Source organism: Eulemur rufifrons, chromosome 30 (assembly GCF_041146395.1).
Source record: "Eulemur rufifrons isolate Redbay chromosome 30, OSU_ERuf_1, whole genome shotgun sequence".
Taxonomy (NCBI): Eukaryota; Metazoa; Chordata; class Mammalia; order Primates; family Lemuridae; genus Eulemur; species Eulemur rufifrons.
Genome location: NC_091012.1, coordinates 64,041,869 through 65,195,301, shown reverse-complemented (window position 1 = coordinate 65,195,301; position 1,153,433 = coordinate 64,041,869). Strand labels below are relative to the sequence as shown.

Genomic DNA, 1,153,433 nt, shown 5'->3' with positions numbered 1-1,153,433 from the left:
GTATATGTGTGTTACATATATACACATGCGAAAACATTGTAAAGACACCAAAATTTTCTCTGATGGCAAGGATGTAATAAATGACATTTAATTGTATGTTCTTTGTAACTAGCTGATATTTTTAGTTGGGTCTGTTGTGTCCAAATACATCCATAATTTAAACTTGTTTTGGTTTCTAGAGGCAAGAGTTTGCTGTATAGATATTGTAAAAAAATTAGCATGAACCAGGAACCTGACATACCTGGTACTTTAAGGGAAGAAGGGAGTAAAGTGGAGAAGATAATTTGCAAACTATACTTGAAAGTCATTCGACCATATCATCATCATTACAATTATCTGTCAAAAGATTTAGTTCAATTACATTTTTAAAAACTCTCTCTTCAAGATGGCATTGTTCATATCAGGATTTGGTACTCCAAGGAGAGGAATACTAATGCCTTCATTAAGCACTATCTAGCATCTTCATTCTTTAGAACTCCTCATGTGGCCTTTTGGAATTTTTTTATATTAACCCTAGGGAATCAGTAAACACAAAGCTCTCAGGGGAATATGAACTTCTGGAGTAAGAACTATTGCGTATTTGTGACCATGGTAGGGGGGAAGATTCTTTTTTGGGGAAAAAAGTAATTTTGAAATAATTGAATAGCAACATAATTGCCATCATAGTAGGTATTATACATGCTCCTGTACACTTTCTTCACACAACAGTAAGTTGGTTGTAAAATCACCAGGAGGAAAAAGTTATAATGCAATAAACCTAAATTTCAGTGTAAGATTTCCAGGGGTACCTTGAGCTGCTTCTGACATTTTTAGTATTTAAACAGATGTGTAGAACCGTATGTTGGGAGCCCAGTGGTCACAGTACTGAGACATTCCTTGATCAATGATGATATTTCAAGCAGACTGCTGTTGCAGATAAATACTGCTAGGAGATTGATTACACTGGCCTTTCTTTTTGACTGTTTGAATTGGCAGTTTGGCAGATTTTCACTTTCAATGGGAAATCTGAATCACCTATTGAACATGCTATAAAACACTTCTCTTACTCTGTATTCCCTTATCACTTAACATACATAGGTTGTTCTTCACTGTCTTACACTTGACAAAGTACTCTAGTATGTGTGTATCTCCGCAGTGAGGTTATAGCTCCTTGAAGACAAGGAGCCACGTTTTATAATATTAGACATGGTTTATGACTCCCATAGCATCTAACTTCTAGGGTAAAAATAGTTCAGTAGTGGTTAAGAGATTGGTCTTTGTAGTCACACAGACCTAAATTCAGATCCTTTTTCTGTAATTTATTAATGTCATGACCTTGGATAAATCACAAGTGTCATTTTCCTGAAAAGTAAAATGGGAATAATAACACCTTATAAAATTCTTGAGAGGATAAAATGCCATATAACAGTTTAGCACCGTGTTTGCCCATATAAAATGCTCAAATTATAATTATTGTCATCATAAAACATAATAGTTCAGCAAAGTTTATTGAATTAATTGACTCTCCTGTGGACAGGATTGGAAATTCAAAACTTCATATGCCCAGGTTTTCTAATCTCCACGAATTTTAACTGACAGGAAGAGAGGAGTATATGAAATAATTATGTGGTTAACTTAATACAATTCCAATGATGATTTCACTAGTCCAAGTCAAACATTAAGTATTTGATTTCACAAAGAATAAGGGAGTGACCAATTAAATAGGGAAGTGGGAATATTTCTGGGTCAGTTATTTTCTATACTTAATATCTCTGAATATCAGTTAAATATAATTCTTGTTTTGAGTGAAAATGTTCTCATAGTAACCACTGGATAAACAGAGTTTTGAAAGGGCTTTCTCAAATCATCTTTTTTGTTTGATCACCATTTATAAAATATCAGAATCCTAAAAATAATATTCTATCCTGGCAAGTTACAATCTCTACGAACTGCTTTCAGACAGAAATAGTGAAGGTACAATCACAGATAGGATAGGTTTGGGGTAAGAAGAGCACGACAGACTCCTAAAATCTAACCAGCGCTGTGAAGTTGTTAACTGGGGGAATACAGCAGCAAGAGCTAAAGCAGAGATGGGCCAATGTTCTTAACAAATTCACTGGGGCGATAACAGTTCTAAATGGTGAGACAAGGCTGGGGAGCTAGAGTGGGCATGCAATTCAAGAAAATTTTGAATAATAAGCCTGCCTTTGAAAATCCAGAGCCTGTATAATATTCTGAGCTAGAAATTTGACAAATACGGTATATGGAAAACAAAGAGTTGTGTGGAATACTTAATGGTATTTTCAGAGTCTTGGTTTGGGTTCTCTCAAAAGTGGACCCTGAGATAAAGATTTGGATGTAGGTAGTTTATTTGGGAGATGATCCCAGAAGTACCGCAAGGAAGTGACAAAGGCAGACTGGAAGGGAGGAAAAGTAAATAAAGGGTGTGTTAATGAGCAGGTTGCCACTCAATCCTACTGGAACATACCATAGGTTGGGGAAGCTGGGTTATTCATTCCCCAACTCCCACCATTGATTGAGAATCATTTCACTGGGGTTTTAACAACCTGGCAGTTCCAGTCTGCTTCCTATGCTTTGTTAAGCTGCTTTTGCAGACAGAAGTACCTCTGGCAGAGAAACATAGGAAGATTTCTGCAGATGACTTTTAGGATGGGCCAAGAGGACATGGGTAGGGCACCAAACAGTGTTCATGACAGCAGGAGATAGGTAGGGCACATTGCAGATTTGGCTAATCCCATATTAGACCAGAGATATTCTATTTCAAACAAATGAGTAACCTACAAAAAAAAAAAAAAAAAAAAAAAAAAAAGCAAAAAGAAAAGAAAGGAAAAAAAGAAAACACTGAAAGCTTCCACTCATTTGTATTACTTGAATACTTGATATGATGTTATCTACATAGGTCTTGTTCTTTTATTTGTTAAAATATTTATTAATCACCAATTATGTGTCAGGCTCTATGTTAGGTGCTGAGGATACAAGAGTTAATGACTAAGTGGCTGCCCTCGTGAAGCTTACATTCTAGTGGGCAGGGAGTGGGCAAAGAGAACCAAGCTAATAAGTTTAACTGATTCATTAAAGGGTTTCAACTCAGTTGAGAATAAACTTGAAATGGTATGATTTTTCCCACTAATTGCTACATTGCTCGTTTGTACTTACCTTTTTCCACTGGGAGACAGGGACAACGATAAACATTTCGATTGATTCTATAATTTTTCAGCTGCTTTCCCATATTAGAAGAGCCTCATTTTGATTTTAAAGCATTTGTCTTACTCACTTCAAGCTCCTCTCTGATTCAAGTAGTGTCTCTTCCTTTTTCCTCAGATAGGACATAATGGCTCTAGTGGCTAGGAGTTTGGGGGCTGCATGATATGCTTTTATATATCTCTCCTTCTTCTTCCCTTTTCCTTTGTACTTTTTTTGGTGTTGCCTTGAAAGGGCAGTGGCTGGGGAAGAGGGAGAGAGAAAAGACAGATATTTGTGACTGTTTGTGCCTTCTCCTTAGTTGGTCATAATTGCTCTTCTAGCTGTCTATGGGCACTATATAAACAGGTAGCTATATAACAGCCTGCTGATCAGAGGCTTTCCCAAGCATCTCCTTCGGAAGTGGAAATCCCTTATAAGATCTGATTACATCTTCTGTCAGACCTTCAGCTGGTGCCATCATATCACTTTCCTCTCACATGCATTCATCTTGGCTCATGTTGCAAAGCCTCTGGCAAGAATCACCTATTTATCTAGTCCAACTTGGAACTTTGGGCATATGCCAAATCCATCTTCCATGCCTCTTTGGACCCAGAAATTTGCTGTATGTTGGGAGTAGGTGAGAATTAGTCCTTCCCCCATTGTTATCTGGCAATCTCCAACACACCGTCTCCCCAGGGTTCTTTATCCCTGCCTCAGTGGTGCAGGGGGGAGTCCAGGATGTCTGATGGTAAGTATATGGTCAACTGGGAAAGGAAAAGCCTGTCTTCCTTTATCAAAAGGACCTTCTCCTCCGTCCCAGACCTCTTTGTTTATTGACGTGGTGGGAGTAGGGTGATAAGAAACTAGCTGCATTGGTTCACTGAGCTGGTGGCCTCAGACACCAAACTCTGGGAGTTTTCTGAATTTAGGATATTAGGTGGATCTTTGAGGTCAATTCTGGGAAAAGAGGATCCTTCCCAGGACTTGATATATTTGTTACTCTTAAATTCTGGTTAAGGTTCTGCACTATTAAGCACAACCCCGTTTTTTAAAAAAATATATCATCATATATAATTCTGGATCTTTAAATGTTATCCAGAGGATGTTTTCGCCTTTCCACTCAGGTTTTCTTCCATTCATTATTTTAGGGATTACTGTAGTTTCACCTCATAGTTCCCTTAGCCATTTTAATTTTTTTTAAAACTAAGATTTGATGTACATTTATTCCTAACCTGTGGTTTGCCACTTTTATATCTTGGGTTTATCTTTAGCCCAATGTACCTCTGTGGCGCTTACATTCTGATTTTTAAAGAATCCTAGATGAGCCACTATGTAGGTAACCAATTTACTGAAAAGTCTTAACTCAATGGGGACAAAAACTTAGCAGATTGGTTTTTTTTCCTCATGCCTACTGGTGGTTATGGAATTAGGGAGACTTAAATAATATCTCACTCCAATTTCATACTTCTTTCAGTTATTTTTGGTTTTGGAATAGTTTCGTTCCAACTGTTTAAGACTCAGTACTGTTCATTTTAAAATGTCAATGTCAAAGTTGAGTAAAAACTCTTCCCTTCCTGGCACATAAATAAACAAAATAACTGTTAAGTGCTGATCAATATTACAAATAAAATCAGCAAAGTGGTGAGCTAGAGAATGTAGGATGTTAAAACACACACCAAAAAACAAACAAACAAAAAACAAAACCTATGTGAAGAGTGTAAAGGATTATTTCGGGAGGAAGACAATGTGCAAAGGCAGTGGGAAAAAAATGATGGTACTTTTCAGGGACAGATAAAACAACCATAGTGGCTTGAGCATAGCTAACAAGAACTTTGTGACATAAGATAGAAGAGGCACCTAAGAGCCCCACCTACAGGCCCTGGAAAGTATCATGGAAGGAGTGCATCAGATTTTACTCTAAATCCAGTGGAAAGCCATTGAAAAGTTTTAAATGGGGAACTCTGACATGATTTAACTGTGAATTTTCCTGTTTTCTTACATTTGCATAAAAATAAAGCCAGAAGTCACCAGATTGCCATTATTTCTGTAATGGATTTTTGAGAAATGTAAAATTACAGCTGCTGTTTTGTTCTGGCCAAGATCTGTGGTTCCAACTTCATATCCTTTTTTGACATTTCAGCTGCCAAGGAAAGTGAACGATGAAGCTGCCATTTCTTTTGGCCCTTGTGGTCTGTTCTGTAGTCAGCACAAATTTGAAGATGGTGTCAAAGAGAAATTCTGGTAAGTTGCTGGCAACTTGTCACTATTTGGTCAAAAATGTGTGGTTTTTATAAACATTCAGAGGGCATCTGTGCCTTTAACTATGAATATCTTTAAACAGATGCCACTTGTATTACAGCTGTGTTGGAAAGTAGCCAAAATAAAAGTGAGGTTTTACTCTACCACTGAAAAAGTGTTGGGAAACCAGTGGAATTTTGTTAAACTTCAATGACCAGTATACTCTTAGTGGACAACGAAATGTTAAGAGCCTACTTAAAGTTGGTTACATTTGCTAGTGAATAAAACTAAATTGCTAGGAACAAACTTAAATGAGAAGATAGGAAACCTTTAAAAATATATATTCTTTGCCTCCTAATTGAGTGTGTAGCATTGCAATTTAAATGAAAGCTTTTGACAAATATCAATGAGCTTTATTTCCTCATATTGGTATGGAATCTCTAACAGGCAGAGGTTTAAAGCCTACAAATTCAGAAATATTAGCTAATTGCCTGAAGAGGAATTTCTTGAGAAGAAATATCTATTCCTAGAACATGGTGGTCTGGCAGGCAGCCATGATTGTACTAACAGATTAGCTGTAGCCAGTAGATATTCCAATCAAGGCTTAATCATTGTTTAATAACACTTGGATATATATGTCTTTCAGTTTTGATTATACATTCTAGCTATAATTACAAACTACACATGAGATTTTAAGAATTGATTTTCTGTCTGTAATCATTCCAGTAAGACATTGAGGAATATATTATTATATGGAAACAAAAGATTACACGGGGGCTGTCTACTGGCTTTTAATTCAGTTATTTCCCAGAATTAAATGTACGTGCTTTACAAATCCAGGCAATAAAGTTCATGCTTGCTTTTCAAAGCAATAAATTCTGGGTGGGGCTTGGAGTTTGGTTAATGTTTGTTTTCTGAGGTGAGAATACTTGCTAATTAAAATAGCTAACAAATAGTTTTGTTCAATTGATAATACATTAATAAGTTTTTCCAGAAGTGGGTCACAGACTATCAAATAGATTGACACTGCTGAAGTTCAAAGGATTCTGGAATGATAAAGGTAGGGCAATATATTGGCTTTTTCTCATAGTATACACTCATGTATATATTTAAATCACTTTTGTATATTTTGACTCTCAGCTATATTTGTGTGTAACATTTTACCTATCATCTCTCCAACTTGGCATATCATTCATGGATGCCTTTCCTTGTCTTAACTTTTGAAGTCACATTTTCGTTTTCAGTCTTGGTGTAGATTGATTGTTGCTGAAATAAAATACTTGGAGAGATTATTTACTAGCAAATGTAACCTGTTGGACCAGATCTCTTTCCTCACTTGGTTATGTCATAATGTCTGGAACAGAGTCTGAAAGGAAAAAAATAGAATCAAGGGTTTAAAAAGCCATCTAATTATGGTAGCTTAATTCAAGTGAAGTCCAAACTAAAAACAAAACAAAAACAAGTTGCTACCCATATGTTCTATCTTGGTTTCCTTATTATTTATGAGGAAAATGGATGTTAAAAAATGTGTGTGTGTATATATATATTTATATTTATATATATATGGAGAGAGAAGGTTATCAATGATACATAGGTGTTATTAAAATCAACTTTTTCATGTGTAGCCCCTTTATTTTTACTTGCCAAATGTGAGGCTATTTGTGGCTTGCTAGGGGTTTCTAGCTTTGTCTACTTAGTATTGACAAATGGTATCATATCTGCAGTTAGCTTTATTGAAGAAACAATTACCCAAAAAGTTATTTCCCTTAAAGTCAAAGTGTTTGAATGGTTTCAGTCTCGCCTTCCCCGTCTACAATAGCAATTGTGATTTTGAAACAAAACTTTTCCTACAGGTCTGGCCAGTGGTGATGGTTTGAATCCACAGTTGGTTCTTTCCTTTTATGCTTTCCTGCTTCTGTTTATGGTGTAAATGGAGTAGGCAGAAAAGACTAATAGGTTGTTCAGTTTGTGCTTGTCTATGTGTATCATTTTTGTTTGTATGCTTGTTTAATATTTCATAATACAAAAAAAATCGGGCATGGGATGAATAAAAGACATATTAAGTTGCTTACAGATGATGAAAATGGGGGTACTTTAGAGCAGTTCTTTTCACTTTTCCCTTTTGTTTAGCCACCCCTATCATAACCCCCCTCTAGCCCTATACCTCTGTTAATATTATTATTTTAAGTAGAAAATAGAATTATTTGCACTTTCATTATAATAGTCCTATTTGAGTTGTCTTATCTTTTGAAGAACATTAAAAAATGCTTTGACAAATCTATGATACACATTTTTGCCTCGTGCAGCTTGTGAGGTCCTTTACCTGTTGCCAATTAAAGAGATTCGGGTTCAAGCTTGCATGGTTGCTCTTCACGGAATCACTGATGGAACGCAGAGCTTTTATTTTTCTCCCTGCTTCCCTTCCCCCAAGTCAAAAAATGAAGAATGATTGTGCCCTTTATTCATTAACATTTATGACTGTTTAGTGCCAGATGTCAAGCCAGTTATAATGATTTCTGTGCAGTTCATTGTAGACAGGGATCCCTTTCACTGAGATCCCTACAACTACAGTTGCCAGTGGCCTCCCTTATGCACAAGAAAGAGGAGCAAGGGATGGAAGTTTCATCTTCTGCACTTGTCAAACAAGGAAACAAACTTAATAACAGATGCAAGTTAGGTTTTTGTTTTTTGGGGTTTATTTCAATCTACTCTGGGCACACATTGAAGCAAAACTCCTGGTTTTGGGTGGTGTATAAATTTTAGAAGCGCCAGCACAGGCTATGTTTCCATGTAATGCCCCATTCACCCTGGGAAGCCCAAGCATCAACTCTGGCTCAGGAAATAGCAAAGATGTCACTGAGACTGCATCTAGGGCTTGGGTGTATTAGAACATAACTAAAATGCACAACATTTAATTTTAAGAACTGTAGCCGATTAGCCAAGTGTGAATTTTTTGTCTTCTTTACAGAATATTCATAATATCTTCTAGTATTCACATTTTCTAAAGTTAAGACTGTATAGATAAGGTCATTTACAAAGCCTACTCTATCAAAAATTGGTTCACTTTCCTTAAAGGTGTCATTCTTTATGGCAGGAAATTGGCTAATATTTTGATAAAGGTCAATGACAGAAATGCCCATTTCTTTTCCCAGTAGAGGACACATGTACTTACAACTAATTTTTAATAGGATGGGTGGGAGAAATTACTCTCCTTCAAGAAGAGGTCACTCAAGAGCTATTTAGCTTTTTTTTTTTTTTTGGATTTTTTTTTTTTAATTTCAGCATATTATGGGGGTACAAAAGTTTAGGTTACATATATTGCCCCCCAACCCCAGTCAGAGCTTCACGTGTGTCCATCCGCTACACGGTGCGCATCGAACTCATTATGTATGTATACACCCATCCCCTCCGCCCCCCTCCCATCTGTCCAACACCTGATTAATGTTATTCCTAAATGTTACATTTAAAAAAATGTTATTTTTTTTAACCTGAAAAACTATGTCTCCAGAATATGCACAGATTTTATTATTCGGGCATTAAATTTTTCCTTTAGCTTTCCTTTGGCTTTTGCTGCTGCTACACAAAAATGTGAGCTGTGTTATGCAATTGTTGACATTCAGCTCTCCCAGGCTAGATGTCTATATCAGAGGAGAAAGCATGAGTTTGATGAGAGGGTGTGTTTAATTTTGAACCCAAATTGGGTCAACTTGCAGTTAGTTCATCTGGAGGATGACCATAGCAAAACAACTTCTCAGTGAAATGGTATTGAGAGAAAAATTGCAGAGCTACCAAAATATCTTAGCTAGAACAGTGTAGTTCTAGTGGTAAGGAGGATGTGAAGACCTGCTAGCACACAGCAGGTACTTAGAAATATGTTTTGAGTGGACTTGAATAGAACCATTCAATTCCATGTAATAACAGAAGAGCTTTATTTTGAGGCTTTGGTTTATATTATAGAATTATGGAATTTTCTGATTGTTGGTGAGGGGGTAGCAGTTTTTTTTCACTAGAAATACATTGGTTTTAGGATTTCCAGTTAGATAACTGAGGATGACCATTAAGGCAAAAGTAGATATGTGAGCTTACATTTCTGGCAAAAGCTAGAAAGAGTCTCTCAAAGCATTTTCAAGTGTAAACAACATAACTTCCCTTGTGAAATTGATTGCTATATAATTAAAAACAAAATGAATTATGTTTCGAGTTCTTCAAAAGAGACAATACAATGTTTTATTTTAAAATGCTGGTTGGAAGTAATGTTGCTCTGAGGATATTCATACTGTGCCCTTTAGCTGTGAAGTGTAAGAGTGCTACATAAGAAGTTAGAAGATCAACAAGGTGCTATTGAAACTTCATCTCCTAAATTTATTCTAATGAGCTAGGATCAAGGAGGAAAATACTTCCCCATGATCTATTCTTTAATTGAAAGGGATAATCTGACACTTGGTTCTTTTATCTCTTTAATTGGAGCAACTTCTCTGGAGGAAACTGCATCTTTGAAGGATGGGAAAAGTGGTACTGGAGGTTGGCTAGGTCTCTGGAGGTGGTATAGGACAAAGTTTGGAGTATAAGACAAAATTTAGAGGAAGTAAGGAGTAGACCTGGATGAGAAATATTAGAAAGACCTTGTGGCCAGAATTGAGCTGAATGAAACACACTGTTGAAGAAGAAATAACTTTAGGGTTCTTATCATTGAATTTTATATGGCCAGGCATAGTTTATTGAGCTCTTACCATATGTGCAGCATTCTACTAGTCCTGTAGTGGAGCTGAGGAAGAGGGAAAATAAATCAAAACTCCCTTGTTCAAAATACTTAATCTCTTTGGGATCAGGGAATGACTAAGCAAGTTATGGTTTTAGGTTTTGTTAGGGAGGGTCGGTCTAGCATAGGCCCTATTTTATGCCATGTTCCTTTTTCCTAAGACAGGACCTTTCAGGAGTTTTAGCTGGATGTCCAGGTGTTAACAAGGTATTCCCTAGCACTGATTATCCTTTAATATCACTGTTGCATTATTAACCGTGTAGTGGCCACTCCCTGATGATGAGCCTTTGGTAGTCTTTCCCTCAGCATGTTCAGTCCAGTTCTCAGTCAAGGACCCGTGGGGACCCCCCCCCCCCCTGCACAGATTTCCTGGGCTCACCTCTGTGAAGCTCTCTCCTTTTGCTGGAGGTTCCAGCTATTTTAGCTGCTCTGAACTCTGATCTCTGTAGCTTCAGCTTAGTGGCACCACTGGGCGGAAAATTGTCCCCAAGTGGAGAGCTGGGTTGACTGTGGGGCTGGTTTCATGAGTTTCCCTTTTTTCTGAGATCACAGTCTTACGCTGCCTGAAAACAGTCGCTTTATGTATTTTGTCTACTTTGTTGTTGCTTACTGTGAGAGAGCTAGTTTAAGTTACTTCATCATAGCTTGAAGTGGAAGTTATCCTGTTACCCTTCGTTAACCCATCATACTTTGAGTACTTCCTTGCTTTCTGTCATAAAGAAGTGCTAGGGTTACTTTGGTACTGATTCCTTTTAGTGGAAAATGGTATTTACAAATTATTATTTTAAAAAATTGTGATTTCATTCAGATACTTCCAATTCAAATCAAACATCATAAGGTTCTTCCTCACCTTTCTCCATTCCATCTTTGTATCTCCTTTCCCTACAGTGAGAACCCTCATTCACATCAACATTAATATATTTACTTAATCATTTTATCCTATAAGTTATACAAAATGGTTTCAGAACAACTATACCAAAACCACTACCAACAAATCTACTAAAGTACAAGGTATTTTGCTAATCTTTTTGTCCTTAGAATTCATCCCACTAAAGCAGTACAGTCAATGTTGTATTCAAAAGTTGCTTGAGTGAATTTATTTTTCTCTGGGGTTATGCTATTAATTCAATATATAAATAAGTTAATTTGTATCTGTTTCCATATAATTTGCTTTTTTATTCTTTGTGATTAAATTTTATATTTGAATACATAAAACATTATTGAAAATTCAAAATTGTAGAAAAAATATTAAATCAAAGAAGTCTCATCACTATGCCTGTCCCTTCCTCCTGGTCTGACACACGCTGTAGTTGTAATCAGTTTCTGATATTTCCTTCCATTTTGTTTTGCACAGATCAATTATTTTTATTTTCACTTGTTTTATACACAAAATGTAGCAAAAATAACCATTTACAATTTTGGTCCTTCGTTTTCTTTTTTCACAAGCTGTATCTTGAAAATTAAGGAGTTGGGTGGTTTTAATTTTTTTTTTTTTTTTTTTTTTGAGACAGATCCTTGCTCTGTTGCCCGGGCTAGAGTGCCCTGATGTCAGCCTAGCTCACAGCAACCTCAAACTCCTGGGCTCAAGCGATCCTACTGCCTCAGCCTCCCGGGTAGCTGGGACTACAGGCATGTGCCACCATGCCTGGCTAATTTTTTTCTATATATTTTTACTTGTCCAGATAATTTCTTTCTATTTTTTAGTAGAGACGAGGGTCTCGCTCTTGCTCAGGCTGGTCTCAAACTCCTGAGCTCAAACCATCCACCCGCCTCGGCCTCCCAGAGTGCTAGGATTACAGGCGTGAGCCACCATGCCTGGCCATTTTAATATTTTTTATTACAATAATGTATCATGCTTAATAAAAGTTCAAATAGACCAGGCATGGTGGGCATGCGCCTGTAGTCCTAGCTACTTGGGAGGCTGAGGGAGGAGGATCACTTGAGCTCAGGAGTTCAAGGCTGCAGTCATGAAATGATATAAACAATTACATAGATCTTAGTGCACTGGAAGAGCAAAAATGTTTTTGTAGGGTAGATTTCTGAAAGTGGAAACATTGGACAGAGGTTTTGTTTTTTTGATATTTAAAAGATGCTGACAAATTGTCCACCAATGTCACTGTACTAACCTATAGTTCCATTAACAGTATGTTACAGTTCCTTTTGTCATTACACACTTAATAGCTGTATATTGTCAATTAAAAAATTTTTGCTAATCTAAATCCAAATGAAAAACATCTTATTGTTTACTGAAATCCCCAGGTTGGCTATGATGAATATGTTCCTTGGATTCAAAGAACGAAAGAAAAAGAGAGAGAGGGGAAGAGAGAGAGAGAGAGAGAGAGGATATCCGCAGCAAGGCAATCCATATAGTGAAAATCTCTGCTTATTTCATTAAGTTTGGTAACAAAGAATGGCAGAGAAGATAATGAGTTAACAACTAAGTCATTATTATTTTGGTTGTTATACAACATCAACAACATCTGATATGATTGCAATATTGAAGTCCTCTATGATACTGGTTGTCTTTAAATGAAAAGGTGTGGATAATTAAGCTAATTAAAATATTTAATAAAAGCTGGAAAGTATGAAAACAATTTCATGTGGTGATCCCATCCAGCTCTGTAGTATCATCCAAGTACGGAAGTTACCAAGCTTGGTATCATGTGGGATTTGTTACTGTCCATAAGGTTAAACAATGAGAGAGAGGGAAGAATAATTGAGCCTTCTATTAATTTTGATGTTGGTATTTAGCCCATCCTCAAGAACAGCCAAGAACTGTAGTGAATGGGCTCCTTTCTACTATGTTGTTTTGGAATGAAAGGATATTGTATCTGCCAGAGTGGAGAGCTTTGAATGCCTGTTATTCCTGCTAGGTGAGTTTCTATCATAACCCAACTCATGTAGGCATGTCAGGCTAAAGTGCATCCCTTATGGCTCTGCTGACTTCTACAGGTATAATTTGCCCTAAACGAAATATGTGCTCTGCAGAAGCACACCCTTAATACCTATTGTAGTTTGGTCCTTGGAGAAAGCCGGCACCTAGAGATTTCTTAAAATATGCATCACACCCCTAGTCCATCGGAGGAATACTGAATATGCAGTTTTAAACTTCTGTTCATATTCTGATTCTTGCCCTATTTTTGCTTCCATATATTTATTTGAAACCATCATAGAGAAGCACGATGTTCTGTGAGAATTGCACCAGGACTGTCCTCCTCTAAAAGAATTGACATTCAGTGACCTTCCCCCAGGCTAAGAAGAGTCAGACCCTGCTTCTCTCTGTGGGTGTGACTTAAGAGAGCTGTATTGTAAGCATCCTATCCTAAATGGCTACAGACAAGAAACACATGGTTTTAAGAGACACTCATTAAACCTTTGAGATGAATGACATGTGTTTGGCATTACTGCTTTGTGGAGAAATAAGTCAGTGGTTGCCTGAAACTAAATTCTGCTAAGGAATGCCTTAGAAAAATAGCATTTATTAATTCACCAAATATGCAAGCAAACTACATAAAATATCTTGTTCTGAGCACCTCTGGGTGATTCAGAAATGAATAAGATGTGCTCTTTGCCCCCACGGAAGTCAGTAAATCATGGGGGAAGGGAGAAATTAACATGCATTGAGTGCTCCTATATATGCCAGACACTTGTCATACATTATCTCCTCATAAAAGACACTGAGGTAGGTAGGTCCTACTCTTGTCTTGTTTTACAGATAGGGAAACTGAGGCTTGGAGTGGCAAAATAGATTGACCACTTATATATAAATAGGAAGTGGCAGAGCCAGGATTTAAACCCCAATGTATCTGACTCCAGAGTTCTGCTTTTAAACACTCTTGCATGCTGTGCCTTTGGGTGGGCGTCATTAGTCTCATTTTACAGATGAGAAAACTGAAGCTCAGGGACGGTGAATTTATCTGAGGTTTCCTGACCATGAAGTGGCAAATCCAGGTTTCAGACAATGGACTGATTCCAAAGTCCATGTTCTTCACTACACCATGAACATGGCTTGTTTACAACTCTTATTAAAGGTCTAGTAAGTCACATAAGAGTCATAGATACAGTTCAGGTGAAGGAGATATCATCTCCAGCTGGGAGCAAGGGTGATTAGGAATGGCTTCACGGGAGAGGCATCATTTGACCTTGGGAAGACTGGGTTGGGAATAGTGATAGGGATGGCATTCTGAGCAGAGGCAACAGCAGGAGCAAAAGTATGGATGTGTGAAGTGCAGGCTATTTTTGAGTATTGAGTAGCTCAGATTGACTGGAGGATAGTACAAGATTCAAGTAGGTAGGAAACATATTTGCACAACAACAAATAGCTAGACAGATGGTGTCTTGGATATCTCCCCAATTTTAAAATTATACGAAGTATATTGAGAGTCCAGAAAGGAAATGTTGGTAAAGGCGACTTAGAGTGGAAGAAGGCAGGAGGCAACGATGGTGGGACATTGTACTCCTGGGCTAGTGTTTCTGTTCACATGCTTTTCATTTGGTATAATGGGAAGGTTCAATCAGAGCTTTATTTTCATTTCTGAAAATTTCTCTTGAATAAAAAATTACTGAGTATAAGGCATCATCCTCAATTATAAATCAGAATAAGCCTCATTTATCTGTACTCTTATATCTTCAGCATTGGGGAATTAATGATTTTTTTTTTTTTTTTTTACAGTAAAAGAACTTGTTTCTGGTCATAGCATTACCAGCAGGTGGCGCTGTAATACATTCCTTCCATAGCTCTGAAGTAGCATTTTACCATCCTGTGACTGTCTTCAGAGTCTGGGATTAGAAGGAATAAGAACTTTTATAGTCACCATAGTCTCATTGGTCTAATCTTTGCACACAAGCACTTAGGCGCCCCCCCCACCCCATTCTCTAGTTTTTGAGAACTACTCTGCTGCTTAGGTTCTCACTAAACTACCTCTGTATCTTTTCTTTTTTTTTTTTTTTCCCAAGAAGGTGACTGTGAGACATAGCTCTAGTTACTTTTCAAGCAGTTCTTCAAAGTTAGGTATTCAAAGGCTGAAGGCAGAGGAAGCTATGAGGTTGGCAGATTTTACCATTGGCACTCCCCTCAGCCACTCTGCTTTTCATATCCTCGCTTCTTTCTTGGGCATCCGGCCCTCCCCAAGGCTGAACTGTATTCAAAAGAGTCACAATTTTATTGGCCTTTACTCAGAACTTTCCCATTTTTTAATAGGTGACAGCTAGTTTCATCTTTAAACCAATCCAGGCTGAGATGTTGAGACACTACTGAGCATTTGATGCTATCGTACACACTTCTTCCTTTTTGACATTCTCTTCTCTTGCTTGAGTGATACCACTTTATCCTGGGTCTGTCTGTATCTTTCTGGCCATTATTTTTCGGTCTCCATCATTACCTTGTTTTCCTCTGCTTGTGCCTTAAAAATTGCTTTTCTCCAGCATTTTCTTCTTGATACGTTTAAACAAACCACTCTATACTTTCCTCAAGTTTCTACTCTCTTGGCATTAACCATCCACCCTTATTGGTGCAGTCTCAATAGTGACTGCATATTGGAATCACCTGGAGAGCTTTTAAAAACATACTCTTGTGCAAGGCCCACTCCCAGAGTTACTGATTGATTTGGGCTGGGTTGGCGCCTGGAAATCAGTAGGTTTTTTCTGTATCTATTTGTTTTAACTCCTAGGTGATTCTAATGTGCAGCCAGGGATGAGAACCCCTGACTTTTTGAGGTTTCTAGCATTCCAGTCTTTATGGCTCTTCTGAGCTACATGCACGATTTTCCTGCTAGACATCTTCACTGGGCTGTCCCACACACAGGTTCTTTCAACTCAACTGGTTCAAAACTAGATTTTTAATCTCTTCCTTTCAAATCCCACCCTTCTTCTTGTGTACTCTATCTTGGTTAAAATGATATTATCGTTCTATTTGAGCCAGAATATATGGTGTGACCTTCAAATCTTTTATAACTTTTCATAGCCAGTAATCACCAGGTTCTGCTAATTCTACTTCTCAAATGTCTTCCAAATCCACCCTATTCCTATCCGCTGCTCACCTAGTTCAGCCTTTCATCATTTCTCCCAGCCCCTTCTCTGCTATAGCTCATTTTCCATAATACTTGGAGATGGTAGTTTGCTTGCTTTTAATTACAGATATATAGCAATTTGTAAGCACTTATTCAGTCATCAAATAAATATTTGTAGGTCAACTACTAGGTGCAAGACCATTTTTTATGAAATAAAACTCCTTTGGCTCCCTATTGCATACAGGATAAAGTTTAAATGCCTTATGGTATACAATCTGTGGCATACATGATCCTTATTAGTTTATTTTTAATTCATTTATCCATTCAATAATTAAATATTCAATGCCCACAATATACCAGGCACTGTGCTGTTTTATATAAATGTATACATGTTGTTATATATTTGTAGGTATATACATATGTGTATATATACACACATAACGCCCACACACAATCCATATCAGCCCTAGGTTTCTTCAGCCTTATTTTTATACCTTTCTCATAGGCCACGTACCCCTCCACATATGAGCCATCCTGAATTATTTATCGTTCTGAAAAAGAACTGTTCATTTTCTCAGCTCTGAACATTTTCTCTTATGCTTTTCTTCACTTATGAATCACTTCCCACCGTCTCTACCTTTTGATAATACTACTCATCTTTGAAGGCCCATTTCAAATGTCATTTTCTCTGTGTAGCTTTCCTTGGATTGCTTCCGCCCACTCATCTCTTCCAGGCAGAATTAACTGTCCCTCCTGTGTGATCCTGTAGCATTTTATTTATACTTCTGTACTAGAACTGGTCATATTGTGATTTAGTTATTTGTATGTCTGTCTTTTTTACAACTGTGAACATTTTGAAGACAAAAATTGTTTCTTTGAATTCTCTGTAGCTAGTAGACTGCCTTGTACATAGTAGTTGGCCTAAGATATTTATTAGATAATTCAGTAAATGCTTATGGATTGCTGCTGGCACCCTGGCAGACTTGAGGAGCATAACACTTGAGATAGGAAGTTGTTAAGCAATTTCATCTGAATACTCAGATGAAACTGAGTATTCATCTATTACAGTTTGGAATTGTGACCAGAGTACAGCCTGCCTACTCTCTCAGGTTCTGCTGTTTGGACAAGGAGGACTTACCAGTGTTATCAGGGCCTATGAAACTCTGTCCTCATCCACAGAGCCCACATTCACATAGACTTTATAGTTTATAATGAGCTTTTAATGTATAAACACCACCCACTTCATTACTCAGTGACTTGGCTTATTTATGACTCATGTGCTGTGAACTAGATAAGAACTGCAAGCATAGGAGAGCAAGTAAGACCTGTGAGCTGGAAGAAGGCAGGTCAATTGCTTTCTTTTTATTTTTCTTAAGAGAAAATACCATTTATGTGGCCTGGAATTACAAAAAGCCTCAAGAAAATTCTGTGTAAATGAACATGTGAAGTCCCTTTCTGCAATATAGGCCATGGGATCCCCTATTTAAACTTATGCCTATGTTGCAAAATGTTAGACAAAACAATAGCAATGGCAAATCTAGTGATGAATAGGTCTTTTTTTTTTTTTTTTAAATTTCTTTTCTTTTCTTTTCTTTTCTTTTTTTTTGAGGCAGAATCCTGCTCTGTCACCCTGGCTAGAGTGCCATGGCATCAGCCTAGCTCACAGCAACCTCAAACTCCTGGGCTCAAGCGATCCTCCTGCCTCAGCCTCCCGAGTAGCTGGGACTACAGGCATGCGCCACCATGACCGGCTAATTTTTTCTATATATTTTTAGTTGTCCAGCTAATTTATTTTTATTTTTTAGTAGAGACGGGGTCTCGCTCTTTCTCAGGCTGGTTTCGAACTCCTGAGCTCAAACGATCCGCCCGCCTCGGCCTCCCAGAGTGCTAGGATTACAGGCGTGAGCCACCGCACCTGGCCATGAATAGGTCTTAAACCCTCAGTAGTGCAAACGTGTGACAGTGCCTTCCCTTACCCAGCATACACAGTGGAATGACAATATAAAGGAACTGGACCCCCAATTGTCAGGGGAGTAGGAAAGGCCTGATTTTATCAGCATGCTGCTGTATCAGCCAGGTCCAAGTTAGCCTTTGTGTAGAGTCTCTGCATGTCATGCTTCGTTTTACACTTTTGTTCAAAGCCAACTCTTCCTGCTCTCTGAGCTCTTCCTCAGTCACTCTAATTTCTCCTTTGATATCAGATCCCAGACCTTTTTTTTTCTTTTTCACCTCTTATCAATTTATTCAACCCCTAAGTATCATTCTCAAATCCTTTGTGTTTCACATAACGGTTGTTTGGCCAAAGCTGTTGCTACTAATTTCGGTTTACTTAGAATTAATTCCACTTTATTAAAGTGCTGACCAATTAGTAAGCAGATATCTAAAATCTGATTTTGAGCTTAAGAAATCTACCTTAGATCCTGATTAGATCTTAAATGTCTTAAAAATGAAAACTATACAGCGAAGGGGGCCCCTAGTGCATATTTGTTTAAAATCTACTACCCAGCCATGTACCTTTGCCTCTTCCTTTTCTAGTTGTTTTTTAAAATCTAGAGTAGAGCCCATGAATGGCACTATATAACACATGGCTCACCTACCCATCCTGCTGATTAAAAAAAAAAAAAAAGAATAAGAAACACATCACTTCTGGTAAATGCGATGACCAGGATATTAGATAAACACCCTTAAGGGCTTTGACAATTTGTTGCCAGAAAGACATTTGTTCTTGCAGTTGTTTTTTAGTCTGAAAAGGGCCTTCCCATTGCCTCTTAGAAGGCCTGAACTCTGACACCAGTATTTTGAAACCCAGGCTGTTAGGCTTACCTCTCTTGCATGCAAGAACACAGAAGAGAACAAGCAGCTCTGTGTCCTGGGCAATCTTTTCTAATCTTTTCTAATGTGGTTTTAGGATTTTTACCTCTGTACTTTTATTCCCTGAATTTAATGATGGGGCTTGTCATACTCTCTGACCTCTCATGAATTTTATTAGAAGTGACTTGTATCATCAGACTTTTTGGATCCACCCCCTCAGATTTACTTGGTACCCTTTCTCTGGTTCTTAATTAGAGCTTTGTCTGCTATTTTCACATTCTTGATTATTTATGCTGCTTTGTCCATTCGAGTTTGCGATCAGATTTCCTCCCCTCCCCAGAAACCGGAGAAATAATCTTTTGTATCACTTTGCATAAAATTAACATGTTGATTTTATATAAACCCATAGGTTACAGGTTAATTTACATAGACCTTGTATTCAAGAACCTCAACCTTTACCTTGTCAAGGAAAATGAAATAAATTAGGACAGCCTAAATTAAGTATATACAAGCCATCAGAAAATGGGTGGGCAAAGAAGAACTATGACGTAGAAACTTCTTATGGTTACGCTCATACAATCTTAATGTGTTAAGGGATCACAGAGATTTTCTAATCCACCTTCTTACCAGTGTAGGAATCCCATTGAAAGCACACCGTGCAGGTGATAAACCAACTGACAGTTATACTTTCAGAACAAAGTGACTAGTAAAGCAGCCTGTTTGGTTTTGGAAAGTCTTTAATTGTTAGGAGGCTAAAGTCTGTTCTTTTGTGAATTTCTACCCGTTGATCCTAGCTCTGCCTCCTAGAATCAATATAATCCAGTGGTTCTTAATTTAAAGTCCACAGTCAGGGCTTAAATGAGTCCACAAAGCCCCTGAAACTGTAAAACTGTATGTGTGGGCATGTGTGATTATATTCATGTGATTATATTCATGTATCTATAGCTTTCATAAAATTTTCAAAGGGGGCATATGACTCTCCATCAGGGACAACTTTATAGGCATGTGACTTGTGCAGTTGCACAGGACCCATACTTAGAAGGACTCTGTACTTGGTTTAGTGCCTTGATGTTGTCATCTTGAAATTCTTAATAATTTTTTTTAACATGTGATCCTGAATTTTCATTTTGCACCGGGCCCTGCAAATTATAGGAAAACTACCCCAATGACTTGAAGCTAGCAGAAATGTCACTAAAATTCCTAGAAAACAAGTCTTTGGATAGTTCCACTTTCAGGAGGCCCACGTCATCCTTCTGTTTAGCTTCTGACTTTGCTTGTGTTTCCAAACAGTCTACCTTCTCAATTTAGAATGAAATGAAGGCAATCTTTGCTTTCTCTTTAAGTTCTCTCCAGTTTCTTGCCTGCCCTATACCAAAGATTCTTAACGTAGGATCCACGCCCATTATTTTATTTTATAACTTATCTAATTTATCTATATAATATTTCAAACTTTGAAACCAATTTAAGCACAAAGGCTCTATTGTATGTAACGGGGGAAAATTAACAACTTTTGTTAATATTAGAAGAGTTCTTATCTTTTTCTCCTTGGGTACCTGGAATTTGAGCACTGTGAGTTCTGTCAGAGCAAAAATATATATTTAAAGCAGATCATTCAGATGTATCCAATTCATTTTTACTAAGTTCTATCTTATCTTGCTCTATATGAAAGCTTTTAAATTGATTTCTTTCTCTTCTTTGATTGATCAGGGTCTTTCCCCCTCACAAATAATACTCTCCTAATAAATTTAATATATCAAATTATATATTCTCATATGAAATAATTCATTTAATTTGTAACTTCAAACTTGGAAAAACTGAATTTAAAAATTTAATTGCATATTTTATTACAACATATTATTAAAATAAAGTTCACAACACATTAGTAATTTTATTGGAGAAGCAGACCAAGAAGTTCCCCTGAAAGTCACTAGGTAAATGTGTGATTGCTCTTTGGAGACCTTAGACTCTGCTGGGGGAGAAAGGCAGATCACAGCCACTCTGGACAATGTGAGAAAGAGAAAGAAACAAGCTCTAGGATAAAAGGTTAAAAGAACTATAATTATTTTGCCTTGGAATAAAGAGGTCTAAAGATGACTTGAAAGAAATGAGGTATTTTTGATGAAGAAGAGTTGTCTTCTTTGTTCAAAGAAAAATGAGATGATTAGAGATTTATGTTGACATTTGAAGAAATTTTCTTTTAAATTAAAAGAATCATATCCTGTGTAGGTTAGAGATTTACTTACCTAAGGCAAAGGCCTCAGCCAGTTGATCTCTTGAGGTTCCTTCAAATTCTAAGTTTCTACCCTTGGGCTTAAAATCTTGCTTCTGTGGCACACCAAGCCTGGCATGGGCTTTTTTGCTTATTTGCCTTTCATCTTAGATTCTTCATCTTCATTCTTAATTATGTGTCGGGCATATGTCCCTCCTGGGGAAGAACAAGGATGGAAGGAAAGAAGTCCTTTTTTGAGTGGCCAGAATGACTATCCTTCAATATTCAAGTAAGCGTTGTCTCTTTCAACTTCATCATCTGGGAGGCTAATTTATATAGTTATTTCCATTTTGTTCTCACTACTCAAAATATTTTTGCATCTATTGTTTGAGAATTCCCTTTAGAAGCCATGGCATGACCTAAATAACTCCAGTTTGGACCTAACCTTTCAATGTGATTTGCTTCTTTAGAATAGCCAAAAACAATGAAACAGGCTATACATATTTGCATCCATATTTTGCCAAGCGATGTGATATTAAATTTTCAGTGAAAATCATGTTATGACTGTAAAGTGATAGTGATGGAGGCTTTCTTTGGCTTGCAACCAAACTGGATATGAAGGTACAATTAAGACAGAAATTTCAAAAAAATTATAATAGAACCTAAAACCGTGCTAGTGGGTAGACTAGATGGCTGTTGACTATCATAGGTGACTAAAGGAAACTACTTGTTCCAAATTGAAAAATGAAAATAGTCTCATTCTATCGTACATACACAGCCAATTAACAAAATAGAGTCATAGAATCATGGAATATTGGCTCTTAGAATCACTTAGAGATTACTTTTTTAATGCCCTCACCCCTACCTCTGTCGTTCTCACATTTGTATTTCAGCTGAAATATCATTTCAGGAAGACTGTCGCTGGACTCCCAAGGATGGCTTGGATTCACTAGCACTTGAGTCAGGGCTTCAGTAGGTACTCAATAAATGCTCATTGAATGAATGAATGAATATATGAACATATTTGGAGGTTTGGAAGAAGTTAGAAGAAGCTAGAAGATACAATGTCTCAAAGTTATTATCATTAATAATTATTCAAAACTGTGGGGTAGCGAGAGGAAGTAATCTTGTTATTTGGGCATTCTGATTTTTTGCAATTCTAGTTAAGTGAGAGTTTCTGAAAACAAATATACAAAGATTGTCCTGTATCTTTAGATATTAAAAAGAGTTCCTTTTTAAAAAGGGTATTTTTACAATTTGAACTAAATTCCAATGTGACTGCCTCTTGCTCTTTAACTGCTAATTGCCAAGCACCGTGTGGAATTATTTGGCCTGGTATTGCTTCCATAAGGACCTAGCCATGCTCTGTTAAGATGAGACCAGATCTTATGGCAAAGAAGTGCTCTGCTCTATATCCAGCTTTTACCTGATACGCACTTGACTCCTTGGGATCTGCTCTTGTCATATTCTGCCCCAGTGTACAATCTTCCCCACTTTCCTCTCTTCCCAGCATAGCTGTACCCATGGGATAGAGAGCTGACCTACCTTGGCCATATCTGAAGAATAATCCATAGGCATAAAGCGCTGGACAAGGAATCCGGACACCTTGATTCTAGTCTTGGCAGTATCACTTACTGTCTATAGGACTGTGGTGAAGTCACTTTTCCCTCTTTGGGCTTTAGTGTTCTCATCACAGAAATAATGTGTTTGAGCTTGGTCCAGATTGTTTTCAAATTGTGTTCTGTGCACTCCTAAGGGTTCACTGGAGGTCCTTTGGGGGCTAATGCAGAGGTCAGAGTGAAAGACAGAATGAGGGGGACTCTGGGTTCACTTCAGCCATAGCAGCTTCACTTTTACTTGTTTGATATGCTTCCCTGGAAGATTTTATTTGAAAACTACATTTCCTGACATGGTAAGAGTGCATAGTAGATGTAATTTAGTCATTAAGGCAGGCGAAATGATTCTACTTACTGTTTAATACTGTCCAATATTATGGCTTCTGGTGTTGCTGATTGAATGAAATTGATCATGCAGCAATCTGATCAATTGTTGTAAGAGGGTATCTTTTTGGCCACCTGGCTGCATCTACTCATGTCAACTCAGCAGTAGCTTTAGGTTGAAGATGTGGAAATTATGAGCCCAGTAGAAGAAGAGGCTGGTTTTCCTTCTTGTGGAGATTGAGGTGGGGGGTAAACAGTTTTGGGCAGGACTACATAGAGTTCTATTAACAGACCCTCCTTGCTACTCATCCCTCCCTAGGCTTGCAGCTGGACTTTCTATAAGTGATCACCTGCTTATTTACTGAAAGCTAAATTGATCCAAGTAACAAAATCACCCCAGAGTGTACATTTTATCATTTTATTATCTTTCATCCTTTCAAACCCAATCGATCCTTCACTGTAAGAAGCATGATTGGTGCCCCTAATAGGCTGACAGGAAGACACACAGTACTCTAGAAATGGACCAGGAAAGGGGGAAATACATTGTGGTCTGAAATATGTCTTTTATTTTCAGGTATTCACTGATCTGTGGTTCAAAGTGTGATGGGTTCTCAGTGGAAAAATGACCTGCTTTTTTTTTTTTTTAAAATATTTTGTCACTACTATTTAAAATTGACTGTGTGTAGTGTTTTACAGTGGCCCAGTGGTTAGGGGTCATGTGAATGGTCACTGCTCTCATTCCAGCTTCACAGATGAGAAGCTGGAACTCCAGAGAGGAACTAAATGAGTTGGCCCATGGTCACGTGGTAAATTGACGACAGAGGCGAAGGGTACAAACATCAAGTTTCCAGAGCCCCTCACATCTCATTTCTGGTTCCAATCTCTCCTCCTGCAGAGACACCATACAGTAAGCTAGTTGGAGGCTTTGATTAGAAAGTGCCAAAGTGGGTCTTGTGTCTTGCCCTGATCTTTAGGGTCATCTGAAGAGCTCACTCTGTGGCTTCACCATATGGGGATAAAGCAGTAAATGGTTTAGGCTTCTTATTGAAAAATTGCAGGAAGGGGTGATTGGCAGTGCAACTGTTGTGACATTGTTCATTTATAAAATATCAAAATTAGGGTGTTCAGGCATGGTAGAGAGAGTCACCAAAAATTGTTTCGCTTTAATAAAATGCATCTTAGCCTGCCTATAGGGTGGATTGCACTCATAGTTCACCTGAAAACCTAGCTTCCACACTGATTTGCTCCAAAAACTGGGACAGCACTGTATTTGGAGTTTTGAATTCTCAGTTCTGCCAGCCAAGGTAGCTTCTATTTTCCCCATCAGCTCAAGGATCAGCATTCTTTGGCTCAAAAACATTTAAATCCATTTTAGAGTGAACGGAATGAGGGAGAGGAAGACAGGCAAAGAGAGAGAGAGAACTTATATATAGGATTAATAATTGCTATATGAAATTCAAGCTTCTAGGCTTATTTGTTCAGTAAATATGAATATAAACACTCACTTGTTTGGCAGGTACATATGAGAGGTAAAGTGATCTTATCTTCTGATTCTTTTAACTGACAGAGTAACTTTGAAAGTCTACTCAGGCATTATCCAGATCCTCCTCTTTCAAGAAGACTTCCGTGACTAATTGAGCAGTAGGAAATTGTTCCTATTCCATTCCAGCTTCATCATGAAAATTCATTGTCTTTTTGCTGTACGATATGCTTTTATCCATTTGCACCTGTACTACATAATATATATATGCATTATTTCTCTGTAATGTGGGCACCTGTTCAGCCAAAATAGTTAACTAAGGAAGAGGTAATAGAAAGAGCCTTTGCTCCTACTTGGGTTTAAATCCAACATATGCAATAGGTAACTATCTATGAAACCTTGTGTACGTTACTGAATCACCAGTGCTTTCTTTGTAAAATAAAGTCATCTACTGTGTAAGAATCACTGTAAAAATTGGAGAAAATATATAGAAAATGCACCTTCACAGGCCTTGGTGCATGGTGTTTTATGCTCAATAGATGACAATTGTTTTGTTGTTGTTGCTGCTGATATATTCCTTAGATCAAAATTTTCTTGGTTATTGTAGACAAAATGAATGTGATAGCATTCACAAGGAGAGGCGTCTTTGGTTCTGCTCTTGTCAGAAAGAAAATTTTGTGTATTTTAAGTTTAAAGGGTACCACCAGGCAGTAGGTTTTATTTCTCTTATTTCATTTCTCTCTCCTTTTTCATAACTAGTGGGTCACCTGTAGTTTACTTTAGTGCTTAAGGTGTTATAAAATATTCATGTTATTATATGAAAGGTTATTTACACAGAGGAACCAGATGTAACTGAGTATACAAACAAATAGTGGCCTTATTTTTCACCCTCAGCAAGTAGAGCCCTTTAAAACATAACTTGAAAGCTTATTACATTTTGTTTAAGATGTTAGGAAATGCTTTAACAGGAGCTAAGAGAAGATACTTCTTGTTTTGGCATAAAGTAATTCTCCAAGAGGGGCATCCCATTTAAAAACCTGTTGATCTAAGATAAACTAGAAGTTTGACTGAATATTTTAGAATTTGTTGGCTTTCCCTGAGTTCCAAAGACTCATGGCCTGCAACTTGCTGGGAAGGGCAGAATCACTAAATAAATAGGGTCTATGTAGCTAAGGTTCTTGGTCAGCTCCCTCAAGAAGATTGCACTGTATAAAAAGAGTGGGTTGACCTTAAAGACTCCTCCCAACCCTTTTTCTCTGAGGGTTTCTCTATTTATTTTGAGAATGGAGTCCTGGTGGCTGACATAAGGCATACTGTGACCTCAGCCTAGATTCTCCCAACATAAAAACCAAAGTTTTCAAGAAATCGTTAGAGCAATTGGTACTCCTCATCTGTTCCTTGATGTTATGACTTGTTTCTGCAAGCAATGAAAATAGCAATTCCAACAACTACCACAGCTAACACTTGTTGAATGTTTAATCTGTGCCTGATCCTGTGCTGAGCACTTGACACGTAAGACTGCCTTTAATGCTCACAACATCCCTATGATAGGTGCTACATAAAGCAGAAGATTCTATGGCCAAAAAAACATTTGCAAACACTGGGTAAAATAAGTTGAAGGGGTTTCCTTACTGTAGGACTTCTCAGAAACATTCATCTCTGCACAACATCATAGAAACTAAATAACCTACTGCTGAATGATATTTGGGTCAAGAAGGAAATTAAGCTGGAAATCAAAACATTCTTTGAACTAAACGATAAAGGGGATACAAGTTATCAAAATCTGTGGGATATGGGTAAAGCAGTCCTGAGATTAAAATTCATAGCCATAAATGCCTACATCCAAAAGACAGAAAGATCAAAAATTAACAATCTAATGAATTGTCTGAAGGAACGGGAAAAGGATGAGCAACCCAATCCCAAACCCAGCAGAAGAAAAGAAATAACCAAGATCAGACCAGAACTAAGTGAAAGCGATAGCAAAATAACTATACAGAAGACGAGTGAAACATGTTTGTTCTTTGAGAAGATAAACAAAATTGATGGACCTCTCACTAGATTAACGAGAAACAGAAAAGAAAGGACTCTAATAAGCTAAATCTGGAATGAAAAAGGAGAAATTACAACTGATACCATGAAAATACAAGATATCATCTCTGAATACTATTAATATAAAATTGTCTATGCACATGAACTTGAAAATGTGGAGGAAATGGACAAATTCTTCGAAACACAGCCTGTATAGGCTCAACCAGGAGGAAATAGAATTCCTGAGCAGACTGACCTCTTGTATTAACCTTGATGGAACTGGAGATCATTTTCTAAGTGTGAACGATCACAAAAATGGAAAAACAAACACCACCTGTACTCACCATTAAATTGCAACTAATTGTTCAACACCTATGTGCACATATGGAAATAGCATTCATCAGAAATTAAGTAGATGGGAGGGGGGAGGAAGGGATGGGTAAAATCACACTTACTTCGTACAATGCACACTATCTGGGGGGTGGGTATGGAACAACAATTTATGTAACCAAATTGTTTGTACCCCTATAATATTTTGAAATAAATAAAAAAATTTTTTCAAAAAATGTTTTCTGGGAAGAGAAAAGATGATGGAGTGGAGGTAACCTCCCGGATTCGTGCTCCCAGAGAGGAAGGCATAGATCTCGACCTGCTACAATGCGAGTGGATTGCTCCCCTGCAAGAACAGCGGTGCGAATCCATCAGCGTGGGACACAAAAAGCAAGAAAAAGATAAGGTGAATGGGAGATAAGATCGCGAAAATCTGGAGAGTGTGGGACAAACAATAGAGAGTTGAGCGTGAGATGGCTGAGCCTGCCTCACCAGAGAGGGAGGTGGGATCAGTCCCACAGGAAAACATCTTGCTTCCCCACTGACCTCCACACCCACTCAGTCAGGGATCTGCCTAAAGTCGGTGCAAAATCACCGCAGGAGACGTGTGCGCAACCTATGGCCAATGGTCCCGTTTTGATGTGTGAACTCTGAGTGCTCCCCCACTTGTGAGAGATTAGAGCATGGACCTTGCAGATATTGGGGTGGGACAGACCATTGCCGACAGGATCTGCAGCAGCTGGGGCGCTGGGCAAACAGCAGCACCACCCCCTTCCCCTAGTGACTAAGGAAGCAACACACCTAGGCTGATATGCAGCCTAGTGACAGAGCCCAAGGCATGTTACTATCCAGACAAAAGCTGAAAGGTGAGAAGCAACCATTGATCCAGATGGGAAGGACTCAGCGAAAGAACTCTGGGGAGTATAAAGAATCAAACGGAAGGAGACCTAAAGATGGAGGAGTGGTGGTGACCTCCTGGATTTGTGCTCCTGGAGAGGAAGGCATGGATCTCGATATGCCACAACACTAGAGGATCGCTCCCCACAAGAACAGCGGTGTGAATCCACGAAGAATAAGCGTGGGACACAGAGAGCAAGAAATGACTGAAGTGAACGGGAAATAAGATCGTGAAAATCTGGAGAGTGCAGGACGGACAATAGAGAGGGGAGCGTGGGACGGCTGTACCCGCCTCATCAGGGAGTGAGGTGGGTTCAGTCCCACAGGAAAGCGGCTTGTTCCCCACTGACTTCCACACTCACTCAATTAGGGATCTGCCTGAAGTCGGTGCAGAATCGCCGTGGGAGACGTGGGGCTCTGTGGAGAGGAGACATTAGCGGGAGGCATTTTGGACCCTGGAGCTCTGTGCGCGGATTGCAACTGGCGGGAGAGGGTTTGCGCTAGGCTGCAGCGAAAGGCACCTAGGAGATGACGAACTGTCTCCTTTATGCCGGTGGCTGGGCTCCCTGAATCCCCGGCTCCTCCGGCCCCTGCCGGACCCTGAACATTCACCCCCAGCACCAGAGATCTACGGACGGGCAGCCGCCATTGTCGGGGTCCACAGCCTAGCTGCTGCGGAGTGATTGGAGACCATGTGACTCCCTGGGTGGCTCCCTCCCCTAGTCCGTGGATCCCCACTAGGAGCTCCGCCTTTGCGTGAACACTGAGTGCTTCCCCAGTCACTAGAGAGTGGAGCATGGACCTTGCAGACATTGGGGCGGGGTGGACCATCACCTGCAGGAGCTGCAGTAGCTGGGGCGCTGGGCGAACGAGGGCACCGCCCCTCTCCCCCACCTCAGCCACTGTCTTTCACGCAGAGAGAGACAGAAACCACCTCGGGAGAGGAAGAGGCAAGGAAAAAGTTGCTTTCCATCTGCAATTAGAACAGCCCAGTGACTTGGCTCTCAAATCGGTTTTGGGTCAAATTATTTTTCTGGGGCTGGACCCAACAGGAGCAGCTCCCCAGCTGAGGTAGCAAAATCCTGAACAACACGTGAAGGGCGCCCCCTAGTGACAGAGGAGGCAGCTCACCTGGGCTGCTTCACAGCCTAAGATCAGCACGCATGGCGTGCCTCTATCCAGACTAAAGCTGAAAGAAGCTGATAGAAGGGATCTAACGATTGATCCAGATCGGAAGGGCTCAGCGAAAGAACTCTGGGAGTATAAAGAATCAAGCTGAAATCTTACCCTCAAAGAGGATTACAAGTTCTCTACCAATTGACACAAACCAGATTAAAAATAGCAATATGTCACAGGAAGAATTTCAAACATGAATCATAAATAAGCTGAATATTATGCATGAAAAAGTGGATAACCAACACAAAGTAACCACAAAAAAGATCCAGGACTTGGAAGAAAAATTCACTAAAGAAATCGAAATATTGAAGAAAAATCAAACTGAACTCCTGGAAATGAAGAATTTATTCAGGGAGCTACAAAACACAGTGGAATGTCTCAAAAGCAGCGTAGAAGAAACAGAAGAAAGAATCTCAGATCGAAGATAACACTTTCCAATTAAATAAGTCAGTCACAGAGATAGAGCAAAGAAATAAGAGAAAAGAACAGAGTCTACAAGAAATATGGGATTATGTGAAGAAGCCTAACGCGAGAGTTATCGGCATTCCTGATGGTGAAGAAGACAATAAGCAACAGTTGGATAAGATATTTGAAGATATAATTGAGGAAAATTTCCTAGGCCTTGCCAAAACTCTAGATATACAGGTTTAAGAAGCTCAAAGAACCCCTGGGAGATTCATACCAAATAGGAAGACACCACGTCATGCAGTTATCAGACTAACCAAAATATCCACTAAAGAGGCCCTTCTTTGAGATGTAAGGAGAAAGAAACAAGTAACATACAAAGGAAAGTCCATCCGAATCACGCCAGATTTCTCAACTGAAACCTTACAAGCAAGAAGAGATTGGGGCCCCATTCTCACTCTTCTGAAACAGAATAATGCCGAGCCTAGAATATTGTATCCAGCTAAGGTCAGTTTTATATATGAAGGAGAAATTAAGACGTTCTCAGATAAACAAAAACTCAGAGAATTCACCAAGACAAGACCAGCTCTTCAAAAAGTACTGAAAACAGAGATACACACAGACCAGAATAAGAAAGACCCACAAATGTAAAACTACTCAAGAGATAAAGATACAAACCCAGTTATCACAATGGCTCAAGAGACAAAACAGAACAATGAAATTCAACCCAACATGATGAACCGAAATCTGTCTCACTTATCAGTTCTCTCATTAAATATGAATGGATTGAATTCCCCACTCAAGAGGCATAGACTGGCCCAATGGATAAAAAAATACAAGCCAAGTATATGCTGTCTTCAGGAAACTCATCTAACCTGCAAGGATGCATTTAGACTGAAAATAAAAGAGTGGAAATCGATATTTCGAGCAAATGGAAGCCAAAAGAAAGCTGGCATGGCGATTTTGATCTCTGATAACTTAGTTTTTAAATCAACAAAAGTAATGAAAGACAAAGGTGGTTACTATATACTGGTGAAGGGTACAATTCAACAAGAAGACATAACTATACTTAATATATATGCACTCAACTTAGGTGCACCCAGATTCATAAAGCAAACCCTACTTGATCTAAACCAAACGATAGATAACAACACTTTAATAGTTGGAGACTTTAACACACCACTGACAGTACAGGACAGATCCTCCAAACAAAAAATAAACAAAGAAATAATGGACTTAAATAGAATGCTAGAACAAATGGGCCTGACTGACATCTACAGGACATTCTACCCAAAATCCACTGAATATACATTTTTCTCATAAGCTCATGGGGCATTCTCTAAGATTGACCATATCCTAGGACATAAAGCATGTCTTAAAAAATTAAAAAAAAAATAGAAATTATACCATGCATCTTTTCAGATCACAGCAGAATAAAAGTAATAATGAACCCTAACAGAAACTCTCTTTCCTACTCAAAGTCATGGAAGCTAAACAGCCTTCTCCTGAACAATTATTTTATAAAGGAAGAAATCAAGTTGGAAATCAAAAGATTCTTTGAATTAAATGACAAAGGAGACAAAACTTATCAAAATCTGTGTGACACAGATAAAGCAGTCCTGAGAGGAAAATTTATTTCCATAAATGCCTATATCAAAAAGACAGAAAACTTACAAATAGACAACCTAATGAATAGACTCAAAGAACTGGAGAAGGAAGAATAGACTGACTCCAAACCCAGCAGAAGGAGAGAAATTATTAAGATCAACTCAGAACTAAATGAAAAGGACAACAAACAAACCATAAGGGAAATTAATAAAACAAAAAGTTGGTTCTTTCAAAAGATAAACAAAATAGACACACCTCTGGCTAGACTAACCAAGAGCAGAAAAGAAAATTCTCTAATAACCTCCATCAGGAACATGAAAGGAGACATCACAACCGATGCCACAGAGATACACGATATCAACTATGCATTCTACAAAAAACTTAATGCACACAAACTGGAAAATGTGAAGGAAATGGACAAATTTTTAGAAACACACAGCCTCCCTAGGCTCAACCAAGAAGAAATAGAATTCCTGAGCAGACCAATATCAAGAACTGAAATCAAAACAGCAATAAAAAACCCTCTGAAAAAGAAAAGCCCTGGACCAGATGGCTTCACACCCGAATATCACCACACCTACAAAGAACTGGTGCTCATCCCACAAAAATTATTCTCCGACATCAAGAAGCACAGAATTCTGCCCAACACATTTTATGAAGCCAACATAACTTTGATACCAAAACCAGGAAAAGATGCAACTAAAAAAGAAAACTACAGACCAATATCCCTTGTGAATATAGATGCAAAAATTCTCAATAAAATCCTAGCAAATCAAATCTAAGTGCTTATCAAGAAAATAATCGATCACGACCAAGTGGGCTTCATCCCAGAGATGCAGGGATGGTTCAACATACACAAATCTATAAATGTAATTCACCACATAAATAGAAGCAAAAAGAAAGACCATATGATCCTCTCAATAGACGCAGAAAAAGTATTTTGACAAAATTCAACACCATTTTATGACAAGAACGCTTAACAAAATAGGCATAGACGGGGCTTACCTAAAAATGATACAAGCCATATATGACAAACCCACAGCCAACATCATACTGAATGGGGAAAAATTGAAAGCATTCCCACTTAGAACTGGAACCAGACAAGGCGGCCCACTGTCCCCATTACTTTTCAACATAGTACTGGAAGTCCTTCCGAGAGCTTTCAAGCAAGAGAGCAGAATCAAGGGAGTCCAAATAGGGAAAGAAGAGATCAAACTCTCACTCTTTGCTGATGATATGATGTTATATCTGGAAAACCCCAAGGATTCAACCAAGAGACTCCTGGAATTGATCAATGAATTCAGTAAAGTCTCACGATACAAAATCAATACACACAGATCAGAGGCATTCATATACGCCAATAACAGTCAAACCGAGAACCAAATCAAAGACTCAATGCTCTCCACAATAGCAACAAACAATATAAAGTACCTCAGAATATATTTAACTAAGGAGGAATAGAAATTTTTCAAAAGAAGATAGAAGAATGGCCAACAAACATATGAAAAAAAGCTCAATCAGTTAACTCCAGTGAGAATGGCCTTTATCAAAAAGTCCCAAAACAATACATGTTGGCGTGGATGCGGAGAGACAGGAAAACTCATACACTGCTGGTGGGACTGCAAACTAGTGCAACCTCTGTGGAAAGCAATATGGAGATACCTTAAAGAGATACAAGTAGACCTATCATTTCATGCAGCAATCCCTTTATTGGGCATCTACCCAAAAGAACAAAAGACATTCTATAAAAAAGACACCTGCACTCGAATGTTTATAGCAGCACAATTCACAATCTCAAAGATGTGGAAACAACCCAAATGCCCATCAGTATATGAGTGGATTAGTAAAATGTGGTATATGTATACCATGGAGTAATACTCAGCTATAAGAAATAATGGGGATATAGAATCTTTTATGTTCTCCTGGATAGATTTGAAACCCATTCTACTAAGTGAAGTATCCCAAGAATGGAAAAATAAGCACCACATGTATTCACCAGCAAATTGGTTTCCCTGATCATCACCTAAGTGCACATTGGGAATAACACTAATTGGGTGTAGGCAGATGTGGGGTGGGGAGAGGATCGGTGTATACCTACATAGTGAGTGCCATGCGCACTGTCTAGGGAATGGACATCCTTGAAGCTTTGACTCGGCGGGGGGCGGGGGGGCAGCATAGGCAATATACATAACCTAAACTTTTGTTCCCCCATCATGTGTTGAAATAAATAAAAAATGTTTTCTGATTAATGGAATTTTTTAAGAGTGATCCTTTTTAAATATTAAAAGTTCTAGTTCAGAGTAAAATAACGAAGCAAGATAATGCATTACAGTAATTATTTCCAAATTAGCCATATCTGTGGGGAGCCTTCCTTAGGCCATGAAGTCCAAGCCCAGTGTAAACCTAGTAGCATCTGACCTTCAGAGGTGGTTCAGGCCACTAAAAGAAGGAAATGTCTTTTTGTGTTGAGCCTGCAAATGCAAAAGTCACAGTGTGGTACATAGTAAATATGTGTTGGTATGTTTTTATGTAACATGGTGGTGGTGGTATATACATTCTTTTGTGTTATCCTTCTTGTGAGCTATGGAACTCATTTTCATTGCTACCAAACGAGATTACAAGTTCAGTTGTTACCAATGGGACAAAACAAATGACTGGTCCTTGTGATAATCCAAATCCTAACTTGGGGTGTAGTAACTGGTCTCTGAACCTAAGTGAGGCATGTGTTTGACAGATTTTCTGGGTCCTCTAGGCCTCTCTGAAAAGGGTAGTAAGGGTAGAGGCAGCAGGGGGACAGAACACAGTATATAGGCCACAAGGTTCCTTCCTGATAGTTGGACGGGGCAAGCTGTCCAGTGTTAGTTTTTTGACAAGGGCCACCTTTAGATCAGTGCACACAAACAGAAAATGTAGGTGGAAAGATATAGACAAAGAGAACTTCCTGGGAAGCTATTGGTGTCAGTTACTTATTATCAGTTACATCCAAGTGCTACAGCATTGGCAATACAGCTTGTGTTGAGTTTCTGTGCCATGTTTTCATTTCATTGGCAAGAAGGCTTCACTAGGATATGTAAAGTCTCATTAATAGATTACTAGCACTAACGAGGAATATTCAACCTAACGAGAGAGTGTGCCTCATTAATGGCTTGGAAATTAAGCAGTCTCTAATCAGTGCCAAGTGACTGACCTTTGTGGAGGCTACAGCTCATTGGTAGAATACACACAGGTGGTAATGTGCTGAAAGGTATTTACATGTGAAAAGAACTACATTAATAAGGCAAACCTATCACAAGTGTCCATGACTTGGCTCACTGTTTCCCTGTGCTATCTGTATATAATTTGGTACATTTATTTATGAGAATAAATTTGCCTGATAAAATCTACGGTTTTCTAATTTCTATATAGATAATATATTATGATCAACATTCACAATAATTTGTGTTCATGAAAAAAGTCTATAGGAAAAATTGACTTATGAGAAGGGCTTTATTTATTCAGTAACTCATTTATCCAATGATAATTGCCTTGAGGGGAAAATGGGTTCCAAATCTGATATAATAAATGTTTATTTGGACTTGTATTTAACTATTTTTTCTTTTTCTTCCTTGTCAAATGCTTTCTCAACTGTGACTTGTTAATAAATTATCCAAACATCTCCAAAGGCATTGCTGAAGATGTTAATACTGAAATGTTTCATAAATATATTTGAGTTTCTCTGACAAGTAGCCAGTGGTGACATCAGAGATAGCATAACTATCCTTCAAATAGGACAATGCATACAACAGCCAACTTCTTAGCACTATTCTTATCCCACACTTGCCAAGCTACTGCAAAAGCCCCAAGTGATAATGCATAGATAATTTTTCAATCTCGTATCTCCTTTCTTTCACTTAGCCAATCTGTCTCCCTTAAGAGGCAACTTGAAAACTGCAAGGAGTTTTTAATAACATCATACTCTCATATCTTCTCTTCACCTTGCCCATATTTTAAAATTTCCTTTTCTTGTTCATCCTCCTCCTCAGAAATCCCTGATTTTGGCATCTTAGATGATATGTTTGTCATTTTCTAGGCCTCCTTTTGTTTTCATTTAGATAAGAAGCTCCCCATGGGCAAGAACTTATTGTTTGATGAAGTGTAACATTTGCTCACAGCTCTCTGCCCTTGATAAGTGGAATTAGGAAATATGTCTTGAAGTAGAGCCAAGCACTGACACAAAGACATCCAGATAGCCTGTTTTCCATTCATTTTGCTTAGGAGAGTGGTGCTGTGACAATACAATGGTTCCAGGTCATTCATAATTAGTTAAGGTCCAGGGGGAGAGGGATTTAAAAGCCCAAAAAGCAAAGTACAGGAATGGAATTTGGCTCTTTTGCATATTTCTCCAACCAAGATTGGTAGATTGTAAGATCTGTAATTAGTAGAGGTCTAAGATATTCACTGGGTTTTAATTAATAAGACTGAAGAGTGAGATCAAGCATTTTAAGAGCTCTATAATGATCTCCATGCATATCACATTTCTTAAAGAAGATGCTGTCTGTGTCTCCTCAGGGCCTAACTTCTCCATGAAGCCTTCTTTCCCTAATCCTGTGCCTGTTAGTTTTCCTTCTCTATCTCTGTTTTCCTTTACCAATTTCATGCTGATTAGGCTCTGGGGTTTCTTTAAAGCTCTACCATGTTGGATCCTCAATGTTCCATCAGTGGTGAAAACAGGCTCATTTATACCTCAGGGCATATGGCTGTTTGGTTAAACTCCAAGGGCCTTAGTCTATTTATTTGTTGGAATTTTGCTAGCTTATTATTAAATGACAGACAAGACAAATGAATACAACGTCTGGGTAAATTTACAAATTTAGTGACATTTCTCTCCATTAAGCTTTGACCTTAATAAGACAGCAGAGACCTTCATATAATAAAGTAGTCCACGCATTTTTGTTTTAGCTTCATAGACAGGAGAACACCAGAAACATTTTCTCTTAAAGCCAAAATGAGTTGTAAGCATCTATACCGAGTCTCTAGAAAGGAATTAGTTTTGCCAGTGGGAGTTGAAACAAGGACAGTACTGCTATGTTCTGAGACCCTGAATTCTGTTCCAGAATAGATGAGGCTGGGTCTTTGCCTCTGCCTTTTTGCTTTTTCAGTTTTTAGTCTGTTCTGAGTCACCTATATCTGAAGAGTAATGATATATTGGGGATCTAGAAGCACTCATCCAGGCAGAACAAGGACCTGAACAGTTAGGTCTTCTTAAGTACCAGATGGCCCGATTTTACAGGAAACCAATGCCTAGTTAGGCAAAACAGTTGGTTCAGGGCCAGTCCACAAGTTAGCAGTGGAATCTTGCTCCCTTTCTTGTATGTTACTGGTCAGCACATTACTATCTTGAAAACCTGTTAATATTATCTCATTTCTTGCCTTAGGTGAAGTCTCTTAAATGTGGGTGCCTCAGATTTTCCTTTTATAAAGATAGGGCAAATGACATTAGTTTCTTCACTTATTGATTCAGCAAAATTAGCCTAGGCGCTAAAAAGATTGAGATAAATAAGATGTAGTCCGTATCTGGAGAAATGCAGTCTTTTGCTATTAAAAAGATACAAAAAATTACAATACAATTTAGTTTGTGCTATTATAGAGTAGAACAAAGTACTGTGGGAGGATTGTATTTTTAACGGTAGAGGCAGACTTTGCCAGACTCTTTTGAGCCCATTAAAGAAATATGTAGGGAGCACATGTACCATGTATACCTTTAAAACTTATTGAAAATGGCATATAAACCTAGTTTTTCCATTTCTATTTCATCATCATCTGTTTCAGCATGCAGTGCATCCCTACCATTGTAGGAAACAACTGGACCATTCAAAGAATTGGTAGGATTGGCTTGACCCTTCTCAATATCTTATTCTTCTGTCTGTGCCTTTCCTTATTGTTACTCCTACTCAGAGCCCTCTCTGCCTGTCTATCCATAATTTTTCAAGGCTTCACTTAAGGGGCCAATGTATTTGCATTGTTATCTTTAGAGGATCTGAAATGCATGTAGGATGTTAAATTTTTAAGTTAACTAACCTTTATTCTAAAAGCACTTGTTGAGTACTGGCCATTACTCAGGGGTTTGCTGCATGATGGGTCACCTTCACCGAGGAGCATTTGCAGAAAGGTCTGACACATGGCGATAACTTGGCTAGACTAAAGCACACAGATGTGTGAGCTGTTCTTTAATCATAGATTTAAATTTCCTATTTTCAGAGGATTCACTTTGGTTATGAGAAGCACCTTGTGGCAGAAATGAATCCCAGTTGTCTTTTTATTGGGGAAAATTTTATTTTTTTGAAAATGTTAACTAAGCCATAACACGTTCAGCTATCTAGTTTTTAGGGCTGAAATTTGGGCACTTTTTCCTGATTTAGCTCTGCCTTTATAACATAGCTCCCCCCATATTAGAGAAATCTCCATATGTCCTAATTAAGAGGCCAAAGCTTGGCTTCTGTGGATTTATTCTATAATACAGACAGTAATGGTTCATAATGACTCTGAAAGAACTGTTTAGCCAATCTTGCCAAAACTAAAATTGCTTTTCATTTTTAATATCCCCAACTGTTCTTGCCCTGTTGGGGATAGTAAATGTATTTGCATTTGGGTGGAACCTCATATGCAGCTCAGTGGAAAACATGGCACTTCTCTCTGTGATTTTATAAACTCTATGCAGCCAAATCATGCATGTTGAGAGCGTATCTGCACACACTTTCTTGCCAGAGAACCTGTGATTCTTGCGGGCCTTTCCCTTGCTTCTCAGAATTTGTCGATAGGAAATTGGTGAAATACTTCTGTCCCCCACTCCCTTATTTGGGAACAGAAGTCATACCAGCCCTTTGGTCCGTTTCAGACTGTCATTAGCTCCTATGGACTTAGAACCACCACTCCCCAGCAGGTAGTATATAAAGGGCACACAGCCAATAATAGCCTGATATTCACTAGTCCTGTTTGCTAGTGCCATTAAGACTGATTAAATGCTTTGAGTTCGAATTTAAGAATTTTGCCATTCTGGAGTGTTCTGTAGCATCTATTCTAGTTGATGTCACTGCTTACCTTTGTACACTTAAAGTATCTTCTGAAGTTTACTTAGCCTGTTGGGCACATAGTCCTGGTTCCTTCTTGCCAGTCCTTTTTCACTTCTGTTCATATCCTGGAGAACTCTTTGAGGATGGGAGGGAGATTTTCACTATCTAGGAATGAAAGAGGGGTAATGAATGCAGGAAAGACCCTGAGAAGGTGGAAGAGAGATGGGATCCAGAACCCCGAAGGTAGGGGTAAAAATAGTAGAAACATGTTTTTGATTCTAACAGTAGGGAAGGAGAAAAAGGTGAGGGCACGTACAAGGTTAGGATAGTTTTGGTGACTAGAAGTCAAGTGGCTTCCATTTGGTAAATTAAGTTGGAAGTAAGGTCAATTAGCTGAGGGGAAAAGGAGAAGTATAAGAATAAAGATTGAGAAAGTACTTAAAACTTCAAAGAGACCCTGCTCGCAGAATCATCTTCCCTGGACTAATTGTCTGCATCAGCAGGGGCTAGACCAGGTACCCTGATATGATTCTGCCATACATTGACCATACTGAAAATTTTAAAAGCTTCATCATTAAACTGCTTTCATGGGCAGGTTTCTGCAGCTCACAATAGTATGATCCCACAACAATATGGGTTGGTGCCATTACAGACTGATAATGTTCAGGCTCCACTGGGGTGTCAATGTCACCCAACAGTCCATTGATGTGTCTTGGTCTGCTACTTCTTCCATTGCATGCCACTTCTGCTCCCAAGTATGTTAGGTGGTAATACTTGGGCTAGAAAATCTGCAGTGAGATGATTCCTTTGCTTGGAAACCATGGTAGGGACCCAGCTTATGTGACCATCACCTAATCTTTAGTGCTAATTGGCAAAAAGGCATGAGTTTTTCTGGACTTCCTGGAGCTTCTGGTGGGAAGATAATCTTGAGCTTCACGTGAAGAAAATATTCTATTCTCTTGAGTTAAATCAACTAAGATGCAAAGCAGAAAGTATAATTTCTCTCTAAAGTCTAGAATCCTGTGCTCTATATTGTGTGTGTATGTTTCCTTTGTATTCCGGTGAGTGCCATCAGCTGAGGAACTAGAATCTTTGGTCGTAACGGGAATGTGTTTATGTATGGCTAATGGTCTATGTGAATGAATGTACATGAGACTAAGGGAAGACTGTGAGATGAAAAAGTGGTGGACTTTGGGACAAGCAGACTTGTGATGGATCTAATGGGTGGCCTAGCACCGGCACCATGGCATGGGTAGCATTTAACCCTCATAAGAGCCCTGTGAAGCAGGTACTGCTTTTATCCACTAAGGAGCAGGGAGTTTAAGAGTAACCTGCCCAGGGTTAGAGAACTAATTAACAATAGAGCTAGATTTCAAACCCAAACATTTAATTGTGAGGACAGTGAAGAAACTATCATCTCTGTTTTTAGAAAAGGAAGAGGTGAAGTAAATTGCCCAAAGTTAAGCAGCTGGTGGGACTAACTTGTTCAAGAATTCAGGTGTTCTGTCTGTCAGTATTTTTGTTGTTACTACACTCTTAGTACTAAAAGTATCAGCAGCATTGGCATCACTTGGGAGCTTATTAGAAATGCTAGCTCTCAGGACCACTTCTCAGACTTGCTGAGTCCAAATCTGTGTACAGTGATTTGTATGTACATTAAAGTTTGAGAAACAATGGGCTATATGTCATTGCCACCCGTTTGTAGGACAGAAAGTACCTGTTAGCCAAAGACAGAAACTACATCCCAATTATCTATCTAAGATGGGGCAAAAATGGAAATTGAGGGAGGAGGTTTATATAGAAGGAAACAGGGATTTGAACACTTGACCAGCCAGCACTGGAGAGGTTAAAGTTCAGAGGTAAGGAAATGGGACTCTACAGGAATGGAAGTTCTATGCAGTAACTTCATCACAGAAGAGTTCCTGTGGAACTGAGGTATAGTGGCTGGTCGGGCCAGCAGCTAGACTTCCTAGAGCTCCAATTATTTATTTGCCAAAAGGCAGAGCTGGTTCTGAAATGGATCTGACTTTTTCAGTGGTTCCTGTAGGTAGGGTCAAAGGATGGATTTGGCACACCCTTTAGTTGACCTTTCAGATTCTCTGTCCTGGGGGATCATAGATTTCATTGCTTTAAATAAAATTAATAACACAAATGTCTGGATTTATAAAACAGTGAAAGTTATAAGTGTGGAAATCTAGATTTATGGACTCTGTAACTAAATTATTTGTTGTATTTAAAGGGCACATGATATGTTAACTTTCAATAATGAGCTCCCCTAACATGTTTAAGGTAGGATTGAATTTTCAGCACTGTAAAAAATGCAACCTAGTAGGAACATATACAATATAAGTGAGGTGTCCCTGTATGAGCCAGAATCATTTGCCTAAGCAACTATGTAAAATGATCTGAATGTTTCGTGTATTCAGGATAAATAAGATTTTGGTATATGCCCCCTTTAAAAGACAAAAGTGGTACTTTCTGAAGAACTCAATATTTTTGACTTTAGGCCTCCTTCAGTTCTGTTTCATAGTTTTTATTCTTCATGGTCCATTGAACTGAACTTGTGATTTAAAGAGATTCACTGAACTGAGATCTATTGCAATTTGAGGAAAGAACCAATGAAGAAAGCAGTTTTGTTATTTTTGTACAAGGGTTCCTAAGCAACATTTCACAAAATACATTGTGTCGATTATTTAATACCTCTGTGGCTTCATGCATGCATACACTCACCCACCCCCTTATTCATCCATTCAGCCAATATTTTCAGTAGTCCCTATGTTAGGGTTGAGAAGGCAACAGTGGACAAGATAGGTACAGTTTCTGCTCTTTTGAAGCTTATAGTCTTAGTGTGAGATGCACCCAGGTTAACTAGGTGTAGTTCCCAGAAGAGTGTGATTAATAGCTAGGATGATTGAACTCTAGGATGTCATGGGAACATGGAAAAGTCTATTACCCAAACAAAGTGCAATATATAGAAATTATATTAGCTGTTTATTTCTGCATAAGAAATTACTCTAAACATTAGTCTTTTAAACAATATTTATTTGTTATTCCACAGTTTTTTTGGGTCAGACACATGGTCATAATTTTTAACTGGGTCCTCTGCTTCAGGGTTTCTCACTGGTTGCAGTCCAGGTATTGACCAGGGATGTAAGTCATTTCAAAGCTTAACTTAGGAATGATCCTCTTCTAAGCTCACTTACATGATTGTTGGCAGGATTCAGTTTCTCATGGGTTGTTGGACTGTGGGCATCAGTTCCTTGCTGGCTGTTGGCCAGAGGCCTTCCTTAATTACTTGCCACAGGGGTCTTTCCATAGGGGAGCTTACAATGCGACAGCTGGCTTCATTAAAGAGGGAAAGTAAGGGATAAAGAGAAGGCCAGCAAGACAAAAATCACTCATTTGTAAACTAATCTCAGAAGTGACATCTCATCAGTTTTGCCTTATACTACTCCTTAGAAATAAGTCACTAGGTCCAGCTGCACTCAAAGGCAGCAGTACCCATTAAAAGAAAGGAGAAAAGGATTATATAAGGATGTGAATGTCAGGAGGCAGGGATCATTGGGAGCCACTTTAGAAACTGGCTACCACAAAATTATTCTCCTGTGCAGAGATGTTGGTGGCAGCGGCTTAATGGCTCTGTTGCACTATTCTTGGTCTCACTCAAACTCAAAATTTGTCACCAGGTTCCCCTGCCTCCAGTTCATGGTATGTAGTCATAGGATTATCTGGATTGGCAAGAAAACTACTCTAGTTATTAACTTCCCCCTGTCTTCCATTATCTCAATCATAATGGTTGGGAGGGTTAGGAAAAAGCCTTCAGATAACAAGGCTATTTGAATAAGTACAAATTTTATGGCAGCTTTCATGGTATCTCTAAGGTTTCTTGTCGGCCTGTTCTCTCAGATACCTGTTTTTAATTTGATTCTTTTGGTTTAAACAGCTTATTCTATATATCTTTATTAATGGATAATTTAGAACAAGTATATTTGTACACTGGGATTCAGAACAATCTTGAAAACCAGCTCTTAGGAAGAGAGAGATATTTGTTAGGGTAAGGGCTATAGTGCTATAAAAGACCCCCTCAAACAGAATGGCTTAAGTAATGGCTTAAGCGAGATGGATATCTTTCTTGTGTGCACTGTTCCTCTCTCTCCTTTCCCCTCTCTGCCCCTCCCCTGCCTTTCTCTGAACTCTCTCATTACAGTACAGCTGGTCTAGGCTGGTAGGGCAGTTGTGCTCCATGTGGTAGTTAAAATATCCAGGTACCTTCCATTGTTGTTCTGCCATTATCTAGAGCAGTGGTCCCCAACCTTTTTGGCATCAGGGGACTGTTTTCATGGAAGACAACTTTTCCATGGACCGGGGGGGGGGGGGGGGTAGAGTGAGGGAGCTGGCAGGGGTGATAGTTTTGGGATGATTCAAGCCCATTACATTTATTGTATACTTTATTTCTATTAGTATCACATTGTAATATATAATGAAATAATTATACAACTCAACATACCTTGGGCACCCCTGATCCTAGAGCACAGATTGATAAATCTGGTCTGCTTTCTGCTTTTGTAAATAAAATGTTACTGGAATACAACTATGGCCATTCATTTATATATTATCTATGTCTACTTTAGCACTATAAAAGCAGAGCTTATTAATTTCAACAGAGACCTTTCCATCTGACCCTTTACAGAAAAAGTTTGCCTGACCCTATGCTAGGGCGGCATGCTCCTTGTGTGCATAGTTGTTGCCGTGTTTTCCTTCCAGATTGTTGGAAGAGGAATAGCAAGGGTTCAGAGTAAAGGATTTTATTTCAAGACAGTGATGAGGAAGTTGTACACATCAGTTTTGCTCACAAGCCAATGGTGAGAACTTAGTCATGTGGCCACACGTGGCTGTAAGGGTGACTGGGAAATGTAGTCCCTAATTGGGTGGCTTTGTGTTCAGACAGTACTCATGGTGACAAGATAGTGGATACTGGCGTACCAATATTATCCCCATTTGTTCAATTAAATAATCCAAAGCACAGAGAGGGGAATTTATTTCCTTAAGGCCATGGAGTTAGTAAGAACTATTTTCTGACATCAGAAAATACCATAGAATTGGGCTGCTAAAAGAACAAAAGCAGTATAGTGTTGGGCTACATAGAAGTGAGAACTAGGGAACTACTCAGAATGCAAGGCAGCTTCAGAGACTTGAACATCAGGATAGGTGATTTTCAGAAGATCTTCTCTCCTCCCGAAAACTGGCTTTCTAATCTTCTACTTGATGTAGCTTTTTTATGTATCCCATTTTCTGCTTACTCATGGACTGTGTTCACAATTTTCTCTTGACCGTCATTTCCTCTTGACTCTAGTTGTACTTTATGATGTTTCTTTTTTCTTTTTCTTTTTTTTCTTTTTATTTTTTTTTTGAGACAGAGTCTCACTCTGTTGCCCAGGCTAGAGTGCTGTGGCATCAGCCTAGCTCACAGCAACCTCAAACTCCTGAGCTCAAGGGATCCTCCTGCCTCAGCCTCCCAAGTAGCTGGGACTACAGGCATGCGCCACCATGCCCGGCTAATTTTATTTTTATATATATATATATATATATATATATATATGTATATATATAGATGTCCATATAATTTCTTTCTATTTTTAGTAGAGACGGGGTCTCACTCTTACTCAGGCTTGTCTCGAACTCCTGAGCTCAAATGATCCGCCCGCCTCGGCCTCCGAGAGTGCTAGGATTACAGGCGTGAGCCACCGCGCCCGGCCTGTATGACATTTTTTGATTGATACTTTTCAGTCTCACCTCTCAAGGTTCTTTTTGTTCCTTGCTTTGTTTTCACCGTATTACCCTGTTCACATTTCTAAAAGAGGGAATGAAATTAGTCCAGATTCTCTTTTTAGTTTCTGGCCACTTGTGCAATCCCTTGGGATCAGGAATTACCCTTCTTTGTGGCATCAGTGACTGTGGAGGGTGGTGTCACTTGGTGTAAAAGACGGCTTTCTAGGGCTTTCCCTTGAACGAGGGAGTGAAGATAGGCAGTTGACAGGTTTACTCTAACACCATAGTCATAACAGCTGCAGCCTCTCTTAAACACCTAATACTTCCCCAGGCCATTATGTGAATCTTTTTATCTGTCATAACTAAAGCTTGTCAGTCCGCTCTTATTTGTGAATAAGCCAGGTATCACCCATTCTTGGCATTATGTATTTTTAATAAAACAATCCTTTGAAGTATGAGGGGTCCTCTAATGTAGATAGCAGCTGGCAGTTTGTTAACGAACATGAACCTATTGATAGATTTAGCTGTAATAGAGGACCGAGTGAAAACTATGCCTTTCTTAGAAGTTCAAGAAAGTTGAGTTTATAACTGCTCATTTTACTGTATTCATCTTATCTTTTCTCACAGCAACAATTTTCACCTCAAAGTTCTCCTCCATTGTAGGAATGAAGGCTTACTGTGCCAGGCACTGTGCTGAATGCTCTACATACATTTATTTATTTCTCACACCAATGCTGCAAAGTAGATATCAGTATTAGCCCCATTTTACAGATGAGGAAACTGAGGCACAGCAAGGTCAAATGACTTCCCCCAAGTCACACAGCTACTAAGTGGCAAAGCTGGGATTCAAGATTACGTAGTTTGAGTTTACAGGCAGGTCCTTCACACCCGTAGTTCATAAAGCACCTGAGTATCCCATAGCCAAAATTCTCTAGTGACAGAGGTTAAAATGTTACAGCAAGTGTTACAACGAGTGGTCCCGAGGACAAACCAAGTGGCACATGGAGAGTCAGAGAATTAAGGTTTATTCGCCGGCGGGCTCACCAAATTCTGAGCCCCGTCTACTCAATTTTTCCCACTTTTATTAAGTTGGGGTGATCCAAGGGGTGGGGTCTCAGGTGACTAATGCCTGCCAGGTAATAGGTTAGTATTATGTTGATATACCAGGTAATAGGGTGGTTGCTGCACCAGGTAATAGGTTTAGTGTTATGCTGATGTGCCAGGTAATAGATTAGTTGATGGGCCGCCTGTTGGGTTAGTATTATGCTGATGCAGGTCTTGAGGGGTGGGGGTCTCATGTGGCTGCTGTGCTAAGTAATAGATGGGGTTTTTCCTTATCATTCCCCCCCTTTGATGCCCTTATATGTCTATTATAGGGCATCATTTTCCAGTGGCTGATAGTCTCGTAAGGCCATCACATGAGCTGTTGTTTTCCAGGTTATAGTTGTTTTTATAAATTTTGTAACCATGTTGAGTATGTAGGGGCCTACAGTGACAAGGAGAAGAATAGTTATTAGTGGCCCGGCCAGAGGTAGTAGTCATCAAGTTCATTGTCCCAAGTTGAAACACCAGGTTTGTTTTAATTTTTTGGTTTTTTTTTTTTTTTTTTTTTTTTTTTTTGTTCCCTGACTTTTGTGGTTACTACTCCTGTCTGGTTTATATAGTAGTAGTAATTTTCCCCTAGGAATATACAGGCCCCCCCTTTTCAGCAGTGAGTAGGTCTAAGGCCGTCTGTTCTGTAAGGTCACTGCTGCTAGTGAATTCAGTTGACTCTGGAGGGACAGTCGGGAATCTGCTACTCGTTCCATGTCTTCATTTAGTTCTTGGGATAACTTGTGGTAGATGCTCAGGGATGGTCCTAGGCCTCCTACTCCTGCTCCTATCCCAGCAGCAATTCCTCCCACTATGAGGACTGATGCTAGTAAGGCCCGCCTTTTCCGGGTGTTTGGTGGGGGTTTAGTGCAGCTTCCAGTTGCTGCGTTTCAAAGATGGAAACATCTGGGGTGAGGAAGATTTAGGTGCAGGTCCCCGTCCAGTTTCCTGGGAGGCAGAGGTAGGAAATGTCTCTACAAAGAAAGAATACGTTATCCCGGGAGCAGGTGGCAGTGGCATTACTGGGTAAGGTTTGGTTATTTGTATAGCATTCACCCGGTATGAATTTTAATATTTTATTTTTTTCTGTGTTAGTAATGTAAGTGATATGTATGTGGGAAGTTATGGCTAAACGGACGTTGTATGTTTCTGGGCCCACCAGGGATGTTTTATTTGGGCCTGGGTTTAAGATACTGGAGTTCCAGCCTGGAGGCTCAGGGACCCCAATATAGACTTGTTTCTGGAGGGGTAAACAGACCCAACATGAAGTATGCTTGGGCAGGGCCTGGAGGGTCATATTGAGGAACCGAGTTATCAGGGGAGAGGTTTCCAGGGGTTTAGTGATTTTTTTTTGTATGTCAATAAGATCTGACCTTTTATAAGTTGACTCTGTTACTGAGGCTATTTTAATTAGTTGAGCCCTTGTGTCTTTGACCTGTTGGATTTTAGCCTGGTCTTGAACTCCTCCCCCATCAGACATTGTCCAGTGGATGTAGTAAGTCTAACAAGCTGGTTTGCCCCTTGGGGCTATATAGGTTTGAATATTACCTGTAATGGTGCCAGTCTAATATTTCTTTCCTCCACTGTGGCACACCCGAGCCTCACTATAGCATGTCTTTGGCATGTAGGTGTTGACTATGAAACCTCCCATGGTCCAGAAGCGTCGAGTAATCCCATTAGTGGAGGGAATCCAAGTCCTAGCATAACAAGTCTCAGGGCAGGGTTTTTCTGTCATAGTTGTTAGGGTGAATGCCTCAACCAGGAAGAGGGTATGGACTGAAGTAGGAGTAGACATCTTATAATGAGCTAAAATATCACAGTTAGAGATGTCTTCTGTAGTACAGTCTAATCTTCCAGCGTTACTGAGAAGAGTCTAATCCCTGATAAAGTCACTACAACCCCAATGAGGGCCAGGGCCAGTGGTCCCATTTATTTTTGTTTAGTCCTGGATGTGGCTCTCTTTGTTGGCAGACGGTTAAGTTGGATTTTTAGTGGGTTCTGCTGGTCCTGATGTGCGGTCCAGAGATTAGTTTTGTTGTCTGGTTCAGACTTTTTTACCCGGGAGTGGTGGATCCATGGAGTGATACTTGTAATTTTAACAATAGTGGGAGCAATTAGTATCACAGATGGGGACCCTTTCAAGTGGGCTTTAGGGGTATTTTTTTCCAGTCTTTTACCCAGACTAGATCCCCAGGTTGATGAGGGTGGACAGGGAGACCCAGGGAGATAGGGTTTTTTTTTAGGACGGTGTGGTGGATATGGTGCATAGTTTTGGTTAAGGCTTGGAGGTGTGTGTTTATATTTAATTTTTTTAGTTGTCTGATGTCTCCCCTTAATTGCTTGATGAGTGGCAGAGGTCTACCGAACAGAATTTTAAAGGGTGAATATTCTGTGGGCCCCAGTGTGTACCTGACTCTGAACAGGACTAGGCTTAGTATGTCTACCCAGTGTAATTGTATTTCCTGACATAGTTTTGCTAGAGTGGTCTTGAGTGTCTGGTTTATGTGTTTTATTTTTCCTGAGCTCTTTGGCCTGTAGGTTGTATGTAGTTTTAATTTGATTTCTATTGTCTTGGTGAGGGTTTGTATGACCTCCGCAGTGAAGTTTGGTCCATGTCACTGTCAAATGAGAGTGGTAGACCATACCGGGGATGATTTTTTTTAATTAGAAACTTTGTCACGTCCCTAGCCTCAACCCAGCCTGAGAATGTGTATACTACTACCAGCAGGTATTTATAGCCCCGACATGGTTTTACTTCTGTGAAATTAACTTTTACATCCTCGAACGGAGAGGTTCCGGTGCACTGAATTCCCGGGGTGGGTCTCGGCCCGACCGCTGCATTGTTTTTAGCGCAGGTCTGGCAGCGGGCGCTGACTGCTGCCGCAATGGACGGAAGTTTGGCGATGGAGTAGTACCCAGCGAGTAGCTGCGTGAGGGCTGTTTTTCTCAAGTGAGTCAGGTTGTGATATCGGGAGACAATAGAGTATGTTAATTTACTGGGGATAAAGATGTTCTGGTTCCGTAGGTGTCACCACCTGTCTGCGTTTTTTTTTGGCCTTCTCCTGCTATGCCCACTGGTTCTCTTCTGGAGTATATTTTGGTTTTTTAGGCCACTCGGGTGCCAACAAGATTTGGCACTGCGTTGGAGTATTGTCCTCTGAACATTCTAAGGTGGCTGGATTTTTGGCTGTTTGGTCTGTTAGGCGATTGCCGGTGGCAATTGGATCTGTGTCCTTTTGGTGTCCTCGACAGTGGATGACCGCAATTTTTTTTTGGCTCCTAAACTGCCTCCAGCAATTGGAGGATTTTATTTTTATTTTTGATGTTTTTTTCACCTGCAGTCAGCAGTCCTCTCTTCCTGTATATTGCCCCGTGGATATGTATGGTGGCAAAGGCATATTTAGAGTCTGTGTATATGTTTGTCTTTTTACCCCGGGCATGCCTGAGGCTTGGATGAGGGCCCATAGCTCTGCTCTTTGTGCCAGCCACCCTTGGGGCAAAGTGGCTGACATGATGACCTCATCGACTGTGATGACAGCGAAGCCTGCCAGTCGTTTTTTATTTTGGATAAAACTACTGCCATCCGTGTAGAGTTTTAAGTCCGGTGCTGGTAGAGGACTATCTTTCAGATCTGGACGGCTGGCACAGACCTCTTTTACTGTCTTGGTGTACTCATGGTCTGGTGGACCTGGCTCAGTGGGTATGAGGGTGGCGGGATTCAGGGTCTGCATAGTCTCGAGGGTGACCCACGGATTTTCGCACAGTAGTCTTTGATATTGTGTTAACTGTTGTTTTAGAGTTACCGGAGCCCTGAGGTGTTTATTAGAGATATCATTGTATGAGGGACTCGCACACGGAGGTTTTGTCCCAGTGTGAGTTTGTTTCCTGGACTAGCAGGACAGTGGCCACTAGTGCGCAGAAGCAAGGTGTTGCTACCGGATCTAATTGTTTTCCCAAGTAAGTCACTGTTCTCTGTCACGGGTCTACAGTTTGAGTTAAAACCCCCAGAATCACTTGTTTTTTTTGTGTGTACAAAGAGGTTAAAGTCTTTGGTGAGGTCTGGTAGTCCTAGTGTGGGGGCTCTTTTTAGTAAGTTTTTTTATTTTTTGGAAAGTCTTTTCCTGACTCTCGGTCCATTCTAATTTTTTGTTTTTAGGCCGGTGTAGGGCCTCATATAGAGCCTTGGCCTTTAGGGAGAAACCTGGGATCTAGATGCGGCAGAAGCCGGCCGTGTTGAGGAATTCCCTGAGTTGTCTCCATCTGGTCGGCCTGGGAATTGTACAGATGATGTGTTTACGCTCATGTCCCAGAGTCCTGCACCCCTGAGTGAGGTGGAAACTGAGGTACTTCAGCTGTTGCCTGCAGATCTGTGCCTTTTCCCAGGAGACTTTGTATCCTTTGTCAGTGAGCAGTTGGAGCAGGCACTGGGCTCCCCATCAACAGTCTTCCCTGGTTGGGCTCGCTAGAAGGAGGCCATTGACATACTGTAGAAGTGTGCAGCGGGCTTCTTCTCACAGAAAGGAGATGAGGTCAGTGGCTAGAGGCTCCCCAAATGGAGTTGGTGAATTTTTAAATCCCTGTGGTAGTCGCATCCAGGTGAGCTGGGTTTTTTTTTTTTTAGTCTGAGAACCCTCCCACTTAAAGGCAAACAGGGGCTGACTCTTCCGAGCGAGCCGCAGGAAGAAGAAAGTATCCTTTAAGTCCAGGCAGGAGAACCAGGCAGCATCAGGAGGAATGAGGCCCTGGAGGGTGTGTGGGTTCAGTACCACTGGGTGGAGAGTCACTGTGGCCTTATTAATCAGTTGCATTTACCTCCATTGAGCTTTTTGACTGGCAGGAGGGGAGTGTTCCATGGGGATTGGCACTCCACCAAAATCCCCTCCCACTTAAGCCTATCAATGTGTTCTTGAATTCCCTCTCATGCCTCCTTGGGCATACGGTACTGTTGTCTCTTGGTCGGTTCGGCGCCCAGTTTTATCTCGATTACCAGGGGTGTATGTTGGTGTGTAAGAGTGGGGCAAGGGGCATTGTCCTCTGCCCATACCAACGGAAAATCCTGCTGGAAGTCAGGCAGGTTCTGTTCCTCTTTGGCCTCATTGTATAGTTTTCACTTCGATTCCGGAGGCAGGGTGACCGCCATTATGAGAGTCTCTGGAGCGCCGAGCATGAAGCTTGTGGTCCCTTCCTAGTGGAAGGTGATCTGGGCTTCCAGCTTGCTCAGGAGATCTCGACCTAGGAGGGGCACGGGGCAGTCTGGTATGTATAGGAATTTATGTTTTATGTGGTGACCCCCCATCTGGCATATTTGGGATTAGCAAAAGGGTCGAGCTACTTTAGTTTTATTGGCTTCCACAATGGTGGTTTCCCGCTTTGTAAGTGGAGCAACGGGAGTTGTTATTACTGAATGTTTTGTCCCAGTGTCCTCCATGAACATTATTGGTCACCCCCCCCCACTTCTATTAGGACTGTAGATTCCCAGGGGCCAAGAGTCAGGGAACCCGGTCGGTCCTATTCTGAGTCGACCCCAGTGAGACCGATGAGGTCCTGGGTCTCTGGCTCCTACTGGAAGCCCCTGGGCAGGTTCCTGTTTGGCGGTGGGTGGTTTTTTTTTTTTTCTGGGGCATTTATGTTTCCAGTAACCAAACTTTTTACAATGGGCTTACTGGTCAGGCTTTAGGGTCCCTCGTCTGCTGGGTCTTATTTTTTGTGGTGGGCCACGTTTCTTGGCTGGGTCAGGTCTTCCGAGGGCAGCGGCCACAAAGAGTGGCTTTTTGTTTCATTTTCTGGTCCTTTTCCCTCTGGGCGGTCCGGTCTCGATTAACGTAGACCTTCTGGGCCACTTTTATCAGCTGTGTGATGTTTGTTCCTGCAAACCCATCAAGTTTTTGGAGTTTCCGTCGAATGTCAGTATAGGACTGTCCAACAAATATAGTATTTACCATCCGCTGATTTTTGGCCGCCTCTGGGTCGAAAGGTGTATAGACTTGGTAGGCTTCACAAAGGTGCTTGTAGAATTTGCTCGGTGGTTTCTCTGGCTTTTGGGTGATTAGAGCGACTTTGTTCATGTTGGTTGTTTTTTTTTTCTCCCCACTTTTATTAAGTTGGGGTGATCTAAGGGGTGGGGTCTCAGGTGACTAATGCCTGCCAGGTAATAGGTTAGTTGTGTCAGGTAATAGGTTAGTACTATGTTGATGTACCAGGTAATAGGGTAGTTGTTGCACCAGGTAATAGGTTAGTGTTATGTTGATGTGTCAGGTAATAGATTAGTTGATGGCCAGGTGTTAAGTTAGTATTATGCTGATGCGGGTCTTCTGTGAGGGGTGGTGTGGGGGTCTCAGGTGACTGCTGTGCCAAGTTACAGGTTATTTGTCCAGCGACTGGGAAATAGTCTCAGTTAGTAATGTCTTTTGGGTGAGTAACATGGATTTTAATTCTTTTCTAAATTTATGAAATTTCGCAGTGAGTATGCAATGTTACATCAGTATACAAGTAATGTCAGAGCGGCTTTTCCTGGGATAGTATTGCTGACAAAATTGTTTTGGAAATATTTAGGCTACAGATGTAACAGTTGGTAGGAAAACTTTGAATGCACTTCTCCTACCTATTTACCCTCACCTTATTCTACTTCTCTATATAAATTATGCTCAACCCCTCCTTCAACAGCTGGTTCAAAATGCACCTCCAGGAATTCAGTCCCAATTAGCTACATGTAACCCATCACTCCACTCCTATGTGCCCTTAAGCACCTCCAGACACAGTTCATAGAAGCATTTGGTTTTGGTTACATGTTTTTGTAACTGGTCTTAAGTCACCTCATATATGTTTGTTTTGTCACATTATATAGACCAAATTGTCTTCATAATGTCAGGAAGAGCCTTTGCAAACAGAAGGTGAGCAGTAAATGATGTTGACTGACTGCCCTTAAAAAACACAAACATCTGCTTTCTGCAGGTCAGGACTCTTAGAATTCCCATTGAATACAGATTTCCTTAATCACAAGGATGTGCCAGGAAGAAAACAAACATAAAACAAAACAAGAATAAAACAAACAAAAAAACCTCTCACCGTTCCATTTTCTTCAGGACCCTTCTGATTGCTTTAGACTGACTACTTAACGGTGTCCAACAGTATTTTGTCTTTTCCTACACATTCATGTCTTGAAAAGAACGTATGTAGATTTGGATGTGTTGATTCCAACTTAACACTGCCATAATGCTTTGTAGAAGGTGCTAGTGTACCACCCACTTACTTCTGTGGTCAAGTGAAGGAGTGGCCAAGAAGTGTGTGGACATAATACTGACCTCCTTCTGCTGAGATTTGTATGACTCTTGATTTATCAGGAAAAATCTGTGACAGGAATTTGTATAAGAGAAAAAACAAAGCCTTGGAATTGAAGCAAGGAGAGCTTCGTGTTTGCTTGAACTCATAAATTATGAAAGAAGGTTGAAAGGCCTGAGTTTGGTATGATGGAGAAGTATTTTAGAAGAGATCAATGAAACTTATAGGTATTTAATAGAAAACATGTGGACATGTGTGCCTCAGAAGCTTTGAGGGGAATGTCCTGGTGATCATAGTTCTCATTCATCATCCCTGGTCCCAGCTGCATCCAAAGAATTACCTCAACTATTTTCTAGCTCTAAGGATGCTGGCCCAGCCTAGGGATGACATAAGGAGTCAACTGTGCTGGAGCTTATTCTTGCTCTCTTAAGGCTGGTTTAAATTATTAATAGGATATCCAGCGCTGTTCTCAAGCATGAAAGCACACTGATCAATCAATCATCATAGGTTTGTAGAGTTTATCAACTATAAATGGCTGGACTATTTTGACCTTCTATACTTTCTCACCTGTTCTACTCTATAACCAGTACAACTCGGGAGTACCGTATAACCAGTACAACTTGGACCAAGATTATACAGATAGTTCTATAGATGTAGATATACAGATAATTTAATGAAATGAGATTATTTAAATTCAACATACTCTAATAGAATTAGTAGGTGTTCAGGGCTTTTCTTTTTTGGGAAGGTTTTTTATTGCTGTTTCGATTTCAGTTCTTGATATTGGTCTATTCAGGAATTCTATTTCTTCCTGGTTGAGCCTAGGGAGGCTGTGTGTTTCTAAAAATTTGTCCATTTCCTCCACATTTTCCAGTTTGTGTGCATAAAGGTTTTTGTAGAATTCATAGATGAATAACACCAACTGAATGTGGTGGGGGGAGGGGATGGGTGTATACCTACATAATGAGTGCGATGGGAATGGACACGCTTGAAGCTCTGACTCAGGGGGATGGGGGGTGGGAGGGTATGGGCAATATACATAACCTAAACTTTTGTAGCCCCATAATAAGCTGAAATAAAAAAAAAGATTGGCAAAGGAATATACTTTTATATGTTTTAAGTTAAAATAAAGTGTTTAATACACCAAAAAAAAAAAAAAAAGAGTAGGTGTTGTTGAAACCTTTAGTCAGTAATTACAACTTAATGAAATATCAACTTAATTCGCATCCCTTATCCCCTTCCTTTTGAATCTACAATTCACATAACCAATTATTCATCTAATGGTTAATTGTCCGACATCCCTATTACACTCTGATGAGATAGTCTGAAATTTGAACAAAATGATTCTTGAAAGACACCAGGATTTATGAAACTCAGGGGGCCCAGGCAGCTGAGCCTCCTTAATTTTCTAGTGAGAGGCGAGATGGTCCTCACATTTTGTAGTTTTCACCACAGAAGTGGTGGAGTTGGAGGAGAAGGTGTGTTGGGAGGTGACCCAGCAATATAAAAGGAAGGGAACTAACAATTAGTCAATGCCTAAGTGAATGCCTAAGTCAGGCATCTTACACTCATTAGCTCATTTAAGTGGCACAACAATCGTTAGAGGTAGGTACTATTCTTTACCATTTTACCTATGAGTAGCTGGAGACTCAGATAGATTAAGTGACTTGCCCAAGTTCATACAGCCAACTAATTTGGGGATCAGGGAATCTAATCATGTGCAGTTCTAGGCACCTGCAAAGTTGCGCCCGTCCAGCTTCCCCTGTGCCTGCTTCTGTTTTCCTAATAGCTGGCTTCTCCTTGCCTTTCAGGTTTTTACCAATAAGTGAATTCTCAATTTGGAAATCAGGGTCGATGAGGGAGGGAAGCCCGAATATGTATGCTTTGGTAACCAGCTAACTTTTCTAGTTCTAGAATATGAACATTACGCTAGTGGAATTAGATCTCATCAGCTGAAGGTGATTTCTGCCCACCCACTCAGAGGTCTCCCATTGCTACCTGACAATGCAGGATAACTTCGCCTTTCATTGCTCTCCTCACTTGCAGGAACTAGGCCCCCAGAAATTATTTCTGGGGCTGATCTCAAAATTAATTATTCACCATGAACCAAAAATGTAGTACTCAAGTCAAGTTTCCTGAAACCTGGGAGCCCCAGATAGACTGGAGGGGAGAGGGAAGTCTTTTTTGAGTGTGGATGCTTAGGGGAAGTTCAATCCTGTGGAGAGCATAGCAATGGGGAACTTTTGACAGCCTAAGGCCAGAATAAAAGCTATGGGTACTTGGGGGTACTATGACTAAAAATTCATTAAAGGCAGGGGCCATGTTTTTTTGTTTCCAGAACCCAGTACAATGTGATTTGCATTTACTAGGTGCTCAATAAATGTTTATTAAATTTTCAAGTATAAAATTCTAAAAAGAAATGAATACTTGAAACACCATTTGTTAATTGGCATCTTTTAAAGTAACTCATGCTTCAAGAACAAAGTCAAGAAAGTATAGTGGGCCTTTGCGAGGATGGCTATGATTACCACAGAAGAATATTGGTAATAGTGCTTTTGATTTCAGGTCCAACTCAGCCATTAACTAGCTATGTGCTTATGGACCAATCACTTGACTACTCTGTTTACCAGTTGCCTCATGTGTAAAAATTAGAGGGTGGGATGTTTCTAAAAGTATTTTGTTCATAAGTTCATTATTTTATGTAGATAATAAAAATATCCAATATTTATTTAGTTTCTGACAATTCACAAAGACACATTTATATCATCACATTGAAGCCTCCCACAGTGTTGTCAGTTAAATATTATTATATCCATTTTACAGATGAAGAAACCAGGGCTCAGGTTAAGAAGTAATTTGTACTACTGCTAAGTCTTTTGACTCAAATCCAAGTACTTTTTCGAAGTACCACAGCTCTTCCCACATAGTAATTACCTGTATGTAAATAATGCTTCCTAAGTGCTTGAAAAATCATTTGTTCCCTTAAGTCCTCAAACATCTCTCTTCCAATTTTGTTTGATTGTTAATTTACTAAGCAAACTCGTTTCTGAATTTCCAGCTACCTGAAGTTGACTTATTAGGAATTTCACATTTTTGAGGTCTTAATTAACAAGGCTTGCCTTTATTCTTATGCAATAAGCCTTGGCATTTTGGTGAAGGAAATGCATATGCTCTGCTGGAAGCTTATGAAGATTATGAGGGGTTGTACTTTTTAGCTTAGCTAGAAATGGAATCTATGTGCTAATTGAGCTATGTCTATTTCAGCTAACAGTAGAAGTACACCTGCCTTTGCTTTAATGTAGGTTCATATATATTAGTGCAGATATGACATTATGAACAAAGAAACCTGCACATACATCTGTTTAGAATATTTTGTCTTCCATTTGTGGAAATTATTTAATATATCCAGTAACAAATACCAGTGCTACTACTGGACATTTTAACATAATATTGTGACAAATCATATTCCCTTACCAGTTTGCCCACCTTGGGAATGAGTCCTCAAAAATAACCTCTTTCCTCAGGGTACGACACACTGGCTACATTTCCATAATTTAACAAAGTATGAAGGGACTTTGGCAGATATTACTAAATCTGTCAGATGTAACTGCTTGTAAATTCAATTAGTCAGGGGGAAAAAACAGCTCTGGAGAATATATCAAAATTCAATTACTCAGCAAATTGGGGTTGTTAGCCTACTCTTTGGGGTAATCTATCAAAAGGGAAAGGGTACTTGACACCTACGATCAACTAATTAAATGCATTAGGTCCTGATGGGATAGTTTTTAATATTCACCACCCCTTCAAGTCTATTTGGCCAGAAAACCTGAGATGAAAGAGTTCCAGCAGTAGGCATGATATAAATAAGTGCCTAGAATGACTAATTAAGGTAAACGCAGAAGGGGTTTTCTTGCCCCCTTTTTCTAATCGTTTGAAAGAGCCTGATACCTTTTTATAACCAATTTCAGTCTTGCTGGAATGATAATTTTATTGGACACTAATACTGCTTCATTATTAAAATCTGGTTTATCATGAATGAAAATGTTTATAGGTATTAACTGATTATAGTACTGCTTATTCAAAAAATGGGTTTCTAGTGTTGCTAATGATATTTCTTGGAGTTTTAAATGATGTTTGGAGGAATTATTATAATGTGGAGTGACTAAACCAGAGACTGCAAACGTTGTACAGGGGTGTTTTTTCAAAGCAAATATGTCATTTCTCTGACTCATAACTTTTGTCATAGGCATGGTATAATTGAACTGTTTCAAGGCTATATTTTGTTTTATGTGGATTTCGTCCCACAGTAGTGCAAATATTAACAATGTTGTTTTGCTGCTTTGTAATTACTTGCCACCCTCCCCACTACTTGAGCAAATGTTTACTGGGAGGCTTTATTTTTTTATCCCTGGAAGGAGAGGAGTATGGCAGGTGTCCTCTTTCCAAGGCAGCAGTTCAGAATAACGAATCATGAGCAATGGTCTAGATAGGTGTGCTTGCCACTCTCAGCTCTGCAACCATCCTTGCTTGCTCTCTGACTGTGGGAAAGTTACAGTTTCTTTCAACTTTGGCTTCCTCATCCATAAACTCCCAGTCTCACTCAGTTTAACATTTCCATTCCTTTTTATCTGTCGGCATTCATGTTGTCACACAATTTTTCTTGCCTCTCTTTGGTCTTTTCCTTTCTAGCTGGCTGTCTTTTGGTAACCTTGGTCTTGTAGTTCTTTTACTCTTGGGACTGACCCACGTTATTTTTATATCCTCCTGCCTTCTTTTAATTTATGCAGGACAGCTGAGGTACCTGCCGCCTTCTACTATTTGTGCTGGGGCCCTTTATTTGATGGCATTGCTTTCTAGCCTCTATCTCTGTTATGGACATACCTTTTTATCTGTCAAGGCTCACTAACCCACTGGGGAGAAAATGAATTGAGGGCAACACAGAAATAAAAATTCACATAATTTATACTTACCTGATTTTTAATCAGAACAAGGAGCATCAAGGTTTGATCTGTGGATGGTAAATACGTTTATTTACCTAGATATTGTATCAATTTGCTCTCTGCGTAGCACATCTGATAGTGCTGTAGAGTGACTGAGAGGTAGAGTGATATGGAAAGTAAGTAAAATGCTGCAGAGCACAGAAATTAAGGGATTGTTATCATGTAATCGTGAATTGAGGAGCATTGACCTTAAAATTATAGTCAGCCTCAATTATCAACTCTGCAGATTATGTATAGGAAATTTTCAAACCCAAGTTAGTTTCTCTTTGGCTTCTAGCACACTCCTGGGCTTCCTTCCCAATTGGTATGTGCTTGGGGAATACAAACTAATTTTAATACTAGCCTGCCAAATTTAATTGAGACAGAATATCTCCTATTAAATTTTTAAAAATTGTAAGATAGATGATAGCTTTTGGATTATCTGCCTTTTCATATGCAATGGATTTACATGCTATAGGGATGATCTATATAGCATAGTGCTTAAGAGTACATCTCTGGAGCCCAATAGATTCAATTTAAACCCCACCTACATTCTGACTCTTTGACCACAGGCAAGCTGCTTGTTGTTCTAACCACTGCCGTGACGTCTCAGAAAGAGATTTTTATTCATGGTGGGCTACTGAGGCTGTCTCATTCAGTGAATACCCTCTAAAATTTTAAGTATAAATAGTTCTGGATAATGGCAAATCCACTAACTGGTATTTCAGATGACAATGCCAAGAGATGCTGAGGCTCCAAAGCTAATAAGAAGTAGAGGATGGGGGAAAAAGAAGTTAATCATCTAATACCTTTGAACCAACTAAACTCCTCTCTCTCTTTCTCACACCTTGCTTCTTGTATGTTATTTCTATCTTCTCCTTTTTTTCTATTGCTTGGCCTTTGTTTGTGTCTTCTCTGCCCTTCACCCCTTACCTATCCTTCTTCTGTGTGTATTGTAAAGAGGTTTATCTAATACCTTTGAACCAACTAAACTCCTCTCTCTGTTTCTCACACACCTTGCTTCAATGGCCATACCCATGGCCACTTTCTGTATGTTAATTCTATCCTCTCCCTTTTTCTATCGCTTGGGCTTTGTTTGAGTCTTTTCTGCCCTTCACCCCTTACCTATCCTTCTGTGTGTATTGTAAAGTAGTTTATCTAATACCTTTGAACCAACTAAACTCCTCTCTCTCTTCCTCACACATCTTGCTTCAATGGCCACACCCATGGCCACTTTCTGTATGTTAATTCTATCTTCTCCCTTTTTCTATTACTGGGGCTTTGTTTGTGTCTTCTCTGCCATTAACCTCTTACCTATCCCTATTCTGTGTGTATTGCCTTTCCCTTTCCACCCACATACCTATCCCCTTTGTGTCTCCTTTGTTACTCTTCACCCTTCTCTTTTTGGCAGGTGTAATATTGAATTCGAGTGTAGTTAAAATATTTATTAACTTTATCAAAGTGAAAAACTCTTATGCATAAGCATGATCAAGAAAGTAGAAAGACAATGTACAGAATGGGAGAAAATATTTATAAATCATATAGCTGAGCAGAGTTTAGTATCTAGAATATATAAAGAACTCTTACAACTCCACAACAAAAACGACAAATGACACAATTTGAAAAAATAGGCAAATAACTTGAATGGTCATTTTTCAAAAGAAGATATACAAATGGCCAATAATCGTGAAAAGATGCTCGCTGTCATTAATGATTATGGAAATACAAATCAAAACAACAATGAGGTATCATTTCACACCTACTAGTAAGGCTATGATAAAAAAATGAAAAGGATGTGGGACAATTGGAGCTCTCCTACAATGCTGGTGGGGGTGAAAATTGGTTACATTACTATGGAAAATAGTTTGGAAGTATCTCAAGAAGTTGTGCATAGAAGTACCATATGACCCAGATATTCTACTCCTATTAATAGATATATACCAAAAGAACTGAAAACAGGGAATCCAACAAATACATTTACAGGCATGTTCATAGCAGCACTATTTATAATAGCCAAAAGGTACAAATAGCCTAAAAGTCCATCAGCAAGTGAATGGATAAACGAATTGTGGTAGATACATACAATGGAATATAATATTATTTAGCCATTAAAAGGAATAACATATTGCTGCATGCATGCTATATCTTGGATGAACCCTGAAAACGTGCTAAATGAAAGAAGCCGGACACAGAAGACTATATGTTATCTGGTTCATTTATATGAAAATCCAGAATAAGTAAATCTATAGTCACAGAAAGCATATTAGTAGTTTCCAGGGGCTAAGGTGAGGCAGAAATGGTAGAAAAAGTACTTAATGGCTATGGGTTTTTGTTTTGGGAGTGGTAGAAATGTTTTGGAACTAAATAGAGATAGTGGTTACACAGAATTATGGATGTACCAAATGCACTGAATTGTTCACGTTAAAATGATTAATTTTTATGTTATGTGAATTTCACTTCAATAAATTTTATAGACATATACATGTACAGTCATGCACCCCATAAGATTGGTCAGCGATGGACTGTATATACCACGCTAGTCCCAAAAGATTATACTGGAGCTGAATAATTCCTATTGTCTAGTGATGTCCATTGTAGCACAACACATTCCTCATGTGTTTGTGGTAATGCTGGTGTAATAAACCCACTGCACTGCCAATCGTATAAAAGTATAGCAGGTAAAATTGTATGCAGTACATAATGCTTGTTAATAAATGATTGTTATTGGTTTATATATTATACTATACTCTTTAGTATTTTAGAGTGTGTGCCTTTTAGTCATTAAAAAAAAGTTAAGGAGGTTCCTGTGATGGTGGAGTGGTGGTGACCTCCTGGATTCGTGCTCCTGGAGAGGAAGGCATGAATCTCGGCCTGCCACAACGCTAGAGGATTGCTCCCCCACAAGAACAGCGGTGTGAATCCACGGAAAATAAACGTGGGACACAGAGAGCAAGAAAAAACTGAGGTGAACGGGAAATAGGATCGCGAAAATCTGGAAAGTGCGGGACGGACAATAGAGAGCAGAGTGCGGGACGGCTGTACCCGCCTCACCGACGAGTGAGGTGGATTCAGCCCCACAGGAAAGCGGCTTGTTCTCCCCACTGACCTCCACACCCACTCAATTAGGGATCTGCCTGAAGTCGGTGCAGAATCACTGCAGGAGACGTGGAGCTCTGTCGACAAGAGACATCAACCAGAAACAGTTTAGACTCTGGGGGATCTCCGCCGGGACGGCACTTAGAGGGGAAGGGGCGGAGCTGCGCCAAGGCAAAAGGCAGCGAAGGAATGCCGAATTACAGATTTTTTTCGGTGGCCCTCTAGCCGGGGAGCTACTGTGGGCTTCTGTGCTCGCCAGGCCCCCGGCTCTGGTGCCTGCCGGACCCTGAACATTCACCCCCAGCACCGGCGATCTGCGGTCGGGCAGTCGCCATCTTGGGGTCCACAGCCTAGCCGCTGTGGAGCCATAGGGTGCCGGGTGGCTCCCTGGGTGGCTCCCTCCCCTAGTCCGTGGGCCCTCTCTAGGAGCCCCACCCTTGTTTGAAGACTAACTGCTTCCCCAGTCGCGAGAGTGTGGAGCCTGGACCTTGGGGACATTGGGCCAGGGCAGACCTTTGCCCATAGGAGCTGCAGCAGCTGGGGCGCTGAGCGAGTGAGGGCACCGCCCCCTGCCCCTAGCCAGTGTCTTGCCTGCTAAAAGAGGCAGAAACCACCCCTCAAGAGGAAGAATCAAAAAAAAAAAAAAAAAAAAAAAAAAAGAGAGAGAGAGAGATTTTCTACCTGCAACTAGAGTGAATCCTGCCTGCTAACTGAAAGTCCACAACACAGTTACTTAACTCGCCAAACTGGTCTTAGGTCAAACCAATCCTCTGGGGCTGGACCTGTCAGAAGCAGCCCCCCAACTGAGGTAGAAAAAAACTCTAAACAATACACAAGAGTCTCCCCCTCTTGACAAAGGAAGCAACATACCTAGATTGCTTCACAGCCTAAGAACAGAGTACAAGGTGTGCTGCTAGCCAGACTAAAGCTGTAAGAAAAGATCTAACGATTGATCCAGATTGGAAGGGCTCAGCGAAAAAACATGGGGAGTATAAAGAATCAAACGGAAATCTCGCCCCCAAAGAAAAATACCAGCTCTCTACCAATTGACACAATCCAGATTCAAAATACCAACATGTCACAGGAAGAATTTCAATTATGGATTATAAACAAGCTGAATAATATACAAGAAAAAATGGATAACCAATACAAAGAAACTACAAAGAAAATCCAGGATTTGGAAGAAAAATTCACTAAAGAAATCGAAATATTGAAGAAAAACCAAATTGAACTCCTAGAAATTAAGAATTTATTCAGGGAGCTACAAAACACAGTGGAAAGTCTCAAGAGCAGGGTAGATCAAACAGAAGAAATAATCTCAGAGATTGAAGATAACTCTTTCCAATTAAATAAGTCAGTCACAGAGATAGAGCAAAGAAATAAGAGAAAAGATCAGAGTCTACAAGAAATGTGGGATTATGTGAAGAAGCCTAACGTGAGAGTTATTGGCATTCCTGAGGGTGAAGAAGATAATAAACAAGGGTTGGATAAGCTATTTGAAGACATAATTGAGGAAAATTTCCCAGGCCTTGTGAAAACTCTAGATACACAGGTTCAAGAAGCTCAAAGAACCCCTGGGAGATTCATAGCAAATAGGAAACCACCACGTCACGTAGTCATCAGACTGACCAAAATATCCACTAAAGAGACCTTTCTTCCAGCTGTAAGGAGAAAGAAAGAAGTAACATACAAAGGAAAGCCCATTAGAATTACGCCAGATTTCTCAACTGAAACCTTACAAGCAAGAAGAGGTTGGGGCGCCATTCTCACTCTTCTGAAACAGTATAATGCCCAGCCTAGAATCTTGTACCCAGCTAAGATAAGTTTTCTATACGAAGGAGAAATTAAGACATTCTCAGATCAACAAGGACTGAGGGAATTCACCAAGACAAGACCAGCCCTCCAAGAAGTACTCAAGAGAGTTACACGTGGACCAGCACAAGAAAGACCCACAAATGTAAAACTACTCAAGAGCTAAAGATCAAATTCTAGCTACCACAATGGCTCCACAGAGAAAACATAGCAATGAAATTCTACCCAACAAGATGAACAGAATTCTGTCCCACTTACCAGTTCTCTATAAATGTGAATGGCTTGAATTCCCCACTCAAGAGACATAGACTGGCCCGATGGATAAAAAAACACAAACCAAGTATCTGCTGTCTTCAGGAAACTCACCTGACCTGCAAAGATGCATTTAGACTGAAAATAAAAGGATGGAAATCAATATTTCAAGCAAACGGTAGCCAAAAGAAAGGTGGCGTGGCAGTTTTAATATCCAATAACTTACTTTTTAAATCAAAAAAAGTAATAAAAGACAAAGATGGTTACTGTATACTGGTGAAAGGCAAAATTCAACAAAATTCAAACCGATATCCTGGAAATGAAGAATTTATTCAGGGAGCTACAAAACACGGTGGAAAAGCCTCAAGAGCAGGGTAGATCAAATGGAAGAAAGAATCTCAGAGATCGAAGATAATACTTTCCAGTTAAATAAATTAAATAAATTAATTAGAGAAATAAGAGAAAAGACCAGAGTATGCAAGAAATGTGGGATTATGTGAAGAATCCTAATGTGAGAGTTATGGGCATTCCTGAGAGTGAAGAAGATAATATGCAGGGATTGGATAAGCTATTTGAAGATATAATTGAGGAAAATTTCCTAGGCCTTGCTAAAACTCTAGATATACAGGTTCAAGAAGCTCAAAGGCCCCTGGGAGGTTCATTACAAATAGGAAGACACCACGTCACGCAGTCATCAGACTGACCAAAATATGCACCCAACTTAGGTTCCGCAGATTCATAAAGCAAACCCTACTTGATCTGAACCAAATGATAGATAACAATAATGTAATAGCTGGAGACTTTAACACCCCCCTGATAGTACAGAACAGATCCTCCAAGCAGAAAATAAACAAAGAAATAATGGACTTATAGAATGCTAGAACAAATGGGCCTGACTGACATCTACAGGACATTCTACCCAAAATCCACTGAATATACATTCTCATCAGCTCACGGGACATTCTCTAAGATTGACCATATCCTAGGACATAAAGCATGTCTTAAAAAATTTAAAAAAACAGAAATTATACGATGCATCTGCTCAGATCACAGCGGAATAAAAGTAATAATGAACCCTAACAGAAACTCTGATTCCTACTCAAAGTCATGGAAGCTAAACAACCTTCTCCTGAACGATTATTTTATAAAGGAAGAAATCAAGAAGGAAATCAAAAGATTCTTTGAATTAAACGACAAAGGAGACACAACTTATCAAAATCTGTGAGACACAGCTAAAGCAGTCCTTAGAGAAAAATTCATTTCCATAAATGCTTATATCAAAAAGACAGAAAACTTACAAATAGACAACCTAATGAATAGACTCAAAGAGCTGGAGAAGGAAGAACAGACCAACCCCAAACCCAGCAGAAGGAGAGAAATTATTAAGATCAACTCAGAATTAAATGAAAAGGACAACAAAAACCATAAGGGAAATTAATAAAATAAAAAATGAAACAACCCAATTAAAAAGTGGGCAAAGGACATGAATAGAAATTTTTCAAAAGAAGATAGAAGAATGGCTAACAAACATATGAAAAAAATGTTCAACATCCCTAATCATCAGGGAAATGCAAATCAAAACCACAATGAGATATCACTTAACACCAGTGAGAATGGCCTTTATCAAAAAGTCCCAAAACAACACATGTTGGCGTGGATGCGGAGAGACAGGAACACTCATACACTGCTGGTGGTACTGCAAACTAGTGCAACCTCTGTGGAAAGCAATATGGAGATACCTTAAACAGATTCAAGTAGACCTATCATTCGATCCAGCAATCCCACTATTGGGCATCTACCCAAAGGAACAAAAGTCATTCTATGACAAAGACACCTGCACTCGAATGTTTATAGCAGCACAATTCACAATTGCAAAGATGTGGAAACAACCCAAATGCCCATCAATTCATGAATGAATTAGTAAAATGTGGTATATGTATACCATGGAGTATTACTCAGCTATAAGAAATAACAGTGATATGGCATCTCTTTGGTTCCCCTGGAGAGAGTTGGAACCCATTCTATTAAGTGAAGTATCCCAAGAATGGAAAAACAAGCATCACATGTACTCACCAGCAAATTGGTTTCCCTGATCATCACCTAAATGCACATTTGGGAATGACACCAATTGGATATTAGACTGAGGTGGGGGGTCGGGGGAGGGGATGGGGGTATAACTACATGATGAGTGCAATGCGCACTGTCTGGGGAATGGACACACTTGAAGCTCTGACTTGGGGGGATGGGTGGTACATGGGCAATGTATATAACCTGAACTTTTGTACCCCCATAATAAGCTGAAATTAAAAAAAAAAAGAAAAGAAAGAAAAAAGTCCATCTACTTCAGGGCTTTCGCCAAAAAGATAAATAAATAAATAAATTTTAAAAAGAAAAAAAAGTTAACTGTAAAACAGCTTCAGGTAGGTCCTTTAGGAGGTTATTCCTGAAGAAGGCATTGTTTTCATGGAAGATGACAGTGTGTTATTGCCCTTGAAGACCTTCCATTGGGATAAGATGTGGAGATGATAGTGATAGGGACAATACTGACCCCGTGTGTGTTTGTGTCTTAGTTTGTAACAAAAGTTTAAAAAGTTTAACAAATCAAAAAATGTTAAAAACAGGAAATAGCTTATAGAATGAGGATATAAAGAAAGAAAATATTTTTGTACAGCTGTGCAATGTATGTTTTAAGCTGTTTTATTACACAAGAGTCAAAATTTAAAAAAAATAAACAAGGTTATAACATAAAAAAGTTACAATGTGCTAAGGTTAACTTATTGATAATAGAAAATTTTTTACATAAATTTAGCGTAGCCTCAGTGTACAGTGTTTATAAAGTCTACAGTAGTGTACAGTAATGTCTTAGACCTTCACATTCACTCACTGACTCATCTAGAACAATTTCCAGTCCTGAAAACTTCATTCGTGGTAAATGCCCTATACAGGTATACCATTTTTATCTTTTATACCATATTTTTACTATACCTTTTGTATATTTAGATATGTTTAGATACCTAAATACTTAGCATTGTGTTACAATTGCCTATAGTATTCAGTACAGTAACATACTATGCAGGTTTGTAGCCAGGAGCAATAGGCCATACTATATAGCCTTGGTATGTAGTAGGCTGTACCATCTAGGTTTGTGTAAGTATATTTTGACGTTCACACTACGATGAAATCACCTAATGACATATTTCTTACAGTGTAGTCCCATTCTTAAGCAATGCATGACTGTATATACATGTTCTTACATATATACATACCCTTCAAAACTACTGATGATAATTTACATTTTACCTTCATGTGACTCTTATTAAAATTCTCTTTGTGTGCATATGTATGGGAGTTGGGAAGAAGCTGCTCAGTAGCATTTAATAAAAAAGAGGAAAAACCCAACCCCAAGATACTTTATGAAATCTAAGGAGTACAGTCTAAATAACAGCTAGCCACTCCTCCCACAAATATAAGAGTCAAAATCATTAATGCATTTATGTATAAGAAAATAATGCTAGATAAATATAACAAAATAAGGTCAGTTCAAAGGATTTATCTGTGTGCTAAGAAATGAGACATAGGATAGTGCCCTGAGAAAAGCAAAAATAGAAATAAGAAGAAAATGGATAGACAGGATTGAGGGTACTGACCTGCCACGTTGGGGGAAAAAAGGTTTTCCATGAATATTCTGCATGCCAACCATGTCCAATAGGGATTTATGAGGTGGAGGGAGAGACTCTGGGGGAAGAGAGAGTAAATGTGATTGTGTTTGTATTCAAATTAATCTCCAGAATAAACATGGTCATAAAATATCTGGAATCCAAATTTTCACTTCAGTACTTCACTGTGCAAAATAGTTTCTGAGGCATGGAGGAAACATACCAGGGCTGAGTGTCAGAGGGACCCATGGGATTGGCAGATCAGTGATGGACACCTTGCCCACTAGTAGGTTTATTTATAGGATATCCTTGCCTGGGCCATCGACTGTAGTTTTGCCACAAAAACAGCTTGAATTTTTAGGAAAGTTGTCTTTGAGTTATAAGTGATCAACTGCTGAAATAAGACCAGACAGGGTGGTCACAAGTGAGGGGAGAGCAACCCAGAAAGTGCCCCTCTTCTCCCTGAGGTGTTATTAACTGTTTGTCTCCAGCAGTTTTGTAAATCTGCCTTTTCCCTTCGGGCAGGCTGCCATTTTTGTGAAGTGAGGACCAATGTCAGAGAGGTTTATTTAATGGATTGATAGGGTTGGGGGGGCAAATGTTTGCCAATAGGAATAAATTGATGATTAATGTACTTTTGCCTCCAAGGCTAGAAAAGAGAGATAATGGAGAGAAAAGAGTGAAGCATTCAGACTAGGGTATAAATGTAAGCTTGTGTGTGTCTGCAAATGATTCATTTCTTACTGGCTGGCATGGCCTTTAGATCTATATGTCTATAGGGACAAAAATGGGAAAATTACTCCCTGACTCTGTGTTATCTCTCTCCTATAGTTTTTCTAAATCCCTAGCCCTTAGATAAATATGCAATCAAATAAGGAGAGAAAACATAACAATATAGATTTAACATAATAGGAGGTTGGGAGTAGACCAGTGATTTTTTTAATTTTCTCATTGAAAGAACATTTAAAATACTAGTATCGTTTTTTGCATCACTAAGAGCAATAAGACTTCGCCATCCCCAGGTTGGTACTTCCCACAGCAAGTTGTGTAAATTTAGTTGACAAAGGTTTTGTCTATTAGCTGGTGTAGTAGCACCTGATCCATGGGCAACTCTAGAAATCCCCTTCGGCATCTGTTTTCGTATTGCACAAAGAATAGACAAGAAGAGGTAAATTTTGACTGAAACAGAAGGCATTTGGGTGAGATAGTTATCTCAGAAAATTTTATTGGGGGAAACATTTGTTTTCAGATTGATGATAAATACAGTTTCATGGACAAAAGCTTCCATAACAGTTTTTTTTTTGTTAAATGATAAATTAGATGTGTTTGGTTCAGTTCCCTAAGGTTTCAATGCTGGTGTTGTAGGAGACAAATGTCCTACTTTCCTACAGAATTGTCCCTGATGTCACTATTAGCAAATTATGGACTGGATGGGCCCTGGGACATTTTTAATTAGTCATTGAAGAAGGCTCGGAAATTTTTCACCAATGTTTTCCTACCGTTCTGTTTAGGATGGCCCTAACCTGGCCTTGGTAAAGAATAATGGAATGGGTGACTCTCCAAGGCCAATTCTGTTTCAGTGCTTCCATTACTTAGCTCTGCCTATACTTATCAACTTCTAGAACCCTCTCCACTGGAAGTGAGGGAAATACAAAGCAATTTAAGCAATTTGTGATCAACTTCCGTAGCAAGCCAGGTTTAAAGTGTAATAATCCCTTCCACTCTATTTTTGGTTTTCACTTAGCACTCAGTAGTTAGGTTAGATAATTTGCTTCTGAAATTCAAGGACTCTTGTATTTCTTAGAGGCATGCAGCCATAAGCAAGATGGAGTTTGGTTTAATTCAAATTTTGAAAACATATTCTTCATGTATAACATCATATATTTTTATGTGAATGGATATGCAGAAGTAGATTAATAATAAGTTATTTTAAGTTGTTTGTTGGTCAAGCTAGGCTTGGCTATGCTAAAGTAAAAAACAATATCCACATTTCAGTGGTTTAATCTAATAGAAGTTTTATTTCTCACTTTTGCAAAGTTCCTCTCTGAGTCGAGGTTACTTTCCCGGGTCACTGTTTCCTTACAGTGATTCAGTTTGCTTTGTCTGGTAGTTTCAGCCTCATCCCTGAAATTAAATACGTTTACTTCCTCTCACAGGCCATGGGTCAGAACTAATTACCTCATTCTGCCTAACTTTAAATAGGCAGAGAGGATCTGAGAAATGCAATCTTCCTTGTTTCCGGAAAAAGAGCAGTTGATATAGGTCAACAATAGGGACGTATACAACAGCTTGGAGTAAATGCGTCTGCCTAAGAAAATTTTGACACCTTCTTTTATGGTCTTGATCAAAGGGTTGTATAAAACGAATAGATAGGCCTATTTATAAGTTTTTTAAAGTAAATTGAGGTGAGCTGGCTAAGGGGAGATGCAGTGTCTTTGTTAAGACATTCAATCAACACATACATCCTTACTACTCATGGTATATGCAGCCTCATTTCTCAAAAATGATTTACTACAGGATTCTTTTTTTTAAATTTTTTTTTAAGAGATGAAGTCTTATTATGTAGCGTAGTAGGGTGATCATAGCTCACTGCAGCCTCAAACTCCTCGGCTGAAGGGGATCCTCCTGCCTCAGCCTCCCGAGTAGTTGGGACTACAGGCATGTACAACCACCCACACCTGGCTAATTTCTTTTTTTGTAGATATGGGGTCTTGCTGTGTTGCCCAGGCTGGTCAGAATTCTTTTAAGTCAAGAGTCAGCAAAGATTTTCTGTTGAGGGCCAGATAGTACATATTTTCAGGTATGTAGGCAGCACAGTATCTGTTACAACTACTTAACTTCATTGTGACAGTGTGAAAGCTTCCACTGATAATAAGTAAATGAATGGGTTTAGCTATGTTCCAATAAAACTTTATTTACAAATGCAATGTGGTGTAATTTCCAACTCCTACTTTGAATAGCAGAGACTCTTTTGTGAGTAAGAAAGTTTAAAGACTCTTTTTTCCAAGAGTTGAGCAACGGAAAGGAAATTTAAAAACTAAGTCAGTGATGGTCCATCAGAAACAAAGATAAAACTGCTCTGAAATTGGAAGTCCATGGGAAAATAGTTTATTTATCGTTTTTAACGTATTTGACATTTTGTATCTAATTGTACCAGGACCTGTCAGTTAGGATGGTCTTGGTCACAAGGAATAGAAAAAATTAAGATAGGCTTCTGTATTATAAATTTATTGGCTCACGTAACGTAAAAGTTGAGAAATAGTCCTAATGTTTTATCAGAGCCCAGTCCCAGTTTTCTTTTATTATACCTTTTTGCTAGTATTAGCTTTGTCCCCTGGCTGGCCACTGTCATGGTCACATGATAGTTGCCAACATTGATTTGGGCTACTTGCTTTCATATTTACATATCAGAGACAGAATGGATATCTCTCCTTTAGCCATAGGACCAAAGAACTGTGCTTTTTCTATTTTCACTCTACCCTTAAACCAATTAATGTAGCAAGGGAATAGAATTATTCTAATTTGCTTGTATCAGTCTGGGTGCATCACCGAAGGTACAGATGGGGTCAAGCCCACCCAGCCGAAATAATGAATGTTGAAGAAGCAGTTCCATTACCTTCCATACTGAACCCTTCTTTTCTTACTACTTGATCCGCTGGAAACTGGTTCAACCTAGAGATCTTTAAATGTGGATACCATGTAGCAGCTTTTGCTGAAAGGCATTCAGGTGCTACACTGTGTCCCTGAGTTGCCTCCGGGAAGATCAGATATCTTGTTGGAGGGGATGGTAGTCACAAAGGTTGTTGGATATGTCTGTGTGATTCCTGTGGATAGCCAAACTGCACATAATTAAGGTATCTCGTACACCTTATTCAGGGGAATAAACAGAGAAGGGTAAGCTGATATGCAGGGTATCCTGTGCTGTATCAAAAGATCTCAATCTGAGCCCATTCTGACAGCATTTTATTTTGTACATCCTAGACTGCTATGCTCATTTTTGGGTGACATATCTCAAAAAGATGTATCAGAGTTGAAAAATGTCCAGAGAAAATTATGATAGGCACATTTGGCACAAAATCTAGAATTAGAAGCAAATCCACATGGCTAGGTTTTATTAGTGTCAGTGATGTAAGAGTGTCCCGAATTTTCCAGTGTAATTCAGAGATCCAAGATGGGCTAAAATAGTGAGACTTTTCAGGCTTCAGAATTAAAGACTGAAGAGATATAATTAAAACCTATAAAATAATAAATGAAACAGAAGTTATGCGTAAACATGTTCAGTAAATCCTAGTATAATAAGAATAAAGGACACATATTTTAGCTCAAAACAATTTGAAGGCAAATGAAAAGACATGTGCCATCATAAAATGAGAAATCAATTCATAGAAATTATAATTGTCCCCCAGAAATTATTACTAGCTGATTGCATATCCTCAAAAAACAAGTTTATATTAGTTTAAGGCCATTCTGTCTGTAGTAAGTCATGAAGGGCAATGAAGATATTTTCTAGACACCTTTAACTTTGAATTTATTGGCTGTGAGAACAGCTTTGCTATACCTTGCACCATGCCCCTTTATGGTTCATGTAGCAAGACTTGTGTTTTCCTCTCCTAAAAATGTACTTTCTCTTCTTGCTGCACCTGTTTGTGCCTGGCCTTCAGGAAGTTCAGTTTTGTATTCTTACCCCACCTTTCTGATAAGCCAGGAAGAGTTTTAAATAATGCAAAAGAATGTATAGAAATAAGCAGCTGGATTGATTTTATGACCCCATTCTCTTCCTGAATGTATACACTGAATGTATGCATGAATGTATACATGAAGGGAGAAGAAATATGTAACCTAGGCACTAGTGACTGGCAATAAGAAACTGCAAATTGGGAAACACTGCAAATGATTCCCTTTTTACCATGAGTCCAACTCAGTGGCCATCACTATAAAATTTGTTCATAATTTCTATTGCTTAGAATTATAATTTAACACTTAATGTTACCTTCCTTTTATCATATAACGAGGTAATAAAAATGAAGAAGCAAGCAAAAAAAAAATAATAACTGATTGGAGTAACTACGTAAATGACCAAAGAACTGTGTAATTTTATAAACACCTGTCTTTAAGTCTCAAAGACTTATTTCTAAGGCAGGTTGTTAACCGAAAATCATGTTGCAATTATCAAAGTCTAAATTTTCACACAGACAGGTTTGAAATTCAGCCATATATTTTGATAAGCACAATTGTATGGGATTGGGAGTATACTTTCATTCTTGATTGACTTTTTGTTCTCCTTGGGCAATATCCAAAGTACAATATCTTGCTCTAATAGCTATTCTTGCTGAATTTCTGGCAATAGCATTTCTTTGCTTTGCTCATAGTTGCTTTGCTTAGTGCCCTGCGGAGCATTAGCCCTACCTGTTTCTAATCCTGGTAAAATAGGGTGAGTGTTCATAGTAGGGGTCAGAAAAAATTATCTATAAAGATCCAAATAGTAAATATTTTAGGTTTACAGGCCATATGGTCTCTATTGCAATTATTCATCTCTGCCACTTTAGCATGAGATTAGCCAGGGACAATATGTAAATGAATGAACTTGCTGTGTTTCAATAAAACTTTATTTATGAACACAGAAATTTTAATTTAGTATCATTTTAATGTGTAATGAAATATTGTTTTTATTTTATCGATGTCATTTAAAAATGTGAAAAGCATTCTTAGCTCATGGGCCATACAGAAACATGGGTAGGCAAGATTTGGCCTGGGGGTGTAGTTTGTGGACACCTAGTTTATAGAGAGGGTATCAAGAGGGAGGAAGGGTCTATGTTTAAGCTTTCGTTCACTTCCTTTACTTGTAGTGATCTAATGTTGTGAAAATTTGCCTTGTTTTGTGTTGGTTGTTTCCTTACTTAAGGCGATGACTGTGTCCATGTATTCAAAACAGAAGTGAGCCTCAACTTGTAAGAATATGAGGAGACTGTTTCTACTTTGTCTCTCATATTACTTTTCCAGAGTATATGTTTGGAAACTGTGTAGTAAAGCAGATCAGATATTTTCTTCATGCACTGTTTTATGATAAAAGCCTACATGTAGCACCACATAATATAAGTTGTCAGCAAACAGTAAATCCTAAGTGCACCTACACAGGACATGTACAGAAAGCAGTAGAATTTGACAAATGAGTGGATTGTATATCAAGAAGCATGTATAGTAATGGACTGCAGAGAATGTATTTTAATGACATATTTTGTGCCTTATTACCTTTGATTACAAAAATTTAATTAAGTTTAATTTTAATGGTAATAATGAAGGAGAAAAGTAATAGGGAAGCCTCTAAGAATATAAATTCCTTTATTACCATAGTATGGTAGAATGGTAATTTTCTTCTCAGGTTGATATTCAGCCAGTGTAAACTGGTATATGCGTTCCAGTCATTTATAGCTGACATCCATTTTTGATTGAGCCAGTATTCTGTCTGATCAGTACCAATGATCAGAGGACCTGGAACATTTAAATGTTTGTTAATCAAAACTACTAGACTGAGTCTTGAGATGGCTCATAAAAAGAAAGTGTGACGTGTCATCACTGACTGTAGAAACATTAAAAAATAAATGATTAATTCCCAGAAGTATGAAGGATAAAATACAAATATGATAACTTTAAAAAGTATTGCAAGGCTGGGCGCGGTGGCTCCTAGCACTCTGGGAGGCAGCTAGGAGTATATATACAGCTAATATATATATAGAAAAATTAGCCGGGCATGGTGGCGCATGCCTATAGTCCCAGCTACTTGGGAGGCTGAGGCAGAAGAATTGCTTGAGCCCAGGAGTTTGAGGTTGAATTCATCAAAGTTTCTGGATATAAAATAGAAAACACAATATTATAAAACTTCCAGAATAACATATAGGAATTTATTTTCATGACCTGGGATTAAGAAAAGAGTTCTTCATAAAAATTATAAGCTTCTGCTTTGGAAATGACACTTTGAAGAGAATGGAAAGACAAGCAAAGATTGGAATAAATATTTGCAAATCACATATCTGATAAAGGACTTGAATCCAGAATTTTTAAAGAAACCTCAGAAGTCTACAATAAGGAAACCAACAACCTAATTTAAAAATGGGCAAAAGATTTGAACAGATACTTTACAGAAGTAGATTTATAGCTGATAAACAAATACAGTACCTGAAAATATGCTCAATATCATTAGCCAATAGAGAAATACAAATTAAGGCCATGATGAGATACCACTATACACCTCTCAGAATGGCAAAAATAATAATTAAAAAATTACAATATCAGTGCTAGTGAGAATGTAGAGCAACTGAAATTTCAATTCATCGTCAGTGGGAGTGTAAAATGGCACAGCTAGCTACTCTGGAAAACAGTTTTTCAGTTTCTTATAAAAACTAAACATACTATTCCCATACAACCCAGCAATTGTACTTCTGGGCATTTATCCAAAAGAATTGAAAAGTTATGTGTACACATAAACGTGTACATAAATGTGTATAACAACTTTGTTTCTAATAATCCCAAATTGGAAACATCTCAAATTTCCATCAACAGATGAATGGATAAAACATTGTGGTATATCCACATAATGGGATACTACTCAACAATAAGAAAAAATAACATTTTGAGTGACACGTCAACTTGGATGAATCAGAAACACAGTGTGCTAAATGAAAGACGCCTGCCTCAAAAGGTTACATACTTTATGATTTCAGTTCTATGACATTCTCAAAAAGACAAAACTACAGTTACAGAGTGGTTGCTAGGGTTTAGAAATATAGGAAGAGTATGACAAGAAAGGTATCACATGAGGTAGTGTTTTGGGGTGATGGAATCATTCTGTATCCTGATTGTTGTGTTGGTTACATAAATCTATACATGTATTAAAATTCAAAGAACTATCTAGCAAAAAGTCAATTTTACTGTATGTTAATTTAGAAATAAAATTTAGAAATTTAAAAATTATGAAAAAGCAGATATGTGTAGTATCAGAATCATCATGCATCCCAGTTTGCCTCAGACAGGCCCAGTTTATGCCTTTGCCCTTGTGTAATTATTAATAGTGTCACTTCCAAAATGTCTGGCTTGAATAGTAAATTATATTCTCACCGTAAATATGAAGCCATTCATTTCCATTATAATGTGTGTAGAGCAAAATTAAAGAATGTATTCCTTTTGCTTACCATTCATATGCAGTAGCACAGAAGTTGCATGGTAGACTCACTTTCTTTTAGGGAGAGAAGGATAATAAAGGATTGGGGCCCTCGGCTGGAGTAAATATGATGAAATTAAAAATTAAATAAATATAAAGTGGCTTTCAAAAGAAAGAAAAGAAGAAAGTCATTTCTGATTAACAGCTTATGTCTGTTAGAACTTGGTTAGTTCTTGAGGCATATGGGTGATTGGAAATGCTGGCGGTCCTTAGTTGCTGAAAAGTGAAATGGTATGTGCTGGTGTCACAAATCCACTGTTCTTACCCTATTCTCTGATTCCCATGAATGGCACTCGATAAAGAAGCGTGTGCCTGGCAATTATATGAACAATAGCTATCATGAGAAAGGGAACCACTATTACCCGTAATGCAGAAAGAGAAATTACAGACACAGTAGCCACACAAAGACTAGAATATATTATTGTCGCCCACTGCTTTAATGGGAAAAAAGAGCATGTCATTAGAGTCAAGTGCATCTTAGAGTAGGTTCTCTTTAGAATAATGACTCAGTACAATAATGTGACTTCCTCGTTGCCTTTGACTGGAATAAGACAGAGGGTTTGATTAAATGTAATTTTTATATGACAACTTTAGGGACACATTTTATTCTACAATCCATTTGCAGTACTCCTTAAAGATAGATTTTACTCTCAGAATTAATTTGTTTTGAAAGTTCCCACTGCAGTCAGCATGATGGTAGGGAGGCATTTCCCCTTGTGTCAAAAAGCCATCCTAGACCATCCTTCTCCCCATCCTACCTCCTCTGAAAAAAAGATACATGGCTCTCAGTTGGCTACCACAATGATCTCTCACCTTGCTTTCTTTTATTTGGTCTTTTTCCCCTAAAAACACATTTATTAAAATATAATTCACATATCATACAAGACACAGACTTACAATAGTGAATCAGTGGTTTTTAGCATATTAAAATATGTGCAACCATCACCAAAGTTGATTTTAGATTTTTTAAAATTTCAAAATATTAAAGGGGTACAAATTTTTTGTTACATGGGTAGCTTTTCTAAAGCTTAAGTCAGGGCTATTAGTGTGCGCATTACTAGAATAGTACTTATTGCACCTGTTAGGTATGTTTTTACCACCCACCACCGCCTTTCTCCCTTGATTTCTAATCACTTTTACTTCTCTGTGTGCTCATTTGTGGCCATCAATTAATTTCAAATTATTAGAGGGTAGATGTGGTGTTTGTCTTTCCATTCCTGAGATACTGCGCTTAGGATAATTGTCTCCAGTTCCTTCCAAGTTGCTGCAATAGACATTAATTCATTTCTTTTTATGACTGAGTAGTATGCCATAGTGTGTGTGTGTGTGTGTGTGTGTGTGTATACATTTTATTATAATAATTCACTCATGAATTGATGGGCACTTAGGTTGATTCCACATCTTTGTTATTGTGAATTGTGCTTCAATAAACATTTGAGTGCAGGTGTCTTTTTGATAAAAATGACTTCTTTTCCTTTGGGTAGATAACTGGTAGTGAGATTTCTGGATCAAATGGTGTGTGCTTTTAGTTCTTTGAGGAATACCTGTGCTATTTTCCATAGAGGTTATACTAATTTGTAGTCTCACCAGCCAGTGTATAATTGTTCCTTTCTCTCCACATTGATGCCAGCATGTATTGTTTTCGGACTTTTAAATAAAAGCTATTCTGACAGGGGTAAGGTGGTATCTCATTGTGGTTTTAATTTGCATTTTCCTGATGATTAGTGATGTTGAGTATTTTTTCATATGTTTTTTGGCCATTTGCTTATCTTTTGAAAAGCTTCTGTCCATGTCTTTGCTTATTTTTTAGTGGGATTCTTTGTTTTTTTTTTCTTGCTGATTTGTTTGACTTCTTCGTAGATTCTGGATATCAACCCTTTATCAGATGTATGTTTTCTGAATATTTTCTCTCATTCTGTATGTTGTCTATTTGCTCTTTTGATTATTTCCTTTGCTGTGCAGAAGATGTTTAATTTAATCATGTCCCCTTTATTTATTTTTGTTGTTGCTGTATTTGCCTTTAGGGTCTTAGTCATAAATTCTTTGCCTAGGCCAATGTCTAGAAAAGTTTTTCCAACATTTTCTTCTAGAATTTGCAAGGTTTCTTGCCTTACATTTAAGTCTTTTATCCATCTTGAATTAATTTTTGTGAATGGTGAGAAATACGGATCCTGTTTCATTCTTCTGCATGTGGCTATCCAGTTTTACAAGCACCATATATTGAATAAGGATTCTTTTCCCAGCGTATGTTGTTTTCTGCTTAGTTGAATTGCAGTTGGTCGTAGGTAGATGGTTTTATGTCTTAGAACGTTTTCATCACTTAAGAAACCTTGTACCCTATGGCTGTCATCCCTATCTCTTAATCCTTAAGCCCTAAGCAAGCATTAAACTACTTTTTGTCTCTGTAGATTTCCTTATTCTGTGCTTTCATATGCATGAAATCATACAATATAGGGTGTTGTAAATGGCTTATATTCAGCTTGATGTTTTAAAGTTTTATCCATATTGTAGCAAATATTAGGACTTCATTTCTTTTACTAATATTCTGTTATGTGGATGTGCCACATTTATCCATTTGTGTCTTGATGGAAATTTTGGTTGTTTCTACCTTTTGACAGTTGTGAATGAATAATGCTGCTATAAGCATTCATGCATGAGTTTCTGTGTGGACATATTTTTTCATTTCTTTTGTATATATACCTAGCAATGGAATTACTTTGTCATATGTTAACTCCAACTTTAATTGCTTGAGAAACTGGCAGACTGTTTTCCAAAGCTCCTTCACCATTTTTCCTATTAGCAGTTTATGAGCGTTCAATTTCTCCACCTTTGTCAACACTTGTTATTTGACCTTTTGATTGTAGCTAACCTTGTATGTGTGAAGTAGTATCTCATTGTATTTTGCTTTGTATTTCCATAGAAGAGAAGGTGATTTAGCACCTTCTTATGTGTTTATTGGCCATTTATATATCTTTTTTGGAGAAATGTATATTCATATCTTTTGCCCATTTTAACTGAAACATTTTTATTTTTAAGTTGTAGTTTTTTATGTTTTAAGCGCAAGCCCTTTATCAGATATATGATTTGCAAAAATATCCTTCCATTCTGTGGGATGTCTTTTCACTTTATGGATCAAAAAGTTTTTAAATTTTGATTAAATCTGATTTATCTATTTTACTTTTGTTGCTCATTCTTTTGGTGTCATAGCTAAGAATTCTTGCCAAATACAAGGTCATTAAGATTTCCCCCCTATGTTATCTTCCAAGAATTTTATAGTTTTTGTGCTTGCTTTCAAGTTTTGATCCATTTTGAGTATGTGTTTTTGTATATTTTTTGAGTATATTGTTTGTATATGTTATTAGGTAAGGGTCTAATTTCTTTCTTTTGCATGTGGATATCCAGTTATCCCAGCACCATATGTTGAAAAGACTATTCTTTACCTGTTGAATGGTCATGGCACCATTGTCAAAAATAAGCTTATCATATATGTATGAATTAATTTCTAGATTCTATTCCATTGATCTATATTTCTTTCCTTGTGCCAGTACCTCATTCTTTTTATTGTCATTGTTTTGTAGTAAGTTTTGAAATTGGGAAGTATGAGTCCTACTTTATTCTTTCTTTGCAGAATGTTTTTAGCTATTGTGGGTCTCTTACAATTCCATCTGAATTTTGGAAGTAAACTTGCTGATTGATACAAAGAAGCTAGCAAGCACTCTGATATGGATTGCACTTAGTCTGTAGATCAGTTTGGGGAGTATTACTGTCCTAACAATGTTAAGTCTACAATCAATGAATATGGGATGTTTTTCCATTTATTTAGATCTTCTTTAATTTTCTTCAATGATGTTGTATTTTGTTAAGTTTTATATTTTTTTCAATTTATTAAATATTTTATTCTTTTTGATACTATTATAAATGAAATTTTTAGAATTGTTTTATTTCTTTTTTGTGTTATTCCTTGCTAGTGTATAGAAATACAATTTATTTTTGTATATTGATCTTATATCCTGCATCCTTGCTGAACTTGTTTAGTCTGATAATTTTTAGTGGACTCCTCAGTATTTTCTATATGCAGTGTCATCATCTGTGAATAGAGATGTGATAGTTTTACTTCTTCCTTTCCACTCTGGATACTTTTTTCCTTAATTGTCCTGGCTAGAAACACTCCAGTATAATATTCAATAGGAGTGGTGAGACCAGAAATCATTACCTTGTTTTCTATCTTTGGGGAAAAGCATCCAGTCTTTCACAATTAAGTATGATGTTAGATGTGAGTTTTTTGCAGATGCCCTTTGTCAGACTGAGAAAGTTTTCTGCTATTCCTAGTTTGTTGAGTGTTTTTGTTATCATGAAAAGGTGTTGGATTTTGTCAAATGATTTTTCTAAGTTATTGAGATTTTAAAAAACTCTATTGGTATAGTATAATAATTGATTTTCAGATAGTAAACAATCTTGCCTCCTTGGGATAAATTCCACTGGGTGATGGTGTATAATTCTTTTTATATATTGGTGAATTTGGTTTCCTAGTATTTTATTGAGGTTATTTGGTGCTCTTTGTATCAATTCTGTTTCATACTGTTGGGAAACATTGCCGTTATAGCATAGCATTTCTGTCTTGTACTCTATTTTATTTGTTATCAAAATGCAAATCTACTTTTAAAATATAAGATGGGGAACAAAATCTATTTTAGGCTTTAATTTTTCTCCAAAGTTTCTTTTATTTGTGAATTGAATTACAGCTATTTTGCTCATTTTTGCTTATTTTGCTTATGTCCTGCAAATTAACTTTTATTATTTTTCCATTTTCTATGCAGGAGTGAACTAGATAGTTATCCTTTGTAGCTGAAACTGCATTATTTAGTAACAATTGAAGTAAAATGGTTCTAGGTTCAAGTAGAAGGAGGTAAGGTGAAAACTCAAGTCCATAACCAACTACCCTGCTTGCCCAATCAGATTTAAATAGTTTGTTTTCTGCCCCTTAACACTGCTCCTCTTTTCCATTTAATGCCAAGCATATTGTGCTTCATTACTCTTAACCGATTCATTCTTTCCTCTCTGTCTTTTGGGTGACTGTTCATTTTACATCTTGGTAGCTAATATGGTCTGTGGTCACTTTTTGCATTTCTTCCTGAAATGACAATTCTGTCAAATGCACAAGGACTGCCACTTTTACATGTCTTTGATTTTAAACATGATTAAATTTGGACCCATTAGATGGGAACATGTTGTTCAGGATAAAACTGCATAACTGGTAACTGTGGTATCTTTCTTAGACACTGCTATTATTGTGTCAAGTTCTCATATTCAGCATCTTCAGTGATTTGTACTCCCTACCAGGCATCTAAAACTTTCTATATTGTGGCCCTCCCTATCTTTCCAAGCTCACTTACCACTGTTTCTCTTCACAAACCATTTGCTGTAGTTAAGCTGACTTTCTCCTTGTCCTAGAAGCACAGTGAATTCTTTCTTCCCTCCACATGTTATTTTCCTTAGGTAGAATGCCCTAACCTCTCTTCTTCACTAATCTAAACTTTGTAAGACCCAATTTAAGCCCCTCTGGTCCATGAAGGCATCCTTGACTACATCAGCCTTCATTAATCTCCTCTGCAATACCTCATTTATAATTATGACTACATATTTAGAGTAATGACACTTTCTATTCATTGTTTCGAATATGTTAACTTTTCTCTTCCTCAATTGATAAGATAGCCTACTGGCAGAGCAGTGCTCATATATCATAACTCTTTTCTAGTTCTTTGTAGCACGTGACAGGTGCTCAGTAAAAATTTTTGATTGGCTGTAATGTCCATTCCAAATTTCATTTCACAGTTTTAAACAACCAGAAACTGATCACTCTTATCACCAGCTACTCTCAGGACTTCTTTTCTCTCCTGCAATTTTCACTGTTCAGTTAATCGTTAAGTATTTGTTAGAGATATGAGACTAAAACAGTATGTCCACCACAAAGTCGTTTTACAATTCTAGTCTCTATCTATCTTATCATAGCACCACAACAAAGGTAACTTCTTAAAGCAATAAAAGAATAAGTTTCTGTCCTCCAAGACAGTTTAACTTCTGCTTAAGAACAAGCAAGTAATTTCAGAATCTGACCAAATTTTTGCTAAGAGCCTATGGACTCTTGCGCAATGATGTAATGTCATGCTCGTGGTTTTGGTGATTGTAATGTTAGCAATCTTGGTCTGAAATTATGTTACTGTAGATATAGAACATGAACTTTACATCATTCCAAAAACAGTGAATGGTGGTGATTAATGATGGAGGCAGGGTAAGAGGTCAGAACCAGAATTAAGTTCTTTCAAGCAGGGGTTCATGCATAGCAGAAATCATAAAAGTCCTCAAAGGAATGACAACAAAACTTGTAGGTTGAGCCAATGTTTACTTCATTCAGAACCATTTATATGCTTCCCATCTGGGGCATCAGGCAGTCTCGGTTCAAATTATCTCAAGGCCAAGGTAAGTGTCTTAATGTGCTTTGAATTGGAAGTATTGAACCACAGGGGGGAAAAGGACCCTTGCATTCTAGCAAAAGAGTATTCTAATAACAAGAAGAGAGAGAGAGAGAAAAGATGGTGGAATGGAGGTAACCTCCTGGATTCGTGCTCCCAGAGAGGAAGGCATAGATCTCGACCTGCTACAACGGATTGCTCTCCTGCAAGAACAGTGGTGTGAATCCACAGAGAATAAGCTTGGTACAAAAAAAGCAAGAAAAAGTTAAGGTGAACGGGAGATAAGATCGTTAAAATCTGGAGAGTGCGCCAGCAAGTGAGGTGGCATCAGTCCCACAGGAGAACGTCTTGATTCCCCACTGGCCTCCACACCCACTCAGTCAGGGATCTGCCTGAAGTCGGTGCAAAATCAACACAGGAGACGTGGCGCTCTGTGGAGAGGAGACATTAGCAGGAAGCATCTTGAACTCCTGAGCTCTGTGCCAGGACTGCACTTGGCGGGGGAGGGACTGGTCTGGGCTACCGCTGGAGGCACTTAGGAGACAGTTAATTTGCCTCTACCATTCAGCGGGTCCAGATTGAGGGAGGTGAAAACTAATTAGGGGACTAACCTGGAAACCGCTGCGGGCTATTAGGCCCACTGGGGGGGGGGGATCAGAAAGAACGAGAGCCCCTGCTGAACAGGTGTGAGATTGTGGGAGGGCGACATAAATGAGACAAGGGGGCATCTTGACGACACAGCCCCCGGATCTGGCACCTGACAACCCCTGAACATTCACCCCCAGTGCAGGCAATCTGCGGGCGGGCGGTCACCATTTTGGGGATCCACAGCCTAGCCTCTGTGGTGTGATAGGGTGCCGAGTGGCTCCCTCCCCTAGCCTGCAGACTCTCGCTAGGAGCTCCACGACCTATGGCCAATGGTCCCGTTTAGATGTGTGAACTCTGAGTGCTGCCCCAGTTGTGAGAGATTAGAACATGGACCTTGCAGACCGGTTTTGGGTCAAACAATACTCTGGGGCTGTAACCACTAGGAACAGCCCACCAATTGTGGTAGAAGAATCCTGAGCAACACATAAGTGGCTCCCCCTAGTGACAAAGGCAGCAACACACCTGGGTTGTTAGGCAGCCTAGGAACAGAGTACAAGGCATGTTACTATCCAGACGAAAGCTGAAAGGAGAGAAGCAACCATTGATCTACATGGGAAGGACTCAGCTCTCTAGCAATGGACACAAACCAAATTCAGAACACTAAAATGTCACAGGAAGAATTTCAAACATGGATTGTAAGAAAGCTGAATGATTATGCAAGAAAAAATGGATAACCAACACGAAGAAACCACAAAAATAATCCAGGACTTGGAAGAAAAATTCACTAAAGAAATTCAAAATGATACCCTGGAAATGAAGAGTTTATTCAGGGAGCTACAAAACACGGTGGAAAAGCCTCAAGAGCAGGGTAGATCAAATGGAAGAAAGAATCTCAGAGATTAAATAAATTAAATAAATTAATTAAAGAAATAAGAGAAAAGACCAGAGTATGCAATAAATGTGGGATTATGTGAAGAATCCTAATGTGAGAGTTATGGGCATTCCTAAGAGTGAAGAAGATAATAAGCAGGGATTGAATAAGCTATTTGAAGATATAATTGAGGAAAATTTCCTAGGCCTTGCTAAAACTCTAGATATACAGGTTCAAGAAGCTCAAAGGACCCCTGGGAGGAGGTTCATTGCAAATAGGAAGACACCACGTCACGCAGTCATCAGACTGACCAAAATATGCACCCACCTTAGGTGCACGCAGATTCATAAAGCAAACCCTACTTGATCTAAACCAAATGATAAACAGCAGCAGTATAACAGCCGAAGACTTCAACACCCCCCTGACAGCACAGGACAGATCCTCCAAACAGAAAATAAACAAAGAAATAATGGACTTAAACAGAATGCTAGAACAAATGGGCCTCACTGACATTTACAGGACATTCTACCCAAAATCCATTGAATATACGTTCTTCTGATCAGCTGATGGGACAATCTCTAAGATTAACGATATCATAGGACACAAAACATGTCTTAATGAATTGAATCAAATGACAAAGGAGACACAAGTTATCAAAATCTGTGGGACACAGCTAAAGCAGTCCTGAGAGGAAAATTTATTTCCCTAAATGCCTATATCAAAAAGACAGAAACCTTACAAATAGACAACCTAATGAATAGACTGAAAGAGCTGGAGAAAGAACAGACTGACCCCAAACTCAGCAGAAGGAGAGAAATTAATAAGATCAAATCAGAACTAAATGAAATGGACAACCATTCATTTATGAAAAACCATATGGGAGATTAATAAAACAAAAAGTTGGTTCTTTGAAAAGATAAACAAAATAGACACACCTCTGGCTAGACTAACCAAGAGCAGAAAATAAAAATCTCTAATAACCTCTATCAGGAACATGAAAGGAGAAATCACAACTGATACCACAGAGATACACCATATCATCTATGCATTCTACAAAAAACTTACTGCACACAAACTGGAAAATGTGAAGGAAATGGACAAATTTTTGAAACACACAGCCTCCCTAGGCTCAACCAGGAAGAAATAGAATTCCTGAGCAGACCAATATCAAGAACTGAAATCAAAACAGCAATAAAAAACCCTCCGAAAAAGAAAAGCCCTGGACGAGATGGCTTCACACCCGAATATTACCACACCTACAAAGAAGAATTGGTGCTCATCCCACAAAAATTATTCTCAGACATCAAGAAGCACAGAATTCTGCCCAACACATTTTATGAAGCCAACATAATTTTGATACCAAAACCAGGAAAAGATGCAACTAAAAAAGAAAACTACAGACCAATATCCCTTGTGAATATAGATGCAAAATTTCTCAATAAAATCCTAGCAAATCGAATCCAAGTGCTTATCAAGAAAATAATAGATCACGACCAAGTGGGCTTCATCCCAGAGATGCAGGGATGGTTCAACATACACAAATCTATAAATGTAATTCACCACATAAATAGAAGCAAAAAGAAAGACCATATGATCCTCTCAATAGACGCAGAAAAAGTATTTTGACAAAATTCAACACCATTTTATGACAAGAACGCTTAACAAAATAGGCATAGACGGGGCTTACCTAAAAATGATACAAGCCATATATGACAAACCCACAGCCAACATCATACTGAATGAGGAAAAATTGAAAGCATTTCCACTTAGAACTGGAACCACACAAGGCTGGCCACTGTCCCCATTACTTTTCAACATAGTACTGGAAGTCCTTGCAAGAGCTTTCAGGCAAGAGAGCAGAATCAAGGGAGTCCAAATAGGGAAAGAAGAGATCAAACTCTCACTCTTTGCTGATGATATGATGTTATATCTGGAAAACTCCAAGGATTCAGCCAAGAGACTCCTGGAATTGATCAATGAATTCAGTAAAGTCTCAGGATACAAAATCAATACACACAAATCAGAGGCATTCATATAAGCCAATAACAGTCAAACTGAGAACCAAATCAAAGACTCAATACCCTCCACAATAGTAACAAACAATATAAAGTACCTCAGAATATATTTAACTAAGGAGGTAAAAGACCTCTACAGGGAGAACTATGAAACACTGAGGAAGGAAATCGCAGAGCATGTAAACAGGTGGAAAACCATACCATGCTCATGGATCCGAAGAATCAACATTGTCAAAATGTCTATACTGCCCAAAGTGATCTACAGATTCAATGCAATCCCTATTAAATTACCAACATCATTTTTCACAGATATAGAAAAAATAATTTTTACGGTTTGTATGGAACCAGAGAAGACACCGTTTAGCAAAAGCAATTTTAGGCAATAAGAACAAAATGGAAGGTATTGATTTACCAGACTTCAAACTACACTACAAGGCTGTGGTTACTAAAACTGCATGGTATTGGCACAAGTGCAGGGACACAGACCAGTGGAACAGAACAGAAAATCCAGATCTAAAACCATCCTCATATAGCTATCTAATCTTTGACAAAGCAGACAAAAATGTACTCTGGAGAAAAGAATCCTTATTCAATAAATGGTGCTGGGAAAACTGGATAGCCACACATAGAAGACTGAAACAGGACCCACAGCTTTCACCTCTCACAAAAATCAAATCACGGTGGATAACTGACTTTAACCTTAGGTGTGAAACTGTTAGAATTCTAGAAGATAATGTGGGAAAGACTCTTATAGACATTGGCCTAGGCAAAGAATTTATGAAGAAAACCCCAAAGGCAATCACAGCAAGAACAAAAATAAATAAATGGGACTTGATTATTTTAAAAAGCTCATGGACAGCCAAAGAAACTGTCATGAGAACAAATAGACAACCTACAGAATGGGATAAAATTTTCGCATGCTACACGATCCGATAAAGGCCTGATAACTAGAATCTATTTAGAACTCAGGAAAATCAGCAAGAAAAAAAAAAAAATGAAACAACCCTATTAAAAAGTGAGCAAAGGACATGAATAGAAATTTTTCAAAAGGAGATAGAAGAATGGCCAACAAACATATGAAAAAAAGCTCAACATCTCTAATCATCAGGGAAATGCAAATCAAAACCACAATGAGGTATCACTTAACTCCAGTGAGAATGGCCTTTATCAAAAAGTCCCAAAACAATACATGTTGGCGTGGATGTGGAAAGACAGGAACACTCATACACTGCTGGTGGGACTGCAAACTAGTGCAACCTCTGTGGAAAGCAATATGGAGATACCTTAAACAGATACAAGTAGACCTACCATTTGATCCAGCAATCCCATTATTTGTCATCTACCTAAAAGAACAAAAGACATTCTATAAAAAAGACACCTGCACTGGAATGTTTATAGCAGTACAATTCACAATCGTAAAGATGTGGAAACAACCCAAATGCCCATCAATACATGAGTGGATTAGTAAAATGTGGTATATGTATACCATGGAGTATTACTCAGCTATAAGAAATAATGGGAATATAGAATCCCTTTTGTTCTCCTGGAGAGAGTTGAAACCCATTCTATTAAGTGAAGTATCCCAAGAATGGAAAAATAAGCACCACATGTACTCACCAGCAAATTGATTTCCCTGATCATCACCTAAGTGCACATTTGGGAATAACACTAATTGAGTGTCGGGCAGATGTGGGAGAGGGAGGGGATTGGTGTATACCTACATAATGAGTGTGATGCGCACTGTCTGGGGAATGGACACGCTTGAAGCTCTGACTCGGGGGATGGGGGGAAATTGGCAATATATATAACCTAAACTTTTGTACCCCCATAATATGCTGAAATAAAAAAAATAAATAACAAGAAGAGACTGGTGCAAGCAATATGTATGTACAGGATTTATTTGAGGTGTAGAACAATATATTGTAAATTGGAACACAGAGCTTCTGCTTTGTAGCAGACTCAATGACTTTTGATGTTGATACTGCTGAAATAAGAAGTTATTCACGCGTATAGGTTCTTCCTGGTACAATTTACAGCCCAATTGATTAGCTTCCAATAAGTCTGGAAAAAAGGAGGAAGGCAAACTCTGGTTTAAATAACCAAGAATCATTACAGCTTATTAAGACATTATTCTGCTATGAGGACTGAATCTGTCTTATTTCTTCCAGTATAAAAGAATGGAACATCTGAGGGCTAGAATCATATTATAAGGGGTAAATAGATAACAGTGTACATTATATTCTGCTGGTAATGCCTGGCAGGATAGACATTCAAGTCCTGTCAGTGACTTTTCCTTTCAGCCAGTAAGATTACTAGAGTGAGGGTGAGAAGTTTCTTCTCATTCCTGGACACCAGGCAGAGTCTTTGTTTTCATGAATCCTTTGGCTTGCTATTTTTCTTGCTCTTCTTGCCAGCCTTGTTCTTGCTCTTTTATAGGTATCATTGCTCATGTTGTTCTACTTTTCCACTCCAAATACTCTCTCACTTCCTGTCTAACAATCCAAGTTCTACTCTTTCTTCAAGGCTTAGTGCAAACCTTACTTTCCCACAAAACACTTTTTGGTTATTCCTGTAGACTCCGAGTTGTGCTTATTGTGATCATGTAGTTTCCTTTGGTAGTGAAATATCAGTCACCATTCAGTCATTGTATTTTTGTTTCTTATTCACATTGACTTTAAGTTGAATATTGAAACTCACTCAAATATTTGTCTGATGCTTCCACAGTGCCTAGCACCACCATAGCTACACAGCTATACCATACACACACATATCACACTTGCTTCAGAATACGGCTACTGAAGAATTTATTGTCCAAACAAGGATACTTTTGAGAGTGAAAGAGGGTGCCATTAATAATTATCCTTGACTTCCTTTTTAATGCTTCCAAAAATAGTATGGGCTTATAAATGAGTAGAAAAAGGATAGATAAACAGATACGTGATAAAGCAAGTGCAGTATTGAGCTAATGGCAGATTTTATGTGGTCCTCACTGTAAAATCATTTCAACTTTTGCGTGTGTTTGAAAGATTTAATGAGACAATATTGAAAAAATATAATTATGTTGGTGACAACACAGGTAAACTGAGATGTGTGTACAACCCTGGCTCAGAGTTGCTGCAGTATTTATCTCAGAAAAGCAGGAGTTGGTAGAGAGTGGAAAAGGAGTAAATAGAAAGCAATATAGCTCATTTGGTGGACAATGGTATAAAGGAATAGATGAATTTAAGATCTGGGATTAGGAATTTGTCTTTAACATCAAGAATGAAAGTTACATTCTTCAGACACCAAGAACGATGTAGTTAGGTTGGTTAGGAGCTTTTGCAATTGTATTTAAGATGGATTATAAGAGGGAATGATGATATAACCAGGGAGAAGAACCAGTGAATAGGAGTCATTACATTAGCCTTGGACCTTGAACTTAAGTAGCACTAGGCCTTTGTGAAGCACACCTTCTCAGGAAGCACACCTTTTGGTTTGTTGACTTCAGAGGCATTAGTTGGCATATCAGGAGTAAACATAGAATATTTCATTGAAAATCCTCAAGAATCTGGCTTCTCTTCTTTGTTACTTTGCTTTACATGGCAGATATATTTCTGAAAAGAAAATGTGGATTTTAATTATTGTTAAAAACCAGATTCTATTTTCCTAAGATCTAACCCAATAGTTCTCAGACTTGGCTTCCTATTGTAATCATCCAGGTAGTTTTATGAAATACTGATGCCTGGGGCTAACCCCCATAGGTTCTGACTTAATTTGGTATGAGATATGTCCTGGGCATCAGGATTTTTAAAATCTCTCCAGGTGGCTTTTAAGTTTGAAAACCATTGATCTAACTTTTAAAGATGCTGACAGATCTTCAATTTGAAGGTGCTGTTGACCATACGGATAGCTCTTCAGTGAGGCAGAAATTTTTATGTGGAGGAGAGGGTTGGGTCCCAGTTTCCAGAAGAAAAAGGCTAGTGAAAAATAGAATTGTGTGAATTTTTGCTCCATGGATCAAAATTTAAACTATAGCAATGCTTATGCCAATTGACATGTCTTTTGTCCTACCTCCTAGAATCTATACTAAGAAATTAATAAATTTAATAATCATTTTATTATGATAACATATCCCTAATTTTCCTTTCTTGCATATTTTCATATACATTTATTAAATTTTCTCAGATTGAGGCCCACCTGCCTGTTGTTTTATATATCTAATTGGTCATGTAATGCAGTACACCTGTCTCTTGTCATGACTAATGATGAAACATGGCTAGATGGAGTGGTGAGGAACATTCTACCATCCTGTTTCCACTTGTTTGATGGAGGTGTCTTACAAAGTGGATAAAAGTAGTAGTTTACTAGAAACTATCAGCAGAAAGCAGATAGTAAGCAGTCTGTTTTAGGCACCTATATTTTTCTCCTCCCTCGATCAATAAGACCAGTCATTACTTACATTATCTATTGCTTATCTATAATTGCCTACAACAGTGACATAAACATTCTTTTTGCAGAGTCCTGGTATATGGTAGCAGGTCATCAGGGACCTGTGTCTTAAGTGGTTTCGTCAGTTGTCAGGTAGGGATGTCATTGGGTAGACAATGTATTTTCTTTACTCGCCGAGGTCTGGGGACACTGGTTTCAAAAGTCATTACTTATTTCATTTACAATATCAACTGGAGTTGTATTATGATTTTCAGCTTTTAGGGGACCTTAGTTATTGGACCACAAAGTTGTTGTCTGTTATATTACTGTCCATTTTATATTATCTTTAACATGCCCAGAAATATGTTAGATTTATCTCCTCTAAGTATATTTTCAAAGTAATAACCAAAGCGTTAATGGAATTGGGATTCATATTTGAAAAAATAAAAGCTTTAGTATTATGAAAACCCATTTATTCTATTTTCTTTTCCCCCTTTTCCCCTTTTCTTCTTTCTTACAGTTTGGTTTAGAGTTACTACTTTAAACCTAGTCCATTATTTATCAGGGAAACTCAACTCTACTTTTAATTGGCCTTGGATTTATTCAATCTAACTATAATAATTTGATTTTTATATAAAATATTCAATCATGCTTTACCATATGGTGAACATCATTTATACATAAAAGCTACTTGCTGTTCTACCTTTGAAAATCATTAGAGAATCTCAGTAAGGGTTTTCTAGCCATCTGCTTCTCTTTCCAACCTCGTGTTAATGTAGACATCTGCAGTGGTGACTCTAGGGTTATTAAACTGCAGTGTCCAGTTAAATGCCCTTGTGCACAACTCTCTAGAACTCAGGCCAGCATGAAGAGATAAATTCTTCTGCTTTGATACCACTGTGTCTTAAATTGGGTTTTCCAGTGTTACTGCATGGAAAGGGTGCTTAAACCTAGCTCACGTGCATCTGTCGTTTCAGTTGATTACTTCTATTTAAGAAAGACATTGTGACAAGACTCAAACTTAGGAAACAAAGTAATTATGGTGTAACTAATCACATTATTAAAGTCTTCTTCACTTTGTTGGATATAATTCTCCATGATATTTATTTAGATTGGAGTTCCCCTCATGTTCCCCCATACATTTATAAATCTGTAATTAACAGAAAATGAAGAGGGCGAGAAAAATAGGCTCAAGTGCTATAAACTACTGCCAACCAAAGTCCAGAAATGGAAACAAATCATCTCTAATACTGTAATATAAATCAATGGGAAAATGATTCAATTTACAAAAATTGAGTTTAGGCTCAAATTTTCTGGAATACATTTATTGTCCAGGATGATGAATATTTGTATTTGGATTAATGGTCTCATCATTTTTTAACAAAAGACTATGTCCTTTAGCTATCTAGCAATTTAACTATTTTATTTAAAGATAAATATGTGGTGATTTATGAAGTAGAACTATTGTCTCTAGCCTCTGCATTATTTGTAATAATATCTGTAAATTTTTATTTGTAATATTGATACACTTTTCACATTTTCATGGCAACAAACTTTAATAAGATGTCAACCAGGGAGCAAAGAAAGAAAATCGAAAATTTTTTTGTTTTTGTTGTTTCTGCACTGAGGATCAGTAAAATGACTTAGCATACACGAAATGATTACTAAATTATTCATTTATGAAAGTTAGCTTCAGGTATTGTAGTTAGGAGCATCAATTCTAACATTTAGTGCAGAAAAAAAATCACTTTTACATAATGAAATAATATGGCAGATAAATAGTGAGATTCCTGTAAGCCTGTAATTCATAGCACTTTGCACAGCTATTTTGATCTACTGAGTCAATTGGTAAGAAACAGTACGAAGTAATTTTCTCATTTTGTGCAGTTTTTCAATACTCTCTATCACCAAATACAGATCTCTGAAATAAATTATAGGCACAGAGTAATATTGGGGGGGGGATGAGGAGACAAAGCAACTCAGTGACAGTTTTGTATGATTAAAAACTGAAGTAAAACTCCTGAGTCTGATAACCACAAAATCTGTTTATTGCCAGCATAATCTTGGCAGTGACGAGTTATGTTCATATTATTCGATGAGACAAAGGGTCAACTATTTTTTCAAAAACATTTTTCTTGCTTCATAAGCATTTGGAAGTGCTTACTGCTGTTTCCTCAGGGCTTTCACTGACCTCACACGTGGGTTATATTCTGAAGTAAGTAACAGTGGGAGGTTTTAGTGGCCTAAAGGAAGGAAAGGGCAAGGCCTCTTAGACAGTCTTTTCACTTTACTAAAGGTTGAGTGTGTTTGTACACATACAACTTAATTATGTTCCCTTGGCCAACTGTAAATTTCTCAAGGGCAAAGATCTCAGTTTTTGATTTATTTGAAATTTCACAGCAATGCTAGGCTAGCTCATAGTAGGCACTCAGTAAATGTTTATTTAATGCTGAGAAAATGTATCACATAGTCTCTGTACAGTGCCAAGTCCATAGTTAGAAAACACTCAGTTGATTTTTTTTGTTTAATAGGAAACCAAATTCAGGGCTTTGAGATTTTGGTTGACTATAAACATTCCAAAGGCATGTATGTATTCAGGTTAAGTGCTTACCACTTCAGAAGGTTCAGCCAACAGTTTAACCCCAAATAGTTGATACTTAATTGTTTCTTACCCCCAAGGAAGGCCTTTGACCCTTGGTCATGGAGCCTTTCCAAGAAGGAAGAAAAACTCCTTTTGATATGGCTGTAGAATCTGGCAGGAGGATTCACTTGTAGATTTCAAAGTCAAGTAGGAAATGTAGAAGTAACAGTTGAATTTAAAAAAAATTGTGACTTCAGTCACAACACATTTCAGTGCCAATTCTGGTGTCTCTTCTGAATATAGCTGACCTGCTTGGAATACGTCAGTTTAAATGGTGCCTGTTATTCTGTTTATAATTTCTGTAGAACTGTAAACAAACAAACTGCTTAGAATTCTGTTTGAGACCAGCTCAAAAGGTTGAGCAGTAGCTGGCATGGTTCATTAGAGGATTTAATTGACCTTGAAATGCAATGAGTTGTGTGTGTATGTATTTACTCATTTTGAGGGGATGTATTTACTCTCGGTACCCTTTTCAGTGTTGTTAAATATACAGTAATATATTTTTCGAAGTTATTCTTGCTCTCATGTTCCCTCTTTGAGGCCAATTGTTTGCGTCCGACTTTTTTTTTCTGCCTCTTCTGATTTTGGTTTTAAAGTCTTTTTGAATTTTTATTATTCCCCTACAAAGGTAATTGAAATTGGTTTGGAGAGCCTTTTAAAGAACACTTTTCAAGCTCAGAGTCTACCTCCCTCTGATTGAAAATCACAGTAGAGTAATGGAGGAAAGTAAATACTTTGGCTCATATAGTAATAATTACCACTTCAAAATCTAAAAATTATCATTAATTCAAAGAAACTTCGAATGCTCTCTGGTCACACAGCATAAAATTTTAGGATTGCAAGGGAGTTTCTGTGGTCATTCGGTTCTTCCAGGAGCCTTCTGGAAACTTAATAACCTCTGAGCTTTCCTTTAGCCCGAGGCACAAAAGCATCCCGCTGCTTCCTTCATTGGGCTTGAACCTAGTGGGCAAAAGAAAATCTTGTGCAAACCCAGTATGCAAAGGCTCTCATATACAGATAACTTTGTAGACTTCACTTCAGTAGAAAGTGTACTTTCTTCCAGTGGTTGGATAAGTTGTACCAATCCAATGGCACCCTCTTGTCTGCTATGCCTTTAGACCCAGGGCACATATTTTTAAGACACGTGACCAATTCAGAGCTACAGGCTTAGACTGGAGAGCTGAGCGAAGTCCAAACCTGAGCAGGAAGCAAGCAAACAGCTGTGGTCTCATGAATGCCTACTTGCAAGCAGATAACAACCTAACCTAACCACGGGGCAAGTGCATGGTTCCTGGGGGTGGGGGTTGCTCTACATTGAGAAGCAGACTGTAGGATACTGAATGAGTGAAAGCATTTGCTCTACCCAGAGGAACTGGTGGCTGGGTGGAGTTGGGGTCCACAAATAGGAAAGGCTGAGATGTTGGTGAATGTGGATGGAAAATATGTGGACTGAATACAATCTTGATCAATTTGGGGGTAGAAAACAGCAAGAATGACTGTACTTCAGGAGCGAAGAATATTATGAAGTGCAGGTTTTGAATTCATTTATATATTTATAAAAATATTTTCTTCAGATTTGTTTTCAATGTCATTCTGGCAAAGCAAAGGAATGTTCTCAACATTTATTTATTTTTGCACATTTCTCTTGGAAAGGTTTGGCCATACAGGCAGCACTGATAGGCTTCTCAAAGCATAGTACATTAATTCTCCCGTGTGACTTTCATCAAGGAACTTATCTTTTTGTGTGTTTTCAATTGCAAATCTACTTCCTGTTCAGACTAGCTGTGAGACTAAACAGTATATGCTGTTCATTTATCCATTTGTTTAGTTACTTATTCACTCAACAAACATTTGTTCAGAACCTAATACATGTGCCTGGTAAGTCACAGTACAATTTATTCATTCATAAATACTTACTGAGCACCTACTCTGTACCGTTAACAACAAATATATAGTATGAAGATCTCTCTTTCAAATCTCTCATTCTCTGTGCTGTATAAAACTTTACTTTGAACTTTATATTTCATTACTGTAATTAATTGCAAAATCTCCTTGGATATTGGCAAGTTATCAGTTATACATAAACGAGACAATATATGTAGAATCAACTTAAAAATTATAAAGCTGCATAAAAATGTGGAGTGGTATTAATATAATTTGTAGTCACTTATCACCTCTAATGGAGCAATAATAAACAGCTTACAGAGAAATATAGAGTGACTAGACTCCTCTCCAGCCCCTGTAAGAAAGTGATATGGCAAAAGTTGGATGGATCAGAAAGAATGTGACAAATGGGGGAAAAAAGTTTCTCTTTCCTCTTGTCTCTCATTCCATTTTACCAAAGTGATCTACTTTAGGACTGCATGATTCTTAAGCCTCCCTGTGGGTTATAAGTATGCTTTTAACTGTGACTATTGATGCTGCTGCTGTAGCCCCCCTCTGACTTTCTTTTACATGTTTTATGCTGTAAAGGGATTTTTTAAAAAGATCCATCTCTAGCTCTCTCCCCATGAATAAGGTAGATCAGATTGGTTTTGCAGGGCTGAGTTTTCACCAGTACTTTAGTTGTACTGGAGTGAAATGCTTGCAGGAAGCCCCCATAGAATTGTAAATGCTGCAATCCCCAGAGTGTAGGTCAGTGCACCTCTGCAAGCAGCCAGTCGTTTTTCATTAAGTAGTGATTTGATTAGATAAAAATAAAAGTTGCTTGAGCATTCATTTTTGCAGCAGTGCATAACAAATTTATGCAAATTCCCGTGCCACTAATCTGCATGCAAAATATAAAAGTGTGATTACCAAGCCATGTGCACCTGTATTGAAGTTTAATCAGGTACAAATAGTAATGGAAAGAATAAAGCTTTTAACAAAAGTCACAGCTGTTTGAGGTTTGTAAAGTACTGCAAAGAGAGATTTAGTGTATTAATGATAATTTTGGTGTTTTCAGATTAAACAAAATCTTTTTTTTGGTCAAAGGAAATCTCAAACAACACAATTCTTCAGTGGCAATTGGGAAACAAAGAGAAATAAGATTGGGCTAAATGACTTGGCTGATTTAATAGTCAAGGTGTGACCGAATTGTTTGAAATATTTAAACTAGGGAAGAGGTCTTTATTAAGAATTATATTGTGTTCTCAAGGACAATTAGAGTGGTTGTAGGCATAGAATGGTTATTTTACATCTAGCATGGTGTTGTGTGTATAATAGGTGCTCAATAAATGTTTGTAAATAATTATTACTTCGTGTTAATTGCATAGATCATTTTAAATATGACAAAAGGAATAATATATCAACTTCCAAGTCAGTGAAAGGCTATGTTTTATATTTTACAATTGCAAGGAAAAGAACAGTAATATTATTGAATGCTAGGACATTCAATGTGCTGGACACATTAAATACATTCTTTTAGTTAATTCTCCTAACAACTTATGTAGTAATAGCTCACTTTTACAGATGAGAAAGTGAGTCTGAAATAAGTTGAATAAATAAAATGGCTACAAATCCTATAGCTAATCTGACTCCAGGGTACTAGTCTTTCCTGTGTATCATAGAATCAATATTATTCCATTAAATATCTCAAATAATGCATGAGTCCTTATGGGGGCCAATGGTGTAACTTTTGGAGACCTGTATCAAATTTTTTTTTTTTTTTTTTGAGACAGAGTCTCACTCTGTTGCCCAGGCTAGAGTGAGTGCCGTGGCGTCAGCCTAGCTCACAGCAACCTCAAACTCCTGGGCTCAAGCGATCCTCCTGTCTCAGCCTCCTGAGTAGCTGGGACTACAGGCATGCACCACCATGCCCGGCTAATTTTTTCTATATATATTTTTAGCTGTCCATATAATTTCTTTCTGTTTTTTTAGTAGAGATGGGGTCTCGCTCTTGCTCAGGCTGGTCTCGAACTCCTGAGCTCAAACGATCCGCCCACCTCGGCCTCCCAGTGTGCTAGGATTACAGGCGTGAGCCACCACGCCCGGCCGAGACCTGTATCAAATTTATCTGAGAACCTAAGGATCTAAATCAGAACCCCACCAATCTTTGGCACTAAAGTATGAACTTCCAAATGTAGAGAAGATACTATGATTTAGGACTGACCTCTGCCAATATATTTTTCTTAATATATTTTTTTTCTGGTCTTCAGAATAGTGAGCCGAGTGCCATCAGATGATAGAGGCTAAAGACTTTAGAAGTTTCTGTTTTTTATAATTTATGGTTTTGTGGAAAGAGTCAGAAACTTTTTTCTGAATCTTGTTCTTTGAAATTGAACAGGATTCCATCTTTATCCATGGCAGTACTGAAATTAAAAGGTATAATTGAATGCTACAAGGTTTCCATCCTGTCCATTTTTAGGAATGAAAGCCCCATTCCTATTCGTTTTCAGGGGAAGAACAGAGTGATAAAGGGGGCAATCTCTGGGCTTAAGTCAAATGTGGCTTTCATACCTTCATAGAAATAATTCATTGACGTGGAGAGAAATTGAGTCTCAGGATTAAGTTGTTCTATAGGCCACAGTGATTCAAAGAATTTAGAAGATGAAAATTTTCCTCTTCCATATCTATGTCATTCTTTATCTCAAAAATACAGGTTTCCAGTCTTTAGTCCTGACTCTTTATCCAGGCATGAAAAGATCAAATTAACTAGTTTCAATTTACTTTTTCAGGCATATCTCTAGTTAGGCTTCAGAACAAACTCTTTCTAACTAGATTCATGTATTTATCCTTTACTGAAACTTTTGTCTGTTTTTGCCTTTTCTGTAATGTCCTCCCTCTATTCCCCTCCCTTCCTCACTCCACCAGATAGGAACCTTTTCTTTCAAGGTCCAACTCAAATAAATCTCGTCTTCTCCACGGAGACTTCCTTAGAACTTCAGCTCACAGCAATCTTCCTTTTTTGCATTTCTGTAACATTGTCCATTTCATTGCTTATGGCTCCTCCTTCCCTCCCTCCCTCCCTTCCTTTCTTCCACAATTACTAACTGAATATCTGCTAACTATAGTACACGTTTGTTTCTGGGAATACAGTGGTGGTCTCAGAAAGACACAGGCCCTGCTTTTATTAAGGTCACAATTAAGAGGAGCAGACACCCACTGGTCAAAGAAACAACCAATAGCTGCTTTGAAGTAAAAGAACATGGTTCTAGGAGAGTGGATGAGAAAGGGACTACATAGAAAAGAAACTGACTTGGGGAAGGGGGACAGGGAATGCCTCCTAAGGAAGTGATAGTTAATCTGAAGTCTGAAGTTTAAGTAGTCATTAACCAGTCTGTGGGGTAGAGCCTAGGAAGGGCATTGGAAGCACAGGAATGGCATAGGGAAGGTCCTGTGGTGAGAGGACGAGTGTACTTATGTCACTTATCCTTTTTGCTCATGCTCTGTCTCCTCCAACATGTTGTAAGATGATTTTGGACATGAATGATGTATTTATTTTTACCTAATTCTTTTGAAAGGACTTTAACGATCATTGAGTCCAAACTACATTAGGCCCTGAGAAGTTCAGTGGTTTGCTGAAAGTCACAAACAGAGAGACATCGGTCTCCTGTACACTCCCTCCTCCTTCCCAATGTTCTTTCATTGAAATGATTCTTTATAACTTTGCAAATAGTCAGTGCATCTTTGGAATAAGCCTCTGCATGTGGGAGATGGTTGAGAAATGCTTTCATTTACAGTTGGTGACTGTGTGATCATCTGTAGAATAGAAGAGAGCAGGAAAGTGTAGAATCAAAAGGTGTTTCATTACATGGAAAAATTTTATAGGACAAAGAAGTACATGTTAGGGAGGAAATTTACATTTGTAAAGGACCGAGCTAACTAAGCTTTGCAATGCATAGGGTAAGGAGTCAGCCTTTGAAGAAAATCTGTGTGAAATAAGAGATGAAGAACATTATAATGATTAGAATTCAGAAAGTCTTGGATTTAATCCTGTTCCAAATAAATTTCTAGAGAAACTGAAAGATAAAATGATAATAATTTGGCAGTGGTTGTGTCGGTGTTACAGTTTTATAATACATGGCCCTAAAATTCTCTGATATTCCAACCATCAACAGGTATTGGTTTATGCCCCCTCTACTTGAATCTGGTACAAAAGTGACCATGCCAGGTTCTGAACCTAGGCCTTAAGGAAATGGCAGCTTCCACTTCTTCCTCTCTCTTAGATAACTCACTATTACCATCTAGCCATCATGCTGTGAGAAAGCCAAGCAGCCCAGGGAAAGGCCCACATGGAGAAGAACCAGGGCCTCCGGCCCACAGCTCTGGGTGAGCTTACAGAACCTACTTACAAGCTATGTGCATAAACCATCTTCAAAGTAGATCCTACAATACACAGTTGAGCCACCCGAGCTCACACCTCAGAGAGTAGAGACAAGCTGTTCCTGCTAAGACCTGCCCAAAATTGCAGATTTACGAATAAAGTAAATGATCATTGTTTGAAGCAACTCAGTTGTGGAGTGGTTTCTTTGGCAATCTCCCCAAATGTATTGATGATTAAACAAATGTATTCATCATCAATACTTTTGGGGGAGATTGTTCAGCTCTGCTGAGCATTGGAAAGTTTGAAAGATCCCAGTTCTTATATAGGGCCCTTCAATTTTAGAAGGCAAGTTGGGGAAGTCAAGAAAAACCTGATAAAGTGATAGAACACCAAAACAAATCAATCAATTAAAGGGAGTACTTGTGGGTTCACAGGGAAATATAACAGCAAGATTTTGATTTAGGGTGAATGCGTAGAAGATACAGAGAAACTAGTCAGCAATGCTAGGATTCTAGAAGAATAAAGTTAGGAAATATATGAGAGGTATAATTTATTTAAGAGTTTAGGGAAAATGAGATAGAGCCAAAGACCAGGTCACCAGCAGAGATGTAAGTACTGAGGTCCTTGAATATCTGGCTGCACCCGGTAGTGTCTCTTCCTCATCCTGACTCTGGCTTGAAGTTTAGCCCCTGCATGCCTGGCCCATCTGCTTCCCTACAGGGTCTTGACACATACTATGCCAAGCACCTTGGGGGCACTGAGGGTTTCAGTTTATAGGCTATGTATCTAAGCTTGAAAATTAATAAAAACATGGTGAATAGAGTGGATATATTTCAAAATTGCATGTCAAATATGGGGCAAAAGTTTTACAGTGGGATTTACTTATACAATTCTCCTTCATTTACCTGCTATGTCAAATTTTCGATGAACTATTTATGGGGTGAGGATGAAGTGATGTAATTTAGAGTTAGAATTGAGTGTAAAACAGGTTCAGAGAAGAGTCATTCTTAGCATAGAAAAGGTGAAATATATGTTTCTTTGAGCTTTCTGGGTAAAATTGTCATGACTAAAATTATGAATTAGATAAGCAATTATACCATGTCCAATACCAAGTAGTGCCTGCCTTTGATGAGCCTATTCGTTTTAACAGGTGAATATACAGAATAGATTAAGACAATTGAGAAATGGATAATGTATAAAGACATTATTGTGAGCAAAATGGTTTCATGTTTCGTGGCTAAGCTTTCATGTTTGATTAAATTGGGCCTTGAGGCATACAATCACTTCATTTGTCGTTAGTTCAGGAAAGTTTAGTGTTAGCCTGATAGGCAAAATGGCTACCTGGCTAGGAAAAGGCAATGGAAGGTAAATTTTTGAGGATATTTTGGAAGAATTGATTCGTCTGAGAACTGGATGATATTTATAGTTTTCTGAGGCTTGCTCACCAGTTCTGGTACTATTCTAAATGGAGTGCTTTACAGATTCCAGACATATGCCACATTCATTTTATCCAGATAATGAACGACTTATTGATAGTCCAGGCTTTGTGCTATTTGAGACAGCAGTTCTTTTAATAGCCATGATGTCATTGAGATGATACTTACTGGGATAGATGTTGTTAATGGTCACTATTCAGCCTTTTATTTGCAATTAAGTCAAAGGGCAGTTGGAGGGGGATAAGGTCAGCTTGAATCACTGATTCCTTGAAGTCATTTGTGTGTTCCCATTTTGGGATCCTGTGAAGAAACATAAGCCAATTTGAACACCACCACATTTTGGATGAGTTTCCATTTGAGGAGCTTCAGAAATTCCCACAAGGCAGATTCAGAAGAGTTTTTAGGAGATTGCCAAAGACTGTGCAGTGTTGCTGGCAGGAATGGAAACAACAAGCAGATGTTTTAGCAGAGTGGAGCCCATTCTGGGAAACTGTTCTCAGGCATTCAATGAGAGAGACTGGCGAGAAGGCTAGTGCAGAACAAAGATGAGAGAGACCAAATTGGGTGTACACCTGCCTAAAAATAGACTTACAAATATGAGAGTTCCAACCCCCTAAAGGTTAAAATTCAGACAGATATAGTTGCTAATTAATCTCTTGAACTTTGCATGAAAACTCTGTCTGGCATTGTAACTAATCTTATAACAACTTGCTGTTACTATGTTACTGGATTGGTTTGGTTTTCTTCTTTTTTAAAAAACATGCTTCTCTCTGTACTTCCCACAGTTTTTAAAAACCCAAATAGTAATTCCTAGATGCTTTCATCACCAACTGATTGTATGACCTTTGATATGTCTCTGGCTTTATTTTCCTCAAATGTAAGAGGAAGAAAGTAAACTCGATGGTCTAGTCCAACTCTAGAATCAATAATTTATTTGAATATAAGCTATAAAATCATTAGTCAGAGAGACCAATATTTATAAATTCTCTTTCCACCTCTGATGACAATAGGAGGAATGTAGAATTTTTCAAAAACTGGCAGAATAATCACTTTAAGACAGAGCTCTGAGGGTATAATTTGCATGTGTATCACTGCTCAGTAAATATTCATTGGACATAAACTATATGCTAGATGCTGTATTAGGTGCTGTAAATACCATAGTGAGTGAAACATGTGGGACTTGCCTTCAGGGAGTTTAAAAATCTAGTTGAGAAATCACAAATATTAAATACTGTAATTATATGATCATAAGTGAGATTAATTGCTAAGAAAGAGAGTCAGAGTGAATCTGGCCTAGTGGGGAATGGGAGTTAGAATGAGGCCATGCAAGATTTCCCTGAAGAACATATATTCCCAAGCATTATAGGACCCAGTACCAAAGAAATCCACACTACCGGCTTAATTATTGTTTTTGCTTTGTTCTATAACTCTATCTCTAGGCAACAAATTCAAAATCTTCACTATTAGTACAAAATGGATTTGAGCTAGAACAACTCGGGGAAAAGCACTGTCTGTGAACAGAAATAAAATTTACAAAGACCACATTATGACATAGCAAGCATACTTAATTTTTCATTTGCCACAAGGAGCACTTGTAAGATATATTAAAATTTTATGGATGTTTGTGGACTGAGCCCCAGAGTTATAAGCTGTGTTCAAATCTTGTTATTTAACCTGTCTGGAAAATGTGAGAATTAAATGTAGTCCATTGGAAGGGTTTAGCATAGTGCCTGGCACCTAGTAAAAGTCAATAAACCTTAGCTATTGTTGCTGTTAGCATTTAACAAAAACAACAGTCACTGTCTTCTCTTTCTGGAAGTGATACATAAGAAATTTACCAAATAGCCATTTCTTCTTATACTTGCTTCCCTGAATGGTGGATGTCAGCTTGATCAAGAAAAAACAGGAATGGAAGCTGCTAGGGCTTCCGGAGAAATGTCAATGTGATGGGGGACAATTCCTGCTATGGTTCTGTGTGGGAAGAGGCTGAAGGTAATTCAGAGGAATATTATAAACTTAACTGTTGTTGCAATCTAGCTTTAAAGGCACTGAGGTTGCTTACCATTGAAATGAATATTCTTTTGGTGACAGTGGTAATGTTGATGTGAGAGTCTCCTAATTGATCTTTAAAAATTTAAAAAATAGATTGAATTATTAATTGGAGTTATTTAAAGTAAGTTTCACTTATTATGACAGGAGCACTGATATCCTTCTTTGAAATCATGGCTATAATTTACCCGCCTAGTGTAAGCTTTGCACATATCACATTCTCAATATATAATCAGTTATGATGGAAATAATGATGTATTTGAGTTACATCATATGGTTTAACTGTGATTGTTACTATCAGAGAAAATATTTAGCATTTAGCTTGGCATGGTTCTTGCTAGGTGTGCTGTGGGCTTCTTTTAGGTATGCTGTGAAGTAAATAAGTATAACTTAGTTGAGTTTTTTCCCTTAGAACAGGTGCAGGTGCATTTTTTTTTTTTTTTGGAATTTGTAGGCTTTGTATCTGCAGCTTTGCTACCACAATGCTTCTCTTTAGTGTCTCATTGAATGTGATTCTGTATTCCATTCTGAAACCAAGAGAGATCTTTTTTTTGGTACTAGTGTCCCAGCCCTTCAGATTTATGTTTCTCCTATGGTAACACAGACCAGACCCTTTGTCCACTCACAGCCTTTCCACATGGATCATGGTCCTTACTTAGCTCATATGCCCTACTTATGTGGAATGATTTCTCAAACTCTTATAGCTTAGATGCTTCTCTCTTTTCATTCAAGTCCCCCTCCTTCTCAAAGTCCTTATTAACTATCTCTATGCCACAGTGGGCTTTTCTACTATAGTATAAGTTTCTGAAAAGGAGGTCTCATAACATCTACTGTATTTTTTTTTTTTTTTGGAGAGCCTCCAGTCTTAGCAGGTAGCCGAGCTCCAAGATGATGTTTAGTAAGTACATATGGACTTGAATCCTGTCACTCTGAGATAGTTGAACATTTGAAAAATTCAATGGAAGATAAGAGGAAACAATATACATAGAGCATTTGCATCATAATCTTTTCCACATTTATGTACATTTGGGGAAAGGAAGAAGGCCACATTTCAAATCCTTATCAGCCATATCCAGAAAGAGCTGTCACTTTCTTCTGATCACCAAGCCTAGTATGGGCCCTCACACTAGACTATGAGGTGGATTTGAGGTTCTCTAAGTTTATGCAATGAGTGTCATGACTATTTAGAACATCTGGATATTTTTCTTTGGTCGTCACACCTCAGGATTCCTAGATAGTTTATGCACTGAAGAATCAGAAGGACAGAAGAATTGATTTGAATTTATTGTCTGGTGAACATGCTTTTTATAAATTTAAAGATAGCAATTTGGAGGGTAAGTTTTCCTGCAGACTCCGCATTCCTTGACCTAAAGTCTCAAGAACATAAATGTGACTGTATATACTGTGTTTGTTTTGAAATTGCTAGAAATGGCTCTAACATTAAAACAGGATATAGTTTAATTTCCCTTTGTTAGGTTAGAGGCATTTTAAAAATAAAACGTATGCCACTGTGGCAAATTGAAATATTTCATGTGCATATATTTCCAGTGTGTTTTCTAGGGAATTTTACCCCTTGGGAAATCTAGCCAATTGTTTTTCAATTTCTATGGCTTGACTTGACTTCCTTCTTTTTGTAATTGTTTAGGTTTTAAGACTACTTGCTTCCTCAAACTGTATTTTATTTTAGCTCAAGGAATAAAGAAATTGAGTTAATTTAAAGCACTTTGTGGATGCCATTTGGTAGCAGTGGATAAATGGAAAGTTAAATGACTTGCTCAGCGTCCAGAAGAAATTCAGTAGTAGGACTGAGACAAGATTTCTCTCATTTTTGCCAAATGTTTCTCAGATTCATGCCACTAATGAACCTTGTTGCAATAGAGCAGTCTCCCAATATTTGAAAGGAGCCAGTTAATTAATCAAACAAAGAGAATGATCATGATAATTTTAAAAAATGTCCAGTCTTTCACATTTTTCCTCAAAATACATTTAGAGTGTGTGAATCAAGGAGATGGATTTTACAATTTAAATCTTATTGGCACCACTGCTATTGAATGAAAATGTGGCTACTGGGTATTGAAATATAATTTTTAAAATTGGGAATCAAAGTCTTGTTAGCATTTGTGTCCATTTCATGAGGAGTTCATAGTACTTTATAGTTAACATTGATTAAATAATGAACTGACTGGAAAGAGGCCACTTATAAAATTGGGGATAGGGAATGGAGAAAGTTGTGGCAATTTCTATGCCAGGCTAAGAAAGCTCATTAATGGGACAAGAGGGCTGGAGAATTCAGCAAGGGCAATATCATAGATGATTGCTCCCATTACAATGAATTTAGTAGGTCAATGGATATTATATTATGGTATTCTCGATGGTACCTGGTGATATTATTGTGGAAGTTAGGTCTTTTTGCTAGGGACATAATTTAGTACTTATAATGTGTTATTTTAATAAGTTACTTGTGTTCAGTGGCATTTTATATGAATTGTAAATGCTAACCAGTACCACTAAGCTGGATAAGAAATGCAAAGATGGATTGCTTTCAAATAAAATAATAAATGGTGTATTGTCAAACACGAGTGTCATTAGCTAATTGGTAGTATAATATGCTGGTTTCTGTTGAGCACCTGGGAGCTAGGCTGAGATGTAGAAATGCTTAGGGTTAAAGCAGCATTCAGCATACTATACCGCACAGCCTGAGTGATCGTAAGGGTTAGGAAACCAGGACGCAATCTACAGCCTGGAACAAATCATTTAAAGTACCATTGCTAAAAGCTCACTTAATGTTTGATTTTTTCCTTCCCACAATTTATGTGTTTATTCCAAACCTAACAAGATCTCTGAAATGATCGACAGCATCCTACTCATGGTACCTTGTAATAAATGCAATAGTCTGGGTGGGGAGTATCACAACAATCTCTTCTTTCTGGAATAGCGAGAGAAAGTTACAGACAACTTTCCCAGAGGTGGTTTTTTCCATTAATTTTTTGGCAGCGCTGCGATCAAGGCAAGTACTATTATGTAGTCCCATTCTGTAGGTAAGGACGCTGAGGCTCCAAGAGGTTGTGAGTAATGGCGGAGTCAAAATGTGAACCTGGACGTTCTGACCCCTAGTTCAGTATTATTTATATAAGGCATGAATGACATGGATCACAGAAAAGAATTGTAATTAAAACTCTCAAGTCATTGTTATGTCGGTACTTCAATTTAGAGTCTTTTTAGATTTCTGTTTTCAATTGAACAATACACAGTTTGAAAAATTATGGCTATCACTTTAAGACTGTGTCACGACCCCCCAGCTAATAGGACTATTACAAAGCCAAATTACTAGAATAGATTTTATTGGGATCACTTTGTATTAAACGAAAACCTTGATTTAAGTAAATGCAATATAACAAAACCCAAACTTTCATCCTAGATAATATACCAAAGAGTTGCTTTAAATAGGAAATTCCACTTTTATGTTTTAAATCAATTTACAAAAATGGATTATCGATCTCTGGGGACTTTTAGGAAAACACACCTGTTATGTAAAGCAGAATTTACTTATACTGACCAACAGCCACCCAAAAGTGACATGGTTGTTGTTCAAACTAAATCTTATCTCCTGCTTGTGTGATTCTTTGTATATCTACAGTGATATAGCATTCTTCCCTAATATTCATCTGCTGACATTTCGCATCTAGGTAATTACAAATGATTGTGGGTTTTTATATCAAATCAGCATCAAACAGATTTACTGGTGCATGTTTGTATTGGGATGTACAAAGAAATGTATTTTTTAGAAGGAATGTAATGTAAGGTGCCAGGTGACAAAAAGAGACGCTTTCTAGTGCTTTTCATCCAACTTATTACTTGTTCAAGATAACTTTCATTTAACTTGCCTCCAAATAAAGCCCTGAATATCATACAACATAATGGAAAGACGCTCTTGTGAAGTAGTTGGCTTTTAGACTGATCTTGAAGGGTATGGAGTCCCAGAAAATGCCCAACTAAAAATATTTTGAAAGGTGGAGTAAGTCTTTATTTATTTGTTGTACAAATATTTACTGAGCACCCAGCATATGTTCTAGGTGCTGGTCATATAAAAATTAAAAAAACATGGAAAAACTCTGTCTTCATAGAGCTTACATTTCAGTGTGGGAGACAGGCCATTGCCAAGATAAATGAGCAAAATATATAATACCTTTACAGAGTGGGAATGCTAAAAAGAAAAAAAGCAAGGAAGGGGATATGAAATGTATGGGTGAAGTTTTAGATAAAGGTGCCAGGGAAGGCCTCACATTAAGGAAATGAGGAAGCTTTGTGGATATCTGAGGGAAGATTATTCTAAGCAAAGGGAACATCAAGTACAAAGGCCCTGAGGTGGGAGTGTGCCTGGGGTATTAGAGGAACTGCAATGAGACCATTGTATTCAGAGGGGAGTGAATGTAGACAAGAAGAGGAAAAGATGAGGTTAGAGAGGTAATAAGGTAACCAAGTCCTGGTAAAAACCTTGGCCTTCTATCCAAGAGAGAGAGAGAGTGTGTGAAGATCTGACTTAACAAAAACATTCAGATTGGGATGTTTGCAGTACCAGATTGGGATGTTTGCAGTAGCCTGAAGAGGGCAAGGGAAGAGAGAGAGAGACCAGTTAGGAGACTTTTGCAGTAATCCTGGTGAGAGAGGATGGTGGTTCCAGGTGTTAATACTAAGGGTAGAGTTCTCAAGATTTTCTGACAGATTAAATGTGGAATATGAGAAAATAAAAGGAATCAAAGTTTTTTGGGGCTGAATGAGTGGAAAGATGGCATTCACACGTTAGCAAGATAGGGAACACTGCAGGAAGAGCTTTGATGGGTGGCAAACATCAGAGCTCAGTTTTGAACATGTTTGGTTTGAAATTGCCTATTAAACGTCTAAGAAAAATGTATTGGCACTGAATGTCTTTGAATGTACGAGTCTGGATTTTAGGGAGACATTCTGGGTGGATATGTAAATTTGAGAGTCATAAGCAAATAGATGGTATTTAAAGCCTTGCAATTGAGTGAGTTCGCCTAAGGAATTACTATACATAGACAAAAGGAAGATGTCTGGTGACAAGAGAAAACAGGTTGCAAAATAGTATGCATATAATGATGTCTTCTGGTGGGGAAAAATATTTATAGAAGGAAAAATGGAAGTATTTATACCAAAATCATCTCTGGATACTAGAAATATTGGTGAATCTCATTTTATTCTTTTATGTCTTTCCATATTTCCCACATTTTCTTTAATAAAAATGGATTACCCTTATAACCCCAAAGGAGAATAAAACAATGAATACTGTTAGGAAGACTTTTATCTAGACCCTATTCTACAATGTCTAAAATAAAACATTTATTTGTGTACATCCCCCCCCCCCCCCGCCCCATACACTCACATACTCGGATACCCATGGAGAAAACATGATGGAAAAAGGTTATTTGAATCAAATTACCTATGACATTATTGGGGCATCCTACCAATATTACAGCAAGTGTTATAGCGTGTGGTCCCAAGGACAAACCGAGTGGCACACGGAGAGTCGGAGAATTAAGGTTTATTTACTGGCAGGCTCAGAGATGTTTTGCCACCAAATTTTGAGCCCCGTCTACCTAATTTTTCCCACTTTTATTAAGTTGGGGTGATCCAAGGGGTGGGGTCTCAGGTGACTAATGCCTGCAAGGTAATAGGTTAGTTGATGTGTCAGGTAATAGGTTAGTATTATATTGATGCACCAGGTAATAGGTTTAGTGTAATAGGTTTAGTGCGCCAGGTAATAAATAGATTAGTTGACGGGCCGGGTGTTAGGTTAGTGTTATGCTGATGCAGGTCTTCCATGAGGGGTGGGGGTCTCAGGGGGCTGTTGTGCTAAGTAATAGATGGAGGTTCTCCTTATCATTCCCCCCCTTTGATGCCCTTATATGTCTATTATAGGGCATCATTTTCCAGTAGGTGATAGTCTCGTAAGGCCATTATGTGAGCTGTTGTTTTCCGGGTTATAGTTGTTTTAATAAATTTTGTAACCATGTTGAGTATGCAGGGGCCTACAGTGACAAGGAGAAGAATAGTTATTAGTGGCCCGGCCAGAGGTCGTAGTCATCAAGTTCATTGTCCCAAGTTGAAACACCAGGTTTGTTTTAATTTTTTGGTTTTTTTTTTTTTTGTTGTTCCCTGACTTTTGTGGTTACTACTCCTGTCTGGTTTATATAGTAGTAGCATTTTTCCCCTAGGAATATACAGGTCCTCCACTTTTTAGTAGTGAGTAGGTCTAAGGCCGGTCTGTTCTGTAAGGTTACTGTTGTTAGTGAGTTCAGTTGACTCTGGAGGGACAGTAGGGAATCTGTTACTCATGTCTTTATCTAGTTTTTGGGATAACTTGTGGTAGATGTTTAGGGATGTTTTTATGTCTCCTACTCCTGTTTCTATCCCAGCAATAATTCCTCCCACTATGAAGACCGATGTTAGTAAGGCCCGCCTTTTCCTGGTGTTTGGGTAGGGGCTTAGTGTAGCTTTTAGTTGTTGGGTTTTAAAGACAGAAAGATGTGGGGTGAGGAAGACCTGGGTGTAGGTCCCAGTCCAGTTTTTTGGGATGTAGAGGTAGGTAATGTCTTTACAAAGAAAGAATATGTCATCCCGAGTAGGTGGCAGTGGTATTAGTGGGTAAGGTTTGGTTATTTGTGTACAGTTTATCTGGTATGAATTTTAATATTTTATGTTACTGGGCCCGCCAGGGATGTTTTGTTTGAGCCTGGGTTTAAGATATTGGAGTTTTAGTCTGGAGGCACAGGGACCGTAATATAGACTTGTTTTTGGAGGTGTAAATAGACCCAACATGAAGTATGGTTGGGTAGGGCCTAGAGGGTTATATTGAGGAACCGGGTTATTAGGGGAGAGGTTTTTAGGTGTTTAGTGATTTTTTTGTATGTTAGTAAGATCTGGCCTTTTATAAGTTGACTGTGTTATTGAGGCTATTTTAATTAGTTGAGTCCTTGTGTCTTTGACCTGTTGGATTTTAGTCTGGTCTTGGACTCCTTTCCCATTAGACATTTCCCAGTGGGTGAAGTAAGTTTAACAGGTTGGTTTGTCCCTTGGGGCTATACAGGTTTGAATATTACCTGTAATGGTGTTAGTTTAATTTTTTTTTTCCACTGTGGTACACTTGAGTCTTATTATAACATGTCTTTGGTATATAGGTGTTGACTGTGAAACCTTCCGTGGTCCAGAAGTTTTGAGTAATCCCGTTAGTGGAGGGAATTTAAGTCCTAGTATAACAAGTTTTAGGGCAGGTTTTTTTTTGTCATAGTTGTTAGGGTGAGTGTCCCAACCAGGAGGAGGGTAGGGACTGAAGTAGGAGTAGATATTTTATAATGAGTCAAAATATTACAGTTAGAGATGTCCTCTGTAGTACAGTCTAATTTTTTGGAGTTACTGAGAAGCGTCTAATTTCCAGTAAAGTTATTATAACTCTAATGAGGGCCAGGGTCAGTGGTTTTTTTTTAACTCCTGTTTAGTCCTGGGTGTGGCTGTCTTTGTTGGCAGATGGTTAAGTTGGGTTTTTAGTGGGTTTTGTTGGTCCTGCTAGAGATCAGTTTTGTTGTCTGGTTTGGTTTTTTTTTTACCCGGGTGTGGTGAATTTACAGACTGATATTTGTAACTTTAACAGTAGTGGGAGTAATTAGTATTATAGTATGGGGACCCTTTTAGGTGGGCTTTAGGGGTATTTTTTTTTTTTTTTAGTCTTTTACCCAGACAAGATTTCTAGGTTGGTGGGGGTGGACAGGGAGACCCAGGGCAACAGGGTTTTTTTTTTTTTTTTGGACGGTGTGGTGGATATGGCATATAGTTTTGGCTAAGACTTGGAGGTGATTGTTTGTTTATATTTAATTTTCTTAGTTATCTGATGTCTTTCCTTAATTGTTTGATAAGTGGGGGAGATTTACTGAACAGAATTTTAAAGGATGAATATTTTGTGGGCCCCGGTGGGCACCTGACTCTAACAGGGCTAGGGCTTAGTATGTCTACCCAGGGTAATTGTGTTTCCTGACATAGCTTCGCTAGAGTGGTCTTGAGGGTCCGGTTCATGTGTTTTACTTTCCCTGAGTTTTGTGGCCTGTAGACTGTATGTAGTTTTTATTTGATTTTTAGTGTCTTGGTGAGGGTTCGTATGACCTCCACAGTCAAGTTTGGTCCATTGTCACTGTCAAATGAGAGTGGTAGACCATACAGGGGGATGATTTTTTTTTAATAGAAACCTTGTTATTTTTTTAGCCTTTTTGGTCCAGGTAGGGACTATTTTGACCCAGCCTGAGAAGGTGTATATTATTACTAGTAGGTATTTGTAGCCCCGACATGGCTTTATTTCTGTGAATTTAACTTTTATATCTTTGAGGGGAGAAGTTCCGGTGTACTGAATTTCTGGGGCGGGTCTTGGCCTGACTGCTGTATTGTTTTCAGGGTAGGTCTGGTAGTGGGCGTTGGCTGTTGTCCCAATGGATGGAAGTTTGGCGATGGAGTAGTACCCAGCCAGTAGCTGCGTGAGGGCTGTTTTCCCCAAGTGAGTCAGGTTGTGATATCGGGAGACAATAGAGTATGTTAATTTACTGGGGATAAAGATGTTGTGGTTCTGTAGGTGCCACCACCCGTCTGTGTCTTTTTTTGCCTTTTCCTGCTTTGCCCACTGGCTTTCTTTCTTTTTTTTTTTTTTGAGTTTATTTTGGTTTTTTAGGCCACTTGGGTGTCAATAAGATTTGGCATTGGGTTTGCAGTGTTGTCGTCCTTTTAATGTTCTCGGGTGGCTGTATTTTTGGCTGTTTGGTCTGTTAGGCAATTGTCGGTGGCAATTGGATTTGTGGTTTTTTGGTGTCCTTGACAGTGAATGATGGCAATTTTTGGGGGTTTTAAACTGCCTCCATCAGTTGGAGGATTTTGTCCCTATTTTTTTTTTTTACCTGCAGTCAGCAGCCCTCTCTCCCTGTATATTGCCCCTTGGATATGTATTATGGCAAAGGCATATTTAGAGTCTGTGTATATGTTTGTCTTTTTACCCCGGGCATGCCTGAGGGCTTGGATGAGGGTCTATAGCTCCGCCCTTTGTGCCGACCACCCTTGGGGCAAAGGAGCTGACATGATGACCCCATCGACTGTGGTGACAGCAAAGCCCGCCAGTCGTTTTTTATTTTGGGTAAAATTACTGCCATGGGTGTAGAGTTTTAACTCTGGTGTCAGTAGAGGATTATTTTTTAGATCTGGCCGGCTGGCATAGACCTCCTCTACCGCCTCGGTGTAGTCATGGTCGGGGGCCCTGGCTCAGTGTGTAGGAGGGTGGCGGGATTCAGGGTCCACACGGTCTCCAGGGTGACCCGCGGATTTTTGCACAGCAGTCCTTGATATTGTGCTAACTAGTTGTTGGAGAGTTACCGGTGCCCTGAGGTGTTTATTAGAGATATCACTGTATGAGGGACTTGCACACGGAGGTTTTGTCCCAGTGTGAGTTTGTCTGTTTTTTTGACTAGCAGGACGATGGTTGCTAGTGTGCGGAGGTAAGGTGGCCATCCTACCGTTTCCGGATTTAATTGTTTTTTTTTTTTTTTTTTTTTTTTTTTTTTTTGTTGAGACAGAGTCTCACTTTGTTGCCCAGGCTAGAGTGAGTGCCGTGGCGTCAGCTTAGCTCACAGCAACCTCAGACTCCTGGGCTTAAGCGATCCTACTGCCTCAGCCTCCCAAGTAGCTGGGACTACAGGCATGCGCCACTATGCCCGGCTAATTTTTTCTATATAGATTTTTAGTTGTCCATATAATGTCTTTCTAATTTTAGTAGAGACGGGGTCTCGCTCAGGCTGGTCTCGAACTCCTGACCTTGAGCAATCCACCCGCCTCGGCCTCCCAGAGTGCTAGGATTACAGGCGTGAGCCACCGCGCCCGGCCGGATTTAATTGTTTTGATAAATAAGTCACTGGTTTTTGTCACGGGCCCACAGTTTGAGTCAACCCCCCCCCCCGAGTCTTAGTGTGGGGGCTTTTTGTAGTAAGTTTTTTATTCCCTGGAGAGCCCTTTCCTGACTCTCGGCCCATTCCAATTCTTTGTTTTCAGGCCGCTGTAGGGTCTCATACAGAGGCTTGGCCTTTAGGGAGAAACCTGGGATCCAGATGCGGCAGAATCCTGCCGTGCCGAGGAATTCCCTGAGTTGTCTCCATCTGGTCGGCCTGGGAATTGCACAGATGGTGTGCTTACCCTAACCCTCATGTCCCAGTGTCCTGTGCCCCTGAGTGAGGTGGAAACCGAGGTACTTCAGCTGTTGCCTGCAGATCTGTGCCTTTCCCCAGGAGACTTTGTATCCTTTGTCAGTGAGCAGCTGGAGCAGGCACCGGGCTCCCCGTCAAGTCTTCCCTGGTTGGGCTCGCTAGAAGGAGGCCATCGATGGACTGTAGAAGTGTGCAGCGGGCTTCCTCTCGCGGAAAGAAGATGAGGTCAGTGGCTAGAGCCTCCCCGAACAGAGTTGGTGAATTTTTAAATCCCTGTGGTAGTAGCATCCAGGTGAGCTGGGTTTTATTTTTAATCTGAGGATCCTCCCACTTAAAGGCGAACAGGGGCTGACTCTTCGGAGCGAGCCGCATGCAGAAGAAAGTATCCTTTAAGTCCAGGCAGTTTGATGAGGCACAGTAATCACTATAGCTCTGTGAGCCACAGTGAAGCCATCTTGTGTACAGGCTCACTGCTGCTATGTGATTCATAGGCCCATAACCTATGAGCTGAGAGAAAAATACATAAATAACAGAAAAAAATTTATACAGTGATTAACTTGTAAGTGATTGTTTAAAATCATTAGGTGTGTATAGTTACATTGTACTATGCTTGGCTGTTCCTTGAAGAAATGTTCCTTGGATGTTCCTTAAGGAAATGTTCCTTGACTTAACTGATGCTATCTGCTTCTGTAAGGTCGCTTGCTTATGAATTACTGTAACCAACATGTTCTTAGCTGTATGTGTATTGTTAGTATTGTTAGTGGTGAAGGTATATAACCCCTGCCCACTTTAAGATCGGGGCCATTCTCTGTGTCTGGACTTTCCGAGAACAGGGGTGGTCGCTGGCCAGCTAAAAAAGACTAACTAATTTGGCTCAATTCAGCTTTCAAGTGGTCATTTTCTCGTGTCTCAGACCATAACATTTGGAGGCCCCAGCGAGATGGCCCTTACACAGGGCACTTGGTGACCACTGGTGCCTGGGATCTGGTGTGGGGTCCAGTGCCTAGCCTAGGGGAGAGCTCCTTAGAGACGTTTCTCAGCCCCAGACAATGGCCAGACCTCGCTCCAGCCACTGACACCTCAAAATTAACCAATTTCCTTGAACGAGTCTTCTGGACTTACACTGGTGAGTGTTTGGTTTGTCTGTCTCTGGTGGGCCCGTGTTTGGCTGGTTTGTCTTTGGTGGGCCCATTTTGGTGTTCCTTGGGAAAGCTGGACACAGCTAAGATCCCAGGAACAAGCCCCAAGGAGTGAGACGTCACTCAGGGTTTGGTCATTGTTTTTGGGCTTGGAACGCTGTTTTGGCCTGCGAGGCCGAGTCAGCAACTATTTGGCACCCTGTCGGATAGCTTGGTTTTTCCGAAAACTTTAGGATTTTGTTTCATGTTGGTTTGAATGCTCGTGGTTGATTTGTTGTATGTTAATTGTTCTGAGCAACGCAACCACAAATAGTTTTGTTGTCTTGTCTCCCCTCCTGACTGTCACCTGGATGAGAGATGTGAGAATGTTATAGCCCCACGGCTGATTAGCTACGGGGTTTGAGTGGGTCCTAACCTGCGGTTCTGTGGCGACGTCGTACGGCATAACAGTGACTCACCCTCTGGAAAGAGCGGTGACCTGCCCGGGCTTTATACGGGAGCACCTTCAGCCAAGATGCGCCTAAATCTCCGCGAGGGGAGCAGCCAGGCGGACACCTGAAAGTACACCCCATCCTATGTGAAAATCTGTCTCTGTGTCTTGTCATTGTAAAGACTTTATAGCATGAAAAAGTGTACAGCAAATCGTGCTCAAAAATCCCTATGCCGGATAAGTTTAAACTGAAACCTGAAAAAGTGTTGCTCTTATTGTAAAAAAAAGTAACTGTGAAAACCAAAATAATTTTGCTGGTTGCTGCCTCTTCGGCGCCTGTTGCACCTAGCAACAACTCTCATTTGTCTCCTCCTCCTCCTAGCCAGCAAATCTACTAATTTCTCCTTCTCTGTGTTGCCGTTCCAGTCTGTTACCTATGGGTTATAAAGAATTCATTGTAAAAATTGCCCTCTATCCAAGGGAGGAACCACCTCCCGCTCCGGCGCTGAGTCACTGGTATTCTTTTAGCCCAGCTTATTGCCCAGATTGCCAGTTATATTTATTAACCACAGAACAGGGTCAAGGAGTGCCTTTGTGGGTTCCTTGACAGCAACTACTATCTACCAAGTACGGGCGAGTGTTCTTGAGGAGTCTCCAGAAGCTGCCGACACCTGCTCTGGTACCACTGTGAATTCTGTGGCTTCCTTTAGCCTTTCCTTGATTTTACTTTTTTCATCATAGGTTTAGTCTACTTGCTACCAGGCTTTTGGCCCTGGTGTTTGGTATAGGACTTTATGGCATAGCTCCTAAGAGAATGGAACAGGTTCTGTTGATGCTGCTATACTAGACTATATGATAGGCTCGGTCCTCCTTTTTAAAACTCTTTCTCGGTTACCCTGTTTAGACTTTTGCCCTCCATAGTCCTTGTTTTTCAGAAACAGGGGATCAGGTTCCTGGCCTCTGTAAGGCAGCCACCAGGCGACGGGCTGGGACCAAGGATTCCTGAGATCTAAAGATTATTTCCTTTTTTCCTCAAAATGGGTCAATCAGGGTCATGTGAAAATTGCACGCCATTTAATGTTTTTTGAAAAACTTCCAGAAACTTTCAGGGTGATCATTTATATGCTTTTTAATTATATCCATTCATTTGTACAGATGATGACCCCGGCCTCAGCCCCAGACACACGAGCTTTGGTGGCAGACTTTATAGGCTATAAGCTGAGGCAGAAGGGTTATGTCTGTAAAACTGGCCCAGAGAAGGGCCCAGCAGCTGACCCGCTGCACCGAGCCATGTGGGCAGCTGGAGATGAGTTTGAGACCCACTTCCAGCGTACCTCCTCTGGCCTGACAGCTCATCTGCATGTGACCCCCAGCTCAGCCCAGCAGTGCTTCACCCAGGTCGCCAATGAGCTTTTCCAGGGGGGGCCCAATTGGGGCCGCCTTGTGGCCTTCTTCGTCTTTGGGGCTGCACTATGTGCTCAGAGTGTCAACAGGGAGATAGAGCCACTAGTGGGACAAGTGCAGGAGTGGATGGTGGCCTACCTAGAGACACGGCTGGCGGACTGGATCCACAGCAGTGGGGGCTGGGCAGAGTTCACAGCTCTCTATGGGGACATGGCCCTGGAGGAGGCACGGCGTCAAAGAGAGAGAAACTGGGCATCAGTAAAAACAATGCTGATGGGAGCTGTAGCACTGGGGACCCTGTTAACTATAGGGGCCTTCTTCGCTAGCAAGTAAAACAGTTCCAGGGCCAGGTGGGGCTCGGTATGGCCCTTAAAATAGAGTAAATGTTTAGATAGGCGTAAAACAGGGATAGACAAAAAAGATGATATATAAAAAACATATACACAGAAAAGCTGTTAAGACAGACCCTGGCCCTGATGGGCAACTCCACGGATCCTGGTCATATACAACATGTCTTCCCCTCCACGCGCCCAAAGTGGGACCCAAACGAGGAGCAAGGTAAGGGGGCTCTTGATCGGTATCGCCAGACTCTGCTTGGGGGCATACAGGCCGCAGCTAACAGGCCAACTAATTTGTCTATGGTAAGCAAAACCATACAGAGACCTAAGGAGTCTCCGGCGGTGTCCCTAAAACACCTTTTTAAAGCTTACCGCCTGTATACTCCTATAGACCCAGAGGCACAAGAAAATAGATGTGCCATTAATATGCCTTTTCCCACTTCGTCGGCCCCTGATATTAGAAAAAACTACAAAAAATAGAGAGATTAAAAAGTGCTGTCTGAGTTAATAAAATTGCCCAGAAGAAAACAGACTGGTTGCATACTTGTCTAACAGTTTGGACCTGTAGTATCTGGCCGGCCAGACTGCTTGTGGGCCATTGCTGTGACAGTCATCCTGGGAAAAGAAGCCTCTAAGCTCACTTTGGGGCAGGACTTGTATATCATAACCCCTCACTCAGTAGAGGCTCTAAAAAGTCCAAGTAAAGAATGGCTTTCCAACTCACGTATAACCAAGTGGTGTTGCTAGATTCCCCCCAGGATTCACTTCCTGAAGACAACTGCTCTTAACCCTGCCACTCTGCTGCCGGATGATGAGCCAGCAGAGCCACTGCATAACTGCTTTGAGATACTGGAGTCTCTTACCAGCCTAAAAACAGATCCCACTGATCAGCCATGGCCAGACCCTGATGAGGAACTGCATACGGATAAAGGCAGCTACATTTCTGAAAAAATCAGGTATGCAGGGGTGGTCATAATGACTACTGACCGGGTTTTTCTGAGCACAGGCTCTTGGACATAAAACCTCAGCCCAAAAGGCCCAGGCCCTAATGCGGGGGAGAGGTTTGCAATGGCACATGGACATGAGGCACTTTACCAAGAGCGAGGACTGACTCCCCGGTGGCGAGAGACAATGCTTTCGCCGATGCGACAGCAAGAAAAGTCACACAAAAACCAGTGGGGACTCTCCTAACTCTCCCTGCTCTGCCAAAACAGCTCTTGCCAAACTCTCCAAACTACACCAAAAAAAGTTAAAATAACAAAAAGCCCTGAAGACTAGAACTGATACAGAAGGTTGGATATTCCTCAGCTACACCACCAAGCCCGGCAAGCTTCAACAAGGTGCCACGTCTGCGCTCAAGTAAATCCAGGTAAAGGCATTAACCTTCCCCTGGAGGCCAAGTTGCGGAGACAAGCTCTGGAAAAACATTGAAAAGTGACTTTCACTAAAGTAAAACCAGGTAACTATAGATACCGGTATTTGCTTATGTTTATTGACCCTTTCTCTGGATGGGCAAAAGCTGTCAGAGACAGCACAAATAACTATAAAAAAGCTAGTAACTAAAATTGTCCCCAGATTTGGCCTCCCGCTAACATTGGGGTCCGACAATGGCCTGGTGTTTATCGCCAAAACAACTCAATTACTGGCCCAAGTACTATGATTAAAAATTACATTATGTCTATAGGCCTCGAAGTTCAGGACAGATAAAGAAAATAAATAGGACTTTAAAAAACACTAAATAAATTAAAGTTTGAGACTGGCAAAAACTGGGTGAGCCTCCTTCCCTTTGCCCTGCTAAAAACCAGGTGCACTCCTTATGTTAAAAACATAACCCCATGTAAAACCACGTTCAGCCAACTAACCCCACTCCCGAGAAAGCTCTATTTCAGGTACAGCCTGGAGACCTCGTCTGGATAAGAAAACTTCAGCCTGCCAGCTCAGAGGCCACATGGACTGGACCCCTGCCAGTGATCCTCACCACGCCAACAGCCGTGAAGGTTGCCGGAAAGCGTCATTACATCCACCACACGCGGATCAAAAAGGCAACCCCAGATCAACGCCCCGAGAAATAGATCGCCTAGCCCACCGAGGACCCAGAAGACTTTCCAAAAACTCCTCTAATTCCTCCTAGTTATCTGTTTTAATTCAGCAAGCAATACACACCACCAATATAAATCATACCTGGGTACTTCCCAGGACAGTAGATAAGACTGTTATAGCTGCAAACTCCACCCTATCCCAGCCGGTCTGCTTTAACCTCTGCCAGTTGTTTAGAGATAAAAACAATGATATTAGAGAGAGTATGGGAGACCGAGCTATGAGTCTGACAGACTAAACAAGAGTTACAAGCTTATCAACGCTATGCCTGCCCCCTGCATCATAAACAGCCTAATTTCTTATATTAAACAAAGAGTTCGAGCTGTCAAACTTATGATCCTCCAAACTCACTGTCAACATATTTGTAACTCTCTTATTGTCCTTAGCAGGACCTTTAGTTTTGTTTCTCCTAGCCCTGTTAGTGGGTCCATCCTAGCCCTGTTAGTGGGTCCGTGTATTCTAAATTACCTGTTGGTACAAAGTGATAAGCTCATGATATTATGCACCCATTATCACCATGTGTGCAAAGATAAATCAAAGATTTGATTTCACGTGAAAACCAGTGGGGAATGTGATGAGGCACAGTAATCACTATAGCTCTGTGAGCCACAGTGAAGCCATCTTGTGTACAGGCTCACTGCTGCTGTGTGATTCATAGGCCCATGACCTATGAGCTGAGAGAAAAATACATAAATAACAGAAAAAAATTTATACAGTGATTAACTTGTAAGTGATTGTTTAAAATCATTAGGTGTGTATAGTTACATTGTACTATGCTTGGCTGTTCCTTGAAGAAATGTTCCTTGGATGTTCCTTAAGGAAATGTTCCTTGACTTAACTGATGCTATCTGCTTCTGTAAGGTCACTTGCTTATAAATTATTGTAACCAACATGTTCTGAGCTGTATGTATATTGTTAGTATTGTTAGTGGTGAAGGTATATAACCCCTGCCCACTTTAAGATCGGGGCCATTCTCTGTGTCTGGACTTTCCGAGAACAGGGGTGGTCGCTGGCCAGCTAATAAAGACTCACTAATTTGGCTCAATTCGGCTTTCAAGTGGTCATTTTCTCGCGTCTCAGACCATAACAGGCAGGAGAACCAGGCAGCATCAGGAGGAATGAGGTCTAGGAGGGTGTATGGGTTCGCTACCACTGGGTGGAGTGTCACTGTGGCCTCATTAATCAGTGGAAGGTCCTGGACGGGCTATCCACCTCCCTTGGGCTTTTTGACTGGCAGGAGGGGAGTATAATAGGTTAGTATTATGTTGATACACCAGGTAATAGGGTAGTTGCTACACCAGGTAATAAGTTTAGTGTTATGCTGATGTGCCAGGTAATAGATTAGTTGATGGGCCAGGTGTTAGGTTAGTATGCTGATGTGGGTCTTTTGTGAGGGGTGGGCCTCTCAGGTGACTATTATACTAAGTAATAAATGGGGGTTTTCCTTATCACCAAGGACTGATAATACAGATGTTTCTGTCCTTACACAGTATTGAATTAATACAACTGGATAAAATGTACCTGGACAGTAAAGAATATGAAGACCTGGGGACAGTTACACCTAACAGGACTACATCCAACCAGAATAGATTGGGACCCTTGGGGCTGAGCCAAAATCACATCCTTTGGGAAAAAAGAATTAATTGAAACCTTGTTCTACTCTCTTATGACATTCTTTTCCCTGAAGGCCTTTTGCTTTCTTTCTATAGCAGCTCCCATTCAGGGAACAGGGTATCTGCTAGTTCAGCAAGCTACTCTTAAATGTTAATAACTTATTCTGGGCCAATTTTTCACATATAGGAAAGTGTATCATCTTATCATGTTGAGTTTTAAAGTTCAGATAATTTCTATTTTTTTTTTTTTTTTTAACTTAGAAACTCTAACAGTTCTCTTCTCCATTTTCTTCTTTTCCCCATTTGATTATAATAAGGATTTCTCTCCCCCTTCTCTGGTAGTGACTCAGACATAGCTAAAGGGGGCTTTTCTCAAAATTCTTTTGGAAAAGAGAAAAAAAAGTCAGTGTTTGGCCTGAGGCCAAACAGAGAATATTTTAGCTAAGATGCAGGATGGTTGATGCAGTTATGAGTGACTGAAAATGGAATTGTAATGGAAAAGGCATTTGCATTTTGAGATGTAGCATTTGCTACTGTGAGTGTTAGCACTTTGTTAAAAGTGTGCACATGCATGGTAAGTTTTTTAAGTGGAAAGTTGATAAATTGGTACAGAAATTTACTTTTGCATATGCCTGCTTTTCCATTAAGGAGTAAGTATAATCCTCTCCCTGGTGATCTGATGATCTACTTTACTTCTTCCTTTTCTTCCTAGGAGTGTTCTGACGCAACTCTGAAAGTTTCCTTGCACAAATGAGAAATGTTACTCCTTGTTCTAGATTCCCAGGTTCAGACCAGGCTTCCTCCAATATTCTATGAATTTTGGCCATTTTCATCAAAGTCAGAATAATGGAATTTACATTCACTCCCAGCCTCCTGCTCTGATATATGTATCACCTCTCCCCCCTGCCAAGAAAAAAACATGTTTAGACAAGTAAATTTCTACCATTACCGTCTACTATTAATCTCAGAGATTGATTCCAAAGAAGTCCCACAGATACATATGAATTTAGATCAACAATGTAATCAAAGGCATCAAGTTATAAACATTCTGCCCAAAACTAAATTTGGTATCTTATGAAATGAGGACAGGTCTTGGAGTTTTAAGATCTCTGAGTGTAAATCTCATGTCTGCCACATACTAGCAGAGAAACCATTGGCAAACCAACTGAGCATTAATTTAACTCTAAAGCCTTACAGTCTTGTTTTCATGGTAACCAGTATGATGATCATTGAAGTCAGACAGACCTTGATTCAAATCTCCTACTTGGACAACTTGGGTTAAGTCATTTATTGTTTTAAACTCTGTTTCCTTGCCTATGGAATTATGATAATACCTGCTTTTTTTTAGGGATTTTGTGAGCATTAAACAAAAAATGTATACAATGTGTCTAGGACCAGCATTTGGTATTATCGGTATATTAATTCTCTGATTACTATTGTTATTGCCCTTCTTTATAGTGCAAGTATTCTCTTCCCTGTGACAACCAGGGGCTTTCAGTAAGTCTAGCCAAGCCTATAGCAGGAGAAAAAAGGTATGATTTCTCAATCAATCTATCAGTTTAACAACTGTTACTGAAATGAAGAATTTGAGAGGGAGCTAGAAGAATCTGTATCATTTGTTGAGCAATTAAAAAAACCTTTGGAGGCTTGTGCGAGAAGGAACAGTCAGAAAAGTTATAGATTGCCACTGAAAGTATGGGAGTGAAGCCACAGCTAAAATTTGTTTTTAGGCAAAGGCAAGACATTGGACACTGCAAAAATAATGGTAACTCGGTTCCATTTCTACAAGGAGCCTGAATATCCCACATCCATTTCCTTATTTTGTCTTCATTTCAGTTACTCTGGCCAGGAGGGGTGGTATAGTAGGTAAGAGCCTGGGCTCTGGAGACAGGTAGCCAGGGTTGAAAGCCTAACTTTGCTACTTACTAGCTGCATGACCTTAGGAAAGCCACTTAACCTCTGTTCTTCATTTGTAAAATGGGGATGATGATAATACTATTTACCACATAGAGTTGTAATGATTATGTGAGTTAATGTTGGTAAAATGCTTTGAACAGTTAACAATTACGAGACTTTTTTTTTTTTTTTTTTGCATCTGGCCTTTTGCCTAACTGGAGAGACCAGAATTTATGTCTGTTTATTATACTTTTTACTGGTTTTTGTTTTGAATTAAATTTTTAATTTTTTATTGTACACATGATGGTAGTGTGTGTAATATTATTAATTTAATAGTTTGAATATGTTTTTGTATGTATGATAATAGACCATTTAAAATATATGGTCTTATTAAAGTGAATTGGAGAAGTATTAGTGGCCTTGTGAGAGAGGATAATAGTGTGGTCCATCAGGGAGACCATGAAAGTAGTTTTTTATATTAGTTGGTGTTTTTTTTTTTTTTTTTTTATGGAGTTTATTATGTACTTGGGTTAAATTGTTTTTAATGATTTTTGAATGGTTTATATAGAAGTAGTAGGTTTTTTTAGGGCTATATATAATTTTTTTGTTTAAAGAACAGGAGATCTAGTCTTTGTCTATTTTGTAATAGTATTTTAGTTAAGGAGTTTAATGATTGTTGTAATTGACTAATAGATTTTTTGAATTTAAATTTAAATTTATTTGTTGGTTTAAGGTTTTAAAATTTTGTTTATTAGTAATAAGGGCTGTAGTTTTTATTGTTGTTGATTTAATAATATTTAATTTAATTAGTGGGATTAGTATGGGGGTGGCTCATTTTACTCTCCATGGTGGTGTTAAATATAGGTGTTTTTTTTTGTTATTTTTTGTATAAAAATATATTTATGGTATTATAAGTCAATATGTAGGGGTCATGATTTTTATAGAGGGGTGTATATATGGTGTTATTTTTGTAGTATATGTAAACTAAGTTTTATTTGAGGTTAGTAGTTGCGGGCTAGTTTTATTAGTAGGAGTATTTATAGTAATATTAACTTGGCAAGAGTATATATATGGTGATTTATTTAGTGGATATGTTGGGGGATGGAAATAAGTGTTTTGACTTTGTAGATTATTTAGAGTTAATTTTGGTTTTTGTTTTTATTTATATAAATGTATTTTATGTGGGGTTTTTTTTTTTTTTTTTTTTTTTGAGACAGAGTCTCGCTTTGTTGCCCAGGCTAGAGTGAGTGCCGTGGCATCAGCCTAGCTCACAGCAACCTCAAACTCCTGGGCTTAAGCAATCCTACTGCCTCAGCCTCCCCAGTAGCTGGGACTACAGGCATGTGCCACCATGCCCGGCTAATTTTTTCTATATATATTTTAGTTGGCCAGATAATTTCTTTCTATTTTTAGTAGAGACGGGGTCTCGCTCTTGCTCAGGCTGGTCTTGAACTCCTGACCTTGAGCGATCCACCCACCTGGGCCTCCCAGAGTGCTAGGATTACAGGCGTGAACCACTATGCCCGGCCTGTTGTTATTTTTTCAATTTTTATTTGTCTGTCCCCAGGCTTGTATTTGTATTAATATTTATATAGTAAGGGGGTTTAGGGCTGAGACATAACTAACAGTTTTGGGTAATGTTCGGATTAGTTTGATTAATAAATTTATATATTGAATTTAATAAGTTTAACAAAGGTTGTTTATGTATAGGATTTATTTTGTCGGGAATTGTCAAAGTCATGGCTCTCATAGTGGCCAAATGTGGCACATTTGTAAGTGGGAGGGATTAGGGGACTGGGAGTAGGAGTATAATAGATTTTTTTATTTGGTCTAATTGGATTTAGTGCTTTAATAGGGGTAAGTTTTGGGATGGTAAAATATATTTTAGGATCTGAATGTTTTTCAGTGGTAGTATATATTTTAATTTTTTATGTTTTTTTAGACGATTAAATTTGTTTTTGTTATTTAGTAATTTTTATGATTATGGGGTTGTATGTCTTTAACTGATTATATCCTGGCTATGTTTTTATTAACTGAATATTTGAGTCTTTATTGTTTTAGGAAGATAAAGTTTTGTAACTTTACTTGGCATAGTAATAGTGTCATCTAGCATGGCAGTAGGAAGGGCCGGTAGAGGGGCTTGTATAGTATTGTAAGTCTCGGAGACTTCGTTTTATTGATGTATGACTATATCTGTAGGCAGATTGGGGGGCCAGTTTACTGGTATTTAATATTAATATTTTTATTTTTTTACTTGGGGTGGGGTTAATTTTTTTTTAATGTTTGACATAAATTAAATCTTAATTTTGGTTGACTGATAATGGTGTTTTGGGTCACCGCGTGTCTATTAATAGTCTGAGTCAGGGTCTATGTGAAGTTTATTGGCTGATGTGCTGTTTTTTTGTGTTTTTTAGATCTGGGTAATAAGGAGGGTGGTGAGGATGGCCCAAGTATATGGTTTATTTTTATCTTTAGGGGTCTATTTGAAGATTGGACCTGTCATGTTTTGTTTTTGTTCGACTTTTTTTTTTTTTTTTTTTTTTGAGACAGAGTCTCACTCTGTTGCCCGGGCTAGAGTGAGTGCCATGGCGTCAGCCTAGCTCACAGCAACCTCAAACTCCTGGGCTCAAGCGATCCTCCTGTCTCAGCCTCCCGAGTAGCTGGGACTACAGGTATGCACCACCATGCCCGGCTAATTTTTTCTATATATATTTTTAGCTGTCCATATAATTTCTTTCTATTTTTTAGTAGAGATGGGGTCTCGCTCTTGCTCAGGCTGGTCTCGAACTCCTGAGCTCAAACGATCCGCCCACCTCGGCCTCCCAGAGAGCTAGGATTACAGGCGTGAGCCACCGCGCCCGGCCGACTTTTTTTTTTTAAGGATTTTTTAATATGTGATTGATGGATTTAGCATTGTTTTGTGTGTGTGTGTGTGTGTGTGTGTGTGTGTGACTTTTACGGTTGTTGAGGTGGTTAGGATAACAGGAAAAGGTCTTTTTAATCTAGGTTTTAAAGTAGTGGGGTGTAGTTTTTTTGTCTATACGAGGTCTCTGGGTTGTACTTGGAACATATTTGTTTTAGGGTCAAATTTATTAGAGTTTTTATGTAAAGTCATGGTTTTTTGTATATAATGTTGTAATGTTTGTAAAGATTTTATAAATGTTAAGTCATTTAATTTAATCAGTATTTTTTTTTTAATTTAGGCATGAGAGGTAGGGGTCTTTTAAACATTTTATATGGGGTCAAATTCTTTACGTAGGGTGTATATTGTGTTTTTAAAAGAGTAAAGGGTAGGAGGCTCACTAGGACAAAAACTACACAAATTCATCACAGTGCCCACTTTAAAAACACCAAACTAATTAAACTTCTCCCAAAAAATTATTATATCCCTCAACTTCATCAAATGGTCCGACAAATAACTACAAAATACCTTACTTAAACACTCAAATTCAAATAAAGATAATAACCTTCCCCAAAAAACCAAAATACAAAGATAGACTCCAGGAGAACAATAGAAAATAAATTTCACTAAAATAAAATCAAGTAACTATAAATACCGATATTTACTTATATTTGTTAACACTTTTTCTAGATAAACAAAAACTTTTCCTCCAAAATCAAAGACAACACAAATAATTATAAACAAACTAATAACTAATGGGGTGGTCTCGTGAGGAGACATTTTAATTTTTATTAATGTATATTTTTTTGACAGTGGGTATGTTAGTAAAATTTTTCCTGGGCATGTTGGAAGTTGTTGATTAAAGGAAAAGTTAATTTTGTTATTTTGGAAGGAAATAGTGCTTTTTAGTTTTTGTAATAAGTCCCTGCCCATCAGTGGATAGGGGCAATTAGGTATTATTAAAAAAGAATGAGTGATTGTTTTTGTCTCTAAGTTAGTGATTTTTGTTTGAGTTTATGAGTAGGCTTTTGTTTTTTTTTTTGTTTTTTGTATTATTATGGTGTCTTTTGAAAGAGGGCCTTCTGCCTCTTGTAGTATAGAAAAAGTTGTTTTTGTATTAGTTAGGAATTTAATGGGTTCGTCCTTGATTTGTAATGTCATTTTGGGCTCCCGGGGGCTTATTAAGATGGAGTCTTGGCCTCTTTATGAGTATTATTTTTTAATAGGACAGTTGTAGACTGTTTTTTTTTTTGTCTGAATTTTATGGGGGTATTTATGTTTTTAATGTCTGAATTTTTTGTAGTATGTATATTGGCGGGGATTTAAGGTGTTCCCCCCCCCCCCGGGTCTTTTTTTGTTTGTTTGTTTGTTTGTTTTTACTGTTTGGTTTTTTGACATTGTAGTTATTAATATTTTTGTCATTTTTTTAGCATGTACTGTTTTAGGATCTTCCCGGTTACTGTACATTTTCTGGGTAATTTTTATTAATGTAGACAGTAATTTTTCTTTGAATTTTTTTAGTCTCTGAAGTTTTTTTTTTTAATGTCTGGGACTGACTGAGTTGTAAAAGTAATATTAATGGCCTGCCAATTTTTAGATGTTTTAGAATTTATAGGGGTATACAAACGATATGTCTTGAAAAGGCGTTTAAGGAAAGTAGTCATGGCCTCCATGGGCCCCTGTATACTCTCTTTTTTTTTTTTGATAGGATGTGGGAGTTTTTGTTGTTGTTTATATACCCCGGAGTAGAGTCTGGTGATATTGGTCTAGAGTTATTTTATTTTGATTTTTATTAGGATCTCAATCGGGTCGAACAGAAGGGACTTGTGCCTGGATGTGAGTAGGGTCAGTGTTGGGCTGGCCGTCGGGGCCCAGGACAGTTTTGATTGTTTTTCTCTGGATTTGTTTTTCTTTTCTGATGTGAAAAGAGTCTGTAATAGTTGTTGATAATTATTTTAAGTGGGTTAATGAGTGAAAAAGATTGTCTTTAAGAGAGATATAAGTTTTTGAGGTTTTTTTAGAAAAAGAAGGATTTTGATTTTCTTAAATGTATAAATTACTAGTAGAAAACTGCACATATATCATGAAGGGTGGCCTGTCAAATTTTGGGGGACTAGGAGTTTGTCTTAAAGGGAGTAATGGGGCCACAGGTTGGTATTGAAACTCACTCTGAGTATGGGGAGGACTTGCCAAGTTGTTGGGACTCCTTGTTTTTTTTTTTTTTTTTTTTTTGTCTTGGTGAAGACTGTCTCATTTTTGAATTTAGAAATGGGTTGGGAACTGGGGTCTGAGGCTGGATGGGGTATATATGGGGGAGGTTTATTCAGTAAAGGGTCTTTAGTTGGTCTTGATAGAACCGGGTATAATGATTTTGATTTTTTTTTTTTTTTTTTTGGCCCCACTGGCTTTGATAGTAAAACTTTGGGCCTTTTAAGGATGTTTTTGATATAATTGAAGTCCCCTGGGGTTATAGGACATTGTTCTAGATTTGAATGTAAGGTACTTGTTCTGGATGTCTTTGTTGTCTAAAGACTATAGCCTGTACTTGGTTAGCTATGCCTATCTGGGTAGTTCCCTGAGGGGGCCTTCTGACCCCAAAGGTCGGCCATTTTTGTTTATAGAATTTTTGTAAATTAAAAGGATTTATAGTATATTTATAGGGTTTGGCCCTTTTTTTTTTAAATTTTGGAAATTTGAAAGGAAACACTTAAGAGGGGTATAAATTTTATATGACCCAGTTTAGCCCATGGTACCAGGTGTAGTAGTTTTAATACGAATAGTAGTTTTTATAGAAGTTTTTGAAGATATAGTACCAACTGTAATTAGAAGGTATTTGGTTTTTTTGATCAGTCATTTTCTACTCTCGTGGTTGCAATCTTATTAGAAGAGGTATTTTTTTGTGTTTTTAAATTATTAGTTGGATCTCTGCCAGGTTTTATAGTTAATTTTTTAAAATCTATGTTGGAAAGGAAAGAAATCTAGGAAAAATTTTTTCCTGGAAAGGAAAAATATATTAAAAACAAAGTCTGATCGGAAATGTCACTTTGAAAGAGAAAAAGAACACTAGTCTAGTTATAATTTAAAATATTTATAGGCAGGATCTTTGGCGCCGGAAGTGGTTTTTTTCTTGGACAGAGGGCAGTTTGTACAGTGAATTTTTTATAACTTAAAAGTAACAGACTAGAATGGTGACAGAGAAAAATTAGTGGATTTAATGACTAGGGGGAGAAGGAGACAAATGAGAGCTGTTGTTAGGTGAAATAGGTACCGACGAGGCAGCAACCGGCAAATTTTTTTTGGTTTTTTAGTTGTTTTTTGTTATAATAATGGTGACATTTTTTATTAGATTTTAATTTAAATTTACCCGGCACAGAGATTTTGGGCACGATTTGGTGTACATTTTTTTTGTGTCATAATGTTTTTTTATAATGAAAAGACATAGAGACAGAGGGACATAGATTTTTTACATAGGGTGGTACGGATCGGACCCGTAGAAATATTAGAGATATTTATAGGAATTATAAAGAATTATAAAGAATTTATTTATAGGGGAAATTAAATAATTTAGTGAGTTTTCTTAGGAATGTGTATCCAGTCGGAATGACCTGTAACTGTTGATGGAGTATTAAGAGTGGTATTTTCACATTTAAGAAGTTTGATAAGATTTTTTGGCCTTCCTTGGAGTGTAACAAATGTAACTGGCAGTCGGGACAATAGGCCGGTCTAAAGGAATATTAATGACTGACTGTCGGCGTCTGTTATGGTCTTGGGTTAAGAATAATCTCGGCCGGGCGCGGTGGCTCACGCCTGTAATCCTAGCACTCTGGGAGGCCGAGGCGGGTGGATCGCTTGAGGTCAGGAGTTCGAGACCAGCCTGAGCAAGAGCGAGACCCCGTCTCTACTAATAATAGAAAGAAATTATATGGACAACTAAAAACACATATAGAAAAAATGAGCCGGGCATGGTGGCACATGCCTGTAGTCCCAGCTACTCGGGAGGCTGAGACAGGAGGATCGCTTAAGCCCAGGAGTCTGAGGTTGCTGTGAGCTAGGCTGACGCCACGGCACTCACTCTAGCCCGGGCAACAGAGCGAGACTCTGTCAAAAAAAAAAAAGAAAGAAAAGAAAAGAATAATCTCTGTGGGTAGTTTCTTATAGTCCATGGGTAATAGATTAAGACAGACATAAATAGACAACATAAGGCCGCACAGTCATTACTGATGTATAAATATTAAATATATAGACGTATAATATTATAAATACGAAGGTGGGGTATATTTTTAGATGTCTGCCTGGCTGTTTTCCTTGTGGAAATTTAGGTGTGTTTTGGCTAAGGTGTATTTGTATAAGTCCCAGGCTTGGTCTCTCTCTAGTTGACGAGGAGAGAGGGAATCACCGTTATGTCATACGACATTGTCACAGAACTGCAGGTATGGGCCCATTTATGTTTTGTGGGTTTTTTTGGCCGTAAAGTGGCCATTTATTTATACATATATTTGGTTTTTTATTTATATCAGGATATATATAATGAAAAATATAACTCAGGTGTAGATATTTTTGTTTTTTAGAACTCCAGATGACGTCTCATTGGAGTTAATTTCTGGGAGTGCTGCCTATTTATGGCATATCATCTTGATGAATTATTTCAAAGCTCTGTCAAACTGTTTCCCAAATATCTAGTGTTGTACTGAGGTTATTCAGGTCCTGATTTTCCACCAGGTATTTTTTTAAGTTGGGAAAAGTACAGAGTGTGAACTGAAGCTCTAGACTGGCATGGTCAGAGGGATCTTGGTGGCTCAGCACTTATTGGCTAGTTAGCTGAAAATCAAACCAACAGAGTACTTTATCAGTTATCTGTAGTAGCACCCACAAATAAGTCAACATTTCACTAAGAGGAAAGGGGTTAGGGAAAACAATAATCTCAATTTGCCTTAAAGAGGAGGGGAGGGGAAAGCCTGTCATAGAGGACCCCTTTCAAGATGTCAAGGAATCTAAGCCATCATTTCAAAGCTTAAAGAATTTAAGGGAAAGGACAGAAATCCTATGACCTCCCATTGGAATAATTCCTATCCTGCCTGCCTGCCTGCCTGCATTCTGATTTATATCAGATGTAGAACTTTCCCTTGCAGGTTCTAGTTTTATTGATTTTTAGACGCCTTTCCCATAATACAACATTATCATCATGATTAATGTTACTCTACACTTATTATGTACTAGACACTGGCCCAAGTGGTTTGCATAGATTGATCCTCAGAACCCTGAGGTGTAGGTACTATTATTATTCTCAATGAAGCACAGAGACACAAGGCACCTGAGGCCTCCCAGCTAGTAAATGGCACACTCAGGATTCAAAGCTAGGGGATCTAGCTTCAGAGTTGGTGATGATAACTACTATGCTACCCACTATCAACCTCAAAATATACATGTGAAAAGATGATGGAAATAAACCATTATTGTCCTGCTAAATTCCATTTTTATTTTTTTATTTTTCCAAGCAGTGTACTGAACAATCAGCAGTCTCTCAGATGGCATTTAGATGTGTCCCAGGTTATACATTTGCACAGTGGCTGGCCAGTGCTTGAGGTGTGGTCTGTTGACTTGGAACTGATGTGGCTGGATGTCAAATCAGTGACCTTGATAAGTAATATTTGGATAGAGTATGTTTGCTTGACAAGTGTACCCTGTTTTTTTCCCTCCCCAGGATTCATCTGGAAGTTTCCGTAGCGTGAGATACATTTTCCATTTTTTTCTGAAAAGCTACATTTCAGGAAATTAGAACCAGTGAGTTTCTCGGGGTTATCCATCAGATGCAACATTAGATGCTGATTTGTCACCGACTGGCAGGCTCTTTGCTGTTTCAAAGCATGAGAGGACTCCAAAACTTTTTTGTGGTTGGAGTGTCTCTGGAAGTTGATTCATGTTCTCATCGCAATTTCTTTTACATTGCATCTTGGCATAATGCCTTTGCCTAAATGGGATATTTTTCTTATGTCTCTGGTTTAATTTAGAAACAACAAAACTGATGTTTTCCAACTTCCCACCAAAACTGAAAATACGTGTGCCTAGGAAAACAGGGGTTCTAATGAAAATGCTGACACAATCTCATTAATGCTAAAGTTTTGAGCAGCCTGCCATTCAGTGAAGTAGTATTTTTGCGTCTTGTAACATAGCAAACATCTGCTTAACACCTTATGGTTTTCTTTTCAGCTAAGCTGAATGCACCTGGGAATGAGTAAAACTTCAGGTATCACAGGCAAAAAGTTTGAAACAAGGAATTTTTAATTGAAAACCATTTTTTTAAACATAATGGAATCCATAGTGCAAATTCCAAACACTATCTAAAACAACATGGTTGCAAGATGTTTTTGAATGGTGCAAAGCCCCTTCTCACAGGTCTGAGAGCCAGCAATGGGGCTATGAACTAAAGCTGGTTATAAGAATAAAATAAATGTCAAAGAGGTATACTGTGATTGAAGTCAAGATGCAAAACTTATATTTCAGGGCTCTAGGTAGAGGCCAGGAGTCAGAAAGCAAAGTGAATGCCGAAGTCCAGGTAGACACAGTGGCAGGACTGGCGAAAGGAAAGAAATTAAAGCATGTGTTATTTTTTTAATATATTTTCTTTTTCTTTTCTTTCTTTTTTTTTTTTTTTTTTTTTTTTTTGAGACAGTCTCACTCTGTTGCCCAGGCTAGAGTGCCATGGTGTCAGCTTAGCTCACAGCAACCTCAAACTCCTGGGCTCAAGCGATCCTTCTGCCTCAGCCTCCCATGTAACTGGAACTACAGGCATGCGCCACCATGCCTGGCTAATTTTTTCTATATATTTTTAGTTGTCCAGCTAATTTCTTTCTATTTTTAGTAGAGACGGGGTCTCTCTCTTGCTCAGGCTGGTCTTGAACTCCTGACCTTGAGCGATCCTCCCATGTTGGCCTCCCAGAGTGCTAGGATTACAGGCGTGATCCACCACGCCTGGCCTATTTTTCAGCTGACAAATAAAATTGTATATATCTGTTGTGTGCAATACGATGTTTTGAAATATGTATACATCCTGGAATGTTCCGATTGAGCTAATTGACATATGCCTACCTCACATACTTATTTTTTGTGATGAGAACATTTAAAATCTACTCTGTTAGCAATTTTCAAAATACAATACGTTGTTATCAACTACATTCACCTTGTTTTGCAATAGATCTCTTGAATGTATTCCCCTATTTAATTCATAAAAGCATGCATTTTACTAGAACTGCCAAACCAGTCTCCCTGTCTAAATCTTTTTCCCCATGCCAATTATTTTCTTCTATATTGTTATCAGGATCCTTCCTGAAATGATGCCTCTCCTGTATAGAAACATTCAGTGACTCCCCATAGCCTACTGAAAAAGGTTTCAACTTCTTTAAGGGTTTTTTTGATCTGGGCCCAAACTACTTTTTCAGCCTTCTCAAATATTACTTCTATCTCTGGATACTCCATAACCCTGATCAGTGGTTCTAAATTGGCACGGGTGGCATTTGGAATTCTGTTTGGGTGTTTTGGGTTGTCACAATGAGTGACAGATGATATGGGTATTTAGTGATCTGGAGCAAGGGTTGTGAAGCATCTTGCATTGAGTGAAACAGACCCTCACCATTTCAGAATTGTCCAACTGAAATGCCAGTAGCACCCTTGTTGAGAAACTGCGGGTTTCTAGCTAAACTGTATTGTTTTCAAGTCTGTAGAATGATGCATGCTTTCCCAGTAATGCACCTTTGCTTCTGCTTTTCCTTCTCCTTGCTATGCTTGCCTCTTTATTCAGCATTGCCTGTCATATTCCTATCAATCTTCAAAGTCTGGCTTTCCTATTACAGCCTTTCCAGATCTCCACTGAGAAGATCATTCTCCCTCTTTTCTACCAGAGTTGCTGAGCATACTGTGGTATAGTAGAAAAAGTAGTAATATTGGAATCAAGAGACCCAAATCTTTGCTTTGGTACTACCAGTAATCAAGTATATGACATGGGGAAAATGGTTTATCTTCTCCGCGCCTTAGTTTATTCATCCATAAGACGAGTAGTTGAAAAAAATTGAGGGGATTGAATTAGATATTCCTTAAGGTTCATTCCATGGCTAATTTTCTATGGGCCACTTGTCACACATGTCATTTTATTTTAATCACAGTCTGTGATATCTCTAAATCTCATAGCATTGTGTACATTGTGTGCCTCAAATTGTTGTTGATCTTACCAGTCCAGAGAACTTTATACTCCTTGACTTTTGTTGAAGATGACACTGGCCATTGATGGTGTAACTTTATTGTACTTAATCTAGTAAATATGTATATATGAGCTAAGAAAATGTCAAGAACCGATTTTTCTAAGGTCACTTAACATGACAAGGAAGAGCCATGTTGGGTAATTATATTGTTGGGCAATTATTAACATTGCCTAACCTCTACAGAAAAGATCACAAGCATTTAATGAATGCAAAAGAATATATTAGATTATGAAAGATATATCATGTAGGTTTATAATCCTGTGGTCTGAAACAGACTGTTTGTCTTAAAATTGGAAATTTTGTAGGCTTCAAACATGTTCAACTGGCACTTGCCTTGACATAATAGTTCCCTTAGAGATTGACTGAATCACATCCATGCTGTCCAGATGTGCATTCACAGCTGTGAGTCTGCATTATGATGTATGGGCATAATGCAAAGTACCTTGTTTGCATAATCTTTCCCAGAAGCAGTAGTTTTTCTTAAGTCTTGTAAAATGTTGTCACTAAACCTGAGCATCATGGCTTGGTTTCTATTTGAATCTCAGAACTGCCTCAGCTGTTAACTTGGTGAAGCCAATCATGTTATCAGCTGGAATTTCTCTAGTATTGCCACTTTCATTGAAAAATTTGGACACATACTGAGTCATTGATGCCCAACTTTTTTCATTTACTTAGTCATGTATTAATAATTGTACGACCTGATTGTCATGACACCCACAATGTTTCTTTTTTTCTTTTTCTCCAGGGCCAAACTTCCTTGAGGCAAAAAAGGGAGTTAGGCTTTGATCACCACCTCTTCTTATCCATTTTTTTCCCCTCCTCTTCTTATTCTAGATTTAGTGACCTTTTGAATTCATGGGCTCCTGTTTTCTCCATTTTTACCTGCTCTCCAGATAATCTTAGCCCTTTGTTCACATTGTGACCCATGCTTCAAAAAGTTAATAATAGCACAACAGATATTTGTATAGCATGGTTCTAGTCTGTATGTGTCCCCTCCACACACACACACACACACACACACACACACAATACCACTTTATAGATGGAGAAACTGAGGCAAATAGACTCTAAATAAATTATCTAAGGTCGATGTTAAAGTCAAGATTCTCCAGTATGTCTAGACAGTTGCTCTTAACCATCAACCTACACTGGAGCTTTGGGTAGTAGGGGGTTCAAAACAGGTGGCCAAGAAGGCAAGACTCTGGGATTCTCAGTCCATTTCAATGAGCAACTCCACTTCTCTCTTTTTTATATGTTGGGTTTTAGTGTGAGCTGTTGCTTGCAGAAAGAATTTCTTTGCTAAAAATTTGAAAAACTATAAGTATAGGCTTTATGGAGGCTTAAAGCCTAGACCTTCTGGGAGAGGGGCGTGTATGAAAAATAGATTTCGGAGTAAACCTTTTATTTATTCATCTTTTCAGGAAGCATGCAGGCAGGTACTGAGTTATTTCTAGTTATTTGAAATCTTGTAGGTGGCCAGCAGATATGTAGCCAGTGTCTCTAGAATGATTAAAAAAGCCCAGGATGTTATTAAAAATGGCAAGGGATGATTTGCATAAGGGAATAAATACCAACCCAGATCGGGTGGTATCACTGATAGTGGAGTACTTTAAGCGGACTTGAAGGTCAGGGAAGCTTATACCTCCAACTGGGAGTGGGACTGAGTGTCCTGCTCTATGAACCAGTCATCTCTGTGTAGTAAGTTATATTTATTACCTATGTTATGGGAACGCATATCCTTTTCCTGTTTGTGTTGGGAATCTTTTTTTTAGCCCTTCCACCATCCCATTTCAAGATGACAGATGCAAAAGCTGAGAGTCTATATGATGAGAAGACACCTGAAATTCAGAATATTGAATTCCAGTGTTGAGACCAAAAAGCAAATAAGGGTTTAAGTAGAGCCAAAAATCCTAGGAGGCTCCATTGTACCTCGGACCCTGTTCTAGCCAGAAGGTTTATCATAATAATCCTGATACTTGGACTGAACAAAATTATTGTTTTTTATCCCAGAGGACTTAGTCATCTTCACCAATTCTATACAGGTCAGTGGATCTGGTGTCTTATGGTGTGCTTGTTGTGTTTCATCATTTCCCTTGCGTAAATTGAGAGTGGAGAAAGTTGTCTTACCTTTTTTTTTTTTTCTCTTGGAGGGTATGGTGTGCCATATACCATCAGGTCTTTGAAGTTCAGCCTGTGCTGTGGAAGATATGAAGTCAAAAAGTATGGAATTTCACAGTCACAGATGTACAAACTAGAAGTCTAAGAAAGTCATTTTCTTGGAAACAGCAATCTAGTTTGGTATGATTCTGTGTACAGGTCCCTAAATGTTAGATTCAGCAAATGATAAGGAAATGGTAAGTAGAATAACTCAAAAGAATTATATATGTTAGTCATCCTTTTTGTTTTACGTAGCAATTTAAATCCCCAAGCAACTTGATGTTTAATATTCATCACCACTGCCGCTAACACCATCACCATCATCATAGAAACTACAGTTTATTAAGTATTAATGTTTTAAGTATTAAGTTTATTTTTTGTCAGGTTGCACTTATAATATTTAATCACCACAGTGACCCTATTAGTTAGGTTCTATAATGATCTCCACTTTGTGGATGTAGAAAGTAAGGTTTAGAGAACTTAAGTAACTTGCTTAAGGTGATACAGCTAGTGCGTGTCAGAGCCATGATTCAAAGCCAAAGTCTGTCTGCAGAACTTGTACCTTGACTAATATGCTCTGCTACATGCTGTTATAGAGAATATTTCATTGAGGAGATTCACCCATTTTCATCACCATACAATAGAGTGTAAACTTCTGAAATGCCCGGGTAACTCATTCAAAGATTGTCCTGCTCAATGGGAAAAAAAAAAAAAAGTTTAGCTTACAAAGGTGGGGGGAAAAAAGATCGTCCTGCACCATAAATTCCAAGGAAAGTGTTCTGTAGAGGGTCATGTATATTTGGAGCTTCTTTTTGAAACCTAGGGAGAAAATACAATATCCCTATGATTCTTTCTTCTTTAGCTTTTTCCTTATTGAAAATGCTGCAACCTTAAGGAGCTCTGAGCTATGGGATCTCCTAAATTTAATTTTTAAAACTCAAGTTGTAATCAGTATAGCTTTTCTCCCATATGCCTTCTATTTTACCTGCTATATCTCCCTTCCTGCAGAGTGTCAGCACCAGGGATGCTGGGCAGAAGCCCAGTAGGGGGTGGCCCCAGTGTTATTTATCAGTTTATAGGCTGAAGAATAAAGTATATGTGATAATTGATTTACTCTTCATCAGCCTTTGAGGCTGATAACTCAATTAGCATGTCAGATTCTGACTATATATCTCTTTCAAAAAAATCCTCAAAGGTGATTTTGTATTAGATAATGCGTGAGAGGTATTTTTTTGTTGTTGCTTATATTTTACTAAAAGTTTTTATTTCGTTTGACTATTCTCAGCAGAAGAAGCAGTGTTACCATAATAGGTGGTTTTCTTTCTTCTTTTTGATCTGTGTGTTTTGAGAAAGAATGATGATATTTTAAAACAGGCAGATGAGGAAATAATAATTGAAAAATCTTGGGTGAAATAATTTTGATTCCCAGTGCACAGCCAAGAGGCAGAGAAGAGAGAAAGAGAGTATACATTTATCTGGTTGTAGGGCTGCTTGTGCTCAGTAGCAAAAATTCCTGGACTGGGGGAGGAACTGGGGAGTGATAAGGGAAAGTCTGGTCCAGGCCTGAGTTATGATTTTAAGACCCTGGATTTTGATTGGTCATAATGATCAGAAAAAAATTTTGAGCATACATTCCTCAATGTACATATTGTGTACATAATAAACCATAAAAGTATGGGGACATAATATTTTCTTCTTGTACCCTGTGGATGCCCTTTTAGAATTAGAGTGCAATGTACCCCACTTTGAAGACCACTAACCTATACATTATACATTGTGTGACCCTGGGTGAGTCCGTTAGATGATCTGGGCCTCAGTTTTCCATATATAATATGAGAGGGTGGACTAAAGTGCAGTTTTAAGTTTCATTTTGTGCTTATTATTTAAATACCTTTTTCTTAGGGTATTCCCATTGACTTCCATCATTCTTTGAGGCCGAGGTTTTAGCTGCTGCTTTGGTGGCATTTTGAGCCAGATTAATACTAAAGACTAAGGACAATATTGATCTAATTAGAAGGCCTCCAATAGCATTTGTACATTCATATTTATGTACTTGATTATTTTAATATGGCCAAAATACAATTTACTAAGTTAAGGTATTATCACAATTTGTTTCCTCTACATGCTTTTTGTATTTCTGCTTAATGTTTTCCATCTTTTCTTTGTTAAACTAATTAGAGATATTCACTGATATGTTGGTTTTAACAATGGGAATTTATTTGGCTCAGACCTAAACCCACAAAAGTTAGTACTAAAATCCAATAAATTTATCAGTTATTTTGTTAAGTGGTTATTGGATAAAGATCAATACTGCCTTGTTAATCTATGCATTAGCAGACCAGTTTTAAGATCCATCTTTGCTACAGTTTCCACATGTTTAAAGCACAGATACATATAATTCTTTGTTTGTGTATAAAATATGAAATCTTGTGTACATATCAAATGAAAATCATACCCTCTGGATGGTGGAAAAATGGGAAAGCTTGTGTGTATTTCTCTGTTTAAACCATGTTAATTCCATTTGTGTTATTGGGTAAATTAATAGGTTATTTGTTACTAGTATTTTGAGTTGATGAGACCAATCCCTGCCATTCACGTGTCCATTATGAAGACATTGTAAAAACGCTTCAAGGTACAATAAGAAGAACAATTTTCTAGTCTTTGAAGAGTAAAAAATATTTGAATTTATGGAATCAAGAAAACAATTTAAAGTGCGCATTTCTTTCCTCCCTTATTCATATAATGTTGTTATATAATGTACTTCCATTTAGCTATTTTAATTTTCTATTATGTTTCATTGATTGAATTCTCAGGTAATTTTATCTGTGTATGTTAATTGGGCATTGATGATTTTGTACCCAGAATCCATTCGCCTTTCTTTTTGAAACCATACCTTTATTTCCTCTTTGTCGATTGTCCCTCCCTGCTCTCAGCTCATGTGCTTATGGTAAGCACATGTGCTAGGTTTAAGCCTTGCATTCCCCTAGGCTTCAGTGATCAGTTCAAGAATGGGCATATTATCCAACTAAAGCAAAAGGTTTACAATGAGACTTTAGTGAATATGTCTAAGAAAGAGGTTTGTGCTCTTGTCAGTAGACATAGAGTTGTGTAAATGTAGGTTCTGGAGTTGGTACAGCCATTTTGCAACCAAAACAGACATACCTGAAATGAATGAGGGCAGAAGTTAAAGTCAAAAGAATGAGCCACCAAAACAGGCCTATTTACCTGGAATTTTTCATTATATGATCCAATAAATTACGTTTTTATTTAGGCCACTTAAGGATTCCATTTGCAACTAAGAGGATCCGTTTGACCATCCCTGCTCAATCCCAACCCAAGGCCCAAGCTGTGTAAAATGACCCATAGTGCCTGATCTTTCAACATGCAAAGAGAGAGAGAGAGCTCGCACTAGTGCACAAACATACACGTTTAAGCACTTTGGCCTAAATGAGTAGAAGAGGTTGAAATGAGGTATTTTTTTCTCTTTAAATAGTAATTTATTTCACTTTTATTTATTAATGCATTATGCCAGAGACTGTGCCTGACACTGGATATTCAGAGTTGAAACATAATTCAACTCCAGAGTTTACAATGTAGTGGGTGATGATTTCAACGCAAGGAACACTTGCCAGGGTAATGGGAGCATCTCCAAGAGATATCTAACTAAGATATGAAACTTGAAGTCTGCTCTATTATGTAAATACTAGGTAGTCAGGTGGAGAAAGCCACTGCAGGCGAAGGAAATAACATGAGGCATATTCTTTAGGAGTTGCTGAGCTTTGAGTAACTTATGTAGCTACTGGACATTGTGTTAGGGATTTATAGTGGGAGAAGGTTTTGTGCATGACAAACTAGTACTTCTTGAGTAGCTGAGACAGTAATTAAAGGGCTGATACTCCTATTTAGAAATGTTTCCAGTGCCCAGATTTGTGCCAGAACGATAAAGTGTGAATTTAGCTTTTTCCTAGAATCCAAAATATATCTGAATGTGTGTTTGTGCCTCCTCCAGGGCGGGGGGCAAGAGGGGGTGCCAGTGCAGCACAAAGAATATACCATAGATGTGTTCTCTGCCCTCAAAGAGGGTAAAATCTAAAATGGGCCATTTTGATAGGAAGCTTTACATATTCGTTGATATGTGACTAGGTATTTACCTGATTTGCAAGTCATAGGTAAATGTGTTATGCAGAAAGGAAAGGAAATAAAAGTAATGTAACTTGAACACGGAATGGGGCAAATATCTGAAAATTATTCAGGTGTGTGTTGTAGTAGTCAACTTCCTCTTCTGATAAAATATGATTGCCTCAATCCTCTGTCTTATTAGGATCTATTGTGTTTTTTACCAACCAGCTAGAAATCTCACACACTCCCACCACCTAACTGCCAGTCTTCCTACTCCATCATTGCATTGCTAGTGAAATGGCTTTTAATGTTCATTGAGTGTCAGCAGTCTTCTAGGTGCCCTGGAGGAAGAAGAGCTGTGCCTGGGCATTCATTCTAAATTAAGCATAAAGATTAGTGCTCAATTGTGAAGATTTGCAAATTATGTTTTCAAAATACCTTATCATCTTAAAGCTACTTTCCAACAGCTGGGCATTAATACTACCCAGATACTTGTTTATTTCAGTACAAGCTGTCTACAGTCAGGGTCCATGGTACTTTAGAATAGAAAAACTGCTTATAGCTGTAGATGATCAAATGATCCAGGGCGGTTAAAACACACAGGGGAGTTGTGTTTTGGAATTCTAAAATGTTTAAATCAAAGGGAACATAAAAATAGTAGTAGGGAAATATAATCTGTTATGGCTCACAGAACATAGGTATGCCTACATTTTGAAAAACCTCTCATTTAAAAAATCTAAATTTAATGAAGGAAATGGGGAGATTATTTGCATTTCTGAAGGATTTAGTTGAGGAAGATTTGTTGAAATATGCAATGCATCTGCCATTTTTAAATGTTAGCTTTAATAGATTATGAACTCTCTGGTGAGATGGATAGCAAGGAAACAAAGGTCAAGTATTTAAACTAATGTCAATTGAAAAATGAAGATGAACCATTCCTGCAATTATAATGTGTTAATGGGGAAAGAGGATTCAATTTGCAATTAACTAAAGCATCTGCATGCAAGGAAGCACTTGTGTTTTGAAGCCCATAGAAGGGAATCCTGGTATGTGTAATAGCAAATTACACAACATATTATACTTACACAGCCCACATAATTAGTTAAGCCATGTTCTCAAAAATGTATATTTCCAGAGTTTATGGAGAAAGGATGGGGAGAGGGAAGGGTGGGGGTAAGTATGGTGAGATAATCTTTTAGAAAATAATTTGGTTGATTACAGTAATGGGTATGTGGGGGGGAGGGTTGGGATTCTGAGACAGGACATATGCCACCATTTTTCTGGCTTCTATGTGAACTTGGGAGTAGGAGTCATCCCTACAGTTGTCTACTGATATTCCTTTCCCTTGAAGACTCACTCATTGATTCATTCATTCTTACATGTACATATTCCTTTATTCATTCAATGGACACATATTTTCTTAGCAAGTCAATATTGCGGGCAGGTGAAATATCAGGGCACAAAGTTGGAAGAGTCCTTGCAGTAGTACATAGAAGAAATGAATGAATCTACGCTACTTTAGAGAGATAGCTAAGCTTTGGCCACATTCTTGAAGTCTTCCAAGTGTACTTGTACATCCTGAAAGGCTTACTAAGGAACAATTCCTTTGGAGGCTAAACTGGGCAAATGAGGACAGTAGGGTTACTCTCTTGGTTTTGACACCAAGTTCAATGTTTGACCTTGGGCCAAACCTTAAGCTTTCTGTGCCTCAGTCTCCTTGTTTAAGAAAGAGGATAATTCTATAATGCTGCTTGCCCTAGCCTCACGTGAATGAATTTAGGATTAATTAGATTAAAGAAGTGATCAGTGAAGCACATTAAAGCTCCTCAGAGGTGGGCACTAAGTGAGGAGGACAAATAATTCGAATGTCAGCTTTAGAGCTGTAATTAGAGTTTGTTTTAAATACGTCATTTTGTGAAAACCAGAGCAAATGGTATTTTTTTTTAAAAAAAAACTATATTTCACAATAGTTTTAGATTTACAGAACAATTAAGATAGTACAAAGAATTCAGATATAACCCACAGCAGTTTCCCCTATTGTTAATACCTTACATTAATATTCTATATTTGTAGAGTATATTGATGAACCCATATTTATGCATTATCATTACGTAAATTCTTTGCATTATTTAGATTTCCTTAATTTTTACCTAGTGTTTTTTTTCTGTTCCAGAACTACATCCAGGATATCACATTTCATTTAGTCGTCATGTCTACTTAGGCTCCTCTTGCTATGCTGACTTCTGAGACTTTACTTGTTTTTGATGACCTTGACATTTTAAAAATTGTGATAAAATACGTAAAACATACAATTTACCATCTTAACTGTTTTAAAGTGTGTGGTTGGGTGACATTAAGTATATTCACATTGTTGTGCAACCATCAACATCTTCTATCTCCTGAAATCTTTTTATCTTGCAAAACTGAAACTCTGTAGCCATTATACAATAACTCCCATCCCCTTTCCCCCTGGCCCCAGAAAGTACCATTCTACTTTCTGTCTCTATGCATCTGACTATTCTAGCTACCTCATATAAGTGGAATCATACAATATTTGTCGTTTTGTAACTGGCTTATTTTGCTTAACGTCCTCAATGTTCATCTATGGTATATCACATGTCCAAATTTCCTCACTTCTTAAGGTTGCTCATATCCTATTTATAGACCATGTTTTGGTCACCTATTCATCTGCGGATGGACTCTTGGGTTACTTCTACTCCTTAGTTGTTATGAACAGTGCTGCTATGTACATGGGTGTATAAATATCTTTTTGAGTCCTTGCTTTCAATTCTTTTTGGTCTATATCCAGAAGTGGAATTGCTGGGTTATATGATAATTCTATTTTTAAGTTTTTGAGAAGACTTCATACTGTTTTCCATAGTGGTTTACCATTTTACATTCCCACCAGCAATGCACAAGGATTCCAATTTCTCCATATCCTTGCCAATACTTATTTTTTTCTGTTTTGTTTTATAATAGCTATTCTAATGGGTGTGAGATGGTATTTAATTTGGGTTTCCATAATGATTAGTGATGTTAAATATCTTTTCATGTACTCATTGGCCATTCATATATGTTCTTTGGAGAAATATTGATTCAAGTTCTTTGTCTATGTTACAATCAAGTTGTTTGATATTTGTTGTTGTTGAATTAGATGAGTTCTTTCTATATCTTGGATATTAACACCTTATCAGATATATGATTTGCAAATATTTTCTCCCATTCCATGGGTTGCTGAGAATGCTAATTTAACACATTAACTGCCATGAGAGTTGTATTTGACTCACTCTAGTTTTAATCCTGGGGCCCTGTGAAGCATTTATAAAATCTGTTTATGTTTTTATTGTTACAATTGATATTGACAATTTAATTATAAAATTGCAGATTAAATGAACAGAAGTCAATAAATTTCATTTTTCTGTTTATAATTACACTGTGGCCCAAAAGAAAAGTTTCTGGATTTTTTTGGTGGCAGTCAATGTATTAAAAAGACTTGCAAACACTTTTGACAGAAGAACTTAACTAATTAGACATTTTAATTTTTTAACCAGATTTTTGAGCCCATCACCTTGTTAGTGCCTCCTATTTCTTAACTCCACAGTCAACTTAGAATGACTCAGAAAAGAATTTCCTATGCAATGAAAAGAGAGAAGTGTGAACAGTAAGTGAATCAATGAAATCATATTGGCTTCCCATCTAGCAGATCTGTGAGCCATGAGAAGTATCTATAAGATGTTTCTTGGATTTTTAAATTTTTTTATTTGCAATATGTAACATTTTTATTAGCCAATTAAAATTAATTTTTATTTACTGAACAGTTAGAAGACTGTGCTTACCTTTCCTAAAAATCATTCCCCTCTGCATAAACAAAATAGACCAGATGGCTTCAGACTAAGTTTCAAATTGCCCAAATGTGTTTTCAGGAAATAGAAATTTGTCCCTGTGAACCAGGCAGGCAGCAGCTCAGGGGATAGATGGATGCCAGTGAGTGTCCCTAGAGATGATCATTATCACACTTCACCAAACCATCTCACCCTACCTCCTCTCTTCCTCTATGCCTTCTCTCAACCTGCTTACTCTTCTAGATTTCATTGATTTCTCCCCCTCCCTTTTTGAAGGAGGAAACTTACCCAATATATCTAAAGTACTAGTGGCAGAACTGGGATTAGAAATATAGCTCATAACTTGTCGTTAGGAGGATGCGGTAGATAGAAATGTGCTTTTTGACAGAATTTGAAAATGAGGAATAGATTTATAGGGAAGCTTTCAGCTTCTCTCCTGGGAGCCATTTGTTGGTCTAGGGTCTAGGCACATGTGCTTAGAAGCACTTAGAACAGCATCTCTACACTAAGCAGTCTGATGTTTCCATTATCTTCAGGGTTACCATCAGATATAATTGGGCCTAGCAGGATGAAGACATAGGACAGAAAGAATAGAATGGATAGGAAAGAAGTGCACAAGATAAAATGTAGTAGAGTTTGTAGCACTGATGGGATTGGTTGTTTGCATAGTGTCCAGAGCATCCTGAATGTTTAGGAAGAGTAGAATGTCTAGAATAATGAAGCCAGACACAGTGCTTGGTGCTGTACATATAATGTCTCATTTAATCTTCTCAGCAACCCAATGAAGTAGGTACTATTATTAGCACCCTTATTTTACGAAAGGAGGAACTAGTCACAAGGAAGTTATATGGGTTGCTGAAGATTATATAGAAAGAATTAGGGATCAGGTCAGGTCTATCTGACTTCATAACTCTTGCTTCTAACCCAACTGTTTGTTTGTTTATTCCTTCCTTTCTTTCTTTTTGCTTAATAATGAATGAAGGGTTAATAAAAATATGACCAATAATGTGAGGGCAGAAAAACATGTTCTGCAATATGGGAATTATAAAGTGGGGGTGGAAAAGTGTAGTACCAGTAAAAGAAAAAGTTAGAGTTGGTTTAGAGGGAGAAGAGTGAAATGGCAGTTAGAGAGACCCCTAGAAGAAAACATTTGGTACCTGATGTTTTAGTAACTCCATATCTTCTTCAATATGAAGAAAGACTAAATGCAGTTAATAAAAAATGATCTTTCGTTTCAAAATGAGAATAAAGGTGTTGTTCTCTCTCTGATGAATATAGAGTAAGTAGATGTAAAGTGTAATCCACAGGCCAAGAAACAAAGGCAGGGATCTGTAGCTGGATTTAAAAAAAATTGAAAATAGCAAAATATGAACATCAAACAGCCCCCCCCCCAAAAAAAACCCCAATATTTACACATTGCAGGATTATTTATCTTATGTTATTTCTGGGGATATCTAAACCATTTATCTGTTTATCCAGCTGTTTGGACAATTGCCAGTGACAGCCCCTGTCATTCTGAAAAGACACTGCCACTTTTAGAAATACAGGATAATACTGGTGTCCGTGGAATCACAGGGCACAGCTCAAGCTATAGTTTGTCACTCTGATATCTCTCTGCCACAGATACATGGCCATATGCGGAGACTGAGTGAGCCACTTAACAGAATGACTAGGAGAAGGATACCTGTTTCAGTCATAGTGTTATTATGGTATTGTTTAAGTTTTGGGGGCTACTATGTTCCAACAGGTCTCATTGGCAGTGGTTTTGTATCTTGATTGTAGGCATTCTTTTAATCCCATTTCATTTCTAAGACATGATATTTATTCCCCCTCTCTACTTCTATAGAGTACCCTCTGGCATTGGAAATTGGCTATAAGAAAAAATAATACTAAATCCAACCCAGTCCTAGCTGAACAACATGTTCCCATTTTTCTCCATCTGCCATGGATTTTGCATTCTGACAAGGGCTTGACCTTTGGAGAAGCAGATCTCTCTTGGGTTGCTCTTGTGGTACGTTTTTATCTCCTAGGTATTTTCTAAGCTATTTACCTGTGCTAATGATTTGCCATCTAAACAGGTCAGTTCTTCACTGACTTATTCTCATTTGCATATTCTGTGGAAAGCTGTTCGGTATGGATAGACTCACCCTTGCTTTGTAGTTTCTTTTCCTAGCACATTTCTATACAGCAGGACTTCCACATCATTTGCAATGTGTCAAAATGAAATGGAGTTCCTCATGAAGTTCCCCAATAATGGCATAGTAGTAAATCTCAAAGCAAAGTTTTCTCTTCTTTTTTTATATTTTTTGTTAGCCAGGTAGATACTCATTTATTAATTAATTGATAATATTTTTAAAAAAAATTTCCACCTCATTCAGATAGACCTTATATAGCTACAGCTAACAATTATTAACCACTTAATTTGAGACAGACATTGTGTTAACATGTTTTGCATGCCCTATCCTTCTGATACCCTAGTACATTATTAAGCTTCACTTTATAGATGAGAAAGTTGTGGTTCAGAGTTTTTAAGAAACTCTCCTAAATGCCTACAGCTAGTAATTTGGAGGCCAAGATTCAAAACCAGTCTGTCTGAGTCTGAAATAGATGTTTTTAAACAGCTCACTGTTATTAGTTAGTGTATTAGCTAAAAAACTGTGACATAGAAATCTCAAAATACAGTGGTTTAAATAAAATAGAAGTTTCTTTCTCTTTCATTTCACATTTTAGATGGAGCAGCTCTGCATTTTGAGATCACTTAGGAACCCAGATTCCTTCCATCTTATGACTCCACCATGATCTAGGAATTCCCCTCGTCTACATGGTCAAAATTGGATCACTGTTGCATCTGTATTCGAAGGAAGAAAAGGGAAAGAGAGGTTATACATGTCAATTATTTTCATTTCAAAGGATGTGAAGCAGAAGATGCACACATCACTTCTGCTCCTATCCTTTTGGCTGGTTACATAGTTACACCTAGCTGCAGAGGAAAGCTTGCAAATGTAGTCTCTAAATAGACATGCATGTGTCTAGCCAGATTGCCATGGTCTGAATGTTGTTGTCCCCTCAAAATTCATATGATGGAACCTAATACCCAACATGGTAGTATTAAAAGGTGGGGCTTTTGAGAAGTGATTAGGTCGTGAGAGCTCTACTTTCATGAATGAGATTAGTTCCCTTATAAAACAGGTTCTGCCATGTCAGGATACAGTAAGAAGCCACCGTCTTTGAAGCAGAGAGCAAGCACTCACCAGATACCAAATCTGATGGCACCTGGATCTTGGACTTCCCAGCCTCCAAAACTATGAGCAATAAATTTTTGTTGTTTATAAATTACCTAGTGTGTAGTATTTCATTATAGCAGCCTGAATGGACTAAGACACAGAACTTCGAAGAAGTTCTATTACTAAAAGGAAAAAAGAGTGAATAAATTTCAAGGGACAACCAGCAGTCTGCCATACCACTATAACGTCTAGTGTTATTCATCATCATCACCTCCTTCCAGAATAAAACAATTCAAGTAGAAGATATCAATGGAAAATTATCTTCCATAGAAAAGAGAACAGCCTGAAGTCAGATACCCCAGATATCTTAGGTACTGTATAAAGGTTCAGGGATAGAGAACTTTAAATAGCAACTGTGTTGACTTAAATATTCATGCTAATATTCACTTAGTTTTAGGCCTTCTTGAGAAGTTAGGTTTGGGGGACATTGATTATTTTAGTTTTTATGTAGTAGTCAAATATTCTATCTGTAGTCATTTTTTAGTTGCTCCTCTCTTGTAATATTGATAACGTGAATCATCAAGTTAATCTCTTTCTTTAGACTTTTATTCATGTAAATATACATTAGCTCAATATTTTCTTTGCTGAGCATCTTACTCAGCTGGAAAGGAGAACTTGGTCCCTGGAATATTGGCAATGCTTTAGATATGATTATTCTCAGATTTCCTCATTTCAGTGTCTCTCTGTGTGTAAGCGTACAGGCTGGGTGTTGGTGAGGCACCGGGTTGGGAATTTTAGGCTCCATGATTTATAGCAACCCTGTTTAAATCACAAATATAAATGGTTCATTGATGCGATCCCATAGCAGCCTTAAAGGGTATAGATTCATGGGAGAGAGTTCTTAACCTCACAGCAGAGTATGTAGTAAAGAGGTTTCTAGGAGTAGTGTCTGGACATCCTTCAGGAAAATTTTAGTCTGAGACCTGGGAATGAAAGGTCCCTCCACAGCTTGGTGCAAGTGCAAGTACTTCTTCAAGAGAATCTTTAAAAGCCACTCAAGAAACTGGATTGAGTAGGAAAACAGAGAAAATAAACATAGAAGTAGTAGAAAATGTTTCTCTGTGTGAATTCTCCTTTGAGTGCAGATATGAAGGGTGGGCAGGTATATGAGTTATTTAATCTGATATGAAGAGAAATTTGGAGGTGGTAGACTTGACAAGCCTCCCTCTAATTCTCCAGAACATTGGGAGGAAGTGTTAGACATCTTCAAAGTTAGTGAAAAGTGTTTTGCCTGAATCAGATTGCTGAAAGTGACCAGTGTTTATTTGAAGAAGTCAACCCAGTTGCCCACCTTTATGTGTATAAACCAGAATAAACCAGCTCTTTCTTAGCCCAATGGGACAAGAAAGTATTCTGGTTACCTCACAAGACCAGTTTCAGAAGTTCTTTTTCTTTATCACAATACAGCTTAAATGTCAAGGCTGATTTTTTAATTGGCAATGATTCCTATTGAATTTTTAACTTATGCCAAAAAGGTGGCTGCTGGTGGCTTTTTTTTTTTTTTACGAGGTATTTGGTGTTTTATTTTGGCTTAAATCTATTTTTATTGCTCAAATATTGTCAGAAGATGCATTATCTCTACCAGAATTTCTACTGCTCAATGTACAGGTTATCTCCACTATGACAGCTCTGTATCTTCAATGTCAGATACACTGCTCCCAAGTCATACTAGATTTACACATTCTATTATACTTCTATTGAATAGCTCTTAATCTGCTCAGAAGAAATCATGCTACAACCAGCAAATTTTATCCCCTTGCATTTAATGGGAATCTTTTTTAGCAAGTATGGACAATTGTATTAGAAACATTCCAACCAGATCTGGACAGTTTTGAAAAGATTTTGAAAGGTTAACCCTATAGCAGACAAACTCTCGTTGACATATTTTAATTTTGCCATAAGACCCAAGTTCTAACACTGCTCTATGTACTGATTTGCCCCACCCACAACTGCCAAATACTTCTTAGGAATCTTGCCTAATATAATCCCTGTTTTAGTCACCCCAAGATGGATTTTATTTACAATGGAATTTCATGCTGAAATTGGGTAGCAAGATACACGTGCACTTCCTGGGATAACTTTACTGCATAATCTTATATTGATTATATTTCAAAGGATGTGTTTTCAGTTTTGGTACTCTCGGCTTCATGCAGTAGTGGGTTGTATAATGAGGTTGTTCAGAATTTATTGGATGATTTTATCTCTAGATGTATTTGAAATTTAGAGGGAAGGAGGCAGTGTTTTCTTCTACAGCTTGCATTCTGAGGTACATAATGTCTGATATTCAGGCCAGTTCATGTTTCTCATTACACTGTGAATGTAAAGCAACAAGAGATGAGGAGAGTGGTTATTGCCAGTCTCCCCATTTCTATGTTGGGGAATAATAATATTCGCCTTGCAGAAGTATGGTGATGATGAAACAATTATAAAAATTTGAAACATGTACAATATATAGTTAATAATGGTGGAAGCTTCTGAGTAGAAAGTAGACTCCAGGATTATCCATACATCACTCTTGGTGTATTTTCTGGTCTTCCCTGCCCCCTCACCTGTCCTTTGACTATTGTCTATTCCCTTTAAGTGAATGTGCTGGGCGTTAAGTCTTTTTTCTTTACTTTACTCTGGAGTTATCTAGTACTTCTTTTTATGTTTTCTTTGAAATATTTATCTAGTGGACATCTCCAAACGTGTAATCGTGCTCAGAAATCTCTTAGCCCTGAAGACCCCCGCAAAGGCTAAGCAATGATAAGAGCAGAGGCAGAAGATGATACTGTGAGAAAGAGGAAGAGGACAAAGAAATGGAAACTCAACGTTAATGTTGACAACACAACCTATTTATTAAGCATCTCTTATGGCAGCACTTTGCTAGAAGTGGAGAAAGTGCCCTGGACTTCAAGGATTATCTCTCTTTCTTGAAGTGTTAAGTATTTTAGACTTGAAAGAAATCAAATAGTAACTATCAGGTAATATATAAAAACAATTTCTAAGAATACTTCCATTACAATCATAATTGCCACTTATGACACCCCTACATTAATTTAGCCTATGGTCGTGTTTTCACTTTTGTAATATTATTTCAATGACTGTAAGATAGTGGGGCTTTGAATGGAAGCGCTGTCTGTCTTCTCCCTCCTTATTTAAATTCTTTTGCCTTCTGCCCTCAGTGTTCTGACCTTGAGTCTGCCTTCAGTTTCACAGTCCTACCTCCTTTCTCTTCTGTCAGTCCCCACTGTTAGCACTTTGAATGCCATTGACTTTACAAGGTACCTCTTCCTGTAACTCAGCAATTCTACCTTCTTGCAGCTGCTATAACACTTACATCTTATCTCTTTCAAAAGGAAAGATGAACCTAAGGAGTGACTGTGGCAAAGCAAACTACTCAGAAGCTGGCTTGATGTTATCTTTGTGAGAGCTTTGCTTAGTTTGCAGAAGCAAATGTCATGCATGTCTCCATGTTGCTTAGTATGATTTGTCACTTGGGATTCTCAAGCATTTGCTATGAGGCCGTGACTGGCTCAGCTCCTCATCAGAATGCGCTACAATTTGTCCACTTCAAACCCACCAGGAACAGAGGGCATTCACTTTGACATCTGCTCTTCAGAAGCAGCCTATTAATACTGTACTTGGTTTGTCAGGTTCCTAATGAAATACTTTTATTTTATCCACAGTCAGATGGCCTGGTTCAAGGTCAATTCCAGCCCTTAATTGTTTTCCTTTTTGCTTTTCCCTTTTGACACATGTCCTTGCCTGTTTCTAATCCACAGAGGCTCTCTGCTCAGGCACTACTAAGTATGGTGCAAAGAATGTGATGGGGCCAACTTTATTGGTATCCCAGTGTTTTGGCTACTCTCACAGGTACTTCACTAAGCTTCCCAGTGATCTTGTGCCTTCTGTTCCTCCCCTAGTCTATATCTGTACTAACATGCTTCATTCCCACTGCTGTAAAGGGCTTCTACTATAGAAACTGTCATATAGTTAAAACCTATACTATGCCACATAGTAAGTCAGATACTCTGCACATGTTCTATGTACATATATTATTGCAATCCCTATATAATCTCTGAGAATTGGGGAACTGAAGCTCTGAGAGACTAAGCATCCTGTTCAAGGTCACACAGCTAGGCAATATAGAATCTAGGGCTGTTAATAGCTTAAAATTTGAACCCTTCCTGGACTACCATTGTTTTAAAGATAATCATGTATTCATTATTTTCAGGCACCAAACATTTGTTGAGCATAATTTTGTGACTGTCACTATGCTAGGCATTTGGGACATAGATTAAAAACAAAATATCTACTCTCATATATTTCAAATATGCTGGGGGAGAGAGAAAAATAGATAAATGCAGTGTCATAAATGTGTAAGATTAGAGGCATACAGATGGTGCTAAGGAAACCTAAATTGGTACTTAACCCAACCCACTGAAGGTTATTTAACCTATGCTAACCTCTGTTGTCTCACAGGATGAGTAAGAATCTCTCTCTCACACACACACACACACACACACACACACACACACGCCCCTAGGTTGATTAGGTCCTCCTCCTTCCTTTGTCCTTCTTTTGCATATCTCGTTCATGACATTTATTCTATTCACTTAACAGCAGTTTATTGAGTATGCACTCTGTGCCAGGCACTATTTTTGGCACTAGGAACAAAGCAGTGAACAAAAGAAATCCTGCCCCCTGAGATTTTACCTTCTAGTATGGAGACAAACAAGAAATCAATAAAAAATGGCTACGGAATGAAATGTCAGATTGTGAAATGTAACGTGAAGGAAAATAAAGCAGAGTGAGAAGCTGGAGACTGACAGAATGTGCCATCTTATAAGGAAGATCTCTATGAAAGGTGACACTTCTCATAAGATACTGTGATTATGTGTTACTGGCTTTCCCCTTGATACTCTGTACTTTGGAGGTAATGGGCCCAGTTTTACTTTTCTTTGTATCCCCAGATAAGAGAAGGCAAGAGGTTGGTGGTATTGGCCAAAGTGTGCTTGAAGTGATGGATCACTGAGTCCGCAGGTGTTAAGCATGAAGATCAGATGATTGGGTAGGTAAGGGAGTGAGGGAGCTAGGATGCTAGAATATTGTTGTGAGAGAAGAGGAGATTTGCATTTTGGATTTAAGAGATTGAATAATTCCTGATGCTTCTGGGGAAGACATATGTGGAGGGTGACTGGGTGGAGTAGAGGGGAAGCCCACTGAGTTGAGCAGCACAAGAACCTATGAGGATAGCACAGTTGTTCTCAAATTTCAGTGAACGTTATAATAAACTAGAGAGCTTTTAACAATGAGGCATGAAATCTTACCCTCAGATTCTGATTCAGGAACTATATAAGTACGTTTCCAAAAAGTGATGTTTTTAATAAGCTCCACAGGTGATTCAGATGCACTGAGCTGAGGTTGAGAATCCCTGGACTAGGATGTTACAAATTCAATCCATGTGGATTTTTAAACCATGCAAGATTATACAAGGATTGAGTGAAGACGAGGCCCATAAGCCAGGTATAATGGTCCTCATGGAATCATGGAGATGATCAGAAATCAGCAGATGGCTGTGACAAGGAGGGGAAAAGTGGTGGAATAGAGGGGATGATTTTGGAAAAACAGGGGTTTTACAGAAGGATGGAGAAGTGATCAAAGCCTTCCACCAATTTGGGTCTATGTAGAATTTTAGGCATCAGTTTACAGTTTGGTGTACTTTGCATGGAAGGAAAGCCCTAGCATCATAATTTGCTTAATAGATCTGAAATCATGACAGTTAGGCATACTCTGCTCTATCTAGATGTGCGATCATCCTTGGGCTTAGGATAGTAGTCCCCAACCTTTTTGGCACCAGGGACTGGTTTCATGGAAGATAATTTTTCCTCAGATTGGTTGTGGTTTTGGGAGGCAGAACTCAGGTTGTGATGTGAGCTATAGGGGTGGGGCTTGTTCCTAAGTTTCATGGAAGGGGAATGGGTTGGGGTGGGGGAGTAGGGATGCATAGGGGCGCCCATACCAGTTTTTGGCCCAGAGGTGGGGACAGCAGACAGGAGACAAAGTCCCCAGCTCCATTATTGAATTTCAGAGAAAGCTTGGGCAAGTGGCATGACCTGCTTGCCCTTCGGTAAGGTGGACCTTCCTTTGGAGGAGAAAACAGGGATAAAGCCTAGAGCATTTGTCTGAGAGTTTTTGTACCTAGCAGTGTATACAACAACAAATGAGAAGCATTAGTTCAGCATCAATTATATGCAAGGTGATCCTGTCCTATCTATTGAGAAAGAAAAGTTACTTTCTCCCGAAGTAGGTTGTGGGGAAAATAGGAGCTATTTGAATAATACTGGTTTATTGCGTTTTGAGTATTTGAGGATTTGGGGTATATTGACTCATTGTGGTTTCGAAGTAAAGATTACCAAGAGCTTTCACTCAGTCTGATTTTTTTCCCTACGCAGGTGAGACTCCTAAAGTTAATAAGCTGTACTTAAATGATGGAAGAGTTATGTATACAAACCAATATATTTTTTTAATTCTTTGTGTTTTCTTTTTTTTTCTTTTCTTTTCTTTCTTTCTTTTCTTTTTTTTTTTTTTAGACAGAGTCTCGCTCTGTTGCCTCGACTAGAGTGCCGTGGCATCAGGCTCACAGCAACCTCAAACTCCTGGGCTCAAGCAGTCCTTCTGCCTCAGCCTCCCGAGTAGCTGGGACTACAGGCATGCGCCACCATGCCCGGCTAATTTTTTTCTATATATATTTTTAGCTGTCCATATAATTTCTTTCTATTTTTAGTAGAGACGGGGGTCTCGCTCTTACTCAGACTGGTCTCGAACTCCTGACCTCGAGCGATCCACCCGCCTCGGCCTCCCAGAGTGCTAGGATTACAGGCGTGAGCCACCACGCCTGGCCTCAATATTATTTTTAATAGCATCATCATCATTGTTATTATTTGGAATCTTGGAAAGATACTGGGGTTTTCTGGCCCTTGATATTTAGTGTTGTGCCCCATTAGGCAAAGTAGGTTTTAATCTCCTCCTCTGTAAAAAGAAAATACATGCATACATATAAATATATAAATACAGGAAGTAATAGTTTCTTTATACTGTTGTGAAGATTAAATCAGACAATATATATAAATATTCATGGCACGTAGTAGGAGGCTCAATAAAGGTTGACTCTCTTTCCAGCTTTTTTGATAGACACCCTTCCCAGTATCACAGTAGAAAGTGAAAATTCTTAAAATTGGAACTACAAATCTGATGCTACTTGATGTGTTTGCAAATTGTTATCCCCGGTCAATAGGATAAGTTTAGTTTCCAGCTTATACAGTATATGCATTTGTTACTTGCCTGCAGTAGAACGTATTCCAAAAGGGATTTCTCATTGATAACTAGACTGTTGATTTCTGGAATGAAACATGAGGAAATATAACCACTCAAGCAGCATTCTTCTATTATTTGCTAAATATCTAAATGGTGACTTCAAGGGAGAAATACGCATTGTGAATTGTAATGTGAATTTGGCATATGACTATGGTAATCTAATTTTCAAGACCTGTATGTAAATTTAAAGTTAGAAAGGTACCATTTCTAGTTTCAATTAGGAAAAAAAAAAAAAAAAAACAGAGCTAAAATATCAGAAATGCTTTGGCTGTGAGCTTATCTTTAACAGTCATTAATTTATATGGCCAAGGGGGCTTATGTTTGCAAAGCCATCTCCTTACGAGCTGAGGTTAAACAAGTGAGTGGCATGAGCTATAAATGAATTGAAAATTGCCTTCTGTTCCAGCCCAATGCAATGGTTTGTGTTTTGTAATAAGCCCTAGTTGGCGAGGTAACTCATGTCACCAGGAGGAGCTCTCCACAGACTGCTCCATTTGTCACTGCTGTCTGAAGGACACAACGGGCTGGGAAAGCTGGCACTCTGCAGAATTTTTATGGTGCTGCATGCATGCAGTGGTCTTCCTTATCAAACTGTAATTCAATAATAAATACAAAAATCCTATGTTTAAATAATTCTAGGGTTGTGACACAACCTGACCAAAGCTAAGAGAGTTAATGCTGACACTGGGATATTAACTTACCCAGGAAGCAGGTTGGGTGAGGGGAAGAAAAGGATGGATGCTGGGAGAAAGTCTCTATTCATGATGGACTGTTCATCTGCATGGCTATTTATCTGGAATGCTTCGGCCTGAGCCATGTGGCTCAGTGTAGTGATTTTTCAACTTGGCGTCTTTTATTCTCCATGCCCTCACCTTACGTTTTAAAGAGAGACCAAAAAGTATAAAGGGTGACCAGAATCATTTTAAGAATTTTGTTGCCAGAAGCAGGAGCCAGCCTTGTGGAGTGGGTTCTGCCGTTCGCTCTGAGAATGGTGAAGGATTAAGAGAAAATCACTGGGACAGAGATCAGCTGAGGAAAAAATAGATTTGCTAAACATTTTTTTCACAATGAAAACTACTATATTATTTTTTGTTATAAAAGTAAAGTGCTCAGTCTAAAAATTTCAAGCAGTACAAAAAAGTATAAAGAAACCATAAAAATGACCAATTATAATTTAACTCCCCCATATCAGAGATAACATCTGTTAATATTTTCTAATATCTGCTTTTGTCTGTATCTGTTATCTTTTTGCATGGTGGTGTGTTCATTTTCATTAGGAGAAATTTCTAGAAATGTAATTCACATTTCAGGGACTTGTGATTTCTATAGAATAATGACCCTTGACGAAGCAATGCTAATTTACACTCCAGCATCAGTGTGTGAAAGTATAGAAGGAAGTCCATGCTCACAATTTATTAAATAATGACCATGTGCTATTCACTACTCTAAGTACTTTGTATCCATTAACTCATCTAATCCTCACAACAACTCTATGAGATGGTTGTTACTAGCATTCCCTATTGATAGTTGGGGAAACTGAGGTTTAGAAAGCTTACACGGCTAGTCTTGATGTTAAACCAGAATGTTGATCAGGCTTGGTGTAGGAGAAAGGATTAGTTTCTCTCTTGCTTCCTTTTGCTCTCCCCCCACCCCACTTTCTCCTTTCAGTTCCCTTCTCTCCCTCCCTCTCCCCTTCTCTCCCTCCCTCTCCAGCAGAGCCCAGGGAGAAACAAGCAATAAAGGAAGTAGTAGGAGCCTAGTGGATAAGCAGAAAGCCAGGGAAGTCCCAAGCAGCTGTGAATCTTTAAATTTAGGAGTTCTAGGAAAACATGCCCTTGCATTTTGTTCGTCCTAAATAAACAGAACAGAACTTCCTCTCTAGTGCTGGGCTTTGTGAGCTAAATTTGAACCAACAAAGGGAGGAAAAATAGACACAGATATAGACATACTTATGCATGTGTGCAAACACACACACATACCTGGCAAGGAATGCCCCCTCTCTGGCTCTGATTCTCAGACCAGAACACCAGGAGATATAGTCATCTTCATCCAGTGAGGTGCTCCTACAATTTTTCAGTGTTAAACTGGGTTGGGTGTATAAATGTTCATAAATACAGTGCTGGATAGAAAATTGAAGGTCTCTCATTATATTTCACCAGCATTTTTTATTAAATATCAAAACATGTGAATGACTTTCTATTTCATCTTAGATTAATCCCTTCCCCTTTCTCAGCCTGAGTTTCCTCTCCATTAAAAGAGGCAATGGGACTACAGTAAATCTAAGAGCCTTTTAAGCTCTAAGAGCCCCAACTCTACTTTTAAAGCGTTCCTAATTCATGTGACTTTGGGTTTTTTTCCTGGACCTCTATTATTTTTAATTTTCCTATGAGGAAAATTTTAATTGCCCTGTCAGGGCTACTTGACCTATTGCTAGTCTAGTGTTGATAGAAAGTGTTCTATGGATGATAAAAAGGTGACTCATTTCATAGTCTATCAAATGAGAACAATTAGGCCCTTATGTCCTAGAACAGAGCTTGTCATAGTATCTTTGAATTTTTAATGTAGCAAAGGACTTTCAGTCTAAGATTGTTCAAGTCTCTCATTTTTACAAGAGGGATTGGGGCACAGAGTGATTAAGTGATTTTTTTTTTCCTCAAAGTCACACATCTGATTAATAGAAAGGGTAGGACAGAACCCAGATCTCTTGTCTTTGTCTAGAGTAGGGTTTTCCACTCAAGACAAGTCTCAATATATTTGGGTGGGCGTTGGTGGTATGGGGACGATTCTGAATTCAAATAAGTTTTGAAAATGCAGCCCTGTCTAGGGACGTTACTGATGTACATTGAAAACTCTGAGAAGTCCTGCAGAATAGAATCCTTATAAACTTTATTTTTTTTCTAAGTTTCTCAAATACATTGACTAATGTTGAAGAATAAGATAGCAATAATAGTAGTTTCCATTTATTCAGTCCTCCCTTTATGTGCTTCAAGTCCTCATATGCGTTGACATGCTTAGTCCTCACAACGGCCCCATATGAGGGTTTTCATCTTTCCCATTTTTTTCAGACGGGAAAACCAAGGAACTGAAAGATAAAGTAATTTATTCAAAGTAACACAGCTAAAATGAGACAGCTGAGATTTCAGCCAAAGCAGTTTGCTTCCTGAGCCTGGACTCTTAAACTAGTATATGCTGCTTACTATAGAACCTTTTTTTTCTATGTACTACCTATTAACATCCTGTGGAGCCAGGATTCTATGAAAACATATGTCAGGAAATACTGCTCTGGAATTATTTCCAGTATGCACCGTAAAATACCATAGAGTTCTAGAATTGCACAGCTGGAAGGGACACCAGAGATCAACTCACTTGGCAGATGAGCAATCTGAAACGAAGATGAAAGTGTCTGGCTCTAGGTGTGTGGCAGCTGGAATTAGAAACTAGGACTCCTGATTGCTAATTCAGTGGGGTTTATTTACTAGGCATTTTTGGAAAATAGACTGAAAAGAAATCTTAGGCTTCGTTACTGGGGGTGGGGGTTTTTGAGGGCCAGAGGTATTCTCTACCCACCCACAGGCCCCCCCAGCTTACAGAAGGTGACAACAGGATAGAGGTGGTAGACAGGGTACAGAGGAACAGCTGGTTACCTATTTCAGAAAGGTAGCCATTTGTGTAAGATGATGAGAGAACCTTATTCCTATTGTCCCCAGCATAGATTAGGTACTATGTACATTTTTGTTGAATAAAGGAATACACTACTAACATTGTTATGGCATTTTATGGCTTTCAAAGCACTTTCATAGCCATTTTTAGTGGTATGGCAGGCAAGGAAAGGCAAAGATGCATAGAAAGTGAATCATGGGGCTGGAATGAGGGAAGTACAGCAATAAAAACAAAGAAAGGGTGGCTGACAGTTGTGGAGGTTAAGACTCCTGGAGTTATCATTAATAGAATAAAATTGGTGATTTGGGGCCTGGCCATGTTTTGCAGATTACTTAAATTTCATTTTATTTTAATTTATTTAAAGGCTACCACCAAAATCCTGCAAAAAGAAAATTCTTAAGGGATTTTTCTTTTAAATATTAGGGGCCTTTTAAATTGATTTCCATCCAACGATGAAGAGAATTTGCTTTAATAAATACCCAAGAGAAGTGAGAGTGTAAAATATCTGTCACTAAACGGTCTTGCATTATTTCTCTTTGTCAAAATTAATTAAAAGTTTGAAAGTTCATTGCCCTATTAAATGTTGATGTTCTTGAGACCTCAGTTCTTTATTCAGGGTGACTGGAGGTCATATTTTATACTTAGCATTTTCCAGCTGAGGAACTGAGGCTAGGATGGCAATGGCCACACAGGAGTTCTACTGTTCCTGCTGTTAAGGCTGCATGTGGGCTTCTTAAGTGGCTCAGGCAGTGGACTGCCATTGTTTTCATACTTAGATTCGCTTTTTTATTCTTAATGTAGGTAGGGTGTGAATTAAGTGGTAGGTTTCCTTTACAAGCCCATTGAGAGGCTGTGAATCTGCTTTTCTGCCTCTAGATTCTGTGTTCCTGGTGCAGGATACATGTCAGTCCTTTTCTCCATTATATCACCAGTGGCTAGTATAGGGCCTTCAACACAATATGTGCTTAGGAAATAATTGTTGAGTAAACAAGTGTTCTGTATAGAAGTGAGTTATAGGCAGAAATCATGTACCTCCTTTTAGTCTATTCAAAGTAGGCAATCAGTGTTTGTTAATGATGACATGTTTTAGTCATGATTATTGGTTCTGCATTTGCAAGACCTAATCTATAGAAGCTAATTAGTTGCTTTTTAGGTGCTATGACTGATGTTTGGGTAAGTGGCACAGTTGAATGGTTGAAATTATAGTTTTTCTAACCAGAATCTCTTAGTGAGAACATATTAGATCAATGAATGTCTATTGAATTGGAGCAGAGGGAAAGTAATATCCTATAATTCAATTTTCAAAACAGCAGGTTTTTTTTTTTTTTTTTTTTTTGAGACAGAGTCTCCCGTTTGTGGCCCGGGCTAGAGTGCCGTGGCATCAGCCTAGCTCACAGCAACCTCAAACTCCTGGGCTTAAGCAATCCTCCTGCCTCAGCCTCCCGGGTAGCTGGAACTACAGGCATGTGCCACCATGCCCGGCTAATTTTTCCTGTATATATTTTAGTTGGCCAGCTAATTTCTTTCTATTTTTAGTAGAGATGGGCTCTCACTCTTGCTCAGGCTGGTCTCAAACTCCTGACCTTGAGCGATCCACCCGCCTCGGCCTCCCAGAGTGCTAGGATTACAGGCGTGAGCCACTGCACCCAGCCAAAACACCAGGTATTAATCACTCTCCTGCATCGCCACCAAAATACAGATGTAGAAACCCAGGGTCAGTGACTTACCTCATGCACTGGACTGGTTAATGGTACTGCTGCAACTCTGAAGTAAATCTTCTATTTCCTAGTTTAGTATTCTTGGCCACCTCTCCTGTTACCACTAATCAACAACATGAGGATTTGCCTTGAACTCTTCCATTGACTGACTTACATGAATGCCAGGGCCAACTGTGTTTGGTAAAGTCCTACTGAGGATAAATGTATTAACTTCTTTCCAGCTCAAAAAGAATTATAGAGGAAATATGATATCACCAAGTGTTTGTTGCCCACTTCTCATGTAGCATAGAGGAGATTTGAAAATGCAGAGGAAATATATGCTTTTCAGGAGTGTGCAGTTTTATATAGGAGTTAACATGGAAGTCTCTAACACCTTCAGAGAATAACACACTCTAATACAGAAATGTTGTAGGTATGGAACAGTGTTTCAGTGGTTCTGGAGGTCAGGGAAGGGAGAAATTATTAAGTCAACTTCTTGTGATGACGAGTTAGTGGATTCTGAGACTTCAGCATTCTCTTTTTCCTGCAACTCCCCTTTTCCCTTTTGTACCCCTCTTCAACAGCTCCTTGGCTAATTAGATAAGCAGTGCTCCTATCTCCATCACTAACTCATTCTGTTGATTTCCTACCCCACTGTGATTCCTCAAGCAGGAAGATGGGTGATGGGGCTCATAATATGATAAATGTTTGGATAGCTGCACCTCGGGGACAGAGAATTTTGTACGCAATATTATGGAAATAAATGAACTTGGAGAACAGTTTTAAAAAGAGCAAGCTATATTTTGATGTGTGTGGAGGGATTTATGCTATCCTTGATATCAAAATTTCATGCTTTCATAAATATGTACCTGTTTGTAGGTAGTATTTCCATGCGGGAATAGGTGGATGGAAGTATTGGTAGTGATAAAGATTTCTCTAGTTATAAGAGTTAATGCATACTTTCCCTTATAGCTCAAAACAGGCAAAGGAAACTTGAAGTGAGATGCTTTTACTTGGGTTAGAGTTGTTTTTCTGTAACCATGTCCCCTTCCTCTTTTATTTGAGTGTCAAGGGAAAAGAAGGCAAACATTGTAAAATAATTTAAAGAGGCTTATTCTGAGCCAAATTTGAGGGCCATGGCCCTTGAGCAAGTGGACTGGCTCTGGTTGGGTTACAGTGTGATTTTATACATTTCAGGGAAACAGGAATTACAAGTGTAGTCATAAATAAATACATGTATTGGTTTGGCTGGAAAAGGTGAGACATTTCAAAAGGGGGTGTGGATTACAGGTTATAGGTGGGTTTGAAGGCTCTTTGATTTGTAATCAGAAAAAGACATGAAGCTTTGTCTAAAGGCTTGGAATGTATTAAGTTAAGGAAGTTTGTTAATCAAAGATAATCCACTGGCCTTATACCAAGACTGAAGTGATTTGTTATGTAAATTGAGGACCTGAAGGTTTATCTTGCATAGCCTTAGGTCTATTAATGAATTACAAAGGATATCCACAAGAAGGGAGAGGGCATGATGAGGCCTGTCTGACCTCCTTTCTCATGGCCAACAACTCAGTTTTAGGATATCTCAGGCCAATGCGGGGGGGGGGGGGGGGGGGGGGGGGGAGGTCCATTCAGTCAGCTGAGGGGGAGAGCTTAAGATTTTATTTTAGTTCACTTGGGTTATTTAGCATATACAATACTTATATTTGGCCTTTCTGGCTCTGCTGTGAGGGTATTTCTTTATGAACCTCCAGATGTTGCTGAATGTGCAATAGCTCTGGAATTTGATAAAAACATGGCCTTTATTCTCCCACTAGCCCTTCCCAATGAACCTATCTTGTAGGAAAGTGTAAAGTTGTTTGCTGGAGGGGATTTGGGAGCAAGGTTCCCATCTTTAGAACCAAATGTTTCAGTATTCTGGCCTGGGGTGTTAGGGTGGGAACTCATACATAGTAGCAGCTGAGAAAGAATTCTTGATACAAAGATTAGGACAGGTTTAAAGGAAAAGTTTATTTACTTCCCAAGGGAGGGAAGGGGTGTGGCACAAGATAATGAAAGGATAAGGGATTTAGAGTTTTCATTGGGATAAGGGGAGGAGAAAAAATAATAGTTATTGTTGTCGGCTGATAGCAGAAGGCAGTTGTGAAGCAGCTGCATTTGTTTTTCCTTTTATTTTTATTTTTTCTTTTATCTGTGAGGCTGGCTTATCAGTTTCTTGGAATGTAGTTCTAGAGGATATGACCAAGGGAACTGGAACCCCTGCTTCTCCTTAGTTCTTTTCAAGTGCTGTAGAAACAAACTCATCGAGAGCACAAGTTAAGCCACAGGTGGTTAATCAAACAAAGGGGGTAGTTGTGTATAGTGAGTTTTTTCTCCAAAGGGGCAATTTTATGCTGTGAGTTTACTCTTTCTTTCAGCTAGAGAGTTTACTTTTCTGTGTTAGATGATTTATTAGCAAGGTCATCCTTTCAGTGGATAGTGGGAAATTTTGCTCCTCTGTGCCTTCGGAGACTAGTTTACATTAGGGCTGCATGGCACATATTCTAAACTGATGGCATTGGGTAAAAATAGATTTAGGAGCAAGTGAACTCTGAGGAAAGATTCAGTTTCAACAGCCTAATTGCTGAGTGTAGCTCAAAAGAAACTATTTGTTTCACAAATGGAAAAAAAAAACCTTGAAGGATGACTTTTACTCTCCCTGCCTCTTTTTTTTTTTTTTTACTTCACAGCTGCATTTCCTTAGCCTGTAAATCTTGATTCTTCAAAATCTGAAGCTATGATTGTGTGTCTTTTTTTCTTTCATAATGTACAAATATTAGCAATAAAAAATGATGGATTGGGTTATTAGAAAAGGGAGCCACTGTGGCTTTTAAGGGCCCCACCTTGAGGAACTGTTCTGTTATTTGACTCTTTCCTGGAGTGTAAATTGCCTCCTAGTGAACCATTAGGTGACAGGGTATGTGTAGGTTTGTCTGCTGTGAAATTTCTCTGATTATGCTGGGGACTAAGATGCACTTCTGCTGTTACTGCTGGGACTTATTTTGTATGAATAATTTGTGTGAACAAATTGCTCCTATCTGTGAGGAACCTTCTAAATCCTTGTCCTTCCTGACACAGTAAGGGTGTCATCTCCAGGGTCTTTGATTACTGACACACACAGGTAGTATTGAAACAGATGACAATCTAACATTCCTATGGTAGGTTCAAAATCCAGGCACATACTTCCTACAAAAGACTAATGAAGTCTATCCTGTATGAGAACACTGCTAGGGAAAGCTTTTGACTCAATTGCTGCTTTTCTCTGTGTACTGTTGACTTCAGCTGTGGATCACACTTTCACTAGAACAAGGCTAGTCCTGTGACATTTTCAGGGAGAATGTTAGGCTTGGAATTGGTAGCCCACTAGGGTTCTAATTCTATCCCTGACATTAACTGGCTGAGAATCCTTGAGAAACGTACTTCACTTTTTTGTATTGTCAATAGAAAAAAAAAAAAAAAAGCCAAACTCTATAAAATAATTTAAAGAGGTTAATTCTGAGCCATATTTGAGGACCATGGTCTGGGGCCACACCCAAGAAACATTGAGCAGGTGGATTCCCTGTGGTTGGATTACAATCTGGTTACAGTATGGTTTTATACATTTCAGGGAGATAGGAATTACTCGTAAAGTTGGTTTGGCCCAAAAAGGCAGAACATCTCAAGTATGGGAGGGCTTACAGGTTCTGAGTGTTTGACTTGTAACTTGTTAAAGAAATGAAGCTTTGTCTAAAGGCTTGGAATGTTTTAAATTAAGATAAGGTAGTCTGTTAATCTGAGACAAGCTATGGGCCAAATATTTGTTGTATACATTGAGGATGGGCAGGTTTGTCTTGCATAGCCTTAGGCCTGTTAATGAGTTACAAAGGATATCTACAAGAAGGGAGGGGGCATGATGAGGCATGTCTGACCTCCTTCTCTTGGCCAGAAACTCAATTTTGGGATATCCCTTTGGCCAGGAGGCGTTCCATTCAGTTAGCTGCGGGGAGAGAGAGCTTAAAATTTTATTTAACTTTACAGTTTTATTTTCCTTTTCTATGAAATGACAGTAACAATACCTGTCTTATCTATTTCATAGAGATGTAAGTATGCAACAAAGGAATGGGTGTTCTGAAACCCTTCAACAGAAACTAAGAAGTGGGGTGGGTGGAAGGAGGTTGAGAAGATAAAAACTTACCTATTGGGTACTGTGAGCACTGTCTTGGTGACAGGCACACTGAAAGTCCTAACTTAAGCATTATACAGTGTATCCTTATAACAAAAACATTTGTACCCCCTTAATATTTTGAAATTAAAAAAACCCTTTGACAGATGTAAACAAAAGTGATATTCAAATTAAAGGCATTTTTAGGAAATTATTATTGTTCAATATTTTTGGGGGTCTTCAGGAATATGGGGTGAGGGGAAACTTCCCAACCCAGCGGAAGAAACACAGGCTGATTACCCAATATCCCAGTGGGGTCCAGGAATTTATATGCCCCTATTTTAAAGTTGAGGGGGAGTGGAGGAATATAGGTAATTCTGCTTACGGGCAATAAATTAGGCAGGATGAATGGATGGGGGAAACAGATTATCTTTGCAAATTAAATAAACCTAAGAGAGAGGTATTACATTTAAAATGATTTGGGCCAGGTTTGGTTGCATTCTTGATCTTCGTTCCTGTAATACATTGGTATAACAGTGATGAGAAGGGAAGTCAATTGTTCTTTTGATGGGTCCATCTAGGTGTGCAGATAGAGAGAAATCTCCTTCCAAGGGCCTGTTAATTGATCTCTACAGGCCTTTAATTCAAAATACTCTTTACACCAAGGAGTTGTATTTTGGGATGAAATTTCCTGAGCTCTTTCAGGCCAAGCTCTTTGGTACCTTTTCCACAAGAAAGGAAACAATGGATGTGATACTGCCAGATTTTAGTCTGAAATGTCGGTTCTTGGCATGCTCATGGCCAAAGAATGAGCAGACACGCGAAAGTTAGGCAAGCACAAAAATGAAGTTTATTGAGGAGAAAAAGACAGGATTATAGGGCAAGAGCAAGATACAGGTATACCGAGGAGGATACGTACTCCACAGATGATGACCAGACCCATTGTCACAGCAAAGGGAGAACTAAAGGAAGGGTGCAAAAAAATAAAAAATAAAAATAAAAATAATTAAAAAAAAAGGCCTGGTTGTGATCTAGGTCTTGTTTTATAGTGCCCGGATTAGGACCTCCCTAGTGGCTCAGACATCACCATGGAACCACTTTGATTGGACTGTTGGCAGTTGCATGACCTGAGTCTTACTGCGCATGCAGATCTCCCACGAGCCTCTCTGAAAGCCCATTGGTGGGGGATGAATCGCAGCAACTCCCACTTTCTTCCCCAGGAGACCCAGAATCCCTTGCTGTCTACTTAACAATACTGTGATAGGTACTGTGATACATGATATGGGAAATAAATTATAATACAAAGCGGGGTGAGGCTGGAGAAACACTGGACCTTTCTGGAAGGGCTTGAGTGGCTGACGGGAACAGAAACATTCATGGGGTGGCCCAGAGGGTAAAGAATGCTACTGGGGCCTTGAATTACACATTGTGTGGGGATGGGAAGAGAAATATTCACATGCTTCCAGTGAAAAACATTGCTCTAGGAACCCTGTTATGGTTACTTCTCTTTCCCTAATGCTAGGCTAGAGCTACTATGCAGAAAGAGACAGCAGGTGGAAGAAATCCTCACAAAGAAATTCCTGGTTTAGAGTAAAGCCAGGAATGTAAAAGCTTCAGGGAAGAGAGTGGTTTTTCCCATTTTTTTTCTCTCCCTTACAGATACTTCAAATCCCTTATCCTTCCATAAAGACCATTTGGCAAATCCTGCTACCTAAGTTGTAATTATCTCTTCAGCCCCAAAAGTAATGTTATCTGTGATCAGAATTATGGTATGTCCAGAGGAGTTTGTACTTCTCTGTGATGTGATACAAGGCAATTTAACCCATGTGACAAAGAGAGGGATGTCTGGTTTGTGGGAGCTCTATCTCCTTTGATTTCCCCCTGTGCTTCTGAAAGAAGTACAAGAACAGTATTTTCTGAAATGTGTTCTGTACAATACTAATCTCTATAGGTATTTTTTTGTTTGGTTTTCAGAAAAGGGTTCCATGGTCAAATCAGGAAATGTTTTATACGATTCCCTCTAGGAAATTTGCTGTGCATGTTAGGAGAGTGAAATTTTAAGCAATTTAACACTAAAGAAATATGTTTAACTTTGTTTAACCTAGCATTTTTAAACTTACTTACTTTTGAAAGCCCCCTTTTCATATAATACCATTAGTATTTCTCTTGTTCAATGGAAAGCCTTTAAGGAGTAGACTCATTCCCTAATACACCCATAATTTAGGTTGCTATGCCAGACAGCAAAGCCTCAAGTTACAAAATTCAGTATTGCTGTTTAGCCTTCTCCAAAATTAAAATCATTGTGCTAAGACAAAGTTGTAATCAGGCTAGTGATGTTTTCTGTCCAAATAAACTATTAAAATACTAGTATGATTTGATAACTTCTCCATCATCAGATAGTCAAACAGGGAAAGCAGTCAACACTTACTGGAAGCACAGTATGAGCTGGCCATCGTGCTAAACACTTTCTCTTGCTTCTAGACATAACAACAACCCTCGTGGAATGATTCCCCATTTTAGAGCTGAGAGATAGAGGTTATGTAAATCACTCAAGGTCCCAGATCTAGTAAGAGGCAGACTTTGGATATGAATTTAGGTCTGTTTAACTGGAGTCCATGATTTGGGTTTGAAATATTTAAAGTCAGACTTTGTTTTCTAAGCAGGAAATGGCATTTCAAATATCTCACAATTATGTGTCTGAAAAATGTATCAGCTTAGACTCGAGGGCATTTGTGAGGCTTTCAGTGAAGGTGGCGGGGCTCCACCTGCATCGCCAGAGCCAGTATGTCAGTATCACTACAGATTTTCGTGACGTAGAGGATAGATGATCAGTTTAAAGTGCCCCCAAGGATCACAAACATTGATATCTTTAAATCTGCAAACTTATTTTTGCCCACTTACTAAGTTTCGAGCCCATTTCTAGTTTTTCACTGCCATTCCTGGAGGTCATCTCTGTAAGCCACTTGCTTGGGTTCTTATAAATAAAATATCTCTCAAATGAGTTACTTTAATTGTTAGTGTCCCTCCTCAATCTCACTGGAATGCTGTTTGTTCCTTTGTCATTACTCTGGAGAAGTAGCTTAAAGCCTCATTTTGTGAACATAATGGAAATACCTCCACATGCCTCTAGACTGAGCTGGCTGCAACTGAAGGAAGATGACAGCTACCTAATTATACTTTACTTTTATTACACATTTATTGTATGTCAGGCATATTCCAAGTGTTTTACATGGATTAACTCATTTAATCCTCAAGACAATTTTATCAAGGAGGTTCTATTATCCTCATTTTACAGATGAGAGAACTGAGATGTTCACAGAGCTGAAGTTACTTTGCCCGAGATTCTACAGCTACTAAGCTAAGTCTCAAACCCAGGTCTGCATGAACTGGGTTGATTAATGATTAGTAAAACAGATCATGTGCTTCTGATTTAGGATGTCTGGGTTTGGGCGGGTAAAAAGCTGAGAATTTGTATTTCTGTCTAATTCCCAGGTACTAGTCCAAAGACCATAGTTTGAGAATCACTGATCTACTGTAATCACTCATTTAACCAACTCTTATTTAGAAGCTGGTTTTCTCTTAAGTAACACTTCTTTTCACTGTTTATTAAAACAGAACTAATTATTTGTGTTTTGATCCATTTAAAACATCTAAACTTGTATTCTTAAAATCTACATTTAATTGACAAATAATTGTGTATGTTTGTGGGATCTAATGTGATGTTTTGATCTATGTATACGCTGCAGAAAGACTCAGTCAAGCTAATTAACATATCCATCTCCTCACTAACATTTTTTTGTCATGAGGGTGTTAAAAATCTATTCTTACAGCAAGTTTCAAATATACTATACATTATTATTAACTGTTCATCACTTGTTACAATAGATCATAAACTTATCCAAGTGATTTTTTTTTAAAGCAGTTTCACTGTACTGAGTCTTGATCATATTCTTTTTTCTTTTTTTTTTTTTGAGACAGAGTCTCACTCTGTTGCCCAGGCTAGAGTGCCATGGCGTCAGCCTAGCTCACAGCAACCTCAAACTCCTGGGCTCAAGCTATCCTACTGCCTCAGCCTCCCGAGTACCTGGGACTACAGGCATGTGCCACCGTGCCCAGCTAATTTTTTCTGTATATTTTTAGTTGTCCAGCTAATTTCTTTCTATTTTTAGTAGAGGTGGGGTCTCACTCTTGCTAAGGCTGGTTTCAAACTCCTGACCTCGAGTGATCCTCCCGCCTTGGCCCCCCAGATTGCTAGGATTACAGGCATGAGCCACTGCGGCCGGCCTTGATCATATTCTTAAGTCTAAATATTAATAGTTTGGCAAACAGGTGTGATTTTAAGGATTTACCTTCAATGGCTTATAGCCTCACCCATTAGCATTATACCTTAAAAGCTTTATATGCTGTTTATCTTGACTAAGGAAATGGTACATTGAAGCATATTTAATACAAGAATACTTAATTAGAGGCAATGTGACTTGGAGATTAAGTACATGGACTTTGTAATTAGACCGACCTGTGTTTGAATCTCAACTTTTCCTAATAACTAGCTGTGTAACTGTGCTCAAATCAGATAACTTCTCTGAGCTCTATTTCTTACCTGTACAATGGGGGATTATAATATTATAGTATCAACCCCATGAGGCTGTAGATAAGTTTACGTATATATAGTACACCCTACCATGCCAGACAAAAAAATTCTGAATGAATAGTAGCTACTTTATATTAGTGATCGCCAACCTCTAATCTTCAGACCTGTGGTACTTTTTAAAGTTCTTGTAAGTGTTCTGTGACACTGTGTGCATACCAGAATAGATAGAATCTTACAGGTAGAATCAGTAAGAAGTAGCATGTATATAGGTACAATTCATTTCCAATCTATGTCGATGCTGATTTAAGTGGTAAAATACAAATTCACTTATAGGTATTACTAAATTTGTAATAATTTTCTGTCATATAGTATTTACATTTTCATCAGCAGATATTAAAGGAGCAACATTTTCCATATTTAGGAAGGATCTTCACAGTATAAAATGTTGTTAAGCACTGGATTATCTGCATAATCTGCTAATGCACTATCCTCTAGCAAAGAACGGGCCCCTGAAAGAGGGTAGCACAGGCCAGTTTTGATAAGCAGAAAAGACAGAGGAATTTCTAGAGCATGGGTTACTGCTTAAGGAGAACATGATCTGGAGGGCTTCTGTAGTCGGGCCAATCTGAGAAATCAAGGGCCCGTGGGAGGATATTAATTAAGGAGGAACCGGGGCAATGACAGCCTTTGCTAAAGTGCTAGAGAATCTGCCAACCACCTCATCTGTTCTTAGGTGACTAAAGTTTTTAAGTGGACAACCATCCACATCAACAGTGTATCCAGCCTTCCAGAAGGATTATGGAAATTCATTAGGATAGCAAAGCCTGTCTCCCTGAGGGACTTGAGTTCCTAATGCAGGAAAGTGCACTGTTGCGTTATTCTTATTACGTTATCCACTCAAATCCCTCCAAAATGACCAGCAAACGGCCCCTGAAATAGGAAAGTATTGGTGGCAAGAGCGAAATTTAGAGTCACTTTGATAGAATAATTATCTTCAGGGGTTTGGGCTCTGATTGCTACTTAGACTGAGCGAAAATATTGCTGAATAAGGTGCTGAGTAAATTCAAGTTGGCATTAAGAGAACTGTGGTTGGTGTCATTAAATTATATCCATTATTCAGATAAATGTTCCATGCCCTCTTAATAGTCTGCTTCCTTATTGACTTGAGCATTCAGTTGGGTTTTTGTTTTGTTTTGTTTTCCTTTTTTTTTTTTTTGTATTTATGTAAGAGGAAGAGGGCAGGTGGTCCACATAGCATCTTGCTGGAGCTTCATAGATGCCGTAAATATTTGTAAATATGGATAGAGTTATGTATATTTTCGTAGTCTAGAATTGCAAGCTTCAGTTTTTATTCGTTATTTGTCACAGTTTGGTTATGGTAATAATACGTGATTTGGTAGCATTTTAAAGTTGATTCAGATGGGAAAGGAACAATTGTGTTTTGTGTTTTTATTTCTAGGAATAGCTGGATTCAGTTTCATGTAATTGGTACTCAAAACACAGCTATCCAACCCTTTCTTTATAGCTTATCTTCCACGTTGCCATTTTCATTTCCACCCACTCCTATATAGGCCATTTCAAATGTATCTCTATAACCATTTAAAAATGTGTCTACAAATTTTCCTCCCAATAGATTTTACAACAAATATTTATTCTCAAAGTAGCTTCCCTCTGCAAGCCAGAACACTCCTGAATTACTTTGGACTCCTACATAGCTTTCCTGCCATCCCTTAATAAAAGGTCAGAGAGTGCAAACTCATTAACATCAGCCTGAAGAGAACAGCTTCGGAAAAATCAGTCCAGTTCCAAAGAATACTTATCATGCATTGTATAGCTGGATAGAACTGATTTGTACTTTATCTGGTTTTTTGTAGTTAATACTTCTTCTAAAATTAATATAATTAATTTTATATGAGTATAATCTATCCATTTAGCATAATTATCTTCATTGTTATGAAGGCCTACATAATTTAAATCACTTCAGCCATTGTATGCAGGTTTATATTTTGCTTTTTCAATTAACACATCAACATTTTTCCGTGATTCTAATTTTTAATACCTGGTTTATATTCTATCTTGTTGATATAGCATAATTTGCTTGGGCATTCCCCTTAACTTTTGTGCTTTGATTGTCTGTGGTATTATTTATTCATTTTCTACTAGAGTGGCTAAGCAAAAGTGGGAAAATTCCCTCTGCTCATTCTGATTTTTCATTCATTTCGAACTCTCTCCACTTTGTAAGAAATGTCATTCTACATCCTTCTTAAGCATTAGATTCCTCTGTTTCCCCAGTCCACCCATATTGAAGACTTCTTTAGGATGCTGCTGGAGTATGATACCATAATTCATCCATTCTTTTGCATTTCATCAGAGTGCTTGATGCTTGTTAGAAAATTTTGGGGACCAAGACTGATTAATTTAGCCTTGTTGCAATCAGCAGTTTGCAGCAATGACTATGTAGACGTAACTTGGAGATCCTTATGAATTTGGTCAGTAAAAACAGGATATAGCATTGAAATATGCAAAGACCTTGTACCATGTGGGACATGTGATAACCTTTGTATATCACAGTATTCTTCATTGTAGTGGGCACACAGAAGTAGCTTAAAGACCCTTTTTGATGGTCATGAGCAATAAGGAGGAGATAGTGAACAAATTTGATTTCACAGGAGGCTCTGGTTATGAATGGTAAATTTAGGATATGTTCAAGACTATTTGGTTTTTCTCCTTTTACATCAACAAATCAGCAAGTATTCATTAAGCAGCTACACTATTTTAGATCATATGCAAAAGCACTTTGGGAGATGTGGTGATCTATTAAACTGATTTTTCTTCTTTCAAGCTTAAATTCTAGTCGGGGTGACAAAACATGAAAAATTATGTAACAAAGGAGATAAATAGTTCAAGGCAATAGTAGAAGAGGTGTCATGAGACAAAACATTATTATTTGACAAATGAATGGTACAGACAAGTGTTCTAGGGGTTGCAAGAAGATAGAGCTGAGAGGCATGCTGATATACTGCTTTTTCACTGCTGTTCTTTCTGCATGAAATGTCCATTCTATACATCCCTCCTCATCTGTAAAATTTCTGTTTATCCTTTTTGGTTAAGTTTAGTCATTGCCTATTCAGTGCGATCTTCATCAACCCACCCAGTGTTAATCACATTATCTTTTCATGAGCCCATTGAATCTTAAACTCACTGAGTCTACAAAAGCACATATTAATTATTCACTTGTAATTACTCACTTGCATGTTAGGCTTTTCTAATAGACTGGGACTCTCAACGGTAGGGGCAATTTGATATTAAGTTATCTTTCTGTCTCAAGAACCTATCTTAGAATTGGACACACAGTCAGTGTTCAGCACATTTATTGAAAGGAAATAAAATGAAGGTAGTAGAAGAACCCTGAACATGGAGTCTGAATTAAAATTGTGCCTGGCTTGGTAAATGTTCATTTTTTCTGAAATAATGTCATTTTACCTCTCTACACTGAATAAAATGGTCTCTAAAGTTCTTTATAGCAGTGGCTCCCCAACTTTTTTGGCACCAGGATTTGGTTTCATGGAAGAAAATTTTTCCACAGACCAGAGGCGGGGGAGATGGTTTCAGGATGATTCAAACACATTACATTTATTGTGCAGTCAAATCTCTCTGCTAACGTTAATCTGTATTTGCAGCTGCTCCCCAGTGCCAGCATCACTGCCTTTGCTCCACCTCAGATCATCAGGCATTAGATTCTCATAAGAAGCGTGTAACCTAGATCCCTCACATATGCAGTTAACAGTAGGGTTCACACTCCTATGAGATCTAATGCCCCTGATGATCTGACAGGAGGTGGAGCCTATGCAGTGATGTGAGCAATGAGGTGCAGCTGTAAATACAGATGAAGCTTCGCTTTATCACTCCCCACTCACCTCTTTCTTGCTTTGTGTCCTCGTTCCTAACAGGCCATGGACTGGTACTCATCAACGGCCCTGGGGTTGAGGACCGCAGCTTTATAGCGTTGAAAACTGTTCAATCTTAGGCTGGCATGGTTATCAAAGATTTCCCATAATTGCTCTTGATAATAGTAAATAAAATTGTGATAAATAATAATAGCTTACATTCACTGCATACTTAGCATGTGCTAGGCACAGAACATGACTTATCTTCTTCAACCCTCAAAATATCCCTGTGTTATAAATGCTATTATTATACTCATTTTCAAGATGAGGAAAGCAAGAGATTAATTTGCTCCAAGTCATACACCTAGATAGTGTTGAAACAGGGACTCTTGTTCAAATCTTTTTGAACCCAGAGGCCTATGCTCTTAACAGCCACACTAGTCATTCTCAACCCTGGCTGAGCATGAGAATCGCCAGTGAGTTTTTAAAACACAGTGAGAGCCAGGTCCAACTCTCTAGCCTTCTAGTTCAGTTGGTCTGGGGTGTGGACCGAGCACTGGCAGCTTTCAAAAGCTCCCCAGGTGATTGTAATATGCCACCAGGTTTGAGAGTTATTGTATTATATCATTCACCCTTTGAGACTACAACTCTGCCTTGTGCAATGATAGTGTTTAGATGGACAAGAAAAGGGGAGGACATTCTAGATAGGGATTCTTTTGAAGGATTGAGGTGATACACCACTATCTGTATGTGTCTTATTTTTTGAAGGCCTTTGTTATATCAAAGCTATTTAGATCTAAGTACGTAGACCAGACTGCATCCCTGATGCAATTGCATTTGGAAACAGTTTCAACATAATTTTCCAGATTCTGAAAGAGATGGCTTCTCCACTGACTAGGTTTCCTGCCATCATTCTTCTGACAGAGGTCAATGGGACAAACTATTTTCTTGTGTAGGGACAGCAGGTTCTCCTTGCCCCCACACGTTAGATTGTAAACCTGTTGGTTTCTAAGCTACACTTTAAATCCGGAATTCACAAATCAGATCATCTGGTTGACAAAGCTAGAATTAAAAGAATTTGGAAGGCCGGGCGCGGTGGCTCACGCCTGTAATCCTAGCACTCTGGGAGGCCGAGGCGGGTGGATCGCTCGAGGTCAGGAGTTCGAGACCAGCCTGAGCAAGAGTGAGACCCCGTCTCTACTAAAAATAGAAAGAAATTATATGGACAACTAAAATATATATATACAAAAAATTAGCCGGGCATGGTGGTGCATGCCTGTAGTCCCAGCTGCTCGGGAGGCTGAGGCAGTAGGATCGCTTGGGCTCGGGGGTTTGAGGTTGCTGTGAGCTGGACTGACGCCACGGCACTCACTCTAGCCCGGGCAACAGAGTGAGACTCTGTCTCAAAAAAAAAAAAAAAAAAAAAGAATTTGGAAAAAGGCATGGAATGGCCTCCCCTTACTTTGTGTTACAACACTTGATAAATTCTTCTTTGGCCAGTACACTGAAACAAGCAGCTTATTTGGGGTTTTGGCAGATGCTTCTGTTGATGTTGGGAGTAGCTTTCTAAGTATGATATTCCTAAGGGGATAAAGAACACCAAAGAAATTGGTAGTAAACCAGCTGTTGAAGAACTCCTGACTGTTCTGAAAGACTCATGGCATTAGAATTGTCAGAAAACAAGCACCTTGATTAGGTAGGAACACTTTAGATTTCTCCTTCAGTAAGCATATCACTTGAAGTTAGCTGGCAATACACTGCCTACCAATGACTTAATCTTTTGGCTGGATTAACTATTGGCTTAAAAATATAGTTATCCATCTGCAAATGGCCATTTGGGCCTTTTCTGGAAGCACTACAGTGGAGGACTTGAGGCTCAGAGTCTCAGTAAGTTGGTAAACAGCATCTTGGCAAGGTTACCTCAAATGGCTTAGTTGCAGAGGTTTATGGTTCTAAAATGGGAAGACAATCATCTTGGGTCAAACCCAGACCCATAGAATTCAATTCATTCCCCTCCAGTTTTGACTGCTTGCTCACATCCAAATCGACTGTGGCAAATGGTGGTTGGATTTGGTAACTCTTTGCACTTTGCTAGAATCTACCCTGAAACATTTGTTGCAGTTTCTGTGTACTCATAGTACTGAAAATTACACATACGGCTGTGTGCAGGTGAGGGAAAACTCCCTCTTTTCCCCAAAGGTTCACTGAAAGATCAACTCAGAGTTAAGGCAGATTAATAAAAGAAAGAGGTTTATTTACTGTGTGCACAGGGAGAATCACAGAGTGATTACCCAATATCCTGATGAGATCTAGATACTTTTATACACTCATTTTAGAGGGGAAGTGGCGATGAGGAATATATGTAATTCTGTTTAGGGGCAACAAATGGTTACTGGGGAGGATGAATGGATGGGGGGATCAGATTGTCTTGTAAATGATTCTCTTTGCAAAGTTAATTAGCCTTGAGAGACAGTTATTATATTTAAAATGATGGGAGGCATCCTAGCACTTTGGGAGGCTGAGTCAGGAGGATCACTTGATCCTAGGAGTTTGAGGTTGCAGTGAGCTATGATGATGCCACTGCCCTCATGCACAGGCAACAAAACGAGACCCTATTGAGTTAGTAATAATAGTAATAATAATAAAATGACTTGGGCCAGGTCTAGTTGCATTGTTCATTTTCTTTTCTGCAATATAGGGGGATAACAGGGAGGGGAAGGGAAGTCAGTTGTTCTTTTGATGGGTTCATCTGCTTATGCAGGTAGAAGGAAAGCCCCTTCCAAGTGCCTGTTGATCTCTAAGGGCCTTTAATTCAACATACTCTTTATATGAAGGAGTCATATTTTGGGGTGAAATTTCCTGTGCTCCTTCAGCTGGAAAATAGGGCAGGCTCTGAGGGAAAAAAAGTCGTATGCTTCAACATTTATTCTCTTATCAACCAATGGTAAAACCTGCCCTGTGCAATGAAAGGTGATTCGGTCTGAATACTGCTAAGATGGTTGATATTAGGGGTCCATGATAATTATGAGAGGCAAAATATCCACAAAGTTTAAGAGCTCTGGAATCAGGCAAAGTCAGAGTTTGAATCCTTGCTCTAACACATGCTAATATGGATGATTTACATTAGCTTTCTGAGCCATTTCCTCACTGGAATATGTTTGGAGAATTTAATGAGACAATGTATATAATGTTAGTAGATAGTGACCACATGATAAATATTACCTATTATGATTCGACTATGATTTTTTTCTCACTTTCATCACCACCACAAAATTTTGCCACCCTCACGCCAGATACTCATTATCACTTCAGACTCCATAGCTTCCCATCCCACCCTCCCATGCAGTGTCCTATTTGTCCTGGAGAGTGAGTCCCATGATCCAAATCTCTCTACCCTAAAACCTTATCTGCTTTTGATTGAATCCCTTTGGAGGATGCTTCATATTACACAGCAGTTCACTCTATTATTTAGCAGAGGTGACCTCTTTGACTCTTATTTCTTTAATTGTAAAATATAACTATGATATTATCCTTTTCATACAGTTATTGACATGTAAAGGGTTAGTATAGTGCCTGGTCCAGGTTAGTCCTCTGTAAATGTTGATTGCTTGTATTTCTGAGTATTTGTCAAAACAGCATAGTGATGGGATTAACAGAAAGGTGTCCTCATACAAAGGTTGAGGTAATGATTCTTTCCCCCCCAGCAAAGGATTTCGAGTTAGAGGGACGGTGATGAATAGCAGTAGATAGGGCACCTGGTTTCCAGGTCAAAGAATGGCTCTCAGGTTTCTGCAGTTCCCCCTGGGGATATGCAGCCCTGAGTGACTCCACCTGCTTCAAGTAAAGATTTTTGCCAGGCTCTAGAAGGTCCTTTTGCCATTCTTTGTTTTTTTATTTTTTTTTATTATATATATATTTTAATCTTTTCCTGGTCCCTCCCAACTGTTTTGCAGACTCTGGCTATAAATCTACCTACTCCCCAGGGCCAGTAAAGATCACAACTCTTTCACATTCCTAAGTATTTATGGGAATACTAGGTGAGGGGAAGGTCACTTTCCCCGAAACATCCTTTAGGGGGACAAGGCTTCAGGCCTGTTTGAGTTCTACTCCTGCAGTGCTTTGGTGATGCTTTAGTATAGGGTTTGTCTTTATTTCGAAGGAATAAGACCTTGGCTTCAAATGAAAACAAAATGTCTCTTAGATGGAAGAATTTTTTCCCTTTGGAAATGTTTGATATAAGGTAATGCAAACTTGTAAAAAAAATTCAACTAGCACAGAAATGTATAAGTGAAAATTCCTGTTCCTTCATCCTCAAGCCCACCCGGCCAATCTCAACCCCCATAGATAATCACCATTAACTCTTTGTTGTCAATTCTTCTAGATTTTTGCCCACCCATATAAAAATAGATGTACAACAGTAGGATCCTACTATAATGTTATAGTATCTCCTTTACCTCTCACATAGCAGTATGCCTTGGAGATTTTTCTATGTTAATGCATAGAACTCTGTCTATTTTAGCAACTGTATAATATAAATGGACTTTTGGGTTTCTTCAATTTTCTTTCTCTTTATGAACAAAACATTTTAAAATTACAATGATGCTTATATGTTAATTAGGTTGCCTAAGGTCATACAGCTAGTAAGTGGGAAAGTCAAGATTTTGACCAATGTTGTCTGACACCAGAACACATGGTATTAACTTCTAGGCATTGACTTTAGTTCCAAAAGTTAATTACTTTTACCCTCATATTCTAATGTAGGCAGTAGTTATGATGTAACAGTAAAATCTCAGAGTTGGAAGGGACCTGTGAGATAAGTTATTTATTCTAACTTCAAACTCTACTTACAAATCATTAAATGCCGCCTCATTAGGAAAAATTATTCCTCAAACTTTGTTTTAATCATATAAAATTCCACTAATTTGTTGGCATTTGCAGTGGTTGCTTAAGCAGTAGTTTATCTTGCCGCCTTTAGATTTTTTGTCACTATTTTCTCAGCTGATGCTCATAAACCTCTAGATTATTACTATGCCCATTTCACAAGTGACAACACCGATGACCAGGGAAATTAAGAGGTTTGGCTATATACAGTCAGTTTCTGAGGGCCATCTGAATGGGAGGCAAAGGAGTTTAGTTTTTCTCCTGAAGGCAGTGAGGAGTTATTGAAGACTTCTGAGCATGGGTCCTGGGGCTAGGGGTATGGAGGTCAGTAGGTGGTGAGTTGGTAACTCGAAAGCTTCAAAAGTAGGAGTGGCAAGACTCAATTTTAGCAAGTCAGGTCAACCATTCAAGTGGTAGTAGACGAGTTATAATAATCCTGACAGTTATCAGGCTAGAAAGAGAGGGGATGGATGAAAGAAATAGCAGGAAAACAATATTGCTAGAGATTTATGACTGACTAGAGATGGTGTATTAGAGAAAAGAGGTAAAGGTTATTCCAAAGATATTGGCTGGATTGGTTTGATAGTGGAACCATTTGCAAATAAAATCAGTGTTGGAGGGAATAGTATTATAGTTTGGAATGGTTATTGCATGTTAGTAGTTAGGTATTTAAGTAGAAATGTGCTCTTTAGAAAATGTAGGACTGGGAGAACAGTTCTGGAGCTTCAGCATCAAGAGTCTTTTATCCTCACAGAGCGGTTCGCACACTTAGGAATTAGGTCTATAAAGGGACCTTAGAGCGCCTCATGTTACAGGTGAGACCAATAGATGATGTAAATTCCCCAAAGCCCCCACGTAGTTCCTGATTGTTGATTACAAATCAGATCTCCTGAATCTTAGTTTCTAGCTTTTACCTGAACATTATAGGTTACAAACTGGTAATGGACCATTGATAGTTATGTTTGGCCAATGAAATGTGAGGTGAAATAATAAGCAATATTTTTGAGAGGAGCTTTAAGGCATGATTTAATTACACAATTTGAGTATATGATTCACTACATTTCTTTTCCTTCCGCTATGAGGTCATCAATATCCTAGACAGAAGTAGCTATATCAGCCTGAGTCCTAGACTGAACACGATGTGAAACAGAGGCACAGCTGACCTATGATGAGACTGTAATTTCGGTAAGGAACCAACTTTTTTTGCTAAGCTAAGATGTCAGAGTCACGTGTCAATACTGCATAACCTAGCCTGTCCCAACTGATACAGACTACACTATTTGGAAACACTGAATCAGTGGTTAACATTTAAAAACTTAGAGGTTAACAGAAAAATCCAGACTTCACATTTTTGTTGAAAAATGGCAAGGTCTGGCCACATTTAGCCTATTTATACACACACGGCATGAATTGGCTAAGGCTAAGTAGCAGCTTGCCCCATATAAACATGTGCTGAGTCTATAGTTTACACTCAGTGTACACTACTCCCTAGTTGTATCTTATACCCACCCACCTTTTTATTCACTTATTTACATTATCTTCCTGGCCCTTGTAAGCATTTTAATTTGCCACCCTAGCTTCATATCATATTTTTCTGGAGAGAAAAATTTTAGGAAGAACATGCTAGAGCTAGGAAGATCAGAGGACCTAAGAAAGAAATGTAGGCAATACCTATCAGTAAGGGTAAGAAAAAGAATTAGTACAGAGACAAATAAATAACTACTTAGAAAAGTAAGGAAAGAAGCAGAATTGTATAGGTTACCAAAACAAAAAACAAGAGAGAAGATTCAGGAAGAAGGGATGAATAACATCAGGTAAAACTACAGAGTTCAAGAATAAAGATAGTGGGAGAAAGCAGGTCACATGTCACTTTTGAGAGAATAATCGCATTGGTTTGGTCAGTACAGAAGGGAGAGGATAAGAGATTAAGGGTAAAGGGTTGCTGAGAAAATGGAGGTGTTGACATAAATTTTTTCACAAGTTTGGCATTGAATGGAAGGTACAAAGTAATTGGTTTCTAAAATGACAGCAGAATCAGGCCAAAGATTTTTTTCCCCTAGTCTTTTTTTCCGGGGGTGAGGGGTGGGGTGGGGAGTAGCAGATGTAAGGAGGAACCATGTGATTGAGGGAGCAAAGTCTGGGAGGCATGGATATTGAACACACCTGAAGCAGTTAGTTTTAGAAATAAGGGATAGTTGGCCAGGCATGGCTTAGCGCTCTGGGAGGCTGACGTAACGAGGATTGTTTGAGCCCAGGAATTGGAGGTTGCAGTGAACTACGATGATGCCACTGCACTGTAGCCAGGATGACAGAATGAGACTCTGTTTCAACAATAAGAAAAAAAGAAAGATAGATAGATAGATAGAATGAAATAAGGGATAGTAGACTTTCATCTAAGTCTGCTAACAAAGAATATAGGGTCTTAGTGTATCACCAACAGTGACTCAGAAGAGAGCAGCGGCTGGACCCCACGTTTCGGGTGGGGTAAGGGAAGAATGATGACCTTGTGCAGAAGTTCATAGAAGGTCTGCTCTCTCTGGTTACAGTCTTGAATGAGGAGCAGACAGGCAGTGAAGGATCTGATAACAGAGAGACTGAATGCTGTTTGTGACAGAAACCTGAGCCCTGTGTTCAGATATAATCTTGGTGCCATTCTGGCCCCCTTTTCTGTCAGTTCTGCAATTGTACTAATAAGAAATGTCTCTTATCTTCCATAGGTTAATGAGTTTGGGGAAGAAAAATGCAGAGTTTACTATGATGGCAGGAAGGGCAATGCAAATGGCCCACTGAACAACTTGAAATGCACCCAAGGGCTTTGAATTTCATTTCAAGAGGCAAACATACAGCTCATCAAACAGCACCCTATGAAGAAGGAATCCAGAATGACAAAATATGTTTAATTCAGTAGTTTTCAGCCTGTGGATCCTAGACCCGGGAGACCCTCCTGTTGGTCTCTATACTAGGTCCTTATACTGTTAGCATTTACAATATGACAGCATCTATATTGTTGTCAATGACATAAAATAGGGACTTATTAGCATCTCATTATCATACTTGGATTTGGACCAAAAAATCACAAGTAACCTATAGACCCTCCCTGTTATGCACCGAAAAGAGAGAGCGGTTGTGCATCACTATGTTCATGGAGACCACACTGTATTGCTACTATGGCCACAATGAGAGTATTGCCAGGGACTCTCTAAAGGGGTCTTTAGTGAAGAATGAAGACAAGATGGTGCTGGGTTTTTGTTTTGTTGTGTTTTACTGTTTTAACAAAAGTAGCAGCATTTATCTCACTATATCCAGTAAAGACTATTTTGTGGAGGCATACAGATAGGGAGGGGACTTGGAGAGGAAAGCTGATAGGAGGTCACCTATAGGATCATTTGCCTATGGAAGGGATTGAAGGGTAGAAACAAAATTATAATCACTACTGAAGTCATGTGGACTTTGATTTATTTTCCCATTCCTTCAGCAGGTTCATTTTTCTGAGTGTGAATGGGTCCAGAATATGGAGGAGGGAGGTAGTGTGGTGGTGGCATGTGTTCTGCCTTGGGAGGGAATGTGCAGACCAGGGCAAGGGCTGTTTCTTGATCTGTAGAATAAAAAGGGAAGAGAGAATGACTAATTCTCAACACTGTTTCACTTATCTTTGTTTTTTCTTCTTTTGTCACTAGCTACACCAGGTTGAAAAATTAAGAATTAGCACAATGGCAAGGCCCATGCTCTGTTCAGCTTATTCTCCCAACTATGGCAGTGACACCTAGGGACGTGCTATTAATATTAGAGAACTAGGTTATCTCTCATGATATCAAGTGTTTGCCTTAATTACATGAATGTTATAAATGACATACCGATTCATACTTTTATAGCTGGTCTCATATGAGAGATTGGAAAATCCTTTCTAAGGAAATGTTATTTATACAGGGACCTCCAGGATAAGAAGGAGCTAGTCAGTAGTGGTGAGGTAGGAGAAGGGATTGAATTTGAAAATAGCATGTATAGCTGCTCTGGGATAGGAAGGAGCAAGGGATGCCTAAGAATTTGAGAGAAGATGACTGGAACATTTTGAACAGGTGGGAAAGTGGTATCAAATGAGGCTGACGAGGTAGACAAGGAGCAGAAATGCAAGGATACTGTTTGTGGGACTTAGTGTTTTGGTTTAACATTTGTTGAAAACAAGTTCATGAGTATTGTTAGAAATATTACACTAGAAAATGTCCATATTCTCAGGTTTGTGTTGTACTTCACAGTCACTTGTTTGAACATCCAACAAGCGTGTATGAAATATGTATTATATGCCAAGTGCTTCATGCCACTGAGTTGTATACCTCCCAAATCTATGTAAATTACAGCTGATACCTACAGTGTGACCACTTTGTCAGTCCTGTCCTTATGATGAAGTCAGATTGAGTTTCTTTTTACTATTCTTATATTAAATATAACATTGCTGGCTTGAAAAACAGGACCCAATGTCAGTGACCTCTTGTTGCCAACAATCTTGAAAATGTTTTCAGAGAGTGTCCTTAAACTCCTGGTGAGCAAAAAGAGTAGACAGAAAGGAAACTGCAGCTGGTGTCTTCATGCCAGTGAAGCAGCATTTGGGGAGGCATTAGGCTTAGTTCTCACAGCTGCCTTCTCCTGAGCTGTAAGCTTTGACAAGGAGTCCGTAATTGTCATTTTGAAAGTCAGTTGATGCCACTTCCTTTTCCTCTCTTTTTCTAGCCTTCCTTTATTCATACCCTGTTTTTCCCCCTACCTCCTCTTTATACTTTTTTTCCATATCTTTTATTCAATTATCCTAGCTATTTCTCTGAGCATGAGTAGCAGGGGTAAGGACCCTCCTCTCAGTAATAAGGAGAGTCGAGCTATACACTCAGATAGGCTAGCCCAGACCTAGAAATGAACCTTTGCAGACATCTTCATCTTCACCCTCATTCACAAATGGCATTTATACTGAAGGAATTAAGTCAATGGCAACAACAAACTGGCTTTTACAAGTTTTCTCATCTTCTGTTTAAGAAACCTTCTCTACCTACTTTATTGATCTCACATTTCTCTCAACTGTATAGTATATTCCTACTATGAATAAGAACCATATGATTTATCTCTTAGTCATTTATTATATTGGGTTCCCTAACAGGATTGCAAACTCCTTCAGGGAAGGGACTAAGACATTACTTATATTCTATCACCCTTAGAGATGAGCAAAATGGTAGGCTTACAATTTAGCCACTCAATGGATACTTGATTGATTTAATGATAACTGCCACCTTATTATAAAAAGAGACCTAATGTAGAGGAAAACCTTTATATTCCTACCAACCTTTCTTTGATTATTATAGAGAAATAGAATTTCTGACGATAATTCTATTGTTAGCTTCCCTCAGTTATCTTTCTACTTGTAAACCAGTATGGATGCATGGATTTAGATGAAGCATCTACTTCTCTGTGTCAAATTCTATTCCTTTCTTTGGCAGTCTACATTATATAAGGATGCCTTTGCAGGAAAGTGAGAGCCAACAAATATTCTTAATGAGTGGCTATGTTACAGCAAGTGTTACAGGGAGTGGTCCCGAGGACAAACCGAGTGGCACAGGGAGAGTCAGAGAATCAAGGTTTATTTGCCGGCGGGCTCAGAGGGGTCTCGCCACCAAATTCTGAGCCCCGTCTACCCAATTTTTTCCACTTTTATTAAGTTGGGGTGATCCAAGGGGTGGGGTCTCAGGTGCCTAATGTCTGCCAGGTAATGGGTTAGTTGATGTGTCAGGTAATAGGTTAGTACTATGTTGATGCACCAGGTAATAGGTTTGGTGTTATGCTGATGTGTTAGGTAATAAGTTTAGTGTTATGCTGATGTGCCAGGTAATAGATTAGTTGATGGGCCAGGTGTTAGATTAGTATTATGCTGATGCAGGTCTTCCCTGAGCGGTGGGGGTCTCAGGTGGCTGCTGTGCTAAGTAATAGATGGGTGTTTTCCTTATCATTCCCCTCTTTGATGTCTTTATATGTCTATTATAGGGCATCATTTTTTAGTGGGTGATAGTCTTGTAAGGTTATTACGTGAGTTGTTTTTTGGGTTATAGTTGTTTTTATAAATTTTATAATTATGTTGAGTATGTAGGGGCTTATAGTGACAAGGAGAAGAATAGTTATTAGTGGCCCAGTTAGAGGTGTTAGTCATGAAGTCTATTTTCCCAAGTGGAAACCCCAGGTTTGTTTTAATTTTTTGAGTTTTTTCTTTTTTGGATTTTTTTTAGTTTTTTGACTTTTGTGGTTATTACTCCTGTCTGGTTTTGTAGTAGCACTCTTCCCCTAGGAATATATAGGTCCCCCACTTTTTAGTAGTGAGTAGGTTTAAGGCCCGTCTGTTTTGTAAGGTTATTGTTGTTAGTGAATTTAGTTGACTTTAGAGAGACAGTAGGGGAATTTCTTATTTGTTTTATGTTTTTATTTAGTCTTTGGGATAACTTGTGGTAGATGTTTAGGGATGTTTTTATGTCTTTTATTTTTGTTTTTATTTTAGTAGTAATTTTTCCCACTATGAGGACTGATATTAGTTAGGCCCGCCTTTTTTGGGTGTTTGAGTGGGGGCTTAGTGTAGTTTTTAGTTGTTGGGTTTTAAAGATAGAAAGATTTGGGGTGAGGAAGACCTGGGTGCAGGTCCCGGTCTAGTTTTCTGGGAGGCAGAGGTAGGCAATGCTTTTACAAAGAAAGAATATGTTATTTTGGGAGTAGGTGGCAGTGGTATTGTTGGGTAAGGTTTGGTTATTTGTGTAGAGTTCACCCAGTATGAATTTTAATATTTCATTTTTGTGTGTGTTAGTAATGTAAGTGACATGAATGTGGGAAGTTATGGCTAAACGGACATTGTATGTTACTGGGCCCACCAGGGATGTTTTGTTTGGGCCTGGGTTTAAGATACTAGAGTTTTAGCAAGGAGACGCAGGGACCCCAATATAGACTTGTTTCTGGAGGGATAAATAGACTTAACATGAAGTGTGGTTGGGTAGGGCCTGGAGGGTTATATTGAGGAACGGGGTTATTAGGGGAGAGGTTTTTAGGGGTTTAGTGATTTTTTTTTGTATGTCAGTAAGATTTGGCTTTTTATAAGTTGACTTTGTTATTGAGGTTATTTTAATTAGTTGAGTCTTTGTGTTTTTGACCTGTTGGATTTTAGTCTGGTATAGGATTTTTTTTTTAATTAGACATTTTCTAGTGGGTGTAGTAAGTTTAATAAGCTGGTTTTTCCCTTGGGGCTATATAGGTTTGAATATTATTTGTAATGGTGTTAGTCTAATATATATATATATATTTTACTGTGGTATACCTGAGTTTTACTATAACATGTTTTTGGCATGTAGGTGTTGACTGTGAAACCTTCCGTGGTCTAGAAGTTTTGAGTAATCCGTTAGTGGAGGGAATTTAAGTTTTAGTATAACAAGTCTTAGGGCAGGGTTTTTTTGTCATAGTGGTTAGGGTGAGTGTCCCAACCAGGAGGAAGGTAGGGACTGAAGTAGGAGTAGACATTTTATAATGAGTCAAAATATTACAGTTAGAGACGTCTTCTGTAGTATAGTCTAATTTTTTGGAGTTATTGAAAAGAGTTTAATTTTTAGTAAAGTCACTACAACCCCCATGAGGGCCAGGGCCAGTGATCCCATTTATTTCTGTTTAGTCTTGGGTGTGGTTGTCTTTGTTGGTAGACGGTTAAGTTGGATTTTTAATGGGTTCCGCTGGTCCTGATGTGTAGTTTAGAGATCAGTTTTGTTGTCTGGTTTGGCCTTTCTTACCCAGGGGTGGTGGATTTATGGTGTGATATTTGTAACTTTAACAGTATTAGGAGTAACTAGTATTATAGTATGGGGTCGGCCTGGGAATTGTACAGATGGTGTCTTTATGTTTATGTCCCAGTGTCCAGCGCCCCTGAGTGATGTGGAAACCAAGGTATTTTACCTGTTGTCTGTAGATTTGTGTCTTTTTTCAGGAAACTTTGTATCCTTTGACAGTGAGCAGTTGGAGTAAGCAGGGGGTTCCCGTTGACACTCTTTTCTGGTTGGGCTTGTTAGAAGAAGGTCATTGACGCACTGTAGAAGTGTGTAGTGGGGTTTTCTTTTTCATGGAAAGGAGGTGAGGTCAGTGGCTAGAGCCTCCCCGAACAGAGTTGGTGAACTTTTAAATCCCTGCGGTAGTCGCGTCCAGGTGAGTTGGTTTTTTTTTTTTTTTTGGTCTGAGGATCTTTTAACTTAAAGGCGAACAGAGGCTGGCTCTTTGGAGTGAGCTGCATGTAGAAGAAAGTATTTTTTAAGTCTAGGCAGGAGAACCAGGCAGCATCAGGAGGAATGAGGCCTAGGAGGGTGTGTGGGTTTGGTACCACTGGGTGGAGAGTCACTTTGGTCTCATTAATTAATTGCAGCTCTTGGACGGGCCGGTATCCACCTCCGTTGGGCTTTTTGACTGGTAGGAGGGGAGTGTTTCATGGGGATTAGCACTCGACCAAAATCCCCTGCCGCTTAAGTCTATTGATGTGTTTTTGAATTTTTTTTCGGGCCTCCTGGGGATGGGGTACTGTGGTCTCCTGGTCGGTTGGGCGCCGGTTTTATTTTGATCACCAGGGGTGTATGTTGGTGTGTAAGACCGGGAGGGTTGTCCTCCGCCTATACCAATGGGAAATTTTGCCAGAAGTTAGGCGGGGTTTTTTTTTTTTTTTTTTTTTGGTCTCATTGTATAGTTTTCACTCCAATTTTTGAGGCAGGGTGACTGCTATTATGAGAGTCTCTGGAGTACCGAGTGTGAGGCTTGTGGTTCCTTCCAGGTGGAAGGTGATTCAGGCTTTTAGTTTGTTTAGGAGATCTCGACCTAGGAGGGGCACTCTCGCGGGATCTCAGGCGCGTCTTGGCTAAGGTGTGTCTATATAAACCCCGGGCCTGGTCGCTCCTTTTAGGGGAGGGAATGGCCGTCATGCCGTTGGACGCCGTCACTGCACCGCAGGTGAGGACCCACTTAGGTTCTGCAGTCGTAGCCGTGGAACCACAAACAATTACTCTTTACTCTCTCGCTTAGACAGGCAGAGGTTACACATTCCCACCCTGGGAATTTCCTGCACTTTTAGGAGGTGATTAAGCTCCTCTTCCGTCGTCTGACTTGGATGAGTCCCGGGACCTTACCTGGTCTGATGTCTCCAGACCTGGTTTGACTTATCCTTTTTTTTGGCGTGTCCGGGCGAGTTTGGGACCCCGCAGCCGGCAGGAGCTCCAGAGGAGTGAAGATATTTTGTAAAATGGCAGTTGGCGCAGGTTTGCTTTTATTGCTGAGGTTCCGCCGGTTGCTGTGCCCGTCCGAACTGGTGGCTTTAAGGGGCCAGTGAGGTCGGTTTTCCTGGTCAGGGAACCAAAATGTTACAGCAAGTGTTATAGCGAATGGTCCCGAGGACAAACTGAGTGGCACAGGGACAGTCGGAGAATCAAGGTTTATTCGCCAGCGTGTTCAGAGGGGTCTCGCCACCAAATTCTGAGCCCCGTGTACCCAATTTTTCCCACTTTTATTAAGTTGCGGTGATCCAAGGGGTGGGGTCTCAGGTGACTAATGTCTGCCAGGTAATAGGTTAGTTGATGTGTCAGGTGATAAGTTAACATTATGTTAATACATCAGGTAATAGGGTAGTTGATACACCAGGTGATAGGTTTCGTGTTATTCTGATGTGCCAGGTAATAAATTAGTTAATGGTCCAGGTGTTAAGTATTATACTAATGCGGGTCTTCTGTGAGGAGTGGGAGTCTCAGGTGGCTGCTGTTGTAAGTAATAAATGGGGGTTTTCCTTATCAGCTATATTCCTTTTTGGTTCTTATGCCCTCTGGAGAGGCCACAAGGAGGAGAGGACAATAATATGGGGAGATGAGAGGGACAGATGTCACTTGAAGTCACAGATTAACTCCATCAGATCTTTGGATTGTTGTGAGTAAATGGTGGGAGTGGGGGGAGCAGTGTGTGAAGATGAAGACATCCTTTGGTCTTGACAACATGTGCTTGCAAAAGCAACATGAATGATTGAATTGCTCACGTTGTCAGTCAAAATCTTTCATGAGTTGAATAGTAGAGAAAGAGAAAGAGGTAAGATATCAAAGGAATGGGAAAATGGGTCATATTGCTGTTGTACCAACTTTTAACAATATTGGTGGCTTACTACAATACACATGTATTATCTTACAGTTCTGGAACCCAGCAATCCAAAATGGGTATCACTGAGATTTAAGGTGTGGGCAGGGCTGCTTTCTTTTCTGGAGACTCTACGGGGAGAATTCATTTCTTTGCCTTATCCAGCTTCTAGAGCCTGCCTGCATTCCTTGGCTTGTGGTCCCCTTCCATCTTCTAAGAACCAACTAACCATATGTGGAAAAACTGTGGTGAAAAGTATGCAAATGATACAGGAGATACGGGCCAAGAAACACTGAATGAAAGCCAGTGTCCTTCTCAAGATGTAAAATAATTTGTAAATTACATGAGAGATGAGTGGATTAACCACCTAGTCATGCTATTAAAAACTAATTTTATGATTTCTAATGCATATGAATAGATTTGCACATGTAATGTGTTTATGTTAGAGTAAAAGGTAGTAGTGCTGAATTTTGTGACTTAAGATGTAGGATAAGGTAAAGTCCATGGAAGCAATTTCATGAATGTTCTTACACTTAGCCTTCTAGTCCCTAAGCTAATTGTGTAATGTCTCTTTCTTCCTCTGCTTCATAGTCTCATTTTTCATTCTAGAACATGTTTATCTCTCCCCTCTTTCCTATTTATTTTGTTCCTCGCCTTTTGCCTTTGTCCCTCTACTGAAATCTTACACGTTTTTGAGCATTTAATAAAATAAGTAGAGTCAAGCCCAGTATATATACATTCTGGGGGCACAAATTCTGTCTAGGAAGACTCCTTTAATATTTCATTCCATGCTAGTTAAAATTTATGTTTAAAGATAATATTTTATTGTTCCCTCTAACCAATTCCCTGGAATCCTTTTAATTTCTGTTGTATTTCTATTTCTAATTCCTCAGTGCTCTGACATGTAGCCTGCTTAGAAAAAAATGGCTTTTTTTGAGGATAGTATATGACTTGTCTGACTTTTCCCTGACTTACTTTGGCTAGAGTCATGATAGCCACATGATTTTCATGTGGACTATAGTATAATTCTAATTCATGACTATAATGTGTACTCTTTATCCTGGCAACTACTAAACTACTTTGTCCTAAAAAGTAGTTTAGATAAACCCCCCAAAAAGTGACTAGATGTATACCAGCATTTCCTTTATGTTACTGAAGAAAGAACTCCTGAGTTTCTGCCCTACTGATAGTGGTTTAATTCTCTCATCTCTGTACATGGAGGAAGACATGTAACGAGCCCTTCAGACAAAGAATGCTTTCATCAGTTGCTTTGGTCTCCATCCAGTCTGTCTTTCTCACAATGGCCTCATCTCTCTCAGAATGGCTTACAAAGAAACATGACTTTAAAAATGAGAATAACTGCTAAGGATTTTATGATCCTAAGGCAAAGTCTTCTTTCCACAGTAAGAGTTTAGTTGTGATTTGATAGTTGAGGTATAGTGGTAGAAAAATGTATGAAGGGCAGTTTGAATCTGTCATTGTAGCGAATTCAAGAAAGTATGGTATAGCCCAGTGGTTGGAATCATGAAAAGTTGGTTTGGGTTCTAACTTCAATACTTAATAATTTTATGACCTTAAATAAGTCAGTTTACCTTTCTGAGCTTAACTTTCCATATCTGTAGTACTGTGTATCTTAGAAGGTCAACTGTATTACAGGGAGATTTTCACTGAAGGCTATTTCTCTAGGCAACTGGATAGCTGCCTATCCAAGAAATGTAAGTATAGAGACATACTATAAATTAAACTGAAATAAGGTAGCTTAGTATAGTAGCTACCTAGATGGGTTCTGGAGTCGGATGGCTTGGATTCAAATCTAGGCTTTACCATTTAATAGATTCATGGCTTCAGGCAAGTTAGTTTACCTTCTGTGCTTCAATTTTTTTCATCTATAAAATTAGAATAATAATAATGCCTACCTCAATGACTTGGTGTTAGGATTAAATGAATGCAACTAATACACTTAGCAAAATGCCTACCACATACTTAGCATTCAAGAAGGGCTGTCTCTTACTATTATTATTGATATTAATGTTAATACTATGAATAAGATGATAGATGTAGAGATTGAGGTAAAAGGGAGGATCAAGAATGACTCCTACATTTCAAGGTTGAGCAACTGGTTCTGTGTTGGTGCTGTTTATATAGATGGAAAAGACTGGAGGAGGACTAGATTTCGGCGTGTGTCTGGGGAATGACAGGGTTTGGTTTTGAGATATTGAGTATGAGATGCCTGTGGAATGTCAATATAAAGGTTTTGGGCAGTTTTTCCTTGAGTCTGAGGATCACAGAATGATGGACCAGGGACATACATTGGAGAGTAGTCAATATACTGATTCCTAAAATTATGAGATAACCAAAAGAGAGAATTTAGAAAGAGAAGGGAAGAGGGCCCAGAATCAATCTCTGGGGCATAGAGGATTAGCAACCAGCAAAGGAGACTAAGAGGTATGGCAAAAAGTTAGAAGGGAACCTAACTTTTATGAGAGTTGAGACAGAAGAGTGTTTCAAGCTGGGAGTAGTCAGTCACCTGTATTAAATAAGAACAGAAATATATATTGAATTTGACCCCTTTGCAAAGTTTGGTTATGAAGATACGTAGAGAAATGGGATGGTAACTAGATGGATCATCAAGGAAAGATCTCTTTTTTATAATATACGAAGTTGTAGTGCATGTTTATATGTCAGTAGAGATGATCCATTAGTGAACGAGAAATCAAAGAAGAGAAAATAGGAGGGAATGGGATCCAGAGTATAATAGAAGGACAGAAATTTTTGAAAGAAATCGAGACACTTCCTTTATTTCTTTGAGATGAAGTGCATGGCATATGTACTATCTGAGATATAATGCCTGGCATCTAGTAAATGTTAAATAAATAATAGCTGTTATTTATATTGTTGTTACTATATTAACTAAAGAGCCATACTGGCTTGCACATGGAAAAGACAGTTTGAACATGTTCAGAGGCAAAGGCCTTAATGAAATAAAAGGTTTAGGTGAGGAGGTGGTATTTAAAACTATCCTAAACAAAGGCTAAAAAAAATGTGGTTCCAAGATACACAGATGCTCCTTGATTTATGATTATACCTGCATAAAGTAAAAAATACCATTAAGTCAAAAATGCATTTAGTGCTGGTAACACAGCAGATTTTTCAATATTACAATGGTGGGAAAACAATACTTAGGAGATCTGGTAACACCATTGCAAGTCATGAGGAGCTCATCCATTTATGATGGGGTTAGGTCCCAATAAACCCATTGCAAAGTTGAAAAATTGTTAAGTCAAACCATTGTAAGTCAAGGACTGTCCGCAAGAGCATTTGACTAGGTTGGCCTATATGGCCCAATCAAATATATCATGAGAGGATGGAAGATATCTTTGATTATGATATAGATGAAAAGATACTTTTATTTTAACAACTAGACTTCAACGAAGTGGTCTTTAGAAATGGTTAAATCTAGATCCATTGAGATTGACTGATCAGCACATCCCCAAATAGGTAGCTACCACTCTCCCAGTACATAGTTTCCCTATAACATATGTACCTAAAGGAGAGAATTAAGCATTCCTGTTCATTATGTTTACCTCAGCAAAATATGCTTTCATATGATGACATTAAGCAGTAAATGCTTTGTGATTTACACTGTTTGTATGATGTCATTGTCCATGCTCTCAATACAATAAGCTGAAGGCTTTTAGCTATTATTTCTTTAGAAACAAGTCCCTTTTGTTGAGGGGTGATTTTTCCCCCCCCCCTAGCATTCTGAAGTTCTTTTTTGGTTATTCATCTCTAAGTATAAATATAAGCTTTGTGATTTTTCAAAAATGCTTCAAGATTTCCCATAAATATGTGTGCATTTTTAATTCTTTCCCTAAGCAGTTTTTATGAAAGAATAGGAGTCTAAATATTTGACCAGTTTTTCACCCTCATTGTTGTCTCTAAAAAAAAGTTTGATTGTTATTAGACATGAAAGATGGAATCTGCTTTAAAATTTTCAGTCTGTCATTTGAGATCAGTATCAGGGCGGGGGGGAGATATCGTGTATGCTCTTTCCACAACTGTCTCTTATATTGGTTAAAGTTTATAAGAAGTCACCTGGCCAAGAAATTGGCTGCATTGGTTTTGAGCATGCCTTGTGTCTTAGTCTATTTTTTGTGGCTATAAAGGAATACCTGAGGCTGGGTAATTTGTAAAGAAAACAGGTTTATTTGGCTCATGATTCTGCTTCCTGGAAGATTAGGTGTCTGGTGAAAGCCTCAGGCTGCTTCCACTCATGGTGGAAGGCAAAGGGGAACTGGCAAGTATAGAGATTACATGGTGAGAGATTAAGAAAATGAGAGAGCGGGGAGGCCAGGCTCTTTTTAACAACCAGCTCTTTAGGGAACTAATAGAGAATTCATTCACACCCCCCACCCCAAGGAAGGGCATTCATTCTATTAATTGGGGATCCATTCCTATTACCCAAGCACCTCCCATTAGGACCCACCTCCATCATTGGGATCACATTTCAACATGAGATTTGGGGGGCAAACATCAGAACTATAGCACCTTGTTATAGGCATCACATGTCTGTTCTGAGTAATGAGCCTATCCCTTTAGTTTATGTGAATTTCCATTCCTGACTATTTGCCTTACTCTCTAGGGTTTAGGCCTTTTGGGTTCCCATATCTTTGTTTGGTCTATCCTGTCATGCTTTGTACTTTGTTCTTTCACACTTGTGTGTGCCTGCCTTATTTAATTCACTTTGTTGTGTGAAATGCTCAATCAGGTTTGCTGTCTGACTGTTGAGCCCTGGACTGATTCTCATCCTAGAGCACCAGCTTTTTACCTTTGCTTCCATGTTACAGTGTGACCTCAGTCCCAGCACTGAGAGCTGGTCTAACTCAGTACAGTATTTCTGATTTTCATAGCAGCTGTGGTAGAATACAAAGAATACTATGCTTAATTTTTGAATCTCTGGGTTTCAATTCTAGCACTACCAGAAACTCACTAAATGTCTATGGACAAATACTTCTCTGAATTTTAGTTTCCTCCTTTGTAAAATAAGAATAATATTCCCTTCAATCATTTTCATGAGGATTATATAAGATATCATATGTAAAAATGCCTAACATGATAACTGGCACATGTTTGTTAAATATTTAATCTCAAGTTTGGATGCTCTGATAATCATTTTCATAGAAATTTCTTTGTTTCATTAATTAGCTTATTTCTTTTTACAAATAAGTACTTTATTTATTTCCATATCAACCCATAAGTATAAAGTATCAGTGACAAAAGCTTCCTGATCAAAAATCAGAATGAAATTAGCATACAAACTCATTTTAACAAGGTCCCACGTTTCCCAATTAATTTGTCTTCAATTCTTATGTATTCTGATCACCAATTGCATCATGTCTCTTATGAAAACCATTAATATGACAACTTGTAATTTTTTTGTAAAGAAACTGTATATGTAGAATTGAGTAAAAATATGACAGTGATTATAATAAAGAATATTTGCATATTTTGTTGAAAACTTTGTTGTCCTAGAAATATTAATAATTTGATTCAACCTTTTGTCCATTTATAAGATATGACTTCTGTTCACTGTGCAATTCATTAGAAGAGCATAATAACATGGGGTTTTAATATATAGCTTTTTGGGATAAGGAATGTGTGAATTCATGGTCTTGGAATATAAGCCTATATGATTAAAGTTACCTGCTATCCCATGATCTAACAATAAAGATGAGAAAGGAAATCACTTCTTATTGAGTATTTAGTATATAGACACGTACTTTGTACATAGCATTCTGTTCAATTTTTAGGATAACCCTATGAGGCAGTTATCATTTTTCTTGATGTGTAGATGTGACAACTGAAGCTCTGAGAGGCTAAATAACCTGCTTATAGTCATGAAGACTATAGGCTAAGAGTGGAGCTGGGATTCAGACTCTAGTCTTCCTTATTCCAGCTCCCTGTGTTCTTGTTAGAATATCAGGTAAAGTAGTCCTGTCTCTTGATAACCAGAATGATGGGAGAGATCCTCTATATTTAGAGGCTGTTCAATGGTTAATCCAACTCCTGGCAGTGAATAGAGTTTGGAAGGACAGGGTAATGAGGGGACACAAAATGGGCAAATGCTGAGTAGGTCATATTCACAGGTACATTTTTTTTTCAGCTAATTCATGGACACCGCACCTTAGACCTGCACATAGGTACAACTCAACTGTTACTGTCTGCATTTCTCAAAAAAGAGTATGAGTAAAGGAGGTTAGTGTTGAGCAAATATATCATTATGATATGTGGAATGGTATCTGTTAATATTTTGGTGTCATGTCACCTCTGTCACTGTCTTACTAGGTGAGAGCAGCAGCGTTTTTACTAAAGTTGTATGTGGTGCTATTGTTTTCACTGGGAAGTAACTCAGGGATGTTACAGTCTTATGTCCTGAAGAGAATTACATAGGTTTTTAATGCATTTATCATGCATCCTACAGAAAATATATGTGCAGATTCTCTTATAACTTTTTACAGTGTCACATGGCAATGGATGGAAACTAGTTCCATTGCTTATATTTTACTGAAATTATTTATCAATTCTTGGTGTCTTTGGATGGAGTCTTTAGGGTTTTCTGGTTTTAAGATCATATCAATAGCAAACAGAATTTGAGCTTCTCTTTCCCAATTTGGATTCCCTTTATTTCTTTCTCTTGCCTGATTGCTCTGGGTAGGAGCAGGTTGTTTAATTTTCTTGTGTTTGTGTAGTTTTGAGAGTTCCTCTTGGATCTGATTTCTAGTTTTATTCCACTGTTGTCTCAGAAGATGCCTGGTATGATTTTGGTTGTTTTAAAAAAATTTCCTGAAATGACTTTTGTGATGTAACATATGATCTATCCTGGAATATGAACCATGTGATGATGAGAAGAACTTATATTATGCAGTTTGGGGACAGAATGTTTTGTAAATATCTGTGAGATCCATTTGATTATACAGTCTTGTTTAAGTCCAGTGTTTCTTTGTTGATTTTTCTGCCTCAGCGATCTGTCTAGTTCTGTCAGTGGAGTTTTTTTTTTTTTTTTTTTTTTTTTTTTGAGACAGAGTCTCACTCTGTTGCCCAGGCTAGAGTGAGTGCCGTGGCGTCAGCCTAGCTCACAGCAACCTCAAACTCCTGAGCTCAAGTGATCCTCCTGTCTCAGCCTCCCGAGTAGCTGGGACTACAGGCATGCGCCACCATGCCCGGCTAATTTTTTCTATATATATTTTTAGCTGTCCATATAATTTCTTTCTATTTTTAGTAGAGGTGGGGTCTCGCTCTTGCTCAGGCTGGTCTCGAACTCCTGAGCTCAAACGATCCGCCCACCTCGGCCTCCCAGAGTGCTAGGATTACAGGCGTGAGCCACCGCGCCCGGCCTGTCAGTGGAGTTTTGAAGTCCTTTGTTATTATGATATTTATTTCTTTGTTTGGATCTAGTAGAATTTGTTTCATGAATTAAGAGTTCCTATGTTAGGTGCATATATATTTAAGATTGTTATGTCTTCTTTTTGAGTCAATCTCTTTGTCATCATTGTTGGTTTAAAGTATGTTTTATTAATATCTGATATGAGAATAGCTACTCTTGCTGACTTTTGGTTTCATTTGTGTGGAATATTTTTTCCACCCCTTTACCTGAGTCTATGAGAATCTTTCAGAGTTAAATGGGTTTCTTAGATACAGCATATATTTGGGTTGTGTTTTTTTTTTTTTTATCATTTCTGCCAATTTATATCTTATAAGTGGGGTTTTTAGACCATTACATTCAATGTTAATATTGATATATAAGATACTCTTGTAGTCATCAATTTGCTTGTCACCTACTTGCTTTATTTTCTCCCTTGTGTTACTGTTTTATATGAACTGTGAGTTTTAACTTCTGGGTGTTTTAACACTGGTGAGTATTGATTGTACTGTTTCATGTATAGAGCACTTTTAAACATTTCCTTTAGCACAGGTCTAGTGGTGAAAAATTCCGTTATTTTTTGCTTGTCTGGGAAATACTTTATTTCTCTTTCATATATGAAACTTAGTTTTGCAGGATATAAAATCTTGGCTGTAATCCTAGCACTCTGGGAGGCTGAGGCGGGAGGATTGTTTGAGGTCAGGAGTTCAAGACCAGCCTGAGCAAGAGTGAATCCCCGTCTCTACTGAAAAATAAAAAGAAATTAGCCGACAACTAAAAATAGAAAAAATTAGCCGGGCGTCATGGCATACGCCTGTAGTCTCAGCTACTCGGGAGGCTGAAGCAGAAGGATTACTTGAGCCCAGGAGTTTGAAGTTGCTGTGAGCTTGGCTTACACCATGGCACTCTAGCTTAGGTGACAGAGTGAGACACTCTCTCTCTCTCAAAAAAAAAAAAAAAAAAAATGTTGTCTGGCAGTTATTCTGTTTAGGAAGACTTAAAAATGGGACTCCAATCTCTCCTGGCTTGCAAGGTTTTTTGTTGAGAAGTCTGCTATTAATCTGATGGGTTTTCCTTTGTAAGTTACTTTTTGCTTTCATCTTGCAGATTGTAGGATTTTCTCCTTCACTTTGACTTTGGCCAAATTGATAATTATGTGCCTCGGTGATGCCCCATTTTCCATGACTCTTCTAGGTGTTCAATTACCTTCTTGTGTCTGGATGTGTAAATTTCTAGCAACACCAGGGATGATTTCCTTTATTATTTTTTCCAGTAGGTTTTCCATGCTTTTTGCTTTTTCTTCTTCTCCTTCAGGGATACCTATGATTCTTACATTTGTTTACTTTATACAGTCTTAAATTTCTCAAAGAGATTGTTCATTCTTCTTGATTCTCTTTTCTTCATTTTTATCTGACTGAGTTAATTCGCAAGCCTTGTCTTCATGCTCTGAAATTCTTCCTTTTGTTTGGTCTAGTCTGTTGTTCAAACTTTACAATGTGTTTTGAAATTCCCTAAATAACTCCTGTCATTTCCAGAAGTTCTGTTATATTTTTTCTTAGATTGATTATATGTATCTTTAGTGAATTTTTCATTCATGTCCCTTTTTTTTTCTTTTAGTTTGTATGTGTTGGTTTTCAACTTTCTCATCAATCTCCTTGACCCTAACTTGCAATCCATATTTTGAATTTCATACATGTCTTTTCAGCAGTTTCTTTTTAGTTAGAGTCAATTTCTAGAGTCAAATTCTGGAGAGCTAGTATGATACTTTGGTTCTGCCAAAATAGCCTATTTTTTTTCCTATTGCTGTAGTTCTTATGTTGGTTCCTTATCATCTGGAATCTCTTACCTTCATGCAAAACAGATAGCTTTGTGATTCAGCTCTTTTACTCTGCTGGTAACTCTGTTGCTCAGTGAGGGGAGAGAGAGGTACACTGTCCCTTGGCTCATGCTGGTGGTTACCCACTGTCCTGTTGCTGGCAATTTGGGTCAGTTGGAACTCAGGCCCTTGGGAGGGTCTTTTGGTGCCAGTAGTGAAAGATTAGGTTATGCCATCTCCAGTTCCCAGGCCCTTGAGTGGCGTACTTGGGTCCTGTTCTGGAAGATGGATCAGGCAGGAGAGGGGCAGAGGAACTGTGAGCCTGTAACACTGCTGCTATCCTGTGTCTCCCTTTTCCCCAGTGGTTGTCACAGTCCAAGTAGGTGTTGTTTTTTGTGAAGGCATGGGCTGGTCCCGAGGCTGCTGCTGAGAACTTGGGCTTGGAAGGGGCAAGTCCCTCTCTGTGGTGGCAGTGGAGGCGGGCAGCAGCTCTGACACTGGTCATTTGGTGGGGCTACCTAGGCAGTGTCAGCAGGTGCGTGGCCATTGGCGTTTGGTCCTGCCTAGGTCACCCATTGGCTGTAGCTCAGTGGGGCTGCTCAGGCAATGGCAGGGGGTGCAGGTGGCTGTGGGTGCTTGCTCTGACCGGGTCCTCTGGCCTCGGCAGAGGCAGTGGTGGCAGTGTCAATGGCCACAGCACCAGTGGGGATAGTGACTGGACAAGTCTACCCAGGTGGTGGTAAAGCATGCCGGTGGCCATGGGTGATCGCTCTGTTCTGGTCCCCCTTCAGTGGTCATGGTGTTGGAAGAAGGTGCTTTTTCTCAGGTGCACCCTAGTGCCCAGCCTCTTTGCTCCCTGCCTGTCCTGGCAGTGATGATGAAGAGGTGGCAACAGTGGAGCTGGACCTCAGGCTAACACTCTGGGGCTGACCTCTCAAAAAGGTGCTAGCTGCTGTGCCCAGGGGTTGGAAGCCAGCAGGACCCTGCCCTGCCTTTTTTCGATAGGAAAGCCTCCAAAAAGTCTCTAGGCAACTCCCTGCACCAGTGCAGAAGGCCACAGGGGTGGAGGGGTCCTCCCACAGCCCCCATTGCAATAGCCACAGGGTATTATGGAGCCCTAGGGCTCTCTTGCCTGCTCCTCCCCCCACGTGCAGGTGCCTCCCCCTGAGTACCTCCAATGCAGCTGAATGAGTAGCTCTACTTTCCTCTCTTTTGCTTTTCCGGCCTCCCACCACTTCTCTGTTGATTTGCAGTGCTCTCTCCCAGACTATCCTTCCCAAGGTGAATATCTACTTGCCCACTTTTGATCTTCTCTGTGAGAGTGGCAATTCCTGGCTGCTTCTACACTGCCACTTTGGCCCCTCCCCCCTGGCCTTCTCATTTCTGTATTTACTAGAATAGCTACTTCTAAGGACTATCCTAGGAAAGTTGTGTAGCACTTTGAATTGTTTTTGAATGTAATTATTATATAATTTTAACTATGTTTCTTAGGTATTGTGTCTGTAATTAGTGAAAAGTATAGGTGGGAATGTCCCTTTCATTAGGCTCTATGGTTTGACTAACAGCCTTTTTCGGCAAGAATAGTGCATAAAAGATACATTTTGTCAAATGTGGCACTATTTAAATAGCTACATTTAAAGATTTTTAGGAAACGTATTTTTAAAGTAGCTAGCTAATAGATACTGGATGCTAATTATGTGTCAGATTCTATTTTATGTCATTTGCACATATTAAATAAATGATTTAATAATCACAATAACTCTGAGGTAGAATATCATTATGATCCCCATTTTACAGATAAAGTAAGATGCAGAGTAGTGGCGCAGAGACTCACACATAGGTAATCCAACTCTAGAATATGTTCTTATTTTCAACTTTGGATATCTTTTAGTATATACTGGTACTAGATTCTAAATAAAATGAACCATAGGTATAGCTATCATTATCACAGATTCTTAAATATTATGCATTTCTTCTGATCCTTGATCTTATTCACAGACCTTCATTAGAATTTTCTTCTCCAATTTGTCCTTCTCTTAGCTGAAAATCCATATAGATTTTATGAACTTTGCATCAAAAACCATCGTAGGAAGCTTGTTTTATGTGTCATCCAATGAAAATATCATTCTTTGTTCCTATATGTAAAAAGGCATTAATGTATCTGTTCACATTTTCTGATCTCTTCTTACTATTCTGCTTATGTGTATCTGAATCCCACAGAAGTTTATTAGTTTCATGTAAATATACCATTTACTTGCGATTAGATATACAGTCAAAATAGAGCAATTTTTAATTTTTTCTTCAAGACTATCTTCTCTGGTCTACCTGCATAGGAATCCATCTCTTGTGTTCAGTGTTATTTGAAATTTCTGTATAACGCATTAATAAGTACACCTGAAGTTTTATACAATGGATATATACTGCTTGAGAAATGTACTTTTCATACCAATTTAAAAGCCAACAGATATGCATTGCTCCCAGACAAAAGGAGTTTTGTGAGGATATTTGTAACGTATTTTTACCATAGCCATTTGAATTATTCCTTTGGTTTCTAGAAACTAAACCTTAAACTTAGCTATCAAAATTCATTTGCCTCATATTAACCATTGTGTTTTTTTTGTTTTTGTTTTTATTTTTGTCAAATAATCACATATAATCATGGAGACACAATGATTATGATGTTTTAAAAAATATTATTTAAAAGTAGCTAATATCTGATATTTCAACGTCCAATTGTTCATTGTGGAATATTTCATTTTCCCTACTTTCACAGTGGTTTTTCTCCTAAACTTGAAGCTCTGTTATTCTTCATATGTCTTTCTGAGCAATAGTATTGGGGAAAAAAATGAAAGCATTTCCTGAGGAAGTGGCACAGTTTCTTTTGAGAAATTGATGTATAGGATGGACAGCTTTCTTCTCTCTTCCTTACAGAGATTTTTGTGAAGCAAATTGCTTCTTTTATAGGAATAGGTTAGAGCTGCTGTTCCTTAGGTGTTCTGACTACAGTGCAACTTCAGACTTGGAATATTTGAGTTTGAAATGAATTCTTATGAAAGAATTTATTCTTGAGGTTCACCATAAAAAAGTACTATTTTTCCTTTTTTAAAAAACGCATAGAAACAGTGCATCTTCACCCCTCTCTGATTTGTCTTTGTGTAATTTGGTTCTACCTTGGATTTCATTGCTGTCAAGGTGCATCAATTTACATACATGGCCTCAACATTAGTTGAAAAAGTTGATTTTGGCTCCCCTGACAGTTTTATCTTGTTCCATTTTTGTTCTTCTGAATTTTATAGAATATTTACATTTATGGACTTTTAATATGTGAAATGAGAATTACAAGAATGGTAATTTCCGTAGAAAACATACAGTAGAAATATTTTTTGAGTACAAGATTACTCTTGCACTTTTTTTAATCATTTCAGTAAATTCGTTGTCATCTGTCTATTTCTTTCACTGACTTGCATTTTAATATACAATGTAAGTGCTATTTATTTTTGAATGGTGACACTAATTTTCAGGGGGACCACAGAGAAGTCTTTTCATGTTTAAATTATAATTATTTGAAATTTGTGAACTTTATTAAATCTGAATTTGGTGTAAAATCATTTGGTTCCTTTTAAAAAGCCAGCTTTGTTGTGAGTCACCCACTCAGACCCATACTGGCTGGATTAATTAGAATCAGCTGGGGTGCAAATTGTGCCAACTAAAGCCTGTATTATAGCAGAAAGAGGCCCATAGGAGAGGTTTGCCCTGAGAGAGTCTTGAACACAGACTAGTTGTGCCAAAAGTATAGCAAGAATTAGTTGAGGATGATTCAGCAAAGTTAGTTGGAACATAGAGACTTCTGTTGGTAAAAAGGATTGTGAGTCAAGTTTGTAAACACTGGAGTTTGGCTTATCTAGAGAGGATAACCTAATATTAAATGGAGAGCCAAATCAATATAAAAAGGAGAAACAATCTATGGATTTAAGAATCAACATTTCCATATTTTCTTTGAAAATGTTTTCTTCTTCTTTGATTTCTTTAGTATCACACAAATATATTCATTATGTTTTGTTGGTTGGTTGGTTGGAGATCTGTTTGCTTTCTTTGTTCATAATCTACAACTCTTTTTTATTTGAACCCCTTAGTTGGCTTTGCAGCCCCAAACAAAGAAATCACTAAACTTTTGGTGACAGCAAATGAAGGCATTATCTCTGGAACTAAATAGTTCATTTAGGATGCGCATCCTAACCGCTTTGTAATGCCAAGGCCAACTCTTAAGTAGCTACTAAAATGTTTTTTTCAGAAGTTTTCTGATCCTGTCTTGGTGCATAAAATTTTCTGTTTTCTTCTACTGATTTGTCAAGCCACCCTTCCTTGTTATTAAATGTATTGCACAAAACTGCTTCTATAAAATCTTCTTTTTTTGATCAAATAAGACTACAGTCCCCAACTCCTGGGCGGTGGACTGGTGGTACTGGTCCTTGGCCTGTTAGGAACCGCACTGTATGGCAGGACCTGAGGGGCAGGCAAGGGAGTGAAGCTTCCTCTGTATTTATAGCTGGCTGCTCCCCATCCCTGGCATCACTGCACAGGCTCCCCCTGGCGTCAGATGAGTGGCGGCATTCGAGTCTCACAGGAGTGTGAACCCTACTGTAAACCGTGCACGTAGGGATCTAGGTTGCGTGCTCATTATGAAAATCTAATGCCTGATTATCTGAGGTGGAGTTGAGGCCGTGACGGTAGCAGTGGGGAGGGGCTACAAATACAGATTATCGCTCGAATCATCCTGAAACCGTATTCCTCCTCCACCCCCAGTCCGTGTAAAAATTGTCTGTCTTTCATGAAACCTTTCCCTTTCTAACCAAAAGGTTAGAGACTGCTGGAATAAGAGCCAGTGGAACTCCCATGGTTACTCTGTTCCTTCCCTATTCTTTTCAGAATCCTTGCCCTCACCACACCCTTTCTGGTCATTTATCTGTGGGATAGTTTTAATGTTCTATTATGTAGATTTTCGGCTCTTTGTCTATGTTGTTATTGGCTTTCTAAAGTTTTTAAATGTTATTAGGCCTGTGGTTTTGTTTGGTTATCTCCTAACTACAGTGATGAATCATCTATAATGACAATTGAAAAATAGCTTCTGTTTGGTTTTGGAGGATGTATTATTATACATACTAATAGTATAGTCAATTTGCATTCTCTGAACACCCACCACTAAACTTCAGAGAAAAATGGCCCCTAGACTGTGTGGGGGAGACAAGAGCAAGTCAGTTATAAATATTTTACATATAAACAAATGATTCACTTGTAGTCAGTGAGAGTTGCTATTCTAATTCATAGCTTCTGATATAAACACAAAGACTTGTTGATGAATAAAAATATAAAGAATGCAAAAAGCTGGCATAATTTCATTTTGATTAATAACAGTTTTGCTCTTAGATCTACAACATATACAGGGTAACGCAACCTGGACTCCTCTTGTTCAGCTTGACTATATTCACATGCCTAGTTGGGCATGAAATCAAGTGTGAGTGGTCAAAGGTAGTTTCTCCTGCAGCCGAGCCTCCTGTTTTGCTGTTTTCCTTCACTCCATTTGAAACATTTATCCTCTGGTTCTTTTCTCATCTCTTTATTTCATGAAATCTTACCTGCCTTCAGTCTCATTCTCAAAATACTAGACAGGGCTCTAGTATTTTCTCCTGAAAATGGGAAATAAAGTAGAAAATCAATCCCTGTCGATGTTTCTTATCTTCTTTGAAAATGAAAAAAAAAAAAAAGCATGTTGTTACATTGATCATAGATCACATTAGCTTAATCTCACCTTTTCCAAAAGCCTAACCATGTCTTTTTAACAAATCTGTTTTTTTATTATTGAGGCATTGAATTATAGGATGACTTTGGGTTTTGATTGAATATTGACTCTCAAAAACCTGTGTAATAACCACAATATCTGAGACAGAGTAAGTAAGTGATTTTCTCAAAGTTATTTAGTTGTTTTATGAATCAGGTATGTTTGAGAATTGTGATTCTCCTAATAAAAAATATTTCCAGATTAAGCAAATGGATTGTATAAACTGATCTTATTGGCAAAAGGCGTTAAACCTTGGTGTTTGTCTCTACTACTTGGCTCCAATCTTTATGGCCAAGTGTATCTTTTCACTATGCTTCCCACATTGGTCACATTCATTACTTTCTAGTTGTTTGATATGTCTTTTTAATGTCATTCCATTTAGATTTGAAAATATTTAAACCATGTCTATTACTTTTTCTTAATAACCCCCATTCCTTAGCACTTTGTACAGGGCTAAGCATACTCAAAAAGTTAAAATAATCCAACATCTCCCACTAATAGTGGCATCAATGACAAAGGTATTATTAAAACTGTTGCTTTTCTTCTCTCTCACACCTGTCCCAGTTGAAGCCTTACCTGAAATGCTAACAGTGCATTAGAAAAAGTCCTTCTGTGGGTAAAACGTTTAGCCACAGTTTGAAAAGAAATGAACTTGCCTTAAGTTCCACCAACTTCGATCTCATTTCTCATAGCAAGACATAACCTTATGGTAGCGATTAACTCGAGTGTATGTTCCTGTATTTCAAGCATGTGACATTAAAGGGTCAGCTGAAAATGCTAATGAGATGATCCATTCTGTTTGATAGTGTTTATTATCCACATCAAATAACAACCACATTGACCTGTAGGCTATGTTTAAACATAAATAATGCATCTTATTTATATACTTGCTACTAATTTTATTATATTATTATTTATATACAGGTGAAAGAAAGAAACTTAAAAGTTATAGCTCTGGCCGGACGAGATGGCTCACGCCTGTAATCCTAGCACTCTGGGAGGCCGAGGCGGGTGGATCCCTCAAGGTCAGGAGTTTGAGATCAGCCTGAGCAAGAGCGAGACCTCGTCTCTACTAAAAATAGAAAGAAATTATCTGGCCAACTAAAATATATATAGAAAAAATTAGCCGGGCATGGTGGCGCATGCCTGTAGTCCCAGCTACTCGGGAGGCTGAGGCAGGAGGATTGCTTAAGCCCAGGAGTTTGAGGTTGCTGTGAGCTAGGCTGATGCCACGGCACTCACTCTAGCCTGGGCAACAGAGGGAGACTCTGTCTAAAAAAAAAAAAAAAAAAAAGTTATAGCTCTTTCTGACATTGGTCTGTCTGAGAGAATGTATGGTATCTAATAACTCCATATAAAATTTAACGTGGCCATTTTTTCTGCTTAAGTTGTTTAAGCTATAATCTGGCTTTGACCATGTAGAGTTAAGCAACATTTTTACATACCTTTTATTCCTACTATATGGGTTCTTTGTAGCTTTTAACTTTTGATGATCTAGTCTAGTATTTAGGAGATTTCTATAGGTTCTCAAGTATTGTTGGTTTTTTTATGATTAATATCAAGTGATATGATCCTTCCTATTCCTTCTTTTCTTTTCTGGAATTTAAAACCAAGGTGCTAAACTTTTCAGTCCTTCCTTTAAACATTAAGAATAGAATAATTTTACCAACTGTTACAGATCAATGTTTACAGTAGCAAGCAAAAACCTAGAATAATCAATTAGGTCAGCTTTTTCCGAATGAGTACCATGGGTCATTAGTTCTGAGGGACTTTGGTTAATAGGTGCTATAAGAAAAAAGAGGAAGTATATGTGATTAAATAAATTTGTGACAAACTAATATTTTAATGCATGGTTTCTCAAAGCCTTTAATATGCTAATGTTCCCTGAGAATTTATAGGAAAGAGATAGAATAGGCACTATTTAAACTTTTTTTCATATGGAACATCATATGGAAATAGTGACTAGATTTCCACAGAGCACATTTTAGGAAATGCTACTATTAATGAATCCTGCACTGAGGATGTGGAAACATGAGTTCTGGTTCTTCCTCTGCCACAGAATAGTTCTGTGACCTTATGGAAGTTGCCCTTATGCCTCTTGTGTTTCTTCATTTATAAAAAAAAATTATGAAGTTCATTTAGAGCAGAGTCAGGGGTGAGGGATCACTTATCAGAATCAAGTCTGAGGCTTTGCCAACCCTCCCAACCAAGATTTAACATAATCCTTTGATTTTTTTTTTTCTTTTTTGAACTTCAAAGCTAATCCTAGCACTCTGGGAGGCCAAGGCGGGTGGATCACTCGAGGTCAGGGGTTCGAATCCAGCCTGAGCAAGAGTGAGACCCCGTCTCTATTAAAAATAGAAAGAAATGATCTGGACAGCTAAAAATATATATAGAAAAAAATTAGCCCGGCATGGTGGCGCATACCTGTAGTCCCAGCTACTCGGGAGGTTGAGGCAGGAGGGTTGCTTAAGCCCAGGAGTTTGAGGTTGCTGTGAGCTTGAGACCATGGCACTCTAGCCCAGGCAACAGACCGAGACTCTGTCTCAAAAAACTAAAAAAAAAAAAAAAACAAACAAAAAAAAAACAAACTAACCAAGAACTTCAAAGCTATTGTTACCTTGGAAGCTCAGAGTATTCCTTATCTGTATTGAGATAGAGTGAAGAGGTTGAGAATTACTGGACTGGATCGATCTCACACATACCATGCATACTGACAGTCACCTCAAAGTTTTCTAATGCTATGTAATATTCCTTGATAGTAGAATTTGTCAAAGATTATCTGCAACTTAGAAGCAGCTGTAAACATCCATAATTAATTATTCATTTCAGGAATACTTATGTCTTAGATAGTATCAAACTAAACAACAAACAGAAAGGGAGACTCTGTGAGAAAACGATGTTTATTCCGAAATAGGTATTGCAGTTAGAATACGTGTGCCATAGTAAACTATGGCTTCAGGGAAGAAAAGGAAGACAAAGGTTTTTCAAGGAAAAATGAGGAGACTTACATAATTATTACAAGATAATTATCATTAGCTACAAGGATCGTTAAAAAGTGTGATGCCAGTCTGAAGTTAGACGGACACTGCTGGGCAAGTGTTCTCTCAGAAATATTTTTTTGCATAAGATTGTGATGGCCTTTGTGAAAGGTGGTGATTTTTGTGGAGGCTTTTGTAACAGTTCTTGTTATTAGGTATTTGTGTATAAGAACCTTCCCTTTATGGTCAAGCTCTGTTTGGCAGGGTTTTTTAACACAAGTGACTCCATTTTGATTCTGACAATGTTCACATTTTCCCCTTTTGATCAAGATTTTTTTCTGAAACCATTGCTGATCAATTCGTAGTAAGGTTTCGATTGTCCCTCTATGTTGGGATGGACCTATCCTGGTTTGGGTGTGGTCTGGTCTCATGTGGGAGGGAAGTGATTGGTGACTAGGAATCAGTGTCAAAACCCTTTTAGCCACATTTGAGTAACAAGGTATGTTTTGGGGGAGTGGTTCATCTATTTAGAATCCATTATGAAGTTGTCTCTTTGTAGGCATTTGTTATTATGTCAAAGTGTTTGGCCAGTATTATTAATAATTAAGTTGTACCTTGGTAGAAATTTAATAAGTAGCAAGTACAAAGTGTATAAAAGAAAATATAAAGTAAAAGTAATAATAACATGATAATCTTAGGTTATATAATAATTTTGAGTCATGAACTTAGGCTTACAGGCAACCAATTGAATAAATTAAATGACCATAGGGAATTAGATGAGACTTGTAACCATGTGGTCTGTTTTTTTTTTTTTTTTTTTTAATTTTGTGTGTATGGGTTTTAACTTTTCCAGAGGAATTTATCTAGGTATAGTATGTAGTATTAGTAATAATACAGACTTTTTTATATTGAACCAAAAGATATAGAGTATTATCAACTCTCCATAACTTAATAATATGTAGTAACTTTATTATCTAGTATCCTATGAGTGAGTTGAATTAAAGCAGAGTGTAATAGTTTTATTAGAGATGTTGTAAAAGTCACTCACTAAGTGGATTCAAGGATCTCTTAGGTCAGGTTTTGTGAAGTTACCAGAAGTTATTGATCGTGGAATTTTAATTGTTATTATCTGGGCTGGTGATAATTACACCATTATCTTGTAATAAGAGGGTTAAGAATCTGATATATGGAAAATTGTTTTGATGTCTTAGAAAAAACTATCTATAGCATGAATTCTTTAACTTTTTGCCCTGATTTGTAGTTTGAATGTTCTTGGTTTTGGCACTGGGTGGTTTGATGAACTTTTTATGTGACCCATATATCAGGCATGAGACTTGTCTCTTAAAATTTATCTATTTTTATCTTATAGGGATTTGGGAATGGAATAGCTTCCATTTTTAGTAAATTTATGGAAGAAAGTTGGATTGGAGTGTTACAGTAACTGTTATAGCGAGTGGTCCTGAGGACAATCAGAGCGGCACACAGAGAGTCTGAGAATTAAGGTTTATTTGTTAAGGCCTTAAAGAGAAATATTTTAGCATCAGTCCACAACAGCAGAGTTAGAACTGAAGGAAAACTGTTACAGGAGCTGATGAAAAAGTTGAAGGAGATAGAGGAGAGAAAGAGTTAAAATCAATGATGTATCATCTGTAAATAACTTGTAGTGAGATACATTAAATATTAAACTTTTTGAGATATGAATCTGAGAAGTTTTAAGAGGAAAACTACCTTGACAAATAAAATTAACATTTTAAATGAAGAAGACAGCAATTTTAACCTGACACTAATGAAATTAAATGGGGATTGTAAAACAGAAAAAAAGTTTTAAATAGATTTTAGAATTAAGAACCAAAACCTCTTGTAATTTTGCTAAGGGGAAATTAATATTTTAAGTAAACCTTGTTATTTTAACATAGGTAACCAAATTTTGAATTTCATATCAGTGTAGTTTTAATATTTAAGTCAATCTTTAAAAAGTCCTATACATGTTTTTTTCGATTATAGTCAACTAGATCACTCAGAGAATTCTTCATTAAACCTTTTATGACTTAGATAGTTTACAACGTGTTTAGACTTTCAGTTTTGTCCTATACTTAAAAAAAAAAGATTTTATTAGGACAAAAATTTATATAAGATTTTTTTATACAAAATTATTTTGTAACATTTTTACCAAATATAGGTTTTTATAACTTTTTAAAATCTCTAGCTCTCTTACTGTTTCTTAATCTTGCTTTTAATTTTTTAATCTATATTTTGAAACAACCTTTAACCTGAATTTGGAAAAAATTATATTTTAATTAGAAATTATTTTTTAATTAGAAACATCTTTGTTATACTTTATGTGCAGAATTATACATTAATGAGAATTTTTAACCCTTCATTAATGTTAATTTTTAGTGGAAATATCAGAAATAAGAAATTTTGAGCTGTCATATCAGTATTTTATAGATGGGAACTATTTTTTCATTTTAGAAATATGTTTTCTCATACATAATTTTTGTTTATTAATAGATTTAAATATGTTTAGTCTCTATAAACTTTAAGAAATCAAGTACAAACTTTTGGTAATTTATGTTTTAGTATTTTATCATTTTTGGAAATGATCTAGATATTTAGTACTCATTTTAATATAACCTTAACATTTTAAAGTATATGAAATTTATACATGTTTATCCAATTTACCTATTTTGTTTATTTTCAACACTTACAGATTACTTATAAAAACTGAGATATTAGACAAAAATCATCATTCTCTTTTTTTTTTTTTTTTTTTTTTTTTTTTGAGACAGAGTCTCACTCTATTGCCTGCCTATAATGCAGTGGTGTAATCATAGCTCACTGGAACCTCAGACTTCCAGGCTCAATTGATCCTCCCGCCTCATCCTCCTTTGTAGACAGGACTATAGGCACTTACCACTATCTATGTCCAGCTAATTTTTCCATATTTCATAGAGACAAGGTCTTGCTGTGTTCCTCAGGCTAGTCTTGAACTTTTAGCCTCAAGTCATCCTCCCACCTGGGCCTACCAAAGTGTTAGGATTATAGGCATGAGCCACTGTACCTTTCCTTAAGTTATTGTTTTGTTAACCATTTTTTTATTCTTATGAACTTCATTTGCAAATTTTTAACCATTTTTATAGCCAGTGACTATCAGGTGTTTAAGAACCTTAAAGTTAAAAAATATATGGGTATGATGTCAGTAACTTAGAAGATACAGTTGTTTTCATTAAACCAACAATATTAGTCTTATCAAACAGTTATACAAAGATTATGATATGTTTAGGCTGGGTTTATAGTTTTTTTTTTTTTTTTTTTTTTGAGACAGAGTCTCGCTCTGTTGCCCAGGCTAGAGTGAGTGCCGTGGCGTCAGCCTAGCTCACAGCAACCTCAATCTCCTGAACTCAAGGGATCCTCCTGTCTCAGCCTCCCGAGTAGCTGGGACTACAGGCATGCACCACCATGCCCGGCTAATTTTTTCTATATATTTTTAGCTGTCCATATAATTTCTTTCTATTTTTAGTAGAGATGGGGTCTCGCTCTTGCTCAGGCTGGTCTCGAACTCCTGAGCTCAAACGATCCGCCCACCTCGGCCTCCCAGAGTGCTAGGATTACAGGCGTGAGCCACCGCGCCCGGCCAGGGGTTTATAGTTTTATGACCCTAAAACATCTAACCGAGCAAATATCTTGTTTGACCAGGAAACCTAGGCAAAATGTATGTTTAACATTTTGAAGACATTTTTATTTTTATTAATTTTTTTATTATTTTAAAAATATTTTTACTAAATAACAAATTTTAAACTAGCTTATTTATTAAAGATTTGCTTAAATAATGGTAACTAAAAGGTATTTGGGTCAATTACTATATATTTTAGCAATTTTTTATGATCCCTGATTTATCTAAATCTCAATATTAATTTTTTTTTTTTTTTTTCTTTTTTTTTTTTTGAGACAGAGTCTCACTCTGTTGCCCGGGCTAGAGTGAGTGCCGTGTCGTCAGCTTAGCTCACAGCAACCTCAAACTCCTGGGCTTAAGCGATCCTACTGCCTCAGCCTCCCGAGTAGCTGGGACTACAGGCATGCGCCACCATGCCCGGCTAATTTTTTGTATATATATATTTTAGTTGTCCATATAATTTCTTTCTATTTTTAGTAGAGACGGGGTCTCACTCTTGTTCAGGCTGGTCTCGAACTCCTGACCTCGAGCGATCCACCCGCCTAGGCCTCCCAGAGTGCTAGGATTACAGGCGTGAGCCACCGCGCCCGGCTCAATATTAATTTTTAAAGGGAATTTTAGCAAACTATGCCAGGTTTTATCATGTGGCCACAACATAGCACATGATACGTGTATATATGTGTAAGTGTACCTAAACATATGTGTTGATACAAAGATCTTACAGTTTTTTTTTGAACTTATGAGACAGTAATATAAACTTGCCAGTTTAAATCACATTTTTGACAAAATGGTCCAACATTACGTGGCTAAATTTTGTCTTAGTAGGTAATCTAATAAAGGCTGTGCACCACAGTTTTGGATAAAGCAATTTTATAGTAGATTTTTCTACAAAACCCTTTTTATATTTTTTTCATTTTAAATGAGTTTAGGGTTAAATATTTAAATGTTTACAATTTAGGTAGGACTTGGTGAATTGTATAAGCAAGACAAAATCTCCAAGTGGCCTTGAATTTATGTGCCAAATTTATCTTTTGTTTATCAGTCTGGTTTGACCAGTCAGGGTGGGGGGGGGGGAAGCATTTTAGAAAATGTTCTTATTTTTTTCCAGCTCTTTTTAGCCCCTGTGTGGTAGATAAAGCAGTTTTTATAACAAACTGGGATACCTTATACTATTGTTTTGAGCTTAAGATTTAGACCTATTTGATCTGAGTGTCTAACTTCTATAAACACTTATCTAGGCTTTTTTTTTTTTCTATTAATCCCTGAGTTAACTGTTTCATTACCTTAAGTAACTTAGGCAAACCTAAATTCACACTTTTAAAAGGTGTCTAGGTTGTTGGCTGCCTTGGAGCTGTTGTAATTTGTAAAGTCATTAATTTGATAGTCCTATAACACTTTTTAAAATTTCTTGGCTGGAATGCCATAAGTAGTGAGTTTATTTTTGTACTAGCAGGAGAGTCACCAGATTTAAAGTAGGTAGAAAAGAATGGAGAGGATACGTGGAGGCTCTGTATGTTAACTCTATAGTTGATTGTAGCTTTTTATCAAGCTTAGAAAGTTTGAATAATGACCATTGGAGTTCTTAATATTTTTGTGTCCTTTGCCCATCAGTTTCAAAATATGTGTAATAATGGACTATCAAGTTTGAATGTATAGTTAGCTGGAGTTCTCGAGTTTGGCATGCTTTAGAATTTTGATGATGGTGTTTTATTTTTTATTAATCTCTCAAGCAAAGAAAATCTTATAAATACTGTCAGAATATCAGGAATTTGCACTTGTTTTAGATGGTGTTGACCCTCCTAGTGGCTTTTAATTGGCCATCTTACACTCACCTTTTAGGATATTTATTTTTGCTCTCAAAAGATGTTTACAAAGAAGTAAGGGAATAAAGAGCCAAACCATTTATAGACATCAATAACTAAACCAAAATGAAACTAAAAATCAGAATGTTCACAAGAATTTTTACCCCGGCATATAGATAAAATAAAATATTAAACCAGGCATACGGAGCCCAAAGTGAACTTATCAGAAAAGTCATGTTTCACAGACAGATTGTGAATTCTATGGAAACCAAAGTTCTTACACCAGAAGGACCCTTGTCTTTATGTCATAAAGGGCTTGTCAAAAAAAAGGCTTTTATCATCCCAAGGGGGATGTAAGATCCTTTATTTAAGGTGTCCTTATTACTAAATTAGATCCTGAATAAAGTCAGAAAAAACTCACCGGAAGGAGGAGGTCTGAGAATTTGAGAGGGGATTCACCATGTTAGAAAATTGACTCATGGAAATAGAGAGTACAGAGGGCTCATTCAGCCTTGCTCTGGGTTCCAGGGAACACCAATTTATCCAAGGTGAGTTCTTTTCCATCCCAGTTAGTCTTCGTCCATTTTGTGTTGTTATAACTGAATACCTGAGACTGGGTAATTTATAAAGAAGATAAGTTTATTTAGTTGACAGTTCTGCAGACCGGGAAGTTCAAGGGCATGACCTTGGCTAATTGTGATGGCTTTCATGCTGTGTCATAACATGGTAGAGAAGGTCAAAAAGGAATCATGCAATGTGGGAACCAAACAGGAGTAGGAACTTGCTTTATAACAACCTGTTCTCAGGAAAACTAATCCAGTCTTGCAAGAATGAGAATTCACTACTGTGAGAATACCACCAAACCATTAATCAGGAATCTCTCCCCATAACCCAAACACCTCCCATTAGGCCCCACTTCCCAACAGTGCCACATTGGGGATCAAAAATTTCAATGTGAGTTTTTTGGGGCCAAACAAAACATATCCAAATTATAGCAAACACCATTATGTCAAAGTAAATAACAGAGAGGGAATCTCTCTAAAAGAAAATGATATTGTATTCTGTCAAGCTGCAAAATGCTAAGTACTGTGGACAATATTAAAAAAATTGCCCACTATGTTTGTTCTTGAAAGGCTTAAAATATTGTTGTGATGATACCATGCACATAATATTATTGAAATATCAAAGATAAGAATATGATGATGTGTTACATAAATGATACCAACTGGTATCACAGGCAGCATCTTTAGGTGATCAGAATAGGGTAAAGATTCAAAGTCCTGGTGAATCTTTAGTATTAGTAGGAATGGTGGGTCATTATGGTGGGCAGGTGTAAGGAAAAGCATCATGGAGGAAAGCGGGATTTGAGTGTACCCCACAAGGACTGATGAAAAGGAATATGGCAGGTATACAATAGGGAAGGAGTTTACAGGATGAAAAACCTGAGTAAACTGTGGGCATTATAGACTATGTGTCTTGTGAAGGAGAAGTGAAGAGCATGTCTTAGCTGGACCAGAGGATTTGTGTTGCAGGTTAGTGGAAAGTGTATATAGCAGTATGGCACTGGAGTGTGAAAGAAGTATAGAACCAAGCAGAGGAATCTGAATTCACTTTTTAGCAATGGCAAGCTTCTGAAAAGCTTTGAGCATGAGAATGATCTGATTAAATTGTGCTTTGGAAGGGGCATTTGGGCAACACGAAATTGTTGGAGCTGTCTTTAATCAATGCACAATTTTCTGAATGGATAAATACACCTTAATGTCAGGAACCAGTTTATTTAAATCCTTTATGTTAGTGACTTGTATTTTGAATGTAGTTACCTAACTCAGTTCTCCTGCTTCTTGATTACATTCAGGTTTTCACGAATAGCTGTGTAGGTCATCAAGCATCTCTGATTTTCTTTTAGAAGTTGTCAGTAAGTGGTGCAAAAGAAAAGACGCATTCAAAACTTTCAGTTTGCCTTTCAAACCACAGCCCAGGGATAATTATTCATAAATCAATCCTAAGTCTGAAATGTGACATTGTTCCATGAGTCACCATCTAAGTTTTAGCCACACATGCACAAAAAAAGCACAACATAATTCCACACAGCCTATTTGGGAAAGCATTCAGAGAAATGTTCTGCCTTTTTCTGTTGACTTCCTGTGTATAAATCTGGAATCCTAACAGCCCAAGGACACTTTCCAGTTGGAGTACCTTCATTAAACAGCATGTGTGGAGCACCCACTGTATGCAGAAAAACTGGAGTGGGGGCTGGTTACAAAAGAAAGATGTTTTTGCCTTGGGGATGCTGTTATATAAATAGAATAGAATGTTTGAAAAATAGGATGATTGAAAAATGTATGAGAATGTTTGTGAAGCAATATCTAAAAGGAGACAAATGAGATATAAACTGTAAATTAATGCAAAAGGGCTAGGAGAAGTTACAAAATAGGATCAAGGCATGAGGGAGTCACAAGACTAATTTTCTGACTTGGGCAATTTTTTCCTCATATTGGTGTGGGTTACCAAGAGAAGGGAACAATGTGTTTTCCTTCTTGGCAAGTACTGAAGATGCTGAAGACTACATGAAATTTGAAAATGTCCATTTTGTTAATGTAGTTCCTCATGGTAAATCATCACATCTTTCTAGAAGAGTCAAATTTTTTTGTGAATGAAATATGTTATATAGCAAGCCTTTATAGATGACTATAGAATCACAGAGTAAGCCTCTGTTCCTCATGCCAACACATCTACAATATTTAGTCTGAACTAGCTAAGGGACTGCTCTGTGTCCTGGACTGTAAAGTAAATACCCATATTCTTAACTCACAAATGAAAGGTCTTAGATTGTGGTACAGACATGTGTCCAGAAAATATAACAGGACCATGAATTCTAGTGTGGTAGATGAGGTAGTAGAACTTAGAGCTACTAGGTCAGACTCAGCTGGAATTGGCAACTACTAACTGAAACAGGTTAGGGATCAAGAACATGGAATCTAAGGGGAAGGCCTGGGGTGAAGGAATTGCAATCTGGACTAAAGTTGGGTAGAAACCAAGGCTGATACATAGTGGGGAAATTGTGATTCAAAATGGGGAAGCTAAAAGTTCAGTATAGCAAAGTTGAAGCCAAGTCTAGGGACAATAGTCCAGATTTCTCCTATTAAGTGTCTCATAGATTTAAAAGGTCTAAATCCCTGAGAGCACAGTTAACAGCATAGGTTTTGGGATCAGATAGTCTGAGTACAAATCTCAGCTCTGCCGCTTACCAGCTGTGGCACCTTGAGTAAGTTCCTTAACTGTGCTAAGGCCCGGTTATTGATATGAGGAAAGCTGTAGAAATTTACTACATACATTTATGGTGTGAGTTAAATCAGTTAACATATGTTAAATACCTGTCCTGGTGCCTGGCATGTAGTAAGCACTCAATATAAGGCAGCTGCAATTACTGCTGCTGCTGCTTCTGTTCCCCCACCCACATGGTCAGTCACATGATTTGGAACAGCAAAACAACAGTATATGGTGTTCCAAGAAGATTAAACCAGATAATGTGAATTATGTTTTGGGAATGTTCTCAAAAGATTGTACCGTATTTAAGAAAGACAATTTCAGTTACCTAGTATTGTAACATTTTATTATCTCAAAGCCCAAAGCCTTCTAAGTGCTGAAACTCAGCTGTGTATCAGATATGTCAACAAGATAATATTCACATTCACAACAGGAAAAGGAATCAGAACAAACTCTGCCGAAGCTCATATGGAAAATGGAAGACAGAAATTAGTCTATAACCTAAGGGGAATGGCTTGATAAGGAATTATTCTTCACATGACCTAGAAGGTCATGAATGATTAAAATGCCTTTAAAGGTCAACATTTGTTGTTGTGAATTCTTGCATTTTTACAGCATGGGCACACTTATTCTTGCAATAATTTATTATACTTCTTTACCCCCACTCTTGCCATGCTTAGTGCCAGCGTCTTATACATAATGGTAGTGGACACTCATGCACTGATTGATTCAGCTTATGGAGATTGATAGCTTTTTTGGGCTTTGTAAAACTTATCTTCAAAAACTAAATATATGCATATTGTAGCTTATCAAGAATAAAAGATTTTAACAGCTTTGATTCATAGATAAAATTTATAGAGGAAATGAATTTTGCAAGGCTATATAAAGATTTATAATCTGTGGTTCCATTTATTCTAATCAGAAAGTGAAATTTCAGTATAAATCTTATGTTAACTCTTCTGTTGACTTCAAAATAATTCTGTCAGTTTTTCACCTTTGCCCTCAAACTTTGCTTTCTGTATTTGAATGAAGTTGGCTGTCATTTACTGTTTACAAGGCAGGCTGAGAACATTCCCGTAATGCCATATTACTTTGTAGAATTTCTATGTGTGATAAGCCACTATTTCTTCTCTTCATCACTCTTAAAGACTTTGCAAGAGATACTGGTTATCTTATAGGCCTCCAGTGTCCAACCCCTGGGCCTCAACCGATTATTGGTCTGTGGCCTGTTAGGAAATGGGCTGTGTATCAGTCTGGTCTGAGCTCTGTGCCACATCCCCCTCACCCATGACACCCCGAGCCCCACAATCCGTGGAAAAATCGTCTTCCATGAAACCAGTCTCTGGTTACAAAATGGCTGGGGACTGCTGTTATAGGCCACTGAACAAGCACTTTTTTTGGTTTCTGGAGGCTGGAAAAACCCCTGTTTCCAACCTGACTTCTAAATACTTGACAGGTCAGGTCTTTATGGGTGGTTGCCAAGGTGATGAGTCTGCTTAGCAGTAAGAGAAAGTCAGACAGGTCGAGGTTTACTGGTTTAGAACTTAGATCTTAGACCTGCAGATTGCAGGGTATGGAGAAATGACATTATCCTCTCTGTGTGTAACTGTCTTAGTTCCTTCTTGATGCTCCAAGGGCTGGAAGGTGAAGCATTAAAAAGATATACAGAAGGTTAGCAATTCTCGGACATTTTTCAGTTCACAGATGCAACAAATCGTCTCTCACAGTGTCTTTACTATTTCCAAATCTGACCCTCTACAATGAAAATTCCCTCCCTGGAATTAATGAAAAGACTAGAATTACTTTTATGAGATTCCAATAAAATGATAACTGTTTCTTTATTAAATGTTGCTAGCATGTGTTCTTGCTGGAAACTAGTATTGTATGGCTATATTATAACATTAAAATTAAGGGCCAGGATGGGTTGCCTATGGAAGACTCTTGCAGTCTATTAGCAGGCCTCAGTTCACATTTTGAGAACTGACAGTAAATGGAGAATGGATGGCTTGTAGAACACTATTGCCTGTATAGTAGCTCTAGAAGTCCTCCTACTACTTAATCAGGGCTGCCATATGGAATGGCATTGCCTTCCTTCCCCCACAACCTGTTTTTGTCCCTGTACTACCTAATGTCAGTAGTAGTCACAGATTCATACATACTGAACAAATCTTCATTTTGTCAGACTCCTATAGTTTCAGGGAAAAATCTGGTGCACACTAGTTAGAATACTCACACCTTGATATTTCAGGAAGCAAAATTCTTGCAATTTTTTAGTCATCCATTTGTGTCCTATGTCTGAAAGAAGAATCTATATTTTAATACAGTTAATAATAATAAAGGAATATGTTGGTATGTTGATAAAATATAAATCAAAATGCTCCTGATTTAAATGATATATAATACAACGTACAAGGTTTGGTATCCCTTTGTTCCTTAACACAGAAACTATGCTTACTTGGTATCCCTAATGTCTAGCTGAGAGTTTTGAACATGGAAAATGTTCAGATCAAGTTTAAAAATCATTGTAACTCATATTAAGTAAACATTTTTGGGGGGACATCTACAGCATAGGCTTTACAGGATTTTCAGCAATCAGAGAGGGGTTTGACATTAACTGTAGACCTCCTACTCTTATGAAGTTGACTGATTTCCTAATTCAGACCCAATTGTTAAATTTCTCAGTGAATCGTAAACCAAGCCAAAGTTAAAAACAAATAAACCAACCTGAAAACAAATGTAAAACAAAATCCAGCCACTGTATGTCATTAAAACTACTAATGAAAGAATAGATTGAAATGCATTTTCCTAAAGTTTTAGGGGCACTTACCTCTTCAAAAGAATTCATGGATCAACAGAAACTTTAACTTTTAAAGATTTTGAACCATCATCTGTGTCATTTCATTCATTTGTTTGGTCTTGGTTTAGTATAAAGTATGTCTCTGTTCACAAATAAAAGACTATTGCATTGGAAAAACAATTTATAAGAAAAAGCTCAAATCAGAATAATATGAATGAAGTGGTATTGTATACAAAGACAAGAAGAAAAACCAAGTTTTCCCCCAAAGGATCTGTAAATATCATCAAGAGTCAATGACCTTTCATTTAGCCTTTGAATAGGAAGAGTCATTCTTTAGCTAGACAGCTGGCTGGAAGTAAATAAAAATGGGATTGCAAGGAAGACCAGAGATTAATCTCTTTCCCACATTGCTGAGGCTCTGAAATAGTAATATGGTACTAAATTTGTACAGATAATGGCTTGATTGACCTACCCTATTCAGCTCTTCTCCCATTGAGGTTTTGTTCAAATGGATTTTAAATTTATTTCTAATGAGGCTACTAGGGTATATGCTATATTGCTAATATGGTTTTCTCACCACCTTGAATGCAGTGTCAACCTTAAAGACTTCATTGTTTCTAGCTGTTCTACTCAAATATCCATGGGTACCTCTACTCATAGCGATTTATTTAACTATGAATCTTCAGGGTACAGGAAGGCCAAGAGTAAAGGGAGAGGATCATATAAAGGTTTTTAGTTGGATGAAAGAGACATGAAACAACCCAAAAGTTATACAAAGACACATTTAATCAGGTCCTAAATTATGTGGTAAAGCAAGGTCAGAGTGCGGCCGCAGGGTCTACTGGGAAGAGCACAGGCTTTGGAATCTTGCTGACCTGGGCTCGAACCCTATTCCCAACACATAATATCTCTAAGCTGCAGTCTCCTCAGCTGCAAAAAGTACTTATATAATGATATTTACTTCACAAGATTTATATGTGTATCAAATGTGAAACATGTTAACGTGCCTAGCACAATCACTGGATCCTATTAATGGTAGGTGTTGTGATTATCACAGATATTAGGGAGTTGGCCATTGAGCTGTAATTTGGGGAAAAATTTTATCTGGATGGGAAAGGATTTTTTTCTAAGTGGTATAAAGGTAGCCACCTCTATAACAAACATAATGGACCTCAGAAAATCATATCCTATCACCCGCCTGCTTGGCACAACATATGTAATATAGTTTAATGACTATAACTTCAAGCATCAGCCTAAAACTATTTGGAGGTAATATTGCTTTGCGTTGCAGTTTCAGTGAAGTGGACAGGCAGAATAGAGTTCAATTTTACAGTCTGACCTCTTGGTCATTACTTAAAGCCACAGAACCATTTTTAATCTTTGCATTTTCCTCTTTGCAAGTAGTTTCTAAGACAGACAGCATGTCATACACTAACTAAATTTCAGATTTTAAAAAGATATTTAGCTCTACAACTCCAGATGATAAAAAACCCATTTAAGAGAATGTTCTTTTGCCGTCTGCTTGATCAATAAATTAAATAGATTAATTAAGTCAGGCTGTCATGACCAAGGACTGTCACTGACGTTAGCCAATGGAGCTGACCCATTTATCAGAGAATGAGGCTGGAGAAAGGCAATCTTTATCCTGTAATTCTATAATGAATATAAAGAAATAGCTTATGGTGAGAAAACTCTATCTGCCTCCTGGCTGTATCTCAAGAAAAGTAGATATGATGGGAAAAAACCCAACCATTGTTATTTTCACTTGCTTAGTTGATTTGTTTTTTCCATTTTTCCCCATTTTTCTCTGTGTCTACCTTTGTCCTTTGCATGTCATATGATGTTCCCTCTGAATTTCAGACATACTAATTATTTTGTTTACTTATCTAAATTTGAGCTATGTATGGTATAGAACACACCAAAGGTGTATAAAACATCATCCTTGTCTTCATAGAGCATGTACAAAAATAATAGAAGTTAAAGTATACCTTATCCTAAATGCTTGGGACCTGAAGTGTTTTGGATTTTGGATTTTGTTTAATTTTTGAATATTTGCATATATATAATCAGTAGAGCATCCCTAATCTAAAAATCTGAAATGCAGTGAATAATTCCTTTGAGTATCAATCATGTCAGTGCTCAAAAGATTTTGGAGTTTGGAGCATTTCAGATTTTGAATTTTAGGAATTGGAATGCTTATGTATATATGACTGGAAAAAAAAAAAAATCTTAAGGACCAGAGCAGTAAAGCTAGAAAAATTAGGTTAAATTGGAATGCCGGATCAGAATGATGTGAGACCCCTACCAACTGCAGTCAAGCACTTATGGTTTCCAGGTGTTCTTCCCAGATAGCCTGCTCCTTGGAACCTAGCTGTTTCACTCCTTTTCTTTCCTTCTTCTTTGACTTTGTCCTTGGTGCATATGATCTTGGACTGGCAAATCTGACCTTGACTTCTGCCTAGTGTTTTGTACCGTTACTTCCAGGGCCTTACTCTTAACTATATTACCTGGATTCCTAAAATACCTTCAATGGTTTAGGAAAAAATGCTAAAATCTGACCCCACCCCCTTTCTTGCCTTGACAAAATGCCAGTGAAGGTTAGATCAATGGTCTTTATGTCCAGCATTTTAACTGACAATGGTTCCAAAAATGCTTTATGGAAAATTGGTTTAGTTGTCCTTCTTAGCATTCAGTCTCATAAAGTGAACTCTAAAACCTCTACTTCTTTGATAACCCAGTTATTTATGCCATATTAAGATCTGGATTTTACCTTGAGGCATATTTGTGAGCTTCTTGCCCTGAAATAAAGTCATTATTTACTCCCATATAACAGTTGTTAATTCCTAAAGTATAGTTCTAAGCTGTAAAGAATAGTTGTCTTTTGCTATCTGGCCCAGCTAATCAGAAAAAGATTACGAGAACTAAAACACAGCTTCTGTCAATGTATTTATGATCAAAATGGCATAAGATTATATAGTATTTCATGGGCTTCTTTGGTCCCTCAATCTCAGTCGAGGAAGACCACAGTTCATATTTTGAGTTGAATAACACTTACCACTTCAATTCTAACTCTGAAACACGAAATGATTACTTTCTTCAACCATTTTTTTTTTACCCTGGGTGGGAGAGCTTGACTTAATATGAAAGCCATCCTTCTTGAATAGTATTTGACTTCCTTTAGCTTTTGGGCCCCTAAAGGCTCCCACATTTGGGAGAAGCTTGATGTGGAGCTGTCATTAAAAATTCTTGTCATAATGTAAAGGAGACATTAGCAAGCAACCAATTACTTTACTTGAATTCTGGATGTTGCCCTGCTAACTGGCATTCATTTAGCCTCTAGGCTGTGTCATAAAGCTCCTTTGGATTCCCACATTGTGTTTTTCTTTTCCTTTCAATTTTATTGATTGATCAATTAACTTCAGAGGCCAAGCAAAAAGAATGAGCCCCTCAGGCTAAAGATAGTCCTCACTCAGGAACAATTATTAGGTCTCCCATTCATTGCTCCTGAGCTCTGAAAGCTTTAAGGGAACTCACCATGTTTCTGGAACATATCCTATGACAGCAATGCAGGAGGAATGTGGCAGAGAAACCATTTTAAGTTGGGAAAAGTGCAATTCAAGAATATTCAAAGTGGCATATTTGAGCACTTAGTACTTCTGGAGTGTTCATTCAGTTAGGTTCAGAACATGTTCAGGTGGGTTACCTTCCTCCTGCAGTGACCATACACTCTGTCTATTATTTATAATGGTGCCTTTCCAGTGGTATTTGGATGAATTAATTAATGAAAGAATGAGTATTCAAATGCTAGTTATGCAAATATAAAGTTACTTCTGACCTGTGATTCAGACAATGAATAAAACAGTGAAACCCAAGGCAATAATGTTTTGCAAGTTGTGGGTCACAACTCATTAGTGGGTTTTAGAATTGAGTCAGTAAGTTACAACCAGCATTTTAAAGAAATGGAGTGGAAGGAAATGGAAAATGTTGGAGTACATTTTACAAAGGAAGGATAATTTTTTTGTTAAATTTTTTAGTTATATATGTGTGTAAGTATATACTAGATCATGAGTAAAAATGCATTTTCAAATGAAAGTCATAATCAAAATAGTTTGTGTTTGGCAAACTGGCCCACAAGCCAAATTTGGCATGTAGCCTTTTTTTGTAAATAAAGTTTTATTGGAACATAGCTATGCTTATTCACTCACATAATTGCCTAAGGCTTCTATTCCAATATAATGGCAGAGGTGGGTAGTTGCCAAGAGACCTTATAGCTGCAAAGCCTAAATTATTTACTCTCATTTTTCACAGGAAAAGTTTGTGGACCCCTGTGTTAGAAGATATTGGAGACATTTAGGCATACAGAACCTAGTTTTGGTGGCTTGGAAAAAAACAAATCTAATATAATCAGTTTCTATGTAGTTGGGTGTTTATTTATCATATTTCTTTGGACTCAGGGCAAACATTACCAGGATTTGAGCACTTAAAAGTGTATTTGTATTGAGCCAATAATAGTTAACTAAAAAATTGTGACCAAAAATGAATGTGTGTTTACTGAACATGGCCATGCTCTTGAGTAGTGGGTTGATGCTATTTGGTCTACTGTGTAGCAAAGGTTCCTCACCCTTTGTAAACATTGCAAACACTACCCAAGAACACTAGAAGCCAGTATGACCAACACACATTCAAAAACCCAAATAAAAATGCAGTTAGAGTTGGGGGTAGACATGATGTATGCAAGGAATAAAGCAGAACAATTAGCATCTAATTGCCTCTTCTCTTTTCCCACGTATTGGCTACTTAAGTTGCTTACTAGCAAAAAGGATTGCTTATGTTCATTTGTTTAATTCATGCTAATTCAGCTATCTATACAAGAATAGTGATGGATGCTGACAACCATAACAATCCACATGGCTATAGGACAGGTTATGTGCATATGATGGGGAAGGGATGCGATTGGAGATAATGGTAATGCCCAAGTAGTGCGTGAGAGGGGCCCACTGAACCCAGCTGAGGAGCACCTGGCCTTTATCCTGGGAGAAATGGGGAGCCATGGGAGTCTTTGAACCAGGGTAGGTAGATAATTATACATGTATTTCAAATACACTCTTTGTAGTATAACTGAGAGATTGGAGTGGCTAGAAACTGGAGGAAGGAAGGTCAGTGAGAAGGTTATTTTAGCAATCCAGCTGAGAAATCATGAAGGCCTACAGTGAGTGCAGTGAGCCTGTGGACTAACTCGTAGGTATACTGGAATTCAGTTTTTATCCTTAAAGGCACTAGGGGGCCTGTAATGGAAAATCCCTCTGTTGCAGTATAAAAAAATGGATTGAAGATACAAGCTCAGAGGTAGAGAGACCCAGTAGGAGGCTATTTTCAGTAGACCTGGTTAGAAAGTGGTTTTGAGTGAAACTGTGAATATATTAAATATTTCCTATCTCCTCCTGGGTACAAGTAGAAAAATTTGGTTTGTAAGAATATACAATTTAGGTATATTATAAGATTTAGAAGATATTCTAGACATACTAGTAGCAGGGAATTGAACTGCTCTCTCATGCAAAGCTCTGAAATTCTATATGTGAACATGTGTTTTGGGGAGGTACTAAATCTTCTACTGGGATTAGGTTATCCTTTAGGGACACACTTTCCCTTTAGGGTACTAAATTACCTGTATCTGCTATATAGAGAACTGGAAAAAACAATGGACCCATTCCTTCTTTTTCCTTTTTTTTTTTTTTTCTTGGTCAGAATATTATAGGGGCACACACATTTTGGTTACATAAATTGCTTTCGTACCATTTGAGTCAAGTGTGCCCATCCCCCAGATAGTGTGCAGTGTACCTGTTAGGTGTAAATTTACCCATCCTCATCCCTCCCTCCCACTTGCTTGATTTCCTAACCGAGGATATTTGCAACAGCAGCAATTGACTCCAGAAAAGAACTTGATAACTTGTCCCCAGTGGAGCATCTGACATTGTGACATCATCTCACATATATAATTGTTATTTATTTGATCCCTAAAGAAACATAAGTGCTGCTTCTGTGGCAGTAGAAATTTGCATAAGCCCAAGATCTCCTGTGAAGCTGTACCCTTCCGATTAATCTTTGCAAGGGGAAGGGATTATAGTCATCTGTGAATTACACCACTAGTTAATTTTTGCACAAATCAATTTTATTTTGCCAAGTACACAAGTCAACCTTGCACAGCTTGGACTACTACATACATCCATGTCCTTAAAACATCGCCAAATTATCATTTCATTCTTTCTCACAAAGGAAAGCAAATGCACTGGATTCAGACATTTCCTTACCCTTCTGTGTTATATTTGATGTTTGAAGGTATTTTGAATAATCTTTTCTCATTTTCTGAACATATGTTTAATATCAAATATTCATTTCTTTTACTGTCAAGTATCCTACCTTGTGCAACACTGTTGTCCTGGAGACAAATGTCAACTTTTCTTGGGCCCCAGTATAACTTTCTGGCCAGTTATTAAAGTTCCTTTAATGCAAGTTGTTTGTTTGTTTTTTTTTTTTTTGAGGGGAAAACTATCTTGTGTATCTTTAGTGTCATTCACTCAAGGTTCTGAGAGATTGCTTAAGTACATTTTATTTTTATATTTTATTAATATTTTTATTGACTAATCATTGTATACATTTATCAGGTACAATGTGACGTTTTGATATATGTATACAATGTAGGATAGTTAAGTCAAGGTAATTAACATATCCATCACTCACTTATTTTTTTGTGATGAAACATTTGAAACTTATTCTCCTAGCTATTTTGAAATATATTATTATTAATTATGATCTCCCTGCTGTTATAGATATATTTTAGTAGAAATGTCCTTTTAAAAGAACTTTTCCTGAAAATTCATATGCTACTTCATGGTTCCCTATAAAATTCTTTTTTCTTCTGTGGCAAGAATGGGAGAGACTATTTCTAACAAGAGTAAATCTGTGACCAGCTATTGCCAGGTTGTATCAATAAAGCTATAGGAATGTCAGTCACATGCAGATATTCAATGACAGAGGAAGGGAGAGAAGTTGTGTTTGTGAGGCCCAGTTCCTGCTCGTCTGATTTCATTTCTTTAAGATCTTTTCCACTACCACCATGCTGGTGCACATTTTTGATTTTCAGAAAAACATCTATTTCACTGGATGTAGTGTGACTACTATTTAATATTTTTTTAATTTACTTCTGCTTAGATGGAATTATTCCAAATAGTGTGTCTCATTCTTATATCTATCCCTTGGAGACCCATGGTAACACATATGCCTGGGATGCTCTGTTTACTCCCATCACAATTGATATTACCATTATAACTATTTTGCAGTACCTTCTTTGAAGAAGGCTACAGATTAAATGAGCTTGGAGCCAGCAGTCAGTGCTATGAAGTAGGAAAGTAGCTATTTATTGAGTGCTTACAATGTGCCAGGCGCTGGGCTACACACTGTATATGCATTATCTCATTTTATCCTCACAATAGCTTCACGAGGAGATTACTAAGAAAGCTTGCTTTATTGGAAAATAAAATAAAATTGTGGTTACTCATGCTAGTGAATAGAAGTCATAGTGAGGTCACTATATTGCTTTGGAATGTATTCTTGTATTTAACTGTGAATAGCAATAATGTCTAACATGTGTTGAGTGCTTACTATGTGCCGGACACCTGGATTATTATAAAGTAGATACTATAAATTTATGGATGAGGGAACCAAGAGTCAGAAATGTTAAGTAAGTGGCTCAAAGCCATAGCATAACCGGCAACTGGGATTCAGTTCTGGTTTTGCTCTCAGCTCCTACTTCCCTTTACCCGCTGTCCTATGTGTCTCCTCACCATATCCTGCATTCTTTGTAACTTTCTTTTATACCATTGAGGAAAATTGTCAGGGCGGCGTTATGTTTTCTCTCTCTGTAATTTTCTTCGGGATATTTATTGACTCTCCTGGATCTGTTCTGTCCTCCTAAGAGAAATCGTCTTCAGGAAAACCCGGGTCTTTTTCTTTCTTATTTCTAAGTTGTTAGTTATGAATATAGAAGCTGTTCATATCCCTTATGGAATGCTTCCTATCTCTCTAAGTAAATGATATCAGGGTCCAGAGTTCTCTGTGAAAATATTCTGACTTTAAAATTACCCCACATTTATAACTAGCCCCTTTTTGAAGTTTATCCTGAGACTCTAGACAACATTTTCAGATCCCCCCAAAAGATAAACATGTGGGGGAAAAGTAAAACTAAATAACTACTCATATAAGTCTTAAATGTTTATAATGGAAACAAATATGATTTGAAAGAATTGGAGTATGAAAAGATACCCTGAAAAAGTATATTTCTATTCATATTAATCTCACTAAATCCGACATAGTAAAAAAGTCAGTTTGTTTAGAAATATTTTATATTCAAGTTGTTTACTAAAGAAAATTTTCTTTTGTAATGAAGTTGCCTTTCCAACTGTTTTAAAATGTAGAACTAAATCCATAGGTAGTCTTCGCTTTAGTCAAAATGATATATTTTTTGATTGTCACATTATAATACAAGTCTGGGACACAAAAATTTTAATAGAAATGTAGAACCAGATGCTGCCATTTAATTTCTCCTGTCCTTAATTTCTTCATCTATATAACAAAAGGATTATCTTGTTGATGTTTAAGGTCCTTTCCAACTCTGACATCATTTTTTTATCCTTACCATGGGTGATTTGGCTTTGACTAACTTTTCGTTATTTAAAGTTCTAAGTTATGATAGTCCTTCTGGGTTTTTTCCTGAAAGAGAAAATAAAAAGGTTTTTACTAGTGTAATATGCCTAATTCTAAACTCTCCTGTGTACGAGGGACAGGAAAAACTTGGAAGGGTTCCAAACATGACAAAGATGATTAGAATGCAAACTGAGACATCTTAGATGTTAACAAAATATTGATGTGGGTGATGCCTTCTCTCCTAGTTAATCCCCGTTATACATTAGAGTTTCCTGACTCTTAGGGCAATTAGCATATTGAAGGACCACTTTTGTACACTTTATTTAAATTATTTTTAAAATATTTTGTGGAGGTTAGATTAATAAGCTCAATGAAATTATAAGTTCTTTAAGTACAGAGATAATAGTTTTCTCTTGTTTTGTATTCTCCACAGTGCTTAGCATCCTAAAGGACTCATGTTCAGCATCCTGATAATTGTTAAATTGTATCTTTTGTTGAGAAGCCCTGTATAATTTAGTATCATGTATAAATTCCGGCCAAGATGGTAGGCCAAGCAGAAATGAAATATACCACTGGAAATGTACAAAATGCTGGATAAAATAATTTTATAATGTACATAACCATTCCTGAAAGTACAAAATGGATATTCCTAGATATTGGAAATGAAGAAGGAAATCATAAAGTGGTGGATGATAATTGAAGCTGCACAGAATGTGAGGGACCTGGACTCTATGCACATTATCTTAGGTGTTGGGAATCTAATGCCTCGCAGATTTGAAACACAAGTACCTTTTTCAAATTCTCTGGGACCTGAAACTTACACACTTTGGAAAGCTTTCCTCAAAAATCATCTTACCTTTCAATTTCACAAAAACATATGGACATGTAGACACATTTTTAGGGCCATTCCTTGGGCCATGGAAGGAGCCCATGGAAGTGAGGCCCTGAAACCTAAGCTTCATTAGCTACAGGATAAATCTGCCTCTGGCCTTTTGCCAAGGTCAGAAGCTTGGTAAAGGGCAAGGAACTGGACTTAGATTCCCTATATGGAGCCCAGAGCCAAAAAAGCAATGCATTATCTATGAATAGCTACCAGAATATCTCTGCTGGCTGGCTTAGGGTCTTGCAGTAATTCATACTTAACTGAGGCTTTAGGTCACCTGAGAGACTAGAACTCTACCCTTATGGTATAGAAGCTAGAGTCCATAAATTAATGTAAAATCTGGTTTGATAATGGCGAATCATCTAGGATTCAGGCAGAGGCCTCTATGAAACCACTCCAGAGGAGGCCATCACAACCCATGGCCTATGCGTGTCTGCTGCAGAAAATATGCTCACATATCCATGGCAGATGAACCCATAAATAAAAATTATAAAACATTGAGAAACTTCAACACTAAGAAGGATATTCCACTGAATCAACAGATGAGAGAATTCACATCAAAGCAACCAGAGATAGTAAAGGGGACCTCAAAATAAGAAATGTAAAAATGTATACGTATAAACAATAGAAGCTTATTTCGCACAGTTCTGGAGACTGGAATCTGAGATCAGGGTTCCAACATAGTTGGGTTGTGGTAAGGCCTTCTTCTGGGTTGCAGAAAAGAGCACAAGAAATCTCTCTGGGATCCCTTTTATAGGGACAGTTATTCCATTTATGAGGGCTCCACATTCATGGCCTAATTACCTCCCAAATGCCCTACCTTGAAGTACCGTCACATTGGGGGTTAGGATTTCAGCATACAAATTTTTGAGGGACACAGACATTAAGTCCATTACAGATTTCAAGTGTATTATATACCATTTTGCCTCATAGAAGTTATGCTAACATTGGTTAAGTCATGCTGTAGTAATAAACCTAAAATCTCAGTGGCTTACAAATTAAAAAAAAAAAGGTTGATTTCTCACTTTTGTCAGAAGTTTTCTGGAGATTGACTGCAGCACTGCTCATGTCTTCTTCACTCTGGGATCTGGGCTAAAGTAGCAGCTTCTATCTGGGATATTGACATTTTCATTTCAGAGGAAAGAGAGCAAAGTGGTAAACAACTTGATGGCTTTTAAAAGTTCTAGGGAAGGCAGTGTGTGTCATTTTCACTCGTGTCACATTCCTCAAGGCAAGTCACGTGTCTAGGTGTGATGAAAATGATGTAGATGAAAATGATGCATAATCCTCCTGTAGGAAGAAATAGTGAATATTTTGAACAAAAAATACATTTGATTTGACAAATAGAAAATATTTGATATAACGAAATGTATGCTTCTAGTATTTATACAGAGGCTTGGAATTATTTTAGGTAGTTTTTCCCTATAATTTTATATACTCTTAAATTATTTTTTGATATAAGGATTATCATCATTATTATCAAATTAGCTAGATCCAAATATATAGACATGGATGTCATTCCCTCAATTCCACTTCCATTTCAAATTTCTTCCTCTGTCTTGTTTGTCTGCAGGCCTCTGAACTATGTTTTGATTTTTAAAAAATCTCTCTCTCTCTCTCTCTTTCTTTCTCTCAGGCTTAGGATCTGTATAGGATCCATGGGCAAGGTAAATGGGGTGGAACATGTTTTTCTTTCCTCACCAGGGAAATCTGATCTTCACTAACCTTGCAATGAATGCCAGAATAGGTTAGTTCCAATGGCAACACTTGTCCTCTACCCACAAATCAGGTCCACTTCTTGGACTAGTTATTGATACTGCCAGGATACATGGGAGTGAATAAAAGGAAAAGCCATGTTAATTTCAAGCTCCATTTAGAAACACACTAGAAAAATCAATGGCTGGTAAATAGAAATCGGCAAAATTGGCAGGAAGAATTTTTATATTCAAGCATAGAAGGGGTTGGAATATAAATCTGCACACTGACCAGATAATAACCAAATAAAATGATGTTACTAGAAAGGCCCTTGACAAAGCTTTTTCCTTATGTTTTAGTGCACTGATGAATGTCTACTTCTCGGATTCACTGAACCAAGATTCTCTCATTTTAAATTTTGTGATTAAAGTTTTGATTAAAGTTTGTCATTAGTTTTCTCTATCCTTACTAATGTCACAGAACTGAAGTAGACAAATACTCGCTCCTGGAAATAGAGATTAACTAACAAATTTAGTGCTAAAGAGACTTAGGAAATCTGGAAATCTGGGATACTCTTATGAGGGGCTCTATTCTCAGGCTCAAAGATAATTTTCTATGGTGAATTTAATCTTATTCTCACTAAATCTTTAGTGTTACATCTGAGAAATGGGGACACTATTCTGCAATCTCCCTAGCTTATTATAAAATAAGAGGTTTTCTAACTTTGTGATGTTGGAAGAGAGAATTACTTCTCTCATCCCCATCCTCAGAACTAACCTGAACTGCATTTTTCTCCATGAAGCCTGCCTTGGCAATTCCATCTTTCATTTATTATTTTTTTCCTTTTATGAACTTCTGGGGAAATTCATAGCTTGACAGACACTATGGCTCTGTAATCTTTAGTTTTGTTTCTTAATTTTTTAAATTCAGAATATTATGGGGATAGAATTGTTTTGGTTCTGAGTCAAAGTTATAAGTGTGCCCGTCACCCAGATAGTGTACATTGTACCTGTTTGTTATGATTTCACCCATCCCCTCCTCCTCCCTCCCACCTGCATGATTTTCATTGAGTTTTACTTCCACCACCTGTGCACGTGAGTGCTGATAAGTTAGTTCCAATTTATTAGTGAGTACATGTGATGTTTGTTTTTCCATTCTTGCAATATTTCACTTAGTAGGATGGTCTCCAGTTCCATCCAGATTGTTGCAGAAGGTATTACGTTTTTTTTCTGGTTGAATAGTACTCTGTGGTGTACATATGCCACATTTTATTAATCTACTCATGATGTGATGGGAACTTGGGTTAATTCGACATCTTTGTGATTGTGAATTGTGCTGCAATAAATATTCTAGTGCAGGTGTCTTTTTGATAAAATGACTTTTTTTCCTTTGGATAAATACTCAGTAGGGGGATTGCTGGATCAAATGGAAGATCTACTTTTAGTTCTTTGAGGAATCTCCATACTATTTTCCGTAGAGTTTGCACTCCTACCAACAGGGTATAAGTGTTCCTTTCTCTCCCCATCCATGCCAGCATCTATTGTTTTGTGACTTTTTGATAAAAGCCATTCTCACTGGGGTTAGGTTATATCGTGGTTTTGGTTTGCATTTCCCTGATGATTAGTTACATTGAGCATTTTTTCATATGTTTATTGGCCATATCTTCCACTCTTCTCCCATTCCCCACACTCCCTGTTTTTTTTTTTTTTTTTTTTTTTTTTTTTTTTTTTTTTTTTTTTTTTTTTTGAGACAGAGTCTCACTCTGTTGCCCAGGCTAGAGTGAGTGCCGTGGCGTCAGCCTAGCTCACAGCAACCTCAAACTCCTGAGCTCAAGCGATCCTCCTGTCTCAGCCTCCCGAGTAGCTGGGACTACAGGCATGCGCCACCATGCCCGGCTAATTTTTTTCTATATATATTTTTAGCTGTCCATATAATTTCTTTCTATTTTTAGTAGAGATGGGGTCTCGCTCTTGCTCAGGCTGGTCTCGAACTCCTGAGCTCAAACGATCCGCCCACCTCGGCCTCCCAGAGTGCTAGGATTACAGGCGTGAGCCACCGCGCCCGGCCAACACACTCCCTGTTTTATACTACCCTTGGTCTGAAACTCTTTTGTTTTCTCTAGATATATGCATTCCTTGGTCTATTAAGTCTTTGCTTAAAGACCAAAGACACTAGAGCCAACTATGTTACTGAAAATTGTATCCCTCTGCACCACCCCCCCCCCAACAAACACACACATACTGTCACATTCTAGAATTACGTATCTTCTTTCCTTGCTTTATTTTCTATTTAGTATATATCAGCATCTCACATACCACATCAGCTAGCTATTTAATTTTGTATATTGTCTCTCTTGCCTGCTAGAGTGTAAGCTCTATGAGGACAGGGATCGTATCTGTCTTCTTTACTGTTTTATCTCTAGAGAGGCCTATAACAGTTCAGGGCACATAATAGTAACTCAAAAGATATTGAAGTAACGGATAGGTGATAACAGCACAAGTCATCACTCAAATAGTAGTTTCTTTAACTGGCTGAAAGGCTTCTCTTTTGTTCATTCAAAAGAGAAATTACCTCTATTACTGCTGCTGCTACTACTACTACTAGTACTACAATGTGTACTTTTGATTTGGCTTAACAGTGAAGGGACTGTTCTGCCATTCTTAGACATTGAGGAGTTGGCGCTCTTCTGGCCATTTCAGAGCCCCCATAAATTTGCAGCAACAATTACCATCTGCTGCCTTAACCAAGCTGGCTTTTACCCTCTGAAAGCACTTTAGCATATGGAACATGCTTGGAGAATCACTTGCCACAGCTCATGAAAACTTCCATTTTAAATTTATGCTTCTTAGGTATTATATTAATATGTTCATGACCATGATAATTTTGCCCTATACATTTATTTTTATTTGGAGTCTTCCAAAGTAGGGAAACTTTATATTTAAGAAGTCAGATTTTTCTTTTATTCCCGCTTGAGAAAATCAAAATGTTTCTTAATGCTTATGTCAGTTATTAAAATCTATATATAAAATATTTGGCTAGTTCCAAGGCAAGGGTTGAAAAAAATAGCATTAGTTTCTATTTTGAAGATTTTTTATTATTTTTCCTAGTGGCCAAATAAAAAGTAGTTCACACACATATGCCCAATCGCTTTTTCAGCATCTAACTTCAGATAAAGTTTTGGTTAAGGTTTTTGGGTGTGAATTTGGGAATAATGTTTAAGTCAGATTTGCAATGCAAACATCAGATGTGAGCAACAGAGCAATCAACAATTTTAATCATATGAGCTATCCGTGCCTTTAGGTATATCCAGGGGTAAGGAGATGAAATAAGTTCAGTCTGTGAATAAACAACATTATTTTCTGGATGAGATGGCAAACAAGCTCATAGAGATATAATGGACATGTGGAAGACCTTGAAAAAATGAAGTAAGAAATTTGGGAAAGACTTAGTAGAAATCTAAGCCTCCACACAGTAGCACATCATTGGCTAGTGTTTGGGGTGGCTTATTGGAAACTTTGTGGACTAAGGCTCTTCTGACTTTTATTTGCACAGACATCTTTCTGCCAAGTTTCTTTACACTGCCCTTACTGCTACTTCAGCACATCTTTGTGTGCATGGTCAGATTGCATGGACCGAGGTGTGGTACCATTTAGCATGGACCGTGGCACACTGGATCAGTCAGAAATGTAGTTTGATTACATTTAGTGCCAGCTTGTACTGACCTTTTCTTTGATCTGGCTTTACACTAATACCTTACTATCTTTTGATGTGTCTGTTCAATGGTTCTCTGAATATCCTATATGTGGTAAAATTATAATAACAATGGCTTACTGAGCACTCTGATAGGCACTGTATTCTGTGCTTTATGGATTACTGTCTGTTTTAATCTTCACAACAATGTAATGATGTATGTATTCTTATTACACACATTACAAAGATCTAAAAACTGAGGCACAATAAAGTAAAATAGCTTGCTCAACCTCACTTGCACTCTTGTCCATTCTATCAGCTTTGCTGTGTTTTCCACAAAGGCAGATATTAGAGGGTGTGGAATTCTCTTTGGATTTGGTTTTAAGCATACCATTATATACCTCTAGATGACTAATCATAGTTAACCTTATGAGTGTGCCAAGTAATTTCCAGGGGCTCCTGGGAGGTCTCTTTGTTCCCCCAAATATCTTTTCAACTGAATTACTGGTGCCTAAAATGTTAAAATTTAGGAACACTTTATTTTGGCTTGAAGCTGCTTGTTCCCTTTTTAAAGAGCAGATATTTCTAACCCTAACGAACAAATTTGGATGGGAGTAAGTTCAGAAAATGTGTAGTCTATAGAACACTGAATAGTAAGAAAAAAAACAGTACCAAGGGAAATATGGCAGAGGAAGATATTAAACGTGCCAAAGGATCAACTATATCTTGATTTCCAGTTGAGCCAGCCACAATTAATAAATGATTTTCGGGGATTTGGTGTATATTAGGAATTATTTACAAAGCTATATTTTATCATATAGGAAGAATGAGATTCTTTGTAAATAATGTTTTTGTTTGATTTGAGGTTTTCTATTTTTATTAAGTTGTACATCTTTAATGTAAATAACTAATTATATAGCAATCCAATACTAGTTGAAATTTACAGTAGGACATTGCCCTAAGGGCATATATCTCCAGACTAGTGAAAATTCTCATTAGTCCTATCTTTTCTGTTTTTGAGTGCAAAACTGGGAAAAAAATAAAACACAAATGTATTAATTTGTAAAAGAGAACAAGCAGAATTGTGGAAAAAATATATAGGGATGAAGAAAATATTGCCTTACTCCATGCAATTGATAGCTCTTTCGCGTGTGCATTTTCTTGCAATATTCATGAGAAAGTCAATCATCACATTTGTGCCAATTGGCAATTTGACACACAGCAGCTTCATTTTCAAGTGTAATATGTTTACTCTTTATTGGATTATTTGGGGTTCTCTTTGTTGAGTGAACTTTATATTTCCTTTGTGATAGGACATGCAACATTATATTCTTGCCTGGGCCAGTTTCTTAGTCTGTGCAAATTATGCCACAAGTTCTTGTTGGCATGATATGTTATATTTTGTAAATGTAGCCAACTGACTCCATCCTCTCAACAGGCATGAGGTTAGCTATCATGATTTGTTTCATGACAGGATCTCACTTACATTTTCTTGGTCACAGTTAAGTGATTTGTGTGGGTTGTTTTGGTGAGGTAAAATGAAAGTGGAGACTTGCAGTGAGAAATGCTCGAAATAACAAAAGAGCTTACTCAATACAGACTAAGTCTGGACTGAATTACAACTAAGGAATGGTTTCTAGGTAGCAGAGTAGGAGGATGGCTAGCTTTGAGATAAATTAGGCTAAGGTGAAAAGTACAGTAGTAAATGTGTAGAGTGGATTGATTGCTTGAGAATCAAACTATAGTACTACTCATTTTCTCCTGCTTAATACATGAAATTTCTTGCAATATTTTCCTTTCCCTCTGTTACTCTGTTTCCTTTAAGTAATTGCAGTTAGTCACAAATATTCCAGTCATCTTCTATGATGACTAAGATTGGGTTTCACCTCAAAGACCACCTGGAACAAATTATGGAAGAAAACCTTAGAATTGAAGACATGTGGTCTCACCTGGTCAACTTCTCCCATGGGAAGCTACTGAGTAAAGCTTCTATAAGGTAGCCCTGCCAGAAATTGGCACCCTTCCTAACCCCCAAGATGTTGGTAGTGGATAGGGTTTCTTTGGGGTTGGGGGAAGGGAAACATACAGTGATCCTGTTGAACATAGAGCCTCTGGAGTAGTCATACTATAGACCTTCCAGGAATCAGATTAACATTCATTTTTCCACTCACCTTCCATAGGAACATAGAATACATTTTCTTCTAGAAACCCTAGACAAATAAGGCTGTTCCCTATATTCGTTAATTTCCAAGACGATAGCCTGCAACCTAAATCTCTACTTGTTAATTTCCATCATCCACATTCACCACTTAAAACCCTTTCCTATGCAAAGAGACAGAACTTCAGGATGCATTTTGCACGGAAGAAATTATTTAGTACATCACAAAAATTGCTGTAGTTTCAGGTAGGTCGATGTAATTCTTATGTAAACCATTAGAAATAATGTACTTTTATGGAAGATAGTATGTTACAATTAAAAAATGCTGTCACAAAACTATAGCTTTTTGTTTTCTCAAATCAGAGGCCCAATAAAATAAGCAATCCTTCAAAGTGCCTTCAGCTTGTTGGTGTCATGATTAATTTTGTTGGCTATTAATGATTTGTATTTCACAATATTAGGTGACATTAGACTGATTTTGAGTCCTAAAGTTTTCAATCATGACAATATTAGATGACACAGATTGACTTTGAGTCCTAAAGGTTTCAATAATGACTACATTTACCCAGTGGTTATTAATGTGGTGGTATAGTTTAACAGCACAACATCTCTTTAAAAGTAGTTTTTTATCCTTTTACGTGAAACTCAGACTTTACATAAAGTAATTCTAGTCTCTCAAACTTTATTTTACGTGAAGTGAAATTTTTATAGAAATAAAAGGTGGTCTTGATATCTTAAGGTGCATTTTATTAATTAAAAGTTAAAATGTTAATTTTGGAGCTATTTTCCCCTCACCCAGAGAATATTTTAAATAGGTGAAAAATGAGATATGTCTTTCTTTGCAATTATGTTCTTTACCAATGAACATGGGAGTCCTCATTTCTCTTCTTAGAAATGTTGCTGGATTTAATTCAGTAAAAGAAGTAGTCATTTCTCATATTTATCCGTAAATTACATTGAATTTTGTTGTAGTCACATTAGGAGGTAATGATTTATATGCTTTCTAATTATTTATCTGCTTATATAAGCACAGTCCCATTTTAGAAATGTTATTGAATTAATGTTATAATACATGGAACAAAGAAAAATAATTTCCATGGATTAAGCTTTGCTTTTCAGCAATCTGATCTTGTTTTGCATGCTCTGCTCTGTAATATAGGTATATGCATGTACTGAGCTGATAATTTATTGTAAGATTTAAATAGAGTCTGGGAAGAGAGTATAGAAAATGCTTATCTAGTGAAAAGTGGCTGTTTTCCTGAATATAAACTGTAAGAGGCTGAAACCAAGTAGTTAAAGTATTTGTCCTATTTCAGAACTAGGGACAAAGTGCAACCTGAGGAGTTACTGGTTGCTCTCTTTTTTCCCTTATGGAGATATTGGAATGAGAAGGTAGATGGTAGGTGTGTGCTCAGGAAAGCTTGTAATATAGACAAGAGAAGGTGGTGAGAATTCTGTTGAAGACTTTTCCTTAAGTCTTCTGTTAAGCTTAGAGTAATTCAGAAATAAGTTACCTTAAAAAAAAAGAGGGATACAATAAATGTTTATTTTTTTTAAATGCTGGTTTTATGAACAGTCCAAGTGCAAAATATTCTGCCATGTTTCAAATCATATTGGTCTATGGACATATATTCTTCTCTTTGGGGAATAATTACTTTCCTCAAAAATTATGAACATCTTATTTTATAATAGACCGGGTATTACTATTTACAGAAATGTCCAGATATAATCACAAATGCTGATTAAATGCAGAAGAATAGTAAAAAGTTGAGGTCTGCTCTCAAATATATTTTTAAAGCCTTTTAAGAATTGGAAGGATGCAAGGGAGAGAAATTGCTCTGAGGAGTATGAGAAAAATTCATGAGTTGATATTTTTCCTTTCTAAATAAGTACCCATTTTCAATGATTAGTGTAAAATAACAGTTTCCTTTTATTCAAAACCATTTGTTATTTATTGCAGAATAACAAATCATTCTAAAACCTATGTCTTGAAAAACAAATTATTACCTTTGCGGTTCCATGGATGTCTAGGCTTAGCTGGTCAGTTGTCACTTGGGATTGTGTGCAGTTATTATCAGATGGCTAAGGCTAGAATCATCTTAAGACTGGACAGAGCTGGATGTAAAGATAGCTTCTTCACACATGTATCTAGAGCCTGGGTTGGAATAGAAGGAATAGCTGAAAGCTGGCTGGGCATTTCTCTTTCCATGTGACCTCTCCATGTGGTAGCATGGTCTTTGTCACAGCATGGTTGTCTCATATGCTTCTTATGCTTTATATGCTTACTCTCATATGCTTCTCATATGCTGTCTCAAAGACTTCTTACATGCTAATTTATTTCCCTGAGGTCCAGTGTTCCCAGACAGGAAGTGAAAGCTGCCAATCTTTTAATTTGTGGACTCTGAATCTGACATAGAGTCACTTCCTCATATTCTATTGGTTAAAATGCTCACAGTGTCTGACAAAATTCAAGGAGAGAGGACATGAACCCCACCTTTCCATGTTAAAAGTGTCAAGGAATTTGTGGTTATCATTAATCTACTATGACAGTTATGTATGATAGCTTAGCAGGATGCTTCTTATGTTTTCTTTCATGAAGTAGCAGGGACAAGGACATGTAGAGAAGACAGCACGTATACTTTTACATACACAAAGTTAAGAGTAAGTGCCTAAAAAGCAATTCCTGATGGCATCAAGGTGCCTATGACCTTGATATTAGAATTACCTCTACTCCCCCCCCCCCACAAAAGTGCCATGGACATCACTTTTGTAAGTCACACTCTATTTGTATGCTCTAGTGTTGCTGGCTATTTTAACGAACCTTTTGTAAAGTGAAGAAAATTGTAAAGGCACTGAACATATAGGATGTGCAATGATAAATTTTACTTTCCTCTCTGTCATTCCATTAGTATTTTCTTAGAGGAGTACTGGGTCCTAGTCAAGACTTAACTGGGCCGGCTGGCCTTAAGCCTTGAATATAAACTCCTGGTCTTGGTTTTGGATTTAAAAGTTACTGGATGTTGTGGGGTGATAGGTTGGCAAAGGAAATCCTGCAGGAGACAGGAGACCCTAAATTTCAATAACTGTTCTACCTGGTTTCCATGCAAACTGGTTTGTGCTTGTGTAAGAGTGGGTAAAATGATAGTGGGATGGCATTAATAAAAAGTTGGAAAAACCGTACGGGTCTGGTGGAACAAAAGGGATTCCTTAGGGACTGTAGTGTTGATTTTATACTACTGGGACTACTCTGAGTCACATATACCTCGGGTAGCGTTCCCAATGTGCGACGAGTGAATGTGGGTATGTTAGCATTCACAGTTGCAAGTGACACCAAGCTAAACTGAATTTAAAATGACGTAACATGTCTAATTTTTCTAATCTTTATTTCAAAGAAGAATTAGGAAAACAAAAGGCTGGGTTAACTCTTTTCTGCATTGCCTTTCATGTACTTTGATGGAAGCTTTGGACTTTTGTCCTAAATGAATCTGAAAATTTGATTTAAAACATTGTGGTTCTCCATCCCCTCCTTACCCCTTTGTAAATTGTCAAGAGAGAAGAAAAAAAGGATCATTTAAGATGTTCAAACTTGCATGATTGGAAGGAGTATGAATAGGCCAGGGCTTAATGTATCCGTATCCAGTTACTAAAATGACTTTAAAGAAATGGCATAGTATAATAGAAAAAACGACTTTAGACATCATCTCCTGTCTGTAGAGCCAATGCTAAAACCAAATGATTTTCATCATACTCTGGATTTTCTCACCATTATTTTTGTTAAAGTCTTATGATCTGTTATTGCCTTGGTAGTATGATGACAGCAGGGAAGGGAACAAACAAAATAAAGGAAATAAGAGTCTTAAATATATCTTTAACTGGTCATTCTCAATTTAATGTTAGACAAACAAATATACTTTTTATAACTCAGTTTCCAGCCAAGGGTTTTATTTGGAAGGTTTTCCTGGAGTTTAAAGAATGTAACTGCTAGAGTACTTGATGGATAACCAGATAAAATAAATGTAAAGGAATTAGAAAGAAGAACAGATAGCAAATCTCTGTGTGTTCTTTTTTAAAAAACAAAACTGGTTAAACCTGTCTTGAAAGAACTAATTCGGAGCTTTTCCTTTGATAAATGCAAATGAAAGTTTGGCTGCGTGGGTGAAAATGGCAAATTTGTGAAAATGATTACCTTCCTGGAAACGTGAATATGCTTATGAACTAATGGCTCTAAGTGGCAGCCTTTCAAAAAAGAAAGCTGAATAGATGCCTATTGCAATGTCTGTCTATTGTTTTTAATTTTATTTCAGAATATTACAGGGGTATAAACATTTTGGTTACATAAATTGCTTTTGTACTGTTTGCGTCAAAATTATGTGTCTATTGTTTTTTCCTCACTATGTACCCATTGATAGATGTATCCACTTCAATCAGAGTTGGAATGAGGTGTCATAGTATACCCTAAATGAAAAATTAATTGTAAGACAGATGACCTACTAGCCTACAATATCTGTAAAGAGAATTCAGTGTATATAAGTGAAAATACCCAATTTTATTCTTTTTGAGTTATTTTGAAAGGATTTACATTCTCTTCTGTTTGAAAATAATATCTGACTCAAAATACTTATGATTTTAAGAAATCCATCTCTAAAAGAGAATTCTTCTTTTGGATCAAAACAGTGATTATAGCATTGTGTTTTGCCCAGAACAGTCCTGGTTTATGCCTATTGTCTCAGCATAATTATTAATAGTGTCTTCATGCACTTTCAAAAGTGTCCTAGTTTGAATGATCAATTACACAGTCACTCTATCTATACACTAATCCCAAAGCATTAAGGCATTGATTAAGTACCTAGTTGTTTATGCTGTTTCCTGATACATTAATTATACCAAGAAATAGCAGAGACAGAACCTCTGCCCTCTGGGAGCTTCATGTCTAAGAGACACAGTACTACTCTGAACACATATATAAGAGATCAAGGTGCATTAAAAGCAGTAACTCAAAGACCAAAGTGTGTATGTCCTGCTCCCCAGAAACACATTTATTTTCGGGCTAGGGGGAGGGGGAGAGCCCTTGAGAGAATGTGGGAGTTTCACAAATGGGAAGAATATGGTGAAGGAAACCTTAGTTTATCTAGAATGGCCTTCCAAAAAGGAGTGTTTGCAAATTTTTGCTGTGTCATTCTATGGTCTGCCTTCCACAAGTAAAAAGAAAAGTTAATTTGATCACCATACCAATACAAACTGCCCACAACTCAGGACTGAGCTTGGCTAGGAAAAGGATATTATCAACCACCATTTTTCAAAATTGCTTTTTTTCACTTTCTCACAATGCATCAATGTGTGAGGTAAAAAGACATAGAGTTAGGAATGGTAAACTTTATCCAAAAGAACTCTGTTAGCAACATATTATTGCTTTGAACACATTTTTGAAAAGATCGTTATCTGTTCTGACACTTTATGACATTGTCTGAAGAGTGAATATTGAAGTATCCTTGTATTCTTTAGGCCAGTAAGACCCCTAGACTACTCGTGAATTTTAGAGTGATTTGGATAGCAGTGTATTGGGCTAAGATAGGATACTATTCTGAAATTCTATACACAATTTACCTGACACAGGCCCTAGGGCTTCTGAGAGAAGGATGGATGAAATAGTTTCAGTTCCCTAACCAAAGAGAGAGAGGGAACTGAAGGTTAACAATGGCCTGTGAGGCTTTGAATTTATCCCTGAAACCCTATGGGAAGGTCCTATGTGTAACCAAGCAGAAGCCCTGCGGGGAAGCTCTCCTTCCCACCCTCCTTCCTGGACCCCAGGGCTGCCACCCATATAGAGGGGAGTCAAAATCTCAGCCTCAACTTGGAAGGTTATCAAGAGCCTCTGGTTTTAAAATCATAGGATAAGGACATATTTGAAGTTCATTGAAAGTGTTATTTATCTATGATACAATGTTGAAAAAATATTACTTGGATATAATAAAATTTTGATTACTGAGAACTGCCAGATATTAGGGTGTTTGGGTCATATTAAATTTTTTAAGAGTAAATGAAGATCCTGGGCTAAACCCAAGATTGATTTATTAGGCATGACTTCAGATTCCCCAAAACACCATGACTGGTCATGCCTCTAGAATTTTATTGAAGTTCTTTCTTCTGTTTGGAATTTTTTTTCTTCTCCTTGTCTTCTTAGAGAACACTTACTCATCCTTTAAGTCTTAAGGGTCATTTCCTTTTGGAAGATAATATTTATTGACTTTCTCCGAACTTCCCTCATCTTCATCTCCTAGGTGGCTGTGATCTTTATTTCCTTGTGTATCTATCTTTTCCACTAGACCATGAGCTTCTTGAAGGAAGTAACCTAGCAGAGGCTGACACATGGCAAGGGGTTAATACCTAAGTGGGTCTATTAATGAATGAAAAAACAAAGAAAAGAGTCCTTAAACACTTAATCATATGTTGATGAGGAATATGATCCTCCTAGACCAAGTCACTGGGCCCCCTGAGGCACCAAAAGATGGCTGGCCTGCCTATCATCAGCCTGTACTACTTCCTTGTAGACACAGAGAAGTTGGCCCTTTGCTTAATTCTTAGCAAACCAGACATTTAGCCAGAATTCTTACTCTCTGCCAATTTTGTATAATGATACTGTATACATGAAATTTTACAACAGACTTTTTTCCCCCATTAAAGGCTTTTAATAGTCAGACATCCACTAACCTTTTCTTAGATCCTTCCTTTAATCTCTGAGTGGAACATTTTCTTTGTTCATTTTTAGTTTTCCCTGAAGGTACACCATTGATGATAATTGTAGGAAATACATTTAAGAAAATGATACTCTTCTATTAGCACTACAGTCAAAAAAGTCATTTTGTTTCTTTTTCTGCTATCAATTCCTTTTTTTTGTAAGTGGTTTTTGTGTGATAAAAGATTAATAAGAATATACTTGTTTATTATAAATATTTTGTGTTTTTTCCCCTCCAGTGGGAGTACCAGTATAAATGGCAAGCAATCTGAATTAAATAGCTTAAGTAGTAATACTGCTATTCCAGTTCTTGTCATTACACAGGAGGTTATGGTTACAGCTGACTATACAGCACTACCTGAGCCATACATTTTACATTTGCAATCAGCCTGTTATATATGAACTGTGAAAATTGGAGAGAGCTTTTTATGATAATTGGAAGATGTTTTCCTTGAAGCATGTGGGCCCTTGAGAGAGCCTGAATTACTTGTCTGTAATTTTGTTATAAGCTTTAATGCTATTTATTTAACTTGAAGTTTATTGCTCCTGAATATATTTTCCCATGTCTTTCTATTGAGTGACATACATGTTACATTCTCAATAACGTTATTTTGAATATCATTATATATTGTGTTTTGGTTTTTGTTTTCAACTTCAAAGAGCTATCTTCTCTTAGGGCATGATTCATAGATAAATGAAACTATCTGTGGATTATAAATTAGGAGTATGAATGGAAATACAAAGACAGCCTTGCTTTGAATCCACCTGACTCTTCGTCCTGAGTAAATCTGACCAAACATTACAGATACTGACTATGAATCTGTAGATGATGCATGTGCAACATTTCATGCGACACATATTTATGTGTTCTTGTATTGTTTCCCCTTCCCCTTACAAACCTTCTCTGCTTTGCCTGGTCTCTTCCTGTTCTCTGAAAACCTCATGCTCAGTCCTACTTTTTGACCCTTGCATAAACGATTTCTCTGCCTAGAACACCCTTCCTCCTCTTCAAAACCATCCAAGTCCACTCATACTTGGCCCCTTGACAAGATGGTACTTATGTTTTACTGTGTCCATGAATATTTACAAAACTACTCCAGCTCAAATTGATCTCTTATCATCTGTCTGGTCATAGCACTTATTACCTAGACTTCTATGTTGGTACCTAACCATATGTAATGGCACCTTGCTTCTCTAAAGATCAGAAGTATGGGAAAACCAACCTGAAACTTTAATCAAAAACCTGTTGCATTATGGGTGCAGATTTTCTATGAGCAAAATATATAGTTTAACTCTGATTCTTATTGAACTTGATTATCTGGTTTCTAAGTGTTCAAGTGATAAGATACAATCAACTGATCCTCATTTTTCTCATCTGCTAGATGGTATTTCTCATCACATCTACAATCCCACTGATTGTAAGATATACCGCTTAAGATTTGTATTTTGTACTTATTGAAAGAGCTCTTTAATCGTTATTTAAACAAATGGCTTTGTTTATCACATTACTGTTTAATTTACCTAACATATGGGATCAAATACATTAATGCATATTTTAACAGTTTTGTTTTTTTAATCTCTGGAATCTTCTCTTCATGGTCATGCTTCTGGAGCAGAGTGCAGTGATACCAGTGAAAGTTGAGATTAACCCTTCCTCTTCCAAATGATATCTTGAAAATCTTGGTCACGTTACCTAAGAATCTGGAGCTTTAGTGTCTTTACCTATAAAATGTGGACATTATTTCCTACTTTTCATCATTATTTGAAGCAAATGAGATAGTATAAGTGATGTGCAAATGTTCTTTGTCATGCGTGGCAGTATACTTTTAGCCTCCCAGAACTTGGCTTTTTTATAACTTAGTTTTTAAAAATGTATCTCTAATATGCTTCCTTACAATAGCATATGTAGACATAATGGCTTTCAATCTGAAGATCCATTATGATTTGGATTTTGTGCTTTGTAAAATTAATATGGTATTGCATATGATTTTATATGATTTAAATTTCATATAAATTTACTCAAAATAAGGGACGTTAGCTATCCAATATATTTATTTATATAGTTAGAGAACTCAATAGCATGTCAAGAACACTTCAAGTAAATCACAAGCATCTCTACAGGGCAAACTTTTTTTATGTCTTCTGTATCCTACACTGAACATTACTCAAAATTCCCTGGGTGCTCCATAAATGTCTGGTGACCTCCCAAACTACCTCCATTATTGTCACCACTATAAAATGTTAGAGATTGTTTTCCTTAAAGCAAAACAAAATTAAAAACTTTTATTTTGTCGAAACTACACAAAGCTGGGTATATTGTCATGCTACTGTTTTAGTAAATAGTCTCAAAAAGATTTTTATGAAAGGTAGCAAGAAATTAGCCAATTGGTAGACACAATTCTGAAATAGCACAGTTTCTTTTCGTAAGTTTACTATCATTAGATGTAACTGGAGATACAATGTTTGAATTGGTTCTTCCTCCTTAGATGCATCACCTGACAGTAGCTGCAGGCCAGACTAGAATTGGACAAAATAAGAACAGATTAGTGTGTGTCTGTGTCTGTCTAAATTTCTCGCTATTCTGTCTCTCTGTCTTCCTTCATCTTGAACTTTCTTCTGTATTTATTGGGTAAGTAAAAATATAAAAATAAATAAAACATGGTTCCTTCTCTGGAGGAGCTCTTTCCCTTCACTCTTTTTTTTTTTTTTTTTTTTGAGACAGGGTCTCACTTTGTTGCCCAGGCTAGAGTGAGTGCCGTGGCATCAGCCTAGCTCACAGCAACCTCAAACTCCTGGGCTCAAGCGATCCTCCTGCCTCAGCTTCCCGAGTAGCTGGGACTACAGGCATGCACCACTATGCCCGGCTAATTTTTTTTCTATATATATATTTTTAGTTGTCCATATAATTTCTTTCTATTTTTAGTAGAGACGGGGTCTCGCTCTTGCTCAGGCTGGTCTCGAACTCCTGACCTTGAGCGATCCACCCGCCTCGGCCTCCCAGAGTGCTAGGATTACAGGCGTGAGCCACCACGCCCGGCCTCCCTTCACTCTTCAGATGATGGAACTGAGGCCCAGAGAGGCTAAGTGATATGCCCAAAGTCACACAGGTAATAGGTGACAGAATTGGCACTGGAAATCATTTCAGTTTTCTGCCCATTAAATTCCATAAATATTAATCAGGCATCTAATTGCAATGGATTCTGCCAAACCCTGCCCTGTTTGGTCTTCTTTCCTCCTGGAAAGAAAGGGAAACTGTAAAAAGAGGCTTATCAGTGACACACCTTAAGTTCTGTAGCATGGAATTAGAAGAAAGCATCACAGTAAAGTTTTAGCAACCTCAAATTAGCAAATGGTTGTTTTTACATTAAGATAAATACCGTACTTTGCCTAGTGGCAGGCTTGATAATTCAGGTACCCTGCTTCCAGAGACCCAGGAGTCAGAAATTTAATCTTATCAGTGATAGATTGGAGAAGATTGTTCCTATTACAGAAGGATTCTTCAACTTACAAATGGATACAATGCAGGGATCCTTTAAAGAGATTCACCCTTCATAATTTTAATTATATGTTTGTTGGTCATGGGCTACTCTTCAGAAAAACTGAGGAGCAGAAAGGCAACTAATGTCTTCAGAATTGATGCCAGGTGAAGGTCATTGAAATGAAGATAAAATGCCTCAAATATTATAATATAAGTTGGTGGGAAATGTAGCATTTGATTCATGTAAAATTGAGTTCAGCCACTAATTTTAAAAATATTTGTACAGCACAAGAAGCATAGTGGACTTATAATAAAACATTCTAAAGCAGAGATTTCTTAGCATATAGTACATAGATTCTTGAGGGAGAGAGGCTCTGTGAATGGGTGTAATAGTCAACTATTGGTGCAATAATGCTACATTGTAAACTACCCAAAACTCACTGGCTTAAAATAATATTTATCCTTATTTATATATTTGCAGGTCAGCTGAAGTTTGGCCAATCTAGGCTGGACTCAGCTGAGTGGGCTCTGCAGGTTGAGCCAAGGTCTACCATACATGCGGCTTCTTTCCTGGACCAAAAGGCTACCTGGAACATTTTTTTCTCATGGTTATAGTAGAATTGCAAGAGGGATTCAGGGAGATGGAAAGGATTGGTAACAATGATGCAGTTTACTCTACTATAAGCTTCAGGGAGACCCAAAAGCCTCTAAAATTGTTTACTAAAATATTGTATCATATAGGGGTATTTTTCTAGAGAAGATGTTCTTACCGTTCATCAGATTCTCAAGGAGGGAACGGTATTCCAACCATTTTCATGTGCAAACCACTTACTATAGGACTTCTGTTATTCACTCAATAATATTAATATACACCAGTTAATGACCCAGTATTTATTTATGTGAGCATTTTATTTTATTTATTTTTATTTATTTTTTTTTTTTGAGACAGAGTCTCGCTTTGTTGCCCTGGCTAGAGTGAATGCCGTGGCGTCAGCCTAGCTCACAGCAACCTCAAACTCCTGGGCTTAAGCGATCCTCCTGCCTCAGCCTCCCGAGTAGCTGGGACTACAGGCATGCGCCACCATGCCCGGCTAATTTTTTCTATATATATTTTAGTTGTCCATATAATTTCTTTCTATTTTTAGTAGAGACGGGGTCTCACTCTTGCTCAGGCTGGTCTTGAACTCCTGACCTCGAGCGATCCACCCGCCTCGGCCTCCCAGAGTGCTAGGATTACAGGCGTGAGCCACCGCGCCCAGCCAATATGTGAGCATTTTATAATTTTTAGGTGATTTGAGGATGTGCTGCTTTCTACCAGGCTATGGATTTTAAGAGCCCACTTGTTTTGGCAGGGCTCTGTCAGCACTTAGTAACCTTTCTGTGCCTGAAACTTAGCTGGTACTCACTCCCGTAACAGTGGGTTGATGAATCCCCTATGGAAGCAACATAATAAGAGTGAGGACATTGAATCAAAAAGATGTGGTTTTAAAGTCCTGCTTTGCCATTTACTACCTGTGTGATCTTTGACAAGTAAATAAACCTTTATGCACTTTAGTTTCCTTATCTGTAAATTAGGAGTGACAGTTCTTGAACAACAAGGTGATTGTGAGGATTAAATGAAACAATATGTGTCTAGTACTTGTCACATGTCCCTCCTGTTCCCATGATTACCTATATTGCACTGATGCTTTTATCTTTGCCCTCTAATATAAACAGTATCTCCCTATCCTGTGAGATATTAATGAAGAAATTTCTGAGCCCTGTTCCTTCTTACTTTTTTGCTCTTGAGAAGAGTTATTAGCTGTTTCCTTTTATCTTCGGATTCTGGATCCAGGATCAAACTACATTTACACTTCGCATTTCTCTGAGCTTTCTTCAACCTTTCTCTTCTGGTGTGAGTGTTATGGAGGTAAAGTAGCTTCTTACTCTCTTGAAGGGGACTACAGAGGTCAAAAGGAAATTGAACTTTGCCTTCTTAGCCATCTCCGACCTTTGACATAACAGAGACCATGGAGGTGAAAAATAATTCTTAGCAAGTAAAGTCCTTTTGACACAGTAGATGAAGCAATAATGGAACAAGTTTTGAGATGTTGTTTTTCACAAATTACCGCTGTTAACCTCCCAATTACATCAACCAAAACAATTTTTTTTGTTCTTTGAACTCTGACACAGACTGAATGAGCCCTCATCAAGAGTGAGAAAAAACATTTCTCTAGGTTAGTAGGAATGGGTCTATTTTGATTTCTATTCCAGCCAGTAAAAATGCTGTTAACTTTATAAATTCTATCTAGATCTAAGAAGACATACTCCAGTAACTAGATATTTTATTACCTCTTTAAAATTCTCTCAGCTTTAAGCCTAACAGATTATTTATTTAACACTAAATTACATTGCCGTTGCAGAAAGTCAGTTGTGTAATTAATGAATAATAACTTTTAGAACATGTTCTATTTTCCTATGCATATGTATATATTCTAGAAATATTACTGATGTTATAGGTAACAGTTCCCAGATTGGCCAACGTAAATAAATATAAGGCAAAGTTTAAAAACTTAAACCTTTAATCTGAAATGCTTTTATATTTCATTCATTACATTCTACTGAGAAATGCAATGAATATGTAAAATATAAAGGAGAAAACTAGATTATGAATTGTGGCAAGTGCTTTGTAGGAGATAAGCTGATGATAAAGTATATATACTACCCAAAAAGACTTAAAGGACTACTCTTCAATGCATTTTCCAATTGGTGTGCATTAATTTAGCTAAGTTAACAATGGGAAGGTAAATACTGTTCAGCAAATTTATTGTCTTATTAGAACCAGAGCTTCTTTGTTTGGGGAGGGGGAATTAAAGTTTCATAGCATTGAATAAAACACCCAAAACCTTTTCATTCTAATATGGATTTGTTACTGACTTGAGAATCTTTAAAGGGGAGAAAGTAAGCTAATTTAGACAAGGTTAACCAATTGTGGTGGGGAATTTCATTTTCATTTTCATGAAATGCATTAAGTTATCACCTTTGTATATGTTGATTGGATGTTCTTCACTTTCCTCTTCCCAACCATTCTGGTTACACCCAAGATGAGAAGTTATTTTTTTAAAAAAGCTTTCTGACCAGGCACAGTGGCTCACACCTGTAATCCCAGCACTTTGGGAGGCTGAGGAAGGACAATCACTTGAGGCCAGGAGTTTGAGAACCAGCCTAGACAATATAGTGAGACCCCCATCACTACAAAAAATTAAAAATTTTGTTGGGTGTTGGAGCTCATGCCTGTAATCCCAGCTATTCAGGATGCTAAGGTGGGAGGATCCCTTGAGCCTAGGAGTTTGAGGCTGCAGTGAACTATGACTGCTCCACTACACTCCAGCCTGGATGACGAAGTGAGAGTCTGTCTCTAAGAAAAAGCTTTCTAAGGAGAATCTCTGTTAGTATTTAAATACAGACTAACTTTGGAGACAGCTAAGTATGTAAACAGCACAGTAAAATCTGAAGTATGAACTCTCTTGGGAGCTGGTTTAATAAGTGCCCTCTGTGGTTCCTGGACCCTTTGAAGCCAGTTAAATTATAGCTATTTTTACAGATAATGATAATAAAGCACAGAAGGGATAAGTGGTGTTCTGTTCCAGGTCACACAACTAGTGAGTGTCAAAGCCAGAATTAATACTCAGACCATTCTGGCTCTAAATTTCAACTATAGTTTGGGTTGTTGAGTCCAAGGACAGGAAGAATTTGGGGTTAGAAAGGTATGCAAAATTGCCTGCATATCCTCGACTTCTATTCACAAATGTTCTTTTCATATTTGTACACTGTAATACACCAACCAATAGCCATTGCTGACAGTCATTGGATAAATTGTTCCCCTCCTGACAGTTCTGCTCAAAATTGAACAGTGCTCCTCTGAATGTATTTTAAATACTTCTATTTCCTCTTTGTGTGTGGTCAGGATTGCAAACTTGCATTTCTAGAACTGGATAAAGTGATGTCTTGGGATTTTTGTTTCTCTTTTGTTCCTATTTTTTAAATAACTCTCCTCATTCTCGCAGCACTCTCCATACCCACCCACGCACCTAGTTTATGAGCTTTCTACACAAAGAGAAATAATGGGAATGACTGGGGGGTATGCTATTAAATTGATATATTTTCAGATCTTCCTTAAGTCATTTTCTTTTCAGCCTTCTGCTTCTAAGACTGAATCCTGAGGCTTATTGACCCAGGGAAGGTAAAAAAGGGAGAGAAAGACACATGCAGGTAATGTTAGGATGAAAAGGTAATAATAATGTTAGATCAAATTGAGATTTGAAAAAATTAGAAAAGAATAATATGGAACATCTAACTTTATTCCAATAAAATTAAAAACTTGATATATTAATAGAATATATAATTTATCAAAATTATCTCAGAAAAAATTAGAAGACCTTCACAAACCAATAAGCTTAAGCATATTGAATTGGTAATAAAAATTACCCCCCCCCCCAACTCCAGGTCCAGGTGATTAGATGATTTTACTGGCCAATTTTCTTTATCTTTCAAGGATTAAATGATCCAAGTTTCATTAATAGTTTCAAAAAAGGGAAAAAAGAAAAAAGCTACTTAATTTACTTTATGAGACTAGTATAACCTTCATCATATTATAAAACCAGGAAAAAAGAGAATCAGAAAAGTATAGGCCAATCTTATTTATTAACATAGGTGAAAATGTCTGAAACAAGAACCATTAGATAATTATTGCTCAGGTGCAAACTCCAAGAATCATATTCATTTCTTCTTTTTCCCCTCATACCCCACATCTGATGAATCAATCATTTGGCAAATCCTATTGACTCTGTCTCTTAAACATATCTCAAATGTGTTCAATTTTCTCTGCCTCCACTACCACCATAGCCCAAGCCACCAATTTCTCTCACTGCAGTGACCTCTTTATTTATTCCTCTGCTTTTGTTTTCACCACAATACGTTGTCCTTTCAAAATGTAAGTCAGATCATACCATTCCTAGATCAAAACTCTCTAAATACTTCCCATGATGTATAGAATAAAATCCAAACCTCTCACCATAGTCTACAAGTCCCTGCACCATCAGGCGTCACTGTTCATCCTCATCTCCTACTACTCTCCTCTTGGCTCACTGCACTGTAGAAATACCTCCTTTCTGATATTTCAAGAGACCAAGCTTGTTTCCAGCTCAGAGCTTTTGCATTTTCTGTTCCCTCTGCCTGAAATACCCTTCCTCCATCTGTTTGCACAGCAATCTCCTTGTCATCATTCAGGCCTCTGCTCAAATATCACTACCTCAGAGAGGCCTTCTATCTCTGTGTTTCTTCACTTTCTCTCTTTCTACCCTGTATCCCCTTAAATTTATTCATTTTTCTTCATAGTGCTTATCACTATACCAAAATGAACATATTCAAATATTATAGAAATGCATTGTCTTTCTCCCTTACTAGAATGTAAGTTTCAGGAGGACAAGGATTTTTTGGTGTTCTTTGCTGTATTCCTAACACCTAGAAGAGGGCTTGGGCGGCACTAAATATATATTGAAGGAATAAATCTAATCCAACCTTCTTCATGTTAGGGTTGAGAAAACTGAAGCCCAGGGAAGGGAATATGACTTGCTCAAAGTTACATGGCCACCTGGGAATGAAACCTATTCTCTTGAGTTACAGTCCAGTGTTCTTTCTACGTTATCACATTTCTCTATCTGCCTCTATCCCCATAATTCTAGTTTCCAAAAAAAAAAAAAAAAAAAAAAAAATCCTGTCCTCTCCCTGGTGGACCAGTATAAATACTAATTTATCGAGATGTTTATGAAGCATGCTGTAGGCAAATCAACATGATAATGAGAGTTAGATATGGATACTGTATTATTTTGTTGCTTTCCAATAGTGGCTATGTTGTATTTCAGGGATGCTTTCCTTTCAGAGGTGGGAAAAATACTTATTTTTTTTATGTCTGTATCTATTAGCAAATATGGTAAAGCGTGATAAGGGCAAGCATGCTGAGCTGATGACATTAACTTATCCCAAATAAGTCTTGCGTGAGACAACTGGTTCAGATTAAAGTCCCATTATTCACCATCGTGCAAAATAATTCTACAGTAAAACAAAAACAAAACAGAAGAGATCACCAAGCAAGGGTGTGTGCGTGCATACATGCATATGTGGTGCAATTTCAGTAAGTACAATATGCAAGTACCATGTGCCTGTGACTGGGCCAGTGGAGATACAAAAGAAGTGCAGGCATTATCTTATTGTCAAGGATCTTACAAAATAGACTCTTGAAAGAACTAGAAAATTGTTCTGACACATTATATAAGCAAGGTGGGATAGTGAGAGTAAGACTGTATCTACTAAGGCCAATGCCATTCAGAGTAAGAAAAATCACTATGAGGTAGAGTTAATCTGAACAAGCAACACAGAGACTATGTAATAGAAAACTATGGGTGGCCTTTCTGCTTTTTGTGCCAAGACTCACAGAGTATTGATATATCATTAAAAATAGTTTATTTTGTTTGCATTCAGGCTGAAAGCCATCGACCACAGGAGACAGAGTTTTCTAAAGCTTTAAAATAACTCTTGAAAGATAATAAGGTCTGCTAGTCACTTTTGATTTTCTAAGCAGAAGCATAGTGTTCAAGTACCCTTTGTCTCCTTTCAGAAGTGAGAGTAGGGATGTTATCCTGCCACCATGGAATATTTCACAAGGTTTCATCAAAGTTTCCAAATATCAGTTTTTTCATGGCATATGACTTCAGGCCCTTGAACAAACCGGAAGGGATATGTTCTGTTTTATTTGCTCTGGGTAGCCTCTATCTCTGGATTGTCTGTTTCCTGTCAACTGTCACTGGAGAGAGGCTGATTAAGTGCATTTGATTTGTGGATGGAATTTTAATCAATAGTAAGGGATTCTCACCAAACACCCATAGCCCTTTCAGGCCTAATCTTACAAACCTGATTAAAGGTAATGGACACTCTGTTTGATGAGGGCAGTTCAGCTAACCTGGCAGTCTCTGATGATGGTTAGAGAGGTTATTCAGAATTTTGCAAATGCCATCCATGTCTGCAGGAAATTATGCCTTTATCAGCCACAAAGGAGAGCCTTCTATTTGCAACATGCAAAACACTCACCACGTTTCTTCTTTAAAAATGTATTAGGGAAGAAATTATGTACCAGAATATTAGGTCTGTTGTAATAAGAACTATAGGCACTTTAAAAATAGATTTTGGCTGCTGGGAATAGAAATTTGGTTCAGAGTGATAAAGTTTTTGCATTTATTTATTTCAGAGCATTTCCTTAAACAGTGTATGCAGGTAAATGAGAAATATTCTCGAATTGATTTTAAAATAGGACATAAGTTTCAGAGTAATGTTTCTCAAAATAGGGACTGACTGCAATGGACTCTGCCTGGCTAGCTGGTTTAAGAATGCAGATCCCCAGGCCCCACACCATGCCTGCTGAACCATACTCTGAAGTTTAGGCCTATGGATCTTCATTTAAAACAAACAAGCAAAACTGACCCAGTGTTTCTGATACACTCTAAGGTTTCAAAACACTGGCAATTGAAATTGTGGTGTAATTAGAAGAGGAGCAAGGCTGATTAGGAATAGTTAAGCAGAAGGATGGTGTGGGTGGGGATTGTCGATCAAATATCTGACAGCTTTTTATCTCATTTGCATCCCAGTGTTGTTTCTAAGAAAGAAAATGCTAAATGTCCAATAAAAGAGGACTAGAAATATTGTGGCATACCCACACAATACTACACAACTATTCAAAATGACTATAGAATGATATATAAGTGCATATGAAAGATATTGCTTCTATATTGTTCATTGAGAAAAGCAAGTCACAGAACATTCATGTTGTGATTGCCTTCAAAAATACTATATAGTTATAGGCAAGGAAAAATATCTGGATGGACAAAGGGATTAATGGTATAAGATTACAGGTAATTTTATAGTCTTTTTGCTTATCTGTATTTTCTCACTCTTTGATAATGAACATTTACTACACAAATAACATCCACTTCTTATGGTATATATTTTTTAACATCTTAATTGAAGAAACCTCTTTGGTTCCATACTATCTAGTATTTTAGCACCTCAGATGTTACTGTTATTTAAATTAAAAAGTAGTTATTTGTTATAAAGTAACATCATTTTATGAAATAGAAATCTATAGAAGTTGTATATAAATTGAATTTTGGCAAATGAATGATATTTTCAATGCAATGGAAGAAAATATTATTGTTTTGGCCCATTTTACCTTCATTGAAAAGTATCACTATCCACTGCTGTGTACACCTAATTTTAAATACTTTCATTGCATCTAAAAATAAAATATCACGTTTAAAATAGTTTTTTCAAAGAGATTATAAAGGTTTAGTGTTCAGAGCTGCAATGCCAATGTGGTAGTTGCGTTGGGGCTACTAAGCACTCCATATGTAGCTAGTCGAATTTGACATGTGCTGTTCGTATAAAACACACAACTTTCTTTTAAAGACTTAGTATATGAAAAAAGAATGTAAAATAGCTCATTAATAATATATTGCCTATAGGTTAGAATGATAATATTTTCCATATGTTAGGTTAAATGAAGTATATTACTAAAATTAGCTTTACCAGTTTCTTTTCCTATTTTACTGTGGTTACTAGAAAGTTTTAAATTACACGTGTAGCTTGTGTGATTTGTCTATTACACAGCACTGCTCATGGGCTAGACATCAAGCTTTTGCAGGAAACCTTATGGATGACCCAGCTTGCCTGAAGGTCAGTCAGTGCTCCTGAGCCTGAAATCAGATTTGGTTTACAGCAGGGTTTCTCAAAGTGTGATCCCTGGACCAGCAGAATCAGTATCACATTACAACTTGTTGGAAATGTAAATTCTTGGGCCCTGTCTCAGACCTAGGTAGTCAAAAACCTGGTGACAAGACCCAGCAATCTGTGTTTTTACAAGCTCTCTTGGGTGATTCTGACACAAACCAAACTTCAAAAGGGCCAGCTGGAAGAATCCTTGGTAAATCTTACTGTAAATGTGAGAATACTTGACTTGTAAATAGTTTACCAGTTTTGAAAAATCTAGATTTTGAAGTTTTGTGATTTGTTTATACCATAGCCAAGTTGCCTCAAGATGAAGATTATAATGATGATGATTATTATTGATAATAATAACCCTTGTATAGTACAGCCATCTGTGTTTTAGATTTAGAAAGGAGAATATGATCCTTTACCTTAAAATGTATGAAAACCATTTATTCACAGTTCCCTCAGAGATTTAAATATGTATTAAGTTAAAATAACACCTATACAGTTATTACTTCTAGTGAATGTAGACAAAGGACAAGGCCTGATGAGAAAAGGATACAATGAAAAGGGATTAATTCCTTTACTTCATTCATTCATTCATTCATTAAACAAACAATTATTGAGCATCAATGGGGAGGGAGACCTCTTGATTCTGGCCTTAGATTCTTTCTTCTCTTTCTCTGCCTCTGCATGGGCAAGCTCACTAGGGAATTAGCAGTGCTACTGAAAGGAATCTAGAGAACTGGCTGCTGTAGGCAAGAACAGTCAGAGAAGGGTGATGAAACAACATTCCTCACAGCCAAAAAACAGTGATCTCAAATTTATTAAAATACAAATGTGGACTGATAAATAATTTTCAACATCAGCTTTGTGTAATAATCATAATTATATAATAATCACAAACAGTAACAACTTTTTGTAAGCAGAGGCTTTTCTAATTGTTTAAAAAAAATCATGAACATCCATAATGAGTGTGTTTTTCTTTTGAACTGTGATCTGGCTTTTAAAAGGAAATGAAATATTTTTAGACACTGTACTCTGACAAGAAGAGAACCTCACAGCATCTACTACTTGTATTATAGTGTTTTTTTAAAAACCTTTAGGTTACACTGGAATGTTGATATAACAGTACTCACTCCTGAGCATTTGGCATGAGGTGGCTCCTTTTCAGAGGTCATCTGAAAGGAGCTAAATTTTAAAGGATTGTTTCCCAGTTGTGCTAAGTCAGGAGTGGGGAACCTTTTCATATTGGAAGGCTGCATTAATTTAGCTGTAATCAAATCAGGCTGCATTCAAGAAACTTCAACTAGATATACTTAAAAATGTGCATTATTTTGTAAAAGTCTCACTACTATGTACTTAGTTTTCATTGACTATTTGTTAATTTGAAAGTTAACCCTTTTTTTAAACGACTTTGTTGTGTCTGCTTTTTGTTGGAAAGCATTTGAATATTTGGTTGCAGCATGGAGGTCTGCAGTTTTTAGTTGTTCCTCTAGATGGGTATCAGTCATTTGTGACCTAAAGGGCATCTTGATTTGGGTTAGGTAGGAGAACGTAGATTCACTACAGTAAGTGGTTGGAAATTAGGAAAGCATTTTGGGGACATGTTGCCAAAGGTGTGGGTATTTTACACCTTTTAGCATCAAACAATAACTTTACAATATCATCTACTGAGAGCTAGAGCAATTTGAGTGCGATGTTATGGTTCTCAAAGTCAGTGAACCTTTCATTGTATTCTCCAACTAATAGGTCTATAACTGCTGTGTATTCTTCAAATGATTCCTGTATATCATCCTGCTTATCAATGACTTGCTAACTGGGGAAAATGTTCATCCATAATTTCCTTTTTAAGAACAAGTGGTTTTAAAAAAAGTAGCTTGTTTCAAAATGCTTGGATTTTTTTCTTGTGATGTATCATACATAGACATAGTTTTACCTTGCAAAGAAATATTCAAGTCATTTTGATTTGACATGTTATCAAACAGAAATGCTGCATTCCTATAGAAATATTTAAATAATTCACATTGCTGATTCTGTTCTTCATAGAATTTAACTATCTCTTCCCATAGACATAAAATTTTGATTAACACCCATCCCTACAGTGGCCAATGCCCTTTAGAATTACATGAGAAATCCACATTGAATACCTCATTGCTCATCTTTAGCGTATTATGAAACTGACAATGCCGTGTTGCATTTTCACAAATGTAGTTAGCAATACTTGCTGGAAAGTATCACTTAAAATAGTAGCTTTAGCACAGAGACTTTGCTGATGCAAGGTACAATAAAAAGAAATGAGAGCACCTGGATCTTTTAATACTTTTTTATTATCTGTGCAATAAACTGTTCATGTTTTCCTGTCATGGAAGGTGTGCCATCTTTACATACATTCACTAAATTTACCAAATGTAGTCCAACTTCATATTTATCTTGAAAGTTGTTGAATATACCTATTCCCTGTGTTGTGTTCAGTAGAGTACCCAAAGCGAGTAACTTTTCTTAGGAAAGAAAATCTTCTGTTATGACCGGAATGAAGTATAAAACCTGTGTTGAGTAAGTAGTATCAGTTGATTCATTCAAAGTGATCGAATAGTATATATTATCCTTTTGAAGTTTTGCATGAAATTGTTGTCAAGTTGAAGGCTAATTCATGCTGCCAGTCAGTTATGATTCTCCCTGAAAGAGGCAGTTGTTTGTACTTTGAAATGCTATCCAAGTAGAAAAAACTTGTATGTTCAATTTGTATTTACTAGGAAGTAGCTATTCACATTTTATAAATCTATTCAATTTCATATCAGGGAGCCAAGTTTATCAATATTTTTATATAATAATGACCAGAACATAAAGTATGCCTTAGACTATCATTTAGGTTTTACAATTGAACACGTATAAGGGTGTTGCGTGAGTGTGTGCATTGTTTCTCTATTGGTCTTAGTGCACACTCTAATCGAAGACTATCACTTTTACTTTAAAATTGGTAAGTAGGTGCAAATGTTCAGTTTAGAGCAAGGTATAAAAAGGTTTGAAGTGGCTAATGAATCCAGGGAATGATTTATTTGCCATGTCACAGTTTTTATGCATTCTCTTTCCCTTATCCAATGATAAGCCCCCCAGAAGATAAATCAAGACCTTTATGTTACCTTTAAGAAAGATACTGATGAGTAAGAGATTCAATAATGGCAATACCAGTTTGACCAATCACTAAAAATCTTTCACCTATGATTCTCAGTTGAATTCTAAAGAAAGTGATACTTTGGGGGCTTGTCTTTTTCAACCTTCTGGCTTTTTCCTGCCTTAGTCAATGAAACATTTTGGAGGAAAGAAATACACAATTGTAGGAGATTTTCCTAACATCATTTTGTGAATGATAGATTTTAAAATAAGTTGCTTTTAAGTCAGCTGCTTTGAAGCCACTTAAGTTTAATGCCATATTAGTTAAAGAGGACTATAAAAGAAGATACCTCATCACTGAAGAATTATCAACAACTTGAAGATCATAGAAAGGACGAACTAGGGGAAGAACACATTTTGGTCTGTAACCTCTTATTATTAGAAATTACATAACCTTTCAATCTCCAGAATAGAATCAGAGTATCTAGAAAACATGTGAGCAAGAACACAAGATATGTTTTTTTGCAATTTTATTTATTTTTTAATTTTTTAAATTCAGGATATTGTAGGGGTACAAACATTTTGGTTACATGTAATGCATTTGCCTCACCCAAGCCAGGACTACAAGCATGTCCTTCCCCCATACAGTGCACTCCACTTCTATTAGTTGTGGGTTTATCCCCCTAAACCCCCCATCCTGACCAGCACCCAATGAGTATTACTACCATGTGAACACCTTAGTGTTGATCAGTTAGTTCCAATTTGATGGCAAGTACATGTGGTGCATGGTTTTCCATCCTTGTGATACCTCACTTCGAAGGATGGACTCAATCTCTATCCAGGATAATATAAGAGGTGCTAGTTCACCATTATTTTTTGTGGTTGAGTAGTATTCCATGGTATACATATACTACATTTTATTAATCCACTCATGTATTGATGGGCACTTGGGTTGTTTCCAAGATATTTTTACAAGGAAAACCCTAAGACTGATAGGATATAGTTAATACATAAAATCATGAAGGGAGTAGAGGTCCCATTTCTATTCCCACTCCCAAATAAGTCCTCTCAAATCTCAAAAGAACAAATTTATGACAAATGGCAAATCAAATATGGTACTGTATTTGGCAAGGAGCTAGATATATATCATCATGAAGATCAATGCAATAACCAAGTGTAAATCCATTCAGTTAACAACCTTTTATTGAGTCTCTATCCAGGTATGTAGTTGGATGAGGTTGGCAGTGCAAAAATTAATTATATTCCCTTGGCCTCATGGAACTGGTAAATGAGTAAGGCACATAAACAGAGTTAAATACAATACAATTTTGTAGTAGTCCCATAATTTTGTGTGGGACTTTTGATGCCAGAAAAACTAGGGAAGGGAATTTAATACAAAAGGAATAATGTACATAAATAAATGAAAGTTTAAAATAGCATATCAGTGTCAGAGCACTAGTAGTATTTCTTCATGATTGGTACATGGGGTTTGGGGGCATTAAATGGTGTAGTAGTTTTCTATTGCTACCGAACAAAATAACTCAAACGTAGCTGCTTTTAAAAGGACACAAGTTTATTATTTCATAGTTTCTGCAAGGTGGAAACCTGGGTTTGGCCTAACTGGGTTCTTTCTTTAAGGTCTTACAAATTTGTAATCAAGTTGTTGGCTAAGATGTATTTTCACCTGTATTCTATGGGCCTCTTCTAAGCTTATTCAGGTTGTTGACAGAATTGATCCCCTTGCGGCCTTGGAATTCATGGTAGTTTGATAATTCAGAGCCAGGAACAAGGAGTCTCAGCTGCTTTAAGTCCCTCACTTAAAGAAGGCCTAAGCCCTCTTTTAAAGGGCGTATCTTACCTGATCAAGTGAGGCACACCCAGGATAATCTCTATTTTGATTAACTTATGGTCAAATGATTAGAAACCTGAATTATATCTGCAAAATTCCTTCATTTTCCATATGATATAACATCAACATGGAAGTGATGTCTCATCACCCTTGCTGGGTTTTATCTTTGAGAAGCAAAGGTACTACTCACAGTCAAAAGGAGAGAGGATTACAGAGAGGAGATTTCATAAGTGAATGAATGACTTATGAGAGGTCATTGTAGGGTGTATCTGCCACATGTGGGAAAATCTGATAGATTACATAGTAAAGGATATAGATAGCATGCTAAAGAGTTTGGATTTTAATTTTTAGCCATTGGGAGGAAACCAATGGAGTGTTTTAACCAAGGAAATATCATATATCAGCTTAGGAATTGGTAAACACAAGGGGAAATTCAATGCAGAATTTCTGGCATACTTCTGTCTTGGTTTATGGCTCCTTGGGCCCCTCGCATCTTGACAGCCCAAAACTCCAACTTCTCTCTCCCTATTATAGAGAGAGGACTGTGAGTCCCAGACCAACACTTCCTCTCTGCCTCTATTCTCTCCATTGTTAATATTAATAGGTGAATGCCCCATGGATAAAAGCTGAAATGAAAGTGGAGCTCACCTCATTGCGATTTTCTTCTTGGCTCCTTTTAGTTACGGTTTCCTTGGTTGCTCTCTGGTGCCTTCAAATAACATATTTTTAAATTTTTTTTACAACTTTTATAGGCATTCTAAGTCTGTTGTAAGTTATTTTATCATGACCAGTAGGAAATAGTCTTGGAATCGTTAAAGCTTGCCAAGTTGGTGAACCAATTGTTTTAAGCCAGTGTCTTAGCTTGGTGTCTTATCTTGACTTATGTTTCCAGGATAGTGACCTTTTGCTTTAGTAGACCTTTCCCTGTCATCAGCGAAGAGTATTGCTGGCCCCTTATTTCTGAAAAATCTATTAGGCCATCATTACACACTACCCAGAGGGGAGAAGCATGATTTCAATGCAGAAAACAAAAAATTAACTATTTACAGTGTTCTGAGTTGTTTATAGGCGAGAACCATATATATATACATATATATGTTCTTGCAATGCTAGACCAAAACCTATTATGTCATAGAATAGCAGGATTCTTCTAAAATGAATATGCAAGGCTTTCATCAGCAGTAGGGTAGCTCAAAACCAGTCCACTCCCATTACTGAGGTGGCCATAGCCTTGTGACAGTGGCCCAAAAGCATTCTCTTTGTATGTTCATGCTGACACATTACTAAGAAGGAACAAACCAACCAAAGTACAGACATTAAGAATTTTGACAAACTTGGAGGGTACAAAAGCAACAATATAACTTATTTTGTGATTGTTGACTTGCTCTTGGGTCTCATTGAAAGCTTTTAAAAATCATTTGCAACTAGACTTTTTAACATAACTTTTATTATAATATTTTTTTTGTTTGTAACATTGTATAATTATATTTAAATGCTTCTTTAGGCCTGAAACAGTTTTCTTGGGTTTTAACCTTGAATATTCTGCTATGCAAGTAAGTATGCAATGACATTTTCTGTTTGCTATTATGCCTGTATTCATGAAAGTTTATAAATAAAATGGGTTTTTCCAAAACTAAATACTACCAGTGCACTTCATGAAGCATTATTCAGAATGCAGGTTTGAATGAAGGAAAACTAATCATTCCTGCTATCAAGACTTACAGTATGTAGCTGAAAAGATTCATAAAATCACATTTTGTTGCTTCACCTTATTGGATTTTTACCTTTTCTTTTTATCTGCTACAATTGCAAATGCTCACTTAATACACTTTAAAATTTTCTCTCTCAAATAATAGCTTCCTGAGTAAAAAATGTATTTAGTTAAACTGAACAAAACTATATAACACTGTGAGCCTTAAGGAGTTCTTTTCCCAAAATTGGAAAATAAATTGAACACAATTTAAACTTATTTGCTAATGTTATTTTTTTCTTCTTTCTCTCCCTCCTTCCCTCCTATTCAAATTTCAAAGGCTAATATAGAAATCATGTCTACATGTCTACATTAACCCAAAATCTGTTGCCAAATTTAGAGTTAGTTGAATCCTATTTGGGGATCTGTCCTATATAGAACATTTTTGCAAATTTCCTGACATCAATTGATACTGTCATCCCCTGCTTGCTAAAGGCAACCAACTGGAGCATATTCATAATAAAGTACTTAGATAATGAGTGAATTTGGCCAAATATATGAAGAACATAAAAGTAGACTGGTTTTGTCTAGTCTGAACAAAATATTGAAGAGGGGAGGAGTTAGGAACACAGTTACCTTTAAATATTTTAAGAGCTGTCCTAGTTAAGAGTGATTAAACTCATCTAAAAGGTTATAAAAAGTAGAAATAGGATCAACCATAAGAAGTTACAAGAAGAAAGAGTTCAGCTAAATATAAGAACAAACTTTCTCATAGTTGCTCAAAAAAATAGCATTATGTTTCATATTTGTGAGATAAGGATTCCTTAAATCTCAAGAGTGTTATTCAGTTTTTTCAGTTAATTTTGTGAAAAAATAAAATTTTGGGTTATTAACAGTTATTTGAAAGATAGTTATTGAAAGTTTATTGACATCTTTAAAGCATTAAAAAATAGCAGTTAACCTAGAATTTTATTACTGAGTGAAATTCTCCAAAATGAAGGCAAATTATACTTCAGTAAAAAGTCATTTTTAAAAGGAAATAAAATAAAGACATTTTCAGATAGCAAAGTATGATGGAATTTGGTACCTGTAGATTTGTACTGAAAGAAATGTAGGGAGTGTTTGAGGCAGTCAGGAAATAATCCCAGATGGATGAATGGAAATGCAAAAGGAATGATGTGCAGAAGAAAGTCTAAATAAGTAAGGAAATATAAGGGAATATTGGTTCTTTAATAATAATGTCTTGTGAAGTTTAAAATTTATGTGGAGGAAAATTCATAATAAGAGGATAAATGACATGAGGAAAATAAGGGTTAAAGTATTTAAGGTATTTGCAATATCTTGGAAGTGGTAAAAGTATTAATTTATAGTAGACTCTAATAGGTGAAGAGTGCATGCTGTGATCTCTAGGATAATCACTGAAAAATATTAAACAAATGCATAACTACTAAGTTTAAAATGTTGAAGGAAATGTAATAATAACAATAAAAAATACTCTTCTAATTCAAAAGAAAGAAGAAAGGAAGATAGAACTAAGAAACTCAGATAGGACAAGTAGATGGTTGATTTAAATCCAATTGTATCAGTAATTACATTAAATGTAAGTGGACTAACTATTCCAATTTAATGATAAATATTATCAAATTGGGTTTAAAAAACCTACATACTGCTTATAGTAGAGACAAATAGGAGGAGACAGAAACACTGAAAGTAAAGATCCAAAAAAATATATCATAGAAATACTAACGAAAAAAAGCTGGCATACTTATAGTAACATCAGACAAAATCAACTCTATGGGAAAGTATATTACTAGTAAAGACAAAGGAATATTTCATAATGTTAAAAAAAAGAGAGATCAACCCAGGAGGAAAAACAAAGAATCCTAAATTTTAATTAACCTAATAACATAGCTAAACATGTACTTTGAAACTTTGACATACCTCTCCCAGTAAGTGATAAAACAGAGAAGAAAACGAGTATATAGGGCACTGAGTGAACAAATGGCACCTTGAATTAATTGACACATATAGTAAGTTATACCAACTACAGATTACACCTCCTTTTTCCAAATGCACATTGAATATTTACCAAAATAGATCTTATACTGGGATATAAGGCAAATCTTAATAAATTTCAAAGGGCTGAAATTATAAGCATCTTCTTTTTTTTTTTTTTTTCTTTGAGACAGAGTCTCACTCTGTTGCCTGGGCTAGAGTACCATGGCATAAGCCTAGCTCACAGCAACCTCAAACTCCTGGGCTCAAGCAATCCTACTGTCTCAGCCTCCGGAGTAGCTGGGACTACAGGCATGTGCCACCATGCCTGGCTAAGTTTTTCTATATATTTTTAGTTGTCTGGCTAATTTCTTTGTTTTGTTTTGTTTTGTTTTGTTTTTTAGTAGAAACGGGGTCTCATTCTTGCTCAGGCTGGTCTCAAACTCCTGAGCTCAAGCGATCCATCTGCCTCTGCCTCCCAGAGTGTTAGGATTACAGGAGTGAGCCACTGCGCCCGGCCCATAAGCATCTTCTTTAACACAGTATAATTAAGCTAATAAATTCCTAAATGTTTGGAAATTAAGCAAAAGATTTTAAAATAAAACATGGATAAAAGAAAAAAATCATGAGAAATTAGAAAATGTTTAAAAGTAAATTTAAAATGAAAATATGAATCTTATCAAGAAGAGAAAACTAAGATTAAAAACTCAGATGAAAGATTTGATGAGACACATTACAAAACAGGACTTCAAATGGCCAGTAAAGATATGGAAATATATTCAATATTATTAGTTATTGGCAAAATGCAAATTATAAACCACAGTAAATCACTACATACACATCAGAATATATAAAATTTTGAAGACTGACAGCACCAGGTATAGTTGACCCTTGGACACACGTATTTGAGCTGTGTGTCCACTTGTATGTGGATTTTTCCAACTAAAGGTAGATGGAAAATATAGTATTCATGGGATTCAAACCTCTCATATACAGAGGGCCAAATTTTTCTATACAGGGGTTCAGCAGGGCTATTGTGGAATTTGAGTCTGTGCAGATTTTGGTGGTCAAGGGGTCGGGGGGTCCTGGTATGAATCCTTTGCATATAGTGAGGGACAATTGTATCAGCAAAAATATGGAAGAGCTAGAACTTTCATGCAGTGCTAGTGGAAAAGTAAATTGGCTTAACCTTTTTGGAAAAACTTTCAAATTTTCTGAATGCCCATCCTATTCATATTCCATAACCTAGAAATTTTGCTCCTAGCCAAAGGAAATAAGCCTTTACATGCACCAAAATTCAGGGAGAGAAATGCCCATAGCACCTTTATTATTCATAGTAGCCCAAACCTGGTTCAACAAATAGTGAAGAAATTGTAGCATATTAATATAATGGAATATTATGTAGCCATGAAAAAGAATAAATTACATAAGACTACATAGGTGAATCTCACAGGCATAAAATATAGAGCAAAAGAAGCAAGACACAAAAGAGTATATCTTGTATTATTATACTTATATGAAGATTGAAGCAGATAAACTTAATCTTTGGTAATGGAAGTCAGGATAGTACTTACCTTAGGGGAATACGGACTTGAAAGGGACACAATGGAGCCCTCTGGTATGCTGAAAATATTCTACATCATCTTCTGGATAGTAGTTATGTATATTTATATCTATTTATCAGTCCACCTATCTATCTATGAGCTATACACTTTGATTTGATCACTTTTTCTGAATCTATGAATAGAATCAGACTTCACATTTTAGAGAGATATAATTCCCTTTAATATGGGAAACCAATGTCCTCCTGTGTTATCTGTGACCTTCAATGCATGCTTATCATCCTTGCTTCTTTTCTAAGAAATTCTTTCTGGGTTTTAAGATGATGATATGAGTAACCTTATTCCCCTTTGGGCCTGTATCACCCTCTTTGTCTGTTCTGATCTTTCTTTTCCCCAGTAATCTTTCTGCTTTGAGAGTGATGTAAATCCTGTCTAAGTCGTGTGTACAGGTTTCTTCACTCTTTATATTGAATGCTTTGGAATTGTCAGCAAGAGTATAAAAGTCTACAGCACTTCTGAAGTAAGTCATAGAAAATAACAATGTGTCAACTCTGTTATACTAGAATATTGAAATGGCAGTAAAAGGGAATGAGGTTGACATCTTTTTATTTTTATTACCTTTCGAATCTAAAATGTTCTTTGTTAATATTATTACATAGGAGCAAGCAAGAACACCTGATGAAGCAAAACAAGAAACTGCCCCTGATAAAAATAAGTAACTGTTTCCTACTTTATTGAATGAAAAGAGTCTGAAATGCTCAAAGTCTCATATGTTCTTCAGATGTCAGGGAAAATGATTAATTTCTCATTAGATTTCTGATGTTGTAATATTCAAGAAGAGCAAACTAAATGAAACTAGGAACTGTTCCATTTAATTCTTGTTCACAAATTTTATTTTATTTTTTTAATTTAGGGAAGATCCCAAATTAACTGTGGGTTCTAAAGGGAGAGCTTTGCCAAGTCATGTCATTAACAGCCAGAAGTGGAGTAACTTCTTCAGGTGGCCAGGCAAAAGCAGTGTCCCCCAGCTGTCCCCAGTTCCCATACCTAGAATGGTTATCTCCTTGTCCCCAGAGAAAATGCCTAATTACCCTCTGGAGCAGTCTACCCCTATTTGGAAGATAAAAATTCAAACACCAGGAATTGTAAATGAATGTACCCAGTTGAGCTGAGCCAGCAACTAAAAGTTGTTTGAAAGAAGAACTGTTTAAAAATGTTGCCTAGAAACAATTAATGGAAACCTGGATATTAAGAGTTTTTTACTGCATTCTATGCAAGATGAAGATGCTTCTCAGGTCAGAAAAGGAAAAAAAAAAAAGTCTCGTCTCTTTCTGTGATCTATGTTGACTTGCAGTAGTGCTAATTTCTGATTTCATTTTACCAAATATACTAGTTACTGCCTTAGGTAATAATACCAGATAAAATCATTTTAGTACCCCACAAGAATATTTGTGTAACATTTGTCAAAAGTCCAATACTTAGAAAATTAGCAAGGTAGGCATTAACTATAGGATTTTTCATAGTTTGATGCTCTCAGTGTCTCTCAACTGAAAATTTGAGATTATCTTACATGGTAACTCTGTCAGTACGTATACCTTTTATTTACCATTTATTTCTGGCTGACCTCCTTAGGAGAATAGAGTATGCTGTTAACCAGGCCAATATTCTAGGTTTTGTATTCTGTAACAGTAAACTTGGCTCTGTTCCAAGACCAGAGATCACACCCCAGCAATATATAAAGGTCATAAGAGGAGCTAAATGACTGTGGTGTGTACTCTATGTAACCTCATTCATCAACATGTCAATGGAAAAGAAGCCAAAGTCTGTAAAATAATTTTAAAGAGATTTATTCCGAGCCAAATTTGAGGACCATGACCTAGAGCCACGTGCAAGAAGACTTGAGCAAGTAGACTGGCTGTGGCTGGGTTCCAGTTTGGTTTTATACATTTCAGGGAGACAGGGGTTACAGGTAAAGTCGTAAATCAATATGTGGAAGGCATACATTAATTTGGCCCGAAAAGGTGGGCCGTCTGGAAGTGGTGGCTTACAGGTTATGGGTGGGTTTAAAGTTTCTTTGATTTGTAATTGGTTAAAGACATGAAGCTTTGTCTAAAGGCTTGGAATGTTTTAAGATAAGGAGCTATTAATCAGAGACATATTTCTTGTATAAATTGAGGACCTGCAGGTTTATCTTGCATACCCTTAGGCCTGTTAATGGGTTACAAAGAATGTCTCCAAGAAGGGAGGGGGGCGTGATTAGGCATGTCTGTCCTCCCTCCTCATGGTAGAAAATGTAGTTTTAGGATATCCCCATGGCCAAGAGGGGGTCCATTCAGTTAGCAGGTGAGGGGGGAGACTTAAGATTTTATTTTAGTTCACTAATGATTAAGCACCATAATTTATGATATGTTTATCAAAAAATCTCCAAAAGCAAAAAAGTTCAGGGGGAGTTGAAAAACTATGTTTTTGTTATGATGGACCAATAGGGTCATATGAAAACATGATGTTTAATAAATTTATTTAACATTTGGAGAGGTACAAGGCAAAGGGGGATTGCACCTATTCCATGCCTCAGCATTTGACTAGCCCAACCTATTGTCTTCACTTCTGTTGGTAACAACTTATTCAGTCATCAGTATTCAAAGTACATGAAAGAGAATTTGTTTCTTTATACCTCAGGGATCATAAGATTGTAGATTCTAAACAGTAATTCTCAATATTTAGAAAGACAGAATATACTAAGATTAATAGAGGCAAAATCTCCGTTGACTATCCTGTTGTGTTAGAAAGCTTACTGGACCAGGGTTTGGAAAACTGGATATTCTTCCTGATAGATATTATTTTTTTATGGTTTTCCAAATGTCTTTTTGAATCCATGATGCCTTTTGAACAAGATAGTCTATGGAGCTCCTCTGTGGCCCTTAAGCCATCTCCACAAAAGTTTAGGGATTTGATGAATACGGTTTAAAAAGAGCCAGACTACTGGAAAGAAGCTAAATGGCCATGGATAGAACAATGGATAACTGTGATATGCTCATAAGTGGAAGAACCTTAAGCAGTTAAAATGAATTAATTAGATCTACATGTACCAAACATGAATAAGTTTCAAGCTTAACATTTAATGAAAAAGCGAGTTACAAAAGAACACACATTGTAGGATACTATGTTAGACAACTTTTATGGAATACAACAGATTCTCTTGGCCTCACAAGTCTCTGGGGGTTTGTGGGCAATTTTTCTGCTTCAGCCAATCTCGTAGGGACCAATTCTGTTTAGGCTCAAGACCAACTTTACAAGGGTACAACCTTGCTTTGTGTCTTCTACCTTGAGGCCTCCCCATTGCCACTGAAGCATAGGATGCCCGGACCTTGCACAGTACTCTTGTCTACCCAACCCAAAAGTGCGAGGGAAGTAATACTCACTGGTAGACTGTGACCAATGGAGACTGTTAGTAGCAGATAATTTGTTCTCCTCCTCCTTCCCCAGATTTATTTTTCTCAGTCATAGTAGTTAATACATTTGGTCTCTAGAAATCAAGTGATCAATTGTGGTTCATTCGAAGCAGTGTTAAGCTCAGGATCACACTCTTCTTTTAACACTTTTCCCCTCTGCTTTAAGTTACTTTTCCCTTACTTCTGCTACCCCAGGATTGCATGACCAAATAGTAGTGGCATGTAAGATTTTGCCTCAGACTTTGCTTTTTAGGAATACTAGACTAAGAGACCATTTACATATATTTTATAAACAAAAAAATATTTATTAGTTAAAAATTATAAAAGCATGCTTGGGGTAGCTACACAATACCATCAGAACAGAGGGTACCTCTGGCCAAGGAGGGATAGGGGAATGGTTTAACTACTAATATATTTGTCATGTTCTATTTATACAAAGAGAAAGGGAAAGATCTGAAGTGAATATGGCAAGACTTTCTTTATATTTGAAAATCTGAGTAGCAGACACTTCTCTCTTACTTTTTTGTATATTTTCTTTGTTTAAAGAGGTCATTAGCTCTATACTAAGATCCATTCCAAACCTAACTTTATTTTACTGAAAAAAGATATATGATTCATAAACATTTTCTCCCATTTTGGGGGTTGCCTTTTTATACTCTTGATATTGTCATTTGATGTATAATATTTTTTTAAATTTTCATGAGGTCCAATTTTTCTATTTTTTCCTTTGTTTCTTGTGCCTTTATCATATTCAAGAAATTACTGCCAAATCTAAAGTTATGAATCTTTTTTCCTATGTTTTCTTCTAAGCAGTTTATAGTTTTAGCTTTTACATTACGTCTTTAATTTATTCTAAGTTAATTTTTGTATATGGTGTTAGGTATGAGTCCAACATCATTCTCTTGCCTGTGGATATCCAATTTTCCCAGCAACATTTGTTGCAAAAACTGTTTTTCCCCCATTGAATGGCCTTTGCACCCTTGCCAAAAAATCATTTGACCACGTATGTGAGGATTTATGTCTGCGCTTTCTATGTTATTCCATTAGTCTATATTTCTGTCCTGATGCCAGTACCCACTATTTTGAATACTGTAGGTTTGTATTACAGTAAGTTTTGAAATAAGAAAGCGTAATCCCCCAGCTCTGTTCTTCTTTCTCAAGATTGTTTTGACTATTCAGAGCTTCTTAGATTTCTTGATGTTTTTTTGTTTCTGGTTCTCAGACTGGATAATTTCTAATTGTCCTGTATTAAAGTTTGCTGATTCTTTTTTCTGCCTACTCAAATCTATTGTTGAACCTCTTTTGTTAATTTTTCATTTTAGTTTTTGTACTTTTCAGCTCCAGAATTTCTCTGTGGTTCATTTTTATAATTTCTATCTCTTTATTGATATTGTCTATTTAATGGCCTTTTTCTTCTAGTTTCCTTTTGTTAAATTCTCTGAGAATGGGGCTTTGAAGTAGCTAAAACCCATTCTGCTCTTTCCAGTTACTGCCAGGCTGCTGATTTTCAGTGGATCTGACAATTTTTGCCAGTGTTCTCATTTCTTTCATGGAGAAGAGGATTTTTGGAGGTCCTTACTTTACCATTCTCTCTGATCCAATTCCAGGGAAAACTTTTTGTCTAGCAGACAAACCTCAACAGAATGTACTAAATGAACAAATTAATGAGGTACTATTGAAGATTAGGGAGCCTTTATTTCCAGATAAAGGAACCTCAATCTAGTGATCCTTATGGTCCTTCCAAGGTCTAGAATTTCCACTGATATTTCAGGATAGAATTGATACCTATTGTGTATTGATTTATATAAACAAAATCATAGGACAACGATAGGTGATGGGATTTCAATAATACAGATTTTCCATTAACCAACTTATCATTGGTTGTCATGAAAGTTGAGGATGACCATTCTTAATCCTTTAAAGAAAATGAGCAACAAATATTTCCTGACCGTCTTCTGTTCACTTAGCTTCATCAGAGGAGCATTCAGCAAAATGAAAATATGGTACTCTGGTTACTACCTTGATAGAAACATTTAGAATCCTGTTGGGGAAACATTTCCAGTATCTGAAACAAACCTGCAAACATTACGAGGACTAAATGTTAAATTGCTTGAGATGTACTAGATATATTGTCAAAGTTTACGTATATTTCATGGCACAATTCTGACATGGATATTTCTAAATTTTCAAATTGTTTCTATATTTTCAATCTATATGTAGAGAAAGATATTAACTCTATGGAAGTGTCTTTTTTTTTCATGGTTTACTCAAATCAAATATTTATCATTTCTAGCTATTGTTTTTTAAAAATATTGTCCAGTACTCAAGTTGCATCATCTATGTCATTAAACTCTAATGTAGTGTCAGTATTTGGTGTGAAGATTAGATTGTCCTGAATTTGGCCAATCTGGTCTATACATCTGATTGTGTTTGCTTAAAAATATATCTTTTTAAAATCATGAGTACAACACTATGTCGTAATTACCATTATTGTCCTCTCTGAGTGTCTTGTATCACGGTTGATCTCAATACAAGATCCCATGAAGAAGTTTTCAGATGTATAAGATGTCATATTAAGGTTAACACTTAACTCATCTTTGAACTCTGGCTGGACACACTATTCTCTTGTTTACTTTTGAATTATTCCACTACTCAGGGTTCTTTGTGACACAGTTCAGCAGTGGGGAACCTGCAGTCTTGGGGCCACATGTGGCCTTCTGGATCCTTGAGTGTGGCTTTTTGACTGAATCCAAATTTTACAGAACAAATCCTTTTAATAAAGATATTTGTTCTATGAAGTTTGGATTTGGTCAATGGGTGGCTCTTAGGGATCTGGTGGGGGCTGCATGTGGGCCCCAAGGCCACGGGTTCCCCACCCCTGAACTTGATTAAGGACTAGTTTTGCTTTTCTGTGTCTTTAGATTCTACCTGTTTACCAAGCTACACCGGACAAGCAATCAGCCTTGGCTTCACCTTGAACTAATTATGTAACTTTGGGAAAATTACATAACTTCTCTAGACCTCGGTTTCCTTATCTTTAAAAGAAAACATTTACACTAGGTAATGTTACCTTTAAGATTCTGTGACTCTAACACAAAATAAACAAGGAGGACCCAGTGAAAGAATTTGGTAAACTAAATGCAAGCTCATTTCTCCTATTGGCAACAATGCTAAAATATCAACATTCCTAATTCCATTTCTCTTCCCACCTCTATAATAATTTAAGTCTTACCTACCTTTGGAAGTCTACTGCAGTCTCTTATCACCTCTATGAAGTCTTCCCTACCATGCCAGCAACCTCCAGTGATATCTTTTTTTTTTTTAATTATTTTATTTGGGATCATCACTACACTTACTCTTCTCTACCACCTTGCATTGTTGTTTAGCTTTAGTGCTTTTGAGGCCAAGGATGATGAATTATGAACATTTATATTCCCTAAATCACATCGTCCAGTATTTCATATGCATAATAGATTCTAGATTTTTGAATGTATGTTGAGTAAGAGAGTTTAAAAATCATTCCAAACCTATTGTCCTAAATTCACAATTTGAAGTGTGATTGAATTTTCCCACCTTTCTTTCCCAACAAAGATGTATAATCTTGAAGATATTTTAAGAAATCTAAAATAAAATTTGTAGTTTATCTTAAATATGAATCCTTTCCCTTCTAGGCTCTAAATTTTTCCTCATTATGAAATTGAGAATACTTCCTTTTTAACATGAGTGTACCATAGAAACATTTTTTTCTCTTCCTTCTATAGTCTATAGAATATAATGTGATTTCCTGAGCCAGTATATAATTGGCATTTTAGTTTCTATTATCTTCTTAGGAACATGACAAATGATGTTTTCACCCCTCAAGGGAGTGTTTGGTTACTTGCAAGCACCATAGCCAGTTCTCTAGGATTTGATGGAAACAGATGGCAGCATTTCCACCACAAGGCATATCTCCAGTCTATAGATGTCGACAGGTGCAATGTCAAACAATAGTCAGGTCAACATTTGATTAGATTCATTATACATGTTAGCCCACCTTGTCCCAGTTCCCTGAGATGTTGCCACCAACTATCTTGTCAGTCTTTTATTCTTTTTCTTAGTCTTCACAGAGAATATGTTGGAACATGGTACTTAGCAACTCAAAATTCATCTTCCCAGGAGACTTGGAAGAAACCTTTTAGGTTTAGTCTTCATGCTGTGGGAGCCATGTTGTTTCTCTGTCAGGTTGAGGCTGTGCCATGCTTAGAGAAATCAGTTAACCCAAGAAAATTGTTTTCTCTCTCCTTTTCTGTACCAGAATGAGACTCCAGGGAATAAGCATAGTTGATGTTGCCTGAAGAAATTTCAAGGCTTCCCAACTCCCAGAACTTAAGTAGCCATGGAAATAAGCACTGGCCAAAAATGTATTTAGATTGGTAGTAATTGGGAGCCATTTGAGGAAAGGGAATTTAAACACGCGCTATGTGATGTTACTCTGTAGAATAGGAAAAGCTTGTGTTGTGTTTGTGTTTTAAGGAATAACTGGAAAAAATTGGGCTGCTTTGTGTGCGTTTGTGAGGATGATGGTGAAGGGAGTGGGTTGGCAATACCCAGGCAGGATTGATGATGATAATATAAATTTAATATATTTCTGGGAAAGGATTTTTGAAAATAAAATAAACTCTTCTTAGATTCACTTCTGCTTCACTTGCTTGTGGAAATAACAGTCTTGCTCATTGGTATGTCAGGAAAGAGAGAGATGATTTGCTCTTATAATTTTACTAAAAAGAATGGTATATCATGTTCCCCAGTTGGATTGTATGCAAAATAGAGATTACACTTTCAAAAATCAATGCATGTAGTTCCTGTGACCCCTTAGGCACAATTAGGGGTTTCATACAGTTATAAATGGATTTAGCAAATGTGACATTGGCATAGTTCATCAAATTCATGGCATTTTTTTCCTTATGGTTATGACAATATGAGCTTCATAAAGAAACTCCGTACTTAGCCTTCCATTTGTTCATGAGCCAACCCAAGAGACTCAGCTTATATTAAGTGCTAAGCCCAAGAGGTCCCTCTGCAAACAGTGCAGGGGGCCTCATTCTATGCCACCTGCTCACATCCATATTCCAAGCCATCACTGTTCGCTGGCCTAGTTGATCCCTCTCTAGCAACATTAGCCCCCAGAGCTTAGCTTGCCAATGTCGCTATGCATTCTCAGTTCCAGAATTCTAGTGTCTTACCACAAGTATCACTTGTGCATCCTAGGCTTTCTTATTACAGTGTTTATTGCTGTCACTGCTTCATCATTTTTTATTTATCCGACTGAACTCCAGGTAGTTTTTGCTCAATCTCTGGCATGTTTTTAACCAGCATGTGTATTTGGGGCAGCAATTCATTCATCCATTTTGACATCCACATCTGACATCTTCATTAATGCCCAGCACAGATACCTTAGTTTCTAGATCTGTTTGTTGTCTCTGTATTCCTTCTGCATCCAGCTCTTTGCCACAAAGTATATTTCATGTAAATGTCACTTTTTTCAAATGTCTCACATGTTCTACAGAGGAACCATATGCCTTATAGGAATGATTCCCTTTTAGGTCTGTATCCAAACATAGCTTGTCAATGACCGCTCACAAATTTTAAGTCAGCTGGTAAGCTTTTACGCTTTTCCTAAAATGTTTTCTTTAGGCTCGTAAACTTCTTCCCATGTTATTGCTTACTTGCTGTACCCCTGTTTTCTTTTTTGACATTAACTACAACCACTTTGCCACCTTTTTATTGTCCTTTCAATTCATCAAATTCAGGGGAACTGCTGCCTCAGGCGAGTGCTTCCTCTCTCTGTGTGTTTATTGAGTTTGGGGCAGTCTCTGTCACAGAAATCCTTCTACCTTGGACATTCTTCAATCTTATGAGCATTTGCTAAGCTCATAAAACATCAGTGATGTTCAGTTCTTAGAAAACATACATCGAGGAAGAAATAGTATTGCTAATTTTGTGGAATTAATTTAAGGTTTATAGTCAGGTGCTGTGATTTGAAGAGGAGGGAACCCTGGGCGAGCCAGATTGACAGGCAAGGAAGTCGTGGCCTGGTCTGTGTGACTTCAGAGCTGTCGATTTTCCTTGTTTACGTACTTGTCACCATTGTTGCACAATTGTAAACATTTATTGAGTACTCACTGTGCGCTAGGCACTAAGCTAAGGATTTTACATGAAGTATCTTATTTGATACTCACAAATATCCTTCAAAGTAGATTCTATTATTATCTCTGTTTATAAATGAGGAGACAGAGAATCAGGATGGTGAATGACTTGTTTAAGGGCATACAACAAGTAGAGCAGGCATTTAAATCTAAGCAGTATAACCTCAGAGTCCACATTTCTCTTAACCTTCCCACTAAACTGCCTTTTTATGATGATAGCTAACAATTATTGTACACTTACAGTGACCCAGGCACATAGTATATAGCCACTATGCATACGTTAGTTTATTAAATCATTTCATCAGCCCTTGAAGACAGATAACATCATTATTTTTTGTTTTACAGATGAACAAACTGAATGAGACTTAGACAAAATAAGTAGTGTCTTCAAAGTGATTCCTTTAGTAATCAGAGACAGGAATTCAACTCCTGTCCTTAACCACTGTGCTATACTATACCAATAAAGGAGTAAAGATTAACAAACAGAAAAGCTGATCTATAGGTTTCTACAGCCACAAGGAAAAATCATACCTTTAATCCTGCTGTTTGCAGGACCTATTAAATAGAAGATGTTGGGATATATCATTAATATCAGTAATATATCCGTAATTATTCCTGGAACTAAAAATAGTGGGAACTCCCAAGGAGCCGGGAAGCAATACCCTTCTTCATTAACAGAATTGGTTTATGAAAAAAATGCCAGACCATCTTGTCAGAAGTTCCCTTATGGAGGAGTGACATAGAACGTGGTGTATACCCCTAGGAAAAGTGAATATATAGAAATATCCAGTGGAAACAGCAACATAGCAAAAGAAAATGTGAGCAGGGGATTGCACTGTTATAATACTCCTTGTCCCCCACTTCCCTCAACCCCCCAAAGAAAAACAAAAAAAACAGCCAGTGAACTGCTAGGATCTATCAGTACCTGTCTATTTATCAAGGAGAGATTGGTTCATTGAAGACTCTGGATATTTGATTAGAGGAGGTAAGAAAGATGATTTAGGAATCTGAACTGCTACCCAAAGAAGACATGCAAGGTTGGATTTCCACAGTGGGAGGAATAACGGCCCTGGATACTAGGGGAATCTGTGGCATGAATTGTAACAAGGTCACCGGAAAGATAGGCAAATAATCACAAATTTTTATCTACTTCAGAACTTTGATTATGACTAACCTTAATTTCAGACATTATTTATTTCTACTTTTGAGAAGTTTCAAAGTATCTGAAAGGAATTAAGGAATTTTTTTGATTATTGGGAAAACTTTATTAAAAAAATACAGGCATTATTTCATTGGTCTTACAGTCCTATGCTGAATCAAGATTTTTGACCAGATTTAAGCACTTGCATGCTACTCTCTATGTCAGTGACTCAATTAATAATGTAAAAGGACTTGGAAATCTCAAATACACAGATGAACATGGAAAACGATGCGTGTATATTAAATGTAAATTTATATTAAATTTCAGGAGGATAGGATTAGAAACCTATTTTGTAGGTTAGCATCAAATACTGTAATTTTTATAGGTAAAAATGAAAACACATGAAATATTCAAATTCATAATTTAAAGCAATCATGTACTACTTGTTGCCAAATCAATCTTTAACTTCAGTTTCTCTTAGAGAATTGAGTTTTCTATCATATAATAGTCCAACTCATTCTCTCTCTCTCATACACACACACACACACACACACACACACTCACTCATTTACAGGCTGAGGATGTATAAGTTTTACTGTGGCCTTCACATGCCTTTTAAGATAACATGAATGTTGGGAAAGTAACAAGTAATTTCAATTAAGTCAAGTTTTATTTGTGCTGAGTTTAAAGCAAAGAGTTCAGCTGAATATGGAAATTAAAGCCCATGCATTGGAGCACATTTTAAAAGACTTTCTTTTTAATACTGGAGTGTGGTTTGGGAAATTTCTGCTTCTTAACATACTAGTGTTAGCAGGGATTTAGAATTTGCTGCCAGGCTTCTCTTGGAATCTTATTCCACTGGCACAGACCTAGAAATGCTAACTTTGAAAAATGGCATTTGGCGGGCAGCCCCTGACAGAGCCATTCTTGAATTTCCACTAAAGTGTCTAGGAAGACATGGAAAAATGATGAGAACTCAAAACAATGCCAATAATTCAGACTGACAGTCAAATTATTGCTGGAACCAGGGAGAAATTTCCACTAGCTCAAAATTAGAAGGAAATGAATTCAAAAATCACTATCAGTGACCCACTCATACTGTGCTGCTAGACATCTGCCAATACATTGAGAAAAAGTATAAAATCTCAGCTTTGCTTCCGCACAGTCTAAATCCTAGTTCTAAAATTCAAATTATATACCTAGCAAAACATGAGGTATTTGTCTTATTGCATGTCTTATTGGCACCAGGGACCAGTTGCATGGAGGACAATTTTTCCTTGGACGTGGGGGAGTGTGGTTGTGGTCTAGGTGGAGCTCAGGCGGTGATGTGGGTGATGGGGAGCTGGGGAGCAGCAAATACAAATGCAGCTTCAGTGGCTTGCCCTCCACACACATACTGTTGTGCGCCCCTCCTCCCCCATGGAAGATAATTTTTCCCTGGTGGAGGGGGTGCCAGAGCTCTGGGGCCCAATCCCTAACAGGCATGGACTGGTAATGGTCCGTGGCTGGGGGTTAGGCACTACAGTCTTATTGTACTTTTTCTTTCTTAGATGGCTAGAAGGCTGGACCTCAACCTCTAAAACATTGCCTTTCTTCCTATATATACTTGAGAACGAGACCTCTGAGAAAACAGTTACGAAAGAAGGCAGATTAGAGTGCCTGTGGGATTTCTAATATGAGGCACTGATGGATCATGTCCTCAAGGTTCAGTCTCCAAAAACACATTGCCATAGGTTGGAGCAGAGAAAAGAAAAGGCTCTTTTCTTTTCTCTGCTCCCATCGGAGTATATTCCAGGTATTATAGTTTTTAATGTATTCCATCAGTTCAGATTATCAACAAGTCATGAAGTTGGGTCAGAAGAGGATCAAATCTTAATCCAAAGAAGGTACATTAGATGAAGTCAAGCTAGGTATTGAGAAGTGACAGTTGAAAATAAAAGGTATGTACATCAACCTACTGTTTAGCTGCATATCTCTGAAAGGGATTCATCTATCACTCAGTTTGAGCTTAGACTAGGGTAATTGTTGTCTCCTAACTTTTAGCAAACATGGGATCAAGAATGACTACAACTCTTTTGAAAATAAGCAATAAGAGAAAAAACAATGTGGGACAATATGGAAAAATTTGCAAACAGGTTAAAAGCAAATTTATTCTTTAGACCCAGATGACATAGTTTTTACCAAGAAGCAGAGTATAAAAGGATAGGTGTTCATAACCTTGAGTTAGGTATGGACCACTTATAAAAAATTGGTGAAAATTCGGGATCTTTTTGTCTTATAGAACAAATTTATAAATATACTCACAAGTTATTTCTGGATGCCATTTCTGGGGTTTCACATATCCTCTGAAGCTTGTCATTGAATTTCAGTTTAAAACCTCTGCCATAATCAAAGATGCCAAAGACAACAAAATTGGTCTATTAAAAATGGGAGATAAGGAAAGATTACAGGAAATTAAAACTCAATCATAGATTCATATCATCGATGAATGCTGTAGAGAGCAGAATTGACAATGCTGAAAATCAAATCAGTGAGAATTTCATATATACATGAAAAATAGTCTCAGAAAGCACAGAAAAAGACAAAGATGAGACTCATGAGGGATAAGATGATAAACCTGAAGAACAGATATGCAGTCAAATAATTTTAAGTATTCCTAAGGAAGAAATAAAAATAACTAAAACAATAATGAAATATATATAAAGAAAAAGAAAACTTTCGTGAGTTGTAAAATGATTTGAGTAGACTCATCATAGTTTAGGCAAAATTAGTGAAAAGAGATTGAACTTTCTAAAGTTTTTTTTTTCCTTTAAATCATAGCGTCCACTGCAAATGGTATCTTTGTACATAACCACATACTTGTTGTGTATACAAATATAGATAGCCAATAGAGGTTGTAAATTAAAAATAAAAGCAGACCTAGCACTCTGGGAGGCCGAGGCGGGAGGATTGCTCAAGGTCAGTAGTTCGAGACCAGCCTGAGCAAGAGCAAGACCCTATCTCTACTAAAAAAAAAAAAAAAAATAGAAATGATCTGGACAGCTAAAAAATATATAGAAAAAATTAGCCAAGCATGGTTGCACATGCCTGTAGTCCCAGCCACTCGGGAGGCTGAGGCAGTAGGATCGCTTGAGCCCAGAAGTTGGAGGTTGCTGTGAGCTAGGCTGACGCCACTGCACTCTAGCCCGGGCAACAGAAGTGAGAATGCTGTCAAAAATAAATAAATAAATAAATAAATAAAATAAAATAAAATAAAAATAAAAATTAAATAAATAAATAAATAAAAGCAGAAAAAATATATAGTGTTTTGTTCTACCATTTAGTAGTTGTGTGGATTTCAGTGAGGTTGGTAACTCTTCTGAATCTGTTTTCATATCTCTGAATCGGGACGATTCATGCATACCTCATAGGGCCTTTGTGAAAATTACATGGGATAACATATACAAAATGTTAATGAATAGACTGATGCTTACGAGGCACTGTCTGTAGCTAATAATATTGTTGCAATTATTATTATGATTATCATCATCATTGAGTGGTAGGATTCTAAGTGATTTTTAGTTTATTCTATTTTCTACATTTTCCAAATTTTCTAGAATGAGCATGTATTACTTTGTAATCAGAAAAACATGTTATTTTAGGAGTACCTATATATAAATTGTTAGATAACATGCCAGACAAACACAGAGAGAGACACTACAGGGCCACAAAAAGAATAGAAATGTAATTTTAAAAAATTTTCCTGGTTTTTGACAACACATATTAATTTTATTTTATTTTAAAAAGTTATTTTATTTAAAAGACACATAAACTACATATGGTAATTTTAGAGGGTTAGGACCCTGCTGGAGGGTACAACAAGTTATGTTCAGTGTCCCTTATTCTGATAAATGATTATTGTTGATTTTTGTACATTTTTTTTCCATCTATGTTTGTGGCACAGTTGAGATTCTATCAAACACATAGTTCCATGTTCTCCTTTTTGTAACCTAATATTTTATTTGAATAATTTATTCATGTAACTAAAATCCCCATAAACATCTTTTTTAATAGTTGCTCAGATGACTCAGACATTCTGTGACTGTGATATACCTAGATTGTTCATAATTTGTTGTTGTTTCATTTGATGCCCCAGCAAACATACATGTGTATGACTCTTAATCAGAATTTCTGATCATTTCCGTAAAATTGATTCCTAAAAGTAAAATACTAGGCCAAAAACATGCATATTCTAAAGACTCTTGATGTATCTTGATGCTTTCCCAAAAGGTGGTAGCAATTTATACTCCTCTTCCAACCAATCCTTTAATTACCCAGTCTCAGCATTTTCTCTGTAACATTACTTCATATTCAATTCTGTATTAATTTCATAAGCAACAAAATCCAGAGTTTAGTTGTTTTAACTTTCATTATTTTGCATATGAACTTGAACATTTATTTCAAATGCTTATTGTTCAATTGTAGTTCTTCTATGAATTGCTTTTGTGTGACTTTTGGTTTTTTGTTTGTTTGTTTGCTTGCTTTGTAATCTTAACAATTTCTTTGTGACTTGGAAAAATCCTATACAATCTAAAGTTATTTGGATGTTAAAAACACAAGAAAATTTTGTTATAAAGTATGTAAAAGTTTATAATTGTTCTGATTGGATAAGACTAGAGACCATAATTTTTATGGCAGGAAGAATAATGTAAAGAAAGCTTCCCAGAGCAATATATAAATGTTCCTTTTGAGAAAATTTGTGACTGCTAGCCAAGGCTTTCCTTCAAACATGTGAAAATTAACATATCATCTGTTTTAGTCCATAAATATACTCTTCAGCAATCATTTTCACTTCAAATGTGTTCCATACTTACAGAGCCAAAACGTTGTTTTCATTTGTTCTGTTCTTTTTTAGCAGGCATGGAATGGACTGGACACTTTCCAAGGCTGAAATTCAACATGATCTTACAGGATCTCAGTTCTTGGAAATTTTATGAATGTGTATGTAACTATTGTGACAGGGCAAGAATGTAGTCTAGTAAGAGCATAAAATTCTCAATTAGGGTGTCCTTGGATATCCTTCCTTAAGTTTTTTCAGCATCTTCCATGCCTATATTCAGAGCTAACACAGCTGGCATTGCTCTTACTGGGGCAACGTGCTTCTATTCTTCCAGAGTTGGACTTCTTCAACCTCTATGGTTTCTACAAATGGAACCTAAACTTGTCCATTGAAAGCATATTCTGTACTAAGCATAACTATTGGTGTGTTATACATTCATTGATTATTTGCTTTTGTTTCCTCCGTTTTCACAGACACCGTTATTGTTTTCTCTCCTTTTCACCCACTTTTAACCATTTTACCACACCCTTCTTCTTCCATTTCATTCCCTGTCAAATGGAATTTCCCCTCTCCTATTGAAAAAGATAAAACCAAATGCCAGGCAAGATGGGTCCATTCAAGAGTATTTTTAAAACTTTAGGTTATGCCCCATTAGTGGGTTATGAAATCTTTTAGTGGATTACAGACAACACTTTAAAATGACATAGAATGTATCAGAGTATATCACATATAGTAAGGCAATTCCTTCTTCATGAAACCAACATAGGAGTGTACTGGGTCCAATCTAAAATTTGTTTTGTCTTAAGGGCCACGGTCAAAAATGTTTAAGAAATACTGCTATAGAGCTCATTTTAGAATGCAAGATATAAATTTAGAGCCAGTTTGTGGTGCCCATCAGCTGAGCAGTTGCCCTGGGTGCCAATGTATATGTGCAAAAACATTTCATAGGAATTAAAATATCACTGGAGATATAAGAAAGAAGGAGACGATTGCATTTACCAGAGTCTTCTGTAGGATAGTAGTACATGTGAGTAAGGTGGATGAGTTTGTAAATACAGTTATCTTCCTTAGAATAGCATGTAGAGAAACTGGGTTCTGCCCCCGGTGACTCTTCTTTTCTTCAGGTCCTTCCTCAATCTCCACACTTATTCAGTCTGCCCTCTCGATAGATATTGAGCAAATATTTAAGGAGATTTGGTTTGACGAGGCACCAAATTATTTGCGTGCTGAGTTTGCATACATGTCTTGGCTTAAGTCTCTAGATATACAGGTTCAAGAAGCTCAAAGGACCCCTGGGAAATTCATTGCAAATAGGAAGACACCACGCCATGCAGTCATCAGACTGACCAAAATATCCTCTCTTAAAGAGGCCTTCTTCGAGCTGTAAGGAGAAAGAAACAAGTAACATACAAAGCAAAGCCCATCCAAAAAACACCAGATTTCTCAACTGAAACCTTACAAGCAAGAAGAGACTGGGGTCCCATTCTCACTCTTCTGAAAAAGAATAATGCCCAGCCTAGAATCTTGTACCCAGCTAAGCTATGTTTTGTATACGAATGAGAAATTAAGACATTCTCAGATGAACAAAGACTGAGGGAATTCACCAAGACAAGACCGGCCCTCCAAGAAGTACTCAAAACAGGGTTACACACAGACCAGCACAAGAAAGACCCACGAATGTACAACTACTCAAGAGCTAAAGATTAAATGGCAATGTAGAAGGCCGGCCATGATGTTTAATTGGAAGATGAGAGCTGTTGGTTTCTTTGTGTGATCTGACCATCTGAATGTTGATGTTTTTTCTAAGAAATGATCAAGGAACAGAGGAAAATGGTGACAAAGGAAAAATAGCATTTGCTTATTTCAAAAATAATTGATAAATAACCATTATGAACTTTTTAGTCATTACTTTATATCAGTGTTTGCTAAGAGAAGCCAGTCACCTAAGGCCATATATTATTTGATTTCATTTATATTTAATGTCCAGAATAGGCAAATTTATAGAGACAGAAAGTAGATTAATGTTAGGGCTGGTGAGATAGGAGGGTAGTGGAATGACAGCTAAAGGGTAAAGGATGTTTCTTTTTGGTGGTGAAAATTTTTGAAAATTGGCCATCATAATGGTTGCGCATATCAATGAATATACAAAAAACCATTGAATTGCACACTTAAAATGTATGAATTTTATGGTATGTGAATTATATCTCAATAAAGCTGGTAAAAATGATTATCACCCATTGGTAAATACCTAAATTTTTATAAGTTCTTCTTCTTAAATATGGGGCATATCTTTTAAAAGATTGAGTTTATCCTGTCAAATCTGCTCACTATTTTGTGGTTTTCAGTTTAAATCATCACTAGCAATATTAAATCCCTAAAAATTGGCATATATAATAATATAGGCTATATGTAGATGGGTATTCGTTCATGTTTAGGTACACGTATTTTCAAGTGACCTGGTTTGGTGTAATATTTAAAATTATATTACCAGCCTACTTTCAAAAAGGTCTACTAGAAATGTGAAGTAATAGAAATTTGTTTTCCTTGATTTGTGCCAAATAAAATGAATGACCCAATAGAAGACACTTGGGAGATTTTCGGCCTCAAGATTTTGTTGTGAATGTTAAAGAAAGGCAGACCATTTTCTTATTTGGAGGTTTGTATATTTTGGTTATGGTCTCACTGGACTTTTAATCTGTTTCCTTTGGTGGTTCCTATTCTTTTCTTAAATGTCCTAACATTGAAATGCCTGTGAAAGCTCAGTTGTTGGACCCATTGTCATCTCTATCTATCCTGAGTCCTTTGGTGATCTTATATGGTTGTATGGCTTTAAATATCTTTATGTTCATGACTCCATAATTCATCTCTCAAGACCAGACTTCTTCCCAGGACTCCAAACTTGTGTTGCCACCTTGCCTATTTATTATGTCCATTTGGATGTCTGATAGATATCTCACACTTAACATGTCACAAACTAAACTGATATTTCTTTCAAATCCTGATCCATCCAATCTTTACTTCTCAGTTAATGGCTTATCTTTGAGTCACCTTGATTGATCTTCTCTCATACTCCAGGCATGCTGACCTCCTTAGGGCTTTTGCACTGTTTCTTCTATGTGGAATGTTGTTCCTCTGATATCCATAAGCTTGACAACTGCCCCTCCCTACCCCTTGAAGTTTTTGTTTATATGTCACCTTCCTTTTTAATTAGGGTCACACCAACCACACCACTTAAAATTGCAACCACTGAGCACCACTGATCTCCCCTGCCTACCCCATTGTTTTCATCATACTTAACCATCATCTAATGTACTATAAAATTTGCCCACTTATCATGCTACTATTTTATCATCTCTCCCTATTGGAATGTAAACTTAATGAGGGCAGAGATTTTTGTCTGTTTTGTTTGCTTTATGTGTCCACAGTTCCAGAATATATGACCAGGAAATAGCACAAGATTATCACTCAATAAATATTTGTTTAATGAACAAATGATACTATGTCAGCAGATAGTCTCTATTATCTTTAATGATCCTAAAAATGTTTCTTCATGTTTAGAAATTGCTGATGTCGATTTACCAAAACAAACTAAACATTTGGTATTTTCTGACTAGACCAACATGTACAATTTATGACAATCACTAAGCAGCTGTTCTTTAACCACATGCCATCCATCCATCTTAAGTGTCAAATAATAATATTTATCACTTGTTGAAAATGTTTTGAATTTTCTTCACCTGAGAAGGAAGATGACATACCTTGTCTACTAGAAAGGCAGCAAGGACTTTGATTTCTAGATTTTTACCCTTCTTTATTTTCTACACATCTCCTCTACGCAGCTCAGAGTAAAATCAAGGACTTTTTTGTGTGAAAGTTTATATTATGATAACATTTAATCATCACTCATATTTTACACTGAGTGTGTTTTAAAAATTTTCTCATGACTTTGTTCTCTTATCAGTATTAACTTGTCTCTGAGAGTAGTTTACAGCCTAGCAAAAAAAGCAAAATAATATATGTGCGCAATTAGCCCAAATTAATCTTGCTGTGAGAACCTTAATTTCGGAATTTGGGACTTAAATGACTCTTATATTTAAGTTGTCAACTTCAGAGTCTCATTAGTTTAAACTTTACAATTAATTTATGAGAATAGTGCTGTCTCCTTAGAACTGGCACATATACTTTCTAAGTTACATGATATCTAGTGGGAAACACTGGTTTAGGATTCCTTTTCCTAGGCCTTATTTCTAGCTATTTCATTAACTTATGTGATCTCAGACTAATTATTTAATTTGTATGCCTTGGGATTTTTTTAATTGAAGAATTCAGAGATATGTTTTTCTTTTGTAATATCTTAGTGAAGAAGACATTAATGTGTGGTGCACAGCGCACAGGTTTTGGAGTCATAAAGACCTGGATTTAAATCCCACCTGAGCTGCTAAATAGCTCAATGGCTTTATTGAAATCAGCATCACTGATCTTTATTTCTATCATCTGTGAAATGGTGATAACACCTATTTTTCATGGTTGTGAGGATTAGACAAATAATTTTAGCATAGTGGCAAGCTCAAATCTCAGATCTCTACTTCTTCCTCTTCTTCTATAATACCTGCCTCTGTCCTGGCTGTAAAAGGTTACTGGAGCATTACATTTTATGTATGCATAAAGTGCCTATTATTTAGGGTGTGCTCAATAAATGTCAGTTCCCTTGGATATGCTATAAGGTAACTGAGGTTACATAATAAGGAAGGATGAATATCATAATAGTGGGAAATGAAAATGAGAAAATAAATTTTAAAGGAAAACATGAGAACTTAGCAAATGTAATAATTATTCCTATTTAACATAATTTCCTGTTGGTTTACCTTCCCAAATCTCTAAAATATTAAAAAAGTAAAGTCTCTGCTCCATGGACAAGCCCATTATCCTACTAAGTCCTACGTTTTTGCAAAGATTTCATAAGGTATATAATACTGACTCATAACTAAGAAAAAATTTTAAATTATCAAATCTAATACCTTGCCCAACATGTTTAACAATCAGCCTATTATCTCCTGCTAATTGGAATCCCATGTATTGTATACAGGGCTTATTGGTCTCCTTGAAAATAAGAATCTTAGGGGAATGTGTGTCTTTATAAATAGGTACCAGTTAACTTTAACAACTTCACGTATGCCTTCTTTTACTTGCTCCCAAAGTGAAATGTATACTGCATATGAATACTAAAGATGAACATTTGCTAATGTTCAGCCAGAGAAAATTGGAGAAAAGGCCAATTAGCAAGTTCATTTATTATTGTCCTATTGTAAAAACCATTTGTTCTTAATATTTCTTTCCTCGATTTAATTTATTATTAGTCATGGGTGAATGGTAGCGTGTGCCAATCTTTTCTGAGCTTCATACAACTTACTTTTTTTTTTTTTATCTTACTTTGGAATCAGATGGGTAAATATTTTTCTTTTGTAGGATCATAATACTTTTCTTTTTCTTTTGTAGGATCCTAGGAGTAGTCCTATTACTCTTTATTTTTGAAGATGTGTAAATATGGCTTCATAGTAAGACGTATGCTGATTTAACATTTTCAACCAAATTAAAAAGTACAATAACATTTGCTACAATTTCAGATCTGAGGTTCTGGAGATCCCTAATTGTGAAAATAAAATGACATGACATATGATGCAATCTCATTACAAAAGGGAAATAAATAGGTCAGAAAACAGCTAAACCAAATAGTCAGAGGAGAAAAAAAAAAAAGCAACTTTAAGACAGAGTCTCACTCTGTTGCTGTGGAGTCAGCCTAGCTCACAGCAACTTCAAACTCCTGGCTTCAAGCTATCCTCCTGCCTCAGCCTCCGAAGTAGCTGGGACTACAGGCATGTGCCACCAAGACGGGCTAATTTTTTCTGTTTTTAGTAGAGATCGATTCTCGCTCTTGCTTAGGGTGGTCTCAAACTCTTGAGCTCAAGCAATTCTCCTGTCTCAGCCTCCCAAAGTGCTAGGATTACAGGCATGAGCCTGTGCACGTAGCCTGTGACCTCAAGTTTTGAGATTCTGTTGTTGTGTTTTTATTTTTTTATTTATTTATTTTTTTTGTAAAATGCAAGAGCACAACTCATTGAACACATTGACTTCCACACTGGGAAAAAAAAATTTTTTCCCCCTCGGGGCCATGGTGTTTGATTATGAAAATAAAATAAAAATTTTGAACACAAAACAATCCTTTCTAATTTAATGGAAAATTTGTTGTTTTTTATTGTTTTCTGTGTGGGAGTTATATGTCATTTTAAAAATAGTTCTCATGTGCAACCCCTGTGGAAAGCAATATGGAGATACCTTAAACAGATACAAGTAGACCTACCATTCGATCCAGCAATCCCATTATTGGGCATCTACCCAAAAGAATAAAAGACATTCTATTACAAAGACATCTGCACCCGAATGTTTATAGCAGCACAATTCACAATTGCAAAGATGTGGAAACAACCCAAATGCCCATCAATTCATGAGTGGATTAGTAAAATGTGATGTATGTATACCATGGAGTATTACTCAGCTATAAGAAATAATGGTGATATAGAATCTCTTATGTTCTCCTGGATAGAGTTGGAACCCATTCTACTAAGTGAAGTATCTCAAGAATGGAAAAATAAGCACATGTACTCACCAGCAAATTGTTTTCCCTGATCATCACCTAAGTGCACATTTGGGAAGAACACCAATTGGGTGTCGGGCAGATGTGGGGGGTGGGGGGAGGGGATGGGTGTATACCTACATAATGAGTGCGATGTTCGCTGTCTGGGGAATGGACACGCTTGAAGCTCTGACTCGGAGATGTGGGGGGGCATGGGCAATATATATAACCTAAACTTTTGTACCCCCATAATAAGCTTAAATTAAAAAAATTAAAAAAAGTAGTTCTCATGGCTCCCAAGGTGAAGAGACATATGGGAAGAGACATATGAGTTACATATGTTCACAAGGTCCCAGGCTCAAAACTAGCATGATTTAAATACAGCTCACATGGCAGTTAATGTGTTGAAGTGAATATGGAGTCATTCATATAAAACCTTGTGAGGTGAAGTTACTAAAGCAGTGTGAAAGTAACAAATATATTATTCCTATTGGAAAATTGTAAATGAAACCCATTTCATCAAAGTGGCTTTGATTTTTTGATATTCAGCTTAACAGCAGACAGTCAGCAAATATTTACTCTGTGCAATCTACCATTGTGTTTAAGAGCATGAGCTTTGAAATCAAATAGACCTAGGGTTTCCCATACCACAATTTACTGTCAGACTTAGAGTGAGTTACTGATCCACTGTCTTAGTTTTTTCAACTGTACAGTTGGTCTGTCAAAACCTACTTTGCAAGGCTATAGTGAGAATTGAATATGAAAGTGTGTGTGTGTGTGTGTGTGTGTGTGTGTGTGCCTGGCTATAGTAATCACTCAATAAATGATAACTGCTAATCCTAACTATGTGTCAGACTCTATATGCTGGTTCCACAAAGATTAAAATAAACATTATCTGGTTTTGAGCTTTGAGTAAATTATAAGAAGACTCTGTATTGATATATGACTGTAATGCAGCTGGCTAGACAAATAACACATTCCAATCAGCCACATTACTGAGTTGTCTATATTACACACATTATGGAAAATATACACAATACAAGCAATGCTAAATGAGCTCTTTATATATAAATGTTGAAGAATGTATTAATTTTACAGCTCTGGTCGAAAATGTATCCCCTGGTTGGGCATAAGTTGACTATGGTTTTTCAGTATAAAATATTGGACTTATAAAATGTATTTTAGAAAATTCATAAAACCCTACCATCTTTAGAGTGATATCAACCTTATACCCTCTTACTTTTTTGGAAAAAAAAAGAAGAAAATGATTTTGAGAGCAAATAAAGTGACTCTTAATTAAAAAAAATATTTTTCTTTTCTCTGAATCGACTCGCTTTAAATTAAATTGGCATTTTGGAAAATAGGTATGTTTTTTGGTCGCTCAGAAACTTTACATGAAAAACTTGTATGAAGCCAAAATAGCATGCCTCAAGCATGTGCATATTTCTTGGCCAAAACCTATAAATACTTTTATAATTAAAAGAGCCCTCCAGAATGAAGTCAAATATAAAATATATCATAAGAATACAGCATGATTTATTTTCTTGCAAAGAGTGCATTTAGTGTAATGAAGGATAACCCATAAAATGATGTTGTTATCTCATTGAGAGTTATATATTATTTCTCAGAAGAGAAGAACTTTGGGGTATACCATAGGCCCTGATCATTTAAAGGATATTACCTTTATTGTAGATTATATGGTAGATGAGCAAAAGATAGGTTTTTTGTACATCATCTACTCCCTTCCTTCATTCATCAGATTATAGAGCTACAAGCATAACATAAGAAAGATGCCAAGTCCTTCTCATGTCCTACTTGCAAAATTTAGTGTTCCAGTTAAATTAGCATTTTATTCAGAAAGAGCTCTCTGTCAACTCGCAATATATCCTTGCCAAATTCTACTCAGAACTCATAATGGTTACCCCCAAGACTCAGCAAGGTTCTTTTGAATCAGAAGATTCATTCATTTTAAGTGTGGACTATTTTATGATCTGCTCTTGAGCAATTTATCATTCCTGGATTGAGTATTAGGTGTGATTACAAGTAATGCATTTGGTCCTCTTGGATGGCTTGTAACGGGGTTCTGGAGGCAATTGCAAAAGAAAAGTTTTTTAAATAGTCTTCATCAGCTCCACCATTGTAGGAATATGTGCTTGCATCCCATGGCTACCACACTGAAAGGTCATTTTCATTATTTGTTCTGTTATTTCATTATTTATTCAGAGGTTACAGAGATAAGGCAGTCTTCACCCTGTCCTTAAGGATGTTATGGTCTAGTTAAGTAGACTGACAAGTGAACAGGTATAAGGCAAGTTCTTTGAGACAAGAAAACACAGGTACTGTGGAAACTCAGAGGAAAAGCAGATAACCAAGTTAGATAAGCCTTTCTAAATTGGTAAAAAAAAATACATTTGAATAGATAGGTTCTTGGATATACATGTCACATATACTACAATATCTGTGTGTAAGTCATATTTTGGCATCCTCTTGAGTGGCTAAACGCTAAGCAAACATTCCAGATGTTTAAACAAAACAATACACAATTTTTTTGTTTCATCTACTCTAAGGAATTTATGTCCCGAGGATCAGAAATAAAGTTGAGAATCTTTATTTGGCCTCTCCTTTATAAGTTCATAAACCTAAGCTAACTGGTTTTGTATACAATGAACAGTGAAACAAGAATATAGGGTTAAGTTTCTAGATTGAACAGTTATTATTATGGGTGTAAATATTTATTTTTTCTTCTATAAACTGAAGCCATAATACATGTTCTAACGTCTTCCTGATTTTCCCAGTGATGTGAACCATAAATTCATTCACCCCCGTCAACAACCAAGGATGCTAACCTGGACACTAGAACATCTAATGTATGTTTCTATAGCAAAACTCTTAATACTACTTTGTTTTTCCTGGTCCATTTCTCTTCTTTGCACTTCTTTTGGGATGACAATTCTTACTGGACAGTTAATTGAAAGGCAGTGAGGAGAACAGGAGTTAGGCCATGTTACTGATTGAACAAATTAGGCTATGTAAATCAGAAGGTGTCCCGGTACATTGAAGACAGAATTGAAGGGATTTTCTTTGTCTCAGCTCTGGGCTAATAGATCCATCTCAATTAATTCAGCTGCCCAGCTATTTAAAAAACTCCATGTGTGTGAAGTGGATTCAGTGTAAAACTAGGTTACCTCGAAAGCACTCCATAGATAAGAATATGCTTCATATAGCAGACATTGACTCTATAGAAGAAGAAAACCACAGTGATTTTTAATCATTAATTGTAAGTCTTCAAATCAGAAATAAATAACATGGGGAACTAATTTTTCTGTTCTTGCCATCATTATGCTTACAACCTTGCATGTTTTGAAGTATAGGGTGAATTCAATTCAGTATATATTTCTTGAAGGTCTGCTAGGTGCTATATGCTATAAAAATATAGTGATACATAAGACAGACAGAGCTCTTGTCCTCAGGGAACTTCCAGTCTGACAGGCAAGACAGATATTACTGGTTTGATGACTACTATGAAAGACAAGGCTCTGGAAGTATAAGAGAGGGCATAATTTAGCCTTGGATCAGGTAGATGTGGTCAGAGGTTCACCTACATTATGGCATAGAGTTGGGAAAGGCAGAGAAGAGAATAACCAGTCTCTATTCTTAGTAATTCTCAGTATAGATAAAATATGTCTCAAAGTCGCTGGATCACTTTCTCCAGGGAATATAGATGAATAACAGTCTCTAGCTGATTCGCCTGCTTCATAAGTAGCTATTTCCTTCCTGAGCTGAGGCGTTTGCTGCTCCTTATGGTCCTCTCCCAAGATAATGAACAGTCATTTTAGGTTAGTGCCCATTCTGTGTATCCCTTTCTCTGTATCCCGTTCTCTGTTTAACTTTCTATAAGGGTTAACACCCACCGCTTGGGAACTCTTTTAGGTGTGTTCTCCAAGACTTCTTAGTCATTCTCAGTTATGGCACAATGTCTTTATCCTTCTTCTATATCATCTTAAAATCTTATCTCACAGCGGGAAACATAAGGAGTTAAATTTGGTTTCAGCCACCTCTATAGTTCATTCACTGAGAGTCTTCCCTGCCATATAGTGCACTGTTAGTAGGAATTAGTTGTCCTCATTAGTTAAAAAGGACCAGACAGCATGAAAGTCATTTGAAAAAAAGAGAGAGATACTGTGAAATCCAACATTTGTTTTGCAACTTGGAATGATTCAAAGTTGCTTTCTGGGGTGAAATGTGTAACAGAGTTGGTATCAGCACTTTTTTCTTTGCTCCACAAATATTCTGTAGAAAGCATGATAAACTGTCTTTCGGGATACATTTTAGTGATTGCCACAATTTTAAAAAGGCCTGGAGGTCTGTCCTGTGGAGGCTCAAGTAAAGGGCAAAGAGGAGTCCTCCTTTTCCTTAACTCTCAGTTCGGGTTGACTTGGCAGGTAAAAGGCACCCCTGGAACATGTTAAACCGAAGATGGAGATCTGGGTTTTAATGGTCCCATCAGTTCTACTGACCGACACCAATCCTGGGCAGCTTACATCCATTCTCTCGACCTCAGTTTCACCACGTATTAAAAACAAGGGAGTTCAACTGTAATTCTGTGGCTTTCTTCGTAGCTCTGGGCAGTCTACAGAGGCACCATTAGAATTCTGGGGGCCAAGGATTTGCTGCTCAAACCCACACACCCGCCCCTTGTTCTCCACAAGAGCAGCTCTACTTTTCTGCTTTTGTGTTTTCATCTTCACATATAATGTCATTTGACCAAAGAGGTCTACATCTTTAAGAAAAATTGTAAACCATTGTACTAGATGATTTTTAAGAACCGTGATTCTTTTGACTGCTTCAGGTATCGTGCTGTAAGGGGGCTCTCATGCTGCTGGATAATTCAGAAAACTAACTAATGTCAGAGGAGGTGGCTTAGCCAGAAGGTGCTAAAAAATCCCTGAAGCCCTAGAGGGCAAATCGTTTCCTCTTGTTGCATGTGTATTTGCTGCTGCTGACTTAAAATATGACAATAGTGAAAAGTGGACTGTCACCCTGGGTGTACCCAGAGGGGTTTCCCTTGAATGAAGTGGGTGGGGCTATGTTAAAGAGTAGAGGCTCAGGGAGTGTCAATCACTGATGCCCTACAGATAGGCAGTGAGATAGAAAAGGCCTCAGGCCAGGAATCACTCTGAATGCCAAGACCCTAGGAGTAAAGGAGGAACAAGCTTTGATTTTTGTAGGGGAATTGCTATTTGTCTTTGGATAGCACCAGGGCATAGAGACTGGTGCTGAAGAAATATCAAGGTAGGATAGAACCTGGAGGCCAAAGGACTGGCAGGTGAGCTGGGATTTGGAGGGAGGGAAGCAGACCCTGCTTTTATGAACCCTTCCTGCCTAATCTGAATATGATCATATTAAGAGATTTTGAGGGGCTTCAAGACCCAATGAAACATCCCATTTGCTTTTATTTGGTTTTTTTTTCCTATCAGAAACTTGAAATTTGAGAACTTCATACTATTTTTATTATTTCAATACTTCATTTAGTTTCCCCTTCATTTAACTAAAGTTTCTTTTGGAAATGTTATTTTTTAGTTATGTTGCAAAGGTTTTGTATTTCTTTAGGAATATCTTTGACAAGGCCAGCATCATAGGTGTGTAACTTGTGCAATTTCTTGGTTTATTTTTTTTTTTAATTTTTTAAATTTTTCTTTAATTTCTTGCTTTAATGCTCTGCTGTTGCTGTCTTGAAATTCTTAATAACTTTTGAGCAAGAGATCATGGCTTTTCCTTTTGTACCAGGCTCCACAAATTTTGTAGCATGTCCTAGTCTTTAGTATGTATTTTATTCTAATTTTACTAGGTTATATGGTCCCTGGGTAGTACTAGGGAGGAAAATAGAAAGGGAACAATGTAACGTGTTCTAGGCTGAAGATATCTAGAGTGTCGTTGAGCCTGACCACCAGATTGGACCAGCTGGCAATTGAGATGGCCCTGTGTCGTGAGCAGTGAAAGGTTAGAATTAACCAGGTCCACACATATTTGTGTCTTTCCACAAGGTCAAACTTTTATTGATGCTTATTCAATCATAAAAGCCACAAACTATATGGAGTTGCTGAGGAGATAATTCTACTTAGTACTACCCATTCACGCAATCATCAGAGCCCCAGGCACATAGGCTCAAGACAATCCATAAGTCAGTCAATACCGTAAACCATACATAGTAGTATACTTTAATCAATACATAAGTGTTATAGATCAAAATTTTCACATCAGTGTAAAATTTAACATCAAGATAAAAGGGGTTAATGAATCAGTCCAAGGAGAACAACACAGACAAGGAGAGTGTCCTGGGCTCATCAAGACTGTTATCAACATCTTTCAAGGAAGAGTTCGTGATTTGGGCAGAGTCTTTGGCAGTATATGCTGGGTGTTGACCACAAGTAACATGGTGCCTAGTGAGTTGGCTGTGTTGAACTGGTGAAGTCCTGTTCTTCTTGTAGTCCCTGAGTCCTTCTGGTGAGGGCTGATAGTAAAGGATATGTCTGGTTACACCCTTGTCGGGTTGAGTGTAGTCTCTATCGATTAGGTAAATATCTGGTCCCATTTGCATGATGCCTTTTAAAATGTAAGATAGAGCCTTTTTCTACGATGAAGTTATTTATGTCAAGCGTGCTCCATACACCCTGGTACTTGGGATTGGAGGTGGAGTGTTAAGCTCCTTGAGGCCTAGGTATAGTCATTTCAGGGTTACTGTTTAGGTAATTCATTTCTATTGCATGTGAATTATTTTTAAGGTGACTTGTGTGAGCTTTTTTGTAAAGTTGGCCACAGAAACTGTGCAGATAGAGTGGCAGATTAGAAGGATTTATTGCTGCCACCAGATAAAGGGGACCTTTCTAGCAGCTTCCTATCAGTCTGGAATGCTAGATACAGTACACTTTCTTTGGGCTCCCCCTTAGGAGAGGTGTTGAGGCATTATCGAGATTATTTATTGTTACTGTTTATAGGATTTCTCATCGAGCCCTCAGGATAAGGCCTAATATGATGGTTAACATGTCAGTGCTGTGGGCATCAGAGAGAAGAAATCTATCTCAGGCTTAGCAAGCAACCTAAAAAGTAAGTTCCAAGCTAATAAGCATGATAGATTAAAAGCCTATTTCATCTTCAGATAATGATGCCAATAGAGTTGTTATTGACTCACCATTCCTAGGGTGCATACTCTGAAGGGTTCATCATGAGAAATAGTGGGATTCCTTTCATCTCACAGGGTCTCCTTAGAGTTAGAAACAGAGAGATGCTTGGTGTATGGAGGCAGTCAGTGGCTGTAGGAAATTTTAAGGGAAATTAGCTTGTTAGTCGATTACCAGGGCTTTGCTGGTACCTCTTCTGACCAAATGAAGAATCATCTCTTTTTTTCTTGGTATATTGAAACAGAAATTCCAAAGAAAACGTGTATGCCCAAACTTCTCTCATGCTAGCAAAAAGCTTTAAGAAGAGTACATCAAAAAAAAAAAAAAAAAGAGTACATCAGACTAGTGAAGCATATTTGTGTTAGTCTTTGTTATTTACAGCTTACATTGCCCCATATAGAAACGGGCTATCATGTATCTTCTTATTTCTAAGCTGGTTCTTACATTTAATGCAAGCAGAGTTGGTGTATTGGTCTTCTCTTAGCTCGTACTCTTGGTGGTCGGGGACTTATAGTGCTCCTTTAGTTTTTGATATCAATCATGTTCTGAAATTGGGGCACCCAGTTTGCAGCTTCTCCCTCCTATAGTCATTTAGAGTTATTGATTTGCACTGAATAAAATGAAAGTTGAAACACATTATTTTTGAGATACAGTTTTTTTTTGTTTTTTATCAAGGACTGCCAGGAAGATTGGCCCCTTTGACAATATTGTGTGGGCTTTTTTGACTTAATGCCTAATTATTAAGATTTTCTCTGGCATTTGAGGGTACCGACTAGGGATTATATGCCACGAACACAGCTTATCACATGTGTGTATACAGCTGGTGACATTCCACATCAAAGGACCCTGCCCCTCTGCCTGAAGATTTCATTCATTCTGCCTTGCTAAAATGTTGAGGATTCCTTCATTCTACCTTTCCTTTCCTTCTGTTGCACTCCTTGACCAGAAGGCCTTTCTCTGTTTTCTGTCTTTGGCCCAAACCCATTCTTCATGACTCACTTATGTGCCACTATCTCTATGAACTCTTCTCTAAATATTTCATCTCAAAGCCATCATTGTGTCATGGAAAATTCATATGGTATTGTAGCGGCCATGGGGAAAGTTCCCCTTTGCCATCTAAAGGATTGCTTAAAAATCAACTCATAAATGGCAAATTAGTTGGAGAAAAGGCATACAAATTTATTTAACATGTATACATGGGAGCCTTCAGAATGATGACCCAAAGATACAGGGGAAATTGTCCATTTTTATGCTCAGGTTTAAAAAATCATGGAAAACTGTAAATATATGATTAGACAGAAAGTTATGATCTAATGCTAATAGAGTAAGTGGGGAAACCCAGCAAGGTCTGTTTGTCTAGATTATTCTTGGCCTCTCTGAGGATGCACTCCTTCCTTCTGGGTGTGGGGTTCAGCCAACTCTGGAATGGAGGTCTTAATAGCTACAGTCAAACAAGGTAGATCAGATAAACTCTTTATAACCAGTTTTTACACAGAAAGGTGGAGGATAAGTTAGAGTAATATTGTTAGTTTTTATGGCCAGCTTTGGGCAAAAGGAGTTCTGCTTTCTATGACTGACCTTGGGGGAAAAGGGTTCTAGTTTCTATGGCTAGTCTCAGGGGAGAATGTTACTGGGAGATAAGGGGGCAGGTGAAGATCAGTGAAAAACTTTTGCTTCTGAGGCTTCTTTGTATTTAAGCTCTTTACCATAATATTTTACATTAAGTTATCCTATACATTAAATTTCCTTTTTCTTGTTTTAAGGCTCTGTGGCCATAAAGCTCCTATAGGAAAAATATTTATTTTGTTATCCCACACTGTATCTGGATCACTTAATAAATAAGTGATTATTAAGTTAGAGGAAAGGTTCAGTCCCTCATGGCCTGCTTATGAATGTAAATGTTATCTAAGAAGAACAGCCATTTACTCTTTCACACAAATGAGCTTATTAGGTTAACCTTAGGATATAAGGCTGTGGTAGTGTATTGGAGGAAAAAAGGAAAGTAAAAGTACCTAAGGTATTGTTTAGAATAATCAATCAATGAAATGATCATCCTTGTTTTAAGATGAGAAAACAGATTTAGAGAGGTTTACTGATTTGCCCAGGATTACACACCTAGTAAGTAACAGAACCAAAACCTGAACCTAAATCCTCTGATTAATTAAATGCTATGCTCTTCCCTTCTGTGAAACATGGTATCCTGGTAACCTTGTGAGGGTCCTTCACTTTTTCTGTGTCATTCTTAAAATGTGGCACCCAGGAGAATATGGGGAAGGAGAATGGGGGTGGGGAGATGAAAAGCTACCCATTCACTCAGAAATTCAAGTGCTGGCTAATTGCAATATGTGAATCAAAACTATAATGTTAATATCTTCTTATCTGCCCCCTCATTCTTCTATTAACTCCTCCCCTTCCACCATTTGATTCGTCTTCTTCATATTCCACCTACCTCCTCTTCCCTCAAAGTATCTAATTACAGTTTTGCAAGAAAAATTACAGACTACATATTGCTATATTCACACCTGGAGTTTATATTGATTTTATGGAATTGAGCTCTTAGTACCACTTTGTGTTCCATTCCCATAGCGACACCAAATAGTAGACTGGGAGAAAGGAAAAAAAATCTGAAAGCTCAGCATCTGCAGCTCCTGTAGCTTGAACATTTATTACTTGGCTCTTCCTTGACAAGCTAACTATTGTGCTTTGTTTTTGAAAAGGAGATACGAATTAAAATTATACCAATTCATATTTTCATTGCTTTGCATTTGAAAAAATGCTTAAAAGGGCATTGCTCTGCAGTAACAGAAATGACTTTTTGGATGGGAGATACAGGAGTGAGTCTGGAAAAGTTTATAAAAGCATACTGAGAACTCTAGTCTCTCTGACCTACTATAATAAAAATCAGCAATTTTGGTGCCTCTACTATATCCTTCCAACTACAGTGGCCCTTCAATTGCTGACCTGTAGTCTCAGAAGAAGGGAAAAAGCAGGTAGAGGTCAAACATTGCTGCCTCAGAGTCAGATCACATTTGCACATTTGAGTTGACCTTCGGGATCCTGAGCCCTTGTCTGATTTTTTTGTATGTCTTGTTTGACCAACGATCTGAATTTGCTTTTCAAATTTGTGTGAGTTGCTGGATCCTTTGTCTCTATCCACCCTGTGAAATGATATCTGTTTTGCTGCCAGCCCTGTCCTGATGCCAGAGGCTGGTACTGTTAGCATGACTTGGCTACCCTTACCATGGGTAATATTTTTTCAAGGCTCCTTCTAGTCTCAGCTCAATTGTCACCTCATCGGAGAGTTCTTCCCTGACCAATTTATATAAAATAGCTTCCCTATTCCTATTCCTCTAAGAATTCCCAATCCCATTATTTTGTTTCATTTTTCCATGGAACATATTATTAACTGAGATTCTCTAATGTGTTTATTTGTTCACTGTCTATCTCCCCACTGGAATGGAAGAGCAGTGGCCTTATCTGTCTTTCATTCAGCACTTTATTTCTAGCTCTAGCACAGTGTCTGGCCCAAAATGGGTGCTCTGTAAGTAAGTATTTGATGGATAAATCAATGAACGAATGTGGCAAGTCCATATTGAACAACTATGTGCTTCCCACATGACTATCCATTTTGTTAAATAGACACCACTGGCCTCCTGGAGAGTATAAGGCTAATGTGTGTTGTGCTTCTTGTTGCTTCCTGTAACTGTGGCCCTCACAACAGTAGCAGCTCAGAAACTTCATGGACTAAGATATTTCCAAGGTAATCTTCAGAGCTGGGTGGCTTACTTTGGCTCACTTCAGGTATATATCTAGCCGCCTTGCTTTCTCCTAATTCACTGTTGAATAATTAATATCTAAAAACATTGGCATGGTTAAGTCTGTCTCCTAATGTAGGCTGAAAATAATTTTGAAGGTGAATAAATACACTGGAAACTGACAGCCAAGATTTCTGCCATGTGTATGCAAAAGTAAAGACCATTAATACAGTGAGGCCAAGTAGACCTTTTCATTGTAACTAAGGTATTTCAGTAATTTTCTTTAGGTTTATTTACTTTTTTTTTTAATGAGAAGTAATGAATGTCTTAAGGAGAAGCACTCATTGGCAAGAGAAAAAAATCATTTGTCCCAAGTTTAGAAAACAGGAAACTAAATCAGCGCTTATTACTAATGACAACCTCCACAAAGGCCATTCAGTGCCTAGCCTACTATAAACCAGGCACGATGCTAAATGAACTTTGACTATTGAAAAAGATATTTGAGGGCTGAGGCTGAGAGAACTTCATTTTTTCTGTATTTCATTAGTCATTTCCTTTCCTGGGATAAGATGTATCAAGATCCCAGATTAGGGACATTAGAAGGTACCATTTTACAGACCTTAATTGTGCTTTTTTAATTGGTTCTCTCTGCAATTCTGGAGTGACTCTACAGTCTCTGCCTCTCAGGCTAATAATCCACTCACCTCTGGGCCTCTGCTTCCCCCATTTGGACAATAAGGCTATATGCTCTGTCTACCTCATAGGAGTGATGGATGGCTGTTATCTCATTTTCTCTGTCTGGTAAATAGTTCATATTAATACAAACGCTAGGCATTGTTCTGGTCATGTTTATGGTCATCATTATTTTCCTGGGTTTCTTCCTCTCTGAGAGATGCTAATGGTAACCAGTTCTTCTCATTACATTTCTCTGCCTTCTAGAATCAAAGAAGTCACAGTTCTTGGGGGTCTTGGAAACCAGATATCAAACAACTTGCTGCATTTGGTAGTATTTTCTCAGTGGTAGCCACAGTATTTCAAACATGAGATCTGGACTTCATTTACATATGATATTGTTTTCAAGGTTTTAGTAGGTGTATGTAGGGCTTTAGTTTTGAAAGTTATAGAAAGGTATTGTCTTCACATTATTTTGATTATGAAAAAAATTTGAATAGTCTTAAGGCAGTAGGTAACACATTTGCTCTTCCAACTAGGAGGTTTCACCATAAATCTAATTATTTATATGTAATCACATCTTACACAGTAATGGTATTAGCATTAAAATAAATCATTTCCTTTAGGAATGTTGAGCATGTCCAGCACACGTCAGTATGGCTTCATGGAAAACATTCTGACATCTAGGTGTTTCTCATGTACATTAATGGGGTCAGTGCCCCCACCTGCCATCACAAATTAGAAATCACTCTTGGGTCTTGTTGTACCCTGAGGACTAGTAAATAGCTTCCATATCCCTGGACCCAAATAACATATCAGCAGTGTTCTTTACCTTACTTGGACCAGGCAATATATGTCATGAAATAGATGACAACTTTAAGTTTGTAGTCTAAATTGGATCAGAAGAGAAACAAAGTACTTCCATTTTTGACTCCTCTATGCTTCCTCTACCTTCATTTTAGTATCTTTGACATGAAGTTTCTTTCATTCCTGCTTTCATAGGTTCTTTCTATAAGATTAAAAAAAAAAAAAGGGTATCTTTGCAAATTAAAAAAAAACATAAAGGTGTCTTTCCAGTACATATGATTCATTTTCCATATATACCATAACTTGATAGGATGTGTGTTTGGGGGTGGGTTAAAGAGAGACAGAGAGAAAGAGAGGGAGACAGATTATGCAGTCAGATACTACTGTTTATGAATGATAGGTTCACAGGTACTTTTAATGATCTATGGGATCTTATGGTAAGTGCGTGTAACTCAAAATTCACTCGTTAATCCTGGAAGGATTTGAAAATTGCCCAGCAACTACTCTTCAGAACTAATATCCATTTATATTCATTCATTTCAACCAATTCCTAAACAAATATGTCAGAGAATAAAATCTCCTTTGGCTTTGCCTGAGAAATATGCAGAACAGCTGACTTGTCATTTTAGATTTTGTTACCTGCCTTTATCGTGGTTCTACATTGTGTACCCAAGAAAAAGAAGAAATCACTCCCTACCCATCTCTCTACCCAAATGAACATCAACGACATGCAGATCTGATTTATGATTATTAGTTAGTTTGTACAATATGGCAGACAAGATGTACTGGAAATTATTATGATAAAATGCCTAGAAATACTGAAAAACATATAATAAACATCCCTTTTAAATAAATGCATAGCTGATTTCACAGGAACTTCAACAAAATAACCAGGGCACCCCAAAAACGAGGGATCTGGAAACCAAAGCGGTAAGGTAACAGTGAAGTTATAGTTGCCCTGGGAATATTTTTTCGTCTTGATAACCTACAACCTTGAATTTTAGTGGATTCATAAGGGACATGAGATGAACCCTTTTTTCTATACATGGTGGTGATTTGGAACTGAGAATGCCAGTTGGATCTCTAAAGGACTACATCCACATAGAAATGGTGAATTAAAAGGTATACATGTGTGCCGGGTGCGGTGGCCCACGCCTGTAATCCTAGCACTCTGGGAGGCCGAGGTTGGCAGATCGTTTGAGCTCAGGAGTTCCAGACCAGCCTAAGCAAGAGCGAGACCCCGTCTCTACTAAAAAATAGAAAGAAATTAGCTTGACAACTAAAAATATATATAGAAAAAATTAGCCAGGCATGGTGGCACATGCATGTGGTCCCAGCTACTTCGTAGCCTGAGGCAGGAGGATTGCTTGGGCCCAGGAGTTTGAGGTTGCTGTGAGCTAGGCTGACACCTCGGGACTCTAGCCCGGGCAACAGAGCCTAGGCCAAGACTCTGTCTCAAAAACTAAACAAACAAACAAAAAGGTATATATATGGCAATGAACAGGGGGAAACTGTTTAAGTACACAAATTTGACTTGGCTTGGGCTCTGTGAGGCAAAAATTGTTAAATGTGAAAATGTGTATGTAGTCTTCCATCATATGCAGGTAAGGAATTTAAATTGGCAACATCTTGTATCATCCTGGAAACTGCGCAGAGAAATTAACTTAAAGTGATTCCAGATTTGTATTACCCTAGGTCTCTTGGAAGATGCAAAAATTCATTCTTTCTGGGAGATTTTATCTTAACCCAGGTCTTCCAGGATTCCAACACATAAAGACCCCTTGAACATAAACTCATGATCCAAAGTAATAAAATGCACACTGAAAACAAGCCACTTTGAGTGAGAGTTAACAGAAAGAAGAAAACAGCAGAATTAGACCTTTAATAGCTTCAGATATTGAAATTATTAAATATTAGAAATAACATTTAAAGTATAGAAATAAGTAAAAGAGAAATAAGAAATAGAAACAAAGGAGAAGGTACAATAAAAATGACCATACAGAAGTAGCAAATGTATTTTATAGAAATGAAAAATTGTCACATAATAGGCCTTAAAGCAAGTATCAATATATTTAAAGGAATCCATATAATACAGACCATATTCTATTACTTCAGTACCATCAAGTTAGAAATAAATGAAGATTATTTTTAAAACATACACAGACTTTTGAAAAAATTTAAAGTATACATGTAAATAAAAATTCATGGGTCTAAAAATCTATCATGGACATTTAAATATGTAGAAGGAAAGATAAAGGAAAAACTACATGTAAAAACTGATGAAATCAAGAAAAATTATGCTTAGAAATTCATAGCATTAAATATTTATATTAAAAGTGTAAAGTTATAAATTAAGCTAAGTTTTCAAGTCTAAGGGTTAACACAAGAACAAAATAAATACAACAAATGTAGAAAGAAAGCAACTTTATACCGATATAAATGAGAACTTGGACAAAATGCACACTCTATAGAAAAACATAACTTTCCTACACTATGGAAGAAATAGAAAACTTGATCTGTAGTTAATTAAAAAAAAAAAAGTTAACCTCAAGGAAACCACTGAAATCACAGGAAAATTCTGCTAAACATTCTAGGAACAGATAACTCCAAGTTCATATAAACTCTCCCAAGAAGATAAAAGTATATATTCCAAATTCATTTTCTAAGGATAATCTTGATTCCAAAACCGAATGCAGACAATAGGAAATATGAAAAGTATAAATAAAGCTTATTATCTACACAGGTAAAAATTGTAATTTATACATTAGCAGACTGATTCATGAAATATGTAAAAATTATAATAAACCAAGTTTAGTTTCTCAGAAGTCTAAGATTGGCTGATCATTAGAGAAAATATTGATGTAAATCATCACATTAATGGAAAGAAAATTATATTATCTCTTGATAAATATAGTAATAGAATTTATTAAAAGCCAATGTCTTTTCATGAAATAAATGAAACCAGACATATAGTTCTTAACAAACAATGAATACAAGCGATTGATAAGTTGTGTCTTCAAAATAAACTGTTTCAATCATCATGCTCAATAGTGAAATGTTAGGTGAATTCCCCTTGAAAATCAAGACCTGGACAAAATTGTTCATTATTATTTCTATTTAGCAGTATACTAAAATTTTTAGTGCAGTAAGAAAAGAATTAAAAGAAAGGTAATTATTAGAATCAAAGAATCAATAAATACTGTCATAATTTACAGACTTTATGATTTGTCTATATAGAAAGCCTGAGATAATCTATAAACTCTTGGACTTGATAGTTCAGCAAAAATTGTATTCCAGTATACTAGCAACAAACATTTGAGAACAGAAACATTTTTGGAAGAAAATCAATTATCATTGCAAGAAAAATTATAGGGTACCTAGAAATAAATCTAACACAGATGTTTAAGAACTTCATGAAGAAAATATAAGATTTTTTAAAGAAACATTAGACTTAAATGAATGCAGATATAAAGCATGTTCATGGAAAACTCACTAGGATAAAGATGACAGTTCTCTCTATATATTCAATACAGTTCTAATCAAAATCCCAATAGGTTGGCGTTTTTTGTGGAAGAAAATAATCTGATTCATAAATGCATATAGAAGGACAAAGAGCTCAGAATACTCAAATTTTATGAAAGTGGAGAAATGTGGAAGGGACATTGCTTATCAGATATCAGGGCTTATTTATAAAGCTATAGTAATTAAGATAATTCTCTTATGTAACAACTAGGCCAGTAGAATTCAATAGCATAGATAAAAGTCCTTTTCACATAGAAAATCAATATGAAAGTGTTGACATTGAAGGTTAGCTGGGAAAGGACAGGCTGTTGAATAAATGGCACTGGGTTCACTGGTTATACACATTTAAAAGGGGGGTATCTTGACCTCACACCATACACAAATAAAAATTCAAGGCATTTTGAGGAACTAAATGTAAAAAGGAAACCTTTAAAATATTTAGAACAATATAAAAGAGACCATCCTTAAGACCTCAGTGTAGAAAAAGATTTCTTTTGAAAGTTTCAAAAAATAAAACATAAACACAAGGGAAAATATTAATTTATACACTATATTACAATTAAAATCTTCTGATCATCAAAAGCACCATTTAAATAAAAAAAATGTTTAATTTGGCTTGTAATTATAGATATGTAAATTAGATCTAAAAGGATATATATTTTCTCTACCCACCAGGTTACTAAAAATAGTGTAGTCTGACTACACTAAGCTTTTGAGAAAGCATGTGGGAATAGGCATTCTCATACCCTAGTTATGGTTGGGAGTTTAAACTGGTACAACTACCGTGACAGAAAATTTGTCAATATGTAGTGCAATTGAAGATGGGCATATCCTATAAATCAGCAATTCCATGGCTAGGTAGGTATATCCTCTAGAGAAACTCTTATATAGTTGTACTGAAAGATATGTAAGATATGTAGAAGAATATTTTGGTTTGTAAGAAAACAGAAAACTTTTAAACAATGTAACTATAATTTATGAAATGGGTGAATAAATTATAGTATAGTCATAAAATGAAACTCTAAATAGTGAAAATAAATCAACTAGAGCTAAATATATCAATATAATATTGATTTGACAAGAAAAGCAAGGTACCAATTGAAATGTACAGCATAGTTCCATTTCTTTAAAGTGTAAGGACACATAAAGCAATGTTATAAATTGATGATACTTCTGCAAATATATGCATCTTTGAAGAGTACAAAAGAATGACAAACCCCTAAATCAAAATAGTGGTTACCGCCTTGTGAGTGAGCAGGAATGGGAATGTAAGGGTGGAGGAATACACAAAGTGCTTCAACTGCATTGGTCATATTTTTAAGGTGGGTGATGTTTCATGGGTGTTTATTATATTAACATTTGTCTCTTTGAATGTCTGAAATATTTCATAAAACATTAAAAAGTAGCTTACTGTGTCCCTTCCACTCTATACTAGTTTTTTTATCCTAAACCCATATTTAATGAAACTCTAAGAGTATTTTCATTGAAGTTGGGAACAAGGCAATATCACCAGTAGCGTTTGACTTAGTTTTGGATGCACTATCTAATGCAATTAGATGAAAGAAAGAAGTAAGATATATAAAAATTGAAAAATAAGAGGCACAGTGATCATCATTTGCAAATGATATGATTGTCTAGATGGAATATCCAAGAGTGTGAACTAGAAATTATTAGAATCATGTAAGTACATACCTATAGGACTATAGAAAATATAACAACAGATTTCATGCATAAAAATTGCTAAAACCTAGCAAAATACATGAGAAATTTAAACGATCTATCTGAAGAAAAAATTTAAATCTCTATTGAGGGACATGAATAAATAGAAAGCAATATCTTGTTCTTAGACAGGAAGACAATAGTGAAAAGATGTTAGAATTTGATGTGATTCCAATTAAAATACTAAGGGAAATTTGGACTAGCCACAGTGATTTAAAAGCATATAAAAAATATGTCCATAAGCATATGAGAATAGCTAGAAAAATTATGAAAAGGAGAAGTGATAAATAAGGGTTAGTTTAACCATATGTCTTGTAAACTACTGTAATTAAAGGTGCCAGGAGTAGTAAGACAGGTCAAAGAAACTGATTTATTCCACAATTATACTCAAACACTAATACATATAATTGAAGGACCATATTAAAATAGAGGGAAGAATTACTTTAAGGCTATCTATTTAAAGAGAAAAAAGTAAAGATAACTCCCTATCTTATTCTTTATATGAAAATTAATTCCAGGAATATCATAGACTTGAAAATAATATGAATGAAATTGTAAGTGTATTAGAAGTAATATGGTCATGGGAAGGTGGGGAAACAGGGTGTTTTGAAATGTAAAAGGCCTAAGACATAGAAATTGTAATGGAAAATATGAATAAATGTCACTATATAAATTTTAAAATTCTGCACAGAGAAAATTATAAAGGGGGAAAATATGGGAAATATTTTGCATCACATAGGCTAGATAAAAGGTTAATAATTTACTTTCTTATGAATTAATATAAGATCATTTGGTACAAAAGAAAAGAGATTGAACAAGGAATTCACTAAAGGAGAACTAAAGGAGAAATGGTTTATAATCATAGGAAACAATCTTTAGTCACGTTTGTGTGCAAATGCGGATTAAAATGTGAGTGGCAAACAGTACAGTTTGAAAATATGCAGTATTGGCAAGTAAGTAGATAATGTGGTTAGTAGGAAATCTGTTACTAGAAATTTTTCCTGCTGATCAATGGTTCTCAATCTGAGGCAATTTTGCCCCCAAGGGGACATTTGGCAATGTCTGGAGACATTTTTGATTATTACAGGTGCGCAATGTGCTACTGGAATCTAGTGGTATGAGCCAAGGATGTTGCAAAACTTCCTATTAATACGATGTACAAAATAATGCCCAATGAGAAAGAATTATCTGACCAAAAATGTCAATTGTGCTAACGTTGAAAAATCTTCCTGTAGATATACATGTGTGTACAGATGCACGTTCAAGGGCGTTCTTTGCTACATTGTTTGTAAAAGCAAAAGATTGGAAGCAACTTAAATGTCTGTTGATAGGCGTCTGGTCAAATAAAATATTACATAGCTCACAAAGTGCTGTTATGCAGTTTATGAACAGAATAAGGTAGATATACAATATACCTCCCTTTGTGAAATGAAAAGGTATGCATGTATGGATATGTGCCTAAAGATCTGCAAGTATGCACCAGAAATAATTGAGAATGGTCACCTCTGGGTAGTGGATTTAGGGTGGGATTTTCACTTTTTATTGTTCTCTTTTGTATCACTTGAAACTTTACTTTCCAAAATTGTTATTTTCATATCTTTTAAAAGAAACCCAGGCTGATATAATTACTCCAACTTTCCGTCCAAAGCCTTCTCTCCATTTTCTCCTTAAATAGAAGCTACACTCCAGGGAAAGTGGACCAAGGTATCTGCCTACAAAGGCAGCCTCCAAATTCCCATTTTTGCCTTTTAAAACCCTTCAAGGTAAATCTCATCTGAAAAACCACTTTCTAAACCTAGTATTTCCTCATCCCCTCAGTCACTTGAGTATTACTCATTTACACATGTATAACACTTTGTATTACTAAGGCAACCACACTCTGTGTTGTAGTGATTTACAAACTTTTCTATTTTCTTCTTGGCTCCATCTCAAAACCCCATATTAGATTGTGAGCCTTTGGAGGGTAAAATCATATCTTACTCATACTTGAACCTGTTACAGCGTGTAGCAGAGTGCCTGAGACATAATCTTTGTTCAATAAATTCTTGTTAGGTTGAATTGAATGAAGGTTTATAATATATAGGCAAATATAAATGGGTAAAGATAAAAAGCAAACAAGAAAATAACAAAATTAGTTTAGTCTGTTGGCAGCCTAAACTCTCGTATTCTTTAGTACCTTTGACCTAATGGTTACATGTATATTTCATTTTCTGACCAGAATGAAGCCATATATACTATAATATACCTAGGTGATGCTTTTGTATTTTATTTCCTTTAATAAAAGCTTTTCAATTCTTATATTGGTTCAATTGAAATTGTAATTGCTACTTTTAAGTGTCAGGTTTTTTCTTATATTTGACTGGGGAAAGTACTATTTGTTTTTATTTTATATGTGATGCGTCTATTGTATAAGTGCATGAGATACTTTTATCCCCTTTAGACTCTGTTTCTTGACTGTTATATGATACTACTGAAATCCAGCATTTTAGATATTCATGAGGCTGAAACATGTCCATTATCATCACATTCCCCATTTCTTTGGGAACAATATGATACATAGTAGAGAAACTCATTAAGTTGTTTCTTGAGGCATGCTTTATCATCTGTTTTATATATTCCACGATAAGGTCAAATTATGGCAGGAATTTTATTGTAACATTAGGAGTTCTTGATCTTTGAAACGATTATGCATTCTCCAAAAAGGTTTTCAATAGATTGGTGCTTGAGATTGTGGTGTGAGAGTATTGAGTCTTGCCATTTCCTAGTCTTTCTGGGTAGCTTAATAGACTCTCCCCAGCTGAGTATATTACACAATTGTTTCCAAGTCAGAATTTTGTTTATTCATCACTGTAGCTTTGATTTCTTTACTAGAGAGGAAAAGTATTGTGCAGTATCGAATGCCCTCCGTACATATACAGAGAGAGAGAGAGAGAGAGAGAGCGAGAGCGCATGAGTGAGAGCACATTTTCTATTCCTAACACAATTCTACCATCTAATACAAACGGGCCATGATTTTCATCCCCCTGTCAAGTAGTATTATTGCCATTCATAGTTTTTACTCTATTTCGATGTGTGTGCCATTGCTTAATTGCAACCTTTTCTCTCAGTGTAACTTCATCCCAACAAGTGGAAAGCTAGTCAGCTTATTTTCTACTGACAGTACTCTGGCTATACAGCCATTTTACTGTTTCTAAATTTAAAATCAGTTCCCTTCAGCAAGAGTAGATATAGAATTTTAGGAACCTCTGGTGTTTTTACAAGTATTTTCCTTGGCAAAGGCCCCATTGAGTTAGCAATCTAGTAACCAACATTTTCGGTGCACATCAGTAAAAGCACTTGTTTCCATATTCCACACAAACAAGCATCTAGAAACTAACTTTTAGCTTCTCACATGGAAGACAAGAATATAAGAATATAAGAACCTTTATTATTTGAGGCACATGTAATGTTTATTTGATTTCAACCTTGGCTAAATTTAAGAAAGCAGGAGTAAGATAATTAGTTTATAATTTAAAAACATAATGCCAAGGTAAGACAATCTGCCATGGCTAATTATAGTGTCCAGACTAAGAACTTTTGCTCTCTTCCAGAATAATTTATGAGCACAATGTTAATCACACATGTGGAATTTTGAAAACATTTAATTAAGCAAAAAAAATACAAAAAGCACTTTTGAGAAAATACAGCCCACAGCAATCCTATTATGACTAGTGCCAAACTTCCCCACTGGCTGTTATTTTACTCATCTGTTTCTTTCTGTATCTTGCTAGATTCCATGTGAGAGGGCCACAAAAGTAGAATAAAACTTGATCTTTTCCTTCAAGCTAGCTCTGTAGACAGTAATTAATATGGAAAAAAGTGCTGTATTGTGTGATTTAGACAAGTACGATAGGATGATTCAGACAAGTATGATAGGATCATAGAATTTCAAAGTGACTGGGGCATCAGAGCAGGTGGAATGTTGTAGATGGCCATTAAAGGGTAGATTACAACATTATGATTTCAAATATAATAATGTAGAATTATGCTAATCAGTGGTTAGAGAGTCCATCCTACATTAAGGTCAAAGGAATATTCTCAGATTACAGAAAGTAATTCAACTTAAAAAATGTTTTAAAACAATGCCTTCATGTAGATATACTTGAAGGTGTGTTTATTATTTTGTTATTGGAAAGGAGGGATCAAAGTGATGTCTTGCTATTTTTAACTTGTTAAGGACTGAATTAAAAAAATGTCTAAAACTGCATGTAATAGGAAAAATAATTAAAAAATATTCCAACTGGTATTTAAGTGAACATTGATGAGCACTTACCATATTGATTAAAGCATGCTATTAAAAAGGAGCTTCACCTAGCTTTCTGTCCTTATGTTTACAGAGGTTTGGATTAAATGACCCTTCAGATTCACAATCTATAAATTTATTAAAGCATCAGTGCTTATTTATCCTATGCTAGAATAGATGTGTTTTCAGATAATAATGATAGAATGGCAGATTTCTCTCATATCAAATTTTTTAATTGCCAAAAATATTAAAAAGACTTCATTGGTACAGCACAGCTAAGTTTTATAAGTACATGGCAGGTAATGGAGATTATATACATGCTGAGGATGAGTAGATATTTTACCCCAACCTGTAACTGTCCTCACAATTGTCAGAAAGATCTTATCCACATGGATTTCCCAGAATTTAGTGAAGAGAGTCAGAATGGGGAAAGTGAAGGAGCTTTGGGCTTGGCAATAAAAAAATAGGTAATATATAACATTTTTCTCCTTGGAAAACATTTCTCAGAATAAGTGAAGCATTTAACAAATGTCTTTGGAGCTATCAAATATTTGTCTTTTCCTGAAATCCAGATGTATTAAATTTACAAACTACTTCATTGTGTGTACCTGTCTTTCAGAGCAGACATTTTATCTTAGAAACTTGTGATGTACAAAAGGAAATAAAAAGCTTGCAGTAGACCCCCAATACTAGTCTTATAAATTCAAAACAATCCGTTAATTTTATATTAGTCAGTGTCACCCATTTGCCTTTGGCATCTTTGTTTGCAATATTTTTTTCCCTTCTTGCTATTTGTCGTTCAGGGTTCTGCTTAAACTGTAACTCCTCTTTCAAGCTTTTCCTGTTTATCTCTATATTCCTTTTCTCTTTTTCTGAATGTCTCTGTAGCACCAAGTGCTGGATTGCACATGATCTTACATTAATCTCTGGATTCTTATTCTGATGTACATCACTCTCCTGCCTAACTCCTCCAGGACTGTGTACTTCTCTGAACTTTTGTTTCTCCCTGTGTTCAATGCGGGTGATAATATAGCCATCTTGTGTTATCACCTACATTTATAATGGGCCCACATATAGGCTTCTTTGGAGGACTACATGAGGTAAACCATGTTAATTAAATAGCACAGAGTCTGGCACACAGTAAATACCCCCAAAACTTTTGCTGTTATTATTATGCACTCTATAAACACTTAGTAATTGATAACCTTAGTAAGTTTCCTTTCATGTCTGCATTCTAAGAAAATACTATTATTTGTCTGCTAGAAAGAATCTCATGCTGTGTATACAAAAACAAAACAACTGGTTAAAAATTGAAAATACAGTCAACTAGTTGCTTTCTTTACATTGCCACTAATAACTAGTTTGGCTGAATCATCTGAGTAAAATACTTGGCTGTTTAGGTATTATTGCATCTGAATGTGCGCAATACAAAAATTTCCACAAAAATCACTGCTAAGAAGAAAGTTTAAGAATATAGTAATGTCTGTGAAACACTTAGATGGAATCGCCACTTAACTTATTAAGACAACCGTTTCCATAGGCTTTTTTTTTTTTAATTCTGACTTTGTTAGTTGATTTTCTAACTTGATTAAATTTCCTAGGATTTTATAATATGTATAGAAACACCTTCGATCTCTTTTAGTCCTTCCCTGATTTCTTTTAATTAGCAAGTATACGGGCCAATACTTACTCTCTTTATTCTCTGGCTGCGGGAAATTTTCCAGTTGCAACAAAACATGAATAAATGGCATGAAATGCACATGCAGTGTCTGCCTCACAGGCACTAATATTAAGACGATGCATTTTGCTTGACAAATCAGCACTACTTATATAGGGACCTTGGTGCCCATATTCTCTGCTCTGCCTTCCCATGTCCTCACATTTTGTTGGTAAGAAATACATTTCATTTTGAAATGGGCTTCACTGACTATCCACATAATAAGCACACAATTGCCCAGGCCTGTGTGCAAGTATCTTACTCAGCAGTCAGGGCTATTCAGTGGGATGGCTCTTTTAGCACAGGAAATAGTTCTCCGGATTTCTGAAAAGGCCATGGATAGCATAGGTTTGTTGAGAATGTGACTCAACATGATATGAGCTTCTGTCAAATACTCAGGGTAGTGGAACTAACTCATCTATTTGGAATTTATACCCTGATTTCTTTCATTAAGGCTTTGAGGTAGTTTACAAGTTGAGCATAATGCCAAGAAAATCCCAAAAAGAAAATAAAAAATAAAAACCAAGGAATATTTAGGACTTAAAACCAAATAAAGTTAGTGAGTACAGCTTTGTCACTCTCAACTCTGGAACTGTTCCTTATTTAATCAATGAGTCTTTTTCCTGCTCTGTGCCTGTTAGTAAATTAGGCCCTAAATGAAAATTTTCAGGCTGGATCACTGGTGGTCTTTGAGATTTTATGCCTCCACTTGGTTCCTACTGCCCAGGAACGTTGCCCTCCTGCATTGTAACTTCATCCTGGACATGCTGTCTGGGGACCTAAGTGGCCCCCACTGAGTACAAGAGCAGCCCTCAGCTGCCTTGTGACAGCAAGTACCAATGGGTATGATATGTGTGTGTGCTTCTCAGTGAATCTTTCATTACCTGCATGATGTGTCTTTCCCTGGGCAATAGGCATGATAGCACAGCCACCTCAGTAAAGCGTGTCTGATAAATTTTGTAGACTGTTAGTGGAAATTTCCAGTGATTTTCTTTCTAAATGCTCTAGTTTATCTTGGCAAAAAAAAAAAAAAAAAAAAAAAAAAAAAAAAAAAAAAAAAAAAAAAAAAGAAAAAGGCATAATACAGAGAACTTTACCAGCATCTTTGAAGCTCTAAGACCAAGCTGTGGTTTTAAAGGTCCGGGAAAGTGATTAAGTCTTTAGTCTCCCAGAGTGAAGAGTTAAAGTTTCCACAGTTTTGGCTTTACTGGTTTTCCCCTGACCGCTAGCCATCTGCTGTGGTGCATAGACATTTCCTACAGGGATGCGTGCCCTGGCAAATTTTTGTCCTCACTGTCATATCAACTCAACATTTTCTTATCATTCAGTTATTATAAACTGCTTTTGAATTGATAGCTGTCACCAACATGCTTTGATAGCAGTTTAGAGGTTAGCTTAATTGACAAAGGCTAAATTTTCTACTTCAAAAGGGGGTGGTTTATAGTTAGGAGCTAATGCCTTGTTATGTATAAATGAATTATGGAACTCCATAGTTTCTATGCATCGTCATGGTAATTGTCAACATAACTGGATGTAGTATCTCATTTCTATATGCATAAAAGATTGAATATACAGGAACTGTAGAGTTCATTGTATTATAGCATTATTGATAGAAAGGCGCCAATATATGGACTTTGCCATCTTTTGTTAGCACATGCTATCTAATCTCATTCTAGTTAAGCCTTGAGTGCCTAAGAAGGTACTATGACAATATTACTGCTGAAAATAATTTTGTTTTATTTTTCATTCTGCTTTTATTGAAACCTATTTTTAAATTTAAAAACACATGCTCCACACATATTAAAATGCTCTTTATGATGTTTTCAAGATTGTGTATCCAGCAAATTCACTGATTAGGGAAAGCTACCCTTTTTCCTCAGTTACATGTATAATTTTTCATTGAATATGGACACGAACTTTTCTAATACACAAACTGACAAACTACATGATGATAAGGGAACTGCTGATGCTATTTGTACTCACTTAAGGTAATGAAGAGGCTTTATCCAAAGCTGACCACAAAATGAGTTTTCATAAAGGGAATTATTTCTCTCATTTTATTACCTTATTATTCATCTTTTCCCATATGACTTAGAGGCAAGTGTCAAGTATCGACACCTTATTTCAACCATAGTGACACAGTTAGCAACTGGTGTACAAAGTGTGTGTACCTTCCTCAAGAAAAGTCTGGTGACCTTTTGCAAATGTAGTGTATAAGAAATGTATTTGCTCTTTCACTCTTTCCATTGTGGTTAATTTCAGTGTAGGCATCTGAGTGCACATCTAGAGCCTTGGTGGCACATTAGGGGGAAGATTTGTCCGTTCTTGCTATATTCTGGGTACTGAATAGTCTGACATCATTATACATTCCCTCACAGTGGGCCATCTTTCTTATAAATTTGCACTGCTACTCCATAGAAGACTGACAGAGTGAGTGACAATTGCTCAACCTACCCTTATAACTAGGAGAGCAACTGGGAATGCATGCTTTGTACGTGAGGTTGGGAATAAGCAGTATAAGGAAGAGAGTAACCAGTCATATTATTGGCAAAGATAATTCTCATGGGCTGGGTGCGGTGGCTCACGCCTGTAGTCCTAGCACTCTGGGAGGCCGAGGCGGGTGGATCGCTCAAGGTCAGGAGTTCGAGACCAGCCTGAGCAAGAGCGAGACCCCGTCTCTACTAAAAATAGAAAGAAATTATCTGGCCAACTAAAATATATATAGAAAAAATTAGCCAGGCATAGTGGCGCATGCCTGTAGTCCCAGCTACTCTGGAGGCTGAGGCGGTAGGATCGCTTAAGCCCCGGAGTTTGAGGTTGCTGTGAGCTAGGCTGACGCCACGGCACTCACTCTAGCCTGGGCAACAGAGCGAGACTCTGTCTCAAAAATAAAATAAAATAAAATAAATAAATAAATAAAAAGATAATTCTCATGAAACATTTTCTCAGGTTTCTGAGTCTTTTTTATGGGCATATGTGGCATCTTTCGCTCCCTGGGACTATATCTTCTCACAGGACAGGTATTGTGCCTGTTCTTTACTTTCATACAATCCTCTTACTGCCCAATATTTGAAATATTTTAAATTTAGGAGGGAAAAGCAAGGACTCATGACCGTATTTCCTCATCAAGGAAAGGTTTCCTATTTGAATATTTTCTCTCTTCTCTGGATTTTAGATATAAACCCAATGTCTGTAACTATTTCCCAAATCATTTCAGACTGGTTATATAACTCTTATGTCTTGACACTATTTCTCTTTCATTGTTTCTTCACTCTTTTATTTTATTATGTATAATATGAGCTTTCACTTCCATACTTTTCTATTTTCTTGTGTTCTCTTACCATTAAAGAAGCTGTTAATTATTGCTTAAGTTCTCCTGTTGTGGTTCATGTTTCTCTTAATTTGCCACTCCTTGTTTTCTGTGAAGAAGTTAGAAACAGTTTTGTTCTTGACTATCGTATGGGCTGTCTCTCAGTCACAATTATTCTGTACTGGGCAGTCAGATGTTGTTGCCAAGTCAAGGATGAGCCCTATTCAATTTCACTTTCTATATCAACAAAATCTATCTTATTGGCTGGAAAAATAGGGTCAGTGTGTGTCTCTTCACTCATAATTGGAATTTTTGATGAGTTCTCCATGTACAAAAACTCATCAGCAAACACTATAAGAATCTAGAATCATGTCTTTCCTTCTGTGGTTTAAAAGTCACAAGAAAGTATTATTATTTTTCTTGGCCTATGGGAGATTCTTCCTTATGCAAATAAAATTCTATAACATTTTACAAATCATTTACCCACCCTCTCCTTCCTTGGGATGGGGTTGGATGGGTGTGTTTTTAACAATGGTAGCATTCTTTTTGATGGAAAATGAGAGAGTTAGAAATGGCACTAAAACAGTTCTGCATTCATGACGCTTTTTCTTTTTTTACAAGGCATCTGAGAGAAAAAGTATCAATAATGTGCTAATCTCAGCAGTAAATCATGTGATACAGTAGAACTTAGAAAAGAATATATGGTGACTTGAGGATTGTAAAGATAATCTTTCAAAGAGTCTTCAAAAGCACTAAAGCATCAATGGCCCAAGAGAGAAGGAAGACCTTTAAAACATATTGCAAATTATTATTCAATAAGGCAAATGTATTATTTGATACCTTCTTTGGGGTCAGTAGCAGTTGAAAGACCTGTGTTCCAAAATTATATTTAAAGGTCAACAGCTGTTTCGTTCCAGATGCAACCTACTCCTGAAGATGTTTAAACACTTTTTTAAAAAATGGAAATTATTATTTTTTTTTTTGTTGTTGAGACAGAGTCTCACTTTGTTGCCCAGGCTAGAGTGAGTGCCGTGGCGTCAGCTTAGCTCACAGCAACCTCAAACTCCTGGGCTTAAGTGATCCTACTGCCTCAGCCTCCCGAGTAGCTGGGACTACAGGCATGCGCCACCATGCCCGGCTAATTTTTTTCTATATAGATTTTTAGGTGTCCATATAATGTCGTTCTATTTTTAGTAGAGACGGGGTCTCGCTCAGGCTGGTCTCGAACTCCTGACCTTGAGCAATCCACCCGCCTCGGCCTCCCAGAGTGCTAGGATTACACGCGTGAGCCACCGCGCCCGGCCTAAAAAATGGAAATTATTATTACTGTTGGGATGCTGCTCTATCTCTATAGAATGTCTAGGGCTTATTAGAAAGTAAATAGTAAGTAAATAAATGCCCTTATTTACCCTAGTGAAGCCTGGTTGAAAAAAACATATAGGGTGAGTGAATACATGGGAATTGGCTTGAAATCTAGCTTACCAGTAGAGGGCATTAGGACAGAACTTTCCCCTGCAGATTTGAAGAAATGATATTACTAGGGAGCAATGAGTAGTGAGAATGCTTACTATCCATATGCCTTCTTACCTCCTTCCCTAAGACTTTGAACATTTTGAGTCTCTAGACATACTACTTTTGGCCCTATTCTATTTATTTCTGTTTATTTACATAACTTTAATATATTAGCACATTTAAGTTATTAAGCAATCTAGGCAAAGGAAGATTTTATGCTGCGTATGCCTGAGGCGATCATTTCTCAAGGGACCAGGCAAGTTACATGAGTTCATTAAAGGGAGATTCAGAGGAGAGGCTTACACAGTCTCCAGAGGAAGGTCAACAATCTTAGATTCAAGCCCCAGTAGGAAATTGAGATTGTGAGGAGAACACAGACAGGAAGCCAGGAAGCCTTTCAGAGAATGCACAGAATGTCATAGGTCTACTTTCCAATAGGTAGGAAACTAGGAGAGCTGTCTAGAGGGTCACCAATGATAATGAATTGGACCCAGAGTGTTCACATTGTGTTCACATTAAAGGTCAAGGCTATATCTACGAGGAACTCAAAAAAGGAGTGCATCAGTTAGAATTTCAAGGATTTTCCTTCCCTTTGTTGCATTGTTTAAGCCAATATTTATTGAGTACCCACTTTGAGCCAGTCACTGAGGCTCGCTCTAGGGAATACAGAAATTCATAAAAATGGTTTGTGCCTACCAGAGAAGCTTACAGTATTGTGGGGAAGACAACTAAGAAAATCTATAATTCTAAAAGCATTAAGTGCTTTGATACAATTATTCAGGGAGAGCTAAGGGAGAGCAAAGGAGGGATACCTGCATTTTATGCGGGCATGAGTTGCTGGACATATGTGAGCAAAAACAAAAATAATCTTGGAAGTGTCACTGAAGTTGAATATTTAAAAATAAACAGAATTGGCCAGGTGAATGGGGGTCGGGGGAGGGCATTCATTTGGATTAGCCGGGGCAAGTGTATTAGGGCATTTTGGAAGGCAAGTGCAGCTTCTTGAAGGAGCCATAGTTGGACCACTTTAGCTAAAATTGAGGGTGGAAGGGAAAAGATGACGGGAGATAATTCTAGACAGGTAAACAAGGGCCAGATCATGAAGGGCCTTTGTAGGCCATAGTAAAAAGTCTGGATGTTACCTTGGAAACAGGAGGAAACCACTGAAGGATACTAAGTAGAGAGTGACATAATCAGATTTACATTTTAGAAAAAAAAAAATCAAACTGGCAACTTTGTGATATGTAGTATAATAGAGGTAAACAGGGAAGTTAAAGGAGTACAGGGGAGGTACACAAAGAGGTGTACTCAGTCAATAACTGACAGGTTAAATAAGCCTGCACGACTGGCACAAGCACTTATGGAATGCAGAGTTATTTAATTTGAACTCCTTCTTTCTCCAGAATTTTGAGTGCTTAAAAGTTTACAGGAGTTCAAGACATTTACCAGGATGTTATGGTTGAAGGACATAGTGATTTTCAGATACATACATGGATTACAGCTGTATAATATAGTTGGAGGGCTACCAAGATGTAGGGACAATTTTCCTACCACACTGAGGATGACATCAAGTAAGATATTGGCCTCCAACATGGGCCTTGTGGCTTTGTCAGTGGCAGAATCTTGACTTCTCATACCACCAGCAATGTGATTAGGGAAAATCAGGATTTTGATATTTCTTTTTGGGCCTTCTCTACTAAATATGAGTGTTTGAGACTTGGCTTTTCCATTTAAAGAATGAAAACGTCTACAAAATCCAAATAACCTTTCAGTTTCCCATTAAAATTAGTTTAAAGTTATACCAACATCAGGAATTCTTCTAGCTCAAACAATGTTGTTCAATGATTTAGCTTGAGGAAGAATAGGAAAAACCTAATTTTAGATTTTAGGTTTTCGGTTTCTTTTGAGTTAGAGTATCCATATCTCCATTAGTGCCCGCTTTTTCCTTTGGAAGTGAAATCAAAAATCATAATTACCTGTTTTGCGTTGTTTGCTGGAAGCTGGGTACCTTGATTTTGAAAATGGAGCAGAGCCACTTGAAAGAAAACTAAATTCCTCTGATATTGTCCTTTAGTTTCTTCATTGCCTAATGCTAGCTGACCAAAACTATATTCAGCAAAAGAGAGTCGGGAAATTGATTTTATTGAAATTGATAAGTAAAACATATAAATTAGTAATTGCAAAGTCATAAAATATATCTTATAGTTTAGGCATCTTTATGTATGAGTCTGACAGTAATTGTCTCTAATGATGTTGCTGAATTGATCCTCCTATTAATATTCTGCAAGTTCAGCTGTTATTGGCAACCCCTGCGAATGTCAACAATTTACTTGAGAACATATTAAGCTTATATATACAAACCAATATTATTTAACAAGGAAGTACAATGTTGCTGAAGACGAAGTTTGTCTGAAGAGTAAAGGTGAACAAGTAATCCAACTTTAGTTGTGTACTATTACTTAAAGGTAATTATTTAACTTAAATTTTGTTTGCTAGTAAGTTCAGAGTTTGATCTTTCCCTGTGATTTAATTGCATGTCTTTTGGTGTGTGGCTGTTTTTCATTTTGATCTTATATTTGCTGAAGCTTTCAAGGAACTGCAGATAGGACTTAAGTACCCACATTCCCAAGTCTACATTTATTGAATCTTTATGTAGGACTAGACACCATATTAACTACTTTCATAAAGAATATCTCATTGAATCCTCAATGTACTAACCTATGAGACAAGTATATTTTATATGTAAGGAATCCAAGGTCCAAGATCATTGAACTACATGCTCAAGGTCTCACAGCTATTAAATAATGGAGACAAGATATGAACTTAGGCAATCCGAGTCCAAAACCTTACTCTTAACCACTGTGTTATAATGTATTATAGTGTTTTTTAGTCAGAGTCAAGACTGTCAGCACCCCAAAGAGGTTTACTACCATTATCTATAAGTACTCTTGTTTCACAGTCAAATTTTTATCTATATTAATACTCTTAATTCCTTTCTAACTTGTGATTCAGCTTTCACTTCTAGATAATTACCAAAGAAAAATGAAAACGTATGTCTGCAGAAAGACTTGTTCATGAATGTTCATAGCTACATTATTCATAATAGCCATAAATTGGAAACAATCCATATTTCAATCAACAAGTGAATGGATTGTTGTATATTCATACAATACAATAGCACTCAGCAATTAAGAGGTGACTTGCTGATGTGCACAACATGGGTGAATTTCACAGACATAATGATGAGTGAAAAAAGCCAGGTGCAGGTGAGTACATAATGTATGAATCCATTTGCATTAAGTTTAAGAATAGGCAAAACTAAACTGTGTCTAAAAAATAAAAACAATGGTTACCTCTGGAGAGGGATTGACTAGAAAGGGTACAGAGTAACTTTCTAGGGTGATGGAAATATCATTGAACTTGATTGTGATGTGAGACACCCAGGTTTATGCCTTTGTAAAATTTCATTAAGATCTGTCCATTTCACTCTTTATAAATTATACCCCAATAAAAATATAAAATGAGCAAATAAAGAATAAGGGCAAAGTTTAACCCTCAAAATAACTTTCACATCATTCAAAGGGGCAAAGCATGTCTAGTCCGTTATGAAGACAAGGATCCAGATTCAAGGGCATCTTCTCTGAGGAGGCTGGGGTGGGGCTTTGAAGATGCACAGTGGAAATGATGGAATGTGCCTGGCCAGGTAGTTCTAAAAGTTTTAGCCAAAAAGACATGAAGAAAGGGTATCAGGGGCCAGCTTTATCCCTAACGAAATGACTGTGAACTCACTGAGGGAAGAACACCCAGGGTTTTTCATCTCTGTAATGCCAGTGCCTGATACACTAGGGACCTTGCAACAATAATGTGAGCAGCAGGACCCAGTCAACTGGCTGGGACACCATATGCACAGGACTTTCTTCTCTCTAGAGGGGCACAGCAAAAGTCTGGGTATTTCAGAATTCCAAGAAGAAAAGGGCCGTGGAAACAGAAATGCTACTGGCAGTTTTCTAAAGCATTTAAGGCTTCAGGCTTGAATAAAATGTCAAAGCAAATGCTTCTGTTTTCTCTGTCTTAAACAACATGCCCCAGTTATTCATGTGGCTTACTTCTTCCTTCTATTCTATTCAGGTCTTTGCTCAAATGACACCTCTTCAGAGATGCCTTCCTTGACTCCCTTATCTAAAATAATCACTCTTTACCCCCACCATCACTCTCTGTCCTCTTCCCTTGCTTAATTCTTCATCATATCATAATGGTACATAGTTATTGGTTTATCTAAGTTGTTTTCTCTCTCCATCCACTGGAATATAAGCTCCTTAATTACTGAGACTTTATCTATTTTTCTCAGACTGTATCCTCAGTGCCTAGAGAAGTGCCTGGCACATAGCAGGTGATTAATAAATATCTGTTAAAAGTAACATATTAATAAGACCTGCTGATCAAAAGGAAATAATGCAGGTTTATCCCAGTGAGAGCAGAGCCTGTCTCTTACATGGCATAAGAGTATGACTACCTGTGCCTAGAGTGAGTATATTACACTCAGAATCATTGATCTCTTCAAAAATGTTCACGCTGTATCTTAATAAAGCAGTCAATGATCAACAAAGGGTAAGTAAAGGCCTGACTATCAGGCTGAATTAAGTTGCCTTCTAGTTGTAGTTTCTTTCTGCCACCTGGGCCATGTTGTTTAAATAGTCTTAAGAGGGAAGGCAGAGGCTGCAATTTATCTTTATGACAGAAAGTGCTACTTTTCTATGTGTTGACATCTGTCAGAGCTAGTCTCCTTTCATTCTGAAAGAGATCAATCCTTTATGTGATACAGGATTATCCTCTTTGCCACCCATAAGCTGGCTTTGATTCCTCTTATCTCTCTTCCTGAAAGGGAGTCACCATTTCTCTAGCAACCTGCAGGGTTCCAAACAAGACACTACTTTAATTTAAGTAGAGTCATATCTGCCCAACTATATATATATATATATATATATGGCTATTTTAGTGGTTTGAATGCTCTCAGATTTCCATGAATGAAATGTCTGAATATGAGCTTCTTAATTTAGGATAATAAAAGATAGAAAAGTTATGCTCTAAGTGCAAATGCACAGGAGAAAAAATTAAAGCATAGAACTATCATACAGTCATTCCCCAAACGTGACAGTTTCAGCGTTCCTTCACAATTGGAGCTTGGATTCACTTAATACGCAAGTATAGATTGAGTTTTAGGCTTACGGGCCTCCAATGCCAGTGTAAGTCAGTTCATTTTATTTCAGTCCAACGAAGATTTAATGGACTGTTGCTGTATGTCAGACACTGTGCTAGATAAAGAGATGAGACCAGTGCCACCCCTGCCCTCATGGAGAATATAGTCCGTAAGAAGGTAACAAGTGGTTAGAGGTTTGATGAATAATATAAATGAGGACCTGTAGAGTAGCAGGGGTACTGAAAGCATGGAGAAAAGCCACTATCATGTCAGAAAATGCTTCCCTGCAGAAGCAATAGTTAGGCTGAAACATATAATTGGAAATTAGTCATGTACAGACTGAAAATGGTCACTATTTTTCACCTTAAGTGACCACATCTTCTTTGATGCTAGCATACAGGCTAGTGCGCAGTCATTCCAAAGCCCACTAGCTTGTTCTTAAGTACATAACAAAGACCTGGATATAGAGAGAATATTATGCTTTGAATAAATTTTTTCAATCATTCAGGAATTATTTATTGCATGCCTACTATGTGCGAGACCCTGATCAAATAATTTTTATCTAGTAGAAGGAGAGGGACAAGAAAATGATACATAAAAATTATCAGGTGCTGATCAATATTGAAAATGAAATCGAGAATGCCTTGGGGGTTTCCTTTTAGTTAAATAAGGGGTGACATTTAAACTCAGACATGACTTATAAGAAGGAACCATACAAGTGAGTGTTGTGGAAGCAATATCCCAGGAAGATGTAGCATCAATGACAGAAGACCTAAGGCAGCAAAAATCTGGCAAGCTGAATGGACAGGTAGGCCATTATGACTGTATCATACAGGTCAAGGAGAGAGAGTAGATAAAGATGTAGACAGGAGTCCTTTCTTGTGTTGTTTTGTCAACTTAGGGATTTTGTATTCTATGCTAAGTGGTAAGAGAATCCCTTAGAACTTCACTGTCCAATATAATATCGACTACCTACATGTGGCTTTCGAGCATTTAACATGTGGCTGGTCCAAACTCACATATAGTGAGCCTTAGTATAAAAAACAGAATGTAAAATATCTCATGAATAATTTTACATGGCCTGTATATTAAAATGATAATGTTTTGGCCACATTTGGTTAAACAAAATATATATTATTTTTACCTGTTTCTATATACTTTTAAAAATGTGACTATTAGAAAGTCCAAAGTTACATATGGGGCTCGTATTTGTGTCTCACACTTTATTTCTGTTGGATAACATTGCCCTTGAAGGTTTCAAGCAACTTAGTGATAGGATATTATTTCTGATTTTTTTTTTTTTTAAATCACTGTGGCTGTTGCATGGAGAAAGGATTGGAAAAAGGCAATATTGGTAGCAGGGGAACTAATTAAGGAATTCTTGTAATAGTTAGAAAAAGATAATGGTGGCTTGAGCTAAGGTGGTTGCATTGGAGGTAGAAGGAAAGGGTATGATTTTTGAGACAGAGTCTCACTCTGTTGCCCAGGCTAGAGTGAGTGCCGTGGCGTCAGCCTAGCTCACAGCAACCTCAAACTCCTGGGCTCAAGGGATCCTCCTGTCTCAGCCTCCCGAGTAGCTGGGACTACAGGCATGCACCACCATGCCTGGCTAATTTTTTTTTTTCTATATATATTTTTAGCTGTCCATATAATTTCTTTCTATTTTTAGTAGAGATGGGGTCTCGCTCTTGCTCAGGCTGGTCTCAAACTCCTGAGCTCAAACGATCCGCCCACCTCGGCCTCCCAGAGTGCTAGGATTACAGGCGTGAGCCACCGCGCCCAGCCGGAAAGGGTATGGTTTAGGACATTTATGATAGGTAGAGTTGATTTTTTTTTTTCTTATAGTTTAGATATATACAATTAGTAAAAAAGATAAAAGTTTCCAAGAGATGAAGCCTCATGTTTTTAGTTTGAACAATTGTGTATGTGGTAGTACCATTTAATGAGATGAAAAAGAAAGGAGGCACAGTTTCTGGTTGGGCATAGAAATCAAGAGTTCTATTTTGCACATACTGAGTTTGAGATTCTTGCTAGATATCCGAGTTGATAGGTAGCAATTGATCATACGACTTTGTATATTGTGAACAGATCAGAGCTGGATATATAAATTTAGGGTTCATAAGTATGTTGATGTAAACACCATCTGTGCAAACAAACCATCACCCAGTGATGGTCTATAGAGAAAAGGAGAGGGCCAAGGATGGAGTCCTGGCACATGATATCATGAAGAAGTTCAGCAAAAATGGAGAGAGGGAACATCTGGTGAGTTAGAAGGTACAAAGGTGTGGTAACACAGAATAAAAGTATTCAAGTGTTAGTATAAGAAGGCAGTGGTCAAATGAGTTATATGCCGTTGAAAAATCAAGTAAAGACAGAGAAGTTCTACTTGGAAACATAGAGGTCATTGGTGACCTTGGTGAAGTGGTGGTGGCAGAAGCCCCATTGGAGTGGGATGAGGGGAAATTGTGGGTGAGAAGGTAGAGATGGTGAATGTGAAAACTCCTTCAAGATTTGCCCTGCGGGGAAGCAGAGAAATGGGGCAGTTTCTGGAGAAGAATATTGTAATAAGGGGAATTTTCTTGTGTGTTAGTTTCATTAAAATAGGAGCTACTAGAGTATTTTAAATGCTGATGGAAATGGTCCCATATACAGTAGGGATTGATTACACTAGAGAAGAAAAGGACAATTGCAGGAATTCTGTCTTGAGATATCTAGATGGAGCTCTTTAATTAGAACAGAGACACATCATCCATAACAGTAGATGGCAGAGAGTGTGGGAGGAGATTATGTGTGCATGGAGTGGGAGAGTGTGCCTTGAGGGGTGGGAGGTGAGGGCAGCGAAATGAGCTGTTGCGGCTGATTTTAAGAGATTGGAGAAGGTGTGAAGTATTTTTTTCAAAGTGCAAAAGTAAACATGTTAGGGAAGTGTAGGAACATCTCTGGGCAATGTTGTGTCCCATTTGAGGTTTGTGGCCATGCATTTAAAGTGAGGCCAGTCTGCAGAGTTGTATGGTTTTCTCCAACAACTTTCGGGAACGCAAAGGAGGAACTAGAAGAAGCTGTTTGTAATAAATTCTATATCTAAGGTCATAGAAAGGTACTTGTTACTTAATTTATGTTGCCTAATGTTCACCTAGTCTGGCTTGCTAAGCATTGGCTTTTCAGGTATGCAAAGCCATTACAACAGAAACTTATATGTTTGCTTGCAGGCACATCTTTTTTTGACACAATAGTACACACACTGTTGACTACATGAAAACCAGACCCCCAACTGGAGATTGAAAAATTTCCCCAAGCTTGCTTTAGTTCTAGCATATATTTTGACCTATACGTGTGATAATAGCAAATGACACTTTCCCTATGTACAGGGCAAACATTTAATTTCATGCCTGATGTTTCCAATTTCCTACTTAGTCTTTTGCCATTTAATCTTCCAGTTTAACATTATTGGCTCTCCCACTCATACCATTTCTTTTTCCTTTTTACACAATACTCTGGCCACGTTTCAGTGCTGTCTCTCATTCTTTTAAGTATCTCTGTTCCTCTATGGTTCTTTTATCCTCCCTCAACTACTTTTTCCTCTTTGTTTCCTTTCTCAAAGCCTCTTACTTATAGATTTACTCCCTCCCATATCATATATGGGTGTATTTTTATTGCGCTATTCCATTCATGTGGAGTATGTTATCTCAGCAAGCTAGTTATTAATGTCTTTAAAAAGTTCCTTTCTGCAGATTACTTTCTTGAACTAGCCTAAGTTAAGAAAGGAAGGGCATTTGTCACTACTGTGGAATTAGAATTAGAAATCTACTTTCCATTTATAGCTCTAGATTTTTTTTTTAATTGTTTGGTGTTAGTGATTGAACTGAAAATAGAAAATAATTGTTTGGGATTTAGGATAACATAAATATAGGTACAAGCTGACGATCTTTTGTGGTTAGTGTTGGGACCTATTTACCCACTACTAAGATGATATGGACCTTACCTGAGATTATTCTGGGAGTCTAAAAGTACTCATCATGCCATCATCAGTCTCCATCCTCACTGTTGGTATCAATGTTCTCATTTTATTAACGTTCAAAAAGGGTATGATGATTCTTTTATTGACCCCGGCTCTTTCCTATAGAAATACTCTCATATGATCTATAACTGCATTGACTGAAGTACAAAATAAAATTGAATTTGAATTAATATAACTTTTTAAATGCTTTCACAAAGATCTAATCTTTGGTATTTTTAAGATACTCTAAATATTAAAGGTTACATTAAAATTGTGACTGTTGCTGGCAACATTTATACTAGTCTCAATGTGTTATAAGACATCCATAAAACTACAGGTTGATTATAATTAAATTATAGTTATTAACCATAAGAATCAGTATTGAAGTCTGGTTATATTGAGAAGGGTGGCTCACTGCCTCCAGCCTCCATGGATGGGGCATTTTAACTCCCTGCATTATTTCAGCACCTGAAGATCAATTTGGTCCCAAATCAGGGGAAATAGAAAGATCCACTGGAGCTATTAGCCTAGCAGCAAGTCAGTCTTCTTCTAGTTTGCTTCATGCTTGTTCCTTGTGACCTAATCCCTGCCTTGTACCCAAGTTTTAATAAGTGTGTTCCCACTTTTTGTTTCCCACCACCTGCTCTGCATACCTCGTACCTTCTCTGGTACTGCCAGGTTACCCTAACAGTTGACCCTACCATTCTATTGAGATGTCCTGTGTTACCTAATATTGGATCTTAATGTCATCTGCGTATCTGCTTAGACTTCCTAACATTGCCTTCTCCTGTGATCTGCACAAAATACCTGTACTACTCAGAGGAGTATATCTAATCCCAAAGAGCTGGACATACTCTCTCTGGTCTACTCTACAGATAGTCATTCTCTTTAGGCCCTTGCAGTATTTAATGTAATCATTTGCAAAAGAACTGAGTTCTTTCACTTCATTTACCCAACAATGAACAGATCAAGATGAGAAAGCTGGCCTTTAAAAGGAGGCTCTACCTGTTTTATTGTTAAGGTCTGACTGTCCTGCCTCTATCTGAAGCTTTCCAGACAAACCATTCTAACCAGAAGAGGAAAGATGAAATGGTTAAAGCCCAAATCAAACTTAAGAATAGTTAAATAACTGCTTCCTAAGAGAGAAAACCAAAACACAGGCATTTGGAGAGTGGCAATTCTCAATAGAATGAACTTCACAGCTAAATCGAGTGTCTTTTAAAGTGCAGTTTGGATACTATAGTTCTAACCATAGGCTTTTAATAGATGGATATACCAAGCAATGTGACAAGGACTTGGTAAAAGGCTTTCATATTACACAGTAAGTAAACTCGGGGGAGAGAAAGCAGAAGCAATTCATAGGCTCAGGTTTGCATATCAAAAGAGTGAAAGATGATGTGAAAAGTGAGGGTACTCCTGAAGTGAACAGAAATCAGAATCTAGTTAGGTTGGTAATTGGGACCAATGTGAAAGCAAAGGGGGTAAAAATAAAAGTGATGAGTTTCTGCAGAACGAATTTGGGAAGATTGCAGCAAGAGCTGTGTGAAATTGAATGAGTGCAAGCAGGAAATGGCACAGAATGGAAATGCAAAGCATTAAAGGTCCTTCAATAGGGTCCTAAGGGTTCTGCCTGTCATCCACTAATAAAAATAATAGAAGCTAAAGAGGCCTTCTATGTCTGAACTGCTATATACAAAAAGCATGGTAGGACAAAGGGAGGTCTATTCAAGGAATAAAACATCAAGTTTACAGGGAGACAGGAAAATACCACGGAACAACTTTGAGTGTAAAATAAAGATAAGCCTGACAAAGAAGGAGAATGAAAAGAGCTAACACACATAAGATACTTCAAAAGCACATCCATTTAATAATTTTGGTTTTCTGAATGATAGGCAGAAACAAACTCTACTGAAATACCACCTTTTGTGATCTGGAAGTTGTGCCTTATATTTTTTGAAATTTCTCCTTGATTCAGGGAATGAAGTCTTGGAATACTTTACCAAGTCACAAGGAACTGAAGGTTTTAAGTTGTGTAAACGATGGTCCATGAATTCCTGGGAAAGCAAATCTTAAACTTTATTTTCATAATGGTGGCATTTGCATTGTTTATATATAATATTAATACCTTCCTTCCCAGAATGAAGAATGTCAGTAGCCATTACCCCATACCCTGTAATATACCCCCACAACACACGTCATTATATATTAATCCTACAGGAAGAGGGTACTTTTTCTAAAGACATTCTAAACTAAAACCTTTTAAAATAGACTATTGTTAAGAACAAAGAATGGGTTAAAAGTTTTCTATCATGTTCACAATTTCAGATGGTCTAGTTCTGTAAGGACCATCATAATATTATGTCATTCATAATGTTTTACTGAGATCCTGTGTGAGAATTCTAAGGCTTTACATGTCCCAGAGAGTTGGTGAGATTACTAAAGAAATGGGTTAACTGTTTAATGGTATTACCCTGAATGGGAGGATATCATCAATGGGATTTCTAAATATTCCATTTATTTTTCACCATTGTGGTTTTATTTACATAAAATAAATTTGCTTTTATATCAGTGTTGAGTAGGAAAATCACCCAGGACATGCTTAATTTATATTCCTGCCCCTTCGGTCTCTCCAAAATATACAATGCACAGCTGTTTTTAAATCACCATTCAGCATGTTATTTAATTTTTATTACTCTACGTTATAAGTATCCAGTGAAAATAATAGTGAAATCTGACATAGCCTCTAAAATCAATGAACCATCAAAGAATTGACAAAAATTTTGATAGAAGTTTGGAGTACTTAATTATCACCCAAAGTATAGATGCTGAATTTCATCCTTGCTCCAGATGCTTATTAAAATGTCAGAAGTTTTGGATTCTCCATTTATAGATTTGGTTTTACAGGCAAACATACCAAAGTTTAGCAATTTTTTATTTCATATTTAGATTATATTCTCTTTGTCTCTCTCTGTCTTTCACATACACGCACACACACACACACACACACACACACGCACAAATATACCCCAGAGCTTTAAAGAAAAATAATTACTTTTTTATCCTTTGTGTATCTTTCCATAATTTTCTTTCCCGTGTTTCAACTTTTCTGGAGTAGGTTTCTATTAGTGCTGTAACTGGGTCACTTAGGTAAGGGTGGGAGATGGAGCTATTTTTCTTCCCTTTACAACGTCCGTATATGTTTCTGCTATTCTCTGTTTTAGTCATCTGTCCATCCACACTTGTTACTTGTATTATTTTTCTCTGTGCCTCTGTCTTCCCCATTCCCCTTCTTCTAATCTCTACATCCTTACTTGCAGCCGTCCTTTCTCTCTTCTATGATGAGAAATACTAATTGATATTAAAATAGCTGATGTTTATTGAGTGCTTACTATGTGCCAAGCACTGTTCTAAGAGCTTACACATATTAATTCATCTAATTCATATAATTGAATTTTCTCCAATTTTATTTCAAAATTTTAAGAAGGATATAGAAATGTAAGGTAACAAAAAGAGGAAAATGAGACATCTCACTCATGAGATTTCCTTTTCCAGGGCTTGAAGATTCCTTAGACATAGGAGACTTTTATAGTTCCAAATCATCTGCTTAGCACCTAATCGTAGACATTTCACTATTTAAGTTAGATGTCTTGGTATCTTGTTTCCAATACACACATCTCTCTTGGTGAGGTGGTTTTAATGCTAGTCATCAGAAAAGGAGAGCAACTTGGATTTCAAATGATAAATGATCAAGATAGCCAGCCTAAAGAGTGAGTGAAAATAAAGTAAAATGCATGGACAGGGAGAGGTCAAAGCTGGCAGCTGTGTTTTGAAGTCATTAAAAGAGGCTGAGATCCCTAACATGAAAATAACTTCTTATTTTTTTAAGATTTCTACAATGCAAGAGCAGACTTATGTTTTTTTTAATTTCCCATATTGAGTCCTTACAATATATGGGAAACATGCAGTTAGTGAAATGAGAACAGGTTGAATTTGTGATAAAAATTAGTGTCAAGCTCCCAGAGTTCAGTAATATAATTTCATTTTTATTAGAGTCCTATCCATCTTTAACATTGAAAATTGTGCTAAGGATGAAAATTTTCAGGAACATGTACCTTTCAAGGTTCAGAAATATAAGTTTATTTTTATCACATCATGCTCACATGTCGTGTTAAAAATTCACTGAAGGATGAAAATGTTGAGAAGACCCCGGATCCTATTTCCACCCATTTTTAATAAGGGTCTTGTGGTACCTTGATACCCAGGGTATTACTATAATTTATCTTAAAATGGTGTTCACAATACTCCTCCTTTACATGTTGTGCAGTTTCATCTGCAGAATGTGAGATGATGTTATCTCAATTCAATTCACACATTTAGTTCAAGGTTAAAATATCCCCGCCCCTCAATGAGGTATGGGAGAAAACCCTCTTTGTTTAATGTTAATGGAAAAATTTCACCTGTGAAATAGCTTCAGACTGTGAAATTAAATCCCCCATGTGTGTTCTATGCTCACTGCCTCAGCCTTCCTCGGCCTGCCCCAATCTATCCTGTCTTTGGAATCTTCCAAGAAATATTTACATTCCATGTTTCATAAAGGGTGAATCAAGAGATCTGAGCATGAAAAGGATCATATCTATGACCTTGGAGAAATCTACTCCCTCCAAGTATTGCTTCTCCAACTAGAGTGTAAGCTTATTAAAAGGAAGGACAAAGATTTTCCCTTCCTGTAGTCTCCTACAATGCTTCACTTAGGATAGAGCTTAGTAAAGATTTAATGACGTGCCAGTGTAGTTGATCAGTAACAACCCAGACTACTCAATAACTTGGTTGTCTATAAACATGTGTATGTCTATAGACCAACAGCATCGGCATCAGCTGGGAACTCATAAATGCAGAATCTCAGGCCCATTCTCAGACTTATTTTATCACAGTGTGCATTTAAATAAGATTTCCCTATGATTTGGATGCATGTTAATGTCTGTGAAGCACTGCTATTTTGCATTAGGAGTTGCACTTTACTAAACCTACCTTAAAGACTTCTTTCTTTTCCATATCTTTTCTCTTTTTGTATTAATATGTCCCTTTTTCCTTCTCTTTTGCTTACATTATAGACCCTCTGTCTTTCTCCTCACCATGTAATTCCAAGTTTTGTGAGGATTAGTCCTTACTAAAATTCTTTGAACTCTTCATAAAAATAATCAACATCTAATCATGCATGCTTCCTTAGCTAACTTTGTTAAAATTGTAAAAACTTAGATGATAAAAAGGGAGAATTTTTGGCCTTCTCACACATATGTTCCCTAGGCTAGAGTTACCTGTAATTTTCTCAGAAATCATGGATATGTTATTATGCCCTTAAAGTTAATGGGCAAGGTTTTGGTAGGGAAATGGGCTCTCCAAAAGGAGTGATTTCTGATTCTCATAGCTATGGAATCTTACTTAGGTTTTGTATAGATAATGAGCAAGGCAACTAAAAGAAATTCATTCTGAGATTTTAGACATATAATGGATTTTTATCTTTACCTAATGTGTATTTTTGCATGTTTTGTCTCTCTAAAAGCCATGGTGCTTCAAAATTTAATGAGATTATATGATGTATTATCATCATTTGTGAATGCAATTATCAGCTGTGATTAATCCTGCTCATTCCGAGAAGCTTTATTGTGTGTTATTTTTTCCCTCCTGGCAGGTATTTGTGTCATTCTTACTTTATGAAGTTTGACCAGAACTACTGCAGGAAGGAGGGGGAAAGCAAATGGGATGTATGGAATAAGGCTTTTTATGACTGGTTTTATGTAGGTCTTTATGAGTGCCTGGGAAGAATCATCTCACAGAAATTCACATCACCTGGAGAGAAAACAATTTAAATCTTAATATACAGATATAATATATATAATTAACAACTTGTAGAGGAAAAATAATACTGGATATTTCCTGGTGAAATGAAACATATGTTCGATTAAGTTGAAGCAACATCAGCTTCAAGTTTATGTGTGACTTTCTTGGGACACCCATGTAGGCCTTATGTTTCAAGGAAAATGTAGATGATTAGCCCTAGAGTTCTGAGCTTTACTGAGGAAATAAAATGGTAAGACGTAGGCAATTACTCTATGCATTTAAACAGTAAATTTTTATCCTTCCAGATTACAAATGAGTTCATCAGTTATTAAGCCCTTAAACTTAACTGGAACCCTGAGAATTACTGTTTCCAAGAATGAACCAAGAACACATTTTCAGGTTGTGTGACTGTTGGGTCCAGTCGTGTCACCTTGCTACTAACATTGTTTCTAGCACCACACAGCTAGGATAACTGATGTCCTTGTTAGATTCTTCAAGGCTTGGGGTGAGTGGATCAGCACCAGGAGCCATAATTATTAAATTTCTATCTACCCATGGTTCCAACCCTTACCTGGTCAATAGTGAAAACAGTTATTGCACTTACAGTTCCCTCTCAAGGGGCTGGCAACTGCCTTTCTTATTCCTGATCTATGATTTATTCTCATAACTGCCTTTTACTCCTGCCAGCAACTTATATATTCAACTCTCCCATCAGTGAAAGGCATAGTTAGATACTAAAGCATGTAGAAAGTTGAGTGAGGGGGATAATGAAACTGAAAGAAGTGATTGGTCTTTTATCACAAAAGATATTGAAAGAACTATGACTAAGGAGAGGATATTCAGTTATTTGTTGAATAATTCTTCAGATTTTGGGGGAAATTAAAAAGAACCGCTTCCTATCAGGAAGAGCTTTGGAATGCTGGTATATATATTCCTACAGCCTCATTTTATAGGTATGGAAACTCTGGCTCAAATAGTGTGATTTCCCCAGAACTAAACTAAACCTAGGTAATCTGACACAAACCAGTGCTGTTTCTCCAGCATAACGTCTTGTTAATATTTCTTAGACCAACTGTATCTACCATTTTTTGGCTTAATCTAGGAGTATAACTCCTCTTTGTGCTGAAGAAGGAAATTCTATCCTTATTTAAGTCCTAGTAACATAAATTAGGATTTAGGATTTAAAATGGGTGGCAGGCCTGGTGTGGTGGCTCACGCCTGTAATCCTAGCACTCTGGGAGGCCAAGGCGGGTGGATCGCCCAAGGTCAGGAGTTCGAGACCAGCCTGAGCAAGAGCGAGACCCCGTCTCTACTAAAAATAGAAAGAAATTATCTGGCCAACTAAAATATACATAGAAAAAATTAGCTGGGCATGGTGGCACATGCCTGTAGTCCCAGCTACTCGGGAGGCTGAGGCGGTGGGATCGCTTAAGCCCAGGAGTTTGAGGTTGCTGTGAGCTAGGCTGACGCCACGGCACTCACTCTAGCCAGGGCAACAAAGCGAGACTCTGTCTCAAAAAAATAAATAAATAAAAAAATAAAATGGGTGGCAATAGGGCCTGACAATCTTTAAGGTTTCTTCTGATGCTAAGATTCTAGACTTAAATCCACCAGTTTCAAAAGTAAAAATGATTCATGCTAAGCACAGTGCCATACACAGTAGAACTCTGCTCCTTCCTTTTAAAGACATGAAGCATTCACTTATTATATAATCATGCTTTCCTTGAAATGTACTACTTAATAAAGGCAATTTTGTGAGAGTCACAACTGGAAAGTGAGCTGATAATGTAGATATACTATAAATATTATACTTAGTGTTGAGGTCAGAATTGATATCGAAATCTAGAACAAGTGAGAAGAGAAATGCCTGGAAGAGAAAAGTCCATAGAAAGAAACTACAAAGCCAAAGTAGGAATAGTCAGAAGCTTTTTAGTATCATAAACACTATCCCTTAAAGTGGACTTGGTGACTCAGTAATGATAAAACAAGGCAATACTATTTGATTTATTCCATTTTCTGCTGCTATACCAGAATACCACAGACTGGGTAATTTATTTGTTTTAGAAAAGTTTATTTTGGCTCACAGTTCTGGAGGCTGGAAATTCCAAGAGCGTGGTCCTGGCATGTGATGAGGATTGTCCTAAGGCAGAATGCACAAGGGTAAGAGAGGTTGAGAGCATATAAGACGTAGAGGATAACAGAGCCAAACTCCCAGGATAACTAACCCACTCCCATGATAATAGCATTAATCCATTCATGGGGTCAGAGCCCCCATGCCCCAATAACCTTCCAAATGTTCCACATCTTAACATCACCACAATCACATTCAAACTACAGCACTACCCTTTCAAAGTGACAACTGTACTTTCTAATAAAAGAGAGAAACATCTTCCCTGTTTATATACACCCATTATAGACTGTTGTTTTCCAATGTATCTATTTTATAGAGTTTTTACTTATATACTGAACCACCATGGCTTTTTAGATATTTTTCATTAGCTCTGGAGCTGCTCTGTACTGAACTACCCATATTTTCCTTTTTCTTCCCCAACATGTAGTGTGTATTTATGAGATGGTTGCACATTAGGGGTATGCAGTCTGTGCTCATCAAATCAAGGAATCCTAAGTGGACTAAATAGAGTTTGGAAGTTCAGTCTTGACTGAGTGAACACCAACCTCATCCAGGATGATAACGTTTATATGTCGAAGAGGTAACCCATATATGGCGCAATTGCTAGCATCAGGAAGGCTCACACATTTCCTCTTTTTCCCTCACTCATAACTTGCAACTAGCACCTAAAATTCCACTGTCTAAAACTTATTCTATTAGTCTAAGGCCTTAGTTTCTAGTACATTGTCCCCCCACACCATGCCACAGAGCACTCATCAAATTGTCACAGATCATTGGCAGCTTAGTGTGAATGAAGTGTCTGATCTCATACTGTATAGAAAAAAGAAGGAACCATAATGAGGGTCCAAGGCACCTAGTGCAGGTGAAGGGCCTATAACATCGATTCTAGTTAGGAACAGCTAAATATCCTACGACTTGGTTTTGCCTTGGGTTAGCCTGGCCTGGAGGGAAAGTAACAATTTTCATTAGACAAACAAATGGATAATGATAATGCTGACCCTATTCTTTGGGTTTGGAAAATGAAGGCTGGTGTCATACTACTAGATGATATAGGAAACACAGAAGTTGCAGAAGGCATTGTCCTTGGCTTTCAAAGCTGTAAGTGACTTCAGTGGGTGCAGCCATGACTTAAAGGAGATAAAGGAAGTTGTCCAAGATTACAAAAGGAGAGTGGCAGTGCTCTGGCTAATAAGAGGTACACAATATAGTTTGGCTTGAACAGATTTTCAATTAGGGAAGTAATGTGATGAAAATAGTGTTTTATCTCTTTATAATGCTGTTTCATTATATGCAACTTTGCAACACTGTGCTTTTATTTATTTTTTTTTTTTTTTGAGACAGAGTCTCACTCTGTTGCCCAGGCTAGAGTGAGTGCCGTGGCGTCAGCCTAGCTCACAGCAACCTCAAACTCCTGAGCTCAAGCGATCCTCCTGTCTCAGCCTCCCGAGTAGCTGGGACTACAGGCATGCGCCACCATGCCCGGCTAATTTTTTCTATATATATTTTTAGCTGTCCATATAATTTCTTTCTATTTTTAGTAGAGGTGGGGTCTCGTTCATTGCTCAGGCTGGTCTCGAACTACTGAGCTCAAACGATCCGCCCACCTCGGCCTCCCAGAGTGCTAGGATTACAGGCGTGAGCCACCGTGCCCGGCCAACACTGTGCTTTTAATAGAGTATTTCCCTCTGAGTATGTATGGCTCCTCACCCTTCTCTTGCAGAAACCTCTAACTACTACCTTAAAGGAGCTTAGCTTTGAAATCCACAACACTAACACAATTGTTATCTGGAAATTATCTGTGCATAATGATATTTTAAAAATAATTTTTTTAATTTTTTAAATTAACTGTGTCTAATATTTTAATCATTTATCTTGTATCTACTAGGCCTTTGTATTATCTTGCAAAGTGATTTTTCTCATATTTTATGTAGTGTTTTGTTTTTGTTTTTAGTCTTTTTTAGAAGCAAGTGAGTCTTAATAGTCTTCTGTCTTTTAATGTTTATATTAGAAGGTTTCATGGAAGGAGAGTGTCACTGTGGTAATTGGCCATTTCCCCCACTTTAATAGCATTTCAAACAAAGTTTCTTTAGACACCAATGCTCAGCAAAAAGGCATTTGTGCAGCTTCATCTTTGATTTGCCGATTCTTACAGATTCCTATGTGTTTTTGAGGGCTTTTGCGAAATAAGCTTGCCAAAGATTCTAGGCCTACTGTTTGGCATTTGTTTCATGGCCTGGACCTCAAGGTAGGTGAGCTAAAAAGAAAGTAGCACAAATAATTAGATAATTCTCAAACAGTATAAGATTCAGAATTAACAAAGATGTATAGTACTGGATAAGCCCCAGTTCCACAGCAGTTTTCAGCCATAGCATTTAAATTATTTACAAGTCCATAGTAGAGACTGCAGGAAGTAGGAAGACTCCGAGGACAAGTTACTCTCCTGCTGTGGTAAGACTTTGGCAGAGAGTGGGTGGAGGCAATTTTGGAAACCTGAGGGGAAGATCTTGAATGTAGTTAGGAGTAAGAAATTTACTTGACACTTACAGTATGTCGTTGAGAACTTGGACTTTGACTCTAAATCCTGGCTCTGCGCTTTGCTAGTTGTGTGACATTGGGCAAATTACTTGACCTCTATGAGCCTGCTTTCTTATATGTGAGGGTAGTACCAATAATTCAACTTCATGATCTTATTGTGAGACTCAAAGTAAATGATATATATATATATATATATATATATATATACACACACACACACACACACACACACACACACAGTTAGTGAAGTACCTAGTACATAGTAAATGTTCAGTAAATGAAAAATGGCATTAATACTTTATATAATTCTCAATATTTGTTATAGCTCCCCCAGGTTTCTCCTTTCATTAAAGTATGTCTGAAAATGTTTTAGCTTTTGTCTTTGCTTTTTTAACAATCAAATTTATTGAGGCATAACTTATATGCCATAAAAACCACCCATTTTAATTAAACAATTAAATGATTTTTAGTAAATCCAGTTTAGAATGTTTTTATTTCAATTAGTCCTAGGCAACCACTATCTATTTTCTGTCTCTATGGTGTTGCATATACCGGACAATTCATATAAATATTAATAGAATCATATAATATAGGCTTCTTTTACGTATCAAGATGTTATCAAGGTTCATCCATATTGCAGCATGAATCAGTACTTCTTTGCTTTGTATGGATGAGTAATATTCCATTGTGTTGGATATACCACATTTTGTTTATCTATTCATCGGTTGATAAGCATGTGAGTTTGCTTCTACTTTTTGGCTATTATAAATAATGCTGCTATGAAGATTTGTGTACAAGCCTTTATGTGGATATACATTTTCTTATCTCTTGGATACATACCTAGGTATAGAATTGTGGTGGCATTATTACTAATATTAGTTGTAATCTGTACCATTGTTTCATAATCAACCTGACAACTAGTCAGGTGCTTTGATTCCTATGGCAAATCAAAGTAACTCTGAATGCCCCTTAAAGAAGCATCCCTCAGAACAAAACAAAAAGATATATCTCTTAATTAAATAAAAAAATTGAAACATTCCTGCAGGAAACCAAGTTTAATCACAAGATAGATCATTTGAAATCATTTTATTCACATCAGCTTTGGGAGAATTTGAAAAATCATGTTTTTGTTTCTGTTTTCTACCACCTCAAGTTTTGTCTTATCTACACTTTGGTAAGATAACCATCTGAATGTCAATAGGACATGTGATGCCTCACAAAGGCAAAGATTTACCAGTGATTAATACAGGGTATAAATAATGGTGTCTGAATCTGGGCATTAAAGCAAGGAAGATTTATCTTGTGATGTCCCTCCTTTTTTTATTTCCTGGGATGCACAAATCAGCCCTTAACAGAAGGGGGAGAGAGGATGATTGCTTTCACATCAGTCACTAAAATGAAATACAATTCTATGGCAAGAAAGCTACACAGTGGTTTGTGCACAGTAAAGACATCAGGGCTTTCTAGGTTGCCAGCTAAAGGGCCATATTCAGATGCTTCTCAGTTTAAGCTATAGGTTAGTTCCTAAGAATAAATCAATGTACATATTGGGGGCCTAGTATTGAGCAACAATTTTCTCAAAGTTAAGGGATGTAGCTTTTGTTTTGTTCTAAGGGATCCTTCTTTATGGGTTATCTGAAGTTACTTTGGTTTGCCATAGAAATCAAAGCACCTGACTAATTATCAGGTAGATTATGAAATAGTGGTACAGATTACTATTAATATTAGTAATAATACCACCACAATTCTATTCCTTGATATGTATCCAAGAGATAAGGAAATGTATATCCACACAAGGATTTGATGTGTATTTTAGTACCAACTGTGTGTTATCTTGTAGAAGTAGTCCTCTAGGCAAGGAGGCAAAGCTATCTTTTTCACATGTGTGCGCCCCCCCACACACACACACAAAATAATAAAATGTAACATTTTTATCTTTTGATTTATATGTTTCCATAAGATTTCAATAAAGGGTAAGTTAGATTGGAGTACTCAGGTTAAGTAGTCAACAATATCAGTTTTCTACATTTTCTTCCATTGTAGTTCCTCTACTTCTTAGTCTTTTTCTACGTATATTGTTTATAAAAATAAAATGAATTATTCTGATTTCAACTCTAGCTGCTAAACTAATTGTTCCATGTGCCACATCAAAAGGATTTAGTCAAGTTAGATAACTGGAGCAGCATTTCTCAAAGTGTGATCAGGGAAATTCCTTCATCCAAAAACTCAGGTTGATCAGGCTCTTGTTGGTGAGTGTGATGCACACTGGTTTGAGAACACTGGAGTTGAGGTCTTGATATTGTTAACTTTGCTTTATCTCCATCTGTTACTTAAATGTAACTGATGGGAAGGAATTCAATGGGAAATTGTAAATTTTAAGTAAGCTTTAATTAAATAAAGAAAACAGGAGATGGGCCAGGCGCTGTGGCTCACGCCTGTGATCCTAGCACTCTGGGAGGCCGAGGCGGGTGGATCGCTCAAGGTCAGGAGTTCGAGACCAGCCTGAGCAAGAGCGAGACCCCATCTCTACTAAAAGTAGAAAGAAATTATCTGGCCAACTAAAATATATATAGAAAAAATTAGTCGGGCATAGTGGCACATGCCTGTAGTCCCAGCTACTGGGGAGGCTGAGGCAGTAGGATCGCTTGAGCCCAGGAGTTTGAGGTTGCTGTGAGCTAGGCTGACGCCACGGCACTCACTCTAGCCCAGGCAACAAAGCGAGACTCTGTCTCAAAAAAAAAAAAAAGAAAAGAAAACAGGAGATAGACAACAGTCCCCAACGTTTTGGGCACCAGGGGCCCGTTTCATGGAAGACAATTTTTCCACCAATTTGGTGGGGGGTGTGACTGTAAATACAGATGAAGCTTTGCTCACTGGCCTTCTGCTACTCACCTTCTGCTGTGCTTGGGTCCCTTGTTTCCTATGTTTCATGGAAGACAGTTTTTCAATGGGACAGGGGTTGGGGGATCATAGGGGGTGCAGCGGAGCTCTGCGGTGTGGTCTGTAATAGGCCATGGACCAGTACCAGTCCACGGCCCAGGGGTTGGGGACCACAGAAATAGTATATGTGTGGGAAGTCCTGTGGGTTCCATCAGAGGCTCAGACAACTCTGCGACCCCAGAAGAAAATTAAGAACCACTGTTATTAAAAGTCTCAAGTGAGATCTCTGGCTTTGGTCCCATTCCTTTTGTTTTCCTAGCTATACCAACAGAACAGGAGCATCAAAGAGTTGCATCCTCAGTGCTGATTGCAGAGGCCCTGATACAGCTCCACAAGTACTAGGGAAGGTTGTAGAGCAGCGGTCCCCAACCTTCTTGGCACCAGGTGCCGTTTTATTGAAGAAATTTTTCCGCGGCCAGGTGGTGATGCAAGTGATGGGGAGTGACTATAAATACAGAGGAAGCTTCGCTCACTCACCCACTGCCCAGTTCCTAACAGGCCACGGACCGGTACCCGTGTGCGTGTTTGGGACTGCAGCTGTAGAGGACCCACAGTGAAAGAGGCCTTGGAGAAGCAGAGACACTCTCCTTCTTCCAAGCAAGGTCTCCATACTTGCTGTCTACCAGAGACAAGGTGTCATGTCAACTGGATTCTAAAGCAGAGGCATCCTAGATTTTAGGAGGAGAAAGAGTTTTGGTCCTCGCTTGTTGATATGGGTAAGGAAACTATAGAGAGAGGCTTCTGGGAAACAGCAATCTAACCCTGTGCCCTGATGACTCTCCCTCTCTATGACAAAATCATCTACTTTGTTAGATAACTGCAGCCACAGTTATCTACTTTCTTTCCCTTCTACCTGCTGAAAATCCTCTTCATTATTCAAAGTCTAGCTCAAGCTTTATCTCTTCCACGAATTTTTTCATGATGACTTTTCTTCTACACTGATCTCTTTCTTCTATTACATCTTAGAGCATGTAATCAGTGTCTCAGCACATATTGCCTTATTTAAAAAGTAGTTGCATGTATTTGTTTTATCTCCCCTGTTAGATCATTAGCTACTGGAAGACAGGACAAAGCTGCCTTGACTCCTTTGATATGACTTAGAAAACCTAGCCTAATAAACACTAGGCACATAGTGGGTATTCAGTCACCTCAACTGAAGTGCCTGGAATATTGAGGGCTTATAATTATTTTTTTAAAATATATATCATAGGTATAAGTAGAAAGACAAATGAAAAGGAATGAAGAGGGCATATTTGTCAGGGTTTCTTATCCTTTAGGGTTACAAAAATGATTTTTCCCCCAGGGATCATGGTTTTATTTTTATTTACTTTTAATTGTCATATAATATTTGTACACATTTAGGGGTAGATGTGATATTTTGTTACATGCATTGAATGTATACTGATTATAATTCTCTTAAGATTATGTATCTTCCAAGCTAATGTTCTATAAAGAATGCAGGAAGAATGCCTGTGAAGAAATGGGAAACTCACATCAGAAGGAAGGCACTTTTATTAAGTGAAAATTAAATGTTATTTTAATAAATTTGAACTCAGAGGTAAAAAAAAAAATACCTATGTAAGTCGGTCAAATTTTGTTTATAATGGTAAAGAGTGTTTGTTCCTCCAAACCAAAGGAAAATAATTGACCACTTGGATAACACTTGTAAGTTTCTCAATTGTTCTTTGAGAGCGAATAGCTTTTAAAAACATCAAAACTCTAGTTCTTACAAGGTAAAGGACACAAAAGGTTCCAGTGTACAATTAAAGTATTTCTAAAATATAAGAGAAGAAAGCAAAGAGGTGGCGTGATAGGGTGTAATATGATTATAATAAACACTAACAGAGTAATAGAGTGTGGAGAGGGAGAGAAAGCTGAGTGTGAGTAAAATGGAACAGGTAGGGGAGAGGCCACAGGGGAGAGAGTAGAAACATGTCTAACAATAAAAGTAAAAAGAAGAAAAACATAGATTGAATAAAAAACAAAGGTAAGAGGAAAGCAGTTTATCGTAGGAAGTTTGAAAGAAAGTGACTAAGAGAAAACATGGCTGAGAACAGAGCATTTCGTATGTTCCAACAAATAATGATTACTCAGGACTGGAACTAGAAAAGCTAATTGTCATCTGCTCTTAGGCAAGCTACTGCTTACAGCACAAAGGGTAACAAGAGAAGCCTCTTGGCCAAAAGTAGCACCCAGGCCCATCATGTGCTTGAAATTCCCACCATTAAAGTCATTCTTTGGGTTAAGGTTTTGCATTTTCAGGAGGCTTTCCTTAGAAGGCAATTTAAATCGACTGGAAGGGGTAAAATACATACAGCTTTAATATGTACTATAAACCCTTTTCAGATTAGCCTTTCAGAATACTTTTAAATATGCCTACTACCCAAGAGGAACAAAGCACTGCATAATCTGACCTGGCCAGACTCATCTCTTTCTAATCCCAACCTTCTTGCTTATTACACTCACGTGAAGAATGAGCACATTGTGTTCATTTGTTATCTGATGCCTTTTTATGTGCATTCCCTCTGCTGAATATGCCCTCCTCCTACCTTTCCACCAACCTCAGTTCAAAAAGTATCTCCCCTGTGAAGCCTTTATTGAGTTGCCTTCTCCTGTACTTCCACTGCAATTTCTGTACACCTTACTTTGAGCAATATTGCTGATGTGTTGTATTTGTTGGTTTTAGTATTTATATTCCTCCTTAGATCTCAGTTTCATGTTCCTAAACCAAACTGTGCTTATTCCATAATCACATGGTAAGACAGTACTGTATTTAATATTTGGGGCGCTGGAGTCAGAAAAACTTGGGTTAGAATCCCTGCTCTGACCATTTCCTAACTGTGTGACCTTGGGTAAGTTACATAACCTCTCTGAGCCTCAGTTTTGTCTTTTAAAAGCCAGGGATAACAAACAACAATTATCATATCTAATGGTGTTATGGAGAATTTAAGTAAAATAATGCGTATATGTGAAACTGCTTTAGTTCATTCAGATGTTTTAAGCTTCAATCTATGGAAAAATACAAAAGAAACAGGACTAGGAGTTAAGAAAGTTGAGTGCTATTTTGGTTTCCTGCACTCACTCACTTTTTATTGTTGGCAAGTTACTCAAGGCTCCTGTATTTTTCTATTTCCAACAAACATTGTCAAGATATTGGTTTCTTACATTACCCGTGTAACCATTGAGTTTAAACAGAGGGAGAAACCTAAAAGAAGATTGGAGCCTCTTAGAATGAGATAGCTAAGAAACGCCAGGTGTTGCTATGGCTATCTGAGAAATAGGCAATCATCTTAATCACAATTGTTACCATTTCTTGAGGGCTTACTTATTATGTATCCAGGCATTAGGCCAAGCATTTTATTTATAGTTCTCTATTTTTAGTCATGTATAAGCCAAGGCTGGTTGGTCACTAGGCAGGCATGCAATGAGAGTATTCAAGTATGGAATTGAGTATACTGGGCGAGTATGACTGTATTCGTCAGTAGTATATTTTGCTTTATTGTAGAATAATTTTCATCTTTTTTTTCTTTCCCTTACTGTTCCTCTAGATGTTTTTCCTTTGTTCAAAGAAATATGAAGAAAAGTACACCTTCAACCATTATGTGAAGTCTTATGTCATGTCTGGAAGCTAGATCCCGGGAAAAGCTATAAAAATTGAAACACTGGCTCTATAAAAACAGCCATAAGTGCCTTCTTACTAGAGTGAGGTTATTGCTAAGGTATAATTAGTAGTAACACATATATTAGCAATTAGAAAGTCAGGAGAATCAAGACATGAACAAAAGACCATCTGTTATGAGAGAAATATCCAACCCTCAAAATCAGTAGGTAATAGATGCTCTCTTTTTGAAACATAATAAATAGTTAAAGAATAACAAAGGAATGTCTTACTGCTTGCTAAAAATACTCTTTTGGGAATTCCCCCAAAAGAGCTACACAGTAATAGTAAAAGTTCTGATGTTTAAAAAACTGAACTAGAAACAGAAACTGGCAACAATTTCCTTCTAACCTTATCCTGATGTTCGGGGACTCCCTCAAAAGTAATTGTGGAACTCAGCTGTTCATTTTTAACTAAAGTGACTTCTGGTTATGATTAAAATAAACTTTGAATTGAAAATCTAACTAATTTATGAAATTCACATAAAGGATATTTGGTTTGCCTCCTGAATGTAGCTGACCAAGAAGAATCACAGGAGACCTTGGAAATCAGGGGAAAGTTCCCACATTTGGGACTCAAAGAAACCTGAATATTAACGTTCTGCCTTCTCCACCTAATGTGCAATGTGCGGCTCTGGGCTGTTTTTTAACCTCATTAAAACTCATTTTCCTTCTCTATAAAATGGAAGTAATAGTAGTTCCTAGCTTATAGTGTTATTGTGAGGTTTAAAGGAAATAATGCAGTCTAGCATTTAGCACGATTTTGCTGTTATTGCTGCTGCTGCTGCTGTTATTATAATCCGGAATTCTGGACAGAATGGACTACAGCGTTATCCTGAGTGACAGTCAGATGTCTTTACCTAATGGAGGCAGGTTGGTCTTGCCTCCATAAAAGGAAGATTAATGACATTAGTACTCACTGCATAGGGCTATGAGAATGCAAGTAGACAACAATACAGGTAAAACAGCACAGTGCCTGGCACATAGTAAGCATTCAAAAAATGTTAGAAACAATTGTTATTTTTTAGCACAGGTTCTGGCACCTAGGCTGTCAATAAGTGTTAGGTCTTATTGTTACTCCTGGGGATCCCCTTGTTCACCAATAATTACCAGGGGACAAAGATGCCCTAGCATTGGCTGATGTTTTGGGAAACCCTATGCTGCTGGTGGACTTGTGAGATGCACCAGCAAAGTAGACAGAGGAGAGACAAAAGAAATGATACCTCTTATGTAATGTAGACTAGATTTGGAGGAATGACGACTTTATGCTAAATTAGGTGACTATGCATTCATTTAAAGATGTTCCATCCCTGTCTTGGCATATCCATTTATTTTCACATCGTAAGACAAAGCCACATTGCAAAATCAGTTGGCTTCCTGTTTCTCTTCAGTTCTAATCTGATTGCCAGATCTAATTTGGGGAGGTAGACTTGAATTATTTCCAAATAACCTATGTGAACAATCCAGAAGTCTCTTGAGATATACTCAAGTCAAAGTGTTGGTTTGCATGCAATTGTAATACAAGGTCAGGCCCTTCAAGGAACTGCCATTTCAACCCTTTAGTGTTTCTTCTTTCAGCAGGACCATGGATGTAATTCTAGGGTGCCATGGCTCCAGGGCCATCCGAGGGCTCTGTGGGGCAGGGAAAAACACACTAAGGAATTGTCTTTCACATTTTTATCCCCATGAAATAAGTTTAAAAGAAGAATCAAAAGAAATCTGTGAGATGAAGGGAAAGCCAGTCTTAGGTATGGTGCTGGAAGTTCCTGGGTAGCTGTGGTGCTTGTATACATATGAGCTAGCTAGGAAACTGAGGACCTCTCCTCTCTCTGCCTCACTAGGTTACTTCTCAGTCCATCAGCAGTGCAGGGCTTCCCCAAACACCTGCCAGTGCCAGGGGCATCTCTGGACCCAGTAATTATAATATTTAGGGAACAAGGTGATTCTCAGGAGATTGTTTCAGGAGACTCGGATGTTTATGATAGTGTTGATCCATTTTCATTTGCCATGACTGCTCCCACTCTGTACGTTTGCTTGTTCTTTAGGTAATTTTGATCATGATTAGGCCTGGACTGCCCAAAATATTGAGTGGGTATTTGCCTGTGATAAGCTAAATCAAGCCTCCTTATTCTCCCCCTTCCTTTCTTCCTTCTTTTTTTTCTCATTTAGTCAAATAGTAAATAATATTTGAGCCCATACACTATCATATGACAGTAAGGCAGACTGTAGAGTTAGAGATACATAATGGCAATCAAAACATATATGGCCCTTGCCTCAGTCAATGCAGTTAGGATGTGAATATTCATACAACCATACAATTGTAGAAAGTGGTAAGTGTATGGTGGTACCACCTAATGCACATTTCTGAACCCTTTATATGTTATTGTTATCTTTCACAAGATTTATGTCAGTTTTCATTCCCCATGAGAAACTCAAAAAATCTAAATAAAATATATGCTTAGATGTAGAATCTCAAGTATGCCATATGTATAAATTTATATTTAACATACAGATCAGCAATATGTATAGACCGAGGTTACTGAAACTCCTATAAAGATAGAGAGCCCAGCAATTGGGACGATGAAGGGATTTCGGAAACATGACTGTTTCCAAACAATTCACTTATTCTCATTCTGCTATCAGAGACAATCAAGAAGAACCTGATTGTAATCTTGAATTTCCCAAGATTCTGCTATTTTATTCAAGTGCCACTTTTCTGAAGGATTCACTGTGACAGGTACTAAATGACTTACACATCCTTCTCTATCTCTCCTCTAATGAGGAGATTGGTCAAGAAGCAGGGGAAATTTAAAACCTAAGAGATGTCTTTCTTAACACTCCAAGTTACTGGGGAAATAAGAAGAGTGTTTTGTGGCTAACCCAGGCTCCTTGGATTTTAGTGCTATAATTTTTCATGGGTACTGACGCCACAGGTAGTTGGCACGAAAGACTGCCTGTTAAATAGGATATGAGAGACATTGAATGTTTCGCCCACCAGCCTCCTCAGAGGTAGAAACTCCTCTCCCATGTCAGTGGTTCCTTTGGGGCCTCTGGAAGTATGTATTTAAATTTCATGTATCTGCTCTGAGAGGGCTGCATCACACAGTTCATCCTGTGGAGGGGATGGTTAGTAAGCAAGTAGATTTTGTCCTGTAGAGAAGGATGCAGAAAAGTTCCAAAACTTGTGAAATGCCGTCAGATGGATTTCTAGTAGTTTAAGATCAGTGGTTGCTAAGGGCACTGAATCTTGGTACTTCTTGATACCAGCTGTAGGCTGAGATGTATATACATGAAAATGAAAAACATAAGGCACTTGATGAGAGGGAAATGGGCATAGAAAGGTAGAATGTTAGTGACCTAAGCCAATCCTTCCCTATTGTATAATTTTCTTAGGCTGACCTTGCCCTCTTTTTATAGAGCTCATCGCAATATAAAGGTTAGAGTTATTGAGTTATCTCCTCCACTTGACTGAAAGCCCTTTGAAGTCTTTGAAGTTTGGAACCCCTATTTTAGTTGTTTTGTATCACTTGCTCTAGATCTTGCCTCATACATGTTCAGTAAATTCTGGGTTAAAAAAAAAAGGAATATTTCAGGTGTCTGAAACTTTTGAATCTTTTTTCGCATTCTTTATTCTCCTCAAATGTCTTCTTATCAGATGTTCTTCCCTGACTACCCTATCTAAAATTGCACCATCGTGCTCCAGACCCTTAACTTGTTTTATTTCGCTTTCTAGTACTTATCACTACCTGAAATTATAGTATATGTTTAATTCTTATTCTGTTTATTGTCTGTCTTCCCTGATAGAATCTAATCTTCATAATTGTAGGGACTCTGGTTTCATGTTCACTACTGAATCTTCAGTACCTAGACCAGTGTTCAACAGAAAATAACATCTCAATAAATATTTGTTGAAGAGCATACCAAAAGCTTGAGGAATATTCTCCCAAGTAGTTTTACTCCATTAGTTTTTGTTTGGTTTGGATTTCAAAGAATAGCATATATGTTTGGAGCATAATATTAAACATAGACATTAAGGGAAAGAAAAATCTCTTCTAATTCTAGGTTTCACTGTTCCAAAGAGTCAATAAATGGTAAGAAGATTTAGAAAGTAGAGTAGAGGTTTGAATAAGAAAGCTTTTTAGCAACATCAACATGTCATACTTTCATCTTACCAGGGGCGGGTGGCTTTTGTAAGTACTTGTTTATTTCAAAAGGGTGACATTATTTGAATTAATTCACTAGTTAAAACTCTCAGTGCCTAAAAGTGATTTTTCCCATTTCAGTATCCTCATATTCTGAAATGTTTTCAAGGACAGTGACTTCACGCTGAGGATAGAGAATGTACTTGAAGAGATAGCTGTATGTAGCGCATGATTAACTGAAACTCTGTGAAATGAGCCTCTTCATGTATTGAGCAATTATTATACTTCTTTAAAATAAGAGTCAAAGGACAGAAATAATATTTTACAACCAAAAGGAGGGCGTTCGCTTTGTTTTATTGTATGCTGTGCATCTAACGGGTCATTTAATGAGAACAGTCCCTTGTGTCCAATTTAAATTCTCATTCCACACTTTTCTTAGGCAAACAGCGTCCTGCACATCATACAATTTTGTCTTGAAGCATTCTGACAGTGGGCAATATAGGGAGACTTACAGTCAAATTCTGCTTTTAATTTGGAGCTAGAAACAGTCCTATCATCTTCTAGGTGATCTTTAAATGATAGGTATGTGACACTTTCTGTTTTAAAAGTCTACCTGCTGGATTCAGGTATGATCAGTGTCAAGTGCAGATAGATATGAACTTAGGCTCGTATGATGTTTAAAGTAGCAGAAGAGAAGATGGTGTATGACCATGACACAAACAGAAATTATAGCACAAAATTCTGTACGTGGAATAAGAGAGGATCAAATAAAGAAAAAAGAAAGTGATGAGAATCAAATTATAGCTTACGGGTTTTGTTCTTAAAGGTTTAGAAACAGGTGAGGACTGTTGGTAACAATGATTGTGAAAATTAGTCATTGCTGGTTTTGTTGTTTGGGGCAAGTGGCAATCTCTGAAATATTCACTGGTTGAGCAGTGAATATTTTTTGTAATTCTATAAACATAAAGAAAAAAGTAGAATTGTTACCATTAACTGTAAGCTTTTATAACTTTTTATCCAATTTTCCTATACGATATAGCTCCTGGGAGGTATGTTGTGTGGTGTTCGGTAAAAGAAGACAGCATATTTATGTTGACAGAGACAGGGCAGTCACAGATTTGGCAAGAGATTCTCATTAGTTGTTTTTCTCTTAACTTCTTTCCAACTTCTGATTTGTGAGTGCAGTTGTTATGTTGTTTTTCACACTTTTCCTTTGCTTTTCTTTAGCAGCAGTGATGATATCAATTTTGGGGGGGGCTACAAATGCATTTTCTATGCCTACTGATAACAAGTCAGGCTATTTCTTTCCCAACCATTTTCTATGTGGTGACATTTGAAAATGAACTTGCAGTGTTTTCCACTGTGTATTGTAGGAGGATTATTATAGACAAAAAACTCTTTTAAGATATCTTGTTTTGTTCCTGCTTAGAACTATTATCAGTTTCACACACTCTTTAGTCTTCTTATCTTTAGGTAGGATCAAGGAAGAAAAGAGAGGAGTTGCAAAATATGTTTTCCTGTTCTCCCTGACTATTTGTTATCAGAGGAGAAAGTTAAACTTCCTTGTTTATGAATAGTAAATTCTTTAATATGATTTTATTTGAAAGGTTATTAACTATAATTATTGGGCAACCGTGTAATCAGGATCACTTTTTTTTTTTTTTTTTTGGTAAAATGGAATCGAAGTTGAAACCATTACTGCTGTCCTCTACATAATGCTGTACTTTCCTCAAGCAGTCAGCTAACCAGACTTTGACATCAGTATATTTCTGGTCTGCCCCTAAATGTCAAATTAATCTTAAAAGCCCATAGGATGAATGTTGAAAATTGTTCCACATTTTTTTTATCATCAATGTTGCAATATACCCTTCTGTTCCTCTTTTTGGTGTGGGGCTGTAAGCTTGATTTGTTTTCTTAAAACACTACAGAGCCACCTTGGTCACAACATGAAACTTACTACATTCTGTTACTTCAAAGTAAACTAATAAAAACAACATTGAGAAAAGATGTTTGTAAGTTATTTACAAGGCAAAATCATTCATAAATTGTTGTCAGTGTTTGTTGTACTGCCTCCCTTTTCAGAAATTCATTAACCACAACATTCTTTTATATTTGGCAAATGGTGTGTTATGAAAGAAAGGAGCATTGTTTAAATAACTGCAGCTGTTTCTGCAGTCAAGGTGGGAAGAAGAACAAAGAGAGCTGGTTTGTTTGAGGAAACACATTCATTAGTCTTTCAGTTAGGGTAAAGATTGAAACAAATGGGCGCTAAACTGATCTTCTCAATAAGAGAAGAGCATTGTGAATTTTCTACCAGGCACCCAGAGAGACAAGAATTGGGACCAGGAATCTGTAGAAAAAGTGTTGATGGGAGAATGGGCTCTAGAATCGTGGAAACTAGCCAGTACTGGAATCCATCCTTGGCAGGAACTGGTGTGTGATGGTCAATTTTAACAAGTTGTTGCCTGCTCTGTGCAGCAATCCTCCTCTGTGAGGCCAACCTTTAGTGAAAGTCTATTACAATTTGTGTATCCCTTATCCAAAATCTGAAATCCAAAATCCTCCAGTGAGCATTTCCTTTGAGCATCATTCAGGTGCTCAAAAAGTTTTGGATTTTGGAGCATTTTGGATGTTGGATTTTTCGATAAGGGATACTCAACTTGTACATGCAAACACATTGTGTTGTTAGTGGTACTTTAAGGAGTCAGGCAGAGTGGGTTGTATCTATATTTGGAGTGTGTCAGTATAGAGAAAAAATGGTTTTCAGTAATAATGATGCCAAGATTGCTGAAATTGATCAAGAGTTGAGTGGGAAGCTGGAATTCCCAACTAAAGGTAATAACAAGGACCAGGAAATACAAGAGAATATTCAGGAAAGTGCTGGGTTTCCTGCAGTTAAATAAGAACCAGGAGTTGAATTCTTTGTTTTAGATATTAAAAGAAGAAATGAACTTGGAAGACTAGAGGAATAGGGGACATTCAATTTATATATGGGAGGGGGCAATAGCATATACACACACCCCTGCAGCATAGTAAATTCATAAATATTTGTGTATTCAGCTTTTACATATTTTTCATTATTTTACTTAGAGCTGTTCAAGATTTGTTGGTAGTCCCTTTATATTTTGCTTGAGTGTTCCAGTTTATATTTTAGATTTATGAAGTCTAATTATCATTTGATGTTTTTCTCAAGCCCTAGACATATTTTTCTCATTTTCCTTTGTCTTAATTTGCAAGTTAATGATTATAACACTATCGTGAACTTATGTTAAGTGCCTTATTAAACACTGCATTCAGTAGCGTGTTCTGTGACACATGTGGTCCTCTACAGAATGGGAATAATGTTTAAAAAATTTGGGAAACACTGTAAACCAGACTCCACTAGCAGATTCCCAATTAACGCCAACAAAGTAATGGTTCTGAGAGGTCCCACAGGAGGGGAAAAAATATTTAATGTAGTTTAACCCAGCGTTACTTGATTATTGAACTCACTTTTTACCTAATACCTATTTATATCCTATGGAACTAATGTTCATTAAAATAAAAGAATCGGAAGTATTTTATATCGTCTCATTTAATCTCACAAATAAAATATAAAGAAAGGTTTTACTGGTCAAAGAGAAAAAAATTACATAACTTCATTTATTTTTAAAGCATCTTTATGTCTAAAGAGATTATACTAAAAACAATTTGTGCCTTTTATTCCATGAGAAAATTAAATTCAGTCTGACTTCTTCCATCTTATTCTCCACTCTTTAATACAATGTTAAGTATCTACAGTATTCCATTCAAGAAATATTGAAAAGCATTGGCATGATGCTTCAATGTAATAATATGGTTTCCTTTTTTGTATATGAGTCTCTCATTGAATCCAGTGTCTCATATAGTCTACATGGCTCCTCTTACCAACCATGGCCTGTATAGATTCTTTTAAAAACAAAAGTCACCGAGAGGAATTTGACCAGTGTCTATGAGAAAGCCACTTTGCCTGTATTTACAGCTTTTTAATTCTAAACCTCTGCACAACTCTGTTCCCCTCTCCCAATACCCCATAACACGAGCCCCTGAAACACCCTGGAGCATAGAGAAACATAGATCCAGGCCAAATCCCTTCACTAGGATTTTAGAAATGAGAGTACAGAAAGTTTAAGTCATTTAGATAAGATCACACAGCCATTTAGTAGCAAGGTAGAAACAATAATATAAGTTTTTTTTGACAACATCCTTTTTTTTTCTTTGTGGATCAATCTCAGGTATTTTTGAGCTCCCAAAGCCAACAACTATCACCCACAACAGTCACACAAGACATTACTTACCTGTACTCAGAAGCCAGATAAATGTCACATTTGACAAAAGGCATCAGTGAGAGATCTTACTGGACCATTTACTAAAAATAAAAGAAAAATTCCAGAAATATTTTTCTTTGGAAAACTCAGAGATTTTGTTTCCATATAAGGTTTTCTGAGAAGACTTGCCTGTCTGTCTAGCACCTGCCCTGATATCATAGACCATCTGAAACAGTTTCTTGGTGTCAAGAATTTACATGTTCAAGAATTCCCAATATTTCATTAGTGTGACAAATATATTTATTGCATGAATTTAAACTCTCAACATTTAGTCACAAAAATTGGCTATGACAGTGCTTTTGGAGCTATTGTATTTGAGCATGATAATAATATACAATACAAAGTTATCAAAACCAAAGTCCCCAGATGTCTATATGATGATATTTTTTTTGTTGAGAATTACTACATTTTATCTTCACCATAGAGACCGGTCACAGATAATGGAGAAACCCTATCTTAGTTCACAGGTTAAATTGCATATGCTTTCAGGAAACAGAAATCTAGAAGAGGGAGTCATACTTCTGTGGACATTAACATGCAGAACGTTGCTGATGTATATTGTTTGAGAATCTCCTAGAATACAAAAGGAGTGTAGAAAATTAGCAAGAGCAGCAGGAAATGTAAAAGGAGAGTGTTACCTAAGAGGTCTGAGTGGGAACGTGGTAGAATTGTGCTCATTACCTGAATGTCAAAAGTGATCTTGGATTGGAAGAGAAAGGAGAAATGACAGGGGAAATGGTAATGTTACCTGAGAAAGGCCTACAGGGAAATTGAGGAGTAGCGTGATAGTGATTTGTTGTAGAGAACTGAGCAATGTGTGTGGGCTGTCAGGAGGAAAATGGGCCTCAACAGAGTGAAAGATTCTTGGTAGAGCAAAGAGAAAAGAAATGTTAGGTAGTTATACAGGGGCCAGCAATGCCAGACTGGGAAGTGTGGACTGGGTATAAGAGAATGAGAGAGGGCAGTCTGAGCAGCATCCTGGGGAAGCAATATTCATTAAGCATGTTCTATGTGCCTGTCAGTAGGCCAGGAGCTTTCAAATTATCATCTTACTGAAATCTTCACAACATCCCTCTGAAGGATATTTATCCCTAAATCTATATTCATGCTTTGCTTTCCCACCTGTTAATATGGCTGATGAGGTCAAGCCCTTAAAAAAGACCATCCCTGGCTTTTGAGCTCTGGATCCTATCCCCTCCATTTGTCTCTCTTTACTGGAACACTCCCAATGGCATTCAAATATGTTCTACTCTCTCTTGTCTTATACAAACAAATGAAACTCCTCAGCTTCCAATTTCCCCTTAGCTACTGCCCCATATTTCTACTTCTTTTCATGGCAGAACTCCTTGAAAGAATTTTTCACACTCAATCACTCCATTTCCATACCTCTAATTCACTTTTTTTTTGGGGGGGGGACAGAGTCTTGCTCTGTCGCCCTGGCTAGAGTGCAGTGGAGTCATTGTAGTTCACTGCAACCTCAAACTCCTGGGCTCATGCGATCCTCCTCCCTCAAGCTCCCAGAGTGCTAGGATTATAGGCATAAGCCACCATGCCTGGCCTCTAATTGACTTTGAACATAAGTAGGTGAGGATCTGGTGAATACTCATTCCCCTTAAGGTCAATTCTCCAAAAGTATTATGTTATCATAATGTTGTCAAGGGTATAGTGAAAAGATACTAGAGTAAAATGTGAGGAGGCAGGACCATGAGACAGAGAAAATAGTCAAAGGCTTTGTACCTTTTCAAAATATACTTTATCCTCCACCAATTGTGCAAACCCTACCCCTCAGGATCTACCCACATTCTGCATTCCCACACTTCTGCCTTATAATTCACTCTATTCTATCCTCTGTCCACCCCAGTCAACATAAACAGCTCTTGTTAAAGACACTAACAACCACCGTGTTGCAAAATCCAATGGTAACTTCCTTGTCCTCATCATACTCAACCTCTTGGTAGCATCTTATCCTGTTAACCATGTCTTCCTCAACCACTATTTCTCCTGGATTATTGGACATTATACTTGCCTGATTTACTGTCCAATCATTCTCACTCTCCTTTATTTGTTCCTTTTTCTCTACTTGACTATTAAATTTTGAACTTCAGGGCAATGGGGCAGAGGAAGCTTATACACTAGTGCATGGCATTCGAATCTCATCATACCACTTTGGTGGAAAAGCACAGTGGTTGTAGAATCTCTTTCTAGGTATTATGATTAGTGACTGAGCCCCCAAGACTTTGTCTCCTGGTGCTGAGTGATTAGTTATCTATAATACATCTTGCATTAACTTCTAGTTCCTTCTTTGTACCTCTGCCTTTTCTCTGTATTTTATATCTCTACAAGAATATGCCCATTGAAGTCTATCCTTCTGAATTCAATTGTTACTTAACTAAAGTAGCAGATTAGAGGGGACAGAAAAGTAATATCAATAAGGCAGTATCAATGCCTGTAAGCTATGTTGTCACATCAAGGAAAAATAGCGTATTTCAGTGGTATGAGAAAATGGACTTTCTCTTGTTTAAGGGCTCTGAGGTGGTAATTTATAAAGGAAGATTAAAGGAACAAAATACATATAACTTGGCTTAGAGGGAGGTCTAAAGATCTGCAGATATCTCTAACTGTGCAAACATTACCAAGAGAAAATATTGATTTAGCTTAGTACAAGGTACAAGGGGTTGTAACTAAGAATAATGAAGTTAAACGTAAAGAACCCAGAGGATGCAATGAAAATATTAAAATAAACAATATAGAGTAAGCCATGGAATGTTCCTTAAAGGAATCCTTTTCTAATAAAGGGAAAACATCTCTGTGAGATGAAACAAATAACTTATTACACAAGATCAATGACATCCTCAACTCTGTGTCTGCACAGAAGTAAAAAACACTAATTCTCTATCTCATGTTGCCTTAATTGGGATGAGAGTTTCTGTGCTTCCCAACAAGCCTATAAATAGGTTCTGGGTCAACTTCTGCCTGTAGACATTCCTTGATCTTTTAAAGATAATTATTGTCAACTTTTTTTTTTCCTTTCAGTGAGCATATAGAAAAGGAGAGCATTTGTGTGGCACACTGGATATCAGCGGAGACTAGCCAGGAGCTCTGGCTGCCTCAGACCCTGCTCAACCACCGCAGGGACTGAGGCGATGGATATGTTAGCTCACCTGGAAGCCAATCTTGGCACACTAGTGTTCTTCATCACACTGGTTAGGAAGCCACTATGCTTTTTGTTTAGGCATGGGAGGCAGCCAGTTTCCAACCCCCAACTCCTAACCCCTTCTTCTATTCCTGGTCCTTCACTATCTTCTTGTGACTGCACAGAAATAAGTCACTCCCCCTCTCTCTTCCTTTATGGCCTTCTTTACCCGGTTATTGCTTTGACATAATACCCCAAACAGTTTCTCCCAAGATTCTTACAATGTGGAGGCAGAGCCATAGTCAGTGTATCCTGAGAAAGCAGGTAGGCATTTTTCTTATTCGTTTTCTAGATGATGCCTGAGTTTACCACTACTGTTTGCAAATCCAAGTGGAAGGGAAGCAATTGTCACAAATTTCACAAACTGCCCAATGCATGTTTGTCTGGTCTATATTTAGGTTGTTCTTGTCCTAAAAATACCCATAATTTACTAACCACTTGCAAAGAGTTATAACCTCTTCAAAGTTGCAAAGTCTAAAGAGTAACAAACTAAGATTCTGGCATTATTGAGTCTGATTTTATGAGTATCAGCTGTAGTATTTTAATTATGTAATCCTGAACATACCTAAGTCTGAGGAGTGTTTAAAAATTGGCAAGAGAAAAACACTTTTAGAGCACTAAGCCAAATTGTAATGTTCAGGCCGCTAAATGCATTAAAAGTTGTACCGAGAACACTCGTATTAATATAAAGCTCTAAGCACTCGCTGGAATGTCAAAACAATTGAGAAGATAACAGTCTTTGCATCTGAGGGACTCACTGGGTTGAGTGGAAAGAGTACAGGACTAAGACTTAGGAGTTCTCGGTTCTCTCTGGTCCTAGTTCTGTCACTTGCAAAGACTAGACTGGATCCATCCAAGTCTTAATAGCTTTGTGTTTAAAACTGAATGACATTCAACTTTGTGAATTGAACACAGGCATGAATCTCTATTCCATCTTTACTTTTTATTTATTTAGTTAGTTTTTAGAGATGGGGTCTCACTCTGTTGCCCAGGCTGGAGTGCTGTGGCATGATCATAGCTCACTGCAGCCTTGAACTCCTGGGCTCAAGGGATCCTTCCCACCTCAGCCTCCAAAGTAGCTGGTTCTACAGGTGTCCACCACCATGCTGGGCTAATTTTTTTTCATTTCTTTTTAGAGACGAGGTCTCGCTATGTTGCTCAGGCTGGTCTGGAACTCCTGGCCTCAAGTGATCCTCCCACCTCAACCTCCTGAGTAGCTGGGATTACAGGCATGAACCACTGTGCTTGGCCCTATTTCCTCTTTAAACCCCACTAAAATGATATTAAAGGAATAAAAAAGCAAAACTCATCAAAAATACAATGACTAGGAGATAACAGCAGGCAAGGGGTGGCAACAAAAATTTGGAAGGTAGAAAGCAGCTGGACAAGTGTTAAACTGACTCAGCAGACCTTGAAAAAGTGAAGCCTAAGCCTGTAGAGGAGAGGGTTAGGAAGGCAAGAAGAAGCCCATTCCAATACAGAACCCTAGAAAGTTTCAAAAGTTAGAAATATCAAATGCCTTTTCAGGCAAGGTAGTAGGGTGAAACTGAAAGCGGGTGGCCTCATGAAATGTCTTTAAAGCAAGATATTAGACCCCCCAGCCCATATCCCTTTCCCACCCTTTACCTCCAGACAACTGCTTCCCCTCTACTCCGATTCTGGTTGGAGAGAAAAGATTTACTCTTTGGAGAGGCTCTAGGCTCAGGGACATCAGGCCCAGCTAAGAATAGAGGAGAAATGCCTTATACTGAAAACAGGGGAAATAAGAGAATGTTTACATATTGAACAGTGAGAACTCCAATTCCCTTTCCATACTCAGCTCCCAGAAATTGACAGCCAAGGTTCTACCCTGGTAGAGTTCTCCAATCTCTGGCTCTAATCTATAAGAGCAATACCTCCAAGAGGATCATGAGCCTGATAGCATGCTGATATGTTTGAATGTGTATTCAGAGAAGGTTTTCAATTCTTTAGAGAATTTGGGGATGAATTAATTATTAGTACATAGAAAATTAAGCAAGAGAAAAAATGAGCCAATTAATGAGCTCCAGAAAATTTAAAAAAAAAAGTCATACAAGGAGAGAAAGGCAATCATAATAAAAACAGGTAGCTTAGCTATAAATAATATGACATAGTTATTATAATAATGTAAACACTGAACTGATTTAAACAAATATGGTGTATGCATTGAGTGGAGAGGTCCATTCAGGATAGCTGAATTCTCTTCTTAAAATAGGAAGTCAACTGATACTACCCAAAACTGAATTTTAGAAAAATAACAGTGTAAGTATATAATTTAGATATGTGAAGGCAAACACAAGAGGAAAAAGAGCAAAGCTTGATGTCGTTTGCTTTGGGGAAACAGGTATCAGCAGTTGGAGAGGATCGAGCAGGGGACTGCTCTTTTCATTACAACCCTGGTTGTAGTATTTCACTTTTTAAAGTATGTACATTGATTATTTAGATTAAAAAAATAATACTTAAAAAATTAAGTTTGACTAACCTTTGGTCTTTCCTACTTTGAAGATTTCATGACTCTGAAAATCATTAATACTTTCTTCTCCGGGGAGCTTGAACCTTACTATCCTTCATTAGCTACTAGAAAGAGGATATGTTAAGACTTCCAGACCCTGGTAGACTCCCTAGTATATGAAATGTTCAGGCTACTCATGTGGGTAGTTTAAATTGCAGTTAAAATTCAGTTTGGTATGTTTACTTCCTGCAATAGATATTTGGCTGTTTTTACATTGAATATTGCATGACCTTCACATACGTGGTAATTCTGAAAAATAGATGAAGAGCAAATATGGCTTGAAATAACCAAAAATTTACAGCTATCATGAGTATTATTAGCCTGACTAAGGAGAGAACTTCTTATGTCCCCTGACTGACCCTCACCCCATCTCCCAGTATTAACTGTACTTGCTTCCTGATCTGAATTTCTCCCTGGATTCCAACTTTTACTTCCATTTCTTTGCTTGATTCTTATTGTTTACTTACAAACTCTAGTTACCAGTTCTTATAGGCATCACCAGCAATAACTCTCAAATTCTAGACTAAACCTACCTCTTGCTTCTTGCTAATTTTTCTGTTTCTCATTCCTGTCTTTGGCCACTCCCTACAAAATATCCAGTGCAATGCTTTCCAAAAAATACATTGTACTTTACTCATGAAGAACCTCAGTTACAATTTTAAATATAAGAGGTTGGTGACCATCAACATGATGTGTAAGCCTCATGGTAGGTTTGAGCACAGTGTTAATTCTTCTTGTATTCTTACTAATTCAACTCTGTTAGACACTATTCATCTTTCATTGTTCATTCTTCACATTGCTTCATTTACCCTCATAAGCATTAAAACCTTTATTGTTTTGGAGCCAGATGTACCAAAAGGGCCAATGGTAGCAATTTGTCTTGGGCATTTCTTCATCTCATTTGTTCTGGTCTCTTCTTCCCATTTCGGAGATAGAACCTTTCACATAATGTCTTTTTTTCCTGGAATATTATGGGGGTACAAATGTTTTGGTTCCATGAATTGCTTTTGTACAGTTGGAATCAAAGTTATATGTGTGCATCACCCACATAGTGTGTATTGTACCTGTTAGGTGTGCATTTACACATCCCCTCCTCCTCCCTCCCACCAGCTTGATTTCTATTGAATTTTACTACCATATGTGCAAATGTGTGTTTATTTGTAAATTTCAATGTAGTAGGGAGCACATATTGTTTTTGTTCTTCCATTTTTGTGATATTTCACTTAAAAGGATGGTCTCCAGTTCTGTTCAGTTTGTTACAAAAGGTATTAGTTCACCACTTTATGGCTGAGTAGTACTCCATGGTATACATATACCACATTTTATTGATCCACTCATGGATTGAGGGGCACTTGGCTTGTTTCTACATCTTTATGATTATGAATTGTGCTGCTATAAACATTCAAGTGCAAGTGTCTTTTTCATAAAATGTTTTTTTTTCCTTTGGTTAAATACATGGTAGTGGGATTGCTGGATCAAATGGTAGGTCAACTTTTAGTTCTTTGGGTAATCTCCATACTATTTTCCATAAAGGTTTTACTAGTTTGCAGTCCCACCAACAGTGTATAAGTGTTCCTTTCTTTCTGTATCCATGTCAACATCTATTGTTTTGGGAATTTTTTTTTTTTTTTATAAAAGCTAATCTCACTGGGGTTAAGTGATATCTCATTGCAGTTTTTATTTGTATTTCCCTGATGATTAGTGACATTGAGCATTTTTTCATGTTTATTGGCCATTATTCTATCTTCTTTTGAAAAACTTCTGTTCATGTCTTTTGCCCACTTTGTAATTGGGCCGTTTGATGTTTTTTTGCTGATTTGCTTGAGTTCTTTGTAGACTCTGTTGATTAGCCCTTTATCGGATGTATAGCATGCAAATATTTTCTCCCATTCTGTAGACTATTTGCTCTATTGATTGTCTCCTTGGCTGTGCAGAAGCTTTTTAATTTACATAATTTTAAATTCCATCTTGCCCTCTCCCTTCACTCCTGTATATTTAGAGATTCCCAGTATCGTTCCTTCCACAGGAGGAAGCATCCCATATCCAGACCCATCTTGCCCTCCCATACCTAATAGAACTTAACTGTCTGTATTTCCATCCAGCTTGGGGTATGTTTTCTGCCACGGAATTGGAACCAAAAATTTAATTCAAGTGATAAGGGTTGAGAATCTTTTAATGTAATTGCTCTCCCAGGTAATATCTGCATCTTAATGGGCTCCTTCACTCTGCATTACCCAAAGAAGATATGGGTGTGTGTGTATAAGGAGGGGGATGATGAATAATAGATGGCACAAGGGGAAAGGGGAAGGGAGATGTTTCTGGTGCTTTTCACTTCTCACCGCGTTCAGGGGGTTGCATACATCCCTTACACAGAGAGTTCTTTTTCTGAATGTAGACTTAATTTCAATATTTGAATTTGGCTTAGAAGTGATGCATATCTAGTGAACATCATTTGTTATTATTCCAAAAAAGGATCACAGCTTTGGTAACTTGTATTTCCTTCAGGCTTCCTTTTTCTTTCATATTTCTAATAATTTTATATTATCTATGTGTGTTTCGTATGTCATTTTACTTTGTGTAAACTTGGTATCCCGTTATAGCCAATAAAAACAGAAAATGATTTTAATTAATTAATCTATTCATTTGTTTTGGCAAAAAGAGGAGTATTCTTCCCTGAACTATTTATTTCTGATTAATAATTCTTGATGTTAGCTTGAGTGTTCAGGTTTTCAGTCCAGCTGTTAATGATGCAGGATTCCTATGCTCCAGGGAGAACTTTTTTTTTTTTTTTTTTTGAGACAGAGTCTCACTTTGTTGCCCGGGCTAGAGTGAGTGCCATGGCGTCAGCCTAGCTCACAGCAACCTCAAACTCCTGGGCTCAAGCAATCCTACTGCCTCAGCCTCCCGAGTAGCTGGGACTACAGGCATGTGCCACCATGCCCGGCTAATTTTTTCTATATATATTTTAGTTGTCCATATAATTTCTTTCTATTTTTAGTAGAGACGGGGTCTCGCTCTTGCCCAGGCTGGTCTCGAACTCCTGACCTTGAGCGATCCACCCGCCTCGGCCTCCCAGAGTGCTAGGATTACAGGTGTGAGCCACTGCGCCTGGCCCAGGGAGAACATTTTAGAAGGAAGTAAGTGTGAATGTCTCTTCATCCATTTGTCTTCTATTCTAACAAGAGCCTTTGCTTATTTAAAAGTGCCAGCTCTAGCTTAATTCTTCTAAGAGTGAGCACTTTAGGATTATGTAAGCAGGCTAGGTAGTCTCCTCTGATTCAATCCTCAAACCTTTGGAAAGAGAGACAGTATAATGGAAAATGGACATAATAACTGAAAAACAACTGTCAATTGCTATTTACCAGGAAAATCTAGATGGCATCATAGGAAATCTGTGGCATCATGTGAAAAACATGGTTAATATGAGAAAAGAAACTCCCCTTCTGGGTGCCAATAGACTGAGGGAAAAGAAGAGAGAGGGAAAGAAATGGCAGGTATACAACAAACCCAGTAAAAGAATGGGGACTCAACAGCTTGAAGGATTTTTTTTACAAACAACTTCCCAGACCACCACTGAGACCAGTGCCAAAGCAGAAATGAGCTCAGTGGGGGAAGAAGAAATGGAGATCCCACACCAGGCAGTGTGTCCACTGTGGCAGTATAAGTAGAAGAGGAAGAGAAACCATAGTTGCCAGGGAAAAAGTTACTTCCCCAAAAGATATTAATGAGGTTTTCATGACATGTGTCTGTCAAGAAGCACATGTATTAAAAGAATCTATTTGACCATGGAGCAATCAGTTAAAGAAGTGTAAAATTTTGTCATACCACCTCAGTACTTTTTCAGTGTTTTGATGTATTTTCATGGTTAATGTACTGAACAAGTAACTTGATTTGTTTAGGGCAGCACTATCCAACAGATATATAATGTGAATTACATATGTATAATAATTTTCAAATTTATAGGAGCCAAATTTAAAAATGTCAAATAAAACAGGTAAAATTAAATTTAATAATTTAGTTACCAAATCATTTTACTAACTAATCAATGTAAAAATTATTGCTGAGATATAGTGCATTTTTTCATGTTGATACTGAGAAACCTAATGTGTATGTTACACTACTGCCTATTTCAATTTAAACTAGCCCCATTTCATGTGCTCTATTGCCACATGTGCCTAGTGGCTGCCATATTGGACAGTGCAGTTTTGGAGGAACTCATCTTCACATTACCACCCATGAAGTAGTCTTGAAAACAAAACAAAATTTGACCAAGCCACTACATCTGCACTGCCCAATACAGTAACTGTTACAGCAAATGTTACAGCGGGTGGTCCGGAGGAGAAACTGAGCGGCCCACGGAGAGTCGGAGAATCAAGGTTTATTCGCCAGCAGGCTCAGAGGCATCTGGCCACCAAATTCTGAGCCCGTCTACCCAATTTTTCCCACTTTTATTAAGTTGGGGTGATCCAAGGGGTGGTGTCTCAGGTGATTAATGCCCGCCAGGTAATAGGTTAGGTTAGTTCCTGCACCAGGTAATAGGTTTAGTGTTATGCTGATGCGCCAGGTAATAGGTTAGTGTTATGCTGATGTAACAGGTAATAGGTTTAGTGTTATGCTGATGTGCCAGGTAATAGAGTAGTTGATGGGCCAGGTGTTAGGTTAGTATTATGCTGATGCGGGTCTTCCATGAGGGGTGGGGGTCTCAGGTGCCTGCTGTGCTAAGTAATAGATGGGGGTTTTCCTTATCATAACCACTAGCGACATGTAGCAATTTAAATTTAAATTGATTAAAATGAATTAAAACTAAAAATGCAGACCCTGGGTTGCACTAGCTCCATTTCAAGTTCTCAATAACCACCTGGGTCCAGTGGCTACTCTACTAGGCACCACAGATTTACAGACTTAATGTCTCTATCTCCTAAACTGAAAATTAGAAAATAATGTCTAAATCACAGGGCATTTGTGTCATCCTTGAAGAAAACAAACATTTCTCTTTTTTCTTTTCATTCCAAAATCTTTTTTCACCCTGTCAACTTATTCCCACCTATCCTCTCAATAAAGCCTTACCATGGCCTTGCCTATAGGATGCAAAATTGTCCAAGAGAATCCTAAAAGATTCAGTTGTAAGGATAGCCTTTCTCTCTCACTAATTGCTTTTTCAAGTTTCATAGAGATGTATGTATGGCATCTTATGTTTGGAATACATAGTACATCTGGAAAAGAGTGGATTTCTAAAAATGCTGACATACCTTCCAAAACATTGTAATCTTAGCTAGCTCTGTGACAATTATAGATTGTTCAGGTTGGGAATTAAAAAGAAAGAAAAATCCCAACATATAGCAATACTCTTTTTTTATCCCTTCTACATTTTAGGCATTTTTTACTTTGTGAATGCTCTGGGCAGTTTTCTAACTTGGTATTTGCAAGTCAATGGCAAGGCCTGCTCAGCACTGAGGGAATTACATAGTCACAGACAATTAGTCTTTTAAAAGGTCTGCTGCTTGGAAATTTGCCACTAAACTCAGTATAGCCTCAGCACATAATGTAAATTTTTAATGATTATAACTTTCCTAAATTCAGCCTTTAACAAATCTTATAGTAGTGTTTTGAAACTTTTAAATCAAACATAACCCAATTAGGTTTGTATTTGATTAGACTGAACTGCCACTTCACTGGTGTTTAAATAAATCAACATTAATATGCTTTTACTACAGTAAATAAAGTTGCTTCTATATAGTGGAAATGTCAATACTCACACATGGCTCTTGAAAATTAAGTACTCCCTGCACTCTGAATAATGAATCCTGTATTAATTTTGGGCAAACTATTGATTTCCTTTTATGGGCCTGTGGGAGTACTTTGCCCCAAAACTCTACAAGTCCTTAATTTTTAAAAAAATAGTAAACCAAATATTTGTTAAATGCTAAAACCACTATGAGTTGTCCTCATAGTGGTTCTGATTAATGGCCTTTTCTCCCTAAAATGCAATACAGATTGATCCTTCAAAGAATAGCTGTAAGAAATCTTTTTCATTATTATAGGATAAAATTATTAGGAGAACTTTGGTTGATTTGCTTTTCCATTCTACCACAAAGTATTTGCATTGTTTGCCAATAATAGATTTTTCTATAGCAGATAGTCTTCACCAAAGGTTAACTAGCATCAAGTGATAGGATTTCCATGTGTTTCTACTCATAAGTAAAGCATAGTGAATTTCAATATCTCATCTAAGGGTAAAAAGGATGGTTTTTTTTTTTTGGAAACAGGATAGCTTTCCGTTTTCTATTTCTCTTGCTATTCAACAGATAGATAGTGTAAAATCATGCTACATTTTCCATGACATTCATAGTTTTGCATTTCATTCATGTTCTCTCTTTATGCGTCCTTTAGCAGTCTATTTGATTTTTAACTGATCCCTTGAATCCTGTATAGGATGAGTCTCAAAGTACACTAAATTTTTATTTGAGAGTGTGTTAACTCACTTTAAAATAGTTAAGCCTAATACAAGTCTGCCTTGAACCTTTCATTCTGAAAATGGATGTTTACACAGTCTCAACTAGAACTTCTATGATTACTGAGAATTAGGCTTGGCTGTGGTGAGTCACACAAAACCTTAACTAAGAGTGGCTTAAATAAGATAGGTTGCTTCTTTCATGCACTCAAGTGCAGAGGTACATAGGCTAGTTCTTTGATCTTGCAGCTCTTCCATGATATTTCTGAGGAATACCTTGTGGTCAAAGAGGTCTTCCTCCAGTCATCCTGTCTGCATTCTAGTCAGCAAAAAAAGGAGAGGGAAGAGAGGGACAAACACCTGCCTTTATAGACATTCTCAGAAGTTGCATGCTCTACTTCCACTGAGATCCATCCCGTTGACAGGGACTTAGTCTCCTAGCCACAACTAGCTGTAAGGAAAACTGGGAAATATAGTCTTTATGCAGAGTGGCCATATGCTCAGCCAAAAATTTGGAATTCTGTTATTACAGAACAAAAGGGATACCAGGAGAAATCTAGATATTTGTTTAATACTGTTCTGAGGAATGGAACTCTTGGTCAGCAAAAGACCATGTCATCAGCCTGGAAGATGCCGCTAGAAAAATAAAGCAACTAACTTTCTGGTAGAGCTTCCAAAAGAATTACTTAAAATACCTTTTTTGTCTGCTTTGCTATATTTTCAGAGGCCCTCTCACCACAGCGTATTAAAACTCCTGCTCCTCTCATAGGTCTTAAATCCCTTGGATTTCAGCTGTTTCTTATCGAAACTTCCTGTACTGCCATGATAAGAAGTCACTTTCCAATTTTCCACCCTGGCATAATATATCATGGGGAGAAAAAAAAAAGTTGAATTCTTTTCTGAAATGCCTGAAAGTTTTATTCTTTTCCATTCTGCTTTTTTTCAGTTGCCATACATTGAAACACCTCTGCTGACATTAAAACTGTCTGTACTATCTCAAATTAATTGCAGTTTGGGAGTTAATCAAGTAATAATAATAGCCAGTGTGTTTGTAGTGCTTACTTTATGCCGGGCTCTGTGCTGTGGATTTCACTTATATCATTAAATCTTCAGAACAACCCACTAAGGTAGGGTTATAGATGAGAAACTGAAGCCCACAGAGATTACATAACTTGATCAAATGCGCACAGCTAGTAGGTGAGGAAGTGTAGAATTCATACTTAAGAAAACTGAATCCACATTTCCCTTTCCTCCCTCTCCTGTCCTATCCCCTCCTCTGATTGGTTGACATTACAATAAGTCCTCACTTAACATTTTCATGGATAGGTTCTTGGAAACTGCAACTTTAAGTGGAATGATGTATAACAAAACCAATTTTACTGTAGCTAATTGGTTTAAACAAGAGTTAAGTTCCTATAGCATACTTCTTGTCACAAAAGCGTCACTGAACTTCTAAAAATAGACCAAAACACTTCTAATATTAAACACTGAAATAAATGTGAGCTATGCAAATATTTAAGAAAGATTAATAAAAACAAGTGAGGTAGTTATCTACCCAGTGAATCCAATTCAGGGTCACATGTGGCCATAGCCTATCTATGGCGAGGGTGTAAGGCAGGAGCCAAGCTGGAGAGGATGCCAGCCCACTGCAGGGAGCATTCACACCCACACTCACTCAGTCTGCGACCAGTTAGACATGCCAGTTCACCTAAGGTGCACATCTTTGAGATGTGAGAGAAAGCCGGAGTACCCAGAGATAACCCACACAGACATGGAAAGAACCTGCAAACTCCACACCAACAATGGCTCAAGCTGGGAATTGATTTTTTTTTTCCTTATCAACATTGTAACAAAACAAGGTTGAACGAAATGATGTTATTCAAAGACCAGTTGTATTTTTTATGGAAAAATCTAGTTCTGTGCCATCTCATATGGTAGCTACTAGCCAAATATGGTTATTTATGTTATTTTATTTATTTGTACTTTTTGAGACAGGGTCTTGCTGTGTTGCCCAGGCTGGTCTCAAAACTTCTGAACTCAAGTGTTCCTCCCACCTCAGCCTCCCATGTAACTGTAACTACAGGCATATGCCACCATACTTAGGTTATTTACATTTAAATTTAAATTTGAATTAATTAAAATATTAAAATCTCACTTCTTCAGTCATACAGCCATATATCATTTGCTCATTAGACACGTGTGGCTAGTGGCTACCATATTGAACAGTGTAGATATGGAAAATTTCTATCATCATACAGAGTTCTCTTGGAGAGTACTGATCTAGATACCCCTGATCCTTACTTGGAATTTCTTTTTGGCCTGAAATGTCTAGCTGTCTGTATAGATAATACCAAAGAGAAACAGGTGTAAACTTTTAAAGAAGATATTGTCTGAATTTATCATTTTGCCTCTTAAATTTCTCATTTATAAACATTTAAGTGAAAAATGTGAATACCCCTTGAATATTGTCTCCAAAATTATCACTAAGGCATTATTCCCTCATTATAACTCGTTATATAAATGTGAATATTCCACTGGTGAAATCATGTGAGAAATATATTTCTATACAGTTGTCTTAGTCTATTCAGGGTGCTATAACTAAATATCATAGACTTTGTGGCTTCCGAACAATAGAAGTTTATTTCCCACAGTTCTGGATGCTGTCAAGTCTAAGACCAAGGCACTGGCCTATTCCATGTCTGGTCAGGGCTGCTTCCTGGTCCATAGATGGCCATCTTCTTGCTGTGTCCTCACAAGGAGTAAAGTGGGCTTCTTTTTTAAGGGACTTAACCGCATTCATGCTAGCTCATGATCTAATCACCCCACCTCCTAATACCACCTAATTGGTGATTAGGCTTCAATATTTGAATTTGGGGTGGAACACAAGCATTCAGTCCATAGTTATAGTTAATATCTGATGTAACACAGTTGACATACATAGCATTCGTGGCATCTGTTAGTCCTTTCTTTCATGCTTATAAAGGAATAACTTGGTTCTTATTTTCTGCATAACACTGAATATTTTCACAATGACAAAAATAAAATAATGAGGGACACAAAATAATTATCTGTGTATAGTAACTAAACACAATCACTCTAATTTTACTGCATTAGCTATTTTATGATTTAATAATTAAAGGCAAAAGATGAGTACTTAGTAAAGAAACTGAAGTCATCTGTGGATTTGGTACACAGTCAAATGCAAAATCCTTTTCTTTAGAATTTCCAATAGTTAAAACTTCGAAACAGTGGGAAAATTGCTCAGTCTCACTAAATTACTCTCTCTTTTACTGAAAAAGCCCAGTTGGTTTGCCTATTTGAATATGCTATATTAAGAGAGTACTCTCTGGTAGTTGGCCAGGAAAGGAGTGACCAAAATGACTTAATACACTACTGCATTCAATTAGACCCACTTTTCTTTTTTCAAAGGTGAAAAGAAAATCTTTTAACTTTAAAAAGCAACATTTTCTGCTAATTTGAATATCTGTTTTTTATGTACTTAAGAAAACATATTCAGAAGATAAATTAGCAAACTCCTTGGTTATTTTAATTTTGAAAGAAAAAAAATGAGTGGTTTCTTCTAGTGAGCACCACAGTCAAATCAAGAAATTTCCTACCCATATATTTCTCTGAATTAAAGAGCTCCAACTGAAATTAATAAAATGTCATATTAAGGAGGCATATATTTTCACCTTCATATCCTGGAATTCTTTTTAGTACTAATAGGTATTCTGGAATAAAAAAGATTTGCATTTCAATCAAAGAACATCAACCATGGGACAGAGCACACTGATGATCTTTCAAAGTTCCAATTCTATGAACCTCTGAGATAAAAGAGGACTTCTAACAATTTTCAGCACCTTGCATTGCATTGTCTATTTTTAGGTACTATGTAAAATCCAAAAATATGTTTCATCATTATAATGCCCATACTTCTGACCTGGTTTAAAAAATAAACATTCTAACAGATGTGATAATTATAGTATTGATTTGAAGAAATCAAGGAATTTAAGGTTCAGAGAGACAGTTAAGATCATCTAGATTAATTTGAAAGAAAAGAAAACAACCTTAGAGAAGTTATTGACAGTGGGTATAGTAGATCAGAACTTGAGTTGTGAAAGGGGAAATGTGGATGTATGGCTCAACTCTGACGTTAATTGCGGGACTTTGTCCAAGTCACTTTCTCTTCCTCTGGTCCTCTGTTTCTTCCTCTGAAAAGAGAAATTAAAACTCTTTACCATAGGCCTAAGGGCTGTGTACGATTTTTTTGTTATTTGCCAAAGGCTAGTATTGCTAGTATTTAGCAAACTCTACTTTACTAAAATACTAACCAAAATATATCATCATCATCATCATTAATTAAATTGGGAGAAGAAGGTGGGAGCAGTGACTCTCACCTGTAATCCTAGCACTATGGGAGGCTGAGGGCAGAGGATTGCTTGAGTTCAGGTGTTTGAGATCAGCCTGAGCAAGAGCGAGACCCATTATATACTAAAAATAGAAAAATCAGCTGGACGTGATGGCATGTGCCTGGAATCCCAGCTACTTGGGAGGCTGAGGCAGGAAGACTGCTTGAGCCCAGTAGTTGGAGGTTGCAGTAAGCTATGATGATGCCACTGCACTCTACCTAGGGCTACAGAACCAGACTCTTTTTTTTTTTTTTTTTTTTTTTAAAAAGGAAGGTGGAGAGGAAAGCGGCTAAACCCCAAACAAGCTACTATCAGGGATTCATTTGAAAAATGGCTCCCCGGAAATATTTTTAGGTCAAGCAACAGTCTTAGACATTGTAATTTTCTTTCTCCTACTCTGGATAGTGAGTGTTGGTGTGCATAGTGATGACTATGAAGTCCTAAGTGGTCATTATTGCCCAGTAACAATTCAGTTTTGTGTACTAGACTGCTTTCACTTTAGGTGGAAATTTGCCTTGGCCATTTAAAAATAATTTTTGAGAAGAATTGAAAGCAACAAAAATGCTTTCTGTACAACTTTTGGTTAAACAATTCAGTTACCTACAATATCCTATTCCCTAGGCATACTGGTTAATCAAGCTTTTAATGCCATTCTCTCAGCCAGCTAGTAAGTTAATTAATTGGAGCAAGTCAATTGTTTGGCCAGTCTAGATGTCTGCACTGATATAATTGCTTGGTTTTTATTGTTCTGTTTAGTAAGGAGCAAAATTGCATAAACAGTGACATATTTATGTTTGGTTAAGGCAGCAACACTTTACATATGGTAAGGATGGTCAGGCTTTAGTAGAAATATTTGAAGTTGCTATATGGTATCCTAATTATGCGATTTCCCAGTTAACCCAGTAAATGATTCTAAGGCCACATTGCCTATTTCTAGGAACATTTATTAGCCAGTTCTCTTTTCTGGTCTTATTTACAGTGCCAAGCAATACTCTAGCTGCCTCCATCTAGCAGATTTCCCTTGTAGTGAAGCGAACAGCAGGATCTCTCTGTTAAGGGAAAGGAATTAGGGCTGTTCATCATAGTATCTCTAACACAGACCGTAGCACCTAGCATATGGTACATGCTTCATAAATGACTAACAGACTAAACAAAGGATTACTTTCGAATAATAGGTTATTTTTGATGGTGGAGTAGTAGTTGCTCACTTAGAACCAGTTTTGTAGTTATCTTAAATTAGGTTCCTCAAATCAATTTTAGCCAAGATGAAACAGTATGTTATCTCAATGTATTGGCAAACTTACCTCTCCCTTTCACTCTAGCTACTGCAAGTAAGAAAGTTGGCCAAATCTTTGATAACAAAAATTTCTTTCATAGTTAGACACACATAGTAGAGACTCAATTACAATTGTTTAATGAATAATTTGGCAATAAAGGCAGCTTAAATAAAGTTAGAGACATTTTACAAATTTTTTTCCTTTCCATTAGAGAAAAAAACAATATATAACTTAGAATTAACTCAATGTAGGCAATGACAAAGTGGAGAAGATATGCACATAGAAGGAATGAATTGACACACTAAACAGATGATTTTCTCTTAAATATGAATATGATCTGGCACCAAGTGAGGGAGCTGCCATGTCCGTTTCCATAATGGAAGCCAAATATTTTAATAAGGGTAATCACATAGGCAATTTTTGTCCTAATTAACATTGACCCTTGAACAATGTAGGGGTTAGGGGTGCTGAACCCCCATGCAGTCAAAAATCCATATGTCACATTGGGCTCCCCCAAACTGAACTACTAATTGTCTACTGTTGATAGGAAGCCTTACTGATAACATAGGTAGTCAATTAACACATAATTTGTATATTATATGTATTATATACTATCTTCTTACAATAAAGTAAGCTAGAGAAACTAAATGTTATTAAGAAAATCATAAGGAAGAGAAATATATTTACTACTCATTAAGTAGAAATGGGTCATCATAAAGGTCTTCACCTTAATCGTCTACATTGATGAAGGGGAGGGGTTGGTCTTGCTGTCTCAGGGGTGACAGAGGCGGAAGAGGTGGAGGAGGTGGAAGGAGAGGCAAGAAAGGCAGGAACACTCAGTGTAACTTTTACTAAGAAAAATCCACATATAAGTGGACCCTGCAGTTGAAACCTGTGTTCTTCGAGTGTCAACTGTATTTCAAAGCTTCAAAATGCAAGAGTAGGATCAAGACCATTATTTCCCCAAGTGGAATCCTGACAACCAAGAGCAAAGATGTTTGTAAATTGTTGACAGATAATTATCAATAGTGTCCTTGAGAGGTAAATGCAAATGTGTATGTCAAGGACATGCTTTATGATAGTCTGTTGACTGACCCAAAACTGAGGTGCTGAAGGAAGGTACTCTCTATGTTGGAAGAGCTTGGTGTCTGCCTTCTCATTAAGTAAACTAAAAAAAAGTCTCATTTTAACATCTACAATGTTGACCATTCATCCACTCAATAACAGGTCCTTTCTGCCATCAGCAGTATGTAATCTAGGCCCTTTTGCAAGCAGAATTCCAGGCTGGTCTTTATGGACTTCATGTTTCCAACTTAGATCTCTGTGGCGAAGCATCCAATAAAGAAGCTGGCTTTGTTTACCTTCAGTACATACTTACTAAATTCATTGCCACTAAATTCTGAGAGACTTTCTATTTATTTCATAAAAAGTGCTGGACAGTGTTCTGCTCCATCCTTTCTGGCAAAGTCTTGGAGCCACCCGGTTTGAATATCTAATTCATACTAAGTAGATATGAATTTTCCCCATCTGTCATCATCAGCCAATTCCCTTTGACTTAAAGGGAAAGCAAACTTTTTTAGCTTTTAAAAGCTACAGGCCATATGTATTGACACTGTAAGTGAAGAAAGCGTTTTAAAATGATTCAGAGAACTGTTTGTTTTATGTTATGTAGTTGTCTGGAAACAAATCTATGAAGGTGAAATAGCTCAAATATAATAATTGCATTTGATTGAAAAAAGAAAACCACAATTTGCTGGTAAGGGAATGTCTGGCCCCTGAAGAGTGTTGAGTCCGATCTAAATAACTAGAAAGCTCAACCATGAGTAAGAGTTTGAGAATTCATGTGACATACATGGAAAAGATAGTGTTTGATTTCTATTTTGAAATATATTAGAGTTTCTCGGATGGGATTTATTGAAAATTGGTGGTTACAAAAATGTCTCCTGGGTGATTTGAGACATGATCCCATGCTCATAGACTATTTACATTGATTTATTTCTATCAGACTGATATAAATACTCTCATTGGCATCTCATCCTAGAAAGCACTTGTTTCTCATTCTGGTGAGGCACCCCCTGTGCTTCCTGCTAGGAGAAGTGGGCTAGGTAGGGAGGAGCAAGGAGTCATGATAAAAACTATTTTGAGAAAAATCAAAGATTGGGATTATGGTCTCGAGTGATGTATTCGCAGTCTCAGAGAAGAGCTACAAGTGATGAATGTGAAGAGCTCTGATTAAGACCTACTGCACATTTTATGAAAAAGTCCAAAAACAGTAGATGCAGAGAGAAAGGAACACTTACACGCTTTCGGTGAGACTGCAAATTAGTATAACCTTTATGGAAACCAGTCTGGAGATTCCTCAAAGAACTAAAAGTAGACCTATTGTTTGATCCAGCAATCCCATTACTGGGTATGTATCCAAAGGAAAAAAAGACACTTGCAAATGAATGTTTATTGCAGCACAATTAACAATTGGAAAGGTATGGAATCAGTCCAAATGCCCATCAATTCATGAGTAGATTAACAAAATGTGTTATATGTATGCTATGGAGTAATACTTAGCCATGAAGAAGGATGACTTAATGTCTTATAGCAATTTGGATGAAACTGGAGACCATTACCCTAAGTGAAAAATCATAAGAGTTGAAAAACAAACACCATATGTACTCACTATTAAACTGGAAAGTAACCAATGAACACACATATACATAGAGGGAAGTATAAATCAATGGAAATCAAACCCGAGGAGGGGGGAAGAGAGGATGATTGAACATCTCCCTAATGGGTACAATGAACACTATCTGTGTGATGAGCACACTTATAACTCTGACTCAAGCATTATAAAAGCAATCCATGTAACCAAAAACATTTGTAGCCCCATAATACTTTGAAATTAAAAAAAAAAAAGACCTACACAGAAAGTATTATCTGAAGCAGGAGTTGTATTAAATTTAGTAACCCAAATACAATACCTAGTTGTTGGGAAGTGATTCTTTTTAGGTTTTTCTGTGTGTTTCTCTCTCCCCCACCCCTTAACCCATTCCTCACTTTCCAACTCTGGAGGGAAGTTCTCTGAGGTGTTTTTCAGATCAGTCTTGGTTTACACAGGGGATGTAGAAAAGGAGGTTAGAATTAGCTGAACACTGCAAGTTACTGGTGGTAGGGGAGATGGGGAATATAGCTGAGGGGAGGTATAGAGACTGAATGGGAATCAGGCTGAAAGGCATTGGTGCGGAAACTTGAAAGGCTTTCTACTATTTTGAAACACTGATACCAACATTTCCCTTTCTATTCTCACGCTCAGAATTCAATCTCCCCTAATAATACTTCAGTGAGAGAATTGCCTTTGTTCTGGTCTCAAAACAGGTTTTCATCCATTTCCCTAGCCATCCTGCCCACTTACCACATCCAACACTTGTTGTTGCCTATTAATTTTACCTACTTTATTTCCAAAATTATACTTGGTTTCCTGAGTAACAGTTCCCTGAAGCAAAACCTACTACATCAGTACCAATTGTGATAGTGACTAAACTCAAATGTGTCCTAAGAGCAGCTACCAAACTGCCAAATAAGGTTGTTGTGAGGGACAGAGAAGTGGATTTTTTTAGTGACATAAAATAAATGTCTGGACTTACCAGCTCCATGGAGGTGTATTTTTAATTGGTAATTCAGGATTATGAAACTCAACAAGGACCAGCATGAATTTAATAAATACCAGTATGACTTGTGGGAGGAGCTTTGGAGCTCTCAAGTCTTTGTACTCAAATAATCTGTGCTTTGATGGTAGGTAGCCTTTCCTTCATTACCATGCCCCCCTCTCCCTCGACACACATTTTAATTGAGTTGTATTAAATATGCTTCAGTGTAAAGAAGGCAAATTAGGGCAGAGTATTAAAAAATAGCACCAGAAATATTGCAGTTAACTTTGTTCTAAAGCCGAGGCAGAGAAGGCAATAAAGTTCTAAATGGTATGTCCAAACCCTCCCCTCTCAGAATCTTCTTTGAAATGTTACCTAGTTTAATGTCAAATTTCTTTAAATAGGATCTAGAAGTGGTATCAGGAAGGCACTTTATGAATTTTGCACTTGGATTAACCCGGGCAGATTGGTTGATGCTGGTGAATTGAAAAGGGTTACCAGTTTGGTAAGTTTAGATATGAGTATCCCACAGAGAGTTAAAAACTGTCCTATGTAGTCACCAGTGTCTACACTTATGTTTCATAACCAAGGGTCTCTAGGAAACTTTAAAACTCAGACACAGTACATGCAGACACACACACACACACACACACACACGTGGGCACACACACGCAGAAAACCTTTTAAACTCCTTTTCAACCCCACTGGAGGTTTGGATTCGGTAAATGTGAAGCAGGGTTTGAGCATCTACATTTTTAAATGTTCCCTAGTACATTCTTATGTACAGCCAAGACTAAAAAACTCCTGGCCTAGAGAATTCAATTTGGTCTGGAGTTTGATGTTGTATAGGTGCTTTATTGTATAATAGATTTATTTAACAAATACTATTTGTCAGGTATTGTTTTGAGTATGCTACAATATTAACTCATTTATTCCTTATCCCAACCCTGTGAGGTATATTATTATCACCATCCACATTTTGCAGATTGAGAGAAAGAAAGGTACATAGCTTGTTCAAGATCACACAAATAGTCTTCTATCTTAAGTAAAAGACACAAAAACAATATCCTATAGAAATGTATTGATGATTCTTAAGCTAAGTACTGTGAATATTGTGAAATAACTACATATGATGATAACTTGTGGCATTAACCCATGTGAGAAAAGACACCTTGGTCTGGTTATGAATACTATGGAACACATGAATCAACTTCAGTCTCTAAATGTCCTCAAAAAAAATGAATAGCTAAAGAATAGGCTCTTCAGCAAAACTTACTCTGGAAGAAGGGAAAGGAACAAGAAAACAGAAGTCAAACATATTGTAATGTGAATAGTTATTATGATCGTTATGACTATGGTCTTTCTTTCTTTTTTACAAATGAAGAGAAACCCTGTTCTTCTTGATCTTAAAATGGACTCCAAGAATATCAATGATCAGTCTGTTACTACCAAACCCAACAACCAGAACTTTAGAAACTAGTCCGTAAATTCAGTATTCTGTGTTTATTAATCCATAGTGCTGTACTGACCTTTCAAAACAATCTTATTAGTAATGTTAAATCAGAGAGTAATCTAGATACAAAGGGACCTAGGTTCCAGTCTCAGCTCTGGGACTAATGTGCTCTATGTTCTCTCTCCTCTTGAAGCCTTAGTTTCTTCATCTGTACAATCAATGGGTTTGCCCTAGATGATCTTTTCAGGGTCTGTACCAGCATTGTGACAGGAAGCTCAAGGCTTCTGTTTCTTCAACATAATAATTTGTTCCTGCCTACCTCCTGGGACCTGTGAGTGAGCATTGATTAGAAAGAATGTAGTGCTCTGTGGTAGTCAGCTGACTTCTCTTACCAAGCAGAAATGAATCTGTCAACTTTCATTAGTTGTTGTCAGGTAACATCATGCTCAGTGATAGATTATACCAGAAGTAGTGTTAGGTTGACATTCAATTATACTGGGGTTCTAAAGAGGCAATACATTCTACTCTTTTCTAAATTCCTGAGAATTTGGGATGCTGTAAAACTTGTAAAATGGTTGATAGGATGCAAGAAATTAATTGTTTTCAATGCATTTTAATGCTTTCATTTTAAGGCTGTTGAAGCTACATCTGGTTTTACCATCAATAGAAGTGTCTTTTAAAATTTATCAAGGTCAGAAGAAAAAGGTTCCTGGAACACCTCGATGTGGCAATTGAAACTGAGCCTTTGTGCTTTTAGCCAAACAAGTTGATCCCCAGCCTGTTCCTTAAGATGGCAAGATCAGGAGAGCTTCCTCCTAAGGAAAATGATCCCATAAAGAGTAATATTGGGGGTAGTGGTTACGAAGTGGGGGAGGCTTCTCTTTATTACCCTGACCCACAGCTAATTTACTATCTGGGGACAGAGGGGACAGCACAGCCTGGCTGGTAAATCAGAGACTATGTTAATAATTACATGGATATTTTAGTTCCTACCAAATAAAATCTACTTTACATTTATAACCACTTTTTAATACTTAAGTGAATCAGATTCAATATATATAATCTTCCCAAAACTCTGCAAGCCTTTATTTAGGCATACAGATCCAGTTTGAGGATATATCTTGGTATTTACTGACATAGAAAGGTATTCAAGTTATATTGTTAAATGAAACACTCAAGTTGTAGAACATGGTTTTAGTCTTATGAAAATAATATATTTAGTATATTCTATACAAAGAAATGAGAGCACTATGCTATATGGACTATGGCTGGGAATTGTAGATGACTTTCTTTCTGTTACATGTTTATGTATTATTTGATTTTTATACAACAAATATGTATTACCTTTATATTGTATTAAAACAATATAGAGATGCTTATTTAAAAAAAAGGAAGTAGGGGATATTTGAGGGCTTTAGGGTAATAATTTTTTCTTCCAAAAGTAGTTGAATTGTCAGAGCCTTTTCTTTATCAGCGTTTCTCCTTAATCTAAAAGTTAACAGCTATTATTCTCATTGGAATTGATTTTCTGTTTCTTACTTCATCAACCTTTTTGGTGAAGGGCCGTTGAATAATTCAGGAATTCGCTCTAAGGTATAAAACATGTCAGGATGGCTAACTCTGGTCCCTTGGTCTATTGCCTGGGGAAGAAAGGGATCGGCACAGCTTCTTTTGCTGGGACTAAAATGGCTTATGATTTTCTTGATGTGGTTATTGCCTGATTTTCAAGAGTTTCTCTAAATTTGGCTTGAGAATCTCTCGGTCTTGGCAAGGCCAGGCTGAAGAGGCTATTATACCCATTGGGGAATTGCATCTTACTAAGGCTGCTTGTTATCTAGGCAAAAGCACAAAATCTACTCCTTGCCTCTGGACTTAGTAGAGACTTTTTCTAATTAATACTTTATTTAGTAGCAGATGTTTGTTGTGTGCCATACACTGAAGTAACAACTAAGCATAATCCTCTACCAGGATGGGCACCTGTACCCACCCCTTCAGGCTTTTCTAATTTGCTGAAGAAGGCCTTCCTTATCTTTAGATCTTAAGGCAGTCTATGTTCCTTTTCAAAATTGGCTTACTTCTTAAAAATGTTACTGTGTTTTCTTACATTTCTCAAGTAATAACAAGTATATTTACCTTTTAAACAATATGAAAATGTACATAATGAAACGTGAAAGTCCTCCTTGGACCCTGCCCATTCTCAATGGTCTCCTCAATGGTACATCTATCCAGTTCTCTTTCTATGCATTTACAAATACATGTATATATAAACTTATATAATGTTTCTTTGTGTCCACTAAAATTTTCTATGGTGTTCAAAATGATCTAAATCTGTGCTATCCAGTATGATAGCCATTAGCTTCATGGAGTAGTTCAGCATGTGAAATGTGATTAGTGTGACTGGGATACTAAATTTTTAATTTCAAGTAATTTGAATTGGTTTAAATTTAAGTTTTTAAATGGCATCTCAATAGGAAAGGAAGAAGTGAAATTGTCTATGTAGACAACATGATCATATATATAGAAAAACCCTAAAGACTTCACAAAAAAATTGTTAGAATGAATAAATGAATACAATCAAGTTACAGGATACAAATCAACACAAACAAAAATCAGTAGCAATTGTATACACTAACAACAGATCATCCAAAAAACAATATCATTTATAATAATATAGATAAACAACACATAGGAATAAATTTAACCAAGGATGTAGAAGATCTGTACACTACAAACTATCAAACATTGATGAAAGATTTTGAAGAAGACACAATTAAATGGAAAGATATCTGATATTTATGGATTGGAAGAAGTAATATTGTTGGAATGTCCATACTACCTAAAACAATCTACAGATTCAATGCAATTCCCAACAAATTTTTTAATTCCATCTTTCATAGGAATAGAAAAAACACTCCTAAAATTCATATGAAACCACAAAAGACCCCAATTAGCCAAAGCAATCTTGAGCAAAAAGAACAAATCCAGAGGTACCATACTACCTGATCTCAAAATATGTCATAAACTTATAGTAATCAAAATAGCATTGTACTGGCATTAAAATCAGACATATAAACCAAGGAACAGATCAGAAAGCCTTGAAATAAATCCATGTATTTATGGTCAATGGATCTTTGACAAAGGTGCCAAGAACATACAATTGGGAAAGGGCAGTCTCTTCAATAGTGTAGGGACAACTGGATATCCATGTGCAAGACAGTGAAATTGGACCTCACACCATATACTCAAAATGGTTTAAAGACTTAAATATAAGATCTGAAACTGTAAAACTCCTGTGAGGAAACATAGGACAAAAGCTTCTTGACATTGTTCTGAGCATATATTTTTTAAAGATTAATTCAAAACACAGACAACAAAAAGAAAAATAGACAAATGGGATTTCATCAAACCTAATCTTCTGCACAACCAGTGAAGGAAACCAGAGTGAAGAGACAACCTACAATTGGGAGGATTTATTTCCAAGCCATATTTCTGAAAAGGGGTTAATGTCTAATATATATAAGAAACTGAAACAACTAAATAGCAAGAAAACAAATAACCCAATTAAAAATGTACAAAGCACATGAATAGACATTTCTTAAAAGAAGACATACAAATGGCCAATTGATACATGAAATAATGCTGAACATTGCTAATCATCAGGGAAATGCACATCAAAACCACAATTAGATATCACCTCACACATGTATTAATAGCTGTGATCAAAAAGATGAAAGATAATAAGTGTTGGCAAGGATGTAGAGAGAGGGGAACCCCTGTACACTGTTGGTGGGAGTGTACATTACTAAACTGTTATGGAAAACTGTATGGAAGTTTCTCAAGTAACTAAAAGTAGAACTTTCATATAACCCATCAATTCTGCTTCTGGGTATACAGTTGACCCTTGAACAACATGGGGGTTAGGGGCACCAACACCCATGCAGTCAAAATCTGCATGTAACTTTTGGTTCCTTAGAAACTTAACTACTAATCGCTTACTTTTGACTGGAAGCCTTACCAATAATATAAATAGTCAATTAGCATATATTTTGTATGTTATATGTGTTATATACTGTCTTCTTATAATAAAGTAGAGAAAAGAAAATGTTACTAAGCAAATCATAAGGAAGAGGAAATACATTTACTATTAATTAAGTGGAAGTAGATCATCATATAGGTCTTCACCCTCATTGTCTTCACATTAAGAAGGTTGAGAAAAAGGAGAAAGGGGTGTGGGTGAATTGTCCTCTCTGTCTCAGGGGTGTCAGAAGCAGAAGAAAATTCACATGTAAGTGGACCCACGCAGTTCAAACCCATGTTGTTCAAGGGCCAACTGTATATCCAAAGAAATAAAATCAGTATGTCAAAGAGATATCTTCATTCCCAAGTTCATTGCAACATTATATATAATAGCCAAGATATGGAATCTATCTAAGTGTCCATCAGTGGATAACTGGATAAAGGAAATGTGATATACATTCACAATGGAATACTATTTAGCCTTAAAATAGATGGAGATCCTGTCATTTGGGAAAACATGAATAAACCTGAAGGACATTATGCTACATGAAATAAGCCAAGCACAGAATGTCAAATAATGCATGATTTTACTTATATGTGGAATCTAAAACTATTGATCTCATAGAAACAGTGAGTAGAATTGTGGTTACTAGAGAGAGGCTGGTGGACTGGGAGATGGGGAATTGGGAAATGTTCTTCAAAGATCTAAAGTTTTAGTTAGATACAAGGAATAAGTTTTTTGAGATCTACCGCATAGCGCAGAGAGTATAGTTAATAATAAAGTATTATATATTTCAGAGTGGCTGAAGTAATAAATTTAAAATGTTCTCATGACAAGAAAATTATGTGCTTGAGGTGATGGATATGTTAGTTAACTTGCTTTAATCATTCTATATTCTACATTGTGTGTGTGTATTTTTTATATATATATATAAAATAACATCACATTCGACCCCATAAATATATACAATTATATTTGTCAGTTTACAATAAAAGAAACAATTTAAAAATAAATAAAATTTTAATTTTAATAGCCATATGTGGCCACTGGCTATCAGATTGGGCAGTGCAAATCCAGACAGTAGGAAAGACAAGGAAACAGCAACAGTGTGAGGAATATACCTATGGGTATTCCGTTACTAGTGTTTTACAGTAGATGAATCATCTCACTTTGTTTTCACAACCCCATGAGATAGGTTCTATTATGAATAGATTTTTTAAAACAAAACTGAGGCATGGAGAGTTTAGGTACCTTGTCCAAGACAGAAAGTGTTGGATTCAAACCCAGACAATCTAGCTCCAGAAAGTACTTTCCTGAGCTTAAGCAAGTGGGAAATCATATGGTGATCTGGAAATGGCATGAGCTTTGGCATATACAAAACTAGTTTTGGATCTCGATCCTGCCACTTACTGAGAATCCTTGACTGTGTAACATTAAGCAAGTCACTTAGCCTCTCTGGTTTTGGGTTATAAAATGTATAATATGGGGCTTAAAATACTTTTGTCTCACCATCAATGGGACATACACTTTAAGATATCACATATGCTTTCCTCTCTTGCATCCTTCCTATCAAATATGTTTGCTTTGGGGGAATAACTACCTATATAGTTGGGTAGATCTTTGTGGGCCAGACCTCATTAACAGAATCCTAACCATCCGAGATAATTGAGGGGTAAGGGAGTCTCTGTATCTATTGAGTATAAAGCTAAAGGCAGGGAGCCATTTGGTCTGCCGGAGATGAATTGGTTAGCATCTAGCGTTTGTAGTCAGACTGTGGATCAAGTCCCAGTTCCAATGCTCACTACTTGTGTGACCTTGGGAAAGTCACCTACCCTCTTTCTCTCTCAGTTTCCTCATGTATAAAATGGGGGCAATACTATTGCCCACCTCATTATATTCTGAGGATTCAATGAAAAATTTGTGTAAAGTACATAGGACCTAACAAATGGTATGCAGCAACTACTGCTGCTGCCACTGCTGCCACTGTTATCACTTCTATCAACAGCAGCAACTGCAGTAGCTCAGTCGTCACCGCTACCCATCAGGCAGTGTTGGTCACTTAGGTTCTGACCTCAACTCTATAACATCCTCAGTGACAGCCGGCAGTTTTCCAAACTTGGTATGCTTCCAGGGGTTACTTTGTCCAAGCAGAGATACTGACAATTCTTACAGAGTTGTTGTGAGAATTAATTAGAAACACCCATTAAATCTCTTGGGTAACTAAGACATATAGATCCATCCACTTGAAAGTCTTTCTTTAGAGTCAGTCCCTGCAATGGAGACAGTTTCTTTGATGTAGTGGGAGTGTCCTGACTTTAGTTTAGATCTTATATGATGTCTAATTTCTCTACCAGGCCCTCTCTCCCACTTAATCTCACCCTCAATTATATGGTGTCTTGTAACATTTGAGGAAAAATAATATTTAAAGCCTATTTCCCTGAGATTCAGAGCTGGAGTTGCTTTATATTCTTGATTCTCCCTTAATTTCTTAGCTCTGAAAGAAATGTAGACACTTCTGCTTATGTGGTTTATGAATCCTGCCATGGTTCGATTAGAGTAATGCATTTTGTAATGCATCTGAACCACATGCTCTTGACATACTCCATTGAATGACTCTTTCCTTAAGATCTACTGGAAAAGTCCGAGCCTGTTTAAAAGCAGTTATTAAACGTTAAAATGAGAATGTTTATGAAGCTCTTCCAGAAAAAGATTCTGTGTAAATCATAACATCACTCAAAGTGGTCAGTCACTATTAATTCAGGCTAACTGTGGGAGAGACCAAGCTGAATTGCTGATGAATCTAAAAGAGTAGAAAAAGCAGTGCTGGGTGGTCGGTGAGATTCACGCTGGGCCTGTTGTAATGAAAGATAACATTCATTTGTAATCATAATCACTGTAATAATCGGGTAGAATTAAAGTATTTGAAAGTGCAGTTTGGTCTATTAAGTAGTTTGAATATTCCTCTAGCATTTCTGTTTATATTGTTAATTTTCTTAGGGAAGCCTTTCTTCACAGATAATGCAAGGTCAACTTAAGCCTAGCCTGGGTCCAAATGATCACAAAACTTGAGTTTATGAGGTCCACATTAATGAGGATTTATTACAGTAATAAATCTAGAAAGATCAAAACCTAGAGCAGGTTATAGTTTATGCTGTCTCTTATTTTATTTAATTGTTTTTTTCTATTATAAATTTCACCTTTATCGCCACTCTACATGTGACGTTAGGATTAGAACACTCTCCTGAGAGCACCAGAACTAACTCTGTATTTTTAAATAGAGAACCACTTATTGGTGCCAGTTAATCTTCAATGAATGTAACATCAGTAAAGTAAGTAGATAATACAGAAATGTTAAATTTTATTGCTAATCTTAAATCCTGCTTTAGGGAGAAGAAAAACCTTAATACTGTGTCTAAAGAGTCAAGTCACACTAGATTAGCACTGGTGTACATTAATAATGAAAATAGCTGAGCCTGATTAGTGTCACTTAAAGTTTGGTGAATCAGAGATATGGCCCTACAAATTAAACAGCTTGAACACTGGATAAAGAGTCTAGGGGCATAATTCTTATTTAAAAAGTTAAAACCTTCATGTCTCTTCTAAAGGAAAATTTATCATTGGTATAGAATTACATACCATTCACTCTACAGCAAGAAAAGGATGGAACTTTTCAGATCATAAAAGTGTAATAAAGGAGCCACTAAAATTGATTTTTATTTAAGTAGATTACCAGTGTTTTCTTCCTTAACTGGAAGGAGTGTTCTGTACTCCTCCAACCTATTTTCAGCCATGATACTATTTCTACATGCACGATTAGACACTGACCCATTTGGGATTGTTTAAATGCCCCTATTATCCCCATCCGCAACTCCAAAACCTTTTTAAGCCTAGCAAGAGAAGAGGAAACGTATAGAAATAAATGTGCAAAAATTTCTAAGTGTATAGATAGACCAAATTATGAAGTAGATGAAGTGAGTCTTCCTTGTTCTGACTCTGCATGCTTCTGCTTCTCCAACCTTGCCCAACCCTGACACACCAGTGGTCTCCCCTGGAGCCCAGGACGTTCTAGTACAATGCCCCAAAGAAGCCTGCACCCCTCTTCCCCACGTCTTTTTTGCATCCCCTACTCTGCCTACATAAAAGGTACTTGTTCTGGGTCCATTTTATCAGACCCCTGTTGTCTTTCAAGTGTTAGTAGTAGTAGTAAGGGCAGTAGGGGGAATCATATTATGACAATGGAAACAGTAGCCAGTGTTGAGCATAATGTCTGTTTTATTATGCTCCAGGCACTCTGCAAGCATTTTACATCCAGTACTTCATTTAATCCTCACTTTTACATATGACAAAATTGAGGCTTTGGAAGATTAAATGTCTTGTCTAAGGTTCCAGAGAGAATAAGAGGACTCACTCTTGTTTAATTCCAAAGGCCCAAGCTCTTGGCCGCTAAAACTCCATATTGCCTTCTTAGTTTTAGGAAAAGCAATAAGAGTTAATATCCCAGAAAGTATTGTCAAAAATGGCAAAATGATTGTTACGTCCTAACCATTTATAGTTCATTATCGGACTTGCTACATTTTCCTATTTAGAAAGTAGGGGAAAGGGGGAAAGTAACATAAGGGGGTGGGGGCAAGAAAGAGATGAGGAGGAGGAGGAACAATTGACTCTCAGGCCAGAGTGGACAGTTTGCTTTAGTCAAGCACCCAAGCAGATGACCTCTAGGCTTCTCATTCTCCTAGGTAAGGTGCAGGCCACCCAAAGCTGAAGTGATGCTGTGAATCTGGCATGAATATTCCCCATCCCCCTTTCCCAACCATGCACAAATTCCTAATCCAATCACTTGTGGCCAGGGTAGCAGTGATGGTTTCACTCAACACAAGTAATAGCAACTTGTGTGAGAGAGAACTGCTTCACAACACTTTCCTTAAAAGTTCTGTAAGTACAGGCATGGCAGGCCTCTAAGGTTATCTCAACTTTTCATGGAGACTATCATGTGCAAATCTGTATGATTCTCTTAGGGCTCAATCAATGGGTGGACAATATAAAAATTGGAGACATCTTCCAGATGACAGGAAGAGTGGCCTTGTCTCAGCTATGAGTGAGCTTCCAACCTCAAGACTATGCTGTGAAATATTTGCGGGTATGGCTTTGCCTCTTTCTGATTTCCAAAACTGGCACTCTCTCCCAAGTGCAATCTGGGGTCTTAATGGTTTCAACTCCCATTCCTAATTAGCCGTGCATGATACTAGCTCCCTAAATATAAAAACTCTTCTGTTTTCTTTAACATGAACTGTGAGGGCTCAGGATCCAGCTGGTCCTAGATACTTATGGACATTATTCAGCTCTGCTGTGGTGGCAATTGCCTTTGCTGGTTGAAAGCTCTGTTTTGCTCCTCAACTGTGTTTGTTAATTAATATTGCTACTTCTGGGTTCTATATGAATATAAATTATTACTTATATTAATATAAGTTACTTATATTAATTTATGTTAATATAATATTACTTATATTAAAATATACTTATATTAATATAAATTATTTGCCCTTCGAACTGCAGGAGATTTTAAGATAAAAACTTTAGTAAAAGGATAAGTGGAGGCCATACCTTGTGAGACTAACCTAAAGTAAATACGTTTGCATCTGCTTCCTAACCACACTCCAAACTTTCTTATCCAACTAGCAGGCCTTTTTCAAAGATGGCCTGAAGCTTGTTGCAGAGACATCCTTGTCTCAAAGCTACACCTGGCAGTAATTGATCCATGAGTGGCCTTTGATGCTATCAATTTCTGGTTCATGTGCCTTCTTATTTTCTTCTATTACCAAGAAATAATCCCTGACAAAGTTCACACGTATGGATACTGGCCTTAGAACAAGGAAAGTTACGTCCATGGATACTAGATGTTAGAGCGATTAACCTTCTTGGTTTGCCAAGGATTGTTCCATGTTTAACATTGGAAACCCTGTGTCCAGGGAAAGGTACAAGGCAAATCAAGACGATTAGTCACCCTACTAAATGTATGCTTAGACTATATGGCGTTATTAGAACACTGGTCTTTGAATGTCTGGGCTTACGTCCTACCACTGTCACTTATTATTAACTATATCCGCTTTTGTTTCTTATTTATCAAAATTTAAATTTTGTATTTTGACATTTATGTGTTTAATGTTTGTCTTTCCCACAAGAGGGTGAGACCCATGAGTGCTAGAGTCATGTCTTCTTTGTTCCCCATTACAACTCTAACACATAACACAACACATGAAGTAGGCACTCAACATATACATATTGAGTTAATGAATTAGTAAGCTATGACTACCCTAGTCTTTCATTTTCTTATCCATAATGCAGATACTACTTACTTCCAAGAATTGTTGCAAAGAATTGAGATAATGTATGTATAAAAGAGATGATGTATGTTTTGTAAACCATATGCAAAAGATTATTAATGATGGTAATTATAATGTGTGGTTGATAATAATACCTGTCTTTTATTGAGGAACCAACTGAGTGCTAGACCCTTTCAATGTTTTGTTTTATTTCATCCTTATTGTCCTTCAAATATGTAGGTAGGTATTATCCCCATTTTAGAAATGAGGAAACTGAGATTGCCAAGAATTAGGGCCAACTACAAAGTTAGAGGGCACAGTCTCCAAGACTGTGCTCAATTCTGACACCAACTGCAAGGTTGGACGGTTCCCCAAACCACCCTCATGTTAGATAATTTACTAGAAAGACTCATAGAACTTATTGAAAGCTATTATAGTCATGATTATGGCTTATTATCGGGGAAGGATACAAATTAAATTCAGCCAAGAAAAGAAGCTCATAGGGTAGAACCGAGAAGTAGCAATTGTGGGGCTTCCCTTATCTTCTTCTTGTGGATGCAGGACACATTACTGTCCTGGCATTGATATGTGACAGTACTCATGGAGTATTACCAACCAAGGAAGCTTACCCGAACCTTGTTGTTCAGAGTTTTTATTGAGACTGTATTACACAGGCATGATTGATCAATTGCCCACATGGTTGATCTCAGTTTCTAGGCTGACTGATCCCATGTGACCCAAAGCTCCTACCCTAAATCACATTATTACTATCCCTCTAGGTCAAGGCCCCCAGGCAAACAAAGATTACCTCCCTGGAGCTGAGGACAAGGGTTAGACCTCTTTCTAGACAAATTTAAATTCTTTATTACAGAAAGATGCAGAGAAGCCAATCGCCTTGCCACAATTTCATAGCTAGTACATATAAACCTTAGTCAGCCTCCCTGTAGTGCCCATGCTTTCATTTTCCATTGTGTGCCATGTGTGACTGATGAAAAATGTAGTGTTGATGGGCCTGACTGGAGGTCAGAAAAAAAAATAGGGGGCAGAAATTGTACTTTTTTTCCCCATTCACCTTTTCCCTCCTACAGGTCTCAAGCTTGAACATTGCTTTATTCATTGAACCTTAACCTAGGCCCACACTGTGAAAAATGCAAAATGGGCAATAGGTGGATAGAAAGTTTGTCTAGGGTATGCTTTTATTCTACCAACCTCCTCTCTTGTGCCCTAGAGTTTATAAATACCATTACATGTGCAGACATATGCACACACAGAAATACATGCACCTCAACTCACAAAGGGCTCTATTCTCCATGGTATGATCTACTTTCAAAATTCCATTTTAAGTGTTAAGTAAAAGTTGACAATTCCTCCTGGGGCCATTTGCTTTCAAATATGAGCTTCTTGAACATGGAATAACCATGACGACAAATTAATATCATTTGATGAAATTTCTAACAGGGATTTGTAGAGTGTATAATCTTCCTGATTCTCCTCAAAGCACATTATAACCAGCCATCCTGTACAAATGCATGGTGCTAGAGGCTGGAGAAGGGGGTAAAAAGATGGCAATTAATAGGAGACGGAAACAGGGAAGGAAGGCAAGAGGGACACTCTGAAGCTCTGAAGTAATCTGTACCTGTTTGGAAGTGGGAAAATGGAATTCAAAGGGCCACATCACACAGAATTTTATCCAAAGATTAAAGAAATCAGAACAAGCCTTGAGAAGATTTTTTAAAAGAAGAAGGCAAAGCGTTTGATACAGTCAATTCTTTTGTTATCTTTCTGATGAAGGAGGAAAAAGAGTACATGATTACTACAGAGACTAGCAATATTAACAACACTGGCCTTGGAATCAGGCACATTGCCGTTTAAATCCCAACTCCATCATTAGCTATGTGACCATAGAAAAATTATTTACCCTCTTCAACCCTCATTTTTTTTACCTATATAACTGGTGCTGATAATAAAATAAATTTCATAGCATAATTGCAGAGATTAAGATAATGCATATAAAAGATTTAGCACAGTGTCTGGCACATTCACTAAATGTGATTCATAGTGATGATGATGATAATGATATATTGTTTTCATCCATAACATGGAGACAACTGTCCTGGTTATATCACAAGGTTATATGAGCATCTTTTGCTATATTGAACATGATAGTATTTTCCAAACCATGCATTACCAGGTCTTTGAGGTAAGTGTTGCCTATAATCCTTATTTGACAATGGGTAGTCATGCATGCAAGTCTGATGACTAGAGCATGTGCTGAGCTGTACCCTTAGATGTGGCAAAAATGTTATTAATAGCAAGTATTTGTTATCCTGCTTGGTACTATGGAAATATCATGCGTTATGGGGTCATATAGCCAGGTTTCAATCCAGGCTATGCAACTTTCAATTGTGTGACCTACAGGAAAATGCTTAGCCTTTCTGAGACTTGGTTTCCTTTTCTTTTTTCTTTTCTTTCTTTCTTTCTTTCTTTCTTTCTTTCTTTTTTTTTTTTTTATGAGCACATCCACTTTGGGACTGTTTCAAGTATCCCAAGAATGGAAAAACAAGCACCACATGTACTCACCAGCAAATTGGTTTGATCAACACTTAAGTGCACATACAGAAATAACATTCATTGGGTGTCAGGCAAATGGGAGGAGGAGGAAGGGGTGTGTATACACACACCTAATGGGTGCGGTGCGCACTGTCTGGGGGATGGACACGCTTGAAGCTCTGACTCGAGTGGGGCAAGGGCAATATATGTAACCTAAACATTTGTATCCCCATAATATGCTGTGAAATAAAAAAGAAAAAAAAAAGCAATTCCCCACTTTGGATGCCCAAAAAGCCTATTTATTCAGTTGTGCATACCATTAAAGTCCAAAAGTTTGACATGCATATGCTGTTTGTTGCCTAGCAGTAATTAACTGTAATTGAAAAATATCCCATTTTATGGTTCTCTGAATTCTCAGTGATCTTTCCCCCTCCCTCCTTCCTCTAAATCTGACAGCTTTCCCGTAACCTAATCCTTCCCGTGCCCCACACTCAATCTACTTTGATAGAAATATAAGCAATTTAGATAGAGTACCCATCATAAGATTTTAAAATTGGTAAGACTCCTAGGCTGGTCTATCTTTGAGTTAGGTGACTTTATGCCTGGAACTGAGGGAAGCAGAGGAGGGAAATACACCCATCACATAGAGGACAGGGGTTCTAGTATCTTCATTTTGTCCATCTCACCTTCTCTATGAATGGAACACAAAGGTCATTCTGGAAAGATGTATAAAAAAATACTTTTCAGATAACATATGGTAGAAGATGTGTCTGAACCTTCATTAGCGGCCCTTAGAGGTCAAGTGTCCATTGTATAGCGCACTGAGCAATTCTAAATTCTAATGTTATCTCCTTCCTTATTGTATGATCCTCCCATATATCTCTTACAGGATTTTTCTTCTTTATTGGCCCTTTCAATTTCCTGTTTTACCTCCTGCACTCAATTCTTATTTTCAATTTTTCTATCTCCTTTTCTATTCTCTCTTTCCTTGCTATGCTAGACTCAAGTTTCCTTATTAAAGCACAGCTTATTATTCTTCCATATCTACTTTCTAGGCAGGATTTTCATAACGAGATCTGTCAACTTTTCTTGATCAATCTCCTGCTTTCTGGCCTCACCCATCTCCTCTCTGTTCACCCATAATTCTTGTCTGGATTCCCTTACTTGACTCTACTTCTGCTTATAATCTACCAGGAAAAATCCCCGTAGGGCATCATTCACTTTGAGATGTTTTTGTCTTGCTTCAGAGTCACAGAAATTTGGTCATTTAAGCAAGGAAAATATATTTTAAAATAGTAACAATGTATCTGCCTGGGCTCAATTTAAAATAACTCCTAGGAAAATTTCTGATCTTGTACTCTCCAAATATTTTGATATGTTTTGATCTGCAGGCCTTCTTCATCCTGTCCACACTTTGTATGAAAGGAGTGTTTCATAAAGCATCAGACTGAATACAAGGAAATCAATAAGCAATCTGTGTGATAATTAATTAAGGTGCCAGAATGAATTACTGTTTCTTCCCCTTCTGATTTAGGTCAGAGTCGTGTTTGATTTGGGAAGTTGTCCATTTTCAATTATGGTTTGTTCTGTGTTCTTTTGATGTGACCAGAGTGAATGACTGGCAGAAAATCAAGTCATGGCAGAAAATTATGGGGTAAGTTTAACATGGTGAAGGTGTGGTTTTTGTTTCCAAGACAGAGTTGACATCAGGGTGAGGTAGTATGGGACAAAGTTCTCTGCCTACATCTGTAGGCAAGGTTGTGACAAAAAATCAGCTTAGTTCTCTGTGCATTTTTCTCAGTTTTCGTATACATTCATTCAGCAGACATTCAGGGAACAAATATTCTACATCTGACATTGCACAGGGCGCTAGGGGTGCAACTACGTATAAGAATGTTGTCCTTGATTTCAGAGAACTTATAGTCTAACAAGAGAGACCATCACCAATCAATGAGTCATGCACATAATCATTAATAATAATTTTTTTTAGTGTTACAAAGAAGGAGTATACAGTAGTCCCCCCTTATCTGTGGTTGTGCTTTCCACAGTTTCAGTTACCCGTGGTACAATAAGATATTTTGAGAGAGAGAACTCATTCACATAACTTTTATTGTAGTATATTGTTATAATCATTATTTTTATTTTTAATTTATTACTGTATCTAATTTATAAATTAAACCTTATCATAGGTATGTTTTTATAGTAAAAAACATAGCGTATATGGAGTTCTGTACTATCCACAGTTTCATGCTTCCACTGGGGGTATTGGAACGTATCCTCTATGGACAAGGAGGGACTACTGTATCTTCTCTAGCTGAATTTTCCCATAACCCTAAAATTACTTTTCAAACTAAAGCCAAGAAACATCCTGAAAGCTTTCTATGGCCTTCTGTATATCGTAAAGGCCAAGGACATAAGTAAATCATGAATAAAGGGATTCCTTCTCAGGAATGTAGTGAGAGGTGACTCGAGTTTGAGATCTCAGTATGAGGCAATATGCCTCAATCAAAGAAAGCTCATTACCCAGTGCAAGACTCAGCTTTCTTTATGCTTGTTTTACTTGGTGAGAACTAGTCCTCATTGAAAATTTCCTGAAGACAGTTTGGTAATAATGGTCAAGAATAGGCTGTTTTGGTAGTTAGTGAATTCCAGGGGTGGTGGGCATGGTGACAGACCCAGTGCTGTGGCAATGGGATGTCCTTATTAGAAAACACTTCTGGGTTGCCTGGTTTTAAAAATATTGATTGAATGAAGGAACTTGGAGAACTTCAATAAGTGAACAGGTCCCTATTTATTGTGGATGATGGAGGCACCATCAGCCTTAAGGCAGGGCATCTTGAGCAGATCTCTTCAGGTATAAGACACTGGGAAATTTGACTTGCTGAGGCACTAGCACTCCTAGAAGAATAGCTGAATGCCACTTCCACTTTTCTTAAATGTACATTTAAATAGTACTTGCTGGTGCCAATTTATTCTTAGCTCTGTGGGCCTTCCCATATATATGTCACATAGGGACATTATTTATATTTGATGCAAGGGTCCCAGTCTAAAGGTGCTCACAGTTTTCATAACTCAATTTAGTGTAATTATACTCAAATTAGGGAATGAATAACACCCACTTTCTCTCCCCAATGGGCACATGATTAATTGGCTTAATAGTAAAAATGCCTTCTACACAGACCTAAGCTCCAATGGGCTCCCAAAAGGCTATGTTTTAAATCTAGATAGAGTTTACTTGGCCCTTCCTCATTAAACAGGAATAAGTCAAGTTTAAAATCCAAGGCCTTTTTATATTTGCAAGGGCAGGAAAAACTTAAAGTAAGCACCAGAGTTTACTTAGCATCTATGCCAGAAAGATGTCAAATGCTAGTTGACTGGCACAGCTTTCTGGGAGAGGATGCTGTATTTTAATGATTAGTCCCATTACATAAAAAGTGGCATGTAGAACCTTTTTGAGATCTTTTGGTGATAACATTTTTGAGCGGTAATTTTTACTCTATTTACACATTAAGCCCTCACCAATATCTACTTGGTCTGGGCTATCATAAATGTTAATGATCTTGGGCATGTTCAGCCATTTGTATAAATCAGTATATTACATATGTAAGTATATTTGTGGATACCTGAGCATGAATGCATGTTTTAATTCTTTTGTGAGGAATTTGGAGATGTTTAAAAACAATAGGAGTTTGTAGAAATGGTGCAGCGCCTTTGGCAGGTATATGTGGCTGCCGCACTTACTTTTAGAACTCTACAATCAGGGATTTAAATATATTGTTTCTGATAAACGTTCCCTTTGAACATGTATATTTCAGACTGGGGGTAACTGGTTTGCAAAGAAAATATGTTTTAAAATAGGTTGGTTTCAAAATCAACACTTGCCACTCAGCTTGCAGAGTCATAAGCTATTTGAGGGCAGGAACCAGAGCTTTTTTTTTGAGACAGAGTCTCACTCTGTTGCCCGGGCTAGAGTGCCGTGGCCTCAGCTTAGCTCACAGCAACCTCAAACTCCTGGGCTCAAGCAATCCTTCTGCCTCAGCCTTCCGAGTAGCTGGGACTACAGGCATGCACCACCATGCCCGGCTAATTTTACATATATATATATATATGTATATATATATATATATTTTTTTTTTTAGTTGTCTAGCTAATTTCTTTCTATTTTTTTTAGTAGAGACGGGGCATCGTTCTTGCTCAGGCTGGTCTCGAACTCCTGAGCTCAAACGATCCACCTGCCTCGGCCTCCCAAGAGTGCTAGGATTATAGGCATGAGCCACCACGCCCGGCCTCATGTTTGAATCTTAATTGCATTGTAGCCCTGACACATAATATGTACTCAGTAAATTATGTTCTATAGAAAAATTAAATATATTAAAGTGCATGGTAGGTGGAGTATGGAGAGAGGAACTATGTAGAGAATCCCTATAGGGAATTCTTAGTTGCATCTAGTTTTTGAGACATCATGCAGAAAGTGGCAAATAATACATTTTTAGCTGGGCTCAGGTTCCTGAAGGGTGAGGTTTTACATTTCTGATTGCATGTCACCCTCCACTAATTTAGCTGACTAGTCTAACCCCTCACCCGTACAGATTGCACTCTCTGCAAGATTCCAGTTTGGCTGTATGCTAGGCCAGGAGGTAAATAAAGGCAGATAAAGTTATGACATTCAATTGCCTCAGCTCTTGAAGAGACTTGATTCTGACCCTACTTGCACATCTGCTAGATCATACTCCATCCTATGCAAAGATTCTGTTGCTTACAATCCCTATCCTCTGAACTGACTCTCTGGTTTTTAAGCCACTTATATTAGTCAGGGTTCCCCAGAGAAATAGAACCAATAGCCTGTGTGTGTATACATATGTATACATATATGTACATATATAAAGAGAATTGGCTCATGTGATTATGGAGGCCGAGAAGTCCTATGATCTGCTGTCTGGAAACTGGAGACCCAGGATAGCTGGTGGTATAAATTTCCATCTGAGTTCCCATATAAGACCAATGTCCCAGCTCAGCATTCAGGCAGAGAGACAGAGACACAGAGAGAGAGAGAGATTGAGAGAGAGAGAGAATTCGTCTTTCCTCCTCCTTTTGTTCTATTCAGGCCTTCAATGGATTGGAAGAGGTACACACACATTGATGAAGGCAATCTGCTTTACTTCTGATTTAAATGTTAATCTCATTCAGAATCACTCTCACAGACACACCCAGAATAATAATTAACCAAATATCCTGGCTTGCCCTGGCTGATCCAGTCATGTTGGCACATAAAATTAACTATCACCCATGATGTCTATCAGGGTCAAACTTACTTACCCCCAAGTGTCTGGCTCCCCCTTGTGACCTGACTGCCCCAGCATTTACCTAGTCTAACTGGAGTGGCAACAGTTGACTTTCCCTTGAGCTCTGGCAATGACTGTGCCATCCTAACAGTCTTAGTAATTATGATCTTCTATCCAGCCTACCTAGAAAGAATTTTAAGAATTATTTAATATTTTTAAATGCTTAAAAGGTATGGCCAGGAAAGGCTGGTGGATGATTCAAAAGATTTAATCAAATTCTTCCTTTGATATAAATCCCTTTGAATTAGACCTTCCTGCCATGCCTCTTCTAGGGAATATCCTTCATTTCTCTGTTCTCCTTACTTCCCACCTCTAATCCATATATAGTTTTCTCCTGCGTCTTCTACTTTGTCAGACAGTGTGCTGCGGTAGTTAGGAACACAGGCCCTGGAGTCCTATGCCGTGGGTTTGAATCATGGAACCAAAGTTACTAAACCTGTGTGTGTCTCAGTATTCTTAACTATTAAATTAGGATAATAATGGTACTAATCTTATAGGGTTATGTGGATTCAATGAGTTAATTGATGTAAAGTGCTTAGAGCAGTGCCTGAAGCATAGGTCACATTCAGTGGATGTTATTTCTTGTTATTACCCCCAAAATAAGGCCAAATTCCCCTGTTTCTTTTTCCCTCTTCACCACTGCTATAATCCAAGTCTCTTTCTCCTTTTGCCCAAATCCGTTCTCAGCAGTGCAGCAAGTGTAATCTTAAAACATAAATCCTATCAAGGCATTCTCTCATTTCAAAGTTTCCGGTGGCTCCCCTTCACACTTAGAATATAACCCAAATTGTTTTCCCTGCTCTATAAAGCCTTATGATCTAACCCATCCTCCCTCTTAGATCTCCTATCCAACCTCTTTCCCCCTTTCTCTGAGTACCAGCTCTGCTTGCCTGCTTGCTCTTACTGAAATTACACAAATGGGGCCTGCCTTAAAGCCTTGGCACAGGTATTTCCTCTGCCTGGAACAGTCGTCTTTCTCAACTTTCTGTGGGTTGGCTCCTTGTCATTTTGCTTCTGGGCCACCAACTCTGAAAGAGCTAACTGGGCACTATCTACCCATCAGCCTATTTAAATTATTTGCCTAGCACTTATGACCATCTCTTTTTTTAAAGCATTCTTTCATACTTGAGATTTTATTGGTTGTATTAAGGGTCAGTACACAGACATTATAATTTGCATACAATTCTTAATATGTGTACTGAAAATATAAATAACCATGTGTTATAATTCTTTTTTAAACAGTTAATTCCAGTGTCTTTCCAGCTTAAAATTTGGAGGCAAATTTTCCTCAATAGGATATCAAGTACCAATATCTTCGAATGTTTCTAAGCTGTTGCACGTCCCAGCAATTTAATAGCATATACACTGCATACTCAAGTTTTCGATCTTTCACAGCACATTAGCAAAATTATCAGAAAACAGGACCACCACGACAAAAGATGTTACAGAGTGTACACAATTCTGACAGAGCGAGCCCTGATCAAGCAGTGGTTTTCTTTAGGAAACAATTCTACTGAAAAATACGGAAATAGGAATAATTTAAATTGTTGAAGACATTAAATAGAGGATTATGACTCCACATTGCCGTTTTGTTTTGCAGGATATAAAAGCCAGCTTCCCCATCTTTGGAGTGTTAAGCTGACACCCAAGACAGTCAAAGCCTCCCATAAATCGATGTCCCACATTATATTTTTGTTGTACCAAAAAATAAAAAAAAAGCAAATGATTTTATCTCTTAAGAGACCGCCTTTACACAAATATTGGAAAGAGGTGGGATTCCCTCCTTCTTAAAAATGTTTTTAGAGGCTGGGTGCGGTGGCTCACGCCTGTAATCCTAGCACTCTGGGAGGCCGAGGCGGGCAGATCGCTCGAGGTCAGGAGTTCGAGACCAGCCTGAGCAAGAGCGAGACCCCATCTCTACTAAAAATAGAAAGAAATTATATGGACAGCTAAAAATATATATAGAAAAAATTAGCCGGGCATGGTGGCACATGCCTGTAGTCCCAGGATCGCTTGAGCCCAGGAGTTTGAGGTTGCTGTGAGCTAGGCTGACGCCTCGGCACTCTAACCTGGGCAACAGAGTGAGACTCTGTCTCAAAAAAAAAAAAAATGTTTTTAGAGCTTCTAAAAAACTCGCATTTACAAAATAGTTGATAAAACTACTCCGGATTGTACGAGAAGGAAGGCAGAGACCACTGATAAGACATGGTGTATGATATTACTCAGACTTGGTTTCCTTCCCTCCTGCCTCAACTGAGGCTGGACTCTTCTTGGTTTTAGTTTGTTCGTTTTCTGCAGGTTAAGCCACTTCGGCCTGTTTTCCCTTTGCTCCCATTTTCCCTTTTGTTTACAGTTTTTGTCTGAAGATTTATCCTTTCCTGCTGCCTTTTTTGGCTTCATTTCCACTTTTGCAGGAGCAGGTGTAGCTGATCACCTTGCCAATCTCCTCTTGGGCTTTTCCTTCACTGCGCCTTCCATTGAGCTCACCTTCCTCTTGGGCATCTTGGAGGCAGAGAGGCCTGCGGGCTGCAGTGCACAGAGGAGCTTTTGTGTAGCTGGGCTGCTCCCTGCTGCTTCTCCTCCCACTGCCACCAGAGCTGCTGAGGCCCACAGTTGGGGCTGATGGGAGAACCTCATGACTATCTTATAGGTCCTAGGTTGCTTATTTTTGTTTGTTTATGATCTGTCTCTCCTTACCAGAATGTAAGTTCCCTGAGAACAGGGTCCTTGTTCACACTTCATTCAGTAAGTATTTATTGAGGGCGTACTATGTACCAGACACTGTTCTAGGGGCCCTGGAGATATGGCATGGTACAACACAAATAATAATCACAGCCCTCTTGGAGCTCATTTTCTAGTAGGTGTATAGACAATAAGAAAATAAACAATACACTACATCATATACCAGATGGTGAAAAGCAGGACGGGAGGGTAATAAATGTCCAATGGTGGTGGTAGTGCTTGTGGGAGTGGTGGTGGTAGTGGGGGTATGTGTGTGTGTGGCAGTTTTAAATTAGATTATAAGGAAAGGCCTCAATGGTAAGGGGACATCTGAATAATGATATGAGGGTGAGCATTGGAGCCATCTGTATTTTAGGAAAAAGATTGATCTTATTGAGGGAGGGGCTAGGAAGTGCAAATGCCAGAATATGTGAACAAGCATAGTGTATTCAGAAAACAACAAGGACCCCACTGTGGCTGGAGTGGACTGAACAAGCAAGGCTGGGAGTGGTAGGACATGAGGTCAGAGTGGGTAATGTAGGAAGGGGTGGCCATATCAGGTAGAGCTGTGGTTCCCAACCCCGGGAATAGAGGAGCAACATGAATATATGTTTTAGAAACATCAATTTGGCTTCTGCATGGAGAACGGACCATAATAAGACAAGGGTAGAGGCAGAGAGACCAATTAATAGGCTGTTGCAATACTCCAGACTGGGAAATGATGGTAGGGTAAACTTGGTACCATGGAGGTGGTCAGAAATAGATTCTGCATAATTTTTAAAGTATAGGCAGCAGTATTTGCTGGTGGATTGGAATCAGGGGTGTGAGAGAAAGCAGTGAAAGATGATAGTGTGTATTTTTGTCCCAAGCAAATGAAAGGATGAAGTTGTTCCTTACTATGGTGAGAAAGACTGTGAGATGTTTCTGGGTTGGAAGAACTGGGAGCACAGTTTTAAACGTGTTCAGTTTGCTACCTTTTTGACATCATTTTGAGATACAAATTAGATGTCTTTGCTGCCTAGAAAAGTGACTAGCATGAAGTCAGTACTCAATGAATATTTTTAACTGAATGAATTCATACCTTTTAAGTTCCCTCTACCACCTCTCAGTCACAACCACATTATCTTACCAAGTCAGTTTGCTCCTTCTTTGATGGATTTTCAAATTTGGGGTTAAAGGAGCCTGAAAAAACAATTTATAATTTCCTTGGACCTCTTTCTAAAATGTCTCTACTTAGTCTCGCATATATTCTATTTTTTTTTATTTTTTATTTATTTTTTTTTTTGAGACAGAGTCTCACTCTGTTGCCCAGGCTAGAGTGAGTGCCGTGGCATCAGCCTAGCTCACAGCAACCTCAAACTCCTGAGCTCAAAGGATCCTCCTGTCTCAGCCTCCCGAGTAGTTGGGACTACAGGCATGCACCACCATGCCCGGCTAATTTTTCCTATATATATATTTTTAGCTGTCCATATAATTTCTTTCTATTTTTAGTAGAGGTGGGGTCTCGCTCTTGCTCAGGCTGGTCTCGAACTCCTGAGCTCAAACGATCCGCCCACCTCGGCCTCCCAGAGTGCTAGGATTACAGGCGTGAGCCACCGCGCCCGGCCCCGCATATATTCTAGAATATCTTCTGGGAGTATCAAGAAGGCCCTGTTTTCTCTGGTTTCCCATCTGTGGGGAAGAAAAACAGCCAGGAAGCCTGTTATTAATCTTCTTACATCAATACTTACATTGTAAAACCTGTGCCATCTTATTTCATTAGTCACAGAGAAGACTAATTACACTAACTAGACTAATGAACTCAGTATACAAGTGTTGTTGTAATGAGATGATCTTCCCAACTTTCCCCTGCAGTTGTATAAATGCCTCCCTAATCCAGATTTTATAGCAAAGCCAGAAAATCCTCACAGTTCACTAATGTAATAAATGCATATGTGTGTATCTGTGTGGGTCTATGGATACGTAAGCACATGTAATTTTCGGGGGGCATGTCCACTCATCTTTACAACTTGATGGTGCACAAGGCAGAAATTGGGTACTGGGACAAACAAGAGTATTTAATGTGCATAAGTGTTTTCTAAGAGCAGAATATCTGAAAGGAATTTACCAAGCAGCACTAGGAAAGGAAAGTCCTTATAACCCGAAGGAAGCAGAGTGACCCATGATGAAGATTATTTCTGCCATCCTGAGGGTGAGCTGGAGGTGAATAGTGTTACTGATTCCTTAATAAAAGACAAACAATGAATTATTTTGTGTATAGCAGTTTTCAGCTGCCTGGGTAAAAGTCTACTGTGGTGGCTTCCTTTCCTAAAGGGATGGCCTTAATCACTAGGAGTTACCTGGCAGCTCCAGGAACTGTGGTGACAATAATGAGAACTTGGCAGACATTATTTCTGTCAAAGAAGAGTCTGAGCTTTAGGGCCTCTCTCTTCCTTGGAGGATTCTACTTTAGCTGAGAGTTGGAGGCTGAACAGAACTTCTAGGTCTTTCTGAGCCCCACCCCAGCTGTAGGCCCAGAAAAGGGTCTTGTGCCATTAAAGGGACGTTATTGGCTATAACTATTTTATCTCCACAAAGTGGGGTGATTAGGGTCATCATCTCTCATTGAATACTGTGCTCTGTTTTGGAGAAAAGTTCAGAAAAACCCCAGTGAGGAAACTTTATAGAAGATTGTGGATGTAGAGAGTTACTTTGTTATTGTTTGTGTGCGAGCAGGTGTTAGTAGGAGTGGTGTAAGATCTAAGAAATAAATTTAAAAAATATAAGAATTGGAAAGTAAAAAAATTTATTTTGAAATCTGGTGAATACAACTGCATGTACAGTAGATGTAAGGTGAATAGCCTATCATGGCCAAACTAGGACTAGCGTTTTTAGTTGGACTCTGGAACAACCAGGGGACAGTAAGAACTCACTGGCTCCTGGGCAATGGTCAATGGTGCTAGGGGACCAGAAAGGGGAGATTTTTCTCATTAGTTCATTCATTCTTCATTCATTTAGTCATTCAAGAAACATTTATTGACTAGTCATTCTGGGCTGTATTAGGGCCTTAGTCTACATTGATGAATGAAAGAGACATGGCCTGTTCTCTTGGAATTCACGTCCTTGTGGTTAAGATGGACAAATATGCAAGGAAACAAATATAAAAATTCGTGATAAATGCTCCTGAAGGTTGACCATGCAACAGACATTGCACTGGGGTAATTTAGTCTTGTTACTTTAAGGCAGGGATGGACCCTGTTCACTCTCTAGCACTTTTACGTTACTTGAAATGATCTTAATTCTTATATTATATATTTATTTCCCATTTCCTCCAACTATCTTGAAAGCTCTCTGAGAACAGGTCTTGTTCACAGTCGTATGTCCCGTTCACTGCAGTGTCTTGCTCAGTGCTCAATAATTACTAGGCGATTGAATGGATGAATTTTACATTATCTTCATGTTAACTCTGGTAGAAGAGAAATACAAAAATTATTATACCCATCTTATAGATAGGGATATGAGGCTTTGAAATGGATCTGGACTTGGGAATCAGCATCAAATGATGATAATACCACTAATAATAATGATAATGCTTACTGCATGCTTGCTATGTGCCAGGCAATATGCTATGTTCCCTATGTGGATCATGTTATTGAACTCTCACAACAATTCTGTCAGGTGAGTACTATTATTATCCCCTTCACATACCTGAGAAGTCTGAGGATCAGAGAGGTAAAATGACTCATTCAAGATCAAGGAGGTGACAGAGTTCCGAATTAATTTCAATGTCTGTTTTCAAGGCCTCGGCTCTCTCCACTACACCAGGGTGCTTGCTTGGGCTTTATCGGTGCTATAGGAGAATGCCAGTCACTGTATTTCTGACTGACTTCACTGCCATGTGGGCTCATTATTTTAGTTTGAGTACAGAGGAGGGAACTAGAACCAGAAAGGAAAGTTAGTTCTTTGAGCTTACACAGTCTTTCATGACAGAGCTAAGGCCAGAGCTAGGGCTTCTGACTTCCGGGCCAGTTTTCTTTGGCACAACCATACCATCTCATCCTTTTTCTCAGTGGCTTTTAAATTTAATTTGTCCTACAAAAGTTTGCTTTCTGTATAGGGTTGCAAATATTTAAGGGTCCTTGTACTTTCAGTACCTTGAATCTAATACGTGATAATTGTATATATCTGAGCAGCCTCCAATTCCATATTTCCTGTTAAGAGGGAGGAAAATGACCTGAACAAAGTAGAATCTCAGATCTCCTCAGCCTGAAAACCTATCCTCAGCTTTATAGTCCCCCAAATAATTTTATAGCCCATTTGTGGGAGAGAAGTAGTCCAAAAGACCAAAAATAAAAGTACATGCTATAAAGATAGCTAGGCAGAATGAACTCACTAAAATTTCACCATCACAGTTACAGTGAGCAAGCAACCTTCCATTCAGTGTGGATTTCAGGAGTCTCAGTGCATGAAAGTCTCATAATTTGCTCTTTGAAAATATTTTTGTATGACTCATTAAATTTGATAATAGAAGAATACCTTGAATAAGGAAATATAAAAAGGTAATTGCACCAACTGTTTGTCACCAGTTCATTTATTACTGTACATGTCACATAGAAAATACGAAGAAAGGTGACATAGAAGAGCTCACTTCAGAAGAGAGACAGTATTCACGGTTAAGAGCTTGGCCTCTGGAGTCCTTCCACCTGCCTTGGAAGCCTGACTCTTCCATCTACTAGCTTTGCAGCTGTGAAGGAGTCACTTTATCTTTCTTTTTTTTTTTTTTTTTTTTTGAGACAGAGTCTCTCTCTGTTGCCCAGGCTAGAGTGAGTGCCATGGCGTTAGCCTAGCTCACAGCAACCTCAAACTCCTGAGCTCAAGCGATCCTCCTGTCTCAGCCTCCCGAGTAGCTGGGACTACAGGCATGTGCCACCATGCCCGGCTAATTTTTTCTATATATATTTTTAGCTGTCCATATAATTTCTTTCTATTTTTAGTAGAGATGGGGTCTCGCTCTTGCTCAGGCTGGTCTCGAACTCCTGAGCTCAAACGATCCGCCCACCTCGGCCTCCCAGAGTGCTAGGATTACAGGCGTGAGCCACCGCGCCCGGCCACTTTATCTTTCAATGCCTCAGTTTCCCAATCCATAAAATAGGGCTAATACTAGTACCTACAACTTAGGGTTTCTGTAAATACTAAATGGGATTATATCAATAAATGGCTTAGAGCAATGTCGGGCATAATAGTAAATGGTTGTTGTTATTATAAGGGAAGAAAGGTCAGAAAATTAAAATGTATTTCCTTATACTATACCATGTGATTCAGTAAACATTTATCGATCTCTGTCGCTGGTCCAAGCACTGTGCTAGGCACTGGAAAGATAGGTGAGGTGAGATGCATCCCTTGCCATCAAGGAATGTCCATTCTAGGAGGACACAGACTCATACACAACTGGCTATATTATGACATGTCTGCTCTCAGTAAACATTTCCCACCACAGGCATTATTTGCCATCATTTATCTCCTTCTCTTTATCACTTAGCTATTCAGCATCCAGAATGTTAAAGACCAGATGGTGTTAAGCTGCCTATTTTAGGACTAGTTGTAAAAGTTCATTCCTTATCTTACATTTAACTTGGTATCTTAATGAGAAAACAATTCACAAAGCATTTATGTAGTACTTACTCTTAGTGGGTACCTTGAGAAGGCTGTAAAAAGGAATGCAGCTATGGGGCTTTGGGAAAAGCACCAGAATTGAAGTTAGAAAATTTGAGTTTGAGTCAGGGCTTTGCAGCTGACCAGGTAAGTGACCTTGGACAAATCACTTAACAACTGTGTTGCTGGGACTATTAAATAAACTAGAAAATGGGAAAACAGGTGGCTTTCAAGAATTTTCCATTCATTCAGTATGAGATATGGCAGTGTCTGCTTTTAATGTACTCATTCCCTTTGAGAATATTTAGGAAGACATAAAAGGCCATGTCTGGCTTCCTATCCTCCTAATACCCTACCATGTCACCAAAATTGACTTTTGCCAAGTTCACCAATGACTTCATTGTCAATAAATCCAATGGTCACTTCTCAATTTTATGCAACTTTTTAGCAGGATCCCGCATAGTTGATCACTCTCTCCTTGATACAATGTCTTCTTTGGGTTTCTGTGACACACTCTCCTGGTTTACTTTACAGCTGTTCTTTCTAAGTCTACTTTTTTAGCCCTTCTTCTATTTTCTAAAAGTTATGTGATAGAGGTTCTCAATTCTCAGTCCTATACCCTCTTTTGTTCTTACCAGTCTACCCTCCCTATACTTCAATTACTATCTATATATAAATGGGCCCCAGATCCATTTATCTTTAGCCTCACTCTCATGGGTTCTAGACCCACATAGCCAACTGCTTTGTCAACATCTGCATCTGGATGTCCATATCCTACAGGCATCTTAAACTCCATATGGCAGAAAATGAATTCATCAACTCCCTCCCCTCTGTAACTGATCCTGCTCCTCCTCCAATTTTCCTCATTTCAGCAAAGGGTAAGAATATCCACTGATTATTTTAAGCCAGAAATCTAGGCATCGCTCTTGACAGTGCTACTCCTCATCCCTCCCAAATCTACTCCGTCAGCAAGTTCTGTTATTTTTTACATCAAAATATACCTTGGTTGTGTTAAAGTCGCTTAATTCTCTCTGCTTTCACCCTAGTGTAAGCCTTAGTTGTGTCTGGGCTAGACCCCTGAACTATTCTCTTAACTGAATCTAGCACATGTACTCTTGCCATTTGCCTGAATGATGTTTTACAAATGTAAATTTGATATTTTCATGTCCCTGTTCAAAACTTGTTAAGTAGATCCCATTGCCCTTAAAATAAAGCCTCAAATCATTACTATGCTCTAAAAGGCCCTGCGTGACCTGACCTTTATCTGTATCTCCAAACTCATTTTGTACCTTTCTCCCATTTGCTTTCTCCTTACTCTAAAAACATACTGGGCTTCCTGTCTCAGTACCTTAAGGCATGTTCTTTCTCTCTCCCTTCCTCATTTCAGGTTTTAGTTCAAATATCACTTCCACCAGGAAGCTTCTTCCAACCAACCTTTGCTCTCAGGCTAGCTTCTTCTACCTGTTTTGTGTTCCATAGAAAGGTTCGCTTTCCCTTTTCTCCACTCAGAACCCATTGCATTACTTGCTCAATCTTTTTCCTCTTCATATACTACACGTTTCAAAGGGCAAGAACTGTGTCTGTCATATTCACTAACCACAATACCTGGCACATAGCAGATATCTGTTAAAAATGAATCTTACACAATTTTCATAGTACCATCATTGATAGTAGCCAATAAGTAGACACCACCCACATATCTATCACCTGATCAGTGGATAAGCAAATGTGATATATCTATACAATCAAATATTATTTATCCATAAAAAAGAATGAAGTCTTTATTCATACAACATTAATGAACCTTGAAAACATATGACAAAAGAAGTGAGTCACAAAAGACCATACATAGTGTGATTCCATTTAATAAAAAATGTCCAGAATAGGCAGATTCATAGAGTCAGAAAGTAGATTAGTGGTTGCCAGGGACTGTAAAGAAGGGGGAATGAGAAGTGACTGCCAGTAGGTGTGGTATTACTTTTTGGGGTAATGAAAATGTTCTAATATTAGGTAGTGGGGATGGATGTACAACGCTGAGAGTATAGTAAAAATCACTGACTTGCACACTTTAAATGTGTAGAGTTTATGATATATGAATTATACCTCAATAAAGCCGTTAAAAATGAATGAATCAGTATAAACAATATAAATACGTATCTGCCAATGTAGAATAATCCTGAGTGATTTTTAATTTACTAGAGGGTAAAGAAACAGGAAATAATCCAGCTTCATCTCATGAACTGCACAGAATCATTTCATGTCTCTGTCTTTACCTGCTTGGGAAGTAGCTAATGGGAGAAAAAGCATAGGGTCCTAAATTTAAAAGGACCTGAGAGATTATGTAATTCAACTATCTCACTCTACATTGGAAAAAAGGGAATTGCAGAGGAAAAGTGACTCTCCAAGTTTATACAGCAAATTAGTGACCAGATCCATACTAAAGCCTTTGTCTCCTGAGTCTCATTTCAGGGTTCTTTCCATTATACTCAGCCAAGTCAGCCTTCTTAAGGGTTTTCCCAGAAGCCCTTCACAGCTTCTGCTTACAAATTATTATTTACCCCTGTCTGTAAGAGAGGCTTAGAAATATAGTTTCCTCTAGTAGGGAAGAAAGGGAGGCAACTTGAAATTTCTACCACAGATTCTTTTGCTGAAAATTTTGGATGGGTCAGTATTTTGATCCAGAAGAATCCAGTGTTCTCTCAGGTTACCTCTGAAGTCAGCATAATCAGTTCAAGTAGAGTGTGAATACAATAGCCACACTTGGAACCCCTTCCATGATAAACATCTCTAGCCCCAGTCAAGAGGCTCAGCAGTTCCTGAGTAAATTGCATTTGGCAGGGACTGGCTGCAAGACATTGCTGGCTCAAATGAATGCATCTTTACTTGAGAAACAAATCAAAGCAACACTCACTATCCTGGAATAAAGAAACATAAGGTGAAAGACCTTTTTAGAATGCAAATTGCAAACTGCTTTGTTAAAATACTGAGCAACTTTTCTTGTTTTTTTTTTTTTTTTTTTAAATAAAAGCTCCAAATGTTTTCCTACATGTTCTTTGCTGCATACATCTAATTACAGTGGCTTATGGAAAATGGTTGACAAAAAGGGATAATATTTTTATTTAAAATTATGCTACAGTCTTACAAAAATGGCAGGAATTTAAATCTTTTTTAATCATTCACTTTACTCTTGACTGTGGTAGTTTTAGTAAGCTGTGATTAACATTTTCCATGTTTTTCTGTTTGTTTTCTCTAGTTGTTAGAAACAATCTCCTTAAAGTAAAATTGTGTTGGGAGGTTTAGGTTGCAGAGGGTACACTGGCCTCTTCTCTTATAGTTTACTACAACTTTTCCCCAAGGAAATCTGTATCAGTGGCACTGAAAATACCTGGAAGCTTGAAGTCTGGAGGACAAAAAGGAAAGGGTGGCTACTTCTTCCTTCAATGTTATATTCTAATAAAGAAACCAGCTCTGCAGAACCCCTTCACCTTTCTTGACTTATTTTATATGAACCCCAAGAGTCATATAATATTTACCATTTGCAGGACAGAGTAAACAATGACAACAATCAACAATTTCTCCAGATAAGTTAATTATCTGTCTTGAAGAATGCCTCACTTTTCTTGATCTACTAATGATATTAGATAACAGGGGCTGTTCCCAGGCATTTTAATAAGTACCCAGGCACTGGCAGTCTTCAGGAAAATATTTCTGACTTCTAATTAACTTAAAAAGTTTCCTTGGGCATTTTTTTTTTTTTTTTTTTGGTTGTTGTTGTTGTTTTGAAACTGAGAATGAGGGAAGGAAGGAAATTATATGGTAGAGTCTTAATGCATTCTTTCTGAATCTCTCTCTAGATGACATAAATTAATGGCTGGTCTCATTTTTCATGCTCCCATGCGTGAAAAGAAAGAAATTAAGACAGTGATGCTCTTTAACTATTATAAGAGGAATTCATCTTTGATCAGAATTATCCAGAGCTTTCCAGCTCTGACATCTATGTACTTTACTGAGACACCTCTGGGCCAATGAACCAACTCAAGCTCTGCCAAATGGAACTGTTTTAATTTTAGTGATTCTGGCCACAAACCTTACTGTCTGTATCTACAGCACTGGGAGAAGACCCTTTTTTGAAATATAAGGAATTCTATTACCCAACTGCCTGGGACATGTTAAATTAGTCTATAGACAATTTAACTACAGGAGCACTTGCCTCTAGAAGAACCATTAATTTTGTTTAAAGTAATTATATTGCAATCATTAAGGGCTTTCCAAATTTTTCTATTGCCACAGAGTTTTGCTTAACGAACAGAATGTTGCTGACTATATGTTTTTTTCTTGTTCTTCTCCTCCCCCCCAAAAAAAAAAAATCACCCACACAAATATGCAAATATGTCAGATATTTAGCTCAATTTTGATTGAAGTTTGAATGAATTTTCTGGACAATTAATGTAGGGCAATTATAGATTAAAAAAGAGAAAGAAAACTCTGGAAGTGGACTTACATCATCCTCTGCATGAATGAGAGTGTCTCACATAAAATTATGTAGAAAAATGAGGAGGAGGGTATTTGATTAACACATTTTAGGAAATGTAAGGTGTGTAGTCTATTAGTCAAAAGCACAAGCTCACTGAATGTATGCAACAGCTTACATTATTGAAGGAAAAGAAGCCACACTCTGTAAAATAATTCAAAGAGGTTTATTCTGAGTCAACTTTAAGGACCATGGCCCAGAGCCATGCACAAGTAACCTTGAGCAAGTGGACTCGCTGTGGTTGGGTTACAGTTTGGTTTTTTACATTTCAGGGAGACAGGGATTACAGGTAAAGTCATAAATCAATACATGGAAGGCATACATTGGTTTCTCTGGAAAAGGTGGGTCATCTTCGAAGTGGGGGCTTATAGGTTATAGGTTGGTTTAAAGATTCTTTGACTTGTAATTGGTTAAAAATGAAGCTTTTGTCTAAGGGCTTGGAATGTTTTAAGATAAGAGATTCTGTCAATCAGAGAGAAGCTATGGGACATATCTTGGTTGTGTAAATTGAGGGCCTGCAGATTTGGGTTGCATACCCTTAGTCCTGTTAATGGGTTACAAAGGATGTCTCCAAGAAGGGAGGGGGGCATGATGAAGCATGTCTGACCTCCTTCCTCATGGCCAGCAATTCAGTTTTAGGGTATCCCCTTGACCAGGAGGGGGTCTGTTCAGTTAGCTGGTTGGGGGAAAGCCTTAAAATTTTACTTTAGTTCACAAAGTTATGTGTCAACTTGCATTTTTGTGACTGTGTAATCCTCAAATGTAACATAACTCTGCATGGGTTAAGTTCCCCGATCTCAACCACATACTTTTGGCAGGCATCCTCTGCAGCCAAAGTTTTTATAAAGGAAACTGCTAAAATAATCTAATTTTCCTTGTGGCTTTCTAGGTGACCTTAAGGGCAGCAAGTATTCCTTGAGGGAATTATGTGTGTTCATTCTTCATTGTTTTTCTCTAAATTGATCATATTATCAGTAAAGGGCCCTATTGATCCCTGGCCTACATTAGAAGTGGCTTTTAAAAGATTGCTAGGCATTCCTAACAGTTAAATAAAAGAAAAAGGTAGTCTGTACAGATCTTACCTCTAGTAACCAAACGAAAGCATTTTTGCAGTTAACTTTGCATGTATTGCAATGGAAACAGGGACAAATGGCTGTAATTATATAGGGATGGTACCAAATATCTATTTAGAGCCCAGAACTCTATTAGCAGTGCATTCTCCAGGGCCTGACTATTAGCAAGCAGGAAATAAGCCTATCTATGTTGAATGAACACAGCTATCCCCCTGAGGAGTTTCATCAGGGATAATAGTAATGCTGCTATGTGCCACTATTAGGCACTATTCTAAGTAGCTCATGCTAAGTGGAAATGACATTCTTCTCCTAGCTTCTCTCCTCACTTCCTCTACCACATATAACTGCATTATGAGGCTTTGAGATATCCTACGATAGAAGTAGGACCAAGTGTTCCTGTGGTATGGGCGGTGAGAGAAGAGAGATTTGGAGGTGGGAGAATGTAGCCAAATAATCTTTATCACTTTATTATTAATGAGCATGTTAAGCAAGAGTGCGTGTATAGCAAAATGAGATTATCTGTGTTGCCAGTTTTTCAGTAATATATCCCTATTCTCTATGCCTGAGCAGCCTTTCTCAGAATAGAACATTGTGCCTCCACTGAGTGGTACCTTGCTTTGAATTCTAGCTATCATTTTGTATCACTACCTCCTGTCCCCTAATCTCCAACTACATTCCCTGAATCTTCTCTGACATTTAATTTATTGTGGATTATATATGAAAGTGAAAACTAATCAGATTTTGTCATTATTTTTGTTGCTTATTGTTCTTTCTCCATATTGTGACTTCAGATCTGAGGAATGGTTACAATTCTTGATCATTCATGATAATTGTGGGGCACATAAATGCAGTTCATTCAAAGTGCAGTATGGAAAAAGGGAGAACTTTCGAGTGGGACAGACCTAGATTCAAGTCCTATACCTACCACTTACTAGTTTCCTGATTTGGGGTACATTACTTAACTTCTGTGAGCCTCATTTACTTTCTCTGGAAAATGAGTGCAATGGACTTAATGTTTATGTCCACCCCGCAAATTCGTATGTTGAAATCCTAACACTAAAGATTATTAAGAGGTAGGGCCTCTGAGAGGTATTAAGTCATAAGGGTGGAACCCTAATGAATAGGATTAGTGCCCTTATAAAAGAGACTCCAGAGAGTTTTTTTTACCTCTTCCACCATGTGAGGTTACTGTTAGAAGATGGCTGTTTATGGGGAAGTAGGTCTTCACCAGATGCTGAATCTGCTGGCACTTTGATCTTGAAGTTCCCAGCTCCAGAACTGTGAGAAATAGATTTCTGTCATTTACATGTTACCTAGTTTATAGTATTTTACTATCTTAGCTCAAACAGATTAAGACAATGGGTCTAATCAGAATATCTTGTGTTGGGGTTTTAGGATTGAAAATTATTCCCCTTTCCATATTCTGAGTTAGGAGCCACTACCTCTTTTACTTACAGATATGAGATCAAAATGTCAATTGCATTATTAATAAAGTTGATTTAATCCTGAGACTGCTGCTAAGAGTTTCATATTCCTCCACCTCAAATTTTATATGTACCCAACCAGGCAGTTACATGAAGAACTGGGCAGCCACAGTCCTGCCCTCCAAGGGAAAATCTTTCCCCTAAAACTTTCCTAATGGCTGAGCTGGGAATTTATAGGTTTTCTAAAAGAAAGACTGAAAATTCAGAAGTGAATGAATCATACCTGTCCATTCCTTTCTCTTAATCTTCCCATGCAACTTTTCCCCTCCTCCCTTATGCAAAAACTGTGACTGATAGAGAAAGGCTGGAATTGTTCCTCTCCTACTATCCTTCCTCTCTATGGAAACTTGAGCAGTGAGGCATGAGAGTTATCTTAATGATACTGGACTGTGGGTTCTTGGTCTCTGAGTCAATAGAAATTGGGATGAGAAGAGAAAGATTTAGACAGACAAGGCTTTACTGGGGCTTTTTGTATGAACAAAATGGGAGGCAGTGCTTGTTAAGGGGGCAACCATACTGGCTCCTGGAACAAAGGTCTGGGTAATTTTTATGGAGTTGTAAAGAGGAAGGTAGGTGTCAGCTTTGAAGTCATCACATGCATAGGTGGGGTTCTGTTGGCAGCTGTGCACTTGGTAGACATACTTCTTCATGCATCAACTGTATCATTAGCTTGTTAAATTTCCATGCCTGAGCATAATTTTTAGCATTTAAAATGATGTTATAATGAGGCAAATGTCAAGATAATGTCAGTATGGGGGTCTTTTCTGGCTTGAGGTGATTAGATCAGGATAGGTCTGTTCTCTTTGCAGTCAGGTTCCTTATCAGCTGGTGTCAGCATCTTGTTTCAGTGGTCCTGGAAGTCATTACTCAAGACAGGGACAATTTGCCCCCTCCTTATATGGGTATGGGCTGAATTCCAGTGGCTAGGAACTCATTTGTTTGTTTTGCTCTACAATTAGTTAAGCTGTGTCATGGTGCCCCATGTTGCCTCCCTTTGTCAGAAGTGAGGCCCAAGTCCTATCCCTATATCTTCTCATTAACAGCTAGGATTATTGTGAGCATTAAGTGAGATACTACATGCCAAGTATCTTACACAGTGCCTGACACTTGATAGGAATTCAGTTGGACAATACAGGGATCAACATAGAGTACTACTCACTAGCCATGTGGTTTGCGCAATTTACTGTACGTTTCTGAACTTTCGTGGTTTGATTTTTAAAATAAAGATGATAATAATTAGCTTCCACAGTTGTAAAAATTAGAGAAAATATCTATGAAGAGCCTGGCACTTAGTAGGTACTTAGTAAATGGCAACTATTATCATCATTATGATCCAGTTATTGTAGACTGTCTCACAATTTTTTCCCACCCAGATTGACATTTGTGGATATAGTTGGCTTTGGCTTGTACAGCATGGCAGTCACAGTCTTCACACTTACTCATAGGACTAGTCAAGGGGTGAATTGGTGTGAAAGTAGCTGAGAAGCAACTCCAAGACCCAAGGAAAATGCAAGAATTTCTGTAGCTCATCCACAGAGCAGCAAACCTGCATACAAATACTTGTGAGGTGACTGAAATCTGAAGTGTCCATTTTCCCAGTGCAGAGCTAATTTTTTGGTAGGGAATTAGAGTTGTAGAGTCAAGGCTGTAATGCCTTTCACTCTTTCTCAGGCTCATAAAACATCCTTTATCTGGAGGCCCAGTTATTCTTGGCTGTCTTAACATTGCTGATGAATGTACCCAGTAGGACATTTTCATTCAGTTTCAACTAGGTCCAGAAAATAATTGCCAAGATATTTTAGAAAGACTCCCTTAAAATATTTTTTCCCTGGAGAGCAATCTGTACAATGACATCTTCTTGAAATATCATTTGCCACCATTTTAAACCTTCCAGTTTGGTGAACTTATTACTGTCATACTTAATTACTGTGTATTTTTTGTGTGCCTTTCACATCAAAACCACCATTCAAAACGTTTTGTGATTTTAAAGTATGTAGTTAAAAAAAAAAAAAAGAATACGGCACTTTTCCTTATCACAAATCCAGTGCAGATGTGAAGATTTATTATCTGGTAGTCAAGACTGGATTGTCCAGGTGTATGTGGGAAACCAGTGGTTTTCATAGGGATTGGGGTGGGGAGACTGGTATGGTAGAGAGAATGCAACATTTTTGTTTTTGACTTTTTGTCTTTTTTGGAGGAATCGGTCTCTAGAAACATTGTTTTCTTAATATCTTAATTCTAATAGAAGAGTAGTAACACTTTGAGTTAACCCCTGAAACAAACAAGTTGCTTTCCCAGACATTAGTTAGGCACTCAACACATGACAGAATGGGCTCTGGCCTTGAGACTGTACTATTTATTCCAACCAGTTTATAGTGTTCATAACAAGGACTGAGTGAGAGTAACCCAGCCACACCACTGGATTACCAAGCCAAAGCTTAGGGCTTTTGTTGATATCATTAATATCATTTAGGTACATGAAGTACAGTGACCCACTTTCTACCATGCAGAACTGTGCGGAGTAAAAATAGGAATGAACTCCTCTTTTAAACTGTCTCCGTTGGTTGTTGCCTAACAGACTTAAAGACTGTGTTGGACCTATAAACCTCAGCAAATATTCAAACGGAAATTCCAAAATAGTTGTTTAAAGTTTTCACCCCACCACAGAGAACAAAATAATCTATGTGTACTGTGACTGAGTCAAGAAAATATTTGAGGTGGCATTATCAAACAGTTGAAATGGGGCCTTTGGTGAGCCAGAAATAAAAAACCACCAAATGAGGAATTGATCCTGTTATCCCAAAGGTCAAGGCCATCAGCCCCAGTAGCTGAAAGAAGGCAACAGTGCAAAAAGCCTCTGGCTCCAGGGGTAGTGAGATGAGAGGAAAGGACATCCGCAGGCAGCTACTCTACCCTGTTCTTGTCTCAGAGGCAAGCTGGTAACACCAACTGAGTAACATACTTACTCCATTCATAAATGTGCAAGTAAATTGAAGGCAGTTTGTGTTAGGATTGAATTTACTCCAAAGAAGAGGCTTACTTGAATGGTCTTAGCAGACCAACCTTTTTTTAGCTACCTCAGCTCTGTGGGTAAGTTCAGGAATACCAAGCTAACCAAATAAAGGAAAGAAAAAGAAAAACATATTACAAACGCCTAAAATCTCCTTGGACTTATGCGCAATTTCTGTTGTTCTTCTGAAATATATTGCTTTTCATTTCTCCGGATTTGGTGTTTAAATGATAGTTGACGATTCCTGTTTGGGGAAACTCATACACAGATAGCTATTCCCCTGTAAGCAGAGATGTGTGAGTTTATTATGAAATGTCCATCATGTGCAATAACTCAAAAAACATATGGTACACAGCCCTAATAAAAATGAGATGCAGAAACTAAAATGGGTAGGTGTTTCTGTTTTTGTTTGCTGTCTACATCTGTGTAAATTTAAAATGCGTGCTTGTGTAGGTAAGTTATGATGCAGTTGTTAGCCAAGCCAGTGTCTTGGGGACAGGCCTTAAGGATGCCAGCCTTACAGAGAAACCAAGCTCACTGCAGTTGTTAGATTTCATAGGACACGCTTTGACCTGTGATATAGCCAAGCTTTTAGTTACAAGCTCTGTCATAACAGAGTTCTGTTTTGTTTTATACAGTTCAATAAATCAACTCGAATAGATATGTCTCTTGCTGGAAAGAACTTAGGCCAGGTTTTTAAAAAATGAGGAAACAAGCAGGAAGGATTTGAATACAAATTGAGGTATATAATCATGTGTCTTAGAGGTTATTTGACTGCAAGGAACAGAAAACAGAAATCCTGGCAAGTTCAGCTGAGTATAGGAAAATGTATTTTAAGGGTAAAGGGAGTTTCATGGAACTCCATCTCACAGGGAATTGGAAATTGTCAGACAGCTCATCTATCCGTTTCTTTCTCTCCATAGTCACACAATCTGTCATCTCTGCTTCTTTCTGCACAGCTGCTCGATTCTACTTTCTGCAGAATGGCTTCCTCTGCCTTGCTCTTAATTTCTACTTCCCTATTCCTCCAGTTCAGCTGGGGCTTTAGGTTGTTGTTGCACCTACTCTGGTCTCAAGTGTTTTTGACCTTCTGCTTTCAGTGCCCAATAATTTGTGACCTATTTAGTCTTTGTTTATTTTCGTTCAAATTCTTAAGAGAATGGGATTGGCTTTTTCCAGTCAATGATTGATTCATTCCCAGCATGTGTGTCCACCCAGGCAGTGCTGGAGGGGAAGGTGTTAACAAAAAATGTACAGCTGTGAGCAATGTAGTTTAAACTACAAAAGTTACTTGGGTACTGCAGGCAAATTGACTAATGTATCAGATACAGCCATTATTGTAATAATGATGATGATACCGATGACTATAGTAATTAAATTACTATAAGACAGCTATATTTATGGAGCTCTTTTTGAGTGTATTACATACACTGTTATTTAATCTTTACAACACCCCTAAGAAGTAGATCTTACATTATTGTCCCAGTTTTTATTGAAAGGAAAATTTACACACAAAGAAGTTACATGGGCCGGGCGCGGTGGCTCACGCCTGTAATCCTAGCACTCTGGGAGGCCGAGGTGGGCGGATCGTTTGAGCTCAGGAGTTCGAGACCAGCCTGAGCAAGAGCGAGACCCCATCTCTACTAAAAAAATAGAAAGAAATTATATGGACAGCTAAAAATATATATAGAAAAAAAAAAAAAAAATTAGCCGGGCATGGTGGCGCATGCCTGTAGTCCCAGCTACTCGGGAGGCTGAGACAGGAGGATCGCTTGAGCTCAGGAGTTTGAGGTTGCTGTGAGCTAGGCTGACGCCACGGCACTCACTCTAGCCTGGGCAACAGAGTGAGACTCTGTCTCAAAAAAAAAAAAAAAAAAAAAAAAAAAAAAAAAAAAAAAAAAAAAAAAAAGAAGTTACATGACTTGTCCAAGGTTACGTGGCTATTAAGTGCTTGAGTAAGACTCAGGCCCAGACAGTCTGACACCAGAACTATGATGCTCTACTGCCGATTCTGACACTGTCACAATGAATTTGTGAAATGTGGGCTGCATGATAGCTTCTTTATGAAGAAAAAGAAAAGTTCATTTAAACCAACAAAGCCCTTTTATAGTACATACTAGATACATATATTCAATCCCTCCAATGTCCTTACATAGGAAGAAAGGGATTAAGACCTCGAGAAATGTTTGTGTCTCTATGTGGGTGGAAAGAGAAGAATTACCCTCTCATTTGAGTTATTCTTGTACTTTCAGATAAATGAGATAACTTTTAAATATTCGTGATCAGAGCATTACCCATTTTCTTTTTGCCTTCATATTTATTTGAATTCAAATTAAATCTGCCTTTTAGCAAAGATCAAGAGTAAGATCCGGCACTTTGGAGTAGAAGCCAAAGCTGGTGTGTGTGATGTTACTGCCCTCTTCCCGAGCCACCATTTTATTGCTCTTCTGGGAATCCAGTTAAATTACAGCTGCTGATATATTGTGGACTGTGGATCTAAATTCTGGCTTTGACCAAGTCAAGGGCTGGTTTCTTTAGGCAGTATTTCACTTCCTGTTTTATCTGTGCTGTCACCTAAATTTAGCACTTAGACTATACTCCCCGATGTCTGCAGAAGTTTTAAATTATTTTCCAGTGATGCATACCGTGTCCATGCAGAGTTGCGTGTGACAGATTTGCAGTAAAATCCCAGAGCTCTCCAACTCCTTCTTAAATGAATTAGATCAGTAGCTGTCACAGATTTGACTTTGGGATGGGTTGTAAAGTGATGTGTTTCCCACAAAACTGATTGAGTTCTCTCTGGTTTTTTTTTTTTGGATCCTGCTGTGCAGACCAATCAGTTTCTGGAAAGCAAAAGATGAGTGCTCTTTTTGGACCTTGGGAGGTATCAAATACCTGGTGCATTAAGACCCTTCCCCCTAATTGCAGGAATGACAGCTGTGGGCAGAGATGTAATAGTGTTCTAAATTGAGGAATCTTGAATAAGACATAAATCTAAATTCCACACCTTTCTTTTTTAATATGGGCTTCAACAAGCATCGGCTGTAATTGGTAGAACAGCCTGACCTATTAATCCGTAGATAAAAATGATTCAATTAAAGTGAAATATAAATATTGAAGGTAATGTAAAACCAAATGAAGCACATCACAGAATTTATGTGCAAATAAATTCACTGAATAAAAATTCTCTAGTACATACAAAGTCCATATGCTGTCTTGGTAATGCTATAATTAAGTCAGAGAGTCATGTCATAGTGACCTTTTCCATCTGCTCTGTGATCTGTTAAGGGACCCATTCAAACAGAACGACAGCTGACCTCAAAATGATACACTCTGCTACTGCCCATTTTAACAGGGCTGTTGGTTATGTACATTTTGTCTTCATTTATACTAGGCTATGAGTGGTTTTTCATTAAATCAAGTAAATTGGAGCATGTGGTTTTCTATTAAATGGGTTTATTTAAACCACTGTTTTATTTTCCGAATAAAATTTTTTTTCGTTTTTCACAAGTAATAGATTGTATTGGAGCATTTTTGTTTGGTCTTGTTCTATAAATTCAGGTGATGTTAGAAAGAGATAGTGGTTAAGAATAGCAAAATAAAGGCACCCTTCTTTTTCTTTCTAACTTTTGGTATCTGATCAAAGCAAAATGGTTAATACTTAGAGCTTCAGGATGTTGTGTATATGTAATTGACATGAAAGACATGTAAAAGAGGAGCCAATATTTATAATACTAATTGATTTCATTTATTTTGCTTCCCTTGTGTATGCCTCACTGTCATTCTTGCCATTATCTTAATGTTCTTGTTTCCAATAACACTCAGAAAAGTCATTTTAAAGGCAGGGGATCTGGAGCACAGATGTGTCAGGTGTAAAGTCTCTCATCCTCAGAGACATTAAAATTGGCTAAAGGAAACCCCGCAGAATGGTGCAGCTGAAGATCCAGCATTTGTCCATCTGTTTGTATCCAGGTTACCTTGTGACAGTCTATTTAATTTCTGGTCCCCAGAGTGTCTCTATTTCAACAGTACACGCATATTTCTTTAATTAGAATGGCACAAGGGGAAAATTGGTAACCTTTGGAACCAGGATGACCTTTAGAAGATTGTTTTTGTTTTGGTTTGAACAACACAATACGATTTCTAACAAGAGGCTTCGCTCTAGTCAGACTCTCAACTTTTTAGAAGGGATTTTTAAATGTCTCATCTTTGGCTTTGGAGGAAAAAAGAAAGAAAGAAAGAACTTATATTTGGGATGTAACTGAGAGTGCTTGGAAAGCAGATTTAAAATTTATGCCAATTTTAAAATGTTTTAAGTAAAACCTGAGCCACAACCAGAGACAGGCAGTATCCATGGAGTGACCCAGACTAGGTCACATAAAAGGCTGGAGAATTACAGAAGATGATAATCAGGAAAATGACCATTGCTCACTGGGTAAGCATGATTTTGCCCTAGTTGTTTCTGAATTAAATCAGAGAATTTAACTTGCCAACATGAAGAAGCCACATAATACATGGGATCTTGTGTATGAATAAAAATCCAAGTGGAATTTCTTAGAAAAATGTATTTGGGTAAGTGTATAAGGGGCAGGAAACATATTCACTTATTTATGCAATCCAGAAACATTTGCTGAGCATCTAATAGGTTTCTGGCATTATTTTAGGTTCAGAGGATGTATTAGTGAACCAAATGAAGTTTGTGCTCTCATAAAGCTAACATCACAGTGTGGGGTAGGGGGAGGGGGCACATAGTAAACAAACCTGTTATCTGTTCTGTACAGGGCCCAGGACCCGTTAATTAGCCTTGCAGTTGGATACTTGTTCAAAGATAAATATTTATGAGGCTTTTCTGAAATTTCAAACTTTATACCTAAGGGCATCCTGATGAGCCAAAATGCAATGGACCATATATACTCATTTCAATGAAATAATATTCATGTTAGCCATTTATTTTGAGAAATTTCCTTTTATTTTACCCAAGTCCATGTAGTACTTGATTGTAGGATCGTGGGAAAGATACAGGATTTAGTTCTGCCAAGATACCTTTACCTGCGGTACTTCTATCCCAGTGGGGAGAGACAATGATTTCTAATTAAAAGATAAGGATAGAAACAAGAAGCTGAGCCAGAGAAGGAATGATTGCAGGGGTCGGGGAGCAGTGTCGGGAGGTCAGGAGAAATTTATTCTTGCTATTATATTTAAGGATTTATTTTCATATTGGGGCAATATCCAAGTAGCTTAGTTTAGTTGGTGAAAGCCTCAAGTTAGGATGGTATCATAGTTAAAGATTCAGTCCTTGTTTGAACCACTTTGCCTAGATCTATCCCCTCTGCTTACCCCAACCAGTCATGATACAAATACAAGCCACAAATCACAAGCAGGTGCACATTTTTCCCCACTACTGGAATAAGGAATGAATCAAACATATCCTCTTTCTGTATGATCAGTGATGCATGAGAATAATTGGTAGATTGATGATCTGAGATTTAGCTGGTGAATCAGAACCATGAATTCTGCCAGACCTTTGGAACAAAAAGTATTTTAAATGGGATTTCTTTGTGGGTGCTGATGGCAGTGGTAATGTAGAAGAGGATTATTTAAATATGTGTTTAAATATTCAAAGCTTTATGTGCCGGCATATAAGTGAACTAGTATTTCTTTTCCCTTGAGTGACCTTGAAACAGGGCTACATTTATTACACTTCTCATTTTATCATCCTCTACAATTTTCCTTCAAAACTTACAGGCTTTTAAACAAAGACCCTCCATGACTCTAATCAACATATCTGTTCCTGGGCTTCTCCCAAGATGATTTAGATATAAGGGGCCTAAAACCTGGCTTGGTTCTGTGCTATAATCGGTTATGGTTCCTTTTGGAGGTAGCAAATTCTCATCAACTTCCTTCCTATTAATCATGTATCTAAATGTAGCATCATCAGAACAATTTCAAGTATTTTTTAAGGTACAACCTTGACTTCCCGTCATTTGTAAATTGGCTCATAATGGCCCTGGCACTCTGCTAAAGTGCTTAACTAGTCATTATTCTTCCCTGTACCACATAGCTTTTACGCTGCCAATAGCCCTTCTCGCCTTTCTGGTGTCTCTCATCATATTACCTATAAAACAGTGATTTTATTTTATTTATTTATTTTTTTAACATTGTGGTGGTGGCAGGGAGAACGGGTCATAGGCTATTTTCGAGAATCTGGAGAAAATTATGAACTCTCTCCACACACACAAAAATTACACATGCACATATGGTTTTGCATACATTTTCAGGGGATTTATAGACTCATGAAACCCATCCATAGACCTCAGATTACAAAGTTTCAGCGTCAAGATCATATGATTCACAAACACATTTAACTGAAGTAAACCCTACCTATGCCTACTGTTAAAAGAAAAACCTTACACAAATTAAATAGAGTTTAATTGAACAAGGAACAATTTGCAAATTGGGCAGCCACCTCCCCATATATCTGGAACCTGAATAGATTTAGAGAGACTCCAGTGCTGTGGGGCGGTGGAAGAAGATGTATAGACAGAAAAAGGAAAGTGACGTGACATACAGAAAATGGAAGTGAAGTACAGAAACACCTAGATTGGTCACAGCTTCATGTTTGCCTTATTTGAGCACCATTTGAACAGTTGGCCGCCTGTGATTGGGCAAAACTCAGTGATTAGCACAAGAATAAGTTGCAGCCTGCTTACAAATCCAATTAGGTTACAATTCAATATGTATGGAGAAAACTTTAGGCCAAACTTAAAATATGTGAGGAGGCAACTTTAGGTTAAACTTAATTTAACACTACTTATAGGCTTATGAATATTATATTTTTTAAACTATTAAGAGAAAGTGTCTCTATTTCTGTTTTTTTTTTTTTTTTTTTTTCCTTTCTTTGAATTTCTCTTTGAATTTTTTCACCTGCTTTGATTGATCCTTAAATTAGCCATAGTGGGCCAGGCACTGTGGCTCAGGCCTGTAATCCTAGCACTCTGGGAGGCCAAGGGGGGAAGATTGCTTGAGCTCAGGAGTGGAGACTAGAGTGAGCAAGAGAGGCCTTCTCTACAAAAAAAAAAAAAAAAAAAAAAAAGAAAGAAAAGAAAGAGAAAAATTAGCTGGGTGTGGTGGCATGTACCTATAGTCCCGGCTTGTCAGGAGGCTGAGGCAGGAGGATCACTTGAGGAGAGTGATCCTGCAGTGAGGTACGATTATGCCATCCTACTCTACCCTGGGCAACAGAGCAAGACTCTGTCAAAAAAAAAAAAAAAAAAAAAAAAATTCACAGTGACAAGTGTATAGATTTTGAATAAAATATTTGTGGTATGTTTTTAGGATTTATAAATTTTCTTTTTCTTTCCTTTCTTCTTTCTTTCTTCTTTCTTTGTTGCTTTTACTAAAAGGAGAAGTTTTCAATGTAACCCACACCTTACACAACCATACATTTATCTAAGGATAGTCTGAACATTATTTGTTGCAATGACATTTAGTTCGTATGTGATACTTTCTCTTCCATCTGCTTGTTGTTGATTTCCAGGCACTTAAAAGAGGGGACTATTGTTTAAGTTCACATATATTTATTTGCTACATTTACAATGGTTAATGTTATAAATTCCGTGAGAGAAGGGATTGTGTCTGTTTTATTTTCTACTGTATCTATTCCCAGAGCTTAGCACGGTGCCTGGCAGATAGAAGGTGCTCAAGAAATGTGTATAGAATGTATAATGAGGCACTAAAGCATGTACTTTGGAAAAAGCTTAATGTTGTCACAAGCCATTTAAGCATCCTAATCCTGCAAGCTTCTTAGATATTCATCCATTTTTCTCCAAGTCATGTGCTAATTCTTTACTAATTCTGGCTTAGTGGTGATCATAGTGACAGGTACCCCAGGAGAGAAAGACCAGTCAAAATAGCAAAAATATTTTTGAAGTAATGCAATTTTATGTCATTGAAGCACAGAAATTCTAACTAAACAAAAACTGTTTCTAAGTAGAAGTTCTTTGATTGTACTTAAGAAATAGTAGTAATTTATTCCTTTTTTTTGGTTGTTATTTACAAAGTACAGTTGACCCTTGAACAACATAGGTTTGAAGTACATGAGTCCACTTATGTGAAGATTTTTTCAACTGAACGAGGATTGAAAATACTCATATTTACAGGATAAGAAACCCGTGTGTATGGAAGACTGACTATTCCTATGCATGGGTTCCTCAGGGCTGACTGTGGGATTTGAGTATTTGTGGATTTTTGTGTATGAGGTGGGTCCTGGAACCCAATCTTCCATATATACTGAGAGGCAACTTTACTTAAAATTAATTCTCTCAAGTAGGTTAAACATAGTCCTAAAAAATAGAGTTTTTAAATTAGAAGAAGCCTTAGAAACTATGTAGTTCAAACTTTCACTCAGTATAGGAAATCCTTTGACAATACCCTTTTGCAATGACAGAACATGCTATTTTTGTAGGCAGCCTATTCCATTTTTGCAAGTTTCTTCTTCAAAATTAACTCAAATCCTGCCTCCCCGTAATTTTCTTGTATTTGGTAGTAGTTAAGCCTCTGTAGCCATACAAAATAAATTTACTTTCTCTTCCATGTTAACGTGCTTTATGGATTTGTTGGCATCAAATAGATGTCACAGACCCACTATTGATCTAACACTACCTGGTGTCTGGAAAATTTCAAGTAAGGAATCAGATAGAAGAAGCCATTTGGACAATAGAGATTACATCTAGAGTTTTCTCTGTGATCTGCCCTCTCTTTAGGGAATCACCTCCCAGGACTCATTGATCATGAGGATGTGGATATGGAATCATGCCGAAAAACATTCCTGCATGGTTGACACTGGGTATTACCTACATAGGCCATGACCACCAGTCATTTGTTTTTCTGTGTTTTCTTTTTTCCCCCTACATATATTGAAAAGCAAACTTTAACAAGGTCCCTTTCTGAATTGTTTCAAGTTCTAAACTAGACCTTTTTTGCTAAAGATTAAATAAGATTCCCATTTAGCCATTTCCTAAAGAGGTAAAATTATTTTTCTGATTGGTTGGAGTTGAGTATAGCAGGGGAATCGAGGTGACTATGCCATTGGAATGGGCCAGAAATTTTAGTTGTGGAAACCATTCTCCTCATCTTGGTTCTCATTACACATGTCTAAGCAGGCTAGGTTTGTGTCATGATGTAGGTGTCAACTCTATTCATTTTCTATAAATACTGGCATAACATTCCATTAGCAACAAATACAATCAGGCAACATAACCAGAGATTTAGTATTTTTTCCGTGTTGAGCAGGCATTGCTTTAAAGTTCTGCCAGAAGGGCATCGCCACGTCCAATAACGAGCGTAGCCCTCCCTCTACAGCCTTTGATACTTTTCCCAGAAATATTGTTGAGAATTGGAAATCAAATATAATATAGCACAAAGCTATGAGCAACAACTAAAGCTTCATCTTTGCCTTCTCTTTTTGCTCTGAAAACTTGAGTCTGATGATACTCCTTCAGTTTTTACATGTGTGCTATAGAGACTCCCAAAAGAGCAAGCAAGGAAAGGAATTTAATTGCTAGATGCACTTGAGTAGATCTCAGATAAGAACAGGGTAATCACTGAAATTATAAAGCAGTGAGAAATCAATAACTTTTTTCCTACCAATGGTTTCAATATTTGGAAGACTGACAGCCTTGGAGACAGACTTTTTCATTCCAGCAAAGTAAGAAATGTATTGCTAACTACCTCCCCAAAGGCTATCAACCAAATATTTGTTCAATGTATTTTATCATAGTTCATTGTTTTACTTTATGTGTAGGTACCTGCTTTATATCTTAAGTCTCATGACTGAGGACCATCAGTGGCTAGTTTCAGCATGAGTTATATGTGGTGATTTTGTAGTATAAGAGATTTTTAGGATTGGAAGAAACTGAGATCTTCTCAGTTTCCAGATGTATTAGGCTAAGAAAATTTTACACTTGGAGGAATAAAGTGGCTTATCAAAAGTCACATAGCTGGTTCATGGGAAACAGTGGTAAAACTCTTTATGTGACCCTGTTTATAAGTCCTTGTCCAACAAAATTGGGAATGGAAACCAAGATAATTTCTTTAGGTTTTTATACCAAATTTGAACCTTGCTAAATAAGTTGTTTACAACTAAGGACTTCTTGTGTGTAGGCCATTCTTTGGTGTCTCTAATAGCTGTGTTAACTTTTAGATTAACTTCACTGTGGAAGAGACAAATAAATGAAAATAAATTTTTATTGATAATTTAAAAAATAAGTAAATAAACACTACAAATATTAACAGAAGACAGCCAACTTCTGGAGTGTATATACATTTTTAGTTTAATCTCCTAGATTTCATTCCATTTAGAAATATGGGAAATTTTGCAACCCATATAGTAGACAGATGTTTTATGACAATGCATTATGATTTGGTATATGATTTACTTACAACTGAATTGAAATAATCCAAAGAAGTATGCTATCCATCTCCAATTTCTTCTACTTAAATAACTTGTATTAACCCCTAATCAGTGCCTATAGAAAGGATCTGATAGAACTCTTGATCCTCATTTTTGTATCTCTGGGCTTCCTCCAGCCAAGATTTGCTGAAATATCTCCTTTTTGCTTCTAGACCATAGTTGCTCAGGCTTAGTTTATTTATGCACTTGTTCAAAAATTGGTCTGTAAATGTCATGACTTTTTCTCACTCTTCCCTCTTGCTATTCCCCTGTACTACCCTCCTGTATCAGAACCAGTTACCTTCCACTACCTTCAACCAACATCAACAACATATATATCCTTACACAACTTTCTAAATACATCAGCTAGTATGATACATATAACTTTATTTTTCAAAATTAATAGTGTTGTGAGGTATGGCTATATCACAGTTGATTCAACCATTCCCCTGGTGTTTACCGATTGTATACATTTTACAATGTTGCTGACCCACCCTGTTCTTTCTTTTGCTTCAGATTCTATATATTAACCCACTTTCTCTAGCAGTTGCTTCTAGTTTGCCTTGCATTGCCCTCTAGTGATTTCTTGTATTTATGCTGTAGTTCTATAAATTAATTGCTTACTGAGGACACACATGTATTTTGTCTAATATTAGCCATAGTACAAAACTAAATGTGTCCACAAAACAAGAGTGTCAGGCTGATAATTTGGCCATGATAGCATAGAAGTTTTAGAGCTGTCAGTCTAGAGGGAAGGGTACAAGAATGTCAGAGCCTAAAACTTTTCTATTATATTATTATTTGTGTCAAACATTTTTTTTTCTAAACCTAAAAGTATATCTCCTCTATGAAGATGCTTAGTTCTGTGGATTTCTTTTTCTCCTTTAAGTTATGGTGTCTTATGTCCATTGCTGCAGCTATATCAAAAATACCTTAGACTGGTAATTTAAAAACAACAGAAATTTATCGCTCTCAATTTCGGAGGCTGGGAAATCCAAGATCAAGGCACCAGCTGCTTTCTTGTCTGGTGAGGATTTCTACTCAGCTTCATAGAGGTTGCCTTCATGCTGAATCCTTCCATGGTGAAACAAAGAAGGCTGAACCTGCTCCCTCAAGTGCTTTTATAAGGTCAGTAATCTTGTTAGTGATGACTGAGCCCTCATGGCTTAATCACCTCTCAAAGGCCCCATCTTTTAATCCCATTACATTGGGGTTTAAGTTCCAACATGTAGGTTTTATAGGGACATATACTTTCAAACCATAGCATATGGCTCCCTCCCAGATCTTTGATTTTTGTCTCATCCCCCTCCTGGCTCTTTGCCAGCATGGTTCATTTATTGGCAAAATAGAAAGACCTCAGGGGTTTTAGACCTGGGGGTCATTCCTAATCTCAGGTCACTCTGGAATTGCTGTTAAAATTTGTATCTCTGAGCCCCAGATCAACTATTTCCTAATTTACATATTGAGGATGCCTGTGATTAAACAGCTCCGTTAGTATGCAACCCTATTGAAAACTAGGTGATCCTTCTTGACCTTTTTGGTATAGATGCCCTCACCATCCACCAAGGCCAAGTTCACCAAAGCTGAGGCAACTACTCTGTTTAGAATCCTTCAGTGGTTCTCCAGCTCATCTAGACTAAAGTACAAGTTGATTATTATAAAAAACAAGGCCTCACATCATTGTTACAGCAAGTGTTACAGGGAGCGGTCCCGGGGACAAACCGAGTGGCACACGGAGAGTCGGAGAATCAAGGTGTATTTGCCAGTGGGCTCAGAGGGGGTCTCGCCACCAAATTCTGAGCCCCTTCTACCCAATTTTTCCCACTTTTATTAAGTTGGGGTGATCCAAGGGATGGGGTCTCAGGTGGCTAATGCCCACCAGGTAATAGGTTAGATGATGTGTCAGGTAATAGGTTTAGTGTTATGCTGATGCACCAGGTAATAGATGAGTTGATGGGCCAGGTGTTAGGTTAGTATTATGCTGATGCGGGTTTTCCGTGGGGGGTGGGGGTCTCAGGTGGCTGCTGTGCTAAGTAATAGAGGGGAGTTTTCCTTATCATCCTCTCTTCTCATCCCACCTATATGCAGCTTGATTTTTTAGGACTCCTGCTGCTGGTGATAGTTCTGGTGATGACATGTATTCTGTATTTGAATCTTCACCAAACTCTTATAATGTACTTACTTTTTTTTTTTTTTTTTTTTTTTTGAGACAGAGTCTCACTCTGTTGCCCAGGCTAGAGTGAGTGCCGTGGCGTCAGCCTAGCTCACAGCAACCTCAAACTCCTGGGCTTAAGCGATCCTCCTGTCTCAGCCTCCCGAGTAGCTGGGACTACAGGCATGCACCACCATGCCCGGCTAATTTTTTCTATATATATTTTTAGCTGTCCATATAATTTCTTTCTATTTTTAGTAGAGATGGGGTCTCGCTCTTGCTCAGGCTGGTCTCGAACTCCTGAGCTCAAACGATCCGCCCACCTCGGCCTCCCAGAGTGCTAGGATTACAGGCGTGAGCCACCGCGCCCGGCCTATAATGTACTTACTTTTGTTATGCCCATTTCAAAGATGACAAATCAAGTTTCAAATGAGTTAAGTAACATGATATCACAGAACTAATAAGCGAGAGAACTAGGAATATTTGCCTAACAAAATCCATGTTCTTAACCACTACTCCAGTGCTTCTCAAATATTATTGTGCATAATAATCACCTGGACTGCTTAACAAAATAACCTGATTTTTCAGACCTAACCCACTAGATTCTGATTCAATAGGTCTTGGTTTAGGGCCAAGCAATATGTATGTTTTCATAGCACTTCCAGGTGATTCTGATGTATTACAGTCCACCATTTGGTTTGTACTGTCCTACAGCAATGCCTCTCAAAATTTAATATGCATATGAATCAAATCACCTGGTGACCTTATTAAACTGCAGATGCTGTAGATCTGGGTTGGGTTCTGATTTTCTGCATTTCTAACAAGCTCCCAGAGGATGCAAATATTATTGGTCTACAGATCACAACTGATATAGAAGTCTTATATTACATACCTTAGTCAGTGCACTAAGATAAAATGCAAGTTTAGCATAAATATGGGGGTTAATTTCAGTTGAGTAGTATGTTATACAAATATATATATCACAGAAAACTCCCACGTGCATCTTATTTCTGTTATTTGAATTCTATTTTCACATTGACTTTTAGGATCATTTCAGAGTTACTACCATTACTTATTTCTAATAGATCTCTAGTAGCCTACCACTTCAACTTTATCAGTCAAGTACTTAATAAGGAATGAGCTCTTGCACAATATTGTAGTACTCTAGAAGGAAGAGCTTAGGAGATAGGGAAAGGCTGTGGTTAGTACTTTAGTAAAGTGAATGATCTTTTTGTTATGTAAATAAGAAATTTAAAAAGAGGAGAAGAAAATCCTAGATTCCTAGATCTGAAAAGGACTAAAGAAACCGGAAAAAAATTTCTTTCTTTTTTTCTTTCTTTTCCTTCTCTTCCCTTCCCCTCTACCTCTCCCTCCTCCTCCCCCTCTCCCTCTCCCTCTCCCTTTCTTTTCTTTTCTTTACACAGAGTCTCACTCTGTCCCCCTGGGTAGAGTGCTGGGGCATGATCATAGCTCACTGCAACTTCAAACTCCTGGGCTCAAGTGATCTTCCTGCCTCAGTCTCCTGAGTAGCTGGGACTACAGGTGCATACCACCACACCAGGCCAATTTTTCTATTTTTAGTATAAACTCCAGACTTGGTGTTGATCTTGCTCAAGTTGGTCTCAAACTCCTGAGCTCAAGAGATCCTCTGGCCTTGGCCTCCTGGAGTGCTAGGATTACAGGTGTGAGCCATTGGGCCTGACTGGGTACTAAAAATTTCATTTAGACTTTTAGTTTTATAGATAACAAAAGAAAGGTAATAAAGGAAAGATAGTATGACTAAATTCACACTGGGGATTAGTGGGAGAGGTGGAATTCAAACCCTATTCTGGTTGGAGTCTTTATTTATTTGTCCTTGTTGCGTGGTTGTTTTTGTCTTCAAAGAATATTCTCAGTTCTATCTTAGATGAATTGTTGTAGAGCTGTATTTTTACAGCTGTATTTAAGGGCAAAGGGCCCAACACTTACAACTATTTCCTCTAATTAAATATGACTCTAGACCAGGGTTAGAAAGCTGGGTTTTTTAATCTGTAGAAGGCAAAGTAGCAAATATTTTATATTTGATGAGGTATGTAGTCTCTGTCACAACTACTCAACGACTGCCGTACTATGAAAAGTCATATATAATTATATATGTAATATATATCAGTATATAAACAAACCAGCATGGGTGTAGATACTGAATTTTGAATGTCCTATAACTTTCACATGTCAAGAAACATTATTATTTTTTAAAAATCCTCTTAAATCATAAAAACTATTTTTTGTTCCTAACCCACTACAAAAATAGGAAACAGACGGGATTTGGACCAGGGGCCATAATTTGCAGATCCCTCCTATAATAAATTAGTTTAGTTTTTCCAAATTCTAATATAATCTTTCCTCAAGTTGAGCAGATAGTCCTTGAATATTACATAGAAAACAATTTGGTCATTCAAAGTTCACTGGTAGGATTAGTGTTACTATGTGAATTTTGTTTACTAGGGAAAGCTAACAAAGGTACACATGAGCTTATGAGTGGATATCTCTGCTTTGCTAAAGTATTTCTAATCTCTAGGAAGGAAAAGAAAGGCCCAAATTGGTAGGCAAACCATAAAACAATTGTTTCATGATAGCCACACTAGTCATTTTCATTAAAAGGGCATTGCAGTTCTTTTAAAACAGTCTGTGAACTGGCTGCCATGCTCTATGTTACTCTCCTGTGGGGAGGATGGGAAATTTGCTGAAGTTTTAATGTGGCCTGTTCCTTTAATTCATGGCAAGGAGGCAGGAAAATGACAATAATTTGAAAGCTACTGATATATAGATGGCACTTGGTCAAATACCAAAGGTTTCAAGGAAAGTCCTTTTGGTTCATTGTCAGATCACACCAAAGTACCAAGAAAAAAAGGAAAATGTCATATTAGCATAGTTGTTTTGCAAATGTCAGCTTTAACAATGCTCAGGTGACAAAGTTGGTGCTCCCCCATTTATTTATTTATTTTAATCAAAGGAAAATCACAGTTGGAAATTCAGCCCTAGTGTTGTCAAATGCTATTAGCCCTTTTTAGCTTTATTCAAAATGGTGGGTAGGTTGTCTCCTCTCAAAAAGGTTCAATAAGGTAATTTTCAGCATTTAAAATAGGTAAGGGTCTTTATGATAATAACAGTCAACTTAGAATTCAGGGCTCTTTAAAGAAATATATAGGTTTCCAGGGAAAAAAACACAAGTACACATTTAACCACTGCAGCATGATAATTTCACAGACTGGCCAGCCTTGAGATAACCAGCTGCAATAGAATGGTGGCCAAGAAAACGGGACGATGTGCCTGGCTCGCTTCCCACCCTACTTCCTTTCCCATACCAATGACCTTTCCTATAAAAAGTTATCCTATGAGAAAACCTAGAAAAAGATTCTTGCATGTGGTATATATGAACAAAAGAATTAAAATCTCAGAATGTTTTCTAAGAAGTGGTCAGGTTGTTTCTTATATTCCGTATATTGCGATTAAAGCAGAGAGAAGACATTTTTGGACAAACTCACTGGAGGGAGAAGTACACAATTTGAAGTTTCTTGGGTCCTTAGAGATGGAACTTAATTGAAATCAATATGGGAAAAAGTAGAGTAGAAAGTGCTTTTCTGAACATAGGAAACTTGAATCAGCTAAAAGTGTGATATGTGTAGAGTTCCTTGTGGAGTTGAACTTTATTCAATAAAAATGTTTCTGTGAAGTAACATTGCTCTCCCTATTTCACTGGCAACAGTTGAGCTTCAGAATCCCAACCATTGTTTCTTTTCCTTTATAACATCCACACTTTCATAAGTCTGAAGATATCTGTAACTATCTAAAAATCTACCAAACTATTGAAGTGGAGGTAGATTTCATTTTGCCCAGTAAACATATTATTGGAAATATTTTTTGTAAATAGAATCTCTGAATAAAATTCTATTTCCTCGACTGATTTTCATGATTTCAGACAGATGTGTAACATTATTTTTATTGACCTGTAATAGACTATGATTAATAATTGTTTAGCATTATTTCTTTTCCCTCCTATTCCTAACTTTTGTCAACTAGCAAGTTATAAACAAAGATTTAAGCATATTTGTAACTAAAGAGAATTTAACTTTAATATTTTCTTTATGGAGAAAACAATTTTCATACAAATAACTACCTCAGTTTATCTGCTCTTAATTTTAGAATTTTAAGCAATGGATTCTACTTGTGTGTGTGTGTGTGTGTGTGTACACACCTCCAAGTGTCTTTCAAATATATTTGTTCTCACAACCAATAATAAAGATAGTTACAAATTATATTTTTTTGTTTTAGTTCGGGCTTCTGTAACAAAATACCTCAGACTGGGTATTTTATAAACATCGGAAATGTACTGCTCACAGTTCTGGAAGCTGGGACGTTCAAGACCAAGGTGCTGGCAGATTCCTTCTCTGGTGAGGGCTTGTTCTTCATAGATGGGGCCTCCTGTATGTCCTCACATGGCAGAAGGGTCAAACAAACTCTCTTAGGCCACTTTTTTACTGGCACTAATTCCATTCATGAGAGCTCCACCCTCATGACCTAACCAGCACCCAAAGGCCCCAACTCTTAATACCATCACCTTGGGGATTAGATTTCAGCATGAATTTTGAGGGGGCAGCAACATTCAGACCATAGCATTTTTATAGGACACCACCACAGAAAGACCAGTAGATGCTTTCTTATTAGAAAATGAGACATTCTATCACTTCTATTTCTGTGAGAGATACTGTAGCTTTGTGTTTATAACATTGTCTTGCTAATCTTAGATTGAATTTTATTTCCATTTGCTTATTGACTTTTTCAGCTTGGGTGATTTATGATGCCACAGACTGCTTTTATTAACTATAAACATTTACCTTTGATGCCAGAATAATTCAAAGTTGATTTAGTCATGTTAATTACCTGATCATTTCAGTGAGCAAATTCAATTCAACCTCTTTTTTTGATAGAATTAGCCAATGGATTGAATGAAATTTCTGGTCAGATAAATAAAAATTGTACAACCAGTAGTTTTATGGAGACATAGCCATATTTTGGGCTTCTACCCCACCTCATGTTATTGAATCAGTATAATGTATTGTACAGTCACTCATACATTCAACGAATACTTATTGATTGTCCATTCTCTGTTGAGCACTGTGCCAAATTATAGAGATACAATGAAGAATAAGACAGTGTTCCTCTCTTTTGTATGCTTACACACAGAATTATTCAAAGGTATTCACTTAGCTTTTCTCACTCTGGTATCAACACTGTGATTTTAATAGCCAAGTAGGGTTTATCTAGTTCAGATATTTAATACTGTCTACAGGGGTTAGAAATCTGAGAGGCAGAAGAGGCTTTATGAACAATAAAAGAAAGAATAGGTAATTATGGAGTCCCAGATCTTGTAATGAGGACTGTACACATTTTACAAGGCTATACAATGAATGCTCATATCAGCCTCCATTTATTCTTCAGAAAGGAGCTAGTGCTAGTCGTGGCCAATTATGGATCTTCTTGTGTGTTCCCTATATTGGTGCCCAATCCCACTGAGTCTGATCTCTGCCTTTTTTAATTGTAAGACCCTTCATTCTAAGACTTAGTCTTGGGTCCATAACTCCAGAAATTACTGTGAAATTTCTGTACCCCTCCACCTACAACTAGAGTTTGCTATCTCTCATTCTCATTACATAGACCAAAGTTATTCCGTTGGTGGTGACCAAGATGGGTCAGAGAAAAGGAGGGGTTCTACTTTGGATAAGTCACATCTTGGATTCAGAGCTTAGAAAATGGACCTCCACTTGCTCCACTGCTATTTTCCCATGCCATCTTCTGGGTAACACAATAAAAAAACCCCAGGTAATGGTAGTTACAATTTAATATATTTAACAAGTATGTCTTCCCACACCTTATGGGATACACTAGCATGACGATTCTCCTCCTCTTCCTTTTATGTTAATTCTCAGATGTTTAACTGTTGCAGTTGGTGACTGGAGATTCAGTAGTAGTTAGAGCAGCCATTAAATGATGTGATGTATTTGTAAGATTCCCCCACAAATACGTATGTTACTGTGATTTAGTTTCATTTTTTTTTCAAAGGCTGGCAAAGCACCAAAATTAGTTGTTTGTTTATTGAGATTAAAATAAAAGAATTTCAAAAGAAAATCTTTATGCTATCCAGGCATTTCATTATCCATTTGAAGGCTACATGATAGGGAAAGACTTATTTTGCAATAGTACAGATAATTGCTAACTAAATATTTTTGACATTCCTAATACAAGAAAGTAGAGCTAGAGTGTAGAATTAAACTGTAAGATCCTTGGGAATATGAGCTATATCTTAAATTATATCTCATCCCTAGTAACTGCACAGTGATGAGCACAAAAATTATTTGATGGTTTAGAAATGTCAGGATACTCAAGCTAATAATTGGTTCCTGCTCTAGATTAGGGATTTCATAGGAAGTTTGGGAAATCTCCACCTTTCCTAGTCCCCACAAGGAGATATTTTATGCAGATGGCCAGATTTCCCTAATGACAACTGCATCTGCACACTGTGTCAGGAGGGGTTTAGGGTTTTTAATTACTGGTGGTTGTTCTGCTCCACTGAAACCTTAAGCAGAGGTTCTGAAAACACAAGCTGTGGATTTGGAACTAACTCCACATTTTAGCACTTTCTTGGGATTGCCACCACAGTGAGACATGAGAGAGAAAAGAGTTCCACAGAGGGCCTAGAAGGTGGTATCATCAGCTTTAATGGAATCAGTTCTATGTATGTCAAATAAAGTGTGGAATTAAGACTAATCGCAAGGATCAAGGAGGATAGTATTTTGTGACTTCACACATTATCGAATGTACTCAAGTGTTAACAAGATGATTATTCATTGCACCTGAATATGCATCCAGGTTAATGTTTTCTTATGGAAAGGCGATTTCATTAGGATAGTATTTATTCACATTGATCCAGCTGACTTCAGAATATGGTATATATTTTTCTGCACCTGAGTACTGTGTCATAAGGCCCAGGCTTATATTAGATTTTCCCTGGTATTAATTTTGCTTACTTTGACCTTTATTGCCTGTTCCACCTAAACCCTCCTTTCTAGCCAGTTACAAATGGATGCTGTAAATATCCTCCACATTGGAATGTGCATATGTGTTCATATTTTCTGTTACTCTCTGCTATGTGTAGTGCACAATTGCTATGGAATAAATGAGCACTTAAATGATTGTAGTGAGTCACACTGTTAAGGAGGGTGTGCTCAAGTATGGTGTGTGTTTATAAGCAGGAATTGACCCTAAAGAGTGTTAGCATAATTTGCTCATGGTGTATGTATTCAGATTCTTTAGAATAACTGAAGCCATCTTCTGAAAATTAAAGTATTATCTCAGTGTTTTAGTTGACAGTTTGTAACAATAACAAAATTGCCCGTTTTCTCCTAACTCCCCCTCATTTTATCACTGACTTTTTGCATTATATACTAAAACAGAGTAGCAAGAGATTATAGGAGCAGGAATAGAGAAGGGGCAGGACTAATGTGGGGAAATTTTCTTAAGAAGTCAACTTCAAGGCTAGTTTGTTAGTTAGATGAGAGGAACATGGGTGAAAGGACAGTAGAGCCAAATTAGAAAGCCCTGTTCCATCTCTTATGCCTTTGCATGGAGAGTTCTTAGGTAGAGATAAAGCTTTATCTATTCGTATGGATAAAGTCATTCCATGCCCTGTCAAGTAACCCAAACTAGGAGTGTGGTATCTGAGTCATTGTGTGCTTTCTGATGGAAGAATGAAGACTTATAAGAAGAGAATCTTAGTGAATAGGGAGGGAGGAATATCAGATGGCCTAAGGCATGTAGAGAGAATAGCTAGCACTGTTAGGGTGGTGCCTTCTTTCCACACATTTTAGAGTTGTGCTGTTAATGCAATAGACACTAATCACATGTGGCTATTTAACTTTAAATAAACTAAAATTCAGTTTAATTAAAAATTCACTTCCTTATTCTCACTAGCCACACTTCAAGTGCTCAATAATGGCATGTGGCTAACCACTGCTATATTGGATAGCACAGACATAGAAAATTCCTACCATTGCAGAAAGTTCTATTGGACAGCAGTGTTCTAGAGCAATGGCCAGAAATAACTATTTGACAGAGTAGGTGACAGGAAGCCCTTGAGGGCTATGAGAGCTGAAGTGACCACAAAACTCTTTTTCTGTGTGTGAACACGTTAGAACGCCAGTGGTATTCAATGACAAAGCAAGAAACAAAAGCACAAATGGGCATCTGTTTTGCCCTCCTGGAAAGGTTAAATGCATCTCTGTAATGATTTCCACTTTAAGAATAAATATGGCTGTATATTTCAATCAAGGCGATTGAGGGCTTCTTTTTTTTTTTATTTTGTTTTGGGTTGATTTGGGCTGGTGTATTTAACTAAAGACACCTGGCTGATCTAGTGGTTAAACTCTCATCTATTTTAGTGTCATTTTCTATGTGAAACTAGTTGTTGTACTCCCCTGAAAATACAATCTACTCATGGGCAAGGATAATGTGATGCAGTTGTTCCCATTAAGTCCTTGTTGAATTAAAGGGTGGCTGTCTGCCTGTGCTTAGTCAGATGACAGCCACTAGTATTAAGTCTTCATTTACATGCTTTCCAAATGCCTCAACTGACCAGAAAATCCATTCAGAAATTTCAAATGTTATTTTGCAGGAATTAATTATTTTTTCAGTCTTTCAGTCAATAACAGAGCACATGCCATCTTTGAGGCACTATTAGCATTCCTTGTGGAGCTAATGAGGTTAAATTAGGCACTCCCTGCCCTCAAGGAGTTTATAATCCAATAAGATAGAATTTTATAAAATGTTTAAAATGAAAATCACCAAAAGAGAGGTAAAGGCAAGGTGTTATGAGAAGTTAGAGGAAGAAATAACTTGTTTGGGTCTGGGAAACTGGATCGGTGGCTATTTATTGAGGACCTATTACCTACCACGTTTTTAATGTGCGTAACCCCACTGTTAAGTTCCACCATGCCTGAAAGGTTCATTCTGTTATAGAAAGAATGCATTTTCAGAATTCACTGAATATGAATACTCTTAGAGTACAAAGGGTGGTGTACAGCATTTCTTGACTTTGTAGCCCATAGAAAGTCAGCCTCAAATTAGCACTTGGGAGTACCTTCCCCCTTCCCCTTTCCACCTCTCTGCCCTCTCCCTGGAGTCTTGGCTCCATCCTGCTAGTGGCCCATATGGTGGAAGCCTGTGAGACTATCCTTCCTGGATCCATGCCGTTCTTTTTACACTTCCACAGAGATAAGGTTAAATGCATTTAGATTCTTGATAGTGGAGCAGCTATAAAGACAAATATTACAAATCTGTTTCTAATGCTAGTAATTTCTTGTGTATAACTTTGCCTTAGGGTGCTAAAAAGAACCCTTACCATACATAAGGGGTAACGGTAGAAGGGAACTATAGAGGCATTAGCACTTCCTCCCGCTCCTTCTCTCAACACTCACATACTCACATTATCTCATCTAATCAGAAAAGATTGTATGGACGACATCAAGGAATTTAGATATTGAATATGGTAAAAGCACACTGTGTATAAAAGGACAACTTCAAGTGCCAGATTTTTTGTTGTTGCTGTTGTCATTGCATGTTTCTTTGTTGTTCAATGAAGCATATTATACAAAATAAGTCATGTATAGATTGAATTCTGATTAGTGAGTAGTTAAGTTTGAGAAAGGGAAGGGACTATGGAAGGGAGTAATGGGACATAATGCTGGTGGGGTTGGTAGGGAGAGACTAGGTGGGGAGGGTCCGAAATGCCAAGTAAGTGGGGTTTGGTTTTGTTTTTTTTTTTTTTTTTTTTTTGTTTGGGCTACTATAACAAAGTATCATAGAGTGCATAGTTTATAAACAGCAGAAATTTATTTCTCCGAGTTCTGCAGGATGGGAATCCAAGATCAGGGTACCAGCATGGTTGGGTTCTGGTGAGGGCTCCATTCAGGGTTGTAGACTGCCCACTTATCAGTGTATATTCATATGGTAGAAAGAGGACATGGTAGCTCTCATTTCTCTTCTTATAATGGCACTAATCCCATTATTGAAGGCTCCACCCTCATGACCTAATCACATCCCAAAGTTCCCACTTCCAGATACTACCTAATTGGGATTAGGGTTTGACTATATTAATTTTGAGGGGACACAGACCTTCAGTCCATTGTAGGTAGGAGTTTATTTGGTAGAAAACAAGGAGACAAATTGTCTTCTAATGTGACTTCAGGTGTTTAAACATGAGACCTATTGCTTGCTCTCATGGACTAAACTCATGTTCACACAGACAGATGTCATCTAGCACAATGGTAGAAGAGGGATGTGTGGTAGGGCTGCCTACTTGATTCACTCCATTACCATTAGGCATGGAATAGTTCAAGTATGTTAAGGTGAAGAGGGAGAAAAAAAAAAAAAGGAAATAAAATTAACAACCTCTGACCTTGGAAAGTTTATAGTTTAATTGTAGAATAAGTTGTGGTCACATTTAACATGAGCAAAGAACACTGTAACAGAAAATACAACTGAAATCTCAGCAGGCTTTCTCCTTTTACCTTTTTATCAGCACCCCAATTTTGTTGTTGGCAGCACCCTGCCTTCTCAGATTCTCCTGCAGCTAAGGTGGCTATGTGAGAGATTTTTTGCCCCATGGCAAATATGCTGAGATGAGACACTACTACTTCCTGCTTTCCTTCCCTGCTTGACTAGAATGCAGACTGTAGCCTGGAGGTGGAGCAACCAGCCTGGGACCACAAAATGACAAGCACAAAGGTGACAATCAAATATCAAAGATAGAGTAAAAGATGTAATGAACCTGGGATGTAGATGACATTGTGAAGCAACTGTAGGAGCCCTGGGCTACTTACCTCTAGGCTTTTTGTTATGTGAGAGGAAAAAAACATAACCACCCACTTACTTCCAGCCACTGAGGTTGGGTTTTCTATTGCTACCCAAAGCCAAATGCAAACTCAATTGATACAATACTCATGGAGAAGCCTATCCCAGAGTGTAAATGAATATGTAAATGCGAAGACCCAAAGGAGGCTTTATGGAAGAGTTTTTAAACTAGGTGTTTGAAGGATTAAAAGAGTAATTTCAGATGTTCAATAGCAAATGTTAATGCAGGGTTGTAACCTAAAATTATGTTCATGAGAGGAAAGTATTTAAAGAAAGCCAGTTGTAGAGTAAATTAGTATTAGGGCAGTGAGAAGTGGCTGTGGGTGTGTGGAGAACAGGTGCAAATGTTGGGGAGGAGCATCAGAAGTTATGGGGCCCAGACAGCAACTGGAAAGCCCTCTAACTTCATCCCTAATGGAGGTTGCAAGGGAGTGACCCAGAGAGAATGGAAGCCCCTTCTCTGGTATTCACATCCTTATTTATTCTTATAAATGAATCTATAATGTTTCTCAGGCCAAGTGTAAATGAATGCCATTCTTTTTCATTAGTAAGTTCTTTAAAATCAATAATGTTTTCTTTAAGGGAAGGTTTTAGATGTTACTAATTTAAATCTCATTAACTTTTCACTTTATTTTCCAGGGTTCAATCTAAGCTACATCTTTCATTTAGATTTTAAGCTCCAGGCTATATGTAATGCTATTAAAATACCCTAGATAGACAGGAAGGAGTATTTAAAACTCATGCGTAAGCATTAGTTTAGAAGGCTTCAAGTGTTATAAGTCTTTGAATGAGTTTTATCTTTATAGGTCACTTAAGAGATGTCAAGTAGAAATAACTGGTGGTATCATTGGATTGTGTGAGAGAGAGGCAGTGAGGATTGAGGGGCAGTGAGGGGAATCTTTTTCCCATCTTAAATTTGCAACTCAAGATAAATTTGTGTACAGTTTTTTATGTATTGTACTGAAGGCAGGCTAATATGTCCCAGAGAAAGAAAACCTCAGATCCCATCATTTTGGATGCTGTATTTCAGATACTTTGTTATAAATAGGACCCCAAGATGACATTATAAAGGATATGCTGCTTAAGGCAAGCTGTCATAGAGACTAAAAATTTAGTATAGTTTTCCCCAAAAGTGGTTGGCTGTAAGTATAACATTGATACCCTATTATTTTCCTTACATGAAATTAACAAATCACAACCAATGATTATTTTCAATTATGTGGCATCAAGCGAGTCTTAAAAGAGATTGGAATAAGATCCGTGGTAGCTTTGCAGAATTCCTGCAATTGACAGTTTGACACAGCATGGCTTCAGATTATGTCAAATCTGACAAAAGCATGTGTAGTCTGCTTGGAAGGGGGATTCTTCTCAATTTCAGCGTGTTAGAAATATTTGCCATGAAGTAATAATGATGCCTTTAATATGCAAATGATTATAATTGCATTTATTACACTGTCAAATGCAAGCTAAAATACTGCTTCTTTGTTTTACAACCCAGTACATCACAGAAGAGAAGAGAAATGACTGCTTTCATCATGGAGTTCATAAGAGGAAGAACAAATTCTCTATTCCCTGAAGTTGCTTTCATTTTCTCTCAGATATGTTCTTTCCCCCAACCCTGAAAAAAAATAAAATAAAAAGAATTTAGCAGGATCACTGAAGGATTCTGACATTCAGATTTTCTCCTTGGTCTTCATCTCTGTCCCAATAGTCCTATATGCGCACAACACTTTTGCTAAGACAAATTGCACCTTTAAAGGGGACTTTGCAGTAAAGCACCCCATATAACTACCTTTATTCTTATCTACTGTTTGATCTTACTGCACTTTGTTTTATTTCCCAGGTGTCTCATTTTTTCTTCGTCACTTAAACAGGAATAATAATTTGTCCCATTCATTTTTCCAGCAACCTCCACTTCATTCACCTGGGCTCATTTCATATGTCCCTGAAGCATCCTCATCTTTCACTCCTTGCTGGGGAGGCCCTGCCTGGATGCTCTGGTTTTTCCACCACTAGGCATATGCAGGGGGTGGAGTGGGAGATGAAGGGAGGGGAACAGCCCCTCCCCAGCTTTAGTGAAGATTAAATCTATGGCTTTCAGAAGACATTTCCAGTATGTGGGTCTTCTCTATTTGCTCACATAGACCCTTTTATTCATAGCATTAAATACTTAGTTCTCTTGGTGTTACAACTTGAACTCAAAAGATTACAGCCAGAGTCTCCTTTTGACAGATGCTTGTGGATGGGTTGTGAGTCTATTGTTTTTCCTCTGTTTTTGTCTTTGGTTAACTGTTAAGTTTGTTCCAGGTGGGAACCCAAAAAGTGTGTATAGGCTTGTAAAACAATAGCCTCAGGAGGCTGGAGAGTTTGGAAGTTGTAAATCTAACAGACAGCTGCAGACATCAGCATTCCTAGCCCCCCCTCCATAAGGATGAAGCTAACCCCCTTCCTTATCTATGCAGGATGAGACCCACACAGGGGTCCCAGAAATTGGTTGTTTAAAAAATTTTATTACAGCAGCTGTTCTGACCCAGGTACTCACTCCCCCTGGAGAAACCCTCCATAAAACCCAAGGCTTTTCCTCTCCCTCAGGGTGGATGCTCTTCTGGCCTCCATCCATCCGCACCCTTGTACTCAAAATAAACAGCATTTTGCTACACAGGAGGCTTCCTGTGTCTCCCTCTCGGCTCCAGATCTAACATTAACTAAAAAATAATAATAATAAATGAGGCTTATACTTCAGAAAAAGGAGAGCTTTATTTCCCATAAAGGGTAGCAACCTGCTGCACGGTCATTTCAACATGTTGGGAAGCAGAGCCCTAGCCAGAAGCCAGGCACAGGGGCTTCAAAGAAGAGACAAAAAGAGATAGGATTTTATACTGAGTGGGGTCGTCAAATATACACGTTTTACAAGCTGTATGAGAAGTCATGAATATTTATCAAGGGAAATCAGGGGAATGTAATTAATTGTGCCTTATCTCTCCCATCCTGGCATGGCTGGGAACTCAGGTTTAAGGTGTTTCTGGGATCCCTTTGGCCAAGCGGGGCCCATTCCGTTAGCAGAGGGCTTAGAATTTTATTTTTAGTTCACAACTTGAACTCAAAAGATTACAGTCAGATTCTTCTTTCTATGGATGGTTGTGGGGGGCGGGGATTGTGAGTCTTGCCTATTTTCTTGCCTCCCCCATTTGCTTCTGCCAAACTTTCCTGTGTGCATGGCTATTCTTCCGTCTCCCATTGGTGGAGGCAGCCACTTATTGACACCAATGCTTCATCATTCCCAATACGTTATTTCTCTGAGTTATTCTTTTCTATGTCTTTTCTCTCATCTGCCTTTGGTAAGTAAGTGAGCAGACTTACCTGCAATATCGGGAGATTCTGGGATGAGAGATTTTGTTCTTTCTTTTCATTCCTTTGAATCACAGACAGTTCAAACTCTTAGTTAAAATGAGACAACCCAAAATAAGTGAATGAGGCAAAAATCTCAATCAGTGGAGCTTTATTAAGCCAAAGTGTGAGGATGTACCAGGCAAAACACATATCAGACAAATCTGTGACTGAGGAATTTGGGAACTTCAGTATTTAAGGGAAGGCTTATAGAAAAAAAAAAAAAAAAAAGGAAGGGAGGGTGAGGGAAATGGTTACATTCTGTGAGGCCCAGGAAATCTACACTTTATGTAGATAAGGTGAATGTGTGAAGAGAAAAAGGGAATGAAGGAAGCATCAGTTATGTAGATATTCCTTGGTAGATGGAAGAGTGTTTGATCTTATCTCTGTCTTGCACCTGGGAAGATAAACTTGTAGTCAACATGTATTAGTGTGGAATTTGAACAGCCTTTAGTTTTAGGAACTAGACTTAGCCTGCAGACCCATAGTTACAATTTGCATTTCCTTGTTTATGAAAAGCCAGGAAGGAAATTCCTTATGAATGGTTTGTGGGGGCAGTCCTTCACTGGTGCCTAAGGCCTTTTTGCCTTTCCTTGGGGAACTGGTTGATGCATAATGTTAACTCAGCCTCTAAGCTTTACCTTTTCTTTTGCATAAGGAGTTGGGAGGGGCCGTCATCCTGAGATTTTTTTTTTTCTTTTACAGATGCAAATTTTAGGAGAATGACAGGTGAAACCAGTGTCAACTATTAACTCCTCCACACTATTTAGATTGATAGAGGTTAGCCTATCAGTCAGCCTCATAGACATGAAGCCTGTGAGGTTTCAAAGGGAAAAGAAACAGCCTGTGCATGGCATCTTCCCAAGAAGAGTTGTAGGGACCAATAGTCTTGGCCCTATAAAAGTTCACTGAAAAATCACTGACATGAGGCAGACTGACTAATTGGAGAAAAGGCAAATTTCTTTAACATGTATACACCAGAGTGACAACCTCCCAGTGATGTACAGAAGTTTTTAAGGAATTGGGGCTCGGATTGTGGCAAAACAGGTTTCTGTGGCAAGACAGGTTATGGGAGGGAGAAAGCCAGAAACTTGCGAGCTGGGTGGTCTTGTTATGTAGATGAAACCTCGTTGGTAGCAGCCCCCGGAGACAATAGATGGCACACATTTCCTTCAGGCCTTTAGAGGTGTCAGATTCTCAGTAAATCTTTCCTAGATAAGTTAAGACCTGGCTGTATTAATGGAGATTCTCTACAGGTACAGATTTCCCCCTAACAAGAGACAGCTTTGCAGCATTACTTCTGCCTGCTGAACCTGTGGCAGCCATCTCAAAATCCATCAAGGAAATATATTTTGAGGTAAAATATTCTGATTTCCTTTGGGTGTTATTGAACCAAACTGGGGTCCACTTGTTATGGAAAGTTTGGTACTTGTCCCTGTGGGCTAATGAAGGATGAGGACGAGTGGTTTGAGGAGAAGGAAAAAGGAGGTTATTAATCTGCCATCTAATGAGGAGAATTGCAGACTTGCATTTTAAATTGCCATTGTCCTCCCTATGAGCAGAAATACAGAGTTTTTAAAGGGGGGGGGGTGTTTCAGCTTCAGGCTATTGCTTTTTAACTATAGTTTATGGTCCTGATGGACCCCATCTCTAAGGAAGACAGTCTCTACCTGGACAGTTCTGTCCAGCCATCTCCTGTGGTACAAAAAGCCAAAGAACACTCCCTTGCCTTTATACCACTGGCCTTGGGCAGGGATTCAGGTTTTAATTCCCAAAAAGAGTGGTGGGGGTTTTAAAGAGACAGCTCATATACCATTTTATACTTTTTCAGGGTGTGCCCTCTGTTACAAAGATGGTATGTAAGCTTCTGTACCCCATTGAGAGGTTGGGTTAATTATTCTGTGATTATTATTCATGTACACATTACTAAATTTGTATACCTTTTCTCCAATTAATCTACCTTTTGTGAGTTGATTTTTCAGCAAAGCTTCAGAGGGCAAAGGGAAGTTTTCCCTTGCATCCTACAGTATTAAGAGTTGGGGCCTTTGGGAGGTGATTAGGTCATGAGAGTGGAGCCCTCATGAATTGGAATAAGTATCTTATAAAAGAGGCCCCAGGGAGCTTGTTTGTCCCTTCTGCTGTACGAGGGCACAGCAAGAAGGCACCATGTATGAAATAGAGAGCCTTCACCAGACACCAAATCTGCTAGTGTCTTGATCTTGGATTTCTCAGCCACTGGAACTGTGAGAATTATTAATAAATTTCTGCTGTATATAAGCTACCCACTCTAAGGTATTTTGTTATAGCAGTCCAAAATGAACTAAGATATGCCCCTTTCTACAACCTATATATATCCTACTCTGCCTTCTATGGTGGTCCGGGGGTTCTATTCCCTCTTCTGTTGGTCTTGTGCTATATTCTTCTGGCTCTGAATTTGCACTTCAGGCCCTCCCAGGGCCTGTATTTCTTATCCTTGCTCTCCAAAGAAAATCTTAGAAAGTCTGAGAAAGCATCCTGCAGCCTTGGTCTATTGAGGGTAAGAAAAAATTCTTAGTACTACCAATTCCTTCTATCTCAACAGCCTAGTGTTTTCCAGATTTTCTTATCTGGCTAATATAAATCTTACACTTATATTTTATGTTAAAGAGGCTACCCTTTCTGGCTTCTAATTTATTTAATTTAATAAAACAGTTTTATTGAGATATAATCCACATACCATGCAATTCAGCCATTTAAGGAGTACAATACAATGATCTTTATTATATTCATAGAGTTGTGCAATCATTGCCACTCTCAATTTCAGAACATTTTCATTACTCCCAAAAGAAACCCCAGGCCTATATTAACAGTCATCCCCCTTTTTTCCCCAAGTCCCCCACCCCATTTACCTGGCAGCCACTAATCTACATTCTGTCTCTATGTATATCTGGACATTTCATATAAATGGAATCATATATGTGGACTTCTGTATCTTCTATTACTTAATATAATGTTTCGTAGAGGCCAAGGCGGGGGGGCCCAAGGGGATCCCTGAAGTTCAGCTGAGAAATCAACTCACGAAAGGCAGGTTAATTAGAGGAAAAGCATGCAAGTTTATTTAATATGTATAAGTGGGAGTCTTCAGAATGAAGACCCAAGGTTACAGGGGAAATTGTCCATTTTTATGCTTAGGTTAAACAAAGTATGGGCAGCTGTGTGGAAATATGATTGGCATAAAGTAAATGATCTAATACTAATAGACTGAGTGGAGAAACCCAGCAAGGCCTATCTACCTAGATTCTTCTTCGCCTCTCTGAGCAAGCATTCCTTCTTTCTGGGTGTGGGGCAGGACCCTCTCTGGAATGAGAGTCTTATTACCTACAGTCAAACAAGGTGGGTCAGTGAATTTCTTTATGGCCAACGTTTATACAGTACGGTGGAGGGAAAGTTAGAGTAATATTGTTAGGTTTCATGGCTGGCTTTGGGAAAAAGTGGTTGTGCTTTTTATAACCCACCCTGGGGAAAAGAGATTCTAGTTTCTATGGCTAGCCTCAGGGGAGAATGGGACTGAGACACAAGAGAGCAGAACTTCAGAGAAAAACTTGCTTCTGAGGCCTTCATTTTGGGATATTGTTTTCTGAGCCCCAACATTTTCAAGGTTCATCTACTTTGTAGCATATATCAGAACTTCATTCCTTTTTATGGCTGATAATATTGTGTTGTACATGTATATATAATTATATCACATTTTGTTTATCCATTTATCTTTTTATTGACATTTGTGTTATTTCTACTTTTTGGCTATTATGAATAATGCTGCTATGAACATTCATGTACAAATCTTTTCTTCATTTGTTTTTTTTTTTATTTCAATATATATAGGGGGTACAAATGTTTTTTGTTATATGGATGAATTGTGGAATGCTGCAGTTAGGGCTTTCAGTGTTTCATTAGCAGAATAGTGTGTATTGTAGGTAGATTTTTATTGCTCTCTCCCCCACCCTCCTCCCTCCTTAGTATTTGATGTTCATTACACCACTTTATGACCATATATATCCCTTGTTTCTCTCCTACTTATAACTGAGAACATGTGCTATGTATTTTTCCATTCCTAAGATACTTCACTTAGGATAATGGGCTCCAGTTCCATCCAAGTTGCTGTAAATGACATTATTTCACTTCTTTTTATGGCTGAGTAGTACTCCATGATGTACACACACACACACACACACACACATACACATACCACATTTTCTTTATCCACTCATCAGTTGATGTTCACTTAGGTTGATTCCATATCATTATAATTGTGAATTGTGCTGTGATAAACATTGGGATGTAGGTGTCTTTTAACAAAATGACTCCTTTTCCTTAGGTAGAGATTCAGTAATGGGATTGCTGGATCAATGGTAGGTCTACTTTTAGCTCTTTGGTGAATCTCCATACTGTTTTCCATAGTGTTTGTACTAGTTTACATTCATACAGTCATAAGCATTCCCTTTTCACTGCATCCATACCAAAATCTATCAGGTTTTTTTATTTTATTCATTTAATGGAATTTATTGTTATATTAATAAATTTTATGGAAAGTACAGTGCTATCGCACTGTGAAACAGAGAGGCTTTAATATAGAGACAGCTATGTTGAAGGGCAAAGTAGTTTATCAAAATACAGAGAGAATTTGTGACCTTTGCTTTCTATGCAGTGGAAGTTCATAATTTTATATTGGCTTTTTTTTTTTTGATTTCAGCATATTATGGGGGTACAAATGTTTAGGTTACGTATATTGCCCTTTCTCCATCCAAGTCAGAGCTATAAGTGTGTCCATCCCCCAGACGGTGCGCTCCACACCCATTAGGTATGAATATATCCATCCCCTCCTCCCCCCTGCCATCTGCCCGACACCCGATGAATGTTATTGCTATATGTGCACTTAAGTGTTGATCAGTTAAAACCAATAAAATCTATCAGTTTTTAGCTTCTTAATAATGGCCATTCTGACAGGCAAATGGTGGTATCTCATGGTGGTTTTAATTTGCATTTCCCTGATGATTACTGATATTGAGCATTTTTCCATGTTTGTCATTTGTCTATCTTTTTTTGAAAAAACATCTGTTCATGTCTTTTGCCCACTATTTGATGGGGTCATTTTTTTTGTTGTTGTTGATTTTTTGAGTCCTTTGTAGATTTTGGATATTAGCCCTTTGTCCAATGTATATTTTGTAAATATTTTCTCCCATTCCATAGGTTTTCTATTCACTCTGTTGATTATTTCCTTTGTTGTCTAGAAGGTTTTTAGTTTAATTAAATGCCATTTATTTATTTTTGTTGTTGCTATATTTGCTTTCGGGATCCTAGTCATACATTCTTTGCCTAGGCCACTTTCCCAAAGAGTTTTTCCTACATTTTCTTCTAGAATTTTTATGGTTTTAGGTATTACATTTAAATCTTTTATCCATCTTGAGTTAAGTTTTGTATATGGCATGAAATAGGGATCCGGTTTCATTCTTCTGCATGTGGCCAGCCCATTTTCCCAGCACCATTTATTAAATAGAGCATCCTTTCCCCTGTGTATGTTTTTGTTTGCTTTGTTGAATATCAGTTAGTTGTATTTATATGGCTTTATTTCTGGGTTCTCTATTCTGTTCCATTGGTCTGCATGTCTACCTTTATACCAGATCCATGCTGTTTTGGTCACTATAGCCTTGTAGTATAGTTTGAAGTCAGGTAATGTGATGCCTACGGAGTTGTTCTTTTTGACTAGGATTGCTTTGGCCATTCAGGCTCTTTTCTGGTTCCATATTATTTTTAAGATTGTTTATTCTAGGTCTGTGAATAATGATGTTGGTATTTTGAAGGGAATTGCATTGAACCTGTAAATGACTTTGGGCAGTATGGAAATTTTAACATGGTTGATTCTTCTAATCCATGCAGGAAGTTTTTGTTCAGGCATTTGCTTTTATTTCTTTTGCATATATATCTAGGGGGAAAATGCTAATTCACTTTTAAAATAAAGATCCCAGAATTCTATAGAAACACAAACATCTGTTATGTACTCTTATTGGAGTAAGAAGAGGAAGGCATTGCCATTCCCACTGTCTACATCAGTAGATTAAACAAAGGTAGTTAATAAAGGAAGTTGCCTTGTTCCTGTCTTCAAAGCAATCAAAGCAGGGCATTCATGGTGTACAAGCTCCAGGTCATGAGGACATGGTTTTATTTTTTTCTGCTTCTCAAAATTCAACGATAAATTGACATTTGCATTACTAATTACCCTATTTCAAAGTGGTAAAACATTCCTAGATAACTATTCTCATTTCCATATATGGACAAAGCTAATTAGCAGATGGACTGATGGCCACCTCCAGGCCGTAATACTTATTATATATTCTCAGGAGCCTGTACATGTTACGATTCTGATGGCAAACATAATGTTCTGTTTTTCATTTTATACCTGAACAGCAGCCATATGTTGACAACATAGAAAGGAACTTACATGAAAATGTACTTTACTATTTGGATTTTATAAATAGTATGTTATGAAGGTGTTATCTGGTAGATTTTATGAAACCTACCTTCTTCATAAAATTTTCTGGCATTTAATTGGAATTTCTGTTTTGGTACAAAGGAAGTACAGGCATATGGGAGGGTGTGGAACACAGTGATTTATAATTTCCCCTTTAGAGAGGGTATTTGATTTACTATTTCCCATCTATTAATGGGTTTGGGCGTTTTTTTCTGACTCTAAGACTTCTTAATCAGGAAGTTTCTTTGATTACAAAGGAAATTCTGATAGTTCATGCTATGGTCTGAATGTTTATACCCTGCCTAAACTCATATTTTCAAACCAAATCCTCAGTGTGGTGGTATTAGGCCTTTGTGATATGATTAGGTCATGAGAGCTCTTCCCTCATGAAAGGGATTAGTAGCCTTATACAAGAAGCCTGATAAACCTTGTTTATACCTTCTACCATTTGAGGACACAGCAACAAGTGCCATCTTTGAAGAAGAGAGCAAGCCCTCACCAGACACTGAACTTACTAGTACCTTAATCTTGGAATTCCCAGCCTCCAGAACTGTGAGCAATAAATTTCTATTTTTTGTAAAGTACCCAATCTGTGGTATTTTTTTATATCAGTACAAACTGACCAAGATAGGTCACCGGATTCATGTGCACTTTGGTACTATCTGTGAGGCAGCAAAAAAAATTACTGTGCCTTTATGAAGGATGTGAAGATGACACCAGGAGACACGAACTTCTCAGAGACTCAGACTTTTAAAAAGAGCAAAATATGCTGCTCCTATAGTCTGATGATGCCCTTATCTTTGATTTTTTGTGGGGAGAATCTGTGAAATCTTCTTTGTAAATGCCAACATATATTTAAGGTACATCTATATACATGTTCCCCTTAGACTGAAATTTCACTTGAGTGACTTGAGGGCCTGGAAAGAGGAACATAATGAAAGCCCTTAAGTGAAAGTCCTGCAAAATCTATAAAGAAAAGTGGTGGGAATAGGGAAGAAAGAGCAGTGGATTTAATGTGTAGTTCAAGTCCTAGTCTGCTGCCTACTAGGTATATGACTATGAGTGTGTTGCTAAAGTATTCTGTGCGTTAATTTCCTCACCTGTAAATTGGGAGTAATAATAATCGTACCTACCTCATAATGTTGTGAAGGTCAAATGGGAACTTGAATATTAAAGCACTATGCAGGCTGGGCATGTTGGCTCAAGCCTGTAATCCTAGCACTCTGGGAGGCCGTGGAGGGCGGATCGTTTGAGCTCAGGAGTTTGAGACCAGCCTGAGCAAGAGCGAGACCCCTTCTTTATTAAAAAAAAATAGCAAGTAATTAGCTGGACAGCTAAAAATATATAGAAAAAATTAGCCGGGCATAGTGGCACATGCCTGCAGTCCCAGCTACTTTGAGGCTGGGACAGTAGGATCACCTGAGCCCAGGAGTTTGAGGTTTCTGTGAGCGAGGCTGATGCCACGGCACTCTAGCCCGGGCAACAGAGTTGAGACTCTGTCTCAAAAAAAGAAAAAAAAAAAAAGCACCATGCAAACAGTAAAACACAATACAAATATGTGTTTCACATAATTATTTAAAAATAAATTGAGATTTTAATTAATAATGGTAAGAACACTTTGTTCTACACAGAAGGGCGTTCCTGTGGTTTCTGATTGAGGTGTACAGCCCGCCTGGGTTTACATGAATTTAAATCTTCATCAATTAACACAAGTTCCTTTCAAAATCTAGGCTTTTGTACTGTTTCTTTTTAATTCTTCACAGTGAAATATATGAAATGAAGACACTCATGTATCACATTAGTTCGACATCAATATAGAATCATCAGCCAAGCACCGACATGACATCAAACACAATTAAACTAAACACTAATTAATTAAGTGAGCACTAATGCATCCAAATGCTATTATGAAAGGACACACTGAGCTATCAGGACTTGATTGTAGTTACTCTCTGGTAATTGGGTCAGAGTTCAACCTTTAACTCTTATCTACCAGTCAGGTAGAATGATAGCAAAGTGGACCAACCTCTTCCTTCTGTGTCCTGAGATACAAGCCAGGTCCCTGCTGGATCTGTTTCCTCCAACCCACTGAGGGTTAAAAATCCATCTGTTCCAATATTTCACTGGAGCTAGAAATGGCTTGTTTAAGGGGCCCCCAGGTGCCTTTCTTTCTCTACATAGTGCATTCTTTTTGGCGTTTCTTTGCTTCCTGATCTTGTTAAACATCTTCATTCCTTGGAGTAAATGAACAGCTGCCTCAGTAGAAAGATCTGCTGTCTGTCTCATAGTGTACTGGGCTGACAGTTCTTGGGCTGCCTCAGCCTTAAGGGAAAGAACTAAATGGTTTGTCTTTCATGGAGGTTAATAAGCACTTCCCTTGTTCGTTGGTTTGTCTATAACTGCTCAGGCTTTGGCACTCAATCTGTCAGGGATCTTAACAAATTACTCTTCTGGTTGTGTACTTAGAAATAACACTTGTATTACCAATGTACAACCAAATGTTGAAGTAAATCAACACAAGTGACAAATAGATCTTAAACCACTTTCTCCACAATTTCTTTGACCTGTCTTGGAATGTGAGGTAATGGCAAAAAAAAAAAAAAAAAATCAAAAATCAGGTGATAGGAATGTTTTGCATTTGTGGAGAACCAGAGAAAATCACAGTGTCTTTAAGGGAAACCATACATAGTAACTATATTTCTAAAGAGTTTGTTTAACTATGTGTCACTGTTTCAAAGTTTGCTTTATATTTTCAAATTGTTAGTTAATTTTTCTAAATTATGTCTACTTTCCTGTTTTGATGAAAAAATTATCAAATGGAAATAAATCTTTCTATAATGATGGAAACTCTTTCAATGTCCGTCAGCACCTTTATTGTGCAAGTGTGATGCCCAGTGTCTTGGGACCACTGCTTTGACCACTAATGGACAATGTGAAGAGTCATAGATGGAGATGTAGAAGGTTTAGGAGATTGAGCTGGATTGCACTGAGCACTTCATTCCTTGGAAGTACTTTTAGTGAAATTACTACTATGATTTTTGTCTCCATGTGACTTGTCACTTCATTTGCTAAGTACAGCATTCAAATCGTAAGTTGAGAGCTCTCTTAGTTGTGATTTAGGTATTAATAATTAAGATTTTATTCTAGTAGAATAATTGGTGGAAGGGAGACAGAGAGAATATGAATATACTACCATAACCAGAGCAGTGTCCACTCTATGGATACAGCATGGAAGGTTTTTTATTTAAGGTATGCAGATTCATCATACTCAACAGGAGAGAAGTCAGCTGAAAGGAAAACTCCACTTCCTCTCTCTTACTGATTATTGAAGTTGGGGGCAAGATGACAAACATAAGTAATAAAATTGGGATAGTACTCAGAACCTGTGTTATTTCAACATGTTAGGAATTGAGCCATATGGTTGTATGATTATATTTTACTCCTAGAAAAATTATGTTTTCAGGTATATACTGCTGAACATAAGCACATACAATTTATCTTGTGAAAGACAGAATTGTCAGCTGGTTGACTCTCATCCTATTCATAGTTCACTGAGTGTGCTCTATGGCCCATAAAAATAACAAGGAACATTTTTATTATTAGATGCCACCTTAGTCTTAGGAGCCACTGCATAGTAACAACGAGTTCCTTTGTTGTTTACTAAATTATCTAATTAAATTAAATGAGGCATTTTTATGTCTCATTTAAATTCATTTAAATCATACATGCTAGACATTACATGTAAAATCCTGACTATTCATAGGAAGTTTGAATGGGCCATATTCAAAGGCACTTAAGATGCCTAGATAAAAAAATTCCAGGCCGGGCGCGGTGGCTCACGCCTGTAATCCTAGCACTCTGGGAGGCAGAGGCGGGTGGATCGCTCAAGGTCAGGAGTTCGAGACCAGCCTCAGCAAGAGTGAGACCCTGTCTCCACTAAAAATAGAAAGAAATTATCTGGCCAACTATAATATATATAGAAAAAAATTAGCCGGGGATGGTGGCACATGCCTGTAGTCCCAGCTACCCGGGAGGCTGAGGCAGGAGGATCGCTTGAGCCCAGGAGTTTGAGGTTGCTGTGAGCTAGGTTGACACCACGGCACTCACTCTAGCCCAGGCAACAAAGCGAGACTCTGTCTCAAAAAAAAAAAATTCCAAATTGCTGAATATAATAAATATAATTTAATCAGTGTTATGGTTTGAATGCCCCCTGGTAACAGTATTAGGTGGTGGGACCTTTGAATTGGGATTATGCCATGGAAATCCCACCCTCATTAGTAGATTAATGCCATTATAAAGGTGTAGCAGGTTAGTAGTCTTTTTATAAAAGGGGACAGGTTTGGGTCCCTTTTGTCTCTCTTGCCCTCTCTTTGCCATTCCACCATGGGATGACTCAGTAGGAGGGTCCTTATAAGATGCTGGCCCCTCAATCTTAGATTTCCCAGCCTCCAGAAATACGTTCATTATAAATTATCCAGTCTGTGGTATTGTATTTTAGTAGAACAAAACAGACTATAACAATCAGTTGTTTGGTTTATTTAGCTCAGTTGAACTCTGAGACAACTTGACATCTGTATGTTAGTCCTCTTTCAACATACATTAATACCAGGGTTGATTTTGAATAGTTCTTTCAACTTGGAGTACTTTTGGGAAAATTGTCGGGTAAAGGGCCCCAGGTGAACTTAGTCATGTGCTAATGATAAATACCATCATAATATAGCTAACATTTATTGAACATGTTTTATATTTTAACTACTTGACCTATATTAACTTAATTCTGACAACAACTCAGTGAGGTAGATGTTATATTCAGCATCTCTAATTTATAGATAAGGAAAATGAATCAAGGGTTGGGGTTAAATAAATTGCTCAATTTTGGGTGGATTCGAAGTGGCAGACCTTGGATATGTCATCCAAAAGACTAGTAGAATGGCTAATTAGTAGAAAGGAGAGCTTTATTGGAGGTATCAATTTGTAAACCAGGAACAGGTCATCTCTGATATGGACTGAAGGTCTCTCTCTTTAATGTGGGAAAGGGCAGCTTGAGTTTTATGCCTTACAGGGTCTCTATTACACAATAGAGTCATACATATTCAGCAGGTTTGGGGGTAAAGATGTATATATTAATATTTATGAGGGGGGTTGAGCATATGCGTATTCAGTAAATATATATGTAATGTACATCTCAAGTTCACTTTGGGGTGGGGTTTTAGCATTAAAATGAGGTTGAATTTTGCTCTTTACATCTAAAAGTGAACTATAGGACTGGCTTGAGGTCTACAATTGCTTATCAGGAAGAATGTTTGCAAGGCTAGTCCCTTACTCCAGTCAGAGTGGTAGTAGTGTGGGTTGTCAATCGGAGTTAAGAAGGGTCTGACAGTTTGTCTGATTGCTCATATTGTTTGGGAGTTTAGCAAGGCTGTGGTTTTTCTTGCAGGAATTTAGGAAGTTTCCAGCCCAAGCCAAGCCCTGAACCCTCTGCCCATAGGTAACTTTTGTTTCCTTAACCCTAGGGTCCATCTTAGTTGATAAAGGGGCATTTATTTTGGTCTCTAAGGTCACAGATACAAACTCAGGCATCTGACGTTAGTATTTACACTGTCAGCACTGCAACCCTATGATACAATAGAGCCCTATTACATCAAAATTCTTGGTTTGCTCCTATGTGCAATTTAGATTCTTTGCCATTTTTTTCCTTTCCTACCCTAAATGCCAAACACCTATTTCCTACTGAGGGGGCATCCTGTATTCTATGCAGATGGCTTCAGTCTCTAAAACTAGCAGGTTAGACCTTACTACTAATCTCCTACTGATTAGAGTCAGGGTTGTTGAGTTTGTTTTGTTTTCTCCCTTATTGTTTTCAAACACTCTGTTTATTACACTCTCTTATTTGTTTCTATTATTCCTACATCTTCTCCACTGGATCCTCTTGTCTTGTTCCCTTTTCTAATTCTTCATTCTTTATCCTTATAAATGCATTTATAAACATGGCTCTAGTAAAGTGATTCTAAGCAGTTTTCTCTCCAACCTGTATCACCAGCTCTAATCATTTTTATTAGCTCTTTTCTCTCTAACAACTTACTACATCCTGCCAGGAGCTCACTTACCCTAAGAACAAACTCATCAACCTCTTTACCAAACCAGTTTGACACCACCTTTTAAATTTTAATGTCATGATTCAGCCTCAAAACTTCCAACTCATTTGTTATTCATCCTTCTGATTCCCTTATCTCTTCAATCATCAAGCCCTGTTGATCCTTCTTTTGTAATGTATCTCATCCATTAATTCCTTTGTACTCCCAGGGCCTGAATATTTTCAGGCCTCATTATCTCTTGCTTGCTAGAGTGTAATAACCTTCTAACTGGTCTCCCAGCTTCCAAGGTACTTACACCCTACTGTCTTTTCCCATTTCATATTCTCATCACCTGTTCCCCTGAGGGTAGGGAGGAGAAATACACCCATGATAAAGGAAAGGTAAAATAAGTGGAAATAGAATCTTCTGAAGTCAGAGGAGCAAGTGCTCATTGTTGGTAATCAAGGAAAACATTAGGAGGGAGATGGAATTTAGAATTCATGTTAATAAAGAGGGCTGGAGGTGAGGGGCATTTAAGATTAGGGAAATCTGGGTGAACAGAAGTTTGGCATGGAAATGTCAGAAAAGTTTGAGGACGATTGGTAAGCTTGGCTGAACCAGAAAGTTTTTGTAGGAAAAAGGAGATGGAAAATATAGTCTGGGCTCTGATTGTAGAAAGCCTTGAATACCAGGCAAAGCAATTTAAAATGTATAGTGTAGGAAATGGGTAGGGACATGATAAAAGTGGCATTTCAGGAAGATGAATCTGGCAGCTGTGTGCAGGGTAGATTAGAGGGAGGAGTGACTAGAGAGAGGAGTCCGGGTGAGGAGGTTGTAATAGAGTTCAGATGTGAGTTAATGATGGCTTTGAACAGAATGGCAGTAAGAACAGAACTGATGAGATGGATGCAGATGTGAGAAGCATTGTGGAAGGAGATTTCATATGGTTTCCTGAGAAGCTTAAAGGCTCAATTTGCATGGGGGGAGGAAGTGGGAGGGTCGGAGTCTTGATGACCAGGAGAATATCTATCAAAATGTTCCTATCCTTCAAGCTGCAGTGCTTCCTCCTCGGAGAGTACTTGTCCCAAAGGAGCATTGGGAGCAAGGTACTTTGTTCATAATAGATGCATTTTCAAATAACATTAATTGAAAGCCCACTCCAGCTGGCAGTGGCTTTGCATGCTCTCAACTCCTAGAGACCTCCTGACTCCACTTTTAGTAAGCACTTAGCATAAACTGCATGCTTTCTACTAAGCTGACTTTTAATATGAGGATGTTTTACCTCTATAGTGTGAGCGATCAGGAGCCTCTTGAAGGCAGAAATCATGTCTTATTCCTTAGATCCTCATCCTACCTGGTCCAGTTCTAGGCCCATAGTAGTTGCTAAAATTATTTTACTTGATTATTTTCTTTGTTCCCTAGGGGGCTTGGATCAATCGTCTTACTGGTATACTTCCCTGCTCATCATTATACTGATGAGACTTACAGTTTAATTACATTACCACACCTAAGCCTCAGGTACTTACAGAGACTTTTAGTGTCTCTTTCTCATAGTCCCTTTTCCTCTGCTAGTGGTGTTCACTGAATTAAATCATATATTTTATGTTTCTGTAGGTGCTTGGTAAATATTGGTTGACTTCATTCTAAGATTCCTGACTGTGGTAGGAGCTCTGCTTCTAGCTAATGCAGCTTTAGCTCCATCTCCATACTTTAGTAACACTCCAGAAAATGAATGCATTTGCACAAATGACAGATTTCATTGCTCCAATTTTGTAAACTGTTTAAAATTTGGTTCATTTCTTTTCATTATCAAAATATTTTTTATTCAAGTGTACTATATGGTTATTCATCTCCAGATATTTGCTATTGCCTGAAAAGCAGTTTGCTTTATGATCTCAATATTATAAAGCAGTCAGAGAAAAGAATATCTCTATAAACAAAATATTTATTTGACCTTGAAACTCTTCCCAAATACCTTTCTTTCATATACCGATGCCAGTTTCTACAAACATGCATTTAGGTGTTACCTTAAATTGGTAGGATTTAATGTATTTAACAGTAATTCCCATTAAGGGAAATTGTTACAGGAATTTCTCTCTTATAGCTAAAATTTTACAGCCCTAAATTCTAATGCCAGGCCTGGCCCTTAACTATGAAAACTTAGGCAGGGCACTTGACTTTCCTGGGTCTGTTTCTCCCATCTATAAAACAAGAGTGTTGAACTAGATTACCTTGTGCCTTAGCATTATTTTTGGCTTCAAGTTAGCTCAAGAAGAAAAAATCTTTTTTTGGAAGCATCAACTTGGACATTTTATGAACTTGTAGGATTCTAAGCACATGTTGTGCCCCAGCATACCCAGACCTCATAGTAATTGCAATGGGGGACAGGACAGGCATCAGGATTGAAGGTTACTTTCCCTCAGGGTCTGGCTAATTATAAAGGAGCTTTCTCCCTCTCCCTCCCTCCCCCTCTCTCTTTATATCCGCATCTCCATATAGCTACAGTATTCTTCTTTTCTATTGCTGGCTTCCTTGTATCTTTAGCTTACACATGGCCCACAGAGTGCTTAGCCCCAAGTCTCCCATGCCTTTCTAACTCAGCCCCCACCGCGACAGGGCTCATCTTGTCAATTTTCAATTACAAAATTTGAGAGGAAAAATGATCTACTCAGCTCATCTTTTTAAGCCAGACCTTGTAAGGCATAGATTGCTCGTTAGCCTATGGAATGAATGTATTAGAGTCAAGTGTCCATAATAGTCCAATTACTTGCAGCCAGTAGTGGTGAGGAGTTGGTTTATTTGGAACTGAAATGGGAGTTAAGGATTGTAGAAACTATATTCTAGAAAAATGCATAGACATAAACAGGTACTGTGAATTGTACATAATAAATCTTCATTACTGAAGTTCTTTTAATCAAAAAGTAAGTATCATTTCTTATGGCACACACAAAAAAGATAGTGCTCTAGGGCAGGTGCAGTGGCTCACAGTTGTAATCCTAGCACTCTGGGAGGCCAAGGCGGGAGGACTGCTTGAGGTCAGGAGTTCGAGACCAGCCTGATCAAGAGTGAGACCCTGTCTCTACTAAAAATAGAAAAAGTAGCTGAGCATTGTGGCAGGGGCCTGTAGTCCCAGCTGCTCAGGAGGCTGAGGCAGGAGGCTCGCTTGAGCCCAGGAGTTTGAGGTTGCAGTGAGCTATGATGACACCACTGCACTCTAGCCAGGGCGACAGAGTGAAACTCCAAAACAAAGAAAACAAAAATATATAGTGCTCTAATGGTTAGCATTTCAGGAATTAGCAAGCGGGTAGGAGAGATTTTAGTTGTTTTTAGTATTACAATATAAATTCCGATGTAAAAGTAAGATATACTTCATGCTGTTATTGCATATCTTTAGAGTAGGTAAGTTTTAGCTTTATTTTTGAGAAACAAATTTTGCTTGACAGGTGAGAATGTGGATTCCTAGTATCAAGTTGTTTAAAAAAGAACAGACATATGGGACACGAGGAGAAATCACATCTTACCTTCAATGTTTAGGCAAAGTCCTCAATAATGCATCTCAGTCTTAAAATGTCCAAAACTCTACTTTTGATTCTCAACTTTTCCTCATCTGCTCCTTGTCACTTCTTTTCTCCTCCCATATGACCATTCTATTCATTTTGGCTCAGGCCCAAAACTTAAGAGTTATTTTATTTTATTTTATTTTTTGAGACAGAGTCTCGCTCTATTGCCCAGGTTAGAGTGCTGTGGCATCAGCCTAGCTCACAGCAACCCTAAGAGATACTTTTGACTCCCCACCTCTTTCTTGCATGCCCCACCTCTAATCTATTATCCAGTTCTTAAAAATATATTCCAAATTCTATTGTCTTCTTCATTGCTATGTTGCTAGTTATGCCATCGTCATCTCTCACTGGGACTATTGCAATAGCCTGTGTGATTGCCTGCCTTTGGCCACATAATGAAATAGGTAAAGTAGATTTTCAGGAGGTGACTTGAATAGGAAAAAAGAATTCTAGAATGAGAGTCACATGACATGGGTTGTAGTTCTGTCTCTTCTATTAACTAGCTGTGCACGCTGGGCAAGTCATTTCACCTCTTTGTAACATGAAGGAGTTTTTTCTAAAGGATCTCTTTCTCTCTCAGCATTGTTTCCTCACCATACTTTACCTCATCACCTTGCTTCTGAATTCCCTGGGGTGCTATCCACTGGCCACCTGGAGGGAGCCTCCCTTCACAGCACCCAATGCTCCAGGCTGGAGGCTGTGGGAGAGGGAGTTCTATTTGTGGTGTTTACTGTGTACTAGGCATTACACCATGCACTTTATCTCATTTTCTCATTTATCTCATTATCTCAGTTAAACCTCTCCACCACTCAGTGAAGCAGGTATTATTTTATTCCCATTTTGGAGATGAACAAATGAAGGTCTGGGTTCATTAAATAACTTCCCCATGTTGTAAAGCTAATAAGATGTGGACCAGGCTTTTCCAGGCTGTTTGCGAAAAGGAATATCATTCTGTTTTTCTAGAGCCTGGAGCTTGGCGGGATGTTTTGACTGTAAAGGTCTAGAGTGGAGGTAGGGAAAATGGCAAGTGCTAATGTTGTTCCCATTCAGACTGAGAAGCTGAGCAAGCTAGGAATCCCTGTCTCCTTTTGAAGATTCCTACTAGAAGTCTTTTTTCTGCCTCCTGTACTACCAAGACAGGGAGGGAGAGAGGAAAGCAGGGATGGAGAGAATCACACGAGTGTGGGGAACCTGTGGCCTTGGGGCCGCATGTGGCCTTCTGGATCCTTGAGGGGTGGCCTTTTGACAGAATCCAAATTTTACAAAACAAATCCTATCATTAAAAGGGGTCAAGCAGAGAAAGATGAATTTTTTCTTGCCTCCTTTGGTGCTTAGAAAATAACAATCTTGAAATCAGAAGGCTGCAGGTTCCCCAGCCCTGTCTGGGACCTATTTTGTTTAAGAATGAACTGATCTGCGCTAAATTGGTGGCAATGGGCTAATAGGCCCAGCATCTCGCACATTTCCAAATGAGCCTCATGGAAACACATTACTTTCTACACAAAGAATTTACTATAATAAAAGGGGAATTTTAAGTTCCAAGGCTAGACAGTGGAAGAGCTATTTGGGGGCAGACACTTCTAACAGTACTTCTCTTAAGCAGTACTTCTTTGGGCAGACTGCTTCCCTTAACTCCACATACGTAGCCGTTCACTCTGCTTTCTGCAAGCCTTTCCACGATCTCTGACGTTTGGCTTAACCTGATACCAGAGAATAAGTGATTATTTTGTCATGATGAAATCACTGTCTTTGAATTTGAAGGACTTTAAAGTTCATGTAGCCCAAGCCCTTGATTCTTCCTGAGAGGGAACAGATTACATGAGTTAAGTGACTTGCCTAAGGTCACTCAGCTAATGATTACATACAACATGTTTAAAGAGCTAACATCTTTTTTGTTGCTGTTTGTAATGAAAATGTTTAGTTTCAGAGAAAATAATCTGTTTGGGCCTGACCCAGTGATCCAACCTGAGGCCCATACTGATTTGACTATTTGCTATAAACTGGAGTTCAAAGAAAGCCTTTACAAAAATCCGTTGCCTGTATTCCTTTCCCTCAAAAGTTGATGAAGATCCATGGAATTGTTAAACATTCTTTGCAGTACATTTATGAATGTGTGATTCAGTCCCAGGTTTCTTGTGGATGATTCTGAGCTTGTTCTTTAAATGACTCATTGATCCCTGCATTCATTCCACAGCCCAATACTAGCAGATATGGAAATGGTTCTGGCATCTTGGATATGTTCTCCCATGTTATTTTTGTTATATAATATGATGAAATTTTATAAATGTGTTTACACCACATCTAGGGATGCCTGCAAAATTTAGGGGCACTTGAGAAGTATGTGAGAATGGACTTACAGTGATGTATAATATATATTTAATTGCTGCTTATATTTTTAGGGGCTTTCCCCATTTCAGTTGTACAAATGCTTAGAAAAGTTTCTCTGGAATGTATATTCAAAATATGTATTCAAAACATAGTTTATCTATCTGCCCTTTATTTCATTCTCCCCCAAAATAATCATCTGGAATTTAAAATAAGTAAGCCATAAATCTAAGAGAGAAAGTGGGGAGGGGAGGACAGAGAAAGAAAGGGATGTTGATTGAGTGGTTGATTGATTTTGATTTTGATTTATCTGATATCACGAAAAAAGCATCTAGGTTTTCCATTTGCTCTACTTTCAAATTGGAGAGGGCTACCCAGTTAATTCATCCAATTATAAGAAGGGAAAATCAACAGGATATTTGATTGAAAATTTGGGCTCTTGGCCCAAGACTTGAAAATATTTGAAATGATCCATCTGGATTGTAACCTATAGATGTTCTGATAGGTAGACAATGCTCCCTTTGAATTGTGCATGGTTAAAAACACTCACTACTTAAATCACTAGCCTGTTTTAGAAAGTAAATCAACAAATTACTGTGGTTTTTTTCTCATTTACTTGAATTTAAAATTGGACTTTCAGTAACAAGATATGAGACAAATGGGTGTAACAACTGTATAGTATAAATTGCTCCAGGTGATGGTGCCATAGCAAAATTATTACAGGTGGATTCAAGATGCAAAAATTATTTATTTGACAGCAAGCAGAAAGACAAATTACTCAGAGGCTGTGTACATGTGCTTCTGTAATTGCTCATAAATTATTATGGTTCATGCTAAAATTCACCCAGTTTGCCTACACTACATAGTTTTATTTTAAATAAGAAAATTGCAAATTATTAGGAATTGGAAAATATGATGTGCATTATAAAATGATTACTAACACTGGAACATCGTAATTTGTGTACAACTTTTTCATTTGCTATCAGCTATCTATCAAAATCTTCATTTCCTAATAGCTTTTAACACCATAGAGCTTGCAAAACCACAACAGAAAATTCTGTCACTGCAATCTCACTAAAATATTATTTGCCATAAATTAGATTTCATTATAAGGTGGGTATGACTTGGATCCTCTCCAAGGGGATTTAGTTACCGGATGGCATAATGTACTTTACATTATAATGTGACTTTCCTTGCTCTGATCCTAAAAACTGTGTTACAGGAGATTCCAGCATGCTTATCTCTGCATAGCTTCTTGAACTGAGTTAATAATTGGAGTAAATTTCCTTATCCCAGGAATAAATGTCTAGTTATTCAACCCAGTCTGTGTCCACTCACCATTGTTAGATGACGCTGTAATTCACTGTATTTCATGAGTTATATAATAATATAAACTATTAATATTTATTGTCATACTTAATGCTCCACTGGTAAGAGCACTGGCTATGGAGTCTGACATAAGTTGCATAGCTTCTCTGGGCCTCAGTTTCTCATGTAACTTGGAATAATCATGAACTTTCTGTCTACCATCCCTGACTATTGTGAAGAAAAAACAAAGATTTTTTGGAAAATACTTCATAAATACGGCCCTCTAGAAATGGAAGGTATTTCTTTTCCTGCTAAGGTGAAGATCAATTGCTTTACAACACCATTCAGAGTGTGTGTGGCCAGGGACAATTTTGGAACTTAGGAAGCACTCAAATCAGGCACAGAAGTATTCCAGGGCATGTTATATATAGTAGCCACAATAGTCTGAAGAGAAAATAAACACAAATCTCATTAAGCATTTATTTCTGAGTTTCAAACAATATTAGGACTAAGATGTTTTATCATTTCATGTAACGGAATTATTATGTTTTTAAAAAACTGCTTAATGAGTTGAAACTTAAGGAGTGTTCTTTTACAAACACAGAGACACACATGCATACACACACTTAGGAAAATGTGGACGCTCTGTGTAACACCATGTATGGAGACTCTCTTAGTCTATTTATGCTGCTATAATAAATACTTGAGACTGGGTAATTTATAGGAACAGAAATTTATATCTCACAGTTCTGGAGACTGGAAAGTCCAAGATCAAGGCACCAGCATATTTGGTGTCTGGTGAGAGCCCCTTTCTCCCATTCTTCATAGATGGTGCTTTTTAGCTGTGTCCTCAGTTGGTGGAAGGGTCTAGCTAGCTCTCCTTGGTCTCTTTTGAAAGAGCACAATCTTAATCATATGGGCTCTGCCCTCATGATACAATCAGCCCCTGAAATTCCTCACCTCCTAACACCATCGGGGTTAGGATTGAAAAATATAAATTGTAAGGGTGTCCAAACATTTCAACCATAGGAGAAGGAGAATTAGGCAATTGCCTTTGGGTCCCTTTAACCTCTAGATCAGGTGCTGGGAAACTATGACTCAGGGGCTAAATCTGGCCCACTGCTTGTTTTTATAAAGTTTTACTGGAACACAGTCATGCTTCTTTGTTACATACCATCTATGGTTTATTTCTCACTACGATGGCAGAGATGAGTATTTATGATATATGGTATAACCAACAAAGCTCAAAGTATTTATTATCAAGCCCTTTACCAAAAAAGTTTGCTGAGTCCTGTTCTATGCTTTGCAGAAAAAGTTACTTAAAAAGTTTATCCCCTTTCACACTTCAAATGAAATGTACCTTTCCACCCTGATGTGCACCAGCTTTTTTGTTACTTATTTTATCCAAAGAAAGAGCAAACGAGTCATCTGACAAGTCTCCTGGTTTTACTTTTGGTTCCTTCCAATTGTCTTCCCAAACATGTCCCATACATCCAATAACAATAGTAGCTAAGCTTCACTAAGTGGAGCTCCCTAGCAAGTTTGGAAGGATATTTTTCATACAAGTATTGTAGGAAGGTAGACCATATTTTCTATAGACTTTGATATCTCTGCTAATATGTCATGCATATTTCACATTGAATTAGCAGAATCTGCAAGTATGATACCACAGCAAATACCCTCTGTGCTTTTAACCCTGGTAGCTCCTATCATTTCTGGATCTCCAGGTCTTGTGGGTATATGCCCAAACCATAGCTCTTTCCTAAGAAGATGGCCATATCAGGATCAGGAAACAGAAGAACTGTTTATAATCTGGCATGGCCCAAAGTAGGAAGAGACTGGTCCAAGGTCCTTTCCTACTTGCATGTGTCTGTCATGTCACTGACCTCTATTTAAATAGTGGCTATTTAAATAGAGTTCCCTCTCCCACCCAACCTGAGTTCTAAAGGGTTACGAGAACTCTCCCAGAGGTATCAAAATCTATACAAGGTATCTGGGCAGCAGATGAATTAGACGTTTTTTATAAGTTGAAGACATTCATGTGTCCTTGTCAGCAGCTGAAGGTAGGGAAGAATAACATAAAATGATTTCAACTGCCTTTGAAAAACAAAACAGAAATCTTGCATTATCTTGGAATTCACTAGTTTTGAGCTGACAGCAAATTTCCCAGTAATCAGGCTGTGTCTCAGAAGCAGTGATTGATTGAATTCTCATATCCTTCTTTGGATGAGAGATGTTGGTAAGATGGAAATTGGACTCAGCTGATCCCAAAGCTTCCCAGTTTGGATTATGGTTAAATGTGTTGAGAGTAACCAATCTGTCAACGTTTGCCCAGGACTGTCCTGGATTTAAAACTGAAAGGTCTGCATTCTGGGAAGCCCTTTAGTCCTGAACAAACTGAGACAAGTTGGACACCCCAGGTAGATCTTGAGATAAACTAATAGCTTTATGTAGACACTGTGCAAAGGAAATGTGGAAAAGATGGTTGATGAAATGCCAGCTAGTGCCAGAAATGAGATCTATTAATAAGCAAAATGAACAGGGCAAGGATTAGAGCTCTGTTAGATTACTGCATATTTCAGGAGATCCCTGGCTTAACCCACCCTCCCTTAAGTACTTTCAATTCATGCTCTGTCTCTGCTAAGGATTGGCACTGTAGCATAGTGCTTAAAACCTCAGTCTTGGAAATCAGACAGTGTGGGCCTAAATCCTGGCTCTACCTCTTATTAACTAAGTTACACTGAGTAGATTATATAAAGTCTCTGTGCCGTAGTTTCACCATCTGTAAGTAAGGGCACTGCCAGCAGTAGCTACACTATGAGACTTAGGTTAATATTAAACAAGTCATTATAAAATACTTAGAACAGTGTCTAGAACATAGTAGGAACTTAGTGTGAGGTACTGTTATAACATAATTTATATCTGGTATTATTATTCTTCTTTGTACATATCACTACCATGTGGTTGTCTCACAGGCACCTCTAACTCAACATATCTAAACTTGAAGTCCTTATCCTTGTCCCCAAACCGCTCCTCCTACTTTATTGCCTGTTTCAGTGAAGGAAGTTACCTGAGTCACATGCCTTGGATCATTCTTGACTCCTTTCCTTCATCCCCTGCCTCCAGGCAATGATCATCTCTACTCCTTAAATATCTAACACTGACCATTCACTAATTCTTTGACTTATATATTCTTCATTTATTACAAAATATTTATTGAGTGCCACCCACTGTGACATAAAATTTGGGAGCTTAGTAGTACTGCCATTGAAGAACAAACTGAAGAGCCACTAACTACTCCCTTTCCCTCATTCTCCACATGCAATCTTTTATGGTCCAATCTACTTTCCTATTTTTGTCCATTCCCTCTACTGTTCCCTTTGCTGCTTCCTTGGTTCATCCTCACAATGTATTTCAACCTGAACCATGTTAACAATTTTTTTTTTTTTTTTTTTTTTTTGAGACAGCATCTCACTCTGTTGCCTGGACTAGAGTGCCGTGGTGTCAGCCTAGCTCACAGCAACGTCCAACACCTGGGCTCAAGCGATCCTCCTGCCTCAGCCTCCCCAGTAGCTGGGATTACAGGCGTGCATCATCATGCCCAGCTAATTTTTTCTATATATATTTTTAGTTGTCCTGCTAATTTCTTTCTATTTTTTTAGCAGAGACAGGGTCTTGCTCTTGCTCAGGCTGGTCTTGAACTCCTGAGCTCATACGATCTGCCCGCCTCGGCCTCCCAGAGTGCTAGGATTACAGGCATGAGCCACTGTGCCTGGCCGTTAATAATTTTTTTATAAATGATCTCTATGCTTCTAGTCTTGACCCCTTCCAGTCTTTGAGCCACACTTCTACCAGAATGATCTTTCTAAAAACCTAATCATTAAAGATCCTTCAATGGCTCCACATAGCTTTCAGGATAGTTGCCAAACTTCTTGGCTTACTATCCTAGGCCTTTTTATGATCCGTCTCTTATTTATCTTACTGATATCTTCTTATAACATTTACCCATATGTTCCAGCCATATGGAACTACTTGTAGTTTCCTGAATATGTCACATTGTTTCAGGCCTGTACGACCTTTCATGTGTGGTTTCCTCTGCTTGGAATGTCCTGTCCTCTGTGTTCATCCAGCCATTGGCTCCTCATTTTTCAAAAATTAGTACAAGAGTCACCTCCTCTGCAAAACCCTCCTTGACCTCCCAATCTGGCTTAGTGGGTCCCGTGACACTTCATGGTTTCCTCTGTGGTATCACAGTGAAGAGGCAGTATGTTTAATGGTTAAAAGCATGGCCTTTGGAGCAGCTTCCTTGGATTTAAACATTGGCTCTCACACTTACCAGTAAAGTGGTTTGGGTTGGTTACTTAATCCTCATGTCCTCATACATATTAATAATAAAAGGAAATAATGATGATAGAACCTACTTCAAGGGTTTGTTGTAAGGATTAAATGAGTTAATACTTTACAAAGTACTTAGAATAGTGCCTGCCACATGATAAGCGTATTATATTACTTATTAATATCATTACAAGAACTATTTGTTTAATAATTCTAGTAGAATGTAAGCTTGTGCTGAGAGCAAGGACCATATGTTATTTGACAGTGTAGCCCTAGGGCCTACTCTAGTGCCTGACATATAGGTGTTCAATAAATGCTTGTTGAAAAATGAATAAATATAGGAAATAAAGAAATAGAGAACTATTACATAAAATGCCTTCCTCTACCAAAAGCAGTTAACATCCCCACCCACCAGGCTCCATTTAGCTTCATGTACCTGGAAGAGAGAGAGACTAATATCTGTAGATTGGCCCTTTTCTTTTTGCATATGCAGTATCTACTATGCTATCGGGGAAAAGTATGCAGGCTTAGCTCCATTTTCAAATGCCAGGGGTTTTTGCCTTCACTCTCATTTTAAGCCTGGGGAAAATAATCAAAGAACGATACCATTCCCTATTCCAAAAGTGAAGTCCTAGCAAATCACCAAAGAAAAAAAGGTGAAAGGGCTTCTTAATCACGAAGCTAGCTATGCTCCATCCCTCTCATTCTAGACGCTTATGATTTCGAGAATTTGCCAGATTCCAGAGTAATCAGAAAGCACACGAACTCGGATGACTGACAGCACAATAAGAAGAACATCTCTGCTTCTCATAAATAGGGACAGACTGACCTAGATTTCAGGTTGTATAGGTATGCAGGGGGAGGCTTCTTGATGGTGCTTTTAATGGGGAGCGGGGAGGAATCGTCTATTTGATTAGCAACTCTTCTATAATCAAGACTTAATGCAAACTCACTGTAAGACGATTTTTAAAAATGCCATCAAATATTACAAGCCTTATTTTAAATTATTACATTACTTCCGTCTGTTTCTCTTTGTCATCATTACTACTCTGTGGGATTTGATCTTGCCTTACTTCAACCAGATAACTAGGTAAGCTAGGCTTGGTGTTCCAATTTCTCTCACCTCTTGTCTGAACCTATAATCAAGGAATCCCCAGATCACTGACTGAAGCAATGAGACAACAATTTGAACTCTGATATGCAGACATAATGAAATGGGGAAAAGGGTTGAGGGTTGGCCTGGTACTTCGTGATGAAGAAGTTTGAGTGTTTATCATTTTATGACTAACAATTTTGCTGGCCCTTCCAAAGGGGCCTCTCTCTTCCTAAAGATTGATTTCCTAAGTCTGTGAGCCGGCTATACGGGCTGAGATGAGATTTCAGGACATATGATTACTTTCATTCGGTCAGTTTTGTTTTTCCTCCTTTTTCAGCCCTGCTTCTCATAGACGTGCTCCAGCTGCAAAACCACACTCTTGCACTATAGCTAAGATGGCAAAGCACCTAATCAATTTGGTTTGTTCAGTCAGTCCCCTGATGAGTCAGTATAACAGGACATGACAAAAAAAGCGCAATTGTGTTAAAACAGCTTTGGAAGGGCTTCAGAGCCGACAGAGCGTGGCACCGCCCCACCTTACCCCTCCGCATACACTGCCCCCGCAATATAACCTCACTTGCAATGGAAGTGGGACAGCTTCACTGCAAAACTGTAAAGCTGGGGAAGTATGTCTTCAGGATATGTAAGGAAAGAACATGGACTGTTGGGTCAGAGACACCCTGGTTTGCCACTTTATTATTGTTACTTTTTTTAGTAGCAATATTAGTATTTAAAGAGTGTTTGCTAGGCACCAAATCTATGTTGAGTGCTTTACATATAATTTACATTTCTTTCTCTAATGACCCACGAGAAAGGCATTATGATCATTCCCATTTTACAGATGGGGAAACCGAGGCACACAGAGGTAATCCTAATTGTCCGAAGTGATATAGCTAAGTCAATGGTAGACCCTGAATTCAAACACAGGTGTGTCTGATTCTTAATATTTTTCCTCTTCTGCTTCTATAACAAATACATGATCTTGGCTAAGTAATTTAACCCTGTGCTTCCCAACCAGTATGCCAGAGATAGGCAACAGGGATACCAGCACATTGATCCCTCAGGCCTTGGTGAGGCCAGTAAGGCCTATTATGGACAGTCAGTTTGATCTACTAGAAGCTTTGTCATTTTATTCAAATGAGGCGGTACATGTTATCATGTTCTATGTGTACAATAACATGGAAAAGTTTGGGTAGCATAATTTAACTTCCGTGAGCTTGAGTGTCCTTATCTAATATGGGACTAATCATAGGGTTTTGGTGAGGAATAAATGAGATAATGTATGTAATTCATATATTAATTAGTCAGGGTTGTCCAGAGAAAGAGAACCAATAAGAGATACAAACACAGACACACACTCACGTATACGTTTCTGTGTATGTGTATACATATAGACAGAGAGATTAAAAAGTATTGGCCCATGCAATTATGGAGGCTGATGAGTCCTAAGATCTACAATCAGCAAGCTAGAGACTGAGGAGAGCCAATGGTATAAGTTCCAGTCTTAACACTGCCAGTCTTCAGACACAGGAACAGCCAATGTTTCAGTTCAAGTCCAAAGGCAGGAAAAAAACCAATGTCCCAGATCTGAGGCAGTCAGGCAAGAAGAATTCTCTCTTACTCAACTGTTTATTCCATTCAGACCCTCAACAGATTCAATGAGGCCCACCCACATCAGGGAGGGCAATCTGTTTACATAGTCTACAGACTCAGATGTTAATCTCATCCAGAAACACCCTCACAGACACCCAGAATAATCTTTGAGGAAATGTCTGGACACCCGTAGGCCCAGTCAAATTGATACATGAGATTAACCATCACAGTCACCGAACGTGATGTCTGACGAATGTGATGTCTGACGTGTGGTAATTATGGATTTAATAAAAGATCCCTACCTTTAGGTCCCCTTCCTTGATGTTTAAAACAACTCGATACTGTAAGTAGGGCAAGTATCTCCATTTTACAGGTAAGAAAATTGGATTAAACCCAGATATCCTCAAATCTTCTGTTCTTTTACTATACCATATAGCCTTTATGTCACTCTTTGTTTAATGATATGACTTACTGAGGGTCAGGGAACACCTAAGGGCCAAATACCTCTTTCCTTTTTCCTTCTTCATTCTCTACCAAAATAAAACTATTTATCCAGGGTACAATTTCCTCACCAGCTTTATACTGGATGATACTAAGGGGTGATGGGTTAATCAGATAAAGGGATTTATGCTAATATATAATAATTATACCTCTGCTAGGAGTTTTATCACTCCTCCTAGGTTATAAGACAGTCTTATTCAGTAAAACTGCATGATTCCTGAACACCCTAAAAGGTGACACAAGGGAGGTAAATCTTGGTAAACCCTTTGGTTGGGAAGCCTTTCACTTTCACACTGAAGAAGACTTTGTGAACGGGAGTGATGTGAGAGTAGCTTCTGCTTGTTCCTCCTATAAGATGAGTTGGTCCCAGCCATAGTCAGGAAGAACAGGTTTTTTTAGGCTGCAGCTTTGAACGCCAGTAGACACCAGCCAGTAGACACCAGACTCCGTCTCAGGCCCCCCCCCCTTCCCAGCCACCTGATAATATTGGAGTCAATATGTAGCCAGAGCTTCTACCTCGTTAGGAAAGCTTCTATGCAGCTTCGTAACACTGACCCCATCCAAAGAGATGTAAAACAAAGAGAGAGAGAGTCTTTTGAATCATTTGTATTTGTCAGGTGGAAAACAGTATGCAGATATCATGCTAATAGGAAAAAAAATTATGAATGAGCACATGAAAATATTTATAACATCTTAAGGGGAGATTATCAGAATAAACATTTCCAATATAATAAATTATATTACTTATGAGAATCATCACTGCTATAGTTGTAAATCAAATTGTATTTACTATTACTGCTATGAACAATAACTAATACATGAGTGCTTATTAGAAGTTAGATACTATTTGTTCTAAGTGCCTGGCATTTATTCATCATCAAATACTCATACTGACCCTATGAAGTAGGCACAAATATTATTCATTAGGCTGACATGGAAACTGAAACACAGAGGCATTGGTATGACTACCCTAAGAAAACACAGCTGGGACATTTCAGGAGTGGTAATTGGACCTAGTTCCAGGGCCTAGATCCTTAACCTAATACTATACTACCTTTCTTGAAATTTCTTTTCTAGACTTTTCTGGTATGTCATTCCATTTGAGAATCTGTAGAATTAGGCAAAGAATAGTTTAAAGGGTCAGAGAAGACCTGGACTTCATGAGGGTTTTGATGAAGTCCCGCTTCTTTAAATTTTTTTTTGAAGTGGAATTCAGAGAGGTTTAGACACTGGCCAGAAGTCACACAGCATTAGGCAAGGCCAGTCAGAGATTGGAGTGTGGACCTGGGGTCCCCCATTTAGGAAGGTGACAGACACTGGCAATTTGTGTATCAGGCCATCTTTTCAGAGGATTCACAATGTGACAGAATCAAATCTCAGATCTCTCTAAATCTCAGAAATGGGAAAAGGTTATAGAATTCACCTGTTGATTTTAAACTCATATTCCTTCAGGGAGTTGCTGAGCCAGCAGGACTGAAACAAAACATACAGGAGGATTTAAAAAAGAAAGTTCAGGTTTAGGAAGGGTGTAATACCCCTCTTCTCAGACACAACCTCTGCTAAAGGAAAAGGATGTCCAATTAACCCTTTTGGTCTCAGCATTCAAACAAAATGGCCCCATTCTACCATGGGAGCCATGGCATGTCTGGAGGCAGACCAAACTCCCAGCAGTTATCCCCACAATGTCCCTACAGAGCCTGTGACTGAAACCTCTAGGGCCTATCGTGGGAGGTGGCTCCAGAGAGGGGTCTCTGAAATCACCCTCAACTGGCTTGCAGTTTGCAGTCTGTGGATGTGAATGCAGAAGAGCCATGTGTCACTAAAGATGGTCACATACAGGGATGGAGGGGACAGTACTGTGGAAGTTAGGAATAAGGTGGACCTCTTGGTGGGTGGCAAAGACAACAAGATCCCCCCTAGGACAGCTTGCTCGACATCCTCCTTTTGGCCCCCCACTCCTCATCCCCCTGCGGCATGGAAGGGAAGGCTAGATTTGTATTTTGAAGGGCAGTCTTTTCCCACTGCCCTGTATTTTGGGGGTCTTTGGAGGAAGGTGATCTACCCTCCATCATGTGGCAGGGGACATATCTGCGGATATTGGACCTGACAGCCCCACTTGTTCCTGTTCAGGCTACAAGCCTGCTAAACTCAGTACTAACTAAAATAGGCAAAAATTCTTTATGTAGGGGTGTGTGGCCTGGGCAGACCCGGTTAAACACACTCCCTCTAATCTCTACCTCAGTTCACCTGGCCTGCTTACCTGCTTATCCCTGCCTGGAACATACTGACCCAGAAGGGTGGACACTAGTGGTGGGAAATCAGGAAATGCCCTTTCCTGGCCACCTTGACAACTGGCAATTCGTGTATCAGGCCATCTTTTCAGAGGATTCACAATGTGACAGAATCAAATCTCAGATCTCTCTAAATCCAGCCCCTTGTCTGGCTTGGAGTTCATGCTCTGGATGGGGTGAGGGGGCATCAGCTATGCTTAGCCAGTCCTGGGGGGATGGGTGGGGGAAACTCGGTGGGTAAAATGGCCCCCAGCATGTGTTCAAGGCCCGAGGACAAAGGGTTTGAGCAGAGCAAAGGCAGCAAGGGCAAGAGGCTGGGGACATTACCTTATGGACAAAATCAGTCATCCTTCCGGATGGATGAAGAGCAGGACTGATGTGTGGGCCCCCCTCATACCACTGATTGGCTGTGACGGGAAAAGCGGAGGCAGGGGATTAAGAAGTTTTATTCATTTCCTATTGCTGCTGTAAGAGATTACCACAAATTTAGTAGCATAAAACAACATCGATTTATTAGCTCACAATTTTGTAGGTCAGAAGGCTGGGTGGGCTCACCTGAGATTTTTGCTTAGGGTCTCACAAAGCCAAAGTCAACTGTTGGCCAGGCTGAGCTCTTGCGTGGAGGCTCTGGGGAAGGCTCTCCTTCCAAGTTCCTTTAGGCTGTTGGTAGAATAGCTGAGATCCTGTCTCCTTGCTGACTGTTAGCCAGGAACCACTCTCTGTTTCTGCTGGAGGTTGCTGGCATTCCTTCTCAAGTGTCCCCCTCCATCTTCAAAGTCAGCAATTGTGCACGTAGTCCTTTCTATACTTCAAATTTCTCTGACTTCCCTTTCTTCTGCAGCTGAAGAAAGCTTTCTGCTTTGCAGCACCCATGTGATTTGGTCAGGCTCACCTCCATGATCTCTCTATTTTACCGTCAGCTGAGCCATATATCATAACATTATCATAGAAGTGATATCTCATTCACAGGTGTTGTGGATAAGGATGGGTATTTGGGGGGTCATTTTAGAATTTCTGCTTATTCTAAGAGTGTTTATGGAGTTGGGGGTGGGGCAGGGACTTAGTATTTCACTGGGAACACCAAGCTCTAAAGACCCTCCCCATACTCTCAGCCAAAGCAGGGTCCAGGAGCTCATGTTTTGGTTGAGGCCATGGGTGTGTGAAGAAGACAAGAGACATACCCTGGCAGTGGTCTAGGTGATGCTGATGGGCCCCAGAAACTGAACTATAATGATTCAGCGAGAGGTCAGAGGGTCCTTAGTGTTTTGGGACTTAATATTCTCCCAACCCTAAATCTCCTAAAAACAGAGTGAGCAGAGCTGTCCTTCTCACCCGGCCACCTAAAGGAGTATATTACTTGCCACTCTGGAATTTCATGGTGCTACGTATGCGGTAGGGAAATCTCTGGTGTCTTTCCAGGCACACCAATGTCTGAGTCACATTAAATGACCTGGGGATATGGTGCGCACCAACTGCATGTTTGCTTAGGGATGATTAGGGGCAGAGCCAGCAGCAAAACAGAGGCCAGCAGGAAAATTGGGCCCCTGGTATCTAACTCTGTTTTTCCAGAAGGAAGAGGTTTCCTTTTAGGAAGGGAGAAAAGTCAGTCCTCCGTGGTCTGGTAGAGGGAGGGGCATTGAGTCTGGGGCTCCTTGTTTCAATGGCCCCAACCCTGGCAGTCTGGGCCTTGTTACTTTCAATGTTTCTGCGGGATGCCCAGGCTCAGTGGTAGATAAATAATCAGCCACAGGAAGTTGTGGCCTGGCCTGGGTAGGCGCGTCCATACATCATAACACCTTTATTTTATCTTCTAGAGCTCTCTCATCCAGCCTTCTACTAGCATGTGGAACTGATGTTGGGGTGTTATACCTGGGGTTCTAACTGCTTCTTAAACAGACTTCCAACCAATCCTATTTTTAAAAAATCTCACCTTCATCCTCCCACTACTTCTGCAGAGGACTCTTGCCTCCAATTTCTTCCTAGAAGAAACTGAGAAACCTTCAAACCTCCACTCCATTCACAAATCTCCCTTGTTCCTTCTCTCAGTTCTCATTCACCCAGGCAACATCGTCATTCATCCTTTCATCTCCCCTCACCCCCCAGGGATGGAGACTCACTCTGTTCCCTGGGCAGTCTTCCAGGCATACGTATTGAGCTGGACCTTAACCAGGTATATATCGGACACATGCAGGCTGGGAACCTTGCACCACTGTGTGATGTTCGGTACTGGCCACATAAACAGCCATAAACATGATGTGTCTTCCTTTGGGCAGGGAGAGCAGGGCAGGTGGATAAAGATTGAGAGGGTGGTACAATAGCTGGAGACAAGAATGTGTCATTCATTTACTGAACATCAGGAACAATATCTTTCTTTGCTTTTTTCCTTCTGAAATTTTACTTATTCTTTTTACCTGGGCTACTAGGAAGCTAAGAGCCATACTGAATGATTATTAAATCTTTGAGAAGCATTTATTGCATATCAACACTATACCAGGTGCTTTTGGCCTGAGCTACTTCATCTCAGTGTACTGACAACATCAGGAGGAAGAAATTATTCCCGTCCCCCGCCCCCCCCCCCCACACTGGTCACTCCATCCCTGGCTGGGTTCTTAACATCGGCTGCTGCTTGTGCCTATAATTGTTTTATAGATGAGAAAGTGGGAAACTCTCATTTTTCACTGATATAACAATAAGATTACATTTCTGGAATAAAAAATATTAGTCACATGTGATAATTATTCCTATTAATACCCATGAGAGTAGTAGTGGTTAAGAGAATGGAACCTAGACTCAAACTGGTTAAATGAGTCAATGCATGTATTAATAAAACACCTAAAGCAATGTTGGATACACAGTAAGGAGTTAAGAAACTTCTATTATTGTCTTCATTGCTATCATTATTACTACTATGTACTATGTTCTAAGTCTCGTAAATTTGGTAAAAACCCTATAAGGTGTGAATTTCTCCCTTATTTACATGAAATGCTCATTTCTTATAGTAGCATTAATTGCAATTATAGTCCTAACATAAATATAAATAATAATAGCAGTATCAGTGGTGCTGCTTCATAGTTATTTCATTTTACAGATGAATGCCACATTTCTCAAGAGTGGTATTAATTATGATTATAATATCAATGTAATGTAAAATACTGTTATTCCAAAATCATCTTAATTTCACAGGCAGGGACAGATAATGCCATTATTCTTATATTGGTATCTATTATTACAATAGATGCTAAAATAACATTAGCAATAATAATAGTAATGATAACATTAACCATGTGATATAATTATACCATTTCCCAGAGGGTAAAAGACCACACCAGCAATACTAGGGGTGGTAGTTACCGTAGTTTTTTTTTTTTTTTTTTCTGTAAATACAGTATTAGAATAATGCAAGTAAATGTATTAACATATTACCTTACTTATGGTGATTCTCACAAGATGAAAAGGGAGCACCAGGGCTCCTTAGCAGTGTAGAACTAATTTATTATTAATTATATTTCTTAGTAAATTATTAATTAAAACTTTTGCACTTACTGTAATACTTGTAATTAATAATGATTATGTTATACAGAATAATTAATATAATGATGGTGTTGATTATAATTTTAATGCTATAATCATTTATGACATTAATTATAATTGATGCTCTAAAGGTGAAATAATCAAATAATATAAGTAATTAATGCCAACACAAATAATGGAACATGGTAATTATCCCTGATTAGCAAATGGTAAAGCATAACACAAGCCTTCCTGGTGGTGCTTCCTAGTTAACATATAACATTATGATATTAATATATTAATAACTACAAATAATAGTATTATGGATATACTATAATTATACCCCTTAACAATGCAATCAGTACATTGGCACATTTACATTTAATCCTCTAATATTAACCTAAACGCACACAGTAACATTATGGAATGTCCTGTAACCATGCCTATTTCCTGGAGGGGAAAATGAGAGGCCAGCATACTGGGTAGTGAAACTGTTTATGATTAAGGCACTAACACTGTATGGACACAGGCTATATCCAGAAAGTGCTATGATCATGGCAATTTCCATGGCAGGGAAGTCTGGGACAACTTGGCCTTGGGTGTGCCCTCTTGAGCACCCTCATGGTAATGCCCCTGCCCCTTCCCCCAGCCCTAGCACCCCAGGTGCTTCCCAGGCCTACCAGCGTACTGAGGCCCCCAGTCCTGCCTGAGCCCACAGAGTTCCTGGAATGCACTGCCTTCTGAAGCTCATTGACAGTTGATACTCCACCGTGCCAGTGGCATGAGCATTTCCTCCTCAAGGATGTGTGCGCTGACCTGCACGTCCAAGTTCACCACAGCTGTGCTACCCAGGTCACACAGGTCATAGAGAACACATGTGGGGAGAGAAGGGGCCAGGGTTGCCACTGTGGGCGAGCAGGCGATGAGCCCCCCTTTCCGTTACTACTCCTCCTTGACACTAACCTGGATGAGGCTGGAGTTCTCCAGGTTGACTATGTGGATGAGTTTGGGGGTTGCGGAAAAGAAGGGAAGTACTCAGGGTCTGGGAACTACTTCCGGAGATGGTGGGGAAGGGACATTAATCCACTGATCCCTTTGCCTGATCAGTTCTGGAATCGATCTAAGAACTAGTAAATTCCCATCACCCCCAACCTATTTGAACAGATAGATGAAGAAGGTAGGTTGGCAGCGAGCCATGTGGTTATTTGTGGGAACAGTCTACAGTACTGGGCATGGGGCACAGCCATAGAAAGGCCTGGAAGCTAGAAGCCGCTTTGTTGGTTTTGTTACCTTTCTGAATGGCTGTAGCAAGAACAAATTTGTGTTGACAAATAATAAAAATATGTATCAACTAACAAAGCTGTTCTCAACCTTATCTGGCTATATTCCCTGTTTTAAGCTTAGTTACAATGTCATATAATATATGTTTATTTACATTTATGATATTTTATATAAAATGTATATTAGGATGAGTAATATGAAATTGTAGATTTATCTTTTTTAATTGATACGTAATATTTGTTTATATATATGGGGTACATGTAATATTTTTTATATGCATAAGATGTGTAATGATCAAGTCAGGGATTTAAGATATCCATCACCTCAGTATTTATCATTTCTATGTGTTGAGAACATTTTAGGTCCTCTCTTCTAGCTATTTTGAAATACAAAATATAGTCATGTTAACTATAGTCATCCTACTCTGCTATTAAAGATCAGATGTCATTCCTTCTAACTATACGTTTGTACCCATTAACCAACCTCTCTCCTTTCCCACCCCACCCATACACGTACACTTCCCACCTCTGGTAACTATAATTCTACTCTCTACCTGAATGGCGGCGATCAGTTCTTTTAGCTCCCACATGTGAGTGAAAACAAGCATGCTTGACATTCTGTGCCTGGCTTATTTCACCTAAAATAATGGCTTCAAATTTCATCCATATTACTACAAATGACAAGATTTCATTCCTTTTTTATGGAAGAACAGTATTGCATTGTGTATATATATACATTTTCTTCATCCCTTCATCCATTGATAGGCACTTAGGTTGATTTCATATCTTTGCTATTGTGAATAATGGTATAATAAACATGGGGGTGCTGATATCCCTCTGATAAACTGATTTCCTTTCCTTTGGATAAATACCCAGTAGTGGGATTGCTAAATTGTATGGTAGTTATATTTTTAGTTTTTTTGAGGAATCTCCATGCTGTTTTCCATAGTACTAATTTACATCTCTACCAACAGTTTATAAGAATTCCCTTTTCTCTGCATCCTTGCTAGCATGTGTTAATTTTGGTCTTTTTAATAATAGCCATTCTAACTGGGATAAGATGACATCTCATTGTGGTTTTGATTTGCATTTCCCTGATGATTAGCAGTGGTGTTGAGCATTTATTCATGTACTTATTGGCCATTTATGTCTTCTTGGTTTTTTTTTGTTTATTTTTTTGGTTGTTGTTTTTGTTTTTGTTTTTTTTTTTTGAGACAGAGTCTCACTCTGTTGCCCGGGCTAGAGTGAGTGCCGTGGCGTCAGCCTAGCTCACAGCAACCTCAAACTCCTGGGCTTAAGCGATCCTACTGCCTCAGCCTCCCGAGTGGCTGGGACTACAGACGTGTGCCACCATGCCTGGCTAATTTTTTGTATATATATATTTTAGTTGTCCATATAATTTCTTTCTATTTTTAGTAGAGACGGGGTCTCGCTCTTGCTCAGGCTGCTCTCGAACTCCTGACCTCGAGCGATCCACCCGCCTCGGCCTCCCAGAGTGCTAGGATTACAGGCGTGAGCCACCGCGCCCGGCCCTGTTGTTGTTGTTGAGACAGGAGCTCACTCTGTCATCTGAGCTAGAGTGAGTTGGCATGATCATAGTTCACCACAACCTCAAACTCCTGGGCTCAAGTGGTCCTCCTGGCTCAGCCTCCCAAGTAGCTGGGACTAAACGTGTGAGCACCATGCCTTGCCTGTATGTCTTCTTTTGAGATATATCTGTTTGATCCTTTACCCACTTTTTAATGGGATTTTTTTTTTTGCTGTTGATTTGTTTGAGTTCTTTGTATATTGTGGATTTTAGTCCTTTGTCAGGTGAATAGATTGCAAATATTTTCACCCATTCAACAGGTTGCCTCTTCAGTCTTTTGATTGTTTCTTTGCTGTGCAGAAGCTCTTAACTTTAGTCCCATTTTTCTATTTTTGTTTTTGTTGCCTTTGCTTTTGAGCTCTTCACCATAAAATCTTTGTTGAGACAAATGTCCTATAGTGTTTCCCTTATGTTTTCTTCTAGAAGTTTTATAGTTTTGGGGTCTTATGTTTAAGTTTTTAATCTGTTTTGAGGTGAGTTTTGTATATGGTGAGAGATGAGGGTCTTTTGTTTTCTCTTGGTTTTGGTTCCCTACAAATTTTAGATTTTTTTTTCCTATTTCTGTGAAAAATGTCATTGGCATTTTGATAGGCATCGCATTGAATCTTTAGATTGCTTTGGATAGTATGGTCATTTTAACAACATTAATTCTTTCAATCCATGAGCTTGGGATATCTTTCTGTTTGGTTTTCTCTTCTTTAATTTCTTTCTTCAGTGTTTTTTAGTTTTCCTTGTAGTGGTTTTTACCTTCTTTTTAAATTTTATTCCTAGGTATTTTTTTTTTTTTTTGTAGCTATTGTAAACGAGATTGCTTTCTTGATGATTTTTTTTTCCAGCTAGTTCATTATCAGTGTATAGAAACTACTGATTTTTATTTATTGATTTTGTATCCTGTAATTTTACTGTATTTGTTTATCAGTTCAAAGAGTTTTTTGGGTGGAGTCTTTAGGTTTTTCTAAGTATAAGATCATGTTATTTGCAAAGAGGGACAATTAGACTTCCTTTTTTCCAATTTGGATGTTTTCTTATTTCTCTCCCTTACCTGATTGCTCTGGATAGGACTTCTAGTACTATGTTGAATAGGAGTAGTGAAAGTGGGCATCTTTGTCTTGTTCCAGTTCTTTGAGGAACGGCTTTCAGCTTTTCCTCATTCACTATGATGCTAACTGTGGGTTTGTCATATATAGCCTTTGTTGTGTTTAGGTATATTTCTCCTATGCCTGATTTTTTGAAAGTGTTTATCAGAAAAAGATGTTGAATTTTATCCTGTGCTTTTTCTGCTTCTCCTGAGAGGATGATATGGTTTTTGGACTTTATTCTGTTAATGTGATATATCATGTTTATTGATTTGTGTATGCTTACCCATCCTTGCATCCCTGGGATAATTTCCACTTGAACAGGCTGTATTATCTTTTGATGTGCTGTCGGATTCAGTTTGCTAGTATTTTGTTGGGGATTTTTACATTTATGCTTATTAGGGACTACTGGCTGTAGTTTTCTTTTTTTGTTGCATCCTTGGCTGGTTTTGGAATTAGGACAATGCTGGCATTGTAGAATGAGTTAGAGAGAATTCTCTCCTCTTCAATTTTTGGAATAGTTTGAGAATTTATGTTAGTACTTATTTTAAAGTATGATAGAATTTGGCAGTGAAGCCATACAATCCTGGTCTGTTCTTTTTTGGGAGACTTTCTATTACTGATTCAATCTCATTGTTATTGGTTTGTTGAGGTTTTCTATTTCTTCCTGATTAAATATTGGTAGGTTGTATGTGCCTAGTAATTTATCCATTTCCTGTAGGTTTCCAGTTTGTTAGCATATAGTTTATAATAGCCCCTAAATATCTTTTGTACTTCTGTGGTATCAATTATATCTTTTTTTTGTTTTGTTTCTGATTTTGTTTATTTGGGTGTGTTCTCTTTTCCTTTGTTGGTGTCAGTAGTGGTTTATCAATTTTGTTTAACTTTTCAAAACACTAACTTTTCATTTTGTTGATCCTTTATATTATTTTCATTTAGCTCTTCTCTGATCTTTATTATTTCTTACTTTCTACTAATTTTGGGTTTGGTTCTTGTTTTTCTAATTCCTTGAGGTCCATGATGAAATTGTTTATTTGACATCCTAATTTTTTGAGGTAGGCATTTATTGCTATAAACTTAAACCTTTGGGATATAGCTTTTGCTATATCCCAAAGGTTTTGGTATTTTTATTTTTATTTGTTTCAAGAAAGTTTTATTTTTTTCTTAATTTCTTCATTGGTCCAGTGGTCATTTAAGAATATTTTGTTTAATTTCCATATACTTGTACAGTTTCCAAAGTTCCTCTTTTGATTCTAGTTTAATTCTATTGTATATACTTGTACAGTTTCCAAAGTTCCTTTTTTGATTTCTAGTTTAATTCTATTGTAATGTGGGAACGTACTTGATATGATTTTGATTTTTTAAAATTTGGAAAGACTTGTTTAGTGGCCTTACATATGGCCTATGCTGGAGAATGTTTCATGTACTGATGAGAAGAATGTGTGTGTTCTGCAGATGTTGGATAAAATGTTCTGATAACTTCTGTTAGGTCCATTTGGTCTATGTTGAAGTTTAAATCTGGTATTTCTTTATTGATTTTCTGTCTAGATGATATTTCCAGTGCTATAAGTGGGATGTTGAAGTCTCCACTGTCATTTTATTGGAGTCTATTAGAGCCATTAATATTAATTAGATAAATCTATTAATATTTTCTTTATGTATCTGGGTGCTCCAGTTTTGGGTGTACATATATTTAGAATTATTATATATTCTTGCTAATTTGATTGCTTTATCATTATATAGTGTCCTTCTTTGCCTCTTTTTACTGGTTTTGACTTAAAGTCTGTTTTATCTGATACAAAGTTAGCTACTTCTGCTCACTTTTGGTTTCTGTTTTCATGGAATGTCTTTATTCCATTCCTTTACTTTCAGTTTATATGTGTCTTTATAGGTGATGTCAGTTTCTAGTAGGCTGCATGTAATGGGTCATTTTTTAAAAATCTATTCATCCAGTCTGTATCTTTTAAGTGGAAATTTCAGTCCATTTACATTCGAGGTTATTATTGATATTTGAGTACTTATTCCTATCTTTTTGTTAATTGTTTTCTGGTTGTTTTGTATATGCTTTGTTCTTTTCTTTCTCTATTATTGTTTATCATTGCTATTTTGTGTTTTTCTCTAGTGGTAACATTTGTTTCAGTCTTTTTACTTCCTCATTTGTGTGTTTGCTGTACCAGTGAGTTTTATACTTTTGTGTGTTTTCCTGATGGTAGTTATTGTTCTTTCACTCTCAGGTATAGGAATCTCTTAAGCACTTCTTGTAGGGCCGGTTTAGTGGTGATGAATTTTCTCAGTTTTTGCTTTTCTGGGAAAGTCTTTATTTCTTTTTCATTTATGAAGGATAACTTTGCTGAGTGTAGTATTTTTGGCTGACAGGTTTTTTTTTCCTTTTAGAACTTTGACTATATCATTTCATTCTCTCCTTTTCTGTAGGCTTTCTGCTGAGAAATATGCTGTTAAGTCTGCTGATGGTTTCCTTATATATGAATAGATTCTTTTCTCTTGCTGTTTTTATAATTCTCTCTTTACCTGTGACTTTTGACAGTTTCACTATAATGTGCTGTGGAGAAGACCTCTTTGGGTTGCATCTATTTGGGGATCTCTTAGCTTCTTGTATCTGGATGTCTAAATCTACTGCTAGACTTGGGAAGATTTCAGCTATTATTTCATTAAATATGTTTTCTGTGCTTTTTTTTTTTTCTTCATTTCCTGGAACACCCAAAATTCAAATATTTGGCCACTTTATGGTGTTCCATATGTCAGGTAAGTCAGGTAAGTTTTGCTCATTCTTTTTTATTAATTTTTTCTTCTTCTTTTTCTTTTCTTTTCTTTCTTTTTTCTTTTTTGGTCTGATTGGGTTATTTCAAAAGGCCTGTTTTCAAGTTCTGAAAGTCTTTCCTCTGCTTGATCTAGTCTGTTGTTGGGTCTTTCAAAAATATGTTTTATTTCATGTATTGAATTCTTCAATTTCAGGATTTCTGTCTTGTATTTTTATAATATCTGTCTCTGTGGTGAATTTCTCATTCATTCTGAATTCTTTTTCTGAGGTCTTTGTATTGTTTCTCTGTGTTCTCTTGTATCTCCCTGAGCTCCTTTAATATAATTAGTTTGAATATTTTTTCTGGCATTTCATACATTTCTTTTTTGTTGGGATCTGTTGCTGGATAATTATTATCTTCCTTTGGAGGTGTCATATTTCCCTGCTTCTTTGTTTTCCTGTGTACTTCTGTTGATATCTGTGCATTTGGTATAATCGTCGCTTCTTCCAATTTTTTTGGATTGGCATTCATAGGGGAAGATTTTTTCTTTAAAATGTATGGTGAGGTGATGGTTCGGTTGGGTATTTTAGCTTTAATTCTGGGCTCATGAAGTAGTGTGGTCTCTGTATGATTTCTTTGGCTGTAAATAGTGTCAGCAGTGTCACAGATTCATCAATGGCTTAGGCTGCAGTTGGTGGTGGAGGCTGTGGTGAGGTTTTTCTGGGAATGAGGATGCCAGGTGGGCCAGTCCTCAGTCTCCAGTGGTGGCAACAATGGGATAAACATGTCTGTTCTTGGACCCTTAGGTGGCATACATGGGCTCCAGGGTTAGCGGGTCCATGCAGGCTGACTTTTGAACTTCCAGGTGGTTTGCTCAGGTGCCAGCAATGGCAGCAGTGGGCCAGAGAGGTGAGTGGGATCTTGGACATCTGTACAGCATATGTGGTGTAGGTGATGTTAGTAACAGTGACAGGACAACCCTTGGGCTCCCGGGCAACACGTGCTAATGTTATCACTGGCTGTGATGAGCTGGGAGGGCCAGTCTCCTGCCCGCCAGCTGGCACACGCAGGTGGGTGCTGATGATGGTGGTAGTGGCAGGCTGGGTGGTCCTCTCTGATGTCTCCAGGGGGAATGCACGATTTCCAGCAGTGATAGACTGGGTGGGGTGATCCCTAGTTCCTGAGTGTCATGCTTGGGTACTGAGGGGGCAGTGCCAGGCTGGTTGGGTCAGTGGTGTGCATCGGTACAGGCTCTGATGGGCAGGGTGGGGCAACCCGCAGCAGTGGGTAAGGAGAGCCCAATCTCAGCGTCCATGCAAGTATTCAGTGGCTCTGCTGCTTTGGGATGGAGTTTTTGTCAGTAGGAGGAGCCTCAGGTAAGTGGGCAGCTTTTAGGCTTTGGGGAGCAGATGCTTCAGTCCAGCGGCAGTGTGCAGGGAGAGCCTGTCCTCATGCCACATTACTGCACAATGGCCATGCTGTTGCAGGGGGCCAGCTTGCTGTCAGTGGCATATGGGCAGCTTTCAGGCTCTGGGAAGCACACACTTTAGTCCCAGCAGCAACAGCAGCAGCGGTGCTGGCAGTGGATAGAGAGAACCTGTCCTCAGAACATGTGTCAGTATTCAGTCGGTATGCAGCTGGTACAGGTAGGGTTGCTATCAGGAGTCCCAGACAAGCAACTCTCAGGCTCTGGGGAGCATGCGCTATGACTTTCTTTGCCCTTGGGATTACCTCCGTGGTGTTCTATACCACCCTGTTTTCTGGGGTATATAAGTCCATGTGGTCTAGAGTACTGGAGACCCTGCAACACTGCCGAGTCCAGCTGGTGTTGCACTGCTGCAGCATTTTGAGATTCAGGGGGTGTCAGTTGTACACTGGGAGTGTGGAGATAAAAGTGCTGTGGCCCCATGGTAATATGCAGTGTGATGGGGGCTGGGTTCTCAACATTGCACTGTGCCTTTTTTTTTTTTTTTTTTTTTTTTTTAGACAGAGTCTCACTCTGTTGCCCGGGCTAGAGTGCCGTGGTGTCAGCCTAGCTCACAGCAACCTCAAACTCCTGGGCTCAAGGGATCCTCCTGCCTCAGCCTCCCAAGTAGCTGGGACTACCGGCATGCACCACCATGCCCGGCTAATTTTTTCTATGTATATTTTTAGTTGTCCAGGTAATTTCTTTCTATTTTTTAGTAGAGACAGGGTCTCGCTCTTGCTCAGGCTGGTCTCGAACTCCTGAGCTCAAATGATCCTCCTGCCTCAGCCTCCCAGAGTGCTAGGATTACAGGCGTGAGCCACCGCGCCCGGCTTGCACTGTGCTTTAGTTGCTTTAGATGTGTAGGACCCAGTGTGAGTTCCCTCTCTGGAGCAAGCCATTTCACAGTCCAACCAGCTCGCTGTGTTAGTCTCATGGCCTACATTAGGATTGCAGGAGTCTGTGATGGGAATGTAGACCACTGGGTGTCACTCAGTTATTCTTTCCCCACACTGGGGAGTCTTTCTAGGCTCTCAGCTATCCTAGCCAAGCAACCTGCCTTGCTTCCCTCTCCTTCCTTCCCTTTGGTGTTTCCTGTCACTTCTCTGTTGAATTCCAGTGTTCTCTCCTAGGTGATGTATTCAAAGTATGATTATCTACTCACTATCTTGGTTCATATTCCTGGAGGAGGCAAGGGTCCAATGCCTTTAGTCAGCCATCTTTAATAGCCCTCACAATATTTCACCATTTTAATTTATAAAAGCAATTTCATATGATTCAACCTATTATAATTAACATATAAAAGTAATATATATATATTTAGTTATAACAACATATTTTACACATATTATATCACTATAAAATGCAAAATAAGCATATTATATAAATGTATAAACTATAAATATATCCAACCTAATATATCTAAATATGATTTGTAACATATATGATATATAATCTGTAATAACATTGGAATTTAAGTTATACACCAAGTATATATATGATAATGGTCCATAGTAAATATACATATATTGTATATGTAATATGTATGCTATACATATATATTACTTTATGCTATGATATAAATTAGTATATATGAAAACACAGTATTGTATATTAGAATAGTTGATAATGCCCCTTCACTGTCCTGAAGTGAAATTTATACGTAATATGATTTACCTATGCCTCAAATTTTAAAACACAATTTAATGACCTAACTTTAATATCAATAAGAAATAAAAGTAATTTATATTTACATAATGTGTATAATCATATGTAAATTCTTGACAAGTTCAGTAGAAGATTTAACAAAATAAGTATATAATTAATATAAGTAGTAGCAGTAGTGATAGGAAGGACTTACTGAGCGTCATCTGTATGCCAGGCACTGTTCTTAGCACTTGTAGGTGTGTGCAGTTCTCTACATACACTTTCTGAGACCTCAGGTGACTGGAGCACACCTCACAAGAGCCCTCAGTTAACTGGCCTTTATTCCCACCTACATACCCCTCCCCTTGTAAGTTAAACTTTTAGTCACTAAAATTTTTTTTTCAAGACACTTACCTATGCATGTAAGAATTTAAATGTTGAATGGAATGGTGGTTACCTTGCGGCACAGGTTGGAGATGAGAATGGAACCCTGTGTGCTGGATAAAAGGGACATTAGTGATATCTGCAATGTTTTATTTCTTTAATACAACAAAGCTACTGAAAGCGGATTGGAAAAAAGCATTAATTTAGATGGTAAAATCATGGGAATTGGTAATATTCATTTTAGTTCTCTGTTAACTTCACAATTAAATCAAAAAGAGGATCACCAGGGGAAATTTTTCTACTGAGTTCATATGCAGTTTGTTTTCTTAAGTGTAGACCTCAAGAACCATCAGATAATCCATTTTATTGGTGCAGGGTTAGAGCTTGTCTACTTTAACACCTTCATTTCTTTCAGGAATAGAAATTGGCTTTCCCAAAATGAGATACCTTGTTAATGAGGCAGAGGTGGAATGAGAACTAAGATTTTCTGATCCTCAGCCAGCTCTATACTATTTTCATCACCTTGGCATTGGGGTCCAGAATGATGGCCTCACAGGCCTGTCAAATCTTCAGTCAATCCATCAGGATTTTATTCTCTTCATAATTCTCTACTTACTATGGTAAAAAAAGTAGATTCAGATATTTTGGAGAAAAGATTTGCCACAATCCAAAGGTTAATTTCCAGCTAATGTGAAAATTAGTTAACCAAAGCAGTTAACTCCACTAATACTTAATTGCATAATACTTAATTGTGTGAGTTCTCACAGTCTGAGAATATGTGCAGTTGGCCTTCTGTATCCTCAGGTTCTGCATTCACAGATTCAAGCAACAGCGGATCTGTGGATTAAAAATATTTGAAAAAAAAAAACCAACAATACTATAAGAAAAATAATACAAGTAAAAAAATAATACAAGGTAGCAACTATTTACATAGCATTTTACATTGTATTCAGCATTATGAATAATCTAGAGATAACTTAGAGTATATAGGAGGATGTGTATAGGTTATATTCAACTACTATACCATTTTATATTTGGGACTTAAGTATCTGAAGATTTTGGTATCATTAGGGAGGAGGGAGTCCCCTACAGATACAGAGGGATGATTGCAAACCTGTATTCAGTAAGGCCTATTAATTGTCTGATTTGGGAGGTACTGAGGGGAGATGGAGGATTAAAGAAAAAGAAAAACACAAGCAGCCTCTGACTTTGACTAATGTACAAATCTGTGTGGTAGGAAAATCGAGATGACACTTCTAACTTGAAACTTATATAAATTAATCTCGGGGCATGACTAGGATTTGGATGGGATATGCATGGATATTGAGAGAAATGGTATGAGGGTAAAGACAGAAAGAGCTTACTGGGCAAGGGCCCACAGCATAACTGCTTTCTGACAGTGTGGCCAAGGTGAGCCAGGCAAGGAGGAGGTCAGCCTGTCCACAGTAGGGATTTTCTGTTGGAGAGTCATGAACAGCTGCTTTGATAAGGTAGGGATGATTTGGAAGGACTTGGGTGGTTGACTTGGTGATTTTGACTTTATGGGCAGGGAATTGTGAGTTCTGTAATAGGGGAGTGGCAGAGAGATTATTTTGTTATTCCTATTTCTCATGATACAAGCTAATGGACAGGTAGCAGTCTTAGGTTAGTATGAACACATTTTGTACATTGGGGCTGATCCTCTGACATCTCTATTAGAGTTTAGACACACCACTGCTCAGGTTGGGGAGCAGTGGGAAAAATCTTAAGGCATCTTGTGGTATCTTTGACAAATGCAAACAACTTTTGATTATCAGTAAATCTGGGAAGCAATTATACATATATTTTGATCCCATAAACATTTAATGAATATCTACTGTGCGTAATACATTGGGCCTTGTCCTAGGGAGACAGAGAAAATGAGAAACTCATTTAACTGGGAAGGAGCTGTGTAGATAAACACATGCTAAGAGCAGCAGACGGGAAAGAATTCTCACAGGGCAGGGAAGTACAGTACTTGTATTTCATAGAAGTGGCAACAAGTATTCTAGCGGAAGGAACCAGAAGAGTAAAGTAGTAAGAGTGACTGGCCTGTTCATGGAATGGTGAGTATTTGATTGAAGTCTGGGATGTGTGAATAGTTGTGGCTGGAGGTTGAAAAGACAGGCAGCCCTAGGTGAGCCAGGGGAGATAAGCTTACATTTAGGAATAACATTAATCGGGTGTCCGGCAGATGTGGGGGTGGAGGGGATGGGTGTATACATACATGATGAGTGCGATGCGCACTGTCTAGGGGATGGACATGCTTGAAGCTCTGACTCAGGGGGGTGGTGGGGCAAGGGCAATATACGTAACCTAAACTTTTGTACCCCCACAATATGCTGAAATAATAATAAAAAAAAAGTTTTAGTCAAACAGAAGGAGTAAGTTCAAGAGATCTATTGTATAGCATGCTGATTACTACAGTTAATAATAATGTATACTCAAAAACTGCTAAGAGAGTAGATCTTAACTGTTCTCACCACAAAAAATGATAATTATGTAAGGTGATATATATGTTAATTAGCTTGATTTAATCATTTTCAATGTACATATATCAAAACATGTTATATAACATAAATGTATACAATTTTTGTTTGTTCATTAAAACTTAATAAAGCTGAAAAAAGAATATTAAAATAGTCCATGCAAGATATGAGAAGGGCCTAGACTTCAGTATCTATGAAGATAGAGAGGAAGGGGACAGATTTGAGTAACTTTTCAGAAACGGCAAGGCTTAATGTGATGGGAGGAATAGGTGAAGGTCAGTGGGAAGGGAATTGCAAGATTCAGGGATGACTCCCAATGTTTTTGGCTTGGAGGAATGCAAACATGGGAGGCATAGCAGGTTTGGGAGGGGAGAGCAGCTCACTGCCAAGCATCCTGGATTTGAGGGCATAGCAGAAAGCCTGCTTGAGGGTTCGGTGGGCAGTGCTGATATCCTATCTCCCACAGTCACAGCTGCATTAACATCTACTTCATTTGAGAAAAGCTCCTGGCTAATGGCTAATTCCCAAGGAGACTTAGGCCTCAGGTAATCAGGAGTTGAGGAGATGGTTGCAATGCCTCACCATGGCTTCACCTCCAGAATGTAATTGGGCTCATTCATTGGGTAAAGATCAAAAGAATGATTTTGACAAAGCATCACACAGATCCTATAATGAGAGGGAAATGAAGATGGTTGTCAGCCCATTATTAAGCGTAATCACTAGGTTGAAATGAGACGAACACTTCATTGAGGCAGAACTTTCCCATTGACAAGTCGTAGGGGTTGAAAGTGTGAAAAGGAAGCATATAATCCAACTTTTAAAAAATGTAAAAGTACTTTTAAAAACCTAAAGCAATAACCATTCTTCGTATTTATAGAGCTGGGGGACTCTAAATTGATGGACACTGATGCACAGACGAAATCTTAAAAATCGGTATATTTTTCTATTGATTGAAGAACAGCTTTGTCCATATTTCTAGGGTGGGAGCAAGGAGGCACAGGTCCAGCAGCAGGGGCTTAGGCCATTTTTTAAGAGAATTTGACTTGTTTGTGCCTATGGGGTATTCACTTGAGGCGGACAGACTCCACTGTGGTGGGTATAAATAAATAGGAACTATTTTTTTGGGGTTGGGGAGTCTGAGGCAGAAATAAAAGGTATTCTACTCCCACATTAAAATATTAAGAACAAGGAGCATAACATTGTATTCAGTAAGTATGATGCAAATAAATAGATGGATGTGGATCAGATAAAGTTTATCTAAAGTTTAGATCTGATCTTTGGAGTTTACATCAGGTACATGAATTATTTATCATTCATTAATCTGTAAATACTGTATGTAATTCATAGATAAATAATTGGAATACATTATTTGATGGCTAATGCTACCACAATGGTCATTATTTTGGGATGTAATATCACTCAGCTGGAAAGGTCTACTCTACTGGACGGTCATGAACTCTGTGGAATACATATGACAATTTGGATAGAACCAAGCAAATTTATATCTTTTATTGGCTCACGATCTGGGATGAGAAGTATGGGAAGTAATATACAGAACACACACTGAGTAACATTATAGGTTCTGGAGTCTAACTTATCTGGGTTAGGGTCTGAAGTCTGCCACCACAACTTCAGTAAATTTGAGCAAGTGACTTAAAATCTCTGAGCTTTTTTTTTTTTCTCATAAGTAACATGGGAATAACAAGAGTCCCTCCCCCCCAATGTTGACATGTGAATGAAATGAGAAAGATGTGTGCAAAACACCTAGTATAGTGCTTAGCTGTTCTGTACCAAGTACTCAAGGAATACCCATAGTTGCTGCTGTTATACCTTTTTGTTCTGGGTCATTCACCCAGTGTGTGTTTGTAGCCTGATTTCCTGGTTTCAGCAAGATCTCAGCTGCATTCTCAACTTTTGTCACCTACAATGGTGCATCCCCAAAGGTGTGCTGTGATCTCTGCCCAGCAACCAGAGGTTCATCAGTAACAAATCCTTAGGTTTAGAGGTTAGGAAACTTAATTACTACACAAAAACTTGGACAGCTCTCCCTCTAGTGGTCATTTAATGAATTGCCCCCAACAATTGCCCTGTTGACTCTCAAATGGAAGAAAGAGCTGGTTTGGTAAAAGTGCATGACATTTAGTTGACATAGTTAAAACATATGGTTTTACTAATGAATTTGTTAATCACAATCACATAATAAACTACTATGGGGCACATCTCAGGTAAAGAACTTAACTGGAAAGAAATGTTATTAAAGTATCTGGAGCTTGAATATTTTCTCATGTGCTAATTAGCCATTTTACCTAACAGGATTTTCAATTTGGGCCAAAATTGCAGAATCAGCAATTCTATACATAGCTTTATATCCTATCCCCCAATAAGAAATTGTGATGATCATAGCCATCAGACTGTAATTTTACTTCACACAATATTCTTTTTCCCCCTAAAATAATAATATTATTGTTGATAATAATATCTTCTTATGGGAATTTATAAGCTGTAAGGCTTTGTTCTTACAGCAGGTAGGTATGGCCAGATTTTCTCCCTGGTTATATTGAAGAGAAAGTGGGAGGCTTTTCTATAAAGAGGCTAAATGAGTTTGCATGGGTCACCTAGGGCACTTGCAGGGGACTGCACTGGTTTTTACCCCTAGATATCTCCTGCTAGCAAAATAAATTGCATGGATGCTGGCATGCCCCTTTATATACTCCTTTTTTGAATCTTTGTGTCAAACTCCCTAAGCATACACTTGTTTTGCAAATTGGAATGAAAATGATTAAAATAGAGAACTGGGTTTTAAAGATGTGGCTTCCTTCATTCCATTATAATTGTTTTGGAGAGCTCAGATATTAAAGCATTTCTGCTACCAAGACTAAACCAAAAGTAATAACTTTGTCAGCCTTATAGAAATCTAAATCAAAGGAGCAGAGATGAGAATCTTAAAAATCACAATAGTTCTTTAAATACTTGAATTGCTATTCATAAGACTTAAGAGTGAACAGAGAAAGGATCATGTAGAAATAGGAGGTATTTTCAAATGGAGGGACAGAAATATTTATAACTATACTAAGTGATTGTGAAACAGAGAGCAGGCAGACATGAACTCACTGAAACTTTCAATGGATTTGCTCTGCAGCCAGCTTCAGTCCAACTGCAGAATTTCACTGTTTGGCGGGGAAAATGTCTCCCTTCCTGCAGTGCCTCCATTCACGCTTGTGCCTGGTCAGTGAGACCCAGTTATAAAACCACCTGTTGGAGAAGCCAGTCTATCTGGAATCACTTTTATCAGGAGTCCTGCAGGGAGCTCGCTTATACAGATGCCACTGGAGCTATGACCACAATGGGGCTGGTTAGCTCCATGGATTGGAGGCTTGTGCTGATAAGGTTGGCACCCTCTGTGGGTTACTCAGTTCCACTATGTCCCCAACTTGGCTGTAGCCTGCATTTTTGTTAGCCAAATCACAGATCTATCCATTCAGTTATTTGCCAAATAATGTATGGAGAGTCAGCAGGCAAGAGGCTATGAAAATATGGCATGTTATCGCAACCTCCTCATGACAGAAATGTGACTTGTGTTCATAACTTTTGATGGCGCTTATATGTAACCTTTTACCTCTTCTTGCCTTTTTGTGACCCTTTGATGCCTCGTTTTCTTTTCCTTAACCTTAAGATGTTCAATCCCTTCATGTTGGCCTGTCAACTGTCTTTTCAGGCCTCTTACCTCAGTCTGTATTTCTTAGTTGCTTCACTAGTCCCAAGTCTAAAACTAAATGTGCCATGTCTTATTCTATTCCCTCTCATCCCACTCTTGGATTGCTAAGAATAGCAATCCAATAAAAACAAACCATACCACCTTGTTGGAATCTAGCAGTGGACAAATATTCTTTAGATGTTAGGCTACAATGCCTTAGCTTTTGGGAATGGATTTCTGCTGGTAAAAGTTTCATGTAGGAAAATATTTGGTGTCAGGTGGGCCTTCCTGGCTTCTTAGTATCATGCCTTCAGGCTACTTTATGGGAAAATTCTCTTAGGTTTGTTGAAATGCCTTATATTGTAACCTTGTACCGTAAATACTAAGGGAAAAGAATAAAGGGGATAATGTTTAGAAATTATTTTCCCCATTGTTGCATTCCTGTTCTTTGGCTACCTTATAACTAACTAAATACTCCCTCTCTGATATCTGAAGTAAGGGATAGAAGAAAAGGGACCATAAATCTATTAAGTCCATTAAGTTCTCAAATGGCACTTAGAAGTAAATGAATTCTAGGTGTACTCTCAAGGTCTGTATGATAAAGCTAATTGTAATGGTAATTAAATGTCCTAAACTGCCATTGAGCATGCTTGTTGTGACTCAGGGACACATATTTTGATTATCTTCAATACCTTCCCTGTCTCATCACTAATGGACTAAACCAGACTGTTACCTTTGTAAAGGTGTAGATTAGAGAACAGATCATTTAGAGGAAGCAACGGAAGGTATTTAGGGAGGAAATGGGACAAAACGTTCTAAAAATTTATTTCTATCAAGTAGGTAATGATAGAGCTTCAGGCTATTTTGCCAAGTCAAATTTGTTAATTTAGAAACACTTGCTGTGCATCTTCAGGTTAGGGGAAAGCAAAAACTGAAATATTAAAGAGTTTTTTATATTATCCTCATGTTTTCTTTGTTTCTATTAATCAACCTAAAATAAAGTTATGAAAAAATATATATTTTCTAACAAATATTTATATCATTATATCTCGATTGTGTTAATGTATGGGAACAGTATCACAGATAATACATAAATAGTAATAATATAAAATCCATTTAAAGATGATAAAATAATAAATATTAAAATTGTATTTAATCCAGAGATATATCACTAATAATTTACCATGGCCCAGAAAGTTGGACTAATGCAAATTTTCCTCTGCTCCATGATTGACAGTTATCAGAGTGATAATAACAGGTAAACAAGCAAGGAGTGAATCAAAAAAGACCCCCAAGGGATAACCAGTGATCAGTACGTATTTAGCCCAATCCACTCTACCTTCTTGGCTTTAACAGTGCAAAACGGTCATCAAAATCCATAGGGATGAATCTGGTACCCCTCAATCCTCAAAGAAAATTCAAAATGCCTGGCTCATGCCTGTAATCCTAACACTCTGGGAGGCTGAGGCAGGAGGATTGCTTGAGCCGAGAAGTTTGCAGTTGCTGTGAGCTAGGCTGACCCACGGCACTCTAGCCCGGGCAACAGAGGGAGACTCTGTCTCAAAATAAATAAATAAATCAATAAATCCAAATGCCTTTCAGTATAAACTTAAAGTGAGTTAATTGTTTATTTATTTCTTTTTAATGGATACCTCACATACTATAAGAGGAATTGAGGCCGGGCACGGTGGCTCACGCCTGTAATCCTAGCACTCTGGGAGGCCAAGGTAGGCGGATCGTTTGAGCTCAGGAGTTCGAGACCAGCCTGAGCAAGAGCGAGACCCCATCTCTACTAAAAATAGAAAGAAATTATATGGACAGCTAAAAATATATATAGAAAAAAATTAGCCGGGCATGGTGGTGCATGCCTGTAGTCCCAGCTACTCGGGAGGCTGAGACAGGAGGATCGCTTGAGCTCAGGAGTTTGAGGTTGCTGTGAGCTAGGCTGATGCCACGGCACTCACTCTAGCCTGGGCAACAGAGTGAGACTCTGTCTCAAAAAAAAAAAAAAAAAAAAAAAGAGGAATTGAGGCAGTTTATAATAAAAGCCCATATGCAGCATGGCAGTGAAAAATGATGTCAGGGAGATCAGAAACCACAGAGTTCTCAAACTTTCTTGGGCCATAGACCTTTGAAGATCTGATAAGGAGCTGAATCTCCCCAGAAAAGCATACCTATGAAAATAGGCACATCATTTTGCCAACAATCTTGAAGTCCATGCAGGCACCCTCCTCCTGTGTGTCCTTGAACCCCAGTTCAAGAACTGCTCCTATAGAGATGGTGAAATCCTGAGGTAAGATAGTCATTATACTTGAGCATTGCATTTAGCTCTGAGCTTCCTGTCAACTGAGGTTGAAAGATTATACATACTGGGTTAGAGAGTTTTCAACATCTAAAAAAGGAAGTGGATTCATTCAGAAAATTATAAGCAAAACATATAATTTTAAAATGACAGTGTTTATACATTTTATGAAATGATTGTTTTATAAAGGGTAATCAAGTCAATAAAGGGATGTAGCGTAATGTGATGAAATTCTTTGAAAAGAAGTAATTGGAGATAAAATATCCATGCTAATTATATTCAGTAGCATACGACATTAGCCACAGCACCTCACTTCTAACCCTTCTGGAAAAGAAGGAATTTACTGTATATGTGTTTCTTTAATGGTAGATTTACTCACCTTATATTATTTGATTAAAGCTGACATTAATATAATATATTCCCATGAGCGCGCACCAGCTAAGCAGCAAGTGAAGCCTAAGGGTATAAAGCAAAATCGACCTGTCATTAAATATCTGCTATTAATAGGACATACCGTGGAAATGTGGCATGTATATAATAGCAGATAAGCACTTTAGGTGCCACTGCTTTCAACCTTCCTATTTACTTTCTCAAAAGCAAATAAATAACACAATGATTGTTGTCACAATTCTAGGCATAGGTGGTATAGGGTAGGGGTGAAGAACAGAATCTTTGGAATCACGGGAATCTTTGGAATCCTTCCACCCCTTATTAGCTGTGTGACCTTGCACAAAGTCATTTAACTTCTCTGCATCTCAGTGTCTTCATCTGTAAAATAAGAATAAAATCATTAATCTCAGGGCTGCTCCTAAGTTGTGCAGAGGTCTCATGGGAATATTTGTTTCGTGGGGCTCCTGTATGAACAACACAAGTCACCTAAAACCAACATGTCAATGTCATTCTAGCAGTCCGATTTCACATGACTATGTGGTGTAAATACTGCACGGCTAGCAGAAGGGAACCACTTGTGAGGCCACTCTGCTGGAATTGGGACCTGGCCATGTTGTCCCAGGATAACCCTATAGGCATGTGTGCTGCAACTCCTTGGAGCATCTGGTCTATCCCAAGCAGAAGGTTACTGCAGAGGACTGGAAAACACTTCAAAGGCACAGGGCTAGAGCAGAGGTTCTGCTTGCTAAGATCTAAGCAAGATATTAATCTATCTCATGGGGTCACTGGGAACACTGAATGAAATAATCTGTGTAAAGCACTTGACTCAGTGCATGTTGGCAATGATTATTGCTCTTACCGTTATTATCAATAATGCTCACTGCATGTCATGCATCTTCTGATTTTCTTTCAGTGGATGGCTGCATTGACTGGTCAGTGGATCTCAAGACATACATGGCTTTGGTGGGTGAACCAGTTCGAGTGAAATGTGCCCTTTTCTACAGTTATATTCGCACCAACTATAGCATGGCCCAGAGCACCGGGCTCAGGCTTATGTGGTACAAAAACAAAGGTGATTTGGAAGAGCCCATCATCTTTTCAGAGGTCAGGATGAGCAAAGAGGAAGATTCAATATGGTTTCACTCAGCTGAAGCACAAGACAGTGGATTCTACACTTGTGTTTTAAGGTGAGTATTGTGTGAAAATATTGTTTAATCGCATGTTTGAGTCCTTGGATTGGGTCTGGAGTGTGTGCAGCTGTGCCTCACCTTACAGTGGATATGTTCTGGAAAGATTGTAGTGCATGTGGAGTTTTAGTAAATTCAATTCTAATTCTCTACTGGAACTGCACAGCAAATTCTTACCAGATTTTCATAAAATAGGATTCCCATTTACTGTGTGTGCTTATTTAATTTAGAACATTTTGTGACTCATTTCTTCCCTAATCCTACCTCTGCTCCAGGGTCTTATATTAGCAGTTATTTTTACATACAGCCAGTTGGCTCAATGATCTTGATATCTGGCCATGAAAATGACTTAAAGTATCATTTAGGCCAAGGTCTCACCTTCCTTGTTGATGGAAAATAGCTTCAAATGCTGCTGAGAGATATAGTAGCAAATGTGCTACTGGTGAAATCTTTTGTAGATTTTGCACTGTACGTTTGAGTCCACTGTGTCTAAATATTCAGCATGGAGTTCTGTAAATATAGTCATCCTGATTTTCAGGGTACTATACTGGAGAGATATCACAGATATAATCCTTGCTTGCAAGAATTTTATGCCGAAAAGAAAGCAGGTTTCTTTTTTTTTCTTTAGGGATTCTACAATATGTTCTCCCTTCCCCCTCCACCACAGTGCTAGGATCATCTAGCATCACAGATAGAGAGTGGATTGTGTATTGAAGTAGGTAGCTGAGATGACCTTTAAGCCACCTTTCAATTCTGCCATTTTGAGAATCTTTGATCTTGCTCACCAGGGACCTGCACTCTACTATGTGATTTTAACTTCTTGGAAATGCAGACCTTCCCTATTTTTGTATCCTGTAGACTTTGATGCCAAAGCTATGTCACTTCTTCATCAAAAGCACTTAGAAGCCCCTGGCAAGGCCTCATTGTTGAAAAGGCCAGAAAACAAGGTGGTGTATAAATAGAGAGCCTTCTAGGTGTTCTAAGAATCAATTTTGTGATTTGGGGTCGGGGGAGGTTGGGGGAACAAATGGTGAGTTTAGTCTCTGTTTGTGGTAGGCAGAATCCCCAGGATCTTGGCAGAATAGCAATTATTCTGATCACACCCTTAGTGATAAGCGGTATTTTCTCCTACCTGGGCAGCTCTTGGCAAAATTGAGAAGTAGGTGTAATTCAGCTTTAGTGACTGACACTGTATTCTCTAGGGAGCTGCTACTCTTTCCCTGCTTGCACTCTCTCCATCCTCTATCCTCATTAAAACCTGCCATCTGAAAATATCTCTCTTTTCCTCCCCCTTCCCCTATTTGCTTTTTGTTGTTTTCACAGAGTTAAAGTTTTATGTGCAAAGCATCAGTGCTCTATATGCAGGTAGTAAGCTTATGGTGAATTATGAAACTAATTATTGCTACGTCCCCAGTCTTGGTACTTGTTTTCCCTTCTCCCGTTTAGCTTCATTCCCCTGTTCCTAGCAATGTTAACAACTTAGTGTTTATCCTTACATACATTTTTCCCTACTTTTTAAATTATACAAACATATTTACATGGAGATTTTCCCCTCATTGTTTAACAAAATTGAAGGGTTATAGAGATCTCTGCATTTTCTTAATAAAAATACATAATAGGAATCACTCTAAGTCAATTGCTAGGAACTCTCTCATTATTTTAAGTGTATAATTTTCTGAATTGCTTAATATTCTATGATAATTTAGTCAATTATTTCCCTATTGATGAACACATATTTTGTTTCCAGTTTTTTGATCCTACAATAAGTGTTGTGATAAAAATCCACTATTTGCTTTGAAATAAACTTTAAAAGTTTAGAATAGTTTTAGAATTACAGAATTATTAATGTTGCAAAGATAATATAGAGAGTTCCTGTAATACTCTATACCCAGTTTTCCCTTTTTATTAACATTTTACATGACTATGATACATTTGTTACAATTAATCAACCAACAGTGGTATATTATTATTAACTAAAGTCCATACTTTTTTCAGATTTCCTGAGTTTTTCCTCAAAGCCCTTGTTCTATTTCAGGATCCAGTCTCTGATACCACATTACATTTAGCTGTCATGTTCCCTTAAGCTTTTCTTGGCTGTTGCAGTTCCTCAGACTTTCCTTGTTTTCAATGACCTTGACAGTTTGAGGTGTACTGGTCAGATATTTTGTAGAATGTCCCTCAATTGGGATTTATCTAATATTTTTCTCATGGTTAGGTGGGATAATATGTTTTTGGGAGGAAGGCCACAAAGGAATAATATGATTCTCATCATATTGTATCAAGGGTAAAAAATATCAATATGCCTCATCGCTGTTGACGTTGACCTTGATCATCTGGCTTGAGGTGGTATTTGTCTTTCTCTACTACAAAGTTACTCTTTTTTTCACCCTTTTCATACTGTAGTATTTGGAAGAAACTTTTTATTCACATTCTACACTTCAGAAGGGGGAATTGTACTCCCCCTCCTTAAGGGTCGACTATCTCCATAAATTATTTGGAATTCTTCTGCATGAGAAATTTGTGTCTTCTCGTCCATTTATGTATTTATTCAATCATTTATATCAGTATGCACTCATGGATATTTATATTATGCATTGGTTTATAATGCAATACTACTTTATTTTCTTGCTCAAATCTTTCACCTTTGCCCATTGGAAGGAAGCTCTATCAGTTGGCTTATTTGTCCATTTGATATAACCCCATCATTGTGGGTTTTCATTTTTTAAGTGTTTCCTTATATTGTGGAAAGATGATTCAGGCTTATCTTGTATATTTCCTGCCTCAGTTCTAGAATTGACCATTTTCCCAATGAGCCTTGATTTTTTTTTAAATGGGAAATGATATTTGAAACCCAGGTTTTGTTGCTAGGTGTGTTCATTGCTATTGGGGTATTGTTGCTTCTAGGTCCTCTCAGCTGTCTGTTCACTTTTAAACAAAGCCCTTGCACTATTTAATGCATTAGTCCACAGATTGTTAGGAGTACTTTAGGGGTAGTGGAACTTCCCCATGCCCCTGATGTCCTTTCTGATAGGTGTCCTTCTCTTTCAAGTATTAATAGATTGACCTTCGTTATGCCCTTTGTGGATACTATCTGAGTCAGTGGTTCTCAACTCACATGTAGATTAGTAGAGGAAAAATAGATGGATTATCACTGAGCAGAGGCCGGGCGCGGTGGCTCACGCCTGTAATCCTAGCACTCTGGGAGGCCGAGGCGGGTGGATCGCTCAAGGTCAGGAGTTCGAGACCAGCCTGAGCAATGAGCGAGACCTCGTCTCTACTAAAAATAGAAAGAAATTATCTGGCCAACTAAAATATATATAGAAAAAAAAAAAAAAAAAAAAAAAAATTAGCCGGGCATGGTGGCGCATGCCTGTAGTCCCAGCTACTCGGGAGGCTGAGGCAGTAGGATTGCTTAAGCCCAGGCGTTTGAGGTTGCTGTGAGCTAGGCTGACGCCACGGCACTCACTCTAGCCTGGGCAACAAAGCGACACTCTGTCTCAAAAAAAAAAAAAAAAAAAAATCACTGAGCAGAGGCCTAGATTCAAGCATAACTGGTGACTTATTTATGCGACAGGTGTTAGGGAGTGATTAGGACTGATGGGGTGGATGGAACTTTTGACTGTTATCCCTCATGTGTACTTTGGTAAGGAAAAAAAGAGTTTGGAAACCACTGTTCTAAATGAATCAAGCAGCCTTTTGTCAGCTCAAAGATATATAAATCTATTCCAGATATTCAGAAGTGAAAATAGCCAACATTTGGTTGTGAATAATGAGCCTGTTTTTCAGATTTCATAGTGGCCACTGACTTCTAATATGTGCCAAGTGAGAAATTTAATCCATATAAGTTATTTTGTGCAATTGACAGGGCAGTGACATTCATAGTAAATGAGTCTCTTAATTTGACAATGCTAGTTTTCACCTAAAATCCTCAGTTTGTTACCACCTAAAGATAATTATGAATGATTTTTCTATGCTTTATTGACCACATTAAAAGTTACTGTTACATGTTGATTCCATTGTGCTTCAAAATGCAGATATGAACTATTTATTAATATTTTCCACCCATTGAATCACAGCAAGAAAAGTTTACTACCTATCAGTAGCCAATCACTCATTGTTAAATTTTTCTCTGGCTAGTCTCAAAAGTGATTAGTTGAATTTCTCAGCATTTTAATGGGTTAATAATAGAAGAATGGTAGAGGACTGAGTCATATTTTGAGAGGCAGTGCCAGTCTGAGAATCACCCCAATTTTTTCAATGGAGGTATGATTTAATAGGATAAAAATGATAAGAGTAATTGAAATAAATGAGGTTCTCAAAATCTGAATGCCTCATACACTGTTTCTAAAGAGTTCCTTAGTGTATTTACCCAGTCCAGAGGCATGATATTTACTTTGATTTTTCAAATGTGAATAATCCGTTCAGTTTTAAATAACATTACTCTAGCAAAAGAACATCGCTGGAGAAGTTGAAAGGGGTGGATATATTTGAAAGAAGAAATATAGCATGTTGCTAATTTTTTTTTTTTTTTTTTGAGACAGAGTCTCACTCTGTTGCCCGGGCTACAGTGCCGTGACATCAGCCTAGCTCACAGCAACCTCCAACTCCTGGGCTCAAGCAATCCTCCTGCCTCAGCCTCCCCAGTAGCTGGGACTACAGGCATGTGCCACCATACCCGGCTAATTTTTTTATATATATTTTTAGCTGTCCATATAATTTCTTTCTATTTTTAGTAGAGACAGGGTCTCACTCTTGCTCAGGCTGGTCTCGAACTCCTGAGCTCAAACAATCCGCCCGCCTCGGCCTCCCAGAGTGCTAGGTTTACAGGCGTGAGCCACCACACCCGGCCTGCATGTTGCTAATTTTTGGGTCTGTATGATGGGTACAGGAGAGTTTATTATATTCTTTTTATTTTGGACTATGTTTTGAATATTCCATAATAAAAAACAAAAAGAACCAATAAATATAAGTGTACAGTAACTTTGTGTGATTTTAATGGCCCTTAACTGATCCTGATCTATAAATGCCTATGTAGCATATAGAAGTAAGTTTTTATATTTCAATCAACAAACATTCATCCAATGTGTACCATAGAATTTACTTTATGCCATGTTGCAAGGAGACCTGTGACTTTAGAAAGAAAAGTGAGTGTCCTAGTCTACCTCAGACACTATGAAACAGCTCTTATCAACCTTCTATCCTCCTACCCTACTCCCCACCATAGTTACCAATAGATTTTCAAGGACAGTGAACATTTCTCATAATTTAATTCCAACTTAACTATTGATCCTTGAAAAGGTAAGTGTCAACAAGTCGGTTGCCTGGCTAGCAATTTCCAGGAGGGCAGATAGTTTCTTGTCAGAAAAATGAAAGCCTGCATCTTATAGAATTAATTGACCTCAGAAAAGATCAAGATAGTACGGCAGGTTCTTGAGACAGCAGCAATGCCTTCTCTGGCCTGTGTAGGCTAAAATGAAATGCAGTTAATCATTTTTTCACCTATTTTTGCTTATAAGTGGAAGTCCCTGATTTCATTATTTTTTTATAGCAATTATACATTGAAGAACACCTATCTAAGCTGACAAAAAATTTTTTCAACTGCTAAAATTTGATAATCTACTTGTTTATAAAATTATAGGAAATTTAGAATTACAAAGAAATAGCAATTGTGCTTTATTTTCATCATTAACATAAATTAGATATGTTCTAATGTTTAGAACTATAACCATACTGTTATGCATTAGCTGTGTAATTTCAACTCCATTCAGTTTGTTTATTGGAGGGAAGCAAACGTTTACAGTTTAGTCAGCAGGATTACCTGCTTTGTAAGAATAAATAGGTCATATTTGATAACCCTAAAATAAGAATTGATTTCAAATAGTCACAGGTGAGCTGCATAATACTGGTATTCATATATATTTTTAGTTTCAACCCTGGTAACATTACACAAATTTTAATAACTTTCTGTTTTATGATAATTTTGCTCAGAATCAAGGTTTTAACCTATTTCAGAGATAGCAAACTCAAAATATTTTCAGTGGCCAAGAAGGTAATAGAATGAGTGTGGCAGGCCACCTGAAACATTATGGAGTGTTAGAGGTTGTAGCACTTTCCTCAATAATCTCATTTCATGCATTCTGCTCTCTTTCTACTACTCCTGTTTTTCTAGCTCCATTCTTTCTATTCTCAATCTACAATAATCTATTGATCCCAGGCAGGTCCTCTTGCTCATTGATCTTGTAATTTTCTTTTTCACTGTCCCTGGTCTCTTCCTGCCTAACATAGTTTAAATTCAATGATCAATCATTATAATCACTCCCATATATACCCTCTTGATTCTCTTGACCCTTTCTCCCTTTACCTTACTTGTGTAAAACCACAGCACTGTTTAAACCCATCTGTCCACACTGTTCCTGTATCCTTGCAGCTGAACTTTGTTGAAGGAAATATCTTACAGTGTTGACTGGTCTCAATTTAAGTTCATTATTATGAACCTCAAATGAACCCTAAATGCTACCAGGTAGCATATATATACTATACATATACTATATATACTATACAGTATATATATATATCATATATAGAATATGTATTATATATAGTATATATACTATATGTACACTTTATACTATATAGTATATGTACTATATACATACACACATATATACGCACATACTATATATTCGTAGACCATACAGTCTCCCATCTGCCTATGTAACCATTTTATATCATCTTCTCTCCTCAAATCTCTGTCTCCTTCCCCTTGCTGTCCAAAAAGAAAAAAAAAATCAAAGCAATCAGGAAAGAACTTTCACTACATGCACCCATCGACTGGCATCTATACCTACATACTTTGCCTTCCATCTTGTAAGGTGAGTCATTACAAGTCCTTACAATCTAAGGCTAATCACTTCACGTATATACTAACTTCTATCCCTATTTGCCTACTCAAGAACATTACCTGAAAAATTCTCCCATTTCTCTCCCATGTCATGGACTTTCCTATTTCTGCTGGATTATTTCGATTTCTATTGGCATATACCCATGTCTATATTTATGCCATCTAAATAACATCCTCTTGACTCCACTTCCCCTGCCAGCCACTGTCCGCAATTCCTTATTCCCATTTGGAGCAAAACTACTTCAAAGAAAGAGTTGTCTTGTGGGTTTATCATGGGGCTTTGCATATGTCAAAACCCATCAAATTATACCCATTAAATAGTACTTCGTGTATCAATTATACCTCAATAAAGCTTAAAACAAAGAAGAAAGGCTTGTCTGTAGTTACAGACTTGAGTTCCTCTCCACTCATTCTCTAGAAACCCCATTTCATTCAAAATTTTACCTTTACCACTCTAGCAAATCTACTCTTACCAAAGTCCCCAGTGACCTCAAAAATGCTAAATCCAATGGTCATGTCATTTTTCTGTCCTCTTATTACTTGACCTATCAGCTCATTTGGCACATTTGATTATTTTGTTCTTGTTAATACTATGTTCTTTATCTGATTTCCCGAGAATCATATTTTCTTTGTTTCTGTCCTGCTCCATCAGTTACTCTTCCTTAAGTTCCTTTCCTGCTCCCCATATTCTCCCTTTCCTAGTAATGTTAGAGGACCCTAGGAACATAGGCCAAACATTGCCAGATCTTCTGATTTTTTGAACAGAAATCTGAATAATTGAATGAAATCTGAATAATTCTGTGAAATTTCTAAGGTTTTAAATTTTAGGAGTTCCTCCTCCTAAAAAAAGCACATAATCAGATTCAACCAGTGAACTCAGTTTGCAAACTCTGAACTATTAGGTTCTGACTCCAACATTAACCCAGAGAGTGATGGTATGGTCATCTTAGAGCATGGCTGGGGCAGATTTTATGTGTATCACAGTGGAGCAGAAGAATGAACATTCCCATAAGAATATGGTAGACTAGAAGAAACTGGCCAGTCTCCCTAGTGTACATCTGAATACTCATTAGCAGGCTCAAATGGTGCCCCTATATGTGGCAACTGGCTAAATGCCAGCTTATTCCCTTGCATGGCTATCAGAGTCTCCAGGAAAGATGCAATATAGGGATCCTTCCTGTTAGCCACAGTGTATGGAAGTGGTATTCTGTCTGAAGGATTCTATTGCTGTAAATTGGTTCTTCTCCTCCACCTTCCTTCCTGTCAGTGACGAAACAAGGGGACTGAAGATGTACAATGACTCTAGTCTCAGGCATGACAAGTGACTTCAGTGAAAGTATCCCTTAGATACTTCTCTGGCCTAATATTGTGCCAATCACGATGATGAACCCATGAGAAAATTATGACATGTCATCTTCCTTTAAGGAGTTACTACAGAAGGGTATGAACTAGCAGGAACTCTTCTATACCTAACACTGTGGTGCAATGTTCTACATTACTATGACTACTACTGTATCATACATATTAAGAGTATGCTCTCTGGAGCCGGACTGTTTGGGATTGAATTGCAGTTTCATCACTTACCAGCTGTGTAACCTTGAGCAGTTTATATGACTACTCAGGTTCAACCAGGGGACCCAGAGTTTGTAAACTCTGAACTATTGGTTCTGACTCAACAGTATCTGAAGGAGCAATGGTATATTATGGCTGTGTGACCTGTGCCTTGCTTTCCTCTCATGGAAAATGAAGACTCACTTGTTAATTCAATCTAAAGTATTTGAACACTTGCTATAGGTATTGGGTACATGCATTGAATAAGACAGATTAAAGTGCCTACTCTCATAGAGCTCACATTCTAGAGTGAGGGAAACTTAAAAATAACAAATGAATCCACAAGACTATACTGAATTATGGTTAGGGTGAGAATAAAAAAGCATCATGTTACAGGCGTGACTGGGAGGCCACATTCAGTTTGGTGTTCAAGAAGGGCTTCACAGAGAAAGTAACATATAAGCTGAGACTTGAATGACAAAAAGGAGCCTTGTGAAAATCTGGGGGAAGAGTGATCCAGTCAAAGTTAATAGGAAATGCCGAGGTCATAAAATCAGAACAAGCATATTATATTCAAGAAAGCTAAAGAAGGGAAGTTTGGATGGAGGGATACAGTGGATACAGTGAGCTGGGGGATAATGGTACTAGATGAGGCTGGAAAAGCAGGCAGAAGCCAGATCTTGTTGCATATTTTGGACCAGAATAAGAAGTTTGATTTTTATTAATCAGAGGCAAAATGAGAGTATTTTGTTGTTGTTTTAAGCTAGAGAGTTAAGAGGATCAGATTTCCATTTAAAAAGATTACTTTAGGTGCCCTGGTGAGAATGAATTATAGGGGGACCGACCAGCAAGGAGACCAAGTTGAGAAGCAACTGTATTAGTTGGGGAGTGATGTGATGGTATCTTGGATTGAGGTGGTAGCTATAGAAATAGGGAGAAATGAATGAATCCTGGATACGTATTGAAGGAGGAGCTGATAGGACATACTGATCTACTGGATGTGAGAAGCAGCTAAATAAAGGATGATTCCCATTGCTTTTACTTAAGCAACCAAGTAAATCATGGTGCTATTACCTGAGAGAGAAGATGTGGAGAAAAACAAGCACCATAGGTCTTATCTTAGAGAATGTTGACAAGCACTTATCACCAATGCTCACATAGAGTGAGCACTCCATACATTCTCTCTTATTTCTACTTTTACTACCACTACCACTATTACTACTAGCTATGAATTTTTAGCCCTTAGTATATGAAAACATTGTGCTAATCCTTATGATAATTCTATGAGGTAGGTAATATTATTGAAGATGATAAAACTGATACTCATATAGATTAAAGAACTTGCCCAGTCACACACAGCTTGTGAATGGTGGCTGAGACTGGGACAGGTCTATCTGACTGCATATCTCATATGAACGATTGGTTTGCTCTCCTGTCTTCTCATTACCTATTTTTTTACTGTTGTTTATAAAAATGTGTATTTGTATATCACAACAAAAGAACTATAGTTACTTATATTAATTCCTGACTCTATAAAGTTCTGTGGTTCTGTTTCCTCAGTGTATAACATTGTCTGGTGATGAGGATGGAATTCTATTGGTTAAAGATGGATAACAGAGGGCAGTGAAATATAGATTCTACATTCACAAAAAGTGAGCATCAGATTAAAGTATGAATATGCAGAGATAGAACCAGACTACTTGTCTTACATTTTTGAACACCTTTGTGATCATTTTTCAGTTTCCACTCATTATAATGAAGTGTTTAAGTGTTGTTTTCTACCAAAGAAGAAAAGGAAGAACTTTAAAGCAGGCATATCCTTAACTGGCTCTTTATTTGTATCTTTTTACTCTGACTTCCAAACTTCTAAGATGTAAGTCTCATGGTGAATCAATTAAATACACACATAAATATATGACAAAGTGCTAGAATTAATATAATCAGGTGTCATAAATGTTATGTTTTTCAAAAACTCATTGCATGAAACCACTTCTCTCCATTCACCTCATAGTTAAACTATTTCATCGAAGAACACCAATGGGAGCTCATTCCTTCCTAACTATAGTTTTGTGTCTGTTTGTTTTGAACCAAAGTGATATTTCTCAGCCAGTATCCTTTCAGCTCTCAGGTATCTATTACTATTATTCATTCAGCAAATATTTATTGAGTACCTCCTGTGTGGAAGGTACTAAAAGAAGCAAAAGTAAATTATAGGGCTCCTGACTTCTGACAGATTAGAAGGAGAATAAGGACATGTATACACATTACGATCAAACAAGCACCACTCAAATAAAAGACAAGATCCCATGTGCTTCATCATAGAATTATAGCCTAGGAAACGTAGTCCCACAACAAAACATATTTTTAAAAGTTTGAATATATAAGTATTTACTGTTGTCCCTTGAAGAACATCAAGTGGGAGCCAATTTGTAATTCCTTGCAGCACTTTAAAATCATCATTTCATATTACTTTTCCTCCTAATATGTCTTGTATGCTGCAGATGCCCAGAAACCTCTCTCATCACTCCTCATTCTAATAATCAATTGAAAAGCTCTTCCTGGAATGTATCCCCTGTAAGTTTCTCATCCTCTAGTGCTTATTTTTTTCCTTGCAAGAAGCTTTTGTTTCCCTTTCCAATGTAATTTAATTAAACTAGCATTGCTCCTCACAATTCTTCAGCTCTTTCTGCCCATTACTCCTATTTTGCACAGTAAAATCCCACGAACAGATCTGCCAGACCAAGAATCTCTGTAGCAGTTGCTGGATTTCAAGAGACCCATGTAGCCAAAAAGAGGATTATGTTTAGAAGGCAAGGAGAGGGGGAAAGCTGCAAACACTAACTTAGTGGTTTTTATTCCATCACACATGACAGAAAATGACATATACTATCAATATAAGAAATATAAAGTAGTACTACAGTAGAGAGTAGGGAAAAATAGCTTTTTTCTTACAGAATCAGAGGTCTTTGAGATGGTGCTTGTGTATCTAAACAGATGGTGACAGTCGAGATCTTCCCGGGCAGATGAAACAATGTTCAAGGACAAGGGGACAGTAAAACACGGGCTGTGCACAAGGAAAAACAGTGAGGTGAGCCTGGCTGGAACCTGGGTTTATCAAGGTCTTTTTTCTGGGTGTGAACCTAACAATAAGTAACCATCGCTATATAGAGGTTTCAGATATATTTTTGAACCATGAGATCTTAAGACATTAATCAATTCTTAGAAAAGAAGCGGAAAGACACAATTAATGAGCACTTTAACTTGCAGTCAGGTAATAAGGCACGTTTTTAGGAGATGATGTTTGCATAGAGAAATGTATATTTAAAGGGGGGCAAATTCCCTTCTGTGACCCTATCCTTATTAAAGGCAATGCTGCTGACCCCAGCATTCTTAATCAGAACATCCAGTCCATCTGGTTTTCTCAGGGATGATGACAAATTCACATGGAGCCATCCCCACTCTCTTACGACTGTGAAGAGTGATCCACCTTGGCAGGACAGCTCATTAATATTTGGTGGGTACAATCTGTATCCATGGTTTTGAAACAGAGAAAAGCTAGGTAGGAGGGTAATGTGTATTTCCACCCTGAGGCCTTGATCTCATTAAAACAAGACCCAGCCTAACACTAATCTACACACACTTGTTTCCAGACCAGATCCCACTATATGCTTATGTGAGTATAGAGAGATGCTATATGCATTTTTTTCCAGTTCTGTTACCCTAACCCCTCTCATTGCCTTCCCCTGATTTCCCACAAACGAAGAGGATTGACCACATTTCATATTTACATTCTTCTCTTTTACTCTCAGACAAGAGATCTTTCTCTCTCCTTTAACTCAGTCTAAAGCTCTCCCCGTCACCCCCTCATACACTGTACACACACATAGAGCAGGATTTCCATACACGTCATACATAGTTTTTTTACTTACTGGCCGAAACCCTTAGATTACTAGAGTCTAGAGATTTTTAATTTCACGTTAATCCTTTTTTAATATTTTGACTATAGCCAATTAGAAATAGATAGCAAGAGGGCAAGTTTTACAAGGTGACAGTAGAAAGAATGATACTGGGAACACCAGTATTTTATAGCAGGGTGCAAAGTCACAGACAATTCTGATTTTTTCTAAATAATACTGGTATTCCCAGTACCATTAGATATATGAGGTAATGTCTCTATATAAACACTCTAGCCAACTTTTGACTTTGATCCTATATGACATAAAACAAACGAAAGAGCATTATTGTTTTTAAATAAAATATGGCTTATTTTTCCTTGCCATTATTTTAGAGACAGATGTAGCCAAGTATGACTTCCCCACATATGAATAGGTTATCAGAAAGAGGGAGGTCAACAAAGGAGGTTCCCCTGGTCATTTTTCCTTTCACCACTTTGCTTGTTACAGCAAATGGCAAGCCTAGAGAAGGCCACTATAGCTTTTCTAGAGGTGAAACCTAGTTTGTGACCAAGGCATTGGTTGCCATGAAATGTCGACCCTTGTTCCTTGCCCGTCAGAGCTGGGTCTTTCTCTTAGCAGCCTTGTTTTGAAAGCTATCTTCAGCTTTAGCTACCCATGCTTGCCCAAGCGCTCAAAGTCCAGGTCAGATTGCTTCTGCTGGGTTTGTACAGGATACTCAGTGATGGAAATAAAATAAATTTTAGTTTACTAAAACTTTAAAATAGGCATGACACATGAAATCTTGAAAATGTTAGTATCTGAAATCCTACCAAGCATACAACCCAAATCCAAACAAACTGACTGAATCTTTTATTGAAAAAAAAAAATGTTGTAATAAAAACAAGTTGCAGCACCACAGAGATTTGTGTCTGGTCCCTTTCCTGGAATGACTCACCTTCTTTTCGGGTGCCGCTCCTAGGCTCCCACTGCCCTTCCCTTTGGTTTCCTTTCAGTTAGGCTCTACCCAATCAGGTCCTCTGTGCAGATTGATCTTTTTGTCATCCATCCCAATTCTCCACTCCCATCCCCAGTTATTCCTAAATGTGCCATTGTCCCACCTCCACCTAAGCTTCTGTCCTCACTCACCCTCAGGTGCCTCATCTAAGGGACACAAAGGCAGGCTCATCCTTGGTTTCCGCCCCGGGGGCCACATAAGCAGAGTCTGCTCTCCTTCTCCCCTCTCCCCCAGAGGACGAGGTGACTTTTCTAAACCCATCCACCCAGTTACTTACTTTTGTTTTTTCCATGTTTGTGAACATTTAATTATTTTGCTTTCATAAAACAGAAGCATATAAAGAAGTAAAAGCCCTCTATCTCTTGCCCTCTACCCTATACTACCCCACCCCTTACCCTGGCACCCCACTGCCTCCCACCCCCTGATCCTGAGCCAACTCTCCCTAGGTAATACCTTATTTGCTAAACGTTTTTCCAGACATTTGCTACATTTATTCAAACATAAATCTTTAATACAAAGCAAACATCAGTCTACAAACATACATGGCATATATACAGAGAACTTTCAGGGGATTATTTTTATATAAAAAACAAAAGGTCCTATCATATGATTTTTTGAAAATTTAACAATACAGTGGACATGCCTCTGATACAATATGCAGGATCCCAATCTTTTACATATTTCTTGTTTTCAAGCTTTTCTTCAGCTGCCTCCTTCCCCATGGCTCAAGTGTCTCCCATATACAGAAGAACCCTCCCTCAGCCATGTACCCCATCTCACTCCCTCCCTTCACAGCCCAGAGTCCTTGAGGAAGAGCCTCCCTCACTGACTCACTTTCTCGCTTCCCACTCACTCCTCAGTCCTGCAGTTTGGCTTCTGCTCCCGCCACTCCCCTGTATGTGCTCGAAGATCCAAAGTAAACGAAGATCCACTTTTCAGCTCCTGTCTTAGAGGGCTCTTCAGCCTCCGTGACCTTTTTCTCTTTTGATTCCTTTCCTGTTCTGACTGCTTGCAAGTACCTCATTGCCTCCCTGGTTCCCATCAGGGACAGTTTTGTCCTTTAGTGGACATGTGGTGATAATCTGGAGACACTTTGGGTTCTCACAATTGGGGTGGTGTGGGAGGTTGGGTGCTACTGGCGTCCAGTGCGTTCAGGCTAGGGATTCTGCTAAACATCCTACAATGCATGGGGCAGGCTCCAGAAATAAAATCATATCTGGCTTCAAATGTCAAGAGTGCCAATGTGGGGAAACCCTGCCTTAGATATTAATAAGCCCAAGTACATTTCTGACAAGTGCAGACTCTTTAATAACTGGCTAGGGATCTGGCCCCCAATCCTGATGATGATTGTCTACACCCTCCCCACCAGGAGACGACCCAAAGTCACATCTAGTTGCTGCACAGATGTCCAAGGGTCCAGACAGCGTCTCAGTCTCTAGGTCCGTGGGGCAATGTCCAGGGCTCTTCCAGTTGTGACTCAGTCTGGTCCAGCTGTAACCCTTCCCCATCCTTCCACCTGTGGGCTAAACCATACATTTAGTCCCTGTCAACACAGCTCATAGTTACTTGAGGGAAAGAAGCAGGCCAACCTCTCACCCACCCCTTTCCCTACCCACTCCCATCCTCTCCTACCTCATCGCTCCTTCTGGAAGTTGATTTCCCCATGGGATATATTTCTGTTGTAGCTCACATTGCTGAATTCACTGAGAGCTTTGTAGCCAGACTTCCCTCCCACATTTATCATGGTGATAAGTAAGGGGAGAGAATCTCTCAAGGTGGTACCACCCTTTGGCCCGTGGTCTAGACCAGGAAACCCTCTGGGGCTCTATCAGTTGCTGACTTACCTCCTTGGCAGGGGCACGAGTTCCCTGTTCAGATCAGGCTGTCCCAGGTTCTGCCCACTGGAAACTGCGGTGGATTCTGTCACGGGGCTGCACAGTCACAGCAGTCCTCGCCTGCGGCTAGTGCCGGCATCCTCTGTACGCAGACCTGAGGGATTCTCTTAGGGGTGGCAAATCTCTGCCGTGTTGATTTGAGTCAGCATGAACCTGAGGTTAACCCCAGGCCTGTTTTGATTGTTTCTCGTGATATAACTCCGTCAGAACACAAAGGAGCTTCCTATCCAGTTCATTCCTGGAAACTCTTGGGATGCCAGAATCCCCTCTACTCTCCACACCCTGATGCAACTCCCTAGTCAGTTCCAGTATTTTCTTTATGGTCTTTTGTTTGAAATTGCTCTTCTGGTACCAGTTTCTGACTTGGCAATAATCAGGTTGCCCAGAACAGGAACCCACTCAAGTTAGCTTAAAGAAAAGGGGATCTGTGTAAAGTGGATCTTCAGGTAGCACAATTGCAGGAAGTAAAAAGTGGTTGGGGCCAGGCCCTGTGGCGCACACCTGTAATCCTAGCACTCTGGAAGGTCGAAGTGGGAGGATCGCTTGAGGTCAGGAGTTCGAGACCAGCCTGAACAAGAGCAAGACCCCGTCTCTCATAAAAATAAGCCAGGCATTGTGTGCGCCTGCAGCCCCAGTAACTTGGGAGGCTGAGGCGGGATAATTGCTTGAGCCCAGGAAGTTTGAGGTTGCTGTGAGCTAGGCTGATAGGGCACTCTACTCAGGGCAAGGGAGTGAGACTCCGTCTCAAAAAAAAAAAAGGGGGGGGGGTTGGGTACCACAACTCTCTCCATGGCTCTAGAGTCACAGGATGAACTCCTCTGTGCTTGTCTATTCCTTGGAACCTCCTACTGTTGTCTTCTAAAAGATACCTGTCTCTGTAAAGCACTAGTTCTATTCCCCTGCAGCCAGGGCTAGATCTCAGCTGTGGCATTGGTATGGCTCTGACCCTGGCCCCAACTTCAAGTGACCCTTTGCTTCATTGCCTAACACCATCCTGACTAGAGTTTGCCTCTCTGTTCAGATTCTCTAGTGTGAAAGTCAGCTGGGCTCAGGATGGGTTAGATGTCCACTCTTGCTGCAATCATCTAAGGCCTAGGTAGGGGAGAAGGTGGGGGTATTATATACATGGCTGCCCAGGTCCACCAGACACTAGGGTTTTGAGAGAGAGAGACACACACACACACACAAATAGAAGCACCAGCAGTTCTGGGGTGTTGAATGCTAATGCTCTGGAATACAAAGGGCATCATCAAAACATGTCTGTCTCTCTACCTACCCCCCAAATCTATACATTCCCTTGGCCAACTCCCCTACCCCCGGCTCTACCTCTCTTACAAATCCCCTTACCCCATCCTCCCACCTACTCCTTCCCCATACTCTTCCCAGCTCCCTTCCAACCTCACCCCTCCCTCTGGAAATTATTTCACATTTCTGAATTCACTGAGGTCTCTGCAGCCAGAGTCCCTTCCCACAGAAGCAGCAAACTTCCCTCCGTGAAAAATTCACGGCTTTACACCAAGGGCATTCCCAGTCTCCCTGCCTGTGAAATACTGGAGGTATTCTCTGGTGATGAGGATCAGAGTCTCTCCTGTCTCTTTCGGGTTCTTGAGGATCTATTCCCTGGTACCCCACATCAGACCACAGGTCAGAATCATAGCCACCCCACTGGGGAGGCATCTGAGGGGGAGGTGGTGGTGTGGCCCTTTCTGTTGGTGGGGATGGACTCGGTCCAGCTGAGAAGGGGGTCAAAGGGCATGAGTATGTGTATGTGAATGAAGGAGGGAGCTGGACAGGAAGGGGGTCCACTGAGGTGTTGGCCTGGGGCTCCTGGATCCCAGAGGAAGAAAACATGGCTGTTTCCACTGACCTGAGATTTCCCTCCCTCTGCCCCCTAGAAGTGTAATTTTTCTCTGTAGCTCCCAGAAGCTTTAGGAAGCCTCCATCCAGCTCCTGTGCAGCCTCTGTGGGGGCAGCCATCACCTGGGCATCCACCTCCTCCTCTCCTCCTCCTCCTTCAGCAGCACCAGCAGCAGCCCCTGCTTCCTGTTCCTCCTCAGCTACTCCTGTCCAAGCCACAGTGGCTGTGGCCTGTTGCTGCTCCTGGGTACACCTCAGCTGGTGGAGAGAAATGGACAGGACTGAGATGTGTTCTGGGGGTGGGGTAGCAGAGGGGGAGGGGGCGGGGCCCAGGTGGGTAATCTTACAGTGTGGAGGAGCTTCCTTCTCAGCAGGTCTCGTTCTCTCTGTGCCTGGGCAAGGTTGCTCTGGACCATATGCAACCTGAAGGTGGCATCCTTCCGCTCCATCTCCTGCTGTGCCCTGAGATCCCTCAGGTCTGAGGCCAAGGCCTGTGCTGCGGACTTGTGTAATTTTGTGTAGTCCTGCAGCCGCTGCACCCTGCGCCCTTGTAACTGCTCCTGCCTGCGGGCGAAGCGTATTCCCAGGGCCAGGCCGCCCCAGGTACAGGCCTCCTTGGCCTGGCTGGACATCTCTTCGTCCTCCAGGATGTCCTTGAGCTTGTGTTCCACCTCCTCCCAGGACAGGGACATATTCTCGATATAGAACTCAGGGCCTTTCACGTGCTCGGCCATCTTCTCGTTGACGAAGGCCACCACGCTGGCACGCTGGAACCCACCATAAGGGTCCTCTGGTTTCAAGGCCATGATGGAGAAGGGCCTTAGCGGTTTCGCTGGCGCTGTGAGGATGGATCAACCCGTAGTATCCTCCCCTCTCCCTCGGCCCCGCCCCTCTCCTTGGCCCCACCCCTTCCCTTCAGTCTCTGCCTACCACCCCTCCCTCCCTCTTCCCCTCCCCCTACCCCTTGTATCGGACCCTCATAATGACCCCCCTGGTCAACCAGTGGTACCTGCCCCTCTCCCTTATCCCTTCATCTCCCTTTCAGTGTCCTCTCATCTCCTTGCCAGCCCCTTCCTCCCCTTCCCCCTCCCCCTCCCCCTCCCCCTCAGACCGCACCCTCATAATGTCCTGCTTGAGGGCTTGTTTGGCCTTAGGGCACCTTCCCACTCTCACTGACCTCTTTAGCCAGGGGCCAGAGAAAGTAGACTCCGAGCAGGCCCGCCCACCAGGTCCAAAGAGAACAGCGGCTCTCTCCTTCCCAGGGCTCCAGGGAAAGGAATGCTTGGGGCTAAGCCTGGAGGCTTTTACTGTTGGACTGTTCCAATTTGCAGTGACTGCGGGGGTGGGAGGGAGCGGGTGAGGAAGTCCCCTGCCCCTCCACGGGATATAAGGGAACCCATCATATGGTTGAAAGCCCTTGAAGGCGGGAAGAAACAGGACTGGTCAGCAAAGACTTAAAACCCAGAAAATGAAGCGCTTATAATCAAGTCAAAAAATTCCCACCTATCTGCCTCCCCCCCTTTGCCATGATGGTTTCTCCCTCAAGAGGGCTGCCAGGCCCCCCTCCTGAAGGTGAATTGTTCTAGAACAGGAAAAATCGCCAACCTCTCAGTGGCTTCTGGCGCCACCTCTGGAGAAAAATTCTGTAGCTCCTTTTCCAGACTCGTGAATTCTAGTACCCAGGTTAGGAAACTTTTTTTGTAAAGGGCCTGGTAGTAGATATTGGAGGCTTTGTGGGCAAAAGATCTTGGTCCTAACTACTTATTGCACAAAAGCAGCCATAAATAATGAGCATGGCTATGTTCCAATAAAACTTTATTTATAAAAACGGGTAGTTGGCATGATTGTCCTATAGTTTGCCCAACTATTAAATATATCCTAACTGTGTTAAGGTGGTATCTAATTGTAGTTACATTGACTTGCATTTCCCTGATGATTAGTGATGTTGAACATTCTCTCCTATATTTGTTGGCCATTTGTTTATCTTCTTTTGAGAAATGTCTGTTCATGTTTTTTGCCCACTTTTTTTTTCTTGCCATCTTGCATGGACTAGAGTGCAGTGCCATCATCACAGCCCACTACAACCTCAAACTCCTGGCTCAAGTGATCCCCCTACCTCAGCTTCCCAAGGAGCTGAGACTACAGGTGCATGTCACCATGCTTGGCTAATTTTTATATATTTTTTTTGAGACGGGAGTCTTGCTCTCAGGCTGGCCTCAAACTCTTGATGTCAAATTAGCCTCCAGCCTCAGCCTCCCAAAATGCTACAATTTAGGTGTGAGCCACTGCACCTGGCCTGTTTGCCCATTTTTAATGGGAGTATTTGTTTTTTATTCTTCCTGATTTATTTGAGTTCCTTGTAGTTTCTGTATATTTGTCCTTTGTCAGGTGTATAGTTTGCAAATATTTTTTCCAATTCTATACGTTGTCTACTCTGTTGTTTCTTTTGCTCTGCAGAAACTTCTTAGCTTAATTACATCCCATTTATTTGTTTTTGTTGCATTTGCTTTGAGGTCTTAGTCATAAATTCTTTGCATAGGCCAATGTCTGGAAGAATTTTTCCTAGGTTTTCTTCTAGAATTTTTATTGTTTCAGATCTTACGTTTATGTTTTTAATCCATCTTGAGTTAATTTTTGTATATGGTAAGAGATAGGAATCCAAAATAAAAATGTTCATAATATTTGTTGCTTTGGGATTTTGTGATACAGGCCAATCTTCCTGGAGTTAGGTGATATCTCATTATGGTTTTGATTTGCATTTCCCTAATGATTAGAGATGTTGAGCATTTTTTTTACATGTTTGCTGGCCATCATTCTGTTTTCTTTTGAAAAGTTTCTGTTCATGTCCTTCTCCCATTTATTGATAGAGTTGTTTGATTTTTTCTTGTTAATTTTTTTGAGTTCTAGATAGATTCTTGTTATCAGCCCTTTATCGGATATGTAGAGAGCAAATATTTTCTCCCATTCTTTAGGCTGTCTATTCGCTCTAATGATAGTTTCCTTGGCTGTGCAAAAACTTTTTAATTTGATGAGGTCCTATGTATTTTTGTATCTGCTGTGATTGCTTTGGGGGTCTTCTTCATAAATTCTTTGCCTAGGCAAGGACGTGGAGAGATAGGAACACTCTTACACTGCTGGTGGGACTGCAAATTAGTGCAACCTCTGTGGAAAAGAATTTGGAGATACCTCAAAGACCTACAAGTAGAACTACCATTTGATCCAGCAATACCACTATTAGGCATCTACCCAAAGGAACAAAAGTCATTCTATAATATGGACATCTGCACTGGAATGTTTATGGCAGCACAATTCATAATTGCAAAGATGTGGAAACAACCCAAGTGCCCGTCATCCCATGAGTGGATTAATAAAATGTGGTATATGTATACAATGGAATACTACTCAATTATAAGAAATGATGGAGATCTAGCACCTCTTATATTCTCCTAGATAGAGCTTGAGCCCATCCTCCAAAGTAAGGTATCGCAAGAATGGAAGAATAGGTACCACATATACTCGCCATCAAACTGGCACTTACTGATCAACACTAAGGTGCTCACACAGTAGTAATATTCTTTGTGGGTAGGGGGGTTGGAGGTGGGTAAACTCACAACTAATGGACATGGTGAGCATTGTAGCGGTGGGAAAGGCACGTCTCAAATCATGGTTGGCATGTGGCAAAGTCATAACAGGTAACCAAAATGTTTGTACCCCCATAATTTCCTGAAATAAAAAATTAAAAGAAAAAATAAATTAAAAAAATGTTCATAACACAACTCACCCTTCTCCCTGTTTTTTTTTTTTTTAAACTTTAGATAAATTTAACAGAGTTTACTTGTACAAAGAGCAATTCATGAACTGGGCAGTACTTGTAACTGGAAGAGGTCAGAGAGCTCTACTTAGCAGTGTGAACAGAGAACTTTTTATAGCTACACATGCTAGGGAAGTAGAGAAATCCCCTGACTGGCTACAGCTAGGCATTTGCCTTATTTGGACATGGTTTGATCAATTGGCTGTGATATCTGAAATGTGGCTGCTTAAGACTGGCTGAAACACACTGTTTGTTATACTACTATGTTAGGTTTTGGTTTGTTTATATACTAGGTTAGATTGTAGTTTGTTAGGTGGGAACTCAAAGTATGGAAACAGCTTCAGGCCAGTGGCCTCCTGCTTATTTATTTTAACACCACCGAGAGATGATTCCCTTCCTATCTAACTTGATACAGAAACCTCGAAATCATTAACACCTACCTACCCTTAATGACAAATTAGTCACCAAGTTTTGTTACTATAAATCTGAAAAACTTCTCAGATATCCGTGCCTACTTAAGGAGTACCCATGTTGGCTCCTAAGTAATCTTCCTATCTTTAATCCCTACCTAATTCCCAGTCACTTCTTAATCTTTCCTATGAGCATGCTCTTCTTAAGCTTAAAAACATTTGCTGGCTCCTTGTGACACACTCCTTGTCCTGATATTAGAATCTCACCCCAGGCTACCATCCTAATTTAACTTTGTCTGTTCTCTTATCTACCATCATTTATGCACCCAAGGACCTAAGCCATACACAGATACACTCATTTTGGATTTTATTTTTCCTTCTGAAAAATCGGGCATTCATTATTTATTATGTGGCTATTATGTATGTTCTGTTCTATGAATTACATTTAAAAAGGCAAAATTTCTTCTGTAAGAGTCTTATGTCAGATAGTAAGAGAAAAAATAAAAAAAATAATAAATCAGGCATTAAAATATTACTTAAGAAGGCGGTTAAATCCCAGCGGTATAAAGTGCCACTGCTTTAACTCTCTTTTTAAATGTTGCCTTGTGTTTTCTTTCTATCTCAACTTATATATTGTATTAGGTTATTAAATATGAAATGTCCGATTTCAAATCTAAAGTTTAGTTTCATTTTTATTATATCTCAAACAAGCAGTGCAATTAATCAAAGTATGTGTCTAAACTATCGATACAGTTTTGTCATCATAACAGTAGCTTATTTATGCCCACAGCAAAAAAGCCCTGAGAGAGAGTGGTAATGAAATTGTGAAAGGTTTTTTTCACAGCTTTTTATGAATTGAATATTTTTTCTTGTTACAGGTGGTCCAAAGTCTGGAAAAAGTGGTAGTCAGTTTATGGAAGGCCTGGTGAATACGGTGGATGACAGAGAGTTTCTATGTCCAGCTTCTGTACTTTGAGAAGCATTGTTTATGTGACATGTGGTCTAGGGTTGTGTTGTAAGAGGATTGACCTGTCTCTATCAACCAATTTTGGCTGTTTAATCATAAGCATCCTTATCATTTCACCCAACTGGTTGCAGTGGACATCCTCTGTAATTGATTGACTAGGATTGATGAAACTATAGTGGGTAATGCCAGCGCTTGACCACCAAACAGACACCATTAGCTTTTTTTGATGAATATTTGGTTTTGGACTGCCTTTAAGCACTTTATCGTTGTCCAGTCATTGTACCAAACATTTGTGATTGTTAAAAAGAATCTATTTTTTTTTTATCACACTTAACAATACCATGGTTTGCCTTTATGTCGCCACAGCAAAGAAAGACAAGCTTTGAGACAGTTTTTCTTTTGACGTTGTTTTAATTTATGTAGTACCCATCTGTCCAGTTTCTTTACCTTGTCCATTTGTTTTAAATGGTCTAATACTGTTGTAATAGTAATGTCAAACCTTGTTAATTTATGTATAATGTCAGATGAATTCACTTCTACTTCGGGCTTTATCATTATCCACCTTGGTCTCAGGTCGTCCACATGGCTCATTTTTAAGATTAAAATGATCAGAATGGAACTTTTTAAACCATCAATGAACTGTGTTCATTAGCCACATCATTTCCAAACACTTTATTGATATTTTTGGCTGTCTGTATTGTACTGGTTTTACGATAGAACTCATATTTGAAAATAATACGAACTTTTCATTTATCTATGGTTGTTCAAAAATTGTTCCAAAAAATTTGAAAGATAATCACAAGTCAAAACATGCGTTTGATAGAATGAGGATGTACCTTTACAATAAAAATAAAACAAGAAGTGTCAAAGTGAAATGTCACAGATATTAACTGTCAAACTTAGTAGTTAAGGAAATTGGACATTTCACATGTAATAATCTAATATTTATCAGCTGTCAGTGGACAGGGTTCCTGTTTGGCTTATTTTAGAGTGACTTCTGTAGAAAGACCAGTCAGGAAATAATGTAGAAAACAGAATGGTGAGTCAAGGGAGGAGTGACTAAAGTCAGGAAGATCCATTAGGGAGATGTCACAGTAATTCAAGAGGTAAACTAAGGCAGTGGAAGTAGGGATGAGAGAATAGTATAGAGAGCCCTTTGATAGGTAAAAGCATAGGGATGGCAGGGATGAGAATGACGGAATGCCAGGGATAATTCCCAGGTTTCTGGTATAGGGGACTAATTAGAGAGTGATGCTATAGACTTAGATGGAGAATGAAGAAGTTGTTTGGGTTGAGTAGAACTTTAAATATATTGATATTGAGATATTTGTTCGGGGTCCTGGTGGAGCTACCCAGTTGACAGGTTGATATATGAGTCTAGAACTTAGCAGAGACATCAGGACTGGAGATGCAGTATTGGAAGGTAGAAGTTGGATTTATAACAGTGATTCAAATAACCCAGTATGAGAATATAAAGCAAGAAGAGAAGATGGCTGAGGACAGCGTCTTGGCTTGCCTCCATGGATCTCTTCCTTTCTACCACTGTCTGCTGTCATTGGGGGGTTTTACAGCTGTTCCCCTTACTCCTTTGGGTTCTTTTCTTCTAACCTCAGAAAATCTATTACCCTATCTATTTTACTTCTATAACACTTTAAATATGGACATCAGCTTGTGATCAGCTGTCTTTTTATACAGCTGTCCTTCTACTTCTGCTTATAAACACTTTTAGCAAATTAAAAGTAAATTGTTTCTTTTGGCCAGAGTACTGGAGGAGTGAGAAACTAAAGATAGGGGAACCTGTTAGGAAGCTACTTCAGTAGTGCAGGCAAAATATGATTAGGGCTTGAACTGTGGGAGGACCTAGATGAAATGTCAGAAGAGGAGAGATTTTTGAAATAGAATTAGCATGACTTGTTAACCAGTTGTATATGGGAAATATGATTGTTTGGGGAGGTGATTGGGAAGAATGATTCTGAGGCATCTGAACTGAGAAACTAAATGGTGTGACTAGTGATGCCTCTAACCATGAGAGATATTATAGAAGGAAAAATAGACTGCAGGGGAGAGATAATAAGTTCAGTTTTGGATTGATACGTGCCTGTACTGGGCTGGAACTTGGGAGAGAGGAGAACTGGAGGAGATATCTATTATAGATTTGGATATTATCAGTACTCAGTTCATGACTGGGACCTGGATATTGAATAAAATTGCTGAAAATGAAGGTTGGAGGAAGAGAAAAAGAAAAAAACAGAACAGAACAAACAAATAAAAAAAAAATAGAGGAAGGAATCCTGAGGTCTTTGAAAGAATGGCAAACATTTTGGGTATAGGCCATGGAAGAAGAACTAGCAGTAAGAGTGATTAGAGAAATAGACAATCAGAGGAGAGAAATATTAATATTTTAGAGGAAAAGAGAGATTTAGATGGAGTGAGTGGTTACTAGGTTCAAATAATGTACATAGGTTAGATAGGATAAAGGTGAACAAGAGGTCATTAGATTTAGCTAATAAGATACTATTAGTGATTCTAGTGATAGAAAGTTAATAGAATGATGTTCTGAAAGCCAAATGATAGTGGATCATAGAGTGAAGTTAGAGGAACAAGTAGAAATTTTGAATATTGGCAAGTCTTCCAGATCTCTGACAGTGACAGCTATGGTGGATAGACAGAAGACAGAGAATACATCATGGAGGCATAGGGTATGACAGCTTAGTTACTGAAACAATTAATTTATACAGTTTTCCACACAAAGACAGGGAGCATAATCTGATATCTACTGTATGGGGAGAAAGGTAATCACATGTAAAGAAAACTCAGTTTTTGAAGAGTTTGCATTGTCACCAGGCAATAGGGAAAAACCTTTGGGAATACTATGAGAATAATTATGAAATAACATTGACAGACATAAAAATATCAGTGTAATATAAATAAGGAGCAGTGAAGAAGTGAGAAATAGTCATTACAGTCAGTGAAATTGGTTGAGGAAGGCTTTCTGGAGGACAGTTATGTTGTTGTTTATAATAGAAGCATCAGGGTTCTCCACAGATTTATGAAGACTTTCTGGTTCTGGTATAATGTATCTCAAGATTACCATTCTTAAGATTGTCTTCAACCAAGGAAGCAAGAATCACTCATACTACGGTATAGGTGATGGTGGTGTCAAGGAATTTTTTTAATTTACCTTGATTATTTCCTTACCTTTACCCACACATCCTCAGTCAAGCATAGGCAGTCAGATTTTGAACAAACTACGTGTACCCTTAAGTCAGAGATTGCAGTTTCTTTTTTCCTTGGCAATGGTGACATGAATTTACCACCAAAAAATATCCACAACTCTGACTAATATATGAATTGATTATGAAGTATATATGTAATATGTAACTTTTTTTGCTGGAGTAGGTATCTGATCTTAATGCTCTACTTACAACTTTTATTGTGTTTTGAATTCAGGGTGAAGAATATTTTGATGACAAAATTTTATCTTGAGCAAGTACTTTTTAGAATATATGTGTATATTGTTTGCTTTTACCTGGTTCATTGGCTGCTTTTTTAAAAACAACAACAACAACAAGAAGAAAACAAAATATTTTGATTCACTTTACCATTTGGCCTGGGAGTCAGTAGATAATGTGGTAATAGTGGTGATTATGTTAAAGGAGGTTAATTTTTATTTAGCACTTAGTATATTCCTGGCACTTTGCTAAATGAACTACATAGTTGTAAGCAGAGAATGCTGCATGGGTCTCTCATATTTTTGCGTGTCTTGTGAGCAGACTATACTTTGTCCTGGATTATCTTTTCACAGGTGTATGTATACAGAACACTTTTGGAAATAGTGTCTTTCTCCAGAGCAAAGGGCAGGTTTGCTTATAGCCTAGGAAAATAGAGATAGTTTCTACCTCTGGAGCAAAGGGCATGCTTATGGCCCATTATAAAAGATTTGTGTTTCCTAAGCTTTGAGTTTCTTCTCCTGCAATGCAGTCTGCTACTTCTGCACGTGTCACCTGATCCTCTTTGTATTGTCATATGGGAAATCGGTTTGGGTGAGCAACACAAATACTGATACTCTGGCTACTGTCATTGCTGTTTATCGTTTCTTAACTTGGAGTCTCATGTCTTCCAGCAGCTTCCATGAAACTGGCAGACTAAATTGTTAGCTTATAAGTAGGGTAAAATTTCAGACCCTTGACAATTCTTAACACTTGTATTATATTTAAAAACCCTATAAAAATAGCTGCTTCATTGTACTAGTTTTACATATGCCAAAAACTGAGACTTTGTCACCTATCCAAAGATCTACAGTCAGGACATGATAGGGTTGGGATTTGAACCCAAGTCTCTCTTATTCCAGAGGCCATATTCTCATGCAGTAAGCTACCCAAGTCTAGTTCAGTTCAAGTCCCTGAGTTGACGTTTTCTCTGACTGCATCATGGAATATAAGGAAATTATGTTTGAATTATTCTGGATTGGAGATTATCAGTGTCATGCCAAAGGTTGAATGTTCATTTCAGCAGGAGATAAGAACAGTTAATAATGTTTATGTTCAACAAATCCTTGTTTGTTTAATAACCAGGTTTATGCCTAATGGAAAAGATGAATATAAACTTAAAACCTATTATACTGACAAGGCAAGAGATAACATCCTTGAAAAATGATACTCTTTGTTTAAAACAAAAAACTAACTTAAAAAAAACAAAAATCCCTGAACTCTTCACAACTCTACACACCTAGAAGTAAGGCTATTTACTTAAAGACTAAAAATGACAAAACTGAGTTATTTCACAAGATTCTATTTCCTCCAACTTTTTATGGTAGCATATTTTTATTCTTATATTAAGTTTACATCTGCTTTTCAATGTATGTAACCAGCATGGCACATAGTAGGTTCTCAATAAATGTCATTTGAATAATTCTAAAGGGTTGTGCTTTTTCATAGAATGGTAATATTAATACATTGGTCAGAGTTTTGGCCCTTTAGGTCTTGTGATGCAATAAGGTTGAATGTTTGTAGTTTTATGTAGTTATTTCTGCACTCATCTAAAAGTCCTCTTTCCAAAAAGGGCAGAGATATTTTTCAAGAAAACTTTCTTATTTTTCTAATTATTTTTGAGAACTAGAATTCATCAAAGGGCTTGAGATCCTGTTCAGTTATTGGTTTGTTTCTCTTTCCTGAATTTGCTATAGCTGTTGATAGTTTGTGTTTTTAGTTTGAGGAGGGCAATCTCATCCATTGACTGAAGATTGATTGATTAATTGATAGCTATATATAGCAGTCAATTCACATTATAAAATGTCAGAAAGCAAAGTTTTAGTTTGCTGATCATTCATTAGGTGGTTTCTGGAATTTGCAAGGAAATTATTTTGAAGTGAACATAAGACAACTGAAGCAATCGGTTAGAGAAGTTTCAACTGTATCCTGAGGCATTCTATCTAGGGCTTCGTATTTTAGGTATGAAAATATTCCCTATTTTATTTAGATTCTTTTTACTAGCTTAGTCCTGGCGATACAATAAATTCAAACTCTAAAGCAGAATATAAGATTTTATACTATATATAATATATAGATTTTATAATATAAGCATGTTTTAATAAATGGGAGGTAGAAAGGAACATTTGGATTTTTCATGCATGTTTTAAATCCGAATCTTGCTTCTCTCCCTAGAGAAACCAAGATTGGTCAACATTTTCCCTTAGAAATACATCTGGAAAAAAAGTATGAATTATGAACTAAACTAGCTAATATTCAACTGTTTAAATAGAAAGTGAGGTTTATTTATGAATTTTCAAATTCTTCTGTGCTATAAATATTAAGATTATTCTTTAGATGTTATCTTTACACATCTGCTTTTCTTTCTAGTAGCCTCCCCAAGTTGGTATAGATAACCACAAGTTAGTTTGGCTGTTAAGCAATGTTAGTATGAAGTTAGTTCTGAGGGTAGCTAGGGGCTGGCAGCCAGGAAACCTTTGTTCTAAACCACTGACCAGCTATATCAGCTTGACTAAGTTATTAACATTTGACCTCTCTGTGCCTACATGTTACTTCTATAGGTGATATTTACCCTGCCCATTTTCCTGGGTTATTGGAAGAATTAAATATCACAATAGACATGGAAATACTTGGAAAGATTACAAATGTATATAATTGTAAATTATTGCTACAATATTGTTGCAAAGGCCTTTTGCTTACGGCTGAGCCTGAATGTGCTCCTTGTCCTCCTCAGGATGTGAAGGGGAAAAGAAAAAATATATAATCCCTATTCTTGCACACTCGTCAGTCTGCCTCCTCAACCTTACAGAGCTCTAATTGTACCTAATGAAAGAAAAGTAACATTTTTAGGTCTCAGTTGCAGGAAACATTTTAAATAGAACTGGCCTGGGGCATATTTCAAAATAAAATGTAAATAATGCAAGATTGTTAGCAGGAACTGTGCCAGGGCTGGATTACACGACTAATAAAAATCAACCTGAGTCTCAGACTGTCAGGCAGCCTTGATCACTCCTCTCCCAGGTCACCCACGGTGACAGCAGGACTCACACCAGACCTTGTCTTTGAGTGCCAGGGACCTTGGTCGTCATCAATGAGTTCGTATTAGGAATTGTTCATAGATTAACAAGCAATTTGTCAGCATCTGTTCACGTGTCAGGGACAGAGCAAGAGTGTATGCATGTAGGGCCCTGGCCTAAGGTCATTTGTAGATAAGGGTTAGGGAGGCCTGAAACACTTCCTCAACTCAGCAGTCATCCCCAGGGTAGATTCCCTGCCCTTATGGCCACCCCAAATCAATGCAAATGCTGCTGACATTGCCTACATAAGTTATACTTTGGAAGAGTTGGGGAATGAACACATAAGAGCGTCTGTTGTCTTGTGCCTGGAAACCACACTTAGAGGTCTGGGCTTTCTTACAGAAAACATTTGTCTAAGAAGCTCCTAGAAGGTTTAGTGAAACTCTTACTAACCTTTGATCTCCAAGGTTCTGGCCTTTTCCTAGTAGCTAATACTCATGGTACCTGAAAGTTCCTTCCTGCCTTAGTTGCTTTCTCTTGATTCACTTCTTTTTGTGCCTTAGTCTGTGTTTATTTTTGATCTTTCAAACCTACATGGCTCTCTAATACTAGACCTTTTGCCCAGCTGACCTCTTCCAGACTCTTTCCTGGCAAGTAGCACTCCTAACCCAGGAGTCTATCTTAACCCATCGCTGCCAGTGTGGTGTTTTTATATATTGGTGATTATTCATGATTATTATATCATATACAAATTATTATTATATATGTATATTATTATACATATAGGTATGTATACATATATATGTGTATATATGTAACTACTATATATATATGTTAACAATATGCAGAATAATGCTGGCATTACCTATAAATCTAATTATAGCTATAATTTATTACATCCCTGCTATGTGCCATATACTGCATTAGGTATTTTACATATATTATTTAATTTAATACAACAGTCTGAAGAGGTCAGTTGTTATAATTATTCTAACTAACAATGTAACCCTGTTTTTGCTCATAATTGTAAAATGAAAGGAACTCATTGCTCTCACCTCCAATGGAACCACCATAAAAAACTTGTTATCCTCAGTTTTCAGGTGAGGAAACTGAGGCTCAGAGAGGTTAAATAACTTGTCCGAGGTCCGAGAGCTAGTTGAACCTACAGGGTCTTAGATCAAAGCTGGTGCTTTGTTAAGATACCACTATACTAGACCGGTCACCCAGTGCTAAATACATTTGAGATAGTGAGATTCTTTCATGGCATTGGACATTCCACCTACTCCCTCTATTATTGAGAACTCAGGTCAACAGTTTTCTTTTCATGGGGGTATAACATAATAATGGGAAGATATTTAACAAGTAAGTCTCTTTCACCTGTATGGAGAAGCACCATGAAGCAGATATGAACAAAGTCTGTAACATCAAGAACAGCTTAGAACACTTTGGATATCCAGCAGAGGTGATTTTCTTTCTTTAGTGTTAGATATCTTTTAATGACTGTGACCATTTAGATTCCCTCTATCTCCTGACCCTGTCCCAGTCCTCCGTGTCTCCCAGATGTAGCCAATATATTCTGTTCTTTGCCAATACGGTGATGCACAAAACTTGGCTAACCCTTCTCCTAGTGGTGGTCTAAGAATACCTGTAAATTATCTGGGTTATATTTGCACACGGAATGTGATATTTGACCAGCCATATACCTGAATCTGATGAAATGAGGGTTTGTACCATATGAGATTGATGGAAAAATGGAGAAGAGATGACATAGCTCTCAAATATATACCTTTTGATGTCCACTTATTTAATCATCTAGCATTTACTGAACACCTATTCATTTAGATCCTAGAGACAGAGTGATGAACAAGGGCAACAAATTCTTTGCCCTTATTAGCTTGCACTTACCAAATAAATATTAGAAGATCCGAGAGGAGCCAGGTGTGTTGTCTCGTGCCTGTAACCCCAGCTACTCGGGGAGGCTGATGTGGGAGGATGACTTCAGGCCAGGTGTTTGAGACCAGCCTGGGCAACATAGCGAGATCCCATCTCTATAAAAATTAAAAAAAGATTAGCTAGGCATGGTGGCACATGTCTGTAGTCCTGGTTACTCAGGAGGCTAAAGCAGGAGGATTGCTTGAGGCCAGGAGTTTGAGGCTGTAGTGAGCTATCATCATGCCACTGTACTTCAGCCTGGGTGACAAAATGAAACCCCATTTCCTCTGACAACACAAAAATATCAGAGAAAAAAGCAAGTACAAAGGCCTGTGGTTTGAATAGGCTTAGTGTGTTAAGTAACAGAGAAGGTGCCACTGTGGCTGCATCCTATTGCATGAAGGAGAGAGTGTTATGATGGGCTAGGTCATGTATAGCTTTGTAGGAAGTAAGAAGGCTTAGAAATATTGACCACTGAAGTATTAAAAACATGGCCAAAAGAGCAAAATCAATTGAGCTAAATGGTATCCTTCTTCTGTGATAATTTTATTATTATTATTATTGTGGCTTTTAGATTCATGGCATTTAAAAAGACTGGTTTTTAGTATGTATTCTGTAAAAGGAAATGTCGGCTTAGAAACCGATGATAAAATTCAATGACCCCTGGAATAACTGTTAAAGGGCTGGCCACAGGGGCAGAGCAAAAATGACTATAGCCCTAGTCATAGAGAAACTTTCTCACCGGTTTTCAGTATCAGATTTTCAGTGCGGCAATGTTTATTCCTGGCAAAGGATTTGAACTGTCTTCCAGTTTAGAAAATGGGCATAGCTCCTCTGTGTAGCTCTGTGGCTACCTCATGGCCAGAGATGTCCACATTAGCATTTTGTTTCATATCTTCCTGTCAGTTGAAGTAGAAAACTACTCTGTGTTGTTTTGATGTCGTTTTTGATTTCTAGGAAAGGCCCTAAGTGGGAAAGTCAATACTCTTGAAATATATAGACTAAAAAGTTGTAAACACCCAATATTTTGTTATTTCTTTGTTCCTACAGAAACTCGACATATTGCATGAAGGTGTCAATGTCCTTGACTGTTGCAGAGAATGAATCAGGCCTGTGTTACAACAGCAGGATCCGCTATTTAGAAAAATCTGAAGTCACAAAAAGAAAGGAGATCTCCTGCCCAGACATGGATGACTTTAAAAAGTCCGATCAGGAGCCTGATGTTGTATGGTACAAGGTAACTCAGCATGGTGTTACATGCATTTTTTACTTCAGTCAATAGCAGACTTGAGGATAGGGAAAGGGAGAGATTTTATTGCTAGTTTTTGGTATTAGATATTTCACTGAGAAGAATCAACAGATCCACAACTACATAATTCAGAGATATGACCCCCATCTACTGCTGGTTTTCATGCATTTCCATCAGCAGGTGTCTGAAGCAGTCCCAACTTCTCCAACTGCTAAAAGTAAATAAAATTTCCCTCTACCCCAACTCTTAAGAGAAAATGGGAAGAAGGGTAAAGATTTCAGTAGCACATAGAAGAAATTATTTGAGGGACACAGAAATATTATTAACTTTAGGAACAAAGGCCCATTATTACCAGTAGTAGTACTTACAAAGAATAGCAACTATTATCGTGGTTTACATTGTGAGAGTCACTAGAGGAGAGAAATATGTCCAGTGCAGGATGTGCAAAATGCTGCTAAGGTTAAGTTTAGCTGGAAATAAGCCACATTCAGAGGTTGAACAGAAGAGAGTTGAATGAAGGGATTATTTACAAAGGTGTGAGCAGGGTTGAGGGAAGCAATAAGTGAGGAAGCTGTCCATTATCATCCCTAGGCCTGCAGTGGGAAAGCAGCAGGGTCGCTGGAACCTGGCAAGAGTGAAGGGGGCTGTCAAGAGCTGGAGCCTTAAACGAACCTATGGGGATGGCAGATAGGGCAGGAGAAGACTCGATAAACACCCTAACCCTTCTCAACTCCTGCCCTCTGGTTTCCTGCCAGTTGCCTCTCTCTCCCCCGAGCCCCAGTCGAACTCAAACAGATGCGAGAGGAGGGAAAAGCAGGAGATAGAGTTAACAGCCTTCAGCTTCCCTGGGCATAGAGTAGGGCAGACAAGGGCAAAGAATGGATGTGGTGGAAGAAATGGAAAATAACCATACAACCTTCCAGCTATGATATTCTGGCTGCTAGCCTGGGGCCCCATGGTCCTAGAACTGAACGCCTCCTGGCAGCTCTAAGCCACAGTGGTTGACACGCTGTACAGTTTTATAATGTGATGTCTGGAGGTGACCAAGGAGGTTTTTCTGCACAGATGCTGTGCACGTTGCTGGAACCAAACACTCACAAAAGGTCAAGCAGGTTGTTTCTATAGCATCTGACAGACCTTTAGTTCCCAGGGAAGCCTATACTCTAGCTCCCACAGCTGTCATGTGCTTTTATGTTTGGAAGCCTCTCCGTTTTCACACCTGGGGGACCTCACCAATAGGCAGCCAAGAGCATGTACTGAACTAGGACACTCAGGGCTCTATGTGCATTGTCCTTCCTTTTGTTTCTTTCCTTTTTTTTTTTTTTTTGACAGAGTCTCACTCTGTTGCCCAGGCTAGAGTGCCGTGGCATCAGCCTCGCTCACAGCAACCTCAGACTCCTGGGCTCAAGCAATCCTTCTGCCTCAGCCTCCCGAGTAGCTGGGACTACAGGCATGCGCCACCATGCCCGGCTAATTTTTTCTATATATATATTTTTGCTGTCCATATAATTTCTTTCTATTTTTAGTAGAGACGGGGGTCTCGCTCTTGCTCAGGCTGGTCTTGAACTCCTGAACTCAAGCCATCCGCCCGCCTCGGCCTCCCAGAGTGCTAGGATTACAGGCGTGAGCCACCGCGCCCAGCCCTTTTGTTTTTTAATGAAGATAATATTGTGACAAGTGAAAAGGAACATGGGATTTATTATGAACATAGACTATAGATAATTTAGTGAAACCCTTTATGGCATCAACAGTACCTTGTTCTTATTTATTAAGCACTTATTTATTAAGCACTTATTTATTTATTAAGCATTGTGATAAGTTTGGTTTCTACATTTGCAACTCTGTGTGGTGGGTGCTATAATTCTCATTTAATAGAGAAAAAAAAACTGAGGCTTAGAGAGATATAACTTGTCCAGAGTTACACAGCTAACAAAGCCTGATTTGTATTCAAGGCAGTGTGACTCCAGAGTTCATTTTCTTAATCACTACCCTCTCCTGCAATGGGCCTGGGGCTAAACCCGGCCTTGATCACATCACAGGAACTTTTGTAAGATGCAGTGCTGGTCCAGAAGTTCTGGCAAAAGGGAGTAAAAAAGTTTTATTTCAGTTTTATAGCTGAGGAAGGGAAGTTGACCTGCCCAAGAGTTAGCAGCTAGGAGTAAAATCCAGGTCATCAGACTCCCCTTATAGTAAACATTCTACTATATCAGCTTCTTATCTTTATGTTAAATTCTTTCTTCTTCCCTCATGTCTCTAGACATCACTATCATTATTACATACCAAAGCAATTTACTGATTGGGAAATGCGACCTTCCCTCCTTCTTAGAAATGGGCCAACAATGGTGAAGCAAAAGGCTTTTCCAGCTTTGCCTGGATAATAATGTTTAATATTTCTGCAACATTTTATAATTGATACATAATAGTCATAATGATATTTAACATTTCTTGAGTACTTACTATATGCCAGGCTGTGTTTTAAGTGCTTCAGATGGATTAACTTAATCCTTAGAACTACCATATAAATAAGGTATTATTATCCCTCTTTTATAGAAGAAGTGACTGGAGACTCAGACAAAGTGGCTTATCAAAAGTCCCCTAGCAGTTTGTGACTTGCAGTTTGGCTACTGGCCCTACCCTCTTAGCCCCTAAATGATACTAATAGATCAGTATTAAATAGAACCAAAAGTTAAAGGAATATGTTGTTAAGCCTTGCATCTCATACAAGGTTTCAAGTAAATCCTCGAAGAAAATATATTGCTGTATCGGGAAAATATGTCCTTTACAGTCTATATTTGGACAATCTGCCCTGCCTGCTCTGTAGCCTGTGTGTTCTCTGCCATGCTGAGCAAGAAGTGATTTTGCCCTGGCTATGGCAATAGAGAATACATTTGTCTGGAGTCCATTCTGGTGCACATCCAAAGTTAGAAATGTCCAATTTCTTATCTCTAATGTTTAAATCGTGAAAAATTTGTGTTTTGTATGATCCTTTTCCCAGCCATCTTTCCAAATATATGTAATCTTTCAACTGGCTTCTTTTTCATGAATTTCTGCCTTTTACTTCCTGTCTAATCATATTATATCACTCTCACCTTCTGTTTTGGGTTTCCCAGGCTGTCTGAAATATGCTATGGTAGGCCTCTGAGGACTATCATTCCGTGCCTGCATGTAATCACAGCTGGAGGAAGATAGGGGAAGATTGGGTGGCACTGGAAACTGAAAGTCTTTCAGATCCTATAGAAAGCTAGATATAAAGATGCCTGCATAAGCCAATCCTGGCTGTCTGTCGAACGCAAGGGATATGTGTAAGGCTGCTGTATGTCCTCTATCAAAACTATATCAGTTAGCAAAGGGAAGTACGGAGAAGGGGCTATAGTTTTAGAAGTTCCTTCTGACGCTATATGATTGAGGCTTAGACATTAGAGCAGACTATTCAATAATGTTAGTGTTTTCAGAAACATTTTAGAAATGAGAGATAAATATTCTTTCGTTTATTGACCTAAGAAGAACACTGGAACCACCTCATTATTCACCGGGCACACTGTTGTGACAAAAGTATAGAGTCCCTTTATCTCATTTCTAACCTGAAGAATCCCCTAACCTTAATAGGACATCAGCAATGAAAATACAAATATATACTTTGAGGTAAAGCATTTATACATGTGATTGGTTACCTCAGTTGGTAAAAGCCTGGTGTTAAGAGGTCAAGGCTACCAGTTTGAGTCCTCCTTTTTCTTGTCACAACTATCTCAATTTCAGATGTTTGCATTAGTTATAAGTGGGATTGGTTGGGAATGATGGATGATATTGTACAAATTCATTCATTTATACAACTCATTCAACACATATTTATTGGATGCCTACTTGTGCAAGGCACCATGCTGTGAACTGGAAATTGTTTTTCTGTTGTTATGAAGGGAGATAGATAAGTAAACAGCTTCTTCTCAAAACTCCAGGAAGAAACTACATCAATTAAAACATCTAAAGAACAGCTCGTACTTGTAATCAACAGCATCTTTGTATTGAGTAAAGGATAGCAGACATACGTGTTTTTAACCATAGATATGAATGTCTTTGTAAAGTAAAATTTCAAAGCTAAATAAGATCAGTTAGTATTTCCATGGTGCATAATAATCAACAGCAATCTTTCACAAATCTTTTCATATAATAGCACACATGGAAAGTGATAATATGACATAATGAGATGAGTGAAAGACCTTCCCTGGGAGCTTCAGCTCCCGACCGCTCCTGCCTGGGGCTCACTAACAGGAGATCATTGTGTCCATATACCAGTAACCCTCACGTAGCACCGTGTGGTACTGTGGCCCACTGGTTTGGGAGATCTGGTTTGTGTTTCCATAAAATGTGACATATCATTTTTTTTAACCTAAAGTTGGCTAAGTAATCCAATCTTAGTTGCCTTTGGAATGCAAGGAGTATGTGGGAGGGGGATGTATCTCCTCTATGTGAACTCTGGCAGTTAGCAAAAAAAGTTGAGGCTACTTATTGGTGGTTGTTATCTTTTTACAGATGAGAAAACTGAACTAACTCATAGAAGGTCACTTAGTTAACATGTGGCCAATTAGGTTCAAACCCTGAACTTCTGACTTCTAATAAATGTTCTTTAGAACTCCACTATGATTGCCCCACTAAATGCAGATGTTATGAACTTAAGATACTCGCATCACTGATGTACACAGAATTCTCTATCAAAATTGTTACTGCAGAACCAAATCCTGGAATGCTTTCTGAGGACTCCTTAATGACTCTAAGTGTCCAAAAGGACTCAAATGAACCAGAAAGAGATTTTTTTTTTTTTAAAGATCAAAGTAGAAGTAAGTAGAAGGAATTATAATATCATAGGGACCTTAGAGCCCATCTAGTACAACTCTTCTATTTTAACATGTGAAGAAACTGAGGCCCAAAGAGGTTAAGCGACTTGCTTAAGTCTAATAAAACCCATTTCTCCCTTTTTTGACATTTACTAAATTTTACAAAAAGACCACCTTAAAGAAGTGAATGCATGTGTATGTATGTGTGTATTTATAAACTGTTTGGACAAATCAAGCAATGTAGAGGTATATACAGTTAGCTGTGTCCTCCTCTTCCATTTCAGTTTAACTGTCTAAGGTAACTAATGTTACGTGTTTGTTATATCCTTCCATACTTTCCTCTGTGCTAACGTTTTCTTTCTTTCTCTCCTTCATATCTCTCTCTCTCTCACACACACACACACACACACACACATGCATACACACACATATAATTTACTTGCATACATACACACATATATCTCACCTTCCCTTATTTTTATAAAAAAGGGAATATACTGTACATATCAATCTCTTCCCATCACACACAAACATAGCAAACATCCTTCCATTGTTGATTCTATAGGTCTAATTCATTTGTAATAGCTGCATAATAGTTTATAGGATGGAATTGCCTTTTTAGTCAACCATTCTTCCAGTGGATATTTATTTTTTTCTAGTTTCTAATCACAGTGTTGCAATAAGCATCCTTGTATATATACATATATTCTTAATGTCCATGACAAACCAGATAGGAATGCTCTCTACCACTGCTATTATCAACATTGTTTTAAAGGTTCTAGCTGATGTTATAAGAAAACCAAATGCAACATGCTATATATATATTGGAAAAGAATAGAAAAAATAATCTCAATTTTGATATTATATTATTGCATACCTAGAAAACCCAAGGGACTCAATAATGGCAAAAAATAGAATTAATGAGAGAATTCAGTATGATAAAATATACAAAAATTCAATAGGTTTTGTTTTTGCTAAGCATAATCAGTTAGACATGTAAAAGGGAAAGTGAAGCTATCTTATTTACAATAATAACAAACTATAAAACACTTCAGAATACATTTAACAAGGATGCAAAGGGACCTATATAAAATATAATTTTATCGAAGGACATAAAATATGATCTAAATTAATGGAAGACAGAACATGTTTCTGCATGGAAGATATGTAATAAAAGATCAACTCTTCCCAAATACATATGAATAATGCAATTTTCTGGAATGCAATTTTTTTTTGGAAATGGACAACATGATTATACAGTTTATATGGATGAATGAATGTACCAGAATTGCCGAGAAAATATAGAATAAAAACATTCATGAGAGGGGACTTATACCACCACTTACTGCAAAACAGCATCAATTAAAATAGTAAGTTTAGGAAAAGATAATTGACCTGTGGAATAGAATAGAGAATCCAGAAACAGATAAAAATACACATATATGTGAATTTAATATATGATAAAGGTAACATTTCATTTAAATGGGTGTTGAGGGAGAATAATAGCTTATTAAAAAAATCATGTGAACATAATTGAATATCTGCTTAGAAAAAAATAGATCTCTAACTCATATACCATGTTTAAGAAAGACTTCTAATGGATTGTAAGGCGTTAAGTTCATCTACAAAAATCATAGTTTAGAAATTGCCATTTCCAAATATCATCACTCATGCAATAAGTTTCCAAAGCTATGAGCTTTACTTTGATTTATCTTGTACATTCTGACTGTTTTCTTAAAGGGGAAAAAGGTCATTAGATACATCATAATACCACATCCCAAGTGACTAACACTTTCTTGCTAAAAAAAAAAAAAATATGGTTTACCAAAATGCTTGGACATTTTGAATCCCTTTTGGAAATGTATTAATCTGTGCCTTCTTTTGTAACCATAAAATTGTATTCCATCCTTGAATTTTTAATCCTGTAATGAGAATTTGAAAAGAGTTGCAAAGCCCATGGAGGCTTCAGTTTGGTGTGCCCTGAAACCAATGTACTTATTTTTGTTCCTAGATATGGCATTAGAAGTGGGGGAATGGTTCTTTATTATCTGTAAATTTTAGAATATGTGAGTTAACATGGGAGAAATGAGTATTTGATATGTGTAAGAAGTACTAGTTTTTAAGTCCAAGGACCTGGATTCTGGTCACCATTCTATTATTAACATAAATAAGTAATTGAATATCACTGGGCCTCAATTTCCCCACATATAAAATAGATGTAATAATATCTGCCATATATCCCGGGCATGTTATAAAAATTTAAAGATTAAAGTCCTCACTTGATATTTACTACAATTATAGAAAGGGAAAAGTTATATGGAAGCCAGAAGCATAGTTACCTAGAACATCTCAGACTCTAATTGGGAATTTAAGGCTGTGGGTTTTTTTTTTAAGTCATGTTATTATGTATAATTTACAAACAGCAAAATTCATCCTTTTTATGTGTACAATTTGATTTGATGTGTTTTGACATATGTATATACTACAGTCAAAATGTAGCACATTTCTACCACTCCAAGTTCCTCCATGTCCCTTTGTACTCAATCCCCTCCTCCCGGCCCCAGTCCTTGGTTAAAACTCATCTGTTTTCTATTCCTATAGCTTTGCATTTTCCAGAATATCATATACATAGAATAACATATGTAGCTTTTTGTGTCTGGCTTATTTCATTTAGCATAATGTATTTGAGATACATCTATGTTGTGGCATATATGAATAGTTCTTTCCTTTTATTGCTGAATAGTATTCCAGTATTCTACTGTATATGTACCTCTATTTAGCCATTCACCAGTTGATGACCGTTTGGGTTGTTGCCCTTTTTGGTGATTAGAAATAAAGCTGTTATAAGGTTGGATTTTGACTTTATTTTTTCTTGATTTAGTGACATGATTTGTTTTGTCAACTTTTATAATCTTATTTCAATAGGTATGCCTTTTTCAAATTTAACAAGAGTTTGCTGTTGATCTTTTCCAAATTGTTATAGGAATCCAGCCTTAGAAAGGACCTCCACATATCTTTAATGGCATCCAAGGGATAAAAACAATTTAAAGCAAATTAAAGCCTCTTAAGCAGTGTCCTTCCTACAGTTTGACTGTCTTCCATATATCCACCAGAATGATCTTTTAGAAATGCCCATCTGATCATAGGATGCCACTATTTAATTGCTCCAATGATTCTATAGAATCATTTTGATGGTAGCTCCTTTTTATTGAGTATTTACAGGGCCTGACATCATGCCAAGTATGTTCATGTATTACCTGACTCAATCTTTAGAACAGCCCTATGAGATAGGCTACACAGTGGCAGAGCTGGCATTTAAACCCTAATAGTGTGCAAGTATCTTCAGATAGAATTTAAGGCTTTTTATATCTGGACCCAGCCACTCTCAACAGCACAAAGCCTGTTTGTTATAGTTTTTTATCCACTCCATGCTTTTTCACATCTGTTGTTCCTTCTGTCTGCTATGTCCTTCCTGCCTAACTTTTATATATTGTTCAAAACTCAGCTCAGATGCTCATAATAGGCTACTACTGACCATCGCCTTGTTTGTGCTCAGTTTGCTGTAATACATGGATGACCTGGCATTAAAATTCAAATATTTCTTCTTTTCCTTTCTATTTTCCTTTTCCTTCTGATATTCCCATTATGTGAGCTACCAGTATCAATATTAAGACCATGAAGGCAGAAATTTGGAGAAATATGGCTTAGAGGAGGACTCCTTGGAGTGGGTTATCCTAGGCATTTGGAGTATAGGTAGGACTGAAAAGGATAATGTTGATACCTAATTCACAGTTGTGCTACTAATCATCTCTTACATCTTTAAATTGAGAAAAGTTTTGATTCTCTAAAGATTTTAATTAGATGTCTGGATGTCCTATGGAAGAGTACAATCTCCAGGGGAAAGGAGAGAAGTTGTCTGAAGCAGGTGTTGGGTGTTCAAACAAGGAGGAGAGGTTACATGATTGGCTTATGGTTGCATAGCTGGGTTGTGGTTAAACCTCAGAATCAGAAGAAATATTTAAATTTTCCTGACGTTCTTGCCATGAGGAATGAGTCATATGCTCTGAATGGCACGAGTGTAACCATGACCATCACATCAAATGGATTAAAAAGTACCTGTGGGTATGATGATGCTATCTCAGTAGACTGTGAGCACAGTGGTGACAGTTTTAGAGTAGAAACTCCAAGATTTTTACTTTAGGGTCTTGGTAAACAGATGCCTCTGTTGTGCATACTGGGCTCCCAACACAGCAACTGCTACAAAGGGATATCTGTCAGCCAGGAAGGCTGAGAGGGAGGGGAAAGAAGCTGGGCATTAATTGCAGACATTAGGTTGACCAAGCAAGGATGTCCTACAACAAACTGCTCTATGTGAGGATAACTAGGCCACAAAATGAAGTTGTTTGTTGAACTTAGGCAACACCAGCAAGAATGGTCCTCAGTGAAATTTTCAAGTTGATGAATTTTAACACTCTTAGGGACAATAAATAATAGGCAAATTACACAGTGAAGTCAATATTAGGGGCCTGCTCACATTTGATCCTTTGGTAGTTTGTCTTTGCCTCAGATAAACAACCCTCTTGAGACTTGACCTATGTCCTTCAAACTTCTTTGCCTAACAGGCTGTCAGAAGTAAACTGGTCTAGGGCAGTGAGGTATGGCAATGTTGTCTTTCCACCAGGAAGAAAGGGGGCAGCAGAGAAGCAGTGACAGCAGTAAGTCTAGCAGCCAGCAGTTTAGGGAAGAGACACTGCAAATAATGGAGTCAAGAGTCTGGAAGACTTCTCAGAGTCTACACAGGCACCCGAACCAAGGTAGAATAGCCAACAAAATAACTCTGAGAAAGATTGGTTTGTGGGAGCAGGATGGTCATCTATATAGTGTGATGGGAAGTGTATTTTAAAGGCTCTTCTGACCAAAATATAGCTTCTGTACTTATCTGCTAAGATTAGTGTTTGGCCTCTTAGGAGCTATACATTTTCAGTGAGTTAAAGTACTGTTTTGCTGGGGCATAGTTAGCCAATTAGTAACGATTTCTTTGTATCTGTTAGTTCATTAGCACCAGTTTTCACCAAGCAAAGCTGGGGCTTCTAAAGAGATGTAATCTAGAATTGGAAAGGTTTAGGAATGGGGAACATTCTTTGATTGGAAGATCACTATGTACAGTGCTGTCCAATAAGACTGTAATGAATAAACCTGCAAGCCTCTGGGTTCTAGCTGCTCACGTGGTAGCGAATATTATCCCCATAAACAAATTTGCCTAAGATCACAAGATCACAGAACTTGGGTGAAACCTGGATTTTAACCTAGAGATGTTTTGCCTTAAAGTCAGTTTGCCTTTTCATCTAAACTCTATGTTGTCTCCAGGGGGGGTGTATATGACTTGAAGACAATAGTTTTCTATGCCACAGTTTTCCCAAAAAGCCATCTATTGGATACAAAGAATCCTTTCTAAGGCTTTGTATGGCAACTTGGAAAGCACTCGGGACTATCTAAATCTATCCTAAAGGACATGTAAAGATTCCAGGCTGTTCTTCACTAGGACTGATTTTCTAATTCCTATACACTCTAGCTTTTTACTTCCTGGGGAAAAAAAGGCAGTAAGCAGGGGAAATGAAAATTATTAGAACTAATTGCATATGGATTTTCCCCAAAATTGACATTAAAATGCAACACCATTTGTCTTTGAATAAATTGAGTGTGTGGGCTTGTTTGCCTGCCCTGGCCACTGCTATGTGAAAGTGCAGCAGCTCAGTTTTCATATTCTTTTCCTCCCAAAATGCCCAGAGGGACCATATTTTTGTTTAATGACCTTCAGAATGATTCTTTAGAAATCTGAGGCTATCAGAGTTGGAAGCAATGCGAAAATAATTGTGGATTATTATCGTATGACGACAGTGGCAGCTGGGCTGGTTTTTTTTTTTTTCTCTCTGCTCAGACTTTCTTCTTCATTTTCCCAGAAACCTTATATCCCAAGGTTTAACTCAGAAGCAAATCTCATATAGGTGATAAACCTTGCCAGACGTGGTACGTAATATAATTTCAGACAGACCCTTAACTGGTCTTCGGAAAGACCCTAGGGAGTGAAGCAGCCTTATATCTAGATGCTCTCAGTAGTATTACTTTTATTTACTCTCTGACAAAATGTGTGGGTAGTTGTATTGAACATAAAGCAAGCATATCTCTTAAAGATTATACCTGTAAACCTAAGTGCCCGTTGTTGTGTTTTGTTGTTAAAACTCTTACTAACATAAAAGAAAAAATTTTGTTATAGTGAAAAACTAATAAAGGGGTGCTCACCGTCCCAAATCATTTACACACGTGTGTCCACCCCCCTCACACACACGCAAGCACTCACAGCTGGGGATTGAGAGTCAGCACAGATACCGTATGTGAATGTTTAAGATGTGTATATGGAGAGCAGGGGTGAGGGATGATAGATACAGATGTTATATACACTATAATGTAGAAAGTAGAAAATGCTCTCAACTATTTGTTCACATCATCTGCCAATTTCTTTATTACCTCAACTGACAGACTCAGAATTTAGATGATAAAATACTTTTTCCGTGGTTATTCAGCACTCCCTCACAGCGATCTGCAAGGCCTCCACCAATGTTTATACAGCATTTGGCTACCACTTTGGTGGAACATTTAGAATGAATAGTGGACAGAATGGGACAATATCTAAAACATAGTCTCAGAAAATTCCCAAAAGACAAAGCCACTTGGCTGAATATTCTTACATACTTGGTTATTGCTATATCCTTGTCACTTTCTGGAAAAGTGTTACGCATTCCTTTCTAGGGAAGTAACAATCCCAGTAGCAAAACTCCCTCACATTCTCATCAGGAGAGTAAGAGAATTGGCTTCAAAAACCAAATCTGATTGTCTGGTTATATATCAGTGAACTCAGAAAGCAAGTGGATGATTTCTCCATGCTGTTACTGCAACTAAGTGTGTCCTCATTTTACCTACTATGTTTTTAGAGAACTCCTTAAGCGTAATTTTCTGGACCCTTTCCTTCCTACTCCCCAAATTGAGCTCTTGACTACAAGTCGGGAGACTCTCGAGTAATAGTATTAATTTTTATAATAAGGAGTAATTAACAATCGTAAACTGCATTGCTAATGTAAAAGTCTACTATGAATGTTCAATAATGCCTAAGACTCCCCGGGAATATACTAAGTGGCTAAATGAACCATATCCTCTTAGGACTCACAGGAAATATCCCTGTCAAATAGAAGGAACCAGGATGTTGTTATAATAATATTTTGCAACTTCTAGGGTTCTGCTGTACTTCTCTTGCATTTGGGGAGCTTGTATGCTATTCTGTCTGTTTTTACAGAATGCCTCTATAGACTTCTTGCTCTTGGGATCAGGTTTTTCAAGTGGCTATTAGTAAGATGGTTGTGATATTTTAACTGGACATAATAAGATACATTTATGATTTTGCTTCTTCGTTGACTTCACTTCTTAGTTATATATTTTGAAAACTAGAGAGAAGAATAGAATAAAGTGAAAGTACTAACTTGCCAGTAAGTACAGAGATATAGTTTGTGAATTTTTAGTTTTTGCTGACTTGAAAATATCTTCTCTGCAGGAATGCAAGCCAAAAATGTGGAGAAGCATCATCATACAGAAAGGAAATGCTCTTCTTATTCAGGAAGTTCAAGAAGAAGATGGAGGAAATTACACATGTGAACTTAAATATGAAGGAAAACTTGTAAGACGAACAACTGAATTGAAAGTTACAGGTAGGAATTGCTTATACCAAATTATGGCAAATGAGATTTCAAGTATAATTAGCTTGGGAAGAAAGAGTTTTATTCAAAGAGCCAACTTTCTGTGAATTTAGAATTGGCTACAAATCAAACAGTTGGGAAATACACGATTAATAAGTTGCACTAAGTAAAAGCCATATGTGGAATATGAACAATTAATTTAGGGAACAAGGGCCCAATTGCTGCATATCTGTTCTCTGCCTTTATGAATGGTTCTTAACTCTTTGATCTATCACTGATTTTTACTAAACATCTCAGAAAATATATCCTGGACTCTAGATTGTTGACTTAACCCATGATGTGGAATCTCCTGATAGGTGAAGGCTGCTTTTAGAAGGAAGTTCTGTTGGACTGTTGGAATGAAATCTTCTTAGACTGCATCCAAAATATCATTTATGCAAAATTCCCTGTAAGTGAGGGATATCATTGTGAGCTTCTAGTGATTCTTAGATAGAGTAACTCGAAAAGAGCATGGATTTGTATGTTTTAAATCTGAAGTACTGGCAAAATGTAAACTTGTAACTCTACTCATAGGAGTGGAAGAGAGAAACTCAGAATATTCTTAGGCAGAAAATTTTAGGAAGTAATATTCAGAGACATAGGACAGAATCTAATACCATAAAATTCTCCCTCACAATGGATATGATGGACCCTAAGAAACTATCTGACAAAAAGGGTACCTGCTATTGCTCATGAACAACTCTTGACTTATTTTCCTATTGTTATATATATCTTAAGTGTATTATAATCTCACTTATATGTGGAATCCAAAAAAAAATTGAATATATAGCAACAGAGTAGAACAGTGGTTACGGGGGGGGGCATGGGAAATAAATCGATACAGATAAAAAGACATACTCACAACCAGTTACAGATTCCTTAAAAAATGGTACTTACAAAGTTGCAGTTATGTAGGATGAATAAGTCTAGTAATTTAAAGTACAGCATGATGACTATAGTTAATAATATTGTAGTGTATGCTGACATTTGCTAAGAGACTAGATTTTTGGTGTTTTTACCACAAAAGATAAATGATAATTATATAAGGAGACGGATATATTAATTTGCTTGACTGTAGTAATAGTTTCATTATGTATACATATATTCAAACATCATGTTGTATACCTTAAATATATACAGTAAAAAAAGTGTGTGTGTGTGTATGTTTGTATGTGTATACATACAAATTTGTATTGTGGATAATATCTTAGTCATCATAAACTTTGAAATTATCTAGATAATTGCAATATTGATTGTATTAATTGACTTATGACTAATGCACTTGGGGATTACCTGTTTAACCATCTAATGCTTATATCAGCCAGTTGCTTATTTAGGAATGCCTTTTTTATTTGTGTCTGGCTGACCTTTTTGGAGTAGTGTTAAAATCAATCAACTGATATTGATACTTGCTGAGTTAAGTTCATTACTATAACCCATATATTTAATTAAGTTTTTGATTCTTCAGATTTAATTGTTTATTTTTGTTTTTTTCTAAAATTCTGAATGCTAACACAGGGAATAAAATTATATATCTTTTTAGTAAACTTATATATATTAGTTCACTCTCTATACTAATAAATGACAGTTTTACTTCTTAGTTTGACTTTGTAGAGTACCTTTGGTGAAAGTTTTAAATAATTCTTTTGATTAGAATTGCATGTTCTTTCCCCCATGAGCTTTCAAAATAACTACCATATTGGGCCAATCCCAAATAACAAAGATCTCCTTTTGATTAGTTTCTGATTTCCTGAATGTGAACTAGACTTCCCTGCCTCGTTCACAGTAGAAGATTCAATCATAGGCAGTCATATATCATTAATAAGTGACCTGACCATGCACAAAGCCTTGCAGCATCATCACTTTGACCATAATCACAAGTCCTTAGCAGATGCTTGCAGAGCACTTCCATTTTGGAATCATTTGCTATAGTTTGTAACATTATAGTATTTGGCTTGAGTTTTAAGTTGAAGCCAGAATAAAATATTAATAAATATCAGACCTCCTTTTCACTCACATCTAATGGGTTACAGTGATAACACATTTGCTTCTTTAGTTTCATTTTATTTATTTATCTTTTATTTTATTTTATTTTTTGGAGGCAGAGTCTTGCTCTGTTGCCTGGGCTAGAGTGCCGAGGCATCAGCGTAGCTCACAGCAACCTCAACCTCCTGGGCTTAAGCAATCCTTCTGCCTCAACCTCCCGAGTAGCTGGGATTACAGGCATTCGCCAACATGCCCGGCTAATTTTTTCTATATGTTTTTAGTTGTCTAGCTAATTTCTTTCTATTTTTAGTAGAGACGGGGGCGGCGGGGGAGGGGGGGTTTCACTCTTGCTCAAGCTGGTCTCAAACTCCTGACCTTGAGCGATCCTTCCGCCTCGGCCTCCCAGAGTGTTAGGATTACAGGCATGAGCCACCATGCCCAACCTAGTTTCATTTTAGATTCTGGAAAAGCATAGCTATAGCTACTTATTTTGTGTATTTTATAAGATGTTAATTTACTTGTTGCAAACTTTTAGTATAGTTAAACTATGGATTTAAAATTTCGTCTGAATACCTTGCAAAGTTTCTCAAAATTTAATGTGCCTCAGAATCATGTAGAGGGATTCACGTAGGGTAAATATGAAGATTTTTAAATACGGATTCTCAGATTCTAATTTAGTACATCAGTAAGACTAGGAATTTTGCTTTTTGTCCCAGTAATTCTGTTGTATACCTTCTAAGAAACGTTAGAGGAGAGAATGGTGCTAAACCAGCCAAAGTCATACGTTTGATTCCCTTTTGAGCATATTAGTTTACACACACATAACACACAACTGATTTTTATAGTCCCTAAATTGTTTCCCCTAAATTCCTAAGAACGGTCATTGTTCCTGAGCCAAACTGAGGTCCACTCACCCCGCGCAATAAAGCCAGACATTGCAGCTGAGAGTGGCAGTGGGAGAAAGGCTTTATTGCATAGTGCAAAGCAAGGAGTACAGGCCCCTAATGCTTAAGACCTATGGCTTACAGGGCAGGGTTTTTAAAAGCAGTGGTACATTTCAGGTAGGCAAAATTATAAATTATTACATGGAGGTTAAACATTGGCCTGGCTCAAAAAGATGGGATATCCTGAGAAGGGGGCACAGGTGGATCCAGAGATTATGGATTAGTGGAAAGGAATGTTCAGATAGGTATGACAGGCCCCTCAGGGGGAAACTTATAGCAAAGATTGGCAGTCAGAGTTCAATTCTTCGGTTCCCCCTTATCTGCAGTTTCCTTTGATAGGGGTTCCTAAATAACAGCTCAAAAACGTATATTAAGATGCCATCTTTTAGTTTCCATAGGGAACCAAAACACCTCTTGACTCTGGCTTGCTTGGAAGGCCATTGTTCTTATCAGGTTGTTCATTCACTTTTTATGGCTAGCCAGGTGCCCTGAAGGGACTCTAGATTTTCCTTTATTTCCATGCTCCTCCCCACCCCCCACTGCAGCCCTGCTGGCCCCTAAGAGGGGTCCCTGCCCTATATCATCATGAAAATATAGATCATGGTAATAAAGGGTCATGTGTCAAGGGAGTGTGTGAGTAAAGCAACCTTAACCACACAAAGTAGCCACTTATTAACTTACCATTTAAAAAATTACTGAGTGTTTATTACATGCCAGGCAATGAGCTAGGAGCTGGAAAAGGTAATTCAAAATTTATTTATGATTATTCTTGGGTCAGTGGTCATTGTTCATAGAAGTTTATTTATTCACACAGTTCAAATGTTATACTTGATGTAGAAACAAAATGGCTTCTTGGTATGGAAGTTCAAGGGGTTGCTCTGTGAAGGTTTATTCTTTTTTGCGATATTATGTAAGTTATATTGTGCTTTGTATGCTCAGTGTTATGAAAGCAGGTAACAAAGAGATTGTCCTCTCATAATTAGAAATATAAGGCTGTGATTATTTAAGAGTAACCCATTCGTACTTGTTTAGAGTTAGCAATATACAGGCATGGGATAAGAATTTCAATATGACATTAATAGAGTTGGTTGATTAAAAACTTATGTAGATAGATGTTCTTTAAGATAGTATATTGTAAGTATGCAAGTTTTAAAGGATTGTCAAATTTCTAAAAGATTATTTTGTGATTGTTCTCTTTAAATTTATAATTCTGAGAAATATATCTTCAGTAAAATAAGTGTTGAGGTTTATAGGTGCTACTTCCTTTAAGAAGATCGGTTATAAAAAGACCACGATATTCAAAACCGATAAATTTTTCTGGATGAAAAATTAAAAGGTAATCATTTGTTTTATGAAATTATTTCTCCACATAAAATAATTTGCCATATTATTTCTTTAAATAGTTAGCTTTCTTACTGCAATAAAATACGATTTGATTTAAATGCAACTTTTCTGGGACACTTTTATTACATAAATCATAGCAGACTTGTGTGATGTTATCGTGGAAATTTATTTTTGTTCCTTTGGAGGCTGCAAATGAGTAGGGAGGGGCTTAATGACAAATAGACATGCACAATAGCATGTTTAGGTCATTTGCCAAAGATGCCTAGAGCTAACAGTTTTATTTCCCACAGCATATTTTATGTGGCTATTTGCTATTTTGAAGGTTTTTTTTCTTTATTCTCACAGTGAATTTGTGCAGAGGGCTGGAGAATTGGTTACAAGATGATAAGAATGTAGAGCAAGTGATAAAGGAAGAAGGAGGAGAGGAGGAGTGGGAGAGAGTGTGCAAGATAATGGGATAGGATCTCCTGGGATAGGAGAAGTTCTGCCCTGGGAAGGTCAAAGGCAGACATAAATTAAAGAGACTCCCCAAAATGAACATGAGCAGGAAGCCAGCACTAATTAACTTTATTTGGAAGGCAATTCACCATCCACCTGGCAAATCATTCACAAATGCATGCCTTTATGCAGCTTTTTAGAAGTGAGCATTGGCTATTTGGGAAAAAAACACTAACCTGTTCTCTGGTGAATATGCAAATAATATTCCTCCCCCCTGATTATTGTAGTCAGCTCTAGAGGTCCCCACTGGGGACTTTTTACATATTAGGGACAATCTCTTAACCCATTGGTATCTGAATGCCATGGCAAGAGGAGTTTATTCTATAGATTTTCTTCAAAGACATGCTGCTGGGTTACTATTAAGCAAGAAAGAGTATCAAAGCAATCTGGATACACAAAGCTAGGTAAAACTGAAAAGTGAGATTTGGGATCAGTCTTTGGTGAAGGTGTTCAAATGCATGGCTTTGGCAAGTGTTTTTAATTCCACTTTGTAAGGTGTGACTGTGAGTGCATTGTCACAGGTGTCATTTAGACTATATAGCTTGTTAGAATAACTTTCCTCTAGTGTGAAAAATGGCAGATATTTACACACAGAGGAAAAAAAATTTTACATTCAAGTTGGGAAATAGGCTTTTTGTGGCCCTGGCTCTTAGTATCTTTATCCCTCTACTGCTAATGCTGAGATATTGGCGGGGAGGGTGAGTTTAGAAAAAACAGTGGAACATAGCGATATAGTGGAGAGTTTGTGAAATAAATAGAAATAGGGAATTTGACTAAGGATAATTACAACAGGAGAAGTGATCTCTAAGCCAACAGTTACATAACAATCTAACAGGGGCTCCCAGAGAGTTAATGTCTATTGAGAGCTCACTGTGTGGCACACCTTGTGCGTAGTGTTTTTCATTCATTTTCTCATTTAATCCTCACAACCACCATATGAGGGTGATTATTATTATTGTCCCCATTTTATAGAGGAAGAAACTAAAACTTAGGTGAAATGATGTGCCCAAGGTCACATTTGTCCTTCTAGGTCTTTCAAACTCTCAAATACAACTTTTTAACCACCACCAAGCACAAACCATATAATTTAATTCACCAAATATATATATATTGCATACCTTGAGGACATTCATAATTTGGTCCTCAATAATTCCTTATTGGAAATTAGATACCCCTAAAAAGAGTACACTTGGCAATTTTGAGCCTAGTCCTTAGCTCTTAGTGAGCACCTTAGTTAAGATCATTAGGAATGAGACACAGAGTTCAATCTGAGCTTGGGGTGGTACCAGGAAAGAAACAAGGAAAGGTGAGGTGCCAAGAAAAGTAAGAATGCATGGAAGATAGAATTTGCCAAGTTTCATGTTAGTAGGCCGTATGACCCTACTAATATGACAATCCATAGTGGGAAAAAATAGATTCCAATGAAGTTCATTGCAGTTATAACAATTATTTCAACGTAGTGGAAGCGAAGCAATGGAGAAGTGTCTGGTTCAACAATGTTATTTTAGTTGGTAAAGATCAATTATCACATAAATCAGTTTCTACTATGTGAAACAAGGAGTTTAGGATCTAAGTTTCTAATGTGTTTCTGAAAGCAGACAGGTAGAGACAGAAATATATTCCCCTTTGCAACCTGTGAATATATTAAAGTTATTCACTAGTGTTTCCCAAATTGATTCCAAGAGATTTCCGAGAGAGAAGGAAGAGGAGAGGAGAGAAGAAGCGTGGTAGGGGGGGAGGAGAGGGTAGGAGAGAAGAGACGTTCTGTGGCAATTTGTTTATCTGCTAGGTGAAAGTTAAACAGTTTTCTTTTCTTCAGGCATCTCAGGGCATCTTAGTGCTTATAATATTCTAATGTGCATTGTAATTTTCTAAAAGAGGAATGTGGTATATTTTAGGACATTTTCTAAAGTTGCATGACCACACGACACTCCCTCCCACCCCCAACTCTGACAGCGTCTGAGGATGCTGTTTCCTTAGGAAACTTTAGGAAAGCTAAATAAGTAGCCAAGTGAGTACTTGCTCCATTGGCTTCCTACTAATGCCTATAACTTCCAGTTTCAATAAAATACCTATTGGGCAGTTACTTTATGTTATAATTTTAATTATTTATTGTTTTCCATTGTTTGTCTTATTTTCTCAACCAGGCTATAAACTCCTCAAGGGAAGGGATTTGTTGACTATTTTCTGTGTCTCTAATTGCTGAGCGTATGGCAGGTATTCAAAAATTAGTTTTAGTTTGGGTAGATGGGTGCTTTTCTGATTGGTGAGTGCTTGTTTTGTAAGATAGCTTTGTGTTTGTAGAGCACTTTATAATTTCAAATCACTTTCCCTTCTGGGATCTCATTCTGTTACTCACAAGAACTTTATGGAGTCAGCACCAAATTTATTATTATTATTGTTGTTGTTGTTTACTAGAGTAAACCATGGCTCAGAGGGTTTAAACCATTGACTGTAGGGTATCAGCTGGTGAATGCCACAGCTAGGACTAGGACCCTCATCTTCTGAATCCTAGTCCAGTGCTTTTCTTACCCTACCCCACTGTTATTCTCTCTATTGTCCCTTAATCGTGCGTGCCGGGCCTGAAGAAGAGGAGATCCAGCTCCCAAAGAACTCTAAAGATGGTGACTCCAGGTCTCAGGTTTAAGGGTCCCCGAAATAGTGTTTTATTTAAAACGTTCATGTGCCAACCCATTGTTTTGTCTTTAGGAACAACTATTTCTGATTCTAACAGGAAAAGCATTTACTACTGATGTCTGGGTTCAAATCAGCAAAGAGGTGACCCCTAGTCAATACTTGAATACTTCTAGTGGCCGGCAGGTCATGTGCATGAATGAGGTGAACCAGAGGCGCAAGGCAACAGGGAGTGGCAAGTTGAAGGGCAACAGCAGCACCGACTCAGCCCCAGCTGATTGCTGCCATGTGAGACTGTAGCTGCGATATTGCTAGGCCCTCTAATTTTTCGAGAGACGTGGGAAGTCTGGCTTTTTATGTGGAAATCCCTGAATTGTAAAGCACTCTGTGGACCAAATAAAACACGCCTGTATGGTAAATTCAATTTGAGGGCTGCCTGTTCGTGGCCCTTGCCTTAAAAGATTTGGTTCAGTAGGACTTTTAAACAAGAGACCAACCGTGTGACTGGCTCACATTCTGTTTTACTATTTCTATCTCGAGCAGTGAGTGGGGAAAAAAATTAAAAAGAAAAAAATAAAAAACAACCACAGCAACCTGAAGTGGCCTGGAGAGCATTTAATAGACAAACGGGAACGTACTCAGAAGCCATCCTAATCACTCCATCCAATAACTGGTCGATTTAAGAAGAGAGTGAAGGGCACAATTTATGGATGTAATACTACAGGAGGGGTATTGACAAATTGATCACCTTACAAAGAAAAGCGATTTAGATGATGAAGCAAGTTGGTCTCAAATGTTACAGATAAATGAAGAGCCCTGGGGATAAAGCACCTACCCTAAAGCTGCCCGAAGCACTGTGACATGAAGCAGGGAAGGGAACAAATCATTGGCACATGTTCTCTCTCCTTCACGTTTTCTCCGAGCAACGGGTTAACATGATTTGAATGCATGTGTGCTGATTATCACATGAAAATATATTCCTTTTGTGTGACTTAATAAGGAAAGACCGTGGCAGTTAATAGTTCTTGGCTGCATTAAAGGAACTTTCACATGACTGACTGTGCACTTCATAATTGACTGTTCTTTTGCACAGTCGCAGGTGCAGAAATCTTATGACCGAAACCGGCTAGCAGCAGCTCCTTTGCTTTTCCTCAGAGGCCTCTCTCTCCCTCCCTGGGTGACCCTGGCCTTTTCTAGCCTACCCAGCCCACCGTGGATGATTTTGTCCCTTCTCTGCCTCTTTTAATTGTTCCAGTGACCTGTCTGGTCTGTAGCTCATTGCTTTCTGCTGGGGCTAATCTAATACCTCAATGAGCTAAAGGATTCATGACTGATAACGGCCAAAAATGTTTCCCTTCTCAGCTAACATATTTGCAATTTAATAGATATTTCAATTCTGTAACTCATAGGCATGACTAATGGTGGGAATTTCTGGCATCTTTGCAGGGCCTGTGAGGGACCTTTCCCAGATTGTTACAATTCCTAACCTGCAGGTGGCTGCTTGCTCCTGCTAGAAACAAAGTCAACACTATTAATGACCTTGGGGGACTAGGAGGAAAGAAAGTCCTACTTAGAATTACTGGGGGCTGGGAGCAGTGGCTCACTCCTATAATCCTAGCACTCAGAGAGGTGGAGGTGGGAGGATGGCTTGAGGTCAGGAGTTTGAGACCAGCCTGAGCAAGAGTGAGACCCCCATCAAAAAAAAAAAAAGTAAAAAGAAAGAAAGAAAAGTTAGCCAGAAGTGGTGGCGTGTGCTTGTAGTCCCAGTTACTTGGGAAGCTGAGGCAGGAGGATTGCTTGAGCCCAGGAGTCTGTGGTTGCAGTGAGCTATGATGATGCCACTGCATCCTACCGAGGCAACAGAGTAAGACTGTCTTAAAAACTAAAAAATAAAGAATTTCTGGGAAAGAAGGCCTTGGGTGTCAGTCTAAATCGTGAGTTTTTTCTTCCTCTTCTGCCACTCTAATTTTTTTCTCTCCTTTATTTCCCTCACTCTGCCCCAACCTATCACACAGGGATATTTATTAACCCTGTTGGTGTCAGTGAGGGTCAAAGAAATTGCCAGACTTTGTCCTAGGAAAATGTTTGTGTCATGTTTCTATGCCCTACAGGGAGATGAACAAACACTATTAACTGTCCCATCAGCAGAAAGACGGTCTTGTTTCTCTGCAGAATCAGGGACTGTGAGAGCATTCATTCCTGTGGGCTTATTTCACAAGCAGCTGTGCAGAAGACCAGCTTGGAGAGCTGGGGGTGAGCAAGTTAGAGCACATGGCAGCAGGATATGGCATGTACCCAATCCAGGCCAGTTCCGCTCCAGTGGCTCTCTTCCAGCCCCTGAGGTGATCGTTGACTGCTTGGCTGGCTTCTCTGACCCAAATTAGGGCTGGTGGAGGAGGTTCTTGGGGAGGGTTTGCATTGTGACTCCCAGGTGTATAGGTATCTGAGATCCATAGGAACAGATTTTCCTAGGTCCATTATGTTTTGTGAGAGTCTCAGCTACCTTGTTCTCCCCCAACCTGAAAGCAGTGGTTTGAGCAAGTGGAGAATATTCTATTAAGTCACATTTCTATAGGAATGGAAACTAGGAGCTTGGTTTGGAGACCAGCCAAGAACTAGAGTGGAGCAGATGCTTAGAGAACTACCATTTATTGGATCAGGCATTGTACTTTGCAATCAGCCAAAGCTCACAACAATCTCAGAAGGTTGGTGATTATTTCTCCTATTTTATAAGGGAGGAAATGAGGAATCAGAGAGGATAAGTTACTTGTTACGATCACACACCTAGTAAGTGGTGCAGCTAGGATTCGAACCCATGTTTATTCCAAAACACTGCTCTTAAAGCACCCTGCTACAAACTACCTGAACAGCTCTTGCACACAAGAATGCTCAATAAATGTCACTAGTTCTTTTCCTTCCTGCTTGCCTGCCTGCTTCATGCTCATTCCACTCTTCTTTGCCAATATGTGTTTTATATTTCTGGACTTTCTTCATAAAGGTTTCACAGACTAACCTCATCTTATAGTCATCTACCTTTTCTCCTGAATTTCCTTTATAATTTTGCAGAAGTTTTCACCACATTGCCTGATGCTAATTTATAATTATAATTTATAAGAAATTTTCTTTGTGTAAATTTTGTCTCACCAGTTACATTAAGATTCTCTAAGAGCTGCTGTTCCCCATACAAAGTTTACCTTAGCATTTAGATACAACATACAATTATAGAGCTAGGAGCTGGGCTCTGTGTTTGTTTCCCATATATGACCTCATTTAATCATCTCAAAATCTTGTGAGGTGCGTCATTTTAGCCCTACTTTATAGATGTGGAAATTGAAATTTCGAGAATTTGATTTTTTTAGACATTCTACAGTGATTAAATGATGGTGCTGGAATGAAGACTCAGGTGGTGGTTGTTTTTATAAAGCCTGAGCCCCTTTCCCTTGTAAATGTCTATAAACTATCGTCTGCTCATAGTACTACGATATGATTTGATTAAAAAATATTCTTACATGTAGAAGGTTAAGACCTTATGCTGAGCAAAATATCTAGAGGAAGATATTTCTAAAAATATAGAGTAAAAATATAAGGGATTTTAGCGAAACAATTTCATTCCAAGAGAAGACTCTTGGAGAACTCTGAAAACTCGATTTCTTCTGGTGAACCTTACTTCAGAAGCGGAAAATCTCATGATCCAAATCCTGATTCTGACAGTACCTGTATGACCTTGAGAAAATTAATTTACCTCTCAGAACGTTAGATTTTTTTCCCCTATGCAAAATGGGCATGGTGTTGCTGTATTGAGTTGAAGAAAAATATATGAAAAACACTTAGAATGGTTTCTGGGAAATAGTAGTTACTCAATAAATGATATTAATTGCACTCATGTACCACATAATGATGTTTTGGTCAAAGACAGACTGCAGGCAAGACGGTGGTCCCATAAGATTATAATACTGTATTTTTATTGTACCTTTTCTGGTTTAGATATGTTTTGTACACAAACACTTACCATTGTGTTACAATTGCCTATGGTATTCAGTACAGTAACATACAGTACATGTTTGTAGCCTAGGAGTAATAGGCTATACCATATAGCCTACGTGTGTAGTAGGCTAGACCATCTAGGTTTGTGTAAGTGCACCGTGATGTTCCCACAATGACAAAATCACCTAAGGACGCATTTCTTGGAAAATATCCCCATAGTTAAGCTATTCATGACTGTATTATAATTAGTATTGTCATAATCATCATTATTATTACTTGAAAGCTTGCAAATGTGACCTCACAGCCATTTCATGATCAGAAAGCAATCTAACAAAGTGTCTAAGACAAATTACTATTGTTAATAGGGTGCTTCATTTATAGGATATGAATTAAAAAAATTAGGATGTTAACCAGGGGCTATGAAAAACTCAAGCAAAGAGCCACATAAATAAGGTATTTCAGGCAGAATTATTTTATTCAATGAGATGCAATCATGCGGAATAATTTGTCAATTAAGGTAGTCAGAGCAAATATTGTTGTCTGTATAAATGAGTTTTTGCAGCTAGCAAGACAGTTAAATGATGTGTGAGCCAAGAGCAAAGGCTGCTAAGACAAAGCAGAGGTGGAAATGAGTCCCGAGGACAAGCATGTTGAGGAAACTGGCCTTTTCCTGTCCAGTAATTCCTTATGTCATTATGATTCATCCCTGGTGGTTTATAAAGGCAGTTAAATGGCTTCCTTTGGCTGTCAAATAGGAAAATAATTCATCAGTTCAAGTCCATAAATCATTTCTTGGTACCAGGAGTACTTTATATAGCTAGAAATGTCTCCGTGATTTGGCACTATGTGCCCAAGTGTGATCCTGAGTAGCAATTGGCAACCACTAGATGCAGAGGCCTAAGTGAGGAGCAGCAGGGACATGGGCCTGCAGGGACGAAGCTTGATTCCTTTTTGGGGCATGTCATCTTGATCCCCTCTGACTGGCCTGGAAAAACATGTGCTCGTGTGTCTGATATATAGTAGTCACTTAGTATGTTTGTTGAATTAATGAATTTAAATGCTTTGTGTGTTTTGAATTCTTTGCATCGGAGCTCACCTCTAGTGTCTGATAATTCTCTCTAGCTGTATTCTGGGAAAATGAAGTGCAAAGGCAGTAATGATGTTTTGAAGTTGCTGGGACAATATCCTGCTTGTTTGTTTAATGTCGATGGTAAGGACATTATTGTGTCACCATTAACTCTGGTATAATAGTAGAATGAGAAATAATTGTACATTAACTTTTTGAAGATAAAAGCCATTTTAAGTCATATTTTAATAACCCCATCCCCCTTGTACCTAAAATTAAACATATGTTGATATCTTTATTCTTGCAGTTTGTGCTAGTAAAATTATCTTCATGATGCTATTTATTAAATAGTTTACCTCCTGACTAGCATATGAGGGGAAAGATGAAAAGGGCATTTTGGGACAAGTGAACAAATATTTATTATCTGATGTAGTGCTTATCAACCCTTGCTCTACAAGTAATACATTTGATATTCTTTTACCATTTGTCAAATATTCATTGTGCTAGGTGAATAGACGTGAACTAAAAGAGACATAGTGTCAGTCCTCATTGAGCTTGAAATGTAATGGGAGGAGAGAGAATAGATAGAGATTAAGTGAATAAACACATGGATACATACATAAATATATACTGCAATACATGATAAAGAGAAATATAATAGAGACTAATTGAGATTGGGGATGACCTCCTTGAAGCGAAACAACATGGAGGCTGGACCCTAAAGGTTAAGAAAAAGCCATCTAGATGAACAGTGTTTAAAAACTATTTCAGGAGGAACAGCATGTATCAGCTGTCAAAGAAAGATGATGGTGGCTTAGAATGGAGGGGTGGTAATAGAGTTAGAAAAAAGTAGACAGATTGAAGAGATAGAAATGACTATAATTTCTCATGATGATTCCTAGGTTTTTGGTTTTAGTAATACGGCAGACAGTAGTGCTGTTTACTTTAATGAGGAAGACTGGGGAAGGCCAGATTGAGGGGGGTATTCAAGAATTCTGTTTTGGCCACGTCTTATTTCATATAACTGTTAGATGCCCTAGAGAGGATTTTGAGTAAACAGATATATGATTCTGGCATTCAGGGTGAAGTCTGGACTAGAGATATAAATTTTGGAGCTGTCTGCATGGTATATAGAGTATGATACAATAAGGTACTAAATTGTGTGGGGTGACTGATGATTACTATAAGAGATCAATGTAAACTGCACCTCCTAGGCCTTATGTTACATATTTTCCTCAGAGTCATGACAGTGTAAGAAAGCTACTTGTCATGATTTTTCCAAACCTCATCAAATTGTTAAATCTTAAGCATCATGTTTGTATCTGTATTTTTTCCTGATATGTGGGAATGACATCTTGCATTTAGCTGACATTTGAATCCCTCAGAGCTAGAGGGATATAACTAATGCCACGCTATATATAGTTACTATTTATTATATGTGCCAGGCACCGTATTAGTCTCTTTACATACATTATTTCTAATCTTTACCACAATCCTGAACAGCACTTGCCCCAATCTATAGATAAATTCACACTTGAGAAGTTACAGAACTTGCCCAAGGCCACACAGCAAGTGAGGGGTGTTCTCTGTATTCCAGTCCCACCCTTTAGGAAAACTGACTCTAAATTTCTTCTTGGTTTCTTCCAATTTCCCAAATCTTTTACACCCTAAGGAAAAGGAAGAAAATATTGAGATGTGCAAATTTGTTGCTACATCTCTCTATTGAATAAAAGCCTGCTAGGCTGGATTGTTCCCTGGGGCCTGTCCTTAGACTGCACATGCGCAGCCTGCTGCTGCGATACCTATTCCTTGCTGACTGCCTGCATGCACTAGCTGCTGCCTTCACACCCTTTGGATACCATGTTCTGAATTCTCACTTGGAGGTCTACTACGAACAGAGGGGCAACTCCCTAAGTGTGGCACAGTGAAAGGAGCATAGAGCCTGGTACATAGCTGGTTCACAATAAATAATTGCTACTGTTATTATAATTTTCTTCATCTCATTCAATGACAGCTTCACAAAAGCCCTGTGAAGTAGGTGTTATTATTTTACTGATAAGAAAATCCAAGACTCAGCAAGGTTAAATAACTTGCCCAAGATCACACAGCTCATGAGGGACTAATTTGTGATTTGAAGGCCAATCTCTGATTCCTCAGCTTACAATTCATGCATTCTCAAGTTTGATGACTGCGAGTGAAGCCAGGTGATTACCTTGGAGAACATTGAAGGTAACGTTAGATAGGGAAAGTAGACTTGATTACTGTAGGGCCTGAATGGCAGGAAGAATAATTCATATTCTTAGCCTGTTTGGGAATATGTGACACAAAAGAGCTATGTTTTTCCTCTCCGATAAAGAAAGTCCAGCTTTTGGACATCAGGTACCTGTGCCCTGCTCCTTGCACCTGTGCCTGTTAGAGCCCAGAAGGCTTACCTTCCCTTGTGCTGATTTGCACACCTTTCTTTTTTATATTTTCTCATTTTAACTCAATTCAAGGAAAATTTTCTGAGTATCTCTTCTCTGCCAAGGCACTATGCTAGTTATTGCTGATTGGTTGTCGGGAGCATGCAGTTAAACCTAATCACACCAATGGCCTGTGTAGGTCTGGGGGATGGAGAGAGCTAGGAAGAAAGATACTTGAGAGAGAGAGCCATTTTTGGAGCTTCTGCAAGAGAAAGCGTAAGTTTATCCTGTCCTATCAACCAAATTTTCTCTGATTCTTGGAGGCTTCTTTTTTAATTAACTGATTGATTGATTTCTACCTTTTTGGAATTCTAGCTACACAGACTTTTGATTTACCCAGTAACATTTGCAAACTATAAGTAAATTTAAGAGTAGATAAGAACCAGAAGTGACTTTGAAGAGTATATGATCTGATTCCCTCGTTCTGTAGATACGGTAGCAGAAGCCCGGAGAGGTTAATTTGTGTGCCCCAAAGCCACAGTTTGGCAGTAGGGAAGTTGGCATTTTTCCCAATACAATGCCGCTTTCTACCACTTTCTGCCACTCCACAGTGTCTTTCTAACTTAGTCCTCGGTCTTGCCTGGGAGGCTTTTTTATGCCAAATTTCATCAGTGTTTTCATTTTAATTGAAATATTTAAGTCAAATGAATGTAAAGCCTTCAGAGAGTTCTGCTGATCTGGTTTGAAAAAGTCATTCAAGCAAAACTGTGAAAGTTTGTGGGATTTTTGACATTTTCCAGAAGCCATTAGCTTATGTTCTTCAATAACTCTTAGCATTTCCATCTTAGGAGGACAATTTTCAAACTAACCTTGGCACACTCCATGTATCCCCTTTTGATTAATTCCTAAGTCAATTTTCTAATCCAAAAATGTTTTGATCCTCAAAACCTGAATCCTTGCTTAGTGATTATATGCACTACAAAATCACCTCACAAACTACTTCACAAACATTAAAGCCCATGGGAGATCAGGAAGCAGAACTGAGAAAATCACACCAGTAATCTTCCGCGCTTGAAAGGTAGTATCATGGAGTGGAAAGATCGCATGAGTTAAAGTCAGAAGGATTTGGTTTCAAATTCTTTATCATTTACTCACCGAGTGACCCTGGGCAAATTATTGAACTCCTCTGAGCCTCTAATTCTATATCTGTTTGTATTATCTTTACCTTGCAGAGTTGTTAGGAGAATTTGAGATGACAGTAAATAATAGTTATTTCTATCATTGCCATTGTCGTTATGATTATTATTTTCTTTTCCTAGTATTATTTACTAGTACTACTAGTATTAGTACTACTCTTGCTACTACTGCTAGCACTACTGTTAATCTACTTGGTAGGCTGCAAAGGAGGGGAATGTCCCCGTGTATATAGTGGCAGATGCAATCAGCTCAAGAGCAGAAAAGACTGGAGACAGAGTAAGACAAAGAATGATAGAACACACAAGCTTCTGATAACACATGATAAGAAACTTCAAACAACCTCCTGAATAAAAATAGTATCTTAGGTGTGTTATAAAAATATATTTTTATAAGTGAAATTAGTGGGAGAATAATCCTTTCATTAAATTAACCTATAAGTTCCATCAGGACAGGGATCATATCTCTTTTGCCCTTTTGTATGCCCATCACTTTAGCAAGGTGCTTGACACAGAGTGGATTTTAGAATACTTGTCGAATGAGCAAATGAAATCTCTAAAGGTAAAAATAAGTATTATTTAGCTGCCATTGTTTCTGTATTGGTATACTCATTAATTTCTTGAAAAAAAAAAAAAACGTGATCTCCTACTGTATAGCTGACATTGTTATGAGCCCTGGGGATGTAGTGGTGAGCGAAATCATACACAATTCATGTCTTTAAGACCTTAAAATCTAGTGGAGAAAACAGTCCTCAATCAAGCAAATAAATACAAAGTTTTAATTGTGAAAATTCAGTGGATGAAAGAGGTGCATGAACAAAAGTAACATGACCTAATCAGGGATGTCAGAGAAGGCTTCTTAGAGGAAGTAAAGCTTAAGCAGAGATACACAGGGTGAGGGAGTAGCTTTTTAGACACAAAGATCAGCAGGTGCCAGTGTGCTCTGTGGAGGGATTAGGGTGGATGCCAGGGGCTAAAGTAAGGCCAACTGCAGCTGGCTGGAGTGAAGTGAGGGAGGAAGAGACTAGAACAAGCAGAGGCTAGAGGGGTAGGTAAGAGATAGACAGTGCAGAGCCTTTATGCCATATTTAAGATTTCTTCTTTATTCTAAGAGCAGTGGGGAGCCATTAAAGTGGTTTTGAGGTAGGATGAGGGTGTGGTATCATCAGATCATTTCAGCGTGGAGAATAGAATGAAGAGAAGCCGGAATAGAGTTGCTTGTACTAGTCCAGGCTAGAGATGATACTATTAATAACCTGGACTAGATTGGGGGTTGTGGCTATGGAGAGAACTAGATGGATCACAGGACTTGGTGATGGATTAGATATGGAGTATTAGATAAATAGATGGGTGTCTGTCTCTTAAGTGATGCTTAGGTTTCTTGCTTGTTTAATTGGATGGATTGTGCTGCCTTTTATTGAGAGATCCAGGTGTGATAAGGCTCATTCAATCACAAATCTTTTTATTTGCTACGATGTGTCAGGTACCATGTTAGGTGCTGGAAATTCAGAGATGACTAAGTTACGGTTCCTATCTACAAGAAACTCACATTCTAGTGGGGGAGGAGAGTATAGAAAATCTACAGGTAGTTACAATACAATAGTGGGTTGTCTTGATAGAGGTATGACAAGGGTGCTATGCAAGCCCAGAGGAGAAGAGTCACCTAGAAAATGGGCAGAGTTGGGGAACTGTCGGGGGAGGCCAAGGAAGAGAGGAGTCACTGTGGAGTTGGGTTATTTTGGACTTGTTGAGCACTAGTTTATCAGACCTGTACATTAAACATTAAGTTTGGAAGGGGAAAGGCAACTTTTTTTTCTTCCTCATCTCTATCTTCTGCTTAGTACAAAAAGCCACCTGACTTTATATTCCATGCCTGAGAATCAAGAAGCAATTTCTGGTGTCACTGCTGATTTCTCAATCTCTCGCAGAACTATTCATGTGTTCCTCTCCCTTTGCAAGATATGATAGGCTTCTGAAAAGTGGTGTGTAAATCAAATTGGGGTAAATTAAATCTTACTTTAAATAAACTGAATGGTTTATGTTCTACTTCTGTAAAGTAAAACAACGTTCTCTAATCTTTTTCTGTATACTCCCATTTAATTCTTCAAGTTTCCTTAAGGCAATACCCATTTTTTATTGAATTTAAGTGTTATCTATGTAACTTCTAAATATATTTTATATATGTTTTATTTTAAATTAACTTGAGACATAATTTACATTCAGTAGAAATGCACACTTTAATGAGTTTTGACAAATACATATACCCTAAAAATACATATAACCTAAAAAAGTTGCAGTTAATCCCCGTCACTGCTGGTCCCAGGCAGCCACCTACCTGCATTTTGTCACTAGATTAGTTTTGATGGAGCTTACATTTAATGGCCTCTAATGAATATTATTGTGACCACATAATTGGGAAAACTATTTTATTTTAAATTTGAATTCTATCCCAACCTTAAGGTTATATATGAGTGACTACATGGACTAGGGGAAAATATTGATCTTATCATATTTGTTTTAGTATAGTTTGTGAGGTCATGAAGGTGGTGGTATTTTCACAGAGAGAATTCTTGGAAAGATTATTGGGGGGGGCTACAAAATAATGGGCCTTTATTTACAGGCAGGCAGTTATATCTTTATAAACTAAGTTATTATATATTGCTACTCTCTTTTTCTTTTTGTTAAAACTGTCATTTTTTTTAACCTTCGTAGGTAAAGGGGTAGTTTACTGGAATTGGTACAGGACCAGAGTTTAAAACCTTGTCTTAGGCCAGGCACAGTAGCTGGTAAATCCCAGCACTTTGAGAGGCTGAAGTAGGTAGATTGCTTGATGCCAAGAGTTTGAGACTAGCTTGGGCAACATAGTGAGACCCCGTCTCTACACAAAATTAAAAAAAAAAACAAAAAAAACAGTCGGACATGGTGGTGCACACCTATAGTCCCAGCTACTTGGAAGGCTTAGGCAGGAGGATCACTTAAGCCCAGGAGTTCAAGGCTTCAGTGAGCTATGACCATGCAACTGTACCCCAGCCTGGGTGAGAGAGGAAAACTTTGTCTCAAAAAACCAAAAAATCTAAACCTTATCCCACCTTCTTGCCAGGTATGTGAACTTGGACAAGGCATTTAACTTCTCTGAGCCTCGATTTCCTCCACAGGTAATGTGGGAATAATGCTATATTTATATAGGATTATTGTGAGGATTAAAAAAATATGGTACATAAATCCTGCATAGTACAGAAGGGCCATTAACAAATGCAGATCCCTATAATTTCAAATCATAGTCCATCAACAAGTATTTAGTGAATATTTACAGTTCTTGATTGTGCGCTGAGAAGGCGCTGACAGGGTTCAGAAGGTGAGTGACTTATAAGTTCATAGAATGTTAAAGCTCGCTGAGGCTTTAGTCTAAATCTTGTATTTCACTGGAGATCAAAAAAGTCTTCAGAGGGGTAAAGTGACTTGCTTAAGATAAATAGCCAGTGTTTTTATTTATTTATTCATTAATTTAGTCTACAAATATTTATTAAGCACCTACCTACTATAGTGTAGGTTCTATTCTATGGGATCAAGATTTATCAGTGACTAAGAAAAACAACCACCTTCATTGAGTGTACATTCTAGTGAGAGAAGATAAACAATAAATAAGTAGTGTGTGTGTGTGTGTGTGTGTGTGTGTGTGAGGAAGTTTTGACTATATAATACAGAATGGTCAGAGAAAGCCTCATTGATAAGGTGGTATTTGAATAGATACATGGCAGACATGAGGGAGTTAGCCATGTTGATATCCCAGGGGTGAATATTGTAGGCAGAGGGTAGCAAATGCAAGGCCCTTGGTGGAAGCATTCAGACTTCACGGAACAACCACAAGGCCAGAGTGGTTGGAGAAGAGTGAGCAGTGGAGAGAAATTAGGATATGAGATCAGAAAGGGGGTGATGGTGGACAATCAGGTAATATTGGGCTACGTAGGCCATTGTAAGGATTTTGGAGGCTGGGTGCAGTGGCTCACGCCTGTAATCCTAGCACTCTGAGAGGCCAAGGTGGGAGGATCGTCTGAACTCAGGAGTTCGAGACCAGCCTGAGCAAGAGCGAGACCCCCGTCTCTACTAAAAATAGAAAGAAATTATATGGACAACTAAAAATATATAGAAAAAATTATCTGGGCATGGTGGCGCATGCCTATACTCCCAGCTATTTGGGAGGCTGAGGCAGGAGGATCGCTTGAGCCCAGGAGTTGGAGGTTGCTGTGAGCTAGGCTAACACCACGACACTCTAGCCCAGGCAACAGAGTGAGACTCTGTCTCAAAAAAAAAAAAAAAAAAAAATTAAAAAAAGGATTTTGGATTTAACTGTTAGAAAGCCATTGGACAGTTTTGAGCAGAGGCTTGGCATGACCTGGTACATTTTACAAAGTGCTCTTTGGTTGTTGGGTGGAACATAGATTGAAGGGAGCAAGGACTGGAGCAGGGAGAGCAATTAGGAGGCTATTGCTATAGTCCAGAAGGAAGAGGATAGTGGCTTGAACCAGGGTGTTAGCAGTGAAAGGAATTAAAAGTAATAGAGTTCTAGTTATATTGTGAAGGTAGAGCTAACAGGTTTTTGGATATGCTGTGAGTATGGGGTATGAGAAAAAGACATGAGTCACAGATGGTTTTTTGGCCTGCATAACTAGAAGGGTGGAGTTGCTGATTATTAAGATGGGAAGACTAGGAATCGGGGGTTTGGTTTTAGACATGTTATGTTTGAGATGTTTCTTAGACATCTAAGTGGAGATGTTAGATGGGCCATTCAAGGGAGAAGTCCACCATGGCGAAATAAATTTGGGAGTGAACAGCATGTAAATTGTAAGCAAATCTGTGAGATCACTGAAGAATATAGACAGAAAACTGAAGAGGTCCGAGATCTGAGCTGGGAGTACATGCCAACATTGGAGGCTGGGGAGATAAGATGCAAACAGCAAAGGAGACCGAGGAAGAGTATTCAGTCAGGCAAGAGGAAAACTAATAGGAAGTAAGTGAAGAAAGGTGTCGAGAAAATGTGAGTGAAAGACCATGTTGAATGCTGTTGATTGGTCATGTAAGATAGGAATTAGAATTAAACTTTTTATTCAGAAACATGGTAATTGCTAGTTGAAGGGTCCTTGATCTGACAATATCAAATCTGTGTTCCTTTCTCTATACCATGTTGCCTTTCCAGGTTCTTGACCTAAAGACTATCTCTTCGTTCCTTTACATAGAATTTACTAAGAGCCTGTTATGTGCCAGGCATTGGTCCTAGGTGCTAAAACCCAAATATAAATAAGTTATGGTCTCTGCCTTGAGGGAATGCATTGTCTAGTAGAGAAATGAGATGCATTAACAATGATAATGCAGCATGTGTAGTGCTGTAGTAGAGACATGTACAAAATATTATGGGAACCCAGAACTTATCTTGGGCGGAGGTAAGGGGTAGTGGGAGAAGACTTTTTAAGGAATTGACTTTTGACAAGGAGAAGGCAGTGAGGAGTAAAGGTCCAATAAACAAAAGCACAACTTATCCAGAAATGATTCACAGAGCTGAAACATCTGAACATTGTCTTGAAAGATGGATTGTAGTTTATCAAGTGGACAAGTTGGAGAAGGGATAGAGAGATAAGCAAGGACCAGATAATTCAAGGTTTCTGGTGCCATGCTAAAGAGCTTGGATTTTATCTTGGAGATAACTGGTTGACATTGAAGACTTTTAAGTGGGGGAAGATTTCTATATTAGAGCAGTTGGTAGTGAAAAATGGGGAAGGGGGAAGAGAAAAGAGAGAGTCAATGGAATAACTTCCTTGTTTCCTGCTTGGGTGATTGTGTTGATGGTTATGCTAAAGACTCTTGATTACTGAAGTTCCAGTATTGAGTCTGTCAGAGGGAGTACAGGTCTCTTGCTCAAATTCCATTAGAGTGTCCTGACAGTAGAGAGGTGAATACTGAATAGCTGGATGCCTTACTATCACTTGATGGAGTTAGCTTTTCCTTCAAATGAACCATCCAAGTTCATGGAATTTTACTTTTCCAATAGGAACATTTCTCTTTTGCTGAGGCAAAAAAAAAAAAAAAAAATGGGTCAGGAAGTGCTGAGACACATGGCTCTGAAGGGCCATTGAATGAGATCAACAGCTGGGCCCTTAGCCCCTCATAAAGGCTGTTTCTGTCTATTTAAAGCTTCCTCTATGCTTGATCAAAATCAAAACCATTTTGAAATGTAATGAATTATTACATTTTGTGCTGAATTACTATTTGCCAAAGCCTCTTACATAGAACAGGATATTTGAGAACTGAGTTCACTGGGACTTGGGTACAACATTGTGTGCTTAAAACAAAAAAAAGAAAGAGTGTTACAGAACAGATATATTAGAGGGATATCTTTTCAATGACAAAAGTCCTGCCTACTGCCTTTAAATACTTGTTTGCTGTTCATTAAATATTTGATAGAAAAGCAGGGGAAGTAAGAGTGAAACTTTAGTGTGAAGACTTGTGTTCAACTGAATCATAATAATGCTTTTCAAGCCATCATAATGGATTTGTGGCATTTATGAAATGAACACAAAAATCATCAGGAATATAAGCCCCAAGTCTCAAATATAAGATTTTTAGCTGTAAGAATTATTGATAATATCATTTAGCTCTATTAAGGAATCAAAGAGAAAAGCTATGTCAGTCTTTATTTTTGAATATGCATTACTAGCACCCAGTACAAAAAAATTCCAAACAATAAAAATATGTGTACACCAAAAAGTCTCCCTTCTGCCTTCAACCCCTTACCCAGATACAATTTTTTTCCAGTTTCTTGGCTATCCCTCCGTAAATATTATATCGTATGTAATAGTGATTCTCAAAGTGTAGCCCAAGGACTCCTAGGGGCCTAAAGATCATTTTCCTAATTATACAGTTGACCCTTGAATAACATGGGTTTGAACTGTGTGGGACCACTTATATATGGATTTGCTTAAAAACATACGCCGATAGAAAATCCGGTGTTTACAGGATGTGAAATCTGTGTATAAGGAAGGCTGACTTTTTGTATACGTAGAGTTGTGCATGACTGACTGTGGGACTTGAGTATGTGTGGATTTTGGTATGGAGGTGGTCCTGGAACCAGTCCCCCTTGTATAACGAGGGACAACTATACTGAGAAACTAATGATGATATTAACAAATATGATTTTTTTCATATTGAAGAATCATGAAATGTATAATTTAGATCTGTGTAACTCAGTGAAGCAATATTTTCTGTATAACCAAAGCAGGTTTTTACAAAATCATGCATATGTAAAAGATCCATTCAAAGAGCAATATAGATTAGTGGATTTTAATGTAGCAAAGTATAAAAAGTTAATTGCTGTGATTTCAGATTCCACATTGCAGCTAATCCTTCAGAAACTACCACTTGTGTTTGGTATAGTATCAAAGTCCATCATCCACACTATGCTGAAAAGACTATTGGAATACTCTTCCCTTTTCCCAACTACATATATGTGTGGGGCCAGATTTTCTTCATATATTTCAAGCAAAACAATATATCACAACAGGTTGAATGCAGAATCTGATACGAGGATTTAGCTATCTTCTAGTAAGCCAAGCATTAAAGAGATTTTCTAAACTATAAAACAATATACTGTTCTCACTGCCTTTTGCTTTTGAAAATATATTTTTCTTTAAAATGTTATTTTTCTTAAAAACAAATATGTTATAATACCATAGAATTATGATTTTATTATTTTAAATGAATTATTAAATATTTTTAAAATTTCTCAGTTTTCATTACTAATACAGTAAATATAAAACATATATAAACAAAAGATCTTTGGGATATACTTTCATTTTTAAGAGTGAAAGCAGTCCGGAGACCAAAGCAGTTGACAACTGCTGATATATATAAAAAAATGTATATTCGGTTGTTATATCTACCATTCTATTAATACTTGTGTCTGTGTATTTATTTTTGCACAGGCACAATGGTAACATTCTTTACAACTGTGATGTGACTTGACTTTTTGGACTTAATATCGTTTGACCATCATTTCATAACAGTATTTATAGATATGTCACCTTCAAATGGTTGCACAGTATCCCCTGTTACACACACATAGACAACACAGTTCCTGGAAGTGAAATTGCTGGATCAAAGGATATATGCATTTCAAATTTGATAAAACTGTCAATCTGTTCCCCAATTTATACTCCCACCAACAGAGTCTGAGAATACCTGCTTTCCCAAATCTTTGTTAGCATAACTTTTCTTCAATCGTTTTGCTCTTTCTGTAGCAGATAGGAAAAAAAATCTCATTGAAATTTGATTTATCTTATTATGATTGGTGTTAAACATGTTTTCATATATTTCAAAGTGATTATATTTTACTTTTCTGTGAACTATATATTTTTACTTCTTTAATGAGAACCTTGGCATCTTGGTACAGGTAATCTATAAATTTCTAAATATAATTCTTAGAAAAAGTAATGTGAACCTTCAACTTTGGATAGGGTGCCCTGCCCTTTAAAATGAGCTCAGTACCTCATGCTCTAAGGACCCTTTCAGCTCTGACATTTAGCCTCAAAACAATAACATACTTTTTGAGCTATGCAGGAAGTTAGCATATTTACAATATAGTGATCGAGCTGTTTATAAAACAGGGGTCCCCAACCTATGTTGAGTTGTATAATTACTTTATTATATATTACAATGTAATAATAACAGAAATAAAGTACACAATAAGTGTAATGTGCTTGAATCATCCTGAAACCATCCCCTCGTCTCGGGGTCCGTGGAAAAATTGTCTTACACAAAAATGGTCTCTGGTGCCAAAAAGGTTGGGGACCCCTGTTGTAAAATGCCATAACTAAAACTAGAAAGTTGAGCAAAAGCAATTTGCAACAATAGATCAGGGTATAATGAGAAACATTTTTTTCGTACATGTAAATGATGTGCTGTTTCTTTTACCTGTCCTTTGTGGAAAACAATGGGCATGTTATTCCTGTATCTGTCACCATTTCCCACAGTTCAGTGGACAAGTTCCTCAAGATCCTGCAGTTTCTGTTTACCAGAGCTCTGCTCTTTTGGAGCTGAGGCAAGGGGAAATTTCTGTACGCTTTGATCAAAAACTTCGAGTTTCATAATTGGAGTGATCTTAGAAATGAACCTATTCTATGAAAGAATGGGAATGTGTTAGCGTTACTATCTTGTTTATCATGATGGAGCTTATCATAGCTGGGACTACAGGCATGTGCCACCATGCCCGGCTAATTTTTTCTATATATATTTTTAGTTGGCCAGATAATTTCTTTCTATTTTTAGTAGAGACGGGGGTCTCGCTCTTGCTCAGGCTGGTCTCGAACTCCTGACCTTGAGTGATCCACCCGCCTCAGCCTCCCAGAGTGCTAGGATTACAGTCGTGAGCCACCGTGCCTGGCCTTGCTATACTTATTCTTAAAAAATCTTTGGGAACCTCCCTTTGCTAATTTTCAGCAAAAGTAAGCTAGATGATTTACCTTTACTGCTGGCTGATCTGTTTAGTTGACTTTGTGTGACGAGTGGGCAACTTTTATTTACTTTAATACAATTGTGGAGAAGAGTGAATTGATTGATCAGTAAATCACCCAGATTTTACTAAGTGCCTACTATGTATGTACTCAACCATGTGTTAGATGCTATAATAAGACATGACACCTGTTTTCAGGGGAAAAACATGCAGAGGGAAATAGTTGTTGAGCACATATCAGGCACCATTCTAGATTCTTTACACATGTTATCTCATGTACTGCTTACCATAATCCTGTGAAGTAGGTGTAGCGTAGGTACTATTATTCATACTTAATGTGCATGTGGTTTAAGGCTTAGAGAAATATTTCGCCAAAGGAGACATGACTGGTAAAGGTAGATTCAGGATTTGAATTTAGGTCTACCTGGCTCCAAAGTTTTGTGTTCTTTCCATTAAACATATTGCATCAGGTTATGGAGCTAAAATTTATACAGTTGAAATAGGGAGCACACTATAATAAAATCAAACACCCTGTGGTTCTGTGTGTAAAGGTTGACAGGATTCAGGGTGAGGCCAAGTAATTAGCGACAGATGCTGCATGAAGTAGCTGGGCTACAGTAGACAGTTTTGTGATTAGTGGAAAAAATGGGGAGGGCATTCAAGACAGAGGCAACAATCTGAGCACATTGAGCACATTATAGAGGAAGGGATACGCGGTGTATGTTTGTAGGATTAATTGATGTAACATGAGCAGGTAGGTTGAGGAGTTGTGGAAAATGAGATTGGGTAGGAAGGGTGGAGATGAACTATGGAGGACCTTGAAAGCCAGGACATAGTTTGGGCATTTTAGTCTAGACAATAGGGAAACATGGAAGGTTTCTGAGCAGGAAGGGAGTGACATGTGGAGAATAATAAATAGGCAGATTACTCTGGCAGTGGTGAGTTTGGTGACAGGATAGATAGACCTGAGGTTGCTGAAGTAGTCTTAGATAGGTGGGTGTCTTTTCAAATAGAAGCATTTAAAAGAGGCCCCTAAAGCATAATTTCTCTAGGCTTTGAATTATTTCCTTTGGTAATTAACTCTTGGTAGATGGTTAGACTGGTGTAAATTGAACCCCATGACCTAGACATCCAAATCACAGACTAAATTAAGGGCCGTGTTTTTCAAACCATAGGGTATGATCTATTAGTAAGTTATAAATCAATGTCAAAGGTTGTGACTGGTATTTTTTTAAGTGAAATAGAGCAGAATAGAAACTATCAATGTGCCTAGAGGGCAATAAGAGAAAGTGTGTTTGTGAAATTTTATTTCAATTGTGTGTGTGTTACATGTGTGCACACATCCACATTGGGTCATGATGTAAAGTGTGTTTATTACTATGGCTACTATGGCTTGTGGTAAAAAAAACAAAATGTTTTTTTTGAAAGTCTCCAGTCAAAAGTATTGCACTGAATTAGTTAATCCTTTTTCCTGCCGTGTAAGTTGTCAAAGTCTACATGATTGGTTTGAATATTAATAGAAAAACTACCACCATTCTCCCTACCTCTTTCCTGGCCTATTTATAACCACCTAAACTGATCTATATGCCTCTGTCTCCCACTACACATCATGTTGTTCCTCTTTTTCCAAATGATATAATTGTCCTCAGTCCATTTAGTTAATATTCATTTAGTAAATAATGGTTATCTAGGAAATGAAGCCAAAACTCATTGTTTAGTAACATATGCAAAGTCATTTATATCCTTACCCCAAATTATCTTTCCAAATACAATAGCACCACCGAGACCCCATGGATCAGCTTAACTGTACTACTTGCTCTTTCCAGAATACATGCATTTTTCATTCCCCATACCTTTGTTCATTCTATTCCCAATTTACTTGCCCTTATCATCATTTAAGGCCATGCATTTTATAATCATCTCAGCTCGGCATAATTAGTTCCTCCTTTGGACCCACAAAATACTTTTTGACACCCATGTGAGACTCATCATATTCTATCTAGCATTCAGTTAGTTGGATTTATTCCCCTTTCTAGTGTGAACAAAAGATTTCTGAAAAGGAATTTGGAGGAAAGAGAATTTACTCCAGTGAACAGTTTGCAAAACAAGGTGAAAGGGGCGGCCTTACAAAAATAACAGGAAAATATCTAATCCCACAATTTCCCCAGTAACAGTTAAAGATCAATCCTATGAGTTTCTCTCACTAACAGGCACCCTGCAGGAGTTCTGTTTTGCGCAACTTCTGAAAGGAGCTGAATAAACGGAGAAGAGATGTAAATCTCTCTTTCAAAATTGTTTTATTTATTTATTTATTTTTTTTTTTTTGAGAATCTGCTTTTACAGAGTTCCTGAGTAAACAACAGGAGAACAAGCTCCAAGCCTCAATCATATCTCAGATCTCAGAGGACAGAGTTACATCTCCTGTGATAATCCCTTCTCCAAGGAAAGGCAGGAAACCAACTCTTGGACTTTGACATCCTTGCAGTTTTTGTTATCTACCTGCTGCCACTTTTGTTATCAACTGAAAGCCATCACTGTTTTTTTCTATTCAACGCTTTAAAATCAGCAAGCCACTTGGCCTCCCTGCTGGTACCCCCTTCTCTTTCTTTGAGATGCCACACCATCTCCCTGTTCTCTTCCCCCCACTTCTCTCTCTCTCTCTCTCCTCTAAGAATGATAAAATAAACTGTTTTACTTTTATATATTTTAATTTCTGTGTGAGAATTCCTTCTCCACTTACGCCTTAAACACCTACTAGGCTTTCTACCCTAACAAAGGAGACCGAACCTTTGTCGTAAAGGCAAGGAGCGTTCCAGAGAACAAAGGGAGATTTTGGCTTTTATGAAGAAAGTTCCCACCCTGGTTCCCAATCAAGTCTTTCTGTACAAATTTGTACAAATGAAGATTCAAACTTGCTGAGTTTTGATTGTTTGATTTTTTTTTTTAAATTTCAAAATATTATGGGGGTACAAATGTTTTGATTACAAGGATTCCTTTTGCTTTGCTTTAGTCAGGGTTATAAGCGTGCCCTTTACCTGGATATTGTTCATTGTACTCATTAGGTAGGTTTTCGGCCATCCCCCCCCCCCCCACCACTTGCTTGATTTCCACTGAGTTTTACTTCCCTCTGTGCACATGTGTGCTCATCAGTTAGTTCTAATTTAATAGCGAGTACATGTGGTGTTTGTTTTTCCATTCCTTTAGACACTTAGGATGATGGTCTACAGTTCCATCCAAATTGTTGCAAAAGGTCTTAATTCATCCTTCTTCATGGCTAAGTAGTATTCCATAGTATACATATACCACATTTTGCTAATCCACTCATGAATTGATGGGCACTTGGGTTGATTCCACATCTTTGCAATTGTGAATTGTGCTGCAATAAACATTTGAGTGCAGGTGTCTTTTTGCTAAAATGACTTTTTTTCCTTTGGGTAGATACCCAGTAAGTAGTGGGATTGCTGGATGAAATGGTAGGTCTACTTTTAGTTCTTTGAGGAATCTCCATACTATTTTCCACAGAGGTTGTACTAATTTGCACTCCCACCAACAGTATATAAGTGTTCCTTTCTCTCTGCATCCACACCAGCATCTATTGTTTTTGGACTTTTTAATAAAAACCATTCTAATTGGGGTAAGGAGATAGCTCATTGTGGTTTTGATTTGCATTTCCCCGATGGTTAGTGATGTTGAGCATTTTTTCATATGTTTATTGGCTATTTGTCTATTGTCTTTTGAAAAGCTTCTGATCATGTCTTTTGCCCACTTTTTAATGGGGTTGTCTGTTTTTTTTCTTGCTGATTTGCTTGATTTCTTTGTAGATTCTCATTATTAGCCCTTTATTGGATGTATAACTTGTGAATATTTTCTCCCATTCTGTATGTTGTCTATTTGCTCTGTTGATTGTTTATTTAGCTATGCAGAAGCTTTTTAATTTAATTAAGTCCCATTTATTTATTTTTGTTGTTTCTGTGATTGCCCTTGATGTCTTCTTCATAACTTCTTTGCCTAGGCCAATTCCTAGAAGAGGTTTCCCATTTTCTTCTAGCATTCTTATGGTTTCATGCCTTACATTTAAGTCTTTTATCCCTCTTGAGTTATTATAATTTTTGTGAGTGGTGAGAGATGTGGATCCTGTTTCATTTTTCTTCATGTGGCTATCCAGTTTTCCCAGTACCATTTATTGAATAGAGATTCTTTTCCCCAGGGTATATTGTTGTCTGCTTTGTCAAAGATCAGTTGGATGTATGTGGATGGTTTTACATCTGCATTCTCAGTTCTGTTCCATGGGTCTATGTCTCGGTTTTTCTGCCAATACCATGCTGTTTTGGTTACTATAGCTTTGTAGTGTGGTTTGAAGTCCGGTAATGTGATGCCTCCAGATTTGTTCTTTTTGCTTAAAATTGCTTTGGCTGTTCGTGCTCTTTTCTGTTTCCAAACGAAATGAAGATTATTTTTTCTAGATCTATGAAATACAATGTTGGCATTTTAATGGGGATTGCATTGAATCTGTAAATCATTTTGGGTAGTATGGACATTTTTACAATGTTGATTCTACCAATCCGTAAGCATGATATGTTTTTCCATTTGTTTGTGTTATCTGCGATTTCTTTCCTCAGTGTTTTGTAGTTCTCTTTTTAGAGATCTTTAACCTCCTTGGTTAAGCTTATTCCTAGGTATTTTATTTTTTTTTTTTTGTGGCTATTGGTATTGAGTCTTTGATTTGACTGTTATTGTTGTATAGGAATGCTACTGGTTTATGTACATTGATTTTGTATCCTGAGACTTTACTGAATTTATTTATCAATTCCATGAGTCTGTGAAGTTTTGTAGATATAAGATCCTATTGTCAGCAAAAAGTGATAGTTTGACCTCATCTTTCCCGATTTGGATATTTTTTATTTCTTTCTCTTGCTTGATTGCTCTGGCTAGGGCTTACAGTGCTATGTTGAATAGAGGTGATGCCAGTGGGTGCCCTTGTCTTGTTCCAGTTCTTAGTGGGAATGCTTTCAACTTTACTCTATTCATTATGATGTTGGTTGTGGGTTTGTCATAAATGACTTTTATAATTTTGACCTATGTTCTTTGTATGCCTAGTTTCTTTAGGGTTTTTATCATGAAAGGGTGCTGAATTTTGTCAAATGCTTTTTCTGAATCATTTGAGATGATTATATGGTCTTTGTTTATGTGGTGAATCATGTTAATTGATTTCTGTATGTTGAACCATCTTTGCATCTCTGGGATGAAGCCCACTTGGTCATAGTGAAACTTTTTTTTTTTTTGATGTGCTATTGAATTCAGTTTGCTAGTATTTTCTTGAGGATGTTTGCATCTACCTTCATAAGGGATATTGGTCTGTAGTTTTCTTTTCTTTTTTTTTTTTTATGTCTTTTCCTGGCTTTTGGTATCAAGGTGATACTGGCTTCATAGAATGAGTTGGGGAAGATTCCCTCCTTCTCAATGTTGTGGAATAATTTCAGCAGTATGGGTACCAGCACTTCTTTGTAGGTCTGGTAAAATTCAGCTGTGATTCCATCTGATCTGGGGCTTTTTTTTTAGAAGCATTTTTATTACTGCTTCAATCTCGTTGCTGGTCATTGTGTTGTTCAAGAGTTCTATTTTTTCCCTGATTTAATCTTGGGAGATTGTGGTTGATGCAGCTGAGTTATGATTGCTCGATTGAGGTGAGCTCTGATTGATTGATTCAGGTGAGTTCTAACTGGTTGTTTCAGGTGAGCTCTGAAAGTCCCAAAGTTGAACAGAGGTGTGGCTTTCTGGGAAACTTTGAGTATGTGTATGATCTCTGGTCAGCAAATTTCTGCTTGATTCTAGTTTAAATTTAGATCTAGTTAACCACTTGGGGTCCATCTTGAAGGATTGGCTCTTTTAGGTTCACATTTGTTCAAACCAAATTGTAAATTCTTGAGAGTAAGGGTCACTTCGTGTTTATTTCTACAATGTGCAAGGAACATTGTAGATTGTCAATAAACAGCTGCTAAAGAAATGAAAATAATGAATTCATGACACTGTTCCGTGTCTGTCATTTAACCAGAATGGCATTATATAGTTCAGAAAAATATTTTCCCAGTATTTTTCTCAGTATGACTGACAGCTAGAGACAGAGTGGATCAAAGGAAAGAACACTGGACTAAGAATCAGAAGACCTCAACACTAGTCTTGGCTCTGTCACCAGAAAATTCTGTCACCTTTAATATGCCATTTGATCTCTCTGGTTATTTTGGCTTCAGGCACTGCTCCCGTAAAAATATGGAACTGATCTGGTTAACTTAAGGTCTTTGCTAACTCTAAAAATATTTATCCTAGATTATTTACAGTACAAATTTCATGCACTCAGCAAATATTTATTGGGTCCTCACTGGGGCTATAGCAATGAACAAAACTAACTATACAGTTTCATGGACCTGCCATTATGGTAGTGGTGATAGACAATAAACAAATATAGTGTAATATATAATGTAAGATAGTGAGAAGTGCTAAAATAAAAATAAAACAGGGAAAAGGAATGGAGATTGGCAGGGAAAGTCTCTCTGAAGAAATGACATTTAAACAGCGGTTTGTATGAGGTAAAGGATTTGGGAGGAAGAGCATACCAAGCAGGGGCAAGTGCTATGCAAAAGCCCTGAGGTCAGAGTGCACTTTGCACTTTGGGAGGACAAAATGAAAGCCAGTGTGATTGAGTCAGAGAGAGCAAGAGGTTGAGTAATAGAAGGTGAGTCAGAGAGGTATTCAAGGACTAGATCACATGAAACCTTTTCAGTGGGATAAGGAGTTAGAATGTTAGTCTAAACACAATGGGAAGCCCTTGGAAGAGTTTAAGCAGAGTAGTGACAGGATCTGCTTTACATTTGAAAGTGATCACTCTGGCTGCTATGTAGGGAATGAATGGCAAGAGTGGAGGCAGGGAGACTAATTAGAAAGCTGTTACAATAATCCCTTCAAGAGATGATTATTATGTGTGTGTGTATCTAAATAGTTTTTTATTTTTTATTTAAATTTTTTAAACATTATTTTTAATTGACAAGTGAAAACTTATATATATTTGTGGTATACAACATGATGTTTTGATGTATGTATGCATTGTGGAATGATTAAATTAAGCTAATTAACATATCCATCACCTCACATCCTTGCCATTTTTTGTAATGAGAACATTTAACATCTACTCTCTTAGCAACTTTCAAGTGTACCATAGATTATTATTAACTATAATCACCATGCTTTGCAATAGATCTCTAGAACTTATTTCTCTGGTCTAACTGAAATTTTGTACCCTGTAACCAACACGGAGATGATGATTAATTAGATTAGAATGGTGGTGGCAGTGAAAATGGAATGAAGCAGATAGACTTTGGATATAATTTGGAGGGAGAATGGATGTTGAATCAATAATTCAGTTTGTTGGCTCACTCCTGTAATCCTAGCCCTCTGGGAGGCTGAGGCAGGAGAATTGCTTGATCTCAGGAGTTGGAGACCAGTCTGAGCAAGAGCGAGACCCTGTCTCTACTAAAAATAGAAAAAATTAGCTGGGCATGGTGGCGCATGCCTGTATTCCCAGCTACTCGGGAGGCTGAGGCAGGAGGATCACTTGAGGCCAGGAGTCTGAGATTGCTGTGAGCTAGGCTGACGCCACGGCACTCTAGCCTGGGCGATGGAGCGAGACCCTGTCTCAAAAAAAAAAAAAAAAAAGTTCAGTTTGTGATGTAAGTTTAAATATCTAGTTCATATTCAAATAGAGAAATAAAATATATTTGCATATGTTAATATGGAGTTTATCGAGAAGTCATGGCTGGAGATACAATTTCTAGGGCTGTCAATATATAAATGTTGTTTAAAGCCATGCTACTAGATGATATCACCTAGGAAATCATCTTAGCTAGGAGGATAAAAAGATACCAGCCTGAGTCTGAATGAACTTCAGTATTTGCAGAGGGAGTAGGAGAAGATTCAGCAAAAATGAGTCAGGAAGTGTGGCCAATGAGATGGAAGCAACATCAGGAGGATTGGTGTCACGGAAGCCAAGAGAAGATATTGTTTTGAGTTGAAGGGAGTGATCAATTCTAGCAAATGCTGTTGAGTTTGAATAAGTTGAAGACTAGGAATAAATCACTGGGCACCTTGACAAAAGTTAGTTTTAATGTGTTGGTATGGAAAAAAAAAAACTAATGGGAGTTAGTTAAAGAGAGAGTGGAAAATGAGGAAGGGGTGACAATGAGTCTTTATTGAGAAATTTTTCTCTGAAGGAGAAATCAGGTAGTAGCTGAAGGAATATATGGGGAATTAAGGAAGCTTTTTCTGTTTGTATGAAGGTAAGTTATAACAGAGATATGATCTCGAAAATATGTGAGTACTGGGTACGTCCTATTCTCAAATACATGTTAGATCTGTTTTTAAGCTTTATTGAGGTATAATTGATATGTAAAAATTACACATTTAATGTAGACACGTTAATGAGTTTGGACATATTCATATACCCACCTTTGATACTATTACCACATCAAGGTTCTAAAGATACCCATCACCAATAACAATTTCCATGTGTTGCTTAATGGGTATAAAGTTTCAGTTATATAAGATGAATAAGTTCTAGAGAGATCTTCTATACAACATAGTACATTTAGTTAACCATATGGTATTGTACACTTTAAAATATGTTAAGAGGATAGATCTCATCTTAAGTGTTCTTGCTACATGCACACACAAGATGTATTTTTTAATATACTTTATGCGTTAAGCATCATTATTGACAACTTCCATCTTTAAAATCTCTATTTTTCTTTTCCTTTTTTATCCATATTGCTTTTCCTCTTCCTCTCTACCCACTTCTCTCTCTCTTCCTTCCTCCCTCCCTCCCTCCCCCATCTTCTCTCTCTCTCTTTCTCTCTGTCTTCCTCCCATCCCCTTTTTCTCTCTTTCTCTTGTAGGCGGAAAGGAGAGGTTCCCCTTGGCCCTCCGAAGGTTTCCTGAAAAATCAGCTTGCACAAGGCAGATTAATTGGAGAAAAGGCATATGAATTTATTTAATGTGTATACAGAGGAGGCTAAGCAAGAGTGAGACCCTGTCTCTACTAAAAATAGAAACTATTAGCCAGTGAACTAAAAATAGAAACAAAAATTTAGCCGGGCATGGTTGCTCGCATCTGTAGTCCCAGCTACTCGGGAGGCTGAGGCAGGAGCATTGCTTGAGCCCAGGAGTTTGAGGTTGCTGTGAGCTAGGCTGACGCCACGGCACTCACTCTAGCCCGGGCAACAAAGAGAGATTCTATCTCAAAAAAATAAATAAATAAATAAAGAGATATGATTAAGGCAATTACACAAATTTGAATATGGACGACATATTAGTTGATAGTAATGTATTACTGTTAAATTTCCAGATTTTAATAAGCATACTATGGTCTTTGTAAGAGAATAGTCTTGTTCTTAAGAAATACACACTGAAGTCTGCATGGTTAAAGGAGCATGATATTTCCAACTTACTCTCAAATTTTTCAGAAAAAATATATATGTTATAATTATATAACATATATAATGTATATGTTATAAATTTGACATCTATATCTATCTAAGAGATCAAGAATGAAAAAGCTAATAGGGCAAAAAATTAAAAAAATTGTGAATCTGTGCAATAAAAATTGTGAATCTGGATAAATGGCACATGGGAATTCCTTGTACCATGCGCAAAGCCTTTCAACTCCCATCGAATAGTTATAAGTGAAGGGTTAAGAATTGAACCTGTGTAGGCATATCATCTAAATCCTCAAACAAGAAAAGGAAAGAAAATTCAAAATTAAATAAAAACTGGATTAAAATAATTATTTTCCCATCAATCTTGGTAAGTACAATGATGATAAGGAAAAAAATAGCTCTTTGCTCCAAGCAGAGGTCCCTTACAGGTCTACCATTCAATTTTGTATGCTAGACCTTTATAAATTATCTCTAAATTTTATAAATTAATTTATTGATCCCTCAGTATGGAATATTAGTCTAGTAAGGCCTCAACATTATTATCCGGCAACAGTGTCTTACAGTCTGTGTTTTCTCATAAATCTGGTACCATCATAATAGATTTGGGAAGAATTTCCATTCAGGGGGGAATGCTAAGCATTTGAAAGAATAGTAAAGGCTTTCCAAATGGGAATTTTGGCTATTTTTTTCAATAGAGAGAGTGTTGGGGTTCAGAAACAATAACCCAGAATGGCCTCAGAAGGCCTCTGAAGGCCTGAGAAGCAGCCTCAGAAATAAAAGTTTTTTTCTCTAACCTTCTCCTGCCCTCCTGTCTCTCAGTCCCATTTCCTGCTGAGCCTAGCCATAGAACTCAGGGTGGGTCATAGAAACCACAACCCCTTTTCTTGCAAGCCAGTCATAAAACCTAAAAATATTTTGTGCAAAATGTTGGCCGAGCGCGGTGGCTCACACCTGTAATCCTAGCACTTTGGGAGGCCGAGGCAGGCGGATTGTTTGAGCTCAGGAGTTGGAGACCAGCCTGAGCAAGAGCGAGACCCCGTCTCTACTAAAAATAGAAAGAAATTATATGGACAGCTAAAATATATATAGAAAAATTAGCCAGGCATGATGGCACATGCCTGTAGTCCCAGCTACTCGGGAGGCTGAGGCAGGAGGATCGCTTGAGCCCAGAAGTTTGAGGTTGCTGTGAGCTAGGCTGACGCCACGGCACTCTAGCCCAGGCACCTGAGTGAGACTGTCTGGAAAAAAAAAAAAAAATTCTGTGCAAAAAGTGGCCAAAAAGAAATTATCTGACCTACCTTCTTTGACTGTAGGTCATAAGACCTCCATTCTGGAAAGGGTCCTGCCCCACACCCAGAAGGAATGAATACATGCTCTGAGAGGCCGTGAACAATCTAGACAGACAGGCATTGCTGGATTTCCCCAGGCTGTTAGCATTAGATCATACTCCTTCTGTACAGTCATATTTATACAGCTATCCATACTTTGTTGAATCCCAGCATAAAAAAAGACAATTCCCCCTGTAACAGTGATACCCAGTATTCTGATTACTTTTGCCTATTCTAGAATGTTATATAAATGGAATCATATACTATGGTTTTTTTGTTTAATCTGTGAGATTCATCCATATTATTTCATGTGTCAGCAGTTAATTCTCCTATATTACTGAGTATCGATTGTCCTGTTGATGAACATTTGGATCATTTCTAATTTTGAGCGATCATAAATAAAGCTACTATAAACATTCTTGTACAAGTCTTTTTATGAAAATATATTTTCATTTCTCTTGAGTAGATACAAAGAAATGGAATTGTTGGTAGAAATGGTAGGTGCACATTTAACTTTAGAAAAAACTGTCAAATATTTTGCCAAAGTGGTTGTATCATTTTATATCCCACCAGCAATGTGTGAGAGTTCCAATTACTTTTCATTGAGTGTTCTGTCTTGCTTATCTGTCTATTCTTTTATATTCTAGTTGGGTAAAGATGGTATCTCCCTGTGGTTTAATTTATATTTACCCTGTAACTAGTCATATTAAAGTTTTTTTTCTTTATTTTATTAAAAACATTTTTAAATCATTTTGGTTGCATAATAGTTGTATATATTTATAGGGTACATGTGATGTTTTGATACAGGTATACAATGTGTATTAATCAAATCAGGGTAATTGGGGTATCTATCACCTCAGGCATTGATCATTTCTTTGTGTTAGGAACATCCCAAGTCCACTCTTTAGTTATCTTAAATTATACCATAACTTATTATTGACTATAGTCACCATATTAAAAATTTTGTTGTTATTGGTCATTGATAGATCTTTTCTTGTGAATATCTTTTAAAATTTTCCATCTATTTTTAAAAATTTCAGTGTTTGTTATATTATTACATTGTACGAGGTTTTTAAAAATACATATTCTAGATAAAATTCTTATGGCAGATATATATTTTGCAAATATAATTTATAATTTCAAGTGAGTGCATGTATATATATGGAGAGAGAGAGTGAGTGAGTGAAAGCAAACTGATTCAGTTTGCTAATATATTGATTAGAGGTTTTGCATCTATATTCATGTATCATGTTGGTTTGTAGTTTTCTTCTAATATCTTTGACTGGTTTGAGTCTCATGATTATGCTGGTCTTATAAAACACGTTTGGAAGTGATCCCTCCAACTCTTTTTCTGAAAGATTGATATTATTTCTTCTTCAAATGTTTGTTGAAATTCACAGTGAAATTGTCTGGGTCTGGATATATTCTTTATGAAAAGGTTTTTGGTGATGAATTTAGTTTCTGTGATACATTTAGGGCTATTCGGAGTTTCTATTTCATCTCGTTTAAGCTTCACTGACTTTTTTCAAGGAACTGGTCTATTTCAACTAAGTTTTCAAATTGGCATAAAGTTGTTCATACTATTGCCTTATTATACTTACCGTAGCTATAGGATTTGTAGTGCTACCCTATCTTTCTTCCTGGTATTGGTAATTTGTGTTTTTTCCTTTTTCTTTTTTGGGATCAGTCTTGATAGAAGATTATCAATTTTAATTATCTTTTCAGATAGTAAACTGCTGGACTTCATTGATTTTTTCCTAGTGTTTATCTACCTTCAATTTTATTTATGTCTGCTCGTATCTTTATTATTTCCTTCCTTCTATTAATACTTACTTTTAGTTTAATTTACTTTTCTTTTTTAATCTTCTGAAGGTGGAAACTTAGATCATTGTTTTTAAGCTTCTTTATAGCATAAGTGTTTATATTACAAAATTTTCTCCAACTGCTTTAGCCACATCTCACACATTTTTATGTACTGTATTTTCATCATTACTTAGTTGAAAGTATTTTCCAGTAACCATGGTAATTTCATCCTCATTCATGCTATATTTAGAAATGTGTTAATTTTCAAATATTCGAGCTTTTTTAGATATCTTATTGTTATTCATGTCTAACTTAATTCTACTGTGGTCAAAGAACACACTTTACTAATCCACTCATGAATTGATGGGCATTTGGGTTGTTTCCACATCTTGGCAATTGTGAACTGTGCTGCTATAAACATTCGGGTACAGGTGTCTTTTTTATAGAATGACTTTTGTTCTTTTGGGTAGATGCCCAATAATGGGATTGCTAGATCGAATGGTAGGTCTACTTGAATCTGTTTAAGGTATCTCCATAATGCTTTCCACAGGGGTTGCACTAGTTTGCAGTCCCACCAGCAGTGTATGAGTGTTCCTGTGGTATATGTATACCATGGAGTATTACTCAGCTATAAGAAATAACAGTGATATAGAATCCCTTTTGTTCTCCTGGACAGAGTTGGAACCCATTCTATTAAGTGAAGTATCACAAGAATGGAAAAACAAGCACCACGTGTACTCACCAGCAGATTGGTTTCCCTGATCATCACCTAAGTGCACATTTGGGAATAACACCAATTGGGTATCGGAATGAGGTGGGGGGTGGGGGAAGGGGATGGGTGTATACCTACACGATGAGTGCGTTGCGCACTGCCTGGGGAATGGTCACGCTTGAAGTTCTGACTCGGGGGGATGGGTGGGACATGGGCAATATATATAACCTGAACTTTTGTATCCCCATAATCAGCTGAAATAAATAATATAAAAAAAAAAAGAACACACTTTGTAGGATTTCACAGTTTGAAATTTTTTGGAACATATTTTATGGCCCAATATACAGTTTATCTTGGTGATTATTTCTTGTGTCCATGAGGAAAAATATGTATTTTGGACATGTTGAATGTGGTATTCTATAAATGTCATTGAGATTCAAGAAATTTGATGGTGTTATTCATATCTTCTATATTTACTTATTTTTAATCCAGTTCTATCATTGCTGAAAGAGGAGTGTTAAAATCTCTGACTTTATGGATTAGTCTATTTTTTTCTTCTGTCAGGTTCTGCTTATGTATTTTGAAGCTTTGTTATTAGGTATAGATATATTTATAATTGTTATGTCTCCTTGATGAATGTACCCTTTTGTATTATGAAATGTTCTTCTTTATCTCTAGCAATAATCTTTATATAGCAACTCCATCTTTTTTATCTTTCTTAGCTTGTATCATTCTTTTATTTTCATTCTATCTGTGTTTTTGTATTTAAAATGCATCTCTTGTAGACATATATAGTTGTTTCTTGCTATTTATCCAGTTTGATAATTTTAGCCTTTTAATTGAACTATTTCTTCCATTTACATTTAATGTACTTATTGATATGTTTGGATTTATGCCTTCTATTTGTTATATATTTTCTATTTGTCTCATCTGGTTTTTTTATTATTCTGTTCCTCCCTTCATGCCATCTTTTGGGATAATCAAATATTTTCAGTACTCCATTTTAATTTATTTATTGCCATTTAACTATACTTCTTTATATTCTTTTTAGATATTTAAGGATTACCATATGTATCTGTATTTTATTCCTGTGTACTTAGAATTAATTTTCTACTTCTTTTAAAATATATGAACTTTCCAACTGTTTATTTTTATTTATACCCCATCTTCCTTTGTAGATGATGTATATATTAATATTTCATTTATATTCATTGTATTTATACTTATATGTATATTTATATTTTATTTATATACATTGTAACTGCAATAAAATGTTATAATTTAAAAATTTTAAAAGGTAAGAGCTAGGAGGCAGCTCCAAGTAAGTTTATAGGCAGCATCAAAAAGTGATGACTAATAAACTGATAGCTAGATGGAGATAGAAAAGCTGTGAAAACTAGACATAATTAGTAAACGTTGATAGCCCACTGAGACCATGTAGTGAGCAAAACTCTAAGAAGATCACTGCAATATAGTACAAATACTGTTCTGAATGACATTGTACATAAAAAAGTGTTGGCCTGATGTGGTGGCTCACACCTATAATCCCAGCACTTTGGGAGGCTGAGGTGGGTGGACCGCTTGAGGCTAAGAGTTTAAGACCAGCCTGGGCAACACAGCAAAACCCTGAATCTACAAAATAATAATTTAAAAAATTAGCCAGGTGTGGTAATGTGTCCCTGTAGTCATAGCTACTTAGGAGGCTGAGGTGGGAGGATTGCTTGAGCCTAGGAGTTCAAGGTTGCCGTGAGCTTTGATCACACCACGTCACTCCAGCATAGGAGACAGAGTGAGACTCTGTCTCAAAAAAAAAAAAAGTATTAAATATTACTTATTAACCGGCAAATGTAGTTTCCAAAGAGTAAGTATGTATATAATAATATTTGAGAAAGCTTTTAATTCCAAACCTTTTTCTAGAAACTGCTGAGGTAAAAAAGATGTGTTCCTTGCTAATTTAAGGCAATTCAAAAGTTGCTGTCAATGTGCCCATGTGTGTACATGCACATATACATAGAAACAATATGTGTGGTCAAATTCATCTGTGTGACATTGTTCACAAGAAAACTGAGCAAAGGAATTACCAATTCAAGTGTCTTTTCTACTCGTGGTAGTGGTCAGGGATAAGTGACCTCTTCTTTGTACCCTTAAATATCCTCTTTGTATGATGACCATCTGAACCTTAGTACTTTAATACCTGGGCAGAATGTGAAACAAAAGCATTATTTCAGGTTAGGGAAAGATAATTTGGCCCTACTTACAAAGGATGGGCAGGATTGTGATACTCCCTCTAAGAAAAAATGAAATAAAATCCATAATTCAGCTCTAGCAACGAGATGCATCCTATTTTCTGTTTGGAAGTGCACATCATCTAATTCAGTATCTGGAGACTTAACAGTCAGTTAATGATGCTTGTGAATTATATGTTGCTACAGCAGTAATGTCACTGGCTCAAAATAGTTCCATTATGGAAAAAAGGTCTTTAATTTTCAATCCCAAGTGATATACTCAGGTAACTTATGTCCTACCATTGTTTCTTGAGACAAATTACTCTTTGTTCCTTGTTGGGAAATCTGCTTGGATACAGAAATAGTTGGTATGACATTTCCTGAAGTTGTGTAGCAATACACATGAGAGATGCTCAGGAATAATATGAAATCATTGAATTTTATAAGCATATATTAGGACATTAAGACTTGTACAAATACTCTCAGACCTTTCTACACATGGTAAGATAAAAGGCAACTTTGCATTATTCCACATAGTTATCATTTTGCAGTGAGAATACTTAAAATCTACTCTGTGAGGTACTGAATATGTTAATTAGCTTGAGTTAGCCATTCCACAATGTATGTATATTTCAAAACATCACGTTGTATATGATAAACATATACAATTTTATTTGTCAATTTAAAAAATAAAACATTTTTAAAAAGGCAACTTTGGATCTTTGTCCTTCTCCCATAAGCCCACAATATTTTTCACAGATTCAGCCTACAGTTCATTCCCAATGAAATGAATAAGAGGTATAAAATAATGGAACAGTAAAACGGTGAGAGACCTCCATGTTCACCAAACTATTTGACTTTGGAATACGTGTTCATTCAAATACATTAATATTGTCAGAATTCATGCTGTGGGCATTCCAAAAGTTCAGCATACAGTTGTGTAGTTCTCCATTCTGATCCTGTATCCAGCGACTTCTGGGAACAGAATAGTTCTTTCTTTCTCTTTTTACTGTCTCCCACTACTAGCCTATGGTGCAGTGCCTGAACTCAAACCTTCCCTGGAAGACTTCAGGGACTTTGTTTATTTGTGAAAGTTAGAGTAATTAGTGATGTGAAATTTTAACAGGTGAAGTGATTAAACAGAGTACAGTAGGCATTCCCTATCAATAAACGTGAAACCGAGGGATCAGAAATGATTTTAGGGTTCAGAATAACTTCAACAGAAACAGGGACAAACATCGGGACTTGGTCCTTTCCATCTTTCAGACACTTTTCTTCTCCTGGTAGAAAGCAGAGAAAAATTTGAGTTGTAAGTAAGGTCTATTGATTGAGCTTTGTAAGAACATTTGCGGTCAGGCTTCTAAGCTCCTAGAGAGGTGCATCTCATTGTTACACTTTATTTCCCCCACAATGAGTTTATTCTTCCATGTTAGGCAGGGGACAACTAAAGGTACCTACCAGTGATATTGCATTGTGCTCAACTATTTTTTACACACAAATAATGGCATTTAATAACTGCCAGGAATGATCTTCCTCAAAAGCCTTCTTTTGCAGTGATTTCTGCAGATTTTTTTTAGGATTTGTGAATGCAGATAATTTAGTATGCAATTTGATGATAAATGCTTTGTTATTCATCAAATTTTAGGCAAAATGCATTTATGATGTGAAAGAGTGGGGGAGTAAAGGGATGGGGAGACTCAGAGCTCACCAAACATTCATGTTTTCGATGCCATACTTTTCACCAAAGAGAGGTTGCTTTAAAAAAACCCTGTGGCAGTGGACCTTTGTTCTTATGACATCAGCAAGGATTATGTAGCAATTCATTTACAGATGGGGATTTTAGCCCAAGTAAATTCTGATCAAAACCTATGTGAGGCATTGTGCTTTCCTTTATCTAAAATGCCCTGTTAATGAGTTTTCTGAGTACACTGAATCATAATCTTTTATGAATCACATCTGTTTGTAAGCCTTCAGAATCTCAATTAAATCTTCTTAGATGAAGAAAAACGTATATGCCACAACAAATACCTTAACTGTGGTATAACGGAATGTTATCTCTGTTACCTCTGACACCATTGTCTCCTTAGTGGCTTATTCCAAGACAAGGGTCTATACATTTTGTTCCCACTTGCTTGAAAAAAATCACTGATATTGGTGTTATTTGGAAGTGAATTTATGCCCTAGCAGATCTTGCTATTTCCAAGGGTTATGCTTAGCCTGACATACTCCGGGTTTTTAAAAGAGTTCTCCTTTATATGGATCTATGTGATTATTTGTGTCTGTTGCTGAGGAGAATAGAGCAGACCAAACAGGCTGAGCCAGACTGTTGTAGGCCATACCTTAAATTAGAGGCAGATGCATTTTTGTCAATCTAGTGCTATCTTTTGACTTATTAGGTCATTCTCCATTTTTTCCTTCCTACTATTTTTTATACCCCATCTAATTTTCCAAAAGGCTCAAGCCAACTTATGAAAATACATAAACTAGGCCGGGCGCGGTGGCTCACGCCTGTAATCCTAGCACTCTGGGAGGCCGAGGTGGGCGGATCGTTTGAGCTCAGGAGTTCGAGACCAGCCTGAGCAAGAGCGAGACCCCATCTCTACTAAAAATAGAAAGAAATTATATGGACAGCTAAAAATATATATAGAAAAAATTAGCCGGGCATGGTGGCACATGCCTGTAGTCCCAGCTACTCGGGAGGCTGAGACAGGAGGATCGCTTGAGGCCAGGAGTTTGAGGTTGCTGTGAGCTAGGCTGATGCCATGGCACTCACTCTAGCCTGGGCAACAGAGTGAGACTCTGTCTCAAAAAAAAAAAAAAAAAAAAGAAAATACATAAACTATGTAGAAATGGGGAAAAGAAAACTAAGGAGGTGAGCAAGCTAAGGTGAAGTCAGGATCAGATCAGTAAGCATATGCAAGCCATGCTGCTATAGGATTCAACTGCAGGTACAGAGGAACGTCTTTAAACATAGCCTGGGGCAACTGGGGTCATGATGGGGTGAGATGGGAGGGCATAAAATCATCTAATGTTTGCAGCATTTCAGTGGGCATCTTGGTCTAGTTCTCTAGGGAAGAATATCAGTCTCTCAAGAAAAGGGAGGGAATGGGTGGGAGGCTGAAAGACTTTGCATTCATTTTTTTAAATTGTCAAATGAGTCTATTTGTTGGAACAAAAATAATTTAGCAGAAAACAGTCAATCAAATTGAAGTTTTCTTCTCCCTGCCCTTAAATCTTGATGTACCCATTGAGAGGCTCTTGCATTATTGGAAATGGACAATGACCAAAATGACAATTGGAATTTCAGCCAAAAGTATATATGCTAATGTGAAAATAGAAGGTCTAAATGATAATGTTAGTGCCTGGTCCAGAGTGACATCCTCATTCTATGCAGCTTTAGCCATGTAAACCAGTCTGGTCCATTAAACAGAAAATGACTTGACCTCAGATGAGGAGCACATGTGTCCAATTTTCTTAGCCCCTGCAGTCTGACTTAGTGTCAGGGAAAAGCGACTTTGAAGAGAGAGTTCTTCAGATACTTCTGGGACCTCAGGACTTTTGCATTGGCTGTTCTCTCAGCCTGGAATGTTCTTCTACCTTATACCTTTCTGGTTAGCTCCCTCAGCATCCTCAAGTCTTTATTTAAATGTTGTCTTTTCAATTAGGTCTTTTTTTTTGACCACTCTATTTAAAATTGTGTCTCCCTTCCTCAGTAAAACCTTGCTTAATTTTTGTCTGTGGCACTTGGCAGCTTTTAACATAAAATATCATTTGCTTTCTTATTTTGTTGATTGTCTGTCTTTTCCTGTTAGAATATAAGTGCCATGTTGGCAGATAATTTTTTTATTACCTTTTTAGAAAAATTGAGGTAAAATTCACATAACTTAGAGTTAACCACTTTAAAGTGTATGATTACTAAATAGTAATTACTAAATAAGATACTAAACTGGCCTTTAGTATGCTCATAATATTGTACGGTTGCCTCTGTATAGTTCCAAAATATTTTCCTCACCACAAAAGAGAACCCCATACCCACTAAGCAGTCACTCTCCATCCTGCCCTCCCCCTATCCCTTGACAACCACAAATTTGTTTTCTGTTGTGCATTCATTTTTGACTGTATTCTGTTTGATGAAGCTGGCGAAAAACAGATGGAACTAACGCTGGGCAAATTAGCCTGGTGGAGTAACAAGGGTATTAAAGAATAAATATAGCTTGTGATGGGTCATTATAGAAAAATCAGCTTGCTAATCAATGAAAAAAGGCATGAAATGAGTGATGGCCCAGACTGTGTACTCATTAGTTATGAGGCTTTAACCAGAAAAATGAAGCAAAGGTGTGTGGACAATTTGGTTATAATAAAAAGTTTGCAAAGCCAGTTGTTGATGAAACCAAGCAGGGAAAAAAAAATAAAAGTCAGGAAATTTTGGTATTTAAATGTGCAGGCTTTCCACCTTAAAGGGAAAATAATTGGTTACCATATGGTACAAACACTAGTTTCTCCTGTAAAATGAGAACTTGATGAAGACAAAATCAAAGAAACACTGAAGAAGCTTACTTGTAAGATGGAAATTCAACTTAATCCATATGCAAATGTTGGGCATGTTGGGAGGCAGACTTTAATGGGAGTGACAGTGGGTATAAACTGGAGGAGCTGCTTAATGCCAGATTCAACCCAATTTTGCCTTTCACAGCCTGATGGCAGAATTCACCTTCTACCATTCAGTGCCTCCGCTACCTCTTGAGCCTCCTGAAACCAGATGCACTAGAAACATGGTGTAGGGGGGTAACATTGATTTAAGCATTCAATTTCAACTCATGACTCAAATTTGAAGGTCTCCAGTAATTTTTTTTTTTTTTTGAGGTAAAAAGCACGATATCTGTAAAGCCAAACTTGAGATAGCTGAATTAGGAATCAGTAGAGGCTCTAATCCAGGCTTCACTAGTAATTAGCTTGGTGACCTTCGGCTAGTAATTTACCCATTCTAATCTGATTTTCTCCTCTCACTCTTCCTATCTCATAGCGATTTTTAAAAGTAGAACTAAGCCATACATTGAAATCCACTTTGACATAGAACTCAGCAACTTTTAGTTTAAATATTTGCAAATATCTGTTTGTTGGGCCTGTAAAAATAAGGAAAAAAAAAAAACCCTTCCTTTGGGATGTAACTATTTATTAAGGATTTAATCATTAGCATTTAATTCCTTTATAAAGTACAGTCACTAATGCTTCAAACTGGTTTTTTTGAAGAGATTTGCAGTTATGGAAAAGGTGTTGATTGTGGTTATCCATTTGTACAGAGTTTCTACTTTTTCTGCTTTGAGCTTCTTAGTTTCTCTTAAAGCTTCCAGAAGCTTCTTATATCTTTTCAACTCAAGCCACAACATTTTCTCTGCATGTCCTAAGATTTCAGAGGAACTAAGGCATTGTTGAGGAATTGTAAATCATTTTATTATTGTTGGAATCCACACTTGGGAGAAGAGTGTCCTTATAAGAGATAACCCTGGAGAGGTAAACATAATCCAGATCATGAAGAATCTTTCATGGTATGAGCCGTGTTAAGAAGCTTAGACATTTATTATTAAGGAATTAGGGAGCTACTTACAGGTTTTACACAATGTATGATATTATCATATTTGCATTTTAGAAAAATCACTCTGGCTGTACTCTACGCTAGAGATGCGAAAGACTAAAGAGAACAGTTAAGAGTAGAAAGATGATGTCGATGCCTAAACTAAGGTAGTGGCTGTGGGGATGAAGAGAATAAATGGATTTGTGAGCTATTTGACAGGTGGAATCAATAGGAGTTGATGAGTGATTAGATCTGGGATTATGACAGCCAGATTTCTGATACCATTTCTTTAATTTAAAAACCAGGCCAGCACAGTGGCCTGTAATCCCGTATCTGTAATCCCAGCACTTTGGGAGGCCACGGTGGGCAGATCACTTAAGGCCAGGAGTTCAGGACCGGCCTGAGCTACACAGTGAGACCCCACCTTTACAAAGAATAAAAATAAATTAATTAATTAAAAACCAGCCATCTAACAGCCAGTCCACCTGTTAACCTTATTGATTTGGAAAACTTTAGTTAATAGGCTTTTTTTCCTTTTCCAAATTTTATTGGAAAGTCAGTGTAATATAATGATCAGGAACACAAGTTGTATAACCAGGTAGACCTCAATTCAAACCCTGCTTCTACTCATTATTCACCGTATAACAATGGAAAAGAAAGTTCCTTAATCTTTCTGAAATTCAGCTTCCTCATCTGTGAAAGAGGAATAACCATAATACCTACCACATAGGGGTGTGGTGAGGACAAAATAAGTTAATCTACACACTAGCTTTAGTGAGGTATAATTGAAAAATAAAAATTGTAAATATTGAAGGTATACAATGTGATGTTTTGATATCTGCATACATTGTGAAATGATTACCACATCAAGGTAATGTACATATTTATCACCTAATGTAGTTACCTTTTTTGTGGTGAGAGCATTTAAGATCTATTCTCTCAGCAAATTTCAGGTATATAATACAGTAGTATTAACTATAGTTACCATGCTATATATCATATCTCCAGAATTTATACTTCCTATATAACTGAAACTTTTTCCCCTTTGATCAATATCTCCCCATTTCCCCCGCCTCCCCTGTAGCCCCTGGCAACAACTGCTCTACTCGCTGCTTTTATTATGAGTTCAATTTTTTTTGATGCTACATATAAATGAGATTGTGCAGTATTTGTTTTTCTGTCCCTGGCTTATTTCACTTGGCATAGTATCCTCCAGATTCATCTACGTTGTCATAAATGACAGGCTTTCCTTTTTCTTTAAGGCTAAATAGTATTCCATTGTTCATATATACTATATTTTCTTTATTCATCTGTTGATGAACACTTAGGTTGATTCTATATCTTGACTATTGTGAATAGCACCGCCGTGAGCACGGGGGTACGGATATCTCTTTCCTTTCCTTTGGATATATAGCCAGAAGTGAAAATGCTGCATTATACTCGCAGTTTTAATTTTTTGAGGAACCTACATACTGTTTCCATAATGGCTGTACTAATTTATATTCCCTCCAACAATGTACATGGGTTACCTTTTCTTCATACCCTCACTACCAGTTGTTATTTTTCATCTTTTTTGATGATAGCCATTCTAACAAGTATGAGGTGATATTTCATCTTGATATTGATTCACATTTATGTGATGATTAGTGATGTAGAGCATTTTTTCATGTACCGTTGGCTATTTGTATGTTTTCTTTTGAGTCGGCTTGCTGCTGCAGTCCTCAGCGTGGCTGGCCAGGTACCTGGATCCACAGGGGCTAGCTTAGTGCCAGGGTCTACAGGGGCAGGCCTAGAGCCTGGAGCCACAGGAGCCAGCTTGGCATTGGTGGGCCAGGAACCTAGATCCCCAAGGGCTGGCCTGAAGCCTAAGGTAGGTGAAGGAAGCTGGCCCAGAGCCGAGGTTCATTATGGCGGGTTTGGCGCTGTGGTTGGTGGTGAAGTTGGATGTTCACTTCCCTCTCCTCTCCCCATGTGGAAGGTGTCTCTCCACCATACTGCCCAGGATTAGGGGGAGGAGTAATGTGAAACTGTCTTTCCTACCCTCTTCAATGCATCGTTTTTTATGTCTGTGCTACACTCAGGTGCTGTAATCTCTCATCTGGTTTCTGTAGCTCCTGTGAAGATATTTTCATGCATAGATTGTTGTTCAAATTGGTGTTCCTGTGAGGGAACAAGTTCTGGGAACTTTTTTGCTATCTTGATGACATCAATTACACAAAGTATTTAAAACAGTGCCTGGCACATAACAAGTACCCAGGACATATCAGAAAATTTCATTATTGTTGTTGCTGTCATTATTATTATTTTTACTACTACTACTAGTTTAGGCCACTTTTAATGCTATCTAAGGCTGTGTTTCTTATTTTCAGCCCCTTTGAAAAACCCACTGTTAGAATACAAATAAACATCAATGATTCTTTCCATCACCGTAGGCACCTTGAGGATGAGATTTGGGAAGAAAGGGAAAGAAAATGGATAAAAAGTCTCCTATTATCAGGCCCCTATTTAAGGTTAGAAATCATGTTTGGTGCCCATTCAATCTAGTAATTTGTGTATATTTTCAACAGCCATCTTTATTGAACAGGGAAAACCAAAGGCTCTCTAAAGTGGCATTTCTTTTTTTTCCTCCCCGAGAGCCAAAAACATTAATATAACTTAGATCATATGAGAATAGGACAGAGCTAATTCTGTGAGGTAGCCACTATTATTTCCACTTCACAGATGAGGAAACTGGGGTTTAGTAAAATTAAGTAGCTTGCTTATAGTCACACAGATAGCGTTAGAGTTGGGATTCAAAGATTGCACATTTTACCACTAAGCAGTAAGTATTTTCTAAATTACTATGTGCTGAGAAATCTTAGGCTCTATGAGGATATCCCATATAAGTGTCTGACCTCCAGGAGTTTTATATTAGAAAACTATACAAGATTGTATAGAAGCAGGGGCCAAGCTATGTGGTATAGGTAATAAGTGCTATAGAAATATATAGAAGGAAGATATCACTGTGGTTTGGTCAGTCAGGGAATGCCTTTTGGATGAGATGGAACCTGAGCTAGCTCTCACGGGAAAATGTAAGTAGATCAGGTGATGTCGGAGGCAGGAGAGTGGGTTATTCCAAGCAGAGTGAAGAATAGAGTGATGGCACAAAGAGAGGAATGAATAGAGTGTGTGATGAAAGGATTCTGACCTGGTATGATACTAAAGTCATGGTAGAGAGTGGTGGAGTGAGGTCTGGTGTGGCAGAGTAAGCTAAGCAGAAGGCCCTGAATGCCAGCCTCTGGGGTTTCTCTCTGCCTTAGAGCTGTTTATTGAATAAGCAAATTTCTGCTTGTCTCAGGTACTCTCACTATTGCTATTCATCAAGCAGAACATGAGCTGCATTGCTTTCCAACGTGCTGTTATATTTTATGTTTGTAAGGGGAAATGTGACAATATGAGTCCAGGCATCTAAAGGGAATTGTAGCTATCCCCTTCAATGCAGTACAAAACTCTACTGAGGCTGCTGGGATTTTCTTGCCCACCAGCAGTCCAGAGATACATTATTTAATATTTCAAATTATACCTTTTCCCCCTCCTTTCTCTAATGGGCCTGTGTTTCTTTCAGCGTTCTGCCAGTTCTAGCAGCTCCAGCTGTTGCTGTCACACTTAATAAGGACTTTGTGGAGCTTAGATACTGTGCTGCTGCACCAACTTTCCCACAGCCCGGCGAAGGAGCTTTGAGATGAGCTTGTTCTTTCTGTGTTGGCTGATGTTTAGGTTTTAACCTGACAAATATCCCAGGTCGACCTGCAACTTATTATGCTATCAGTAAGAGGGTAAAAATCAGTAAGATTAGTTCCATCTAATACCACAGCAAGGTCACCCACAAAGCTGGTAGCTTGTCGAATTGTATGAAAAGATCCAAGCTAGTGCAAGACTCCCAATGTATCAAATGTCGGTGCCCGCATTTGCAAAGTCAGGCATATGAATTGTGCTTGGTATGAAGCATTAGGCAGCGGTTCTAGGAAACTGAGCTCAAGGGCAGGAACATCATAACTTTGGAATTATTGGCATTGACATGGCTATTTTCACCCATTGTGATAAGAATATGTTCATGAAAGATGTAAGATGATTCTGAAAAGTACCATGCAATTATAAAATAGTGGGAGATTATAGAAGGGTGTACTCATAGTTGCTTTCTTGCTACTGATTTTTTATTCCCTACTTTACTTTATGGTAGTCTACATGTCAGTCAAATCAAATATAATTGGTGCTGTTTACTATTCGGTGATTTTACTTCTGCTTGTACAACATACGAAGGTGTTCTAAAGTGTGTTAGTGTTCTCAGGACATCACAAATAAGATGCACATGTAATGGAAATAGCACTGCACACTCACACACACACACAAGCTCATAGGAGTCTGATCTTGATAGATTCAGGGAACCCTTAGCTGGTAGTTTTAATAGGCTGTCGTAGAAAGAAACACCAGCAAAAAAGGCAGAGCTCATATTTCTACTGACAAAATACCAGGACGGCTTATGTTCCCAAAGATAGAAGAGGGCAGAAACAAAATGTATGTGTGTGTGTGTGTGTGTGTGTGTGTGTATATATACTTTTTAAATATATATATATATATAGTAGAGTACAGAATTATATAAGGTACATGGTACATTCGAGAGAGTAGACTAGCATGTGAGTAAAGTGATGGAGTGTTTAATAACAATCATAATTTACTAATAGAATCTTAAAGTGGAAGGATATAGGGGAACATCAGTGTTGGATGAGGGAAGTTGAGGGCACTGGGTCGGGCAGCTGTAACAGAACTGGAAACAGAACTCTTATGCTGGACTGAGATTTTGCTCTTCACTTAATGAATTTTTTTTGAGGTTCATTCAAGAGGTGTAGGCTTTGTAAATCTTCGACTACAACCTCACTGCGTTTCTTGATAGTATGAACGGTGAATTCTATCCACTTAGCAGCCATGTTTGGGATGGAGAGTTGGTAGTTATTTCACCAAGTGGGTCTAAGGGCAATGAGGAGATGAAATGGCTGCCAGCTAAGCAACTACACTCACGCAGTAAGGTGAGTGGATGGGGCGGACTATTGGTAACACCCACGGAGAGATGGAGCTTGCTGCCCAGAGACAGAGAATTGCAATTGAGAAAGGGCTGTCTGCCAGGGAGCGTGTGTGTGTGAGTGCATGTATGTGTGTGTGTATATAGTGTGAGTGTGTATGTGCAAGTGTGTATATATATGTATGTGTATTATGTGAGGATACATGAGCATATGTGCAAGCACATGTGTATTGTGCGTATATATGTGTGTGTGTATGCGTGTGAGTGTATGTATGTGTGCAAATGTGTGTGTGTGAAGTTCATTCTGGCTGGGGTCTATGAGGAGAGATGGTTATTTGAAACAGGCCTGATTGGAACCCTGTTCCCCTAACTAGTGAGCCCATGCTCTGCACCTGTGCTCTATCCCTGGCTTTGCACATAAACACCACTGTCTCTCTTTGGAAAATCTTTCACTCTGTGGGAAATTCTGTTCCATCCCTCAAGGTCCAGCTCAGGTGCAGCCTCCTCCAGGAAGCCTTCCCTGATTTCATGTTCCCCACCCCCAACATATGTGAGGTCTCCTATGGCTATGAGTTGGAAGTGGTACATCAGTGCTGGGGTACAGGGGAGTATTGGGGACACTGTAATGGGAGCAAGCTAAAAGGAAGAATCACAGGTTTACACTTAGAATTTGTGCTTTGTGTTCATAACAGTCATCCTTGGTGATTCTTATTATCAGTTGAGTTTGGGAAACACTGGTCCAGTCTTACCTCCTCAGGTTTTAGAAGAGACAACTGAAGCTCAGAGAAGGGAAATTGACTTGCCTAAGATCACACAATCCTTTAGTGACAGAACCAGGACTAGCGTGCAGATATACCACTATCTTTTCAGTCCAGTTATATCCCCCTTTGTATTATTATAGTCTCACATCAGGACTGGCTACATAATTTGCAGGGCCCAGTGAAAAATAAAAAATGCAGAGCTCCGTATTCAAAAATTATTAGGAATGGCAAGACAGCAAAAGGAGAGCATTAAACCAAGCACAGGTCCCTGCTACATGCAGAGCCCCGTGCAACTGCACAGATCACACAGCCATGAAGCTGCCTCTGTCCCACAGAGAGTGTTGACTATGTCTTGCACATGGTAGGTCATTCTACAAATAATTGTTGGGTGAATTATTGGGTTGGATTAACACCTCTCATCTGCCAGGAATCTATGAGAGTGGGATAAATATGTTTTGATGGAAACATAGGAAAGGAGAGAAAAAAGTAGATTTGGAACATGACTTCATTAGGTCAGGACTAACCAAGATAATTTCCCTTTTTGTTAACTCAGAGTCAGCTGATTTGTAACCTGAATTTCATCGGTAATATTTCTTCACGTTTGCAATATAATATAGCCCAATTGCAGGAGTGATAACCTATTATATTCCCAGAAGGGATTATACAAGGTGTGTACACCAGGGGCCATCTTAAAATTGTGCTTCCCATAATATTCAAGAATGAACTTTAGGCCTGGCGTGGTGGCTCACGCTTGTAATCCTCTCTGGGAGGCCGAGGCGGGCGGATCGTTTGAGCTCAGGAGTTCAAGACCAGCGTGAGCAAGAGCGAGACTCCGTCTTTACTAAAAACAGAAAGAAATTATATGGATAGCTAAAAATATATATAGAAAAATTAGCCGGGCATGGTGGCGCATGCCTGTAGTCCCAGATATTCGGGAGGCCAAGGCAGGAGGATTGCGTGAGCCCAGGAGTTTGAGGTTGCTGTGAGCTAGGCTGACGCCACGGCACTCTAGCCCAGGCAACAGAGTGAGACTCTGTCTCCAAAAAAAAAAAAAAAAAAAAAGAATGAACTTTAGGGACATATCCAAAAATCTTCTAAAATTTCATGCCAAAATTTTTGTGATTGTGCATTTTTCCTGGGAGACAATTAACAGCATTCATCAAGGGAGGTCCATGACCCAAATTCCATTAAAAACCACTGGTGGGCCAGATAATATGCGTTGGCTAGAATTGACCTAGTACCAAATATTTGTTTCTGAAAGAATTTAACCAAAAAAAAAAAAAAAATGAATTTAACCAGAATCTTCAAGGAACTAAATAATTCTAGTGGTGTTTATTGAGCTGAAACAGGAGGTGGCTGAAGTTTCATTCACAATGTATCTTTTATTGTGACATTTTTTTTAAAGCAATGACTAATTGGTATTTCCAAACAGATTTTGTTATCAATGTGTTTGTTTGTAAATTTATCTTCTAGGGAACATCTACTACTATCTTTGTCACATTCCCCTAACTATACTTTTACTCTCGTTCTCCATCTGACAGTCTATAACATTTCCATCAATAGCAGGGGCTGATTAAGTCAGATAGATTTTACTGTCCCTAATGGATATCAGCTATGGGCAATCACCAGTGCTGTATGCATTATGTTCCATTTTTTTTTATTGTTCTCTAAATTATTTCACATGAAACTTGGGACCTTCTGGCTAGCCTGTAAGCAACTGGAGAACTGTAATCAAGTCTTGTGCTGTATTCTGTACAGCACTGTATTGGGCAAAGAATAAGCACCCAGTAAATATTCAGTGAATTCACTTTGATTCAGCACATAATTTTTAGGAGATATTGTGCGTAGGAACTGTATCAAAGAATAGGACAAAGTTCTGTGCTGCAAGTTTACAATCTAGGATGTTATCACGTAATCATAACCCAAAGATTGTAATGTGATGCAAAGTTAGGAAAATGCTAAATGAGACATGAACAAAGTGGTCGGATCAGATCACCTGTAACATCTAATTGGGGTTGGGGTCGGGGTAGGGTACTGAGTCAGAGAAGAACACAGTAGAGGAGATAAAATTTGCAGAGTATGAGTAGAAATGTAGTACTTAGGGAAAAAGCCTTCCAGTTGTAAAAAGGGATAAGGAAGCAAGAAAGCCATACTTCAGGGAAATAGATGTATTTTGTGTTCCCCACATATTCTCCACACTTCCCTAGCTTTTTCTGATTGGATTTCCTTAACCCATCTCTACTGACTCAAATGCAAATATCTGCTGTGGCCCAGTTCAAATGTCAGCATCTCCACAAAACATTTCTGGTCACCCAGGCCAAAAAGAATCTCTCCCTCCTCTGAGATGCCATAGCATGCAATATACATCTCTCTCAGGTCACTTTCTGCTATTTAGCATAGTTATGTATATATGTGTTTTATGTTCTCCATCACCAGTAAAAAAAAAAAAAAAAAAAATCCCTTTAATTTGTATTGCAACTTCTGTTTAAAAAGCAATTTCACATACATTGTTCTATTGTTCTCTTGGTTGCAGATCAAAAGAGCAAGGGTCAGAAAGCCCTAATTTGTACTGCTAGCAAGCCGTAGAACCAGGATATGAGTCTAGGTTTTCATTAACTCACATCTATTTTGTCTTTTTTATGTTGTTTTCACAATATCATTCTTTGTGTGCACAGATTCATAAAAATAGCTATGGCAGTGACAAAAAACTGTTTGCCGATATTTAAAATGTTACTAGTCTTGACCACTTCACTTCAGATGTTCAGTGAAAGTGCCATTTAGTTCATCTGACAGATCGATCTTTATAAGTCATCTTTCTTATAAGTAAATTGTGGGAAAGTTTGAGTCTAATTCCATTTCTTATGTCTATATTTCTTTTAACATGAATGTTTAATGTATATTTTAACAGCTTTATTGATGTATAATTCAAGTACCAAAAAATTTAAGTGTCTTAAGTGTACAATTTGGTGTTTTTTTGTAAATTTACAAAGTTACAGAACCATCATCATCAAAGTACAATTTTAGCATATTTCCTTCATCCCTAAAAGCTCTCTAATACTCATTTGTAGTCACTCTCATTTTTCAGCTCTAGCTACCACTAATCTACTTTCTGTGTCTATAGATTTGCCTTTTCTGTCAATTTTATATAAAAGGTATCATATAATATGTGGTCTTTTGTATTTGTCTGTCTTTTACTTGGCATAATATTTTTAAGGTTCATCTTTGTTGTGCATTTATTAGTGCTACATTTTATTGTCAAATATGGATATACCACAGTTTATTTTCCTGTTCACCAATTGAAGGACATTTCAATTGTTTCCACTTTTGGGCTATTATAAATAATGTTGCTATGAACATTCATGTACAAGTTCTTGAATGAACATGTTTTCATTTTATTTCTTTTGGGTATATGCATAAGAGTGGAAGTGCTGGGTGATATGGTCACTCTATTCTCAAAATTTTGAGAAATTGTCAGACTGTTTTCCAAAGTGGCTATACCATTTTACATTTGCAGCAATAATGTCTGAGAGTTCTAATTTTTCCATATCCTCACCAACATTTGTCATTATGTCTCTTTGATTATAGCCATCCTAGTGAGTGTGGTATAGTATTTCATTGTGGTTTAGATTTGTATTTCCCTGATGACTAAATGATGTGGAGCATCTTTTTACATCCTTATTGGCCATTTGTATATCTTCTTTGAAGAAATGTTTGTTCAGATCCTTTGCTCATCTTTAACTGGGTTATTTTTTTATTTGAGTTACAAGAGTCCTTCATATATTAAGGATAAATACTCTTTATCAGATAAATGACTTGCATATTTTCTCCCAGTCTGTGATTTGTCTTCATTCTCTTAATGGTGAACTTTGAAGCACAACATATTTTTAACATTTCGATGAAGTCCTATTGACCTATTTTTTATTTTTTTGCTTGCATTTTGGTGTCTTATCTAATAAATCTTTTTTTTTTCATCTTATTGTTATGGGGGATACAGAATTGCAGGTTACATACGTTGCCCATGTACCGCCTTTCCCCCCAAGCCAGAGCTCCAGGCGTGTCTGTTCCCCAGATAGTGCGCGTTGCACCCATCATGTAGGTATATATCCCTCCCTTCCCCACCCCCCCGCTTCCCGAGTCAGCACCTTCAAGCATGACCATTCCCCAAACAGTGCGCAATGCGCTCATTGTGTAGGCACACCCCCATCCCCTCCCCCACCCCCACCTCAGTCTGATATCCGATTGGTGTCGTTCCCAGATGTGTATTTAGGTGATGATCAGGGAAACCAATTTTCTGGTGAGTACATGTGATGCTTGTTTTTCCATTCTTGGGATACTTCACTTAATATAATGGGTTCCAACTCTCTCCAGGAGAACCATAGAGATGTCGTATCTTCATTATTTCTTATAGCTGAATAATATTCCATGGTATACATATACCACAGCATACTAATCCAATCATGTATTGATGGGCATTTGGGTTGTTTCCACATCTTTGCTATTGTGAATTGTGCTGCTATAAACATTCGGGTACATGTGTCTTTGTTACAGAATGACCTTTTTTCCTTTGGGTATATGCCCAATAATGGGATTGCTGGATCAAATGGCAGGTCTACTTGAATCTGTTTAAGATACCTCCATAATGCTTTCCACAGGGGTTGCACTAGTTTGCAGTCCCACCAGCAGTGTATTAGTGTTCCTGTCTCTCCACACCCACGCCAACATGTGTTGTTTTGGGTTTTTTTGATAAAGGCCATTCTCACTGGGATTAAGTGATATCTCATTGTGGTTTTGATTTGCATTTCTCTGATGATTAGGGATTATCTAATAAATCTTTCCTAATCTAAGATTACAAAGATTTATTCCAAAGTTTTCTTCTAAGAGTTTTATAGCTTTAGCTCTTACATGTAGGTCTGTTGTCCATTTTGAGTAAATGTTTGTGTATGGTATCAGGTAGAGGTCTAAATTAATCTTTTTGCATCATTCCAGCACCATCTGTTGAGAAGACTATTCTTTCCCCATTGGAATGCCTCTATATCTTTGTAAAAAAAATCTATTAATAATAAATGTAGGGGGTTATTTTTATTCCATTGATCTATTAATATATGTCTATCCTTATGCCAGTACCACACTATCTCAATTATTGTAGCTTTATAGCACCTTTTGAACTTGTCAAGTATTAAGTCCTTTGGCTTTGTTCTTTTTCAAGATCATTCTGGCTGCTTTAGTTCACTTACCTTTCTATACAGATTTTAGGATTAGCTTATCAACTTCTGCCCCAAAGCCTGCTTGGAGTTTGATAGGGATTGTGTTCAATTTTTAGATCAACTTGAGGATAATTGTGGTCTTAAGAATATCAAATCTCAATCCATGGACATAGAATATCTCCCCATTTATTTAGATCTTCTTCAGTAATATGTATTTCCTAACTGAGGAAATAAATGAAATAGTTCTTTCTGTAAAATAGCAAGGTTCCCAATTTGATTCTAACAAAGGCTGTGTGTATAAGAAAGGACAAAGTTGGATGGTAGGCTAATGCAAATTATATTATCTAGAATTTTTTGAAAACTTAACCAAATTGAATGATTGTTTTATTATATTCATTCATTCATCCATCCATTAAATAAAACTCTATTAAATACTTAACCATGCATTAGGCAATATAGATTAAAAAGGGGGGAGGTAATTTTTCTATACCCAATGAGTTTATAGGTTAGTTAGAGAGGCAAATTAGATAATTACTACAATGAAGGTATGGGCTGAGTAGGAGCACAGGAGATGGTATTTCCAAGTTTACTTGGGAGAAAAACGAAAGGCTTTACAGAAAAAGTAGCATTTGAGCTGATCCTCAAAGCATGAATAGAAATTTGCTATCTGAGTTTATCTATGCTGTACATGTATATTTTAGTCCAGATATTATGAGAAGCAGATGCCAGGAGGGCATTAAATATGCAAGGATTTCATTAGGAGAAATATCTGTGTGAGCAAAAATGAAAAGGGATCTGGAAGAGGCTGTGAGAGTCATCAGACCACAAAGTCAAACGGACTCCATGCAAAAGAGAGATGAAAGGAAAGTTGAGTAGAATTGTTCTAGACTTCTTGGCAGTCTAAGGAAGGTTTAACAAGGTTTGGCAGTGAGTCTTCCAGCCATGGTCAGCCAACAAAGTGTTTTCTCTCTGCCAGGAATGGACCTGTCTTTATATCTCCACCATGCTCAGTCACTGGGTGAGAGAAGCCCATGGGACCTATGGCCTCAACACCAGTGTGGTGATAGATTTCAGTGCACAGCAGCTACAGTCCTTTGTCAGTTACATTCCTTCTATTTGTATGTCTGTGAGGTGGATTCTCATGGTTGCCATAATATGTGACCAAGTAATACTCTTCTCTCTTCCCAGGAGAACTTCAGAAGAAGGATCTGATCATTCTGGCCCAGAGCCAGTTTTCCTTAAAGTACAGTCTTATAGTATCTGTAATACCATGCTATATAGATTCTCCTACATTTATGCTGTCAATATGTTCATGTGCTTGGCTAAGTCATGGTTGTTCCTAGAAGTAGCAAAGTGAATGAGAATGTACCTCAACAACATGGATTATTTAAGTTCTAGTAGTAAGTCCTGCTATGAACTCTCCAGATACATTTTGTATGAGATTCTCTCTATATATCTGTGTGCTTCTTGCTTCCTACTGAGTAGGAAGTCCACAAGGGCTGGTGAGAGGGCTTAATTTCAGAAGATGTGGACTTTGTACCTATTGAAATGAATGTCGTGGAAAGAGTTAGTTTAAAGAAGTAGATGAGGGCCGGGCGAGGTGGCTCACGCCTGTAATCCTAGCACTCTGGGAGGCCGAGGTGGGCGGATCGTTTGAGCTCAGGAGTTCGAGACCAGCCTGAGCAAGAGCGAGACCCCATCTCTACTAAAAATAGAAAGAAATTATATGGACAGCTAAAAATATATATAGAAAAAATTAGCCGGGCATGGTGGTGCATGCCTGTAGTCCCAGCTACTCGGGAGGCTGAGACAGGAGGATCGCTTGAGCTCAGGAGTTTGAGGTTGCTGTGAGCTAGGCTGACGCCACGGCACTCACTCTAGCCTGGGCAACAGAGTGAGACTCTGTCTCAAAAAAAAAAAAAAAAAAAGAAAGAAAAAAAAAGAAGTAGATGAGAAGCATGACCTTGGAAACCGCCTGGAGGTAGAGTAGGAAGGCTACTGAAAAATGTATTCCTTACGGTGGAGACTTCAGTGGCATCCCACCTTTTTTATGTGAGTAGAAATTGCATTTGATGAGCAAACTTTGGGAGAGCGTACTTTCTCAGCTGTGTTTTCATCTCTTCCTATCTCTGAAACTGAATCTTCTGTTGGGTGTGACTACCAATGATCTCCATGCTATCATGTGATTTCAACATTCTTTCTGTTATGAGGTCTTTTCAGCCTCCAGCAGTGGTGAAAGCCGAGTTGTGAACTGTAAAGTTCTTCTTAAGTCATGACAGTGAAAAAAAGCAATCAGTATGATTATGCAACTATGAAAGAAGCAGCAGTACTGTCTGGGGCAAGAATTTCATCTAAATAGTGTATCTGGTCCCTTTGTCAAATTCTTTTCTGAACCTAGGAGGAAGTTGTAACTGTCCTCAGATCGCCCCGTACCCTCAAAAAAGTCATTAACATTTCAAAAATATTATCAATTTTTTTGAAAACCATGGGGAAGCCTTACTATTTTAAAGTAAAATTATGTTTTACTTAGTGTGATTTCAACTGTTCAGATTTCATTTTAGTTAAGAGTAGCTTCTCATGCCTTTAACCCGTCCCAATAGACTTGCATGAAGCTCTATGAAGTAGGTTGTATTAAGTAAAATTTTACCAACTTGACATGGAGAAAAAGTTTTAACTTGTTATGGTTTTACCATAATAATAGATGTAATCCATAGAGTCATAGCTTCTCTTCCTTCTTGATTTGTTTCTGCTTGCTTCATATTGGCCTTGGCATCGCCTGTTACAAGCAGCAAAACCCTACAGAATTCAGCTGAGGGTTTAGGCAGCTAATTATTATTAAATCACTGTCATGTGCTACATAACAATGTTTTTTTTTTTTTTTTTTTTTTTTTCCATTTGAGATGGAGTCTCGCTCTGTTGCCCGGACTAGAGTGCCGTGGAGTCAGCCTAGTTCACAGCAACCTCAAACTCCTGGGCTCAAGCGATCCTCCTGCCTCAGCCTCCCACGTAGCTGGGACTACAGGCATGCGCCACCATGCCCGGCTAATTTTTTCTATATATTTTTAGTTGTCCAGCTAATTTCTTTCTATTTTTAGTAGAGATGGGGGTCTCACTCTTGCTCAGGCTGGTCTTGAACTCCTGACCTCGAGTGATCCTCCCGCCTCAGCCTTCCAGAGTGCTAGGATTACAGGCATGAGCCACTGCGCCTGGCCCATAACAATGTTTTGAACAAGGATGGACTTCATGTATGGTGGTGGTCCCATAGATTATAATACTGTATATTTACAGTACCATTTCTATGTCTAGATACACAAATACCATCGTGCTACAGTTACCTGCAATACTCAGTACAGTCACATGCTATACAGGTTTGTAGCTTAGGAGCAATAGGTCATACCCTATGGCCTAGGTGTGTAGTAGGCTATGCCACTAGGTTTGTGTAAGTACACTCTATGATGTTCACACAATGACAGAATCACCTAATGATGCATTTCTCTGAACATATTCCTGTCATTAAGCAGTTCATGACTGTGTTAGGATGGTGTTTATCACAAGCTTTATTCCAGGAAGTTCACTGCTGCCATAGCAAAGGCTACTTTTGTTTGTTGATTCAGTACAGGTTCAGTCATTAGAAAACATTTGGCTATGGATTCTTATTCAAAGCTCATTAATCAACAGAACTGAGATATTGTTGAGATGACCCAGGGCCTGGAAGTGTTGGCATGTGCCCACTTCTTCCTTTAGGTATTGACTTGTAATTAGAAGTCATGCTCGCAATGCATAGCATTAAATCAGATTAGTAGGCAGTGAGAACTGGGAGAAACCTTAGAGATCATCATATCCAACCTCCTGCATCTTACCAGGGAGGAAACTTTGTGTGGCCTAAGTCACATAGCAAGTAAATAGGGGCAGAACTCTTTTGGGCCTGAATTTGTATTTCCAGACTCCTATTCCGGTGCTCATTCTATTTCCTATTCAATTTCTTAAGTGGCTTGGTCTAATGTGAGTTTATCACATATCAGGTAGCTTACATAGAAATTGAAAGTAAACTTGAGCTAAGCAACTGTTTAACTTCATATTGAAAGCTAAGAGAGAAGTTAGCTATGAATAGGGTGGGATAAAAATTTTTAAATGCTTTGTGGAAAATTGAGGTCTATTTTCATGGGAATGATTTCAGGTTGTTGAATATTGATTCAAGACACCTAATTTGGAACTGATAGCTGGGTCTGCATTGTTTTTCATATGTGGCTTTTAAGCACTTGAAATGGGGTTGTTCCAAATTGATTTAGATATGTTGTAAGTGTAAGGCTACACACTAGATTTTAAAAAGTTAGTACAAAAAATGAATGTCAAATATCTCACTATTATTTTAAATATTACGTATATTGAAATTATTTGGGTATATTGGATTAATTAAATATGTTATTAGAATGAATTTGACCAATTTCTTTTTTACCTTTTTAGTATGGCTACTAGAAAATATAAAATTAAATATGTGGCTTACATTATATTTTTATTGGACGGTACCCATCTAGATTGTTGGTACCAAAAGTATGGCCCATGGACCAGCAGCATTGGCATCTCCTGAGAGCTTGAAATTAATGCAGTTGTATGTCTCACACCAAGCCTACTGAATTGGAATCCGCATTTTAACAATATTTGCAGGGTGCTTTTTAGACACATTAAAGTTTGATAAATACTGGCCTGGCATGTGCACTCCTTGTTCAGATACCTCCAAGTTTTTTATGTAGAACTTGTTGGACCCTCTTCTGACCTGACATGTGGCAATTAGGGCCAGGTCAACCCAAAACATTGTGACTCGAAGCTTTGGTAGATTTTTAAGCTGCCTTTATGTGCTCTGGTCTTCTGATCTCAAAAAGCCCTGCCCTCCTTTCCTACCAACATGATTCTTATTAATAAAACAGACAGCAATGGTGAAGGTGGGAACTCCATTAAGACAAAGATGAAAAGTACAAATGTCGTTGATACCCAAATCTACCTCCTGCTCAGGTATCTCTCCTGAGGACAGCCAACTGTTTGATATTTACCTCTGGTGTTCTAATGGAATCTCAATAGAAGGTGTCCAAACCAAAATTACTACCTTACCTATCAAATATGTTTTTTTTTTTACATTTCCTATCTCAATGGGTATCAGAACCACCTACCTGTACACCCAAGTGAGATCTTGAAGTTGTAATTAATAATCTTTTAATTATTACCCCCTAATTATTACTCACTACCCCCTGTAAACTTGAAATCCAATTGGCCACCTTATGTGGTCAATTCTGCCTCAGATCTCTCTCTTGAATATGTTTTTACTTTCCATTTCTACTGCCCTAATCCTGAGTTTTCCTTAAATCTTGCCTGAATTATTATACTAGCTTCCTTCCTAATCTTCTGCCTTTCTAAGCTTTCTTCCACATTGCAACCAGAAATACCTTTCTCAAATACAGATATCATCTTGCCTGAAATCTTCTAGTGATTTCCCATTAGCTGAATCTCCTTACAAAAAGGGGCTAATAAAGCACAAAGGCTTGTTGTGATAATTAAATAAGTTAATGTATATGAAGTGTTTAGAACAAGTGCCTAGTACAGAGTAAGTGCTATGTATAATAGGTTTTAGCTTATATTATGATTAGTATTCAGGCCTCTTTACAACATATCACGTCAACCTACCTTTCTAGTGAAACCAGTATCCTATCCATTTCTTATAACATACAAAGCATTTTATGGTTTATGCATGTTCACTCATACTGTTTGTGCTGTCTAGAATACTTTTATTTTATTTTTGTGTCAGGAAAATATATTATTTCACTTTTTTTTTTTTTTGCCTAAGTTGGTTCCTGTCCTTCAAGGCTCCTTTCTGATGGCAAAAATTTACCTATATTCCATGGTGGTTTATTGAAACACATTCATAAACCATGATTACCTTATGCTGGAAGCTTATATTTTCCATTTGATAAATGTATGATGCTGTCCAAATGGAATGTATGGCAACATTTCAGATTTCATTCCCATGAACATTCAAACCAAAGTAACCAAAGCTCTCTCCCAGACGGTGAAATAAACAGCTAATTTTTGTAAACAGAACAGCAGGTGGTCTCCTAATTTATCCAAACGCAAAGGAAAAAGAGTTGTTTGTGACCTTCAAACAAGCACTGACTGCTGGGAAAAATGGTTTTGGCCAGCTTGTTCATGTTTTAAAGCACTATTGCTTACTTAGTGCCTTTCTCCTGTTTCATTTGAAATAATTCCAATTAGAATTACAGGCACAACTTTACAAAATATACCTACTTTAGAATAGATACAATTCAATGAATTTACTTTAAATAAAGTATTATCATAATGGCATTAAACAAAGTTGGAATTTAAAGAAATTTGAGGGCTGAGCGTGGTAGCTGATGTCCGTAATCCTAGCATTCTGGGAGGCCAAGGCAGGAGGATTGCTTGAGCTCAAGAGCTCGAGACCAGCCTGAGCAAGAGTGAGACCCTGTCTCCACTAAAAATAGAAAAATTAGCTATGCATGGGCCTGTAGTCCCACCTACTCCGGAGGCTGAGGCAGGAAGGATCGCTTGAGCCCAGGAGGAATTGTTGCAGTGAGCTATGATGACGCCACTGCACTCTACCCAGGGTGACAGAGCAAGACTCTGTCTCAAAAAAAAAAAAAAAAAAATTGATAGTGAATCCTATTACGATATCACCTCCTCCTAACTTGATGTTTCCTTAAATGTGCATTTTGGAAAACTGCGTCGACAACCCTTGTGGGTGCCTGTTAAACTCACAGATTCTTCAGTAGTACCCTAGACCTCTGAAAAAGACTCGCTGGGAGCAGGTCCAAAAATCTTCATTTTTATTTTAAATTTCAGAATATTATGGCGGTACAAACACTTTGCTTACATATAATGCCTTTGCACCACCCAAATCAGAGCTACAAGTGTGCCCATCTCCCAGAAGGTACGCACCGCACCCATTAGGTATGAATTTACCTATCCTGTCTTCCCACCTACCCAACACCCAATGAATGTTGCTTCCATATGTGCACATTAAGTGTTGATAAATTAGTGCCAATTTAATGCTGAGTGCCCATGGTGTTTGTTTTTCCATTCTTGTGATACTTCACTTTGAGGAATGGGCTTCAGCTCTATCCAGGATAATACAAGGAGTATTAGTTTACCATTGTTTTTTATGGCTGAGGAGAACTCCATGGTATGCATATACCACATTTTATTAATCCACTCATGTATTGATGGGCACTTGGGTTGACTCCATACCTTTGAAATTGTGAATTGTGCTGCTATAAACATTCAAGTGCAGATGTCTTTATTATAGAATATCTTTTTTTTTTTCCTTTGGATAAAAACCCAGTAGTGGGATTGCTGGATCAAATGGCAATTCTACTTTTAGTTCTTTGTGGTATCTCCATATTACTTTCCTTAGATGTTGTACTAATTTGCAGTCCCACCAGCAGTGTATGAGTGTTCCTATCTCCCCCAAATCTTCGTTTTTAACAAGTACCCTTCCCCAAGTAATGCAGATGCACATAAACGTTTGAGAACCACTGGGCTAAGACTTTAATTTGGTTCATCTGCATTTGCTGCTGGTTCCTAACAGGAACATTCTGCTTTAATTCATTTGGGTTGCTATGGCAATTCTTTCATTAATAAGGGGGAAAAACCCCAAACTCTGTAAAATAATTTAAAGACATTTATTCTGCACCAAATATGTGTGACTGTAGGCCTGGGGAACCATACCCAAGAAGCCTTGAGTTATTGGTCCCAAGGCCGTTGGTTTACAGTTTAGTTTTATACATTTTAGGGATATAGGAATTGCAGATAAAATTATAAATCAATACATGAAAAGTATACATTGGTTTGACCTGAAAATGTAGAACATCTTGAAGGGGAGGGGGAGCGTACAGGTTATAGGTGGGTTTAGAGATTCTTTGATTTGCACTTAATAAATAAGGCTTTGTCCAAAGGCTTGGAATATTTTAAGTTAAGGAAGCCTATTAATCAGAGACAAGTCACAATATATAGACTCTATATAGACTCAAGTGATCTGTTAAGCAAATTGATGGCCTGTAGGTGTGATTTAATCTGTGCCTTGCATGGCTTTAGGTCCTATTAATAATTTAGTATCTTATTGTCATAAAGAGTCTGTTTGGTCAGTTTTATGATCTCTATTTTAGCAAACATCAATGCTGGTGAATTGTTGTATTTAAACTCCAAAAGCAAAGGAGTATAACAAGCTGTGTCCAACCTCCCTTCCCTTTGTGGCCCGGAACTCAGTTTTAAGATTTTTCTGGGTTCCCTTGGCCAAAAAATGGTTCATTCAGTTGACAGGGGGGCCTTAGGATTTTACCTTTAAAGTCTACTTTGAACACGCACTGCTCCTTTCTGCCTACCTGTCGCTGCTTGTGCTGGTTTTTCTGCCTTTGATCCACTCTCTATCTTGCCATTGTCTCTTTTTTTTCACCCTTTATTGTTTCATTTGCTTTTCAAACGTTCTTCCACTCAAAAATACTTTTCTTGACCCTGACATTGCGAGCAATCTATTGCTATTTTGCTAAACCCTTAATGTGTGTTCTGCTCATGAAATCTTGTACATATTGACTTGGGCTCCTAGTATTTGAATTAGCATCTTAGTCTTCTTTCTTCTAGGATGAACTTCAATGTTTTATTTACCACTCAAATCCTGCATGTTCTTGTGTGCACACACATATATACTTCATATGGCAAAAACATGCAACGATGCTTGAAAACTTGTTTATTGGAAGAAGAAATAAATATGTATTTTATATAGAGCTTTTCTTAAAGTGAAGTATTGGCATAATCCAGCAGGGTAACTGGACATGATAAGATGCATCCTTGAAACAAAGGTAAGACTTGGAGCAACATGGTATAGGAAAGCCTAAAGGTACAATCTTCTAGAACTGTGTCTTCCCAGCCAGGCCTTCTACTCGAACCCTTATTCCTCTGCTTCCTATATTCCAGGGACTTCTGTGTTGCTGTCCTCAGTTTAGTGACCTAACATTTGATGTCTTTGCCATGAATTTGACGCTTGATGTCCTTGTTTCTGATCCTGGCCTCTAATTCTTAACCAGATTAGATATTCCATATCTGTTCAGTGGGCAGGGCCAGGTTTCCTCCCTTAAAAGTTACTTTAATATGTTTGTATATAAGAAGGTATGTTCTGCCAAGTGATGATTAAGCTAACTCCAAGTTAACTGGTGCCACAATATGGCATAGAGCTGTGTCACATAAAGAGCTCCTCTCAGTAGGAGCAAAGGAAAAGGTGAATGCTCACTTCTGATAAATTTGTTCTTCTCCTAGCAGCCACAACATTGCTTTGGCTCCTAGATCTTGGCCTACTTATTTCAAACTTAGAAAAAAAGCCATGGCATTAAACCAGGACATAGTTCAGGCCCAGAACAGAGCTTTTAAATGAATGTCTGAGGTATCCAAGCATGTGAGAGCGCAGATACACACATATAAAACCCATTTTTACAGGATACAAAAACTTAGATGAAAATATTTCCAGTTGACTACCTCAAGTAGTTGGATCCATTTTTAATAAAAGTTGTACTGATTTGGTACAGCCACTTTTGAATTAGGACCAGAAGGGATAGATTGTGGTGAAATCGCTGAAAATAGAGGATTCCCTGGAAGGCACAAACTAAGCTTTACTGTTGTCTTGTTCTAGCAAACCTTTTACATAGTGAATTCTGCTCTCACTACACAATAACAAAAAACAGAGGTGAGAGAAGTTAACGTCCTTAGATTTGCTCTGGAGACATCTTTTTGCTCTAACACAGAGGAATGTTTGCCCATAGAAATGCATACCCAAATGAGTACACTTATTGGTTAAGATGAAACATTTCTCATTTAGAACTTCCATGGCTGTTATGAAGGAAATTTCCTCAGCCCTTCACAAACCTTGAGACTGACGGAAACCAACTGAGTTATAGTACCAGTGAAGAGCCACACATTTTCCATTTTGAAAATTCAAGTGATCAGAGAGCCATTCAGCTCAAAAGAAAATGATTGTCATCCAAGCAGGAGGTTTGTTGTGCCTTACAGAACAGATAAGATAAAGTTGTAAAATGATAGCATCACTCATGCACTGCAGAGTCATAATTGAGATGCCCAGTTGCTGACGGTAGTGAAGATGCTTGTGTCCTTCTGCAAGGACTCTGATGTGGCCTGATTTTCTTGCCTTCTATGCTATGCACCCTTCAAAGTATCACTCATTCATGCAATAGATCTTCATTGTACGCCTATTATGTACCAAATGTTTTGATAGTCTTTCAAGGCTATGCTATTCCTTATAACTTTTCTTCTGCTTTGAGTCCTGAGGCTTCTCCTGGTTCTGCTCTTTATTCATAGGTGTACTCTGCTCTTTCTCTTATATACCTTTAAAATTTAGCTGTTTTCCAGGGCTTTGTCCTTGGTTCTTCTCTTGTTCTGTACTCTCCTTGGGAAACATCCCATATTCAGCATGATCTCTACATTTACGTCCCCTAATCTCTACCTCTAGCTTCTCTTCTGAATTCCAGATACAAACTTCCAACTGGCCTACTGCATACCCATGGCGGCTACTCTGCTGATAACTTTTTCATGATCCAAAGCACACATATTATCTTCTGCCTAATCCCCAACTCCACCCCCAAACCTGCTCCTCCTTCCTTATATCATTTCTTGGTAAATGGCACCACCATATTTCATGTCCTCCGGGTTAAAAACCTACTCATCTCTGATGCCATTTCTTCCTTCCCATCACATATCGAATCAGCTTTCACAGCCTACTAATTCTACCCTTCCTATGAGCTCTCTCTTTTCCCTTTCCACCTCTAACACCTTAGTTCAGACCAGTAATTGCAAACTGGTGGCCTACAGGCCAGCTGTGTTTGTTTCAATAGCACAATTGTTTATTTTTTGAATGTATCAGCCTTTAAAATGGACATACACTCTCTGTGTTCACTGTATTTTCGCTATGTCCCCCATGGTGTTGAGCTAGTACCTTGCGTCTCATAGGTAGTCAAGCAATATTTTGAACTGAATGTCTTGTCCTCAGAAGTTTATAACCTGGCTCGAAAACATAAAAATGTATGTATGTGAAATTATTTCGTAACAACCCAAAGTAGACTATGAGAAGAATAACACAGAAAAGTGGAGCAGGCAATTAGGTTATCACGTGATGAGAGAAAGGAGAGGTCACTTTCAGAGTAACCAGAGAGAATTCACAGAGGAAATAAGGATTTGATCAGAGCTTTGAGGAATGGAAAGAGTATATAAATATGAAATAATGTTGCTGTATATTGATCTTTGCATCCTAAATAATAAGCTTGTTGCAAATACTATGAGTATAGAGGTGTTAAAGAGGGAGAATAGGTACTTATTTTGTTCAAACTCCAGATCCTGGGACAAATGAAGAGAGGGTCCTTTGATTATTGAAAGAATTAAATATAAAACTGATAAATGGAGGTGTTACTCTAAATGGGTAGAAGTACATATCTGGAAGAATTAACAGCTTCAAATAAATTTAGAACTTTAAACTCATTTGATAAATTTACGAATGATAAAGCATGGGTTTTAGGAGAATCCAGAATGTTTTAGGAAAAGATGCTGGAAAATTAGTCAGGCCTTCCCATCACATAGTTCTTTATTATCTATTAAAAAACATAATATTGGGCTGGGCTGGGCTGTGCATGCTGCAGGCAGGCCCAGAAGCCTTGTTTTGATGTTTCCGTTACCTACACTTTCTACTAGTTTAGAGCAAGATATAGTAGGACTTTGTCTGAGTTCGTATTACTGCCAGGATCGTAGCTAGAGGAACTCATGTACTCTTTGTTGGTGAAGGGGTCAGCCTGCAAATATTTTAGAGAGAAAGAACAGGCCTTACTTCTTTATCAAGCACCCCCTAGAATAGTGCAACAAACAGAGGCTGTTCCTACATTCCTTTTGATGGATTTCCTCTAGCTGAATCTAAAGCTTCAGTGTTTGTTTATTGGAACCCGAAGCTTTGTCTAGGCTGACAGATTATACCTGCTTCCTGCCGGTCACTCTTCTACCATGCCCTCCTCTCCAGAGCCTGTGGTACTCTGTCATTTTGGAAAGTGCTTGCAATTCCATCATCATGGTGTTGCAGACAGGCTGGTTCTATGGTGACACCCAGGGGAGTCCAGTTGCATTGCCCTGCTCCTGATGGGCCCAGCAATACTGCATTTGAAAAGAGTCAGGCTTCTTAAGAATGACCTTTTCCATCATTATTGTTATTTTTTTCTCCCTCAGCATCTTTGGCTACCCTCATTTCCCTCTACAACTGATTGTCTGAAGCAGTTTAACTATATGTTCATTTAAAACACCACAGCAAACTGTTTGACATGTGGCCCTTAACTGGGAGGTCCTACTAGTATCTAGGCCACTGCTGCCAGGGCAGATTCCAGTTGTTTGACCCAGAACGCTATTATTGTTTTTGATGGTTTCTCTTGGATGCTGTACTCTGTCATCTTGGTTCCTTTTTGGCACGTGTAGGAGTTCCCTAAAACAAATAGACAAGCATTTATCAGTAAAGCCTCCAAATGAATAGCTAGTTCAGGTTTTAGCTGTTGGAACTCTCTCAGCAGATATATTTTCAGAATCTCATAATTAGTAGTGTTTGGAGTATTTGGAAAGGAACTAACGATAGGGAGATGGTGGGGAAGTTACGGAGGTATGTGGTAGGTATGGGGATGAGGATAAGGGGAGACACATTTGAAACTATAACATCAAAATGAAAGATCATTTTTAAAAAATCAAAATCTCTGATTTTTCTAACCATAATCCAATGTTATCCTTAGGAGGCCCTTACGCTTATACCAGGCTAAGCACAGGGCAGATGTGTCAGTCATTTCAGAAACCACCTGTCCGCTCACAAGCTCAAAGGAAACCTGGTGATGGAGGCTTATAATTAGAATTAAGAGAAACAAAGGCAGATGCCAATCAGATGCAAAAATGGTGAACAATATGCACAGACAAAAGCCAGGTTGCTTAACGATTTCATACTTTAGACTAGAGTGTGCAACATATCCTCGGTGGCATACTAAGGCTGGGGCCATGGAAGCAGGCCACTCTGGGTGCAGGCGCTAATGGAGTACATTGTCTGTAGAGATATAAAAACAATAACAAACCTGACTAAAAGTTGGTGTGTATTTTATTATCATTCCCTGATCCCACCCCAACCTCCCCACAGAGAAAGAGAGAGCTTGCACACATATGCGAGTGTGCACACATGTGCACCCAAGACCATTATACCTTACTTAGGCTGCTGCTCCTTAGTTTTCCTTATCAGTTTCTACTCTTCTGTCCTACCTTTAAGCTTTGGAGTGCCCCAGGCTTAATCCTTGGATTTGCCTTTCTTTTCTGTCTATATTTATTCCTTTAAGTAATTTCTATATGCTGATGACTCTCAAGTTATTCTCTCTGTTATTAAATATCTATCCAATTACTAGCTCCACATTTATACATGGAAGTCTATTGCCAGTGCCTAAATAGTTCCTCCCTGGCATATGGTATGTGTTGAATAAATTATTATTGAATGAATAAATGATTTTTATTTAACTACTTTTATCTGTCTCATTGATTATGAAAATAACTGACTGAAATTAGAGAAACCCAGGCGTGGAACAAGGCCTGCACATCATAACCAGGCACTTCAGTACAGGCTTTCTTGTGCTCTGAAGAATTTGTGGATTTTTGTGTATTGTCTCATTTAAATTACAACCTCATTCTTGACAGAAATTCTAAGTGCTTGTTCGTACACACTTGTAATCCCTTACTTTCTGTCTGCCTCAGTGAAGAATATGCTGTAAGAAGAATTCCCCTTGTTCAACAAATGTCAGGTACTTTAATTGCCTCTTACACACTTGCACATTACCTTTTTGTTGTTTGTATTGTTCTTTACTGAGAATTGTTTTGAAAGCAATTACACAGGACTTTGAAAAATCAGCATGTTTGTTTACTTACCCTTTCCTTCATCTAGAAATTTTCAGTGTGAAGAAAGGAAGGCAAAAGAGAGAAGTCACCTAGAAAGTTACCTGAATTAACTCTTAATTAACTGGCATTTTAAACTAATCTCCAGCTGGCCTGTAAACAAGATATTACTTTACTACTTTGGTTTATGTATAAAGCAAAAACCTTTATTATGTAGCCATATGAGATCTTCTGCTAGCCACATGACAAATGTTAAGAATTGATATTTATATCTTACAGGAAGAGAATGTAATTCAGTAATTTCATAGAAAGGTCTATACTGAAATATTTCATTATACATGTTTTTAATTGTCTGATTTTTTTTCCCCCACCATTACCCATAGTTTTTTCTCCAAATTTTCTTTACAACTTTCCACAAGAGAATCCTGCTGATGCTTGTGGCCACATGTAGTACAATTGTCCCCAAAGGCTTTTGCTGAGAAGAGAGGGATATCACTGGGTAGCTTCTTAGTGCAGAATAGAATGGGATGTGGAAATGTAGCCTGAACTCAAACAGAGTCCATTCTGTTTTAACCATTAATGAACCAGACAAACCAGCTATATTTATAAATATAAAACTGAGGCAGTAGTCAAAACGGATAGGATGTAACTTTCTGGGACAAAATGTTAAAAAATATCAATTCTGTAGTAAGATTAAACTTGTTTCTTATTTACTTAATCTCAATTAAGGCACAGCATACCATTTAGTGGTTGATTTAAAGAGAAATAAAAAGCATGTTGCAATTAAATTTAAATTTTAAGTCAGAAAGCCCTGGTAATTTGGTCTGACACTATATTACTTCGGGGGATAAATTTTGAAAAATCCTACTCCAAAATAAGGAAGACCTCATTTCTATCTTTCCAAGGTCTCATATATCATGTTTTATCTTAAAAGAATAACAGGAAAGTATAGCAATTGGCTACATTCTGAAAGCTTGGCAATAGATCTGACATAGCTACTCTTGAAAAAAATGAGGAATCCTCGAAAATAGAAAACATTCTACACAAGGTTGTTTGGGTAGCTGTGTTGAAGAGGTATAGTCCTTGGAAGGCCCATTTATCCTCAGAAAGTCATTAGATATAGCTAGTGCATTTCTGACTCTCCATCAAGCAAGGCAAGGCTAGCCTCGTATGTAGGTAATATGTTCTTTGCAGTAGGTTTTTTTTCTTTTTATGTCTTTTAATTGGAAAATAGTTCATTAGAAAAACTGTATAGCAAATATTTATAAAATATAGAATGAGTTTAAAAAGATTTTCCCCAATGCCACTATTCTTATAAAACTTCTGTTAACATTTTGATATATTTCATTTCAGTCTTTTTTTTCCTATCCATAAAGGTTACACAGTTGTAATCATATTGTCCTTACAATTTGGTATGCTGCTTTTTAAAACTTAATATCATGTCATAAGCATTTTCCAAACTGTTACTGAATTCTCATAATCATGATTTTAATGACTGTATAATGATTCATTGAGTAAATGTACCATGGTGGACATTTAAATTCTTTCCAACTTGGGCCATAGTAAATTAACTATTTGGTAGGTCTGTACTCACATAGTTATTTCTTCACAAGTGGATATTTTTCTTTAGTGTAGACACCTACACCTTAAACCATTGGGTCAAAAGGTATAACTCTTTAATAAAATAATATTCCAATTTGAGTTTGTTTTCATAAAAAGTGTGTATGTGTGTGTGTCTAGAAAGATACGTAAGTACTTAAAATTTGACAGTGATTATTTATGCTGGTGGCTTTGCCAAATAAATAATTACTTTTCCTTTTTACTTTTCATTATTCGCCAAATTTTCTATAATGAATATGTATTCCTTTTTAAATTAAGAAATGATAATAGGACAAAACCGGAGTGAAGTGTAGTGACATAAAGCACAGGCTCTAGAGGCACACTGACTAGGTTTGAATTTCTGCTTAGCTGGTTACTAGCTCTGTGATCTTAGGCAAGTAACTTAACCTCTCTGTGCTTCAGCTTTCTTGTCTGTAAAGTGGGATAATAATTGTGCATACCTCATAAAGCTGTTGACCTCATATTTGTGTTGTAAGGATTAATGAGTTAATCCATGTAAAGTGCTGTGAATACTGTCTGGCATATAATAAACACCCCATAAATGTCAACTATCATTATTATTTGGGACTGCATAGCAATTCAAACTTTCCACTCCTCATACAGATCACCCCCTCTGAAATTCTAATGTTGACATTTCAATCCAGTACAGTCCATTTGTAGGAGAAGTACACTTGACTTTACTAAAGACTTGAAGTGGTTAGGATAGGAAGCATCAGAATCCAAGGTCCTTCTACCATCTCATATGTATAAAGTGTCCTCTCTGCCCTCCAGAAGAGTTTCACTGAAGGAGAAACCAGGATATGCTGAGATCCCTGGTTATATGCCATAACCAGCCCTGGTTTGAACACGGGGGTCGGGGGGAATGCGAAACAGACTATCAAAGACAATCTTCACATACCTTACAATTTTATCTATGGTGGGCACTGAACTTAAATACAATGCCATGAAATGTGGATCTGAAAATTTGTAGAAGTGGCTATGTCTTGGTACAAATCTCTATAATTCTCAAAGGTGGCTTTTTCCTTGAAGCAGAGTTCATTGTCTTGCTTCATAGAACAATGCAAAACTGGATGTCTTATTCACTGTTCCAGACACCAAAGATTTATAAGATACAACCTGTCAGTAAATATAAAAGATGAGAATTGAGTTTCATTTTTTTCAAAATAATTTTAGGATGAATAATCTCCTTACTGACCCACATTTAATTCTGGACAATAATCAATAAATATTTGAATGCATATAAGAATTCAATGCCTTTTATCATAATCACCTTCGTTTAAAAATCACTTACCAGATACCTACTCAATTATCTATTTCATAACTTTTTGTTTCCCAATACGAGCAAACAAGCGGACTAGAGAAGCTCACTGAAGGATCACCAGAGAGATGAGTTCATGTGGTGAATAATTATTATATCTATATGTTAGTTAAGTTCAGGATTTTCATCTATGTAACTCATAGTATATTTCTACTATATCACATGAATGAGATCTTAACATGAGGCCCTCTTGTCCTTCTAAGACCCATGGCCTTCTAATGCTTTAATACTTTGAAGGAAAAAAAAGTAAGTATCAATCTAGTTATCTAGAGGCTGTTGCTTTTTTCCATCTCACAGACTCTATAGCATATATAAATGTACACAAAATCAATATTTCCCAATTAGCATTTTCCTGCTCTAAGCAGGATAATGGCATTTTAGGCCATTCACTAAAACAACGTGTTGTTCCTCATTCCTCCAGATGTTACCATCTTCTTCTCACACCCTTGGATATACAACAGAATGTATCCCTCAGGAGGCAGTTAGAAATTTAACTGGGCTACTTGTGTAATTGCAAATTAAAAGACTTCAACACTGGAGTATGCTAGTCATAGCATAACCACAGGAATAGACTTAAGCCATTTGTCTGCATTTCCATTCCAGGGAGCAATATAAAGTCCACACCAACAGCGTAATAAGTTATCTGAAGCTCAGGGCATATCTACTGTCTCCTTTGTGGCAGACTTCAGACAGGAAGTTATTATCTGGACCATTAAGGCCAGGAGTGTACCTAATATCTGTGATATCACTGAAGCCTACTCTAAGCTTTTCTTAAACTATCCCTTACTTATATAGTGTTATAAAGTTAAAAGACAAAAAACAAGCTTTATCTTAAGCAGAAACCACTGAATAGAAAGCCTGCAAGGCTCTTGGATGAGCTGTCTCTCACTTAGGCCTAATAAACTCTGATTGTATTAGGAAATGCAGTTTAATAACTCCCATAAACCAGAAGTCAATGATTCTGTGTCCCAGGAAAATAAAATGAAATGAAAAGAGTTGGATAATATTGAAAGCTTTTGAACACACAATGCAGTGGATGAACTCCAGGCATTTCACTTTTGATTTCTATGAGCAGTGATTTTTCTTTTTGGTTATAAAAATCAGAAAAAAGAAAACTACTGGAGTGCTCAGATACTTACTTCCCTGCACTAGTATAACCCATGAGGAAACAAAAGCTCTGCCTATGAATAAGTTCTGAAATCTATCAGGAAAAAAAGTACCGTCATTTTCATTGTCACTGGAGAGCCTTCTGCCAAATGGGAAGTAGACGTCGTACTGACTGAGGCTTCATTTTGTGAGAGCAGGAAAATAGGATCGGACTTGAAAGGCTTGAAGAAGACTGTCAGGCCTTTGTAATGCTGATTTGGGCAGGGGGTGGGGCGGACAGGACCAACTGCTTCATCACAAGCTAGCTGGGGTAGAGCTGGCTTTGACTGAATGTGACTGTTTTATTTCGAAGATACAGCCTGGCCCCTGGATATCTTAAGCAGCTCAAGTACAAGGGAGGGGTTGGGGAGGTGGGGCTACTATAGTTTAAAAGCAGGGGTTTTTTTTTGTTTGTTTTAAGGACTTCATTGTGTAATAATTTAGCATTGAAAAGAATAGTAAATGTAGCTATTTTTCTCCAGGTAGAATTGTTGAAAGGGATAATTTTAAACAGCCTTCTTCACTTTTAGCAGATGTAATACACAGGTTGTCCTTGGTTAGAAAGAAGGCTAACTGCCAAATCCAGAAGGAATGCGAATGTGGAATTGAGTTGGAAATAACCTCATTCCCAATGGTCCCTTTCATTAATGGCATATAGACCTACTTGTTGAGTGATGCAGAATCTTTTTGAAAAATTCATTGATTTATATAGGTGGTTTGTTTCCTCAAACTCTCCTTCATAGCACCCTCCCCACACCACCCACACATACCCCAAGTACCTGGAAAGGGTTTAATCTTTGTGTCTAATTCTTGCTTCTGACTCTTGAACCAAATGTAAACCCTTAGCCAATTGCGTACAAACCATAGACTGTAATGGTCTCTGGGGTCAGGCGGAGTTGGATATGAATTCTGATTGGGTCACTTACTAGTTATGTGATCATGGACAAGATAATTAACTTCTCTGAGCATTGTTTCCCACGTGTGTAAAGTGGGGCTAGTAATAGCATTTACCTTTGAAGAATGTTTTTGCTTTGAAAATTAAACAAGATAATGTAATAAAGAGCTTTGTACAGTGCCTAGAAAACACTGGAAAATAGTAGATTTTGCTTTTATTTTTTTTGTTGGGGTATTGTAATTCATTCCTCCTCCTCCTCCTCCTCCTCCTCCTCCTCCTCCTCCTCCTCTTCTTCTTTGTCGTCATCATCATCATCATTGTCATCAGCCAACATCAGCTATAGGCGCTGTCTGGTCAGGCTGCCTCTAAGCTGCAGTTTCTCTATAGCAGCACTCTTGACATTTGGGGCCGGATAATTCTTGGTTGCTGTACAAAGAGAGTGTCCTATGCATTGTAGGAGGTTTAGCATCATCCCTGGCTCCTAGCTACTGAATACCACAAACAAACATACCCCACCCCTTCCCCACCAAACTGTGCAACCAAAAATGTCTCCAGACATTGCCAAATCTCCTCTGGGGGGCAAATTGCTCCCAGCTGAGAACTACTACTCTAGGTATTCTTCAGTTTAATAATGTCCATGAAAACTATCTGCCATTCTATCATTCATATACCTGTTGTTCTTTATTAGCTTGACTCTGGTTTCATCTGGTAACGTTGCTCTTATCTTAAACACTCCTTTGATTTTCAAGGCTCCTTGGCCTTATCTTCATTTTTAAACCTAAATCCTATTCTCTATTTGCTTTATTATAAACCAGCAACTCTTTGATAGCCAGTTCTGACCCTTATGTCTCTGGACTAACAACTTACTGTTTCCTGCTTTGGACTCCCAGTGCTTATCTGCCACTCCCTAGTGCTAGACCAGTGGTCTCTTATCAGAGCCTTTCCTTTAAATTTTTATATAAAAGGCAGCTGAAATGAAGACTCTGGATGCCAGACATCTAAGGTTGGAATCCCAGCTCTTCCAATTACCAGTTTAGTGACCTTAACTTTAACCTTTCCATTTTCCTCCATTTATAAAATGAGTACATCAATAGTCACTACTTCATAGGGTTGTTGTGGGATTAGGTGGGTTACATAAAATGTACTTAGAACACTGTTGGGCATATGGTAAACACCATGTAAATAAGCATAAACTTTTATTATTACTATTCTCATAAAGACTCCCATGTGTCTTTATTAGCATAATGTTGACTAATCTGCAGACCCCATCTCAGTGCTTCAGCAAGACCGCCAACTTTTTCACATCATGGTACATACTGAAAATTATGAATATTTGTACAGCAAACTAAAGGGCGGAGGCTCTGACCACTTGAGGGCCAAAAAGCTCAATATCTCAGCCATGTATAACCCATTTGTGCCATGCAGTGGTCCACAGTACTCTGGTTTGAAAGCTTTGTACCAGGCTTGTCAACATTAAAGGAGAAAAGTTCTAAATGGTGACCCTGTTAGAAAATCTGATTTCCAGTTTTGTTGCTTAAGATCCCAGTACCTTCTAGGTCCACAGACTTTGCAAGGTCTACAGTCATCCTGTGATTTTCCTTCTTGAACATGTTAAAATAAAACAAAAGCAACTTCTGTTGAATATCCTAAGGTTTTATACACGTGTATGCTTTTTTCTCTAATACCTCAGAATCTAGCAACTCCCAGATGAGTAGAGGTATAAGAATTTAACCCAGCAATGTTAGAGAACAGCAGCTCTTCAATCAGATTTCACATGATGACCTACTCTTTCTATTTCATAATTGTCTTTGGAAAGGGTTGGGGCAAAAATAGCTCAGGATATAAAAAGGTCTATTTTCTCTGATTTTCTCTTTGAGTCCTATGGCTCTGATTTTATGGCATGATAGGACTGTTTTTCATTTGTGACCTCTCCAAGCACCAATTTTGAGCAACTCATTAGCATGTGCTTCCTCTTCATAATTCATCCCATTCAAGCAATTGATTCCTTGGTCTCTTCAGCACAATATGAATAATGTACTATCTTCCTCCCAGAGACATTTGAAATTGTGGTTTAGATATGTTGAGTCAGAAAAAAAAATGTTGTTTTTGAGTCAACTTCCTGAAAAATCTAAATGAAAACGTGATGCAAATGAACCTTCTAAGGTAAAGCGCAGGGAGTTGGCTAAAGAAACCAACTCTTCCAGTCAAGGTCTTACTTATACAGCATGCTGTCAGCTCTACCAGAATCCGTGGTACTAGACACATTTATTCTAATTTTTCATTTTTATAGTTAATGCTTTACTTTATGCCTTTGTTAGTTTATGCCTCCACTTTAGTGATAGCAACATGATTGGACTACTTGCTTTTGCTCTTCCAAGACCTCCCATATGATTTCCTAAAACATAGCTTTGATGGCATCATTTCACTCGCCCAAAACCTTCAATGGCTCTCTACTATTTGATGAATAAGCTCCAAGGAATCATAGAAATCCTAGAATGTCCCTGTTGGACAGAATCCTGGAGTATAATTCAGCAGTTACCAAACTCTGGTCTCTGGACCAGTGCCAGAGGTTTGCACAAGTCCTTAGTGGAAAGAGAAAAATAAGGACAATGAAGTAAGCCTTCCATAAAACTAAATTTATCCCTTTAAATAATTATTTGAAAGTATCTTGAATTTTGTTTGCAAATATCCTTTATTTTATGGCATTACAGCATTAATAGATGGTAGTCTGCTTGTTTGTTTATTGGTTTTAATGTCCATACATGGCAAGATGATGTTTGCAACCATTTGTTGCTTTATACCCCCTCACCGTCCACTTTTTAAATTTTGCTGATCTGTGAAATCTGTAAGTCTTGGAGCTACTCATTTCATAATTGAGAAAATTGAGCAAAGAAGGCTTAAATGATTTACCTAATGCCATACAGATAGTCACAGTGCTGGATTGCAAACCCTATCAGCCTCAAGTCTTTACCCTGATGTTCAAAGCCCGCTGTATTTAAATCCCAGAATGCCTGTGCATCTCTGTCATCAGGATGCCCTAAAAGAAACCCCATGTTCCAAACAGTAATAATCATTTGCCATTCCATTAATGTGACTTGCTTTTGTTCACTACCTTACCTATTCTTCTAAAATCCCACCCAGTTCAAGCGCTGCCTCTTTTACAATACCTCAATGCAGAAGGGATCCTTCACTTTTCTGTGTTTCCATAAATTTATACTACTTATCAGAATGTTATATCTTGCTAAAGCTGTGATCATCTATGTCCTATACCCCTCCTGTGTTCTCTATCTCAGTAAATGACATCATCATCTACAATTTCTCAAGTTGGTGACCTTGAAGTCATTCCTTACCACTCTCTACACCAATATCAAATTAATTACTAAGCCCTGTGATCTTTACGTCCAAAATTGATCCTGCATATGTCCAGTTTACTCCTTTCACTGAACTACTGCAGAGATTACTCTGTGTCTCCTTGTTTCTCCTTGCAATCTAGTCTTTACATACCAGCTGCTTTTAGTTCTGGTAGCTCTCCTTGTAAAATCCTTCAGTGGTTTTCCATAGCCTTCAGTATAAGGCCTAGAATCTTCTTATATGTTATACAATATAAGAAGTACCCATGCCCACTTCTCTAACCTCATCTCTTCTTACTCTTTTCTTTGCAAGCTTTGCTTTAGCCTACTGGACTTACAGTTCCTTGAATGCGTCTCTCCCCCTACTACAAACCCTTGCTTGCCAACTTTAATTGCCTCTCACCTCTCTGGATCTTTACACATGCTGTTTACACTGCTTGAGAACACCCCTCCTCTAGGAAACATGACTTGAGACCCTAAGTTTTGATTGGGTACCCATGGCAGACTGCCTTTCCCTTACCATAGCACTTACCACATTGTACTGTAATTGCTTCTTTAATTGATTTCCTTTCTAACTACACTATATGAACCATGTATCTGTCATGCTCACCATTGTATTCTAGCTCTTTGGTCTGGCTTATAGTAGTTACTCAATAAATGCAATCTGTATGAATGAGAGTCTCATACTACATTTCTTCTTCTACTATGGATGCTTGCATACCTGTGTTATTTCCTTGGTTTTATTATAAATTCCTGTAAGTCAAAAGCAGTCTTTTACAATTACTATACTTTTATAGCACCATACATATTATAAGGTGCTAGCAAATATTTGGTAAATACATGAATAACCTATTTTTTTCTTAGAGGACAGGGGTAAGAATCATAGTGCATATTTATAATAAACCTAGGATGCAGCACAACCGAACAGGCTATATAATCTAGGGATTTTAGGCTGATGCTAGTGCTGATTCTTTATAGCCTTGAATTTCAGTTACCTCTTACCATCATAAAATATCTCTACTTTACCTGGTTTAAACTGGGAAATACCCTGTAGCTTCATCAAGGTAAAATATGTTTTGTTTGAAATAGGGATTCTGCTGCATTTTAAGGTAATAAAAATTGTAAAAATCTTGAAGTGACCTAGGATGCCTAGGCCCGTGTATGTGTGCGTGTTTATGTGTGTGTGTGTGTGTGTGTGTGTGTGTGTGTGTGATGTTTGCTCTTTGGTGACTGAACTCAGGCCTGATTTTCCAGGAAGCTATGATTAGATTGATAGCTTTACATTGAAATATTTTAATTTAACCATCCAAAAGGAAATCCAGTATTTTGTGGGTGATTTTATCTTTTGAAGAAGATATTTTTGCACTTCATGTTTATTGATTCTCTTTTCAACATCCAAAACATACTGACATGTCATCAGTCATAGATACTTCATATTACACATAATGGGATCGAATCTCAGCTTCTTCGTATGCCTCTCTGTATGTATCATAATACCTGGATTGTTCAAGAAAATAAACTATAAGGCAGGAATCTTATTTTCTGTTTTTTGTTTTGTTTTGTTTTATTTTTAATAGACTTAACCTAAATAACTAATGTTCTTTGTAAAAGGTGAGCAAAACATCAGAAGTGGTGATACTCATTTTACAGGATGTGCCTCAAACCAGGCTTCTCTTTATTTGCAAGGGCTCTCCCTGCTTAGACCATTGGGGTTTGTTGAGTACACTGCAAACTGAATAGTAACCTATCTCAGTGACAATTCATTGTACATAACAGAGGGCAATGCCAAAAGACATGTTAGGCTCAGGAGTATGAATTGTGACAAGCTTTAGTGCCCATCTTAAGAGAAGCCTTCCCTGACCTTCCATTGTAAGTTATTGTTCCTCTCTCTCTCATTCACGATGCTAAATCACATTCAACAGGCCTTGTCAATGGATTGAATGATGAGGGTGAGGGAAAGGAAGGAGGAATCAAGAATATCTTTTCCACTATAACCTCAGCTTTGTTATCTGGCTCATGGTAAGCTCTAAGTAAATATTTGTTGAAAGAATGAATAGCTGAGAATAATATATATTTTTGGCACCGTTAGTCATAATATACAGACTATAAAATTGATGCTTGTTTGTATCACTAGGTAGCCATATGTAAATTGAGACCATAGTTTTGAGAGTCAGAAAAACCTGAGTTCAAATCCTGACTTCACTATTTGAGCTACATGACCTAGGGAAAGTTACTTAACCTCTCTGAGCCTTTTTCTCTGACTATAAAAAGGAAATCATCTCATACCAACCTCACAAGATGGTGACAAGTATTAGATAAGACAATATATTTATTGTACATAGAGTAGTGCCTGGAATAGAGTATTCCACAGAGGGCAGTTATTGTTATTGTTGTTGTTGTTGTTGTTAGGCTATAATTCACTTAAGTGTCTAGGAAATAGTGACTATTCAATAATTGCTATCTATAAGTATTATAATTATCATAATAGTGTATGTTATTTAAATTATTTTCAATAAAATGCTTATTGGGACAAAAATTAGACTTTTTGATATTATTGAGTACAGATTATTAGTCTTAATTGTGATAATTTTTATTTCTTAGACTATTTGGAGTAGACTTGAGATATCTTTACATTTAAATCAATAAAGGCATTGGTTGTTGCTCTTATCTATGTAAATTGTTCAGAAATGAATAAATTAAAGGATTTGTTTGTATTAACTCTGGTAGTTTGCCCCCCAAAATGAGGACATGCTAAAGTAGGATATAGATATAAGGGCTACATGCTTTTTGTTTTCTTTGATGAATCATCTTTCCAATTCATTCAAGGACATCTTTGTTTTTATGAATCTGAGATATCTCCTCCAGTTTCTAGAAGTGTGTACATATATATGCAAACACACACAAAATATATACACATATATATGCATAGACACAATATTAAAATGTTTGCTATTAGGATCACCATCGAGAGCAGTTGAAAGAAGTGCAGTTCAGACATTTAGGCATGTAGTAATTGCTATTTATAACTATAGATTGAGCCAATGCAAATTTGCAGATTTTAGAAAGATACCTCTGCTGTTCTCCAGATTTATTTTCTAATTTCATCTTGTGTGTTTTTTTCTACACAATCATGTTTCATTTACTATCTCATAAATTTTATGTTGGTATGCCGTGATTGGATACCTAGGACAAAACAAATTATCATTGCTAAAAATCTCACTCTGTTTTTTAAAATCATAAAATGAGTTGCTTTTTAATGTTATTATTAGGAATAAAAATATAAAAATAAAAAATCTGAAATGTTTGTCAAACACCTATTGTGTCCCATTCTATGGGAGTCAATGGGATAAGTATGCAACTCTATCTATGCCCTCAAGGAACCTAAAATTTAGCTGGGAGATGTGATATACATTCCTGGAAATAAAGCTCATCATACAAGGAAGAATATACTACGTTGACAAATGAATATTGATCTGAAACGGGCAAAAACTCTTACTTAGTGTGGGTTCCCTCAAAACAGATTCTTAAGGAGATATGTGTATAAGGTTTATTGGGGATTGCTCTTGGGAGACACGCCTATAAGAAAGTAAGAAAAGCAAAAAGCAAGATTAGGCAGAAGTAAAAGCTGACCCACCGTGTGGTTGCCTATATGTTCTCAGCAGATCTTAGATCTAGAGCAGAGATTGGCCTTTAGAATTATCCCAAATTGAGGCAAGTGGGCTGGGCTTTTAAATTCCTGCATCAGGCAATTTTTGGCCATGGGCCACTCCCTTTAAGGGTGTTAACCTTGGCTGTGCAGCTCCTTATAGCCAAGGGCAACTCCCACTGTGGGTGTAGCTTTTAAGGTCAGTAGCCTAATATTCCCAACAGCTGAGGGATGGGTGTGTTGGCCCTAAAAAGTCTGTCCTGGACCACATACCAAAGTATCTACTATAAGGCATTGCAATTTGAACTGGCCTTTGAAGGCTGGTGGATAGAATTTAAGCAGATATAGGGGAGAATTAACAAGTATGCACACCTGGATATGGAATGGTAAGGGAAGGAACAAGTTATATTCTGGAGACAGCAGATGCATCAGATTTTAATTCAACTTACATTTGTTGAATTCCTATTTGGTAAATATGCTGTGCTGTGCTGGGAATTTTCATAATGTGGTATCTCATGTAATCATTATTATAACCATTTGAGGTAGATATTATTTTCATTTTATAAATGAGGAAAATGTATCTTAGTATGGTTATGAATTGCCCAAAGTCACCCATGAGAAAAGTGGTAGAGCTGCCACTCAAACCTAAGTTTTCTGGCTGCAAAGACGCTGATCTTTCTATTACACCATGTTCGTGTGACTAAAAATGAATAAATATGCCTGCAAATGGTGGCAGTAGATTATGGACTGTCTATAGGACACATTCTGGGTTTTCATCCCATACTTTATTGTGTTGATCTCTAGTTGTCTTAGAGATCAACTATAATTTTATAATAATAGTACCTTTATTATATTAGTAGTAGTAATATTGGTTATCATTTACCAATATTATGTTAAAGTTGGTTGCTCACTCTCTCTTTATGGATTATTGCATTTAATCCTCATAAGAAACCTTAGGAAGGTATATTGTTCTTATTTTATGTCTGAGTTAACTGAAACTTAGAAATTATCCCAGATCACATAGCTAGAATATGACAAAGCTGACATTTGAACCCAGGTTTTTTTGACTCACAAAGTACATGATTTTAAGCACTACACTTTAAGCCTTGTTCCACTGGGCACATGGTTGATACTTAATGTTTATTTATCACCTTAGCAAGCTGGGATAAGCGGCTTTGCCTCTCCGCTTCAGTGTCCACTATTTTTATGAAGGTGGGACAACACTTGCCCATGGCTAACAGGAATCTATGTGAGACCAGACAATGAAGCAGTGAGCTCAGAAAATTGGGCTTCTATCAGATTTCTTTCAGGCTTCAGGCTGTATAGCCTATGTCAACTGGATTGATTTTATTCATTGGTTCATGCCCACCCTTCATACATTCTTCATTACAGCAAATATTTATAGGTTCTTACTATGTGCCAGTCACTGTTCTAGTTGGTGAAAAAAAGGCAAAGTCCCTGTCCTCATAGAGTTTATGTTCTATACAGGGGGCTAGTTGATTCACAACTAAGTAGTTAAATATGTGATAGCTACAGATGGTGATAAGTGCTCCTGAGAAAAATTAAAGCTTGGTAAGGAGAATAGGAGGTGGAGTAGGGTCATGGAGAGGGTTGATAATTTAGATAGGGTGGTCAGGAGAGGCTTTTTGATAAGATGATATAAAAATAGAGATCTGAGAAGAGATGTGAGCCATGCAGCTTTGCTGGGGAAGTGCATTGTAGGCAGGGAGAAAGAACAGCAAGTGTGGAAGGCCTGGGGGCAGGATCTTGACTGACTTGTGTGAGGACCACCAAAATCCAATTAATGAAGTGGTATTATAATGTTTTTCCAAATGACTCACCAGTGATATAAAAGATTTAAAAGCCTTTTCCAAAGTTGGCTATATATTTCCCTCTAGAGCAGATTTGGCATAAGATGAAAGAGAGAACAGGACCAATGGGGAAAGATTAAAGTGTTTGAAGCCAACACATCAAGAAGAAATAAATGAGATGGGCTATTTAATGACTATCTATAGCAGTTCCATGTAGGGATTTTATAAAGGAGCAGTGCAATAGCCTTCTTAAGACTAAGTTCTTTCTTTTCCCTTAGGAGGTAAGTACAAATTAGAAAATCAGTCAAGAGAGAATGTGGCCTCTGATGATGACATGAGAATTGTTTTGAGGTGCCAGGAGGCAGGAGGCTGGTTGCGTTCAGTCAACAGGTGAGAAATTTAGAAAAATAAAGATGAATTGAGCAATTTCAGAATAGAATTAATCTCTATTTTATTTCCAAGCTAAACAAAGGATATCAATATAAGGAGAAAATAACTCTAAAAACCCAGCTTTGCTGACATATTAATATTTTGAGTCACTTGCATGAAAAACATGGTTCTAGAGACACGTGTGGACTTGACGTTAAGGGGAGTAAGCCTGAAAGTGAAGTGGTTTCCTAGGGAGGATTGATTGGTGCATTCATTCGGTATTTATTGATGTACATACTTATGTTCTATGTTATTCCAAAAAGGAGTTGAAGCAGGTTACAGAGTTACATACATAATACACAACATGAAAACTAAGAGAAGAAATCAGGAGGAAATAATGAGTAGGAGAAATAAGGTCAAGTTAGAGTAAAAGGAATATCTATACCGCATGCCATAGTTAGCTATATGTAGGCCATACACATTTAGCTCTGAGATTTCTAGAAACAGCTGAAAGAGTCCAGGAAGCGATCAATTCTTTTATATTTAGGTCCCATAAGATAAAAACTAACTAGAGGTTCAGGAGAGGCGGGAGAAAAATTTTGTCCTAACTGTGAAAGACAGACCCTAAGGTGGCCCCCAAAGATTCCCTACCTCTTTATGTTTATGCCTTTATGTAATATTCCCCTCCCCTTCAGTATTGACATATTCATGACTTCTTTCTAACTGACAGAAAATGGTCAAAGGTGATGGATTGTCACTCCAATGTCATGTTATATAAAACATTTTCTTAGCAGACTGGAATAAGATACTCTCTTCATTGCTGGCTTTGAAAAAAATAAGCTGCCAATGGAAAGGGCCACATGGAAAGGAAAGGCCTGTAACCTCTAAGATCAGAGAGTGGGCCCCTAGCTGACAGCCAGCAAGAAAATGGGACCTCAGTTCTACAACTACATGGATATAAATTCTTCCAACAAGAAGAATGACTTTGAAAGAAGATATTCCCAAGGTCAAATCTCCGAGGAGACTGCAGCCTAAGACAATGCCTAGATTACAGCCTGGTGAGACCCGGGAGCATCGAATCCAGCTAAGCCGTGCCTGGACTCCCGACCAGTGGAAACTAGGAGATAATAAATGTGCATTGTGTTAAGCTACTAAGCTCTGTCTCAAACCGTCCCTCAGGTCTCGCTCTTTGATAAGCCTGCAAAGGAAGTTGGGGAACTAACTTTCATAAAGCTTTTCACTTCTCACAGAAGAAGTCTTAACTGCAAGTTTATGTAGAAGCAAAACATATAGGCTGTTATTGTTTAAAGTCACTAGAAGATCTTTCCTCATGTGTATAGTCCTGCATTGGCTTTTGAGATACTTGGATGCAGCAAACAAAATTCTTCTGGAATAGTCATCCTCCCCATGGGACTCTCTTTTATATGGTATCCATCCACTCTTGCACTTTGAACATTTCAGGCTTTTAATGAGTATGTAATTACTGACTGCTAAACAATAGTGTCATTTGCTGAGTTCCTTTATCACCAGACACATAATCATCTGTTCAAAAACAATTATGCAAGATTCTCATTGATCTTCAGAATGTCTTTAAAGCTTTTCAACTTATAATTAACACATATACTTGTCTTCTTTGCTTTAGCACATGTGAAACAGAAGGGTTTCCCTGGTGTGGCATTTTCATCACTTGCCAGTCTTCGCTGTAAATCCTTGAAAATGTGAAAGTAGATGGGTGCATTTTGCTTTACAATTCAGTGAGATAAAACCCACAGCTACTGTTCACGATTTCCATTTAAGTTAAAAGGGAAAGGACTGCTTTTATTCCAAATTAATACTTTTTATCATGCAGGAGACTGATGGAATTGTATAATTCTCTCAATTAAAGTAGATAAAGTTTTAAGGCTTATTTTATAATTTGACTATTATATATCACTTGGAAGGCTAGCTTTTTTTAATTCTTTCACAGTCTGAGTGTGTAGGAACTTTTATAAAGTCTACCTCCCAAAGACCACAGGTTCTATCCTCAACAATAAAGGAGCCTACAGTGTCATCACTGAGGGAAAATATTCTGACAAAACAGGCCTGTTATATCACTAAAATATTGCTTGCACTCTCCAATCTCAACCCTCTAGCAAAACAGTCAGGTTATCAGTAATAAAGAAAAGCCAAAGTAAACATTTTGTTTAGGTAATATAATCAGTGTGATTTGTTAATAATTATTTTTATTGTGTATATTTATGGGGTATAATGTGATGTTTTAACCTATTTATATATTGTGGAAAGACTCAATCAAGCTGGTTAATATATCACCTCATTTTTTTGTAATGAAAAAATTAAAATCAATTCTTTTAGCAACTTTGAAATATAATAATACATTATTATTAACTGTGGTCACCGTGCAGTGCCATAGATTGCTAAAACTTATTTCTTTAGTCTAACTGAAACTTTGTACCCTTTGATCAACATCTCCCTTGTCCCTCTCCCTCCACCACTCCCATCTCTGGTAACCACCTTTCTACTGTCTGTTTCTATGAAATTTGCTTTTGTAGATTCCACATATAAGTGAGAGTCTACAGTATTTGTCTTTCTGTGCCTGGCTGATTTCACTTAGCATAATGTCCTCCAAATCCATCTGTGTTGTCACAAAGGACACAATTTCCTTATTTTTTTAGGGCCATATAGTATTTCATTATGTGTCTGTGTGCTTTTCTTTATCTATTTCTTTTATCTTTTCATTCACTTATGGACACTTAGGTTGTTTCCATGTCATAGTTATTGTAAATAAGCCTGCAAAGAACAGGGGCGTGCAGATATATCTTTGACATACTGATTTCAAATTCTTTGGATATATATCCAGAAGTGAGATTGCTAGATCATATGGTAATTTTATTTTTAGTTTTTTGAGGAACTGCCATACTATTTTTCAAAATGGTTATAATAATTTGCATTCCCACAAACAGTGTACAAGAGTTCTCTTTTCTCCACATCTTTGCCAACTCTTGTTATCATTTGTCTTTTTGGTAATAGCCATTCTAATAGGTGTGAGGTGATATCTCATTGTGGTTTTAATTTTCCTTTCTCTGATAATTAAAAATGTTGAACATTTTTTCATATATCTGTTGGCCATTCTTATCTCTTCTTTTAAGAAATGTCTATTCAGATCGTTTGCCCATTTTTAAATCTGGTCATTTGTTTTCTTACCATTGAGTTATTTGAGTTCTTTATATATTTTGGATATTACCCCCTTATCATATGTATGGCTTGCAAATATTTTCTCTCAGTCTGTAGGTTGTCTCTTCACTATGTTAAGTGTTCCCTTTGCTGTGCAAAAGCTTTTTAGTTTGATGCAATTCCATTTGTCTATTTTTGCTTTTGTTTCCTAAGCTTTTGGAGTCCTATCCAAGAAATCATCGAAGCTTTTACCCTATGTTTTCTTCTAGTTGCCTTACAGTTTCAGGTCTTATATATATGTCTTTTATCCATTTTGAGTTGATTTTTGTATATGCTATAAGGGTGCAATTTCATTCTTCTGCATGTAGATATTCAATTTTCCTAGCACCATTTATTGAATAGACCATTCTTTCCCCATTATATGTTCTTGGCACCTTTGTCAAACTTTAGTAACTATAAACACTTGAGTTTATTTCTAGTATTTCTAAAATGTTCCTTGGTCTATGTGTATGTTTCTACGTCAGTACCAATGCTGCCTTGATTATAAGAGCTTTATATTAATAATATGTTTTGAATTCAGTCAGTGTGATGCCTCCAGCTTTCTTCTTTATGTTCAGTATTTCTTTGACTATTCTGGATCTTTTCTTGTTCCATATGAATTTTAAGATTGTTTTTCTATTTCTGTGAAAAATGACATTGGAATTTTGAGAGGGATAGCATTGAATCTGTAAATCACTTTGGGTAGTATGGTCATTTGAAAAATATTAATTTTTTCTAACCCACAGACATGGGATATCTTTCCATTTGTGTCTTCTGCTTCCTTTTTTTCATCAATGTTTTCTAGTTTTCAGTGTATAGATCTTTTACCTCCTTGGTTAAATTTACTCCAGTGTATTTTTTTGTTTGATGCTATAGTAAATGAGATTGTTTTGTTAATATATTTTTCAGATAATTCATTGTTAATATATAAGAATGGTACTGATTGTTGTACATTGATTTTGTTATATGTAACTTTACTGAATTTACCAGTTCTGATTTTTTTTTATTGGAGTCTTTATGTTTTTCTATATATAAGATCATGTAGTCAGCAAATAGGCACTTCCACTTCTTTGTTTCTTATATGGATGGCTTTTATTTCTTTTCTTGCCTAATTGCTCTGACTAGGACTTCCAGTACTATGTAGAATAGAAGTGGTGAGAGTGGGCATCCGTATCTTGTTTCTGATCTTAGAGGAAAAGATTTGAACTTTTCATTGTTGAGTATGATATTAGCTGTAGGCTTGTCATATGTGACTTTTATTGTGTTGATGAGTGTTCCTTTATACCTAGTTTATTTAGAGTTTTTATCATGAATGGATGTTGAATTTTGTCCAATGATTTTTTGGCATTTATTGAGATGATCCTGTGGTTTTTGTCCTTCATTTTGTTAATATGGTGTATCACATTAATTGATTTACTTATGTTGATCTATCTATTCTTGGGATAAATCCCACTTGGTCATCATGGATGATCTTTTTAATGTGCCACTGAATATGATTTGCTAGTATTATTATTTTGTTGAGGATTTTTGTTTCTGTGTTCATCAGGGATATTGGCCTGTGATTTTCTTTTCTTATAGTGTCCTTGTCTAGCTTTGGTATCAGGGAGATGCTGGCCTCGTAAAATGAGATTGGAAGTATTCCCTCTTCATTTTTTTGGGAATAATTTAGGATTTATATTAGTTTTTTAAATATTTGGTAGAATTTAGCAGTGAAGCCATCAGGTTCTGTGCTTTTCTTTGATGAGAGACTTTTTATTACTGATTCAGTCTTCTTTCTCATTATTAGTCTTTAAAGATTTTCTACTTATTCCTGATTCAGACTTGGTATATTGCATTGCATGTTTCTAAATATCTGTTTTTTTAAAGTTGTCTAATTTGTTTATGTATAACTCGTTATAGCAGTCTCTTATGATCCTTTGCTTTTTTTGTGATATTGGTTATAATGTCTCTTCTTTCATTTCTAGTTTTCTTTATTTGAGTCTTCTCTCTTTTTTTAAGTCTAGCTAAAGGTTTGTCAATTTTGTTTATTCTAAAAACAACTTTTAGTTTTGTTGGTCTTTTCTATCGTTTTTCTAATTTTTGTATTTTTATTTCTTCTCTGATCTTTGTTATTTCCTTCCTTCTGTTATGGGCTTACTTTGTTCTTTTTATGCCTAGTTCCTTGAGGTGTAAATTAGGTTGCTTATTTGAGGTCTTTATTCTTCTTCATTAGAGGTTTTCGATCACTATAAACTTCCCTATTAAAATTGTTTTTGCTGCATCCCATAAAGTTTGGTATGTTGTTTTTACTTCCATTTGTCTTAAGATATTATTTAATTTTTCTTTCAGTTTCTTCTTTGAAATATCGGTTGTTCAGAAGCATGTTGTTTAATTTTCACATTTTTGAGTTTTCCAAGATTCTTCCTGTTACTCATATTTCATTCCATGCGACTGAGATCAGAAAAGATACTCGATATGATTTCAGTCTTCTTAAATTTGTTAAGACTTGTTTTGTGGCCTAAGATACGATCTATCCTAGAAAATGTTTCCTGTGCACTTGAAAAGAATGTGTATTTTGTTGTTTGTGGTTAGAATGTTCTGTAAATATCTGTTAGGTCAATTTTGTCTAATGTGTAGTTCAAGTTCAAAGTTGCCTTATTGATTTTTCTGTCTAGATGATCTGTTCAGTGTTTAAAGTGGGGTATGGAAGTCTGCTACTATTATTGTGTTATAGTATATCTTTCCATTAAGATTCATTAATATTTGCTTTATGTATTTAAGTGCTCTTATGTTGGGCACATATATATTTACAATTATAATAAATTCTTGATTAATTGACCCTTTTATCATTATCTAATGACCTTCTTTATCTCTTTTTACCAGTTTTAGATTAAAGTCTATGTTTTCTAATATAAATATAGCTATCCCCATTCCCTTCTGGCTTCCATTTGCATGGAATATCTTTTAATATCCCTTCACTTTCAGTCTATATGTTTCTTTAGTGGTGAAATTAGTCTCTTGTAGACAGCACATAGTTGGCTCTTGACTGTTTCTTCTTTTAAATCCATTCAGCCACTTGATGTCTTTTAATTGGAGAATATAATCTATTTACATTCAAAGTAATTATTGATGGGTAAGTCCTCACATAATGTTATTTACTTAACTATTGCCATTTTGTTAATTGTTTGCTTCTTAATTTGTCCATCCTTTGTTCTTCTTTTCCTCTCTTGCTATCTCCCTTTGTGGTTTGATGATTTTTGTAATGGCTTGCCTTGATTACTTTCGTTTTATCTTTTGTGTATCTACTAAGGATTTTTGTTTTTTCACTACCATGAGGCTTACATAAAACTTATTAAAATATTCATCGGGTATGGGGCAGGTGGGAGGGGTGGAGGAGATGGGTATATATACACCTAATGGGTGCAGTGCATGCCGTCTGGGGCATGAACATGCTTGAAGCTCTGACTCGAGTAGGGCAAAGGCAATATAGAACCTAAACATTTATACACCTGTAATATGCTGAAATTAAAATTATGAATACAAAAAAAATAAAATAAAGTTGCCAATCTTGGGAAATTCAGCTTAAAATTTGAAAGTACACAAAGTAATTCTGTTTTCTAATTTTATATGAATTATATTCATATACAAAATAATCCTAAAGTAGTATGCTTATGCCAGTTATAATTTCAGAGTCTAGCTTAAGACCATTTATTTACAAACACTATGAAAAACAGAGTGCCTACCTAAAAAGTAGGCACTTGACAAACAACAGAGAGCAACTCTCCTATTAGAGCTGAATTCCTTAACTATAACCATATGAAAAGATTGGGTATGAGAAGTGTATGATGTATTTATCCATAATTTTAAACCCCCTCCAGTTCTGTTATTTAAATGTAATTATAACTGTTTTCTTGTAAATAAGTATATATTTTAAAAGACTCTGAAGTATACATAGAAACATTCCCCTGCAAATGTAATAAGATTTTGAAAATCCCACTGCAGAAATAATGTTGCAATTAAAGTAGCATTTATAACTAAATATGTTTAAAATGTTTCTTCACATAAAAGAGTAAAATTTTAAGTCATTTAAAATAAAAATCTTATACTAATAATAGGCTATTTTAAACTAATAATGAATGAACTTTAATCATAAGTACAAACTCTACACATTTATGCACCCCTGTTTGTTTTTGATGACATGTTTTGCATTTTTTATAGTTTGTATTCCTTAACAAATTATTGTAGGTATAATTGTTTATAATAGTTTTGTTTTTTAACCTTCATATGAGAGATATAATTGATTTCACACCATCATTACAGTATTCTTAGTTTGGCTATATACTTACTTTAAACAGTGAGTTTTATATTTTCATATATTTTCGTGTTGTTTGGTGACCTTTTCCTTCATCTTGAAGGACTCCTTTTAGCGTTTCTTGTAAGGCATGTCTAGTGGTGTTAAATTCTCTCAGCTTTTGTTTGTTTGAGAAAGTTTTTAATCTCTTCTTCATTTTTGAAGGATAGGGTTGCAGGGTGCTCTGGTTTATGTTTGCCTTCTCTGAAACATATGTTGAAATTTGATCCCCAGTGTGGCTGTGTTGGGACATAGGAGTAGTGGGAGATGTGTAAGTCATGGGGTTTAAACCCTTATTAATAGATTAATGTCCTCCTCTGTTGCAGAGGTGAGTTCTTGCTGTCACATGAGTGGATTTGTTCCCGAGAGAGCAGGTTGTTAAAACAAAATTCTAGCTTCGTCGGTTTCTCTCTTTTGCATCCTGTATTGCCATGTGATCTTTTTGCATGTGCCCACTTAGTTTCTCCTTTCTGCCATGAGTGCAGGTAGCTTGAGGCCCTTACCAGATGCAGCTACCGAATCTTGGACTTTCCAGCCACCACAATAATGATCCAAATAAATCTCTTTTATTCATGAATTACCCAGTCTCAGGTATTGTCTTATAGCAACACTAAATGTATGAAGAAACTGGGTATAGTATTCTTGGCTGACAGGGGTTGTTTGTTTGTTTGTTTGTTTGTTTGTTTTTCCTCTCCTTTCAATTTTATGAATATATCATCCAGTTTCCTTCTGGCTTTTAGGATTTCTGTTGAAAAATATGATCATCTATGGAGGTTCCTCTGTATGTAAAAAGTTGCTTTTTCCCTTGCAGCTTTCTCTATTTTCTCTTTGTCTTTAACGTTTGACAATTTGATTATAATGTATCTTGGTGTGGGTCTCTTTGGATTCTTCCTATTAGGTGACTGTTGAGCTTCCTGGATCTGGATTTCTGTTTCCTTACCCAGACCTGGGAAGTTTTCTGCCATTATTTCTTTGAACATGTTTTTCTGTCCTTTTTTCTCTCTCTTCTCCTTCTGGTACTCAGGAGAATCTGCAGATCTGTATTTATTGCTGGAGCAAGTCAGGGAAGAAAGTATGGGGCATGCCACTTTCCTGTTTGAGAAAGCAGAAGTCTCACACCCTCATACCATGAGGAGATTTCTGGTCTGGAGAGAGTACTCAAACAAGCCAGGGAGAAAGGTTCAGGGCGTGCCCTCTTTCCCTATCAGGCACAGAGAGGTCCCTTGCTTCCTGCCAATGAGCGATTGCAGAAATTTTTCTCAGGAGCAAGCCAAGGTAAAAAGTATGAGGAGTGCCATCCCTTTTGTTCTTCCTGGAAGAGGCCCCCAACTTCTTTCCATGGAGAGATTGTAGGGCTGGATTTATCACTGAAACAAGCCAGAGAAGAAGGCATGGGGAATGTTGAACTTCCTGTTTAGACTCCAAGAGGTTTATTCTAAATTTGCTATGTAGGCTTCAAGATGCTGGCTTGGTAGAGAGGTCAAAACCACAGAGAGCTGTTGAAAAAGCCTCCACCTAAATCCTTCCCAGGGGGAAGTCAAATGCTAGGCTGATCCCCTGGTCTAGCTGCTTAGAGTGCTCAAGCAGTTCAAAACCCCTCTTTGTTATTTGTGCTTGAGGAAATCCTCCTGTGTACTGTCCCTGCCATTCTTCAGTAATGGTGATTTAAAAGCCAAGCCCTTGGGCAGGGACTGTAAAAGAGTGGTGTGGTGTCTTAGTCTGTTTTGTGTTGCTATAAAGGAATACCTGAGGCTGGGTAATTTATAAAAGACAAGGGGTTTATTTGGCTCACAGTTCTGTAGGCTATACAAGAAGTATGGCGTTGGTGTCTGTTCAGCTACTGATGAGGGCCTAAGACTGCTTCCACTCATGGTGGAAGGCAAAGGGGGGCATGCGTGTCCAGTGATCACATGGCAAGAGGAAGCTAAAGAGAGAGGGGAGGTGCCAGGCTCTTTTTAACAATTAGGTCTCAATGGGAGTTAATAGAGCAATAACTCACTCACTGCCCCCTAGGAAAGGCATTAATTTACCCATTGAGGAATCTACCTCTATTACCCAAACACTTCCCATCAGGCTCACCACCAACATTCGGGATGAAATTTCAGCATGAGATTTGGGGGTGACAAACATTCAAACCATAGCATGTGATATAAGCCTCCTACCCCTTAGAAAGGAGCTAGGACTTGGGGTTTCCTTCCTGAGCGTAAGGCACTGTGTTCAGGGCAGGATTAGTGCCCAGTTGTATCTGTAATTTTCCTACCCATTTTGATGTGGATATTTTCTTAGTCTTCTGGTGTGTTGGAGTCTTTCCACTGGAGCCTGGCTTTCTCTAGGAGAGAATTGATCCATGTGTAGTTGTTTTCTCAGTGTGTCTGTGGGGAGGAGGGATAGTCAGGAGCCTCCTCTTCTGCCATGTTGCTGATGTCACTGTCAGTGTGATTTGTGGCACTGAAATGGTGAGTTATTTTGTTTAGGATGAGTTAACAGCCTTAAATGTCAGGGCCAAATCACCATGGGGATTTGTGGGGTTTTATTTCTTACCAGGTTAATGAGTTTGCATTCAAATGCCCCCAAATTAGTACAAGGGAAGAAAAACTTTTTCTCTACCCTCTTAGGTTCAACAGTTGAGGCCTGAAAATTAAACTGACAGAAGACAGATTAACAGGAGGAAATGTTTATTTCTCATATAGATGGGAGTTTCACAGAAAAGAAGTAAAAACCCAAAGAAGTGGTTAGGCTTGAGAGCTTATATATCATTTTAACAAAGGGTGATAAATTGTGGAGAAGTAACAAGACAAAGGAAAAGGAGTTTTAGCTTGTTGGACTGGTAAATCATGGGAAGATAAATACATGGGAGAAACTAATGGAAGATAGGAGTTATTTTAGTAAGGTTTGTTTATGCAGACTCATCTCAGTGTCAGTGTTTTATCTCTTGTGATAAGAGTTGTTCTCCTTTTCCTGGTATGGAAGAGGGGAAGGGGGAACACTGTCACAAAGAAATATGTATGCCCTGCCTTTAGGCAGAGAGGGAGAGGGCAGAGAGTTTTTACTCTGCTTTTTAATTGTAATCAGCTCAAAATAATCCTTATGTAATAGTGACATTTTGAGGGTGGCATATTTTGATCCCCTTCATTAGTAAAGTCTTGATTAAACAAGACTATATTTGTGTCCACCCAATTCATATGTTGAAATTTTTAACACCCAATATGATGATATTAGGAGGCGAGACCTTTTGAGAAATGATTATGTCATGAGGGTGGGGTCCTCATGAATGGGATTAGTGCCCTTATAAAATATTATACGCCCCAGAGAGCTGCCCTATCCCTTCAAACATGTGAGGACATGGTGAGTAGTCACCATTTATGAATCAGGAAATAGGCTCTTACCAGACACCAAATCTGTTGACGCCTCAGTCTTAGACAGCCCAGCCTCCAGAACTGTGAGAAATAAATTTTTGCTACCCAATCTATTGTATTTTGTTATAACAGACAGAATGCTAAGACCAAAGATATCCAAGGTATTAATCTCAGTTAACCAGAATTTTTAAAAATCAGTAAACCGGCCGGGCACGGTGGCTCACACCTGTAATCCTAGCACTCTGGGAGGCCGAGGCGGGTGGATTGTTTGAGCTCAGGAGTTCGAGACCAGCCTGAGCAAGAGCGAGACCCCATCTCTACTAAAAATAGAAAGAAATTATCTGGCCAACTAAAAATATATATAGAAAAAATTAGCCGGGCGTGGTGGCACATGCCTGTAGTCCCAGCTACTCGGGAGGCTGAGGCAGTAGGATCGCTTAAGTCCAGGAGTTTGGGGTTGCTGTGAGCTAGGCTGACGCCGCGGCACTCACTCTAGCCCGGGCAACAGAGCGAGACTCTGTCTCAAAAAAAAAAAAAAAAAAAATCAGTAAACCATTAAATCAAACTGATTTTTAGAGTTTATATTTTTAGATCTTATCAAGAAAATCAACAACTTCTAGCATGGTTTAGGCCCCATAACATGCATAGAATGGTCTGTGTTTTTCCTGTCTTTATCTGCACGTTTCCCAATGAATAGAGGTCCCCTTGTTCATGATCCTGAGACCCCATATCATCTTCAAACAGAAAAGAAGATAATGAATATAATAATGATAATAACAATAACACTAGTTTGCATTTTTTTTGTTTTTCCTCTGTGTGAAGCATTTAGTTCTCACAGTAATCTTATACTGTAAGTGGTATTATTATTTCCATTTTTATAGTTAGGAAAAATGAGGCTTAGAGAAATTAACATTCACAAGGTCACGTGGGTAGTTAATAAGGAATAATTAGGATCAAAGGCAAGTTTTCCTGGCTCCTAGTCTATTGTATTTTCTATTAAGTTTTCTTAGCTATTAAAATGAGACTAATAAGGGGACAAAAAGTTTTGAAGACAGAATAATCTTGTATAGAATCCAATCCTGTGATACTACACGTATGACTTTGGGGATGGTAAACTTAAGCTTGCTGAATTTCAGTTTCCTTGTCTGGAGTTCTTAGCTGTAACAACCTCATAGGATTAATTGTTGTGAGCAATAAATTCAGAATTCTGTGTTTGTGGATCTCACTTTATTTTCTGAACGTAAATTTAAGTCTTTTGTTGAGGATCTGTGCATATTCTTGGTGAGACTGGCTACAAAATCATAACTTTGTAATTTTTTTAGATTTTTTAATGTGTCTATTCATTTCAAAAGTGGTAAACCGACCATATACAGGCACATATAACTGTTTTATTTAACTTCCTGTGTTTTAAAATTTTGCACTAGTTGCCATCATTTATACAGCTAAAAATAACATAAAAATCTGTATTTTCAGCTTCTCTTCAATTCACTTATTCATTTACAACTGAGTCACAGCCACCCCATTTCAAAAGAGAATATATTCTCCAGGTTATACAAGTTACTACTCTTCCCTATTGTCTTGTACCTTGGCCCATTCATTCATTTACATTAGCAGTCTGACTTTTATAGAATATAAATTTGGGAACCCTGATTATTTTGCAAGCAATAAATGTTTAGGAAAATTAGAAGACAAAATTAAGCAACAAAAAATAAGCATCTGTATAGCTACCACCCAGAGTCAGTTGCAATGAATGTTGGTGTGTATTCTTCAGTCAGTTCTTTCAGACAGGTAAGTAGGTAGGCAGACATACAAATAGATATGGGCAGGGTATTTTTATGCTAATGATACATCAATATTATTTATTGTTTTTCCTTATTTCAGTGCAACGAAGACAGACTGATCAGGGAATGAGAATTTAAGTTAGTTTTCTAGTAAACTGAGAGATGAACAAAAACACCTTTTATTTTAATGCTTGGAATAGAAAGAACATCCAAATATGCCATTCTAATTTTTGGTTCAATAAACTAATGATAAGGATTGAAGTGGACTGTTACACACTAGCATATTTAAAATCCTTATGGTCCTTGTTTGCTTATTTCTGAGATGGTTGTTTAGGAAATGGATATAGTTGAGAAAGGTATAGTAGATTGGTCCTAAATTTAGGATGTCCCCTGAATCTTGATGCTTTGCATACAGTCATTTCCCTTCATAACTCCTGAGCTGGAATTCTCTACATAACATCATTTTCAGGGGTTTCTCAGTCTATACTTGAATGCTTCTAACAACAGAGAACACATTACCTCTTGAGACACAACCTGTCCTTTTTGGTCTGCTATTAAAAAGGGTCTTCTCTTAATTAGCTTAAATCTGTGTCCTTATAACTTCTACCCATTAGATTTAGTTCTACTCTTTAGAGCCACAGAGAATAAATCTGCTTACTATATATCAATCCTCTTAATATCTAAAGAGAACTATCATGCGGCTAAACATTTCTTCACTACACTGAAACCCCAGGTCCTTCAATGGAGACTTTATATTGATGGCAAGATTTTCAGGCCCTTCATCATCTTGTTGAACCCCTACTATCATCTTCTAACATCCCAGATATTAGCATCCATAAGAGAAAAATATATATAGCATAAAAACTAAATCTCATTTTAATAAGAATTTTGTATCTTTGCGGTTTAATTGGAGCCAGTTATTGTTCTTGTTGGACCTGACGGTGCTGAATCATACAAAAAAATCACAGCAAATTTTCATTGCATTCTCCTTTTTGTAGACAGTTTTGAGCACTCCTCACTTTTAAATCTTTTACCAAATTTCAAGAATCTCGTTAATTTAGTATCACATTAGCTATTTACCTCTTTTAAAATTAACTTAATCTATAGAGTCATGACTCCTAACAACTCCTCTTTCTGTATCAGTCAGTACCAGAATATTTTGTGAGAGAAGCCTGGTAAGTCATTCAGGGCATGTTGCCTGAAAAACTCCATTCTGACAGAGTCACAGTCCCAAAGGGCAGTCAGGCTTATGCCAAATGGCCTAAAGAACAACAACCTGAACATGCTATATTTTTCAGAGTATTTCAGAAAAAGGCAAAAGTCATCATTCATTGCTTGAAACTTGACTTGGCATTCTGGGAATTGCTCAGCCTATTTCAAGGAAGCATATTAGCCATTTATTGCCATGTTGCTTGCTTTTGAGATAACTGACATCTGCCCTCATTCATGAGATGTTAAGAAGCTAGCTCAGTTTGTTGAAATTCATCACCTGTGATTTGAACCATAACATCCCTAATGTTCTTTATAACCCAGAACTTGATTACATAATGACAGTTATTGTTCTCTAGTTGTTCCATGTGCACAAGCCTTGTCTTGCCAACTATTTCGTAAGCTTTTTGAAACCAAAGTTCTCGTCTTCTACTTCTGTGGTTTTTTTTTTTTTTCCACACGATATCTAGTACAGTAAGCACTTAATAATTACTTCTTAACAAGACAAGATCTGCCTGTGGGCTGTGTAGCTTGGCTCAATATTAACATTCCAATTTGTGCCATTAGCCCCACCCAGCTTTCTAGGAAGACTTTAGTCACATGGGACCTGGGCAGGGGAGCTTAGGTGATTAAGAGAAGCCAGGCCTCTGTGCTAAACAAAAAACGAAAGAACCTATGTTGATTGAGGTGCCTCAGCTCATACAGGTAATGCATTTATTGAGGCTAGCTGGTCCCAGCAAATTGAAGGCTCTATATGTAGCCTTAACATGCTCTTTGTGCACCATTGACAAACAGTGTTCAAAAATTAGGCCAAGTGCTCCCCCGAGTCATTGCTTCCATGTTTACTTTCAGAGATTTACTCTTCCTCCTGGCAAGTATTCTTCCCTCTTCCTCCTGTAAGAAATATGAAATTTGTCTCTGGTCATGAAGATTTTATATTAACCTATTTTTCAATCTTTACTGAAGAAAATCCTTTTTTCTGCTGCTCCTGCTTCGATTGGCTGAAAAATGGCAGCTACCTTACTCTGATGCTTCTAACTCTGTTGCTCAGCATTTCTCAAATTATCCGAGATTTTGTTGTTCTTCATGGTAGAAGATAAACTCTTAGACTCTTTCTTTTTTCAGAAATTAGGGAAACTAGTTATGGATTAAAGAGGCTTTTAGGGTGGTCTGAATTTCCTATTATACAACATCAACCTATAGGAAATTCTTTTTTTATTTTATTTTTTATTTATGTAAAATGTACATATATAATTTACCATCTTTCCCATTTTTAAGCATATCATTTAGTGGTAATAAATACTTTTATATTCTTTTTTCCTTTGATACTCTTCTCCTTCTCCTTCCTTATAGGAATTCTTAAAGAGAATTTGCAATAATTTTGTCTTGTTGAACAATCTGAATGTTGATTGTCAAATAGTGGACAAAATTGCCAAATCAGCTATGCTATTTGTCATTTGATACATTAATCTGTCATTTTTTTTAATTAATCACATTTATTAACTGAAAAATGAATGCATGTATTAATATGTGCTAAATAAAATGTTCAAGCATTATAACATTGCAGGTAACAAACGTTAAGTTCATCTTCTGCCCCTCACTGTCAGTTCTAGTTTGAGAGGCAGCCACTCTTAACAGATTTTTATATATACTTTCCACAAATTTCCATACTTATACAAGCTTATAGAATGTATCTGTGTTGTCTATACATATGTTTTGTTTTGTTTTGTTTTGTTTTTTGAGACAGAGTCTTGTTTTGTTGCCCGAGCTAGAGTGAGTGCCATGGCATCAGCCTAGCTCACAGCAACCTCAAATTCCTGGGCTTAAGCGATCCAACTGCCTCAGCCTCCCGAGTAGCTGGGACTACAGGCATGCGCCACCATGCCCGGCTAATAAATTTTCTATATATCTTTTAGTTGGCCAGATAATTTCTTTCTATTTTTAGTAGAGACGGGGTCTCGCTCTTGCTCAGGCTGGTCTTGAACTCCTGACCTCGAGCGATCCACCCGCCTCGGCCTCCCAGAGTGCTAGGATTACAGGCGTGAGCCACCTCGCCCAGCCTATATATATGTTTTTTCTTTTACACAAATGGAGGCAGACTTGATCTGAAGTTCTATACTTTGTGTTTTTTCCTCCTCTTCATTATATGTCTTAGAGATTTCATTTTAGTATACATTGATATAATCATTCCTTTAAATTACTGAGTAGAATTTCATTACATGGATGTTCTATAATTTATTTTTACCAGCTCCTGCTAATTGAGGGGCATTTAGATTGGGTGTGTGCCTCTTACTAGTTATGTGACCTAGAGATTCAGTTCTCATTTCAGAGCTGAGCCCTGGATTCGATCTCTGAGGTCCCTTTCAGCCACAGTATAGTCCAATCAAATGAGTAAAACAGTTTGTTTTCCCTAGACATGTACAACATTCTATAGAGGGTTGAAATATTACAGAAATAACTATGAGGGAGAGCAGAATGGTATCGGTAATTTCAAGAGAGAGTTACAAACAAAGTGATGTAGGGTTTCAAAGGAAGGAGCTATCATATCAATGGATGATGCCGTGAATAGCTTCATGGAGAGTAACTGTGAAAGATTATGCTTTTGATAGGCGGAAATAGGGGTCATGGGAACTACTCTCCTATTGCGTTTTTTCTCCATCCTAGATATTACTCAAGATTTGTCATTGGCAAAATAATGGTGGCAGAAAGTGAGCCTTTGAAGGATTTTTATCAGTGTTTTTTTGAAGTAGTTAGCCAATGGATATAGATTGTAGACAATGATGCTAAAAGGGAAATGATGAACAGGAGACATAGGGAGGGGTCATAGGAATGTAATTCCTCCACAAATGCCAATAGCAACTGTCTCTTACATTGATGTAATGTTTAACAATCTGCAAAGTGCTTTGATACTGCTAATCTCCATGATATGAGAGTATGACAGAACTGGTAAGAGCATGACTTAACATGCTCTTAACATGAACTCATACAGACCTGAGTGTATATCCCAACTTTGCCACTTATCAGTGGTGTAACTTTGGACAGTCACTTGGCCACTTATGCCTGAGTTTCCTCATTTGTAAAATGGGGATAACAACTGCCTAATGAGATGGTTGTAAAGTTAAAATAAGATCATGTATATAAAGAACTTAGCAAAGTTAGTGGCACATAGAACATACTCAAAAATGGTAGCAGTTAGGTACTATATCAGATATTGTTCTTCCCTTTTAACAGAAAATCAAAACTGGGGCCTGAGATTCTGCGTCATTTATTAGAATCCACTATTCTTTCTATGACATCAGTAATTCTTAACCATGAGTTTTCTGCCCACACCCTTTCCCTAGGGAGATTTATGAAGGTAATAATGAGAATCTATGAGTCATTTTCAATATTTGAAAGGAGCTAACAGAGAGCATTCATTTACTTGTGATAAATTATACAACCTGACTAAAATGTCAAGTTTCTTTGCTTTTGCCTAAAATTATATCAACTCATTTTGGTAATACTGGCTATCTCATGCTGATGGGAAACTGATTGGCAGGCTATATATGTCTTTGATGAATAGAAATGGGGAAAATGAATTTTATATTATAAATGCACTTGATCTGGGAGATACTCTTTTAAAGCTTGGGAGAACATGGAGAAAAATAAAATGTTCCCTTGTTGCTGAAATGAGTGAAAAGCACTGTTGTTACACCATTCTTCCTCTCTGATTCAGGGGGGTGGGAGATAAGAGGGGTAGAAAGATAGGAAATTGTGGTCAAAGGCAATTTCAGAGTTTGAGAGCCTAAAGATTAATTGTGTTCACATACTAAGCATGCTTGAAATGAGGACATGACTTACGGTTTCCTCCTGTGAAAAGAAGACGAGACAAAGGCCCAAATCTGGGGAATGAATTGAACGAGTTGACAGAAGCAGCCTGTGGCAGAACCCCTATTTCAACCCAGTCTTATAACTCCCTAGTCCATAGCTCTCTCCACCCCAAAGTTTGCCACAATGTCCACATGATATTTCCTCAGGCCTGACTTTAATATTGACTTCTTTCTCTTGACTTCTTTTCTCAAAGAGAGAAAACACTTGTTTGAGGATGAATGAAACTGCAATTAGGGATTTCCAGACAGCTAACATACAAAGGTCTTTTTAGTATTGATTGACTTCTTTATTGACTTGACAGTACAGATCACTATCTCCTACTCTGAAGATGTACTGAAAACTCTCTGGTTCCACTTTACTCTGTGGAGTTAATAGCAAATTCAACAAGTGCAGAGGGGAGAAAGAGATGAACAATCATAGTAGCTATCAGTTACTAATTGCTCACTATGGCCAGGGGCGTTATTCAGGCATCTCTATGGAGTGCCTACTGTAAGCCAGATACTAGTCTAGGAAGTGATATAGCAATGAAAAGAACAGACAAAGGTCCCTACCCTCCTGGAACTTGCATTTAATTGTTCTAGGTATTTTTACCTAGGCTATCTAACAATATCCTCGTAAGGTTGGTACTATTATTTTTCTCAAATTACAAATGAGGAAGTAGAGACAGAGTAAGTTACTTCCTCAAGGTCATAAAACTAGGAATATTAAGTTTGGAAGTTGAACTAAGATCTGACTCCTAAATGCTCATTTTTTCTATTATTCTTTTGTAATTTTATTCCCCATTATGCTACCTCACCAGAGAAATTCCTTCTGCCATTACTCTCAACACTCTCTTTCCTTTGTATGCATCTTTCCTTTGATATAATATTGAGAGCATGCAGGTCAGGAAACCAAAGACAGAGAGGCAAAATAAATTCATGTTGATGAAATAAGGTGTGCACAGGCTTGCTTGCATACTAAACAGAGAGGGCAGTATCCAGAAGTTGTTTGATTTGGGAAGATTAGGAAGTATTTTATGATAATTAATATTTAATGACTAATGTGTTAGACACTACACTTTTTTATTTTTAATTTTTTTGGGTAAATAATAGTTGGACATATTTATGGAATGCATATGATATGTTGATGTAAGCATACAATGTATAATGATCAAATCAGGATAATTTGGATATCTATCACCTCAAACATTTATCACTACTTTCTGTTGGGAACATTCCAAATCCATTCCTCTGGTTATTTTGAAATATACAATAATTTGTTGTTAACTATAGTTGCCCTATTGTGCTACCAAACACTAGATCTTATTCCTACTATCTAACTGTATTTTTGTACCCACTAACCAACCCCTCTTTGTTCCCCATTTCTATTACCCTTCCAGGCCTCTGGTAGCTATTATTCTACTCAATGCCTCCATGAGATCAAATTTTTTAGCTCCCACATATGAGTGAGAACATGCGATACTTCACTTAACATAATTACTTCCAGTTCCATCCATGTTGGTGCACATGACAGGATTTCATTTTTTATGGCTGAATAGTATTCTATTGTATATATGTTTTACATTGTCTTTATCCATTCATCTGTTGATGGACACTTAGACTGATTCCAAATCTTGGCTATTATGAATAGTGCTGCAATATCCATGGGAGTGTAGATATCTCTTCAATATACTGATTTCCTTTCTTTTGTATATATGCCCAGCAATGGGATTGCTGGATCATATGGTAGTGCTTTTCTTAGTTTCTTGAGGGACCTCCCTACTGTTTTGCATAGTGGCTATGCTAATTTACATTCCCACCAACAGTGTACCAACATTCCCCTTTCTCTACATCCTCAACAGCATCTGTTATTTTTTGTCTTTTTTATAAGGGCCATTTTAACTGGGGTGAGATGATATTTGATTTGCAGTTCTCTAATGATTAGTGATGTTGAGCATTTCTTCATATACCTATTGGCCATTCATATGTCTTCTTTCAAGAAATGTCTATTCCGATCTTTTGTCCATTTTTAAATTGGATTATTTAAGGTTTTTTTTGTCTATTGAGGTTTTTGAGTTCCTTATATATTCTGGTTATTAATCACTTGTCAGTTGAATAGTTGCAAATATTTTCTCCCATTCTGTAATTGTCTCTTCACTTTGTTGATTATTTTGTTTGCTGTGCAGAAGCTTTCTTGCTTGATTTGATCCCATTTGTCCATTTTTGCATTGGTTGCCTATGCTTTTGAGGTCTTACTCAAGAAATCTTTGCCCAGATCAATGTCCTGCAAAATTTCTCCAGAGTTTACTTCTGACAGTTTCATAGTTTCATGTCTTACATTAAAGTCTTTAATACATTTTGACTTGATTTTTTATGTGGTAAGAGATAGGGATCTAGTTTCATTCTTCTGCATATGGATTTCCAGTTTTCCTAGCGCCATTTGTTGAAGAGACTGTCCTTTCCCCAGTGTCTGTTCTTGGTGACTTTGTCAAAAATTAGTTGACTGTAAATGTGTGGATTTATTTCTGGGTCTCTATTGTCACCTATTTCTCTATGTGTTTGTTTTTATGCCAGTACCATGCTGTTTTGGTTGCTATAGCTTTGTAGTATAATTTGGAGTCACGTAATGTGATACCTTCAGCTTTGCTCTTTTTGTTCAGAATTATTTTGTCCATTCTGGGTTTTTGTGATTCCATATAAAATTTAGGATTGTTTTTCCTATTTTAGTGAAGAATGTCTTTGGTATTTTGATAAAGATTGCATTGAATCTATAGATCGCTTTGGGTAGTATGGACATTTTAACATATTGATTCTTCCAATCCATGATATCCATTTTTATGTGTCCTCTTCAATTTCTCTCATCAATGTTTTATAGTTTTCATTGTAGAGATCTTTCAATTCTTTGGGTAAGTTTATTCCTAGTTATCTTATTTTTTTGTAGCCATTGTAAATGGGATTGCCTTCTTGATTTCTTTTTCAGATTATTTGCTGTTGGCATATAGAAATGCTACTGATTTTTTGATGTTGATTTTGTATCCTGCAACTTTACTGAATTTATCAGTTCTAATAGATTTTTCGGTGGTGTCTTTAGGTTTTTCTAAATATTAATATAAGGTCATATCATCTGCAAACAAGCATAATTTGACTTCTTCTTTTCCAATTTTGATGCCCTTTATTTCATTCTCTTGTCTACTTTCTCTGTAGCAATTTATTCAACAGTAATGTGTTGAATAAAAATGGTGAAAGTGGGCATTTTTGTCTTGTTCCAGATCTTAGAGGAAAGGCTTTCAGTTTTTCCCCATTCAGAATGATACCACCTGTGGGTTTGTCATATATGGCCTTTATCATGTTGCCAGTATACTTTTTATACATTTTAATACATTTAATTCTTAAAACAGCCCTATAAGGTTGGCATTGTTATTATTATTGTCTTAATTATTTAGTTGGGGAACCTAAGGCACACAGAGGTTAAATAACTTGCCAGGAATACTCAGGTTATAAGTGGCAGAACTGAGATTAAAATGCAGGCCATCAGTATCCAAAGTTCATGCTCATAATCACTAGGAGAGTACTTACAACATAATATGAAGTACTATTTATTAATTTATTAATTTATCATTTAAAAAATCCAGGTGTGATAAAGGTATAAACTAGGGGAGTAACAATGAGAACAGAAAGGAGAGTACAAATGCAATAGGCATTTTAGAGAAAGAAGCAACTGTATTTGCTAAATCTCAGACTTGAGTGACAAGGAGAGTGATTGTACCATTGATAGAGATACTTTTTTTAATTCTAAAGAGATCAAAGACTTGGGAGGGAAAGTAATTTGGTTTCTGACATTATGAGATTGAGTTGATGGTAAGATGCCCATGTAGAGGCACTATTAAGCAGGTGAAATATGGAACCAAAGCTCAAATTTGAAGACTGAACCAGATGCTGGAGGCAGAAGAGAGGCATGAAGAGAAATGATAGTAAAAACTTAGAAGGAAGAAAGACTTTCATCATGTAAACATTTCCTCCTTTCTTTTTTCTCATTATATTAATATAGCACTAAGATTCAACCTTGGATTTAACTTTTTCCAGGCTAGGATGTTCCCTTGCTTCCTGAAACCTTTCTTTACCAATATCAAACCATAATAGAATGCAGTCCCATTCAGGAAAGGAACCAGTTAAAAAATTGGGCATTTAAAGGAAGAAAATTTCCTGTGGATCCGAATTGTGGCCTAAATAATGTTTATTATACATTTTATAAAATTCAGGACAGGTATTGAGCTAGTTTTAATTCCTTAGATATATAACTTTTATACAAAAACAGACTTACAAATGAAATATAAACAAAACCACAAAAGTGATAAACTTAAAAGTAATGTTAATTATTTAATATTTATGTTTTACTGAAATGAAATTACTGTTTGAAATATGACTGTGTACTGACTAATAAGTGCAAGTTTGTCTGAATTGCACATTGCTGGATTATTGTGTGCTGTGAGATACTTTAATTTCCCCACTGCTTTTTATTATTTAGATTACAGTGCTCCATGATGTGTTTTTTATTTCATTTGACATGAAGGTATCATTTATATACATTTATATATAGTATTAATACTATTTGCTACAAATACAGTCATAAATATGGATAAGCTGATAGTTAAATCATGTGACAGTACCCAGTTATGAAATGATCACCTAGAATAGCCAAAATATATTTTGTTGATTTATTTTAGTTGAATCATAAAGGTTGAAACACACGCATATAGTTTTCTCATAGAAAAGTCCTGCCTTCCCAAAACTCTAGTTTGAAAAATACTAATTTGAAGATAAGAGACATACACAATCTTTCTGTGGCTTAATAAATTAAGACATTTCCCTAGCACTACTGAACTTAATCTTGCTTATATGTTCAGATAATAAAAGTAGCATATAGGAGACATGAGATCTCAACCTAGCTCTGCCACTATCCTATTATAGGACTTTAAGGTAAGTGTGTTACCTCTCTGGAGGTTTTCTCATATATAAAATGGGAATTAGGGGGAAAGAGAAAGAATGAACTACGTGATCTCTAAGGTTCCTTGTGGTTTTCAAATATACTTTTGAATTTCAGAGTAGATGATATACATGTAACTCTATATGTATATGTACTTATATAATGTTTATTTAATACCATTGATTTTAGTTCATTTGCCAAGGCAGAGTATTATTCAAAATTTCTTATAAAGAATATTGATTTTTCTACTATTTTGAACCTGTAGAAATTGTTAACCTTATCACCTGCATATCTTTTACAACAACTTTCACTGTGAGCACTTTCTATAAAAATGTATCTAACTTAATGATTATTTCCTTACTATGAAACATATAAAATGGCACAGTAATTAAAACATGTAGTTACAGTGTTTAATTCCTTCATCATGACATATAATTTAATAGAGATTTCTTTTCAAATTAGGGTTTAAGGGACTTGGCATTTGCACACTTTAAAAAATTTAGACTTCTTCAGCTTCTAAAGAATTTAGGTTAATTTATTTACCAAACAGAAAGTGATTGGTTGTTATTATGCTTTGGGTCTATAGAAAATGGATAATTTTAGAAAACAAGCTATTTTACAAAAGCATAAATTAGTAACTCTGACCATATCAGCTGCCACAATTTTGCCTGCCTAAAGAAAGCATTTAGAATATACATAATCATATTGAGAAATGAAAGAAGTTTGGAGTCAAAATAAATACTTTACCAAAACAGAAAGTTTTTTGTCACTAATAAGGGCTCAAAGTTAATACTATTAACAAGACAAAATGAATTGTTGTGACCACAGATTTTCTGAAAACATTACCCCCAAAATTAGTATCTTTATGCCTATCAATGGATAGAGCTTTATAATTTACAGCTATTAACCTCTCCATGTTATTTAATATAACACCAAGTCAATTTGACTATTGGAAAAGAAAAAGAAGAGAAAAAGCAATAGCTAGTCTATGAAGAGGCCTATTCAGTAATGGTCTAATTTATCATTGAAAATAGTGGAAGCTTTGCATTTCTCAATCTCTCAGTCAGTGACTATTTTGTTCTTTGAAATTACCCCTTATTTAGGACAAAACCTGCATTTTCTTGTGTCTAGATTCATCAGAGCTTTTTGCATCTCTCTCTTATTCAGTTTAGTTTTATTTAATACGAACTGATTGCATCTTGTTATCATTTTGTCTTGATTTGCCTTGTGTCTTATTACATAAAAGGGACACTAATCTTTGGGAATTAGTTCCTTATTAGAGTCAGTTGAGATTTGTAACTTGAGATACAAGCTTTTTTTATTATAAATAATTAGCTGCAAAGGAATTCCTAGCATGATATATTATCAGCATTAGTTATTATGTTTTAATTTTAATGTATTTTTAAAATATGCTTACAGGAATGGTTTGCCTCCTACTTAGTTTTGGTAGAAGATTATTTTGTGCCTTCCCACTCCATTTCTAGTATGGATTCTAAGATATACCACTGCTTGATAGTATTATAATTTTATAATTTTGTTGCTATTGGCAATTTATAGAATAATGTTTTCATAATATTAAAGTTTCTTTAACATTAAATGGGTTACCAGATTGAGTTGGATTCCATTTATCTTTGAAATCAATTATAATTTTACTACCAACCAACAGTTGGTATTTATTGGCCCAGTGTACAGATAACCCAAGAAAGGATATTATTTACTGGCCTCCTCACTCTTTTCTACAGCCAGAAGCTGGGCATTAATTTGCCATTTTCCCTAAAAGTTGTTCCATTTGAGTCCCTCTCTTAATTACTGAATGCTACTGTTGTGATGGCTTGAACTTGATTATACACAGTTGTTTGGCAAAAATGTCTTAGAGACAATTCCTCAGGATAATTATGTTCAGTTTTTCAGGGTAGGAACTGGAGACTAGTCAGACTTAGGTGTGACAAAGAACCAATAACTCATCTCATATTGGTTTTTTTTGGAATTTCAGTTCTTCTAGGGTGGAGTAGATATAGACGATGCTTCACTTTGCTGTCTAGACCAGAAGCAGGGATCTGCAAAATTGTTCTTTTCTAATGACTTTCCAAGGCAGTGAATGACTATTTTGTTAGTAGAGCATTCACCTTTATGTAGGGTGCTCATATAATTTATCATCCAACCTGGAATACTTTTGAGAACAAAAGAGGTTTATTACTAATAATTGTCCTGGGACAACTGGCATAAGTTGGGACTGCCCCAGGAAAACTACATTGTGTGGTCTACTCACCTTGAGACAATATGGAGGCTTTTCCTCCCTACCACTTCCCCCCAATCCTTCCCATCTCTATCTACCACCACCCTGTGCCTGCCCACCCCAAAGTCCATGAAAATGTTCTGTGAGACATGGATAGCTCCAGTGGCTCTTCAATCATATTGATTTGTGTTCCTTTGCAGGGATCACTTTAAAAATAAACATCTCCCACTCAACTGTCTTCAAATCAATCACAACAAGATTTTTCATCATATGCTTTGATGTCTTCCTCCTCTAATGTTGTGCTTCTTTAACAGCCAGACTCTTAGAGAAAAATGAAGAAGATACCATGCTCTTTCTAAAATCTAATCATATCATTCCACTATGTAAAACACCTCAGGGGGTTCCTACTACTGTGGCTTTTATGATCTGGCCCCTGCCTCAAATCCCACCATTCTCTACTTCCCTCCTTTCACCAATGAAGAATGTATCCTTATTCACAAGCTAGCATTGCAAAATATAGAAATACTCATATTGTTATATCCAAGATGGTAAGAGATGTGCCTATACATCAAAATTGCCCTATCATCTAGCACAGGTCCTAATGTATAACTGGTGTTTAATAAATGTTGAATAGAGGAATGAATGAAGACTTAAATGCCCTGAGAGAAGTTTTATTTAAGCCAATCTATTTATGATATGAATGAGTATATAGCAACCATCATCTTCTTGATCTGCTTAGTGAAGAGTTTTCTATATCGTTGGGGTTTTTGGGGCAAAGCACAGAGATATGGCTTTATAACATAATATTTCCCACTCTCTTATGGGACTTTAATATGTTTAAGGCAAGTTAATGTGTTGGTAACAGGAAGCCATTTCCTAGGGCCTTAATTAACCAAATTTCAGTCTCTGAAATGCTGTATAAAGGGAACATCCTCACAAAGTTAAACTATCCATGGCATAAGTTTTTGCCTCTGGTGCATCCAGGGTAAAAAGCTAACCTTGTTAATACACATTCCAGATGGCTTTTGTCAGATAAGTCTAGTGAGTAAGACCCACTGGCAAAAACTGAATTTATGAAATCAATAAGTAAAGAAAATGCATGATGAAATATATTAAAGGCCTAGAATCACTATCACCAACTGCACAATGATGCTTCACATTGTGGTATTCAAAACACCTTTGCAGGCATTTTCTTCATTTAATCTTTGGACCTGTGGGGAGAGACTCTGTGAAGTAGATAAGGCAAGGTAGTTGTTATCCATATTTTACACATGACAAAACTAGCTTGTAATATTTTGGTCATTTGTTTCAGCCAATGTAGTTAGGCTTCAATTATTTATGAGACTTCAGAGTGAATAATCATCATGTCGTAGGGTGCTTCAAGATATTATCGATATCTAAGGAGTCTGAGTATTTAGCAAAACTTTGTTTATTTAAAATGTACTGATCTGTAAGACTAATCATTAGGCTAGTAGAAGACTGACCATGTCTGAAGATTAGAAAGATAAAGATTAGCCAGGTCCCGTTAGGTGCTTATTCTGAATACTTAATAGGCAGAATTGGAAGCTAGTAAGGTTTTATTCAGTTGTCCATTTAGGGCCTCTGGTAAGCACCAGTTTGAAATATGCTTAGGAAGCTGAGGTTGCACAGAAAAATCTTTGTGTTCCTCTCCCCTTTTGAACACACATAAAATGAATGAATGAATAAATGAATGAATTATACCCTCTAACCTTGACCTCAGTTGATGAAAACTAAGTAGAGCTCTAGACCAGCTACAGTTGCCTGGCACTTCACCAGTATTTGAATTACTGAATTGTCACCAAAATGTATATCAAGTATTTTTTACATTTAAGACATTGTGCAACATGCCACAGATCTCAGGAGAAGATGAGGAACTTTGACAGTGACATATTTTTAAAGGTCCAAATGGCATATTTGTGAGTTATGAGCGTTATTCTCAGTAGTCCTAATAACACATTTATCCCTCTTAGTGAAAAGGTCTCATAAATCAGCCATGGCAATGTGCAATGTTCTCAAATTCAGGTATGGAGATATATGTATACCTTTAGTATTCCCATCGGTTGTGCTGAAGGGTTGTTGAATGTGAGAGTGAATGAGAGTGTATGTGTGTGTATGTGTGTGTGTGTGTGTGTGTGTTTCCTCCCAACTTTGACTTTTATGAAAACATTCAAAATCTCTAATATATCCCCTTTGCATGCATTCAGGCATGCAAATCTTAGTGCATGCCTGTTGGCTGTACTCTTTAAAAAATTCTCTGATTCTTTTTGACATCCGTTTTAAAATTGGGATACCTGCTGCAAAGTAAGTTGAACTAATATATTAGTTAAGAGAAGTTTTCTAAGATTTTAATGATCTCATGAAGACTTCAAGTCAGTAAATATTTTTGAGTGTGAAAAACTGTATGTATCACTGTGATAGGCACTTTGACATACCTCATCTCATTTAATTTGCACAGCTACTCTCTGAGGACGTTATTAACCTCTCTATTTCAGAGATGAGGAAACCAAGGCTTAGAACGTTAAAACGATCTGCCCTTAATCAAATGGTTTTTGACAAATCATTTAATAATTCTGTGCTTTCTTATAAAGTGAGTATAACCAACTTCATAGTATTGTTTGATCAAATGAGATGATGTTTGTGAAATGACTTTGTATAATCTGAACCATCACAAGAAGTTGTTACCTAATTTTACTAGCAGCGCTGGATTGCCTAATAGGCAGGCTAAGCATGTGCTTATGGCATTAGCAGTGCAGAGCTATATATAAGTCTTGATGAATATTTTTAAAGCAAGAAGGTAGCCATGAGAAAAAGATCTTCTTGGAGTTACTAAAACTTATTTTATGTTTTAGAATTGTATTAACTTTGCGTTGCCTATGTAATTTGAGAATATGATCTTTTCATAACTGAAAGCCTCTATATGACTTAATCTATCCCCTTGTTGAATTTCTGGAGCTTGGAAATTCATTTATTCATTCAATCACTTACCATTTCTAAAATTTACCAGGAACTGACTTTTCCTTTTTTCTCAAATTCTTAGAGAATCACCCTTCTTTTGGTAGTTAACTGGCATTATATTCGTTCAGACCCGCATCATCTCTGACTTGGACCATTGTAGCAGCCTAATAACTAGTCTCCCTTATCCAGTGTTTTTCTTCTTCTAATCTATTTCATTGCTATTTATAAATTTACCTTGCCAAAATTTTGCTTCTTTCAGCCAGGAACCTGTAAAGAATCTCTGTTTCTCGTAGTATCAAGCCCAAACCCCTCTGCATTCTTTTTAAGATGTTTCAAATACTGACTCCTGCCCTCCGATCTAGTCTCATTTTCACTCTGTCCCTAATCTTCTGTTCTAATTAACCTGATTTTCTCATTGTTTTCTACACAAGTCGTGCTAATTCCTACTTCCAAGATTTTGCTCTTGCTATTATCCTATCGCACAGTGTTCTTTCTTCTTTTCTTCATTTATCCAAATTCTCACCAACCACCAACATTCAGTTCAAGCTTTGAATCCTCTGTGAAGTCTTCTCTACTACTTCAGGTGATGCTCAACTCTCCTTCCTTTGATTGCCCTATTATAATTTATATTATTTATTTATTTATTTATTTATTGAGACTGAGTCCCACTCTGTTGCCTGGGCTAGAGTACCGTGGCATCAGCCTAGCTCACAACAACCTCAAACTCCTGGGCTCAAGCATTCCTACTCCCTCAGCCTCCCGAGTAGCTGGGCCTACAGGCATGCGCCACCATGCCCGGCTAATTTTTTCTATATATTTTTAGTTGTCCAGCTAATTTCTTTCTATTTTTTTCTTAGTAGAGACAGGGTCTCACTCTTGCTCAGGCTGATCTCGAACTCCTGAACTCAAAGGATCCACCTGCTTTGCCTTCCCAAAGTGCTAGGATTACAGGCGTGAGCCACCATGCCTGGCCTGCCCTATTATAATTATAGCACACATTTTAGTAAGTAATTGCCCTCTATAATTATTATTGTTTTTGTTTCTATAACCAAATTCTAACTCCCCGGAAAGTACCGCAGAACACTACATAGGAAATACCTAATAAATCAATAAATTTTATTGGTTTATTAGCTAAGTATTGTAGAGACTCTATGAATTTAACACTACTTAATGTGACTACATGGAATTAAGAATCATATATGGGGTGGTTTGTATCTTTATTTATATCGTAAGTGTATAGGCTTTCTTCAAACACTCAAATTTTAGTACTAGAAGAAACTACAAACCACTTCTCCAATCAGTCTGCCTCCTTTGAGACTGAAAGTACTGTCACATACATCCTCATATAACCATTATAAAGAAAAAGAGATATTCTTCTTAAGCTCATTTTAGAGAAGAGGAAGCAGAGATTGAGAAGGGAAGATTAAAATGAGTGAGAGATGCTTAAGATTTTTTCTTTCATAAGAAAGAAAGGTGAGAAGAAAAGGCATTCCAGACATAGATCCCTGGAAGAGAGACATGGTATGTCTTCAGTGCATTCAGTGACTTGCAATACATTTGAAAGCTCAGTTGGTTCAAGGCATGTGAGTGTAGGTAAATAAATGATGTGGTTTGAAAAAAAACCACATCAGTGTGTCCAAAATTGAGCTCATCACACTTGTGCTGTCCCTTCCCAACTCCTTATATCCTGTATATCAGTGATTGCACCACACCCACCCAGTTTCTTAAGCCAAAAATTCAAATGTCATCCTTGACTCTTCTTTTTTTTCTTCCTCTCCCTGTACAGCCAAAGGCTAAGTTCTGATAAATGTGCATCTAAATTAACCTGGGAAATTGTTAGAAATGCAAATTCTGAGGTCCAACACTAGGTACTGAATCAGAAACTCTGGAGATGAAACCAACTCTGTTTTAACAAGTTCTCCAGGGTAATTTTATGCAGGTGAGATTCTGAAAGCCATTGCCACAGGCAATGAGGAATCCTTGAAAGGATTGCAGCAGGGAAGTGACCTAGTAGGCCATGCATTTTAGAAAGGTCATTCTGGTATTTATGTGGAAGATGGATTGGAAGGAGCAAAACTAAAGGTATCAGGACCACTTAGTGGAATACAAAAAAAATTCAAAAAAGAAATAGCGAAAAGATAGATTTATGAGATATTAAAGAGCTAGGATGGATCGGTTTATGTTACCATTTGAATACACAGAGTAAAGAAGAAGATATAGCGTATCTGGTCTTTCACAGTAAGTAAATATGATGGTCAAAATTTGGGCAAAAATAATTAGTACTCCTTCCTTCATTCCATCTTTTCTCTTTTTATAAAGTTGAGGTGACTTTTAGGTAATCAGGTATAAATGCTTAGAAAAAAGGTTGGATATTTGAGTCTGGATCTCAACCAAGAAGCCAACCCTACAGATAAAGGTTTTGGAGTCAACAATGTACCAGATGGTAATAGACATTGTCGAAATGGATTGAATAATGTAGAAGAATATTCAGGGTGAGAAGAGGACCAAGGATTAAGTTCTGGATAATACCAATATTTAAGGAGGACTTCAGAAAAGACTAAGGAATGTCTAGAGAGTAGGGGAGAGAACCAGATAATTGATATCATGGAAGTAGAAGGAGGATAGAATTTCACTGAGATAAACAATATCAAATGTCAGACAGGTCAAGTAAGATAAGAACCAATTAGTTATATTTGTCAGTTAGGAGATCACTGATGTCTTTAGCAATCACAACTTCAGGGAAGCTTTGAGAGCAGAAGATAGTAGTAAATTGAGGAGTAAATTGGAATAGAGATATTGAAATTTTAACTATGCCTTGTATATGAAAGGAAGGAAAGAACGGGAGTGACAGTTAGATTAAGCAAAATATCAGTGGAATTTTCTTTTATTGAATAAAAAAATTATGTATGTTTACAATGTGAAAGAAAAAGAGTGAGTTAAAAAAATAAACTTTGAAGATAGAGAGGGAGAACTTGATGGAATAAGGTCTCAGAGGATAAGTGAGGAGATAAGATCCAGGGTCCAGGAGGAGGTATTAGCTTTAAATATTGCACTATTATTGTCTCTTAATCCATGGCCTCTCCCAACTAAATTGAGAAGTCCTCAAATGAGTGGACATAGTCTTTTCCAGTCCCTAGTATACATGGCTCAATAAATGTTTGTTCAGTGATTGAAAACCATTTCTCAATTTCTTTTGCTGCTTTATCCTTCCCCTACTTACTCTTTATTGGTTTTCCCCCAATTTTCCATCCTCGGCTCTTTTCTCTTGTCGCTATATTCAATTGCTCAAGGAAATTTCATCAGTGCCCAGTTTCTCTTTCTGAGACAGGAAAGGCTGAGATGTGACTAGACTTTTTATACTCAGGGTAATGCTCAATAGTTAATTTTACCCTCCCTGGCTTCCTGTTTGCCTTCCTACGGTGCTATAGTAAGTAGAATCAGACTGGCTTTGAGGGTCATGTTCCAATATGCTGCAGACAGTCGATGTATACCATTTCACATCGTCTTCCTGTAGGCCCCTTTTCAGCACTCCAACCTCAAGCACTTTCCATTTTCATACCTACTCAGTTCTTCCAGTAGAAAGTAACCTTTGTTGCATAGCTCCTTGATCTGAGAAGAGCTTTAGAGAAGTTTTTCAATGATGATTCTAAAATGCCACAGAGTAGCTTGCCTATTTCTATAGACTTTTCTTTGTTTTGACTTTTTGACCCATCATTTGCTGAAAAATATACGTAAACAGTAAAAGAGGGAATATTATATACAGGTTGAAGCAGGATAAGTATTTTTGTTCTAAGAGAAATATCTGATATAAAGATATATTTGATTTTTTTTTGTGTGTGTGTGTGTATGTAATTAGGAATGACCATTTGAAATAGAAGCGGAGATGCCCACGAGCCCAATTTCCAAAGTAGTAATTTGCTATATTTATTTCAAAGTAAGGCTCTATGGCTAATTTTAGGAAAGGCCTTGGAAATGAACCAATATGCTTTAGGAAGATTCAGATATTTAGTTTTTAACCCTTCTATATGTGCTTTAAAACATTCTAATAGTTATCTGTGAATGAATACAATTTAAATATAAGAACAAAGGCTATTTCCTTTTCAGAGCCATTCTGCAGCACCTGGAAGGTGAATTAGAATGCCAGTTGCTATAAAAGGCACATTAATCCTATTCTAGAACAAGACTTGTCTTCTAATCTTTTCCTGTCTTCTCCATAGTGCCTAATACAGTGCAGGGAAAACAGTACAAACTCATTTCATATCTGTTGCCTTGAAAGTTTACAGAAACAACATTTTGTCCTTTACCACCTCCTCGAGAATATCTCTGTCAACCCTATATTTAGAAAATGGGTGCTTGTCTACGTCTGGAAACAAGGTTATATCTGTGGAACAGATGCTCATTATAGTTCACATGCATATTGAACAAAAATTCAGAAAATTGGTGAGGTAATTTTTATAATCTTCAGAAATCCCCTTGAAAGGACCATAGAATAGGAGGCCGGTAAACTCATCTTCGTTACTTCTCTGCTTTCTCATTGGCACCACCAATGTTTTGGGTTCTAATTTTATGAGCCATTTTTTATTCCTCTTCTTTTTTAAAATTTATAAACTTTAGAAGACAGTCTGTTACTGTCTACTAATGCCACTTGAATGGTTACTTTTTGTACTCATCCTTATAGGCAATATATAGGTCAAAATCAATTTAAATATTACCTGTACCTACCAGGCAGTCTACCCTTACCATCCGTATCCTTTCTAGAGGTGCTTTCCTTAGTTTTCCAAAAGTACTCTATACCTCTCTTTATCACAGCACTGATGACCTTATATTGTAATTGCCTATTATTTTTGTCTGTCTCCCCCGTATTGAACCATAGGCCGTAACTATCCTCCATTTTTGTATCTCCTGTACCTGATACAAAATCTGGCATATAATAAAATAGTCAATATATATTTCTTGGATGAATGAATGTATGACACTCCGATATAACAAAATTTGCCAGCCCACTTTCAAGGCCTTCATTAATCTGACCTTATTTGAATTATCCAACTTCATTCATTTATTTATGAGAACCTATTATGTGCCGGGCACTGTGGCTATATGGTAAATGAAAATAGAAATAATCTCTACTCTTAAAGAACTGATAGTTCAGTGGATTAGGCAGTGTCACTATCACATAAAAAAGTATAAAATTATAACTGTGGTAAGCGTCATGAAGGAGAGGTACATAGTGCTATAAGAGCTAATAATGTGGCAGAGTGGGTGGTTGACCTAAGCTAGGAGAAAGCCATACTTAATCTGAGATCTGAAAGACGATCTGGAATGACTTAGGTAGGAAGCAAAAGAAAATGTTCCAGGAAGTGCAAACATTGCCCTGTGAGGCTGGATTGGAGGCAACAAAAGGAAGAGATGAGGCTGGAGAAGAAGGCAGGTGCTAAATCATGTATTACCTTATAGGCCATGTTAAGGAGCTTTTCAATAAAAAAATGTATTCTACAACACTTTTGCTCTTTCTGTTCTTCTCCAAAACTATAAGTCTTAGTCTTTATACTCTTTCCTTTTTTGAGACAGAGTCTCACTCTGTTGCCTGGTCTAGAGTACAGTGGAGTCATCATAGCTCACAGCAACCTCAAACTCCTGAGCTCAAGGGATCATCCTGCCTCAGCCTCCCAAGTAGCTGGGACTACAGGTGTGTGCCACCATGCCCGGCTACCTTTTTTTTTTTTTTTTCCAGTAAAGATGAGATCTTGCTGTACCCCAGGCTGGTCTCGAACTCCTGGCCTCAGGAAATCCTCCTGCCTTGGCCTCCCAAAGTGTTAGGATTACTGGCATGAGCCAATGTGCCCAACCAGTCTTTGTTCTTCTAATCATACTATTCTCCACTTGGATTATAATCACCACTGTTTTCTACAAATTCAATCTTGTTTGTTGTTCAGGTCTAGTTCAAGTTTTATGTCCTCTAAAATTACTCCTTGATTAATTCAGGCTAGATAGCATAACCTTTCAAGTTGTATAGCAGACATTTGTATAATATTCATATACTGATTATGAGGGCTCTTATATCATCCTACCTTATATTTTTATAATGGTTTCATACATGGCTTTTGGCTCAAGAGTCTGTGTAATATTTGTCTTATGACTCCCTCTTAAATATTCATAGCCCATTACTTGATTTATACTGCATTCCCAAGATATATTGAGCTATGAATCCTTATATAAACCAAATCTTGCAATAGATGAAGGGGAATACTTTGATACTAATGCTCTTGCTGATGACACAAGAGCAACCATTTGAAAATGAAAAATAGAGTTACATCAACTGGTTTTATTGGCTACATCATAAGTACTTCACTAAGTTAACTTGTCTTTTTACAACATTTATCACTCAGCATTTTACTCATTCAGTGAAAATATACTGAATACATGTCATGAAGCAGCCATGTGAAAGTAGATACTGGAGATTAAAAAGTGAATATAACATGATCTTGATCTTGAACATTATTTTGGTATATTTTGTGTTACTATAACAGAATACCTGAGAGTAGATAATTTATAATGAACAGAAATTTATTGGCTCATAGTTCTGGAGACTGTGAAGTCTAATATCATGGTGCTACCAGATTTGGCAATTCTAATTCCAAAATGGTGCCTGAGTGCTCTGTCTCTCAGAGGGGAGGAACAATTCATCTTCAAATTGTAAAAGGCAGAAGAGCAAATATAAAAGGAGGCCAAGCTCACCCCTTTATAATGGGATTAATCCCACCCATGAGGGCAAAGCTCTGATGGCCTAATTACTTCTTAAAGATCTTACCTCTTAATGCTGTTACAATGGCAATTAAATTCCAGCATGAGTTTTGGATGGACCAAACATTCAAACCATGTCAACCATCACAAAGCTCAAAAAATGATATTCATAGCTATTAAAAATAAGCACATTTCTATTGCCAAAAAGATTACATGGGATTGGTTGACACTCATAATCCTTAAGCAGTTTGCATATGTTGTATTTCATTTTTATAAGAAATGCAGCCTTACCATAAGATTAGGAATGCAAAGTCTAGATTATTGTAGAATGTGTTCAGCATTCAAGTAATGCAATGAAAATAATAATTTCCTTTGTGATTATTTAGTTTTTGATATTGAACATTTAGGCACTGTACAGGTAATATGAAAAGCAGAGTTTTGTAGGTATAATAACTCATCTACATTGTTCAGTAAGGCCAGGTAAGTTGCTTCCAACTGTGAGGCAGTCCAGAGCCAGGACCGCCTACCAACCCCCCCCCCACCCCCCGTTGGTGATTCCCTTTGTGACGACATTAACAAGTTATGGAGATATTTAGAGATAGAGATCATCAATCAGCCATTGATCATTAGCTATTTTTAATGAAGGGTTTTGGGCAAGTATATAGAATTCTGATTATTTACCCTGTTCCTATAGTTGACTAAAACCCTTGCCCTTTTAAAGGGGATATAGCAAACCATTAATTCTGTTAATTAGCATACATTTATAAACATACTGAAGGTGACCAGCAAAATTTAAGTACTTGAAAAAAAATTTTGCTTTCCTTAACTGATATGTGAAGAGAAGTGCTCCTAAAATTAAACTATTACTGTGTTTAGTTCGATGGGACATGTCACATCAGGGGATGTTTCTTAAGGATCTCATAGAGAAGGAGTCAACAGAACTTGCAAAAATGAAAATAAAAATTTAAAATACCTAACATTCATTGAGAATCTTTTTTAAAATCTTCAGTTATTTAATGTAAAGCAATACAGAGTCACAAGGCATTATCATTAAATGATAATAATCTTTCAAAGAGAGTATACCACCCTGCTATGATACACTGAATTTCAAAATATTAAGGATTATAGACCAGAGCTTCTGTAAACAGACATCTCAATTTTGAATACTGGCAACACTTTCAGCAAGATAAAGGTAACAAGAAAACTTACTCTCCTTGCCTGTTTTCAAAGCATATATAAATTTTTAAAAGATGTTAGAATGTATTATTACAGCTTTCCCTGAATGAATTTATTTTAGATCTGTTCTTGTTCATATTTTTTATGTTTCCATCATAGCAACTGTACTCTTATATGATGAAAATAGGATGAAACAAAACCATTGGGGATATCTACATTGTCTTTGTTGCTGGAGGACAGACGGTGACCGAAGTCATGGGCTGCTTTGGCTTTGATTAAAATTAAAATCTTGTACTGATTCCTGTTCGGAACATATGTCTCAAACTCTATGTGTTCACGTTAGGGTGCATTCAAAATATTTTATGCTAGCAGATTACAGTAGGTAACAATATGCCTTTGTTTCCTACAAAAGAATGAGTCAGTAAATTGTTCTACTTAGTGGTTAAAAGACTAGCTCAAGATGCAAATATATCCCAATAGCTCTAAATCCCACTGTAATTCTTCCTAATTTAAGGCATTTATGAACTCATAACAGAGGCTCAAGCTGTTCATATTTCTAGCTTATTTTATTTATCTTTCTCTTATTACCTGTTCTACTCAAAGCTTTGCAAATCTTGAAAATCCTACAAATGTTAAAGGAGAGATTTCATCAATTAAAGTACACTGCAACATAGTAGAGAGAATAGAACTACTGTTGTGGTTCATGGAGAACTGCTTTGTTTGTATGAGTTTATTTTTCTTACTTGTTCTACAAGTCAACTTCACCTAGTCATGTGATAATTAGAGGTCTAAGTTCTTCAACTGGACTCTGTATTTTGAAGTACCTGTTTAAGTACCCATTGAAGTAGTTTTCTTTACTAGGTAAAGAAAAAGAATGGCATTTTTTTTTCCAATCAGGGATTTGGTGAAACATTTGGAGGCTAATGTAACATTTTTCCTTCCAAATGCCTTCTAAGGATGACTACAAATGCAGCTTATTAAAGAGATTCAACAATGCCATTTTCCCAGTGCTTCTCTACAAAGTAAATGACATTTTGAAATATTATTTTTTCTCAACTATAAAAGACCCACCCAGCTATTATATAAAATGAGGAAACTCTTCTTGTTGTGTTAACATCTTGAATCTAGTCTCAGGGAAGCTGTTTTATGAGATTTACTGGTGCAATTTGGTTGCAGATGCTCATGATTTATAGAAAAGCTCATGGAAACAGACAGAATCTGTATAAAGAACCCAAACAAAAACAAAGGCATTAGGTAACTCACATGGGGTGCATGTCACATACATCATGTTTTTGTCATTTTGGTTTAATGTTGATGTCTTGGGCAGTGTTTGGGACTCGTACTATTTGACCTTCAGATGTCTGTGGAGTGGTTGAGGACCAAACTCCCAGAAGGCTCTCAAGTGATAAGGTTTCGGCTACTCCCCTTCTCAGCCTGTGAGATTTGAGACTTTCCCCACATTCTTTCCCTAACCAATTTCTCCAAGCTTCCATATCTCCAAAAGTCCAGAAAGTCTTATAATTCTACTGCTGTCAAGGTCTCTGTTTCCTCCTTTGTTAGTGTAATAATTTACCAACTAATTTTTCTTTGGAAAACAAAAATGTATTGCTTCCTTCTCTGATATTTGCACACAATTTTTGGCAAACTTCATACAGATAGGCATATACAGTCTGGTGCTTCTCTCTTGCAAAGTGCCTTACACAGTACTAGTTATAAAATTGATGTTCATCAATGACTTATTGTTTTATCCTTGTGTCCTGTCACTCAGGTAGTCTTAGGCATTATGTTTAGAAGATAAACAGGGCAGGAAATTTTTAATCCTGCCTTATGGTTCCTCCAACCACAGAGATAGAGCCATCTACCGATGAAGAAAAAAAGTAGACTGTCAGCTTCATCCTTGTCTGTCAGAGCATGAGACTGGTTTAGATGACTTTGCCTAGTTGATGTTAACTATGTTCTCATTTCTCATGTTCAGTTTTATGGATAAACTATAGTAAAGTAATGCCATGACATGTCCTCACCTCTTTTCCCAGCCCCTAAGTTACCTTATCTAACCACTGTGGACTAGAATGTTAGTATTTGTGGCTTTCATTAAAGATGGTTTTTTAATATGTAATGCATTATCACTGTAAGATGGTACTTTCTTCTTCCCTGAAATTTTTGTTCTTCTCCTTTTTTTCCCCCTTCCCTCTTCCATTCAGGGACAGGAGAGAGGAAACAAATTTATTCCTGGCAAAGAGAGCAGATATGGTAGTTGGTAGGGGTAGTGGGATCTCCTGATCTTATAATTCTGTATTTTACATATTTATATTCAAGTGGTTCAACAATTATATAAGCCAGGATCCTAAGTTTCTAGCACTATTAATGTGTTATCTGAATAGGGTATTTTTCTTCATAATTTGAGAAGAAGTTAAAGCAAGGCTCTCAGTAAACATTCAGTCTGTCCTGCCGGAAAAGAAAATATTCTTTTGGTATACAGCATGAAATTAACACATTAGTATATTTTACCATACTTTCCGATATAGCACCTCTTGTATTTTCCTGGATAGAGCTGGAACCCATTCTACTAAGTGAAGTATCCCAAGAATAGAAAAATAAGCACCACATGTACTCACCATCAAACTGGTTTCACTGATCAACACCTAAGTGTACATATAGGAATAACATTTATTGGGCATCGGGCAGATGGGAGGGGGGAGGAGGGGATGGGTATATACAGACATAATGAGTGCGATGCGTACCGTCTGGGTGATGGACACGCTTGAAGCTCTGACTTGGGAGGAGGGGGGCAAGGGCAATATACGTAACTTAAACATTTGTACCCCAATAATATGCTAAAATAAAAAAGTATATATTTTACCATACTTCCTTAAAATATTACTTGCTACTAAATAGATACCTAGATTATATGCTACTCTGATAAAAATTTCAGGACCAATTTTATATGATATATTTCCCATATAAGCATTTTTTTTTAATGTTTTGAAACATTCTATGCCAGAAGTGTTTATACTTTATTCTCACACATGGTGTTATACAGATATAGGTATAGATATATTTGTTTTTGATAAATGGTATGTGGTTCATTTAAGTGTCATTATGATGTGTTATATTTAGGGTTACTTTTTGTAGATGTATTTGGTTTGATTTTTGAAGTTTCAAAGCATGTGAAAATCATTTTTGTTCAGAATAATTAAAAATAAGATCATAAAATGTACTAGCACTTCATATGTCTGTATAAAACTTGCACTGAACGTATAAATACTCAAATATTCTTCCTTTATTTACCTTTACCATTCACTTTGATTTGATTTAGTAACATAAGATTAACAATGATATAAATTTGGGTTCCTCTAGAGAAAGAAATAATTCAGACCACTAAGATTAAAGATCTTGCATTAAAATCCTGTAATTGTATGAGAATTTTAAAAGTTCCAGAAAATATAATACATTAGGATCCTTTTATAACGCAGTATAGCATTTACTTGGAGCATGGAATGAAAGTTATGGGTGATGTAGCCTAGGTTTTAGATATACCTCTACCACTTACTTGCTATATGATCTTTGGCAAATTATTTTTCTTCTGTGAGCCTTAATGCCATTATCTGTAAAATTCAGTGTTACAATAGATCATTCTAAGTCATAGCCCAATACCAAACTTTTTCTTATGGCCAATAGGAGGTTTATTTCCCAAATCTATTTCTTTTGAAATGCCTAGGCATGCCTGCAGATATATAGCTTAAGATGTCAACCAGAACATTCATGTTTACCTTTATTAATTTTTTTCATAGATTTAATTTTTGAATACCTATGCTTCTAAACCAGTCAAATTAATTTCTGTGTATAATGAAGTTGTTGAAAGCATATGTAAAATTCAGACTAAATTACCATTGGCCCATGAAAATGCTATTGATGTTCTTTAAAAATTCTATACATTTAATAAATATTTTTTGGAGACCCCACTATGATCGAGGCATTTTTTTTAGAAGCAAGTGATAAGAAAGTGACAGATAAGATCTCATTTTACAGAGATTATATTCTATGGGAGAGAGACAAAAAATAGATAAGAAAAAAATGAAAAAAATATCAGCTAGTGATAAGTTCCATCCAGAGAAACAACATATGTGATGTGACAGAGATTGATGGGATGAGATGCATCAGGTAGTAAGGGAAAGCTGAGGTCTGAATGCCAGAATAGAGCCAGCCCCACAAAGGTGAGTGGGAAAAGTGTTCCAGGCTGACGTTATAGGAAGGCCCAAAGCAAAACTGAGCTCAGTATATTTAAGGAATTGAAAGATTTAGTAAGGCTGAAGCTTAGTGGGAAAAGTAAGGAATGGTAAGAAATAAGGTCAGAGAGGTAGGGAGGACATATCTCAGATTGTAAGGAAATAGTATAGATGATTGGGGTATATTTGGGATTTAAAGTCAACAGCACCTGTTAATGAGTTAGATGTAAACAGTGACAGAAAAAGAGAAATTAGGATAACTCTTAGAGGTTGAGCACCTGAATAAATGGCGATACCATTAACTGAAGACTAGACAAGAAGCAGGTTTGGTAGGTTGCAAACAAGTAAAGATCAAGAGCTCTACTTGGCCTTATTAAATTTGAGATATTAACTGGCCACCCATATAAAGATGTTAGGTACATAGTTATATAAGCCTGAGCTTTTGTGCAGAAGTCAGTGTGATAGATGCATATATGGAAGTCATCAGTGTATATACGTTATATAAAGTCATGGGACTTGATAAAGTCATATAGAGAGAGTGCATACAAAGAAGGCTCCAGAACCAAAACTTAGACACTCTAATGTATACAAGTTAATCACAGAAGAAAGAGTTAGCAAAGAGAAGGATTGGTTAGTGAGGTAGGTAAAAAATGAGGAGGGAATGTGGTATGAGAGATACCAAGAGAAAGAAAACATTTCAAGTGGGAGAGATGTGAAAGCTATGTCAAATGTTGCTGAGAAGATAATTAGGATAAGGACTGAGAAATGGTTATCAGACTTGGCAATATGGAGATTATTGAGTGGTGGTTAAGAAAGCCTGATTAATGTTGAGGAGGGAATGTGGAGTGAAGAAATGAAGTCAGTAGTTCCACACAACTCTCTCGAGAAATTTTGCTCTGAAGGAGACTCCTCTTGTAGTTGAAGGGGCATATGAAGTTAAGGGAGGGATTTTGTTTTGTTTCAAGATACAAGATACTAGCACTTTATGTTTGTGAATGGAAATAAATCAGCAGAGAAGGAAAAATTTATGCTACAGGAAAGAAAGGGGATAATTGTAGTAACAAAGTTCACAAAGAGGTGAAAATAGCAGTATCCCATTGCACAAAAATGATATTTGGTCTTTAAAGTAGGAGGGGAAACTTTTTGTCCATAACCATAGAATGAAGGAAGATTATGATCACTCATATTTGTTTATGTTACTAATGAACAAATTCCTGTATGACTACTCCCCTTTCTCAATGAAGTATGGCAAGGCCATCAACCAGGGGTCCAGGCTTACAGATGTGCAGATGTAGAGGTATGATAAAAAAGAGAAGAGGTGAAATAGCAATTATGGAGCATAGAAAAGAGAACCTACTAAGGAAAACAGAATGCCATACTTTAATTTTGGGGAAGCCAATTGGGCTGTCTTAGTTTTAGATTCAGGAACAATACAAAAATGCCCACTTTCAATACTCCTATTCAATATATTACTGGAACGCCCAACCAGAGCAATTAGACAAGAGAAAGAAATAGAAAGCATCCAATTCAGAAAGAAGGAAGTCAAATTTTCCATGTTTGTAGATGACATGATCTTATATGTAGAAAACCCTACAGAGTCCACCAAAAACTGTTAGATCTAGTAAATAAATTTAGTAAACTTGTAGTAGTGTTTCTGTACATTAATAGCAAATTATCTGAAAAAGAAATCAAGAAAACAATTCTATTTTTGAAATCTACATAGTAGTAAGACACCTAGGGATAAAATTAACCAAGGAGTTGAGAGATATCTGCACTTAAAACTATAAAACATTGAAGAACGAAATTGAAGATAAAAATAAATGGAAACATACCCTGTGTTCATGAATTGGCAGAATTAATATGGTTAAAATTGCCATGCTACCAAAAGCAATCTATAGAGTCAATGCAATTCATATCAAAATATCAGTGGTATTCTTCATAGAAATTGAAAAAAACAATCTTAAAATTCATATGGAACCACAAAAGATCTTGAATAGCCAATGAAATTCTGAGCAAAAAGAACAAAGCTGGAGGCTACCTGATGTCAAAATATAGTACAAAGCTATAGTAACCCAAACAGCATGGTATTGGCATAAAAATAGACATCAACCTATGAAACAGAATAGTTCCCAGAAATAAATTCATGCACCTATAACCAATTGATTTTTGACAAAAGTGCCAAGAACACACATTGGGGAAAGACAGTCTCTTAATAATGAATTTTTCTGTGTGGTAAGATTTTATATTACAGTTTTTATTGTTTAATTTCTTCTTTGTACTTTTCTATATTTTATGAATTGTCATAAGAAGGAATTATTTTTATAAAATCGTAAATTCATCATTGTTTCAAAACATTATGTTAATGTGAATAACATGGTTTCCTAGACAGAATAATGTTCCCCTCCTTAAAATGTTCATATGCTAATCTGCTGGTACAATTGAATATGTTGGGTTACATGGCCATGGGGGGAATTAAGGTTGCTAATCAGCTGACCTTGAGATGGTGGGATTATCCTGTACTACTCAGGGGGGCCCAGTGAAATCACAGGGGCCCTTATAAGAGGAAGAGAAAGGCAGAAGGGAGAAAACCAGAAAGATGGCAGCATGAGAGGGAGTCATTCTGACTCCCTTTGGCTTTGAAGATGGACCATAAGCCAAGGAACGTGGGTGGCTTCAAGAAGCTGCAAAAGAAAAGGAAATGGATTTTTTCTAGAGCCTTCAGAAGGAGTACAGTCCTGCTAACACCTTGATTTTAGCCCATCAAGACTCATGTTGGAATTCTGACCTACAGAACTATAAGATAACATATTTTTGTTATTTTAAGCCACTAAATATGTGGTCATTTGTTACAACAGTCATAGGAAACTAATACACTTGCTTCCACTTATTCTTATCCAGTTTATTCTCTACCCAGCAGCCCTAGTGAACTTTATTGGCCTACATTATGCAGTATGTTAGCCATTACCTACATGTGGCAAATGAGCACGTGAACTGTGGCTGGCCTGTACTGGATGTGTATAATACACACCAGCTTTCTAAGACAGTATTAAAATTTAAAATAGCTTACTGATTTTTAATATTGACTTCATGACGAAATTACAATATTTTGCATATATTGGGTTAAATAAAATATATTAAAATTTATTTCACTTATTTTAATGTCACTACTAGAAAACTTAAAATTATTTACATGGCTCACATTATATGTCTGTTACACAGTGCCAATATAGAAGATAAATAGAATACTGTCATTTTCTTATTTGAAATTCTTCAATAGCTTCCCACTGTACATGGAATATACTTCAAACTCCTTAACTTGAACTTAAATGGTCTTCCATCATCTGGCTTCTGCTAGCTGTCTAGCTTCATCCTTAGCCTCTTCTACTACTCCATTGTAATGGGCCAAGCTCATTTCTGCTAAGGGCCTTTCCACATGTTCACTAGGCCCAGAAAACTCATCTCACTCTTCATCTGATTGGAAACTTCTGATTCTTTCCTCTCAGCTCAAACATCACTGAGACATACCCTCTCTGCCATCACAATGTAAAGCAAGCCCATTGTGCTCTCATTATAGCACCCTGTTCTTTTTCTAAATGGTACTTTTTACAATGTGTAATGATAAATTTATTTTTTTTAATTCTCTTTGAAAATGATATGCTCAGTTTGTACTTTATTTACCCCTGTACACTTAAGGTCAGGCAAAGCAGAGATGCTCAGTAATTATTAAATGAATGTAGAATAATCAAATAAGGCAATGTCTATGTAAGCACAATGTAAACTGTAATGTACTATAAAGACGCAATATCCTTACAGTAGTAATAGTAATAGGGAGACAAGGAGAATAATGGGGAGGAAGAGAAAGAGGAAGAGAAGAAATTGAAGTAGTTTTAAGGTTTTTACCTTGCATGAATTTTTAAATAGATTTCCCAGTATTTTTTGTTATATATTTAAACCTTTGGGAATAAATAACACAATAAGTAGCTATATTCCATTGCCTTAAAATAAAAGTTCTATTTTCAAAGCTACATTCTAATTTCTTCTTAAAAGAAGTTTTCTAAACTGCTGCTGACTCAGGTTCTGACTTGCCTTCTCTAAGGCATAATCTCTACTTCCACAGTAGAGAGCACAATGGGAATATACTGCAGGGTGGAGTTACAAAAGTAAAAACAGCATTGGGATTTTTTAATAATGATTGTCATATATTAGGAAGTCAGAGCAAAGGTGATCAATGAAAAAACATTTCTACTATCCATTGGTATCTTCGGTTTTCTACTTCTCTAGTTTCTCCTGCTCCTCTTATCCAGTCATCCATTGGTCATTTGAACAACAGACAACACCACTCATAAGAACTTTTTGATTGAATTAAGTTGGGGGGGTTGGTGAGGGTTGATCTGGTAGCCATTCGTAAATACACAGAGTGTGGGAAAGCTTTTACAGACCATTGCAATGGGCAGTAGGTCATGAGTCAATATTTTCTAGCCTAAAATAAGAAATTGAATATTTGGGAAGATAAAGCTTTCGGGAGATTCAGGAAACCCCAAACATATCTGAAGTCATTCCGCACCTACCATAATAGGAACTTGTGCAATTCATCACATTTAAGAGAGGTGCAGTGGTAACAAATATTTGCAGTCTATCAATTCACTCACTGTTTGTGCTCTAGGTGAAGCTGTCCAGAGATGTATGTCCACTTGAGACCGTTTTGCAACACCAGAATGAAATAATGTGTCCCTTAGTGTAATGTTTAACAGTATTGCTATAAACAAATATAATTGCATTGTGTTTTCTTTATATTTTTTTCCAATAAGAAATTTATTTTTCCCTGACAAAGTCACAGCTTAAGCTTAGCCTTTCTTAAATGACCTTAAGGTAAATCTTCCTACCTTTGTGCCTTTTCAACAATAGTTTCTGACTCAAAGTTAACCTTCTCATTAGCATTTTAATAGCCAAAAAAATATACTTTGTACTTAGTAGCACATTACAATCTGCATTTAAATAGGAATGTTATAAAATAGCCACATAAAAAATTACTTATGTTAGAAAAGTTATTTTTCTAGATTTTGTTTTTGTGTTTTCCTTATGGCATAAACTTTCTGCATCTTAGACAAAGATTAAAACCTCTCTTTTTAAAGTTGCTGAGTTAATTCTTGAGGAACAGTTATCAGAACCAATCCTTTACATTTAATAAGAATGTCCTAATGTGATATTTAAAAAATAATACCCAGGAAATTATACTTTCAAAATCAAGATTGATCTGCTCATTTCAGATTTGGAAAACCAGAAGCAAACTAAAACCTTTTAGCTTATATTTGTTAGCTATAGATAGATAAAGATATGGATATCGATATAAATATGGGTATAGATATAATCAGACTTAAGACAGCTTTGAACAATAAGAGTGTGCCATTATTACAAGATACCATTTAGTAAGCCACAATCAGAGAAGTCCTATCTCATGATTCCTATATACTTGATACAGTTTGCTTTAGATACATCTCTATCTTTTGCTGCTACTTCCCCCTCCATCTATATACACTTACCTATTTTATCAGTGTCACAACACCCAAAGTGCTCACACCTCTGCCTCTTCTCCTTCTCTAATCATGGTGTCTCTACTTCGACTTCCTGAGTTCCAATGTTCTTTTTACTACATACTAGCTGTATGGCCTTGGCAAGTCACCTAATCTCTCTGCACTTCAGTATCTGTATCTGTAAAGTGGGGATAATGATGGTATTACTTCACAGAATTGTTATGAAGATGAAAAGTGATACCTGTAAAGTTACTTTGGCATAATGTTGGCAATAAATGTAAGTTATTAATTTTACTCCTTTAAATTATGCTATTAATGCTACTACCATTACTTTTCTACTACCAGCCCTCTAAATACCCCATATTTATTAAACCAGTGCCTTAAAGCATCCTCCTTCCCATAGCCTTCCTGTGTGGAAGAGAAGAGATAAGGGCTCTTCTCTCACCCCACCTTTGCTTCAGTTTCATTTGTTTCTCATTGTGGTGAGAAGGAAACCGGCAGGGTTAACAGCAGCATATCTTTGGCTAATGTAATCCAAACCCCAAAAGCAACATATTAAAAATAAAGCAGAGCATCAAAGCCAGTTCTTTAATAACTCCTCTATTTCCCTCAGGTCCCAATACCTATGTCACAGTGTTTTTTCATACTTTGTCCTTGTCCCCTATTCCACGTCTTGTAGGCCTAGCTCAGTTTTGCCAATTGCAGCACTGTCTTACCCCTTTCTTCTATAGTTAGTTCATTTCATTCAAGATCCACAAGTATGTAATGAGGAATTCAGGGGGTGAGGGGGAGTTCTTAAGAGACATAAAATCATGAGGCATGGTTTCTTTTACCAAACAGGAAATTAGAATTGTATAAGATTTATATGAAATTATTAGAAAAACCTGTAAGAAAGAGTATTCACTTGGTCAGCATTCCTCACACACACCTATAATTATTTGTTTTTTACATTTTTCTCTATTACCATAATATGAGTTCCTGCAGGGTAAGATCAATGCCACAGTAATACTGTTCATCTGCTCTAGTTCACGTCTGTTAGGAGACACTGAGAATATGTTTATTGAACGAACAGATGGAAAGATGAAGGGATGAGACCTGGATCTTAACTTCAAGAAACTCACAGTCTGGCAGAAAGGACCACCTGTGTGCATACATAGCAGTAATCCTCATTCCAGCCTACCTGTCTAGTGTCTTCTCTCCTCCACTCCCCAGTGTACCCAGTCCACAGAGAATGACATGTATGCTTACACCTTTCTTCCACAGTTTCTTTTGCTGAGAATACCCTTTCCCTCATTCTCTGCTTATGAACTCTTATTTGTTTGTCAAGGTACAACTAAAATGGTATCTTCTCAGTGACATCTTCTCAGTGACATCTTCTCAGTGACATCTTCTCTATGTCTCCTCCCCAAGCAGGATACATCCCACCCTTTCTCTGTCCACTTGTAGCACTTTTCATATACCTCTCTTAGAATTTGGTACATTGAACCATACTTACTTATTTATTACTTTTTCAGCTTTAACGTGGACTCCAAAGAGTTTGGGATTTTATCTAATTGATCTTTGTAATTCTAGGGCCTACAACAGTGTCTGGCATACAGTTAGTGCTCAACATATGGTTGAATGAAAAAAAAGAATTAATGACTTAATGAATCATTGTAGCAAATACCCTAAAAGAAATATATAATGATAAGAATGATTGTTAAATTGTGTAGTAATTATCCCAAGTTCCAAATTCAAATTCGTCCTTTTTTGGTTAAAGTTCTCTCTACTTCAGTTCCACTCCTTTTTTACTTTTGTCAGTTCCTATACCTTCTGTCTGTCCTTGGCTTTGTCATCATCATTGCCTGTTATTATGGTAGACTCTGTGAGCATCTAGCACAGATGTGTACATAAAAACAAATAAAAAAAATTAACCATAGGTGAAATTGTATCACTGAACCGTAACATTACCATGCATCACTAATTGTGGGGTGTTCTAGCAAATTGCATATTTTGATTAATCCTCTTGCAAGGAATAATCATTCAATAATTTTCATGGAATTAGAATGCAGTAACATATACTCACCATTACAATTATACTAAACATAGTTGAATTTCTGATCTGGTATTTGTTCAGGCATTCTGTAATCTTTGAATGGTAGATATAAAATGTGGAGGAGAATGGTTTGAATCTACACTAATTCAAGTTGCATATGGGAATTTGTTCTTTAAAAAATAACTGGCAACTTGCTTACTTGTCATTTATCTTACTGTTGTAAAAGTCCAGAGTGGAAAATATCCCAATTACTTTTGTTTTCCAGTTGTTTGGAGATCTGATAACATGAGGCATTTTGAAAGTGGCTCTACCACAAAGAACAAAAGTCCATAACAGATCATATGCTGCATCATCCTCAGTAGTGCCACTGGTTCACTCTGCCAACATTAGCAAATTCCTTAATCTCTACAGTCATTGGCTTGAGAGTAAAAACACAGACTCTCTAGAAATATATTACCTGGTTACCATCACAAAAATTGATTAGTTTTATATCTGAGTGCTTTAAAAATTTAGAATAACACATGGCAAATTATAACAATTGACAAGGGGACTTCTACAATGTGTGGATTGCTCAGGACTATTGTTTTGCTAGAATTTATCCTGAAACAAGCAGGCCAACAGTCTACATCTTGAAAATCCGTTTGTTAATGAAGAAAAAATTTTACTATACTGGTACTTTTTTCCATGGAGTTTGGCCTATATAATCAATCCACTATTACTTTAGAATTATAACAGTAATCTTTTCTGAAACCACACGTTTACATTTACATTTTCTTGATTTTCTAAGAATTAGATGGACTCATCATAGAAATAATATTCAGTATAACAAGTATTTTACAGTCACCACAGACACGGTTACTTCGAGTATTTGTCTTCATTCTATATCTGTCAAGGATTCCACATCTCACTATTTCCATAAGCCTTTTCCAAAGCCATAATTCTACTGAATTGAGAATGGGGATGTTGTTTGTTGTTTACCAGAAATAGACTTGCATGCTACTATATTTTGGGCAGATGATCACAAACACATCCGCATGAGGAGGCAACAGATGTAAAGAAAAAAGTGCTATATTTATTTCAAACCCAGGGAGCAATGCAAGTATCACAGTAAATTTGTGCCAACGATTATATATATTCTTCTGCTGACAGCTTGGTCTACAAAGCTGCTGGAATGCAAAATCAGCAAGTCTAACCCAGAGGCAACTCCAAACTGATGGATAATATTTGATTCAATAAATGAAATCAAGTAGGAGGTTGAAAACCAGTTACATCTGCTTTCATCAGACATTTCTTCATCTTGTCACCTTTTTTGTAGACTATCAATTGCAATTAGTAAGAAATGTTATCTGCAGGTATTTTTATCTTGTTATAGAGTAAGATCATTTGTGAAAGGGAGGGAATGGTTACAAATGCACGTTTCTGATAAATGACGGTATATATGATCCAGTGTTTTAGAGTCTCTTTCACATTAAAAAAAAAGTTTGAGATAAGAAAATTAAACCAAGAGGGTTTTTTTTTTCCTGAGTACAACAAATAAAAGGAAATTTTAATTTGAGAGGGCTTTCTGACGTTATTTGGTTCACTAATTCCCAAACCTGTCTTCACATTATAAAACACCTAAAAGCACTTTTTGAAAATACAGTCTTAGTCTCCACTCTGAGAATTCAATTCAGAGCACTTTCAATATAACTTGTCCATGCACTATTTTGGAGCTACTGATCTAGTTCAACTCCTTACCCAATGTGGAATCCCCTTTACAAAATCCTTAAAATGTGTTCATTCAAATGACTCAAGACAGCTCATTCCATTGTTGGACAATTCTAATTGAGAGAAAGTTTTTGTCTGTTAACCCCAAATCCTAGAAACTCCAGCAAGCTCACCATGTACCCTTCACAGTCAGACGTGCAGTTGGCCCATTAGGGACTCCTTTTGCTTAACTAGTTCTGTACCCAGATCTAAGGAATATGCATGTCAAGAAACCAAATTGTGATGTAAGATATATTTATATAGATGAAACAAAATATTCATAGGTTTATGTCCCTTAATTAACAGCTGTATTATTAATATATTGGACTCTTCTCTCAGCAGTGGCTTCCAGTAACTTAAATCTTGGCTGAGTACTCAAGGTTAAGATTTGCTACTTTAATGACAGCAACAATTCATGCAGAATTGGGAAGTTTGAGAAGTTTGACTGAAAAGACCTATTAGCCTATTCACAAGTATCAGGGTTACAATTAGATTTAACACCAGCCTCAGGCTGCTCGTGGACAGAAAGAACCCGGTCTTCTGAACTTCTTCAAAAGAGCATGACAGGCCTGAAACCTGTGCCAAGATAATCATACCATTGAGAATAAGAATAGTAGGCAGTTGGGGTAGGAAGTAGAATGATACAGGGATTTACATTGAAACTGGTGACCAGGGGTACTGTGGAGAAGCTAGTTAATACAGTGAACAAAGGGATTAAGTGTGTACTGACAAGCCTTTTCTTTCCACCTTGTCTTCCTTCCCGGTAAGCTTATCTCTTGCTTAGCTCTGTTCACAGCTCTGCCATGCCTGTGATTCTGTGGGACACCACCCAGGGGAGTCCTATTTTGGTGGCCAGCTAGGCTTGGAGGGACAGGCTGTTTATTCTTCGTCTCCATCCAACTGAGCCACCAGAGCAGGGTCAGGCTTGAAAGAAATCCAGGGCAGCTAAAAGACTGCCTTGACAGATAAGTAGCGCCTTCAGTTCTAGAAAACTTGGAAGAGGGAGGTTTAAATCTCACCATACTGAGGAGAGAATGTCACGACCCAGACCCCTAACTGAGAACAATGTTCTAACTAAACCATGGAGTAGTGTGAGCAGAGTAAAGGATTTTATCTGCATTTGAGCTCATCAAGTTTCTTTGCACTGAATGCAACCAGGGAGGCAGATGTCACCTTCTGAGTAAGCACCTGGGAGACCTAAGGCAAAGATAGGCAGGGGGAAGAAGAAAAAAACATGTTGTGGGGGGAGTGGAAGATGAGGATAGGCAAGAGTCAGGAAAAGGGAAATTGAGGATGTAGGAAAAGAAAGGTATTTAATTAAAGGAAGTGGGAACATCTCCCCCCTCCAGAAATTGTCAGTACTGCAGCTGCTCTTTTATCCTTTTTTTTTTCCCCCCCTTTACTGAAGCTGATCTCTGGATAGGATATGAAGAAAGTTTGAAATTAAATGACACCAGCCAGTTTTTTGACTCAATGTAACTACCTTCTCCTGTTAGTCCCTTCTTTTCTTTTGCGGGTTCATGTGAGCAGCCCCACTGGCTGAAAGGAAGGGAGCTGCCAGTGTGCTGACCTTGCCTCCTCGAACCCCTAATTATTTTTATGAGGTCTTTGTAGGACTGGAGTGAATTTTTGAATTTATTTTTCAAGTCGGAGAACTAGAAAACACAGGAGTGAAATTGTGCTCTCTGACGACTCCGGTAATTTTCCAGATTTCATTTATCTTATTTCAATAAAAAATGCTTACATAAAACAGCAACAAAAAGAACTACAACAAAAAGCCTAAGCCCAAAGACCCTTGCCAGGAGATGAAATTGATTCAAAGTGTCCCCTCTTTAAATTTTTTTCTATAACAAGACTTGTCTATGTCTGCTATAGCACATATGAAAATCTGTAATTAGCTTATTTATTTTTCCTGTTCCCTTATGTATTGCCTGTCTCCTTTCCACAAGAATGTCAGATCCATTAGGGCAGGGATTATTGACTGTTTTGTTCCTCACTATGTATATTTCCGCAGCCTAGTAAAGTACCCAGACATAGCAGGCACTCAATAATCATTGACTGACTGACTGACTGACTGAATGAATGATGAGGCTCACTGAACAAGCCCTTAGGAGAGATCCAAACCACTAGCCTGTAGACCCCTGTGTCATCTTACCTTTGCCTACCATGCCAACCTCATCATTTACTCTCCCCATGGCCTTTGAACTTCTATCACAGACCATGCTCTCCCTACTTCAGGATGTCACATGCCTTTTTAATTATCTAGGATCCTGGGGTGCTATTCCTTGCTTGTACCCTCTCATCCTTTAGATCTTATTCTAATAGGCACCTAAGTGAGAACTCCTTTGCCATTCCAACTAAGTAGCATCTCTCCCACCTCCCCCCCCCCCACCTCCTTGTTACTCTCTCTCATTATACCTGTTCCTTTCCTTCAAGGCACTTGTTTTGTAATTTGTAATTCTATATCTACTTCTTTATGATCTGTCCCCCTTTATAGATTGCTATATCCATAAGGACCAAGACTGTATCTTTTTTTTCCCTGAACTCTGTATCCCTGACATCTAACAAAATCATTGGTACGCAGTTGACAGTAAAATATTTATTGATTAAATGAATAAGTAAATTAATAAATGAATTGCTTATATCCCACCCCTCAACGTGCAGACCTGCCATTGTGAAGCCTGGTGTTTTCATGATACTTGTGGCATGGCCATATACTGTCAGCCAATACCAGAGCGAACCTTCCGTTAGGAAAGCCTGGATACCCCCAATTACACTTCAGTTATTTGAAATGAAGATTATGTAAATTATTTATTTATTTATTTATTTTTATTTCAGCTCATTATGGGGGTATAAGCGTTCAGGTTATATATATTGCCCATGCCTCCCCGTCCCCCCGAGTCTGAGCTTCAAGTGTGTCCATTCCCTAGACAGTGCACATCGCACTCGTCATGTAGGTATGCACCCATTAAATAATTTATTTTGAAAGGAAGAAACACAAGGAAGGGAATCATTGTTGTTTTCTTTTTTTATGCTCAAAGTAGTTTGTTTTCAAAGCTGGATTTTCTTTATAAATACACCCCACTTGTAGCAACACGACATACCATGTTATTTTTATCACAAGCAGCAGAGTGCCACAGAGTCTTTTGGGAATTTGGCTAGGTGGGCCTAGTAAACCATTTTAATTGGGTCACCTTGGATTAGTTGCTCTCTGGGCTCTATTCTTTCTCTGGCTGGGCTGGGGGGGCAGGGCTTCTGGAGGCTCCTGGTCAGGCCTCCTGCTGCCAGCACTAGGCTGTCTCCCTCTCCCCTCAGATTCTTCATCCTCCCACCTGTTCTGGAGCTCTCTAACACCCCATGAATTTCAGCAGCTGTTGTCTCTGCCTCTGAGTCAGACATGTGTCCAACAGGGGGGTTTATATAACTAGGCCCTGGGAGGGATTTTTCACAAGTGGAGCCACCTCACATATTTTATTTACTTTAGGGTACATCACTTCTGTCTTCCTACCCTTCCTAGTAAGTGTCATGTCCCTAAACTTTCTGGAGTCATGTTTATAAATGCAGCAGATGTGTGTACTACTTACAGACCTTGCTGATGTACAGCTCCTGGCACCAATCGTTGTGTTTAGTAGACATTCAGCAAGTATTGTTTGATCAAATTGGATCAAATCTGAAAGCTTATTGATGTCATTAGAGGAGATAGAACCCAAAAGGACTGTCGTTCTAGGAAGGAAACCTCTTCATCTCTTTGACATTTTGAGAATTCCATTTGTGTGGGCAACATGTGTAGATGAGATTTAGATTATGGTTTAAGACTAACAACTAACTGCTGGCCTCTGTCAGTAACAGGAAGGGACAGTCAGTAAATCTGTTATTGAGTTTCTAATTCAGTCTATTGAAAGCATCTAAAATAATATATATGCAAAATCGTTATAACTAGATGTTTTAGGTCTGAAATATTCCAAAAGGGATTCTGGTTTAAAACTTAAAAGTATGTTTTCAATATATACAAATTCAAAACACTATATGAGGAAAATGAAAATAAGAATAATGAACAAAAGATTTTAGTTAATATTATAAAAGAAAGTAAAATTGAATCACATAGTGACATCTAGGTTTCTTTATTTTAGAAAGTTGTAACAAAATGAAGGAAACAATAACATCTAAAAGAAAAAATTATAGAATATTTGATACACCATATAAACTTAACTATCAAGTATTTTGAAAGACCTAAAGTTTTTTACATATAGATAGTAGTGATCTAAAATTTGTGTGAGTTGTAAAAACTTCCCTGTTCCAGACTCCAGGGACACAAACAAATATGGTAGCTTCCCCTTACTCTGTTAAAACTAAATTTCACTAACTCCCAGATTTATTCTCATTCCTAGGTCAAGATTTTGTTAACTCAGACTTTATACTTTGCCCAAATACCATTTGCTTTGAGGATCTCATCAGCCATTTCTTTCAGTTTCCAACAGCAGCCAGCTTTATCTGAGACTACCCCTAGATCTTTAGGCTCATCTGACTCCACCTCTATCCTGCATCCCCTGCTCCTTTTATTTGCTTTTACAAAGAGAGAGAGCTTTGCTCACCTTCTTTTTGCATTTAGCAAAGGAAAACAACCAATAGTATTTATAATTTCCAACATACATAATTGAGAGACAAAGCAGAAAGGATTTAGAGCAAACTTTCAAGATTTAGTCAATACTAAATCTGTGGTGTGTTTTTATAGTTTTCTGATCTGGACACTTTGGGGATATAGTGTCCCTCCTATAGAACTAGCTATTCATGTTGCTTTGCTCTCATTTATTTTCTGAATCTCAGGATCACCATGCATTATATAAAATGAGTGCAAAAAGGTCAGGTGCCTTGAGAATTCGTATCTAGTTTAGAGACTTGGAAGTTAAGTAGGCTGTGCTTTTTTTCCCCTAAATCTGAAAAACTTGTGATTTTCCTTACCCTAGAAACAGTCTGCTGGATTAAATGGAGGCACTTCTGCCCCAAAGACAGAAACTCAAGAACACCCAGAAATATCTTGATTTGAAATAAAAGCTATGCCAAACTCCACTGAAGAAAGCTTTGAAGTACAAAAATAAGATTAGAATAAAAATCCCAGAGTCTTACACTAAATCTTATTTTTTATCATAGAAATCATTCACCACTTGGCACTTGGTATAATGCTATGCAGATTCTGAATAAAAATGGGATTACATAAATTAGTATATTGATCAAATATTGTGAAAATGAGCTTTAAGCTATTAATGAATTGTAGCTGAACCTCAACTTGGGCCAAATTCTGAATGTTCAGGAGATTAAAAATGAAATTTCTGTTATATAGCTCTAGAAATGCCATTGAAATATTCAATCAATCTGGCAGATTAAAGATACTGCAAGCCTCCTTCATTGTTGGGAGATTTAGTTCAGAATCTATATTAATCAAATTCAGTGACACAAAACAGTGGTTTTCAAAGTTTTACATGCTTATGAATCAGCTGTCATGCTTGATTAAATGCAGATTCTTTGACTCTTACCAAAGACAGTCTCATTCAACAGATCTGATGTTGGCGCAAAAATCTGTGTTTTAACAAACAAGTCAACTAATTACAAAGCTAGTTGACCACAGACTACCTTTGGCAAACAGTAACCTAGTAAGTCAGAGATCAGCAAATATTTTCTGTAGAGGGCCAAATAGTAAATATTTTCTGCTTTGCCATCCCAATTGATGGTCTATCACAATTACCCAACTCTGCCCTTGTGGCATGAAGGCAACTATAGACAATAGGTAAATAAAATGGAGTGACTGTATTTTAGGAAAACTTTATGTACAAAAAGAAACTTTAGACTGGATTTAACCCATGGGCCATAGATAGTGAGCATAGTTTTCAGACCCCTAATCTAAAGAATGAACTATTCCTACAAACCTAAAACCTCCAATCTGAGGATTTTTTTTTTTTTATGCGTTATAGTAGGAAGAAGAATCTGTTGGTAAACTGTGGTTTTAAAGTCCAGCCCCATTTGCTGTTGTAAATACCGAATAAGGGGGAGAACAAAATTCCTTGAGCTGTGTACACAAAATAAAGAGGAATTCTCATGACCCACTTTCCCCAGAAAATCTTCTTGGATTAACCAAACCCAATCTCTAATTAGTCAACACATTCCCCTGTTTATGTTTTCTTCATAATTCACATTTATAATTATGAATCCCTATATTGCAATAATATGGGGCAACAGGAATGAACAAGCTAGCAAGGATGAAATATACCTGACATTTGTGCTGCCATTTCCATTTCCTGCACCCATGGCAGACATTGCCAGCCATTGGTAGTACTCTTTCTTTCTGAATACCTGTATATCCACAGAATCTTTCTCAAGAATTCCAGGTATTCATTACCAACTGACCAGAGTTGGCATGTGGGATGAAATTTATGTGTCATCCCTTGGTGAGCTAGCCTTGCTATATGACAATTTTATTATCTAGCGTTTTTCTGTTTGGGAGCACATAATATTATTTCTACTATATCTTAATCCATGTAATCATGAGCCTTGCTTAATAGAGTTCCATAATATCTATTTTAATTGGTTGTCATTGTTTTTTTGTTAGAACTTATGTATATAAATTTGAGGACTATGACTAGTTTATCATGTTACACCTTGAGATCATTCCAGAAACACTTGTTGCCGAGTTTATACAGGATCTTTTCTCATTAAAATGTCAATATTTTTCATGACTATGATATCATTAGTATACTGAAAACTTCTGCTAATAGTTACCTAATTAAAGGGCATTTGAAACCATAAAAACTGATGATATTGGCAATCTGTAAATTGAAGAGACCTATAGTTTATTTTCTGGTCAAATATCAATGCAACTATAGCATATTCTTTGAAATAGCATTTTAGATCTATTTGGGTTAATATTTACTGTTAAAGAATTATTTGGCTACATAATCAAAATGTTCGCTTACTAAGTACAACGTTGTTTATAGCATTAAATGGACCCTGTTGCACAGCGTAGTACTGACTCTGCAAACTCATGAAGTCATATGCCAGCTATTTTAGTAAAGCTTATTTAGTAAAACTTGAGGAAAAATTACCATTTAACAAAGCAAAGCAATTTTCAAAGCATTTGCAATTCCATCCTGGTACGTAAAGCTCATGTATAATATGACTGTATCTAAATATTTACCGAACTGGTAGCAAGTGCTTTACTATTGGCAGGATTGGTTATCAAGAAGGATTTGACCTGAAACTCAAATTGAATAGGATTAAAAAGTAAGTGCCAAGGACTAATGCAGTCCTACCAGGTGGCTTGCCCCAGAGTTTCTGGGATAGGACAGCCAGTAAATGGGACTTTTCCAGAGGCATGTCATCTGAGAGGGAATCTCCATAAGACACCCAGCTTTTCACCTAGCAAATTAGGTAGAGGCTCAAACACTAAAATGAAGCAGATGGATAGTGGCAACCTTTTACATATAGTATTGGTGTTTCAGCACCGAAACCTCCTTTATAGACAAACTACGTTCTCCAGGCTTTTCCTACAGGCCCCCGTTGGGCCCTGGTGAACATGATCTGACCTCTGATACTTCTAAATCTCCATAGCAGGATCTGACTTGTTTATTTTTAACCAACTTCTCTTAAAACAGGGAATCTCTTCTAGCTACTCAACAAAATTGTCAACGTCTTTAAGTAAAGTGAGAGCATTTGTTAGGGGCTCCAGGGAGAGCCATCTCCAGAAATATCATGTTCCCCACCTTTATAGTTTTGATGTTTCTCTTTGAGACAGATAAGAACCTGTCTACTCTAGCTATTCTCTAGTCTTGACATTTACCAGGAGGATGTAGGAAGTAAAGAAGGTTTATAAGTGAATGTGTGAGAATGAAAGGCATAGAACTTGTGTGCAAAAATATCAGAGGGGAAGAGACAGTGGAAAAGAAATGTTGGTGCAAAGGGGGCCTTGTAAAAGAAAGTGGGGTTAAGAAATCTGGAATGAGTGCTTTGAATATCGTGCAGGAAATCATATCCAGGTGGTTTTTGGACATGCTCTGACAAAAATTCTGACTAGGCTTGTAAACTTTATTGATGTGCTCAGTTTACCAAACTAAGAACCTTCTTGTTCTAAGATTTGGCTAGGTAGGACTACCCTGCAGCAAATGGGTAGTAGATTCACTGTCCTCAGTCTTCCTTTTTTTTTACTTTTCTTACCCTAAAATGTTCCCATCACAACTGTCACATCTGGTGCTGAATATCCTTCCAAGACATTCTACCCCTCTCTTTGGCATATCACAACATCTGGAAATATTTGGGGAGCTCATTTACTCTAAGTTGTTAATGATGTGTGAAAGGGCTCAATGTATTGCCTTTCCCAAAGGGATGTGTCTTGGGTCTAAGAAATGACCTATTTGGGCAGTTTTAGATATCCTTCAGGTATAGGGGAGAGGTATTGGTGATGTAGAAGGTCTTACTGCCACTGAACTCTCACTACCTATAGGCAAGTGGACACTCCCTGTGGCTGACCGTGGGAATACAGATAGAAAAGTGGGGAGAAGCTGGCTCTCCCAGTGTTTGATCCAGCACTATTATTAAGCTCTTTTTTTTTTTTTGCTTTGATTTGATTTGGTTTGTTTTCAGTTTTCTTGAAATGAGACTCTGATAAAAAATGCTAGAGAATCTTGAAAGACTTACCCCAAGATTTTCTAGAAAAAATTGTACATTTTATTTTTTATACAAAGGTATTTGGGGAGTGGGGTGAAGGAGCATTCAAAGGGTTTATGGCAAACCCTAGGACGTGGGCACCAATTTTAGAGTGTCGGCCAGGCATCGGGAAGCTACTTACCATACCCAGGGAGCATATTGCTAAGTCTAAGGACCAAGTTGTTGAAAACAATTTGTTGTTTTTAACCCAGAGTTATTTCTCATTCAATCATTTTCTCTATTCAAGCAATTATCTGGCAGTAGGTGTAATAATTTATTTATTTTTTTGTCTTGGTGTCAAATAGGAAACTAACACTTGTAATGTTATAGACTATGCCTGAACATGAATCATTAGATCAAGTTGTATTTTAATATACAAAGCTATTCTTGTCTTTAGTAAATGATTTGCTCATTGATATAGAAGATACATTTTTATTATCCTTTTTATTATTTTCCACATAGTTGAAGGTTTAATATTCTAGTTCAGCCATGCTTGGTTAAGAAATTGACACAAATGCCTATCATTGAGCACAATATAGTGACTATTAATGTGTTTCTTATTCCCCCACAGTGGCTATATTTATATTCTGTAAGAGTTGAAAATCATCAAATATTTGAGTGGTCCCATTTGTCTTAGCTTATTAAAACTGCTTCCCAAGTGTTAAGGATCCCTGGTTCATTTTACTGGAGCAAAATAAACCTAAATGGATTAAATGGTTCTCTTAAATGAATTAATTGGTGCATCTATAAAATTAGAAAATTGGATGGGATGAATATAAGGTATCATAGGCACATCCTCTAATGTTCTTCCTTCAAGCACTAAACGTCTATGAATCCATGTTTAGATTTGGTTCCATAACAATGCTCTTAAATCTGATAGTACTCTCTAATTTATTTATGTGAGCTTAATTAATTTAAAATTACCCTATTCACTTACATATTTACTTAGTTTCTACTAATTGTCCACAATTTCATTAGGCTCTGAGAATATAAAATTGAGGTAGGCAGTCCTAGGGTTATTATCCCCATTTTAGAGAGAAACGATCAGAGCCTCTAGGTTAGTGACCAAGGGTTACAGTTGTGGAACTGGAACAGAATTCCAAGTATTTTAATTTAACCTGTTGATACTTCCATTCTACTTCTTAGGTATAAATGCATGGACCAGACTGAAATGCAAAACTTAGTGATATGTATATGCCATTAAAACCATGATCCAGGCTGGGCGCGGTGGCTCACGCCTGTAATCCTAGCACTCTGGGAGGCCGAGGTGGGCGGATCGTTTGAGCTCAGGAGTTCGAGACCAGCCTGAGCAAGAGCGAGACCCCATCTCTACTAAAAATAGAAAGAAATTATATGGACAGCTAAAAATATATATAGAAAAAATTAGCCGGGCATGGTGGTGCATGCCTGTAGTCCCAGCTACTTGGGAGGCTGAGACAGGAGGATCACTTGAGCTCAGGAGTTTGAGGTTGCTGTGAGCTAGGCTGACACCATGGCACTCACTCTAGCCTGGGCAACAGAGTGAGACTCTGTCTCAAAAAAAAAAAAAATAAATAAAAAAAAATAAAACCATGATCCAGAAAAGAAAAAAATTAATAAATTGGACTTCATCAAAATTTAAGACTTTGCTCTATGAAAGACACTGGTAAAATAATGAAAAGACAAGTCACAGACTGGGAGAAAATATTTTCAAATCACATATTTAACAAAAAACTTGAATATATAATATATAAAGAACTCTCAAACTCAATAATAAGAAAAACAACAACCCAATTAAAAATATATTTAACAGACTAGCTAACCAAAGAAGATATACATGTGGTAAATAAGCACATGAAAAGATACTAAACATTACCAGTCATTCGGGGAATACAAATCAAAACCACAATGAGCTACCATTACCATCCATTAAAATAGCTAACATTAAAAAAAAAATACTGGCAATACTCAAGTGCTAGCTAGAATATGAAGCAACTAGAACTCTCATATACTCCTGATAGAAATACAATATGGTCCAGCATTCTGAAATATGGCTTGGCAGGTTTTATAAAGTTAAATGTATACTTATCATATGACCCAGCAATCTTAGAATGAAAACTTATGTTTGCACACACAAAGAAATCTTTTTTTTTTTTTTTTTTTTGAGACAGAGTCTCACTCTGTTGCCCGGGCTAGAGTGAGTGCCATGGCATCGGCCTATCTCACAGCAACCTCAAACTCCTGGGCTTAAGCGATCCTCCTGCCTCAGCCTCCCGAGTAGCTGGGACTACAGGCATGTGCCACCATGCCCGGCTAAATTTTTTCTATATATTTTTAGTTGGCCAGATAATTTCTTTCTATTTTTAGTAGAGACGAGGGTCTCGCTCTTGCTCAGGCTGGTCTCGAACCCCTGACCTTGAGCGATCCACCCGCCTTGGCCTCCCAAAGTGCTAGGATTATAGGCGTGAGCCACCATGCCCGGCCCACAAATAAATCTTTACATGAGTATTTACAGAAGCGCTATTCATAATTGCCTAAAACTAGAAACAGCCCAAATGTCTTTCAACAAATTAATGGATAAACGAAACTGGTGCATCCACAAAACAAAATGCTACTCAACGTTGAAAAGGAACGAACCCCTGAAACATGCAGCAACATGGATAAATCTCAAATGCACAATGCTAAGTGAAAGAAGCCAGACACAAAAAGTTGCATATTATATGATTCCATTTATATCACATCTGGAAAAGGCAAAACTATATGGAAATAAAAGAGATAAGTTGTTACCAAGAAGTTAAGAGTGGGGAAAGAGATTGACTTCAAAGGCCAGCATGAGGGAAATCTCAGGGGTGTTATCCTATTATGTTGGTGGTTACAATCATCTATGTATGTATTAAAAACTCATAGAACTGTATATCCAAAAATTTTAATAAGGTAATTATTATACATTAATCCTGATAGTTAAAATTGTTCCTAGCCAAAATTTAAAAATAAGTGATGTTTGAATTCAGCACTCACACTTCCTTTACTTTTATCTTTTTAGCAATACTCCTCTAGGCATTTAGTATTTCGTCAGTTCCTTCTCTCAGTTTTCAGGATATGATTTAATAACCAATTCACTCAAAGGTTCAAATGACTGCTGATAGCTACTTGTGTTTCCTCTAGTAGGGTAATTTTCATTTAAGCAAGTTACCAAAGTCTTAAGTTAAAGTAATGCATCTCCAAGAGTGGGTGGGATTCGAAGCATCAGCAGTGGAGGAGCTATTGTTGGAAGGAAACCAGGACAGCCTCCCTTGCCTTACTGAAACTAAGGCATATTTGCTTAGATTTTTCAATTTTATTTTGGAGGTTATATAAGAATATGGCATAGTCTATGTGGTATTATCGACAAATATATAGAAATGTATATGAGCCTTGCAAATATTCAATATGCTCAGACCAGGAAGGAAAATCTCATGTGGAACAATGAAAATAAATGTCTTGAAACCTTAACTTGTTAACAAAATAAATCATTGAAGTTGATTTCTTACATAAAAATTCTGAAATTATACAAGCTCTTTGTAAAATATATGTGTATGTATTTAATTTTTATTGTCACTTTCTGAGAGCTGAGTAACTATAGTTGTATATAAATTATAAATTGCCGTTTAAAACTTATCTGATTCTGAGAGTCATTTTATAAAATGTAATATGTTTAAAGCAAAAAGTCACCTAGTAATTTATCTATTTTTAAAAGCTAACTTTGCAGGTCAGATTTCCTTAAAGTAAGGTACGCTCATACAAGAATTGGGAGGTTTTGAGCACTGTGAAATTTACTTACTTCCTTTTCAGTCATTTTTTCCCCAAAAAATTTAATTTCGGGAGTACAAGTAATTTTTGTTACATGGATGAATTATATCATGCTGAATTCAGAGCTTTCAGTGTACCTGTTACCAGAATAGTGTACATTGTACCCAATAGGTAGATTTTTTTATCCTTCACCCCCTTCCCAGCCTCCCTCTTTATTAGTTTCCAATGTCCATCACACTTCTTTTTAACTATATATCCCTCATTTAGCTCCCATTTATATGTGGTATTTGTTTTTCCATTCCTGAGATAATTAGGATAATGGTCTCCAGCTGCATCCAAGTTGCTGCAAAAGACATTATTTTACTCCTTTTTATGCCTGAGTAGTACTCCATGGTGTATATATACCACATTTTCTTTATCCACTCATCAGTTGATGGGCACTTAGGTTGGTTCCATGTCTTTGCAATCAATTTTGAGTTGTGCTGTAATAAACATGCGGGTGCAGGTGTCTTTTTGATATAATGACTTCTTTTCCTTTGGGGAGATACCTAGTAGTGAAATTGCTGGATCAAGTGAGAGGTCCACTTTTAGTTCTTTGAGGAATCTCCATACTGCTTTCCATAACAGTTATACTATATTGCATTCCCACCAACAATGTATAAGCATTCCGTTTTCACTGCATCCATGCCAACAACTATTGATTTTTGACTGTTTAATAATAGCCGTTCTGACAAGGGTAAGGTGGTATCTCATGGTGGTTTTAATTTGCATTCCCCTGATAATTAGTGATGTTGAGCATTTTTTCATGTTTGTTGCCATTTGTCTATCTTCTTTTGAGAAAATTCTGTTCATGTCTTTTGCTCACTTTTTGATGGGGTTATTTGCCTTTTTCCTTGCTGATTTGAGTTCTTTGTAGATTCTAGATATTAGCCCTTTGTCAGATATATTATTGCAAATATTTTCTCCAATTCTGCAGGTTGTCTACTTGTAGATTCTTTCTTTCGGTGTGCAAAAACTTCTTAGTTTAATTAAGTCTAGTTGAATTATTTTTGCTGTTGTTATATTTGCTTCTGGGGTCTTACTCATAAATTCTTTGCCTAGGCCTATGATTAGAAGAATTTTTACCATGTTTTCTTCTAGAATTTTTATGGTTTTGAAACTTACATTTACATCTTTAATCCATCTTGACTTAATTTTGAGTTTTCTAGATACAAGATCATATTATCAGCAAACAGGGATAGTTTGACCTCCTATTTCCTGGTTTGGATGCTTTTATTTTTTTCTCTTGCCTGATTGATCTTGCTAGGACTTCCAGTACTATGTTGAGTAGAAGTGGTGACAGTGGGCAACCTTGTTTTGTTCTGGTTCTTAGGGGGAATACTTTCAACTTTTCCCCATTCAGCATGATATTGGCTATGGGTTTATCATATATGGCTTCTATCATTTTGAAGTATGTTCCTTCTATGCCTAATTTCTTGAAGGTTTTTATCATGAAGTGGTGTGGATTTCATCAAATGCTTTTACTTCATCTATTGAGATGATTATATGGTTTTTAATTCTGTTTATGTGGTGAATAATATTTAGTGATTTGTATATATTGAACCATCCTTGCATCACTAGAGTGGAATGCACTTGATCATGGTGAGTTATCTTTTTGATGTGCTGTTTGATTGGGTTTGCTAGTATTTTATTGAGGATTTTTGCATCTATGTTCATAAAGAATATCAGTCAGTAGTTTTCCCTTTTTTGTGGTGTCCTTTCCCAGCATTGGTATCGGGGTGATACTGACTTTGTAAAATGAGTTAGGGAAGAATTTGCTCTTCAATGTTATGGAACAGTTTTAGTAGAATAGGTGCCAATTCTTCTTGTAGGTCTGGTTGAATTCAGCTATGAATTTGTGTAAGCCAGGGCTTTTTGTTGTTGTAGTTCGGAGATTTATTATTAGTATTTCAATCTTGCTATCATTATTGGTCTGTTCAGGATTTCTGTTTACTCCTTATTCAAGCTTGGGAGGTCATGTCTTTCCAAAAATTTATCTATTTCCTCTAGGTTTTCATTTCTTTACATTCTGTTACATCTTTTCTTATGTTACCTACCTTTTATTGAATTTTTCATTTATGTTCTGAATTATTTTTTTATTTGTGTTGTTTTTTTGCCTACCCTTCAATCCTATTGAACTTACTTGCCATCCATAATGTGAATTCCATATCTATCATTTCAACAAGTTTGTTTTGGTTGGAGTTCATTACAGGAGAGCTATTTTCATTCTTCAGTTGTATTTTTCCATGTTGCCAAAGTTCTCATGTTGGTTCCTTCTCATCTGGAGCCTCTCTTTCAGCTCAAATCAGATAGCAGATATGGTACACCTGTTCTCCTCTTCTTGGACCTCTGTTGCTCAGTGATATTATGGATGGATCCCTGGATGGCGTGCTTGAGTCCTACTGTGGAAGCTTGACCAGGCAGGAGAAGGGTGGATGCACTGTGAGCTGTTAACATTGCTGTTCTGCTGTGTCTCCCCCATTACCCTGTAATTTTCACAGGGCCGCTTTGGCAAGGTGAGCCCATGGTGTAAGGTGTGTTTGTGAAGCAGAGCCAGCCCGTGGGACAGGGCGCATGCATGGGATGGCACTAGCCTGTGGCGGGCAGTTCACCCAGGTTCAAAGGTGGCAGTTTCACTGGATTTTGCCATGGTTGAGGCTTACCACGTGGTGGCAGCAGTAGTCCATCTGACCCAACAGTGGGCGTTGGGTGCTCAGGGCTACAGGTGCTGGGATCCCATGGGAGGTATGGCTGAGTGGAGTCACTCGGGCCACAGCAGCATGCACTGGTCTGTGGTCTCCTGTTCTACCCAGGTCCCCCCGCAGTGGTGGTTGGGGCTCATTGCACCTGCCCATGGGGCACATGTGAGTGCCGACTCCCTGCCCAGGGGTAGGGGGAGATAGCAGTTAATGATATGACCCCTGGGTAGATGTTGCACTCTGGGATGTGGATGTCACAATGGCGCCAGCCACAGCACCCAGGGCTCACAAGCCAGCTGTGCCTTCTCTCTGGAGCAATGCAGCTGTACCACCTCCAGTCAAGTCTCTGTATCAGTCCAGAGGCCTGCTGCAGAGGAGGGGCCCTCCTGGGGCTCCAGTTCAGTATCTTTAGGGGAAGCGTGGAGCCCCAGGGTTCTCTCCTGTCTCTTCCCCAGGTGCGCGGGTGCCTTCCCCATGTACTTCTAATCCCGCTGAGTAGGGCATCCCACTTCTCTCTTCTTCATTCCTGCCTCCTCTGTGTTGATTCCCAGTGCTCTCTCTTAGATGACTGATGTGAAGGTGAGTATCTGTTCACCACTTTCAATCCTCCCTGCAAGAATGGCGTCGTGCAGGCTACTTCTAACTGACCATCTTTGCCCCAGGGATCTTTTGATCCCCTTTCATTCTTATTGATATAAAATACAAGTACACTGGACTTTACAAGCAGTGCCACAAACAGTATAGGCAGTGTCTGTACATATAAATTCATGTTTATTAGATCTCAGAAAGAGTAATAAAGGGATTCAAAATAAACTAAAGTTTATGCTGTTCTTTCCAAAGAGACCCTGGTAAAAATGTGTCTGAATTGTTATATTTTACCTACACTGATTTCCATATTCATGTCAAGTTTTTTGAAAAATATTTCAGGTATACTTTGTGGGTACATAAGGCACATGTTCCTAATTGTGGGGGTTTTGAGGTTTTTTTTTTTTTTTTTTGCTATTCTTTGTATCAGATGCACTGAAAACAGATTACTGAAATTAACTATAGCACGGCATTATTACCCATGTAGAGGCATGTGCTAGCTGTCTTCAAAACGATGTTGCAAAAAATAGAGGCCAATGCTAGGAGCTCCCAATCTTGAGTTGTATCTACCCAATTTCAATCTCACTGATTAATATTATTTAAAAGCAATTCAATCCAGAATTTGCCTTGAGGAGAATAACAATAAAACAAAGTGTTACAGTGGCTGAATATTTAGTCACAGCTATTAACCTTCAACTTGAATAGTTTGGATTGAGGAAGAAGGTTTTGTTTTCAGCATGACACTTTGATCAGAGTTTACTGTTAGAGTTTAAAGGTATGAGATGAGTGTCAGAGAGGCTAGTGAAGCCACGGAAGAAATGGTTTCAATCTAAGAGGGAGAATAACTCATCAAAATTAATAGCTCTGACAAGCTTAATTATTTCCATTTCATCAAAATAAAATGGCTGTAATTCATTCTTTCAATATTAATGTTATCAGCTCTTTGTTCTTCCAGATATTCTAGGCCCTGCTCCCCAACTTTAAGCAACTTTTATCTTTACCTAGTCTCTCTAACTAGGTAAATGTATCAGATTAAATGAAGATTTGAGCAATGGCAGAGAAGTTGACGACTTCAGAAATAATGGCCTGATTTCTGAATAGCCCAAATTATTTGCTTAATACCCAAATAATGGGTATATGTTAAAGACTAAGGAAAGACTTTGGCTAAGAATAAGGGGATGATTGAAGTGGCATATGACATAAGATCCTGAAGCAGCCAGCTCCACATACAGGGATCAGGAATATTAAATCAGGAGGGAATTAGCAGACAGAGATAAAGAGCAAGCTTGATAACCCAAAGGAGTAAATAGTCAAAATGCTGTTTTGGGGTGACATTAGAAGGTTAGTTAGGAATGAGATATATGTGTGCATTAGAGAGTAGTGGTGTGTTAGAAGAGTCATGGAGGTGGAGGATCCCTTTTTGTGCCCACAATTTGGCCTAAGCTGACATCATTGCAGCTTTTGCTTCTGTCAGATGGGCTGGTTTGTGGTGAACTCCAACAAAGTTGGCTTTATTTAAGATTGAGTTTTCCAATACATCAGAGTGGCAAGATTGCAGGGTACTGATGTGGCATCCGTCTTCTCCCATTAGTCTTCAAGAGTGTAAAGAAGACAAACAACTGGGCATAAGGAAGTCTTGCGGACCCCATGTAGAGGACGCTTCCTCCTGTTGGGTAGTTTCCCACCTCTCTGTCTCTTACTCTATTGCCATTTGTGAGCTTGAACGCTATCTCTTCCGACAGTGATCTTGGGCTGGCTGTTGGCCTAGCTCTTGTGTGTTTATAATTCACTTCCTTTTTGCTGCATCTGCTTTACTTTAGATCCTGATTTGATTCTGTGTTTCTGAGCCTAAAAGACCAGCCACAAGTTCTAATTGCCCCTTGCATGAATGTTTTGTTTTGATATTTTTTACTTGGACTCTATTGTAATTCCTATTAATCCCACTATAGTGGCTCAGTCAGAAGTACCCAAGACCCTTCCCTTAGCTTTGTAGATTTTGCTGAACAAGAAATAGGGGCTAAGGAGAAGGACAGAAGAAAAAAATAATTTTGTGGAGACATTAGGGTAGCCCAGAGATCCAACTTTAGCATTTTGTATTTTATTCCAGAGATAACGAGAACTTGTTCTTCTATAAAACATTTCCTGGTACAGGTAAGAGAAAAACATTCTGCACAGGATGGATAATTGCTCTGGCCCAGAGTGTGTTATATACATCTGGAAAGGAGCCAGGCTTAATGAGGACAAAAAATATCAATGAAAATGGGATAGGAAGTTGAATTTCAAGATTATCTTACATATTGAAAAACACCTGGTGACCTTGGCAGACTGCTAAACTAAAGCTGACTTAATAGATGGTTTGGGGCTTTAGGAATAAGAGTCCTCAGGTATATTTCCCTGTTGACAACTGTTTGCGACTGCAGAAACAAAGTAAGGTCGACCTGGGTGAATGTCTTTCACAGCCAAATTGAAACATACAAACTCAGATAGAAACAGTCATGGAGGTTTACCTTTCAAAATAAATTTATACCAACCCAGAAAGCATCCCCCAAAATGACAGCATGTGAAGGGTTGTCCCCTTGGAAAGGGAATTCAATTTTGAATTATCTATACTATAGACCTTGAAAGTCTTTAGTCACTTCGTCCAATGAAAAATGGAGATGTTTGATTTAGTGACAGTTGATCTGCCCAACAGTGTTTTCTTTCTTCTATTGCTGCTTCAATTGTATATTTAGTGAATTAGTTGTGATTGATGATAGCATTTTAAGCACTTGCTAGTTTTTCTGGTGAAAAGATGGCATCATTTAACTATATTAATAGTTTCAGGTTTAAGTGTAGCACAATATATTTTTATAATCCTTCAATAGTGAAGCCACAATTTATACAAATGGATTCATTCTGTCTTTAGCCCAAGCAACTCTGACAAAAAGATGTCATTTAAAGTAATGTTGCCCATCCTTCAGAGATGCGAAAGCTGAAGGCTACACTGCTTTGATATGAAATAACGCTGGAGTTTTGAATGCCTGGCAGAATCTGTATATGCCACTAACAGTAACTTAAGTGGTTTATACAGCTAGAGCCAAATGTGCTCTGGAGGGAAAAAATTATCACCAACAGTTGTAATTTTAACATAAATAGTAGGACTAAATAAACAGTTTTGCTAAGGAACACCACCTTTCCTAGAACCTGGTTATGGAATGTTCAGTCAGTTTCAAGGTTTATTAGTATAATTGTGCACAATGTAAAGTGTTAGTAATTACAGCCGACTGGAGGGCTGCTGTCTTACCTGAGGCAGTACTATTTAGTCTGATGTACATCAGGTTTAGGGTGAGTACCCTAAAACGTTAGAAGAAGTGATGTTAACTAAATGTTATTTTCTATTTAGTCTATTCCTCACTGAAGAGTAATAGTTTAGGCTCTTACTTAGTATTAATAAATATCATTGTGGGGGAGAAAACATAAGGGTTTACCCATATAGTCTCCTTTAGTATAACTACCACATGACAGTATTGGATGGCTCTTAGTGCTCACGAAGGTCAATAGGTAAGTTTTGTAAATGGAGAAGAAAGAGGACTTAGGAAATCAGTTAATAAGAGATGGGTCCTTTTTCAGTATCTCTGGATAATGAAGCATTTACTTAAGCCATTAGGCCTTGATGTGAACTTCCAATATTTCTAGTATTAAACTAACTAAGGCCTCTCCTTTTTTTTTTTTTTTTTTTCGTTTGAGACAGCGTCTTACTCTGTTGCCCGGGCTAGAGTTCCGTGGCCTCAGCCTAGCTCACAGCAACCTCAAACTCCTGGGCTCGAGCAATCCTCCTGTCCCAGCCTCCCAAGTAGCTGGGACTACAGGCATGTGCCACCATGCCCGGTTAATTTTTCTCTCTATATATTTTTTAGCTGTCCATATAATTTCTTTCTATTTTTAGTAGAGATGGGCTCTCGCTCTTGCTCAGGCTGGTCTTGAACTCCTGAGCTCAAACAATCTGCCCGCCTTGGCCTCCCAGAGTGCTAGGATTACAGGCGTGAGCCATGGCACCCGGCCCAAGGCCTCTCTTAAAACATGCCAGTTCATATGTATTATACTCACAAGATTTAAGTCATTCTCTCATACTGACAGACAGCCTTAAACTGAAGAATACTTAGCTTATTAATGTCAAACCTAAGACATGACAAGTTCCCAAAAATATGTACACATGACCCTGACTAATGAATGTGCTGGAAGCTGCATCTTATTTATAGGTAGCTTCCATTCTGTTCTAGATCTAGGTGTGTATGTGTGTGTGTGTGTGTGTATTTGTGTGTGTGTGTGAAGTTGATTATATAAATGTGTGAACTTTCCAAATCTTTGCTATGTGTTTCTGTTTATCCTATGGATGGCACCTCATCAAGTACGGTCAAATAACAGGACACCCAGGAGTGGGCGATAGGATTTCTTTCCAAGTGATAGCTTTCGAAGGGTGGTTCTCTGATAGGTATAGTAGTACCTTGGTTGATCCATTCTAACTTACGTTTGAAGTACACTCTTAGTACTAAACCTTTTCCGCACAAGGCGTTTTATTTATAGCATTCATAAGTAACAGCTACATAAAAGGCTCATTCTTATGAATTGGATTTTCATATACCTGGGGTATAACAATGTATACTCTTCTGATCATAGCTCTAGGCAAACAAAAATTCATGAGGCACAAACTTTGTTTAGTCCTTTCCATACTACTCTCCATCACTACCCATAAACGTTAGCTCCCTATTATTCCCAAACGTGGCGGCATATTTCTAAAACCTCGCCCTGGCCTTTAATGGCCCCACAGGATACCAACTTCCCATCTCGTACATGATTATAACTTTCAACTCTTACGGAAGCACATATAAAACTCTGCCTCTGTTTCCATTATTAATACCCCCTTCTTTGTAGTATTCCCCCACCTGAGCTCCCTAATAATGTATAGCGGAAGCTTTGTGCCCCTACTGTTTTGGCTTATGTCCATTGCTGGATCCCTTCTCCTTTGAGTGAGGACAGTGAGGCTTCAGTTCAAAGGGTAGATCATAACCTATAACACTTTATAGATAGTGTCTTCATTGGATTGGCAATTTAAACTTTTTAGGCTGGTTTCTAATTCAGTCTAACAGCCAATCAGCAACCAGTTAAATCCATTAAACCAGTAAAAAGTATAGACTTTGCTTGTTTGAAGGCTAGCCTCAGTCCCTTCATTGTCCTCATCAAACACTTTATAAATAGTTCCAGTGAAGAACTCTAAAAGGAAGGAGAAAAATTATTTATATTGAAGTGTTCAGAATGTATTTCTTGGAATTTTCCAGGAGTGAATATTTGCAAGGAAAATCGACTTGCGTTATATGGAATAATAGTCCCTTCCATTTGTATAAATCTTTATAGAGCACATTCACACATATTAGTGGATTTGATTTCTATAGCAACCTTGTGAGGAAAGTAGGATGGATGTTGTTATTCCTATTTTACAAATGATGACACTTAACAAACTTTGTTAAAGATGCGTAGGTGTAAGTGAAAAAAACCGTAACTCAATCCTAGGTCCCTCTGTTGTTTTTACTGTTCTATTAGAATTATAATTGTCAGTGCTGTTATCAGTGTTTTTTTTTTCAGTGAAATGGATTAATCAATGACATTGCTTATTAGTACCTTCTAGTCCTTTCACATTGTGCTTTCATGCCCAGAATGTCTCCTCTCTTTTCTCCTAGGCCTGCTTCCTCCATGAGGCCTTTTCTGATTTATTCATGGATCTCTCTTTACTCAGAACTTCTACAGAACTTCTAGTTTATACTCTACAATCTAGCAGTTAATTTTTACTCTTATATTTTGTCCAAAGTGAACTATGGGAATGAAACAGAAACTGTTCTCTTTGTATTAATACGTGTGGCCTTCAAACCTCTCTATCTCTTGACCTCTCCCCTTACTTCCATGAGCTTAACTAATGACTTGTGCTCAAACTTATCCCCCTCCATAGGGAAAGTGTCATATTTTTATTTCCTTAGTTTTCTTGCCTGCCAGATAGGGATAATAATTACTATTTTATAGGACTGTGAAGATTGAATGAGAATGAATTCCAAAGTGCCTGGCATTGTTTCTGGTACATGGTAAGGCACTCAATAAATGGTAGCTATTAGTGTATGGTGCAGATATTAAAGTGTGAAAGAGAATGAGAGAAAGGACGGACAATGTTGTTTGTGTCTTTTAGCCTTCTTAGTAATTCCCTTTGGCTTTAGGCATGCCAGCATTTCCACCATTCCCTTCATGAACATCTGTGCTTTGATTACATAAACATTCTTGTTTCCCAGATTAGTCTATCCATAATAACATCTGTGAAAAGATGAGATATGTGTGCAAGTATAATATCTATAAAGAGAGGTTAAAAACACTTCTGCATACATATTGTCTGCAGGTACCCATGTCAGCAAGAACAATTAAATGCTTCCATTGCATATATGCTGAATAGAAGATACAATGATATTTGGTGAATTACTTATTAACTAAATTCAGTAGAGATATGGGTAGAGTTTTTCCCCACTTATAATCATGAACTTACACACATTATCTCCTGATTGCCCTTTGAAAAGTCCTCTAGTATATAATTATTAATGCAAATGTAGTTGTGTGGCCTAAAAAACCCTCTATAACACTTTTAGATGTGTCCTAAAGCTACATTTTCAATTGTACCTTTTGCTATAGGAGGTACTTAAAAACTGTTTCATCCCTGGAGAAATCGCCAGTGTGAAATCATTCCTCTTATGATAAATAACACCATTGAAAAAGTTTTGCATCATCTAGCAATGCTCTAAACTTGATGTGTACTTTAATGTAAAGGGTGAATATAGAAAAGAAAAAAGAAAAAACCCTGAAATTCTGATCAATTTTAGAACTAAACTGAAACTTTCCTCTATTTTTGAGACTATTGATCTTTTTCAACTCCCTTTTTCTAATGGTGAGGTAAAAAACAGAATGCAGTTATCAGAAATCAGAAACTTCAGATTCAAGATAGTTTCTGAGGTGATTATATATTAATATATCTTCCTGCCCAAACTAGTGAATAATTTTGAACAATTGACTGATAATTTTGGAACATTGCTTATGGAAACCACAGTAAAATTTCTAGGAATATGACTTTCCAGCAGTTGAAATTCCATAAAACCAATCTTATTTTGGTCCTTTGTATGCCAGGACAATTGTAAAAGTATCCTTATGGGGATGACCTGGCATTGTTGATATATCTGATATATTTTTCCTCCTTTTGCTGGGCTGTGTGTTTGTTGCTCCTAGGAGAGCAAGAACTTTGTTTCTTTCTGCATTATATCCAATAGATATTAAAGGTGCTTGACTGTCTTAAGGAGTCTCAGTATTATAAATAATAATCATAACTCTCATAGGACCAAAATTCTCAATTGACGATTTTTCCATACTCAGCTCTACATGTCATGTATACCTTGTATGTCTCAATTTTCCATCCACTAAAGAATGAAGAATGAGAATCCTGACAGATTTGATGTTGGGTTTTAGACTTTAGTATCCTTATCCCTTCAATGGACATTTTATGGCATTTTGAAAGTATTTTTAAAAACCTGTAAAATAGAGATTTGAAGTGACTTGACAAGGATAGTAAGATGATGCATGGTGCACATTCACTGAAAGAAATACAACTTGAACATTTTAGAAGTCTTTAAAGGGTTTTGTATCTGCTTGTGAGGAAGAACACTGAGATATTCAATGTACCCTACCTCTATTGGGAATCAAAATTGGGAAATAGCCCAGGTATACTTTTAAGATCCCTTTAGTCCACTCTCCATATCTGTTTTTGGAGAATTCTCATCAATCAAATGTCTTATGCCTTCATGTTGACATAAGAACATACACCGAATCTTCCACATCTTAGACACAGGGTAAACTCTTGGTAAATATCAACCAATGGTGAGGATGAAGGTCCCTTTGGCCTATGTGTAGCCACATTCTCCTATGCTCAAGGCTGCCTATGTTAGAAGTTATAGGTTTAGGATTCCAAAATAATTTAGGCTATATATACTTCATGTCAAGTCAATCATCTGAAGCCCATTAATTCTCTCTGATATTGACACTAAATGTAATCCAAGCCATTTTTTCAGTCCTACTTAATTATTAAGACAAATCATATGACCTAGCCAAATATTTATCCTAGTAATTTTGTATGTCCAAAAAATCAAATCAGATTGACTTTTATTGTAGTCCAATTTATCATTTAACAATTGATTGGTAAACATTCAATTCATCCAGGAATAAAGGCACAACCTTATGCAAATTAACAATAATAAGTCACTTTTCTTCTTAGATTCTCTCAATTCCCCTCATCTAGGGCAAGGAAAAATGACTCATAATACATCCTGGGTATTTTCATTGCTACTATTCACCTTCATGATACACTTACACATACCCCGTCCCCACTACTCCAATAATTGCTCCGAAGTGGGATTATATAGTACCACATTAGCATGGAAAAATAAATGCAATAAATAGTACGAGTTGTTTAAGATTTCATATTATAAAAATATCACAAATACTGTATATCCAGGAGTGATGTCATCAAGATGGCTAACTACAGGTGCCCAATGCTCATCTCCTTCACAAAGAAGGACCCAAACAACAAATAAATATATGCACTTCAAGTAATGTATCTAAGTTAGAATGCTGGAATTCAGCAATCAGAGGAAACGTGTGAAGCACAGAAACTTGGGATGGCAGCATAGAGAGGGAATCAAAGTACCCAACCAGGATCAGCTCATAGCCAAGAGGGACTCCCCATTATGGGGAAAGGTAAGTGGGAGGCCCCCAGGAGCCCCCATTACCAATACAGATGCCTGCAACCCTAGCTACAGAAGAGTCCTACAGTCCTCATGGGCCCTGAGCCCGGTATAGGGAGCCACCTGGAATCCATGCAGCTGCATTGCTCCAGAGAAGAAACTCATGTTGGGTCACCCCTAATTCTTGGGGCATAGCTGCAATGACATGGTATCATTTTGAAAACAGATCATCCTGCCCTGAGGCCCAATAGCCTTTGCATCTCCAGATCACTGGGGCCCCACTTTCATCTCACCGTACCCATACAAATGGTTATAATGCCATGAGCCCAGGTAGAACCAGGGGTACAGCTGTGATACCAGTATCTGAGCCCTCACAGTACCCTACCTCAAGGAACAAGCAGTCCAGTATAGTGGGGAGGCTGCCCCCAAGACAAGGAAAGCTAACATATACATGCCTCAGGGCTTAAGAACCAGCAGCTTGGTACCTTCCACTGTCAGCCACTCCAACACCTTTTTTTTTTTTTTTTTTTTTTTTTTTTGAGACAGAGTCTCACTCTGTTGCCCAGGCTAGAGTGAGTGCCGTGGTGTCAGCCTAGCTCACAGCAACCTCAAACTCCTGAGCTCAAGCGATCCCCTGTCTCAGCCTCCCGAGTAGCTGGGACTACAGGTATGTGCCACCATGCCCGGCTAATTTTTTCTATATATATTTTTAGCTGTCCATATAATTTCTTTCTATTTTTAGTAGAGATGGGGTCTCGCTCTTGCTCAGGCTGGTCTCGAACTCCTGAGCTCAAAGGATCCGCCCACCTCGGCCTCCCAGAGTGCTAGGATTACAGGCATGAGCCACCGCGCCCGGCCACTCCAACACCTTGATTGGCAGAGCCACCACACACCATGCATGCACCTAGAGACCAGGGGCTGGCCCATCCAGTGCATGTTGCCACTAGTACTGCTGCCCCATGACTGGTGGAGCTGCCACAATTGGTGCTTCTCCCTTTAGGGCATCCAAACTGGCCTGCCCAGTGGCCCCTGCCAGAGGCAAAGCCATGCCACTGCCTCATAAAACACCCACAGTCCAAACTATTGAAGTACTCACAGATACTACTGACTTTAGTTATACCTGAATAAGTTACATGGAGACTACACTATTGCACACACTCAGAGCCAAAGCTTAAAGCACCCTACCCTACTAACACTATAGGATATGCATACAGGCAAAAGAATTTCCCTACAAAAGCTACTCCACAAAATTAGAAGAGGTGAGTACTTCACCAAATATGCAGATATCAGTGTTGGGACACAAGAATCATGAAAAAGCAAGAAAAAATTATACTTCCAAATAAAACCAAAATAATTCTTCATTAACACATTCTTCTCATCAGCACATGGAACATTCTCCAGGATAGACGTCACAAAATAATTCTCAATAAATTTTAAAACATCAAAATAAAATCATATCTTTTCTTACCACAATGGAATAAAACTAGTAATCAGTAAGAAGAGCAACTTTGGACCCTCTGCAGATGCACAAAAATTAAACAACGTGCTCAAGAATAACCACTGGATCAATGAATAAATTAAGAATGAAGTTAAATAATTTCTTGAAACAAATGAAAATAGAAATACAACATAATAAAACCAATGGGATAAAGCAAAATCAGCACTAAGAAAGAAGTATATGGAAATAAACACCTACATAAAAATGTAGAAAGATTTCTAATAAATATCCTAATCATGCACCTAAGAAACTAGAAATTTAAGAACAAAGCAAACCCCAAATTAGTAAGAGGAAGTAAAAGAATTAGGCAGGCTGTGGTCCCAATTCTTTTCAGTAGATTGAAACCATCCTAGCCTCTTTCATCAGCTTTATAAAAATTACATGTTTCGTTTTAAGATAATTGGAGATTCACGTGCAGTTATGAAAAATAATATAAAGGGGATTCATGTATCCTTTACCTAGTTTCTTCCAATGGTAGTACCTTGCACAACTATAGTACATTATTATAACCTGGATGTTGACATCAATACTATCAAGATGCAGAATAGTGCCATCACCACAGGATCCCTTGTGTTGTCCTGTTATAACCACACCACCCTCCATCCTGCCTCCGGCTCCACTCTCACTGGCACTGACCCCTGGCAATCATTAATTTGTTCTACATTTGTAAAATTTTATCGTTTAAAAATGTTACATAAGTTGAATCATACAGTATGTAACCTTTTGGAGATGACTGATTTTTCACTCAGAATTATTTCCTGGATATTCATCTAATTGATTTCTGCTGTTTATTCTTTTTTTCCTTCTTGCTTTGTGCTTATTTTGCCACTTTCTTTCTAGTTTCTTAAGGTGGGGCCTTGGATTATTGATTTTGATTTTTTCCTGATTTCTATTAATAATATACACATTTAGTGCTATAAATTTCCCTCTCCACACTTCTTTAGGTGCATTCGATATATTGATACGTTATGTGTTCATTTACATTGTTCTTTATATTTTTAAATTTCCTTTGAGACTTCCTCTTTGATCCATACATTATTTAGAAGGATGTTGTTTAGTTCTCAAATATTTAGAGATTTTTCTCATTATCATTCTGTTATTGATTTCTAGTTTGATTCTACTGATCAGATAGCATAATCTGTATGATTTCAATTATTTTCAATTTATTGTATGCATTATTTTACAGGATGTGGCCTGTCTTGGTGAATATTCTTTGGATACTCACAAAATGTGTATTCTTGTATTGATGGAGTATTTTGTAGATTCAGTTAAATCCTACTGATTGATAGTGTCTTCAGTTTTTCTGTATAATTGCTAATGTTCTATGTAAAATTCTATTAATTACTGAGATGAGTGTATTTAAATTTCCAACTATAATTGGTTATTTGTCTCTTTTTTCCTACAGTTTCGTCAGGTTTTGCTTCTTATATTTTGAGGCTCTGTTGGTTGGTGCATACACATTTTAGAATCATTGTGTCTTCCAAGTGGATTGTTACTTTATCATTATGTGGTATAACTTCTCATCTATAGTAATTTTCTTTGCTCTAAAGTTTACTTTCTCTGATATTAATGTAGCCATTGCTGTTCTTTTATTGATAATGATTACATGGTATATCTTTTTTCATCCTTTTACATTAAACATACATACACTGTTGAAATTCAAGTGAGTTCTTATAAACAGCCTACAGTTGGACCATGCTTTTTTATTCACTTCGCTAATCTCAGTCTTTTGATTGGTGCATTTAGACTATTTATATTTAAGGTAATCATTTATTTTTACTATTTTCATTGTGGTAAAATACAACCTAATATTTATCATTTAACCATTTATGAGTGTATAATTCAGTGACATCAAATACTTCACAATGTTGTGCTATCTATCAATACTGTATATATGCCAAATTTTTAGTCATCCCCAACATAAACTCTGTACTCATGAAACAATAACTCCCCATTTCCCATTCCCCCCAGCCTCTTATAACCTCTATTCTACTTTCTATCTCTATAATTTGCCCATTCTAGATACTTCATATAAGTGGAATTATATAATATTTGTCCTTATGTGTTTGGCTTACTTCACTTAGCATGATGTTTTCAAGCTTCATCTATATTATAGCATATATCAAAATTTCATTTCTTGAGACAAGATGGCTGACCAGAGATACCAGCTGTCAGATCAACTTAGAATTAAGGAAAAGTTTTACAAGAAAAAGAAAAAAACAGACAAACAAACAATAATAGATCAGGTGTGATTCCCAGGGAAAAGTGCTAGAACCTACAAGAGATTCCACAGGAAGAAGTTGTGGAGCAGAATAAGAAGGAACAAGATATTGGCAGAGGGCACCCCTGAGAGGCTTGGAGTCCATCCAAAAAGGATAGGTTGGGCGATTTGTCTCTCCCTGCCTTGCATCTCTGACAGTCAGCAAGCTCCTGAGATGCTGGAGAGCCTTTCTACCCTCACGAGCTCAAAAGCTACTGCTGCCAGTGAATTGGGAGCTTCTTGAGGACAAAACACCAGGCTGCCAGACCCCTTAGGGCACTTCCCTTCACCACAGACCCAAGCCAAGATAGTAGTCGCTATATTGCTTCTCTACCCACCATTTGCCTTTGTCCTCCCCATGGGGCTTCAGCCCCTCAGTTTTCATCTCGCTTGTTCCCACACAAACATTTCCTAACTCCAGCCCAGACTGCAGGAGCCACAGGGAGCTGGTGAGTCCTTGGGGATCTATGTGATGCTAGAGCCTGGACATTCCAGGCAGGCATAGACCAATGGAACAGAACAGAGAACCTAGATATGAAACCATCTACGAATAACCAACTGATCTTTGACAAAGCAGACAACAATATACACTGGGGAAAAGAAGGCCTATTCAGTAAATGGTGCTGAGAGAATTGGATAGCCACATGCAGAAGAATGAAACAGGATCCAAATCTCTCACCACTCACAAAAATTAATTCAAGATGGATAAAAGACTTAAAAGTAAGGCATGAAACCCTAAGAATTCTAGAAGAAAATGTTAGAAAAACTCTTCTGGATATTGGCCTACCTAGGCAAAAAATTTACGACTAAGACCCCAATGGTAATCACAGCAACAACAAAAACAAATAAATGGGACTTGATTAAATTGAAAAGCTTCTGCACAGCTAAGGAAATAATCAAAAGAACAAATACACAACCTACAGAATGGGAGAAAATATTCACAAGCTATACATCTGATAAAAGGCTAATAACCAGAATTTATAAAGAACTCAAGCAAATCAGCAAAGGAAAAACCAAACAACCCCATTAAAATGTGGGTGAAAGATATGAACAAAAGCTTTTCACAAGAAGATAGACAAATGGCCAAGAATCATATGAAAAAAAACTCAACATCACTAAATATCAGGGAAATGCAAATTAAAACTATTATGAGATACTATCTTACCCCAGTTAGAATGCCTTTTATTAAAAAGTCCAAAAACAATAGATGCTGACATGGATACAGAGAGAAAGGAATGCTTATACACTGTTGTTTGGGACTGGAAATTAGTACAACCTCTACAGAAAACAGTATGGAAATTCCTCAAAGAACTAAAAGTAGACCTACCATTTGAGCCACCATCCCACTACTGGGTATTTACCCAAAGTAAAAGAAGTCATTTTATCAAAAAGACACCTGCACTCGAATGTTTATTGCAGCACAATTCACAATTGCAAAGATGTTGAGTCAACGCAAGTGCCTATCAATTCATGAGTGGAGTTACAAAATGTGGTACATGTATACTATGGAGTACTACTCAGCCATGAAAAGGGTGAATTAAGGCCTTTTTAAAACAATTTGGATGGAACTGGAGACCATTATTCTAAGTCAAGTGTCTGAAGAATGCAAAAACAAACACCACATGTACTCGCTATTAAATTGGAACTAACCAGTGACCACACACGTGCACAGAGAGCAGTAAACTCAGTGGAAATCAAGCAGGAAGAGAAGGGAGGAGGGAATGGGTAAAAACCTACTAAATGAGTACAATGAACACTATCTCGGTGTTGGGTACACTATAACCCTGAGTCAAGCATAACAAAATATCTATACATATAACACAAAACATTTCTACCCCTGTAATATTTTGATATAAAAAGAAAATTCATTTCTTTTTATGGCTGATAAATATTCCATTGTGTGCATACACCACATTTTGGTTTTCCATTCATCTATTAATTTATTCTTAGATTGTTTCCATCTTTTGGCTGTTGTGATTAATGCTGCTACAAACATTAGTCTGCAGATATCTCTTTGAGTTTCATCTTCCAGTTCTTTTCGGCATACACTTAAAATTGAAATTGCTGGGTCATATGGTAGTTCTATTTTTAACTTTTTGAGAAACCACCAAGTGGTTTTCCACAGTGGCCGCACAATATACATTTCACCAGCAATGCACAAATTTCCCAATTTTTCCACATCCTCATTAATATTTATTTTCTCTTTTTGCTTTGTTTGTTTTGTTTTTTAATTATAGCCATCCTAATGGATACGAAGTGGGATCTCATTGTGATTTTGATTTGCATTTCCCTAATGACTGATTGTGTCGAGAATCTTTTCATGTGCTTATTGGCCATTTGTATATGTTCTTTGGAGATATGTTTATTGAATTCCTTTGCCCATTGTTTGATTTAGTTATTTTTTGTTTTTGTTGTTAGTAGGAGAATTTTACATATTCCTGATATTACCCTTATCAAGTGTGCAAATATTTTTTCCCCTTCTGTACTTGTCTTTTTGCTTTCTTGTGTTTTTTGATGCACACAAGTTCTTAATTTTGATGAAGTCCAATTTATATTTTTTCTTTTGTTGCTTATGCTTTTGGTGCTACATCAAAGAAATTGTGGCAAATCTAATGCCACTTCAATGGTATATTGTTCAGCAATAAAAAACAATGAAGCACTAGTACATAGATAAACCTTAAACATTGTGCTAATGTATTATATTCATAGTTATGTAACCATCACCACAGTCAATTTTAGAATACTTTCACTATCCCAGAAAGAAACCCATACCCATTGGCAGATCTTCTAAGGTATATTCTTGGCAAGTATACAGTTTTGCTCATGCATGTGACCTTCTGAACTCTCAGAGCTTTCCAAAACTCTCCATGGACATCTCATTCTCCAGTTTTCCTTTTTTCAGTTTTGGTCAGCCTGTTGTTAATTTCAATTGATAATGTCTTCTATAGGCATATATGAAGTTAACAAATTGACACTGATCATTTTTTATAAATTCCCTGTGGGTAAGACTGTTCATCTGGTCAGTGAAACGATGCCTGAGAATGGAACTTTTCATTGAGCTTGCAGACAGGTGAAATAGTGACAATTTTCTGGGGATGAGGCTTTTGGATAGCTCTAAACCCATTCTGCCTCCTCTAGTGGCTGTTAGATTGTAGGTTTTCATGCCATAGTTGGTGAGCCTATTGGTTTTTAAGGCTACCATGGAACTGGGGATTAGGACAAGTTAAAACACCACAAAGCTCATTGTTCTTACTGAGATTCTGGCTTTTTTCTTGAATAAACACTCACTGGATTGTTGCAAGCCTTTAGTTACTTTCCAGAGTTCTGAAAAAGCTGACTTTGACAGTTTTTGCCAGATTCTCATTGCTTTTATTAAAGAGTGGATTTTTGAACTCCTTATTCCAACATTCCAGAAGTGCCCCTCTCAGATGAATGGTCTTAAACTATTTAGTTCAACACTGAATGTGTGTGTGTCTGTGTCTGTCTTCCTGCCTATCTGTGTCTGACTGTGTAATTTTTCTCTCATATATACATATGTATTTTTTATTCTGTTCATCTACTTAGATTATATACCTTCTCTCTGTGTGTTGGCTCTCGAATATTTATTTTAAAGAAATGTTATTTTTACAATATCTTTCTGGTTCTCCTTTAAAGGTCAGCCTCCTCTCTTTTTATATTATCATCATCCATACATCTGTGTTTGGCTTTTAGCAAGACAGGGCAATATTCCTGATTTTATCTTTCTGGCTAAGCATGTGAGCAGGACACAAAGGATAATAACACATTTCTTTAAGAGACCAAGCAGGTTGCTATAATAATAGAAAATCTATTTAAATATATTTAGCATCCCTTTATGTAGAAACTAGAGAACATCCAGTATTAATAGCATGAGTGTCTGGGGCATGTGTGTGTAAGTATATGTTTTCTGTTCAGAAAAATAAAGCTTTATTATCAAAGTCCTTTAAATTTCTTTTTTCCAATTTGCTTTGCTATTTCAGCTGGGATCGTGATTGAAACCAAGCATCCAAATTCACAAATATATGAAAAAAGAAATATATACTCATTAAATCTCCAAAGAGAAAATTTAGTTGATAAAAATAAATACTAGCCTAAGAGTGAGTATATCCAATCTACCAATATAGTCCTATACTTCAGTTATTTTGGCCATGCTAAATTGAATTGCCACTATTCCTCATGGAATATTAAAGGATCCTTTGCTATCAGATTGTCCAACAGCCGATCATATTTGCTCGGCACCTATCTTCACAAAATGATGAAACACGCAACGTTATATCCTTAGCACCCACAAATCCCTTGACATAGTTCCTTATGTTTCTTCTCTGACAATATATGGGCAAGCAGGTGATTCTGTTCTGTATAAGGGTCTCCAAGTGACTACAAAAATGTTTTTAAAGCAGGCAGCCTTATTTAAGCAAGGAGACAAAACTGTAAGAGGGAATATATCCCCAATCTGAAAAATTTCACCATGTCTTACTGCAAAGCAAAGGCTGCTGATGCTCTCATGTCTCCTCCCCTCCTTCCTTCCTCTCTTCCTCCCTTCCTCTCTTTCTCCCTTCCACTATTCCCTCCCTCCCTCCTCCCTTCCCTCTCTTCTTCCTTCCTTCCCTCTTTCTTTCTCTCTCTTTCTCTGTCTACATCTATCTCTTTCATTCTTCCCTTACTCCCTCCATTCTTTCCTTTCTTTCCCTTCCCCCTTTTCCCTCTCATTCCTTCTTTCTTTCACAGCAGATGTGAACCATTTCCTTTTACATTCCAATTCTCAAATATGGAGTATTAATCACATAAGCAAATAAATAATGACATGCTGTTCCTCTGGGAATTTTTCCAAGTAATAGAGGTTAGCAAGCTATAAAATGAGCTTGCTGTAACCCTTTAGATCTGTGACTAGAATCTTACTTGCTAGATATACCAAAAAGTCTGATAATGTTTAGTTACCAATAGGCAAGAAGTTTCCCTCGTCCTTCCATCTTTAAATTAAAAAAAAAAAATATCCTCTTGGAAAACTATCGTATTTAGCAGAAAATGAACTTTTACACAAATGTGTAGCTGAAACTCAGTCACCTATCTGTCCAGACCAAATAGCAGACAATCACTCATTTACCCAGAGTAAAGCCATGTCTGTGTACATACAAGGGCAGTGTGTATTTAAAATGGGTCATTTTAGTTTGTTGTTAGAGAACATTGAAAGAACACAGGCACTGGAATCAGACAGACACAGGCTTAAGTCTATTCCCTGTTAAATGTATAAAATGTGAATTATATTGAGTGACTGAGAATAAGAAGATTAAATGAAATAATATATGAAAATTATCAAACACTGTGCCTGGCATATCGTAAGCACTCTGTGACTATTAGTGGCTGCTACTAACATTCAAGGAGAGTTTCTAGGGTCTCAAGTCCTGTGGATGCCCAAATGGAGTCACTCCACACTTTACATATTATTTCTGTAGTGTCAGTTGTCCTTAGTGCCTTCTAGCAAGAGGAAAACATTAGTCCTCTTCAGCTCAACTGTATATAGAGAGAAGATTAAGGACTTGGGCAAAAATAAGCTAGCACTAATGACTTTTCCCTCATGAACACTTTCCTTTAAGTCTTTTTATGATCACCAAAATCTAGTTAGGTTAGAATTTCTATCTTACTAAATGTTACCCTAGTGACTTAAAAGAGTTAATGCCATTTCCAAATGGAATATATTAGGCCCTAAAAAACTGAGCACAAATCCTGATACATCTGCATAAATTAATTTCATCCTGTTTTTCTTCCCGCCCCCGAAGTCTCAGGCTGTCTGAAGAGTAAGCTTCTAGCTTCTCTTAAGCAATCTGTATTTAAGAAAATCACTAAACCTTCCATCAGAATTGCTTGCTTTCAATTCAGAGAATAATCTTATCCTGTCATAAATCTACTGCAATAGAAATAAAGTGAGGAATAATAACAGAGTATAGTTTAATAGCAAGAGAGGAGGCTGAGGTGAACTATAGGCAAGAGGTATGCAAATGCTTAATGCAACATACAGAAGAAAGAAGCAACATCTAGTTATATGTGTGTCATATGCATGTAGAGGGGTGTGTGTGAATGTGTATAGGAGTATATGTAGGAGTGTATGTGTGTGTGTGCATGTAATTTATAAAGTGCAGTTCCTTAGGAAAGAAACACTGTATCTTCTTACAGATGTTGTTTTTTTTTTTTTTTCGGTTCTTAAATAAACAGGACACTAGAAAACATCTGCCTTGATTTCTGCTCTTAGTTTGAACAATCCTCCCTCTTTCCTAGCCTCTCGCTCTATGCAAAAGTTTTATACTGCATCATTAATTCTTCCTGCCTGGGGACGGTCCCCAAATTATCTCATTACTGGGATGCTTAGTGCTATCAAAATTTGGATTATTAAGGAGGTGCATGAAGGCCCCGTTTCCTGATAATGAAAGCATAATGGCCATCTGGATGGAGATTAATATCTCACTTGGGGTTATGTAATATTTTCTTTATTCCATTCCATTTGCAGTCCCCCTTCCTAATTTTTCAAAATGCCACTGAAGCCCATTTCATGAAATTGCAAAGTAATCCGACGGTGATGAATCACTTTTAGAAAGAGAAAATTTGCTGAAGCTATGGATTTGCATTCTCCATGTCATTTTAGTTAAAATGAGGAATGCTTGGAATTTACACATAAACAGCATTGTGCTTTGGCCTTATTTATTACAGAAGGCTCTTGAAATAGCTGCTCATTTTAATTACACATTGCCATTGTGTGAAGAGAGTGAAAAAGTGTCTTCTTGTACTTGGCTAATTTGCTATCAGTTTAGGATTTTAAGGAATAGTTTATTAAAGTAGATATTGAAAAAGTTAAGGTCCTGATGTTTGTTCTGAGAGACAAATCTATGAATTCACATTCTACCTGACAGTTCATCAAACCCAGACAGCTAAGAGAGACAGCCCAGTTGTTTTAACATCAATGCTCTTTTCCTTACTCTCTTCCCATCCTTCTTTTCCAATATAATTCTGTAGCCCCAAATCAAAATTAAGAGGTTAAATTCTCCTGCCCCAGCACACGTGGTCTTTTGCCCAATTCACTCCACGATACACATCCTTGGTTCAAATTCTTGAATCACTCCTATGGTTTGCCAACAGCAGCCCTTACTCCCATTTTCTCTTCCCTCTGGTAGGCGTAAATAAGGCAGGTTCAGTTTTCCCTCTCATGTCACAAAACCCCTACCTTGAAATCACTGGGTAATGTACTTGCCCAAATGGTTCACTCTATGAAGTGTGATTCTTTGATATAATAATATGTAAGAATGTTGTTAATTTGATATGCTTGAGATAACAGAAAGGATCACTAGGTTTTTATCTTTAGCAACAAAACATTTACCTTCTATGGAATAGGCTGGTCTATAGATTTTTCAGGAATGTTGAATTAAGCCACAAGGTTTTCCCTTCGTTAGTATTTTGTGAGCACTCAGTGTGTCATTCATCCAATGGAGTAGGAGAATGGATTGAGGCAAAGGATGCTGATGATGTGGATCCTGCTCATAAAGACGTGAATAAGCTCTTGGCTTCCTCTGAAGGAACTGCGTTATTGATTTGATAATCGTCCCAGGACCTAGAAAGGTACTAGATAGCACTAAGGTTCTAATTCTGATTTACCAATAATCAGGTGTTTGACTTTAGGCAAAGTCACTTTACCTTTTTAAGTCCCTGTTTATATAAAAACAGGGAATTACGCTAGGTACTTAATGCCTCTGTCTCTCTCTCTTACACACACACACACACACCCCCATGAGACTAGAACATGCACACACATACACACAAGTACATACAAATGCACATGCCCACATGGAAGGCATGCAAAGTAAGTGGTCAACAGTGAGAATAATGAGTCAAAGAAAGCTTCTTTTAGGAGGTAAGTTTTAAATTTTATTTCATCTCTTAAGTGTACAGGGTATTTTTGCCTTACCTAAAGTTTCACTTTAATCTAAAATCTATCAACAAATCACTTTTGAAATGATCTTAGTATCTGTCTTCCCACTTTGGTTCTACAAACAGAAAGGAATTTTGGATTGTTTTATATTCTAGTCCTGGGCTAGAATTTTACTCATAATATATTAAGCATTTCTAGCTTCTGCCAGAGTCCATTTATAGCATTTTGCCAAAGCTAGTTTATATGCTCCAAATTTGACTGTCCATTCCTTGAAGGCAGGGACTGTAAAATTGTCTTCTGTTTATTTACAGTACCTAGCACAATGCCAGCCACATAATGCTCAGGCAATACCTTGTGACAAAGGTGTCTTTGGGAAATTATATTGAGATATGACAACAATGAGCATTCCTATTTGAATTTTGTAAAGATTATATATTGGGCCAACAGAATAGGATTGCAGTAAATCATATCAGCTTCAATTTGTCAAGTTCTTACTATGTGCCAGGCATTTTGTATGTGTTAATCTCATTTATTCCTTACAACACCCTTTAAGGTAAATGCTATTATTCTCACTTACTGATGGGGAAGGGAAGGCAAGGCACGGAATGGTTAAATAGTTTTCATAAGGTCATGTGGCCAATAAGTACAGTAAATTCTCATTTAACATCATCAATAGCTTCTTGGAAATTGTGACATTAAGCAACATGACATATAATGATACCAAATTTACCATAGGCTAATTGATAAAAACGACAGTTAAGTTCCTACATCATATTTCTGGTCACAAAACATCACCAATTTTCTAAATAAAGACCAAAATACTTCTAATATTAAACATTGAAAAAATGTGAGCTATATGCACGTTTAGGAATGATTAATAAAATATAACTATTTACCCAATTAGTACAGTTCAGAGTTGTGGGTGACCAGAGTCTCTCCTGGCAGCTCAGAGTGCAAAGCAGTTCCCCACTCATCTAGATGGAAGGTAGCATAGCATTCCTTTCTTTTGCAAGCTTCAATCCTGAAAGACATCCATGTTTTTTCTCTTGGAAAATGACTCTATAAAAGGCTTTTTTTCCTGAGCAAGTGAAGTGAACTTAGTATCAAGAATCTGTTTGAATGGAGAAGACACATTCTTATTTTGTACTATCAAGTCATGAAAACGCATAATTATAGATCTTAAAAGGCAGATCTTTTTTTTTTTTTTTTTTTTTGAGACAGAGTCTCACTCTGTTGCCCAGGCTAGAGTGAGTGCCGTGGCGTCAGCCCAGCTCACAGCAACCTCAAACTCCTGGGCTCAAGCGATCCTCCTGTCTCAGCCTCCCGAGTAGCTGGGACTACAGGCATGCACCACCATGCCCGGCTAATTTTTTCTATATATATATATTTTTTAGCTGTCCATATAATTTCTTTCTATTTTTAGTAGAGATGGGGTCTCGCTCTTGCTCAGGCTGGTCTCGAACTCCTGAGCTCAAACAATCCGCCCACCTCGGCCTCCCAGAGAGCTAGGATTACAGGCGTGAGCCACCGCGCCCGGCCTTAAAAGGCAGATCTTATTTTAAAAATAGATTACTAGTTATAAACTATTGTTGATTTATTTTCCTCTTGTTACTTACAGACAGACTTGTTTTTATTTTAGACATTTTAAAATAAAACAAGAAAGTCAATATTCTCAAATTTCAACTTTGTGTAGAGATGGACCCTGGATTTGTAGGCAAATGATCCATCCATCTTCATGAGGACTGCTTCACCTACCTCTGAATTTTAACCTGAATCTGAATAGCCAGAAAGGACCTTCCATAGGTATATTTGCAAATTTAAGGAGTAAGGAAATCAACAATTTTCCCACTTGGTAGATCATTAGCCCAGCAAGGAAGACACTGTCAACATTGCAGAGTAGGAAAATTAACCTGCCTTTTCTATGCAAGGGGCTTTCTCTCTTAGTTCAAGGACAATCGGCTTTTAAGCAAATACTTCTCTGTATCATTCTAGTTTTAAAGCTGCTTGTGGCTGCTTGTTAGCTGTCAATAAGCCTGTTGTCTTTGTTCTCTAGCTTTTCTAACTTTTTAAGGGCATAAGATCCCTTGAGCATGTTAAGTGGGCATACTTTATTCCTGACATTAGTGATGTCGCACATATATCTTCCTAGACCATTCAAATTGGCATATTCCAAGGATTTGCAAGGGATAGAGGTGGCACCACTGAAAGCCAGAATTGATGGCCCAAGTTACCCAGTCAAGTGACGATTTCGTCTCCTGAATCAGACATCAGAACGCCCCAAGTCCTCAGTCATGAGTATGGTTCTTAGGAAGCTAACTTTTGTGGAACTGGACTCCTTGGTGACATTACCTTTCCGAGTAGCTAATCGCAAATAATCAAGGCCTTTTATTTAGCTGCTTTTCATTGTCAAGACATATTCAGTCCATATTTTTGGAAAAGACATGCTTTTAGCATAAATAAATAATATATTGACTCAGTTAGAAATCACAAATTAAAACTGCACTATCTTCTGTAGCTAATAATTCTTGGCACTAACTAGGATTATGTTTCAGGAGGGCAGAGCCAGTCTGCATGAGAGCTCTGATTGGTTATGGAATATTAACTGGCTGCAGATGTCGTGTTTAGAGCTCCAATTTAAGGTTGACAAGAATGATAGCTTTCATTTGTATGCAAAAACTTCGACTGTCCCTTCATGACAGATGATCGAATCCTGCTTCATCCGTCATTCTTTCTTTACTTTTTAATAGATGAAAAAGAAAGGAGAATGAAAGAACCATTTTCAAACATGTTTTGCAAAATCGCCTTGAAGCAACAGAGTGCCTCTATGATCTTGTTGCTTCTCAAAAGCACACTTATTTACTCTTCATTGGTGTCTTAGTTTTCTGTTGCTATAACTGAATATTTGAGACTGGGTAATTTACAAATAAATGTATTGCTTATGGTTCTAGAGACTGGGAAGTCTAAGATTCAGAGGCCATTCCTGGTGAGCACCTTCTTGCTGGTGGGGACTCTGCAGAATCTCGAGGTGGTGCCGGGCATTACATGATGAGGGGCTCACAAGAGACAAACTTGCTTTTTATAACAGACCCACTATCATGATAACTCATCCACTCCCTTAATAATCCATTAATCCAATCTGTAAATGGATTGATTCATTCATGAGGTCAGAAGCCTCATGATTTAATCACCTCCCAAAGGTCACACCTCTCAACACCACTGTATTGGGCACCAAGTGTCCAACATGTGAACTTTTGTGGGATACATTCAAAACCATAGCAATCAGATTAAGAAATACATGAACTGGTATGAGGTGAAGCTTTCATTCACTGAAAAATATCAAACACAGGATATTGTCTCGGAGAATTTGAAAGTTTAGCCATGATTTCATTAGTCTTCTATGAGTTACTTCTTGTTAAACAAAAACACAATCTGATTTAAGATTCTAGTGAAATAATGTATTGACTTCCATCACCTCCACCATGCCACTCAACTACTTGGACAAGTTACTCAGGGAAGACCTGATTTTATGTGAAGGCAGAGAACAACCAGCAGTATAAGGAAATATATATTGTGGCTCCATAATCCAACATAATTCCCTGTGGTTTAGGATTACATTCTATTAATACTATGTGTAACAGAAAATCCTACTTAATAATTGTTCACATATATATATGTTGATTCTCCTAAGCAAAAAGAAATAGGAGTTAGTCCAAGGTTGGTATAGCAGCTTCAAGAATTCATCAGGGATCTAGGTTTCTACTCTCTTTCTGTTCCTCTATTGTTTGCATCTAACTTTCATCCCAAATTTATAAGATTATTGCTATAGCTCCAGACATAAAGTCTGTACTCCATGAGGCATATTAATTAAAGATGTTAGGTAAATTTCATCTCCACAACAAGAACAAGGAAGAAATAGAACATAGGGTGGGGGCACTGTGATAGGGAAACTGGAAGGTAAAAATGTAGAGCAACAGATCCTCAAACTCGCCTTATCATCAAAACCAGCTGTGGGAGGGCTTGTTAAAAATGAATATTTCTACATCCACTACAGATCCACTGGATTCTATTCTCTCGTAGGGGGAGGTAGCTATCTGAATTTTAACTAACCCTTTGGGTAATTCTGACAATTAGGCAATGTATTATCTAGTGTGACCCTGGCAGCTGTGACAAGCAAGCCTAAAGATGTATAATGATTCAGACAGGATAGAAATTTATTTTTTTGCTCATACAAAGTCCTAGCAAGTCTTCTTAACTTGAGGACCTGGGCTCCTTCATTCTTAAAGTTTCACGGTCTTCAGCATACAGCTTCCAAGGTCATCATTATCATCTGCATCAAGCTGACGGAAGAGAAAATGGCATGATAAAAATCACATAGGTCAAGCCTGAAAGTGGTGCATGTTACTTCCACTCACATTGCTCTGGCTAGAACTCAGACATATGGTCACACCTAACTGCAAGTGAGACTAGCAAATGTGTAGTCTAGGTGTGTGCTCAGAAAGAAAAGAAAACAGATTTTGCAGAACAGCCAGCAATCTCTGTCACAGGAAAGTTTGGGAAGAAAGCTGGCCTCAGGGGCATGTTACTTGTGCAGCCACACAGGGTCTTGTAATTAGAAGGGGCCCATACTTGGTTTAATGCCCTGCTGTTACTGTCTTGAATTTTTTAATAATTTTTGAGCAAGGGGCCACATATTTTAATTTTGCATTGGACCCTACAAATTATTTAGCTGGTCCAGTTTAGGAAAGAATGGCCTAGAGTGTGAAACAGAGCCAGGAGGAGTATGGCACAGTTCAGGACTTTGGGCAGTCACCAGGCATTAACCAATATTGTTGACCACCAGAGAGCCCTTTCTCAGGGTGCTATCCTGTTCTGCATTTTTTATCAGTGACTTAGATGACATATAAATTATACTTACCACATTTTCAGATGAGATGAAGTTAGGAGGAATGGTTAGTTCTTTGGAGGACATAATTCTTATTCAAAAAGATCTCAGTAGTTTGGAATGATGGGTTGAAACTAACCAGATGACATTTAATAGGAAAAAAATGTAAAGCCTTTCATTTGGGTCCAAAAATCCAACGGCAGAAGTACAGTCTTGGGATTTTATTTGACTAAGAGCACAAGCAGTATAACTAGACTGCCAAAAATGCTAATTCAGTCTTAGTGTGCATCACAGAAAGGTAGTCCAGAACAATAGAAGCATTGGTTCCATTGCACTTTAGATGACATCTGAAATTATGTGTTCAGTTTAATGTGCCATATGTAAGAGGCCTATTGACAGGCCAGATTGTGTCCAAAAAAGGATGTCTAGGATGGAAAAGAGTTTTGGAAAACATGTCACCTAAAAGACAATAGACAATAGAGGAACTGGGAGTGTTTAGCCTGGAAAGGGGAAGATTTTCAGAAGGGCAGGGGGTGAAAGAGATCAAGAAATATGTCTGCAGATGTTTCAGACATTGGTACTTAGAAGGTGTTTTGAGTTTATTCTGTGTTATTCAAGAGAGCAGAAATAGGACCAGGAGGTAAATACAAAAAGAGACAAATTATAGCTGAATGTAAAGAAATTTTTAACAGAGTTATTCAAACATTGAAATGATTGACCTTGTTAAGTAGGGAGCCTACTGCAGAAAAGTCATCAAGCCTAGGCTGAATGCTGGGGACTCTGTAGAGAGAACTCATGTATTAGGTAAAAAGATTAGAGTCTTTATAAGATTCTCTAAGACTAAATACTATTGGAATGATGCAAATTGATCAAGATCTTAAGCTTATACTTAAAAAGGACTCTGGAGCCAGAGTGCCTAAATTCAAACCTCAGCTTTTTTCTTATTAGCTGTGTGACCTGAGGCAGGTCACCTAGTATCTCAATGCCTCCATTTTATAATCTGTAAAATGGGGATAATAATAGTATGTGCCTCATACATAGAGTTGTTGAAAGCATTAAATGAATTAATATCAGTCAAGTCCTTAGAACAGTACCTGGATCATAATAAGTGCTATATAAATGTTATTATTTTCCAGAAATGTATTTGGTGATGATTCTTTTTCCCCTTCTTCAACGAATGTAGCTTTTCAGTACAGTTAGATCAATTTACACTAGTCATATAATTGAATGCCATGGTGGCAAAATCTTTTATTAATAAAATGCTGAACAAACAACTAAAACAGTCCCCTAAATATTCTCCTCATGGACCCCTAAGAATGACATAAGATGGCTATATCTCTGGGACGCACTGTTGGAAGTTGTAACTTTAGGAGGACATTTCCAGCTTTCCAGTTTACATATATATGTGTATATATATATATATATAGTTTTTTTTTTTTAAAGAAAACCCTCATAGGGCTTTTATATTTCTTATTTTATTTGATTCTCATATTAACACTACAAACTGCACAGGGCAAGTACCATTCCCATTTTGATGCTGGGAAACCTAAGCAATAGAAAAGTTAACTGAATTGTTCAAGGTCACACTGTAAATTATTAGTGGAGCCAGGGTTAGAACCCAGGTCTCTTAAATTCTAACCCAGGACTCAGAGATAAACCACATGGATAAACTATGCTTTTAAACTATCTAGTCTGTGGAAGGCATTTCATAAAGGTGATGAAGTGCCTTCAGTTATTCTGCCAATCATTTGTCTATTTGCTTTTCAGCAGAATTGTCATCAGCCTGAAACTCCAGCCACTTGGCTTAACTTCCTTTTGGCTTTTCAGGGACAGGGGAAGTCAATAAAATCAGTGACTTAGGCTGAGTGTGTTATCCACATAGATACTATTGAAACACACCTGCCAGCTCATCCATTTTTTTATGCATTATTGTAGATAATTTTTAAGCTTGTAGAAAAAAAAAAACATTATGCCCTTACCAAGGCAGAAGCTGGCCATGTGAGTTTTAGATCTGGATCTCTTTGCACAAGTACCGCGATAGCTCATAGTATTAGCGAATTGAATGTTTGAAGTGAGACTTGCTTTCATGATCCCAATGCTCTGTATCTCTGTCTTCCCTACTCTCACTTCTTCCCTTCAGTACCCTACCCTTGTCCTTTCAACCTTCCTCCCCTTGTCATACCCATCCTCGGCCGTTCATTTACTGTGGGGTAATTAATTGGCTTCACTCCCCATGGGGAGATACGGCTCAATTTAATTGGCAAATCAATAATATTTGCAACCATTTATTGAGAACTAAACTGTGAACGAGGCCTCTGCTTAGCACTTTAAAAGCATGATCTTATTTAATCCTCATTATAATCCTAAAAAGTGGGTACCATTATGGTCCACAGTTATGCATTAAGTAAATGGAGTCCTGGGGTGGCAGGGGGCCGGGTGGGGAGGCGGTTAAGGATCATGACCGTCCTCACACAGTAAATGGCAGAGCCAGAATGCAAACTCAGGTATTCCTAATTCAGAGCCTGTGCTTTCAATTGCAACATTATAGAGTTTTGTGACCTAGATAGTGTGTGGCAGGTGTTTTTGAAAGTTGGGAGAGGCTTTCCCTGTAAAATCATAGCATATAAGCAGCCATCTGCTCTGAATTAGGGTGAGATCAGCCCGATGCTAGTGAACATCACAGACATTTTCAAGGTCTGGATACACATAAGACAGACAGGGATGAGGAGCCTTTGCTGTCCCAGGAGCTGAAATTCCCTTCCCAAGAAGTAGGCAGTGTCTTTTTTTTTCTTTCCAGCTCTCTGAGACTAAAATGGCTATATGCTAGTGAGCTCTCAAAGCATCGATGGGGCATCAGCCCATAGACATAGATCCTAAAGGCCTGGGTTTTGGTCAGACATGTAACTAGCCTATCAGGTTAAAAGCAGAGCCGTAGTAGACACTGAGTCACCTAATGCAGCAAGATCCGTCTGCACTGTTTTGCCTGGTTGTAACCCCTGGTAACCACCCCCACAGAAAAGTTTCCTGAAAAGCCTTTTGTTCTCTCACAAATGACCTGACCACTTCTTGACTAAAGATACTCCCAGAGAAAGTGCATGTTTTTGCTGTAGAAACATCCAGTGGCACCAGATCAATTTGGCATAAGGCCAGAGCAGCCTTTAACACCTGAGTTTCCATCTGTACTAGTCTGTACTATAACGTTCTGCAGAGGAAGTGTCAGTCCAGACTAAGGGATGATGGAGTGAGGTTGGGGTGGAGGTGGTGGGTGTGCAGACCCTCAGGTGAATTAGACTACACTTGGAAGCTGCTTCATCATCATGTAAACCAGTGTAGGGAAGACTGTGGTGGGAGTGGCTTTCCTATGAAAGTATTAGCCTGCCTTATGGCATTTCATTGACTGCTTATTTAGAGACTCAGGCTCTCCTTCTGAGCATTGGGCCCAATTTCTTGACAAAGCTATATTGGGAGATGAGTGATAATAACAATTGAGGAAATGTTTATCCTATCAGAAAACATGGAGCCATCGAAGTTCCCCAGTTAGAGGGCAAGCTTATGAAGTTGATTCAAAAAGGCAAGGCACCCTGTTTCGGGAGACTTGGATTCTACTTGGAAAAATTTCTAAGCTTTCATATTTCAGTTACTGGAGACAACAATTCTTGCTTTCCTAGCCTCCCAGTTGGACTTAATGAGATAATCATGGAAAGGAGAAAGTGATTTGTAAGGTCAGTAGATGTTTTTTCCCTTCTTTGATTTTTCTTCATCTAATAATCACATCTTGAAATCACCTAGTTTATATTTTCTCCTTGGAACTGTGAGCAGACATAATTGGCTTCATTCGAAAATCAATTTCAACATCATAGATCATCAACTTATATTTGATTAATTAAATTAGTGCTCATTAGTGTTACGAAGACAAGGAACAAGCTTGGAAACTTCCCAGGGAGCTACCACCATGTGGGAAATTAATCAAGATTTCTAAGGGCCAGGTCCTGACTTCAGCGATGAAAATGAAAAGCAAAATTAAGTTTATTTTCTGATACTATTCTAGTGTGATTGAACTCACTTGAAATAATATTACATATTCATCCTAGAAAGATTCAGGGGGAAAGATCCCAGCTTTAAAACCAGACAGGCACAGGTTTGAAAGACAACTGTGGCACTTTTGCTAGCTGGGTAACCTAGGTCAATTGACCTAACCTCTCTGAACCTTAATTTTCTTAACAATAAAAACAGGAATAGTAGTATTCACCTCGTAGAAATGTTGTGAGGATTGTATGAGACCAGAAGACTATGGAATAGGAGTTAGGAAATTAGGATTTAAATCCTGGTTCTGGCCCTTAGGTGAATAGTTTAACCTCTCTGACCCTCAGTTTCCTCATCTGCAAGGTGAAAGTAATACCAGGCAATTTATAGATGTTTGATGACCGCGCACTTGGCTTGCTGTCATGCAAACAAAGAGTTACTCACAATCATCAAAAATTCTCTGGAAATACAAAGCCAACGTGGAGGAGGGTAAAGTGAACATGCCTTGTGATTGACACCAGCTCTATTTTCCACCTCAGACCCCAAACTAAGTAAGCGTTTATGTTAGAATGGCTCTCCACTTAGGAGGACAATTTCTTTCTGAACATTAAATATCACATCAGGATTAATATCCACCAAAAGACTATTCTGTGAATTATAAAATTATAATTATTATAAAATTATCCTCGTCATGGAACTTTTGATTCTTAAAAAAATTGCTTATTTAATATCCACAGTTGTCATCCCCTTTAGGGACTGTTAGCATATTCAAACAGCTAAACTTGCTTAAGTGATATTTTGCTTTTCCTTACTCTTTTGCATTACAAAACATCATTTTGACAGGCTATGAATTCCTAATGAATTTGACAACCATAAATAACTGAACTATTGGGCTGAAAACAGAAGTATCAATACCAGCCCAATCTATTCAATTAATTGCTTTCATAGACTTTTGTTTGAAATACGATTATATTCACAAACTGATTTGACTGAAATGAGACCAGTAAAGGAAAATTCATTTCATAAAAATACAGCACATGAAATGTATGTTGTTCCATATGATAGCCAAGATGTCATATTCCTCTTCTTTCAATTCCATTTGTATTTTATTTGACTACCTCTGTGGTATAGTGGTAGGCAGAATAATTCCCCTCAAATCTGTTCATGTCCTCATCTGTTAGGAATATGTTAGGTTCTATAGCAAAGGCAAAGTAAAATCGTAATGGAATTACGTAATGGAATTATGATCCTAATTAAATGGAATTAGGGTTGCTAATCACCTGACCTTAAAATAGGAAAATGATCCTGGATCAGGTGGGACCAATGTAATCACAAGGGTTCTTAAAAGTGGTAGAGGGAAGTAGAAAAGAAAGTCTGAATGATGTAATGTGACAAGGAGTTAACCTGCCCTTGCTGGCTTCAAAGATGGTAGAAGGCCAAGCCTAAAGGAATGCGGATGGCCTCCTGAAGCTAGAAAAGGAAAGGAACTAGATTTTTCTCCTAGGACTTCCAGAAAGTTACACAGCCCTGCCCACACCTCAATTTTAATCCAGAAGACCCACATCAGACTTCTGACCCCTCAAACTCTAAGATAATAAGAAATATGTTGTTTTAAACTGCTAAGCTTGTGGTAGCTTATTACAGCAACAATAAAAGCTAAAACAGGCAATTACTACTTTTTGTCATTTACTACAGCTATTTGTATACCTCCATTTCTTCTACTAGACTAAGCCTTTTGATATGACTCTGTATTCTTCAAATTTATACTTTACATCCACACCCCTAACACAGACACAGACATACTATTTGATAGAGTTTCTTTCCATAATAGAACTATAAACATTTAACTGATTGAATGAACAAATGACACCAAGCAACCCAAGACTGAATTGTCAGAATTATGTAGACACAGCTAAAGAAGGTATTCAGTCAATTCATCCCCAAACCCTATCAATTTGGTGAACTATTTAGGGGTTTGGTTTTGTTTTGATGATGCTTATATGGAAACATAGGATATATTTTGGGGAAAAAAAAAGTAACAGAGTCTTCAGTCAAAGAACAAGGAAGAGAGATGATAGTATAGAGTAGTGGCTATGAGCTTAGACTCCAGAATGAGATAGACTTAGGTTGAATCCTGGACCCATAATGTCCCAGTCATAGCAGCAACATGACTTTAGGTAAGTCACTTAATCTCACTGATCCTCAATTTTCTCATCTGTTAAATGTTGATAATAATAGGACCTACTTTATACCTTGTTGTGAGGGTTTAATGCGAGAATGAATATAAAAGTGCTTGGCATGGAATGCATGCTTAATTATTGTTTGCCATGGTGCAGTGGCAAGATTATTGGACCTTAATTCAAGAAACTTGGGTTTGGTCTTCTGTTTTATCACTAATTTGCAATATGATGTTGAGCACATTCCTTCCTTTTCTGTCTTTCAGTTTCTTCATCTGTCAAAATAGCCAGATGAATTAGACCTGTAAGGGTTTGTCTACTTCTAAAATTATTCATCTTTGAGTATTATATCATATTCTTATTCGTCACTATCTGAGCCAATTTTCTAGAATGTGACAGATCAGTAGCCACAAAGCCAAATGATGATCTTGATGCACGGTAAAAATCGACCCATCACCTATGTTTAACCTCTCATGTTTATTTTAATGCTAACTATATCCCAAGTTCTGTGTGGAACATGGAAGTGCACTGTCTTATATAATTTCTTTGGTAGTAACCACATTTGAAATTTGTTTGATGTCAACAATATAAGCATCCAAGGAGTGCTGTTTTAGAAAAGACAAAAACTTACTTGAGGGAGAAAAGGCAAGAGTGAAGAAACAGCAGGCACTGTGAAGAAAAATGGAAAAAAAGAAGCTACCATCATAACCTCTAAGTTTCCATTTCCCCCAAGGTTGTTTTCTTTTCAAGTTTGAAGAAGTTGCTTTATGTCTGGGTAGATTTGTGCTGAATAAACATTCTTCTCTCCAGAGAAGGGCCCTGTGTCAAGTGGCATTGAGAAGAAATTGCCCTGCCTTTATGCTTAAGCTTTCCCAAAGCTCATGCATTGCTCAAAACTCAAATATTAGTGGAAATAAATGTGGAATCCAAAGAAAAGGGCATCTCAGGGCAACTTCACAGCAGCCCTGACTGTTCACCACCCTCAGGGCACATCCACTGAATTGCAAGGCAGGATACAAACTCTGAGCCAGATGCTAGGGAGGCCCTCAGCTGTGCAGGGGCAATGGCCAGGTAAGTTGCCCAGTTCTTCCCCAGCAACGTAGCGTCTCTTTATTAAAGGACCACTTATTTATTCAAAGACAATAACTGAGTTTAAGTTCTATGCTAAAAAAAAAAAGGCTAATACTTGCAATGGCTTTAAATGATGGCAGTAGTATTTTCAGTGCAGCTATAATGCATGTGTTTTTTTAAAGAAAGTAATTTAATCCTCTGACTATAACCTCCTATGTGTTTGACTCTCAGTAATTCTCAATAATTTTATCTTCCAAATACACATATGAGGAACATGAACCATTGTCATCAGTAACAGTGACTTAATAAATGGAATTATTTGTAATTGGGAGAGTAGGGAGGTATGGGGGATACACAATAAAAAAATCTGAAGGTTGAGCCATCAGTGGTTTGAAAACAAATCTCCAAATGATTCTGAGAATCACTGGCTTTATTTTTTTTTTTTCTCTGAACCTCTCACAGCCTTCCTGTTACAGCCAGGACACCTAAAGAATTCATTTTTTTCTAGATGGAGTTAATAAAGAAGGTTAGTGTCAGTCTGTTCCTTCCTGTTACAAATAAGGTAGACAATCTTAGAATTTTATTAGAGAAAATAATTATTAAAAATTGCTATATGGGCCGGGCGCGGTGGCTCATGCCTGTAATCCTAGCACTCTGGGAGGCCGAGGCGGGTGGATCGCTGCAGCTCAGGAGTTCGAGACCAGCCTGAGCAAGAGCGAGACCCCGTCTCTACTAAAAATAGAAAGAAATTATCTGGCCAACTAAAAATATATATAGAAAAAATTAGCCGGGCATGGTGGCGCATGCCTGTAGTCCCAGCTACCTGGGAGGCTGAGGCAGGAGGATCGTTTAAGCACAGGAGTTTGAGGTTGCTGTGAGCGAGGCTGATGCCACGGCACTCACTCTAGCCCGGGCAACACAGCGACACTCTGTCTCAAAAAAAAAAAAAAAAAATTGCTATAGTGGGTAGTTGATGAGGTAATACTAAGCCAAAGTGATAACAAAGCTGGACTTTTAATAAACGTTGATTTTTTAATTTAAAACATGCCTGGGCTCTTTCCCCTAAGACGTTATTGTAAAGTAGAGGAATCATTCATAAAAATGCTGGTTGGAATCTCGAGGAAAATAACTTTATCTGTCTTCACTGACTTTTGCTGAAGGCCACCCTGTTTGTTGCCCAACATTAATGTGAAGATGGAGTTCAAGGACAGGCCCTGGGGCCCAATGTGTGCCTACGAAGTAGTGCTTTTCCTTCCACGTTTAGAGACAATCCTTCAATGCAACTAGCCTTATGTGATAAGGTTACAGGTGTTTTAAGTTCATACTAAGGTTTAAATTGCAGAGACGACTTTGCGGCGGGTTTTGACTAGAGAAATGCAACTCTGGATGCCTAAAAGCAGGCTGGAGAAGAAACTCCTCTGAAGTAGGAAGCATAAAATGAAGAACATTGGGGCAAAGGAGACACATTATATCCAAGGCTGGTCTTGTTTGAGTTTATAGGTTTGGAGGATTAAGAATGATATTGAATAATCATGATTATTGTATATATTTTTATCAGATGATCATCTAAATTAGGAGACTCTTAGACTTGTAATTCTAGAACTAAAAGACTTTTAACATATGGGGCTTTAGATTAAGTGGCCAGTGAAATGTGTATATCATAATTCAAAATTGAAGAGACTAGTTAATTCAGAAAAATATTCTTGGCCCCAAGCAATTATTAGCTATTCACATAAGAAGAAAATGTAAGGTATTCCAAAGAATAGTAGTGCTTATGATATGTTCAGAGCTCTGCAATTTCTGGATTTCATAAATTGAATTGTGTTCCGTTAATGAACTCTTTACACCAGTCAACTACTTGGACTAGGATTGGCAAATCTCCCTTTGAGATTGCAGGAAACTTTTAAGGATATTAACAGGATCCCTGGCTCTCCGTAAATCTAATTTGCTTAGTAAGGACCTCTATTTCTGTCTTCCCACATGAAAATTTTCCCCAAGTCTTCCTTCCCAAGATCCTCAATTCCCTCAGAACATCAGGCAATCTATGATACTTGTACACCTGGGCACTTTGGGACAAAGAACCATTAGGGCTGCTATTGTTCTTTTTTGGAATTAGCTTTTGAGCTTAGGTGATTTGGAAGTGGCAAGAACCCAATGAACCGTTGCTACCAATTGACAAAGGCCAGTGACTATTTCAGAACTTAGGAAGTATTTGGCATTTTAAAAAAATCATACTTTTAATCAATAGGACATATTGCCTATAGTAGTGAATATGTGTGGTCAAGGCCACTTCTTTGCACAACTTCAGGGCATCCCACTAGTGCTATATGCTCCAAGGAATGCCATTCAAGTAGAAACTAATATAAATGGGCCCCCTGGAGTTCGGCAGTTACGTGTTATTTCCTGTTACTTTTGGCCATCTAGTATTCATTTCTCTTTCCAACAGCAACCTAAGTTTTCTTTAGGGCAATGGTTCTTAACCGGGGGCAATTTGGTTCTCCTAGGAACATTTGCCAATATCATGAGACATTTCTGGTTGTTACAACTGGGGGAGGATACTACTGGCATCTATCGAGTAGAGGCCAGGGATGCCTACAAAGATACAACAGTGCATGGAACAATCACCTACAACAAAGAATGATCTGACATTGAATGTTAATAATGCTGAGGTTGAGAAAATCTGCTTTTAGGGGATTCTTTTTTTCTTCATGGTGTTCCTGCAGTCTTGCCTAAGGCCGGAGCTCAAAACTTGTTCATTCAGCCTGTCTTTCCAGGGTTTTGAATCTTGATCAAAGTGACACAAGTACAAAAAACCAAAATGTAATAAAAGAAAACACATTTTTTGAAAAACCACAAAATTAATTCAGTCCAATGATGGGGTCAAGATGACATCATTGTGTAGTCTCTTTTGCCTGCACATCTAGACCTGGCCTGGTTTCTTTCCTATTATTAAACCTAATTCCCCAGACTTCCTGGCCATCCTTCAGATATCCTTCTGATAAATTCCCTTTTTGCTTTAATTACCAGAAAAGTTTGTTTCTGTTCCTTCCAATCTAAGAACCCTATGGGAAGCAATCGTTTTTAGAGAAAGAATACCATGGTGAAGTTAATTTGGAGATTTGAAGTGTTTACTTGTTCCACAATGTCACATACTATCTTATTTGCTGGGTTATATGAGACGTGATTCTTGTCCTCCAGGAGCTTAAAAATCTAACTGGGGAGACTAGACAGACCCATGTAAAGTGAGGTTTAATTTGTATTCGAAGGAGTGTATGCTATGAACCAAATGAGTGTTTCAAAGAAATAGCAAATGCTTTATGATTTCAGAGAAGAGAAAGATTATCTTGGACTGTTACTAGGGAAGGCTTTCTGGAAGATAGAGGACTTACAAAGACTTTTGGTGGAGGAAAGGTAAGACTTGAGATGGCAAAATGGCAGGGGAGGATCTTAGAGGATTGTGGGCCTGGTGAAATCAGACAGAACTCAATTCAGATCCTTGCTTTAGATTGAAAAGCTGCTTGACTTTGGGCAAGTTATTTGTACAATGTAATATAAAATGTCTTAGAACAGTGCCTAGCACACAGTAGATACTAAAGAAATGATAACTATGGTAGCTATTATTATTTGTGTTCCAACTTGGAGGAAGAGTTTAAGCCAAGATGCAGAGTTGGAAATGAATGCAGTTTGTTAATGGGACAAATGAGGAAAGTAACTTGGCAATAGCATTGATAAAATAGAAGATGTGTGTGTAACAAAGCAGGAAAGTTGTGCCTGCCTTTATAGTCTCAGAAGACAAGTTCAAAGTTTAGCTCTTTATATACGTAGGAGACATTTGTAGGTTTTAAATGGCTAAATATTGTGATGAATAGTGATTTTGCTATGTGATTTTAATGCTGGTGTGCTGAATATATTTGGGGAGATCCATTTTATTGACCTTAACATCCAAATTCCAACATGGCTTTATTCACAGAAATTAATGAGTTTCTGTCCTACTCCTTCCCATTTTGTCTTTCTGGCAAATCTAATTAAACAGACAAGTCAACAACAAAACGAGACAATGAAAATTGTAATAACAGTATGTAACACTTGGGCAATATAGTCAAATAAACTGATTGATTCCATCAAACAACTAATTCTACTGATTTTTTAATACTAAGCTTATGGAAATTGACCAATAATTTTAGTCTAACCAGTTGATCTAGTTGTATATGTAGATCTAATCATTGCTTATAATAGAAAAGAAAGAGTTTAATTTGAGCATTCTTTTCAGGAAAATTATTGTCAAACATATAAAATCTAGCTTTAGGAAGAAGCAGGCAGTAACAGTAGTAGCTTCACTAGTACATTAAGACCAGTGTCATAGTATGCTCAGTGGAGCAATTATATTTAAGGATAATTAAATATAAACAGATACAGTGGAAAATGCAGGGGAGGAATTGTACACTGCAATGTTAATATCCAACTGCATCCTTTGCTCTCATTCTTTCAATCAAAACATGAAGCTTAAGCAGTACATTCAAAGACTAGCTTAGATCCCAATTAGTCCCTCTCAAGTTCCAGAATAAGATTCCTAATAAAATTGTAAATCTCTGCTCTGTTGTTTAGGGGGCTTGGTATTGACAGTTCTCTCCTTCCTTTCCCAAATAGTAACTGTGAATTTCAGATGAGACTAAAAAAAATAATAAGAAAGAAATGAGCATGCCCACCCATGGCAGCATGTACTCTAGCTAATCTGCAAATGCCATAATTATGCAGGGTGCTGATAGATTTGTCTCTGGGCTGGTGGTCAGGATCCAGATGAACTGCTGCAGTTGCTGCTTCATCATCACAAATGTTTTGTACTTCTTGGCAATTCCCAGGCTTAAACATGATATTGGAATTTAATGAGGCTCCACACCCATACATCCCATTGGGATGTGCTTTGGTAAGTGCAAGTTCATCCCCTTCTATTCATGGGTTTAGGGGAACAAAGGGTTTGTGTATGGGCTGTCCTACCAGAATTGTGTTTCCCAATGGCCTAGGAACCTTAGCTTACTTAATTAGCGTACGGACAAGAAGCTAAAACCATTGATTTAGCATTGACCTCTTTACCTATCTCCTGCCTAAACTTCTGTCTTCCTATCCATCTGCAAATGGAGGCTTTTGGTCACAAGGGGGCACCAAATAAGACAATGTGAGCTTCATCTCTAAATTCGCCACAATTTTAACTGCCTTCTTTACCTTCCAAGGTCATTGGGTAGATCACATGAGCTAATGTATCTGAAAACACTTTTAAAATGATGAGCCAACTGTAAGTTTAAGGCACTTAAAATTATCTTTAATATTAATAAATGTCAACTTAAGTAATTTAACATTTAACAATAGTAAAATTAGGGTAAATATATCCATAGTCTATGGTGGGAGGTAAGGGTAGGAGACAACAATGATCTCAAATTCATATCCTGCTTGAAAGTACAACAAGATCGTCATTTCCTTACATGAAATATTAATATATTATTTACAGTTGCTTCCCACCTGTCACATTCCAGTTAATTCATTTGGAAGCAAGACATATTTGAAAATAAGATTGTCTAAGAATAGTTTCCAGCAAGCTAAGTTTCTATTATTTGGATGTATAAGGCAAATTGACAATAATTCTACAATGAAACCAAAGTGACTTTTTAATAAATTAAATGTAAAATGACTAGATTTAATTTAATTTTAGTTTTGTTCATGTTTTGAATACACAGTATATGCATATGGTTCAAAATACACAAAAGTTATGTAAGAGAAGATTAAATCTTCCTTCTGCTTGCCCCATACTGTCCTTCCCTCACCCCTCACCATTCCTCAGCCATCCACTTCTACTCCTTAGAGGAAACTGCTGTTACCTGTTGCACGTGTATCCATCCAGAAATATTCCATATTTAAATAAATGAATTTATATATACATATATGTTATTTAAACTAATATTAGCATGCTGTGCACACTATTTAGAACCTTGCTTTTTTATTAAACAGTATATCTTGGAAATATTTTCATATCAAATGTACAGATTCACCTAATTCTTTTAAACAGCTATATCATAAATCATTATATGAAATCACCACAATTTTATTTAACCCATATCCTACTGATGGACATTTAGCTTGTTTCCAATATTTTGCTATTACAAACAATAGCAAACTAAAACAACAAAATTGAACATCTGATATGACTGGATTTTGAATTCAAATACATAAATTTTATTTAAAGTGTATTCCTAATGGTTCTAATAATATTTAATGTTCAGATTAAGGAGTGACTGTAGTATTTATGAAATGAAGACTAGATATTATATAAGCAGGTCTGTCTAAATTATGCCCAAATCACTTTAGTTAAAAAAAATTTTTTATTTCGAAGTATTATGAGGATACAAATGTTTTTGGTTACATGGATCACTTTTGTTGCAAGTCCTGATTACACGGAGATGTATAATCATGTATCATGCAAGCTCCCATCATCTTTTCCTAATCTGCTCTCCATATGGAGTAATAGATAAGGATTATCCCACCTGACGATCGTGGATCGCTTTTATAATGCTTGAGTCAGGGTTAGAAGAGTGCTATCACCTAGATAGTGTTCACTGTACCCATTGGGTAGATTTTTACACATCCCCCTCCCCTCCTTGATTTCCATTGAGTTTTACTTCCCTCATGCACATGTGTGCTTATGGGTGAGTTCCAGTTTAATAGTGAATACGTGTGGTGTTTATTTTTCCATTCTTGTGATGCTTCATTTATGATATTAAAAAAATGTCCAGTTCCATGAGGACAATTCATTTTGTAAGCCATCAATAAAGATTTCTTGAAAAAATGAGAATAATTAAGTCACTAAAATTTTCCTATTTCAGGCCGTTGAGATATCAGGAAGAAGCAGCCAATTTTTGTAAAGCTCTTTTCTTACTATATTTCTAATGCATTTGTTTATTACCAACTACAATTTTCAAAATCTCACCAAATTTGTGTGTTTCCCTAACCTTACCTGTCCTGTGATCAACTCTTGTTTCTCTCTTTCTTTTCTCAGTATGTTTGCAAATAGTATGAGCTCTTCTCTCATGTCAGGAGGGAATTCCTAAGCCAGTCAATTAGTGATGATTTAATAATTATCTTATAGCCCAATCCGATTCTATGCCTCCTATGAATTATTATAAACTATAAAATATTTCTTTTTCGTAGGCAAGAGTCTAGTTGGATAGTTGAAGGAAGACATAAATACAGGAACAGTTAAAAGGAAATTGAAATATAAATAATAATTTGATATAAGGTTTGTTTTATGACAGCAATACATATGACGTTATGTATCTGTATGCCAAGTCCTCTCATTTCTTTCTTCCAGATACCTCTCAGATTTTTCTCCTCCTTTTATTAAATTTCTCCTAACTCCTAACTCTGACTCCTCATCCCCCCCAAACACTACAGCGTGGTTACTTCATCCTCTTAACTAGTTTTTTCTTCTCCAACCCATCCTATATATCAAGCCAATCATTGTTAGATAGAACTTCCTTTGAGTCATTTTTTTTTGTTCCAAGAATCTACAATGACATTCTAGCCCACCATAATATGTCCACATTCCTCTGCGTATTTCTCAGGATCCTCCAGAATTGAACCCTGTCTTATGTATCTTGTTTCATCTCTAATTCATCTCACACAACCCCTTCTCTCCAGCCCCCTTTCGTTAAAGTACATTATGCTTGCCAAGTTCTACCTCTTTGCCTCAGTTTGTGTTGTTAATCTTTCCTGAATTTCTTCTTCCTTACTCTCTGTCTTTCCAAATTCTCTCCATCCCTTAAGGTTCATATGGAGATCCATGCCCTTCATAAAACTTTCCCCAACCCTGCCAGTCAATATTAACCTCTCCTTTCTCTATTTATTTACCACCTATATATAGCCTTATAGCTCAAATGCTACAGTTTTTACTAGGTTGTATTCTGTGTTCTATTCTCTATTTTGGTGTGCTAGTCCTGTATTCATAATCCTAGATTATAAATTGAGGGCAAGAATAAAGACTTTACTTCCTTTTCCATTAGCACCTAACACAGGACATGGTACATAAAAGATGCTTAATCAGTATTTTTGATCAGTTATCCTAATGAAGGTACCACTGCCTTATTATATAATTTTGGAGGTTGGGGTGGATAGTAGGGAATGAGTCAGGCTTAGAAGGTTCATGCCACTAGAAATGTCCATTAGGGTTATATTTCATTGAGAAATAGTATTACAAAGCAGATGTAGGGATTTAATGTTTTTCCTGAAAAAAAAAAAAAAAAAGGTTGTCGATTATACTTTTAAAACCTTGGTGTCTTTATAGTCACAAGCTTATAAAAGCCACCCAAAATAGTCTATTTGTTTGATCTTGTTGGAAAATATAGCTGTTCAAATGGCCTATTTACAGGGAATCAATGATGCTCTAAATGTGCTGGGAAATGGATATTGTATGGATAGAGTAACTACTCAAGTAGGAACACTGTCTAATATATGTTTACACACCATCAAGTCTACAAACATTAAATATCATACATGATAGAATCTGCTTATCCTGTAATTTATCTCAATTTTTCCATTACTTTCTTTCATTTTCTTTTCTAGCTTTACTCACAGACAAGCCTCCCAAGCCATTGTTCCCCATGGAGAATCAGCCAAGTGTTATAGATGTCCAGCTGGGTAAGTCCCCTTCTGGGAATAATAGATCCTAAACTTGCTCTCTGTTAACAGATGGGGAAAATGGCATGAACCAGGAAAGGTTCATTGCCACTGTTATTACATGCAAATCAATTTGTGTTCTGCTTATTTATAACCCTGGAGTTCACTGCGATAGCAGTTTAAGGAAATGAGTTTGTATCGCATCAAGGAATGGTTATACTAATTGGTTACACTGGGTATTAAGTGTGCTGTATGACAGAGCTTTTTAACTCGGTGATTGATAGATTTATGAGTGTCTTACATTGGTGATTGGTATAATAAACTTTTCATACGGTCAGCCAAAATTTTTTATTTGGAGAATATTATCTCCTGAAGATCAAGCACTTCTTAAAATAAAAGACAGCCCTCTGGTTCAGCCTTTAAAATGATTTGATAATATTATTTCCAATGACCCAATCCAGGGCTACTGAAAACTTGTTTTTAGGTTGGGATTCTGAGTATTTATGAATCATATGGTGTTAGGAAAAACAAGCAAGTTGATTTATTGGTGTTACTGTCTTTTTACAGACTCAAATAAGGACAGAAGGTGTTAAGCCTCTTCTTAAAGTCCCCTACCACTAATCTTTATAATTTGAAGTAGTGTAAGCTTGAAATTCAGAGGCCTGCTAAGATCTCTTTCAAACCGTGGCCTTAATCTAAACTATGTCCTGTAACATTTGTGAGCTTTCATCTGTCTTGGGTTTCATCCTAGTATTCCAAATTTCTTCAATTCTAAACAAGAGAACCACAAAAGAACTAAGTAAATATTCTGGAAATGTATTGGGCTTACATTGGGTATATGATTTATTGAAAGTTGTGACCATAATGGTACTCACCAATTATACAGTCAGGGAAGACAAATTGGTTCCAATATTTCACTCACTTTGGAAGCTTTTGACTCAACTTTTGATCTTTACAATCCAACTTGGATTGTTAGAGGCTTATTTCTATCTTGAAAATAGACAGAAAATTATATTCCTAAGAGCTTGTTCATTTTTCCAAAATGAAATATAGCACATTGTAGTTTTTAATTTCAGCCAAGCAATATGCATATCAAAGTTAAATATTTTAAAACAAGAAGAGAAAATAATAAACATGTTGTCATAATTGGACTGTGGAAGTAGTAAATATTTTGTAAATAATGTTGAAGTATTAGACTATGACTCTACCCACATCCTCTGTATTATTTTTCAGTCAGTATATTTTGTTAGAGCCAAATCGAGATGTGCTAACACCCTTATTCCTCAATAATTTTTACTTACATCTCTCCATCTCAAACTGAGATAAAATATCCCAAGAGTACTTTGTGGTTTGCCAGGGGTTACATGAAACCATATGATTTGATGATCTTGTATCATTAAAGTGGAGACTGAAGTGGATAAATTGTTTTTATATGAATACTTATATATCAAATAGGAAAAAACAAAATTTACACAGATATTTCAAGTAAAACATGAGTAAATTTTATGTTTGTGGCCCCTAGGAGATATTCCCTTTATTCTGGAAGTAAATTATTTTAGTAATTGTATAGGGTGGTAGTGTTGGTAGAGTATTTTGACATACATACCTATGTTAGAATACATATTTATGCAAAGCACGCATCTTAGAGATGTCTTCAATGGCACGCACAAGTCTTGCACTCAGTGAACCTGAATGAAATGCATCTCCTTGCCAGGGTCCCTCTCCTTGCTTTGGAGCGGTACTTCTCAAACTTTTCTGTCAAAATGTACACTTACTAAAATAATTTACTTCCAACTTATGTTAGATATAAGGCTGAACTTTTCAGTTTTTAGTTTGTAGGACAATTTGGAAACAACTTTTTAGACAGAAAGATGGAAACCTGTCCATTTTACATCCCAGAAAGGCTGTTTCTCTGAGATGGTAAAACAACCATGTAACTCAGCCAAAGAAAAGCAAAATCAGTCAAATCAGATCTTTGGCATTTCAAGGAGCACATGACTAGTTAATTTTAAGCGATTTTAACTGTTCCACAGATTTATTTAGCACCATTTATTCACAATTGGAAATCATTTTGTAAGTTGTTCTTATACCTCAATTGTAAGGTGACATTAGAAGCACTGTAAATGTCAAAGAGGTCCTCAGTGTCAGTGAAAGATCTGCAGTCAGATTGATGAGAGTTTAGAAAACTCCAGGTGTAAATAAGAGATAGAGAAAGATAACTGGGGCTCTTGAACATCCCTGTCTATGTCTGGAAAACTTTTAGAATTCAGTAAGGTAATGAAATGTCCACATTCAGCTTTGGACATCCTCAAAGTAGAACTAAAATTAGAACTGCCAAAAAATACAACAATCTAATCCAAATGGCTAAGCACATTACTGAGTTTGGGTTTCCCAAATCCCATCACTTAAAATCTTAGACAATATGGTGGTAGATTAAAGTTGGCCACAAATGTCTGGCTACTCCTACCAACTAAACATGGTTTCTCATTCCCCTCTCCTTGAATCTGAGTTGGCCTTAGGGACATGCTTGACCAATAGAGTATGGCAGAAGTGATGTTCTGAGATATCAGAGGCTGGGTGGAAAGAAACTTGCAACTTCTGTACTGGTCTCTTGGTCTGCTCTGAAACCACTGTGCTGCTTGACACTCAGGCTACATGGAGAGGCACAAGAGGATGACACACCATGTGGAGAGAGAGCAAAAGAAAGGCCAACTAGCACCAAGGCACCAGACATGTGAGTGAAGAAGGTGTCCAGCCCCAGCTGCCCTGGCTTATGCCCTGTAGACCAGAGACAAACCACTGAGCCAAACTCTTCTCAAATTTCTTACCCCAAAAGTCATGAGCTGAATCAATGGTTGTCATTGGCCACTAAGTTAAGGGGTAGTTTGTTAAGCAATAGTAGACAACCAAAACAAACATTAATTAGTTTCTCTAGAGCATTCTCAATTCCATTTTGCCTGTGGATGAGTATCCCGTGTAGCCATTTCATGTAAAATAAGAAATGTTTGGGAAATACTTGAGTACCAGCTTTAACATAGTTTTAGAAAACATGGTCTGAAATAATTGTTTATGCATTTGTTTGAGGGTTACAACTCAGTTCTCAGTTCTGGATATTTCTAAAGGCAACCCAGTAAATGAAAAATTTCAGTACAGATAAATACTTTTTAGTACATGGAGTTGACATGAGTGCAGATATTCTGTTGTGTCTCTAGAGGAAAATAAACATCTTGACTTTCTCGCTCCTATAGTATAATCCATTAGTCATCTGGAAGGTTCTAGAAATTTACATACGTTTTTGCTGACATAGTGATGACAGTTTGGTGTTGCTAAATTGTGTTCACATTGTAATGTTGAAAGAAGATTAATCTTAACCAAATAACCATATATATTGAGATGATAAACACATTCTTAACAAAATAATCTGAAAACCATTGCTCTCACAAAGCAAGCCTATGCAGCTAAAACTGCCTGTAGTAATGTAAGAAATATAAAGATAAAAACAATGTACGAAACACACACAAAATCCAATTTGGTCCTGTTGTCCTCCATTTATTTTCTTGCTCTGAAGGTAAATTTAGCTTTAAATTTGAAAAATAAACCTTTACTATACCAGGGCTAATTCTCTTTTCAGCAGTTGAAAAGGAATATATTTTCAATAATTTTTCTACGAAAAACAACATTGTATTATAATATATTAATTTATATGGCACCTTTAATACTGAAGTATTTAAATGTCATAGGGACGTGTGCCCCATTTGAAATGCACTCATGATAAGGTAGATCATTTTTTTATACAGTATTTTTTATAGGAACCAAATGCATGCTTTACAAACTATACCATACTACTAGCAGCTTTGAAAAAGCCATGAACAAATTTGGATGCAAAGATTTGAGACCTGCCATTTAATTTTAATTATGGGTGAATTTGAAAATGTGCTCTGTTCTTCTCACTGATGATGATAATTTTCTTCTTGGAAGTTTCCTAAGACTTAAAAGAAGCCAGGCCGTGTTATGGAGAAAATAAATATAAACACTGTTTACTTTCTCTTTCTGTGTTGGAAGAGTAAAAAAGAGGGCCTGGGGGCCTAAGGCAAAGCAGAAAAACTCAGAACAGTAGAACAGTCAAGGTAATTGGATTATTTCAGATGTTTCAAAAAGCCAATAGTTTATCTCTAGATGAATCTGATCTGGTACAGAAGATTTTTTTTCTTTTTTTTTTCCTATTCTCATTCAGAATTTATTTTATATTTACAGGCTATTCAAATTTATATTTTATGACTACGTTACATGCTACTGTCTCAAAATGTCTCTATGTGTATAAGGAGTGTTTATCTGAAATCAATTTCCCCAGCATATCACTATCTACTGAAAATTATATCAGATCCCCTAAGAGACCACTGTAAAAGACTCTATAAGAGAAGAAATCAAAATATGACATTCCATCCAATAATCAGGACTAGAAGGCAAAAAAGTAACTAATTGAACCCCAAATTAGGAAATTAGCTATTCAACCAAATCTATGTTTCTTTAACCTTTGTTTACCTAAAAACGTTTATTGAATTCTTACTGAGTGCCAAACAGTGTATTAGATCCTGGAGATACAGAGGTGAATAAAATGAGGTTCTTGGCCTTAAGGAGTTGTCGATCTAGTGGGCAAGACAGATGTGTAAGCCAAATTGCAATGCAATACAATAACTGCCAAAACAGAGATGGGAAAAGGGAAAGTGACTTTCTTTGCGGCAGGACCTCATGTATTACAGGTTTGGGGCACTTAGGCTTTCACTCAATACAATGACATAGCTCTGTAATCTCAAACCAATTACGATATTTATTTGAAAATAATTAAGAATTGCCAAAGATAGAACCTTTTGAAATCATAAATTGTCCACTAATTTGCTTCAATATAGCAAATACTAAACATGGAAACTTATGATACCCATGAGTCAGTTCAGTTTAGCAAAACTAGTCAACTCTTTCTAAGGTCTACATAGAATAAACAAGCCAAAGCTAGTCAACCAACCAATTGAGCTAAAATGTCAAACTAGAATTATTGTCAATACAAATAGTAATACATGATTATTTCATTAGCTGGAGTCATGACTTCGTATAGGCATTGTGTGTATAATGATGGTAACAAGAGATTTCTTTTAATTTATCTTTTGTATTATCTCATTAACCTCTTAGTTTTCAAATAACTCCTTAAAAACCTTCATGTAATCTTGAATAACTGAGCACTTGGAAGATTTTGGAGAGGAGGAAGGAGGGTATCATGAACTCACTCAGCTTTCTTGGCACACATAATTGGAGCTGGTTCATGGCAGTGTTCCCTTTCCCTTGTAGACATTCTAGGGTTAGTGAGCTGTTTCCAAAATATCTATTTATTCAGGCTAACATGCACGAGCTTAGCATGGACTACCCCAAACTAAAAACCATTCTGTTGCCCAGATTTTACAACATGTGCATTATTTACAACTCTGGAAAGTCTGGGCCAAACCTTTTCCCCAAGAGTTGGCTGCAGTATTAATGACAGAGACTGAAACTGGTTCCCTTACTTTGTCTAAGTTTCTATTACTTAGATGTACTTGTTTTGATACTTTTAAGAATGAAATAGGAAAAAAGTTAACAGTTTACTAAAGATTTTATTATAATGTTACAAGTTGATTATGAATATCTCTTAAATAACATGATTGTTGACCAGTCCACTGTGCATTTATTGGTGTTTGGGATAATTCCTTAAGCTTACATCCTATTGAGATATTGATATAACCTTGACAGTATTTCATCATATTTTTTTAATGCCAAAACCATGATTTTACCATTGTGGAACCAAAATCATTGAGAATTTACTATATACTAGGAACTGCATGCGCATTTGTACATATACTATCTTATTCCTTATAAGAGCTCATAATAGTAATAGATAGTGTTGAACCATTTTGCAGATGAGGAAACTTAGCTCCAGACCGATGAAATAGCTTACCCAAGGCTACATATTTAGTAAGTGACAGAGATGGAATTTCAACCAGATCTGACTCCAAAGTTTGCGTTATTTTTATTATAGCCTACTGGGTATGGTAACATTATTCTAGGCCCCAAATTCTGTCCTAGGAAAAACTATCAGTCTAATAGGGACAGTTAAATAATATTAACAGAAGAGCTAGGAAGATGGCTGACAAGAGACACCAGCTTCCAGATCATCTCAGAAAGAAGGAAAAGTTTTAGATGAAAAAGAAAATACAAATAAACAATCATAGATCGGGTGTAATTCCAAGGGATAAGTGCCAGAACCTACAAGAGTATTCCACGGGAAGAAGTTGTGGAGCAGAACAAGAAGGAGCAAGATATCAGCAGAGATCAACCCCCAAGAGGCTTGGAGTCCAGTGAAAAGAGTAGGAGGAGCGGTTTGTTTCTCCCTCCCTCACATCTCTGGCAGCCAGCAGGCTCCCAAGCTGGTGGAGAGCCTTTCTACCTTCACGAGCCCAAAAGCTGCTGCTTACAGTGAACTAGGAGCTTCCAGCCCCCTTGGGATGCATCCCATTACCATAGACCCGAGATGAGACGGCAGGTGCCATATTGCCTCTCCAATCATTGTGCACCCTTGTCCTACCCAAGGGGTGTCAGATCCTCAGTTTTCATTTGTTCGTACCCACACAAACATTTCCCAATTGCTACCCAGACTGCAGGAGCCACAGGAAGCCAGTGGGTCCCCAGGGATCTGCATGACGCCAGAGCCTGGACATTCCAGGTGGGCTGCCTAATAGAGAGAGGGACAGAGATGACAGAGTGCTACCTGTCCTACATTCAGAATCTTTTCCTCTCCTTCACCTTCCCCACCCAGGGCTGCTGAGAGAGAAAGTTGAGCCAGGTCTCTCAGGAGCTGCTGCTTCCCTTCTGTTGGGGCTTCCACAGAGAGTGAGGCTCAAACTTTTACTCTTAAAGACCTGTAGAGTACTAAAGGGTCCCTGGACTGTGAGCTCCCTACTCACCGGCCCTTCCCAGTGCTGGAAAACATTATGGAAATTCCTCAAAGAACTAAACGTAGACCTACCATTTGATCTAGCAGTCCCACTATTGGGTATTTACCCAGAGGAAAAGAAGTCAGTTTTTCCAAAAGACACCTGCACTCGAATGTTTATTGCAGCACAATTCACAATTTCAAAGATGTGAAATTAACCCAAGTGCCCATCAACTCATGATTAGATTCATAAACGATGGTATATGTATATCATGGAGTACTACTCAGCCATACAAAAGATGAATTAATATTTTTTGCAACAATCTGGATGGAACTGTAGACCTTTCTCCCAATGAAATATCTCAAGAATGGAAAAACAAACACCACATGTACTCACTATTAAATTGGAACTAAGTGATAAGCACGCATGTGCACAGAGAGACGTAAAACTCAGTGGAAATCAACCAGGGAGGAGGGGATGGAGGGGAGGTAAAATAAACCTACCTAATGGATGCAATCAATGAACACTATTTGCATGATGGGCATACCTGTAGCTGGGACTCAAGCATTACAGAAGTGATTCATGTAACCTAAAACATTTGTATCCCCTTAGTATTTTGAAATAAAAAAAATTAAGAATATTATTTTTTCTTATTTGATAATAGCTCTATTACTGTTAATAGTTATTGTTATTATAATAATGCTTATTTAGTAATAGCTCTGGTAGTATACTAATAGTAATTATTATTATTTGTAGTAGTAGTAGTAGTAGTAGTAGCAGCAGCAGTAGTAGTTGAGGTAACATTGATTGTTAACTGGGTACTAGGCACTATATTAAATTCTTTATTTGGATTATATCATTTAATCCTCCCAAAACTCTATGAGATGGACATAGATATTTGCTTCATTTGTAACAGCTTTATGATGATATTATTCATATACCATATAATTGACCCATTTAAATCATAAATCTCAGTGTTTTTTAGTATATTCATGGAGTTGTACAAACATGACCACGATTTCAGAACATTTTCAACACTGGAAAAAGAAACCTATTAGCAGTCACTCCTCAGTCCCCCACCCTCAACCCTACCCTCAGCTCTAGACAATCACTAATCAACTTTCTGTCACTATAGCTTTGCCTATTCTGGATATTTAATATAAATAACATAATATAACATGCAGTCTTTTGTGATTGGTTTCTTACATTTAACATATTGCTCTCAAGGTTCAATCATGTTTTAGCATATATAAGCACTTTACTCCTTTTTACCACCAAATAATGTTTCATCATGTGGATATACCACATTTTATTTATCCATTCATCAGTTGATTGACATTTTAGTTATTTTAAGTCTTTGGCTTTTATGAATAATGCTGCTATGCATGTTCATGTCCAAATTTTTGTGTGGGTATATATTTTAGTTTCTCTTGGATATATGCCTAGGAGTAGAATTGCTGGGTCATTTGGTTATTCTATGTTTAACCTTTTAAGGAACCGCCAGACTGTTTTCCCAAGTCACTACATCATTTTACCTTCCTACCAGAAATGCAGAAGGGTTCGATTTCTCTACATCCTTTCTAACACTTGTTGTTTTCCAGGCTTTCGATTATAATTATCCTAATGTGTATGTAGTGATATCTTGTTATGGTTTGGCTTTACATTTCCCTGATGGTTAATGATATCGAGTATCTTTTTGTTTGCTTATTGGCCATTTGTATGTGTTTCGAGAAATGTCTGTGGCCCATTTTTTAAATGAGTAAAATGCTCTCAGAGAAGTTATATAACTTATCCAAACTAGTAAGCAGCTTATAAGCAGCGAAGCCAAAATTGGCACTCTTAACCCGTAACACATAATGCTCATCTATGCTAGTACTATTATTTACTCAGTCCTCTTATATTTGGGGCTTACCTGTGCCCTCTCTGTTTTTAAATACATCTTTACACAGAAAATGAGTGATTACATATATGGAAGTTAAAGGGATATCCAATGTGAATTGATTCAATGAGAAAATAAAAATCATTAACAGAGCATTATTTTGACTTTCAACCTTTGTGACTGAGGCCCAAACTCCTTTTCAAATAGTAAACTAATTCAGAAGCTGTAAGTATGCCTGAAACCTGGCTGTGAAGCACAAGGCAGTATAGAAAAGTTTTCTGGATGGATATATGAATATACTTAAATAGCCAGAAAGTTGCATGTAACCCAGTATCTCAACACAGATCAAGAAATTCATCTGGAGCACACATGTGCACAGAAGGAAGTAAAACTCAGTGGAAATCAAACAGGGGAAGAGAGGAGGAGGGGAGGGGAAAAAAACCTACCTAATGGTATTATGAACACTATCTGGGTTAACGGCACACCTATAGCCAGGACTCAAGCATTACAAAAGTGATGTATGTAACCTAAAACATTTGTACCCCCTTAATATTTTGAAATAAAAAAAATAAATAAATTCATCTGTATCATTCAAGTGTAGGAAGGATAGATTGGAGACTAAAATACAAGTTAGGGAAGTCTCTGCTGTTGGAGTTTATTAGGGCTATGTGTCAACTGAGGGCACTATTCCCCTAAACATGTTCTGTCTGTGGTGATATCATTGGTATCAGCTTGGGACATTTTTCAGCAGTTCCATCTTCTAACCCATCTCATTCAGTGGATTATGGATGCTTTTCAAATATCTGGAAAAGAAAGAAACAGAGCTACAAATTTTGACTGTATCTAAAATACAACATGAACTGGGAAAAAACAGAATTATTTAGATACTCAGTATTCTTTCAACTCAAATATCTGATATGATTTTATATAAATAAAGGTGGATTTTATATTATAGATAAACTTGTAGAACATTGAGAGAAATATCATTTGGTTCATTCATAGATAAACTACTTTTGAGTGTCCTCACAATTGATGTAGAAGGGTGGTTTTATATCTTTTAGATAATTCCCTTAATTACCCTCTACATTTTATTTATATAGACATGGCTTAAACATTGGAAGATGCTTTGCTCCTTTAGAAATACCTAGAGATATCAGTAGTATATAAATATTTGGTCCTGTTAATAGGCACATGTGTTGCTGGATTTAGAGAACATCATAAATCTTCCACCTTCCCATCCTTATCCTAAATATCTCCCATATTACTACAGTGGGTAGATCTGTGGATCAGGGTCAATACAGCATAAGGGCAAGGCAAGAGATCTGGAGTAAAAACTCCAAGATTTGTGAAATAAAGCCAGTAGTTTGGAAACTTAGAGGTTGCAGAGACCCCAGCAAGGTGGTGAGCAAATAGGTCAGGTCAGAAGAGAAAACACCATTGTTGGGTTTTTAGCAAGGTGGAAAAGTCAAAGGCTCAGAAGCCATCAGACATCAGGCAACAAATGAATACTGAAAGCCCAAAGGCAGTGGCACTAGTCCTGTAAGAGTTGGCACTTGATTCCCACAAGAGAATGTATTGTCACTGTGGGTATAGCTGCTGAAAAGGAAAGTTGGAAAGAACTGGAGCTTAGGGTGATGCAAAGGAGGACACACATGGAAATTAAAAGCATTTAAAGACTTTTTGTATGAAAAAATGGACTCCATCAAAAAGAATAGAGGATAAACTTGACCCAACATCAGTTCTTATAGAAAAAGTCTAGTCTTTGCCAATATCTGAATTTTAAAAATTGAATTGTGTATGTATCAAGTCCACAAATACGCTTTGGTTTTGATTACAAATGCGATATTAACCTAGGAGTAGAGCTTATATATATTAAAAGTTTGCATATGTTTGTAAGACACTTCCTTTCCAAGAACAGAAGGAGCTCTGGTCCACTGAGGACCTTTATCAGATAGTTTAATTTATTTTCCTTAGTTGCTAATGTATTGAGAGTATACCCATTGCTATAATGATTTTCCATTTATAATCAACTTGTTTGATAAGATTTTAACTTAGCTGGTAACCATGGTGTGTCTCAAGGCCAATTGTGATGATGAACTGGCAAAGGAACAAAAAGAATGTGAACATGTGGTGGACTGCGGGCCTACAGCAGAGGAGAGGGGAGGAATTTTTTGTGAAGGCCCAATCTGAAAACTTCTTTAGCTCAATTATGGGAAAGTGAAAGTGCTTTAGAATAAAAGAGAATTGTACTAACTCTACATAAGAGAATTGAAGAAGGTGAAGGGCTAACTTCAATATTAGTACCTCATATTTATGCAGTATATTTCTCCAAGGAACTCAAAGCATGTTTTCAGGCACTATTTAATTAATTTCTTTAATAGTTATGTAAAGTAGGATGAATGTAAGATATCATTAACCATTGATACATGCAGTGATTAAGGTTCTTTGAGACACCCACAGGCAGTTTAACTGAACATACCAGTGAGGAATCAGCTAGATCAGTAGTGAATAAATGATTATTAGCCTGGCCATTATTAGTCAGCTTAGAATTTCTGTGACTCTGCTATTAAATATGTCTGAATGTATAGCAGGAATGATCTATCTGTTCACTTCTGGCTGTATCTCTACTTCCTTTCTCAGTCAAGTAGTTAGCTTATTGACCCAATGACAGCTGTTTTCATGAGTGACCACTTTGTATATCAAACAAGAAACTCTTAAACTTTGCTGATTGCTACTCTGCTTACATTTACTTTTTGGTTCCAGTGTTAATTCCTGTGATTTTAGTGCAAAGAACTCTTGTTAAATTTTATTTTTTTAGTTGACACATAATAATTGTACATATTTATAGGGTACATAGTGATATTTCAATACATAAAATTTATAGTGATAAGATCAGGGTAATTAGCCAGGAAAATGTAAATCAGAACCACAATGAGGTATCATCTCACCCCAGTTAGGATGGCCATTATCAAAAAGGCAGAACATAACAAATGCTGGTAAGGATGCAGAGAAGAGGGAATACTTATACACCATTGTTGGAAATATAAACTAGTAGAGCTACTATGGAGTACAGTATGAAACGTTCCTCAAAGAAATTACAAATAGAACTACCATAAGAATTCTTAAAGTAGGCATGTAAACAAAAAAGAATAAAAAAAATTAGGTGTCAATAGCAGTGGGCACAGGCTAAAATTTACAGAAGATGACAGGGAGACCCTGCCTTTATGTAATTTGTAGAAATAGCACAATAAGAATGAACTTATTTGTCAAGGGCAAGTCCATGGTTATATTGTTCCATTAGGCTCTTGTCTCTTTTCAGCATTCTGTTGTCTGTGTATCCCAAATTGCATTCATTATCTTCAGCTTTTTCAAAAGAATTATTATATTACATTTAGTCTACTCTTCTGAGTTTTCCAATTCCATCCCAAGGTGTATTCTCAGCAGAAGGAAACTTAGTGCAATTTAGTTCATTTTACAGATCTGGAAACGAGCATCACATCCAAAGTCACTGAGAAAACAAACCAAGACCATTCAATGTAAAATGCCTCAATTTTCTTCCTCTCTATTTCAAAATGTCCCTTCCCTCCATTCAAGGAAGGAGAATGGTACCCTTACATCTGTCCAAATTTAAATTGTCTACCTATGCTCATTTCTACCCTTTCTATATATTTTGGTAACCATCAATTATATCTTCTTGCAACTGCATTTGAAAACTAGGTCCTATAATAAATATACTAAATTCTCCCTCTTCCTAAATGAATTCTCTCTCTCTCTCTCTTTGAGCATCCTAATCTGAGAATCTAAAATGCTCCAAAATGTGAAATTTTTTGAATGTCAACATGATGCCACAAGGGAAAATATCACACCTGACCTCATGTGTTGGATAACAGTCAAAATGCAGTCATGTACAAAATTATAAAAAAAAAAAATTGTATAAAATTACTTTCGGGCTTGTGTATAAGCTGTATATGAAACAAACATGCATTTAATTTTTCGATTCATGTCTGGTCCCCAAGATATCCCTTTATGTATATGCAAATATTTCAAAATCTAAAAAAATTCAAAATTCAAGACACTTCTGGTCCCAAGCATTTCAGATAAAGCATACTCAACCTGAGTGTGTTGGCTCCACTTTCCTTGATCCTGCTTCCTATTCAAGGTACACTTACTCCATCTGTCTTTTTTCTGTCCCCATCCAGTTGCTTTAAAAAGTATACATAGAGCATCTGTTTTATTCTATCTCATTCACTTCTCACCTCACTAAAACTAAACTTCATTCCCACCACTCTCTTGAAGTTCATTTCTCAGTAATCTTGTAATTACCTAAATCTGTAATTTCCTCTATGTCTTATTCCTCCTCACAATATTTTTACACCCTTTGCCATTATTGAAGAAGTTGTTTATTAGCACCTTGCTTGGCACACAATAGATATTCGGTGTGTGATGAACACCTCCTCTTTCCTCAAACTCTCCTGTTTTCTCTCTTGGTTCTCAACCTAATTATCCTCTTGTTTCTTCTCAATCTCTCTTTCTGATCTTTCTTCGTACAACCACTTCTTTAATTGGTTTTAGTGGGAAAGAGGAAGATCACAAGTTTAAAACCATAAAGATAATTTTAAAATCTTCACAAAATTAAATCATGAGAATATGGGTTGGACTACTATGTAGTCTCTTACTAAAGAAGATAGAAGCATCTGCCTTCGTTTATTTGGTAAAGAGAAATACCTACTCTTAATTAACAAAAAGTTCAAGAAGGGACTTTCTTATTCTTAACTAAGATTGTTGATAGGACTCATCCATTTAATAAAATATTTATTGAACACCTACTGCATGTAAGGTTCTGTGGAGACACAAAGATGGGTAAAAGGCAGATATGGCCTTAAGAATACTAGAACATAGCTGAGCAGAAAGAGATAAATAAATAATACAGGACAGTAGGTATCATCAGCAAGATGGTGGAATAGGAAGAACCACACATTGTTCTCCCAGAGAACTATCAACTTAATAACAATATACCATCTAAAAAGCCTTTATGGGAACTCCAGAAATCATAGGAAGTACCCCAGGCAGGCTCAAAGACAAAATCAGCCACTTTATAAATTTTTCTTACTTATTTCAGTGTGGCTGTGTGTGTCTACAAGAGACTTAATTTACATTTAAGTACACATATAGACTGAAAGTGAAAGGATGGAAAAGTATATCCCTTACAAATCATAACCAGAAGAGAGCAGAGTTGCCCCTATATATGAGCCAAAATATACTTTAAATCAAAAACTGTCACAGAGACATAGAAGGGTATTGTATAATGATAAAAGGGTCAATTCACCAAGCAGATGTAAAAATTATAAACATATTTACCCAACTTCAGAACATCCAGATATATAAGCCAAACATTGACAGAACCATGGGGAGAAATGGACAGTAACACAGTAATAGTAGAATATTTCAATACCCCAATTTCAATAATGGATAGATCATCATGACAGAAGTTCAGTGAGGAAACAGAAAACCTGAACAGCTCTATATACCAACCAAATGGACCTAATAAACACATACAGAACATTTCACCCAAGAGCAGAATTCCATCCAATAGAATATACATTCTTCTCAAGCACACACAGGACATTTCCCAAGATTAATTACTGTTTAGTTCACAAAACAAGTCTTAAGAAATTTAAGAAAAGTGAAATCATACCAAGTATCTTTTCTAACCACAGTGGAATGAAACTAAAAATCAATAGCAGAGGGAAAACTGAAAAATTTACAAGTATTTGGAAGTTAAACAACACTCCTGAACAACTAATGGGTTAAAGAAGAAATCAAAAAGGAAATTAGAAAATATCTTGAGACCAATAAAAACATAAACACAACATACCAAAACTTATGAGATGTAGCAAAAGCAATAGTAAGAGGGAAATCTGTAGTGGTAAACACCTCCATTAAAAAATAACGACGATCTCAAAGCAAAAGCTTAAATTTATCCCTCAAGAAACTAAAAAAACCAAAAGGGTCAGAGAAATAATAGAAATTACAGCATAAATAAATGAAGTAGAGAATAGAATAATAGAAGAAATCAAGATTTTTTCTGAGTTGGATTATTGGAAAAATAATAACAAAATTGACAAACCTTTATCTAGACTTAGAGAAAAAGAAAAATGACTCATAAGTAAAATCAGAAATAAAAGAGGGGACATAACAACTGATGCCATATAAATAAAAAGGAGAGACTTTTATATAGTCTCATATAAGAGACTACTATGCATATTTATAAAAGTTAGCTAACCTAACCAACAAATTGGAAAACCTAGAGAAAATTCCTGGACACATAAAACTACCAACATTGAGCTGGGAAGAAACAGAAAACCTGAATGGACCAATAATGAGTAAGGATACTGAATCAATAATATTTCATAATAATAAAAAAAAACCCTCCAAACAAAGGAGAGCTAGGACCAGATGGCTTCACTGCATAATTCTACCAAACATTTAAAGAATTTATGCCAATCCTTCTCAAACTCTTCCAGACAATTGAAGAGGAGGGAACACTTCCAAACTCATTCCACAAGTTCAGCATTACTCTAATAGTTAATACCAAGGCCAAAGACACTACAAAAAAAAAAATCTAAACGCGAATATCCATGATGAATATAAATGTAAAAGTCCTCAACAAAATACAAGCAAACCAAATTCAACAGCATACTAAAAGGATCATATACCATGTCCAAGTAGGATTTAACTGGGATGCAAATGGTTTTGGGAAAACTGAATAGCAACATGAAAAAGAATGAAATTGAACCCCTTATCTCACACCATACACAAAATTCAGAATGGATTAAAGACTTAAACATAAGACCTGAATGAAACTATAAAACTCCTAAAAGAAAACATAGAGAAAAATCTTCATAATATTGGTCTTGTCAATGATTTTTTGGACATAACACTAAAAGTACAGGCAACAGAAGCAAAAATAGACCAGTGGGGTTACGGAAAACTTGAAAAGCTTCTGTGCAGCAAAGAAAACGATCAACAGAATGAAAAGGCAACCTATGGAATGGGAGAAAATATTTGCAAACCACATATTTGATAAGGGGTTAATATAAAAAATATCTGAATAACTCCTACAACTCAATAATAAAACACACATAAATAATCTGGTTAAATATGGGAAAAAGACTTTAATAGACATTTCTCAAAAAAAGTTATACACATGGCCAGTATGCATATGTAAAAATGATTCAAAATCTCTAATCATCAGGGAAATAAAAGGGAAAACCATAATGAGATACCACCTAATACCTGTTAGGATGGCCATTATCATAAAAGCCAAAAAGAAAATTACAGGTGCTGGTATTATGGAAAAATTGGAATGCTTGTGCACTATTGGTGGGAATGTAAAATGGTGCAGCCTCTGTGGAAAACAGTATGGAGGGTCCTCAATAAATTAAAAATAAAACTTCCATATCATTCAGTAGTCCCACTTCTGGGTATTTGCCAAAATGTGGAAACAACCTAAATGTCCATCAACAGATGAATCAATAAATAAAACGAATATACATACAATGGAATGTTATTCAGCCTTGACAAAGAAGGAAATCTCTTCACGTGTGACAACATGGATGAAACTTGAGGGCATTATGCTTAGTGAAATAAGCCAGTCACAGAATGGCAAATGGTACATGATTCCACCTACATGAAACATCTAAAATAGTTCAACTCTTAGAAGCAGAATATAGAATGTTGGTTACCAGAGGCTGGGAGAAGGGGAAATGGAGAGTTGTTGTTCAATGGATGTAGTGTTTCTGTCATGCAAGATGAATAAGTTCTAGAGGTTTGTTGTATAACAGTGGATATATAGATGACAGTACTGTACTGTATACTTACAAATTTGTTAAGAAGGTATATTTCATGTTATATGTTTGTTGCTACAATTAAAAATATGACATATATACAGGACAGTTGATAAGAAGTGTTCCAGGCTGGGCGCAGTGGCTCACACCTATAATCCTAGCACTCTGGGAGGCCGAGGCCAGGTGGATTGCTCGAGATCAGGAGTTCGAGACCAGCCTGAGCAAGAGCGAGACCCCGTCTCTACTAAAAATAGAAAGAAATTATCTGGCCAACTAAAATATATATATAGAAAAAATTAGCCGGGCATGGTGGTGCATGCCTGTAGTCCCAGCTACTCGGGAGGCTGAGGCAATAGGATCACTTGAGCCCAGGAGTTTGAGGTTGCTGTGAGCTCGGCTGACACCACTGCACTCACTCTAGCCCAGGCAACAGAGTGAGACTCTGTCTCAACAACAACAACAACAAGAAAAAAGTGTTCCAATAGAGATTTCTGAAGTCAGACCTCAAGTTCAAAGTATTCTCTTCCCTCTACCTCATTTGCATATCGTGACAATGCTTAAGGATTCTTCCTACTTAGAATCTTCTATATTATTACCTCGATAACTTCAGATCAGGTTCCTATATTTCTTTCTGGGAAAAGTATTACAATCAAATTGGTCTCTTTGCTTCCAGTCTTGCTCACTTTCAATCAATTCTCATCACTATAAGAAAAAAATATATATATGTAAAAATCTAAATCTTATCATCTGTCTCTCCTGGTTTAATCTCTTCAATAACTCTCCCTTACTTACCTAGGGAAGAAAACACAAATTCCTTACCTTGATTATTGGCTGCCACCTACTTCTTCAGTCCCATCCTCTCCTTGTACCCATATTCCACTTACACCAATCTGTTTTCTTTATTTTCGTTCCCAACCTCCTGGCAAACATTGTTTTACATATATGTATTAGCATTGAGTTTATCATCACCTCCCAATGATACCTTTCCTGATCCCTGGTCTACAATCCCAGGAAGAAGGTATGTCTAGTTTTTCATGTTCCTGCTATATCTAATGAATTCTTTTCTCCCAGCATGTTTAGTTTTAATTATACCTTTATTTGCTGATATGTCTGCTTCTCTTTACTAGAGTGTGAACTTGATAATTAGGTATTTTGTTCAACATTTCTTTCCCAGCAGCAAGCACAGTGCTTGATGCTCAATATATGTTTGTTTTATGTATGTATACACATTTGTATGTATGAACAAATGCACAGATATAGGAATAAATGAAAAAACAAGTTAATGAATTTCTCAGTTTCTAAGATAACTAAATATTAGATGGTTGGCAACATCCCTCACTGTAGCCTTCCCATAAAATTTCTTGTGTTTTCCAAATCCAACTTTGCTTTAGAAAATAACTTTATGATTGCATTTAATGTTATCAAGAACCATAGAATCTGAAAATTGGAAGGAATTTTAGTGGTTTTAATTAGTAAGGATAACTCTAGCCAATGTAATAAATAAACACAAAATCACTGTGGCTTAACATAAGGAAAATTTGCTTCTTGCTAATACAAAGTCTAGTTGGGTATTCATGTGACTTTCTATACAATTGAAGCTTTTTCTACCTGCTGGGTACCCCATCCTCTAGTGACCCTTCAGAGTCTTTTGGTGGATCCCCTGCCTTTATTTAGCCAAGAGAGAGAATGTGGAGGGTAGCAATGTTGTTTTTAGATGCCAGAACAGAACGTAGTGTGTATTACTTCCAACCACATCTCCTTGGCCAACCTAATTTCAAGGGAGGCTGCAGAATATAGAGAAACTGTGAATATATATAGGTGAGCACTGGCTGTCCCCACAGTAGTCATCTAGTCCTACTGGATGTAGGAATAGTTCTGAGAGCATCTCTAAGAGTATTTTCTAGAAGAAGAGACAATGGAGAACTCATCATCTCCACAAGGCAACCTGTTCAATTATTGTACAACTCTTGTCACTAGAAAGTTCTCCTTTATGTTGAGTCATATCTCCTTCTTATAGAAAGACAGAGTATACCTATTTTCCTTCCATATTGCCCTTCAAATATTTGAATACACTAGCAGGGTCCCCCAGCATCTTATATTCTTTAGATATTTACAGTTCTTAATAATTTCTTATAGGAACTTTATGCTATTATGGCTACCCTCTTCAGGATATAATCTAATGAAGGATGTCCGTGTACTTCTTAAAATATGAGACCATATACCAGATGTAGCCTAACTCATGTAGAGAATAGGATACTGACTTCCTGTATTTCGGTCACTGTGTAAAATGAGATCATCTGGGTGAAAGCACTTTTGACAATGTAAAGCAGCACATTCGTGGAAGGTATCATTATCGTTATAAATGTAGTTTGACATTGTGTGAGCTTATTCAGCAGCCACGTCACAGTTGGCTAGTATTTTAAACTTGTGGTCAGCTAAACTCCCAAAGCTTTTGCACAGGAATTGCTACATGAAAGAGGCCCATAATCATTTGTTCATCGGTCAGTGATAAATACATTCATTTTTTTGCCTTTGAGAAAATAGGCTTAATGTTGTCTAGATTTCCAGAGCTAACTAGCACTTTAATATTCTTGACATGTTTTAGGTCCTATCAACCTACACAAACCACTTTGACCAAAATCAGTGTTTTTTTTTTTAAGTACAAATTCAGTTAGCTAAGCATATTTTTTTTTTTGTCTGCATGACAACAAATACCTGATTTAAAGCCTTTTTTAATCCATTTGTGGCATTGGTGTGGGGATGGCCTTAAACTTTTGATTTCCACTTTAGTAGCTCATGGATTCGTTTTCATTAACTGCTCTCTGTGGTCAAGAATTGCACATTTTTCTTAGAATTTTGCAAACAGCATGAGCAATTTAAATTATACAGAAGCACAGAAACCATAAATAATAACAGGCTTGAGATTGCATGATTAGTACCAATTAAAGCAGAAATATGGAAAAACATACTTTTTCCACCATATTATTCTCCCATTCGAAGAATGTTCTGGATCATTTACTTCTCAAGCCCGTAAATCAGAGCCATCTCTTAAATCCAGGATTAGCAGTCCATAATGAAAGGATCAGGATTTTTGTGAATGCAGTCATTTTAATTGCTCAGTCTATTTGTACTCCTCCATAGGGAATCGTGATGATGTTTTCAAATATTGAGCTTTTGAACAAGTTCCCAATTAATTAATTGGAATACTTCAATCAGTGAAAGGCTACTACATTACATAATGTTTGAAGTATATTAACTCTCTTTGGTCTTGGTAGACCAGAATTTCCAGTTTTCTAAATAAGAGAAAAAAGAAGGAGACCAGTTTTCTTATTGGATAGTGAAAAGCACAAAGCAGTTTTGACTAGACCTAAATACAATATCTCTCTAAATATTTACCACAAGGAAACAGTGGTAGAGCCATAAAATGACCTCTCACTCTCTCTTCCGTACCTTTATGTCCACAAACATGGCCTTTATAAATGTACCCTAATCTGCATAAATTTTAAATAGTAGTACTTCATACAAATAGATAATTTAAGCAAAAATCCATTAGGTTTATCTGATTCAACAAGGAGTTATTGAGTGCTAAATGATATACCAGGCACTGTTCTAAACACTGGGGATATAAGGCAGGCATGGTTTCTTCTCTCATGGCGATTACTGTCTAGCAGGGGAGACAGAGGTTAAGTAAATTAACCTGCTATTTTACATGAATGTAAAATGACAAATTGTAGTTAAGTGTTAGGAATGGGAAGAAGAAAGTACATGTATTAGATTGTGGATGAATAGAGATGTATGGTTTCAGAAAGTTCAGAAGCTAAAACTTAAAAGATGAGAAGGAGGTGTTGTGTGAAAATTGAGGAAAAATGTATTTCAAACAGAGGGAATAGCACATTTTAAGGTCTCCAGCCTGGGCAATATTGAGACCCTGTCTCCACAAAAAATAAGAAAAATTAGCCAGACATGGTGGCGCACACCTATAGTCCCAGCTACCTGGGAGACTAAGACAGGAGAATTGCATAAGAACAGGAGTTTGGAGTTGCAATGAGCTATGATGACACCACTGCACTCCAGCCTGGGCAAAAGAGAGAGACCTGTCTCAGGAAAAAAGAAAAGGTCTTATAGAAGGGAAAAAGTTGGGAATATTTGAAAGAGTTAAGTCCAATGTAGCTAGAACACCGCAATCTATAAAAACAGAGATAGGAGTGACATGAAGTGACATCAGAGAGATAAGGAGTATCACATCATGCTGAATCTCATAGGAGGGTTCTAATCAAAGAAGTCTCATGATGCAATTTATGTGCTTTTATGCTTTCTAACTTTATTTTTAAATAATTGTAGACTTACAGAAATGTTGCAAAAGTAGCACAGAGATTTCCTGTATACCCTTTCACCCAGCTTCTTTTTATGAGGACCCTGGTTAAATGGATATTGCAGTATTTTAGGCAAAAGATGAAGGCAATTCAGACTAAGGTGTTAGTGGAGATGGAGGTAAGATTGTGGTCGTTCATGCAGTTTCATCACTTTGAGATGAGGTTAGAGTAACAGCACTTCTCTGAAATTAACCTACTATGCCTCAGCCACTGTGTTAAGAGCTGGAAGTGCAATAGTGAGCAAAAGAGACATGGCTCTTGTCTTCAAGAAGCCTGCAGTCTAACAAGACTTGGTAATGGATTGGATATGGGTAGACGAGAAAGAGGGTCGAAATAACTAAAGTCTTTCAGGTTACTAAATAAGTAAAGATGTCTTTTACCAAAGTGTGTGTTTCAATTACCTATTACTCTGTAACACCCCCTGCCCCCCAAATTTACTCGCTTAAAAGAACAATGATTAATTATTTCTCATAATGCTGTGAGTGTCCAGGCATTTATATTGCTGGTCATTTGTGCATTTCCTTTCAACTGAGAGTTTGGCTGGGCCTGGAACACCCATCGTGGCCTCACTCACATTCTGGGGCCTTGGTGCTGACCTTTGACAAAAGCACCTCATTGTTTTTCTCCACATGGCTTCTCTCTCCACATAATATTTTATTATTCACTCTTCTAGTCCAAGCTTCTTTACTTCATGGCTCTCTTCTAAAACAGTCAGAAGATGCCAGGCCTCTTAAAGACTAGGTCTGGAATGGGTATCACTTTCACCACGTTCTCTTGGTCAAAGCAAGTCACAAAGCCAGCCCAAATGTAAGGGAAGTAACATTGATTCCACTTCTTGAAAGGAGAAACTGCATGCATATCATGATTGGTGGCAATATTTGGAAACAGTCTGCCACCCTGGAAAAGTCTGAAAGATTTGGATTATAAATCACAGGATCAAGTGAGAGAACAGAATATTCTAATTAGGGAGCTCTTAAGAGAACTTCTGGTACAATCACATTGTTTTTCACATGAGGAAACTCAAGGCCAGAGAGGAAAACATGACCTACTTAAGGTCACACAGCTAGTTAGTACATGTTACCCCAGTGCAGTTATCCCAAGTCAGCCAGTGCTTTTTAGATTACCTTCCTGCTCCCTCTTTGTACAACCAAATGTAATCTATTCTTGAATTTTCCTTCTTTCTTTCAGCATTTTTCAAGCTAACATTTGAATGAAAGGTAACTTGTTTCCAGGGAACCTCATAGGTTTTTTATGCCTGTGGAAGAATAAGTAAAAGGAGCACCATCTTAGGAAACCAAGAAAGAAATTGGGCTCTGGCTATGTTTTATTTCTAGTGCTTGTTTCCCACATGGATTCATGTTGTGCCATTCTATGTTGTTCTTACTCTGTCTGTCAAAAGAATGAGTTATTTCAATTTGAATGCCTCATATATTCTGTAAATTACAAATAGCAACATTCGGCTCTACTATTTTGACCTTTTCAACAATGTGTAATTTTCAGGGTATGCCATTACATATCTTCTCTTGTTTACAGCCTCAGTGAACTGTGGAAAAGAGGTGGAATGGCCATCAAATCAAAATATACAATACTGAGAAGGTCAAGATAATGTATCATAAGACTATTTTTCAAAGCAAGGATTAATATCAGGATAAATCTGTCTTATTACTGCCACCCCCCCTCCCATCATATGAACACAAGAAAATCAGATTTAAAAGACTGTGTATGTGATGATGATGGTGTAGAGGGCAGAAATGAACAATATGATGACTAAAGTTGCACTAATTTTTTACTTCATTTTGAAAAGGAATTTTACTATGTACAGGCAGGCTCTAGATCCATCTCATGAATAGGTTTGATAGTGCTGCATTTGTCAACAGTAGTCTTGAAACTTTCCAGAGATCTCTATCTTAATTTTCCAAAATTTGAACTACAAATTTAATTTTAATTCATTTTGATGTTTAAAAAATATTGAAAAATCACTTTGCATATCCTTAGGAGAAGCACAGGTTATATCCAGAAATCAAAATAATGGTAGTCTTGAGACTTTACAAAAGTTAAAAATCCTTATCAATTTTAGTGGCATTACCCTTTTAGTGGTGGAACCATGTCTCCAAAGGCAATTTAAAGCTGAAGCCAAATATGAAAACACATTGTGGGGAAACAGCTTTAGTGAAGGAGAAAATTGCTAATGACGTCCTAATCCCATTAGGCCTCAGCCTCTACCATGGATCCCCTAGGGCTCTGCAGAGTGGCTTTTGTAAACCTCTGTTCTATTGCAATGTACAGCTGCCTGAAAGAGCAACTGATCCTCTATAAGGTAAATTTTCATTATTTTGCTCCAAGGAAGGATGAGACTCAGAATCTCCTTGAGTGCAAAAGAGAGGGGTTTTTTTTTTTTTTAAATATTTATTTTAGACCTGGTATAACAACCTTGAGAGTGCTAGGCCCACTATGAGATCCTATTCAGTACTTGAGATTACCTACAAACCTCACCCTTCAACATTGGGATCCTTTTCAGAGGTCATATTGCTGAGATTAGCATAAGTAACTGGTTTCTGAAACAGTAATCAAAGCTAAAGGCAGCCCTAAACCATAGATGTATGGATAGATTATTTACATTACTTAGCTCTAGTCATTAAACCTTTTCTCTTTATCAAAATGACTCTGAATTCCACATTGCCTCCATACTGCAACTTGTATATCACAAGGTTACCTCAATTAGCTAATATTTGCCAGCTCTGAAAATAAAATACCTTAGTAGATGCTCTTAGGCTTCAAAAGTTGGAAAGAACAGTTGTGGAGCCACCCACAGATGGCCCTTCTGCATCTGGAAGAAAAGAAAAAAATGGAAAGCATTTTTTTATTGCTGACAACTGGAAAGGAAGAAATGTGAACTTTCCCATTTGTCTCTATCTATGTTCAACACTCTGGGAACCTAATTCATTGATCAAGCTCTAGCACTTACAGATTCATTCTCACAGCAGTGGGGGGAAGTATTGACTAGTAAGTACCAATTAAATCACAGTAGATCCACAAACCAGTAATTAGCAAATTACCTTGTATAAAGCAAAAAACACTTCCCTAAGCGTCAGGAGACAAGGGATACAGTTTCTGCTGTATCACAAAGAGGCTTGGGGACACATTGAAAGAATGGTGGACTAGAAGCAGCCTGCTAGCTCATCGCTCCCAAGGAAAGAAGTGAAAGATGCAGGCAACTGCCTACATGATGAATCTGTCATCCCAGAAGCAACATTGTGAATTCACAGAGACTCAACGCGGGACACTCAGCATGGAAAAAAAGGTGACGGGGTAATACATATAAAAAGATTAGAGAATACAAGGAGAACAATAGGAGAATAGTGTGTGGGAGCGCTGTCCTCGCCCTGTTGGCACAGTGCAGACTGAAGTGCAAGATGGCACCCACCACCTCCACAGACCTCCTACCTGCTTAGACAGGGACACACCTGGAGTCTGTGCAGAGCCATTGCACTAGACACGAGGCACTGTGGAGATCAGGCAACAGCTAAAGCCATCCTGAACTCTCAGGTGCACTGCGCCAGGTCTACTCTGGACTGGGGACTGAGTGGACTGAATTGTGGCTTCCCTGAGCAGTACCCTGGAAATTAAAGCTGGGCACTTCACCCCTTGAGCACAGTGGTACCTGGGCATGGGAATCCACAGGAGAGCAGCAGGCCCCGATCTGAGAACAGAGAACCCAGACATAAAACCATCGTCATATTGCCATCTGATCTTTGAAAAGCAGGCAAAAACACACTGGGGAAAAGAATCCGTATTCACTAAATGGTGCTGGGAAGGTTGGATAGCCACATGTAGAAGACTGAAACAGGATCCACACCTCTCACTACTCACAAAAGTCAACTCACGATGGATAACAGAGTTAAACCTAAGGCATGAAACTATAAGAATTCTAGAAGAAAATGTTAGAAAAACTCTTATAGACATCAGCCTAGGCAAAGAATTTATATAGAAGACCCCAAAAGCAATCACAGCAACAACAAAAATAAATAAATTGGACCCACTCAAATTAAACCAAGGAAATAATCACTACAGTGAATAGACAACCTATAGAATGGGAGAAAATATTTGCATGCTATACATACATTCAATAAAGGACTGATAACTAGAATCTATAAAGAACTCAAGAAAATCAGCAAGAAAAAGTCAAACAACCCATTAAATGTGGGCAAAAGACATGAACAGAAACTTTTCAAAAGAAGATAGACTAATGGCCAACAAACGTATGAAAAAATGATCAACATCTCTGATCATCAGGGAAATGCAAATCAAAACCACAATGAGATATCACTTAACTTCAGTGAGAATGGCCTTTATCAAAAAGTCCCAAAACAATAAATGTTGGCATGGATGTGGAAAGATATGAACAATCATACACTACTGGTGGGACCACAAACTAGTACAACCTCTGTGGAAAATAATACGGAGATACCTCAAAGAGCTACAAGTAGAACTACCATTTGATCCAGCAATCCCATTACTGGGCATCTACCCAAAGGAACAAAAGACATTCTATAAAAAAGCCACCTACACTTGAATGTTTATAGCAGCATAATTCACAATTGCAAAGATGTGGAAACAACCCAAGTGCCCATCAATACATGAGTGATTAATAAAATGTGGTATGTGTATACCATGAAGTTCTACTCAGCCATAAAAAAATGGTTAACTAATACCTCTTGTATTAACCTGGATGGAACTGGAGACCATTCTTCTAAGTGAAGTATCCCAAGAATGAAAACAAACACCGCATTTACTCACCATTAAATTGGAACTAATTGATCAACACTTACGTGCACCTATGGAAATAACATTCATCGGAAATCAAGCAGAGACAGAGTCTTGCTCTGTCTCCCAGGCCAGATTGCAATGGTGCGATAATAGCTCACTGCAGCCTCAAAGTCCTGGGCTCAAGTGATCCTCCACCCACAGCCTCCCGTGTAGCTGGGACTATAGGTGCACACCACCATGCCCAGCTTGTATTAAATAATGATATTTCTGCAAGGAAACTAGTGAAGAAAGAAACATAGATACTACTGGCCTTGGACCAAAAGAAGTATTAAAAATAATGAACAACAAACTGCAAATAAAGCTTTGCAACTTGGATGGAACTGGAGACTATTATCCTAAGTAAAGTATCTTAGAAATGGAAAACCAAATACCATATGTTCTTACTAATAATTGGGAGCTAATAAATGGATACACTCAGACACAAAGCAGCATAAAGAACATGAGAAACAAAGAAGGGGGGAGGTTGGGATGTATGGGATACAAATGTACCTATTGGGTACAGTGAACACTATTCTGGCGATGAGCACACCAAAAGCCTTGACTTAAGCATTATACAAGGTATCCGTGTAACAAAAACATTTGTACTCCTTTAATTAATATTTTGAAATAGAAAAAAGGAAAGAAAAGAGACTTGGTGATACTAGCAAGTAATTTACCTGTATAACTCAGGTTTTTTCTTGCTAATCTGTAATACAGGTATTCATTCATTCATTTAACATATTTATTGACCACTTGCTATGTGTCAGGCACAATTCTAGGCATTGGAGATATGGCAGTAAATAGGACTGACAAAGTATCTGCCCCCATAGAGCTTACAGTTTCACTGGGGAAAGAGACAATTATTAGGTAAGCAAACTGATATAAAATGTTCACCGATTTCATTAAAGTTCTATAAAGGAAAAGAACTAGATGAGATAATAGAAACCAACTGGGTGAGCCCGCTTCATGTAGAATGATCAGAGAATATCTCACTGAAGAAGTCACATTTTGGCTGGGAACTACCAAGTAGGAATGAGCCAACCATAGAAAAAACTTGAGGAACTTATGACAAAAAGCTAGCCTTTCATTGGCCAACATGAGGATTGTAGACTGGGACAACTACGGGCATGGACTAGAGAAAAGATGATTGACCTCCATAACAACAGGGTCCATGAACTTGGCCTTATTGGTAGCCTTTGGCTAACAGAAAATAAAAAGAATTTTCTCCTGAGTTAATGTGTTTTAAAAGATAAAAATTGTGTTCAGTTTCACAAGGTAAGAGATATAAGTGCACGTGTATATGTGTGTGCTAGATCCTTCCCATTGACAGTGAGCAGTGAGAAAGTAACCAATGAAAAACATTTCAAAGGGGAAGATCAATGATTAGATGTAGTTTGTAGCCACAGAATAGACAAATTGGACTGTTATCCAGTTGATCTTATTAGCAATTTTCTCTAAGAGCAACTAGAACTAGGTGTCCAAAACCTTAGGCTAATGTTTCCCTCAAATCCAGCAAGATACACTTAGAAACAAGAGTTTTATAACCAGTTAAGTTTGGGAAAGGCCTCACACCCTTTCTTCATCTTAGACATTTATAGTGAATATTGGTCCATCACAGTCTCTGCAGTGTCATGTAATAAGGAAGTCTGTTGAACTTTGCTTAATCCATCATTTCTAAACACATTTCAACATAGAATATTTTGTGTGGGAATGTGTATGTATGTGTGCATGTGCTTCTATGTGTGTTTCTGTATGTGTGACATGCATGTATATGTGTACTATATCTGTGTTTGCTATACCTACCAACATATCACTGAGCACACTGTATAAAAAGCTAGATGTGAGTTTTGGTAACTTGTGTGAAAATCAAATCAATTCTGTCTTTGGCATATAGAATGTGGTGAATAGAATAATGCCCTCTCAACAGATGTCCACAGCCTAATCCCTGGAACCTGTGAGTATGTTAGCTTACATGGCAAACAGGAATTAAGACTGCAGGTGGAATCATCTTATGTTATCTGGGTGGGCACAAATTATAAAGATTCTTAGAGAGAGGCAGAAGAGTAGGTCAGAATGATGTGATGTCATGTGAGAAGGACTCAACGTACTTATGCTGGCTTTGAAGATGGAAGGGCCACTAGCCAAGGAATGTGGCAGCTGCTAGAAACTGGAAAAGGCAAAGAAACAGATTGTTCCCTAGAATATTAAGAAAGGAAATGTAGTCCTGCCAACACCTTGATTTTAGCTCCAGTGAAACCCATGTCAGACTTGTGACCTACAGAACTGTAAAATAATAAGCTTGTGCTCTTTTAAGCCACTAAGTTTGTAATAACTTGTTATAGCAGCAATCGATAACTAATAGACCTTATCTTGTGGGCAGAATGCACTGCACTAGAAGAGAAACCAATGCCATGTAGAGAATCCATTTACAAGATCACTCTGTTGATGTGACAGAAAATGTAGTTTCTTCAACCACATTGACTGAGGTACACTACTGAAGTGGACCACTCACACTAACATCGAGAGTGAATGCAACTAAAGATCTAATTGAGCTTTATAAAGCAGGCAAATCATAGAGATTATTCTCCTTATCAGCAATTTCATATTTTTCACTGGATTTGTTTGACCAGCTCTTAAGATTACATAAAAGATCATTGATCATGTTGAGATAACTGTTTTCTACCACATCAGCTTTACAGCTCTACAAGGATATCATGAGCATGAATAATGTCTGTTTTTACTCATTTCATTTCTGCAGCAAGTATTCTTGGGTCCTGCTTCTTGAAAGATGGAAGGAATTTTCTAGAAAAACTCTGTTTAGTAGGCTATTTTATGCTGTCTTATATATACAGAAAGAGCTTTATAGACCTGACCTCAATAGGATGTGTATTTTGAGGGTTTTTTTTTTTCTTAGCCACAAAGAATTCTCCCTGAACCACCCACCCACATGTGTCCCCTCAATAATAAATAGCTGGAGTTTCGTTGGTCAATATCAAGATTACAGACTGGGGCAATAACTGTGGACATGGACTAGAGAGAAGTGGATTGGCTTTTATAGCAACTGGACCCATGAACTTGGCCTCATTATCAGCCAGATGAACTAACAGGAAAAAATATGTCTACTTTAACTTTGAGAATGATTGTCTTAGCATCTTCTGGTTACCATAGTATTGAGTGGTAGACTATCTCTCCCCATATCAAACATCTTGAGATAAACATCCAAGTGGATGAGACTCTATTAATAATAACTAATGCTCAACTGAATGTTTTACAAAGAAAATAATTTTTGTTTTTTAAATTGAACTCCTATACATTTATATACTATATACCACATTTATATAAGTCCTTTCTTAGGTGTTTGGCTCCTTGAGTAATAGCCAAGAGAGGAACTGAAAATTGGAGTGATACCAAGTATAAAATAGTTTGTGTGATGCAAATACTTAACGACTCTAATTTCAAACTTTTTGAGTTTTTTCTCCCTAATTTCAGGGCTACCATATGGCATTTCTGGGTGAAAAATTGTCACAAGCAGCTTTTGTTTTCATGGATTATTAATTTGTTCCAACTGAACAGCTGTCAAGATAGATATTGTAATCATGCACAGGCCTTTCACCTCTTCTCTGTGGTTTCTTGTTGAGCTCTGGTCATTGGTAAAAACTAGCTCTATAATCTTTTGGTGAGTTCTATTCCAACAGAGCTAGCTCTCTCAGTCCATAAGATGACATTTTCTTTGTGTTTTCCTGTAGATAGGAAACCTTTCTGTGTATCTTTTGGAAACATGGAAGCCAAAGTGGTACTTCAACTACAGCTTTTCTTTACTTAGCCTCATCAAATCCAATGGAGTATTAATAACCATATTTTTCCAAACTAAAAATTAGAATGCATTATCTAACATTGTTTTTTCTCTCATCTTTGAATTTATTTCTGTGGAAAGTATTACAAAGGTGTAAAAATTAAATCATATTTTGTAATATATTTAACACACCACATTTACTGAAAAGAATAAAATTCATGAGATGAGGACAATTCCAGAAAAAAATCAAGTAATAAGAGTCATCCTTCAAAGGAAGGTCCAACAGCATCCACAAATAAATCAGAGAAAAATAATCCAGAAATATAAGATTTTTTTCTATATACTAACATACAGTCAAAAGAACAAGATAACTATTTTTAAAAACTTTTTGGCCATCCCTATATGTACATATAGGGCTTTTCTAACATAATGTAGCCACAAAGGAAACAAAAGAACCAAAAGAGTAATCAATAATGTAGTGTTTATATAATTTGATACAATTATTTTGTTGAACTCACTTTTTTAATTGTTCAAATTCTAGCAATTGGAAAAAAAAAAAAACTGGATTTTCACGGGCAAATGCCCTTAGAGGGAGGCCTATTCTAGGTTGAATGCCATTCTTGTCTGGAAGTTGCTCTCTCCTAAAACTGAAACATCTCATTTTTCACAGATAGTTCCACGAATAGTTTCTAAATCATTCATATTAATTCATTCAGGACCTGACAATTCCATTTACCTTTAGGGTTTGGATCACTTGCCATCCAGGATGCGATCACCACCCCTAAGTCTACCCCTTGCCAGAAGCATGAATCCAGCACTTTTCTAGTCCTCTGCCCTCACTTAATTTCATTGAAATATTAGGCTTTGTAACAATCCTTTGTCATTGTTTATGGCAGGTCTTGGGTGCTCTTTTAAGAATTCATGAAAATTTAAGAAGAAAGGGAACAAAGATATCTGACATTTCTGTTGACAACAACAGATGATTATGGAATTAAGTAGGGGGCAACACAACAGCTGGCAGGCATGTATGTAACTTTTAATATTCTAGCTGTACCTAGATTGAAACCAGCAATTTTTAGAAGTTTAAGCTGAGTCCATCAAATCTAATTTAGAATTTTTATCAAATCATTTGAAGTGGCATTAGAGTATAGGGAAGGCTTGTGTTTACTAATACAAGTCTATGGGTTGTCAGAAAAGGGATTAGTCAAAAACAGCCTGGTTTTAACAAATATGAATCTACTATCAGTGAGTATTTTTTAAAAACAGTTGATGTCTGGCTAATTTCCTACCTTTGGGTTTTGGCCAACTAACCAAAGATTCTCTCATTAGATAATACCCTATCCTAATTTGGGATTTACGAGCAATAAGCATTGGAACCCCAATGCTGAATTTCTCAAGTGTAGGAGCAGCAGCATGATCCAGTGTAATCTGCATACAGGTGGGACATCAAGAGATTTCTTCACACCCACGCCAACATGTGTTGTTTTGGGTTTTTTTGATAAAGGCCATTCTCACTGGGGTTAAGTGATATCTCATTGTGGTTTTGATTTGCATTTCCCTGATGATTAGAGATGTTGAACACTTTTTCATATGTTTGTTAGCCATTTTTATATCTTCTTTTGAAAAATTTCTATTCATGTCCTTTGCCCACTTTTTGATAGGGTTGCTTGATTTTTTCTTGCTGATTTTCCTGAGTTCTAAATAGATTCTTGTTATCAGTCCTTTATCTGATGTGTAGTATGCAAAAATTTTTTCCCATTCTGTAGGTGGTCTGTTTATTCTCTGGACTGTTTCTTTGGCTGTGCAGAAGCTTTTTAATTTAATCATGTCCCAATCATTTATTTTTGTTGCTGCTGTGATTGCCTTGGGGGTCTTCTTCATAAATTCTTTGCCTAGGCCAATGTCTGTAAGAGTCTTTCCTACATTTTCTTCTAGAATTCTGATTGTATCACGCCTAAGGTTTAAGTCTGTTATCCACCGTGATTTGATTTTTGTGAGAGGTGAAAGCTGTGGGTCCTGTTTCAGTCTTCTACAAGTGGCTAACCAATTCTCCCAGCACCATTTGTTGAATAGGGATTCTTGTCCCCAGGGTGTGGAGAGACAGGAACACTAATACACTGCTGGTGGGACTGCAAACTAGTGCAACCCCTGTGGAAAGCATTATGGAGGTATCTTAAACAGATTCAAGTAGACCTGCCATTTGACCCAGCAATCCCATTACTGGGCATATACCCAAAGGAAAAAAGGTCATTCTGTAACAAAGGCACATGTACCCGAATGTTTATAGCAGCACAATTCACAATAGCAAAGATGTGGAAACAACCCAAATGCCCATCAATACATGACTGGATTAGTAAACTGTGGTATATGTATACCATGGAATATTACTCAGCTATAAGGAATGATGAAGATACGACATCTCTATGGTTCTCCTGGAGAGAGTTGGAACCCATTATATTAAGTGAAGTATCCCAAGAATGGAAAAACAAGCATCACATGTACTCACCAGAAAATTGGTTTCCCTGATCATCACCTAAATACAAATCTGGGAACGACACCAATTGGACATCAGACTGAGGTGGGGGGTGGGGGAGGGGATGGGGGTATGCCTACATAATGAGTGCATTGCGCACCGTTTGGGGAGTGGTAACACTTGAAGGTGCTGACTCGGGAAAGGGGGGGTGGGGAAAAAATATGAAACTATTGTTTTTAACTTGCACTGTTCACTTAATAATTTATCATGAATAAAAAAAATAAAATAAAATAAAATAACAAAAAAAAAAAAAAAAGAGATTTCTTGTTTCCAGCCCTGCTGAAACTTCTGTGCCTTGGTTTATTCATTTACCAAATGGAGGAAAAGTTGTCTGCCAGGGCAAGGTAAAAAAAAAAAAAAAAAATCTTACATGTGGTAAAAGACTTAAAAACAGATCCAACAAAAGTCCAAGGATATAGAATGTTATTATAAATAAACATTACATTATAATTCCCAAAACTAAGCATAGCTAAGAAATACGGGCAGAAATTCCCCAGAGGTATACAGGGTAGCTCAAGAAGCAAAAGTGGGCAATAAAAGGAGGTTCATGAGGGGAAATTACTGTGGCTCAGTGGGATGGAGATAGCAGCAAAAGTAAGCAAAGAGTTAATAGAGGTTTTGCCTTACAGTTCTACCAAGTTCCTCAAGGACTGGCTGCACCAGTAAGCCACTGTAAACAAAGGTTCTGCTGTCTTTAATTTATTTAAAACATTAACCTTTGTCAGCCTCCAGGGCATATCCTGCTAGAGCAAATCAATAGAATCAGGGTTGAGAAGGGGAGGTGGGAGGAGAAAAAGTTAGAGCAGGAATCTAGGTAGTTATAATAAGAGCTTTGTAAATTGTCCCGCACTATGAACGTGTCAGGAAGAAAATAAATACTAATGATAATAATGCTATTTCTAGGCTCGGATGACAGAGTTGCTTTTCTTTAGGGACATCCGTGGGTTTGTAACCATTTTCATCTTCATAGTCCCCAGGAAGTCAGAGAGCAGGTGTGTTCACTGATGACAACATCCATTTGATGAAGATGGCAGCACAGCCCAAGACTTTCGTGACTGGGCCAAAAGACACACCTACTACAGTTCTTAACCATTTGGCAATTACAGATCATTTTGAGAATCTGATGGAAACTAAAGAAACTTTATGGAGAAAATAATGTCCATAAGCTGAAAATTGTGCCTATAATTTCAGGAGGTTTACAGTGTCTTGGACCCCAGGTTGGAAACCTCTGTTTATCATTATACTACTCTCATATCTTCTTGTATGCTCATTTACCAGCTTTACCATTGAGAAGGAAGAGCCATGAAGATATTAGCATATTTTCTGCCTTAGATGCTTAGGCCTTAAAAAAAAATTGAACTATCAGGTCAGGGATTGGCAACATGAAGTACAACTGGAATGCAACTGATGATAAGTGTTTTGAGAACTTACTGGAGACTGGAGTGGTCAGGCTTTGAACATTTGAAGCAGGAGAGATGGAACAAAAGACTTGCTCAGGTTATTACATAATGTAAGGTTTTAAGACCGGAGTCCACGGGAGGGGCGGCGCAGCTGAAAGTCAAAGTACCCTCCCGGGTTTCGGCACCAAATGTAAGGTTTTTTGGAGTGGCCGGCACCAGAGAAAGAAAGACAAGCAGAGTTGAAAGGGATAAGTAAAGAGGCTTTATTGGGGTGCTCCCAGGTGGGGGTAATGAGTCCCAAGAGAGGGACCCAGGCGAGCTTCAGGGTCCCACGAGTGGAACCAGAGAAGTCACCCTGCCCAGAAGTCTGGGTGGGCTTATATAGGTTTTTAGGGCTGGGGGATGGAGCCTCTTTGGAGGGAAGGTTTCAGGGGGAAGAGTGAGGAATTTCTTTGTTTCAGCTTTAGGGCAGTATTGAGGAATAGGAGGGGCTTCTTTTTCATTAGGGAAGGGAGGGGTGCCTACCACTAGCCTTACACATAAGACGGCCTTGACTAGGCATAGATGCCTATTAGGGGTGTGGTGGGACAGAAAACCAGGAACCTATGACCAGGAAGAGTAGAGGGTGGAACAGCTATGACCTCAATCCCTTGACATTTCCGTAGTGGCTTTGCATCAGGAAAATGGGTCTGGATTACTTGATAAAAGAAATTAGGAAATACTGTATAAACTTGTAAAAAATATACCTTTATCCTTGAGACTTGCATTAGCAATGTGTCAAGGCCAGTTCCTGGGCTGTGCTCAAATTCACAGAAAATCTATTCCTAGAGAAGTTGACTGGTTGTCAGTAGGGTTTAGAAGTCTGTAAGGTGCCAGAATGGGTTTCTGAGAGAAGATCAAAGCCAACAAGTCAGGGGAAGGAGGAAGGAATGGATATGAATAAATAATAGGCAAGCTCAAACATTTTCTTTTGAATGTGTAATTCAGGGTCTGGGGACAGCTGGTTGGGATGGTATTCTCCAGCCAGACCATGCTCTCACCAAATGCATATTGTTTTCTTAGACAGCAAATAACCCTGCACAGCAGTGATTTGACAAAATAGAACTTTATTCCACTTGCACTGGGCAGGGATTCTTCACTTAATCCATCATTCTGTATTTCCTGGACTGTTTTCAAAAGTCACAGCAAGTTATTCAGGGTTGCCTTTGACAGCAGCCCCAGCACACAGGGGAGACTTCAGCCATGATTACAAGATGGTGTGACATCTGGAGAAGTCAGGAATCATCCAGGTGTTGGGTATCCAAGATGTCAAACACCTGGATGCAATGAAAGGCTTTTAGGGGACAATGAAAACACCTACTTAGAAATTGTTTAGTTGACCTTTTTAGTTTGCATATATATTTGTGTGCAGGTCAGATCCCTAGTAGATGAAAAGCTCTTTGAAGACAGAATCCATTCAACGTCCCCACTATACCAATTAGAGTTTCATGCATATAGGGGACAATAAATAAATACAAGAGTGAGTAGTGATATTTAAGGCAGACTTCGGAAAAATCATCCCTACATTCACTAAATGACATTTTTAGTTCCTACTGTGTGTTAGGCACATGCCTGGGGACACAGAAATAAATACATAGGCCTTTTCTGCAAGGAGCTTACAGTCCAGTAGAAGACACAGACAAGTAAATAAATAGAGTACATAGGCTGGGCGTGGTGGCTCACGCCTGTAATCCTAGCACTCTGGGAGGCCGAGGCAGGCGGATCATTTGAGCTCAGGAGTTCGAGACCAACCTGAGCAAGAGCAAGACCCCGTCTCTACTAAAAAATAGAAAGAAATTAGCTGGGCAACTAAAAATATATAGAAAAAAATTAGCCGGGCATGGTGGCGCATGCCTGTAGTCCCAGCTACCTGGGAGGCTGAGGCAGGAGGATCACTTGAGCCCAGGAGTTTGAGGTTGCTGTGAGCTAGGCTGATGCCACAGCACTCTAGCTCGGGCACCAGAGAGAGACTCTGTCTCAAAAAAAAAAAACCCAAATAAATAAATAAATAGAGTACATAGTCAGTAGTGGTGTGATAAAGATGTACAATGTCCTAAAATATTTCAGAGGAGGCGCACCTAACTCAGTTTGGAGGGTTGAACAGGAGTGAAGGCAGAGAGATCAAGTGTGGTGGGACTAGTTAGGATAGTATTAGTAGAAGACTTGAAATCAGGCTCCATATTTTTAGACCAGGGTTCTTTCCACTAGACACAAGAATATGTGTATATGGCTATAGATATCAAAGGACAGAATGTTTGGAAAGGCAGTGTTGCTTGTAATTAAGTAGGCATCATTTATTCCTTCTATTACAAACTCAGGGTTTGGGATAAAGCAGATAATCAATATAAAATCTCCACAGATCATTCTCTCAAGAAACTCACTGTCTAGTGTTAATAGAAAAGGCAAACATATAAATAATAATCGCGTATAATACTTTAAACATACTGGTGAAGTTTCTCCCTAATTTCAAATTTATATATGAGCTCCTTATTGCATATTTCAACTGGTGGTCCTGCTAGTATCTCTAGTTCAAATATAGTCAATATTCCCATGGCTAGCACTCAAGACCCCCCCAAAATCTCATCAAACATTGCCACTACTCCAGTCATTCATTTATTCATTCTATAATGCAAGCATAACTCCTTACTCTTTCCCACACATGCTCTATCATTTCCCACCAAAGTGTTTTTATTCATCCTATTTCCTCTATTAAAAGACTTTTTTCTACCATTTCTGTATATTCAAATCCTACTCCAGACTTGAAAGTCCCACTCAAAAGCCAGGAAATTTCTGATTCACACTCTGTCATCCCTTAACAAAAACAAACCTGGAAGTGACTGCTACTTCATTCAGGCTTTCCTAGCATTTTATCTGTACTTCTCTTATACTAGAAAGAGAGATTTGGCTGTCATTCATACAGAGATAACAATTGAAGCCTTGAACTAAAATTAAATTACCAAAGGGCAAAGTACAGAGAGATAACAGAAGAATGCCAAAGTCAAAGGTTAGGGAAACACACTTAGGGGGCATGATGAGAAAAGGAGCCAGGAAAGGAGACAGATAAGTAGCAAAGAACAGAGAAAGAGAGAGAGAGAGAGAGAACAATGAGAAAGGGATGCTTAATGGTGTTGAATAAGGCAGAAAGGTCAAGAAAGAGGAGTGCACAAACAATGAATATCTGTTGAATGAATGAAAGAATGATGAAAAAGTGAACAAATGAAAAAAAAGAAATAAATGGAGAGGCCATTGGATTTAATAGATAGGAGATCTTTAGTGGGCAAAGGGTATTGATATTGAGAAATTTTGATGGGAGAAGAAAAGATACAGAATTGGAATCTGAAAATCTAGGCTAGACATCTGGGTCTTCTACTATGTAACCTTAAGCAAGTAACTTCCATTAAACTCTCTCCCTATCTCCCAAATAAGGGAAATACCTGTAACTACCTCCTTCACCTACATCCCAGGGTTATTGCATAGATTCAATAAGAATGTTAAGCAAAAGAATCCAGCAACAATAAAATGTTATATGAATGTAAGATAGTATAATTAGGATCATTTTAAAGTGCTCCACAAATGAGAAAGCATTCAATCATCAGTCCAGAGAAATATTAGTAACAATGAACTTGCAGAGATCCAGTTTACAATTGTCCTGACTTGCTGTGCATCTACTGGAATTGAGCTTACTGCCAGGTATTATAAGTATTGGATTTTATTTTCAGCTAGGATCTTATTGGAGATCCATGCAGTATATCTTGCTTTAGAAAATCAATTATTACATTTATTATAAGAAGGAAAGAGGTTTATCTCTTTGAGTTTCTCTAGGATTGTAGCTTTTCCCAGTGCTACTTGGAAAAATTATAGTCACGGAACCAAAGTGTTTCAGACCAGTAGTTCTCAGCCTCTAGGTTACCATATACTAGTAACCTATTTTAAGTACTTGGTTACTAGTAAGGAAATTGTAAATAGATTCAGATATAACCTTATAATAACATCACCCACTGGCTTACATTTTGATCTGAATTCTTGAATGGGACAGAAAGGCTAGTATACCAGGAGTTGTTTATAGTCTACGACTTGCCTAATGTATACTACCAACCACCCAAGCAACTATACATCTCTCACCATGAGTGCCTTAATAGAAAATAGATTAAGAATCAACCACATCTTCAGAGATCATCTAGTCCTATGCTTTCATTTATAGGTGAGGAAAGTAGGCCCAGAAAAAAGGGAGGAATTTACCCAAGAACATACTAGTAGTTAGAAGCAGGGCCAGGATCTCCTTGTCTTAGTCTAAGTCTAAGTCTAAGGATCTCCACAGATCTCCTTGTCTTAGTCTAAGGTCCTTTCCACTATATCAGCTTTTCTCAAAGTGTGTAAATGTGCAAGGTGCTACACATGTACACCCAAGTGTGTGCACACATATTCATGTACACATATATATGTGCATGGGTTAGGGGGTGATCAAATAAACTTAGAAAGTTATAGTTCCTATACCATCCTTTTGAAGATTCTGTCATGAAATCTATTCAGATAGCACCAACACAACTTGCAGATAAATAAGGTAAAGCAGAGTTTATTGCTTAGACACCTCCACAAAGCTTTGACAGTGCTTCAGAGCAGGGGAGGTCAGGACAGAATTTACTAAGAATTGGAAATTTGTTTTAAGGTGGGTATTATAGTGCAGGGACTGGACTAGGATTGGGTAAGAATCATAATAAAATAGCCCAGGATTGATGGAAACAGCAAAGTTGAGGATTTTGAGGGGTGAATCCAAAGACTCTTGGGGCTCAAATCATCTGTGAGTGCTTTCCAGTGGAGGGTTGGTGGATCTCTCAAGAATTTCCTGTAATGTCTGGGAGCGACACCAATCGGATATCAGACTGAGGTGGGGGGCGGGGGAGGGGATGGGTGTATGCCTACACAATGAGTGCATTGGGGTGCTGACTTGGGAAGGGGGGGGTGGGAGGGGAGGGTCATATACCTACATGATGGGTGCAATGCGCACTATCTGGGGAACAGACACGCCTGGAGCTCTGACTTGGGGGGGGAAAGGCGGTACATGGGCAACGTATGTAACCTGCAATTCTGTATCCCCCATAACAATAAGTTGAAATAAAAAAAAAAAAAGAAGAGAGACATGAGCAAGCATGTTCAGCCCCCTTGCCACATGATGCCCTGAGCTACCTTGCAACTCTGCAGAGAGTCTCCTCCACCAGCAAGGACCTTACCAGATGCAGCCCCTTGACCTTGTACTTCTTAGCCTCTATAATCATAAGAAATAAAATTACTTTATAAATAAAAAAAAAAGAAATAGTTGAATAAAGTTTCTCTTTAAATTTAAAAAAAAAAAAAAGAATTTCCTGTAATGAACAATCAAACCATTTTCTTGGGCAGGATAGTCCTAAAAGAGTAAAGAAATGCTAATGAAGACAGTGAAGTGGCAAAGTCATGTTAATATAGACACTAAGGTATGGTTTTGGTTCTCAGTGTCCAGGCTGAATAAGGGAGTTGACAGCTTTGGGTCTCAATTCACAATGTGTATTAAACCCTCAGGGATGTCCTGCAGTAGTTACATTTTTTGTTTAATTTTATTTAATCCAGACTTTTTCAACCCCTATCTGACTACAGAATCCTGTGGTTTTTACTTTAAATACACTCTGGGAAACTCTGCATTACATTTTGTTCTTTTTAAGATCCATAGTTCTTGGGAACCTATTCAAGAAATTGATCAGTTATGAATTGTCTAAAAACATTAAATGGAAGGTACCAAGTATTCTTACCCAGTAGTAGCAGTTGTTCTGACGGTGGATCTAACCAGTCTGCCTGACTAGACTCCTTCTATTGTATGCTACCTAGGGATTTCTTGCCCTGATAAGAACTGCTCAAAGTGTGAAGCTTTTAATTGAGGACCCATTTGTGCTGCAAGAATTAAGTGTCTGGAATGGATCATTCCATTTACCTTTCCATCATTCTGGACCAGAATATTCTTTCTTTGTATTCATATTGCTTATACCTCATTCATCAATGAGTTGATGTCATCAATTGCATTTTGAGATGCATATACTCCGATGATTTTCACATACTGCTTTTCAGCTGTGTTTTAAAATACTTTTTGAAATTGTTTTTCAATGCATTTTAGTTAGTACTTATTACAGACTAATCACCTGTCAAATTTAATTTTTAAAAATGAGATCATTTTGAGTTCTGTCAGCTTCATTAGAAAACTATCCCTAAAACCTTAAATTATTTATCCAAGTTTAAACTACAAGACAGTCAAGACTGTGGATTTTTCCTCTTTTTGACTTAAAATTGTGCCATGTAGTTTTTCTTCTTGAAGCAACTGTTTATGGCCCACTCATTCCCCCAAATTACTAAGATATATGCAGATAGTTACAGAACCATGTAGAACTTTAACTGGGAAAAGTGTTGATGAGTCCAAAGGTAATTGTGTATGCACAAATGAATTAAGGGGAAACTTACAAATCAGGGATGTGGCTTTGATGCTGGGCTTACTAAAACTGCAACTGCTTATACTCCTTCATTACATTAGATTTAGCTGATACCAGGATGTTAAACCAGATAGTTCTTCTGTTGTAGCTATTTCTGAGAAGAGCATTCAAGTTTGGGGCATCTCTATTTTGCCAGATGCATTAAATGGGTCAGGTACTCACATGAGGATTGAGAGGCAATTACAGCAACAACAAATGGGATAAGGGAAGAACAAATAAGTTATGACTTTTATTAATGTTTAATTATCTAGCAATCTCTAACCGAAGTTATATGATACCAGGACACTAAAGAGAAAAGAAAACAGTCAGTCATCTGATGTTTAGATGCATGTCATAAAGCTGCACGTGTCTCGGTGATAGAAATCATCCTCACGGCCATGTAACATAAGATGCCTTGTCTATACAACCACAGCCCAGTGGCCCACAGAATACATATATGATTTGGGGAAATTTCATTAAATCAAGTTTAATTTTTAATGTTTTCTAGCATTTACTGTGAACCAGCAATTTCACATATATTATTTCGGTTGTTCCTCTCAATATAACTGTGACTTGACTATTGTCATACAGCATTAATATCACACTTCCTTAATATATATTAAAGCAAATAACAATAATTTGGTATATGGTAGGCCACCGGTGAATTGTAATTGAATCCAAACCCTGGACATCAAGAGTTCTGTGACTATGGCAAACTTGTAGGCAGCGTTATCAAGCTTTTACTATTTGGAATTATTTGGTTTGAGAGAGGTTATTTGACATAAAGTATATCTGAATCAATATAATGATAAATATCATGGCTATATTAGTACTTTCATCTATCAGCCCACCTAGGTAAAAAAATCGAATTTTATTTAGCCATCAAAATGGATTTCCTACATGATGTGATGTACATGGATGTTCAGAACCATGCGTCAATCAAATTTGGAGCCATCCGAAAATTGTCATTATTTAGAAACAAATAAAATGGCATACTCACCTGTGTGCATTACTCTAATATTTAGAGACAAGTAATTACATACCTATTGGTTCAAACACACCTAAGATTCTTTGATACTTTCTGTGCCTACACAGGGGAATTTTAAAAGTTCCACTTAGTCTGTGACTTGGTGCCTAGTTCAGTGTTCTAAACTTTGGCTATATATTATAATCAATGGGGAGCTTTAAAAAGTGTTGATGCCTTGATCTTACTCCAAGAGGTTCTGATTTAATTCGTCTAGAATATAACTTGAACATCAGGATGTTTTAAAAGTTTACTAGGTATTTTTAATGTGAAGGCAAGGTTAAGAACCATGATCTACTGATTGACCTGTTGGTCCTATGCTGCTCATGGTAGCTCAGTACTTCCTCGATAATCAGTTTTCTGTTTGGTAGATCAATTCCCCAGAGGTTGTCAATGACTAGGTCCCTGAAACTTATTTCTCTCATATCAGCCACCGTCCTGCTTAGATCCCTACCAATTTCTTTCACTTAATATTCAGTCACTTGCTTGATCTGACCCTGCTTGGCTGGAAACAGTAGGTCTTAGAATCTGGTTCTTTGTTTTCCAATTCCCTGCTTTCCAGAATACAATACCTTTTTCCTATGTTCTGATCCCTGACTTTTGACCAAATCTAGGGATCTGGCTAAGCTCTCAGTCCTTACCTTGTTCAGTCTGCCTTAAGCTACCACTTGAAATTTGATTTACAATTATCAGTATCTAGATGATTGTGGATTGCTTTTTAATTAATCCACAAATATTTTGGCATCCTGCTGCTAAAAATGGTATAGCATGGTAATTAACATTGCAAGTTCAAGTCAGCTGTCTGAATTGGAATCCTGGTTCCACCATTTACTAGCTGCATGACCTTGGATCACTTATGTAACCTCTATTAGCCTTGATTTTCATACCTATAAAATGAAGAAAATGATCATAATTTTTAGGGCTGTGAGCATTAAGTGAAATAATACCTGTAGTACGTTTTGTGCAGAGCCTGGTACATACTAAGTGTTCAAATCCATGTTAGCAACTACATTTGTTTTTAAATAATAAAAATTTGGCAGGTAATAATTGGCATGTGTTTAAAATCAACAAACAATGATTTGACAATCAAAGCAAATTGTCTCACCCATCCTATTTGCCATTCATCTTCTAGACCTCCTCACATTTATATATCTCTCAGAATAGTGGATTTGCCTTGGAAATACTAAATTTCTCAGGGAAAAATGGATAGGGGTCCACTTTACTTCTAATACATGAGAAGGCCATTGCCTTTCATATCATAGATAAATGCTAGGATACATACTTTATAATCGCCTTATTGCCAGGAGTTTTCAGTGAAGCCATAAAAGAAAAAAAAATGATCAGCCTAATTGCCTCAAGATGGATATGTAATGCATAAATCTCTTGTTTAATGGATCTAGTAATAGGCCACCTGTTCCCTCTGCCTCCTACCCAGTTCAGTATATGAATGAATCGTGCTTTCTGAAGTGAACAAACCCAGACTTTGAAGTGAGTAATGTAATTTAATGACAGCTCATCTCAATTTTGAATGTTACCTAATCAGATAATTCTAAATTTTAAGAACAGATCTGTATCCTTCTTATCATTTTTATTGCACAATCATTATTGAGATATCCTCTAGGTAGAAGCTCTGGGCTCAAAGGGTGAATTAGAGGGTGAATAAGAAACAAGTAGAGGAAAGAAGGTAGGTAGGCAGGTGGCGGGGTTCTTGGTTGGTTTGTTCAATATTCACAGTATGTTAGCAGAACTGGATTTAACATTCAGTTAAGGTGCTTATCATTCATTTCCCACCATTTGATTATTTAATCTATCACAACATTCAAAGTCTGCCCTACGTGATCTTATCCAGAATGGTAGAAATTAAATCTAAATGAGCCTTGCCACTGTTAACATGTCAGAGATTCAGGCTCTAGTAATTCAGAATATGTGATGACTCAGACTTCTCTGAAAAAAGGGGGTGCAATTCTCAGCAGATTAGCAGTGTTAGCAGATGTAGGGAGGTGTGTTTAAGCTACTTAAAACACATCATTTCCAAGCACCTAAGAACTCATTTGCTACAAATACTAGATATGATAATTATAAATCATCACGACAAGCCCAATGAAACCTGTCAGTGTGTTTATAGTAAAGATGTTTTTTGAGGATGTTATTTATTATTTGATCTACAAGACCCATGGAATATACATTTCTCTCTGGTCTCATTATTAGAAAAAGTTGCACTTACCAGGAAAAGAAACAATATTAATTAGAGATTAAAATGTAGGATTTCTAGTCAGGACTACCTGTGGTTAAATCCCACTCTGTCACTTCATGGCTGTGTGACCTTTGACAAGTTATTTACCTTCTATGAGTTTCAGCTTTCTCACCTGTGAAATGAGAATAAAATAACCCCTGTGGTGAGGATTCAATCAACTTGTACGTGAAAAGTACTTGGAAGTATGCCTGACACAGGTAGTAAATGCTTAGTAAATATTAGCTATAATACTATCATGATTTTTTTTCTTTGCAACTATTTTATTTTTTCCAAATAAACATCGTAGGACTATTTCCTTTACGTTGCTGCCAGGCAGCTTGGTTTCACGTTGTGGCCCATCTCGCACAAGGGTAAAGACTTTATCACTTGCATGTTATGATTCCTTCTTACATTTCTACTATTATTTGAGTTTATTTGACTTTGTTAAATTGCTTGAACCTATAAATTCCTTTTAGAACAAGGCTTATATTAATCAACCAATTGATAAAATGAGGCAAAACTAGCTTAGTTTCAACTACTATGAAGAAGTAAAAGTTTAAAAAAGTCCCTTTAAAAATATGTTGCTATTTAGATTTTTTTCTGATTTAAATTGCCTTCTTTCCAGTGAGCTGAATTGGTAAAAACAAACAAACAAAAAACCTTAATGTGTTATTATAAAGGTTTGAAAATATGCAGTAAAGCAAAGAGATTAGTATAATGAATACCCAATTATCTAGTTTCTTTCTTTTTTTTTTTTTGAGACAGAGTCTCATTTTGTTGCCCAGGCTAGAGTGAGTGCCGTGGCGTCAGCCTAGCTCACAGCAACCTCAAACTCCTGGGCTCAAGCGATCCTCCTGCCTCAGCCTCCCGAGTAGCTGGGACTACAGGCATGCGCCACCATGCCCGGCTAATTTTTCTATATATATATATATTTTTAGTTGTCCATATAATTTCTTTCTATTTTTAGTAGAGACGGGGTCTCGCTCTTGCTCAGGCTGGTCTCGAACTCCTGACCTTGAGCGATCCACCCGCCTCGGCCTCCCAGAGTGCTAGGATTACAGGCGTGAGCCACCGCGCCCGGCCTAGTTTCTAAATTTTATAACTGTTAACATTTTGTCACATTTGCTACCTCTTTATTTTTTCAGACTTTTTTAAGATAATTACGGATATTATGATGTTTCACCCCTAAATACTTTAGCATGCATATCTAAAAAATAAAGATATTTTCTCTTGTAATCACAGTATTATTAAAATACATCATAAAATTAACAATATGAATTAGTAAATTTTAAGAGACTTGCGGCTCCTTGATGGACAGAAATGGTGACTTCTTCCACTCTTTGTATCAATGATTGGCACAGATACAGATCTCGGTACTCAGTGCATCCTTGTGAGTTGACAAGTTAATTAATTACTTCATACAGTTTTATTGTATATGCTCAGTTCTTCCCTCTGGAGCACAAAAGATAGAAAACCCTTCTCTGTTGCTCTTATTCCCTCTTCCCTGCCTCTTCCCAAGTCAGCAAGAGAGAAAAGAATAGAGGAAAATTATTAATAAATTCCTTTCCCTCTGTGTAAACTCATACAGGTTGCCCCTGTCCCATGGCACTTTGCATTGGTAGCAAGTTAACATTAATAACTTTCTTTCCCCACTGGCAAAAATCACTGACTTCTCTCTTCTTACAAAAGGTAGTTAATGTTTGTTAGACTTTTTGAGATTCATAGATGGAAGCTGCAATATATACCCAGAGTTGACTTAATCCCACAGTTGAAATGGAACATATTAGTAATAATTAAAATATTTACTATATCAACTTTATCACCAGCTGTGGTTCTAAGACAAGCCGTATTAACTACCAGCCCCGATCTTTTCCCACTTTTTCCCATATAGAATATCTTTATCTCTTTCCTTTGTAGTTTTTTTATTCTTTCATCATTTTAGAAAATAATAATTCTCTGCATACTGCAGATATGAAATCTCCTTGAATTTTTTATCAGATATAATCAGTATGTTGCCAATTTAAGGCTTTGCCTATTATTTTTAAGAAATGCGTTTAAAAAAAGAAATACGTGATTTAATCACATCATTCTCTGGGGGATCTCAGGTCAAAACACTGCTATTACAAAGATCAAACTCCTTAAAATTCATCACCACATGGAAAATACACCTAATTATTTAATGACAGTTTTCATCAACGTTTTTCCCAATTCATTCTGCCTTGATTGTGTTCTCCTATGTATTAAAGATTAAATCTTGAGTCAAATATTTAATCTTGGACAAAGCATCTCATTTAGAAATAGCATGGGTTCCTTCATGCCTAGACAAGCACTGTGCAGCTCTTGTTCCTGAGCTGGTGGTTATTGACAGGACTGCTGTCACTCTTTGCTATTATGGGCTCCATTAATGCTGCCAGGAAAAAGGGACTGTGGCATTTTGGCAGTTACCCTTTGCCAGGCTCTAAACTTTCTTCTAAGCTTTGAAAGTTGGCTACACAATGATTTCAGGAGTGCTATTTGACATCTTGGCCGTTGATTTAGTCATAATTGAAAAATACACTATGTTGTCTTCGTGTTGTCTGGTTCTTTTTCTGGTTTACTGCTTTCTGGGCAGGAGACATGTATTTCACATATGTCAAAGTTTGATGCACAGTAATAATGTTTACATTGGATAGTATGGATAATTTTGAATGCATTTCTGGATTTGATCATCATAATAACATTAAAGTTGAACAAAAGGTATTAGGTCCATTTTGCAGATAAGGAAGCTAAGAACATTATTATTTTAATTTTCTAGGATCACAAAGGCCAGGAAAAAAACCTAGCTCTCTTGAATTCTGGCCAAGTGCAATATGCTGCCTCCTAATGTGTCTAACTTAATTATCCTATTAGTGAGAATTTCACAAAGAGAACTTAACCACAAGCCACAAGACTAGGTTCTAGAGTGAAATGTAAGAATTGAATGAATGAATATCAGTAGACATAATTTAGAATAAGATTGATCAATAGCCTTTATTTGTAAGATGGTACAATTGAATGGACCTATATTTCTAAGTCTCCACTGTTTATGTCCCCATGTGGACCAATGTCTCTACCAGGTAAATAATGGCCAATTGTGGATCATAAGTCACAAACGTGGCTTTCTTCTCAAAGCCCACAGGAGAAAGAGGGCATGCAGTGCATGAGAGAGAGAGAGAGAGAGAGAGAGAAGTGTATGTGTGTATATTTTCCTTTCTGAAATAGTTTGGGGATCTTAATATTTTTTCGACCAAAATTTTCCCTTAGATTAGCTGTGGTACAATTTCTATGCCAAGAATATTGAATCAATAATTAAGTGAATTACGTGAAAAATGAACCCTTCCGCATATAATGATATTGAAACAGAACTAACTTAGGTATTTCTAAATAATATAAATGAGATACTGACTTTTGGACAGTTTTCTCACCACTAAATACATGGCAAATTGATGAGCAGTGGTTTTAGTGAAAATACCCCAAGGAGATACATGTCTGTGTGTGACAGTAGCAGGACTTTCTGGTCCTCTTTCTTAAAATGTATCAGGGAGTCTCTTTGTGACTCTGGCACCTTTCCTTCCTCTTTCCTTCCACCAACCTTCCTTTTGCACACCATCTTCTCTGGTTACAGTTGATTTAACCAGAACTCCTACCACTGACTCAAATGGAAAATATGCAGAACTGCTGCCCAGGAAGTAGGCATGTGGCAGAATCTTCTTGGACGCCAGTGGTCTCATTCAGTGCTAATGATAGCCTGCAAGGGCTATCAATCATTTCAGGGAATACCCATGTCATAGGATACAGGGATTTCAAAAGCACAGGGGTAAATGCATCCTATTGAAAATGTGCAAATCAGTAGTTGTCAGTTTCCAGCAACAGATTCGATATTGGGCATTTTAAAAATATTCTAAGATGACAATAACAATTCGAGTGTTCTGAATTCGAGTAGCACTTTTCCCCTTGTCAGTGTACTTTCGAATCTGTTTATCTCATTTAATCCCCATAACAGTCATATAAAGTAGACACGGTAGGGAGGTATTATCACCCCCTATTTGACCCATGAGAAAACCCAAGTGAAATGACAAGTTAGTGACAGAACCTGGACTAGAATTTAGAATATCTGACTCAGAGCATTTATCCAGCCATTCAGCTATTCCTTTCTTCCTTCAAATACATCAACTTCAGCCCCAGAATATTAAATGCCTTTAAGGAGGGAAAGTGAATATTTTTAAAGCTTTTTAATTTTACTTTTTACAACATTGTTTTATTTGGAAAAATTTAAACTTGCAGAATAATTGCAAGGGAATTACAGTGAACACCCATGTACCTTTTACCTAGATTCATTAGTTGTTAACACTGTGCCACATTTGTTTTTGGGTTTTTTTTTGTTTTTTGTTTTTTTGACAGAGTCTCACTTTATTGCCCGGGCTAGAGTGGGTGCTGTGGCATCAGTCTAGCTCACAGCAACCTCAAACTCCTGGGCTCAAGTGATCCTCCTGCCTCAGCCTCCGGAGTAGCTGGGACTACAGGCATGTGCCACCATGCCCGGCTAATTTTTCTTTATATATATTTTTAGTTGTCCAGCAAATTTCTTTCTATTTTTTAGTAGAGATGGGGTCTCGCTCTTGCTCAGGCTGGTCTTGAACTCCTGAGCTCAAGCAATCCTCCTGCCTCGGCCTCCCACAGTGCTAGGATTACAGATGTGAGCCACCGCGCCCGGCCACACATTTGTATTATGTCTACATGTATGCCCAAGTATGTCTGTATTTTTTCTGAACCCTTTGAGAGTTAGTTGCAGATATGATACTTTACTCCTAAATAACTTAGCGTATGTGTCATAAGAATCAATACTTTCTCCTATATACCAGAGTACAACTATTATATTCTAGAAATGTAACATCGATACAATACTGTATCTAATATATAAGTATATTCAAATTTTCCCAATTATCCCAATAATGTCCTTTATAATATTTTTCTGATCCATAACCTAGGTGAAGATTATTTATTCCATTTATTTTTCACATCTTTCTCCTTTAATCTAAAACAGTTCCCTAGCCTTTTTCTTTTATTTTTAAAAATTTTTAGCTTTATTGAGAAACAATAACACATAAAATTATATATATTTAAGATGATAATTTATTTTAAATTGATTTCATTCATGACATTGACATTTTTGATGCAACCAGGCTAGTTGTGTGTAGAATTACCTTCAATTTGAATTTGTCTATTTGCTACTAATTAGATTCAGGTTATACATTTTTTACAGGACTACTATGTGGGTGATTCTGTGTCTTTCTCAGTGCTTCACATCAAGAGGCACATTATTTTTTTTTGTTCCTTTATTTGTTATTCTGAGTTTGACCATTTGCTTAAGGAGATATCTGACAGATTAATCCACTGTAAAGGCATCATCTTGTATCCTTTATAATTAATCAGTAATCTATTGGTGATGCTTTGAGACCATTTAAATACTCTACTCCTTAAAACTTTTCATGGATGGTTCTTTCCTGAATCAGTGATTACAATCGTGGTTGCAACCTGGTGGTTTTTAACCCCTTCTGTATTATTTGGTATTCTTACATAAAAAGCAACTACCTCCTCTTTCATTGGTATTACTGTGGACTCATAGATTCTTTTCTATCCAATGCTGTCCATTTTGAAATGTACAAATCTTAAATGTAGAGCTCAGCGAATTATTTTTATTACCATTTTAATCATTTTTAAGTGTTCAGACTGGTGGCATTAAGAACATTCATATTTTTGTGCAACCATCACTACTATCATCCATCTCTAAAACTTTTTTTTCTTCTCAAACTGAAACCATACCCATTAAACAATAACTATCCATTCACCACTGTCTCTGGTCCTTGGAAACCACCATTCTACTTTCTATGTATGTGACAATTCTACTTACCTTTGTGGAATCATACAATATATGTTCTTTTGTGACTGATTTGTTTTACTTAGCATTATGTTTTCGAGGTTCATCCACATTGTAGCATGGGTCAGAATTTCCTTCCTTTATAGGGCTCATTAATAATTCCATGGTGTGGATATATCACATTTTGTTTATCCATTCATCCTTCAATGGACATTTCGGGTGCTTCCACCTTTTGGCTATTATGAATAATGCTGCTATGAACATTTTAAAGCCGTTATGAATATTGGTATACAAATATCCATTTTAGTCTCCACCCTCAATCTTTTGGGTATATATCCAGATGTAGAATTGCTGGATAATATGGTACATACATATTTAACTTTTTGAGGAACCACTATGCTGTTTTCCACAGTGGCTGTACCGTTATACACCCATACTACCAATATACGAGGGTTCTGATTTCTCTACATTCTCACAAATACTTGTTATTTTCTGGTTTTTTGATTTTTGTTTTTGATAATTGGAATGGATATGAAATGGTATGTCATTGTGGTTTTAATTTGCATTTCTCTAATGATTAGTGATGTTGAGCATCTTTTCATGTGATTTTTGGTCATTTGTGTTATCTTCTTTGGAGAAATGTCTATTCAACTCCTTTTCCCACTTTTAGATTAGGTTGTTTGGTTTTTTTATTGTTAAGTTGTAGGAGTTCTTTATATTGTCAGATATTAATCTATTATCAATAGTTGTAATGATTTGCAATTATTTTCTCTCATTCTGTTGGTTACCTTTTTACTCTATTGATAGTGTCCTTTGATGCACAAAAGTTTTTTAATTTTGATGAAATCCATCTTATCTATTTCTTTTGTTGCCTTTGCTTTTGGTGTCATACGCAAGAAATCATGGCCAATTCCAATGTCATGTAGCTTTTCCCCTGTGTTTTCTTCTATGAGTTTTATGATTTTAGCTCTTATATTGAGGTCTTTGATCCATTTTGAATTAATTTTTATATATGGTATAGGGTAAGGGTTCAACTTTGTTCTTTTGCATGTGGATATCCACTTTTCCCAGCATCACTTCTTGAAAAGATTATCCTTTCCCCCATTGAATGGTCTTGGCACCCTTATAAAAAGTCATTTGACCATATATGAGAGAATTTATTTCTGGGCTCTTTATTCTATAGACACCATTGGTCCATATGTCTGTCTTTATGCTAGGGCCACACCTTTTGGATTACTATGTAAATTTTGTAATCAGGAACTGTGAGACCTCCAACTTTGTTGTCTTTCAAGATGTTTTGGCTATTCATAGTCCCTTGAGATTTCGTGTGAATTTTAGGATCAATCTTGCTATTTATGCAAAAAAAAGTTTTGGGGATTTTTTGATAGGGATTTCATTAAAACTGTAGATTACTTTGGGCAGTAGTGACATCTTAATGGTATTAGTCTTCCAGTTCATGAATGCATCGTGTCTTTCATTTATTTGTGTCAATTTCTTTTAGCAACTTTTTATAGTTTTTAGTGTACAAGTCTTTCACCTCGTTGGTTAACTTTATTTCTAACTATTTTTTTCTTTTTGATGCTCTTGTAAATGGAGTTGTTTTCTTAATTTCCTGTTTAGATTATTCATTGTTAGTGCATAGTAACACAGTTGACATCTTTTGTGTTTTTTAATCCAATTCAGTGAATTTTTACCTATAAATACACCCATGTAATCAAACCATCAATGTATAGAACACTTCCATCATTCCAGAAAATTCTTCCATGCCCCTTTCCAGTCCCTTCTCAAGAACTACTATGGAAATTATCAATATAGATTTGATTGGCCTGTTTTTGAACTTCATATAATAGAATCAAACAATACACACTTTATTGTGTGTGTTCTCTCTCTCTCTATATATATATGTATACACACACACACACACAATATTTAATGCAGAGGTTTACTGGATACCTACACTTTGTTAAGTAAATATACCAAAAATTTGGTAGCTAAACAAAAATGAGACAAAGTTCCTATCTTCAAGAATCTCAAAGTTAGAGAAAGAAGTTACTATCATCTGAAGAGGTGTGCAAACTGAACTGGATGGACAGGTTTGGGGAAATCACGCAGGGCTCTAGTGGTCCTGGAATGTTTTCTCCAAGATGTGAGGTAAGAAGGATGGGAGAATTTGTCAGGTAAAGGGAAGAGAGTGTGCAAGAACATGAACATGCTGGACTTGTTTGGGGAATTGTTGAAGGGGAGTCAGTTTGACTGAAGTGTAGCTGAGTGGCTTGTAAGCCAGTGGTGGACAAGCAGGGATGTATTGAGCTTAATGTGTTTTTGAGATGCATCTATATTATACCCGGATCAGTATTCAATTCTTTTTATTGCTATAGAGATTCCATTATATAAATATAGCAAAACTTATATATCCATTCTCTTGTGGATGGATATTTAGGTTACTATATTTCTAGGTGTTGGTGTTTGTAATTGAAGCTTATATCAACCTTCTTAATAAAATGTTTGGTAAACATATGGTCTCATTTCTCTTGGATATATACTTAGAAGTGAAATCACTAGGTCGTATGGTAAGCGTATGTTCAAATTTAAAAGAAACCACCAAATCTTTTTTCAAAGTAGAAGTAGTTATATGATATCAGTGTAATTCTTTGTCTTTTTGGCCTTTTTGGTGTGTGTATTGGTATCTCATGGTAGTTTTAATTTGTATTTACCTGATCACAAATTATACTGAGCACCTTTTCATATGCTTATTAACTATTCTTATATCTTTGGTGAAGTGTCTCTTCAGGACTTTTGACCATTTTTACAAATTGTTGATATTTTCTTCATTGAGTTTTAGGAGTTCTTTATATATTCTGGATAAGAAATAGAAAAAGAGAAAAAGAGACTGAGATTGAATATTCTTTCCCAATCTGTGGCTTGCCTTTTCACATTCTTAATCATGATTTTTGATGAACAGAAGTTTTGAATTTTTATAAAGTACACATTAATCTTTTACAATCTTCAACTTTTTTCAAATTAGGCCAGGGATGCTTCTTCAAGCATGTTCCTGTGTTCTTCTGAAATATCTTCAGCAGTTTTTGAATACTTCCTTACTTTCTGGTACATAGTGTTTCAGACTCACTGTGTATTTTCCCTGCCCCAGCCCTAAAAGGAGCTCTGGCTCATTTTAAGTGGAAAATGGTATTTTGAAACCACGTGGTCTGGGCACCAGGTTTGCTCATGGATATTAGATGTCATTGATTCTAGACTTTTTCAGCAGGTAAATGAGTTCACATTGATATTTCTAATTCTAATCTAACACCACAGATTTCTTTCTCTCTTTCCCTCATTTCATATTTGCACCTCCCTTCACTAGAAGTGTGAACCCTGATTCCCTGAAGTGTCAATATATTTATTTATTTGTTCACTCCTATAACATATGAGGGCTGTCTGGAAAGTATCCAATCATTGTTAATATAATGAGAACTGTTTCGGAGACATCGATGTAACCTGACAGCGAAGGGAGAGTGGACTGGAATGCGCATGCGTGAATAATGATCCCTTCACTGTACTAGTGAGTGAGGCGCCAGATGCCATTGAGTGAGTATATGTACTGTGTGGGGGTCATCACATTCAAAATGACTGAGCCAATAGAGCAGAATCTGCATCAAATTTTGGGTTAAACTTGAACATTACTCCGTGGAAACTATTTGAATGATGCAGAAGGCTTTTGGGGACAATGGGTGCAGTGCAAATAAAAGTGTGGCACAAATGCTTCAAAAATGGTCGAGAATCTGTTGAAAGTGATCCACGTTCTGGAAGGCTCGCAACAAGCAGAATACCTGAGAATGTTGAACGTGTATGGGTGAGGTTAAGAGACGCTGGGAGAACTATGTGGGGTCCCAAGGTGCCTACGTTGAAGGGGACTGAGGCGTCATTGTAGAATGTTTCTTGTATCTTCTTCAATAAATGTCTCTTTTTCATATTATATGGATACTTTCTGGACAGCCCTCATAGATAAAACAGTTTGTGAATTTCTGCACCCATACCAATGTCAACAATAAACTTTTTATAATTTTTAATTATTATGGGTACATAGTAGTTGTATATATTAATATTTATGGGGTACATGTGATGTTTTGATACAAGCATAGAATTTATAATAATGAAATCAGTGTAATTGGGGTATCCATCACCTCAGTCATTTATCATTTGTGTTAGGAACATTCCAATTCCACTCTTAGTTATTTTTAAATATACAATAACTTATTGTTGATTATAGTCACCCTGTTGTGCTATCAAATACTAGATCTTATTCATTCTATCTAGCTATATTTATGTACCCATTAACCATCCCCACTTTATCCCTCTCAACAATAAACCTATTAATTTAAAGTTAAAACTTTCTTGGCAGTTACTGTTGTCTTTAGAATATATCCACAGAGTATCTTATGCAAAATTGACTCCAATTTTTTTTTTTCCGTTTGTGGGGTTATCAATTTAATGTGCAATTAAATATATTGGTTTCTGTCTGCATTCAATTTTAAGACTTCCCATATCTTTTTAAATGTATGCATTTGAATATGTAAAACATTAACATAATTAAAAAATGAACATTATATAAAGTAAATTCAGAAGTTTTAGCCCTTTCCCTATCCCTTTCACCCTGCGACTACCTACTCCCTTTATATAAATAATTTCATTTATTTTTGCCTTATTCCTTTGTTACATTTTGAAAAAAATAAATATGATTGCATATTTTTCCTGCATTTCCTCTTCTTTCTTTCATGAAAGATATTATAAAGTATTTCATATATATGCACATATATATATATGATGCATTATTTTCTTTTATACCTTTATTTGACAATATTTTCTGGGAAATCACTAGCTATAAGTTCATAGACAACCTCAGTTTTTTTAAATTTTAATTTTGAAATAATTACAGATTCCCAGGAGGTTGCAAAGAAATGTATAACAAAGTCCTGTGTACCCTTCTCCCGGGAACCCCCAATGTTAATATCTGAGGCAACTATATTAAAATATCAATCCCAAGAAATTTTACATTGTTACATTCCACAGTTATTCTGATCTTACCAGTTATACATGTACTCATTTGTATCTCCGTGTGTGCAGCTTTTTGCAGTTTTATCACATGTATAGCCTTGCATAACCACCACCACAGTCACGGTATTCAACTGTACCGTCACTGTAAGACTCCCTCAAAGTACCATCTTATAGCCACACCCAACCCGTTCCCTACCATCCCCAATTCCTGACGGCCACTAATCTGTTCTTTGTATGTACAGTTATTTCACAAATGTTGCATAAATGGAATCATGCAGTATATATTCTTTAGAGATTAGATTTTTTCCATTTAACAAAATTTTCTTGAGGTTCGTCCAAGTTGCTATGTATATTAATAGTTTATTCCTTGTTATTGATGAGCAGTATTTTATAGAATGGATGTTCCACAGTTTATTTAACCATCTACCCACTGACGGACATTTGGGTAGTTTCTGATCTTCACCTATAAAGAATAAAGCTGCTATGAACATTCCTGTATAAATTCCTCTATCCTCATTCATTTTTACAGCCACATCCAGCTTCACTGTGCGGATTTCCTATGTACGGGCATATAGATTGTTTTTAACATTTTGATATTATAAAACATCCTGCAATGAATAGCTTTATACATATGCGTTTTTGTATTATTGAAGATATATTTTCAGAGTAAATTACCAAAGGTGCAAGTGTTGGATCAAATGATAAACGTGTATTTAGCTTTTGAGCTATTCAAGTAGTGTGCTGAAGGTGGTTCATCCTAGCTTTCGAGAGTCAATTGTTACATTTTCAGCAATTTTGTAAGCTGGTTGTTAAACATAGCCATTAGTAAAAATTGAATCATGTAAACTTAAATTTAAATATTTATATTTAAGATTAAGATAATAAATAAACTCCTTACTTCCTAATTCTTTTTATCTACATTTAGCTATTATCTATGTTCTTGCAATTATTCCCATTAATTGTATCCATATGGTAGAAAAATCATATAATTGTGTGCTGATGTGCATCTCTTCCTAATTTCTGTTTAGTGACTTTACCTTGGTCTCTTAACATTGGCCATGGTGGGACTTCTTTCACCAAGAAAATCAGCAAATGCCACACATCAGGACTTTCTGGGTTTGATTTTGATTTTTTTTCTTTCTAGAAAACCAGCTATCAAACATTTACCTGCACACCATGGGGCATTTTGATATTTCCCCTTGAAGAAGTCATATCATTTTGTACTCTTACCAGCAATATATGAGAGTTCCTGTTTCATCACAGCCTCAACTACAGTGTATTATGAAATTTTTGAGTGTTTTCAAACTGATGGATGAGAAATTGTATCTAAATGTAGTTCTGATTAGCATTTCTCTTATTACAACTAAAATTGAGCATCTTTTTAAAACATATTTAAGAGGCAATTGTATATATTTTGTGAACTGTCTATTCATGTCTTTTGTCCATTTTTCTAACACTTTTCTAAAGTTTTGATCTTTTCTTTTCCCTCTATTTTGAAAAGCATGTATCTATTGAAGAACAGGAATTGATAGTAGGAAAATGTGTGCTCTCTTTGATTCTAACTGATGCTATTCGCTTCTGTGACTATGCTTGCTTTTAGTTGTTTGATAAATATAGTTAATCAGAATAAAAAACAGGGATAAGAGCAAAGGTAACTCCATGATAGGCTAGGCTTCCTGGATGTGAGAAGCCCAGTTCTGCTTCTGTATATATGGCTTGCTGGCTTGGTGCTTAGCGTAAGTGGAGCCATGGCAGGCTTCACTAAAGTAAAGGAAAACAAGGCCCCGGGGAGGTAACCGCAAGTTACTTCCTGATAAAGGGCTGGAGAGTCCAGGTGCCCTCCAACCAACTAAGTAGATAAGAAGAGCAAGACATGATCAGCACATGAACGGCTTGTGCAGGGCGTGTGTTCCCAGTATCGCTTGTAACCAAAAACTAGAAGGTATGCAACAACAGACCCCTTCCCCCGTCGGAGACCCTCCTCTTCCCCTGGATGATGTTAACTACAACTGGTGCCAGCGCGAAAAGCCCGAAGCTTAGAGTCAACAAACCAGGAGCCAACACGATCAGCCACTTCTAAAAAAAGAACAAATAAACTGAAGGGGGATGATGTGCAGACTAGTGTGTTGTGTGCAGACTAGTGTGTCGTGTGCAGACCAGTGTGTCGTGTGCAGACTAGTATGTCATGTGCAGACTAACGTGTCATGTGCAGACTAACGTGTTGTGTACAGACTAACGTATTGTGTGAAAACTAGCATACAGAAAAGTATAAAGGCTTAACCTTTACCCCAGGGTGGGGTCCTAGTTCGTGGAGAGGCCGCTGCGTTGGTGCTCTGGAATTTGGACCCTAGCTCGAACTAGCCAATAAACTCCTTTGCCTTTTTTGCAGCCTCGGTGACTCTGCCTCTCTGTTCCTGGGGCCGAGGGGAACCGGATCTAATGCTATATATTAGGGATATTAGCCCTTTTTGTGATACATGTTGCAAATAACATTATTTTGTGACTTTTTGCTTTGCTTATGGGGCTTTTTAGCCATGCATAATTTTTTTTTTCCTGAGACAGGGTCTCAGTCTGTCACCCAGGCTAGAGGGCAGTGGCATGATCATAGCTCACTGCAACCTCAAACTCCTGGGCTCAAGGGATCCTCCTGCCTCAACCTCCCTAGTAGTTGGGACTACAGGTGCGTGCCACCATGCCTGGCTAATTTTTCTATTTTTTTCTAGAGACAGGGTCTGGTTCTTGTTCAGGCTGGTCTCAAACTTCTGGCCTCAAGCAGTCCCCCCACCTCGGCCTCCCAACGTGCTAGGATTACAGGCGTGAGCCACCACGCCCGGCCCATGCTTAAATTTTTATATAATCAAATTCATCAACCTTTTATTGAATCTAACATTTGAAACATAGCTAGAAAATCTTTTCCTTCAGAAAATGAATATTTTTAACAAGCCTTTCTCATATTATTTTAATCGGGAGCAATAGATCAAATAATCTCAATTAAATAGACATTAAGTATCTATGATTTGTAGGATGTTATGGTGAATATATAGACAAGAAAGATACCCACAGACTTTCTATAACCACATCTACTCCAACTATCATTCCATTTCTCTGCCACTCATCAAAGGCAAATTCATTTAAAGATTTATCCACATTCACTTTCTTCACTTCATGAGCTTCTAGTTACCCTTCAAACCTTTCTAGTCTGGCTTCTTTCCCTTGAACTCAATTGAAAATACTCCTGACAAAGTCGACAACGACTTTCACAGTGCAAAATTCAATGGACCTTTCTCTGTTATCTTACTTGACCTAAGTAGTATGTGGCCCAATCAACTTTACTATTTGTCTTGAAATATTCTTTTGTCTTCAGCAACATCACTTTCTCCTGTGCTTCTTTTCCTACCAAACTAGCTGCTTTAAACAAATCTCCTTTGTAGGTTTCTCCTCCTCTACCTTCCAAATGTTGATATTCTTCATGACTGACTGCTTGGTCCTCTTCTCACCTCTCTCTTCATTCTCTCCCTAAGTAATCTCATTCAGTCCCATTGCTTTGATTATCATTATATTCCATTGACTACATAAGATTTTTCTCCAGCTCACTCTGTTCCATTGAATTTCTGACTCATATCCAACTGCCCACTGACATCTTCATTTGGTGTCTAAATAGGGTATCTTAAAATAAAAATTGAATTCTTTAGCTTTCCTCACCAAATGTACCTCCAACATGAGTAGTCCGCATCTTGGTAAAAGTTGCTGCTTAGTTACTCATATGAGAAACTTAATTGTCATCCTTGATTATTTTTATTCTCCCACATCCAATTTTTCAGTACCTCCTAACTATTTGACCTCAGATAGATAGATAGATAGATAGATGATAGATAGTTGGCTCTTTTTTCTTCATATACATTGACATTTCCTTAGGCCACCATCACCTCTTGCTTGGACTAGGGCAACAGCCTCCCACCTGGTCTTCATGCAACATTCTTGTCCTGACCTTACCCAAAGAGCAATAAAAATGAGTGTTTTTAATGTAAAACAAATCATATTACTCTGCTGCTTAAAACTCTTAAGGAAATTTTCATTGCACTTGAAGAAAAAGCAAAAGTTCTTACCATGTCCCATAATGACGAGGGTTACCTTTCTAGCCTCACTTCGTACCATTCTTCTGCTCATTCACTGCGCTCAACTCTACATTAGTTTTATCTCTGTTTGTATATCAAGGTCTTTCCTATCTCAGTGCCTTTGCACAATCTATTCCCTTTGCGTGGAATGCTCTTTTCAAACTCCTCACAAGGTTGCTTCCTTCCTATCTTAGTTGTTAACTTAAATATCATATCCTTAGTGAGGCCTTCGTTGACCATGTTATTTAAAATGGGACTTTCCTCTTCTTGCTCAACATTATTCTCAATGTCAGCCCTTGTACATATCCTTCAGATTACTTATTTGTTTGTTTTTGCCTGCCTCTTCCAGTAGAATATGTGCTCCACGAGGTTAAGTACTATTTCTGTCCCCTCCCTGTTGTATCTGCAGGGCTTGGCAAGGTGTCTGGCATATATTAATATCAGGTACTCAAATATTTGTTGGACAAATTAATTAGTGAATTAATCAGTGACCAAATAACTAATTACTTTTTGTGTTAATGTTCTTGGATTCCATGCTAAGGCTTTGAACCTCATTTTGTGAGTGATAGAGTACTGTGAGTGATGGAATACTGTGGAATAAAGTGGGATGAGTGCTAAAGCAGAGGTAAAAATTAAAAGCTGTGGAAGAAGAGAGGAGGGAGTAGTTAATTCTGGCCTGAGAAGAGTCAGGGAGGTTCGATGGAAGAAATAACATTCGAGATGGACTTTTAAGGACAGATTAGATTTGTCCTTGTGGAGATAAGGGGGTAAGTGGAAAAGTTCAGGTTATCCTTGAGTAAGGGAATGTGATCCAGTGAAGTTGGGAGAATGAGGCATGTGTCATGCTTAGTGAAGGATAAATCTAGACAAAGTAGTTTGGACAGATTGTGGAGAGCATTGAATGCTGAGCTGTGCCCCAGCCTACACAGAGGAGGAATGTGCTAGATTGTCAAATCTTCCTTTCTGCTTCCCCTGAAATTTCTCTTGAGTCTGTCCTTTCCTTTCCACTCTCCACTTCCTCTTCCTGGGTGCTAGCCTAAGTTACTTCTTGCCTGGACTATTTAAACAACCTCCTAATTAGTCCTTCCACTCCCCTCCTTTCTTCCAACCTTCTACACCAGCTTAATATTTCTAAAGCACAGCTCTGATCACATCACATCCTTTTTCAAACACCTTTAGTATTGCCCATGGGAGAAAATCTGAACTCCCTAACAGGATAGTTAAATCCACCCCCCACATACACACCAAGCAATTTAACCTACATTTCCAGCCTTTGTATCCTTTACCCTCCTCTTCATGCATCATACCTCCCTTCACACTGTCCTTTCTGCACACTCCGTGCTTTTTCTGTCTTTCTGCCTGCAGGTATGCAGTTGCTGCCTCTTGTGGTGCCTTTTCCCAGCTCCATGGGACACGTCTGAATCCTGCTCAGTCCCACCACCTTCTCCACCAAGCTTCATTGCTTTTCTGCGTCCCCAAGTTGTCAGTAATTTCGCTCCTCTGAGTTACCATAATATTTGATCTGTACTTCTCTTGAGGAGAGCATTGTATTAGCCATTGAGGATTGAGGGTGAATAAGACATAGTCTTATACTATGCTTTATATGATACTACATTTTAAAGATCAAGAACATAGGAGGCTATGTGACATAGCCGGTTTTAGTCATCCAGATTAATTAACTCTCTCCTAAGAATGTAGAATAAACCTCCCTCTTGGCCTCTATGGAAAATAGGCTATGCAAATAGCTTTCAAACAGTTTTAAGAAACTAGACATCTTTATAGCACTAATAATACTGTGAAAATCTCTTTGAGGTTTTGTGTTCATTCTTCCTTTTTTTCCAGGGGTGTAGTGGAAGAGTAAGGGTGGGTTCACCAACATTGATTGAACCCTTCCTATGTGTCATTTAATCCTCACATCAATTCTATAAAATAGATATTTTTTATTATGCCCATTTTGCGGGTGAGGTAACTGAAGTGCAGAGTGAGCAGAAAAGTCAGGATTCAAATTCAGTCTAGGAACTGAAGAAGTTGGAATTAAAATGCATACAGTCTGGCTCCATAGTGTGCACTACTTAACCACCATGTTACACTGCATAGCTACCACTGTTTAACAGAAATAAGTATATTAGTTCATGGGAGAGAGAAACTTCTTCAGTCTTCTGAGAAGAATTTGTAACACTGGTCTGCCTGTAGGTAAACACTACCCTTTTATGGAACCATGGGATGATAACTCCTTATGCAAATGTATTTTCAAGGAAGTGACTTGGCGTCTTCCCTCATCTGAACCCTGTGAAAACAGTAGGCTCACTTGTAAAGTTCAACTGATCAATCAATCAACTACTAAGCCTTGAGTACATACTGTGTGGTCCAGCCCTGTAAGACATAAGAGAAAATAAATATGCTCATATAAAAATATTAAGCAACTCAAGAGCAATGCATCAAGTGGGTTGAAACAGATATTTTAATGACTGCTGTAGAGTTGTAGAAGAAATTTGAGTATGAATGCTTTGGGTATTTTCCTATACCTCACAGAGTGACTTCCTTTTCCACAGATAGCAAGTTGGGGCTACAAAAACACACTGGATGTGAGATATGCTAAGTTTATTTGCAAGTTCTTTTCTAGATGGCATTGGTGCTCACATAACCTTGAGGGCCAGCTGAGGCTGTGAACTTTCTTGCATAATCAGCCTGAGATATCTGAAGCCAAGAAAGACCACAGCAGTGACTGAACACTTACTATGAGGTAAGCACAGAATGGGAAATTAACTCTTACACTTACATCCAGGATCCATTTTGAGTGAATTTTTGTGCTTGTGGTGGCACCTTAATCAAAAAATCAACCAACCATAAATTTAAGGATTTATTTCTGGACTTCCATTTCTGTTTCATTGAATCTATATGTTCATTCTTGTGCTAATGCCACACTGGGGTTTTATAGTAAATTTTGAAATCAGAAAGTGTAAGTCCAACATTCTTCTTTTTCAAGATTGTTTGGCTGTTCTGAGTCTCTTGAATTTCCATATAAATTTTAGGATCAGCATGTCAATTTCTATAAAAGAGCTTGTTGAGATTTTGATAGGGAATGCATTAAATTTATAGATCAGTTTGGGGAGAATTCCCATCTTGAAACTATTGAGTCTTCTAATCCACGAGTAGAGAGCATGTTTCCATTAATTAATATTTTCTTTAATTTCTCTCAGCAGTGTTTTATAGTTTGTAGTATATGTCTCATACTAGTTTTGATAAATTTATACCTGAGTATTTTATTCTTCTTGATAATATTGTGAATGGAATTATTTTTTAAATTTTATTTTGGATTATTCATTGCTATTGTTTAGATATACAATTTTTTCTGTACACTAATTTTGCCTTTTGCAACTTTGAAAAAATTTTTATTGGTTTTTGTAGATTTTTTGTGGATTCTTTATCTCTTTGTAGATTTTTTACTTGCAAATGAAAGATAATTTTACTTCTTCTTTCCTATAATGAAGGCCTTAAATTCTTTTCTTTCCTTTTTTTCTTTTCTCTTCTTTTTTTTTTTTTTTTGTTTTCTTCTTATTGTTCTAGCTAGAACCTCTTATATAATGTCAAATAGAAATGGCAAAAGCAGACAATTTTGCCCTGTTCCTGAGCTTAGAGTCAGTGTGGTTACTGTTTGCATGTTATATGTTTTTCCATTCCTTTACAATCTTTTACATTCAATCTATTTATGTCTTTGAATCTAAGGTGTATCTCTTGTAAACAGAAGATCATTCTATCTTGCTTTTTTTTTTTTAATCCAGTCTGACAATCTGCCTTTCCATTTGAGAGTTTAGATAATTCACATTTAAGATCACTACTGATTTGGTTGGATTTACATTTGTCATTTTGCTATTTGTTTTTATGTCTCCTCTCTCTCTCTGTCTTTTTTCCTTCCTTCCCTCCTCCATCCCTCCCTCTCTTTCTCTTTTTTTCTTTCTCTTTCTTTTCTTTTCTTTTCCCTCCCTCCCTTCTTTCCTTCCTTCCTTCCCTCCTCCCCTCTTTCCTTCCTTCCTTTTTGCTTTTCTGTTTCCCTAGACTGCTTTCTTTTGGGTTAAATAGCTTTTTTAGTGTGTCGTCTTAATTTCTCTGCAGATTTTTAGCTAATATTTTCAGTTATTTTCTTAGTGGTTGCTCTAAGGGCTGCAATATACATCTTAATTTATAAGAATCTCCTTCAGATTAATACTAACATAATTCTAAGAAAATATAGCAATTTGGGAACAATAAGTTCTCTTTCCCTTCTTTGTGTTATTATTGTCATATATATTACATATATATATGACAAACCTAGTAATACTGTGTTATAATGATTGTTTTATGTAATCTTATGTCTTTTAAAGAAGCATAGAATGTTTTCTATCAACCTACATATTTACCTTTTCTGGTGCGCTACATTTCTTCCTCTAGTTCTGGGTCTGTAGCCATTTCTGTTCAGCATTAAAGAAGATCTTTAGTGTTTCTTAGAAGGCAGGTGTGCTAACAACACATTCTCTCAGTCTTTATTAATCTGGGGACATCCTTATTTAGCCTTCATTTTTGAAGGATAGTTTCACTGGATATAGAATTATTTATTAATAGCTTTTTTTTTCTTTTAGCGCTTTGAATATGTGATTCTAGCCTTCATCGTTTGTTATGAAGTCAGCATTAATCATGTTGATGCTCCCCTATAGGTGATGCGTTATTTTTCTCTTGCTGATCTCAAGATCTTCTCTTTGTTTTTGACTGTCAATGGTTTGCTTCTGATCTATCTAGACGTGAATTCCTTTTGTTCAAAGTTCAGACTGTGCAGATCTTACTTTCTCTTGGGCCCTTTCAGTATCTTATCAGAATCTACTTCTGGTAAGCCCGGACATGTGTGTAGCCTCAGGGTTTGCCCGAAGTGTGTAGCTAACTTAGGGCCCCCATTCAGGGTATGTTTATCCCAACCATGACTGCAGGCTCCGGTGAGTAGAGCTGTTGGTTCTTCCCACTCACATGCCTCCAAGATTATCACTTCTTCTGACAGCACTGCTAGGTGTGAGCGTTGCCAATGCTTACCTTTCTGAATCAAGTGAGCCCTTTTATAGTGGCAGAGAAGCTGCCGGTTCTCACGGCCTGCCAGACCCTGACAGAATTTCTATGTTGGCTGTAAAGGGGGTAGGGGAGAAGGGGAGCGCCAAGGATGAAAGAAGCACCACCACAGAGTCCCACTGTTCTTACTCATAGGTAAGAACAGGATCAGGTTTTCAAGAATAAATGCTGCTGAGATTGTTGTGTCTTTGACTGACTTCCACATTGCTTAAGTGGTTATTTTTGTCAGTTTTGCCTGTTGTTACAGTTGCTTTTGGGGAAGAGGATTTGCCAATCACCCTTACTCAGCTGTAGCCAGATTTCTTATCTCCTATATTGCCTCTCTGCTTCTCAGGTGACTGAATTCTTCTATAGGAGATAGGCTATCAGAAATATGAAGTAAACTAAAGAAATAAACTAGGCACCTCATGAGTCTCAATAAATAAATAGATGTACAGCACCTTGCTTTCCACAGGGTATTTGTTGAATGTAAATCGAATGCTCTAATTAACACAGTATTTTAAATTCATTCAAGTAACTCCTTGAGAACGTAATATGTGTCATCTTTTGATCTTCTATCCCGAGTCACATGATTTACATATATCCTCAAGGAACTTCATATTAGTTAGCAAAGCAGACATGCAAATAAATAAAAACAATACAACGTGATCACCGAAATGGAGATAGGGAGGAGGGAAAATAACAAAGGTAGTACTAGGAGTTCCTGCTGTTTAAAGAAATTCTATGATGTGTTTTTGTAAAGCTAATAATATTCACTGCTTACTAATATATCTACAGGACAAGTACAGCATTGGGTGGGTATGATGGGAAGGAGGACTTTGCATGAATGATGGTGCATCTGGGAGGATGTCCTGAAAACTATGAGTTTGGAGCCTGGCCTTTGAAGGAGGAGAAACTTGAGTTATGGCAAAAAGAGTAAAAACATGCCCCATGAGTAATTGAATTCATCTTTATCAGATGTCTAGTTATCTCTAGTTACAAACTACCCTTTCTATATATCCATGAGATTTACAAATGATTTGGAGTACTAACACCCAATATAATGAGCAGAATTATACTCTCACCACTTCTATTTTCTGAAATATATTACAGTTGATTATTGTCAGTGAAGTTGAGCATATGGTCCTAAAATGGTTCTAAATGATTTTATACGTTTTCTGTTTTATTATTATCCATCTGATACTTTGAATGAGGCAGCATACGGCAGTTAATTTTCTCCTCCGGTCCCTCGTGCACAATATTAAAACAATTCAAAGCAGTGCATATTTCAGCTGTCTTTTATGGATGAATTATACCTCCTGCAGTCTGTACATGGAGACACAGAACAGACCATGAGACAGATTTCACCATAAATGTTATTTTGCTCGCTAGGAAGGATTTAGAGAATGTATTTAAAATAATGTAAGCTTTAAGTACAAATCAAATGTTGAAATGCTTCTTTAATTATGGCATGTATAGTAAATCCAAACAAACTGATAAACAGCCTCTATGGCACATTTTTCAATACAAAGGGGCTTGTTAGCCATTTCAAATGACGTTTGAGTATTTGAAAAAGACATTCATTACAATCATAGATTCTTAAGATTGAAAAGGCCACTTAAGGTCCTCCAGTAAACCCCTCGACCTGTTACCAGAAGACCTACTACAGCATTCCCTGATTCAGCTGTCTGTTACTGTTTAACCAACGCTCCCAAAATTTAGTGGCTTAAAATACCTAGCACATTTTTGCCCATGATTCTATGAGTCACCAATTTGGGCCAAGCTTAGCTAGGCTGTTCTTCTGGTTTCACCTGGGTTCACTCATGTCACTGCAGTGATCTGGTGGCTTTACCATCTAGCAATGGTCCAATCTAACCTCACTCAAATGTCTGGTGATTAGTACTAGCTGTTAGCTGCATCTCTCCCCATATGATTTCTCTTTCTCAGGGAGGTAATTCCAAACTCCAAATGGTGGGATTGTGTTTCAAGAGAGGACAAGTTTCAATGTGCACACACTTTGCAGGTCTCTACTTCTGTCATGTTTGTTAATATCTCATTGTAAAAGCAAATCACATGACCAAGCCTAGCTTCAAGGAGTGGAGAAATAGATTCTGTCTCTTGATGGGTGGAGTACAAAAGTCACAATACACACATAGATGGGAAAATTTTGTGGCTATTAAACAATCTGTCACATTCTGTTATTGTGGCTATGCATCTTTTACTTGAACATCTTTAATGGAAAGAAGTTTAATACCTTCTAAAATAGCCTCCTTGTTCACAGTTCAGCTCTGACTCCCTGTAGCTTCCATTTGTTGGTGATAGTTTTTCATCCGTGCATATAGCTATCCATCTAGCCAGCCAGCAGAAAGGCACCTAATATGCTAAGCACCAGATAGCATAGAAAAACATAGTGGGTAGAACAGATGTGATCGTTGCTGTCATGAAATTCATAATTTACTGTGAGGAGATAGACAAATAAGAAAACAAACAAATATATTTTGAAAAAATTCTATATGCCTTTGAGAAATCAAGGGAACTATGAAAGTGTATACCAGGAGTATCCAAACTAGTCTGGAGGAGGGGGGTCAGGGAACGCTTACTTGAAGAAGTGACACAAGGATTAGACCGGTGAAGATTGAGGGAACGAATATATCAGGTAGAATACACAGCATAGGCAAAGGCCTGCAGTGGCTTGTTCCAAGCCAAAGGACCTTCTGGCGTTCAGTCATTTTATTTCTTGGAATCATAGAGCAAATTCAAATCCCTCTTTTATGTGACAACAGTATAGGATAGTGGTTAAGAGTGTAGTTGCTGGATCAGAGTGTCTGGATAGGTATCCACAATCTACTGCTTACTGTTTAATCTTTGTCCTGTTTCTTCATCTGTAAAATGGGGATAATAGTGGCTACCTCATAGGTTGTTATGTGAACTAAGTAAAATAATTTACATAACAGGCTTAACACAGTCTCTGACACATAGTAAATGGTGAATAAATGGTACTTATTATCATTTTTTTTTAATGTCCCTCCACCATAGTGTGTCATTCTCCTCCAATTACATTCTATACATAAGGGTCTTATCTGAGCTTCCTCTTTTGACTATGCACAAAGATTTGAATTCATTGTTAGGAAGATCATTCAAAAATCCCACTTGAGTCCTTCATGCTGTGATATAAAATAAATGAAATGCCTTGGATTTGGTCTTTTCTGTGTATGAAGAACGTGCAGATGGTATGCTTAGAAACCCCAGCATGAAATATATTACTTATATCCTGATGTACACAAGTATATGTTTGTATATGTGTGTTTATCACTAATTGAGTTTTAGTCCCTAAGTTAATAGCAATGGCTGGAATATTTTTCTCTTCAATAATGGCAGTTATTCTTTCAGCAACAGAGATTCGTTTTTTTTAAATGACCCAATCTGTTATGATATATGTCATTATTCTTAATACATATTTAGGACTAACAGAAACCTTAACCTTTATCTAATTTCTTTCCCACCTCACTCCCTGTTGCAGTGGAGAGAGGGATGTGCTGCCCGGACCCCCCTTAAAGGAGGGACTTACTGGCCTATATGTGGAGTGTTGTGTGGAGTTGTGAGTTTCCTACCGTCAGCTCCTTCAGGGTTACTCTCAGTCCAAATGGGACATGGTGATGAACTGCTGTATATACTCCAGAGCTCCGTGCAGGGTTAACCTGCATGGCAGTTTTTCTTGACTTGCCCGATCCTGCTCCCCTCACCTCCCTTCCATAGATATTTATGCCTAATAAGCATCCTAACCACCGAGCATGCCAAACTCCATCTCAGTGTCTATTCCAGAGAACCTAACCTGTAACATTTCTTAACTCCTGAAGCCCAGATTTATTCATGGACGTGAACCTAGAAGCCAGTCTCTTAATTCTAAATCTTAGACTCCATCACTCTGGCCAACTTCTTTATTAAATATTTCTTTATAGGTTCAATTTTCCATTTCTCCAATTATTTTTTGTTGCTTCTCTAGATTCCCAGAAAACATGTAAGCTCCTTCTAGTTTCTAAAGTCTGTGAAACTTGCCTGGGATATATCTCTACATCAGGAATGATTTCTGGGTCTGAGAATTGCACTACTATCCAAACTAACAGCTTTCCCATTGCACCTCATTTCCAGAAGGAAGGACCTGAGAACTCTGAAGTTGTCATTGATAAAGAGGGAGTGGCAGGGGAATAGGCAGTAGTCGGGAAGATGAGCAGATAATTTGCTGGGGTTCGCCTTCCTGAATGTCCTCCACTCCAATTAGCTCAGCCATTATAAATTCCCTCATGTCTCATGTTCTGTATTGTCACCTGAGATTACACCTCAGTGTAATCTTTTCTCAGTGCCACTTATTAAAAATGCTGACTTTCAAAGAGCTCTATAAATTTCTTTAAACATCCCCTGATTCAATAAATAGGGATGGAATTGAACACTAAGGCTATATTCTACTGTCTGTCTCCCAAGAGTGTTCAGATAAACTATGAAATAAATCTTCCTGTCCCATCTAGGTCATTTCACTAGCTTAAATATTATTTACAGCCCTATACATACAATCGCTGTTCCTTACCCTGAAGTCATCAGCATGTTCCCTTTCTTTTTGTTGCAAGCTCACAGGGTCTTTCAAATTGAAAATAGCTGATGCCTCTAACACTGATAATGGAAAAAGTGCTCCCCTGGTTGCTTGTAGATTGTCTCCTAAAGTGGGATGTACTTTTGATAAGCAGAGAAGAGATTATTAAAATGCAGGGTGTGGTCCTAGGGCATAGAAAGTGTCAGGTAATGTCAGGCAAGTGATAGGTAACGTTCACCGTGGGACAAAAAATCTGGGGGGACATACAACAAAGAGTGGTTATCTCTGTATAGTGGGAATACAAATACTTTTTCTTTGGCATCACTGTATTCTGTATATCAAACTTTTATCACCTTTATAATAAATTTATACTGAGAGAAAGAAGTAACGTGTACATTCTGGAAACCCTTCATGCTATACTTTCATACACACACACACACACACACACACATATTTGACTGGCATTATTCAGTATACTTTGCACATATAGAAACCAGAGTGAAGCCAGGTGAAATAAAATGATGTGCTGTCCAGGTTTTTACAGTGAGTAGTGCTAGGGCAGGACTACAATTATTTTCTCCTGATACTCAGCCTAATGTTCTTTCCACAACCCTGCACTAGTTTAAAAGGGAAGTGGAGAAGTTGCCTTCAAAAGTATTTTACTAAAAATTTCAGGATCCCACATTATGTCTCTGAACATACTTCTCATTAGGAGCATTCTAAGGACATCACTTATGCTAATGGAATGGAAGAGAATCCATGCAATTTAAAAAAAAAAAATTAGTACCCAGTCTTCACACACATGCCTCATTACTTTATTATAATGAAGGTAAAAGAAGCCTTTGACTTCAAGAACCTCAGATGTCCCATTTTTTATAAGAATGACTTTATTAAACTCATGAAGTTCTTTCTCTCTCACCTCTGTACATTGCACTGGAACAGCTCTCTGCCCCCAGCTGCTTTCATGTCTCTCAAAACAGCAGACCTGAAAAAGAAGCTACTCAATAGCTAAGAAAAAATTCTCCTTTCATTCACTTCAAAAATGTTGGTAAAGCACATAAAGTAGAATGTTTAGGGAGTGTTAAATAAGCAAGAAGTTAGCCCTATAATGTGTATAAAGCTGCTGGGCTGCAAATAAAAATGACTACAATGCAGCAAGTGGTAAAAGTTATGAATTCTCTTCTCCTTAATTACCAAGCTCACATTCCCTTAATAAGCAATGAAAAATGTCACCTCTCCCGAGCTAAAGAGTAGGGAAGTGGTAAATGAGAAGAATTCCCTTCAGAGACAAGATTTTTTTATTCCCTGCATTTACCTCTCCCATAGCATTTATCATTCTGAATAGCAGAAATCATTACCTTGTTTTCCTTCATTGTACCATGAATAGATGAAGGGTCGTGAGCAGATTCTAGTTTCTCTCTAATTCTAATGCTTACCACACTGCCTGGCTCATAGTAGGCACTTAATAAATATGTATTAAGTGGTATTTGTAAACCTGTGATAAGCATTTCTTGGTACCAACCCCACTTCCATTTCCCCCATCATTATTATGTCTTGTGGCAGAGATAGTCTCATTGCTCATTGAAATCAGCTCCCTGTTTTCCTTGACATAGAGCTAGAATATACTCTGGTCTCCTTTAAATTTAGATGGGGCCATATGACTGAATTTCTGGCCAGTGGAATGTGAATGAAAATGATATAAGCTACTTCCAGGCACGGCACATAAAATCCTCCCTTGTAATCCTGTCCTCTCTCTCTTCCTCCATCTGCTGGCTAGATGTTGAATCCCAAAGTAACCTTGGAACCCATGTGTTGAAGGTGGCAGAGACTGAGTCTCTGAATAAGTGAGAAATATATTCCTATTGTGTTAAGCCATTGAGATTTTGTGGTTTAACTGCTGCCACAGCTAGAGTTACTTTAACGGATACTTGTCTATAATGCTTAATGTCGATATGTTACTGTACTTGTTCAGTGTCTGAAGATTTTTCACTTTGGGTTCACATCATTTGTTGGAACAACATTGAATTTCAAAGTTGTTCTGTTCAAATTGTTTGAAGTGTTCTCTGTACTCTAATAGGTTTTATTTTCCAATGTCATTGTATCATAATGCTTTGATATATGCCAAATTGTTTTCTGAAAAGTTCATAGTAAGAAAAAATAATAAGTTTTAACCAGAATTTCCTAGTAGACTTTCCTAGACTGTTTGTGGCAGAGCTTAGCAAATGAATGATCTTTAGCTATTGTGTAGAAAAGATCTCTCACTCAATCCGAGCCTCCTTAGACAAAGAATAAACCATAGTGGTGGGATGGTTGTAAAGATAGCGGAAAAAAAAAGATAATCATAGGAAAACATGGCCCAGAGGATTATGAGTGACTGCATGTTTTAGGAGTTTCTTTGTGATTAGTTGGCAGGGACTTTGAAGCAGAGAGCCATCTATATCAGGCCACAGAAACTACCTGAAGGAAGGCATGTTGGGATCTGCAGTAGGCAGTCAAGAGGAAACCTCTCACTAGGACAACTAACATTGGCAAAAGGAGAAAGTATCTAAAAGGAATTTTAACTCTGTAAGTACAAATGACTGATTTAGAGTGGGCTAAGCTAATGCCCAGGGCTTTTTTCAAGTTACCTATTTTCCTATTAGTATATAAAAGAAAGCCCAATTTAGTTAAAGTGATTAATAATCACTACACATTTAAATAACAAGTTTGGATAACATTTGTCTCTGGGTGTTTATATTTCTTTTAAAATTACCCTATGTGAGGAACACCCAGCTAGCTCAGTCGGTAGAGCATGAGACTCTTAAAATTACCCTATGTGACATCTTTACTTAAATTAAGAGCTTAGTTAATCAATATTCATGCTATTATTTTAATAATTTCTTTTTATAAAATAGAACATTTCAAGTGAAATATAGAATAATTCATATTAATTCATATATTCATAATAATTTATATTTCTCTCTCAATCTTGCATGCTTATAGCAACCTCAACCATATGGCTTATGTCCCATAACCCAAGGCACCACTGATCACTTGGTGGCAGGATTTAGGAATTTTAGACTTAGTGCCTAAGGGAAAATAAGGGTATTTTTCCTCAATAGGACTGATCTTAACAGATTCAACTCTGTAAGTTGATGGGTCCTTTCCCAACTTTGGAAAGTTTTATCTTTAACAATGAGCTGCTGAACCAGGACCCTTAGCCTGAGGCACCACAGTCATCCAGAGTCCAGTCTTCAAAGCTGATGAAACCTATCTGCTGTATCTTTTTACCTCCCCTCTTTGTAACACATCACCTGGGGTTGCCCCACACTGCAGGGCCCGTTCACGTTGATGTCATCTATGCCCCATTGCCTCAGGGCCCTGCCCTCCATCAGATGTCCTATGTCCAAATAATCCTGAAACTCCTCCACCGGACGGTTTGAACTGTATAGTGTGTTCTCTCCTCCAGAGTCTTTACCTTTTAACCAAGGATTCAGAAAGATAATGCCCCTGGGGGCAAGGAACCTTTTTTATCCCTCTGGCTGCTTTAAAAATTTTCTCATTGTTGTTGGTTTTTAGCAATTTAATTATGATATATCTTGGTGTGAGGTATTCTTTGTGTTTATTCTACATGGCATTCACTGACTCTCAAATTTGTAGTTGATATTTTTCATCAAATTGGGAAAACTTTCAGGCAATATTTTTTCACATAATTTCTTCCCCCCTACCCTTTTGGAACTCTAATTACATATATATTAGATTGCTGGATATTGTTCCACAGGTCACTGATAATCTGTTTAATATTTTCAGCTTTTTTCTCAATGTACTTCGGTTGTGATAGTTTCTATTGCTTAATCTTAAAGTTCATTGTTGTTTTATTCTGCCACATTTAAATTTATATTAAAGCCATCCAGTGAATTTTTTATTTTTTCAGCTCTAGATTTTTCAGCTTTAGATATTTAGTTCTTTTTTATATCTTCTATTTTTATTATAGTCATGTTTTTCTTTAAATCCTTTATCACATTATAATATTATAATTATAATGGCTGTTTTAAGTTCTTATATGATAAATCTATCATCACTATCATTTCTAGGTCTGTTTCTATTGACTGATTTCTTCCCTAGTGACATTTTATTACTAAGGGTAGACCCTTTTGCATTCTCTCTCCACTCTGGGTGATCAGAACTCAAACATTTCCAAGCCCTGTGTAAACTTTGGGAATTGTTCAGCTTGCAGCTCTCTGGTAGTTGTTCTTTGCCTAGCCTTGTAGAGTTTCACCCTGTGCGTGTACAGTTGCATATTAAGACAAAGATTCAGGAAGACCCTATACAGATTTGTGGAGCTGTTTCTCAGAGTAACTTCATCTTCTCCAGCACTGTGCCTTGCAAAACCCCAGCCACCTCAGCCCTCCCCAAACTGCAGTCTCTGTCTTTTCAACTCAGCAAGGCTAACATGCTCTGTTTGGTTCTCCTGGCTGTCCCTCTGAAGTTCAAAAATGCCCCCAGACAAAAAAAAAAAAAAAAAAAAAAAAAAAAACCAGGGTTACCTTGCTTATTTCTCCTTTCTCAGGGATCTAAGTCCCCTGTTCCCTGTTGTCCAATTTGAAAACAATTATTTCATATTTTTCATCCACCTCCCTGGTTGTTTATGATGATAGAGTAAGAGCAGTGCCAATTACTGTTTCATGGCTAGAAGCAGAAGTCCTTCTGAAAGCTCTCAGTCATGCCTTAGAGATGGCTTCTCAGTAGTCTTAGCATAAAAATCTGGTCTCCAGGCAGTCTCAGTTTGATCAAAGGGTATTTCAGACAATAATGGTTCTTTATTAGCCGAAATACAGATAAATCTAAGTGTCTTGCAGTGTCTTGTTATTACACACTCCTTCCCTTGCCCACCCCAATGCGTGTCATGCTATGAGGTTACCTTAAAGCTTTAGAGAAAAGCTTTTGATATTAAAGCTTCAAATAAGAGTTATATTCAATTGTCCTCATTGGGTAACTAAACATTTGTGAGTTGTCCTTTTGTCTGAAAGATTATTAGGAGTTTCAGACAGAGAACAAGACCTTTTTCTCCTCTTTTAAAGAGCATGCCTCAGCCCTTTGTGAACTTGAAATGCAGGTCTTATTTTATTCATCTCTCATTTGCATTATGTACCTTTAGTAGTCAGTGATCAGTAAAAATCATTTGGACTTCAGAGGTCTTTGCAAAAAAGTGATCAAACAGGCCAAGATTCTGTTAGTCATTTAGTTTTTTCTTCTTTAAACCAGAGGCATTATTTACCATCCATCCACCCTCACCCTAATTTAAAATTGCGCCTTACATAAAAATGCTAGTGAAATTAATGACTATCATTGTCACATTTTGCCATATCATAGGAAGACATTACTAGAAGCTTTTTTGTATAACTTATTCCTTGGGTCTTTTTGAAATTGTTTTGTTAGGCTTTTGATGTGTGCTTGTGAAGTTTATTTATTTATTTATTTATTTTTAGTAATTTTATTAAATGATTTACTACCTACAACTACCTAATAGTACACCACTTAATGTTATCCAAGAGATAAGACATTTATTCAAGGTCATCCAGTAATTAAGCAATGGAATTAGGACACAAAACTTCATCTCTTGAGCCTTTAAGCCAAATTGCTTCTTTCTCCTGAGATTCTTATGGAAATGTTAATAACACAACCTGCACCCCACACAATCATATGATCCCCAACACCATCATACCACCCTCAATACCATCATATCACCTAAGTTGCATATGAATGACTACATCGCCTTAGAAGCCCTTAGTACATTGTTTTCATAGTAGTCTCTTTTGATACACACTATGGCATACAAAAAGAATTTTAAGTAATAATAATCTCAAATGTTGTTTAAAATTATGAAATATATGTGACTGGCCTAGTAATCAGCATTTCCTAGGAAAGGGTCAGTTTTTAGTTTTCATTTTGCTCACTACATTTTATTAATATTTCATGGAAGATTTACTCCATTCTTTATCAGCATCAAAATTATATTTGAAATAATTAATTTTCTAAATTAATGTTATAGAAACAAATACAGAAAATGTATTAGGTAATAATAAGGAAACAGGAGACAGCAAAAATCCTTCTTTACTACTAAATCATTCCTTACTTTAGAGAATCAGAGAAATGCATAAGATAGAGGCTGGCTTCATGTGGCCTTTCTGCCATATTGCTACAAACCATAGGGCTATAAATTTTCTTTTGATCTCTCACATGGAAATATGTTTGTTTATTGTCTGGTTGTTTGAAGTTGAAAGTCTTTTCATTGCATTTTAGAAAAACGAATTATACTGTGTGCTGTGGCTTAGAGAAGATTTAGAGAGCCATCCTGCAGATGTTCTAACTTTGGCTCCCTCTGTTCACAATCCTATTCTGTCCCAGCATTGCTGTTAATGGTGAGCTGTCATATTTCTAAAAACATGAGAGACCATTGCCCCAAAGCCTATTAAATGAAATAAAGAGGGACACTGGAATAATACAATGTAATCCTAGCCTGTAACTCTTTTTTTGTGAAGCTCCTAAAAGAAGTAATATTTTTTGACACAAATATTACAGTCTGCCAGATCCTGAAAGAAATACCAGGAATCTACATATTTTCAAGTAAATACAAATGTTAGCAGTTTTACAGGGAATGGAAGCAAATTCTTGATGCTTATGTCTCTGTTAATTCAAAAATTATGTTTTGTGAGTACCATTTAATTTTGGCAGCAAATTATACTGTTCCTTTTCAGTCATCATGTGGCTCCCTTTCCTTGAAATAGAAGAGGACCAATACAAAGGACACCCTTTGTCATTCTGTCCTAGAGCACAACTCCAAATGTTAACATTAATTACCCCCACTTCCATGTCATTGACACTTATCAGCATTGAGATACACTTTATATAAGAGGAAGTGCAGCTCTCCCCCATCCTGCAACAAAAAATTCCAGTTGGCAATTCACATAGTTTTGAATAGTTCATGACACTGAAAAAATGTGTCTTATGCTTTTACAGGAAATTGCTATGCACCCTAGAAAACTGTGGACTTGCTAATAATCTGCACTGCTTTTATTTATTTATTTATTTGTCTCAGAAGTTAAGAAGGAAGTATGCATGATAGTGTCTTTGGGACGTTTTACAGTTTATTTAATATATATTCTTAATAAAAGTATTTACTCATTCAAACTGCTAAACGAATCTTGAATATTTAAGAATCCATAGCCCAAATATACTGGGGGATACCCAAAGGCAGGATGGTAATAGAAAGTGTGGATTCTGGGGCCAAATTGCCTAGAATCAAGTCCCAGTTCTACCACTTATTGGTCCTGTGACCTTGGGCAAGTCATGTCACTACTTTGTGACTCAGTTTCTTTTAATGTAAAATGCAGATTATAGCAGTACAGACCTGGCAGGGTTGTTGCATCAAGTGAACATTTGCAAAGTACTTAGTACACCTGGTGCATAATAAGCACTACCAAGGCATTAGCTATACATTGGAAGTGGCCCACAGCAAAAGGCACATATCACCACAATCTTCCTTTCCTACTGTCTTCATTACAGAATGTTGTCTAGGTCAAGCAACTTCCTGATTGGCTAGAATGGAAGGACTTCCTCCACTGTATTCTCATGCTTTTCCCTTTTTTGTTCTTTAAGGCAAAGGCCACCTTGGTTAAATAACTATTTTCCTATTCTGAATTCTGGGCCCATATTGACACTCAATGAATATTTATCCATCTGATCCATCTGAATAAAAAGGACAACTTCAATTTGGTTTCATAGTTTCCCAGAAAGTGACTCAACTTTTGACTCAAACTTTATGCACTTTCTAAAATCTAAAGTAAAAATTTTCCTTTCAAATCAAGTAGGAAGTAGTTAGCAGTACCTTTCAGAAATATTCTAATCATGGTCTTCTTCTATGTACTGAACACATTTTACATGTGTAATGAGATTTGTGTATTAGTGACATCTGCTACTGCTTAATCAGCTCCTAAGAATAATAACAAATAATCACAGAAAATGGGTTTAGGAAGTCTGTGTTTTAATTAAATCTGTTTACCTCAAATTTTGTTACATTTTTTTCATTCCCTGGGCATAGGTTCCACTCTATCTCTTGGTACAGTTTATAATCCCTGCCCAGAGCAGACATTTATCTTTGATTTACATTGCCTCTTCTAAGCCTAGGGCCATTGACTCACAGTCTTCTAATTTTTACTTATAAACCAACTTATCTTTATCACATTACTGAGACTTTTGAGTTTCTGGAGTTCAGAAGGAAAATATTTCCCAGAATCATGGCCAGTTAATTCAGATGGTTGGAACATACTAATGAGGTCAAGGTTGTGGGTGTGATTTTTATAAGAGCCAGTTAGCTTTATGCTTTTCCACCAGGATAGCTAGGCCACAAATGTGTACCCTTGACCAAAAGGGAAATTCATTAAGAGGTTGTGGATTCATAAGTAGAAAGCCATCTCCATTATTAAACAAATAAAAACAAGCAAACAACAACAAATAAACCCACTCATATGCACATCTGACAAGTTCTGAAGCAGTAGAGTCAGCTTTGTTTACGCAATGTGAATACCTCACCAGGCTGTGGTTACAAAGAAGGTCACATTAACTATAAAAATGCCAATGTCGTTGTCTTTTTATTTTCACTTGTGAATTTCAAGATATCTTGACTTTCTTCCCCGGAGGGTCACTAGTTATATAGGACAATCTCTGGAGGTGTCTCACCTGTGCTCAGTAACAGTATACTCATATTCGTCCACTTCAGGCCTTTGTTGATGTCAGCCCCAGGAAGACACTTGAAAATATCACTTTGCTGCTATCACTGCTGCCATGCCATCTTGTGGAACCTTGATTTCTTGTTTAGGGTAATCTCTTCTTGTGTTCGCCAAAGTAGCAAACCTTGTGAGGAGTCAAAAAACACTTAAGGTCTTTTCAGGTTTCACTGTGTCATTGCCACTCTGAGGAAAAACGGGGACAGTGCCATGCTGACCCCTATTTATAGCACTTTGTCACCTGGGCACTGAAGCAGCATTGCTTGTGTCTCTGTCTTTCCCTATTGCTATTGTAAATATAGCTTCTTTGGCTTCTGTCTTCAGCGTTGTTCTCCATAGGGCTCAGATTCCAATCCTTGAGACTGGATGGGACACCAGACACCATCCATCCCCCTTTATAGCCTCAGGAACCTGTGCAAAAATGGGACACAACCCTCGCTCTTTCTTTGTCGCTCAAGCAAACTAACTCTACCAGTTCACCACAGCCATCCCTACTCGCCTGAATTCCAGCAGTGGATATAACAAGGTTCAAGCTAAGATCTCTAGATCTCTATTGCACATTTAAAGAAAGAAAGCTCCTCAAGGGTCTGTATGAAGACTCTGTTGTTCTGAGCCAGGCCAGGTTAGAATAAGATATACTCTGTGATACGATTTCAAGGGAGCAAGGGAGATACTAATGCCCACTTGTGGACCACATCTTACATCCTCATCATCATTCAATGGTTGGCTGGATGCCAGGACTTTACTCCCAAAGATATCTCCTTTCACTTAAGCCCTTTTTGCAAATTTTTAATTGACACGTAATAATGGTACATATTTATGGAGTACAATGAGATGGTGTCCCTCAAGAGATGACTGGATAAAGAAAATGTAGTGTGTATATATATATATATATATATATATATATATATGCATGCAATGGAATACTATTCAGCCATAAAAAGGAACAAAATCCTGTCATTCACAGCAACATGGATGCATGTGGAGGACATGACATTAAGTGAAATAAACTAGACACAGAAAGACAAATACTGTGCGTTTTCACACACATATGGAAGCTAAAAAATTTGATCTCATAGAAGTAGAGAGTAGAATAGCGGTCACTCAAGTCCTTTGATCTTTACAAAGAAGTCTATCTAGAAGAGAGAATGTGCCACACTGGTATCTGTCATCTACAACTGGGTGTGATAGGAAAAGAGCAGGATAAAGCCAAGCCAAGAGGGGGAAAATGGAGTATGGACTCCAGAGGAAGGAAAAAAGGTGAAAGACAAGTTGTGAGTATAAAGATAAACCTTAATGGCTTCACAGTGCTTTCTGAGGTTCAAGCCTTGAATAATAAAGTATACTGCCTGTTAAGCAAAACTCTCACACTGGATTCTCTGTCCTACACTAGTGTGGGAAACAATTTTTCTTTTCTAAATGTTCTTTTGACCCCCTGTAATAAAGGCAACATTTTGTCCCTCTTATTTATGGGCATTTCGCTCATTCTTTCTTCTCCCTCCCTCATTCTTCTAATTGCAGTCACAAAACCAATTACAACAACAACAACAAAAGAAAATAAAACAAACATCCTATCATAAACCTATCCCCTGTACCACCAAAAAAGGGCAGAAGAAATAGGAATACAGTCCAGAGTAAGCTACCTAGTTTGCATTAGTAGGTACTACTTAGGGCCTCACAGTTTTAGTTCCTTTCAGGCCTGATCTAAGTAGGCTGCTTTTTATTTTGATGGCTGATCTATGATATTAGGAAAGTTAGTGCATCATAATTCACTTGCGGCCGGGCGTGGTGGCTCACGCCTGTAATCCTAGCACTCTGGGAGGCCGAGGCGGGTGGATCGCTGGAGGTCAGGAGTTCGAGACCAGCCTGAGCAAGAGCGAGACCCCGTCTCTACTAAAAATAGAAAGAAATTATATGGACAACTAAAAATATATATAGAAAAAATGAGCCGGGCATGGTGGCACATGCCTGTAGTCCCAGCTACTTGGGAGGCTGAGGCAGAAGGATTGCTTGAGCCCAGGAGTTTGAGGTTGTTGTGAGCTAGGCTGACGCCATGGCACTCACTCTAGCCCGGGCAACAGAGCAAGACTCTGTCTCAAAAAAAAAAAAAAAAAAAAATAATTCACTTGCACTAGAGAATACACCATCCCTAAACCAGGTCAGTTGTAGACCCTACAAAGAGACTTTATCTCTAGAAAAATGTCAATAATAGAATGTCTTACCTATAAAATGGCCCACAACATGGAATCATAGGACAGTTCTGGGGTATTACAGTCCTCAGAGAGATGGGACACCCTCATACCATAAGCTCACTGAGGCATGGATGCTCACCATGAATAAAGATGTGGCCAAGTAAAGATCAATGCTCACAGCTCACCTTCAGAAGCTGTTAAGTTTCAGCTTCACATTGGGATCTGGATCTCAAGTCAAGAAGCACTGGCAGAAATCTTCTGTGATCCACATTTGCTTTGAAAGCCCTGGCCTAGACTTGGTAGGTGGGTAAGCACAGGAGGTGCCCCAGCACTTATACATGCTGAGGGGCATGTAGGCTCTTAATAAGTCACAGCTGGTAGTTATCAAATCCAAATGGACCTGAGATTCCCACCAGCACAGAGGAATCAATATTTATCAACAGGGAAAGTGATATTCATTACTGCCATTTGAAGGTCATGCATATAAAGCATATATGAGTAATGTTAAAGCTCAGAGCTATTTCCTTTCACAATTAGGTAGATAGAGTGCCTCTGCTTCATTTTGCCATTGCACGATAGCCTGGTTTCTCCCGGAGCTAATGCCTAATCCCTCCATCTCTCTTGACCTTTGCTACGATATATTTCTTAGAAATAATAGTGCTATGCAGAAAGAAGCAGAAGGGAAGCTTTGGGGACAGTGCAGGGTTTTGCGTCAGAAGAGGGAAATCGATTTCACAATGCCAAGTGGACGATATGCAGCGAGGTTCAAAGCCGAAAGAAAATCTCAGGGTTAGAGTAGAAAACAAGCTGACCGTGGAGGAGTAGCACTTCTGTGTTTCTGTGATTTATAAGTAGACATGGGCAATAGAGAGAGCTGGAGGCCCTTGGCTTGAACCCCTCTTGCTTCCCACTCCCATTATATTATACACAGAGTTCTTACTCTCAGTGACCTGTTATATCTGCCTTAGTGTTCTATTACTAAAAACTAATAGGCAAGGTTTGAGATCCAGAGTTACTCTGTTAAGGTGATAAACCACTTAAAAAATCTTTTATAACCTGAAAAAAATTTTAAAGCAAGTAGAATTTTTTTAAAAAAAATAAAAAAAAGCACAAAAAATGCTATTGTGCAGCATGGTGACTATAGTTAATGTATAGTATATTTCACAATAGCTAAAAGAGTAAATTTTAAATGCTCTCGTGACAAATGATCAGTATATAAGGTGATAGTTATGTTAATTAGCCTGATTTGATCATTCTACAATGCATACATATATCAAAACATCCTATTATACTCCATAAATATATATAATTATTTGTTAATTGAAAATAAAATAAAACTTACACACACACACACACACACACACACACACATATACACACAAGCCACTTAATATGGGACATCTTAGGGAACATAGTTACAGGCCTTGTGGCCAGAATGCCAGGTAAGCGAGAGTTTATGCCTATGCTTAAGAGAAGTAGTCATGAGTCTCAGCTACCCAATGGGCTTACCAGAGGGCTTGACTTGGCTTTCAGGATGCCTAGAAGGAGGATCAGTAGACAACAGGAAGGCTCCCATGTTCAAGTTATAGACTCCATCATCCTGAAAGATCTGAGACACTCCTCTCATTGGAATGCATTACATAGAATTAATTCATCCAGTCAATGAGTATTAATTTAGTGCCTGTATATTCTAGGCATTGGGGATCACAGAAAATAAAGGCCTTGCTTTCATGGAATTAATGTTCTAGTGGTAGAGGCAGTGAGACAAAAATAACAGATAACTACAAATGGATAAATATATTTTTGTCAGGTGATAAGAATAAAAATGAAGCAGGGTAAGGTAAACAGAGTAAGGGTGATGACGACAATTTTTAAATATGATAATCAGGGAAAGTCTCTCTAAGAAAGTAGCGTTTGATCTTTAACAATACACAGTTATTGAGCACCTATCATGGACCAGCCACGTGAATTAACTCCTTCCATTTTCACCAAAATCCTGTGAGGTAGGACCATTATTATCCTTGTTTTTCAAATGGGGAACTTGGGCACAAGACAAGTTAACTTACCCAAGGAAACAACTAGGAAGAGATAGAGCTGGGGTTTGAACTCAAGAGATCTGGCACCATAGCCCATCCTTGTTGTTACTGTGATACGTGGAATTCTGGATTCTGCTTAAAGGCAGAGGGGTTTGTATACTTTCTCTTTAGCCCTGCAAGGCACCAATAGAACTATGCAAAAAGAAGCATTCATTAAAGCAGAGTAAAGAAGGGGCCTGACAGAGGCCCCAGAAAGGGAAGGGGAATGAAATGACCAACATGTGAGTATTTTCTATGTGTAGCTATTGTACATATATAGTCTCATTTAATCCTCCCAACAAAACTATTAGGTAGTCATAAATGTACCTGTTTTGCAGATGAGAAAATTGAGGTACAGAGTAGGCAAGCAAATTGCCTAAAGTCTCATGGGAACAAAGGACTAAGATTATGAACTTGCATTAGTCTGTCACCAAAGTCCATGCTCTTTCTAACATACCATGCTGTCTCCAGAGAGAAGGGAAAACAGGACAAGGAAATCCAGAGCAAAATATATGGAAACAAAATGAGCAGGAGGGAGAGACAGTAAAAGACTTAATAGTTTTGTAGAGCCAGAGGACTGACAGTGGCTTAAGGAACTTTTAATGGCACCTTTGTCCTCAACTTCTCCCACACCAAGTATTATAGTTGGGTCAGGCTGCTATAACAGAAATACCATAAATTTAGCTTATAAACAACAGAAACTTCTTTCTTAAAGTTCTAGAAGCCAAGAAGTCCAAGATCAAGGAGTCAGCAGATTCTATGGCTGATGAGGGCTCACTCTCTGCTTCATAAATGGCACCTTCTCTCTACATCCTCATATAGCAGAAAGGACAAACAAGCTCTGCCAGACCTCTTTTATAAGGGCACTAATCCTATTCATGAGGACTCTGTCCTCATGACCTAATCACCCCCCAAGAGGCCCCACCTCCTAATACTATCGCCTTGGGGGTTAGGATTTCGACACAGGAGTTTTGGGGGGACACAAACATTCAGACCATAGCACCAAGTTAGGTGGATTCTTGATCATTTCTATGATTTTGGGGATTTCAAGAATTGGCACATCTAGTTTCTCACTGAGACCTGGTATTTACATGTGAGTAATCCTTAAGCAGTACATCATCTTCTATAACTGCTGCTGTCTTTGAATCAGTGCTTCAGGAAAGCAAGGCAAGTAAACTTAGTAAGAACATGGAGGGAAATCTAAGAATCATTTGGTCTTTGAGGACTAGCATGTAGTTGTTTGGTAACAAGGTTTCTCCCCCGCTCCCCCTGCCAAGAAGCGCAGTTTAAAGCTGTCAGCTTTAATGAAACAACTTTAGACATGCCTTGCCTGCCAAACTTTCCCTTTCTAATAGTATAGTAGTAACACTGTGGGAATGTCGGAATAATAGGCTGATGGGCAGTGTCGGCAAAGAAAGCCAAATGGCGCACTGCCTGTCTTGTGCCGTAGCCTCTGTGTGGTGTGGAGAAGCCAGGATGTGGTCAGATCACTTGTGGGATGAGGCTGACTCACCCATTCATTATTCTGGATGAGCAGCAAGTCTGCCTCTCACCACATGCCTGCTCTACCTTGCCCTGCCTCCCCCTTCCCTTCCCTCCCTTCGCCTTCCCTTCCCTCCCCTCCCCTCCCCTCCCCTTCTCTCCCTTCCCCTTCTCCTCCCACACACCAAAGGCTTTGATTTTTACTGAATATTAGACAAACAAATAAACAAAACAGCAAAGACACTTGCCAGTTCTGCCTTTAACAGAGCCTTAGGTGGCTCCCAGCAAAGGGAAGCTGAGACAGGTCTGGGGTGGGAAGCCAGCCAGCTCCACAATTTGTATTCTCCAGGTAACTCTTGTAAACCTCCATTTTTTTTTTTTCCTGGCTTTAAAATGCTATTTCAGTGGCTATTCCTTCATCAGACCTTTCAAGGATTCATCACACATCTTTGAGAACTAGGTGTTTGGGAATTTATTAGGTGTTGGGAAAATTGGTGTTTTAAAAGGAAAATGTAGTCCTTTTTTCGAATGCTCTCAAGGAACCAGGGGAATCATTGAAATTCACCTTTGGCTCTTTAGAACCAGGCAATAGGCTCATAACCCAATGTCTGTTGCAAACTGAATTAGAACTGGAAGTTGAATATAAATAAATATTATGAATAAAGTCTATTTAAGGAGATTTTGGCAAATGCCTAGTCTTTGAGGACCTAGAAACCAAGAAATTCTATTCTGCTATGGATTCTAATTTTGCTATAAGGGACTAAGGTAGACTACCTGTATGACATTTCCTCTGACCAGTGGCCAATCTGTAAAATGGGTGTAGTGTCACTGTGACCATAAACCTTCTAAGCCAATGTTTTCCAGGAATTTTAATTTCAATTTATGAACAAAGCCCACAAGAATTGAGTTGACTTTTAGTGGACCAGCATGCCATGGTCGCACATATGAATGCCACTGTCTCTGTACCACTTTCCCACGCTACACCTCCACCCTCAGCCCTGCCTACCCAATGCAGTCAGTATGGACAAACCTAGTCTCCCATCAAAGTCTATACTTGGCAAATAATAGTTAATTGAAGTGCAGTTTTTCTTGCTTTGCTTTGAAATGGTGCCAGGTTCTCTTTCCAAGACACCACTGACCACCTGCTGTCAGCAAGGGAAAGGAAATGGGGCAAAGAAATAAGAAGAAGGAAAGGTTGTAGGGCAGTCAGGAGAAAATGTGATTATGGAACACGTTCCACAAATTAAGCAATCTATGGAGAGCAATTTCGCCGGTGAAGATCTTCAGAATGTCACGTCAGCTTCAGAATCAGAGAGCTGCCATCCTAACTTGGCTTGTGGTGACTCACGTGGGGATGGAGGGAGGGAGAGCCAGTATGGATGGAGGCCAGATAAGAGGAAAACAAAACAAAGTGCTTTGTTTACAGAAGTCTCCTCAGGGAAATAAAACCCTTGCTAACTCCACTGCTGGAACATGTATATTCTTAATGGCAGCAACCCAGGAATGGGGTTAGGGGGTGGAAGAGGGGTGAGAGAGGCAGGCAGAGGGGGAGAGAGAGAGGGAGGAGAGAGAGAAAGAGAATTCTTAGTCATCCCGTGAGACAACAGAGGTTAACATAGGTTAAATAACCTTTCCTGGGCCGGGTTAACTATCCCTCTGGGTTTCTTTAGCACCATCTGTATGTCTCTAATCTTACACTTTTACGACATTTCATTTATCTGTTTGTCTCTCTCCCCCAGCATATTTGATATTTATGAGAATAGATACTGTGTTTTTAATCTGTATCCCAAATGCCTAGCATAGTAGCAGGCACAAAATTATGCTCAACAAATGTTTAGTGCCTGAAAATAATGAACAGATGATTGATTATCTTTAAAATAATGAGAACCACGGGGGGCCGGGGTCCCAGAGTCCAAAGCCCAGAAGACCTGCAGTTCTGCTGCCAAAGGGCAAGCGAAGTGTGTTCTAGCTTTTGAAAAGAGAAAGAGAGAGAACAAAAGATAGTGTAAGAGGAGTGAAGGGCTTGATTTCTGAGTTACTTAGGAGTAGAAATGACAGGGCTTAGTAACTGATGGAATATGTAGCATGAAGGAAAGGAAGGGGTAGAGGCTGCTATCCAGGTTTCTGATTGTGACTAATGGGTGAATGGTAGTGCTGGAAATGTATATACCCTCCCAAGCCATCTGCTCTGTTTCTTCACCTTTCCTTTCTTTACTATTGGCTGCCCTTCTTTCTCTGACTTCAAATAATCTCTTGACAACAAGTTTGCAGAGAGGTTTGTGAAACCTAGCACACCATACATTAAGGATCTCTGAAAACCCATATGGCCTGAGAAGTTGCAGCTTGAAGAGTGATAAAATTAATGTCTTCAAGTATAAGAAAGATTTTTTAGAGGAGACTTTTAAGCCTTTGATTTCCATCTATGCAAAATAGTAAACAAGGCAAGGGGTAAGATTATAGTAAAGAATATTTCAGTGGGACATAGGAAGATAGTTTTAACTATTCTAGAGAAACAGACTAGAATGAAATAACTGGATGGAACCTATGGAGACCTTCAAGGGGAGATACGATATTCCTGAGACCTGAATCATTTTGACATCAACCTGAGGGAAGGGGCCTGGATTATATGATAGCTCTGAGTACCCATTCTGCAAATGTCCTTCTATTCTGCCCCAGATATCCCCAGAGGAACTCTCATCTCATTGACCTGGCTGAGTAGATGCCTTAAAGGAAAGAGCATAGCAGATCACTGAAATTATCTTACCCTGATGGCTCTAGAAATGGAGATAAAGATCAAAAGAAAATTGCTTATTACTTCAATTTTGAAAGTATTTTTAAAGTGGAGTCTTTAAGGCCAGCCCCTGTTGGGAGAAAAAATACATCTAAGAGCCAGAACTTAGGACATACCAGCTGAGCTATCCAAGATAAAGGAGGCAGTAGCAGGGAGTGGTATAGATAGAGGGATGCAAAACAATGAATCAGACACTTCACTAAGCATGAAACCAGAGCAGTACACTCCCTCAAGGCTAAGGCTGTAGATTTATGGGCAAAGTAGCTTAGATTTGAGGCCCATGGACTATGAAAGGCATGAACATTCTCCACACTCTGACGCACAAAAAGGGAGACATTCATACGCATTCATACGCAAACAGTACACATATATGAATTGCTGAGCCATCAGAATAATTTCAGAAATTCCAAATAATTCCTTTTAATGATTAGAGATAAACCAGACCCCCTGTGGAGAATTTTGCCAGAGGAGTGTAAGAGGACTTCCAGCTAAATGAAACAGTATCTTCCCAAAGGTATAGATCTGTGCTTAATGGGTCATCCTTTTTCCCTTTCTTCTCCCGAGTTCATTTACATGTAAATCCTTAATTCTATTGCAATGGCTTATGTCATTCTGAATTATTTGCTATCTTCTACCATACCATTATTTGTGGGTGGATCTGGAAGACCGATGTATAAAATCTCATTTGTCAATTTGTCTTGGATTTTCTTGGCCTGGAAAGTTTTACAGACTTTATGAAATAAAACATTATTGATGCATTAGAAATTTCATATGATTTTTCACAGGGAATTTTTGCTAAATATCTCTAGCCTATGGCATTTATCTAAGGATTTGTGGAGAGTGTTCTTCAAAGGAAGATAAAGCCCTAGGAAGGAAAAAAACCCAGAGAGTTGCCTTCATGGAGTCACTTCTCTTTTAGTGCTTTCACTCATGTATTAGAGTTTACAAAGGATACCTTCTGTCACCAGGCCCCTGAGCATATTAACATAATTTAAATAGGAGAAGATAATTAAGCTGTCCAATCTGTGTGTGTTGTGTGTGTGTAAAAGAGAGATAGAGACAGAGACAGAGATCAAAGAGACATAAAAGCAATAGCCATCAACACAGTAGCCACCACATCATTTTATACGATTGCTGCCTGTTCAGAAAGAACAGTCTGGCTCAAGAAGATGAATCTGGAGTGGTGAGAACCCCCCTTCTTTCTTCAAGCAGTATTCCCTATCACCATAACTTTGATTTTGTGACATTCTCTGCCTCTCTTAGATGCACCATATAGCATGGATTTATTTTAAAATATCAGTTATGTGAAATATCAATAAAGCTGTTATTTCAAACAAGAAAGTCAGAAGACAGTTAAACTCTCTTTACTTTAACATTCTTATGAGAATCTTGTGATAGCTTTTGTGGTCATTCAAACCCCCCTGGTATGAGTGATGGGAAATGAAGGGTGTCATAATACCAAGGTGAGGCTGTCCTGGCATCATGTATGACTCATATGTATTTGTAACAACATTTTAGGCATCCCTAAAGCTTAATATGTTTTAAAGGCTGGTGGTTACTTGGCTCCCACAGAGAAGCAAAGAGACAGAATTTTTGGTCGTCTCCTTGTTAAAGTTTTTATCTCTTTCCCTGCACATGTCAATCCAGGAAATATCAACTGATTGAGTTTCAAATAAGGCCAATTTTAATTATAGTAACTCATTGACTTACTGCTTTCCATTACTGCATTGTATGGAATTTTGGCTTTAAAAAAGAAGTTAGCTGAACGTAAAAGTGGTTGCAACCTTTGTTAAATGCATAAAATAATTGGCATTGCATCTAGCCCTCTTGCAGCAATATGGACCCCTGGTCCCTGGAGTACCATCGCTCACCCCCGGGCTATACTGGCACCAGCTTTAATTTTTATGAAGGGTCAAATATTTTACCATCTCAAGGAAGTAATAGTGTATATACCTTTTATAATAGTAATTTATTGCTGAATGGTTGCTATTGTATGATTGCCATTCCAAATCCTCACAAATGGAATTATTACATTCTACCTACATAAGAACCATCCATGCCCCTATTTTTAGATTTTAAAAAAAAATCATCATAAAAGTATAGATAATTAAACCACTACCTTGTATTTGATTAATGATTTATACATTTACTTTTTTTTATTATCCCTTTGATCCTCACAATAAAACAGTGTGGAAGATTATAAGGCCCATTGAGTTTAAATGCTATAGGTCACATATCTAATGGTAAAATTAAAACTGGAACCCCCATCTCATATCTTGTGGTAGTCAGTAAGGTTGTTATAACTATTTTAGTGCTCTTTGCATCCATATAGTAGAACTGTTCTTCCATACCATTTGAAGTTAGGGGTGGCTTTATAACTTGCTTTATCCATTGAAATGTAAGCACAAGTGACTCATGTCATTTCTTGGTGGAAGCACTTAATTCCCAGTGCATAGCTCTAGCCTTTCATTTTTCTTCTGCAGTGATGTAAAAACATGTTTCAAAATGGATCTTCCTTCAACCTCGGTCTTTGAGTGATAGACAGAGCCCCCACCCTACCAGTCTGCATTGGACATGCATCCTAAATAAGAAATAAATCTTTGTTGTTTTAAACCAATGATATTTGGATAATTTTTGTCATTATGGTATAACCTAATCTATCCTGACTTATAGCTAAACACTTTGCATAGGAACAACCAGTATATTCTCATTGAAGTATATAAATACTCATGGCTTCCTATCTGTAAACCTTCCTCCCTGGGACTGGTACCACTTTTGCACAGCTATGTTAGTAACATTTTGTGACCACTCTAAGACTGGAGCATTTCAGATTTGGTAGCTATACTGAAAGGAGTGTCAGTGGCCTATTCTCTTTAAGTGTAGTAGCGATAGACTAATCAGGGCTTGAAAGAATGTCATGAGTCCAGGGATTCTATCTCCCACCTGCTTGAAAGGTGATAAAGGAAAATATTTGATATGAAAGGGGAAGATTGTGAATTGACGTAGAGGAGAATAACATGGCAATAATCTCAATGCCATGCCTTTGGAGATGGCCTTGCCCTGTTGAACTTAAGTTTACTTCAGATATGCAAGAAGAAAAGGGAAGAGAACGTATAGGAACTGGGGAGGAGGGGATACTTATCTTTAGCACCACTGTAGAACCCAAAATTTGTTCTGTCAAGATGGAAGTAAGTTTCTCTGAATATAATGGATCACTTTTGAGAGTGAAAATGTCAGATGTTATTAATACCACAGTATTAGAAAAGCTTAACAGTCACCTCACAGCCATAATTCAAGCTTCAGTGTGGCTTTCCTCTCACCATGTGCCCATTTTCTTTCCTTGATTGATCTTTCCGAAGCATTCAAAAGCCAAAATGCAGAAGAGCCAATAGAATCTTAGAATTATAACCTTTATAGATGGCAGGAACCTTGGAAATCATGTGGTTCAGCTCCCTCTCTTACAGATGAGGAAACTGAGATCCAGAAAGAAGAAGAGACTTGGCTCAGTCCATACACAGCTGCCTATATTTCTTGGATACATACATATGACTATCAGAGTTTAGACCTATTTATAAAATCCTAAAGGTATCTCATAGCCAAGTTCCTAACTTATAAGTCTTTTTGGTAGCCTGAAACTTAAACTAGATACTCTATATATTGATAAATGATGATAATGATGATGATGATGACGAGTCATTCCAATTATTAATAGTTATGACATAAAAGGTTGGGCTGCTTTGACAATAAAACATAAATACCTAGTGTCTTAAACAAGAATGAAACATGTATTTTTCCCTTCACATGTTAGTGGATATGTAAGTAGTCCAGGGCTGATACAATGGATCCATGTTTTGAAGGATCCAGGCTCCTTCTCTCTTGTGGTTCCACTGTCCTCTGTTGCCCTCATCTGCATAGTCAAAGATGATAATCTATTCTATGGTTATAACGGGTGATAATACCTTCATGCATTACCCCTTGTTGATAACAATTTATCTTTTACTTGACTTATTCATGCAGAATATTGCCTTAATTCAAATGGAATGTTGCCTGGAATAATTAACACACTAAGCTTCTCAGATATGTTTCTGTAAAAGGGGCACTGAGGGATAAGAGCACCGATGATAGGACATGTTTACTAATGCCTGGTAATTTGATAGTGTGGTAAGGGAAGTCTGGGGGAGGCCCACAAGAACTAGTCCACAGATAACCACCAACTCTAACTTACATGTAGTATTAAACCTTTGCTTTGCCCCTGATTTCTTCTCTTCTACTAAAGAGGAAATGATGAAAACCTTCCTTAATGATCAGTCTCTAGGTCAGACTTCAACATCAGATTTTTTTTTTAATTTTACCTCCATCAATAGAAATGAAGATGTTCCAAGTATGTTCATTTTCACTTCTCTTTCAAAGTAACGATACTCAGTCTGTATGAATAATGATATAATAGTTCATAGGAGCATTTAGTGACATCAATTTTTCCCCGACATGCCCAATATTTATTAGACTCTGAATTTCTCCCCTACTCTGGAAGCACAAACACCTAGAAACAGGGAGGAAATGATTTATAAGAAACTTTAGCATTAGGGAAAAAGAAACAGAGCTGCAAGGGTGGGTGAAAATGTCAAATCCAATGAAGCACAGAATTCCTAGAAGACTGTTTATTTTCCAGGTGAAAGTATAGATTTATGGAATGTTTGAGAAAGCTTAAATCTATATTGTTGCCAGGAAGATAGTTCATAGATGGAAATTAATTACTATTTGGCCTTAGATCTTTTTGAGGGTATGATGACTTTTACATATTATCTTAAGTGCAGATGTACCTTATTTTAAGTAAACCCAACTTTGAACCATTCTAATTGATGTAAAAATCAAGCTTGGTTCTTAGTTCTACAGAGGATTCAAGACAGAATTTCTTTAAATAGCATGAACCTCTAGTTCAGGAGTCAGCAAATGATGACCTGAGGGATAAATCTTACCAGCCACTGTTTTTATAAATAAACTTTTATTTGAATACACTCATGCCCATTCATTTAGTTTATGGATTATTTTTGGCTATTTTTGCACTACAATGGCAAAGTTGTTACAACAGATGCTGTGTGATCTGCAAATTATAAATTATTTACTATTTAGCCCTTTACAGAAAAAGTTTGCTGACCTCTACTACAGTGCATTAAAATGATATTCAAATTGCATTAATTTGATTTATTTGGGGAGAATTCACCATTTTAATATGGTTGAAGAACCGTTCATACGTGCAGAAGTAGCGGTGAACCTAGTGGGGTGGAGAGAGGCTGTATCATGAAGAGTTTTGTACACTTAGCTAAGGAGTTTATCCTGAAAGTAGTAGGAAACCATGATAGGTTTTTAATTCAGTGGGCTGACTTGATTCACTCTGATGTCAATGTGGCAGATGGATTGGATAGAGCTCAATTAGGAAAGTATTATATTGTTATCCAGGAAAGAAATGATGAATGTTTGAATTTAAGTGGTAAGGAGGAAGTCAGATTGAAGTTGAAGGAGACTCACGCTAATGTTACTAAGAAGGCAGAAGCAACACGATTTTGTAAATGGGTAAATGGATGTTAACAGTCAAGGAAAGGGGACAAGTTGCAGATTTGTGATTTAGAAAATCACATGAGTACCATTCTCAGAAATCAGAAACATAGGAAAAGGAGGGAATCTTTAGGGAAACAAGATAAACTTTGTTTATAAAAACAGTGGCTGGTTAGTTTTGTAGATGTTGAATATGACATGCTTGTGAGATCTTCCAGGTAGAAATATTCTTTTTTTTAAATTTCAAAATATTAAGGAGGTACAAATGTTTTTGTTACCTGGGTAGCTTGTATAATGCTTAAGTTAGGGCTTTTAGTATACCCATCACCAAAATAGTGTTCATTGTACCCAATAGGTAAGTTTTTACCCTTCACCCCACTTTTCACCCTCCCCCTTCTTGGTTTCTAATGTCCTTTACATCCCTTTATGACTATGTCTGCCATCGTTTAGCTCCCAATTATTAGTGAGTACATGTGGTATTTGTTTTTCCATTCCTGAAATACTTAGCAGACCAGGTAGAAATATTCTTTAGCAAGTAGAATACTGAAGTCTGGAACAAAATTAAGAGTTCTGAAATAAAGATATAGACTTGAAAGTCATTATATATAACTAGCAATTTAGGCCATGGTTTGGACTAAATCATTCAGAAGAACTCTATAGAGTAAGAATAGTAGAAGGCCAAGGATGAGCACAGGAGGAACACCAGTATTTAAACAACTGCAGGGGAAGCCAGTGAAGAACGGGAAGAGCATGAAGGACATTGAAAAGGAACTGCCAATGGATAATTTAAAAAACAAAGTAGTATCATGAAAGCCAAGAGCAAATAAAATTTTAAGAAGGAATGTGAAATGTCTAAGAGAGATCAAATAAGAAAGTAATATGGCAAAAGATTATTCATTGGGTTTATAAATATGGAATTCACTTGTGACCTTAGTGAAGGCAGTGACTAGGTAGGAAGGTAAAGGAAACAGTGCATATAAGCTAATCTTTTCAGTAATATTTCTGTGAAAGAATTAAGAAGGCAATATCTAGAGGGAGCCTTAAATCTTTCTTGAAGTTGGGAAAGAGTTGCTAGTGTTTATTATGCTGAGAGGAAGGAGCCTGCAGGAGAGGGATAAGATACAAAAGAAAAGCCACTGGAGCTGCAGGCTACCAAGACAAGCAAGCTCTGTTACAGGACTGTCGCATCTTCTAGTCTCTCAGGTCACTATCAGCCAGGAGAATCCAAAAACAGCTGGCATTTAGACTTTGGATGATTATCACATGTCTGAGAATATGATTCACAGCTCAATGACACTCGTTTTCCCAGAACTGTCTTTCTTTAGTAGGATCAACTAAGAGGAACATGTTTTAATTTTCTTTTCCATCAGGCAGAAATCACTGGGGGGTCCAGAGGGGAGCTAGATAGCAAGTGGGAGTGTGGAGTGTTGAATGGTCCCTTTGAATGAGCAATCAGCTCTATGTTAATGCTGTGTTTAGAGAAGTAAAATAGTAGTGTTAAGTATACTTGGGAGAAACCTGAGCTCTTTTTTCTCTATAGCAGATGGCATGATTTTGTGAGACTGCATCAGTGTACATTGCTGGATGTGTCATGGGAAAAAGAAGCATTCTATACAACATGCTAATGGGTACAATTTATTAAAACTTTCCAGGACTTTTAAAGACACTAACCAAATCACCCATTAGCACAAAGTTAGAATTAAAGATATGGAAGTAGGCAAGGAATCAGTCTGGCAATACTAAATCTTCTGATTATATATGCCAAACGTTTAGTAGATCAGTAGGTCAGCAGTGTACCATGTTCTCAACCCCCTACACACAGATTCCGGTAGTAGTTACCTTGGGGATATTCAGAAGGCTTAGCCCAGTCACTTTCTTTGAGGAATTGTGTTCTGTTAAGGATCTAAGGCATGGTTATGTGAAAGAACACTTATGTGCAACACCTGTATGACCTTACTACCTGGTCAGTGTTAGAGTTAATGGGAAAGACTGCAGAAATGACGCAGAAGTAGCAGATGGCATGACAGTATTGCAGCGAGTAATACAAACCAGCTATATGATTAGAGAAGGCCACTGTCAGAAACTCATTTCTTCAACAAAATTTTATCAAGTATCTACTATGGGCAGAGCATTTCACTGATAATAGAACTGAAGAATAAAAAATCATAACATCTTTTTAGATGGGCCTGTATGATATTAGTTGAAAGTTACTTCTAGAAAAAATCACCACTAAAAATGCTGTCTAAAACCTACTTTAATATTCTCATTGAATATTGCTTGATAGAGCTATTTGTGAAAAGGTCAAGCCAGAGAATTTCCTCCCCAATAGCTCTAAAGCCACATCTTTGTCCTCATGCTAAATTCTAATGGCACTAACACAGTAAGACATGATTTACCAAAATCTGCGTATGTTCTGTCACCTCAACAAGGTTGTAGTTATATCATAGACAGTCTGTCTCTTCGGCTTTCCTTTTCCTCCCATATAATAGGTACTCAGTAACACTATTGTGATTGAGATTTGACTGAAAGTCTTAGTTTTTTTAAAAAAAATTAGATATCGCTCTTATCAGCCAAAATTAAGGGCACATTTTACAGACTATACTAATCCATGAGAAAGCATGTACCCAATCTTACTACAACACCCCTACCCATGATCCTGTATTGAAGAAGTTTAAAGTGCCAGAATATATAGTTTCCCCGCTTACTGACCACATTCCTCCACTTCCCCCACCCCAAACCCCATCTCTTTTCCATTCTGTGGTAGGACTTAGGACACAGTTAAAAATGTGGTTTCCATTGCTCTGAAGTTATGTGAGCCTTGAAGAGTTCAAGATGTTCCCAGTTGTAGGAAAATTTTCACTTTCTTTGTACAATGCATACTTTATAATTATCTGTAATAGCAGAAAGGCTGTAAATTCTTTTGACCAGCTTCCATGCACATGCTTATAGATCAACAAATATATGTGATTTTCTGACACTGGGGGTAGCTTGTGAAACAAACTATAGTTTTTGAGGGAGGAGTCACTTACTATGTTCAAGGTTAAGTGATATGTCAAACATAGGGGTCATAATAAGACAAAGACCATGCCTGCTGGGCTTGGTTGAATATTTTAATATTTACATTTGACATTTTTTCCTACAAGTACCTTTAATTATGCTTTAAATCACAGAGACTAATACTTTTTTGAAGAAATGCAGTCTGCCTGAATGGGATTGGAATATTTCCTTTTTTAGCTTTACCTTCTAAAATTCTAAATACTAAAGGTAAGGAGACAGAAAAGCCAAGAAAATGCTGATGCAAGTGATATTGGAGCTCAGTATGGCATGAGATGCTTTCAAAGCTGTTGGCACCTTGAAAGCGCACCACTAATATTTACAAAGGGAATAGAGGCCAAACTCTAGTACTAATATTTATCAGACAAATTCGGCCAGGCATGGTGGCTCACACCTCTAAGCCTAGCACTCTGGGAGGCCAAGGCAGGAGGATTGCTTGAGCTCAGGAGTTCAAGACTATCTTGAGCAAGAGTGAGACCCATTTTCTACCAAAAAAGAAAAAAAAAATCAGGCAGTCATTGTGGCGCACGCCTATAGTCCCAGCTACTCAGGAGGCGCCTCAGAGCCTAGGAGTTGGAGGTTGCAGTGAGCTGCAATGACGCCACTGCACTCTACCCAGTATGAAAGTGAGACTGTCTCAACAACAACAACAACAAAAGACACGGCAACAGATAAATTCATACTATTCCTATCACTAGGATTAATAGGATACACTGTAAATCTATCAGTAATTTCCACTGTCTGTAGACTGGACCCTTGCCTTAATGCCTTTCTAGAGCCATGTAATCAATGAATAAATGAATAAAATAATGAGTCTGTTTCGCCCTCGAGGTCCATATTGTGGGCCTATGTTGTAATTGAGATCCATTTTATATTGAATGGTTCTTCAGGGATTGAATCCCACTGGGCAGAAACCCTAGCTACTGAAGTATTCAGTCATCTCCTCTGGGAATAATATTAGAGGTAGCTTCTTGGTATTTTCCAGCTGCCTGACTTTTGCTTGGCTTGCACATCTTGAGAATGAGCTTTTCATTGTGGGAAAATGTTCTACTGGCTAGTTACATTTACACTTGGTATTTGGGAATATCAGTACTAAAATAGAGTAATTTTTTTCCTGCAACTAACATTTCATATCTGTTTTGTCATACCAATGAATTTAGATTCACTTTCAGAGAAAAAAAATGCAAACTCTATAGTGATTTTTCAACCTGTAAAATAAATTTACACAAGGAAGACAAAGGTTAAATATCTACCATGGTTAAAAGTTTCAAAAATATCTTAAGCTTTAAAAAAAAGGTAATCAAGTACATTTACTTTTGTTATTTCACCAGAGAAACATTAACAAATTGGCCTCCACCATAGCATCCAGTAATCTGTATTTAATGATCACTGAAATATCAGGCTGAGAATAATGATAATAGCAACAAAACAGTAACTCTGCTACTACTACTTCTACTATTTATACTACTACTATTACTGCATTGAGACTTTACCATGAAACAGACACTAAGCTAATTGCTTTCTATTCATCACCATACTTGTTTTTCACAATAAATCTATGCAATAGGTATTACTACTCCACATAACAGATAAAGAACTAAGTCTCAAAGAGGAACACTAAGTTGCTCAAGAACACATAAGTATGAAGACATGAAGCCAATACTCAATTCTGACTCTATCTTATCCATTAGTCCATATTGCTTCAGAACATCAAGAGGGTGGTAAAAACGCTGTAAAATAAAATGTTAGACTCCCTTCCTAAGCCCAAGAGAAATGATTTTGGATGGTAGTGGTGTCCCAACAGACCATTACATTGATAGCAAAGAGGCCGAGATTGTCTGTGGAGCCCAGTTATTCTTTTGCCTTGCCATGCATACCAACCAACAGGACCCATATTGCTCACTCTCTTTGAAATACTGTAGCACAGATTGCTTTTACAACCTATTTGCTGCAAGTAAATTGTTCAGGTAAAACCATCTTTATATTCTACACTCAATAGATGTGTTGGGAGATAAATCTACGATATTGTTAAAGCTATTCAATGGAGCAATAATGACAAATCATCCTGTGTGCTTTCCTGCCCCAAATCCCACATTTGTATCCAGTAAAATCAGGCTAAAATAAATGAAAAAGAGCTTTTAAATGGGCAACCTCAGTTATGTATAAAGAAACAGACTTGGAGAAAGAGATTCCTAGGCAGTGTTTATGCTTTAGTACTGGTGGGAAGAGGAAGGCTGAGAACTGATGTTAAGTGAGCCTCATGTATTTTTTTGGCATACTCTGGCAAAGGCCACTTCCCTTGTGTCCACCAGCTGAATCACTGTACAGCTGCCAACAGTATATATTCCCCATTTCCCTTAACAAGGGACCCAGGGCAGTCACCTTGACTCACCAACCCTAGGGACAGCTGGGGATTCTGCTAATGCAGGACCTTTGGCAACAATAACAGGATAGCCTGAATTCTGAAAAAGAAGAGCCAGCAGCAGACAGATTTCACAGCATAAGTACCTAATGGCTGCAGGACAGGACAAACAAATCTGTCAAACCAGAGAATTATCAAACTAAGACCTTGAGGCTCCTCCAGGAAAGGCTGCTCAGAGAGTAAGGCACAGGAAGGATCCCTGGGATAACCTTGAAAGGGAGAGGCTTTGGCAACCCTTTAAATTTGATTACTTTAGAATGAATTCTGTGAGGCCTCACTGGGCCAGTTTTGTGCAACTTAAAAGTATTTTATGGACATTTAAAAAATAAAGTTAGAAAAATCTCTTAATTTTCCATGTTGCTAAGTAGGAGGGAGAAGAGTAACATAATATAAAGGGGGGGGGAATAATCCTAAATAACTTATATTTGGCTTAGCAATGCATTTTGGGATGCTTTTTCCTTCTCTGGACTCGCCTTAGTTTTTGTTCAGACTAACATCTGAAGTAGTTGAAAGTCCCTGGATACATATCAACTGGCATAGTGCAGAGAACCTAGAAGCAAGGGCTTAACCCAGAATCTGGGATGTACCATCTGCTGTAGACAAACTATAAAGGGGATTAACTGCACACAGTTATTCTGGGCTTGGCTGCATTGTTATACTCATGCAATTTCTTTCTGCACAGCCAAAATGTAGCATTAAAAATTTGGTTCACTTCTGCACTTGAAGAATGACGTTAACAGTTATCTATTTGCTGATTGTAAAACTTACAAACATTGATAGTAAAAACTTCTAAAGTACATGAATGATAAAGAAGAAAAGAAAAATCATCTGTGGTCCTAGCACTTAAAGATAATAGTTGTTAATGTTTCAGTGTATTTCTGGCCAGTTTTCATGTGTAATTATAAATATAGATAGATCATGAACTTCAGGTCTAACTATATTATAATCTTTTATTCAATATTTTATTATGAACATTTTCCATATGTTTAAACATTCTTCACAAGCAAACTGGATCATGGGTGTTCTTTTTAACCCTTTGGATATACCATAATTTATTTAATCATTTCACTTTTCTTGAACTGTGTCTAATTTTTCACTAACATAATGTATATTACTGTAAATAAATTTTAAACTACATCTCTGCTATTTTGGGGGAATAGGGTCCTAAATATGGATATTATGATAACAATGAGGATATATATATATATTTTTTTTTTTTTTTTTTTTTTGAGACAGAGTCTCGCTCTGTTGCCCGGGCTAGAGTGAGTGCCGTGGCGTCAGCCTAGCTCACAGCAACCTCAAACTCCTGGGCTCAAGCAATCCTCCTGCCTCAGCCTCCCGAGTAGCTGGGACTACAGGCATGTGCCACCATGCCCGGCTAATTTTTTCTATATATATTTTTAGCTGTCCATATAATTTCTTTCTATTTTTAGTAGAGATGGGGTCTCGCTCTTGCTCAGGCTGGTCTCGAACTCCTGAGCTCAAATGATCCGCCCACCTCGGCCTCCCAGAGTGCTAGGATTACAGGCGTGAGCCACCGCGCCCGGCCAGGATATATATTTTTGAGACTATTGATAACATAAACTGCTTTCCAGAAAGGTTGTATAAATTTGCAACTATACAAGCAGCATATAAAATTGTCTATCTCACCTTATAATTCAAGATCTAGAACACACATATACATGCATATTTTAGGTGGGAAAGTGGGATTTCATTTATCATTTTATTTCTTTGATTTGAATTAAGGTTTAGGTTTATAGCCTATTTGTATTTTTTCTTGAGTTATCTATTTAAGTACTTTGCCAATTTTTTATTTGGATGTTTATCTTTTCATCATTGATTTATACTATATCTGTATTTGCCAAGGATATATCCCCTTCATCTGCCATGTTTGTTTCAAATTTTACCCCAGCTTCTCTGAGGGATAATTTACATACAATAGAATTTTATGTAAATAAAATTCTATTGTATGTAAATTTTACCCATGTTAAATATAAACTCAGATAAGTTCTGGTAATGGTCAATTGTGTAACCATCACAATAATCAATATTGTCTTCACACGAATACCACATCATCTTGAATACAATAACTTGATAATATGACTTAAAATCTGGTATTTTAAGTCTTCCAATTTTGTTCTTTTCAAAATTGTATTTGCTCTTCTAAGTCCTTTGCATTTCACACAAATTCTAGAATCAGCTTGTCAATTTCTACAAGAAAAAGCCTACTAGAAATTTGAGTGGAATTGCATTGAATCTATAGATAAATATGGGGAGAATTGACATGTTAACAGTATTAGGTTTTCCATTCTAAGAACAAGGTATATTTCTCCATTTATTTGGCTATTCTTTCATTGCTCTCAACAGTGTTTTGTAGTTTTCAGTTTATAAACTAACACATTTTGTTAAGTATATCCCTAATTATTTCATATTTATTTTTTATGCTATCAAAAATATCATTTCTTAGAGGGAAAGCCTTTAGTCTTTTACTGTTAAGTATGATGTTAGGTATAGACTTTTCATAGATGCTATTTATCAGTCTAAAGACGTTCCATGCTTTACTAAGATTTTGTTTACGTGAGGGTATTAAATTTTGTAAAATGCCTTTATACATCTATTGATATAATCATATTTTTTTTCTACTTTGATTTGTTCATATACTAAATTATTTGTTGATTTTCACAATGTTACAATAATACTGCATGGGATAAATCCCACTTGGTCATGAGATATAATCATTTTAATACTTTTTTGTCATTTTGTTAATCTATTTTAGTCATTTTGAATCTATGTATCTATGATCATAAGCAACACTGATATGTACTTTTCATTTCTTGTAATGTCTTTACCTGGTTTTGGAATTCAGTGATATGGACCTCATAAAATCAGTTGGGAAGTTCTTTTCTTTTCTTTTTTGTACATAATTGGTATTATTTTTTCCTTAACTATTAGGGAAAATTAAGCAGTGTTGCCATCTGAGTCAAAGTTTTCTCTTTGAAAAGATTTTAACTAAAAATTAATCTCTTTAATTGATGTAAGGATACTCAGGTTATCTACTTTTTCTATGTAAGCCTTGTTTGCATCTTTCAAAGAATTTCACTATTTCATCTAAGTTGTTGTATTTTATTAGCATAAAGTTGTTGATAATATCCCCTAATTATCCATTTAATGCCTATTATCTATGTAGTGATATCTCTTCTTTGTTACCTGATATAAATGATGTGTTCCTTCTTTTATTTTTTCCTTTTTAGTATATACAGAGTTTTATGAATTACATTGATCTTTTCAAAGAAATGAGATTTTTTCATTTATTTTACTATTTCTATTTCATTTATTTCTGTTCTTCATTCTTTAATTCCTTGTGCTTACTTTGGGTTTACTTTCTTCTTCTTTTACTAGTTTTTCAAAGTGGAAGCTTAAGTCACTGATTTGAGAAATTTCTACTTTTAGAATATAAACATTTTAACATATGAGTTTTCCTCTAAGTGCTGCTTTTGTCACATCAGACAAACTTTGATATGTTGTTTTTCATTTTCATTCAGGCCAAGATATTCTCTAATTTGTCTTGGGATTTCTTAGAAGTATGTTGTTAAATTTCCAAACTTGGGCCATCCTGCTGAATGTTTCATCTGCACTTGAAAAGAAGCTCCTGTTGTATGGAGAATTCTTTAAATATCAATTGGACCAAGTTAGTCAACGATGTTGTTCAAGTCTTCTATATCCTTTCTGATTTTCCATCTACTTGTTCTATCAATTTTTTGAGAGAAGAGTGTGAAACTCCATCTATAATTAGGTGGATTTGTCTGTTTATCTTTTCAGATATGTTAGTTTAGCTTTGTGTATTTTGTAGCTCTATTATTTGGTGAGTAAAGATTTAGGATTGTTACATCTTCTCTTGGTGAAATGATTGTGTTATTATCATGAAATGTCCTCCTTTATCCAGATAATATTCCTTGCTCTGAAATCTACTTTGTGTGCTATTAATATATTCATTCCAGCTTTCTTTTAATTTGAGTTTTATGGTATCTTTTTCCATCTTTTCACTTTTAAGCTATTTGTTTCTTTACATTTAATGTATGTTTCTTGAGGTTAGCACATACTTGTGTTTAGTTTTATTAAAATCTCATTTGTTATTGGTTTTTTTCCTGCTTTTCACAGATAATGATCTTCAAAAGAAATTAAATAGAACAAAAGAAAATTCTATATATTTACCCAAATATTTACCATAATTCTCACTATAAAATTCTAGGTTGATAGTCTTTTTATCAGTTTCTAAAATATTATTCTCTACCATATTCTGGCTTGCATAATTTCTGAAGATTATGTTTTTTTTAATACCTTCTTTTCAGTGTCTTTTGATCACTAGTATTTAGCAATATAATTGTAGGTTTTACGACATGTGGAAAATTTTCAGTCATTTTTTTGTTTTTGTTTATTATATTTTTTTTATTTCAGCATATTACAGGGGTACAAATGTTTAGGTTATGTATATTGCCTTTGCCCCACCCAAGTCAAAGCTTCAAGCATGTCTGTCCCCAATACAGTGCGTACCACATCCATTAGGTGTGTATATACCCCTCCCCTCCTCCCCACTCCCATCTGCTGGACACCCAGTGAATGTTTCTACTATATATGCACTTAACTGTTGATCAGTTAATACCAATTTGGTGAGTATATGTGGTACTTGTTTTTCCATTCTTGTGATACTTCCCTTAGTAGAATGGGCTGCAGCTCTATCCAGTATAATACAAGAGGTGCTAGATCACCATTGTTTCTTATAGCTGAATAGTACTCCATGGTATACATATACCACATTTTATTAATCCACTCATGTATTGATTGGCACTTGGGTGGTTTCCACATCTTTGCAATTGTGAATTGTGCTGCTATATACATTCTAGTTCAGGTATCTTTTTTATAGAATGTCTTTTGTTCCTTTGGGTCGATGCCCAGTAATGGGATTGCTGGATCAAATGGTAGTTCTACTGTATCTCTTTGAAGTGTCTCCATATTACTTTCCACAGAGGTTGTACTGGTTTGCAGTCCCACCAGCAGTGTATGAGTGTTTCTTTCTCTTCGCATCCATGCCAACATTTATTGTTTTGGTATTTTTTGATAAAGCCATTCTCACTGGAGATAAGTGATAATCACATTGTGGTTTTGATTTACATTTCCCTGATGATTAGTGATGTTGAGTATTTTTTCATATGTTTGTTAGCCATTAGTCTATCTTCTTTTGAAAAGTTTCTGTTCATGTCCTTTGCCCACTTTTTGATAGGGTTGTTTGATTTTTTTTCTTGCTGGTTTTCCTGAGTTCTATATAGATTCTAGTTATCAGCCCTTTATCGGATGTGTAGCATGTCAATATTTTCTCCCATTCTGTAGGTTGTCTGTTTGCTCTCATGATAGTTTTGTTGGCTGTGCAGAAGCTTTTTAATTTGATCTGGTCCCACTTATTTATTTTTGTTGTTGCTGTGATTGCCTTTGGAGTCTTCTTCATAAATTTTTTGCCTAGGCCAACGTTTATAAGATTTTTTCCAGCATTGTCTTCTAGAGTTCTTATTGTTTCATGCCTTAGGCTTAAGTCTGTTATCCACTGTGATATGGTGGTGATATGGTACGTTATGTTTTTATTTTTGTTTTTCTCTCAAGATATTTTTTAATTTTCCTTTTGATATCTTCTTTTATTCATTGGTTGTTAAAGAACATTTTGTTTAATTTCCACGTATTTGTGAATTTTCCCTTTTTCCTCCTGTTATTGATTTCTTGTTTCATACTATTATGGTCAGAAAACATACTCAATATGATTTCAATCTTCTTAAATTTGTTAAAACTTGTTATGTGTCCTAACATTCTAGAGAATGTTCCATGTGTGCTTGAGAAGAATATATATGCCGATGCTGTTGGATGAAATGTCATGTATGTGCCTATTAGGTCCATTTGGCCTAAAATATAGTTCAAGTCCAATGTTCACATCCAGAAAATTGATTTGCTGTCTGGATGATCTATCCATTGTTGAAAGTGAGGCGTTAATGAACTGGACCTTTAGCTTATACCATACACAAAATTCAACTCAGAATGGATTAAAGACCTCAATATAAGACCTGAAACTATAAAACCCCTAGAAGAAAATATGGGAAAAAAGCCCTTTGACATTGACTGTGGCAATGATTTTTTGAATAGGACACCAAAAGCTCAGGCTTGTTGCTCAGGCAACAAAAGCAAAAATAAATAAACAGGACCACATCAACTAAAAAGCTTCTATACAGGAAAGGAAATGATATATAAAATGAAAAGGTAGCCTACAAATTAGGAGAAAATATTTATGAACCATATATCTCATAAGGAGTTAATATCCAGAACATGTAAGTCGGTCACACAACTCTATAGCAAAACAAAAAAACCCAAATAACCTGATTTAAAAATGGGCAAAGGATCTGAATAGGCATTTCTCCAAAGAAAACATAAAAATGACCAACAGATTCACCATCACTAATCATCAGGAAAATACAAATTAAAACTACAATGAGATATCACCTCACACCTGTTAGGATGGCTGATATTAAAAAAACAAGATATCAAGAGTTGGCAGAGGTGTGGAGAAAAGGGAATGCTTGTACACTGTTAGTGGGAATAGAAATTGGTACAACTATTACAGAAAACAGTATAGAGGTTTCTCAAAAAATTAAAAATAGAATTAACATATGACCCACCAATCCCTCTTCTGGGTATATACCCAAAGAAATGAAATCAGCACCTCATAGAGATATCTGCACTCCCATGTTCATTGTAGCATTATTCACAATAGCCAAGATATGGAAGCAAACTGAATGTCCATTGACAGATGGTTTGATAAAAATATATATATATATATCTCCATACATATTCATATATATGTGAGAATATAATTTAGCTTTGAAAAAAGGAGATCATGCTATTTGAAACAAGATGGATGAAGCTGGAGGACATCACATTAAGTGAAATAAACCAGATACAAAAGGAAAAATACTGCATGATCTCTCTTACATGTGGAATCTGAAAATTTTTTTAGAAGTCAAATGCATAGAGCCAGAGAATAGGACAGTGGTTACTAGAAGGAGGTGGGGAAATGGGGAGATGTAAGTTAAAGGTTACAAATTAGCAGTTACACACAGTAAATAAATCTAGATATCTAAAGTACAGCATGAGGACTATATTGATAGTTAATATTTTTGTATCATATACTGGAAACTTTCTAAGAGAGTAGATTTTAGGTGCCCTTATCACAAGAAAGGAAAATATGTGAAATAACGGATATGTTAAATTGCTCACCTGTACTAATCATTTCACTGTGTATACGTCTATCAAAACACCATGTTATACACATTAAGTTTATGCAATAAAATAATAATAAACCTATAGAACACTTATAACAGTGCCTGGCACGTGATGAGTAGTCAATTCATGTGAGTTGTTTTTGTTATTTTCTCAAGTTCTTTCCTCTGCCTGGAATGTCTTTCTTTCTCTTACTGAAATATGCAAAAGACTTACCTATAATGTAACCTCCTCTATGAAATCTTTCTTGATTCCCCAAATCCTCTCACTCAACCATCATCAGACAAATAATTTCTCCCTCCTTTGAATTTATCATTGGACAACTAAAACTTCCACACACATTCCCACATTCTCCAGTGGGGGTTTTACTGCTCCCGGTTAAGAACTACTGAGAAGAGAGCTAAGTCAGTGTTCAATAAATACATGTTCATTGATTGTTGCCCAAAATAGGCATAATAATTTACAATGAGCAATCATTGATTTACCTTTTAAGTACCACTTTGTCAAAATAAGGTGAAACCAATAAATCTGCATTTGAGTTTACACAAGTTTATAATTCTTTTCTTGAAGAATATGGATCAAACCACTCAGGCCTACATAATTCATATCTTATTTCTGATGAGATTTTTTTCATGTTTCACTGACAGATGGTGACCAATACAAAGTACAGAGCACTCCCACAAATTTTGTGGCAAGGCAAAGATTAAATTGCAAGCACATTATCATTGGGAGTGAGCATAGGTCTATTGAATTAATGAAACCAAAAAAATAAAATTGAGAGATGAGAAATATGGGCTTTGAGTCTAATGGACCTGGATTTGAATTCTGGATCTATTATTTACTTTCTAGCTGTGTGGCCTTAGACTTCCTCACCTGTACAATGGACATTGTAATAATGCCATACTCAATGTTTGTTGCACAAGGTTTGCACTATGGAGGAGTATGTGGGGCGTTCATCTTGGGTGTAAAACTTAGGGGGCACCAAAAAACTCAGTTGTCAAAACTAATAATATTTTATTACAGTCTTTTTAAAAATAAAATTTAATGCACAAATCCATGATGAAGAAAAGATCAATTTTTCAAATAAAGACAGGATCCAACCCTATACTTGTTTGAGTTAGCCATACTTGCTTCTCCCTAATTCTGGCCTTGGTTGTTAAGGAAATAAATGAGATAATGGATGTAGTGTCTTTGGCATTGCTCACACCTTGAATAGTCAGATATAAACTGTAAGATTTAGGAAATGGCCTTTTACTCTTGGTAAAAATAACTCCATAGTGAATAATGTTTAAATATAAATAAACGCAACCTATTTCTTATACTTTGTTTTTAATTCTTAATTATGTAAATAGCACATAAGTATATTATAAGTAAGGTTAGCATCCCCTTAAATCAGATTTTTTTCAGAGAATTTATATGCATAGCTATGTATTTATAGAAAATACATAATATTAATTTGTTTCTTGTTTTTTATGAAATCAGTATTCTCCTGCAGTATTCTCTCTGCAAGTTTGCTTTTGTTCATTCAACACTCAACACTATGCCTTCTTGGTACCTTATCCTTATAAATTACTGCATAGTGTTCCATAGTATGGATATACTGCAGTTAGTTCATTTCATCCCCCTACTGATATTTATTTAGGGTTCTTTCCAGTTTATCACTATTACATATAGTGCTGCACTGGAAAATTTCATATATGTAGTTTTTTTCTACTTTAGATACTGAGAAGTAGAATCACTGGATTTTATAGGATATGAACATTGATTTCATTTTGATTGTTACTGTCTAATTGCCTTCCAAAGTGACAATTCTAATTGATTGTACCACTACAAATGTATTATGGTATTTGTTTTATCACAATCCCACTACTGGATGTATTAATATATTCAAATGTAAGGAAGTTAGTATATTGAAGAGACATCTGTACCCCCATGTTTATTGTAGCAAAATTTACTATAGCCAAGACATAGAATCAACCTAAGTGTCCACCAGCAGATGAATGGATAAAGAAAATGTGGTCCATATACACAATCGAATACTATCCAGTCATAAAATCAATGAAATCCTGTCATTTGCAGCATCTTAGATGGAACTGGAGGTAATTATGTTAAGTGAAATAAGCCAGGTCCAGAAAGATAAATACTGCTTGTTCTCACTCATGTGGAAGCTAAAATAGTTGATTTCATGGAAGTAGAGAGTAGAATAGTGGTGACTAGAATCTGGGATGGGTTGGGGGTAGGGGTGAATCAAAGGAGGATACATCATTACAGTTAGATAGGAATAATAAATTCTACTGTTCTATGGCACTATAGGGTGACTATAGTTAACAGTAATTTATTTTATATTTTCAAAAGCTAGAAGAGAGGATTTTGAATGTTCCCAGCACAAAGAAATGATAAAAGTTTGAGGTGATGGATATGCTAATCACCTTGTTTTAATCATTGCATGTTGTGTGTATCAAAATATCACTCTGTATTGTATATATGTACAATTATTATTTGTCAATTAAAAAAATTAACAATCTTTTTATTGAAGTATTTTGTTTACTTTTTGAAGATTACTTCCTCACTAAAAAGTCATACACATAGTATATTGAGTTCTATATTTATGCAATGGTATTTTATAATTTATTTTGAAAACAAATTTGACTTTTTTAATGGTGTGTGGTATGGATCATTTTTGCTCTTTTTTTCAATTTTTTTCCCTAAATGGCCAATTGTTCCATCATTATTTAATTGAAATTCCTGCTTTACCATACATTAAATTCTCAGGTATATGTATCTGTTTGGAGCTCTATTATGTTTCATTCATATATTTGTTTATTTCTATGTCAGCACCATACTCTTTTAATTATAACAACTTCATAATATATTAGTTTGGCCTATGAAGATCAGAGAAGTTTTCACGAAGGAAGTGACTTTTGACAAGGTATTAAAAGATTCATAGACATTCATCAGGCAATAAAAAGGAAACACAACATTCCAGTTAGAAGAAACATGGGCCAATACACAGACGTGTGAAATCATATGATGTATTTAAGGACTCAGCTGTGTGGTATCACTAGAGTATAGTCCTCATAGTCCAGTGTGGGTTTCAAGACCAGAAAAGAAGATAGGGGACAGATTATAAGGGTCTTTAATTGTTCTGTTAAAGATTTTGGAATTTTTGTCAAGGCACGGGAGAGGTATTATAGGCTTTCGAGCAGGGGAATAATATATCAGATGTCTTTGGGGAAAGTGTGAAGATGGTTTAATGGGGAAAGAGCCAGTGTCACTCCTGGAGGTATTCAGGGAAAGAAGAGACCTTTGCAAGATGGATTAGTCAGAAAAAACTTTGTAAGGGAACTGTTAAGCTGTGAAGGAATGGTAGGATGTGGTTAATTTAGGGGAATCCTGTGATTCATGGCTTCAGGAGGAGAAACCTGTTATATGCTTGTTTAATTTATGTTTGTAATTACTTTTATATCATTTTAGAATAAGGTGAGTTACAAAGTAAGTAAATCCAATATACATCGGGTATAGATATCTTGTTAGGCCATTTAATTCAAGCCAAGGTTGGCTCCTTTAAGTAATTAAGCTTTAAAATGTCAAATAAAGATTTTTCATTCAATGAAAAAACAAAGCAGTCTTGAGAGAATTTTTAAAATAGCTAAGGACAGACATGCCTTTAGTTTAAAAAGCAGCTTGGAAACTTAGAATGAGGGAAGGAACAAGTGGTCAAATAGAGCAGAACTTCAAGTAGAAAGAAGCCTAGGCAGAAATGAATTAGTTTAGCAGGCAAGAAACAAAAAAGCTAGACAATTTAGGTTTCTGACTTAAATGTATCTGACTTCTAGTAAAAAGTAAGAAAGTGTTAATGGGACATTTTAAACCTCGAAATGTAATTATTTTAAAACTGTGATTAATCTGGGATAGGTAAGGTCAGAGTTCTTTTTAACATGAGCGGAACAACCTGTTGCTAGAAGTAGGATACATAAAGCAAAAGTTAGAAAACTTTCACAGACATCTATATTTTTTCCCACTTGCTTGATGTGGAATTGCATGGCTAACCTAATTATTTACCAATTTTCACTAATTTATTATATTTAAAATAATTTTATAGGTAAACATTAGTGAGCATATAGTGTGGATTATACCAGTTTTTTCTTAGCTTGTCTATGTCTAAGAAAATCCAAACTGCCATGCCTGCTATTCTAGCTTGATGATTCACCACAAATTACACAGTGGCAACTTCCTGAAATAAAGGCAGAGTTCAGTAGGGAGAAACTCAATTCCTCTCTGGATCTGTTCTGAAACTTCATCCCCTGAATCATGGGAGAATGTCACACCCCTTGTGCCATAATTTCTCTGTGAGTAAATTGCTATTCTGAGCAACTGCTTAAAATGGTTTAGTTCTGTATGTTCAAAATATTTTAAAGGTTCTAGAAAGAAAAAAAGATGGGAAGGAGGCCTGATGGTTAACTCTCTTTTAAAACCAGTTAATTGTAGACAGTAAATAACTTATGAAGAAATTCGATGTTTTTAAGCAAAGAGATCAAATATTGATAATATTATTCATTAAAAGAGAGATAGCTTGGAATTATGAAAAAGTTCTGGAAATGGATAATGGTGATAGTTGCACAACGTTGTGAATGTACTTAATGGCACTGAATTATACACTGAAAATGGTTATAATGGTAAATTTTTCATTACATATATTTTATAATTTAAAAAATTTAGATGCACACACCCAAGAGAGAGTTGGGGTAATCACAGAGAGTTCCCCCTGAAGGAGCTTTTCTCTGATAGGAAAATAATCATTCTATATATTGCAATCTTTGTTAAGTTTGAGTTTTTCCTTTTATAAGCGCACAGAACCTGAGTAGGGTGAAGATGTTCCTTCTCCATCCTCAGTCCAGTAAGAATACCAGAAGTTTAAACTTAAGTGAGAACAGCCTGTGAGTCAGGAATAGATAAGGTTTTAGCAAAGAATAATTATACTTAGCAAGTGAGTGATTAAGAGATTTCGGTGCCTAAAGTGACCAGCTTCATGCCAAGCTCTGATGCCTCACGGCCTCGATCAGAGCCAACAGATCAGGCAGGCGGCAAAACAGCACTTGTGCCCAGGCCAAGACCTAGGGCAACTTTTCAAAGCTGGGGTGGTTCCAAGTGAGTTCTAATTAGATTGGGGATCTGATTAAGCTAATTAGAATTTATAAAAGTCTAATTTATTGTAGTAGGTCTTCTTTTTACTTCAGGTATTTTGTCTTATGATTTTTCTTTTGATAGAGTCATATTCTCTAGCCATCAAATTCATAGAGTTATTTATAATAGAGAATATATGTGGACAAAAAAGAGGTTCTCTGTCTGCCTGTGGCTCCCGTCTGGTAATAGCTCCCACTGCGAAAAGTGAAGTTACCATCCATGGGAGTAACAGCCAAGAACAGGAGCTATTGCATATCCTTCTTTATGCAATAAATACTTCCCTAGTTGGAAGATTGAATTGGGTTGTTAGAATAGAAGCTTGATTCTTGGATATCATTTTAATAGCAGTGACTTATTTTGTTGATTTATTTTATTGAGACAGATCTTTTTTCATTTTCATTAATGAAAATTTCTAAAATTCTTTCCTTATTGAACTACATTTTATATACAAGAAAATACACATTTTAAGTGTGCAGATTGATGAGGTTTGACAAATGCAACCCATGAAACCACCACCCTAATTAAAGTTGAAACATTTCCTTTGTGCCCATTTATAGACAATCTCCAACACCTCCCTGATCTCTGCCTTAGGCAACCACTGATTTTTTGCTTTTTTTTAAACTTTAGATTTGTTTTATATATAGTCTTGTACCACATAATGATGTTTTGGTCAACAACAGATTACGTATATGACAGTGGTCCCATAAGATTATAACGAAACTGAAAAATTTCTAGTGATGTCATAGCTATCTTAACATTTTAGCGCAACATATTACACATGTGTTTGTGGTGATGCTAGTGTAAACCAACCTACTGCTCTGCCCAGTCCTATGAAGGTATAGCACGTACAATTATGTACGATACATAATACTTGGTAATGATATTAAACAACTATGTTATTGGTTTATGTATTTTTACTGTCCTATATTTATTATTTTAGCATGTGCTCCTTCTACTTTTATAAAAAAAAAATATTCCAGAAGAAGGCATTCTTATCCTAGGATATGACAGCTCTCTGTTATTATTGCCCCTGAAGACCTCCCAGTGGGACAAGTTGTAGTGGTAGAAGGCAGTGATATTGATGATCCTGCCTCTGGGCAGGCCTGGGCTAATGTGTGTGTGTGTGTCTTAGATTTAGCAATAAAGCTTAAATAGAAATGAAACAATTAAAAAACAATTATAGGCCGGGCGCGGTGGCTCACGCCTGTAATCCTAGCACTCTGGGAGGCCGAGGCGGGTGGATCGCTCAAGGTCAGGAGTTCGAGACCAGCCTGAGCAAGAGCGAGACCCCGTCTCTACTAAAAATAGAAAGAAATTATCTGGCCAACTAAAATATATATAGAAAAAATTAGCCGGGCATGGTGGCACATGCCTGTAGTCCCAGCTACCCGGGAGGCTGAGGCAGTAGGATCGCTTAAGCCCAGGAGTCTGAGGTTGCTGTGAGCTAAGCTGATGCCACGGCACTCACTCTAGCCTGGGCAACAAAGCGAGACTCTGTCTCAAAAAAAAAAAAAAAAAAAAAAAAAAAAACAATTATAGAATAAGGATATATAGAAAGAAAATATTTTTGTACAGCTATACAATGTGTTTCTGTTTTAAGCTAAGTGCTATTACAAAGGACTCAAAAAGTTAAAACATTTATAAAGTAAAAAAGTTATGGTAAGCTAAAGTTAATTTATTATTGAAGAAAGAACAATTTTTTAAATAAATTTAGTGTAGCCTAAGTGTAAAGTGCTCACAAAGTCTACAGCAGAGTACAGTAGTGTCCTAGGCCTTCACATTCACTAACCACTCACTTACTGACTCAGTGAGGGCAACTTCTAGTCCTGCAATCTCCATTCATGATAAGTGTCCTGTACAAGTATACCATTTTTTATCTTTTATGACATTTTTACTGTACCTTTACTATGTTTAGATGTTGAGATACACGAACACCATTGTGTTACAATTGCCTACAGTATTCAGTACAGTAACGTGCTGTACAGGTTTGTAGCCAGAAGCAATAGGCTATATACCATGTAGCCTAGGTGTGTAGTAGGCTATGCCATCTAGGTTTGTGTAAGTGCACTCTGTGATGTTTACACGATAATGAAATCACCTAACAACTCATTTCTCACAACGTTTCTCTGTTCTTAAGCAACACATGGTTGTATTCTAGAACTTCATGTAAACAGAATCTCGCAGAATATACTCTTTGGTATTTGGCTTCTTTTGCTCAGCATAAGATCTATTTTTACTATTTTGTGAATATAACAAAGATTTTATCAGTTTAACAACTTATAGGCATTTGGGTTCTCTCTAGTTTGGGGCTATTATGAATTATGTTGCTATGAACCTTTGCATGCAAGTCTTTCTGTGGATGTATGTTTTTGTTTCTCTTGGGTAAATACCTGAGAGTGGAATTGCTAGGACATGTGGTAAATGAATATTTGCCTTTGCAAGAAACAGCCGAATTGTTTTACAACATAGTTGTACCATTTTACAATTCCACCAACAGTGTATGAGAATTACAATTGTTCCACATCCCCACCAACTCTTGATAATGATCGGTCTTTTAAATTTTAGCCATTATAATAAGTGTGAAATGGTATCTCACTGTGGTTTTAACTTACATTTCCCTGATGACTAATGATGTTAAGCATCTTTTGATGTGCTTATTAGCCATTCCAGTATTTTCTTTTGTGAAATAGCTGTACAACTCTTTTGCCCATTTTTATTGGGTGGTTTGTCTTTTATTATTAAGTTGGAGGAGTTATACATACTGAATAGTTCTATACTTGTCAGATATAGGTGCTGTAAATATTTTATCCTGGCCTATGGCTTGCCTTTTCACTTTCTTAATATTATCTTTTGAAGAGTAGAATTTTTTTTTATGAAGTCCAATTTAATAATTTTCATGATTCAAACTTTCTGGTCCTTTCTAAGAAATTATGTTGAGAGATAATAATATAGTTATTATGTTAAAAGTTATTAAGAGCATAGACTTGGGAGTTATTCAGACCTTAGTTCTTAGTAGTACTATCACTTACTCTAGTGGCATTGCTGTGACTCTGCACAAGTGACCTAACATCTCTATTTCTGTGTTTCTTCATAAATAAAATGGGGATAATTTTATTATCTACCTTCCAAGACATTTTTGAGGAACAAACTAGATAATATATATAAAATATTTGATGTAGTTCCTGGTACATAGCACACACTTATGAAATGGTCGCTGTTATTATTTGCTAAGGGGTGTCTTTAGAATCCTGTCATCATCTTTTTAAAACTCCTCTGTTTTCTTCTCCCAACTTAGGCAGGCAGCCAAAAAATTTCTCAATAAGGGGACTGTGATTAAATGGTTGTAGCGTACTTTGGTTTTTAGTAAAGCAGTCAAGATGATACACCCCTGAAAACAAGAGAGAACATAGATAGGGGCCAGTGAACAGATTCCTGAGTGGCCATTAGCCACCTCAAGCAGCAGCTACCCAACGCTGAGAACTTACTTCTTTGGCCCCAGAGCATCATATAACTCATAGGAGACCATCAAGCTCCCTTTCTTCAGCCGTGGTTTCCTGTATTTGATTTGGGTCTTGTTCTACTCTAAGACATTTTCCTTATTATTTTTAATATCCTCTTAAATTCAGAAAGATATTACTCTCCTGACCTTGTCATAATTAACAATAGCTATTTCTTGCTAATGAGCTATTACCTCCAACTCCACATAATTCTTCTGACAGGCTGACAGGCTGACTAATTAACAAAGTTTGACCACCCTCTCAAATCAGTTGGCAGGGCTTTGGGCTTTGACACTGAAAAAGTTCTTTGAAGCTTAGTTACCAACCTTACCTACTACACGTGAATAATAAATACAGGGTTGCTGAATATGGAAATTTGTCCTCAATATGTGCTCCGCATACAAAACTATCTTGAAGCTCTTTTTAATGGATTATCTGACAGCGATTAGATGCAATCTGAACTCCTTCCCCATGGATAAACACCTCATTAGAGCATTATCATTAAGTAAAATTTTTGTAAAGCACTACTGATTTTTTTAAAGATCCTGTTCAAAACATATTAGTCAGAGAAATCTTTCCAACAAGGCCTTAACCTGATTCTTTTGGAAACTGCCGTTTCTTAATACATGTGTTGATTTTACCCATATTTCTAGTAACAAAGATAATCATACACATATATACACCCCTAGGCAGAAAGAACAAATAGAGAAAAAAGAGTACAAGAGGCCTCAGTTAAAAAGCATGCTAGGAAGGAAAGTTCTTTGCTCAAATAAACTCTCTAATTAGGGAGGTAGTGAAGCATAGTAGAAAGACTGGTGTTTAGAGTCAAAGTGGAGGATTTAAGTTCCCTTTACACTAGTTGCAGTCTGCATGACCTTGAGTTACAACTTAATTGATATAGAAATGCTTACATTATAGATATGTTGAAATAATTCAGATAAAAGCATAAAATCTTTGTAAAATCTAAATGTTCTATAACAGTAATGGAATATCAGAGAGTTATCCATTTATATCCTGGAACTACCCAGAAAAGGGCTTTCAATTAGGGTATTATTATAAAGAATATGGAGTAGCACTGTCTGGATTCCCCTTCAACAAGGGACTTGTTGCCCCAGTTACTGGAAGTGTGGTCAGCAGACAGCCTTCAGCTTTAACCTCCTTCAGAGACTGCCTCACCTGCACAGAGCTGCCTCATACCCTTCCTACAGAGGTGTAAGGGAGGAAAAGTAATTTTTTCTCTACCCTGCATAGTTCTTAGTTGGGACAGACTCCTGTAATAAAAGACAGATTAATAAGAGAAAAACACACAAAAGTTTATTAACATGTATATACCTCATGTATACATGAGAGATAACCTAGAGAAATGACTAAATCTCAAAAGTAGATTTCAAAGTGTTGTCTTAGACTTCAAGCTTAAATGCCATCATTCTCTGGAAAAAAGAAAAAAATGGTGTGGGGAAAGGCCTGGTTAAGACCAGAAGGCCAGGAAAAGCACAATAAAATACAGATAAGGTTTGTTATACAGATTTAAGTCCTCATCTTGTTCATTGATTAAGAGTCTCCTTTTAGTTCTTTGAGGTATCTCCATACTACTTATGCAAAGGAAAAAAAGCTATTTTTTCAAAAAGACACTTGCACTCGAGTGTTTATTGCAGCACAATTCACACTACAAAGATGTAGAATCAACCCAAGTGCACATTAATACATGAGTGGAGCACTCTGGGAGGCCGAGGCGGGCGGATGGTTTGAGCTCAGGAGCTCGAAACCAGCCTGAACAAGAGCGAGACCCCGTCTCTACTAAAAATAGAGAGAAATTATATGGACAACTAAAAATATATATAGAAAAAAATTAGCCAGGCACGGTGGCACATGCCTGTAGTCCCAGCTACTGGGGAGGCTGAGGCAGAAGGATTGCTTGAGCCCAGGAGTTTGAGGTTGCTGTGAGCTAGGTTGACGCCACGGCACTCTAGCCCAAGCAACAGAGTGAGACTCTGACAAAAAAAAAAAAAAAATACATGAGTGGATTAATAAAATGTGGTATATGTATATCATAGAGTATTACTCAGCCATAAAAAATGGTGAACTAATACCTTTTATAGCAACCTGGATGGAGCTGGAGACTGTTCTCCTAAGTGAAGTACCGCAAGAATGGAAAAACAAACACCACGTGTACTCACTATTAAATCAGAACTAATCTATCAACATTGATGTGCATGTATGGAAGTAAACCTCAACAGAAATCAAGGAGGTGGGATGGAGGAGAAGAGAATGGGTAAAATCACACCTAACAGGTACAATGCACACTATCTGGTGATGGGCACACTTACAACTTTTACTCAAACTGTACAAAAACAACTCATGTAGTCAAAACATTTGTACCCCTGTAATATTCTGCAATAAAATAATAAAGTATTATGGTATAAAAAGAAAAAGAGTTTCTAGTGATTTGGTCATCCCTCTCTTCTTGGTGCAGAGAGGGAGACACCCTTACAAATGAAGATTTCCTTTATAGATGTAAATTTATCTTCCAAAAGGGTGACTTTTCAGAGCTTCTCCTGTGTCTGCAGTTTCTCAAAATAATCAGCTCAAAATAATCCTTACGCAAAAGAGGCATAATTTGGGATATTTTGGGGAGGCATGTCCTAAACCCAATTTGAGGCCCACATTTAATAAGTGATTAAGGCAAAGATATGAAGGCCCACCATGAAAGTAGGGAGAACATTTTATATTGAAGATATGTTTCAACAAGATTCAGGGATGAGGGAAAGAACAGAGTAAAGGATATGCCATAAATTTTTGGCAAGATGTGTGATAAAGTTTATTTTTTAGGCCATATTAATTTTGAAATGCCCAGTAGACACCCAGGTGGAAATATAAAGGAGATAGGTAGACATATGAATTTGGAACTCAGAGGAAAAATAGGGCAGAAAATAAAGATATAGGGCTCATCTGCATAAGGGCATAAGACTAGTTGAGATGACCTCCCAAGAATATGGGAGCCTCTTTCTCTGTATCACTCAGGTATGAAGAACAGTGTTTGTTGATTTCACTCTTATAGTAGTATAGAAATGCAACACCTCCTCAACTGTATGCCTCAAATCCAGCAACCAGACCATTTAGAAAGAGCCCTCATTAAAATGAAGAGATTTTTTGGTTTCGCTGTTGCATACACTAACCTAATAATTACAGAGTTCCTACTGTGTGCTAAGTAATTTATATGTAGTATGTCATTTAATCCTCACAATACATCTAGGTAGACACTATTATCATCCTGATGTTACAAATGAGGAAGTTGAGGTTCAGAGAAATGAATCAATTTGGTCAAGATTACACAGTAAATGATGGAGGTGGCTCCCTGCTCCTTTAGCCTCCACATGCAATGCATGATAATACCAGCAGTGCTGACAGCCATTAATGGAGTACGTAGTAGGTCCAGGTCCAGGGCTAAAGTGCTTTACCTGGCTTATTCCATGTCATTCTCATAAAAACCCTACTTATTAGCCCCATTTTGCAGATGATAGAACCTAGGCTCTGAGATGCTAAGTAATTTGGCCAAAATCTTACAGCTAGTGAGTGGCAGAGTGTAGTTTCAAATAAACATTTGTCTGACTCCAAAGCACTCATCTCCACTGATCTTAGATGACTAGAAAGGGAAAAATTTCCCCTAGAAGGGGACATAAATGTCCTCAAATGCCAAGCAGATTGAAAGCATAATATTAAAAACATTGTGTATTTCAAAAAATAAATTTTATTCGAAATAAGAAGTTAAAGGTGATTATTAAAAATCAACACGACAGGCCAGGCGCAGTGGCTCCTGCCTGTAATCCTAGCACTCTGGGAAGTCGAGGCGGGAGGATCGCTTAAGGTCAGGAGTTCGAGACCAGCCTGAGCAAGAGCAAGACCCGATCTCTACTAAATAAATAGAAAGAAATTAGCAGTACAACTAAAAATATATAGAAAAAATTAGCCAGGCATGGTGGCACATGCCTGTAGTCCCAGCTACTCAGAGGCTGGGGCAGAAGCATTGCTTAAGCCCGGGAGTTTGAGGTTGCTGTGAGCTAGGCTGACACCATGGCACTCTAGCCGGGGCAACCAGAGCGAGACTCTGTCTCAAAAAAAAAAAAAAAAAAAAAATCAACAGGATATTGGGAAACCATCTGTTCAATTATTTTCTAAAGCTATCATCTTTAAATAAGCAATGGTTAAAATGTGAATCCAGTTTTGCTTCTGAATCTAAATTGTTTGTGGCCAAGAAACATAATGAACATCACCAACTGGGATTGAACCCATGGCTTTGGCTTCTGAGGACAGTGTTCCCAAACACTGAGTGGACCTGAAGATTTCTTCTATTAGCCATTTTGGAAAGACCAAGAGATGTGCCGAAGCCAAGGAGATTTATTTGATTGGGTCCAATATACTTCAACGTGATAGCAACATAAAGGTATATCTGTAATTCCTCTTCTTTCTGTCTTTTGGCTCCCAAGGGAAGGGTTTCTAAACACATCATAAATATATCTAATCTCAACAGGCATCTAATGAACACATTCAGTATCCACAGCACATTAATAATTTTGCTCTGAGAGCACCAAATTATTTTTGAATGTTTAGAGAGAGGCTTGTGTGGAGACCTAATGATGGACAAATTTATATCTGGAGGTTTTTTTTTTAATATTTAATTGATCTGTTTGATTTTCTCTAACACTTAGCACAGAGTCTGAAACTTACTAGACACAAATATTTGCTGATTTAATAAATGAGCCTTCAAAAACCTCAAGCCAAAGTAATGTTCAACAGCTTGAATTTTAAAGCATCGTGACAAGCCCGTTGGTTTTTAACCAGGTGTGTCTCCTCCAAGCAGTGAGGGCCTTCTCTGGAATAAGACTCAACCCTAAGGTAAAATGAATGCCTTATTGCCTGTGATCCTTTCAAAAACAAAATTCTAAAGGGCTCAGCACAGAATTTGATGAATGTTGAATAGATGAAAGTAAAGTCTAAAGCTTTCCATGAGACAGAGACATGTTAGTCAACGGGGAAGGGACATACATAGAATCTGTATCTGTTTGGTTTTGCTATTCTAAGCTGTTGCCAGTCACTGATTTTGGGTGTTTAGCTTAAAATATTTCTGAGTGTGAATATTTAGCAGCGATTATGTCCCCAGAGGGAAAAAAGTCTTTATTCTCTGGTTCTCTGAAGCTACTGCCACACATCTTAGGCACTAGTGATGGGGACAGTAAGCTGACCCATCTGTGTAGCTCACTACATTCCTTCAGGCTAGTGCTCCAAAGAAGCATCTAAATATTCCTTTTGCCCTAAATGTGCATGTATGTGGGGGGAGGGGGAAGTAATGAGAGTTCAGTTCAGTGTCACTCACTCCTCTCTTATCACTGTCAAACAAGTTTAAATGTTCCTTCTAAGTGTTCTTTGAGGGTGCTCCAGATTGGAAGACGTTACTGAACCAAAGTGGGGTTTGCTTGTCCTATGCAGCAAAGTCAGACATGGAAGCCAAAAGTTCTAGCAGGAGAAACAGGCATTTTTATTGCATGATATCATGCAAGGAGAACAGGCAGCTAATGCTTAAGACCTGAATACCCAATGGCTTACAAGCCAGAGTTTTTAAAGGCGGTAGTACATTTTATGCAGGCAAAATTATAAATCAATACATGGAGGCTATACATTGGCCTGGCCCAAAAAGGTAGGATATCCTGAAGTGGCAGGGGTGGGGGGGTGCAGGGAGGGTTATGGGTCATAGGTGGATTCAGAGATTCTTGAATTAGTGGAAAGGAATGCTAAGATGGATATGACTCTTTCCAGTCCCCCCAGTGGAAAATTTATAACAGCATTCAGAGTCCTACTCCTCTCTTCCCTCTTATCTGCATTTTACACCTGGTGGTGGTTTCTGAAAAACAATTTAAGAATATATATTATTAAATAAGATGCCAGCTTTTGGCCAGGCACGGTGGCTTACACCTGTAATCCCAGCACTTTGGGAGGTGAGGTAGGAAGATTGCTTGAGGCCAGGAGTTCAGCAGCAGCCTCAGCAAGAGCGAGACCCCATCTCTACAAAAAAATAGAAAAATTACCTTGGCATGGTGGCACATGCCTGTAGTTCCAGCTACTCAGGACGCTGAGGCGGGAGGATTGCTTGAGCCCAGGAATCTGAGGTTCTTGTGAGCTATGACGGCTCTGCTATACTCTAGCCTGGGTGACAGAGTGATCCTGTCTCAAAAATCAGTCAATCAATCAGTCAATCAAGCCAGCCAGCCATCTTTTAATATTCACAGAGAACCAAAACACCTCCTGACTCTGGCTCCTTTGGAGGGCCATTGTTCAGGTTGTCCATTCACTTTTCAAAGCCAGCCAGCAACTGAGAACTTACCCTGAAGGAACTGGAGATTTTCCTTCATTTCCATGCTGGGCCCCTCCAGGTCCCTAACAGGGGTCTGTGCTCTATCTCAAAGATTCCACTTGACTCCTTTCAAGTCCCCTGCCTTTTTAATCATACCACAATTATACCAAATTTGATAACAGTCTGATAATTAAATGTTTTAAAATATTTATTTAATAACTTTGCATACATTTTAAAATATCTATTCCATAGAAGTGCAGTAAATATTCATTTTCATGAGCTGAAGTAAAAGTTACTAATAAAATAATAAATATAATAGAAGCATCAGAGACTTCCTAGGATATTTAAAATGCCAGTTCAGCCAAGCATCATGTCCTGTGGGCAAGTACACAACTAAATACATAGCAGCTGTCAGACACCAGCTAGAACAGCAGGAGTATGTTTCTCAGCAGGAATTTTTCTGTCTTCCGTCATTTTGGTTCTGGGTATTATAAATGGGACTTGTTACATTTCTGTTATTATCTTTCAATTATAGAGCCTCAGAGTGCATAGGATTCTTTGAGGGCATCTCTTCCAGCTTCTCTCCCAATGAAGTTATCCTTTCTGTAACATTCATGACAGATAGGCCATTTAGACTGAATGTATCCAGTGACAAGAAACTCATTCTAAAATAGCAGCCTTTGTCATTGTTGCAAAGTGCTGACTTTTAGAAAAGTCCATTTCTGGGTTGGATAAGATTTGTTTCCTTATAACTTTAACCATCACTACTGCATTTACTCTCCCAAGTCATACTGAGTAAGCCTAATTTTTTTTCTACATGACAACTATTTACATTTTTGAATACAGCTACCATTGCCCACCCACCTGTGATCATCCCCCCGCCCATCTCTTCTTAAGTTTGAAAACCTCTAGTTCCCTCATCTGTTTGTTCCTCCTGTGAGTTTGTCGCAAAACCTTCCCCTTTTCCTTTGGAATTACATAGATCTGTATTTCAGATACTGGCTCCCTACTATGTGACCTGTAAAATGGGGAAAATGATTCCTACCTCACAAGATTTTGTGAGAATTAAGTTGACAGGTAACTCTTATTTAATATTATTGGTCAAGCATTATTCTACCTGCATTACACATATTACATCATTGAATTTTATTAACAGCCCTATGTGATAGTTGCTACTATTTTTTCCCTACTTCATATACAAGAATGTTGAAGAAATATACATTTGTTCAAGATCACGTAACTAATTAATTGCAGAATAAGGATTTGAACTCAGGCAGTCTGGCTGTAGAGCCTTGACCTTTAATCACCATACTCTACTACCTTTATTAAATGAGGTGATTTTATATATATACATACAGACACATATATATGTGATATTGAGATATATATATATATATATATATATATATATTTGAAAAACTGAAAAACTTTTTTGAAAAACTAAAGAGTACCCAGAGGAGGAGAATTTCCCACTCACCATTCTGCTCCTGCTCTGGGTACTCTTTAGTATTTCAAAATCTTAAATGTAGGCCTATTACTACAGATACAATCTAATAATCTAAAAGAGATGGGTAATTTCTTCCAGTTCTAGGGTCAGATTTCATTTGGATACTTTGTAGACTAGATGGATCTAAGTAAATCCTCCTGTCTAATGGCCACAGGAAGGTCCTCCCCTAAGTTACGGTGATTCATTCATTTATTCAACATTTATTGAGCACTTGCTACAAATTAGGCACAGTGTCACCTGTTGTGGATACAATAGATAATGAACAAAAAGATGTAGCCCTTGCCTTCATGGAGCCTAGAATCCAGTGGAAGGACAAACGTTAAACAAATAAACACAATAATAAACATATGATTACTAATAGTAAGAGATTATGAAGGAAAAGAATAAGATATAATAAGAAAGAATAACACGAGGAACCTATATTCTAAATTTGGGCCAGTGAGTGGCTAAGGAAAGGCCATTCCATGGAAAGAAATTTATGTTGAGACTCTAAGGATGAGTTGAAGTTAGCCAAGGAAAATGTTGGGAAAGAGCATTCAGGAGAAATGTAAAAATACTTTGAAGGCCCTGAAGAGGGGAAGAACTTGGTCGGCTTAAGGACCTAAAAGGAGGCCGGTGTGGTTGCAGAAGAGTGCAGGGGAACCAGAATGACTCCAAATGAGGTTGAGAGATTATGCTGGGGCTACATCATACCAGGTGATTGTCCTGAACTAATGCTGCCATTGGAACTAAGTGGGATAATACTGAAGAGTTGCAGTCCATATTCTTAGCAGGCATCTTGAAAGGAGACAGCTCAAAAGCATGTACTAGTTGCTCTTATAACTCACCTGAGGCTTATATGCAAATATGCAATTCACCCATAAGTACTGGTAAATTCTTCTCATTAATATTACCACTAACCCATCACCTGAATCTACAGCTCCCACCTCAGGTTGCCCTTTTGTGCCTAGCTTTTGCCTTCCAGTCTTCCCCAAATATTGTTTCTAATCAGAGACCACCTAAATATAAGTGTTGAAGGAAAGGCTATTCAATGTGATTTACACAAGTATCATTCACTATGGGGGGGTGAGGGGAAAGTTCCCCTTTGCCCTGGGAGTTTCGCTGAAAGATTGACTCACAATAAGGCAGACCAATAACAGAAAGAAATTTATTGACCGTGCGCACAGGGAGAACCACAGAGTGATTACCCAATATCCCAGTGGGGTCCAGAAATTTATATACCCTCATTTCAGAGGGAAGGGGGAGATGAGAAATATAGGTAATTCTGTTTAGGGGCAGTAAATAGTTATTAGAGAGGATGAATAGATACTTGGGAGAATGAATGGATGGGGAAAACATATTGACTTGTAAATGATTCTCTTTGGAAATTAAATTAACCTATGAGACAGGTATTATATTTAAAATAATTTGGGCCAGGTCTGGTTGCATTCTGGATCTTCTTTCGTGTAATGTATTGAGATAGGGAGGGGAAGGGAAGTCGATTGTTCTTTTTGATGGGTCTGATTTTTTTATGGAGAAAGAGGGAAGGCCCCTTCCAAGGCCCGTTGATCTCTAAGGGCCTTTAATTCAAAATATTCTTTATACCAAGGAGTCATATTTTGGGATGAAATTTCCTGAGCTCCTTAAAACCCTAGAATATGGGAGTGGAACCTATATACTGAGAGTAAGGTTGATGATTATAGCCATGTACCAGCTTATTCTGCCAATAGAAATAACATCAACCTTCAAAGTTAAGCTCTGGAGTCACACTGACATGGTATGAATTCATACCATGGATTAGCTCTGCCACTAATTTTCCGTGTGACCTAAAACAAATAAGTTAACCTCTCAGCCTCAGTTTACTCATTTGAAATATGAGACTAACGGTACTTATCTAAGTGGGTAGGAGTGAGAATTAAATTAAGATACTTAAATATGGGAAAGAACCTGCACAATGCCTGGCATGCAGTAGACACTAAATAAATGATAAATTTATTTCTTTATGATATGCATTATGCTAAGTGTTTCTTTTCTACAAAGTCACCATAGAGTGATCTTTCACATCAAAATTATAATGACTTATTTATGTTATTGTAGCTGGCTTCATGAACCCCTATGTGTTTTTTATAATCCTGTCCCTTAACTAACTACTTAACCCTTTGAGTTGCTCCCCAGAAACGATGGACTCAAACTGCTGGCCTCAAATGATCCTCCTGCCCTGGCCTCCCAAAGTGCTGGGATTATAGATGTGAGCCACCACACCCACCCTGAAATTATGGATTTTCTACAGGACAAAGTAGTTGAGATTCTGAAGTCCCCAGGGCATACTTCCTGATGCCAAGGTTCACTATTCCCCACAACCTGTCCCCAGTGCACATAGCCCCTTGTGAGATATACCACAACCTGCCCCAAGGCACATGGCCTCTCCTTTAAAAGCCCATGATATCCCTTAGTTGGAAAGACAGATTTGAGGCAGCTTCTCCTGTTCTCCTGACAAGACATCTGTTGTATTAAAAATTCTTTTCTTCCTTGGAAATCCTCATTGTCTCAGTAATTGGATTTTTGTGCAATGACAACTAGACCTAGATTGAAACCCCCTTGTGGTTTTGACATTATGTCATATTTGGACACAGATAATCTTATTTGGTTTTGCTAACCTCAATTTCTACAGTATTTTTATGGAACCATACTACTGGCATCTGAAAGGTGCCTTAGGAAACCATTTGCATGCTCACCTTTTAGTGAAAATAGTGATGAAGATTCCTAATTCTGAAATATACACAATACACATAGACTTAATACATACATACATATAACAAAATGCCAATTGATTATCCCCTTTGTGCCAGGCTCTGTGCTAGGTCCTGGAGCTATTAAAGATTACTGAACATAAATCCATACTCTCAAGAAGGTCGTAGTCCTATGGGTATTTCAGATATGTATGGAGGTAACTATGTTGCAAGGCAAAATCTGTCTGTGTGCAACTACCCCTTTTATCCTGTGTACCTGATTTCGGTAGGCATGCTAACATCTCCAGCCAGACTCCTTGCTTCACCGCAACTTAAAAATTGCATTTCATCTTGTAACTGCTGAACCCATTCGGATTTGGAGCATATTTTCCTCAGAATAATTAATCAACAAGTTTTTCCTTACTATCCACTCTGTGCTAAGGGCTGTGGGAGATGGAGGAGAAGCAGATTATTTGTCCCTACCCTCGAGGTACCTAAAGTCCAGACAGTTGAGAATGAAAAGACTCCCAAGATACCAATTAGAGAACAATAAACTACTACTCACTGTGCAGCTGCCTCTGAGTATATTTAGAGAAGAGAGATCTGGGTGAGGTGGAATAGTTAGAAAAAAGACCAAATCATTGATCATTGTTCTAGCAGATTCAAACATCAGTTCAGACTTCTAGAAAATACCTACATACAGATGTTTAGAGATACATTCAAATATTCTCCACTGCATAATAACTCAAAAGAGAAAAGTGAGTTCAGTGTATCAGAATCTCTCCCAATGCTTGTTAATCTGAATTTATAGCACGTTGCTCTAGGAGTGCTTTATTTAAATTCTATTAAAACCTTAGCTGGAATATTCTTAGCTAGTCCAAAGACAGGTAGGCTAAGCATGTATTAGCAAAGATAATAGACAAACTTACTGCCTCTCAGAGCTGTATACATTTCAGAATCGAAGCAGCCCAACATAAGAAAAAAGCAGGGATGCAATACAATTCTTTAAAACTTTGCTTTTTGTCAGATGAACCTTTGAAAAGCGTGTTTTGAATTTTTGAGGTACACACACACATTTTTGGTCAGTGAAATGCCACAAGGAGGTGTGTTTGGAAAGAAGCTGATGGGGAGTGAGAAATGAGGATAGCTGCTGAGAAAGGCATTAATGAGTTGGGAAAAGGTCAACAACCCATTTTGAGTTAAATCTGAGTTCAGAGTGGTCCCAGGGGTAACTGGTGCTGACATACCCAGAACTCCCTCTGTAGCCCAGAGCAATGGAAAATAGAGGAAGGTAAATCTGACAATGGTTTTCAGGGAACTTCTTACTCCTAAGGATGACGAATGTAAATTTCAGACTCCTCAGCTTGACAGGAAGACTTTAAATATAAACATAGTCAATGGCAACTGCACTTAAGAGGTGAAAATTTTTTATTAGAAATCAAAAAAAATCCCCACAAATAATTGAAAAGTTCTCTAAGCTAGTCATTTAAAATCCATTGAGACATTATTCTCCACTTGTCCTTAAATCGAGTCCTATCTCCTTGGCCTAGCAGTTCTCCAACTTCAGTGTATACCAGAGACACTTGGAGAAATTGTATAGCCTGCATAGTCTCACTCCCCCTCCCACCAGAGAGTCTAATTCAGTAGGTCTGAGGTGTGGCCCAGGGATCTGCAGGACATGTGACAAAAAAATATAAAGTAATAATAATAGGGAAAGCTTTTTAATTCATCTTAGAAACTGTCATTGTATTTATTATTGTTTTTATGGAATTGAATTGAAGAGCAAGCCAGTCCTATATTTGAAAAGGCTTGCTTTCTTTAGTAAGAGCTGACATGGTTTTTAAGAAAAATCTCATGATTGCAATTTGGGCCAAACTGACATTTATTGCTTTATTTAAGAAAAACAATTAATTGTCATATTGTACATAATGGCTTATATTTAAAGATTATCTTCTAATGAACATCATTGTTTTATTAAGATTATGGATTTTTTCCAATTCAGAAAAAGCATCTCTATTTTACATTTATAACTCAATTTTACAAGTAAAATAAAAAATTGCAGAGAAGTTAAGCGACTAGCCTAAAGTCACACAGTTATCACTGGCAGAAAGAAGGTAGGTTCGAATCTATATTTTCTGAATCCTGATGCAATATTTTGTCAGGTAATGCTTATTTCAGCTAGAAAATATAGATGGAAGTCTTTAGGAGTTGACATTTGAACCACAGATATTAAAAGGTTTCCCTGTCCCACCCTGCCAACTCTTATCCTATTTCCCCTTACTCCTACCACAACTCATCTACCTTCAACCTGAAGCTCTCTTTAAATTCCTTAAGAATTTATTTTGTTACTTGAAACCCTTGAAAAGCCAGAAAGTAGTTCTCTTAATGACATGAAGCTGTGCTGATCATCATTTGAAATCAGATCTATTCCTGAGCCCTGATGAAAACAGTTTTAGCACATCATTTTGTGGCTTGGGTGTAAATGGGCCCAAAGGTGTGTGCTGAGTATGCATCCCAGAATCCCATTCAATAATTAAGGAAGCTAGTTGGCTTCACAAAGTCAGCTCTCCTCAGCCATTCTACATATGGCAAGTTCAGGAATGGCACCTAAGTTGCTGAAATCATTGAGTACAGTATGTCGTGAAAGTTTACTTTCTCTGATGAGGCGAGACTATGTCAGCAGAATTCCTTTATTTTGCTGGAGCTTGTGTGTCTGGGGATGGAGGGGTTGGGGTGAGGTGGGATGGGAGGAGCATTTTCCAGGTGCTGACTATGCCTTTTGTTCCTTTTGCAAATAGGCTTGCAGGCTGTCCTGGGGGAGCTGCTTTGATGCCACAGTGCATTGGTCTTGCACTCATTTCAAAAATGAAAAGACCCAGCTTTCTTACTCTAGCTCAACAAAGAGATTAGTCCACCAAGCATGGGGAAATTATGCCTTGCCAATGACTACATCTAAAGGCTCTGAATTTTTAGCCAAAGCCTTCCTAACTTTTAAAATCTGCTATCTACTATGTGTGCTGTCTAGATACGTAAGGGACAGGGGACTTTATATCCTAAAAATTATAAAATCATGGCTTTCATACAGATATAAAAATGAGCAAATGCTAAATATTTTGTTTAGCTCAAAAATGAGGAAACTTGTGAGGTATTACAACCAAAGGAAGAATTTAAGAAAAAAGGACACATTTATAGATCAGGAAGATTAAAATGGATGTGCAGATAGAGGCAAACTGGCCTCTGAATTTCAAAGTTAAGAGGGAGGGATTGAACATGTACTAGATGGAATTTACATATCTGTGGACAAAAAATTACTTTGCATTGCTCTCAGTTTTCTACAGTTAATAGAGTTGTAAAATTTCTCAAAGACAGTGAAAGACCAAAATCAGATAACCCAGAAGGGGATAATCTAAACAATATAGAAATTCAAAGAAAGTTTTTTCTCTTCACTGTGTTTGGGAAAATGGCCCAGGTCTTGGCAAGACTAACCAGTGGGCTAGAGCAGTAGGCTCCCTGTTGTTAGGTGTCCTGGAGCCTTGTGTGCCTGAACTAGCCAACTTATAAAAATATTTCTTGAACCTTGTTTTAGGATGCCTTCAGCCTACTGTTGGGCTCTTTTTTTCCCTCTCTGTTCCATCGAAATGTCATTCTTTGGTATATAACAGTTGCAATGTCACAGCAAGGAAATAGAAGAGATTAGTGACTTCACAGAAAAAGCCAAAAGCTAAAAAGTCACATTTTCTCATTCAGTTTCCACTGCAGATTCCCTTTCCCCAAAGAAAAGGAATAACCCAGGTCCTACTCTTTACTATTCCATAAAGCCCAGCTTGCCACAGCAGTTTGCTTTTGACATGCTGAACTTGCTTTCAGTCTTCTATTCCAGCGGTCCCCAACCTTTTTGGCACCAGGGACTTGTTTCATGGAAGACAGTTCTTCCACAGACTGGGGGAGGGGGGCACGGTTTGGGGATGATGCAAGTGTGTTACATTTATTGTGTACTTTATTTCTATTATTTATACATTCTAATATATAATGAAATAATTATACGACTCATCATAATGCAGAATCTAATGCCACCGCTGATCTGACAGGAGGTGGAGCTCAGGTGGTGATGCGAGTGATGCGGAGTGGCTGTAAATACAGATGAAGCTTCTCTCACTCGCTGCCACTCACCTCCTGCTGTGTGACCCGGTTCCTAACAGGCGACAGACTGGTACCAGTCCATGGCCCAAGGGTTGGGGACCACAGTTCTTTTTGACATAGTATCTATTTTTCTTTTCTGTATGTTTCATTCACTGAGAATGTATGCAGCAAGGCCTGATACACACACGTACACACACACACCATACATACATACATCATACACATAACCCTTAGAAATTAAGTCTTCATGTTTACCCCCAAATTATGTTATCCATCTATTCAATTATTCATGCTAAAGGAGAAGAATAGAGAATGGCTAGTCCAAAATTCTAGGTATGACCAAATCATGTAGTGTGGAGTATATTTTTTGTTCTGATGTCTGAAATCAGATGCCTTATAGAAACATGCACTAAATTATAGTGAGAAAGTACTGGAAAAGACTCAAAGTATGGTCCTACCTCAACTAGGTTTGTGACCAAGGTGAATTTAGTTTACCTTTCAACCTCACTTTCCAACTCTGTAAAACGAAGGATTTGAACAAAGTGATCTCTAAAGCGCCCCTTTCAGCAATGACAATTTCAGGATATTTCAGGGATTGGTTTTAAGCCAACAGTAAAAACAAAAAAAGCAATCCAAACTCAAGCTCAAGGGGGCGCTGGAAAGCTATTCAATTTCCCCTCTTGACCCTCTGTTTAACTTTTCACTGTGACCTTTCTCTTGCCAGTAGACCTCTCTAACTTTCAAGTATTCACTCACCCCTTTATTCAGTAATATAACTGGCCGCCATTTATTGAGTACTTACCAGTGTAGGCACCGTGCTAGGCATTCTGTGTGCATTACCTCAAGTATCACCACAATTCCAAAAGGTAGATACCATTATGCGTTTCATTTCATAGATTCAGAAATGAGGCTCCAATATGGCAAATAACTTATTCAAGGTCACATAGCCAGTAAGCATCAGTGCAGAGATGCAAACCAAGTCTGTCTGGCTTCACATTCAGAGCTCTTACTAAACAGTGCTGCTTCCCCATATAATTATCAGAGCTGTGTGTAAACAGTGAAAGGCAGTATGGAGAACATTCAACCACTGCCCTTCAAAGTTTTAACCAAAGTGGAGATCTGATTATTCATTTGAATTTCAAGGAAAAAATAAAAACTGTCTGGAAAGTAAGTGAATTCACTGTCAATAAATTGAAAGGTGAAGTATTAGAAGAATAAATCACCTAAGAAAGGAGAACAGAGATATTAAAAATGAAATATCTTATCCTATTTTTTCATTTCTGTCCAAGTCAGAGGCTCTAGTTCTGCCATAAATGTTGTGTGAATTTGGGCAAATCCTGTATCCTTGCTGGGTCTTGGTTTCCTGATTTTTTAAATGATGAGGATAATTAAATGAATTTCTGAGATTCTCTGATTATATGATAACTTGAGCCTCTTTTGCCCACATCATCTGAAATTTAAGAATGGAGACTGAATAGGAGGATTTCATGCAGGGATCTGATAGAATTGTGGAGTAGGAATTCGTTAGAGGAAATATGTATCTCCAGAAAAGCAGCCAGGGAACTTGCGTAGCCATTTTTGTACAAAAAACTAATTGTGGTGGTGGAGGGGGCAAGTAAAGCATCCCATAACTATCCTTTGAAATGTGTCCACAGCATCTTTTAAAATAGAACACATTTGTAAGTGAGGGAAATTGTTCAGGCAAATAGGAGATGCCAGAGAAGTGAAGATAGATTTAGTCAATGCATCTAGTACATCTGGTGAAATGAATAGCCCAGCCAAAGGGTTAAAGCTGAATAGCCCTAATTGCTAAGAATTCAGATTAGGCATATGCAATATTTATGAACACCCCAACCATCTATCATCCCGTCCGGTCCTTGTTCACAGCAAATGAAGAGGGATGGTGAGGGCATGCTGCCCTGACACAGTATGCTAATTTCTTCAGAAAACAGCCCCTCCTTCCACCAGCATCCGGAATCTAGTTTCAGGAATGAATAAACAAACAAAACTCGGCCCTGCTTTTGCAAGCGGCCATATAGCAGTCCAGTCACCTATAGACTGTAGGAGGCAAGATGGCCTGGCACTATTCAGGCCTCAATGCCTTATGAAACAAGAAGGCAAGATTCACTCTCAGTACAAGATCTGGAACTTCCAACTTCTTGACATTATGATAAGCAGATGAAGGCATTTAAGCATGTCAAAAACCCCTGACCTTTTTTCTTACTTCAGTTGCCTTCAGCACGAAACTCCAACTGATCTACCTGTGGATCCTGGCTTTTGACGTAAGGAATCCAGCAGTTTTAAAGTCAGTGTGGATGTAATTAAAGAAGGGAGACAGCCTAAAGTTTAGGTCCTCAAGGCAGTCTTCCCTCTTCCCACATAATGCTTCCTCTCTCCCTCCCCTTTTGTACCTTATTCTTTTTTTCATTCTCATGCAAACTTGCTTTTGTCTTCCCTTACTCTCCTTGGTCCTCTCTTACTCCTCTCTCTTTCTTTTTCCTTTTCTGCCTGTGCCTTAAACCTGTCTGAACTAACTATGGCTTAACTCTGCTGACAGCTACACAGAACTTAAGAAGTCACTGGCCCCCAACGTTTAGGATGTTCCCATGTGGTCTTCATAAACTCCCTGAGATTAAAGGACCTGCCATATGCTTTTGCATTCTCCACTGAATCAAGGGCTGGATGCTGTGCAAATGGTCAATAAAACCTTTTTAGTTAAATACAATGGGTGAATCATTCCTCTAGGCTTCCATATGTTTCTGGGAATAAGACAAATTAGCAGCTGACAGAGTTTGACATTGACATGAGGACTCAGAATTTGGCCTACTTGAGAGACCGTATATTCTTAATGTTCCTATTCTATCAGTATTGAATGAGACTTGTTAACAGCCTTGAGAGGAAAGTCAAAGTTGTCATTTTTTAGTGAAGGTTGGAGAGCAAGGAGTTGGAGGAACTTCTTTATAACAATTCTTGGCAGCAGTCACTCTTCTGTTTTGCCCCCAAACAGACATCTCACTTTTAGGTAATGATTCCACATCTTAAGCAAGATGTTAGCTCAGTTTTATTTCTGCTGAATAGAACAGAAGTTTTTAATACTTGAGTTCTAACAGGCTGTGTGCTCTTCTACCCTTCCACTATAACATGCCTTCACTGAAGCCATCTACTCTAACTTGTATATAGTTGTCATTATTGAGGAAATTACTCCAAATATAACAAATAAAGATAGGTAACTTTCTCGGTTGGGAAAGCCACAGTCCTAGACATATCTAATCATGCATGCCAGCTCTCACTGGGGGGAGTTTCAGCCACACCTGGTTGTGCAAGTTTTACGCAAAAACTAGTTTTTCTTCCTTGCTGCCTTGAGGAAAGGAATTTGGCACCGAACTTTCTCTAGTGCTCATGTGTGAAGGTGCACCGTCAACACTTCCATTCATTCCATTCTCCTCTCAGCCAGGGAAACTTACTCTCTCACCCCATAGAAAGAAGAGAGAAATATGGGCTACAGGGCAAGCATGCGGATAGATCAAGTGGATTGAGCCTTGTGATGCAGCTCTTCCACTCCCATGTTGATTATTTCATTCCTTGGTAAACATTTCTTTATTGTCATATAGGCATTTGGATCATGAGACCGCATAGGTAGGGGACAACCAAGAACTACTTTAGCTGGGTGATGCTGCATGCTGTTAACCTATTAGAGAATGAACACATAAATAAATTCATAAGTTCTTCCTTAGGATGTTCTTTGATGATTATTCTTTGCTTTATTTTTTCTCAAGGGAGATATGATAAACCCAAAAGTGATACCTAGTTATCATCATCGTTGAACTTGTCTAATTGCATACTAATTCCCCCCTTGTTTATTGATCTTCAGAGAATATAAACACAGAAACAACTGCTGGATTCTTGAAATTTTGAAATGAAAGGTTGAAACTAATAGTTTTGTTATTGAGCCTAACACCAATTTGCCAGCAAATTTGCTAGGGTGGGCATCGTATGTAGACAGAGCTGTTGACCTACGTGAGGTGACTCGAAAGCTCTAGGAAAGCTTCCCTATCCCCTCAGAGTTCCTACCACCTCTTCCACCTATTGGCTAATGTTTAAAATCTAACCATGGAAGGGACATGTTTTACATTTAAAGTTTTTTTTTCTTTTTTTGAGACAGAGTCTCGCCCTGTTGCCCAGGCTAGAGTGCCGTGGCGTCAGCCTAGCTCACAGCAACCTCAAACTCCTGGGCTCAAGCAATCCTCCTGCCTCAGCCTCCCAAGTAGCTGGGACTACAGGCATGTGCCACCATGCCCGGCTAATTTTTTCTATATATATTTTTAGTTGTCCATCTAATTTCTTTCTTTCTTTTTTTTTTTTTTTTTTTTTTTTAGTAGAGACGGGGTCTCACTCTTGCTCAGGCTGCTCTTGAACTCCTGAGCTCAAACGATCTGTCCACCTCGGCCTCCCAGAGTGCTAGGATTATAGGCGAAAGTTTTGATTCTTTTTTAAAATGTAATATACATAAATATATACAGACCTGTACACCCACAAAAACTCCCTAAGCTGTTCTCAGTGATCTCTCTCTGAGTATGAACGAGAGATAGATACTTGGTTTTGGATTTGAGTCCAGGGAGAAAACATTTGGTGCCCAGCACCTGAAGAAGGCCACAGAAGGGATCACGTAAAATGATCAGGGGGCAAGTATATGGGCATATGACAAATGCTTTTGTTTTATAATTTTACCCAGATTTGACTCTAATAAAGCTACCAATGGGGGTAGTTTTTACTCTTTGCTTTGCTTTTCTTTCCTTCATCTTTTAGGGTTCTCTTTAACAGCTAAGGAAAGAGACTATGGACTTCAAGTGAGCTCTTTTTAGGGTTGAGAGTATGTCTTCTACTTCTGTTTTGCCTTTCCATGTCTAAGTGCCTGTACACTGAAATAAATCAATGAATCATATGGACTGACTTTCCTAGTTCAAAAAGAAAAGCACAAGTGGTAGTATCTGAAAGGAGTACAGAAAGGAAAGGTAAGCTTTCCTCTCCTAATAATCAGTCCTACAATTTTTCCCATTAACTCTAAAGCTAAGCCCCCTGCCCATTTACCTCCAGTAAGCACAGCCCCTAAGTAAATAATTTGCTGTCAGAAACCAAGCAAAGGAAAGCCAGAATCTATTCAAAGGTAGAAAGAAAATATTGCAATGAAGTATCTTATATTCTTACACTAATCACTACTGCTTCCTTAAGAACCGAACAAAAGAGGAGGGAACAAAGAAAAATACCAAAAAGGACCAGCAGGGAATAGGATTCAATTTACTTAAATTCAACAAAAACATATTGAGCCTCTACACAGTAAGATAAGGCAGAAATGGTTCTTGTCCTCATATTTTAACAGTTGAGGGGGTTAATGACAGGTGTCAATCATGTAGATAAATAATCCTAACAAAAGTTAGAGCCATAAAAGTTTAATAAAAGAGGCATAACTTAATTGTGCTGGAGTTCCAAGTGAAGAAGATATAGTAATATCAGTAGTAGTTGTAGCAGTAGCGGTAACAGCAACAACAATAATAATAATTACTATCATCTGCTGAGATTTAGTATATGTCAGATGTTACGCAAAGCACTTTTGTAAGAATTTTCTCGTATTAATTTAATCCTCATGCCAATTTGATCAGTTAGGAATCGTCATTATCCTTATGTTCTATTTGAAGAAACTGAAGCTGAGAGATTTAGTAACTTTCCCATGTTTACACCAGCTAGAAAGTGTCAGAACTCGAATTATTCCAGTACCTATGTTGATAAAGACTTCACAAAAGAGATAACATTTAAGATGGTCTTTGAGGAATGGGTAGGATTTTAACAAGAAAGCAGGGCCAACACTATGGAGGCTGTAAAGCACATGTGGCATGTTTGGAGGGTTGCAAATGATACAGTTTACCTGGGACAAAGCCAAATCTGTGGTGCTAGTGACAGAAAGAACCAAGTCAGGAGGAAAACCAGCTTAGAAGGAAAAGTGATGAGTGTGGCTATATATATGCAATAATCTTGCTCCTGAATTCCACACCCATATTTTCATCTTCATTGAGAAAGGAAGAATAGGCCAAGAGCAGAACTTGAGGACATGATCTCACTGATGGGGTAGAAGGGGGAAGAGATATCAGCTATGTGGATGGAAACAAAGCACTTACAATAGTAAGAAGAAAATTAGAGGTTTACAGTATGGTGGGTACCATGGAAGGTCGTGGTACCAGAAGAAGGTGTTTGGTTCCCTAGTTTAGTCAAATGCTATAAAACTTGAAGAGAATCAGGATTTCTTGCAGGCTAACTTGCTGCCAGTTATTGGTCACATTCTATGCTCCTGGTACTATGCTAAAAACTTGACAGCAATTATTTATTTAATCCTCAGAACCACTTGTGAGGTAGGGACTGTTATTCTCCCCATTTTAAAGATGAGGAAACTGAAATTTATAGAGGTTAAGAAATTTGATCAAGGCCTCAAAGCTAGTTAAGAGGCACAGCCTGCACTCAAACCCAAATCTGTTTAACTCTGAAGCCCATGTTCTTAATCTCCAAGATCTATTGCCATTGAATTTATTGACCAGGAGGTCACCCTTGAGAGAGAGGTTTCAGCAGAGTAATAAGGGTACGAGTCAGAGAGTAAAGATTAATTGGAAAGGAGAGGACAGATGTGAGAATGATTGCAAAATGAGTGGGTGGTAAGACAGTGGAGGTTATGGGGATCAACTTATTCTGTCTATAGTTTAGATGGGTTGGAAAAGAAGGGTAAACAATGGGGGTGGGTAGCCTGAAGGGATAGAAAAGTCAAAAGAAGTTTCTTTTAGGATGGCGGGTACTGAACCTATTGTTGGCTGAAGGGTAGCCAGTGGAGAGGGAGAGAGGGCATAATTTATGGAACAAGAATGTGGCAGAGAAAGGAGGAGTAAGATTAAGAAGGCAAGAAGAAAGGTTCAACTTAGAAAGAAGAAAGATATTTATTAGGTAACCCATTTTCTTAACCTTTTCTCCCTGATCCCATCAACATGTGACTTCCCTGTGTCTGATTCAGTGAGTACCTTATTCGGCTAAGTATAATTAGTTATTATAATTGGTATATATTACATGAACCTTTACTCACAAAAATAATAATTAAAATGTGAGATGACTATGAAACACTAATTATAATTAATTAAGAATTATATGGAATGAATAAACTAAAGGTGCCGGGATACTAGATAATGATTTAATGTTATATCTCTCTGATAGTTGAATTTTCATAGACATGTTGGAAGCAAAGAAGCAATTTATAACCTCCCCCAAGTGACCCTCAGATACAGACAGATGTTAGTGTGAAATTGTCATTCATTCAGTAAACATTTACTGAAAGTCTGCTGCTATGTGCCAGGGCTCTGTGCTATGCATTGAGGATACAGAGATAAAAGAGTTCACATCCCCAAAGATCTCACAGCCTAGTGGAGAAGGCGGAGAAATCAACACAGTATAATGTAGCATGATGAATGGTGTGCTAGAGGTAAAAGCCATGAAACACTGGTGCACTGGATAAGGAGGCAGTGGGCGGGGTGCAGGGAAGGCTTCCCAAAGGAGGTGATATTTGAGATGAGTTTTGACCTTGTACTGTTGCTTTTATAGGAACCTGCACATGGGGCCAGGCATTCCCCTAAGGTGTCACGTTACAGGCAACAGCTGCAACCCACTACCCTGGCTCCATTCTCAGTGTCTGACATCAAGGTCACTGAGCTGAAAGTCTAAGGAGGAGGGCTGGTATACAATGGCTCTAAAATATAACCTCTGGGCTATTGGGTCATAGGAGAAGATAAGGGCTATAAGTTCCAAATTATAAGCTAAATGAATAGCTCTCCATTTTCTAGGGTTGGGAAGGTAAGAAAGTGGAAGTGGAAAGTGGAAAGGGACCAGAAGAAGGAAGGAAGAAGGAACAGCCACCTCTCTATTAGATCTTTCTGCCTGCTGGAAAGAAAACCTTCTTTCTGCACATACACCACTCGTCTTGTTTCAATCTTTATTCTTGCACCTTTTTCCACATGAAAGGGGCAGTAAATATATCTCACCTCAGCGCAGAGACATTTGGAAATGAAAAACAACCTCAACCAAGCTGTATTTCTACTTCCCTTGAAGCTAGGAGAGTGATTGTAGGTCAGTTTCTATTTTATCTGAGCCACTTGGCCCATCTGGAATAGTCACTCTAGGAAATTGAAAACTAAATTTAAATTTTATAAAGAGGAAATTCTGAAATGACGCCCTCAATCTGAGCAGACACACTCCGCTGCATCCCTCTGTCCTGGCATGATGCTAAGCCTCTGAAGAAACTCTGAATGGCAATCATCTGTTCTCAGTATTAAATTATTTGGCACCTCCCCATCTCCATTCATTTGCAGACTCAGACATACCATAGAAAAGACTCAGCTTGAACAATTTGTCTTTTAAATTTACCTCTCATTTCCCTTTTCTTAAGGAAAGGGAATAACCATACATTGAAGCAGGAAAGACTATGGTTAGACATAAGAATCTCATGTAGATAAAATATTGAGACTAGCATTACTAGAAAACATTATGGAAAATTTTTAAAGGTTCTTGTTTTTGTTTTCTTTTTCTGCTTGTTTGTTTGATGTTGTTATTCTTGCTGTTTGGGCAGAGGGGTTGTTTATAAAAGAATGTATGCTTACTAAAGATAGTTTGAAGGGGGAAAGAGAAATCCATTTATCCTGGATAGTTTACCAGTCGGAAGGGGGAAGAGGGAGATCTTTCACCTGGAAAATTCTAATTCTACTCTATGATCTTCAGGTGACCTCAGATCCACATTAGCCCTGCAACACTGAAAGTTTTATCTTGTACCAGGAAAGGACTCCTCCTATAGAGGCCTCTTTAATGGTGTGGAAGAAGCATAATTCTAATCAATACGAAAGCATTTGGAATGAACTACTGCCTCAAATATAGTTCTTCAAGGAAAAAGAAGAAAAAAGGCAATAAAATTCTAAATAATTAAAACTGTTGGAGGAAATTAAATTTTAATTGAGTTAAATCTCATTTTTAAAAGAAAGATTTCAATTTTGATACCAGGGATTTTGTATACTTGTGGGCACTGCGTATGGTGCAAAGTAGACTTTATTCTGAAAAGAACAGAACTCTTTTATTCATATGCTGGGATTCACCTGATCCAGCTCAGGCTTTTATGTTGACCTGGGTTATATTTTTCCCTTATTCTTTGTCCAGAATCATCCAGGAGTGATGCATAGTGGAAAAAGAATAGAGGAAAAAATTACATGAATGATCAAATCAGTATTTCATTTCTAAATCTGAATTAGCACATAGAATGTTTAATAATTTAACCATAAAGGAACTCTAAGTAGAAATAGAAGTTCTTTTAGGGAGCTTTGTTTTTCCTTTTCATGTAAATTTTTTCCAGTTAGTATTAAGTTGTGTCTAGTTTACTATTACATGCTAGGAGCCAGTATGGATTTTGTTACGTTTGCACTTAGGAGAAAAGTCAGTAAATATTTCAAACATTAAATCATTCTGCATGTCTTTGTACTATTTGATTTACGATTTCAAAACACTCATTTCTTAAATTGATCTTATATCATGATTATAATGTGTTTAATCTTCACCTAAGAGACATTAGGAACTCACTGCATTGCATGGGACACCACCTACCATAACTCTGCACTGGGCATTTTCTGTGCATAGCCCAGCTAAATCCTTGCTCTTGTGAAATCGGGCGCAAGTAAGATGTGAGCATTTGTGCAGCATTCAGAATGTCACCATTAAGAAGATACTAAAAATAGAAAGTCTAAAAGGGTAAGTAACAGAAGGTCTAGAACACATCTGAAAGCAGAGGAGCTCTGTGCTAGAAATTAAAGATAATACCTTATAAAAATGGAGAGCCTAAAAAATGATGAAAACTGGAATTAATTTTTCTCTATAAAAAACGTTTTAAATTTTACAGTTTAGTTTATCTGCACACCAATAATCATCACTCCTTATCTTTATTGTAGAATAACCAACCATTTTCCACTTTTTCTAACTAAAATCCCCTTATCAAGCTATTCCCCTTGCCTTTCCTCCCCCCCCCCAAAAAAGAATAAAAGGAAATAAAACACATATACAAAAAAAGCCATGAGTTTTAAATACTCAAGACAATGAAGCCTATTGGCAGAAATGACAAGTGCCGTATGGCATACTATTTTTCATGATCCTCTGTGAGGTCACTGGTTTTGTATTACAGCCAGTCAAGTCATGTCAAACTTGGAGTCTGCCCTTTACCATCATTTATATCTACTAAAGCTCCAAAGAAATTCTATGAAAATACACCACTATATCTATCATCTATCTATCGTTCATGTTTTCTCTCTAGCTGAAGACTATAGGAATTACTTATGTTTTGTGAAATATATAGGAGGGGATTTTAGTAGTTGTTACTATTGATATAACTTATATCTAAACTCATTCAGGTTTGTATTTGGGATTTAAATTGGGGCCAAGAACTCACTTGAAAAAATGAAATCTATGGAAACTTAGTTTCCTGGCTGCTTAGGAATGCCTACCATCATCATGGACCGGTCACGGTGTCCAGGTGCCTCTCCCGGGACCCTCCCTCCCTCCCTCTCTGTATGAGCCATGACAGGAATCTTCCTGCTATTTCAGTCTATTTTCTCTTGTGCAGTAACTACCCATAATGTTGCAACAGGCTCATAATACCCACATCCACTGAGGCCCAGTTACAAGAGGATCACATAGGCCAGATTTTTGTGTTTGGAGATTAAACTGCTGATAGTGTTTGCTTTCATTGTGCACACATGTGACCAAAAAGACTGGGGTAGACTAACAAGCTATTTACCTAAAAGCCTCAAGCCATTTCAAAAGTTTTTAAAAAAATAATGCAAGAATTGGTCATTAAGGAACACAAAAACTTTTCAAGTAAAAAAAAAAAAATAACTAAGACAGCCAAACAAGTTTGACCATTTGTGGGGGATTTTCCCCTCCTTTAAGTTTAGGCTCTTGTGTTTCTCAACTAATCTGTTAATGGCTAGAACTGATTGACAGGTGCAACAAAGACAGTGTAAGCACTGTGGGAGTCCTAATTGGATAGTTCTTTATGAAGGGAATTGATGGCTGAGTAAATATAGTACTGAAAATAGATGGTAAACTCATGAAAATTAAGCACAAAGTAGCTAGACTTACGCTGTAAATACTTAAGATTGGAGAATTCTAGGATAGCATCTCAGGTTCTACAATGTATTTAGTCAATAAAAATGTGAGGACATTAGAAAAATTTTCTTGAGTTAGTATGTCTACCCATAAAAATCCTTAATTTGTGCTTGAAAGCTTTTTTTGTTTTGGTTTGTTTTTTTTTTTACTGGTTAGAATAAGGGATCCATCAATTCATTTTTAAGTCAAATCTTTGAGTTCCTTTGTTCATTCATTTATTCATTCCGTCAAGTATTCTTTATGCCAGGCACTCTGTTAGGTAGGGAGAAGAATAAGATGTAGCCCTTCTCTGAGGAGCTCACAATCTAGTAGATGCCTGCCATCATCATGGACCCGTCACGGGGTCCAGACACCTCTCCCAGGATCCTCCCTCCCTCTCTGTATCAGCCATGACAGGAATCTTCTTGCTATTTCAGTCTATTTTCTCTTATGTAATAACTACCCATGATGTTGCAACAGTCTCATAATACCCACATCCACTGAGGCCCAGTTACAAGAGGATCACATAGGCCAAATTTTTGTGTTTGGAGATTAAACTGCTGAGAAGGTGATGCCTAAGCTGAGTCCTAAAGGGTAAGAGGTTAGCTAGCTAAAATGAGTGACAGATGGGGGTGTTCACATATTCAAAGGCACATGAACATAAATCAGCATTGCAAGTATGAGGAAAGAAGTACTTTGGTGTAGGTTAAAGGGCACATGTAGAAAAGAGGTGGAAGACAAGAGCAGACAGGCCAATCATGACTTATAAGCCGTGTAACAGAGTGTGGGATTTATTCTGTAGGCAACTGGAAGCCAATGGTGACACAATTAGAATTACATCTTAGATTACTCTGACAGCATTATGAAGGATCTGACAGCATTACTGTGGGAGAAGGCTGGATACAGCCAGATTGGTTAGGAGGCGGTTGCAGTAGTCTAGATAGTAAGCAAGGTGGTTTTGAACTAAGTCAATAACAGAGAGAATGGAGAGAGGGGTAACAAATATGTGAATTGTTGTTAAAAATAACAACAAATCCCCAGAATCCAAGGCCTTGGTGATGGAGGTAGAGTGATGAGGAAAAGGAAAGACTTGGATGGCAAGGTAATTAGAAGGTGGTCACATCAACCAGGATGAAAAATGAGGGAGGAAGATATTTATGAATATTAGTAATACCTGCTATTTTGGTCACATTTTGTGACTTGCTTGGTGGAACACCCATATATGGGTATCTAGTATGTAATTGAATACATGGGTGTGGCGCTAAAGAGAGAGGCATGGGCCTTTATGTTTGTTTGTGTGCCTATAGCTGATATTTACAAAGCCTGTGCCTGCGTTTTCACTTTCTGACCTTTTCTGTGTGTTGTCTCTTTTTAACTCCATAAGCTTTCTTCAAGTTCCTTATGTCCTAACAGTATTCACTGACTGCCTAGGGATTCCCTACTGGGGAAGAAGAGCAGAATGTGTTACCACATCTCTACTACAAAACAGCCCCCAGCAGTCTGGGTCATTTTCCCCTAATTTACCTGCATGCCCCCAGTCCTGCCCTCACCCCCCCCACACTTGCCCCCATCAACATTTATCTATCGTACATGCCATTCCCTGAGAGCCCTGCTAAGTGGTTGGCTAATCTCAAGGAACTAGTTTGTACTCAGATGTAAGTGACCAATTCTGGCTTTATGTGCCATGCTTCCGAAGTAATACACAAACACAAAGGATGTGGGAGTTGCAAGTGTAATTGTAGAATAGCAGAGAAGGCATTTGGAATCAACCAGGTCCCTTCAGTGTTCCTTAAACACCAGCATCTAAACATCACTACATACATATACTTCAGCTATTTAACAACCCTATTTTTGGGCTTTTAATCCACCAGAAGTCTTTGCTTATCCCTCCTCAACTGCCCTTCCCTTCCTCAGACCCACAACATATAAACAACATCCAATTCCTGATCTCTCTTACTCAGCTTTGCAATTTATTGCTTTTATTTCCCAATACAACTGCCTCATTGGCAACCAGGCTTCAGGGCATCCACAAAGAGTCATTTCTACCCTCTTCATTTGTGACTTCCTGTTAAGCAGTCAGTTAGTCATAGAAGATGAGAGATGGAATTGACCTCACAAGGTCATTTAATCCAATACCTTCTTATAAGATGAGAAAACCGAGGCCCAGAGAGGGGACAGGACTAACCCAAGCTCACACGACTATTCGTAGCTCATTATGGCTAGGACCCAGATCTCCTGACACCTAGGCCAGTTTTCTTCTTACTTTGTCACAACTGCTTCTGTGGGCACGCTGCCATCACCTGCTCTGCTCAAAACACAATCCCCTTTCACACCTTAGAATTAATTATCTAGACTGACAAGGCTCTGTCCTCCCTAATTCCCTTTGGGCCTTTAGAAGCCTGAGCATGCAACCAAATACAACTTTAGGATTTTTCAAACTGCCTTTTCAATGGAGAAATATTCCTCTATGCCAGGTGTCCTATCTCCTCTCTTGGCAAGGATTCCAAGTAAGCTGGCATAACTAGTGTGGGCCCCACAGGGCTAGGGTGGGTGGCAGGACTGTCTATTGCCTACAGCTGCAGGTGTTTGTGATGCTAACGGTGTGTACAAAGTTGAGGGTTGAAACTTGTAAGCAGAGAGCTAAGGTAAATAAACCAGAAAAATAAGTCTCAATAGATTGTCAAATCAAAGAGGGCCTAAGGCAAGCATTAGCAGCCAGATTTTAGAGCCATTCGGGTCTGAGGGTCAGGCAAAAGGAGATCTGGTTGAAATGGGCAAGTAGGAGAGAAAAGACCTGAGGCAGAATTATTCTCTTGCCTGAACTTGGGCTTTTGTATGCTGCCTTTAGCATGTTACGGAGATGATCCAGATCCATTTAAAGGACCAGGAACAAGGACAGAAACAATACCACAGGCTGAGAGAAAACGGGTCAAATGTGTGCCCTCCCTGGGTCATGCTTCTGGCTCTTTGCTTCTTTGTAAGAAAATTAGACTCAAACTGATGGTCCCTGAGTTTTACCTAGTCTGGCCTAGAAAAAGTTTCACAGCTGGATGAGTTTTACACAGTGTCAGCAGCTGGGCAAGCTCCTGTCAGCACTGTCCATCTGCCACCTTTCATGCCCAGTCAGCCCTTGGCATCTCGGCCGAGACTCCTCAAAAGGGTGCCATTTGTGCTGGTGATTTGATCCCACCCAGTGGTAACGCTTTCTGATGATGACCCGTCTGGCTCATTTTGACAATGTTGTCTTACGGTACAATAGTATATTTTCAAGTAAACTTTTCCATCAGCCCTCTTGTTTCAGAAACAAGTTCTCAGGCCTGCTGTCTGAGTTTTCAGCATTCTTTTTCTAGGCTGTGGTGGAGCAAGATATATATCATTTATTCTCAGGATGTGATGGCAAATTTCTGTCCTAAACATCCAACCATGCTGTATTTTCTTCCCCCTTTGATTGTGTAGCTCAAGGTTGCCAAATCCTTAGAAAGCTTTATCTGATGGACCCAGTCCAGTCTCCAACGGGCTATAATGATTCCCTTCTCCCAGCATACTTTTGTCAGTTTTTAATTCTTGGGTTGCTTTCATGTGTTGGTTTTCATGAGGGGTTGAGTGTACTTTCTCTACTCAGTTGATAAAAATCTGTGGTCTTTGGTTGCAGTGACCAAGTCTAATCTTAGCTATAGACCCAAAGTCTCAAATACAATGTGCTCAGACAATGTATGTCAATAAGTAATGTGAATAATCTTGATAGGTGTGAAAGCAAAATAGTGTAGAGGATAAATGCATCCAACAGAACTAGTTTCCTATTTCAGCTCTGCCATTTATTAGTTATGTGGCCTTCCTCAAGGTAGTTGATAACTTTAAAGGCTTAGTTGCTTTATCTGGAAATGAGATATGGTAGTAGTTACTTCACACAGTTTTAGTTAAAAAAATTTGGAGGTAATTTAGATAAAGTGCTTCGCACAGTGCCTGGCATGTGATGAGTATTCAACATGGGGTAGCTAATATTATGGTTGGTGTTTATCAAGCTACTTGCCCAAACCACTGAGCTCGTTTGTCTGCAGTCACTGCCATGGGTCATCTGTGCCCTTGGCCTGCCCCATCACCCCCAAGATCATTATTACAGATGTGCTACTATTTCCCACATAGGTTCAGATTTATTCTCCTTTCTCTTGTGTTCTTCCTTTGCCCTTCATTACTTCAACTCTCACAGATACCCCACTTCTCTCTCACTCTAGTTTTCTCTTCCTATCCTGCCCATGACACAGACTCAATCCGACATGGTACCCAGGAGCTTTCCTAAGCCCTCCTTTTTGATTTAGTGGGGAACCTGGGGTTCAAGGAATCTCTTCTGTGTCTTCAGAGCTGCTTTGCATTCCAGAGTGAAGGCATGACCATATTAGATGAAGTTGAAATTAGATCACAGCAATGTGTGGAAGGGAAAGCGTATGCCCATATGTGTGTGTCTGTCTGGGTTTATGTGAGTTGATTAATCAGTGATTTTGTGAGGCCTTGTCCAATAGTTCAAACCCTGAGGCTTTTCATTCTGTAAAGAGGGGCTGGATTAGGAAGAGCAAAGCACTATTATAATTACTGCTCTTAATCTTAATGATTGTAATAGTAATTAGCTGTATTTGTCAGCTTTGCTTTTTTAGGGATAGCCACTTTAGGAGCCATTTAAGGAAATTATCATCCCATTTTTGCAAAGTCTCAGCAAATCATTTTTGTCACTTTGTGGGAGGAAAGATTGCTACTGGTCAAATCATGTTAAATCACTATCTATCCCTGAGCACCTATTTTGTACCTAATCAGGTGCTGTGAGAGATACAAAACCAAGTAAGACAAAACCCCTACCTTCCAAATAGTTTTGTTAGTACAAAGTGGGTAAGTGGACTTCCCTAATTAGGTCAAAGCTTTGAGTGGACCCCTGAATCTAACCCAGCCTATCTCCCTGTGGCAGCAGCGATGAAAATCTGCCTCTCAGTTCTCCTACTGTGAGGAGTGTAATTGACTGACAGCTCCAGCTGCTGAGCTCTGACTCTGCCTCTGCATTAGGGGCCACGCTTCACAGGCTGCTCCCAGCCAATGACTGAGCATGGCAAGGACACGAGGGTAGGCCCATTCCTGGGAGATGCAGCACTCCTCTGTTGGATGATTTGCACTCTAGGACTCCCTGTTGGCTTTGCTGAAACTGAGCATTGCTTCGCATTTTAAGACTCATATTAACTAACCCTCCTTCCTTCCCCCTCTCGTCAACAGTTACAGTAACATCACAGCCTACTGGCTCTTTCAGACTCCTTTTTCTGCCTCCCCATTTTCCCTCACAGGTCCGCCAGCCCCCAGTAAGTCTCTTGCGTGTCTGATATTGCCATAGCATCTGCTTCTTAGTGGACTTGAACCAACACATCCCACAGCTCCGTAAGCTGACTTGCCAATGCGGCTTGGTCACAAGTGAGACCTGATGAGCAGTCCAATGACTCAGTAGCCATAGTTTTCTGAGCCTATTGCCATATCTGTACGATGGAGTTCTTAATATTCATACTACCTTGTGGTGTTGTTGGGAAGAATCATGATAATGCAGACAAAATCTCTATAAGATGGTAAGCACTTCAGACATGTATTCATGTTAATGAGAAAATAACTTTCCTACTAATAGCAGTTCTTAGGAAGCAGCTTCCTAAATGAATGATAGCCCTTTCTCATTAGGAAAAAAATAGATAATGTGCAAAGGGAATCAAGAATTTTTCTGCTGCTCAGAAGTGTATTTTTTATTCTTTTGTGGTAGAAATCACGAGCAGTAGAAAATGTTCAATCCAGGGACCTAGGCTCCTGGAAACTCTGCCTGTGGCTTAACATGCTAGGAACGTGGCCAGCTTGCTTTGTGCTGCTTGTCTCAGGCTGATAGGAAATAATATTTTTTTAAGAAAATAAAGACCAAAATGGAGAGCAAGAAAGTGAATTTCAGGTTCTAAGATGCAAATGAATAATCAAATGGCTATATTTAACGATCATCAACAACCTCACCAGGTCTGTGATACTATAGGGAATCAGCAGAGCACTTTGCAAAGTGCTCAGCGAGAGAAGGAAAAAGGAGGGGAGGATGAATTCTGATTCCCTCGGGGCTGCATCTCTACTGTGCTGTAGAGTTTGCTGTACTGAGGGAGAAGCTGTTAGGTGTTTAACGTACTTGGCACCAAGCTGTTGTAGTGTATTCTATTTTCCAAGGCAACGAAACAAAACTGTGATTCTTCCTTTGGCAAAAGGCACAGGCAAGCTGATCACGACCTTCGTGTACTTGCCTGAATGTGGAGCATTCTTGCAAAGCCACTGAAAGGGTCAAGGAAGGAGTAACAGGGCAAGGTAACCAGTGCAGTCACCCCCCACGTGCCAGTGTGGTCTCAGAGCTTTAGGCTGAAGGCAAAGCAGACTATAATATAATGCACCTAGTGGCAGCAGTGGGTGAGGAGAGGCAGTAGGTTATTTAAACTAGAGTTAATGCCTTTTAGATTGCTAAAGTACCATTTGCTTAGTTAATGGTAGATGATAGTAGGAAATTATAACTGAGTTACAGCCAATATGCAATGAGGTTACCACACCATTTTTAGCTCTCTGCTTTCCATGTTTTCTATATTGCTAGATAAAAAGAAATGTGTCAAGATTTAGACAACAGATTTCCACAACATGGTCACCTCTATCCCCTTGCCTTAATCAGCCAACAATATTCACTCAGGGCCAATTCAGTTTTCCAGAATTCTTTAATTGAACTGATTCATCTACCCAGTATCAGTCAAGCAAAAAGAGATGAAGAGAAAGAGGCTGCTAACAATGACCCTAAGGCAATAAAAGATCCTAATGAACCATTTAAATTGTCAAGTAAAGATTAAGTGATGTTCACTATAGTTTCAGTGTTTAGTATATTTGGTTTCTTTCCAACATCTTGATAAAACAGTCAGTGATTCTGTTATGGTATCTCTAATGACTCTCAGTTAACCAGAGTTTTTGATTAACCAGAATGATGCATATTGTTTCCAATACTAAATACTAGGTATTATGAACTTGAAAACATATTAGCCAGACTTAAATCACAATGCAGGTAACTTCCCAACAAATACTCAAGTTGAGTGCATACAGGAGCTACAGAGGCCAGACCTGGGGAGCATAGGAAATCTGCCTGTAGGTAGAAATGGACGTGTTCAAGGAGTGGAGCAGACCAGCTTGGCCCTTTGTGAACTAGAGAGGAGCATTCCTGTTATCTCATAAGGGAAAGGCCATGTGCTTTCTCTGGAATTTCCCACAAGACTAGAGATTGAAGAACTTGCAGCAGGAAGTATGCAGCCCCTATGGGTACAAGTTGGCACTGTGTTCCCAAGGAGGAGAAGAAAGATATCTTGAGTCTTCTTAGGTCTTCCCATACTTCAGAAAGTAAGGGGGAGCCGAGAGGTAGCAGGGTCAAACATGCAGCATGTTGGTAACAAAGCAGCATCCCGAGTAAGACAGACCATGACCATATGGGCGAACAAGAGCTGTTCTCCCTGAGGTAGGATTTTTTAACCTTAGCACTCTTGAAATTTTAGGGTGGATAATTCTTTGTTGCGGGGGAGCCATCCTGTGCACTGTAGATTGTTTAGCAGCATCCCTGGCCTCGAGCCCCTGGATGCCAGTAGCACCATCATCCCCAGTTATGACAATCAAAAATGACTCCAGACATTGCCAAATGTTCCCTGGGGTGGGGTAGGGGGCAAAATTGCCCACAGTTGAGAGCCACTCGTTTATAGGGACATTTCAAGACACACCCTCATGGTGATGGAGGGTGATGGCACTTTCACAATGTGGTTGAGTTCCAGCTATTACTCTACTAAGGGCTAAGATCAAAGTTCCTTGTGATTTTATTTGTTTGTGACAAGTATTATTGGGACTCATATTCTTCAAATTTTTACCAAATTGGTGGAGCTTGGGGAAAATGCCTGCTATTTTTTGAAAAATGTGACGTTTCCCTAAATCTTCTCTTTATAAAAATAACAACACTGTACTGCCCTTCTTTAAAAAAGATGGCATTTTACCCAGAATTGGTTATGACTTTTTCATCCCTCTGACAGTTATTCTTTGTCCCTTAGATTTTGGGAAAGTGTGACTTTATTATTTGAAGGCCTGAGATTTTTCTTTTAACCACTAGCTCTTTTCTAGGAGAACTAGGAAAGATGGGTTCAGAGTTCAGGAACATAACCTTTGCCTGGGGCTATGTAAGTTAGTAAAACTTCCTATGTCAGTGGCACTTTGAGTAACTTCTCCCTTTATATAACTACACAATTTACCCATGAAGACAGAAAAAAAAAAAGTTGATTTCTGTCCACACCAGAAATAATTCCTCTGCACAGTTCAACTCCTTAGAGAAATACTGTTTTTTAGGTTAAGTAAGATTTTCCACTGGCATTTGTCATCGAGAAAAGGAAAAGAGGCTAGTTTTTAAAATATTCTTGGCCTTAGGAGCCTAGGCGGATATATGCTTTTTTTTTTTTTTAAGTTAGAGCTTTAATTGTATGACTATTTGGCATGAAAGACTGCAAGATTGTTTTTCTTATTATAAAGCTATCCCAGAACAGAGATGATAAACAGCAGGAAAATCAGCTGAAGAAGAGAAAACCAAGGGGAATTGAGATTGTTCAGCCCATAGAAGAGCTGGCTAAGAGGTGACTTAGTAATGATCTTCTAGGACCTGAAGGACATTCATTAGGACCAGATGCTCCCCATCTGCAGAGAGGGTGGAGACACAGGAAATGACACGCTAGCAGGAGAAAGTTTAAGGAAGAATTTACTGGCAATGAAGGCTGTCAAACATCAGAATACATTAGAGATTATGAAATTACCTCTGGGCTGTTTTACATTTTAGTTTCAAAGAGGATAGATTCTCTCTTGTGTGAGATGGTTGAGGTGAAGATTTACATGAAGATCAGGGGAATGAACAAAATGACATCTCAAGATTCTTCTTAGTTCTGTGACTGTATGAAGTCTGTATCTTTATATATTATTTTCGCCATGTCCCCTAAGGTGCTCATTTTACAATGTGCTTTCTACATTATATTTCCACTTAATGGAGTTTCAATTTCTCAGTTATTCCCAGTTATAGAAATTTATTATGTGACTTTTTCCACCCTCTTAGGTTATTGAAAACTGTGACTCTGCCTCACTGTTCTTCCTCTCTTTTCCAACTCTTTCTTTTCCCCTTTTGTTAATTCTCTCAGTTTTCAGTTATGTGTTTACTCTCTTGTGAAGACCTCCTGAGAGCATGTGCAGGCTTTGCCCAGCATTTGGTACATTGAGTGTTTAGCTAATTATTGTTTTATCATTTCAAGATATAATACAATATGAGAGAATATGATCCCATACAGTGATAATTTCAGCATAATCCATAATCTTTTCACTTGGCCTTCACTGAATATGTCTTTAGAGCCACATTTGCTACGTTTATGTCAAATTTGCTTCAGTTATTTTAAGGCAAGGGGTAAGAGGCTGGAGCTAGAAAGAGAAACTGTCAAGCCACTTAGTAGACAACTTTAGATTAAAATCATCATTTGATTGCCTGAATCTTTCTTTGTACTGGGTTGTATTGGGTGAAATGTAAGTACATGATATGCCTGTCTTGGTGAAAGGACCTACAGATCCATTAGATTGTAGCAAGAGCCAGTGGCTCCTCACTGCCTATAAAAAAGCAATTCTTAATTCATCAGCCTGACACTGAAGGTTCTCCTTAATCTTGCCATAAAACTTCCTCTCTCTAATTTTAATTCCTCAGAATGGGTCCTCTATTTTAACTTAACTGTTACAATCATGCGTGCTTATCCTAAAATCTACTGTTTGCTCAGATGCTTTCTACTACCTGAAAATTACCAACCTCTCCATATATCCAATCCTCCTTCTCCTCATTTTATCCCCATCGTAATCATTGTCATTATAGATACTACTTGTTGATTGCTTACCATGTTTAAGACACTAAGTCTTTAAGTTCATTAGCCCACTTAGCATATACAAGGACACTATGAGGTAGATATTATTGGTCTCTTCCAAGAGACCATTTTTAACCAACTGAACACCAGTAAGGCCCCTTCTCTGAATTCATAGTACCTATTGTTTTTACCATCTATTAAGACACTGAATCTTGTTTGACAGTTTCTCATGTGATATTATTAATATTTCCATGATTAAACTGTGATCTTTTGAAGGGAAGAACTGTGGCTTATACTAATTTTATACTATTATAAATACAAAATACATAATAAGCCCACAATAAATATAGTACTCCATGGCAGGATTTAAAAAAAGATGGACAGATGGATGGGGGGTTATCAGGATCAGGTTAAGGTGCATCCTGTGGCACCAGTGGTGTGTTATCACTTCATTAACAAATGTTAAGTGGGCATCTACTATATACCAACATCATGCTGTAATCTATGTGGGATGAAACCAAAGGCGAAAATATTGCCTCTGCTCACAATGTAAATAGGAAGACAATAAAAAATGGACACATAGAGGAAAATATAATAAAGATCAGTAAACAAAACAAACCAAAAGAAACAATGCCAACATGGTGCTAAACTGAGTAGTAATGTGTAGTAATGGAATAGGGAAAGAATAGCTTTGAAATCCCTAGAAAATACCCTCCTTTCAGATTTCAGTTTTCTTAGACAACTTGGATTTCCCCTTTATCCTTGTACCTGTCATAAAAAAATGCATGATAATGTGACCCAACAGAATAATACAAAGAATGTGCAATGCTGGAAAATAGAGCCACTACCCATTGTTTGGCATAGCAATGGCATATCACAGATGTACTATAAAATAGGACATTTTTGAAACTCAATGAGTTTATGAATCCAAGCAAAGGAATTTAAACCATGTCTGATATAACAAAGATATTATATACATCTGAAGCTATATGATCATTTTTCCTTTCTTCATTCCTTTTCTGCTGAGAATTTTTCTTTTAATGAGATAGTAGTGTTATTTTTTCCCCCGTAAATAGAACTATTTAAAAACTTAGAAAAAAGAAAAATGTGTTCACTTCCTCACCCTCAAACCAGTATTGTTCATATGATGTTTATCTTGCAAGTATGTCTGTAGAATTTCTCAAAATAAATACTGCTTCCTCTCAGAGATTAAACTGTTTTGATCTAAGAGAACCAGGGCTCTTCAGGACTTTGCATGTATACGTGTCTTTGCCTGTGCATGTATTTGGCAAGAGGGATGAGACAGGAGGCTGAATATCAGTGTTCTTTATAAACTAATTTTGAGGTCTTACCTTGTGGCTCCCAAAGTGTACACACGCACACACTTAAATACACACACACACATAAACCCGTTATGTTAAAGAATTGAAGCACTACAAGTAATATACTTCAAATGTGCCCAGCTTGATCCAGGGATGAAAAAGAAGCCACAAAAATGTCAAATGCAAGCCCTGGAGACTCTAGTGGCTTGGCTGTGAGTTAGTCATCCTTTGACCTTTGAGGTGATGTCTGAAACTGAATGCTCAGATCTTTCAAACTCCTCACGCCAGAAGAACTTTGTGAAACAGTATGAACTCCTGTCAATATTTCTGGAGGCTGGTGGAAAATAGAAATTATGTTTCCTTCTCCTCTACCCAAATGGGTGGCAAGAGCTAGTTTTTCCTTTAGGCCATTTATCTCCTCTCTAGGTCAACACTCCATCGGCTCAGATTTCACTTTTCTTTTACCTCCTTTAATCTCTTACCTTAGCCTGTGAACCATGAAGGCTTAAACCTAGAATGAAGAGATTTTTCTTTGATATTTTGAATAAAGGTCATATTCAATATTCAACATTAATATGGATTATGTCTATATTAATTCAAGAAATTGATAAGTGGCTTGCTTTGAAAGCTATATCAAATATGGTCCTATTTGATTATTTTGAGCCAGAATATTTTCTTATTAAATAATAAGAAGCCCCAGCCTTCCCTTCTTAGCCTCCTTCATTGCTTGTGTACCAACATCTATTCCCAAACAAAGACTTCTTATTTTATTTGTTTTGCAAATAAACAAGCTAATTTTAATACTACATCCAAGGTCATATTTCCAGCATTTATTGACTTTCTACTTTAGAATAGTTTCCCCTCTTTGCTTCTCGCAACACACCACTGTGGCTTTCAGAAACACATCAACTTCTTTCCCTGTCATCAGAATTTGGGCTGAAAGAAAATGAATTTGGACAGTTTGTGAGACCCAAGTACAGGTCACTCTTCAGTTTAATTCTCCTTTCCTGCCCTACTTACCTAATCCATTGACAGAAAATCCCTGGAACAAGGGCAAGCAGAAGCCCCAGGGAAATGCAAAATTTTCGAAAAAATTTAGAATTAATTGAAATGGTGGAAAATCCACACATCGTTCTGAGGGTGAAGATTCTTCAATATGACCAGGCAGGCTCGCTCATTTCCACTTGGTACTTTAGAATTTTATTTGCATGTTTCTTTCTGCTGTAAGCCCCAAATAAGAAAAGCAACATTAGGTCATCCTCCTGATCTGTTAAGCCAGCAGTTCTGTTCCTAACAAGTGTCCAAGTATCACTTTTCTGTACTGAAGACAAACATGTATCTTGGGCTCTAAGCCAGGACCCAGGCACCAAGCACCAATGTTTGGTCTGTGACAGTTCAAACTTACAGGGTACCCCATCTCTCCCACTATACTACATCTCATCCTACCTCATCCCAACTCATCCTATTCTGTGTACGTATATAATTTCGTTAATTACAAAATAAACGTGTCTCTTCTAATTCTGAAATTGCTTTTCATATTGCCAATTACTTTGCAAAGTTTGGCTTATTGAGATTTATAAAATCATTCTCCAGGCGATATGTTGTTGTTCTTATGTTCCAATGGGCTTGTTTGGTTACAAAAATGTTATAAACAGTCTTAATCTATTTTGCAACTGTCTGTATTACTTCAATGTCAGAGTACAAAATGGAACACATTTTTGATGGAGAGAATCCATTTAACATTTCAGCCATAAAACTGGGTCTTTCAAAAAGCATGACTCAGACAGTAGAAAGTGTAGCAATGGCACTACTATTCTTTTCTGATTTTTTTATCCTTCTAACAGTGATGTTTTGTTGATTAAGGAATTAGACTGTTGGCATCAACATGGTACACCTGATAGTACCTTTTCCTTGTCATTGCAATTATCAGGTTGTTGTCTGAGTTGAAATATTGGAAGATTGGCCTGTGTCTTTTAATTTTAATTCTTCATTTTAAAAATCTTCTTATTGTTGTGGAGGGGAGCAAGTGTGAGAGAAGAGAGAAGCAAGTGAGCTATATATATCCAGGCCCCCATCATTTGTTTTTTGTTTTAGAGTGGAAGGTAGACAGATGAAAGGAAAAGAATCACCATTACTTAACAGCAAGTCTTCATATGACAGCCTGTTTGTTTTTTACTATTATTTAACAGAAAAGATAAAACATTTATTGAGCACCTATTTTGTGCAAAGCACTATGTTAGGTGCTTTGGGAGAACCAAGATAACTGAGATGTGGATATATCCCTCCAAAAAGTGTATTGTCTAAGAGTGATCTCATTTTTTTTTAAGTCTATGTCTTATGTTTGCTTTGTTTTCCTGTAAAGCAGAGACCATAAACTAAACCCTTCACTCATTTGGATTCCTATTAAGAAATGGTATGGTTTCTACATGGCTTTGTGGCGATTTCTTTTGCTCATGAGGTCTTTTGGTTTTCTCCTCTCCTTTCATAGGGTATACAGTTGACAAGTTTTACAAAGGATATCACAGATTCCTCTTTCTCTCAAATCAGAAGTCCTTGATTTAACTGCATAAGAAGCACACATTCTCTGTTCTAAAGAAAGCAACAACTCACTGTTGAGAATGTTGTTTGTTCTACTTCTGACTTGCCCCAGACTCATAGATTACACATAGGTTACACATAACTTTCCATTAATATCCTTAACCATGGCAAGCAATTTTAGATTTCTTTTTACTTTTACAAATAGAGTCCATTCCTCCCTTGTCACATTTATAGGCCCTTCAAACTCTACCATCACCTCTACTACTACAACTATGACTCTACTACTACTGCTGCTGCTACTACTACCACTACAACACATACACACACCATACTCATGCTGTTGCTGACAAGAGCATGAAGATGTACGGTTATGGTAGAATGATGTTATCTGTGATGTCAACCTCAAAAATTAAGGACAACCCTATATATTCCTAGCTGTCCTTAATTTATTGTGAGTCTGTCATCTAGGAATTTATTTTAAATTGTCCTTCAACCTAATTATACTTTCAGTGAGTTCCACTTCTTGGTATAACAAACTCCTTGTGTCTGCTACCCACTGTGGAAAGTGTAAGTGTTCTGTTTAATTTTTCTAAAATTATTTGTAAAGAAGTTCCTCTGGCCGGGCGCGGTGGCTCACGCCTGTAATCCTAGCACTCTGGGAGGCCGAGGCGGGTGGATAGCTCGAGGTCAGGAGTTCGAGACCAGCCTGAGCAAGAGCGAGACCCCGTCTCTACTAAAAATAGAAAGAAATTATATGGCCAACTAAAATATATATATACAAAAAATTAGCCGGGCATGGTGGCGCATGCCTGTAGTCCCAGCTACTCAGGAGGCTGAGGCAGGAGGATCGCTTGAGCCCAGGAGTTTGAGGTTGCTGTGAGCTAGGCTGACGCCACGGCACTCTAGCCCGGGCAACAGAGCGAGACTCTGTCTCAAAAAAAAAAAAAAAGAAGAAGTTCCTCTGTTCTGAATTGTCTTAGATAATTAGATGACCAATTTTGTCTTTTCTCATCCATCTCTATCTTGATATTGGAAACATCTCTCTTATTCAGAGATATACTGTTTTGGACTTGAGTGATATCTCTTACTTTGCTTCTATTTTCCAGTAGAGTTCAGCATGTAGTGGTGTATTAAGAGACTTGAATCGACATCATCACCATCATCATCATCATCAAGATTCCAATGGCTTTTAACAGTGAAGGTGTATTTAATATTATGTTTGGAAACATCAAATAAGAAAATGGACTTTCTAAAATCTACTTAAATAGATCTCAATCCCATTAATAAGATTGTTATAACATGGTTGGCCAAACAGACCTTAGAGTATAATACTATTAAACTGCATTAATAATATATAAGACCCACCCTTCTGCCAGAAAGCTGAATGAACTAAAAAATCAGAAGAAAGTTCATTCTAGTTCTTGGTTATTTACATTATCTTGAGCCCAGTTTCCCAAATGTGATTAATCTGCTGGTGAAATGTTACAACTTCAAATGTTAATGTTGGTGACAGTAGCAGCCTGTGGACAATGAGATTGTGATGGGCCTCATAATTGACACACAGAATGAACCAACAGAACCATTCTGTCATATGTGTAATATATTATTGGCATTAAAGTCTCCATGTCCTACAAAATGCATTCCTTTTTTTTTGAATAAGAAAATATATTTTTTTTTTTTTTACAAAAAAGTCAGCCATCTTTTCCCTGAGACTGAGAAATAATTCATGTTTTGATGGAACAGTTGGTGAAAGGATCTTACAAGTTATTTACTTTCCCTGAGAGATACAGTGCAAGTCTGAGAACCTTAAATAATATAATTTTCTAATACCTATCAGTTTAGAATTTCTATCAGCTAATTCATAGAATAGCTTACCATTTTCGAAAGAGGAAGAACTAGAAAGATATGTCTTACTTCCCAATTGAAACCGAAGTTACTGCAGGGAGTTCCTCTTAAAGTAGTTAAAAAGTAATCCATAAAAATCAATTCAATTTTCTTTTCATTTTTTTCTTTCTTTTTGTTAGTAAAGATATGGACTTATTTACAAAATCTGTTTTCTTCTTTACTGCAAAGTAGCATTGGGCAATACTGAGTTAAAGCCATTCCATTATAAACCTCAGATAAAAAGGCAAAAAATTGAGGTTATCTGAGGTTAAAAAGGCCTCAATAGAAACAAATTATTAAATCACCAGCCAGTTGTCTAACTACACTGTGAAATCTAAAGCATATTTCCTTCACTGTCACTCATAGAAACTTTCCTATCTTAGAAAAATCTTCAATATTTTGATCAGTGTTTCTCTCTCTTTCATTTTCTTCTCTACTCTTCCTGCTTTATCCTTTAACCTCCACCAAAGCCAGTGACAGAATGTTCACTGCCCCCATTCTCATTTTCTGCATGTACATAAAAAGCTCTTCCAATGATGCATATAGAACTTCCATGCTTATGAGTGAGGATACCATTAGGGAAGGCCTGTGTTAGCATGACATCTGTTAATGAGGTGATTCCACACTGTAGGCAGGACTCGTAGAATCTTCAGCTGTAAAGTCCCAAAATTTTATAAGGAGCTTTGTGCTCTAAGGTTTGAGTCTTATTTGATGTTTGACTAATGTGAGTTTTATCAACTGAGTACAAGGAAAGATGCCCAGAATAAGCTAGAGTTGGCCATGGTGGTGCTTTTTAAAAATGTCCATTTTAGCCACTGTGTCTTCCTCCTGACTTGTTCTCTCTTAGAGTGTTCATTCTGGGGGAAATTAGCTGCCATGTTGTGAGGATATTCAAGTAGCCTACAGAGAGGCCTTGCATGGTGAGTAACTGTGGCCTCTTGCTAACATTCCTGTAAGTAAGCCATCTTGAAGTTCATTCTGAAGACATAGTCAAGATCTCAGATGAATGCAGCCTCAGCCAACATCTTGACTATAACCTCCTAAGAAATACTGAGCCAGAACCATCCAAACTAAGCCATTCACAAATTTCTGACCAACAGAAACTGTGAGATAATGAACATTGGTTATTTTAAGTCACTAAGTTTTAGGGTAATTTGTTACAGAGAAATAGATCATTAATAAGACACTAATAGGCTTAAACAATTAGACTATCACATCTCTCAAAACTGGCAAAGAGTATTTTCTACATGATACTTAACCTACATAGCTGACCCTTAAACAACATGGGTTTGAACTGTCCACTTATATATGGATTTTTTTTCAATAAATATATTGGAAAATTTTTTGGAGATTTGTAACAATTTAAAAGACTTTCAGATGATTTGTGTAACCTAGAAATATCAAAAAAATAAGAAAAGGGTATGTCATTAATGCATTAAATATATGTAGAAACTAGTCTATTTTATCATTTATATACAAATCTCTTATAAAAAGTTAAAATTTATCAAAACTTACACAAAAACAGACCATACATGGCACCGTGCACAGTTGAGAAAAATGTAAACAAACATAAAGATACAGTATAAAATCATAATCACATAAAATTAACTGTAGAGCATACAGTAATACTGTGATAATTTTGTAGCCACTTGCTGTTGCCACTATGGTGAGCTCAAGTATTGCAAGTATCCACTTAAAATGCTGTGTGACACTAATCATCTCTGTGTGAGCAGTTCTTCTCTCCAGTAAATTGCATTATCACAGTAAAAAGTAATCTCTTGTGGTTCTTGCATATTTGTCATCATGTTTAGTGCAATACCATGAGCTTTGAATAACACCATGGGACCCTTAAAAGTGCCACTAGTGATGCTAGCAGTGCTCCCAAGAAGCATAGAAAAGTTATGGCATTATAAGACAAAGTTGAATTGCTTTATATGTACCATAGAGTGAGGTCTGCAGCTACAGTTGCCCACCATTTCAAGATAAATGAATCCAGCATAAGGAAGATTATAAAAAAAGAAAAGGAAATTTGTGAAGCCTCACTATAGCTATGCCAGCAGGTGCAAAACCTTGCACTTTTTATCTTTTTATCCTCTATTGAAAATGCAGCTTTTCACTGATCTTTCAGTCACTATATATTACTTTTGCTTGTTGTGGGATTTTATATAAATGAATCATACAAGAAAATAAAAAAGAAAATGCAGCTTTTATGTGGATACGTATTGCTATAAGAAAGCCATACTTATAAAGTCTATTATGATTCAAGAAAAAGCAAAGTCACTGTATGACAACTTAAAGCAAAAGGAAGGTGAAGGATGTAAAGGTGGGGAATTTAATGCCAGCAAAGGATGGTTTGATAATTTTAGAAAGAGGTTTGATTTTAAAAATGTCAAGATAACAGGAGAAGCAGCTTCTGCCAACCAAGAGGTAGCAGACAAGTTCTCAGATGCCATTAAGAACATTATTGAGGAGAAAGGATATCTGATTAGACATAATACAGATGAAAGTGCCCTATTCTGGAAAACAATGTCACAAAGAATATTTACTAGTAAAGCAGAGAAGTGAGCACCAGGGTTAAAGGCAGGAAGTGGCAGGCTAACTCTACTGTTTTGTGCTAATGCAGTCAGGTTTATGATCAGGACTGCCCTTATTTATAAAGCTCCTAACCCCCAAGCCTTAAAAGGAAAAGATAAACACCATTCTTTCAGTTGTACAAGAAGGCCTAGACAACAAGAACCCTTTTTCTGGATTGGTTCCATTGATGCTTTGTCCCTGAAGTCAGGGAGTACCTTATGAGTAAGGGACTGCCTTTTAAAGTTCTTTTCATATTGGACAATGCCTCTGGCCACCCAGAACCCCATGAGTTCAACACTAAAGGCAGTGAAGTGAAGTGGTCTACTTTCCACCAAACACAACATCTCTAATTCAGCCTCTAGACCAGAGGGTCATAAAGATCTTGAAGGCTCATTACACACAGTACTCTCTAGAAAGGATTGTCAGTGCTATGGAAGAGAACCCTGATAGAGAAACCATCATGAAAGTCTGGAAGGATTATACCACTGAAGATGCCATCTTTTTTTTTTTTATAGAAAAAGCTGTGAAAGCCACCAAGCCCAAAACAATAAATTCCTGCTGGAATTGTATCCAGTTGTTATGCACAATTTCACAGGATTTATGACAGAGCCAATCAAGGAAATCATAAATGAGATTATGGATATGGCAAAAATGGTGGAGGGGGTGGTGAGGGTTTCAAGATTTGGTTCTTGGAGAAAGTCAAGAGCTGATAGATATATCAGAGGAATTAATAGAAGATGACTTGATAGAGATGTGTGCTTCCAAACCAGTGCCAGATGATGAGAAAGAAGACGTAGAAGAAGCAGTGCCAGAAAACAAATAGACATTATATAATTTGGCAGAATGGTTCTGATTATTCAATACTACTTTTGACTTCTGTGAAATGGACCCTTCTATGATATGGGCACTGAAACTAAAGCAAACAGTGGAAGGATTGGTACCAACAGAAACATTTCTAGAGAAATTAAAAACTAAAATATTCAGATGGAAATTACAATATATTTCTGTAAAGTTACAACGCGTGTTCCTGCCTCTCCTTTTACCTCCTTCACCTCTTCCTCTTCTGCCAGCCTTGGGACAGCAAGACCAACCCCTCCTCTTCTGTCTCCTCCTCATCCTACTCAATGCGAAGACAATAAAGATGAAGGCCTTTATGATGATCCACTTCCACTTGATGAGTAGGATATATATTTTCTCTTCCTTAGGATTTTCTTAATAACATTTTCTTTTCTCTAGCTTACTATATTGTAAGAATATAGTATATAATACATGTAACATACAAAATATATGTTAACAGACCGTTTATGCTATCAGTAAGGGTCCAGTCAACAGTAGGCTGTTAGTATTTAAGTTTTGGGGGAGTCAAAAGTTATATGTGGATTTTCGACCACACAGGAGGGTCAGTGCCCCAACCCCTGCATTGCTCAAGTGTCAACTGTAGTCAATAGATGATAGTTCAAACCATCAAACAGAATGGAGTTTCATAATTTGGCCCTTGTCCTGAAAAGATATAGCCCAAGGAGCTCTTACATAAAAGAAAATTTAATGAGCCCTTATTTTTTACTTGTGTGTATAAAAGTTTAGCCACCTTAACAAAGGAGCATGTTTTACTAGTTTTCCTCCTATCACGTGGGAGAATGAAGCCAAACTACAAGAGAAAAGCTGTTACATTTTTATGAATGGACTTTTAAAACACTTGACCTTTCTAAAAACTATATACACCATAATATTATTTAACATCATTTGTTTTTGTGAAAAAGACAAATAACAAGATGTTTTCTTTCATTTTGACAGATTAGAAGAGATTAAATTTCACTGTAAATTGTTTACTGAGTGACTGAAATAAAATATTGATTCATTAGCTAAGTATATGTTTATTGAAGTAGAATTATTTTTTGTCTCCCTTTTATAGTTTTTTCAAAATGGATTTTTGCTTTGTTGAGCAAACATAGAGTGTAAAATGTAAGAATTTTACTAACTTGCCCCAATTTAAAAGCTAAAAAAAATCACTTAGTTCTGTAATCTATTTCAACTAGCTTTAAAATTATCTAACATTATTTTAATAGCTAGCTATATCTCACAATTAGTTCATCATTTCTTTGTTAATTGCACAATATTTTCAACATTAATATCTAAATAAAAATAAAATGATTTATTTTTGTGAATTGAATAGATTCCAAAATACCTTAGAATAAAAAGTAGGGGTCTTAGCCTTGTACAAACAAACAAACAAAAAAAGATTTCCCATGTTGGTAATTTCTTATTCAAGACTCCTTCCAGGTTTCATTGGTTTAAGTTTTCTTAGTCTTCTGAACATGTACTTATTATCCCAAAGGACAGGAAAGGAGTAAACATTTTATATTAGATAAGTGTAGAAAAGCCTGGCTTGTGCCACCCCAGAATCCACCTTGGTTCCCCATGGTCAAATACCTGAGAAGATATCAGTTTTTGAAAGATAAGCCAACCACCATATTGTCCTTGTCTTGCTGTTTTCTTTTCTGTTTTTTCCACCCAACACAATTTTTCTAATTAAACTTTTTTATTTTGAGACCATTGTATATTCACATGCCAGGGTAAGAAATAATACAGAAAGATCCCGTATACTTTTTACCCAGTTTCCCCCAGTGGTAAACTCTTCCAGAACTATAGTGCAGTGTTACAACCAGGATACTGACATTGATACAGTATCATGACAGTTCTATCCTGACAAAGATCCTTCATGTTGTATTTTTATAGGAACACCCATTTCACTTCTATCCTCATCCCCTACTTAACTCCTGGCAACCACTAAACTGCTCTCCATTCCTGTGATTATGTCATTTTGAGAATGTTACATAAATGGAATCATATAGTATATAATCTTTGGGGATTGGCCTTTTTTCATTAAGCATAATTCCCTGGAGGTTCATCCAGGTTGTGTGTTAACCAATAGTATTGTTCTTTTTTAATGTTGAATAGTAGTCTGTGGTATGTATGTACCAAAGCTCATTTGACTATTACCAGTTGAAGAACATTTAGGATGTCTCTAGGTTTTGGATATTATGAGTAAAGCTGATGTAAACATTCATATGCAAGTTTTTGTGTATGTGTGTGAATGTTAAGTCTTCATTTCTCCATAATAAATGCCCAGAAATGCAACTGTTGGGTCATACGGTGGTTGCATAATTAATTTTAAAAGAAATTGCCAAACTGTTTTCCTGGGTGACTGTACCATTTTACATTCCCTCCAGTGATACAAAGAATGATCCATTTTCTTTGCGTCCTCTCCACTATTTTGTTTTATTTTAGTCATTCTGATAGATCTATAGTGATATGTCCATTGTGGTTTTAATTTGCATTTGTCTAATGTCTAGTGATGTTGAACATGTTTTAATGTGCTTATTTGCCATCTTTATACCCTCTTCGGTGAAATATATCTTCATGTCTTCTGCCCATTTTCTAATTTATTGTTTGGTTTTGAGTTTTAAGATATTATTTTAATTACTAAATAATAACCTAGAGACAGTAGTTTTCCCCTTATCTGTGGGGGATACTTTCCAAGACCCCCAGTGGATGCCTGAAACTGGATAGTATTGAACTCTATATATAGCTATGATTTTTCCTTAACTTTTGCAGTTTGAGGTGTGGCAGCAAAACTAACATGAATTTCTTTTTCCTTCTTCACAATTTCATGGATAGAAGATTCATTCTTACTGTACATCTTAGCAACCTCAGCATATGTTTTTCTCTTTCCTTATTGAGAATTTCCACTTTTTCACTTAAAAGTAAGCACCTTCTGGCTTCTCTTTGGCATATCTGAATTGCCGGAATCACTACTCTTGTACTTGGGGCCACTATTAAGTGAAATAAGAATTACTTGAACACAAGCACTGCCATACAGCAACAGTTGAGCTGATAACTGAGATAGCTACTAAGTGACTAGCGGGTGAGTAGCTTATACAGCCTGGATATGCTGGACAAAGGGATGGTTCACATTCACAGCAGGACAAAGTGGGACGGCATAAGATTTCATCACACTACTGAGAATGATGTGCAGTTTAACAATTCATGTTTTAATTTCTGGAGTTTTCCATTTAATAATTTCAGACCGTGGTTGACTACAGGTAACTTTAACCTCAGAAAGTAAAATCACAGATAGAGAGAATGGCTGTAGTATTTTTAAAATTTTATTTGATACTATTTTGTCAAGTATGTGCCTTAAAAAGATTTTATTCCACTCTGCAGATTGCCTTTTTATCCTTTTTAACAGAGTATTTTATAGAGTAAAAGTTTTTAATTTTTATGAAGTCCCGTTAATCCATTTTCCTTTTTATAGATTATGCTTTTGGTGTTAAGCCTAAGAACTCTTTGCCTAACCCTACATCCCAAAGCTTTTTTTCCCAATTTTTTTCCTAAAACTTTTATACTTTTATATTTTACATTTAAGTTCTTAATCCATTTTGAATTAATTTTATTATATAAGTTGTGAGACCTAATTCAAAGTTCACTATTTTTTACTATGGATGTCCAATTTGTTGAAAAGGCTTTCTTTTCCCTGCTGAATTACTTTTCCATGTTTGTAAAAAAAAATCAGTTAGGTGTATTTGTGTGGCTCTATTTCTGGGTTTCTTATTCTGTTCCATTTATCTATGTGTCTATCTCTCTACCAGTACCACACAGTCTTGATGACTGTAGCTATATAATAAATCTTAAAATCACACAGACTGATCCTTTCCACTTTGTTTTTCTTTTTCAATATTGTTTTAGCTATTCTGAGTTATTTGCCTTTCCATATCAATTTAGAATAATCTTTTTTAAATCTACAAAAAATTCTTGCTGGAATTTTCATAGGAATGCATTAAACCTTTATATCAATTTGAGGAGAATTGACATCTTTACTATGTGGAATTCTCCAATCCATGAACAAACTGTGTCTATTTATTTAGAGCCTCTTTGATTCATCTCTTCAGTGTTCCCTAGTTTTCAGCATATAAATCCAGTACCAGTTTTGTTAGATTTATACCTAAGTATTTCATTTTTGGAGTGTTGTAAATAGCATTTTATTTAATTTTTTTTTTTAGTTTTTGTATTTTTAATTTTGGTGTCCATGCATTGATTCTTGATAGAAATGCAATTGATTCTTGAAGGTTTATATTATATCCTAAGACCTTGCTGAACTCACTTATAAGTTCTAGGAGGTTTTTTTAAATATATAGTTTCCTTAGGATTTTCAACATAGTCACGTCATCATGACATCACAAATAGGGGCAGTTTTATTTTTTTCTCTCCAATCTGCATGCCTTTTATTTCCTTTTCTTGTCTTATTGCTCCAGCACTGTGTTGAATACGAGTAATATTTTTCACCTATGAGTAAGGGATCACTTTGCTCTGTCTGCTTTCAAAATTTTATCTTTGTGTTTAGTTTATAGAAGTTTAAATATAATGTGTTTTGGGACAGATTTCTTTGTGTTTATCCTGTGAGAGGTTCACTCAACTTTTCAAATCTGTAGGTTTATATTTCATGCCACATGTGGGATATTTTTAGACTTACTTATTCATTTATTTATTTATGCATCCTTGTCTTGTTCCAGTTCTGAGTGGGAATGCTTTCAACTTTCCCCATTCAGTATGATGTTGGCTGTAGGTTTGTCATATATGGCTCTTGTAATTTCAAGATAGGTTACATCTATGCTTATTTTGTTAAGAGTTTTTTATCATAAATGGGTGCTGAATTTTGTCAAATGTTTTTTCTACATCTATTGAGATGATCATATGACATTTCTTTTTGCTTCAGTTTGTGTGGTGAATCACATTTATGGATTTACATATGTTGAGCCGTCCTTGTATCCCTGGGATGAAGCCCACTTAGTCGTGGTGGATTATTTTTTGATTTGCTGCTGAATTCAGTTTGTTAGAATTTCATTGAGGATTTTTGCATCTGTTAATATATTCATAAGGCATATTGGTCTATAGTTTTCTTTTTTCATTTTGTCCTTTCCTGGCTTTGGTATCAAGGTGATACTAGCTTTGGAGAATGAGTTGGGGAGGATTCCTTCCTTCTCAGTATTATGGAATAATTTCTGCAGTATGGGTGCCAATTCTTCTTTGTAGGTCTGATAAAATTCAGCTGTGAAACCATCTAGTCTGGGACTTTTTTTGGTTGGAAGATTTTATATTGCTGCTTCAATTTCGTTGCTAGTGATTGGTCTGTTCGGGAGTTCTATTTCTTCTGATTAAGTCTTGGGAGATTGTGTGTTTCCAGGAATTTGTCTATTTCCTCAATGTTTTCCAGTTTATGTACATAGAGAGTTTTATAGTATTCACAGATGATATTTTGTATTTGCGTGGTATCAGTTGTAATATCTCCATTTTCATTTCTGATTGAACTTACTTGGGTCCTTTCTTTTCTATTTCTGGGTAATCTAGTGAGAGGTCTATCTTTTTTTTTTTTTTTTTTTTTAACCTTTTCAAAGAATCAACTTTTTGTTCCATTAATCTTCTGTATTATTTTTTTGTTTTCAATTTCATTTAGTTCTGCTCTGACCTTAGTTATTTCTTTTCTTCTGCTGGGTTTGGAATTGGTTTGCTCTTCCTTTTCTAGTTCTTTGAGACAATTCATTGGATCACTGCTTTGTGATCTTTCTGTCTTTTTGATGTAGGTATTTGAGCTATGAATTTTCCCCTTAGGATTGCTTTTGCTGAATCCCTCAGATTTTGATAACTTGTGTCCCTTTTGTCATTTAGTTTGATGAATCTTTTGATTTATACCTTAATTTCCTTCTTAACCTAACAATCGTTCAGCAGTAGGTTTTTTAATTTCCATGACTTTGTATAGAATTGAGTGTTTCTGTTGGAGTTGATTTCTAATTTTATTCTACTATGGTCTGAGAAGATATATGCTTTAATTTCTATATTTTTGAATTTGTTGAGGCATGTTTCATGGCCTAAGATGTGATTAATCTTAGAGAATGTTCTATGTGCTGATGAGAAGAATGTATATTCAGTAGTTTTGGGGTAGTATGTTCTGTAAATGTCTAATTAGGCCCATTTGCTCTAGGGTCTCATTTACATCCAGTGTTTCTTTATTTTCTGCTTGGAGGATCATCCAGTTCTGTCAGTGGGGTGTTGAAGTCCCCAGCAATTACAATGTTGCTGTTTATCACTTTGTGTAGATCTAGTAGGGTTTGCTTTATGAATCTGGATGCATCTGTGTTGGGTACATAAATATTTAGGATTGTTATGTCTTCTTGATGAATTACTCCCTCTACCATTATATAATGACAGTTTTTGTCTTTCTTTACGATTGTTGATTTGAAGTCTATCTTATTTGATATGAGAATGGCTACACCTGCTTTCTTTCGATTTCCATTTGCATGGAATATTTTTTTCCATTCTTGCACCTTGAGTCTGAATGAGTCCTTGTGGATTAGATGTATTTCCTGGAGACAGCAGATACTTGGTTTGTATTTTTTTATTCATTCAGCCAGTCTATGTCTCTTGAGTGGGGAATTCATGCAGTTCACATTTATTGAAAGAATTGGTATGTGGGATGCATTTCTGTTCATCCTGTTGGGTAGAACCTTATTGCTTTGTTTTACCTCTTGAGCCATTATTTATAGGCTCTGAGCTTTAGCATTTGGATGATTTTACACTGGTGGGTTTCTACTGTGCTCATCAATATGTAGTGCACATCTGAGTACTTCCTGCAGGGCAGTTCTGGTCTTGACAAATTTCCTCAGTGTTTGCTTGTCTGAAAAAGTATTTATTTCTCCCTCTTATAAGAAGCTTAGTTTCACAGGATACAGAATTCTAGGCTGGCCATTATTCTGTTTATGATGTCTGAAGATGGGGCCCCAATCCCTTCTGGCTTTTAAGGTCTCATTTGAGAAGTCTGCAGTTAGCCTGATGGGTTTTCCTTTGTAAGTTACCCAATGTTTTTCCCTTACAGCTCACAGGATTTTCTCCTTTGTGTTAATTTTGGCTAGTCTGATGACTACATGTTATGGTGATTGCCTCTTTGTGATGAATCTCCCACGAGTTCATTGAGCTTCTTGTACCTGAATATCTAAATTTCTAGCAAGACCAAGGAAATTTTCTTCAATTATTCCCTCAAATAGGTTTTCTAACTCCTGTGTGTTTTCTTCTTCACTCTCAGGGATGCCTATAATCTTACGTTTGGCCTCTTTACATAATCCCATATTTCTTATAGGCTTTGTTATTTCCTCTTAATTCTCTGTTCTTTATCTTTGACTCACTTGTTTAATTCGAAGGTGTTGTCTTCAAACTCTGAGATTCTCTCTTCTGCCTGGTCTAATCTATTCTTAAGATTTTGTGTTTTGTATTTCCTTGAATAAATTTTTCATTTCTAGAAGTTCTATTTGATTTTTTTAATAATTTGATTTCTTTAGTGAATTTTTTATTCATTTGCTGATTTTTTTGTGGTTTCTTTGTGTTGGTTTTCCATTTTCTCTTCTATTTCGTTGAGCTTACTTATAATCTATATTTGGAATTCTTTATCTGTCATTTCAGAATTCTGATTTTGGTTGGTATCCATTGCTAGAGAGCTGGTGTTTCCTTTTTGGGGTGTCGTTTCACTCTGATTCTTCATACTTCCAGAGTTCTTTTGCTGATTCCTTCTCATCTGGAGCAACTGTTGTGTCTGATTTGAGGATTTTCTTTTGTTTAGATAGGGCTTTTTCTCCTTGCCTCACTCATACAAGTGTGTTTGTTGCATATGTTGGGTAAGAACCTTTGGCTTTGCTTGTGGGGGTGTTTTCTTAGTGATCTAGGTTATGGATGGATGCCATGGTTATAGATATCCTTGGTGTGCTGGTTTTTTCAGTTGCTAGTTGTTTGTAGGCTGTAGGAGCAATGAACTATGTGAGTGGGTAGATTCCCTGCCTTTCTTTGATAAGGGAGGATGGAGGTCTTTGAAATCCTTTCTTCAGACATTATTTCTCTGAGTACTTTTTTAAGTCCCATATCATTTTCTTTTCCTCCCAGGACTCTAGTGGCATGAATGTTGAATCTTTCATTATAGCATCACAGGTCCTAGAGGTTCTGTTTGTTGTTTTTCTAGTCTATTTTATCTATATTGTTTAGAATGGGTAATTTCTATTGTTGTATTTCCAATTCACTGATTTTTTAATCTGTCTCCTCCATTCTGTTTTTGAACCTATCTACTAAGCTTTTTATTTCAGTTACTGTATTTTTCAGTTTTGAAATTTCCATTGGTTTTTTTATATCTTCTAATTCTTTGCTGAGACGTTCTTTTACTTTACTGAGGATTCCTATATTTTTATTTAATTCGAATGCGTTCATAATTGTTTGAACCATTTTTATTATGGTTGTTTACATAATTGTCAGATAATTTTATCTGTCCTCTTAATGTTGGTATCTATCAATTATCTTTTTCATTCAGTTTTAGATTTTCCTATTTTTGGTATAACTAATAGTTTCAAATTTAAACTTAGACATCTGTGTATTATGTTCTTATTAAACCTTCTGTTTAGCTGGCTTTCTCTGACACTGCTCCATCAGGGGAAAATGGGGAATCAACTCATTATTACCAGTGGAGGTAGAAGCCCAGGTTTGTCACACAGCTTCCACTGACTCTCAAAGTAAAAGTCTCCTAACTACTGCTGCATGGGTTGGTGTTCTAGGTTATTCCATGGTCTCCCCTGACACCTTAGTAAAGGTGGCTTCATTATGACTTGTCAATGGTGAAAGTCTTCTTCTTACAAAACCCCAGTGAGGAGGTAGAGGGATGACTTATTATAGCAGGGTGCGGGTAGAAGTCCAGACTTCTCACATGGTTTCCACTGACACTGCAAGGGGAGTGTGAGGAGTGTGGTTTTCATTAACTATTGGCAGGATGAAGGTCTTGGCTTCCTATTTGGCCATCTATGATACTGCCCCAGTGGGGTGTTGGGCACCTTGTCACAGCATCCTAAGTGTGAATGTCTAGGCTGACCAGTTATCCTTTGCTGGTGTGGGCAGGCATGATGCCACAGTTTTTCTGTGATATTTGGGTAGAGTAAGGCAATTATTATCTGAGAGCTTTCTATCTTTCCAGGCTGCCCCTTTCTTGGTCCTTAAGCTAGAAAGAGCAAGTCTTTCTTGGGCTTTTTCTGTCCATGCCTGTTGGCATTTCTGGGTTTCTGGCTTGTTCAACAAATCTGGGATATATGAGACCCAAAGAACACACTACCATGTCATTCCTTGGGTCCTGAGGTCCCTAGCCCATCTTCCTTCTTCTCTCTGTTTTTTTTTAGTGCCTAATTATGTTTGTTTCCTACAAAATATCCAGAGAATTTTGTTGTACTTAGTGGGAAAAGTAGGAGAAAATACATCTACTCCATCTTCCCAGAAGCATAAAGCCTCTAAAACAATTTTTAAAAATAAAAGTTTCATTTTTTTTTTTTTTACTACCAGATGATGGTCATTGCTTAATTACTCTCCACAGCTTCTGATCCCCTAGACTCGTTTGCTCTATGGACTCATAATGAAAGATGGATGAACACCACACTATGTCACTAAAATGACAGTTGGGGCTTTACTTATCACCCAGGGTATATGTTATGGTAGGCGAGCACTTCTTTTGGTGACTCCTTTTTGTTAAATCATAAAGTTACTTGATAGAAGGAACAGAGTAACTTGATGATCTAAACTCAGAAAGGTAACCAAGAGTTAAACACACTGACTGTTAAAAGGTCATTTTCAGAACAAGATAAAATCATGACTTTCATAGAGTTATAAAAATGGATTAAAGATTTATTTTACTCATATGATATGAGGGAACCAGGCAGATATTTTAACTGGTTCAAAATAAAAGTCAAAAGAGCAAAAATTTTTATGGAGTAAAGGAATGTTTAAATGAATTGCAAATGGGGACAAAACTGGTTTTTCCAGGGTGAGGTAGGGGAGTCAAATCTTTATGGGACAGAAGAGAATTTACATATCAGTTACCTACAACTTACAAGGAGTTGCAAAATAGTTCAGACAATGAACAGGGCTAGAATCAGACAGGCCTGAAGTATATGCCATAAATGATGCATCATTTTCCACTGAAACAACGTATTTTACTAAAATGCCCCCACTTTTGATCAAAAAAAATCTGAAAGATTATCTTGATCAAAAAATAGGACTTGTCTCATTAGATTTGACATAATTATTTAGATAGGTTCAGCATGTGTGCTAAATTGCCACATAGGCCTTCTTACATTTGTTTTGTTGGAAGTTTTCATGAAGAATCCCATATTGGACTTTTAAAAGTCTCTTATTGCTTGTGGTCCTAGGGCTAGGAAACAAGGATTTTGCCTATATCATCTATACATTTGGGTGAATTCCTTGTTTCTCCGGTCCTAAAAATATACTAAGGTTCTTGGCCTCCTAGGAAGTAATCTTTCTTATTTATCTTTAAGCCTGAGACCACTAGAAGCCACGTAGCATGCCAGTTTTCCCAAGTTGGCTTTGTAAGTAGGCTTGTAAAGTCAGCTTTTATTCCTTAAAATTATCTGTTTATAACTAATTCAATGAGCATAATTTTCAAATATGACATACCAGGCAAGTCCTTGGTTGTATAACCAATGTTTTCAATTATATCCTAGTAAAAGGAGAATGCATTCTTATTGAAACTATGCAAATAATTACATTGCTATGAAAATAAGAATATTTAATAAGAGTTTCTGAATTCTGAAGTGATCAAGGAAGAATAAGATATAATTTATAAATATTTCATTTCAGTGCACAGGAACAGAGTCTACTAAATTATTATGAGTTATAGATAGTGTAGGAGTGGAAAAGTGTGATACCTTTCCTCACCCATTATGAGGGTCACAGCTGACTCTCCTATATTAAAAGGCAGGTTAACAAGGGAAAATCATAACAAATTTATTTAATCAAAGTTTTACATGACATGGGATCCTTCAGAAATGAAGACCCAAAACCTAGGAAAAATTGTCTATTTACATGCTTGGATTTGATGAAGACTGGACGGCCATGTAGGAATGTGACTGGATAAAAGAGTATGATCTAATGGTCATAGACTGAGTAGGGGAGCCTAGCAAGGCCTATATGATCAGATTCTTCTTGGCCTCTCTGTGTAGCATTCCTTCCTCCTGGTCACGGAGCAGGACCCCTCTGGAAGGAGGGTCTTCAAGGGAGAAAGGAGAAGGAAGAGAGTAAACTTTCAAAGTTTAATGGCTTGCTTTGGGGGTGAGGGGTTCTAATTTTCATGACCTGACTTGAGCAAGAGGGATTCTGGTTTCCATGACTTGCTTTGCTTGCTTTGGGGGAGAAAGGGAGGAAAGGAGACAGAAGGAGGGGGTAGGGAAACAGGAGGATGGGAGAATATCAGAAAGACTTCTGAGGCTTTTCCAATTTCCTTCTGTTCTAAGCACTCAGTATGCCATGGTGTCATACTTCGGGGTCTTATGTTCTGAGCCCCATATTCCCCTGTCTGAAACTTCCCCCCAAAATTTCACAATCCAAAAATTAGGTTGATGAATTGACTCATAAGCCATTGAATCAGTCTCTTGGTGCTGAGAATGTCAGTCCAGTTAAACGGTTAACAGTTTTGTCTCATTTCTGGAAATGGTATTGCAAATTGCCTTCTACCAAAGTCAGGCCTCTATATGGTATGAGCAGTCAGATATCTAATAGGGGGAATGTCTATAGAAACAAAAGAAAAAAAACAAAGATTAATAGTTAGCATAAACTCAGTTTTTGAGTCTAGCGTGCAGCCAGTCGAGATTTCTAGATGTTGGGCTCAAGGCATCTTCAATTGAAGTGAGGTCACAGTGGCAACTGGACAGATTTTACTGGCTTGCGGTTTGCAATCAGGTGTCTCAGTGGACTTTCTGGGTATTCCGTATGACAACATGCGCAAATGTTGTCCATATGTAAGTTGTTGTGATGGTTTCTCTGAAGTCTGTATCAAGTCACCCCAGCCTTCAGCTTGCACAGCTTCAGGATGCACTCGAATGTTTATAGCAGCACAATCCACAATTGCAAAGATATGGAATCAACCCAAGTGCCTACCAATTCATGAATAGATTAACAAAATGTGGTATATGTATACCATGGAGTACTACTCAGCCATAAAAAAGAATGAATTAACATCTTTTCCAGCAATTTGGAAGGAACTGGAGACCATTATCCTAAGCAAAGTATCTCAAGAAAGGATAAGGGCAGTTTTAATTTCAATAATTCCAAGCTAGAAGGGTGAAAGAGAATTGCAAATATTAGAGAGTCATAGCTAGATATTGGAAGAAACTAGAATTCAGGATCCAGTCTAGATTTCAGGTAGATAATAAACCCTCAAAAACAATGAGCTAGAATCTAATGACAGGTTCACTATAGTTTTCTTCTGAAATATAATTTTTCTGTCTACAGTCACCCCCATTTCTACCAAAGATATTCAAAGTAAAACTGATTTGTTTATAAAATAAGTTTAGTCTCATTATATTTGGCCTGATTATTTATATAAGTGCAGTAAGAATTGTGATTGACCACATAAGCTCTTTTTAAACTTGCTGGAACTTTTTATATGGGATCACAGATTAGACTTTTAAAAGCCTCTCAAGGCTAGAAAGGCAAGGCAAAGACTAACCATCAAACGTCACCTGCAGTACCTATAGAGTTGGGTGAATTCCTTTCTGCTTGAGGTCCATGAGTTTCCTAGGCCTACCAGGAAGTGATATCCTTTACGAACCTATAAGGCCATCATGTGGACCAAGTATTGAAGGTACGAGGCCAGTTTTTCCTATGGGGGCTTTATTTGATCCCTAAATTCAACCTCAGTTCCCTAAAACTGTCTGGTCTTTCATATCTGAAAATATGACATTCCAGTCAAAGCCTTAGTAATATACCCAGTGTTTTAAATCACGTTCTATTACAAGGAGAATAGATTCTTATGAAACTTACACAAATAACTATATTCCCACAAAGATAAGAATACTCAAAGAGTGTTCAAATTCTGTAAGAATCAGGTAGGGAGAAAAGTAATTACTTCAATTCTGTTCACAAAGGTATACTTTACCAAATTGCTGTAAGCAATAGATAGCTCAAGAGGAAAAAAAGGTTTCTTTAAATCTGGAAAACATTTAAAATAAGAACCAGAAAAATTTCAAATAAAAAGTCATAAAAACATTATCCTCATCAGTTGATTCATTTCCATGTAATTAATTCTTGTTCTGCTTGATCTTGGTTAGCAGTTATATGAAGCCATCAGTTTCTTCAATAGGATTTTGGAAATTCTTACCCAGTACAGTGGTATGATCTTAAAGTTACCAGAAACCTGTATTCAAAAACAGTTGTAAGAGTCTTTTCCATGAATCTCCTTGAAGAAAAGAAATTTTGGACTGTAGCTGATTGCATTTCCTTTTAAAGATGAATAAAAATAATAACTGTGGATGACCAAGTTTTTGAATAGCTATGGTTAAAAATTTGATTAGACTTCATTATGATAACGATGCAACACCCAAGGAAATTTGGTTATTTCTGTAGCTTACAACATTTTAATACAATAATGAGAATTTTGACTGATAACATTAGATTTCTAGGAATCTCATGCAATTTTGAAACACTCATATCAATAACATGCCCATAAATATAACTAAAAGGGTTAGCATCACTTATTATTTGACAGTGCTTCCCATATATTAATAATTTATCATATCAAATAAGACCAATTAGTTTAATAGCTCTCTTTTACAAGGTAAGAGACATATTCTTTGTGGCTTTCCATGATCCCAACCGGAAAATCCCCAAATTAATTAGCATTCAAAGACTTCATTTAGAATTTGATTTGGGGAAGTTTGTCAAAAATGTCAAAAGGCTTAAAACACTTACTTAAATAAGATCTTGATTACCTATTTAGTCAAAGTGACAATAAAAGATTTTATTTATTTTTATTATTTTTTTAAATTTTTACTTTTTTTTTGAGACAGTCTCACTCTATTACCCTGGCTAGAGTGCCGTGGCATCAGCAATCAGCATAGCTCACAGCAACCTCAAACTCCTGGGCTCAAGCAATCCTCCTGCCTCAGCCTCCCAAGTAGCTGGGACTACAGGCACGTGCCACCATGCCTGGCTAATTTTTTTGTATTTTTTTTTTTTTTTTTTAGTAGAGACAGGGTCTGGCTCTTGTTCCAGTGGTCGCAAACTCCTGACCTCAAGCGTTTCTCCCACCTCGACCTCCCAGATTGCTACGATTACAGGTGTGAGCTACGGCACCCAGCCTACAATAAAAGGTTTTACAGACAAATAAAGTTTGCATCATTGCAAACAAAACTTAGCTCTTTTAATATTGAGAAGACTCACTTTTCTTAGGAAATCAAAGACCTAATAAAAGACAACATGATTATCTTGATAAAACACAAAATCTTTGTTTTGTAGGTCAATTATGTAAAAGGAGAAAAATACATCCTTTATACATTTCCTTATCAAATACATCTTATTTTCTTCACATATAGAGTTGTTTCCCTTATAAATTCTAGTACTTTAATTATATGTTAATTATAATTTTTAACTCTTAAAACCTTAAATTCTAATGAAACTAGAATTGTGAAATGTCATATCAGCATTCACCATTTTATAAGTTTTATAAACATGTTTCCTCAATTTTTCATGTTTATTAATAGACTCAAATATATTTAGTTTCTCTATAACATAAGAAGATGCCAAAGTATATAAACTTACACTATGCTTTGTAATTAATGTTTCAGTATTTTAAATTACTTAGAAATGACCCAGACATTTAATGAGTATCTATTAGTTAACTTCACTTTAAGGTTTCAATTTACCAAAAAGATATTTGAAACTATTTTTAAGTAGGCATATTTTATACAACATAATTTTTAATGGAAAAGTTTACTGATAAACTTTTATCCAACTTATATCTTATTTAATTCACTTATTAACAATTATGCTTGAACTGTTGATGAAAATTTTGAGATATTAAACAAAGCAAGACACTATCTTAAGTATTTTTCTTTTGTTGTTATTGACTAACCAGACAAGTATCAACAATATCACAGAAGCAAATAAACTAAAAAGCTAAACATTTTCTTCCTTCTATTTTTTCCATGACTAATATGCATCAAGCAATTCAGCAATTCATTTTTACTGTGCATTGTGTTCTTAGGTTGGATTTACAGTTTTACGACCATAAACATCTAGCAGAGAGAACACAAATCTGTATGAACAGCAAACCCAGGCAAAAATGTATGTCTATATTTTATATTTAAAGACATAAACATACAGACAGAAGCAGATCTTACAGTTTTCACTCTAAAACTTTTAGCCACATGCCAGGTCCAATAACTTAAGGCTCACTAGCTAGATTGGGCAAATAGGACAAATTAAAGTTACCTACTAGATGAGTAAAGCTTTTTACCAATTTTTGTGGAGAAAGCTTTTAAGATTTTTCATTTGACCTGTTTCTACATAGTTCTTCTTCTTTCCTTCTGATGATAGTAGTTTCCATATTTCCAAAAGATAACTATCAAGTTCTACAGAGGACAGGATAGGAAATTTACATTTCAAAGGCACAGAGAAGGAATGCAAGTTTTTCCAGGAGGAGTTTGAGGTGTGTATGTTAAGTGAGACATAGAGGAGGATTCAAAATGGATTCTGAGGCAACATAAAATTATAGGAATTCCCTACAGGATTTTCAAGGAAGTATAGAGATGGGCCTAGGAAACATTTCAGAAGCCTAACTAAAGTTTGGCTATAGAGACCTGAATCTTGCTTATCTCTGATGTTTCCTCATAGTAATTTTCCATCCACTAACCACCAAAGGGAGGATGTAGAGGCTTGAAGGAAAACATATCAATGATTCAGGGGAACTGGATGGAAGATTGAAGGTGGCAAAAGGAGGAAGGAAGAACAGAAGCAAATGGAAATAAGACATCTTAGAGGAGGCAGTTTGGGAAGATCTTATATTTCCCAAAAAGGCTATAATATTCATATATATATATATATATATATATATATATATTTAGACAGAATCTCACTCTGTTGCCCTGAGTAGAGTGCTGTGGCATCCGCCTAGCTCACAGCAACCTCAAACTCCTGGGCTCAAGCGATCCTCCTGCCTCAGCCTCCCGAGTAGCTGGGACTACAGGTGTGCAACACCAGGCCAGGCTAATTTTTCTATTTTTAGTAGAGACAGGGTCTCGCTCTTGCTCATGCTGGTCTTGAACTCCTGAGCTCAAGAGATCCTCCCACCTTGGCCTCCCAGAGTACTAGGATTATAGGCGTGAGCCACTGTGCCCGGCCTAAGTTCCATATTATTCTTAGCAAAAATCATGTCAACAAGAAAGGAAGCATACAGAGGGACTGAGCATATAGTTAGCAGGGGTTCAAGAAGAGAAGTTTCAGTCAACTGAGACGTTCCATAGAGAAGCAGGATCCAATAGAGAGATCAGAGTGGTCTTAAAAAAATTATAGCCTGAAAATCAGATTCCAATTTAGCCAACTGAGGACATTTTAAAAACATCTTTTCATCAGAGTTCAGCCAGAACAAACAGCAAATATTATTGGCTTCTTTGTTTTTCTTTTTTTCTTTTAAACCAAAGGTACCTACCAAGTAACTCAAAACCAAAACCAGTAAGTCTTTTGTGACTTAACCAAGGATGAAAGAGATATCTTCAACAGAGGATGCAGAATGATATATTCCTTCCAAGATCCAGAACTACTTCCATAGACAATCAAAAGAAAGAAAGACCTTTGTTGCCATAGGATGAAACAACAAAGGTTAAGGGATAAAAGCCCTTTACGGACTGGGACTTCATATTAAGACAAACTCCTCTGAGAGCTGGCATGATTGACAAAGAGAATGTTTCAGCCCCCAGCCTACTGGTTGCCTGATACAAGCCAACATTTGCTCCCCCCAGCTGGCAGAAACCAAAGAGAGTTTTTTCACTGGTCACAAAGCCAAACACGCAGGACACAAAATAGGACAAAGAGGAAATAGCTGTACCTGGGAGAAAAAAGATCATTTACAAATGGGTACCCCCAAACCATGTTTACACAAGAGTCACAATCCAAATAAATGTTTTTCTCCTGCTAACCTGAATTTGGAAAGAAAGAGATAAAAAGAAATTTTTACCTTCCATTCTCAATGAGGCATTCATTACAGGTAGAGATCCAGGAGAGCTGACCTTGGTAAAAATTCTTACCTTTTCATGGCTGGCTTTTGGTCACTTGTCCCAGGATCTCATCTGCAGGCTTCAGAGCAAGTCGGGTGTCTCAGCTACACCACGTTGGATCCCAGAAAATGTAGGAGTGGAAAGGTGTGATATCTTTCCTCACTCGTCATAAGGGTCATAGCCAACGCTCCTATAACAAAAGACAGGTTAACAAGGGAAAAGCACAATAAATTTATTTAATCAAAGTTTTGTATGACATGGGATCCTTCAGAAATGGAGACCCAAAAACCTATGGAAAACTGTCTATTTATATGATGAAGTTTGGACAGCTGTGTAAAAAATGTGATTGGACAAAGGGTATGATTTAATGGTCATAGACCGAGTGGGGGAACCCAGCAAGGGCTGTATATTCAGATTCTCCCATCCAAGTACTAACCAGGCCCGACCCTGCTTAGCTTCCGAGATCAGACGAGATTGGGCGCGTTCAGGGTGGTATGGCCATAGACTGTATATTCAGATTCTTGTTGGCCTCTCTGTGTAGAATTCCTTCCTCCTGGGTATGAAGCAGAAACCCTCTGAAGTGAGGGCCTTCAAGGGAGAAAGGATAAGGGAGAGAGTGACCGTTCTAGGTTTTATGGCTTACTTTGGGGGATTGAGTTTCTAGTTTTTTTATGACCTGCCTTGGGGTATAGTAGAATTCTGGTTTCCATGACTTGCTTTGGAGGAGAAAAAGGGATGGGAGACAGAAGGATGGCAGAAGGTCAGAAATACCTTGCTTCTGAGATCTTCTAAATTCCCTTCAGTTGAAAGTACTCAGCATGCCAAGGTGCCATACTTTGGAGTATCATGTTCTGAGTTCCAATAGCTTAAAGGGAAAGAAAAATGTCTTCTTTATATACATCTTGAAAACAGAACATTAAAACATCAACAATATTCTGAAAAAAATCACATCATATCATTCAGTCTTATGTAATTATTCTTGTTCCACAGGACCTTATATTAGCAGAAGCCTGTACTCCAAAGTATCTGGCATAATCCTTTTCCATGGGGTTCTGAGACAGTTTTTCTTTATTAAAGATGAAGCACTCAGGCCTGTAGCTGATTGTAAATGCTTTCAAGAAAGCATCAGAGTAAAACAAACAAAATCTTCTATATATGACAAAAGACTTAAGATGTTTGTGGTTAATTATTACTGATAACTTTCAAAAGCGAAAGATCTAATGAGCATTTATTACAAGAATAATGCAACTGACATGGAAATTTCAGTTTCTTTGACATGCAAAATAAGATAGTAAACTCAGTCCAAAAGAGTTTTAGACAAAATAATTATAGAGTGATTAACCCTGTTTTTAAAGAAGATAGTGAACATTACATCTAATTTATAAAAATGGATGAATATATTCTTCACAGAGAAAAAATATTAAGCTACAACAGATAATGAGTCTTATATAATATGCAATAAATAGGCCAGGCACAGTGGCTCACGCCTGTAATCCTAGCACTCTGGGATGCCCAGGTGGGTGGATCGCTCGAGGTCAGGAGTTCGAGACCAGCCTGAGCAAGAGTGAGATCCCGTCTCTACTAAACATAGAAAGAAATTATCTGGCCAACTAAAAATATACATAGAAAAAATTAGCCAGGCATGGTGGTGCATGCCTGTAGTCCCAGCTACTCAGGAGGCTGAGGCGGTAGGATCGCTTAAGCCCAGGAGTTTGAGGTTGCTGTGAGCTAGGCTGACGCCACAGCACTCACTCTAGCCCGGGCAACAGAGGGAGACTCTGTCTCAAAAAAAAAAATGCAATAAATATACCAAGCATACAGCAAGAATATTCCAAGGATATATGAACATCAAGTAAAGAGATTCAGTAAGTCCGGAATACATCCTAAACATCTGTATATTAATAAAACTACATAGGTAAACAATGTGAATCCCCATTTGAAATCCACTGCCCTGGGAATTGCTATATTCAAATTTAAAAAGTAAAATTGTGACCACATTAATATTTTTAAAACAACTGAAAGTATGGCTGATAACACTGTACTGCTATCATCTGATATCAGGCAAAGAACCATCAGGACTCTGCTAAAGAGAAATACATCATGGACAGAAAGGGCTTTGACAAATCCCTTGGAACTTCCCGTACGATATACAATTTCTGAAATATATTAATGGTATTTTTGCCTATACAAATTTAACATAGAGAAGACTGAGCCTCTTTTCTGATTTGAAAACTCTTCTCATATTGCTCATCAATAGTAACATATCAAATAAACCTAATTATTTTTATCACCTCTCTTTTTACAAGCTGAAAGGACAAATCTTTGTGCCCTTCCATAGGACCTAAAAAGGTTATTTAGGCATAAAAGACAACCTGAAAGTTTTATTTTATTTTATTTTATTTTACATCTAAGATTAGATTTGGGGGAGGCAAAAATAAAAACTGGTCAGGCTATTTGAACATTTAAGATAAAATTCGGATCATAGGTGCCTAAAAACAATACTTGGCTACTCATTTCAATGTGACAATAAAACATTCAGAGAAAAACATAGCAGATAACATGATTGTAATGAACCTTAGCTCTTTCCTAAATGAGAAAACTTTGTTTTCTTAAATAATCAAGGACATTATAAAGTCAACATAAACCACAGAAGTCTATTCTGGTATGACACAAATTTTTGTGATCTAAGAAGTTTAACAGAAAGCAACAACAGCAACCACAAGAATAACACATAACCCTTCGTATATTAGGTGAAGGTAATGGACCAAGGAGACAAGCCCATCAAAATTAAGCAAACTCTGCTAAGATTGTTAACACAGTTCACAATTTTTTCAATCTCAGATATTATGAACCAAGGCAAACAAAATTTATTTCCAACTTTTGTCCTTCATTACGTTCTTTCATATTCTGGAATAAGCTGACACTACTTTGAAACCCATCTCAGGATGTCCACAAGGTCAGAATTAATTTCATAATATTACTTAGTAACATGCAATGTGATCATCATTGCTATTTTTGAATACATCAATAAGTATATTTTAAAAATATCTCAGTTCCTATTTCTAATATAGTAAGTATCAATAGTTAGAACCCACAAAAAAAAAAAGCTCTTTGGAGTCCTCAGTAAGCTTTAAGAGCACAAGGGAATTTGGAGACTAAAAAACCAAAACATCCTTTAAAAAAAAAACTCTTTTCCTTGGAAAATAAAAAATATATCATATACAATTGTATTTCTCTGAAACTATTACTCCTACATAGTCTCATTCATGTATATTAATTTTAACTTTTAACAAAAGTAATTTCTATTTCACGGAGTAAACTTCCTTGCAGTCCATCCTTGCTGTCCAGCAGAGCTCATGAGTACACATAATACATCTTTCTACAGCCGTACTTTATATTATTTCTCAAAGTGGCAAAATGAACATGCTCATTAACAGGCTCAAATATATTATCTCTCTTAGCATATAAAAATAAGAAGCAAAAGAATATAAGCTCAATATTATGGTTAGTAATCAATGTTTCAGCATTCTAACTTGTTTAGAAGTGATCTAGATGTCTAATGACTATCTATTAATTAATTCAAAATAATATTAGCTTAAGGTTTCAAGTTACCTAAAAATCTTGGCAATTATCTTCAAGCTGACATACTATAAAACATAATTAATGTTGAAATAATGTTTGAATAATGATTTAATTTGATTAAACACAAATTTACAGTCTTTATAATCTTAAATATTAAGTAGATGGAGTGTTAGCTCATTCCATCAATAAGCCTGTATAAATTTAGGAAGAACATGCCCAAGTAGAATAAAATTTATACTTGTACTTGACACTAATAAATCAGAGTAAACATAGCTCTTTTAACAAACCAAAAATAGTCAACTAATCTCTTTTGCCAAGGACTTACCTAAATTATGTGAACTTGAATTTGTAAAACATTTCTGAATTTGTTTCTGAATTCTGTTAGCATACTTTTTAAAATCTAACACACTGAAAATATTAGAAGTTCAATTTTCTTATTTTCTGGGTGTTTTAGGAATATTCTAATTATATAAGCACTTATTTATCTCTATAAGCCAATCTTTTATTTAAGAGATTGTACTTCTCAAATTTATACAATTTTTTTTAAATACCACCCAAATATAGGAAAATACTACACTTTCTCTTAGTCTGCTTAGGCTGTCATAACAAAATACCATAAACTAGGTGGCTTGAACAACACAAATTTATTTCTCACAGTTCTGGAGCCTGGGAAGTCCAAAATCAGGGTGCCAGCAGGATAGGTTTCATTCTGAGGTCTTTTCTCTTGCCTTAAAGATGGCCACCATCTTGCTGTGGGCTCACATTACCTCCTCTTTGGTCACAGTCCTATTAGATAAGGGCTCCACCTTTCTGACCTCATTTAACCTTAATTACCTCCTAAAGACCCTACCTCCAGATATAGTCACATTGAGGGTTAGGGCTTCAACATATGAATTTTGGTGGAACACGTTTCAGTTCATAGAACATCCTTACAGAAGGAGAAGTAAAGTCCCTTCTGAAGTACAGTCACTTAGTCATGCACACACAGTGAGAGCTTATAGCTTCATTTCTAAAATTTTAGCCATGGGTCAAGAGTAAAAGAGAAGCATGTAACTCATTGGTTTAAATCAAAGAGATGGTCTTTTCCCATACTTCAATTCTTACTTGAACTTGAGCTCAAAATAGACAAACAAGCAGAAAAGACTAATAAACCAAATTCTCGCTCCTGATAGACCCCAATATCTCTATACAACTGCAGTCCCCAACACCCAGGCCTCAGATTGATACTGGTCCTTCTCCTGTTAGGAACTGGGCTGCCCAGCAGGAGGTGAGCAGTGGGCAAAAGAGCAAAGCTTGATCTGTATTTACAGCTGCTCCCCATCGGCTCTTATCACCACCTAAGCTCCGCCTCCTGTGAGATCAGTGGCAGCATTAGATTCTCATAGGAACGTGAACCCTACTGTAAACTGCACGTGCAAGGGATCTAGGTTGCGTGCTCCTGGTGAGAATCTAACGCCTGATGATCTGAGGTGGAGCTGAGGCAGTGATGCTAGCACTGGGGGGTGACTGCAAATATCGACCATCATTAGCACAGAGGTTAGACTGCACATTAAATGTAATGTGCTTGAATCAACCCCAAACCATCCCCTCCATCCCCAGTCTGTGGAAAAACTATCTTCCATGAAACCAGTCCCTGGTGCCAAAAAGGTTGGGGACCACTGCTATACAACTATTAATCTGCTTACAGAGATCATCAGATGATCAAATCATAAAATTGGGCTAACATATCAGATTCTCTGTTGTTTCTCCGCCAATAAAGATGTCTAAAAACCGGTAATCTATTTACAGAGATCACTAAATGGTCAGACTATAAAACCAAATTCTCAGTGGGAAGCAATTTATTGGCCATAAACCAAAACAAAATTAGTAGAAAGCATAATTAATATTACAGAAACAGTGCCAGCATAATTCTATTGCCACTTCTGATTCACCTTCTGGGAGCAAAGTAAAGACATACCTGGGTTAAACTGTTAAAAGATAATTTTCAGAAAAAGGTAAAATCATGACTATCATATAGATATAAAAATAAACATGCTAAAGATTTTACTCAGATGATATGAGGAAATCAGGCATATGTTATAATGGCTTTTCTTTTAAAGTCAAAAGACCACAAATTTATGTGGGATAAACTAGTAGTGAGATGAACTGCAGATAGAAAAACTGGTTTTTCCATGAATGAGGGTGGCATTAAAGGGAAGAAAAGTCAATTCTGTACCAGATAGGACAGAATTTACAATTCACACAGTTACAAAACAGCTAAAAGACAATGAACAGTGAGAACGGGTCACAAGTTTTCCACTGAAACATAGATTTCCACTGAAATACAATATTTTTTTCTCTACAAATAGAAATAGTTTATAACTGTTTTATTTTAGAGTGCATTCTACAATTAGTTTTGTTGATAATATTTCCGATTACGTTCCTAACATCTTTTGTACAGGCTAATCTTCAACTGAATTCACGTACCCTAATGGACTATGAGGGTAACAACCACCACCACCACTATAAGCACCACCGCCACAATTATCATAATTCATCTTTACATAGCACTTTGTGCAAAGCACACTTCTAAGCACTTAACATACATTAATTCCTTTATTCTCCACACCAACTCTGAGGTAGGTACTAATTTTATCTCCGTCTTACAGGTAGAGAAACTAAGGCACAGAGAATTGAAATAATCTGTCCATAGTTACACAGCTAGCAAGTGCTGGTAGCTAGGCCACTGAGATGTCCGCTAGTTCTTTGGAGAATCTCACCTGGATTTTAATAAGTTGATTAATATGATCTGTAAAATGTAAGAAACTAATAATTTCTGAAATTATTGAGTACTACTATATCTCAGGTGCTGTGCTAAGTGCTGCAATTACATATATAAGTGAAGAAACATCCAAGGCTTTGAGTTCCCAGTCTAGGAAGGGAGATAGACATGTACCCAGACTATTGCAAAGCAATATACGGTAACAAGAGCTAGCTAGCATTTCAATGATGCAAGAGAACACATTTCAGAGAAATGAATGCTGAAATGAAAGGAAAGCTTGGAGAGATAGGCACTAGTAGGGTTGTGGCGGGCCTTGAATACCATGCTAAGCAACTTTGACTTCATCCTGAAGGCCGGGGGAGCTATTATAAGCTTTTAAGCAAGGGAGTGAAATCAGAATTTCATTTTAGAAAGATCATCCTAGCAGTAGTATGGAAAAGGAATTAAACAGATAGTAAGCCTGGATCCAGAGAAACCAAGGTATCAGTTAATTTTTTTTTAAAAAACTCAAAATTTAGTAAACTGTTTATTTGCTAAAGATTCTATGGATCAGCAATTTGGACTGTACTCACCTGGGCTATTCTTCTGCTGATCTCTCCTGGGGCCTCATTCAAAACTCTGATCATTTGTGCTAGCTGTTTTCTGGGCTCCTCTAGTCCCACGGGTTTTCATCTTTAAAAAGGGTAGGCCATGTTTCTTTATATGGTATGGCAGGCAGAATAATGGCTCCCCAAAAGTGTTTGTGTCGTAATTCACAGAATTTGGGAATGTATCACCTTACGTGGTTAAAAAAAAATTGCAGGTGTGATTAAGCTAAGGATCTTGAGATGTGAAGATTATTCTAGATTATCTGGGTGTGCCCAATCCAATCACGGGGGTCTTTATAAGAGGAAGGCAGGAGGATCAGAGTCAGAGGACAGTATGTGATGACAGAAGCAGAGGTGAGAGAGTTGGATAGAGATTTGAAGATGCTACAGTGCTGGCTTTGAAGCTGGAGGAAGGGACCATGAGCCTAGGAATACAGGTGGCCTATAGAAGCTGGGAAATGGAAGGAAACATTCTCCCCCAAAGCTCTGTAAGAAAAGCAGCCCTGCTGACACCTTGACATTAATGCAGTGATTTTTTACTTCTGACCTTCAGAACTATAAGATAAATTTATGTAATTTTAAGCCGCTAAGTTTGTGGGTTTTGACTGATACAGCAGCACTAGGAAACTAATACACATGGCACTCTCAGGGCAACAAGAGATTAAATAAAAGCAGAGGCCACAAAGCCTCATGAGGTCTTGCTCAGAAGTTGCACAGTGTCACTTTTGCCACATTCTATTGGTCAAAGCAAGTCATCAGACCAGCTCAGATTCAGGGATAGGGAAATAGAATCCATCTCTTGATTGAAAGACCTATAAAGAAGTTGTTGCCTTATTAAATCCACCATAAGAAGTTAGGAGGCAATTAGAGTAATCTGGGTAAGCAGGGGAAAGTACTTTAAGTTGCTATAGGAGGGATGGAAAGGAATGGAGAAGTTCAAAAAATATTTGGTACATACAGCCATCAAAATTTGATGATTAATTGAATGTGGAGGTTGAGGGACATGAAACATATTTGATCCTCACATCAAACCTGTGAAATTAAGTAAATATTATTACCTACCTTTAGCAGAGGAGGAAACTAAAGCCCAGAGGGATTAAATGAGTTGTCCCATGTCCCAGAGCTTGAACCACACACAAGCCTCCTGACCCCTTGATCTTTTATTCTGGTTGGACTATGTTGCTTACATATCCCCTTATCTCTGTCCCTACCTCATCCCCTCCTGAGATCCCATGTTAGTGGAAATATGCCCCCATTTACTCTTTCATCTGGAATAGGTACCCATGTTCACTTCTACTCTTGTGACTTTATATTAATATAACTGGTACAGCAACATCAACACACTCCACATCAGATGATATTGAAAAATCTAAGGAGAAACTAACAATGAAAAGGCAGATCCAAATAAGACACCTTTTGGTAATCACATTAATAGGACACTAGGCCTAACATGATGAAATTTCCGGGGCCTGTGGTTTATAAAGGAAGAAATGGCCATTAAGGCTTTTTCCCCCTGGAAATGAGATTTTTTTTCTGTCTTTCTCTCTCTTCTTGGGAATCATTAGTGAGTTGAGGTAGCAACGAACAGCCAACGTTGAGGAATGTTAGCTTCATTTCTCAAAAGCTGTTATATCATGTAGCTAGTTTCCTTAGCAACTGTGTACATATCTCCCCACATAGTATCTTGAAAATTTCAGAGACAAATATCGTAAGTGATGGTGTTCTTAAAGTTATCAAAAATTGCTTCTAAATGCTCCTACTTTGAATTTCCATGTAAAAAGCTTTTGGTCTAATCTTGGTAGATAATGACTCTAACAGTATTTTATGAATCAATAGATAAGTAAGGTAGTCAAACAACAAAAAATGTATCATATTTTCAGAGGAAAATGTGTCAGCTCCCAAGGAAACTTTCACCATCCCCATGCCACCAAAGACAGAGAATCATGTCTTATAGAACATATATATTACTTCCATGAAGTTTACAGCTAAATGGTATTAGCCTATGGACCTTTTCCTATGGCAAGAAACCTAGCCAACATAGGATAAGTGTTCAATAAATGTTAGTTTCTATTATTATTATTAGTTTATAGAAAACAATCTAAAAATGGAAATGCAGCTGCCTCCTTGGAATGTATTATCCATATATAAATCTCATGGCCTGTTTAGGCCTCAAGTTACAAAGTAAGTAGCTATAACAATATAAAAAGCCACCCTTTATGGAACATTACTATGAGTCAGGCATTGTACTGGGTGTTTTAACATACCATCTTCTTTAGTCATCACAAATGCATTGTACCACAGATACTATTACATTCACGATTTTACAAATGAAGAAGTTGAAGTAGAGAGAATAAATGACTTGACCAAACACCTATGACTAGAAAGTGAGAAAGCTGGGAATTGAAACCAGGATTCAATTTTTTTCTACCTGACTCCAAAGCCATGTACTTAATTGCTCCTTTTGCCTGTGCTACGTGTAATATGTCTGCATACAATCCTCTCTAATAGTGTCCCATCTAAGTCCAGGAGGAGAGTTAGAGGACTGGGATGTGGTTTCCCATTTAACTGCCACTTCTATCCCAATCCTAGTACCTCTCCACCCCATTTATCCAGATTCTCTGCTTTGGAAGATTAAACACAAGCTGTTAATGTTCATTATGCATCCAAGACTGTGGGAAGATATACACATAAGGCATGGTTCCTTTCTTCAAGGAGTTCATAATCTAGTAGTTAAACAGATAAGGCTAACACATGAAATAACTAGAGAATCATAGACGACTGAATTAAAGCAAATGTCTGAATTGGTCATCTTTATTTTGGGGAATGTGTAGCTTTAGCTACATAAATCAATGGAGAAGGAAGGATAGGCCAGCCCAGGACTAGGGTGAGGGGGGACTGACGCAGTGGGAGGGCATGATTCTAGGTGATTAGTGATCATCCCCGTGTGTCCTGTCCAAAGAGATATACTATTAGAAGGGATGTAGTTGATGTGGACTATGGTGAATAGCCAAGAAGTCCCAGTCTGGTGTTTAGGGCTGGGAATGCTTCAAAGCAGATGACGTGCTCACAATGTATTTGCTGATGATGAGTAAATATGGGACACCACACCCAGCCCCCAAGTATTATAGTAAGAGTTGAAGAACTGGCAAAAATTAAGCAGAGTATCATAGTCCTGGCCAAATAAATGGACAGGAGTTCAAGTCCATTCATCAGAGAAGTTGTAAGAATTATGTAAACATGGCAGGGAGAAGACTGTGACTTGGAATACATGTGAACACCTTGGGCTCACCTTAAGGATACCATAGATTATCCCTATTATCTGGTTTCACTCATGGAACCACAGAAAACCTAGCCAGGGTACCCTAGGATAGGAGTTCCTGGGAGCCAGGTGTGGATAAAGATACATATTTACTTTGGGTGGCCTAAGGCAACATAGCTCAAAAAAAGAACCCAAATTTCAGTCAAGGAAGGCAGGCAAGGTCCTAGGTAAAAATGTAGTGTTAAATACTTAACCTGAAGGTTGAAGCAGGACTATAAATGGAAGAAATAACAATGAGATTAGGTGGCAGAAGAATCAGGAGTTGTTTAGGCAGTGCTCAGAATAGGTAGGGGCAAGCCATTTAGGGCTGTGTTGTATACAGTGGGAAATTGATTTAGCCTTGTGTTTATATGGTGCCAGCTGAGTGGTTGGAAGCTACAGTGGACATGGTAGGTTAAAGAATATCAAGACAGGAAGATGAATTCCAGACACCACCCATATATGAGGTGAACCGTTCTCATGTACTCACTACTGGGGTCAGAATTGGCTCAGAAACTGCAAGGGCTTATAAAGCCATATGCACACAAATACACACGAAGGCTGAATCAATATTTTGTCTTGCTCATATATACACCACTAGTATTTATGAGTTGTGTGCAAATGCTGTGATGATGAATAAGATACCAATTTATTTCAAAGCATTAATGAGTTAGTAGCTATTTTTTGTCATATATTTTTCTGGAAAATTACATAGCAAAAATAAGAGTGGTAATCCAAGGAATTCTTGATGTTGTTGGGGCCAGACTATTGAGACCATTTTTTTATGAAATCACTGCATCAATGACGTAGTTATACAAGCAAACAGTTTGCCCTCCTGCTTTCTGAGATTCAGGTCAGACCATTAGGCTTTGGTTCCTTTCAGGGCTGTTCAAGGGAGGAAAGTGCACACAGCATCGAACTAACCCTCAAATAGCCGAGTGTGGCTTTTCACATAACTTGTTACCATCTATAAAATGTAAGACAATCATCATCATCATTGTTGTCATCACCATCATTATTATTATTATCAATATTTGTATAACACTCTGCACTTTGCAAAGAACACTAATCAGAGGTCGATTTGCTGTGAAGCTAATGAAGCATAAGCCTTATAGGCCCTCCTCAAACTGTCAAGAATAGCCTTAGCAATGCTTTTATCTCATTATATGTTTTTGTAAAGTTTTCAGCAGATATTTCAACTGAATTTAATTTAAGTACTTTTCCTCTTATCTAGTGGCATTGGAGTTACCATAAGGATTTTAGAGATCTAGCTAAGGAGAAGTTGAGCTGGCAGAATATTTAATTTGGGTTAGTAGGACATATTTATAGAATTCAAATTTACTTCTGCATATAAATTATACTAGCCACCCCAGTATCAAATTGCTTCAAAGAAATCATCTTACCATCACCAGTGCTGACAAACCCAAGGACCCAAGGCGACAAAACCAGAAGTCATTTCAGGATAACAACATGTCCTCAAGTGTTTGGCAACAGAAGTAAAAGTGAACGTAAGAGAAATAAGCTTTGAAATATATAGAGCTAGAACCAGCCTGTGGAAAATTATTCTATATATTTTTTAAAAATTGATAGAAAAATTGATTTTAAAAATTGGTAGATCTTTCCCCAACATGACATTAACAATAACAAGTTATAAAGTTGAGGAAAACTCCTAAACTTATTAATAATATAAATCAAATTTCAATCAAACATGCTAGCGGAAAGATCGAATTATCTTTCCATTCTGTCAATAGAAAATGTTATACAATTGTCATATGAGGAGAAAAACAAGTGTATGCAATAAAAAAATGTAAGGAATAAAAGTATTATAGAAGTATGGCATGCAGTTAATTCAAGAAAATATTATGTGTTTTTTTTCCTGGATTCTGTGACGTTTGTGGCATTTATAAGCTTTTAAAGTGTGTCATATAAAGTGGTTTCTTTTCTCATTCTAAAAAATATTCAGTCTCCTACTTAATTTTACATTTGTAACTTTGTGTTCTTTTCCTTAACAACACTACCTCTTGAATTGTGTAAACTTTAGACCGCAAAAGCTGGATTGGTCCCTGTACATGCATGCTGTCACGTAACCCTCGCAGTATTCCTAGATATATTACACTTTACAAATTACAGAGATGCACTGCATTTGTCTTTCAGCAAAATACTTATGAGGGCCTACTGTGTGTCAATCACTCTTCCAGGCTCTGGGGACACAGCAATGAATGTCACAGACAAAAGTCCCTGCCTTCATAGATCACACATTCTAGTGACATTGTAACAAGTTATATAGATAAATTATTTGTCTGTCATGTGTCAGAATTAAAAATGAGTAAATAAGCTTGGACTAGAACCCAGGTGTTTTCCCTCCAGTTAATTTCTCTTTCTTCAATAGCTTAATTTACCATGGCTCTTGCTTCATCTTCCACATTCCTCTGTGGGATGCGGTTTGGAATCTATCCTCTTCTAGGCTTGGACAAATCTCTGCTTTCCCTTTGACCTTCTCAAGGGTCCTAGTACAAAGTGAGATGCATTTCTTAGAGAGGCTTACTTATTTCTAACATGGCTTTATTTTATCTCTTTTGGATGTAATACACCCTGAACATAAACTTGCTGGGCCTTTTTGTCCTTTTCTCTAGGTCACTGCTTAGATTTTTTTTTTTTTTTTTAATATCCAAGTTGCAGTCAGCTCATGTTGCAGAGGACAGATTCTTAACCATCAGTTTTTGCCTTCTAGGTAAAAGGGAATAGATTACTCCTTAGAAATGTCTTCCAACAGCCACTGAATTTCTCTCAGTAGTATCTGTTTTTTAAAAAATATATTCCGGGTTTTGTTTTTTTTTTGTTTGTTTGTTTGTTTGTTTGTCAACAGAGTTTTTCTCTCTAGAAATTTCTCCCACTTTGCATTCATTGTGGAAGTGGTTGGTGTTAATAAGAAAGGGTAAAATCTCCCAAGGTTATAGAGCACAGTAAAAGCAGCAATATAAATTGGAGTGGTCTAAGTTGTTCAGGAAGAGTCACTTTTCCTACATTGCTTTTGGCTGCATCACTGCATCCAGAGAAAAGTGAGTGGTGAAGTCAATTTCCTACACAAATTTGCAAAGAGCAAAAGCCGAAACTGAGGCAGGAGAGGTCTATTTTGGGCTTGAGTTATTGGAGATAATTGAGTCATGTAACCACTTCATTCTCCATGTTTAAACAGAACCTTAGACATCAACTGATTTTCTTCAAAGATGTACATTGTAAAAAGAATTTCCCTCAAGGATTCACCTAGTCTTCTGGACCCAATCCTATAATTTGATTTCCCTCGATCCAGCATAGCTGTCTGTCATTCTCCCAGGCAGTAGGGGTTGAAGTTCTTGAAAAACACTTACGTCTCAGTGGGGCTTTACGGTGACATTTTGCTAGCATGCTTTGGTAAACAAAACATTCCAGGTTGTGAAACCAAAGCCCATTTCTATGGCTTTGTTTTTGTTTTAAACATCTTATTAAGAAAGAGGATATATCAGAAAGATCAAACTTACCGTTTCAATATTCCTCTGATGTATTACTGGTCTAGAATTCATTTATTAGAGTCTATGTAATAATATTATTCATTATTTTACCCTTTTCATATAGAAAAATTTTTAAAAAGTTCTTTTCACGATCATGTTGATTTGATTTACAGATGAAAGGCTGGGTTTTTAAGTCTCTGATAGTACTAAATACAAAATTTGAAAACTTTGGTATCCAGTTATCTTTTTAATGCTCCCTTCTCTCCTCAAGTGCTCCCCCGTGGTGCCCTAGGTTTACCACCCATACCTGTCCTCTCGTTCCTCTGAAGCCCATCAATATCCCCTTTGGGGTCATATGTCCTGTCTCCATTTGGGTCTTCCTGTCAGGTGCCCCAGTGAGGATCTACCTTAAAAATGAATTGAGGGTTGAATTGTGGGAATAGCTTTATCTGTTATCCCTCTTCTTCTCCTGGGAGTTTTTGAATTTTAATATGGAATAAGTGAAGGTAAAATGCATTAACCTGAGGAAGGAATGATAGATGGAATTTCAGGCACTATTCAGGAGGAATGAAGAGTATGGAGAAGAAAGAGTAGAGTTTGAATCTTTACATCATAAAACACATAGATAGTGATTGATTGTGCACAAATATGTGCCTAGCCCTTGAGACAACTCATAGGGTGATTCTAACTACATTCATTTATGCATTTGACATCTATTTAAGAAACGAATTTTCACAATAACAACTACTGTTCTTGAAACAGACAAGCACAAAGAGCATTTATTCTTCCCAATATTGCTACATTGAATTCCTGCAATTCCTCTTACCAACTACTCAGTTGGTTTAAAATGTGTATGTCATTCCAGTCTACGTAGATCTATATCAAGCTGATCACTTCAGTGCAGCTGTGGATTGATGTCCCAAGTCAGGGAAGAAGTGGCTGCTTACCTGCCTGCCTGCCAGGTAGAGCAATTGTTATTTTTTAGCTCTCTCGTAACTCAATAATGACTGCCCACCCCACTACCAATTCATTTGATCATTTTAACAGCATCTTCATAGATTTCAAAGGAAAAACTATATCCTGAATTTTTGCATTCATGTCATGTGCATGTCGCGGTGTTGTTGTTGATGGTTGTTTGCTTTTTGTTTTGTTTTGCTGTGTTTTCTTATTTTCAGAATTTTGTTCCTAGATTGCAAGAGTGACCTCTAGTGTAAAACATCTGTATAGTTATAATCTCAAGCTCCAGGGCCTCTTATCCAGCCTTAATTTCCACAGGTATTAGTGTTATACAAAATATAACTAGTGAGACTTCCACAAATATGACGAGTTATCATCCCAGAATAAAAATGCTGAGTCAAGTTTCTTCTTATTAGTGCTCATATATTTTATTCCCAATCTTTGGCTACCAAAGGACAGCTACATTCTGGGGATTCTGAGATGGCAAGGACAACACTTCTACAAATGCCCTTGCAAAGGATTTAGAAGTAAATTATGACATGCTTTATGAGCTGGATGTATTTGACTGCAGAAAAATTGTTTTGCAGTTCTCTTGTTGCCCCTGGCATTCCTGTTTTGAATAATTGGCTGGTGCACTCACCTGTTCTCTTTCTTCTCCAGAGAAAGGAAGTGTTTTCCTTACCACCATGCTGGGTAGATGCAAAGCATAAAGAACATACTGTACTTTTCATGGGGAAAATTAAAGTAGACTTAAGTATATGCTCTGTCCTCCCACAAGGTCAGCCAGAAAACTTGCAGTATGGTCAATGGCATTGCTTATTCTCTACACGAGGTTAAATAGAAGCTTTACCTGCCTTTCAAGGGCTAGCTCCCCTTGCGATAAAAATAACAATCCCTCACATTGTCATAATGCTTTAAAACTTACAGAGCACTTTTATTCATATAATTTTACTTCCTCCTCTGACCACCTTTAGGAAGTAGGCATTATTAGTCCCATTTCAGTGAAGAAAAGTACAAGGCCCAGTGAGGTGAAATGACATGTCTAAGGTCAAACACACTTAATAGATGGTGGAGTCATAAGTCTTTAGGCTCCAAACTTAGTGTTCATTTTTCTCACAGCTGTTTCAGAGTCTAACAATCATACTTTGCTAAAATAATCTATGAGATTAAAAAAAAAAGTCTACATACAAATTTCTATGAGGCTTGAAAAGAGAAAAGAGGGATCAAGGAAGATTTTTATGGAGGAGGTCACATATAGTTCAGTCTTTCACAAATAGGAAGAATGTGGACAGATGAAGAAAGTCATCCCAAGCTAAGCAAAATCAGGGCAATGGGAAAGTATAGAACATATATTAGAAATAGAAGTATGGGAATTTTCTGTGTGTGGGAAGGTTGTGGAAAATAAGTTTGGAAAAGAAAGTTGAGATCAAGACATGAAAATCCTCTAATTCTAGAACACGGTTTCTCAACCTCAACCCTACTGACATATGGGGCTGGTTATTTTTTTTGTTGTGAGGGCTGTCCTGTGCACTCCAGGGTGGTTAGCAGAATCCCTGGCCTGTACCCACTAGGTGCCAATAACTCCCCCTCCCTCAGTTGTGACAACCAAAAATGCCTGCAAATATTGCCAAATGTTCCCTCTAGGGGAAAATTGCCCCGTGTTGAGAACCGCTTAAATTGGTAGTTTATGGGAACCATTTCATATTTTGAAGCAGAGAAGAGTCATGAATACATCTATGCTTAGGGAAGACAAATATGGCAAAAGACTATGGGGAAAAAATTGGAAGGGGGAAGAGATTGAAAGCAAAACAGCCTGTCAGGAGGATAAGGCAATAGTCTCAGTGTAAGGGCCAGAGGTAGCTGCTGTATTGGAAAGAGCATTAAACTTAGAGGCAGGCACTTGGACTGCATTGCAAGCTCTGCCAACAGTCAGTGTGTGTTCTTGGATGAGTCATTTAAAACTTTGTGCCCTCCATTTCTCATCTAGAGTGAGAGGATGAGACATGATGATCTCAAAGTTCCCTTCTAAGTCCATTAGAGACAGATATACAAATGCTGTCACTAACTTTAACTGCATCCATTCTTCTCCATATGTCTTTTAAAAGAATTTCGGTGGGTATCAAATGTGTGTCTGGCTTCTCTGTGTAAAGATAAACAGCATGACCTCACTGGCTCAGATTAAGTTGGATGAAAAGGCAAGTCAGAAATAGTGAAAAATCTGAATTATGAAATGCATTTTAAAGACATGAAGTTGTGTTACTTTCAAGTACATAAAGTACTGAGAACATAGATGTTGAAGTATTGCCTAGGCGAGGTCTTTTGGAAGCTAGTTCAGTTCATTAATTTAGCATTTACTGAAAGCATACAAAGTGCAAGACACTGTGCTAGGCTTTGCAGGGGTTACCAAGATGGATTAGTTATGAAGCCTGCCAAGGAGCTTACAGTATAGTAAGGGAGGTTAGCAATGTACACAACTATGATACAGAGCACAGCAGAATGTGTAGCACATTCCAAACAAACCGTATGTAGAAGTCTCATACACATCAACAGGCTGATCTTCAATTGTGTAATCATAGAATACAGCCTAAATCCAGGTTTAAAAATAATCAAATATATTTTTAACCCACAACTTTTCACTGAGTTGCTAAAAATATTTGAGTGAGAAAAAATACAAGTTAAACAATTATCCATCAACCCAATTAAGATGTCTGAGTAATACATAACTTAATTGTGATTGTTCCACATACAGGCTGACCTCATTTGCCAGTGGAGCCTTAACAAGTAGGCAGGAATGGTTGGCAGCTAGCAAATTGCTTATATGTTTGTTTTAAATAACTTGAAATCATTCTCCTTGTCAAAGTATTTAAAACATTAAATAGCCTTCTTAAAATCTTATCTATACTATTTTCTTCCTTGTTTTAGCAATCTTTGTTCTAAATTAACAGCATTTTTAATGTTAAGGTTTTACTGTATGCCATATAACTAAGTGCAAATTCGGTAAGAACATTTTTCTTGTTGAACTGTTTTCTATGGTGTTCTGTCATGCCGTCTCCTCAGGTTATCAGCAGAGCTGTGTGCATAGCAGATGTACCACTTTGGTCAATAGGTCACACTTGAGATAATTTTTGAGGTACACTCATGTGCACACATACACAGTATAGGGGGATGTGGCAAAGACTGGTATAATTAATTCAGGGATAAAATGCCACATTATTGAGAGAGAGAGAGAGAAATACATAGATGACAGGTAGATAGATGGATACGTAGATGGATAAATGTAAATAGAAAATAAAAATATCTACATAAGTGGATATATGTGTATGAGTTGGTGTGTATATGTGTGTGCATGTGTATGTCTAAGCCAAAGAGAAAAAATACAGACAACTGGAAACTATGCAGGAATTGGTTGTGCAGTTCAGATGCTTTATTGTCCTTCCTTTATCTGCTAAATTACTGCTCTGCTTTTCTTTCCTTATTTAGTGAACAGGCAGGGAATAGAATTAAGAGCCAAGTCAGTTTGGCTCCTTTGTCTTTGAGGAATAAACTTTGAAGAGAAGTTCAAATTAATACACAAAATGTAGTTTCCTATTATTTATGGATTTCAATAAACTCTGTTTTCCCTGTCCCCTCTTTGTAGATAAACTTGGGTAATTATATTCAGGTAATTTTGACCTTGAAAAGACAAAATCTGGAATGATGTAAGTATTTCTTGTAACATGTATAGGAAGAATGTGGATTGACAGAAGAAAATATGAAACACAAAGTACAAAAAGAGGAAACTAGAATGTTCTAAGGAAAGACTCATGGAGCTAGAAGCTGCTAAGTACAGCAGGCTATTCTAGTGGGGACCTAGCTCCTGTCTATAAATACATTCAAGGTAACAATATAAATGCAGGAAAGAAATTATTCACAGAACTTGAGAGAACTAAGACTAGCCATTTGCAGATAAGAAAGGAAAGGATTGGGGTAAATATTAGGAATAAGGAAATAAGAGGAGATGCAACTGACATTAGACTACTAAAGCAAGGTCTGGAAGTTATGGTTCCTTCAGATACTAAAAAAGTGACAACAGTGAAAATGAAACTATGGCCAAGAGCACCATCTCCTAGAAAGAAAAAGCATAAATAAAATGAGATTTGATTAAAACAGGCATATCTTCCTTTTCTGTATGCAATCTGACCCATCATTAAACTAGGGGTGTTCTAGCCAGCAAATCAATTCAAACCTTCTGTGTGCCTAGCACTGTGCTAGCTACTAAAGAGGATAGAAGAAAAGATCTAGCTCTTTATCCTTAGGGAGCTCAATGTCTGATTTATTGAGAAAATTGCATGCAGAAAACCAAGGGTTTCATTGTGTGGTTATGATATTCCATACAAGGAACAGAGATAACAAGAGTGCCAGGGCTTTTCAATCACTAACTATACTTCTAGTTGCAGAGACTATTTGACATTGTCAACTTGAATATTTCTCCCAAAAGATGTGGCCCTATTTCCTCTGTTTTCAGCTGCTTTCCCAGCCCATTTCTAGCTGACAAACTGCAAACTTTCCATCAGATGACCATGAACGTTGGTGTGGCAAAGGGCCAGCTCACGAACAACTCACATTGACCAGTTTCTAGCCCAAATGCATCCAGACAGATGACTTCCTTTATTTTCTGAGTTGAGTGGTTAAGGAAACTCACCTTTGAGTATCTTTTTAACTTGAGAGCTGCAGGGGAAAGAAGTTGTTTCTAATCAGGTTCTTGACCACAAGAAGTAATTGAAAGACAATATTGGGAATGCACCAGGGTAGAAGGATGTTGAGGTTCCTGTTGACCCCAGTCAAATAGAGAGAGGAGAGTGTGACAGAAACAATTGGCTTTGAGAGTTTTTTCCCAACTAGGTCACTCCTGGTCTACATCTTGTACAACAGTCACACTGTGGGAAATATGGAACAGCATAAGGCACGATCCTGGCCCTAGGAAGTTTGTGAAAAAGTTCAGAAGACTGAACAAAAACAGGTGTTGAGAAAACTACCAAATGAAACTATCTTTGATAAAGAGTTTTTAGTGACACTACAATCCTTGAAAACAGAGACTCACCACGTATTATTTAATATTATATTAAACATCCCCCCAACACCTAGGAAAGGATCTTGCCCATAATAGGTACTTGTTATATGTTTGTTGAAATAAAGTGGCTGCCTATGGAACAAAACATAAAAGCTATGGACATTCAAAATACAGAGAGATCACTCTTTCCAGCAGCCTACTTACCAGATACTTATAAAACAATTAACAGTGTAATTGGGAGGTTGCAGTGTGATTGAATTTTATAAGCCTTTATTATTTTATACTAAAAAAATCATAGCTTTATGGAGGCTGTATAAAGGAAAGGGCAGGGAACAATTCGTGAAAAATAGGACCAGATCCAGAGGATAGGAAGAGTGGGGATGGCTGAGGAGACAGGGGCATTCCCTGTGGCCTTGGGAGAGAATTTTGAAGGAGAGAGAGAAAAGATTGTTGAGCAACTGCTTTGTGAGGATTTTGAGTCAACAGATGAGTAGAAAGGAATTTTAGAAAGCCCTGCTATGTTAAGCAATTCTTATTGCTCAACAATTGTCCTTCTCTTTGAAAAACTTTGCTAAAGATGCACATTAATTTTCAAAGAAAAAATGCACATTACAAAAAAGAGTATGAAGAACCCCCTTCTTTAGCTTTATCCCATATTAGCAAATGACTGGGCATTATTTTATAAAACTAGCCAATTGTTTCACCGTGGAAGGTACAAAGAGTTAGTAGTGGAAAGTGACAGTGGGAAGGGGGCATGTAAGGTAGCAAGGCTGAGTGGCTAAGGGCAGTGCTTGACACCAACAGGGAAGGCGAGAACAATGATGGGGTGGGGAAATCTATTCACAGCAGGGTGGTTGGCTAAGTGTTACAGGAGGAGCAAAGTGAGGACCCAGAACTGGGGATTACATGGCTCAAGGAATGGAAGAGAGCACTGGAGAATACCACAGAACCACAAAGTTCACTTCACCAACTTTCTGAATGAGGTTTCAGGCTGTTCCTGACATTAAGACTCAGAACTTGGCTTCTGACTTTTCTTGTGAGCAACGATGGGTCTTTATTTCTTTTAATTATACATTTTCAGCAGAGACATGAAGAGGAAATGACTTCTTGTCTATTACGATATTGCTAACTGTAATAATTAGCTTCAAAATCGTCTATTTTCTGTCATTTATGCATCTTTCCATCTTCAAAGAACAGAAAAAGATATTTGAACTTATAAAATAAATGGAATGTAACTGCCACACTCTCCCATTCAAGATCCATTGAGGCCGGGTGTGGTGGCTCACGCCTGTAATCCTAGCACTCTGGGAGGCCGAGGTGGGTGGATCGCTCGAGGTCAGGAGTTCGAGACCAGCCTGAGCAAGAGCGAGACCCCGTCTCTACTAAAAATAGAAAGAAATTATATGGACAACTAAAAACATATATAGAAAAAATTAGCCGGGCATGGTGGCGCATGCCTGTAGTCCCAGCTACTCGGGAGGCTGAGGCAGTAGGATTGCTTAAGCCCAGGGGTTTGAGGTTGCTGTGAGCTAGGCTGATGCCACGGCACTCACTCTAGCCTGGGCAACAGAGCGAGACTCTGACTCAAAAAAAAAAAAAAAAAAAAAAGATCCATTGAACTCATTCCCTTCTCTCTTCAGGAGCTTATGGACATGGGGAAAGAAAGATTCAATACAGAGAATAATTCAAGATAAAATCTGAAACTCAAACAAAAAGAGATGGTGCCTATCACTGATTGGTATTGCCTGCACACAGCACTCTGGCTAATTTGCACAGGCATATAACCATTGAAGTTCTGTCTTCCCATTTTGCTGTTGACTCTGCCTTGAGGGAACTTTTGAAAAGGCAACCCAGATTGTGTCTTTTCCTCCTCCTTTTCCTTTCCTCCCTCCTCCTTCTTTAAAAGGGGAAAACTACAGGGTATTTATTATTTGTACCCTGGTTTATTCCAAAATGTATTTGGGAAGATTTACAAAGATACATTTCATGCTGCAAAAGAAAAACAATTGAAAAATAAGAAAAATTAGGGAACTTGAGCTAAGCTTTTGAGGATCAAGCATTATGTAGCACAACTATATGCCTTGAACCATACTAGTTCCTCTAAGGAAGTGAAAGTAAAATATAAGATATGGTTTCCAACCTTAAAGACCATAACATTTAGTTGGAAAGAGAAGGCAAACATCTGTGAAAGGCAGTATGGAAAAGTGGTTTAGGATCTTTGGCTCTGGAGTCTCAGTCTGGTTTTAAATCTCTGCCACTTATAATATTTGTGGCTTCAGATGAGTTGTTGAACTTCTCTCTCCTTTTGTTTGCTCATTTGTAAACTAAAAATAATACCTTATTCACTGGGTTTCTGTGAGGATAAACTTGGGCAGGACATAGTAAGCACTTAGCTTATTTTTATTGTAATAATTATATGAAGCAGAGCACAGCTAAACTTTTAACACACCCTATGACATACATGCAAATGGGATTCGGAAAAAGGAGAGAAGTCAGTGTGCGCTAGGGTAGTCAGTGCTGGCTTCATGGGATAAGTGACATTTGAGCTAGATCTTGATGGGTGAGGCTTTAAGTGTACAAAAGCTGAAGGTAAAGTCATGCCAGTCAAGTAGGCTGCAAAATACAGTATCATGAATGGCAAGACCAGAGGGATTTGTGGTCAAGGGACATTAATAGTCCAAAAGAACCCTTATAGAACTTGAGAAAATCAATAGTGTGACATGCATCTGATCAGTAATATGTGGACAGCTTTGGGTTTCATTTTCTCAACTAGGCATTAGACCTTGATATTTCCATTTTGTGAAGGATTAAAGGATCCTTGTGGGATTATTTGAAACGTCATTTCTGGAGTCACAGCCTGCAGACAGCCAACAAGACTTATCAAAGTGAATGGCACCTATGTTAAAACCACAGCCACATTTTATTTATTTATTTATTTGAAGATTTTTTTTGAAAGCTTTCTACAGCCAAGTTTTAAATCACACTATTATGTCCAGAAAATACATCAGTATTTTTTTCAGTCACTATATAATACCTGGATCAATCTTCAAATACACACTGAGAATTGCCATGTGTGTATTGATTCTTTTTTCCTCCAAACTTGTACAACAGGATTTGACTAGCAAGTCATTCCTAGTACCAAAAGTTGCGATCTTATCAGTAAGGGATTCGCAAGTACTTTTGATGGTACAGAAGTTGAGAAAGTGAAAAAGATTTCTGTTTCCAATCAGATGTTCTCAAGTGACAGAGGTGACCTCTTTTAGAGGAAGTAATGGTTATTCCGTGTTCTATTTTTATGATGCTCTTTTCTGGTTGCTAGAACAGATATAACCTTATAAGCCTTAGCACTTAATTCCATATAGTATGAAACCAAGTAAATAACTTTTGAAATACATGAAAATAACTTCAAATATAAATGTAATATGGATTTAAATTATTTTTCAATTGATATCATTACACAGGTTGGCTACTATATAAACCTAGATTTCTAAATCAATAAGGGAATTTTTTTAAAAAAATAGAGTCATTTAATCTTAAAGCATTTATAGATGTGGCTTGTATTTTTCCTCCACCTAACACAATGTAAAGAATCATGTACATTTAATTTTGAACTATTAATTCAATCCAAATGAATTCTTTTGCAGCTATCACACATTTAAATACACACACACAAATAGTGTATCTGCTTACTTCAACTCTCCTGACAGCTCAATTTGCTGAGTACAAATTGGACATGCTAGCATACTGAGTTAATATCCAAGGACTTTGTCTTTTTCCATGGGGAGCTTTTCAAAATCCCTTTGTCAAGCTGAAATATGGAGAGCATTGGGTCAAGGAAAGCAGGGTCATAAGCCAAGATCAGCACAGCCAATAGAAGCAGCCAGGAGTCAGTAGGGCAGATAGGAACTAAGGTTTAAGGCAAGATAGGACTCATAGGAAGGAAATACATTCTGAAGTAAACCATCAGAGGTTAGGGTATACACAGGAACTGGGACTCCACGCACAGCAGGCTGGTTGATTCAGACATAAGACACTATGACCTTGGAGCTAAAGCTAAAACCTACCCGAGGCAGAGAGATTCACATCCTCTTTTTTTGCAAAAAGAACTCACTAATGACTTCTAGATTTGAAAGCTACGACTCAAAGTGAAGCAATACCTCCCACCTGGAAAATCCTAACGCTCACTATGCTAGGCCAACTACTTAAAATACAAGAACATGAAATATGTACAGTTCCTTAGAGATTCTGTCAGTTGACCCTATCATTTTTTAGAAGAAATGGAGGCTCATTAGGGGAATGGACTTGTCAAAAACAGAAAATCACAGTGATGTAGTGGAAAAGCTGGGGCTATAATTTTGGTGTCCTGACCTCAGCAACACACTGTTTCCATGACATGTTTCTGCCTTGTCTACACCCAACGCTCTTAAATGGGAGATATGACTGAGAAAACTAGGATCTTCAGACACCAAGCCAACCAATCCTTGTCCTAACAGGATGAAAGAGGGAAAAGTAAGCAATGTTTATGGGCATTATGTGTAGTCACAGTGAGGGGGGGGGGGTTGTTCATTTCCTCTTTAAAAAAATTCATTAACAGAAGCTTCTATTGGGATTGAGCCTACTTGGTGATACAGCTAGGTAAGTCTTATAACTAAACAGTTCATCCTCCAGTGTGCTTTGCACCATTTATCCCTTTGAGCCAATTGTAGACCAGAACAAACCCATAACTTATACTTTTAACCATAAAAACAGTGCTGTGTATCATCTTACTTTGAAGGGGGCTGCTATGCTACTTCCCTTTAGCTCAGGCAAATAGCCACCATTCTCCCAAAACATTTCCTGGCTTCACATACATTGTGAAACTAGAAATAGTAGAAAGTTTAAGGGTCTTAGCCTCTCTCTTAATCTGTCTCTTTCTTTCCGTCTCCCAAATCATTATTCTAGTCTAAACGTACTCAAGTATTTTCTCCCAGTCTTCTTCCTTCCCTGATCAATTAGCTTTAGCACCCACTTTCTTCTCTCACAAAACAGTCTTACTGTTTTCTGGGTACAAAACCCTACATTTCCATAGTTCCTACCATCTGGGACACCTAACTCATGTCTCTCTGCCTCATCAATTTTTCATCTCCCTTTATATTTTACTGGAAGAAATACATTCTTTCTTCCTTCCTTTTGCTTCATAATAGCTTGCTCTCAACTGTAATTTAGAATTTACCTCTGTGACGGTTCCCAAGGTAAAGAAATGGAAAGGCAACATTATCTCCAGTAGAGTGAACACTGTACTACACATTGGAAGACATGAATTCTTTTTTCAGCATTGAATCTGGCTCATAATTTGACCTGAGAAAAGTCAGTTAATTTCTGTCTGAGCTTGTTCCTAAATCTTAATGATCGATTCAGTTTACTTGAGAATGTAATCTCAAAGAAAGCAAGGACCCTGGTATTTTTACCAGTATAGTTTTGGCTGTAAGTGGGTATTTGACATATTAGATGACTGATAGGAAGGGTCAGTGTGAGGAATGATGAGCTACCTTGTGATAAAAATCACACTGAGCTATTTTGTTATATATTTTCAGAATGAGAGACTGCGTGTTTCAGTCCCTTTCAGGCAAGCCACACCCATGGATCATTGGTTCTCAGCTTTTTCCTTCCTAACTTACTGGACAAATGACATGCACTATACTGCAAGAAAAACTTAATGAGTGTATTAGTCCATTTTCTGCTCCTATAACAGAACACTAGAGAGTGGGAAATTTATAAAGAATAGAGATTTATCTGGCTCATGGTTTTGCAGACTAAGAAGTTCAGGAGCATGGCATCAACATCTGTTGAGGGTCATCCTGTGGTGAAAGGCATCAATGGCGAGAACATGCGTGTGGAGGCAGAGAGAGGAAATCAGGTTGAACTCATCCTTTATCAGGAGCCCACTCTCAAGATAACTATCTCACTCCCATGATAATGATATTTGTCTGTTCATGAGAGCAGAGCCTTCATGACCTAATCACCTCTTAAAGATCCCACTTCTCTATTCTTTTTTTTTTCCAGAATATTAGGGGGGTACAAACATTTTAGTTACATGTATTCTTTTGTACAGTTTGAGTCATAAGTGTGCCCTTCACGCAGATGGTGTGCACTGTACACATTAGGTGTGAATTTACCCAACCCCTCCTCCCCTTCCCCCCTCCCCCCTGCTTAATTTCCATTGAGTTTTACTTTTCTTCTCAACATAGTTACATTAGCAATTAAATTTCAACATGGGTTTTGGAGGGGACATTCAAACCATAGCATCCAGCCCCTGGCTACCTGAAACTTGTATCCTTCTCACAATGCAAAATATATTCATTTTACCCCAATACCCCCAAAGTCTTAAATCATTCCTACATCAATTCAAAGGTCCAAAGTCTAAAGTCTCATTTAACCAGGTATGGGTGAGACTCAAGGAATGATTTGTCCTGGGACAAATTCCTCCAGCTATGAGCCTATAAAATCAAAACAAGTTATGTACTTCCAAAATACAATGGTGGGATAGGCATAGGATAGACATTCCCATTCCAAAAGGGAGAAATGGACAAGAAGAAAGGGGTAACTGCTCTCAAGTAAGTCCAAAACCTGACAGGACAAACAGCATTAAATCTTAAAGCTGGAGAATAATTTCCTTTGACTCCATGTCCCACATCCTGGGCACACTGGGGAGCTGGGCCCCCAAAGCCGTGGACGGCCCCACTTCTATGGCTTTGCTGGTCTCAGCCCATGCAGCAATTCTCAAAGGTTGGAGTCTTGTGCTTGTAGCTTTTCCAGGTGGGTGTTGTATGCTGATGACTCTACAGTTATGGGGTCTCTGAGGTGGCCTTACTGCTATAGCCCCACCAGGCATTGTCCTAGTGGGAACTTTCTGTGGCAGCTCTGCCTCTGTGGCAGTTTTCAGCCTGCAATCCCAGGCTATCAGTGACATCCTTTGAAATCTAGGTAGAGGTAGCCATGCCCACACAGCTCTTGTATTCTGCAAGCCTACAGACTTAACAGTACACAGATACCACCAAGATCTATCACATATACCTTCTAGAGTGGCAGGTTGAGCTGTACCTGGGCCTGCTTTGGCCATGGCTAGAGCAGCCGAGGGATATCTCACTATAATATAAAGAGCAGAGTCCTGAGGTGGCCTTGGGCAATGAGCTCATGGAGGCTGTCCTGGCCTGTCCTCTGAAACCATTCTGTCCTCCTGGAGCTCTGAGCCTGTGATAGGAAGGTCAGCCTTGAACATCTCCAAAATGCCTTTGGGGTGTTTTTCCCATTGTCTTGATGGATGACACCTAGGTTCCTTCTATCCATATTAATCCCTTTAACAAATGGTCTCTTGGCCACACCCCTAGTATTCTCTTCTAAAGATGCCTTTTCACTCTTTGTGTGGCCAGGCTGCAAATTTTCCAAATCTTTCTACTCTGCTTCCCTTTTAATTATAAATTCCATCTTTAAGTCATCTCTTTGCTCTCACATCTCACTGTGCAGTTAAAAGTAGCCATGCAGCAGCCTGAGTGCTTTGCTGCTTAGGTATGTCTTCCACCACATATCCTAGTTCATCTCTCTTAATGTCTGCATTTCATAAGTTCTAGGACACAGACACAATTCTACCAAGTTCTTTGCTATATTATAACAAGAAGGGCCTTTACTTCAGTTTCTAATACCTTGTTCCTCATTTTGAATACTTTGTTCCTCATTTTCCTCAGTTTTCAATACTGAGTTTCAAATATGGCTTTTATTGTCCATATTTCTACCAACTTTCTGATCGTGATCCTTTAAATAATCTCTAAAAAGATTCAGACTCTCCCTGCAGCTCTCCTCTTCTTCTGTGTCCTTACCAGAATTATTCTTTATGGTCTGTTCATGTTAATACAGACTTTTTCTAGCCTTTTTCTTCAAAAATCTTTCAGCTTCTGCCCATTACCCAGTTCCAACGCCACTTATACAGTTTCACCTGAATTTCACTGGAATTTGTTATAGCCACAATTCCAAGCTCAGTATCAATTTTTCTCTCTTAGTCCATTTTCTGCTTCTATAACAGAACACTACAGACTGGGCAGTTTATAAGAAAAAGAGATTTATTTGGATCACAGTTCTGAAAGCTGGGCAGTCCAAGAGCATGGTGCTGGCATCAGGCGAGGGTCATCCCATGGTGGAAGATGTGCATGTGAAACAGAGATAGGAAATTGGGCTGAATTCATACTTTTATCAGGAGCCCACTCCTGTGATAACTCACTCACTTCCACAATAACATTACTCCATTCATAAGGGCTCTATTAAAGGTCCCAACTCTCAACACTCTTACACTGGCAATTACATTTCAAAATGAGTTTTGGAGGGGACATTCAATCTATAACAATGGAGCATTCTTCATATGCAAGTTATGACTCTACCCTTTATCTCCCACTCAAGGAAAAGCATACTGGAATGCACATGTGTAAGAGTGGCATTAATATAATGATGCTCTTGGCTCTTTTGTATATTTTTAAGGAACTAATTAACAAACGTCAGTGCATTATTAGCAACAACCTTCTTAAAATATGTCTCACAACTGAAAGTAACACGCCCCTGTGTTCCATGTGTTCTGACGCTGGCCTATTAGACTGGCTCAGGGCACTCTCACAAATACAAATAAAAGATTTGTGCCCCAATTGTGGATTTTCTTCTTAGGGAAGTAATAAACCTCTTGAAAGGTGAAGCTACAAACTTAAGCACATAATGCACAGCAGGAAGGTGACTAGCTTTCACGTTGGCATCACAACTATCCATTCTGCTTTTAATCTCATCTCAAAAGGCCAAGTTGAAGGGTAAGCCCACGGAAGAAAGGAAAATCTCGGTTTATGTTAGCAGTAACAGGAATAGAAACTCTATCTTTAGCTCCTTGGTAAGAAAGGTGAAAATCAAATTATTAAATAACTTGATCATTCAGGCCAAAGATACACAATTTATAGACTTCTGTGTGGCTTTAGACAGTTAGTCAGTATGGTAGACTGAATTGATATGGTAAAGGCTCATCTCTTATTCTAACCACAGAGAAATGCTGGTCAAAATGGAAGAAAGATTTTTACATGCTTTTCCTAGCTTGAAAGCAAGTAGGGGAAAGTCTTGGGATTTAGGAAAGAATAGAGAACTAAGAGTCAAAGAAAGGAGTATAAACTAAAGTTGAATAGTTCCTGGGGATATCAGAACCAGATGTGGACCTTAAAGGTCTAAGGGCTTGAGCTCAGAATCTGTGTAAAGTATGGAGCTAGAACTGAGTTCCCAGAAAAAAAAAAAACAAAAAAAAAACCTAGAAACCTGAATGGTTTGTAAAGCCTAAAAGTATATGAAATGGGGCCTAGAAAACTCACTCATTGGCCCAGGAAAGGAGCCAGGAAATTCACATTCAGTCCAGAGCCATGGCCGTAAATGAAAAGAGACATGTAAGAGAAATTGGAACTCTAAACCTGGACCAAGCATGGTTGCGGACTTTAAATTCGCACAATCCACGTGTGGCACAAACCCCCAAGCTAAGAAATTAACAGAGAAACTGGTTCCAAACCAGTAAAACTCGTAGGGCCTTGGCAGAGGCAAACTTGGAACTACTCTGAGGGAATTCCTCTACAACACTCGGCATCTGGGACTCCGACAGAAAACAATCCTTGCTGTAGGTGAAAACACAGTAATGAAATTACAAACCTCACAAGAAAAGTAACCACCATAAGGATGCTTCCTCTGACACAAATGGGAAAAAAAGTTGCATGGCAAGAAATAGAGATAATAGAACAATTTAAAAGAGACTTTAAAAGAGGTTGAAAATTGTTTAAAGAGAAAAACAAAGAATGGAGAAAAACTGGCAAGAAAAGGACATTGATGGTTATCTGTGGCCTTTAGAAAATCCATAGCCCATCAAGGTGGGGGGTCAGATATAGATAAAGGTATTAAAAATCAAATTGTTGGCCTTGAGAAATTCTTAGAAAGTCCTGATAGAAGAGATTAAGATGTGTGGTCAAAATAAAATAGATTTTATCTTTCCACCCTTATTTGCAATTCTCTCGCATCAGATGATTCAGGTTCAGGTTCTTTTAACAGTCTTCTAAGAACAATGCTATGGAAATGAAATGCAAACAGAATCTGTTATCCAATTCATCAAAAGAAGTCACTCATATCACCGAAGCAAGAGTGATGTTCTGACATTCATCTATTGTTTTGCTTTCACCTTTCTCATTAATGTTCAAGAAAATATTGACCAATATTCATATCAGAACTATACTTGTGTTTTATTTGCAAACATAGGTTCCACAAAAGTAAATGGAAGTACTCTGTAAGAATCAATTGAGTATGTAGGATTTACCATAATTATATTGTATATTGTGTGACATCCTTTATATTAGTAAAATTTGTGATAAACTTATATATTTACATGCATACTTTTTCCTGAAAGCCAATTGTTAAATATTTACCAGTACCCCACTGTTGTATATCTTTTTTATTTAGAAATGGTAGGAATTATGGTATGTGGATCCTATTCCTGTCCAACTCCCATCCTTTCTTAACCCCACCCTCTCTCTCATACATACACGCACATACATACACAAAGGCACACAAACCCTACTACCATCACAACCTTCATTATATTTTGATTTACCTCATGATCTGGTTTTGAAAAGTTTGCACTCTAAAACACAAGAAGACCTAATGGGACATAGGTGTGTGAGCTCTCTCCCCAGGGACTCTCCTCACATTAATAATCTGAGTTTATCCATTTCAAGACAAATGTCCAGCAAATACATGGCTACAAAAATTTAAGCCTGTTGAGATTTCTAGATTTTTAAGGTCTCTAGGTAACCTCCTTACAATGCAGATGCTCACAGAGCTCTCTGAGAAAGGGAACTGGGGGGATGCGAGGGCAACGAGAGCCAATCCACTGTATGTATGCCACTTTCCAGCAAGCCTCGCTTACCTCATTGCCTAGCACCAATGCACCAAGGCACAAAGTTCTTTTTATTTTGATAGTCTCCAACCTACTTTAGATGTAAATGTGAGTTGGCCATCTCTACTAATAGGGCATACAGTAACACAGGAATTACTTTGAAAATATCTGGAGGCAAAACTATACAGTAGCAAAGAGATGCAAATGGTAGATAGGAGTTTGCACATAAGCCAAATTTTAGAAATGCCTAGAAAGATTATGTTTCAGGTCATTTGCCCAATCAATGCAGCGATCTCTCTCATGCCTTTTAGAAGAGGAGGTGTCCACTCCCTGGCACACATTGAAGTCTCACAATCTGGCACAAGAGCTGATCATTTTAGGACACTTGTCAGAGTATTGTGTATGACGGTTGGATGGTTTTCCTGTTTCTGGCCATTGACAAAAGGCTTCAGGGTATTTATCCAGCATGTGTAAAAACTAGACTGCTGAAATACCTGTCTCATGTGTTTATTTAACAAGAACCTGTCTGATGGGAGAATAACAACATTCCTCCCAGGAGAAATTGCTGCAATAGTCAGTACCTTGTGTGTAGAGCCAAGAAAAGAGCAGACGCTGTCATTTTTGATAGACCATCTCATGGAGGCCCCTTTTTGCACATTGCTATAATTGTCTTTCTCCATTAAAATCAAACCAGGTTCTGAGCACCCACACACTAGGAATCACTAAAAGTTATTTTATTTGATAGATTCTTTCAACATAGCTCAAAGGAATGACAACCAAGGTTTATATGTATAAATGTATAGACTGGTAGTTTTAGCAACTGGGATCGCTTATAATAATGTTTATCACAATCTCTGGATTTTCTGCCATCTGGTTTGATGTTCCTTAATACCTTCAATTTCATGGGAATGAAGGATAGCAAGGCATAGAAAAAAACTCTCTATTCAGGTTTAGAGAACTCAGGGCCTGCTTGGGTGAATCATACCTACTCTAGAATTTTAAAAAACTTTATAGAACACAGATATGAGAAGGATATTCCCTCAGAGGAGCTCATAAATAAAAGAAGAACATAGATTGACAGAGTCAAAATGAACACGTATCAATCTCAGTATCCATATCAGATTATGCCTCAAATTTGACTTCTACTTGGATGACCAAGCCTCAGAAGGAAAACAACACTATGCTAAGTTTGGATGGGGCTTTTGAGTTCACCGAGAACGTTTGCATACATTATCTCACATGAGCCTTCCAAATATTATTACCATCCTCACTATATATATATATATATATATTTATATATGAAATATCACTTTACACAATGTTAGGTAATCTGCCAAGGGCCAGTTTGCTTGTTGCAAAACTAGGATCCAAATTTCCTGACTCTTAGTCCAATGCACTTTCTACTATTCAAGACTGTCTTTCACTTTTACACAGCTATGTGACAGAGCACGTGTTCAAAGCAACAATGAATAAGCTTGTTTCAGATTTGTGTCAGACATATATATGACAGAATTTTGATATTGAAGGTTTTGACAATTATGGAATGATCCCAAGGTCTACAATATGTCATTTTGCTGAGGTATACATTTGCACTATAATAAAACTATTATTAGGCAACAAGTCACTTATTAGGGGTCAGCCCAGTATCCACATGTCTATGGGGTTTCTTTAATATCCACTTGTCTTACTATAAACCCTAATTCCCATTAAAATTGTTTGTTTGTGAAAATGGCCCTCAAAGAAAGCCATCTACTAGTTCTGGTGACTAAAGAGAAATCCATTTCTCTTTAGTCACCAGAACTAGTAGATCCAGCAATCCCATTATTGGGCATCTACCCAAAAGAACAAAAGACATTCTATAAAAAAGACATCTGTACCCAAATGTTTATAGCAGCACAAGTCACATTGCAAAGATGTGGAAACAGCCCAAGTGCCCATCAATACGTGAGTGGATTGATAAAATGTGGAATATGTATATCATGGAGTATTATTCAGCTATAAGAAATGATGGGGATATAGAATCTCTTAGGTTCTCCTGGAGAGAGTTGGAACCCATTCTACTAAGTGAAGTATCCCAAGAATTGGAAAAATAAGCACCACATGTACTCACCATCAAATTGGTTTCACTGATCATCACCTAAGAGCACATTCAGGAATAACATTGATCCGGTGTCGGGCAGATGTGGGTGGGGGGAGGGGATGGGTGTATACATACATATTGAGTGCGATGCGCACCATCTAGGGATGGACACGCTTGAAGCTCTGACTTGGGGGGGTTGGGGGGCAAGAGCAATATACATAACGTAAACTTTTGTACCCCCACAATATGCTGAAATAATAAAAAAATAAAAATAAATAAAGAGAAATAGTTTCAGAAAGCAGTGGTTCTTAAAACATGGAGGTTTTGGATCAATCGAAGTGTAAAATGGAGAATTTGTCTGTGGCTCAGAGTGATGATGGGAACAAGTCCACCGTGAAGTCTACAAGGAAAAAATATTTTTGAAATTGCTTTATCTAGTGCTTTCACTGGGGCAAAGATTGTATATTATGGAGAAAATAATATGCTCTAATATGTTTTATAAATCAAGGGATTCCTGTAAGTGTCAAATGTGTCAAGATGTTTTCTCTCTACCATTATTCCCTTAATGATCTACTTTGCCAAAAGAAAATAAAATCGATGCCAGCAAGAAACAGTTGCTTATATAGGTAGTGAGAAATTTACAATTAAAACGGAATTTTAGTTAAAGTCACAAGATGCATAATGAAAAGTGCTTAAATACTGCTTAGAATTATTTAGGTACTGTGAGTGATACAAGAATACAGAAAATATGGTAAGACAGTTTCCCCTGCTTGGACTTTTTATAGATATATTTGTAATTCAAACATTTTCCCTTTGGTTTGTGTATTAGAGTTCTCGAGAGAGACAGAACCAATAGGAGGGAGGGAGGGAGAGGGAGAATTCACCTTTCTTCTGCCTTTTGTTCCATTGTGGGGCGGGGGAGGCAGCCACTTGGGTGGTGCCTGCCCACATTGAGGCAGAGCTTCCCCACTCAGTTCACCAATCCAAATGCCAATCTCTTCTGGAAACACCCTCACAGACATACCCAGAAACAGTCCTTTACCAGCTATCTAGGTATTCCTTACTCCAGTTAAGTTCATATCTAAAATTAACTATTATACTTTGTATTATACAATTTTTCTTAAAATACATAATAATCAGAATAAACAAATTTTCCCTTTGCAATCTTAATAATAGAGGATAGTCTATTATGATATGTCTTGTCACCAAAAAAAATTAACTTATACTTTTGATTAATGTTAGCTACAAAGACAAGTCCAAGTAAGCAGTGCTTAATAGCCTCAAACAAAGAAAAATACAAAGGTATTCTTTTCATTTGATTCTTTCACATTCGTTCCTGAGAGGGAAGCAGTAAAAATAAACAGTTCTAAAAACTGATTAACTTTATTTTCTCATTTTTGATAATGCCTTGAATTTTAACATTTCCCAGAAGCCCTTGTAACTTATTTAAAATTTTCTCATATACAATGATAAGATGATTGGAGGAAGAGTTGCAAAATAGGTTACCTCAGAGTTTTCCTTTGGATGTTAAATGGTCCCTTCCTGTCTCCCACTGATAACCAGGAGTCATTTGCTCATTTCTTTTTCTCTCATTCTCAGGTAAGCCTCTGAACATCCCTTGCAAAGCATTCTTCGGATTCAGTGGAGAGTCCGGGCCAATGATCTACTGGATGAAAGGGGAGAAATTTATTGAAGAACTGGCAGGTCACATTAGAGAAGGTGAAATAAGGTACAGAACTTGAATTGCTTATCTTTCTTTGCTGTCTTTGCCGTTAAGCAATGAAACGTCCTGAAAGGGATTCTGCCCAGGATTTTAATTGCAACTCCAAATCATTCCATTCTCTAAAAGCTGATCTGGTGGAGAGAGCAAGGGTGACTGCCTTAAATGCAAATGCGTAAGCTTCTAACGTAAGAAGGTTTATCTCTGGTTCTAAGGATATGGCTTTAGGGTATAATGACCCTCCCAAAGCTGCCTGAGCAAATTTCTTTGAGTTTCTGAAGCTTAGGCCATAGTTACTCCATCCAATCACAGAAAAGTTTCAAACTTTGCAGGTGACTGTTCAGATCACTGGGCCAATGTCCATTTATTCCCTGGCAAGAAACAACCTTCATATGTCGTAAGTGTAAAGCTGCAGAGGCAATAGCAGGCTGGTACTCAGCCAAAATAACTATTGACTCACGTTGGATAGTGTTTATTTTTCCCAGCATCCACCGCTCAACCTGAAAATGACTGATCCTTCAGTTTAGCACACGCCTAGACCTCTTTTCACTCTCCTGTTACCCAGATAACTCTCTAGTGTATAGATATCAATTCTATTGGTTTTCTAATTCTATTTAGTACCTTCTCATTGTACAAAAAAGACATAGGTAACCTTTCCTACCTCACTCAGTTTGTGGGGTTTCCATTTGGTTTCAGAGATGGTGATGTGTAATGTATGTTCCTCATTTTCATAGGAATTGGGACCCTTCTCCCTTGTACCCCCATTAAGAATCATGTAGTGGAAATCAATCTAATATTTCAGTGTAACTGATATTAAAATGTACTTTTTCAGTTTTCTTATTGAGTATATAGCAGTATAAATAAAACAAGTACACTTATATTATTTATTATGTTTAAATATAATTTATAATTACTCTCATGATAATTTCTCTCCATGTGTCCACCCAATAACTCTTCTCTAGGGGTTCATAACTTCTGAGAGTTCATGAACCCCCAAGAGCCTATGCAAAATATTGACTATAGGAATGTATTTCTAGGCAACATGAAAAGGTGCCTGACATCATTAGTCATCAGGGAAATGCGAATCAAAACCACATGATACAAATTTATACTTACTAGATGGTTACTCTAAAAAAGTCAGATTATAACAAGTATTGGTGAGAACATGGAGAAATTGAAAACCTCATGCTCTGCTGGCAGGAATGTAAAATGATGCACCCCCTTTGGATAACAGTCTGGCAATTCCTCAAATGGTTAAACATAGAGTTACCATCTAGTGCAGCAATGCCCCTCCTAAGCATGTAACCAGAAGAAATCAAAACATACATCCACCCCAAAACTTGTCCAAAAGTGTTCTTAGCAGCATTATTTATAATACACAAAGACTGAAAACAACCTATACTCTGGGAGGCCAAGGCGGGAGGATCACTTGAGGTCAGGAGTTGGAAGCCAGCCTGAACAAGAGCGAGACCCCATCTCTACTAAAAAAAATAGAATGAAATTAGCTGGACAACTGAAAATATATAGAAAAAATTAGCTGAGCATGGTGGCGCATGCCTGTAGTCCCAGCTACTCGGGAGGCTGAGGCAGGAGGATCGCTTAAGCCCAGGAGTCTGAGGTTGCTGTGAGCTATGATGATGCCACGGCACTCTAGTCCAGGCAACAGAGTGAGACTCTATCTCCAAAAAAAAAAAACAAAACAACCTAAATGTTTAACTGATGAGTGGATAAATAAAATGTGGTATATTCATACAATGGAATATTATTTAGCCATAAAAAGGAATGAAGTGCTGACATAAAACCTGGATGAACCTTAAAAACATTATTCTTGGTGACAAAAATCCACATACTATATGATTCCAAAATCCATATACTATATGATTCCATTTATATGAAATGTCCATATTAAGCAAATATATACAAACAGGAAGTAGATTACTGGTTGCTTAGGGCTGATGGGAAGGAATGGAGTAATAGGGGTTATAGCTAAAGTGTATGGGTGTATTTTTCGTGTGTGGTTAAATACAACATAACATAAAACACAATTTTAAAGTATAAAATTCAGTGGCGTTTAGTACAATATTGTGCAACCACCACCATATCTAGTTCCAAAATATTTTCATCACTCCAAAAGGAAACCCTGTAACCCATTAAGCAGGCTGGGGCTTCTTTTTGAGATGATGAAAATGTTATAAAATTGACCATGGTGATGGTTGCATATAATCTGTGAATATCCTAGAAAACAATGAATTGTACGCTTCCAATGGATGAATTATATCTCTCAGTAAATCTGGTTTTTATATTTTAAAAAAAAACCTTCTCATTGATCACCTGGTACAGAGCAGATTTTCTGAAAAAATTATATACTACAAATAATTCTTAAGTATTCCCCTTTGAACGTTGATTCCTGATTAGTAACGCTTTATTAGGCAACTTCAAATTAAGATTTATTTGAAATTAATGCAACTGAATTTCTTCTATATTGTTTTATAAGATACATATTTAAGATTATTATCAATATATCTGCCTATAAAAGACCTTAAAGGTCACCCTTCCTTTCTCAGAACAAGAAACTTGTCCCCAAAAGGGCAAGTGATAGGTACACTAGTACATAGTAGCAGAATATCTACTACCAAAAAGCTCAGAGGTATGTTTTGTGATCAAGGGTAGTAATTACACGAGCCTAAGATCTCCCTTTTCCTCTATATGTCTGAGTAGATTTTTAAAAATAAACAGCTTTATTGGGGCATAATTGACATACAATAAACCACACAACTTAAAGTATACAATCTGTAAGTCCTGAGTGATATATGTATATCCCTGTGAAACCATTACCATAATGCAGATAACATATTAATCATCCCTGCATTTTCTGGTATCCCTTTGAAATCCTTCCCTCCTGCCTTCTCCCACAATGCTGATTTTCCTGTCACTGTAAATCAGTCTGCATTTTCTAGAGGTTTATATAAATAAAATCATACAGTAGGTACTTGTTTTTCTCTGGAATATTTCACTTAACACAATTATTTTGAGATTTCTCCCTCTTGTTTTATGTATCAATAATTTATTCCTTTTCTATTGTTGAGTAGTATATGAATATACAACCATTTTCTTCTCCATTCACCTTTTGAATTAACGTTTGTGTTGTTTCCAGTTTGGGACTATTACAAATAAAGCTGCTGTGAACATTCATATGCACGTCTCTGTATGCACATTATATTTCCCATTTTCTTGGCTAAATACCTAGACATGCAGTGGGTGAATTTTATAGTAGGCATAAATTTAACTTTTTCAGTTTGTTTTTTTAAAAAACTTTAAATCTTTTTTAAAAAATGCTTTACCAACTAAAGGCGTTTCTTTATTCAGATTTTTTTAGTTTTTGCCTGTTGTCCATTTTTTCCCTCTGAGATTATTTAACTTTTCAAGAATCTACCTAACTGTATTCCAAAGTAGTTATAGCATTTTATAAAAGAAAAGGGAAGCACTGCTACTCTCTGTAGCAGCAAATGATTAGAGTTGGTGGGAGACAAAACATACATACATGAAACAGATAAATCCTGAACTAGCCACTATATTAGGTGCCAAATGAGTCAACCAGCTGTAAGTGCTATAGGAAGTCGGCCTTTCAGGACTGGTAAAATGCCATTGCTTAATTGACTTGGTTACATCCTTTTTCTGCACCTTCCCCAATACCCCCAGTAAAAAGGGGTACATAACTATATTTGCAATGGAGGAAAGTTATAGGGAATTTATCTTGAAAATTTCACAAAATCCCACTAGCTAACTAGAGACATTCAGCGAAGTGCAAACAAAAAGGCAGAAATTCCTGGCCAACATAAACACAGAGTTGCCTATTTTGTAATATGGTCATGAGTCGCTTAACAACAGGCTATGTTCTGAGAAGTGCATCATTAGGATATTTGGTTGTTGCACAAACATCATGGAGTGTACTTACACAAACCCAGAATATAGCCTACTGCTCCTGGCCTACAAACCTGTATGGGATGTTACTGTACTGAATACTATAGGCCATTGTAACACAATGATAAGTATTTGTGCATCTACACATACCTAAATATAGAAAAGGAATTTTTCACCACCATTATAATCTTATGAGACCATCATTGTATATACATGGTCTATCATTGACTGAAACGTCATCATATGGTGCATGACTGTATTGTATGATCTGTGATCCATCAGGGAGCTTGTGTGGATTCCAGAATTCCTTCAGTTTATGGCCATTTATGCTAACACAGGGATTAATTACTAGATCCTGTCTTCTAGCCTCCAAAGCCAATGTCCTTGAAACAAAGCATACAAGGTTTTACACAGCATGGCATATTGGAACAAATCCAGCAGTTTAATAGAAAAAAAACTTGCTAATCATACTATTAGGTGAGCCGAGAGAAGATTTATATTCTTCTCTAGCCCACACATTTTCTCCAAAGGGAACATTTCTGATGGCAGAACACTGAGGATTTTGATTAAGGGACTCCTCTCAAAGGCAGTTCTGGAAACAAAATTTACTTCTGGATGCATGGCTATCCTTCAGGGTTATCTTAGTCTGTTTAGGCAAGTATAACAAAATGCCTTAGCCTGGGTAATTTATAAACAACAGAAATTTATTGCTCACAGTCCTGGAGGCTGTGAAGTCCAAACTCAAGGCACCAGCAGATTTAGTGTCGGGTGAAAGCCTTGTTGCTCATAGGTGAGGCCTTCTGTGTGTCCTCACATGGAAAAAGGGGCAAGAGAGCTCATTCACACCTCTTTTATGAGGGTTCTAATTCCATTCATAAGCCTTCATGACTTAATTACTTCCCAAGGGCCCCACCTCTTAATATTATCACATTGGGTATTAGGTGCCAACATATGAATTTGAGGGGGACACCAACATTTAGACCATATCAAAGGTATTGTTTTGGGCTCATATTTTAATTGAATCATAGCTCTTTTGTTGCATGTACATTTCAGAATTGCACTGCCAAGTATATCTAAGAAGTGGGGAGGTAAATAAGTAGCCGTCAGAGAGTTGACTTGTGGAGTAGCTTCTCCAGAGGCACTGGATCTAGCAAGAGGGCTGGCTCCTCTGTTAGGTTCTCAATTTCTGGGCAGCAGCTTGATCCTAGAAGTAGGTGCTACAACTTTTTATCTCTGAGTATTGCCACAGAGGAATAGAGGACTTTAAAAAAGTTACCTAATAGAAAGGCTTGGATAGTTACTGAGAGCTTGATGAGATAATGTCACTCAGACTTCAGTAAGTGCAACTTGTATATTCAGCAGTTCCCCTGCAGCTTGGCTAATATATTAGATCGAATCCTGGCTAGGATTTTGGAGTTCTCATTCATTTGCTCTCTGGGTCACTTTTACCACTGTGGTCCCCAGCCTCTCCCAATTTGCAACTCATTGTGAAAGTACTTAGACCCCACTTTGGGAATATAGATTGCCTTTTATCTCCCTCTAAGCAGAGATTGGCATGGCCCTCCTGTCCCTCTGATGGTGCTAGGAGACTGAGCCCCAAGGAAATATGAACCTCAATGTAGTATCCATTCATAACTGCCAGCCTGTCCCACACAACTGCATCACAACCCTTTCACTGACTCCAGAACATGTCATTTGTAGAGATGGTAAGGGAAGTTAATGTGTACAGTAGCATAAGCTGTAATTGTGCAAGCTTGGTTATTTTTTCTACCATTATAAAGTCATTCCAACAAGCTGCTCTCTGCAAGCTCTACCATGTCTATTCAGAGAAGTTAAATAATTATTTGGAGGAAACCCAGTGGGAATCATTAGGAGAAGACCTCCTAATTTCTATCTTTCTGTTAAAGCTTAATGGGAACCGCTTGCAAAGTGGGATCAGAGAGTTCAAGAAAAGGAGTAGCCTTTGGGAGTGAGGATTCTAGGAAGGCCACCCCAGTTCCACACCTCTGTAGAACTTCCTTTTAATTAATTTTACAAGAGGCTTGAGGATTTTTAAAAAAGAATTTGCTAGTGAGGTATGTATCCTATAGTGCTAATAAAAAAGTTAGAAAAACTGAACCAGTCCTATTAAATAAGAAATTATCATCTTTAAGATTGCCTGCAGGGTTGTGAATTTCATCTGTTTGTCAAAAAAAGACTGCATGGGAATTTCAAGACAATTGCTTTCTCCCAGTGGAAAGTAATTTTGGATTATAAATCTCAGTTTACAAATTGCCCTATCAATACCGAATGTTTTCTTCCTCAGGCAATACTATATAAAACAGTTTACCAGATCTTTAATAATTCTTGACCTGAAAAACATATTCAATTTATCTTAAGGTTTTTCAGAAAACCTCCTTAAAATGCAAATAATTTTATTTGCATTCAATTTCTGAAAGGCTGCAAGTTGAATATGGGCTTTGTTTGTTTTAGTTTTGGTTTCTTCACTCCTTCACCTCTTTCTGGTCTTCTGTTCTTTCTACCTTACTATCCTCTCCTTGAAGGAGTGAAATGCTCTAACAAAAGAGAGAATGTGATACAGGCCTGAAAAAGTTTTATTCTTGAAATAAGGTGAGTCTATCTTAAGGACCAAAATAACCTATTAATAAATAACCCACCCTTTTTAAAAAACAATATTGAGCTGCGAGTGGGTGGTTTGTCCCAAAAGTATAGAAAAAATAATTGGAGGCCAGACGAAGTGGCTCATGCCTGTAATCCTAGCACTCTGGGAGGCCGCGGCGGGCAGATGGTTTGAGCTCAGGAGTTCGAGACCAGCCTGAGCAAGAGCGAGACCCCATCTCTACTAAAAATAGAAAGAAATTAGCCGAACAACTAAAAATAGAAAAAATTAGCTGGGCATGGTGGTGCGTGCCTGTAGTCCCAGCTCCTCAGGAGGCTGAGGCAGAAGGATTGCTTAAGCCCAGGAGTTTGAGGTTGCTGTGAGCTAGGCTGACACCTCGGCATTCTAGCCTGGGCAACAGAGTGAGATTCTGTCTCAAAAAAAAAAAAGAAAAAATAATTGGAGTCCCAGGCAGCCCTAGGCAAAATGATGAGATATATTTTGGCAACTTCCCACACATGTTTTCAGTGTCTTTTAGCACTTTGTATGCCCTTGGACTACCCAAAGTTGGGCTTCAAAAGAAAATTTCTTCCTTTCTCTCCTTCACATCCCATCCTTGGGAAGAGGGAACACTGCTCAATCATTTCGTCTCTCATTTAAATAAGTTTCAAATCTCATCACACCTGTATGTGAAGGTAGATTTTGTAAGTCATGAGGAAGTTTCAACAGAAAAAATAAACTTCATAAGCAGCATAGTTTTAGCTCAAGCCAGCCTTAATTGCCAGTTATGTGACTGATCATATTTGAAGGCGTGGCTTCAGGGCTGGTCTTAGCCTTGACCTATACATAAAATATGTAAAGCCTACCTAAACATATTTTTTATCTCTCTTCATTTACTGAGCAGACTCTAGATTCCAAGTGTCAACTATGTTTTCTAGGATTATAAATTGCTCTGGACAAGAACCTATAATTAGTAAATAATAATAACAGTAATAATAATCCACTTTGTGTTTTTATAGTACACCACAGATTGCAAAAGCATTTTTGCATCTTAAATCACATTGGGTTCTCATGGTAACCATCTGAAATAAAAAGTATTAGCTTTATTTTTCTGATTAAGAAACTGAGGTTTGGAGACTGAGGAAGAGCTGCCCTTGAGCAGTTCACAGTTCCCGTGGGGCTAGATCGGACTCATCAAATCACTGCTAGCAAGAATCCTCAATTGTCAGAATGTTTTGTTGTACTCCACATTTAGGCTGTAAAAAGTCAAAACCTTCCTGGGACTGAAAGAGTGAAAATCAGTATGGACTGAGAATAAGCAGTCCTGCCATTAATCAGGCAGGGAGGACAGACAGATAAAGCCAGCTGCAGAGTTAACAGAAAACACTGTTTCCCCCAAGGTCACGCAGCAGTTGTAAAATGCCATAACGACCCCCACCTCCTTTGAGTGACTACTGCTTTCTTACCCGTGATGCCCCAAACCTGCTTTGCTACTTGCCTTTATTACTGAGGATACCCAATTGCTAAGCCACCCTTGCCTCATGCCAGTACCCAATCCCTAGTTAATTGCTACTTCTCCCTGTTCTGCCTCAGAACCTCCAACCAATCTGGGATTTATCCCTGCTTCCCTAGACCCTCCTCAGAATCTTTCAGTGGAATCCTAAATGTTACAAGGATTCTTCCTTTCTTCACTCAAAGATCAATACGTAGCTCCTCTGGAGTACCCCTCCCTCGATGCATTGTATCAATAAATCTGATTTTGTCAGACTACAGGCTTGATGCTGGTCTTTAACTAATAAGGCTTTAATCGGAAAAAAAGCAAATAACACCAAAAGAGAGATTTTATTTAATTAAAAGTTTTGTGTTTTTTTAAAACATACCTTGTATCCTTCATATTCTCAATCGTGATTCCTGGACAATTATTACTAATACTCAGGATAACATCCCAGAGACTCTGCAAGATACCTAGACATCAAAGGAGAACTCAGTTTAGTTCAAGGGACCATTTACAATGAGTGGAAATTGAACTTAGACATTTTAATATTATTTACCTCAATTAAGAAACCAACAGGATTTTTTATTTAAATTCCAGATGAACAGAAAATTCAACTAGCCAGAATCTCCATCTGTGAAACAATTCCATTAACCAAGATTTCGTTGCATCTGTGCTCTTTATCTGAATACTATGTTATCATTCCCTTTGGCATTGATTTTTTTCGTTTATGATCTTTCGGAGAGCAGGAAGCACCTACGTACAAAGATTAGTACAGTGTCTATCAGAACAGATTTTGCTTACTAGTAAATACTTCCTGATGATGACGACGATTAGCAGTAGTGGTAAGAGTGGTGTTGGTGATACGGGCAGGCCCTGAAGTGTATGGACTGTGGGCTCTCTGGTGGCAGTTCAGCATCTTTATGAACAAGTAAAAGTATAATAGCCCCTGGAGAAAAAACTGGAAAGTAGTTTGGAATTTCCCTGCTAATAAAATATTTCCTTTTTTACTTTCTCCATAGTTAAATTTAATTAGAGGAAGTCAATAAGGAGAGGTAATGCGAAATAAGTATGAGACAGTATTGGTTTTATTAATACATCCCAGCTCACCACAACACTCAGCACATAGAGCTTTTTAAACATCTGTTTAATGGCATTGAATTGTACTACATTGCATGAATATAGTGTCTTTCTAGCATTACACACACACACTTTAATTTTTGGAGCAGATTTAGGTTCACAGCAAAATTGAGTGGAAAATAGAGTTCCCATATGCCCTACCCCTTGCCCCCCTCATCTCCTCCCCCACCATGTACATCCAGAACGGCAGTGGTACATTTGTTACAATCCATGAACATACATTGACACATCCTTATCACCTAAAGTCTGTAGTTTACATTAGAGCTCACTCCTGGTCTTATACATTCTATGGGTTTTGACAAATGTATCATGACATGTTATCTATTATTATAGTATCATATGGAATAGTTTCAGTGCCCTGAAAATCCTCTGTGCTTCACCTATTCATCTCTCCCTCCCCCAAAACCCCTGGCAACTCCTGATCTTTTCACTGTCTCCAAAATTTTGCCTTTTCCAGAAAGTCGTATAGTTGAAATCATAAAGACTGTAGCCTTTTCAGTTTGGCTTCTTTCACCTAGTAATATGTATTTAAGGTTCCTCCATGTCTTTTGTGATATTATTATTATTTTTAATTGTATTCATTTATTCAATGTGCTTTTATTGAGTTTTTGTGGTGCCACCAGTACTGTGCTAGTTGCTGATAATACAAAAATGAAGGCTCAAGCATACCCTAAACAAGTAGCTTCTTTTGAAAACACAAAGGAGATTTCTTTCTTTCTTTATTTAATAATCTTTATTTTTCATGGCAGTTTTAGTGTTACAAAAAAGCTGAACAGATAAGAAGGTAAATTTTTGTTACATGATTTTTTTTACCAGAATAAAAAAAAAAAAGAGTTGAGCAGAAGGTACAGAGAGCTCCATATAACCCTTTGCCCCCTCCCAATTTCCCCTATTATTAATGTCTTGCATTAGTGTGATACATTTGTTATAATTAATGAAACACTATTGATGAATTATTATTAAAGTCCATAGTTTAGGGATCATTCTTTATGTTGTACAGTCCTATGTGTTTTTGAGGAATGTATAGTATCGTGTATCCACCATTACAGTATATACATAATAGCTTCACTGTCCTAAAACCCCTTGTGCTCTGACTATTCATGCCTCCCTCCCTCCTCCAAAACCCCTGGTAACCAATGATCTTTCTACTATCTCTATAGTTTTGCCTTTTCCTGAATGTCATATGGTTGGACTCATACAGCCTTTCAAACTGGCTTCTTTCACTTAGTAATATACATTTAAGGTTCCTCCATGTTTTTTTGTGGCTTGATAGCTCATTTCTTTTTATCAATAAATAATGTTTTATTGTCTGAATGTACCACAGTTGTTAATACATTCGCTATTGAATCATATCTTGGTTGCTTCCAAGTTTTGTTAATTTTGAATAAAGCTGCTATAAACACTTGCATGCAGGTTTTTGTATAGATATAAAAATATGATTGGTGGATCACATGATAAGGCAATGTTTAGCTCCACATCCTTGCCAACATTTGGTGTTGTCAGTATATTGGATTTTAATCATTTTAATAGGTATGTAGTATATGTCATTGTCTTAATTTAAAATGCCCTAATGATGTATGATGTTGACCATATATTCAGATGCTTATTTCCTATCTGTATATCTTCTTTGGTGAGGTATCTGTTCAGACCTTTTGCTCATTTTTTAATTGGGCTGTTAGTTTTCTTATTGTTGAATTTTAAGAGGTCTTTGTAGATTCTGTATACAATTCTTTAACAGCTGTTTTGCCCATATTTTCTCCTACTTTGTGGCTTGTCTGTTCATTTTCTCAATTATCTTTCACAGAACAGATGTTTTTAATTTTAATGAAGTCTGACTTATCAATTGTTTTCTTTCATGGACGGTACTTTTGCTGGTGTATCTAAAAATTTATTACCAAACTCAAGGTCATTTATATTATCTTCTAGAACTTTTATAGTTTTGTGCTTTATATTTAAGTCTATGATTCATTTTGAGTTAATTATTGTGAAACTATAAGGTCTGTATCTAAATTCATATTTTTTCACATATGGAAAAGTTCTTCTAGCACCATTTGTTGAAAAGACTGTCATTTCTCCACTGAACTGCCTTTGCTGCTTCTTTGTCAAAGATCAGTTCACTGTGTTTGGGCTGTCTATCTTATTCCATTGATATATTTGTCTATTATTTTACGAATACCACAGTCTTAATTAATGTAGCTTCATAGTAATTCTTGAACGCAAGTAGTGTCATTCCTCTGACTTTGTTTTTCTTTAATATTTTGTTAGTTATTCTGGGTATTTTTCCTTTCCTTATAAGCTTTACAATTAGTTTATCCATATTTGTAAAATAATTTCTTGGATTTTTAATTGGGATTATGTTAAATCTATAGATAATGGTGGGAAAAACTGTCATCTTAATAATATTGAGTCTTGCCATCCATGAATATGAAATATCTACCCATTTATTTAATTTCTGATTTCTTCCATCGAAGTTTTACAGTTTTCCTCATAGGTGTTATACATATTTTGTTAACTTATACCTAAACATTTCAACTTTTGGTGCTAACATAAATAGTTTGTGTTTTTACTCTCAAATTCCAATTGCTCATAGCTTGTATACAGGAAAGTAATTGACTATTGTATACTATCCTTATATCCTACAACCTTGCTGTAATCGCTTATTAGTTTCAGGAAATGTTCACTAATACTTCTGGTTTTTCTAGATAGACAATCATGTCATCTGTGAACAAAGTTTTATTACTTTCTTATGAATCTGCATATCTTTTATTTCATTTTCTTGTTTTATTGCATTAAGACTTCCAGTAGGATGTAAGGAGGAATAGTGAGAGAGGGGGAACAGCTTTGTTTTATTCCAGATCTTAGAGGGAAAGCATTCAGTTTCTCACCATGAAGTATAATGTTAGCTGTAGGCCTATTGTAGACGTTCTTTATCAAGTTGAGTAAGTTGCCCTCTATTCCTATTTTGCTGAAAGTTTTTATCATGAGTGGGTGTTGGGTTTTGTCAAATGCTTTTTTAGCATCTGTTGAGATGATCATGTTATTTTTCTCCTTTAGCCTGTTGGTATGATTGATTATATTAATTTATTTTCAAATGTTGAACCTGCCTTGCATACTGCGGATAAATCCTACTTGGTCATTTTGTGTGATTCTTTTAATATGCTGCTAGATTTGATTTACTAATACTTTATTGAGGATTTTTGCATCTATGTGTATGAGAGATATTAGTCTGCAGTTTTCCTTTCTTGAAATATCTTCGTTTTGTTATTAGAGTAATGCTGGTTTTAAAGAATGAGTTAGGAAGTACTTCTGTTTCTACTTTCTGGAAGACTTTGTAGAAAATTGATATATTTTCTTTAAATGTCTTTTTTTTTTTTTTTTTTGAGACAGAGTCTTGCTTTGTTGCCCAGGCTAGAGTGAGTGCCGTGGCATCAGCCTAGCTCACAGCAACCTCAAACTCCTGGGCTTAAGCGATCCTACTGCCTCAGCCTCCCTGGTAGCTGGGACTACAGGCATGCGCCACTATGCCCGGCTAACTTTTTCTATATATATTTTAGTTGGCCAGATAATTTCTTTCTATTTTTAGCAGAGACGGGGTCTCGCTGTTGCTCAGGCTGGTCTTGAACTCCTGACTTTGAGTGATCCACCCACCTCGGCCTCCCAGAGTGCTAGGATTACAGGCGTGAGCCACCGCGCCAGGCCTTAAATGTTTCTGAAATGTTCTAAACTCATCTGAGCCTGGTGCTTTCTGTTTTGAAAGGTTATTAGTTATTGATTCAATTTTATTAATAGATATTGCCTATTCAAATATCTAATTCTTCTTGTGTAAGTTTTGATTGTGTATTTCAAAGAATTTAATCTAAATTATCTATTTTTTTGACCTAATAGTTCATAATATTCCTTTATTATCCTTTAATGCCCATGGCATCAGTAGTTATGAACCCTCTTTCATTTCTGAATTTTGTAATTTAGTAGTTTGTGCCATTTCTTTTTTTTCCTTGACTCTGGCTAGAGGTTCATCAATCTTATTGATTATTTTTTCAAAGAATGAGCTTTGGGTCTTGTTGATTTTTTTTCTATTGTTTTCCTGTTTTTAATTTCATTGATTTCTGTTCTGATTTTTATAATTTCTTCTGCTTACTTTGGACTAAATTTGTTTCATTTTTTATAATTTCCTAAGGTAGCTGCTTACCTTACTGATTTTAGATCTTTCTTCTTTTCTAATATATGTATTTGCTGCTACATATTTCCCTTTAAACACTGTTTTTGCTGCATAGAACAAAGTTTGATAAGCTGCATTTTCATTTTAATTTATTTCCAAATGTATTTAAATTTTACTTAAGACTTCTTCTTTGATCTATATGTTATTCAAATAGTTTCAAATAGTTTGGAATTTTGCAGCTATCTTTCCGTTATTCATTTCTAGCTCAATTCTATTGAGGTCTGAGAGCTTACTTTGTATGATTTTTATTCTTTTAAATTTGTTAAAGTATGTTTTTTGGCATAGAATGTGGTCTGTTTTGGCGATGACTTTGTATTCTGCTGTTGTTAGATGAAGTATTCTATAATTGTCAACTAGATCCTCTTGATTGATTATGCTGGTCAGTTTAACTATATCTGCTTGGTTTGAATGGATCCCTTAAAGTTCCTGTGTTAGAAAGTTAATCCCCGATGCAACTGTGTTGAGAGGTGGGACTTTTAATAGGGGATTAGGTCATGAGACTCTGTCCTCATGACTGGATTGATGTCATTATCATAGGAATGAGCTAGTTATCATGAGAGTGGGCTTGTTATAAAAGTGAGTTCAGCCTTCTCTTGATTTCTTGTTCTCTCTCACACACACTCTTGCCCCTTCACCATGGATGACACAGAAAGAAGTCTCTTACCAGATGTGGTCTCCTTGACCTTGGACTTCCTAGCCTCCAGAACTATAAGAAATAAATTTCTTTCTTCAAAAATTACCCAGTCTGAAGTATTCTGTTATAGCAACAGCAAAATAAACTAAGATAATATCCCTACTGGTTTTCTGTCTGCTGGATCTGTCCATTACTGATAGAGTGTTGATGTCTATTAGTGGGTTCATCTATTTCTCTTTGTAGTTCTATCATTTTTGCCTCACATATTTTGATGCTCTATTAAACACATACATATTAGGGGTTATGTATTCTTTTAGAATTAACTCCTTTATCAGGAAATGCCCCTCTTTATCCCTGATAATTTTCCTTGTTCTGGAGTCTCCTTTGTCTTAAATTAATCCTCTCTTATTTGTGATTTTGATTTCCTCATTTCCCAGTCAACTATAGTCCCAAAATATTAAGTGGAAAAGTCTAGAAATAAAAGATTCATAAGTTTTAAATTACAAGCCATTCTGTGTAGCATGATGAAATCTTGCATCATTCTACTCTGTCCCACCTGAGATGTGAACCATCCCTTTGTCCAGTCTATTCATGCTGTGCATGCAACCTACCCACTGGTCTTAGTAGCCATCTTGGTTATCATCTCACATTATCACAAGAAGAAGAAGGTGAATATAGCACAATAAGATATTTTGAGAGAGAGAGAGACAGAGAGAGAGAGATCGACCACATTCACATAACTTTTACTATAATATATTGTTATAATTATTCTATTTTATTATTAGTTATGGTTGCTAAGGTCATACTATACCTAATTTATAAATTAAACTTTATTATAGGTATGTATGTATAGAAAAAAATCACAGTATATATAGGGTTTGGTACTATTCATGGTTTCAAGCATCCAGTGGGGCATCTTGGAATGTATATACTGTATATAGCTACTCTAGCTTTCTTTAATTATTATTAATAAGGTATATCTTTCTCCATCTTTTACTTTTAATCTGTCTCTGCTTTTATATTTAAAGTGAATTTCTCATAGATAACATACAGTTGGACCTTGGTTTTTAAAACCACTTCAACAAGCTGTCTTTTAATTGATATAATTAGACCTTTCACATTTAAAGTGATTATTGGCCACCACAGCCTATGCCTGTGTGCACCATTGGGGGAACCTTAGAACATTACTGTTCCACCTAGTACTGGGCCCCCAGTGCCCAAGCACACCACCCAGGGGCCTGGGAATTTCCCTGCTGTGTTGGTTGTCCTGGTTGCATGAGCATCTGACCAGGGGGCTTAACACCAGGCCCAGAAAACCTTCCACTGGCATTCAAGCCTGCCAATCGGAGGCCTGGGATCACCTTGCTCCATCCACCACTGGCATCTAGGCACTGCTACCAGGACCCTGAAGATGTGCCTGCTTAGCTTGCTACCACCACCACTGCCAGAACCCACCTGCCTGTGGTCCCTGAGGGCCATGAAACTAGCCCACCAAGCCCATCACAGCCACCACAAACACCAGCAAGTGCCACCTGGAGCCCAAGGGTTGTCCCACCACCACTGTTACCATCACCCACACCATGCATACTTCTCAGGGGCCCAAGGACTTGCTACCTGCTCAGCCCACCACTGCCACTGCTTACACCCAAGGAAACTACCTGGAGGTCCAAGAATCAGCCCTCTAACACAGGTACCCATGTAAAACACCCAGGGGCCAAAGGATAGGTATGCTTGGCCTGCTTCTGCCACCACTGGGGCCCAAGGACTGGCCTACCTGGTGTCCAGTCCCCAACAAAACCTCACTACAGCCTCCACTAATAATTGTAGCCAAAGCCACCAATGAAATTACAGGCACCACTAAAGATGTTTACAGATGAAGAAATCACACAGAGACTACACTACTGTACACACACAAAGTCAAAGCTAAAGTGCTGTATCCAACCAACACCAGAGATATATCTACAAGAAAAATTTTTCCTCTATGAGTGCTAATCTAGAAAATTGGATTAAATGACTGCTACATAAGATGCACAGATATCAACATAAGGATACAAGAAACATCAAAAAAAATAAAGCAAGGAAATATAATACTTCCAAAGAATACAATAACTCTCCTGTATCAGATTCCAATGAAAAAGAAATTTAAGAAATGCCTGAAGAATTCAAAATAATAATATTAAAGAAGCTCAGTGAGATACAAGACAACACAGATAAATGATACAAAGAAATCAGATAAAACAATTCTGGATATAAATAAGAAATTCACTAATGAGATAAATATCATAAAAAAAAAACAAAATAGAAATCCTGGAACTAAAGAATTCAATGAATGAAATAAAAATACAATTGAGAGCTTTAATAATATACACTAGATCAAGCAGAAGAAAGAATTTCAGAACTTGAAGACAAGTCTTTTCAAATAACCCAGTCAGAAGAAGAAAGAGAAAAGAATTAAAAAGAGTGAAGAAAGCTTATGTGATGTATGGGACACCATAATGTGACCAAATATTCAAATTTTGGAAACTTCCATAAGGTGAAGAAAAGTCCCATGGCATAGTAAACCTATTTAATGAAATAATAGCTGAAAACTTGCTAAGTCTAGAAGGAGATTTAGACATCCAGATAGAGGAAGCTCAGAGATCCCCAAATAGCTACAACTCAAAACGTGTTCTCCACGGCACATTACAGTCAAACTTTCAAAAGTCAAAGACAAAGATGGAACTCTAAAAACAGCAATAGAAAAGTGTCTAGTCACATATAATGGAATGGAATCTTCATCAGACTAATAGCGGATTTATCAGTAGAAACCTTACAGGCCAGGAGAGAATGGGATGACATATTCAGAAAAAAACTTATCAGTCAAGAATATTACAGCCAGCAAAGTTATCCTTCATAAATGAAGGAGAAATTAAGATTTTACAAAAAAAGCAAAAACTGAGGGAATTTATCACCACTAGACAAGCTTTAAGAGAAATGCGTAAGGCATTCCTACACCTGGAAGCAAAAGGTCAATATCTACCATCATGAAAACACAAAAAAGTATAAAACTTACTTGTAGAGAAAACACACAAATGAGGAACAGGAAGGACTCAAATGTTGTCACAAAAGAAAACCACCAAACCATAGTGATAAACAATGAGAGAAAGGAAGGAACAAAGGATATACAAAACAACCAGAAAAAAATTTTAAAAATGACAGGAATAAGTCCTCATATATCAATAATAACCTTTAATGTAAACAAAATTGAATTTTCCATTTAAAAGATATAGAATACTTGAATGGATAAAAAAAAATGACTCAACAATATAATGCTTTCAAGAAACTCACTTCACATGTAAGAGACACATATAGACTGAAAGTAAAGGGATGGAAAAAACATTCCATGTAAAAGGAAACCAAAAGCAATCAAGAGTAGCTATATTTATATCAGATAAAACATATTTTAAGTCACAAACAGTAAAAAACAAACACATGTACTCAGTCATACGTCAGATGTAAAGAGTTGATCTCCTGGAGATAGAGAGTAGAATTATAGCTACCAGAGCCAGGGAAGGATGTGGGTGTGGGGGCGGGCAGTGAAGTGAGGTTGCTTAGTGGATACAATCATACAGTTAGATAGAAGGAATAAATTCTAATGTTTGATAGTAGGGTAGGACTTGAAATGTTCTTAATACATCAAAATGATAAATGAATGGATATCCTAAATACCCTGACTTGATCATTATACATTCTATGTATGTATCAAAACAACACATGTACCCCAGAAATATACATCAATATAAAAATAAATATTGATATTGTCAGTTGAATACCATATCTGTAACAGTTTTCTATTTGTTGCTCTTGTTGTTTGTTTCCTTTTTTGTCTTTCATTCTTTTTCTACCTTCTCTGGTTTTAATTGAGCATTTTATATTCTCTTTTTTCTTCTCTCTTAGCATATCAATTATACTTTAAATTTTTTAGTGGTAGCCCTAGAATTTGCATTATATATTTGTAACTAATCTAAGTCCACTTTCAAATAACACTATAGCACTTCACTGGTAGTGCTGGTACCTTATAACAGAGTATTCCTCCATTCTGTCCCCTGTAATATTACTATCATTAATTTTGCATTTTTATAAGCTAATATCACAAAATACATTGTTGCTATTTTGAATACACTGTTGCCAGTTAGATCAAGAATAAGAAAAATAGAAGATTTTATTTTATCTTGATTTATTACTGCTCTAACATTCTTCCTTTCTTTATGTAAATCCAAATCTCAGACAAATATCATTTTCATTTTCCCTGAAGATCTTCTTTTAATATTTTTTGCAAGACAGTTCTACTGGTGACAAATTATCTCCATTTTTGTTTGAGAAAATTTATTTCTCCTTTACTTTTGAAGGACAATTTAGCTGGACACAGCATTCTAGGTCATAGTTTTTTGCTTTCAACACTTTAAATATTTCACTCCACTTTCTTCTTGCTTGCATGATTTTTAAAGAGAAATCTGATGTATTTCTTATATTTGTTCCTCTACAAGTAAGTCCCCCCCACCCTGGCTTCTTTCAACATTGTTTTCTTTAATTTTCCACAGTTAGAATATGATATATTTGATGTATATTTTTTGGTATTTATTTTTGTTTGTGTTGTTTGAGCTTCCTTGATTTGTGGTTTGGTGTCTGTCATTAATTTTGGAAAATTCCCAGAGATTATTACTTTAAATATTTCTATTCCTTTCTTCTTTTTCTGGTGTTTCTATTACAACTATGTTACTCCTTTTGTAATTATTTCTAAGTTCTTGTATATTTTGTTACATTCTTTTTCATTCTTTTTTCCCTTTACATTTCAGTTTAGGAGGTTCCTATTGACATATCTTCAAACTCACTGATTCTTTCCTTGGCTTGAACAGTCTACCGAGGAGCCCATCAATGGCATTCTTCATTTATGTTACAATGTTTTGATTTCTAGCATTATTTTTATTCTCTCTTAGAGTTTCCATCCCTTTGGCTACATTACTAATCTGTTGATGCATGTTGTCCACTTTTTACATTAGAGATCTTAACATACTAATCATAGTTATCTTATATCCCCAGTCTGATAATTTCAAAATCTTGGCCATATCTGAGTTTGGTTCTGATGCTTGTCTTGTCGCTTCAAACTGTGGGGGTTTTGTTTTGGTTTTTTGTTTTTTGTTTTTTGATTTTTAGCATGCTTCATAGTTTTTTGTTAAAAAACCAGGTATGATGTATTGGATAAAAGGAACTGAGGTAAACAGGCCTTTAGTGTGAAATTTTATGTTTATCTGGCTCAAAGATAGCCTGTGTTTACTGCTTGCTATAGCTATAAGTGTCAGAGGCTGAAATTTCCTCTAGTGTCCTTATTGTAATATTATCTCCACTGTTTTCTTTGGGTTTTCCTAGAGACTGCTTCTTAAATAGGATCTGAGCTTTGTAATTTTTCAGCTAAAATCCTTTGTTATCATAAAGGAGCCTGATTTATGTGTCACTATGCATTCCACAATTGTATGATGAGCTCAGTCTTTTAGTGAGTTTGTGCCCCTGGATTGTTATTTTCATAAGTGTTTCTTAGTTTCCCCCTTCACTTTAAGTGAGACAGGAAAGCTAGAGGGGTTTGGAGTTAGGTATTTCTTTTTTTTTTTTTAACTTGTTTTTTTTTTTTATTTCAGAGTATTACGGGGGTACGCTTTGTTTACATATATTGCCTTTGCACCGCCCAAGTCAGAGCTACAAGCATGCCCATCCCCCAGACGATGCATACTGCACCTGTTAGGTGTGAATTTACCCATCCCCTCCTCCCCCTCCCACCTGCCCAACACCTGATTAATATTACTTCCATATGTGCACATAAGTGTTGCTCAATTAGTACCAATTTAATGGTGAGTACATGTGATACTTGTTTTTCCATTCTTGTGATAATTATTAGAATGATCTCCAGCTCCATCCAGGATAATACAAGAGTTTCTAGTTCACCATTGTTGTTATGGCTGAGTAGTACTCCATGGTATACATATACCACATTTTATTAATCCACTCATGTATTGATGGGCACTTGGGTTGTTTCTACATCTTTGCAATTGTGAATTGTGCTGCTATAAACATTTGAGTGCAGATGTCTTTATTATAGAATGTCTTTTTTCCTTTGAGTAAATACCCAATAGTGGGATTGCTGGATCAAATGGTCTTTTAGCTCTTTGAGGTATCTCCATATTACTTTCCATAGAGGTTGTACTAATTTGCAGTCCCACCAGCAGTGTGTGAGTGTTCCTATCTCTCTACACCCACACTAACATTTGTTGTTTTTGGACTTTTTGATAAAAGCCAATCTCACTGGAGTTAAGTGATATCTCATTGTGGTTTTGATTTGCATTTCCCTGATGATTAGAGATGTTGAGCAATTTTTCATATGTTCATTGGCCATTAGTCCATCTTCTTTTGGAAAGTTTCTGTTCATGTCCTTTGCCCACTTTTTAATGGGGTCGTTTGATTTTTTTCTTGGGTATTTCATTTCTCCCACATAGGCTAAGCTTTGGTAAACACCTAAGTAGTTTAGGTTCTTATAAAAGTTTCTCTTGAGGGCAGACTATTTTAAAGGGGAATGGAGTGCTCTGGGCTCATTTAAAAATGGTTACTTTTCCCTTTTCCCCTGCCAGAAGCATAAGGGGACATTTCTCCAGTCTTCACACTGAGGACCTGGTAGTGCTCATGTAGAGAAAACTCATCGAAGTGTGGGGTCCCCCTAAATATAGGTCCCATGGAGTTTTTCACTCTCAAACTAGTTCATAATGGGCCTCCAGAAATTCATCTATTACAATTTAAGTGTTCCTACTGGTACTGGCTTTTGCTCCTGGGACTCTGATCCCGGTACGCTGTGATTCTCAGTATTTGCCCTTCTGTCAAGTTTCTGGGGCAGGAGTTTTCCCTCTGACTTCAATTATCTGATGGATCTAAGAAGAGTTGATGATTTTTTCTTGTGAAGATGGGAGGGGCAATTCCAAACTCTTTCTTTTTTTTTTTTTTTTTTTTTTGAGACAGAGTCTCACTCTGTTGCCCAGGCTAGAGTGAGTGCCGTGGCGTCAGCCTAGCTCACAGCAACCTCAAACTCCTGAGCTCAAGCGATCCTCCTGTCTCAGCCTCCCAAGTAGCTGGGACTACAGGCATGCACCACCATGCCCGGCTAATTTTTTCTATATATATTTTTAGCTGTCCATATAATTTCTTTCTATTTTTAGTAGAGATGGGGTCTCGCTCTTGCTCAGGCTGGTCTCGAACTCCTGAGCTCAAACGATCCGCCCACCTCGGCCTCCCAGAGTGCTAGGATTACAGGCGTGAGCCACCGCGCCCGGCCTCCAAACTCTTTCTAGTATTAATTGTTAATAGGCCAAAACTAAATAAAATTCTTGAAAATAGTGATTTCTGTCACCCAAACTGATTTTTTATTTTGCCAGTGTTCACTGCTACATATAACTTGCCTTAAATGTTAATACTTGGACCCCTTTGGTTACTCCCCCCCATGGATGTGTACATGCATACATGTATGCATCTTCAAATTATATACATTAAATATTTTCAGGTTTTTGTATATCAATTATACTTCAATAAATCTGTTAAAAAATAAATTCAAACTGCATGTGGTTATTACCCGCCACCACCCCCCCCCAAATGTCAATCCTTGGAATGAGATACTTCTGAGGTCATTTGAAGTATATCCCAGGATTCCCTCAGCTATATTCTTCATTTTGAAACCAGTCTCTGTAATGTCTCTCTTTCAGACATTCTTCAAAAACCTGCTCCTATCTTCCCTTCTGAAAAACTCTCACTGTTTCTTTTTGTCTAGCCAGAGTTTTCTCAAGCCTTTTTCTAGGTAATTTAGTCAATAATCACTTCTCCCTTCTTTGAAATCCTGTTGTGAACATGACTGTACCACCCTGCTTTACCTCATTCTGTCTGTAATTTTTTTTCAACTGCATAGGTCTCATCTCCTCAAGTAAATTTTAAAACTTAATGAGAGCAGGGACCAGGCATTTTAATGTTTATATTTCTTTTACACCAAATAGCTAGTCTCGAGCTAGGCACTTATTAGGGATTGGCAAGGACTCCTTGATGGATTGTTATATATCAATATTTGCTAGGAAATTATGATTCCAGAGTGATTTATAGACTTAAACACCAACCTGCTCTTTAATTACAGAAAACAAGTCACCTCTAGATTTTTCAAGAGCTGATAATTAAGACACCTCATATATATTAATAGATGGACCAAGGATCATTTTCAAATCCCCTCTCCAGATTCTTTCTGCAGCCTGTGAAGAGCTGTTTTTGGAAACTGCATTAGAAACGAAGAAGGAAAGTCTTGGTTGGGAGGAACAGGATCAGCTTTCTGCCCCGTGCCTGGCAAAGGCTGTGGCTGCCCGCCATGTGAAGCTTTAAATCAAACTGAATTTGTGGTGCCCAAGCAGCTTCTGGAACTACAGAGGGTTCTTCCATAGCAGGTCCCACAGAGCTAAAAGAATTGAATGTGGCGGGTTTACCAACTGCAGCAAGGAAATGGAAAAAGCAAAAGTCAATGTAAACCATGAAGATAGTAAATTTCCAATTTTTTTCTTGGTTAGGTACATGTTGGGAAAGGGAAACCTATAGCTTTAGTCAAGAAAAACAATTAACAGAAAGACTAACAATATTAAACTTGTCTGGCTCAGCGATGGTACATAAATGGAAAGGGATTCAGATTCTAGGAACTCTCTTCTACCAACCCAACTTTGAGCCCTTCCTTCCCTCATATGGGAGCCAGAATAGATTAAGCCAAACCAATATTAATTGTCAATAAATGTTAATTACAAATATTTTTGGAATAGCCAATAATAATCTACCTTCAGAAAAGGAGATGTTTATATTTAATAACATCCCTTTGCATCTGCATGGTGCTATTTACTTTTCAAATCACTTGAACCCATTTTAACTTCACAAAATGTTAGGGTAAGTATGGTACTTATTTTGCCCAATTTAAAAGTGAGTTAAATTAAGATATCATTGAGTTAATGACTTTGGAGGGACCCAGCTTGAGCTTGTAAGTGGGAGGCTTGTACTTAGAAACCAGTCTTCTCTGAATACAGTCATCTTTCCCAATTTTATGTTCAGTGCCAGTAAACCAGAGGGGCCTTCCCTGCATTCATACTCAGGTATCTAAAAAGAAGAAGAGAATTACTTATGGTTCCCCAATTTTCCATCTAAGATATTTCATACTTTCAAATATATGCATTTAAGAACCTACCCCAGAATTAACTGCAGGATTGCCACCACGTATACACATGATTTACTCTTTCTTTGGCCAAAGCCTGGAGGAGACAGAAAATAGAAGTCAGCAGAGTGCCCACTTTAGCCATCCAGGAGGTAGCTAGTTGTTAGTGAGAATGTAACTCTCCAAAGAAACAGGAGGTGCACCGTCTCAAGAAAGAATCCTCACCACTCAGACCTTTTGTGAAGCACACCTGTTCCTGGCTATTCAAGGCTCTTTGTAGCTCCACTTGAGAAAGCAAAAAAAAAAAAAAAAAACAAGGCTAGGAGAAAATGTAACATAGCTCCCATGCAGGAGGACAAATGGGGAACAGTGCCTGGAGAAATCAGGGACATGGGAGGGTTAGCATCATTGGGGGATTTAGGGTGCAGGCAGGAGACTGTATTGGACAAAAGCCAGGAAAAGCAGAGACTAGGCTTCTCACTGATGTTTGGGGTTAGAAGGCCACTAAACATCTTCAGTTTACTGCTCATAAGGCAACCATTTCCAAGATCCCTTTGCCTCATTACTGTCAAAACTCTACCTCTAACACAAAACCTATACTCCTGCAGATTTTTTCCCTTCATGTCATGGTGCAAAAATCCAATGGGTTTTCATAAACTCAGTTTAGAACACGGAACCCAGTGTTTTATCCTTTTTGCTACAAAAATCATGTTGGCTTTATTTATCAAAGCCTAATGACATGTTAATATTTCTTTTTGCTGAGTGAATTCCTCACTTCTTTTCTTTCCCATCTGATCTTCACGTCAAGAGCCACTTTTTGTGTTTTCATGTTGAAGGTCCCGCCCACCCGTATACCCAACCAGGACTCTCCGTGCCCACCAGAAACCTGTATGAGCTGCATAACCATCTGTAGTCTTTGCATGGCTGCTTTCTGCCCAAATCAAGCCAATTCAGCAAAGAATACTGTTTTTATTTCAGGCTCCTCAAAGAGCATCTTGGAGAAAAAGAAGTTGAGCTGGCACTCATCTTTGATTCAGTGGTGGAAGCTGACCTAGCGAATTATACCTGCCATGTAGAAAACCGAAATGGACGGAAACATGCCAGTGTTCTGCTGCGTAAAAAGGGTATTTATGGTTTGTTTGGCTACCAATAACTATTGAAGTTAGATATATTTCCTGGCCTGATTTTATCATTTAGTATGAACCTCTATTAACCATTTTGTCTTTTTAAGGAAAAATCTCTCTCTTGCTGTGCATATTAGCATGAAATACCTATGACCTTCAATACCATTAGGAAGTGGAGAAATGAAATGAATTCTCATTATGTGTTAAATCCAGTGAGATAAAGTGTACCTTGGTTATAAGTGTTACATAAAATTTGATACATGTTGACATTCAATATTTTCTCCACATTTTGCCTTTTTATATCTTATATTGCTTAAATGAAATGCAAGAGATTTTATTACTGGATGAAAAATGAAGTTGCATTTTAATTCCCTGACTAAAAAAATAAATAAAAACAATTAATAGTACCATATAATATTCTTATAGTTATAAAAATTATAAACTATATTTTATAATATTACCTGGTGGTAAGCGGCCTTTACCAGGTGCATATATTTCTAAATAACTTGGCATTTATGGAGATTCCTCTCTAAAATTGGTTCCAGATGAGGTGGAAATTGTATATAATGGACAAAGAAAAGAAACTTGAAATTTACAGTTAAAGGGCATAAAAACAGACAGAGGAACAACAGTCTCAGCAGCTAGGGTAGCTTCTGAATTGGCTTTTACCTTGCTGTGACTCTTGATTACTGCAAAAGGCTAAATACTTTCTGTATGTGTGCATCTGGCAAAGGTTTTGTCAGTGTAGCAGAGCAAATGTTCTCATTCAGGGTTCATGTTGTGTAGGCTATGCAGCAATAGAACAGACTCAGTCAACAAGGTCACTAGAAGAAGCAGGGAAGTTTCATTATTCTGAGAATAATGCTTTGATCTCTCTGGCACCACTTCTTACTCTATTGGACTTGATTTTGTCTTAAAATAGAAGAGTATTTAAGTATAAAAGAGCCTAATATAGAAAGGGAAGTCAAGAGACCCAGGTTGACAGCCACCTTGTTCAGTAGCACTAACTTGTCTGATGAGACTCCCTGAACCGTAGTTTCTTCATCTGTAAAATAGGGGTAATAACGTCTACCTTGCAGAGTCACTTTGAGGTTCAAATGATAATGATATAATAGATGTGAAATATACCATGCCCAGCAGTGTTTGTTATTACATAGAACTTGGATAATTTTTTTCCTATGCAGTATGTAACTATTTAGTCCACTTACATGAAAAGAAGGCATTGATCATGTCCAAATACCTTATGGAAAGGATCACTTTGTTCCTTTCCATCTTAGTCTTATTGCAGGCTCAGAGATTCTCCAACTCGGAGCTTGATGCTGTACCTCTTTATCCTCAGCAACTTGGACAGTGTCTAGCCACTAATAGGCACTTGGAATCCATTCTGGTCAAATGGATGATTAAAGTTCTCTTTTATTGTTGAGGACTCAGGTGCAGCAAGCACTGTGCTAGGTGCTGAGTAATAGAGCACCACATACGATAAACATCCTCCAGTCCTCTTGGAGCTTATAGTCTTTGGTGAGGTGAGAACACAAAGAAAGACAAACATTAAACAAAAAAATGACACAAAAAAGAGTATTACAATTAAAAACCTCCTATGAGGAAAAATAATGGAAGTCTTAGCATTCATCCAGTGTAGACAGAAATAACCTTATTTGAGTTTTAAAATAAATCCATTTCTCTTTAATACGTAAAACAACAACCAGCAGCCCTTAAAATTCTAAAAATCTCACTCTAGAAACCAAGACACACTATAAAACTCTGCTGCCTCCCATGCCTTCTATAAGGAAACTTGTCTAAATCATGAATAACTAATGATATTAATTCTCATCTTCCTGATATTTAAATGTTGGAGTTCCCCAGGGTTCAGGTCTCCTCACTCACTCCCTTGGTGATTTCATTCAGGCTTCATCCCGTGGTTTTGCTTACCATTTACATGCTGACAACTCCTAAATTTATATCTCCAGCCTGAACTTCTCACCTGAACTCCAGACTTGCATACTCAATTGCCTATTCAACAACTCCACTTAGAGATTTAGTAGGCATATCAAGCTTAGCTTGTCCCAAACAGGATTTCTGATTTCTCCTCCCTGTGAACCTGATCCTGTAGCCATCACCATCCTTCCTGTCGCTCAGGCCAAAAACTGCCTACTTTTTCTTTTCTCTACTCACATCCTGTATCTAGTCCACCAGCAACTCCTATGGCTCTATCAAATCCTGTCTAGACTCTGAGCACTTCCCCCACCTCACTGTCCCCACCGTCATCTGAGCCCCCAGCACCCATTGCCTGGACCACAGCAAGAGCCTCCTAACTGGTCTCCCTGCTTCCACGCTGGTCCCCTCACAGTCTATTCTTATCACAGCAGCCAGAAGGATCATTTAAATGTGAAAGTCAGATCGTGTTATTCCCCTGATCAGAACCCTCTGATCACAGATCCCTCCCTGTTACGCTTAGAATGAAATCCCAAATCCTTACCATGTCCTATAAGGCCCTACACAGTCTGTTCTTACTTCTGACATCATTTTCTGCTTCCGTCTACCTGAAACACTAGCCTCCTTCCTACTTCCCATGCTCATCAAGCACCTGCCTTAGGTCCTCTGTATTTGCTGTTTCTTCTGCCTGGAACACTCTCCCCCCAGCTGTCTCCATGACTCCCTTCTCCTCCTCATACAGGTCTCTGCTTAAGTATTACCTACTCAATAGGCCTTCCCTGGCTACCTTATATAAAATAGTACCACAGTTGATTTCCTTTTTTCTCTAACTTGGCTCTATTACTTTTTATTGTTTCTATTACTATTTGATTACATATTTCTTTGCTTCTTGTCTTCTTCCCCACCTCCCCCCGACTAGAGGACCAGCACAGTGGGGTGAGGGATGGCTAACAGGGATTGATACAAAGAAGATTTAATCTGTGATTTTTGTCTTGACTGTCTTCCCTGAGTTACCTAAATGTATTTTATCTTTTCAAAGATTTTTACTTTCCCGGCATTGAAAACTCAAAAGACCTCAGGACTCAGGCAGATATAGAATTTAAAAAAAAAAAAAAAAAAGAGGGCCGGATATTAGGAAAAACAAAACTTAGACCATAGAAAACATGCCTTACTCTAAAGGGGGCAACAACTGCTCTGTTCTAGAACATTATTGCTATGCTTGCTGGAATGTGGGCCCAGGGATATGAGAGCTTCACAATTTTTAAGTGAAGCTGAAAGACTGGATATGAAATCTTCTGATTTTTAAATATTAGTATTCATTTTTTGAAACATCGTATAATCAAAAAAACCTTTTTTTTTTTTTTTTTTTTTGGTCTATGGTGTACAAGTTTGCACTCACTGTTCTAGGTAGACTTAAATTTTTTCACTGTGCTTTGCAAAAGGATGCAGTTAATCTTCCCTCACTTGGTCTCCTTAGGAATTCTCAACAATATAGTGGAATCCCAAAAAAGAGCAAGAATCCCTGTGGTTCTGCCCTAAATTTTTTGGTCAGACCAAGCTCTGGCTTATTTTGAGAAACTTCAGATATTTTCTTTGGAGTTGGACCATTTAGGCTTTATCGCAGCATAGCCTGGCGTCAGTGGTCGTAGCGCTCTCACCTGGAATACGAGTATGGATTGTTTAATGGAACAATAACTTCTTGATGAGCTGCAAGTCAAATATTTAAAGTGCCCTAAGTGATCGTTATGGAGAAGAAATGTGATGAATCCTTTCATAAAGTGAAAAGACCTTTTAAAAATGAAAACACACATCTAATATACCCAATTAACAAGATCAGGTTTTATAAAAGCAAGACAGCCCTTACCTATGCATCTTCTACCTGCACCTACCACTTCCTTATTCTCTGATGAACTGTTTGCCAGTGTGTACAACTAGCATTTCAGTAAGAGGTCCATACTAAATTTTTCTTTGGTGAGCCAAGAGCCTGAACTCAGGCTAAAGAAATTATGATAATTATTTCTGCTTCTCTGCACACACTTTCTCACAAAACAGAGTCATGTCACTGAATCTCTCTCTTCATTCCCAGTGCTCCTGCTCCACCCTGACACCCCAAACATATATAGGAAGCTTTCTTAATCTGTTCAGGCTGCTATAACAAAATACCTTTGATTGGGTAATTTATGAACAACAGAAATTTATTGCTTACAGTTCTAGAGGCTGGAATGTTCAAGATCAAGCATCAGCAGATTTGTGCCTCATGAGGGCCCATTCCTCAATTTCATCTGAGATCTCATCAAAATGGTCTTTACCATCCATATTTCTACCAACATTCTGATCCCGACCACTTAGGTCATCTCTAAAATAATTGAAGATTTCTCTGCAGCTTTCCTCTTCTGAACCCTCACCAGAATTGCTCTTAAGGCACATTTCACAGCAATATACCTTAAAACTCTTCTAGCCTTTACCCATTACACAGTTCCAAAGTTAGTTTCACATCTTTAGGTATTTGTTACAGTAGCACCCCACTTCTCAGTACCAACTTCTGTCTTAGTCCATTTGGTGTTATAACAAGATACCTTAGACTGGGTGTATATAAACAACGGAAATTTATTCTTCACAGTTCTGGAGGCTGAGAAGTCCAAGATCAAGGCACCAACAAATTTGGTGTCTGGTAAGGGTCTGTTCCTCAGATATGGCACTTTCTATGGGCCCTCACATGGCAGTAGAGGCAAACAGCCTCCCTCAGGCTTCTCTTGTAAGGGCACTAATCTCACTCAGGAGGGTTCCACCCTCATGACCTAATCACCTCCCAAAGGCCTCCCTCTTAATATCATCACCTTGGGAGTTAAGTTTCAACACATGTATTCTGAACAAGCATTCAGACCATAGCAGAAGACTTCTGGTGGGATCTCCTAACCTGCTTCCCAACTTATGAGTCAGAGGAGCAAGCTCAAACATTCCCAGCCTTCCCTCTTTCCAGTCCCTTGGCTTCTGCTGCTATTTGTCCCATTCTGTAACACCTGATCTTTGTGTTCACAATGAAGAAATAGTTGGGTTCAAACTAAGAAGGTTAAAAAGAACTACATTTGTACTTTGGGTGCCTAGAAAAAGTTATAACCCCATAAATATTTGCTGTTCTTGCTATAGCTATCTTTGTGAAGTGTATATAAGACACAGCCCAAATAAAATGACTTTCAGCTTCTCAGTCAGGAAATGTCCCTGGAAGTATAAATCCTGCTGTGATTGAAAATGGCAATTGAAAATAGAAGACAAAAGAAAAGCCAGGTGTCATTTGGGTGATGGCAATTCTGCCCTCTGATTATAGGATAGATGTTTCCCTTTGATGTGACTGCCTGGGCTGAATCAAAGAATAGTGGTTGAGTCCCAGGGCCTAGGTCCACAGTTTTCAACTTAAACAGCTATCATTACATAATATCTTTCAAAGACATTTTTATAAAATGGACCCCAAAACCACAAAAGATACTTTTTAAATCATGGTTTTCTTCCATAAATTTGCTGCTGAAAAAGGTGTCTGCTACTTGAGAGCACAAATTGTTCCTGCTGCTGAAGTTTTCCATCTACCTAATAGCAACTACTCTGTAAATAACATAGAAATTGCTGAAAAACTTCCCATTCCCTGACTTTGAAAACAGTTGAAAGCTGTTCTGACCAGAGAGAGAGAGAAAAAAACAGAAAGAGAGACCAAAAAATGTGCAGCACAAAATGAACATCTTAGAACAGGAAAAACATTTTGAATCAAGTCAATCAATGCCCCAAGATGAAAGAGAAGTTGGTTTTCCGGGTAACAAAGAAAACCATATTGCTCTGTCAATTTAATACTGGCTATTAATAATGCATAATTGATGTAAGATGGTAAGAAAACAAGCAAAAATTGTGATTTGTGGCTCACAGAGGCTTAATAAGCAAGCCTGCTTCATTCTCCACATAGAGGAAAGCAGTGGTTCTTGGGGAGCCTCTTTCTATACAGAGGGCAGGAGGCAGAGCTAATGTATGGTGGGATTTTTTCCCCTGAATTTTTGTGGCTTAATTTTCAAAATGACTGCCTCTTGCAGCAGGCAAGACAGATTCCAATTTCCCATCTCTACTCATTGCGTGTCCCCTCATGATGTTCCTTGTTGTCATTTTCTGTCCTTCATAGCAGCCTCATTCTCTTCCTTTTTCCATCCTCCCCCCTCTGTCTTACTCAAAGAGAGTGACATTTATTTGTGTCTCTTCCATTTCCACTCTATGACTCCTCTGATTGGCTGCACTGTGTCTGGCCATCATCATCTCTTCTTTGACTCCACTTTTTTTTCCAAGACTAAATTCCCTCTCTCCCCACAAAACTTAACACTTCTCTTCATATGCTGGACTCTAGGGAACCCCTCCTTCCTCCCTGGCTACAGCCACAGGATCCTGCAGTACGCTCCAGTGAAGTGGCTGAGAGCTGCCCAGTTCCTTCATTCTACTTGGTGAATTGTGGTTTCTCTTTTTCCTTGCAACCGAAAGGGCAGAGGGAGCCAAAATTTACCATAAGTCACATGTTGTCAAGAAGCACTACCAATAGTTCCATGGAAGAACAGGTAGAAGTCTTTCTGTTGTCACTTTCTAGGCTGGAGTGTATAAAGCTGTGGTATAATAAAAAAAGCCTTGAATTTGAAGTTAGGAGACCTGGGCTTAAGTCCCATTTTAACCACTTCTTAAATGTATGACCTTGGGTAAGTGACTTAAACTACTGAGTCTCAGATTCTTCATCTATAGATTTGGAGCAATAATTCTTGCCCTAAAGCATTATTTAGAGAATAGATAATAGACTGGTTGAAATTTTTTATCTATGTATATTACTTGTAATTATTTGTATATATTATTATATCTTTTATTTCTTTTTTATAATCTGTAATATGCTAAATATATCTTAATTATTATATTGAGCCTGACTAATTTCTCTTAAGCAATAATTCTACATAGAGATAAGGACATTCCCAGAGAAAGGTTGACTATCTGATTTTTAAGAGTGATAGCCTGTCATGGTCAGCAGTTTGATTTTGACAGTACCTCAGAATTCATGCATCCAGGGAGACTGACTTATGCCAACCAAACTCACAAGCAACTAATGCACAAACTAAAATGTGACTCCCTTTTCCAGTTTCTAGTTACATAGTAAGCTGAATTAGTAATAAAAGAATCACTTGGTAATTATAGATTAAAGGGAGGTTAGCTAATCTTGTAGGCAATTTCATTTAATTATGATGAGACCAATGACAAACCTGTTCCACAGTGGAAAGTGTGTCTCTGGTCTGGTTTCTCCCAGATTCAGCATTTCTCCTCTCATCATTGATAAACTCATGTTCTAAATTCTCCTCTGACTTCCCATTTCTATAAATTCCATGATACCATCCCCTCTTTTGATAATGTACTCTTTAGATTTGTTAATGTCACTAATTAAGCTATAGGTAAGTCACTGTTCCCTGATCCTGGGAGACATTATGTCTTCTTCCATTATGTGTTTATTTAACTGTTCCAATAATGCTCAGAGCTCTAGGGAAGCCCCCACTGGAGCAGCCTAAGGCTGCTATCAGGTAGCCTGGTGTTGGTCGAAGAGACCAAGTGATTAGCCTGGATTTCTCATTCTGTTTTAGCTCCACTGGGCATATTATATCACATACATATTATAGTCATTTATTCAAATAAGTAGGGGAAATGGATAAGCTAATTTTCCCTGCTTACCTTGTATTGGATTATGTTCTACTGGGATTTAAAGAAACAGTTAAATCCTGCAAACTCATTAGATTTTATTTTATTCTGAAAGTAATTTTATGATGTTGTTCCCCTGTAGAAGAATAGGGCCTGTGGCTTGAGAAGTACTAGATGGTAATTTTGCTAAGCCAATAAGATAATTTAACAGAAATAACAAAATATTGGCCCTGGACCCAGAATAGAGCAGCTTTAATTGTTCCCTGAAATACACTTAAAGCAAAAATATATATGTGAAATCTAGATATGTTCAAAACAAATTGGGAGTAACTATTCCTTTTCAGATAGATTTACCACTTTTAATTGTAAATTAATCAAATCTTTAAAGAGAGTTAATTTTACAAAAGTTTGATTCATACCAGTGTATCAAGAGTAAAGCTACTTTATTAAGCAAGAATCTTCTGGAAAGAAAAGCAGAATGGGTAATCTTACATACTAGAAAAATACGGGACGATCCCAAGTGTTGCTAATGTACTTACCTTCTCCTGTTTATTCTGTTTGCTCCAGATTTAATCTACAAAATTGAACTTGCAGGGGGCCTGGGGGCAATCTTTCTCCTCGTTATACTGCTAGTAGTCATCTACAAATGCTACAACATTGAATTGATGCTGTTCTACCGACAGCGTTTTGGAGGTGATGAAACTACTGATGGTAAGCTGTCTCTTATTGTTCAAATTCAATTAAAAGACATGCATTTGTTATTATATAAGAGAATATACCTATTCTTAGGAAACAGACACTGAAATATTTAGAGATAAAGGGCTATGACAAATGCAATTTACCCACAAATAGTTCAGAGAAAATATTAACAGTAGGTAAATACTGGTAAAGGCTATATATGTGTTTTTTGAAATAGTTTTATTTTTGTAATGTTCCTACATGTTTGAAATTATTTCCAAGAAAAAGTTTAACAAGGAGACATTAGTTGGTCAGGAGATAAAACAATTGCTGCCATAGCCCTTCTCGTTAGTCATAAACAAATTAAAAATCAGTTCCATTTTTTTGTCCAGAAAATTCTAATTTAGGTACTGATCATTTTTAGCCATTGCTGCCATCTGTAAAACAATCATGGGAGGAACAGATTCAAAGCTATGGAGATAGTCCTTTCAAAGCTCAAAGTATACGGACCTACATATTTTGGATGCTTATAGCACCATTCTCAAAGGTGACCTCAAAGGATAAAAATTCAGAATGTAGCTTATAATTTTCTTCTGTTTGCTGTTTATGGCTTTTAGAAATCTTATGAATGAAATATCAATAAAGCATTGTACTGAGCCTTGTTTCTTTAAACATTCAAAAATGTTTAAATTTCAAACATTTAAATGTAAAACTTTAAATTTTTCAAGAGAAATTGCCAAGTTTCCAATCAAAGCCAGTAAGAAATCATGACATGTCTCTCCTTCCCCAAACTACTATAAGCCTTGGAAATGTGTAGAATGCCATAGGTAAGCCAAAATTTTAAAAAAGAGTCCAATTTGGAAATAATTACTTTCGAAAGGCAGATTTAAAACTTAGTTTTCATTGTACTGAAATAGTGAATGTTACAGCTTTTGCTTATTTTTTTGAGTTGATGGTCTTACCTCAAGGGAAAGGAGTTATTTTGTTTTTATTTTTATGGTGCTAGATGTAACATCAAAATTTTTGAGGAATCTTTGATTGTGGTCTTATTGTTACTATTTTGTAAATGATGATATGAGTGGATTTCAATTGCCTTTTATGTTTTCACAGTAAATTAGAGAAATGCTCTTTGATGAGAATATATGCATGCTCATTTTTGAATCTACACATTTACCCAGCAATTACAGCAGCCTGTTTCAAAGTACTACAGCTTCTTATGCAGAAATATCTCCAGAATGAGAATTTAGAGCCTGTTTCAACAATTATTACATATTCTAACAATATATCTGAACATGTGGTCAATTACTCTCATTTCCTATGTACAACAGTTAATATTGAAAAATCTGACAGAAAATAACTAGATGGGATATATTATTGAGGAAAATGTCACTGGTTTCCAGGTGCCAACAAGTGGCTAATGTATCCAGTTGGGAAGGTAAAGGGTGTACTGTCTATATAGAAGAACATGAAAGGGAGGCTCCTATGATTCATTTGTTTTGAGTCCTGATTAAGCAATTTTTAATCTCTGTAAGAGAGGATAGAATTTATTATGTTAATCTGTAACAATTAATTACTTTCATTACCCATACCCAATAACCCAGACTAACTGATCAGTTGTACTATGTATTTGTAAGATCAAGTTCATGCTGATATTGTAGGACATTTCAGGGATTAAATATTCCATTTTGCATCTGTATCTCCAATGTGGCCCATGTGGTCAAAGGTATCCAGTAATACAGAACATTTTGGTTAGAGCATTGTATTGATGTATTTGATCAGAGATATGTATTGATTCCAAACCCATTGTTTGGGAGGAAATGCAATATCAAGGGAGGGCACTTCAAGGAGAGTTAAAATATTTTATATTCCTATATGGAACCTTGGACCTTAAGTACACAACCTCTGTACTAGCTGAATGGAGTACCAAAAAGTCAGCAGGTATGTAATGAGGATGAATAAATTAATTTTAACACTCTTTAACAAATATCTAGTTGCATAATACCAAATGTCAGCCAGCTAATCTACCAAATTTTTCATTTATTCATTTAAATATTTTGATATCTTATGGACACAATTTTATCCATATACTTTTTCTTCATGTTTTCCCTTTGACCATATCTAATAGTGGTATTTCCTGAAAGTTCTTATAAAAATGCTTTATTTTTTATAAAATAAAAATCCATCCAACAAACTTTGACTTCTTAGCCATTTTTTGAATTTAATTCATTTTATTTCAACCCGTGAAACAATGATTGCTTTGTTTATTCAACCTTTCAGGTTTTGAGTCATTAAATATTTATTAAGTGTCTACTCTGTGGCAGCCACTATGCAGGGTACATTTACTTACATTCTTCATCTGGATCAACGCTACACTAACACATGCACACACACACAGGTACCATAGTGGGCACTAGGTATATAATAGTCAACAAGGTTGCAGTCTTTGTTTGCACTTTAGAAGCTAAGGGTTTAGCATAGCTATAGAAAAACTGGACTGTAAACAGGAATGGCTTCTTGTTGGTGAACACCATTAAAATTAGATTTAAAAACAGGGAAGGGAGGTGTGACAACAGGAAAATTCTTCCATAGAAAGTTTAGTTCTCTTTCTTATAACATCTTTCTTCATTAGGAAGAGCATGCCTATGGTGACCACTGTGCCAGCCGTCTTCCTTATAATGCTCTGTCTGCTCTGTGCTCTGCTTTCTGGTTCCTCAGATGAGCTTAGCATGATTTAGCACAGAGGAAGGCTCATTAGCTCTGCCTAGAAAAGTGGTGTCGCTGAATTGCCTTTCTGTTTTAAAACAATTTTCAGGCCCTGTTGTTAACCTTATTTGCATCATGTTGTTGCTCTCGCTCGATCCATCTTGCTCCTCTTTGTGAGCAACAGCTGCAACTATTCATGAGGTTTTCTTGGCTGTCTACATAAGGCTGAAGTGCATTTTTTAAACCGTGGCATCTACGTCACTGCTGGCTCACTAGCTGGCATCCTAGAGCTTCTGGGATATCTAACATGGTGGCTTTGAGAGCTCTCTTCCTGCTCTGGCCAGCCACCATAAGCTCTTCACCTTTAGTTCATCTTAAAGGGACATGACTGAAACCAGAAGTAACTATTTTCCAATGAATGATGTGCTTCTAGAATGCTAGGTAAAATTTATAATCCAGACATGTTAAGTGTTAAACACATCCAAGACATCCAAGTTCTTTGTTATAACTTGGTTTGGAATATGCAAATATAGAAATACTGTTCTAGGGGAGAGTCTTTTTAGCATTGAACAGCAATATCAGTATATAGGTAGAGTCAGTAAGGACAGGACCAGGATTATGTAAATTTAGGCATGTTTGTAAGGCAAATAGCCACAGGATGAGCAATGGGACAGTAGTCTGGAAGGTCTGGTCAGATTGGTGAAGGTGTCAGGTAGCTATTACAGATGGTGAGCTCATAATAAATGCTCAACAAATTATTGTTGAATGACTTAATAAGCAGTTGAATTTAGGGAGGTTTGTGAGATAGGAAAGTTATAAAAGTCAGAGCAACAAGGGTTTAGTCTGACATTATGGAGTTTGAGGCAGCAACACTATCCACCAAGAACAATGAAATATCTTCTGCTCATAAGAATGGAGCTGTTTGTCCTTTGGCCTATTTTATTCTTCCAGCTGTGTATCATCGGCAGCTCTGAGTCCCAGGTGAGTAATTATAGCTGGAGAAAGTCAAGGGCCTGCAGGTGCATCCTGCACTTGATTGGAACAAGGGCAGAGGTGCTAGGATTACCAGGAGGTTCTTCCATTAGCATTGCTTATGAACATTTTCACTTCCAAGTGGAATTTTATGCACAACAGTGGAATGTGCCCAATTTGTAAGCCAAATGATCTCCTCAACCATCCAGGGTAGTCCTTCATGTGCATCTGCTTCTAGGCAATCAAGTAACCCAACCAAGGTTTATGGAAGCCTTCTGCAGCCAGAGGACATGCTAAAGAGTATTAACCCTTCTTCCCGGTTTCAGGCACCATCTTAACATAAATAACTAGAGTCCCTTTTGTGTTGGGGTGGTGAAGGCTGGAATCTTACTAGAATTAAAACAACATAATCCTACCTCGGGTATCTGTGGATGGTCAGGGAGTTCCATCTACTCGTAAAACAGAGTATCTATATTTCATTGTGTGTATATAGTTTGTTTCTCCTTTGGCAGATAGAACCAAATCATGGTGTAGGTAATGGTGTGGGTAAGTGAATGGCTGCTTCATTCTATAAATTACCTTTTGGTCAGGTTTTAGCTATATTCTAATTAGATCTGTTTTAATGGAAAATAGTGATGTGTTTTAGAAACAAATCCTGAAATGCTTACCAGTCTTTCAAAATTATTATTTGGAAGTAGCTGGGTTTATTTATAGTTCCACACGAGTCTATGCTCACTACATTAACTTTTAAAAATAATTTTTCTATACATAAGGGAATTTTGAAAATCCAACTGTAACTTTTCCAATGTGACCTTCTAAAACCCATGGGGACTAATATCTTGAATAGCTGTGTTCATTAACATTTTGCAGGAAAAAATGCATGCATACATGCACATTTTCTCTTTAGAGAGACTGGCTCCAAGCCAATACAGCAAAGGAGGAAAAAAAATACACTCACAAAACACAGTTAACTCCCTGACTAAATGTGTGAAGGGAAAAACCTAATTTGGCAGTACTGGAAGGATGTATATTTTGAAACAAAGGCTTCTTTTGGAAGCTTGTGTCAAATTAGTTGGCCATGGACTGAACAAGAATAACAGGCAGTGCACTTGTGTGAAAACCCAGCTGCTGTCTGTGATATTTGGTAATGAACTGCTTTTTGTATATGAAGATGACTCTACTAAGCAACTGGAAGTATGGCATGTGCTGTGAGTAGTGTCTCCAAGAGTGAGGCTGGATTATTCCAATCTTCCACACTCTAGGGCTCAGCCCCTGTTGGATATTTTGCACATATTTGTGCAAACAAGGTATGGTCTGTGACCAAGTAACAGAGCCAAGCCAACTGGCACATAAAGGGTTCAAATCCATGACTTTGGCCTATTTAGTCCTGCATTCAAACACGCTGAGCTAATCATTCACACATCATTGAACGTCACAAATGTGTATAGTTGCTGAAAGTCACAAATAATAACTGTCTGTTATTCCATTCTGACTATAGGTGGATCACTGCCTAAGAGTTCAGTTCATATGTGACAAGAATATTTTGAAATGGATTAGATTTCTTAGAACATGGCATGTGACTTATTTTTTTCAATTATTAAAGACAGTCACTAATTACTGTGCTATCCCAGCCTGTTAGAATTTACAGACTTTTAGTACTTAAAGTTAGCCTGCTAATATTTACAACCCTTTTATTGTTCTTTATATTTCAGACAACAAGGAATATGATGCCTATCTCTCTTACACAAAAGTGGATCAAGATACGTTAGACTGTGACAATCCTGAAGAAGAGCAGTTTGCTCTTGAAATACTGCCAGATGTCTTAGAAAAACACTATGGATATAAACTCTTCATCCCAGAAAGGGACCTGATTCCGAGTGGAAGTAAGTACTTTCAAGTTTTGTATTTAAAACATTCCATTTCTTTTAGCAAGTTATATGAAAGCTTCAAACATCAGAGCTAAGTACTTAGACAGTTGTTTCTCACAGATTTTACTGAATTCAAATTTCTCCCCAATGCCTATGTTCTGACTTTCTACCATATGAATTTTTTAAAGGCATTCTCACTTATATTTTAGGTGTGGTTTCTAAATTGTGCCTTAATGATATTTTTTATTATATTGCCTTAGCATTCCGAGAAAATGATCCTTTAAAAAAATCTGTAAAACTTAGTTAAAGCCTTTTCAGTATGTTTCAGTTCCAAAGCTGGTCTTCTGTCATTGCACTTCTACTTATACCTACAATCATTGTCACTAATAATTATGAATCTATGCCTTTCAATCTTGTTACTTATTATGCCTTGTCACTCATTCCCAGATTTATGGAAAAAATCCACTTAAAAAAAGGTATATGAGGCCATTGCGTACAACACTGTCACTGTGTATTTAAATTATTTTCAAGAAGTACTGTGGGCTTGAATGCTACGTTTAAGTTATGCTGCATATTGAAAGCTACATTTGACCTTTCAGAATAAATTCAGATTCAAGTTAAAATATGTACTTTGTTCCTGTTAACGTTCAGAGTGCATACATGGTAAAAATGTAAGGAGAATACAGAGAAGCCTGTGATATGGTCCCTGCCCTCAAAGAGCTTAAAATGCCATTGAGGGAACATAAAAGTGTTAGAACTCATTTACGTATGTGTCTCTGTTAATATCCTTGAAAGAGGAAAATTGAACTGGTAACTACAAATCAGAACATGTTAATTTAAACGCAGGTGATAATAAGATAAAAAAGCTTCTATTTCTAGTACTTGACAGCATATAAAATACTTCCACATGTTATTTCATTTCATTTTTATAATAGCCCTGTGTAGAGAGAGAGCGGGTATTTACGTGCACATCATCCAGGAAACAAAGCCTCAAAGAATCCAAGATCAGACAGCAGGCAAACAGTAGAGCCGGGTGTGGAACCTCGATCTGTTTGACTTTGGTTCTCACTCTGCTGGATCATGCTGATCCTCAATACCATTTCTTTAGATTATCAGCAGTCCACCATGGTCACCAGACAGGAGACAGATGAAAACAACCGAGTTGTAGTTGTTCATCTCTTTTCTTATGGTGCATGTGTATGTATGTATGTTGGTGTGTGCAGGTTAGTATGCACACACACACACACACACACACACAGGGAAAGAAACAAAGAAAACAATATTTACTAGTCCATCCTGTCCCACAAATGCAAGAATTCCCCAAGCTTCTTCCTATGGTCTTAACTGTTTTCTTTCTGGAATCTCCCCCATCTTCGTGGCTTGAAATGCCATCCTCTAGTGATTGATTCCCCAGGGAACATCCTGATATCTTAGAGTCATTTTTTATTCTTCTGTGTCTTTTTCCCAAATCCAGTGTCCCCTGCCTCTTTTTCATTCTCACTTCTACCATCCTAGTGTAGGCCTTAATTAGCTTCCTCCTGAGATGTTGATTATCTGTTTACCTTCCTTATCTTTCCTCCCATCCATCTAGCCCCTCTAATATCATGTACACCTCCTTGATCATGTCATTTCCATGTTCAATAAACTTGAATTGTTCACTGTTTCCTACAGGATAACATCCATAACCCATAGCTAAACACTTCTACAATCTGCTGCCAACCCAGATTTATCTCCTAAACTTGTCTCCTACAATTTTTTCTACTCACACCTTCCACTTTAACCAAAGTGTGCCTTTGATATACATTGTGTGCCTCTGTGATGCTTCTGTCCGTGTTAACCTTCTCTGCCTTTGCAAACCCTATTTATCCTTCTTCATATTATTGCCTTTGTGAAAAGCCCATAACAATCTCTCCAGCCCTAGAATTCATGGTGTATAATCACTTGTTTGACAGTGAATTTTGTACTCCTGTGATATTTTGTATTAGTTTATAATTTTATGTAGCTTTCCATCTATTTATGTCTTATCTAGTCAGCAAGATAATAAACTCCATGAGGACAGGGACTGTATGTCATTTATCTTCATACCCCTATTGTCATCTAGCAGAAGACTTAAGCCCATTATGTGCTTCATAGATGCTTGTTGACTTTAAACAGTGTTAGTTTAAGACAAGAGGAAATAATGAGAATGAAATAAATAAGGGCTTAAATTTTTACATGATCATATCTGAAAGGCCTTTTCCCTTAACAAGGTGAATGTGAAACTTAAAAATCATCTTTCTACTAAAAGAAAAAAAAAATGTGGGTAATTCATAAAAATAATCTGAGTCCTTAGAATGAGAAAGTAAATATATTGCTTTTGTTTTTTCAGATATTAGAAAGAATGCCCACAAAACACTCTTCTACTATTTTTGGCCTAATTCAAAAGATTGCCATGTGTTTTTTACCAGGAACATTTCGTTAAATGTAGAAATTCTGCAAAAATCTGTTTTTAGAGTGATAATATCCTAAATCGTATTAAGGTAATATCATTACCAAAGCAGAATCAATATTATATGTCAAATCATCTTCAATAGGACTCAACATGGTGCCAGCATTTCCACCTTCTTGCATTCCATAGTTGTTGGCACCACAATAGGCAGTCTTTATGAACCCCAACAAGTGACTGAAAAATGTCCATCTTTACATCTGAACATTTCAACAATAATTATCTTTGTTCTGAACTGGAAAACAGTGCTTCACCATTATACACATTAGAAAGGGAAATGGAGACAACATGGAATACAGGTGATCCGCTTTACCTAAGACTCAATAGATGACACTTGCTTATTGCGTAATGAATGAAGCAGATACTGTGAGTGGGTGACAGTGAGACCCAGACAGCCTGAGAATGAGAAAGATGCAAAGTTGTGTCCTCTTAGAGCTCCATTTTGATGACCTGACAGATCAGTCAAATCAACCCACTGTATCAATTTAGCCAAACAGCTGGTAGAGTATTTTACACCTCATTGAGGTTATTTGGATAAATTGACTGAGATCAATTAGTTATTTTGGTACATCATAGACTGTCTGAAAGTCCTCCTTGAATATGGGGTATGAGGCTTGCATAAGCCATAAAACTTCCCCAACTCAAAACTACAAGATTTTAATTGACTATAACACACTGTATAAAAGATGATAGGAGGAAGTCACCTAGTTTACCTTGACATTTAAAAGAATTCAACATAGGACAGGCGCAGTGGCTCATGCCTGTAATCTCAGCACTTTGGGATGCCAAGGTCGGAGGATTGCCTGACTAGGAGTTTGAGACCAACCTGGGCAACATAGCAAGACCCCATCTCTACAAAAGAAAAAAAAATTTAAAAATCAGCCAGATGTGGTAAGTTCATGCCTGTAGTGTCAGCTACTTGGGGGGCTGAGGTGAGAGGATCACTTGAGCCCAGGAGTACAAGGCTGCAGTGAGCTACGATTGTGCCACTCCACTCCAGCCTGGGTGACAGACACCCTGCCCCCCCACAAAAATAATTCAACATAAAAACACTCAAGACAATGTCATCAGAATGGGAAGAGATTTTATAGTACATAGAAAATCATTTTAATTTTCTTTGAAATTGTGCCACCATTGGACTGAGCAGGGGCTGAGATCTGGTGTCCTCAGTGGTACACAGGAAGACTCCTTTTACAAGTAAGCCATTTGGGACAACTATGCAGTTTTTAGATGCAACCACTGGAGGGTGTTTGATTTTAATCCTTCCTTCCTGAACGAGGAAATTCATGTTCTCTGAATTCCGATTTGCGAGTGGAACCTGCAGAGGCTCTTAAAAAGGCCCTTTGACAATTTTTCTTTTCCATCAACATTTCAGAGCTAGCTGAGCAGTCACCATGTCACGATTAACGAGTTTTTCCTTGGCATTTTTAGCACGCATTCAGGAAGTCGATGAAGTATATGAATAATATACTTGATTTACACATGAATGACAGAGTAGAACATTTTGGACTTGGTGTATGTGTGTTATTAAAGAAGCTTCTGTGGTCTGTATTTGCAGCCATTGGTACAGATTTAACAGCTTATACTATATAAATATAGATACATTCCTGAGGGGAAAAAAACCTAGTTACAGTATTATAAGCTGTGTTTGTCCCTCACATCTCATTTAAAACATGTTGACCTAAGACTACTCCTTCCTCCAAAAACTAGCAATGAGGCTTTTGAGGACTATAAAAGCAGACTTCATAAGATCATTCTCGATCTATAACAATAATTTTCTACAAATCAAATTAATGAAATCTATGACACAAACCTATTCATGTTTACTGTCTTCACTTTTGATGTATCTTCAGTCTCTTTTGCACCACTCATACAGTATTCCAACTTAACCTCATCAACACACAAACCTTTCCAATGCACACAGTTTCAAAAGTACATGAAAATTTCTCTCTCTCTCTCTCTCTCTCTCTCTCATGTAAGCAAGAGTTCTCAAAAATACTGAATACAAAAATGTCACTTTCCAAGGTGAGCTGGAGGTGTCTTTACCCTTCTCACACACCCTACCAGGGACATGTTGTTCTTTAGCCATCATGAACCAGCAGAGATGGTGAGATTTGATGCAAATATTTTTCCTAAATGCTGAAACTAAGTCTTCCGATCGGGACATTATTTTCCTGGCAGTGACTACCTTTCCATTCTTGAGCCTGTGGCTAGGATCTTCCTTATGTTTTCTCAGGTTGGGTGCCTAAATGTGGCAAGAATTCCTACTTTCCAGTAAAAGTTTGGTATGTCTCTTCCCAGACTAGAAACATCTGTCCCTTAGAACAGTAAAAGCAACTTTGTTGCCAACAGGCATCTGAATGTCAGAAGTGACAGGCAACCAAAAGAAAGCCAGATAGAAAACACCCTACTCAAACTGCCTAGAGACACAAACTTGAGAAGTAGAGATTTTCTCACCCCTGCAGCTGCTGGGTTTTGTGGTGTAAAGTATTCTACACAGAGCACATTGTGTTCATGGGGCCTAGTGGATCCTTGAGGAATGAACAGATGTGCTCTGAAGCTGACATGTGACCAACAGAACCCAGCTGTGCAATTGAGATCCTGAGATTGGGGACATTTTTGGATGAGTACCATTTAGGCTCTTGGGCCCATCTTATCTCAGTGTTTCTGTAGAGATTAAAAAACATAAAAATATAAAAGATTATTGAATCAGGCTGTGGGCCACTAGTCAGATGGAGAAAATAACATTCTAAGACTAAAAGTAGAAAAAACTCAGTCCTGCAGTTTTTATTTCCCGTTAATAGAAATCAACTAAGACGCTTAAAAGTGCATATGCAATATTTATTAATAACTATAAATTAAGCCAGTTCTGCCTGAAGCTTTAGAAAAAGGTACAGGTGTCTAAGTAGACTTTGAAGAGGAAAAAATCCTTCAAAGATTTTTACCTCAATTTCCCTTTCTATTCATAGGAAGACTATGGAGATCTATATGTGAGTTATTCATGCATGATTGTACTGGAGAAATACAATAGTGAACTAAAAATACTATTGTGCTTACAGTTGATCGACCATGTCTGTTAAAATTATGTTTGTGAATTTGGCCTCTTAAGTATCAAATTGTCTTTTCATTTGTTTCCATGCTCAGTTTTCCATGAGTTTCTCTCACTCAAGAATCCTAGGACGTCTTCAGTAACTTAAAGGAAAAATTATAATGTCTGATTAAATTCTTGCATTTGCTAGACTCTCCTTACTGGTCTAATCTTCGGTTCTTTAATGCTTAGAACTAGGCATGTGATTGTGCTGACAATGAAATGACAAATGACTGGAGAATACATCTGGTGTCAGATGATCCCTAGTCACTTCTGAAGTGAGGCATGCAAAAAAACATTTTTGTACATGGATCTGTAAGTGTTCATTGCCAATAGTTCCTCTAATAGCTAAAAAGACTGGACACCATTCAATTAAGTTATCCTTGGGGAGTAATAAAATCCTTTCCAGGCAATCCAATGTCTGTGACCTAAAAAGTGTGAGGCAGGAGTAACATGTACAACCATAGAAATTTAACAGATCGTGTGAAATTTACTCACATAGAATAAAATTGATGCATCCACCGTCCCCTTCATGTTAGAGTCAAAAGAGAGAAAACTGTACTCCAATATGCCCAGAAATATACTGAAGTCAATGGACTGAGGTTTCTCATAAAAGTGTTATGTTGAGGTTAGAATCTATTATGTAGAATTTCAGTCTAATATGTGGGTGGCACAAAGAACAGGCATCTTCAAAAAGAAACATAGTGGAAGACCAGGATAAGATTAAGTACTAATGGAAACACAGAAAAGACTGTGTGAGTAGCAAGTGGCTTTGTTCCATATTCAGTAAGGTTGCACTGGTAGAAATTAGTTACATCTACAAGTTTTTAGGGCTTGAGTTGAATGGAGAAGAGAAGAGAGGGAGGACATTTTATAGGCTCTCTTTTTTGCTACTTTCCTTTTTTTCTTCTGTCAATATTCTTTAAATAGTTCCCCTTCCCTACCCCTATTCTCTGTGAGGAGGTGAAGAGACAAGAGAAAGAAGATAGATATGTGGATAGCATTCCAGAGTGGATTCTTCCCACTATCACGTGTCCCCTCCTACCCACAGGTGAAATGGAAAAGCAAAAGTAAAGGGCTCATTACTAGAAAGATAGCCTCTAAAGTCAAAGCTGTAACTAAACAAAGTCCCCTGCACTCACAAGGTCTCAGAAAATCCATGTTAACTGCTGAGCAAACTACTAATCAGAATTACTTAGGACCTTTATACCAGTCAAGAGAGGAAAAAAAATCTCCTGGCTAGGAAATTTAGCCCAGCTAACTGTGAATTATCAAGCCAAGGACTTGGAAGAGAAGAGGGTAAGGAAGGTTTTTGCGGGGCAAGGAATGTCACATACAGTTAGAAAGGCCCCCTGTATACACACACACACACACACACACACACACACAGAGACACCTGGCTAAATAAACATTGTGTAGCCTCAATCTCTTTGGCAGACAACAGAGACAGAGTCATACATCTGCCAGAGGCAGAATCAAGATCCAAAAGCTTTAGCAACATCAGCCAAGATAAGAGTCGACCTCTATAACTCTTCCGATAGGCTAGTATTTGGCATCATTATTTATGATCCAGATAGTATTTTCAGTGAGACTACATTATAAAGTACCTACTGTAGGCCTCTAATTATACCAAAGGTCTGATATTTTTCCCAACTATGTAGTGGTGAATAATATACTTTTCTTTGACACATGGGAAACCTGTGTGGGCTTGATTTTAAGTCCTGATATAAAACCTATAGATTTGATAAATATCACTGTTGATAGCTATCAGTTAGCTAATGTTCACAAAAATTTAGTGGAGCATGATCTGTTTTGATGCCCCCTGTCTCATCCTAATGATGTGTCTTTTTAACAAATACGTGCTATACATAGCTGTGGGTTCTTTGAATCTGGCAAAGTAATAAACTATGCCTTTGTCTACAGGTTATTTGTCTTTTAACTTTTTTAAAAAAAAATGCTACATGCTCCTGATAATAACCCTGATATAAGTGGAAGTTTCAACACAAAAATAATTTATAAGGAGATAATTGATTAGTTTGAGAAATCAGATGGTGAGTAGGCAGTAGCAAGGCCACATAGAAATTCGTGAATATAGAGTTTTTTTCTCCCTTGTTCTTCTGCCTACATCTGCAGCAAACTCAGAGGCTTGAGAATTAGGAGAGTATTGAGTTCCTTTGGAAAAGTACATGCATTCCATGAGAAGAAATGTCTTGAGGCTGCCATTCTTTCTGCTTCTATTTTGTCTCTTTATTTCCTCTTTCAGTTTGCCTTTTTGCTTTGTTAATAAATGGCATAATTTATTTTCAAGTCCATTTTCTAGATCCGATCCTATTTTTCCTCTAAATGTACCAGAATTTTGTTTTATGCAACTGTCCCTGGAAAAGATTTTAAAATTGAATTTGTTTTGTTTTTCATAAGGTTTTAGGCAGTCACTTTCCTTGTTTCCGACAATACCGATGATACTGGCATGATCTTTTTTTATTTCTCTAATAGGTACACATTTCCCAAAGAGAGTCTAGTGACAATGTATTTTATTCTAGAATATTATCCTAACTCTCTGTCAACTCCCAACATAGACAAAAGAAAAAGTGTCCTTGCATTTGCACTTATAATGTGAAAAATGAATTTATACCAAATTAAGTACCCCAATCAAAACTATGTTCAAGGAGATTTTTTTTTCTTTATCTGATTGTGAAGATCACAAATAGTTTAAATGTACTTGGCTTTGTTTCATGTCTAATAATCTGCTGTGGTTTCACAGAATTGTCTAGAGAAACAGAAGACTATCAGACACAATCCCCTTTGGTCTTTTCTGTCATCAGAAGTAACATCAAACCAAAATTTGCAAAGAAATGACTTAGTGACCTTTTATTTAAGGGATATCTTATATTTTTATGTGCAAGAAAAGAGTCTTTTAAGGGATTCCTGCTACTCAGTTGCTAAATTTGCCTGAACAAGTCAGGGCAAGATTTAGTGAGTATTCATATGTGCTGTGGATTTAGGGATTTTTTTTTTTTTTAAAAAAAACGTTTCTTTATTATCTCTTCGTGGTAACAAGCTTTTTAAAACATTTTCTGAAGGTTTCTAAAATGTCTCCCACAAAACCACAGCCCTACCAGGGCAAACCCCACTGCCTGTCAGAGACTACGCTAACTGTGAACTAGTAATGTCTTAACTTTATACCTGTTTCTGCTTAGTTTATTTGGAACTTTTCCAAACCTAACCACCCCTGCTTGGTCTCTAATTCAGGGGTGGCAAACCTTCTCTGTAAAGCTCCAGATAGTTAATATTTTAGGCTTTGTGGATCATATATGGTCTCAGTTGCATCATCATCTTCTTCTTCTTTTACAACTCTTTAAAAATGTAAAAAATCATTCTTAGCTCACACAGGCCATACAAAACTGGACATGTGCCCAATGGATCAGGCTCCAAATCATAGTTATTGGAGGCAGACATGCAACCCCAGGCTGAAGGGGGATTATTTTGGGCACTTGCTTCGTAGACACCAGCAACAATTCCCTGGCTAAAGGTTAGCAAGTAAAAAAAATATGAACTGTCTATTTGGTCTCTTCCTCATTTACTTATATTTTCCTTGATGGCTAGTTCTTGTTTCTTCCCCAAAGACAAAGACAAAGAGAGAAAAGACTTAAGAAAGGAGGGAGGAAGGAGGCAGAGGGAGATAAGAGAGAGAAGGAAGGAGAGGAAGAGAGGGACAGACATAAAGAAGAGAAAGCAAGCAAAGAAGCAGGTAGAAGAAAAAGAGGAAGAAAGGGCAGAAAAAGCAAAAAAGAAAGGGATAAAGAAAAAGGTAGAGGGGGGAAAGGAGGGAGGAGAAGAGAGAAAAACAGAGAGCGAGCCAGAATATGGAAGCTAGGGCACAGTCTCTCCTTCTTTTCCTTAGAGCCAGGCAGCTCTTAGAGGCACCTCCCCAGCTGCTTTCAAACATTGAGGTTGCTGCCCAGCCACTGATCACCATCCCAAGAAGTGAAATGTGGGCTTCACATCTGAAAACTTCCACTTGGTTTTTCACCAAGTGAAATGGAACACGAGATTCAGGGCCCAAGCAAATGGCTCATGTTTTCTTTGGGACATTTGGGCTGTGTCTACCCAGGGAAAATTTTGATGTACTGACTGACTGACTCCAGTGCATATGATTAATGTATACATAGGGCAAACCAGGATAATTCAGACCTTTTTTCTTCCACAGCAGGTTTTCAGCCGGAATTATCTGGATGGTTGCCTCAACTCTCCACTAGGCTTTGCCAGGATAAGCACAGCCAGTGTAGTATGTAGGAGACAGGGACCACTCCCTCTCTCCAAGGTTCCCTTCAACACCCACACCCTGTGCAGCTGAGTGGAGTGGGATCTGTCCTGACAGGCCTTCCTTCGGGGGGCAAATGTAAATTCTGTCTAATGAGTCTCTGAGAAGCCCCAAGAACCCTAAATGTTGCATTCTGCTTAGCTGTCAAATGGCAAAATATAATATACGGGTAAAGGAGGAGAACCACACTAATGGGGAAAAAATGTTACCCTGGTCTCTCCCCCATCCCGGAAAGAGGCTAGCAAAGCCAAAGCCCATGAGATCTCAATCACATGAAATAGCACATATGTGTATAGTTTGTCCTATGACTGTGAACACCCAGATTGTAATTTTCTTTTAAGTGGAGACATGTATAGATCAAACTTGAGCTTTTAAAAGTCTAGTTTAAAAGTACATTTAGACTACATCTTAGCACACAGAAATAGTGTTGTTGCTAGAGGTACACCTTATGTGACAGAGTGCTCCTGACAAGGGTTTGTACAGATCAATTTTTAAAATTATATTACAAGCTGCCATTAGAGAGGGACAAATATTACTCAAAGTAACCCCTTGGTAAATTATTCTGTAAAGAATCCTTCTATAAATTTAATACTTTATTTATTTTTATTTCCAAGTATTATGGGGGTACAAATGTTTTTGGTTACATAGATGGCTTTTGTAATGCTCAAGTCAGGGCCCATCTCCTCCTCCCCCCTCCCCCCTGCTTGATTTCCTTTGAAATTTACTTCCCTCTCTGCACATGTGTGCTTATCAGTTAGTTCCAATTTAATAGCCAGTACATGTGGTGTTTGTTTTTCCATTCTTTAGACACTTCACTTAGGAGAATGGTCTCCAGTTCCATCCAAATTGTTGCAATTTGTTGAAAAATTGAATTTAATAAATTAACTTGAAAAAAATTAACAATTAACTCATAATTCACCTGGTAAAACTGTTACTTTAATAGACTCCTGCACTGATTTTCATAGACTCCTGCTCTTATACAGTGGTTCTGGGTTTGGGTTTTGTTCTGTTTTGTTTTGTTTGGGAGGAAAGGTGAAAAGAATCCTGGGAAAAATGCATGATAGTTTATTTCACTGTATCTTACAGATCCAACTTCTAATGATGAAGCTTCCCACATAACTTCTTTCTTTTTGGGAGCAGAAAGAAAGGAAGAAAATGAAGAGTCAGAGCTGTTGATACATTGGGATAATATTTTTCCACTCTATTGAAACTTTCTACCTTTCCTTCCATTCTGTTTCACCAGTTCTCTAAGTGATAATTACAGAGTGATAACTTCCCCATTGCTACTTGTGTGGTGTTTTTTGTTTTGTTTTATTTTTGAAGATTTCACTGCTGATTTTTCCCCTTGAATACGTAATCTCTAAAATAAAACACTCTTAAGAATAAAAAATTCTTAAGAGGTTCCCTCCCAACTCAGAAATTGCCTTATTCCTTAGATACAGTCATTGTAACTACTACATGAGAAAGTTCTGAACTGTATTAAGTCGAAACCTAAACAGCAGTAACAACAAATTGTTAAATGGGCGATTCTATGTGTATCTCTTAAAAAGTTTTTTTTTTTTTACCTGTAGGGTGTGTAGAGAGTTTGCTCATTTTCACTTGTGGAAGTTTTCTTGCTACCAAGTGGTGAAAATAAACCCTGGAAAAGAAAGATCATCTGTAAAATATGCCTTCTGTAAAACAAGTTTCTCTTTTCAAATGGCTTGTACCAGGCTGTTTGGTAGCCCCACGCTATGTGCTCGATGTGACTCCTTGAAAGCAGTCTGTAACCTTGGGCAGATTTGCAGTGACAACTGTTGCTATGCTTCTGTAAGCACTGCTTCTGCTAGAGGGCACTGTACATTAGACGAGGCCTTGTGCTCTGCTTAGTAAAGACAGCTCTCTGGTGCAGCACCTGTGTCCAAGTCTCCATTTGTTAACACATGTGTGCGTTTCCCTTTTTGGCAGATAAGACTTTGGGAAGCATGATTGCAAAGGGATTATTCCATGAGATAAACAAATCTAGAGCTAGCTGAGTGTTTTTCTGCCATGCAAAAGCCATAACATATTCGCCTCGCTTTCAGAATTGTCCCACAAAGTAGGGCAAAGATTTACTTTTCACTTGGTAGAATCCTCCTCCTTCACCGTTCATTCCACACCATCCCCCACCTCCAGTTCTACCCTTCACTCTTCCTGGGAACAAAAAGCAGCTGGTTCAAATTAAACTCATGGGCACATGCCACTTCCCTATCTCCAGCTTTGAAGGGCACAATGGAGAATCTAAGTTTGCAAATGACAGAAGGTATTCTGAGAAACAAGCTATGATTCTAGAAGAGACTTTTCCACCATCTATGTATCACAATTATCTCTTAAGTAGTTAATATTCAGGGCCCCTCTACTTGTCTAGTAGTTGAAGACTAGGGGTCATATATACAATTAGTATTTGTCATTGAAAAATAAATAATAAAAAAGAAAACTAGAGAGGAAAACCAAACCAAATCCATGAATGCAGTAACCCTGAAATTTATTAAAAGGCTCCATTTCTCTCTTTTCATCGACCCATTGATTGCTTGTTCATTTAGAGTACTAGCCTGGAAGCCTGCCTTCAATTAAATGATTAAGTAAACAAAAGTCACTAAAATGCCACCTAAGCTATGACGAAGCCAGAGTTTGTGTTAACCAGCAGAACACTGTAAGTAATGATGAGGATAAAGAAAATAAGGATCATAAGCAGTGGTGTTTTTTTTTTTAATTTTATTTTTTTGTCCTTAGGGAAACAGGCTTTTTGAATGTGCAATACAAGAAAAGTAAATGCAATGGACTTTAGTGAAAGACTGGATCTTTGCTATACTAGAGTGCAAACCTGGTTCTTTAAAGACTGGCAGTGTCTTTGTTTTACTCTTTCTCTCTTTCTGTGATTTGTAGCATACATTGAAGATCTCACAAGATGTGTTGAGCAAAGCAGAAGACTTATTATCGTGCTAACTCCTGACTATATTCTCAGACGGGGATGGAGTATTTTCGAACTGGAAAGCAGACTCCATAACATGCTAGTCAGTGGAGAAATCAAAGTGATTTTGATTGAATGTACAGAATTAAAAGGGAAGGTGAATTGCCAGGAAGTGGAATCATTAAAGCGCAGCATCAAACTTCTGTCCCTGATCAAGTGGAAGGGACCCAAAAGCAGCAAATTAAATTCTAAATTTTGGAAGCACTTAGTATATGAGATGCCCATCAAGAAGAGAGAAATGCTATCTCGATGCCATGTTCTGGACTCTGCAGAACAAGGACTTTTTGGAGAACTCCAGCCTATACCCTCTATTGCCATGACCAGTACCTCGGCCACTCTGGCGTCATCTCAAGCTGATCTCCCTGATTTCCATCACTCAGATTCAATGGAGATGAGGCACTGTTGCAGAGGGTATAAACACGACATGCCAACGACCACCTTGCCAGTACCTTCCTTAGGCAACCACCACACTTATTGTAACCTGCCTCTGACGCTACTCAACGGACAGCTGCCCCTTAATAATGCCCTGAAAGATACCCCAGAATTTCATAGGAACAGTTCTCTGCTCCCTTTATCATCCAAAGAGCTTAGCTTCACCAGTGATATTTGGTAGTGAAAAATCTGAATTCCCTGAACAGCTACACGAGCATATGGAATTTCTGCTATACCAAGCATAAAGTACACCTAATAACAATGAGGTGATGAAAAAGTGTTTGAAGAAAAAGGCACAGAAATTGCTTTAGTACTTAAATATTTTTGTTTACATTTCCAGAATAGTGGGGGGAAAGAAGGACCTGCTTTTGTAGTACAGCACCCTGTTCCAATGTACAGTTTTGATTTCTTCCTGAAAACAAAAATTTTAAAATCCAGTTATTTTAGAGTAGGTTTTATGATACCACATGGACTGCAAGCTTATTAGATGAGATATCTTCCCCATATTTATGAATATTTCAGTATTTACATGGCATTTGAAATAAGGAAGACTTAAAGACTTGAATTTGAAAATTCTAAACTAAGTTTAAAGGGAAAAGAGAATTTCCATAGAGTTCTGAAAAATCAGAAATTTATCAAAAAAGAAATGTTAAAGCACTCCAGTTGGAAGATTGGAAAGGAAGATCAGTTGAGAAAAAATGTGATTGAAACATTTAGAGCTTCCTCAACTCAACATAATGGACAACTTCTGTAGACTAAATCAACAGCTCATAATAACAGCTTTTAGATTTATTAGGCAAGCACATCTTCTGTAGGCAAACTGGTAGGTAGGTAAACAATGTGCATTTCTTAAGCAAATGAATAGACAGGCTGTGAATTCTTTTAGGATGATTTTGAACAACTCTTGTGGCTTTCTAACTTATTTCAAAAATTTTACAACTTTGAAAACACATTTTAAAGTGTACATTTTATTGTTTGCTAACAAATTCACATTTGGATTTTTTTTACCAAATGATCTCTTGACCTGCTAAGAGTGTTATAAGAAGATGCAGGCGTCTTCCTGCTTTTCATCAGCATCGCTGGAGTTCGAATTTAAATACATATTGACTGCAAGTGTCAGCAATTGAAAAGCAGTAATACAACAGTATTCATAGATGAAGTGCTAAATCCTTTGAGTTTGCTAGTGGTACAGCAACAATTGCAGAGATTCTCATCTGCAATGTAGTTGTGAAACAGACTATTCTGTACATACACAGTGTCTGCTTGGCCATGTGTACAAGGCTCCTGCAGAAGTATCTCTACTCCCAGTGCTTCGAAGAGTGTATTTGATAGACTGAACTTCTCCATCCTCACACAGTGACTGTGACTGTACCATACCAGAAAATCCCTGTGAATAAGATATTGCCTATTCGCTGTAAGGAATGTGCTCCTATCCTAATATTTATTGTGGATTACTACTTAATGTTCTTTCCAATTGATCAAATTAGATGTGCTCTCCCCCTAGATGCCTGTGGGTGTCAATTGTTAATCAAGGTTGATTCTGGCATTTTACAAATGATTCTTAAATCATGTCCTTAGACAAATAATAAACAAGGACAAATGTACACAGTGTGTAAAAATTAAGAATTTGCCCAGCTCCTGTAATTGTGAAACCCAAATGTATAATTAATTGAACATTAGATAATATGCTTTGGTTACTTCCTTAAACATCTTTCCATTATTGATTCTTTGTGATCCATGAGTTTTGTTCAAAGTACTTGTTTCTCTGTTGCTTTTCTTTATCCAGCCGTTCAGAAAATGCATTATGCACCAACAGTACATGAAAGCTTAGCAGTGATACATGTTCATTTCACAGTGGGACAATTAGTTGTTCCTCTGAAAAGTCCTGTTCAACACAGGTAGGTGTTTCATAGATGTATTTTTTCCACTGAGAAAGGTGATTTTGTTCTGTAAAAACTATAAGTATTTCAAAATGGAAATTTATCGATTCTGAACTGTTTTCCAAGTGTTTTAAAGTTGTATTTACTCTGGTTGTTCTTTAATGCCATGTGTAATTACTAAGTTAATAATCTGCATGAAGTGAGTAGTATATGTTTAAGCGACCAATTGTACTTTTCATTATTTTATTTTTCACAGAAATCTAGATTAATTCAAATAGAATGTGCAGTGGTATTTTTAAACTAATAGTTCTGTATTGAGCATGCCAGTTCTGAAAATATAACATGGGTCTCTCTGCTTCCTTTATTTACAATGATTAAACGTGGGTAGCAATTTGAGTTGGCTGGCCACAATGTGTCCTTTCACTACTAGTAGGTACTCAAAAACAGAGCATTCACACTTGTGCTGGGGAACTTGACAAGAAACCTTTTCTACCATTTTCAGGAACCAATGTGTACACTATCTATAAAAATTTATTTCTAGATGGCAATTCAAAATTTAATTTTCATCTGAGATTTTTAAAAGATACAGCCCATAAGTATTTAGTCTAGAACATGATGTATTTTCCCAGTTATATTCACAGTGGAAAAAAATTTTTCTCCATTTTCCACTGAAATGGATTTTGGAAATCTAGAAGAACAATGGTACAGCTAGTTCTCATATGTTCATAACAAATTTATCATTAAGTTATTGTATGTAAGCACACATACTTTTAAAAACTGAGGTTATATTAAGGTGAAACATTCTGAAAATATCAGAAATGATGAGACAAATGAGAAATGCACAAAAGCAACAGATAAATAGGAAATTAAAACTACATAGAGAACAAACAATGCTCAGGAAGATGGACAATGTACATGGATTTAATTTGGCAAAATATGAAACTTGGTGCATTTGATAATCTACAGGCCTCAATCCAACTATGGAAACTTGGAAAGGTAGTTGGATGGTTCCTGAAAAGAAGATGTTTGTCCTCTCCACCTCTAAGCCTTAATTGAATTAGAGCCAGATTCGGTTCAATTTCAATCACTCATTCAAAAATATGGGTACAAAGAGACTTGCAGGCTTCTGGTAAGGTTTGGATCTAAGGCAGCATCATGCGAGAGGTTAACATTTTGTTTGAGGACTGATGGTTAACATTCTGGGGCTTAAAAGGAGGAAACGGTGCAATCAGAGGGTGAAGCATGGTTCAGTTATGAAAGAGAAGTTTATAGAGGAGTTTAAGAGGACGCGGAAATGAGTAGTATCCGAAGGACAACTTCTGCAACTGGTTGGAAAATGTTAAGTGTGAGAAAGAAGAAAATCTGGCAAGGAAGGGAAGGAGACTCCTTGACCCACTTGTGTTTGAAGGGCTTACAAGCATATGAAACCACTGATTTAAAGCATTTACTGCCTTTTGGAATTTGGTTTTTAAATAAATTGGTTGATTTTTACCAAGCGTTTTCTAGAAAAGTAAGTAACGACCAAGGGAAATATCCTGAAAATTGCACATATAAATCTTTACACTTCATGTATTCATTTCCCTAGGTGAGATACTGAACTGATAAAACCAGACTCAAGACAGAAAATAGTTCCATAGTGACCAGTTAAGTTTGAACACTTGCAATTGTTGTTGCTCTTTTCTAGGACAGAATTTAATGTTGAAAATTATCTGGCTCCAATTTGTCTATTACTCATGCATTTTTGTTCTAAGATGTCTGATAGGAGGTCACAGTGTTGAGCATTAAGGCTCTCTGATTAATGTATGGGGCAGTTTGATAAAAATAATCATTCACCTTGAACTCTGACATCAAACTTGCCTTTGTTCAGAACTGAAATCAGCCACAGGAAATTGAAAGCGGTTATTCAGCACTCCATTTAATTACTGTGATATCGGAACTTGTAAAATCACCTACAGCCATCTAAGTTTGTCTTCCCAAATGCTCACTGCTGTTTGCTCAACCACATTTTCTCCAGATGTTACTAAAGTCAATCATGAGTATTTATTGTGTGCCCACTGTGTACTGGCCACTGCACAAAGTATAATAGAAGTATTATTAAAAATTGAAGTCCCTGTTCTCAAATAGTTTGCACATCATATGCATGAAGAAAGGGGTCTTTGTAAAACACATCCCAGTGTAGGAAAAATAATATTGTACACACAGAGCAGATGAATGAAGTGGGCTGACTTGGGCAAGGGATAAGTTTGGAATAGAGGGAACAGTGGTGAGGAATGTGAATTTCCCAAGTATAGAGAATAGCACGTGTGAAGATTGAAGGAAGAATAAGTCTTATTTAGCTGATAGCAAGCACATTTGGCTGGCAAGAGCAGAAATCTGTGTGAGGACATAAGAAATAAGACTGGAAGAGATGCTGGAATATTCATCTGATAGGAGATGCACGAAGAGTTAGATAGAGGGAGAGAAAGGAGGCAGGGAGACCAGCTAGGAGTGGTGACATGGATACCCTCAGAAAAAGGCAGATCTGAGGAGGAAGAGAAATAAGCAGGATATGTTGAGTCAAAAAGGGGAAAATGAAGAAAAATACAGAGTTAATAAAGACTACAAGGATCAAGAAAGTCAATTGTATCAAAGGAATTCTTTTGGAGTGTTTAACTACCTTCTTAACTGAGCATCCTGACACTGTCAGGACAAAAATAGAGACAACACAATGATAGGTGCATTTGCTACTGGTGCAACCCATGCAGTGTTTGGAGGAGAGTAATGGTCAGGAAAGGCAAAGTGCATCTGCCAATCTGGTTTAGAAACAATAATTACATTCACTCTACTAATTGTAATCCCAAATTCTCAAAGAAGGAATTGATGGAGTTTGGTCCTTTAGGTGCCATGTTCTGATTCTATTTAAATTTCTCACCTCATTTGGATTTCCAAATTTCAATTTTTTGAGAGATTTGGTCACAAATCTAACATAACCCTAACCATAGCCCTAATTCTTTGAGACTTGGAAAGATCTGTGATATTATTAATAAAATGAAGGCATAGAAGTAATAGAATCAGAAGGAAACAGACTCCAGGAGGTGGGGATTGAGCATATTTGTCCCCGGTTCTAAAATAGATAATCTGGGTAAGGTTCCCAAAGAACAAGGGATATGTTGAAGTATGTTGGAGTGGTTAGAGGAAGTGCAGACTGGTCTTGGGAAGAACGAGGAAAGGAATTGGTAACCTGGTAAGCCAGGAACCCAATTTTCACCAAAATTGAAGGTGAAAGTGATTAGCTGGTTACCATCTTTAAGATTATGAAGGAAATTTCATAAGGGAGATTGTATTAGGGTAAGTAACTGTTGTTAATGACAACCCCCCAAATCTTTGTATTTTAACACAGTAAAAATGTATTGTTTGCTCACATCACAGTCTAATGAGGATTGGATGGGATATGGAGAGGGGCTCTGCTCCAAAGTCATTCAGTGACAAGCTCTTTCCATGTTGCTCTGCTCTCCTCCAGGCCCAAGGAGTCCTCTCCATTCAGCCAGTAGATGGGTAAAGAGAGAAAGCATGGAGGTTGGCACAAGATAACCCATAAAAATCACTCACATTCCAAGGGGGGAGCAGAGTTGGTAGGTGAGTGGGAAATGGAGTCTAGCTGTTTGCCCAGAAGGAAAAGGAAATGGGGTTTAATGAACATAGTCTCCATTACTACCATGCTGAGCAATTGTTTTCCATAACACCAGAAGTTGAACTAAAATATAGGCAGGAAAGTTATAGGAAGGAGAGCCTTTACTTTCTGAGGTAGAAAATGCCAGAATCGTTGGAGAGTGCCTGAAGATGAGTGGCCTCACTTATTCTTTACGGCAGTTCAAGCATCCATAATTGCGCTGGTCACAGAGTAGGTGCTCACATCACATTTGTAGATTAAATGGACAAGTGGATTTGGGAGCATCTGTGAAGTTTCAATTCCTACAGTCCTTCAAAAATAAAAGAGGGATATTTTTTTCAGTTGCTTCTTTCAGCAAGCATTTTTTTTATTGTTTGCAGTTTTTAAAAAAAGAAAGAAAAAAGTGTATTAGATTATCTCTCTACATCCTGTCTAGGTCTAGCATTTTAGAATTCTAAGTCAATTTGTGGTTGGAGATCAAAGTTTCTTAAGCATTCTGCCAGTCACACAAATCACTCTTCCTCAGAGCATTCAGTCAACTTAGTTCTATGAGGCCACCCAACATAGTTCATTGCCCCTAACCACATAGTCCTTTTTCCTAAATACGTACTTTATGTGCTGACTTATTGCCAACAAAAACATTGCCTTTCTTTTTTGCTAAGGGTACTTTTATGCCTGTAATTATTACATTGGGTGGAAGAATAAGGATTAGATTAAGCTACTTTACTGGGCACGGGGCTTGCCACAGTAGCAGTCCCACCAATGAATTCAGTATACAGAAATTTCCAAGTTTCTATCTTCTTTTGATATATTTTCTGGGTAGTTAATACATTGAGACCTTCTTGATAGAGTGAATATGGAAAAATGCCTAGAAAAAATTAAATGCCGTCCATTTTTACCAGGGGCAATTTACTTAGCCTTTCTGTGCCTCCATTTCCTCATTTATAAAATAGGGATACCAATAATACACATAGGATTGTCATGAACATTATGAGTTAATGTATGTGAAGTGCTTAGAACAGTGTTTGGTGCAAAATAAGAACTCTCTAAGAGTAACTATTATTATTTTATACAAAAATGGCACTTCTGACCCACTGTCCACAGGAAATGCACTTTTATTTTACTTTCCAAGTGATAGAGATTGACTATTTAGTTTCTTGTGTGATTGTCTGTATGACCAAGGACGCTCATTTTCCAGACAGCTGGCTGAGGCTAGAGGTGCATTCCATGGTCATGGAACAGATCAGAGCTAACTGGCCCAAAGAAGGAACAAACCTACAGTAACTTTGACCTCATTAGTAATGTGTTCTGAGCGAGACAAAAAACAGGACTCTCAGAACATGGATTATTCAGATTTGCTGTCCATGTTAATCAAAGTCCCCAGATGATTGCTTGATATTCTGCTTCACTTTAGCTAGGTTTACATAAGACCAAAACATCTGGATGAGAAGTGAAAAAATGCAGATGTTTAAGCCACATCATGGGAAACATCCAGATGTCTCAAATTTGGATTTGTCATTTTGTTCTTTGTTTTAAAAGAAAGAGAAGCCAAAAGAAAAAAACAAAACAAAAATCCACCATAGTTTGTCTTTTTCCTTAACCTGGGTAAAATCAAGCTGGTTTCTTGTTATGGAAGTTTAAAATGTGCAAAAGTTGATTAGGAAGCTTTTTGATAATATCACTAGATGAGCTGTGTTTCAGGAGGAGATTTTTTAAGTTAAAAAAAAAATCTGATCCATGAGTAGCACTTATGAGAGGCAATTACTTTTAGAATCAGACAATATCTTGAAGAGTTGATCATAATGAATTACCTGGGAAAGTATGGCCAGGAAAATACTAACAGTAAAAGAAAGTTTACTAAAGAAATGCCTCAGAAATATTATTTCCTAAGAGGATCTAACCCCAACTAAATGTGTGAGGAACTAAATCCCAAAGAATAAATACAAATAACTTCTTCTGTTTGTGAAACATTTGCTACCTGGAAACCAACAGAGAAAGTTGCTTAACCAATAGGGATAAGCAAAATAGGTAGCCATTTATAGAGGGTGATTTGAAGGAAATTGAAATTGATGAGGAAGTCTCAAAATGCCTATCATCAGTGTCCTAAAATGATATTAGGTGGGTTAAATCATGATTTTCCCAGGGAGTTGCCAGAATCTAGCCTTTATGATTCCACCAAACTTCTCTGTCAGGAAGGGATGCATCTTTACTAGATGACATATTAATGTAGGTATTAATGTGCAATTTTAGAACTGGACAGGGATTCAAGGCCATTTACTTCAATCCCTTCATTTTACTTTGAGAAAACTGAGGCTCAGATATCAAGTGACTTGCTCAAGTACCAAATGTTACCATGGAAGACAGAAGCCTACAATTATGAGATAACTGATGATTCAGTTTTGATGAAGGTGGAAGGAGACAGAGACAGAATGTAGGAAGGATTCAGGAATTCATGAAGGCACTGGGCACATGGGGAATGCTGGGACTACGCAGAAATTAGGAGTGGGAGTTAGGTGGACACCAAGCAGGGGAGTCATAGGAATCCCAAGATAAGTAAGCTTCACCTATGAATAATTTTGTTGATATGCATACTACTTAACACAAAAAGCAATCTTTTGTGATTGCCCTATCTTCCACAATGATTATACAGCATTAAGTATAATGTTGTTTGGGACCGGGATCAGCTCATTTGATAGCTGAAGATATAAAGGTATTAAAATAAGCTTTCCCCCAAAGATTCGAGGCATCAAAGGACTAAGCTCAAGTTTGGGAAGTTGGTTTTGATTATCAGCTGGTACTCAATTGCACAAGCACATGGCAAGTAAAACTAGCTTCAGATCAAAGTGAGTCTTTCCAGGTCTCTAGCACTGTCTTCGGCAATGTGTATGGAGAAAGTACAAATCAACTGTTCTCAAACGCTTCAAAAGGCATGAATAAAAATAAATTAGGAAAATATTCTGCATACCTGGGTTTCCCCAAGTAGAAAAAACAAAGAGGGATGTTCTCAGAGTTCCCTAGTCTTAGCTTCCATATAATGAAAATTAGGACTTTTTTTTTTAGTATTAGGATCAAAATCCATGTAATTGTTTGTTGAGTACAATTATTACATTATGATCATTTTTTTCTAGCACAGTGGAAATTTACCTGGAAATAAAAATGTGTGCATTGAAGAGAAATATAGAATATTGCTATAGAATTCAGAACTCAACCATTGCACCATACCCAACCATTTATCATTTCAATTTAAAAACAGTAATGCTGCCAGTGGAAACAGAAAACAACTTGTCAGCATTTTTTCTTGAACACGATGGAACCACAAAGCCATAGACCAGGCAGTAAAATTTGTTTAAAAAGCTCAATGTTTCAAGACAAGCCAGATTATTATGGGAGATATACTGTAAACTACTCATCTAATTTATTTTGCACTGATGCCAATTCACATGAAATTAGCTTTATTGGTTTGAAAGATTTCTTTTTTACTTTCCTTTCCTTTCCTTTAATGTGAGCAAACCCAGTTCTGAGCCACATTGTGGAGGATGAGGGTCATCGATCTTCCTCTTTGCTTTTCAATTCCAGCCACAACCCAAGGATAATTAAAAGTGGTGAAGCTAAGGCTTGACTTTATTCCTTCATTCATGGAAGTTTTTAAAACTTTTTCTCTACTTTTCCACTGCTTGTTTCCTTTAATCTCTTAAAACATGGAATGTTAGAGTTGGAAAGGTCCTGAGAGAGTATCTAATCCTCTTATTTTAAAGATGGGGAAACTGAGACTCAGAAACATTAAGTCACTTATCCAGAGTCAAAGAACTAATTAGTGACAGGGCCAAAACTAGAATCCAGGATTCCTGATTGACCGTACTCTTTTACTATCCTAATCATAACCTCAACAATTCATAACTGGACTCTTAAAGTATTTATCCATCAATCTACCTTTTCAGGTGGAGGGCAATACATTGCCAATTCATAAAACTTTAAATCCCTTTAAATCCCTTTATGTCACATAGATCTATGTTTGAAATCCTAAACATTTAACCAAATATACTACATACACAAAGGGAGCAGAATCAATTGTGAAACTTCTTTCCCCATAACCACCACAAGCACTGCAAGAGAAAAGATGTATTAGGCTTAACTCACCCTTAAATTTGGTCTTCCTACCAAAAGTAAGTTGGGGACATTTTCTAGATACTATGAGACATTATTTGAATTCTACTATTCTGATTAGAATGAGTGTTTGGACATGAGAGGCACTATGGGCACCAACTCCAGAGCCAGATTGCCTGGATTCAAATTCCAAATTTGAATTTACTGGCTATTTCACTTTTGGAAAAATTATTTAAAGCTCCAGGTGCCTCTGTTTCCTCACCAGTAAAATAGGGAGGAAGATTATGATGGGATCAATATTGTTCGGAAGATTAAATGAGTATGTAAAGTACTTAGAAGAGAGCCTTGTATATAGAGTAGGTGCTGTAAAAGTGTTAGCTGTCGCTTGTATTTTCTTCTCTGCTGTATAGGAGGAAAAAGTTGGCTCAGCAATTTATGTCACATAGATCTATGTGTGAAAATTGAGCATTACAGGGACTGTTTTAAAGGATTTTAACCATGAAATGTATGCAAGGAAGGGTGCTGCTAATTACTAGTCATGTCTATTCATTAAAGTGGGCCAAACACATCCTATTCTTGAAAACATCATCATAGTCTTTATTCCAATTACTATTTTTATATTACATAGCATTCTTTTTCAAATTAGAAAGGGATTCAGACTTTTCACTAATTCAGCAAATAGATCCCCCAACAACTCAGAATTAGTGCGTTGTGACGGTTCCTCAGCATTCATCTCTCCCCCAAAATAATAACAACCCTAAACCTTTATAAGGAAGTAGTTTTGCAATCTGCCAAGCTCCCTGAATTTTCCACTCACAAAGATCTCAACAGGTTTGAAAAGCCAAAATAATAAACAGGAAGTTCACCAGGTCAACAAGCTCTTGCATAGTTGTGGCTTATGGGCAATCACAAGTTGAAATGAGTCAACAGCGTGATGTAGCTGCTTAGAAAGCAAAGGTGGTGTTAGGGCAATACAGGGATGATGCCCAGTTCAAGGGAGGAACTGGGCACTAGTCAGACCACATCTGGTAGCCTGTATTCATTTCTAAGCACCTCCTTCTAATAGAAACTTTACCAGTCTAGAGAGATTTCAGAAGATGGTCCAGATGGTGAAGTTTCTGAAATCATGCCATGGAAGGGATGATTGAAGGAACTGAAAATGTTTTTCCTGAAAAAGAGAAAATTTAGCCAGAATGTGATGTGGAAGCAAAATTACACATATTCAGTGTAGCCCCAAGGGGAGAACCAGGACAATGAGTGGAATTCACAAGGAGGCAAATTTAGGCTCAGGACCAGAAACCTCTGTCTAAGGATACAAACTACCCATAAACTGAATGTGCTGTCTTGCAAAACAGTGCACTTTGTCACTGCAAACTATCAGAGACTGACTGGAAGAATACAGAAAGGATTTCTAGTTTAAGTGTGAGGTTGAAATAGCTGATATCTAAGAATATTTCTAACTCAGATCTACGATTGCAGCCCCATGACTGTATGCTCAGATTGCTGAAATACTCATCTAGCTGGTTTGCCTTCTAATTGACCCTGACCACTACTGTCAGACTAGTCTTTCTACTTCTCTCTCTCTCTATCTCTGTCAGCCCCTCCTTCCTCCCCTCCCATTTCCTCCCCTCTCCTCTCCTTTCTTCTCTTTTCTCCTACCCTCACCCCATACACACACACGTTTAAGAGTTGAGACATATATCGAGTTCATTGTGTGCCAGGCACTGTTGTAAGCACTATATGTAACACACACACACACACACACACACACACTTTATATATAAATGCATTGGGTCCAAATATCTTTTCTTTTGGCAACCTTATTTTACCCTCTTCTCCAAAACATGTTCTCTACTATTAAAATCATCTTGGCCATGTCAAACTCATACTTTACCCCATGTCTTCGTATATACGGTACTTCTTCCTGCAATTCTCCCAATCCTACCCTCCATAAAGTTAAATGGTACTCATTCAATTTCTGGTCTTTTACATTACACTTTCTTTGACTATTATAGCCCACTGTGTCTCTTGTTCCTCTGCATTTGTAAACATAGAGCTATCATGTGTTCAAACTCTAAAGTTTATCTAATTTATAGTTTTCCAAATGAAGAAATAATAATGCCACTAAAAAAGTGACTTGTCCAAGCTAACCCAGCTAATTAATAGCAAAACCAGAAAGGGAACTTCAGTCTTTCTGTTCTTGGTCTGAGTGCTTTAGCATGTAATTGTTTTGTTATCTGTTCATGTCATTTTTTTTTTAGTGGATTCTAAACATGTGTAACAAAGACTGCCTCATTTTCAAAATTATTTGTATCTTCAGAGAACTTATCACTTTGTTAGAAACATAGTTGCTGCTCCGTAAGCTCTTGTGGATTGATTGAGGTCAGCTTGGAAAGTTTTACGGAGCACCCTGTCTACCAGGCACTGTTCTAGTCACTGGGATACTGAAGTGAACAAAACAAATACACATGCATGCCCCCATAGAGATTCCATTCCAACGTATCAGTAGTTAACATAAAAATTGAAATAATCAGTAGATATTGAGTATCTATTATATGCTGAGCATTGTGCTAGACATCCAGGGGATCCAAAGTATAAGTCATGGCCCCTACTTTAAGTAATGCTAGACAAGGAATAAAGTGTAGGGAGGCAGAAAGTCTGTCAAGCCTAGGTGAATAGTGATTGTAGATACAGTGCTTACAAGATACAAGAATACCATCTGTGAAATTCTAGCACTTCATATGTAATCTCTCCTTGCTGAAGCCAAACCAAGCATATATATAGGGAATGGTGTTGGGAAAAGGATGATTTTTAGGGCAGAAATGAGAACTCCAAGTTAACCAAACCTGAAAATGTCCCAGTTCTGGTATTGTACATCATTGAATGAAACCTCGTTTCTGAGAGTTGAGTTCTCAGTCAACCCTGAGAAGTTGAAGGAGCTCTTTTTCTCCCCACTCTTCACTTCCCCCACAGACCAATGCAGACTATGGAATGTAAGTCCACAAACCGCCACATCTCCACTCTTTACCTTGTGAGAAGGCCAAAAATGTTTAGCTATGTCAGTGGGTCCAATGGCCAAACCTCATATTTTTATGCATAAATAATTGGGAGTATGTGTAACACTCTGTCCTCAGGGTTTTCAGGGACTGGGAGGGTGTAAATCATCTTAGAGTGCTGAATAAATGCAGATTGATAAAGAAATGTACACAAGTTTACACATATAAATTCACAGATATTAATATGCTGGAACATTTTCTCCAGCAACCTACAAATAACAACTGGACCTCAAATATTTGAAAAAGATTTATAAGTTCAGCAACAGTTCCTTTGCTGTTTCTCCTTTAGGAGCTACAACTGGTGATTTTTATGTGACTTCCAACAGCTTAGCTCGTGGTCTGTAAGTTGCAACAGCTTGAAAAAGGAGACTCAAGGTGTGAGGGTTCAATCACAAAACCAATTTTTACAATCCAGAAAGTTCTAGTCTCATTTCATGAGAACTCCTTAAAGAAAGAGAAACCTTCTCTTGAGAGGAAACTTCTTTTTGAGTCAGAGACCCTGATTTTATTCTTGGAAAAGCTCCCTTAAAGCATATCTGTTTAGGTTTATATATGATATTAATTCTGAATATAATCTTGTATTACCTTGAGAACTGGTAAAATTTATGGATCTTATTCTTTATGAGAAAAATGCACACATACACAAATGTACAAAATTTTGCTCAGCTCACAATCTGAGGGGGTTTGTGTATCTCCAGAAGCCCATCTATGGGTATCGTTAAGGATCAGTGGTCCCCCAAATTAAGAGTGCCTCCTTTAGAAGTTGAAAACTGAACACAGGTAGAGGGATGCATAGGAAAAGGGAAGGTAGGGGATATAACTTAACACTTTCAAATGGAAGAAATGCAAAGAATGTGGGCAATCTAGAATTATAGCTGTGATTGTCCCATCTCAGGAACAAAGCAACAAAAAATTTTAACGATAATGTGAGGAGTTGTCACAAAGCTATGAGCCTTTTGCTCTGCAAAAATAAAAGCAGAGTATGCTTAAAGATATTCTTGCAGAATGTAGGAACTGTGACCCTTGGCTGCTATCATTTTTTTGTATTTTTCTTGCCAAACAAATGTTATGAAAGAATATCTCCAGGCATTCACTCTACCCTGAGGGTTAAAAACATGTACAGGATGGAAACTGGCAGTGTGCTGAAGTTGGCGGACTCATCTGCCTTGCTAAAGCTTCTAGAGACTTTCAAGGGCTCTAGGGATGAGGGAGTTGTCTTTTTTGGAGAAAATCAAGTCACAAAAAAAGTGTCCAAGTCTTCAGAACAATTGAGCCATGGCAGCAGATACAAGTAGAAAGAAAGTTCTTCAGTGTAGATCCCATGATCTCAGAATGCTGCATTTTACATTAAGAGCATCTACAGGAAATACTTTTGCCAGCACAAATAATCAGGAACCTTTCTCAAATGGAGAAGCTGGGAACAAAACAGCAGAGACATTGTATCTTGGGAGGAGATAAATGATTGAGGCTTTGAGACAGGATTCCTTGTGGCTAAAATTCTCAAAAAGAATTCTGTGGCAGCCAAAATCACCCTCAGATAGCCCCAGGTTTCCAAGGGTCTTTTCGTTATTCTCCGGCCTCCAAGAAAACCAATATTATACTGTCTCTTGTATAATTAAGAGGCTTAAACTTTTCTGAGTCCGTCTTATAGGCTCTGCACTTTTCTAGGCACCAGAAACACAGCCAAGAGCAAAATGGACATGGATCCTATTCTTAAGGAACTCACAGTCTAGTGAGGAAAATAGATGTGCAAGCATATAATCATGATTAAGTGTTCTGAGTGCACTAAGAGATGTATGCATAAGATATCAGGTAGAATAGAGGAAGGAGAAACTAAGTCTGCCTGGGGATGTGACACTTTGACTTAGGTCATGAAAGAGGAGTAGAAAATTGCTAAGAAGCCAATGGTAAGAAGGGCATTCCAAGCAAAAAGTACAGAAGCTACAAGGGGATGAAGAAATGAAATAACATGCACTTTTGAGGAACACAAACAGGATATTGTTAATAGGGCATAACCTGTGAAAAGCTAAAGAAAAAAGAGTCAGTGTTTCACGTAGACCCATTGATTTTCAATGTCCACAAGTTATGACAACCAAGAGAGTTATAATAAGGGATTAGGTTGACCTAGATAACCTTTAAGGAAGCTTTTAACTTGATACTGGTCTGACAAAGGGCTAAGACTGCTTTATAAAAATATATACCTTAACCTCAAAGAGGTCTTTTTCTGTTTCTTTTGCTCCCTAAACCAAATTAATCTCAGAAATGCAAAATGCAAACCTCACTGCTGAAACACACATTTCCACAAAAGCAACATGAACGGTGACTGCCTACTGCGTTTTAAAGAAGTCAGTAGACTTCCCTGCTAAACCAACAAGATAATTTTTTTTTTTTATTTTTTTTGAGGTGAAATTCACCCAACATAAAATTAATCATTTTAAAGTGTACAACTCAGCGGCATTCAGTACATTTACAATGTTGTGCAACCAGCACCATTATCTAGTTCCAAAATGTTTTTATCACCCCAAAAGAAAACCCTGCACCAATTAAGCACTCATTCCTTCTTCCCTCCTTCCCCCAGCCCTTGGCAACCACCAGTCTTCTTTTTGTCTATATGGATTTACCTATTCTGGATAATTCATATAAATGGAATCACATAATATGTGACCTTTTAGGACTCGCTTATTTCATTTAGCATCACGTTTTCAAGGTTCATCCATGTTGGAGCATGTGTCAGTAATGCACTTATTTTCATGGCTAAACAGTATTCCATTGTATGTATATACCACATTTTGTTTATCCACTCATCACTCAATGGACATTTTGGATTATCTCCACTTGTTGGCTATTGTGAATAGTGCTGCCATGCACATTTGTGTCCAGGCTTTTTTTGAACACCTGTTTTTAATTCTTTGGGGTACATACCTAGGAGTGGAATCGCTGGATTGTGTGTTAATTCTATGATTAACTTTTTGAAGAACTGCCAAACTGTCTTCCACAGTGACCGAACCATTTTACATGCCTACTAGCAATGTATGAGGGTTCCAAATTCTCCACATCCTCGTCAACACTTATTATTTTCAGTTTTTAAAAAGATTAGGACCATCCTAGTGTGTGAGAATAAGATAGAATTTGCCACAATACAAGACAGGTAGGGAAAATCTACTTCAAAACCATTTTGTTGGGCTATGACATCAACTGGGGGGAAACCTTGGTTGGTCTCTGCCTGGAGCTTTAAAATCCATGGACAGTTAACACTATTAGTTAAAGCTGTGATCATCGATAAGTCATAAACATCATGTTTTTAAAAATTCTGTTAACTTCATTATCTACCTACCTACCTATCATCAATCATCTATCTCCTTAACCCAAATGTTAAAAAGGAGAGTAGGTGGCGAAATTGTGCAGCCAGATCTAGCCACACAACTAGAAAAAGAAAGAAAAATACACTAAAATCACATGGTGACAAGTTAGAACATCTTTTTCCTCGATGAGAAACATATTTCTTAATTAACATTAAAGCCTATAGATGCTATTTGCTCTGTCAAAAGTTCATTTTTACGAAATATCAGAGCCTGCTAGACCCTGGGGCCAGCTCAGGATTTCTTTATCATCAATTAGAGCTACAATAATTTTCCAGTGATTTCAATTCTGATCACACCCCTGAGGAAACTAAGCTTCTTGGGTGGGGTGGAGAGCAAAGAGCTTTGTACAAAAATTTTACTATTGTGCAGTCTCTGGCAAGCCAAAGCAGCTGGATAAGCAGCATAGAGAAATTCGTATGAACCTGGGACCGGATTATATGCATAGCTCTGACTTCCAGAAAAGTAGGCCAGCAAATATTTGCCAAAATTAATTATCCCACAGATGACCCCCCAGCAAAAATCAGCATAAAATCCATAGGAGTGACCAAAATTTGAGTACCATTTTTTCCTTAAATATATGCATATTATAGCTGTGAATGATACCAGTGGTCAGATAGTGAAAAAACTTTCAGGCCAGGAGCAATGTCTCATGCCTGTAATCCTAGCACTCTGGGAGGCTGAGATGGGAGGATCACTTGAGGTCAGGAGTTCAAGACCAGCCTTAGCAAGAGCGAGACACTGTTTCTACTAAAAATAGAAAAAAAATTAGCCATGTGTGGGGACACATGCCTGTAGTCCCAGCTACTCAGGAGGCTGAGACAGGAGGATTGCTTGAACCCAGGAGTTTGAGGTTGCTATGAACTAGGCTGACGCCACAGCACTCTAGCCCAGGGAACAGAGCGAGACTCTGTCTCAAAAAAAAAGAAAGAAAAAGAAAGAAAGAAAGAAACAAAGAGAGAGAAAAGAAACTTTCAGGTATCTGGGTTTTTCCATGAGTCCAGCTATACTAATCAAGACCTAAGGAAGAGCTTCTTGAACAGCTAAGAGACAAGACACCATGATAGAAGACCAAAGAAACGTGCAGCAGAGTGGGAGAGTATTCACCTGTGAAGTACTTCAAGAAAAAGAAGGTAATCATCTGTTGTCATTATTGGGCCTGCCGTAGATATAAGACTAGAAGGTAACCCAGGTGAGCCCCCTCATGGAGAGGAATGTGAAGGGCGCCTGGGAAGGCATCCCCCTGATAAAAATATATGCCCTCTTAGTATGCCTGCTGCCTGAGAATTTCAACATTAAACTCATGTTTTTAGTTTCAGGCATTAACTCCACGGGACCTGAAAGCCAATATATTAACATATTAAAACGAAAGAAGTCCAGAATCAACATTAAATCTATGCTTTAGAGAAATGTATTAGTAATAACATTTCAAATAATATGATATAATTGCTGTTACTGTTTCCATAGTGTTTACTTGTGTGGAGCTGTATGCTAAATATTCTAAGCATATTATCTCATTTAATCTACACTAGGAGGAAGGTAATATTATTATTCCTCTTTTGCCAAAGAGGAGACCAAGGCTCCAAGGTAGTAAAGAACTTGGACAAGTTCATACAACTTGCCAGTGGCAAAACCAGAACTCATTATATATGTAAAAAGTCTTACTTAAAGAAGAAGAAAAAAACGTATAAAGCTCCAATGGTTTAATGAATGTATAGAATTAAGGGTGAACATTGCCATCACAAAATAAATGTTTCCCATTACCAAAAAGGATTCAGCATTCTTTAGAGAACCTGGAATATCTCAGTGTTAAGAAGGAGAGTCTGCTTAGGATGGAGTGAGAAAAATCTAGCTAAACCATTTTAAAATTAGACTGCATAATCCTGAAAGACAAGAACTATGCCATATGATATTTTGTATCTATTCTTCCATGATGCTGGGGTAGAAAGAAACTAGTATTTCTTAAATATTTGTCAAGTGTTAACAGTAGTATCAGACACAATTATTAGTTAGGACTTGGCTTGTCTTTAGGTGACAAAAAACCAAAGTAATAGTACTTAAATAAAAAAGTTGATATTGATATCTCTGCTGTATAGGTAGTTATAGGTGATCCAGGTAGCATTATACATAATAATTTCAGGAACCCAGGTTCCTTTGTGTGGTTCAAAATAACTGCTAGAGCTCTAGCCATTATATCCTTAATCCAGCTATGAAGAAGAAGGAACAGAATAATGGCACACCCTCTCTATTTAAGAACACTTCCCCAAAGTCACATATTCCACTCCCACATTTATGCCTGTATTAATTACCCATTGCTGCATAACAAATTACTCCAAAATTTAACAGCTTTATGAGTCAAGAATCTGAGAATGGCTTAGCTACATTTTTTTAGTCTCCCACAGGGCTGCAGTCAAGGTCTTGACTGAGGTGTGGTCTCATGTGAAGGCTCAGCTGGGGACAAATGTGCATCCAAGTTTACTCATGCAGCAGTTAGCAGAATTCAGTTCTTTGCTGGCAGTTGGCTGGAGGTTTTCCCGTTTGTTGCCTCTCCAATCTGATACCCATTGGTCAGAACTTAGCCACATGGCCAAATCTAGATGCAAAATAACATGAGAAATAAAGTCTTTGTTTTTGGTGGCCATGCACCAAGATAAAATTAGCCATTCTACTATTAAGGAAGAAAGGTATCACAGAATATTAGGAAACAATTCAAAGTTTCTACCACAGACATTTTATACATTTTGTCTCATCAATTCTCATAATCACTCTGGATAGTAAACAATATTATCCCATTATACAAATGAAGATTTTGAGGCTCAGTCTCTGTTAAGTAACATTTCCAGAGTTACAAAACTGATTAGAAGAAAGAAGATGGAACAACCCTTCTGGAATAGTGTCAATCATTCTCATCTTCTAATCTGTATGAGGGCAAGTACCTTAAGCTTTCATACAGGTGAGTGTGGGATATTGCTTAAATGTCAGCCATTTTTAAGTATTGTGATTTTGGGCATTTTATTATGGTATAACCTAGCCAAAAAAGAACTCGGGGACCAAGGAGATCTACAAGCTCCTAAATGACTGGGAGAATACCAGACGGATCATAAACTTGAGAGTAGCATACATGATTTATTTTATTTTATTCCTAAAGGTACAGTGATAATAGTCACCCCAATTTTCTTGCAGTCTGATGCGGTTTATTCTCTTTAAGCTGATCAAGATATTTTAATTGACATATTGATAATTTGCATACAAATGCAATGCAGAAGGAAATAAATGTCTCAATGAAATAACTCTGACCTTGATTACCTAAATGGCTGCTCTAATAGACTCCGCTGAGTGGACACCTGGGACAAGAAAAGAAAAATGATTTCAATAAGTCCTGTTCTTATAATGTTGGAGACAATTTTATATCCAAAGACCCAAAACTAGGACTTAAAATTGGTTTGCACAAAGAAAGCATAATTCTAGTTCTCCAATGAGAATCAAAATCCCAGATCCTTACCTAAGCTAACAAACTCCTTGCCACCTAGATGTTTCAGACCATGCTGGTATCTTAGGGTTCCTGGTTCCAACTTTTATTTTCTTTCGCCTCCAAGATCCCACTGTGACACTCTGCATAGTTCTATGTCGATATTTTCTTTATTCTCTGCCTTCTGTTTTTATCTGTCTTTCCCTTGTTTTATCTTCTTCCCATTCTTTTTTTTTTTTTTTTCCTCTACGTGACACTCCTATGACAGTAGGGAACAGATCAAGTCTGGTACAGAAGCACAGGAAAATGAAAAAAAAACTCTTGTTACTTTTATCCTCATATCAAGTCCAGTTCAACCTGAAATATGTCCACTGTTATACCCACTAGCATGGGCTGGGGCCTAAATGATTCCCCAGTTTGGAATCATTTTCAGAGACTAAAGGTCTCTGTGCATTCCTTGGGATATTTTAAAGGGAAGAAATTCAACTCTCCCACCCAATCAGTCTATTTATTCTTGCATGTTAACTTTATGAACTCCTCTTAGTGCTTTGCAGAAGCTTTCAAATTTGTGCTTGAAACCTGGGTGGACATGTCAGTTCCTAATGTTTATAAGCATCACATGAAAATGTTTATAACTGGGCTGCAATGTAAGGAGGCTTAACTTTGGCTTTAACTTCTATGATATGTTCTTTACCACTTGCCACGCATTAGTAATGCAAGTATGTTTGTAGTAGAACTTTGACAGCCCCTTAATTCTGGCAGAGCTTCCATGAGTGTCCTAAAAGACAAAAGGAATTTTGAACATATGGGGTACTTGGAAGATGATGCCTAGTTAGAAAGGCAAGGCTATCACCAAGACAGGAAAACCTCACTTGTGAATTATTATGACAGATGAGGTTGTTATCAGTAAATTTATGTGCCTGTCAAGCATTCTAAAAGTAAACTTTGGAATATAATTCATATATTAAGGCCCACATATGGAAACCACCAGGCTCTGTTGCAGCGACGTCCCACTTTGCTAGAAAATGGCTTACCAATTCTGCCTAAATGTATTCAAATATCAAGGGCTATTCAAAGCCAACAGAAATGTCAACATGCTGAGAAAAGGTTATCAGAAGTGCCAATTCATTTATTTGGAGGTTTTTCACAGGGGTGCACAGCTGTTCCCATAATCTTAACCAAAGAACACAGGCCTTTTTCTCTGAAGGTCAACTTCTTCCAACAACTGTGCAGTTCCACAAGTGTCCCACAAGGAGAACTGACCAGTGCTGCAGGGTCCCATTATTCCAGCTTCCAGTGTAAATTGACCTGCCTTTGTAATCATCCTCATAACCAAATACAAAATCCAGACAAAGGTACAAAGGAGATCTTGCCATTTGGAAAAGATTGGAATTGGTAAGTAGGACAAAGCAGAGGTTTTACTTGGGCACATTTTCTTTGTGCCTTAAATCAGCACCTACAATAGGACCAGTGTACAATGTACTAAGTACCTGCTGGGTTCCAAGCACTGTTCATGTGCTTTTCATATATCATCTTATTTAATGTCTTAATACTTCTGTGAGGCAGATATTATTATCTTTGTTTTATATGAGATGGAATTAAGACCCACTTAAATTAAATGATTGGTCCCATGAAAATACACAGCTAGAAAGTGACAGAATTCAGAATCAAATCCAAGACAGCCTCACTACAGAACCAATGCTCACTCTGAGAGATTCTCAGCCAAAGAAGAAAGAACCACAAAGATTCTCTCTGGCTTCTTTTGAGACACACACACACACACACACACACACACATGCACAAGAGACAGAGAGAGAGAGAGAGAGAGAGAGGAGCCTGGCAGATTGACTTTTAGAATAATGTGTATGATTCTTTACTACAAAACAATTTTATATACATCATCTCTTTTAACCCTCACAATAACCTGAGACAAGTGTTATCATATTCAACAATAAACTCAAATGTAAACATAAAATCCTTTAGAAGTTATTACTGGAATTTCCACATCCTTGCCTCTTGCTGTTATACTACCTTCTATTCCTTGTGAAAAGTACTCTTCCCAGTGCACTCTGCGTTTCAATTTGCTTCTTCCTTTTTCTTTTTGACCACTTACTCTCATTTCTTAACCGTCATTAAAAGTGCCACCCAAGAAGCTTGGGAAGGAGACCACCATGACCTGAAAGGTGAGAAATTGGAAACTACAATGTAAGCCTGGTTATTGTAAGGTCTATTGATTGGGGGAAAGATGTTAACCTTTGAGCAGAGATGGTTAAAGTCTCCTACAGCTTTTCACTTCAGTGAGTTAAGAGGATAGCAGACAGATAGAATTTCTCTTGTTTGAGAGGAAAAGAGAAAATTAAGAAAATTCACCGCTAGTCCATGAATGCTTGTAAAAACTGCTAAAAGGTAGCTTTTAAAAACAGAGTAATTTTCTCAATTTTTATCTGAGTGCCCTAACCTCTCAGTAAACAAGTTCCAACCTCATCTCCCTATACAAAGTTAGAAACTATTTGGGGAGAAGAGGAATTTAACAGATTTAAATGGCCTACAGTAGGAGAGAATCCAAATGAGTTAAAAAAAAAAAAAAAAGCTGGGGGTGGCGGGAAGAGAAAGAAATACCTCCAACAAAGTTTGCAAAGTGGGAAGAGGGAAGAAAATGTCAAATTAGAACAAATAAGAACATCAACAACATTAGAAACCACTGAGATGGACGATGTTTAACATAATGTGTTGCCACACAGCAGGGTGTGCTACTTGGGTGTGCTTTGGATTAGAATGAATTGACAAAATTGTTGGATTTATCCAACCTGGTTTTCCAGTTTGCTCCTCAGTCCCCAGAAATATTCAAGACATTTTACTCCTCCATTTCTTCCTAGTAAAACTTCCCTATCTTATGTGTCTTTTCTTTAGTAGCCTGTTTTCTACTAAATATAATCTGGTAAATTTCATTTAAGCTAGGGAACTAAAGTCACAGGGTAAATTTATTACCCCCCAAATATGCACACATTTTAGCAGAAGATTTTAACAAAGACTTAATGCAAGGGATGAAAGGGTACTCTCATGGTGGGAATTCCAGGCACTGGTGCAAGCTGACTGGAAAGCCACTGGGGGAAGGGAGGGATTTCTGCAACTGCACCTTTCAGTTCACACCAGGGAGGCCTACATATAGTGATGTTCCTGCTTTGAGTGTATAAATTGCTGAGAAACAGGGAAATTTTAAATTTGATAAACTATACAACAAAACAAACACAACAGTACAATAGTGTTTCGAAGACTGCACTAGGCAAGAACTTAACAGGTTTAATACTAATCAGGGTTTGAGAGAGAAGAGAGAAGAGGGGAGGGAGGGAGAGATCACCCTCAATAACACAGATTCCCCACCTCCTATCCCCAGCAAGACATTTTTTGGCACTTGCAGAAAAAGAAGAGAAAAAAGAGTGTCTGGGAGTCGGGACCTATGAATGGGCAGCTTCAAGGTAAGGGACCAATCTGAATGCCACCAAACACGGGAACACTGTTCTTCTCACTCTACTTTCTCAACCCATACTCACTCAAACCCTTTCAAGTACTGATCTATCATTGGGCATAGATAACTGAAAAAAATATGGCATAAATTTCTAGTTAAAAAATACAAAAACAGTAATGATAACCTTTCTGTATAAAAAGGTCAAGATATTGAATTGAGGATGAATCAATCAGAGAGCCTTGAAAATTAAGGGCAACTTCTTTGCCCAAGAGGACCACGGTGTTAACCAGGATGTAGCAAATACATAGTACTCATTTACATAAAGTTACTCATCCTTAAATGGGCGTCCCCTATGAGAGAACTAAGCCTTTCATTTCTTCTTCCAAGGCCAGCTCGCTACCCATGTGTAGATATACAGATGAACCTCCCTTTGATCATAAAATCACTGCCATCACACTGCTGACAGCCAAGAGACCACGTAGTTCACATAGAAAGTGGCAATGGCAGCAAAACACACACAAAAAAAATAGAAGTGGTAAAAAAGTGTTAAAAAGCTCTCAATTCAAGATGAAAATAAAAGCAGTAACTGTTTTTAGGGTTTTGGAGACAGGGTCTTGCTATGTTTGCCCAAGCTGGTCTCAAACTCTTGGGCTCGGGTGATCCTCCCTCTTCAGCCTCCCAAGTAGCTGAAGCTACAGGTTCAGACTCATACCACCACGCCTGGCTAGAGTGACGTTTTTTTCTACCAGAATGTCTGCAGAAAACATTTAGATATCATGGTGATATGTTCAAATTATGTTTAGAGAAAAGGAATATATTTAAGGAGCATTTTCCTTTTGCTGCCACTTGGTTTATCCTGATCCTAAAACAATGCATACATCATATAAAAATACACTTGGCTCTTCAATGACAATGAAAGTTCATAACATGGACACTATATGCCATTAAATGGACCTGAAGGCACTTTTTGTCCTTTAGAAATCAACAAAATATAATGTTTGTATTAAAGAATTCAGAAGAGTTTATTCTTATGGCAAAGTCATTTGTTTTGAAGACACTTAAAAATATTTAGATAATACTCCTTACATTTTTTATTTTAATTTATAAACTTAAAATATTTAAAGAATATTAGCTCCAAACAGAAAAACTCTCATTAGTTGTGGTCCTCATTTACATAGTAGAAATTGAATTCCAAGCCAAGGGCATAGACCCAGGGAAGCCAAACCCTAGCCCAGTAAGCCAAAAACAATTTGGTCAACAGGACTGTGCAAAAGATATTGTTGAGAGCTGCCCCAAAGGAAAAGGACGATTCACTGTGTGAGTGTGTGTTTATAAAGGTAAACAGAAAACCTCTAAGGACCAGTGTTACTTGAGAAATAATGCCATGATTTGTGGGACAAGCTTTGAGCATTCAGGTTAATCTGGTGAGGAAAAGGTATATGTACAGCCACCCTGAGAAACCCAGAAATATTGTGAGAAAGGCTACTTTTGCACAAATGAAAAGGGAGTCCCATTCCAAATGACTAGCAAGTGGTATGAGTGAGACCTAGAGCTTTATCTTGGGTAAGGAGATTAAGAAGACAAAGGATACAATATGATTAATGTATTAAGGCCCTCCTCTTCCAATTTGCCCTATCCACTGGGGGAATACTGGAGAAAGTGAGAAACAGAGAATTCGTTATGAAAATTCTTTGGGGGGGAATCCATTGAAATAAACAGAGGATTTTGAAAGAAATGAGTTATTAAATTACCATTTTCTTTTTTTTTTTTTCTTTTTTTTTTTTTTGAGTCTCACTCTGTTGCCCCGGCTAGAGTGCCGTGGCGTCAGCCTAGCTCACAGCAACCTCAAACCCCTGGGCTCAAGCGATCCTTCTGCCTCAGCCTCCTGAGTAGCTGGGACTACAGGCATGCACCACCATGCCTGGCTAATTTTTTCTGTATATATTTTTAGCTATCCATATAATTTCTTTCTATTTTTAGTAGAGACGGGGGTCTCGCTCTTGCCCAGGCTGGTCTTGAACTCCTGAGCTCAAACAATCCACCCGCCTCGGCGTCCCAGAGTGCTAGGATTACAGGCGTGAGCCACCGCGTCTGGCCTAAATTACCATTTTCTAAAGTAAGGGTATTTAATGGCAAGTATATTCGCAATATTCTTTGTCAGTAGACCCACAGAGAAGAAAAAGCCCATCTCTTTTCCCCTTGTTGATGCAAGACCAATTCAATTTAAGATCCCAAAATTCAAGCTTGCACCACACAATTCAGAATTTAACATCTTCTTCTGGGAATTAGGACTATTTCATTCACCCAAAAACTGATCATGGCGTGATGGTCAAAGTGGGTAGAATCCACAAATCAAGAAAAGTAGACTTGAGTACACTTTTGGATTCTGCAACACACCACTGAGCAATGTTTATTCACTTTCAAAGGATGCTAATAAATTAAAAGTTAGTATCAAGTAGTATACAGATTTAAACATCTCGGGGCCGGGCGAGGTGGCTCATGCCTGTAATCCTAGCGCTCTGGGAGGCCAAGGTGGGTGGATTGTTTGAGCTCAGGAGTTCGAGACCAGCCTGAGCAAGAGTGAGACCCCGTATCTACTAAAAATAGAAAGAAATTATATGGACAGCTAAAAATATATATAGAAAAAATTAGCCGGGCATGGTCGTGCATGCCTGTAGTCCCAGCTACTTGGGAGGCTGAGGCAGGAGGATCGCTTGAGCCCAGGAGTCTGAGGTTGCTGTGAGCTAGGCTGACGCCACGGCACTCTAGCCCGGGCAACAGAGTGAGATTCTGTCTCAAAATAAATAAATAAATAAATAAACAAACAAACATCTTGGGACATATGCTAGTAATTTTCTGGGAAAAAAATTCTTTTTCCCCCTTTCTCTGAAAAGGTAATATTTAACAATAGAACCAGCGAGGATAATTCACAAATAGGATAAAAAAATCATATTTGTGCCCATTTGGTAATGATATAAACTAAAAGACATTGGACTGTAAAAGCTGTTCTTTATCATTATAAGTAGTGAGTGGAATAGGCAGCCTAATTCATGGTGTGATTATGGGGATATCATGAAAACATCATCTGTCTCCTTCCAACTTGCTTATCATCCCACAAAAACCTCACTCATCCAGCTTGCTAGCACCTAAATTTCCCAGTTATTGATTTATCCTTTTTTCTTAAGACACTACAGTAATTGGTTAAGGACACAGGCTTAAGAGTCAGTCAAACTTGTGTTCCAATCACATCTACACCACTTATTAACTGGGTGGCCTTAGGGAGAAATTATTGATTCTCTCTAAGCCAATTTTACCAAATTTATAAAAGGAGGGTGATATTATGTCTTACTCTGTTTTGTGTTGCTATAACAGAATACCCAAGACTGGGTAATTTATAAAGAAAAGAGATATATTTGGCTCCTGATTCTGAAGACTGGAGAAGACCAAACAAGTCTCTTTGAGAGGCAACCTCACTTTATAACAACCCACTTTCATGGAAACGAATCCAGTCTCATAAGAAGGACATTAATCCAACTTAATGAGATAATCACCTCTTAAAGGTACCACCTCTTACCACTGCCACATTGGGGACCAAGCCTCAACATGAATTTTGGTAGGAACAAACCATATTCAAATCATAGCATACTACTGCTACTAATACCACCTTACTGGATTATCACATAGACTAGATGAGATGATGTATTTAGCACGGTACCAATAGTAGAGTAAATTCACAATACAGTTAACCCCTGAACAATGTGGGGGTCAGGTATGCTGACCCCCTTACACAGTCAAAAATCTGCGTATAACTTTTGACTCCCCCAAAACTTAACTACTAATAGCCTACTGTTGACTAGAAGCCTTACAGATAGCATAAACAGTTGATGAACACATATTTTGTGTTATATGTATTATATAATATATTGTATTTTTATAATAAAGCAAGCTAGAGAAAAGAAAATGTTATTAGTAAAATCCTAAGAGAGAGAAACTATATTTCCTGTTCATTAAGTGAAAGTAGATCATCATAACGATCTTCATCCTCATCGATTTCATGCTGAGTAGACTGAGGAGGAGGAGGAAGAGGAGGGATTGGTGTTGTTATTTCAGGGCAGAGGCATAAGAGGTAGAGGAGGTGAATGGGGAAGTGGGAGAGGCAGGCACATTTGATATAATTTGTATTGAAAAAAATCCCTCTTATAAGCAGACCTGGGCAGTTCAAACCCATGTTGTTCAGGGGTCAACTGTATATGTTAACTATTAGTGCTATTAAAATCTAACCACCCCAGGGAGAGTAAACATATTATATTCAGCTTTATCAGTCATGTTCTGAAGAGTTTAGCAGTTTCTTTCCTCAGAGCAGGTCTTGAGGAGGTGAAAATGCAGAGAAGACCCTAGATTATTGAGGAAACTGTGTGTGACAGCAGGAGTACCTCCACTCCAGGTGAAGGGAGAGAGTGCATGAAAAACAACACAGAACCTAAAATATACCCTCAGCCACACAAGTTTGCCAGGGCCCAGCCCCTATCCCTTCTGTTTCTTCAGCTGCTTGGGCAAATCAGGTTTGTGAGAATCAGTTAACGAAGTAGAACTGCAAAACCTCTGTCCTTATGATAAAAGTGTTCAAATATATGTCTGTAAGGAGAAACAATTTATTGAAAGCTATATTTAAAAGGAAGGGAAGCTCACAGATGAACATTTTACATCTCATAGTAGGTCTAATTGACTCTTTTGCTGAGACTCTCATGTGACCTCTGGCTTCCAAGACGTTTCTTTGGCAAAAGGGAAATACAAGCAGTATCCTCTGTCGTATTCCATTCGTTTCGCATTTGAGGAGTGACCTTGCTTTTACTGCCTCGCTTTGGTCCCAGAGAAGCTTCTGAAGAAATATAAGGATCCAGTTGAATGACTAATGTTTCTTCCAAACTGACTTCAGGACAGAGCCACTTTGGGAGCATCAGACTAAGTCATAAGTCTAAAACTTGAAAAGCAGATCAACTCCTCAAAATCATCACATGGTGAATGCAGGTATCAGTAATTGACTAGCCATGTGACTTGAGAAAGTTGCTTAACTTTTCCCAGGCTTCAGTTTGTTCATATATAGAATAGGTTAGTAGTTCCTCCAGTAACTAATTGAGAATTAAGTGACATAATGTTCCTAAAGCTGTTAGTGTAGTACCTCCTCAATAATGGTAGCAATTAGCGTTCTTGATGAATTAACTTACACTGCTGGTATAATGACAAGAACATGGATTTCAGAGCCAAAACAACTTTAATGTTGAATACCAGATGCCTCTGTTACTTTGGGCAAGTTATTTAACCTTCTTGAATCTCAGTCTATTCATCCACAAAAAGGAAATAATAACATAGACCTTATGGGGCTATTATAAAAATGAAATAAAATGAAATGATACGTGTAAGCAGTCTGGTTCAGGGCAAATGCTCAATAAATGTCAATTCCCTTCCTTTCTGCACTGAACCAACTGCTCTTTAGTGTTTAGGGAAGATTATTCCTTTAATGGGAAAAAAATTCTCATTTAGAAAAGCTTCTCTCCACCCCAGTAAAAGATTTAGGCTTAGAATAAGGGCAAAGTGAAGCATGAGGCATAGCTAGCAGGTAGCATTCTCAGATAAATGTCACCTTTTCATTGTGACTTTATCTGACTACCTTATATAAGGCAGCCTTCTTTATTACTATTCTCTCTCATACCCTTTTTTATTATTTTTCTGGCACTTATCAAAAGAAACAATTATTTTGCTTGTCTATTTGGCATACAATAGGTGCTCCATAAATGTTCTTTAAATTAATGAATCCCAATTCTTTCCAAGAAAGTCAAATATCATTCTATGACCTTTTCCTATTTGCCTTCGTCTGTCCATGCCTAGCGATATTGCAGATAGCATTGGTATTTTGCACACTAAAATAATAACTGTCCCTCACTCCCCACGTACATTTTATTTCCCTTTGGAAATCTTCTCCAAGGTGAAAGACAACTTCTGATCCACTATCACAAGTGAGACATAGGCTTTGAACTCATTTTGAGGTAGTGGTGAGAGATTTGTATTGAGCTATTTATACACACTCTTTCTGCTCATCTTGTGAGGAAAGGCATATCTACACCATAAAGTTGATTAGATGGCTAGTACTGAAGTCTGCAATTCTGGAACACAGCAAAAGCTAAAAGGCCCACGTGGAAACTATACCCATATTTTGATCATATTAACCTCCCACCCCACCACCAGCAAACAAACATTTCTTCACATTACACAACCCAAGGCACAAAGACAAGCCCACAGGTACTGAGAAATGACTTACTCAACTCCCTTGCCAGAGGGAAATTCTGGCCCAACTCCTGATCTTCAAGGTATAGATTAGCTTGAGAGATCTTCCACCCCATCAACCACCAGAAGTCATGGAAGATGAGGCAGTACCATTCTCAAGTAGTTTTCTGGCCTACCAGAGATTCTTCTGACAAAGAAAAAGCCCAGAAAACATCTGTTTTTCTCTTACTAAAAGCTTCAAAAAAATCCATGATCTTATGTAATGCTGGGGATCTGTAAATTCTTTCAAAAGACTGACTACCTTATGTTGTGACTCACTCAAATCATCAGGGTTCATGATTTCTGAGGGCTGTGTGCATTTACCTGCTAACCAGGGAGGCCTAATGATTTAGTCATTCAATAAGTGAGCACCTACTATGTATCAGGCACTGTGCCAGGTACTGGTGAGCAAGACTTTTGCTATCATGGATCTCATTATCTCTATATTGAGGAAAGCAGGGCAACAGTATAATGTTTAAGATATTGGGAAACAAACAAAGGGCATTTCTTGGAATGCACTGTAATGTCTAAGAGCTTTTTAGTAAGGTTGTCTATTGTTGAAATCATTGACAATAGTATAATCCTTCAATCACTCTTAATATTTAAAAAGTTACATATTTGTTATTTTTATGACAGTCATTAATTGTTGTGTAGAAGATGCCCCTAAGCTATTGGAGGATGAAAATGTTATAGAACAAATGTTGGCAAGGTGGGCAAATCTTTGGCATGGTATGTGAAATAAAGAGGAGCCAGGTTAAAAAAATAAATACAGGCTTGTTCAGTGAATGTTAGAATATTTGAATGGATCCTTAGAAAAGGATTATTTTGTACCAGATAACATCAGTACATACATGGTATTGAATAGACAAATAGCTCCAAAAAAGGTGCAGATGCGTGCCTGAATGACTGACCCATATTGACTTATTAAGGAAAAAATAGAGTGGTTGATGAAGTCCTTCAAGTATGTGGTGATCGGCTCTGCAACCTTTGAGATGCCATAGGTTTGGGGTTGGCAAACTACAGTCCCATATGCCAAATCTGACCCACCACCTATTTCTGTATAATCCACAAGCTAAGAATGATTTTTACAATTTTAAATGGCTGCAAAAAAATCAAAGAAAAACGATATTTCATGACACGGGGAAATTATGTGACATTCAAATTTGTGTCTGCAAATAAAGTTTCACTGGAACACAGCCATGCTCATTTGTTTACGTATCGTCTCTGGCTGCTGTTGTGCTACAATGGCAGAGTGGAGCAGTTGCAACAGAGACTATGTGACGTGCAAAGCAAAAATATTTACTATCTGGCCATTTACAGAAAAGGTTTGCTGACCTCTGCCACAGAGTAACTTTGAAGTTTCACAGAATTGGGTTCAAGTTCCCACTCTGCCTTGAGCAAATTACCTAACTTCTGTGAGCCTCAGTTTTGTTATGTGAAAAGTGGAGATGTTAATAATACCCTCATAGAATTCACATGAGTTAGTTAATGAAGGTAAAACATTAGCACAGTCCCTCACATGTTTTAAGCATTCAATAAGTCTATTACAAATAATCTTCTCTGGATCTGAGATATACTGCTCGGCTGTGTGGACCATGTAAAAGTCTCAGGTCTGTTGTTTTTATGAAGATACATCTGACCAAGAAGCTCTCAACTAAAATCTGGAAAACTGTTCAATATTTTCTATTCTTTCTCTTAGCCCAAATTTAGCATCAGGACTATCTTTTTAGTGGGTTGCTAATTTCCATAATGATGTCCATAAAAGTATACTACTACAATGACAACTTAATTCTTCAGGGAAATGATGATTATCATGTTAGACTGGCTGGGTGGTGTGCAAAAAAATGCAACTTTTAATTTTAATTGGCACATTGGCAGTGTTACTTGAAAGTCTTATCCATCCACCAGAGGGCTAAGGCCAAGTCATACACCAAGGAACAAGCTGAAAACAAGAATCGTGAAGAGTTAGAAAAAATGAAATGAGTAACAAGCCTCAGTATAATAATACTTTACTATATTTAAACACTTCTATCTACCATCACCATTCCCTCCTACAAACCCATACACTTGAAAGCAAAAGATCAAAAGATTTGAGCTCATGAAAAATGATTTAAGTACATACTGTCGAATAACATATATCTTATTGTTGGCTTAGTTTTAATATCAGAAGAATTAGCCAAACTTATACATTGTAAAATATTCACCACAATCAGGTAGGCTTATATTAATAGTTTTTCATGAACCGAGCAGCATGGAAATCCTATTACAATTAAAGAAGGAAGATGGGGAGGAGGGGGAAGAGGGGTAAGGGGAGAAGGGGAGGAGGGGGGAAGAGGGGTAAGGGGAGAAGGGGAGGAGGGCAGGGAAGAAGATAGAAGATTGGCAACATCTGTTGGAGCAAAAGTGTGGAGATGTAAGAATGCTTGCAAACTGCTGATGGGAACATGTTTGCTACCAGACATTTTGGACAGTAATCTGGTAATTGCTATTAAAAATTTGAAATGCACATATCCTTTGATCTAGAAATTTGGAAATGTCTACTAGATAATAAAAGCTTCAGTACATGGTATATGTGCATAAGGACATTTTTATTTTATTTTATAAATAAATAAAATCTGGAAACTACTTGAAAGTCCAATAGGTTGAATTAATTGTGATAGATATATCCGGTGAAATATTATGTAGCTATTTAAAACATAAATAGCTGGATTTTTGCGTGTTGACCAGGAAAGATGTCCATGAAAATTGCTAAATGAAAAAAGCAGGCTGCAAGGCAATATATATAGGAGATCTCAATTTTATTTAAAATAACCCTTGTTATGAGTTTGTATATGTTTGTAAGAGCATAGAGAATTGTGTGGTAAATAGCAAGTATGAGTAACTCATAGGGAGTGAGACTGCAGGTGCAAAGTTGAGACTATTAACTTTTTCTTTATACACCCCTATGCAGTTTGACAATTACTCTGTATTTTTAAATGAGGCTTTATTACTTTTGTAATTTTAATGAAATTTGCTTTTTCTTTGTGTTTGCTTTTCTTTACTAGTGAAGTTGAGCAAATTTTCCTATATTTACTGGTTACTTATACATCTTCTGTGAATTGCCTGTTCATTTCTTTTGTCCATTTTTCCATTAGATAGTCTCTATCTATCAATTTGTAGGTGCTCTTGTCTATTAGGGATAATAACCATTTTTTGTTCATATGTTTTGCAAATATATTTCCATGTCCATTGAATATTTTTAGTTTTTATGTGATCAAACCTCTCAATCTTTTCTTGCAGCTCTTAAAGCAGTAAGTTACATCCATATGTCTTGATGTATATAAAATATTAAGTGAAATAAGGCAAGTTGGTGAGTAATATGTATAGTATGATCCTATCTTCTTGTTTTGAAAAATAGAGGAATATGTTTTTGTATGTTGCATAATATTTGTATGAGCAAATATAAAGCTATGGAAAGATAAAAACTCAAACTGTTGATGTTAACTCTGTGGGGTAATATGGGAGGAGGCAGTTTATTAATTTTTCTTTACATATCCTTGTATGGTTTGACATGTTACAACAAGTATGTATGACTACCGTAATTTTTTAAAAATCCAAACAAGGGGAAAATCTTAAAGAATATCATCACTATACTTTCATCTTCCTCCTCGGAGGTGAATGTATATCACACGGGGCAAGAACCACCCTCTCTCACACACTCCCCTTGGAAGCACTATAAGAGAAATAATTGATTGACTATGTCCCATAACTTATGGTTGGATGAGTAGCACAGTCACTCAGATACATTCCCAGAGGTAACACACTACCCATCCACCCACACACACGTACACTACTTGACCTTGAAGACCCTCCTTAATGTTACAACATCACAGAGAGAAAAACAGAGGAGATGGAATGCAGATTGTGAAGAGAGTGCACTTTGCCTGGTAATGCCTAAGGGTGGGAGGGGTTTAAGGGGAGAGGGAAGGAGTGGTGGCAATGTTTGCATTGCTTGGCACTTGCTCTACATATAAAAATAGCTAGTTATGCCTTTGCATTCTAACCAAGTAGCATTTGTTATGTGACCTTATATAAAATGTAGTTTCATGGGTGTGACTTAAGTACAAGCCCCTATGTTGGAAATAGATAGCAATGTCTTCTGGGTAAATAGCCAGAGACCACAATACGTAGAGCAAAAAATAGTAGTTGCACAGTTTCTTGCGATTGGAAAGGACTTGCTTTAGTTCAGTCTGTTGTCCAATCCACAGATTTTTTAATACAAATCTGGGGCAGATGGTCATTTAGTTTCTGCATGAAATATTTCAAGTTAGAGAGAACTCTCTCCTTTAGAGAGCAGCTAATTCTTTACAGTTATAATGGGTAGAATATTCTTCCTTTAATTGCTCTGAATTTTACCTTTTAATAACCTCTATCCATTGATCCTCCTTCCTTGTGACTTCCTGTTAAAAATACGTGAAGACAGCTACTCTGTCTCCCTAAGTCTTCTCCTCCAAATGCTATATGCCACCAGTTCCTGAAACTTTCCAAATATGCCATGATTTCTAAATTATTCGCCATCGTACTACTTTTCCTAGTTTGGAAACGATTTATTTTGTTTAAAATGTAATACTCTGAAATAGTCACACCTCTTCAGATGTCTACCTGGTATAGGGTGCAGTTAAGACAATTGCCCTTGATTTTTATGTTTTACTTGGTCTTTCTGGTATCACTGCAACACTGGATCAACATCGCTTTCTAAGTTAGATTTCTCACACCCTATGCTTATGGAATTGATTGTTTGTTTTTTTAAAACTTAGCAGCAGAGGTTTACACTTATCTCTGTAAAATGTCATCTGGTTGGTTTAGGAATTATTGAATTCCAGGCTCTTGCATAATCTGATTCTCTCCAGAATAGACCTGCTGCTTTAATGCTCCAGCCCGTGCCCAGGGGGAATGCACAAAGCCATACGCAAAAACAACAGGACGAACAAGGCAGCCAAAAGCCAGCACGAACTGGCCTTCATCTGTGCTGATTCCTTGATCCATGTCAGTTTGCCCCCTGCCTCCCTTTCCTAACCCCCTGCTCGTACATCATTCTAGCTTCCTGTCAGCCCCAGTCTCATCCCTAGTTTTATCTTCTCAGCTTGTCTGCTTCGCTGCCTCCCAAACCTGTGCCCAATTTATTGCTTGTCTTCTCTACCCTATTCTGGCCTTGGGACCCTTTCCTTTGAACTAACCCTAAAAATTACCTTATGTCTCAGCCCAATCACTTCCCTAGCTCTACTCCCTTCTTGCTCTGACCTTGGAGTGCCAGACCCAGGAAAAATACTGCCAACATATAAATTAATAGTTCTTCCCATTTTGAGTTCATCAACAAAAGTTATATTCATGTTTTTTATGTTGTCACCTAAAACATTGATAAATAAGTCGAACACCAGGCCAAGGACAGAAAATCTGTACCACATTCCTTTCACAGTGTCTGTCCTTAGGTTTTTATTTATTTTTTCTCTAAAGTTTAACAAATATGATTTTTTAAGTTGTAGAGTTGCATTGGCCAATACAGCAGCCACTAGCTGTATATGTCTATATTAAATTTCCCTTAATTAAAATGAAATAAAACTAGAAATTCAGTTCCTAAGTCATCACGTTTCAAGTACTCAGCCACATGTTTCTACTGGTTATCGTAGATACATGATTTAGATATAGAACATTTTCACCACCATAGAAAGTTCTATTTGATTATGCCAGCATAACCTTATATCAATATTGCAAGTTCTTTTCATTTCACCATTGATTCATTAGTCAACTGTTTTGTTCAACTAGTCATGAATGTGCTTATCTTTGCTGTATTCAGCATACATTTTCATACCTCATCCAAAAGGATATCATAAAATTCTTTGTTGAAATAAAAATACATTTACTACAATAGTACCCTGGTCTACTTGATGAGCAACCCACCTGCTTAGTTATTTATTGCCATGTTAACATATCATCCCAAAATGTAGTGGCTTAAAACAATAATCTTGGCTTATCTTTCACGTTTTCTATAGGTCAGAAATTTGGGAGTGGCTTGACTCAAGGTCTGTCATGAAGTTACAGTCAGATGTTGGCTGGGTCTGCTACTATCTTAAGGCTTCAATGGAGGTGGGAAATCCACTTCCAAAGTAATTCACTGGCAAGTTGGTGTTGGCTTTTGGAATGGGCTTCAGTTCTTCTCCACGTAGGCCACAGCACAGGGCTACTTCAGTGTCCTCAATGCTTGGCAAGTGGCCTCCCCCAAATTAAGTAATCTCAAAGAATTCTCCAGGAGCTTCAGTGCCTTTTATGACCTAGCTTTGTAAATCATACATGATCACTTCCTCCATAGTCTATTAGCCACACAGGGCCAGCCTTGCTTCAATGTCGGGGGAGACCACACAAGGTGAATACCAGCACCCCTGGCTCATTGGGGGTTACATCAAAAGTTTGATAACATACCACTCAAAATAGGAAATGAGCTAGTTAGTCATGAGTCATTTTTAGTGAACCACTGCTTTTTCCTGGGAAGCATCTCTTAAGAGCCATCTGTATAATAGTCTGTGAGAATTGCCCCTAGAATCAATATCAAATTTACTCATCTATACTTTCTGGAATCTATCTTTTTGTCCTGTTTTAAAAATTGGAATTTTGCCTGTTTCCAAACTTGTGACCCTTCTACTATGTCACAAAGATTACTGCAATCACATCTGCAGATTTTTTTTTTTTTTTTTGCTATTGTTTTTGTTGTTGTTTTTCTGAGCCTGGAGATTTGCCCCTAAGCACAACAGCTGGGTACTCTATCAATTTGCTGGCCAAACATTGTGTAGTGCCTCACAGTAATTTTTTTTTTGAATGAATATTCTCTCAGATCTTGAGCCTCAATTCCTCCTAATGATACTTGGTTAACATTTTATAATTGCAATATTATTCTCAATGATGTAAAGGAAGTCAAATAGGAATTAAGTCACTTTGTCTACTCCATGTGATCAATTATCACTATACTGTATGTCTACCTCAGGAGTGTGATTCTTGGTCATGGCTCTGTTTTATACATAGTGTGTATGCACACACACACAATCAAACAATTTTGGTTATTTTCCCAGCATTTTACTATTTTTAAGAAACTTGAGATTCTTTATGTCATCATCAGGGGAATATTAGTTCTATATGTTAAATATATATACAGTCTGAATCTATTGTTCAGAATTAAATCCAGAGTAGCAGCTTTTCTCTTTTTTGCCTTATCTTCTAATACATGAAATTGCTGGAATGGCAATTTAAGAGCTTATCAGCTTCTCTCTCTCTCTCTCTTTTGAGACAGGGTCTCTCTCCGTCACCCAAGGCTGGAGTGTAGTGATGCAATCATAGCTCACTGCAGCCTTGAACTCCTGGGCCCAAACCATCCTTCTGCCTCAGCTTCCCAAGTAGCTAAAATTAAAGGCATATGCCACCCCACCTGGCTAATTTTCTTTTTATCTTTTTGTAGAGATGGAGTCTTTCTATGTTGCCTAGGCTGGTCTTGAACTCCTGGCCTCAAGTGATCCTCCCACCTTGGCCTCCCAAAATGCTGGGATTACAAGTGTGAGCCACCACACCCAGTCTCTGTTTTCTTTTAGAAAACAATCCAAATCAGTAATTTTAGAATGCATTATATCTATATATTTCACCTGGAAAGATATCATTGCTACATAGTGTTAAGTTGCAAGGTCATATGTATGGTATGGTCCCATTTTTGTTAAAAAAAAAAAAAAGTGAGAGGAGACGAGGGAGAGAGAACTGTGTGTGTGTGTTTACATAAAGCTTGTGGCCATGGAGAATGACGTAGAAGGATATACACCAAATTGTTAACATTGATTATTTTGGTGGAAGGAGTGGTGGGGGGGGTATATGATTGGATGGAGGAGGTGGAAGAGGTAGAGACTATTACCTTTTTCTGCATTCACTTTTGCCTTTTTTTGACTTTTTACAATATGCATACATTAATTTTGTAAGTTTTTCTAATCTAATAATATAAGACATTAAAAATATGCTCTCTGTCATTACTTTCTCCTCCAAAGTGTTACAAACTGGATTTAGGAAATATTGCCCATATAGTTCCTGTCATCGGTCTATAATGTACACACATAAGAATATTACTTCTGTTTCCTCTCTCCCCTTTCTTCTCAATGAAAAGGATCTCCATCCTGCTTATATGATATACTCCTTTCTACATAGATGGATAATTTCTTAAAATTCAGTGCTACTCCTCCTTTTCTTCTCTGGGCTTTTTCTTTTTTAAAAATACATGTTCTGTAGTGTGGAATGCTAGTGGCAACTCCTATTTTGTCGAGCCTCAGTGATATAATGGAGATTACACATACACACACAACCCCCCCCCCCCCCCACACATATATTTCAAGTTTACTGTGTTCTCTGTATGTTATATATTCAGGGCCAAATCCAAGTTTTGTTGGATCTGAAGCTTTTATAATTTGGGAAGCCCACATCAAAAACGGAACATAAAATTAGCAATACAGAATTACTAGAGCAACTCCTGGGGCCTTGGAAGTGCAAATGCGGGGCCTTGAAGCTTAAGCTTCATCAGTGTCACAGTAAACATATTTCTGTGTGCATTTGTGCTGGCTGAGGAAGGATGGGCAGCCTGAAGTTGCTGGACTGGGAATTCTTGGAAGAGGATGGTATGGCCTCTCCAAAGACGGAAAAGACTAAGAAAAAAAGGAAGCCTCCCCACCTACTTCAGAAATCCATCTGACTTTTGGTTTTAATTTACCTGTTTTAGTTCCTTTCATAAAACAATTGTCTTTTCTTAGAGTAGCATTCCAGTTTTCAATAGCAAGGAGACCCGTGTTCAGCTAGGATCAGGTTTCCAGGGCCCCATTTTAGAAACAAGAATAGCTCAAATCATGCCGAGCTTAAGAGCATTCCATGACAAGCGACAGAAGCTTTACAAACTATGGTCAGAAGGCACATTTCATGACCTTTAGCCTAAGAAACATTAGGTGGCTTTCTGCTTTGTCCCCAGAGGAGTGGCACATAGGAAAAATCAAAAGTAATAGTGGCAAGAGTGTTAGGAACTGCGGTGGAAATCCTGCAGTTCCAAATATGTCTCCAAAAAGAAGAAAGGAAACCTCCAGAAGATCTTTTCACCAGTGGTTCCCATAGAAGCTTCCTCCCTCTCTTGGACGTCTTGAGTGTCTTTCAGATAGGCTGCCCCAGGTATATTAGAAGATATTGGATCTGGAGTGTTTGAAATCACAGATGTATGACTCTTCTTTTCAAGAAGATTGCTATGAAACCTTATTTCACCATTCTCACCCAGGACCTGATAATGTAACAGAAGTTTGCAAGACATTGACTCATTTTCATGAGATGTCAGAGTAGAGGAAAACCAATAAATGACAGACATTTTTTGTGTACTTGAAATTTTTAATAAAGTGTTTTATGTGATTCAAGTTTTTAAATAAATGGCCATTAAGATATATATTACCAATCTTAAATGTATAAATAAAAAAGAAGAAAAACAACCAAGAATCTTTTGAATATTTTTCATAACACATACATGCTCTTGCAGTATAATATCTTCAGATTATGGTGATAAACAACTTATATAAAAAAATGAATATGTGGGCAGGCCACGGTGGCTTACGCCTGTAGTTGAGGTTACAGTGAGCTATGATGACGCTACTGCACTCTAGCCAGGGTGAAAGAGCAAGCAAGACTCTCCCTCAAAAAAAAAAATGTGGTTCTTTGTATACAAAGATGGAAGTACTGACTTTTGACTTTTTTTTTTTTTCAATAAAAGGCACACTGGCTGGCAAGCAGGGAGGTGCTACCAAGGACCAAAGAGCAGAGAGATGCACACTGGCCCTCTGGGGAATCAAACCCATGCCCTTGGCACCATGTTTATGGTACTCCTACCAACTGAGCTAACTGGCTGTAACCTTGCCATTTAGCATCTCAGGTCTGTTAAGCACGATTGCTCACAAACACAGCCTCCTTCAAGTCTTCACTGAATAAGGTTTGTTCCCAGCCAAAAAGCTCTCTGGAAGGAATGGGACTGGATTTTAATTTATTTAAGCATTGAAAATCGCTGTTTTTTTTTCTGGAAGTTTCTTAAGCTTGAAATCCATGATTTCGCCCCGTGAGGTGATCCACTGGGTCATCTCCGCTCAGGCGGGCACTGGCTACTCTTAGGCTATGACTGGGTTCCATTTCTTTTTATAAAGCCCATGTTATTTCTGTTTGGAGGGCTTGAGGGCTGAAAGGAGGAAGGGGGAACTGAATAGCTCAGGGGCCTAGCTAATGTCATCTGATCTCTCTTACCCTGAAGCTTTTTTGAATTTGGCTCCTCTTCACACAGTCTCAAAATATGCACCGGCCCTTCAACAATCATTGACAAGTGGGCTCTGGAGTCAGACTGCCTGAGTTGGAAGCCAGGCTCCTCCAATTACTAGCTGTGAGGCTTTAGGCAAGTTACTTCATCTCTCTGTGCCTCAGTTTCCTTGACTATGCAATGGGGATAATAATTTAAAATCTGGAAGAATTTTTGAGAAAATTAAATGAGATAATATATGCGAAGGCCTTAGTCTGGTGCATATAGTAAGCACTCAATAAATTTTAACTCTTAAAAAATACTAACGATCTTAAGTTCCAAAGAGCTCAAGGTTTTAACATAACAGAATGGATCAGAAGAGAAAGGGATGGAATACACATGAGACACATAATGTTGGCAGAGAGACCATTTCTGGGTAAAACACAATCTGACAAGTTACTGGACCCTGGACAGACAAGGGTTATTTTTCTGCAGTTTGAGGTTAGGAAAGAAAGAAAGAAAAAAAGAACATGTTGGAAGGGAAGAGGGGAGGTGATGGCTGTGGGGTGAAGGGAAAAGAAGACCTGAGGTTACAAAACAAGTGCCCTATTTCAAGGTTGTGCTCAAGGCTGAGCCCCATGCCTGAGGGCCATCTATTTGTCTTCTGGTCTGCTAGAGGGGCTGACCTTCCCCAAGCCGGCCACAAAAAAAACCCATGATGCCAGTTTAGAAGCCAGTCTCTTCCACGCCTACTTTTTCCTTGAAAATAATAACTTTAAAAATGTATAGGTTCTCTGTCAAGTTCCGGTCAAACACTTAGCTTCCCCTCCCCCCACCCAGGGGGGTCCCACCCAGCGATGTGGCTAATCCCTATGGAGTCTTGAAGCCGCTAGCCTCCCGCGGAGCCTTGCAACTAGAGAGCCCAATGATCTAGCCTGGATTCTTTTGCCCGGTCTGGACTTGCCCCTTAGACAGGCTAAAACAGTCTTGCCATCGGGGGCCACGGGGCATTTCCCCACACCCTACATTCAGCAAACCTCACTGTTTAAAAAAAAAAAAAAAAAAGTCTTAACTTATGAACACTTCTTCCCTTTAGCAAAAATTGTCTTCAGAGTTCCTTTAAATGTTGTATTTCTTCACTCTGTGACTTATTTCTAAAAACTTAATGTGTATATAACAGTGTAACTTTCTATTAACTAGTTCACCTGCCCTTCTCTAGTTCTGAAATGTTAATTTCAGACTCACATTTAGAGAGCTACAGAAGCGTTTTACTGATCATCCAGGAATTATTAAACTGTGTTTTAAAAGGACAAGATTTTGTTTAGTGGAGTTGTCAAGATTTGAATGATTGGAAAATGTAATTTCTGTAGTAGTATATATCACATTTGAATTAACGAGAAAATTCGATCCAGAACACCCGGGTTTGTTTTTGGGGGTAGGTGGTGATTGCTTTTCTCCGCACCCGTTAACAGAGAATTTTCTTTCTTTAGCGAGACCCGGTTCCTCAGACAGGCTGTGGTCATTACACAGCTCACCGAGGCTCGGAGGTTAAGGAATGTAAAGAGGTCAAACTTTGGCCAGGAAACAGACACGAAATAAACAAAATCCACCAACATATAAAGAAAATAATCACAGAAATTAGAAGACTAGGTCAGAAATGGTGAGCTTGAGGTCAGTGGGAAGAATTATTCGTATAAATCTTCTTAGAGAAGGTAGGGAATTCCTAATTTAAAAAGAAAGAAAGAAACAGGAAAGAAATCCCCCCACGTCGCGTTCCGACCCCCGCAGTTTGGGCGCGCGGAACGCATTCTGCGAGTTCCAGGGAAAGTAAGCAGCTTCGGGACATTTTCTAAAGTGCTCTTTGCAGTGCAAGAACTTAGAATGCGGTTAGTTTTACGCACCAACTCCCTTTCCCATAAATGCTTTACGGGGCGCCTTACTTCTAAAGACTGAATCACGTTTGTCAGATTATTTTAAACCTTGTGTCAGACCCCCTGCGCTTTGGGGGAAACCCGAGGCGAACAACCTGGGCGCCCGGAAACATTTTGCAATGAATGAAATGAATGAAACCCGGCCGGAACGCTGGAGACTGGAAAGAACGCAGGCACTTTCTCTGCGGGTTGCAAACGTAGGACCCAGTGCAGACAAGGCTTCAGCGACTGAGTCAGTCTCTTAACACCAAGCACCTGAGAACAGGTGGGGTTCCGAGAGAACTGCCCGGGCCGGCACTAACTAGCCTGGGGCCAGAAGAGATGCGGCCCGCCTGGAGGGGACTTTGCGGCTGCTCTACCCCTTCTGCACTGCCCTCGGCTAGTGACTTCTTCGAAGGGCCGAGCTGTAGCAGCCCTAGGGCGCACTCGCTGCCCTCCTCCGCCTGCACAGGGGCTCGCCTAGGTCTGATCCCTTAACCCGGAGGCAAGTCATTTCCTTCTCTAACTTGGTGGGTCTTTGCAATAAATGGAGCGATAAAATCAGAGGGGCAGAAAGAGAAAATAGACAACTAGAAAAGTCACAAGTGTTTCTTGGGGAGACTAGGGCGCGGGCTGTTTGGACTGTGGCAGAGCTGTGGGGCCCAGACTGGGAGCGGCGCTAAGCGGGACCGGTTTTCCGGGGCTGGCAGCTGCCTCGAAAAAGTTTCCTGTGGAACATTCGCCAGCGGGGGCGGGGGCGGCGGGCGCAGCAGTGGACGTGGGAGGGGGCGGGGGGAGGCTGCGAAGGGCCTGCTCGCAAACCGTTATAGTCCTTCAGCACCTCCCTCGCCGGTGGCCCCCCTGGCCTGCCTCCCCGCCGCGCGGCTGCCCACCTGGCTACGTGACGCTGCACCAATCCCTTTCTAGCAGCGCCCGGGGGCCCCCTCTCCTTGCGCCGCCCCCCTCCCCACCCTGAAAGAGGCGCACCCTGCCGGGACAGACGCTGCGCTCTCGCCGCGGAGCACCCCTCTAGCTTATTCGTCTCCTGGACAGACGCTCAGGCTCGTCTCTTGCCCTAGCCAAACTTGCTTTCCCGCCTCGCAAACTCCGGCTTCCCTCCACTCCCAGCTCTTTTCCCTCCACTTTCCCCTCCTCTGTCTCCCACGCCTCAACCCCCGACCCCCCACTCCTTTCTCCCGCCCTCTCCCTTCCCTTCTCCCCCCTTCAACTCCTAGTCCGCTTCAACCTCAGACTCCCGTGCGCGCCCAACTCGGTCGTCCGCTCCCGTTCGGCTTGAAGCCATGGCGGGACCTGGGGGCTGGAGGGACAAGGAGGTCACGGATCTGGGACACTTGCCGGTGAGTAGAGGACGCCCATCGCCCCCAAGTGCTCTCTTTTTGCGGGATCTGAGCGCTGGGGGAGGGACCGGACCCCCTCCAGCCGGGTTAGACCAGGACTTCGACGGGTCCGTGGACGCCGAGGGGACCCTGGGAGCCAGCGCGCGGAAAAGGCGCCCCCTGGGCGGGCCGGGGGGCGAGCCAAACTCCTCAGAAAGGCAAAGGCGTGGGGTGTCGGGGGAGAGAAGAGGTGGCAGGGGGGTGCTTGCGGGCCCTAAACAGCGGGATATTTTCTAAATGTGGCCCGCTTTGTCTAGCGGCTCTCTGGTACCTGTCCTAGCCCAGCTCCAGGAAAGGCCAAAAACTGCGACGTCGAGTGCCTTCCTGAGAGCACTCCTCCCTGTTACCCCGCCACCCCGTCGTTAGCTTCTTCTTTTGCCAGCGGAGATGCCTACTTATAGGGTGACCTTTACTTTTAGGTGACGACAGGCTAGAAAATTAAACCGTGGGAGTTTCACTTCTCTCACTTTCTAATAGCACTTTCTAAAACCTTCTTACTCTTGCCAGGGCAATGTCCCCGATTAAGTGTTGCAGGAATGAAAGAACTCGACGCCTTTGGAGGGGGGAAGTGAATTCTGCACACCCCCATTTTTTTAAAAAATATATTGTGCTCCCTGGCTAACCAGATTTATCTTTTCCTTGTGGTTTTCGTTTGTGGGTTCTCTTTTCCCAAATGCCCAGCTTTCCTCCAGAGTTGTAATTGATTGGTGAGCTATTATCGCCATCGTTATTAGTAGACTTATTATTTTAGCAGCGCCGTTTATTTCATTGGCATCTGGTTTCGAGCTGATATTGGATCTCACCCAAATCCGTGTTTCAAGTTCCCTTTTTAGATTGGCATTTCACTCGCACCCTCTCTTGAATGCAAAAGGCCCCTGGACTCTCCGACAGGGAATAAGCGGGCACGGTGCTGGAATGGTCGGTCGCCAGGCGACTGTAGTTCAGGGCAGTGGCCTGCTTGCTTTGGGAAAAGCTAAATATTAACCTTGAGGTTATAGGACTCTTCAAAGTCGCACTGACTTAATTTTAGACATATTTGGCATTTAAAGATTGTGTTTTTAATGACGACAGACGCCTGCCTTCCTAAAAAATGGGACATTCCCAAAGCCTCACCTATATAATTTTACACTAGAATGGTGTACGTGGGGAGGAAAGATGATGCACATGGGTAACAATTTAGCAAATTGTTCTTTGCCATTATAAATCCACAACACAAACGTGTTGAATTACAAATATGAGCATTGTGATTATTTATGCAGCTTCATAAAATAAAGTCACAGAACCTGTAAAAATTAATTCTTTTTCCACCCCGCGTGCACCCAAAGTTTCTTCCTTGCAGTGTGCATGCATGAGATTTCTGGAATATGGAGGCCTCAATTGGTGGTTTCCTTTCTGAACAGAACTTTTATATTCAGGCTAGATATGCTCCCAAGTAAAAGTGTAAAATCAAGGAATGAAATGTTACCGCCCTCCAAATTCTCTGTATTGGGGGGGGGGAGAAAAAAGCAAACTAGGGCAGATATGTGAAACCACACATGGGCAAACTGAAATAAACTCCTTTCTAAAAATGACTAAAGAGAGGAATGGGAAAGACCTCATAGAAATGATAGGGCAGGGAATTCCAAACCCAAGCAGAAAAAGAAAAGGTTTTATTGCTGCAGAAAAATGGGGGGAAATGGCCCAGACTAACTGACCTGGTCATGGCCCTGGGACATAAGAATTTGGTGTTTGGTGGAGCCCAGGAGATAAGAGGAAAGGCTGCAATCTTTACTTGGCAGTTCAGTGGAATATTAGTGTTCTGGAGGGTGTGGGTGCATGTGAGGAGGGTAGAAAGATAAGGTTGGTTTTTAATGTAGGGAGAGTAGGGAGAAGATACAAACCTCAGGACACTGATGCTTCGCCTCATTTTACAGACTTCATGAAAGTCTCCTAAAGTCCTCAGCTTTTAACAATTTCTAAGTTTTATACGTGAGCCATTTTGTCTCACATGGAGGTCTTCATTATCTGAGCAAATTATGCAGAATTCTCCCCTCTTGCCAAGCACCCAGATCCGAACCCTAAGAAATCTAGCAGAAGAGCAGCACGCCCTTTAGAATTTCCTTTCCTATGAAATTTTTAGGGGTGGGAAAGTCGTTGTTGCTTTGGTCACTGAGTTATATTTCGGTGATTTGGGATTTCTTTACATTAAACTTATTTCCTGACCTTTTGAAGAAGTAAAAGTAAATGAAGAGGCGAAGAGACACCTAAGTCAGTTGTATTGAACTTTACATTTTGATGCAAAGTAGAGTTGATAAAGCAATCGAAGAAATTTGCATATAGTGGTATCCCTTGCAATAATTATCCTCAATATGACATGTGCAAAGGTCAGAAAATTGGCATCCGTCAACACCAAGTGTACCAATTTGACAACAGCCAGACAATGAGGGGAGATTCAAACCTTGGAGTTTCAAATTGAGCAAAAAGAATCTTGCAGAATATAGAAGAATAGTTAAAATATGGGTCTAATTTAAGATGGATAAAGTATGTTCTTTGTAGGCCTGGCCAAGCTAAATGACCAAAGACAAAGACCCTTGACAGAGGACAGGCTTGCTGTGCAAATTGGGATTTAAAGGCAGTGGCAGAACATTATTAGATATTTTTATTATTAGATAAATATTATTTTTAAACCTAAAGTAGTAAGCAGGAGTGAAATGAGGGGAAGCAGGAGAGGGGGAGAAAATTATATAACTTTTAAAATTAAAAAATTTAACTTTTGTATAATTATATAACTTTTTTTTTTTTTTTTTTTTTTTTGCATAATGGCCTAAAGTTAGAGACGGAAGAGAACCAACATAATTACCGGCAAAAAATAGGCCACCTCCATTATGTTTGTTAATTAGTGGATTAAAGTAATTTTGTCTGATTTTCTATTGAATAAATATTTTCTATAGGTGATAAATCAAAAAAGAAAGTGCAGAAATTTGTGGTTTGTGCTTCCTTCATGTCTTTATATATATCCTTGTAATATGAATGTATATGCCCACCAGCAATACCTGGGGGTGTGTCTATATATATATTAATATATTTCTTTTTCCTAGTATGCCTGCGTCCTCGAGACTGGAAACTATTTCTTCATCTCCAAATCTGGCATGTCTTTCACTATGATTGTCCCCTTTGTCTTCTGTGCCCAGTATGGTAATGACATTCCTCACGGCTGTGGCCTTGGTATTTTGACACTGCCATGTGTAGTCCTAATCTATATTGGGGTCAGGATTAGACAGGCCTTGAGGACAGTAGTGGCAGAGGTGATCTGAAATAGCACATGATCCAAACACTATATTTGAATTACATTAGGTTTATATTTAAATACAACTGCCAGCTCTCCAGCCTTCGACCACCCAGACCAAGCCTACTTTCCACATTTGGTCATGAGAAATTTCCCACTTTACTAAGTTCCTTAGCCCCTGTTTGGAAGCAGTTTTACCTTCAAGTGCACAAGGATCGATACGTTCAGCACATCCTCCATACATGTAGAGCATCGCTTCAGTATACCACTGTACTTCAATCTACTTTGTCAATCTTTTTTTCCCCCAGTTTCTACAGCAGTGGTTTTCATATGTTAGTGAACAAGAATAGTGCACAAGAATCAAGAATCATCTCGGGATCTTGGGGACCTATCCTCAGAACTTCTGATTTCATAATTCCATGGTAGGCCCAAGGAATCTGTATTTTTAACAAGATTTCACAAATGATTTTCACGTAAGGAGAGTCCACAGTATGAGAAGCACTGGTCTGGAGGAAGAGATTTTCCTTTCTAAACTCTGCACTTGAATTGTGAAGCCCATTCTTCCAATGGTCTCTGAAATTCACTCGAGTACTTATCTTGTCGTATCCACCATTTTCATAAACTTTTTATATAAAATTGCTGTTTCTAATATTAAAACAAAAGAAGAAAAGCATCTGCTATCTCCTTCTAGTACTGTGCAATCTCTTTACTTCCTTTTTCTGCCTGACCACTGGAACACATTCTCTCCTTCTCCTTCTTTACTATCCTAAATTTGAAATTTCTTGCTACACATGTGGACCATTTTCAATTCCCTTTTCTCCTTAATCTCTGCCATATTTGGTTCTGTCGATCAGCCTCTGCTTTGAAAGCTCTCCCTTGACCAGTTAACACTGCCTTCTAGTGGCTCGTTTTCTTCCCGTTACCCCCACTCCTGGCTTTTATTAAAATTAGCTATCAGAGTACTCATTCTCCCTGCTCCTTTGAATTCACGAGACAAAAACAACTCTCTAAATTCTGGGTTTAAGCAGGCAGCCGGAGTAGGGCTGTTAAATTTCAGGAGATAATTTAGACACATAGAAAGGTATAACAAAAGTATAAAGTATTTGTTTTACAGTTTATGGTTTAAAAATGTGTTAAGACTTTGAGTTTTAGTAATTTCTTTTGAGAAAAGCTTTAGAAATTAGAGTTTCTTCTTTACTGAACATTTTATTTACCCAAATGGGACACCAAAACATACAAACCCCCAAATAATCTCCAAATCGATGTAACAGTCGTAGAAATGAACATTTTCCTTCTTCTGGTTTTCTTATCTCAGTATGGCAGGGCACAGGAGAGGACCAAGTAATTATGGAGACCCCTCTGCTATGGACCTTTTAATTTCACAGTGACAGAAAGGGGGTTCCTTTTCAATGTTTGCTTCCTTGAGAGCCCAGAATATACTTGCTCTGACCGTAAGTGGAAAGCATGATATAAGAAATTGGGTATCGTTAGCCTAATAGTTAGTATAGTCCTTCCCCTCTTTTTTCTCAATTTAATATTTAACCTTAAATGATAATAGCATAGAGATGGGGAACAAAATATCACATATGACTAATGAAAATAATATAGTCTTAGGTTACGTGAATACTAGGTAGAGCTGCCTTCAAGAGCAAAGGAAATTTTAAAATGTTCTTTTATTAAATGTGAGTAGGAAAAGAAATAAGCTGGTTTGGTCATTTGAGAGCAGGAAAAAGTTTCCTGACAACTTCAATATAGATAAAATAAGGCCTCCATGAATTTCCACAGGCATTTTATTATCCCGGTCCGTTTCCTTGGTGTCTCTTTGGAGTAATCAGATACCTGAGTTAAAATCTGAGTAAGGTACTTACATTATTGAAGGCTAGAAAACAGATTAGAGAAATTTACGACAGTTTGTGCTCAAAGATTCAGAAATAAAGGTTGTACGGACAATCCAATGATTCTCCAATATATGGTATCTTTTTCAGCTAAAATGCAGCCTTAACTATAACAAGGAATGGTTTACCAATAAGAATCAGCTAACATGTTTGATTCTTTTGACAGATGGCCAGAGCCTTTTTCTCCAGAATTAATAATGTCTAAAATAAATCCCTCAATGATATCCTTCAAAGAAACATGCTAAAGTGATAAAGTCTTCAAACTGTCCTTAGTAACTTGTTTGCTTCCCCCCATAAATTTTTCAATGAGTAATAAAAAAGTGATATCCTTAATATCAAAAGCACTATAGCAATCTACTTTTATTTTTTTAATCCTAAAAATGATCATTTTAAATAGCTTTTACATTTTCATTTTCAGTATGTTCCCTGAACTGTTTGCTCATAATGATAACTGTGTCTACTGTGACATAAATTTTGATGATCATTTTGAGAAAGAAAGAAGGCTACTTGGCTGCTGCTTTCTCTGACAATGGTTGTATCAATCCAGTGGAAACATCTGGATTTTAGAACGGTAGAATCTGTTTTTCTCCTATATAGAATTTTAGAGCTGGGAAAATTACCTAACACAACACCTTCATTTTATATATGTGAAAACTGAATCCCAGAGAGAGTAAATAACTTACTCAGAGTCTTATAGTTAATTAGTGGCAGAGCTGGGGCTAAAACTCAAGTCTTTTGACTCTCTGTCCGGTTGAATACTTGTCAATTGAAGAATTCCCAGAGCTGGGTCATTTTCTTACGACAGTTCTGCTAGATTACACAGATATCATGCCAGTCTTAAGGAGACTATAATTTCATTCTTCTATGTTGCATATGTTCAATAGTTTTTCTGTTTAGCTCACATTTGTCACAGTGATAAAAATGTTTTCAAACAGGATTAAACAAAGTTTGTGGATATGAAATGTGCTTTATATAAGGCGTAGTGAACTTCAAAGAATTTGTCAATGTTCCTACCATTTTGAATATACATTGGCATCTACTCATGCCTCATGTAGGTTTTGCTAAAATAGCAAAATAGGCTGCTAGGCTAAAAGTTCAAGCAGTGATAAAATTCAAGAAACCATGCTTTGTGGTGAACAAGAAAGAAATGCCCATATTTAAAGGTAAGGAAACAGTGCTTGAGGATGAACGTGGAAGCCTTAGGACTGTGTCCTTAAACATGTTATATTTTGTTTCCTATGATGCCACATTTATGCTTCAGTCACAGAAAACATCAATTTGTGCCACGAAAAGGTATTCAGCTAATGCAAAGATTAACTGTAAAAAAAACAAAAGAACATATATTTTTTAAATGATGCTCTTTTAATGCCATGATGTTGCTTTGTTATTCATATTTAGAGAAAATATTTCTTCTTAAGTGTTGCTATAACACAAATAAGCCATCTAGCCTTTGTATCCAACTTCTAATCATCATTGCTGTATGTTAAACTTTCTGCCTGGTTAGTATTTAGAAGATAGATGTTAAAAGAGTACTTCAATTACAAATAAATTAACTTATTTCTATTTTAATTATCTTTCTAATTACATCATGAATATGCCTTAGCATTACATAACTGTATGCACTTTACAGTTTTATGACTATTATTTACACAAGTATTTTATATCCATACCACTGTTTCTTTTTTATAAATGACTATACTCAGTCCAGGGAGACTGTGACATCTGTGCTTTTTGGTAAATGACATTTAGGTTCTTCCCATGTAAATTTTAAGGGAACAAGGCAGACTGAAAATACCATTTAAGATAGCTGAATGCTTGCCTATTTTCTCAAGATTGACAGTTTTTTTTCTACTTTTTTTCAGGATCCAACTGGAATATTCTCACTAGATAAAACCATTGGCCTTGGTACTTACGGCAGAATCTATTTGGTAAGTGGAGTTAGATTATTTATTCATTCTTCATTTTCTAGTGATAATGATAATTACGAGTCAGACCTCCACACTGCCAATCAAATAATACCAAAACATGGCATTTCACTTTAAGATATGAATCAAATTAAGATAGCTCAGTGACATCTATAAGAATTATTGTTTATTATTACAAGAGGAATGGATTGGTGAATCTATAGTGAACCAACCAACCAAACATAAGATGTAAAAATTATTAGCGGAAAATTAATAAAGTCATCAATGAAAAAGGGAAATAATTCAAATAAGATATACCCAAAGAAAAATATCACTTTTTTATATTATACACCCACACCATTCTAATTATTCATTCAGTTGTGAACTGAATGTCATAAAAAGGAAATTTTTCATAACATTCTATATCATAGTGTGTACCTGAGTGTGCACACGTATACGATAAAGTTTGCTGAAGAATCTAACAAGAAAAATTCTGTATTTATTTAATGATTACTTATGAAGCACTAAGTATGTGCCAGACCCTGTGATGGTGCCTGGAAATAAAGTGATGAACAAAACAGACAAGGTCCTTGCTCTTCCAGGGCTTATGGCCTAGAAATGTGTAAGTAATTAAGTATGTGTTTATGGGGGGGTTGGGAGAGTAACATACATTACATAAGTAAGCACATAAATAACTGTACACAGTTGTCCTTCAGTATCCCTGGGTTCCGCATCTGTGGATTCAACCAACCTCGGATCAAAAATATTAAAAAAAAAATTGCATCTGTCCTGAACATGTACAGACATTTTCTGTCATTATTCCCTAAACAATACAGGATAAAAACTACATAGCATTTACATTGTATTAGATATTATAAGTAATTTAGAGATCATTCATCTAGAGATCATTTGAGGTACACAGGAGGACATGCATAAGTTATATGAAAATACTATGCCATTCTATATCAGAGACTTAAGAAAACCCTGATTTTGGTATCTGCAGGAGGTCCTGAAACCAAACCCCCACATATACTGAGGGATGACTGTAATTGCAATTGTAATACATGATCTGTAAGAAATTCTTAGTGATATAAAGCATAAAACAAGAGAGCTTAATTTAGATTGAAGGGTCAGTGTTGACTTCCCACTCCCTGGAAATTGATAGTTAAACTGATACCCGGAGGATAAATACGAGGTAACCAAGCAAAGGGTGGTTGTGGAGGATGATGTTAATGCATTCTAGATAGAAGCAGTGCCAGTGTTAAGGACTGGCTTGGGGTTGGAAGTGCTTTGGTAGCCCTATCTATCACCTTGATCAGGCACCCTTCTCCCACTCTCTAAAACGGGGAATTGACATTTTTGCAATCTTGTTTAAGGTTCTATAGAAACACAGTGTTCCACTTTCCTAGGCCTGTCCTTCCAGAGGCTGATCCTCACTACAGACTGATCACAGGTCCTCTACGTATGGGTTGTATAGAGGTGTCTTGATATAGGCCCAGAGGAAGGAGCTTCTTTCTAGTTCAGAAAAGAGCGCCCTCTGCTTGCCAGTCCTTGCACCTTTGGGGCTACATCTGTCCCATCTATATTCCTTTCTTACTCATCTACCCAGGTTGGAGTGGGGAGATGCTTTTTAAACTTTGCATGAAGGCACCTATAGCATGCAAGCTGAGTAGCAGAAATAGCATGTGGACAGTTCTTAAAAGCAGAAAGAACCTTTGTGACTATAGGAAACAGAGAGAATGCCAACATTCGTGACAAAAGTTGTTTCAAACTATTTTGACCTGACCCATTAACAGGACCAATAAGCTATAGACAGTGACATGATACAGACCCAAGTATATGGTTTATGCTACCTCATTTGCATCCCACAGTGAATGATTAGTTAACATTTGTGTGATCTAGGTCAGTTTTCATACCTTATACCTATACCTTTTACACAGACAGAAGGTTTATCATACATTTATGATTTCTGTGTCTCTATATGTATTTTAACTCCTGAGGGGTGTGTGTGTAAGTGTGTGTTGGGGGGTGGGGGGTGCTGTATACTTCTTCTGATTCGAAGGTATAGAGCCTTTTCCACCACTAGATGTTAGAAATAAAAATCTCAGAGTCATATAAGGTAAGAAGCAATGGTAAGACTAGGCAACACAGTCTGAGGGATGACTGTAACCATCTTTCGATGGTTTCTCATAATCGTTCATCAGATAGAAGAAAGATGCCATCAAAATGAGAAAAGTCAAGAGAGTAAAAAGGTAAGTGTTGCATGATAATTTCCTTTTCTAAAACTCAGGGTTTCTTGAGCTAAAGTATATATTTGGTAAAATTCACTCTTTTAAGTATACAGCTTTATGAGTTTGGACAAATGAATACAGTCATGTAACTACCACCATAATCAATATTTTCAGTATACATCTTAAATTAATTATAGTCTATATTCAAGGGATATTCTACCTCGTCACTGTGTGGTGTTCCAGCTGGCATTGCTGTGGTTGTGGTTGTCATACATTTTGCTTTTACATATGATATAAATCCACAGTACTACTATATTTTTCCTATATTTACTACATTCACTCTTTTCCCTATACTCACTACTACTATTTTTTATTTAGATAATTATCTTTTGGAGCAATTAAAAATAAGAAAAGTGTCCTATATTTATCTTCATTTTAGCCATTTCTGGAATCTTCATTTCTTTGCACAGATGCAAGTTTCTATTAATATATGGTATGAAAAACTTAAGACTGAAGAACTTCCTCTAACATTTCTTATTGTTCAGGGCTGCTGGTAGTGAATTCTCTGCATTTGTGTGAAAAGTGTTTATTTATCCTTTATGTTTGAAAGATATTTACCCTGGGTATAGAATTATGAGTTGACAGTTATTTTTTTTTCTTTCAGCAGTATAAAGATGCCCCTCTTCTGGTTTGCGTAGTTTCTATAGTCTGCTATAATTTTTATCTTCACTGTATTTTTTTTTTCTGGCTGATTTTAAGATTTTTTTCTTTGTGTATGTGTTTCACCGGTTTAGATGTGAAATGTCTGGAGTTTAGTCATCTCTGAGGCTGGTTATGTTGATTGCTTTTTCTCTTGAGAGTGTTTTTTATTTTTTTCTTGCTTTCTTTATACATCTCAAAATTTTTGTCTGAATGCCAGAGACAGTATGTAGACTAGTAGAGAGTGAAATAGTCAGCATTTATGCCTTTAAAGGGGCACACTTGTTCAGCTAGGTTGTTAATGTGGGAGGTTGACTCAATCTAATAAGAAGACAGACTGTATTCGGGTTATGTTGTTGCTATAGTTACCCTCCATTCACTACCAGCTTCAGATCCCTCTGTTACCTTGTGCATAATGCGGGGATTGGTTTTCTGGAAGGTTTTTCTCAATATCCCTGCTGTACCCTCAGCTTTAGATCTTCCCAGTGCATCTGTGCCTCTGAGAGGTTCTCGTGGGGTACTGCTATTGCTTCTTACTGAGTGCCTGTTAGCCTGGTGGTGTGGGCAGCGGGGAGTTCTCTGGTTCCCTGCTTCAGCCTCAGGCTTAGCAGATCCTGTGCCTCTGGGTCATAGGAGTGGGACTTTCTTACTAAACCTGCCTCTACTCCTAGTGGTAGGATACTTCTAATCATTTGCACCCGCAACCAGTTCTTGCCCTTCCTCCAGAAATAGATGACTTTATTTTTTTTACCTTTCACTAGTTGCAGTAGGTCTTCATCTGTACCTTGGGGCAGGGAACGGTTTGCTGCCTTCCCCCTAGGGCTTAAGACTTTTATTCATAAGAGGGAAAGGAACCAGAGCTGGTTTCATGCCTTTTCCTCTGTGATGGCTTCTCATGTCCACCAGGTCTGTACCATAAATCTGTGGGGAAGAGCCTGTGAGTGTGTATAAATTCTTCTTTTGTCTGTGGCTCCCAAGGGTTCTGTATTCTCATGCTTGGCCACATTTGGTCTTTAGCAACGCATTAAACAAATTTAGCTGGATTCTTATACCTGTTTCTATGGTGACCCTGTCTTCCCCCTGCAGCCACAGGTGAGCAGTGCTCATGTCCCGTCTCTCCTTGCAGGTGCTTGTCTTTCTTCAGACTTCAGCCTAGTTGGTTGCCTGGAGACTTCCCTCTAGATTCAAGAAAAATTACGATTTTGTAGATCATTCAGCTTTTTCTTGTTGTTAGGGTAGGAGTGGCACTCTTTCTAGCTTTCATGTCCTCATCAGAAGTGAGAAGTCCATGTTAATTCCTGTTAACTGAATCTCCATGAAGCATTTACCGTATGTTCGGTCCTGTACACATTTATAACTTCTAAGAATTTTATGTGTATCTATTCATATCCAGAGATAGAGAACACTTTCTATCATCAGATCTTTAAAGTACAAACCTCTGTGTTACAGAATGTTGATGCTTACAGAAGCTTTGTATACACCAGAAAGGTTTTTCTCTGCCACTCATTGACTTGACCTCTTTTTATTCTGCTTCAAATTAATTTCCTCCTGTAAAAAGGTTTGGGATGGTTGTGGTATACATTGATACCACCCTCATGGGAAATGATCTGGAATATGTAATAAATGTTTTAAAAATGTTCATCCTCTTTACACCAATAATTCCACCTTTGGAAATCTACAGTAAACATCCCAAATGCAGAAAAAACATGTAGATATTCATTGCAGCAGAAAGGTAGCATATTGTGTTGAAAAGAGGACCCGCTTTGAACCAGGCAGAACTGATTCATTGCTTACTTGGCCATTAATTGCCTATAACCTCGAGAAAGTCACTTAACTTCTGAGTATAAATTTCCTTATTTATAAAATGGAGTTAATAATAACTACCTTGCAAGGTTTGATAAAATTTAGAAACACTATATAAAAATACTTATTATTGTTGTCATTACTTTTAAAAAGAAAAATTTAGCAACACCCTAAATCGTAAAAAAGTAAGATGGAAATAAAACATTATACCTTATACCCAGTCAATATATCATTGCTCTGTAAAGCAGTATTTATGAACTTATCTAGCAGCATAGAATTATGCTTAAGATGTTAAGTAAAGTATTCCTTATTATACGTATGCCCTGATTACAGCTATGTTAAAACATGCAGATGAAAATGGTGAATTAAATGTTAGAGCAGTGAGATATTGGGTGTTTTTTATCCATTCTATATTTTCTAATGTCTGTAATATTATTTAGGTAAAGAACATAACTGTGTGTGCATTTTACATATATATTATATATGTATGTATATATGTATTAGACAGTACCAAATGCTACATAAATAACCTGCACAACAAAATGGAAGCATGATACCATTCAAAATTAATGTCAGAGTGACTCATAGAGTCCTTTGCTTTTTCAGTGCTGCCAACCACATCCCCTGCTGGTGTTTGTTTTGGTTAAAGTCTCTCCAATGTCTTCCAGCTTGTTTCCAAGGCCTCTTTCCCTGGCAGGTTTCCAGCTGTCTGCTGAGGTCTGTGCACGTTGAAATGAAATGAAGGCTGAGTCTCACACTTCACATTGTAACCCTTTTCCTTTCCTTCTTTTTCTTCTAATTAGATACCTGTCCTCCCACCCTCTCCCACCTCCTGCCAGTACAAACCTCACTTGAAATTGCAGGGTTTTTTTCTATCTCTTTTTAGGAGAGAAAAGTACTGCTCTTCCTTTTCTTTTTCTGGTAGAATTAGAGAACGTAGTTTCCCCTCACCATTAGCTGCTAGGCTCATAGCTTATGGGTCATTATTTGAATTGTAGGGCTATTTAGTATTTGGCCAGGTGAAGACTGAAAGAAAATAGATTGGAACTCATTTTTTAATGATACTATTAAAAAAAACAATTTCCCAAAGAGCACTTTACACAGAGAGACCACAGTTATTTTACAAAATATTAAGAAAGAGACCAAGACTCTTTAGGGTGGCACAGTTGGAGTTGGCAACCTGACACTAAACATGTCACTTGACTTTTCTGGGCCCATTTCCTCAACTATAAAATAAATGTATTAGAATAGATCATCTCCAGGGTTTCCTCTGGCTCTGAGATAGTGCACCTAGCACAGTCGTCAGAAAATGTCATCAGAATGATAATAATAATCCTATAGTCCCATCACCACCTGTAACAATAGAAGTTCATTATTGGTTACTAGTTGGAGTAGTTCCACATTTCACCGAACAAAATGATTTTCATCATGCTTTTCTATTCTTCTCTCTACTTTACCACCTGATAGCAAGACCTGTTCAGCAGGTACTATGACACTCAATGCAAGTGTAAAACTGGATAGCAGGTATATTAGGAAGGCAGGGATGCTTCACTATATGTTGCTATTATCTAACACCATTTTTCTAAACATAATACTAGTGAGGCAAGACAATGAACTGGATTTCCAGAATGAACGAGTTTGCCTTGACCTTCATAAGATCTTGACTGCACCGTTAACATCAATCATTTACTCCCACATTGCCATTTGCAGGTGGTGAGGACAGAAAAATAAAGGGGAAAAGATTTGAGGCAATCATTTCAAGGAAAGGAAAAACTCACCTGAAATAGAGTAAACCTCCGCGGTTGTGTCTAGAGCCTAATTGCCACGTATATTGATGCCTAGTTGGAACTCAATTAAATGGTGGTGGAAGAAAGGGACCACCCCAAATTCCTTATTGCTCTAAAACTGAAAAACACACCTTGGGCATAAGTAAGCTTCTGCCCTTGAGAGAGATTAGAGGAGTCATCTGCCCCTTGGTAGTCAGCAGATTAAGTCAAAGTGTGGGATTGCAGTCACGAGCAAATTCTTGAATTGTTTGCACTCCAGAAGTGAATTGTTTGCACCGCTGAATATGGAAATTTCTTTTCAAAACACTGTCGAATGCATCACTCTTAAATTTGGTTTTTTAAATCACTGCTTGACACATTGCTTTTACATTGCTTTTACTTGCAAACCTCACTGGACAGGTGAGATTTAGGTTTATTAGTTACATTTTCTGGATTTAAAGTTGGGGCAGGGAATGGGAATGGAAAGGAAGGAAAGAAATGTCCTCAAAGTTGATGACATACGATTTATGATATTTTAAATTAAGCTTCAGAAACGTGGTGCTGACATTTGGGTTGCCTAGCCACTAGGCCTATTGGATGGGGGTTTGAGTATTTTTCCTTTTAGGCTGAAATTATACTGTTTATTTGCCTACCAAATGTCTAGCACTGTGAATGCTTTCTTTTTAGGTCGGAAAGTTTCCTCACATCCTTGCCATTTTGCAAATATAGCTCAATTAAGTCAGCCAACAAATATTGCTTGAGCGCCCATAAAGCACATAACACTGTGCATTTCATTATACATTGCAAACCTCCGAAGGAGCTGAAGCTGAAACTGACTCGAGGCCACAGGCATACTAGGCTGTTGTGCCTTCATAGTGCAGTGCCACAAATCCAGAGCCATCTCTTGATCCCACCTTCTTCCTGTGACATTGCCCCCTTGTTATAATGTGCCTCAAAAGTTGGGACTGGTCTTTCTTAAGTAACCCTCAGGCTGCTGTAGCATAGGAAACATTAAATTTATCCATTAAATAACAACATTGCTTTGAATGTTTAAAACTTTCCATAATAAAAATTTTTTAAAAATGTTTATTGAATTCTCACTATGTCCCAAGCACTGTGTTAGGTTCTAGATGCTAGTGAGAATGATTAGAAAACATTAAAAAAATTTTTTTTTATTTCAGCATATTACAGGGGTACAAATGTTTAGCTTATATATATTGTCTTCATTTTTAGGGGGATCATTTTTATTGATTTAGTTTTTGTAGAGATAAAAAAGAGAGTATTTTCCCTGTGACTGTGACTTCTTCATTTGAGGAGGGAGTGATGGGTAACTGGAAGAAATGAGAACCAGGTGAAGATTGGAAAATAGAAAGAAGGAAATAAGGTTGTGGTGTTTTTTTTTTTTTTTTTTTTTTTTTTGTGTGTGTGTGTGTGTTTTTTTCTGGATATAGAAAGTCTAATGAAGCTTCTAATGAGCAAAACTCCAGGAACAAGTTTTTCCTCAATAAGAGAATAGAGGTTGAATATTTGCAATGGGGGTGAAAAAAGCCAACGTAAGCTAAATAAATTGAGACCCAGGGGACCAAATTAGTGGAAAGTGCTGAGGCTTAAAGGCCTTGGAGAAAATGGAATATTTCTATCTTGGCCATGACATCTCTCCAACTGTGGAATATAACCCAGGCCCCTGAGTTGTAGGCTTGTCTTTTCCTTTCTGTGTTATACCAAAATTTACTTCTGCCTCCCAATAAATCTTGAGAGAGGAAGAAGAAGTTACTAGCATGATAGGAACAAAAGGGGAAAATAAAAGTCGTGTGTGGGATTTCTGCTCCCAACAGGCCATAATTGAACATTTTCACAACTATTCTAATCTGTTTAATATCTTCTCTCTCTCTCTCTCTCTCTCTCTCTCACACACACACACACACACACACACACAGAAGCAATTCAAATTCTATATTTGTCGTATTGGGGTAACACAAAAACCATTATCTCATTTCTTCAGATACTCATCTAGTTGATTGTTATAAAGTTGTTCCAAGGACAGAAAAGATAAATTTAAATGTTTGGAGGCAAATACACATTTCTAAACAAAAGCCAAGACTAATAAACTCTTTAGATCATGGTGGCTTTGGTCAATCAGATAAAAATATTCCAATTATAAAAATCTTTGTAAAATATAAATATAAATCTCTGTGGGGAGAAATAATACAGTTACTTAAAAACAGACATACATACGTGCCTACCTGATGCTTGGCTTATATTCTTAAAGCTGTTTTTTATATATTAGTATTAACAAAATTTATGCAGACAAGATTTTATAAACCACTTTAAAGAGTGGTGCAGGTGAGTGGAGCAGTGTTAGAAACACACTAATGTACTCTTTGTCTAATATATTATGAAACAAGTTTTGTTTATTTCGCTTTTACATACACACACACAGACATACATATATAAATTATGGTCAGATTCTCAGAGTAAGTTAAGTAAAAGTGGTTGAAGTTCTTGCTTTCCTTTATCCTCTAGTACCTGACCACCAAAGACCAGTTAGCTAGGTCCTCACCACATTTCATGAAATAGACACTTTGGAAAATAGCATTTAGGCAGTTGTTACTCTTGAAATAAGAGTGAGTCTTAACTTGATTTTAGGACTTTCCAACTTTCTACCATATTTGTGTATCTCTGTCTAAGGTAGTTTTGTGGACAATACCAAAACTGTGTTTAGAAACTAATGTGCCACTGTAGCTCTCTGGGGTTGTGAAAGGAAAAGGGAAAACTCTAACAATGTTACATTGCTAGGGCTACTCTAAAGGCAGGCTCTTATAAAGAAGCCTATCAGTAAGATTAAATTAAAATATCAAAGAATATCAAAAGATAAAAACAGTTCCTTATCCCGCAGTCTTAATTTTCCCTGCTAAGCTACACCCAAGTTATAATAAATTCTCCCTCCACTAGAGCATAGAGAAAGAGGGGGAAAATGAGATATGAATTATGTGTCCTTTTGTTTGGAGAAATAATGATACGGTGGAGGTTTATGTGTAATTTGTGTTAGAAAAATAAGAAAGCTTCTTTTAGGTTTTTCCTTTTTAGGCAGAGTGTCTTTATGACTAGAAAAAGAAGGTTGGATTGTTCAGGGTCCCCTGAGGGAAAAGAAGATTGATTATATTCTAAGCACTGCCAGTAACATTTTGTATAAATCATTAACTCTGAAGAGAAAAAAACAAAACAAAACAAAAATACCACCATGATCAAAAAGGACAAGTCTAAGAGTCCTCAGAGAAGACCAGCTTTTCTTGACTCTGAAAAAAAAATTAAATAAAATTATTTGGTATAAAAATTGGGTAAGGAAAAAGATGGGGATTTAAATATTAGATGCATTACAGAAAGTGACCTCAATGTCCTAAAAATGGGTAATGTTTACTAAGTGTCTACATTGTGCCTAGTGCTTAATTTGCATCATATCATTTACATGTCATGAGAGTATTGTGAGATGGGTATCATTATTGTCACCATCTTTCTATCTCACAAACTAAGAAATAGTATTCAAGAGCTTAAGTTACTGAATAAGTTCACAAAGCTAATACATTGTGCAGTCAGGAGTTAAACCAAAATTTGCCTGGCCCCTAGGTCTGTGCTCTTGACTGTACTTATATTCAGCTCAGCATGTATAAGACAGTCAAAAAGCATTCAGCTAGATCAGCCAGTGGAAAAAAAAATCTGTCCAAGTGCAAAAGTTTACAGGAAACTGATGAGCTGAGGTCAGCAATGAAGATCATTAATGATGTGTCCCTCCATCATATTTGTTTCTGTCAAGATGGGCACTAAGACAGTCTGGACCGAAGGTCTTTTTCTGGAACTTAATAGAATTTCAGAAGTGGATGGGGACAAGCAGATAGGTTTTATAGGACACTTGAAGCTCATGACTAAATTCCTATTCAGACTCCTGGGAACCCTGGGAGTGTAGAGAGGTATTGGCTGTCAAACTCTTCACTCTATTCTAGTGGGCAGGTCCCCATCTCCAAGGCCAAGCATTTCTCCTCATTTACTGTTCCTACTGAGAGCCCCCAGGAAGAGGGAGGCACTGCAGGATTGTTGAAAGTTAAAGCCTCCCTTGTAGATGATTGGTTTCTGATTGGTGGGGATTTTAAAAATTAACAAATTAAAGAAAATAATTTGTGTATTTTCTAATAGATGCATTTCTAGGAACATGAATGAGGATTAAAATATATAAAATTTAGGGAACCCTCGTTTGTTCCCTTGCCTAAGCACAGAACTTCTCCTAGAATCTGGGCTGGAATACATTACATGTCAAGCTAAGTGGCTATAGCTTGGAAAGTTAGAGGGTGGCAGAGGAAGAGAGTCGAGCAGGTGGATGGTGACAGCAAGGGTTTGGCATTGAGATGAGTTGAAATTATTCTTATATTGTTCGCATCAGATGAGGATGCAGGTTTCAACAGAACTTACAGCTTAAGGCTTTCCTGGTGGTTAACCTCTACAAGAGTTTTGCAAGCAGCTGAGTTCCTCTCACCTTGCCACTAAATAAAGTGTTGCAATGACAGTAGAAAACCAGCTACAAGGCTTGGAGTGGATGCCTAAGAATTCATTAGTATTTAAAACAAGTTCGCAGGTTTATTCGGGGGCAGGAACCTGGACTTTTTCACTTTGCCTCTACTCTCAGAGCATTTAGTAAAGTACATTGCACATATTAGGCGCAAGCGCATCAGGCAGAAATGACAAAAATCTCAATGTAGACTTCTTAGTATTTTTTCTGTTGCCCGAAGTCTTGTTCTCCTTTTATTATCAGTGTTGGCATTCTACAACTAGATATTACGAAAAACATTAGTTGTTTCCAAAAAATCTATCTTAATCATCTTTGGGACTAGCACAATACCTTATACATATGGATGCTTGGCACAAATTCTTCTGGAACTAAAAAGATGTGTGCAAAAGTGACCCCCTCCTAAATGACATATTTTTACAGGGGCTCTCTGCAGATGTGCCTTGATGGAAAGGATTGACTAATGACACCCTATTAAGCCAATGCTGGAGACAGGTTGGCCTTTCAAAATTATACCACCTAAGTAACTTTCTATTCTAACTATTAAAAAAGGTGGCACTGTGTAGAGATAAATATTTCCAAAGGATGGAAATATTAGCCTTACTTTTTTATTACTTTCTGCTGAATGAGTCATTTAGGAAGCTTGAAAGAGTATATTTTTTGGGGGGGTACTGTAGTTTGCTGTAGTGTTGTTGGCATGGCCAAGTATAAGGATGGTTTCAAGAGAGCCTCATACCTTCAGGAAGATGTCTAGAACATGTGCAAATATTTCCTGACTTGGAAGATTGGCAGCTGTTAGAAAGAAAAACACGTATAAATAACAGCCTACAAATGCCCTTGCTTCTCTTAGCCTTCTACCCATGCTTGCCAGTCACTGTAATGGGTTTTATAACTACCTTAAATTTTAGTGAGTTTCAAAAAAAATTAATTGGCTCAAAATATTAAACTCTAAAAGCTTTAATAATGTGTATTTTGCAGGTTCTACACTGCATGCATATATATTATATACACACACACACAATACATACAATGACCAACTCATCTTGGTTTGCTGGGGGTACTTTTCCGGTCCCACGTCCTGGGAAACTCCTATCGGTTTGGGACACCCCATATGTATATGCCTGATTTATGCCTGTCATACTTGACCAACATATTGTACTCATTAAGAGGTAGTGGTATCCTCCCTTCAACTGCACTCAGGGCAAAAGTAACATACATGAACAGAAAGGTGCCAACTAGTTTAAAAGAAGCATAAAACAGAGTGATGATATTAGTAGGAAGCAGAGTCTGTTTATTCCATCCAGTGCAACATGAAAATCGGTTTGACTGATTTCTGCACTGCCACCACTACTGCTCCCCAAAAAACATACAGACAGGATTAATTAACTGGTTATTTGATGGAAATTACCATAATGTTTGTTGGCATCTGGTACACGTAGCCTTACTAAAATGGAAAATGGATGTTTTACATTGCATCCAGGATGCTTTTAGGGATTTCTCAGGCAGATCTGAATGCCTAGACTCAAGAGAGGGAGATTAGAGAAGCATAACTCACTGTCAGCCTGCCTCCCTGAGGCTCTTCAGGTGGGATGCCCTAGTATGAGGCCAGAACTTTCCAGGTAGACCTCCCCCCATTCTCTCCAGCATTTTGAATCTGGCAGTGGCATGAGTGGTAAGTGAGTTGGGTCAGGAGAGGGTTTATAGAAATTCCTTAGAATATATCTGGTTAATTCATACAAGATAATTTGTTTAAAGAAATCAATAGCAAAGTAACTATTTTCATGATTCCATTGAGGCTGAGTTGTAAAGCCTCCCTCACTCTCTACAAAACAGGAGAATTTGTACTTTTTTAATAGGCAAAACATCTGCCTCTCTATAGCAGCTGGTTTGTATAGTAATGTGCTCTCAACTCCTTTGTAAGTGCTCGTATCTTTTGAATTCTGTTGGTGTTGTGAGTTATCTTGTCATTTACTCCCATTTTATATATCATTATGAACTTGGTAGAAAACTATAATTCAGTTCAAATGAATTTCAGTAACAGAGATTTAGTGCCCGGGGATGTCTCCCTAGGTTTACATGGAAGCAAAAGCCATTGAGTTCTAACAATGCAACTTGCCCTCTATTTGCATTAAAACATGTAGAATGAGATGTGAACACAAGCAACTTTAGTTGGCCCCAATCAAACTTCATTCTAAGAAAAGCTATGAGAGCAGGAACTAGATAATTGTAATATTCATTTCTTCTTTAATATCCCCTGCAGTAGATCTGTGTTGAATCAAATTTTGTTGGTTCATTTTATATTTTGTGATTTTCTGTATTCAAATCTTATATTGCAGAGCCCTGATGATCAGATAGAGGGGTGAAGGAGTATAGATGGTGGGGTGGGGAGGGGAGAAATAGAAGGATACGAGAGACCTTAGAAGTAGAGTTGCCAGATTTGGCAAATAGAAGTACAAAATGCCCAGTTAAATCTGAATTTTGATGAAAAACGAATAATTTTTTAGTGTATTACCCAAAGCTATATACTTATACTAAAAAATTATTTATCTGAAATTCATATTTAACTGAGCGTGTTCTATACTTTCTCTGCAAAACTTGTACGGAGCTAACTTTACCTGGGTCACAGATTTGCCACCCACTAACCCTGTCCTAAGAAACAAGAGGGAGACTGACTCCCACCTGCTGTGGTGTGGCAGAGAATGCGGGATCAGCCTATCTAAGAAGCTGCCAAAGGGTGGGGAGGGGGTGGTCTTCTGGTCCTAGAACAGCTGCTACTCCTCCCTGCTTCTTGTGGCAAATGTTTTGTGCTGCTTTCAGAGTTCCACAGCAAAGCTGCTTTGCTGGCAGCTGCAGGGGCCATTGAGTACAGGTGAGTAATTCTCTCCTCACTGAGAGGCTGGGTCAAAGGAAAGAAGGACGGTTTTCTCCTTGACATGCCAAGGAGAGCATTTGCCTGCTCAGTCCCCTAGGCTGGAGAAGAGAATCAAGGTCACTCTGGTTTTTTTTTTTTCTTCTTACTCCAAAAGTAGAAGGACTCTGGGCTGGTGACTTACTTAGTCACTCTCCAGTTTTATTGTAATATGGGGCCAGCCCCTAGAACGATCGCAAGCAATTCAGTCAATGATGTTGATTTTTTTTGGGGGGGGGGTGAAAGTCCTTATGTTCTGTTTCACAGGCCAGGCTATCACTGGCTTCAATCTACAGATTGCTCACAGAAAGACCATTTGTGTATTTAGAACCCCATCGCATGTGGTCCATTTTTGTGAGTTGTGAGTTAAATCACCCATTTGACCTATGGTATTAAGTATGCCTTAAGGAAGGATACATAGGGCATGAATGGTCAATGTATAGTGTGAAATTGAGGCAGACTGCCAGCAGAAGTCCTTAAATTCAATGTCACATCACCCTGCTCCTAATTATGTTAACATGACCCAGAGAATGTACTATTTACTCCATTTTATAAATAATGTTCCCTCAAGGACAACTGACAATCTGCAAGGAATAGTGATTCTATAGATTCTAAAAAGATTCCAAAAGAGGCAGCAATACACTGTAGGTCCTCAGTTGATGTGGCATTGCTATTTATGTCCTCTCTGGATTTGCTAAGAGTCCCAGTAGAGAGAGAAATAGAGCCAGAAACAGTGTCACCATCTCCCAGCCCTCTCAGGGACTTCATTTACTGTACCTTCTACCATCATCAACTCTCTTTCTAGTGCTCCAGGAAAAGTAGTTCCTAATTAAAAAGTGGGGAAGACCATGTGCTGTAATTTATAGATACAAAATAAATAAGTCTTGAATTCTAGCCAATAGCAATTCAAGATACTTTTATTTAAGTACTTACTGTATACCAGATGCTATTCTATATACTTTGTAGACATTAACTCATTTGATCCTCATAGCAACCCCATAAAGTAGTTTTTATAAATGTTATTGTCATATTGTATATGAAACTGAGGCATAGCAAAGTTAGATAACTTGTGTAAAGTCATGTTGTCCAGTAAGTGGCTGAGCCAGGTTTGAAATGAGATCTCTCTGGCCTGCAAAGCCCTCACTTTTAACAATGCTATGTAAAACTACAGAAGAATTGTTAAGTACAAAAAGGAGCACCTTTCTACATGATATAGTCAGATCAGTGAGTACCTAGACAGTGGTTCCACCAAGCCCCCAAGGAGCATTTACAAATGAGGCTACAGTGTATACAACTCTTCTAGTTACAGTAGCATTATTGTTTTCCTCCAGTCTCAAAGAGCCTTTCTGATGAAGAAAGAGAGAATTAAAGAATTATCTTTTCAGTCAATTGACAAAGCCAAATTACATGGTACATTTTATGGGGAACATTAGAAACTACATGAGAAATTAATTAGCCATTCAAGAAGTGCCTGTTCTGAATAGTAAATATTTAAGAAGGATTCAATTAAATTTTCTCACTGAGAGTAGCTTTTTTAAAAGAATAAATTTTATGTAAAATCTTTCAACAGCAAAGTGCCCAGTGTACAATATAGGTTTTGGAACCAGCCAGAACAGAAATAAATTAGACATGCTATTGATATTGTGCTATACAATTTCAAGAGGGAAAGCTCTTCTCTCAAAAAACTAGACAGTAGACACATACTATTTAAAAGACTAATCCCTTTGATGAAAGCCCTGACCAGGATGGTATCCGTTTAGGTTCCTGGAATACATTCTGAGTATTCAGCTAAAAATTCATGTAGAGACTTATTTTGACACAAGTTTGGAGTATGCAGTTTCCATCCTTATATAATCAAGTCATCCCAGTCCCCTGCCATGCCACAGTGGTAGCATGTGCTTTGGTGTCACACTGATCTGAATTTAACTGTTGGTTCCATGAGGTGAGTGACCAGAGAGTATGTCACTCTCTAAGCCTCAGTTTCACAAAAATAATGGGGACAATAAAACCCATTATGCAATGTATCTGTTATTATCCCATGAAAGAACACGCAAACACCTTTTTATCAATACTGAAAGCAGCATAAAATGTCATCAGCATTGAGAGTAGACAAATTGGTAGAGGAATGCCTTTCCTTAATACAAAATTTATTTTAATATTCACTATACAGAGAGCTGAGACAGATAAGGAAGAATCTCCCTAGAGGAGGGAGATCTCCCTAGAAGTCATAGGTCATAGGTCAACCCTTTTATAGATAACAAAACTTGGGCCCTGAGAGGGGAAGTGACTTGCTTAAGGTCAAATAAATAAAGGTGCAGAGCCTCACTTTGCTATAGAAATACCATGTTCTTCTCCCTTGCTAACACACGTCCACTCATTCAAGGTTTCCCAGATGTTAACTAATACTCTAATTTCTAGATAGTCATCCCCTAAGTATCCTACTTCTTCTTGAGGAGCTGGAAATGAAATATATCATTATTTTTCCCTCTCATGCCAGATTGTGAATAAAATTGTGGTAATTCAGGTTGATAGTAATAGCTATTCTTATACCAGTGGAACTAATATTTTTAAAATAAGAGATGATGATTCAAATATACCTCCAGAATCTTAAGAGTAACAGCTATGAGTAAAGGATATTATCCAATTTATTTATTTTTATTTATTTTTTTTTTTTTGAGACAGAGTCTCACTCTGTTGCCCAGGCTAGAGTGAGTGCCGTGGCGTTAGCCTAGCTCACAGCAACCTCAAACTCCTGGGCTTAAGTGATCCTACTGCCTCAGCCTCCCGAGTAGCTGGGACTACAGGCATGCACCACCATGCCCGGCTAATTTTTTCTATATATATTTTTAGCTGTCCATATAATTTCTTTCTATTTTTAGTAGAGATGGGGTCTCGCTCTTGCTCAGGCTGGTCTCGAACTCCTGAGCTCAAACGATCCGCCCACCTCGGCCTCCCAGAGTGCTAGGATTACAGGCGTGAGCCACCGCGCCCGGCCCAATTTATGTTAAGGAGTCTTATTGATGTTCATCAAAACGCAAGTAGAAAAACATTTCATAAATCAGCCTTAAGTTACTGCACCCTCTGACAAATGCATTCTCTATCTTCTGTTCACATCAGCCCCACTTCACATCTCTTTCCCTTGACAAGTTCCTTTATTTTAATTTTTTATCTTCCCTGTTTATTCTTTTCTTTAGGTAGTAATGATTCTAAGTGCGGTTAACAACTTTCACTTCTATGATTCCCTTCAATACTTTTGGATAGAATCTGGAGATATGTAAAAGAAATTTATTAGTTAACTTTCCAGAATCAGTTTCCACCATGCTTATCTCCATATGCTTTGTATTATTATATATAATTTTGAGGAATTTGTCCCAGGTATATTAGATGGTGATGAGTATTTGAAAGCACTGAGTTGAGTGAAGACCTGGCCTGCCTTGCCTTAAAATGTCTCTCTGTATTGTTCCATATATGGCCCTGTAGTAGGTAAAATAACTGCTAATATTAGAGGTACAGGGGGGCAGGAGGCAGTGAGGGAGGGAGAATAAAGGAAAGAATATATTATAGATCACCGCTCTCAATGTTGCATTCTTTCCAGGGTAATCCACAATTTGACATGAATTGAGAAACTGTTTCAGCAACAGTATGAGCAGAGATAATAGCAGGCCTGGACTTACTGCCCTCTGATGGAACAGAATGCCCTTATTTCTGTATTTCTGAGGTTCTTAAGTATAGGTGGACACCAAGATCCTCTGAAGGAATCATTTGGAAATGCAAATGCTCAAGACCCACCCTAAGAGATTCTGATGGAGAATCACTGCTTAGCTGAACTTGAGATTCTAGGTATAAACTAGAAATCTCAGGAAAGGGTTTATTACTTTTTTGACAGTTGGAAAAATTAAACATCTGCGTTGAAAAGGTAGAGATTTGACTCAATATGGCATGGTTTGCAGGAAAGATATCCAGACAAAAAAGGTGTCCCATAGACCAGCCTGCCACATTCCTCAAAATTCCCGTTATTAGAGAGTCATTTTTTTGGACTTCTTACTAGACATCACCTGTTCGTGTGCACATTATAAATTAAATAATGCATTAAACCACTAATTAATACTTTAGCACAGATGAGATTAGGGTTCACCTTAATCCAAAGGGAAATGAGGCACAAGGCAGGTAAATTATTCTTGATGGCTGTAAGAGAGTTGAGAGGGAGAGTTATTAATACTCCCCTTGTTATAATAAGGGGAGTTCCCAACTAAAGCAAAGCCAGATGTAGCACCTATGTAGGAGGAGAGAGTCTTACCGGTAGGTGATGGAGGGGTGGGGGTGATGAAGGGAAAGTGCACTTTTGCATTATCCAGTTGCCCTTCATGGAGGTTGCCTGCTTCTCTCATTCTTACAAGCTCAAATCTCTCTTGCTTAGAATGACCCTCCACTGACCCTGGTTCATTTAAATGCAAAGCAACTAAAGGAGAAAGGCTGGAGGGACTTAATCCTACCATTTAGGTTACACAGTATTAAAACAGCTGATTGACTTGGCCCCATTCAGTGAAGAGAAAACACACACCATACATTCAAAGCAACTGTTTGAGTTTATTTGGGAAAACAGTTAAACCATATTAGACCCACGGAGAAACAACTTTTTCAGTCTTTTTGCAAATGCTCTTTTCTGTTTGCTCACCTGCATCTCAGCCAGAGTTGTGGGGCCTTCTAAGTCCACTGGTGGATAGGGGAACTGACTTTTGGGTCAAATATTGTCAGAACCCTTCAATATGTTGAAAATGTTGAAGTGGTGGCAAGCACAGGAACCTAGGCTGAAGGCAGGACAGAGGGGATGGGGGAAATAGTTACACAGATTTGGCTGTTTTAAGTTAACTGACAAATAGGGAAATTGTGAAAGTTGCAGTCAGGGTTGTGAAAGTTGTTTTGGTATTTTGGTATTTCTAGATATCAACAAGGCCCATTTGTCCAGATAGTCTCAGAGCAGTATATGGTTAAGAGACTATGTTCCCTTAAAACCTGTGGTTTTGATTCATCTGCTCTTGGATCATCCAGTTGCTCTTTGGTCGGATAACTTGAGCTTTGGACTTTAATTTTTTTCTTTTTTATATTTGGCTATGTAAAAGAGGGATTAAAGCACATATCAAATCTAGGCAGCAGGATTTAAACCAAGCCAAACTCATGAACTCTTTTTCTTACCCTCTTTGCTAACCCTTTAAAGTTAGCATCTATTCCCTAAAGCAGCACCAATGTTTTCAATTAAGGAAGCCAGTTGAAGTGGCATGAGTGTGGACCATTTTCCTAATGGAAGCCCAGGGGCCAGGACTAAAGTCTTGGCAGGTAATATAGTGGAATTAAAATCTAGTCACTATAGATTTACTGGAAATCTGCTCAAACTTCCCCCAACCCCCAAGGCCTTAACAGTCTTAATGGCAAAGGAAGGTAGGATGCAGTAACTTTTAAAAACTTTTTTTTTTTTTTTTTGAGACAGAGTCTCGCTCGGTTGCCCGGGCTAAAGTGCCGTGGTGTCAGCCTAGCTCACAGCAACCTCAAACTCCTGGGCTTAAGCAATCTTTCTGCCTCGGCCTCCCCAGTAGCTGGGACTATAGGCATGTGCCATCATGCCCGGCTAATTTATATATATATATATATATATATATATATATTTAGATGTCTAGATCATTTCTTTCTATTTCTTTCTATTTTTAGTAGAGACGAGGGTCTCGCTCTTGCTCAGGCTGGTCTCGAACTCCTGACCTCGAGCAATCCTCCCGCCTCGGCCTCCCAGAGTGCTAGGACTACAGGCATGAGCCACCGCGCCCGGCCCTAAAAACTTTTTGAATACCCTATTACATCCTTGTGAACTTCAAATCTATCATCCAAGTAATGAAATTAGTTGGTTTTTCCCCCCTCCTCTGGCTTACTAGTTTCTTCCCCTAAAGTTCAGTGCCATGTCCTGATCGTCCTTGGAATGGCTCTTTAATCTTTCTTTATGACCCTTTGGAGTGGTTGATTCACAGATTCTATTTTCACGTGTTAATTCCCTTAGTATAGTGGTTCTAAATGTTTGGTCCCTGGACCAGCCCAGTATCACCCAGAAACTTGTTAGAAATGCAAATTTTTGGAAGCCACCACCTGAATCAAAAACTCAAACTCTGGAGTAGGTGTGTCACTTAGGGGTGCTGGCGATCTGTGTTTTAACAGATCAGGTAATTCTGATGTGTGCACCAAGTTGGAGAGTCACTGCCCTGAAGGTGACCCTTTGTCCCTCTAGTGCACATACTATTCTCACTTAGAACTGGGTACTAACAGAAGAAAATCACATTTTCACTGGATTTCAACGTGGTTTGGTAACACTGATTCTTGCCCCCCACCACGTGTGAATGTACACACACACACACACACACACACACACACAAAGTTAGGAGGTAAAAATATTCATCATTACTTGAATATTCCAGCAAGGGTACAGTGAACTGAATCTCTCTCTCCCACTGGGCAAATCCCAGGAAATGGGTGACGCAGGCAAAATTTCCCCATGTCAGGCATGTAAATTTATATAGATTATCCTCTAGATTAAGTTCTTAGAATACATGGATTTGAGAAAGGTATTTAAGACTCTCTTTCACAATGAAAATAAACTCTGAACTATGAAAGCATGTCTGTGGGCATTGATAAAAGCAAATCTCCTGAATCTTCTACTCCCACACCACAAATCCCTCAAAGTTTAGAAATACATGTAGCCCTGGTTTTGATTATAGAATTAGTTACTTTTCCTTGCTTTGCATATGTATCCTGTTAGTGGATTGGAAACTTAAGCAATTTGTTCCTTACATCTTAATACACAGTCGAGTAGCATTTTGGGGCTGTCTTCACAAAGTTCTTTTTTGGCAAGTTAGTGATGGCGGCTTAGTGCAATGGTTTGGAGTACTGTAACAGCATTCTGCAGTAAATTCCCCAGTGATGACGGCTTAGAATTTGCTAAATGTTTCTGCAGAACTTTCAGATCTGGAAACCTGGGCAAGATTTCTCAGAAAGGGCAGAAGTTGAGGATGGTGATATAGAGAGTTGTATGATCCTCTTTCCTGGTAGGATTTACATAGTGAAATACTTTGCAGATGATTTGAGGACTTTTGTTATTTTGCTGCCAAACAGATTGGTCTATTCCAGTCCACTTGGTCAATCGATTTAATAGTAAATAAACTTTGTCATTGCATTCAAATCCTCTATTATTAGACAAAAAAGTATAAAATAGTTCTATTCATATTGACATTGAAAGATGTTCTAATGCATTAGGTGAAAAAAAGTTGTATAGTATAGCGGTTTGTGTTTAAAACTTAACCTTTTCTATATTCACAGAAAAAAACTGAGGGAAAGTACACTAGACTGTTAATAATTGCTAACTTTGGGCTGGGAAGGAGTGAGGGAATTGTTTATAGGAGACTTCCACTGTTTATATTCCACATTTATTTTTTATGATAGTTATATATTATTTTTGTAAATAAACAAAATAATAAAAGTACTGCTTTAAGACAAAAAAACTTTGTCAAACCAGTCATTTGACTAATTTAACTCTGGGTTAACTTACACTGGCTGATTATTTCATTGAAGACATACAGCCTCAAGACAGCCTAAGTTTGATATATTCCTAGTAAGAAACTGAGGAAATACTAACATCTGCAAGCCACACGAATACAATCTTATATTTGGTTAATGGGCTTTGGATAAAACATAATCATTTGAGTCACAGGAAGTACCAAACTTTTTATAGTCTAGTACATTTCACCTAAGTTTCTTTTTACCTGCACCCAAGTTAACTGAACTCAGGTTCACTATGATCTGGTACCTAACATTTTAAGTAGATATGTCAGGTAATAAATGTTCTTTTCTCTCTGAGGTTGGATTTCAGTATTTACAAGGGAATCCTCACTTGTATTAGCTCTTTTTATTCTTATTTTAAATCAATGAAACCTGGATTGCCTTGGGGAACTGTGTAGTGTATTACAGAAAGCATGAGCTTTGGAGTGACTCGAATCTGGATTTTAACCTTAACTGTCTCCACTTTTTGTGTGACCACAGGCAAATTACTTAACCTATCTGAGCCTAGGTTTTCTTATCTGTAGAATTAAGAATGATAATACTTACACATGGCGCAGTACTGGGTATTTACGAAATACTCAGCACACGTTAGTCATCCCCTTGCAGAGAAAAGGACTTAGTTGTACTTGAGAATCTAATCTTAATTAAGAAGCATGAACAGGGAGTTGTGCCAATGACCTGGAGGAAGTTTCCTGTTTGTCTTCTGCCTGGTCAATCATGAGCTGTGCATATGGGTAATATACAAGTTGTTGAATAGAGGAGAAGAGAAAGAGAAGGGCCTGAGCTTGGTCCCTTTGTGCTCTGATTTAATAACAAGGATAAAAAAGATTTTTCATTAAATAGAGGAAACAATACCAACTGGTAAGATGGAAGTACAGAATTCTGAGGGAAGAAGTTAAAAACTAGAGTTGGGAGAAGAAGGGAAGCTTTATAATTGAACTAGGGGAGTGTGCAGAAATAATTGTAATATAATGCATTCTGTAATAAGTACTATAAAGAGAGCTACGAAGGACAGTGTGGGAGAGAAAGAGGGAGAGGCATTGAAATTATTCTGATTGAGAACATTGAGGGTGGGGAGTTTTGGGAAGCTTTCTCCTCAGGAACTCTCACCTCCTCTAGCTGGGGGGCAAGTCTGCATTTGCAGCATACAATTGATTATGTCCTCAGGTGACTATCTCCTGAATGACGATCTTTATCTAACTTATAAAACAAAAGAATGAAGGAAAATTATTGGCAGCAGGGACCTAGAGATATTCATGCTTCGCTTTTTTTGGAGACAGTAGTATTTTTAAATTTTGCTCTGTTGCTAACAGATAGAAAATAACATGAGATCCACTACACCACTGTAGATACCATAATTTTTTGTGGAAGCTAAAATATGTAATTAAGGTATCAACTCATGCTTCACTTTTTAACACCACTGTAATGTATCTAACATTAAGGGGACAACGAATTTAATAAGCAAACTAAGGATCAGTAGGATGAATAGTCACTTTATAGTTATTAGTCAGTCAACAACAGTAATAGTTTTCCTGTGAGCCATTGGATCCACAAAAACAATAATTTTTACCTAACCTATTTCTTTTCAATTTTTGTGTTTATCAACAACACTCAAAAGGAAAATTGGAATTGTAACATTTTTATTGCTTTTACTGATGAATTTCCTATAAATCTTTCCTTCTTTGATTAAACAAATCTTTTTGGACAGTTTTGTTAAAGTCTTTAATTGATATCTCATGAAAATACATCTAAATTTGTTATTTAGATACATTAACAGTTGCTTACAACAAGTTTGGAAACCAAGAAATTTATGAGAAAACTCTGCTGAGAAAGTGCCTAGGTACCTAACAAAGAACTCTCACTAGAATCTCACTGTCCTTAAAGGAATTCCAAATTCTGAGGCCCTGCTTATTCTTCACTTTTGCCGCTTGATCTTCAATGGTATGTAAAACAGTCTGTAATAACGTGGCACTAATGCTCCGGGAATGCCATGAAAAATCTCATTTTAGTCCATCATGTCATAGGGTTAGTGCTCATGTACATAAGATGCTAAACATCTGGATATTTGACATTTGAATGTTAAAGCAACACATTGATATTGCCAGTGTGCATGCTAGTTACTTCAAAATATTCATGGATGCAACCACAGCACAAAGCAATATCAGTATTTATTATGTTTGTAGACCATTCTAATTTTGGTAAAGGAGAAGAACATAATACACCAGGCTAAGGATACTGTTGCCACAGGACGATTGACTGTTTAAGGACAGAAATAGGGAGCTCAGGACCGTGTATAGAGATGAAATGGCCTCATTTTCTTAGATACAGCAGTATCTAAACTTAACTATCCATATATACGAGGCTATTTCAAACAGATGCTAAATCAGATAGATTTGGTCAGTGAGTGGGTTGTTTGGGATGAGTTAAGAAAGTTATTTGACCTAATATATAGTGAAAGAAAATATTGTATAATGGTTAAAAACATTGGATCTGGAATCAGATTTTCTGGATTTGTATCCTGGCTCTGCCACTTAAGTACCTATGTGATCTTGGGCAGGGACTTCTCAATATTTTCATCTGCAAAGTGGGTAAAATAATACTATTTACCCTATAGGGTAGTTGTGAAGATTAACTGAGTTTATATATGTAACAGTTCTTATAACAACATAATAAGCCATCTAAAAATTTATTTATTTGTTTTTACCATTGTTATTAGTTATTTGAGTCTAATGGCTCTTTGTGTTGATTAACTGTGAGACAATAACCTGCATATTGAAGAAATTTCAATTGATTCATTTCCTTTCTTAAGCAATTGTTATTTTTTATTCTATTCTACTAATAAGAAAATAGTATTACTCTATAATCTTTAATTAGAATCACACTCCTCTTAACATATGGGCTATCAGTTAAGAAGCAAAAGGTTGCTACAGATTCATGTTCCATATTACTCTTTTTAGCCAGTTACCAAGCAACCAGACGTAAACAATTTATAAATTAAACTCTGCCTTTTGTCAGAAGATTTGAGACAATTTATAATGTTGATATATAGTGTTCAGATCAAAGTGAGAAATCAGAAACCAATTAGGAGAAGAATAAAGACAATTATCCCAAGAATCTAAGACAAGAAAATGAGTTCATTTGAATAATAAAGATGAGAATTACCTGGCATCTGAGGCCAAATAAATATCCAAAAACTACAATGGCATTTATATGAATTTACAGAGAACCTATATTTCTTAAAAAAAATCTAAAATGTTTTTGCAGTTATATCTTGATTAAGGATCCTTAATTTGCTGGGCATTTTGTTACATATATAGGTTGTGGTACAATTAGGAAAATAAGAAAACAAGTTTAAAAACCTATTTGCAGACAGGTGGACACACATTCAGCAGGGTTTCACAAATCTTTTGTGTCCATAATCAGTAGTCAGGACTAACTCTGCAAAATGTACCCATAAGCAAAGTTCCCTTTGCCATCTCCCCTTCCACTTCTCTCCCTCTCTTTCTTATCCTTGCTAACTCTCTCTTGCTGTTGCTCTCACTCTCTTCCTCTCTCTTTCTTTCTCTCTCTGTTTCTTTCTCTTTCTCTCTCTCTCTTTCTCTCTTTCTCTTGCTCTTTTGCTCTCTCTCTTGCTTTCTGTCTCTTGCCCTCTCTCTCTTTCCTAATTTCTCCCTCTCTCTCTTGCTCTCTCTTTCTTGCTCTCACTCTCTCTCTATTTTGCATGTGCACACAAGCATGTCTGTTTGTTTATTTGTTTGCTAGTATCCATCCCTTGATTTCCCAGGCCTGCCACCTGAGGAATCCTACCCGACCAAGCAAGTTGGCTGTTATCTCTTACCTTTCTCTTTTCTACTTAATAAGGCAACAAATGAATTCAGGCATTTCAGAAAGCTTTTCAGGAAAAGTGGGACCAAAAGTGTTTTTTGGTTGCTTCTCAGTTAACCTAAACTAATTTAGTCAAACGGAACTTTCTATTAACTCATAAATCCATTACAGGCACTGTCAATATAGTAAGAATAAAATGCCACCCAAGGGGATTCTCTGGGGAAACGAGACTATTCTATATCTCAATTGTGGTAGGGGTTACATGACTACATGTGTTTGTCAAAATTCATAGAAATGCACACTAAATTGGGAAAATTTTGGTATTGTAAATTATACCTCAATAAACCTGATAAAAATGTTCATCTCTATTTTTTTCTCTTCAGTGGTATAAAGGGAAGGATTTGAAAGATATGATGAATGGATAACCAAAATGCTGTGGAGATAAACTTGTGTAGTTACACAAAAGCACTGAGACTAAGACCCCAGAGGCATAATTTCAGGCTCAGCTACACCATTGGTTATACTTCCTCCTCCAAGTGACACTAGTAAAGCTACTTTCCCTTTCTGAAGTTTGTTTCTGCTTCTATGAACTTAAGGGGTTGGACTAGAATCTGATTAAGTTCAGGCAATTCTCTGTTGAGGTGGTCTGATTTGGAGGGAGATTGGGAGGGGCGGTTAGGGAGATTTGTTTAAGTGTCAGAAAGTAAATCATCTGTCACAAAAACAGGTGGAATGGATAATGTCATGTGAAATTTGAGAAACATCTGTTCGCCTATAGCAGTGTCTGGGTCAAGATGGAGCCACCTGGGTTGAAGTGATGTATCAGGTTGCCGAAATCAGAATCTAGCTGACCCGAGATGTTTTGGCCGGTGTAAAAAAAGACTATTATCAGTTTTATAGTTTTTAGGATTGTTTTCACTTTCTTTAATCTGGGGAATTGTTCTTTTGGAGTTAGTAGAGGAGGAGGGAAAGTGAATTAATGAAAAGTTATTCTCGGTGTAAGAGAAGTTTACTCATCTTGAAAGAGTAAAGATTGCCTCTAAAATGGGTAGGTATTATTTTCTGAATATTTTACTGTCTTGCTTTCCTGGAATTGCTTGCTCAAATAGATCTCTTTCAATTAGAGAAAGGAGAAAAACCTGGATCATTGATTGCACCAGTATAGAATGGGAAAGAGCAGTTCATTTAGCAGTATTGATATGTGCTATATAATATAACCTGATTATGTTAGGGAGAGCTGGATTTCCATTTTCAAGCACAATCAGACCTACATAAAATAGTAAACTTGAATAAGATGATGATTTTGAAAAAGACTAATAAAAAGAGCCAAGGCAAACCACGTTCCATAGTCGACCTTGGTTGTCTTCAACCTACAAGGAGCATCAATAAATGCAAACTGCCAGATAAATTTCTCCAGTAATAAATTAGACTACTCTTACGTTAGTGACTTGCTAAATCATTGTATATAGCCAGTATCCGCATGAGTTTAGTGACTCATAACCCAAGAAGGGTGTGGTTAAGATGATATGTGGCTTGAACCTAGAGATCAGCAGCAGCTGAGAAGTCTGCGTGTATCTCAAAAACATGCTGGAATGTGTTCCTCAACAGAGCGCATGGAAGCTGAGCTTCTATTGTGTAATACTTTGGGAAAACATATCACAGATGACTGCTTTATTGTGTTCACTTAACAACCACGCATAAATAAAATTCTTTGCACTACCTTATTCGATGTTTCCCTAATCATATGTGTGGCAGTGAGGGATGGAGGGGTGAAAAACTTTTTGAGGATATAAATGGGTAGCTGGGAATCCCTTGCCATACAGAAAGCTTGAAAAGAATAAAACTGATCGATGGTAATTTAGTAATAGCCTAGTTGACCCTGAACCCCTTAAAGGTGAAGTCTTTGCCTTAATTTGTTTTTGAAGCTCACATCCAGAACCTTGCTTTGAATGACTTTGTTCTGCTTGGTTTTGCATTTTTTAGTGCTTACTACGTTTGTATGTCATTTCATTCAATCTCTAAAATGATCCTGTGAGGAAGGTATTATCACTTTCCTTTTCCAGATGAGGAAACTGAGACTCAGGTCAAATAACTTGCCTAATAGTCACATAGTTAGGTAACGGTAAACGGCTGGAATTCAAAGGCCAAAGTGCTTTTTCTATCATACCAGAGCTTGCTTCAGTTTCCAAAGAGATTGACCATACATCAATGTGGCCCTTTAATATATGAGTCATTATTATTAAAATGTGTCTTTTGCTAAACTGTTCTCTTAAGACTAAATTCATACTTAACATCCCACAGTCATTATTTAACTTATTTTCATTTTTAAATACCAGCTTTATTGAGATATAATTCACCTAACGGTCACCCTTCCAAAGTGCACAATTTGGTAGCCTTTAGTATATTCACAAACTGTGCAACCATGACCACTGTTCGATTCCAGAACATTTTCATCACCCAAAAAAGAAACCCTGTACCCATTAGTGGTCGTTCTTCAGGCTCCCTCCCCACAGCCACTGGCAACCACTAATCTACTCTATGGATTTGCATATTCTAGGCATTTCACATAAATGGGATCATACAGTACGTGATCTTTTATGACTAACTGCTTTCTTTTTTTTACATAAAATTTAATTTATTTGTCATTAAGGATAAACAGTTAGAATTAATATTGGAAAAATAGACTTTCCTTATCTTATAGATTCTGTCTCAGTGGCCATTTAGCAAATTACCTGCTCTTTGCTAGGCAGTGTGCCAATCCCTGCTCATACAGAGCTGGATAAAGACCTGGCCTCCATGCTGAAGAAGTTCATATTCTATTAGTGTAAAGACAGGTGAACTAAAAAATATGTAAGAGTACAAAAGTTCCATAATATAATAATACTATAAATAATTGTACTTATTATGCATGATTTACTGTATATCAGGTACTGTATTAAATGCTCTGCCTGTATTATCTCTTTTAGTCCTCATAATAATCCCATAAAACATATGCAATATACAGTTGAGGAAATCGAGGCTTAAAGACAATGACATAATTACATGGTAGTAGCACAAGGGAGTATATAGTTAATGCTGCCTGGATGTCAGCAAAAGCTTTACAGGGGAATTACTTCTTCAGCTGGGGTTTGAAGGATGCTCAGGATTGATACATAAAGGGACAAGTGACAGTTTTGACTGACTACTTTCACTTAACATACTGTTTTCAGAGTTTATCCATGTTGTAATATGAATTAGGACATTATTCTTTCTTACAGCTGAAGAGTATTCCATTGTTATGGATACGCCACATTTTGCTTATTCATTCATCAATTTGAATGGACATTTGGGATGTTTCAAATTTTTTTGGCTATTATCAGTAATGCTGACATGACCATTCATATACAAGTTTTTGTGGAGACATATGTTTTCAATCCTGTTGGATTGAATGGAATTGCTGGGTCATACAGTAACTCTATTTGTGAATTTTTGGGAAACTGCAAAACTGTTTTCCACCATGACTGCACCATTTTCCATTCTCACCAACAGTGTATGAAGTTATGATTCCTCCCTACCTTCACCAACACTCTTTTCCATTAAAAAAATTATTATAGCCATCTTAGTGGGTGTGGAGTGGTATCTCATTGTGATTTTAGTTGTTGTTGTTTGTTTGTTTGAGATGGGGTCTCACTATGTTGCCCAGGCTGGTCTGAAACTCCTGGGCTCAAGCGATCCTCCTCTCTCAGCCTCCCATTATTGTGATTTTGAGTTGCATTTACCTAATGACTAATGATGTTCAGCATCTTCTCCTATGCTTATTGACCACTTGAATATCTTCCTTGGATAACTATCTCATCAAATGTTTTGCTAATCAATACAAGACCTTGGTCAGATATATGATTTAAAAATATTTTTTATCATTCTATGGGTTGTCTTTTTACTTTAATTTTGATGAAGTTCAGTTTATCTATGTTTTCTTTGGTTTCTTGGGCTTTTGGTGTCATATCTAAGAAACCGTTACCTAATCTAATGTGACAAAGATTTACTCCTATATTTTCTGTTAGGAGTTTTACAGTTTTAACTCTTATAGTTAGGTAGCTGATCCATTTTGAGTCAATTTCTGTATATGGTAGATGGGAGGGGCACAACCTCAGGTTTTTGCAGGTTGTTCCAGCACCATTTGTTAAAAGACTTAATCCTTCTCCATCAAATTGTCTTGACATTCTTGTCAAAAATCAATTGACCATAAATATAAATATGAAGGTTTATTTAACTTAGTTTCATCAAATTATCAAAGGTTATTATTATTAATTGTGCTTGCCATGAATTTGTTTTAGGTTATTTGAACTTCACACAAAATGAGACAGTGATAAGATACAAATTGTGCTCACTTGTTGTAAAATAGTTATTGAAAGAATTTTGTCATCAAGGAAGCAACAGTGAATGGTTTATAACTTTGAAAAATAAATATACTTGGGTCTTCATTACAATAAATTATTATCCTCTACTATGGTTTAAACTTAACTGTGAAATAGATTACCCGAGAGCTAGTTTTGAATAAGGTAATATATAAATGTCATCATTGGCTACCTTCTATTAAATTCAAGAAGAATTTCTTACTGCTTAGCCACTAAAATTTCAAACAGGAAAAGAAAAGCCAGCCAGGTAATTATCCTACACAAATAAAACCTAATTATAAGACATTTTGAAAAACAAGAATAACAGGACAGTTGTCACCCATCTCCAAAAGGAACAAATAAATTTACAGGTCTCCGAAGTTCTTTCTTCCACATGATTTTCCTTTGGCTGAGACTCTCCAGAGATTTGTTTCAAAGAATAGCAATGGGCGACAGAATGTATTTTTATACTATGATATGGATCATTTGATGTGCAAACAAATTATAAGGGGGAGAGGGGGAGTTTTTTTTTTTAACTTTTTTTTTTTTTTGAGACAGAGTCTCACTCTGTTCCCCGGGCTAGAGTGCCATGGTGTGTTTTGAAAGGGGTGTGTTTGTGACTTTAACTTTCCTAAATCAACATTTGCTATGGATGCAATTAGTGACAAATGTTAAAACCAGGGTGATGGGGCTTGTGTTTATAGTGCCCTCAGTGCTTCTCTGCAAGCTGATTAAATTTGTTTCCAGTGGGCAATACATTTGTGGCAGAGAGGCCCCGCCTGGTGCTTAGCAAATTCATACTTTAACTGTTCTTAAATCTTCCATATGGTGAGTAGCTGGTTTGAGAGTTAAGATCTCAGTTATTAAAAAGTTAGAAAGTAGCAAATGAGGTTATATTCCATTTATCTTCCAGGATAGGCTTGGGAAAAACAAAAACCAATATTGTATAAATGGCGGACAAGGAGTATAGTTAGGCCATGAGGTGGTATGGTCTATAATTTTTATGAAACCTCATCCCAGGCTTTTGTATGGCATTGATTGCATTTCCTGAAAGGCAAGAAAGGAAGTCACTGTGAAACCACTAGGGATGATTTTTAAAGATGCTGAAGTTACAAAAGGTAAGAAGTCAGTTGTATTATTGAATACTATTACTATAGGGGAATAGAGAGTTTTGTTTTAATTCCCCCTTATTTAGACTGGCCAGGCTTCAAACTTTTAGGTGAGATATTTGCGCGCACGCACGTGCGCACACACACACACACACACACACACACACAATTTTTTTAAGTCTCTGTGAAAAGGAAGTCACCCATTCCCATGTGTCATCATCTTAATTGTCAAGGAATTCATGCTGATCTTTACTCAAAACTTTTCCTACTTTAATTAAAGGCTATTTCCTTTTTGTCAGTTTCCTGTAGTCACAGCAGCAGCCATGACCTTCTGTGTACTCAAACACAATCTTTCAAGTTGCCATTGAACCTTCTCTTCTCAGCTTAACAACTTAATGCCTCCAAACTTTCCTGGAAAGATTCATTTTCCATCATTTCTGTTATTCCCTGTAAAAGAACATTCTTCTCCTTCATAGGTAATAATGTCCAAATTGGCTTAAGTAGAGTTTCTTCAGGAGAGTCTGCACTTTCTACACTTTTTCAGATAAAAGAGAGAGCCTAACAATCTCAGAATTGTATCTAGGAGACTTGCATACCTTAGACTGTCATTTTTCACCATTTTATGCAGCAATTTATATAAGCAGGGCTTATGCCAAAGCAGTTCTCAAAGGCTTTTGCTGTTGGAGTCAATTTGATCATCAACCCATGAGAATGACTTAAGGTCACTTTCTGCAAAAGGACAAGCTTCTAAGTTTCCCTTATCCAAAGTCATTCAGTGTCATGAATAACAAGTTGTAATTTGGATGGATACTTAAAAATTGGATTTAAAAGGCTTTTTTTCTCTACTGCTATGATTTTATTTAGAATTGTAGGCTGCAGAGATGCTGAGTTTAATTTATAGATCTGAAAGGCAGAGTGTACAGTTATAAATCCTTATAGAAAGGTTCCCACAATTCTCAGTGCTGCTTAATATGAAAATCTAAATGAGACACAAAACACAGATATTTAACATGCAATACTTTGTACTACATCTAGTTACCTCATAAACATAGAAAAGATGTTGAGACATCTATGGGCTGTTGCCCAGTTCTAGCAAATTAACTCACTTTATTTATGAGGAAAATCTCTTCATATTGTTTGAGCTGGAAGTTTCTAAATCTTTTATAATTAAAAGATATGAAATAATTAGCAGAAAATATCTGAAACCATCAAATACATCAAGTAGAGGAAGAAATCAGATCTTTCCAGAAAATCACCATTTGTTTTAACCAATAGCAAAGATGAATTAAGTCATGCAAAGTTAAATGAATATATACATCTTAAGTGAAACACACACACACACACATACACGTATGTATATTCTCAATACTTGAATAATCTTATTGATTTAATTTTGTGGTTAAACTTGTCAGGGTAGAAAAGCCTAGTTTTCATTTGACTTTCTGTAAGGCAAGACTTAGGCCAGAGTTAATTTGGGAGAATAAAACTACATCATTCAGGGCTTCGGAATTTTGCAGAGATACTAAGTAAACTTCACACATTTCAGACAAAAAGAACTAGTCAGTTAAGTTTTCTGGCTTCACAGTCCATCCATTCTCCTGATGTTAATTAAAATGCTGCTTTAATTAAATTTAGTTAAATCCATTAAAGCCCATAGCCCCACCCCATTTTGTCACTCACGCAAGCAGAATGAGTCATTCTCTTCTCTTTCCTCTCCTCTCTTCTCTTCTTTTCTCCCTGCATCCCTGCCCCCACAACAGTTTGGGCAGGAAGGCAGCTTACAGCAAATTAGCCCATCAGCACTCCTAGCGTCACCCAAAATGTACGGATCTAGGTCTCTGCCCTTATACACAGCTCTCTCTGTTCCCCTTCAGGTTCCTCCTGGGAGATGTTTTGCCCCTTCAAGATTGCCTTTGATGACTGTTTTAAATTGTGAATCTCTCCTGCATTTAAATGCTTGTTGCACATCTTAGCAGCTGCTGAAACACAAAACACATTTCAGGGGTTCCACTCCAGCAAGGCAATTATAAAACAATCTCTATCTCCTAAGGCCACACCTGGGGTGGTGGGTTGGGGATAGTGGGAAAGGAAGTAGTGGAGGGATGACTTAATTTAGCCAGGGACAAAATTCTCCTTAAGGAGGCCCCATGAGCTCACACTCTTTCAAGTAGTGCCCATGAAGGTATAGGCATTTTCCGACTTCTCGTAGTTCACAATAGAATACATGTATAGTGTATGATAAATAAGAGCAACCTCTAAACTACCACGCTGGCAGTGACTCATGACCATAGCACCAGTGAAGACCCTTGGAACCAGAGTACTTTGGTTGTGCTGGTTGTGTGAAATCTCAGATGTAGGGTTAGAGAGATAGTGGGATCTTTTTTTTGTTGTTGTTATTGTCTTGATGAGGTAAAAATGCTGCAATGTGTTTCAGCAGCTGTTAAGGGGTGCAACAAACATTTAAACCCAAACAAGTAGTGAAGGCTCCTGAGCTGCTATTTATGTAAATATCGTAATTTGGGCCTGAAAGAAATTGGATTTTGTGTATTAATAAATAAAATTGGAGTAAAGAAAGAAAATAAGCCATCTGTCTTTGCCACTTTTCTTTGCAGGCCTCTAGCTCTATTTCTATATCTGCCAAAAACTTATTTAGGAAAAAGATATTGGTTTTACAGCCTTGTAGGCATTGTTACGGCAAGATAATTTTTTCCTCATTTAGATTCTGCCAACCCAGCCATTTGTCGGTCAATTCAGGGGAAAACCAGTTCACTCAGTTACTTTGTTTTCAAAGTTTAGCCCAAGGAGCACTGCATAGCCTCGGGAATACTCTAGGTGGCATACCTCTCAAAAAATGTAACTCATGTGCATAAAACAAAACAAAGCAAAAAGTAAATAATAAAAGTTATCAGATTTCTTTCATGGGTAGGTTTTAATCTTTGTTATAAAGTCTCAAATGAATAATTTTTCTTAGCCCAAATTAATTTTATAATGATTAAAGAGGTTGATTGCATAGATGAAAATAAAAATCTATTGTTAAAATATTAAAATATCAGAACTTCTATGCATATGCACCTAAAATATACCCTAAAAATAAATGAAGCTAAATTGATACAATTGCAAGGAGTTATTGATACATCCACAATCACAATGGAATACTTTGACATTTGTCTCAGAATTTTATAGATTCAGTTGGCAAAAAATCCCTAATAATAATACAATTAGCAACTGGGTCTGTTAGAAATATGTAGGATTGTGCAATAAACAATTAAAGAATAAACATTCTTTTCTAGCACATAAAAGACGTTTTGGAAAATTGATCATGTGCTTGGCTATAGAGAAAATCTTAAACACCAAAGAATCCATATTCTGCAGAACATACTCTCTGACCAAAATTCAATACAATTAAGAAAGCAACAACAAAATAATAACAAAAAATCCTTATGTGTTTAGAAATTAAATGCATGAAAATCTAAATAATTTATAGACAAATGAGTATTTTAATGTAAACTCGATAAATTTATTTTTCATATATTTAATCCAATACTTTCAATTAAAGAGGAAAATAGTATTTTGGACCTCCTATGCACATCTAATAATAGTAAACCAAGAGCATAATAATTCATGAATACTTGTTGATTGCTCTGAAAGTGTTGTTAAGCAAATTAATATAATAGACAAAATTATAGGAAGATTATTTAATCTATTTCAGTAAAATTTTTTTCAAGTCCTTTGGCAGCACTAGATTTTCTATCACACACTTCCTAACACAGTGCTTTGCAAACAGGCATTCAATTAATTTTTGTTGGATTGGTTGTGGTAGAGAATAGTGAAAACCTGGGTATAGTCCTGATGAGTTAATTGAAAATCATTCTTCCTCAGTCATTAAAGTAGATTCTCTAAAGTTCTCTATTAGGCAACCAGGATCAATGCATTAAAGTTGCTTCAATTTAGATTTTAAAATTAATTTAGATTGACCTCCCTGATAACACTGCAAAATAAATGAAGCATAAAATAATTGTTTAATATTTTCAAAAAGACAAAGTCTCAAAGCTACATCTTATACATTCTCTCTTGTCCAGGTGAAGTGTCTTCTCTGGACTCTGTACTGTGTTCCCCAAGCCAAGAGGAAAAACATGGTTTTTGAAAGACTCTACTGATCAGCCAGGGTGAACTTGCTAAGATTATAGATAGGCCACTTAAACTTATGCCTAATTCCAGACTAAGAATTAGGCTCCAATCCTTGATTAATACAAGCCAACCTGAAAATAACTCTCATCAAACATATTTCTGTAATTTATTAAGTACCAGCATTGTTAGAGAAACACTTGGTTAACATGTTATTTAGACAGTGCATTTGTGCCTGTGTCTTAATTTACAGACATACTTATAGATGAAACTCTTTCTTCCTATTTGGATAGAAATTAAAACATAAAAAATTCAATCAGCTTGTTATACTAGTTATTTTCTTTATATCCTCCAAACAGTAGCAGTTTGTTCCATAGGACTTAATCATGGATCCATCTTGAAGTTTATGATTATAGCAGTGATATATGGTATTGGAATCAACATGAGACCCTACAGACCCTATGACCTCACAAAATGTAGCTATTATGTGTGAATTAAAATACATACTGAGGATTTGAAAATAGTCAAATATACTAGAATCTCACTGATTTGGGAGAATTCTGACCTGGATTTGTGAAATATTTTCTTTTTTTTTTTTTTTTTTTTTTTTAGACAGAGTCTCGCTCTGTTGCCCAGGCTAGAGTGAGTGCCGTGGCGTCAGTCTAGCTCACAGCAACCTCAAACTCCTGGGCTTAAGCGATCCTACTGCCTCAGCCTCCCGAGTAGCTGGGACTACAGGCATGCGCCACCATGCCCGGCTAATTTTTTTTTTTTGTATATATATATTTTAGTTGTCCATATAATTTCTTTCTATTTTTAGTAGAGACGGGGTCTTGCTCTTGCTCAGGCTGGTCTCGAACTCCTGACCTCGAGCGATCCACCCGCCTCGGCCTCCCAGAGTGCTAGGATTACAGGCGTGAGCCACCGCGCCCGGCCGATTTGTGAAATATTTTCGATAGGAAAATCTTAAATATAATTCTAATACTTTCAAAGGCCTTGTAACTTTTCATTTGTACCCTTATTATGAAAATTACCAGATTGTTTCTTGCATTATAATGGTTTGTGCACCTTTATTACTATATTAAAAGTTACTTAAAAGTAAAAGCTGTAACTAATCTGCATTTTGTCTTGTTTATTGCCTAGCATATAGGTGGTATTTATATAGGTAATAAATATTACTATTACTAATAATACTTCTTAATATGGAGGTAGTGTGAAAGAGTAAAAAGAGTACCAGTATGGGAAGAGAGTCTTGGGCTTAGTCTTGGCTCTGCTACTAACTGTATGTCTTTGGGCAGTAGGGATCAATGAATTTGGGGAATTAGTGGTAGAGAATTCAGCAGGAAAAATGGCAAAACTATTTGAAGAAGGAAAGAAAAAAGTCAAAATTGTGAACAAGGCAAAGTTGGTTTCCACATGCTCCCTTGATCCTTTAGACCTTTTTCCTTCCTTTCCTCCAAATCTAGGAATTGTCATTGCTGCACACACACTCCTCCCCCCACATACCCCTCCTACATGCTTGCATACATGCATACACACACATTTTATTGAAACAACCATATAGTTCATATAAACGTATTTTCATCTCTAGATGATTGCCTTAATCTTCCATCTTACCTTGCTAGATTTGACTTGCCTGCCTCAGTGATTTTTGTGTTCTCGCTAGCCTTAACTAAGAACTTTCTGTATTTGGTTTCTATTTTCCAGTGCACCAGCACCATTCTCCTTTAATCATATTTCAGTTTTCAGCTTGGCATTCTCTGGGTGGCTGTACCCCACCATCCTTTCCACACACCCACCTCTGTCCGCCACACAACTGTGAGGGATATACCGAGGGGTTTAACTTTGAGCCTTTCAGTTGATTTCACACTCTTCAGATTTCATTTCTGCAGGCTTGAGTTAAGTAGCCTGTCATGGGCAAATCTAGCACTATAGTAGCCAAAATGTGCTGAAATTCCCATAGCCTTGGTAATTCCTTAGAGTTAAAAACAACCAAAGAAAGCATTAAATAAAAAAAAATTAAGTTCATAAATTAAAAAAAAAAAAGCAGATAGCACTGATTAAAATGCACATGTAGTATCTTGGTGAGAAAAGTGGTCACTGGACAAGACCTTTGCAATACATGAATAAGGGAAGGTTAGCTAGTGCTTTGGCTTTGAAAAGACCAGAGCAGGATGCTGAAGGAAGCAACAGGGTGGAATGTTAAGGGAAGGAGCATATGGGGCATGTAGGATCCCCCACAAAGGTCAATTCAAGGTGACAGACTACATGGAGAAGTAGCTTTAAGTCAACTTAGGAGCTACAATGAAGACTCTCAAGCTTTTTGTGGCTGGCAGGGCCTATAGTTAGTGGTAAATTACCAAACTGATGTTGATGGAAAATGTCCTTTACCTTCTTTACACTTAAGAGCATTGACTGCCACTGAGGGCTGTCGGTGTTTCTTGGCCTGCCTTCAGCGGAAGACAACTTTTTCTTCTCACGATCTCCTTTCTCAAATCTTCTTCTACTCCCTGCTTCTTTTCTAATTTTCCCCATTACTCTTTTCTTTTCCATTTTCTCTCCTTCTTGGCCTTTTCTCTTAGTCTTAGCATCAATCCCAGTCAAGTTTAGGTGCTTCTGAAGTGTCTTTAAAAACTGCCAATCACTGCTGTAGATTGTGCAGACAATTCCATTTATAAAGACTTTGTTTTTAAAGGCATCAATACCCTGTCCACCTTAGCTTTATACTGAGGGCTGTACCCTCTGTGGTACCTGGGAAAGTTAAGAATCCCATTTTGATTGGGTAGACTTTAAGACAAAGTTGCTTCTTTTGGTTGAGCCCCTCTCCTCACTCATCACCCATCTGTCTCAGTACTTTTCTTTCAACTAGTTGTGCCATTTGATAGAATTGGAAACACTGCAGCTTACATCTGTCTGAGCAGATGGAATGCATTTTGCATGAGTGTTAACTGATTCATGCATTGCATAAAGAAAGCAATCTGTGTTAAAACATTGTGACATTGTAATGAAGCATTATCTGTTGTGCACTGAAACCTGTTTGCTTATAGAGGGTTTGTTTCTTTGCCCTTGTACGTGCCCTCACCCATGGCCCTGTGGTTAAGCCCAGACAAATCTTAATGGAAAGAAGTATATAATCTGTAACAGTGGAAGAAAATTGTAACTGAGAGGAAGAAAATATCTGGATGCAAAAGTGAATTCTAGTAGCTGAGTTTCCTTTTATTTTTGTAGTGGATGGTCCTTCAGAGGAAACAAAAAAAATGCCATTGTGGGGAAGCTTCATACATGGAGAGCTAAATAGCCATCACTTGCTTGGCCATGATTTCCCTATTCTTTGATAAATAAAGCTGCTTGGAAATATTGTCAGAGGATTTGAGATAGTGCGGGCCCTAGTCTCATGGAGTTCCTTTATAGTTTCTTCAGCATGTGCAGTTATAGCTTGTGACTTTAAATTTGAATTAATGACTAGCATTGAAGGTTTTATGATGTCACCCATTTGTAACAGCAAACCTCAATGGCTTTGTACTTTTGTCCCCTGTAGATCTGGCTTGCCACATAGTAGTATATTAAGGTCTTCCCTTAGTTGCCTACTAGTAGCTGTTCATTTATTTCCAGCAAATGTTGTGTATATCCTGCAGCCAAGAACATTGAACTTTATTGTCCATTTTGTGCAATTTGCCGTTTGAGTGCTGTATCGCAATAGAGAGCAGCTCCATTTGCAAATGATGTTACTACATATTTTGACCTATTTTTCCCTGCAGGAGTAATAACAAGGGTAATAAAACTCAGTTGAAGCTGCTGTATAAGCACACATAACTGCCTCAAATTACAGGGCAGTTTCTAAGCTACAAAGCCACTGAAACCGCCAAAGCCCTCTTCTGACTCCTTTCACAGTTCTAATAAGCATGACCATGACTGTCCCAGATTTCTGGAGGAGGAAAAACATTATTCTCTTGGATTATGTTGGTGGTTCTGTAGCTTTTCAGCTACAAAATCTGTTTCAGGACAAATCCTTTGACTACATCTAGCCAAGGTTTGAGTAATTTAGGTGTTTGCCAAGGGAAAAAAAAGAGGTGAAGAACTTGGGTATCTCGCCACCTTGTGCCTCCATAGTTGAGATAACCACAAAGGGTATAAACTGCAGATACTTGGTGAAGAAGATTTCATAGTAGTAGCCACAGGTTAGGGGAAGCATGGATGAGCATTAGGTAATGTTATCTGACAAACCAAACTTGTACTAATTTGGCAAGAGCCTTGGTACTTCTATTACTTTTATGAGCTTATACCCTCTGACCTTGACTAGCTTCTCCCTTGAGACTCTCTGACTGAAGAGAGTTTGAAGAACTTTGAGTGGCCTCATTGCTGAACCACAAAGATGACTATAGGGTCAAGAAAAAGAAATTTACCTATGGGCAAATAATGGCCTTTGAATTCCTGGAGTACTTTGCCACACTACAGCATTTCACAGCTTTTGTCAGATGCTCCAGGATATCATCGAGCACTTTGGGCTTTTGGCTCCTTTTAAGTCTCCTCCCATATTATTTGGCATAAAAATTATCTTTGTGCCCCCCACCATCACACACATATACATATGCACCTCTGCCCTTGTATCTCTTCCCCTATTTAAAGCTCTGTGTTGCGGTTGATTTGGTTCAGTTCAACACATGTTCGCTGAGTGCCCATGATGTGCCAGACACTGTGCCAGACACTCTGCTAGACCTAAAGATATTTAGGGAGGAAAGTTACCCTTAGGGAGCTGCCATCCTAGTAGAAGAGATGAATAGGTAAATAGATTAATTAGATAAAAGGAATTTATGAGACTCTGGGAATATAAAATACCAGCTGATCATGTAAGCTTTATTTATGTTGCTAAAAAACTTGAATGCAGATTTACCCTCATGATAAATGTGAAGATATGGCACTTCTTTATAGTAGTCTAAAAGTGACAGTTGTGTCATTAGCAATATTTATAAAGTCTAGCAATAATCTTTTTGTTACTATTCTTGAAGGAAGAGGTGCTCCTGTTCTCCCTTCTCCCTTAACTTGCAATGTTTGCCCTGAAAGTTGTAGCAGCTTGATTACAGAAGCCTTTGATGCTAAGGTGTCAAGGTTAAGATATTACTTATTCAACTCCAGGTATCATTTGCTCAAAGCAAGAAATATCTACTCCTGCTTATTCTGAGTTTTCTCCAAAAGGAGAAAGTCACACCTAGGAAGAATTTTCCAACTTTGATTCTCTGGGCTGTATCAAAACCTTTGTGATGCTGGGGAACTCACACAAATATCAGATCAGAGACTCTTTTCAGTGCCCTTTGATAGTTAAATGACTGCCCCTCAATGTACTCTAATGAGCACAGTCTGTGGCCTAGCAATATATACTAGGCTTTGTGGGAGTTAAAAATAAGTGTGAATCTTAATAATCTTGTCAATTACCAAATAGCATCTATCAAACATCTGCACATCTATGAGTTCCTTAAAGCTTCTAAAAAAAAATTGAAAGTTGAAGTTTATAAAATTGTTTTGAGGATCTCCCCAAACAGGCTACAGATACTCCTTTGGCAATTATTAAAAATAAGTAAATCTTCCTGATTGATAAGTTATGAGGTAGAGGGTGATTGGCATATTCCCTCATATGTCCCCAACCCTGTCCCCCCACCACTACTACCGATCTGTGCTAGATCCTCTCTAATCTCAGCCACACCTCCAAACCCTGACTGGTCTGAGCCCTTCTGGCCTTATTGAGCGTGTTTGTGGTGATGTAGACTAAGAAGGGAAAATAAATGGAAAGACTTCCACTGTTACTTCCCATCTCAAGCATTGGTTAAGGAAAGGCCCTGCTTGGGGGCATATATATATACATATATATGTATATATATGTATATATATGCATGTTAACCCTTTAAAGTCCTCTCCAGCCCCATGACTTTGTTTTTCTGCATAGACATGATGCTGACAAAAACCATTGTGTTAGCCATATTGTCTCATCCCTCCACAGTACAGCACAGCATAGCACCAAGTATTCCCAGATGCTGTTTACAGGTGTACTCTTGGTGGACTTGAAGGATCACTTCGTTTGTTTGCTACAAGAAAGCTGGCATCCAAATAAATGACTAGAAGGACAAAATTGTGTGAATGAAAAACAAGATTACAGAATGGACATGAGCGTAGTGAGTGCCTCATGGCCGTCTGCCACCACTCTAAACCAATTGAAAAGAAAGAAAGAATGCCCTGGGGATTATGTGGTTTAGATTTGCCAACAGAAGGCAAAGCAAATAACTGGTAGGACTATGTATGAACTGCTGAAGTGTTGTTAGTCTTTCCACAACAATTTCTTTAGCTGCATGATTTTTAAAAAAAAAATTTAGCCTAATCAAAATTACAAGGCCATCAAGGACTGTCCTGTATTCTTTCTGGGGAAAAACATGGTAATTAACTGCTACAGAATGATGGATTTTCCCAACACAGCTGTCACAACTGCTATTTTAAATCATTTGTTATGGTTTAAAATGTGTAATCCCCAAGAAATTGATCATTACTGCAATTCAATGCTGGTTTTTCAGTGCCTTAACAACACTGAGCTTTGCATTAGACCATTAACTAACAAAAGCCAGTCATAAAGTACTCAACTACTAATGGCTCATTTCTCAGTGATGACTTCTGTCTTCTTTTAAACAAGATTTCATTTTAAAAAAATTTACACTGAAATTTTTGGTGTGACAAAAACAGATGCACTCTTGTGCTCTCTCCTTTTCATCTTTCTTCTCTATATGGCCACTCCTCCTTTTTCCTTTTCTTTCCTTATTTGGTGGTTGTGCCTTCCTACTCAGCATTACCTCATAGCTTTTGCTTATGATGTCCCACCCTCTACTTCTGACTCTATTGAAATGCTATGCCATCTTCACGGTTCAATTGACATTCTAACTCTTCCTTGAAGCCTTCCTGGTTACTCTATTCATGATTCACTCAACTGGTATTTATTAAAAGGGTCTCATGTACCAGGCACTGGTATTACCAGACTTCAAGAACTTTTCTGTATCAGCTGATTTTACTGATGGAGGGACTAAATCCTTGATACAGTCATGTGCTTGACAACTGGGCTTTATTGTCTTAATGTATTTTTCTATTATTTTCTGATTTAATAAATTTACCCATGTACCTTACTCAATATTGTGAATGTGATTCTGATTTGAGAAGACTGGGCCCCACCCAGGGCCATCACCTGTTCCCTGCACTGCCACTGCCCTTTTCCCCTCATGCCTCCCCACACATCTAGGTCTGTCTCCTAAATTTGCTAAGAGAAAGCATAGTGAGTAACTGGAAGAACCATTTACCTCTGTCTGAGCAGGTCCAAAGGCAGAGGACTGACCTATAAAACAAAAATAGAAATCTTGAGATGCTGTGTGCCAAAAGAAAGTATGGGCTAAGGACTATGGTGGATGGTTGGTCAGTTAGAAGTCATCAAGGCTGAGTCTCAGATGACGAGGACACGGGCAATTTATAACATTCCTCTGCAATCATTGTATAATCTATATTTGACTCTGGATCCCTAGTGTATAAGTTAACCTTGATTTATTACTTTTGAGATATAAATTTGGGGAGTTTGGTGTTTAATGAATACTAGTGCAAGTCCTTTTGTAAACTAGACCATTCCTTTATTATTGTCCCTTCATTTGTTTTGCTATGTATATCAAGATTTCCCTGCATTGGTTTTTTGTTTAAAACAGGTACATATACCTTTTAGCAATGTTTTGTATGTGACCAGTATCTTAAATTCAGGGACATACAATGGTTTCTGCTCATAGGACAGATTTAAAATGCAAAGATTCATCTTGGATCCATTGAAGAGAAATAGCACAGTAATAAACTCTGTTTTTCCTGGGGGAAGTGAACTAAATAATTCTGCTTATTTGATTATCTAAATTACTTAATTAAGAGCACAAATCCTTGCCAAATTGAAATCAACACATTAAGGGATATGTGTGTCTCTCCTGGATAATTTCAAATGGTCCTACAAAAAAGAATACACATTCATCCTAATTAATATATTTTAGAATGCAACCCCTGAAACTAGAGTCAGTTGTGAGAGTATAAATTCATCAGAAATGTTTTTTAGGACCTTATTTAAGTCCTTCACATGGTAGCATATATTCATTCTCTTTAATCCTTTAAACAGACTGTCTTTGGGATCCAAGTATTTATGTTAATAACTATCCTTTGCATTTGGTTTTGTTCTCTAATTGTTTCAGGTGTATACATCTTAAAAACTGTAAATTCCTCCAATAAAATTGTGACTTGGAACAGTCTACCTTTCCACCTCTTCATCCTCCTCCTTCCTTTTTTTTTTTTAAAAAAAAAATTCCCTTCACTCGTTGAAATTACCTGCTCACTCACCATTTCCCTCCTCCCTGCTCCAGGCGCCTGCTACCGTCATTATGGCTGAGGACCAACCTCTCCTGGGACTCCTCAGATGCCAGCCCTCCTTCCTCCACCTTCTCCTTTTGTCAGCACTTACCTGTTCATTGCCGTTGTTGCAGTTATCTCATTTGATAATTCACCTCATGCTAAAATGTTAATGACAAATTCATGTGTTCTTCTCTCAGCTAATATTTGAATAATCATGGAGTTTCATTATCTTAATAAAATGGAGGACAAGACTTCATGAACGATTTCATACTTTGTAGTGAGTGGGTTGTGGGGTGCAAGGGGATTTTTTTGAGTAGTTGACCTTCCATTGACCCCAAAATCATAACATATAAGCTTTCTCTATTAATAACTAAACTTGAATAAGTGGAATGAGTTTGATGACAAGACAAAGAGTGGCCTCAAGTGAAGACGGTAAACTTCTTGATTCCAAATGTCAGTTGGCTTGAGCCAGAGTCAGGAATGGCTACGAAGCATTGTTAGTACATATCATCTTTTGTACCTCAAATATGAGAGAGCCTATGAACTTATACAAAAGATAGGAATGAGAGCTAGGAGAATTTTCTTCTCCTTGCTCTGTGATGCTTGAAAATTATTTAAAAAGAAGGAAATCCTGTCATTTGTGACAAATGGATGAACTTGGAGGACATTACGTTAAGTGAAATAAGCCATACACAGAAAGACAAATACCAGATGATCTCACTTATATGTGGAATATAAAAAGTCAAATTCATAGAAATGGACAGTAGAATGGTGATTACCAGAGGCTGGTGGTGGTGGGGGACAGGGCATTGAGGATGTTGGTCAAGGGACACAAAATTTGTGTCCTTTAGACAAGAGGAATAGGTTCAAGAGATCAATTGCCCACCATGGTGATTATAGTTAATAGATTGCATATTTAAAAATTGCTAAGATAGTATTAATAGATTTTTAAGTGTTCTCACCACAAAAAAGTATATGATGTAATATATATGTTAATCTGCTTGATTTAGCCATTCCACAATGTATACATATATCAAACTATCTTGTTATACCCCTAAATATATACAATTTTTATTTATCAATTAAAATATTTCAAAATGTTGTTCTTTGCACTCAAACTCCATTTAAGAGAGCATTTTTAATCTAGTGCAACTAGTGGCTCCTGTATTATAAATATTACTGCTAGGGAAAACAGACCAAAAAAAATCCACATTTTCAAAAATAATTTAAGGGTTTCCTTGTGATTTTCTTATATAATATTCACTAAGGCCAATGACAATTATGATATTATTTAACTCTCAATCTAGAATCCTTTCTTAGCATTCTTTGTGTGTATTTAAAACAAATAGTGTTTTAACTTAATTTGTTATAAAACACACATTGTAACTGAAAAAAGGCACATCCTAAAAACTGGATTTAGAGATCGTACTTCAGTATCTCATTTAGGGAGACAAAGTGTTTATGACAACACAGCCTTCAGCTACGATCACAAAATAGCTTCCATGTAATCATTGAACCACAAGATGGCACCACTGAACATCTTGAGATTAGCTTATCTCAGGATGACTTCTTGGTTCTCTAGATAGATGACAATGCATCATAAGACCTTCAGAAGGAAAGGAGAATGTTTTGTGGACCATTTTTGGGTTTTTTGTGTGGCAGTTTTAAGTTATTAGTTTTTAAAATCAGTATTTTTTAATGGAAAGAACTTGACCAAAAATCTGTCACAAAATTTTGAGACACATTAAAACAAAGTGTAATGAGAGAGAGAGAGAGAGAGAGAGAGAAAGAAAAGAATGGTGTTATGCCTCCAACATCAGTCACTTCTAATGCATAGAGTATGAAAGGGAAAAATAGTAACTTTACAGCTGAGAAATCCGGCAGACATTACCTTAAGTAAGTGATCAAGGTTAACATTCCCATTGATCAGTCATGGTCATATCATGTACCTCTGAAATGATAGATGAAAAGAGCACTTCACTTCTGCGGTATTCTTCCCCCAAACCTATAACGTCAGTCTCATCGCAAGAAAACACCAGCCAAACCCAAATTGAGGGACATTTTACAAAATACTTGACCAGTACTCTTGAAAAGTGTCATAGTCATGAAAAACAGGAAACATTGAGGACCTGTCACAGATGGGAGGAGCCTAAGGAGATATGACAGCTAAATGGAATGAGGAATCCAGGTTTAGGTCCAGGAAAGGGGATGTTAGTGGAAAAATTGGGGAAATACAAATAAATTCTATAATTTGGTTAAGAATATTGTACTGATATTAATTTCTTACTTTTGACAATTGTACCATGGTCATATACGATGTTAACATTAGAAGAAGCTGGGTAAAGGATATACAGGAACTGTCTGTACTATCTTTGAAACTATTCTCTAAGTCCAAAATTATTTCAAAATAAAAATTTTAGAAGGTCAAGATACAGAGGGAAGTCTCTGAAATGCTATCTTAACAGCAGCAAATTTCCATCATCTATTATCCGTATATAGGAGACTTCTATGGAAGCTTGTATAATGGTTTGGCATATTAACCCGGTACATGATTCCAAGACCTGGGGTTTTATTCCTCTGTAGGCACAGTGAGCATATTTTTCAAACCCCACATTAGGATACATTGTCTGACAAAATAATTTTGTGCAATTTTCAAGTGCAAATCAATCACAGATAATGAGGGTAGAACCAAGCTGTTTTTTTCTGTTCTATGGCCATGGTTGACACCTTTTAATGACATTCAGTTATTCACTAATGTGTGTCATAAGTATGATGGCTGTGGATTTCAGACTTTAAGAACTTTGTATTTTACTGATCATTAGTCAAATCAGATAATGTGTGGCTAATATCTTTGCTAACGTGCCAGATACTTTTTATTGCACAGAATAGTAGTTTGGCCCATAAATAACCTATTAGAATTAAGGGAGGACACATTGTAACTCCTTTAAGGGGTGTGTGAGAACCAGATTCCAACATGTTGTATTTGTGCATATGGATGTGGGAAAAATTTTACCAGGAAGTGTTTTTATGAATAATTAGGAAAACAATGCTTTCTAAGTCATGATAAGGGCTCAATAAATAAAAATATTAATATATAATTACTCCCAGGGATGTAAATAAATTTGAAGGGTTTGCAACATATTCATTAATTTTTTTTTTTTGAGACAGAGTCTCACTCTGTTGCCCAGGCTAGAGTGAGTGCCATGGTGTCAGCCTAGCTCACAGCAACCTCAGACTCCTGAGCTCAAGGGATCCTCCTGTCTCAGCCTCCCGAGTAACTGGGACTACAGGCATGCACCACCATGCCCGGCTAATTTTTTCTATATATATTTTTAGCTGTTCATATAATTTCTTTCTATTTTTAGTAGAGATGGGGGGTCTCGTTCTTGCTCAGGCTGGTCTCGAACTCCTGAGCTCAAACGATCCACCCACCTCGGCCTCCCAGAGTGCTAGGATTACAGGCGTGAGCCACCACGCCCAGCCAATATTCATTAATTTTTATAAACTAAGCTAAAATTAAGGTATTGTCATAATCCTACAAAAAGAACAGTTGTAAATTGTTTTTTAACTGTCCAGGAAAAATAATCACACTCCATTCAAACAGGCTTCCCAAATTAAGAAAAGTGACAGAAGATAATGCAAGCTCGTGCTTTTTTGAAAATTTTAAAAATGATACCAGGCTAAAGAGGTTGTAAAGAAATTGCTTGTTCTCTGAGAAAAGAGAAGATTGTTCCTAGAACCTGCTGCTATTGTTTCATGAATTGATTCTTACAAACTCTGTCTCATTTCCATTTCTCACATAATCCTTATTTTGCCTTTGGTATTTTTTCCCCAAGATTTTAGTTTAAAAGAGAAGTCTTGATCTTGGGTTCCTACTTTCCCCTTATCAATCAATAACCTGTAACTTTTTCCTTTCCTTTAAAAACTCTAGTCTTTGGTGGCTGGCATGCTCCATCCTAAACTGCTCACCTGATTCTAGACATTTCCTTGTACCTCGATCACTAGTTTTTGAACCCTATCCCAAGTCACACCCATTCCCTTGCTTAGTTTTTATCCTTCTAGCCTTGTGCACTAGTTTCTTAGGACTGCTGTAACAAATTGCTACTAACTGGATGGGTTAAACTAATGAGATTTATTTATTCGTCTACAATTCCAGAGGTCAGAATTCTGAAATTGAGGTGAATTGCAGGGCCATTCTCTCTCTGAAGGCTTTAGAGAGGAATCCGTCCTTGCCTTTTCTTAGGTTCTAGCATTGCCAGCAATCCTTGATATTCCTTGACTTCTAGTTAGACCTCTCCAATTTCTTCCTGTCTTCTGTTAATACATGGCTTTTTCTCTTTTGTGTGTGTCTGTATCCCTGCGTTCAAATCTCCCTTCCCCTTCTCCTGTAAAGACATCAGTCATTGAACACCCCAATCCAGTACGACCTCATCTTAATTTGATGACATCTACAAAGACTTGTTTCCAAATGAGGTCACATTCTGAGGTTCCAGGTGAACCTGAATTTGGGGGGACACTGTTCAACCCAGTACAGCCCCAAAATAAAATCTTCTACTAGAGAACTATCAGATAAGGCATTCTGTTTAAGTTACTCATAGTAATACTATAGTTTTCTAAACTACAGTTTGAAATATGTTTAAAAGGTGCCAGCCATAAAATAAGAGCTCTGATGCAAAACCTTTATGTTCATTTTTAATAATTATAAATCTGTAACTTGTACTTTCATTTAGGCTAAGACTAAGTTCTTAGAACTCATCATGTTTTCAATAAGAAATATCCTGTTAGAACTTATTCCTCATGAGTATTTTTGGTTCATATAATTCAGGACATATTAAACAGTTTAGAGGCTATTGAATTCATTATAAATCACTTACTAGTGATCATTATGGAGAGACATATGTGTGTGAAGAAAGGTCCAGTGGAAAGATATATCTGCATAGTACTATTAATACATAATCAGCTGGAAAAATGTTTAGTAGAACATCTCCTTTTTCACCATCAATTGAAAATTTTCACTGTTTTGGTGCCATACAAACCTAGACTAAAGACACTAAGTAAGCAATCACTTTAAATGGCCAATTATATCCACTACTTAATATTTATACAAACATAAAAAGCAAAACTACTCCATAAACTTGCTTGAGGTTTTTGTTTGTTTTGCTTTTTTAAAATTTTTATTTTTTATTTCAGAATATTATGAGGGTACAAACATTTTGGTTACATATAATGCCTTTGCCTCACCCAAGCCAGGGCTACAGGCTTGCCTTTCCCCCATACAGTGCGCACTGCATCCGTTGGTCTCACTGTGTCACCCAGGCTGGAGTGCAGTGGTACAAACATAGCTCACTGTAACCTCCAACTCTTAAACTCAAGTGATCCCCTCGCTGCAGCCTCCCAAGTAGCTAGGATTACAGGTGTGCACCACCATGCCTGGCTAATTTTTTTATTTTTAGTTTTTTATACAGACAGCATCCCACTATATTTCCCAGGCTGGCCTGGAACTCCTGGCCCCAAGTAATCCTCCCACCTCAGCCTTCCAAAATGCTGGGATTACAGGCATGAGCCACCCTGGCTGGCCTGCTTGAGTTTTTTGAGTGAAATGGTTGGGGGTTCTTTAAAATGTTAATGATGTAATATTTCTGTTTTATATATAATATCTTATATTTCATTTGTATATGATATCTTATATTTCATAATATGCAATGTGTTTCACTTTGTTTAATTTTAATATTTTCAACTTTGTTTGCTTCTTGATAGCTGGATTATCTAGCCAGCAGCTGATGTTTATCATTATCCTGTGTTTCAGGGACTTCATGAGAAGACTGGTGCATTTACAGCTGTTAAAGTGATGAACGCTCGTAAGGTAATATTATATCCTGCTTATATTCTGTTTCCTTAATGGACTGTGTTCTTGGGATAAACAGCTTAAAAAATATTGTATTTATTTTTAAATAATTATTTTGTATAATAATTAGTATGTTAATCTGGACTTATTTAATATTTATATCCATCAGTATATTATTCTTATTGATTTATTATATTTCCACATAAAAATGCTTCACTCACAGCAAAAGTTGCACGTATTTTGATATTCTATAACAATGGGGAAGGTATCTGTGTTCCTCTCTGTTTCTAGTTGATTATCTGTTTCCAGGGACAGCAAAGAAGAGATTTCCTCTAATATCGTGTTAATCCTGCTGTGTTCTAGCATATTCTTTTCCATCTCCAACAATCCTTTCTGAGAATTGAGGCTATTAGATTTTCAATGACAGGTAGAAGGAAGAAACTTGCACATTTATCATGTATTTTTTGACAGATGAGCAAGAGAGACAGTTTAATTGGCACTGTTCCTGCTAACATTCATAAAGTTGTGTCACGGTTCATAACATATTCTCATAGGATTTGCTAGCACTGATTTCTGCCCTCTTTCTTTAACATGAGTACTTCACTTTCTCAAGATAATATTAGCATGAACACAGCAAAGGTCAAAAAATTTTCACTTCACTATACCCTAAAGGAAAATTTATGTTTGAAAAAACTATACAGATTCACTGAACTGTTGTCAATGCCATAAACTGTTCTTTTCCAATTTGTGCAGGAAGTGAATTGCTGAAACTATTTAAAGAGTCGTGTGCTTTTTGTTTTGCCAATGAATGTCAAATGTTGCAAACCCATGTGAATTTCAAGGGATTTTGAGGTTTTGTGGATTTATCTTGCCTTATAAACCATGGTTTCCAAATAATCAACCTTGCGCTTTTTGAGTGAGACTTTCTAAAATACTTATTTCCTTGTTTTAACTTGAGAGATCTTGACCCACATTTAATCTACATTTCAGATACTTTCACTTTTAAAATATTTATTTTAAAATACTTATTTCCTTGTTTTAACTTGAGAAACCTTGACCCACATCTAATCTACATTTCAGAAACCCTTTTAAAATATTTAAAAATCATGTTCACCTCATAGATGGTTAGTGTCAATTACCTGATTTTTGTAAGGGGGGAAAAAGCACTTTACTGATATCAAAATGTAGTTTTCCCATTAATGTGGTAATTAAATCTATTCTATGAATTTGTTGCCAAGTTTCTGTATAAGAATCCGATTCTTTTTATTAAAACTATTAGTGAAAATTGAAAGAGGAATATCTTACTCTTCCATTTATTGCTAAAGGAGCATAAAGTACTTAAGCATAAATCATTTTCAGAGTGGACCACTAGGTCTAATAACGTTTCATTCTTGGTTTTGCAGACCCCTTTACCAGAAATAGGAAGGCGAGTGAGAGTGAATAAATATCAAAAGTCTGTCGGGTGGAGATACAGCGTGAGTATATCCATTAGTATATTATACTTATTGCACCCACATAGTCTTTCCTTTAATTTTCAGCTCTAAACACATCCCTTTGTATTGTGTCATTATCTCTATAAGGCTACCAGTAAATAAGTGTTCTTGCCTGGAAGTGATAATATAGCTATGTATTTTAACATATTCACATAGATTCAATATGATAATATTTGAACACTAGCATCTATCAGAGAACAGGGCCTAGAAGAAATAGTCCCTTGAACAGAAGAGTGTTGATTGCAGGTGAGGAATTGAGTAAATCTACAGAGCATAGAGCCCTCTGGCTGGGTGGCAACAAGAGATAATGAGACCAAGAGAAAATTTTGCCTAAAATTGGCCTTGGCAAGGTCCTTTTCACACCCTTTTACATGGTGTTCTGGACTGAATGGCTTTTCCTCCATTATGATTCCAACAAACATTACCATTGTATATGAGCCAAATGAGGACTGTCCTTTTTTTAATTGTAAGAACAATAGCAGACAGAAAACCAACAGACTACCCGGCCTAATAGTCTTCAGACAGCTGGCCCTGTACTTTAATGCACGGAGGAGTGTGAAGAATGTTTTCTATATGCATCTTTTTGACTGCCCTACAAAGCAGTCTCTCTGATCCCAACAGTTCACTACCAACTCTAGAATAAGTTCAAGCAAAGAGAATTCCTCGTTTTCACTAGATGTTGGTGATCTATAAAAGTATTGTGTGGGCCTAAAAGCAGATCCCCTGCTCTTATCAATACAATTCATTGATATATTTTTCCTACTTTTCTACCCTACCCTGCGGTCGACTATATAGGATTCAAACATTTTGAACCTTTTGTGCCTTAATAAATATGTTCTCAGACACATTAAAAATAACCCTTTCCATTAACACAATCACATTCAGAAACTTTGTAGTTACTATTCAAAAGATATTGCTAAACAGCTTCATGATTTATGATACTAGGCTCCTGTTGTATTTACAATGTATCTCAGGAGACAAAGTATGTCCAAAGGAAACACCTACAACAGATAGTGTCATGGTTTGGTAGCTCAAGTAGCCACAAAAGGTAAGGTATGAAAAATATAATTATTTGATTAATCCTGATTTCATCAAACATTCATGTTAATAAAACTCTTTTAAAGATCTGCCCCGAACCCTGTCTGATGCTCTTTCCATAAAGAAAAGGATTTTGATTCTAGAATTGGTTGAAATTACAAAGGAAGTTCTGTCATCCTTGAGCTGCCTCTTCTTGACAAAAAGCAGGGTATTCAGGCCAGTCTGGGATCAACTGGCCCTGAGCCAGGAAATGATGTAGCATCATATTACTGGGAGATGTGTGAGAGTTTTAAATTACCCACTTGGCCTGATGGATATAATGTACTTATGTGTTTCTCACAAGCTCAGCTTCCTGTTAATTGAGAGTGGCAAACACACTAATGCTTTCCAAACATATCTGATCTTCATTTATTTGTTTTGGGGGAGTTTACATTTATGTGGGAAACCCACTCTTAGAAGTTTTTTCTAGTCAAAAACTTTGAATTCTCTGATTATGTATTTTAGTAAGAAAAATAACTGCTAGCTAATCATCCAGTTAGCATCTCTAAATCATCTTGAATCCTTTGGGATAAAAAGTATGTGACTTGCACACATACCTCTTAGATGCCATGGCAGGGGTCTGCGGAAATAGCAATAATGTGGAAGTCCAGAAACATGAGTTCAAATCCCAAGTCTACCACTAATTAGTCAAAAAGTACTTGGGAAAGTGGTCTTCTTGCCTCTCTAAGCCTCAAGTACCTCATAGGCAAAGTGACATCACAATTGCAACTACAGAGTTGCCTAGCGCCCAGCCAGCCCCTCTCCTGATCTTGTTTGGAGAGGTAAGTTTTCTAACATGGAAAGAGAAGGAAGCTTCTTGACATCAAGCTGCCAAACAGGTGAAAGGATTCAGTCTTCCCCCTGCTTCTCTTTAACTTGTTCTTTGCATTCTTAACCTCACATCATCATCTCTTCCCTATTGTACCCTTCATGAGTTCATATTCCTCTCAGCAGAACCTTGGTATCTTAATAGAAACTGAGGGTGCCTATGTGTGTACAGAATCACTAGTCCCTGTGGTTTATTTCTGTGTGGTGCCAGATATTGTTACCATTTCAAAGGAGGGCTACATCAGAGGGGAATCAGACAGTTAAGGGTTTCACATAACAAGAATGAAAGCCACAGGATCAACTTTTACCTTTCCAGAAAACAGGTTAAGGGAATCTGAAGGAAACTTACTAACTGATCTTCGTTGGGAGGCTATTTTGTGACTGAGGGAGCTTCCATGCAATTCTCACGCTACAAGTTGATTATTTTATTCGTTCATGCTTTTATTGCACAATAAATAGAAAGAGGGAAGCTGGCATTGAGGTTTTCAACTGGACAAATCGGGCTCCATTCTTTTCTCCCATAAGATAAATAGGTTTCTAGAGATTTATTTTCTAGTAGTTGAATGTTTATAGGTAAATCCACTGGAAAATCCTAGGGAAATACTAAAGAATGTTCTGCAGCTGCCAGCCATTTCTCTGAGATTTCAAACTTTTTTTTTTTCAAAATATATTATAAATATTGGGCATTTTAGGGAGCAAAAGGTAATTTAGAAGCAAAAACCAAATCATCTTGGAGACTCTACAGAGCCTAGTGCATTACCTTATATTTACTTCATAAGTATTTTTAAAGCCTAGCCACAATATACCTAAATTAGCTAAATACAAAATGTAGTTGTCTATGTTTTCTGCTGGGTCTTCGAGAATAAGCTAAGAAAAGAAGGTGATAACTGAGTAGATCTATTTACTTACCTATTCATTTTAGCGAAGAGATTTATTTCCCTGTACCCCCAGGTCATTAAGTTAGAATAGTTGAGGAAAATGCTGGGGAGAACTAAAGGTAATTGGCGATTAACCCTTTAATTGCTTTTCATGCCAATTAGCCCTTTCCTAATTCATTGCCCAAAAGAAGTCAAACATATCCTTTTTCACTGAATTTCAGAACAGGAAATCTTTGTATTTTTAATTCAAACGTCTTCCTTTCTTTCCATTTTACAAATATATTTCACTTTGGACAATAAGAATATTTCTAAAAAGTTTTTATAGATTGAACTTTCATAGATGCCACAGGAGAGATTTTTTAGATTTACAATCAAATAAAATTTAAAGCTAGTAGGAATTCGAAGGAGTCCAGCGGTGAATCCAGTTTTCAAGTGCAGAATTACTTCCTGAGTCATCTCACAGCACCTTTGACTTCATTATGCACTATTTTGTATTCATCATTGGTTATTTCATTCATGTATGTTACTCTTATTTCCCTGTAAGTTCCTTTAAGTTAGGACTGTAACACCGAAATGCACAAATCAATGCTGTGTTCATTGAAAATTCCCAACAATTCAAGTTATGTTTTTGTAAGTTAATATTTCAAGATGTTTTTCTTTAGTGAATTGGGTCTGTATACGCTAAAGCCTGATTTTTAAAAAATCACTAAGCAGTGAAGAGCTTTTTCTAGATTGGCTGAGAAATAGGAGTTACAGAAGGATTATCAAAATCATTTGGTTGTCATGGTACACACAGACATACCCGAAGCTTAGGGAGAGAGAATTGCTTCCCATTTCACTTCACTACAACAAATGTTCTGGGAATGAAGGGGGCTGATGCCTGTAGATTAGGTAAACAGTGGAGAGAGGTGTATAGTTCTGATAGCACTCTGACTAATTCAAATAAGAAGTCAAGTAACGAAGACACTTGGTGATAATACCTTGCATTTATAGCATTTTTCTACCAAGGATTTCGGAGAACTTTATGTATATTATCCCATTTAACCCCACTAATGTTTCATGCAGATAGGTAATTGCTGCTATCTTCCATAATTTTTTTGAAAGTAAATTGAATCTTAGGAAGATTAAGTGAATTTCCTACTCTGAGTTATCAGTGCTAAAACCTTGGTGTCCTAATGCACAGGATAGGTGCTCTTTTCTGACTAGCACCACGCTGTCTTCTGCTAGAGCTCTCTCTTGAAACTATGTATTATACCTCAGTGATCTCATCCAATCAGATGGTTCCAATTATCACTATATAGATAATTCTCAAAAACAATACGTCTAGACATGACTTGTCCCCTAAGCACCAGACTCATATCTCCATACTGTGCAATCTTATGCAGCCATATAAAGGATGTGCATTTGTTTATTAATATAGAAAGATATGCTTTATATATTGATTAAAGCATGAAAGTTGCAGATTAGTGAGAATAATATGACCTTGTTTGGATTTTTTAAAATGCCATCTCTCTTTCTTGTGTGCTCTCTCTCTCTTGATATATATATATATGTTGATCATATCTTTATGCATTTATCTCTGTCATCTCTCTAGCTACTACATTAGCATATACAAATGTCTGAAAGAATATATACTAAACTATTAACATTGGTTGGGGAACATGTTCAGTGAGAGTAGACCACTTACATATTTTATGTCATATACTTATATATACTTTATATGCATGTACCACTGTTGTGATTAGGAAAATAAGTGATTTAAAATGTATCTTTTAAAAAGATCAGAATTGCTGATTGATTAGAGTTGGGGTGTGTGTGGCAAAATTGGGGGATGGGGATGATAGCTAAAGGATATGGCATTTCATTTTGGAATGATAAAAATGTTCTAAAATTGATTGTGGCGATGATTGTACAATTCTGTAAATGTACTAAAAATGATTGAATTTTACACTTTAAATGGGTGCATTGTATGGTATGTGAATTATACCTCAATGAAACTGGTACAAAACAAACAAAAATGTAATGACTCCATCCAGTGAAAACTTTATACAGTGGTCAGGGCTGCTTGTCTAGGGATCACACTTTGAGAATCACACTGAATGAAAAGATCTTCACTTTACCTTTTTTTTCACCCAAATTCCCAGTTAAGGAGAGATCTTCACTCATTGACAATTCCAATTGGGATTTTATTGTAAATTGCTGTGGGATATAATGAGTTGCCATAGAATTCTCCTTTGTTGATCTACTATGGCTTAGGGACCCATTGTCATTGAATTACACAGCTTAGGAGCTTTGCTGTCTGTTCTTATTCCACAGGATGAAGAAGAAGATCTCAGGACTGAACTCAACCTTCTGAGGAAGTACTCTTTCCACAAAAACATTGTGTCCTTCTATGGTGCATTTTTCAAGCTGAGTCCCCCTGGCCAGAGGCACCAACTTTGGGTATGTTTCTAATTACCCCAATATTATTCTATAAGAATAAGTCTTACCCAAGGACATATGTTTTCATGAGCTGAGATGTTACTTTTGTGCACCTACAGGAAAACATAAGCACCCAACAGCTCAAGGTAGTATGGCAAAATGTACTCTGTGAGACCTTGTATCAAAAATAAAGTACTCTGATTCCTGGAGATGGGAGTGATAAAATATGGAAAAATTACTTAAGTGTCTTATTGGTGTGATGGGGGAGGACTCCAATGAATGCCAGAAATCTGGAAATATCTAACATAATTTTTTTCAAATATGGCTTTGTTGCTTTTAATTTTGTGTAATTAGCACTGGTGCTGGTATAGTGACTACCTGATGGAATAGTAAATAATGACTGGATAAGGATGAATTCTAATTAGCACTTGACATGAGCATATGGGTGCATTTTAAGTGTTTCAAAAATATATGCACTTATAAACATAACTCCTGGAAACTCTTTTCTAAATGGTCAATTGACTTATCCTTTTCTTGTCATGGTGAGAGTATCACAAATTCCAGATCAATGAGACATAAATTATAGAGGCTAACTGGAACCTATGCTACCTGAGCTACAGTTACCAGAATTTTTGCTGCCCTCCACTATAAGAGAAATAGTTAAATCACAAGAAAATGAGCTTTGGTCAAGGATGTGTTCATTAAAAAAGGAATATTTAGAACATAAGCTAGGGTCAGTATACACTTAATTTCTACACTTTCTACATTTCCATTTCCAGTCCAAGTTAATAATAGTATTGTTTCAAAATAATGACTAAAATTTTCAGGATCTTCAAGTGTCAATGAAAGATGCTGTTACATTGTATATAAAGGACTTGAGGAAGTAGGAGAGTAGACATTATAGAAAGGTTTTCAAGAAGGGGTTGAATTGAAACAGTGGTTTTCAAACTTTAGCGTGCATTAGAATCTCCTGGAGAGCCCAATAAAACACAGATTACTGGGCACTACTCAAAGAGTTTCTGATTCAGTATGTCTGGGATGTGGGTACAAGAATTTGTACTTTCTACTAAGTTCGCGGGTGATGCTGTTGCTCCTGGGTTGAGTACCATACTTTGAGAACAACCAAATTTAGAGATCTTCAACTTCACCCTATTTTATCCCAAATGACTGGTTAACTTGCATCCTTTATTTTCTGAGAATTCCAGTTGAGATTTTATTAAATATTACTGCACAACTTAGTTACTATTTTTTTGGTATACACCATTTGTCTTTTTCATATATTTTCACTTAAAAATCTGTTTTCCTCTTGACAGTATGGTAAATTATGAGAAATGATGCAGTTTTCATATTGAATATATATTAGTAGTACTCAATTCATTCAGTCATTCAACATATATTATGAATATATATTAGTAGTACTCAATTCATTCAGTCATTCAACATATATTAATTGAAAACCATCTATTTGCCAGGCATTCTGCTAGGTGCTGGGGATACAATGGTAAGCCAATTAGCCATACATCTGGCCCATTGGAGCTTCCTGTCTATTTGGAATGACCAACATCAATCAAATAATCACACAAATGAATGTGTAATTGGTCAGAATGGAAATAACATGGCTCTATCTGGGTAGATAACAAAGGAACCTAAAGTAAGCTGGGAAATGAGAAACTCTTCCTTCAGAAAGTGAACGGTTAAACTGAGATCTGAAGGATGAATAGGCACTTAATGCATAAATTATTTGTGGAGATGATAAGAGTTTTCATGGGACCATTCACACTTTCTTGCCCATGTACATCAGAAAAACAAATATGAAGTAAGTAAATAGCTAAATAATTATCATTTATGAAGTGTATGTACTGGGCACCGTGCTTACAAAGCTAGGAAAATGAGAATGCCTTACATTCCTTTTGTAGTTGAGCTCTTCTGACTTACGTAATATTAGTGAGATCTGGCCGGGCGCGGTGGCTCACGCCTGTAATCCTAGCACTCTGGGAGGCCGAGGTGGGCGGATCGTTTGAGCTCAGGAGTTCGAGACCAGCCTGAGCAAGAGCGAGACCCCACCTCTACTAAAAATAGAAAGAAATTATATGGACAGCTAAAAATATATATAGAAAAAATTAGCCGGGCATGGTGGTGCATGCCTGTAGTCCCAGCTACTCGGGAGGCTGAGACAGGAGGATCGCTTGAGCTCAGGAGTTTGAGGTTGCTGTGAGCTAGGCTGACGCCACGGCACTCACTCTAGCCTGGGCAACAGAGTGAGACTCTGTCTCAAAAAAAAAAAAAAATATTAGTGAGATCTTTCAGGGTTATCTTAGTTGAATGGCTTTAATTCAGGTGTGTCATGGTTCAAAATGAGCCTCTTCACTTCCATTACCACAGTGTATATGTTGTGCCCATTCAATATAGTCAATGCTTAATTCTCTACATGAAAATCAACCTTTTGGAGTTTATCTGTATGTAGTTTTGTTTGGCTGCCTCTTCTTTTTGGTGAGAGTATACTCAAGAGAAAGACATGCAATAATATCAGTGAGTGAACAGCTATAAATTATAGGGGAGTAGTTTTCTAAAAAGAAAACCTTAATATTCCAAAAGGAAATAAGGTAGACTTTTTGAATAGTCATGATTTTGGGCTTATCCTTTTGCTTCCATTCATCTGTGGTGATAATTAACTTGCCTAGAGTTTTTAAAGTTTTCCTCTTTTGATAAAGTGGTTTTGACATGGGCAGTAATGCATAAACCTGCACTTAAAGAAAAGTTTGTTAGGATGATTATAATAGTTACATTCTTCTTTACATGAGTCTGTCCTCTAGTTAGCTAATATTATGTGGAAGGAAATTTACTAGTTTGGCACTTAATTCATAGGTGGCAAAAATAAACTTCCTGAGAAATTGAGTTTATTAATACAATAAAATCTGAATGAAATACTGTCAAAGACATTAGCCTTAAAATAGGTTTTCCTTAGCAGTAACTCCATTTGGAAGAAATTATCCCACAGGAATGCAATTCACAAATTCCCCCTTGGAGTTGTAATTTGCCGCTAACTTGGGGAAAATAATCTGGAATTTGAAAATAAAAACAAAACAACAAAAACCAACCCTAGTCTTAATGTTAAAATGTAAAGTCCTTTGAGACCCTCCATATCCTGCTTCTCCACCCCCAATCAAACTGATCCCTCAACTATCCTTTCCTTTCTACTCCAGTCATCACTCAGGCTTATTTCCTGCACAAGCTTCTTTCTAAGGGCATGTGTTCATTCTGTTTTCCACAAAGTGAATGTCATTCCTTCTAAGCATATCCAAACACTACCTATCCTTCAAGGCTTAGCTCAAATCCCACCTCCTAGTTAAATAGCCCTAGTGTGATACCTGGCTTCTCTCCCTCCACAAATCTTTGGGTTTTATCCAACTCTTTCTAATTCTCCTAGCCTTTGGAGTCTTCCACCAGACAACTGAGCCAGTCTTTGCAGTGCCTTAATCTCTACACGTTACATATAAATACAAGCCATATGGACTAAAACTCTCCAGATATTTTCAGAGAATTACTTTCTAATTATTGATACTTTTCTGGCTTCCCTGCAGATGGTGATGGAGTTGTGTGCAGCAGGCTCAGTCACTGATGTAGTGAGAATGACCAGAAATCAGAGTTTAAAAGAAGACTGGATTGCTTATATCTGCCGAGAAATCCTTCAGGTGAGTCTTCATATAGTCATTCTCCCCGATCTTGAAAGAAATTGTACAAAGTACCTTATACCTGCTCATATCTGACTGTTTGGGAATTCTAAATTCTAAATGTAACCTCTGGATCAGGATATGTAAAAAGGACAAAAAACTTTGGAGAAAGATTTTCAGATGATATCCTTAAACTTTAAGGTAGACCACAAGCTGGGTAACCAAGACCTTTCAAATCATGGCCTTCAATGGCTCTGTCAGGTTCAGACTACTGTGTTCAATGGATCATGGAAATGACCACTTGGATTATTTATTATGTTATTATGGTTTTTAGAGTTCTTTAAAACAACCACATAGCACTATCCTCATAGGTTATGATGAAGATGAGCCAGGAGAAGTCAGCGTTCTACAGAATGGCTCCAAAGCATTTGAAGCCTTTTTATAGACAGACATCCTCTTTTAATATTGCCCCACTTTTTAATTTTCCTTTCCTACACCCAATTGGATGAGAGCAACAATCTTATTGATCTCCCAAACTCAATTTTTTTTGTGGTATGGCTTAAGTGCTTATTAACAAAAGGATATTAACAGAACTGAACAGCACTACTCATACAATGTTAGAATGTCCTTCCCTCCATTTTGGTTAGATTCACTTGTGATAATAGCATAAATGGTCAAGAGTGAAAACTCTGGACTGAGTTTAAATTCTGACTCACCATGTATTGATTGTGTGACCTTGGTCCAGTTACTTAATTTTTCCAAGTTTTACTTTTCTCATCTATAAAATGGGGTGATACTAACATCTTCCTCAAAGGGTTGCTATGAGGAATTCATCATTTACTCCATGTAAAGCATTCAGCACAGTGCCTGGCAAGGAATAAGGGCTCAATAAATGTTAGCTGTTTTTATTGTTACTTCAATTACAGATCCCCAGTTAGTGTTTGGAGCGATCTCACTGCAGCCTAACATTGCATACCATGTCATGGTTTAGCCAGGTCACAGGTTAGTTTTAGTGGTGAATGAGCTGTAGCCAATGTGGTAAGCCAACACAAATTGCAAATGCTTTAAAATGCATTCCCATAGTCCTCCAAATTCTCAGTCTAGAAGGCTGATTAGAAAATAGTTTGGACTAAACAAATGGTTGGATGAATAATAGAGCAAAACAATGGCTGAGCTATTATATTTAAGATGTCCAGGTCTTTACTCTTATGGTTAGTTGGAAATATGGAGGCTAGAAAGGAAGGTAAAGTGGCCCAATGTATACAAACATTACCTTTTGGTGTTCTTTTTCTTTCATGGGTGTCCTGATTTATTTTCCTTCTCTTAGAGCCAAAAGTCATATTTCTGGGAACTGGTTATAGTAATTCTAGCCTAAAGAAAGAATTTTGTCTGAAAAATCAAATCTAGGCCATTTCTCTTACCAAAAGTCTTTCCAAAAATACTAAGAGCAGTACCAGAAAAAAGGAATAAAAACATATACTGATGTGGCTTTTTAAAAAAAAATATATAAACATATATATGTATATTTACAGGGCTTAGCTCATCTTCATGCACACCGAGTAATTCACCGGGACATCAAAGGTCAGAATGTGCTACTGACTCATAATGCTGAAGTAAAACTGGGTAAGTTTATTTTTGCAATATTTTAGGTGAGGCCCAAACATCTTAATGTAGAAAACTCCTTTAAGATAACTGTGCTTTCTATCATGTCCCTGCCAATATCCTCTATTATTTGATCTGCATCTTCCTTGCCTGCAAAACCGGTCAAAATTTGAAAATTTGTTTGGGAAGGGAGGTGGGGCAAAAGAAAAAGGATTGCTTCTTTGAAATCATGTAGACTAAAATAACTTTTAAATTATAGCAGGGAGTTTCTTTTTGGTCATTGCTTTACCTTCTACTAGAGATAGCTATTATATTTATCTCAACAATTGAATTTTTACCATGTGCAAGTTTTGGTGCCATGGGCATAAATTAAAAAAAAAAAGAAGAAAATTCTTCTCTTCTACATCATAGAGCCATATTTTCCAAAGAATGTCAAAAAACATTTAAATTATCTGAGCATGAATTGCTTCTTTGGGATTTTCTTTCAAATATTTAAAGAAATGACATTGATCAGAAATAATGCTCCGATAATATCCAAATCAAATTCAGAATAAGAAATCAAAAGACCAGAAAGTCCCTGGCTTTCTATTCCAGGGTTCAAAGTGGAATAATTTATTTGAAAATAACTACACATGTTGTCTCTTCATGTGTAGAGGGAACAATATATTGTATCCTTTAATGTTTAAAATAAATATCGATGGTTAATTTTTAAATATCACCATATAATTAATGTCAGTGCTATGTAATGACAAATAACCCCAATGATATAGAATGTAAATAACTTGTATCATTTTTAATTATATCAACTCTTCATTAACATATCTGTCGATGTTAAGATGTTTCCCATTTTCTTGCTAAACAGATAGAACCAGAGATTAGAGATTTTGTTCATCCATTGAAAACATTTTTTTTGGAACATTTGTGTGAGAAGCATCACATAGTAATTGTTTTTGAAATAAGTGAAAGTAGTTTAAAGAAAATGTATTATCTCTTTTGTGTCTAAAAGCCACAAGGCTAGAAACACAATTTTGAAATACACAAGGGTCATATATTTTTCACATTTAAAATGTGCAGGATAGATAGTCCATCACAAGGCTAAACGCTATGTTCACATATAGAGCAACACTCCCATATACTTGGGTCAAGTTGCTGGCCAACCTGAACATTTGCAACACAGAAGAGAAATTGTATATAAACAAAAAGCCACTGAAATATCTGTCACAATGTCCATGCACTAAAGCTCACGGACTTTACTCTGGAGGAGAGACCTTTTAGTACTGGATTAGAATTTAATCAGGCTTATTTTACACATAATCCCTATATGATCTGTTTTAGATTTCTCAGATCATAGCTATTTTTAAGCAGCATATTATAAGGAGAAGGTTGCAGGAAGCAAAGCTAATGACAGCCAAAGGAAGTGACGGAAAGGGAAGAGACAGGAAAATGATTATATTGCAGTTGCAATTGCTCAATAATCTTCATATTGCAGTCCCTGAGGTCATTAAAGAAAGGTTAAATTAAGCCATTGTTGAGTTTTCATCTCTAACTTTTACCTGATTTTCAGCTTTCCTTTTCTTTCTTTCTTTTTCCTTTTCTTTCATTTATCACTCTTCTAGTCTTTTCTCCTTTCATTTTCTTCCCTGATGTGTGCCGTATATTATCTTATGGCCTTCATAGGTATGTCTTGGCCCTTAAAATTGGCCTTCAGGGACAGTGAGAGTGCTGAGCTATGATTTAACCTATTTCTAAAAAAGTATAGTTAGCTAATGAGATTGTACGACACCCAATAGTGATCATCGCAATATGTGGGAAATTTTTTGTTGTTGTTTTTGTTAGAGACTTTCTTAAAGACTGCCTTAAACTCTTAGGTTTTTTGTTTTTTGTTTTTTTTTTGCCTTTTCCATTTCTTCCCCTAAATTCTTCAAGCTGCTTTTCAGACAATTTTGTTCACCATCCTCTGGATTCCTGGAAACCATTCTAAATTAGAAAATCTGCTTCATTTTTCATCCCTGTCTTATTTTTTCTGGAATAAATAACTCCAGTCTACTTTAGACTTTTTTCTGTTTCTGAGGATACCATACTAAATATTTTCTTATAATGTATCCCACAGATGAATAGAAAACTGAACTTATAGTCTCAGCTAAGATATGGATACCACAGTAAATGTTTGCATTTGATAGAGAAGATATGTGCAAGAACTTAAAACTAAATTCTAGCAGAAAATTCATTTTTATCAGTGTGATAGGACTGTCTTAAGTCATGAGTGAGACTTCCTAATCAACTGCTAATAGGTTTTAGATTTCTTAGATGTTGCTTATAGTACTGGTCTTCATCCAGCCTGGTGGCAGGTCCAAACACTACATATGTTATCACTTCAGAAGTTCAGGGTGTACTGATGGAACTTTATTTTTAATATTCATGGTAAACATTCAGCCAAACCTACTGTAGATTTATAATAGCTCTGCTGAGTCTCATTCCAACATAAATAGCAGCAAAAGCTTATTTCCCATATTCCTGGAGTAGACTTCATGGTGAAGTTTGCTGGGCTGGAATGAAAATCTATTATCCATTGCGGCTTTTGTATTGGCTTTCCAAGTTCGAGCAATAACTTATTGAGCTTTTTGTCCCTGAGTAATTATTTTGACATATGCTGAATTTTGCAGTGGATTTTGGAGTGAGTGCCCAGGTGAGCAGAACTAATGGAAGAAGAAATAGCTTTATTGGGACACCATACTGGATGGCACCTGAGGTGATTGACTGTGATGAGGACCCAAGACGCTCCTATGATTACAGAGTGAGTGTGAGGATTCAGACAGTGGGAAGCAAAATTTGGAAAGGATTTTTGACCAACATTTATTTTAAAGACAAAATAAAAGAATAAAAAGCAGGCAACCCCTTCTTTCACAATAAACTCTAATGGGAACTACTGGCCTCTATTCCTATATGTGGTTTGAGTATATGCATAAAAATAATATTTTCTGAGGATGTAGACAAAGTAGACCATTGGGAGTTACCCAGATTTGAGTCAGAATGTCTAGTGTGTGTTGCTTGCAATTTCTTGGTAAAAATATATTGTGTGGCTTTATATGGAAATCCAACTTCCAGGGGCATTGGGCTTTGCAAACTTAAAAATGAATAAATGTAAAGCTAATTATTAATCCCTATGGTAACTCAGCTCCAAAAAGAAAAAAAAATAATTTGATTACTCAGGGTAATGGAGAAAATCCTTGGCATGGTTCACCTCCAAAACCACAGAAAATCAGTGGAATAGACAAATTAAGTAACAATTCATGCTATTTATTAAAATTTCCACTGAAGCTGCAATTTGAACAATATACATCCATGTACACATTTCAAAAAGCTGATGTGGAAAGAAAACTCTCCATCTGCTATAGAGTGGAAAAACCTCACTCTCTCCACATCATAAGTCATCTGAACAATTCATTGTGGTCTCCCTATGTGGAACCTAGGACTCAGTACTTGAAGCTGATTAATTTAAGTTTCATCTCTTTTCCCTTTTCCTTAAATGCCCTCTGCTTGATTTGCAAAATAATTATTTACTGAGAGCCTATTATATGTTCAGTGCTATGTTAAGAGCTATGGAGACTAAGGAAGCATAAAGTTTTTTAAGTGGCTTGCTGTAAAAATAATGCTTTATAACTATATATATTTTTTGCAGTCTTCCAAGGACTTTCACCTGTATTGGTTATTTTTATTTTTTAGCCCCATATAGTTGAAAGAAAGTTTAAGGCTTTCACAACAACTGAAGTTAAGAGATCTATAAAGTGGGGTTCTAAGAATTCAATTAGCTTGTTTAAGAATCATTCAAGTCCTGTACCCTTTCCACACTCTGGAAAACAAAGTGCTGTACAGTTAATATTAGTAGAATAATTTTCTAGAGCCTTATTATAATTCTAGCCTCAGTTTACTATATTCCAGGAACTGCTGAAACATGTACATACACACACACACACACACACACACACACACCAGTCCTATGAGGTAGATACTATTATTATCACGATTTTACATAGTGTAAACTCGAGATACAGAGAGTTAAATAATTTGCCCAAGATCACATGACTGGTGGATCTGTGTAATAGGACTTCTTTATGGCAAGTTTCTTTGGGTATTTCAGGTAAGGCAACAGTAGCAATACCTCCAAGATGGACTTTCCTTGCACTGAACCCCATTCCATATCAGCCTGTTGTGTAGTGAGGTACTGGCTGGTCACAAGGTCAGATAATGTCTTCCTTTAACGTCAGTCTATAATGAAACTTCACTATAGGAAACCCATAACATGGCTCTGGTATTGACACCCCACCCCTAGCCAAAGGTTATTTTGAGACTCTAAATAATACCAATTTCCCATTTTTAACTGACTTTTTTTGTGCCACCTTTTCTTTCACAGAGTGATGTGTGGTCTGTGGGAATCACTGCTATTGAAATGGCAGAAGGAGCTCCTCGTGAGTAAAAATGTTTTCTATTTTTAAAGGTTAGGGAACTGTACTCTATGAATCTGTCTCTGTGGGAGATGAGGTTGTCTGTCAGCTTTCACTGGCCACACAGGTGTCACACTATGTGCCAAACTGCAATTGGTGGCCTTTTCAGTGAATACAAAATACTTTTGTCAGAATAGATAATTATGGATATATAAAAACTGTTTGTGCTTTGCTTTTCTTTCTTATGATATCTTATTTGTTTAGGCTGACTGAGTGTTGTTTCAATTTAGCCTCAGTAGTATTCAGTTCTGATAGTCCTAAGCAACCAGAATCCTTGGCATACTAATCTATATTGCCTGGTGGAATATTTAGGTTCCAGAACATTTACAGTCACACAGTGTTACTGCTTCAGGCTGTGATAGTTGAGAAAATCCTCCACGGGTTCATTGAAATTGAGCCAATCCTCAGTAATGTTGGGAAATAAGCATTATTTTTTCCTTTGGAGTCAATCCAGCTCACCTTTGGTGCTCTCTTTGCTCCTTTCAGCCACACCAGTGCCCTTAACTATTTTCTCTTGTTTCCCCCACTTCCCCATCATTTCAATGACCTGTCAGCATCTTGTTCTCTCAAGGCACTGCTTTCTGGTAGGAAAGTAAAAATGGAGTGTGGACTTGGATGGAGATGATTGATAACCAACTAATCTATGATGCTGGAGCATAGCATATTTGCTGTCCTCAATACCTAAATCCAAATGTAAAATGACAATACATTCTGGGTATCATTGGATGAGAAGTGAGAGAAATGCCTCAGGGCTGTGGGTGGGATTGCTGTGCTTCCCCCCTCCCAGCAGATCCTCCAGGTTCCCATGTTCCTGTCTGCACCATGTCCACCCACCAAGCTTTATAAGCTTGAATTATCTTAGCACTGTGTTTCAAGGCCAATGAGAGGAATTTCAAGAAGTAGAAATAATGGTGACATAATTGTTGAGAATTCCTGGTGTCCCCTGGAATAGCAAATGTGGGCTGGGATAAAGCTGGGACAGATATGGAGGTCAGGTTGCTGCTACCTCTTTTCTACTGCCCCCCAAAACTGCAAAGTACTTAAGTTGGGTGAATAAAAAATTAACGATGGAAAAGATTAAAATGTCAAAAAATTATATATGATGCATATGTGAAATTGAAATGAGACTGGGGAGATGTGAACTATTCCTCATCATCTGATTATTTCTGTTTGGGAAACATGCTTAGATTATGTTAGATTGAGTAGCAGCAGCTCCTTCTCCTCCTTCTCCTTCTACTGCTTCTTTTTATTCTCCTTCTCTCCTCTCTTCTCTGTCTTTAAATACACAATATGATAGTTCATATTATTATTGATGCATAGATTTGGTTAGGATACATGCCTGCATCAAATAGTATCTTTTTCCATTGTTTCTGAGCGCTCATCACCATGTCTTTTCAAAAAAACAGCTTTCTATGTTTTACAGGTTTGTACTTCCTGGTTCACCTTCTTTTGTGTCACTTTCTGTCATTCCAAATATTAAGTCATGGGAGAAAAAAAGGGGTGACGAGCAAACTTCCAGAAGGAGTGCAGAGAAAGCGTTTTGCACAGAGTACACAAATGGCAAGCTGTATACTGAAGATGAGTGAGAAACAGGAGATTCTGAACTCTCAGGGAGGGAAAATAGGACCAGCCTGCCTAGATAAGTAATTGGAACAGTACAACTCTGGTCATAGGCAATTCTAGATAGCCTCCCTACTAAAACATTTCTCTTTAACCAGCCTCCTTTATTGCCTGGAATATGACATCGTTTCTTTGCATGGAAACTATTGTCATCAATTTAACTGCAGAAATCCTCCAGGTTATGATAATTATCTTCTCAAAGGAGGTGGCCTTCCAAAGTGACAAATATCTGATAGTAAATATCCTCTGAGATCCAGATAACAAAATTCTCTTTCTCTTTGGTCTTTCTCTGGTGAGTTTCTCCCAGAGAAGTCAAGAGAGGAAGAGTAATTTCTTCTCACTGAAAGGGGGCCCCCAAAAGAGAGAAGAAATAGACCCTTGCACACCAGGACCTCCTTCAGTCCTTTGGTTCTGGGTAGGAATTCAAACAATATGGGGACCTTTAATCCAAGGCCAGAACGTCGCTAGTAGTCATTCAAACACCAGAGTATTTTGAATAGATGTGGTTCTTAGCCTCTTTATTTTTTATAGAAAAGAGAATCTTTGTCTGGAAAAGAAGCAGGATAGGGTCAACAGTTTACTCTGACTCCCCTTCCTTGTCAAAGGTCTACACCAGCCGATTTACCTTAATCTGGACCGTATCTTTCCCTGTTCTGGCATTCTCCTTGATATTGTAGAGATTACTTTTCACGTTGTCGATGATGCTTGTTTTATAGTCTTACTTCTTTTTCTTTTAGTGTTCCTCCCTCACACCCCATGCCAATATTTACCTGAGTGCTTTCTGGTTCAAATTTACCCCTGTCCCATCAAGAGGTCCATTTCTTCAATATTTAGAAGATTCCTTCAGATCTCCGACATGTGTTAGGAATAAACCACATTATTTAACCTAATTCAAACTAAGCTCAGTTTAATATGTGTCCAACCCTCCAAGAGATGTGTTTTTTAAAGGAAGTTTGCTATTTCAAAGGAATGAGCTTCTAATGATGAACATTTAGGCAGTGTTATGAAATGTGGGCCAGAGGGGGCATTTGCCTACATTCCTAACATTAGACCATATAAGAAACTATCCGCAGCTGCTGCTGACATAGCTCTTGTACCCACCCTATGCTCCGTTCCTTTGTGAACTTTTCCTTTCCTTTAATGAAAACTTACCTAGTCTGCATCCCAGCTCTTGACCTCTGAAGCTGTTGTTAGTTGACTGAATGATGCTCAGATGTTAATAAATGACAACTGTTTAATATTGTACAAACTCACAACATGTTTAAAGGACAAAACCTGGTGACTGATTGGACACAGTAAAGGAATGAAAAGAGTCAAATATGATTCTGATTTTTTACACTTGGAACTAATTCTTCCCTCAATTCTAAAAATGCACCTTCTATTAATTTATACCCATGTAATTGAGAACAAAGTTTGACCTTTGAACAGTTGCCTCTGCATCATCCTGATAAAAATCACCCTGAGAAGTTTTTTCTACAACTATGAGAGGGCAGTTTGGCACTCCAGGTTTTCTGAGGATTCATTTGGGGAGAGGAAGGATGCCTCTATCAAGAGTCATTAATATCAAACTGTCCTCACATGAATGACATGCTTGTAGTGGTAGATGAAATTTATGCTGTGGCCCTCCATTGGGGACTTTTTGCACTGCCAGTTTTCTTTAATCAAAACATAAGAGGACTCCCTGGTGAACATATACCACATTTTGTTAATCCACTCATGCATTGATGAGCACCTGGGTTGGTTCCACATCTTTGCAGTTGTGAATTGTGCTGCTATAAACATTTGAGTGTAGGTGTCTTTTTGATAAAATGACTTCTTTTCCTTTGGGTAAATACCCAGTAGTGGAATTGCTGGATCGAATAGTAGGTCTACTTTTAGTTCTTTGAGGAATCTTCACACTGTTTTCCATAGAGGTTGTGTTAATTTGTAGTCCCACCAACAGTGTATAAGCTGTTCTTTCTTTCTGCATGGAGTACTACTCAGCCATAAAAAAGATGAATTAATACCTTTTGCAACAATTTGGATGGAACTGTAGACCATTATCTTAAGTGAAGTATCCAAAGGAATGGAAAAACAAACACCACATGTACTCGCTATTAAATTAGAACTAACTGATGAGCACACATGTGCACAGAGGGAAGTAAAACTCAGTGGAAAGTAACTATAGGGGATGGGTGAGGAGAGGAGGGGTATGGACCAACCTAATGGGTACTATGAACACTATTTGGGTAACCGGCACACCTATAGCCAGGACTCAAGCATTACAAAAATGATTCATGTAACCGAAAACATTTGTACCCCCTTAATATTTTAAAATAAAACAAACATAAGAGGAAATAAGTAAAGTGAGACACATATTTAAACACTTATAGAAAAACCCAGAATTCCCAAACCAATGAGGTAATTGATTTATATAGCATATATTGGAATAGGCTTTTCTTTGTATGCTTGTGTGTGTGAAAGAGAGAATGAAAGTCCGGTAATTTAGCACAGACTTGAAGTGCCAGATACCTTTACTTGTAAGTTGCTATTTAATCTTCTCAGCAACTCTTTGAAAGGATTCCTGCTACATTTCCTGTTTTTCTAGATGAAGAAACTGAGGTACAGATAGGTTAAGTAATTTGCTCAAAATCACAAAGGCAGAGCTAGGATTAGAACCCAGATAGTCTTACTTTAGAGGGTGTGGTTTTAGTGGTTGCAGTATATCTACCTCTTTTCCTAGGACCCTTAGCTTCCAAAACAGATTCTTCTCAGCTTTCTAGACCACCAAATAATTTTTCTTTCTATATTATTTTCTTAGCTAGTCTGGCTGACTTTTTAAGTCCATATTCCAGTTTTACAACTGTGAATATCTACAACACAGAAACACAGAAGAGTGCTCGTCTCTAAGTTAACTTTTCTAGATATAAATCACCAACCATACATTTCAGAAATTTTATCTAGTTTAATTTATTAATGATTTGTCACACATGGTGATGGTGAAACATTAGAATCTCACATATTGTACTGTTTGTGTTAAAATGAGCTTTTCCTTTAACTACATTCTTTTGTATCTATTTATCCCTTAGTGTCTATTCAACATGATAAGTGAAAGAACACTGAGAATCTCCTCTGGAATGAGAAGTGTGCTCTGTAGTTATTTTTCTTATTTTTTTCTAAACTTACCTATTTCCATTTGCAGCTCTGTGTAACCTTCAGCCCCTGGAAGCCCTCTTTGTTATTTTGCGGGAATCTGCTCCTACAGTCAAATCCAGCGGATGGTAAAGATGAATGTCTTAATGTCCTAAACACAACGACTTGACATTTTTACGTAGCAAAGAAATTTTAATTCATTTGGTCACTTCTGCTTCTCTATCCTTGTTGGCAATATTCCCTAAAATCCAATATCTTAACTGGGAGGTCTAAATCATCAGTTTTCATTAAGAGTGAGCTAGCCAACTAGAAATAAATAATATCCTCTATAGTATAATATATTACGATGATATTAGTGTCCTGCCATTCATTAATAAACATATTCAGTTGTTTCCCAAGTAATAAGATGGACCAATGGCAACCATTTGTGAAATTTCTTACCGTGCTTGAATAGGCAGTCTGTAATTGTGATATATAGCCCTGTTGCTTGGTCGATTAAACCAAACATGTATAAGCCTGTTCTCCCAGGGTGCTACAGGCCAGCTGAACTTGGGAATCCTCCTCTCTGAAGCTTGTTGATCTAGTACTTTAAACTCCTGTTTATTCTTAGTATGCACTGCTTGCCCTGGTAGAAGTGGTGATTGTGATTTGATTGTTGGTATTCTTCATGGTAATCCAATTTAACCCTTTCCATAGAATCAAGCTTTCTGGCCACATCTGTTTTCATGGGCCATTTTAAAAGATTAGTTAGTTATGGTGCTATTAACACCCTCTTTTTAGATCACTATATCCAGGCCTCTGTAGTTAAAACTGCATATAGTCAAATGAAACATTCAGAGTGTGACTGTTGTGGGCTGACCAATCTAGTCTCACAGTACATATATCACATTAACCATTTAATTGTCATATTGCCACTTGAATTTTTACCTGTACGTACAGCTAAACTTATTGAAGTTTTTACTGTCATTTGGGCAGAAAATGCTGTTGACGCTTGCTTCTTTTCTGAGGTTTAAATGGCCTCACTGTATAATGTATATTGCCAAACTGCCCGGTATTTGCCAATTGAAAAGACAATTGTAACTAGAGTCAACTCTCACCAAAAATATGATTTTTCAGAGTGGCATGTGGATGGGGTTGGAAGAGGTGTGGCAGGCCTGAAAATACTTTTATGTCTTTGACTCATTTCTCTTAGGTCCCGCAAGTTCCACAATTTTATGGAAAAATGCATGATAAAAAATTTTCTGGTTCGTCCTACTTCAGAACATATGCTTCATCACCCATTTGTTCGGGATATAAAAAATGAACGCCATGTTATTGAGTCATTAACAAAGCATCTTACTGGAATCATCAAAAAAAGACAAAAAAAAGGTAGAATCTGTGATGTTTTTCATTTTACTGGAATTAATAGTTAGATGAGAGCATAATTTATTCATTTATTGGTTTTGGAAAAAAATATTTGCTGAAGAACTAGGTTGAAAATAAAAATTCTGAGGCCTTCCATATTTATTTTTCCAATAATGTGCCATGTGCTGTTATTCATTTCACTAACTCTTACCTGAGTGTACACACATATATAAATGTATATATATATATATATATATACACACACACACAAATATGGCTATTCATTATTGCCAGTTACAACTGGCAAGTATTCATATTTACAAAGACCTTGAAAGCCTCACATGGAATTTTGTGATGTGCCAATTTTAAGTAAACTAACTGAAGAAATATATTAAATTAAAGGTAACAAAATCTATAGCTTACTGTTCTTTTTCAGCTGATATTTTGACTCTGCAGAGATAAGTGGATTTGTAATTAACCATTTATTAACTAATAATTTTGAAGTAATGTTTGTGTACCATATAAAGCTTATTTTATATTCTTAACTCCAACTATAATATGTTATTAAAGAAACTAATATAGACAAATAAAAGTAAGCTTCTATCTATTAAAAATGACAGGATGGATTTTCACTAAACCCAGAGGAAACTACTTGGGAATTTTTAACTTTATAGGTTACTTGGCATATTACACATTTACTTTTGGGGACCATAGGCAGGGTTGAGAGTAACAATGGAGTGGAGAAGGGGGAACTCAAAAAAGCAGGCATCCTCAGATAAGCTGCAGGATTGATTACAGTGGAGCTAATTCCATCTGCATAACTATATGTATTCCATTTTGAAGTGAGGAACAGCAGGAATTAATTTACTTACCTATGGTGATGAAGTCATTGGGCCAACATCACAGAGACCAGCCAGTCTCAAATGGGTGCAGGAAAACCACACATCTACTTGATGATTTGCTAATTTCCAGAGTTGCAAGATTTCCAAAATGTTACCTGCAGGAAAATTCCTATTTATATGGAGGTCACTCTAAAGTAAATATAGTTGCCCTAAACATTTTAAAATAGGACATTCAAAAGGAAACTCTTGTTTGTAAGATTCTGTATTTCAGTAGTAACAGCACAGCCGATAAGAAAGAAGCTGAATGTTTTCAATGTGACAAGTGTAAAACCCAGAATTAAGAATTTACCTTGTCATTGAAAAGACCAAAGATCAATCCCAAGCTATGAAGGTTGACATCTAGAGCCCAAATCTGTAAGCCATGCTCACAAACCATCTAGAATTTCTCTTGTCATGTTCTCCCTTTGTCTCATCCTCTTTTCTTTCTTTTATTATAGAATTGCAGCAATCAGATTGCTAATTTTCTTTCCCATGCCCAGAGAAATTAATCTGCATGCAATAGCTGTACTGTGCTGCAAAAGTGGGCCTGTCTACATCACCAACCACATTTATATATTTATATATTTTATTTATTTATTTTTCATGGTTTCATCAGTGTTCACTGAGAATTGCATTTTTTATTGCATATTACGGGGTACAAATTTTTAGATTACATATCTTGCCTTTGCCCCACCCAAGTCAGAGCCTCAAGCATGTTTGTTTGAAGGGATACTTTCAACTCCACATCCTGAGTGTTAGAGGGTACAAAGTGACTAAAGTGGATTACATGCTTCTCTGCTGTTTATGCATTGTTTTTCTCTTTCCTAAAAAGGGATACCTCTGATCTTTGAAAGAGAAGAAGCTATTAAGGAACAGTACACCATGAGAAGATTCAGGTGTGTTAGACAAATTGCATATATAATTTGATGATAGCAACTCGCTTAAGGCGGTTAATTCATACTGTTGCCTTTGACTCAGAATGACTTAATCCTTTCTGATACAACAAATAACAAATCTCTGCTCTCAAGAGATATTGAGTGGAAATATTGAGGAGAACTTTTTATTACTACCCCAAAACTCCTTAATATCTGGCAATAGAATGATCAAGTAGATTATCAGACTCCATTAATAATTGAATATATTAGTAATACATGTTACCTGCAGAATATTTCAGACTTTACAGAAATAATTCCAGAAAGATTTACTGAAAATATCTTTGTTGCAGAAACTGTCCATTTTTTAAAATAAAAGCAATTGCCCTGAATGGCTCTATTCCACTGAAAAATTCTAAATTCTAATTATATGGCAATCATTTGTGTATTTATTTCAGAGGACCCTCTTGCACTCATGAGCTTTTGAGATTGCCAACCAGCAGCAGATGCAGACCACTTAGAGTCCTGCATGGAGAACCCTCTCAGCCGAGGTGGTTACCCGATCGAGAAGAGCCACAAGTCCAAGCACTAAAGCAATTGCAGGGAGCAGCCAGGGTGTTCATGCCACTACAGGCTCTGGACAATGCACCTAGGCCTCTACAGGGTCAGGCTCAGGCACCTCAACGACTACAAGGGGCAGCTCGGGTGTTTATGCCACTACAGGCTCAAATTAAGGCTAAGGCCTCTAGGCCTCTACAGATGCAGATTAAGGCACCTCCACGACTACGGAGGGCAGCCCGGGTGCTCATGCCACTACAGGCACAGGGTAGGACACCTAGGCCTCTACAGGCACAGGCACAGGTACCCAAAAAGCAGCAGGCTCAGGCCCAGACCCAGGCATCAGAACAGCCCCAAGATCTGGACCAGGTTCCAGAGGAATTTCAGGGGCAAGATCAGGTACCCCAACAGCAACAAAGACAGGGCCAGGTTCCTGAACAGCCGAGACAAAACCAGGTACCAGAAGAGCAGCTGGAGCAGAACCCGGCACCCGAACAGCCAGAGGTACAGGAAGAGGCTGCTGAGCCGGGGCAGGCAGAGACTGAGGCAGAGGAGCCTGAGTCATTGCGAGTACATGCCCAGGTGTTCCTGCCCCTACTGTCACAGAACCACCATGTGCTGTTGCCACTACATTTGGATACTCAGGTGCTCATTCCTGTAGAGCACGAAACCGAAGGATCACCTAGGGCACAGGCCTGGGCACTGGAGCACCCACAGGCTATTGGCTCAGTTCAAGCACTGATAGAGGGACTATCAAGAGACTTGCTTCGAGCACCAAACTCACATAACTCAAAGCCACTTGGTCCACTGCAAACCCTGATGGAAAACCTGGCATCGAACATGTTTTATTCTCAACCCGAACAGACACGAAAGAAAAAATCAAAAGTTTCTAGTCTAAGGCAGGCACTGGCAAAAAGACTGTCACCAAAGAGGTTCAGGGCAAAGTCATCACGGAGACCTGAAGAGCTTGAACTCTCAGATTTAGAAGCCGGCAGGCAAAGGCGCCAACGCAGATGGGAAGATATCTTTAATCCACATGAAGAGGAATTGAGACAAGTTGAAAATGTAAGAGTTTTTGATATTTTTATGCTGAGTCAAAAATGCAGAGAAAATGTGCTAGTTTATGCTGATGTTTTTCCTCTATAAAATCAAATGAAATAAATATTCCTTGTGTTCCACAGAAGATTTACTAATTTTTACTTCAAATAAATTATCCTGAGCTTTAAAGATAATTGTGACTGAATATGAGAAAAACCTTTTGCTTGAATGATGTAGGTAATTGCTTAATGTATCTTGATCGAAATATAGCTTTAATTATTAGTTTTCTACAGATTATTACCTTAACCAAGAAAGAGATAACATATGCACATTTAAAATTACTATTTTGGATCTTTAAAAATTATTTTCATTATTTAAAATTTCAAAGATAACTAATTAAAAATGAACATAAAAACAAATCTGTTTTTTCCCTCTAACCTCTATGTTAGTTTACTTCCTTTTTCTTCCCATAGATGCTGAGCTCTACTATTTGAGTGAATTATACTCATTTTTGTTCTTCAGGATGTTTAAATCAAGGTTAAAATGAGAGAGACAAGCATTTTCCAAAACATTTTGTATGTGGTCACCATATTTATGACATCTCACTAATTTGCTGCCCATTTTACATAATTAATCAATGACATGACCTCACAGAACATGAAACAAGTTACAAGTTGGTCTCTGCACCATTTTGAAACAATGCATTAAACTCTATCTTATTTAGGAATAGTCAATAAACATCATTCTTTTGAAAACCATTAACGTAAAGTAGGTGTAATATGACTGGAGCTATTGAATTTAATCTGGCAAGTCTAATCTGATGATGAAGAGTTTGTGGACTTGATTAGCAAATTAATGAGGCTAGGCAAGATTAGGAGAACAGTTGTTTTCTAATACTTCGCAGCATCCATTTACATAAAAGGAATCATTGTAATGATCCTGAATTAAACCCTGTGATCCACATCCATTTGCCTAATAATAATTGATGTAATAATTACAGGTGAATCTTGTCTGATTAGATAAGGAATTCCTTTGGTTCATGCACTTGAGCCAATTGAATAAATGCTAATTCACTGACACGTTTAACATGAGAAGAGGTAAAAGTAGCAAGAGAAGCAAGACCCAAAGGGGGAAATGGATGTCTAGCTCCCAGAAAAAGAGGGAGATACAAAGAAAAAGAAACCAGATGGAGAAGGGGGAGGTATAAGTCTAGAATGGTCATATTTGGCAAAAATTAGGGCATCTAAAATGAAAATGACTATTCTCAACGAGCCCTAGTAATCAATTATATCTAATGGATTTTGCATTTGTGAAAAAGACTTCTCTTTATCCCTGGAAGACTCATAGTATTATCAGCATGGCACACACTTAGTGTCATTCATTGTTTTAAATTTTTATGTGGGAAGCCATTCCAAAATAGAAAAAAAGTCAATAAATAATAGTTACCGATCCCACAACTCTAGGCTCTTATACAGGCATTCTTATCTTTATGTGTGATCCTTAAAGAAAACATAAAGGAAAAGAAAATTTTTGATAATATAGTCAAAGTCATAGGTCTTTTGAAATACCTGAAATTTTATTAGAGTTTGGAGACATAGGTTAGTACTTCAACTCACCAGCAGGAAAAAAGCATATTTTTATTTTGAGTTGAAGAGATAATATTGATTGGCTTAAAAGGGAATACAGTTTTCTAAACTCCTAGAGCTCTATTCGGGAGAAATATTTGCACCTCTATATTATAGATCTTCCATTGCTCAGTAGGACCAAATTTTGGAGTTATATTAGCTTACTAAATGTGGCAGTTTGGTGTTATTAATCAATATTTAGACCAGAGATTAACCTGGATCCCATAGATGAGCTTGAAGAGATCAGCAATCTCCTTAAAGATATATGCAAATGTGTGTACCTATATGCAGTTTTCTAAGGTCAATCTGTAGCATTCCTCAGATTCTGAAAGGGATCCAGAACTAAAAACTATTAGAAACTACTGGTTTAAATCATTTTTACTATTGGGAAATTATTCTTTTAAATTATATATTAGGATGATGCAGTTGTTCTTATCACTTGCATTTTAACCATTAAAATACATATTTTCCTTTTTGTTTCAAAGGACAAAGAAGATGAGTCATCAGACAATGATGAGGTATTTCATTCCGTTCAGGCCGAAGTCCAAATAGAACCATTGCAGCCATACGTTCCAAATCCCAGAGGAAATGAGGTAAATTTCTCAACATGAGTTGCTGTGACATTAGTAAGAGCCTAAAACAGTGGTTCTTAAACTTTTTGGTCTCAGGATTCCTTTATACTCTTAAATATTGAGGACCCCAAAAAGTTTTTGTTTATCATATGGATTGTGTTATTCAACATCTAACTAATTAGAAATTAAAATTGAAAACAATTAAAAATAATTCACTTACAAAGTAATAAAACTATTGCATGTGTGTAAGAAACAAAGTTTTAAGGAAAAATAACTATATTTTCCAAAATAAAATTTTAGAGAGAATGACATTATTTTATATTTTTGTAGATCTCTTTAATCTATCTTGCTTAATGGAAAACAGCTGGATTCTCATATCTGCTTCTGCATTCAATCTGTTGCCATATGTTGTTTTGGTTGAAGTATATGAGTAAAAACTGGCTTCTCACATATAAGCAGTTGAAAAGGGAGAATTTTTATAGATTTTTCAGATAATTGTGGAAATCCTTTGATAATATACTGAAACTAGAGAAATGGAATCTAAAACCATATCAATGAAATTTTATATACCTTGTTAATATTAAAACCCATTGGGCTGTCTTGTGCCATGAATAGATGTTTTGCTTATGCATGATTTTTAACGTCATACATTGGTCAGTTGGAAAATACTGGTTCATTGTGTATGTAGATCTTTCCAAAAGTTTACCTGTTTTGTTATACAATAGCAAAAAACAGCTTGTTAATATCTCCGCCAATTACATCATATAAGCTATTGGGTATTGGTAAGCTGTTAAGTGCTCAGTAGTAGATATAGGTTTAAAAATTCTAATTTTCCCTTGAAAGCTCAAATTTTATCATTGCTAACAAATAACAGTCAGTTGGGGTTTTTTTCCCTTGAGTTGACAAGCTTACTTCATTCATTTACAATAAAATATCTACGAAATACCAAATAGTTTGAATAATCATAGTTTGTCAGTCTTTCTTTAAGCAAAAATATTGCCCATGAAAAGTGCTGGTAGTCCAGTTTGTAAAATAATGACACGTTTTATTCCTTGATTGTCTCTGTTCTGGGATGCAGTTCGTGACAGGATCTGGCTCATTTAATCTATAGCTTATTTTCTTATAATTATGGGAATAATTCAGTCATAGTGTCCAGGTTGGCGTCCATTTTCATGACTACATTGGTAGTATTCTATTTAGCATGTGTATTAGTGAGGCCAGAGTTGTAGGTTCAATTCTTTTGTAGACAAGGTAGCATCATAGCCAGTATTCCTAACAGCCAGCCATCTAAAAAATATTTTTCACTAAGGTAGATTAGGTGAGCGTGTGAAGAGCTCAAACTCTTGCCTTATTGATAGTGGACCAGGAGCCTCATTGTTGTTCCTAATCAACACATGGATGATAAGCAGCACAAGATGCTTCACAGGAGTCTACTATGAAGTCTTTTATGGACATTTCTCCTTTTCAAATACAATCTTTCTACAAGCATGCCCTGGGCGAGGCAAAGGCATTACATGTAACCAAAATGTTTGTACCCCCATAATATCCTGAAATAAAAATAAATAAATAAATACAATCCTCCTGATACTAACAATCTTCTGAAGTGAGCAACAAAGAATATTGCTTTATAAATATTAACCGCTGGCAGAAGGAACATGAGCTGGATTGTATTCTTTAATTGGAAGAAGCAATATATCTTTTTCTCTGCCTTACTAAATGATTATACTCATACTCTCAGGTAGTAATTATTACCTTAAGCATGACACTTAAACAGGAAAATCATTTTCACATTAAATACAGCCAATTCATATTAGGCATTGTCTTTTTTATTTAGGGCCATTATCTATTTTGAGAAATTTGGGCCTTTGGTTTACTAGTGTTAGTAAACTTCCTGAGATCAGCTTCATAAACCAAGCAGTCTAGACAGGGTCGATATGATGCCAGCTATTTGAATTGACAGTGGAAAGAGTTAGGCAGATGCTTTTCTTGCTTACTGCCAAGCATCTGATTATATTTGGAAACACTCATTAGCAAAACATGAAAGATTCACAACATTTTTCATTTCTCACTTATCTGTCTCTTAGAGTGTAAAGACAGCCTTGATAAGTCACTTCATAAAGAAATAATAGTGTACTAAGGCTACTACAGTTTTTAGAAACTATAGAATAAGTATACCAGCATGAAAATGCTGGATTTTTAAAAAATGTAACATGTTGAAATTTCCTTTCTAAAGAATCTAGCGTGACTGGCTCATTGCATGTCAGAATGACTTATTTTTTGAGCAGCTAAAAACTATTGTGAGTAGAAACCTAGTGATATAAAACTAAATGAGTCAAGGCAACATTCCATGGCCCTGTCTGCCAATGCTGGCAGAAAATAAATCTGCTTCATTGATGGAAGCGGCTCATATGTGCCCTTTCTTGAGTGTTTTGTTGTATTAGATGAGTGTATAATTAGTAAAATGCAAATTAATTTATTTAGAGGTGAAAAAGTATTTGGGGCACTAATTATGAGAGTACAGTCAAATTGTAAAATGGAAAAACAAACTTTCTTAAAGATGGGGCAGTTTTGACTCTTGAGAAATTTTTAATGATTAGTTTATATGTGTGACAACTGTTGAAAATCTAGGGTTAGTTTAAAAGGGTGAATGAGTGAGAATTTGAACTTAAATTTTTAAATTCTGAGTGAGAAGTTTGCACTTGATATAAACAGCAATGTGGTAACATGCAAAGAACATTAAATTAGGAGTTGGGGGGCCCGCATTCTGATTTTAGATGGTCCTTTGACTTCATGTAAAATTCCTACAAAAGTTATTTTTCCTGAGCGCTACAGATTTCTCAACAATAAAATGAGGGTTTTTGATTATATGATCTCCAGAATCTGTTTTTATACTAAAATTCAAAGTTATCATCAGAAATTATGGTTAACCAATTCTAATGTTATACTGTAACATTTGTGAAAATAGGATCTACTTATTAAAACCATATTTTATAAGTTGGATTTTTAGGAAAATAGATATAAAAGGTATTTTACCATAAATAAATTACCCAAATGAATTGGTGATCAAGAATTCTACTGAAGTATTCCATTTTGTCTTTAAGGTTCAAGACAGACCTAGTATGCTTTACAACCAGGATCATGCACACAGTGTCAAGCTCTCTTCAAGGTACATGTCTTTGATTTCTATATTCAAATTACTCATGATTAATTATCACATGAAAAACTAAAGCTTGTTTCTTTGACACTATGTTCTGTGTGAAGTCAAAACTGAAATACCAACCCTCAACAATAAAATGAGGGTTTTTGGTTACATGATCTGCATCATCACCACTGGTATCATTGACCTGCATTTAAAACCTTAACTGCAGTGATCCATTGACTAGATCTTTGACATTTGGGCATACTGCAGTCTCTGCAAATAATTATTTAGTTTGATAATTAGCTGGCAAGGTCGTGATTTAAAAATAGAGGGACAATAACAATGCATTCTTTGACAGTGTTCAATTAGTAGTTGATGATAAAAAGACATGAAATTTCAAGTGATCTATCTTGCACATACTACATGATAAAACACACACACAGATTAAACCTAATCTCAGAAGCTAATGCCACAGAATAGGTAAGCCTGAAAATAACATATAGTGAAAATCAAATCTTAGACTCAATATTATATCAATAAAATATCATATATAATATTGATACCAGTCACTCTAATTTTTGATCTTTGTAATACTGATGATCTTCAGTAACTTTTTATGATTGTGTTCCATATCTTAGATGTTGTATGCAATCTGTTATATTTTAAAGCCAAATTTTAAGTAGATTTTCTTTGACAATCATACTACCTCCAACCCCAACTTACAATGGAGAGAACTTAGCCTATGTTCATTCACTCAGTCAGTCAGTAAATATTTATTGAGCACTCACTATTTTCTGGACAGTGTGGTCAGAATGCATAGAGTTAATGTTGTGTTGTATGTATCTTCCCATCTCATTATTTTTTAAAATCCCATACATTTATGTCTTTAGATTTAACTCTTGTGCAGAAGTCTTGAAAAATTGAAAAACAAGACTGGGAACACCTTTCTTTTTCTCTGTACTCAATGAATGGGTTGTCATGGTCCCTCTGACCTCAAAGGGAAGAAACCAGTTTTGAGTAGTTGTTTTTGGTGTCATGGAACATAACTTTAATAAAATATAATATATAAAAAATCAAACTTATGCCAATTTTTATGTTATCTTAAATATTTGTGTGTATTTATCAGAGATGTTCAGGGTTTTGGAACTATTATTGTAAAGCTTGGGATATTTATAACAATGTACAGAATTTCTGTTAATTTCTCAGATATTTAGAGTTTGTTTATTTATTTTTGGCCTATTGGGCCTGCTTAGCTTGTTAGGCAAATTTAAGTTTTGTCCTCAACTCTGGGTTTCCTGAAGCAAATTAATAAAAAATAGGTGTTTCAAACCACTTTTATTGTTAGTATTGATAAATTCTGTGTGTCAGTATGATTTCACAATTTAAAAATCACAATTTTGGAGTGCTGTTTCTCCATTTTATCTATTTTGATTTTTAAAATTTAAAGTTCATCTTTACCTAATGATGCCAACTTATTTAGATAAATTTCACCATTTTGATTGTATATTTCTTTTATATATAACAGGTTTAATCAAGAAAGTTTTATAGAAAAAACAGGTTTGAAAGAACAATAAATTTTGGGTTGATATGCCTGAAAGCAACTAAGTTTTTAATGTTATTTTAACATTGGAATGTGAAAAGAAGTGTCAGCAAATATTTGTCTATATAGTGTCTCATAGATTAAATATTTCAGTACTTACAGGCAAAAAATAAATAAATAAAATTGGCCGGGCGCGGTGGCTCACGTCTGTAATCCTAGCACTCTGGGAGGCCGAGGCGGGTGGATTGCTCGAGGTCAGGAGTTCGAGACCAGCCTGAGCAAGAGCGAGACCCCGTCTCTACTAAAAATAGAAAGAAATTATATGGCCAACTAAAAATATATAGAGGAAAAAATTAGCCGGGCATGGTGGTGCATGTCTGTAGTCCCAGCCACTCGGGAGGCTGAGGCAGGAGGATCGCTTAAGCCCAGGAGTTTGAGGTTGCTGTGAGCTAGGCTGACGCCACGGCACTCACTCTAGCCCGGGCGACAGAGTGAGACTCTGTCTCAAAAAAAAAAAAAAATAAAATCAAACTTAGTGTTAAACTTGTAGTGATTGTTCACTTTACAAAAGGATTTTGAGTTTATGAATAGCAAACACATTGCTTTTAAATATGGTTAAATTTATAAAATTGAACATTCCAATTCTACTCTTTTAGTTATTTTAAAGTATCACATGTACCCTATAAATATATACAACTATTATGTACCCATAATAATTAAAAATAAAACATTTTTAAAAAAGTAAAAAGATTTGTCTGTTCTAGGCCTAAATCAATAACCAAAGTCTTTCCCATATGGAAACACCAAAGTAACTAGAAAATTTAGCATCACTGGTCCAAAGCAACTTTCTAAATATTCTTTGAATTTGAATAGTAAGAATGAAAGTGCCCTATCTGTCCATCTATCTGTCTATCTAAATCAGGAACAAGACATTAAAAAAACATGAACTTTAAGCATTTAAAATCAGGATAATAAAAATAGAATATTTGACATAACAATAACTTATTTTGTTTATCATGTTAAAATAAGCACACTATCATGTCATGCTTATTGCTGTGTTACTCAGGTAATAATATTGTCTGAATATTAGCTTAAAAATGTTTATAGGAATTTTTAGAAATAAATATGATATATGAAGGAAACATACTATATGGAAAAATGTTTTCATTGCTATATTTTGGAAATTCTTTCTCTGTTCTAGATAAAATAGGTTTGGGGGAACATGGAAATTGAAAATATTACTTAAGGTCTACTTTTCAGTTTGATATATACCCATGTATTTAAGCAAAACTTTTTGTTAGTCTTTATGTTGAGTTGTACATTCCCCTTATGAATGTTAGGATATAGCACATGCTTTTCTGTCTTTTCATTAGTGTTCTTCAGTGGTCTCTTTTGGAACAAGCTCAGAAGCCCATTGACATCGGACAAAGGAGTTCGCAAAATCTTCAAAATTGCCCAGCAGTATCAGGTGATTCAAAGCATAAAGTTTCAACAGTGAAAAAACAGAGCTAATGTTTAATAATTTATATTTCAGAATTCAAGACAGAAGAATTTCAAGAAGGAATGAATCAAAAGTATCAGGGAGGTCAGGTAGGATTAGAACCAGAAGGCCATGCCATTGGATTTGGCAGTTGGGTCGTCAGTGGTGACCTTTGAGAAATGGAAAATAATTTTTCTGAAGTTTCTTCTTTTACTTGGGTAGTAATTAGGAATGTGTCTAGAAAGGTGGGGAGAGTCAATTTTATTTAGTTTCTATACCAGGTAAGAAAGATATGGGAAAGGAGCTTGGGAGAGGCCTCTCCAACAAGCTAAACTTTATAGACAGCCTTTAGAATATTGGATGCACTAGTTGTGAGCATGTGTTTTATTTATCAGTTTGTTATTTCACCTCCCAAAATATTACAGTATCTCATAAATATCCCTAAGTGTTACAAACTGATGATTTTACTCAGAATACATGAAAAATTGATCAATCGAATCATAGAAAATAACTTTGAGAATTGATATGAATTTCAAACAGGTGTTTTAGTTTCAGATGTGCTTTGAGAGAGATTAAATGAATTATAGATTTGTGAAATATTAGGATAAACAAAACCAAAAGTTGTGCCTTGGATCATGAATTCTAGCATCATCCAGTTTTAAGCAACCCAGGCAAGTTTAAGCAAGGGGAAAATGCCTAATTGAGTGTATGAGTCATCTCTAAAAATATAGCATACAGATTTTAGTAAAATGTTAATAATAAAAAGGATATAGATATACCTATGCTTTTGAAAATTGAATATTTGAGGATCTGAACTTAAAAACCCCATTCTTCTTAAGAGACTTACATAATGGCAGAATTTTTTTTTAAATAATAGTGTGCCCTCGTGCACAAATACTATGTAGTAAGAAATAAGATGAGTGTAAGTAAAGAGTGAATTTAGGAATTTTTTTCCCCCAGAATCTTTTTCTTCTGGTTTGACTTGGGCTGATTTTGCTAATACTGGGCAAACAACTAAAAATTTAAGGTTTATTCATGTTTCATTTTGGAAATAAGGAAATTCTGGATTAGGCTCCAAAGCAGTCATGAACATTGACGGGCGAGAGAAGGGGGATAGCATCTGTGCAGATAATAGCAAAACATCTTACATGTCTTCAGTTCCAAAATTCTTTTGTTTTATTTTATGTGCTATTTGATATTCTCATGAGATGACAGGACCATGAAATCAGAGCACCTTACTACAGATTTGTCTCAAAATCTCAAAACTTTTACCTGGACTTCTTGTTTGGTCTGCTAACACACCAAAAGACTTCAGAGAAATGGTTTCCTGCAGGAAAATAATAAACAGCAAAAGTACAACAGTACCAGAAGATGAGGACACAAATTTTGGCGCATGTTCAGTGAAATGTTCTTAAGAGACAACAGTCTTACAAATACATGCTTTTTGGAATTGTAGTGTCTGTACTTTGGCTGTGTATACCAAGACTGAAAATAAAAGAAAGGCAGTAGTCTTTAAAATCCAAGCACACAAAAACAATAAACAGGGACATGACTGTTCCTGTAGTGAAGCTTTTTCTAAGTATGCTCACTAAGATCTGATATTTGATCGTGTTAAATATTCTTACTGGATTTCAACCACAGGTGTTGTTTATTGTACCACAACTCAATATCAAAATTTGGATTTCCAAACTAGATAAATTTGTATTTTAAATAGAAATATTTACACTATAGAATTGAGCTGTCCAGTATGGTAGCAACCAGCCACATGTGGCTATTCAAATGTAAACTAAAATGAGAAGTAAATAAAATTAAAAAGTCTATTTCTCAGACACACTGACCACATTTCAAATGCTCAATAGTCATGTGTGACTAGTGGCTACTGTATTGGACAGTGTGGATACAGAACATTTTCATCATTGCAGAAAGTTCTGTTGTATTTCACTGTTACAGAAAAGTTCCCAGCTGTATAAAAAGGTATAAGTTTTATCTCTTTTCAGTAGTTTACTCCTTAACTATATTGAAATACATCAGGATATATATCACTTGATAGAAATTTGGGGGTTAAGATTTCAGAGTCAGCTCTCATTTTGAGAGTTTTGGATAGCCTATTATCTCCTAATGCACTGTTGAGTTCTTTTTCTATTGGTTAGTAGGTGAGGCCAGCCCTTTCTATTCTTGATACATTTAAAAATAATGGGTCTACCTGGCTACCCGTCATACTGTGTATCTTCTTACACAGGTAGAGAGAAACATTTAGCAAGTGTACACTTACTACTCAAAACAGAATAGCTACGTAGGTCTACAGCTTGAACAAAATTTGAGCCTACTACTACCACTGAAAACAGAATTCAGGATCCTGGTCCTGTGAGAATTTGTCGGGTGATATTTCCTGAATAGAATCACAGAGGCTACAAGAAAAATAACAAGGGATTGAACTAGTACGCTATACAAATGAAGGCAGTGGCTATAATTACCACTGTTACTAATGTATTTTTGGCATTCCATAGAATCTTCTTCTGAGGAAGAGAGTCCTGTGACCAGGAGGAGATCTCAGTCATCACCACCTTACTCTACAATTGATCAGAAGTTGCTGATTGACATCCACGTAGGTTTCCATCTTAACACGTTTATGGCCATTCTTTTCACTTTTCCATTTGTTTTGATTTACACATTCTCATCTTCACTAAAGGAAGGAAAAATATAAAGAGTTTAGGGTTTTTTTTAATTAATCTTTTAAAGGTAGATTCCCCTTGCTATGTGAGCATACAGAATATAAAATCTAGAAATTAAAATTGAAAACTCTTAACCAATAAGACAATATTTGATTTTCACTTTTTTGTGTCAATCAGAACATACTTCAGAGGGGAGTGGTAAAGAGCTATTTGTAAAAGCTAATCTCAGATTAAGAGGTTAGGTGCTCAATTTTTTGTTTAATAGCATTCCTTGGGCAATAAGGCAATGTATAAAAATAAGACATTTAGTAAAAAATAAAATGTATACTGATTGCTTAATTAAAAAAAGTTTTCCAACTCTTTTTGCAGCGTGCTTTCAGATCATTCTATTTTATTTTGTAATTACCCTTACTCTACTATACACACATCCCTTCTAGGATGCCCAAGAGTTATATAACACATATGGTACTTAAAAGGTTTAAAAGGTAGATTTGTATTAATTTGCTTTTTAGAAGCATTTAAAATGCTTTAAGACAACTGCAACATATAAATTCAGAGCTGGGAAATTAACATACAAATTTCAAGAGCTATGTATTAATCCCAATGTCAGGGGATGAAACAAAAGGAAAAAGTGACTGTATTTTTAGAGCATCAAATCACCTGTTCTACTTTCCAGCATCAAAAGCAAATGTCTACTCCTCAGCAGACAAGTAGGGGTAATAAAAAAAAAGTGAGTAAATTTTGCCCTGTGTGATCCAGAAAGGCCACTAATAATCATAGCCTGACGTTTGAGTTTTAGCATCTCATCCTCACTAAAATATTGGCTCTATCTAGTGAGTGAACATTTTTGTTTCAATTGAAAATATATTTTAAAATGTTGTCAGCTTGGAAACTTTCCAATCTAGTAGAAAATGAAAGGCTACTGGAGACTACATTAACCTTTCTTGTGCACACAGGTTCCAAATGGATGTAAAGTAGGAAAAATATCACCCCCCGTATACTTGACAAATGAATGGGTAGGCTATAATGCACTCTCTGAAATCTTCCGGAATGATTGGTTAATTCCCGCACCTGTCATTCAGCCACCTGAAGAGGATGGTGATTATGTTGAACTCTATGATGCCAGTGCTGATACTGATGGTGATAACAATGATGATACTCATGATGCTTATGAAGATACCTATGGCCTTGCCAATGGCAGTGATGACTTGGATAACCAGGTTTATGAGGCTAATGATATCTGTAAAGACTGTGATGATGATGACAACAATGATGATTTTGTTGATGACACAGGCAATAATCGTGATGATGTGCCTAGTTGGCCAAGGTTGGTTTTTATGGATTACTTATACTATCCATGTTTTATAACTTGAGAACTATTTGCACCTTTGGTTTGTTTTTGAAATTTACTACCAAGAGGGTGAACAAATTTCACTTGCTTATTACTAAATGGTTTAATTTTCAATAATAGATTTTAAATTGTTCCAATGTAGAGCATCTAATTTTGCATTATTTGTATACTTTTAAAATTAGCATTTAAATATTAATATTTATTAGTTTTTTAATAACTGGAATTGTCTAGATGTTTCTGTTAAAATTAATGTCACTGAATCATCTTACCCTATAAAACCACAGTGATTATGAGAAGTGGGGCAACAAAGGAAGTATACTACTTAATAACTATAAGATGAAGCTCTGGTATTTGCAAACATAGCTATGCTTTTCTCCAACAATTAAGATATCACCATGTATATAATAAATTTAAGATAATATTTATCTGGTTAATTGATGGAGAAGTTACCAAGAGCTCTTTTGGTTTTTTTTTTCCAACTGAAAAAAATCTACCAAGAATTCTGCTGTCAAATAAATTTACTTTTAGAATTGCCAAAGGCACATTTGTTTAATGTCTCCTATGCAAAAGAGAGCATTGAGACATTTTATTAAGCTTGATAATTTTAGCAACTAATTAAATGACTATCATAGTTTCATAAGATATGAGGTCTATATTACTGAACTTGTTGGTGAACTATTAGACCAATGGGATTCTATACCAAAGCAGTCAATACATGTGTTAGAAAATCAGGGCAGCTGTCAAAATTAACACAAACTAGATATATTGCAGGAAGAATTATTTGCATGTCTTGTGGTTGAGCTTAAAATGTAAGCTTGATCATTCATGTCGCTATAAAGTTGCTAATGCATGAAGTAGTCTTATTATTTAAGGAAAAAAATGCGTATTCTTGCTACTAACTTAACGTGTATACCTAACAAAGAATGCAAGTTCTCTTCCCTCTGCCATTCAAATGCAGCCAGAAAATTGACGTCAGCTATGGTATTGATTCAGTATTTAAGATTGACAGGCCATTGGGGCATTTTTATTGTCTATATCATACCAATAGTGTTCACATGTAGCCACATAGCAAAGACATGTCTGGACATGGTAGATATATATGTAAGGCACATCCTAATTCGGTTACATTTACTTACTAGCTTTCAAATGTGTTTTTATTGGGTGACTTTCTTTCATTAATTGGAACTTTTTATCAGGGCAAGATATGGCCGAGATGGACGCTGGAAGCAAGATGGTATTGATGGAAATAATGGAAAAGAAGTCTACAGAGTCTATATAAGCCATAAAGCCAATAGAAGCCATGGAGGAAGTGCAGCCACTGGGAGCAGTGCAGCCATTGGAGATCAAGAAGGACATGAAGCCAGTATAGGCAGTGGAAGAAGAAGCAGCAGGGGTAATGGAGGTAAGGGAGTCAGTGGAACCAATGAAGAGAGCGGAGCACTTGAACTGAATAGAAGAGAAAATTGCTCAGAGACAGACCGTCCAGGATTGGAGAGACTTGCATCCTGGGACTTTGAACATCAACAGGAGGTAATGCACAAAGGAGTATGAACTCCTCTCATTGTGAGTGTGTTTCTTCATGTGACATGTAGCATTTCCAGCTGTTCCAAATATATTTTAACCTCATATCCCAAAGCTGCAAATATTTTTAATCATAGATGTATAGGTAGATCTTTACTACTTCTAATTTGGATGGTTCCCGTTTATTTCTAGGAACAAAAATCTCTTATTTGTTTGCCTTTATTACACAGATCACATTTGAGGTAGAGTCTCTTAACATGTTCAATTTAAAAAAACATTATTAAAAATTTTAATTGGCACATAATTATATATTTATGGGTTACAGAGGGATATTTCATAATATACAATGTATAGTGATTAAATCAGCATATTTACTATAGCATATGCATTACTTCAAATATTTATCATTTCTTTGTGATGGGAACATTCAAAATCCTCTCTTCTAGCTATTTGAAAATATATAATAAATTATTGTTAACTACAGTTCCTCCTATTTAGCTGTAAGTTTGCATCCTTTAAACAAACTCTCCCTATCCCCTCTCCCCTACCCTTCTGGGGCTCTAATTACCACTACTCTACTCTCTACTTATATGAGATCAACTGTTTTCACTTCTGCATGTAAGCGAGAACATGTATTCATCTTTCAGTCCCTGGCCTATTTCACTCAAATAATGTTCTCTAGGCTCATCCATGTTGCTGCAAATGAGAAGATTTCATTACTTTTTATGGCTGAATAGTATTCCATTATGTATAAAAGCCACATTTTCTTTATCCATTTGTCTGTTGATGGACACAAGCTGATTCCTTATCTTGGCTATTGTGAATAGTGCTGCAGTAAACATGGGATGCTGATATCTCTTCAGCTTACTGATTTCCTTTGCTGTGTATGTATATACCCAGTTGTAGAACTGCTGGATCATATGGTAGTTCTATTTGTAACTTTTTGAGGAACCACAATACTGTTCTCCATTCCTACCAACTAGTTTACACTCCTACCAACAATATGTAAGATTTCCCTTTTTTCCACATCCTCACCAACATTTGTTATACTTTTTACTTGATAATGGCCATTCTAACTGGGGTGAGATGATATCTCATTGTGGTTTTGATTTGTTTTTCCCTAATGATTAGTGATGTGTTGAACATTTTTTCATATATTTGTTGGCCAGTTGTATGCCTTCCTTTAAGAAATGTCTATTCAGATTATTTGCCCATTTTTGAATGAGATTATTTCCCTTTTTTTCTGTTGTTTTTGAGTTCTTTGTATATTCTGGATTGTAATCCCTTGTTGGAAGAATAGTTTACAATAAATTTCTCTCATTCTGCAGGTTGTCTCTTCACTCTGTTAATTGTTTCCTTTCCTTTGCATACACTTTGTAGTTTGATATAATCCCATTTGTTTGTTTTTGCTTTTTTTGCCTGTGCTTTTGAAATTCTATTCATAAAATCTTTTCCCAGACACAGACCAATGTCCTGAAGCATTTCCCATATGTTTTCCTATAGTGGTTTTATAGGTTCAGGTCTTACATATAAGTCTTTAATCCATTTTGAGTTGATTTTTATATACGGTGAGAGATAGGGTTTGAGTGTCATTCTTCTGCATATGGATATCCAGTTTTCCTGGCATCCTTTATCAAAGAGAATGTTTTTTCCCCAATGAGTAGTTTTGGCACCTTAGTCAAAAATCAACTAACTATAAATATGTGGATTTATTTCTAGGTTCTTTGTTCTGTTCCATTGGTCTGTGTGTCTGTTTTTGTGCCTCTACCATGATGTTTTGGTTACTATAGTTCTGTAGTATATTTGGTAGTGTGTACTAGTAAATCTGGTAGTGTGATGCCTCCTGCTTGTTCTTTTGGCTTAGGATTGCTTTGACTATTTGGAGTATTTTGTGGTTCCATATGAATTTTAGGATAGTGTTTTCTATTTCTGTGAAGGAGTTCATTGTATTTTCATAGGGATTTCATTGAAGCTGTAGATCACTTGGGATAATATGGTCATTTTAACAATATTAATTCTTCTAGTCCATGAACACAGGATGCCTTTCCTTTTTTGTGTCCTTTTCGGTTTCCTTCATCAGTGTTTTGTAGTTTTCCTTGTGAGATCATTCACCTCCTTAGTTAAATTTATTTCTAGGTATTTTATTTTTTTTGGTAGCTATTGCATATGCATTTGCCTTCATGATTTCTTTTTTTTATCTAGTTTGTTGTTGGTGTATAGAAATGCTACTGATTTTTGTATGTTGATCTGTATCCTGCCACTTTACTGAATTTGTTTATCAGTTCTAAGCGTTTTTGGTGGAGTTTTTATGTTTTTCTATACATAATATTATGTCACTTTCAAAGACAATTTGACTTCCTCATTTCCATGTTGGATATTCTTTCTGTTTTTCTCTTGTCTAATTGCTCTGCCTAGGATTTCCAGTAGTATGTTGGATAAGAGTGGTGAGAGTGGGCATCCTTGTCTCATTCAAGTTCTTAGAGAAAAGACTTTCAGCTTTTCCCCATTCAATGTGATGGTTGCTGTGAGTTTGAAATATATGGCCTTTATTGTGTTGAGATACATTCTTTCTATACCTAATTTGTTAGGAGTTATTATCACAAAGGAATGTTGAATTTTATCAAATGTTTTTTCTGCATCTCTTGAGATGATCATGTGGTTTTTGTCCTTCATTCTGTTGATGTGATGTATCACCTTTATTGATTTTCATATTTTGAACCACTCTTGCATTCTTGGAATAAATATCATTCAATCATGGTGTATAATATTTTTGATATGCTATTATATTTGGTTTGCTAGTATTTTTTTGAGGATTTTTGTATCTATGTTCATTAGAGATAATGGCCTGTAGTTTTCTTTTTTTGTTGTGTCCTTATCTAGTTTTGGTATCATGCTACCATTGTAGAATGAGTTCAGAAGAATTCCCTTCCCTTCACATTTTTCAAATAGTTTGAAAAGAATTAATATTACTTCTTCTTTACACATTTTGGAGAATTTGGCAATGAAGCTATCCAATTTTGGGCTTTTCTTTGTTGTGAGACTCTTTACTCATTATTCAATCTCATTACTCATTATTGGTCTGTTTAGGTTTTATATTTCTTCCTGGTTCAATCTTGAGAGGTTTCATATATCTAGGAATTTATCCATTTCCTCTGGGTTTTCCAATTTGTTGGCGTATCGTTATTCATAATAGTCGCTAATGACTCTTTGTATTTTTGTGATATTAGTTGTGATGTCTCCTTTTTTGTTTCTGATTTCTTTATTTATTGGGGGTCTTCTCTTTTTTCCCTAGTTATTCTAGCTAATGGTTTGTCAATTTATCTTTTAATAAAACCAACTTTTTCTTTTGTTGATGTTTTGTATTGACTTTTTAGTCTTAATTTCATTTATTTGTACTCTGATCTTTATTATTTCCTTCTACTACTAATTTTGAGTTCAATTTTTTTTCTTGCTTTTCTGTTTCCCTGAGATGCATCATTGTTTATTTGAAATCTTTCTACTTTTTTGATGTAGTCATCTAATGCCACAAACTTTTCTCTTGATACTGCTTTTGCTGTATCCCATAAGTTTTGGGTAATCATATAATATTTGTCTTTTTATGTCTCACTTATTTTACTTAGCATGTTTTCAAAGTTTATCCATGTTGTAGCATGTATTAGAATTTCATTCCTTTTTAAGGCTGAATAATATTCCATCTTATGTATACCACATTTTGTTTATTCATTCATCTGTTGGTGGGAACTTGAGTTCTATCCATCTTTTGGTTATTGAGAATAATTCTGCTGTAAACATTGGTGTACAAATATCTGTTTGAGTCCCTGTCTTCAGTTCTTTTGTGTATATACCTAGGAGTGGCATTGCTGTGTCAGGTAGTAAGTATGCTTAACTTTTTCAGAAACTTTTCACATGTAAAATTTTAATTGAAGTAATATACTCTGTTTAGACAATGATTTTGTCATTCACAAAATGTTTATTGACTTTATAAATAGGTTTGAAATACTCAAGTAGCTCACAGATGCTAAATCAATAGGAATGGTCACAGAGAAGATTTCCTGGAGCATGTGGTATTTGAACTAATTCTTGACAAATGGGAAGCATCTGAATATCTGAAAACACAGGTGGAACTCCAGACAGAGGAAAGATCATGCCAATCTACTTTTCTAGCCTATTGTCCTTTCATACAAACTGGCTTTGAAGATGCCATGCTCTTTCATTAGTGTTCCTTGTATAAGCTGTTACCTCTGTCTGGAAGGCTGCCCCTTCACCTCATCTCTACTTAGTGAATTAGTCATCCTTCATGATCCAACTCAAATATCATCTTTGACTTTCCAAGGCAGAATTGTATACCCTTTCCACTGTACTTGCAAACATTTTGCCCATAGTTCCATTTATGACATTGTAGTTTAGTTATTTGTGTATTTGTTTGTCTGCTACACTAGATTATGAACTCTTAAAAGGAAGAAATTCTATCTAATCCACCCCTAATTATTTTTCTTCCAACTCACTCAACCTCAGGGTCTAACCTAGGACATGGCCTATGATAGGCATACAATAATTATGAAAGAAATCAATAAAGGAAGAAAAAAAGAAAAAAAGGTAGAAGGACATTCCCTGAATGATTTCCAATGGGAAAGCAGTATAAGTGGGAAAATATCTATCTCTATTTATCTATCTATCTGTCTAACTGTCTTAATTAAAGACATTAAAACAGAATGTCCCAACATAGGTTTCATAGCAACCCTGGGTGTCTCTAGTTATCTTAAGAAATGTTTTAGAAATTTGCAGAGTGAATGGATCTTCCTTTCATTTTAATTTATAAAGGACATGCTGCCATACCAGGCTTTTGTGGTTGGAAAGGTCATAAAAACCAGTCTTTGATGGGGCTGCACAACTCTCTTGATGCCAAGAATCACTGTTTAGACACAAAGGTCTTATCGACATACAAGCTTATAAAAAATAGTTGGTACGTTTTCCCATAGGATATGGCATTCCACATAAATTGTCACTTTTTGCGGCTTTTATCTTTGAGTACCTTTACTGTAAGTTAATAGAAGCAGGGTAGGTTTTGAGTGAGGCATGTTCACACTCTTGAATTTGTGTTGGTTGATTTTCCATCATTTGCTCTGTCATTTGCAAATTCTCCCTGCAGGTTTTTCATGCTCCCAGTTTTGTGAAAGTACCTTAAAGCAGCGGAACAGATACCCTCACACTGTGCTTTTTAGTTTTTCAAGAGGCTGTTTGGCATAGCATAGCTGAATGTATGCTTTGGAATCAAACAGGCTTTGGCTTCAAACTCAGGTTCCCCTACTTACTAGCACTATTACCTTGAATAAATTATTTAACTTTTCTAAACTTTAGTTTCCTTATAAGTAAATTGTAGATAATTATACTTATTTGTTGGGTTATGATAAGGATTCATGAAGCTATGTAAATCAGATACCTACCATGGTACTTGGTACGTGGTAAAAATTCCACAAATGTTAGGCCCCATATTGTACACTTGGGGACCTAAAGTTCCTTGCATTTTTCCTCTGTTATCAGTGGTCTCAGTAATAGGTTAGTTCTGTCTCTTCTGATGAAATTGTTGAGTTTTTCTAGTAAATGTGGATTTTATAAGAATTTAGATATTACAAATCTTGCATTCTCTTTTTCAAATTACCCCTAGGAATATTTCTCCCACTGCCAACCTCCTAATAAAATAAAAATTGATTTTCAATCTTCTTTTAGGAGCCAGGTGGTAGAAGTGAGGCCTCAAATGCAGTACCCGATGACGGAAATGACAGTAAGGACATATCAGAATTATCAACACAATCAGATTTTTCTGCCTTCCATTCGTCTCCTTCTAAAGGTTCTGGGAGGGTTACTGATGCTGACTTTGCCAGTGCCACCTGTGAGTGTGCTTAATATAATCTCTAAATACTGCTATCTGTTCACATATTAAATAGTATTTAACCACTGGTTCATGATCAGATAGGAATAAAATCATTCTGATATTTAGTTGACAAAAATTCAGGTTGATAATATGCTTTTAAAAAAGTCTACTCTTTGCTGAATATTTATGGTACCTAAATTTGAGCTACAATTGAGAAATTGAGTCCCTTATCTGGATTTTTTTTGTGTTCTAATCACAGTAACTTAAAATATATTCATATTCAGCAATGTATTTTAACCATCAGAATTTGTGTTATCTGATGGTTTAAAAATTGCTAAAATAACAAATGAAAATTAAATGCAATGAAGGAAAAGGAATTTGTCTAAGCTGTGTCTCAATTGTAGAAACACTCAAGCACATACGGTGTACAGACTAGAAATTTCTCTCAGTATCTTCCCCTTATTTCTTTGCAGTATGTTCTGGATTCGAGGAAGTGCCTGAGGAATCACCTAAGCAACCCTCTGAAGTCAATGTCAACCCACTTTATGTAACCACTGAGTGTAAGAAACCACTAATCCACATGTATGAGAAGGAATTTACTTCTGAAATCTGCTGTGGTTCTTTGTGGGGTGAGTTTGATTTCCTAAAACTGAGTTGTTTTTTCAAAAAATATATTTTCATCTATGTAGGTTTCATAGGTATCTGTGAAAATCATAGGCATAAAACATTTGTTTACTATTACCAAATCATTAATTCAAATAAAAATATATTTACATTAATTTGCTCAGAATTGGTTTTGCTGATTTTTTTTCACTCAGTGCAGTTTGATGTTTGAATTGGTGTCCCCACCTTTTTATTCCATGTTTTTTTAACCTGAGTTAACTTGGCTAACATATAAAACTAGACTAGGTTATGGTTATTTGAAAATTTAAGCTTAGTATTTTTAATTTAGGGTAGTGTTCAGCGTATGATACCTAATAAGATATTACAAGAAAGATTTTTGCAGAATCGTGTTTTTGAAAAAGTCTTGAAAGTTTATAAAGTTCCCTTTATTAATGTAATGTCTTAACTTTGGTAGACTTTTTTCAGTCATTTATTTCATAAGAATTATAACCACACTGGTAATGCTGAGACAATATTTTACCCCAAGCCCATCTGAATCATAAATGAAACAGAATAAATGAATGCAAGGATGCAGAAATCCAAAGTAAATGCCAACCTCTGACTTGCAATTTCATAGATTTTGCTTAATGTTTGAGGAAACAAGGGACAGAGTTTTAAATTAAAAGTGGAACAGGGTAGCAGAGATTATAATTATATGGATTCTTTAGGAAAAAAAATATGATCTCAAATTTTTGCTAATTTAATGTACCAGACAACAAGAAAGCATAAATATTTCAGTCGGGCAACTACCCAGAAATGTAGTTAATGTCTAATAACTGGTCTTTATAACTTGTGATTTTATATTTCGAAAAATGAAAGATTTTAATTAAAAAATGACCACACTTTGCCCTCCTTCCCTGACTCCCTTGTGAGAAGGTGCAGTTTCTAAACCTGCCATTGGCCATGAATTAGAGAACTGGTAAAGGATAGAGTGGGAAAATGAAAGCAAGCAGAAACACTTGTCTTTTCTCCTTATACCCCCAGAGCACAAGTAGTCTCCAAGTGAAATGAAGACTCTGAAATTTTCTCCTCTATTATGTAACTTGGCTGATTATTTCCTATATCAGTTTATGGGGAAAAGCTGCCACAGTAGTCTGAATTATAATTTAACCTTAGTTTTATCTTCTGTTTCAGTTCTCTTATTTGATGTTTGTGCTTATATTTGAACAAACCAAGCCAGCCAACAAATAAAAGAGAGTGTATAAATTTAGATACATGTAGGATAGGAACCATAAAAATTTTAATGTATGTGTGAACACAGAATCATCCAATATAAAAATTATTTACATATAGTTATCTCAAAAGCATTAAAATCTTTAGTTATGGTTAGAAATGAGAAATGAACTGAATTGATTGATCTCTTTGTATGTGCTAGACTAAGGATGTTTAATGGTAATTTTCAAAAAGGTTGATTCATTCTGATAAAGTTTGGGCCACTACTAAAGGGTATGTAAAAAGATATATATGAAGTCCTATTTGTGAGATGGCACACCAGAAACCAGCCAGTGGAATATTGCCAGAGGAAATTATCTTCTGTATTTTCCTGTATTAAAATGAAATTTATTCTGTTGGTAGAGTCCATGGTTAGCATTAGCCTATAATAAGTCACCTTTACATAGATCAGCACACCAGAATAGCAAAAATAGTAACATAAATGCAGTTACAAAAAATAATCTGAGCTAATATAGCACTTTTCTTTTTATGTATGAACAGGAGTCAATTTGCTGTTGGGAACCCGATCTAATCTGTATCTGATGGACAGAAGTGGGAAAGCAAACATTACTAAACTTATAAAGCGAAGACCATTCCGCCAGATTCAAGTCGTAGAGCCACTCAATTTGCTGATTACCATCTCAGGTTTGTTTAAGAACTAAAATTAGCTGAGTAATTATGCAGATTAATTAGGCTGCAAACTGGGTTAAAGACTTTCTCAGGTGAAAGTGTTCATAGTAGAACACCTTAAATATAACCTTTAATTGGGACACCAGATTTTCCTACTTGTATTTTCTTATCTATTTACAATTTAAACTAACTTCCTTTGATTGTAATGAACCTGACCTAGGTCAGTGATGGGAAAAAACACACCATTTGCATCCTTGCAGGTTCTTTCCAGAATAGCCTCCTAGAACTTCACAGCTCTAATTCTCATTCATTCATACACACAAGATCACACCAACATCCACCAAATACCTTTCTTGTGTTGTGTTACAAGGAATGAAGAACAAAGTGTACAATAATCAGATTAAAAAGAGTCCCTTGCACAGCCTATCGTAGGGGCCTACAGATAGAGTTAGTAACAAGAATAGATCCCCTAAAGACCTCTACACTTTTTCCACACCATAGTTGAATTTCTTAGTTTTAATCAGTCAGAGCCTGAACATTTGAATACCAGAGATCAAATAAATGAGGGTTAAAAGTGATTGTGATTACTAAGCAGGGCTTAGTATCAGGAAAGCACTAGTATTAAACCTGACTGTAGACAAAAGATGACTGACAAAAGGAGAGGAAAAGAAAAAACTAATACAGTTTGGTGATTGAATAAAATGATGCTAATCACAGTCATTTATATGAGGCTATATATTTTTGTAAAAATATATATGTATAATTCGTGTGCAGATTGCCATATTACACACTAACAATGTATATTCCTAAAATGATTAACTTTGTATTAAGTTTTGGTTATAGGAGAAAACTCTTTATAGGTATATGCTCAGACTTCATGAATTTTTTGTCATGTTTTATAGTAATTGGTTTATAACTGAGGCACACAGAAGTAATATTTATTTTTTAAAAACATCTGGGTGGCTTAGAGACTATATATCTGGATAACAGACTTTTGACTTTTTATCCAGCTTTCTGTAACCCAAATGTGCCCTTCTTTAATACTCGAGTTTCTCTCAAATGTGGGTTACTTTTGCATCAAATAGTACTGAGAACCTCAATATAGAAGGATGCTTAATAGTTTGAAGGACAAATTTACTTTACCATTTAAGAAGAGAATGGTCATAGACATAAATATCTGAACCCTAGTACTGCTTCAAAAATGTTGTGTAAAAACTTATCAATCACCTAAATAAGAATCCTATTGTTGGGCCTAGAAATCTTGAAATAGTAAATCCTAAAAGTGACAGAGAAAAAGGAATATAAGGCCACTAGATAGGAAGAGAAGTGTGTGATTTTAATGACCTGTGTTTCTATCTGAATTGTAAGAATTTGATGGGATTTGTAATTAGGAAATTAATATGAAAGATAAATTGGGTTGAGGAAAAAGATAAGAAAACTATCAACTATTTTGTAAGCATGCTGCAAAGACAGAACACAAAAAGACCCATTCTGCTGGCCCTAAAGGCCTAAACAGTCCATACTCAGACATCCTTCTTAAACACACACACTACCGGTGACAGCTTCTAGGACTCTGCACCTCAGAGAAGTCATGACTTATTGAAAAGCCCAGGTATGAATGAATGAATTTGTAATTCTGTTGCCTGCATGGTGGCTGTCTTATCCTGTCCCAAAGAATTATTTTAGATCCACTTAAGACAGGTGCATAGATAGCTGATACAGACTTATCTCTTAGAAGTGAGAGACTAAGGTAGACTTTGTTATTACATATCCAAACTCTGAAGGGAAGATTCTGATGCAATGTAGTTTTTTAACACATTGACTGTCACTCTAGAAAATAAACTTTTTTCCTTGGGGCCATGGTGTTTTATTATGAAAATAGGATAAAAACGTCAAAAACAAAATGATCCTTTCTAATTTAATGAAAAATTTGTTATTTTTCATTGTTTTCTGTGCATGAGTTATATGTAACTTGAAAAATAGTTCTCACGGCTCCCAAGGTGAAGAGAGGTGAGTTACACATGCTTCATGAGGTCCCCGGGCTCAAAACTAGCGTGAGTTAAATACAACTCACGTGGCAGCTAATGTGTTAAAAATGCTTTTTACTTTAATGAAAATATTTGATTAAAAAGACAAAATACCTTTATTCTTTTGTTCTTCTAATACATGAAAAGAAATATAGACTGAATTGAAATACTATATTTTTTCTTATTTATTAGGCCATAAGAACAGACTTCGAATGTACCATCTCAGCTGGCTAAGGAACAAGATTTTGAATAATGATCCAGAAAGTAAAAGAAGGCAAGAGGAAATGCTGAAGACAGAGGAAGCCTGCAAAGCTATTGATAAGTTGACAGGCTGTGAACACTTCAGTGTCCGTAAGTCATATTTCATGTTAACTATAGCTGTATAAATTTTGCTTCCTTTCATTTGGTGAAGTACATAATTATGAAAGTCAAAGTATAGAAAGGAAAGAATTTGCAACATCAAATAAAAACATGAGTGAATTTCATTGTGACATCATCCAGGTCTTTTATGTTATTAATACAGTCTTGGCTGTTTTTGAGAAAATACTGATTGACTAAAATAGCTATTGAACTTAAGTTTGGTTTACTTCCTCACCTTTCTTCCCTTCCTAGTCCCCTGAATATTCCAAATAAACTGATTTTTTTCCCTGCCTCTGTAAACCCCTAGGTTAACATTTATGGATATCTTTCACCTCTCAGGCTATCAAATTTGTACATAGCTTCAACTATATAAATGGTCTTTATGTATCTTCATGAACCTGCAGAGATTCATGTGATACTCCCTTTCTTTGGTATAACAGTAAAATAGAATCCTCTTAATACTGACCGGGAAACTTTATGATTAATCAAAAGGAAAATTCTTCTATGACCTGCTGACTCTTGCTCCCACTGTTGATATTCATGAGTATAATCACTAAATATTTTCTGTCCAATTAGCATATTTTCATATCCCTTATCTCTTCACAACCTTCCACTGTGAAATGGTTTAACTACAGCGACTCAGAATCCTGCTGTAGCTATCAACAACTGTGAAGTAATGTCATCCCATTCTATTCTATTTCTGAAGCAAATCCCACTCTACCCTCAGCCTTCTTTTGTTTCTTTCCCTCTTCATTTAATTGCCCCTTCAGACAGAACTGGTGGCATAGGTGAGAGATAGCTAGAATTATATGAATTGCAACCAGGTATTTCTATCCTGATTGACCATTTTTGTTTTGCATATAAAGTGGCTTTCTGAGGATAGGTTTTCACATGGGTGTGCATGTGTACACATGTACCATTAAAGGGAGAAATGAGTACCCAGGTAACTTAAGCATTAAATAAATACACTACTTTTACTACTTCCTTCCAAATCATTTATGTGAATTTGATATCTCCAGAGGTGAAAGATATCCTTAGATGTTAATCCAGGAATTTATATAGGAAAACTACCTCCTACTAACTTGTACATTTTTAGTGCAGTAAGACACAGTAATTAATATAAAGGTAGTCACCTTGAAAATCTATGCTCTTAGTAAGGGCATGGACTAGTTAAGTTCAGTTTTCCAATTTACCCCGGCTCTAAGAATAACAAAAAACCATTTGTCTCACTGACAGATGGAACAATAGCATCGTCACACAGGAGGACAGCAACAGGTCATACTTGCCTGCTATTTTCATTGCCTTCCAAGATCCACAAAACAATGAACTGGAACCAATTACTGCACTGTATTAAATATACAGGAAATGTTTGCCTAACAGTATTCCTTTGCTTGTTGGGGGTTTATTAATCATGCTCCTTTGACCTACTAGTGAGCAACATAAAAGAAAATGAAAGAGTAAGCTAGACTCAGATAAAGAGAAAAAGAGAGGGAGAGAGAGAGAGAGATGGATAGAGAGAGGGTCTGGCTAGAGATTGCAGAAGCAATAACCCAGCCAAGGAAGAGAAGTTTTAGTGCAAAGTATAAATCTGTCAAGTTCCATAAGAACCAGAAGGGCTAGCTGAGCATATACTTTTTTATACTTTTAAATTTATCTTTAAAAATAGCCCTGTTGAAATAATTTACATACCATAAGATACACCCATTTAAGTACATAATTCAATGGTTTTTAGTATGTTTATGGAGTTGTGCTACCATCGCCATAATCTAATTTTTATCATCCCCAAAAGAAGCTCCATATCCATTAGCAGTCACACCTCATCCCATCCCTCTTCCCTTATCCTCTTCTCCTCACAGTCCCAGGTAACCATTCATCTACTTTCTTTCTCTATAGATTTATCTCTTCTAGACAATTAGTATAAATGAAACCATACATTATATGGTCTTTTGTGACAGACTTCTTTTACTTAGCATAGTGTTTTCAAGGTCCATGAATGTTGTAACATATATAACGTGTATCACTACTTCCTTTTTATTGTTGAGTAGCATTGCATTGTATGGATATACCACATTTTGTTTATCCATATATCAGTTGGTGGACATTTTCACTCTTTCCATTCATGGACTATTAAAAATATTGCTACTGTGAACATTTTCACACATGTTTGTATGTGGGTATATGTTTTCTTTTCTCTTGGATAGTACTGCTAAGACTGTTTTTCAAGGTGACTGCACCATTTCCAATTGGCATCAGTAATATATGAGAGCTCCATCTTCTCTGTAGCCTTGTGAACACTTGTATATGTCTGTCTTTTGATTCTAGCCATCCTGGTGGGTGTAAAGTGGGATCTCATTGTATTTTTGATTTGCATTTCACTGATAATTCATGTTGTTCATGTTCTTACTGGCCTTTTGTATATTGTCCTTGAAGAAATGTCTATTCAAGCCCTTTTTCTATTTTTTAATTGGTTTGTTTATCCTTTTGCTGTTGAGTTGTAAGCATTCTTTAAATATTTTGTATACTAGGCCATTATCAGAATATGATTTGCAAATATTTTCTCCCATTCTGTAGGTTGCATTTTTACTTTCTTGATGGTTTCCTTTGATGCACAAAAGTTTTTAATTTTGATGAAGCCCAATTTATCTTTTTTCCTTTTGTTGCTTATACTTTTGGTGTCAAATATAAGAATCCATTGCCATATTCAAGGTCATCAAGATTTATCCCTATATTTACTTCCAAGAGTTTTATTGTTTTAGCTTTCATATTTAGGTCTTTAATCCATTTTGAATTCATTTTGTATGTGGTGTGAGGTTTGGGGTACAACTTCATTATTTTGCATGTGGATATCTAGTAGTCCCAGCACCATTTGTTGAAAAGGCTATTCTTTCCCTGTTGGATGGTATGGCACCCCCACTGGCCGTAGATGTATGGGTTTATTTGTCAACTCCCAATTCTATTCCATTGATCCATATGCCTATCCTTATGTCAGTATCATATTGTTTTGATTACTGTAGCTTGTAGTAAGTTTTGAAATTGGGAAGTGTGAGTCCTGCAACTTTGATTTTCTTTATCAAGATTGTTTTGACTATTCAGAGGCTCTTGTAATTCCGTGTGAAATCAAAGATAAACTTTCCCAATTCTACAATAAAAGGCTATTGGGATTTTAATAGTGATTGCATTGAATCAATAGAGATTTCTTTGGATAGTATTACTATCTTAACAATGTTAAATCTATACCCCATCTATGAACATGGACATTTTTTCCGTTTATTTGGGTCTTTTCCAATTTCTTTCATCAATGTTCTGTAGTTTTCAGTGTAAAATTTAGAGTGCTCTTGAAGGCTAAGGCATATACTCCATAAAACTGTATAGTAATATTGCCACCTTTGTTGAGGGGGCATCAGATTGTAACCAAGTAGCTTTTCTAAAAATATGCTATCTGTGCTCTTACATTGTGGTTATAACATTTTTGATGACAAATACAAATACTTGAGTGTTCTTGTTAACTCCATGGCATTGTTACATCTTTGTGTTTTGTCATTGTAGTCCAACATGAAGAAACAACATATATTGCAATTGCTTTGAAATCATCAATTCACCTTTATGCGTGGGCACCAAAGTCCTTTGATGAAAGCACTGCTATTAAAGTGAGTAATCTCCTTTTCCTTTGTACCATACAGTTTTTATTTTAAGAAGAAATTGTAAACAGAATAGTATTTTGGAATACAGATGCAGAGGTATATACCATTCTTCTACAATTAATGTAATTTGAATATACCATGTCAATAATTATCATTTAACCCTTTTCTAGACAATTCACAGGCACCACAGTAAGGGAGAATGTGAGGGAAATCCCTGACCCCTCCTCTTACAGGACCTCCCCACCAGCTCCTCACTTCCAATTCCTGTAGTCAACATGAAGACCTCCTCTTCTAGGGCCCAAACCCAGGCTTTGGGTTCCACCCACAATGCCCTGAAGCTCAGAAAGTCCTTGTTCTCTCTTAGTGGGGGGTGGAGAGCAGAGGGAAGGTAAGGAAAGGTGTGGCAAAGATAGAAGAGGTAACCCCATTGGAAGAAGAAGAAGAGAAGAAAAAGCCTTTGCTCCAGTTACCATGGCTACAATAGGTGAGGGTGGGAAGGAACTGGATGGGTCTATATTCCTTCCAAGCTGGAATTCTAAACACATTTCTTTCTAGAGCTATTTCAAGGCATGGTGGTTAGGCTCACAGAGTACTCTTTCCACCTTTATTGTGGTTTAACTGAACTTCTATGGATGAGCCACTGAAGGTAACCATTTAGTGTCCCAAACAATTAAGCTGCTGATGATTTGTTTTAATCACAGCTCATAAAATGGGAACTGTTTTTTTTTTTTATCTAGAGTAACTTATGTATGATACTTCAGAATTCCACTTAAATTGGATTATTTTGTATTTACTCCATAGTAATGAGTGAGGGCTGATTAATAAACTGGCAGCATTCTCTCAAGTCCAGTAGCTCCTAATCTGGGATATACATCAGAATCAGCTGGAGCGTTTGTTAACAGTTTAGATCTCAGACCCAACCGCAGGCTGAATTAGCTCTGGAGTGGGGCCTGGGAATCTATATTTTTAGCAAATGTTTCAGGTGATATTGAATTGGTTGGTCCATGAATAGGTTTTTACAAAGCACCGACAGGGACACATCCTGATGAAAGCCAGGAAGGTATTCATGAGATACTTTTGTATCTTGAGTCAGGATCTGTTTACATGGCATATTTTGTAGGCAAAAACATCACATGTATGCAGTAAAGGTGGGCTAATTCTTACAACTGCCTCTCCATGTCTATTTGAAAAATAACTATGTTCTTTTATAAATAACACAGACTACAATGTATACAGTCTGGGTCTGCCCTGACATAAATTACATCCCTTATCTGATCTCCCTAAATTGGGTCATGGCTCAGCTGTCAGTATTTGGATATGGGTTTATTCTTGGGTGTCTGCTGATTGGTCAGAGCTGCCTGGTATGGAGCTGGAAAGCAAAGAGATAAGTACCAACACTCTGTCTAGCCTGATACACAGTTCATGGTCCAAGTCCTCACTCCAGTTCTTGAATCCCACTTCACGACTGCAGTTTGGTGAATCCTGTGATGCTCAGTCCTCTACCGTGACTGGAACTTGGCAATGAATCCTGTTTGGCCCTTTGTTTCCTTGGACTAGAAACTATAGGAGCCTAGAGTACACCTAGTCTATGGTAGGTTAACATATCTGGCCCTTTTCATTCCCTACCAAGTATGCATTGATCAGTCAGCAGACTCCGAAGGAGACTACATGTCCTATGAAGCCTATATACGAATACTGGCAAAAATACAGGCAGCTGATCCAGCGAACCGGTTTAAGAGACCAGATGAGCTCCTTCATTTGCTGAAGCTCAAGGCAAGGAACTTAAAGACAGCAACAGTGCAGGGCTCTTATGATCATAGCCAATTTGACCTTTGAAGGGAAACTCAATATTTAGAACCTGAATATAATTATTTCTTTGTTGTAGTGACAGACCTAAGAAAAGTTGTAATACATAGGTCTCTAAATACAATATGCCATTTAAAAAAAATCCACCTGGGTTTTGTAAACTTATAAACCTAGCAAAAGAATGGGGAATTTTTGCCTTAGTTAGAATGTCATTTTTGGCCTTTTGGCCACATTTGGTTTTATATTCACAGGTATTTCCAACACTTGGTCATAAGCCAGTGACAGTTGACCTGTCAGTTGGTTCTGAGAAAAGACTAAAGGTTTTCTTCAGCTCAGCAGATGGATATCACATCATTGATGCAGAATCTGAGGTTATGTCTGATGTGACACTGCCGAATAACGTAAGATAATACCTTCAGATCCCTAGAAATGATTGTATGCCACTATCTGAAATTTTCCACCTGTTGAAACTGAGAGGTTTAGAAATATGTTAGCAATATCTATACTGGAACTGAGACCTAAAAGGTAAGTATAGAGTGCCAGAAAGTGATCTTGCATAAACAAATATCATTGATGATTTCTTAGTCCAGACAGTTGAATCTATTTGGCAGATAGATTTTGTCTGGCACAGTGTTTCTTTTCTTTTTGTTTTCCTTCCCTCCCTCCCCCCTCCTCCCTCTCTCTCTCTCTCTCTCTCTCTCTCTCTCTCTTTCTTTCTTATTCAGGATATTATGGGGGTACAAACATTTTGGTTACATGTACTGCTCTTTACCCTGCCCAAGCCAGGGCTACAGGTGTGTTCGTCCCCCATACAGTGCATTCCACTTCCATTAGTTGTGAATTTACCCCCCCACCCCACCCCTACTGGCACTCAGTGAGTATTACTACCATGTGAACAAATTAGTGTTGGTCAGTTAGTACCAATTTGATGGCAAGTACATGGGGTGCATGTTTTTCCATCCTTGTGCTTCCTCACTTCACAAGATAGGCTCAATCTCTATCCAGGATAATATAAGAGGTGCTAGTTCACCATTGTTTTTTGTAGTTGAGTAGTATTCCATGGTATACATATACCACATTTTATTAATCCACTCATGTATTGATGGGCACTTGGGTTGTTTCCACATCTTTGCAATTGTGAATTGTGCTATTATAAACATTTGAGTGCAGATGTCTTTATTATAGAATGTCTTTTTTTCCTTTGGATAGATGCCTAGTAATAGGATTGCTGGATCAAATGGTATTTCTATTTTTAGCTCTTTGAGGTATCTCCAAATTACTTTCCACAGGAGTTGTACTAATTTGCAGTCCTACCAGCAGTGTAAGAGTGTTCCTGTCTCTCCACATCCATGCCAGAATTTGTTGTTTTGGGACTTTTTGATAAGGGCCATTCTCACTGGAGTTAGGTGATATCTCATTGTGGTTTTGATTTGCATTTCCCTAATGATTAGAGATGTTGAGCTTTTTTTTTTATATGTTTGCTGGTGTTAGTCTGTCTTCTTTTAAAAGTTTCTGTTCATGTCCTTTGCCCATTTATTGATGGGGTTGTTTGATTTTTTCTTGTTGATTTTCTTAAGTTCTATATAGATTCTTGTTATCAGCCCTTTATCAGATGTGTAGAAAGCAAATATTTTCTCCCATTCTGTAGGTTGTCTATTCACTCTAATGACAGTTTCCTTGGCTGTGCAGAAGCTTTTTAATTTGATCAGGTCCCATTTGTTTATTTTTGTTGCTGCTGTGATTGCTTTGGAGGTCTTCTTCATAAATTCTTTGCCTAGGCCAATGTTTAAAATAGTCTTCCCAACATTTTCTTCCAGAATTCTTAAGGTTTCACACCGTAGGTTTAAGTCTGTTATCCACTGTGAGTTGATTTTTGTGAGAGGTGAGAGGTGAGGATCTAGTTTCAATCTTCTGCATGTGGATATCCAGTTTTCCCAGCACCACTTATTGAATAGAGATTCTTTTCCCCAGTGTATATTTTTGTATGCTTTGTCGAAGATTAGATGACAATATGAGGATGGTTTTATATCTGGGATCTCAATCCTATTCCAAAGGTCTATATCTCTTTCTTGTGCCAGTACCATGCTGTTTTGGTTACTATAGCCTTGTAGTAAAGCTTGAAGTCTGGCAGACTGATGCCTCCCAATTTGTTCTTTTTGCTTAAGAACGCTTTGGCTATACGAGGTCTTCTCTGGTTCCATATGAAGCATTGAATTATTTTTTCTAAATCTGTAAAGAATGATGGTGGTATTTTGATAGGGATTGCATTAATTCTATCGATAACTTTAGGTAGTATGAACATTTTAACAATATTGATTCTACCAATCCATGAGCATTGTAGGGTGTTCTTTTTAATGAATAAAGTTTACATTTAAAATCTGGACTTCTATTGATAAACCAGAAAACCTGACAATATCAGGCCATTATCTACTGGAACTGATGCATGCCTGCCTCCTTTTAGGTGGGATATGTGCACTACATTCTCTATTCATCCATCTTTATGCACTTATAATAACTAGCCCTACAAGGCATTTGAATTTGTAGTCCTTGCTTTAGTTCTTCTGCACCCCATAATGCATTAACAGATTTTTTTAAAAGTACAACACAAGTACTGCAGCATCATTATTTGTATCTTCTTTCTTTATTGTATTAATGTAACTATGACATACAGAAAATTATAGTAAAACATTCTCTTATCGTATCAATTATAGTTTGAATTTCTGATAAAAGGATTCACCATTTTAAAAGCAAATGTACCTCGACTCTTAGCTCTTAAATAAATTATATATGGTGAAAATATAGCATAGCATCTAAACTATGGATAGTGAGAAAAATACTATACACACCATTTCTATAAAGAGCTCAAATATCATGTCCCCCCAATACACACACAACCATACAAAATTTAATTCCACGCTGTCTAAAATTTGATGGTAGAAATGATGTCTGTCCTATTAAAAATTATATTTTAAAGGAAGTCCTGAGCTAGCAGTTCTCTGTTTTATCCTTTTTAAATCCCCAATTTGTATACAACCAAAATTTATCAGTTTCACATTATAGAAAAAGTCCGGGAGAAAACTTTTAGGTACTTTTAAATCACTGTAGTTGTGTGATATTTTGAACAGCTTTCAGAATTATCTCATACTTCTCTAACAAATTACATAAACTGATTATCAGGATGTTAGTGGAAACATTCTTTTTAAGTCTTTTGGTCATGTTAACAATCATTAGCTGATCATCCAGTTGTTGCCCATGATTGTATAGAAATCACTCTGTTGATAATGTATAAAATACTGAACTAATCCCAGCCAAAGCCACTTAGATATGAAGTTAGGTTAATATTGATACAAATATTTTATTACTCTTCAGTTAGATTGTCTTCCATAGCTTCCTGCATCTTTATTTCATTACTGTGTCAGCCTTTATTTAGAATCTAGTGTAATATTGAGCATTGCAGCATTGGTCCAAGTTTATACTTATTTGAAAAGCCATTCAAGAAGGTTGAACGTTGTATTCCACCTAATAAGCAAGGAAAATTATTTCCTTTTGAAGCAATCCATTAATTACACTGGAAGCTAGAATGAGAGATGAGTTTTTAAAAATCATTTTCTGACCTAATTAAGATACCTTCTGTATACATTCAAAAATAGTTTTAGCTAAATGCTCTTGTGTCTTGACCCACTAAAAGAGAAAGGACTGCTATATCAGGGAGGGGAGGGTGTCTTCTGAAACAGAATGTACTAAAAATAATATTTTTCCAAGAGTGCTAGATTACAAAAGCTGTAATGCTACAACAGAACTATGTGTGCTAAAGAATATCTGGTTACTTCAGGAATCATCTGAGAAGCGAGAGAATTACCTCGGAGGCTGTCTGGATTCGTAGCCATTCAGTTTTATTCTAAACAGATTTTACTGAGACAGCCTTCTTTCTTGCAATTTCTTTTATCCTCTTTCTTCATCTCTTTTCTGATTCAATTGCTCATGCAAGTGCCCAGGGAACGCATTAAAATTGCTTTTCGCCTCTGGATCCCTATTTTAGTTTTAAGGATTGTTGTTGCTGAGACATGGCCTCAAGCACTTGGCCTGAGTACGCTGGGTTTGGCAAGTATAGTTTCTGACCTTTTTTTGTAACTTGCTAATTTGGAGAAACAATAGAGGAAGACAATTTTTCATTTCTCAGGGAAATACTGTTGATGTGACAATATCTGTAGTTTAAACACATTTTGTCACATTATTTTATGTGTCATGAAATTTAGAAATGCTTAGGTATTTCTTAGTATTTCATATTATGTCACCTAATACATCTCTGAATTTGTGTATTAAATATACTTTAAAATTATATTAATTGGATAAGTAATCCTACCTTTTTTTGCAAAGGGGAGATGACTGTTATATTTCAAGCTATGAAGAATATTATAAAGCTACTCCTTGTAAGGATTTTAAGCTCAAGCTATCTTTAGGTTAATTTTCTGTTTCTGATTTGAATGAATTGGCTGATAACCAAGGATTGTGTATTTGTTACTTGGTCTGCACATTCACTACTAAAGTATTTGTTAATGTGCTGAAATGAATCTTAAATTCAAGTCTATAACATGTAATGTTTCTTCTATTACTATACATAATACTTTTGAAATTTCAAGAAATTCCTTTGTGTTGGAAATATATCTCTGCTTTTTTTAAAAACAAGGCTTTTTCCTAAATATAAAGGAGAACATTAAACAGATATGACTTGATGACATAAGGGAAGCAGCTCTTTTCAAGTGTTGAATAGCGTGCTTATTAATTTGGAAATAGAGGTTTCTCTTCCTCCTTCTGCTTTGAACCTCTTTTGGTCTTTATTGCTCAGCCAAGCTGCTTTGATTAAAGTAGTAGTGATAAAATGTTGGACATATAAATCTTTATGAAACATAATTCCAGCCCCTGGAAATCATTATACCACAGAATATCATCATTTTGCCTGATTGTTTGGGAATTGGCATGATGCTCACTTTCAATGCTGAAGCTCTCTCAGTGGAAGAAAATGAACAACTCTTCAAGAAGATCCTTGAAGTGTGGCGAGACATACCGTCTTCTGTAGGTATGTATAAAATTTCTTAGTCCTTCATATGATCCCAGAGAAACTTTTCAAGGGTAAAAAAATGTGTCCTAAGAAAAGATTTCCTGAAGTATTTATTACATTTTCTCAAGACACATAGGGTTAATTTGGGGTCCTGCATATTTATTCCCCCAGTAAATTGATTCCTGTGTTTGTTGTATGTTTAATGAATTCATGAGAGGACCACAAAGAGACTCATTTTGGTTGTCTGAGTTGTTTATTTGCAATATTATATAATTGAAACAGGAGCTAATTCCTTTCCATAATAATCTGTAATTTTGTTTTAACTCCCTTTGCTTGCAGACTTTACACAGATGTTGAAAATGCTTCTTTTCACCACATTGATTTTGGAGGTTTACGTTTATCTTAGGGGACTGCCAAATAGTTGTAAAAGAGGAGCAAAATATTTCTATTTTGTGTAGTCAATAGTGTTCTGTTTAGTAAGTGATTTCTGTGAAGAATCAAATCATTTAGAGAAGAGATAGATATGACTGACTAGGATGCCTATTAGGTACCACCCAGTTGGCAACAAAGAAAACTTCCTTTTCATCTTCATCAGAATGGGACATTTTTTTCTTCCTAACCAATGCAGGACTCCTGAGCTAGGAAATCCAAATAATTTGAGATTCTTATGTATTTTTCTGAGGCTTGGTGACTACAGGGGTAATTCTAGATAGGGAACAGAATGCATCTGAAAAGTAAAAATATTAGAGAGAGTAGAATGATTAGATGGTGGATAGCTATTCCTGAAAGGAGGAGAAGTTTAATGGAGCAAACAAAGGAGAAAGGCAGCAGTGTGTATGTGTGTGTGTGTGTGTGTGTGTGTGTGTGTGTCTGTCTGTCTGTCTGTCTGTGTAGAGTGAGAGGAAGGTGGTCTATGAAGAGAGAAGCCAGAAGCCTCTGAAATCTCTATAAGATGACTAAATGTGTTCCTCATGTGGCTTTAAGGACCAGTTTGAAAGAACTGCTTTTTAATGAACATTTTTTATATGGGATGATGGCATTTTGCACTGCATCTGCAGAATCCTTTCTTTTTTGCATACATAGTCAGTGTTAAGGATTGTCCTGAAAACCTGCTCCAATTTCTACAAACAGGTAAGAACTCACAGAGGGTTTAAAACCATTTTAAGTGACAGAAGGTAAATGCATACAGTATAATTGACAGATCTGGGGCAAAAGAAAGTAAAAATAATGAATCATATTCTAGCCTTTATGGTGGTACTTTTGTGATCAATATGTTAATCAGAAATGGGAATAAGGAAATTCAGTTCAAATGGGAAACTGAACAAACTGCTATATTTATGCCATTAGACAATCATAAGAGTCAAAGGGATCTTAAAAAGTCATCCGGTACAGCTCTTGTCCTTAGGCAGGACAACTTCTGAACTAAAACAAAAAGCTATTTTAAGTTGCTAGAATTTGAAAAACATCTATAATTAAATTATAGCACTATAAGAACATGATATTTTAGTTTGTGCATTAAGGATATTTTGAGAATATACTAAATACTACAGTATAACACTGATATTAAGAAAATCAATTACTCTATTTTTCTGTCTAAAAACAACTGCTTTGTTATTTAAAACTAACCCAGAGGTAAATTTCTCCAATCTAAAATTTTACATTTCCTTGAGTGTTCAAGAATAAGATCATTGCTCTGAATTTCCAAACAAATATATAGAGATTTAACAATTACAGCTATTATTACTAAGTGTTCCCATTTCGAAATCATTGGGTCCCATCTCAGAAAGCAAGCTAACTCAGTAGCCAGGTTAAGTGGCAGATTTATGTTTTTAAGGACTAAGGTGGAAATTATGTGATGCCATATGAACCATACTTGGACTCAGCAATTACCTTTGGTTTAAGTTTAGAAATTTTTGCTCTGTGTGGTTATTGACAAAAATACCATTTTTAATGAACAGTCACATAGGTGAAAAAATTCAAATCCAGGTAGACTAAGTCTGTACTTATTCACATCTCTCAGGCCACTGATTCTCCTTATTTCCCTTATATCTGGGATGGTTTTAATTCTAGTCTGAAATTGGACTATAAAGTCTTCTTCTAGAACAGTTGTTTTTCTGAGTCAAAATATGATTGTAATTTAATTACAATTTTGATGTCAGTTTCATACACATAAATATTTTTATTTGTAGTATAAAAGGAAGCAGGAGATAAATGATTGGTAAGTTTTGGTTGAGGGATTCAAAACGTCTCACACTATGCCTATGAAAAGTCACTGTTATAAATGTTTAATAATTCATTCATAAATCCTTTTATGCACACTTAATGTATACATATATAGGCCAGGCAAATTTTGGTTTAAACAAAGGTATCCTAGAACTTTTAAGATAAGGAAAAAATTTTAAAAACCTATCTTATATCAAGAGTTTATTCTCTTTATAATAAAAAAATAAAAAGTCAAAATAATTATTTAAATTATGATTTTAATCATATTAATATGGGAATAAAATTGTCTTTGTTGTTTTCTAGACTACTTCAGCTCAAGTTAAAATCTTGATGTTATTTTAACTATCAGAATTTGTTCATTTATGGAATGTTTCCCCCTAATGTACATAAAGAATATCAACTTGAAAGTTAAATGTTTAATGGTAATGATGCTCCCTGTGTCAGAAATTACCTTACAGTGCCAGCCCTCTGTCTGGCTATTTACATAATTAGGTTTAAGGAAATTATTGTCATAAGTTATATTGCCACTAGGTATTATAAAACAGGGCCAAAAATGTTAAAGTCTTAACAAAAATTTCCTGATCCTTAACAGTATCAAATTAGCTTTGGTTCTGCTTATAACATGGTAGTTTATTAAATTGCATTAGGGTTGCTACAGTCATTGTTTGAGCAAGTCATTTTTTCATAGTTTTGATTTTTTAAGAGTTAGGTTTCTATGTATGTCACTTGAGCACAAATATAAACCCTTATTAGGAACACTGTGCCTCACCTAGACTATAAAATAAAGAATGGCTCTGAGTAGATTTGAATTTCTATAAACGGGGGAGAATTAATCCTTAGCTTTTTCTGTGGTCTTAGAGAATTATGAATACAAGAATTAATTGAGATCCTATAACTCAGTGTTGGTCACATGGACCCTTTAAATAGCTGGTTCAAGCACCACTCCTGAGCAGAAAAATGGCCAGATAACTGACTATAGAAGGGGAAAAAAGGATGTGTTAACCTGAACTGTAATAACGAGCCTCTTAATAATGAAAAATAATAACATGTTGACTATGATTATAATTTTCTATGACTGCTGGAAAGATTTTGTTTTTCTGATTTTTTCATTTGTATTGTAGCTTTAGAGTGTACACAGCGAACCACAGGATGGGGCCAGAAGGCCATTGAAGTGCGCTCATTGCAATCAAGGGTTCTGGAAAGAGAGCTGAAGCGCAGGTCAATTAAGAAGCTGAGATTTCTGTGTACCCGAGGTGACAAGGTATAGCTTAAACCCTCCAGTTAGAGCAAAAGTAAAGTAACTATTGAAAATTAACTAAAGAAATGTATGTCCTTTTCCTCTGGCCATAAATATATTTGTGTTATATATTTCAAGTTGGCATACTGTTGATAAAAAGAATTTTACATTTTGCAGTAGAAACATTGATTTGATAAGTGATGAAGTTTGATTTAAAAAAAACCCATTTTGGAAAAAAAAGTAAAAATTCCAGTTATGTCATAGGCAAAGCTTAGCCGTTATTTCATTTACTGCAAAATCCTTTATTTTCTTAGATCCATAGTCTCTTTTGCTAAAATATCATGCTAAAATGATATTTTTAAACCAAATGCTTGAGCCAATCTGCCTTTCATCGCTTTCAGTGTAATCCAATAACAGAAGGAAAAAGTACTCAGTGTGCTGAGTACCTAATTACATGTAGGCCTTGTGCTAGGTACTTTAACAGCTATCTCAATTTATCTTTATGAATGGGTATTATGATGTTCATTTTGCAGAAAAGAAAAATAAAATCAAGATTTGGAAATTATTTGTGTGATTTGATCAATTTTACCAATACAAACAGTTTAGATGAAAAATTTCATTGTATAAAGTCATTACTATTCCTACATACTATGAGAAATAAAAAATAGTGTGAAGAAATAATCCTAATAAGATTAGGAGAAATTCATGTTTAGAAGAGACTGCAGAGGATTCAAGTTAATATTAGAATAGTCAGAGTAAAGCACCCTACGTACATCAAGGAAAGGTGCTGATTTGCAATGTAAAGAGATGCAACAGCAAGAACCTGTGTTTGAGGTAAGATAGACCTAGGGTGCAGTCCTGGCTCTGCCACCTAAGTTTGAGAACCTGAGAAGTTTGACTGATCTTTCTGATCCTTAGTTCCTTCACCTATCTCCAAAATGGGAATATTAATAACTGCTTTGGGAACATTCATGAAAATGAGTGATAATGTGTCTAGAATAAATATCTCACAGATGGCCTGACACATAAAATGTGTTAAGTCAAGGGTAGCTACTGTATCTTACCATCATCATTATTGTTATGTCCAACCCTCCCAAGTATAACTGGTGTGGATGTCAAAAGCTTCAGTCCTAACAATGAGGCCTCTTTGATATTAATATTTATGCCCATGTTCTGTTCTAATTTTCTTTATGGCACAGCTTATATTTACACATTGTGTCCCTCTCATTTTATCAACCTATTGATGTCAGTCTATTTCCCCAAAATGGAAAATCACGCAAGTGGATGTTAAGTGCTCTCACCACAAAAATGAAAACTATGTAAGGTAATGGCATTTGTCAGTTAGCTAGATTTAACCATTCCCCAATGTGTATAGACTTCAAAACATCATATTGTAGACCATAAATACCTACAATGTTATCTATCAATTTTTAAAATTTTTAAAGAAATTTTTTAAAATAGTGAAAAAAGAAAAGAAAATTGCACCAAGTAGAAAATTTCAGTGGCTTCTTAACCACAAGCAGCAATGGCAAACAACATCTAAATAATTTGTTTCCTTATATTTAAAGAAAAGCCAGCTTGAGTAAAAGTAGATTATTGTTTTAAAAAGCAAAGAATCATTAACCCAAAACTAAGAACTTCAGCAGATAAATGCCACCTACAAAAAACCCCCTAATTTTATTTAAATTGTAAAAATTACCATTATGTAGAATACGGTAAAAGGTTATTTTTAAATGTATAATTTAAACTCCAAACTAATTTAAACTTGTATTCTTTAATTTGAAGAAAATCTTTTCCAAAAAACCAGTATGGCTTAATATTTTAATTAGCATATGCAGATGAATTGAAATTACAGTTATGTCCAATATCTGGTTACACTGTCTTAAATATCTGATAGTGTCTTTCTTTCTTTTTAAAGCTGTTCTTTACCTCTATCCTGCGCAATCGCCACAGCCGGGTTTACTTCATGACCCTTGGAAAACTTGAAGAGCTCCAAAGCAACGATGGTGTTTAAAAGCTTCCAATGATTTATTGCAACATTTACCAATTTCACAAGTATGCAATTTGCATCTTCAGATTTCTGAGATTAAATGAGCATTCAATTTTATTTTTAGTGAAAAATTAAATCAGAAACTTAACTTTTAATGTAGCACAGAATAGTTTAATGAGAAATGCAGCTTTATATATAAAATTAACTATAGCAAGCTCTATGTACTGCAATGGTGTACAATGTCTTTTGCACAAACTTTGTAACTTTTGTTACTGTGAATTCCAACATTGCTCTTTGGACAGTTTGGACAGTATCTGTATTCAGATTTTACAACACGGAGTAAAGAATCTTGTTATGAATTAGATTACAAGCAACTTTCAAAAGAATTGGCCCTGGGTAAGATTTTTCTGAAAAAGAAAAACATTGACAAACCATATGTGATTTTTCCAAAGTCATGTAAAGAACCAAAGGTTAGATCATGAAACAAAAATCTTATGGACTGTGTTATAACCCAGACTAAGGTTGAACAACCTGCATGCCCAGAGAAAACTACAGTGATAAAGAGGAAAATGCCACCCATTTTCCTCACTGCTTCGTGACAGTTAAGCTCACAGTTAAAGACCAGTTGTATTCTTTTCACCCCAAGTTAATCTGGTTTTCTCCCAATGAGAAGAAAGGAAGAAAGCCTCAAATGTTTGGTTTTCCTCAGATTCCCCAAAGATGTGTGATAGCTGTTTTTATAAACCACCAAATAATACACTTGCAAACCTGAATACAGGACTGAACTCCTATACACATGTACTGTAGAATGAATTCTTTTTTTAATACTTTAAAGTAGGCGTCAAATTCTACCCCCATAAGAAGATTGGTTGATTTATCAAAATTATTATCTAGCCAACAGTGTGACCATCAAAAAACATTAAATATTTGCCCAATCCCAGATTAAACTATATAAAAATTTCCCTTCAGTTATTAAACAAAAACAATAAAACAAATGAAAAAACTTTGCCAATACCTATGTTTTTCATGTTTCTAGTTTTGTAAAATCAGAAATTAAAAATATTTCAGTGATGTAGGGGCTTAATGTTATAGGTGAAAAAAAGGAAAAGATTTTCAAAACATACAGCTTGTATCATTTCTCTATGTCTGCAAAATTAAAGTAGTGAAAGTCATTCTAGCCCATCACCCAAATAAGTTATAGACGCCAAAGATAGGTGATGTTTGGTCACCTATGATAACTGCTACCTGGTAAAAAGCATAATTTCTGCATATCCATCCTCAATACCATGGTTAGTTCTGGGGCAATAGAGAAGCAACGGAACTACCACAAAGTATACCTCAATATAATTCCTCTAGTCCTGCTTCTAAAATCTGAAGACAGTACTAGTGGGATAATCATTTTCAAACTACCTGGTTAACCAAAATACAAAAGCAGCTGACTATGTGTGATTTCATGATAGCACACATCATTTCTTGGCACCTGGTGCCAGAAATGAAGATTTGGATTTTCCTAACAACTTATATCAAGAGTGTAGTAGCTCAATAATGAGAATTTAGGAGAACCTGAATCCACGAATTAAAGAAATAAATGTGATTCGCATTTCTGTTACTGTGACACAATAATGTGATCCTAAAACTGGCTTATCCTTGAGTGTTTACAACTCAAATGACTTTTTAAATGCAGTAGTTTAAAAAGAAAAACTTTTATGTCAAAATTATTTCCTTAGAAGTAGTCTTCATTATTATAAATTTGTACACCAAAAGGCCATGGGGAACTTTGTGCAAGTACCTCATCGCTGAGCAAATGGAGCTTGCTATGTTTGAATTTCAGAAAATTTTCTCATTTAAGTAGTGTGTAGAATCAAGTCTTTTAAGAATTCATTTTTTTCTTCCTATTTACTCAAAGTTAAGCTTAAAATAAGTTTTATCTTAAAATCATATTTTTAAAGCAGTAAGACAGTAATCTATTTTAGCAAGTTAACTCCCATTGTGCTCTGTGGCAGTTATTCCAGTAAACATAGGCAACAGTGAACTGAATTTACAAAGAGATCCCAAAGTAGCCATGCAAGAGAGATTGTAAATGTGTAACTGAGCTTTAAATGATAGGTTTTAATAAAGAAAGGAAGCTGGGCACATATCAAGAAGGGAGATTGAAATGTTGGGTAGCGAAATAGAAAGGACTGAAAATATTTAAAGTGGTTCATAGGCAACGAATATTTCCAAGTTAGATATAAATCCATCTGGAATCTTTTACATCTTTTGCCAGCTGAAGCAAGAAAGTAAAGGCACAAATGAAATTTCATAGTCAGTGCACTTTGTAATAGACAAAAGAAATTATATCTACACTTTATGTAAAGCAGCAGTGCCTGGATGCCCCAGCCCCTCACAGAAGTGTGGAGGGGGACTTCTGACTAGCCAGTTTCCATATCCCTGTGATTGGAAGCATGAAAGTTCTGGCAGGTCATGAGCAGCAGTGGGGACAGAGTATCGCTTTATTTTGGTGTAATTTAGTTTTTTCACCAAAGCCCTTGTCCAAAATAAAAAGGCATTGTTGTAAGTATTTGAAAATCAGAAAATGATGGATGAAAAGGGCTGATAAGAAAATTGCTGAGTGATTATGTCAGTTGAAGTAAGGTAAGATCCTCAGAGGAAACAGTAAGAAGGGATGATCATTAAGATGGTAAAACAAGCAAAGCAAAATCACACATGCACTCTCGCACACACGCGCGCACATACCATTAGAATGCATACATTTTAATATTGTCAGTGCCATCAGTTTCTAGATAAATTAATCCGTAAGTGTTTTCTGCCAGGATTCATTTAGTTGAGACAGTATCCATAAAACTAGGAATAATGCCACATGAATTTAATGGGATCTTTTAAGTACTCTTTAATTTGTTTCAAGAAATGTGCCTACTTAAATCAATTTGTATTCAATCTGTATTCTAGAAAATATTGAAGCAATCTTCAAGACTGCTAATTGTTTAATCAGAAAATCTGCAACAAATCCTTGTTCCACCTCTCAAAATAAAATTTTTAAAAATCCATGGTTGATGTCATTATTGAAATATACTTGTCTAATGTCTTGGAATTAGGACTCATTCGAGGACTATTGATTGCTTTAAAGTATGTAGTAATGCACTGATTGGAATATGTTAGGGCTTCTGCTTATCATGGCATTAGGAATTCTGGCCAAAGAGGGATATATTAATCCAATTAAAGAAAAGCTTTCTGGCTACAGTGGTGAGATTAGAAACTGATTAATTTTCCTCTAAATACATGGGACTTTACACATAGGCACAGACTCACACAGTTTGGGTAAAACCCAAGCAAGTTTTAATTCTGCCCTCCCTCCCATCCCACCCCAGTATCTTCAAGTCCAGGGGAGAGGAAAAAGGAGGAACCCTACCCACAGAGAGAAGTAAATATTTCTAGTCTCTTACATTTAAGAAATGGTTTAGTGCAGGCTGATGGTGGAAAACAGAAGATGGAGTAATCGTGGCAGGTTGCCAAGAAAGCTGAGTCCTTCCTTTGAGACCAGAAGTACAGTACTTCCCTCAGCAGGGTCCAGCGGTGAAGCATTAGAGGCATGCACATCCTGTCATATCGGGACATAGTCAAAG

The 1,153,433-nt window shown here is 37.4% G+C and overlaps 3 protein-coding genes, 1 non-coding gene and 2 pseudogenes across 4 annotated transcripts; 3 read left to right on the top strand and 3 right to left on the bottom strand.

The window, feature by feature from the left end:
• Positions 1-113,959: 113,959 nt before the first annotated feature.
• LOC138378107 (bcl-2-like protein 2 pseudogene) lies at positions 113,960-114,541 on the top strand (annotated as a pseudogene).
• A 275,390-nt stretch (positions 114,542-389,931) lies between these two features.
• LOC138378710 (non-histone chromosomal protein HMG-14 pseudogene) lies at positions 389,932-390,215 on the bottom strand (annotated as a pseudogene).
• A 95,944-nt stretch (positions 390,216-486,159) lies between these two features.
• Positions 486,160-984,235, top strand: IL1RAPL2 (interleukin 1 receptor accessory protein like 2). The gene is made up of 9 exons (XM_069464229.1): positions 486,160-486,473; positions 518,264-518,450; positions 530,895-531,048; positions 723,311-723,385; positions 932,402-932,531; positions 956,747-956,892; positions 965,086-965,229; positions 970,584-970,754; positions 983,538-984,235. The coding sequence occupies exons 1-9, from the start codon at positions 486,160-486,162 to the stop codon at positions 984,233-984,235; spliced, it is 2,019 nt and encodes a 672-aa protein (XP_069320330.1).
• Positions 503,383-504,394, bottom strand: TEX13B (testis expressed 13B). Its single transcript, XM_069463709.1, is given in 3 exon segments — positions 503,383-503,645; positions 503,648-503,831; positions 503,918-504,394. Coding segments are annotated over 3 exon segments (924 nt in total).
• LOC138379331 (U8 small nucleolar RNA) lies at positions 721,102-721,243 on the bottom strand. The gene has a single exon (XR_011232098.1). It is a non-coding gene; the product is annotated as a U8 small nucleolar RNA (small nucleolar RNA).
• A 42,643-nt stretch (positions 984,236-1,026,878) lies between the features above and the next one.
• Positions 1,026,879-1,149,834, top strand: NRK (Nik related kinase). The gene is made up of 29 exons (XM_069463777.1): positions 1,026,879-1,026,935; positions 1,033,997-1,034,062; positions 1,083,235-1,083,291; positions 1,084,677-1,084,748; positions 1,089,866-1,089,991; positions 1,093,552-1,093,662; positions 1,095,174-1,095,264; positions 1,097,907-1,098,037; positions 1,099,655-1,099,709; positions 1,104,547-1,104,625; positions 1,105,690-1,105,865; positions 1,107,555-1,107,618; positions 1,108,053-1,109,217; positions 1,111,301-1,111,408; positions 1,114,489-1,114,553; positions 1,117,440-1,117,534; positions 1,120,054-1,120,151; positions 1,121,175-1,121,545; positions 1,122,766-1,123,099; positions 1,128,818-1,128,980; positions 1,129,436-1,129,591; positions 1,131,339-1,131,482; positions 1,133,687-1,133,845; positions 1,137,401-1,137,505; positions 1,139,126-1,139,268; positions 1,139,553-1,139,702; positions 1,144,219-1,144,378; positions 1,147,705-1,147,844; positions 1,149,739-1,149,834. Exons 1-29 carry the CDS (start codon positions 1,026,879-1,026,881, stop codon positions 1,149,832-1,149,834), a joined length of 4,737 nt encoding a protein of 1,578 aa, XP_069319878.1.
• Positions 1,149,835-1,153,433: the final 3,599 nt, after the last annotated feature.

Bases quoted from the DNA above. Each gene is read 5' to 3' on its own strand.
- IL1RAPL2 (XM_069464229.1), top strand. From the start codon at position 486,160: ATGCTCACTGCATGTCATGCATCTTCTGATTTTCTTTCAGTGGATGGC. The intron at 932,532-956,746 runs GTACAGAACTTG...TTTTTATTTCAG, and splicing joins ATTAGAGAAGGTGAAATAAG to GCTCCTCAAAGAGCATCTTG. The intron at 970,755-983,537 runs GTAAGTACTTTC...TGTGATTTGTAG, and splicing joins GGACCTGATTCCGAGTGGAA to CATACATTGAAGATCTCACA.
- NRK (XM_069463777.1), top strand. From the start codon at position 1,026,879: ATGGCGGGACCTGGGGGCTGGAGGGACAAGGAGGTCACGGATCTGGGA. The intron at 1,128,981-1,129,435 runs GTGAGTGTGCTT...ATTTCTTTGCAG, and splicing joins TGACTTTGCCAGTGCCACCT to TATGTTCTGGATTCGAGGAA. The intron at 1,144,379-1,147,704 runs GTATGTATAAAA...TTTGTATTGTAG, and splicing joins AGACATACCGTCTTCTGTAG to CTTTAGAGTGTACACAGCGA.